General features: G+C 42.6%; 1 protein-coding gene and 2 long non-coding RNA genes across 5 annotated transcripts; 1 reads left to right on the forward strand and 2 right to left on the reverse strand.

Moving 5' to 3' along the window:
- Positions 1-30,288: 30,288 nt before the first annotated feature.
- GRM7 (glutamate metabotropic receptor 7) lies at positions 30,289-455,992 on the reverse strand. Of its 2 annotated transcripts, XM_083723484.1 has the most exons (11): positions 454,091-455,992; positions 312,714-312,930; positions 247,130-247,271; positions 238,579-238,733; positions 194,091-194,231; positions 158,980-159,180; positions 157,621-157,760; positions 119,516-120,451; positions 70,719-70,965; positions 64,075-64,167; positions 30,289-31,533 (listed from the first exon to the last, which is right to left on the reverse strand). In XM_083723484.1, exons 1-10 carry the CDS (start codon positions 454,598-454,600, stop codon positions 64,097-64,099), a joined length of 2,760 nt encoding a protein of 919 aa, XP_083579610.1. In that variant the 5' UTR covers positions 454,601-455,992; the 3' UTR covers positions 30,289-31,533; positions 64,075-64,096. The 2 variants fall into 2 exon arrangements, with proteins under 2 accessions (XP_083579610.1, XP_083579611.1); XM_083723485.1 differs by lacking the exon at positions 64,075-64,167.
- Positions 47,245-767,106, forward strand: LOC310838150. Its single transcript, XR_014560731.1, has 2 exons — positions 47,245-47,505; positions 766,754-767,106. It is a non-coding gene; the product is annotated as an uncharacterized lncRNA (long non-coding RNA).
- Positions 767,107-926,549: 159,443 nt separating this feature from the next.
- Positions 926,550-958,823, reverse strand: LOC310838208. 2 transcript variants are annotated; one of them, XR_014560806.1, is made up of 3 exons: positions 958,754-958,823; positions 932,216-932,332; positions 926,550-926,823 (listed from the first exon to the last, which is right to left on the reverse strand). It is a non-coding gene; the product is annotated as an uncharacterized lncRNA (long non-coding RNA). The 2 variants fall into 2 exon arrangements; XR_014560807.1 differs by lacking the exon at positions 926,550-926,823 and adding an exon at positions 929,222-929,353.
- Between the last annotated feature and the right edge of the window lie 170,391 nt (positions 958,824-1,129,214).

Below are 1,129,214 nucleotides of genomic sequence, written 5' to 3' on the forward strand. Positions count from 1 at the left end.
GCTGTGCTAAAGAACCATAGGAGAAGCACATCTTATTTGGAGAATAAGCCCAGGTTCATAATCAATAGCCTTGGATGAAACATGCTGACTCACACAAAATTGAAGTAAACAGATATCTCTGTTCAAAATATTGGTGGTTGTGTTTTTGTTTTTTTAAACGTTGCTAAGTTGACATACTGTAAACAACCAATTAAGGTTTTTAAATGTTAAAATACTTTGTCATTAGATGTTATATTTAGCTGAATGGTTCCCTTGAAAGGAACAGAGTTCAAGATTGAAGAGAAAGTGGATTATTTATCACAGATAAATGAGGAAGGCAGTCTCGTGAAGAACAGATGCCTCTAATTAAAATGCTGTGTTGTTTCTAACATTTAACCTTGCACAAGAAAACTGTCTAACTCTTTTGTTGTTGCTACACTCACAGACAGTCAGAGTGAATAATCAGTAGGGTGATCATTTGTGATATTGTCAAAATAACTCAAAATATGGCACACATTTCCCATGAGCATGTAGCATCATTCCCAGGGTGGCTTCTCCAGTTACAGGTATGTCACTGCTTCAACCCTTCCAAAGGGGTTTACTGCTTTGCCCAATGCACAAACACCTTTTGCGGGGGACAAATGGCCTGGTGAATAGAGCCTGCTGTTCTCCCTCTGCTGTTGAATCATTGAGGGAGGTTGGGAGGCAGGCAATTCCTTCAGAGAAGGTGCCTGTGAGAGGCCTGGCTATGATTTTATAGGCCAGGGCCCTGTGGGATTTGGTCAAGGAGGCTCTTGCCTGCCAGTCAGCCGCAGACTTCATGTCTGGCTCCACAATGTCATGATCACTGCTGGACTCTGGGATCATGACACCAAAACTTATGCACACTCTCTAGTACATGTGTTAGGAAGTTTCTGCAAATACACATGCAGGATTTTTTACACATGTTGCAACAAATGTGTGTAGGTCAGGAGAAGAGCCTACCCTGATTGGCATAGATGAAAGGAGTGTGATAAGCAATCACACTTATCTATCAATATTCCAATCTCCCAGTTACTCGTACTAGACCAGGCACAGGCAAACTCGGCCCTCCAGATGTTTTGGGACCACAACTCCCATCACCCCTAGCTAACAGGACCAGTGGTCCGGGATTATGGGAATTGTAGTCCCAAAACACCTGGAGGGCCGAGTTTGCCTATGCCTGTATTAGCAGTGTAACCAAGAAACAAAATCCATGATGCAGCTTAGATCAAACAAAGCTTGGCTCAAACTTGCTTTACTGTCATTTAGGGTGATGATGGCTTTATCCTCCACTCAATATTATCCCCCAAAGCGTTCCTTTACCTTCTCCCATACAAGTGAATTATTGCCTCTTGGGAAAAGGGAACTTGTGGCTCTCTAGTTACAGACCTTCCAAGTGTCCCTATTTTCCAGGGACAGTCCCAGATTTACAGAAGCCATCCTGGTTTCTGATCTCAACCCAGAATGTCCCACTTTTCCTTAGGACATCCCTATTTTCATCAGAGAAATGTCAGAGGGTATGGAGTTTTGACCTCCCGATTTTTTCGACAGAATCCTTGCAGCTGAATAGTCAGGCTTTTCTTCCACATCCTCCACGCCACCTGTCACAATTGTCGCTATTGTTTCAAAAAACAAAGAAGCCTAGGAAGTTAAGGCTGTAGCATGTATCAGTGGCTTGTTAGTGCTAAGGCCTCCAGCTGGGTAGGTGAATTGACATGAAGGAAAGCCGCCAAACAGTTAACATGGTTTCAAGTCTGCCTGGGTCCACAGTGGTACAGGTGAGCACAGGATGTGTGTGTTATAAAAGACTCGCCAAATGTGAAACAAACCTTTCTGAACAGCTGCCCTGCTTGTCATTAGTCAATCTAATGTGAAGAAGATGCAAGAAAACAATTAGTTTGAAGAACAGCCCCTGTCTGCTCATGTGGATACTGGTTATTTCACTCTCAGGTATGAATACAGAGAATTGACCAAAAAAAAGAGGAAGAAGGTAATTTTCTTTTTCCTGAAGGCTCAATATTTCCCAGCAGGAGAAATATGTCCATTTTGACTGTGGCTTTTTAAAAATAACATACGATTATATTTCATTATCACAACAGCTTGATTTATCTCCTTTGTCAATATTTGTCTTCATCTTGCTGCTGCTTATCTCCAGGGTGCAGAATCTTCCATCCTGATCGTAGGCAAAATTATGTGCTTATCATGAGGCCACAATTGGTTTACAATTGAAGCTTGAGGCTCCCTCCCAAAGTGTTAATAAGAGCCCAGATCTAAAAATTTTGGGAGTTTGTACTAAGTTCATGCTGTCAGTGCATTTTAGAGCATTTTATGGCCCAGGGGATGGAGTACCAAGACGTGTAGATTAATACAAAGTTGATAATAAACTTGAGGCTCACTACTTTTTCATTCTACCAGATTCACCATTCTGAAATGCATCAGTTCTTCCTCTTCTTCTTTTTAAACCGCTGGCTGTCACACTCTTGTTTGCTTGATGAAAGCAAATGAAAGGACTTCATCCGAAAAGGCAGCCTATAAATATTTAAAATACATGAAAAATAAATAGTACAAAACAGGCATGGCCAATTGGCAGTCAGTAACGCAAGGAGGAAATAAATCCCAACAAACTAAAGGCGTGATTTTTAAAAAAGGGGATCAAATGTATACAACTATACAGTAATTCATTTACTCAGTGCTTTTTTCTATTAAAAAAAATATTTTCCTACTCATATTGAAATAATGCCCCTCAATGAAGCCAAAGTTAGAGTCACAAAATGTTTAGGGGTATGCATATCCCTGCGCCCCCCCCCCAAAAAAAACCCACTGCATTTACTGTACAAAACTGGCAGCCTCCATGGCAGTTCTGGCTTTTAACCTTTCCCTCCCCAGCCTTGTGCTGACTCTCTCAGCCTCCAGTCAGTAGAGGGCAGGGTTGAGACTAACAAACACTTTGTGGTTTCCCACTAACCATCCAAGCTCCGCCTCTTCCTCTTCCTCTCTCTTCTCCCTCTTCCTTTCAAGAGGGTACCAGTCATGTAGTGGAGAATCCAAAGCCATTCTTGTGAATAGGAAGTAACGGTAAGTATAAAACCCATTTTGTGTTTTATTTTCCCCTTTAAGCAATGCTAGTAATGTGTGAACGAAGAAGAATGGGTGTTGAGACTGAGTCATTCCAGGCAGCTCCAGCTTCTGATGGTGAAAAATAATAACACAACCTCTTGGCCAGCTGCATTTTAAAGGTAAGCAAATCGTACACCCATGTTGCAGGGAGGCATGGTGATGGGTTTTATTCTAAAGTTAAAACACTTAAATGTAGAGGGAAATGGCCCTGCAGAAATGTGGGTTAATATCTTGGAAAGCACTACCTAGAATTACTTTTCTCAGATTACGTAGATTTACATGCACACTTTATCAACTAGGCATAACTGGGAGTTCCCCTGTTTCTTTCTAGTATTGTTTTATGAGGTCATTTTGCTCTGTGTTCTGTGCTACTGCCTTCCTGTTTAATTTGGAGAACTTCTAAAATTTATTTCAGAATCAACGGGCATGCATCATTTGTTGCAGTTTTCAGATCATTCCTTTTTCTTATGCCTTACCAGTGCCCACCAGTGCCCACAGATTAAATCACAACACAAAAAGGCATCTTAATATAACAGCTCAATTCTGTTGCACACAGTGGTTTTAATTGGGGCGAAGATGCACTGGTATGCAATGGTAACCTGTAAGAAACAAAACTTTCAGCAAAATGAAAGCTGTGGCAAAGTCGCATGAAAAACTCCAGAATTTTTTTTTTTAAAAAAAGTAGGAATGGTGGATTGTTACCGTATTGAAGTTGCACAAAGCAGGACCGTGCACTTCAGAAACCTCATAGTTCAGATTGTTCCACCTCAGTTGCATGTGGACACGGTCATCATGGTGATGTTTTCTCCCACATAATTGCATTTGTGTGTTGGGGAGGGGGAACTACTGTGGAGGAAGCAGAAAGGTGGTTCAAATTTTAGATGTAGGTTATCATGAGATAACTGCAGGCATTACATGGAAAATGCGATCCCATTAATGTACCATCTCTGGTGCCAGAATTGAATGTTCAGGCTCATGTGGATCTTTTGCAATCTCAATCATGAGTTTTCATGCAGAATAGGATTTACCATGCCAGATACACAATTACGGAGAGATGCTTTGTTGTAGGAGGCATATCAGCAGATTGAGGCGGAATAAATTTATGCAGCAAAAGCATTACTCCCACCTTAAAGATGGAAATGAAGGGGTCGTATCGGAGAACATTATTACTTGTACAAGTAAAGAAAACGGCTTTGTTACTCATGGATACATCACTTACTTTAACCATATACATGAAGAAAACTATGTGTGGTATTTCAGGTGTATATAATTTCCATACTAATTCTTCTTGAACTCCAGAGAACCATACAATGGAAGGTATTTTTATTATGCTTTTGACAGTGCGAATGCACTTATATTGCACAGAGTGCAGCAATAACTATGCCTACGAAATTGCATATGATGTTTGCAATGCCTGATGTAACGGAGAGATAATTATAGTACTCCCAGAATGTGACAGGTGTCAGGAACGAAAAGTGTTCTCTCTCACTCACTTAAATCTATGGGAGATAACATATGCATTGAAATGCAGGCACATTATGCCGGAATCATAGTCTCCAACACTTAGAAATTAGTTTCAGTGAAATTTCCCTGTTTTACCAAACACCAGAGTGTGATCAGCCACCATAACCTTGGGGCATGTCAATTTGTGCCTATCAGATTCATAGCAAGAACACAGAATGTTTCCTACTAACAAAACTCCCATCTCTTTAGAAGCATAAGCTCACAATTCTGTTTTCAGTGGTTGGTTGCATGCCTGTTCAGCCTCTCTGGCACATACGCCAGATGGAGCCAGTGGAGCACCTTCAAAAGGGCATGGCTATGGATCTCCTGCAGCTCATGTCCTCCTTTTCCATAGTTTGCCATGCCCTATAAAGCATTTCACATCTGCCCTCTGCATCACTCTGATGGTCTGCTGTTAGGTTTGGGAAAGGCTCCTCTGGCCTGGAAACTTGGACAGCTACTGTCAGTAGACAACACTTGAGTTAGATGGGCCAACAGCCTGATTTGATATATGGCAGCTCCCAGGCACTAGGCAGGAGTTAATCCTTGTGAGTTACCACCCTGTGCAACCTGATCCAGCCAATCATATTCCCATGCAACATACCACTTGTGTCATATGAGTTCTATATTCTTACGTTGCCAGTGTTGGTAGAGGATGGGAGCATTGGAGGAACGTCGGCCACAAATGTGGAAAAGTTGGTTGTGGGAAACCTTTCTTTGAGTGCTCTAAGCCAGGGGTGGCCAGCTCCCAAGAGACTGCAATCTACTTACCAAATTAAAAATTGGCAGTGATCTACCCCCATTTTTTGGAGGTTCAGGTCAAAGGTTTTTTTTAGGGAGGAGAAAAACCCTGTGGGGGGGGTTACAAGAAAAAGTTGTTTAGCTTTTTTTAGGGAGGAAGAAAGCCCTGTTTTTAAGGGTTCTGGAGGAGAAAGAGAAACAGCCGCTCAACATCAAATCACTGGGGAAACGAACAGCCTCACTCTGTCTTCCGTTCTGCAGATCCTGCAACAATGGAGGGTGGGGCGAAGGGGGATGGATTCAATTTTACCAATGCTAAGGAAAGGGACCCAGCGATTGACCGTAATCTACCAAAACCTCCCAGGGATCTACCAGTAGTTTGACCTGTTGGATATCCCTACTCTAAGCCTATCTTGCTCAGGAACAAACTAGGAAGGGAAAACTGTGCACTACTGAGAATTACTGCAAGACATCAGCTTTCCAGGAATCTCTAGTGTGGTGGTTATTGTTCAGTGTGCCACCCCATCCCATGGGGGGAGATTGCATAGGGGGCACAAAGAGGCAAGTGGGTGGCAGGGGGTGCTGAGAAACAAGGGAGCAGCAGGGGGTGCTAGAAGTGTAAAAGACTATGTGACTTTGAAAAGCTAGTATCAGTAGATCAGGTTCATAAATGTTGTTGAATTAATTAAGCCAAATAACTGCAAATGTGCAATCAGTTGGTTCTGTTTTTAATGTTATTGTTTCATTACCTTCCTTAATGGGTCATGCAAACTGCTACAGTCATACCTCGAGTTGAATGTGCTTCAGGCTGAGCGCTTTCAGGTTGTGCTCTGCGGCAACCCGGAAGTAACGGAGCGCGTTACTTCCGGGTTTCGCCGCTCGTGCATGCGCAGACACTAAAAATGACATCATGCGCATGCACGGAAGCGGCAAAACGCGACCCGCGCATGTGCAGACGCGCCATCACATCTTACGTTCCATTCAGGATGCGAACGGGGCTCCGGAACAGATCCTGTTCGCATCCCGAGGTACCCCTGTATTCTAAATAATTTTAAATAGGGTAGAGTAGGGGCACTGGGGCTGAGTTTATGGAACCAAGGGGACAGTGTTTTAGTCCCAGGTTCCGCACCTCACCATGGCTTCTTCTACCCTTTGCCAGAAAGAAAGGTTAGAGACATTGCCTTGGCCTAGAAAAGTATTCTACTTTAGGCTTCAGACCACATTCTAACCGGCTCAGAACGTCTGTTATTGTGGCCAGGAAGTAATCTTGGAGGGAGGCAACTCCTCCTGCCCTCTGCACAAGCCAGCCCTTTAATGAACTGCTTTCCCCCCGGCTTGCTATTTCCCTTCTGTTATGCTGTTCAAGCATGACTGATATTATAAAACAAATAAAGCAAGTAGTATCGCAAAATGGATGTAGAGCTCAAACTAACTTTTTCCCTGTGAATCCAGGTAAGCAGTGTGGATGGCCAACACTTCAATCCCATCTCCTTCTCGGTGCTTTTGTAACCCTCTCAGGCACTTTGTAAGCAGAGCTATTCTGAAACAGTGCCTTGGACAAACTGCTTGGAGAAGAGCAAACATTACTTTGCCCTCTTCCCCAAACAGCCCTGGAAGAAAAAGAAACAGAATGCCCTGAAAACAGAATGAGAGTACTGTATAATTTAAGTAAACCATTATTTTTGTTCAGTTCTGGTGTCATTACATCGCTTGGAGTCACTTGGCTTTCTCTTGCAGGGGAGGAGGTCTTTATATAAATTGCTGGCCTTGGATCTTGCAACTTTAGTAATTTTTTTAAATTCCTTCCCTTCCCTAGCTAGTCCCCTAGGCAGTTTTTAAGTCAGTGCCAGGAAGTAAATGTTTTAATAAAACCAAAGCTCATTAGGCCTGTTATAGGAAGCTGCCTTACATCATGGAATCATAAAATTATAGAATCACAGAATTGTAGAGTTGGGAGGCACTTGAGGGTCATCTAGTCCAACGCCCTGCAATACAGGAATCTCAGCTAAAGCAGCCATGACAGATCACCATCCAACCCCTGCTTAAGAAGCTCCAAGGAAGGAGATTCCACATAAAACAAGAGTAGTACACTGCAAAAGTATTAAGCAGTTTATCAGTGATTTATTATCAATCAGGGAAACACTATTTTAAATGCCGTCAAATAAATAACAAAAAAAAAAATGTGTAGAGGAGCTGGGAAGGAAGCCTTGCAAACTCCAGTTCTTTTCACACCAACTTTGAGATTCTGCCCTCGGAGGGTGAATGTGACCACCTCTGCTTTCTGCTTTCTTTTGTTTCCTGCATTGGGCACCACCTTTTTCGGAAGCGGGGCAGCGATATTCCATTTATTTCCAAATAATTTAATCAATATATAAATACATTCAATAAAAAAATCACATTTCCCTTGCAGAAACACACTTTTTAGTTACCCCTCCTGTAAACATTTTGTCTACACTGCTGGAAGTCTATTATGACTTTTCTTTGTATTTTTTTGTAGCTCCAGAACGACTTTTCAGAAACTCTCTTCAGACATCCTCACTCCTGTGTGCAGCTGCTATCAGTGCTTGCCAGATAGCAGTTATTCATCAGTTTCACTTACCCCATCTTTCTGTAGCAATAGCTTTTGTTATCGGCAGATTTATTTATTTTTATCTCTTCCCCCACATCCGTCCATCTTGTATGCACAGCAGTCTCTTTGATCTCTCCGATTTCCTTTGCTGGTGCAGGTATGTGGAAATGCCATCTGTGAAAATGTGTCACCTTCAGATCTGTCGACTATAATACTCTGTGTGTCTCGATGCCTCTAACATGTAGGGCATCAACAACACTTGCCAGCATACGGCTGCCGTTTTAATATGCTGCTCGTTTTGCCTTTTGGTATAGCAGCAGCAGCACAAATGCAATTGTCTCCTTTTCCTTTTAATTGCTTTCCGTGAATATTAATTAGGTCCTGAAGATGTAGATTGGCTGCTCTTGTTAGGGGAATCATCCGTAACCAGAAAGCGTATAATATGACACTTCAGTATCTTTAAAAATGAAATGCTGTCTGTTATCAAAATTGTTTGTTTCCTAGACATCTACAGTTTGATCACTACATGGAACACCAACATTTGCAGTAGCCATGAGAATAATGGCCTCTGCTGCTTTTCCAACACAACCCTTCCCCTAGCCCTGACATGCCCCTTCATTATTTCCTCTCAAAAGTAAAATTCGGCGTCTCTATTATTTCATACCCCTTGACCTGGTCTAGTGGACTTGGGTTTCCACAGGGAATAGACTGTGAATAATGGATTGTACTACTTTAGAGAGTGTGGGGTGGTGGTGGCACTTTTTGAATGATCCCTCCTGCAAGAACCCCCCTCCCAAAAAATCCACATCTGCTTTGCTACTTTTTAGGTATTGTTTTTCGCAGGGAACCAAACTCTTTAAAATTTAATTACAGTGGTACCTTGGGTTACATACGCTTCAGGTTACATATGCTTCAGCTTACAGACTCTGCTAACCCAGAAATAGGAACTTGAGTTAAGAACTTTGCTTCAGGATGAGAATAGAAATCATGCTCCGGCGGCAGCAGGAGGCCCCATTAGCTAAAGTGGTCTTCAGGTTAAGAACAGTTTCAGGTTAAGAACGGACCTCTGGAACAAATTAAGTACTTAACCCGAGGTACCACTGTACCTCCCAATGGGCAACCTGAAGTGGTACAGTCCATTTTAAGCACTGCATGTGTGGTTTCAGGGAACCAGGCAGAGGGCCTTCTCAGTAGTGGCGCCCACCCTGTGGAACGCCCTCCCATCATATGTCAAGGAAATAAACAACTATCTGACTTTTAGAAGACATCTGAAGGCAGCCCTGTTTATGGAAGTTTTTAATGTTTGATGTTGTATCGTGTTTTTATTATTCTGTTGGGAGCTGTCCAGAGTGGCTGGGGAAACCCAGCCAGATGGGCGGGGTATAAATAATAAATGATGATGATGATGATGATGATGATGATGAAGAACCAATCTCTTTCCTTCTTTTCTGCTGGTCCACTCCAGCCCCTGCTTGTATTTATGCCCCAAACCAGTTTCCTCCTGTAGCTCCCCTTCTCCCCTGACCATGTTGCTCCTGCTTATCAGGAGGTACAGGGAAAGCAGAGAAGTGGCGAGGAGGTTGGCATGGTGAAAACACACTGGCAGGGGCACCCTACTAGCTCTGCTGAGGCATTTGCATTGCACCAAGTTTGCTGCCACCTCACCCCTCTCCCCAGTGGTGTGACCAAACAGAGGTCATGTGAGCGGTGGCGCCCCATCATGCGATCCACTACTGTTCTTACGTTCTTTTTGTTCATAGCAGGGGGGCAAACTGGATTTGAACTAGCCTGTCAAACCATTACCAGTGGCCTACCTACCCCCAGTAAAATTGGGTGCTGCTTCTTTCCATCTTGGTCCTGAATGACAGTAGAATTTCAAACTTCACCTCTCAGCCTCAGCTTCACATTGGTTGATTTGAATTTTTTGAATTACGTTGGGAAGTTAGCAATCCATTAGAGAAGATAATCTCCTTGTTTTCCTACAACCATTAAAAAATTTGTTGCAGACTCTTTAACCATGGTCAAATCACTCCAACCTTCATTGTGACCCATCAAATCACTCTTTTTCAACATAACAATCACTTTACATAACACATTTTGAGGACATTGTGACCATAATTGTGTCAGCAAATGTTAGCAAGCACCCATCACACACACTCCAGTGGGTGCCCAGGTTTAATGGCAACTCAAGGAGCTTCCTAGAACCACTTTTCATTGTTCATGGAAAGAGCTTTGCAAAATGTGGTGTCAAGAGTTTCCTTCAAAACTGGAACACGATTTTCTATATCCATTTCAATTGGGGTTTATGCCCAATTTTGGCACAGAAATTCCTTTGCATGACCTCTGTCAGGAGAGAGCTGGGGGGAATGTTTCTTTGTCCGTTCTTCTTGACCTCATAGCAGCTTTTGATAGCATTGACCATGGTATCCTTCTGGAGCAGCATTCTGAGTTAACGATTGGTAGCACCACTTTGTTGGTGGTACTATTCCTACTTGGATGGTCATTTCCAGAGGGTATGTGCTTTTCAGCCCCATGAAGCCTTCAGTGTGGGGTTGCTACTTTTCCCTCCAATACTTTGTATCTTATGAAGATAGCTGCACTTTACCAATGGGCCCCTACCCTCCATACACCTTTGCAGTTCAGTCGCACAATACAGGTAACTGCCATTACAGTGGCTTCAATACTGTCGCGCAGCGGTAAATTAATCAACACAGAGTCTTCTTCATAAACAGAATAAAACCTTTACTTGAGAAAATAAAGTTGTTCATAGTTAAAGAGCATACACAGAGTGCTCATAGCAGCTATCTGACTCTTCACAGAGGCACAGTCTTAGTTACTGATTTACTAGATTCCTGGAGCCACTCTGTCTGCGACAACACAACACACACACTGGCTGAGACACACACAGGCTGACTACAGTACTTTTACAGGGAGAATGAGTCATCACCCAAGATGAATCATGAGTCACAGTGACTTAGCAGTTTGCTGTTAACACTTAGCAGGCTTGAATGATTGTGTAGGCCTTGTAGGCCTTACTGCTTCTGCTCTCAAAACCTTTGTCTCATGACAAATACCACTCACCACCCTCCAGGTGCCTGGATAGTGGTGAGCATACAGCAGTACTGCTTTAAATGTAATGCTATGGTCAACAGATCTTTGATTTAATAGTTTTTAAAGATCTAAAATAGCCACTTGTGCCCACTGGGGAAGACAGTGATATGTGCACAATCAGGTCAGGATGCTGTGGGGACCTTGCCCAAAGCTGGATCAAACCTAGTTACAATTGATGGGTGATTAGTGCCATTCAAAGGAAGACAGTATGTGCCACCCAAACCCATAAAGTATGACATAAAACTATGCCACAGTTCTAAAGTTGTCATATAGGCATATATACATGAAGGAAGCAGACACTACTGCAGCTTGAAATCTAGGTCAATCAGTGGTTGAGAAGCTAATGCATTTACGAGGTTCTGGGTGGAAAATAAGTCATAACTTCTTCAACAATATGCCACTGGCCTGGGGATTAGCCAACACTGGTTTGCACATGGAACATGAATAAACCAACAATCCTCTGTGGATTTATTCCCATAAGCCCGGAAGTGTTAACAGCATTTTTGGTTTTAAAGAAGATTTGACACTTGTAAATTATGTGCCAGCAAAAGGAAGCACAGTGATTCTCCTTTCTTCAGTGCACAAGGGCACATCTTTCTCGGACCAGAATTCCAAGCCTGAGCTCATTTCTTAGTAAGAAAGAGCTAAATGGGACCAAAAGGTGGCCAGTGGTATTTCCTGCCCAGCCACCCCTCAAATATGGTGGGCAATGCCTGCTGAAATATTTGTATTGCTGGGAAGTTGTATAACCCATGACAGTGTGAATTTCCCTAAGGACACTGCTTTCTAATAACCCTAGGTTTAAAGTTGATCCTACCTGGTTTGAGTCTAGAAACATAGCTTATCTGAAATGTCATGAAAAGGGAAGGTTTAATGTCTGAAGTTGATATAATGCCAGACAATAGCAGAAACATATGTGCTTCTTGTAACCATTTTGTCTGTTTGGAAATGTTAATTGGTTTTAGACTGCTCAAGTGGCATGTGCTATTGTTGCAAGATCTGTGAGATTTGTGATCCACAACTCATGCTTATTGTACCATTATACATGTGCATCGGTTATAACTCAGTTAATGACACTTCCCTCCCCCCAGTGTTGTGTAGTTTTTTTGGACTTTGCATTGTGGGATATTGTTGGCTCTATTATTTGCAACAATATTGTTCCACGGGGGGGGGGGGGGAGTCTCTATAAAGACATGATTTATTACTTGCAAATTATGTTCTCCATAATCACTCCCACTAGATAGTTTATTTTCATGACTTCATTGGGGTACATTTGGGCCCAATACTGGATTGATACAGCCAATTTTGTATCAATGGAGATTGAAAGTCAGGCCTTTGGAATAACCTGTGGTGTGTCATAAAGTCATGCCACCATTGTCCTCCAGTTTACTTCATGCAAAATGCTCGTTGAGAGCTCAAAGCAATACTGGCAAATTAAGAGCTTACCAACAAATGAATCATTCCATTGGTCTCTCATTCTTATTCAAAAAGCACAGTTATACAGTTCCCTTTCATATATTTTCTCTGTTTATACATTGTCCAAATATGTTTATCTGCAGTGTTGCTCCAAAGCAAATGTTGATTTGAACACTTTTCATGTTGAATGTACACAACATTCAGAGAACTCTTCCTTCCTAAAACTCTCAGGGGAAAAGTTTTTCTTCCTAGCCTTATGCTCACGGTAGTCGGCAGTCTTTATGTATGATCGGTATGATGAATTAGAATCCAGCCGGTACACTTCTGTGAATCCTTTTCATTTGAATTCAGTGCTTTGCACCTAATTTTCTTTTCCTGTTTGACCTGTTCAGGTGAACCATCTGTATCTTGCAAAGGCCATGCATAGCAAGAGAAATGAGACAATCAATTCCAAAAGAGAGAACATGGTTTGTTACAATGGGGAGTAATACTAGGCAATATGAGAGTCTCATATTCAGAATATCTCAAATCTCTCTCTCTCTCTCTCTCTCTCTCTCTCTCTCTCTCTCTCTCTCTCTCTCCCCCCCCCCCCCCAGATCACAAGCTTGGATGTAGTCAGTGCAATGTAGTAGATAAAATGTTAAGTCACAACTTAGACCCAATCAACCTCCCTGTTCACCTGTGGAATTTGCAAGCAGGTGGGATGCCCTCTGGTGGAAGGCCCCAAAAATGGGACATTCCAAGGGTGGGACTGAGCCAGTTTGAGATTCACTGGACCTCAAGCTGGCCTTCATCCTGTTGAGTGATGGCATTAGGCCCAATAAAGGCTGGTTGTCCTGCCTTCCACCTTCCTCTACAGCTGCTGTGAGAACCTGAGCTGCAGATGCAGCAGTAGGGAATATGATTGCAGCCGAAAGGTGTGCATGCATTTAATGTGCTAGATCCCCCCCCCAAAAAAAAGTAACTAGCATTTGCAGGAAGCGTGGCACAGAAGGGATTCAACAAGGAGTTAAATGGGGAGATTAACGATCTCTCCTATGGAAATTCATTAACTTTGGAAGGGAACACACAGGGAAGGTAAATGATATGCAAGTACAGTTGGATGCTCAGGTTGTGAACGTGATCCGTGCGGGATGCACGTTCGCAATCCGCGTCTGTGCATGCACGGGTTGTGATTCAGCGTTTTCGCATGTGCAAAGTACGTTTTAGTGTTTCTGCGCATGCGCGACTGCCAGAACCCAGAAGTAACCCGTTCTGGTACTTCCGGGTTTTGGCAGTCCGCAATCCAAAAAAACGCAACCTGAAGCGGACGCAACATGAGGTATGACTGTATTGCTGATGACTGAGACATGTTTGTCTGTTGTGTGCTAGGAAAAAGATATGTTTAAAATATGTATGTTCCCACATCATTGGACGGCAAAACAGAACAAAGACTTTTGCAAAGTAAACTAATTCCAGCAGAATGGAATGCCAGGTGAAAGTGTGAATTAGAACAGATTGAGGGATGTTCCTAGATGTTTAGTATAAGGACGCCGATTCAACAGGTATAGTGGAAACAATGTTCTCAGTTATGGCGAGAACAATTTTGTTAACAAAAGCAAATATTTTGTTTTTTATTTTTTTTTGATATATTTAATAAATTTTATACAACGCTTACTGGATCAGAATTCCTCTAAGAGGGTTTACAAGGGAGCTGAAAATATTCATTTAAAATACCAATAAAAAAGAAATATTAAAAGCAAGTTACATAAATAAAATGAAATCAGTAATCTTAAACATATCTATTTCTGCTCAACAGAATTTATAGTGCCCAATCCTAAACCTGTATATATGACGTTATTTAATAAACTCATTTGAAACCAAATTCTCTACCACATATTAGCAACAACTTCATTTTGTCTGATGAAGAGCTCTGCATAATCTTAGCCAAGAAGATTTGCTCCAGTAAAAAACATGGCACCATATATTTAGTCTCTGTATACTCTGGGGTCAAAAAAGCAACAAAAGTCTCTTTCTCATACTAGGGAGCAAGCAGCATAAGCTTTTCATTTTATTAAAAGGAAATAAAGATCATCCAGGTACATTTCCGATAGTAGCAATCTCTGCCTCATATCTCGTAACTGTATCTCTGCAGATAGAGAAAGACAGTTCGGCACACATAAATTTGTTGGCATTCCTGTCCAACATGCTTTTTAAGAGCTGAACATAGGCTTACATTTGCTTTAAAGCTTCCTGGTCAATCGTTCAGGCACATACTGAGTGAAACAACTTGACACGTCTTTCTTCCTCTCGCTTCTGTGTACCTTAATAATCACATGTAATATGGAAGAGGAAGACAGACCCTCCAAGTGTCCCTATTTTCCAGGGACGCCCCTGATTTAGAGAAGCCGTCCCAGTTTCTGATTTGATGTCCCACTTTTCCTTAGGATGTCCCTATTTTCATTGGAGAAATGTTGAGGGTTTGGAGTTATCTGACCCCCAAGCCATCTTAAGGCAATAATGTATAGGGAAGTTTTTCTAATGTTTAATGTTGTATTATGTTTTTATATGTGTTGGAAGCTGCCCAGAGTGGCTGGGGCAACCCAGTAAGATGTGTCAGGTATAAATAGTAAAATTCTCATTATGGAATGGGACATCCCTATTTTCATCAGAGAAATGTTGGAAGGTATGGGAAGAGAAGGGGGAAAAGGTCCCCCTCATATGTCTATATATGATCCTATGGCACTCTTGCTTGTTTTCTTGCGAACTGCTTAGAGGTTTTATTGCAATCAAGCCGTATATAAATGTTGTGAAATGAAATAAGTTAATTTAAAAAATGGCCACTAGGTGTGATCATCGCATACATTTTCAAACATTCCAGTTTCAACTTTGCTAGCGTTTGCCAGAGCCAACAACAGGGATCCTTTGTGCTTTCTGGGTTTTGAGATGCAACTCTACTATGGAACTAAATCCTACTGATTCCACTGGGCCTTAGGCCCATTTCAGACACTACCAATGTGGTGTAATAGGTGTCCAAAATCTGCTTTCTGTGTGGTTTGACCCTTTGTTGTCTCTCTCAGTGACTTCATTGATCATGTACAGTTGCGCTGATGACATCATGACCAGCCAGCCAGCTCCACTGGTACTGGGGGGAATTTCTGACCATCAAACCTCACAGGACATGTTACAGAGATTCCAGAGCTGAGGAAAGTAACTGTTTTAGTGAGTACCACACTGCCTAAGGCCCAAAGAAATTACAGGGATTCAGTTCTGCATTCATAACTAGAACTCGGAACTCTAGCTTTGCATTCAACTCAGTTCTGTTAGCACCTGTCTGTCTTGAGAGAGAATGGAGTGTGCCTCTGGGAATGAAGTCAAACTGCTGGAGAATCACAGGGCCTGCTGTGGCAGCAAAGACCAGTAGCTGTTGCTTCCCTGTGTTTTTGCTGCATTAGCATCACCAAAGTGATCTCTCCAGGGCAAACGGCTGGGCAGTGTGTTTGGAGGTCCTGCACTGCCCAGACAACAAGACCCCCTTCTTGGCCTCACTGCTGTCATCCAAAGGAAACCAGAGCAAGACGTTTGGCACCAGCTGGGCTGCAGGAGTTGCCAGAAGTACGCGTACAAGGCACCATCCAACTGTCCTAGCGACTCCACTCTGAATTTGTGTATGCTTTACTCCTTAGCCTTTTGTTCTTCTGAAGATGTCCCACAAAGCAGAGTAGATCCATTGAAATTATTGGACCTAAGCTACCTACGTGTGTTAATGCCAGTGGGTCTACTCTGAGTATGACTTGTGGTGGATACAATCTGAGGTTGTCAGATCTGGCAAATGTTGGCTTTAGTAATGTTGAAGCTTGATTATAAGGGGTTATCCAAGTGCCGGCATAAGAAGGATGTTGTCATTGGCACAATTCCAGATCAGAGCTTCATGTGCAAGTGAGCCAACATGGAAGACATTTTTGGGCAGCAGCCATCCAACCTTGAAAGTGCATACAATGGTCTCCTAATTCACATCATGTGTGCAATGCCAAAGTGTTTAGTAGTTGCACTTTCTAACCAAATCTCTATTCTAGATTTGTTTTTATGTGTTTATTTTCCAGCTATAGAAAGTTTTTTAATGTAACAACCTGAGTCAATTATATCACAGATGCTCTAGCAGAAACTCTAATGCCAAACCATAAACTAAGATATTTTCCAGTAACAGCAGCATCTGTCTGCTTAGCAGCTCAGGTAGTTCGGCAGCCGGCTCTGCCTGTGCGATTAAGCTGGCTGGCACTCGGCTGCTGCTGCCTTTTTGCCTTCATGGCTCCTCATGGATTTACTGTCTTAATGAAGTGAGGAAATGCACTATGGCAGAAGACCTCCATTATCTAAACCCCGCGTTTTACTGTAGGTCTCCTGTGTCGCCTGGGACACTGTAACTCACTCGTACGGATACTACCTGCTCATCTGATTATCCAAATATTTTGAATGACCCTGGAACTGTTCTGATGAAGGATGTCCGGTCATTTGTTTTTTGGCACAATCTCTTCATTCGTGTCACTCACTTGGTACATATATATTTACTGGGTTTCTCCCAGCACCATACAATTCTGCCGATAGCTGCTGGGTTGGTAATGAAGGCGCAGAAGTTGGTGCTGACAAGGTGCATTACTAACCGAACTTAAAACTTACACCACAAAGGTTGCACAGCACTCCAAAGCATCTAGGCAAAAGCAGTTATTACTTCCTTCATCTTGCTCTTCCTGCTTTCAGCAAGACATGTTCCAAGAGCACATGATTACTGCCTTTGTAAGTATGTTTACAAGCAGCTTGGGAGATTGCGGGTGATTCCAAGAAGTTCAAGTTCCTTTGGTTTTTTTTGCTTTGTTTCATTATAGAGGTGGTGTTGATACCATTTGCAGTGTTTGCTCTCTGTGGAAAGGTCAAGCTATGTACATTTGTCTATGGAAAGGGCAAGCTATGTATATTTACAGGGTACACATGAAGGGTTTCTTTCGCCACAGGCAGGAAGAGAGAGGGACATGACTCTGCATTGCCTGAGCAAGTGAGCCAATATTTATCACTTTATTTCATTCCTTCACGAACCTGCTTCCCATGAAACCTCTCAAAGTGATTTCACAGGAAAAACATCAGCAATGAAAACATATATAAAATTGCATGTATGTGTGGTTAAAAAAAACCTAAAGCAGTTTAATATAGAATTGTATATTAACAGTTTAATCATAGAATTGTAGAGACAATTTAAATATTTTATACAGTGGTACCTCTGGTTACGTACTTAATTCGTTCCGGAGGTCCGTTCTTAACCTGAAACTGTTCTTAACCTGAAGCACCACTTTAGCTAATGGGGCCTCCTGCTGCCGCTGCACGATTTCTGTTCTCATCCTGAAGCAAAGTTCTTAACCCAAGGTACTATTTCCGAGTTAGCTGAGTCTGTAACCTGAAGTGTCTGTAACCTGAAGTGTCTGTAACCTGAGGCACCACTGTATCTACAACAAATCCAATATAGATATAGACTAGAAGAAAAATTCCCACTGAAAGGCTTGCTGAAAAAGGAAGGTCTTCAATAGGCACCAGAAAGACAGTACAGTATAGACAACATCTGATATGGACCAAAGGGTTAGTGGCGCCATGCTAAAGGCCCAGTTCCTATGCCATACAGAATGGCCCTCCTGATGAGATGGGTGCCTACATGAAGGATGCCCTCTCCTGCAGAGCTCTGAGATCTGTTTTGTATATAAACGCTGACAGAATCTTTTTGGAATTCTGGTCCCAAGCTGTATAGGACTGCTGGTAAGTCTGGTCCCTAACATACTCAAGCGGTTCTGCTTTTTGGAGCTATGTCCCTGCAGGCTGGTGGTGCTGTGGGTAAAACCTCAGTGCCTAGGACTTGCTGATCGTATGGTAGGCAGTTCGAATCCCCGTGGCGGAGTGAGCTCCCCTCGTTCGGTCCCAGCTCCTGCCCACCTAGCAGTTCGAAAGCACTCTTAAGTGCAAGTAGATAAATAGGTACCGCTTTATAGCGGGAAGGCAAACAGCGTTTCCGTGTGCTGCGCTGGTGCTGGCTCGCCAGTTGCAGCTTCGTCACGCTGGCCATGTGACCCGGAAGTGTCTTTGGACGGCGCCGGCTCACGGCCTATAGAGCGAGATGAGCATGCAACCCTAGAGTCGGACACGACTGGCCCGTACGGGCAGGGGTACCCCTGCAGGTTATTGCAGTTCAACCCAGGTCTGTCACAAGTATCTAAGAGGATAGTGTTGGACCAGTCATCTGCTATAACTCTAACCTACTTTTATGGTGTTCTTGAGAGAATAAAGGATGGGAAGGGAGAACAAAACTCTCCTTAAGTTCTTGGAGGAGCCACTTATTAAAATGGTTCCAATTTGATCCATCTTTAAAAAGCACATGACAGGCTGTGCCTAATAGTTCCCAAATGGAAAGGAATCCTTGCTATTTTTCAATCTCTATTGATTCATGATGGAGAGACGATGTCTTCTCTCACACTGCAGAATGCTGATTAAACCCAGTTCTTCTAACTTCTATTCTGCACTGTCATGACTGGACACTGCTTGTGACATCACTACGGAAAACAGGGTCAATTTCTGGAAGAGTTCGTATCTGGGTCATTAGTGATGGGCAATGCCACATCCACTTTCCCCCTCTTTTTAAAGTCATTTTAACAACAAAGAGGAGGAAGATCTTGCACAGTGGCCATGCTCTCCCACCCCTAGAATGCTGAGGACACAGCATTGTTTGAGAATATCTGGGGAGGACACTATTTCCTTCCACAATGCTCTGGGCCATCTGGAAACAGGGATGGTGGTTCTGTGTTGTTGAATTTTGGAAAGAGAAAAGTAGCTCGCTGCCCAACCACTATCTGACTGCACTGGGGCTAGTAAGCCTGATCTCCCATTAATTATTTTAAGAATTCCTCTTCCTTCCATTACTCCCAATTTCAGGTGCCCATTTTCAAATACAAATACTTCAAATTCAAATAGAACTTGCTGAGAACTTGGTGCACCGAACTGCTTTCAAGTCAGACTTTCAGAACGCTCTGCTTGATAAGTGTTTAGGCTGAGCTAGAATTCCTTTTGTGAAATTAATTACTTCTTTAACATAATTAAGTGGCATTTGGTGCTTCTATCTACAGTATTTTGGGTACCCATGCATGCAGTCATCAAATGTATTTATTAATTTCATTTTTAATTCCTTCTCTTTAATCCTTCCATATCTTTATGTGTTTTGCCATTTTGATAGAACCACACAGAAATTATTTCACTAATTGCTGTTCATTCTGTGCATGAAGCAAAAACGGAGTGGGGGGGATCATGAAGGGAAATATCTACAAAAGTCAGGGCTTTACTCTCAAACTGGAGAATGAGAGTAGATGAAAATACAGCAAAAGGACAAGCCTGCACATATTTATAGCGTAATGAAAACTGCAAGCAGCCTCTGTGTGGTAGCTTTTCCAGATTGCTGGTGATAGCTGAACATCCCTCAGGTCAATTCAGAACTGTTTCTGAAAGCCACTTTTCAAAAAAGTTGGAAAATAATACATTTTTTTCCATCCAGCTCCAAATTCCAAAGCCCCTGTCGTGCTCCCAATTACGTCAGTTAGAGCTTGATGAAAGCAGAAAACTTCCCCTCTCCCGAACCCGACTAGTGAACTCCTTAACCTGCCCAGCTGTTCCTTCTCTTCTCTGAAGCTTTCTTATTGGTGGCCAAGGCAAGGCATTGAGCAAAATCTCTCTGGAAACATCTGTTTAGTTCATCCCTTGCCTGGCATTTAGACCGTTGCAATGTTAGCATCCCAGGGAGCAGGAAACTCGTGAAACATTTTTATTATTCCTAGCCACCTACTTAATGTGATTTTATCTGTGGAGTGGCATTCCAGACCACCTCCCATTGAGTGTGAAGATCTGTGATTCCTGCATTGCAGGAATGACCCTTGGGGTTCCTTGGCATCTCTTCAGTTCTATGATTCTGGGAGAGAGAATGTATGAATGGTTATACTGTGCTGTATTTGGTAAAGCACCGAATGTGGTATAATCGTTAAACATTTTCAACGAAGGCAAGAAACTGTTGTAAGTGAACTGGCTCCAAGCATCAGCAGCCGCGTTGAAGGCAGTGTCAAGTCAAATAGACAAATTTTTTGTTTGTTTTATTTTTGTGGAAAGACGCCAGTGTTTTGTTACTTCTGTACAGAGCAGGAGACATGGACACGTGTATATTTTGATGAGAGACCGCAGCACAGGGCTAAGGCATGCACTTTGCATTTCAATCAGTCAAGGCATCTGAAATTGAACAAGATCTGTGATGTGAGAGAACTCTGCCTGTGCTGGAGAAACAAAATAGTCTGTTCTGGGGTAAGACAGCTTTTGATTCCCTATGGATGAGGATAAATTTGACTATATCTTGAAGGGCACCCCGCCCCCCATATCTAGTGCAGGATGTTGGCCCAAGCAGGAGGCCAGACTAGAAGCAGAAGGAGAAAGTAGCTCAAGGGGAGAAGGCCTGTTGTACAGAGTCCTATAATGAATTAATTGTTCAAATCCTCTGATCTGCTCACCATTTAAACAGAGAACATTACATCATGTATACAGGAGAATACAAGTATACATGTATACAGCAGAATAAAACAATGATGTTCAGCAATATTTTTATTGCAAGGAATAGGAATATAGTACAGAATTTTAAGAGAAAGAGGCCTCTTTGTATCTAAGTTACACTTTTTTTGGAAGAAATGTAGGCCATTTAGAGCAGGACAGTGCTTCTGCCATTTCCAGCTGTCTTTGAAAACTACAAGGTTAGAGTTCATGAAGACTACAGTAGACATGGCTCCCTTTTTCACCCACATCTTCTCAGATCAGAGGAGGGTGTCACTCCACAGAGCACACAAACCAAGATTCTGGTATCTTTTCAACAAGACATGAGTCACACTTGTCACCTCATTGTTTGCACTTTTTTCAAACAATGTTTTACAGTCATTGCTGGGACTGTGGGATTCCCTTGTGCCAGAGCCAAGGGCAGTGCCCCAGGCCTGAAGGTGCCAGTGTATAATTTTTGTTGCTAAAAAAAGCTGTATCCATTTGAAGGTACTTTGGGACACTTGTTCTTTAAAACTTGTGGTTAAACCTTTTGCGTTCTATTTCACCAACATTTTCTCCGATAACTTTCATAGCTTACAGTGAATTGAAAAGAACACACAACGAAATAGAAGCCTAGGCATGATAATTCATTATTATATCATGACAGGCTCATGCATAGGACAATCTGAAGCAATTATGTAGTTTGCCATGCAGGACTTCACATCTTTACTTGCCATGGGGCTCAGCAGAAGTTACTCCATGGAAACAGCCCTGGAGGTAGGAGCAGAACTAACATGTGCTCTACTATGGCCTCAGCTCCCAACCCACAGAGTGTGTTTATAGTATCAAAAGTCACTAAGGTATCAAGGATTCCACTCTGTTTCCCCACCATCTCCTGAAGCAACTCATCAGGCAGAGGAACCAACATAATCTCAGAACCAAATCGAGATCTGAATTCAGTTTGATATGAGTCAAGACAATCTGCTTCATCCAAGTGTATCTGAAGTTGCACAGCCACAATCCTCTTCAAGGTCTTGGGTGGCAATTATTCAAAGTCTCCAGACTCAAAAAGAACTCCTTAAGGAGAGGAAGCATCACCACCTATTTCAAGTTGGGGGGGGGGCATTCCCTCTCATAACGAGGCATTAACCACTCATTGTACCCTCCCCAATAACCCTGTACAGCTATTGCTAAGAAACCACATGGGGCAGGGGACCTTGGTCTCACTTCTTCATTTGTCTTGTCCATAGTATCAGGCTGCAGTAGCTGGAATTGATCCCAAATAACAGGGCCACTGAGACCATCACCTCCTGGCAAATAGAAGGGGAAGAAATGGAGGCAGTGGGAGATTTTACTTTCTTGGGTTCCATGATCACTGCAGATGGTGACAGCAGTCGCGAAATTTAAAGATGCTTGCTTCTTAGAAGAAAATCAATGACAAAACTAGACAGCATCTTAAAAAGCAGAGACATCACCTTGCCGACAAAGGTCTGTATAGTTAAAGCTATGGTTTTCCCAATAGTGATGTATGGAAGTGAGAGCTGGACCATAAAGAAGGCTGATTGCCGAAGAATTGATGCTTTTGAATTGTGATGCTGGAGGAGACTCTTGAGAGTCCCATGGACTGCAAGAAGATCAAACCTATCCATATTGAAGGAAATCTGCCTGAGTGCTCACTGGAAGGACAGATTCTGAATACTTTGGCCACCTCATGAGAAGAGAAGACTCCCTGGAAAAGACTCTGATGTTGGGAAATATTGAGGGCACAAGGAGAAGGGGACGACAGAGGACAAGATGGTTGGACAGTGTTCTCAAAGCTACCAGCATGAATCTGACCAAACTGCAGGAGGGAGACAGGAGTGCCTGGCATGCTCTGGTCCATAGGGTCATGATGAGTCGGACACAACTAAATGACTAAGCAACAACAAACAGGGCCAGATGGTTCTCTGTAATCTTCTCCAAAACAGTAGTTGCCGAAGGGCAGAATGGGGTGACTGGTTTCATCCTCAAAATGCCTAGCAAATATATCACAGTGGTTCAGATGTTACAGACTGATCAAGAGTTTCCTTAACCTCTAAAAAGCTCTGCTGGGTAGCTTACTGTGGATGAGAGAAAAGTAATTTCCATTTGCCACCATGGTTACCAAATGATAGGCACAACTATGTGCTGTAATATGTTCAATTGGCTTCATACAAGATTTGTTCCACTTGCACTCTGCCCATCATCCAGCCTGCTTCATTCAACCTGCTTCACCAGGATGAACAGCCTTGGAGAAGGTGCTCAGTCATCTTGATGGCCCATTTCCATCTTGCCATTTCTTAATGAGGCCAGAGCCTTGACCAGAGTGTCACGTATGTCAACCCGAAAATCTCTTGGCGCATTCAGGAATCTTTTAAGTTCTCCTAAGTTTCTAGGAGGAGGATGACAGAAATTGGTCCCCTACCATACAGGAGAGGAGTGCTTACCATTAGATCAAACATCACCAGGAAATGTTCCATCCAGGACAAATGTGGTAGTGGCAACCAAAGGACAGAGGGTACCAGACACAGTGAGTGAGGTCTTGTCTCCAGCACCCTAGAGATTGTTCACACTCGATTAGGGCAGCTACCATTAGATCCACCCATATGCAAGGCCAGAAAAGGAGGCACTCTGCTTCTGAGCAATTCAATATCGGCCCAAATATTTTGTATCTGGGACTCAAAGCAGTCACATGATTATCCGGCCTGGCACATGATAGGAAACCACATCACTTAAATCTTATCACAATGTGTGTCTTCTCATGCTTCTCATTTACACATAGGAAAGAATGAAAAAACAAAACTACAAACCCTCAGCATCTCAACTTTTTGAATGGATACATTTTGGTAAATGCTTCACGTTTATTTTGCCATAATGAACAGCATTTTTTGCATGTCAGTAGATATAGTTTAACTTTTACAAAAAGCTGCTGCAGAGTTGCTGGTTTATTCCCCTCCCAAATATTTACATATAAAGTATACTGCATTTCTATCTGCATTTTTTGCTTAGTGTAACATGAAATCCTTTCTAAATGCAAATGATTCTTTTCTTTTTGTATTGTGCATACCGATAACGTATCAGGTGAGGGTCAATGGGACCCTCCCCCCCACAAAATAGGTTTTACTGGAAATTAAAAACAACAACCAGGAATTGGGAAGATGCTCTCTTATGACTGCTGAGCCTTCTTTCCATGGGCGTGCTTGCTGAAAACGTTTTTTTGCTGGAGTTTCCTCCCTGCCCCTCCCCCCGGACATCTTTATTGAAAGTTAAAAAGTACCTAAGCTCGGCTTCTGATATTGGAGACATCAATAGTTTCCTTTTTTTAAAAAAAATGTTAAATTTGCATCCTTCCCTTTCTCCCAGGGTGGAGGGATAGAGCTGTATCTTGTCAGCATACTGATGACACTGCACTCCAAATTCCTGGATGGCAGCTACCAACAGCTTCATAGAGATGTGGAAAAGCTTGGGCTCAAAAGCCATGGGGATGAGCAATTGTCTCTTAGTACTCCTTCTTGGTAGCAACCCTTCACGTCTCATGCTCTCTAAAGCAAACACACCTGTGATTTCAGTCCACTCTACATATCCAGAATTAGGAAGGGCTCTGGATCATGTAGAATTGTGTGCATGTGAAGATTTCAGACATTTGCACACACAGACACCCGGGTGGCACCATCTTGTTTCCTGTTGTTAACCATGATCTGACCACCTAGATGAAGCTGGAGGGTATGGCTCTGTGAGAGGCCAATAAAATTATTAGCATGCTGAGAATTCCCAGAATTCTTTGGTAACTACCGCCCTTTTTTAAACACAAGGGTTGCTTTCACCCTTTATCAACTGTGTGCATCACACGCAACAATAGGCGTGGTCAGAAGTAGGTGTGACCACCCCAAAATCTCACATATACTTGATACACATATGGCACATGCTCCCCTCTCCTCAGCTGATCTTTTCAGATCAGTTGAAGCGTGGAGCTGCTGCCCACTTCCTCATCAAATAATTCATCTGATGACCAGAAAGGGGACAACTTCCATCCCCATCAGGGCACAGGAGTAGGGGAAGAGGTTTAAACTTCTTCACCTACCCTCATGTTGAATCCATTCTGCCTGCCCCCCATTTTTCTACTGCTGGGATGGGTCAGGGGGGGAATAGCTGAGGAGTGGGACTAGTGGTCAGCTCTATACTGTTTTCAGATGACCAAAGTATATAAGGATTTAAAATAAAATAAAATTGTACCCCGCTTTTCCCTTCCACAGAAGGGTCACTCAAAGCAACTACAAAAGCAACAAGGATCTGATGGTTAGAACACAAATCAACAGCACTGAAAAAAGTTGTGTTAGTTTGTGGTTTAATGGTAGGATTATTATTGTGCATTAGGGTGCAGGGCAAAGAATGACGTCATCTCTTTCGTCTTACTGTATCCACCACTGCAGTAGGAAATTGGATAATGGAAATCAGTTTACACTTTCAGAAATGATGGAGCTGCTCAGGATCCATATTTACCGAAAACCTATTTCTCCCTGTTGTTTCCCCTTCATGTAAATATTTAAATGGCTGAGGCAGGTTGCTGAACGTGTGTGATTCATGGAGAAAATAATGAATCCTTCAGGGAATATGTGGGTAGTGTTTATTGAGGCATATCTTTATGGGTCTGGAACACCTATGGAAATGCATACAGTTTGCCCCTGGATAAATGACTCAATAGCTTCTTTGACGTTAAAGAATCTATTTCAGAGCAGAGAATCCTGGGAAAGCTTGTAGACTGCTATTTAATAAAGAGGCACTAAAAATGGAGAAAATTGGCTATCAGTCATCCTGTTTAAAAATGTAGAGAATGGCTACAACCCAGATATAATACCTTGGCCACTCACATTTCTTCTTCCCACTACTTCTGGTTCAAAATACATATTTAGTCTGAGCAGGAGAAATTGATAACACATATGAGCAGCAATTAAGAACATCAACCCAGTGAAATCGGAGGCCAGCATAGCAGGGAAATATTTATATTATATTATATTATATTATATTATATTATATTATATTATATTATATTATATTATAATACATGAAAACATAAAAAAACAGGCTCTTGGATCAGGGCAGTGGCGCATTTAGTCCAGCATTCTGTTCTCACAGTGGTCAACCAGATACCTGAAGGGAACCCTCAAGCAGGATTCAAGCACAAAAGCACTCTCCCCTTCTGTGGTCTCCAGCAACTGGTATTTGCATTGCTGCCTCCAGCTGTGAAGGCAGAGCACAGCCATCATGGCTAGTAGCTGTTGATAGCCTTCTCCATGAATTTGTTCAGTCCTCTTTCAAAGCCATCTAGGTGGGTGGCCATTGCTGCCTCTTGTGTGAGCAAGTTGCATAGTATCTTGAAGTTGCATCAAGAAGTACTTTCTTTTATCTAGCCTGAATCTTCCAATCTTCAGCTTCACTGGCTGTCCATGTTCTAGTGCCATGGATAATTTTATCCTTTTTGAGGTAAGGTGGCCAGAACTATACACAGTTTTTCCACATTTAACTGCCCTGTATATTTGTATAATGGCATTATGATACCAAGTTTTATTTCCCATTGCTTTCCTAATGATCCCTAGCATGGAATTTGCCTTTCCCACGGCTTCCGCACACTGAGTCAACATCTTCATCAAGCTATTTACAACCACCCCAGAGTCTCTTTCCTGATCACTCACTGCCAGTTCACACCCCATGAGTATATATGCAAAAATTAAGATTTTCTTTGCCCCTACATCCATCACTTTACACTTGTTTACATTGAATTGCATTTGCCATTTTACCTCCCATTCACACTCTCTTTATGTTTTAACAACCCTGAAAACTTTAGTATCAGCAAATTTGGCCACCTCACCGCTCACCCCTAACTCTTAATCAAAAGTATAAGTCATAATACCGATCCTTGGCAGACCACACCTTCTACATCTCTACATTGGGAGAGCTATCCATTTATTCCTACTCTTTGCTTTCTGCAATGTAACCAATTCCTGATCCACAGTTGTGCTGTGATTTTTTTGAATACTCAAGCAGCAGAGTCCAGGTTTGCAGGATCTAGTTTGCTATTTACTTGAAGCTTAACAATGACCCACCAGAGCCTATGCAAAGTAATGGCTCTGGGTGTTGCGGATGGATCCAGTTACAAACTATACCCACACAGAAGGATGACAGATCAGAGATCCAACAAGATCTGGGTAACAATGTTGTTGCTGTTGTTAAATAATTAAGAGTCAGAAACTCTTGCTGATATGCTGCAAATCTTCAATCAAGTCTTTCCCCCACTCATTCCTGGCCCTAAACCATAGATAATGTGGTTCCATCACTGGTAGTCAGAAAGAAGATAATAACATTTATAGACGTGCCCACTTTTTGAAATATTTCCTACCTGCAGTGGAATCTTTTTGTTACACCAAAATGCTATGGAATATATATTTGCATAATGATGGCGTCTTCATTTATTGCTTTGTATAACTTGAAACCTACTTACACGATCCATGGTTAATATAGTGTTGTCATATATTGTTACATGTTCCCCTCTTACCTCAGTGTTGACAAGTTTCAGGGGCAGCATTTACCCTGCTTTGATCTCTTTAGCAGGACAGATCACTGGAGATTTACAATGTTTTTATAACGTTTAGTTACAAAAAGACAATTTGAGCATAGGTGGAGGTAGACAGTGCAGCACTCCAGCCGAGTAGCAGATCCACTGCTTCATCAGATCTCCAGAAAGGCAGAGAGCCACCCATAGATGCTCTTAACCTTACAAATCTCAAAGCTCCTTGCCTCCCTCCATCTCAGTTCTTTTTTTGCAACACATTTCAGTGTTCTTGTTCTTTTTTGCAAAGACAGCTTCATTCAAGGAGGCTCAGGAAGGTATGTTGCCTTCCTTTCCTCCTGTTCAGAACATTCAAGAGGTGTTTCCAGAAGCCATATTTTAACAATTATCTCCCAGAACAACACATTCCATTACCATTAAGGAACACCAGCCAGTCATTCTGGCCTGAGCATTATTTTGCCTAAGCCTCAAGCTGTGATCCAGAATTGCTTCAAGTCAAACCCACAGTAATTTTCTGATTCACAGTAATCAGATGACAATCCTATATGCTTCCTCCATCCACCTTAAGATGAAAAAGTCTGCATGCAATGCTATAAGTTGGACACAGCTTATCAAACTTTCCTAGACCCCCAAATATATATTTTTAGGAAACCTATATTTAATTTCCATAACCCAGTGTTATGTTCTGTGTAACTCAGAAGTTTGAGGAAGCACCATGGCTCGTTGGTAGAGCATCCTTGCATGCAGAATGTGGTTCCAGGTACAATCCCTGGTATCTCCAGGTATGACTGGGAGACAATCCTGACTGAAATGCTGGAGAGCTGCTGTCAATCAGTGGAGATGATACTGAGATAGATGGACCAGTGGTCTGACTCTGTAAATAAAAGGCAGTGTCCAATGCTACTAAACATCCAAAATAGAATGCATTATTTGTTCATGTGCTCTATGTTTACTGTATCAACAGACTGGATCAAGTATAATACAGAAGCTTGATCTATAATTCCTAATCATAGTTAATTACCTTGTTGCTGGTAATACTGTGAAGAAATCAGGAAAGGAGTACACTTTCTCATGAATTTACCAAATATAGGGGAAGCAAAACTATATTTTCAATAAAAATAAATAAAAGCCATTGGACATTTTTCAATTCTTTTTTGAAATGACATTTGAAAACGAATGGAAAATTGCAGGTGTTAACCCTTGTACTCTTTGCTTTTACAGTGCTCACATTCCTTATGAATGATTTACTCAAAAGTTGTTTTCCAAGATTGTCACTCCTATCCAGCTATCCCTTAGAGCAGGGATGGGGAAGCTGATGCTGTCTGGATGTTGCTGGACTACAGCTCCCATTAACTTTGACTATTGTCCATGCTGGCTGAGCCTGATGGGAGTTGGAGTTCACCAGGGCACCAGGATTACCTATCCATTCCTGAAAATGCCTTAGAAGTCCCATACCTATCACAGACTCACACATTTCAGTGAAGTGGCAACTCTTAGTCTGAAAGCAGATTTATCATAAAGAAGTTAATGGTGATGCCTACACAGGCATTTTTTTTCAACATTGCAGCGCATCCTGAATCCTGGATAGATCTGGGATGCATAATGGTGGTTATGGTGATTTCCCATATATTCGTGTGAATTGTATGTATATTTCACTGAGGTATGGCTCCCATTCAGGTATGGCTTTTGAAAAAGTTCCCTCTCAGCCCCTTAAAATAACAACAAGAAGATTCAGTCAAAATTGGAACATGAAGGTTTTCATCCATAGCATTCTGTTGTGGGCTAATGCCTCCCGGCTGTCACATTTTGTTTTGATGCTGATTACCTTCATCAGTATAATTTATCAAGTTGTCTGGATAAAAAGGGACGATAAATACTTTGGAATCTAATCTTCAAATTAGACAGAAAATATTGCTGCATTGCCTGAAGGTAGCATGCAGGTGTGCCATCTCATCTGTCGAGAAAGAGAATCTAACTGAATCACCTGTCTTGACCTGTATGAGTCACCCTATTCTTTTCTTTCATCCTAAAGAAAACTTGTTGTGTGATCCTTGGAGGTCTTTTTGAATCATGCCATGTTGAATTTGGCCTCATTTTCATTGCAGTCATACTGTGAAGGGATGAATTTAACTTATATCCAACATCTGGCAACCTTCTTACACACAGACTGACTGTGGAAAGCGAAATTACACACATGCAGTCACTAGCCTGTTCCTTTCTCAATTGCTTTTGACCAGTACTCAAGATTGCTGGGAACCCCAGGTAAAGGAAAACCTCTTGGCAATCTCATTAGTTATGGGCAATAATTAATACTTCCTACCTTTATAAACTACTGTACAGCGAGCCCTGTGTTCATTTGGAATATTTAGAGTGACCATACCCTAAAGTGGTTGCCTGTTTTCCAACCTACCTTTACATTTGCTGTGTATATACAATTTATATTCCAGTCACAAATAGACCCAATCTGTGCACTTCACCTTGGCCAAGAATAGTCTTCTGTTCAGCAAGCAGCCAATTCTGGAATCCATTCCTCTGTCACACAAAGACAGGGAACGTGCTTTTTCTTGCGACTTCTTGCCTGTCTCGTCTCTTATCTCAGCAAAGACTAGCCACCTTGATATAACCTTGAAAGAGAAGTGGGGTCCCAACTAGAAAATAGCATTTTTACAGTAAATAAAGAAAAGTTAACCAAAATGTTTTATTGATACATTCTTAGACAATATCACAGGTTTGAGAGTATGGAAAGAGGGGAGTTCTGCGGCAAAGATTGTTCTCACTAAATTGGCACATAAGCAGCAAGATTAACGAAATTACTTATTACAAACAGTATAAAACATACATGCTTTTTTCCCTTAAAAGTCTTTTTTTTTTTGTTTAAATCACACTGGTCAGTCAATAGTGGGGCATTAACAAAGAAAAAAAAATCTTTTCAAGACATGTAAAAGCCGTTTTCTTTCTTTCAAATACCATAAGAATTATTGAAATTATTGCAAAATAGTTATATACCGTAATGAAAAGAACAAAATAGAAACACAAATACAAATATCCAACATAAATTATTAACATGTACTGTAAAATACATTACTGGCATGCATTCCAAATATCAAGACGACCTCTATCAAAATTCAGCAATCCGTTCTGCTTTCTCCGTTGCCATCAGAATTATGAAAGGCAGAGAATGGAGGTGGAGGTGGAAGAAAGGGGCGGGGACAGAGTGAGGGGCTTGCTTGGTCAGCACAGTTTTTGGTCTTAAGTATCTTTTTTCTCCCTTTTGTTTTAATTAAAAAAATAACATATATGAATTGCAGTGGTACAGTAATAATCATACAAGTCATGTACATAAATTCTTTTAAATCTCAGGGGTTTTGTCATTTTTGTTTTAGTGTGCTAAAGTTAGAAAGAGCAGGGCTTGCATGATAACTGTGCATTCAAAACCAACGGTGAACCTCTGAAACGACATGAATGGCAATATGCAAAAATCCCTCACAAACTGTACAGAAAGTTCAAAAACTTGCAGTTTGGAAGTACATAGAAAGACAAAAATAGCCCCTTGAAAGTCACCATGGCCAATTGCAGTTCACCCGGGAGAAGCTGGTCGGAGCTCATAGGTCATACCTCCCATACAATGAAGAAAAGGTCCAACATCACAGCCCAGTGGCAGTGCCAGTGACTTATTAAGCCAAGAATAAGTTAAGGATATTTTCATAGAGCAGCTGTTCAGAATACTTGGATCCTCCATAATAACTGCCTGGCCTTTCAACGTCTCCAGCAGTGCATACGCTGCGGTTTCAGGAACAGGCCTACACGAGGTTAGGTGACTGAATGGATGAAAATCTCCATCCTCCCATGGCTCCGTCTGATGCAGCTGACTAGATAACCAGATTGTTATAACTGACATACTTCTTTTTTGCAGCAGGGCCTGTGGAAGAAAAGGGCGAGAGAAGACCAATCAGCAATACAAGAACCTGCTGAATCTTCTGCCATGGTCTGTTGGTAGATACCAACATTTGGGAGCTGACGTACGGTGAGAGAAGAGGGAAGCAGAGTGGCACAGGCATGCATGCAGGTACATAAAAATTACCAGCCCATAAACATTATTACTAGTCCATCTTCCTAGGCGTACCAATGTAAGTCGTTTCTCGCATGTGAAGAGCTTGCAAGTAGTCCACTATCGTACCATATTTTCCCCATTTGGAGAATATATATATATATATACATATACATATACATATACATATACATATATATATACACACACACACATATATATATATATATACACACACACACACACACACACACACACACATATATATATATATATATATATATATATATATATATGCTTTCGTAGATTTTCACGGGTACAGGAATGCAGGTTTTGGTGTCCTCGGGTGTCTTCCCGTGTAAAAGTTGGGGTGTCTAGGCGACGTTTCGACGAGGTCTCACTCGTCATCTTCAGGCTGGTGCTTTCGGCTTCTTGTTACTGGAACAGAGCGGGATCTCAATGTTTGAGTTCCTATAAATACTGTAGAGGGGGTGTGGTGTCTAGCCTCCAATGTTCTGGGCAGAGAGGAAGTTCCCAGGCTAGTGTGCCTTTTCTTCTTTTGTTCCTTAATTACTTGAGAGATACCTTGAGTGATTTCTTGAGTGATATCCTGAGTACCACTTAGGTGGGTCATTAGGTGTGGATTAGTGCTAAAGTCTTTGTGTCTTGACCTCTTGAACTTTGTGAAGAGTTTTCCTGAGAAGATGGCTGTATTGCACTTAGTTGTGCTTTGGCTTGGCTTCGTGTATAGGGGCGAGCTGTGGTTTTGTGGCTTGTGTCAGCCAGATCTGTGTAGGGATTGCAGGGGGGTGCAGCATCCGGAGGTGCCACCATGGATTGGCTATTGGATGGTGTCAGTAATTCATCTGTGGAGAGGGTCTGGGTTTGGGTCTGGTGTGGTTGATTGGTGTTGGCGTTCTGTGTGCCTCTGGATCTGGTGTCAGTTTTTGTGGGGAGGGCTAATTTCCAGATGTCTGGCAAGCGGGATGTGTCGTCACGCTTATTCATGTTGTGAGGGTGTTTCTCTATCTCGATGGCTTCCATGATTATTCTCTTGTGGTGATGTTCCGTGTTAAAGAGCAATTTGGAATCTGCAAAATTAATTTCGTGTCCTGTTTCTTTCATGTGTTGGAAAAGAGAGGAAGTTTTTTCTTCTTTTTTGACGGCATTCTTGTGTTCTGCGATACGTGCATTTATTCGTCTGTTTGTTTGTCCAATGTACGTGGCTGGGCAGACTTTGCAGGGTATTTCATAGATCCCTTGGTTTTCCAACTGGATTTTATCCTTGGGGTTTCTGAGGATATTGGCTATTTTTTGGTTGGTGCAAAAGGCTGTTTTGATATTGTGTTTATGGAGGATTTTGCTAATTTTATCTGTAGTGCCCTTGATATAAGGAAGGAGTGACACAAGCCACAAAACCACAGCTCGCCCCTATACACGAAGCCAAGCCAAAGCACAACTAAGTGCAATACAGCCATCTTCTCAGGAAAACTCTTCACAAAGTTCAAGAGGTCAAGACACAAAGACTTTAGCACTAATCCACACCTAATGACCCACCTAAGTGGTACTCAGGATATCACTCAAGAAATCACTCAAGGTATCTCTCAAGTAATTAAGGAACAAAAGAAGAAAAGGCACACTAGCCTGGGAACTTCCTCTCTGCCCAGAACATTGGAGGCTAGACACCACACCCCCTCTACAGTATTTATAGGAACTCAAACATTGAGATCCCGCTCTGTTCCAGTAACAAGAAGCCGAAAGCACCAGCCTGAAGATGACGAGTGAGACCTCGTCGAAACGTCGCCTAGACACCCCAACTTTTACACGGGAAGACACCCGAGGACACCAAAACCTGCATATATATATATATATATACACATATATATGCAGGTTTTGGTGTCCTCGGGTGTCTTCCCGTGTAAAAGTTGGGGTGTCTAGGCGACGTTTCGACGAGGTCTCACTCGTCGAAACGTCGCCTAGACACCCCAACTTTTACACGGGAAGACACCCGAGGACACCAAAACCTGCATTCCTGTACCCGTGAAAATCTACGAAAGCAAATATCTTACCACACATATATATATATATACACACACACACACACATATATATATATATATGTGTGTGTGTGTGTGTGTATATATATATATATATACACACACACAGTGGTACCTCGCAAAACGAAATTAATTCGTTCTGCGAGTTTTTTCGTCTTGTGAATTTTTCGTCTTGCGAAGCACGGATTCCCATAGGAATGCATTGAAACCAAATTCCCATAGGAATGCATTGAAACTTGCAAGAGATTTTCGTCTTGCGAAGCAAGCCCATAGGGAAATTCGTCTTGCGAAGCAACTCAAAAAATGAAAAACTCTTTCGTCTTGCGAGTTTTTCGTCTTACGAGGCATTCGTCTTGCGAGGTACCAAATTATAAATTTCCGTTGCAAACCAAATCTTGCATGCCTCTTTACATGTGGTTGCACAATGTGCACACACATAAGGTGGATTTTACCTAACAAGTCCCATCAGCAGAAGCCCTGCACAAGGACTTGCGCAATGGGGCTTTGCCTCCTCTTCTTCCCCCATGCCCTCCGCCCGGGGTATGTATGTCAGGAGTGTTAGGATATTTCCATTCCACCTTAAAAGGGAGCAGGCTTTGTGAGTCACAGAGTCTGCGTATTTCCTGTTCACATGAAGTTTCTCTTTTTGTTATTGCTTTCGTTTCTCTCTCTGTGCCTGAGACATCGAAGCAGGCAGTCATGTTTTCTCTTTGTTCTGACCAACGCTAAATAAAGTTGTAAATATGCTCTCCTGAGTGCGTCTTTCACTGCACGAACTCTGCTGATAGAGCGTGCACGAGCTCTGGAATGTGGCAAGCTATTTCTGAGGCTTTGTGTCGCTAATTGACTGATACTGTTTCTACGGGAGATCGATGGATCGTCCGGCATCGGCGTGGGGGCATGATAGACTCTGTCTCCCTGGCAGTATCCCAACAAGGAGATCCCAAAAAAACAGAATGTGGGGAAGGAAGAGGCCGGGTCATTCTCTCTGGCAAGTTGAAATTCTTGCGCTGGCAGAATGTTTGATACCACGTGAGACTGAATTCGTCCAACAGGGTTGAATCCAGCAAAGTCATTTCACAAGTGGAATGATGTCTCCTTCCCACTGTGCCCTCCCACCCTCCTCAGATCTGCTTTTAAAGGTTTGGGGAGGCCCCAGAGCCCCTACTGACACAGAAGTAACTGTGGGGCTATTTGGACGCTTGCCGGTAATTTTATTTTACGGCTAAACCTGAAATACTTCTGTGTGCGTAGCCACAATTCACATCAGACAAAATCAATTTTCATCTCAAAGTAACAGCCTCAATTATTGTCATCAGTGGCAAATTGCTAAATGGCAATTGGTTGTATATAAATATATGAAGGGTGAATAGCATGCTTGTGTTTATTATTAACATTACATGTGTTAACCTGTAAGTATGCTTACAGCTGCACCGTTCAGAAAGAGCAGGGAGTAATTTGATCTACTAGGAACTTCTCCTTAACAACCCCACTGAAATAAATGGTGGCTATGCTTGTGCCCTGGCATAAGTTTAATTCATTCACAGTGTTTGTGGGGGACCAGCTGCCGGTGGATTGTGCCTGTTGTTATTGGGGAGCGGGGGCGGGGGGGAATCAGCTGTAACTTTCTAAGCATCTGCTGCTGCAAAATGCCATCAATCTAATCAGAGAGGAGCACCTGGTAAACAAGATCCAGACAGTAATAATGGCAATAGCATTAGATGTCCTCATATATACACACAAAATGGCCAGAACAGATTGCAAACTGACTTTGGGTTTTGGATCTTTGCAACAGTTATTGATATGAAATGAAAGGCTTCGTATCAGAATTCTCAGTTCTGCAGCACAAAGGGTTTGTGTAGTGATGGTACTGAAGAACAATAACCCTAAAATGTTTAAGTGGGCCACAAAAAAGTAAAGTTATAAAAGTGTTTTCAGAATAAAATAAAGATGTCATTAATAGCAGTGGATGACTTTAAAAAAAAATAGTTTTATTAAAGATTTTCTTGGTTTACAAAGTACAGAACCTTCTGACATTTTATATAGCTTTCGGTTCACAGTTCTGAGAAAGCGTCGCAATCATTAATGAATTCACCTTCTTGTCACAACAATGGAGCAAGCGTCCAACTCGTTCAGAACGTGAGCCTGACTAAGCCTGTTGCAGTCTATCAAATAGGGATTGTTGTATGCTATGTGTGTGGCAGACTCCTAATTTTTCCGCCTGCAGAAATAAAATCCACAGTTGGGCAACCGGTTGGCACAAGATTTTGAGTTCTCCAGGATGGGCCTTGTGTAAAGCAGGGGACAAATTTAAAAAAGCGACAAATTGGCCTGATGTTGTAGCCATCAGATTTGCATCTAGACTCAGTCTCAAAAGTGGAGACTTCCTTTGTCTCTGCAGGGTGTTCTTTAGGGAATTTACCATTTGAGGATCCCATTCACTCCAGCTGATTTGGTTTCAGCTGACTTCAGAAGCAGCTCATCTGATGGGACACAGCCACAATGTTCCTTTCCTGGCACAATGCTACTGCTTACTGAGCGAGGAGTGTTGAAACAACACAGAGGGTGGCACAGTGGAGGCACACTAGTCAATCCGGTGCTCTCGCTGGTGTGCCCACACTGCACTGACTTCCCTGCTGCCTCATCCCCTCCTGGTAAGAAGGAACAATACGTACACTGGGAATCTAGAGTTGCCACTGCCCCACTGGGCAAGCCACTTCTGATGGCCCTTTTTTAAATAGAACTCTTCCTAAAATCAATATTCAGCTTTGCCAATATAAAAACTCTCTGCCTAACAAGAAACACGTGTTTCAGGCAGATTTCGATATCTTCATGTTTTTGAAAATCTGGGTCGGCCATTGCTTCTTTGTCCCCGAATTCTAAATGTAACCTGAAACCTGTGGCATCTAAGAGAGACTATCCTTATCCCTACCTGGGTTGTATTCATTGAAATTCTACTCATTGAAAGTCTTACAAGATGCACTGAAATTAACAAGCCTCAGCTAGTCATGCCCATTTACTTTAATGGATCTACTCTGAGTAGGAATAGCACTGAACACCACCCCATGTCTCAATGCAGACATTATGGCTGTTCTGGAGAACGTGAAAGCTTGCTCATTATTTTGTGACATTTCGGTTGGTCCTAATAAAGTGTAAAGGAATGAAGCTTTTTGGTCTTTTGTGTTGTATTCTTTGTTGAAAAAGGATAGCTTTTAGTTAGAGGCTTTTCTTCACAGGAGGGTCAAAAGCTCAGCCCAAGAAACTGAAGCTTAAGGGGGAAGTGAAACATTAACACAAAAGCGGGGAAGGAATCAAAGAAATTACAGGAAAGAGAACTTAATTCTCACACAAAATTCCACTGCCCTTCTGATTGGCCAAGAGACTGGGAGGAGAAGTGGAAATACAAAGTACATGAACTAAAACTAGCCAAAACAATTAATTAGTATTGGGCTTGGAACACCATTGGACAAAGAGCAAAAAGCTAAAATGGGGTGGGTGAGGAGGGGCAGGATGGAAAGCGCTGCAGTGGAACTAGAATCTGAGGAACGGAAACTGTTTTAATGTTTAGGTAGGGAAACAGACCACACAAGGTTTAAGTAGATGCATTTTTTTGGTGTTGTTTGACTATTCCTGATCAAAAAGAAAACAAAACAGTTTAAGTTGCTGCTTTACAAACATTTACTAAAAGCTAAACTTGTTTTTAAAAATGAAGATCATGGCCACTGAGACCATCACCTCCTGGCAAATAGAAGAAGAAGAAATGGAGGCAGTGAGAGATTTTACTTTCTTGGGCTCTATGATCACTGCAGATGGTGACAGCAGTCAGAAAATTAAAAGACACCTGCTTCTTGGGAGAAAAACAATGACAAAACTAGACAGCATCTTAAAAAGTAGAGACATCACCTTGCCAACAAAGGTCCGTATAGTAAAAGCTATGGTTTTCCCAGTAGTGATGTATGGAAGTGAGAGCTGGACCATAAAGAAGGCTGATCGCCGAAGAATTGATGCTTTTGAATTATGGTGCTGGAGGAGACTCTTGAGAGTCCCATGGACTGCAAGAAGATCAAACCTATCCATTCTGAAGGAAATCAGCCCTGAGTGCTCACTGGAAGGACAGATTGTGAAGCTGAGGCTCCAATACTTTGGCCACCTCATGAGAAGAGAAGACTCCCTGGAAAAGACCCTGATGTTGGGAAAGATGGAGGGCACAAGGAGAAGGGGACGAAAGAGGACGAGATGGTTGGATAGTATTCTCGAAGCTACCAACATGAGTTTGACCAAACTGCGGGAAGCAGTGGAAGACAGCAGTGCCTGGCGCCCTCTGGTCCATAGGGTCATGAAGAGTCGGACGTGACAAAACGATTAAATAACAACAACAACAAACTTGTTTTTATTTAACATAAGATTGGCCGTGCTGGATGAGCCCAGTGGCCCACTTTGTCCTGCGCACCCTGTTCTCACAATGGCAAACCAAATGTTCACGGGAAGCCAGCAAGCAGCAGCTGAGTGCAATAGCCCTCTCCCCCCACTGTGGTTTCCGACAGCTGTTATTCAGAAACATACAGCCTCCTGCTTCGGGGGATATAAATCCGCAGCTTCATTGTGTCTTTATTTCCCCTCAATTCCCCCCCCCCGAGCTGTGCTGAATAATAATAATAATAATAATAATAATAATAATAATAATAATAATAATAAATGTATTTATATCCCACCCTCCCCAGCCGAAGCCGGGCTCAGAGCGGCTAACAACAATAAAAGTAACACAGCATTCTAAAATCAATTCATTCTAAAACAATTCAGAATCCAATGGCAACCATTTTATGAGGATTGCCAAAGCTGGGGGTCAGACTGTGCCTTGGCCAAAGGCCTGGAGGAACAGCTCTGTTTTGCAGGCCCTGCGGAAAGATGTCAAGTTCTGCAGGGCCCTAGTCTCTTGTGACAGAGCGTTCCACCAGATCGGGGCCACAGCCAAAAAAGCCCTGGCTCTGGTTGAGGCCAGCCTAACCTCTCTGTGGCCTGGGACCTCCAAGATGTTTTTGTTTGAAGACTATATGGTCCTCCGTGGGACATACCAGGAGAGGGTCCCGTAGGTATGAGGGCCCTAGGCAATAGAGTGCAGAGTCCCCAAGCAGCTAGAGAGAGACCAGGGTGAGAGAAGCAGACTCTGTTTGGCAGCAGCCTATAATAATTCTGGGGGGAGGACGAGGCGCAGGTAACTCTTATAGGGAAAAAAATGCAGTTTTCCAGCAAGTTCCCCCATCTGTCTCAATAACTAACAACATAAAAAGGTTTTTTTTGTGTATAAGACGCCCCCATGTATAAGACACCCCCTACTTTTGGAGATAGGAGTACGGCAAGGCTGTATATTGTCTCCCTGCTTATTTAACTTATATGCAGAATTCATCATGAGAAAGGCTGGGCTGGATGAATCCCAAGCCGGAATTAAGTTCGCCGGAAGAAATATCAACAACCTCAGATATGCAGATGACACAACCTTGATGGCAGAAAGTGAGGAAGAATTAAAGAACCTTTTAATGAGGGTGAAAGAGGAGAGCGCAAAATATGGTCTGAAGCTCAACATCAAAAAAAAAACAAAGTCCCATCACCTCCTGGCAAATAGAAGAAGAAGAAATGGAGGCAGTGAGAGATTTTACTTTCTTGGGCTCCATGATCACTGCAGTTGGTGACAGCAGTCACGAAATTAAAAGATGCCTGCTCCTTGGGAGAAAGGCGATGGCAAACCTAGACAACATCTTAAAAAGCAGAGACATCACCTTGCCAACAAAGGTCCGTATAGTAAAAGCCATGTTTTCCCAGTAGTGATGTATGGAAGTGAGAGCTGGACCATAAAGAAGGCTGATCGCCGAAGAATTGATGCTTTTGAATTATGGTGCTGGAGGAGACACTTGAGAGTCCCATGGACTGCAAAAAGATCAAATGTATCCATTCTTAAGTAAATGAGCCCTGAGTGCTCACTGGAGGGACAGATCGTGAAGCTGAGGCTCTAATACTTTGGCCACCTCATGAGAAGAGAAGACTCCCTGGAAAAGACCCTGATGTTGGGAAAGATTGAGGGCACAAGGAGAAGGGGACGACAGAGGATGAGATGGTTAGACAGTGTTCTGGAAGCTACAAACATGAGTCTGACCAAACTGCGGGAGGCAGTGGAAGACAGGCATGCCTGGAGTGCTCTGGTCCATGGGGTCACGAAGAGTCGGACACAACTAAACGACTAAACAACAGCAACAACTTTTGGAGACCCCAAAATTAGAAAATGGGCATATGCACTATCCGTGTTGATTTTTTACCTTATTTTAAAGTAAAAAACCCCCCCAGATTTTTGACCTTATTTTAAAGTAAAAAAAACCTAGTGTTATACACAAAAAAGTACGGTAGTCTTCAGTCTTCCACCAACATGCTTTCAGCTTGGGGAAAAAAGCAAATGAAAAAGTTTTCCTTTCCTACTGCTTCCTACTCTCTCCCTATCAACTTAGCTTTCCCATGCTTTTGAAGACTTGTGGAAGGATGTCTGCTGGATTTTGCTTTTAGACGGACTATTAAAAGATAACAAATAACAAATGCTGCAATATAACCCAATCATTTTTGAAAATGATATCAGCGTTGTATTCCTTCTTAACCGGATTTATTTTTGTTTTGTGATCACTGTTAGAGGGTGTATTTGATGCTATTTTCCAATGGCAGCGCAACATTATCAAATCAGAATCCAGTTGTAGTTTTTAATACTTCATGACTTCTTCTAATACAAAGGCAGTGTCTGAACCAAAGCGACACCAACGTTGGGGGAAAAGCTGCTTTTATTTCTCAACGCGGAAAGCCTCCCATGCTTCAAAGAAAACCTAATTTGTACTGCAAGATGTAATACTTCACATGGCAGTTGACATGGCTTTAAAAAGATTCATTTACAGCTTGTCTTGAACTGTGGTAAATGGGGAAACAGGAGGCCCTGCTTTGGAACAAGAAGAAAATGGTCTGTGAGATTTGTAGTTAACTTTGGGGTAATTTGATTTCTGGTGCATTTGTTTATTTGCCTGTTCTACAGCTCCCGTACAGAGAGAGCCAGGTAATTTACAACATCAAGGCATCTTAATGTTGTAGTATTTATTCATTTTGCCGTGGCAGTCATAGGACTCCTCTAATCAGATTGTTTTAAAGTGCATATTAAATCCAGATGCTTTCAAGCTCCTCTAAGGAACTTCGGGCATACCAAGTGCACACAGCAACAAGATGATAAACATTTTGTTTTTCCAGTTAAATGACCACCAGAATTGAAGCTTGTTTAATAATGATGCTTTATAAAGAACTTATATGAGGCACTGAAGATTAAGAAATCCACGCTACAGCATAACCAAGTGCCCATGAGGAAAGTGTTCTACAGAAGAATGCAAATGAAACATTGGATGATGGATAATTTTTAGAGGGATTCTGCTATGCAGTCTAGCTAAAAAGTGCTATTAAAGAGTCAATATATCTTAATAATGACCACTTGCACAGAAAACCAAACTGCTTCCCTTTCTTAGCACAGGAGACCACAGGATTGTTTTCAGTACTGTGGGACAGATAGGAGTTTCTGCATTTGTCTGGTGGGCGCGGTTTGAAAATCTGCTTCTTAGGATGTAAACTTCTGGCCAGGGATCATGGAGTTGAGCATAACAAGTGATTGGAACCAAGTGCCATTATTATTATTTTTAACATTAATTCCTAATTTACCCACCAGGTTCATAGCTAGGGAGACCTTGGGGTAGCTGGCCATCTGAAATATTCAAGGTTCCTTCCTTGAATATTCACATTTTCTTCTTTTTCCAGCTCATTTTACTTCTGTAGACATAAGGAATGCGCCAGACACTGCTGTTCACCACAGCCTCCGGTATTACAGCCGATGAAAGCATAGGTTGTTAGGATGACTGACAAGCACTTATTTTCACTTGATTTATTTGATTGCATTTGATACAAGGAGTGCGCTTGTTTGAGTGACTGCATTTGTTGCATAAACGGCTTAATTTCAAATACAGTTTGACTAGCTGTATTTGCAATTCTGCTGCCAGACCCACCTCTCCCTAAACTCATGGCTACAGCCAAATGATCACATTAAAAGTGCCTATGGAATGAATAAAAGAGCATGCTTCTGAAATGTTTTGAAATATGGCCTTGGGTTTGTTTGTTTTCTAAAAAAAGACACACCTGGAGGAGAATTCCCATGTATTATGCAGCCACCCTATATTTATTTAGCTTGCATTGTGTTCATATCCATGTGGGACAGGAACATGGAAAAATATGTGGATCCAAGCATAAGGTCAAGGTTTGGCTCTGTGTGGCAAGTCTGAAAATGTTGCCTGTGCTACTACGCGATGCATAGCAGCTACAAGCATGTATTATTAATAGTGATATAACTGCCATTCAGAAGCATTGCAGGACAGGAACAAATTGGTTTAAAACAAGTGTATTAACATTCCCTGACAGACTTCAAAGGGGTGAAATCACATTATTTTTATTTTATTCCGATTTCACAAGGTACAACCCCCAAATGTGGCAGAGCTCTTTATATGCACCTTGAGAATTGGCATCTAAGGTGTATAGGCCTAAATTGTCACTGCAAATAGGATCAAATTAAGCAGCTCTAGACACAGCCTGAAAAGCTGAAATGAACTGAAATGGCATGAAGGAAGGAAGAGTTGCAGGTTGCTTAGCAACTATTACCATTTCTCCGGATTAGATGAAGGCAGTTCAAACTTTGGAATTGTTAATATTGGTTTCTGGGAATGTGCAGGGAGCTTTTTAATTTCACCATGTCACAAATTGAGCTAGCTGCCATTGTTAGAGGAAGACTTGACATCTGAAATTTGAAGAGTGATCCGTTTTTCAACGGCAAGTAGGCCAGAAGAGGCAGTTAAGAATTTTAGGGCCTGCCTCTTAGCAGAAATGCTACATTTACTTTCCCAAGGTTATCAGAGCTGGGCATCCCTTTGAGATGACAGTGACTGGTGGCAATTCAGTGCTACTGGCAGAATGAGCTGGTATGTTGGAAATAAAACTATTACTAAAGAGACTTGTATAAGTCTATAAGCCACACACACACACACACACTCACACACACACACACAGCTGAGCCTGGAGCCTCGACTGCTTGTCTCATTGCCTTAACAGTATCATATTTTGCTCAGAGCTCTCATACATTTGGGGGGGGGGAGGAAGGAAGAGACTCCAGCCTCAGTTTACTTTTGTACCCCCCTCACAGCAGGACCTCAAGCCATATCACTGGAAAACAAAATCCTGGCAGAAACTGACACATTGTGTCCAGGTCTTTGGAAACAGTTCAGAGCATGGCCACCAACGGTTGTATTAGCTAAATGAAATTAAGGATGAGACTGTTTTCAATACTGTGTAAACTCCAGGGTCATTTGGGGTATCACGTTAAAATGGCTGCACGTCTATCACCGAAAGCTGAAGCACAGAAGGAAACACAACATCATTTCATGTCATCATTGCCTTTCATGTGCTGATGTACATCAGATCCCCCCTTTGATTCACTATTGCTTGTTGACAATCAGGTACTTTTAGGCACGCTGATTTGAAATGGTTCTGCAGAGATAACATCAGAATCCACTTATATGCTTAACTGATCTTTGGCTTTTCAGAACTGAGCTTCTCCTAACAAATTCCAACTTTATAATTTGTTTGCTCTTTTCTACTTGCCCCTCCAGCACTGATGGATTCTCCTTGAAGGCAGAGCACCTGCCTCAGAATTCAGAATAGCATACACAATAGTCAACCCGCTCTAAAGAGGCAGCAAGTATTATTCCTTTTCATTTGTGGAGCAGAAATCAAAGATTCCAAGCTGTGAATCGCCACACTCCTATACATTCCTATACAAATCCCCCTGAGTACATTGGGGATTACTGCCAGGGAGGTAAGTGAATATTGAAATAGGTTTCCAAGGTTGTCATGAATCTGGAGAGGGATGGGGTGACAACATGTTGAGAACATGTTAACTCACATTGTGGGTGCTAGTTAACAAGCTGGCCTGTGCTTTAAATGGGGTCAAAGCTCAGAACAATAAACCACAGTACTCAGATGGTCAGTTTTTCAAGGTGTTATAAATTGTGCAAGACTAACTACTCACTTCGAAAGCTGAAAAATGCACAGGTAGGTTTCCAGGCTGAGAACCACTCTCCATTAGGCCATGACTCTGTGCCTTCAAATGCGGAACAATGCACAGTAATGCTAAGATCTGAGCAAATGGGCAAACAGGCACACCGGGGACACCTACTGTTGCCAAAGTTTCCTATCTGGTTTTGTAGTTAAGCCTCCAGAACATGCAGTGGTAGTTGTTGGTGAAGTGACAAATGGAACAAATGTCTCATATGTTTCTTTTTCTTAAGGTTGGTACAGAAATTATGTTTGGTGTTGAGCCATTAAAATGACTTGTGTCAATTATCTATCCAGGAGACACAAACCTCAAATATAAACAGTCATACCTTGAGTTGAATGTGCTTCCGGTTGAGCACGTCTGAGTTGCGTTCCATGGCAACCCGGAAGTAATGGAGCACATTACTTCTGGGTTTCGCCACTTGCGCATGAGCAGACGCTCAAAATGACGTCACGCGCATGCACAGAAGTGGCGAAACGCAACCCGCACAGATGCACCGTCACGTCTTGCGTTCCGTTCAGGATGCGAACGGGGCTCCGGAATGGATCCTGTTCGCATCCCGAGGTACCACTGTAAAAACAAAATGCGAGTTCAAAATCCTTAGAAAGCCAAATTAAGGCATTCATCAATATATTTCTGCATTTAGAGTCAATGGGTGGTATCGAATTGGTGGCCTTGTGCAACCAGAATAGATTTGGGGGCAGGACAAGCACTGCCAGAGGAATCTCCAAACATTTCCTACCTTCTTCCTCTTCCATGACCCAATATCTCTGCTGGTGGAATAATGTTAAGGACATTAACTGGATATTCAGTATCTTGGTTTGCATACACACATGGTTATATGCTGGTCATTTTACATTTATGTGTTTGCTTCTTTAAAATATTTCATGACTGAGTCAGGGTTGAATGCTACCCTGAGACTCTCTCATTATTAGCTTTCTTATAAATGCACATTATTTACAATCCTTAAGCAAACTCAGACTAGGCCCATGGAACTGGTAAAATACTATCACACAAAACGATGCCTGAACCATACGTAACAATTATAGATGTTCACCATAATCATTTTCTTTAACCTTGGCTGCCTGCAAGAGCAGTTTGAAGTAGCAGTCATCAGATTACAATACTTCCAAATGTTCTACTGCAGTATATTTATTATTGCACATTGCACTGCACAATGTGATGGTACAGGTAGGTGCCTTATCTAAATTAGAGCTAGTTAATTATATGGATAGGGACGCGGGTGGCGCTGTGGGTTAAACCACAGAGCCTAGGACTTGCCGATCAGAAGGTCAGCGGTTTGAATCCCCACGACAGGGTGAGCTCCCGTTGCTCGGTCCCTGCTCCTGCCAACCTAGCAGTTCGAAAACACGTCAAAGTGCAAGTAGATAAATAGCTATCGCTCCGGTGGGAAGAAAAATGGCGTTTCCGTGCGCTGCTCTGGTTCGCCAGAAGTGGCTTAGTCATGCTGGCCACATGACCCGGAAGTTGAACGCCGGCTCCCTCGGCCAATAAAGCGAGATGAGTGCCGCAACCCCAGAGTTGGTCACAACTGGACCTAATGGTCAGGGGTCCCTTTACCTTTACCTTAATTATATGGATTCTTCAATATTCACAAGAAGCCAGAAAGTTGCACTGAGTAACAAAAGGCATTCAAACTCTGGAGATGTGAATGGTATAATCCTGAAGTGGATCAAAACAAGGTGAGATGAGTCTGACTGCAAATGAGCTGAGGATTATTATTATTTAATTACATTTTTGTATTTAATTGTATTTAATTACATTTTTATTTAATTGCATTATTGTAGGTACTTAAGGAGATACACAGACATAAGTGGGCAATCACTTGATGGCTTCTAAATTGCATGGTAAGACTTCAAAAGCAGTGCATGAAGAGGGGTTCTGGATTAAATCTACCCACACAGCATTGCTTTCAATGGGTTACATGTTTGAATGTGTATCCACATTCTGGCAACTTGTACCAATAACTGTGTGTTGCTGTTTTTAGTTATTTTCAGTTTATATGACCCACTTTCAAATATTTTGGAATCCTCTGAGATGTCTTGCATCATTAGATCATATTTACTGTCGTTTCTCCCCCAGACAACTAGTCAATTTGTTCACCTGTTTTTAGAAGCTGTTCTTGCAAAGCTCACCAAGAGCATGATCCTTGAAGCAAGGCATTCTGACTTACGTCAATTCAAACCCAGCAGAAATACATCTGTTATGAATCTTCCTCCTGAAAAGGATGCTTTAATTGTAGTGTTACAAAAAGAATAGTTTGCCCCTGTTGTTTTAATGGAACCCAAAGCAGAACACAGCTGCTTAGTTCTGCTCCAGCTACTATTCTAAAGCCTTAAATCTGCAGTACTGTCATGTATCCTTCAACTACACCTACAGCTGGTACTGCTGTTTCTTTTAATGAGACTTAACATGGTTCAGTTCCTTATGCACAAGGTTGTGTAGCACATATGTTCTGGCCCCACAACAGTGTAACTACACAGAGGATGAGGCTAGACTCCTCTTGTGCAAGAAGGCCGTCCTCTTTGCCAATATTCAGGAAGAACAGCAGCCCATTGGATCCAATCATAATTCTAAGCATTAAGCTTTATTATCAGACAGGAAGTTGTAATCAGCGCTATTTGCCCATCAAGACATAAGATTGCATTGAGTGCATTTCCTTGGTTCAGTTCTGTTATTTTAATGATGCACCAATTGTCCTGTTGTGGGCAGTCCAGAGCTTATGGTATCATCACAGTTCTGTTTCTGAGACAATGGGTTAAATGGCAAAGGCTGACAGACCGCAACCCTCTAAAAGAGTTCATTCAGTTGAAACAGGTTTGAAATTAAATCATTTAGGCATAGTGAAAATAACTGATCTAAACAGTTAGCCCAGAATGGGAACTACAGTGGTGCCCCGCAAGACGAACGCCCCGCAAGATGGAAAACTCGCTAGACAAAAGAGTTTTCCGTTTTCGAGTTGCTTCGCAAGACGAATTTCCCTATGGGCGTGCTTCGCAAGACGAAAACGTCTTGCGACTTTGTTTCCTTTGTCTTAAAACCGTTAAAACCAAGGGTGCTTTGCTTGAACACCTGCAGTTGCGACTTGACTTCGAGGAGCAACTGTTAGCACGCGGTTTGGTAGCCTTTTCTCAGACTTTGCTCATTTTTGAAGCTTTTCCAAAACTTTTCCAGAACTTCTTTTGCATCCATTTGGTAAGTTAAACTTTTAAAACTTTTTTGGGGGTTTTTGGATTTTGGGTTGGGGTGTTTGGGATTCAAGGACTTGGTGTTGGGTGGGTTTTTAAGAGAATCTGGGAGCTTGTGGGGTTTTTTTTTTGAATTTTTATGATTTTTTTTGTGACCATTGGGCCATCTGGTTTTTTTTAAAAAAAAAATCTGAGTTTTGAATTCTGAGTGTGCTGGGTGGCTGGGGGAACAGTTGGGGAGGTTTCTGCAGGAATCTGGGAGCTTGTGGGGGATTTTTTTGAATTTTTATATTTTTTTGTGACCATTGGGCCATGTTGTTTTTTTTAAAAAAAAAAATTCTGAGTTTGAATTTCTGTGTGCTGGGTGGCTGGGGGAACAGTTGGGGAGGTTTCTGCAGGAATCTGGGAGCTTGTGGGGGATTGTTTTGAATTTTTATAATTTTTTGTGACCATTGGGCCATGCTGGTTTTTTTGAAAAAAATTTTCTGGGTTTGAATTTCTGTGTGCTGGTTGGCTGGGGGAACAGTTGGGGAGGGGTTTGCAGCAGTTGGGGAGGGGCTGGGGGAGCAGTTGGGGAGGGGTTTGCAATTTCTGCATAGTGGGTGGGTGGCTGGGGGAACAGTTGAGGTTTTTGAAGACTTTGGTGATTTTTGAAGCTTTTCCAAAACTTCTTTTGCAGCCATTTCAGGTTTCTGAAGACTTCGGTGATTGATTGTTGAAGCTTTTCCAGAACCTCTTTTGCATCCATTTCGTAAGTTAAACTTTTAAAACTTTTTTGGCGGTTTTTGGATTTTGGGTTGGGGTGTTTGGGATTCAAGGACTTGGTTCTGGGTTTTAATTTCTGTGTGGTGGGTGGCTGGGTGCTTTTGAATTTTTTGGATTTGAAGCAGATCACTGATTTCTTTTTCTGAGTTTACAAAGGAGCTGTGCTGCCATGGAACCCAGGAAGACTGCTGCTGCAGAGGCCGGCGAGAGGAAGAAGGAGAAGGTGACGCTGGAAATGAAGAAGGAGATCATCCGGAAGCACGACGGCGGAATGCGTGTGACGGACCTCGCCAGGGAGTACGGCAGGAATCCATCAACCATCGGGACCATCCTGAAGATGAGGGAGAAGATCATGACGACTGATGCAGCCAAGGGAGTCACCAGGATCGTGAAGAACCGCCCAGCTGTTCTGGAGGAGGTCGAGAAGTTGCTGCTCATCTGGTTAGAAGAGAAGCAGCGTGCAGGGGACACAGTGACTGAGGCCGTCATTTGCTAGAAGGCCAAGGCCTTGCACGCAGACCTCGTCCGGGATCAGCTAGGAACCTCAGGTGAGCCAGAAGTCTTCAAGGCAAGCAGAGGTTGGTTTGACCGGTTCAAGACAAGATCCGGAATCCACAGCGTGGTCAGGCATGGAGAGGCTGCCAGTTCTGATGTTCCTGCGGCTGAAGACTTTGCAGCGGAGTTCCTGGAGGTTGTGAAGACGGAGGGCTACGTTCCACAGCAGGTCTTCAACTGCGACAAGACCGGGCTGTTTTGGAAGAGGATGCCCAAAAGGACTTTCATCACTCAGGAGGAGGCCAAGTTGCCTGGCCACAAGCCCATGAAGGACCGTCTGACCCTGCTCTTCTGTGCCAACGCAAGCGGCGACCTGAAGATCAAGCCCCTGCTGGTGTACCACTCGGAGAAGCCACGGGCCTTCAAGAGACACAAGATCGACAAGGAGCAGCTGAGTGTCATGTGGCGATCCAACAGCAAGGCTTGGGTCACACGTGTGCTGTTTGTGGACTGGGTCAATCTTGCTTTTGGCCCTGCTGTCAAACAGTACCTGCTGGACAGTGACCTGCCGAAGGCTTTGCTTCTGATGGACAATGCTCCTGCTCATCCTAAAGGCCTTGAGGTGGACTTGTTGGAGGAGTTCAGCTTCATCAACATCATGTTCCTGCTGCCTAACACCACGCCACTGCTCCAGCCGATGGATCAGCAGGTCATTGCCAATTTCAAAAAACTCTACACCAAGGAGCTTTTCAGGCAATGCTTCGAGGTGACTGACTGCACCACCATCACCCTGCGGGAATTCTGGAAGGACCACTTTGACATCGTCACCTGCTTGAAGATGATCACCACAGCCTGGAACGGGATCAGCCAGAGAAATTTGAATTGCGCTTGGCGCAGCCTGTGGCCGGCCTGTGTAGCACCAAGTGACTCTGATGCACCAGAGTCAACAGTGGTGCAGGACATTGTTGCCTTGGGGAGGACCATGGGACTGGAGGTCACAGAGGAGGACATCAGCGAGCTGGTGGAGGAGCACGACCACGAGCTGACCACCCAGGAGCTGGTCGAACTGCAGGCAGAGGCTGCGCAGGAGCGGGCCTCGCTGGAAGAGGAGGAAGCAACTGAGGAATGGCTGTCCTCCGAAAAACTGAGGGACATTTCCCAGAAGTGGAAGGAGGTGCAGACTTTTGCAGACCAGCACCACCCTGACAAGCACAAGGCACATGACCTTGGGAACACTTATGATACGACGGTCATGTCGTCTTTCAGGGAGGTGCTGAAAAGGCGGATGAAGCAGCAGACTATGGACAGGTTCTTGAGCAAGAAGCAAAGAGTGGAAGAGGAGCCTTCTTCGAGTGGTCCCCCAGAGTCTTAGAAAATGTACTGTACACTTCGTTGATTTTTAAATGTTTTTCCTGTCATGTTTATAAACTTAATTTATTTTTCCTTCAATTTTTGAACTGCTCTTTACAGTATGTGTGACTTTAAAGAGCAGTTAATAAACTCTTGTTGTACCAAATTTGTCTTTGTTTGGACTTTTTCTGACCATAGGAACGCATTAATTGATTTTCAATGCATTCCTATGGGATTTCGTGCTTCGCAAGATGAAAAATTCGCTAGACGAAAAAACTCGCAGAATGAATTAATTTCGTCTTGCGAGGCACCACTGTAAGGACTTAATGGAAGCCAAAGAAGTACTCAGTACAACACACTGATATGACTTCAACAGATGTGCCATATAAAACCCTCTTTGAAACTAGTATGAATAGATCTGGTGAAAACAAGGAGAAAAATCACACGAAACAAAAAAATGTGCCATGTTGTCATAGTAACCAGTATTGCAAGAAATAATGTTCTGAAGCAAAAAGCAAACAAGCTAAAAACAAAAACAAAAAACCCCCCACCATTTCTAACACAATCAATGGAAAATAAGAGGTGTTGAGGTTGTTAATATTTTGACAGACTACAATAAGCAAACATTTAGAGACAACTGCATGTCTTCTTTTTGAAGTAGTAAGCATTTGGCTGTTGATGCCCCTTTCATACTCTAAGCAGATCTACCATATATTTTGGAAGGTGGTGTGTCTGTCTATTCATCTGTTCTCTGTGCATTCCAGAGGCTCATGAGATACCATCACCAAACCTGATACGGTGGTTCCTAAGAGGGAGGAGGCAGTTTTCTGGATACTGCATGCTATTTGGAATCAAGATGGTGGACCGAAACATTCTGAACTCCACCACTTCATCTGCCTCTGGAAATATTGTTGCCCAGTTAGGTAGAGTGGATTTCGGCCTATGATTGAATGCCATCAGACCCTGTTTTGAATTCAGCTGGTGGACCACACAGTTTCAAACTGTGCCAGTCTGGATGCCTCTGAAGATATCGCTGCCCAATTTGATGTAGCAGTTCCAAAATGTGCTGATGTGGACATCTCCAAAGATATCTCTCGCCATTGGTTTTGGTCCCCTTTGTAATAGTGACAGCTGATACAGGAATTGAGCCATGTGCCAAGTGAGTAATCCTGCAGGGGTCTGCTCCGCCATCATGTTTAGGGAAGTTTTTAATGACTGATGTTTCAATGTATTTTTTATATTTTGTTGGAGGCCACCCAGAGTGCCTAGGGAAACCCAGCCATATGGCTGGTGTATAAATAATAAATTAATATTAATATTAATATTAATTGTCAGAGCTGCCCGAGGTCCCAGCTCACAAGGACCAACGCCAGTTCGTTGTTATATACAAAAGTCTTTATTGAAGTTCAGTTTCGATTTCAAAACCGTGGCGCGCAGCTCTACGTCTCAAACTCTAGACCGCTGAAGCTCCGTCTGAATCTCCTCCCCCCAGACACCAGTTTAAGACTCTAGCCCTGCTCCACCTCTTCCTTTGCTCTTTCCTCCTCTGGGTCCGCCTGTCCGCTGGGGTCTTGCCCTTTCTAGACTCTTCTGACGCTGAGTCCCCTGAGTCTTCCCCCCGCCTCCGGCGGGCTTTAGGACCTGGTTCCCAATCCGGGTTTTCTGCTGTCCTGCGCACCTGTACATTTGAACTTGGCACGCGCGCCCAGCCGGCAACCTTCCTCCTGACCGTTACACTGCTCCTGTCACTGCTTCCCCCTTCGGGGAGGCTAGCTGGACCTGACTTCCCCTCCGTTCCTTCACTCTCCGATAGAGGCGTGGTCAGCCCTGACTCATCTTCTCTCCCTGCTGGAGGAGACGCTGGCCCTGATACATGGGACTCTTCCCCCCCCCCTACGCTCTGGTGGGGGAACTGGTCCTGATCTCCCACTGCTGCTTTGGGAGTCCCCACTGGCCCCTTGCTTCTGGTGCATCCCCTCTGGGACCCCCCCCTTGCCCTGGCCCTCGGCGCCCCCCTCTGGGAATCTTCTGATTCGCTGGAGAAGCTCATGGAATCTCTCGTGCCACTGTCATACTCCCCTACGCTGCCCTCAGATTCTTCCCCTTCGCTCTCCATTTCCTCTCTCCCCTGTGCCTCTGCTCCTGAGCCCCTGACATTAATATATTATGTTCCCCACAGAGAACATACTGTTTTGTGATCAGGGGCAGAAGAAAGGAGACAGTGTTAATTTAAAAGCCCAAATTCTGGGTTGGATTCTATTCGGATTTTCCATGGTCAGGTCATGTGTGTGCACACAAGTGAACATATTTTATTATCAATTTATAAATCTCAGGCTAAATCTCAGAATTCTGTTGTTTCTCAGAATTCCCAAGAGATGCCAGGAACTTTCAGCTACTTTTGTATAATTTGCAGAAAATATCTGCTTTACTGTGTGCCATCTGGAATATGGTAGTATCTATTGACAGTATAGCTAGCTAATCGATGCAGTGTAGAGTCTGTCGGAGACTACTATCCTCTGGAGTGCATCATTAATATAGTCAATATTTTAAAATAATTTACAATCTACTTAGAGCACAGAAGACCCATCAATGTGTACTTGAAGGAATTTACTTACAGCAAAGTACCCATCAGCATATTAAGGTTGAACGATAAATGTTCAGATTAGTATTTGTAATTAAATGGATACCCATTAAAATAAAGGAAGTGCTTCTACACTCAAGTCAAACTGTTTGATAAACCAGTTATGGTAAACTAAGTGTAGGTATTAAACCTTTATAAGGAAACACGCAACACAGATCTGGAAGCTCTCACTGGGCAATGGCCAAAATAATGGTAGTCTCATTTCACAGCAAGTGATGCTGAAGATTAAATATTTACAGATAAAAGGTGGACAAATGCAGATGCCATATGGCCATTCATGTTAGGAGCTCTACAGAGAAATTGTCTTTCTACAGGTAAGAGATTAAGGGTCAAATAAAATGTGACATGAATTGTGTTAATGCAATTAATGCACTCTTCTGTTATGTGAATAGGACTCATGGGGAAGCCTGAACCAAGGGTGGTGCAGAGCGGGAAAATAAATCTCTCTTCCTCCCACAGTCTGAACAAAAACCATCTCTTCATCCCACTTCCCAAGGACTTCCTTGCAGTGCTATTTACTTTTTTGGGACAAAAACCATGCACATTAATTGAATGTACACAATTTACATTGTGGGTCTAATTATGCTCCATTGATGTTGGAAGCAGAATTACAATAGAATCATAGGATTGAAGAGTTGTAAGGTGCCCCCAAAGCACCACCCTTGGATCAATTGGTAGACTACTCAAATATCTATATCAATTCCATCTAACTTGCAAACTATAAAGCATCCCTGAACCTCTAACAGCACAGAGTTGAGGCATAAATGGACCAAAATGAGAACATAGGCAACAGATTAGTGATTGCCTAGGGAATCCTAAGCAGGTTGCTATTATTTTTATTTTTAAGCATGGATGAATTCTTAGAAGAGCAGCATTTTTTTGTTAGGCAGGGTAGGAAAACATTTAATTTGATGAATGTATTATTTTTGTGAATTACTCCCTTGCCTCCATTCTTTGGTGTGCAAGGAACCCAAGATGTGTTCTGTGGCAGAGGGTCTTAATAAATGTGTAGCTACATTGTTTCATTGTGATTGAAACAAAGATGCATTATTCAGAAACAAAACCAGCTCACATAATTTACAGTAAACCTTAAGTGCCTTTAATTAAAAAGCATAAATCACAGAGAGCCATTTCAATGTAAACTGTCTTAAGACTGCTGAATATGTCTGTTCTCATTTAAGTTCCAGTGACTTGAAAGATAACAAAGGCTTGCAAATTACTTTCTCACATTTAAACAATGCCATTAACCATGTTTTTCTTTTTGCAAGACTGTGTTGGCTTCTCCACAGTTTAAGCCAGGCATGGAAATAATTTCCATCGAACTCACCTGCTGTCTTTTCTCCCCAAATAGCAAGACTCATTGTTTTCTCGAACTGTCAGAATTTCAGAATCTATGCAGTTCAGAGTCTTCAGTTTGTTTTATTGATGAGATATTCATTCAAAATTTGTTGTTGTTTAGTCGTTTAGTCGCGTCTGGCTCTTTGTGACCCCATGGACCAGAGCACGCCAGGCACTCCTGTCTTCCACTGCCTCCCGCAGCTTAGTCAAACTCATTTTGGTAGCTTTGAGAACACTGTCCAACCATCTCGTCCTCTGTCGTCCCCTTCTCCTTGTGCCCTCCATCTTTCCCAACATCAGGGTCTTTTCCAGGGAGTCTTCTCTTCTCATGAGGTGGCCAAAGTATTGGAGCCTGAGCTTCAGGATCTGTTCTTCCAGTGAGCACTCAGGGCTGATTTCCTTTCCTTTTTCATCCAAAATAGCTCAGTATAATAATTTCCAGGTGCATGCTATACTATCAAAATGAGGGTGTTTCTCTGCCTCCCAAGAGTACACAAATAGCTCCCCCCCCCCGAATCAGTACACACCAGTATTGTATACAGTAGCACCCTAGAGACCAACTAAGTTTGTTATTGGTATGCGTTTTCGTGTGCATGCACACTTCTTCAGATACCACAAAAGCTCATAGCAATAACAAACTTGGTTGGTCTCTAAGGTGCTACTGGAAGGATTTTTTTTTATTTTGTTTCGACTACGGCAGACCAACACGGCTACCTACCTGTAACCAGTATTGTACAGACATTCATAGACCCAATTGTAGGTTAGAAGAACAGCCCCGTGTGAAGTCGTTTGCATGGGTGCTTCACATTATATTTGCGCAGAAGCAGCAGGATGTGTGTCAAGGAAAGAGGCATCTGATCTGCTTCTCACAGAGTAATGTGCAAATAAGCATGTAGTTACTCCTCATATTTTTTTTGTGCCTCTGAATATTGCGATGAAGCTCTCAACTCCCAAAAAGGATATGGTGCGTTGTAAAATGAGTATCTTGAAATTTAATTCTTAGAAAATCATATTTTGAGATAATATATGTTTAGAAATGTATATTTTGTGAAAAATGCATTCAAAACACGTTTAAAATGAATGCAGGTTTTTTAAAAAATAAAAATAAAACCACAGATGAATGCAGAAATGAGATGGACTTACAAATGAACACATATGAAAGTGTCACAGACCAGAAATAGACTGAACTGTCCGTTCTTATTTGAAATACATGATCCCTAATAATTTCAGTAAAGCTTTTGAATTAGCTTCTATCACATTATACCCTCAGTTCAAAATGCCTTTATGTACAACTGTAATATTATTGCTGGTGCAAAAATTCAATAAATACAGTTTTTGTACTGCTAGCTCATTTTCTCTCTCTAGCTCATTTATCACTTTAACATATTTCAGCTGCTTAAAAACAAGAAGAAATGCAAATTGGCAGATGTTTTCATTCCACAATCTTTGGATGAGATTTCTTTTTAATGCCTTAGTTCATGCAACACTGGACACAGTAGCAGCCCAGCCGCTTACTTGCAATGATGAGTGATTTGAATTGTCTCAGAGCACACATGCTTATGTACCTAGATCAAACAAATATTTTATGGCATTTTTATGGCTCTCCTTTTAGTAGTGAAGAATATCTTATGGAACCTTTAAAAAAACCCTCTTGAGTGTTCTTGTGAACAGCCTACCACTGGGGTAGTCATCGGTGTGATGCTCTACAGATAGGGCCAGCCCAAGACATTTTGACACCTGAAGCAAATCACAAAATGGCAGCCGCTCCCTATCAGGGAAGAAGGGGTGAGTGAAGATCTACATCAGGAACAAGGGGGCAAAAACAATCTACATCGGGATCTGCCCTTGTGGATCCTGCTGCCTGAGGTGGTTGCCTCATCTTGCCTCATGTGTGGGCTGGCCCTATCTGAAAATGTTGTCCTCCAACATCCATCAATCAACCTACATGGCCAATGGTATGGGAAGCTGGGAGTTGATATTGTTGTTGTTAGCCTTTCACCCTGAGGTCCCATGGTGGGTCACGACAATTAAAACAGAATATTAAAAACTACTTATTTGTAGTACAGCAATGTCTGGGAGGCATTGCATGGCTCACCTGTAAACTAACATGCATGCTGGAGTCCCACAGCCTTGTAATCACAAAGCGCAATAAATTTTAGCATACTTGTTAGTTAGGATTGCCACCTTTTTCTCCTGCAAGAGCCTCTATCCCTTTAACATCAAAGCAGCTCAAAGCAGAAATGCAGCAGAACCAGCTTCTTCCCTACCGCATCTCTATGATGTGATCAACTGCATCTGTTGACGCTTTGTTTTTCAAGCAGCTCACAGAGCCTCCATCTGTCAGAGAGAAAACTAGCAGTGCTAGGGATGACCAAATGTGTCAATTCTGATTTCTCTCAGTTTCTCTCTCTTCCCCTCCCCTCAAATCCTAAGTTCAGTTTCCACATCAGTTTGTGGGGGGTTTTTAAGTACTTAGGAAAATTCATCAGCATTTTAGTGTGAAATTTTCCTGATATACAGTGGTACCTCGGGTTAAGTACTTAATTCGTTCCGGAGGTCTGTTCTTAACCTGAAACTGTTCTTAACCTGAAGCACCACTTTAGCTAATGGGGCCTCCTGCTGCCGCTGTGCCACCAGAGCACGATTTCTGTTCTTATCCTGAAGCAAAGTTCTTAACCTGAAGCACTATTTCTGGGTTAGCAGAGTCTGTAACCTGAAGCATATGTAACCTGAAGCGTATGTAACCCGAGGTACCACTGTACGTACGTACGTACGTACATACATTCCTGATATACACCCAGCCTGATGGAAAGCTCTGCCACAAGAGATCAGGGCCCTGCAGGATTTGACATCTTTCCACAGGGCCTGCAAGATGGAGTTTTTCCGCCAGGCCTTTGGTCAGGGCTCAGCCTGACTCCCCTTCTCTTTCTGTATAAGAACTAGTATGAAAGAGGCCTCCCAGCATTCTCACAGGCCCATATAAGATCAGCATAAACAATTGGGCCGATGAGCACTTACTGTTCCCAACCCTAACCCTGCGGAAAGCCATCTAATTAGACTTTAGTTTGATTTTGACCTGCTTTTAGGAGGTAATTTAATTATTGTTTGATTTTATACCAATGTTATATATCTGATGTTAGCCGCCCTGAGCCTGACTTTGGCCGGGGAGGGCGTGACATAAATAAAAGATGATGATAATGATGATGATGATGATGATGATGATGATGATCAAAACAAAAAATTCCTTCCAGTAGCACCTTAAAGACCAACTAAGTTAGTTCTAGGTATGAGCTTTCGTGTGCATGCACACTTCCTCAGACCTAGAACTAACTTGGTTGGTCTTTAAGGTGCTACTGGAAGGAATTTTTTGTTTTGACTATGGCAGACCAACACGGCTACCTATCTGTAACTGGATGATGATGATGATGATGATGATGACATGCAATTTTGCCCAATACACTGTATTTAATATGTTGTTTTGCTAACGTGCATTTTTGTGCACACTTTACCCCGGCATATGCATTTTTGTTGGGATGCGGGTGGCGCTGTGGGTTAAACCACAGAGTCTAGGACTTGCCGATCAGAAGGTCGGCGGTACGAATCCCTGCAACGGGGTGAGCTCCCGTTGGTCGGTCCCTGCTCCTGCCAACCTAGCAGTTCGAAAGCATGTCAAAGTGCAAGTAGATAAACAGGTACCACTCCAGTGGAAAGGTAAACAGTGTTTCCGTGCGCTGCTCTGGTTCGCCAGAAGCGGCTTAGTCATGCTGGCCACATGACCCGGAAGCTGTACGCCGGCTCCCTCAGCCAATCAAGCGAGATGAGCGCCGCAACCCCAGAGTTGGCCACGACTGGACCTAATGGTCAGGGGTCCCTTTACCTTTACCTATGCATTTTTGTTACACATTAGTGGTCTGGGGAACTGCATTGCAACTTTCGAAGGATGGCTGTGCTTCAGGTTCACATATTGTGGTGGGTTTGTCTTTAAATGCAGATGGAAACGAATTTCTCCTCATCTCAAAGCAACACTTATACAGCACTGCTGTGTTTGCAACTGAAGTATTAATAGTTTCTTCACATACACATAGGTCTTTCTACATTCCAAATAAAGACTGTGATTTTGGCTCCCCCTTCCACCCTTAAATCTTGTTTTATTGTTGTTGTTACTGTTGTTGTTGTTGTTATTGTTATTAAAATACTACCCTTTAGCCAAGGATCACAGGACTGTTTACAAGATAAAAACACAAAAATACATAACACAATAACAAACAAAAAACAATGCCCCCCCTCCCAGTTTAAACGACCAGAGATGGTTTAATTAGCCTAAGGTCTGGGAGAAGAGAAATGCTTTTGTCTGGCACCTAAATATATGTAACAGGTGCCAGGTGAGTCTTCTTGGGGAGAGCATTCCACAAATGGAGCCACTGCAGTAAAGGCCTGTGCTTGTGTTGCAACCCTCTGGACCTCTTGCAGAGGAGGCACATGAAGATGAGCATCAGATAATGATTGCAGGATTCAAGTTAGGTCATATTTTAAGATCAGTGTTTATTTCCATCCTCACCCCCCACCATTTGTAAGTGTTAGCATTTCCTAAATCTCACTCGTGTGCTTCAGGGAAGTCAGATTCAAATCTAAATGTTATCAACAGGTTTTGGCTGCTCAAGCTCACTCAGAGTATGCCCATTAACTTGAAAAGAAAAAAGCAGAATGGACTATTTACAAACGAGAAAGTGAATAGTGTAAGCCAATCACTCTGGCAACTCTAGTGTAGAGAAATCAGTAGTTTTGAGTGCAACTTTTATCCACTTGATCAAATGACCCAAACATTGCTACACTAGATTCAGGTAGGTAGCTGTGTTGGTCTGACACTGTCAAAATAAATAATAATAATAATAATAAATGTCCAGTAGCACCTTAGAGATCAACTAAGTATAAGCTTTTGTGTGCATGCACACAGTATGATCTTCATAGCATCCCCCAAATGTTATCGGCATAGTATCAACTAACAGTAACTATGGCAACTATTCATTTGTACCCTTATTCAAAAGCAAGTGAAAAATGGCACATTTTGACATGAGTTGCTCTCATGTATGACTACACTGCATCCAGGAGATAAATGAGTTTTCAGGGTAAAATTGAAAGGAGAATTTGATACAGATAATTGACTTATGGTCTTTGGGCTATTGTATTATTTTCATGCAGGCACTTTTAAAAAATAAAGACGTGGGCTGCACACAATTCACACAATTTATCTCACACACCTACACTTACTGTGTTTTCTGAGATGCCTTCCCCATCATAGTTCTCTCTTAGCTCAATCTGATAAGCCTTACCATTCTAACACATCTGGGATGTGTATGTTCAAATATCACCATCATCATCATCGTGTAGATTTAACACACTGGTCTTTCCCCCTAACAAACTAGGCTAGGAAAGGCACACCAGAAGAATATTTTAAAAATCATTGTTCAGTAGAAGAGCCATTTCAGCCAGCAATCGATGTTCATCCAGATGTTCCAGGGAAACTCACCAGTAGTGCAATTAGATAATTTAGTCCTTGAATTTAATGTTTTACTATATTTCTTCATTTATTTTAAAATGTCAGTGAGCTGGCCCTGCTGGGTTTGGGGAGCCTCCTGTTCATTCTGCCTGGCATATTTGCCCCAAAGTCCTGTCCTGATGACACCATTAAAACTGCCCAAGACCTCATGATGCAGACAAACATTTTCCTGTTTGAACATATCCCTCTGCGTATGGTCATTCTTTTCAAAATCTATACATTTGCTGGGGCACTGTTATTGGCTCTAAAATTTACTAAAAACACGGTGTTAATTATTTTAATTCCAGGCAATTTTCTAAGTAATTAGAAACTATTCAAAGAAAATCTGTATAGGTAAAGACACATAGGAAGCCTAAGGCCCACAAAAAAAAATTCCCCATCAGGCTATCTAGCATGAACACCTGTTTTGAGTTCCAAAGGGTAAAGAAAACGATATAATGAATAGAAATAAAGCAGAGACGCCCAGAGGGCTGAAATATCCACTGACAACTAAATTAATACAGCAGCTAATGTGGGCAGGATAACAGAGCTTGGCCTTTAGGAAACACCTTACAGATGGTAAGGGCTAATGCTGTAATCAATAATTATGTGAATTGCTAATGCAGGCAACGAACAGCTCTCTAACTGCCCAGATGGAGAGGCATTCTGCAGCAATGTATTAGGAAATGAAGCTACTGATCCTTAAAAACCTTGCTGGAACAAGCTCTGTTCATTCCAGTGCCGCAGAACACTTCGAGGATTATGTCGCCTAGGTCTAGCCTTACAAAGACATATGCTGCACCAGTTTAACTTTGTGCACTACTATCAGTCTTGTTGAAATCAATGGACTTGTTTTTAGTGCACCTAAACTCAGGTCTCCAGGCCGGGTATCAGATCAGTATGCAGACACTTAGGCTTCACTGAATCAATGGCTCGCAGGGCAAGCAATGCTGTTAAGGGTCCTCTCCAACAAACAGCTGAAAGAATTGTGGTTTAGGATCCAAGCTTGTTCCAAATCTGGTAACGTCCATTTCTCAATTCCAACAAAATAGAAAACAAGAGTTAGCTGGTGGCCTCCTGGCTTATCACGGCACATTGAGGAAGGAAAGGATGATGTAAGGATGGAGCATGTGGCCAAAAGCTTCACACACACACCTCGATTTATTAAGCCAGGGTATGATCATCTGAATGTGGCCATTGCCAAATGAGTCAACCATCTAATTGTATGTGAGATGGTGTGAAGTCAGGGCCGGATTTATGTATAAGCTAAACAAGGGGACCCCCAAAAAATTTAAAGGAAGAAAAACTGGATGTACATTTCCAAAATATAAGTTAAAAATAAAATAAAATAAAACCTACATACAGCAACAGTGTTTTGTGTTGTGTAGGCTCCTATTTGTTATGTGCAAATGGCTTTAGATACCTAATAGGTTCATAAATTACCATATAGCATATATTCAACACATAAAACAGTGACAATTTGTTGTTGACAAAGGACAGCTGGACATATAAAGGGACCCAATACCTTCAGTAGCTTAGGGCATGGGTAGGCAAACTAAGGCCCGGGGGCCGAATCTGGCCCAATCGTCTTCTAAATCCAGCCCACAGATGGTCCGGGAATCAGCGTATTTTTACATGAGTAGAATGTGTCCTTTTATTTAAAATGCATCTCTGGGTTATTTGTGGGGCATAGGAATTTGTTCATATTTTTTTTTTCAATATATAGTCCGGCCCCCCACAATGTCTGAGAGACAGTGGACCAGCCCCTGCTGAAAAGGTTTGCTGACCCCTGGCTTGGGGCCTCCTCAAACCTAAATCCAGCTCTGGGTGAAGTGACAGTCAAGCATGTGCTATTCTACATGTGATTACATTACTTTGCATGTGACTTCTAATGCACAGTGGCACACTCATTCCAAAGAGGACAGGGCACAGGGAAGACTTAGGTGAGGACTGAGTTGTAATACAAAGCCCCACCCTGTTTTACAACGGGTTCCCCTTGCTGGTGGCAGGGGTAAACTCTCAGTGCTGGCAAGCACAACATGGTTAATTGTGATGGAACCCTGGATTGAAGGTTGTACAACCACAACAAGCAACCGTCTTCTAAAAATTAAGCAGTCCAGAAAAGCAGCCAGTTAGGTGCAGTAAGGAGCTCTTCAAACACAATCCATGCATGCTTTCTCTGAAATAGGTCTTACTGTGTTCAGTGGGACTTAGTGTGGTTTTAGGATTGAAGCCTCCGAAGCTAAAACTTCTGTTATCCTCACACTGTAGTCAGACACAGTTAAAAGAACACCCACCACTGGTGCGGAGCTCAAAAGGGGGAAACAAAGCTTTGCTTCAGGCTAAAACGATTCTTGAAAAGCTGTGGTCTATTGCTCTCCCCTGCTGATACTTGTTAGATACTGCTTAGGTACTGGACCATTCTGCTGTTGCTTTGGAAACAACAACGGCCCAGGTGCTTGGCTCTCGGTTTTGACTTAGGGTTGTACCTCAGTTGAGTGAGCATCTCTTTAACTCAGTTCCCGTAAAACTGGACTTATAATATCCTACGTTACTTAAGGCACCAAACTCAGGTCTGATAAACACATGACATGTTTAAAGTGAGATAATGCAAAGGGGTGAGGAAGGTGGGCAAGATCCTGTCATTTTTCTTAAAATCAGAAATCTAATATCTAAAACAGATGATTGCTGGGTGGGTTCAGATAAGTGTATCATGCTGTATGCTAGCTGAAGAACTAGCTGACCTCTTGCTGGCAAATAACTCTGGAACACAGAAGAGCTACTAAGTGGTTAGGGTGTTGTTTTTTATAAAGCAAATATTGCTGCTGAAGAAATTCAAATGCCAAAAGACCACAGGTAAAGCCGAGCTGTGAATATCTGTCCTATTTTAAAAGTAGGGCAAATCGTGTATGAGGAGAGTGAAAAAGCTGCTGGCTTGAAACTCGGGAAACTGAACCTTTCCTGGTGCGACACTTCAGAGAGACCCATGCAGAACAGAAGGCTTTTTCATTCCAGTTTCTGCTCTGACAACGAAGGAGGTAAGTTCTCATCTCCAGCTTTTGTTCAAGCAATTTAAATAAACTATTTAGGGGAAATATTTTTTACATTTGTATATTGTCCACTCAGTCCTCTTGAGTGGTTTGCATACACAATAAAGTACAGAATGCATTAAAAATTAGTCGTAAGGCAAAACACCATGCAACATCCCCCCCCCCCCTTAAAAACAGCATTAAACAAACCAGCATGAAATCAGCTCAGGGAAATGACAGCAACTGAAATTCAAATGCCTAGTGGGGGAAAGGAGGTTTTCACCTGGTGCTTAAAAGACCATAGCATGGTTTTCATGTGAATGGGCTTCCCACTGGCGTCTGGTTAGCCTATGTGAGAACAGGATGGTGGATTATACAGGCTTTGATCTGATCCAGCAGATTCTCATAAAAGTTATGGAGAATTACCTCTCTTATAGAAATGAAATCAGTGTTCTACAGTCCAGTGCTTATACCCTATACACTAGAAGGTTCAGTGACTTTCTTGTACTAACTTATCAGGCATAGGATTGCAGTCTTAACCAGTCCAGCTTGTTGCTGTTAGGAACATCCCTTTCTTTCTTGCCTCATTGACTCTTAACTTGGCCATTTGGATGTCTGTGACGAGTCCACTGTAATATTATTGTGTTATGACAGAAGAATTTAAAGACATGCCTAACAACATTTTTCATTTAACTGTATTAAATTTACTGTTGCTCTCCCATTCTATTTCCCCCCCCCCCCAGAAGTTGAAATGAAAACTTGTTCGATTGGGTTGATTACAAAAATGACCCATACATTTTCCAAACGATGCTGCAGTAACTTCCTACAGCTGAAGTCACCGAAAATAATTTCCACCAGTCTTTGTAAAGATAAAATAATGAAATATCTTTTAGCTGTGTATGCAAAACCTTTATGTGCAGTGTGATCCTTTACATGCCCATTTGGAACTGAAGCCTCCTTAAGTTCACTGGGGTTTACTCCTTTATAGGATTGCAACATTTAGTGAATATACAGACAGCAAATATGATGTTTTTATTTCCAAACTCTGAGGATACTGCTAACGTATTTTCCTCACTGAACACTGAATGCTTCAGGAATCTAGCTACAATATTGAAAACCACAGAAGACTGAGCAACTTAATCCCACCCCACAGAACAGTCTTCACATGGCTTCCTCTCATGTTGAATGAATGCAGAGGAGGGAGCATGAGTTAACCTGCAGACCATGCCCCCTGTTATTGGTGACAAAGGACTCAGTGTGCATATAGCCGTATACACATATATACAGCGTATAACATTTAAATAACAAGGAACCCTGATTAGTCCAGGGTGCCTGAGCACAAGGTAGAACTGCACACATTTAATATCCTTTCTAACCAACATGGTCACTGGAAGGGACATGCTGTGTGGAGTGCCAGCAACAGAGTGGTAAGGCCCACGGTTGTGACCCTCCTTCCCTTCATCAAATACGTGTGGAGGGTGTCATGTGAAAACCCCTACAGCTTCTCATAATTCATAAGTCTCTGGAGAACCTCCTCACAGTGACAATATTTGGCATCAAACTGTAACCCTAGGGAAAGGCAACTTTTGGTTCCTGGGTCTGAGTTTCCACAATCCTGTTCTATGCTCTTGAGGTGGCTCACGTTGGCTGATTTTGCCTCCCCTTAAGATTATCATTTGCATATTATTTCTTTGTTGACTAGTTTTGATTAATCTGACATCTTTAGTTCCGTTATTACATTGAAACAAATATACATTCTTGACATTTAACTTGCTTTTAAAAAACTTTTTAAAGAATTAAGCAGTAAAAGTTAGATCTTTGTCTTACCTTCTAAGAAAGCAGGCAAGAGCTATACTGTAGGTGGAATAGTGTACCAAGTAACAGATTTTTGTACACTCTTTCTTACAGGTGGTATGCAGTCTACAGGAAAAGTAAATATATTGGTATATATAATGCACACATTTGAATAGATAAGGTAATTTTTTTGGGGGGTGACATCAAAAGGTTTCAGTCAAGCAGCGGAAAGGACTTCTGCTCTCACATCCGGACTTCCCCATTGTCTCTTCCTCTTTGTAGCCCCCTGCATGACTTCAAAAACTGTTATAGATGGTTATTGGTTGGGGTCCTCCATAGCTTATTGGGGAACACAGAGTTAGGAGGGGGGGGGAGAGAAAGGGGAAGTCCCTTTGCGTGAACAGATGCCCATTTGTGTGATGTTGAATATCAACCTTTAATTTATGAGCTAGGTTTAGTCACACTATAAAGTTTGGGGATATGGCAACACACAAATTACAGTCCTGTAAATTGACAACGAACAAATCAGTTCACAGAAGGCTTCAGGTACCTCTGAACATAAGAGAAGGTGCCTACACATCAAAGGAATACACTGGATTCATTCCAGAAAGGCCTGGAACTGTTTACACCAGCTAACATCCAGAATCTAGTTCCCTATGTTCAGCTATGCTATCGGTCTTCACTGTCTTCCATACTTCTCTCGTTGGGCTGGTCTTATGAAACTCCCACCATTCCCCACTATAAAAAGATGAATTAGGCAACAACATGCCAATGATGTTAGGAACTGATACAAATGAACGAACGAAAGAAACGGCACAGCAGAGCAGTGGTTGCATCGTGGGGCCTACTTCATTCTCTGAAGTAGAACATGGGATGTTTTCATTTCACATGTACATCATTCACAATCCACTGATGGGATTCCACAGACAGAGTAGATTCTTAACTGCCATGTTTCACGTCACAAACATCCTAAATGAAGTCTTACAGAAATTTTGCTCCAGAGAGAGAGAGAGAGAGAGAGAGAGAGAGAGGCAACAAAGCTTTTCAGTTTTGCCTGTCTGTGCTGCACTTTTGGTTAAAATTATATTCCATAGAAACTCAGAGGAGACAAGTATATGTGAGAGGGGGTAGAAGTCCTAAATGTTTCCAATCTACTCTTGAAGCACATTTAGGCACTGATTTTATTTTGAAGTCCAAGTCCTCCAGCTGAGAACTTGCTGGCTTGAAAAAAAAAAGAGTTGCAATACGTGGCGATTCACACACTTGTAGCCTCCCGATTCAATTACAGTACAGTGGATGCTCAGGTTGCAAATGTGATCTGTGCGGGAGGCACGTTTGCAATCCGCAGCATTTGCAATCCGCAGTGCTGCATCTGCGCACGTGCGGGTTGCAATTCGGCACTTCTGCGCATGTGCAAAGCGTGATTCAGCACTTTTGCGCATGCCCGAGTGCCGAAACCTGGAAGTAACCCATTCTGGTACTTCTGGGTTCCATGCGGTGCACAACCTGAAGCGTCTGTAACCCGAGGTATGACTGTACTTAAAGCTGTAATCATTGTAATATGTGGAATTGTACTTGAAGACAACGTGGAAGCTTCATTTAGTGATGAGTCCATTGCCAGAATTGGGGTTGCCTGTATTACAGCTATTCTGAAAGTATCACATGGTATGCTTTTAATAGAAGATGGAGAAGTGGGGAGCCACTGCTTACCTGACCTCAGGTTGCCTGCATCTCTGCTGTATATTGTGACTGAGTGACTACGGGGTGAAGCGGAGATGAGGTCGGTATGGTGGAGATGCTCTGAAGGTAGCACTGGCCTGGTTCTGCAGGTATGTTGGCACTGTACTGACCTTGCCAATGCTTCATAAGAACCAAAAAAGATATTGCTGGATTGAGCCAAAGGCCCATTTATTCCAGCATCCAGTGGCCATTCAGTTGCTGTTTACACTCTCCATCTCCACTCAATACACAGCAATGGCTTTTCCTTAAGTGAAGGCTCATGCTTTAGAGCCTTCTGAAGCATAACAAAATCAAAACATACAGATAGACACACATTTTCCAGGTATGTGGGTAGAAAAATTAAAGGAAATTAACAGGGTGTGTGTAAGGAATGTTTTTCTGTCTCAAAAGAAAGACCCCAAGGTGAGAACACAAAAATAGGCAGCTGGCCTTCCACTTAAACAAATGATGTTTGCCTTACACAACCATCCAAATTTCTTTGATTGTGAGCGTTGACATGCTACTTCCGAGCTCTGTCACAAAACACTTAAACTCAAACAGGAGAAATCAGGGATGGAATTGTGATTTCTTAGGGAGATTCCCTTGATGTTTGAAGGTTTATGTCAATGAATTTAATGTTATTTTCTGGCACAATTATGTAAGAACTCTACATAGTATGATTTTCTGACCCAAGGTGTGTGTGTGTGCTTTAAGATAATGCCTTGATGGGGTCACATACCTGGAGGAAAATTGTTTTGCTTCTCAAACATTCTGAAGAAAGTAGTATTTGGGAAGCAGTTTCTCTGAAAGAAAGTATTCTACTTTTTTTTAAGGGAACCCTCTCATTAAGGAAGAAGTGAGGTCTTATTTCTCATTGCTGATTTCATAAATATATTAATCTTTTAAAGAAGCTAAAGACAACAGGCACAGACATCGAAATTAAGATAAATATGGCGAGGAGTTTGCTTTTCTCCAAATTTGCCACTTTCTATCAAGAACAACATACACTTCACTTATTCAAATGATAACACTATGAGTTATTTTGTCAAATAACCGTGAAATTCAACCAGTGAAACACATGAGAGAAAATGAACAATTTAAGAGAAGAAGGAACACTGCCTCCAACAATTCTGCTCATTATAAACTGCTGGATTTATTTATTTCTAAACACAATCACATATGGAAAATACTTATAATGCAAACATGTAATAGCAAAGCAAAGCTGCTCAATGAGGAGAACATGCACATATCAGATGATAACAGTATTAGTGATTAGCGAGACTTTTAACGTTGTTAAAAGACAGGAAAAGCTTTGGATTCCACCCACTTCAGCCTCCTGCCATAGAAGGCTCTTTGATATAGTGAAGGTTTCTGCAAGAGGTAGGTGATTTTCACTAATTCCCCCTTTGCCCCTTCTGAAAATCTGCTCTAGAGGACTGGCAAGAGTCTTTGGAACAGAGTGGAAAGCGCTTTGAGGGCACGAGTGCAAGGGAAGGGGAAATATGTGAAAATCTCCTCCATCCCACTTCCATTTGTGAAAGCTTCTGTGGAAGCAAAGAGCCATATATGAATGGATTCATATTTGAATGCATCTCAACCAGCTGCCCACTGCATTTGTTAGCGAAGGGCTCAGTTCATGCCATTCACCAAGACTCACTGAGCATCACATGCAGGTAATGGTCCCCCACCATTCCACTTTGGTCAGTCCCATGGTGCACTGAATGGTCCCAATAACTTTCACTTACACTGTTTTTGGCCTTCAGTAAATCACTGCCAGAAGATCAATTAGGAAACATATTATTAGAAACCCCTTATCACCTTTTAACTACTGGTGTTTGAGGTTGTAGGGAGGAAAAAATGCTTGAAGATGGAGCAATATATAATGAGGTGATCTTGCATATAATTTGTTGCAACCTCATATACCCCATTATCAGTGCTTTACCTGAGGCACGTATGTCATTAAAACATGTTGCCCCTCTCACGTTTATGAAATGCACCAATTGTGAGGTCTGCTTGCACTAGAAATATGGTTTTTGGGTGTTAAACATTAAACTCCTAGCAACAAAATAACACGGTCAATTGCTAGCTTTTTATTATTGTTTTTGGTCACCAAACAATCTAGTGTTTTGAGGTACATGAATCTCCTGTGGGGATAGATAAAGACCATGGATATAAAGCCTCATCTTTTCATTAAATAAAGGAACACATTGTAAAATCCCACTAAACACCTCACAGCAACAACCTTTGTTAAACCAAAGATAGCTCTTAAAGAACATTTCATGCCAAAATTAAGTATACAAGTCATCAGGCTCTGTTTCAGAGTAATATACATTGAAATGATTTGGGATTATGCCGGAATAGTATTTTAGTGTGCTCCATCTCACAGATTGCAACTAGCTGGAGATATTGACTTAATTTCAGACCTCAATCAGCACGTTTTTGTTTTCGATATATGAGCCCTTTCTAGGCTTCCTCCACATGGATGGTGAATGTGTGAAGGAAGGGGAGCCTCTGACATCACAAGCACTGCTTGTGAATTTGGGGACATTGGTTGTGTGGACTACCTGTGCACAGATTCAGCTGGCACCTGGATTTATATAAGTGGTGGTCCTGAAGGCAAAGTGTTTCTTCTGCCTCCTCTAGAGGTTCGCTGTAACCACAGAGCAGGTCCAAAAAAGAGCAGCACTGAAATTACACGCACCTTTCGAGTTCTAAAGATAATTGCATTTGGCGCTGCAAATAAAGCAAAGTGGGATAAATGAGATCTCATCCCCTTTTGCAACTTTTGTGATTTCTGTAATTAAGATATGAAAGGGGGGGAAGAAGAAGGAACAATAACATAGATAGACCTGCTTGTGACAGACTGGTGATTACTGTGCATCTGCAAGAAAAAAATTGCATAGGTGTGTGAAACGAGATACTTCCAACATGTTTTATTGAGAGTTTAATTAATTTTAAGTGTCACTCTGAAACGATAGCTTATTGACTCACATACAGATCGGCTGTTGGCAATTTCATAGGGAATTACACCGTAGGATCCAAAGGGTGAGAAGATGAATCAAGAATGATAATCATGTTTTACTTGTGGGATCATAAGAAACAATATAGGCTTCCGGCATCATGAGATATCAGATCTCTCTGCACTAGTGCTGGTAAGTAGCAGCGACAACAACTTCTCCATTCATGCTTTTAATTTGATTTAGAATTTGTTTAAACTGGGCAAGGGACAATAAGTAGCTCCTGATAAAACTCTGAGACTACTATGAGTTTTTAAAAGCAAAATGTATATTTAGAGGCTCCCTCAGTTGCAACTCCCAATATCCTTTTTTACTTTGCTGCACCATCCGAAGGTAAATTTCTGGGGATGAGGGGGCAGAGAGGATGGGAAGCTCTATTGTGCAAACAGGGCTTCTGCAGACAGGACTCGTTAGCTGAATCCCACCCAGTTGGTTGTATCCATTGCTAGTCCTACTCAGAGAAGACCCACTGAAATTAATGGGCCTGAATTAATCAAATCCCTTAATTTCAGTGGCTGGCATTAGCACTGGATATAACCCAATGTCTCTGAAAGTCAAGGTGTAAACATAATAATTTTATATGTGATTGCCAATCATATTTAAGCCAAGCCCATAAGGCTGATTTTAATTGTTTTTGAATTAGCAGGAGAATGCCTTTAATCTCCTTAACTGGTAAGGAAGTTTGGACACTCCATATCACACAAAAGCCTTTCTGCAATGCACTGAAAGAAGTTGCCTGAAGTTGACTCTGTTATATGACACTTCAACTGCTGTTGACAAATGTGAAGTTTGAGTTCATAGACTCTTCTAAGGAAGACAACCATATCTACTAAAATGTTTTCTAATATAATTTGCATGTGTGTATAACATTCAAGTTAACACGAGCCCTCAGGTTATTATTAGGGCTGTCAATCAAAATGGTTAATCAATCATCTGCTTTTTAATCCATCTATTTAAATAAATTTGCATATTTTCAAATAGTTTGTTTCTGAGGATATTAAAGGATGAATGTCATTTCTCTTGATGCAACCCCCCCCCCGATTGTGCCGCTCATTCCTAGAGTGTGCTACTCATTGAAAGAGCAAAATGTCACTGCTTCATTCAGAAATTTTGAATATACCATATTCCATATAACAGCACAGAACCAGAACAGTTTTTAAATGAACAAATACAAATGCTGTCAGTATTGAAGTAACACTGATTTTAACTAAGAACTGTCTATAGCTTGTGTTTCTTTCCCATAGTTGTTGTACTATGGAACACCAAATAACATCTACTTTAGAGGACAAATCAATCAAAATAAATCTTTTTTAATTTCTCTTTCCTCACATTTGGCACAGAGATTGTGTTGCCTGTGAATGCTTTAGTCTCAGGTTCTGAGAACCACATGTGATTTTAATAATAATAATAATAATAATAATAATAATAATAATAATAATAATAGTGATTTATGTCTGTATTCCTACTTTTCAGTACTGGATATAAGCATGGAGAAAATGCCTCCACAGAGATTAACAGATGTGTGAATTAGCCAAGTAAGTCAGACACAGAAAGGAGAGGGACCACCAGGCAGATGTCCTGCCTCTCCATTTAAGACCTTCAGTCATATAGGGCAGGTGTGAATGAGGGCACAGTATTGGGGTCAATTATGAAAGAAAACTGCTATACTTGGAAGCCTATTCCTAAAAGAGAAGGTGAGGCAAGGAGGAATAAATGCTTGTGGTTTTCAAGAGTAGCGCAGAGGGTCGCTCTCAGTGGGAAGAGCCAAAGAGCAATGGAGAAAGAATAAATGTCATAAAAAGAGCTTCCCACAGAGATGAGATACCTTTAGATATCTGTGTATAATCTTCAAAATAGGAGACCAGAACTTATGAAGGCACTTCTCAACATGACCCCTAGCATAGCACCAGCAGAGAAAGCAACAAGTTCGAGATTACTTACTGTTTGGGTCTACGTTTTCACAAAGTTCTGTTTTTGCTTCCCCATTTGGTCTGTCGCTAGTTTTGTGTGACAGTCGCGACGACATGGTTGCTGCTGTCACTACTGCCTTAAAGCTGCGCTTCCGCTTCTGGACGTTTAGTTCAGGGTGGAAGATGATGATGTACACTTTCGGCATATAAAGCATCCCCAGGGCCACTGAAGCACTTAAATTCATGGATATTGTAAGTGTGGTGGTTTGTATGTAGACCTAGGAGAAAGAACACACGAGGACACTGTTGAATAACGATTGAGAATTGGACAACAGCACCTTAAAAAGGAGGTGCCTCTGACATAACTTGAAACAGGGTGGACTACAATATAGTTTGTTTTCCTTGCTCTGAATTTTGCAGTAGCAGTTCACCATAGAAAAAGTGCTGCTGCTCCACCATTCTGTTTCCACAGTAACTGTAGGAAGCCAATAATAAACTGTAGGAAGCCATCAGAGCTTACTCTTACCATTTGGGTTTTCCAGCAGCTGTTTTCCTACCTTTGATATTGGAAGCAATATATAGCCAGCAGAACTAGTAACCATTAGTGGCCTTTTCTCCCATGAATTTATCTAAATCTCTGTTAAAGCTATCCAAGATGGCATACATCACTCAGTCTTGTGCTAGTGAATTCCATGGTTTAACTATGCACTGAGTGAAGAAATACTTCCATTGTCTGCCCTCAATCTTCTTGTCATTCAGCTTCATCCCTACCCACATTTTCACACCAAATAATATAAACAGGACAGGGCTCTGTCAAGTTTTCAGATACTTTTGCAGTAAAACCAAATATTTCTAGGTTAGAAATCTCATACGATCTTATGTATAAACACAATGTAAATCTCACTATATCAAACAGAACTTAACTCTCAGGTAAGTCTACAAAATTGGTGTTTTTCATCATAAAATATTATCATGTACATAATTCCCTTCACTGAACTATTTCTGACAGAGCTTATTGTCTCCTGGAATGAAGATTAAAACATGGAGTTATATAAGTCATCACAGTCCAACAAGGGGACTGCATGCTGAGTCCTGGGTGCTGGAATATAACAGGCAAATTTCCCAGAACCAACTCAATATTTATGAGCTTCCTTGGCAAGCTTTTCGGAAAAATACATCTTGTTTGGGAGACTTCTCTCCCAGTTTGCAACATTGGCTCAGTCTTTTCGGTTTTGCTTCCAGTTTTGTTCTTGTCAAATCACACCTCTATTTTTCCAGGGAGTTTTCAACTACCTTAAAAAAATTAATCTATTAGTGTCCTGGACACTAACCATAGCTTAGCTGTGCAAAGTTCTTAAAACTGATTTTAACACTCAAGGGGAGGGGTTGGCAAACTATGGCCTGTGGGCCGAATACTGCCCGAGGGGGTTGTTAAACTGGCCACTGGCCCTTGCCGCCCACTTGGTCAGTTCCTGCATGGAGCTAAATCGGTGCACCGCGATGCAGCCACAGCTTCCTATTGGCTGCAGGAAGCTCCTGCAGCCAATAGGAAGCTGTAGACATCTCTTCCCCCACCATGGCTCTGAAAACCAGTGGGGAAAGAGTGGCGGGCGGGCGTGTGTGCATGTGCACGCGTGCGCTCTCTCTCGTGCGCTCCCGTGCGCGGGTGATCCAGCCCACTGGTGGAAAAGTTTGCTGCTCAAGGGGGAAGTATGCTAGCTAGTCCACAGAGCACAACTCAAGGAATCCCCTAGGCTTTGAAGTCCTGTAATCCCAGGTATTGTCTGACTGAGCTCCAACAAACAAAAACTTAGGCAGAGTTTCTTTGTCAAGTCTACACTACAGCCAACACCACTTAAGATCCTCACCACAACTCGTCCTGGTTCCACTTACATGGGTTGTGTGAATGTGTGTTTCAAGCACACTTTTCCATTTTTCTTACGAGGGATGTAGCTAGCTGCTCTTCCCCCCAACACAAAGATACCAACATTATCTTCTTATGCATTTTTACTAGGATGGACATCCCACTAGCATGGGGGATTCTTCCTCCAAGGATTTCAGGCAGTTACCCAAGTAGCATGTTAGGCTAAGTACAGGAGTGCTGGTATGATGAAGCAGCCGAGGGGCAGAGCTGGCCTTTAAACATCAGTTTTCATGTCACTTATTTGAATGATGAAAGGGGTAGAGCAGGGTAGTGGTGAGGTCAGGTCTTTGTAGGGCATCAGAGGAACCAATCCACTGCTTCTGCTGGTGCATCTGTGAATTCTCAAACTTGCCGCCATCCTGAACAAGCCCTGCACTATCCCAGGGAGTGGCAGTGATATTCCTGCATCCCCACTTCTACTGTCCCTGCCTGAGAGATAATGGCTGTTCCATGGCTTTATAGCTTAGTAGGGATTTGAAACTTGGTCCTCCTAAAGGTAAAGGGACCCCTGACTGTGAGGTCCAGTCATGGATGACTCTGGGGTTGCGGTGCTCATCTCGCTTTACTGGCCAAGGGAGCCGGCGTTTGTGCACAGACAGCTTCCGGGTCATGTGGCCAGCATGACAACACTGCTTCTGGCAAACCAGAGCAGCGCATGGAAACACTGTTTACCTTCTTGCCGGAGTGGTACCTATTTATCTACTTGCACTTTGATGTGCTTTCAAACTGCTAGGTTGGCAGGAGCAGGGACTGAGCAACAGGAGCTCACCCCGTCATGGGAATTCAACCGCTGACCTTCTGATTGGCAAGGCCTAGGCTCTGTGGTTTAGACCACAGCGCCACCCGCGTCCCTTGGTCCTCCTAGTTAAGGCCTAGTATTTAAAAAAATGTTGACCAAAAAAAGAGGAAAATTACCATTTTTCTCAGGTACTCTCTAGTGTCAGTCAAGAATAAAATCCCCTTATTTTCATGCTATTCAGCCTCAAAGGTTCCTCTCATTTCTAAAAAAGACTGATCGCTCTAGGTCTAGTAAACCAGTCAGGCACTAAAGCATGATTTTAGCTTCTTGGACAATTGCTCCCATCAAATAGGATAAATCTACTTATAGGCTGAGAGTTAAGTGCCTGAATGGGTGACCCACCTGTACATGTGTACAGTGGAAAGGATGAAGAATTGCTAATTCATGTTACAGAGCCTTTAAGAAGCCTCGCAAGCCTCAATCAATTTATTTAGTAGCTTAATCAACTAATGCTTTAATTGCAGATTAAATTTTGCCCCATAATTATTCAGAGGGTGCGCTGAGATTAAAGGGCAGCCTGCCATTCAGCTTGCAACAGTATGGGAGATTACTCTTCCCTGTGCCAAATTTCATGAAAAGGGTAACTTACAGAGGACCTTCCCTGAAATTGGTAGCCAAAGCTAGCAGACAATTTGTATTTTAGTTTGAGTCCATTGCAGCTCTCAGTGGGTATCAGATCTGGAACTCCACACTGACAAAGGACCTCAAAGGCTCCTTTATAGAAATGTCTTCCTTGCCTCTTCACCACTACTGTGCATCATTAAGTACGTTAAAACAATTCTGCTGGATGTCCTGTTTCGCAGTGACCAATGAGCTGCCCATGGAAAGCTCACAACTGAGAAAAGAGAGCAATAGCCCTCTCCTAGTGTTGCTCTGCAGTGTGTAGACATCATGACTTGTAGCAATTGCTAGGCTTATCCTCCATGTCTAATCCTCAACTGAAGAAGTTCCATCCCTACATTTTGTGGCAGCAAAATCCGTTTGTCAACAAGGCACTATGCAAAGAAGTCCTTCCTTTTGTCTTTCAAAACCTGCTTCTGTTGTGCATGAAATGTACACCTGGCTAGGGAAGAATGGCTAGAGATGGATGAGCCAGCCCATTTCTTCCTCTGTCTCTTGCAAAGAAGCATATAATTGTAGAGTTGATCATCTAGTCCAGCCCCCTGCAATGCAGGAATCTCAACTGAAGCATCCCTGGACAGATGGCCATCCAACCTCTGTTTAAAAACCTCAACTAAAGGTGAGTCTATCACCTTCCAAGGAGGTTTTCACACGTGTTTCCTCATAAATCCTTTTCATCCTACTTTCCACATTAATATGCATTCCTTAAAAAAAGATCCACATAAAATTTCTCACGAAATACATATTTAAATGTGCATTTTAAAACTTATATTCTCTCAAAATGCACATTTATAAACGTATTTTCTTGAAAAAAATACACTTCTTTAAAAAAAATGTTTGATACAGTTTTGGGCTGAGAGATTTTTCACAATATTCAGAAACGTGCAGCGTCTGGTGTATAGCTTTGTTCTGATCAACACATTTGTTCAGGAGCAGCAACAATGCAGAATTTTAATCTGGCTCCCCCCCCCAAAAAAAAAGTTACATCAACCTGAAATCAAGAACACATCAAACTTTGCTAAAGTACATTAGCAACAAGAACACCCTCAGGATATCATTTGAATGCAAAGGTACCTAGGTTTGATCATTTACTTTACATAAAATATTTCAGTTTGAATTTCCATGTGTGCCACAATCTCATGTTCTCCATGCAAATGACACAAAATTACCTTAAAATGCTGCAAATAGCCTTTAAAGTGCAGCGATATTAACTAGAAAACTTCGAACAGCACATATGGCACCAAATAGACAATTTTAATGGCTAAGGGGCTGTTGCATCCTCTAATCACTTATGGATCAGGTCCTTGTGGGGTTGTACTATGAAATGCCACAGTTTGGACATCATATTTTATTTAGCGACTACCACTCTTTCACCATAAAAGCCTATAAAGAGAAAGACAATTGGGCTGTAAATACGCTACTGCAGGGTCACACTTGACAATTGCCTCTAAGAACAAATTACTTTTTGTACTAACACTTTTAAAAGAAGCATCATTCAATAGACGATTTCATAGTTTTTCTGTATCAATTGAGATATTCTGTGTTTCTCTGCTAGCGAGAAGTGGGTAGCTGAAATGACTTGTGTTTTTATTATGGGGCTTTACTAGTGAGTCGAATCAAAAGGAATGGTTATTTTCATCATCATTATTTATTCACAAGGCCATTAAAAATAAACTCAAATTTCAATCATAAAAATATTCACAAGACAATACAATGTCTGGATCATCATAAAGCAACTGTTAGTAAATGGCCCTGTGATGGAGGAAAAGGTAACAGCTGTTTTTGTCCTACAATACATACTCTTTACACAACTAGTGGTTTGTCATGTATTGTTGAAGATTTCACCATCTACCTACATCTCTTACTTAATCAGGCACTGAGGAGAGGCATTGCATTCAACAGGACCGACTTCTGAACAGACTACACTGTTAGTTATCTGAGAAAGGTCTACTATTACATAGCAAAACAACCACTTAAGAAGGATATTGACAAGCTGGAACAAGGAAGGCAACCAAGATGATCAAGTGTCTGGATATCAAGCCTTATGAGGAACGCTTGAAGGAGCTGGGTATATTTAACTAGGAAAATAGGAAACTGAGAGGAGATACGATAGCCATCTTCCAATATCTCAAGGGATGTCACATGGAAGATGGAGCAATCTTGTTTTCTCCCAATTCGGAGGGTAGAACCTGAACCAATGGTGTCAAGTGACAAGAAAGGAGATTCTGACTAAACATCAGGAAGAACTTTCTGATGGTAAGAGCTGCTCAACAGTGGAATGTACTCCCTCGGAAGTGGGTGGACTCTCCTTCCTTGGAGGTTTTCAAGCAAAGATTGGCTGGCCACCTGCCATGGATACTTTAGCTGAGATACCTGCATTGCAGAGGGTTGGACAAGATGACCCTTAGGATCCCTTCCAACGTGCTATGATTTTATGAACTTGCTTGAAATCTCCACAATAATGCCCTTTCGTATCTTCACTCTGTTCATAGTTCTAGCTCCGGGTTTGCTTCTTTTGTACATAACCCTTAACTTAAACATGTGTTTTCTTTACACGCTCTACCTACAAACACTGATCTGCATAAGAATAGCCAGTTAGATCAGGCCAGTGGCCCATCTAGTCCAGCCTCCTGTTTTCACAGTGGCCAACCATCCATGGAGGCAGAGTATAGCCATCAAGGAGTGAATTCTTTAGTTTAACTATGTACTGTGTGAAGAAATGCTTTTTTCTTCTGCCCTGAATCTTCCAACATGCAGTTTCATTGGGTGTCCATGAGTTGCAGTGTTATGACAGAAAAACTATCCTCCTTCTCCACACCATGTATAATTTTATTCACTTCTATCATGTGCTCGCATTTCTTTTCACTCTAACTTAATTCCAGGACAAGACATTTCCCCCCATTTCTTTTACAATATTGCAGTGCATCACCATATGTACAATAGCCTGTGAGTACATAGGTCCGGGTGGCACTGTGGGTTAAACCTCAGAGCCTAGGACTTGCCAATCAGAAGGCTGGCGGTTCAATCCCCGCAACGGGGTGAGCTCCCATTGCTCGGTCCCTGCTCCTGCCAACCTAGTAGTTCGAAAGCACATCAAAGTCCAAGTAGATAAATAGGTACCGCTCCAGTGGGAAGGTAAACGGTGTTTCCGTGTGCTGCTCTGGTTCTCCAGAAGCGGTTTAGTCATGCTGGCCACATGACCCGGAAGCTGTACGCCAGCTCCCTCGGCCAATAAAGCGAGATGAGCGCCGCAACCCCCGAGTCGGCCACGACTGGACCTAATGGTCAGGGGTCCCTTTACCTTTACTTACATAGGTCCAGTCTGAATACACACATCTCAGGCTCATTCACTCAATATATTAGACAGAGAGAAGCAGACAGAAAAGAGGGCAAGAACTCTGCTTGCTTTTGTTGTTTCTGTCATTGTTTCTGTATTTGTGAATAGGAAGACATAATGCTTAAATTAATTGGTACTACAAGTTTATTATCAGGGAATAACAAGGGATAGTGAATGTGGTAGGAAGATTTTTTAAAAACAAACAACCAAACCAGTCATTGCTTTCAGTGACATCTTGGTGCTTGTTTCTGTTTTACAAGTTGTACATCCACTTAGCACAAGGCACATCCCAAGGGAAAGACCTATCACTGTCTACATGAAATAGCATAAGGTTGTTTTTTTTAAAAAAAAAAACCAACAACAACATGCAGTTTCTGTTGCACTTGGTTTTGCAGTACCAGATGGAGGCTACAGGCTCACCTCCATGTCTAGACAACCCTGTCATGTTCATTCCATATGTTTTAGAACTGTTTAGAACTTGTTTTCATCTCGATACCTGAGGCAGCAGAAAAAAGAGATTGGAAAGAAAATATTCACTTGTGTGACATGTACCGGGGGGAGGGGGGAGGGAATCTTTCATCCAGATTTTTCTAATTCCAATCTGTCATAATTCTGAATTTATGTTTTGTCCTCCAGCTGTCCATTTCATAAAACTTTGCCCTTTGTTTTCTCACATGAATGGCAGAACATATAATGGGAGGTTAAAACATTTGGGTGAAATCCAACCATCATACTCTGAGGAAGCCATTTAATTAAATATTTACTTGAATATTTAATACTTAAATAAATACTTGAATTTACTTAAGCACACTGATTTCCATAGATTTGCTCTGACTAACAGTGGACACCGCCCTATTTCTTTAAAGTAAACTGATTTAATTTCAGCAGCACTTGTTTGGGAGATTAGTTCCTGGAACAATTAATGTTCCTCCACAGCTTTGGTTTAAACTGTTATGGCATAACCAGATTTGGAAGATGAATTTCCAGTCGGCAATGATGAACCACAAATCCTTGCTTTTCTACAATCCAAATCTTTCTTAAATTGGGATTCTGTAGTTGGAACAAAGTAGCAAAAAGCCAAGCTTTTTATGGCTCTGCAAGTAAATGCTTCTCACTAGTGATGAGTCCTGTTCATGTTCCATTCACATAAAAAGACTGGCAAGTCTCTTCCATCCAATGTCCATGTGGTAGTTTTGGTGGAGGAAAAATCCTTTTAAAATCTTCATGCTTTTAGCAGTTTTAAACTGTTAAAAATGTGGGACTGTTTCTAGCTGTTTGGAGTAGATAAAAAGCATTTTATACAACATTGTCTGTAAATGGAGATATATTATAAAATAGCACCCCTTCTTGGGTAATTGTGGGTGGGTGGGGAGAGATGCCTGTCTCCATATATTTATGAGGGCATTTGGCAATTAGCTAGTGACCCCACCATGGCCTTTTTGCGGTGCTGCCTATTTGGGTCAAAACTGGGCCTTGCGGTACTCCTACACACTGGCAGAGATCTGTAGAGAGGGGCCCACACTTCATTCTAGCTCCTGCAGCTTGAGAAATAGCATTTGCAAGGGTAGGATTTTCTGAATGCTAAGTTAATCCACATATTATTTTGGTTACTGAGCTGATTCTGTTCTCTTCAAAATGAGACGTTTTACAAACTGGATACATAAAGCATGTATGTGGCTTGTCTCTTTACACAAACATGGGACAAAAAATGGTTACTCTTTTTAGAGATTTAGAAATATATGTTCTTTTTTGTGTTGGGTTTTAAGAATATGATTTCATTTAACTCTGTTATTTTTACCCAGCGTTGCTTCAGACTGTATATCTCTGATGATATACAGTGTTAATGTATTTATTTATTTATTTATTGTTTTCTAGGAAAATAAGACACTCACACACACAAGAACAAATGAGTTGCCAGAAATGGAAATATTAAACACCTATTTAACGTGTTGACAACAGCTACATTTTCATGGGTAATTTAACAGTGAAAATTCAAAAGGTGCAAGTGTAGGAGATTGAGGGGGGAAACAACAATTCTACAGGGTCCTGGAGCACCCCACAACGACTTTATATTGTCAAGCCTATCATCACTTTTCTCTGTTCCATCCAAATCCACGATAACTATTCAAAATCCTTTCACTACACAGGAAGCCCCCCACCGAGCTCACATTCCAAGGCACTGCACATGTCAGTGAAATCACGTACAGTGGTGCCTCACTAGACGAAAAGAATTCGTTCCGCGATTCTCTTCGTCTAGCGGGTTTTTCGTCTTGCGAGGCGTTCGTCTTGCGGGGCACCACTGTATAACTGAAACCCATTGAAAAAGCCCTTTTAATTATATTTAAGTGATGTTTCTGGGTTACTTCTGGGTTTGGAGTGATGCGCATATACACAGTCGCACACATACTGAATATATCGTAAACGGGGAGACAGCTATCTGCAACTATAAATAGGCAATTCATTACCAAAAACAAAATATTCTTGTACTGCAAACCATAATGCATTTCCATCTGCATCTGAGGATGATAATAGGTAACAATTATGGCATTTGCATAATTTTTCTTCAAACACAGAATTTAGCATTTCCAATTGTGGGAGTTTTTACACAGCAAGCGTTTAACACACACCTCTTGGGCTACAAGAGGTGTGGGTTTTTTAAGGTCAATTGAACTGCAAAGTAATGCTATGCTGATTGCTATGTCTTCAGTGTAGCTCACTAAGTTTTACCAGTGACTAATGATGGCACGCAGGGGACATTTGATAAACAAATGATAGTAGTTATGATGATTGCAGCTATTACTGTACAAAATAACAAGGCATGCAAATGGCCTCTCTGAAGTTTCCATGGGAATGTCAGAGTATCATTTGCACCATCTGACTGTCAAATCAGTGCTTTGTAATTAAACAAAAGGTGATATTCTCTGTAGGGACAAGAAAATGATGAGAAGCTATTTCCACTACATTTGCTGTTTAACACATGGTAATACTGCATGTCCAATGTCAGACATACTGATTTGCTCTTAAGCGAAAGAAGCCCCAAACAGGGATTGTACTAGCATGCTAAGTTACATGATTAAAAAATATAATAGAGTTGTCCAAGTGGGAACAAAATAGATGTTGGTTTATAAACTACTGGTATATTTCAAGCCTAATGCTGTACATAGTCGTGTTCACAGAGGATGGTTGCACTTTCGTCTCAGTGCCATTTTTCTAGACAAAGAGGTGCCAGTACTCACCATGAAGGTGTTACAGTAAGTGCCACTTTTTAACAACAAAAAAGAGGTGTTGGTACTGCATATTCTTGAGTACCCCCTGGAAAAAAGCTCTGGTTCTTCTGATGTTAAATTTGCTAGTCTCTTCTTCTCATTCCTGGTGAAAGAGGAGCTACTAATAAAGGTTCCATAAGTAGTGGGTTGAAATTTACCCATACAATTTTGTTTAAAAAGGGGTGGAGAACCCATTTTCAACCAAAGGGTGATATTCTAGGTTCACATGCAAGAGGCAAACGTTTGTATGGATGTACAGCACAGTAGGCCACTGAAGAACCAGATGTTTTGCATTCTGTGCCTCATATCACATCATCCTTTGTCAGGGCAAGCAAGAGATGTTATCACAAATAAAGAACACATTCTAGCCAGTAAAAGTGCTCAAGGAGGGCACAGCATAGGGGTTGCAAAGGGTATGGGAACAGAACAAAGAGGCCTGCATTTGGCCCCTGGCTTGATGCTTCCTATCCTTGACATAGCAGGTGGTTACACTACTAATCTTTTAGATTTGCAAGCCTCTTTTTCAAGCTCGGTGAAAGAATAGTTTTTCTTGAAAGTTATGAGTTTTGTAGTAAACTAAGCATAGGTAGGGATTAGATTCACACCCTTTTTTGTGTTAGCAAACCTTGCAGGTTGGGTGAATTAGATTGGAACAATCACTTATAGTTACTGGAGTTCAAAGGCTTTATTCATGCAGGAACTATTTACAGGATGAACAGAGATAAAATGAGAGAGATAGGTAGCTGACAATTTGTCTGGAGAGAACAATAAACAAAATGTCTCAGCTTTTAGGAGTGGAGTTAACTTAGACAAAGAGTTACAAGCAAGTGTTATCTAGATTGCAAGACAAACATTGCCCTCATGTGTTTTAAATGAACTTATGTGTTAGCTAGAAGTTCAGGATAAAGAAATATATTCATTGTTCTCCAACACTTTTTAGTTAGGTGGATTTACTCCAAGAGATTATTGTTTATCTACAGACTAGAAACTTTCCACTGCCACTATGGTTATCTACACTCTCAACTTCATTTATAAAAGGTAGTGACAATTTTCCAAGCATATACCTAATATAATATAGATGCTATGAAGACATATCAGCCTGCAGTATTTCTACTATGGCCAAGCTTCCTAAACTTTGATTTAAAAAAGTGTCCTCTCTGGAGCAGAACCAGGTTGTGAAGCCAAGATAGATCAAAGGGCAAAGCCACAGTGCAAGCAAAAATAGAGCTTGGTTTCTCAGTGATAAAGTAGGTTTCATGGATGACCAGGGTGGAATCTGGTGGGAAATGAGAAGAGTCTTAAAAACCTTGTGTTGGGGTTAGCATATTTTGGGAGGGCTCTGAAATTTACTGGCTTTTAGATCCCACTGCAAGTTACCTGTCAGATAAAAAGGAAAAGGGACCAAAACAGTACAGTATGTAATGACTGGTTGGCAAACTTTGTATGGGTGTGGAGAACTAGGACAGCTCACTTTGGGGAACATGCTGCTGAGACAGATTTGGACTGAATTAACAGCTTGAATGACCAAGGAAAGCACTTTGTAGTAGAATCTACTAAGTATATGCTGTCAAAGAGATCTGGAGAGGTATATGGTTCTACTTATGTAGGGTGGACACTGCTTCCTCCTTCGCAAACAAGATGTAAAGCTGTTTTCGAAGGGCTTCCAGCACTGTGTCTTGTAGTTCTGACAGTAGGGATTTCAAAGCATAGCATCACCTGACCACACAATGACATCAGGCAACTGACACCTGTCAAGGTTTAGCTCACCAAGGGGTGAGGAAATAATGATCTGTTCCACTGGCTAGAACAGTTTACCCACCTCTGTGTTTGTAATTATTTTCTTCATTCAAAACAATGCTGAAATCTCCCACACACCCATGTTCACACACACACACACACACACACAATACAAATATCCATGTTGCATTCTGTATGAACAGAATAACAAAGCTAATATTTTTTTTAAAAAAACCTGTAGTTTAAAATAACACTGTAAATTGTCTATACTTATTAAAGTCAGAGCAAAAAAGACCTGATTCTCATATCAAACTTGTATGTTTAGATTGGTTCCTTTGAGGTTCTGGAATGCTTCCAGAATAAAAAAGTCATGAGATCAGAAGATGTCCCTGGTTCTGGAGTAACCATATCAAAAATACAATTTGCAGTCCATAGGCCCTTCTAATATAGATGGCTCCTTCATCCATTAGGGATTTCAACATGCAATATATTAATCACCCTAGCTGATAAATTTCACCTAGTATGCTGAAATTGGAGGTGCATTTATGGCTCAGGTAATTAATTAGCTGTCAGATTGGTCTAAGCAGGACTAAAAGGTGATGAAGGCAGACAGCCATTTTTTAACACTAAAATTGAAATTCCCTTTCTCATGAATATGTATGATTTCTTAGTCTGGTAAAATGTGTCTGTCATAAGACTCCTTATGGAGGATTTTAAAACATCTAACAAGAAGTCATCTGCCTAGGGCTATTCCGCAAATTATGCAGAGCAGACACCTGTTTGTCTACTTTTGACAGTCTGAAAGAGGTGTGATGAAGTTTATAAGTGAATTAGTGTTCTATTAATTTCATGAACTGATCTCTTTGCATCAAATTGTTCCCTGTGGTGGAACGGCTCTGGTGTACCATGAAACTCTACAAGATTCTGCATTTAATTTAAGGGACTTTGAAAATGAGTTGGGGGTCTGGCTCACATAATACACTGTTGTTCACTTGAACATTTTTTTACAGTCCCTGAGTATGCACTTACATGACAGAGTGAACTAGGAGATTCCAAATGCTACTTCACACAGGATATATCCTTGTGAGGTTACTTCAGAATGTGCATGGCTGCCAAACTATACTCACAGTAGATGTCATTTGTGGGCACTAGTTTCTCAATGTGAGTGCATGTTAGGGATTATATGTGAGTTGAGTGGTTAGTGTGCCTAACATCTGACCATTGCACATATTCACCAGGTCTCATGGAAAATGTGCACATAATCTGTCCTTTGATAGGGAACTGTGCATATTTCTTGGCCAGTAAACATCATCTCCAGTATCCCTTGGGGAATGTGTATCTATGAACTACATTAGCTAGCAAATATGGATAATCCCCAAAAGTATTTGGGAACAGGTATATTTTGGCTGTGTTTTGCACATTCTCCAGTCATTATGCAAAGTCTCCAAGGAACATGCCCCCCATCACTATTTCAGAAGTGTTCAATCTGCACCTCCTGGGCTGCTTCTGTTTCACATGCCCTCCCACTGATGGCTACCCTCCATCTGCCAACATTTCCTTCTCTATGGTTGGTAAAAAGAGGCATCTTATTATCTGGAAGGGGTAAAACTTATGTTTCAATCTCTTTCCTGCCTTATCTTTTCACTAGGACTATTATTATTTGACAATGACTCACTTTTCAGCACCATATTTAAACAAGATTTTGAGGAGTAGGGTTAGATTTGTGAGAATTGACAGCTGACCCACATAGGGCTTCTGGAGATACTGTGCATCTGTTTCCCACAATATTTCTAGACATCAAACTAAGATGTCTCTTTTTCTTCAAACCTGTGAAGATAGCTGATATGAAGAGTCATCTTTTCACTGCTGAATTTGTTGCATAATGTTTCTGGTTTTCTAATTTCTACATGTTATTGATATGCTGTATTTTAATGGGAAGTTGTTTACTGCGCTGGGAACCTTCAGGTTAAACAGTGAGTAATAAATCTAACAACTTAACAACAACAATGCAAGAGAATGTACAGAATGCTAGCTGCAAGGGTTCTGCACCTGTTTCACAAACCAATGCCTAAAAATTCACTGTCATGCAATGCACGTACATCATGAAGTTGCCTTACACCCAGTCAAATCAATGCGCTGACCTGACCAGAATTAACTTTTCTGACTGGAACAGTTCTCCAAGGCCTGAAGACTTTATCGATCTTCCATTCCATTCCACGGTGATGCCAGGGATTGAACTGGCATCTGATGCAAGTAAGCCGTGTGCTACTGTCTATCCTTCATTGCTACTTTTATGATAGTTGTGCCCTACAGTGGGCAGAGTGAGGCGGGTGCTCCAAGTGGCAGATACTAGGGGGAGGCGGAGAAGGAATGGTAGTGATGGCAAGAGTTGTGTGCCACACAGTCTGCCCCACAACCCCAAAGCTTGCCATCTGCCTTCACATGTGGTGAGGGATGCTGTCCTTGTCAGGAGCTTGTCCTATTCTCAAGTATGACCCTGGCAGAGACACATGCCCGACTGGAATGTTCTCTCCCTCCTGGTTGATCGTTTGGGAGCTTCAAAAGCTTTCTTCTGCCCCAACATCACAGCGACCGATGCCAACAGACACCAGCACACTTAAGAGATCCGCAGAGTCTTCAGAGCTTTCGTGATAGACCTCAGCATTTTGGCTAATCTACTTTATTTACATATAAACACACACGGAGCACTGCAACATGACTCCCTCTCTCTCTAGCATCAGACAGTAAAAGGGAAAAGAACAAAGGACAATAGTCCCACTTCATGGAACACAGTAACACAGACATCCTGTCTCCATCACTTCCCACTCTGTTGTGTAAAAATATACACCGTCTTGTGAAAGACAGCAATCCCATCACTGCAATCACGGAGCAGGAATTCTAACAGTCCTGTTGCCAGTGCTAAAATTCTATACCTGAAAGGGAGGCACCATCTTGTCTGCCTCAGGTAGAAAAATGCCCTGAATGACCCTGATTATGGGATACAGCACGTGGGATACAGAAGTTCTTTCTCTCACACGAAAGTAATGGATGAGTGTCCTTTAAACAAGCAAACAAACCCTTTCAACTTCCCTAACATCCCAGTGTGTTTCTGTACAGAAATAAAGGCAGTTTTACAAGTCACCTGGGACTACATTCTTTGTAAACATATAGAAAGATAACTGTCTCGTCTTTACTGTTGCAGGGAAACCTAAGTGACACCAGAAAAATCAATGTTTGCTTTTAAAAGTGCATGGTTCCTCAATGGTTGCTTTTAAAAGCATTCAGCTCCTCTCTCCTAAAAGAAACCCAAATGAAGTCTCTCAGACATTAGTGGGCTTTTTGATATTGGTTTGCTGTGATATTTTAAACAGTGACAGTGTAAGGCCACATGAAAGCAGAAATATTTTTTGGGGTCTCTCTCTCTCTCTCTCTCTCTCTCTCTCTCTCTCTCTCTCTGTGTGTGTGTGTGTGTGTGTGTGGAGAACCTATTCAATAAGATTTTACAGCTGTGAAATTTCATTTGGCACAAATGTTGCACTCACTTTTTTTTGTGGAGATCATATTGCTGCCTCAGAATGCCATAAAATTTGGCATGCAACAATGCAATGGTAATAAACCTGGGGAGAAACAAATGAGGAGAACAATAACACTGATAAACCCCCTAAACGTGTTCATAAGTGCTCAGCACAAACGTTTCCCAGTTTAAGGCTCTAGTTCATGAGAGCATAGAAACAGCAAAATTATGTGCTATAGCTATGCAGGTTATGGTACTTCAATATGTTCCCAGCAGCAGGAGACTTTGGATACCAAAGAGAAAATTGGGGTCATATTGTGAAAGATTGCCACCTGCAGAGGCCAAATGCAAAGGAAGATAGTACCATGGTGAACGGGTCCTCTAGGACTAATTTTCAATTTCCCCTTCCAGCAATGTAAGAACTATTTATCCAGGTGTCGCAGTGCTGTAGCCAACCTAAATCTCCTTGTCTTAATGCATAACACCTGGCAGATGGCTTGGGTGTATTGGTTGTGAATCTTTTATTTCGCAAGCTGAAGAAATGCTGAGAGGAAAAAAAATTGACTGTGAACACAAAGTATCCATGATTTTTTAAATGCATCTGGAGTTAAATATTTATGCACCCTGCTCCAGGATGATTACTGATGGGTTTATTCCCCTGGGAAAGCACTTGGGGAAATGTTTTCTGGAGTTCCTCAGAGTAGCCTTGAAAAAGCCACAGGCCTTTCTGTAGTGCTGCCCCACGACATTTTGATGCATTGGGAGGAGCACAAAATATCTCCACCTCCCAGCACTCCAATGACAAGCCCAACACTGTGGAAAGGCTATCTGTATCATTACAATGTCAATTCCTGCCTTCATCTTTCTCCAGTGCATAGCCAACATTGTGTCCTGCAACTCCCATCAACCCTGACTATTGGACCATGCTGGCTGGGATAGATGGGAGCAGATGTACCACCTTATTAGGATAGTAGCATGGACTAGGTCCCTCCTGAGGCAGCTGTCCTGTTAAACCCTGCCCATTGAAACTAGACAGGTTCTAATGTTGGACACTTTTCATCAGGTACAGGCAAAGGGCTTACGTTACATTCCAGATCCCCGCACGCATTGGAGGGGCCCATGTAAAGCGTTCCACCTCACCCCTATTCCACCATTTTAGTGATGTTTTACTGACATCTTCAGGTCACTTCCAGGTTTGGCGCCATGCATGTTTGCACAATCACGCATCAATCAAATGTGCGTAAATCGATCGTTGCCTGTATAAAAAGTTTCATTTTTTTCAGGCTTTCCCAGAAGGATGAGTTGACTTGTGAGTCTGTTTGTTGAGTGTCCTGCACTACCTGCAGCTTCACAGCCATCTTGGAAAACCATCCCACAGAAAACATGTTGCGATGATCTAATCTATATTATTGAACTCAATGGGTCTTACTCCTGAGTAGTCATTTACTGGATTACACTGTAAGTGACCTTAGTATAACTCTATTTTTTCCTTTAACCAAACTGTGTGTATGCATGCATGTTAAACTGGATACAATTTGTGTGCTTATCCTGCTTCTTCAAGCATATGACTACGGGAGGCTTTTTTCATTTTTCACATCCACAAATGTCCCATTAAAATGACTGACAGATGATCTCGGCATTTTATGGTTTTTCATTGCCAGGCATGAGCTACCATTATAAATCATATTTCTTCACACCAATTGCATTTCATTCATTCTATTCATGGCTAGAGAGTAAAGTTAAAATGAAATAGATTCCCCCCCCCGCCCCCATCCAACAACTCAAAAAAGAAAAGTCTTCAGTTTTGGATAACTTTGATTCCTGAACAATTCAAAGGGAAACGAAATAAATGGAATGCTAAAAGTCTTAAGTGCTCAACTTTGGGAGGATAATGTCCAATATGATTTCCTACATATTGTCTCTGAACATATGTAAATGGAATTGTGATCCAAACCTCTGGCATAGTACAATATAGGAAAAGACTAGAACATCCAGCCAGCCAACTAGCAAGCCCATCAGGGTCAACTTCAAAATATGTTCTCTTCCTTTTAGAAGTATGCAAACAGCAATGAATGTATAGACTGTACTTGCTGTTTAACCAATTTAAATAGCACTATATTCTATATATTCTAATCAGAAGGTCGGCGGTTCAAATCCCCGTGACGGGGTGAGCTCCCGTTGCTCAGTCCTTGCTCCTGCCAACCTAGTAGTTCAAAAGCACTTCAAAGTGCAAGTAGATCAATAGGTACCGCTCCGGCGGGAAGGTAAACGGTGTTTCCATGCACTGCTCTGGTTTGCCAGAAGTGGCTTAGTCATGCTGGCCACATGACCCGGAAGCTGTACGCCGGCTCCCTCGGCCAATAAAGCGAGATGAGCGCTGCAACCCCAGAGTCGGTCACGACTGAACCTAATAGTCAGGGGCCCCTTTACCTTTTTATATTCTAATGACATTCCTGGCATGCATCAATAGATAAGCTTGCCATGTTTGCCTAGCACACACCAACAGCCCAATCCTTGTTTTCCTCATTGATCTTTAATTAGTATTCATATCAGTTATTAAGTTTATATCCCACCTTTCTTCCCTAACGAGAGCAGGGTGGCAAATACACAAGCGATCCAAAAATCAAACTTCTAAAAACCTTCAATACAGGTGCAGACTGGGAAAGATCTCTAAAGGGCTTGTTGGAAGAGGGAAGTCTTCAGTAGATTCTGAAAAGACAGCAGAGTTGGTGCCTGTCTCATATTTAATTGGGGTGGTAGTGGGGGAAATTGCCACGAGTAGATGCCACAGCACCAAAGGCCCAACTCCAGTATTGTGCAGAAGGGACCTCCAGCTAAGATGATATCAGCAGGAGGCTCTCTCCTGCAGAGCCCAGTGATCAATTAGGTATATATAAAAGGCAGGATGTCTTTTAATACAATGAGTAGGACAGATGAAAACTGCATTCACAGCTTAGTACATTTCCAAAATTATAACCAGTCCCCCACCAGCCTTAATTCGGACCTGTATAAAGGGGATGATAACGTCCTTTGACAACCTGCTGGTGTATTATATGCTTGCCTCCGGGGCTGCATTTTCTTTCCCAGTTGCAACTCGAACCGCACAGGCTTCTTTCTATACGTACAATGGCTCTGCACAGAAACAATGGCTTTCTGAAAGAGCTGGCTGCAGACAAATCAGGGGCTTGATAAAATAACCCAAAACCTCTATATCAAAGAGGCAGGCAACCTCAGCAGAAGAACCCGCATACAGATTGCGAGATGGCCGAGCTTTTGGGATTCGCTGCCTTGCTTGCTTTCTCTTTCCCCTCATTACATTTCATCAGTATGGACAAATGAGATAACAGCTCACAGCAGGGCATGTGTAATGCAGGTGCTTTTTGTCAAGAGGCAGGTCAAAACTGACAGCTCTGCTTGACAATCGACAGCAGCTCATAAATTCACACGCTGTTGGCATGATAATGAAAACCCTGGGAAGAAAGCATATATTTACTGCTGCTTCACATTGGTTTGTCCTGAAAAACATCACCCAAAGTATTCTATGGTCTGAGGCAAGAAGAGACAGTGGAGGTTTTTTCCCCTTGTGCGTTTTAGCAGCATTGAATTGTTTGCTCACAGGTCAATTGACTGGTCAAATATTATCATCGGACTGCCTATTATTTGACCAAGGTAAAATAACAGTCAAATATATCATGAAGTCAAGAATGCCACTGTGTGTAAATATCATCCTTAAAATGATTTCTAGTTACATATTACTAAAAATCTCACCAGAGGTGCTTTTAAGACATATCAAAGGAAGTTTAGATAACTTTCAATTTCATTAAAACAGCTACACTTGCTAGAATTATTATCTACATTTAATATTTTTCCACTTTATGTATACTTTAAAAAAACAAGTTTATTGATTTTCAGGAAACTTCACATCTCCAATGAAAAACCTCATTATTACATATTTTTACATGGCTGGTTATTTGTATATATTTTTAAATTTCATATATGTGTGTTTTATGATGGCCTATATTTGTATCGTCTAATAAACGCCTGGTGAAGTAAGTAAATAGATTTTCAAGGAAACAAAGCTACCAGAATAAATTTACAAGGAAAAATAGGGTTACCTCCACAAAGAAAAGTTAAACTTCACAGACTTCCTATTCTGGTAAGATACCAGGACCAAAACAGCTTCATCCATAAACTAAATATTGAGTTGATTAAGCTATAAAATAAATTCATTTAACATTACACCCCTAAAGCTTAAATTGCCATTCCAAAGGACAGCATATAAAATGTGCATTACTTGAGGTAAATTAGTAGAGTAGCCATTGGAAAATATTCCCTGTATGACATCAGAAAGGTGTTCACGAATATTTTCAACCTATGGACGAATATGAGTGATAAATGGAAACACCCAAGTGGCAAACCTATGATCCTGGGAGGTGGACAAGGGTCCATTGGATATTGCAGATATTCCTCTTCACCACAGAGGAAGTGGTCCACTGTCACTCTGGTGCAGTGTCAGCAAACTGTAGAACAGCCATGGCTGTTCTTCTGGCAGTGCTCTGAAGATAGTGGGACCAAGAATGGAGCATATCAAGGATGTGCAACAGAAACGGGAGGATGTGAATTTGCAGGACCTTGTGTCCCTCCACCACAGCCCTAAAACTACTCTAGTTCTGGAGCTGTCACTCACCACAATGGGAGATGGGGGAGACTAGATGTTTTGTTCAAAACCATGCAGGTTAATATTCCATGAACATTTCCTAATGCAGCTGTCAACTTTAATTAGAATTGTGGTGCTGCCACCATCACATCCAGAATTCTGCTGGCTTACATAGGTCACATGCCCATCTCATGCTCTGGTCTCTGAACCAGTAGGCCTCAGGATACAGCTGTGGCTTCACCACAGATCACTGCCACTAGGAATAATTGCTCTAAGATCATACAGTGGTACGTCGGGTTACAAACGGTTCAGGTTACAGACGCTTCAGGTTACAGACTCCGCTAACCCAGAAATAGTACCTCAGCTTAAGAACTTTGCTTCGGGATGAGAACAGAAATCGTGTGGCGGCAGTGCGGGCGGCAGCGGGAGGCCCCATTAACTAAAATGGTACCTCAGGTTAAGAACAGTTTCAGGTTAAGAACGGACCTCCAGAACGAATTAAGTTCTCAACCCGAGGTACCACTATATATTTCATGTTTACAGTTCTAAGTAAAGTTGACAACTGCATTAGGAAAAGTTCAGGGGATATTGATCTCTGTGGTGTTTTTAAAAAAACAAAACAGTACAACAAATCAATTACATTGCAGACACAGAAATCAAATGATATGTCTGCAAAAGCATTTAATTTTATTTGCTTAAATTACACTACTACTTAAAGAAATGGGTTTGTAAATTAAGAAGTCTAGTTGATGTTTTACGTACATGATACTGCATTGCGTATAACTGAGACATCCAAATAGCCACACTGAGTTCTTCCTTTGTGATAATACTTGCAAAATATTTTCTTTTTTGACATAATAGCAGGTGTATACCACAAGCATTGCTTCTAGCAAGGCCAATAGAACTGGGATACCTCTAATGCTGCGGTTCCCAACGTGGGGCACATGCCCCACAGGGGGACAATTTAACTTTTAGGGGGGGGGGTGCAATTCAAGAATGAGTTATTAACAGTGATTTTTTTGCATTTCTTCCTCCACGTGAATAGGACTTCACTTTTTGAATTATAATAATTATATGTCACCGGGGTGGGGTGGGGGAGAGAGATCAGGATTTTAGAGATGTTTAGGTGGGGCATGGCCTAAAAAGGTTGGGAACCACTGCTCCAATGTATTGCATTTACTAAATATGAACAACAGAGTGAAAAGCACATAGAAAACGAAGCACATTGTGCCCGAAGGATCTTCACAGTTGCAGAAAACCAAACAGAAAGTTGGCAGCATAAAGGTAAAGGCTAAAGGGACCCCTGACCATTATGTCCAGTCATGGCTGACTCTGGGGTTGCGGCGCTCATCTCGCTTTATTGGCCGAGGGAGCCGGCGTACAGCTTCCAGGTCATGTGGCCAGCATGACTAAGCCGCTTCTGGCGAACCAGAACAGCGCACGGAAACGCCATTTACCTTCCTGCCGGAGTGGTACCTATTTATCTACTCGCACTTTGACATGCTTTCAAACTGCTAGGTTGGCAGGAGCTGGGACAGAGCAAAGGGAGCTCACCCCATCGCAGGGATTCAAACCACTGACCTTCTGATCAGTAAGTCCTAGGCTCTGTGGTTTACCCCAGAGAGTCACCCGCGTCCCTCTAGGTAATAGAAAGATTATTTTATTTTATTTGAGAATTGCCTATTTCAGATGAGATTTGGCATTTGCAGTAAAAATGGGTGTATGACACAACAAGGCTAGATAGTGCCAGACCCATTCATCACAGTTTTAAGCTGCTAAGGCTGCAGTCCTATATACACTTAAAGGTAAAGGTAAAGGTACCCCTGCCCGTACGGGCCAGTCTTGACAGACTCTGGGGTTGGTGCGCCCATCTCACTCAAGAGGCCAGGGGCCAGCGCTGTCCGGAGACACTTCCGGGTCACGTGGCCAGCGTGACAAAGCTGCATCTGGCGAGCCAGCGCAGCACACGGAAACGCCGTTTACCTTCCCGCCAGTAAGCGGTCCCTATTTATCTACTTGCACCCGGGGGTGCTTTCGAACTGCTAGGTTGGCAGGCGTGCCAGGTAAGTATACACTTACCTGGGAGTAAGTCTCATTGAATTCAATAGGAGTTACTTCTGAGAAGACATGCAAAAAATTGCCCTGCACATGTGCAAGTAAAAAAGAAAAAAGCCAGGGATATATAATCTGGAATAATTAAAGGCTACATATCCTTATGGCTTGAATCAAGGAGCATGTGCTGTATTGTCATCAGGACTGTCACATTTCATCACTTCATAACAAATCCAGAATTATACCCAAAACTGGACAAGGCCTTTGAAAGATACTCTGTGAATAGAGTGGTACCTCAGGTTAAATATTTAATTTGTTCTGGAGGTCCGTTCTTAACCTGAAACTGTTCTTAACCTGAAACACTACTTTAACTAATGGGGCCTCCTGCTGCCATCACGCTGTTCTCATCCTGAAGCAAAGTACTTAACCCGAGGTAATATTTCTGGGATAGTGGAGTCTGTAACCTGAAGCATATGTAACCTGAAGGGTATGTAACACAAGGTACCACTGTACAGGATTGGATGCTATGTAATTATTATTATTATTATTATTATTATTATTATTATTATTATTATTATTATTATTATTTTCCACGCATGTAATAGTAACACATTTCCTGTTAGAGAGGTGGATTCATCTGAGTGCAAATTGCACCCATTATTCTTTTGGCAGCACCAAGTCTAATTGGCTAAATTACTTCAACAGCCCAAGTTATGTGTCAGATAAAACTGAGGCTGTGGACACTGCTCAATCTAGCGGAATTTGTAAAGTGAAGTAAACCTGTGCTTTAATATGGAATTCCTGTCACTCCAAGACAAGCAGATGGGCATTTATTATTAAGCTAAATTGGGATTTGATAATCTTGAAACACAAAATGGTTTAGATGCTCACTCAGTGGAGATCTCATTAAGAGACATTGATCACTTCAATCCCTGGTGCCAAAATCCAGTCATTCTAAGATGTCTCAAATTTCTGAGAAATGAGAAAGGAAAAGCATTTTCCAGAGAATTCTACAGTGGAGCAAACAGCCCATTCCTCCTGGAAACTGCTTTTCACAAATGGCATCCTGATTCTTTTCTCTCAAATTTCATTCATTCTATTATTATAAAGGACAATAAGTAATTTCCTCCTGAAATTGTGACAATGCAATAACAATATTCTAAGATTATGGGCAAACTGCCTACATATTTCTCTCTGGTACTGCACCTTGTAGCACAGCATGTCAGTTTTAATGTTCTATAATAGAAAACTTAGAAATTCATTATTGTATATTTGATCCTTACTGGACGAGTCTAAATCTCATCTAATAGGTAAGCATAAACTGCATATGAGTCGCAGGAGATCATTTACAATGTTGACAAACATATATTATTAAATATTATTAAGCCAGAAAATGAGCATGATATATCTTTACATTAATCAACCAACTCAAACCCATCCCAATATTTTTCTAAATGCTGAAGAAAGCTTTTATCTTTTTTAAAAATGTGGGAGCATACTTTTTGTGTTTGTTTGAAATCTCTTTCTGTATCTATCTGATGACATGTTCAAACCTGGAGAATAATCTTTTAAACTCATCTTCCTTTAAAAACAAAAAACAAAAAAACATTAAAAACTACATTTTGCTCCTAAGGCAAGATGGAAAAAGAAAATTGGTTAAATTGTCTCTGCCAAAACGCTCCCCACACCAATGACCACCCTTTCATATACCATGATATTTAGTCAAGTAGTTTTCATGGTGGAATTACCATGAGTGAAATTTCAAACTCAACTCCTGGTGCTCTAATTGGCTAGCAGTCACCACTTTGATTCTCCCAGAATTCTCTGTTCTGAGAGCCAGTTTGAGGGCAAATGGGAGCCACCACAAAAAAGGGCCAGCCCCTCCACCATTGGTGGCTGTCATTTTGCTTTTTGACGACCAGTTTATGTTTTGACCAGTAACTTCACTTTGTCTTTTTTTATTTTCAAGGTACAGAAGAACAGCCAAGAGTTTCACAGTCAAGGAATTGCTGTTTCTCCCCTATTGTGGGCAGCTGTGCATTTTATTTTTAATCCTATAGGATTACTAATATATCATAGAGTTGGAAGGGATCCCAGGGATCATCTAGTCCAACACCCTGTGATGCAGGAATCATATAATAAAAAAAACATTTTGGGCTTAGCCACACTTATCTTTTGCCCCTCTCTTTCTAGGCAGAGGTCTGTGCTTTAATGTTCTGTGTTTTTTATTTTATTTTTGTCATGAGCTGTCTACGTGAACACCTGTTCTTTAAAGTGGAATTGGAGCAAGGATCGTTTTGGGTTTTCTGCGGATTGCCATTTGTTCCAATTTAGCTTCAGAGAGCAGGTTTTTTTGTGGGGAAAGCTCCAAAGCAATAAAAATGGGTGCTCAGACACGGTTACGGACCGTGTCAGGAAAGAGTGGAAGAAAGGTAAGTGTGGATAAACCCATATATTACAGCAACATCCTGAACAATACAGAGGAAAATCACCCCAACTGCTCCTCAGAACTAATCCAGATAAAACCAGAGGTTCCCTGAATGTTTTTAAACCTCATATCAAAACAAGCTTTTCATGAAAATGTTTGCTGTGTTAAGAGTGCCCTTCCCCACACCCCCTTTCATAGTAGCTGCATGCTCCAATATCATCCTCCTGTTCACAGGAGAATTACTTAGGCACTTGGCCAAGAGAGGGATTTATTTTCTTCCCAAGGAGTTCTTGTTGCTCACTTTCAAGTCAGATTGAATTTGGTCCTTGTAACTTCACACGCTCGTCTGCACTCTCTCTTCCAGCCTGTCTCCACTGACAATGCAGCTCACCTCCCAAAGGAGATGGGGCTGATGCTCCCGCCATTGATTGGAGAGAATGAATTTTTAAAGGGCCAGGCCCTCTAATTCTTATCCTGAGTCACATTATCAGTTTTCACTTTCCACTACTGAAGGCAGCTAATGAATCATATTGATTAAACAAGTACTTGTGTAGCAAAACATTTGATCTTTTCACTTAAATCTGCCTCATTCCTACCAAGCTGGGTAAGGCTAGCAATATATTATTTAAACGCCTCCATTCTTTAGCTATCACATAACACCACTGTGTACATGCCTTCCTAAGTTTCCATTTTTATTTCTACCCATTCTATTTCTTCACAAAAACCAGGTAGCTGTACACTTTAGCTGCTGAACATTCAGTCCTTATCAACTGTTACATGAGGGCAACCTCACAGGTTTCACTGGAAGCTAAATTCACACTGCACTTTATACACTAGCTCAGCTGAGAATCACGCGCGCGCACACACACACACACACACTATTGATGGCAGAATCCTCATCCTTCTTTTCCAGTCACCACTTTTGTGCATTTTGCTCAGAAAATCATCAATTTGAACAAACATCATTCTCAACTTGTACTGAGCTATCCATATTCCAGTGGTATCAATGTAAAATGGCTGCTGTTTTAGAATATTAGTTTTAATCTGCTCATTTGACTACCGTCATGTGATGAACGGTATACTTAAAAATAAAAATAAAAAAAATCTTTGCCCATTGTTTCTTTGGCTGTGAAAGTTCCCTGTATGAAATCTGTGTCCATTCCATCTTATATACATAATTGTAATTTGAATTGTGTAAGCAGCCTAGAGAGGATATTGTCCAATATAGTGACCTGAACTATTTTATATTCAATGTAATCATATTTATCCGGCAGAGCTAGGCTTTGGCTGAATTGGGTTCAGACAGCCCAGGATTACCCAGGATCAGGTTGGGTTATCTGGAGTGATCCTTCAGAATGTGAGGTAGTTGGGCAGTGGGTGGGGTGGGGGGAGAAGAGGAGACAGGCTAACTATGAAAGCAGCACACGACTATTTGCAGAAGGGCTTTCAAACCACTGAATTCCAGCTGCATGTGCCCATTCCCTGTTTTTTGTTGGGTTGGTATTGGTTAAATGAATAGTTGGGGTTGGCAGTTACCATATTTTTCGCTCTATAAGACGCACCAGACCACAAGACGCACCTAGTTTTTGGAGGAGGAAAACAAGAAAAAAAATATTCTGAATCTCAGAAGCCAGAACAACAAGAGGGATCGCTGTGCAGTGAAAGCAGCAATCCCTCTTGCTGTTCTGGCTTCTGGGATAGCTGCGCAGCCTGCATTCACTCCATAAGACGCACAAACTTTTCCCCTTACTTTTTAGGAGGGAAAAAGTGAGTCTTATAGAGCAAAAAATACGGTATTTTAATTTGGTTATAACTGTAAACTGTTTACTGTTATTATTGGTTTCTATTGATCTATTGGGTTGTTGCTTGTATAGGATATTCAGTTTTTTAATGTTTCATGTTTCTTGTGTTTTTATATATGTTGTAAGCCACCCAGAGTAGTTGGGGAAACCCAACCATATGGGCAGGATATAAATCATCATCATCATCATCATCATCATCATCATCATCATCATTCCCAGCAGGGAAACATGCTGGCAAAGCAGACAGCAGCAGCTGAAGGCAATCCTGTATAGGGAAAGTTTTTTTAATGTTTAATTATGTTTCTATATATGTTGGAAGCCACCCAGAGTGGCTGGGGGAACCCAGTCAGATGGGTGGTGTATAAATAGTAAAATTATCATTGTGGAATGGGACGTCCCTATTTTCATTGGAGAAATGTTGGAGGGTATGTTGCACTGTAAAGTCTAGCAGGCATAGGCAAACAGCCCTCCAGATGTTTTGGGACTACAATTCCCATCACCCCTGGCCACTGGTCCTGTTAGCTAGGGATGATGGGAGTTGTAGTCCCCAAACACCTGGAGGGCCGAGTTTGCCTATGCCTGGTCTAGAGCCTCTTCTAAGATTTAAAAAGTAAATTATAGTTGGACAGAGCTGTTACTTTGTTTTTTTTATAATAATTTTTATTAAGGTTTTCCAAATTAAAACAAATCAAAACAAATTAAATCCAATCTATAAACTTTTTGCCAATAACTAGGACTTCCCCTCCCTACCCCCTCTTGTGTTCCAAATCTTCCAAATAAGCAATTAAATTCAACAAGTTTTTATCCCCAAATTACGCTCTTCATCAATAACCCAATTTATCCAAATTCTCATCCCCTAAAATCGATCTATACCCTTCCACGAGTTTCCCCCTTTCAAACATAGTACAGATGGGAGTAAGATAAATATGAATAGTAATTTTACAGCCTTTGGATTCCAATTTTCCCTCCCCTCTTTCCCCTTTGCGTTTCACCTATCCCTCCACTTCTAATATCTTCCTGGAGTTCCCACATTACACTATGTCCCTCAGGTTCTTTGCCAGTCTTTAATTACGGATGTCCAATCATAGAAGGAGTCTATCAAATAAGGGCCCATTTCTTCTATCCAGGTTTTTATATCCAGGAGTAAAAACTCCAATTTTGTATCCATAAGCTTGTCAAACCTGAATATCCCAAATGTTCCCCCAGTTCTGTCCAATTCTTGTTATTTCCTTGTTCTTGTCAATCATTCTCCTCCTTTTTATTTCTCTGTTCTCCCACAGAAATGTTCTTTTTCCAAAAGTTTCTAGTGTCTCTGCAGAGGCTTGTTATTCATGGAGCAAAGCATTGCATCATGTTCCTTTCATTTTCCAACAAATAGTTCCATTGTTTCCTGTAGTGTGTAGACCTCTGTAGACAAAATAATGTTCCATTCCTGCAGTTTCCCAGGAGATTAAAAGTTCCATTCAACTGTTCAGATTTCCTGTGAAAAACACATGCAATATCCCTCGGCTCCTCTAGGTGGATTGCAATAACAAAGTTCCCTTCCAGAATCACATCCACCAGACCAAGTAGCTTGTTAACCGATATTTAAAACAGTTTATATTCAATTTATAACAAATATAACCGGCAAAGTCCTCATAACAAAGTCTCTATTTTAATCTTCCTTTTTGACAGCTCTTTGACAGCTGTCAAAACCTCCATCACTTTTCTCCAGGCAGTTTCACGAATCGCTCCAGGGATTCCGGGGGGGTTGCTTTTTTTAAAACAATTCCACTTTTCTCCTCCAGCTCAATCTTATAATTTTCCCTCGCGAAGTTGCTAATTCGGCAAGATAAGGTTACACTCGATCTTAGTTGCCCAGTCCTTTGTTTTGGCTCTTCTACAATTTAGGGGTGGGCTGACTTCCTTTTTTCCGCCTCCCCCGTTCGCTCCGAATTTTAAAAATTTATCCCCTTTTTTTTTAGTCCATATTCCAATTACTCACGGGTTCTTCTTTAGAGCCGAATTTTCAATAGAAGAAGTCAGCGCTCTCCGCCGGATGGCTTGCGGCTGCGCTCGGCAGGGATAGCAGAGAACTCAAAGCACCACGCTTCTCCCCGGCACCCGATCCGTAGCCTTTAAAAAGGCTCCTTCACGAGTCGGGAGAGCGCTAACGGTGCCAGCCGAGTCTCCATGTCCACGGCCTCACTCTGGCCGTGGTTTTTAAGGGTCCCCGCATCGCCGGTGCGGTAGGACCCAGCCCCTGCCAAGCCGGCTCCCTCCGGAGCTCGGAGGGAGCCCGCCATTCGGCGATGGCGCCGACCCGGAAGTCCCAGAGCTGTTACTTTGGCATATTTTTCAACAAATACTCTCTCCACCTACCCTTTTTCTGCCTCTCTAATCAACTGCTTCCCCTTTGGACTTGTGTATAGCTAGTACCAAAGAGATGAAAAACTAACATAATTTCTTGTTTCACTGGAATTTCTATTTCTTCCACTATCAGAATCTCTTTAACTGTGGGACTGGATGGAACAACAACAGCAATCAGTTCAACCTTTTCTATGGCTGAAATTCAGAGCTGAATGAATAACGTAGATTTTTATTGAATGATTTCTATTGGGCGTTTTGTTGAGCTTTCAAAAGCCCTATTTAACAAATATAGGCACATATTAACAATTCCACATAGAAAACAGAACATTTAACCAGAAGAGCAGAGTGGGGAATGGAAAAAGGGAAGATCAAAGAAGGAGCAGTAAACGTCATGGAAAGGAGAGAGGAGCACAGCTGGCAAGGAAATAAAATATGCCTCTCATAAAAGCAGGTACGCTTGCTAACATCCTTCTGTTTAACCATTTAAACAAACATTTGCTATCAAGTTAGAAATGCTATAAATCTCTACTTTTTTACACTTTTACCATGTGCAGTTATTATGCAGTTTGCCAGCAAACAGCTGCATAAGCCGTGCACAGGGCAAAACACGTCTATGTAAACTGGCCAAATGTGCCCTTCTAAGGCTCTCTATTCAGGCCTTACTGCCTCTGCTCTGCAACTTCCTCAGGTACTTGTGCCTGGCTGAAATGCATTCCCGAACTGTGATAATGCCGCTCGCCTGAACAAAGAATGGAGAGGTGTGTGTTTGTGTAATGGAAACCCCTGACTCCTGCGTGGCTTGAATGCAAACCACTGTACAAAGAGAGACACATCCATCGCTCCAGCCACATTTAGCTCAGGTCACGTCCATGAGGGAGAGCAGCCCTCAGGCCAAAACCAGTTTCTCTGCCTCTGCTATATAGGTTCAGCTGCAGAACTGTATCACATGCCTCCTGACTATCCTTTTTGCCTAATCCGACAGTACCAGGGACCCTTAGGGCAGGTCTCTCTCTCTCTCTCTCTCTCTCTCTCTCTCTCTCTCTCTCCCCAGGCCACACAGACCTTCTTCAAGCTTCACCTCTCAGCATTGCTGCCGTGCACCTGCTTGAAGTGTATCCTTGAACTGTGATAAAGCCCCTTTCTCACTTGGGTGCAAGGTGGAAAGACATGTGCATAAAATTTTTAACAAGGCTGGAATACAGCCTGCTGTACAAGAGTCACATCTCTTGCTACGCCTGCTTCTGGTCCACCCACCTTTTGCTTCTGGCTACATGACCCCTGGAAAGTTGCCCACAGAGGAATGTGGGCCTTGAGTTTCTAAGGAGTTCTCCACCCCAGTCTGGGGAAATAAAATTTTCAAAGCTTATATACTGCTTCCCAGTGCTTTTTTTTTCTTTAAAAAAAAAGTTTAAGGGTGCTCTCAATTTTCTACTCATATTGAAATACTCAATGAGGCCAAACTTTGATTCACAAAATGTTTAGGGGTATGTGTACCCCTGCGTCCCCCCAGAAAAAAAGCACTGGTACTTCCTGTTTACGTATCTCAAAGCACTTTACAATATACATAAACACCTTAAAATCAATAAACAGCAATACAGTGGTACCTTGGTACTCGAACGGCTTGGCTCCCGAACAAATTGGCTCCTGAACACCACAAAGCTGGGAATAAGTGTTCCAGTCTGCAAACGTTTTTTGGAAGCCGAACGTCTGACGTGGCTTCCGCAGCTTCCGCTTGAGTGCAGGAAGCTCCTGCAGCCAATCAGAAGCTGTGCCTTGGTTTTCAAACAGTTTCGGGAGTTGAATGGACTCCGGGAATGGATGAAGTTCAAGAACCAAGGTACCACAGTACTTAATATATGCATATGGGGCAGACCAGGTGATTCTGTTTTTGTTTAGCTAGTGGGAATCTTGTCTCCAACTGATACTTTATATCTGTCCTTGATCTGGTTATGTTCCCTAAGCTCTATCCCCTTCCTAAAAGGTGGAGACACTTAAAGGGGTAAGCCATCTTTTCTGGTTCTATCATTGCTGTGAAAAGATCCACTGGGAATTGTGGGAATCCGGCTCTGATGGTTTTCTCCCACCCTGCTACACACTTCCTATGCATTTCCCGTACTTGATGAATTCTGAAGCAAGGAATCACAAAATGTAGAGGAGGGCCTATCAGTATTCAGGGAGCACGGCAAGCCAAAGGGGAATAGCAGGTGTGACAGAAAAGGAAAAAAAGAGCCTGGGGGGCGGGGGGGGGGGAGATAAAAAAGAAAATAGCAATCCATAAAAAGCTCTACAGTTGTCATGAGCAGACCAAGTTCACCATAGCTCTAATGCAGCTGACCCTGTGAAAACAATACATGCACACCACTTTTTGTCTATTTGTCATGAAGAGCCCTGGAGCCTGGGACTGGAGCGGGAACATGCCTGTAGGATAAGGTGACAGAGAGCGCTGGGCTTTGAAGCTCTTGGATTTTTCCTCCTTTGACCCAAGAGCCCCGGGACACACTTCCAGCTGCTGTTTCTTCTTTGTCATGCCCTCAGGATTGATATCAGAGGAGAGGAATGAACATGCCATAGAATCTTTCATTCTTTCAGACCAATGTGACAGGAACATTAGCAACTGCACAGATAAATAGCTGAGAGCAAAAGAGAGAGAAAGGCTTTCAATTTCGGATCCTTCATGAGGGTATTTCCTTCCGTCCTTTTATGAAGGTAAAATAATTGCTTTTTCTCTTCCTACTTATGCAAACTTAGCATCAGGTGGTCTTGCAAGTGGAAAAAACAACACCTACACTCACCTGCCCAAACCTTATACAGACGTTTCCTACATTTCCCAACATTTATGTGCAAAAGTAAGCATATGAGAGAATGCTGCTGTTGCTGTTTGATTTAACATGTCAATATTCTATTTTGATAAAGTATTTGTATTCAGTGGGGAAAAAATGCTGAAAAATATAATGTCTCTCTCCCACCCCCACCCCCACCTCCACGATCTCCTGAAGCGGTTTCCTCAAATCAAGCCTTGCTCAAGTGTTCAGCATGAAAATTGAGGAACATCTGCATAACTTATCTGGAACTGAATAAAGGCATCTATGGTTTCCTTTGTGTTCCTGGCTTAGCTTAAAATCAGTAGACATTATGCTTTACAGAAAATAATGTTATTATGTTTGAAGGGATTAAGGGCCTCATTATGATCTTTTCACACAAGACACTAGTTTGATTGTTTTTTGGCATTCAACTTCCAGTGCTAGGCTTTGCTTCTACACCATTTCTCTGGACAAAATATTACTTCCTCTTACTAAAAGCAAATTGCAAAAGGGGAACTTATAGTTTCTGAGCGGCAACATTTCTAAGCATATATTTATGCAAAAATTCATGTATGAGTTTCTTTAATGAGTTTCTGTCAGAGTTTCTTTAATGTTCAGGTACTCAGTTCCCTCCATATGAATTTACAAATGTATCAGTCCAGTGTTGGTCACAACATCAAATGACAATAAACACTTGAATCATGTCCGTTCCCCACCCCACCCCCTCTACCTGTCCAGAGATAATGTTTGCCTCAGGCTATTAGAGACAAAACCTTCAGTCAGATGTAAAAATTCCAACAAAGACAGTAGATCGTCATGGCCAAAATAATGCACAGCTGGGTCTATTTCCCCCCATTTAAATGAATTACAAGCAGACTGACGTGTAGCTAGGCAAACTGGTCCAAGATCTGGAACCTCAAACAATTTGGGGTGGTATGAGTAAGGCGAGACCCAGATCTGTTGTTCAGGGCCTCTCACTCTCTTTGTATCATCTGCTACTCTGGAAATCAGTGGAGGGTGTGCTGTGCCCTGCTCTCTTGTGATACTAGAGAACATCTGCCTGCAGGCAACGTTGTATAGACAGCCCCATTCCTTCCTCCAAACTAGACTGGCCTTGCCTCAAGCCTTCTGAAACTGGGTGTGCTCAACTCACACTTTCATGTCAGCTTCATGAGAGGAAGCTGGAAGCACCAGAAGGATGAGGAGCATGGCATTGCTGACTTAAGTCTTCCTGGGAATCCCACACAATATTGCATGCATTGGAATTTGTTTGCCCATTATAAAATGCAACAGGAAAGGAAGAGGAACACATGAATAAAGGAGATGGGACCCACTGATGGGCTCTTGACATCTCTACAACCCTGGAGGTGGTCTCTACGTCCCCTCGTCCCCGCCCAATATTTTTCATTGAATTTTAATAACGACAAACACATTTTAAAAAATTTAAATGAAAGAAAGAAAAGGATAAGTTGTCACAATTGCCAATAAAAAAATACAGGATACAACTATGGAAGATAAAAAAATAACATTGAACCAAAACATTTGCATAGACCTGTGGTAACTTCTGAAAGCAGGATTATACCTCTGCCCCCACCCCCACCCTGCAATACTCAGTTTACCTTGGGGAAAACGATCACTAGTCACTGCCCATATCTAGGCATGTAAGCTATTGTCTTGTATGGAACCAATAAACACTGACACTGCTATCTGCCTCGCCCACCAGTGGTCATTCCACCTGATAACATGGGTAACCAAAATGTAACATAATGCAAGCGTTTATGTCCACAGCCTTTCTTCCTTTGCAAAACAACAAGCCACTGGGGAAAAATGCTATTTAGCCTACTCACTATACTGCATTTAATATTGTAAGCCCTTAAGAAAAGAGTAGCAACAGCAGCAGCAGCAACAACAGGAGAGGCAGATACTTCTTACTTCAGCAACCAAAAGGTACAAAGTAAAGTTTAAAATAACCAAACCATTTTTTTTTTGTTTTACTCCACAATTTGTGGCTTTTGTGATGGGCATGTTCATATCCATTATTAATGGCACATTTACACAAAACGACTCTGAAGTTAATTCAGCTACACATGAATGAAAGAAAGGCATTCACTGATCTAGAACGGGCAGGAGCTGGTGCATGTGGTGAAATAGAATGCACAGCATTGCACCAAAAACAATAATAGTAATCATAGAATCATATATGCCCTTTGAATTATTTATAGTTGCAGCTCGTTTGATGTTAAAACAAAATCAAGGTATAAGCATAGGGGAGGGCTTTTAATAATTAGACTTTGCTGTTCAAAATATTGCCAGCGGAATGGCAATTATTTCATTTTAGCTAGTAGGTTGTCATTTTAGCTAGGAGGTTGACTATTATGTAATGTCACAGGCGGGACAAAGGATTTGGTATTCAAATTCTGCTGGCAGTTTTACAATTTCTGAAGAAAGAAAGGAATAGGTGTCAACATGATGCATTCAATGCCTTGCAAAAATATTAGCTTTTAACATTTAGCTGGAGGCCGTTAAATGTGCATGACAAAGCCTTGTGCCAATGGATGCAAAGCCCAACATTCTATCATATTCTAATGCTGCCAAGAAACAGAGTCAGGAATAGATGGGGGTATGGAGATAGAAGGCTCAGAGGTGGCAAAAAGGGGTCAAAACTGGCCCCACTCTTTTGACCGGGACTGGGGCAAAGGAGGCTTCAATCTACCTCAATGCCTTTGCAACTACGCTAGATTAGTAGCTGCCACCCTTATCCCCGGAATGGGCTGTTCCAAAGGGCATTTTAGGAAAAAAATTATGAGTGCAATTTCCCCTTAGAATTTAAGAATGGGGTATGGGATGGAGGAAGGAAGTTGCCTTCAATCTATATTAGTGGTTCCCAAACTTCAAATTTGCAGATGATTCCCAACTGCTGGAGGTTAGCTAATGCCACAGAAGGCAGAATCCGGATTCAAGAGGACCTTAACATATTGGACAGCTGGGCCGACCATCACAAAATGAATTTCAGTAGGGACAAATGTCAGGTTCTTCACTTAGTCAGGAAGAACCAGCTGCACAAATATAAGATGGCGGACACATATCTGGATGAGCAGTAGCAAAAAGGATCTAGGGGTCTTAGTAGACCAGAAGCTTAGCATGAGTCAACAATGTGATGCAGGAGCAAAAAAAGGAAATGATATTCTAGCCTGCATCAACAGAAGTCTAGTGTCCAGATCAAGGGAAGTCATAGTCCTGCTCTATTCTGCCTTGGTCAGAACACACCTGAAGTACTATGTCCAGTCCTGGGTGCCATAATTTAAGAAGGATATTGGCAAGCTGGAGCATGGGCAGAGGAGGGCGACCAAGATGATCAATGGTCTGGGGGAGGGGGGAAGCCTTATGAGGAATGGTTGAGGGACTTGGGTATGTTTAGCCTGGAACAGTGGAGGATAATTGATAGCCATCTTCAAAGGGCTGTCTCATGGAAGATAGTGCAAGGTGCTCCTGAGCATAGGACCCAAATCAATGGCTTCAAGTTGCAAGTAGGGATTGAAACATCAAGAAGAACGTTCTGATGTTAAGAGTTGTTTGACAGTGGAACAGATTCCACTGGAAGGTGGTGGACTCTCATTCATTGGAATTTTTTAAGCAGAGGTTGGATGGACATCTGTCCTGGATGCTTTAGCTGAGATTCCTGCAGGGGGTTCTGTGTTTCACTGATTCTGTGCTCCCCTCTGTTCTGTTCTGTTCTTATAGCACAAGCAGAACACATCCACAATTGGTGTGAACCTGATATCTTCCATTCATCCCCCCACCCCATGCATTTCAGGTTCAGTAATATCTTCTTTTTCTTTCCTGCTTTGTGGCTTCTGTGTATTTTATTTACATTAGTTTTCATTCCTTTGTACAGGCAGGATCGACCCAGCAAAAGAGGCTAGAATAATCACACGGGGGAGGGGGGGATCCTTGCTTTCTGCATGAAACATCAAAGCGCCAGCGCTTGCAGGCTTCAAAGAATTCCTCTGTGACTGGAGACCTATCTCCGGAGGTGCCAACTTTTTAAAAAAGTAATTTCTGCCTAAATGAATACATCACCATTATGATGCAGTTTCATCTGAATTTAATTTGAGTATTATCCCTCCATTGTGAAGACACTGATTTTAATAACTGAAAATTCCACAAAGGATACTGATTGTTAATTATGCCTTAGCATTCATCTGTATATTCCTATTAGAGATACAGGGGTTACAGCAGCATGAATATAGTTTTCATTCTATCCAAATGGCTGGTGGCATGTTCCTCACTGAAAATGAACATTCAGCTCCCTAAGTAATTTATATAGAGCATGATTATGGCCTTGGGCTCTTTCTGTTCAATATTTTAAATTAGATGCATACCTTACAACCGCAACATAGCTGACAAAATACAAATTTTAGGGGGGATTTCAATGCAACAAAAAATGATAGGTTAAGTCAGGTCAACGTCAAACATCTTTTTTGTTGTTGTTTCAAGAATCATATTTTATTAATTTATGCCCTTCTAAGGAGGAGATAATTATTTCAATCTGCCCTAACCTTAACCCGAAGGTCTCAGTAATTAGAATCTGAATATATTATTAACCAACACACCTCTGAATTTCTTTTGCTTTTGGTAAACATCTCACATGATCTTTCAGGAGCAAGGTGCATTAAACATATTTGAAGACTCTTGAGAAGCATGTAAGTGCTTTATGAACACAGAAACAAGGATTTTTGTGTAGATCTGTTCACCACATAAAATCACAATAAAAAACAGATAAAGAAAAATAAAAAAAAGACAACCCCCCAAAACCACAACACAGATGAAGTTGATGGACTACATGGAACTGGCGGAAATGACTGGCAGAATCCGAGACCAGGGAGAAGAGTCAGTGGAAGAAGATTGGAAGAAATTTAAATATTATCTACAGAAATATTGTAAAATTAATGAATGTTGGAAAGATGTTGGAATGAAGTTATATGGCTTTAGCAGAAATGTTATAAAGAATTAAATACAAATAGATTGTTAATGGATTAAAGGGAAAAATAAGGTTAGAATGTGTTAAGATAAATTATAGGACAGAAAATTAAGGAAGATAGAAAGGATTTGCTGAAACAGTTAATTGAAGTGGAATACAAAAAAGGCAGGTGCGAGGAGGTCGCTGAAACAAGTAAACGAAAGATAAGATATTGAAAGTATTGGACTTTTTAAAAATTGTTTTTGTTTTGTTTTGTTATGTATATGTAGTGTTTTTCTTTTTGTATTGCATTGTTTTGTTTTGTTTAATTCTTTTTCTTTTTTTGTAACCTTTAAACTCTTAATAAATATTATTTAAAAAAACAAACAAAAAAACCCCAAAAGACAAAACCACAACACATTTAAAAGGGCATCATATGTCAATCAGCCAAAGGCCTGGTTAAAGGCAACATTTTCACCTGGCACCTAAAGGTATAATGGTATAATGAAGGTGCCAGCCAAACCTCCATGGGGACAGCATTCCACAAACGGGGAGTCACTGCAGAAAAGGCCTGTTCTCATGTTGCTACCCTCTGGACCTCTCGTGGAGGAGGCACAAAAATAAGGGTCTCACAGGAATGACCTCAAGGTGTGGTAGGTTTATATGGCAAGAGGTGATCCTTGCATGTATGTAAATAACGAGTTGAAGAAGGAGCACAGGGTCTCAGAATGGTAACTAAAAAAATATTTTTTAACAACTAGCCTATTCTCATCCCCTAATTTACATGTTTATTCTAATAAATTTATGTCTTGCACATTCTGCTCCTTTTGTCTGTTTTTAAACTTTTCCCTTTTGGTGTATCCCACTGCAATTAGTAAATTAATTCAAATACAATACTATGGGCCACTTTGCAGATTACATTTTTAGGCGTACACCCATAATGTTTTAAGTACACATCATGAATGTAAATCATGAAGGTGGCAAGCATGTTTGGAAACTTATGTGTTAATTGTATAAGTATTGTCAAGGGATGCGGGTGGCACTGTGGTGCAAACCACTGAGCCTCTTGGGCTTGCTGATCAGAAGGTTGGCGGTCTGAATCCGCACAACAGGGTGAGCTCCCTTTGCTCTGCCCCAGCTCCTGCCAACCTAGCAGTTCGAAAGAACGTGAAAGTGCAAGTAGATAAATAGGTACCACTGTGGTGGGAAGGTAAACTGTGTTTCCGTGCGCTCTGGCTTCCATCACGGTGTTCAGTTGCGCCAGAAGCAGTTTAGTCATGCTGGCCACATGACCTGGAAAGCTGTCTGTGGACAAATACTAAATGCCGCAACCCCAAAGTCGCCTTTGACTGGACTTAACCATCCAGGGGTCCTTTACCTTTTACCTTATAGGTATTGCCAGCATTTATTTACTTATTAAGAAACATACATACCACACACCATGTAGCCTATATTACAGCATAGTAAACAATATAAACTAACACACACACACACACACACACACACACACAGAGAGAGAGAGAGAGAGAGAGAGAGAGCGCTAAGGACCCCTAGCAGTGATGGAGAAATGTAATTCAGTTTGCATTTAAAGGTGATCCTACCTAATTAATACATTCCAAAACAATAAATGAAACCGACAGACAGATTAAGTTTAAAGGAAAAATGGAAACAATCTAGATAATTTTGGACATTATCCAAATTAAACCATTGTAAGACTTGATCAGATATGCATATTCATCACTTATAGGTAAGTATAACCTATGAATGAACCATCTCAGAAAAAGCATTATGGGCAGAACTTTCAATTCACCCAAAAAACAATACTTTTCAATTGATTTGGCAAACTGACCTGGAGTCAAACCTAGTATGAGAAACCCTCTGTGAAGTGAAATGTTAATAGAACATTAACTTCTCTGCCTTAATTTGATGCAACTGTATTTCAAAGACATAAAATGATTGATATAAGCTTTGTGCATTTCTTCTCATTGCCATCTTAATACTGTCTTGGGGGCTCTTCTAGAGCTCTGGTTATTTTAGCATTAATTTCCTAATGAACATTTCTCACTGTTTTATCTGGAAAGAACATAAATTTGTGATAGACTTAAGAGTTTCGGGATAATGTTTTCTTTTGTTTTGTTTTAAGCCCACTCTCTCGAGCCATTACTTATTCTGGAAGAAACAAGTCAGCTTTTCTAGCACACTGAAATATTTAGCTATGTTTTTCACTTTTGCTTTCCAGAGATAACAGCACCTGGAAGAATGGTTAACAGAGAAAACAACAGCCACTCAAAACATTCTTAAAATTATTTAGTAGGCCCCAAAGCACCAGGCTTCCTACCTTATATAATTTCAGCTTCAATTTATTCACTTCTTATTAATGTTGAATGCTAAATGGAAGTTGTTTTTTGTCATTGAAATCACTTAGATTAAAAAATCCCAACCGCCCCTTGGCTGGCACAAGATATTTTACGGACTGAAGCAAAGGGCAAGATGGCAATGGGGCAGCATCCTTTGGTGCACCAGTTGACAGCAAGCTACTTTAGGGATATATGACAGACCATGAGGAACATGGAGTTCTGGTTTCCAGCAGAAGGAAATGGTAAGGGGACTCAGGAGGAGCAGCCATAGCTGTCCCCAGCACCTGCCATCTTTCCCTAAGGATACAGCCAGCCTTCTAAAGGGAATCCTTGTACAATCTTTTCTCTGCATGCTATCTAGTAGGCTTGTGAAGACCTTGAAGTACAATTTTCAACAGGTTTTGTTTTATTTAAAAGGTGAAGAGAACCCTGCTTCCCTTTGCCATTCATTTCTAAAGCATGTCTGAGACTGAGACATGTGTCAGGTCATTAAATCCAGCAATAACACCTTGAATATTTTAAAATGTTAGATTGCCACAAACTAGCTCAGAACAATTTCGTGGGAAATTAACATGGCTATAGTGTAGCTCATTCCCCACCCCTAAGTGCTATATTTTTTAACATCATGGGCATCTGTTGCCGTTTTGAAATGAATTTATTTAAGCTTAAACTCAGCAAATGGGATGCCCACTGATTAAGGACTTTGGCAATTTATTTTCTGTCTTACTTTAACTGATAAAGAAACCTAGTAGCACATACCAAGTAATAGCCAAAGAAGACAAGAGGTTAAACATATGTTCTAATGGCCCCCGCTAATAGCAACTGGTGTTAATGGAAGATTCCCTCCCAAAGCAAATAGCAGTTTTAAAGAAGAGGTTTTAGTCAGGATCCCAACAGAGGAGGTAATGTTAAACTTCCCCTCTCTACCTTTTGCAAGCCTCCGCCTCAACAGTCCTCACTCCCAAAATCCAAAAGTTGCTCTTTCCATTTTTAAAGGGGGCACATGAAATGAAAAAAAAAAAATGCATTAAGTATTCGGTATAATTTTGCCCTAAATGTGGTTTGGGCTGGAGAGTTGAAGAAATGTAACATTATTTTAGTACAAACTAATGGTATCTTGGATACATTTTGATGAATATAGCTTTATTAAACAATACACTGAAATTATTAACCTATACACAGATGTAATTTACTGCTAATTAAAATTGTTTGCATGTATGTGGATGGATGCTTGATTCAAGAGAGGTGCATATGTGGCTTAGAACATTACTGCAGATGTCAGTTTGGACTACAATCAGATTGGTTAATTGTTTTATTATTTTCTTAAACAATCATTGATCATGCGGCTCAATGGTTTGGGAAGCTTAAATAAGTAATGCTAAGATCATTTTCTCATAGTTCCAGTTCTAAGAAGTCTCTCACACCTGCAAAGCTCATGGACAGGGGCACCAACTTGGGCCCCAGATTATGGGTACCCAGCAACATGCTGACGGTATGTGCCATCATGTCTTGATACACTATGTATGCTATGTGCCACATCGGAGGCCCCATGAGCCCTCAGCTACCATCTGTGAGGCCTTGGACTCCACCCCCAAGGGCTCCCAAGGCCTCAGATGCGACCTCTGGTGCTTCATGAGGCTGTGGTGCTTCATGAGGCTCTGGAAATCATGTTGAAGGCCCTGCAAGGCCTCGGATGCCACCTCTGAGGCTCCGTGAGGCCTCAGGTGTGACTTCCGGTGCTTCGCAAGGCTCTGGAAGTCATGTCGGAGGCCCTGTGGTGCAGGTGCTGAGCACCCACAACAAAAATTTTGTGGGTGCCTGGGCACCCAGGGTCCCCTACAGCAGTGGTGGATCTTCATGCTCTGGCACCGGGTGGCAGAGAGCAGGCGGGGGCTGGTACGCATCCTGGGGGCATGGTGTGCGTCCTGGGGGCGTGGCCTGTGTCCTGGGGGGCATGGCGCCCAGCATGGGCAGGGGGGCAGCTGCAATGTCACTCCACCAGGATCATGCTGCCAGGGGCGGTGTACTCCCCCCGCATGCCTCTTCCTCCGCCAGTGTCCTACAGTTGGCCCCAGTGCCCATGGGTAAGATGAACTGCTGCCTAAATAGGATGCTCATGCAATTCCCACTATATCATGAGGAAACCTAGGCAAAGGCGGTCAGATCAACATTGTGAAAGTTAAAGGGCATTTCATGTTGTTTTTTAAAGATCTTTCAGAGCTACATTTCCATGGAGTTGTAAAGCTGTACAATTTAAAGTAGCATTAATCCCTAACAAAGGTAAATGCAAGTAAAACAATAACACTATTATCACTAGTGAGGACCTGACCACATTACAAGTCATAATTTTCTAGCCAAGTTATAAATCCTACATAAATTGGACAAAATCTCCTTCACTATGAGATTTCAAAGTATCTTCACATTTTTGTAGAGCTGTACAGCTAAACACAGCCTTATATTTTGGGAAGTAAAGTGGGGAGAGAGCAGAGGAAGCATGGGACAGTTGAAAGCTCTGTATTATAGTTTAGCAACCTTGACAAATGGTTCACTGGAAGCCTTGGGACACTGACACCCATGAATATATTGTTGCTATAGCAACTACTACATTTGTTGATATGGCACACATTCACTTTCCTGGTGAAACACAAATTAGTCTCAACAGTCGAGCAATATTTCACAGGACAACCAAACAGGGAATAGTGCCTCGTCCCCCTAAATGTACAGTAAGTACAGTAATATTTTGCAAATGTGAATTACATTGTGTAGAGTGAACCAAACGAGTCCCATCGGCGCAAGCTCTGCACAAGGGCTTCAGCTTCCACAATGGTGTCCTCCGCTACTCTCCCCATACTTCCAAAATTCACCCAAGGCAGTTGGAAATGCTGGCACAGAAAGGATGCTCACCATAGCAGGACACCCACCCATTGTTTACTTTGCCTTTTTCACACTTTTAGTGAATGTGTGTGTTCATTCATCCTGTCAAATGGACCTGGCACTTTCTCATTCCCCCACTGTTTTGAATGAAAAGGCCATTTTTTAAAAAAAAAATGTCATCAGAGGAGAGAGGGTAGTTGGTTTCAACAGCAAATGGGATTAAGGGCTTCACATTTCCTGCTAGTAAAGATACATGGAATGGGAGGATGTGACAGAGGCCTCTGCAACTGGGACATGAAAGCAAAGGTTTGTCTAGAGGCGATGAATTAGCTGCTTATATTCCTCACACTTTCCCCACTAAGCATACTCAAACACAGAATCAACGTTAAGAGATTACTAACGCCTTTCAGATAATAATGATAGTTTATAAAAGTTCAAAGAAGCCTAAATATATCCCCAGTTAGACTTCGCAGCTAGATGCAGTGAGATATTCTTCAATTGGATGCTTTAGCACAGGAAGAGCAACGCAGGAGAGCAAGTCAGGCTGAGTGATAATGGACACAGCTTCTGTGGGAACACAACACCAGCTCCTAACCATGCTACTCTTCCCTGCAGCTAGGCAGAAAGAAGTATGCATACTGTTTCTCTTGCTCTATCCATACACTTTAAAAAATTTCTGATTTTTTTTTAATTTGCTAGAGCACCTTGCCTACAGCTTTACAGACACAGACATCTCAAAGAGTGCCTTGACATCATTTCAGCATGCTGAAAAATATTGATAAGTTCCAAGATCATAATTCTAGCCACCTTCTATGAGTGCAATACTGCTAGATAAAATGGATGGCTTGGGTTCATATGTAATAGTCAAAAACCTTGCAGAATGCACTTCTGACAACAAAAGCACTTGATCCTCCCACACATCCTCAAAACCCAACCTAAACATGAATTTCTTTAATGGATGCTCAGAAAAATACATGATTGAAGACACACATTAGCCTCAAGGAGAGTTTGTTCTCCTATGATAAGCACTTTCAGATTGCTTCTGCAAAGAGCTTTGTTTTCTCAGGGCCAAAATTTGCCTTAGGGTATATTTGTGACTATGGCTAACTTTTCTAGTTTGCTGTTGTTAAATAACAGCTGTGGGGGAGCACAACATGTGGGTAAGGAGGAGAGTTAACCCCTGACCCACACTCTGCCATTTCAATGAAAATCACCCTCCTGAAGCTGCTGTTTGCTGTGGGAAGGCAACTGCTATAATGGTGTGAGGGTGATTTTCCTTAGGACCGTGGCACACGAAGGGATGTTTAACCCCGCTCTTCACATATCCCAGCCTTGACAGCAGTTGTTGTTTACCCAACAGCAACCCATCAAACAGGCCTATTAATTCTGATCTTGCATTTAATGAAATATAATTTGGCCCCCAGACCGGTGTTGTGGGATATTTATAACTATCTACCTCCGGGGAACAGTTTCAACAATGCCTGCTTTGCCAAGAAACACTTGAGCATTCACTAATGAGCTTTGCACATAAATAAACTCTGTGTAGGGAAAAGCATAAACAAATCCATGTGGATCATTGTGAATGTGACGTTCTAGTATGTGCTCATGTAACAAAATATGCACAGGCATGGGTATCGCATAATGCTATACAGATGATATAAAGGTAAAGGTAAAGGGACCCCTGACCATTAGGTCCAGTCGTGGCCGACTCTGGGGTTGCGCCGCTCATCTCACTTTATTGGCCGAGGGAGCCGGCGTTCAGCTTCCGGGTCATGTGGCCAGCATGACTAAGCCGCTTCTGGCGAACCAGAGCAGCGCACGGAAACGCCGTTTACCTTCCTGCCAGAGCGGTACCTTTTTATCTACTTGCACTTTGAGGTGCTTTCAAACTGCTAGGTTGGCAGGAGCAGGGACTGAGCAATGGGAGCTCACCCCGTCCCAGGGATTTGAACCACCGACCTTCTGATCGGCAAGTACTATATACAGACATATTATTCCTTTTCTAATATGTAAGTGTTATGTGTGAAACAGCCCCAAGCATTTGATGACAATGTATACTGGCTTAAATGCATACTGATTTCTTGACAATGTATACTGGCTTAAAAAACTAAGAACAAAAATACAGTAAGAATTAGAAAGGCATTTGTTGGAAAAGGGAGAAACTTTCAGAGAATAATTATATGCTTTGTGTGTCAGTCACATGAATAATTTGCTAGAGAACTTGCTTGACTCACTCAACTCCTTATCGTCTCACTTTGCTATTCTAATATTTTGATTCAATTTGGCTTATTGATTTAGCTGTGCTTGGCTTGACCTTACAGGGGCTGTTTTTGCTCTTTTCAAGTGCCACTTTGTATTGATCCTAGTATAAACCTATAGCTTCTATAATTGGTCTAACACTTCTCGGAGGCTGCCTTTGCTCCTGATCAGGGTAGCCACAGATCTGGGGAGAATTTAAAACAGTTTTGTTGTCCAGGCCAATTATATTGGCAGCATTATCACTAGCATTTCATTTGTACAACACTCGCTGCCAAAGGGAGAGGTTAATAAGCTGTGCTGCACCACGGTGTTTAGTTGGACAGCGAATGGTGAGTCAGGGATGTCAGCTATTCTGAACTCCCCATTGCTGTGGAGAAAGACTTTGATTCAGCTGTTCACAATTCAATTACAAGGAAGTCATCGTTCTCATAAGGAAGAAAGCTAGCACAATAAGATCTGTTAAGGTATCGATCTCTATAAGAAGAATGCCTTCAGATGAGCTGATGTGCTAATTGTTGGTAAGGCAGTAGCATGGGCACATGCAGTGCCTGGATTTACGTATAAACTAAACAAGCTATAACTTAGGGGCCCACTATCTTGGGGCCTCCAAAAAAAATTAAAGGAAAAAAACAACTGGATGTACATTTCCAAAATATAAGATAAAAAACAAATAAAATTAAACTTTTGTTATTGTCAAATGCCAATGTGTTTGCATTATTAAGTTTGTTATGAATAAAAAATCATTTTAAGTTAGAGTTTAATAATTATTTCACTATTAATATAAGGTAAAAGGTAAAGGTACCCCTGCCCGTACGGGCCAGTCTTGACAGACTCTGGGGTTGTGCGCCCATCTCACTTAAGAGGCCAGGGGCCATCGCTGTCTGGAGACACTTCTGGGTCACGTGGCCAGCGTGACAAAGCTGCATCTGGCGAGCCAGAGCCGCACACGGAAACACCGTTTACCTTCCCGCTGGTAAGCGGTCCCTATTTATCTACTTGCACCCGGAGGTGCTTTCGAACTGCTAGGTTGGCAGGCACTGGGACCGAGCAGCGGGAGCGCACCCCGCCGCAGGGATTCGAACCGCCGACCTTTCAATCGGCAAGTCCTAGGCACTGAGGCTTTAACCAACATATACCTCTACTTAATTGTATTTCACTATTAATATACTTCTTCTTAATGGCATTTCAGTTCAACAATTACTTTGATAAAATACATATTTTGTTCTGTGCAAATGGCTTTAGATACCTATTAGGTCCATATATTACCATATAGCATATATTCAACACAAAAAACAGTGACAATTTGTTGTTGACAAAGGATAGCTGGACATATAAAGGGCCCCATTACCTTCAGTAGCTTAGGGCCTCATCAAACCTAAATCTGGCCCTGGGCACATGCGGCACATGGTTCAGATGGTAGACCGGGAGCAACAGTGGGTGTCTTTCTTTTCTCCCATCTGCCATCCATGGGTCTGCCTGCCTGTGGCTTCCACCTGTGTCTGCTCACAGGGCTGCCTGTAATTGCCAATGGTGCCTTTGCCACTGCCTTCCCTGCTTCTGCTAGCCAGCCATGATGGGGTTCTTCCTCAGGTGAGTTCACAGCAGAAATCTATTGGATACCTGCACTACTGCCATTGTGGCTGTGGCAGAAACTATTTGACCCTGTATTTCACTTTCTGAAAGCATTTCATCCAGTAAATTATCCCCTATGATGACTCTTCACTGACTGTAAGAAGGCTGTATACAAAATCACAAGGTAGTCTAATTTAACACTGCAGCTTATGGTCAGTGCCACATTTACATATAAGCTAAACAAGCTATGGCTTTGGGCCCCACTCTCTTTGGGGCCCCCTAAAAAATCTAAAGGAAAAAAAACTGCATGTACATTTCCAAAATATAAGATAAAAAATAAAATAAAACCTACATACAGCAACAGTGTTTTGTGTTGCGTAGGCTAAGTAATGGGCCCCACCTGCTAGCCTGCTCCCTAAAATATCACTGGTTTGCTCATATCTATATACTATATAGGGTGCCTATATTCTGCATGGACTGGTTGCACGGCAATATGTGCAAATGGCTTTAGATACCCATTAGGTCCATAAATGACCATATAGCATATATTCAACACAAAAAACAGCAACAATTTGTTGTTGACAAAAGACAGCTGGGCATATAAAGGGCCCCATTACCTTCAGTAGCTTAGGGCCCCATCAAACCTAAATCCAGCCTTGCTTATGGTAAATGGCTTTACCTAATAGTCTCTGAAATAAGCAACCACGTTACCTTCAGCTTTTAATCGGCTACACTCTCTTATGTTGGTTTATATGATTTTTATTTTTAAAATTGCTTTGTATGTTAATCACAAAGTGTGATAGAAATAATTTTAACTAAATAAATCATAGGAGGGCAGAGAGGTACTTGACCTCCTGTGTCTCCACAATATCACAACAGCATCTATATTCTTTTTTAATATTTCCTTTCCTCATAGTTCTAAGGGGTTTCACAAGTCTGAACAAGAAGGAAGGGTTGTAAGGACACCTGAAGTTCTTTCCCAAACATTTCCTCCTTCCATTACAAACCCAATTCCCTCACCACAGTATATATCTCTTCCCGTCATGTTAGCACAGAAAAGATTCTGCTGAAAACTAATTTTTAATTGGAAGACAGTGTGATTAGGCTAAGTAAATTATATGTGTATAATTGGGGTTAATGCTGGCCACACAGAATGTGCTTGTTCTAAAATCAGAATGTGCACATTTTAATATATAAATCCCTTTTTCTTAGTCACATTAAAATGTGCTGGTCACATTTATGTTATTATGTCTTATAAAAATATCAATATCGAGACAATTTTTATTGCTTCTGATTTAAGTTCCTGAATATTTCCTAATATTAAAAACTTCTTGAATATAACAAAGCCTCCAGAAATGTTACCATTAACCATCAATAGCTCTTGTTCTCTTCACATTTTCCTATAGTGTAATTTTATTCCAAGGCATCATTGCAGTCCCTTATTATATTATATAATATAATGCCATTTTTCAACATGTAAATGTTGTAAGAACTAGTAAAGCTAGATGTTATCCATTCCGGTATTATAGGAAAACCTAAATCAATATATAGGGACCACAACCCAATGCACATGTACTTGAATATTCAGAAGGGATTTGAATGAGGAAAATGGTACAAGGAGAAACATTCAAAGGCCTAGCAATACTATTATCTTAATGCAGTTTATTTCCCAGTATTAGAAATTATGATAGTTCCATTCACGAAACTCTAGACATCACATCTAGTTTGGTAAATTGTTGCCTGGTCACAGAATCAGCTTTGATTTTATGAATAATTAGCTGGTTAGTCCACTGCTGTAAATGGAATTGGACTTGCAAATGTTACCTGCACGTGGCCTTCTAACAGGTGAGATCAATGAATCACACTGTACCCTGCTTTGTTATGCATATGTGCAATGTCACTTACTAAGCTAAGTGATAACTGTCTCTGTAGAGACAGTGGCGGAGCTTCATACTCTAGTACTGGGGGGCGGAGAGCAGGCAGGGCAGGGCTGGTGCGTGTCCTGGGGCATGGCGCGCCTCCCGCAGGGGCATGGCATGCATCCTGGGGGCGTGGCACGTCGCCTGCAGGGGCGTGGCACCTAGCACGGGTGGGGGGCAGCCGCGATGGCACACCACCGGGATCGTGCTGCCGGGGCAGTGCGCTCCCCCTGCACTCCTCTTCCTCCGCCAGTGCGTAGAGATATATCATATATATATATATATATATATATATATATATATATATAGTCTGATTACAAAACATGGTCTTCTGACAATGATTGCTTCAGATCCCAAATTCTGTAGGCAGAAGGAAATTAAATTTTAAAAGTAAAAAGAAGAATAAGCATACAATCTAGTTTTGTCTGAGAAATGGCTATAATAATAGGCAAGTACAGAAGCACTGAGCAAAACTTGTTTGGACGACAAGTCTGTTATGCAAGTATATATACTCCAAGGAGTCAAAATGCATTTGTTAACAACAAATCATACCAACCAACCCAATTTTTCTTCTTTGATGTGGAAATGGCTATAATGGACAAGAAGGACTACTGTGGATATAATGTATCCTGACGTTAGGAAAACTTTTGTCACAAATTCAGAAGACATCCTCCTAACTAAATTGAAGAAATACATTTTAGAAAGTGGATACAATATTGGAAGCAAAACCCAAAAGAGTTATAATGCAAAATGTATTTCCAAGGAAGTTGTGGAATCTCCTTCCACTAAGGCACAATAAAGTCAATTAGAAATTCATGCATATGTTTAAGTCTAGAGTACTCTTCAAACAACAGCTCGCCTTCCTTTGCATCACTGTCGCTGCAGGCTTCCACATTCTGGGGACTGAACTTCTGTAGTGGAGAACCTTCTTTATTTTTGTAGGCTCCCTGCACAATTTATAACTGTGATCTTACAAGATTTCCAATTGCACAGGGAACCTACACAAGTAGGCTCCACACTGCAATGTGTACAAGTCAAAAAAACATCTTGGTTATGGCAACACTGAACCTTCATATTTAGAAATTGTAGCCATATTTCCCACAACAAAAGCTGCAATCTTTTATATACTTACCACTGGGTATAGTCTATTCATGTTAATAGGATTGTACCACAATACCTAGTTTGAGAAACGCATCTCAGCGATCCTTTGTGCCCCGTGGTTCTGAATTCCCAAAATGCAGATTAGGGCACAAAACTATTTTCAATAGATGCTGACTTTATATCCTGTAATCAAAGCAATGAGCTGTCCCTCCCATTAAAATAGTAACCTTCTATCCATTATGTTAAAAAAAGGTTCAGCTCAAACAGAAGGAACTGATGGATCAGCTGATTCTTACTGACCATCATCTGCCACTTCATCAAACAAATGACTTACAAACTAGCTGCAGGAAGGGGGAGGCAAATACATTGTGCATTGCTGTAGCTGTAAGGAACCATTTTTGCCAAGCCATTTAGCCCATTTCCAAAAGCACGTTTAAATAAAAACTTCCATATATAATTTATAGGAAAAATCATCCCATGTTACTTGATTTTCACCTACCTTTTCAGCTGCATGGGAAGTGCAAAAAAATATTGGAATAAAGGCAAGCCATACTATACAAGTCGTGTACATAGTGAATCCAATGGGTTTGGCTTCATTAAAATTCTCCGGGACACCCCGAGTCTTGATAGCATAGACAGTACATGTAACCATGAGGAGAATGCTATACCCCAAAGAACATATGATTTGTAGATCCGTAATGTCACATTTGAGGACTCCTCTGGCTTGATCTGGTTCCATAGGCTTATGCTCATCATAATCTATTATACTGTTTGGTGGGTCAACTGCAAACCAAATAAAAACCCCAAGAAGCTGTACTGATATCAAACTTGAAGTAATTGCTAGTTGTGACGTTGGACTAATAAGCCTGGGTGCTGTCACTGATTTTTTGCCCTGTTCAAATATGCGGTAGATGCGGTTTGTTTTAGTCAACAGAGCTGCGTAACTTATGCACATCCCCAATCCTAAGAAGATACGTCGGAAGGAGCACACGGCAACATCTGGCTTGGCAATCATCAAGAACGTGATGATATAACACAGAAATATTCCTGTCAACAGAACATAGCTGAGTTCCCTTCCAGAAGCCCGCACAATGGGGGTGTCGTTGTATCGAATGAAGGTTGCCATAACAAAAATGGTGGCAATAATTCCAAGCATGGCCAAGAAGACCGGGATGACTGCCCACGGGGAATGCCACTCCAGCTTCACAATAGGGATAGGGCTGCATCCTGTACGATTCTCGTTTGGCCGTTGACTGTAGGAGCAGATCTTGCAGGTCACTTCGTCAGACTGGTATTGGTATCCATCGCATAGCTCACATTGCCAACAGCAGCTCATCCCTTTAATAATCCTCTTTCGTTCTCCCGGTTTACAGGGAAGGCTGCAGACCGAAGTAGGGACCTTCTTTGTTCCTTTGCCCCACTGCATTTCATCCATCTATGGGTAAAAGAATGCAAAGTAAATAGGACTGGTTATCTGGAAGTAGTTATCAAGCAGCCCTTAGTAACCACAAAGGAAAACAAATGTGTGCACAGATGGCATCATGGAAACAATCCATTTTCTGCTAAAATTTGATCTGTGCAGATTAAATTCTGTACATATATTTGGGTAAAACGGATATAGCCATGTTAATCCACCACCAAGTAAATGAGGGCTGTTGCTGAGAAAGAGAAAATAGAATTAAAATTTCACACAAGAAGCAAATAATAAGCAAATGATATAAAGGTTATTAGGGAGATGATATAGGAAATAAATGCATGTAGGATCCAGGATTGTTGAAATGATGAAGTTTGTTTTATCAGCTGAAATATTTGGGCATTCTCTCTCTCGTTTCCTTTGCAACACAGTAAATGCTCATCTAGCCATGCATAACTTCTTACAACCTTGTAAGTCATAGAGATTTCTTAAAATTGGAAATAGTTTAATGAACACTGAAGTCTGAATTTGATTTAGGCATCTGCAATCTGCAAAAGCTGTGTCCAAAGTTTAAGCTAAAGGGGTTTTCACACACCAATGCAGTGAATGGCCATGCTCTCCAGTGCTAATGTGCCCCTTCAATCGAAGTCCAGAGGCAGTGTAAGGGAGAAACAGCTGTAAAGTTTAGAATAAAGGGGTCTCCATCCCTTTAGTTTAAATTAAAGAGACATTTGCAGCTTCCGCAGGACATGGTGAACACACCCACCCCACTGGCAGGCAGAAGGCCTAGCCAATGCAAGTGATTCCTTCACACATGTTTCAACACACAAAAGTTCACATGAACCCCTCTTTAGTGCAACATAGATCTGCCACATGACCCATCTAATAAAAAGTAACCTGGTCTGGGGCTTTTGGATACATGCAGCCGGTGAAAAAAATGTAATTTCATATTCAGAAACATTTCTCTATTAGCAGTCACTATTTGAAACTAACCAATATAATGGAGTACAGATACAAGATGCCAAAACTGAAATAGAAATCCATGGAAAATTATGGATGCTCTTTTCCTTTCCTCTCCTTTTCTTTTTGTCTAGCAAGAATGCCCTTCATCATACCTCTAAATTAGTAGCCTCCAAAAGCTAATCGTTTTGTTGCTTCTGGCAAGAAACTTAATTATGGAAAAACTACCCATTACAGACGGATGCGGGTGGCTCTGTGGTCTAAACCACAGAGCCTAGGGCTTGCCGATCAGAAGGTCAGTGGTTCAAATCCACTCAACGGGGTGAGCTCCCGTTGTTCGGTCCCAGCTCCTGCCCATCTAGCAGTTTGAAAGCACGTCAAAGTGCAAGTAGATAAATAGGTACCGCTCTGGCGGGAAGGTAAACGCCGTTTCTGTGCACTGCTCTGGTTTGCCAGAAGCGGCTTAGTCATGCTGGCTACAGGACCTGGAAAGCTGTCTGTAGACAAATGCCGGCTCCCTCGGCCTATAGAGCGAGATGAGCGCGCAACCCCAGAGTCGTCCACGACTGGACCTAACGGTCAGGGGTACCTTTACCTTAACCTGTTACAGAAGCCATTGACAAAACCAGCAAAGTGAAATTGGGAAATCAAATGGATGTCACAGACTTTTAACAAATAAAAATAAATAATGTGTACCTGGTGTGTGGTTGTGGTTGTATGTGTGTATGTTGTGTGTGTGTGTGTGTGTGTGTGTGTGTTAATATATGAGAAAGCCTGGTAATTCCTCAGTAACAGAGCATATGTTTTGTGGGTTCAAGATTGCAGGGTCACTGAAGTTGAAAAAGCTATCTCAAGTTCAGGTAGCAGTGCTAGGAAAGGAAGACTTATTTAGACCCATTAGAGTTCCTGTCAGTTAGAGTTAGCAATACTTGCTAGATAGACCTGCTGGTAGAAATTCAGGGCAGTTTCAGCCAAAACACACTTCTCTATTTCCAGAGTGGTTTCTCGCTCTGTGGTCCCTCAAGCGCTATTTATTGAGGCCGCTACACATTTTGAATGATAGAGATTGATGACACACCAAAAAAAGAGAAAAAATGCAGAAAGAAAAACCCTTCTTAATTCCTTCAGAACTAACATTTGTTTGAACATGCCGCCTCAGGAAGAAAAGTTTGTTCACATGGGGATTTCTGCTTACCACTTTATATTACTATATATTGCTGGGAAATGATGGACACAAACACAAACTGGTTTCTCTTTTCCATGTAAATCCCCAATCTATTTATCCGATAAGAAAACAAGTTACTCATTGTAGGTAAAATCCCCACATGAGCTGTACTTGTAGGAGAATAAGGACTGGTGACCTGTGGAGCATGTGTCCCAAAGCATGCTCCACAAGGCGTTCAAGTCCATTTTGGAACTGGCTCAAAGGGGCAGGGGGTTGAACACGAAATGGGTTAGATCAATTTGAGTAGAGGACTTGCATTTTTGACCCACACCCTTTTCAAATACTCATCACATCACATTTCTGTTGGAGAGAGAGGAACCAAATTTTAGATGCCATTCTCTCATAGATCCATGTTTGACAGAGCATCAAATAATCTGGTCCAGTCTAATATAAATCTGGACTGGAGGTGACAATCACCTCATCACCAGAGCATCACCATATGTTTTGCACAAACCACCAGTGACAGGAGAATGAAAGGTATCCGTTTCCTGCAAAATATACCACAGTGCAGCCTGAATACAGTCCTGAATACAGTTATATATTCTGGAACTGTGGGGCTTCAATGGATTGTACAAACTATGACTTGGATGTGCACCCTTTAGGCCATTTGCTCAAGCCTACGAGCCTAACTAGACAAAATCTGGACCATGGATCAAAATTAATTCAGCTACTCAGATTCATTCTTGACAAAATATTGGTCAGTCCACCTACTGCTATTTCTCTGTGTAGCTCTTATGCTGTCCATGGAACCCTAGAGCAGTTGGCTGATGGCTCCATGGAAAACATCAACCCCCCTCATTATTGCAGGATCTTTAATGGGAGTAGTGAGCAGAGAAAGAGAGAAGGGCATTTGAATCTTGTACATTATCTATTATCATACTGGAGGATTTACATGAGAAAGCTTGAAACAGAAATGGCCTGCAAGTACACAACCTCTTTATTTTACGTACCGGAGAAAACTGAAGGCGGAAAAATCTGAATAAATTAATTGGTCAAGAAGGTGACACAATAAATGAAACTGCTAACAGCATCTGCTGACCCTTCCAATGTGCAAGCAGATGATCTACATGAAAATAAAATATTTGCAAAGCTTGTTTATCTTCCACTTACCTGCACTCACAGTCATGCTTCCTTTACATTGTTGAAGACTGCAAACAAGGTTTTAGCCATTATTGAGGGGGTTGCAGTCATTTCTGGACACTAAGGGAGTATCTGTATCTTTCCCAGACAAAAACTGCTCATTTCACCTTTAAAATGAAATGGCTTTTATTCCCACTTGTCGACCTCGATGGGATCATGCACAGCTCAAAAGACTCCTTCGGAAGAATAACAGGAATCAGGTCTAGCTCACGCAAGCTTTGCTGGTATCCATCTAATATTTTGGGGAGTGCAGCTGTGGCTGTCTCGCTTTTTCTTACAAGGCTGATGCCATTATGCAACAGAATGCAATATTAGTGTTTCAGGATGTCAGGCCTAGATATGTTTTCACCTAGCGACACAGAATAAAAGCTAGAAAAAAGCCAGGCATGGCTAAAGGAGGAGGAAGGAAATTTGAGAAAATAAGTGTTATGATAGCCACGAATTCTCTTGCTTACTTTGATTGAAACCCAAAGGGTCTGTGTGCAAACCACACACAGTGGGAGTCTTCCAGCCTGCCTTTCCAATATAGCACCTTGTGTCACATTAAGAGATTCTGGCGCTCCAGGGGGCTTCTGGAGCATATCCATTGTGGCAGGAGGGGCAGCAGCTAAAAAAGAAAATTCACAAACACAGATGCTGTTTCTTTGCTCACAATGTGGAGACAGTTCAATCCTAACTCTTATCAGGATTTTAGATACTGCCTCTCCCAACTCTACCTCATCCACAAAAGCAGGAGAAGCAGAGGGATTATATTACTATTACAGTTTGTGCCCATGTATTTATGAGAGAGAGAGGGAGGGATATAATAATAATAATAATAATAATAATAATAATAATAATTTATTATTTATACCACACCCACTCTGGGCGGCTTTCAACAGAATATTAAAAGACAATAGTCTATTAAACACTAAAAGCTTCTCTAAACAGGAGTGCCTTCAGATGTCTTCTAAAAGTCTGGTAGTTGTTTTTCTCTTTGACATCTGGTGGGAGGGCGTTCCACAGGGCGGGCACCACTACCGAGAAGGCCCTCTGCCTGGTTCCCTGTAACTTGGCTTCTCGCAGTGAGGGAACTGCCAGAAGGCCCTCAGCGCTGGACCTCAGTGTCCGGTAGAACGATGGGGGTGGAGATGCTCCTTCAGGTATACTGGACCGAGACTGTGACCGATTGCATGTTTGAATATGTCCTCACTTAAAAACAGCAACAACATACTTGTGTGTAGAAAACTAGCTTGTCAGGGAGACAGCTAAGTCTGAGCCTTTTCCCCCAGGACATGGTAGTTTTCCTATAACAAAATCAACAATCAATCACAAAAAATCGATCTTCGTTCTGAAGTGTGGCTTTTCATGCTCCTGAGGTATGGCTTCTGATGACAGCAGCCATGTGGGAGCACCTGCCTTGCAGTTTCAAAATGTGCATAAAGACTGGAAGCATGGCCAGGACCGATGGCAAGGGCTCTTTCCCACTCAGTTGTTCTCCTCCCAGATTGGTAATCCAGCAGGAAAGAAAAGTCAAGCCATGAGTGCCACCCATAAAATTGCAATACAATATTCATAAGGGACGCGGGTGGCGCTGTGGTCTAAACCACTGAGCCTAGGGTTTACCAATCAGAAGTTCGGCGGTTCGAATCCCTGGGACGGGGTGTGCTCTCTTCCTCAGTTCCTGTTCCTGCCCACCTAGCAGTTTGAAAGCACGTCAAAGTGCAAGTAGATAAATAGGTACCGCTCCGGTGGGAAGGTAAACGCCATTTCTGTGCGCTGCTCTGGTTTCACCAGAAGCAGCTTAGTCATGCTGGCCACATGACCCGGAAGCTTTCTGCGGACAAACGCCGGCTCCCTCGGCCTATAGAGCGAGATGAGAGCACAACCCCAGAGTCATCCACGACTGGACCTAACGGTCAGGGGTACCTTTACCTTATTCATAGCATAAAATGAGGTGGGGTCAGATCAGAGCATGGAGAAGAAATTACCTTGCAGCAAAAGTTGTCGAAAGGGAGTGGGATTGTGGTGAACCATAGGAGATCCAAGGACTCCTGCAGGTGCAAGGAATACAAGTTGCCTGGTGACAATTACCAATCAAGTGTGAACAAAGGGCATGATACTGGATGTGTCTGCGGTCAAGGACTAGCTTTCTGGAACAGACCAAGAAAAAGCCACCTCTCCAAATACTCCATCTCTCATAACAGCTTCTGTAAACGTGCTTCCCTTGCCAAAATGAGTTTTTCTGCAGTATCTCTCCTGTTTTATCCTGAACAATTCCATGCAATGTTTAAAAATCAGTACAGAAATAATCATGTGAGTGTTAATTAACACACCATGCTTGAAAATAACATTTTCCCCCCTTCTGTAGCCACAGTTGTCCCCTGCAGCTAGTTAATAACAGCTACACTACAATTGCCATGGATAGATTAGGAGGGTAAGAGTTGAGGATTGTTCTCAGGTTTGTTGTTATCTTGCATATTCCATCCCAACTCCAGTTACTAAGTCAGTAGTTCAAATAGTTTTTTTGAATATTTAGCCTCATAGATAGGAGTATTTGCATGATTTAGCTCCCCAGGCTTATCCATTTAAGTCTTGTAATTAGTTTCTAAATCCTAGGCTTCAAAATGATAATAGTTTGAAGCTAGGAATATGTCAATAATATGCAGTTGATACAAACTACAATATACAAATTAAAATATGTGAAATTACCTAAGAAGGGGGAAAAAAAAGAATTAGTTTCCCATTTAAAGACTGAAATTGTAAGTTTTTGATCTGCAGTGACTAAGAACCCATTGTACAATTGTGCAGCTAATAATTACGGAAAGGAAGATCTTCCCCAAGCCAGGACAGCCCTGGTTGCCTAGCAAACTTGCTATCTGGTCTGGTGCTGCTATTTAATACCAGCTTGATACATAATAAAACATCTATGTATTATCTAGGACAGAGGTAGTCAGCACAGTAACCCTCCAGATGTTGCTGGACTACAATTCCCAGCATCCCTAGCCATTGGCAATACTGGTTGGGGCTGATGAGAGTTGGAGTCACCATCATGTTGGGCTTAACCCTATCTTGGGCTTAATCCTAAATGAGAAGGCTCATCTGTCTTGCACTGCTGAGCCCTGCATGGATGAGTTGTTCCATCGGGACAGACAAATTAAGGAACCTCCCAGTGCAATAACCCCTCCCCCCATGACAGCTTCCCTGCCTGAGCCTTCAGAAGGGTTTGGATTGACAGTTGTGAATCCAATCCATTGGTTATGGGGAAAATCCACAGGCTACCTTGTTGGGGGTTTTATGGCCATCATGACAGCCATGGATGCAGCACACCCAGCGGATCACACGCTAGACTTATTTTTCTTGGCATATCTGAGGGTGAACAACTTGTCAATTGTAGATGTCAACTTTTCAGTGTATTACTGTATTGTGGTTGGAGGCTTTCAAATGTGCAGACATCATCTGTGGACATCATCCACAGAAAAGAACCTGGCCAATGGTATACCAGACATTGTTCAGATTGAACAGTGGCTGGTTTAAAAACAAAAGTTTATGAAAGATAGCCTCACAGAAGTTTTCCCAATTACTACACCAGGTTTTTTTACTCCTTTGCCATGCTTACATTCCCTTTTGTGCACAATCTTTAGTTCCCTTTTGTCATCCTCCAGCCACGATGCATCTGCTAACTTAAACCTCTACTATTATTCTGCTCCAAACCAGCTTTGTGGGAGCATGAAGGCTGCAGAAGAGAGGCATGACATGGTAGATTTGGACCATTTGAAACTGACTCTATAATTCTGTCATGGCTGATTAAATGGGAGTGGGCAGACCGTGTCAATATGCCTGATGTGTATTAATAAATAGTAAACAGCAGTGATTAGTAAATGTTACTACAGCTGACCTTTCAAAGAATACAGACCTGCTCCAATGGCTTCATCCAGTGACTTTGTGTATATTTCTCTCAACTGGTTTGGATGTGTTTGTCATAAAATTACATACATGAGAAGTATGTTGCAAAGGCTTCCCAATAAGTTATATGATCTCTTTATATACACGTTTAACTTTATTTTGTGGCTTTATCTTGTTGTAAGAAAGAAACCTGGCTGTTTAGAATAGCTACATTCCCAAGGTGAGGAGGATGACACTTTAAAGAAGTGCTTCTTGAATCACAGAAAGTAAGCGTAATATCTGAACTAATCACGACTGGTTCCTGTTGGAACATTTCTGGGTTGAGATAAAAGGGCTTCTAGAACTCCTTTAGGCACCACTGCTATATTCCAAAAGGAGTATTGATTATACCATTAAAAACCTGATCATGAATTCTGCAGCTGACTGCTGGATTTTCTCTCTTTGCAGTTTGTCTACTCTGAATGCGATTCCAAAAGAACATTTTATCTCTCTTGATTTCTTAAGCAACTTTAATGCTGCCGCTAGATTTTAAGTCTGCTCATCATTCCTTCCTAAATGGAGGAACCAATTTTTTACAATGAGTCTTACATACTTCTTCTGCATTGCAGAACATACTGGAAGGTAGGTTTCCACCCTGCTTCTTGCTTGTCACTATGGAGAATATTGCTTATGAATATGAGAACACCCTTAATATTACTATGAAGTGTGTGACGATGATGGGGAGTGTTGTAATTCCAGGATTTGTTTCTACTCTTTAATATACAGATAAAAAACTGGGTTATTTCCAAGTAATGAATATGAGTTTCTTCATACTAAAATGCTATTTCACTTATTTCATATATTTATATATTACTTAATACCAAGATATTTTCTAGGCAGTTGCAAAAAGAACGTATGGTAAACAGTAAACTACATCAAAGGTCTGTATAGTTAAAGCTATGGTTTTCCCAGTAGTGATGTATGGAAGTGAGAGCTGGACCATAAAGAAGGTTGATCGCCGAAGAATTGATGCTTTTGAATTATGGTGCAGGAGGAGACCCTTGAGAGTCCCATGGACTGCAAGAAGATCAAACCTATCCATTCTTGAGGAAATCAGCCCTGAGTGCTCACTGGAAGGACAGATTGTGAAGCTGAGGCTCCAATACTTTGGCCATCTCATGAGAAGAGAAGACTCCCTGGAAAAGACCCTGATGTTGGGAAAGATGGAGGGCACAAGGAGAAGGGGACGACAGAGGATGAGATGGTTGGACAGTGTTCTTGAAGCTACCAGCATGAGTTTGACCAAACTGCGGGAGGAAGTGGAAGACAGGAGTGCCTAGCGTGCTCTGGTCCATGGGGTCATGAAGAGTCGGACACGACTAAACAACTAAACAACAACTAAACTACTAATTTCTTGGAGGCCACCAAGAGTGGCTGGGGCAGCCCGGTCAGATGTGTGGCACAACAACAACAACGTGGCTGTATGGTGAACACTGGTCTCATCCAAGGCGCGGCCTGGTGCATGGTATATTATGAGAACAAAGCTTTGTTGTTGTTTCAGCCAGCATTAAACTGAAAAGCTGCTATATGGTAACCATATAGAGATGCACCTGTCCTGGATTTTGACTAGGTGAGAGTGATGGTCATGTTGTGCATGGCAGCAGACTCTTTCCAAATGGTTTTTGCTGCTGCAGTATAATTTTAAGTAGCCACCACATGGCCCCTGAGCACTTGTTTTCCACCCTTTGTCAGTCCACCGCAGGGCCCCTAGGATTTATTTGCTGATGGATGTCTTCCTGGCACAGTAAACAATGCCATTCCCTCCAAGCCAGTAAAACTGCTGTGTGCTCTTCATAGGCTCAGTTTAGGCACTACATAAAAACTCTGCTTCCAAACACACACACACACACTCTCTCTCTCTATCTTACTATATATATATATATATATATGCAGGTTTTGGTGTCTTCGGGTGTCTTCCCGTGTAAAAGTTGGGGTGTCTAGGCGACGTTTCGACGAGGTCTCACTCGTCATCTTCAGGCTGGTGCTTTCGGCTTCTTGTTACTGGAACAGAGCGGGATCTCAATGTTTGAGTTCCTATAAATACTGTAGAGGGGGTGTGGTGTCTAGCCTCCAATGTTCTGGGCAGAGAGGAAGTTCCCAGGCTAGTGTGCCTTTTCTTCTTTTGTTCCTTAATTACTTGAGAGATACCTTGAGTGATTTCTTGAGTGATATCCTGAGTACCACTTAGGTGGGTCATTAGGTGTGGATTAGTTGCTAAAGTCTTTGTGTCTTGACCTCTTGAACTTTGTGAAGAGTTTTCCTGAGAAGATGGCTGTATTGCACTTAGTTGTGCTTTGGCTTGGCTTCGTGTATAGGGGCGAGCTGTGGTTTTGTGGCTTGTGTCAGCCAGATCTGTGTAGGGATTGCAGGGGGGTGCAGCATCCGGAGGTGCCACCATGGATTGGCTACTGGATGGTGTCAGTAATTCATCTGTGGAGAGGGTCTGGGTTTGGGTCTGGTGTGGTTGATTGGTGTTGGCGTTCTGTGTGCCTCTGGATCTGGTGTCAGTTTTTGTGGGGAGGGCTAATTTCCAGATGTCTGGCAAGCGGGATGTGTCGTCACGCTTGTTCATGTTGTGAGGGTGTTTCTCTATCTCGATGGCTTCCATGATTATTCTCTTGTGGTGATGTTCCGTGTTAAAGAGCAATTTGGAATCTGCAAAATTAATTTCGTGTCCTGTTTCTTTCATGTGTTGGAAAAGAGAGGAAGTTTTTTCTTCTTTTTTGACGGCATTCTTGTGTTCTGCGATACGTGCATTTATTCGTCTGTTTGTTTGTCCAATGTACGTGGCTGGGCAGACTTTGCAGGGTATTTCATAGATCCCTTGGTTTTCCAACTGGATTTTATCCTTGGGGTTTCTGAGGATATTGGCTATTTTTTGGTTGGTGCAAAAGGCTGTTTTGATATTGTGTTTATGGAGGATTTTGCTAATTTTATCTGTAGTGCCCTTGATATAAGGAAGGAGGGCCATGCCATTGTTTTCTTCTGTGTCTTGGTTTTTGGGGGGTGTTTCCTTTTGGATTAGCTTCGTAATCCTGTTTTGCTGGTATCCATTGGCAATTAACACATTTGAGAGATTCTGTAACTCAGTTGTCAAGTGGTCTTTGTCAGCCAGGCGTTTGGTTCTGGAGATGAGAGTCTTGGCTACGGAGTTTATTTGTGCAGGGTGGTGGTGTGATTGTGCATGTAAGTAGCGGTTGGTGTGTGTTTTTTTCTGGTAGATAGATACACGAAGCCAAGCCAAAGCACAACTAAGTGCAATACAGCCATCTTCTCAGGAAAACTCTTCACAAAGTTCAAGAGGTCAAGACACAAAGACTTTAGCAACTAATCCACACCTAATGACCCACCTAAGTGGTACTCAGGATATCACTCAAGAAATCACTCAAGGTATCTCTCAAGTAATTAAGGAACAAAAGAAGAAAAGGCACACTAGCCTGGGAACTTCCTCTCTGCCCAGAACATTGGAGGCTAGACACCACACCCCCTCTACAGTATTTATAGGAACTCAAACATTGAGATCCCGCTCTGTTCCAGTAACAAGAAGCCGAAAGCACCAGCCTGAAGATGACGAGTGAGACCTCGTCGAAACGTCGCCTAGACACCCCAACTTTTACACGGGAAGACACCCGAGGACACCAAAACCTGCATTCCTGTACCCGTGAAAATCTACGAAAGCAAATATCTTACCTCTACGGGGAGGAAACCTTCCAGCTGACAAGAACCTACGAGAAACTAGAAGTCCGAAGAGCCACCATCTTATGTGATCTCTTGTTCCTACGCAACTGCCGAGACAACAAATTAATTCCCACATGCTTCCAACTTAAATTCCATTCTAAAACCCCAGCCACCGAAAGGATCCTGAAACGAACTGAACTATCCCTAATCAGAAACGAACTACACAAGAAAAGATACCTACTAGACCAAACCAACAAAGATCTACTCACTCTTCACCTCAAACTCTGTAACAAAATCCACCCTGCACTCTGGGACAAATGCAAACAACTAGCCGTCTGGAGAGCTGAAACGGAGACCTCACATAAGACAGACACACACACCAACAAACTCCACAAACTAGAGAAACGCCAGAAGCCCGGCCACCCTCCACAGCAACCCATGAAACAAACAGTACATAACATATCAGACAGGATCCTCACCACAACTGAAACCAAAGTACTCTCCAAAGGTTTCAACTTTGCAGTCGCCCCGAGACGCATCCCCACGGAAAACATCATATGCGGAGTCGAAGCTAGCCTAACCAAATTCAACCCAGATGAAGCCAATAAAATCAGACTTGAAGTCACCAACATCCTCTGCTCCAGCAAACCACCCAGAAGCAATTTACACAAAGAAGAACAGAAAGCACTCACCAACCTGAGGAAAGACAACAACATAATCATTCTCCCAGCAGACAAAGGTAATGCCACAGTGGTGATGAACACATCGGACTACCAAGCAAAACTATCAAAGCTACTCCAAGATCCTGCCTACAAACCTATAAAAACAGATCCCACCACCTATCTGGAAAAAACCACCAAATCCAAAATAAAAGCCTCTCCTATCAGTGAAGAAATCCAGCTAAGAATCATCCCCAGAGAAAAATCATCCAGATGCCCCAAACTCTACGGCCTCCCCAAGATACACAAAGAAGGAACACCACTCAGACCAATAGTCAGCTCCATAGGCTCACCTCTACAAAATCTCGCTAAATTTCTCGCCAAGCAACTTCAGCCCTATGCAGAATCCATCTCTTCACACGTACCAAACTCCTTCCAGTTCATAGAAACAATAAAGAAGCAAAACCTACATCCTAATGACCTACTTGTGAGCTTCGATGTTGTATCTCTCTTCACACAAGTGCCCATTAATGAAGCCTTGACAGCTATTCAAAACAAATACAATCCCCCCGAATACATCTTGGACCTGACCAACCACTGCCTAACCAACACGTACTTCATCCACAATGGACAAAGATACAAACAGATAGAAGGAGCACCTATGGGATCACCCCTCTCACCGGTCATCGCAAACCTGTACATGGAACACTTTGAAACCAATGCTTTAGACAAGTCAGAACACAAACCCAAACTTTGGCTCAGATATGTTGACGACACCTTTGTAATTTGGCCACACGGGAAGGAAAAACTGGATAGCTTCCTCACACATCTCAACAACTTACACCCCAAAATACAATTCACTATGGAAATAGAAGCCAACAACCAACTTCCCTTCCTTGACGTCCTAATCTACAAAAAACCTGATGGCTCCCTAGGACACACTATCTACCAGAAAAAAACACACACCAACCGCTACTTACATGCACAATCACACCACCACCCTGCACAAATAAACTCCGTAGCCAAGACTCTCATCTCCAGAACCAAACGCCTGGCTGACAAAGACCACTTGACAACTGAGTTACAGAATCTCTCAAATGTGTTAATTGCCAATGGATACCAGCAAAACAGGATTACGAAGCTAATCCAAAAGGAAACACCCCCCAAAAACCAAGACACAGAAGAAAACAATGGCATGGCCCTCCTTCCTTATATCAAGGGCACTACAGATAAAATTAGCAAAATCCTCCATAAACACAATATCAAAACAGCCTTTTGCACCAACCAAAAAATAGCCAATATCCTCAGAAACCCCAAGGATAAAATCCAGTTGGAAAACCAAGGGATCTATGAAATACCCTGCAAAGTCTGCCCAGCCACGTACATTGGACAAACAAACAGACGAATAAATGCACGTATCGCAGAACACAAGAATGCCGTCAAAAAAGAAGAAAAAACTTCCTCTCTTTTCCAACACATGAAAGAAACAGGACACGAAATTAATTTTGCAGATTCCAAATTGCTCTTTAACACGGAACATCACCACAAGAGAATAATCATGGAAGCCATCGAGATAGAGAAACACCCTCACAACATGAACAAGCGTGACGACACATCCCGCTTGCCAGACATCTGGAAATTAGCCCTCCCCACAAAAACTGACACCAGATCCAGAGGCACACAGAACGCCAACACCAATCAACCACACCAGACCCAAACCCAGACCCTCTCCACAGATGAATTACTGACACCATCCAGTAGCCAATCCATGGTGGCACCTCCGGATGCTGCACCCCCCTGCAATCCCTACACAGATCTGGCTGACACAAGCCACAAAACCACAGCTCGCCCCTATACACGAAGCCAAGCCAAAGCACAACTAAGTGCAATACAGCCATCTTCTCAGGAAAACTCTTCACAAAGTTCAAGAGGTCAAGACACAAAGACTTTAGCAACTAATCCACACCTAATGACCCACCTAAGTGGTACTCAGGATATCACTCAAGAAATCACTCAAGGTATCTCTCAAGTAATTAAGGAACAAAAGAAGAAAAGGCACACTAGCCTGGGAACTTCCTCTCTGCCCAGAACATTGGAGGCTAGACACCACACCCCCTCTACAGTATTTATAGGAACTCAAACATTGAGATCCCGCTCTGTTCCAGTAACAAGAAGCCGAAAGCACCAGCCTGAAGATGACGAGTGAGACCTCGTCGAAACGTCGCCTAGACACCCCAACTTTTACACGGGAAGACACCCGAGGACACCAAAACCTGCATTCCTGTACCCGTGAAAATCTACGAAAGCATATATATATATATATATATATATATATATACACACATACATATTATATATGCACACACAAGCATAATTTCCTTCCCCCAAAATGATTAGATCTCTGCATGTTCCCTATATTTGGTCTTCTTCTTTGTTTTCTTCCTGTGCTTATTGGAGAGGAAATTCTCCAGTGTTTATAGTGAGTATAGTATTCTGCACTGCTGGTTAAATAGAAGTTTTTATTAACAAAAGAGGTAAGTTTCCCTTAATTCAAACACTGCAGAATTTGCAAGCATTCCCCTACAAGTCTAAAATACTGGTGTGTAGTAGGAGGCATTGGGAGTCTATTTAGGAGCTATATTTGATATTATCTTCTCGATTGTTGACAAAATCAGTCTTTGCATTTTGTAACATATTTAAATTAGGATGTGGGAATGAAAGAGTCCTAAATGTCATGTGAAAAAAATTATCCAGCGTTTATGGGTTTTCAAACCAGGTTTACTCATGCTAAATTTTACAGTAGGAAGATGACTTAAGACATGGGTAGGCAAACTAAGGCCCGAGGGCCAGATCCAGCCGAATTGCCTTCTAAATCTGGCCTGTGGAGGGTCCAGGAATAGGCGTGTTTTTACATGAGTAGAATGTGTGCTTTTATTTAAAATGCATCTCTGGGTTATTTGTGGGGCATAGGAATTCCTTCATTTTTTTCTTCAAAATATAGCCTGGGCCCCTCCCACAAGGTCTGAGGCACAGTGGACTGGCCCCATGGTGAAAAAGTTTGCTGACCCCTGATTTAAGAGGTCTTAATCCCAGTTCCATGTTCAATTGGATTTAGTTGGTTTTATCCAAGCAAGCTAGCAGGCAGCGCAGCATGGCCCTCCTTGGCTCCAGTGGGCGGAGGTCACTTTGGCAGATGGGTGGTATTATGTATTGAAGTTGTCACCCTGGCCACCAGGAGTATCATGTATATAGTTTTCACTCAGGTCCATGTCAGTTACTTTAGGTGGGAAACCCTGGGTTGTTGTTGTTACAATGTTGACAGCCGGCTGCCTATAAAAGTAGGCCGGCTGAGCTGTTTGCTGTTCACTTCAGTTCCAGCTTACTATAAAGAACCACTTGGGGAAATCTCTGTGTCGTCTGCTTTCTCAACCCACTTCTTAATAGGCAGGGTGCACTGTCCCTGTTATGTACTGAAGTTCTCACCCTGGGCCAGCAGGGGGATACTGTAGATAGTTATGCAAATAAGGGATCGAAAGTGACGTTCAGTGATTGGATAGTTTTAGAAAATTGTTACAGTTACATGGTACTGGAGCTCTAGATAAGCAGGCTGACTGAACCCTTCAGCTCAGTTCTGTTCTGGCCTCTGAATAAACAAGAGCTGTTTGAAGAATCGCTGTGTCGTCTGATATGTTCACCCACAACTTAACAGTCCCAGGTTGTGCACCTTAAATTTTGTGGGGGAATGATCTGGCAACCAATGCAGCTGTTTTAAAACAAAGTTTACACCTGATTTAAACTCAACCCCAAAGAGAAATTTGGCGGCTGCATTTAGTGCCAGCTGAGGTTTCCCCCCTCCTTGCCCACATAAAATTTGGCCTGTGGTCCTGTGAAATTCGACCAAGCCAGAGCCACATGTTGCTCACATATGTTACAGTGACCTTACATAAGATAGAAACCTTATTATTATCTATTCTCTTCCACCAACCTGAAATGATCCTTTCTCCTGTCATCTAAGGGCCAAAGGTTGTACTGGAATAGTGCAATGTTTCCTAGCTTTATCTATATTCAGTTCATTTTTATTTAAATAGGTGGAAACAAAAAAGTGAATGCATTAATATGCATTTTTTTTGGTAAATGTAATCCAAAAACAGCCCATCAGATTAAGCCAGTGGTGGGGAAGGTATGCTAAAAAGCCAATCCATGTTTTCCACTTCCTCTGCCTCTTGAAAGCAAGGCCTGAAGTTGTACTCGGGTCTTTAATAGCATTTGAATAATTAATCTACAGTTTTACTGTGTGCATCAATGCAAATTTCAAATAATAAGCATTTTCTGTGAAATTGTAGATGAAGCACTTTTCTGACAGCGCAGCAGGGCTAAAAATGTGCAGGACTTGAATGCAGAATGAATAGTTTCTCTGAGCTCATCAGGGGCATTATAAGAAGAGCTCATTACAGCGAGGACACCTTCAGTGCCATTACAGCTTAGGGGAAATTAGGGTGCATCGAAACAAAATAAACGAACAATATCAGATGCAGCAAAGAACAACAACAACGAAGCTTAAGATAACAAATCTCTTTTCATCTTCCTTTACTGTGGTGGACTATTGTCTCCTCAGTTGCTTTCATACCAGGCTGGGAATATTTGCAGTCATATCTTGCATGCTCCTGCTATGACTTTCTTCACTCCTTCTTTCCAGCAATCCAAAGACAAACATTGTGAAGTCCACTCATTCCCACAGGAGCCAACTCCTAGAGGCCCCTTTGTGGCCCGCAGTAAAATATTTGAGGGGGCCTGGGTCCCTCAGAGTTAATGGGCATTGCCATCCAAATGGTTTGGGTCGATCATGTGATTGATTATGTGAGATGGGGCTTATTTGCTCCTCCAGTACAGTGGTACCTCAGGTTACATACGCTTCAGGTTACATACACTTCAGGTTACATACGCTTCAGGTTACAGACTCCGCTAACCCAGAAATATTACCTCAGGTTAAGTATTTTGCTTCAGGATGGGAACAGAAATCGTGCTCTGGTGGCACGGCAGCAGCGGGAGGCCCCATTAGCTAAAGTGGTGCTTCAGGTTAAGAACAGTTTTAGGTTAAGAACAGACCTCCGGAACGAATTAAGTACTTAACCTGTGGTACCACTGTACTTCATTCAAGTTGGTGCCTCTGCTCCTCTCAACACTGGCTTCTACTCACATCCAAACCCAGCAATACCACACTTGTTCTTAGCTTTCCTTCTTTCAACGATGAAGAGAAGCATCTGCAGGAGCCAATGCCTGCTTTTCTGTATGGCAAGGCTTTTATGTGCTACTAAGATTTGAAAGGTCTGGGGAATAAGGTGGTTTAAAACCCTTGTGGGGCAACAGTGCCTGCTGGTGCAAATGATGTCACAGGAGAATTATTGCCATCTTGTAAACATCTGAGAGACAGGCCAAATAATTAAGGTTTTTAAGAATAACCAAGATCCTGTGTAATATAGGTGCATACTACCCTCGATCCCCTGATGACTGTGTTTTATTACTTATGTTCCCTATAGGAATGTCTTTTCTGCACTCCTAAAAAGCTCTTTGATTGCTTCCATGATAATTCCATGCAGTTACCACTGGCAGGCAACCACTGGTCAAAATGGCTGTTTTAAAGCAATACTAAATGTTTTGAGTGCGATAATAATAATAATAATAATAATAATAATAATATACCCTGGCCATCTGGCTGGGTTTCCCCAGCCACACTCGGCAGCTCCCAACAGAATATTAAAACATCATAAAACATCAAACATTAAAAACTTCCCTAAACAGAAGCCTTTGAGTAACCCCTAATCTTTTAGACTTTTTTTGGCACCATTTTATGTGGCTGGCCATTTCATCCAAGTAAATGCTTTTCGAAATGGATCCAGAAAAACTCAGAAAACCCTCCATTCAGAATTTACCAGCGACTATAAAATGCATTATCAGCAAGTTCCAATTTAAGGTGTGACACATGCAATTTGCACTTGGACATCATGACATTTAACAAAGACATGCTCGCCGCAGCTCTTCAGCTGGCTTCGTTTAATGAATGAATGACTCGTTCTCTGGCAAGTAGCCAGAATAATCATGAAGAACTATGGGGAGGAAAACATGGCTCCAGCCACCCCCAAGTGCTTTCTTGTTTTCTGGCATGATATAGCTTGTCAGAGAGTGCTGTGATCCTAGGTGAAATACAGCTGTTGGAATGAAAGCTGGCACCTCTGATGGATGAGAACACGCTCCCTAATGAGGAATTCACTCAATCATAATGACAATGGGTCACAGTACTTGGCTTTTACTGACCACTGCACTGCAACTTAAGAATGTGGGAGAGCTTTTATCTACACAGCACATATCATTTGTTATTAGAGAGGTGCAGGGAGATATTGAGTTTTTGTCAACAAACTTGCCACATACATCAAGTGCAAATATAAGCAGCACCAGGGCTGATCCCAGTGGAATACAAGCACTCTTGGAGGTGGCACGAACAGTTCTATTTTCAGAAAGCTGCTTATTTGGGGTGCCTTAGAAAGCCCAGGACTCGAATGAAACATAGAGCTTTAATATGGTTTTAAAACTGTTACTGGCTTGCTTTGCTTATCAATATTTTTACTGTCCCCAAGTGTCAGATTCAGGCATGATGGAAATGCAGAGCAAAAGCAAAAGAGCTTCCAGACAAGTCAGTTATCTGATCAACTTTTCTAACAATGACACAAACTTTTCTTTCAGGCACAAAGAAAAGTTGAGTGCATCTTCCATAATCTCAGTTATCATGGTTCACAAGCAAGTTGAAGGAGGACTTTCCAATGGAAGTCCTGGGAGGCAGTTATAAATATAGAGATATGATCATTTAAGCAGGAATGTGTGTGGCTGATGCTGAAAATGTAGTGATAATTGGGAAACAAAGGGTGCTTGTGTGGATAAGAAGGGCTTTCGTACTGCATAGATATCAAGCTGCATCTCTGTACACACCTTGATATCACTCAAATGCACCAAAGCACATCTTGATATCATTCCCTGTAAAACTAAAGGGTGATGCTGATCTCAATTAAGCCAAATATCCACATGTGTCAAAAGACACCTTTTTGATGAGCACAGCTGGGGGCAGTATATTTGGTTCTGTAACATTCATGTGTTCATTTATTACATACATAGTCCATCTTTCCTCCAAGAAATCAAAATGGTACACATAGTTTCTCTCTCCAAATTTATCCTGACAACCACATAGCTTCTTCCAAATCCATTATTTACAAAATACCCTTTTCTGCCAAACCAGCAGAATCTTAGCTTAGCCTTCCTCTTTAACAGCCATGACCCACATTTCTGCTCTGCTCTGTGCAGTCATGAGGGAGTTCTACATTTACTTTTGGTTGGCAAATAACAATAACAACAAAGTAGTAGTTGTAGCAGCAGCAGCAGTAGTAGCAGCATCAACATAGGTAAAGGTAAAGGGACCCCTGACCATTAGGTCCAGTCGTGGCCGACTCTGGGGTTGCGGTGCTCATCTCGCTTTACTGGCCGAGGGAGCTGGCATACAGCTTCTGGGTCTTGTGGCCAGCATGACTAAGCCACTTCTGGCGAACCAGAGCAGTGCACGGAAACGCCGTTTACCTTCCCTCTGGAGCAGTACCTATTTATCTACTTGCACTTTGACGTGCTTTCGAACTGCTAGGTTGGCAGGAGCAGGGACCGAACAACGGGAGCTCACCCCATTGTGGGGATTCGAGCCGCTGACCTTCTAATCGGCAAGTCCTAAGCTCAGTGGTTTAACCCACAGTGCCACCCGCGTCCCTAGTAACATCATAGTCAGCCCCTAAAATATCCACAGCTGGTGCTAACCAGAAATTCAGAGCAGGCTCCAGCACTTGACTTTCTGAGGGCTCTAGCGAGAGCTCACAACTAATACATTTTCTTGTTCATGTTGCAGTCATCAATCAATCCTCCTCTGACAACAAGAGTTGGTACACAGAAAATTAGGTTTTGCTCATTGAACTTTAATTATGCTTCATTTGGAGACATTTTCACATTAACATCTCAGTCCCGTCTGCCTGATGAAGCATGCAGAGAGGAGAAAACACACAACTGATCATTGCAGACAAAAAAGTGGGAACCTGCAACAGAATGTTGCAGTACATCACCAACCTCTAAGAAGAGCTTTCCTATACAGTGCTCCTGAGAGTTAGGCTTAGGAGCCTTGTCATGTTCCCTGCCTCAGTGTATTAGCCTGAGGAGGACCCCTTCTAGACTGCCCTGCTCTGAGGACATGACTCCATTCCTCTGCAGACTCACTTGTCCCACCACCACACAAATGCATGTGGCTACAGAATAGGCTACACACCCTTTAAATATTTTAAAAACTCTCCCAGGGAGGGTGGAGTCACTGGACTGTCAGAAGAAGAAGGAGAAGAAGAAGAAGAAGAAGAAGAAGAAGAAGAAGAAGAAGAAGAAGAAGAAGAAGAAGAAGAAGAAGAGTTTGAATGCAGGGCTGCAGATGACTCTAAGCTAGGGCAGGAGAACCTATGGCCCTCCAGATGTTGTTGGATTCCAACATCAGCCCCGAGTCCTATTTCCAATGATCAACAATGTTGGTACAACAATATCTGGAGGCCGCAGGTTTCCAAAATCTGTTCTAAGCCTTTACTGAGTCAACATCTTCCCAAACTGAGCTAGCAGAGCCCTCTGGGAGATGCCCAGGTAAGCAGCATCGCTGGTTCGTGGACATAATTTTAAAAGTACCGTATGATTAAACAAGGTAGCACAAGCTGCAAATCTAAGCACACTCATTTGGAAAAAGTCCCTTTGATGCGAGTTGTACCTTATTCTGGATAATGATGTATAGGATTTCACTGTTACTGTTGAATTAATGATCCTAGACTGTATGAAAATAATAACATGCTGAAAAATAATCCTGACTTACTCTAGAAACTAGATTCAAAAGCACTAATAAAAGCAGAAATAATGAAACACACCCAGCACCTCCCTCCAATTAAAACATAATTGTAACCAGGTATAGCTAACACTTACATACTACCAATTTTTGAAACAGCGCTATTCTTTAAGATAAATATTCCCGTAGAAAATCTCATTAAATCAATAAATTCATCCTTCAAGTCAGATGTCCAGTCCAAAGAGGATTCAGTTGACGTTCTGGCTGCTAAGCTGCTCGTGTTATAAAGTCATGATGGTGAGTTTGGGAGGGGTGGTTTGGTATGCAGTTAATTTGACTTGTTTAATTAAATCCCAGATCTTATTTAACCATATCTACTTTACTGGCCGAAGATATAACAAAGGCTGCAAGTCCTTGTGATAAATTAATATTGTGTGTGTGGAAAGTGTACTCAAGTCTCATGGTGCCTCTGTTATAGGGATGAAGGCTCCATCCTCCATTGCTGTCACATAAGCAGACAGCATTAAATTTGCTTCTCTTTTGATTTTGCCCTTCAGGGCAATTCCATTAAAACAGACAAGAAACCCTCGAAGAACAATCTACCAGTGCCCTTCTGAAAGTTAAATCTCTAGTGAAATACAGTCTTGCGGGATGTTCAACTATTACCCAAGTCTAGTCAAACTGCTGCACATTTCCTCAAATTATTAGGCTTTCCCTGAGCCTAAGGTTTTGAAAAGAAGTATGTAACATATTTTTCAGTCTATAAGATGCCCCCATGTATAAGACGCCCCCTATTTTGGGGGACTCAGATTTAAGGAGGAGGAGAAGAAGAAGTTGTTGAGGTTAAGAAAATGGGGGGGGGGGAGAGAGAGATCCGTGTATAAGACGCCCCCTAATTTTTGATATTATTTTTTAGGGTAAAAACCTAGTCTTATACATGGAAAAATACGGTATCTGTTTTAGTTTAATTATTTTTATTATTTTCCAAAATCATCCTTCAAAACCACCAAGTTCAAAAAGCAGTTTGGAGATTTGGCACAAGCAAGTCAAAGGGATGTATGAAAACAAAACACATAGCATCCCTTACCAAAAAACCCCCCATGCTGTTCTATCAACCTACAAAGAGTGTTGCTGGATCAGACCAAGGGCTCATGTAATCCCATGTTCTGATCCCAGAATGCCTATGGGAAACTGACAAGTAGGACATCTGTGCTATAGCCCTTCCTTGCTCAGGTTCCCCAGTGACTGGTATTCAGAGGCACAACTCTGGTGCGCTTACAGAGTAGTAACCTTGGGGTGTGTGATTTTAAAGCAGACATTCAACAAGGGTGACAGAGGCAAGAGCAGCTCACTCACTAGGCTGGAGCCACCACAGCACCAGCCTCCTAGCAGCAGCATTACTGCTGTTTAATTGGAAGTTTGAGGCGCCCTGAGGTTGAGGTTGCGCCACTGTGCTGGTGGATTTCATCTGGCATCCTAACTCAGGCCTGATCTCACCATTATCTTGCTCTTCCCTCCCCCTGCTGGTAAGGAGTAGTAATGCTGCAGACAGGAGTCTATTGCTGCATCTTCCCCCCACCAGGTGAACTTTTCCTGGTAAGCACACCTCAACTCGGTGAAATGCCAGCCTTCTCACAGGCAGATTGCAGAGATGAGTGTGCAACACATACGCCATTTTCTGCTGCGGCTATCCACCTCTATTTATTGAGAAAATGAGCTCCAGAGCAGGGGAGATGTGGTTTTAATCTTTTATTTCAAGTGAAAAATGGCATCACATCTACTCACCTCCGTGAAGGAGGAGGAGAAGAAGAAGTTGTTGAGGTTAAAAATCTATTATTAATCTGATCATGTCCTAACCTTATCCTCCCAAGTCTTGAATGGTTTAGCTCTATCTTTTAAGTGGCTCAGTTGGCATCCCTTGTGGACCACAATCTCCTATTTATAAGATTATCATGGCTTCCTGCTGTTCAAACTGTGCTGTGCTACTGCTGCTGCAGCCTTTTAATAACTCAGCCCAAGGATGGTAAGCAGATATGAAGAGCTGGGCTCTGCAACCATTTGATATGCATGGCTGAGGAGAAATATTTGCATTTCCCAGGTCTGCGGCTTCCTTCCTCAAACTGTTATGCTGACACAGCCCTTTGACATTCCCACTGGTGAGGCTTCTTACTCAAGAGGAGCTTTGAGGACTGGGCTGCAAATGAAGTGCATTTTGGGGGGTGGGGGAATATATATCTATTTCTAACACACTGCTTCGTTTGAGTTTCTGAGGGGATAATGCCCACTTTTAACTGAAAAATATGTCTTTTCTGCTTTGGGAAATTGCCAGCAGAACAAAAGCTCCTCTCTCTTTCTTGCAAGAGTTAAGAATGGAAGAGGCAAGGGCCATGCATGGGTGCATTTTCTGAACAAAATATGAATTCAGTCTGTCAAGAGGCCTCCACAAAGTTCAGCATACAGTGCGCAGAAGGAAAACATTGGAGCAATGAGGGCTCCCTGCTGACACCAGGACTCCTTGTCAGGCGTTCCTTCACAGTCCCTTGAGCATGGTGCTCAGGGCATTCCAAGCAGCAACTTTGTCTTGCTCCAGATGCGTAGTGGGTGATTTTTTGAGTACCTGCATTAATATTTGAGTCAACATTCTTATTTTCACAGCTTGCAAGCTCAGTTATTTATTACTGTTAGTTTAATTAAAAATACTTCTGCACCGACTTTCAAAGTCAGTCACACAAGAATCATTTGAGTATTTTCAAAAGATATATAGGCAGTGCTTTTTTCTTTTAAAAATGTTTAGGGGTACTCTCATTTTGACTCAAGAAAATCACCATTTTATAGTTCAAATCGGGAAAAATAAATACAGTAAATGGACAAAAGTACAAAGATTCACAAAATGTTTAGGGGTATGCGTATCCCTGCATTCCCACAGAAGCACCATATATAGGCATCTAATAACAAGCTTTCTTATTACCTTAAGCACACAATTAATTTTTAGAATTTTCTGTGGCAAGATGTAGTGATGACCACTAGCTCAGATTTGAGGATTAGACAAAGTTTACAGTGGCTACTTATAAGTCAAATCCAAGATCTGCAGAATGAGTTTTTATTTGCTGATCTTGGGCTACCTGCCCCAGTGCTATTTTTCTAGAAAAAGAAGTGCCAGAACTCACCATGAACACCTCCCTTGTTCTCTTATAATGGCAATTGTGCCCACCTGAGAGGTGCCAGAACTGAGTTCCAGTGAGTTCTGGCTGGGAAAAAATGCCCTGCCCACTTCTACCACCCCAGCTCAGCCAAAGAAATATCCACATAAATTGCTCGCCCTGGCTCAGCCAGCAAAATTTAAACCAGCAAAATTTATGCCAGCATAAGTCCTCCCAAAAGGGATGTGATGGAGGCACAGGAGAGGTGGAATAGGGCAATGAAAGGCTCACACCTATGCTAGCCACTATTAAACCTGGCCACATCACAGAGTGTGGATCTAAACACAGGAAAAAACCCTCTATGAATAAATCAGAAATTAGATCATTTTAGCAAAAGAAGAAAAAATCTTTTTGTAAAACAGCATTCTAATTTTGTTTGCTCTCTGGCGCCATCTGGTGTTGCATGTTTATAGCACATTCAAATAGCTGTTTCTTCACTAATTTAGCTGAGTCCCTAGTATCTCCATGGAACTTTTGCCAGCAAAAGAGTGGTGCAAGTCAAATTCCTCCTGGGGGGAGTTTGGAATAGGGATAATTTATACTGGCTTTCCATCATCAGCATTGCTCTATTATTTGTTATTTAAGGCATGTCCGTTCTAACCTTCAGTGGAGATTCCAAGGCAGTTAACAAAATACATAGATAAGACATAATAGCATGTTAAAGAAAATTACGTCAGACCACGCCAAAAAGCCTGGGGGGGTTGAAAACTGGCAGCAATGCTGGTGCCAGATTGGCATCTCTGGAGCGGGAATTCCATTCAATGGACACCACCACTGAGAAGGGAATCCGGTTGTCTTTCTCTCTCTCATCATGGCACACCTGGCTGCTGGTGAATGTGTATCTCTACAAATGAGAATGCACAGGGAGGTTGGTATGGGAGTAGCTGTTCTTTCTGGTAAAGGTAAGTACCAATGCTATATGGAACTTCTGTGGTCCAAGGGAGCATCCCAGTAGGGAACAATTATGGGGGAGGGAGATATTGCACTGGATTCCTCCGTGGGGGCTTGCCTCAGGCATCCCACTGGGCCACTGTGGGATGCTATACTAAGTAGACCTGTGGCCTAATCTAGGGTTTTTAATATGTTCTTATCTCTCTCTTTTTTAAAAAAAGCTCCTGCAACATTCCCTCTATATTTATATCTCTCTAAATTACATGATAAAATATATTTTCCAGCTATTTTCTTAGTGTGATTCTACTTGACATTGTTTTTATTTCTTGAGACATTAAAAAAAAACAACCCACATCTGCAAGGAAAGCAACAGCAGTGTTCAGTTGCCAAGAGATAATAAACTTTAATTTGTTCCCTGCCGCCACAGGTAGCGCATCTCATAATGATGTTACACTTTGCTGTCTAGGCACACAATAGCTACGGTAAGAGTGATACTCCACATCCGCTGTTCCGAAACTGCATCATGGATCAATGTGTCATGAAGAGCTGCGGAGTGCGAGCGCAGTGTGAGAAAAGCAGGGGAAAGACCCTTAAGCAGCCAGTTTTCCCGGGTGGAAAATGAAGTTTGGGACTACATTAACGAGCTCTATTTCTGCTGCCACCGTTTCTGTTTCGAGTGTCAGCCACGGATGCTAGAAGTCTGCTTTGCTGTCATGGCATTTGTTTTTAATACCAATCAAGGCAGAGCAGACTTTTGGTCCCTGTGACTTCAGAAAACAAAACAGTAATACTTAGCAGTCGGAGGTTATGGCTGAAGTTACCGAGAAGGATCAGTCATAGGCCACGATTCAAATAATGAAACAACTAGCTCCACGCTCCCCAGTAAGGCTACACTACTGCGTCCCTGATGCAATATTAGCAAGGGCTGCTAACTTACAAAGAGACATCTGCTAAATGAAAATCTCGTGGGTTACTACTGCTAGCTTTGGGGTCCATCTATCATCGTCAAAAGAAACAGAAAACTCAGGAGCAGTCACACAAAGAGGGGGGAAATCACTGACAAAAAAATTACAATTCTAAACAATAGCTAGGGAAAAAGAGAAAACTCAGCTTATACAACCTCTGGCTGTGGAGCCTGTATGTTTATTGCTGATGTTGTCCCAAGTTGCAGTACTGGCTCAAGACATTTTGCTGCCTGGGGTGGAGTACAAATGTGCTAGAGTCTTGCTGCAACATTCAGACCACAATAATTGCTTTCATGGGCTTCTTGTAACAGATCGCTTCACCACGTTGCACGGACGAGCCCCACTAAACTGAGAAGGAATTTACCTATAACCACCCACAGCTTTTGAGTTCATTTGCACAATGCTGCGTACAATTGCTATTCCCTCAGGCCTTAGGGGTTTTTTGTTTTTACAGTCAGGCAGGATATACATGTTAAGACTGCTTCCTTCCCTCCAGACCCTCTCAAGTGGTGAGATCTACAGAGAAAGCCCTCTTGGTAGTTCCTCCATTCTCAGAGGCTTGGGGAGGTGATGGTGGCCTGGGAGTGAGCCTTCTCTGTGGCAGCCCCTAAGCTGTGGAGAGGTCTGTCTATGCCTTTATTATAGAGCTGAAGAAACACCTCTAGTCATACTTAGAGCAGACCCATTGAATTTAGCAGACTTGAGTATGTTTCACACTGAATACAACCCAATGAAGCCGATGATGGTCATGTCAAAATGAAGAAGAAGAAGAAGAAGAAGAAGAAGAAGAAGAAGAAGAAGAAGAAGAAGAAGAAGAAGAAGAGTTTGGATTTGATATCCTGCCTTTCACTCCCCTTCAGGAGTCTCAAAGCGGCTAACATTCTCCTTTCCCTTCCTCCCCCACAACAAACTCTGTGAGGTGAGTGGGGCTGAGAGACTTCAAAGAAGCGTGACTGGCCCAAGGTCACCCAGCAGCTGCATGTGGAGGAGCGGAGACGCAAACCCGGTTCACCAGATTACGAGACTACCGCTCTTAACCAGTACACCACACTGGCTCGCCGCACTACACCACACATGAACCCATCTCATCTTTGTCCAGCTTTGCCTGGACGTAAATCCAGCCTAGACCAGGCCCTACCAAGCACACTTCCTGTTCTTGAGAGACTGAGCTGTCTTCTGCCTTCCTCCACACGCTGACACATGGCTAAAATCTTCTACTATATAATATCTTAACCACATCTGCCATTTTTACTAGGTACTTATAAAAGGCCAAGCTTATACAATATGGCCTATATTCACAATATGTTTCACCGTATAATATTTGTTTATGACACCATGTGCTTTTAAAATATTTACCTTCTACACAATGAATTCTTAAGGAAGAATTTGTGGATATGGCTGCTGAGCAGTTGTTCAAAAAGCTTTTGTGGTGCTCTCAGGGGGATTGGTTTTAAAGTGCTGCGTTTTGCGATCTTAGCACCTTCACTCCCCCACAACACACCAAGGATAAGTGGTGTTTACTGTATTTGCATTGCTCTGCCAAGGAAATTGAGAAATCTATAATACACCAATTATTTATATAATCATCTCGCATTATAGGTTTGGAGTTTCCTCCTGCCAGCTAAATCTGCAGCCACCTAACACTGCTGCCTACAGCTTTTCAGAAGTGAAAAGTAACAATGTACAATTTGGACAAGAAGAAATCAGAAGTGCCCGTAATTCCAAATCTTTGGAAGTGTTCCCCTTCTGAGATTCTGGTCTGGTTTATTTGGACCAGAAAGACTTAGGCCCAGATCCTTCCTTAGTAGCCATGGAGCTCATTTGGTTACCTTGGGCAAGCTACCACATTCAGCTTAATTACCACACTGATTTGTTCTGAGGTATCTCTTTCCAGGATTCAAAAAGAATCTGCATGGACTCCTTTACTTTTCCAACTATACCAGGTCAATATATCCAGTACCAAAAATTGATGGTATTTCAGAAATCTTGTCACAGGGATCGTATAAATTATTTCAGCTGTTTTACATTGGTAGAGACTTAAGCCCATTTTGTACATTTCATACCACTGTTGTCTGCTTTGAGAATGTCCTAGAACTTTTAAATAAACAACCTGTTTGGTTACATTTATCTAAACATTTATCAACATTTCTCAAAACTTATGCTCAGGCTTGACATGAATAAACAAGAGCTTTATTGTCATTTAGCTGCCCATTAAAGTATGTTGTTAGTATATAACTAAAGATCAGAATAAGCCTATGGCCTGTCAATAGGCTGACAAATCCTCTTTCAGTTGGCTCTGTGGAAGTTAAATTCATTCACATCTTAATAACACAAGCAATGGAAAACTGTAATTAGAACTAGTGCAAATATTCTAAAATTCTCCTCTACAATTTTGCCCTAAATGTGTTCACCATTGGAACACTGTCATTTCGTAGTGAGAAAAATGGATACTTGTCCTTAAATAGGATGTAATAGGTGAGAGTGGCAATGACCTGTGGCCTAGATTAATTTATTGTTTATTCAATTGGGGTGGGGGGAGGAAGGCCACAGATCCATAAAGTGCTGAATAAACAAAACTGGAGGACACAAAACCAACTAAACAGCCATAAAACATTCAGTAAATTTGCCTTCTGTTTTCCAATCAAAGGTGAGAAGAGGAAAATGTGACTAAGAACATTACTTGCTTCCCATTATTTATTATTCAAGTACCTCCTGAAAGATGTCAGATACGGAGAAGCTGCATGGCATCCAGATCAGACGTTTAATTACAGTGGTACCTCAGGTTAAGTACTTAATTCGTTCCGGAGGTCCGTTCTTAACCTGAAACTGTTCTTAACCTGAAGCACCACTTTAGCTAATGGGGCCTCCTGCTGCCGCCGTGCCGCTGGAGCACGATTTCTGTTCTCATCCTGAAGCAAAGTTCTTAACCTGAAGCACTATTTCTGGGTTAGCAGAGTCTGTAACCTGAAGCGTATGTAACCCGAGGTACCACTGTACTCTGTTCTTCACTATGTCATTCATAATATTACAGTATTTCTAAATTCAGTGGTGGGATTCAAAGTATGACCCAACTGTTTCTCAACAATCACAGGGGCTGTGGGTTTTTGTTAACTGAACACTTGCCTTGACACATCACTTATGAAACTAAAGGGGCTTTCAAAAGAATATTGGACAGGGGCTTACTGTTCAAAGCAGGGGTGGGGAGGTGGGTGACCCAGGAAAAAGCCATGCTTGCCAAAATTAGCCCTTTGCATCTATGCACAGTAATTGAGATTAGTTTATACACAGAGAGACAAATAGATACAGTGGTACCTTGGTTTAAGAACAGCTTAGTTTATGAACAACTTGGATTAAGAAAATTGCAAACCTGGAAGTAGGTGTTTTGGTTTGTAAACTTTGCCTTGGAAGCAGAACATTTTTCTCTTCCTGTTGAATGTGTTCCATTAGTAATTTGAGCCCCCCACTGCTATGGGAAAGCATGCCTTGGTTTAAGAACGCTTTGGTTTAAGAATGGACTTCCGGAACGGATTAAGTTCATAAACCAAGGTACCACTGTATAGAAGTACAAGCCATTTTCATAAACATGACAGAATAGAGCAAAGGGACTTAATTTTTTCTTCTGGTGAGGTTGCACTACATGATGTTTTGAGACTTCGGCGGTCAATAGCACAGAAATTAAAAGCACAGTTCTCATGCCTGGATAAACTGAGATCACAGATTACAATTTTATCCCATCCTACTTCCCCTACTTTCTGTGGAAACACATAGCTTGTTTAACCAACCGTCATGCTTATTTGTTTTAAGATCTATAGGATCTCACAGCATGGAATCTTGCTTATAAAACAGCAGCAGCCCAGATTTCTGTTAGGCAACTCATCAAATACAGCAATTAAACAAGTCCACCAAAATAATGCAGCTTCTATTCATAAACCTGTAGTCATATGTGGCATGTAGGATAGGATATGACTCAAAAGTTGCATAACCCGACACTCTTCAGAGTGTCTTCTTCCATCATCAGATGCCTTACAAAACTACCAAGTTTAACATGCAGCTTGGGAGCTAAACATAAAAGGTTCTGAAAGGAAAACCTTGGTGCAGTGAGTAAAATAGTATGCATGTTGTGGTGGCAATTTCTTCCAGCAGCAACTATAACAAAGCCCCAGTTCCCTATCCACCCTTGTAAATAGCCCCATCTGTTGATTCTAAGCAATATATAAATCAATATTTGTAGAAACATTTATCCACTATTAGATTGTTCTCCTGTATTACTTCATCCTGTTGAATTGTTAATGTTATTAGTCACAGAACACATATCAGTTGGACTGATACTATCTAATATTTATTTGGTTAACCAGTTAAATGTCCCCCCCCCCTCTGCTATTGCTTTAATAAACTAATTCTATCCCCATAGTACTTTCAGACAGTCATAGATTCACAGAATCATAAATTGTAGAGTTAGAAGGGACCCCGAGGGTTATTTCGTCCAACTCCTTGCAATGCACGAATCTTAACTAAAGCATCCATCACAGACAGTCATACAACCTCTGTTTGAAAAGTTGCAATGGACTTCTAAGGGAGTCCATTCCACTCCCACCTGGGAAAAGAAAGGAAAGCTCCCAAGTAAGAGATGGGAGGGTCCACCCCTTTCTGTATGAGATAAGGCAGGCATAGGCAAACTCAGCCCTCCAGATGTTTTGAGACTACAACTCCCATCATCCCCAGTTAACAGGACCAGTGGTCAGGGATGATGGGAGTTGTAGTCCCAAAACATCTGGAGGGCCAAGTTTGCCTATGTCTGAGATAAATGTTAAGAGCTACATTTGAGATAGGACTCTGCATTTTCTTTTCTCTCTCTGTTCTTGTTTTTATCTAGATTAGTTTGTCTTTATTGTATTGTATTATGAAAAAACCTTAATAAAATTTTATGGGGCACAGGGCGGGAATCAGCTGGATCCCCCCTGGTCTTCTTTCCCAGCCTTTTTGAAGATGGGGACAACATTTGCCAACCTCCAGTCTGCAGGGACCTCACCTGTTCACTAATAATTCTGAAATGTTATAGACAGAGGCTGTCTATAACATCTGCAAGCTCATTTAGTGCCCTTGGGTGCAGCTCAGCAGGTCCTGGAGATTTGAATTAATTTAAAGTAGCTACATGTTCCCTTGGGGACGTGGGTGGTGCTGTGGGTTAAACCACAGAGCCTAGGACTTGCCGATCAGAAGGTCGGCGGTTCGAATCCCCGTGATGGGGTGAGCTCCCGTTGCTCGGTCCCTGCTCCTGCCAACCTAGCAGTTCGAAAGCATGTCAAAGTGCAAGTAGATAAATAGGTACCGCTCTGGCGGGAAGGTAAATGGCGTTTACGCGTGCTGCTCTGGTTCACCAGAAGTGGCTTAATCATGCTGGCCACATGACCCCGAAGCTGTACGCCGGCTCCCTCGGCCAATAAAGCAAGATGAGCACCGCAACCTCAGAGTTGGTCATGACTGGACCTAATGGTCAGGGGTCCCTTTACCTTTACCTTACATGTTCCCTTACTACCTCTTTTCCTATACTGGGCTGCAGCTCCCTCCTTGTGTCATTTATTCTGTTATCACCAGGTTGGGCATTGCTTTCCTTTTGGGTGAAGACTGAGACAAAGTAGGTGTTGAACAGTTCCACCTTCTCTCTGTCACCCAAAAGCATTTCTCTGTCTTTTTTCCATCCTGCAAGACAACTTAATGAAAGGATATTTAGCTGTTTCCCAAGCACTAAGAATAACATCATTAGGGGCTCTCCATAATAATAATAATAATAATAATAATAATAATAATAATTTATTATTTATACCCCGCCCATCTGGCTGGGCCTCCCCAGCCACTCTGGGCGGCTTCCATAAAAACCAAAAATACAGTAAAATATCACACGTTAAAAACTTCCCTGAACAGGGCTGCCTTAAGATGTCTTCTGAATGTCAGGTAGTTGTTTATTGCTTTGACATCTGCTGGAAGGGCGTTCCACAGGGTGGGCGCCACTACCGAGAAGGCCCTCTGCCTGGTTCCCTGTAGCTTTGCTTCTCGCAATGAGGGAACCGCCAGAAGGCCCTCGGCGCTGGACCTCAGCGTCCGGGCAGAATGATGGGGGAGGAGACGCTCCTTCAGGTATACTGGACCGAGGCCGTTTAGGGCTTTAAAGGTCAGCACCAACACTTTGAATTGTGCTCGGAAACATACTGGGAGCCAATGTAGGTCTTTCAAGACCGGTGTTATATGGTCTCGGCGGCCGCTCCCAGTCACCAGTCTAGCTGCCGCATTCTGGATTAGTTGTAGTTTCCGAGTCACCTTCAAAGGTAGCCCCACGTAGAGTGCATTGCAGTAGTCCAAGCGGGAGATAACCAGAGCATGCACCACTCTGGCAAGACAGTCCGCATGTTGTTGGGTTCCAGTTTCCATCAGCCCCAACTGGCAGAGCCCATGATCAAGCATGATCAGAATGGTAGACAAGGAACATATGAGTAGGGCAGCAGATTCCCCATCCTGGATATAACTAAACACATACAGGGGCTGATATACATTAATCAGAACATTTATAGAATCGTAGAGTTGGAAGGGACCACAAGAGTCAACTAGTCAAACCTCACAATTTTTGTATGTGCAAAATGTGGCTACTCTATGGGAATTTAAACATTAGGCATACTTAGAAATCCTATATAAACCCCTCTCTTCAGCTGTAATGGATTCATTTTTCTTTCCCTCAAGCTTCTATGTACCATTCTTATTTATCCTGAGAATACAGTGGAAAGAGGGATCAATACTTATGCCATAAAGTACCTTTTCTTGATATAATACTGAGCTGTAAGACTTGTTCATGATGGGAAAACTGGCAATTAAAACAAACTTGAAGAAATGCAAAATACCAGATGGAAATATAAAAGTTAACCACTACACAAGATCATGATCGTTATGATTTCCATACTGGGCATGATGCTAATATTTTACTTCTACTCACCATGAGAATTATGGCCATGCTAGCCCATTATTTAATATGAAAACAATCAAAGTATTGCAACTGCTGTGTAAACATTCAGTGTAGTCTAGACTACAGGCCAGGGGAGAGACATTTTACTTGCCTGCAAAGACATGTTTTGAATAATTACAATCCAAAAAGCTCTGGAGATTGAAGGGCAGAGGAATATCCTCTGAAAGCCCTTCAAAAACCAGAATATGTTCTGTAAAGTAAAATATCAAAGCAAGCTCTTGTAGATGTTTGTAAGTATGTATTTATTACCTTATTAATTAATTTTGAACCACCCTACTTGAATACAGATCCAATGGCAAATCACAGACATTAAAATAAAGCAAGCCAAACAACCACAAGGTTGTAAAACCCAAACAAAACGAAATTCAATAAATCATAATGAACGATAATTACAGTAGCAATCCATAATAATAACTCTAAGGTATTGGACAGTCCAATCATAGTGCACCAACGACCTTGGAAAACTAGTGTATCTCAATCGAGGTACTTTGATCGTTGGGTACCTTGCTGATCAGATCATGGGTAGACTATTGAGAAATAAGTCTGAACCTGTTACTGTGAGGGTTGCACATATTACTATAAAGACTTGGTAGGGTAGTGTAATGGTTGTGAGGGGTTACTTGTGCATAAATTGCCTTCGGTTTAGTTAGTTTGCTTGCCCAACCATGCTTAGGGTCAGAGCTCGCCCTCCGTGACCTGTTAGTCACTTGCAGAATCCGTCAGTGGGCGTTTCTTGAACCTCTTCCAGCATAAAAGCTGTTTGACCCCGAGTCTCCTCCTATGTTCCCTGCGCAGAACGCGTCTGCACAAGTAAGGGGAAGGCAGAGGCGTGCCAGCGCTCTCTCCACTAGTTTCGGGTGAAGGGTCTTGGAGCCCTGTCACCAATTCCTCCATCTCCCTCTCTTCTCTATTGGTGTTACACTGAATTCCTTCCCCCCTGCTGGTCCCCTCTCCGGCATCGCTCGGGAGCCCTGCCTCCGCTTCTCGCTCTGATGTCAGTTCCCTGACAGGTAGCTATAAGCCAGATCTGATATTTCAAACCAATGTGATTGCCAAATGCTATAATGCCCTTTCTTTTCTTTTATTTTTATTTTTTTCAAAATGCTCTGTTCATTTATGTTTTACTTATGTAATACATAATGTCTAGATGGGCTTTTGACAAACAGATCAAATGACTAAGAAAGTGATTATGTTATCATGGTATATCATAGAATGATTTAAAACTGAAAACAGTCAACAAATCGTGTTGAATCAAATCACCACATAATCTGGATTTAAATGCTTTCTTTGCAATATCTGGCCAGGCTCCTAGAAGGTAGAGAGAACAAAACCCATTTCTATAAGTCACTTGGCCAACAATTCTCTGCCCACAAGATCTATATAATAAAACATCTCTTCAACAACCTGTGACCTGCCAAGAATTAGAATTAAAATCCAGTAGTTAAATAAACTCAGATGCATCTTCATTACAACAGGTTTCATTTCTTACTGTGGAGGCTGCGCTTCATTTCAGTCTGCCCAAAAATGCATGGTAGGCAAGCTCTTCTATCAGCAAAATATGCCAGATTATGTCAGATCACAAATTCTTATAAATGGGAGCCTTCATTTTCCAATACCTGGCTAGTGACTATCATTAACCTGGTCACCATATCATAATGGTGGATGATAAAACAATGTGAAAGTTAAATCGAATAGTACAATAAAGAACTTGGAGAGTATAACCCTTTTTAAAGACCAGTGAATCATGTGATATGTTAAAATAGGATGATGAACTAAAAAGCAAGACAGACACAGTTTCTTTTTGATAGTTCGACGTTTCAGTCCTGATATTTTAATGAAAAGAATCCCCAAGTACCACAGTGGTACCTCAGGTTAAGTACTTAATTCATTCCGGAGGTCCGTTCTTAACCTGAAACTGTTCTCAACCTGAAGCACCACTTTAGCTAATGGGGCCTCCTGCCGCGCCGCCGGAGCACGATTTCTGTTCTCATCCTGAAGCAAAGTTCTTAATCTGAGGTACTTTTTCCTGGGTTAGCGGAGTCTGTAACCTGAAGTGTATGTAACCTGAAGCATATGTAACCCAAGGTACCACTGTATTTTCCCCCCTATGGGAATTAATTATTATTACTAATACTTCAGCAATATTAGGAATGTTGTCAATTGCACATGTATAAACATTCTCTCCCACACATTCACTTGCTCTATATCCTCACCTCAACCAAATTCCTGCTGGGATAGCAAGCAGCCCAGAAGAGCCATTTCTCAATCTGTGCAGTTCTATATTAAGAAACACGTGTGTCTCAACACAATGCGCTGCCTTGAATTTCAATCTGACAACTAAAGCAACATATTGGCAGAATAATTCTGCAGAACTCTGCCTACTCTAAGACAATATTCTACTGCAGTCACAGTTAACTGAGTAAGGGGGGAAAATAACATAGGAGGATGATTTGTCTTCATGCGCTACCAACACATGTGCTCTCTCTCTCCCTCTCTCTCACCTTATGTAACATTCCAGTGTCTTCTCAGAATCAGCTCAGTGAAATCCAGCTTGGATTTCAGGCAACAATATTACTGTCTAAACAGTTAAAAAACTCAAAACAAAACAATTATATTGTGTGTGTGATTTGAGCAGTTCAGCATGTAAAGGGTAAAGGTAAAGGGACCCCTGACCATTAGGTCCAGTCGTGACCGACTCTGGGGTTGCGGCGCTCATCTCGCTTTATTGGCCAAGGGAGCCGGCATACAGCTTCCGGGTCGTGGCCAGCATGACTAAGCCGCTTCTGGCAAACCAGAGCAGCGCACGGAAACACAGTTTACCTTCCCACTGGAGTGGTACCTATTTATCTACTTGCACTTTTTTTGGGTGCTTTCGAACTGCTAGGTGGGCAGGAGCAGGGACCGAGCAATGGGAGCTCACTCCGTCGCGGGGATTCGAACCACCGGCCTTCTGATCGGCAAGTCCTAGGCTATGTGGATTCGAACCACCGACCTTCTGATCGGCAAGTCCTAGGCTCTGTGGTTTAACCCACAGCGCTACCTGCATCCCAGTTCAGCATGTAGTGGTGTGCAAATGAATGGATATTTAAGACATAGGCTTTTGCTTCAGGAAGTTGAACATTGAGTAGAACAAGAAATAGGACAGCAATATTTCTACAGTTAGTACCTGGTGATCAGGAAAACTGAAAGAGGTTAGGAAATGCTCATCATATATTGGGGGAAGCCAAACGTTCTTTCAGCATATTATAAATAATATTTATTCCAGCATATTGTAGTTGAATACTGGCCAATGCACTTCAAATGAGGTATCTTGTTTATTTATGATTTGCTCATGCAATTTGAACACAATCACGGTGCTAGCTCAGGGGACCCTGTGGTTTTGTGCTAGATCAGCCACAGAGATTAATAACCTAAGAGGGTTTACTCAGAAATGACTCCCATTGAATTTGTGGAGTTTGCTCCCATCAAGCATGCATAAGATTGCAACTTTAATTTGCTACAATAACCCTTTCCCCATTCAGGCACGGTAGCACCACAACATGCAGTGTAAAGTGGTAGTTCGTCCATCCCCAATACACACTCCTTAAAATAAAATAGAGGGATTGGTGTAGAAATATTTCCAGAGTAAAAACAGGACAGATGGACTTGACACCTGCTTTGACATTTTCCAGATAAGGAATGGGGAGAGCAGCATAGCTCGGAGTTGTCGTTAGGTCATCTGTTTCCTATCTGATATCTCCCATCACAACCACCTTCTCCATGTAGGACACCTTCAGGTATACAAGCTGAAACCTTTGTGTGGTTTCCTTGATATTTTTTAAGAAAGAATGCCTGGGGATGTTTGAAATAGTATATCATTCCAAAATGCACAAGCAGGTATGTGGCCTGTACAGCTGGTTTGTTTTCTTGGCTGCTCTGTGTCTCAGTTTGTTACCGTTATTTAATGATGTTTTAACTGGCAACTATAAGACGCAGCTACAGTTCTCACAGTAGAACTATCAAAACATCCTTGTGTTGGTGATTCCGTATTTTTTCGTGATTTTTTTACCATAAAAAGTATCTAAAAAATGGGGGGGGGGTCATCTTATACACAGTTATGTGACTGGGGATCGGTTGTTGTTGCGAGCAGGAGATTGCAAGCGGTGATTGGGTGGGTGATTGTTGCATGCGGCAATAGCTGCTTCCGATTTGCTGCTGCTGCGGCAACTGGACAGACGATCTGCGTCTTCTTATCACACCGGGTGATGATTGGCAGATTACTCACGTTGCGCTCGTCATTCTGGCGGGTAAATGTTCATTTGCAAACCCCCCCCCCACAAAAAAGCTTCACAGCTCTGGGCAATCCCCTCCCAAAAAACCAGCTCAACAACTCAATATCTCTGGGCAATCCTTCCCTGGGCAATCTCCCCCCCCCCCTTTCTTAAATTCTAGTCCCCAGAAATAAGGGTTGTCTTATACATGGGGGCATGTTATACATGGAAAAATACAGTATTTCACAGGACTATGTAATGTTGCAATATTGCAATGTCCACAGGTGACTTTCCCTATGCAGCAGTCTACAGCAGCGGTAAGTATCCGACCTGAAGTAGCAGCATGCTACTCATGAGCATACCTCAAAGTAGAGAATAAAACAGGCTTACATTGAGCTGCAAGTCATCTGTCCACTGGCCAATCAGATGGTAGCCTGGAGCGCTGGTGTTTGTTGCTTGGTATTGAAAGATGTCGTAACGCCCTGGTGCATCACCATTCTTATTAAACATCACTGGAGTGCCAGCACTGCCTGAGGAAGGAAGTCAAGCAAAAGGAAAGAGAGAAAAGACCCAACACTTTACAATATTTCCTTTTGTTATGTACTGAGTTGAATAGGATCCAAAATGCAACAGTCTGATTGGTCCTAGAACAATAGGATCCAAAATGCAGCAGTCTGATTGGTCCTAGAACAATAGGATTCAGAATGCAGCAGTCTGATTGGTCCTAGAACAATGCAGCAACATGATTGGTTGGCAGGAACCACCCAATCATGCTCCAGATATAAGTGAATCCACAACCTGATTGGCTTACAGTAGAATTCCAGAATTAGCCAATCATGTGCAGCCCATTGTGTAAATAATGTATATAAAGCAGATATTTTGGGGGAACTTTCATTCCTCACTACTATGAGCTGAATAAAGAGCATGAAATCCACACTCGACTGTGAGTATATTTCACCTTTCTTTGTTCTCTGGTGGTTGAAGAGCTTTAAGGATGGGATTACAGCTCAGACAGCAACCTCCCATCACTGTACATTTTAAATGAACATTTTAAAACACCCTTCCCTGTCTTCTCTTCTGTCATTTCTGGGATTCATTGTCCTGACTCCCCCCGCCCAATGCCAGCTAGCTGAAACACGTAGCAGTCTTGGTTCCAGTCTAATTCATACATATGACCCAATATATGAGGTGGGTCCATTCCACTACAAAAAAGGGGGGATTCTTGGGTGGAAATGTGTGCTGTGAATGGAACTTCTTGATTATTGTGTTTTCCCTCAGAAAACATTCCATCTGCTTCAAAGAGAGTATTGTCACCAGAAGACAGTAAATCTTGACTAGCATCCAGAAATAGCTTCTTCCTCCAGAATATGTTCTTATTCCAGTAATCAACACAGTTCTGGAGTGGAAAACAACAACAGAGGAGACTGGGGAAAAGCTGTTCCTGATTTATCCTTAAGTTCATCTTCCCTTAGTCTCTTTCAGGAAAATAAAAGTAACAGGAGTGAGCATACCACTAGCCTGGGTTCAGATATCACCCTAAGCCAAAGCATGGCTTAGACTTGGGTACTGCAGCAGCTTTCGCCATTTTTTTTCCAGCCAGCTAGCCAGCCAGCCCTGTATACTGTGTACTAAGTTCCCTTGAAGGCAACACAAATCGCTTTGCTTTAAAAATATTTATCAGGATTGGGAAAGGGTCAGGTAGTTAATTCGAACCAAATCTCTGAGACGGATGGATGATTGTGGACTCACCGTTGAAGTTAACACTGCGGATGTACTTCAGCAGCTTCTTGCCCCCTGCATGTTCCATCTCTGGGCAAACACCAGAATAATCACTGCATAGATCCTTGTTCATCTGATGGAGGGCATGAGCCATGGCATAAACAGCATCGATCACAAACTGAACTCTCCCCTCCTGCTCATAGTGGGAGTCTTTCCCAATTCTCTCCTGTCCTGCACAGTTAAAGAAATACACACAAAAGATATCTACTGAGGAATAGAATTATTCCCATGATTCAAGTGCCATGTCCATTTCAAAAACACTGATGAGAGAGAGAGAGAGAGAGAGATTTTTTGGAAGTTTCTTAATATAGTTTTAACACACAAAGCTCATTATCGTGAATAAGACCAGCTCAAGGAGGACTAATTAAATTATCTGAAATATATTTAATTGAAGAAGAAGCACAAGCAAGCTGCATTTTAAAGATAACTGCTTTTAGTTTTAACATAGTCTGAAAGTTAACCATTCCCCCCCCCCAAAAAAAGTAGCCCATCTGGCCCAGTGCTCTGGGTTGTATCTGACTTAAGTCATACTCAATGCGCACCCATTGAAATCAGTTGACGTAAGTTAATCAGGTACATCAAGTCCAAAGGGCTGACTTTGTAGGATACAACCCTTTGATTGGCAGGGGCCTGGTTGACATATTACAGTAAGCCAAATGTGTGGGTTCCCAAAGAGGAGCTCACAACAGCTTTACTCCATCCCAGAATTGCCTGCAGCTTCTGGTTTGCAAGGGAATAGCTTAACCAAAAGCCTGGGTTCAAGCAATATGATAATTCAAACTTTGGCTTAGCTTAAAAAGGTAAAGGTAATGGGACCCCTGACCATTAGGTCCAGTCATGCCCGATTCTGGGGTTGCAGCACTCATCTCGCTTTATTGGCCGAGGGAGCCGGCTTCCGGGTCATGTGGCCAGCATGACTAAGCTGCTTCTGGCGAACCAGAGCAGCGCACGGAAACGCCGTTTACCTACCCGCCAGAGTGGTACCTATTTATCTACTTGCACTTTGACGTGCTTTCGAACTGCTAGGTTGGCAGGAACAAGGACCGAGCAACGGGAGCTCACCCCGTTGTGGGGATTCGAACCACCGACCTTCTGATCGGCAAGTCCTAGGCTATGTGGTTTAACCCACAGCACCACCTTAGCTTAGTGCGGTAAAAAAAATAGCCGGGGAAAGAGAAAAGTGTCTTCAAGCTCTAATTTGGGAGCCTTACATTTGTGTGATTCTGGTAAGCCAAGCTTACCATGTGATGTGAACCAGCCCAATGTGTGCTCTAACATTGAGCTATGAGACTCACATTTAAAGCAGCCCAGGAGAATCCCAGGAACTGCAGTTTGATGAGGGTGCTGGGGATTGTAGCTCTGTGAGGGGTAAACTACGATTCCAGGGATACTCTGTATGTGCTTTAAATATGTGGTGTGTATGCAGCCTTAGCCTCTGTTCCAACTCCAGAATGAAGATACCTACAGTGTCGTGCACATTCAGCTGCTGTATTTGTCTGTTAAAACCAAAACCAAAGATACCCCTACAATATGCAACAAATAATACTTATCTGAATGGGAAGAAATCTTGCTTTTTTATTTTAAAAAAGAAAAAAGACACACTTCCAATTTTGAAGTCTGACGGTATGCATGCTTTTCAAATCCCAGACTCTTAATTTAAAGATGCAGACAGATTTGAGAAGGAAAGAGTAGTTTCTGTGGCAAACTGAAGGGTGCTCAAGAGAATTTGGTTAACCAGCAATCTGGGGGAGTGTGGTGCATATGCAATTCAAGAGGCCTTCCTTTCGTCTCCCCCCAAGAGATAAAAAGAGTTCATCTGAATTCATAGAATGCTATTCAAATGTTGCATTTGCAATTCAGAAATCTATTCCATTCCCCCCAACTTCCACTGTTAAAAGAAGCCCTGCTGTTTTCAACCCATAAGAAGGAGGTGTATTTCTTTTTTTTCTTTTTTTTCTCTTTTTTTGGACACCGTGGTGCTGGTTTATAAAACCAGCACACGTTTATGTATATATTCTTTAGTAATTAGAGTGAAGGCTTGAGGGTTGTCCATAAGAGTGCAGAGCTTATTTTCACCTTTCAATAATGTACATGGGTAAACAAACACAGAAAAGGTTTCCAATGAAGTAGCCTTTTTAAATGTTCTTCTATAGGCAGATGGTTTTCACTGAATTTTCTCCCCAAGGCTGTGTACCCAACTTCACGATCTTGTGGCGACAGTGAGCGCCACTTGTAGGGATGGCTAGTCCTGTTTCGCTGCCTGACGTGAAACGGAAAGGTGCCACCCCTGCCCTACCAAAGCCTTGCTTAACAGAGTTGCACAGCAGTGGCTCCAGCAAATCTCACCAATGCCACCACTGTGAAACCTGTGGTGGTTAGGATGCCTGCAGGGGCACCCTCCCATGGGATTCTGTTGCCTGAGGCAACTACTTCAGTCTGTCTCATGGGTGGGCAGGCCAGCCCTGGCCACTTGACTTTATGTCAGGCATCAGGGAATCTGATCCCCCCACAATAGGCTGCTAGGAATAGGCAAGGGAAGCTCTTACCAATGTTTTTTATTCAATATTCACAGAGAGAGGCTTAGAAATGCAGCCTCTTGGAGTAATGGTGTTGCTCTGAGTAATCTCCACCCTCCTTCTTTCCTCAGTCGTTAACAGCACCACCCACCTTACGGTGGCTACTTAGGGCCATTTGCCTCTGAGCCCTTTGCTCCCCTATTTTCTATGCTCGCTGGGTTCTGGGAGAAGGGGGGGGGGTCTGGAATGCTTTCTACTGATAACATGTCAGCCAGCTACTCTGGCTCTGCTCCCACCCTCCCATTATTTCCCAACTTTGTCCCTCATCTACGTATGAGCTGTGACCTTCTGCAAACCACTACTGTAAATCTATACGATCTTCCGTATAGAGGAGGGGGAGGCGGTCTCCTCTGTCCAGTCCCTGACACTTTAGAAGATCTGAATTCAGATGCCTGCTCAGCCATCAAGAATTCATTGAGCCTTTTCAGGAAAGAATTAGCCTTCCTTACTCCTTCATCTGTTATGCAGGCAATTGTATCACTGATTGTGAAGAAATAGCTAAAGACAGTAAAGCAGTCAATGTGCTGAAAAAGCACTAGAGAAATGTTTAATAATAAATCAGGGATTGACAAATGCTCTGACACAGAATAATAATGAATCTGGAGAAGCTTGCTGCTGCTTTTGGGAGCTTGTTGCCAAGCGCACCAAAGAGAAAACTGATGAGTTCAGTTATCCAGCAAAATCCATAAATATGGTGGTGTCAGAACTGTATGGGTATCCTGGGTCAAGACGCAATTTAGACACAGGAATTGCAGTGGCCAATGGGGAACATGCCTCTCTACTTCCCTATGCACCTTAGGTAAGGAGTGATGTTTACACTCCACTTGGAGGTATACACATGCTGCCACCATTTTTTATATTTTCTTGCCACTCAGAACTGGGGGCAGTGGCGGGAGAGATTATGTAAATCAGGCCACTACATGTATCAGCATCCATGAGGCATGTCCCACCATGCATTAGTTTAGTGGATGATGGGGCAGGTGGGCTCATACCTCCAACATCAGAAATTGCAGCCATCTAGAAGTATTTATTTAAAATCTAAGAATCCTAAGCAAATGAACATAAAAAGAGTCCTGCTCAATTAGATCAAAGACTTGCATCTTGTTTTCTATGGTGGCCAGTCAGATGCCTCCAGGAAACCCACAAGCAGGATATGAAGGCATGAACTATTTCCCATGTTGCTTTCAAGAAAGTGGTATTTTGATGGCATGCAGCCTCTGATCCTGGAGGCAGTGAGTCTTGTTGCTCGGGTATAGTCAAGACACAGGTACAAGGGACACTGTGGCACTGTGGTCTAAACTACTGGGTCTCTTGGGCTTGCTGATCAGAAGGTCGGTGGTTCAAATTTGTGTAGTGGGGTGAGCTCCTGTTTCTCTGCCTCAGCTTCTGCCAACCTAGCAGTTTGAAAGCACACCAGTGCAAGTAGATAAATAGGTACCGCTGTGGTGGGAAGGTAAATGGCATTTCCATGCGCTCTGGCTTCCATCATGGTATTCTGTTGTACCAGAAGCAGTTTAGGCATGGTGGCCGCATGACCCGGAAAGCTGTCTGTGGACAAATGCCGGTTTCGTCAGCCTGAAAAGTGGGATGAACACCGCACCTCATAGTCGCCTTTGACTGGATGGACTTAACCGTCCAAGGGTCCTTTACATTTCCCTTTTCCTTACAGTCAAGAAAAGCTAGATGTCAAGCACGGCCCACACAAACAGTTTGCAGCTGACTATAATTCACTGCACATTCATTTTGAACCAGTGCCTTCAGATGAATGCTTGCTGGAATTGGAATATTCTCATTGAATACAACACCCCAATATGCTTAACAACCGATTTGCATTGAGCTGGTTATGGCACTGTGGCATACACAACAGCAGCAACAAGCATATTTTACTCCCACTGCCCCACACATTTGTTCCAGCTGATGCCTTTTATCTTTATATAACATTGTGCGAGGCAGGCTCCAAATATGGCATGCTGCAGGACTCCGCTTGAAGAGAGGTGCTATGATTAAGATATTCCCTGGGTTAAAGCTCAATTATAATTCACAACAGGACTAGCCATGATTAATTTCTCTCAACTAATCCAAGAGGGTGAAAAATGGCCTGAGCTTTGATAATTCACCAACTGTCCCTTTTTTTATTATCATGCCGCGCCATACTCATTGATTACAGAGTGTATGACATTGCAAGGCGGTGACATTACAGTAGTATCAAAATTGTCTTTCTCTGAGATCCAGAACCAAATCTGTAATGCAGTGGAAAAAGCACACTAAGAGACTCGGAGAAGCAGTCTTAGAATTTAAAAATGAAGACAAACAGGATTTAATTAGCCACACTAAATTTGAGGTCATATGTGGCTAACTGAAAGTGTGGGTGAGCGGAATTTAGTGTTGCCGCTGTGAAAGTGTAAATGAAACCTTCTTAAAGGGGTGTGGACACTTCCTAGGAAAACAAACTGGCAGAAAGCATGGTTAAACCTGGAATTATTAAAAGACAGAGAAGATCAGGGTCTGGGTGAGGAAAAATTGGTATGTTTTCTGCAAGACCTTCATCTGGTCCCAACACTTGGAGAGGTGTTGTTGGTGTGATTGCCCTCACGCGTCAGCAATCAACAGAGCCAGGAAAATGGCTAATCATGCAGTGGCACAAAAGGTGCAGCTATTGAATGGTTGGGTGATAGAGCACCCCATCATTACTTTTGACCAGGAGGCCTTGTTTCACAATGATGGCATTCAACTTTCCAGTTGGGGAAATGATATTTGGCTGGTTGACATAGTGGAGGGCATTAGAGATTGGTTGCAGGTGTGAGGGTGTTGCTGGTGAGCCCCTTTGGCTCGAGTGGCAGTTAGGCATTGGGTAAGCCTTTGTTTATGAGAGAGGAGGTTGTACCCTCCGTCTGCCCCTCCTCGATAAGGATATCCTGTTATAGGGATCCGGGTGTGTGGATCCCGTCCGAAGGCTGGTCGTGGGCTAGGGCCATGCCACAACCCATTAGGGACCCTGGGGGTGCACTGATTTGATGTACCGTATTTTTCACTCTATAAGATGCACCAGACCATAAGACACACCCAGTTTTTGGAGGAGGAAAACAAGAAAAAAATATTCTGAATCTCAGAAGCCAGAACAGCAAGAGGGATTGCTGCGCAGTGAAAGCAGCAATCCCTCTTGCTGTTCTGGCTTCTGTGATAGCTGCGCAGCCTGCATTCACTCCATAAGACGCGCACACATTTCCCCTTACTTTTTAGGAGGGAAAAAGTGAGTCTTATAGAGCAAAAAATACGGTATGTCATAGGGCTCTCCCACTGGTGGTTTACCCTTAGTGGGACGCCCTGCAGATGGGCAGGAGTCATAATATACTGTAGTCTGGTTTCACCAATGCCTAAGCCAAACCACTCACATCTGTAACCAATAAAGTTGTGGGCTATTTTATCCCATTTACCTAAATATTTGTGTCTGTGTGTTTATTATCTAAGGGAACTGTGGGGTTTGGGGCCTCATCATGCAAAGGAATGTCCTCACTTACTAACCTTCAAAAATGTTTGGGTAGTGTGTCAACAAATAGCAGTCATTTTGACACCTAGCTGTGTTAATTGGTTATCTGCCATCCTGAGTTCTATACTGGAAGAAGGGCAGGATATAAGAAGCTTGCTTTAAAAAAAAAAATGTACAGAGGGTGACCACAGTGGAACCTTGGAGCTTTCAAATGTTACCTAAAACTAAAACCTTACATTATTGTGGGCAGGTCCATGGATGGGCAATTTTAAAACCAGGAAGAACAGCATGAAATGGACAAATTTTGGTGGAATTAAGCACTGGGATCCCCCAAAGATCTGATCAGAAGGTTGGCGGTTTGAATCCCTGTGACAGGGGGTGAGCTCCTGTTGCTCGGTCCCTGCTCCTGCTAACCTAGCAGTTTGAAAGCACATCAAAGTGCCAGTAGATAAATAGGTACCGCTCCGGTGGGAAGGTAAACAGCATTTCTGTGCGCTGCTCTGGTTCGACAGAAAGCAGGTCATGCTGGCCACATGACCCAGAAGCTGTACGCCGGCTCCCTCAGCCAGTAAAGTGAGATGAGCGCCGCAACCCCAGAGTCGTTTGCGGCTGGACCTAATGGTCAGGGGTCCTTTTACCTTTACCTTTAATTGGAGTTGGGGAGCACTAAAGTACTTGCGTTTGTTGGTTCCAAACTATGCAAAATGGTGAAACCCCCCAAAGACTGTGGATAACTCCAAGGGGATTTCCAAATAGCTTGCCTGGATAACAAAATGACAGATGAGATTCACTTATATAAACACAAAGTGACTGCTTCAAATATACATTAATGGGGTCCAAATTAGCAGTGGCTGTCCAAGAGCTATTTGGGTCATGGTCTACAGCTCACTAAAAACATAAGCTATGTGCAGCAGTGGTAAAAAGGGGTGTGGTAGAAATTCTTAAGGAAGGGACGAAAATGTACAAGTGTCATGACACCTTTGTGCTGCGTCCTGGCCTGCCAAAGAGCCTATTTGGCCGCGTGGGTCAGTTATTACAGCACCAAGGAGAGCTCCTCATGACAACATGCTCCAACAGGAGCCAGAAGTGATCTGAGGTCTTTTGCACTTCTGCCTCCAGTCCACCTCTCTTGCGCTGTGTTAAAAAATTATAGACCTTTAATGGCTACAAGAGTGAGATCTGGTAAATGACATATACATGGATGGCTACTGATTTCATTCCAAGTGTACCCAGGGCTGCTGAACAAGGTGTTATCTCTCTCTCTCTCTCTCTCTCTCTCACACACACACACACACACACACACACACACACCTACCTTCATAGAGCAAGTCCCCCGCATCCAAAGGAACTGCTGTATCTTTGCTGGGTCAAGACACACACTTTTAGGAAATATAATTCAGAAAGAAGGTTCCTTCTTTACACCAGTAAATAAGGGCTGCTTTACACATTATTCACAGCCCCACCTTGTACACACACAAGGTACCCTAGCCAATCACAGTTCCCCACAAGTGTGCCTGTATGATACACGTTTCCAAAAAAGTGTTTATTGCAGTCATGCTTGACATATTTACACTCACATTTTTGTGTGTGTGTGTGTGTGTGTGAATCCAAATACATGATAGGAAAAATAGCCCTGAAGAGGAGGTTTCAACTGAAGTATATAAGTATTATCCCGCATTATGCTAGCTATGATAGAAGCTGGAATACAGTCAGTCCACACATTCAAACTTTCAGTTTGTAATCACTTGATAAACAAATCTGTTTTTATTCTTCTGCCCTGTGAATTGAGGATTGCATTTACTGGGTATATTTTGTCAGTAATAGTATTCAGAGCAATGTCAGGTAGATATGCAGGCAAACAATATCATCAGTTCATCTGCCTGTGTGAAGAAATAACTTGAGAAAACCATAGACTATGGCCTATGCAGAAATCCTCCTGAAAAGCAGTAAGCTATCTTGAGGAATCAGTCCCACAGAATAGACCACTGGCTGCAACAGTTGTGAGGAATGGAAGGCAAGGCTGATAAGTTTGGTCCCATATGAAATATGCACCATGTTTTAACTTTTATATTATGTGCTGGCAGAATGGAAATGCACAGGTATAGCAATGTTGAACAATGATGTCAAGGCATGAAGGAGAGGGCCAAACTCAAACCATTGCAGAGCACTGGGTTTGATCTGTCAAATACTGGACATAGACAATAATGTTGTTATGTGTTCAGTAATTTGCAATGATTGCTATATACAGTGTATAACCGAAATAAAGTGCGTTGTTCCCCAATTTAGCCCTGCTTCCGCTTGCCATTCCTTCCTCTGTTGGCTCCACTGTGCCAAATTATAGATTGTATCTCTTATTTATCCTCTTGTACTCTGTAAAGCGTTGCGCATGTTGACTACATAAGTAAGAAATAAATGGACCAAAAGAATGAAACATCAAGTTCCTCTGTCCATTAGAATGCTCTCCTGGTACTCCACATATCGGCAATATATTTTTCCAGCTTTAAAATATAGTTCTACTCATGAATCATGACTTGTTCCTTATACTTTTATAGCAGATAACTGCTCAAGCTTAACCACAAGCTAGAGCTAAAATGAAAAAAAAAAAGTATCCTTGTCCCATGACAATTCTCCTAAATGTTTGATGCCACTTAGTATTCACGTCTGGTGGTGTGACAAAATGGAACCAGAGAGTGCTTTGGCATTGCAGCTAGAATGAGTCAGCTCTTGAAAGATAAATGTACTTGATGTAGGACCCGGAATGCTGTGCAAAATGGCTGAGTCTGCTTTGTGTCATCTTATATGGGAACAGTCATGACTTTTTCAATGAGAAAGTGGCAAGACTTCTGAACATCATTCTTCAAAGCTCTACAGCTAAGCTTTTGTCACGGGCTCTCTCTTTCAAACTCTGTCCTGCCTAACCTCCACAAAGCACATTGCTTCAGGTAAGTAGCAAGTAGAAATATCACGAGATCAAGACTGATTTTAAAATGTCACTGAGAATAGGCTAATGGATACTCAACAATGTACTGCTGGGAGCCTTTTGAACCCCTTCTTGGCCCCTGGCAGAGCAGACTAAAGCTGCAATCAGCACTTTATTCCAATTCCCTGATGTTTCGTTACCTACTAATTTTTGCATTTTATACAATGTAAGATCGACTACCAGAATCTAGTGGAAACTTAGTGTTTATTTCTGTGTTAATTTGTGTGTGTGTGTGTGTGTGTACACACAGGCAGGCAGGCAGGCAGGCAGACAACATTTGCAACCCTGTTAACCTGGAAAATTATGGAACAAAATCTGGGGTGGTATTCTGGCATACAGTTTTTTCCTGTTGTTTTCATGTATGAATCACTGGGGAGCAGAAGGACACATGGGCATGGCAGGGTGGTGTTGGTGACACAACATGTCCAATGACATCTGCTGTTGTGTCACACTATGCTCACTGTTGTGAATGAAATTTAGCATGCCATGGCGGTATATTTAGAAAAGAAAAAATCCACAGTTCTGTAACACCATCTACAATGCACTGTAAAAGAAATGGTAGAAACCAGTACAGAAGTGCTAGCTGTATTAACAGGAAAGCTAACATGTCTGAATCCACCCTAAGCACAGCAGTGGGTGTTTGGGAATCCTATTGGTACTACTAAGCCAGTAAGAGCTGCTGCGCCATTCTTGAATCTATTGGGATAGCCTTAATACAGTCTTGTGAGTTGTCACCCTGCTCCTTATGGCAAAATGCAGAACTGATCTGTTGATTCAGTCTATATTTCCTTACCTGAACATTGGAAATACGAATATTACCAACATCCTAGATGTTAGCAATTCATAGTTAGAGCAGCATAGCCTTTTATAATGTGTGTTTGCATGCATAGTGGGCGCTGCATCATCTGGCATGATGGGGGACGTCTGTGGAAGTGTTCGTCCCTATGAACTTGCAAAGTGTTTCTACTTGGAAACACTCTTAAGTCTCTGTGCGTGCGGTGACTGCAAAGAGCGTTAGAGCATACATAGATGGAATTAGGGCATCTTTCCTTTTATGTTCACTGCATAGCAGTGGGAACATCTAGGCCATATTCACTGAATGCTACATTCAGTAAGACATTAGTGCCTAATGTTAAGCCATAAAAAAAAAATCTATTGAATAAAAGCAAACACACATCCTATCCAACACCCACAGTACCAGGCAGGTGTCTCTGAGAAAGATCAGATGTAGGCCACAAAGGCAATACCTGTCCCTGATATTGCTCCCTAGCAACCAGAATAATTAAAAACACACCCCTTATTCAGCATTCTTTTTGCTGAACAGTCTAAAAATATATATTAAAAATGCCCATGATCTAATTAAATATGTTAGTAACACTGCCCATGATAATGGAATGTACCGTGAGTACAAAAGCAATATAATATCTTTAGGTAATGAATGCATTCAACAGAAGTACACATGACGGCATGATGCAGCCTGTATCATTTTGGTTATGGTGTTAGGAACATAGGAGTCCATTGGTCCATCTTGTTCAGAACCACCCACACTGAGTCGCAGTGGATCTCCCATGTTTTAAGCAAGATTCTCCCCTAGCCCCACTTGCAGATGCAGTAGATTGAACCTAAGACCTTCTGCATCCAAAGCAGCTGCTTGGCCCCACTGAGCTACATCTGTTCCCCAAACATCAGCTTTGGGTTTCTCCAAGACGAGAGATTGCCATTGCCACAAAGGGGCTTTACATTAAAACCAAATATTTTAAATGTGGATACATTTTAGAAGCATCAACTTTAGCAAATAATACCACTGCAATTTTAGACACATTTTCGCAGTCCTATAACCCTGAAAGGTTTGTTTTCGAAAACAAAAATCTCACAGATCATTAGTCAGTTGTTATTATGATTTTGACCTTTATTGGCATAAAGTCCATTATCGAGTCAAATGTATTTGGAGAATGAGTCGGCACTTTTCCCTGGCACTCTATGCTCTGCTTCATTGCCACCACCGGTCCACAATATCCTTATTTCATTTATTTATTTTTTTGGTTTTTTTTAATTGCAGGGGAGTGATATAAGAGGAAAGGGGCTCCTAAGAGAATGTGGTGCTGTGTTCTGAATTCTCTAAGTTGTATGTTACTAAGTCACCATTTTTGGTCTTATAAATATCTTCATCCTTGACTGCATCCTTTAAGGACACCCACAGTTTTCTAGTTCTAGCTCAGCCCCCATCTGGCTTAGCCAATGGTCTGAGATAATGGAAGTCAAAGTGCAACAGCACCCGAGGACACAAGGTGGAAGGACACAGTTTGAGATAATGAAGAAGAAAAAAACCCTTTCTCTCCAATTCAATGAGTATGACCTCCCTTTGTTCTTCTTATCGGAAATCAGATTTCCTGTTACACTCTTTTGCGTTCCCTCCCTTTCTATTCAGCTGATTGTTCTGATGTTATGAAATCTTTAAAAATGGTTATCTTGAAACATGTAAGATATTAAAAGGAGATAAGATGATACAGAGAAGCACAGTTTTCAAAAAGCATCTACAAAGAGAAAACAACTCAGATTCTAACAGACAGATGAAATATATTCAGACATTTGAAAAAATAATAAAGCTACCAACTGGTCGTTCATCTTTTTTTTTTACCTGGCCTGGTCAGCTTAGGAGAATCTGGGCAGACAACAGATGGCTCGTAACAGAAGCAAGACAGTTTCTTGTCCTTTCACTGGTTCCCCGCACCTCAATTTTTGAAAGTTCTACAAACAAGTATTTATTTTGTACACTCACTTCTTGTGTGCATATGTCTAGCAGGTATGGGAGGACCAGAAGAAGGTGTGGGCACGCAACACTGAATGAGCAAAGTTCAAAATCTCTTTGCTGCCCAGTCGTTGTGACTTGCAGCGAGGTAGAGTTTGGAGACTTGCTTCACTCATATGCCAGTGCATTTGCTCCTTCCAGATGGTGTAGTGAGAAGTGTTGTAAACAAAAATTGCCCTTTTCCCTTATAGGGTATCAAAGAGCCCATATAGAGTCCTTACATAGGTTCCCTATTGGTAGAAGAGAATAACAGAGGCCAACCAGAGAATATCGAGAAGCAAAGCAGCTAGTAAGCTTGATCTTTATTGAACTGTTGCAACAGGGTACTCCCCTCACACGCAGGAGAGGAAGAGGACCCAGAACAATGGCCTGCAAGGCCTTATAAAGACTATTGAAATTGCCACCCTGTAGATCAAGACCACCCCCAGAAACATCATACATACATCACAGAAGGGGTGTAACCTAAGACCACCCCTCAGATACATCACACCTACATCACAGAAAAGGTGGCCTAAAACATAAATTTGAATATTGTTTTTCTCCTGTTGTTGTTTATCTCCTGTCTGGCAGGTTACTTGATTGGATTGCCTGGGGAGCCTGGCTATTCTTTTGTAGTGATAAATACATATTTCCTGGGCCAGGTCACAGGCTCACACCCTATTCATATCTTAAATGTGTCCTTAAGACAGGATTTGTGAGGAAAGAGACAATGGGGAGGTTTCCCACTTTGACCTTGCAGAGAAAACATTTGGTCAGTTTAGGAATCAAAATGGTTCCAGGTTGGCCTTCCTTTGCTGATCTATGTATATGCTTGGTTGGAACACTTATGAACATTACCATATATCTAAGACCATAATATTCCTATCACAGAAGCTAAGACAGAGGAGAGAGTCTGAGCAGGGTAGGGAGCTTTGCCTACCGGCCAGTTGGACAACTTGGTGATGTCCATAAATCTTATTGCAGACAGCAGAAGTAGGACAAGCCTGACAGTGGTTTTGCTTGTGCTGCATTTTGGCCAGCAGCAGCCACTACCACATCTGTACCGTGGCTGTAGCAGTGAACGTCATGGGTGATCTATGCAAAGGAGAAATTGGCCCCAAAATTGATTTTTAAAGATGAACAAGGAAGATTTTTGGCAATTGAGATACAAATCCAAGGAGAAAAATTTCTGACAGTTGGCATTTATGCACCAAATGAAGGGAAGGCAGAATTTTTTAAGAAATTGCATGAGACATTAATGGACTATCTGGATTACAATGTAATTTTGTTAGGAGATATGAATGGCGTGGTTTCTACCAACATGGACAAAGCACAAAGACAGGTGGTCTCTAAGGATGGGAGATTACCTAAGACTTTTTTCGAAATGACTGAAAATATGGACTTGATTGATATTTGGAGAACAAGAAACCCTCTTGAGAGAGAGGGAACGTTTTTCTCTGAGGCACAAATGACATGGACAAGAATAGACCAAATATGGATTACTAGTGGAATGGCTCCAAAGATAAAAAAAGTGGAAATCTGCCCAAAGACATGCTCCAACCATAACGCAGTAAAGATGGAAATGAAATTAACAACAGCTGGTTCCTTTAGATGGAGAATGAATGACACCCTATTTAGAGATGATGAGATTTACAAAAAGGCCCAAAAAACTTTGAAGGACTATTTTGAGATAAATCTGAGGACAGACGTCGAAAAAAGAGTGATTTGGGACGCAAGTAAGGTCGTGATGCGAGGTTTCCTAATACAACAGAATTCCTTAAAGAGGAAGAAACAAAATGAGAAGAAAGATAAGATTTTGGAAAAAATAAAAGAAGGAGAAAAGAAATTGAGGTCTAAACCAAAGTCTCATGAGATTTTGAGAGAAATTAAGTTTTATCAGATGCAGTATATGGAATTGATGAATCAAGAGATAGAATGGAAAATCAAGCAAACGAGACAAAGGACATTTGAATCAGCAGACAAATGTGGGAAACTTCTAGCATAGCAATTGAAGAAGAGACAAAAATTGTATACAGTTACAAGTTTGGAGGTGGACGGAAAGAACATTTTTAAACCAAATGAGATCAGCAATTGCTTTCAGAGTTATTTCAGAAGACTATATGCACAAGGGCCGGAAAACGAAGGAGATATAGAAGATTTTCTTAAGAAATATGGATTACAAAAAATTTCGCAACAAAGTATGTTGGTTTTGAATGAGAAAATAACAGATCAAGAAATAGAGGGTGCCATTCAAAACATGCAGTTAGGTAAATCTCCAGGACCAGATGGACTAACCTCCAGATATTATAAAGCTTTGAAGGAATGGTTAATACAACCGTTGAAGGAGGTTTGTAATGAAATACAAGAGGCACCTGAATCGTGGAAAGAAGCTTTTATTACACTTATACCAAAGACTGAAACTGAAAAAAATCAGATCAAGAACTACCGCCCTATATCATTACTTAATGTAGATTACAAAATATTTGCTGACAATTTAGGAAAAAGACTGAAGAGGGTGTTGGTGGAGGAGATTCATAAGGACCAGGCAGGCTTTCTCCCAGGAAGACACTTATCAGATAATGTAAGGAATATAATTGACATTATGGAATTGCTGACAGTAAATATCAATACAAAGGCAGTTTTAATATTTGTGGACGCGGAGAAAGCTTTTGACAATATTTCTTGGAATTTTATGAAGAAGAATCTCCATGGGATGGGGGTAGGCCAAAGGTTTGAAAATGGTATAGGTGCAATATATTCTGAACAAAAGGCAAAGTTAATTGTAAATAATGTGGTTACTGATGAACTTCCTATAGAAAAAGGGACACGGCAGGGGTGCCCAATATCCCCATTACTTTTTATATCAGTCCTGGAGGTTCTGTTGAATATGATTAGGGGGGACCAGCTGGTAAAAGGAATTCAGGTCGGAGCCAAACAATATAAATTGAAGGCATTTGCAGATGATTTAGTATTGACTTTACAAGAGCCAGACACTAGTACAAAAATAGTTCTAGAACTAATTCAAGTTTTTGGTCAGGTGGCAGGATTTAAGCTGAATAAACAAAAAACTAAAGTCTTGGAAAAAAATCTAACAAATGTTGAAAGAGAGAGGTTTCAAAGTGAAACTGGGTTAATGGTGGCAAAGAAAGTGAAATACTTGGGGATTAATATGACATCTAAAAATGTGAACTTATTCAAAGACAATTATGACAAATGTTGGACAGAGGTAAAGAAAGATCTAGAAATATGGTCGAACTTGAAGCTTTCCTTGTTAGGTCGAATTGCTGTGATCAAAATGAATGTATTGCCTAGAATGTTATTTTTGTTTCAGACATTACAAATTGTGGATAAACTAGACTGTTTCAAGAAGTGGCAGAAAGATATATCTAAATTTGTCTGGCAGGGCAAAAAGCCCAGAATAAAATTCAAGATATTAACTGACACAAAAGAAAGAGGGGGGTTTGCCCTGCCGGACTTAAGACTGTACTATGAATCGGCAGCTTTCTGCTGGTTGAAAGATTGGCTACTTCTTGAGAATACAGACATTCTGGATTTGGAAGGATTTGACAATAGATTTGGTTGGCATGCATATATATGGTATGACAAGGTTAAAGTTCACAAAGGTTTTAAAAACTATATTGTTAGGAAAGCATTATACATTGTTTGGTTTCGATATAAGGACTTGTTGGAAAATAAAACTCCTAGGTGGTTATCACCAATGGAGGCTAAAGAGGTGAAGAAACTTAATATGGAATCTAAATGGCCAAAATATTTTGAAATTTTAGAGCAAGAAAGTGGCAAATTTAAACTACAGAGTTTTGAGAAAATAAAGTCCAAGGTACGAGACTGGCTCCATTATTATCAAATAATGGAGACTTTTAAACAAGACAGGAAAATTGGTTTCCAGGTGGAGAAATCGAAACTAGAAACAGAATTGTTAGAACCCAATACTAAGAATTTATCAAGAATGTATAATTTGTTGCTGAAGTGGAATACAATAGATGAGACAGTTAAATCAGCCATGATTAAATGGGCACAGGACATTGGTCATGACATTATGTTTGCTGACTGGGAACAGTTATGGACCACCGGCATTAAATTTACGTCATGTAATGCCTTAAGAGAAAATATTATGAAAATGATTTATAGGTGGTACATGACCCCAGTCAAGCTTGCGAAGATTTACCATCTGCCCAATAATAAATGCTGGAAATGTAATGAGACTGAAGGTACCTTCTTTCACCTTTGGTGGACCTGCCCAAAGATTAAAGCCTTTTGGGAAATGATCTATAATGAAATTAAGAAGGTACTTAAATGTACTTTTCATAAGAAACCAGAGGCATTTCTTTTGGGCATGGTCGGCTTTTTTATGTACGCCACTACAGCAGCAAGGATTCTTCTAGCAAAGTATTGGAAGACACAAGAATTACCTACACTGGAAGAATGGCAGACGAAAGTGATTGACTTTATGGGATTGGCAGAAATGACTGGCAGAATCCGTGACCAAGAGAAAGAGACGGTGGAGGAAGATTGGAAGAAATTTAAAGCTTATCTTCAGAACTGTTTTAAAATTGATGAGTGCTAAAATGTCAAGGGAAAGGAAGATGCAGAATTACAGCTGAAACTGTTTGATGAATTAAGATGAAACTGAGAAAGAAAATAAGTTACAATTTAATTGGAGTAAAGGGTTGCTGAAAAACTGTAAAATAAGGATGCAGAAAGGGTGAGGTATGGGGAAGTCCGAGAAAGAAGGCTTATGAAAATGAGGATATGAAATTATACTTGTTTGTATGTCTTTGTTTGTTGATGTTTGTATGTTATTTTGTTTTAAAATTGGAAAATCAATAAAAAATTATTTAAAAAAACAAACAAACAGTGAACGTCATGGCAGCAGCTGCACACATGGAAGTGATAGAAACAGCAGTAACAGAGATCTCCATAATGGCATAGAGCAAATCCAGCAAGTGGTGTTGAGTTCCTGGACTAGTTTCCTGTCCTCTGCTGCATATGTGTTGTGGTCCATTTGTGCCAAATTCCTTTGGCGTGTCTGAGGCTGGCTGACTATTGGGTTACTTGTGTTGGATTGTTGCAGCAAATTGTCCCTGCCTCAGTGTTTCCCTTAAGAAAAACTGGAAATGCTTTCTGTCCTGCGTTTGTTTGTACATAGGTGTTCGTTTTACCAGTGACTTGTTAAGGTTCAGCAAGGTTCATCTCCCTGAGTTCCCTGATCTAGATTCATAGTTAGCCGTTGCTTTGTTCTAGGGACAAACCTGAAGCGGTATTCTTATATCTTGTGGGAATGAATTCCAGAGGTTGTGTAGAAAGTCCTTCCTTTTGTCTCCCTTGAATAGTCTTAACAGTTTCAACAGATGACCTTGGTTCTAGTAGTAAAAGAAAGGGAGAGGGGACTTATCTCAATCTCTAACATGGATTTTCTTATTTGCCTTATCTTCGAAAATAAAATGCCCCAAATGTTGCAACCTGAAAAATGCAGTTGTTTGACGGCTTACTGGAGCAGAATATCATCATCGTATTAAACCTACTGCAGTTAGATCCTGGTCTAGGTTCATGGTGCTGAGAGCGGTGTATAAACCCTATACAGCTTGGGACCAAGCTATCTATATGATCATCTCACCCTTTGTATACCCAGCTGATCACTGTACATTGCAAGAGAGTTCCTTCTGCAGACACCATATTATCTGAATATCTGTTCCATATGATGCAGGAATTGGGCCTTTAGTGTGCTGCCACTTACTCTTTGGACCCCCCCCCCAATTAAATAGCAGATAGACACAATCTCTTCTGTGTCTTCAGTGTGTTTGGAAGAACTTCATTTTTCAACAACAAAATGCTTTAATGGTGCTTTATGTGCTAACATCATAGACTGCCCTGATATTTTATGATATGGTGGTATAGAAACACATTTATTTGTAAATAAACAAACAGTCTATCTCTGCACTGGATTTGAAGTTGATTTCATACATGAAATTGTTTTTCATGTGATTCTATTTTCATATCACTTCAATAGGTTTCATACGGGTTGCTCAAGTTAATGAAGGCTAGACTAGGTTTCTGGTCAGTGATGGACCACCACTGAACCACCTGCCTGTCTCTAGGCTGAACCTGCTAATTGGACTCAAATTTACTCCTGATTCTTTCAATCAGGCTCCTGCGATACACACCAGGCGAGCATGTTCAAATCCTGGCTGACAGATGTTCTAGCATTAAATAATAATAATAATAATAATAATAATAATAATAATAATAATAATAAATGTTTTTATTTATACCCCGCCGTTCCCGGTTCAAAAACCGGCCTCAGGGCAACTAACAACAAATTTAAAACACTTAATTGTAAAAGCAGCATAAAATACAGTATAAAAACATGAATGACAATAAAATTCAAAATTCAGAAATCAATTAGGGGAAATAAGCATTAGATAATCCCCAGCTGGCTGAATTGGTCCTACTTGGGCCAGCGAGGAGGCCAGCGGAGAATTAGCTGTGGGGTCTCAGAGCGGGTAATCTTCATAAAAGGGGAGGGGGAGGAATTAGCTAAACAGTTTGAGGATCTATACAACTCTGTAACATGCAGAAAATAGCATTGTTGGAGAAACCAAAGACTGAGGGAAGTCAGGGAGTGGGGTGGGGGGATGGGTTCTGGGGGGGGGAGGGAGGAAAAATGGGGGGGAATAAGGATATTTTTTTTGTTATAACTTTGAATAAAAAATAAAAAATAAAAAAGGAAAAAAAGGGGAGGGGGAGGGAAGAGAAGAGAAGGGAAGGGAATTAAAAGATCAGGCTGAATTCAAATTAAAGGCCAGGTGGAATAGCTCTGTCTTACAGGCCCGATGGAAGGAGGTTAAATCCTGAAGGACCCTAGCCTCATGGGACAGAGCATTCCACCAGGTCGGAGCCATCACTGAAAAGGCCCTGGCCCTGGTGGTGGATAGTCTGACTTCTTTAGGGCCTGGGACCTCTAAACTATGGCTATTCATGGACCTTAAGGTCCTCTGTGGGGCATACCAGGAGAGGCAGTCCTGTAAATAAGAGGGCCCTAAGCCACAAAGGGCTTTGAAGGTTAAGACCAGCACCTTGAACCTGACCCTATACTCCTGGGAGCTAGTGCAACTGGTAAAGCACTGGGTGAATATGCTCCCATGGCAGGGACCCCGTGAAGAGCCTTGCTGCAGCATTCTGCACCCGCTGGAGTTTGTGGGACAGTTTCAAGGGCAGCCCCACGCAGAGCGAATTACAGTAGTCAAGCCTGGAGATGACCGTCGCATGGATCACTGTGGCCAGATCGGGGCAGGAAAGGTAAGGGACCAACTATATAATGCGGCAAAAATGGAATAATTGACCCGGCATTCAGCAATAGAACTTTAAAATCAGAGGGGCTATCACAAAAGTTACCACAATACTGTTGGTTCAAAGACACCTTATAAGGTAGAGTGATCAATATGCAATCAGATTGTCTTCCTCGATAATAGTATTCCCCAGTAGCAGTCCTCTGTCATATGCCATTTTTTTCTGCCAATGGCTGCACTGATCCACACCCCAGTTCTGTGACGTACTATCACTTCCTCCCTGCCCTAAATTGCAGGGGAGGGGGAGAGAATAACATTTCCCTTAGCGACAAAGACGATAGCAAAAAAAGCTAATTATCCAAGGTGATTACCATGGCATCCTGTGGTTAATTATTAGGTCTAAAGAAAAAACACATATTTAAAATATTTACTATAGCTATGTCCTGCTCTCCCCTCCAAGAGATTGTGTGATGGCCTGGGATTCAGATTCGGATGCTGAACCTGAAGAATCCCAGCCTGCACAGGAGTCCCCGCCTCCAGAACCAGCTGAGCCGGGGCTGTGGCATGAACCTGAAGGGTCCTCACCTGTGCTGGATCCTCAAGTGCAGGCACCAGCTGAGTCTGCTCAGGCTCCTGAGGGGATGGAAGACCCATTGCCTGCAGGTGCTCCACTCTCAGCCCTGGCAGAGGAAGCTGAGGTTGCCTCTGGGTCCGGTAACCCTCCAGCCTCTCCTGAGCTTCAGTTCCCTTCAGAGGCGGAGGGAACTAAGTTCCCGCAGGAGGAGTACTCGCCTCCAGGCCAGGAGAGGCGAGTCCCCTGAGGATCGGGGCCGCCCTGTGCCTCGGGGCAGATAAAAGCCAGCCAGCCCCAGTCCCAAGTTGCAGGAGCAACTTTGTTGGGTGACAGTTCCTGCCTGAACCCTGTCCTGCTATCCTGCCGGAGCTCCTGACCTCACCCGACTACCTGCCCTGCATTCAGCTTCAGCTTTTACGGACTGCCTCCATACTGTACCTTCGAGCTTGGACTGGACTCGGACCTCGCCTCTCAGTTAGCCCATGGGACCAACACAGATTGATCAGCTCCACACTCCGTTTCAGCATTGCTGCAGCACAGGTTGCTCCCACACTAACTCACCAGTCTAATTTCCCTGCTCCAAACTCCAACCACCAAGTTTAATGTCAGTTTCATCAGGCTTGTCTGTCATTCTTTGATGAAAAAAAAGGCATGCCATCAAAGATTATTGCCATCAAAAGTGATCAACAGGGTAATCTTTGCCCCCTGGACAGAATAAAATTGGGTTTGTTGGGATTTGCCCGAGTATGATAGGGTGTTATTAAGAAGGGGGTGTGAAATAATGACCAGAAAGTAGGGCAATTATTTTCTTTATATAAACTCTCCTTCTGTGGTCTCTTAGAAGAGTCAGCAAAGAATTCCTTGGCACAGTTTTGCTTTGATTAAATTAAAGCAGTGGTGGAAAAATTGTGGAGGGCCTCCAGAAGTTGTTGGACTCCAACTCCCATGAGCACCAGCCAGTATGGCCAAGGGTCAGGGTTCATGTGTGTTGAAACCCAGCACCTCTGGAGTGTCACAGGTTCCCCACTCCTAGATTACATCGTGTTTTCAGGTTGTGCCTTTCAAAAAGAGGGGGGACTTTTGGAATGGGGCAGACAAAAGCTGGTTCCAGGACTTCATATATGTGTCACTGACAGACAAAGGAAGGGAGCAGGTGATCTTTTGCCCCAGAAACAATACCGCACTAGAGATATTGTTATTCAAGAGTGAGAACCAGCATGGTGTAGTGGTTAGAGTGTTGGACTAGGACCTGAGAGACCAGGGTTTGAATCCCCATTCAGTCATGAAGCCCTCTGGATGACCCTGGGCCAGTCGCCATCTCTCAGTCTAACCTACTTCACAGAGTTGTCATGAAGATAAATTGAGGAATGAAAAATCATGTACAGTGTCTTGAGCACATTGGGGGAAAAGGTAGGGGATAGGAGGAATATATATATATATATATATATATATATATATTCCACACTCCAAATAGTTTACAATAGAAAATAAGGGATTACAACACCCTAACAAGATACATCAGAAAAGGAAAAGTGGATGTGGTGAAAGACTAAAAAAATAAACAAATTCCCTCACAGATTTATTTATTTTTTTGAAGTCACATAATAAACAGGCCACTGAAGACAACAGTTCACAGACTAGGTAAAAGTATTTGTTCTTTCTGCTAAATGGTTGGTTGCTCACAGATATGAACGTAAGAAACTGCAAATCTTATACAGCAGGGCTGTCCAACTTCCAAGAGACTGCAATCTACTCCCACTATATAAAAACCCCCACAACTGACAGTGATCTACCCATTGGATTGACAAGAGTTGGGGGAGGATGAGCCAAAGTTGTTGAGCTTTTTTGGGGGGAGGATGAGAATCGTGATCCTGTTATACAGCAAAGTGTGAGATCTAGTCTGATCTCAAATAGAGATCAGAGAGAAATTTAGGGTTGGCTGATTTATGGAAGGGCCATAGATCAAAGGTAGCATACATGCCTCACTCACAAAAGGCTCCATGGTATTTTCATGTAGGGCTCAAAAACATCTCTTTCTAAACCCCTGAAGAGTTGCTGACAGTCAATGTAAACAGCACTGAGCTAGATCTGGCTGGGATAGCTCAGTGAGCAGAGCATGGGACTCTTAATCTCAGGCTCCTGGGTTTGAGCCCCACGTTGGGCCAAAAGATTCCTGCATTGCAGAGGGTTGGACGAGATGACTCTCCAACTCTGTGATTCTGTGATTCTAACTGGATGGTGCAATGGTCTGAAGACAAGCTTAAGGCAACTTCCTAGGAGGTTATGCTGACTGTACGACAAGAAGCTCTGCTTAATTGGAACACTGAAGGGTGATTCCGAAACTCAAGGTCACCAAGTGGACCATATAGAATGTCAGAATACGGAATGCACCAAAACAAGTGAGAATGCTGTCATAAGATGATCCTTCTGCGGACTGCATTTGCAAAGAATGCAGGTTTTGCAATGGTCAGATCAGGATGTTAGTGGTGGTTTTTTGTGGATGGTTTTGCTGTTACTATCATGGATTTCTTTGTAAACCACCCTGTGATCCTCGGATGAAAGGTGGTGTAGAAATTTAACAAATAAGCAGCAGCAAATATTCATTCACATTCCTTTGCTACGTTCTATTTTCTTGAGGAATATGAAGCTGGTTGTGAGGGAAGCAACTGCACATTCTCTGTGCGCCTAGTATCTGAATAGGGAGTTTCTCACAAGTGCATTCTGGCCTCTGCATGTAGATGTGATCTCTGTTTCAGACCATGCCATCATCCCAAAGGAACAAAGCCTGCAAAATTATTCAGTTTTGATGTGGTTCCACATCATATAAAGGTTTTAAATAACGGGTTATAACTGTGAGGATGGATGCCCTTTATAGGAAATGGATTCAGCAACATTCCTTTAAGAGGCGCACACCAGAGCTATATTCTGAAGCAGCAATTACCACTAACGTTCCCATTTCTATTGTACCATTGCCAATGTGCCAGCCAAGCCGTCATAATTGCTCTGAGCTAAGGTGAATATAAACATGCCACTGACATCTTGTCTTTCAATACCTTGGGGTGCTAGTTCTGTTCGAGCCTGACACACTGTAACTCATATGGTTCAAAATACCAGTAGTTTTAAAGCCAGTATCAAGACAAATAGCCTTTTGTTAGACTTTCAATGATTCTCTACAAAATATCCTTTACAGCTCATGAATATAGGGTGGTATTTAACTACCCACTTTAATTAATGACTACAACTAAGATAGGCCTATTGTTTTCAATGGGTCTACTTTAAGTAAAGGTTAGTTGGATACCATGTATACCCGCTCTCCCAAATAATTTTATATTCTGTCCAAGACATGAGAAAGTATCATTCTGGCAAAATAACTTATCAGTCCCACTTACACGGCATCTATAAGATGTGTGTGGCCACTTGGAGACCACAAAGGTTGATTGCTCATCTATATGCATATGACATAAACGTTCCTTGCAATCAACAAGATAATGCCTCTGACCCGGTTATGTAATCAGTGCATGAAAGTGGTTCTCTGGTTTTTAACTCTGCCAAAACAAAGCACCCATCAGCTCACAGAGTACCATCCACCATAACTGGTAATGAGAAAAGCCTGTGTGGATTTGAATCACAGTTATTATCGTCAAACCCAGCCCAGTAGAATTTGCCCAACAGCCTTTGCAGCAACCAGCCAAGCTCCAAGTTACTTCACTGGCTGCTAGATGCGAACATTTAACTCCTGTTAAGGGGAATTCTGTATCCCTGTAACCTAATAAGCCCAGCAGCCATAGATAAGAATCCCAGTAGAAACCAGCAGCAGTGCATAGGGCAAGGCGAGGCTGAGCAATAGGGTTTTGTGCCAATTATTTTTATTGATTTTCCAATTTCAACCCAATTACACAAATTAATTCCAAATTAAGACAATTTTGTTCAAGAGGTTTCCCATGTGCTGTTCTTGATGGGTCTTTATGATTTAATATTACTGCTTTTCGTATTCTTATTTACTTCCAACACCATCCATTTTACAAATTACCACATAACAGTCACTCTTAATGATTTCTATTGCCGAGCAATAGTGCTGCCCTTCCAGCAGTTTTTCCTTCGGTAAAAAATGAGGTGCTGGTAACCATATACAGATAATGTGCATAATGGCTGACATGGTCAGGTGAAAACGAGAGCTGCCAGGACTCCATACTGGTAAGTACTGTCACCAAAGCCCTGCCTTCCAGCATTGGGAAGAATCATAGTATTGTAGAGTTGGAAGTGCAACCCCCAGCAATGCAGGAATTCTCAGCTAAAGCATCCACAACAGGTGACCATCCAACCTTGACTTAAAAACCTTCAAGGAAGGGGAGTTCATCACCTCCCAAGGGAGACCGTTGCACAGCTCTTACTGTCAGAAAGTTAAAACAAAATAAAAAAATTCCTTCCAGTAGCACCTTAAAGACCAACTAAGTTAGTTCTAGTTCTAGTTCTAGGTATGAGCTTTCGTGTGCATGCACACTTCTTCAGATACACTGAAACAGAAGTCACCAGACCCTTCTATATAGTGAGAAGGTGGGGAGGGGTATTACTCAGAAGGGTGGTGGGAATGGGTGATTGGCAGATAGCTGTGATGAGCCTGTTGACGACTCTTAATGACTGCAATAGGTCTTACAGGAAAAAGCAAGGGGGTGAGAAGGTGAAAAATGGCTTTGTCATGTATAATGAGATAAGAATCCAATGTCTTTGTTCAGACCAGGTCTCTCCATGGTTTTAAGTTTGGTAATAAGTTGCAATTCAGCAGCTTCTCTTTCCAGTCTATTTCTGAAATTCCTTTGTAATAGAACAGCTACTTTGAGATCTTGTATAGAATGTCCTGGGAGATTGAAGTGTTCTCCTACTGGTTTCTCTGTCTTGTGATTCCTGATGTCTGATTTATGTCCGTTTATCCTTTGGCGTAAGGTTTGGCCTGTTTGTCCAATATAGAGAGCTGAAGGACACTGTTGGCATTTGATGGCATACACAATGTTAGACGATGAGCAGTTAAATAGTCCCGAGATGGTATGTGTGATGTTGTTGGGGCCAGTAATGGTGTTGTCCGGGTGTATGTGGCAGCAAAGTTGGCATCTGGGTTTATTGCAGGCTCTGGTGCCAGTGTCCGTGTTAAGTCTGGTAGTAGTATTATTGTGGGTTAGGAGTTGTTTAAGATTGGGTGGCTGACATTGGATTCTTATCTCATTATACATGACAAAGCCATTTTTCACCTTCTCACCCCTTGCTTTTTCCTGTAAGACCTATTGCAGTCGTTAAGAGTCGTCAACAGGCTCATCACAGCTATCTGCCAATCACCCATTCCCACCACCCTTCTGAGTAATACCCCTCCCCACCTTCTCACTATATAGAAGGGTCTGGTGACTTCTGTTTCAGTGTATCTGAAGAAGTGTGCATGCACACGAAAGCTCATACCTAGAACTAACTTAGTTGGTCTTTAAGGTGCTACTGGAAGGAATTTTTTTATTTTGTTTTGACTGTGGCAGACCAACACGGCTACCTATCTGTCAGAAAGTTCTTCCTGATGTTTAGTCAGAATCTCCTTTATTGTAATTTCAAGCATTGGTTCGAGCTCAAGTGTGCAGTGCATGAAGAGTATGCTTCCTGGGTCGGGAACGGGGAGAGCCTGGGGGAACTCCAGTTTGTTGTTGGCAGCCCACAGTGTGTATGTACCTGCGGAGTCACTGAGAATGCAGAGAAGCCCCTCTCTTGCCCCACCCCAGTGAGCACAATATTGCAGCCACCAGGGCATGGCTACTGCTCTGCACCCTGGCACGCTGCTGTTATGAATGCAATAAATTCTGCTATTTAAATACCCAGCAGGCCTCAGTGTAGGAGGCTGAGTTTGATTGACCCTATCATTATGCAGAGTGAAGCAGCTGCCTCAGGCAGCATGCAGGGCTGCCTCAAGACATTTTGGCACTTGAGGCAACCCCCAAAATGGCTCCCTGCTCTCTGCCAGGAAAGAAGGGTTCAGTGAAGATCTACATTAAGAACAAGGGGGGAAATAAAGATTTCCATTTCCTTGTGAGTCCTGCCACCTGAGGTGGTTGCCTCACCTTGTCTCATGGGTGGGCCAAGCCTGGGAATGGATACTGGAGGGCGGCAACCAGGACAGAGCTGTGTGTGTTACAAAGCCTTCCCTGTGCTCTCTAAGTTAGGTTGTGGTCCTCATGAAGTAAGATTCAGCTACTCTGACCAGTTTCTGTATGTAGAATGGAGGGAGGCAACATTATTTTCTTTGCCTCAGGCAGCAAAATATATTGGCCCAACCCTTCAGGTTGGGCAGACCCAGGGCCAGATTTAGGTTTGATGGGGCCCTAAGCTATTGACGGTAATAGGGCCCTTTATAAGTCCAGCTGTCCTTTGTCAACAACAAATTGTCGCTGTTTTTGTGTTGAATATATGCTATATGGCAGGTATCCCCAACCTTCGGCCCTCCAGATGTTTTGGCCTACAACTCCCATGATCCCTAGCTAACAGGACCAGTGGTCAGGAATGATGGGAATTGTAGTCCAAAACATCTGGAGGGCCAAAGGTTGGGGATGCCTACTATAATTTATGGACCTAATAGATATCTAAAGCCATTTGCGCATAACAAATAGGAGCCTGCACAACACAAACCACTGTTGCTGTATGTAGGTTTTATTTTATTTGTTCTTTATCTTATATTTTGGAAATGTACATCCAGTTTTTTTCCCCTTTAATTTTTTTCGGGCCCCCAAGAGAGTGGGGCCCTAAGCTAAAGCTTGTTTAGCTTATACATAAATCAGGCACTGGGCAGACCTGGTTAACTCCCATTTATTTAACTGCATGTGTTTGGGTGTGTAATCCTATACACACAACTGAGAATAAATACAATTTAACTAAATGGAGCTTGCTTCTGAGCAGGCTTCTATAGGAGTGCACCGTAAATCTCAGCAACTGAAATCAATAGAAATCAAAAGAACTTACATTTGGTAGTTGGCTAATTCCCAAGCTAAGAATGATATAAGTAAAGACTAAGGTTTTCAATCCATAACAAAACATAAAACATCCCCCCAAAGTATTATTTTATTTTAAAATGGACGTGTGATGTGCTGGAGAACAAAGAGTAATCATTTGTAAGGATTTGTAATATATAGTTCGGTGGGCAAATAAATAGGTCAAACAAACCCCCTTGATGAAATCTATGTATTTTAAACCTAGAAGCATTTTGGTAAGAAAAGTAGCAATCTTCAGTACTTGCCAAGTTCTATCAAAAAATAAATAATTGCTGCCTTTAAAGTTGTCATTTAGAAGCACACACTGGACCGAAAGCTGCCCTCAGGCATGTACACACAGCTCCTACTGTGTTTAATGTGAGTTGTGCATATTTATCAAAGAAAGGAATTTGACCCATTACAAAGCTTTTTGCCACTTTCAACAAAAGACTAACAGCTCTCAAACTCAGAGAGCTATTTCTGGATTCTGAAACTCAGAAAAAAACACCTTACACATATTTCTCCAGACAGGACTGTATTCTTATAAAAATCAATAAGCGTATAAGGGTGTGCACAAGACACAAGATTCAGTTTGTACTTGAGTCTGTCACTTTGAGAAGCAGCTCAATATGTTCTGAGTCACTCTGTGGTATATATGTTTACAAGTGTATAAGAATGGTTTATAGGGGCGCAGGTGGCGCTGTGGGTTAAAGCCTCAGCGCCTAGGGCTTGCCGATCGAAAGGTCGGCGGTTCGAATCCCTGCGGCAGGGTGCGCTCCCGCTGCTCGGTCCCAGCGCCTGCCAACCTAGCAGTTCGAAAGCACCTCCGGTGCAAGTAGATAAATAGGGACCGCTTACCAGCGGGAAGGTAAACAGCGTTTCCGTGTGCGGCTCTGGCTCGCCAGAGCAGCGATGTCATGCTGGCCACGTGACCCGGAAGTGTCTCCGGACAGCACTGGCCCCTGGCCTCTTGAGTGAGATGGGCGCACAACCCCAGAGTCTGTCAAGACTGGCCCGTACGGGCAGGGGTACCTTTACCTTTTAAGAATGGTTTATAATATTTCAATCCCCTTTTGATGGAAGTAGATAAAATTCTCAGGAACAGCAGTCCCTCCAGAATAGATTTAACATGCCAAATTCCAGGCAAATACACCCAGAACTTTGTGGGGGGTCACGCGTGCGTGCGTGCGCGCACACACACACACACACACTTGTTCACTTGTTACAATGTTAAGGTAGATAAAAGAGGAATGGTTTAAAACCTCTTCCACTGTTTTGAGGGCAGTTGGTCTGGAAATTAACATCTGATACTCTTTTAAATGGAAATCGGTTTGAACAGGTGGGAGAAACCCTGGCTAGTCCACCACTCTTTTAAGTGCCCTAATAATAATAATAATAATAATAATAATAATAATTTATTATTTGTACCCCGCCCATCTGGCTGGGTTTCCCCAGCCACTCTGGGCGGCTTCCATAAAAACCAGAAATACACTAAAATATCACAGATTAAAAACTTCCCTGAACAGGGCTGCCCTATAAAAGAGCAAGGAGGGAGCAGGTGAAACAAACTATCAAACTTCCATCAACATCCCTCCTCCAAATTGCTGCTAAAATAATTCCCTCTGATTTAAACCTAGGCCTCTTTGTCAAAATGAGTGACTTCTCCTCCTCCTCCCCATTTGAGCTGTGCAAGAGTGTTTCTGCCTTCTAGTCAGCTTGGTTTTGCTTTGAACAACAAAATGTCTGTTATGATTTCTTTGGTGTCCAAGCTGACAGAGTGAGACATGAGGCCCTTGTGTGGTGCAGGGTGGGCACTGCGAAAAAGAAAAAAAAGTAACCTTGATTCACCTCCTGCCTTAGATTTCAAGTTTCAGAGCCACTCTATATGCTGTCAAGGCAGGTAGACAAATTCCATTGTTTTTTATTTTCTTTTTAACCAAAAAATCGGCACATAAGCATTCATAGTTTACATTAAAATTATATGTCCATAAAAGGATCACAGTTTCCATTATCCCCAACCAAGAAATGATTTCAAGATGTTCACCGAATGTCATTTATGCCCCTGACAAATCTGAACCATTTAAAACTCAAAGGAACTGCTGTTGTTATCCTGGAATAGGAAGAGTAATTTAGGTAGTAAGCTCATTTTAATCGCCGCCATTCTCCCCAACCACGAGAGATGTATTCTATTCCATGTATCCAAGTCCTTCATTATTTCTTTCCATGTTTTCTTGTAGTTATTTTCAATCAGATTTATATTTTTCATAGTTAACCAGATTCCAAGGTATTTTACTTTTTTAGTTATTTTAATTCCAGTTTGACTTTCAAGATCGTTTTTGGTTTCTTCTTCCATATTTTTGGTCATTATTTTGGTTTTTGCTCTGTTCAATTTAAATCCGGATAATTTTCCAAATTCCTCTAGTAGCTTTAACACTTTGCCGACGCTCTCTTTTGGTTCTTCCAATGACAGCATAAGATCGTCTGCATATGTTTTCAGTTTATATACTTTCACTCCTATTTTTATGCCACGGATTTCTGGCATAAAAATCTGAACCATTTAAAACTCAAAGGAACTGCTGTTGTTATCCGGGTTAAAAGTACCTATACACATACGCTAGAGATCTCACTGTCTCACTTCACTCTAAATCCTACACTTAGACCAGTGCCGGATTTATGTATAAGCTACACAAGCTATAGTTTAGGGCCCCACTCTCTTGGGGCCCCCCAAAAAAAATTAAAGGGAAAAAAACCCTGGATTTCCAAAATATAAGGTAAAAAAACACACACCTACATACAGCAAATGGCTTTAGACACCTATTAGGTCCATACATTACCATATAGCATACATTCAACATAAAAAACAGCAACAATTTGTTGCTGACAAAGGACAGCTGGACATATAAAGGGCCCCATTACCTTCAGTAGCTTAGGGCCTAATCAAACCTAAATCTGGCCCTGACAGACTCACAGTGCTGCCACCCTCATACACACAGGAAGCCCCCACAACCGAGCACACACACACACACACACACACCTTGCAACCCCACACAGCCTGACAAATGCTCCCCACAATCTCACACACTGCGGCACACTCTCTAGCAATTCCTCGCATCCCACAACCCATACAAACACATATTCCTGCAGATGCTCTGTACCAAACCATTAGCTTCCTCTGCTAGAATTAATAAGCCAGGGCGTATGGGCGTATGGTTGGACATCTAGCTACAAACACCTTGTCCACATAAGCTGTCTGTATAAGCGGAAACTGATCTCAGAACACCCCACTGACTATGGCCTTCGATACTTCATCTCGAACAACAAGAACTGCAGAGGCAAGGTCACTCTGAAGTCAAGTGACTTTATCCACAAATAAAACTAAGGCATACTTTCTCTCCAAGCAAGTTAAAAAGTGTGCCTTCCTGCAGCAGATTTCTCTACCTTCATGTAAACCCGTCCTCTGAAATATGCTCTGAGATTTGAATTATACATCATGAAGTTGCTTGAAATGTCACAGACTACATTTTCCCTAAGGTGGAATGTGCTGAGAAAGCCCCCTCCCTTGCTGCACCTTTTCAGATTTCTTATTTATTTCAATTTATAGCTAATATTCCATTATCAACCCTTGGGCTATTCATTTGAGGCTTTCTTTTTCTCATTTTCCCCTCATTAGTTTCTGCCTTTCTCTAGGCTATTCTATGCAAGTTTTGTTGTCACAATTCTTAACGAGGACTGAGAAGGGCAACTAACTTCACACACACACACACGGGGGGGGGGATGATAGATATAGATAGATGATAGATAGATAGATAGATAGATAGATAGATAGATAGATAGATAGATGATAGATATACAGTGGTGCCTCGCAAGACGAAATTAATTCGTTCCGCAAGTTTTTTCGTCTTGCGAGTTTTTCGTCTTGCGAAGCACGGTTTCCCATAGGAATGCATTGAAAATCAATCAATGCGTTCCTATGGAAACCGCCTTCAGACCAGGTCCGGGGACAGTCTGTCCCCCGACCTCTTCTGAAGGCTGGGGGGGGGGACAAGGGCTTTTCTTCCCACCCCCAGCATTTTAAGATCGCCCCAGACAGCGGAGAAGTCCTCCGCTGTCCCAGGGTTTTTTAAAATGCTGGCGGGCGGCAGCGCTGCCGCCCACCAGCATTTTAAGATCGCCCCGGACAGCGGACTTCTCCGCTGTCCCGGGGCGATTTTAAAGCCCCCGGGAAGGCAGACGGGGGGGAGCAAAGACTTTCGCCCCCCGCCAGCCTTCAGAAGAGGTCCAGGACCTCTTCTGAAGGCCGGCGGGGGGCGAAAGTCTTTGCTCCCCCCCCGCCTGCCTTCAAAAGCCGTCCGGGAAAGCGGAGAAAGCGCTGCGTTTCTCCGCTCTCCCAGGAAGGCAGGCAGGGGGGAGCAAAGACTTTTGCCCCCCGCTGGCCTTCAGAAGAGGTCCAGGACCTCTTCTGAAGGCCGGCGGGGGGCGAAAGTCTTTGCTCCCCCCCGCCTGCCTTCAAAAGCCATCCGGGATAGTGGGAAGTGCTTCCCTGCTATCCCGGACCGCTTTTAAAATGCTGGCGGTGGGGAGCAAAGCCTTTCGGCCCCCGCCGGCCTTCCTGGACCTCTTCTGAAGGCCGGAGGGGGGGGGAAGGCTTTGCTCCCCACCGCCAGCATTTAAAAGAGGTCCCCGGAGATTTTCCTATGGGCTTTCTTCTTGCGAAGCAAGCCCATAGGGAAATTTGTCTTGCGAAGCACCTCGAAAAATGGAAAACCCTTTCGTCTTGCGGGTTTTTCATCTTGCGAGGCATTCGTCTTGCGGGACACCACTGTAGATAGATGATAGATGATAGATGATGATAGATGATAGATAGATAGATGATAGATAGATAGATAGATAGATAGATAGATGATATAGATGATAGATAGATAGATAGATAGATAGATAGATAGATAGATAGACAGATGATAGAGTTGCTGATCTATCCTAAAACTAAGCCTCACTGCTCTGGTGTGTATTGTTTTGCATGGTTTTTTATTATTTTAAAAACATATCTCCTATTAATATTCATGTGCAATTATTATGGATAGGCATTTACACCAATTCACACAATCCCAACAAAGGTCTGAAATGTGGGTTAAGTGACGTTGGGCTTAGTCCATACTTGGAATAACATTTCTTACTCTGCTATTTTGGCTAGGGGTAATTGAAGGTTTCGTTCAGTCCACATTTTAAAGCTAGCAGGCCTAATTCAGTTAATGATTTCCCCACACACTTCTCTGAATTTTGCAATACAGTTCTCGGCTCAAAGTGCTAAAATGTGAATAAAATACATATTTGGGGTTAAAATGCATATGAAAATGTGTATTTTAGGATAATGCAGATACAAAAAAGGTGTGTTTTGTGGCAAAATTTACAGCAAACATGCAGAATGATGGAACATCTGAAGGCAGCTCTGTTTAGGGAAGCTTTTAATGTTTGATGTATTATAGTATTTTAATATTTTTTTGGAAGCTGCCCAGAGTGGCTGGGGAAGCCCAGCTAGATGGACGGGTTATAAATAATAAATAATAATAATAATTATTATTATTATTATTATTATTATTATTATTATTATTATTATTACAAACATATGAATGAACAAACACACACAAACTCTCTTGTGTCATAAACAGATTTGTCCATACTTGATTTTGACACTATGGCACTTAGCTGCAACTGGAAGCAGCAGCATTAAGAAGATACTATGTTGTCAACAAGAACACTAGAACATAGAAGCACAAATATCGAAGTCACAATAGTATGCATACTTTTCTGGGGGTAAACCTTATTGAACTGCTGAAACCCAAGCAGGAAGTTTGTGACATCTGCTCCTTTGAAGATCACCAAAGGCTTGAGAGAATGCTGCTGTGTTATTCTTTGGCCTTTTGAACCATTTATTTATTTCTAAGTATTTTAAAGAGTGAGTGCAGTGACTGAGAAATCATATATGCGTGCGGTCATTGTTTGTTTATTTTTGAAGGCATAAATTTGGGGCCAACCACAATGCTGTTGTTCCAATTTAAGCCTCTTTATTTCCACAGTAGACTAAGTTATGTGTTATTTAAAGGCATTCTTTTCCATAAGCAAACCCAGAGACTGAATTGGCCACCTCATTTTGTTCTGTCTCCTCCTCTTGCCCCAGCTTCAATCAGCAGAATTCTCACAGAAGCCAACTGAAAGATGCCAGAGTAAGTAGGAGATCAGAACGGGATGCTTACTGCCTTACATTTGTATGCCTGACACATCTCTTTTCCTGCTGTATCTCCATGGGGAAAAAACATACAGTGCTCTCTGTCTTTTACAAAATAGCTGCCATTTATGGCATCTCTCCCCCTAAGCAGCTCATTCTCTATACCATTAACTGAAGTGCACCTTCAGGCCAATTACAGACTCTGGTAATTAGAAAAGCTCTCCAAGTCACCTACCATCCAACAAGGTGACATTTAGGGTGATGTCACCCCAATATCACTTCATTATGCCTTGTTGAGCACAAGGCAGGCAACATTTAAGATGGTATCTAACGAGGGAAAACTGCCACAACTACAGTCAAATGTTTGGGCTTCCAAAGAAGCACGGTTCATTAATAGGGAGGGAGTTTGTTGGTACATTAAAGCAGGAAAACGCATCCAGAGGCACTTGAAAATATGGCCGCACTTGGATATATCTGCAAAGCAGACACAGCAGACGCAGAATTACATTAGAACCATTATTTTATTTTTCTTGTTCGCTTGTGCATACAAACAGAAGAAATCTCTCTAGTGTGGTGTCAGGCAGAAGACAAGATTGCACTGACTCAGACTGCCTGATACGTTCATCTTATTTCTCCCTTTGTGCAAAGCCATGTCCTAACAAAGTGGTAGTGGAAACAGACTGTAGAGCAAACTCAACTCTTGGTTTCAAAGGCAGCATTAATAGTGGCCATGGTGGGAGTGTGTGTGTTTATATCACATCTTTACTACCTTGATCACCTTTGGCAATCGCCCAGCCATAGGCTCCCATGGTGTTTTTGTTAACCGTTGCAATTACGGTAGGTTGGATCCAGAGTGTTACTTTCACAAACAACTCATTTAATGCACCCACCAGCCCTGCAGAGGTAAAGATTAGGCAAGAAAGGGATCGATGAAAACATTGACCCTGTGTGCATTTGCTGTGGGGAAAAAAGCGAATTGCATGTTTGAGATCATTAGAAAAGGAACAGAAAACAGCCTGCCAATCTCACAATGCTTTTGTATAAATCTACAGTCTGACTACATTTGGAATGGTGTGTGTGCTCCCCTAAAAGGATTCTGTGAAGCTGGAAAAGATGGAGAAGAGGGTAGTCAAAGCGGAGGGTAGGACAAGGGATTTGAGCAACTCCACTTGCGCGTGTTGCATATGCATTGGGCCACTTGACTAGATAGGCCTTTGGATGGGAATCTACTAATGTTCTTAACATAAGTAAGAGTATGCACATAGCTGTTAAAATAATCCTAATGTCACATTGGTGGGATTGAACTGGCACCACTGAGCTGACAGTGACTAACCAGGATAGAGATCTTGGCTCATGGTGCATAGCTCAATCAAAACATCACATGTGGTACATGCAAAAGCCTCCAGTAGTACTCAGGCACAGGGATACCCCAATGAAACTGATTGTCAGGAGATTCAGGAGAGCAACGCATGTCTAATTCATGGAATCACCATAAAAATATGTTGATTCAACAAATGCAGGTGGCTGTAAAAGGGAACTGGAGAAATTCATGGAAGAAAGGTTTATTAATGGCCACTAAACATAATTACTGTATGGAACTTCTAGGTTTCATTCACACTGTGTAAAGAAAAAGACTGACTAGGTAGATGTTAGTCTTGATCCCAGCAGGGCTCCTCTTAAGTCCTTACATATATTCACATCTTATATAGGTATCTCCCCTCAAAGAGAGATGCATTCTCTACTCAAATCTATTTCAGTTCCAGACCAGGAGAAAGCAATGCTCTTTCCCAGATTACAACTTCTCTTGTATGAAATAAATGTATAGAGGAAACATTCAAAATGATACAAACACCTCTCTCTCTCTCTCTCTCTCTCTCTCTCTCTCACACACACACACACACACACACACACACACACAAAATCAATGACAAATGTCAGTTACTAAAGGATGGACAGGCAGAAACAGAAAAAGTGTCTTTTTTACTTAATCTATTTCTTCTTCTTTGTAAGACTTGTGCTTCTGAGTTCCAATTTTTATAAAACAGATAAAAATTCTCTCTGTCTCCCTTTCTCAACTTATCTCCAACCAGCTACACAGACATTTTATGCCGGCCACGTACAGCATCATGGGAAGGACAAAGAGAATGAAATTACCCGTGCATTTACGATCTGTGTCTTCCTTTTTTGACCCACTAATCGTTAACTTGCAATTGAAGTTTTCTTCCCAGTATTCTGCAAACCACACATTTCTTCTGTTGTTCTCCAGTGTGCGGGAAGTAAAGTAGGTATCAAATCCTAAAAGAGAGAGTTGTTGTTATTATTATTACATATATAATTCATATACAAGATTGATGTTTTAGGACTTGCTATGCCTATTGCAAGAGGGAACAACATGATTCCAAGACAAACCTCAGCCGATAGAGCTGTTTCAAAACATCCTAGCAAACCGACTATTTGTGAAGGGGTGGTGATGGTCAGAGCTGAAACAAAAGTCTCTCATTCTTCCATACTAAGAAATTTGGGGAAGATTCTGAGGCTATGGACAAGGCAGGATTGCTTTAAAAAGTGAAAAATGTTTCAATTAGATGTTTGCTCAGTGGGTAGCTGGTGAGGGGAAATGATTGAAGAAGGTGAACCAACAGGGAACGGACCACAAATAGGAGCTAGAATAATGTGAGGCTCTTCTGATGAAAAGGGAAGAAGGATTTCAGACAGACAAAGGGTTGTGGGTGAAAGCATCTGCTGCTGCTGATTGAAGTTCTACCTATAACAAAGTAGACATTTACAGTTTCTAGGAAGTAACTATTGAAGATACTAAAATATAGCCATTGTACACTTTGCATTTAGCAACCACACTTTACAAGTTAATCACTACACCATACATTGTGAATTCTCAGGACACAGCCAAAGTTACGCATATTTAAATCTCACTAATTTCAGTTGGTGAGATTTATCTACCCATGAAGCTCTCTTATATTGAACTGAGTTCTTGGTCCATCTAGCCCAGGACTGTATTTTGACTGGCAGTGGCTTCTGCAGCTCCCAGAAAACCTTTCCTAGCTCTAATACCCAACTTCAATCTTAACTAGAATAATGGAAAACATGTTATTGACCGCTGAGCTATGGCCCTTTCCCCTGTCAGTTTTTCATGCTTCCTCTGACAATCTTTAAGGTAACTGTCCAACGCCACTTAAAAAATCTCTCTAAACAGTATCTCCTTTTAGACACTACTGAATAACTGGAAGAAATCTTCCTGTATCTGAGGTTCTGGCAAATTGTGCTTAGTACCAAACTCAGGAAGCTTCTTGCACCATACAATAGTACAAGGTAGCTGAAAATTGTCTCATAACATGGAGAAAATGACTAGAGGTTGTTGTTGGTTTTTGGTCTCTCACTTTCTCATAACACTAGAATTTGTAGACATCCAACGAAGCTGAATGTTGGAACATCCAGATAAAAGAAAGTATTTTTTTTGTAGTGCATATGTGATGGGATAATGAGCTGCTTGTGCGTAAAAGCTTGATCCCGCTGGGGTTTGGCCGGTCATCCAAACCCAGGCACTAACGGAGCCCCCAAAAGCATGACTCCGTCAGTCGCTGGTAGAATCTGACAGTGGGCGTCTACGGAACTTACGCCAACATAAAAGCTGTTTGACGGACATGCGCTTTCGTGACTCTCTGCGTGACAGTTTCCGGCGAAGGGAGGGAATTCCTAAAGGGGGTCTAGTTACCTCTTCACTATTCTCACTAGAAGCGTCTGAGAGCCTCCCCTCCGCTGTAACTCCTGCACTCCCCCTGCTGGTTCCTGCTTCTGCTGCAGAGTCTCTCCTACTCTGCTGGAGCCTGTCCAGCACCTCTAACTCCGATGGCAGTTCCCTGACATCCACCTCCCCCCCAGGCCCCCCTTCACCCCCTCCCGCCTCCTCTCCCACTGGCGGTGAGGGCGGAAAGCCCCTGAAAGAGCAATCCTCGTCATCAGAGGATTCAAACACTTCTAGCCACGGCGTCCCGTCTCTCTCCCCGTCTTCTTCTTCTTCGTCGGAGGCAGCTTCCTCACCCACCCCTGACTCTGGGAACCCTTCAAACTCTCCCTCCTCATCGGTGGTCCCAAAGTGTTCCCTTCTAAATCGTGCCACGGGTTGCGGTTTTCTTGGGAAACGCTGATGAAATGTTTCTATTAAGATCTCGTCATTCACTACCTCTGCTGGCACCCAAGTGTTTTCCGACTCTACTTCCCCCTCCCATTCTACCAGATATTCCACCTGATTCCCCTTCCACCTGGAATCAATGATTCCTGCCACGTTCATGTCGCGCTCTCTCTCTTCTATCATGAGCGTTTGGGTGGCCTCTCTCTCACGCTCCCCCCACTCACGTCCCTCTCGGTACGGCGACAGTAATGACCTGTGAAATACTGGGTGTAATTTCATGTGACTGGGCAGTCTGAGTTTGAATGCTACTGGGTTGACCTGCTGTATGACCTCAAAGGGTCCCAATTTCTTGGGTCTCAATTTCTTACTCCCACCCTTGAACGGTAGTCCTTGGGTGGACAACCACACTCGGTCTCCCACCCTTATGATTTCACCTTCCCTCCTATTTCTGTCTGCTTGCTTCTTATATTCTTCCTTGGCTCTCTCTAAGTTAAGTTGAAGCTGACGGTGGATCGCTTCCATCTCTTCAAAAAAATGTTCCGCTGCCGGCACGCTCCATCTCTCCCCCCCCTCTCCTGGGAATGCCCGGGGATGGCACCCATAGTTTGCCAGGAAAGGACTCATCCCTGTGGACACATTCTCCGCGTTGTTGTAGGCAAATTCGGCCAGCGGTAGCTTATCTACCCAATCATTTTCTCTGTCCTTTACATAACACCTCAGGTATTGTTGCAAAATGCCGTTTGCCCTTTCCGCTTGCCCATTAGTTTCTGGGTGTCGGGCAGTGGAGAAATTGAGTTCTACTTGCAGTAAACTCATAAGTTTCCTCCAGAACCTGGAAGTAAATTGTTTGCCTCTGTCACTGACCACCCTCAAGGGGGCGCCATGCAACCTGAAAATATGCTCTACAAACAACTTGGCGGTCTCCTCCGCTGTAACCGCATGTGAACAGGCTATAAAATGACACATTTTGGTTAATAGATCTACCACCACCATAACAGCTGTTTTGCCTTTGGATTTTGGCAGGTCCGTCATAAAATCTATGGATACTGCCTCCCAAGGCCTTTCTGGCGTGGGTAAGGGTTGTAATAGCCCCGCTGGCGCCACCCTCTCTCCTTTTGCTCGCTGACACCTGTCGCAACCCCTAACATATTCCCGCACGTCCTCCCTCACCTTGGGCCACCAAAACTCCCTGGTAACCAACCACATGGTTTTGTGCTGTCCAAAATGTCCCGCTGTGGGGCTGTCATGCAACTGCTTGAGTACTCTGCCCCTCAGTTCCCCATCTGGTATGTACAGTGCCCCTTTGTAATACAACGCCCCGTTCTTTTCTTCAAATCCCCCTGTGTTCTCTTCTGTCCTCCTGAGTTCTCTGAGTTTCTCTTGGGCGTATTCATCGTTCTCCGTACCTTCCATCAGTTCCCTTTGCCCCACCAATGCCGCCCCACACACCCAGCGGTCTTCGGAGATTACATGCCTTGCCTCAGGCGCTCCCTCCCCCTCTAAGTACTCAGGTTTCCTGGAAAGGGCATCCGCTCTCACGTTCTCTGAACCTGGCACGTAACGAATCTCAAAGTGGAATTTGGAGAACTCCTGGGCCCATCGCACTTGTCTCTGGTTCAGGACACGGGCTGTTCTCCAATATTCCAGATTTTTGTGGTCAGTTCGGACTTGAACCTTGTGTTGCGCCCCAATCAGCAAGTGCCGCCATTTCCGGAATGCTTCATGAATGGCGAGCAGTTCTCTGTCGTACACTGTGTAGTTCCTCTCGGATTTGTTCAATTTCCGCGAAAAGAATGCACACGGTCTCCATTCCGACGTATCCTTTCCCGGCTGGAGAAGCACGGCCCCCACTGCTCGGTCTGACGCGTCAGTCTCCACTCTCATTGGTTGTTGTAGATCCACGTGCAGAAGCTGTTCTTCCGACGCAAACGCCTGCTTTAGGCGTTCGAACGCCCGCTGCGCTTCTTCCGTCCAAACAAATTTCTTTTTGCTACTAAGACAATCTGTGATGGGCGCGGTCAAATGGGCAAAGTTTTTGATGAACTTCCTATAGAAGTTTCCGAACCCCAGGAACCTTTGCACGTCCTTCTTGGTCTTTGGTGTTTTCCATTCCAGTACCGCTTGAACCTTGCTGGGATCCATGGCCAATCCCTTGTCAGACAACCGGTACCCCAGGAATTCCACCTCCCTAGTATGAAACTGACACTTCTCCAGTTTCACCCACAGCCGGTTTTCGCGCAGTTTGCTCAGTACCTCTCTTACATCTCGCACATGCTGCTCCTCATTCTCTGAGTACACCAGGACGTCATCTAAGAACGCTACGCAGTTCTTGTAGAGCAATGGCCCCAGGACGTGATTCATGAATGATTGAAAACAGGCGGAGCCTCCTTGTAATCCGAAAGGCATAACGAGGTACTCAAACGCCCCCAAGGGGGTGAACATAGTGGTCTTCCACTCATCCCCCTTCCTCACACGTATCAAGTTATATGCCCCCCTAAGGTCCAGCTTGGTAAAAATCTTCCCTTTTCTCACCTGTGTCAGAATGTCATCAATTCTAGGCATAGGGAAAGTCACTGGTTCTGACACTGCATTCAGGGACCTGAAATCACACACAAGTCTGGGCTTGCCCGTGTTTTTTTTGTCCACAAAGAACACTGGACTGCCCCCCACCGCTCGTGACTCTCTGATGAAACCTCTCTTGAGATTCTTGTCAATGAACTCCCTTAACTCCTGCATCTCACTGTCTGACATTGCATACAGCTTCCCCACTGGCAATTGTGCTCCTGGGAGTAAGGTAATTTGACAGTCAAAGGGTCTGTGCGGGGGCAATTTATCCGCTTCCTTTTCGCTGAATACGTCAATCAAGTCAGCGTATTGTGGTGGCACCTTCCCCTTGTCCATCACTTCCACCCCTGCTAGAGTGGCCCTGCTGCCTGCCTGGGCCTCTCCCTCCTTGCAGTGTTCTAGGCAATGTGCTGATCCAAAGGAAACCACGCGCTGATGCCAGCCTACTAGCGGATCATGTAGTGCCAGCCAGCTCATTCCCAAGATAATAGGGGCTCCTCCCAGGGTGGCTACGTTAAACGCTATCAGTTCTGTGTGCCGTGCCACCCTCATTATCATTGGTACAGTCTGTTGGCTCACTTCTCCTCCCAACAGCTCCCTCCCATCAATCGTGGTAACCTGCAAAGGCTTACTTAATGGGATAGTCTGTATCTGGTGCTCAGCTGCAAACTCCTTACTCATGAAATTACATGAGCTACCTGAGTCCAATAGCGCTCTTATCTTTAGTGGGTGTCCGTTTGCCAGTTCCAGCAACACCTCTATCACAAGTGCTGGTCTTGGGGGTTCCGGCGTGGGCACGTTCACTACTCCCTGGCCTGGCTGCTGTGCCCCGATGTTGGCAACCAGGCGTTGGCTTTTACTTGCTCCTTCATTTCATCCTCCTCCTTCCCCCCAACAGTTCCTGCCATCCCTTGCCATTCCTTCCTTTGCGGACAGACTCTGGCAAAGTGACCTGGCTGTTGGCAGAGATAGCATCTCTTGCCGCTCTTTCCCTCCTTCTTCCGCCCTTCACTGGTGTTTGAAACTGTGCGCGCGCGCGCTGCTCCAAGTTCCATCGGCTCTGCTGGCGGGAAAGGCTGCTCCGGAATCTCTGGAATGCGGAAGTCCTTCCAACGTTCCCCCTTTCCTTCCCGCTTTTCCAAAGCTCTAGCCTCCTGGCGTGCTCCTATGGACAGCGCTGATTTAGTCAGCTGGTCCATAGACTCCGCCCTAGGCGCCCGGGAAAGTTCATCTTTCACTGCCGGAGAGAGACCTTCTTCAAATAGCATTTGAATAGGTTCACTAGCAAGGTTCCACCCCAGTCTATGAATCAGCATGGTGAACTCAGTCCAGTACTCACGTACAGATCGGCTCCCCTGTTTACAAGCCATCAACTCCCTGCGCACCATCCCCTGCTCAATCTCGCTGGAAAACATCAAGTCCATGGCGCGAAAAAACTTCATTGTGTCCTTTAAGATTTCATTATTGGCTGCCATCAGGGGGCGAACCCAGTCCCTCGCCCCTCCCTCTAGATGGCCAATCACGTACGCCACTCTAGAGTTCTCATCGGGGAAGTCATCAAACAGTAGATTGAGAGCATATTGCATCTCTGTTCTAAAGGCTTGATAGTTCCTGGGATTCCCCCCAAATTTCTGCACCAATCCAGGCACCCTTCTGGCAAGTGGGGTGGTTTTCCCCTTATCTGCATCTTGAGCCCTCCTCTCCTCCAGCCTCGCCGTTTGCAGTGCGAGCTGGACCTCCAACGCCCTGTACCTTTCTTCCAGGCTTGGATCTGCTCCAGCTCCAGCTGCCCCGGTTCCTGCTGGTTCACTCATGATGCCCTCTGCTTGCACAAACAGCTTTCGGAGACTGTCAGATTGCTGTGATGGGATAATGAGCTGCTTGTGCGTAAAAGCTTGATCCCGCTGGGGTTTGGCCGGTCATCCAAACCCAGGCACTAACGGAGCCCCCAAAAGCATGACTCCGTCAGTCGCTGGTAGAATCTGACAGTGGGCGTCTACGGAACTTACGCCAACATAAAAGCTGTTTGACGGACATGCGCTTTCGTGACTCTCTGCGTGACAGTTTCCGGCAAAGGGAGGGAATTCCTAAAGGGGGTCTAGTTACCTCTTCACTATTCTCACTAGAAGCGTCTGAGAGCCTCCCCTCCGCTGTAACTCCTGCACTCCCCCTGCTGGTTCCTGCTTCTGCTGCAGAGTCTCTCCTACTCTGCTGGAGCCTGTCCAGCACCTCTAACTCCGATGGCAGTTCCCTGACAGCATAGTTAAAGTATGGAACTTGCTTCCACAGGAGGCCATGATGGCCACCAACTTGGATGGGTTTAAAAGAGGTTTAGGCAAATTAATGGAGGAAAGGGCTCTGGTTGGTTACTAGCTATGATCTGCCACCATGGCTGAAGGCAGCAATGCTTCTGAATACCAGCTGCTAGAACCAACTCCCAGTCTGCCATGCTGAGGGCAGGTTTGGATGGGGTGGGTGTCTCCCTCCACAGAGGTCTCCATCCACACAGAGCCCCCAATTCTGCCTGAGTTGGCCCCACTGTTATCACTTGATGGCATTTGGACCAATCCCTATGCTAGCTCCATCCCCTTCTGCCTCAGTTGGAATGAACAACTGGACTGCAAATGCAGAAGTAGCTCCACCAGTCCACCATGCCCCACCGATACTCAGCCAGGTTTTGGATTGCTCTGCAAATATGCTTTTAAGTCAGACACCTGAAGGACTCTAAATATTGTTTCCTTAAATGATACAACACATAAACAAATCTATAAATCTTAAAAGGAAGACTTAAGTGCAGCAACAGCAGTGTTGTGAACTGATTTCACAGCCCATCTCTATTGTTAATATAATGCATTTCTCAGGCCCTTATGGAGAAGCCCAGTATTATTCCCATTTTCCTGGCTGTAAGTGAAGTTGAGACGCAGCAAACGTCCACTGCCACCAGGGAGAATCATCTCCAATTTTCATATCTTCCCAGTTCTAACCCTAACTGGAACACAGTGTCTTTTGCCTGCTGAAATTTGAGGAGATGCAAGCGAGCCTTTTATCCCATAAGTGTTTGCAAGCAATAATATGAGAATACAATAGCAGTGTTGACAAGCCAAACAACACAGCTTGCCACCCTCAGTTCTACTGCTTTACCACTTCAGTATTTGTTCACGTGTCCAGGATTTAAAGCAGTCAATCAAATGCAGAGAGACCTTTTGTAAATAAGAGGTATTGTAAATCAATAGATACATAAGGTAAATACTAGCTTGGTGTCAGAAATCTGACCTTTATGCCTGCAAAAAAGAAAGCTCACATGAGAGCAGGCTACAGAGACAAGGAAGGATCACAATGTCAATGTGGGTCAAACACCCAGACAGCAGTCTCAGCTTGGGTGATGCTATGCTGACAGATACTAATGGGACTTCACGCAGCATGGAAGTGCAGTGACTAGCCATGATCACGATGCTCTCAACACAAGCCAAGCATTTCAGGATTAGAAATTGCCTGCCAAGCTCAGTGGTGGTATCTATTTGGCTGCTTTCTAAATGAAAACTTGCTTCAGTCCATCCATTTTTTAAATTCCCCTTTCTTTGACTTTTTTTTCAAATATCACCTGCACAAGGAAAGTCAGTACAACACTCACAGCTGTATTTTGACCCATCGTTAGATGGAGTGGTGATGGATTCACACAGCCTAGTTTGCCACCTTGCAGTGGATCTGACACTTGTGAATGGTTTGGTGTGTATTCAGACAAAGAGCCAAGGACTGTTTACAAATTGCAAACATGGGAAAATACTGTTGGGGCTCTTAGTTATTAAGAGTACGTTCGATTTTTGTTTTTTGTTTTCATGCTCTGCAGTGCTGCTGTAACAGGGAATGAAAAGAAACATATCAAAGACCGCTTCCCCCCCCCCCCACAAGTGGAATGTTTAATTAGATTGCAAGTTACCTTACAGTTCCTTCTGTGTCTCAAATAATCAATACTGAAAAACTGCAGTATTGGTAACATGCAAATAGATTTAATGAAATAAAAAATAAACAAACTAAAAACTGTTCATCCGCTGTCAGCGATGCTTATTAGCCAGACATATCTCAAGCACCATGGTTCCTGTACATAGTGAAAATTATTTATTTAAGAAAAGTTCTATACCTCTAAGTAGTTCACAAAATTGCACTTCTTTCTATATGTACAGGTGCACTTTTCTGTTGTCACACAATACTTCACATGGTCACAAACAGAGGGCTCCTGTGAAATATAGTGTAATGAGAGGCTGTGGATGGGAAGCCTAGGTGAGTCACAGAAGGGCAGCCAGGAGAGGTTTCTGCAGCCTTCCAGCTCTGCTGGTTCCTTTGCTGCAAGCTTCAAGGCCGCTTTCTCTGGTATCCCAATTCACAGGCCAGCCAGTGCAGCTCCTGGCCCCTTTCTTCCTCTTCTGCCAGCCTGTGGCGACACTGCTGCTGCTGAGAGCCAATTAGCACAAAGGGTTCTGCCTGGGCAGCAGGAGGTGCACAGCAAGGAAGGTGCTCAGAATCTGCAGTGGCCTTCCAACTGGAAGACCCCCATTTTTTCTACATCCTTGCTCCCCTGGTATTTATTTACTTATTTCTTTCTGCAACCTAGGCCCATTGTGATAATGTTTTTCCCCCCCTCAGCCTTAGACACAAAAAGATACAGGGTCACTGGGTACAACAACATTTTAAATTTAGGACAAGTCTTTTGGATCCATACTTGAAGAACATTGCTCCCTTTGGGCCTAAATAACAACTGTAACTGCATAGCTGCATGACAATATTTTCTCGTTTGTATATTGAATGTGAGCATTATCTTCTTCTCTTCTTTGCATTGATTTTGCATTTGGCTCTTGTCATTGTGAATCAATTTTGTGTTAGTTTGCTGCCCTGGCTCAAGGAAACATATAAACCACAGTCATTTTCCATCTCAGTTTTAGAGTCCAGCATGCGAACAATGTTCTGCTTCAAAATAACTTCCGTATATAACAATAGCTTACTGTGGTGCAGCCATACAGAAAGGCAAGATACTTCTCCAAGTATGAGCAAAGAATATGAGAGATAGCATATATACACACACACACACACACACACACACACACACAAACCACACCCCGACATACCCAAACAGTTTATACCATCCCCATCCCCGCCCCAGCCCAATACCTGGTGGGCTGCTGCCTATCAGCAGATGATGAAAATGGCATATAGGTTTAGGTAGAGGGAATGGGTACATTTGGATGCCAAATCCACAGATGAATTGTTTTTATATCCAAATCTTTTTGTTTATATTATTAAGACTATTTATACTCTGCCTTCATCTCAGGGTGCGGGACAGAATACAGAGGAAGTAAAACCACAAAAGACACATTAGTAAATCATAAAACCAAATTAAGCAACAAGATCAACTGAAACTACAGAGCAGGCTGAGCTATCATAAACTGACTAATGATCTAAGGTTGCATCCCTAACCTAGTTCTTCTGGGAATTAGGATCCAGCAGATCTCTAGCTCAGCCAGCAGGTTCCCAGCTCTGCTGGCATAACTCCATCCCCACAGCTCAGCTGTTTTTCTTTTTCTTTGTATATATCTAAAATTATTATTATTATGGTGGGTGGCTTACAGCATACATAAAAACATAGTAAAACATCAAGGATTAAAAACTTCCCAATACAGGGCTGCCTTCAGATATCTTCTTAAAGTTGTATAGTTCTTTATCTTGACATCTGAAGGGAGGGTGCCAAAAAGTATTGGTGCCAATCATGCTTCTAAAAGGAGGGCATTCCACAAGCCTCACTCATTGGATCATCACCTTGTCGTGGTGAGTGGGCTTGCACATTCCTATGACCCTTGTAAGCGAAGCCGTCAGGAGTCTCGTACTCCCAGCAGGGTCACCCAAGGCAGTAAGGTCAAAGGAAAGGAGCTAGACAAAGAATGATCCAAGAAGTTCTCAATGGCAGAACAGGCGGAAGATAACAAGTAGCATGTTACAATGAGTGTGAAGGCAGACGAAGGCTGCAACAGCAGTGCAGACCAGGATGCTTGAATATGAACAGAATGAAATATTAACATTGTACAGGGCTGGGGTATCTAATAAAGAGGTATAGTATGCTCCTTTCCCCCAAAGGACATAAGTAGTTATTCTGACATTCCTCTAATGAAAATAAATGTATTTACTTCATACCCACAGGATTTTATTGCATGAATATTTTTACACTTAGCTAACATCAAATGGTCTAATTTATTCTCTGCCTGTGTTATTAATATTTGTAATTACAGCAGAATAATTCATTTAAGGTTTTTTGGGGGTAAGGTAAATAGCACAGCAACTGCTGCTATGGAAAAACAGATCAAACAAAAATATATATTCCCACTGAAACATTGAAATATATGTTCACAATTATTCATTAATCCATTCAGAGAATGCAGGGCGTTGTATGTGTAAGGCTAATTCCTACAGCCATTCTTTCCCCTTACTTATATCCACATAGTCACACATATATGCATCTTAATAATATCACCATTTCATCTATATAATTAATGAGGGAGTTTTACAGTGGGAAACCATCAGATGAATGTAGAAAGCAGCTCAGCCTTTTTCCACTCATCATAAACCTTGTGAATTCCCTTATGCTGTTACACTATTTTTCTATTTTGGCATCAAACGAAGTCCTCCCACGCTCCAGCTGAGGCACATGAAGCAGGCGTGGGAGAATTTCCATGCAGAAATAGTGTCATGCTCTAAATTCCAGAGAAAATCCATATGCATTTGGGACACCAAGAGAGAACCTGTTGCATTGTTTTTTTCCACGATGTGGACTTTTCCTTCCTGCAGCAATTATTTACCTAGAGTCATTTCTCAAGGATATATTGCACTGTTTTCACAGCAACCACTGCCAATCTCAAAGCTTCAGATCAGAGATTCTTGACCAAGAAACACTGATGTCAGTTTAGGCTTTTGTCTGTTGTCCCTAAACAAACTAAGTACTCCAAGTACTTACAGTACCCCACTGGTTAGTGTTGGACTCAGAGTGGGATGGTTCACTGATCAGCCATAAAGTTAACCATTATCTCTCAACATAAACTACATGAAAGGGATGTTTTGGAGCCGATTTTGGTCTGTATCATGCCTAGAGAGGAAACAGATAAACCATCCTTCTCTGTGTGCAGAAGTTGGGGGGGGGGAACCCTCCAATTCCTGCAGTTGTTTTATTTAACAATCAAATGCAGACATCGTTCACAACGTGTTGCAAGTCACATCGAGTTTGGCCTTCTATCATATCTTTTATATATCCTCAGGCCTGAATTGATGGGAGGGAGCAAGAGAGGACATGTCCCAGGGACCAGGTTGGCATGGGGGGGGGCAGCAAAATTATAACCCTCTCTCCCCCCTCTCTCTCTCTGTGTGTGCTTCAAATGAAGGGTGTAAGGACATTCCCAGAATATACAAGAGTTCTCCCCTTTGTCTCCCACTCTCTATGTTGCTACAACTGGGCTAAGAGACAGAAGAAAGCCTGAGTTTTGAACAAATAAGACATTTCTTCATTATGTCATGATATTGATACTGTAGGACTTTCCAGGCATTTCTCAATTTAAAAAAATGAGGTGGGGGGTTAATCTTGATACAGTGAGGTACACTGAAAAACTAGTGATAGCACACCTTGTAAAAACTTAAGATTTAAGAAAAATAATAATCAAAGATGCACTTTTATGGACACACTGCTGTATTATAAAGCGAGGAGTATATTTTGTAGCAGCAGCCTCCCTTGTGCTGTAATACTGTGCCTACATCCTTATATTGCCGCAATAAGGGAGACAACCTGAAATGGAGAATTGACTTGAAACTTTGTAGAGCATATTAAGATGAGTTGCATCAGTTTAGAATTGGTTGGCGGTACACTTCGAGGTTGTAGACCATTCACAGTTTTAAAGCAAATACTCCTAAGCAAGTGGGAAGGGTGGTATCTTCAGACTGAAAATGAATAGCCACTGGAAGGTTTCCCCTCTTCCCCCAAGAAGGTCTGCTGGGAAAGAGGCATATGAAGCAGAGTTCAGCATAAGCTGTCTTCCATAAAGGGGTGGAAATAGAATACAGTCCAATTATAAAATGAAATTATTGACCTGTTTTATTGTACTTGTGCATAGAGCACAGTGAATTTCATTATTTCATTTCAAGCCAGGTAGTTTGTGTCTGCACATAAGATATTGGCCCAATTTCATTTGGTGCTTTTCTTACCGGTTATTTTATTTCACCTCCGCTCTTCTTAAAGTAACTAAAGAAACCATTACAGCTATGGACAGTAATCAAAGTGCTGGCCTTTCTTATGTAGTTAAGATTATTGATTTAATAAGCAGCTAGGCTTGACCTCTGATTAATGTAACTGAAGAGCCCTCGGATCATTTTCCCCTATTTGTTCAGCATTCAAGCCAAAGTACATTTATTTCTTGATCTTAAGTCTGAAGAGAAAACATTAATGGGAGGAAAGGAAATCCTGCTTGAAAGAATTCTGGCCCAGCACACCTCCCCTCAGTTTTTATTATGTCGTCTGAACAGTACACGCCATATTTTTTATGAAACTATTAAGATGCTTTACAGAAGCTCTCTAGACCTCCGTGGCCAATAAAAAAGGAAATGCTGCTACTGAGTGATTTTAATAACTTACTGGCAAGGTGCCATAAAAATGGTTCAGGACTGGGGGCAGGGGTATGGGGAAACGAGGATAAAAAGGACTTCCAGGTAGAATAGCAGCAGCAAAAGAAAAAAAATATTCTTGTTGACATGATGCAATGGCCACTTACTTCTGATTTACTCTGGAAGATGCCTCGTAGTAAAGGGAAACAGGTGATTCTGCTCCTGATGAATGCAGACTTGGAGAACAGCCTTTACACAAATAGCTGCATTTGCTAATCATCATATGCACTAACCCTGTCTCATCAGAACACTGGCATGGCAGTGTCTCAGTAAGCTGATGCAGTCCATTGCATGTAAAACAGAACGTACAAGGAGACTGGGGAGGCATTTGGCAAGCTCAGCTTCCAAAATGAACTCACCAGAGCCACAGTGCACCAGTAGCGTAGCGTGGGTTGTCAGCACCCGGGGCAAGGTAAGTAATTTGTGTCCCCTAACCCGTGGATTTGCGCCCCCTAACCCTAACCCCCAGATGTTGCGCCCGGTGCGGCCGGCCCCCCCTGCACCCCCCACGCTACGCCACTGCAGTGCACAAATCAGTGTCTGGCTCAGATTTGGGCCCATTTCAGAAACCTCGCCCCTTCCAGATTCCAAGACGAGGGGGTCTGAGGGCAGCCTCTGTCCTTTTCTTCTAACAGATAAGGCTAGCCACCTAAAGGAACCACTGGGCTCGTTGTCACAGACATTGAAAACACCTGTATCTGCAATACCCAGAGTGAGTAGTAGTAGTAGTAGTAGTAGTAGTAGTAGTAATAATAATAATAATAATAATATAAATTTTATTTATACCCCACCCTCCCTGGCTAGAGTAGGGCTCAGGGCAGCTAACACCAATAAAATCACAGTAAAAACATAAGGGGGGGGGGAGAAACCAATTTAAAATACATGTTAAAATGCAATTTAAAATGCAGCCTCATTTTAAAAGTAGCCGATAAATCAAGACCATAAGGGGAGGGAAACATAAGGGTCAGACTGAGTCCAAACCAAAGGCCAGGTGGAACAGCTTTGTCTTGCAGGCCCTGCGGAAATATGTCAAGTCCCACAGGGCCTTAGTCTCTTGTGACAGAGCGTTCCACCAAGTCGGGGCCAGTACTGAAAAGGCCCTGGACCTAGTGAGACCTTGCGACCTAGGACCTCCAAAATGTTGTCATTTGTGGACCTTAAGGTCCTCTGTGGGGCATACCGTGGGGCATACCATGATGCAACATGGGTCATTGTTCTCAAGGGGATTGTATGGGGGTGGGGAGCATGGCTGCTCCCATGGCTCCGTGAGGTAGTCTTGTCAAAAATAAATATGTTTACATATAGGGAGGAATTCAATATACTGCCAAAGGAAATCACTCCATCAGCATAAGCATGTCAGAGGGAATATACCTCTGAATACTAGTTGCCAGGAATCACAGGCAGGCAAAATGCTGTTGCGCTCATGTCCTGCATGAGGATGGTCACTGTAGAAACAGGATGCTGTGTCTTTGCCTGATCCAGCAGCAGCAGCAGAAGAAGAGTTTGGATTTGATATCCCGCCTTTCACTCCCCTTCAGGAGTCTCAAAGCGGCTAACATTCTCCTTTCCCTTCCTCCCCCACAACAAACACTCTGTGAGGTGAGTGGGGCTGAGAGACTTCAAAGAAGTGTGACTGGCCCAAGGTCACCCAGCAGCTGCATGTGGAGGAGCGGAGACGCGAACCCGGTTCCCCAGATTACCAGACTACCGCTCTTAACCACTACACCACACTGGCTCTCCACACTGGTACTGCACCACGCAGGCTCTTCTTACATTCATAAGTTCTTTCCTGCACATTCCTGTCCTTCATTTGCTGTATTTACTAATAAGGATGCTCTCATTAAGCAAGAAGCGCACTTCAGGTGGCCACATTGTTGTGTGTGTCTCTGTGTGAAAGATATACTTTATTGTTGACATGGCAACATTTGAGCTGAATTTTAAAAAAATTCAAAAAAATAATAATTGTTGCCTTAATGCCATGTTTTCTCCCCCTTTTCTATTGGAACACCAATTAAATAGCACACACTGAAGATTTTTGCCAGCGGGTATTGTGAATTGCATTCATGTAAAGCTAATACGTAAGCAGGAACAATGGTGGCAATTCATGCAGTGAATGTACTGGATTTGATATAATTGGTTGTGGCTATACAGAAAAGCAATTTCTCTCTCTTTTTTGAGCCAGCCACATCTATTTTCAAATTCTCTGCAGATAATGACCTAAGAATTTTTTTCTGAAATCTTGCTTGTTGGTGTGTTTTTTTTTGAAAAACAGCCCAGCTCTTTTCTACCTTTATAATTTGACAACTCTTCCTTTATACTAGACAACTTTCTTTTCTTAATCAGATTGATAAAGGGATCCAATTCCAACCTTTTTGATTAAAGTAAGTACAATATATAGTTACTACTCTTTACTTCACTATATTGCTCATAAAACTGGTTCTATACCAACAGAGTTCCTAACTTTTGTGTTTTTTAAACTTAAAAGCTTACCGTACAATAGAAAATGGAAGGGAGCATTACCCAGAATGTGAACTTACGAGACAGTTAGTTGCCTTGCTGTTTTGTGGTTGTGCACCAGTCAGATACATGCATTGAAAAACAAAGAGGAAGGAGGGTAAGTCTAGTGTGGCCCCATCCTACACTGAGAAAGGCAGCAACCCACTTTTGGGGGCGTAAAAAATGTGGGTTCAGTACCATAAGGTTGAAAACAATAGCATTAAGGTGGAACACTGGCTTCATGTATACCTTGATGTGCTTTCTGCAAAAAAATTGCCAAAGTTTGGTGCCAGTTTGGAGTTAATCGCATGGCGATGGATTTTTTTTGTGTAAACTACAATCCCCCAGGTTTGATGTATGAAGTACTTCATTTGAGAGGCACTACAAAACACGGAGTTTTCATTAAAAAAAACATTTCAAAACAACTACCAGACGTTGGCACCGGTTTTGAGGGGACTGGACAACATTGGTTTTGGGGTAACCCCCATGGCACCTGTGTTTGATGTATCAATTACTCTATTTATGGGGCACTAAAAACATGGGGGGTTGCTACAAAATGACTACAAAACTTTGGCACCGGTTTTGAGGGGATCCTTGATTTTGGGATTCATTGTTAATGAAGATTGAGAATAATACCCTGCACTCCCCAGGAGCCCACACACTTCTGCTTTGATTTAAGGATAGGTTTACTTTCATTCCCTGCTCTCGATCCAATTCTAGTGTGGGTTCATGGCAAAACTGTCATGCTCACGTTTCTGTAGGCCTTTTAGAATAGTTAGGGAATCTTTTACCCTTTAATCAATGTGTGTATGTATTGTACTTGGCTACCTGCTTAGATGGTGACAGCAGCCATGAAATTAAAAGACGCCTGCTTCTTGGGAGAAAAACAATGACAAACCTAGACAGCATCTTAAAAAGCAGAGACATCACCTTGCCAACAAAGGTCCGTATTGTAAAAGCTATGGTTTTCCCAATAGTGATGTATGGAAGTGAAAGCTGAACAATAAATAAGGCTGATCGCCGAATAATTGATGCTTTTGAATTATGGTGCTGGAGGAGACTCTTGAGAGTCCCATGGACGGCAAGAAGATCAAACCTATCCATTCTTAAGGAAATCAGCCCTGAGTGCTCACTGGAAGGACAGATTGTGAAGCTGAGGGTCCAATACTTTGGCCACCTCATGAGAAGAGAAGACTCCCTGGAAAAGACCCTGATGTTGGGAAAGATGGAGGGCACAAGGAGAAGGGAACGACAGAGGACAAGATGGTTGGATAGTGTTCTTGAAGCTACCAGCATGAGTTTGACCAAACTGCAGGAGGCAGTGGAAGGCAGGAGTGCCTGGCATGCTCTGGTCGATGGGGTCACGAAGAGTCGGACACGACTAAATGATTAAACAACAACAACAACTTGCTCAGACTGCAGCTTTGCTGTCTAAGTAGCATTTTTATAGGTTATGTCACTCCTATTTTATGTAATAAATCAAGCTTTATTTATTTGTGTGTTAGCTTTTTGCAGGCATAAGGTTAAGGGTTAACACACATCCATAACAAGTGCATGTCATAACTCCAGCAAAATATCCTAACCCTCTCAGCAGTGTGTAGATAAACATACCTGAGTGCTGGCTGCACACATGGAAGTCCTGGTACACACTTGCTAACAAAGTAATTGTTCTAGGAGGCCTGAGACACTTCTCTCTGGCCCTTCAGGTGTCTGTGTGTCTCACCATCAAAACGTGATAAGTCTATTGTGCAACTGATAATCTTTCATTGCAAATAAATATACCTGTATGCTATCAGTTAATTTGAACCTGCATGCCCTATTTAGGATTAGTGTCTCTATAACATCTCCAAATGTTATCATGTGGTGAGTATTCCAGTTACAAAAAATACTAATTTATTCCCCAGACAAGGTCAGGGAATGCTTGCAGCAGTATCATGTTAATAGATATACATTTTTTGTCCACCTGGGAATTAAATTCTAATTCAAATGAAGCAAATAGGTGTTGCCTGTCTTCTTTTATCAGCACACCAAGCATGACACCTGTTTCTTACCAGGCATACATATTTTATTTGCTTAAAAAAAAATTGCTGAGGCAAATTTCCCAGCTAATATCTCATTCCCTTTGGTTGCTAATGTGTATTCAACAAATGTTGTCAACAAACTGGAGGGGGGAAACCACAAACACACCATAATTTTCAAGTATTTTGTAACCTAGCAGGATCCAGGTTTAGACTTTTAACATTCATTCTTCTTACCTCCCCCCCCAACAAATACTTCCAACATGTTTCCCCACCACAAAAAGAAAAGAAATCCCCAAAGACTAACATTACACATGGAGAAGAAACACGGAAAACTTGTGTTCATTCATCACAATTAGGGGAAGGAACATAGCTCTTCTTCTTTACATGCAGAAGGTCCCAGATGCCACCATCAATATAGGGCTGGGATTGAACCCACTTGAAACCCCAGAGAGCCATTGCCAGTCACTGTCAACTACAGCCGAACCTTGGTTTTTGAACGCCTTGGTACTCAGACGTTTTGGCTCCTGAACGCCGCATACCCAGAAGTTTTTGGAACCCAAATGCAAGCTATTTTTGGAACCCAAATGCAAGCTATTTTTGGAACCCAAATGCAGGAGGTTCCTGCAGCCAATGGGAAGCTGCGCTTTGGTTTCTGGATATTTTGGAAGTCGGACTTCCAGGATGGATTCTGTTCGACTTCCAAGGTACAACTGTACAGTGGTACCTCTGGTTACGTACTTAATTCATTCCGGAGGTCCGTTCTTAACCTGAAACTGTTCTTAACCTGAAGCACCACTTTAGCTAATGGGGCCTCCCGCTGCTGCCGTGCTGCCGGAGCCCGATTTCTGTTCTCATCCTGAAGCAAAGTTCTTAACCCAAGGTACTATTTCTGGGTTAGCGGAGTCTGTAACCTGAAGCGTATGTAACCCGAGGTATCACTGTATTGGTCTTCAACTGATGGGTTGGGACATGCTTGAGTTAAAAGTGGGGGCTCAAGAACTCTCTCCTGGGTGTCAGCCGAAGACCACAGTTCCATTGTGATGTATCCTGGTGGGTTGTTCCCACCCCCCACTCTGCCAGCATGGGTCCCACACCACTGACATTTCCCCCTCCCTGAGCCCGCTAAGTGGGCTCTGGATCTGGTATACCTTATGCCAGCAGAGTTTAAACCAACATAACTTAACACAGGAGGAGTTACTCGAGTAAGTAAGCATGCATAGAGTAGCACTGCCGGAACAGTCAGTGTGATGAAAAACGAAGACAAAGAATTCAAGGGAATAGAGTGGCCATTGTTTTTCCAGCCTTACGTATATTTAGAAATTCTGAGTTCTCTCTATCCTGGCAATGCTGAGAGGTATCCGGTTAGAAGTGTACTTCATCTCTGAGAGATAAGGGAACGAGTCACTGAAAATATATCACCTCGTGTGCTTTAAGAGCAGAGAAGTGCTGACTGAGCAAGCCGCCTCCAGTTCTTAACACCTCAAAGCTTCAGTGAAGTGGAACCACCAGGAATAAATACTGAAATTGAGAGGAAATTCTAAGATTTTAAGGGCTCCCATAAAAATGGCAGGTGTTGCTGTGGAGGAAAAGAGGCCAGATCTTTAATAACTTCAAAACTCAAGGATAACTGGGCATTCTGCCATGTAGCTCACACAGGCTGTTGTCTTATACCAGGCCATTCTATCTGTCCATTTAAGTCAATTGTAGGTCCACTCTGAGGGGCAGAAGATTTCCAGGGTTTCAAGGAACAATCTTTCTCAACCACAGATACTGACTTTTAAAACTGGGTATTTTTAGTTTATGTGATTATTTAATTATTGCCACCTGCCACTGGGGAAAAAAATTGATTAAAGGTGTTTATGATCACTTATAATACTAGTTTATTAAAATTGCTAAAATAAACCTTCAATAAATACATACCAGGGATTGAACCTGCAAATCCAGTAATACTTCTATTTGAGGGCTCCCACTACGATGTTTTCACACACATGTCTGGCAGTATGGCCCCTTGCTGCAATATGGTACCACTGAAGCAAAGGCTGATCCCACAGGACATACTAACCTACTAGAAAGTTGAAGTTCAGCATCCAATGCCCTTCCCTCTAGCTCACCAGTATGAGCTGTAAGATTTTTAAAGTACCAGAGACAGGGCTTTTTCTTGTACCAACAGCCCAGCACTTTTAGAATTCCATCCTCAGCTTTGCCACTGCCATTTTTAGCAGAAATTTGAAGATGTTTTTATTCTAGTTCACATTTGGTGTGCTTGGAAATGTTTTTGCTGCAACTGGTTTTGAAATAAATGGTTTGGAAAGTGTATTTTTTTAAAAAAGAATGCTAGTTATTGGTGGATATTTATGAAGTTTTTATGTACTTCTGTCAGGAGCTGCTGCAGGAAGTTGTGTATGGCTGCCCTTTGTGGTAAACTAGTGAACGCAGGTGGCGCTGTGGGTTAAAGCCTCAGCACCTAGGACTTGCCGATCGAAAGGTCGGTGGTTCGAATCCCTGCGGCGGGGTGCGCTCCCGCTGCTCGGTCCCAGCGCCTGCCAACCTAGCAGTTCGAAAGCACCTCCGGGTGCAAGTAGATAAATAGGGACCGCTTACCAGCGGGAAGGTAAACAGCGTTTCCGTGTGCGGCTCTGGCTCGCCAGATGCAGCTTTGTGACGCTGGCCACGTGACCCGGAAGTGTCTCCAGACAGCGCTGGCCCCTGGCCTCTTGAGTGAGATGGGCGCACAACCCCAGAGTCTGTCAAGACTGGCCCGTACGGGCAGGGGTACCTTTACCTTTACCTTTAGTGAACTGCAGTGGTAGGCTGCCATTGAAGAACCTTCTCTTCCCACCCAGGCTGAAGAACAAGTAGAGAGAGCTTCCTTTCCGCTTGGGTCTCATTTGAGCAACGAAGTCTACCTGAACTCTAGCATGGCATGTGTTCCTGGTTTTGACTCTTGGTTTCCCCTCTGTTCCTGAATGTTCTTTGGTTCTTACTCCAGAAAGTGGCCAATGACCCAACTTCAATAGTTTTGCACCTTTCCGCCCCCTTCTGTAAACCACTTTGTGATGGCAATGTACCCTGAAGGGCTGGTTAGAAGGTCATTTAATAAATAAATACCAGCCCTGTGTCATGTATGTCTGTTATGTCTTGAGCTTGGATCCCAGAACAATAGGCAGGTAGGATTTTAGAATGCAGCAATGTCATAGGCCCGTAGGAGCTGTCCAATCTGGCTCCAGGAGGAGAGTTTGAATTAGCTTATCATTGAGGGTGTCAATGAAGTATACATAGCCTGGGATCTGGGTGGGGACCACCTGACTCCTACAGGATGATTGACTGTTTTTACTATGAGTTGAAATAAACACAAGAAAACCGATGGCTCTACACTCAGTTTATTTCAATGTCATAAGGGCTCCTGCATCAGACTGAGGCAACAGCTCATACTGCTGGATTCTCATGAGAAGAACCTTTTAAATAAAAAAGTGAGACGTTACCTATCTATCACAACACGGGCTAGAGAACAGGTTCATAGCTCAGTGGTACACTACCTCCTTTTCATGCCTAGAGTTTGAGGCTCAGTCCCCTTCACATCCAGTTAGAAGGAAGTGTGTCAAATCATCGCATCTACTTACTAGATCCTCCAACCCCTGCCATTAGCTCGCCCAATCCAGAACACATCTGCCAAAGACAGAGATTTAAGATTGCAATGATGTATCTTTGTGTGATTCAACAACAGCTGACATTAAACGCAGCAGATCTCATTTCAATCAGAGCAGGAGGAGATAAAACTTAAATTAATCTTCCCAGTATTTCTTCTATGTCTGAACAAAACTTTCATCTTTCTTTTGCCTGAAAAGATGATATATTAAAATTGGGGGATGGGTGGCATGAAAAAGTAAAGCTACTTAGCTGTTCAAGCAGAGTGTGCTATTATATTCATTTCCATCTATCTATATCATCTATATCTATCATCTATCTATCATCTATCTATATCTATCTATCTATCATCTATCTATCTATCATCTATCTATCTATCTATCTATCTATCTATCATCTATCTATCTATCATCATCATCTATAAAAACTGCCACCTTCAGCAACTGAGATGTTATTTCTTAATGCTACAGCATTAGGTATTTAGCAGGATAGCTACGTTTCTTTTCAAATCAGCCTGCATTCAAAATTATTTTGATGTCAAGATCACTGCAGGTCGCTACACCAGTTTGCCAAGTATCTAAAAATAAGTTATCATGTTCTTTTTTATCCCCCCCCCCCAAAAAAAAAGGGTAAACAGGAAAGACAGAAAAGCATTCCTTAATGAAAATCCACTGGTTTAAATAATATGTCTTTAATAAGAAAACATCTGCAAGCCATCAGGTTTCAGAACAGGTGTGCATGCGATTTAAGGACATAATTCGTGTGTGGGAAATAATGTTAGATTTGAGTGACCTGCTTTAGAGTGATTCGGATTCGCACTTCTTTCTGCAGAACAGACTGTAACAAAAAAAGAAATCTGTTGTCATGCATTGAAAACACAGGTGCTGGGAAGCCTGGCAACAATGGCTGAGGAGCCCAGGGGTTTGGAATAGCTCCTCATTGGCTCAGTGACCTAGTCAAGCTGACATTCACCACCCTCCCTGCTGGGTCCTTTGGATGCTTTTCAGCAGCAGCTAGTGGTGCTGTTCTTGAATGGAAGCCAATCTCCTACCCACAGTGACTGTCCACCATTTTGTTACCAGAAATATACTGCTCCAACCCACAGATCTATGAAATTTCCAGATTTCATATTTCTATAGTCTGAGCTGGATGGGAGCTGAATTTGGCTTCCATTAAAGCTCTGCTGTCTGTCCATCACTGAAGCATGTCTGGAGGATGGAGAGGGGCAGCAGAGGAAGCATATGGAGGCCACCACAGCAGCTGTCACAAACAGGACTGGACCCATCCCTAACTGGGAGAGGGTTGGGAGATACCAGGCAACACCACCCTCCCAAAAATATTATGGGAATAGCCCTGTTTGTAGGTTCTACAGATATTCCCCTACTACAAATGCAGGAAGTTTATGGTAGGGTAGATAGGTATTTCTTTAATAAGGCATTTCTTTCTTATAAATAAAATGGATCAGCCTTTGAGTTTTAAAAAAGGGCCAGGACTCCCTACCCATTATTCTTCAGAAAGTACGGAAGAGAAAAGCTGTTTTCTTCCCCCACTTGTAATGAGGAAAAACTACTGTGCAATAACAATGGTGCAATGATAAAGAGGAGCTTGTGTACAGCAGTATTTGAATTTCCCAAGTCTGTAAATCAAAGGAGAAAGCCAGGCTGATCAGAACATACATTGAGTTTTACAATGACTTTTCTCTGCATTTTCTTTCACACGTTAATAGCATTTAGAAGTGAGGCGAGAGGGATTAAAATGTGTTCTTAGCCTCACTGGCGAAGAAATGGACAAAAGGCAGCAAGATGGGAACAAAACACTGCACAAGTCCTATTCAGTGGTTTGCGTCTGCTCAATCTTATATAGTTTAAGGCTCTGCTTCTGCCATCCAATCACTGAGGGCGAAGATCTGAAGCAGGGAACCTACTGCATGCATGTTATTATTAAATATTAGGGCTTTGGGGGGCCATATTTATGAGAATATATGTATGCTGTAATTGCGTTGCATTTTGAGGCTTTCATAGAATCATAGAATTGTAGCGCTGGAAGACACCACAAGGGTCATCAAGTCCAGCTTCCTGCAAGGCAAGAATCTTTTGCCCAACGTGGGGCTTGAATCCTCAACCCTGAGATTAAGCGTCTCCTGCTCTACCAGCTAAGCGATACATGATTGACTTTTGTGGGTTTCATTTTATCAATGTGCTTTGCTTTGAGATTTATTGTGGCTTAATTGTGTTGCTGTAATTGTAGAATATTATTATTATAACCAGTAACATGGAACATGGTGATAACATTGAATTTTTATATTGATTTTTGGTGGGATATATCAACTGCTTTGAGATGTTTGTTGAAATATAAAGTGGTGCTAAAATGTTATCAGTGGTGTTAACATACTGTTGATGATTATGAATAATAATAATAATAATAATAATTGCATCCTTTCAGACCTGAGGAATTCTCTCCCTCCTCTCCAATGGTTTCAAGGAGCGGGAGGAACAAGAAAGCTTTTCAAAGATATTTATTCAGTCACTGTGGTAACAGACAAAGGAATCTCAGTCTTTCCTCTAAAATGGAGTTGCTCACTCTGGCTCCTCCCCCTTCCCCCTTCCCCAACAGCACTGGCCCCTACGGAAGCCCCCTGTTGCCAAACATCGCTGTGCCCCTTGCTTTTGTACCCTCAATGCCCGTTGCGTCCTAGGGGGTGGAGGATCATCTGTGCTGTCTATTGAAGTGTTCCCCCTCCCTTGATTCTCCCAATTCAGCATAACTTGGCTGCTTGCCCGTCTCTACCCCGTTATCTCCCTCATAGTTTGGCTGCAATTCAATACTGTTTCTCTCCCCCCTGTCAGCTACAGGAGAAGGGGACGGGGCGAGATACCCACCATTCCTCAGTCTCTTCATCCCAGTCCCTGATACACACCCTCCAAGCGTCCCAATTTTCCAGGGACAGTCTTGGGATTACAAAAGCCACCTCAGCTTCTGATTTGATCCAGGAATACCCCTATTTCCCTTTCTGAAGTGCTGCTGCTGCCAATCTTGGGGAGGAGGATGAGCCAGGCCAGCAGCTACGACAGAGCATCCCGTTGCCTGTCCATGGCTGCTACTGCCAGCCACTTTCCTCAGGCAGCTCATAGTGGCTGCTGGAGAGCAGGCAAGGATGAGGAGAAGTTGCTGCCACCGAGGCCCAGCCCCACATGACACACTGGCTCTGAGGGGCAGGCAGAGTGTAGGCCTGCCCTGGGTGGAGGAAAAGGGGTAGCAGAGTGAAGAGCAAGGCATCTTGATTATTATTATTATTTTACTAAAATACGCTTTGTGTGTCTGTGTCTAATCTCAGACCTTGCCAACATTTATTTCTTTTTGTAAATCTATGAAAGAATAAAGTAAAATAAAGTCGGGATTAAGGGGTTTTCTCAGGACTGGGCATTTGGTATGTGTGCTGTGTCCCATTGGTGCAGTGGTGGCGGCACTTGTCCTCCTTGTGATAGGAAATGCTCTGCGGGGCAGGGAACAAAAATGGGGGCCTACTGAACAGAGTTAAGAGGCTCATTTGTGAATCCACCCACTTTTGCCTCTGGCCCCTGCTGGGTTGCGCATGAGGGAATGTGGTCCTCAGCCCAAAAATGGTTCTCCACCCCTGCATTATAACTTCTCGATTAGCAAGCTGGTCAACACTGTTGGGCTTTTTCGTCAACAGGGTGTGCGCAGCGATTGGGGTGTTGAAATAAAAGGCTGTCTGCAATATCTTTGCTTATTTTATTTTTGAATATATAACAATCAAAAGCTGCAAGACACCACTCCTCACCAGCAGCATACAAATCATTTAATCAACTTAAATACAGTTTTCAAATAATCAATTACCCTATCACATCCCTGCATTGGTGCAGAAAGTAAACTCCCCCTTTGATTAGTCAAGAGACCAAAGGTGTGCTGCCAAGCATACACCTCTGAGTAGCACCATTGACCATCTCAAGATCGATGAGCAACTGTGGTTTCCCCAAGTCTAAAAGACTGCATTTTTGGGTGTGATTACGGCGACATGCTGTATTTATTTGATATGGCTTGGACTAATGTTCCGTAGTCCTAGGAATGCAGCCCATTAGGAGAGTCTTTGCATCAAGTGTAATGGTGCTTTGCAAAGCTAAGTTGAAATGAGTATCAACATCAAGCCAGCATTGTGTTCCTATTGGGCAATTCCACATGGAATGAATTTTACATGCCTTGGGACTGTTTGCAAGGCCAGTAAGAAGAATGCCTCCTTTCTGTATTGCAAATGAGATCCTGAATATATCCTTAATAGGACTTCTTGCTGTACGCAGTCTTAAGTCTCCAGCAGTCGAAGTTCAGCCCTTTGACTTAACTTACTTGAGTACTCAGGTAGGGTGGTTTGCAAACAAGGAGGCACCCCTAAACCCAGGGCTCAATCTGCAGGATTTGTCATGGAAACAGAATGTGAGAGGGACAGGACTCTTGTAGTGCCTTACAGACCTTCAGGATGGATCAAGAAAGAAGGAATCTTTTCATACAACGTGGTGAGAGGTCCTGAGCAAGGTGTTCTAAAGGATTTGAAGTCACCTGCGGGGCACCCTCTATTCATTAGTTGATTTCCGAAATCTACAGCACTACAAAGACAAAACTTTTACTCATAGCTATGAAAGCCATGTTGAAAAAGAAGAGGGGGGGGGGGAGATGGAAACTGTGCAAAACTGGGGTCAAACTTCATCAATGCAAGCCGTTCCCCAGGTGAAAATGCGGGTAGGGGAACTGCAACTGCTTTCAAGAAATTCAGTCACTGGGATTAAATAGGAGAACATTTGGTTTGCTTGTTACATTTCATGTGTGCCTGTCCCACCCTCCCATGCTAGTATAGAGAGACTCCAGGATAAGGTCAGACATTGTAAGTCTCCAGGATTTTTAACTGAGCAGGCTGGAGAAGGTTGCAGTAAGAATAGAAAAAGCTGCAATACTTTCAACAAGTTAGATGGAAGAAAGAAACTATATTAACTTGATAACACAATCTTGCTGCAGTAAAATTGCATTTCCTAGCCTCCCGAGACCTGCATATTAAACAGTAATACATCCCTCCAGCTAGTGCTCCCTGGGATTATTGAAATTCTCCCCAAAGCCTTCTTTTTAACTTTATAATGTTAAGCACTGAGTTGGTTCAGAAATGTCACACTGTGTGTGAAGTTTGGGAATATATCCCAGATTGCCAAAGGATTACCAGGCATCTCTGCCTAAAAAAAACTATAGAATAGAAGCTAACCCAATATTTGATTGTATACTGTTCCTCAAGCTGAGCCTGCCAACTGAATGACCATGAAAAAATTAAATGGAACAACATACTGTATGATGCTTGAAATGGAAATCATAGCTCATTATACTTAGGGGAGTGAGTATTTCCTAGCATTTAGCTCTTAACACCAACACAGACAAATATGGGACATTTACAGCCTTGCAAACACCACAGATGTAATAATCAATCGGCGCAAGCGCTGGCAAGAGAAAACAAGAGTCAGCATTAAACAAAGAGCCGCTGAAATAGCTCTTAGCTCCTCATGGGGAGTTTTCAAAGCAGTGAAATCATTAGGTGATTTGGGGCACTTTAAAGTCTCTTTCGTAATGCCTAGCCATCTTCAGTATTAAACAATCAATTGACTTGTTGCTCAGCACGGAGAAAGATCTGTTCTGATTGTCTTTGCAAACCTAGCCCTAACAAACAGCATAGTCGCTGATATATAAGAGCATCTTGCCAAAATTCCACATGTGCCAGCTCCGGTAGAATACTAGATATGTCCATACGGGAGACAGATGGGCACATCACAATATGACCTGAAGTTTTGGCATAGATACAGACCTATGCTTTCACTGAATATGCAAGCATGTATCTGGTCGACTGGTTGTAAATTCCAAGCAAAGTTAATTTGACATACATTGCAATCATTCTGTAGTGAGATTATGTTCAGCCACCTTGCAATAGGGAACCTAAATTACACGTGATCAGGTTTTCCCATTTTTACATAGAACAAAGTTTGTTTTTTAAAAAAAACAACGACAACATTTTCATTAAACATTACAAATGGTAAATGAAAGCCCACATAATTTCCAGTACCAAAGTACAGAGCAAAGCATAATATAGAAGTAAGGAAAGTCTCCACCAAAGTAATATTATGAGTGCCCTGCTATTGTGTATTTGGAGATTCATCTTAAAACAATGATCCTATGCCCAGCAGCGGAGCAAGCTGATTGGGCGCCTGGGGTGGCGTACATATCCTGCACCCAGGGGCGGGGCCAGTCGTGTGGGGGTGGGGTGGGGTGAGCGCTGCCTGTCATTTTGTCACCCCCCTCAGTGGTGACACCTGGGGTGGCCTGTCCCTACCGCACCCCTTCCTCCGCCCCTGCCTATGCCTCATGCATTGCACTATGTTCAGTAAGCATGGCCCCTCAACAAAGGAGCTTGAGAGAGTGAGGGATATAAAATACAGTGGTACCTCTGGTTACAGACTTAATCCATTCCAGAGGTCTGTTCTTAACCTGAAACCGTTCTTAACCTGAGGTACCACTTTAGCTAATGGGGCCTCCTGCTGCCGCCGCCCGACTACCGTGCGATTTTTGTTCTCATCCTGAGGTAAAGTTCTTAACCCAAGGTACTACTTCCAGGTTAGCGGAGTCTGTAACCCAAAGTGTTTGTAACTCAAGGTACCCCTTTATGCTGTTCCTAACTAATGAAGGAGAAGAAACATCAAATCTTCCCCTCACACTTTTTCAAAACTCATATACTTAACATTCTCCTGCATGAGAGTAAGTTAGACCCTTATTAGGAGTTGAATTGTTCTGATTTATTGAGGAAAAGGTAGAAGCTAAGCATTGAAATACATGAAATATTGGGCAGACACAATGGTTGTCCACACATACTGTATGTCCTGTTCACATATAAGGCAGAGGGAATTTTGGTCAGCCTGTACAATTCATATATCACTGACCAAATTTAATACTGAGCAACTCCTGCATATACAGTTGCCAACTAAAACTAATGTGCCAGACATCTAAGGACTCAGCTACATTAGTAAAAAAAAAACCAGTATTTTGAATGTGTTATAAACATGCAACACCAGATGGTTCTGGAGAGACCTATTTATCTACTTGCACTTTGAGGTGCTTTCGAACTGCTAGGTGGGCAGGAGCAGGGACCGAGCAACGGGAGCTCACCCTGTCGCGGGGATTCGAACCACCGACCTTCTGATCGGCAAGTCCTAGGCTCTGTGGTTTAACCCACAGTGCCACCCGTGTACAAAATGTGACGAGAGCTTAGGTGGCAGTGGCTATGTTCTTTTCCTTCAAGACATTAAATTTCTTAGCAACTCCTCCTAAATAAGTGGTAACAGAGACAGGACCTGGCTCTGAAATCCTCATCTTTAAATCTGAAGACTCTGTTTAGATTTAAATCCTTTCCTCCCTGTTGTTTGAAATAAGTGTAATTTTTAATTACGGTAATTATCTTAAATTGCGGCTGTGGTTTTCCATTTATCATAGGAGAAATCGAGGGGAAAACAGAAGTGTATGAGAGATAGAGGAAGAAATGAGATGCATGCTGCACTGCTTGAAGAGAAAAATACAGTGGGGTTATCACATTAATATGTCTGCGTAATTAATGTTTGGAATGGTCTTGTGTACTGGGAAAGAAGAGTATTCCCTAAAACAAAAAGCAACAATATTCAATACCAATTAGCAATGGGATCTAAACAAAAGCTGCAGGACTCCATTTGCCAACTGTTTGGGTGGCAAGGAAAGGAGAGGCAATTTTGTTACTGGTGTACGTTGATCCCAGGACTGGGAGCAACTTCACCATCAAGAGGAAGGCCATGAATTTAAGGCACATCCCTGCTATTATAGTTCAAAGCTCACTGAAAACAAATAGTTCATTTCCAATGTCGTGCATTTTTGCTTTTGCTGTCTTCTAGCTCCCACTTAAGGACGCGGATGGCGCTGTGGGTAAAACCTCAGTGCCTAGGACTTGCCAATCGCATGGTTGGAATCCCCGCGGCAGAGTGCGCTCCCGTCGTTCGGTCCCAGCGCCAGCCAACCTAGCAGTTCGAAAGCACCCCCGGGTGCAAGTAGATAAATAGGGACCGCTTACCAGCAGGAAGGTAAACGGCATTCCGTGTGCTGCGCTGGCTCGCCAGATGCAGCTTGTCACGCTGGCCACGTGACCCGGAATTGTCTGCGGACAGCGCTGGCTCCCGGCCTATAGAGTGAGATGAGCACACAACCCTAGAGTCTGGCAAGACTGGCCCATACGGGCAGGGGTACCTTTACCTTTACCTTTAGCTCCCACTTCTTGGCCTCAATTTATTATAAGTAGGCATTCTTTAAAACTGCACCATACTAATGCAAGAATTAAACTATGATATGAACAATAGAAGAGAATGGTTTAAAAAAAACAAGATTAAGTTTGATCTGCAATATCAATGGATTCTACTGATGAAGGTACAGACCAAATAAGAGAATTTCAGGAGTGAAAACTCTCTGTAATGCACTTATGAAACTGCTGTTCTTTTGGAGGCTTGTTAAAGTCTAGGCACAAACATTTGAGGAAATAAACAACTATCTGACTTTTAGAAGACATCTGAAGGCAACCATAATCAGGGAAGTTTTTAACGTTTTGGGCGGTGTGTGTGTGTGTGTGTGTGTGTGTGTGTGTGAATAATCTAGAATGCGACAGCTAGACCGGTGAGATTAGGAGTGGTCGTCAAGACCACATAACACAAGTCCAGAAAGACCTACATTGGCTCCCAGTACGTTTCCGATCACAATTCAAAGTGTTGGTGCTGACCTATAAAGCCCTAAAGGGCCTCGTCCCAGTATACCTGAAGGAGCGTCTCCACCCCCATCATGGAGACATCTGAAGGCAGCCCTGTTTAGGGAAGTTTTTAATGTTTGATTTTTTATCAAGTTTTTAATATTCTGTTGGGAGCCGCCCAGAGTGACTGGGGAAACCCAGCCAAATGGACGGGGTATAAATAATAAAGTATTATTATAAAATTATTATTAGATTTTTTTTTAAGGCTGATCTTGAGCTGGATTATTTTATACAGTCATATCTCATGTTGCGTCCGCTTCAGGTTACGTCTTTTCAAGTTGTGTCTTGCGGCAACCCGGAAGTACCAGAACAATTACTTCTGGGTTTTGCTGCTTGCGCATGCGCATAACTGCTAAATTACTCTTCACACAACACATGCGCATAAGTGGTAAATCATGCTTCATGCATGCGCAGAAGTGCTAAATCGTGCCAAGTGCGTGAGCAGACAAGGCGCTTCTGGATGCGAATGCTTCAAGTTGTGGATGTGCCTCCGGGATGGATTACGTCTGCAACTCAAGGTTCCACTGTATATGTGTATGCATTTTTAAATGTGGAGGTCTTCCTATTTTTAGACAAGCTAACAAATAAAATCCAAGAGCCCATAATGTGTGTGTGGACAGGCAAGCAGTGTGGTGTGGGGAATGGGGGAACTGTGCTTTGATTTCATTCCACTGCCAGCATGTCTCAATGTGGCACTATTGCTGATGGGTCATATAATATAACTGCCATCTACATAAAGGTAAAAAAAGAGAAGAAAAGGACCCCTGGACAGTTAAGTCCAGTCAAAGGCGACTATGGGGTTGCAGTGCTCATCTTGCTTTCAGGTCAAGGGAGTCGGCATTTGTCCACATGTGGCCAGCATGACTAAACCGCTTCTGGTGCAATGGAACATGACGGAAACCAGAGCGCACGGAAACGCAATTTACCTTCTCACCGCAGTGGTATCTATTTATCTACTTGCGCTGGTATGCTTTCAAACTGGTAGGTTGGCAGGAGCTGGGACCCAGCAATGGGAGCTCACCCCATCGCAGGGATTCAAACTGCCAACCTTCTGATCAGCAAGCCCAAGAGGCTCAGTGGTTTAGACCACAGCTCCACCCTCGTCCCTGCCATCTACATAACACTAAGGCTCTATCCATAAGTCACAAGTCTACTCTGAGTGCCACAAAACATTTTGGACTTTGCTGATGAGGGTAGGGGGAGACATAACCCCATAACACACAGCTTTCCAGCACTGGGACAGCTGTGAAAGAACAAGAAAGAGCAAAGGATGTGTCAGGAGGCTGTTGTCTTGGCTTTTAAACTGCTTAGAGCAATGCATAGAAATGTAACGCTCAAACATGTTAGCGAACAGCCATATGCCATAGGAATATATATGTGCACAACTGTTGGATCAACTGTGGTGTAGTTTAAAAAGGTAGGAATTAAGTTTATCCTAGGTCAGCTTCAAACTTGGCAAACCCCACAGAATAGCCTGCTGCAAGATAGAAAAGGGCAGCCAGGCTACTTTGAACCTATCCCCACTACTCCTATGATGCTACAGCTGTTTTCAGCCTCAGTCAAAACTCCATCCTCTGCTTCTTATCATCTGACTTCATACTCTGATCTTTAAGAATCACTTGTCACCTCTTCATTCACACTAAATTTAAAGCACTGTCATTTTTCCTGTCATCATTGGGATACTAAAAAACTAATTAAAAATTAGCCTAAGGTAGCTCTTTGTATTATATGCCATATCGATGTGGGATGGTGATGGAGAGGCTATGACCTGCAAATTAAGTATGATGCAATGACAGATTTAAATACTCTCCAACAGATCATGAGTTTAAAGGCTTGCCATTTAGTGCCTAAGTTGTGTACATGTATTACAAAAAGTTTTTTTAAAAAATAATTGGAGCAGTAACGGGGGGGGGGGGGCAGGTGTGGTTGCCCCAGGTGCAAAATTGTTAGGGGTGCAATATTCAACGTCTGGTGGTGCCTGAATCTAGCTACCCACTTTTGCTGCTCCACTGAAAACAGCTTCTCCATGAGAACCAGGAAGTGACCTCTCCAGACAACAAAATGGCTCTTCTTATCCCTGTGGCTGCAAACTTTTGGGTGATGTGGATGCTGTTGGACAGTTTAATGTGCATGCATCCTCCTTCTTTTCCCACCCCTCCTTCATGGCCCCGGGCACTGGCAACCCATGCTACACCACTGATCAATAAAAAGGAGGTATTAAACGTGAATATCTGCGTGTGTACAATTAAGTATTATTCGGGGTGCACCGAAATCTTTCACATATTTGTGCACTTTTTGTTTGCTTACTGGTAATGTCAGCAAAGATATAAATATATTATCCGTAGCCCAAAGAAAATGATGGCTAATGATTTTTTTACATGGACTTTCTTCAGACCTCTTTAGAGATTGACTCCGCCCACCAGAAGTCTTTGTAACTGGCACCTTTACTCTTAGAGAGTGGTTTGCAAGTGCCGCATGTACTTCCATACCTGATGCTTCTGACCTAAAAAGGAGTACTTGTCCCTGAACTATGGCTTCATTTATTTTCCAAACGGCTATTAGAGAATTACAGAGTTCAAGAGCCTTATTTTCCCATAGCAGCCCTTCTGGCTGTGAATAGAAAAATGGTGACAACTCAGCTGACCTACATTTAGCAGAACACCTTGCTGGTATACTGCCTTCCTCATGTGAGAAAAATCAAATGATGACAAGATATGCAGTCTCAATAAAAAGCTGTCTGAAAGCAGCTATCGGTGGACTTTATGGGTGGGTTGTATTCATTTGAAATCACATGTGAATTGGCTCTCTGCCTTTTGTACAGGTGTCATAATACAAAACACCCAGATTTTGAAGTTGGCATTTCACCACATTCAAAGAATCAATGCGGAATTCCAAGCAGATTCCAGTGGCTACCAGGATTACTGAACGATAGTCCAGCTCTGCCCTTCATGCTCAAGCAGCATGTTAGGTGGTACAGGATACACAAAGCAGGAACCAGCATTATGCAGTAAGACTTTTTAAAGCACTGGCCTGGGGGAGGAGGACACCATTTGGGCCCAGCCGGCTTCAGGTGGCAAAATGTCTTGGGCCGGCCCAAGTGCCAACCTAACCATCATCATCATCATCATCATCATCATCATGGATTGGCTTCAAGAATTGAGGAGATGAATGTACAGAATATTTTCCTTTAATGTAAAGAAAATTTTGAGAGGGCTGGAATACACAAAATGAGGCAGAGGAATAAAAGTAAATGCAAAGATGGATGGCAGCACGTGAGGAGAACAAAAGGGGAAGACCAATATAACACCAGTAGGAAATAGACCATGATGGCCAACAGAAATGGCAATGGAAGGAAATCAGCAATTGTTGTTGTTGTTTAGTCGTGTAGTTGTGTCTGACTCTTCGTGACCCCGTGGACCAGAGCACGCCAGGCACTCCTGTCTTCCACTGCCTCCCAGTTTGGTCAAATTCATGCTGGTAGCTTCGAGAACACTGTCCACCCACCTTGTCCTCTGTCATCCCCTTCTCCTTGTGCCCTCCATCTTTCCCAACATCTGGGTCTTTTCCAGGGAGTCTTCTCTTCTCATGAGGTGGCCAAAGTACTGGAGCCTACATAAGCTTCAGGATCTGTCCTTCCAGTGAGCACTCAGGGCTGATTTCCTTAAGAATGGAGAGGTTTGATCTTCTTGCAGTCCATGGGACCCTCAAGAGTCTCCTCCAGGACCATAATTCAAAAGCATCAATTATTCGGCGATCAGCCTTCTTGATGGTCCAGCTCTCACTTCCATACATCACAACTGGGAAAACCATAGCTTTAACTATACGGACCTTTGTCAGCAAGGTGATGTCTCTGTTTTGAAATCAGCAGTAGCTGAAGTAAATCAGCAGTAGACCCTCAAAGTCAGGTGAACCCTTGCTAGTTTTGCTCCTCCTCGCATAGATCCCAGAATTTACTATCTGTTCTGTCTGGTCATTTTATGCATTTCATTTTTGGATAGTATTGGCAAAAAGGCAAGGTAATAAATACAAGATTAAAGTAGGAAGAGCTCTCCCTTCCCCTTTGGACCTGCCATTGGACCTGCCAGTATACTCCTTTTATTTTCTCTCGGGAATCTGCACAAACATTGTTAGTCCTGTTCTCATTCTACACACATGTGCCCAGGACTCCACACTTCATATCCACACACAGAAATTCACAACAAAGCCCTCATTGCCATGACACAACATTTCCTTGTGACCTTAGATTCTACCCAACGTGGCCAGACAAAATAAATTCTAATCTTTTCCCATTTGCTTCATATAAGTACGCATATAGTACAAATCACAAGGGTGATTTTTTTGTTTTTGTTTTAACAACCTTTTTTTAAAAAAATAAAATAAAAGATGTATAAGCTGCCTTTGGGGCAACTGCCTCTCCTAAGAGGCTTCAATACAAAACAACAACAAATCATTGAATGATTTTCACTACATTCATTTTATTTTGCCCAAATAAGCTTTGAAACGGCTTTGAAGAAAATGCAATTCTCTTTTATTGATTTTTGTTGCATAAACATGGGTACTGTTTATTGCTTATCAATACCAAAGAGCTCTGATTAAACACCTTTTAAATGCAACCTTTTATAAAGTGATTATTATATAAGCACACTGCTTGTCCTTTGCAAATAAGATCTGACTTTATCCTTCACTGTAATTACATCAAACAAGACCAGACTATATTAAGACTGATGTAAGCTCACAGGGCTTAATTCACATAATCTGTACCTTTGGGACAGTGGCAAACATATATTTGTCCCACAAACGTTGTTAAGTTAGATCATTACTTCTTGGGGAGCCAATTTACACAGGCAGTGTTATAGGATGACAAAATGGGCTAAGTGCTTTCCCTGGGGAGGGCAGGAATTACAGACCACCCACCTACAAAAAACCCTAACACAGAACCATTGACAATGATAGGGAGATGTGACCTGTTGTTGCTAAACAACCCCCTCCAACCCCTCAGCTAACAGCTCAGACAGAAACCATGACAAATGACTATGCAGATTGATAGAATCATGGAATCATTGAGTCGGAAGAGACTGCATGGGTCCCTAGTCCAGTGTTTCCCAACCGGTGTTCCACGGCACACTAGTGTGCCGCAAGACATTGCCTGGTGTGCCGTGGGAGGGAGGCGGGCAAGTCGGGCGGCGAGAGGCGGGGCGGCGGCGGCGAGCACATGCGGGGCGGCGAGCAAGCTCCCTCCCACATCCCATCGCCGCTCGCTTCGGCCGGCCTACTGGGCTGTCGCAAGCGGAAGGCCTGCGCATGCGCGAGGTTTTCGCGCCTTCGGGATTCCCTTCACGCCTTCCTCCTCCCGGGTCCTTGAGAGCGCGGGAAGCGGCAGCGCGAGACCGGCGTTGAGACAAAAAGGCAAAGTTCCATTCAGGGCTCCCCTTTTGCCTCGTCGTCTCACAGTTTGGAAGATAGCAGCTCTCCAAATTAATAGTCCTCTTTGAATAAGCGGGGCCTGAGCCGTTCCACCAATTTAGGCCTCCTGCTGGGATGTGATATGGCTCCACTGAATGCCTTGACTGGGTTAGGGACCCTTATAGCTCAGCATCAGTTGGTGGAAAGGACATGACTTTACAGGAGCAGGAGGAACTAACTGAACTGAGACAAAATCGTGGTTTCAAGCTAAGATTTGCTGATCTACCTTTGGACAGTTTTTGGTTGGAAACTGCCAAGGAGTTCCCCCTTCTGGCAAACAAAGCTATTTTCACATTGCTCCCATTTTCCACTACATATCTCTGTGAGTTGAGCTTTTCAAGCATGATTGCTATAAAAACTAAATACAGAGAGAGACTGAGAGCTGTTGACGAAGAGCTACATGTGTGTCTTTCTTCGATTCCAGCCAGAATATCAGCTTTGTGTTCAGCCAAACAGGCCCAGGTTGCGCAATGAATAAAGTATTTTATAATTTTTCATATTTCTGTTTACTTACTATTTCATAATAAAATAATTATAAAATACTTTCTTTGTGTTTATTTGATTCCTATTAAAGAGAGTTACTTTATATATGGTCAATATAGGCACAGAGTTAATTTTTTAAACATTTTCTAATGGTGGTGTGCCTCGAGATTTTTTTCATGAAACAAGTGTGCCTTTGCCCAAAAAAGGTTGGGAAACACTGCCCTAGTCCATTCCCCTGCAATGCAGGCATCTCAACTAAGGCATCCATAACGGATGGACATCCAACTTCTACTTAAAAACCTCTGTTCCCCTGTCAAAAAGCTCTTACTACCAGAAAGTTCTTCCTGATGTTTAGTCGGAACCTACTGTCTTGTTACTTAAGACCATTGGTTTGGGTCCTACCCTCCACAGTAGGAGGACACAAGCTTGCTCCATCTTCCATGTGATAATCCTGTACATAATGGGAGAATGCTATCATATCTCCTCTCAGTCTCCTTTTCTCCAGGCTAAACACCCTCAACTCCTTCAACTGTTCCTCATAATGCTTGATTTCGAGACACCTGTTCACCTTGGTTGCTCACCTCTTCACAAGATCCATACTGTCGCTATCCTTCTTAAATTGTGGTGTCCAGAACTAGACGCAGTGCTCCGAGTGGTCTAACCAAGGTAGAATAAAGAAGTACTATGACTTCCCTTGACCAGGACACTAGACTTCTGTGGCTGCATCCTAGAATAGTTGTAATGGTTGTGAGGGGTTACTTGTGTGTAAATTGCCTTCGGTTTAGTTAGTTTGCTTGCCCAACCATGCTTAGGGTCAGAGCTCGCCTTCCGTGACCTGTTAGTCACTTGCAGAATCCGTCAGTGGGCGTTTCTTGAACCTCTTCCAGCATAAAAGCTGTTTGACCCCGAGTCTCCTCCTATATTCCCTGCACGGAACGCGTCTGCGCAAGTAAGGGGAAGGCAGGGGCGTGCCAGCGCTCTCTCCACTAGTTTCGGGTGAAGGGTCCTTGAGCCCTGTCACCAATTCCTCCATCTCCCTCTCTTCTCTATTGGTGTTACACTGAATTCCTTCCCCCCTGCTGGTCCCCTCTCCGGCATCGCTCGGGAGCCCTGCCTCCGCTTCCCGCTCTGATGTCAGTTCCCTGACAATAGCCTTAGCTTTTTTGGCTGCTGTATCACACTGTTGACTCATGTCAAGCTTGTGGTCTACTAAGACCCCTAGATACTTTTCACATGTACTACTGGCAGGTCAGGTGTCCCTCATCTTTTACTTGTACAGCTGGTTATTCCTTCCTAAGTGCAGAATCTGACATTTGTCCCTATTGAAATTCAGTTTGTTAGATTTGGACCAGTTCTCCAATCTGTTACGGTCATGTTGAAACCCGATTCTGTCCTCTGCATTAGCAACCCCTCCCAGGTTGGTGTCATCTACAAATCTGATGAGCAGCCCCTCAGTTCTGTCATCCAAGTCTTTCATAAAGACATTGAACAACAAAGGGCCCAGAACATCCCTGATAAACTGAACAGATAAAGGGTCTTTTGAGGAATGTTCATTGGTCCAAAGCAGTCAATGCCTTTGAGAAAGTTCAAGTGTCTCTCTGTCCTAAGAGTCATTCTTCTCATTCTAATTTCCATAAATTGAGTGCAAAACGACATGCATCAACCTGTGTGGTTAGAGTGCCAGACTTGGACTTGGGAGACCAGGGTTGAAATCCCCACTCAGTCACAAAGCTCACTGGGTGACCTTGGGACAGCCGCTGCCTCTCAGTCTAACCGGTCTCACAGGGCTGTTGTGAGGATAAAATCAGGAGGGAAGAACCATGTACACTGCTTTGAGCTCCTTGGTGGAAAAGGCAGTATATTAAATGAATGAATGAATGACAGGTCTGTTTGCTGAAAATTACACATTGATCTGGAAGGTTATCCTTGGGAAATGAGTTGGGTTGTGTTCAATGCAGTTCTAAGGTGAACATCCCATCATCACAAGGATGTTTCCTTGTGCAATAGAACATTCTCCCCCTCTCCACTCACTATGCACCACTTAAATCTGTTTCTCCACGAGCTGCCTAAATCAGTTTCTGCTCCAGAGCAGATTTGGGGGTGGCACAGGGTGTGCCTGGGGAAGAAGGGGAAAATCTCATTGCACTAGGGTTAATCCTTGTGCTAGTGCAATATTTTGGTTGACTATTGCCCATTGTTTCTTAGAATACAGCAACATTGAGAGAACATATATACTTACCCTTCCTTTCAGCAATGCAAAGAACCCCCGATGTAGCTTATACTTAGAGAAATAAATTATACAAACACCAACACAATTTTAAAAGAGAGGCAGAGAGCGCACACACCCTGCCAACAGAAAATAAAGAAAGAATAACAGCTTGCCTCCCCCTCATTCGCACTATGATACACTGTGGACAACCCAGCATGGATTTTATAAAACTTTTGTAAGAACTTGATGTTTTATGTAAAACTGGTGCAGAGACATGTGCGGCCTAAGCGAGACAGCAAGTCTCCTCGGTATTCTAATTTTTTCTTTCTAAGTGCGAATAGAGGAGGTCAGAAGTATCACACATTTAACAACAAGTCATGTTATTCTCACACTATCGGCAAAAAAATCTTTTAGAAAAAGAGACTGCAAAGATTCACGTTCCCATGAAACTTCTCTGGAAAGATTCCCTTGTGAATTTCAACCCACCTGCCTGAATTTTCACTTTTATGGATGGGCACTGACTATTACCTTGATGGCAGGATGGCTGCTGTGTGTGGCACATACTCTTCATTCTTGTCCATGGACCTTACAACCCTCTGTCTACTAAGAGCTTTGAGGTGCTAATAACAGTAACAGAATGATAAAATGAAACCAAACCTACAAAATATGCCCATCTTGCAAACTCTAAAAATCATTATAACTTCTAAAATGTCAGGTTGTATGAACAGACTATGATAGGAGTGACTCAGCAGTAAACCACACTGAGCAAGTTGGAGTTAACTCTTTATTAGGGGAAAAAATCCAGGATCTGCAAAGGAGTGTCAGGCCTCATGGGCACAGCAACCCTTCTTGAGTAGGTCTTGCCCCAATGAAGCAGTTGCAGAGACATCTGTGACTTTTCACCAGCCTGATTCATCTCTGCCTCTAGGCCTTTGTTCTCCCACTCTCCTGCTTCAGTTTCTGCCTGTGATTCTGAAGACATGATTTCTTGTTGTTGTCAAATGAGCCTCACTAACTTGGGGAACATTCAACTCACCTGCTCCTCCAGATCAACTCAGTGACCAAGCTGGGATTTAAGCCTTCAGGTGGACCTAAATTGTTCAAGGTTTTGCAAATGAATACAAAGTCCTTGAACCTAGCCCGGCAGTTGATGGGCAAACAAGGGCAGGTACTTTAACACTAGTGTCATGTTGTCGGCTGGATGTCCTTGTCAGCAACCAGGAAGAGCTTCTGAACCAGGCTCAAGGCACCCCAGATAAAGCTCATTGCAGTAATCCATCTTTGAGGTTACTACAGTTATTCCACCAGTTATTCATCTCTAAGGCCTATCAACCTACTTCACATTTTAACCTTTCCTCTTAAACAACGAAGGACTCTTGGGATCATAGAATTGGAGGGGAGCCTGGGGATCATCTAGCCCAAGCCCCTGAACTATGCAGGAATATGCAGTTGTCCCATATGGGGATCAAAGCTGCAACCTTGCTGATATGAGTGCCATGCTCTAACCAGCTGAACTATCCAACATCATTTCACTTTTACTTGATATTCAAGCAGCTCGAACTCTCCTGTGTAGCAATCTCAGTTTTTTAGCCAACTTTTTTGTGTCTTTTTATTTTTATTTTGACAAAGTAATAATCATAAATAAATAAGAATAAAAATGTGACCCCACTACCGAGACCATTCCATTGTAACTATCCAACCTCCCAGAATTTCAACACTTCTTGCAGTGGTTTGACCCCTTTCCGTTTTAACAGTATAAATTCTACAAACACCTTCTATATCCCCTCAAAATCATTTATCCTGAGTATTCCCTGTCTTACCTTAATGGCACCTGTTAATTTCTCTTTAACAGCTATATCCCACACCTCTTTATACAAATTCTTCCATTTTATATTCTGCTTGCCCCTTCCACTTCCTAGCTATCATAATTTGTGCAGCTGTCAATAAATTTGTGAGCAAGTCCTTCATAGCCTGTGAACCTCCCACCTCATTGTAAATTGATAATAATGCTACCGCTAGACTTTCAGTCAGCTTTAACCCAGTGATTTTTGTTACCACTTTAAACACCCTTTGCCAGAAAATTTGTACATATTTACACCCCCACCACATGTGAACATAATTCCCTGTTTCCTGGCAACCCCTCCAACATAACACCAGATATTCCTTGTTTATTTGATTTAATCTGACTGGTGTTAAATATCATCCCCAAACTAATTTATAATAATTTTCTTTTATTCTTATGGACAACATTTTCAACGTATGATTCTCCCATATTTCCCCCCAGCTTTGACTATCTATCTGTCTCCTTTCCCACACCTCTTTTAATTGATCTTCCTGATCCTCCATTTCTACTAATATTTTATAAATTTCACTGGTTTCCCCTTTTAAAACTGTATTTTCTTCTTTATCTCCCCTTTTTATAATCTTTTTTTTTTTCAAATTCTGTATATTCTTTGCCGTTCTTACTTTCCCTCAACCACTTCTTCATCCATTGCTCCAGTCATCCAACTTTTATAATCCCCAGGTAGCAGCATTAAAAAACAGCCAAGTAGCAGTTAAGAGAACACTCCCTGAGCAAAATCCCTGGTTCAAATTCCTCCATTGCAGTAGTAGCCAATACAGGCAGAGCTGTATTGCTGACCTGGCTTCCCAACGCTGCACCTTGCTGCCAGCTACTGGGGAGGGAGGCAAGGCAAAAGGGAGTGCAGTGTGGGCACAGCAGCAGGAGCCTCAGATAAACTGCAATAAACTCAAACAACCTCTTTGAGCAAAATAATGAAAGCCTATCACTGCAAATGGAGGCACTCTCATGTTTCGTGGTAGGCAAGGCATCCTCCTTTGGTATATACACATTCACTAGCAGTCTTTGGGGAGCAGTTGTTCTATGCTACGAGATAACAGAGATGACATTAAAATGTCTCTTCTCATTTCAGTTTGATGTATAATCTAATGATAAGAGAGAAACATGGCAGTCTAATTTATGAATCTGAAACGCATAAATGATAAGGCAGGGGAAGCAAAAAAAAGGGGAAGCAGCAACAGTCTTACCAAATAAACAGTCTTACATAAATGTGATTGACACCCTCTAATTAACACACTGTGCCCTAAGATCTTATCACAGTGTATTATCAAATAAGGACCCACAATTGGCCTAGAATAAGACATCATGGCTGCATTGAGAATGGATCTTATACATCCAAGTTAGTAACCGTTTACATACCAGCTGAACAAAGATCGTTTGCGTGACCAGGCACGACAGCCCCAGCCCCCAGGGATTGTGGGAAAGGAAATAAAGACTCTGACAATGTTATGGAATTAAAATTAGGCTACAACTTTATTAAACTTCTGAATGTAGGAAGACCTTGGCTTAGGCCTTGGCCATGTATCCCTCCCAGCCCCCAGCTGGGGGAACTGGGGCACATCAGGGTAAATGGGATATGGGGGTGCTCTGCACGACGTAAGTGTAGGCAGGCAGCCGAGCCCATATCCCCGCACGCAGGGTAGTTCAGTGGCAACCTTTCAGTGTATGGCCAGTGGCAACCATTTATGTAACCCCTTTAAGAGGGGACCCTGGAATTGCCGTCGCAGAGGGGGTGAATCACCACTTCACCCCTCCCCCCATTATAGGGAAGAAAAGACTAAAGGATTCCACCATAACCACCAAAGTTGCAACGAATTGCTACAGGGAAGACAAAACCTGCCAATGCAAGAAAATTTCTTCCCGGTCCTTCAACAGCAACCAGTCATAGACCATAGCAGCGCCCGCTAAACAGAGAGCAAAAGTTAACCAGAAAACAAGAAAACATTAAATAAGGGAGGGTAGGGAGGGTGAATCTCCAGAGCCGTCTGCCTGGCTAATACCGGCTCCTCCCCCTATTTATAATGGAGCTGGCCCCACCTCCCAGCAATGAAATTTAATACTGAGGCTGGGCGTGAACCTCTGAATAATACACTGAGAAGCAGGCCAGCCCCCTTCTACTAGCAAGGTTCCCTGGGAACTGTAACACCACACGCAATCCCACAAAGGGCACCCACAATATATGATGTGAGTGCTCATTATGGGATGCAACCTGCCCTTGCACACAACTGGATTTTGGAGATTCTGTGCAGCCTCCCTCCAAAGCAAGCAATTCATTCTTTCCTATCTCTAGAAAGGTATCCATGTGTAAGTTGCATCTGCTTCTACTGACAGACTTGATAGGATATGATAGGATATGCCTTGGCATTGCACACAGTGCCCCCAGGACATAGGTAGTCATGCCAAGCACATGGCTGTATGTGCAATTGTCAATCATGTTCTTGTGAACTGAACAAGGCAACATAATGCAGGCATCTGTCTGTGCAGTAGTCCATGTTACAAGGAAAGTCCTACATTCAGAAACTAAGTACCAAGCTTCAGAAGCTTGTGTGCAGATGTTGATGGAGTCTAACTCCTGCCAGCTCTGGCCAATAGTCAGGGATTATGAGAATTATAGTCCAGCATGTTCTGGAGGGCATCACATGCCGCAGTTGCTTCCAGGCCTGCAAGGAAGCAATTGCAAAGGCAGGAGACTTTGAAGGTTGCCTGCACAGAATGGTCACGTTCTTCACAGTCCCACCTTCTCCCCGTGCCTGTCAATTGTAAGGTAAAGGTAAAGGGACCCCTGACCATTAGGTCCAGTTGTGACCGACTCTGGGGTTGCGGCGCTCATCTCACTTTATTGGCCGAGGGAGCCGGATTACAGCTTCCAGGTCATGTGGCCAGCATGCCTAAGCTGCTTCTGGCGACCCAGAGCAGCGCACAGAAATGCCGTTTACCTTCCCACTGGAGCGGTACCTATTTATCTACTTGCACTTTGATGTGCTTTCGAACTGCTGGGTTGGCAGGAGCCGGGACCAAGCAACGGGAGCTCACCCTGTCACGGGGATTCGAACTGCTGACCTTCCAATCAGCAAATCCTAGGCTCTGTGGTTTAACCTACAGTGCCAACCGCGTCCCAAGTCAATTGTAGCCCCCCCAAAAAAAATATCTCCGAAGAGGCGTTTTGGAGTGGATGGAGCTGCAGTGGGGAAGGAGGAGAAGGAAAGAACCATTGGGCCAGCTTGCCTTCCAATTGCACAGTGCTGAACAGAACGCTTTCAGACCAGATTTCCTTATAACTCTTAGAAGGAACAAGGAGTATATTAGCAGCATGAACATTGTAAAAAGGAATACAAATATTTGATTTCATTGGAACGAAGAAAGACACCGGATGTCAACTTAATGTGCGAAACTCATCTTCCAGGGTCTTTGCAGAGATAGCCTAACATGCAACAGGCACAAAGCTCTGTATCAACAGAGAACACTTTTTCTCTTTACACAGCATCTCCTTAAGAAAGAGGTTTCCATATTTAAAATGTATATGAATACCAATCAGGAAGCCTATTGATTCTTGAAGGGTGCTAATAGAACAAGAAGGGGCTAGAGCTTAGCAATGGAGCACATATTTTGCATGCAGAATATCCCATGTTCGAAACTATGCATCTCCAGGCAAGGATTTGTCTAAATCCCTACCGAGCCACTGCCAGTCAGAGTCAGCCCTCTGTGGGCGGGTGGGAGTGCACCTTGCTTGATCAACAAACAAATGGGAGCTTTAAGCTCCTACAGCATCCCTATAATATCATAAAGTTGGCAGGACCTGCTGTGCTTATAAAGAGGTTGCAAAACACATGAACATCTTTCTGGCTGCCGATAATTGACGCCGCATTTCACAAGTGTTCACCTTGGTGCAGAATATTTTACTGCTGTCATTTTACAGGGCTACCAGTCATCGTTGTCAGAGAAGCATTTGTATACCCCATGCAAGTCCCATGATGCCTGTTGCTCACTAACAGAGGTGATACGGAGAACAGCCTGCATGCTTATAAAGATTTTTGTAACAGCAGCCTACACAGATAGGAAGATAGCTTCTCTTAAATTCAGCTGCATTGTGTTTACGAATCTGAAACTTACAATATATGAGACAATGGTTTAACATGAAGTTAGGTTCACAGTCTACATGTAAAACAAGGGAGGACCATTCAGTGAAACTAGAGAGCAAAACCCTTACCTTCTATCGTTGCACGCTTGGGCAGAATGGTGATGGCTCCCTCAGCGACATCTTCCTGCTGAATTACAGGATTTATTTTGGAGCCCCAAGTGTCTGATGCAACCCAAAGAAAATGGCCAACTTGATCAGCCCTTTTTGCTGCTGCAAGGATATGCCTGCAGAGAGAAACAATTCAATTCAGTTGAGAGAAACATTTATAATTTACACAAATATAAAAGTGGGGGGAGAGAGAAGGAAAGTCAAAGTGATACTTATTCACTTGGGAACAATAGCAGGCAGAGAAAGGTTGCTTAATGAGCTGGAACAATGAATCCCCATAACTGGAAGTTGAGTGCTGCCTCATAAGGATGCTTTTAGTCTTGCTTTCCATTGTTTCTTGGCTTTGGAAGTTAGACTGGTACAATCAGCTGCACAATTTGATATAGTTAGGAAGCAGCTGTGTGATTTCAAAATCAAGGATGCTTAAAAAATATATCCACCGGTCATTTAGAAATTATGCCACAATTTGGGCTGCTCCTGAAGATTTTAACTTCCTTCAGAAATTCACTGGGGCAAGTCAGGTCCCAGAGTTAAGAATATAGTCCATTTTCTACAAAGCTCTTCATAACTGTCAAGGAAGAGGGGGTAGAAATAAGGGCATAGTTTTGTGACCAACCAGGCAATGACTTTGCAATCATAGTGCTTCTGGGTGGGGTCTAGAACGAATCTAAAACTGCCAGTGTTTTCACCACATGGTTGTGTGGTAACAGAGGCAGCTGCAGAGCTCAGGACTCCCAAGGATGGCTTGAGAGAAAGCATTACCTGGTACTGACACCATCTTCCTAACCTGGTATGCAGAGTTCCATCAAATGCCCACAACCTGAGTCCTCCCTGTACTCTCTCACTGGCTGCCGGTGCAGAGAGAACAGGGTACCACCTCTCTGTTAAAAGTGGTGCTTGCTGACAACTTATACCAGGAAGGGATAAGTTCCAGGCAGTCAGAGTACAGCTATGAAAAAGGAGGAGCATGAGGCTTGTATCCTCTGCCCCTTAAAGGCTTGAATATAGAAAGCTGTCTTAAGCTGCACCTCAGAAGGAAAGGCAGTGAGGAGACATCTGTAGTTTCAGGCTTTTCAAATCTAAGGCAGACTAAGTGTTGCCCAAATCAGTTTGAGATGATCTGACCTTCTATCTGAAGCATCAAAGTGGGATCCAAAACATTTTGAACATACAAGCAGAAGATTGTACTGTAAATCTCTTAACCCTTTAGTTTGTTTGACACCCAAGGGCAGCAACATAACCCAGGGCTGCCATACATCCGGATTTTGTTCAACAAAATTGCTCAACAATTTTTGATTGTCCTGGCTTTTACTTTTTGAAATATGGCAATCCTAACATAATTAAAGCTTCAATGAATGTGATATATAGTATAGTTTATGCCTTCCTAAATGCAAAATGTAGAATTACTTCTCCTGGAAATTTATTTTTATCTTGATTTTACAACACATTTCACTCCTCATTCTATCGCCATGGTAATTTCAGTGCTAATTACTTCCCTGTAGAATAATCTATACAAAAAGGTCTATGGGCATTTAGCTATAGTACATTTCATACTGAAGAAAATACCCCTATCTTATTTTCCTTCCTAATGGTTAAGCAAGTATGGATATGATTGCACTTGGAAAGGCCACTTCTCCCCCGTAATAGGAGGGTTGCAATGAATGCCCATGGTTTTCATTTCCTAAAGCAAAAAAAGAGCACAATTACCATATCAGATAAGTGTTCAAATATTGCCACAACTTTCCAAACAGTTGATTGACTGGTGAAACAGAGAAAAGAAAAACGATGACATTACACAAGATGCTGCGGAATCAAGCTAATTGCATGGAACAAGGAAGGAGCGCAATAGCTCAGTCTTTGAGCAATACCCCAGCACTAAAGCAATATCAATAAAGAGCACAGAAAAGCAAGACGTAATTATAAGCGATAGGCTAACATCCTAGCCTTCTTCAGGCTTTTTCCATGCAATTAACATTGTACAGGCGAGGAAGGGAGAATGAGCGTGCTCAAGCACTGCATAGAAAATTAGCATTCTAAAATGTGTGACGATCCTACATGGATTAAAGGCTCCCAGTGCAGTCACTATCTCACCAGCTCGTGGAGGGCAAGAGGAACAGCAACAGAGGGATGGGACAAGTGTTATGTACTGAAGTTCTCACCCCGGGCCAGCAGGGGGATACTGTAGATAGTTATGCAAATAAGGGATCGAATGTGATGTTCAGTGATTGGATAGTTTTAGAAAGTTGTTACACTAACGTTGTACTGGAGCTCTATATAAGCAGGCTGACTGAGCCCTTCAGTTCAGTTCCGTCCTGGCCTGTGAATAAACAAGAGCTGTTTGAAGAATCGCTGTGTCGTCTGATATGTTCACCCACAACTTAACAACAAGCATATTCATCCCCACTTCCTCTTCTATGCAATATTAATTGTGTGGCTCAAGGAATGCCGGAAGAGGCTCCTGCAAACTAATGAAATGACAGCACGTTTTTTCACAACAGGAAGGATGTGCATAAGCGCACAGACACTCTAGTAAAATAAACAGGTCTGTGTCTTTAAGCGAAGAGTGATGGACAATTTTAGCATTCAACTAACTTGTGAAATAAGAATTCATGAAATTTCTGGCCTCCCCAAAACTGAATATCCACAGGGATTATCTCATTATATATTTCAAAATCAGCATGCAGTTTCTGCCCATGGACATTTATCCATTCATTACACTTTCGGCACACTTCCTTACAATAGTTTTCTCAGTCTTTAAAATGTGTGTTTAAAACTAATAAGTGAGAAACCTGCTAGAATGGAAGGTTTTTCACTGTGGGGAGACAGGGAGAATAGCATGGCTTCAGCTGATTGGCAGGAACAAAATAGGATGGCGGTTCTTGCATCAGCAAAGGATTTAACAAAGTTCATCATATATATAATTCTGCTTGCACCAGTCCCACAGCCCGGCTGCAAATGGCACCAGGGATGGCACAATGAGGCAAAACACTGGTATGAGCCCTGCCAGACTCCTTAGATGCTGTTGCTCCCATCCACAAATCATTCTTACAAAAGCACCCATTGGCATCCATAACTCATGCTGAATAGGCACTCATGTCAATGGAAAGGCATGCCAGCATAGGACATCCCATTCTTCACTTCTGAGCTATAGTTCTAACACAGGAATTACAAGCATCATTTACTGAAAGAGTATGAGCAATGTGCTGTCTGGGGGAACCTTTGGTTATTGGCATCACTCCCAACATTTGAGACCTTCACATTGTCCATACCTAACTGGCATTGCAGATGTGTAGAGTCCAGACTGGGTTTAACATGTATGCATGTGCCCTGGATATTGCTGAGATGTATTTCCCATGCATAAATGCCTCAGGTGAGTGAAACAAGGATGCTATCAAACTATGTCTCATTTTAACAATACTAAATTCTTCAATATCTGTTATAGGATTCCAGCATATATATTGGGGATGTATTCTACTAACCATCCTATCAGTGCAAGGATTTCCACCTGTGCAAATGGACTCCCCACTCCTCCCTCTGCATGTTCTGCACCCTCTCCAAATCTGTTCCAGGGGGTTGGGGGAACCTCTAAAACAGCTTTAGGAGGCACACAGGTGGGGTGGAGGAGAGCTGGAGAACATTCCATTGCACTAGAAAAGAAACCTTGAACTGATGGAATGATTTCCTTCGTTTCACGTTGAATTCCAGCCACTGGCTCAGAGAAGAAGGATATCATTGCATTTCTTGACCTCCTTGCCTATTTGCCTATATGCCTCCATGGAATAAAGAGGGCACTCTTGGCTTGTTGGTGACAATGGCATTCAGAAGGACACCACATGGAATCATTTAAGTGATCAGCTGAGCAATATAAAAGGAAGCCATGCAGAACCTGCAAATCACCCACCAACCATATACAGAAACCAGCAGCTGCCTGATGTTACTGTTACAATATTTCTCTTGCTTATTAATTTTCTTAATTAAGTGATATGCAGAGACAAAATTCGGATTCATGTAATATTCACAAAACAAGCGTTGTCTGAACAAAGGAGCCACTAAGGAAGGGAAGATGGGACAGGGAAGTATGTGAGTCCGAGGGCAACAAATTCATGATTTGACCATATGTGGCAACGTGATCCAATATATTAAAAATAAATGTTAAAATAAATCTTTAAGCTACAGCTTGACACTACATTGTGACTGATTTCCCTTTTTAAAAAAGGAAAGAAAAAAATGAGGCTTTTGTGTTTGTGGAAAATCCAGAACCAGGTTTGTGGAGAACATTTCCCTAAAGTGTTTTTGCTAGCAGAGGTCCTGTGGGCTGGCCTTGCATAGTGCCTTTGCAATGTTATACTGCAGGGGAGCCAATTTTGTGCCCTCCAGATGCTCTTGGACTCCAACTCTCATCATCCCTGACCATAGGCCATGCAGCAGCAACAGCAGCAACAACAACAACATCCTCTTTCTGTATAAATCAACTAATTTCTGACTAATAAATCAATCACAAAGTGCAGAGGAATAATAATAATAATAATAATAATAATAATAATAATAATAATAATTTATTTGTACCTCACCCATCTGGCTGGGTCGCCCCAGCCACTCTAGGTGGCTATGAGTGGACACTGTGATATTGGCAACAAGAACAACACTTAGACAATGTTGTGTGTGTTCAGGGTTTTTGTACAACATCTAATTCAATGTGTGTTGTTGTTGTTTAGTTGTTTAGTCGTGTCCGACTCTTCATGACCCCATGGACCAGAGCACGCCAGGCACTCCTGTTTTCCACTGCCTCCCACAGTTTAGTCAAACTCATGCTGGTAGCTTTGAGAACACTTTCTTGCCCACAGTAGTAGATATGATGGTCATCCAAACTGAATTCACCCATTCCCGTCCATTTTAGTTCACTGATGCCCAGGATGTCAATATTTATTCTTGCCATCTCATTTTTGATCACATCCAACTTACCCAGGTTCATGGTTCTTACATTCCAGGTTCCTATGCAATATTTTTCTTTACAGCACTGGACTTTACTTTCGCTTCCAGGCATATCCGCAACTGAGCGTCCTTTCGGCTTTGGCCCAGCCACTTCATCAGCTCTGGATCTACTTGTACTTGCCCTCCGCTCTTCCCCAGTAGCATGTTGGACGCCTTCCAACCTGAGGGGCTCATCTTCCAGCGTCAGAACTTTTATATGCCTGTTGTCTTTGTCCATGGAGTTTTCTTGGCAGGGATACTGGGGTGGCTTGCTGCTTCTGCCTCCAGGTGGATCACGTTTGGTCAAAACTCTCCACTATGACCTGTCCATCTTGGGTGCCCTGGTCGGCATAGTTCATAGCTTCTCTGAGTTATTTAAGCCCATTCGCCATGGCAAGGCAGTGATCCATAAAGGGGAATTCAATGTGTAGTCTACTGAAAATGTACTTTATTTTATGTGGTAATGGCTGTGAATCTTGGGGTATGGTTTTTTGTTTTGCTTTTTGGTACTTCCCCCTCTTTATTTCATTTCATATATTCTACTGAATTGTTATATAACAACAAGAACAAGAACAACAACAGCAACGGAACTGTCATCATCGGATTTTACCAGAAACCTTGCATAGTTCCAATAATGGTTTCAGGTTCTGTAATTGTTTGTCTTTTGTTACTTCATTATATTGCAAAGCGCAATCTGGAAGAGGATAATCTGAACATATTACTGAATAACAGTGCCTTAGTTCTTCCCCTTAATGGTATCATTTCATAAAAGAGAGAGAGAGAGAGAGAGAGCCAGCAGTTTTTAATCAGGTTTCAGGCTTTCTTCAATGGAATTGGCTTTGCTTTGGATTGTTTCATTTCTAATATCACTTATCTTCCGTTTTACCTGAAATTACCTGTATAATAGTTTATTTTAACAGCTCCAAAGCCCAACAATTCTTGGATGCCCCTGGTTCCTCTGATTCCTCAATAGCAAGCAATTGTAGCAAACAGGTGCTATTTGGAATCTGTTGAGCTGGAAGCTAGAACTGAAGTTGTGTGGGTTGCCCTTCAAGGTGAAACAACTTTCACAGAGGGACCTGAGCAGCAGAGTTGGCCCAGCGATGAAGCAATGTGAGGCAGTTGCCTCAAACTGCAGGCTAGGAGAAGCAGCTGATTTGCCTCTCTTTCTTATTGCCCTCCTCCTTCTCTGGTGCCTACCCACTGTGTACCTGCATGTTCAGTGACACCACCCCAGCTGTCTCCCTTTCAGTCAGTTTGAATATTTGCATGCCCTTTCAACCCTCAACCTGTGAAGTGTATCCCGTCACATCCAATCAACAGCCTTCTCTGGTCAGGACAATGGAAGATGTTCCTCTAACTAGCTTAGCTCCGGCCTCTGCTGCAGCCAATGAAAAGTGGGCTGTGTTGAGAGTAATGATAGCAGATCTCCATTAACTATTTGCTTGCTTATTTCAAAATGGCGTGCAAACCTTTACCTCTGCAGGTTTAAGTCATAAGCATCTCTATTCTATACCTATTCTCTTTCTCATTCTCCTTTCTTCTCTCAGACTCTTTATTTCCTTCATTTTTTTCTTCCTCTTTCATTTGTCTTCTGAAACATTGCTTATATATTTTTTTAAAATAATTGAAAACAAGTCATTCTAAACCATGTGACCATCATTCTATAAGGTGGGTCTCAGTTGGCAACAATTGCAGCCTTTATCTTCCCATCCCAAAGATTGTGAAAATGTTCAGCCCGAGTACTGATTGAATAACTTAGTGGTTTATGTATCTTGTATTTTCTATCCCACAAATTGCTCAGTAATTTTCTAAGACTTTGGGGGGCTATTGGTTTCTTAATCAGCTCTCATCTTGGTTAAAATTAAATCAATGCAACACAGTCTCCAGACAAAATGGTAACTTATATCAATACAGTTTTTTTATTTAAAAACACAGGCAAGATGGAGCTTTTTCATCTAAGGAACTACTACTGTGTTGGTATTGCCAGGGGTCAGCAAACTTTTTCTGCAGGGGGCCGGTCCACTGTCCCTCAGACCCTGTGGAGAGCCGGACTATATTTAAAAATAAATAAATGAACTAATTCCTATGCCCCACAAATAACCCATAGATACATATTTTTTTAAAAAAAGAAGCACACATTCTACTCATGTAAAAACACCAGGCAGGTCCCACAAATAACCCAGAGATGCATTTTAAATAAAAGAACACATTCTACTCATGTAAAAACACGCTTATTCCCAGACCGTTTGAGGGCCGGATTTAGAAGGCAATTGGACTGGATCTGGCCCCCAGGCCTTAGTTTGCCTTCCCATGGCATAGACACTTTACAAGAAGGGTCTGCCCTCCTCTGCTCCCCCTCCCAATTAATCTCAATCTTCAGATGATTTTGATCATAATGTTTACATCAAACATTTTCTCTCTTTATTGTTTGGCAAGTTTTAGCTTAGGGTTGCCATAATTCAAAAAGCAAAAACCAGTTGTTGAGCTTTATAAATTTTTTTTACAAATTGTTGATGCTAAAAAACCTGCAATTTTTCGATTGACCTGCCTAAGATCCAGGAGAAAGCGCCACCTTTCGGAAATCCCCCCCCCTTTTGAAATCTCAGTAATGTCCAGAAAAATCCAGACGTATGGCAGCCCTATTTTAGCTAAACATCTTTTACAAATCCGCTTGCAATAGATTTGATCTTGACTATCAAACAACTCTGATTGTAAAAAGTCTACATTTAATGAATTTTCATAGTAACAGAGCTCTTGGTGAATTCTGCCTTGATTTTGCACCTTTGGTCCTGCAAGGCTAAATGTCAAAGCATCAAGTTCCCAGACCAAAGGCCTTGCAGTTTAGCTACTTTGCAAGTGAATTGCAATCAACTGAATTCTGCAAAGGGCAATATAATTAGCTACAAAGGACCTGTGCTGTAAAGTACAAAATATTTGGATTGCAAGCAAGTGATCTGAGATGCAGATTGCACTACCAGCTAATTCCTTTGGCTCTTACCATCCCTTTAGTTGTACACAAAAGTAAATGAGGTCTAGTTCATGCATATGATGTAGGACAAAGGTTCTTGGAATTTACCACTTCAGACTGCAGACAAGCAATCACACAACTGTATATTATCTATAAATATGCTTTGATGGACAGATTGATAGACAGGTAGATAATCACTCTATGTACATAGTACACCAGAGGCCATGGAGAAAAGTTCTACTGAGTATTTTCTGCTAGCATTTTCTGCTAGTGTACCAGTTTTGTATGGGGAGGGAATTTTCCTATGGGGAAGAATTCAACCATATAATCCCCCTCCTTCAGTCTGAAGTGGTACAGTCCAGGAACAATTGTGTATCAACATCTATTGTTCATGTAACACAGATAAATTTTAATACACAAAACTGATGCAGCTCGCAAACACTTCCACTACTACTTTGAGTTGCACATTCTGTTCTATGTGTATATGCTCTTGAAATTATTTTCTGTATTTTCTTGCTAATCCACAAAGCCATTATGTGTAAACAAGTTAATTTCTCCAGTCATCCTTACTTTATATCCTCATCGTAGGCAAATACAATGATAGCCCTGGCTCTGGGAGTATCTAGGAGCAGCTTGATAATTTTATCAAATTCGTAGGTCTTGTCTTTGCGATCCTGAGGGATTTTCAATGACTGAGCAATGCAGAGGTTACCTGTTAATAGAAAGAAAGAAGACAAGATGCTAAAATCTGTAAATTAGTGCAAGAAGGAATACTGGGGGGGGGGGGAATAGTGGTTAGATGAAGATTTCATTTGTCCAGTGTGGTCCAGTGGATGTGGTTTTAACTCTGGGGAAAATGGATCCAAATTTCCACTCAGCCATGAAGATATCTGGATGTTCATATGCAAGTAATCAGATCAGCCTAACCTACCTCAGAAGTTCTCAGCTAGTCCAACCTGGCACTGTGAAGATTAATAATTCAGGAATATTAGGGTACCCTATAAATCAACAAGGCAGTATAAATGATTAAAAGTGGAGGGAAAGAAAGAAAAATGCAGATAAATCTGAAAATCTGAATCCAGAATTAGATTTCCATTAAATTTTCCAAACTTTATTGAGGTTTCCCAAAATCTAGACTGCCCTCCAAGTGTGTAGAAGCATCGCTTGGATTTTGGTTTTTCACCTAAAATTCTTCATGGCGTGCAATGCGTCCATCCCTGCTACCCTCACATCATAATCGAGAGGGCTGTGAATCCAAGGCCTGTAAAGAGAGATGGATCTGTGCACTGCAGGTGAGCTGCATTTGGAGAAGATTCAGCAAAACATAGCAAAAGACATAGCAGGTTCTGGGGTGCGGCCATCCCACATAGGGCTTTGGCAAGTTGTACGCAGATGGAACTCTAACCACAATTTCACCTTTGGTTGGATTTCACTATAGCTTAAGAAAGGTTTCCTGAGAGGTGATAACAACATGAGAAGGAACATGCTTGTCAACAGACGAGGGAGAGGGAGAGGGAGAAGGAGAGAGAAAGAGGTAGAGAGGTGGCATGATGCTGTAAAGAAAGGTAAAGTTAAAGATGATTCAAAAGAGAGAAAAAAAAACCTCATGCATGGAGTTTGCTTTCAATTCTGCATTGTGATCACTACTGAACTTTGGAGTGGTATACTTACTTTCTGCTACTGCAAACCTTTTATTTAAGGGGATGCCAGAAAAAAAAGCACATGAGCACTGGTGGTGGTAGGTAATAAGATCTGATGCCCATCCTTCACACTGCTTTGTAAACTCAGATAATGTTAATACCTAGTTTTGGGGTTCTGTGGGAATGGTGGGGGTGAGAGGTCAATGCGTATGTGTCCTCAGGCTCACTCTGATCAACAATAGATTGTTCTGAATTCTTAAATATTCAGTGTAGCCATAGATTGTCCAACTAAAACAAAGGACAGCCAGGTTCAAATCTCCACTAAATGTGAAACTCCCTAAGTGATGGTGGGGTAGCCACTGCCTCACAGAATGGTTTTGAGGCTGAAGTGAGAGGGTAGTGAATCATGTATGTTGGCCTGACGAAGAAAAACTGAGATGCAAAACTCAATCAATCAATCAATCAATCAATCAATCAATCAATCGGAGATGCCTTTGGTCTTAACTGTTACAAAACAAATTTTGTCTCATGAACATCAACTAATTTAAAATCTAATATATGCTTTATGTTTTGAGGGTGTGTGTATGTGTGTCAGAATTGCACAGACATGAGCACTGTGCACAAATTATGCATTCCTCCTCCAGAAAACCTGTTCTTTATTTTGATAGAAGATGGCATCTGATAAACTTTCCTACTATTCTCCCCTCCCCTGTTTCTTTCCAACACTAGGTCAGACCTGCTCTAATGGCCTGTCCACTGCATCAGGGACACATTTGGACATTAACCTTAAGCTTATTAATAGCACAGCAAATGTGCGAGGTACGGCCATGTGGAGCCTCTGCTCAACGGGGATGGTGTTAAAGCCTTGGAGTGATACATAAAGGGAAGGGTGGGGAGTGAAAATCCATTTCCCCAAACAATATTGTGAAAATTACCTGACTTTATAGTTACTACTTTCCCCTGCGGCTCGAGTCTCTTTGGCAGACAGACCCAATTGCTTCTGAATTGTCCAAGTCATTTAAATTCCCAGCACTATCTGTCCCTGGCTGTACTCACAGGTAGCACAGAGACACTAAAACATTTAGCCTGAAACATCCCCAAAGAACAGCCTGCTAGACAAAACATAAAACCAAAGTGAGACTTTCCTCACACAATCTTTCAGGAGAAGAAGAAGGTTCTATTGCTGAGTGCAGTTCAGGACAGCTACCATAATTCAGGGCAGCTAATTCTGCACAGAGTACAAAAGGCCAACTTGCCATTTTATTTTTAAAAATGTTTCCTAATTGCTGTGCAAACACATCTACTATAGGTAAAATGTAAACTTAAATATAAACCTGTGGTAAGCCGTTTTTTGTTTAAATATAAGCAGTGTATAAATTGTATGAATAAATAAATGTCACACAATTTGTATGCAAATGATCATATTGCTTACCGTGTAGGTACAATAAACCATTTCAAATTCTAATAAAGATATATACAGTAAGTCCTATTCTTGTGGATCTCATTCTCATAGTTGCTTAAAGTGCTTTGGGCTTTAATGTGCAACAGATATTTACTACTAAGAGTATTAAGTTATATGACATTTTAAATGGCTACTGATATTCACGATTCTGCCTTAGGCACTGCAGAGAAAAGAATCATGACACAAAGGAATCACATTTCCAAAGGTCTAATTTCCAGCTTCACAGTTGGGTCCTTCTCTAACGTTTCCAGATCTTTGCAGTTTCATCAGAGGAAACCAATCTATCCTGTCACATCTCATAACAGCTGTAGTGTCCTCCAGCAGATGTCACTATGGCACAGTTTGTCATTATTATAAGGCCAAGATATATGCATCTGATCATTTATGAGATTACTTCTTAAAGAAAAATTAATAATAATAATAATAATAATAATAATAATAATAATAATAATAATATCCTCCATCAGGTTTGCTGCCAACCCTGGCAATATGATGGCTGGTGGAAGCTTAGGCTTGATGACCTGGGTCTATGCTAAGAGACAGGCTGGATCTGGATGGGATGCTGCCCTGGATCCAAATATGATAGGTTTTCGAATGTCATGTATATATTTGTTGGTTTGTTTGTTTGACTTTGACTGAGAAGATGAAATAAATGACTGGAGCCTACTCCCTGGGATCATCCGTCCAAAAGCAAGCAAGCAAGCAACAACAAAAGACTACTGTTGCAGTCAACTGATAAAGAAGTGGGAGAGATAAAGTTTGTTTTTCTTTGGACCCAGCAACCGTTTTTGGGCCTTGGGAACAGGACTTTGCCATGGATGGATGGGCTGAGCTGGACTGAGAGCCAACATGTGGAGAATGAATGAGAGGGCAAGAGTTGGGCTACGCTGACTTAAGTACCCAACCCCGGCTCAGCCCAAGACACACTAGCATAACTTACCCATCCCAGCTCAGCCAGCTGGGTCAAGCAAGTCAAGACCTTGAAAAATGGGTATTCTGTGGAAGTGTCTAGGGAAGGACCAGGCAAGGGAGACAGACCTATGTTGAGTCCAAACTCCATTCAGCTCTGTCACATGATCTGGCAACCTGGTAGAACTTACATAAGTAAAAAAAAGAGTGGTGTAAGTTAAACTATTTTAAAGGCTTCTTCCCCCACTGCTGGGTTGAGGTAGGCTCAATTGGCAGTATCACCGCTCCTGATCAAAGTCTGGGTCTGGCATACTTTATGCCAGTGTGTGTGTGTGTGTGTGTGTGTTATTGTTTGTTTGTATTTTGGTTGTTATTCTCTTATGTATTTTGTACTTTTAGACCATAAACCTTACTGTGATCTTTGGATGAAAGGCACTATATAAATTTAATAAAATTAGTTACACTGGATTCCCATATTTTGCTCTCTTATTATGGGCTAGTTTCCTAGCCCTCCGGAATTCTAGGATGTACTTCTCAGCTAGGCACTAGGCTTTGGGAAGGAGGTGTGAGGCTCTGGCACTGTCCTAGAGCCCTCCTTCCTTCTTCCCAAAGCCCAGCGTTTACTAGGCTTTGGGAAGGAGGCAGGAAGATGCCCCCTTGGCCCCTGTGCACCTCTGGAGGAAAGCTGAATAAGGACTCGCTAAAGATCTTAGTTTGACCAAAATGCGGGAGGCAGCGGAAGACAGAAGTGCCTGGCGTGCTCTGGTCCATGGAGTCACAAAGAGTCGGACACAACTAAACAACAACAAGGATCTTAGACCAACCAACCCTAGCAAAAAAAAGTCAGATGAAATTCTACTTAAAAAAGGAAAATGCCATCTGAAGCACACTAGTGTGTAACATAGTGTGTAACACTAGTGTGTAACATATAGGAGGTGTTGTTTTTTTCTCCTGAAAAGGCTCAGTGGCGTAGCGTGGGGGTGCAGGGGGGGCCGACCGCACCGGGCACAACATCTGGGGGTTAGGGTTAGGGGGTGCAAATCCACGGGTTAGGGGGCGCAAATCCACGGGTTAGGGGGTGCAAATTACTTGCCTTGCCCTGGGTGCTGACAACCCACACTACGCCACTGAGAAGGCTCAATAGACCTTATAATGGGTATGTAACATAATCAAAATGAACTCATGTGATTTGTAAATGTATCCCCAACTGAAACTGTGATCTAACAGAAGAGTTCATGTTGTGTTGGATATATCCGGGCTTGTAAGTGTTCTTGCCTATGTGAATCAAATTAAAATGGGGTAGAAATATGCCTAGCTCACCAAATTACATTTGTGCATGTGCACACACAAATGTATATGCAATAAAGTGTCTTGAACTATTAATCACGGATTCAGGGAGCAAAGCCACTTGTCTGTCAATCAAGTAGTAGTTTATCCACCCAGAAACAGAATTTGTTCTCAGAAAATCCAGCACGTTACTAGTCTGCAGAGGAAACATATTGAATAACTCCTTTAAAATATTTGCTTTGATAAATAATGCCTTATGTATAATAAACTCCTGTGCCTTCACCTCTCCATACTCAATATCTCACCTTTATGTCATACAGGTTTCTAAGAGACCGATATACCTTGCATCTAAAATAAGAGATGCCCTCTAGATATTCTCATGAAACCCAAATCAGCATCTCTTAAAGGGCTCATGTCTATAGGCTGTTCAGGCCCTACAATGAATACTTTATGAAATCTGACAAGGTCAAAATCCAAGGCTGGATGGGTTTAGGCCATGTTAGCTTAACAGCTGTCAGTTACTCCCTACAGCAAGTTGTTTCAAGATGGCTGCTCCAATATGTAGAGCAAGAAATGAGTAAAGGATAGCCAGCATATAAAGTTCTAGCTTACTTTAAAAAAGAAGCTGATCTTCTTCACACTGTGCCATATCATAAACTCCCATTTAATCTCTTATTTATGTCAAAAGCCAATTGCCATTTTGCATGGGGGTTTGCATCTCCGCAATGGGGTAAGCTCCCGTTGCTCAGTCCCTGCTCCTGCCAACCTAGCAGTTCGAAAGCACATCAAAGTGCAAGTAGATAAATAGGTACCTCTCCGGCGGGAAGGTAAATGGCGTTTCCGTGCGCTGCTCTGTTTCGCCAGAAGCGGCTTAGTCATGCTGGCCACATGACCTGGAAGCTATACGCCGGCTCCCTCAGCCAATAAAGCGAGATGAGCGCCGCAACCCCAGAGTCGGCCATGACTGGACCTAATGGTCAGGGGTCCCTTTACCCCTTTACATTTACCTATGGGGGAAACAGGGTTCTTCCCTCTTATACATATACTTTGGCTCACAGGGCTAGCATAACAATTGTTTGGTTCCTAGCTATCATCAAATTGTAAGAGATGAGAATGGCAAATATGGTCATATTCACAAGTGGGATCTGAATAATGTGTTGCAGTGCAGTGCTCCTGTTCAGGCTTCCAGTCAGCAAACCAAACCCTTTTCCAAGATATTCCCAGTACACTGCCATGGATTTCCATTACCAGTCACAGAAATCAGTATTCTTCCAAGTCTGCTGATACCTCCCTCATGTGCATGGATGATGCCATTTTGGCTACATAAAACCTAATACAACAGTGGCATTCCTTGGGGTTATGAAGATGAATTAGTTAAGAATCATGCTGTAATAAACATATAAAGTGTGGGTTTATATGACTGTTTCCTAATAAATATGGATGCAATATGCACTTGAAGCATAATTTGTTTTGTTTTTTTTTGCAGAGAATTTCTGTGTGGAATGAGAATTAAGATTCCTTTGGAACTTGTCCATATGGAATTTTTTTACTGAATAATTTTAAATGTTTCTCTGTTTATTGGTTGGTTTTATATATTTTCCCCACAGCAAACCTAATCTAAAGCAAAATTAAACAGAAGCCATAGTGTGTAAATTGGCAGAGAAACGAATAATGTCTAGCACAGATGAGTTAATTAAGAACTTTATTCTATTAAAGTTGTCACTGTAATTTTTGGTGCATTTTTAATGCAGTTCCCTGGTGCATTTTATCACCTCAAAGACTCACTTTTATTATGACAGTTAAATCAAGCTTCTTTAATCTACCAAAATCAAGGCAGTCGCTGGAAGACTAAATTGAATGCTAAGAATGGTGTAAATGATAATTATGGAAGAGATGGAAAAGATAGAATAGTTTTTCTTGATGGATTGATTCTTATCTAAAAATAGGTAATTACAGAGCCTCATAACTTGTTAACTCCACAATGTCCAACGTAATGAATTCTCAATTGTTAAGTTTGTAAGAATTGTCCTGCGGAGGAGCAAAATTATTTCATAGAATCATAGAGTTGGAAGAGACCACAAGGGCCATCGAGTCCAACCCCCTGCCAAGCAGGAAACACCATCAGAGCACTCCTGACATATGGTTGTCAAGCCTCTGCTTAAAGACCTCCAAAGAAGGAGACTCCACCACACTCCTTGGCAGCAAATTCCACTGTCGAACAGCTCTTACTGTCAGGAAGTTCTTCCTAATGTTTAGGTGGAATCTTCTTTCTTGTAGTTTGGATCCATTGCTCCGTGTCCGCTTCTCTGGAGCAGCAGAAAACAACCTTTCTCCCTCCTCTATGTGACATCCTTTTATATATTTGAACATGGCTATCATATCACCCCTTAACCTCCTCTTCTCTAGGCTAAACATGCCCAGCTCCCTTAGCTGTTCCTCATAAGGCATTGTTTCCAGGCCTTTGACCATTTTGGTTGCCCTCCTCTGGACACGTTCCAGTTTGTCAGTGTCCTTCTTGAACTGTGGTGCCCAGAACTGGACACAGTACTCCAGGTGAGGTCTGACCTGTGTATGCATAAATGACACATAACCAACCACATCACATCTTTTCTCTGGTTAGCATTCACAAGAATCTGAGCATCAACCATTACACTTTTTTTTGTCATATTAGAAATTAAATAAATAGATACATGAAGGGTCCCAGATATTTGTTTTAACCCCTAAAACTAAAATGGCTATTTTAAGAAATCAAACCTGGGGGTTACCTTATAATCACTACCCATCGAATAAAAACTTCCAGATAATTTTTTGGGGGTACTAAGGTTGGTCATGGTCTCACAAATGAATTGGTCATAGATCCTAAAGGGGAGGAGATACGAGATGAGAACCATGGGTCTGATCCTAATGAGGATGAACCAGAAACCCGGTCCAATGAGAAAAACTACTTGCAGATGTGAAACTCAACTACCTGTGTGCCCCTAAACATGTGTCCCAGGTCCCCTATGGCCTGTTCCCTACAAATGCTGGATCAATGTCAGTACTGTCAGACTTCTGGCAACTTCTGTCCAGGTGAAATTGCCTCTGACTTTCTGTTCCTCAATTCCAGTTGCTTTCTTGTTTGCTATGAGTTTCCTGCACCTCTAGCTGACCAGATAACAGGGATACTCCCACAGAAACCTCACCTTGCCCTGTGTGCCTCCCCAAGAAGCCAAAATAGAACAGCTGGCAGGCTTGGATTGTGGTCAGAGAATGTGCATGACAAATTATCTGCTTAGGATAAATGTGCCTCCTGCTAATTATTTTGAGGAAGACCCTGAAATGATAAAAATCATGGGCTTGTACAAAACTGAGCAGTTTATCTGATTCCCCAGTTGACCATCTTGCAAGGTTATTTGTGAAGTGCTATTGCCTAGGAGAATCTCCCATTCTTTACATCTTCTTAACTTTATCCTTTTAGCTTAGGTCACTGCACACCTCAGACTTTTAGTTATGGTTTCTGCAAGGTAAGAAATGAACTGTTATTAGGCTCCCATTCCAGAGATACTAGACAGACAGTGGCACACATTGTGCCTGAATAAAGGCATAAGGTGAGATTCAACTAATTAGCCCTCCTAGAAGAAGCCAGTGCAAAAAATTCTGCTACCGCAGTGGGGCTTTCTCCCCTCTCCTTCCCCATGCACCCTCCAAATTTGGCTTGTGGGGGGCTGAAGAACCCACAGAACAGCCCAGAGGGAAAGCAGGAGGGGGTCCTTCCATCTTGCAAGCCGAAAAGCTTGCACTGACAGAAAGACTGCACTGATGGTACATTGCCTTGCTTCCTCACAGTAGCAAAACACAGAGCTACAAAAGAGGGTTGCCAAAGTGATGTTTGGTATAGTGTGGGACCATAAAATGAGAAGCAAAATAGAAGCAAAAGAATGCTTGTGATATGTCCTTTATCTGGAGAGAAAGAGAGAGAGAGAGAGAGAGAGAGAGAGAGAGAAGAAGAAGAAGAAGAAGAAGAAGAAGAAGAAGAAGAAGAAGAAGAGAAAACTTGTTTGTTTGCCTGTTGTCTTTGGGTGCAATTTCATTGTAGGCAGTGGGCATTGATGCTTGCCCATTTCTGATTTGCAGTCATTTGTCTGCTACCTAGAATTACTGGTTGCAACACTGCTCACAAACAATACCTTCCAACACTGATTTGGCTCCATTGCCCAAAGCAATTTCCTGCAACCTCCGCATGCCCAGGAGAATGTTATGCTCTGTGACATTGTTTTATTTTTCTGAACTGCCTCTTGGAACACCACACTGTAATTTAAGAGATTGTTCAGTGCTGTGCCATTCTTACAAGGATTTCTCTCCAGCCTCTGTATTAATGTGACCGCCTCTAGATAGTGAAGCATTTTACAAGTTGCAAGCACAAAGCCTTCTAAAAAAAATAAAAATAAAGCTTTTCTGATTTATTTATTTTCTTGGACAGATGCATAGTGTTCCAGCCTATTTCAGATGACTGTGCAGCCTTCAAGGCAAGCAGTCATTGTCAACTAAGGGAAAAAAAATTCAACGAGCAAGAAAGGAATAATGACTAAGCGGTAGGTAGCATTTGTACATTCTATAGGAAGCCAGCTTGAATGTTCTCTAAATTTTAATAGATTAGTGACTGCAGAGCACAGCATAGACTTGAATGTACAAAGCAGCAGGTATAGGAGGACTGATAGCATATTATGGATTTTGAAAGTTGCCATATGGTATCTGGCACTATTGGCTGAAATAATGTTGTGTTCTTGCACGCTCCTCCTTGGTTGCTCTTCCTACTTGGCCAGTGGTTAATTATGGTATTTTAGGCTCATCTTCACTCTTTGATTTCTGCCACATTTCCTTTGGTGAAATACTGTTCTTCCCCCTCATTTTGGGCTATGGTGCTTTCAATGTTGAACCAGTCCTTCCGTGAATCTCAAACAGCTCAAGAAAATAGACAAAAAGGCTCTTTGAATTTGTACTGGGGGGCCACTTTTCATAAACAGTTTGGAACCCATTCAAAATGTCTCCCCCCTTTTTTTTTTGAAAGGGTCTAACACTCCCTCATCCAGAGTCACACATAACTGACAAGTTGTGGTAGTGAATTTGAGTGTGCATCCTAATCCACATTCTGCCTGACCTAGTCATGCCATGCAGTTAAAGCTGGATCAAGGCAATGAACAGTCTTGTTTTGCACAGTTGTCAGGCAGTAGAACCTCCAGTGCAGCATATGAAGACAGGAAAGACTTGCCTAGTTGTCTAGGCAATCAAGGATATGCTTCTGCCTTCCCCATTCAAAGTAAGGGAAAGAATAAAGGACATGTTTGCCATTAGCGACATCCTCATGTGTGAATTGGCTACAGAGCACCACAATATTGCTGCATTTTTTTATCTCAGGGGTAGCCAACCTGATGTCCTCCTGATGTTGTGGACAATGAGCAATGGTCAGGAATTATGAAAGCTGTGGTCCAAAACATATGGAAGGTGCCACGTTAGCAACCCCAACATAATACCATGATATCACTGCATTCTCTATGGGTCCTCTGGTTGGCTTTGATTCTGCAGTGACTTTTTTGTTGTTGTTTTATTTGGAAAAAAGAGCACTGAAGCAGGAACAGATTGGCATACCAAACAGAAGGTGGTAGAACTTATGCTTTGTAGAAGAAGACTCAGTGTTCAGTCTCTAGCATCTCAACTTAAAGAGATATAAGAAATACTTCTGGGCACATTGCTGAATGGGACCAGATGTATGAATTGCCCTGGCTCTGAGTTCATTTTTGGCCACAATTTGCAGTGCTTTAGATACATAAGAATGGGGATTCAGAGAACGGGTTTGGTCTTGGCATATAAAGCGGTAATGGGAAATATGTGGGGTCCCAGATGGTGTTGGACGTAGCTCCCATCATCATGGCCAGTGATAAGAACTGCACCTCTAAAGTGCTTCAAATGTCTTGATGAACGCCAACTAATAATTCAATGAGTCAACATTTATTATATGGTCAAAGAGCTGGTAAAACAGAAATAAAATAACAGTATGGCAAGGTCCATCCATGTTCTTTGAAGCAGCCATGCAAGCCCATGAAAAGCATCCATGTGAATCACTTCTCAGAGAAAGGCAAGAACAATTTCCCCCCGAATATTTTCTCTCATCGAGTCTGTCACACTGTTTCCCAAGCAACCTTAAAAATATCCAAGTTGTTTCAAAGGGAGAGTGAGATATCAGGTAGCAGCTGATCATGAATCATTCTTCACTTTTCCTGAGTGTAGAAGGTGATATGCAAATAGGCATTTGAAAATTGTATTAACTTTAATATGCAGAATGCTTTGTCAAAAAAGAATAAATGAAAAACTCCACCCAGCATGTTATTAAGAGTCTGGTTCTTTTCTTTCTGACCCAGTTTCTATATTAGGGTGTGGCATTGTTGATTTCAAAGGAAGTGCTCTCTTTCAGTTTTACCTATGGAAGTTTAGATTCAGTTCTACCTCGATCCAGTTTGCAGTACTCTAAAAACAAGCTTGTGCAAAGTTTAATCAGAGTTAGCATAGCTTTAGAAGAAGGAGGAGGAGGAGGAGTAGTAGTTTGGATTTGATATCCCACTTTATCACTATCCTAAGGAGTCTAAAAGCAGCTAACAATCTCCTTTCCCTTCCTCCCCTACAACAAACACTCTGTGAGGTGAGTGGGGCTGAGAGACTTCAGAGAACTGTGACTAGCCCAAGGTCACCCAGCAGCTGCTTGTGGAGGAGCGGAGACGCGAACCCGGTTCACCAGATTACGAGTCTACCACTCTTAACCACTACACCACACTTATATTGGTTTATTTTGTAGCACACCAACTCCCAAGCTGAACTGAAGTTGAATTTACACAAACTGTTACATCTTTGAAGCCTACCGGAATATGGGGTTTGAACTGGAAACCCTCTTAGGCCAAGGCTGAGAATGAAATGACTGACCAACTGACTGGAACCTCCAAGCCAATCAGACTGAAATCTGTCCAATCCAATGTACAAGTAGAGAATCTATGCACCAGTCTTATATGATTGATATAAGTTTTATTTTTAAAAGATCTGTTCCATTACTGTCTCTCTAGGGCATCTATAAGACAACTGTTACCTCTCTCAATGCCTGAGCAGTGAGGACTGTCGAATAATCGTGGGATCTGCAAACCTAACAGGAAGCATAATGACACTGCAGAGGCAGCAGGAAGGCCACAACTGAAGTAAGCAGGGAAAAGGAATTGTAAAGGATGGTAGGCAAGTACAGGAGTAAGTCAAGAGCAGGGAGCTGCGGGTGACTTCAGTGATCTCCTGCAGAGGATTACTGCCATGTCTTGTTATTTAGACCATGGTCTTTTTATAAAGACCCATTAATGCGATGTAACTATTAGCACACAACACCTTGGAACACTAGCTTATTTAAACAAATTCTCCGACCAAAACAGGTTTCTTATTTCAAAACCATCTCCCCCCCTTTTTTTTTACTAGCCATGGGACATCTGTGCTAGTGCTCTCACAGATAAATTTAATGAGCATACCTCCCCAAAGAAGCTTAAAGTATTTTCCATGCTCTATTAACAAAACAGTCTAGCATATTGGTATACAAATAAAGCTAGCCCATCAGTCATCACTCTGCCTCAATGCAGAGTCATTCTCTTTTGAGACCTTTAGACTGCATATGGGCAACGGAGCCCATTCTTGGAAATCACCAAAAATAGGAGTCCTCAGACAGACGGTAAACTGAACAACTGTACAAGTGTATTAGACAAATCCATTGGGGAAAAGGCTATCGATGGCTATTAGTCATTATACCTACATATACCCTCCAGAACCCAGGGTGAGGGCATGCACAAAACATGAAATACTGCATGCAGACTTGACTATAATGTTGCTACTTCCACAAACAAAACTCAGAATTTAATTTACTGGTTGCTTTCAGAACCATCTCACAGACGTGACATTCATGAAACAGCCTACATTGTGAGCACTTCAAGTACACCTGCTGTCATGAACCAAATAGCTACATGAATCAAATTGCCCAATTCTTTATGAGGACTAGGTTATTTATTTGGGGAAGGAAACAATGTCATGTCACACTGCCACACAACTAGAGGTCATCTGCATCAGCCCTTGGTCAAACCAAAACAGGCATAATGGGGTGCTACAAAATTACATGGTTCATTTGCCATCCATTTCACTCTGGCATATTTTAATTAACTCATTAATTTTTTTTCAAGCTTCCAATTAGTCATATAAGTCTATGTGTATGACTATGTCACTGAAGCAGCCTTCTGTATCAGGAAAGGGATGGTGTTATATCACACAGTATAGCTTTCAAACAGATGAAATAATGCCACACCACACATTCCATCCTGATTACCTTACCTCTGCAACAAAAACATAGTTGATGTGTCCAGGTTACATCTATTTAAACCCAACGTCTCTTATCGTTGCAATTAAGGGAGCAGATCTTACATCAGGTGGGCATATTTTTAGAAGCAAATATGTAAGCAAATATATAAGCACATGAATCACTCTGAGGCGGCAGTCCAGATCTGGAAGCAGCAGGGATTAATGGAGCAGCACAACCAGAGCTTCATCCACTAAGCCCTGCTGCTGATGCCAGCCAGGGTGGAAGGTGGGAGGGGCATGGGAAAATGCACTTGGGGGGGGGGGGCTGGTTTGCAGGTTAGTGCAGCAAAGAGGCCTGGATCCCTGTTGCTGGGTTGTTTCTGAATTAGGAGGTTTTTTTACTGGCTACTAATGATAGGGATACTACCAGTGGTAGCTTCTGTCCACATTTAGAGTATGTGTGTTGAGGTGCTCATCAGTGGGAGGACTTCACTGCTGCCCCCAGAGCTGGGGCAAGGCTGGGTGAAGTGATACCCTTGCCACATTTAGACCCCTCCAGCACCATGGATTCAGAGTTTGGATTGCCCTGCCCTTGAAGTTCAAACTCACCAGTGTTCTATATCTGCAGGAATATTCTCAAATGCTACATAAACATTGGTTGACAATGAGACCGTAGCAGATAAATGAGCTTCTTTCTGTCTTGCATTGCATTATGGCTGTTAACAAAATTTTACCAGTTACTAGGTGATGAAGCAAAATAGCTTAGCTAGGGCTGGTAAATTTATCACAACATTGTCAACACTGCAATAAAGACATTGAAAAATCCTGGCCTCCAGAAAAGATAAATTAAATCATTATCCCACCATTAAATGGCTATAAAAATTGTTGTAGGAGCTGGCTTGTTCTTTTCCTTCCTAATGAATATTGCAGCTGCGATTTTGTTTGCAACATATGCAATAAGGCTCCTGCTTGAGGACTGAATTCGGAAAGAAATGATACGCCACAATCCTCCTTACTTCTCTTTTTCCCTATGGATTTGAAATATAGAATGATAGCCAACTTCATGCCAAGGGCTGTTGAGCATCAGCAGATTAAATGCACATGGTACCAATTGTTCACATGTTCAGTGAACAGGGCCCCGTGCTTACCTACCATATTGCTGCCTCCACCCCATCATGAGTGGACACACAGAGGAGTAACAGCCAACATATGAAAAGGATCTTGGGCTCCAACAACCTTGCTGATCACTGCCTGCATTCTCTTCATCTGACCTCTCCCACTACCTGTGGAAGCCCACTTCTGGAGTTCTGTTGTCTATTGCAGGTGAGGCAGTGGATCAGAGTAGACCATAAAAGTGGCTGTGCTGCATGAGACTACAAACCCATCTAGTCTTGCATCTTGTTTCCAGAAGCATGGAGCAAGCATGAAAGATAGCTGGCATAGCATGAAGGAAGCAGCTCTTCCCTTTGCCCTCAACCATCCACTGGATTTTACCAAGTTTCATTTAGCTGCCATGGTTCACAACACCAGGTGGCCCAATCCATACATTCCCTTGTCTAATTCTCATTAAAGTCATCCAAGGAAGTGTCCATTGCCAGAACCCACAAGAAAAGGCAACTAGTCTCAGCACCTGGAATGCTTATTATTATTGTTTCTGTAAAGGTAAAGGTAAAGGGACCCCTGACCATTAGGTCCAGTCGTGGCCGACTCTAGGCTTCTGGGTCATGTGGCCAGGATGACTAAGCCACTTCTGGTGAACCAGAGCAGCGCATGGAAACACCGTTTACCTACTTTATCTACTTGCACTTTGACGTGCTTTTGAACTGCCAGGTTGGCAGGAGCAGGGACCGATCAACAGGAGTTCACCCCATTGTGGGGATTCGAACCGCCGACCTTCTGATCAGCAAGTCCTAGACTCTGTGGTTTAACCCACAGCGCCACCCGCATCCCTTATTGTTTATGTACATGCAGTCAAAAGAGGCCCTCAAGACGGCTTGCAGAAAGTAGCACACAAATGCAAAAAAAAAATTGCAATACAATTTATAAAAATTCAAAACAACAAAATCTTAACATGTTAAATACACCCACACACCCACAACCATTGATGTTCACACCAAAGAGACAGAGGGCATAAACATATAAGAGAGAGTGAAAGTGAATACTAAGGGGGTGCAGCAAGGCAAGTGGGAAATCTAGTCCTGGCTGGTTCTAGCAGTCCCTCCCCTGTAGCTGTCACTGAGTGTACAAGCAGGAGAGGCTTGGCTGCTAAGATGACTCGGTTCTTATTAAATGCCGAATGGTGTGCTCTTTTTTAATGTATAGTTTGAAAGCTACTATGGTCACGAATCTTGCAGCCCAAGTAGGTTATGCATTTTTATTCAGAAGTAAATCCCACTGTGATTAAAGGGACATGCTCCCAAGTACATGTGCTTAGGATTTATTTAGTGATAAAAATGTGCCTACATCAAGCTGTGTCCATCCTTTGCTGTCCAGCCAGGACTGGCCTTGCTATGCAGCAGTGTGAGGTGATCAGCTTCAGGCTGCACCATGAGGAACTGAAGAAGGAGGTAGGGATTTATGTCAGAATGGTGCAACAAGAGTTTTAAAAGTGTTGCCCCAAGTGCTGTGGGGTGGGGGGAGGGGAGAGAGATTTGGTTTCGCTTCAGGCGGCAAAACATATTGGTTTGGCACTGTGTCCAGCATCCTTTCTGGTCTGGTCTAGCTGCAAAGTAACTATATTGGAACAGTGACATTAAAAAAAGCAATTTCAGACTAACTGGATTGATTGACCAGTTAATTAGTACAAGGTAGCACAGAGAGCTAAAGCAGTGTTGCTATGTTTATCTGAAAGTTCAGCTGAAATAAAGTGTAAAATAAAATGAAACCATTTTTAAAAAAAAAAAACTTCCTTAGGAATAGTTGTGTTAATATGTTACAGCAAAAATAGCAAAGAGTCTTTTGGTACCTTCAAGTCTAACAATCTTTAAGGTAACACAATAGAACTTTGTTGGTTTTGTTAGAAATGGCCTCTCAAATCCTTAAAGAAAGATATTTTCTTTAAAAGCTAAAACTCTTCTCCCTCTCCATAAGGTCAAATTGGCTTTGGATAGATAAGTGACAGTAGCAAGAGATCATCACAGAAGCTAAGCCTTTGGGTTACCACGAGGGAAAAAGTGGAAGTGAGTGGTCAGGGTTCCCCAAAATGAACTGGCAAATTAGTTGAGGGGGGGTTAATGACATTTTCAGCTTAACTTTGCAGTGCAGTGCAGTCTTCATTATCTATGAAGAGCAAAAGTGTGTGTGTGTGTGTAAGTCTGGACCTGGCCTGCTGAAGCCAGACTTGCACTCTGACACAGAACACATTGACACATCCCATATACCGTATTTTTTGCCCTATAGGACACACTTTTTCCCCTCCAAAAATGAAGGGGAAATCTGGGTGCGTCCTATGGGGCGAATACAGGCTTTCGCTGAAGCTTGGATAGCGAGATGGGTCGGTGCGCACCAACCCCTCTTGCTCTCCAGGCTTCAGGAAGCTATCAGCAAGCCTGGAGAGCCCGCGGGAGTTCCCGCAGGGCTCCCTAGGCTGTGGATAGCAGCCTGCAGTCCGGCACGCGGGGCGCCCTGAAGCAGAGCGCCCCTTGCGCCGTGCAGACATCTGCAGCATGAGGAGCCCTGCGGGAGTTCCTGCAGGGCTCCCCACGCTGCGGATAGCAGCCTACCGCCCAGCGCACGGGGCACCCTGAAGCAGAGTGCCCCTCGCGCTGGGCAGACATCGGCCAACCCCACAAGCTCGGGGGACAGCGGGGATGCGCAGCGCCGCCATCCCGCTGTTCCCCAACCTGGTTTTGGGGGGGGGAAATAAAGAGAAAAAAATTTCCCTTTATTCCCCCCCAAAAAAACTAGGTGCGTCCTATGGGACGAAAAATACGGTACTTGGCCAAAGGAAGCTTGGTCAAGGAAGAAAGAATAATAGCGAATGACTCCTTTAAAGGAGTCTGTAGTTCATTCAAGCCTATAAAATGTATTTCTGGAACCTATGGTGTCAGTAATTTCTGACCATTCTAAAATGTGCCATTTGGGGGCAGGATACCTTGAGTCTGTAGTGGCATCTCAGCTCCAGAGTTTCTAGGATAAAACTGATTATCTAGACCCATTTCAACCCATGGTTGATATGGAAACCGATTTCCATTTGTTCAGCCATACAATGTATCCATGTTCAAACTGGGCCCTAGCCACTATGCATCTAGCATTCACATGCCAGGAGGATGCCTGGAACCTTTCTAATGTTGTCGCCCACCATAGGTGGGTCTGAGTTCACCATGAAGCCCTATTTGTAGAATTCTGCAGAACTGAGCAGCCTTAGCCTGCCTGAGAACTTGCTTAAATCAAAACTATTAAGAGCACTTCAAAGTCCGCCCCCCTCCCCCCACAAAAAACAACAATGTGGGAATTCAGCTTCATTATTTAACATGTAAGGATTAGGAAAAGGACCTTTTGTTTTGTCATCTTTAAGTTTTGTTTGGTATCATCCTTACTTCCAAGCTCCCTGGTTCTCAGTTGTGTCAGTTTTAATTTGTTAATCCATATTTATATATTTACTTAACAAATCACAGCACACTGCGGTTTTCAAAATAGGTTCTCCCACATAGCCTCCTACACAGTTCTTCTAGTTGTATCTGGGACTATGGCTGAACATGTGGGGGGGAAATGCGTGCTGGAAATATTAATAGGGAGGCTGATGCAGTAAACCAGGATAATCAAGACTAGAACCGTGAATGTTGTGTGCAGATGTGATCTAAAGTAAGGGAACGTGCCCTTGAATATTTTTAACTCATACTGTGTGGAAACGGAAGGAAGGGCCAACAATATACTGCAATTAAGCAAGCTGACTATTCCAGATACGGAAGGGGGGGGGGTGTTGAAAGCCTGCCCAAATCAAGGACAAATCAGTGAATTCCATACACCTAACTTGTATCTATTTATAAGGCCAAGCAATGTATGCACATTTAAAGAAAGAGCAATAACTTCAAAGCCTTATCTGCCTGCTGGGTTGAAAAGTTCACAACTTCCCAGATTTATGAGCTGTTACTAATTTCAGCTGTGTAGGCTGTCTCAAAAGTTTTGTAATAGAGCACAGTCTCCATTCCCTGCAAGCCAGTCTTTCAAACCCACTTCTGTTTAACAGCAATGATTCCAACTGATCAGAAATATAATCCCTTTACTGTAATGTCTGCCTCGCTGGCTTTGGAAGCTGGGTTTACTAGAGCTCCACCTTAATGACTTCCCAACTATTCCAGTTGTAGCTGGCAAGCTCCGGTCTCTTGCCTGATAGCACAAATGAGAGGGAGTGGAGTAGGCAATTTATTTACATATGGATCAAATATTGCAGCACAAATTTCATCTAAATTCAAAACAAGGCACTTTGAAAAAGCTGGAGCACTTAGGGGTTTTATAACACTTTTTGTTTACCTGTTTCAAAGCTCAGAAAAAGAAGTGCAAATATTTTCCAGCAAACTCTGTTACCATTATCTTCTTCTTGTTGTATGAATGACTAATCCAAGTTTATGGCATCTTCTGATGAATATGGGAGGATGTAAAACCTAAGGAAGTAACTCACTTCCAAGAAAAGAGGCTCAGATATAGCTTTTGGAGGGAAGAAAGCAGCATGGCATAGTGTTAAGAAAAGGGGCAAGGAGTAGCAGTGAGTGCAACAGGCACTGCAGAATTTTACTATTTGCATAGCAACAGAGGATAACTAGCTGCTGTGCTGTTTGTGTTGTATTGGCTTATACAAACCACTATTACCTGTGTGTAGAGCATGAGTGTATAGAGAGAGGAGCAGGGCAGTGGCTGCTGGTCCATTAGGAGTCACTGCCCCACTAACTAACTTCAATCTGCCCTCAGCCAGCGCTCAACTTGCCTCCCATATTGTGTACAACCAACACAGGTGGGTGACTCTGCCTGTCACTGGGTCTGGACTCTACCTGCTACTGGTCTCCCAGCCTTCCACCCCACCAGTCTCATTGGCAGCAACCACCAAGCAGGTCCATGCCTTTAGCCCCACCCTCAACATCACATCTCCCCACATGCACAGCCGTTGTGTGGCCAGAAATAAGAAGTGTCCTGATTGTGTGGAGGCCCTGCTTGTGAACTAGGCTTTCTTCTTGTGAGTTGGGAGAATCTCATTTCTCATTTGTCTTGCTTTAAATTCAGTTCTCTATATGCCTATATCAGTTTGTGTAATTTTACTAATATAGGCATTTGGAGAAGTGTGAATTGCCACCAAAATTGTTTTGGAAAGTGCAAATTAGGTTGGTTTACCTATAAAGGCAAATTGAATATAATTTCTCCCCCATCCCTACATTTCACACAAGCATTTCACACCACACCACAGTTGTGGTGGTGGGAAAGTGATGTTGGGGCAGGGCTTAAAACATCACACTGACTAGATGACTCTCCAGTTCTGTGATTCTGTGGGTGCTCCCCTCTCTCTCGCCATACACTTACGCCTGACTGCAAGTAATGCATGAATAGTGCTAAAGTCCTGTGGAGCTGTCCAAACCTTTAAGGTGCTGAAACTGTGCTTTCCAACCATACTTAAATTCAACATTCCAGAACATCGTGTATCCCTGCCTGATACCAAAAGAGTGAGAAAGATCTCGCTCTGGGTTTCTGCAGCTGTCCTTCTCCTCACCAGTCTTGAAAGAAAATACAGGGGAAAAATATTTTTGAAGATGTTTTCTAGATCAAGTAACATTGGTGCTTTTAAAAAATAAAATAAAAATAAAGGCTTCATTTACAATTTAAAGTGGAGAGTTCATTTTTGTTTCCAGGAATGAATTCAAAAAATACTGGAAAATAGACATCTGTTCAGTTTACAAACATACGTTTTAATGCCACAGGTTTTTATGCCTTTGCTTTATCATCATCTTCTTTTTCTGTTGGAGAAAAACATTCAAAATACTACACATCATACTAGCTTCTAGGAATTAGAGGGGCATGGGCAATAGATTAGCCTATTAAACCATTTTCTTTTGAGATGTCTGTTTTTGGCCAGTGTCAGAAGCTCCATACTGGAGTACTATATATGCACATCACCTTGAGGAGTATTTCTCATTTACCCCCCTAACATGCTATATTGCAACAGTGCCTGATATCACAAAAGAGTCAATTGTTGCAGCAGCAATTTCATCAGAGACTTCAGTGCCAACTTGAAACAAACAAGCAAACAAAAAACTGCCCCAATGAGGCTCTCCGAATACTTAAAGATGCTCCACATTTGCCATTCTAAACTGAAACATATGTAAAGCATATGCTAATAGAATGTCACCCATCCTATATAACTGAATGAAAGCATCAGATCAAGGACTAGGTGACTATGGTATCTAAATGTGGAAAGCCTTGCATAAGCAGGGCTTGGAGAAAAGAAAGGCTCTGTCAACTCTACAAACACTCATATCAACCTGGCACAATACACACGAAATCACATGCACAAACTAAACATAAGCACGGGACAGTACCACAAATTTGGTATCCTTTGGATGACACACAGTTGAACTATATGGCATCTCTGCAATATGTCTTCTATTTACAAATATTTGGGGAAAACTTGGTAGAAGTGAGCAGAGTTCTGTAAATTTGCAGCAACTATTCCAGCCTTGCATCAGATACTCATAAAGAGCCTTTGAATCGTAATAAGTTTTACCTTAAGCTAAATTCACAGCACTCTGCCTACCTCCCTGCCTCCCTTTTCTCTACGTTCAGATCACAAATTGACAGGAGGCTGATGACAGAGGAATTCATTAACAAAAAAGGGGGCAGGGGAGACCTGGTTCTTTCATTACTGTTCTAGTTGTTTATTGACTGTTCTTTTTATTTTGTAAGTCACTCTGGGAGTTTTGGCTGAAGGGTGACTAGGAAGCAGAAACCTAAATAATAAATGAAATAAAACTGTAAACTCTGTGGAACTGTGATGTGCCTTTTTTGCTCATGATAGTCTTTAAAACACCACAAATAGCAGAATAATAGTACATGTGCATTCTCAGATGTATATCAAATTTTTACAGTGCATTAACATTACTGAGAGTAGCTTACGACAGACACACACAAAAGAATCCATAACAGAATAGAAAAAAGAAAGAAAGAAAGAAAGAAAGAAAGAAAGAAAGAAAGAAAGAAAGAACAATAGCCAGACAGACTCAGCAGATATAAAAATGAAAAATAAACTCAGCAGATAAAAAGTACTAACTGAGGTTCACCATATAATATGGTATAACACAAGTTTGACAGAACTATCAAAGTGGGCTATTAAGGCTTGATTACTCATTAAGTCCTCCTTACCCACCTACAGAAAATAAGACTAAGTATTAGCACATATTTTCCCCTATTACCCTTAATTTTCTTTCCCTGTCTGCTCAGACCCCCTCCTTCCCATCAATGATCAGTGAGTCACAGAAGACCGTCAGAGCCCACCATCCCCTCTGGAATTTAGGCAGAGAATAATAAAACAATTCCACTCTCTACCAAAACTCAACAAGGTGGACAGCTCAGCAGGCCTTTGCACCCTTGCTGCATAAATGCATTAAAAATAAGTATAATAAAAAATAATAATCAGGTAATGATGTAGGATAAAGCCTGCAAAATAGAGGGAATAATCCACATCTCTACGACCTGAATCAACATAATTTAGGCTTAATCTGGTTCTTTTCCAAAGTCGTAACAGAACAAGACTTAAATTGTGCTATGAATTCTGAACATATATCAATGCAGTCTACAACATTCACAGGCATATATAAATCTTTTAAAATTCATCTTTGGAAAACTAAGTACCAGGTGTTAAATGCTTTGTGTTGAACCAATGGCAAAATGTTCCAGAAGGTCTGCAAATGCCACTTGGTAGTTAAGATATATTAAAACAAATGAATGTAATCAGCTTGGCTGATAGGTTGTTGCAAAAATGAGCTCATATATTCACTTGTTTTGATATATACTAATTGGCTTGTTTTGATGTTGTGCTTATCTGTTGACCCTGGCTGTTAGGCTGTTGGCCCAGATAGAGAAGCTATCTGTACACTTTGAATTGTTGCCACCTATGGCCTCAGTGGCCAGGTGAACTGATGGGAGGGTCTGGCTAAACTGATGTGTGCTGCTTTGTGCATAAATCATGTGTAAATGTTTGCTTGGGTGCGGACAAGTCATTATGACGTCCCACTGTTGTGGTGTTCGCCCCATGTCTGCAAAAGCAGTGGGACTCTGAAGGCTGTGCTTCAAGTTTACTCTTTCTTACAATAAAGCACTAGAATTGATTATGCTGGATTTTTTTTGCCATTCTTCTTTGGTATTCCTGCATCAAACCATTCCCATGAACCCAGCTTTGGGCTGGTGGATCAGGACATGTTTGCATTATGATTTTGCAAGAGAAAAGTCAATAAGCATGTCTACTAAATATTAGCACCTTTCTTTCTTTCTTTCTTTCTTTCTTTCTTTCTTTCTTTCTTTCTTTCTTTCTTTCCTTTTGCCTTAGAAAAAAGTAAGATTTAAGTAAATAAAGTTGGTGGATTTAAAGCATGCTGTTTTGTTGTGTGTGAGGCATCAATGCAGATAGTTCTAAGCCTTTCACATTAATGGGGTGCATATTAAAGCAAACTCCATTTCTCTTGTTCTGTTTGAAAAGTGCAGGATACTGCAATAAAAACAAACTTGAAAAACTTTGTATAATGACTCCTTTCACAAGCTGTATAATGAAAAGTACAAGGAGAAGAGTGTTAGATTTAAGGGTTCTTCATGCCTACACAGTACAGTGGTGCCTAGCAAGACGAAATTAATTCGTTCCGCAAGTTTTTTCATCTTGCGAGTTTTTCGTCTTGCGAAGCACGGTTTCCCATAGGAATGCATTGAAAATCAATCAATGCGTTCCTATGGAAACCGCCTTCAGACCAGGTCCGGGGACAGTCTGTCCCCCGACCTCTTCTGAAGGCTGGGGGGGGGACAAGGGCTTTTTCCCCCACCGCCAGCCTTCAGAAGGCTGTTCTGAAGGCTGGCGGTGGGGAAAAAAGCCCTTCTCCCCACCTCCCGCCCCGCAAGCTCCGGGGACAGGAGGGCTTTGCTATCGACCGCCAGCATTTTAAAAGCCCCTGGGACAGCGGATTTTAAAATGCTGGCGGGCGGCAGCGAAGCCTCCGCTGTCCCGGGCGATCTTAAAATGCTGGTGGGTGGCAGCGAAGCATTCGCTGCCAACCCCAGCATTTTAAAAGTCCCTGGGACAGCGGAGACTTCTCTGTCGTTTCTCCACTATCCCGACGGCTTTTGAAGGCAGGCGGGGGGGAGCAAAGACTTTCGCCCTCCGCCGGCCTTCAGAAGAGGTCCTGGACCTCTTCTGAAGGCCGGCGGGGGTGAAAGTCTTTGCTCCCCCCGCCTGCCTTCCCGGGACAGCGGAGACTTCTCCGCTGTCCCGGGCGATCTTAAAATGCTGGCGGGCGGCAGCGAAGGCTTCGCTGCCCCCTGCCAGCATTTTAAGATCGCCCCGGGACAGTGGAGAAGTCTCCGCTGTCCCAGGGGGCTTTTAAAATGCTGGCAAGCGGAAGCGAAGGCTTCGCTGCCCCCCGCCAGCATTTTAAGATTGCCCCGGGACAGCGGAGAAGTCTCCGCTGTCCCGGGGGCTTTTAAAATGCTGGGGGACGGCAGCGAATGCTTCGCTGCTGCCCGCCAGCATTTTAATTTTTTTAAAAAATAATTTTTATTAAGATTTTCCAAATTAAAACAAATTAAATCCAATTTATACACTTCTTCCAATAACCAGGACTTCCCCCTCCCCCCCTATTGTGTTCCAAATCTTCTAAATAAACAATTAAATTCAACAAGTTCTTATCCCCAAATTACACTCATCGTCAATAACCCAATTTTTTCAAATTCCCATCCCCTAAGATCTGTCTTCCCTTCCACGAGTTCCCCCCTTTCAGATATAGTGCAGATGAAAAGAAAATACAAAAAGAAAGAAAAAATAATTTTACAGCCTTTGGATTCCAAATTTCCCTCCCCTCTTTCCCTGTTGCGTTCCTTATATCCCTCCAATTCTAATATCTTCCTGGTGTTCCCACATTTCACTAAACCCATATCTCTCTGATTCTTTACCAGTCATTTTTAGTCACAAGTGTCCAATCTTAGAAGGAGTCTATCTCAAAAAGGGGCTCATTTCTTCTATCCAGATTTTTGTATCCAGGAGTAAAAACTCCAATTTTATTTCCATAAGCTTGTCAAATCTGGATATCCCAAATGTCCCCACTTCCAGTTCTGTCCAGTTCTTGTTGTTTCCTTATTCTTGTCGGTCACTCTCCTCCTTTTTGTTTCCCTGTTCTCCCGCAGAAAGGTTCTTTTTCCAAAAGCTTCTAATTCCCCTGCAGAGGCTTGTTATTCAGGAGCAAAACATTACGTCATGTCCCTTTCATTTTCCAACAGATAAATCCATTGTTTCTTGTGGTATGTAGACCTCTGTAGACAAAATAATGTTCCATTTCTGCAGTTTCCCAGGAGGTTGAAAGTTCTGTTCAACTGTTCATGTTTCCTAGCAAAAACACATGCAATATCCCTCAGCTCCTCTAGATGGATTACAGTAACTGAGTTCCCTTCCAGATCACATCCACCAGTCCAAATAGCTTGTTAATCCTTATTTGAAACAATTTGTATCCAATTTATATCCAAATGTAACTGGCAAAGTCCTCAAAACACCGTCTCTATTTTGTTCTTCCGTTTTGACAGCTCTTTGACAGCTGTCAAAGCCTCCATTACTCTTCTCCAGGTATTCTCGCAGATCGCTCCAGGAATTCCGGGGGGGGTGGGTTGCTTTTTAATGCAAATTCTCCTTTTCTCCTCCAGCTCAAACTTATAATTTTCCCTCGCGAAGTTGTTAGTTCATCAAGATAGGGTTACACTCGATCTTAGTTGTCAAGTCCTTTGTTTTGTCTTTTCTACAATAAAGGGGGGGCTGACTTCCTTTTTCCACCTCCCCCGTTCGCATCAAATTTTAAAAATTTATCCCTCTTTTTAATCCATAGTCCAATTACTCACGGGTTTTTCTTTTGGATCCAAATTTTCAATAGAAGAAGCTAGCGCTCTCCACCGAATGGCATGCGGCTTCGCTCGGCAGGGGAAGCGGTGGACTCAAAGCACCACCCCCCCAGGCGCCCGTTCCTTAGCCTTTAAAAAGGCTCTTTCGCGGGCCGGGGAGGGGCGCAAAGGTGCCAGCCGAGTCACCATGTCCATGGGGCTCCGTGCCCATGGCTTTTGAGGGTCCCCGCGTCGCCGGCGTGGTAGAACCCAACCCCTGCCGAGCCGGCTCCCTCCGGAGCACGGAGGGAGCCCGCCATTCGGCGATGGCGCCAACCCGGAAGTCCTGCCCGCCAGCATTTTAAGATCGCCCGGGACAGCAGAGAAGTCTCCGCTGTCCCGGGAAGGCAGGCGGGGGGGGAGCAAAGACTTTCGCCCCCCGCCGGCCTTTAGAAGAGGTCCAGGACCTCTTCTGAAGGCTGGCGGTGGGCGAAAGTCTTTGCTCCCGACGGCCAGCATTTTAAAAGCGGTCCGGGATAGCGGGAAAGCGCAGCGCAATTCCCTGCTATCCCGGACCGCTTTTAAAATGCTGGCAGTGGGGAGCAAAGCCTTTCAGCCCCCCGCCGGCCTTCCTGGACCTCTTCTGAAGCCCGGAGGGGGGCGAAAGGCTTTGCTCCCCACCGCCAGCATTTAAAAGAGGTCCCCGGAGATTTCCCTATGGGCTTTCTTCTTGCGAAGCAAGCCCATAGGGAAATTCGTCTTGCGGAACGACTCAAAAACGGAAAACTCTTTCGTCTTGCGAGTTTTTCATTTTGCGAGGCGTTCGTCTTGCGGGGCACCACTGTATAGGCATATTGTGAGATGTTTCAGCAAAAAAATGTTTCAGTTGAAAACACAAACAAATGCCTTCTGAAATGGAGGAAATGTGACTTAGCTAGGACATTGTTTCAAGGATTAAACACTACTATCCCTGCAATCCACCCTCTTTTAAGGTCAGAATGTTCTCATGAATTTGATGTAGTAGACTGTCAAATAGGGAATGCTTTTTTTTAAAAGATAACACATTTTCTCATTCACAAATCCTCTGCTTCTTTATCACTGGATGTTAGAAGCATCAGCTCCCCAGAAAAAGAATGTGCAATGGGAATATGTTTCAAAATGTTTATTTCCCTTTAAACAAATTGGATTTTTTAAAAAGATGCTGGTATACAAGATCCACTGCATCAAAATGAAGCAGTGTATTAGAGGAAATAATCTTGCAAGACTTCAGCTTTGTATTCGTAATGCCACATGATAAAACTGTGTTTTAAAGCCTCATCAAATCTAACTTTTCAAATATGTCCCTAATATCTCAGTTCAAGTTCATGAAAATTATGAAGGTTGTGCTTCAAGATAGCATTCACAGTCAGAAGCACAAGCTGCTTAAACCCTCTCTTACATGTTCCCTGACAGGCCTGGAAATATACTTCAAGAAGATAAACAATATCTTTGTTCATGCACAATCTATAATGCTGTTGCCATTTGTCCTGCTTCAGTTAGCATAAGTCAACAATTCAAATGCAGCCCTCTTTTAAAGAAGCTGTTCAAAACTCAACCATTAAAATTCATTCTGGATTTAAGAGTGTTACGAAGTTTCACAGGGACATTTTTCTTTATCGTGCCAGTTGTATCGCTTCTGTCTGAACCCAAAAGACAAAAATAGAGCTCCACAGAATTTGCTTCCTGTTTTTGTCATATTCTCTTTTTGGAGCATTCTCTTGATCTTAAGGCTGAGATGGGAGGGGGGGGGTCATCTCAGTAGCTGTGGCATACTTAGGAGGGTAGTCTCCAACATTCAGCATGGCACATGGCATCAATAATCTTCTACCATCTCCCTGTGATTGGAGCTGGGAGGAAGACAAGGTATCATCCATGATGTTGTGCTAAATTTTGGTGACATTCCACCTCCAGAGAGAATCATCACATTAGAGACAAAACTCCATTCACCAGAGGCAGTATTAAAGCTTAAGTTTTGACTACCTACCAAGACCTCAAGGGAAAGGGACTGGGTGCAACCTGTCCTGTGACTCCACAGAGAGAGCAACCTTTGCTAGAGGACAGTGAACCTCATAGCCAGGGCAGGGTGGAAGGGAAAGTGGAATTAGGATCCAAGACATTCAGTGCTTTGCATATTAACTTTAGCTCCTTAAACTGGGACTGGTAATATAAGAGTAAACAATGCAGATCCTGCAGGGCAACTGTTGTGTGGCTGCATTTTGAAACATCAGTCAGCACTCCACCAGAAGCATTCTACAATAGTTGCTGGACCATCTTCAAAGGTGGCTCTACATAGACCCAGGAGCAATCCCCCAACAGATCTTATCAAGATTCAGCTTCATTTAGTTGGCACTCATCTAGTCCATTAGACACTGGTTCAACCTCAACACAGCTACGTCTCATTCTGATGTAGCAGGGATGTAGTGGGTTTCATCCACACATTGATGACACTGGAGTCCCAAAGCCCCAGATGAGAATTCCTAATGGCTTCATATAGATGTTAAATAGTCTTGGGGGCAGAAAAGACTCTACAGACCCCACAGCTCAAAGTCACTGGGTTCAGCAGAGGTCACCCAGTGCTAGTCCCTGAAAGTGGGTCTGCAGAGAAGAGCAGAACGACTGTATCACTGTGGACCCAACCCCCAGAGCTGCTCCTGGAGGATACCTGATAGCATCAAAACTTACTGAGAGATCAAGGAGAACCAATGGGGTCACACTTTTCTCTTTCCCCAAAAGAGACATTAGCCAGGGCAACCAGAGCTATCACAGTGCCAAAACTGGTCTGAGGTCAGACTGAAATGGGTCAAGATAATCTGCTTCATCCAAGAATGCTTGGCATACCGAGTTAATTTGTTTTTCCCTGTTGTCCTGTGTGGCAATTGTGCCTTTATTTTAATTACATTTCTAACTGGTTGCCATTTTTGGTCTGCTGAGCTAATTTGTTTCTCTGTGCTGCTGTGTTGTAATCTGTGCTTTCAATTTAATCATGTTTTTAACTGGCTAACATGTTTCATGCTCTTATCTGATTTTAGATGGGATTACTGTGATATTGTCTGTTTGTTACATGGTTCAGTTAGGGGTTTTTTATTATTGTTAGCTGATGAGTATCTTTTCATAGACAGGCAAGGCATTGTAATACATAAATAAATAACATTTAAGATGAGGTGAAAGACTGCTGGAGTGAGAATTATAAGAAGCAAGCACCGCTGCTTGAATTCTTTGTAATAGAATCAAGGCAGCAAACAGGTCCCCTGCCTTGAAGACAGTACTCAGCTATCCAGACAAATATGTCAGCATAAGACAGTCTCAGATGTTTCTGTGAACTGAAATGGTGATCTTTTTTAAAAACAACATCTATGGGCAAGTGGCAAATCCACAGCCCACCATCTCCTGTCTCATCCTGCATATCAAATGCAATGTTGTGATCCATTGCTACATCTCTGCAATCCATTACAACAGTGACATGTCATGAAATTCCCTGCATTAACAACAACAGCAACAAATGAATCAGCCAATGGCTTCAGTCTGCATATATCCAAATACAGCATGCAAGCAAAAAGCAACTTCTCCTGTTCTCAAACAATACTGGATTCTGTGCATTTGCTGGGCAGGTTACCAGTATTTCAACAAATGCATGAATCATGACCATTCTGTTGGTGTTAGGTAAGTTACCAACTCTCAGTGATTGAGGGATGTTTTCATTTACCCACATTACTGCAAGGAAGCATGAATGAAAACATTCCACCAGTTTCTGAGTAGTCAGGTGTACATGTTGAAGAATCAGTCCTTCCATTTGTTCTGCTAATGAATTTTCCACATGCCAAGATGTGGAAACGACTGTCTTGCCTTGCAAAACAAGAATGTTTTATCACCCCTTCTTGATCCTAGCTTGACAGAAATATCTGTCCTTGAACAAAATAGTGTCTTGTATATCACACTGTTGAAAATGAGAGACTGATTAGAGACACAATTTACCTAGAACGATGTACACACACACACACAAAATCAGTATTGAGATGGAAGGCAAGAGATACAACATGCCAGAAAAAGGAAGGAATGAAAAAAGGATCCCTCCCTGCTTTCCCCCTCGCTTTTTCGTAAGCATGAGCCCAAAGCAGAAAAGCTCACAATATCCAATATAGCTCTCAAGAAAGCTGTGGCTAGTGATGCCTCTACTAAGACACAAATACATATTCATCAGTGAAGAGTTAAAAACTCCTTAAGAATTTTAATCTTGATTCTGTTTGAGTCTCAGGCTTCATAATCATTTTGCACTAATCTCAATTTCGTCCCGGCACATATACTTTACTTGTAATCATCTCCAGCTCTATTTTTCAGGCTGAGCTCCTTTTCTTTTTGCAAAGGCTGCTTCTAAAGCTCCTCCCCTGCAGATGAGCTTTAGGAAGAGCTGACAGACGGAGAAATTCTATCAACTGTGCAACAAAAAGGAAAACATTTTCCTGACAATAGTACTTGGAAAAGACAGAGGGAAACTGTTCATACTGTACTAAATCCTCCAAAAGGCACAGTTAATAATTATAGCAGCACATTGTAAGAAAGACGTTTTAAATGATCGTTAGGTCAAATTCTAAGCAAGAAAAAAGAATTATGGATGCAATGGCATGTTTTGCATTTTGGAAGATGCCAGCAAGCAGTTATTTAATACTTTAAATCGTTTCATTTTAGGGGTGTGGTTTTTAACACTGAAGAAAATATTCTGCAATCAGACAAGCTAGATGTTCAGCACCTCAGTTTTAGAATTAGCAGGGTCTTAGGTGGAGGAGTTGCAAAGAAAACAAAGATCAACCTGGTCATGAAGAAGAAGAAGAAGAAGAGGAGGAGGAGGAGAAGGAGGAGGAGAAGGAGGAGGAGTTTGGATTTGATATCCTGCTTTATCACTACCCGAAGGAGTCTCAAAGTGGTTAACATTCTCCTTTCCCTTCCTCCCCCACATCAAACACTCTGTGAGGTGTGTGGGGCTGAGAGACTTCAAAGAAGTGTGACTAGCCCAAGGTCACCCAGCAGCTGCATGTGGAGGAGCGGAGACGCGAACCCAGTTCACCAGATTACGAGTCTACCACTCTTAACCACTACGCCACACTGGCATTGTGACATTGCAGAATCCAGGGTTTGCAATTTCTTTGCAGCTAGGATGAAGGAGAAGTGCTAACCCACTGGCCTCACAGACTGATGTCTAAGTCTCCATGTATGATGCGTCCAAAATAAAATGTTTTCCTACTTTGCAGTCTAATCCACCTCCTCAAATCTAATTAAACAAGAATACTTTGGTCGTACAGCATTAGCTTGCCCAGGACAGCTTTCTCCAAACATGGACTACTGAATATGTCTTCAGCTTTCAGTAGAAAAAGTGGCACTTTGAGAAATTGGCAGGAATCCCAGCCCACATTACCCTTATTGCCTGTAGATGTACAGTACATTTCCACTTTGCCTGCCCACTATAGGTTTGCCACTTGGCACATGTGCAGTTTTCTTCAAGTACTCTATTTCCAGTAAAATGTCTCTGATCTCCAGGGATGTATAAATTTCAGTCTTCTTTTTCTTGCTTTCTAATGTGATCCTCTGGCCTACATGAGCTCCTGCCTAGCAACAGTTCTGAGTGCCTCCTTTCCAGCCAACAATTTTAAAATCACTGTTAAAAGAATCAAAATTTTTATGTATCCAAGCATTGTGTCTCCTTATAATGCCTTCTATATCTTCACAGCAGTCATATAATGTAAGCTAGGCTGATTGTTAGTAACAGGCCCAAGGCAGGAAGTGAGCAAAAACAATGATGATTTAAATGATAGAGAGTGAGTTTAAAATGTGAAACTGCATATGCTCAGAGTATTTGCATTTTTGTTTATCAGGGTTGGCAAAAAGAAAGAAAGAAAAGAAATGGAAAGTTGATTTTACAGGCTCGGCGTATCTTTTTGGTAGCTCACAGAGGATTACACCATAATAAATTAAGATACTATTAGACTTGTATTGTATTATCTTGTTTCATGTGTTCCTTTTTTGGGGGAAGGGTACTCTGTTTTGGGAAATGTACCAGGGTGTCCACCAGATTAAACTGTATTTTAGAATGGGAGGAGGTGGGGGTGAAACTTGAAGAGATTTAATATTCATAGCAGACAAGGTACCAATGTCCATGACTGGATAAATTCAAGATAAATATGTTTTAAAGTGAGCAATGTATACTAAGAACATTTGTTATGTCTAGAAAACCATAGCAATGTTGTCAGCTCATGTCAATCACCCTTTGCTTTGCTATTTTTTTTTACAGTGAAACAGGATTTAAGTCTTTGATATGAATATACCCATACATGAGCAGCAGCAACCCACCCACAGGACCCATGAAAATAATTGTGGTGGTTGTCATGTAAAATGGCTAGTTCATTAAACAAAAAACAAAATCTTTCCCTTGTGATCAACGGGTCTACTCAAGCATTGATGATAACAGGGGAAAGCTGTTGAAAGTATACTGAATAGTGTATTTGTAAGCAAAGGCTGCTTAAACCCTTAAAGTCCTTGCATTCTCCTCTTCACTGAAAGTTGATCCCTTTCTTTCACAAACTTCTGAATGTATTTTCTTTTTTCCCTCCAAGAAGTTCAAAAGGGTCCTTTTCTTTACAATCAAGTGGTGCGTACATTTTGTGAGGCAAATAATAAACAACATGTCCACCATTGTAATAGCAGTGAAAACATTCTCTCTGTAAATGAGTTCTTTCACCCCGTTCCCTTAATAATTTTAAGTGCACTCAGGGCTTCCTTCAGCAGCAGCAGGTTATGAGTATTTCCATCACTGACAGCCATTGGTATAGGTAAATATTATAGAAGAAAGGGAAATAACTCATTACAAGGAAGTTGTTTGGGGACCATAATGCTCTCCGCCTTACAGCAGCCTTGTAAGGTAGGTTAGGATGAGAGATCAGGCTTGCCTGAGGTGACACAGCAGGGAGCTTCATTTAAAAACTTGGCCACCTACAACAGAGTCAAGTGTCCTATGTTATGGCACCACAAAGGCTTTGCTAGATTGCATCTAGTACAAATAAGTGACTCACCACCCAATGCCTTAGTCAAGCAAGGCCATGTCTGGGTACACTTGAGTTCAAAATATATAATGCACAGGACGAATGTAATATCTTAACACTGGAGTGCCTGGAGTTTAACATCATGTGCCAATGGAAGAGAACCTGTGACTCTCCCTGCTGTGGAGAAGAACCTTCTGCAGCTGCTAAGGCTGTGGCCACACCTGCAAGGGATTAAACACACACATGGAGCTAAAAGCTTTGACTTTACCCCAAATGATCTTATTTGTTCCCTGCAGAAGCACTTTGGATGAACCTAAGACGATCCAACAAAAAGTGGCTGCCTATGTGATATGGGCATGTGTGGCCCATGCCCGCTCACAATTTGCTGATTAGGCAAGTAGGCGGGACCATTTACCCAGGCAGCAAGCTCAGCCCAGAGGCTTCCTTTGCTACCTGGAAAACAGTCCCTGGGACTTCCCATGGCGGATCCTGGTGCACGGGGGAATGCCAGCCCGCAGTGTCGCCCACCAGATACTGATACCCACATGCTGGACCCGAAGTATCGGCATATCCCCAGCCTACCCTTTGCAGCTCCCACATCCAATATATCCATTTTCACTTTTTTTTAAATTGATTTTAATTCGTTTTGCTACATCAAACATTAAAACAAACAAAAGAAACATACATAACACATACACATAAAAAAGAAGTACATAAAAAAGAGAAATAATAATAACGAAAACAAAAGAAAAAACATCTCCTAACATAAGATACCAACAAATTAACTTACATTTACTAAATAACACACAACACTGATTGACTTCCCTTCATCTCGGTTTCAGAATATATTATATGATTTTTTATCTGCAGTTTCTTTTCCTCAAAAAACTCTTTACATCACAAGTGTTACGTCACACCTACTGCAATATATCCATTTTCAAATGCAGTGGTAATCCTATTTTTAAAACCCCCACAGATGCAGCTCTCCAAAAAGAGGAAACTAGTTGGGAAACTGACCCTGTCCCCAAATTTGTTATATCCTTGTTTGGAATGAAGGGGTATATCTAAAATTTTTGTCAAGCTAAGGCTGTTTCATAAAAATGGTATAGAAGCCATTCCCCATCACAAATTCCCCCCGCCTCCCCACCCCATTTAGTTGCACCTGCAAAATAAAAGAGCTATCGAAGGAAAGCTATCTGTTAAATGTTGATTCATAATGACTTCAGAACACAGTCGCTGAGCTTGTAGTGGTAAAATGTGTCCAACGAAACAGCCTCCTAATCTCTGCAAATTGTGCATAAGAGCCTCATTAAACCTACTTGCCATTAATCCTTGTTCTCCCTGCTGTAACTCAGTGAGATGTGCTACCTATGGAAAACACACATACACACAGAACACCAGTAAACTGATGAAATGAAATGAAAAGAATTCAGCCATTGTCAGCAAAGTGTTCTTATTTGCCACGGACATGTTTGTTCTGTGTCACTGTGTCACATTTCAAATGGTCCTGTATCAGAACGTCATTCAAAAGGTAAAATAAACATTTTTTTTATTTTTTAAAAAGCTTGACGTGTAAAATTTGAGAACCTTCCCTAACCCTTAGTCCTTAATGGAAAAGTCTTGTACATTTGGCAAATGCACCTATACCAATGAAAAAGATAACAATAAAATTGAATATAAAAATAAGCGTTTTTTTTTGTACCGAGGCAAATTTGTGGGGTGGCTTTCACTTTATTTCTTAGTACGCTGCTTGGCAGAAATATATTCATCGTTGCCATCGCAGGTGCATGATACTCGCAGCATGGAAAGGGCCAGAAAACATAGAAATAAACACAGGAGATTGGTATTCGGGTTGAAATAGGCCACAACTTTTATTGATTATAGATGCAAGTGCAGTTTGGCCAAGGCATTGCATATGAATCTGGTATCATGCAGCCTGCTGGTTGGTAAATACTGCAAGGTGGACCCAGAGCTGGGAGGTTGCTCCTGACATGGACCAGGTTCATCAACCCCACTTAAACCCCTGTGTGAACTCCCAGGCAGAGACAATTTCCTGCTTGGCAGGGGGTTGGACTCGATGGCCCTTGTGGTCTCTTCCAACTCTATGATTCTATGATTCTATGAATTTTCCTGGGCCCCTTTACAGGGTACCCGATCAGCTAAGGATCCAACCCAATGCCTTATCCACCAAAGTTGTGACTGTTGCTATGACACAGGTGAAAACATGAAGTCTTGGGGGGGGGGATCCTCACTGTCCCTGAACACAGCAACTGAATAAACCATAGCAATGTCCTCATGAAAGTCTGCCCACTCACCTCTGGGCAGGCCACTTCCAACTTGGCTGGGTGGGTGGCGAATCTGCAGATAGCCTCCAAAGAGGGTGAACTCCATGAGGTCACCCTCTTAAGTACTGCCCGAGAGCAGGCCCAATCTGCCTCCCACTTTTACCAAATTGGCCTCTTGGGACAGGATCCCAACCCATTGGCCAGAATGGCTGGAAAGGGAAAGCCCTGGATGCCCCACCTACAGCTGTGCATGTGGGTGATGGCCTTCTGAGTGGGCTGCAGCCATGCCACACAGCAAAAGCCACTCCACTGGAACTGCAGGGGAGTGGGAATTTCAGGGGGGAAATGTATGAGATCATAGAAATCTGAATGTGGTCATTACACAAGTACAACATTCCCACAGATCTCGCAAAAAAAAAAAAAAAAAAAAACCAACAACCCTGATTAGCTCTAAATAAAGGTGTGGAGAAATTGTGGGACTGAACTGGATTTTCAGAACTATACCCAGAAAGATCTGATTAAATGTCAAGCTGTCCCACATGAAATACAGAGGGTTATGTTCAACTTGCATCCTTCCATTCAAGGACACACAGTACCTTTCAAATATTTTTTGGTGAAAAAGTAAGGATGATAGGCAGATGGCATTTTATCAACATGGGATGTGTATACACACAGAGACATAATTCCAGACTGAAGCAGTCTGAAAGGGTGTTAATTCTTAAGATATCGTATGTGCGATAAGTGTTCATAAGGGGCAAATGTGGATACTATTCCTGTCCATATCTGTGTTGCTGAGACTGATGAGAAATGCAAATGCTTTATAGCATAGCACTTCTCAATGTTTGTGTGAAACATGGTTTGTTTTTGTTTTAAATGAGAACAGAACGTAAATATCACAACCGAAGTCCAAGGGTGGCTCCATGGTGACAGAAAGACTTTAATTATCGAGCAACTGCACACAGCTAATCTTAAATGGGAATTTTGTGGATGGATTTGCAACAAAGACTTCACTCACAGTCACAAGCTGCTCAAAGATGGGATTTACAATGTAAAGAAAGGCAGCCACAGTGCAGCTTCTCCAGAACATTGATGTTCATGGCCTTGGGGGCTTTTAACACCTTCAATAGTATCAGTGGTTAAGAATGTTTTTTTCACCAACTCCCATTACTTTCTTACAGGAAATTAGGCCTGTCCAATAATTACTCACAACTGCTTTAACCTTGAAACTTCATTGCATAATGGCCTGTTCTCATGTTGTCACCCTCTGGACCTCTTGCAGTGGAGGCACACAAAGAAATGCCTCAGATGATGGTCACAGGGTCTCGGATGGTTCATATGAGGAGAGGCAGTACTTGAGGTATTGTCGTCCTGAGCCAGTTAAGGTTTTATAGGTCAAAACCAGCCCAGAAATTAATCGGCAGCCAGTGCAGTCAAGCAAGGATTGGTGTTTGTGCTCAAACTGTCTCGTCCCAGTGAGCAACCTGGCCACTGAATTCTGCACCAGCTGTAGTTTCTGAACTATCTTCAAAGGCAGCCCCACATATAATGAATTGCAGTAATCTAACCTAGAACATTGATGGCAGAAATTAGGCTATTCCTATCCAGATAGGAGTAAAGCTGGGCCACCATCCAAAGCTAATGGTAGGAACTCCACACCATCAAGGTCACCTGAGCCTCAAGCAACAGTGATGGATCCTTAAGCTGCGTGCCCACTCCTTCAGATGAAGTGTAACCCCACCAAGAGTAGGCCACTTCCCACCCATCTATTCTAGGCAACCACCCACTAACAGGGCCTCAGTCTTATTTGGATTGAGCTTCAGTTTTCTGGCCCTCCTCCATGCCATTACCAAGACAAAACTATGGTCCAACAAATCCATTGCCTCATCTGCAGATGTAAAGGTGAAGTAGAATTGTGTGTCATCAGCATATTGCTGACAACATACTCCAGATAACCCCATTCAACAGTTTCATGTAGATGTCGAACAGCATGGGGGATTAATTGAACCCTGAGGAGCCCCACATCAAAGGCTGCACAGGGGCGTAGAGCAGTCCCCAACCATCACCCTCTGGAAATTGCTGGTGCCATAGAAGACAGAATCATGAATCAATATGACTTTAACAGATTGGAGAACTGGGCCCAAGCTAACAAAATGAATTTCAGTAGGGACGAAGATCAGGTTCTGCACTTAGGCATGAATAACCAGCTGCACAAGCTGAATTGCAAGACATGGTGCACACACCATTTGAATGGTAATGTCCACCAGCTTTGGGGAAGACAGACCCCCTCAAATATTTTACTGGGGGAGGCAAACGGACCTCAGTCCCTAGGAAATGGCTCCTATGTTCTCATCCATGGCAGCCGTAACTTTTTGTCACCCTGAGATGGTGCTAAGCCAATTTTTGTGGACCTCATGGCTGCCATTTTGTCATGTGCTGAAAGGTATCTAGGTTGTTTTGCTCCATTTTGCTGCAGTAGCTTGAAATGCTGTGGTTGCAACTCAGTACCAAATGCTGATCTGTGGCAGGAGGTACCGTGTAGAATTTACATGAATGGTTGCATGACAAGCAAGCTAACAGAGCCTGTGTAAAACCACAGAGCCACCATATAGCCAGGCATATGTGAGTCATTATTGTTGTATTATTTGCAGATTATGGTAATAATGATGTGAATCTTTATTTCTCCAAGACTGGGCTTTATTTATTTAATGAATGGAATGCAAATGCAAACAAAATTAAAATAAAATAAAATAAAAAATGGTTGCACCTGGGAAAACAAAGCTAAACAAACAAAGGCAAACCAAAGAATCATTGTAAAACCCTGTCTCTCACACACTTTAGTTTGTAAAGAATTTAATTTGTTTTGTTCATCCTACATGAACAGGCTATGTCTCTCTGTGTGTGTGTTGTTTCTGTTTGTTTATAATAAATATCTGGGGACGTGGGAACTGATTTGGAAGACAGCTCTCATTACTGCTTTTCACTGAAGCAGAAATGAAAAATTGGGTTCTCACAGATATTTTATTTTCTAAATAGATGCATACGGTAAATTCCAGAAGATGCTTTATTTCTGTCGTTTGATTTTTTGTACTCTGGGTCTCGACTCATAATATCCTTAGGAGGACAGAAGTACTGTGAAAAAGTCCAAGCTTTTTCATTTTATGCTGGTTTTGGTTTCCCCACAGGAATGAAATTTTGGTTGCTTATGTCTGGCTAAATGCTGAAAAGCACTGGATGTCCAGCAGGAAGCATACAGTTGCCACTTTAGCCTGGATTTATATGTTCCTCCCCTTTACCTAAATAGTGAGGAATTCTGCAACAACAACACAGAGATTAGCTTCCTCTGGTCATGTAGGGCTAGAAGCAGCAGTGGAGTGAGCAGGGGCGGAGGAAGGGGGTGCAGTCGGTGTGGGCTGCCTCAGGTGTCACCACTTGAAGAGAGACGCAGTGGCTTGGGCCCGCGCAGGCTCTGCGCTGCCCAAATGGTCCACCTGCTGCCTCTCCGCAGCTGTAGGGCATATGAGTGGGAGGAGGCAGACAGACTCTGGAGGCCCCAGGCGCCTGAGCAGCTTCCTCCACTGCTGGGTGTGAGTGGTGGGGGTAGTGGCACCATTCACCAGAATGAAAATGGGGTGGGGACAAGGTGAGATGGAGGTTCAGTCCTGGTGGTGGACCCATGCGCCACCACCATCCTGGGCCTCTTCCAAACTTTCCAGCACTTCGCCCCATTCTATCCCCAATGCATCAAATGCAGCTGTTGGAAGCACACCACTGCTGCCCCATCCCCTCATAAAATGGAAGTCTAGCAGCAAACCTTTGACCCCTTATTTCCTATGAAGCCAGTGCTATGAAGTGGAGCACAGCAGTTCTTATAAGGCAATTTCAAGTCAATTTGTTGGTCTGTAACTAGTAACTAGAATAGCCACACAAACTATACCTCTCTACCTATCTTGCCTGCTTGGTCCAGGACCTATCACCAGCCCATCTTTCTCCATGGCAACTGCCTCTGGCTCTTTTTGATCCCCACCTGCCAGTTTATGGACCTGTCTTCCAGTGTGCCTTCGACCATAACATCTCTGCATTCAATGTCTTGTTTGTTTGCATCAAAGCTGTACCGGCAGCTTTGGCTGGTTTTGAAGCTTGGACAAGGCATGGCCGTTTAATACAGCGCTAGATAACCTGTTAAATCTATGTTTACTTAACAGATATTCAAGGAAAGCCCAGTGAAGCAGCTTCTTAGAGCAGATAGTTCAAGGGCTAATCTTATATCAGATACCTAAGTCAATAAAGCGACCACCTTGAAGTACCCAAGGCTGCCTTCAATCTAACAAAACTCTGCTCTCTCCACATCCCACATGCAGCAAACCATTTCTATTTTCCAGCAAATTTATCTAACTCTATTGTCATGACCCAGCTCATGGCTATAATTCTAAACTAAAAACAACAACAACAACAACAACATGCAAAGGTGACCACACATTTAGCATATCATCTAGTTCTGCCCTCAAGCTTGGTTACAGTTCAAGGTGAAAATGACAGAGCAGGGGTGGGGCAGGCTTTTTCTTGATGCTTGCTCTCCACAAGATTATCGTTTACTTTTTTTAAAAAAAATGCATATGAATGTCTGAAAGCCACACATATGAGCCTCCCTGTCTCTTATGAGAAAAGGGGGTCACATGCATACTCTGTTCCTCTCCATGTACTGTGCTGATTGACTGTGGAAGGATCAAATGGGAATTACTGAAGACTGAATGGAGTCTCACAGTGCCTTTAATATATGTTAGCACTGAAATTTCATGCACTGCTCCCACAAATAATTGTGTAGCATTTTCCACAGAATTTGTCATTAAATTTTAAAAACATCCCCCTCATTTAGCCACCCTTGTTTCTGAAACCACTTCATTGTTTTCTTCTCTGCCTCTCTTCATGAATACCAAGAAACCCCTCACTAATGAATGTTCTGGCCTTTGCAGTTGAGATACAGTATGTGTTCTCAGGACCCATCCTTTTCCTGTGAGTGTAACTTAACTGGTTTTAATACTGAATTTTAAACTGTTATAAACCACCCTGAGACTTGCTGGTGAAAGGAAGATAATAAATTTAACAACACCACCACCACCACAACAACCAGCCTGAGTATCAAGCAACAGGAGTCTTCAGAGCCTTACTACCTTCTTTTCATTCTTCCCAGCATCTTAATAATTGGTATAAAGGCAGTTTCATCTGTCTAGCACTTTAGTAACACCTGGGAATTTGCTTTCTGTTCCAATGCTTTTAAATCACTGTCTACAAGGAATATGGAGAATGCCTACAGCTTAGCTGGATTACCTCTGGCACATTAAAAGTGCAAAAATGCAAATCGCTCAAACAGCACACATGGCTAAAAAGTGGCTGACACCTTCAAGCCATTTCCCCAAGATTTGTGACACTCCAACACCGGAGTTACAGTGGTGCCTCGCTAGACGAAATTAATCCGTTCCGCGATTCTCTTCGTCTAGCGGTTTTTTCGTCTTGCGAAGCAAGCCCATTGACAACTTAGCGGATTAGTGCTAGAGCTGTCAAGCGGCTTCCAGCGATCAGCTGTTAAGCGGCTTATCAGCAGAACAGCTGATAAGCGGCTTAGCGGCTTAGGAAAAGGGCGAAAAAAGCAAAAAAAAAACCCCGCCGGGGGGCAAGATTTTTTCGTCTTGTGAAGCAACCCCATAGGGAAATTCGTTTTGCGAAGTGCCTCCAAAACAGAAAAACCCTTTCGTCTAGCGGGTTTTTCGTCTTGCGAGGCGTTCGTCTTGCGGGGCACCACTGTATTAATTCTCTTACAATGAGAAAACAAACAAATGACCCCAAAATCAATAGAATTGTGCTAACTCTGCCTAAAGCTCATAATATTGGAGCAACAGTATGGGATGTTTAATGGAATCAGAAGACCCACCACCTTCTTAATAATAATAATAATAATAATAATAATAATAATAATAATTCCTCCATCTCAAGATCACTTCTTCTTCTTCTTCTTCTTCTTCTTCTTCTTCTTCTTCTTCTTCTTCTTCTTATTATTATTATTCATCCATCTCAAGATCACAGGGTGGTTCACAGCATAAAAGTACAAAATACATAACAAAACAAAACCAATAACCCCCCCTACCATATTAGCTCATTGTGCTCCCCTTGACCTTCAAAAAGCAGTTTCTAAGGGAACTATCACAAAAGGAAAAGCAGCAGGAGCACTGTACGGACTATGTGCTGAGTGACATGGAACAGTTCCATCGCTTGCCTTTGGACGCAATACAAGTAATCGGCAAAGCATCAAATCTTAACTCCACTGAGAGATGTTGAGCAGCACAGAAGCCTTCTGCTCATTCTCATACACAATCATGAGAACAAATTCCTAGCCTAAAGAACATTTCCCAGTAGAAAGCAAAGGATGAACATATTTATCATACATGAAATGCCAAAGAGGCACGAGGATAAACAAATATTCAGCTGCCATTATAAAACCATAGCTAACTGGGGGCACCAGAAGCCAAATCCTTTTTTGTTTTGTTTTGTTTTGTTTTGTTTCAGAAACATAGCAGCCATGTCACAATTAAGAAACCAAACAAACATGCATCTCCCAGTGAACGTCTGGTATCCCCTTCTAGATGTGCAACTGAATGAGCAAAAAAATAAATTAATGTCTGGGTAAATAATGCCATGAAATTATGCAACATTGCTGCTATAGTGTCTTGCATTTAAATGGATGTACTTTTTTCTAGGGAAAATATTCAGTTGAAAGACAAGATATTCATAGCATAGCTGTTTTTTGGTGTGTTTTTTTGTTTTGTTTTCATATTTAGTACTGCACATCCAGAAAGACTGGGGTTATATGGTTATTTTTGAACAAGCGTTTTTGGGGAACCAGTGTCGCCAGAGAATGAATGTCTTACATCAAAATGCCACGTATATGACATAGATGTATTGTAGCCTGCAGTTCAATCAGGCATGCCACTTACTCTGGGTGGCTGCCCAGTTGTTAGTAGGTGCCCTTAGAAATTTGCTCCAGAATATAATAGGACTTACTCCAAAATGTGCAGGATTGCAGCCTTACATGGATTACTAAGGGAATGAAAAATGTTGCTGAATGTTCAAGACTATGGGTACATCTAGCCCAACACTGTCTGATCTGATTGCCAGTAGAACTGCAAGGCTGCAGAAAACAAAGTATGCAGTTCCAACCCTGCTATCTAACCTGCTAACTGAAAGTACTAGTACCAGTGACTTTATGCTTTCATACCATATATTTTATCACACAAATATGGCCTCTCCTCGATTCAGATATTCATGCATTTTACACTAGTTGAGGTCTCTGACAATTCAAAATCCACTTCACATAGAGCATAGCACTAGTAGAATCTTGAGGTCACAAATTCCAGAAATCAGGGAAAGCTTACCGTATTTCCTGCTCCTTTTTCACTAGTCCATGAACACTCTCCACACCTTTTGTCAGGTTTTGTCCCTAGCCTTTCAATCTCCACACTCTCAAGCAGGCATGAAAATGATATATACTAGAGCCTGCAGCATCACAATAGCAACCCACTAATGACCTGCTGTTATTTTCAGCTGTGCCAAAAAAATAATATTGCTATTATTTGCAGAAATATTATAGTGATTCATTAATTTTTTAAAAGATACTGAGAACAATTTTATGTGAATGTACAATCCTTGCAAGGCTTTATTTTACAAAATGCATTCATAAGCATTTCAAAGAGCAGTCTGAATAGAATTACAGTAAAAGATGTGATTCTGGGCAGGTTCTGGATATTGTTGCAAATGAATCCCATGCTGGCAGTCCAAGGGATATTGCTGCAAGACATATCCTAACACATTATAAGACAGCCTTGGTAACTTTGCTGCAATGGGCAATATCACTCCAAACCATGGTTTACTAGACAGATTTCCCACTCTGCTCCCAATCCCAGTAGTGGGCAGTAGAAGAAGAAGAGAAGAGTTTGGATTTGATATCCCGCTTTATCACTACCCGAAAGAGTCTCAAAGCGGCTAACATTCTCCTTTCCCTTCCTCCCCCACAGCAAACACTCTGTGAGGTGAGTGGGGCTGAGAGACTTCAGAGAAGTGTGACTGGCCCAAGGTCACCCAGCAGCTGCATGTGGAGGAGCGGGGAATCGAACCCGGTTCACCAGATTACGAGTCCACCACTCCTAACCACTACACCACACTGGATCACTGGCTCAGTAGGCCATGTTTAAGGATCAGCTATGGCTATCATCCTGTTTGAGAGCGTATAGGCACCCCTTGCTCAGCACAATGATGGTGGCAAGGGAAGGGGTGGGGGCCAGAGCTCACTTTCCCCTCTTTTAGACATTGTATCCTCCCACCCTCCTCCTCTCATAAGGTGGTCACTTCAAAAATTTGGTCTTTTTCCATTTCCGCACTGGGCACGGTGTTTAGGGCATGGTAGTGGTTGTTAAATAGATTAGTTCTTTCAATGCCCCAGTCAGCCATGAAGCTCACTGGGTGACCCTGGGCCAGTCACTGCCTGTCAGCCTAACCAACCTCACATTGTTGTGGGGATTAAATGGCCAAGCGGGAGAACCATGCATGCCACGTTGAGCTCCAAGGATACCCCACGCTGCAAACCTGCTCCTTGCAGGGGAGTGCAATCCCATCCAAGGCAGGCCATCTCCCCAGCTCCTGGACATGGAAACTTGGGACACGTAACACCTCTGTCTCTTGAAGATTCAGTTGCAGCCCATCACCACCTCCAAGCACTGCTGCATACAAATTAGACATCTGAAAAGAGTGATGAGTCTTTGTCATTTAAATAAGGATACAGTGGTACCTCGGGTTACATACACTTCAGGTTACAAACGCTTAAGGTTACAGACTCCGCTAACCCAGAAATAGTACCTCGGGTTAAGAACTTTGCTTCAGGATGAGAACAGAAATTGTGCTCCGGCGGTGCAGCACCAGCAGGAGGCCCCATTAGCTAAAGTGGTGCTTCAGGTTAAGAACAGTTTCAGGTTAAGAACGGACCTCTGGAACGAATTAAGTACTTAACCCGAGGTACCACTGTATCTGTTTTAGAAAGGGCATCAGATGTCATCCCTGACTGAGTGTGGTCTACGTGTTTGTTAGGCTATCAAATATTAAGTTTTGAAGAAGTGGGCACATACATTTGCTGATAGTATAGTTCCTCTCTCAGCAGCCTGTTTCTGAATTTGTCACAGACGAAACAAATTGGTTAAGGCAGCATGATAATAAGTTTCTACTCAACTTGCTGCCTTTAACATCCACAGACACTCCATTCCTCTGCATCACTTTTCTCATCATATCATGTTCTTTTTAAAAAGAAATCAAGCACACAACACTTTCAATTGCACAGTCTGTGCTTCTCCAAAATTTCTGGTGCGTAGACACAATGGAATTGATGATTCCACCTGGCTGAGAACTTGCAGTATACACTTCCATGAAATGTTCACAACTATTGCATGGATATGAAGTTTTGTACTTCTTCAATTGCTACCAAAATTTCACCTAAAGTGAAATACACCATGTATTTAGAACTTGAACAGAGGGGTGGGGTAACTAAACAACAACAACCCGTAGAAATAGTTTTAAGAGAACCTAAGGGAGTTTCATTGAAACTAGTACAATTTCATAGAGAGTTTGTGCATATCTCAAAATAAAAATGTCTGAAATCTGAACTCAGTCTGGAAAACATTCCTCAAAATAGTTGAATAATTTTGAAGGAAAACAAAAAGAGGCTTCCGTTAGGATAATACAATTCTCAAGGGTTGTGTGGGTGTTGTATGTACATTTTCAACTTCTCTTCAAAATATACATAGACTCAGGTTAAAAATCCTAATATTCAGGTTTATTACACTTTTTGAGGGCAGAGCTGCAGGCAGTTTTCAGCATGGAGCTGGGAACAAGGACATAGACCTGGGGTGTCAAGACAGGAGTCAAATGCTAGAGCCAGGAAGACAGCTGCTGCCCAGAGAAAGTCCCAGGAAGTCTTTTATAACCCTTTGCACCTGGAAGGGCCCAGTGCCTAGTATAGGTAGAAAGAGGTAATCAAGAAACTGGAATATTCAAGACAGACAAAAGAAAGTACTTATTCACAAGATGCATAGTTACGCTATGTTATTCACTTCCACAAGATGTCTTGATGGCCACCAACTTTAAAAGAGAATTAGAAGAATCAATGGTGCACGAGGCTATCAATAGCTACTAGCTGCAATGTGGCAGCATGGCACTCAGTGGCTAGGATCAAGTTGGAAGCTGTCAACTCCTGGATAGCCACTGTAAGAACGCAGTGTTGGACTAGATGGGCCTTTGGTCTGATCCAGCAGGGCTCTTATGTAGCAAACATAGTTGGCTGCCAAGGGAGAAGCTCTAAGCTGCAGTCTTGGAGACTGACTACACAGGGCAGCTGTGTGCAGAGCACAGGTGGTTCCTTTCAGTGTTCCCCTGTTATGAAAGCCAAACACACAGGCACACAAGGATATTCCACCCTTTGTTAAAACTACTTGGCAAGAGCAAAAGGGGAGACCCTACCCAATTTACTAAAGCTAATGTCATGGGAGAAGGTTGACATCAAGCTGCACACTGTATCTGCCAAGCCCCAGGATCCAATTTGATTGGATGCTGGCTCTTCTCCTATCAATTACAGACCTGCAATGCATTGTGAAAGTGGATAACTGGAGCAGGTCCTTGTCTTCATTGCCTGGGGCAACTCTGTTCACTCCAGTTTCAGCGAGTCCTTTGCATCCCTCTGCAAGGAATAAGGATAATGTTTCTTCATGTAAATCACTGATCTGACCTAGTGATTTTAAGAAATATCAAAGATATAGGAAGAGTAAGAAAATTACTGTTTGTTTTCTCTTTCTGATCTCTTACTCATGTTTTTTTCTTGATTTGTTCAGCAAACTAGCTTGAATTAGAAACCCTGAATTGATTAAAGAATCTTCTTCATTCATTATCTCACCCATGACTGGCTGTTCTCTCTAGTCCAGGGATGGATCAGTTTCCAGCCAAAGGGTCATATTCCTTAAGAAGCAACCTTCTGGGGGCGACTTGCCACTGCTGGGCAGAGCCAGAAGCAAAGTGAAAGGAACAATAGGCATGACTCTGACCTTTGTACAGTAGGTTATGTTCCAGCTGCACAAAAGCCAAAGGTGACCCTGCTTCAGGTGACACACACACACACACACACACCACATAACACACAACACTTCTCTACATCCAGCCAAGCAAGAGAGATGAGCACAGTTCAAGGACACATTCCAGCCACACAAAAGCCCTCAGGAACGGTGCACAGCAGGGCTAGTAAAGCATGGGAAGGAAGCCATGACCTAGGAAAAGCCCTGAGGTGGGCTAGTCAGACCTGGAGGGTCACATTTGGTCAATGGTCTAAATGCTCCTTGGAATGATACAAAGAAGCCAACTCAGGTTTGTCTCTTGCCCTCTCGGATATTGGATGGTATCCAACTAACTTGTTCCATCAGCTTGGGGGTTTTCACATGTACAATGGAACTCCCCCCCCCTTCTCCCCCTTGTGCACCCCAGACCAATCCCAAATATGCTCTAGAAGGTTGCGGGGGTGGGGGACCCCAAACAGATTTAGGGGAAATGCCTGGAGAGGAGCTGAAGTTCCTTTGCACAAGTGGAAATCCTGTTGAAACAAGTTGGTTGGCTACTGTAAATTTGGATTTCCATGTATCCAGATGCAGGATACCTAAGAACGGCAGCTTTGTTCAAGTGTAAATTACATGAAGGTTGTCTCTTAGTAAGTCTTATCTTTCTTTCTTTCTTTGGAGTTCAAAGGGGCCCAACGGTGTTGACAAATTCCTCCTTTCCTCCTGTTCTCTCTTTGCTTGCCTATCCATCCTTCAACTGATTCCTCCCTCCTGCTGACCTTATGCAGAGGCGGATTTGGGGAGAGCGATCAGTTCACTCACACTGGGCTTGGAGCCTCAGGGGTGCTGCAAGGAGTGCCACAACTATGATGTAGAATGGAAGGCAAGAGGTGGGGACACCAAATTTTGATGTTGCTGAAATTTGAGACCCCTGGGTTTGCCACTGCCTTAAGAGCCAGACAGGCAACACCAACACTGTAGTAGTTCCTTAAATGAAAAAGCCTGCAGCTCACTCTGTTGTTGTTCATTAGCACAACCACCTTTTTGGCACTGTGGCATATCCTTCTGCTTGGGATAGCAGGACTTAAAGTAAAACATCCCATTGCCATTGTCTGCCATGGATGGTGGGAGCTGTACCTGAATTTCTATGAGCCCAAACAGAAGGAGATGCCAGAGTGTCAAGATGCTGGGTGTGTCTCTTTTCACTTTTGACAGAATCAGGGAGAAGAAGGCGAGGCCACTATCACTTCCACTTGTTTGGTCCCAAAGGTAGAGAGGTGCACACAAGTGGATTCATGGTAGAGAGGAGTAGGCTGCAATTTTGTGCTCCAGTTTTCCCCACAGAAGTTGAGAGGGCACTTTTTATATAACCCTACTCAATTTATCACAAAACCCTGTTTAATTATTATATTATATAACCTTACTGAAAAAAGGGTTTTTCCTTTTTTCCAAGTAACCAAATGCAAAATACACAAGGCGTAATGCAACCAAAGTTAAGCAGGCTTAATTCCTATTGATTGAAATGACAGAAATCTAAGTACATGTTTAACTCATCCACGTAAATCAAAGGGACCTCAAAGTGCTTGTCTTTTGCTGCATTCTGCCACGGTATTTACTTTGTGACTCAGAGCAGATGATCTCTTAAGTACATCTGAATATTAGACAACGAGATAACAGAAAGTTTGGGACCCTATAGTGAAATACATCAAAGGAAAAAAGATGAATTTTGTTGGGTTTGGCATGAATCCTATGCTTTTGTGAATTGGTTTGAAATGCATTATATGGGGTGCAACCAAACCACCACACCAGTTAGTGGGGCATTGTGAAGTGGCAGAACTGCTCATGCATCCATAGTCCAGATGCAGTCACATGATGGCAATGGGGCAAGCTCAAGATCCAGTGGATCCTAGGCCAGCTCAACCTCTCCTTGCCTTTGGAATGTCCTGTTTTGGGGTTTTCCACTGGGACATGCCAGAAAGGGATTTGCCAGCAGACCTTCCACCAATCTGCATGTTCAATGAACACTGGGAGTTTGGTGCAGTCACAAATGCTGGCTGGATGCCACTACACAATCTAACCTGGCCATCTCAGCTCAGTGTAAGGGGTAGTGATGGTACATTGCTCTGGTAGCTTGAATATGATACAGGATGAATGTTTGTACTAGTTTAGCTGCCGGTGGAGGTGACAGATTTATTGACCATGATACTACTGCTACTACTACTAATATAATATTGAACTTAGCACTGATTAATTAAGTCATTTTAGAATTTGCTTTGGTTAAAATAAAAAGTAGAGTGGGCGAGAGAATGTTGTGACAGGGCCACCAATAGTATTATTATTATTATTATTATTATTATTATTATTATTATTATGCCTGATGCTGTTCCCTTTAGTCTCTTTAACCCAGGAGCTAATTGTGTACTAGAGATGGATCTCATGTAGACTTTGTCAATACCGATTTCTACTCAGTGTCTGTACATTGGATCACAGGATATGAAATGCCAAGAGGGTAATTAGTTCTTCTCACACGTGGTGCTTTAGCTTCTCAGAAGATGTTCTTTTGAGGCTGCTCTAAATATGGATCTTGTTAAAATAATGTGGATCTGTCTGATCATGTCATTGTCATACATCGAGCCTCTGAATACTTGGGATTCTACATCTTTCCTTTCAATCTCCCCCCACTTTTGATCTAGCATTTATTTTCTCTTTTTCTCTTGCTGCCTTTCTTCAGCGTGATGGTATTATTTGCATACTTTGAGCTGTCAACTGGGCTTTTTACTAGATTAATTCCCTGCTGATGTTCTTGTCCCTTAACTCAGCACATAATGAAATCTAACCAATAAGCAATCACAGAGATGGTTCATAGCCCTGTATTAAGTCCCCCCCCCCCCGCAATATATATATATATATAGTAATATAAATATTTCTTCTTCTTTTTTTCAAAGGAGTGGGAAATGCATTGAAGTAATACCTATGTTTTGTGTGCTGTTGCAACCTTTTAGGTTGCACTCTTACACACCCTACTTTTAAGGACACAAGAAGAGCCTGTTGGATCAGAACACTGGCCTATCTAATCCAGCATCCTGTTCTCACAGTGGCCAGTCTGTGGAAAACCTTTAAGCAAAACTTAAGCACAAGAACGCTCTCCCTTTCTGTGGTTTCCAGCAACTGGTATTAAGAAGCATTGCTGCCTTCAACCATGGAGGAAAAGCACAGACATCATGTCTAGTAGCCATCGATAGCCCTCTCCCCCATGAATTTGTATAATCCTCTTGTAAAGCCACCCAGGCCATCACTGTCTCCTGTGGGAACAAGAGCCATAGCTTAACTTTGTGCTGCAGGAAGAAGTATTTTTGTGTCGGAAGATACTAGACAAAGTTGGAAATAATTCTGAATAATAATGTTGAAAGAATTACTTGTGTGTGTGTGTGTGTGTGTGTGTGTCCTTCAAAATCAAAATAGAACAAAAAATGGGGCCCCCAAATAATAAATATTTTGGCATTACAGAATCATGGTGACAGGACCCATTGGAGTTGTCAATAATGTTTCTTTAAAAAGTGATCTTTTGAAATGCCAAATTTTGGATTGGGGCTTGGGTGCCACACAAAAAAGATGTGAGCAGTGGGAGGGGGACTAGAAAGGGTCTGTGGGTTATGAGTTAGTCAGTCCTGGTATACAGTTGTACCTCGGGTTACAAATACTTCAGGTTACAAACACTTCGAGTTACAAACTCCGCTAACCCGGAAGTAGTATCTTGGGTTGAGAACTTTACCTCAGGATGAGAACAGAAATCGCTTGCGTCGGCAGCAGGAGGCCCCATTAGCTAAAGTGGTACCTCAGGTTAAGAACAGTTTCAGGTTAAGAACGGACCTCCGGAACGAATTAAGTTCGTAACCTGAGGTACCACTGTAAATGAAAATGAAAATAATTCCTTATACATCAGTGCAGAAACACTGCAGGCAGGCAGGCAGGCAGGCAGGCAGGCAGGCAGGCAGGCAGGCAGACACATACACTCAGCGGAAAGGGGGCATATGACCTACACCAGGGACTTGATGGGAAGCAAGAACACAGCAGCACTGGGATGGGAGGTTGCTGCCCTGCTCGCTGCTGCTCTGGGGAACAAAAACAAAGTGCCTTGGCAGGGAGGGAGAACAAAGCAACTCAAAGGTCTTTTAATTTCTACCTCTAGCTGCCCTTCCTGTTTCCTCCATCTTCTAAGACCTTCTAGCAAAGGTCTCATGCCAGAGGGAGAAGTGGCACTTTTCAAGGTAAAAAGTGATGCCAAAGGTGAAGAGGGAGTGGCAGTCTACCAGAAATTGCTTTTCAGGTCGAGTCTGAAAAGCAGCCTCCTAGTTGAATAGACGTGGGAACTTCAAGAGAGTCCTTCACATCACTGTGTCCTCCAGCCATTTCATGTATCATACATTGCAAACCTACATCTGCCATGGCATATTAATTTTTGCCAGGGGTTAAACAGAAATCTTTACATGCAATTTGACATCTTAGACGGGCACCTAAAATACAAAAAGTGTGAAGTAGCCTGAATATCAGAGGCTGCTCGCTGGGTGGGGGACAGAGCTGATTTGCTAGCTTCCCAGCTGGTGGCCTGCTGGGGGTTACCAGGAAGCAGAGGGGGCAACGCTGTGATGCACATGCACCACTGGAGCCAATTCAGTTCTCCTGCTGGTGTGTTTGCACTGTGCCCACCTCCCTGCTGCGTCACCCCTCCGTCTCAGCAAGCAACAGTGATCATCAACCAGGAAGCAAGGGTAGCAGCTTTACCCCACCTGGTGAGCAGCCCAGTACAGTAACATTAATTAGTCATTTCTAGGATGAGGTGACAGAACATTCAAAGGAATGTGAAGCATGTGAAGAACACTTAAGAGACAGTCATCTCCTATAGATTGGAATCAGTTGACAGAGTGGTGTTATAGTACACCATGGTGTGTGATACATCAGACTGCAGGAGTGGGGATGCCATTTTAAAAATGCTCTGCTGTGTTTTTAAAAAGCAAAACCAGAAAGACAAAACCAGCATGGAGAGGGGCTGGGGTGGAATCATTCATATCAAGCACTGCTTCCTGGTAAGTATATCATCTGCTGATGTGAACTGGCCTGTTCCAAGCCAATGTGGCCCGACTACATAATATCTTATAAAGTGAAAAGTTGGTTGCAATTAATGGATTTTTATATATTATTCATATGTAGGAGAACTGAAAAGAAATTTCTGGATTTACTGCAGCCATAGCGGGATCACTTTATTATAGTGGAACCGGCAAAGGAAAGGAATGCCGCATCAAAGAGATCTTCAGTGCAACAGCATTATGTGAAAGAACCTCAAGAGGCACCAAACTAATAAAATTTTGCAAAGCACTCAGAAGTGTTAATTGCTTTTTAGTGTGTATTCCGGAATGCTGGTACAATAGGCTATCAAATTGTAAGGAAACCAATAATGACTCCTTTTTAAGTGCTTGTTGTGGAGATCCACCCCCACCCCAAAAGACATTTGTTTAAAGCAACTCCATCACTGAGAACTTATTTATTGCGTTCTTTGAGACTGTTTGCATACTGTTCATTAAACCTCCATTTGGCTGCAAACTTATAGCCACATCTGGCAACAACTTTCTGTAAAATGAAAGAAACTTCCTTCTGATAGACATGTACAGCATGCTATCTTATTAAACTGATGAGATCTTGATGAAGCACATATTCACTATCTTTAATTTCTGGAATAAGAGAACTTGGATAAGCTAACTGGTATTTGAGGACATATTATCAACATTTCCCCCTTGTCCGGCTCTGAAAGGGGTCCATGCAGAAGCACGTTTGCAGTGGTGCCAGCCTGAGACCAGTTTCAGCTGAGCCAGGACATGGGAGGAGTGGGTGGAGGCTATTTAAGGCCTGCCTGCTCCTCCAGCTTTCTCTGAAAATGATGCAGCAGCCAGCCCACCCTGACAGTATGCAGAAGATGATCTGGTCGCCAGAGTTGGGGCCATGTCAGATTCTTTTGTTCTCCCCTTTTATTTACTCAACATTATTTACTCAAAAGACAATGTGGATGCATAAATTGTTAACAGCTCCACCAAATTTGGGATTTTGTAGTTTTAGGTATGCAGGACAAGTTATTTTTAAGTCCACAGGTTTCAATGATTTTAATACTGCAGCACCAAGAGTAACACAAGAAAGGAGATTTGGCTTGAAAGGATTAAAGTATCACAGGTATGAAAAAGCGTCCGACACATCCTATACCTGGAAATAGGTAGGATGCATTTCTTTTAAATCCCAAACCTTACTGTGTTCACACCAAGTACCACTGTTTCCCAACCACCAGCAGGGCATATTAGAGAGATGGGAAAGGGTGGAGGGTTAAATATTTGATCTGAAACTCCTTGTATCTAGTTGTAAAATATTTGGTCCTTGGTGAAATTTTGATTCAAGCATGGGCTGAGAAGGAATAGGGTAGTGGCATAGGATAAATCCTATGAAGGTTCATTACTGATCTCTTTGGAAATTGGAGGACCTACATGGCTAATCATAGCCATTCAGTGCATTTAAGTATAATATTTGGGCAACACATGAGGTCAAAGGCACTTACTCTTATTGACAAAGGTTTAGCAAGTTGGCTTCTGTAGGACTGGGTGGGTCATCACATATTAAATATATTCATGGTGAAGCAGTTCTTGCCACACTCCATCAAACCCAATTTACCAAGAGATTTGTACCATTAGTAGTAACCACCAGTAAATCAGGAACTTATTGGCCTGCAACATCTGTTGATTTCAATTTAAAAAATGCTGGTAGTGAGATCACTATGATGCTTCCTTTGGATAATGAATACAGATTGCCAGGTGTTGGCACTGAGGGGTTTTTTCTTTTCTTTTGGTTGTTCTCTTCTTCAAAACAAAAATGGGGAATTTATACAACAGACAGAAAACAGTACTTAAACAACAATCAAATTAATCACCAAATTATGACAATAGTGTTAAAAAATGAAAAGGCAATTGCTTAGCAACCATCCAAGTAGCTCAGAAATGCCAACAATGTAAATTTAATTAGCTATTAAATTTGTTTAGATGCTCTGTCTAGACTTTCTATTTTCTTAATATAAAACTAGCTTTAAGAAAACTGAACAATTAAGTGTTTTTCATCTTGTCTGTCAGATTATGGCCAATACTATGCAAACACATCTCAAAAAGTATTATTATTACTAATAATGTGCTACTATTTACTACATAAGTGGAACTCAAATGTACAAGCTACATTGTCATTCCTTGTTCTTCTATTATAACCTTCCCCAAACTGTGTCTATCCTGATTTTTTGACTACAACTGTCATCATCCCTGGCCATTGGCCATGTTGGCTAGGGCTGTTGGGAGTTGTAGGTCAAAAATGTCTGAAGGGCACCAGGTTGGGAAGGCTGATCTGTTACATTTATCTTGCTTTCAGGCCAGGGCCTTTTTAAATAGTAGCAAACCAGCAGGACCCTGACCAAACATACCTAGAAATAAGCATCATTGAGTTCTGTGGGATTTACTGGAGTCTTGGGTAATTGGGAGCAACTCTTATTCCCCACAAACCATGAGAAAGCTTCTCAAAAATTAGGTGAAATTAAATTGATTGCCAGTAGATTCAGGCCAGTCAAAAGAATGCAGTGCCTCATGTATAGTACACAGTGTGCCAAAAGCAGAGTTCAGGAGTGAACAAAGTGGCTCCTGAGATTATAACTGTATCATTTACACAAATACGATGCAGCTATCAACTTAGGTTTCAGTTGTTCCATCGCTCTCCTCCATGGAAACTCACTGTTTGCTGCTGAATGGGAACAAACATAAGTTGGGTTTTCTCTGGACAGACATTTGTTTTGATTCAGTGGTAAACATTGGGTTTTCCTGAGGAAAGCAGCAGGCCAAACGAAAAACCTCTGGAACCTGTGTCTAGTAAGCACAGGGCAAGCGGAAATGTGGATGACTTTGAAGTGAAGACACATATTGAATTTCCCCCAATCTCATTATATCATCAGATGCATTTCCCCCAATCTCATTATATCATCAGATATCCCAAACCCAGTTTGGGATAAATGCAATTCCACTCCCCCCAGGCTAAACCCACCCACCTACCGTTGTGGTTCATCAGATAAAATATTTGCTTCCATTTTCTGCACCAGCAGAAAGGAGAAGTGCCAAAATCCAGTCAGATTTAGATCTGGACCAGTGTTGGGTCTCCAGCTGTTTCTGAACTACAACTCCCATTATCCCTAGCTAGCAAGACCGGTGGTCAGGGGTGATGGGAATTGTAGTCCAAAAACAGAGAGACCCAAGTTTGGTAAACACTGGGCTGGACTATGCAACACTTAAAGGAAACTGAAAATGGTCTCTACTTCACAGACTGTCTGCAAGCATGCTGACATATAGCATCTGCATTCATCAACTTCCTGGTGACAGCTGGTATGGAAATTATCCATAGCAGGCAGAAGACTCAGGTAGTGGTATTACACATTCGGGAAGAGACTATCCCCAGCTGCTGTTATGTCATGCAGGTAATGCGTTGTGGAGTGGGTCTTCTTCACTTTGAAGTGAGGAACAACTTGTTTGCTTGAGATGTCTTTGTTGGGGGAAACATTCATTAAACTAATTGCCTGAATCTGAAGAAGTGTGCATGCACACGAAAGCTCATACCAAGAACTGACTTAGTTGGTCTTTAAGGTGCTACTGGAAGGATTTTTTTTGTTTTGACTATGGCAGACCAACACGGCTACCTATCTGTGCCTGAATGAAGACTGCAGAAACAAAACAAGGCTCAGATTATCCGTAAAGGTAGTGAAGGAGGCAAAAGAATCGAAACAACATTGCTCAGGTTAGACTCATCAGTGGAAAGGAGAAAAGAAAGATAGATGCATTGTAAAACTTGCTAATTAAAATGGTATTAAGCATAAGGATTATGGAAATTAAGGGGGGGGAAAAACTCATGTAGGGAATATAAAAGGTCTACTAAGTAAAATATGTGTGGACATCAAAGTTGTCTGTCAGATAAGAACAAACACAGAGAAAAGTTTTTTCTCCCTCCAAACACTGGAACTCGTGGATATCCAAGGAAGCTGATTGTTGAGTGATCCAGAAAGTACAGCGTATAGTTTAACTATGGAACGCACTCCAAACAGGAACCAATCACGGCCACTAACTTTGATGGCTTTAAAAGAGGAGTGGACAAATTCATGGAGGAGGAAAGGACTGTAGGTGACTACTGTCAGAATGGCTAGGTTGAAGCAGCAATGCTTCTAAGTCTTAGTAGCTAGGAAGCACAGGAGGAGACAAAGCTCTTGTGCTCAGGTTCTGTTTGCTGGTTTCCCACAGGCAGCTGTTTAGCCACTGTAAGAACAGAATGCTGATGCCCTAGGTGATAGGAAAACCCCTGCAGTGCTGAGAGTGGAGGGCAGCTGTGCCTGGGGAACCACCAGCCCCCTGGAGCAGCATGTGTGTGTGTGTGCGCACGCACGCACACACACACGTGCACATGTGCATGCATGCACACACATGCTTTCTGGGGAAGGAGTCCTTCATCTCCTGGCACTGGCTGCCCATGCCGCTACAGCAGCTCTGGCAAGTGCTCTGTTCACGAGACATACCTCCCTATCATCTTCTCTTCTTCCCTTCCAGCCTCTGCAGTCTCTGTGGGGTGGAGTCTGGCTTCACATCAACCACTGGCTGGAAGCGAACTTCTGCCTGCCCACAAAATCTACTTATTTTCCGTGGCACTTCCTGGTCACAGAGTGCTCCAAGCAGTCTTCTAGATCTGCACTCAAGGGGGGGGGGGTGTCACTTCTGGCCTCTGCTGTGAAAGTGGAGCAGAGGGAGCAATTGTTGTGATTCCTGCATTCCCAGGGGTTTGGACTAGATAGCCATTGGTGTCCCTTCCAACTCTGCAATTCTATGATCCTGTGATTGTATTATTCTTTCTTTGCTTGGCCCTCCATAAACTGAGCTTTTTCAAAGAAAAGGAGGTGCATCTTCAGGGAACTGAGAGGCTTAGCACAATATTTTCCACAAAGCTAACCCCTCTCTTATCATCACAGGAAGGAAGCTCTTGAGGGCTCTCATTATCAGCAAGTACTGTTAAAATCCAGTTAAAGATTCCCTCTTGATTTCAATGAGAATGTCCCTCAGACTCTGTAATGGTGGTCGAGCCCTCATCAAAATAAGCCCTCTTATTGAGTGCTCCTAGGTCAGAGTCCACCTTTCCCACTGACTCTTTCATTCTTCTTCACAGCATGCACTGTAAGATTACCATAATAGCATTGCTATCCCCTGGAATGCACCTCAAGCATTTGTTGCTTTCAGATTACTATACAAAGCAGGAGGAAATTCAAAAACTACATTTGTGACGTGTGTGTGTGTGTGTGTGTGTGTGTGTGTGTGTGAGAGAGAGAGAGAGAGAGAGAGAGAGAGAGGGGAGTATTCAACAGTTCTGGCCCTCAGTGCCCAACAAAGAATTCAGACTTCCAGATCAGGTTTCTGCCAAATACTTTAATGCTTAAATCAGGTGCCATTACAATGTACACCATGTGTACAAAAGAATTAGATACATGGCTAAGACACTGATTCTGCAGCACCTTCCTTTTGAAGGACAGGGAGGTCACAGCACTTAGTGTGGCAAATGGGTGGAGCCCAGTCAAGAGAATGGGCATTCCTCCAGGTGGGTTGATATGTGTTTATGTGTGTTTATGCCACAAGTGGCGGACCTGAGGGTCTTGAATTTCAGTGGCACCCAGTGTGAAGCCAAAATTTGCCCCCTCCCTCTTGCCTTCCATTCTACATCATAGTTGAGGCACCCCCTGCAGCGCCCCAAACCACTCATGCTTCCCTGGATCTGCCTCTGATGCCAGTGCTGGCATCTCCATTTCCTTGGAGGTAGAAGCAGAGTTGACACCAGCTCAACATCAAATTCACTCTTGTCGGCTGACAGGAGGAGGCTCTGATTAGAGGTGTCCAATGTCACTGGAGCAGAACATTCCTCTGCTATGCTGCATGGTCCCTCACCAGGATCCAGCTCACCATTGCCCACAGTACCAGCCCTGTCCCTGGACTCTGACATCCCTTGGGTTCTGCTGATACTTCCCACCATTACACTGAGACTCTGTCCCGGGTGGTCCAGCTGCAGCAATCTGAGTTCCTGCCATTCTCCTCAGAAACAGACCATCTCCCCATGACACCTCCACGGGACTCATGCCAGATATTGAGTACTGTACCAGCATCTCCTTCCTTCCTTCCTTCCTTCCTCATTGAAAGATGTGATGTGGGAATGCATCAAGGAGCTCTAGAGAGTGTGGAAATCTATATTATATGGATGAGTGGATGCCTTATGGCGCTCTGCATTAATCTCTGGAATTCATGGCCACATTCTCCAGAAGGAAGGGTATGGGAGACCGTCCTGATGATTCTCCCCTGCACAGAGCAGCCTGTTAACTCCTCAAAGACTTCCTGTAGATCTTTTCAGGACATTGGGCTGTGGCCATTATACTATACATGCACATTTCCAATGGAGTCCTAAGTAGCTCTTCCAGTAACACACAGCAAGAATTTCCTGTGACCCTTTCCTTCCATCTGCATCCCCTTATAACATATCCCCACAGTGTAACTAGCAGGCCTGGCCCACCCATGAGGCCAGGTGAGGAGACTGCCTCAGGTGGCAGGAGACACTTGGGTAGCAGATCCTAATGTCAATCTCTATTCAGGGCAGCCATATCCTAGTGGCCAGGTGAGGCAACAGACTCAGGCAGCAGCATCTACCAGGGCAGCTGTTCTCAGTGTTGATCTTCCTTCCCCCCCTTGTTTCTGATGTAGATCTTCCCTCACCCCTTCTTCCCTGGTGGGGAGGGGGCACCATTTTGGGTTCTGCCTCAAGTGCCCAAATGTCTTGGACTGGCCCTGGTAACTAGGAATCCCTCAGTCTCCAGCAACAGATTGGGGGGGGGGGATGCACAAGGAAGGAAGGGGTGGGAAAGCCCTGTTTTCTGAATGGAACACTATTTGTTTCATAGAAAAGAACCTAGCATCCAAGCCCCAAAGGGTAATAATTATTAGTAGCACCGTACTACTGGTGGTATAACTCCACATAATAAATTACTACTATGTATTACAATGCAGCATTTGTGACAGACGACACCCTTGAGACTAAAACTTATGCAACATTTATTAAATCAACATTCGTAAAGGGAGAGGGGAAACCTTTAAACCATTGCTAATAATTCTAGTAACAAGGAGCACACCAGAAGTGTGCAATGTGCGCCAGAAGGTCTACTATCAGTCAAAGACACATTAAAACATGCTACGATTAGCCTCCAAAGCAAGTACCCTCATTAACATTTCTCATGAAACTGATAAAACTCATCTGAAAGGGGGGGGGGGAAGAATAAATGTTATTGCTACTATTTTTAAATGTACCACCAGAAAAAATCAAATATCTCATTAAATGTTTCTGGCCAGCTTTACCATGCCAACTGAGAAGACAAAATCTGCGATATTGCGTCTCTTATGGGAAGTGGAGAGAAAACTTTGGTGATGATACTTAGTGGCAGTTTCAGCAGTGTCAACTTAAAATGTAATTAAGAGGATGCTGTATTAATGAGAATGCTCCTCAGCTAATATGGCAATACATAAAAAGCACTAATATGAATGACTAGAGATCTCAGCAATTAAGAGGGTAAAATATACTTTGCAAACTGCATTTGAAAGTGTACATAAAATGATTCTGTCATTAACATTTCATACTCTGCTATGCAGTATATTTAACCCATGAGAGAAATGAAGTACAGTCCATTAGAATGTACTCAGGCAGGACGGGGGGAAATCACTCAATATAGAGAAAACTGAGGATGCATAAATTATGCCTCTCGTTAAGAGAGGTTTAGCCTGTCTACCAAACTTCCACCTCTTGTCTCATTTATGATGATTTTCAGCTTTTAAACCCAATGGCTCCCTCTGTGGAGATATTTATTTTAAAGGAGTTACCCAAGGGATCTCTTCATTATGTATGTTCCTTTAGCACATGATGGATGGATGGATTTGGTGTGATGAGACTGCATCTCTCCCCTCCGCCCCGCTACTGTTTCTGCTTAGCACAAGAAAAGCCTTTAAGTTGGTATGACGTTGCGTGTCAATTCAATATAATTAGCCAAGGGTGAGAGGAGTCCAAGACTACAGCCATTCTCTAGGTACATGTACAAGAAGCTAACTCCTGGGGCGTTCTGAGCAGATCAGCTTGAAAGCTGACATGGATTAAAAAGTAAAACTGTTTTGTGAGGTGCTTTCATCCAAACATTATGGAATTGAGCAGTGTTATATCAAATGGTGCCCTTATCATCAGTTAGATATTAGGTGCGTTCCAAACATGCCACCCTTCATTATGTTGCTCAAATTGCTTTCAAAGGGACATGCAGTTGGACCAGCATAAGGGAAACTGGGGATTCCTGGCAAGGGGTTCTTCGGAGCTCTAATGTTCAAAGTAATTGTTATTTTATATGCAGTTAGAGCGGTAAAACTGAATAATTCTCCCTTATTTATTGCTACTTTCCTTGCAGGTCTCCATAGAAATTTGCAGCTTTAGCCTAGGGTTCTGATGGGGCTGTAATAAGAAACTGCAAATGAAGACAATGTCAGTATTTGCCCATCCTAACTCTCAGGGCAAGTACTGGAACCTCATGTGAGGTCATGGATCATGGGTTTGAACCACATGTTGGGCAAAAGAATTCCTGCATTGCAGAGGGTTGGACTAGATAACCCGCGTGGTCCCTTCCAACTCTACAATTTTCAGACTCTATGATTAGAATACATGTTGCCATTTAAAGAGGGAAGGGGACTTCTGGTTACCTGATCCTGCAACAGTTAAAAGTTTTACTGGGGATTTAAGGTAGTGCTGGAGCAATCTGCATGCACAAATAGCTGCTGTACCACTGAGCTGAGGCTCTTTCTCCTTGTAATCTTATGTAAATTTGCCCCAAAGTAAGTCTCACTCAGTTAAAAGACATTCACTTTTAATGGTCTTATCCTTATTGCTATTGCAGTCTGATCCTTAACTGAACATTCCCTCCCTAATACACACACATCCTTTTAACCTTTTAGTCAGCAATTAACCCCACTAATTACTAATTAAGAAAACCAATTCATCAAAGATATGATGTTTAAGATTTGTGGCCAGTAGCAGCATCAGTAAATCCAAATTTTCCGTTAACATTTTAATCATTGGGGGGTGGGGGCTAAAAAACAACCCCAAACAAACCACACAGACTGCAGAATGCAATTCAAATCTTCATCCACTGTCACAAAGACAAATCTAAACTAACTCGAAGTGCCCATAATAAAAGTCACTTTAAGAAGAATTATGAACTCCAAAAGGACAAGTCGCGGTCTTCCGATTCTGCTAGTGTGTCTAAAAAATTACAGAAAGAATAATGTTCTCTAGTTACTGTTGCAAGCCTTGAGAATTTAGCACTTTGGCAGCCACTCTGGGAAATATCCCAGAATAACAGGTTATTTGGCACAGATTTGAGGGTGATGATAATAAACATTTTATCACTTATGAGAAGACTTCTTGTACATCAATGAAAGCCGAGCATCAGAAAGAATTAGATGCCAGCCAGCATCTCCTACGTATTCCAGCAAATCACTTTTGAACTGTACCAGTTTTGATGCAAGACATGCATCATCATATGGCGTGTCCAGCATAATATTAATAACACTTAGCATTTATATTCGTTCTGCACAATGTATGGTTGCCATATTTCAAAAAGTGAAAATCCGGGCACAAATTGCCCCAAAATCAGCATTTCCAATATGGGCTGCCATATGCCCAGGTTTTCCAGGACATTTTTAACCTACTTTGGGAGAGCATTCAAAGGTATAGGGCAGGCTTCCTCAACCTCGGTCCTCCAGATGTTTTGAAACTGCAATTCCCATTTTCCCTGACCACTCGTCCTGCTACCTAGGAATCATGGGAGTTGTAGGCCAAAAACATCTGGAGGGCCGAGGTTGAGGAAGCCTGGTGTAGGGAGAGTGTGCTTTGCCTGTTTGTGATTTTGGCTTTATGTGCTATCCCTGCTCCTTTAAACATACCTACATTGAAATAGTTTTTAATTGTTCAATTCATTGTTGTTTTCTGCCCTGGGTGTCCAGGGGTGGGGAGCAGGGAACATAAATTTAACTAATAAATAGTTAAATAAATAACTTCATCAGTGTCAGGGAACTGCCATCGGAGGGACAGGTGGTGGAGAGGCTCCAGGAGAATAGGAGAGACTCTACAGCAGAAGAAGGAACCAGTAGGGGGAGAGCAGGAGTTCCAGCGGAAAGGGAATCGGGGGAGAGGCTCTGGGATACTTCTAGTGAGAACAGTGAGGAGGTAACAAGACCCCCTTTAGCAACCCCCACCCCTCGCCGGAAGCTGTCACGCAGAGAGTCCAGGAGGCGCATGTCCGTCAAACAACTTTTATGTTGGAGTAAGTTCCGTAGACGCCCACTGTCGGATTCTACCAGCGACTGACGGAGTCATGCTTTGGGGGCTCCGTTAGTGCCTAGGTTTGGGTGACCAGCCAAACCCCAGAGGGATCAAGCTTTTACGCACAAGCAGCTCATTATCCCACCACAATCAGTTCCTGCAATATTAAATCCCAAACAATCCCCCCTTAATGCTACATTAATATGCGTCCAAACCAGGAAAATGCATGTAAATACCAGCAGCTTCTGAAACATCAACATATTGTATCTTGCTTCTAAAGAGATCTTTTTGAAAGTGCAGCTTCACCACCACTGCCATTTTCACAAGGATTATGCTCAAGAATAAGATGCTTTAAATTACCCAATGACAGCTTTGAGTGTCGTTAATCAGACAGATGCTCTTTGACGTATGGATAATGCAGGAAATCTGCAAAGATGCAGTTGTTGCTGCTGCCACTGAACTAGTTAATTAATCCAGCGATAAACACAAACTTCATGTGGCTGCTTGAGATCATGGAAAATTTATTCCATGACCTATTTTAGATGGAAATCTCATTGGAGATTGAGAAGATCTCAAAGGAGGGCAAATCTATCTGAAATCCATGAGAAACATTTTAGATTTGTACACAGTTTCACGTATTTGTTTAGTCTACTTAGTTTATTTTACCTAAAAACTTGATGTGTTAGATCAATAGTTCACCTAGCTCAGTGGTCTCCAACACTAAGTCAAAGAACCAGTAGATCTGCAGCATTGGAGGCAGGCAGGTCTGACTTTTTGCCACAACCCATGGAAATCACCTTGTGTACCAAGTGACTGGGAAATGGCCAATGTAAGAACAATGTCAGATAGTCTTTCCTGCCTAGGAATGCCTTGAAAACCCCACTGCTTATGATGCAGCCTGTTGATAACTGCAGCCAAACCAAGTTTTCCAGAACAATACTCAGCATGTATTTTGGCCAAATGGCCCATATTAGTGCTTTTTATGTATTGCCATATTAGCTGAGGAGCATTCTCATTAATACAGCATTCTCTTAATTACATTTTAAGTTGACACTACTGAAACTGCCACTAAGTATAACTGTTAAAGAGGGTGATATATAAAGTTCAAATGAATGAATGCATGAGAAAATTGGAGAACCCAACACACTATTTGTGTTGCCATCATCTTAAATATTCCACCTTCGCTTCCCATTATACATTACATTAGAAGAACTGTGTTAAAAAGTGGAGGAGGAGGCTAATCCACAAACTAAATTACAGCAATGGCATTCATCCAACCCATGAAAATCGCCTTGTATACAAGATGACTGGAAAATAGCCAATGTCAGAACAATGTCAGAAATTTAAAAAGAAAAAAATCTGAGGGAAGTGAGCATGTATTAAGTGACCACAGGAGTATCCTGGCAGAAATGTGCATGCTGTAATGGGGCAGGGTGAAAATGAGGTCAGGGAGGTGCTGGATTAGCCCTAACTCTGACCTCACCCCTGCCCTGCCCCACCCCACGAAATACTTCTGAGTTACTTCATATTCTTACCCTCATTCCTTTGTCTGCAAAAGGAATACCATACTTAATAAGAATAATAATAATAAATTTTATTTATATCCCGCCCTCCCCAGCCAAAGCCGGGCTCAGGGCAGCTAACAATAATCAAATAATCAAACAATCAAATAATCACGCATTCAAAATATTCATTATAAAAATTAATTAAAATCAAATTAATGACAACCAGTTAAGTAATATTCTGTGCAGGTTGCCAGAGGAGGGAGTCAGGCTGCGCCCTGACCAAAGGCCTGGTGGAACAACTCTGTCTTGCAGGCCCTGCGGAAAGATGTCAGGTCCCGCAGGGCCCTAGTCTCTTGTGACAGAGCGTTCCACCAGATTGGAGCCGCAGCCGAGAAGGCCCTGGCTCTAGTTGAGGCCAGCCTAACCTCTCTGAGGCCTGGGACCTTGAGGATGTTATTATTTGCAGACCGTAGGTTTCTCTGTGGGGCATACCAGGAGAGGCAGTCCCGTAGGTACGAGGGTCCTAGGCCGCATAGGGCTTTAAAGGTTAAAACCAGCACCTTAAACCTGATCCTGTACTCCACCGGGAGCCAGTGCAGCTGGTATAGTACTGGGTGAATGTGATCTCGCAGTGAAGGCCCCATAAGGAGTCTCGCCGTGGCATTCTGCACCCGCTGGAGTTTCTGGGTCAGTCTCAAGGGCAGCCCCACGTAGAGCGAGTTACAATAATCCAGTCTGGAGGTGACCGTCGCATGGATCACAGTGGCTAGGTCAGGGCGAGAGAGATAAGGGGCCAACTGCTTAGCTTGGCGGAGATGAAAAAATGCCGCCTTTGTTATAGCTGTAATCTGCGCCTCCATAGAGAGGGAGGTATCGAAGATTACACCCAAACTCTTAACGGACGGTGCTGGCACCAATTGCACCCCCGCAAGAGATGGGAGTTGCCCCCTCAATCCCATATCGTCCCGGCCCAGCCAGAGGACCTCTGTCTTCGAAGGATTTAACTTCAACCGGCTCCCACGTAACCATCCAGCCACAGCTTCCAGACATCTCGCCAGTGTGTCTGGGGCCGAGTCAGGATGGCCATCCATCAACAGATAGAGTTGGGTGTCATCAGCATACTGATGGCAGCCCAGCCCAAAACTCCGGGCAAGCTGGGCGAGGGGGTGCATAACGATGTTAAGAAGCATCGGGGAGAGAATCGCACCCTGAGGCACTCCACACACCAAGGGGTGGCGCGATGATAATTCCCCCCCAAGCGCCACCCTCTGTCCCCGACCAGAGAGAAACGAGCGCAGCCATTGAAGGACTGTGCCCTGGATCCCCACGTCGGCAAGGCGGTGGTCCAGGAGTTCGTGATCGACCATGTCGAAGGCTGCTGACAGATCTAGAAGAATCAGCAGCCCCCTACTTCTGAATGATAACTGTTTAGTCTCACTTTCTGTATTGATTGCAAGTATTGTTTGCAAGTGATCTATACTGATTGCAAGTATTTTAAGGTAATGTAACAAAAACTGAGCAATGTATTCAAGGTGTAGTGTGACCATCAATTTACACGTGGACATACTATTTCTGCAAGTATTCACATTTCTGTAACTAGAACATGGAGTTATATATTTGGGGTGGCAGCATTTATACATCTCTCCTGATGAAAAAGTAAAATCCAGATACTTTAATCCAACTGGCTCATTTAGTCTCCTCCAGTCCTTAAGTCTATCCTGAACAGAGGCAGCAAAATCCTTTCACCGGGGTACACTTTCCTCCGTAACAACCTGTTTCTTAAATCCACCAAATGTTTCAGCTTATCTGAGCTAGCAGAAGACTAGCTTTCATTTTCTTACCATCTGGAGTGTTCTGTTTTGAGATGATGTATTTCGCTATGGCAAAGCAGGTTCCGTGCATGACTCTCAAGTTGTGCTGCAGAGAACCCTGGGATTCTTTGGCAATGTATCAAGATTCTCATTGAGGAGATCAGTAGCAGCAGATAAACTCACATGGAAAACAGCTTGTACTCAAGGCAGTGACGGAGCCCATAAGCAGTACTAGGTGATGGGGTGGGGCTGCAGCATGTCACTATGACATACCAGGGTGAGAGGGTTGAGGCAGCAGTGAGGTCATTATGATGAAAACACACCAGCAGAACCAAGCCAGTGCTCCCACAGGTGCATTTGCTGACCTTGCTGACACCTTACGTCCCTCCCTCTCTTATGCAACAGCAATGTGGGCAACTGGATTTCAGACATCTACTGCCAAAACCTATGGATGGACATTCTAAAATGCGGCCATGAATCTTCCACCACATACTAGTATTTCTATAAAAGACATGTGCAGGGGTTCCACAGCAGACTCATCATTGTGGAAAAGGTTCCCAAGAGGTGTGTTTGAAAACCACTGATTTATCTCAAATAGTGTGTGAATATCTTCAAATGTAAGTGGGGAGCCTTTGAACATATATCAATAGACTGGAGTTCTCTAGGCTTCCAAGCCCATTGCATTAAAACAGGTTTGGTGTCTCTTCAGAGCTAATAACCTTTGATCCCTCAAGCTGAGACCTCCTCACATTGTCCCATCTGATTAAAAAAAAATATGTGTAAAATTATTTGAAAGACATAGAAGAATTGTCTGACATAAAGTTTATATCTAAGAAATTGCTTGGTTTAAAAGCACTCTTGGCTGTGAAGAGAAAAGGACTCAATATGCTAAAACATTGCTTTGTACTATCTCACCATAGCATGTGATTTTAACAGTGGGCACACCAGAAGCTTGATACAATTTCACTGATATATCTTTCTCCAACAGAGCATTAATGCCATTTAGCTCTCAGACTCATAAGTGCTTTGTTCCTAAAAACCTCTATGTAAGTTGAGAAGAGAGAAATGAAGAAACCATAGGAATGGAATTGTGAAGGTATGAATAATGTTAAAGGATAAAGCTTCATTCAATATAGTATTTAAAATAAGTTCCAATTTTGTGCAGCGTGGTTTGACACCTACCTGACTCTCTGGAAATTTGTATAAAAGATTCCATGCCTTTTTCTCCATAACTTCCTTCAGAAGCCAATGTGGAGACATAATTCCACCCCAAAGCTCTCACGATGTCCACCATCGCCTGCGCTTGGAAGGAATCTGGAGGTACCACCCGTGAGAAGAAATCGTAGCGCCTGTCGTCACTTAGTTCTGGTGCAGTTGAAGCATAACTGATTTGGGGTATCTGTAGGGAATAGAACAATTATTTGGAGTTATAAATTGATAAACTCAACACACGCACAACAATTAGCTTGAGCTATAACACAATTAGTCTTCCCAGTGCCCATCTGTTACTTTCTATCTCCGTCAGTGCCTAAGTGAAAGTCAATGAAGCCATCTTTCAAATGATTTTCATTATGTGAATACTAATAGGCCAATTAAACTATTATCAGTTTTGTCCCCAAAAAACTTCCATGAACCTCTTTGATGAAGGATAAGTTAGCATGCTTTGAGATAAGTCTTGGGTAAGCTTGCCCCCCCCCAATGGACTTTATGATGCGCGATTTGTCAACAATATTTCACCATCTTTAGGGTTCTTGAGTATTTGCCTGTTTACACTTAGCTCTGCTAGTCTGAATTACTGCCTACTAGAGCCTTAGTTCCCACCAATTTGTGATCATCTCAGTTACTTTGGCTCTCATCAATCTCAGTCATAACCATTACCAATTTATGAGAAAATCCAGTTAACCAGCCATTAAAAACATAAGAGCTTGCTGGATCAGGCTAAGGCTATCTAATTCAGCATCCTGTTCTCACAAAACTGGCAAGTAGGACCTGAGTGTAAGATCCACTGGAATCTCAAGTATGAAGCCCTCCCTAAAATTCAGGGATTATGTGTATCAGTGGGGACATAATGGAGCAGTGTAGAGCACTTCAAATCCAATTCCCAATCAGCAAAATTCCTAGTCAGACCACCTCTGCCTTCTGAAATTTCACCAGGGCTGCCTATGTATGTTCTGATTTAACTATTCAGACACGAGGCCTTGATTTGTGTCTCCTTTTAAGAAAAGAATAGGCAGGATTCACCTAACCAGCCCCACCAGTGGAAACCCCACATAATGACTTCTACTTGCAAAACTGGGCTTTTCCTTCTCTCCTTCTCTCATGCCTCCTGTTTTTGGTTTGGGGGAGGCATTGGAAGAACCCCCAAAACAGGGCATGGGGGGAGGAGGAGGAGGAGGAGGAAGATCATAGCATCCGGCAAGGTGAAATGCTTGTAAAGACAAAATGATTGGAAGAGTACAAGGTTAGATAGCACCTATTAATACTAAATTTCATTCTTGTATGTGCAATCATGGCCATACTCAAAACCACACAGCACTGCCAAATCCCATTGATAATGATATGTAACCATTTGACAACATGTTTCTGATGGAAGCGTTACACTGTTCATTGACATATCTGTTTGGTTTAACATGGCTGACCCTGCCTTATTTAATCATTATTTTCAGTAATGTTTCACCAAACAGAAAGAACCTGCAGCATCAGCCTCTCCTTGCTATTGTAAATTATTCACCAAAATAGTGCTCAAACTTTCAGGCAAGGTTATAGAAGCATTTATTACATTTTAAAGAGAAATCTATCCCTCATTACCTTTCCTATCCTTGCTTGCCTTTCTGCTAGGATTGCATTTTTTAAAGAATTTGTTGCTCATTTTAAACAGGTCCCTGTCAAGTCAGTAAGTGTCTCAAGCAGGGAACTGAAATTTTTAAGGGGCTTCATCACCCTGAGCATACCTTCTTGCAAGAATTTGAGGAGGACCAGTACTATCTTCAACACAGAGATTTACCATCACACTTTCAAAATAAAATCAGGTATACTTACTACCACATATTTGATAACACTTATGCAATATTACAAATATTACAAAAGCCAAAATATGATGGTAGTGAGGAAAGTGTGTTTATGAATTCAACAGTGAGTAGTTTATTTCTTGGTTGATATTTTGTTAATGTTATTAATATTGGTTTTTAGATAATTTTTTGTATTATAAGCTGGCCTGCTGGGAGACTGAACATAAGGACCAAGCCACTTCAATTCGTAAAGCATCAACTGGCACTGCAGCACAGAAACCCAGCAAAAGACTATTCTATCATCTATCTATATCTATCATCTATCTATCTATCTATCTATCTATCTATCTATCTATCTATCTATCTATCTATATCTATCTATCTATCTATATCTATCTATCTATCTATCTATCTATCTATCATCTATCTATCTATCTATCATCTATCTATCTATCTATCTATTATCTATCATCTATCATCTATCTATCTATCTATCTATCTATCTATCTATCTATCTATCTATCTATCATCTATCTATCTATCTATCTACCTATCTATCTATCTATCATCTATCTATCTATCTATATCTATCTATCTATCTATCTATCTATCTATCATCTATCTATCATCTATCTATCTATCTATCTATCTATCTATCTATCTATCTATCTATCATCTATCTATCTATCTATCATCTATCATCTATCTATCTATCATCTATCTATCTATCTATCTATCTATCTATCTATCTATCTATCTATCATCTATCTATCATTAAATTTCTATACTGACCTTCATCTAAGGATCACAAGGCAATTTACAAAATAAAAACACAAAAATACATAACAAAAACAGCAAACCCAAACACAATTAAATCATAGATGGTTTAATTAGCCAAAGGCCTGGGAGGAATGCTTTTGCCTGGCACCAAACTATATGTAATGAAGGCGCCAGGCAAGCCTCCCTAGGGAGAGCATTCCACAGGTGAGGAACCACTGCAGAAAAGGCCTGTTCTTGTGTTGCCATCCTCCAGACCTCTCATGGATGGGACACATGAAGAAGGGCCTCAGATGATGAATGCAGAGTCCAGGTCAATTTATATGGGGAGAGGCGGTCTTTGAGGTATTAAGGTCCTAAGCCTAATACTGCCTCCATCCATTACCGAGGCAAGACAACAATCCAGCACATCCACTGCCACACCGGCAGAAGCAAAGGAGCAGAAGAGCTGTGTGTCATCAGCATATTGCTGATGTCATTTTCTGAAACTCTGGAAGATCCCACCTCAGCCGTTTAGTGTAGATTTTAAACAACATGGGAGATGAAATAAACCCTGAGGATCCCCTCGTTGAAGGCTCCAGGGGCGGAAGAGCATTACCCACTGGAAACTACCATCCAAATAAGACTGGAATCACCACACCTCTAATTCAGACAGCCACTCCAAAAGGTTGCTATCAAAAGTTACTGAAAGGTTGAGTAGAATTAACAAGGACTCCTTTCCCTGTCTCTCTACTAACATAGGTCATCATAGGTAAAGGTAAAGGTACCCCTGCCCGTACGGGCCAGTCTTGACAGACTCTGGGGTTGTGCGCCCATCTCACTTAAGAGGCCAGGGGCCAGCGCTGTCCGGAGACACTTCCGGGTCACGTGGCCAGCGTGACATCGCTGCTCTGGCGAGCCAGAGCCGCACACGGAAACGCCGTCTACCTTCCCGCTGGTAAGCGGTCCCTATTTATCTACTTGCACCCGGAGGTGCTTTTGAACTGCTAGGTTGGCAGGCGCTGGGACCGAGCAGCGGGAGCGCACCCCGCCGCAGGGATTCGAACCGCCGACCTTTCGATCGGCAAGTCCTAGGCGCTGAGGCTTTAACCCACAGCGCCACCTGCGTCCCACTAGGTCATCATACATGGTGACTAAAGCTGGCTTAAGAGATCCCAAGGTTAGGAGAGCTTGTCAGCACCCCTCCTGACAAATGGCCTTGTGAACAGCATCACTTGGTGGCAAGTTTGGAGCATTATCTCCAAATATAACAATATTCAGAACAGCCTCAGTCATTAGGTGGACTGTGGCAGCTGCCTCTGGCAGCCCTGCAGGCCAGCAGAGAAGCGACGGCAGTGACAGCAGGTATAATGGCAGTGGCAGGGCAAGGCTGCACTTCCTGTTTCACCTCAAGTGGCAAAAAAGGACACAGTGCCCCTGATCCTTTTTCATTTATTTAATGGATTTATAATCTACATGTTTAGAAAGATATACCAATATAGAAGAAGAAGAAGAGGAGGAGGAGGAGGAGGAGGAGTTTGGATTTGATATCCTGCTTTATCACTACCCAAAGGAGTCTCAAAGCGGCTAACAATCTCCTTTCCCTTTCTCCCCCACAACAAACACTCTGTGAGGTGAGTGAGGCTGAGAGACTTCAGAGAAGTGTGACTAGTCCAAGGTCACCCAGCAGCTGCAAGTGGAGGAGCGGAGACGCGAACCCGGTTCACCAGATTACGAGACTACCACTTTTAACCACTACACCACACTGGCTCTCAAAACCAAGATATCATAAAAACACCACACTGCCAACTCTGAGATGCCTGAACCTATAAGTCAAGCTATCCCTTTAGCTTGGAGGGCTTCTTTGTCCTGGTTAGTGGACTATGCTGATGGACTGTTTTCCAGCAGGTTAAATAACTAGAAAGAGAAATCTACAGTATAACAACACACAGGGCATTAAAGAAAGGAATGGACTCCTTTGACAGGCCCCCTGGCTTTGATATGTCCCTACCATCTTGCCTACCATGGAAGATGGGGTGCAGTGGGGTGTCAACAGTTAGCAATAAAAAAAAATGTATGTGTTCACAAGCAGTCATTATTTGTAACCCGTCCAGGGAATTTATGGAAAGGGGTGGGTAAGGAATCTAATGGGTGATAAATCTAAAAAGGAATTAAATAAAGCCCTGGCTTCTTGAAATTCTTTGTTTCCTTTTTAAATGAGTGAGTTGCCGAATGATACACAGGGCTTTAAATCTGATTGTGTGTGTGTTTAACTCTTGAGACACATAATCCAGATGTCAGCTTCATTCCACATTTTCTCATATATATACAGTGGTTCCTCGGGTTACAGACGCTTCAGGTTACAGACTCTGCTAACCCAGAAATAGTACCTCGGGTTAAGAACTTTGCTTCAGGATGAGAACAGAAATTGCCCAGCGGCAGCGGGAGACCCCATTAGCTAAAGTGGTGTCTCAGGTTAAGAACAGTTTCAGGTTAAGAAAGGACCTGCGGAACGAATTAAGTTCTTAACCCAAGGTACCTGTGTGTGTGTGTGTGTGTGTGTGTGTGCATATAAACTTTGTGTGGCGTGAGGAATTTTGTACAGATTGTTTTTCCTCTTTCTTTTCTTTTTTGCAGTGTCACCAATTTGGTCCAATATTTCCTGCAAGCCCTGCAATAAACTTTGTGAGCTATGCTGAAGTCCTCTTTCCATCATATCTACTCCCTGAAGGATCATCACTGCAATTCACAGCACAAAGTTACCATCTCATAAGTATGAAACAAACAACATCTGCTCAAGTCAGCTAAAAGAAAAGAAAAAAAACTCAATATACCACTTCTTGAGTCAAAAAGTTCAATTCTAGAGCAATCAAGTCACAGATGAATAGGAAGCTGAAAGGTGTCTTCAGGAGAGAGATGCTTGTCAGGAAACAAAGCAGCCAAGAATCTGCAATCATACAGGAACCATAAATTTAGGAAGTCTAGAATCAAAACTCAAGCTAGTGAACTACTGTGAATTGTGAGTGCTCAGCTGTCAAGGGCCTTTTCTGGTAGGGATGAGAAGTGGAGTGTGCAACACAAACATATGTCATTGACAAGATATTGGGAACTCAAAATCATCCACAATTTCTTGAGAGAATACTGTGGTCTCTCGGCATCATTGGTATTTATGAACATATTTTTCATTCCCTCTAATGCAGAATTCAGGTAGGCAGATGCTGATCAACTTGGGAGGTAAAACAGGGACACCGAGGAACAATACAAAGGTATACAGAAATACTTATCTGTAACATTAGGTCCTAATCCCTCTCCCCAAAATGCTACTTGGTGATTACTCCACATTAGACCCCCAGCGCACAGTGGACTGAACTCAAAACACTGGCTTGTGTTTGTTCTCCTCTGCAGGTGGTTGAAATCGTGCAAGTCAAATGTGTGTAAATGAGGGACTACTGTATACAGTATATAATATAGTACATTGGGATACCTCATAGGAAGCTGTTTATATACGAACTAAATAAAACAACCACCAAAAGCCTGAGTATTGGCCAGCCAAAGAGGGGTGGCTAACAAACAAATCAAAGAGACAGCTTTAGTGGGGTGGATACTTAGGCATCACTAAAGAGAGTAAATGCATTAACAAAAGAGACAACAAAAGTTCCTAATGCATGCTCTGCTGCTATAAAAATGTCAGTATTAGAATTCAGGGTTGGAGCCCTGCTATACTTTCTTTCTTTCCTGTTTTTGATCCTGCAATGCTCCGGTGTTTAAAGCGCCGCACCCTGCTGCCATGGGAATGGCAGGGATGTCAACAAATTCAGCATTACCATGGCTTTGCTGCAGGATTAAAAGTAGAAAGAGAAGAGAGGCTGACAAGGAGATGGAATTTGTTTAAGCACACAAAAAAAGCATCTTGGCTAATTCACACTTTAAAAAATGACTGGGAAGCCATGAACCATAAATCCATTATATAAGCACTGTCGGATTGATATGTAATAGAGACCCACCATGAGCATTCAATCTTAAAGCTGCAGGATGTCACCTCAACAGTCCTCAGTGATTCTCACCACAAACTCCTCTTCTAAACAAGGATCATGTGAAACACGTTTACAACCTGAGTGTGTATTCTTCTTCTCTTTGCAGAGGGGCAGCTCTCTCAAACTCTCTTAGTGTAATTTTTTTTTTGCGGGGGGGGGGGTAATGGTTGCCTTATTTTTACCCTGTTTTGCAAAGTTTGTGGGGACAAAATGAACCACAGTTAGCTTGACATTTGGTAGTTCCGCTTTCCTATTCCTTTCTGTCATGGTAAATTGGACCCCGATAGCTTAGTAAATTAAACATATTCCTAGGAATTTGAATAGGACTGACCCATGATTGTTGAGTACTACACAGAGCACAAAGTGGTTCAGGTTTGCTAAATTTGTTTTTCAAAATAAAAATTAAAAAATTGTCCAGTAGCTCCTTATAGACCAACTAGTGTAATATTTGTTTTTCAAATATATGAAATAGCTGCTACGTTTCGCAGCAGCCCCATTGGAATAGAGAGTTAAACTGGCCAATTTTATGTACTCCTGATCTGGATTGGAAGTTTGTCCCCAATAGTCCTGTTTGCATGGAACAGAGCCTTTGGGGGGCAAATGGAAGCTGAGTAGGAGGAAAATGATTTTCAGGAGGAAACTGGCACAGTTCCCGATCTGGATTAGAAACACATTCTTGATCGGGGGCCCTGCAGCTATTTTTTCTTCAGAATGAGAGCAGCCAATTTAAGCACACTTTTTAAAGCAAGTGTGAATAATGTTAATGTGCAGATTGGCCTCTAGCCTCAGCGGAGCATATTTTGCCTATCTCAAGGTGCTGCAGCGATTGCTGCCATGCTTCTGGGCTCAATTCAACTGCAGGTTTTTAACCTTTAAAGTCACAAATGTCCTGGTTCTTTAAGGTATCTCAAGAAGGACTTTGTCCTTTAGCCTTATAGTCTTGCTGAGGAAGTTTGGTTTATGTAGCCTGGTTGATATGGATTAAATGGACAATTCCGCCCCACATATAAGTTTTGCTTAAAAATGAACAGTACACCCAGATATTTACTGGAACTTAACATCAGGTAGGATTTTACTGAACTTGGGTTTCACTCTGTGCCTTCTGCAATCTGAATGAAATGTATCACCTCATTCCCTTGGCCTGCTGATACTGTTACTATGGCTGATACCTTGGCACCGATCTAGTTGAAAATGTTGTTTGCTTTGCCCTGTAGTGCCAGGGGTTTAAGCCAGCAGTATATTGTTCCTTGTCCTTGTGCACCAGCTGGTCTATAAATGATATTCACAGGGCTTTTTTTTTTAAGCAAATGAAGATTTCTATACCATTCACAGAGTATTCCTCTTTGTAGTAGCAGCAAAACTAAACAAATGGGTAGTTTTGAATGAGATTGCCATTTATCATTATTCTGGTTTGTTGGTCTAATATTTTACATTGGGTTGAATGGGCGAGGGACCTCAAGCCCAAGGGTCAAATGTGCTCCTCCACACCTCCCTAATTGGCACTCAGGACTGTGATTATGCTTCCAGGATGGAGGATCTGTGTGTGGATGAGTGTGCAGAAACCAATGGCTTTCATGTGGCTGGTACGGAGTCTTCTTCAGTTCCATACAGAGTGGTGGTCCATAGGCTGGTGCTGATCTGCACTTGAACAGAGAAGCCAACCTTCTAAAATGCAATGGCAGGACTGACCTTTAAAAGTCCAGTATAATTTTCAATATCATTTCGGTATATATAATTGTTTCCAAGAACTCTTTCTTTTTCATATTGTGCAGCACAGCTACAATGCATGGAAAAGTACATAGAAATCGTTGTAATCAAATAGAATGCACCCATTGGCATTTTATTGCATTGCTCTTCATCATATTTTCCCCCCATTACCTTATTTGTACAGAACTCTATTCTCGAAATCTTTTTTGTTTCCTCCCCAGGGAGAGCTATCCCCCCTCTTTTCTTACTGAGTTTCTTCTGAAAGTCAGGGTTTACTGAACATGATTGAGTGCTGTAACATATTTCATAACAGATGCAGTGAAAACATCCCTGTGTTGTAGGGATTAAACTGAGCCAAAAAAAAATGGATGAAAACAGATGTTTTCCATAGTCTCTCAACAGAAAGACTGATGCAGACTCTACAAATGTACAATCCAGTGAGATGTATGCTTCACACAGAATTGATAGCCCTTTGGACCATGCAGAGAAAGAACATGGGGTAAACCTTCCTTCCCCTCCATAAACAAAAGTGCAACAGAACCCTATGGCTTAGGGCAATACATTTTTCCAAGCCCCAGGTACCACCCTCGGTGATCAACTGCTGCCTCTACTCTCATTGAGCACACTTGCAGATATTTGTAATTATCTATCCCTCAGTGCTGGTGCTGGAGGAGACTCTTGAGAGTCCCATGGACTGCAAGAAGATCAACCTATCCATTCTTAAGGAAATCAGCCCTGAGTGCTCCCTGGAAGGACAGATCCTGAAGCTGAGGCTCCAATACTTTGGCCACCTCATGAGAAGAGAAGACTTCCTGGAAAAGACCCTGATGTTGGAAAAGATGGAGGGCACAAGGAGAAGGGGACGACAGAGGACGAGATGGTTGGACAGTGTTCTCGAAGCTAGCAGCATGAGTTTGACCAAACTGCGGGAGGCAGTGGAAGACAGGAGTGTCTGGCGTGCTCTGGTCCATGGGGTCATGAAGAGTTGGACACGACTAAACGACTAAACAACAACAACTCCCTCAGTGATATAGGGACCAATAATTCTTAATAATAATAATAATTAATAATTAATAATAATTCTTAATTTAACTCTTGGAAAAGTGGCAGTGTGGTGGGCCCAAGTTGTGAAGCTGCTCTCCTGACACCAGTGTTGCTATAGCTTCCCTGGGCAGGGCTGGAGCAGGCAGGGTGGCAACAATATTGAGACTGTTCAGAAGCTGTGGCAGGGTGCTGGGTTGCCTGTGCATTCAGAAATCCCTGACCTGGCTATCGCCTTACCCACCTCAGCCTCACCCAGGCCAGCTGGAGGTTGGCTCCATGGCTCTGCCCCAGCACCCCATTCATTATGAGAGGGGGCCTGAGTAGGGATGGGGAAATATCTCCACGTATACAGTGGATTCCATTTCTAAATGGAACCACAACAGTGAAGAAATTCATGGTCCCAACCCAGTTGGAGGACTAACCCCTTAGACCAGGCATGGCCAAACTCAGCCATGGGACTACAACTCCCATCATCCCTAACTAACAGGACCAGTGGTCAGGGATGATGGAAACTGTAGTCCTAAAACAGCTGGATGGCCAAGTTTGGCCACGCCTGCCTTAAACCAACTGTCAGGGAACTGCCATCGGAACGAGAGGAGGAGGCGAGGCTCCACAACGATGCTGGAGAGGGGGCAAGTAGGGAGAGAGGCAGGTCTCCTGTTGGGGAAGAAAATCAGCGCAACACCAGGGATGGAGGGGGGCCAATGGGGGAAGCAGAGAGCAGGCTCAGAGACTCTTCACTGGACACCAGCAGGGAGAGCACAGGTCCTCCGCTACCCACGCCCTCCCTGCACAGAAGACTTCCGCGCAGGGAGAGTAGGAAGAGACTGGGCGTCAAACAACTTTTATGTTGGAAAAGGTTTAAGAAACGCCCACTGTCGGATTCTGCCAGCGACTGAACAGCCACAAAGTGAGGGGCTGTCCAGCCAGGAAAGGTTAACCAGGTCACCTAGCCAGGAGTGGCGGCAACTTACACACGAGCAACCCCATATAACCATTACACCAAGCTAACAATAACAAGCCAATCTGGGTTTAACAAAGCACACCAGAAATGCTATTTAGATTGGTGATTATTAACAGGGGGTGGGGGTGGGAGTAAATGTTGAAATGTTCTGAGTTCTTGATCTTTGAGGGAAAGTACATTTTGCTGATCACGCTTGAAAATGTGAATTTGAATGCCGGTTGCCCCCACCCCAAGTAAGCTAAATTAACAATTACTCTAAACATTGACTCTAAATGAATGTTTACTCTGAGTATCACCCACAGATGGTCTGAAGTTTGTAGCCTCGTTTTTGTTTTGTTTTTAGGTTTTATTTTTACAATTGAGTGGTGTCTACATTTTATTAAATAAATAAATTTTACAGTTTTGTTTTTTCTGGCCACAACCCAACGTGAGCATTAAATCTCATTGTTGCTCCTGTGTCTCACTTAGAATATGGGAGAGAGCAATCCACAAAGGATATATAGCCTGCTTCACTGTGGCATCTGCCACTGTTGGCTGATCAATCTCCTCCGCCCTACTGCTTTTGCTCTGTTACTTGCTTGGTTTCTCCCACTGGGTAAAAAGAAACACTGACATTAATAGCAATATAAATGCAATGTCTAATGTTATATCACTTCAAATTACTAAGTAAATTTTGCTATTCATCTCTTTGCTACCGAAGCAGAATTTAATAAAATGAGACCAACCTGAAACTTCTTTCCAAAAGACAGTTGTTAGGAAACTTTTAATAAAAATAAAAAGGCAATTTCTTTAAGGATCATGTGCGATTAAGATAATGCATGAGTGTACCTGTTGAGATATTAATGAGCTCCCACTGGGGTATTATTAAGTGCACAGTTTGCTGTAATTTCACTTTCAGCCTCCTATTAAGTTTTATTGATATGGGTTCCAGACAACACGAAGGGAAAAAATTGCCACAGAAAACAGATTCGCAACCTTTTGAACCAAAGTTATTTGGAAAAGTTATTTTAGCATCCGTTTCCTCGTGGCACAATGCACTTTGCATATAAAGTAAAAGGACTATGAAGAAATTTGCAGTCAGATACTAAACAATTCAATGTGATTGATGGATGATTAACAGCTCTGAATTGGTTTTGGGTTTCACTTGTACTGATGTAGAAATGTTCCTCTGTCAGAGCTCAGATCAGTTCTCCCAGCTGTTCTTTGTTCACAATTTACTTCACTAATTGCATAACAAAAAACTCTGGCATTCCAACAGCAATGAATAATAATTTGCAGCCTTGAATTAAAGTTATTCATTTAGAAAGTGCTTCTACTGCTAGGACAAACACCAAGGGCCCTTCCCCCTGGAATGCAGTCTGAGACCAAGCACTCATGCCCAACAGCATGATGATATCATCCAAGTAAAAGGTAAAGGTAAAGGGACTGGACCATTAGGTCCAGTCGTGGACGACTCTGGGGTTGCGGCGCTCATCTCGCTTTATTGGCCGAGGGAGCTGGCGTACAGCTTCCGGGTCATGTGGCCAGCATGACGAAGCTGCTTCTGGTGAACCAGAGCAGCACACGGAAACACCGTTTACCTTCCCGCCGGAGTGGTACCTACTTATCTACTTGCACTTTGACATGCTTTCGAACTTCTAGGTTGGCAGGAGCAGGGACCGAGAAATGGAAGCTCACCCCATCATGGACATTCGAACCGCCGACCTTCTGATCGGCAAGTCCTAGGCTGTGTGGTTTAATCCACAGCGCCACCCGCGTCCCTTTACATCTGTGCAATTACATTTAACTCCCCCCGCCCCCTGAATTTTTTTTGCTTTTGAAGCTTTCAGATCTTCCAGCATAGTAAAAGCCAAAGGAGACTTCTGCTTCAACTCCTTAAAATAATTTAGTCTGCAACCTTATAGAAACTTATCTGGGAGCAAGCCCTTTTAAATTCTGAGATGTTTACTTTTGAGTTGGCATGCATTGAATTATACTGTGAAGTTAAAGGTAAATATAAATGTACCATTGTAATGAAGTGTTGGTTTATTTGACTATTGAACCAACATCTGAAATTAAGTAAAAATAATTATAATATGTTCAGTAAGTGATCCATTAAATGCTAACTATACCACTTCTCCACTGAGGATGACATATGCTACCTAATCACAACACTGGCATGGCTTGTCTAACATTTAAACTTATTTCAGAAGAAATACTCAGATTAAGAGGACTGGAGTGGCTGAACAAAAGAGGCTGCTTTAATACAGTCTTTCATATAGTGGAAATTTTGCAAAAACATTAAGCTGTTTACAGTTCACATTTTCTCCCCTTACTTTGCCTGCTCATGTTTGCCAATTACTAAAGCTACTTGTGTTCAAACAAGATCCTGTTTGCTCAAATCCCAGTCTTTCTCCTTTGTTATCTTTGTAGTCAATTCATAATGATGAATTAGCAACTCTGCATTACTGGGACAGTAAATGTAGACAGCTTTTGTAAAGGACAGACACATTTGTGGCTTTAGGCATTCTCAGGTCACAACTTCATAAAGAACAACATTTTGGATAAAGTCTCAGGTTTTCAATATGTTCATTGCCCTCTGTTAGAGCATTTAGGACTTTAGAGTCAAGGCACCCACAAACTCAACACATTATGCAAAACGCAAAACACAGATTAAAGCATCAGAAATAGAAAAACTAGTCTAAATATCTCCTGAAATAAAACTTGCTTAACCTGGTGTCTGAAATTTAGCAGGGACGGGTCCTGCAGGCTTTCTATTGGGATAGAGTTTCAAAGAGCTGGACGCACTATGCTAAAAGCACAACTGCTTGTTGACATGTGCTTCTGGTCCATGAGGAACCACTCACAGTTCTGGCGTACAAAGAGCATATTATTGTATAAACTTTCAAGATCACCTGATAGGATTATTTAGCAATGGCTGATCAGACTACACAAGCTGTATGGAGAAAACAAGGGCAAAGGTACACGACAAATTATGCAACAGAAAGGGGAAGCTGCAATAATGCATGGAAAGCCTTGCACAACTGTAGATTAAATGGGCTTTTAAACTTGCTACCTGTCCCTCAAGATTGTATCCAGAAGAGTCCGTTAACTGCATGCTTCCTCATGAGAGCAAGTTCACTGAATAAGGGAGCCTCCTTCTGCTTATTAGACTGCAGGATTTTAGGCCCTTTGAAACAGGCAGGCAGGCAGACATATCTCCATACATTTGGCAATCTGCTATTATTATTATTATTATTATTATTATTATTATTATTATTATTCCTCACTCCTGAAATCCGTAAATATTAGAACGCATGCCAGTAATTGTGAACATTGAGCTTAAAGATGCATCAACATTGTTAACTGTAGGCAGCTAAAAACTAGAAAAGTTTGGTGTGATTGTCTAACAGCTCTTGGTTCAAAATCTAAGGTTTTAGTTCTGTGGTGAAGCACCTGCTTTCCATGCTGAAGGTCCCAGATTCAATCTCTGGCATCGCCAACTAGAAGGGTCAGGTAAATAGATTATGAGAAAGATCTTTACCCGAGAGCCTGGAGAGCCAGTCACAGCTAGACAATACTGGGATCGATGGACAAAATGGCCTGGCATAAGGCAGCTTCCTAGGTTCATAACTAGATAAGTCACAGTGCCAAAGAACAAGAAGGTATGCTTTGATGCACGGTTTTTTTCTCTCTCAATGAAACTTTAAAGAGAAACAAAATAAAAACCACATATGCGCAAAACAGAACCCCACATTTCATTTTTCTCTTTGGAAAATGCAACCATAACAGCCGGTCTAGTGTTTGGCTTTTAAAGACTAGCTTTGAGGCACCTCCATAACAATGACAAATTCAATCCTTCCATCTCTTCTGGTACACTCACATACTGTGTATTGGTGGTAGGATGCTACATGCAAGGGATGCCCTTGTTCAAGTTGACAACTTTGTTGGCTCAGCTAGAGACATTCAGTAGTAAACTGGTCAGTTTACACTTAAATCCCAATATACAGGCTATGAGTTTGTGCAAAAAGCTCCTCCTGCCCATCTGAGGCAAACAAGGAGAAAAAATGTTGATAATGACATCCTTGGTCAGTGGCTGCATCTGCATATTCTTATTCCAATATGGATGAGTTTGAAAGGAACATGGTGCTTTGAAGCATATAATTTGAAGTCTTACTTGACCCTCAAATTCACTTGTCTCTTTTGAGGTTATGTTTCAGACCAATTATTAGCTGAGCCCACTTGAGGATGGGGTTGCTCTGGAGCCCTCTTAACCTTTCTAATTAATGCATTGGGTAATTATATACTACAACAAAGTTGCTTCTGTCACAACAAAGATACTGCTATATCAAAAGGGTGGAACATTGCAAGTAGGATCAAAACTTTGTATAAAGTAGGGAGACGAGGGCCTGGCTATTAAAATAATCTAGCTACCAGAATGATCAAGGAATGGAAAAGCTCCTCTAAGAGGAAAGGATCCAGCACTTGATGCTTTTTAGTTTACTGAAAAGGTGAGTAAGAGGTGATATGGTAGAAGTTTATAATATTACGCATGGTATGAAGAAAATAGATACAGAGAAGTTTTTCCACCTCCTTTGAACACTTGCTGAATGTTGGAAGGTTCAAGACAGATAAAAGAAAGTAATTCTTTACACAACATATCGTTGAACTATGGAACAGACTCCCACAGGAGGCAGTGATGGCCACCAACATGGAAAAGAGGATTAGACAAATTCACAGAGGACAAGGTGAACAGCGGCAGTGGCTATGTTCTACCTCCACTGTCAGAGGTGTTACACCTCAAATTACTAGCTGCTGGGAATCACAGGTCAGGGTTTCCCAGGGGCATCTGGCTGGCCACTGGGTCAACTGCTGGCCATTCATATCCAAAATTGTATAACACACAAGCTGTCCCTTGCTCATTTGCAAGGCAGCTCTCTCCCTGGATTTGTAATTATTCTATGCTATTGAGGAAAACTGGAACTGGATGGTGTTCACAGTGTGTGCTAGCCCTTGGGGCCTTTTAACAGTATCTCACTACCTATAGGTAAAGGTAAAGGTACCCCTGACCATTAGGTCCAGTCGCGGATGACTCTGGGGTTGCTGCACTCATCTCGTTTTATTGGCCGAGGGAGCCGGCATACAGCTGCTTCTGGCGAACCAGAGCAGGACACAGAAATGCTGTTTACCTTCCCACCGGAGTGGTACCTATTTATCTACTTGCACTTGACGTGCTTTTGAACTGCTAGGTTGGCAGGAGCAGGGACCAAGTAACGGGAGCTCACCCTGTCACAGTGATTCGAACTGCCGACCTTCTGATCGGCAAGCCCTAGGCTCTGTGGTTTAGACCACAGCACTACCAAAAAAGGAGGAAAGGGCAGGGAGACTGACAGATAAGGATGGTGGAATCCACCAGGCCTGATCTCAATCAGTCTGAACAGATCTGAATGAAAATTCTGGTAATACATGGCCATCCCTACTCTCCCTGTTCCCATGCATAAAGGAGACTTGGTTACTTCCAGTTATTCTCACTCTTCTCGGTTTTTTAAACTTGTTACCCTACAGAAGCCTTAAGTACAAGGTTTATTGGGGTTTCAAGCTTCATGGTGCCTTATTGTTGTTTCCATGCCTAACGGCCTTCAACTCTACCAAAAATAAAGGAACTATCTATATCCCTTTCTGAAAATGTGAGATGCAGTCGATGCTGCCACATATAGCTTGTTGTGTTGCTTTAGACAGTTCAAGCTATTTTAAACAAACAAATAAAGACATACACAGCTTACTGTGTATGGCAAGAACTTTTTAGCTGAGCCTGGAACTCTTTACAAGACAGAATGTCTTCATCTACACCTATGGCTTCAATAATAATAATAATAATAATAATAATAATAATAATAATAATACAATTTTATTTATACCCTGCCCTCCCCGGCTGAGGCCCGGCTCAGGGCGGCTATCAACAAATGAACAAAATGTTGACACAAGGAAATATTTTTTTAATAACCCCCCTCCCCCACAAATTGGATGCTTTGCTCTAATGCACATCCATTAGGCACACCCTTCAAGGCTTCTGAAAAATCTTAAGTCTTGGGTATTTTCTCTTACTCTTGCACATCACAAGTTCTTTATAAATTTGCAAGATTCTATTAAAAGCCAGCCTATAAGGCCACAATGACAGTTTTACAAGTCCTAAAAAGACCCAGCTATTAAACCATAACAAGTCAAGTTTCAAGCATAAGACATTTTTGGACTGGATAAATGAGCTGTGCAAAATCATAAGCATGTATAATTTTGATTTATGAGCAGTACACAATGATTTAGTATGGAGGGAACGAATGGAGGAAGTCCTCACTTCCCCCGAATTCCTGCAATAAATGATAAGAAACAAGCAGAACTAGTTTATAATATGATGGACCAATCAGAAGATACGTCTGCATTCTAGTTGATCCTCTCCACACATGGAATTTCCTATGGTTTAGTAGCCAATACCAGCATGGTGAGGTGGTTCATTTGCAGTTATACACTGTCACTGCTGAAGAGCAATTGATATGGGATGCTTCATTACTTGTGATAATTGGGAGGCAGCAGTAGAGGCTGGAGGCAACTCAGTCAGCAAGCGCATGGCTGATGATTGGCTAGCATCCCTGCTGACATCAGTAGCTGCCCTGTAGACAGTAGCTACCAGCAGACATGCACCTGTATGGTGTCAGTTGAGCTACCCTTGCTTCCACCATCATCTACCAACTGTCTCCAGTTAGAATAGGCATTCCTCTACCCTCTTATCACCTTTCCTCAGGTACAGAGCATCTCTGCCAGATGCTGCCTTAGTTGTTGCCGGTGCTAGGGACTCTTCTAAATCCTTGGTCATTTGTTGTTGCTTGACTGAACCTCCCAGAATACTGTAACGTTTTCAACAGAACTCTACTAAACTCATCTGGTCAATAAGATGAGTAATTTTGCTTCATTAAGACATTCATTAGGACTTCATTAGGACATCTGAAGGCAGCCCTGTTCAGGGAAGTATTTAATGGTTGATGTTTTACTGTGTTTTTAGTATTTTGTTGGAAATAGCCCAGAGTGGCTGGGGAAACCAGTCAAATGGGCGGCATATGAATCATCATAATTATCACCATGGGGAAATGTAAACTGACCAATAGGGTCAACTCTCGTATGGCACCACTAAAACCACCACAGTTGTGCCAGAGACTTGGGAAACTTGTTCATCATGTTATTTGTTATTTATTCTGAGCCTCAATGCCTGCCTACTTGTAAAATGAGAATGATAACAGAAGATCTACCTCACAAATTTGTTTGAAGTATTGAATAAAACTTGGGTAGCGATTTACGTACGTACTATAAAAATAAGAACCGTAGCAAGATTATTATTCTGCACTGAAAACTGAGGAAAAGGAGATGAAATATACTGACTAGAGCCCATGTGTTTTAAAAGTACACACTTGAAATATTGTGGGTTTTGTGTGTTGGTTCTCATGCATTGGCATGATTAACAAACTAGCAAGCAGGTTGGAAAAATCCCAGGATAAAGTGAGTCCTTAATGAGTATGGTAACCCAAGCTGTGTGAGTTAAATTAGGAAGAGCCAACATTTTTTGGGGGGAGGGGACCTGTTGTAGATTCTGCACAGAAACACACCCAAACCAAGCACATATCACAGCTATTGGGTACAATGGAATGTCTCTTTTATGCTTCATTTCAGTAAGGAGAGCGACATGGGCAGGAACCAGAAGGCATTGGGAGGGGGCATATCTAGGCCTTCCACATTGGGAACATGTGAGTTACATAGTCTACTCTGCTCCTACCCTTTTGCTTCTCAGATACAGGAGAAAGGTACCCCAGTTCAGGTTCAAGCACTTTGCTGATCTGCTTGGAAGGAAAATGAGGGTGGTAGTGATGATGATTAAGTATGCTTAGGTAAAGGTACCCCTGACCATTAGGTCCAGTCGCGGACGACTCTGCTCATCTCGTTCTGTAGGCTGAGGAAGCCAGCTTTTGTCCACAGGCAGCTTCTGGGTCATGTGGCCAGCATGACTAAGCCGCTTCTGGCAAACCAGAGCAGTGCACGGAAACGCCGTTTACCTTCCTGCCAGAGCGGTCCCTATTTATCTACTTGCACTTTGATGTGCTTTCGAACTGCTAGGTGGGCAGGAGCTGGGACCGAGCAATGGAAGCTCACCCCGTCGAGGGGATTCAAACCGCCAACCTTCTGATCGGCAAGCCCTAGGCTCTGTGGTTTAGACCATAGCTCCACCTGCTCACATACTGCTTTTTGTCACAAGTCAAACTGGTCAGACCTCAAACCGGTCTACACACAAAAATATAAACAAATCACATTGTTACAAATCACAGAACAATAAAACCGAGAGAACCTTGTGTTGAAACACCATTCATGTTCTGAGAAGCAGAATAAAACCAAACTGGATGAATCTTGCTGCTCATAAAATGTGCTTCTTATATTGAGAAAAAGCATGACTTTTATATGCCTTCTGTAAGTATAATAGAGATTTTTGGGGGCCTAGGTTTGTTTATAAAACTCCTTCCCGCCCACCCCTCTACCTGCTATAAATACATAAGCAAATTGCACATTCAATTTCCCCCCTAGCAGATGGGAAAAGAATAATTATTCTAAGAACATATTATTTGCAATTTAAAATTGGATCATGAACTGGCTGGCACTGTGGATTTTCACAGAATTTTATCCGAGTTGATAATGTGAACTGGGAGGGAGGATGTGAAATTGTTTGGGGGAAAGTTTATAGTTTAATGACCTACATATAGCTCACTAATACCTCCAGTGTTTCTCAGTGCTATTTCTACAAGAGCTTTCAGTAAACTAGCTGAAAGCCTTTTTTAAAAAATAAAAAAATACATTATATGCTAATATTGATAAAAATATAAACTGCTTCTTCTATCATCTCCAAAAATAGCTCTGTAGTGTGTGCGTGTTGGCTTTTGTTCAATAGACACTGCAAACTTGTTAAAGCGTAACGTTTATTTGCCTTGGAGGCTAACTGCAAAAACAAGAGAGGGAGGGAGAAAACTAACAAATGCCAAAAGAATACCACTTGTGAGTTAATGAAGGAACTGAGAAAAAACACACAAAGACCCTAAAGAAAGGGAGCATAAAAACAAACCTTTACAATGGTAAGTGAACTTCCTGAGTGGATTTCCCAACTCTCGAAGTGAGCAGCGTCTCAACTGAGGGGGAATTATGTAGTTCTTAAATAATATTCAGCATTTATATAGTGCAGGATGAGCGTTTGAACCCCTTCACATAAATTATTTGCAATACTCCTTTGAGATATAGCACTATTTCACTCACATTTGCAAATGGCCCCTGAGGATAAAGGCTTTCTTGAGGCCACTTTCTGAATTTGTGGCTGAGGAGAGCTTGAAACAGGGGACTTGATTCACGGCTCACATTCAGTTGCTATGCTGTATCAGCTTCTCGTTTGTCCTCCTTTCCACTGTATTAGAAGTCTAATATCCCCTTCTGTGTTCTCCTGAAAAAGATTGTGTGTGTATTTCTTACTTGTCTGTATATGTGTATGCGTGTGTGCACGGATACATACATACATAGCTCTCTTCAGTTGTTTATTGGGTGAAGAAGGAAAGTGGGCCCAAAAAGGAACCAACAGATTCACATCACTGGCTTCTCTCTTGGTCTCTGAATTGGGTTTTTTCCTCCTGGTTCTCTGCTGTGTCTGAACTTATTTCCCAAACAGTTCAGGGAGCAAACCGCTAATGGACTTGATCCTTCATTCCTTGTTTGTCTTGTCAATAATTTAGTGCCAGTTACAGACTGTCATTTTACAAAGCAGCAGCATTATTTATGTACAACACTGCAAAAAGCAGTTTATGACAACAATAAATAAAAATAGCATTATGAATACTAATTATAAGCTGCTTTCTCTCTACACTGTACGGTGGAAGCTCGGGTTGCGAACATGATCCGTACGGGATGTACGTTCGCAAACTGCAGTGTTCGCAACCAGCAGTGGCGCATGTGTGGGTTGCAATTCGGCACTTCTGTGCATGTGCAAAGTGCGATTTAGCACTTCTGTGCATGCGCGGCTGCTGAAACCCGGAAGTAACCTGTTCCAGTACTTCTGGTTTCGGCGGTCCGTAACGTGAAAAAACACAACCTGAAGCGCCTGTAACCCGAGGTATGAGTGTACAACAGAATTAGGGATAGGCCTTTGAGTCAAGCCTCTAGTCAACTGAGCCATCAGCAAAGGAAATTGCCCCTCTCTAGAGAGCTGATTCGCATATTGATGACTAATGATTTTTTATTTTTAAAAAATCATTTTATTGATATTACATGTGAGCCTATGCTGGAAGTTTTATGGGTTAAATGCAACAGAAATTTAGCAGTAGCCTAAGGAGTACTGGGACGCGGGTGGCGCTGTGGGTTAAACCACAGAGCCTAGGACTTGCCGATCAGAAGGTCAGTGGTTTGAATCCCCGCGGCAGGGTGAGCTCCCGTTGCTCGGTCCCTGCTCCTGCCAACCTAGCAGTTCGAAAGCACGTCAAAGTGCAAGTAGATAAATAGGTACTGCTCCGGCGGGAAGGTAAACTGCGTTTCCGTGTGCTGCTCTGGTTTGCCAGAAGTGGCTTAGTCATGCTGGCCACATAACCCGGAAGCTGTACGCCGGCTCCCTCGGCCAATAAAGCGAGATGAGCGCCGCAACCCCAGAGTCGGCCACGACTAGACCTAATGGTCAGGGGTCCTTTTACCTTTACCTAATTTGTACTGGAATAAACTCCAGTTTTAATGGCACTGCTATGAGTATGGATTATGTCTCCCTCAAAAGAGACTGTGAAATGGTTTCCTTCCTCAGGATGAAGAAAGGAAAAGACAGCCTGGAAAGCTGCTGACTGAAAGAGAGAACTGTGGGAGCATGTCAGTGATGGGGTCTATAGATGTGACTGGAGAAAATCCTTGGTAGGAGATTGAAAGTAAAAGGTGGCGCTGGAGTCATTACACAAATTGACTTTGCTGGAAAAACCTAGGACTAGAAAGACCAGACATGCTGCTAAACACACACTGTTCTACTGCTGAATTGGCAGCAGGAGAAGCTTAGTTAAAGAATTGTTAAGGTGTCTGCAAAGTGTTTTACCAAAATTTATTAGCAGCACTGTCATTTACAAGTCTAAATGGGACTTGTGCTTGTTTGATAGGCATGTGTCAGGGTGGCTGCTGTGCAGTAAACCTAGTCTGTTTACGGATATGAAACATCAGTAATATAAAAATACCAAATTTACTGTGCAGCCCAGACTAACCTATCTGAATTACCTAATTCCCCCCTCCCTCACAATTATTAAATTAAACTGAAATTTAGAATGCTGTATGTCTTCCCTTTTCATGTTCTGAAAGCCCCTTACCATCAATGCCATCTAGTGGCCATTATAAACTGTTGATCTTAATACAGATTTCAGCTTTCCAGTGGCTTAAGGAACTTAATGTAGTAGGCTATTAAACTCCCTGTTAGCTGCCCAGTTTGCCTTGTATCTCTGCCCTGTAATCAAATGTAGAATGTCTTGTCTTAAAGCCTCTCCGCTGTCACTATAGGTCACCCCTTCAGTGACACCTCTGCACTTGTTTCCTGTCTCGCTATGCTCCCAACACATCAACTTCATACTATGAGTCCTCATCTTTAAGGATTCCTCCCCCTCATTTCGCTCTATACAAGCACCTCAGCTATTAGCCGTCTCCATGCATTTGTCTACATTTGTACTTATGTCTAAATAGCCTCCCCATTTCTACACCATTTCCCATTTTTTGAAAAGATATCCCAGGAAAACTATTCTTTTAGAAATGCCATAGCTGATCCTCCACTGTCTCTTTCACCCCACTCTTCTTCATGCATGGACATCACATCATATCTTATACTGTAATATGATTACTTAATATTTGATACATGTATGAGCAGAATCCACTGAAATTTATTCTGAGAGGTGATATGGCTTATTCGAGTTACCATTTTGAAGCTGCCATCAGAAAATGAACATTTATGAGCCATCCTATAGATCCTAAGAATGCTTCCCTTCTTAGGAAGGAGCGTCTCCACGCCCATTGTTCTGCCCGGACAGTGAGGACCAACATTGAAGACCTTCTGGCGGTTCCCTCACTGAGAGATGTGAGGTTACAGGGAACCAGGCAGAGGGGCTTCTCCGTAGTGGCGCCTGCCCTGTGGAACACCTCCTATCAGATGTCAAGGGAATAAACAACTCTCTGACTTTTAGAAGACATCTGAAGGCAGCCCTGTTTCGGAAAGTTTTTAATGTTTGATGTTTTATTCTGTTTTTAATCTGTTGGGAGCAGCCCAGAGTGGCTGGGGAAACCCAGCTGGATGGATGCGGTATAAATAAATTATTATTATTATTATTATTATTATTATTATTATTCCACCACTAAGAGTAAGAGTTTAGTCTGAAATTGCTACCTTTTGTTCACTTGCTTTCCCCACAAAATCCAGATAGCATTACTGCCCACCCATTGCATTCCAATGTATGGTGTTGTCCTTTTTCCTTATCTCTTCTGTGGCAAAACAATTGCAGGCCCAGCCAGCCTAAGAATAGCTTCATTGTCATTAAATGTTTCTTGTTCGGCATGGTCAGTAACTGATGAATTGTTGTATCAGTTGTGTCAGTTCTTCCCTCTATGAAAGGTGGCATTGCTTGCAGAGTTTCTCTTATTCATTTTCTTTTTGAGAGAATACAAGAAAGGCTGTGTGGTGGTGGTAGCAATGTTTCAAAAACCAGTAATGAAAGCCAACATCACCCACAACAAGAAACTTAACTCCCTAAGAGACCTTTCATCACTAATGTCAAGTCACACTGAACACAAGAAGCAAATAGAGAGAAAAAGCTGTAAAGAGGAAACTTCTAACTGAAGTTGCAGAGGACCTTGCAACATCATACCTCTGGGTAAACATTATGGAAATACCACGACCACGAGAAAATGCATTACCAGATAAGTGTAAATTGATATGTAGAACCATTATTTTAATTCTGCTTCCTGTTGCATATGGTAAAGTGATATATCTGCACTGCTAAAGAGCCCTAGCGTGGAAGCAAGCAGGATCAATGTTTCTTCCATTTTCTGTGCATTGTAGCTTTGGGTGCATGGGGTAATATTGCATTCATTTCCCCTGGCACTTCTCTCTGTGATTCTAATGTTCTTTTTACATTTCTATTATTATTATTATTATTATTATTATTATTATTATTATTATTATTATATGCTGCCCATCTGACTAGGTTGCCCCAGCCATTCTGGGCGGCTTCCAACATATAGAAAAACACATTACCTGTTGTTTTATGGAACTGTGGCTTTTTGATTAATATACTGCCAAGTATTGCTGCTTTTTAAATGGTGGGAAAGAACTGTATGCTGGGATACCACCCCAGATTTCAAATGACAATGCAATGGTTTCGAGGCTTAACAGGGCTGCAAACTGATTTTTTTTCTGGAAGCAAATGACACAGAAATGAGTACTAAGCTTCCGAAGTTTTCTGCTAGTTTTCTGCTAGTTTCCCAGATGTGGCTTTTACATCGTATGGTAAATGGAATAAAGTGCTGTCTGAATGCAGCCTTTAGCACCAAAATGTTAGCTGGGATATCAATGTAAGAAAATAAATGAAGAAGTAAATGATACTGCTAAGTAATCATATCCATGGTTTCTGCCATATTCAACACCTCTGAAGAAGCTGCGAGATCCAGGATGTCCTGGATAGCAATGTTAAACCTTAACAGTAATTTGTTAACAAGGGCTGTGAGTTCTGCTGGTGATGACATTCTAACAGGGCAATTAAAACTTTTTCTGCTCAGGCTCATCTCGGCAGGAGATGGATTCTTTCACCTCGAGTTTTCCAAGTGTGGCCTGTGATGCACATTCTGTCATACCCATCAGACTTCAAGAAGTGACACTGCTAAAAGTGGCACAGTGCGAGAACTCTGGAGCAAACCTTATCAGTTCAGCTAGTCTATTTTTGTCATTTCCCTCCTCGGTTCCATCACCCACAGGAAACCTCCCCCATTTCCAATTGTGTTTCCACCGCCGCATCAGCATACACCTACACAAAACAGCATGCTTGCTAATGAGAATATCGTGCAGCATTCAAGATTAGAATATTTAAATTGTGGTTGCCAGACCCTGCACAATCCCCAGGGAGATTCTAATCCTTTATTTCTGCCTTTCTGCCATCATGCCTGGCTATATGGCTCATCCAAGACATGGTTCATTTATTATGATGGACATTCCTTCCATAATTTGGGGTGACCCTACATCTTTGTTGCTACCTCCCCTAAAAACTTTATTTGGCACTATCACCTAAGCGTTTGAAGAGGTACCTCATGACCTTTTTGCTCTTCAAGGACTCTGATTACATAGCTTCCAACTTGCCCCAGTGGAAAACAGGGATAATAATAATAATAATTTATTATTTATACCCCGCCCATCTGGCTGAGTTTCCCCAGCCACTCTGGGCGGCTCCCAATCAGTGTTAAAAACAGTACAGCATTACATATTAAAAACTTCCCTGAACAGGGCTGCCTAAAGATGTCTTCTGAATGTCAGGTAATTCTTTATCTCTTTGACATCTGATGGGAGGGCGTTCCACAGGGCGGGCCCTCTGTCTGGTTCCCTGTAGCCTCACTTCTCGCAATGAGGGAACCGCCAGAAGGCCCTCGGCGCTGGATCTCAGTGTCCGGGCTGAACGATGGGGGTGGAGACGCTCCTTCAGGTATACAGGACCGAGGCCGTTTAGGGCTTTAAAGGTCAGCACCAACACTTTGAATCGTGCTCGGAAACGTACTGGAAGCCAGTGCAGATCTCTCAGAACCGGTGTTATGTGGTCCCGGCGGCCACTCCCAGTCACCAGTCTAGCTGCTGCATTCTGGATTAATTGCAGTTTCCGGGTCACCTTGAAAGGTAGCCCCACGTAGAGCGCATTGCAGTAGTCCAAGCGTGAGATAACCAGAGCATGCACCACTCTGGCGAGACAGTCCGCGGGGAGGTAGGGTCTTAGCCTGCGTACCAGGTGGAGCTGGTAGACAGCTGCCCTGGACACAGAGTTAACCTGCGCCTCCATGGACAGCTGTGAGTCCAAAATGACTCCCAGGCTGTGCACCTGGTCCTTCAGGGGCACAGTTACCCCATTCAGGACCAGGGAATCCTCCACACCTGCCCGCCTCCTGTCCCCCAGAAACAGTACTTCTGTCTTGTCAGGATTCAACCTCAATCTGTTAGCCGCCATCCAACCTCCAACCGCCTCCAGGCACTCACACAGGACCTTCACCACCTTCACTGGTTCTGATTTAAAGGAGAGGTAGAGCTGGGTATCATCTGCATACAAATGAACACCCAGTCCAAACCCCCTGATTATCTCTCCCAGCGGCTTCATATAGATATTAAAAAGCATGGGGGAGAGGACAGAACCCTGAGACACCCCACAAGTGAGAGCCCAGGGGTCTAAACACTCATCCCCCACCACCACTTTCTGAACACGGCCCAGGAGGAAGGAGCGGAACCACTGTAGGACAGTGCCCCCAGCTCCCAGCCCCTCTAGACAGTCCAGAAGGATGTTATGGTCGATGGTGTCAAAGGCCGCTGAGAGATCCAGCAGAACTAGGAAACAGCTCTCACCTTTGTCCCTAGCCCGCCGGAGATCATCAACCAGTGCGACCAAGGCAGTTTCAGTCCCATGGTGAGGCCTGAATTGGAAGGGATCCAAATGGTCCGTTTCCTCCAGGCGTGCTTGGAGTTGTTCAGCAACCACCCGCTCAATCACCTTGCCCAAGAATGGCAGATTTGAGACTGGGCGATAGTTGGCCAAATTGGCCGGGTCTAAAGATGTTTTTTTAAGAAGCGGTTTAATGACCGCCTCTTTCAGCGGGTCTGGGAAGGCTCCCTCACAGAGGGAAGCATTCACCACCCCGCAAAGCCCATCGCCCAGCCCTTCCCGGCTCGCTTTTATCAGCCAGGATGGGCAAGGATCAAGGAGACAGGTGGTCGGTTTCACTCGTCCAAGCAGCCTGTCCACATCCTCAGAGGTAACAGATTGGAATTGATCCCATATAACAGGACCAGACAGAACTCTAGCACTCTCCCGCCCTGGCCCTGCTCCCACTGTGGAGTCTACCTCCTTCTGAATCTGAGCAATTTTATCTGCAAAAAACTTTGCAAAAGCATTGCAGGAGATCTTGGGGTCCCTACCAGGCCCCGGTGGTACAGGTGGTTCCGATAAACTGCGAACCACCTGAAAAAGTCTCCTGCTGCTGTTTTCTGCAGATGCAATGGAGGCGGCGAAGAAGGCCCTCTTCGCCGTCGCCATTGCCACTTGGTAGGCTCGACGTTGAGCTCTAACCCGTGTCCGGTCTGATTCAGAATGAGTTTTCCGCCACCAGCGCTCTAGCCGTCTCAACGATTGTTTCATCACCCTCAGCTCCGGGGAAAACCACGGGGCTGTCCGGGCTCCATGCAATCGGAGAGGGCGCTTCGGAGCCAGACAGTCAATAGCCCTGGTTAACTCCGCATTCCAGCGTGCCACCAGGGAATCAGCTGAAAGGCCATCAACTTGGGATAAAGCATCCCCTACCACTCTCTGGAAGCCAATTGGATCCATTAAGTGGCGGGGGCGGACCATCCGAATCGGTCCCACCTCCCTGCGGAGGGGAAGGGTTGCGGAGAAGTCCAGTTGCACCAGGAAGTGATCTGACCATGGCACTTCTTTTGTTTCGCTTTTAGTTAATGTCAGATCACCAACATCCGTAGAGGTAAACACCAAGTCTAAGGCATGTCCGTGGCTATGAGTTGGGCCAGACTTATTCAGGGACAGCCCCATGGAGGCCATGCTTTCCACGAAGTCCCGAGCGGCCCCTTGTAAGGTCGTATCGGCATGGATGTTAAAATCCCCCAGGACAACCAAGCTAGGTGTCTCCAGGAGCATATCCGCCACGACCTGAAGCAGCTCGGGCAGGGAATCCTTGGTGCAGCGGGGAGGTCGGTACACCAGTAGGAATCCTGTACTGCCCCTATTGCCCAACTTCCAGAACATGCACTCAGAAAACTGGGTCTTCCCAATAGGACGCCTGGTGCAGACTAATGACTTCCTAAAAATCACTGCAACACCCCCCTCCCCACCCACATGACCTGGGTTGCTGTGCGTAAGAGAAACCTGGTGGGCAAGCAGCGGCAAGGACAGGCCCATCTGCTTCATCCAACCAGGTCTCTGTCACACATGCCAGGTCAAATCCTCCATCCACAATCAGGTCGTGCATGGCAGTGGTTTTATTCATCATTGACCTGGCATTGCACAGCAACACTTTCAGGTCATGTGGGTTTCCCTTGCTGATTACTGTATCCTTCTGGTCAGGACCAGACCTGGAGGCAGGGATAGTCCTCAAACAACGACTAAACCTGCCTCCTCGGTAATGACATGGTCTGGTCTTAGCATAACTCCTCCTCCTGCCCGTGATCACTGAGATCGGGTGTCCCAATACATCTCCCCCTGTGGAACCCGCCCCACCCAATCTATTGGCTGAGGCCCACTCCCAGGCAGCCATGACCCTTCCCCTTAAAAGGCAAAATACAAACTATATAATAATTTAACAGAATAATAATAATAATAAAACAAAACAGAACAAAACAAAACAAAACAAAGCAAGGAACAATAGTGCTGATTCAGTGCTTATCCCACCCCAAGCAAAAATAAAATAATGAAATAATATAATATTATAAAAAACAACAACCACCATTTAAAGTGCTGCAAATTAAAAGCGATTAAAACATTTAAAACCATTTTGTCCATTGCTGCCGGTAGCTGCTCAGGCCTCTAAACTGTAGTGGTAGTGCAGGCCCCGCCCCCTAGGCCGGATGGAGTTGGCAGGAGAGGGAGCGGTCTTTCCAACACTCACGCAAGCAGCAGCAGCAGCAGCCGTGTCCCGGAGGCCTCTCTCAGGCCTCTTATGCTGTGGCAGTGAGTGCAGGCCCCGCCCCCTAGGCCGGATGGAGTTGGCAGGAGAGGGAGCGGTCTTCCCAACACTCACGCAAGCAGCAGCAGCAGCAGCAGATGTGTGTTTTGGGGCACCATGTTCTTATGCGAAAGCATACCAAAACTGGGAAGTCCTGATTTAATCGGGACAGTTGAGGGGTATGTGATTCAGCTATTATTGACTCTTTCCAGCTTTGTTTCTCTTTTTAGTATCTGATTTTGCGCATGTGTTGCAAAGGGCAGTTATTGTATGACGCCTTCAGAGGAATTGTTCGGAAAGGTGGTATACAAACAAATAACATTAAGAATGCCCAGACACTGGTGGCATAAAAGATGAGTTTCTCCATCCTCCAGAAAATGAACCTTTTTGTCTTTTAACTCCCTTTCTTCCAGTTAAATATTCCCTCCAAACATTTCTTCAGAGTCTACACACAACGTGCCATGGAACAAACCCCATGTGCATATATTTTCCAAGATCCATTGACCAGCTGGTAATTACTCAACTCACGACGCTCAACCTTACAAGCAATTCCAAATGGGGATCAAACTAGACTCTCTTCAGAGAAGCACAGCAAGCATTTTATCAAAGACTGAACCCTCCACCCACCCAGAAGTCACGAAAGCGCAGGAGCTTCCAAGATGCTACATTCTTCACAGGCAACCATCAAGAAAATTAGCATTGTGAAATGGCAATCTCCTTTATATAAACGCTATGTGAAGTCTCAGTCTGCATACAGTCATTAGCTGGTCACAAGCGAGCTATCTCTCCCCCCCCCCCCCCAACCTGAGCATGTTGCTCTGGGAGAATCTTTTGATAGTTATACATTGATGTTTGAGGCACAGCAGTGACAGTTCACTGACAGGTCTACTTAAATGACAGGGACATTATTATTAATTACCCAACGTATCTGTCAGTATGAGGGAGAGAGCTGGGATGCGTGGCAGGTATAATTTGCTGGCACCAAGCTATAAATAGCCAGATTACTTCAAGTAGGTTTTGCAGGTATTTTGATTTGCAGCCAAACGTCAGTTTCATTGCACTTCTTCCTCTGTGCAGTGCAGAGTAGGAGAGAGATGGTCCACCTTTAAACTGACCCAACAAACAACTACCAGTTACTTCCAAATGTTCATTATTTAGTCTCCACCCCCATCTTGGGAAAGACCTTGTTTGCATAAGTACTATTTTATAGCCATTAGAAACAGAAACATGGGGAAGTTTTGCTATAACTTGAAGGATCGTCTCCACCCCCATCGTTCTGCCCGGACACTGAGGGCCAGCGCCGAAGGCCTTCTGGCGGTTCCCTCACTACGAGAAGCCAAGTTACAGGGAACCAAGCAAAGGGCCTTCTTGGTAGTGGCACCCACCCTGTGGAACGCTCTCCCACCAGATGTCAAAGAGAAAAATAACAACCGAACTTTTAGAAGACACCTGAAGGCAGCCCTGTTTGGGGAAGCTTTTAATGTTTAATAGGTTATTGTATTTTAGTGTTCTGTTGGAAGCCACCCAGAGTGGCTGGGGAAACGCAGCCAGATGGGCGGGGTATAAATAAATTATTATTATTATTATTATTATTATTATTATTATTATTATTATTACACTAAAGAGTTCTCGGCACCTTAAATACCAACCAATGCCATTGTGGCATAGGTTTCAATATATGATCTGGTATTATTCCACTACTGGGTGATTTCTGCAGCATATGTGAATGAAGAATGGAGGCAGTGAAAACAAGTTAAGCTCACTGTCCAAGCAATTCCAAATGGGGATCAGTTTCTGGTAGCTCTCATTAGAATGGCACCTAGATCCATTGTAGGGTAGACCACTTCCAGGAGGGATAAGGACATGATAATATGACAAAGCAAGCAACACAACTGAGGCTGCAATCCTACAGTTTATCATTTTGTACACCTTTATCATTATGCGGTACACTATGCATGTTTTACCACTGGAATTCCAAGTGGTTTTTGTGGCTAGGTGTGCTTGTGCCCAGCTTAGGCTGGTTTGCCAGCTACAGCCATACCTTATCAGGACAGTCTAGCTCAGTTGTCCATGCTGTGCTGACCTGTCACCTAGACTACTGCAATACACACTATGTGCAGCTTCCCTTGAAGACAGTCCAAAAGCTGCAGCTAGTACAGATAAATCGGAAGCTCAAGTCATTCCCATTTATTTGAATGAGTATGAAAGTTGTTCGATGTTGCGTTTCACCAAGGGAAGAGAAAAGAACCACTTGTCTGGAGGCAGACTCCCAAGAGAAATCTTTGAGTGCTCAAGGCCTGGAAGGAGTACATGTCAGTTACTCTTTTCAAGCTTCTACAAAAGCGATTGTCCAGGGGTTTTAAGAGGGGAAAATGGCAACAATAGAAGGAACTACATAGGAGAAACAAATGTGCTGAAGTCAAAGTGAAGATAATTTGTGTATAGAAAACTTTTATAACTAGGCCCTTTTACTTTTGAAATAACAAATCATGCTCTCTCTTTTTATATACTTCATCTAGACTCAGGTGCAGGCCGCTACTTTCTGACAAATGAGTTACAAAAGTAAAATATTTTTTATTATATCCTTGGCTCTCAAGAATGCATTTTGATTCAGTATGAACCTCTCCAGGTTTCGTTTTGTGTGTGCCATGCTAATTGGTTTTTAAATATCCCTTTAATCAGAAGAAATTACATTCTGTCCTGTGTTACCACAAGGGAGAGAGAGGGGGAGGAAAAGCCTGCTAATCAGAATGGTATTCTTTTCAAACTACATGAATATTAACACGACAATTGAAACTAATTCTACCAATTACTGTTACCATACCTCTGTTATGATATGTAAACTGTGCCCAGCTAACTGAGCAATGGTGAGATTTTTTTTAGGAAGAAATGGTATCACAAACAGCTGCAGTTGCAGAAGCAGAAGGAGAAAGCTGCCTTCCACTTTTGGAGTTAGTACTGGTGTTGTAATGTTTCTGGGTCGAATAACAGGCACCAAGAATGAGGAATAGTTTTATAAGATTCTAAAACCCTCTGCTTGAAAGGAGATTCCAACTAAACATCAGGAAGAACTTTCTGACAGTAAAAGCTGTTCAACAGTGGAACGGAGTCGCTCAGAAGGTGGTAGACTCTTTTAAGCAGAGGTTGGATGGGCATCTGTCATGTATACTACAGTTGAGATTCCTGCATTGAAGGGGGTTGATAGATGACCCTCAAGCTTCCCTTCAACTCTACAGTTCTATGAGTCTATGCGCACAAAGTTAGTAACACTAGAAAGATTGCAAGGCAGATAATGTCTGCCTAAGTGACAGCGGATGGAGTGAGGAAACTACATGTACAAATAATTTCTGCAAAATTAACTCATTATATTCTTGCTACAGGGAAAACGGCAAAATAATATTTTTAGAAGCTGTTCTTGTAATGCAGCTGCATATACACTAATTAATAATAATAATAGAATCCTGCTAGGAAGCTGTGTATAAAATTGTTTAATAAACCTGTTCTTTGTGAAACCTGAACAAATTCTTAAGATTCAGCAGTCAGTACAGAAATCAAGGAGAAAAATAACTTCTTTAAGACCACACGGAGAGTTTGTGGCTAGGATTAGAATACTGTAGCCCATGCTAGACATTAGTTGTTACCCTACAAGCTGGCCAAAATCTCAAGTATAAAAAGCCATTACTCCAGATCTGCAATGAGCTTTGCCGGTTAGCTCATGGCAATCCAAAACTGGGTATCTAAGCCACTGGTGGAGGAAGAGGAGTGCAGGGGGAGCGCACCACGCCCGGCAGCGTGATCCTGGTAGGGTGCCATCACAGCTGCCCCACCCCCACACACGCTGGGCATGAAGCTCTGCCACTGATCTAAGCAAAGCTGCCGGCAATAAGACTATTCCAGTGGAAATCACTTTCCAATGGAATAGTCTTATTGGAAAGAAAAAACTGAAAATCTAGTTGAGCAGGAATTATTACACCAGACACTCTACCTACAACTGTGCAAGAGAATGACCTAGCGCTGACCCCACACAGATGTTGATGCAGCAAGTTTGTTGTTCAACTGATTTGTGAGACAATGCTGGCTTCATGGATCACCTGTACTTCAGTACACACTCGATGCAAAAGCAACCTGTGGGTCTGTGCTGCCTTAGTGAACAAATGCATGCAGTGATTTTGACAGTGCAAGGCAAACACACCCACATTTATCTATTTACATTTACGATTACAATTTATGATCTGCCCTTCATCCTAAAGTGCCAGGGTGGTTTACAATCATGACATTTTAGTTGGTTGAAATATTTTTTTAAAAAAATCTGAAGAAGTGTGCATGCACACAAAAGCTTATACCAGAACAAACGTAGTTGGTCTATCTGTCTCTATCAGGTGCTACTGGACAATTATTATTATTATTATTATTATTATTATTATTATTATTATTATTATTATTGACTTTGTCACTACCTGACTTTAGTTAGTTAGTTAGTATGCTACCCTTAACTTGAAGATCCTAGGATGGTTCACAGCATAAAATACAAAATGAAAACACAATATTGCACAATATTAAAAGCAGTTGAAAACAAGTGGCACCTCAATTGTCAAAAGCCATGGTAAAGAGTATAATGTTGTATAATGAAGGTGTCAGCCCCCAACCCCCCGGTGGGGAGGTTCTGCAAATGAGGCCGTCACAGACAATGCCATCTCCTAGGTCACTACCCACTGAGCTTCTGAGAGCACTGGGTACAAACCATCTTAGCACCTGAAAGTATCTGTAGAGAAGGAGGCAGGAACTGGGGTGGGCCTGAGTCATTTAGGGCTTCAAAACACTAATGTGAGCACCTTGAATTGAACCTGGAAATGAACTGGCCACCAAAACAACTGTTTTAAAACAGGGGTCATTTGAGATATGAAGGGGACTCCAGCTACTGTCTGCAGGAAGAGGCAATCCCTTGCTACAGAGCAAAGGAGCATCCAATGTCAGGGAAGGGCATTATGTTTAGAGGGGGTAAGAGTTAGACATTATTGATGGTTGTCACCAGATTGGGATTTAGGCTGCATTCACATAGTGGTTTATTCCATTTCCCCCAATGCTTCCCGGACTGTTAATTTCCATATTGTATTTGAGCTTTCACACAGTGTAAGAGCCACTTCTGGAAATCCAGCAGAAAATATTGAAAGTTTAGCACTTATTTCTGTGTTAATTGGTTCCAGAAATAATCTGTTTGCGACCGAATTAACCCAGAAAATTGCAGGAGGAAAGGGATGAAATCTGGAGTTGTGAGCTGGCATATAGTTTTTTTCTGTCAGTTGTGGGGGAACAGAAGCATGCATGTGTAGACAGCATGGAGGAGTAGCAACATGGTCCAATGGCACTGGACCTGTGGCCCCCCTGGATAGTGGCTAAGACAATATTCCCCATGTCTGAATGCACCCTTAGAGTCTTTAACTTGATGGATACAGAATAGGATTCAGCATACAAAGATCCTACAACTAGTGCTGTGCTCAAAATTTCCCCTGTGTTCCTCTTCACACCATTCAATATCAATCAATGAAGGGGGGGGGGAGTAGTTGAAAATTATCAAAGGAAAGAGAAAAATTTGGTGAAATTCTCAAGGGTGGAGTGCAGTGCTTTTCTTGCACTTTCTTTACTTTCTAGGTGGCCAAGGTGTGTTTGTGTACTTCCTTCAATTCTACAAATCATCTCTCCAGCGATCTGCACTCTGTAGCTCTCGGATGAGACTTCAGCCCAATATGTCCTCAGCTCAGCTATCCTGTAAACATGGGAAGTCAGGAAAGCTACCTACTGTGTGCATAAAAGATGTTATTTTTGAGTGAAGTCTTTTCTTAATTTTAAAGAAATCAGGGTTCTAGCAACCAGTATGCAGAAGCATTTCTGCCCCCAACTCCAACCAGTATCCACAGCTTCCTGAACTTCAATTAAAGCTCAGCGGAAGACATCAAGATGCAACCCCTCTCATGGGGTATTTCCGATCAAGAAGTACAGGGAACCGGGATGGCTGCAGAGTCTTGAAGAAATGTTTAATATAAAGAAAAAACGCACATACAACCCTCAAGCACCTTGTGACAAAAAGATGAGCCACTGAAATTATGAAGAACTTTTACATCACCCCAAGGATGATAAGAGGAGGAAATGAGGCTTTCCGTTTTGAGAAATTGGAGGGCAGGTTTCTGCACACAAGGGCTGGCACAGGATGATTTGGCACTTGAAGAAAAATAGAAAATGCCACCCTCCTGCTGCCACCTCTTTTGCAGTCTTACCCACCTCCTCTACAGCAACACACACAAAGAGAGAGGGGGAGGGAGGGAGGTGATGGAGTAAAAGGAGGCTGGAGTTGATCAGGAGGTGATGAGCAGCATGCTCCTTGGAGGTCAGACCTGCCACCTGAGGCAACTACCTCATCTCGCCTCAAGGGTGGAACGGCCCTGCAGCACACCATTTCCTACAGGAGGTATGTACTACTTGCTGGAGCAAGAAGCCAATCCTCTCAGCCAATCCTCTCTCAGTCTCTTTAAAGTTATCCTGGTAAGGCCTGGTGTTTATAAACCCTGTCCCGTAAGGCCTGCAAGCCATCAATTTAGACAAAGACTATAAACAACATGGCATGAACAAAAGATTAGGATAGCAAACGCTGAAGTGAACCATCTGTAGAAGTCTATAGGCAAAAGTGACAAACATCTCTCCAGTGACTGATGGGAATGACTGAATGGCTGATATCAGTACATGGTTGAGGCATGCATTGGTGTAACTGCAAGTTGTATAAAGCAAATAGAGCTGACATTTTCAAAGGGGCCAGCTTTAATCTCAGACATTTTTCAAAGATGTTTAGATATATAAATATATACCGTAGATATTTATTCATGAACTCAAAAGGCTCTATTTGTTTCAGCTCTAACTTTTCCAAAAGCATTTGATCTCCGGAACGTATCTCCGCATATGGAGCTTCTGATTGATTCCACTTCACGTGCAAAGCCCAAATGGTCTTTTATTATTTATGTGGCAATATGCTTCTACATTTCATTTCAAACTGCCTTTTTTCACATAACTGATGGCTTTTGTTACATTGCTTAAATTTACCGAAATTACAGAGAAATAAAATATTTTCAAAGAAAAGCTATGAAAACATGCACTTAGCTGTGAGTTACGGCTTCTGTTTCGGATGCTGCAGATGCTGGTCTAAGTTCGGATACCAGCCATATATAGATGTAAATGCACTAGCTATGATCATCTTCAGGGGCCCTTGTTTGAATTCTCCCCCACCACCTCTGAAAACGAGATGGGTTCACCTAGCATTTAGTATGACGGTCCTCCAGCATCATACGATGGCCCCTTTCATTAGTCTGTTGTGCATAGATAGATGTTGTTATGTTATGTTATGTTATGTTTTATGTTATGTTATGTTATGATGTTATGTTATGTTATGTTATGTTTAGATTGGCTGTATGGTTTGTGGGGTTTTTAATGAGCTTTTATTTGTGGACTGATATTCTGAGAAACTTCAGGATAAAGAACATGATAAGAAATATTCCAAATAAAAAGAGACTTCACTCCTTTATTTCCTAGAAAGGGCATGTAGAAATGCACTGCAGGAGACGTTTTGAACCCAGCCAATGCTGTTCCCTACCACACTATTGGAATTTTTCCCTGCAGACTTTTTAATCACCTCATCAGATGATATAGCAGGTTGTTTTTGCTCCAATTCATAGAAAGGGTATATAGCTCAGCCCCAAACATGGAATCTACACTACAGAGGCAGAACTTCCCACACCCATCACTGAAAGGCCCTCTTCAGTGTCTTTTCTCATAGACCTAATGGTGCAGCTTCATTTGGGAAGGCCCAATATATTTTTGCACCCGAGGGGAACCACAAAATGGCTTCTCACCCTACCCCCAACAGGGAAGAAGGGGTGAGTGAAGATCTACATCAGGAACAAAGGAAGGATAAAGATATACTTTGATGGGAGGAGAACCTCCTATTTGCCACACTTTAGAGGTTGCCTCACCTTGCCTCATGCATGAGTCGGCCCTGCACTTCATTGTATTTGGTCCTGTGAGGGAAACAGGAAAGGATTGTAGGAAAAATTCTGAGGGTGTCCATAGGGAAACTCTTTTACCTTGAGAACCTAAAGCAGAAAGAGGAAGGGACCATTCTCCCAGAGTTCATAATAAAAGCTAGAGAAGACTTTAGGGAGCTCTGTTCCAAGGCTGGCTTGAAGTTCAAACTTTACTTACATCCCTTGTTAGGAGTCATTCCATAAATGTATATACTGGGAGTATAAAGGTAAAGGGACCCCTGACAATTGTTTAGTCGTGAACGACTCTGCGGTTGTGGCGCTCATCTTGCTTTACTGGCCAAGGGAGCATTTATCCACAGACAGTTTCTCCGGGTCATGTGGCCAGCATGACTAAGGCACTCCTGGTGAAACCAGAGCAGCGCACGGAAACACCCTTTACCTTCCTGCCGGAGCGGCACCTATTTATCTACTTGCACTTTGACGTGCTTTCAAACTGCTAGGTGGGCAGGAGCTGGGACTAGGACCAAGCAATGGGAGCTCACCCCGTTGTGGGGATCCGAACCGCATACCTTTCGATTGGCAAGCCCAAGCGGCACAGTGGTTTAACCCACAGCGCCACAAGCGTCCTCTATACTGGGACTATAATACCATCTTAATATATATTCTCCAACTTCTGGCCTTCAAATCTATATCTGGGAGATAAATTCTCATTTTTCAATGGAATGTATAAGAATATGAGAATTAAGATGGGTGTACCAATCTTCCGAACTAAGAGATGTTACTATTTCCAATTCTTTTATTCAACTCTTCTTCACTAGCACTGCTGCCAACCAGACCCTATCTGAGTAAAGTGCGACTTCTCCTGGAGCTGCTTTTAATGCTCCAAGCTCAAAGTTAGTGCAAATACTTGGCATGAGAAGTGTTTCAGTTTGAAACCTTGCCTTCTCCCGTTAGACGTTTCTCAGGAGCAGGGCTGGAAAAGACTGCTTCCGCATCAGAGACAAGAAACAGTTGGAGATGGCAATATTTCAGTCATTGGGAATATATTGTAGTCTGCCAGAGAGGTGAGGCAAAGGACTTCTCGTCCTTTTTCCTCTCAGGCTAAGACAGACTCTTGAGGCCAAAGTGAGGTAGCTGCTTATACATAAAGGAGATGGGGGCAGAATAACCTGTTTGGTCATTAATATTATAACCATTACCATCACTGAATCCATGCCCCAACTTTCTACACAAGGCAGCTTACACGAAAACGGTACAATGCAACTAAGATAAAAATACAGACTTTAAAACAAAACAAAAAAGGCAAAACCAGACAAACAATCAAACCCAAAAGTTAAAGACAAACAAGCAAATCATGCAGAAGTTGATGTGGACATGTGTGTTTTCACCAGGCTATTGACACTAAAATTATTTAGTTTTTTAATGTATTTTTTAAAATAGCAAAAATTATGTATTGCTTACTTGTAAATAGAACCTCTAAACCTTCTACCAAAAGTACTTGTTTTGTTAACTGTTTTAATTTAAATCATATTCACCTGTTTTCATTAACATACAGCTGATAACAGATTTATGTGCATCCAATTGAACCGCAACCACGACTGTGTGCATGACAGTGACCCAAAGTGGTCACAGCAGATGGTTGATAAGTCAGGATCTTTGCAGCTCTAGCCAGCATATGCCTAGCCTCCCATCTCAGCCCAAATCTGGCACAAGCATACAGGAGAACAACTTGGAGACCTCAGCCCCTACCTATATCTGTTCTTATGCCTCCTACAAAATGCTAAAATTCATAAATCCAGTCCCGCTCATCACAAAGATGAAGCAGATGAATTGTTTGCTAGAGCTATCATTTGTAGAATTCATGAACCCATTACCTCGGGAGTCTAATGAGATGGATGGGTTTAAGAACTGTACCATGCATACGTACAATTGTTGATTATGCACATTTCAAAAGTATGACTCTCACTGATCATTTAGTCTGCAAAATGCAGCTTTCTAGTCTTGGTCCAAATTACACATGTAAAATCCTCTTCCTGTTTATTGGATCCTCTTCTCACACCCCCTAAACTTTTTGATTATTTCACTTTATGCCTCTCGCACAGCTTCCATTCAGTAAACTTTCCCATCCATATTTCAGAACAAAGTTCCTTCTTTATTACAAAGTACAAACAGCCAAGCATCTGTTAGTGCAGTAATAAATGTATCACCAGCTAAGCCCAGTTTACTTAAAATGGAGTGTTTCCAGTTTTTCTTGTGAATAGAGAAATAAATCTCTCTCCCTTTCCCTTCGTTCCCGGGAAAACGGAGCTGAAAGCTCTGTTCAATTGCCACTGCTTTCAGAATGCCAAGTGAATGATAAAAGGGATGGAATTACACACACGTCCACCCAAAAACGTAAGGGCAGGAATGGGGTAGCTCACAGTTACAATGATTGGAGCAAATTACAGCATAGAGGCTCAGAAAAGGCCTGATGTGGAGGAGATTTCACAGACAACTAGAATCTCCATAAAATAAGGCACTCTCTACAGACCTTTCAAGCAACTGCCCGCTACAAAGAACAATTCAATCTGATAATGTAACCTGGGGATGAAAGATGCACACGACTCTAGTGCTTCTAGATGTGAGTAGTGTGGTTTTTAATTGCCCAACCCATTACATTTAATTTGTCTTTTAGAAAGAAGCAAACACAAATAGATTTAATGAGAAGATCAAATGTGGGGTGGGCAGCAAATCAAATATTGTGGGAAGATATATTTACAGGTTTCTTCCTGTGTTGATCTTTAAATATTTAATGGGAACAGTGGGACGGGTTTCTGATTCAGAGAACTAGCTTCAAATTCTGTGTCCTAGTGCTTTACAGGAATCTAATGTCTTGCCTTAACAGCAGCTAAAGCCTAGCCCATACATTATGAAAATGGATCAAACGAGGAACAGTGACCAGACTCTGTGCTACTCCCCAAACAGAAGCAATCTGGTGTGCAAACCCTGCTCATCTATTCAACGAGGAGGAATTCAATGTCTCACTCTCGCTTAGCAGTATACTAGCTGCACAAGGAAGTCAAAGAGACACAGTATGGATCTCATCACTGCTTGTGCAACAGATTGCTGCTGTAGTCCTGATACTTGTCCAACAAGCTTCCACTAGCACAACTGTTGTGCTGCATTACATACTGCACAACTTTTATTTTTTTCCTTATCCTATTGTAACAACCCTTGCACTGGTGGCCAGAGAAAGTTTAACCCGGGCCAATATTTTCTGCTAAAGACCTTTCAAATTTGTTTTTCTTCCCCCTTTACTATCAATCACCTCTACCATCCCCAACTTTCAAATTGTACACACATTCACAAGTTAATAATGTAAAAGTGCTCATGTCTGGCTGCACACAAAATTTGCTTACCAAGATTAAAAGGTTAAGGCATTATATGCACTGCTGAAGAACATACAGTCCATAGGACTGGATTGACTGCCAGCTGCAATGTACTCTTTAGATCGACAAATAGAATGTTAAACAGGTTCTCAGACAAACTGAAAATATTAAGAAAAATTGTCCTTCCCAGCAGACCTGGGCTGCATTGGCTTGGGAACTATGATGAAAGAGTGCGTTTTTGACTAGTGTACCGGAGAAAATAAATTTTCACTTTTGAAATCACATGCTGCAAGATAGCAATCATTCAATATATTCCAACTTTAAAAGAAAATTAATCTAGACTCTATGAGTTCTGCCAAAGGGCATATGCAGAGTCCATTTCAAGGACAGATTTGATTCATAAAAAATTAATTGGTCAAAGGTAGCATCTGCTGGCCTGATAGCAATGTTATCTTATTGTGTAGTATTACTAGGGAGTTATCTGCCAGAGTCGCAGGTTAAGCACATATAGGATTTGCGATAGTGACTGAAATGTCTTCCAGTTCTGGTGTAAAAGTGGAAATGGAAATGAGATGGCATTTATCACAAAATGTAAACCCAGGGATATAGAAATGTGCTGGTATGGGTTCAACCAAGGACACAGCTCATGCTATAATCAAAGCACAATCCAATGCAAGTCAGTAAAATTGTTACATATTGGCAGATGCAGCCCTCCCTATCATACAAGCAGGATACATACCAGGAACAGGGATAAGGTGCCACTCTCTGCCATAATTATGCACAGTGTCAAGCATGCTTTAACTAACTCATTATAAAACAACTCTTTTCTAAATCATGGTGAATATCCGTTTCTACACTAAAAAAAATAAAAAATGAGCACCACTGTTGATCCTATATGATAATTTAGACAGTGTGCAAAGCCTTTCACAATCCTTTTTGCAATTCTGCTTACATTTGTGCAAGATAGATCACTGATATTTTAAAATGGGGAACTGCAGACCTAATACACAGATGCTCCTTCAATGCAGCTCATCTTCCTGAAGAATGCAGTGCCCAGAGCTCAATCTACTCCAGTCAAAGCCCTGAGCAGGGACAAAGCAGGCTACACCACCAGATATATGTGATAGTCATTCAGGCCTCTCTGAAATCACTTTATCCTGACCAAAGGTTTACACTAAAAGCTCCTCTTAAACATTAAGCACCCACATCTCCCCCTTTTTGTCTTCATAAGTGGATTTAGGAGCGCATGACCAGTTTGGCCGCACTGGGCATGAAGCCTCGGGGGCACTGCAACTATGAGGTAGAATGGAAGGCGAGGCATGGGGAGCACAGGACACCACTGAAATTTGAGACCTCCAGGTCCACCACTGTTCTCTCTGTAGTTAGACACATTGGGTAGTATGCAAGTACCCGGTAAGTTTTACGCAGAATAGATCCACTGAAATTAATGAACATGATCAAATTAGGTCCATTAATTCTAATATACCTATTTAGGGTAAAATTTGGTTTACTACCATTTACTGTTGTTAGTACTATTATTATCAGTTCTGATTTATGAATACAATAAGAATCAACTGCATATATAAAAATAATTTTGAATCCAATACCATCTGCGATAAAAAAATCTCCGCTTGGAAGGCTTGTTTTCAACAGGTGCCAAAAAGACAACAGAGATGGCAACTACTGACTGATAAATAGAAGTGGGACCTTCTTGCTTAATTAGTTGAACTTGTATTAAATAATAAATAATCAAAGGAGCAAATAATTGCACCTTGCTAACTAATTTCTCTTGACTTCTATGTCCCTTGTCTGTGTGTAAAGTAAACCCACCACAACACTTCAAATTTATCTACATATTCTATTTTGCCTGTTTCCACAGAGCTTTTGGAGAAAAGAGAATGCATTAAAGTAATATTTTATTCTTGTGCAGGGAATACCAGGAAAATGGATATCACTTGCACTATGGAGGGGAACTGGAAAAATCACCTATTTCCACTTTAAAATCTATGCATTACGTTAATTCACTGTACAACTGCATAACTTACATGCTCAGGAATCATTCTACAAGCCACTGAATTACTCTCAGCTCCCAAACATTATACATTCAATGTATTTTTCAAGCCCCTAACATATGAGCAGAATACTGATGTATTTCTTAAGGAGAGCAAAGTTATGTTATGCTGTTCTTTCTTGAAACATTTAAGACCTGAACTTATCTAGCAGTCTCTGTGTGATACTGCCAAAAAGGCCTCTCCTGAAATGAACTCCATGTTATTTACTTTTTTTTAATTCCATCTCTCCTGAGTTCAAAGTGGCTTATATAAAGCAGCATAAAAACAAAAAGCAATGCCGTTGTACAAAATTCCATACACCAATCACTTGGTCCTTCAGTAATGAAATGACGTCCTAAAAGGATAGGACTTCCTTCCTTCCTTAGTCAAGAGAGATGGACCAAAATGAGTCTCTCCTGAGAGAGTGTTCCACAGTTAACTGGGGCAACCACAGAGAAAGTCCTGCACCTCATGAGAAAGACTACATGTTGGAAGCACAGCCTTGCTGCTATTCTTACCTGGCAATTGCAAAGGTGGTTTTTCCCCCAGACTCTTTATTCCCTCAATATTAATAGGTATGTCTTTTCAGTCTCTCCATTATTGCCAGTATTACTGTCACCACTGAGGTTCAGATGGTACTTGCAACTGGGGGAGAAACATGGTAAGTGAATACTGTACTAAATGCTAGACGCAATATACAGAGTGTCAGTATGGGCTTTTAAGTCACCTCTACATAGGTATGCAACACTTAAAATCCATTCAAAGAGCTCTGAAAGAACTTAAGCCAGATGTTATCAATAGATGATCCATGACATTTCAGTCCACATAAAGAATGGGCACGGAAGAATGGTGTGATGATAGCACATCAGTCAGTCAGGTAATACAGCAATACAGCAGATACATCTCATCCAAGGGGGGCTGGCAGAAAGGGGTGGCACTGCTTACCTGGCCTCCTGTCAGCCGTGTTGCTGTGCATACCAGGAGGAAGAAACATGAGGCAACAGGGAAGTTAGCACGGTGCAAGCACAGTGGCAGAGCCACCCACCACTTCTGCATGCTACAAAAGTATTGGCACTCAGAATATTTGTTTGCTATTAGTATATATTATTACAAATTCCTGCCAAAGGTGCTGTATGATGTAATATATCCCCAGTGCAAGGAGACTGGAGAGAGAGAAACTGTGCAAAAACAAAAACAAAAAACCCAACTCTCAAAACAGGTGATAGAGATTGAGCATCATAACAAATCCAGAAAGGGTGGGAAAGATCTTTGGGAAGAGTGCCTGGTGCCCTAAGAAACATGATTAGAAACCTGCTATAGACTGATAGTGAGAAAACAGAGAAGGAAAAGCCACCCCAAAGCTGCCATATCCTACTGAGGAGCAGCTTATGAGAGATTGTAATCATCGCTCAGTAGTGGATTAGACTGCAAATCTAACAGACCAGAACATAAACTACAAAACTCTGACACTGTCAAAGCAGACTAGATTTATTAATCCGAACGCTGTTCTGTGTGCTCTTTGATTCTGCCTGACCCATGCTACAAAACATTACTAACTTGAAAAAGTAAACAATCTTTTTGCTGTGTCCTGTTTCTTTTTGATTAACCCATGGAAAAGTTAGCGGGGGGGGGGGCTAAATGTGGATTAAGGCAACCCCTTTGACCATGTTGATTTAACAATACAGAAGTTACAATACATATTTACTGAAGCCCTGGAGGTTATTTCAAAGTGGTTCAAAATTAATGTATTAACAGTGGTGGTGGCTTCAGACATTGTACCTCTGCAGACCTGATGAAAGCACAAGTGACCAGTGTTTTATCTTTATATGCTTAAAGAGTTGAGTCCTAGCGGACCACATGTTTAGACAGGCTTTTCAGTACAAAAGCTGGGCCCACTTGATGCCTGGTTTTCACTCTTCCCACACCCAATTATTCTAACTAACTCCAACCAATTTCTCCTCTGCCCTTTTCTGCCAACATAGTTAGCAAAAGCAATTTTCATGTTACAATCAAACATTGCATGCTGTTTTATCAATAGATTAGGGTGGAATATGGACATCAGAAATGATTTCCTTCTTTCCATCCAATCCTTTTCTCCTCAAACTTCCATTGCCGGTTTGGAAAAAGCAGAGAACAATCCATGTTTCATTTAATACTGAAAGCTTTAAGGAGGAAAGCTTTAAGGGGGAAATTCTTTGCCTATCTGTCTGCTTGTCTCACACAATGTACCCTATGGGTTATACGTGATCAACCATCACATAACTTCACATATCACGATAACCAACTGAGTGGCAAAAATACAATCTGGTAGACAGATGCCTATCCCAGGCTTGAGCAGCCTTAGCATGCGGGGTGAAAACAGGAAGAAGAAAACGCAAGAGGAAGCAAAGACCCAGGCATGCAAACATCTGAAATTTGGAAGATGGGACTGTCCCCAGGTGGCACTGCTGAAACAGGAAATTTGAATGGAAAAATAAAACCTAGAGACATAATTAGCAGAAGAGTGCCAGACTTCAAAAGACAACATTACCCTGTTCTCTATCCACCTTGCAACTTTCAATGGTTCATGACAAGAAGTACCAGAACTGCTCTTAAAAGGACGCAGAAATATTCGGAAAGTGATCTAGCCAGCATCCAAAGAAGCTTTCGGCAACTACGGGCTTTGCAATAACTATAAGCAGTGAAGGTCTGTGCTTTTTTGACCTGGATTTGGCAAATCCCCTTTGAAAAGCAGCAGCAGCAGCCACTTATTGAGAGCACCATCTCCTGTTTTTGCTAGTGCTCTATATAGACAAAACTGGAATGAAAGGGGCCTTTCACGGAATGCACACAAAAAACATCTTGTAACTGTGAAACAATTTGTAAAGAGAGGGGTGGGGGAGCATACAGCAATAAAACAATAGGTGCCATTTAGTTAGAAAGAGACTCAAGCGCTGCCTTTTTCCCCCAACATGAAATATAATTTTGTTTCAAAAGGCAGTTTGACAAGACTACAGCTGTTGCAAGGAAAATCCAATACATAACACAGTCTAACACCATGACAACATATCTTATTTTCAGGGCTGTAAAAAGACAGTTGAATTTCTGAGCGATAACACACTAAAGCAGCTTAGGCACGTAATATGTGCTGATACGTTTGGCCACCCACACTCAGATTCAAAATGAACCACATCATAAACACAACAGGCTCTAAATTATATCACAGGTAGTTAGCTGCTTACAGCTGCAATCCAATGCACACTTACTAGGGTTGAATTCAGTGGGATTTGTTTCAAAATAAAGATGTGAAGGATTACACAGAAAACCTGCAAAAACAAGATATATAAGCCCTTTTTGGTCAACTGTAAAGAGTTGATCGACACGATACATTTGCTTTGAAAGTGTTTACTGTAACCATGCACCCCTGCGTACGTGCAACATTTTATTCTAGAATCAATGAAGACTGAGTATCTGTTTTTATTATGCAGCCCACATATCAGGCTTTTTTTAACCCCTGAAACATTTTAACCGGTTCTTGAGAAATTGGTTTTGTTCTGAAAATAAAAGCTTGTTGCCAATTGATTCTGAGTGTGCATTTGAAAACAGATGTGGACACGCATGGCACTAGAGGTGTAGCCACATCTGTCCAATGATGTAAGTGGACATAGACCAGGATTGCAATCTTCCACTTCCTTCTTCATTCACCCGGGGTGTGTGCAAGGAGGAATATGAATGGATAACCTCATCAAGAGAAGTGTTTTCAAATGTGTATCAGGTAACTGTTGGCATCATAGGAGCCAATTCCTAGGGGCAGAAGTCCCTTCATACCCCCATAAAAGATTTGAGGGGGCTGGGGGGGAATTTGATGGGCAATGCCATTCAAGTGGTGTGCATGTGCCACATCTTGTGATTAATTTTGTGGTGCTGAGGTTAACCCCCCCCCCAATATTTTATTCAAGTTGGCACACCTGTTTGGCATTCATACAAAGGGTTGTGGTTATCAAGCAGTTAATACTTTGTATATATTTTTTATTAATTTTTCTGTTTTAGAATTTAAAGCACTCATTTATACTTCCTTAAGATATCAGTGACTTTCCTTCTTCTCTTTCCTTGGTTCATTTTACATATCATAAATCCCTGCATATTTTACAGAAACTATACCATTCAGCATTCCATTATTACATCTATCATAACTTCTTTACACTGTTGAATCTATCTTAATGCTGCCAGCATTTTTAACTGTAAACAGTTTTTTCCCATATATTCAATAAACGTTTTCCAATCTCCTCTAAACATATGTTCTTCTTGTTCCCTTATTCTATATGTTAAAACTGCAAGCTGTGCATATTCTGTCAGCTTAAATTGCCACTCTTCTTTGGTGGAGACTTAGCTCGTTTTCCTTTTGGGGGCTAACCTCAGTCAGTAAAGCGAGATGATTGCTGCAACCCCAGAGTCGTTCGCGACTGAACTTAACTGTCAGGTGTTTTTTTAAAGGTATGATTTACTCCCCCTGCTGGCTTCTCCCCTTTATGTGACGTCTCCTGTATGAGCTGGTATGCCTGTGACACCTGGATGCTGGTATTGTAAGAAGACTGCATTATGTACCTTGATGAACCACCCAAGACTGCAACAGGAATAAAGCTCTTCTTGGAACAAGGTTTGATTCCTAAGTGCTTCATGGGGGTGGGGGGTCCTTCCCATCATTCACAATCTCCTACAGTAACCACACCTGTGGATGGCAGGATCTAAAATCAATCTAGACTGAAATCAGCGTGTCAGGGATGAACATCAGCAATTCCAGATTGATTTAATTCCAAGGGCGTCTCTATAAATTACCTCAGTGGTGGTTAACTCAAGGCCCTCCAGATGATATAGGACTTGAATTCCTATCAACCCCAGCCAACATGATGATGGCCAGGGATGATGGGAGTTGAAGCTGTACATTTAGTGGTCACAGGTTAGTCACCCCAGATGGTCCTATACAATGTAATAAAGAAAATGAAAAACTGTATAAACTGTATGGTTGCAAATTTGGCAGGCATGAGAGAATGAGGGCGTTTTTTTGTAGTCACCCCCAGATTAGAACTCCCTCCCCACTGAAGTGTGGACAGCCTCAATGTCGCCATTCTTTAAAGCTGCAATCCTAAACAAAGTCACAAAGAATAGGCCCAACTGAATAATAACAACCTTGCTTCCAAGCAAACATGCATTGGACTAAAATGTAAGCCAGTTTTTTAAAAAACTATTTATTTCAGGCCACTTTTTCTTGATTTAGGTTTTTGCATTTTACTGGCTTAAATCAGAATCCTTTTTATCTTCAGCAACTCCTATTTGCTGTTTTATTTAACTGGCCTATGTTCTTCATGTGTTTAAATGAGAGCCAGTGTGGTGTAGTGGTTAAGAGCGGTAGTCTCGTAATCTGGGGAACCGGGTTCATGTCTCCACTCCTCCACATGCAGCTGCTGGGTGACCTTGGGCCAGTCACACTTCTCTGAAGTCTCTCAGCCTCACTAACCTCACAGAGTGTTTGTTGTGGGGGAGGAAGGGAAAGGAGAATGTTAGCCACTTTGAGACTTCTTAAAGGGAGTGAAAGGCGGGATATCAAATCCAAACTCCTCTTCTTCTTAAATGAATTTTTGTGCTTTGTTGCCAGATCACTTCTCTGTGTTTGCTTTCTGAATTGTATTATGTTTTTTATGATATGTAAGCTGCCTTGTAAGAGCACATTGATAAAATAAATAATAAATTACCAACTTTCATTTATCTATTGCCCTTTTTCCAACACTGTGCATCATGCATTATTCATGTGCTCCCAAGTACACAACCATGTCATCTACAAATGACATTTGCCAACAGACATAGAGTTTCCACCAAAATGTCATCTACAGCAAGAATTTGTTGAATGCAGAGGTTTCCCCTCAACCAAACATCTGAATAATTCTGCCAAATAAAACAAAGTGTTTTGATAAGGCTAAGGAGGTTTCTAAGGTGAGGCCTGCACACCCAAATTACTGAAAGAAGTATAAGGAAGAAGAAAACATCAATAATATAATCTTATTCATATATCATTCATATATCAAGCCTGTGTCCTTTTGACTTACACATTCTGCATTATGGTGTCAGAAGAGATACTCAAGGAGTGGCCTCAAGATACTGAACTCCAGGGTTCCATTTTGTGTTCCATTTTGAAGTTTGGAAGAAATGCATGGCAGGAAATTGTTTTTCCCAAAGTATCAATTATTTTCTGAAGCCTGTAGGCCCCACACCCGTTCCATGACATTATCAATACCTTGCCAAACTTCTGAACTTGTCCCAATCCTATAGAAGTAGACTGGGCCTTCCCTGTGGCCTATAACCCCTGAAACCTTGGTAATTCTTTCAGGGTGTTGTTGCTGTTGTTTGATGGGGTGGGCTAAGGTCAGCATGAGGGGTAGATTTAAAACAAAGGCCTGGCTTTACATTCTTAGCCGCAAAACTAATTGGGCAAAGTTGAGGTCAACCATTCCTTCAAGTTTAATTACTTCACAGTGTTGTTTTGAGAATAAAATAGGAGGAACCCCATGTGCTGCTTCAAGTTGGAGAATAAAAAAAAAATCAATGAAATTAAATATATTTTTCAAAGTTAAAAAAAGATTGTTTAAAGTCTAGCAATGGCTCCAAAACTTGGTACAGAATATGAGTTGTACTGCTCGTCATGTTCTGAAGCAATATACGTTGAACATTATTTCCCCCAGAGTTCTTCTATAGCTCAGAATAGAAAATGAGATACAATGAGGAAAGCGAGTGGTTTTTAACTTACTCTATTTTTAGTCCAAGTCCTGGACACCAACTGCTGCTCACACATAGGTAAGGAAAAGAAGAAAGGGGAATTGTTAAGCTTCTACAGATCTGTGGCCAAGCCCAGGAGGAAAGGAAAGTGTTATGATTTGCATTCAGCAATGCATCTGAGAGGAATTATCTTATGTTTTGTTATGAGCTAAAGAGGTTAACAGTGGCGTGCGGTGAAAATTTTCATAGGGGAACAGTTAGGACTAGAGGCACCAACTTGCAAGGGCAATGGGGGGGGGGAATGAGCATGGTGCCTCCCTCCCTAAGCCAGGCATAAGCTTTCTGGGCTTTGGGAAGGTGGCAGGAGGGCTCTTGGACCCTGTCAGAGCATCACACCTCCCTCCCTAAGTTGGGCGGAAGGATCCCGAGCTTTGAGAAGGAGGCACCAGGCTTTAATGCTCTAATTTACCTAGTCCCCCTAGTCCACTGACCACACACCACTGGAGGTTAAGCAGTTTGAGCTAAAGAGGTTAAGAAATCACAGGGCAAGAAACAGCCGCCAGAGTCTGTAGTAAAGATATTTGCCCATATTAATGGTGCTAGTTGCTTTTTGGAGATTCTCGTGAGATTGGTTAAGCAAGATCTGTGAGTGCACTGCAACTCCATCTCCTCAAGGTTTGGAAGCTTGGGGACTTGCTTATCTAGCCCCTAGAGCTTCAGAAATTTCTTTTGGGGGTTGGTTGAGCTGAGTCCAGTTTCCAACATTCAGATGAAATTTTAAGTCAGTTTAACACAATGGGACAGTTTTCTTTTTTAAAAAAAATATTGTTAATTGGTGAACCCTTTCCAAATTCCAAAACAGATCGATGGGGATGTCGTTAGAAGTGATGGACCAAGTCGAAGCATTTCAAGACTCTGCAGTGACAATGTAGTGCTTTAAAATGACACCCCAAACAAGAGAATAAATACCAACTGGTTCTACCCTCCATCTTCTACATCGTTCCCATCTCACTCTGTCGTACTCAAAGGAGAGCGCAGAAGATCTGTTCTCCACTGCAGTTCTCTTGCTCCCAGCACCGAGTATTAAAAATTAATTCACATAAATACGTTTCACAGCTAGAAGAGTTAATTAGATTGCATCCATTTAGTTTCTAAACCATTAAATAAAGTTTTTGCATTGATTTACAGATTATAGGCTGGTTCATCACAGCAGCAGCAACAGCAGCAGCAGCAGCATTTATTTCCATTTTCTACTCCAAACACAGTTTCTTCATGGAAATCAATACTGACCTTTGTAAAGCAAGAAATAAATGCGAAGAGCTCTAAAGGCCAAGCTTTAAAATGTTTAATTTTTTAAATAGTTGTGGTTAATACTAGAAGGAAAAAACAACAAAGTCTGAAGAAGCCAATATTTTGCTTCTCTGTGAAACTGCAAATAAAAGGGACCAATACGTCAGTTATTAAAAATGCAAGTCCCTATGATGCTTCGGTGCCGTAGACTCTTGACGCAAAATGTATTAAACACGTGGAATGATTACATCAGTCTAAATCAAGCGCGGCTTGCAGACATTGTTGGGCTCCAATTCCTATCAGCCTCAGCCGCTTGAGGGCCACAGGTCAGTCACCCTGGTCTAAATCTCAAGGGACAATGAGATTAGGCAAGGATGGCATCAACTCAGACAATTCTGAGAAATTACAGCATTGTGGAACTGTAGATTAAGACCACATTTAAACAAGACACTGACCATAGGTTAGGCAGTTACTTAAACAGATGATATCTTTTTTCCCCCTTAAAGCATCTACCATGGGCATCCTAGGAAAATGAGTCAGACTATAGCTAGTATTGCCTACACTGACTGGCAGTGGCCTTCCAGGAGATGTTGGGGATTGAGTTTCAGAGCTTCTGCATGCACAGCCTGGTTCCTATTTCTGGGCTGCAGCCCTTCCCTTCCCTCTAAGGGGGCATCCACCATGGCCATGGTTTGCTTAAGCTGCTGTGCTTGCACGAGGCAATGCTGAGGAACAGACTAAGGCACAGGAAAACACTGGTAGAGGGAAAATCAGGCTTGATTTCTATTTCCGCACTCCGAAATGTTGAAGTCTGCCCTTGTGAGAGAATTGCTTCATCTGTCTTTCTGGCATTTGGCAGGCTTCATTCCTTCAGAAGGGGCAACCATGCCTGCAATTTACATCCAATTCTGGCAGAAAATGACTGTGCCTTTTTCTTTTTAAATCGTCAAACTTTGTAGTTTCCTTGCATGATGGCCCCTGCATGGACCTGCCTAAAATTTGGCAGGCTTGAGCCATTCCGGAGGGGCTCCTTTGCCTGCAAATTCCATCCACTTATGTGAAAAGAGGGGCAAAGTTAAAGCCTTTTTTTTTAGATTAGGAGGGTGGAGCAAAACAGCAGATTTAGCAGATCAAATTCAGACCCAAATAACAAATCAAGTCATACAGTGGCTCCTTCTACTGGATCAGGCCGCTTACAAACACTATAGATACAGAAAGAAGGTAAATCGTGTGGCTGCTGTACACCACTGCACTCAACAACACTGTGACCTTGGACACACTCCCTGAAATGTTCGGAGGCATTTTCCTAAGATAATGGCAGGAAATAATTGATTTAATGAGAAAACTTATTAGGCCGTCTTTGTGACAACAAAGACTGGCAGGAAGACTTTGGCTACGAGACAGAAATCAATTTTGCAGGCTCTCGGAATACAGTGGTACCTCGGGTTACATACGCTTCAGGTTCTATACGCTTCAGGTTACACACTCCACTAAGCCAGAAATAGTGATTCAGGTTAAGAACTTTGCTTCAGGATAAGAGCAGAAATTGGGCTCTGGTGCCACGGCAGCAGCAGGAGGCCCCATTAGCTATAATAATAATAATAATAATAATAATAATAATAATTTATTATTTATACCCCGCCCATCTGGCTGGGCCTCCCCAGCCACTCTGGGCGGCTTCCATAAAAACCAAAAATACAGTAAAATCACACGTTAAAAACTTCCCTGAACAGGGCTGCCTTAAGATGTCTTCTGAATGTCAGGTAGTTATTTATTGCTTTGACATCTGCTGGAAGGGCGTTCCACAGGGTGGGCGCCACTACCGAGAAGGCCCTCTGCCTGGTTCCCTGTAGCTTTGCTTCTCGCAATGAGGGAACCGCCAGAAGGCCCTCGGCGCTGGACCTCAGCGTCCGGGCAGAATGATGGGGGAGGAGATGCTCCTTCAGGTATACTGGACCGAGGCCGTTTAGGGCTTTAAAGGTCAGCACCAACACTTTGAATTGTGCTCGGAAACATACTGGGAGCCAATGTAGGTCTTTCAAGACCGGTGTTATATGGTCTCGGCGGCCGCTCCCAGTCACCAGTCTAGCTGCCGCATTCTGGATTAGTTGTAGTTTCCGAGTCACCTTCAAAGGTAGCCCCACGTAGAGTGCATTGCAGTAGTCCAAGCGGGAGATAACCAGAGCATGCACCACTCTGGCGAGACAGTCCGCAGGCAGATAGGGTCTCAGCCTACGTACCAGATGGAGCTGGTAAACAGCTGCCCTGGACACAGATTTGACCTGTGCCTCCATGGACAGCTGTGAGTCCAAAGTGGTGCTTCAGGTTAAAAACAGTTTCAGGTTAAGTACGGACCTCTGGAATGAATTAAGTACTTAACCCGAGGTACCCGAGAAAATATAGCTATCTGCAGAATAAAATGTGGAACCCAGACTTATCAAAAGATAAGCTGGCATCCAGAATGCTAAGGAGAAGTTGTAGGTGGTCTGCACCAGAATTGGCCTCCACAGTCACTTACAGACTCATTGTTAAAACTGTGTTTATGGAAGACAATCTTACTCGGCTACGAGTGATTGCCAAAGAAGAGAAGAAGAAACTGCCATCTGATCTTCCAGTGGCAGCTATAATCACAGCCTTCCAGGTGTCTTCTTGATATCAGCAGAGCTTTCCCTGTCCCTCTGCAGGAGTACTAGCCCATGCCTTAATTTCTGGCTAGTGTTGCTGACGGCAGCAATCTCTTTTCATGCTCAGCCAATTTCACCACCTGCTTCTTAGTCATACTCAGAAAGTAGCGAGACTTTTGGAGTCTTCCGCACCATCCTATACATTCATTCTGAGATCAAGCACCCTGATGCATGCTTCTTAACATGACTAATAGATCATCAGTAAATAAGAAGTACCTCGGCTTCAATCCAAAGGCAGCACCCCCCCCCCCCGCTCTATGAAAGGGAAAGAATTATCACTAATTCTCCTGTTAATAAAAGGTTTCAAATCCTACTGACGAATGAAGTCATAAATGGTGTCTTTCATTCAAACACCATCTTGTCAAAAGGAACATATGAATGAAAATCCTTATAGGAACTGTTCACTTAGAAGTAAATCAATTTGCTTTCAACAGCCTCCTAGAGGCACTTGTTTCCTTTTAAAGTGGCATTCAGCATTAAATCTGTATTACGGCAGTACACTGGCTCACAAGGCTTATAGATCCATGGTCCCGAGTTGATATTGCTAGACTTGTGTGTGCTGTTTTAAACATATAACACACATAGCTGAGTTCTAACATGTGAGTACATCAGTTAACAACTGCAAATTCAAGTACAGTGGTACCTCGGGTTAAGTACTTAATTTGTTCCGGAGGTCCGTTCTTAATCTGAAACTGTTCTTAACCTGAAGCACCACTTTAGCTAATGGGGCCTCCCGCTGCTGCCGCGCCGCCGGAGCCCGATTTCTGTTCTCATCCTGAAGCAAAGTTTTTAACCTGAAGCACTATTTCTGGGTTAGCGGAGTCTGTAACCTGAAGCTTATGTAACCTGAGGTACCACTGTAATGACGTCTGTGTGAATGGGCCCTCTCAGTTTGACACCAGACAGACAGACAACAGAATGTGTGAACTGGTTTCCAATGAAACCAATTCACACATTCAGTTTCCAGCTCTCAAGGTTCTGACATTCTTCATTCCACCAGCACGTTCAGCAAACATATGAAGTGCAAGTCACAAGGACAGGCATACTAACTCCATTTTGGAGTTCTGAAATTCATGGGAACTCTCCACAAGTACAGGAGGAAAGCATACCTGTTAGCTGGATCAATAATATTTACCCATCCCCTTCTATTAAATCTTCAAAACATAGATTCCACAATGGTTTTCTTTGCCATCCTTCACAGAAGTGCCTGAGGCAAATGCTATTCTATGAGGTAACATACAGAGATATACAGGAAGCATAAAGACAATGTGGTGCCTGAGGCAACGAACAATATGGTTCTCTCGACTGTCTCCTTTCCGTGTACAAAAGCCAACTGGACAGCAGCCTTCACCACACTGGTGAAGATATGGAGGGGCCTGTCCTCCAATACCTTGTTGCTCTTCCTTACTCTTCATCTTCTGCCTGAGGCAGCCATCTCACACTACCTAGTGGTAGTTGTAGGCATCAATGAAGCTCTTCCAAATATGGGAAGATTCATCCTCCTGCTCAGTTCCTTGGGTAATGTTGCTTGCAAGCTGGCTGAGTTAAGAACTCATCTGTTTTCATTTGTAAACCATTCACAAAGTTGTAATGAAACGAGAGAACACTTCTATGGGAAGCAGAAACAGAAATAGTACGTCCTCAATTAGGCTCTTTATGCTGCCAGTTTTTCTTGCTTAATACTTATTACACCAAGATATACAGTAGCATTCCTTATCCTGACATGAAAGTTCAAGTGATTAAGTAAGAAACAAATAAGTAAGAAACAAAACTGGTTAAATTTAATATTATCTTACTATGCTATCTTATTGGGCGGAGGGGGGAAAGTTGCAATAGTTTGGAAATTAATTTTCCTTTGTACCAGGCTTCTGTTATGCCACTATATAGACAAATGTTTTCCTTAAAAGCAAACATTGCAGATCCCCTTTTGGGCCTTCTAACATTAGTATATAAACACCTGCACATTGTGTCCATCTCCAAATGTCTCTGATGTTTACATCTTCCCATGCAGCCCTTTGGCTTGCTGTCATGTCTAATTCTATGCTGTCCCTATTTGGTGAGCATATTATTATTATTATTATTATTATTATTATTATCCTTTGGGAATGATTCATTCCTTCTAGTTTATGATTCATTCCTTCTAGCTGGATTACAACTCTATCAAAATCCTCACAATTTTTTAATAGGAAAACATGGTGACCTATCTGCAAAGTTTAACCCTATATAATATCTAAATTACCGCTAAAGAATAAAACCCAAACTCTCTTTTCTGTGGACCCTGAAATACTGAAAATCCCCAGGACAAAAGAAATATAGGATGCTGACGTGATGGAGTTTGGGAGACCAGTGAGGACTGATGAGTCAAAAGCAAATATAATATTTTGTGATTCAACTGCAAAAGCATTGCTCAAACCAGCAGAGACAGTGTTGAATGAGCATAGGTGTGGCGCCATCATCACAAATTCCAGAAATAGGTGCTTGCTTGAAAGAAGAACTAGAAATTCATACTACTGCCGAACAAGCAAGAATGTAGTCTTCTGTAGTTCTAATAGCTATGTGTACGTGGGCAGCTGCTACAATATAGATCCACGGCAATATTAAAGACTTATTCTTGGCACATTTCCCTGGTGGTTAAATACTATCCTCTGTTGGGGAATTTGCATCAGTAAATGACTGAGTCTTTGATGTACCAACATCCTTATGATTGCATGCATTCCTAAAATATATGAATGATTAACAATCACAGATACTTATAAATGAGTTTAATTCTTTTCCATATAAACTTGCCTTTTTCTGGTGTTTCCTTTATATTATTTTAAGTCCAAGGTGCAACATAATTTATTTTTACAGACTTCTTAGATCATTGCACTCCAAATCCACTGAATTTGAAATCTTTGTATTTTTAGTGATGCTGTGAAACTTATTATATTGGTTTACTTGCCGCTGCTTTATTGATTGTTACTGTATTCTGATATTTGTTGTAAGCTGCCCAAAGAGCACAGTTACTGGGCAGCAGACAAATACTTGCAAATAAATAAAACTGTTACCATTTTATGTAAAATGCCCCAAGAACAAAATGATAAGGAAGGGATTCTATAAACTTTGGAGACAGCTTCCCTTGTTCTCCACATGTTGTTGAATGGAAGAAAGAGTTGTACACAAATCAAACTGATGTCAATAAAATAACAAAAATCACATTCTCCAAGACCACAAAATTATTCTGTGCATGTCGCAATGCAAAAATAATTTGATACTACTTTTCACCAATCAAATATCAAATATGCTTTCTTGGAGGGTACCCCAAAATGTCCACTTTGCAATATTTTCTCTCACACCACCAGCAGCCCAGTCAAAGATACCATTGACAGGCTCTGTGAGCAGGTCTTGTGATTATTTTGTTTACAAAAGTACTCAGTTGTAATCTAGTCTTCCCAGTGGATTTCAAAAAGTGAGCAGCCTTCCTCTCTTGACATATTTCTAGTACAATATGGGCTAGCAGCAAAAGACCTGCTGCTAAGGTTCAATTCCTGCTTCAGCTGTTCTTCTGTATGACCAGGGGGTCTCTATGAAGGATGGATGCACAATGCAGGCCAGCTCTATTTCCAAAGCGCCATCTTAGCCGTCTACATTTTAAAAGGTATTATTTAAAGAAAAAGACTCTTAACACAGCTATCTTGTTGTTGTTGGCACCCATCTGTCTCAAGAGGCAATGGAGTGTACCTCCAGAGGTGAAGTCAAACTGCTGTGTTAGCAGAACCAAAGTGATCTTTCCAAGGCACAAGTTTGGGCGGTGTATGGAGGTCCTGGGCTGCCCAGATGAAAAGCCCCCTTCCTGGCCTCTCTGAGGTGCTCCAGGAGACAGAGGAAGAGCAGCCCAAATACTTGTTGGAAAGAGTTTAGCACTGAAAAGCCAATAAGGAAGGATTCAGGTGAAACAACGAGCTACATCATTTTGGTGCCATTCAAAGAAAGAGTTGTCCTGTGTTGCCATACACAATATGCCATATTGTAATGACACATAAAACTGTTAGGATATAGTTCCGTTCCACCTTAAAAGGGAACAGGCATGACTGTTGTGTGTCACATGCCTGTTTACTTCCAGGCATGGGAACTACCGTTTGTATATTGCTTTTGCTTTATGCTGCTGTCTGCTTGGACACGAAGGGAAGCAGACATGTTTTTCCTTTGTTCCTTAACTATGCTGAATAAACACCTGTAAATAATGCTTACACATGTCTCTGTCCACCACTTCCGTTATGAGAAGTTATTCACTCTGCTGATAAGAGCATGCCAAGTCTCTAAACGTATCTGAGGCTCGTGTCGTTGATTGATGCTGTACCGGGAACTGGAGATCGCCTGGCTGCTGGCCGGTGGCTAGAGCCAGCTGGGGCCTGCCAAATGCCCCCGTCTCTCCAGCAGTATCCCAACAAAAACAGGACCTCCAAGAAGGATCCTAATTCAGAAGTAGGGTGATTTGGGAGCAGACAGTAAACTATATCACTATACAGTGGTACCTCGGGTTAAGTACTTAATTCATTCCAGAGGTCCATTCTTAACCTGAAACTGTTCTTAACCTGAAGCACCATTTTAGCTAATGGGGCCTCCTGCTGTCGCTGCATCGCCAGAGCCCGATTTCTGTTCTTATCCTGAAGCAAAGTTCTTAACCTGAAGCACTATTTCTGGGTTAGCGGAGTGTGTAACCTAAAGCGTATGCAACCTGAAGCGTATGTAACCTGAGGTACCACTGTATATGACTATATAGATATTTTACATATAATGGTATTATGTAGATGTTATGTGCAACAAATATAAATCCTAGTAGAGTAGAGTTTGATGTAATATGGAGGCGAACTATTGTCAATGAACTGACAAAGAAAACAACAAGTTCTACCAAATGATTAAATGCTGGTTATATACCCACCCAAGATAACAAGGTGTGGGCCACCAGAGCAGTCTGATTACTGGAGTACAAACCATGGATTAATACAGTGCAAAATGGGACACAATTTCCTTTTTGTGGTACCAGAACCTACAGCATAGGCTGGTGTGCCACGCAATATCAACTTACTATGTTTATTAATAACACATAGAAAAATAATTTCACAGCTTTTTATCAGTATGGAATCTATTCTCCTTTGCACGCACAGGTCTAGTTCTTGAAACTGCTCTGTGGAGAGGCACAGACTACACTAAAAGGGGAGATTAGACCAATTTGGCATTTGTCTCTTCCAGAGTGAATCCCTAGGAGCTCCGGATTGATCAAACTCTCAGCCTCATACCTCTTTTTCCACTTGCACTAAATTATAGATGGCTGCAGTAGGAATGTTAATTATTAATTGGAATGGTTTCCAATTGATTTTCAATTACAAAATATTGTTTTCTATGACATTCCAATAAGGCTGCAGGAATCCCATTAAATCTGAAATGGCAGTCATTAATTTCCACTAAAACACATGCATACCGAATCTCCCTCTCTCTTGGTTGGCAGCAGTGAATTCCATTATTCATTTCCACTAATTTCCATTTATTCCAGGCAATTCTATTTCAATTCTCCAACAGCTACCTGGCTTATCAGTATTCCGAGCTTTCCAATTTGACAGGAGCACAACCTAGCTGCCAACACCCATTCTGGCACATTTGCAAGTTTAAGACCTCAATTGGTCTTCATGATAGGCTGGAAGCAGCAGCCAATTCATTTAGACAGTTGTCTTTAGACAAGGAGGTGACTCTAGACGTGTATTAAAGCTGTGCTTCAAATTCTTGGCACTTTAAAAAGGAGGATTCCGCCCCCCCCTTCCTCCGAAGGGATAAAAATGATTCTCAACTGTCTTGCTAAAACAATCCTAAAAATAAATTTGCAACCATCTTTCTAAATTATCATTTACTCCACACACAACTCCTTTTAAAATCTGTTTTCTAAAATGCTCAGTCACACAAATTTATAAGATTATAGGCTGTGTACATAAACGCACTCCCCCTTTTCTGGATAAACAAACTCAAATAACTGCTATTGCAGGGTTTGCTACTTGAGCTCTCTAATAGGAGTCAAAATAATAGTCACTACAAACTAGTCACAAGATAAATGTGAAAATCACAACCTTTCACTCTGAAACGCCAGGTTGTGTAATACAGGGTAAATCACACATATTGATTAGTTTATTATTAGCTTATTAAATAATAAACATAACTACAACTTAGTGTTTTTATATGTAAACAGAAGTAGAATGTACTTCTATCTATGGGACGGTATGCATGACCTGAGATTAGTATCTACATATCTAAGAATATAAGAGCCCTGCTGCTTCAGATCAAAGGTCCATGTAGTCTAGCACTCTGTTCTCACAGTAACCAACCAGATGACTGTGAGAAGTCTACAAGTCCACAAGAAGCCCACCTGAGTGCAACAGCACTCTCCCCAAGCAACTGGTATTCAGAGGAATACTACCTCTGAGAGCGGTTCCCCTACCAGCCCTTCACATTGCAGGTAAAAGTTCACAATTAATTAAATACACAGTATTTCTTCTTGTGAGTATCCAACAAATGGGAAATGCAATATAATCTTGGGAAATCTGTCAACATTAATTTAAACGTTTACTCAAAGAAGTCTCCACAGAAGGATCAAAATTTATCACACAGACTCACAAACTACCTACACAATGGTTCTCATGACTGCTTAGCAATCTGCTTAGATACCGAACATCTCTCTGGGTACCAGCTTTTAGTTCCAGAAATACTACCTTCCTCTAGGTAATCATCACACCCATGGAAACTTCTAGTGTTGCAAATACCACACACAGAAACCAAATCCAGTGATACCAGATGTTACTTGTCAAAGGTTTTTGGAGTACAGTCATACCGCGGGTTACAGATGCTTTGGTTGTGTGATTTTGGGTTGCGCACCGCGCCAAACCTGGAAGTACTGGAATGGATTACTTCTGGGTTTTGGTGCTTGCGCATGCGCAGTTGCGAACATGCTTCCCGTGCAGATCACGTTCGTAACCCGCGCATCCACTGTATTAACTAGAACTTCAGTACCAATGAGCAGAAATTTAAAAGGTGCGGTCCAAAGTTTCAAGTTGAACTTCCCAAGGTATTAAAAGACAGCAAATCCATTGTGTATTTATATGAGACTATGTCCCAATGCAGGCTTCCTCAACCTCGGCCCTCCAGATGTTTTGAAACTATAATTCCCAGCATCCCTGACCATTGGACTTACTAGTTGGGATCATGGGAGTTGTAGGCCAAAAACATCTGGAGGGCCAAGGCTGAGGAAGCCTGTCCCAATAAATGTAGTGGGACGTTCATCTGAGTAAGCCTACAGGAGGTTGCACTACATGTATTTAAAGAAGGCTAAATGTAATAAGATGGCATTAAAGACCATCTTGGGCCAATTTGAAAGACACTGCCGATGTTCCACATTATATCTGCACTATACTGTATATTTAAATCAGTATCATACCATTTTAAACAGTCATAGCTTCCCCCAAGAATCTTGGGAGCTGTGGTTTGTTTAGGGTGCTGAGAGGAGACCCTTATTCCCTCCTAGAGCTATGATTCCCAGTGTGGGTTAACCATAGCTCTGAGAAGGGAATAGGGGTCTTCTAAAAACTCTCTGTACCCTTAACAAATTACAGTTCCTAGGATTTTAACAGAAGAATGGTTGACAACCTATCTGAAACTCTTGGCATGTTTTCTGCGGCACTCAACATAGAACCAAAGCCCAATTGTAGCTCCATTGAACATAACCAGTTGGTTCCCCAGCTGTAATTCTGCAGTTTTGCTGTATCCAGCATCTTTCTGGAAAGTCTAAAACTACATCAGGACAGATCTATCCAATGTCAACAGACCAAAGACAAACTCTTCATGGTTTGAAAAACAAGCCCAAGCCCTCCAGTTCCAGGAAGTACAGCTAGTGAACTTGGTTGAACTAGGGATCCATGAGCGTTCTTCCACCTCTATGAAAATTACTATAATGCTTCCCATTCTAGGCTAAGGGAACTTTATCCTCACACCTGCAAACAACATCTGTCTTGATGTTGTTTTAGACTTTCCAGAAAGATGCTGGATACAGGAAAACTTCAGATTTACAAGAGGTACAGTATTTCAAGTGTGTACATAAAAGCACCAATTTATTCCTAAGAAGTGTGCCATAAAATCAACATCTGTTTTAAACACAGTTAATGAAGGACTATCCTGAATAGTAGATGTGTTCAGAAGATGCTTTTTAACCAGCGTACCATAGAAGTGTGCTCAGGTGGCCTATCAGCTGCCTCCATATGGCACAATTGAAATTAAAATGTCTGTGTCTGTGTGTGCACATGGAGAAACCTAGTTGTAAGACAACAACTATACTGGTTTTAAAAAATGAAAAGAGTTTGAAGGCAAATATAATAAAAATGAAAGTTTCCCCCGGTCATATTATATTACATCCTATTATATTTTCTATTATTAAAAAATGAAACCTTACGCCACATGATGATGGTTAGAGGCTGCAACAGAAAGCAGCTTGTGCCAGGAAGTGATGCTTTTCCTGGCCAGTATCATTTGCCCTAAAAATAAGGCCACTCACAATAATATATTATCAATTATAGTGATTGAAAAATAATGGAGTATTTACTCAGGTGTTCATAACTGTCACCACCATCATGGGACGTGATGAAAACAACCAGTCATATGAATGAGTCACAGGTCAGGTGAAAATGCAGGCATTAACAGTATTTCATAAAAGAAGTACTTTGTCCTGTGTGTTTGGGGGTTGACAGTGGGAGCAGTGTTAGGCCCCACCTGTGTTAACATATTTAAATCCGTATCATACCACTTTAAACCATCGTGATTTTCTCCAAACATTCCTGGGAACTGTGGTTTGTTTAGGGTGCTGAATGTTGTCAGGAGACCCTTAGTCCCCTCATAGAGCTACAATTCCCAGACTGATTGAACAATCAATCCCTCTTCCCAGGAAAATGGGAACTGTAGCTCTGAGAGGAGAATAAGTGTCTCCTAAAACTCTCTTAACAAACTACAGTTCCCTGGATTGTTTGGAGAAAGCCATGACTGTTTAAAGTGGTATGATTCTCTGTTAAATGTATCGTCAGATGGCGCCTTGTGGCACCTTAAAGACTAACAAATTCATATTAAGGTATAAACCTTCATGGACTGCATAAACCGCTTAATCAGTTTCATGACCCCCAATTGACTAAAACTTATGCCATAATTAATTAGCCCCCCTTTAAGGGTCCACAAGAGCTCTTGCTGACTAAAAATTGATTCCTGTGGCCTCTTTCATTCCCATCATTGTCTACAGCTACTGGTCTCTGAAGAAAACAATGAAGGTGTAGTTATTGGTGGTCTCGCAAAAGCTCTGCAAAAACAGCAAGTTTTGAAGAGGGATTTAGAAGCGGAGGTGTGTGACTTGCTGTTATCTGCTGAACAAAGCTCCTTGAATGGACATTTTCGAATTGCAGTATCACTTAAAGAGTCAGTTGGATGCTGGGGTCCCGAGCAGCAGCATGATAGGGTAGAGAATTCCTCAAGGAAGGATATCACTAATATTCTGTAATGCAATAGAATTCTCCATGTGGATTCCCACAGTGTCAGCAATACGAACCCAAGATGTGAAGTCCTCATTATTCTTAGCAAATGAAAATCCCACATTTTTACATGACTAATGGCTGAGTTCCTAAAATAAAGGAGGAAGGTACCCGATCTGCTCATTTTCATAAATGGGAAAAAACCAAGCATGCTATTTCCTGCAGCTTCCTTGCTGCAGATTCATCGTCTTAAATGAAAAGATGAATTATGGTATCGCCTGCCGAGCACTGCTGAAGGTATTTGCTGAAATCCTCTCAGCCTGAAAGCTTTTCCAAACTCTTCTGGTGATGATTCTCCCCCTCCCACTGTCTTAATGAGTAGGATTACACACCATGTGATTCATTCATAACATTGAGAATCTTCCCACTCCAACATTAATTGGTTGCCTCTGGAGAGTTTGAGGATGCTCACAAACAGGATCAAGCTCCATCACATGGTTCATAATCTTAGAGATTATGGCAGGTAGGGAGAGACAAATCACCACAGGGATGCCACTTCCAGCAGCATCTCTGTGGTGGGGCACACTATCTAGGCAACTCTCAGTTTAGATGCTCCAGTGAAGGAAAACAGTCTAGAGGAGTGTGGTGTTGTGTTGAAAGTCTGGTCTTACAGATGGATCAGGAAGGAAGGCTTACACTCCAGATGCATATAGCGTATCCTGAAATGGACACATGAAACTGCCTTATAACAAGTCAAACCATTTGTCCACCTAGCTCTGTATTGTTGACACCATTCCGACTGGCAGCAGTGATCCTGTATTTGACAGGAGTCTTTCTCAGCCCTACAAGGAAATGCTAGGGACCTTCTACCTGCAATGCAAGTGCTAGGCCACTCTCCATGAAACTGGCCGAAGAAACTACACGGACAGAAATAAAACTATGAAGTGACCATCCAGGTATTATTAATGTGTGCCACTCAGACAGGTACAAAGGTGATATCCATGTTAGTCATACTCAGAGTAGATCCAGAGAAATTAATGGGTTTTAAGGAAGAAGATATTTAAATACATGTATTTAAACATTAAAGCCACTGATCTGAAGTAGAAGAAGAAGAAGAGTTTGGATTTGATATCCTGCTTCATCACTACCTGAAGGAGTCTCAAAGCGGCTAACATTCTCCTTTCCCTTCCTCCCCCACAACAAACACTCTGTGAGGTGAGTGGGGCTGAGAGACTTCAAATAAGTGTGACTAGCCCAAGGCAGCTGCATGTGGAGGAGGGGGGACGCGAACCCGGTTCACCAGATTACGAGTCCACCGCTCTTAACCACTACACCACACTGGCTCAGTAGACTGAAGGGGTCTACTCTGAGTATGACTTAACTGGATATCACCCAGGGTATTTATTTTAAAGCACAGACCCCCACTTTTCTGACACACACATGCTCCACAAGTCAAAATCAAATAAAATATGCAAGTTCTCTCATTTCTCACGGACCCGTTCTTCAAGAAAGGAAATCATTTAATGGTTTTGTCAGTAAGGAATATTAAATGGGGGGGGGGACCTTTACTTGGGCGAGCTCCCTGAACACAGTTATAGTTTTGGTTATAGCAAAATATTGTTATACTTACAAAAGGAAATTATAAGGTTTTGTATAAATTCAACGTTATAGGAAAATGTTTTTAATTGGGTGAGCCGCCTAAATACATTGCACATTTTCAGTTATACCAAAATATTCATTTTATTCTAGAAAGAAAACAGATTTTATTATTATTTTGACCAATCCAATACATGGATTACAATTATAATTCTGTAGGAACATCTTGCAATTTGCTATTAGGTTTGTTTTTTTCTGTGATAAATTTGTACTGCTGGTATAAAATTGCTTTTGTTGCTATTATAAAAATTGTATTGCTATTATAACATTAATAATGCATTAAATCATTTGGTCCTTATTTCTAAAGGTGCCATTATTATAAATCATTGTTTCTGGGTTATTGCTTCATATTTTAAGGAAAATGACATTTTCTGTTTCCATTTTCAGTTTAAAGCTTGTTCCTATGGCATTTGTTATTCTGTCCTCTACTATCTTGGGATACTGATAATTTATGAATTCCTTCGAAATGACTTAACTGGTTCCATGTAGCATCACTATTGCATCAAATAAAATGCACATTTTAAAGACTTTATAGGCTTCTTTCCCCATGCAATAGCACTTGCAGATAAGTGCTGCTTAATCCTTCTCTCCCAAAGATGCCTCCCAAAGGCTCTAAGTGGATTTTCCCTTCCCACCCACTCCCCATACCTCTCTTGAAAGTATTTTACCTATCTCCTGTAATTTCTTCTCCCATTCTTCCTTTCATATGCAGCTTGTGCCTTATCCTCTGATTCCCACAAACTGCTAATTTCTTTCATCATCCCATCTGGTCATTTTGCATTCACTTCTTCCTCCTATAACAGCTTTCCTTTCTCTTATCCCTTCTAGTCTATCCCAGTTTGTTATAAGTAGTGTTAACCTTTTGTATCACTTTCTACTTCTTTCCCCCCAATAATTTTTCCCTCAGAGGAGAAAGATCTTCCTTCCTCCTAAACCTTCCTTTTTCCTGTACACCTTTACTCAGCATGCAAAGAGTTGCCAGTGCTGGCACTGGACCAGCCAAAAGCCTAAGGGGTAAGTACCATATATTTCGCTCTATAGGCGCACCGGACCACAGGACACACTGGACCATAGGAGGGGGAGAACAGGGAAAAAAATTTCTCCCCCTCTCTGCTCAGTGCCCCTTCAGTGAAGCAGCAGGAGAAACGGAGCCCTTTCCATTTATCCTCCTGCTTCGCTGAAGGGGCGCTGCGCAGAGAGGGAAAACTGTGCAGCGCCTCTCCAGCGAAGCGAAGCCTGGAGAGCAAGAGGGATTGGTGTGCACTGACCCCTCTCACTCTCCAGGCTTCAGGCGGCTATCTGCAAGCCTTCGGAGCACAGAGGGAACTCCCTGAAGCCCCCAGAGCCCAGCGGGAGTTCCCTGCGCTCCGTGGGCTTCAGGCAGCTTCAGCGAAAGCAACGTGAAGGCTCTGGAGCATGGGGGGAGCTCTCCAGCTGCTCTTTGGAGGCTTCGCGTTGCTATCGCTGAAACCAAGGAGCCTGCATTCGCTCCATAGGACGCACACACATTTCCCCTTTGTTTTTGGAGGGGGAAAAGTGTGTCCTATAGCGTGAAAAATATGGTAAGTGAAGAGGCACTGGGCAGGCTATGGAACTAAGGTCCATCTGAAAATGGTCTGAGGTTGACTGTTGAGTCCCAACCCACTCTTTTAAAAACAATGGTCTACGCAGACAGACAGTGGCTCTCCAGGGTTTCACACAGGGGTCTCTCCCACAAGACCTGGAAATACTGGAAATTGAACCTGCAACATTCTGCATGCATAGCACAAGCTCTGCCACTGAACCATAGCCCTCCTCATTTAGTTTAAGTCAACTGAAGAGTGTGCCTTGCTAAACATGCACAAAACGGATGCACATTTCATTCTTCATTATATACTATAGTAAAATGTTAATATTTTGAAGTGGTGGGGTTATTAACTGTTACATTAACTTAGAAAAAATATTTTGCAAAAAAATAATAATCACATTTCCTTCTGGTATTTACTTATAAAACAGTATATTCTTGAAACCAGGCACAAACAGCCCCGATACTTATTTCTGAAACCCCAAGCAGAACACTTTTCAAAAAGCATATATAGCATTTTCCAATTTGCTTCTGAATACATTGACTTTTCTTGTTATTGTCCACAAACATTAGGTTTGCTTCTATTAATATCCTGAAGCGTGACTTTTCTTGCCAACAGTAAGTATATCCTTTTTACAATACTGATGTCCCTTAAATTTTGAAAATGATATTCTAATGGCTATATGGGGGATAATTAACTGCTTCTTTGTGGAGATAATGGGATTTGCAATGAGAAAAATATTGGTATTACCTTTGCCAAGACCTCTGTAAATGGCAAAATCCCAGTAATTGGTATTGCTATATGCTTAGCTGTTATTCCTAAAATTACCATAGATAAATCTATCAGAAATTACCTCCTTTCATATTATTTATTGCATTTTGTCTTGGAAATAGATCATGGAACAGGTAGGAAATGCCGACTTCCACCTTATGCAGTAAAGACAATGTCAGGGAACTGCCATCAGAACGAGAGACGGAGGCAGGGCCACCCAGTGATGCCAGAGAGGGGACGAGCAGGGGGGAAGGATTTCAACGTAACACCCATAGAGAAGAGAGGGAGATGGAGGAATTGGTGACAGGGCTCCAAGACCCTTCCCCCGACGATAGTGGAGAGAGCGCTGGGACGCCCCTGCCTTCCCCTTACTTGCGCAGACGCGTTCCGTGCAGAGAACATAGGAGGAGACTCGGGGTCAAACAGCTTTTATGCTGGAAGAGGTTCAAGAGACGCCCACTCTCGGATTCTGCAAGTGACTAACAGGTCACGGAGGGCGAGCTCCGACCCTGGGCATGGTTGGGGCAAGCAAGCTAACTGAACTGAAGTAAGGTTACGCACAAGTAACCCCTAACAACCATTACAGACAACAATCACAAAGTTTCATTTGCCTCCCTGAACAAATTGGGGTGGGTGGGTGGGGGTGTAAGTTAATCTTGTAAAATTAACCAATTCTGAAGTCTGGACAAAGTGAAAATACAGAACAGTTTGGTTGGTAAATGAAGACTTTTATGGCTTTTCTTTCTTATTCCCCACTGAAGAGATAAATGGAGTTGGGAATGGCTTGCAAAACAGGTCAGTTAATTTATGCCTCACCTGTTAAGCATTGAGTGCCATTTTTACTCAAAGCTTTAAGAAAATACTGTGTGTTTAAGACACACTGATCCAACATCAGTCCAGTTCAGAACCTAGATCTATGCAAGTGCAAAGCATGTTGAGGAATTCCTACAAAAAAAGATTTAAAACTTCTTATTCCTGTAAAACAAGGTGCCTGAAGATATTCACACAAAACTGAGAGGTGACCATCCCAGCTGGGCCAGTATATTAAGCCAAGATGTGCACATCTATTCCCCATACACATTGCTTCCTGCACTAGAGTCACTATTAAAGCAGGCACTCTCTGGTTTTCCAGTTCATAATTCCAGTTCATTATTCTCCACCTCTAGCATTCTAGCTAGTGATATGGGGAGCTGGCAAATGACAGCACAGACCTTATCTTTAGGGCAATGGTGGACAACCTTGACCTGCCAGCAACCACAACCAGCATGGCCAATTGTCAGAAAAGATGGGAGCCATATTCCAGCAATCTCCAGAAAGCCACCTTTGCTTTAAGGCATTGGTGCTTGTGCAAATCATCCATTGTCATTAGTGAAAATAAAAGTGCTCAATTGCTCTCAACTCAATGAAGAACTTGGACATTACACTCCAGACCCATAATCAAACCAATAATACAATCCCTTTTGGGAAATGAAGGAATGAGAGTTTATGGTTGAGGCGAGTCCTTTTTTTAACCAGGTCTAGGTTTTGTGGAAGACCTCAGCTTCTAATTGGTCTAATGTTTTCCAAACTGGGAGAGTTTGTTTCTTATCCTGCCCATTCATCCCATTCTACCTTTTTTTTGCCACCCCAAATTTCTGATTAATTTGAGTGTCTATTTTCTTTTTCACTGAATCTTGCATATAATATATTTATTTTCACTTTTTAAAAGAAAGTTCTGTTCTCAGAGGATAATCATCATTCATATTAGTTTATCTAAGCAATTCCTTTTGCTCGAAAATGTTTTTTTTAAAAAAATATTAGCTGATCCAAGGTTTCTTCTCCCCATACAATAGAGATTTCAAAAGAGACAATCTTCAGTTAGAGAGCTATTCCCCTAATTAAAAGTAAACACGCTTTGCAAATGCACTCAGCAAGTATCTAAAGTAAGGTGTCTTCAGGGAAATTCCTTTTTATCGTGAAAATTCTCTCTTCCACTTGCCAACTTAGCGGCAACAATTTTGAAAACACAAAGCTATCCATCAGCACAAATATGTAAACAAATCTGAAACCTCCACTCTGCGTCTCAGAAGAAAGAAAATGAAATAAGTGCAGTTAAAAAGATATTTATCTGCAAATTTCTGTATGGATACATTATGCCTCTGGAGAATCTATGATGCCTTCATCGGTGCTTTCCTGGAAGTCAATAGTAACATTTCCAATTATCAGGCCCACATTAAGTAAATAAATTGCCTGTTGGCCCATTATCGTACGTGCATGCTCTGAGTAGTAACACTTTGCTTCCAGTTCTAAAGACTCACACATCACAGGCTCCAGGAAGAAACACAACTTAGTGGCTTAGCCCTTTGCAGCAGAAGTGGGAAATATTCTATCTCCTGAAGGCAACATTTCCTCCAGGGTATTCTGCCAGAGATCACATGCTTGCAGTGGGTAAGGCTGAGACAAGCACAAGGTGGAACCAGAACCAAAAGTGGGCAGGTCCATCTCCTCTTTTTCCTCTCTCTTTCTACTAGTCCATAAACACCATTTCTACGATGCCCCTTCTCTCTATGTCTGTCTCTCTTTCCCTGTTGTTCTGTACCTAGTGAGCCACAAGGGGAGCAACAAATCATGCTTGCCAGAGACCTGCAGAGTTCTTTTTCCCCTCCTCCATCCACCCATCTGTTGCCCCATCAGTTTTTGGTCCCCCACTCTAGTCTTTCCCTTCCCACCCTCCTTCTCTGTCTCTGGGCATCCCCCAACCACATCAAATTAGGCTGAGATTTAACATGGGATAACTGGAGCACAAAAAGCGTCTATCAAATCAGAACAAATTCCCTCTCTCTATATATGATTCCCTCTATATCTATGGGCTGGTATACGATAGTATACAAAGTGAGGAACTAAGCTCAGCAATTGTTTAACAACCAGCTATTGATTTTATCAAGATTCCCAGCTATGATCTTGGAGTAATATTTATTTTCCAATATCTCCCAAACAATAGGTTTCCTTTACAAAATGCTTGACTTTTATGTCGTAATCAAGTTCTCTTCCTTTTACCCTCATTGTCTTTAGGCTAACCTAATCATAAACTGCTTTGAATTCAATTCTCTCCCCAAAACAGTCAATCTCATAGTCACTCCTTTATTACATAGGCAGAAAGTATTAACAACACTGTCTTGAGTTTTGAAACATGCTGCAGGTGTTTACGGACAAACATTCTGACCTGATTTTTCTGACTAAGACAAGAGGTTTTCTGACACCACCTTAGCAGGAAGATTGTTTTGCTGAAAACAACGTGAGAAGGGCAGAGACAAAAAAAATTATATATATCAAGCAACTGAATCAAGCTTAAGATAAATCTGTCTCATCCATTCATACTTCCCTTAACATATTCTATTACTCTGAGAGAGAGGCAGCAGCAATATGCAGGCTGTTTACACAGAAAGAGACTTGCAAGATTCAGGAAGGCACAAGATTGCACAAAAAGAACTCTTCAGCAAGAGTGCAAAAGCTTCTTTGACAAATATGAATACATATTTTCCCCAATATCCATGACAACCTGAGAGTTAGGAATTGGAGGAGAAGTTCCTGCAGAAAGTGACAGTACTGCTAGCAGGGAGGGTTAAAGAATATGAGCTATTAAGTATGAGCTGAAGAACATGACCAGAGCAGGCAGTGGGCTGAGGAAAGCTGGAACTGGAAAAAGACCTCACACAGTGGAACCTCACGCAGGAGGCAAGACAATCGGTATTCTGTGGACAAACAAGACTACACAAAGCTGAGGAATATAGGCCAGTAAATAAGGATCCCAAACAGAAAGAGAATGCCAGCTGTACTTACTAATATTATATATAAAATGAAGGAATGTCTGCTATTCTCTATCTGGAAACTTGCCACAACATTCCTATTATATTTCAACATACCCATGGCTCCTCCAATCTCATTACAGAAGTTTATTTCTTAACTGGTTCCTTGTAAACCCCGGGGAGCCAATAAAGTCATTTTGAGCAGAGAGCAACTCACACAGGAAGTCCCAAATTAAATATAAGCATAGGCTAATACAATGTGGGGAGTTCTGTCACCACTCATAAGAGCATCAAGCTGTGTTATTGCCCTTCCAGATATCAGCAAATCCTCTAATCACCTCAAAACTCATTTAAAGACCATGCCCTGTACCATACTTATAACTGGCAGCCAATTGCATATTTTTTCCTACAGGTGTACAAGGAACAACAATGTTTTATTGTGGTTCGAGGACCCGACCACCGCGACGTGAAAAGAAGACACAGGGACACGTGATATAAGGTTAATGGGCTAGAAAAGGCCACAACTTTATTGATTACAGCAATGAAAAGGTATTGGCTTGGCATTGGATCGCGAAACAAATGGGTTTATTCACCAGGGGTTCATCACCTGTTGATGCTAATCCAACTATAGGCTCACCCCTGCTGTCACTGAGGGTCGTGCCATGGCCTCCCGCCAAGCAGGCATCGGACAGAATACACGACCGCCAGATTCCTTTAACGGAATACCCCTAAACATTGAAGGCATAGGCGATGGCCACACCTAGCACTTCGACACACCACAGCACATTATTCCAATGCCTAACCTACCCACCAATACCACAAAAGTTGTGACGATTGCTACGAGGTAGGCGAAAAAACCAAAAAGCCTAATGCCAAATGGAAAAACTCCTACCAGGCCCCCCGTGCAACCGGGGCGACCAACCTAAGGTCCATAGCAAGGCCAATGACCTAAGCCCTAACTCAATGGGAGTGGAGGGTGGGTGACTCGCACAGGACAACGAAGAGAAATGAGACCGGGGAGAGGCTGACGCTGCAGCATCAAGGCTGCTGGACACGCCCCCCCCCCATGGCACCTGGTTGGACGGCCACCGGGAGGGGGCGTGAGCGCCAGCCAGGTGAGCTGGAGGCAGGGGGCTATGCCCCCTGCTAGGGGCGGTGTTCAGGCTCCCGCCCACAACCACTCCCCTCTCTTTCAGGGAGGAGAGTCTTTGTACACCCAGCTCTGCAAATTTTACTGAGTATATACTGTATATATGTTCTGAAAGAAGGAAGTAGGTACATCAAAAGCTAGATGGGCAGGGCTGCAAACAGACTATACATCTCTCTCTCTCTCGCTCTCAGTCTCTCTAACTGACACACACATACACAGAATATCCTGGAAGGTGTAGTTTACCCCTCACAGAGCTAAAATCCACAACACTCTTAACAAACTGGGTTCCACAATTTTTTCACAGGGTGCATTCAATGTATTCTGTTTATGCTGCCACCATGCTGGCATTCTCTTAGACACATTTGTATTTTGTGCTAAATGCATTGTTATCTGAGCCTCCGTTTAAAAGTCATATGCAGAGATAAATCATCCTGATTGGGAAGGGCATTGTGAGAAACAGCAGGATCCAAGGCCAGGAGCAGGGCGGCGGCGGGGGGGGGGGACGACACAAGGACCCCTGGTCAAAAGAAAAGGGACAGATACATGTTCTAAAGCAAGAAAGGAAAGAACAAGGGCTGTGCTTTGTGAAGGGTACAGGATTATCAATGGATCAAGATGCCTTAAACTATACTAGATGATTTTTATTATTTTGCTCCCTTTTCTTCCTTCATTGTTTTAAAATATATTTCATTATACACTCTTCAACTCATTTCCCACACCCACCCAAGAATATAATTCTTTTTTTGGAGGAGGGTTGTTGTTTCATGGTCAGTCGACAGTTGGGTAAGGATGAAATTGGATGTTTCCTTACCATTTCGAAACTCTAAAGCTTCCCATCACATCTCTTCTTCTTTGCTGAACTCTTTTTTTTTGTCCAGGTGGCCTTTTTCCAATATAGCGAAAAGCATTCAATCAAGGCTCCAGACAGCTCAATGGCCATCAATTCATGTGTCTGAAATAAATCCTCTGTCTCATTCCAGGTCTGATGCCTTTCATTCAAGCCCTTTATTGATGATCATTTTATTACTGTGCCATTAATTTTACCTGGGTCATTAATATAGAGAGATTTTGCCCCTTGCTGCCAATGTTTGGAGATTAGATGTTTGAAGAATGGCTCCATGCAAAATGAAAACCAGGGTTAAGCTGTCCTTTCTCTATTTCTTGACCTCATGTTCATGCCCATTTCCTCCTCACCATATTATTGTGCATGTGATCTTATAATAGCCAGAACCAGGGCTTTTTTTTTTTCAGGGGAAACTGACAGGAACTCAGTTCTGGCACCTCTCAAGTGGGTTCTGGCACCTCTCCATTACCATTCTAAGAGAACAAGGGAGGTACTCATGGAGAATTCTGGCACCTCTTTTTCTAGAAAAATAGCACTGATAGGAACTATTCACTAAGGTTGCAAACCTACACATAGTTGCTCAAATATGGTTGCTGGCAATGGTTCAGCAGGTCTCAGGCAGAGGTCCTTCAAATCACCTCTGCCCTGGTCCTCTTGTGTGGAGATGCCAGCCATCTACATTACTGCTTCAGTGTATGTATTCTACACACACTTCTCTGCTTTGGGGGTACATTTGCATGTATTCTGAGCAAGTGCAGTTTTTCATTTTAAACCCACTTACCACCATGAGGCTTAACACAGCGCCATCAGAAATAAAATGGAGTTTCCTTCTGCTGCCCTAGTGCTCAGCACATTAATAAAGACAATTTGTTGAAGGAAAGGATAATATATTTAAAGTAAAAATGTTGACATGAGCTTATGTAACCATGTACATGTCTGGCTGGCTGTCTTTGTCTATAAAATGTTCTTTTTCAAGTTTAGAAGGTTGGCTTGGCAACCAGTGTCCACCCCAGTGGTCCCTACTACAACCATACTCAGTGTCAGATTTATGTATAAGCTAAACAAGCTATAGCTTAGGGCCACACTCTCTTGGGGGCCCCCCCAAAAATTAAAGGGAAACAAAATGGATGTGCATTTCCAAAATATAAGATAAAAAACAAATAAAATGAAGCCTACATACAGCAACAGTGTTTTGTGTTGTGTAGGCTCCTATGATGTAAGTACGGTAATAGGCCCCACCTGCTAGCCTGCTCCCTAAATATCACTGGTTTGCTCATTTCTATATATAGGGCGCCTACATTCTGCATGGACTGGTTGCATTTCAGTTCAACAATTACTTTGATAAAATACATATTTTGTTCTGTGCAAATGGCTTTAGATACCTATTAGGTCCATAAATTACCATATATTCAGCACAAAAAACAGCGACAATTTGTTGTTGACAAAGGACAGCTGGACATATAATGGGTCCCATTACCTTCAGTAGCTTAGGGCCTCATCAAACCTAAATCCGGCCCTGACCATACTGGCTCGGATGTTCTAACAACTTTACTGGTCACTGCCTCCGTCAATGTCTGCTCTCTGAACAGTCATTTGGGGGACCTGGTAGCATTTTGCTCAGGAAGGGCATATTGCAGCTAGCTGCCACTTGAAACTAACCACCAGCCCGAGAATATCTTGTAGTTCCCTTCTGTAGGATATAAATAGATCCCACCTCTAAAACCAAATTTAAGTGCAGCACCCCAAAGTATCCATTACAGGTGGAATCCTAAAGCAATCCTAAAAGAAAGTAGAACTTTGAGACGAGGCCACCTGTCACCTTTTTTTTGATGACATAAAGTAGATATTCTTTTATTTAGGGTCAATGCTTGCAAAAATGCATATTATAGGGTGAAATGCAATAAAATGCATGTCTCTTGGGAAGATAGGTTTTTTAATTATGTGAATTTCCATGCTTTTTAAAATAAAAAATGGCAGGTTTATGTGGGAAATGGGTGAAACACTGAGTACCATCTACCCTTAGTACAGAATAAACTCTTTGCAGGTACTCTAAAAGCCAAGCAGAGCAGAAGCAGTTTCTTATTACACTGTACTGTTAAGAGATTCATCTAGAGAAAACCACATTTTAGCCTGAGGACGTGCCATTAATGCATAGATTAATATACCAAACATAGGTGATGTGGTAGGACTTCTAGAAAATCAAATCCAATTATTAAATACATTTATAAAATGAACGGTCCACAAGATTCACAATGGGCAGTACCTTTCCTATTGTTTTTTAGAGGCTTAATTGATCATTATGTTTATGAGAAACTGAAGTCTCTTGTGCACCTCAAAACTCGGAATCAGGCAGCAATGGGAAGTAAATTCCTGGTTCGACATAGATGCAATCCCATTTCGACAATAAAAGTTTGTTATTGAAATTTAATCCCTCCCTAAACTACCAGCATTTGGGTTTAATATTGTGATTCTTCATATCTACATTCCATTTTTTTTTATAAAAAAAGAATCTGACAGCCATTCCAAAATGTGCCATACTGTTGATGAACTTCTTATGAATCATGCTTACATGAAGAAGAATTATGTATTCTCGCAATGTCTGCTCTTGCAGTACTTTTAACTTTTTTTATGCCAACCATCTGTATTCTTTCAAGTGAAACAAGCATGCGTTAGCATCCCTCTGTTTCTTATCCTGAACTCTCCAAAATCTAGGTTGCACGGCAACAGAAGCAACAAAGTGAAATTCTTGAAGGAAAAGTCACAAAATGAAATCTGCTTAAAACAAATCTCCACTGGACTTTAGCCACATATAAGAAACAAAGTGTGCCTCTTACGTGGAGGGAGAACAGTCCTGTCCTGTCCTCGGGAAGTCTCATTTTGAGCTCTAATTGACACATGCACAGATTTATTTCTTTATCTGGAAGCATTTATAAACCACTTAATGGGGTTTTTTAAATAATAAAAAAGAAATCTAAGAGGTGCAAAACATAAAAAATAAACAATATTTTCAAAACAAAAATGCAATGTAAAAACCAGTAAAACAACAGTATAAAAGCATATACAGTATAAAAGCACACATTTTATAGTTAATAAGTTATAATTAAGTAAGTTGCTTGCAGCAGATCTCAAAGGTTGGTGCAGAATGGAAAGCAAGCCTTTTGGCACCTTCACAGCATTCCACACCAGTAACTGAGTCAGCTTCAGGCTTAAGAAGTGAGTACATTTTAACAGGCAAAAGGCCAATTCACTCATCATGGTTGCCACTGTTTGACACAAACATTAGGCATGCATAGATAATAACTTTTTGTTTCATATTCGGTATCTAATTGAGACGTTATTGACTTTTTCCTTCAAAATGTATGGATGTCATCCAGAGCCATCTTCTGGGTAGCAAATTTAGTTTGCAAATGCTTTGAGCTGTACGTTTCTGCGTGCACGGCATGCTTATATGAAGCAGAAGTGCTCAGGTGATTATTTGGCTCCCTGTACAGTGGTACCTTGGGTTAAGTACTTAATTCGTTGCGGAGGTCCATTCTTAACCTGAAACTGTTCTTAACCTGAAGCATCACTTTAGCTAATGGGGCCTCCCACTGCCGCTGCGCCGCCAGAGGACGATTTCTGTTCTCATCCTGAAGCAAAGTTCTTAACCCGAGGTACTGTACTATTTCTGGGTTAGCGGAGTCTGTAACCTGAAGCGTATGTAACATGAAGCGTATGTAACCCGAGGTACCACTGTACTTAGTTTTGCCAAGTGCATAGTGTTAGGAGTCTGACCAGAGATCTGAGAGTTTGGGGTTAGAATAGCTACACAGAATCTACAGATCAACATGCCACACATCAGTGGTTTTGAAAGGCAAGGGTGAGGTGGGAGAGAAGAAAAATCCTCTGCTTTTGTCAGGGAACACAACCATCCTGCCCAAGTATTCCAGGTTTGAATTTAGTTTTGGCCTTCACTTCTCTTTATTGACATGAGAAAAGGTGCACAGCTTAAATGCAGTTCTGTTGAGAGGATAAGTGATGCTGTGTTATTCCACATGCCACCCCTCTTGTTGGATTATAATAGTGTTGCAAGCCACCCCAATCTCTGAGCAGTGCGAGATTCCAGGGGTTCCAGGCTCTCACCCAAAGTTTGCTTCCCTTGGAATGAGCAGAGACTGTGGTGTCTTTACAATATATGGTTTGCTCGCACATATATACAACCTGAGCCTACAGTGGGGAGGCTCACAGCATTAACACCCCAAGAAAGTCTTGCTTCTCCCTCAGCCACAGCCTTGGATTGCAGCAGAAATCAAATATGTCTCTTCCTCACATGCTTCCGCCAGCTGCCTGCTTCTAGCATCTCACATCAAACTATGGCTTTTGTCCAGCTAATTGATGGAGATAAGGCCAGCCATTTGCCCTCTGGCATAGAGCATCTTCCTTTGTTATTCTAGCAACCCATACTTAGAGCAGCGTTTCCCAACCTTGGGCCTCCAGCTGTTTTTGGACTACAACTCCCATCATCCTTAGCTAGCAAGACCAGTGGTCAGGGATGATGGGAATTGTAGTCCGAAAACAGCTGGAAGCCCAAGGTGGGGAAACACTGACTTAGAGGATCATTACAAAGAAGCTGGCCTGGCTATGGCAACAACTGAATCTGCTGGATCCAGGAATTAGAAAGGACTCCATCATACAGCTTAACACATATGTACCCTAAAGTCACAACACTACATCCCTCCCAGAACTAGACATCTGTTCCCAGGCATACAAACGAACAACGGAATAACAGCTTCCCTTTAGAAAAATAGCAGTCAAGTAAACAAAGGCATTAAAGAACACACATCATCAAAAACAGGTGATCAAACACAGTTACACATTCAACCCAGCACCAGTACAGTAACAAGTTATTGCTTTGAAGCAAGTTCCAGGCCATCACAATCTCTCCAAGCCTTCCTCTTTCTCCTTCGTGCATACTCCCAGCCACAGCTCTGTATCCAAGCAGCTTACCCAAGCTCCACACTTGGCATGCCTAAGGTAATGGGTTTCCGACACGTTTAAGCCAGGATATTAAGCCCCGGTACCAGAGCTGCATTACCGGAAGGCCTTGCACTCTCTTCCCTTTGTGCCACCACAGCACGAAACAGAGTTCAAGCACACACACAGTTATCCGAACAATTCTTAAGAATCATTAAACAGTTCCTATGACTGATCGCCGAAGAATTGATGCTTTTGAATTATGGTGCTGGAGGAGACTCTTGAGAGTCCCATGGACTGCAAGAAGACCAAACCTATCCATTCTGAAGGAAATCAGCCCTGAGTGCTTCCTGGAAGGACAGATCGTGAAGCTGAGGCTCCAATTCTTTGGCCACCTCATGAGAAGAGAAGACTCCCTGGAAAAGACCCTGATGTTGGGAAAGATGGAGGGCACAAGAAGAAGGGGACGACAGAGGACGAGATGGTTGGATAGTGTTCTCAAAGGTACTAACTTGAGTTTGACCAAACTGCGGGAGGCAGCGGAAGACAGGAGTGCCTGGCGTGCTCTGGTCCATGGGGTCACGAAGAGTTGGACACGACTGAACGACTTAATAACATGACTACAAATATGCCAAAATTGCAGGTCAGCAGCTTTTCAAAACGCAATGACAAAACTTTCAAGAAGAATCTGTACAGTAAATCATTGACACATATATATACAACCTGAGCCTAAGGTGGAGGGGCTCACAGCATTAACACCTCAATAAGATCTTGCTTCTCCCTTAGCCAGAGCCTTGTATTCCAATAGAAATCAAGCTGAATTCCCTCACAAGCTTCTGCCTGCCGCCTGATTTTAGCTTCTAGTTTTCTCACACACCTCAGACTTTTGTCCTTCTAACTACCAGCCAGTTGAGGTTGATTGGCCCAGCCACCTGCCCTCCAGCATAGAGCTACTTCCTTTGTTACCCTAACAACCCACACTTAGGGGACCATTATCAAGAAGCTGGTCTGGCTATGGCAACAACTGAATTCTTGCTGGATCCATGAATTAGAAGGGACTCAGGCATACAGCCTAACACACACATCACAAGCTTACAATAGGAAATAGTCTCAAATCTTGAAAAAGAAGCTGTTCATAGCGAGGAAGTGGATGTCTTTGATTAATATAAGCAGTTTATTGTAAGAATGAAAGGACATAAAAAGTGAAATAAACCCAGCTGGAATATTGGAGCCCCTGGTAAGAAAGCCAATAGCAGCCTTTTCTGGGAAATAATTTCCACAAGAAATTCGAATGAATCTCTTACACCTTCCTCCCTTCCTAGCTGAATTTAACTCAGTGGATGCTAACTGCCCCTTTTCTCCCTGACTGTGCAGAGTGGTTCTTATATATAAAAAAAGTATTTGTGGACTGGTCTTCAAGACTGTTAATGCAATCTGGAAAATACGACAGTCATTTTATACTGCTCCTTAGTCCCCAAAAGCAACTCTCAGAGAGATTTACACAGGAGCTTTCGTTCTGCAGAAATTATTGTGCTCAGAGGCAACCTTTGTTTCTATAGACTGTTTCTGAGGGACCAGCATATTTCTCCATGAAACCAAGCAGCTGGACAAGCTCAGGGGGGGATGCACAGCTGTTCACTCAAAGTGTTTCTCTCTTCCTTCTGTCTTCATGAGGTATCAAAGAGATAGCTAAAAAAATAGAGATGCCACACTAGGCAGAGTACTACTGTGGTAGAAAGGAAGCAAAATTAATAGTATTAGTGGTGGAGAGTACTAGTAGGTGGCTTCTCTTTTGTTTTGTTCAGGGTCTTCTGGACATGGCATTTGAGTTTTGCTAAAAAAGGTCATTGAAGTGTAGGTGGGTTCCCACGAGGCCAGACGCAGTGATAACAGCAAGAAACTTTATTGAACTACATAACAGGGAAACAGAGGCAAAGCAACTGCTTATATACATTTCTGAAAACCTGGGTCACTCCCACTCCTAACGTGATTGGCTGTCTAAACTTCCAAACTGCGAATCACGACTCAGAGTTCAAGGGCCAATGGCAGAGGCCCAAATCATGAAATGTTTTGTGATTGGATAGGTAAGGTAAAGGAACCCCTGACCGTTAGGTCCAGTTGTGAACAACTCTGGGGTTGCGGCACTCATCTTACTTTATTGGCCGAGGGAGCCGGCGTACAGCTTCCGCGTCATGTAGCCAGCATGACTAAAACGCTTCTGGAGAAACCTGAGAAGCACATGGAAACGCTGTTTACCTTCCCGCTGGACCGGTACCAATTTATCTACTTGCACTTTGACGTGCTTTAGATCTGCTAGGTTGGCATGCAGACACAGAAGCTCATACCAGTAACAAACTTAGTTGGTCTCTAAGGTGCTACTGGAAGGATTTTTTTTTTATTTCATTTTGACTATGACAGACCAACACGGCTACCTACCTGTATCTAGCTCCTATCAGGTCCTTTTAACCAGAGATACTGGGATTGAACCTGTTATAAGAATTCCAAGGTCTCAGATGTAGAATAAATATTCATAAATGCACACATATCTAAATAAATAAACAAACCATGTGCCTGAAATAGTACAGGAGAGCAATCCTGAAGCCATTTTGACTCTCCCAATGACCTCAAATATTCCTCTGCAGTAAGGGAGGCAAATGGGGAAAGCCTTCCCGTTGGCTGTTTGCTTACAAACCCTTCTTAAGGGCATATTTGTGTATGAATAGAGTGAGCCTGTGATCTGGATTCAGGAACTAAAGTATTCACCATCACAAAAGAATAGCCAGGCTGTCCAGGTAATGAAATCAGCGACCATTATTAGGTATCCTGGCAGACAGGATCTCTGCTATAGACTGTCTCCTATGATGTATGTATGATGATTTTGGGGTGGTCTTTGGCTAAGGGGGTTGGGCAATGTCAAAAGTTTTTAAAAGTTCCTGCACACTTTTGTTCAGAGTCTCTCCCTCCTTAGAAGGGAGGGAGGGAACTCTGTTGCAACAGAATAAAAAATATCTGCCTTGCTTTCCACTGGATCCTGCCTCCATCCATTCTTCTTTGACCGATCATGGACTTAGGGGTCTGGTTGGATATAATAATTTGAATGAATGTTCCTAACTGAGGCTTGGTTAAATATTTGCACCCAAATATACAAATGTATGTGTCAGGGAACTGCCATCGGAGAGTCAGGTGGTGGAAGGGCTCAAGGAGGCTAAGAGACCCTCAGATGCTGAGGAAGGAACCAGCAGGGGGAGAGGGAGAGTTCCTGCAGAAACTCAGGCGGAGGGATGGCTCCAAGATGCTTCCAGTGAGAACAGCGGGGAGGGCTCTGGACCTCCGCTGGGGACGCCTACTCCGCGCAGGAAACTGTCACGCAGAGAATCCAGACGGAGAGTTTCCATTAAGGAACTCTTATGTTGGAGTAAATTCCAGAAGCGCCCACTGACGGATTCTGCCAGCGATTGAGGGAGTCATGCTTTGAGGGCTCCCGTAAAGGCAGAGCTTTGAGACCTATGCCAAGCTCTGAGGGATTCAGCTTTTACGCACAAGCAGCTCATTATCCCATCACAGTATGGGATTAACAGCCTGGTTTACCTAGGTAGTTTCAATTGGCTTGGAAAACCAGACATAATTTCTGAACCTTTTATAGTTTATCCAGCACTAGGGTGGGCCGATATATCAGTATGTCATCCAAAACCGGTTTGAAGTTCACATCATGATAATTGTTTCATAATATTTGAGCTGGCAATATATCACGTATCACAATGTGTTTAAGGGCTAGGCGATATCTGGTTTTCAACCTTGCAACAACTCACCAGGTAAACACTGCAAAGTTATCACAGCAGCTAAACCTCACAATATCACCAGCTAAACACTGCAATCTACCACAATGTCTGAAATAAGGCTGGAACTATGCAGAGGCAAACAGGACAATGTCCTGGCAACTGCTACTACTTAGGGGTCTAAAATGGATAAATAACAATATGATCAACTGTCACACACTCAGTTTCATCAGCAGGCAAGCCAAAATGCATCCTAACAGGACTTTTGGTTTGGCCATTTGGCAGTCCCAGATTATTTGCATTCACTATGACTCATCATAGGATTGTCCTGAATACAACCATTTGGTGGCCAAGCCCCAAAACAAAAGTCTCATTTGGATGCATTATGGCTTGCCTGCTGCTGAAAGTGACCGTGAAGTGATTGATAATATCACCATTTATCAGTTTTAGACCCTTAAGTGGGAGAAGTTGCCAGGACATTGTCCTGTTCACATCTGCATAGTTCCTTCCTTATTTCATACATCATGATACAGTACGTATATAGATATATCAGGATGTTTAGCTGGTGATATATTGCAATATTGAAAACCAGTTATCACCCAGCCATATCCAGCACTATAAATTAGCATTCAGTGGCATACATTTCTAACCGCCATTGGGTATAGTTTCTTGCCTGGCTATTATTAGCCTTTAATTCCATTTTAATAAATTACAATAAAGCAAACGCATACACACAAAATTGAAACTGAATATATGCAAATGAAACAAAGCTGGAGAGAGGAAAACCAAAATGAGAGAAACATAAATGTATGAGATGCAAGGTCTAATAGCTACATTCATGCTGTGTGAAAACAACAGTCACTGAAAATAAATGAAAGTGACACATGGGGTTTTGACATATACGAGATCAGAACATGTTACACAACAGCTACTGTTGGCTTCCCCCAAGAATCAGTGCTGTTGCCCCACACTGTTCATTTCATTAGCTTTTAGTTAGCTTAACAAGGCATGACTGCACTCCAACAAAAAATATAAAGCAAAATTATTAACCATTCTCTTAATTCACTCTCATATATTTTCCAATATTTCACTTACTATTCCTAAGAATAACAAGAAGGAACTATCTCATAACCAAAAATGCCCCATTTTTCTTTAAAAAAAATCAAAAATCAAGAGTAGCAAAATAAAGGATAACATATTAACCATGGTGTACAAAATGTGAATGCAAAGATAAAGTGGATAAACAACTCATGGCAAGAGAACAGAATGTTAAATTAACATAAAGTTTACAAACTATAGTCTACTATCTGCCTTGGTAGCTCAGTTGGTAGAGCATGAGACTCTTAAATTTAGGGCCATGGGTTCAAGCCCCATGTTGGGCAAAAGTTTCCTACATTGCAGGGGGTTGGACTACATTATCCTTTTGTTCCCTTCCAGCTCTAAGATTCTGTGAAGAAGTTGGTAAATTTAATAATAATAATAATAGTTTATTATTTATACCCTGCCCATCTGGCTGAGTTTCCCCAGCCACTCTGGGCGGCTCCCAATCGAGTGTTAAAAACAATACAGCATTAAATATTTAAAACTTCCCTAAATTGACAGGTCTGAGTTAGTGAATCGATAAAAGCAAGACCTGCTCAATCCAAACTAACTGTTCTTCTTTTCTTTTTCTTTTTTTAAGAGTCTTGTGTTTTCTGTAGTACAATCTTAAACATGTCTCCTCAGAAGTAACCCCCACGGAATTCAGTTGCGGGTAAGTGTGTATAGAATTTCAGCCCTGGTCACCATGCATGCAAAAAGCTAAACCAGGCATATGTGGCTTTGGGTGAGGAGGAAAGCTTCAGCTGTTATTATTTTTTCCTGGGCCACAACGTAATCTTCTGAAATCATTTCAGCAAGATTCCAAGCCATGTAAGGCTTTTTAGTTTAAAGGCAGCACTTTCAACTGGTGCTATGTGGTCTTGCAATCAATACCCAATACCCATGTGTTGCTCCTTTTTTTTTTTTTTTTTTTTTTTGAGAGAGAGAGAGAGAGGATTGTTTATTTTTAATGCAGAAAAATGGATGGGGGGGAATCGCTTTCCAAGTATGAGGAATTTATTTAATTAATTAATTTAGCAAATAACTTCCTCAGAAATAATCTCAAGGCAACTTACCGAAATTCAAAGGCACAAAATAAAATAAAACAAAACTACAATAAGGAAAGAAAAATAAACATCATAAATACTCAAAGAGGCATAACCATAAAAAAAAATAGAATCATGCTTCAAAACCAAGTTACAAATAGCAGCTGTCACACAACACAGAATTCATGGGAGTAGAGTCAAGTCTTAACTGGGTGCTGGGGGGGGGGGAATGATGCCATAACCAGTTCGCCTTATAGGGATGAGCTTTTCACAATGTGAGAATTACAACTGAAAAAGCCCCTCCCACGGTGCCACCCTCTGAATCTCTCTCTTGGACACCTGGGGAAGGGTCACCAAGGTCTTAAGATCTGAATAGGTTCATGATGGGTGTTGTGTCAGGAATTAGGGTCCCAAACCATGTAAAGTTTTGCAAGTTAAAAGCAGTATTTTGAATTGGGCACAGAAATGGACAGGCATGCAGTAGTGCTGTGACCACCTAGTCACTGTCAGCAGTCTGGCTGTCACATTCTGCACAAACTGCATTTGCAAACTACATCTCCAAAAAAAATACCCACATCTAACTCATTCAGTAAAGTGGTGCTTCAGGTTAAGAACAGTTTCAGGTTAAGAACGGACCTCTGGAACAAATTAAGTTCTTAACCCGAGATACCACTGTACAGTGCTTGTGTTAATCCATGAAGGAAAGAAACTTGCCTCTTTTTACGTCACCCTAAAAAGCAAATAAAGTTTTGTCCTGTTGAGAAATGTGTTCTCTCTCAGAACATCAGAGGCAATATTAAAGGGGAAATGGTGCTCCTTCACACAAGAGTTTAAAACTATTTTTTGAGGAGTAAAACTGTAGGAAAAAGTTTCATGACACCCAGGCTGAAATTTGGCAGGAACGTTCTAGGCCATGTAAAACTGCTTCATGGGCTGGACCTTGTCCAAGGCTGACTACTAGCCACTCCTGCTTTATATCACCAGGCAGTGAATAATAATAATAATAATAATAATAATAATAGTAATAATATTCCACCACCACCACCCCGTCAATCTGGCTGGGTTTCCCCAGCCACTCTGGGCAGCTTCCAACAAAACATTATAAATACATTAGAACATCAAACATTAAAAACTTCCCTAAACAGGGCTGCCTTCAGATGTCTTCTAAAAGTCATATAGTTGTTTATTTCCTTGGCATTTGATAGGATATTCCACAGGGCGGGCCCCACTACTGAGAAGGCCCTCTGCCTGGTTCCCTGTAACCTCAGTTCTCACAGGGTGGGAACCGCCAGAAGGCCCTCGGAGCTGGACCTCAGTGTCAGGGCTGAACGATGCAGGTGGAGACACTTCTTCAGGTATACAGGACCAAGGCTGTTTCTAAACAAAATAAACTAAATATAGAACTAAATATACTTAATAAACTAAATCTAGAACATAAAGAAACAGAGAAACTGATGAGCATGTTTGTTCAAACCACTTTTTTATTTTTGTGAACAAATGTACAAAGATTACTCCCTTTCAAAATGCAGATGTTTGAAACCCGAAGTCTAGTTCACATGTTTGTTTTACAAAAAAAAGAAAAAAAGAAAAACAAAGTGTAGGTTTGCTGTTATTTGGTCAACTGGATTCCTTGTGCCAATTGGCATTTTACAAAGTGATCCAACGCAAAGTAGCAAGATCCTTATAAAATGACCCAATTTCATTTCATAAAGCTAATAAATTAATCCCTAAAACAGCATTATTAAATGGAAGGATTTTTTTACCCATCAGGATGAAAATCATATGCTGCTGTGATAGATTACCTTTACAGTAAATGCAAATCTAATTTAGTATTACCATAAAATCCTCTGAGACTGCAGTAAAATACTTGGCCTGGCGACATCATTGCTTCAAGTAATCTGCACACAAGGCATGAGTTTCTTTTACTAAAATAGCAAATATATAAATGATGTTATGCTGAAGCTGCTTCAAAAACCAATCATAAGCACTTTACAGCTACTAAATATGGTGGCCGTGACCTGTAGGTGATGTGGCTCCATTTTTCTCTCTCCCTTTAACGTTTGAGCATGCATTAAGAAAAGCATGCCTTTCTCAAAGTATCTTTCTGTAGATAAGCTGTTGCTGCTGGACCCATATCAAAACTAGGGACTGAGGAAAATCTCACTCAGTCTGCATTGTTAAGTGAAGAATTTACACCTCCTGCACCAATACATGGATTATAATGTAATTACCCTTTGCAATATAGTTCTCAGCTTAAGACGTGTTCCAAAACGATATATTTTAGAACTGTTACGTTGATATAACATATGTATTTAAATCTGTATAAATATATAAAAATACAGATAATCTCTCTCACACACAAGCATATGTATGCATGATAAAAAAATATTTAAATACAAATTTTCATGCAAATTTTTTTTTGTTTCAACCATTTTCCAACTACACCATAAACATTTTCAACCATTTCTTGCTCTCTTTTATTATCTTCAATAAGTAGTATCACAATGACCTCTCTATCCAGCATTGGTAAAATGTTTGGGTTGGGGTTTTTCATTTGATTTTTTTAAATCCCCAGCCCACTGTTGTTTTGTTTTTAGAGGGTACTTCCACAGACTCTCTCTCTCAGGAGATCACTGCTTTATCCCCAGGAAACCTTGAAAACTATCATGTGTGACTGGAGCTGGAGATGTCTAACAGATCCCTGTCAAACTACAATTCTCAAGATGTTGTGTGGGAGGAAGACCTGCCAATTTAACTGGCATAAGACTAAATATGCGATTATAAAACAGATATGCCCTACATAATGTGGGAGCTGCAGCTCTGGAAGATTTTGCTTGAAGCCCAGGGGGATCAGAGGTATATCACTTGTGCTCAGATCTTTAAAGTTATTCCCAACCTTTTATTACTGGGATTGAATGGGGAGCGGGGTGAGAACCAATACCTGAAGCTAGGCAACTCTGGGTCAAAACAGAAGTGACAAAAAACATGCAACTGCTAATTGTGTGAATGGTCTCCCTTAAAACACACACACACAAGTAAATAGCAGCATTGAGAGAAGGGCAGTCTGAACCAGAACCATAGTAGGGACAAATGGTTAAATTCTCACCAACACTGTCCTGAGGTGGATGAGGTGCCTATGGACTGCTATTTACTTTTTTGTTTAATACTAAATAGCAGCCCTGGGGCTCCATCTTAATTAGGACTGGGCAGGGAGGGATAAGTGATTTAACCCTTTGCCCCTGCTACGGTCCTATTCTGGATTTCCACCTACTCCAGACACATGCTTTAAAAACAATCAGTAATGCAGTTAATCTTCTATGATTCTATGATTACATTTGCTGGAGCACTTTATTGCTTAAATCAAATGGTTCTTTTCCAGCTACACCATCAAGCATTTTCTCCACCAGCTGGCAGAATGAAGTTTATGCAGATATGAAGTTCATGTTGGTGTGCACCAGTTCGTGAACTTTTGGGCATCTCTGCACAACCAGCACTTATTGGTTCCATCTGAACTGCTTTTGTCCATACTGTCCCCAATCATAGATACTGAATTGTGTCAATACCGAGTCAACCCATCTTTGATCGCACTGTTCCTTGGATTGAAATTCAGGAATACATGGCTAGTTCTTTTATTCTGTATGTGCATCTGCCTCAGTTTCAGTCTTTAGCAAACCAGTATATGTGGGAATGTTCAGGGATGCATGAGAGGATATATTGTCTGATTATATCCTTATCCAACTTGTGTTAACAAGTTACACAATTTCAGCAGAGTAACATTCCCTTCTTTTAAATTTGCAGTGGCTGTGTTTGCTCAGGCTCGCTAAAGCCTCTGTAATAACTATTATGGTATTTCCCCCTTTTTCCTTCATAAAATATAAGAGACGACACAGTCTTTTACGAAAGTATAAAAAGAGTTTATTTACATTCTGTTCACAATCACATCCCAGAAGGCAGACTTAGCTTAATGAAGTAACATACACTTGGAATCTATCTCATAAGAAGACAGTCCCTTTGTCCTCTCTTTGCTGGAAGCCAAGAGGGCATCTTTGGCTTAGTAGATGTTGTTTCTTCGATGCATGTGGTGAAAGAGAGCGAGATGGCTGCCCTGCCCTGTGCCTTTGTCATTACCTGCACAGGTGAGGCCACACCCACCTCTAGTCACATGCAGAGGAAGTCTGTCCCAGCCCAGAAGGAAACAGGAAGTTTACCTGCTGGCTGGACAAACATTCCTCCCCATGTATAAACATGTTCACTCTAGGAATGTTGTACTTGACTGCTCTTGTGTTTCACATCCTACAGTATAAAGTCAGGCTCTTAATATTTTTGATGAGATTAACTTTTTTGAACAGCTAAACTTTTAAAAACGAAAATCATATGCAATGTAAAGTGAAGCTGTATTAGAATATCAAAACGAACTAGGAGATAAATGATATTGTAAAAGATCGATGATATTTATTACTAGGTTTGAAAATCTATCCCCTAGAGTTAAAGAAGTAGATGGGTAATCAATCTGTTCTACATGTTGGATGTATTTCTCTAGAAGTTCCTGGCCTTGTAGATTTCAGGGAGTGACACATGGTCTGATCACTGCTTATACTGCTACCAAGCAAATAAATGTGCTACTCTTTCTCATCAATATGGATGTCTGCAGTGCTCAAAATTCAGTGGGAAAAAGTATTTCATTAATCAGCTTCCACTTCAAGAATCAACAAAGGCAAAAAGAATAAGCCATATTGTACACACAAGCACATCTGGAAGAAGGGGGGGGGGAATCCTTACATGTTTTACTTTCTCTCCCACTATTTATTTATGTTATAAATGTATATAGCTTGAATCAAGAAAAAAAGAAAAACTGGCCTAGGCTGGGTACATAATAAACTCAGTATGGCATAATAAAATTACAGTTACCACAATCAATAACCAGACAAACCTAAAGACAGGATCATACAATCCTGCCATTTTAGCATCATTCCCCAATAAAATTCTCTTTATGGTGTCCTCATCTCACCTTCTAAGATCTTTCATTTCTATCACAACTCTAAGTATCATGTATGCTTTTCCATGCACAAAGTGTCATCTAGCAAATGAAATGAATTTTAAGCTAGTGACACACATGCGCGTGCACACACACACAGGCTATAGGGCACAATAAAGTGCATGCCCAAGACATTTTGCTGCCTGATGTGGAGCTAGATTGCTCCCCACTCACCCACTCGAGGTCAAGGACTTTTGAAAGGTTTGCTGCGCAAGTCAGACACAATTCTTGATTTCAGAGTGCCTGTTTTAAGCAGGCCACTTCATTCTGCGTCAGGGCAGGGCCGACCCTGTGTGATGCTAATCATAACTGCAGGGAACCTGTGCACATCATGCTTCTGGCTGAAATGGGAGAATGCAGGATCTAATCCACAGAGAGAATGTGCATGCAGTTGGGATGTATGGCTCAGGACCCCCTGCTATATCTCAGGCAGGACCATAGCTCTGTGGTGCACCTGCTTTGCATACAGAAGGCTGATTCCCCAGCACTTCTGGGTAGAGCTGGGACAGATTCCCTGCCTGAAATCCTGGACAGCTGTTGTCAGTCAGTGCAGTCAATCATGAGCTAGAAAGACCAACAGGTCTGACTTGATAGAAGACTTTTCCCTATATTCCTATGAACCTATCTCAATCCTTCATTCTTCATCTAATGCACTTTTCCAGGTTATCCTTCTGAGCGAAATATGGAGAATGGTAGCAAGGGAGAAGGCATTGTGGCTTCCCACTTCTGAAACATTCCCCAGGGAGGACTGCCAATTGCCACCATCCTTTCAGCACCAAGTAAAAACTTAACTGTTCTCCAAATTTTTGGAGATTACGTTGAATGTTGCTATTTACTGAAGGGTGTTCCCAACAACAGAAGACTTGCTGGTTTTTTAAAGAGCTGTTATGGGTTACTGCAATGGTTTTGTTGCAATGCATTGCTTTTAACTTTACGCTTTTATTTTATTTTTTCAAGGTAAATAGGTAAAGGTAAAATGGTACTTTGGCCACGTCATGAGAAGAGAAGACTTCCTGGAAAAGACCCTGATGTTGGGAAAGATTGAGAGCACAAGGAGAAGGGGACAACAGAGGATGAGATGGTTGGACATTGTTCTCGAAGCTACCAGCATGAGTTTGACCAAGCTGTAGGAGGCAGTGGAAGACAGGAGTGCCTGGCATGCTCCGGTCCATGGGGTCACGAAGAGTCGGACACAGCTAAACAACTAAACAACTAAACGACAACAACAACAACAAAATGGTAAAGGACCCCTGGATGGTGAAGTCCAGTCAAAGGCGACTCTGGGGTTGTGGTGATCATCTCGCTTTCAGGCCAAGGGAGCCAGGATTTGTCCACAGACAGTTTTCCGGGTCATGTGGCCAGCATGACTAAACTGCTCCTGGCACACAGAGGACCATGACAAGTGTCAGAGCGCACGGAAACGTCATTTACCTTCCCGCCACAGTGGTACCTATTTATCTGCTTGCACTGGCATGCTTTTGAACTGTGATAGGGTGGCCATGTTTCTTACTTTACAGATAACAGACCTCTCTTTGAAAGGCTGCCTGGTCCAAGTTTGATTTAAGGATAAGGTCTCGTGTGCAGGAAGAAAAGGATCCTTGAAGTTGCCCATCAGCAATACCTGGACTTCTGCGTGAGCAGGCACACAAACCACCTAGTCACAGTCTCTTTTCCATTATGCTGAGATGTATTACACTTCTATTTAAATTATAGTAATCATTTCTAAATTAGCAGCTATACATATAAATAAGCTTATAAAAAATTATGAAAATGTATGTCCTCTTTAGTCACCTTCTTTCATTATTTATTTTTGGTGATGTGTAAGCAGACACCCTAAGTAGTAACCACAACTCCTACAACTTAACAGCTAGTCAGCCTGACAACTGGAAATTCAATATCTGTCCCTACTTGAACTGTTTCTTCCATTCTGCTCCTGGTTTCATCATTAATCATGAAGGGGGAAATCACTTAACAGGATCAGGTGGATCCAGTCAAGCAGCATTCTGGTAACACCTTTGCTGAGCTGTAGGTCTTGATGAGAAATTCACTGGGGCTGTGTTTGCATCCCCTGAACTCATCTGTGGCCAATTTTAGACTTTGCATGAGCCCAGCCCAGCCCAGTCTGGCCTCAAATTGATTCAGGGGCAGAGCTAATGTTTAATTCAGGAGAGGGGACAGAAGAAGAGATGCTCTGTCTTCTCCCCTCCCCATCTCGACATAACTGTGGAGATCAGGATTGAACCTTTTGCTTACCAGCTGGTGAGCAGACAATTTAATTCTGCTGGGTGCTGCTTTAAAAGTATGTTCCCTGAAGCCAGAAGAATTAACCCTCAGACAAATCCTGTTTACAGCCCTAATATTCATGTACTGGCTCTCCATCATGCCCAGCAATAGGGCTTTGGACACATTTGTGGGCAATATGCCCAGAAGTAGCCACTGATGGGCCAAAGAATTAAGACGTGAACCCCCATGTTCAAAATATCCACTATCCAAATACAGTCTGTGCACCACAAAACGCAAAATGGGAGTCACTGAGTGATATGGGAAAAGTAAGAGCTCATCCAGTTTTCCACTTGTCCCACTGTTTCCCTCCAAGAAAATCCGATCTTTACCACTGAATTGGAGCAAATTTCAATTGGGGTTTCTGTGGAATGACATTTGCTCCGATTCACTGTAAACAGGAAAGCAGCAGGGGAAGCAGAAAACTACTCAGACCCATCTCTATAAACCATGAGACAAGCAGAAAACCTCTCGGACCCATGCTTTCTAGGCTCAGGACAAGCAGAGGTGTGGAAAAAACCCAAAGTATCAAGGTGCTATTGAGCATGCAAAGCACATACTGTAGATAATAGGAAGCCACACAAAATATGCATTATCAATACTTTTGTACAGAAGACTAGAAATATTCATTTCATCAGAAAATCAATTCAAAAATGCTTATGTATATACTGTTCCATTGCAAACGGTTATTTTATTGCATATATGAACTAACCTTTTAATCTTAGGGTGTTTGATAAGAGACAGTAATGCTGTAATCCTACACACACCTGGGAGTAAGCCCCTTTGGGCGCAGTAAATAAATATGCTGAGACAGAGCTGCATTTTAGTCTGGAGTGAGTCACTGGCAAATGTTAGTGCTTTATATATAACATCAAGAACTGTTTTTAAAATAAAATGTATATTTTAATCAACGTAGTTTGCATTCACTTTGCAGAAAGAAACGTGCCAAATGCAATGTTAGCATCATTTCTGAAAATGGCCATGGGGAGTGAGGTTTTCCATTTCAGCTGGGGTTATACAAAATCTAAGAAAGAAGAAACCGAGCATGCAGCCAGAGACATTGCACTCTGCTCGATTTATGCTGAATCTGTACAATCTGTACAGGTTTGGAGCTACAAAAAAAGGAAACCAACTGAAACCTTAAACACAATGCTACATCCCACTTCACGACACGAAGGTATTTATTTTAAATTCCTCCCAAAATGTTTACATTTAGGGTAGGGGAGGGGTGGGATTTGTAGCCTCCATTTTCCCAAGAGATTGGGAAATTATGAATGTGTGAAGTTCAATAAACTACTCCATCCAACTGAACAAGACTCTCCCATGAAGCATTTCAAAGCATCTTTGAGAGTGAAGTAAATCCAGGCTTCTCAAGTGGCTCCCAACACAACCTTATAGGTAAAGGTAAAGGGACCCCTGACCATGAGGTCCAGTCGTGGCCGACTCTGGGGTTGCGGTGCTCATCTCGCTTTATTGGCCGAGTGAGCCGGCATACAGCTTCTGGGTCATATGGCCAGCATGACTAGGCCACTTATGGTGAACCAGAACAGTGCACAGAAATGCTGTTTACCTTCCCGCTGGAGCACTACCTATTTATCTACTTGCACTTTGAGGTGCTTTCGAACTGCTAGGTTGGCAGGAGCTGGGACCAAACAACGGGAGATTGCGGGGATTCGAACCGCCGACCTTCTGATTGGCAAGTCCTAGGCTCTGTGGTTTAACCCACAGCGCCACCCGCATCCCTAACGCAAACTTATAGGTGTCCCAAAATCCCTGGTGACGTTACAGAGGATGCCTAGCAGCAAGATGCCTAGGCACATTCTCACTTGGCGCAAGAAACCAGACTTGCATTCAACCTGCAAGCCCTAAACTGTGGCGGTAAAGAAAGCTGCTTCATCTGCTTGTATCCTTAAAAAGGAGGATGTAATTCAAACTGCCACACAGCAACCCAGTTCGACAGTTCAGTTTGCACTGCAGCAGCTGAAGTGTAATCTAGTTTCCGAGAAGTGGAGCAGAACCAACAAGATCTATTCTGCTTGCCAATAAAACCTCTATGACACAGGCTAACCTCATAATATTGGGATGATGGTGTGGTGTGGACTTTTAAAAAAAAATTATTAAAAGTTTTCAGTGAAGGCATAAATGCTGGTGCGGTGTGGCCCAGGTATGGGATCTGACAGGCTGTCCCCTCTACCAATGCCAAGTGAGAATGCAGAAGATTCCAGTTCACTCTTTGTTTGGGAATGAATCTACCCATTTTGCTTTCCTGAGACCCGTTTGTAGATCAGAATATAGATCTATAGTTTTAACCACACAATCAATGGATTGATTTGCACCTGAGCCCACACGGTACACTGTACTTTTAAGGTGGTCTGAGGGCTGCCTTTTTCTGTCTTGAACATTTTACAGCTGCCTAGAGCTGTTAAGATCTCCGCTGTGGCCATGCAGCAAAACACTCTTTTAAAATGCTCCCAGGAAGCAGCTGTACATCACAACCCCTTTGCTGAGAAACTATAAAGAGAGAAAGGTGGGTGCAGTGGCGTAGCGTGGGTTGTCAGCACCCGGGGCAAGGCAAGTAATTTGCACCCCTAACCCGTGGATTTGCACCCCCTAAGCCATGGATTTGCGCCCCCTAACCCTAACCCCCAGATGTTGTGCCCGGTGCGGCCGCCCCCCTGCACCCCCCACGCTACGCCACTGGGTGGGTGCCCCCATGTACCTAAGGGAACAGCCATCTCCCCAGCCCCAATACAATGTCCTTGCATCAACTGCGCTGTTTGAGTTACATAAGGTCCCACACTAACCTCTAGTTTTCAGAAATAGAGGGAAGGATGTTTGTTAACAGAACAGTTTAAGATGCAGGCTGCAAAAAACCGTGTGGTCAAACGTGCAAGTGGTGCCGGATTTACGTATAAGCTAAACAAGCTATAGTTTGGGGCCCAATTTTTTTTTTAAGGAAATAAAAACTGGATGTACATTTCCAAAATATAAGATAAAAAACAAAATAAAACCTGCATACAACAACAGTGTTTTGTGTTGTGTAGGCTCCTATGATGTAAGTAATGTAAGCCTGCTAGCCTGCTCACTGGTTTGCTCATTTCTATATATAGGGTGCCTACATAAAATATGTATTTATAATAAAATACATATTTTAAAATAAAATATAATAAAATATTTATAATAAAATACATATTTTGTTCTGTGCAAATGGCTTTAGATACCTATTAGGTCCATAAATTACCATATAGCATATATTCAACACAAAAAAACAGCGACAATTTGTTGTTGACAAAGGACAGCTGGACATATAAAGGGCCCCATTACCTTCAGTAGCTTAGGGCCTCATCAAACCTAAATCCAGCCCTGCATGCAAGGCTTGGGTTAATCTTGCTGCTTCTATCCCTTTTGCATCTTTCCTGCTTCGCATTTATTTTTCAGTTTCTGCGGAAATTTGGTGCCTACTCCCAATTAAGCAGTTCCATATTTCCCTAGGGAAATTCATCTGATTTCTTACATTTACAGTAAATGCTAGATGGCTGACAACACCTTCAAAAATTCTGTTGCAGCCAAGACATTAACTAGGGCTGGCTGTGGGAGACTTCAGCAATATTTTTACATTCAAATAAAGGTCATCTTTTGCAACATGTATAACAAAAAGGACAACATTGTATCTTCTTGGAAACTTTTAAAATCACCGTTCTTTCTGGATGAACGAAACTAAAAACATCTCGGTGACTGAATAAAAGCACAATTTCTAACCAGCTTTATTTTAATCCATTTGAAATTCTGGCAACTCTCCATGACATATACAAGATGGTGAATCATGTTTTCTGGTCATATTTGTTTCTTCAGTGATATATTTCTAGGAAGGAGGAATGGAATCTAAGATGTGGAAAATGTCCAGAATAAATGAATCCTATTTTTCTTAAGTTAAGTTTGTATTTATTACAATTATTTATATCCTTCCTGGCAGGATCCAGAGGGGCGGGGGGAATAGAGGGAGACAGAGAAAGAAGAGGGCTATTTTTAGTTCCAGGTGAAAGGATCTAGAAGGCCATGTAAATTAGAAATTAGTCCTGGGAACCAACAGGATCATACGGCCTCAGCCCAGTATACCTGGCACATCTCTACCCCCATCATTCTGCCCGGACACTGAGGTCCAGCACCGAGGGCCTTCTGGCGGTTCCCTCGCTGCAAGAAGCCAAGTTACAGGGAACCAGGCAGAGGGCCTTCTCAGTAGTGGCACCCGCCCTGTGGAACACCCTCCCACCAGATGTCAAAGAGAAAAACAACTACCAGACTTTTAGAAGACATCTGAAGGCAGCCCTGTTTAGGGAAGCTTTTAATGTTTAATAGATTATTGTATTTTAATATTTTGTTGGAAGCTGCCCAGAGTGACTGGGGAAACCCAGCCAGATGGGCGGGTATAAATAATGAATAATGAATAATAATTTGTTGTTATTATTTTATCACATGTAAATCAGAATCCAGACCAGAGTTCAATAGAAGCAAGAGGAGCTGTGATCCACCCACCACTGCAATTGTTTACAATTGTTGTTTCATTTCCGAAGGACTTTGGGAGTGGGGGTACAAATTGCTTGCCGGGTGGCAGCTACCATGAAGAGCTGCCTCTGCTGGTGGTCATTAAGAACAACAACCATGAGACCCTCCTCAAACAGACCCCCCATTTTGCCATGCATGAATGGACAGGGAAAGTAAAGGGACATTTCAGCTTGGTCTTCCTCTAGGTCCCATCTAACACATGGTAGTTTACAGGCTTGTTTCATTGCCCTGCATAAATAGAGTTCAAGGCCTAGAACATGCCCCAGAATTCTCTGCAATGAGCAGAAGCTCAAGGGCGAAGAAGCAGATGTAGAAAGACCTCCCTGCAACTAGACAGTCTGAATATCAAATTGTTTTTATTGTATGATCTTCCTTCTTTATTGGCCCTTCAGCCTCTGGAGGGTTAGGAAAAATTGCCGCAGAAGCCAGATAAAGAGCTATTGGTTTCACCCCTAAATGAAGAGAGGTCAAGTTATTGAAAATATTTATTAGCTAGCATAATGAATGCTGATGTAGACACTTTGCTTATTAGCTGGACAGGCAGACTGCTCAAAAAAAGGGAAATCAGAAAATAGTTTCAATGTAGCGCATTGGCATCTGTCTGAACCTTTGGCCCCAAGTAGCTTTCATTTCAAAGTGGCTATTTACAGTCAAGGGGCCTGATTCAGCTAACTGATCCTGTTAGCGAAAGCCCTTGAAGGGACTTCTGCTAGTCCTGTCTCCTGGCCTGGAGAGGGGTTGGGAAATGTGAGGGGAGTGGAGTTTGTTCCCAACAGAAACACCTCTGCGAACAGAACGTTTGTAACAGCACAATGTTGAGTTCTGCTCAATTTTTATTTTTAAGTTTGCAGTGCTTAGTGGAAATTGCAAGAAGGTATAATCACATTGGAGAGACAACCAAAATAAACCTTAAAAGGGTCTCTGAGTGCAGCAGACCTTTCAAGAAACAGGCTGTTTTGTAATGTGATGGTATCTTTTCTTCATTACCAGCATTGTGTTTAATTTGCATTTGCAACTATGAATATCATCTTCAGGAATGAGAGAATGAACGCAACAATGGGATGCAGGTGAACCATTTTGGAGGATAGAGTCGGTGTAATGCATAACAAAAGGTTAAGGCATGAACAGTATTTCTACATTATCAGAGAAATCTGAGAATTAAAAGATGAGAAGTGTGCAAGGTAATAAATATTCATTATAGGTTGAAGAGAGAAGTACGAGGGAGGGCACAACAGCATAGACCCAATTTCACTGGGCTACCAGAGAGAGAAAATATTCAGTAATTACAAAAGAAACCTACTGAAATTTTCAAAGTGGGAGGGTGTGGGGAACTCATCCCCCTCGCGCCAATTATTTTTTTACTGTGACACGGCAAAGACATGCATCTGCAACCCTGACTGGTGGAAGGGTATGAAAGAAAAAAGCATGGGTTAGTCTATTTAAAGCAACCCCTCCCGCTAACTATTTCTTGGCTGCAAATCATAGTCTCTCCCTACTGCTTTGTAGCTGGTTGACAGCCCAGATTCTAAAGCCTGCCAAGAACGTCAGAGCAGGCTTAATGATCTAGGTCATAGAACCATCTAGTTCAACTTCTGGGTTCTAACAGTAGCGAGCCAAATGCTAAGTGGTAGAAGACATCCCAACTTTCCTTGCTATAAGGATGCTGCATTCAATTATTCACCGGCTATAATGTTGCATTCAAATAAATACCGACAAGCTCACTGGGGCAAGACAAGTTGAGCACATAAAGCCAATCTTGGCCCGACTGCACTAGCTGCCAGTTAGTTTCTGGGCCAAGTTCAAAGTGCTGGTGCTGACCTATAAAACCTTTCATGGCTTAGGACCTCAATATCTTAAGGACCACCTATCCCCATACAAACTCACCTGGATCCTGCCCTTGTCATCTGAGGCCCTTCTCTGTTTCCCCACTCCCTCAAAGGGTAGGAGGATGACAACAGGAGAGCAGGCCTTTTCTGTGGTGGCTCCCCATTTGTGGAATGCTCTCCCCAGAAAGGCTCACCTGGCACAATCATTACATGTATTTAGGAATCAGGTGAAAGCATTCATCTTTACCCAGGCCATTAAACAAGCTATGGCCTTTTAAAGGTGGGGAGACTGTTATGATTTTTTTCTGTGATTGTTTTATTGTTTTTTATTATTATGCTATAGGTGATATATAAATTTAATAAATAAAATAAAATTTAAAGAACAGAAGCAAGAATTCTTATACTTCTCTTCGTTGTCTCTATCCTTTACCTTTCTATAGTTGGGCCTTAAGCTAGCTCTTCCATAGATCAAAACCAGCACAAGAAAGTGAGAAAGTGAAAGCTCTAGCATATCTGGATAAAGTATTTTAATACTGCCCTGACTGTAAATAAGTTACTATATTGCGTGACCTCTCTACATTAGAATGAATTTTTAAAAGTGTTATCAGGGATGGGAAGATCTGTCAATTTCAACTTTTTCAGTTTCTCATTTTTTCAATCTTAAATTCACTTCTCCACATTTCTGGAGAAATTTGAGAATTTTTCTTCTTCTTTTGAATGCTAATGAAAATTGTTCAGGATTTTAGTGCAAAGTTATCCTAAGAAGACTCCCTGGAAAAGACCCTGATGTTGGTAAAGATTGAGGGCACAAGGAGAAGGGGACGACAGAGGACGAGATGGTTGGACAGTGTTCTCGAAGCTACAAGAGTTTGACCAAACTGCAGGAGGCAATGGAAGAAAGGAGTGCCTGGTGTACTCTGGTCCATGGGGTCACGAAGAGTCAGACACGACTAAACGACTAAACAACAACAACATCCTAAGAAGCACACTTTTATCTGCTGTTTTGACTAATATACATATTGCAAGCAATTTTTCCTAATAGAGTACTTATTTAATGTTATTTTCATGCATACCTTTTACTGAAGATATGTATTTTGTAACCCTCATTTGATTGAAGATCTGCACTGCAAAATTCATTTGAGTGCAAATATCAGAAGAGTGCAAATTTTAAAAGATTGCTGTGTTCCAATTCATATGTTGTTTCAGAAAGTGCAGATTTCTTATATTCTCCTTGAGCTGCAGACTGAATTGGATTTCTTCTCCATCCCTAGTTGTGAGATTGGAAGTTAGGACAGGTGTGGGTTAATTAGCACAGCGGGTGGCGCTGTGCGTTAAACCACAGAGCCTAGGACTTGCCAATCAGAAGGTCGGCGGTTCGAATCCCCGCAACGGGGTGAGCTCCCGTTGCTCAGTCTCTGCTCCTGCCAACCTAGCAGTTTGAAAGCACGTCAAAGTGCAAGTAGATAAATAGGTACCACTCCAGTGTGAAGGTAAACGGCGTTTCCATGCGCTGCTCTGGTTCACCAGAAGTGGCTTAGTCATGCTGGCCACATGACCCAGAAGCTGTACGCCGGCTCTCTCGGCCAATAAAGTGAGATGAGCGCCGCAACCCCAGAGTCAGTCACGACTGGACCTAATGGTCAGAGGTCCCCTTTACCTTTAAGTACATACTGTATTGTTCTTTGAGAATCTTTAGCAAAGTTGCCTCCTGCCAACCTAGCAGTTTGAAAGCACGTCAAAGTGCAAGTAGATAAATAGATACCGCTCTGGCAGGAAGGTAAATGGCATTTCCGTGTCCTGCTCTGGTTTCACCAGAAGCGGCTTAGTCATGCTGGCCACATGACCAAGAAAAACTGTCTGTGGGCAAACGCCAGCACCCTCGGCCAGTAAAGCGAGCGCCACAATATCAACTGGACTTAATTATCAGGGGTTCTTTACCTTTGCCTTTTTAGCAAAGTTGCCAATTACATCTTTTGGTATGGAAACTATAGATAATGGTCCAAGAAGGAGATGTTTCAGAGAATAAATTTATACTTATCTCAGTCCCAGAAAGATGGGAGACCCCTGCCAAGCTGGCTATAAGGAGAAAACAACCACCTTTAGTTTCTGAGAGTCTAACACAGACTGAACCAGAAAGCTGAGTTTGGGCTCTTTGGTGCTCTGGCTGTCTCCCTAGAGATCTGATGGGTGACAGTGAATTTGCCTGTCTGTTAGCATACTTAAACTGCGCCTCTACCAATCTTCAACCTCCATATATAAAAAGAAACACAGATATTACAAAGTGTATTGTAAGCATCTGGTGACATTCTTCTAAAAGGAAATTAAACCCAAAATGTGTGTTGAAACCATGAAACACCTCACTATTCAGAGCAAAACTATATAATAATATTAATTGCCCTAATTCAAGCAGTGATGGAGACAGAGGGGGATTTGAATAGGGGACAGGAAAGGAAAACCACTCATTGTGAATAAAACAACAGAGAATTTTGTGCCAATCAAACATTCCCCTAGGATAAGAGTGAAATTAAGAAGAGACAAGGCATACGTCTGTGAATGAAATACATGTGCAAGCATAGGGCTATGAGTCTGATTATCACTAGAATAATTGTTGTGTATTAATTCCTGACTAAAAGATAGCTTGGTGGCTTTATAAATTCAGTTCCAAAGGTTTATATGCAAGTTAACCACTGGCAGTCTTAATTTACATAGGTCATTGTAGCTGTTGGTCGTTAATATGGTGAAAACAGCTGAAGGGGACACCTTTCAATACACACACACACACACACACAATCTAATTTATGTATGTTGGATGAAGGGAGTTTGGCCCTACTTGATTGCCTAGATATATAAAGGGATACATAGTCTTCATTGGAGTAGGGGGAGGAAGGTAGTGAATTATATAATTTTTGGACATTTATATATTGTGTTCCATTGCCCTCAAACACAGAACTAAGAATGCAGATGGCATCACATCTCCAAATGACCTAAGTTTGAAAGTCCTCTAAAGTTAGCATTGTCACACAGCTACAGCTTCCATAAAAGAACTTTATCACCTCTCAATATTAAGAAGTCAGCATTTCATCAGGACACATCTTGATCCCCACAGAAGTTATACCAGGATGTTTCAGAAATAGAGATACAGGAGGAATCTATTAACAGTGATTGTGGTTTCAGAAACTACAACTATATATGCTGTAAGCTGTCCAGAGTGGCTGGGGAAACCTAGCCAGATGGGTGGGGTATAAATAATAAAATTATTAACTACATGGAGACAGCAAAGGCACTGATGACCTATACTTCTTGAGTAACCTGCAAACCAAATACTCATGAATCTCTCCCAATGGGTTGTACATTAATCAAGCCCAGTGGCATAGCGTGGGTTATCAGCACCCGGGGCAAGGCAAGTAATTTGCGCCCCCTAACCCATGGATTTGCGCCCCCTAACCCATGGATTTGCGCCCCCTAACCCATGGATTTGCGCCCCCTAACCCGTGGATTTCCCTAACCCCCAGGTGTTGCACCCGGTGCGGCCAGCCCCCCCTGCACTCCCCACACTACGCCACTGATCAAGCCACATGACCCGAAAAGCTGTTGCTTGTGACACATCAGCTTGAGAAGGACGGAGGCAGTCGCAAGGAGAGTATGAGAAAACTCACCAAAATTATTTGTTTGGCAAGGCTAGCAGCAAACAAAACTGAGAAAGTACAAAGAATATAGAAGAATACAGTGCTTCCGGCAATGAAGTAAAATGATTTGTGGGGAGGCTTTTCAAGGATACACAAACAAATACAGCAGTGGAAAAGGAATTCATAAAAATCCTATGAAAGGGTCACGAAAGAGGAACAAGTATGTTTTGAAACATACGTAGAGAGGGATGAATTAAAGTGTTGCAAAAAGAAACACTATTCAATGGATTTGGTTTATATCATCATTGTTTTCTTTATAGACCACAGAAACACATATCCTTTACTTACTTACCTACTTATCAAAGTGGCTGCTGGGAATGCCAGGTACTAAACCTAGACTTCTATCTGCAAAGTGTTCAAGCTCTAGCTCTAAGCCAGGCATCCCCAAACTCGACCCTCCAGATGTTTTGAGGACACAACTCCCATCATCCCTAGCTAACAGGACCAGTGATCAGGGATGATGGGAACTGTAGTTCCAAAACATCTGGAGGGCTGAGTTTGGGGGTGCCTGCTCTAAGCTATGGTCCCTCCCTTTTTACCCAATCTCTCACACAATCCTAAAGAGCTTCAATTTCACTTGTGCCGAGATTAATCTTGTGCTATCAATGATATTGATTTTTCAAAGGGCAAAAATAATACTGAAAAACCCAGTGATCCCCAAAACATATATCACTTGAGGGATTTATTTTTTTTACAATCAAGCGGTGTATATGTTTTATGAAATGAATGAATAAATAAATAAGCATATATACTAGAAGTAGATGTTGACTTTCATTTATAGGATAATATTTACTTGTTCCCATATGTTCCCTGGTGAATGTGATATATGAAAAATCCCACAAGTACAATTCATGTAATTTGTTTTTAGCTGTTCTCAGTGGCGTAGCGTGGATTGTCAGCACCCGGGGCAAGGCAAGTAATTTGCGCCCCCTAACCCGTGGATTTGCGCCCCCTAACCCTAACCCCCAGATGTTGCGCCCGGTCTGGCTGGCCCCCCCTGCACCCACCACACTATGCCACTGGCTGTTCTTATTTATCAGACCTTGAGTCCCTGTCAGAGAAAAAGGCAGGGTATAAATAAATATAACAACAATAGCAGCAACAACAAAAACAAATTTATAGCAGTGTTCAGGTCACCAAAAGCCTTAAGATTTTTCTGAACAGGGTGAGGATCTAACATACACAGCTGTGAACACTGCAATTTGATTATTCAATAGAAATTTTCCAAAGCAAGAAGGAAACCTGTTTGCCAAATACTTAGGAACGATGGAAGAAACTTGTCTCTCTGGCATATGTTAATATTTCCAAGGGTAATATTTTTATTGGAAACTAATAATGGTGGGTCTTATGGGTATCTTTATCAAAGGCCTGGCCTTTGGCCATTAATTTAGATTATCTGCAAGTCACGCAGCTGCTTATCTACATAATCTACTTTTGTCAAATCTACAGTATTCAATAATCAAGCTGCTGCTTCTTGTGAAGCAAAAGAGTTTTTATCTGCATAATCTTAAAAAGTTTCAAAACCTTCATTGATATTTTTATTAGTTCTTTCCAAGCTTCAGAGTCTGAGCTTAAGAAGAGAAGAGTTGGAGAAGGACGGACAAAGATTTGGGGTCTGTCGTGTGATGTCGCTCTAAACAAAGAAAACTAATGGCAAATCATCACTTTGAAAACTTAGCAAAAGCAGGGCTGAATGACTAAGCAAGAAGACACTCAAGGGCAGAGAAGAACTGTAGCTGCTGGAAGCAAATCTTGAAGTTCCTTGCGGGCTAGGAAAGCACAGGCTGTGTCTGACACCATACATGGATATTTTTAGTCAGCAGTGGGGCATGGCATGGGGGAAGAGTAGTTATCCTGCTTGCTTGTTTTTTATACCTATCCCTCATCCCACCATCATCCCAGTAACAATACCATATCATACAGTGTCAGGTGTTGTCCTTCTTCCTTTCGGAGCCAACAGCAGTCAGTACTGAAAGTTTGCAGGCCCTATTGTTGTTGTTGTTTGTTGTTTAGTCGTTTAGTCGTGTCCGACTCTTCGTGACCCCATGGACCAGAGAACGCCAGGCACCCCTGTCCTCCACTGCCTCCCGCAGTTCAGTCAAACTCATGCTGGTAACCTCGAAAACACTATCCAACCATCTCGTTCTCTTTTTTTTAAAAAAATAATTTTTATTAATTTCCACAGCCAACAAAAAACAAAAAAAGAAAACAACAACACACACAAAAAGAGAAAAGAAATAGACATATACAAAACACAAAGAGTGTGACTTCCCCATACCTCCCTTACACTGCATCCTTGTTTTGCAATTTTTCAGCAACCCTTTAGTCCTTTTTTCTATTTGTATCTCTCTCAAATTTCTTAACATTATTATTTACAGCTGTAATTCTCTGTTTCTTACCCCCTGACATCTTAACAGTCCACAATCTTACAACAATTTTTAAGATATAATTTAAATTTTTTCCAATCCTCCTCCACTGTCTCTTTCCTCTGGTCACGGATTCTGCCGGTCATCTCCGCCAGTCCCATAATTTCAGTCACCTTCATCTGCCATTCTTCCAGAGTGGGTAGTTCTTGCGTCTTCCAATACTTTGCCAAAAGAATTCTTGCCGCTGTAGTTGCATACATAAAAAATGTCCTATCCTTTTTTGGTACCAGTTGGCCAACCTTACCCAGGAGAAAAGCCTCCGGCTTCTTTGAAAAAGTCCACTTAAGGACTTTCTTAAGTTCATTATAGATCATTTCCCAGTAGGCCTTAATCCTTGGGCAGGTCCACCAAAGGTGGTAAAAGGTTCCTTCAGACTCATTACATTTCCAGCATTTATTATTGGGCAAATGATAGATCTTTGCAAGCTTGACTGGTGTCATGTACCACCTATAGATCATTTTCATTATATTCTCTTTTAAGGCACTACATGCCGTAAATTTTATACCAGTGGTCCATAACTGCTCCCAGTCAGCAAACATAATGTCATAACCAATATCCTGTGCCCATTTAATCATAGCTGATTTAACCGTTTCTTCCTGTGTATTCCATTTCAGCAGCAAGTTATACATTCTAGACAGATTCTTAGTATTGGGTTCTAACAGTTCTATTTCTAACTTCGACCTCTCCTTCTGGAATCCTACTTTCCTGTCTTGCTTAAATACCTCATTTATCTGATGATAATGTAACCAATCTCGAACTTTATGCTTTAGCTTATCATAACTCTTAAGTTTAAGCTTTTCACCATCTTGTTCTAAAATTTCACAATATTTTGACCAATTGGTGTCCATGTTAAGTTTTTTCACTGCCTTAGCTTCCATTGGTGACAACCACCTGGGGGTTTTACTTTCCAACAAATCTTTATATCGAATCCAAACATTATACAATGCTTTCCTAACAATATGGTTTTTGAAGCCCTTATGCACCTTTACCTTGTCATACCATAGATATGCATGCCAACCAAAGTTATTGTCATACCCTTCTAGGTCCAAAATGTCTGTGTCCTCAAGAAGTAGCCATTGCTTCAGCCAGCAAAATGCTGCTGATTCATAATAGAGTTTTAGGTCTGGCAGGGCAAATCCCCCTCTATCTTTTGCATCTGTTAAAATCTTAAACTTTATTCTGGGCTTTTTGCCCTGCCAGACAAATTTAGATATATCTTTTTGCCACCTCTTGAAGCAATCCATCTTGTCCAAAATCTGTAATGTCTGGAATAAAAACAACATTCTCGGCAATACGTTCATCTTGATAACAGCAATCCGGCCTAACAAGGAAAGTCTCAGCCTAGACCATATGTCTAGATCTTTCATCACTTCTGTCCAGCATTTTTCATAATTATCTTTAAATAGATTCACATTCTTAGATGTTAAGTTCACCCCCAGATATTTCACTTTTTTCGTTATTTCCAAGCCAGTTTCACTCTGAAATCTATCTTTTTCTTCCATTGTTAACTTTTTTTTCCAGCACTTTTGTTTTTTGCTTATTCAATTTGAATCCTGCCACTTGACCAAATCTCTCAATTAACTCTAACACTCTTTTAGTACTAGCGTCTGGCTGTTGCAATGTTAGTACTAGATCATCTGCAAATGCCCTTAATTTATAATGTTTTGCTCCGACCTGTATTCCTTTAACCAGCTGGTCCCTTCTAATCATATTTAACAAAACCTCCAGGACAGATATAAAAAGTAGAGGGGATATTGGGCATCCCTGTCGTGTACCTTTTTCTATTGGAATTTCGTCCATCACAACACTGTTCACAATTAGTTTAGCTTTTTGTTCAGAATATATTGCACCTATACCATTTTCAAAACCCTGGCCTACCCCCATCCCTTGGAGATTCTTCTTCATAAAGCTCCAGCAAATGTTGTCAAAGGCTTTCTCCGCATCCACAAAAATCAGTACTGCTTTCTTATTGATGTCCACCTCTAATAACTCCAGAATGTCTATAATATTCCTCACATTATTTGACATATGTCTTCCTGGGAGAAAGCCTGTTTGGTCCTTATGAATCTCCCCTGACAATACTCTCTTGAATCTTTTTGCTAAAATGTCTGCAAAAATTTTGTAATCCATATTTAATAGTGATATAGGGCGGTAGTTCTTAACCTGATTTTTCCCAGTCTCTGTTTTCGGTATAAGTGAGATGAATGCCTCTTTCCATGATTCGGGAGCTTTTTTCCCCTCCAAGATTTGGTTACAAACTTCCTTCAATGGTTGTATTAACCATTCCTTCAGCACTTTGTAGTATCTCGCAGTCAAGCCGTCTGGTCCTGGTGATTTCCCCAATTGCATATTCTGAATGGCACCCTCTATTTCTTGTTCCGTAATTTTCTCATTTAGGATCATTTTATTCTGTTCTGAAATCCTTGGTAATCCATATTTTCCAACGAATTCTTCTATTTCTTGTTCATTTACTGGCCCTTGTGCATACAATTTCTTGAAAAAGCTTTGGAAACAGTTACTTATCTCATTCGGTCTAGTGATGATTTTTCCATCCACTTCAAGAGATGTCACAGTATTCAATTTTTGTCTTTTTTTCAATTGCCATGATAGGAGTTTCCCACATTTGTCTGCCGAATCAAATGTCTTTTGTCTCATTTGCTTTATTTTCCATTCTATTTCTTGATTCATCAGTTCCATGTATTGCATCTGATAATACTTTATTTCTCTCAATATCTCTTGAGACTTTGGTTTGGATCTCAATTTCTTCTCTCCTTCTTTCATTTTTTCCAGAATTTTTTCTTCCCTCTCCTTTTGTTTTTTCCTCTTTATAGAATTCTGTTGAATTAGGAAACCACGCATCATGGCCTTACTTGCGTCCCATATTATTCTCTTCTCCACTTCTGTTCTCATATTTATCTCGAAGTAATCTTTTAAAGCTTTTTGGGCCTTCTTATAAATTTCTTCATCTCTTAAAAGGGTGTCGTTCATTCTCCATCTGAATGTTCCAGCTGTTGTTAGTTTCATCTCCATCTTTATAGCATTATGGTCGGAGCAGGTTTTTGGGCAGATTTCTGTTTTTTTAACTCTTGGTGCCAAATTGCTAGAAATCCAAATTTGGTCAATTCTAGTCCATGTCATTTTTGCTTCGGAGAAGAAGGTTCCCTCTCTTTCTAGAGGGTTCCTTGTTCTCCAAATATCTATAAGGTCCATGGTGTCAGTCATTTCAAAAAAGGTCTTTGGTAATCTCCCATCCTTGGATATTGCAAGTCTTTGTGCTTTGTCCATATTTGTTGAGACGACTCCATTCATATCCCCCATCATCACGATTTTATAGTCCAAAAAGTCCACTAAAGTCTCATGCAACTTCTTAAAGAATTCCGCCTTCCCTTCATTAGGCGCATAGACTCCTACTATCAAAAATTTTTCTCCTTGTATTTGGATTTCAACTGCCAAATATCTTCCTTGGTCATCTTTAAATATCATTTTTGGGGCCAGTTTTTCTTTTGCATAGATCACTACGCCTCTTTTTTTAACCTTGTCTGATGAGATAAATTCCAATCCCAATCTCCTATTTGTCAGAAGCTTCCTATGTATCCTGGCAATATGGGTTTCTTGCAAACATATTAAGTCCAGTTGTTCTTTCTTTAAAATATGAAAAACTTGTTTTCTTTTTCGGGGAAGGTTCAAACCATTGCAGTTCCAACTCAGAAGTTGCAGAGACATCTTTATTGATGGGTATCTTTTCCACCGACTGCACCAAGCTGTTGTTCCTCGTCAGTTGGTGCTGGACTAAGTCCAAATGATAGATTTGCAATATCAGTTGGTTCTCTCACACTCACAGTCCCTTTTTGTAAATCCTCAAAGTATCTCTCCAAAAAGTGTTCCTTGTCCTGTACTGTTTTGATCTTAATCTTCTTCCCTTTAAAGTTGAAGGACAATCCTTGTGGGAACTCCCACCTAAATGGGATGTTATTTCCTTTCAGCAGGTCGACAAGATTTTTAAAATAAGTTCTCACTTGCAAGATATATCGAGGGATGTCTTTAAAAATCTGTATTTGAGAATTTTTTATTACCAATGCCTTCTGAAAATGTAAGTTCAGTATTTTGTCTCTCTCTTCCTTGGATCTTAGTGTAATTAGACAATCCCTTAGCTTCTTACCTTGTCTCCTGCCCAGCCGAAAGGCTGTAGTTATCACAAAATCTTCCTCTCCTTCCAGATCATCAAGCCAAAATTCATGAAAGTTCTCTGTGAGGAATTTCCTAAGGTTGTCCTCTTCTTCCTCAGGAACCAATCTTAACTTCAGATTTTTCCCTTTTCTCTCCAGTTCCATTAAGGCTAAAGTTGCATCATGTTCACTCACTTTTTTTTCAATTGGCACAGATTTTTCCTTTGTCTCCTCAGCAGTACTTTTGGCGCACTCAGCAATTTTCCTTGTTTCCGTGCTTTCCTGGATTAACCTATTTATAGAATCAGTATTAGATGAAATTGTTGTTGTGTTCAAATCCAGTCTTGTTGTCAATTCCGTCAGTTTCTTAGAGTTGTCCGTAGATTGCTTTGTCAGTGCCTCCAAAGATTGATTTATTTTAAGTAGTGCCTGTGTCATAGATTCCATTGATGCTGTTGTTATTTTTTCCTGTGCAGCTGGTAGTCCTGACGTGGAGCCTCTTTTCTTTTGTGCTTGTTTTGTTTTAGATCTTGTTGATATTTCCTCCACTGGATTGCTCATAGCCAAGGTCGTTCTCACAGGAAAAGTTTACAAGTGGAAAATCCCACTATTTCTTCCTTAATGCAACTGTGTCCCTTTTGTCCTCTAGAGGGAGTAAATTGTATCCAAATGGAAATAAACCACAAAAGGGCATATAGGATGCAACAATGAAAAGTTCCAAAAGTCAGCCTGGACCCTTACTTTGTCTCAGTCAGAGGTGTTGCAATTTTTGCAGTTTTTAAATCCACTAAAGCCGTTACTTTCTGTCAAATAAAGTCCTACTTTGTATCCACAATCTGTTTGACAGATCACTTTCAGGCACGCGCTACTCAGGCAGTCCTGGCCAGGGGGGTCGACAGTACGAGGTTTCCCGTCCAAACTAAATTAAGGCAGGTTAACAAAGTCCCATTTTTTCTTCCCCCCTTCTCCTGCCCGGGGGGGGGGGGGAGGTCCACTTTCGATGTCAGGTTTAACAATGTAAAAGGGGATTTTCATTTAAATGCAGCTTTCTTTTTCGTTGCTTAGTTAGTCATGCAGTTCCGGGAGGCAGACTTCCTTAATTTATGCCTTGCCCGCTTTCAGCCAGATCCAAATTTAGTGTCCCGTTAAACTTTATTTTCTTGTTCTTACTCACGGGTGTTGCTGTCCATCTGTAGTTTCAGGAAGGAATCGGCGCTCTCCGTTAATGGCGACGCGGCTTCGCTCCGCGGGCTGGGTAGCGATTCTCAGCACCGCGCTCACTCCTGATGCCGCTCCGGAGCCTTTAAAAAGGCTCTTTCGCAGTACCGAGGGGCGCAAAGGTGCCCACCGAATCTCCTTGCTCACAGGCTTCAGCGCCTGTGATTTTAGGGGTCCCCCGCTCGCCGTAGCGGGTCAGACCCGAACTCGCGGAGCAGTCTTGCCTCGGAGCTTGAGGCTAAGACCGCCATTAAACGCTGGCGCCGACCGGAAGTCCCAACCATCTCGTTCTCTGCCGTCCCCTTCTCCTTGTGCCCTCCATCTTTCCCAACATCAGGGTCTTCTCCAGGGAGTCTTCTCTTCTCATGAGGTGGCCAAAGTACTGGAGCCTCAGCTTCACAATCTGTCCTTCCAGTGAGCACTCAGGGTTGATTTCCTTAGGATTTCCCCCTTCATGGATCACTGCCTTGCCGTGGCGAAGGGGCTTGAAGAACTCAGAGAAGCTATGAACTATGCCGAGCAGGGCACCCAAGATGAACAGGTCATAGTGGAGAGTTTTGACCAAACGTGATCCACCTGGAGGAGGAACCGGCAAGCCACTCCAGTATCCCTGCCAAGAAAACTCCATGGACAAAGACAACAGGCCCTATTGACCACAGTGTAAAAGGGACCACTTTAAGCTGCCAGGTGAGTTGTGCTTTACAGGCAATCTTGGTGAAAACTGGTGAAGCCCAGTGTTTGAGAGCAGTGTTCGAAACTCCCATTGTTCAGGGTGCATTTCATTAGCAGTTTCTGAACTCTGAGCACAGTACATTGCCTAAGATTTCAGATTAAAACTGCAGAGTGGAAGAAAAGGAGGACCTTTTTCTGCCTCCCCACTTCCAGCTACTCTCTGAAGACTGGAGAAGAGACCTTCTTAAGAATATTAGGGGGGTGGGCAGGGGAAGGACTAGACCATGTGAAAAATGAACATAATACTTTAGCTGCAGTTCATTCATTTTCAGCTTTGTATTCTTGTTATAAAAAATAACTAGTAGACATTCTGTTGTTGCACCCATAACCTCGGTTTAAGGTGCCATTTAGTTCCTAGCTTTCATATCTCGGTTTCTAACACTGCTTTTAGAGGTACTGAATCTGGCAACACGAGTTTAATGAGGCAGCAGGAAAAGATAGATAACTTTCCAATGGCCCTTGCACCAATGTAAGTGTCACTGAGGGCTCATCCACACTTCCTTTTGCGGTGTGTTTCTTGGCACAGATCCAGTTGTTCCAGATCCGTGTCTGAGTGTTTTGTTGTTGTCGTCCTGGTGCTTTCCCCAGGAAAACCTGCTTATTACTGCTGAATCAGAGCAAACAATAATCAGATTATCCTCAGATTGCTAATTGCTCCAATTTAGTGGTTGACTATTTGTATCCATAATGGTTCCCGAAGTTACTGGGAAACCTGGAAGATCAGGGCTCACTTTGATTTACCCCCCTCCCCCCCATTCTGTCTCATCTTCTAACCCCAAACTTGGAAATGTTAATTGTAACCTCCTAAGCAGAAGGTCTGGTCTTCTCCCCACTCCTACATATGCACTAATGCTACTCTAAGAAGTACTGTGTCCACGTGGTCTCCTCCCAATACTATTGGGCTTCCAATGGTCAGGGATGATGATCTCCAATGGTCCAGCTGCTTTGCTCATGAGCCTGGCACTCATTGAAGTCTGTGAAGATCATGCTTTTGCTAAGAACTCCAACTTTGAACGGTGTGAATTAATGCCAGCTCACTCTATGACAGAAGCTCTCCAGATGTTGTTGGACTCCATCAGCCCGAGGCAACATGTACAGTGGTTAGGGACAATGAGAACAGCAGTTCTCATATAAATAACAACATTCTTCTTGTTGTTCTTGTTCTTTTTCTTCTCCTTCTCATCATCAAGCAACACTTTGAGGGCACTGTATTGGTGACCCCTGTTATTCTTGTTCAACAAGAATGTCTTTAGCCTCTGTGACTGAGAGCCAGGCACTGACAGTCCTTCCACCTATTAATAACGCAATGTTTGTCACTTAGTGACTACTGATTAAATGCAAATACTTTAGTAGGGTGCAATTATGAACATTAAGCAGCAGCAATATTAACAAAATCCATTTAGCGAGAGAGAGTAATTTTTTATATTTGGGGGATAGAATCTTTCACCACCCATTTAACTAGAGCCTATGAAATTAGAGTCTAGTTAAATTAGGGTAAATTAGGATAGAGAAAGCTCTTCACAATCCAAGACTATTAACGTTACAAAATAAAGTGTATACCGGTCATACTTGGAATTCAGTATTGCATGATTACCTTTGTAATGCCTACTGAGACCGTTCTGAGCCAAACCAAACTCTGCTCATTCTAAGATGGTGAGCTCAGAGGCTGTAATCCTCAAGCTAATCATTCTACAGAATGCCTATACTCTTCCATTGAGACAGTTAAAGTACTCCTCAGGGACCTCAGAGTCTGAGGACTTTGCTACTAGGCTTCCCCGAATCTGCATATGCTCCAATCTCAGAGTCCTGTTGGATTTGGGGGTGAAAAAGATGTGCAGAAGAGTACTTCTATGCAGTGTCTCAATTGGCCTGGCCTGGTCCAAATATCAGCAGTCTGGTCTTGTAGATTTTCTCCAACTAGCCCCATTTACCAGGAAGTCTCAAGTCTGTTTTACCTGACGCACCACAGTCCCTAGTTCTGTTTTGCCATTAGGGGGAGTCGCTAGAGTTGCAATTCTTCACCTTCCTCCCCGGAGCCTATATAAGCGAAATCTCTGAGTGGCTGAATACAACTTGTCCCTAGTGTGCATTCATATAAATTCATGGGCATGAAGATGAATTGAATGAATTAGCTTCAGACTCCAAGATCATTATTGGGGAGATTGGGAACCTTGAGGAAATGGGTAACTGTTGCACGCAGAGCAAGAAAGAGCCTGGTGGCATCTTAAAGACTAACAAATTTATTGTGGTATAAGCTTTTGTGGCTTTTATGCCATAATAAATAAAGTTTTTAAGCTTCTACAAGACACTGGGGGATTTTGTTCTGCAACAGACTAACATAGCAACTGTTCTGGAAACTGATCTATAGTAATTTATTTTTATAACAGTACTTTAAATATTTGTCAATTTTTATTATTTTTATCCTGAATTTGAATAGGTGCTCATATATATATAAAATCAGGAGAGAGCAAGGCAGTATAGAATAAAGGAATATTGCTAACAACAGAGGAGGACGTTCAGCAGTACTTAATTGAGGTGAGATCCCTTGGGCTGTGATCTTTGGTATTTAATTTATTCACAAAATTTATATCCCACCCTTCACTGCAAGTACTCTCACAGCAGGTCTCATTCAAACAAACAAAATAATACAAATACACTCAGTGAAATCAAGCAGTAAAACAGTAAAACAATATTTATCTATGTCTCGTATTCACTTAGCCTGATCCTTATAATAAAAATGAATGACTTCCTATCCCCTCCCGTGATGCCGCCAAAGGCTTGGAGGGTGTTGTGGATCTTCCACTAGAACTAGAAGCTAAACAATGTCAACACCAGTTCAACCTGAGGAGGATTTGCATTCAGTATATTGGCCCTCATTTATCCAATTACAACATTCAAGCAACAATCGTTTCAATTTAGGATTGGCTCCACCTCAATTTCTTAGAATCAAGTAACTGAGTGTAGAGAATCTATTCCACATCTGGATTTGGGTACAGATGTCTGTGGTTTCAGGAGCTGCTTGAAAGTCCATCTGGTGAACACTGTAGGGCCAGGGGTCAACAAACTTTTTCAGCAGGGGGCCGGTCCACTGTCCCTCAGACCTTCTGGGGGGCTGGACTATATTTTGAAAAAATAAAAAATGAACGAATTCCTATGCCCCACAAATAACTCAGAGATGCATTTTAAATAAAAGCACACATTCTACTCATGTAAAAACACCAGGCAGGCCTCACAAATAACCCAGAGATACATTTTAAATAAAAGGACAAATTCTACTCATTTAAAAACACACTGATTCCTGGACCGCCCATGGGCCGAATTTAGAAGGCGATTGGGCCAAATTTGGCCCCCAGGCCTTAGTTTGCCTACCTATGCTGTAGGCAGTAGGTAGCCTGTAATGCACATGGTCCCCAGTTTGGGCAATCTTTCAGACATGAACATGCCTGGGTCAAAATGTTCACCTTCTTTAAAATATGACTTGCCAATGCAAATAAAACTATCTTACAGTCATTCCAAACTCATTGACAATTTTCACAACACAAACTAAAACCCAGAAAAATTCAGTGCAATATTAAAATAAAGGAAGTGGAATAAAATCACAATGTCCTGTAATTTCCTGTAAATGCAGCTGGGAAATCCTCATGTTACAGCTAATAAAAATAAACCAATTTTTGCTAGTGCAGCATGTTAATAGTTCAGTTACTTCTTTAAGTTAAGCATCCTTTCATGTGTGTGTTTGATTCCGAGCAAACAGAGCTGCCATGGAGCACCATTCAGAATGGCACCAGATCTTTTCCTTTATGCTTGTAGAAAGGACTAGAATCCATCAAGAACCTTGATGGTTAGAGTATTTCTTAAAGGTTTTTACATATCATAGATATTAAACTGGGGACATAACATTCAGCATTTACCGAACTGTATCCCTTTGTATTGTACATTATGCCAGAGAAAGAGACACAGCCAAGCCTTTATCCTTGTCTTTTGATATATGCAAATCTGTCTGGATTGGTACACTTTCCAGAAGACTGGCTATGCTGGGGGGGGGGGGGGGATGTCTCTTCATCTGGGGGATTTCTCAGGTACACAAATCTTCTTCATCCGACATTAATCTGCAATGCTGGGCTTAGGCCTAAGTATAGTAATAGATTCCATTGAGTTGTACATTTGCCACCACTGTAGCCCTTCAAGGAGTCAGGTTGCTTCAGTATCTCTCTTCCCACAATAACACCAGAATAAAACTATACCTGTAGCGCCACAACAGAGCCTCTGATTGCATGAGATATTCTGCTCACATTCAAGCAAACACAAATACAATCCTCTTTAGCCTGGTCAATGGGGACTGAGCACATTGGGTGACATGCACAGGAACAAGGGGGAGGGGGCTGCTACATTCACTCCCTGCCTTCCTTCCATGAATACAGTGTTTAAACATTCAGTCAAACACCTGAATCTTGGCATGAGACAGGAAGAAACAACAGACTTCGGCTACGCTCTTAAGCACGCTTCCTAGGGAATAAAAAGTCCCAATGAAACTGGTGGGACTTCTAGTAAACATGGATAGGATCATGGCATCCGAATGATTCACAGTGCCCAGAACCAATTTGCTATTAGATATAATGGCTGATATTCATGGCTTTCCAAATGAGTGATATCAGACTCTGTAATGAAGCTATTTCCCTGAACGATGCAGCTGGAGATGGCCCTGCGTGCATAAATACCCATCACAAACATGTTGCCTTTAGGCTGGCATCATTGCTGATTTAGGCAAGAACTACACTGAGCTAAAAAGCCGAGCGGTAGATTTATAGGGGCATATTTTTTTGAGCTGTATATACACATCAGCCTTATTATCGCAAAGGGTTTTTACTGCTGGTTTAAAATCCTTTGGTTCCTTCAGCTACATCTGTTCAAATTCTATATTGAAGAACCATCCGAAAAGTATTCATTCCAGAGCAACATAATATGATGGTTCTGCCTCTGAGCACTGTAAAGCAGAAGCAGGATGGTTTGGGAAAGGATTATTATTATGGCCTGTAATAGCGCTTCTCTTCTCTCTGCCTCACGGAAATGAAGGGAAAGGGATTGCGACCTATGCTCTTCCTTTAGATTCCTTGGCATGTTTACATTCCTATGATATTGAAGCCAGATGTCCGGTGCAGAGAAGATTTTAACACACCTGGTGCTGCATCTACACTTGCAGTGGATAACAAAGATGCAACTCTCTGAGGATTTGCATTGATTGGAGAGCCAGTGTGGTGTAGTGGTTAAGAGCAGTAGTCTTGTAATCTGGGGAACCGGGTTCGATTCCCCGCTCCTCCACATGCAGCTGCTGGGTGACCTTGGGCCAGTCACACTTCTCTGAAGTCTCTCAGCCCCACTCACCTCACAGAGTGTTTGTTGTGGGGGAGGAAGGGAAAGGAGAATGTTAGCCGCTTTGAGACTCCTTAAAGGGAGTGAAAGGCGGGATATCAAATCCAAACTCTTCTTCTTCTTCTTCTTGGATAACCATGGACGGAGCAGCTCCCCTATGAGGAAATGTTGCAGCTTTGGGAACTTCTTCATTTAGAGAAAAGACAAGTAAGAGGCGACATGGTGGAAGCTTATACAACTATGCAAGGCATGGAGAAAATTAGAGAGAAAGAAGTTTTTCTTCTTCATCATCGTGGGCACCCAGTGAAACTGCATGTTGGAAGAGTCAGGGTAGATAAAAGAAAGTGGTGCCAAATTAAAGCACAGAACTCACTCCCACCAGCTTGGATGGCTTTAAAAGAGGATTAGGCATTTTCATGGAGGAGGCAGCTATCCAAGGCTACTAGGTATGATGGCTGTGTTCTGCCAGCATACTAAAAGGCAGCATGCCTCTGAATAGGTAAAAAGGTAAAGGTAAAGGACCCCTGGACAGTTAAGTCCAGTCAAAGGCGACTATGGGGTTGGGCTGCTCATCTCGCTTTCAGGCCAAGGGAGCCAGTGTTTGTCCAAAGACAGCTTTCTGGGTCACGTGGCCAGCATGGTGCAACGGTACACTGTGACGAGTGCCAGAGTGCACGGAAATGTCATTTACCTTCCTGCCACGCGGTACCTATTTATCTACTTGCACTGGTGTGCTTTTGAACTGCTAGGTCGGCAAGAGCTGGGACAGAGCAACGGGAGCTAACTTCATTGTGCGGATTCAAACCACCAACCTTCTGATAGGCAAGCCCAAGAGGCTCAGTGTTTTAGACCACAGTGCCACCCGCATGCCTCTGAATACCAGTTCCTGGGAATCACTGGTGAGCAGAGTGCTGTTGTGCTCTGATCCTGCTTGCAGGCTTCCTATAGGCATCTGGTGGGCTACTGTGAGAACAGGATACTGGATCACAGGGTTCCTTGGCCTGAACCAGCAGACTCATCTTATATCCATGGGTTTTGTTTCTTTTAACTTTTTATCAACTTGTTCTTCAGTGGGTGGGTGGGGGAAGGAAACCAATTCTAAAATTAGGTTTTCATCCTCCCCTATGTTCTTGTTTTGACAGCTGTTCGAGATAACATCGTCTCTCGTGCCAAGAAAAACAGATCTTTCTATTCACGACAGGACACTTGTGATGTTAGCTTAACAATCACAGGCCACCTTAAAAGAGAGAGCAGAAATCCCTCCATCTTTTCAGCATCCTTTAAGCACAGACTAGTCATTCAGCACCTAGGTCTCAATCCCTCAATCAGAGCTCCTTATCCTTGCTCACTGAGTACATTGGGTATTTATTACAAATCAGTCCAATTCATTTTTATTTTACTCAGTAAGTTCAGGTTTGTTTGAATTATTGCCTCATTTGCAGAGTGCAGAGGCATTATGATGAAATGTTGTCTTGAATAAGAGAGACTTTTTCTGGATGAGTAAGAAATTCATGATTTGATAGAACACTGATTTCAATGGCCTTGTTGGGGAAGTAAAAGCAATGCATCATTTTGATCGACGGCAGGCTATACTATTTAATCTTGTTTATGGACCATTGTCCTCGTGGCACTTGAGCTAATAAAACATTTCACATTTTCTTAAATTGCTCAATTGGAATATTTAATCACAAACAGTTTCCTCTACCTCCTCAAATAAAGTTCCCTATTGCAAATGAAAAGTGCAGTCAAAAGCACTTCTACTCGGTGAAATTATTATGTATAGTGGAAGTATGTAACAGACAAGACACCAAGCACTGAAAAACAGCAGCAAGTGTGTTGTCTGGCCCAGGCCCAGGGGCTTGGAAGTGCCCCTTGCTGGCCTGACCTAGCTGTGCCTCCCTTCCCTGCTTCGTACTCAGATACTTTACAGCAGCAGGTGGTAGTGCCTCTTCTGAATGGGAGCCAAGTTCAGATCCCAGCTGTGCCACACGCCTGCCATTTTAAGGTATCCCCAATTCACACACACTGATGTGGTAGATCTAGAGCCTGGGAAGTCAGGGGCAGCAGCAGCAGCAACAGCAGCAAAGAAAGCACATAGAACAACAGAACTGTAGAGCACCATTTAGTCCAACCCTGCAGGAACCTCAACCAGAGTGTCTGTTAAAAGCAGGGTTGGGCCCTGCACAGCTTTGGGAGGGCAGCTGTTGTCCCAAGGGCTTCCCAAAGTCTGACACAGGGACTGCACAGTTTTACTAGAGACATTTCAGATATTGTTTCTTAGGGGGAGATTTGTCAGTAGGGGCAGCAGTTGGTGGGACAGCAGAGGCAAGGCAGAAATCCATACAGAGCATTGCTTCCACTTACTGAAAGGAGGTGCAAGGAGCTTATTGTGGTGTGGTTGCAGGAGCAGGACCATCTGAGTGATTGTGCCACCACATCTGTACTGTGCTGAGCTTCCTGTGCCCCTGGGAAGTGGTAGTGATGCTCGGCACTGGGAGGCCAGGTGCACATCGCCGCCCTGGCTGTGCTACCTTATGAACTGCTCCTGGACTGCAATGTGGAACCAATTACAGTTCACCAAGATCACTTGTCAACTAAATCAGGACAATAGATTTTTATCACACTACAGTGGTACCTCGGGTTAAGAACTTTATTCGTTCTGGAGGCCCGTTCTTAACCTGAAACTGTTCTTAACCTGAGGTACCACTTCAGCTAATGGGGCCTCCCGCTGCCGTGCAATTTCTGTTCTCATCCTGAAGCAAAGTTCTTAACCCGAGGTACTGTTTCTGGGTTAGCAGAGTCTGTAACCTGAAGCATCTGTAACCTGAAGCATATGTAACCCGAGGTACCAACTGTACATGTGTTTAATTGGCTCACCAATGGCTGGATGTCAGTGTTATCAACAACTGATTTTGTTTTGCTTGTAAGGTTTTTTTGTGTGAATGACTACTGTCAGTGACATAATTTATCACTGTCTGTACTTTTAAGCATTTCCTTTCCTTCCGACGTCACCATTTACCATTCATTCCAACTCAAGAGAATGCTTTGTGTATCTGAAGTGGACTATAGTCCATTAATTCTTATTATGTCATAATAAATGTGTTAGTCTCTAATGTGCAACAGGACTCTTTGCTGCAACCAGATTAACAGGCAAGCCTTTTAGAAACTACCTCAAGAGACTGTTGTTACGATAAAGTGATGTGATGAGTAAGGTGCCTCAAAACTCACTAAGAAAAGGTGGGATGCAAATATGATAAAAAAATTAATTGGCAACCGGCTAGCATAGCTCATTCCCACAGCATATTTCAGCATACCTATAAGGGTCTCTAACAACACACAACAATGCTACAGTGTCCTCTAAAATGGATTTGAGAAATATTGTTTCAAAGTGACTCTTAGTTCTGCTAATTCAGAGAGATGTGCAATGTATAAGGTAGCTTCAGTCTTAATGGACAGGATGGTACCACAATGAGTGACTAGTGTTTTACAGCCGTGGAAGATTTTCCTGCAACTGTAGCGATGATTTCCAATCTGCTCAAGACACATCATGTTCTTACTTCATCTCTCGCAGGAAGCACCATTTACACCCAGGTGAACTGCTTTCATCAAAAAGAATGAGGGAAAAACTTCCAACCTTTCTTTTCAATGAGATTTAAGAAATCGTTCTGCAAGAAAAATGAAATCTACCCCCCCCCCCCCCGCTTTTGAGTTTTCTTTGAAAAATAAAAGGCATTCAGCTGCTCAGCTGTGAATATTCATCTTCTCTTTGTAGTCATAGCAATTATCGTGTGTCCAAATGCGTTATCGATCATCTGATAACAAATGTACATTTCATCAGCTGTACTGTTTCATTTATTTCCTGCTGATCTTTGCCATTCCCCATCTTCAGCCATCCCTTTCACTTACCAGCTCTTTTCCCACTGATCCTATGGATGATTCTTAGGCTATTTTTCATACCCCTTTCATGACATTGTCTGCCCACTCATCTTCTCTGCCACCCCCTTTACCTTGCTCATTTTCTACATTCTTTTCAGTAACCAGGACTGAAGGAGCTGCTTTAGAGGTGATCAAGGGAGATAACCTTCAGCTTCCTACTCAGAGCCCCTTGCTATACATTGAAGACTGTGGCAGTATTGTTTGTACCCACATGAACCAGAAGGAAGGGATAGGGGTCCATGGGCTTTATAAAACTTGGCAACTTCTGTCACACCATGAATCTTTGTACCTGGAAGACAGCACATCTCCTGGGACATCCTCTGCACACTGCTGCCTCTGGCCCTCTCAGTAAGGAGTCACCTATCACCACCACACGTCTCCTCCTCATCTGGGCAGTGGCAAGAATCATTCTTCACACTTTCTACTGCCTACTTGGTGCGTTCTGAGGTCTGCAACTGCTGTCCTTGCTTCCTGGTGTCTGAGATGAGGCCATGGAATTGATTTTGCAGCTCCTGTGACACTTACAGTCCCTTAAGTCTCAGAGTACTGCCCATATCTCATGGGAGGCTTCCCAAAACCACCAAGTCCAAACACCTTTGAGCAGGTAAAATTAGCTGCATAGTTCTCTGCATCCTGGCCACTGAATGTGACATTTTTCCTGGGTGAATAATTCTGGCCACATTTCATATTTTAATAATGCCAGATGATAGAATTTAGAGTGGGGGTTTTCCCCCCAGTACAGAATGAAAAGAGACCAAGCAGCACCAGTTTCCAACTTTTACCACACCCCAGAATGTGTAAGAGAAAAACAACAACAACAATTTTTTGTTATATGTGACCAAGTAAAGCTGTGGAAAACTTACCACTTGACTATATTGCACCTCTGATAACAATCTTTGCGACTATCCATGAAAAAATGTTGAGATTTTGAAGATTTGCAAACAGGTTTAATAAGTGTCCATGTTACCATGAAGTTCAAGGGATATATTTGGGAAGTGACATTCATGAAATGAGAACACCACAGTGACTGTAGCTAGTCTAAGCAATTTTCTGTGAATGTTTTGCTCGTTACACCTTTTGGATCTCCTTATTGTTTTCTCTGAACTCTGGAATGTGTTGACAATTATACTGGGGATATTAAAAGTCTTCTGGCTGGTCTGCTTTTGTGATATGGAGAATCTTTCCTTGTAATTGCAAGCGGGTAGGCAGAATGGCAGTAGCACATTAATATAGTGTGTTTAAAATATTGACCTTTTTCCAAAGCTTTGATAGATGCTAGCAAGCAGAATTCATTAAAATATTTCTAATTTCCTGACATTAAAATGGGAAGGGCTTCTCTCAATACACAGCTACTCAAACAGCCGTCATCCAAATGTCCTAGTTTAACAAAGGTCCCTTGACTCTATGCATGCCAATGAACCTGACTATTGAATTTATAAATCAGTGCTAATATATGTCCTACAAAAGTCAGGGACTTCTGGCTGTGTATACACTGATGTCTTACAATTCATTAGAGGGGGTATAAATGCTTGAATGAGCTTGGTCTAAAGGTGCACAAATACATTCAAATGAATTTCAAATCAGGACTTTGAAAATGGATTAGGGGGGAGGGAAGCACCCAATGAGCACTTCAGGGCAAAATTTAATTCTGGCCACGTATACAATATAAAAGGCTAAATAAATATTAATATATCTACTTTCAGGGTGATTATATTTTATTTCTAATCTTCAAGCTCTATAAACTTGTGAAGTTCATGTGAATAGAATAGAAGCTTCTATTATTTTCTCAATGATTTCTTTTGCAAAGGATGCAATCCAGAGAATGCTTGCTTGAGAGTAAATTCCACTGAGTCGGGATTTAAGAAAACCTCCCATATTCATGCTACAGAACAGGTCTCTGTGCCCGAGTATCTTTTGCCAAGCATTTGTGTATTATAGAAAGCAAAAACTTATATTATGTGTGTGAATTAAGCTAAAATACCTTGGCAACAGTTTGTCAATATGCTGTTCAATTTAACTTCTGATCCTAAATTTCAAAATGCTGTGAGTCAGGTTCCTGCGTAACTAGTGTGCGAGTCAAGATCTGTTTTCCAAACACCCTTACTTTTGTCCTGCTTGGTCTCTTATCATTCTGTACTAAAAAACCCAAGGGATGTGAATGCTCTCTCCATCTAGGCTCAGGTTGTAGATATGTGTAAATAAGCCATATATCATAAAGACACCACAGGCTCTACTGTGCCTCATTGTTCCAAAATGAAACACAGAACCTGTTATCCCTGGAACCTCACACTGCTCAGATATTGGGGTTGTGTGTAACAATATGATCAGAATCATGAATCTGTTCATTTGGTTCCATTCCATGACACCCAATGAGGTCAGTAAGATCCACCAAGAAGCCTCCTCACCACGGCTGCTCTCACCTTAACTCCTTTCTCACATGAGTTGTCAGCTGGAAAAGACAGCTGGTCTTCTCCAAGAGATGCCAGTTGCTACGGTCTCATAAAGAGAAAGAAGAGAGCATCTTAAGCAAACCACTCAGAAATATACCATTGCACAGGAGATAGTATTATAGTGAATCATGCCTATGGTCTGCCTAGCTCAGTATTGCCACTGTACTTCATCAGTGGTCAGCGGGGCAGGGTGGTGCTGTGCTGCTAACTGGGTTTCCCAGTGCTTGTGCTTCTAGTGGTTCCCCAGAGGCAAAGGGGGAGAGATGAGGTGGCAAGGACGTCGGTGTGGGCGCCATGTACCAACTGCTGCTATATGCTCTGCCTTCTAATCCTGATTGCAGCTTTCCAACAAACATCTGGTTGGCCACTGTGAAAACAGGATGCCGGACGAGACGGGACATTGGCTTGATCTGGCAGGGCTTTTCTGATGTTATTATGTTTAACTCCCATCATTGCTGGCCATTGTCCATGTTGGCTGGGGCTGAAGGGAGTTTTAGTCAAGCAACATTTGGAGGGCACGATGCCAGCTGCCTGCTCTAAAACTTGACTAGCAATGGCTCCCCAAGGGTTAAGAAATAAAGCTTCCCTAGCCCAGGGATATAACCTGGGACCTTCTGCAATGCCCAGCATGTGTGCTGCCACAAGGCTACATTCCTTCCTTTATATAAATAACATTTGCAAACAGATATAGCTAGCTGATTGGATACTTTTTCCGCTTTGTGTCTATGTAAGCAACCCTGATAACATGGCCACCCCAAAAAGACAAAAGCTGCTGCGGGTTGCCTTTATTTAATTCAATCAATTCAGCCTTAACTCTCAAGCCACAAAAGGAGCTTAGTGTGTAGGTTACATATGAACACCGCATAAAAACACTGAGGAACAGCATTCCCCTTTGGTGCGCTGAATAAAATGCACAACTGTGGCCAGATGTCTTTGATATGCTTGAAGCTTCTTCTGAGACAGTGCCTTCAATATGCCCAATGAAAGCTTTTTTTCTTTTCTTTTTTAAAAGAACTACTGAAGTGTTTTGCCTTTATATTCCACAAATTTATGAAGTAGGGCACCGGAGAAAGTTTCCGGGAAAGGGCTAGATAGATGAAAATGGAACTATTAACTTGAGCAATTACAAGAGTCGATAAAAATTGGCAAAACTGGGGTTGGGGAGAGAAACACAGAAGGCTGTTGGATCCACTTGCCAATTTATTGTAAGATAGATAGGTCAGCAGCAGCTTGTTGCCATTCTATTTTACTCTGACAGGGTGGATTACTGTACAATATCAGTAAGTACCTTCTCTGCCATCTGTCTATGCAGATTGTTTAGCAGGGGAAGAAATGCTGACACCTCCCTCATGAGATCCTTGCAGGAAAGATACAGCCCAAGGGCCACACGTGACCTTATCCTAATTCCACGGGTGAGGAGCCCAGAGGGAGAGCAGGGTGGCAGGGGGCAAAGCAAAATGGATCAATGGAGGATGAGAGGAAGGGAGGGCAATTTCTGGAAGCAATCAGCTCAGACCTCTCGCAAGAACAATCTGTTCATCCCTTGGAGACCCACTGGGCAGGAAAGGAGTGGAAGACCAAAATAGTAGTAGTAGCGGTAGTAATAGTATACTGCCATACACCCGCAGGTCTCAGGTTGCTTTACAATGCAAAATCACAATATAAAAACACAAAATACACACAGAGGGAAAAAGTGTGCCCCTCACACTTTTGCCTCTAGCCTCATCCACCAACAGCATGTGGCCCCTGACTGATTACTCCTGAGGGAATGCGGTCCTTGTAAGAAAACTGCTCCCCATTCCATTCCTGCATTAGACATGCCTTTCCCTATTTTTTTAACCAAATGCCAGTTTAGCTAAGCTTCCTTGGGTGTGTGGCCACATTGCCAAGAGCTATGAAACGTGAGGCTCATTGCCTCAGCCATCCTGCTGAATCATGTATATGACGCATCCAAAGTGTGGAGGAAACATATTCATAAAAAGAAAGGACTGTCTGTGCTGACTAAAGAGATAATAGTGACCAACTGCGATGTGTGTGGGTTGATAGTGATGCTTTTGACTGCCAACAGATTAAATGGGTTTTTGTCGGGTTGGAATGACAAGCCTGCAACAAGTGAATCTTATCCCCACCCCCCATATACTACACACTATGTCAAGGGCCTAGACCAGTCCCTATACCTCCTATGGTCTTTGTGATTATTATAATTATTCACACTAAGGTATGACTAAGGCATGCATTAGGGAGGCATGAGAGACAAAAGCTTCAGCATCTTAAATGCTCTTCAGTGGAGACAATTCACATGTTTAGCTGAAAGTCCACAAACTATAAACACCAAGTTATGAAATTCAGTGGTGAAGCCACCCTTGGCTGGTCCTGACTTAGGACTGGATACATGTAGACAGTTTAAGAATATAACCCAAAATTAAAAGGTGTCAAGAAAGAAGTCGGGGGGGGGGGACAACCACAAAACATTTGTTCTCCTTAAAAGCAACAGCAGTATTTTATCACAAGGTGCACATCCTAAAGTTTTGGAGTCTAAACGACAAAGCCTGACATTTGAAATCATCAAGGGACAAGCACAATTTGTAATATACACAACAAGAAACATTGGCAGAGAGGCATATTAAGAAAGCAACTTTTATTTTGCCTCCTTCCCAATTTATGGGGTTAGTAATCATACCTGATCTACAAGAACAGCTGCTTCTCTGTGAAATGGGCAATTATTATACAAATGCTTTTAACTTAGGCCATCCATTATCAACATGCTTAAAAACATCCCTTTTCCTAATCGTAACTTCTACATTACCTCATTGTTATCTATGAAGCTAACAAAATATCGGCTCCTTTAGGCAATCAACAAGCCTTTGTTCTATGAAAACACAGGAATTTAAATTCTACTGACAGCACTATCACACTTTTCAGAAGCTGCCCCTGGTTTTACCATCACAAAATATAAATCTGAGCTTGGTGGTCTGATGTTTGAGCACACTGCTTTGTTCTTGCAACACCTGGAGCTAGCCATTGCAACACCTGGAGCTTGCTACCCCCCCATTCTCTTCCCAAAGGAAAACAGGATAGTGGGAAATTATTCCTTCATGACATCATTTAGCTTAGATTTAGTTATACACTGGAGAGGGAGCAGGCAGAATACTACCACTCATAGCAAGTAGTGGCATTTTCAGATGCACAGTGTATTTGTGTGACTTTTACTGCGAAGCCTGTCCTGATTAGGGCCTCTCCCTTATTATGTTCACAAACACTGCTTTTTAACAGGTGAGTGACAGACAGAAGTTTCAGTAGGTGAAGCTCTTCTCAGCATGAAGATGCAATACTGCCAGGTTTCCCAAACTTGGGTCTCCAGCTGTTTTTGGACTACAACTCCCATCATTGCTACCTAGCAGGACCAGTGGTCAGGGATGTTGGAAATTGTAGTCCAAAAAAACAGCTGGAGACCCAAGCTTGGGAAACCCTGTAAAATGGTAGCGTTTACACAATGGGGAAAGCTGCCTGCACCTCTTGTCAAATGGTGATAGCAGATGTTAAAAGTGTGGCCTGCATATGTAAAAATACAGAAGCAGTCACAATCTTGTGTTCAAAGAAAGCCCAGTGATTAATGAGGGTAAACAGGAGAAGAATAAACACATTTTATTTTTTTTTCTTTTATGTTGTTAAAAACACAAGTGGTGCTTCAGTGAAATTCCTATTTTGACCCCCTGGACTTTTGTTGCCAGGGTTTGTCTGCAACAGTGACTTAAATTGCTATTTGATCAGCAGGAATTAGCAGATCAGACTTTGAATGGCAAAGAGAGCAATATGATCACCTACTGTTGCTGCAGGAAAAAACGGCACTAGTTCCTTCCTTGCAGAAAATCCCCATGTTCAGTCCCTTTCATCTGCAGGTAGTGCTGGGAAAGACTTATAAAACTCCGGAGAGCTACTACCAGTCACTGCGAACAAAAGGTGGGGAACTCTGACTCTCTAGTTGTTGTTGGACTACAACTCCCATCATCCCTGATCATCAACCCTGCTAGCTGGGGCTGATGAAAGATTGAGGGCCACAGCTTTCCCATTCCTAGTGCAAAAAACATTGAGCTTGTTATGTACTGAAGTTCTCATCCTGGGCCAGCAGGGGGATGCTGTAGATAGTTTTCACTCAGGTCCACATATGCAAATAAGGGATCGAAAGCGACGTTCAGTGATTGGATAGTAACAGAAAATGGTTACAGTTGCGTTGTACTGGAGCTCTATATAAGGAGGCTGGCTGAACCCTTCAGTTCAATTCTGTTCTGGCCTGTGAATAAACAAGAGCTGTTTGAAGAATCACTGTGTCGTCTGATATGTTCACCCACAACTTAACAGAGCTACTTGAGTTAATGTAAGTCAGCTTTTTGTGAGATATAAGCACACACACTACAACAGGCTTCTAAGAGGTAACACAAACATCAAAATATAAGCATCCACAAATAATTAAAATGCACAATCAAACAATCCCATTAAAACAACACAGCAATTAAAATGGAAGATTCGGGTTGTTGAGAGATTAAGGAAACGCCTGTGTAAAAAGATGCCTCTTTAAAAGCTGGCAGAATACCAATACAGGTGGGGGCCTCTGTTATTTCAGCAGGGCCCACATTTGATACGACCACCTCCATAGTGTCACACACCAATAATTCCTAGGCACTTACAGAGATTAGTTCAAAGGCTGGCAATCTTAGAAGAACCACTTGCCTAGCCATTCCACTTCCTGGTCCTCTTTCTGAATTTTCTTGTGCTTACCTGCTATGATTTAACTTTGATTTTCTACCTTCTGCAAGGCACTGGCACCTCCTCCAAGTAGGACTGGCCGTGGGTACATTCATCAGTTAAATTTAGAATCCTTGAAAAAGAAGGCAGAACTGTTTTTATTTTATTTTAAAATCAGGTGACAAGTTGCAACTGCTGAATTTCCCTTGCTACACAACTATTAAAGGTGCAGGAGCACCTTTTAAACCGGGCAGTTCTACTTCCTATGATTCAGGAAAGGGGATGGAGATGGTTTTTGGAAATCAGATTCCTTTCCAGCCAGTGGACACATCAAGCTGTTTTCTTTTCCTTCCCTGAGCTCAGTCCATTATGCAAGAGTGTACCTCTAAAACAAAACACAGTGAGTTGGCTTCAGTCATGGACTTGCCTCTGAATTTATGTGCATTTGTATACACACACACACACACACACACACACACAATGTGCTAGGATCTCTCTTCAGGTCACCAAAAATATTTGTTTTCCATCAGCAACCCAGTATCAATGCAGAAAATGGGACATTCATAAATGGATGTTGAATCTAAGCCTGACAACCCTCTAACGAAGCAACGTGACTCATGATGAATAGGAATGGGGTGGTAGGTATGATTTCTTAGACAAAATGTTCATTTTGTCAAATGGGTAGATAGATAATGCATGATTATCAAGACATTTATGTAATAGCTGCCTTGCTGCAGGCATTCATGCACTTCTAATATGCTGGCTTCTTACTTGTTTTTGTTTCAGTTCCTCCATCATCTCTTGTTGCTGCAGAAAAGTGAATAGCTATAACCTCATGAATCTGTTCTCTAAGTACAGGTAGGAAAACTGGGTAGAACACCTGGGCAACTCATAGAATCCGTTTGTTATGGAAAGAATTTTTTAAAAAACAAAGAGTTACTTTTATTTATTAATTTTTAAAAATCCAATTTCCCCCACTTTTCAACAAAAAAGTTGCCAGAGTATTTTTCAGTGATCAACAATAATATGATCTCTGCCCTCAGGCCTACAATCTAAAAGACATGGCGCAAAAGGATAAGGAATTGGTAGGGAGAAGGAAAAAACATAATTTGGGAATCTAACCCCCAAGAGGATAGGCTATCATCCTCTTGGTGTTCTGCTGGCAATTGAAAAGATTCCTTTAAAAATACAGTACACTTTACCATCTATTGCTGCTGAGTGTGCTGATTGTGAGTGCTGCTCTTTCTGTTCTTTTGCTGTGGTTTTTAGTTTGATCGTTTGTTTTTTACTTGTTGATTGACTGTTCTTCTTATGTTTGCTTTCATATTTGTAAGCTGAATTGATAAATTCCTTTAGGGAGTGGGAAAGAAGGGTATACTCTAAATAAAGGTTATCAATTACAAAGCAAGCTCTCTGCAGCTGCTCCTTCTCTAGTCGATGGACCAGGCCAGGGTGGTTCCCTGCTTCCCATGATGCTTTTCTCTGGAGACAAAACAGTAGCCTCTTAGCTGAACTTTCTGCAGAATTTCCCCCCTGCGAAACCGCTAAAAGATGAACTCTATCGGAATGCACTGTGGTGCTAGTTCACCTCCAGATCAACCTTTGCCTTACAGTGTTAAGAAATTTACCTCCTAGACTTCTAAAACATAAAATACGGTTCTGAAAGGCAATGGTGAAGTTGCAGGTGAGTCAAGACAGTTGAAACTAAATCTACTAATATATAAGACACGCTGGCTGAAATCCAGTGGTATCTAAAGCACCAAGCAAGGAGAGGGCTGAAAGACGGATCTTGAGGGAATGTTCTCTACGGCAGTGTTTCCCAACCTGTTTCTGACCTTGTTTCCTTCCTGTGCTGCCCTCCCTGGCATGGGCAAGGGAGCAGCTGCCCCCCATAAGTAAAAATCAATACAAATCTGAGGTTCTGCCCTCCCTAACAAAAGCCTGCCCCCCTAACATAAATCCTGACTACACCCATGTCCCCCCATCCTACCAGTAGAAAGGTAGGTATTTAGCGTATTTTTGTGTGTGTATAACATGCCACCATGTATAACACAACTCCTGTTTTTGGGACTCCAAATAAATAAATTCCCCCATATGCACTATCCATGTATAAGATGACTCCCCCCCAATTTTAAACTTAAAAAATAGGAGGGAAATATAGTCTTATACACGGAAATACAATAAATATTTTGTTTGTAAATAGAACATGTTTTATTTATTACTATTATAATTTGTACAAAATACAATTACATAAAATGATAGCAACATAATGAAATATTTCATTATGTTTTATAATGAAATGAAACATAATGAAAGCAGAAAAACATAGAATCATAGAACTGGAAAGGACCCCAAGGGTTATCTTTCCAGTGCAACCCCCTGCAATGTAGGAAACTCAGCAAAAGCCTCTATGACAGATGGTGATCCAACCTCTGCTTAGAAACCTCCAAGGAAGGGGAGTCAAGAACCTCCCAAGGGAGATCCATCTTCCATGTATTATAAATAGTAAACAACACTTATTTGACACAGAGGGGGAAACCTACAGGTGCAGTCCAAAAGGCACATAGGGAGTTCTGTATGCATGGGACAATTTTTCAAAGCAAGTGGTCCTCACTGACCTGGTTCCAAAAGATCTTGTCATCAGGAGGAGCCCTGGCTGTCTAGATCAGTGTTTCCCAACCTTGTGCCTCCAGATGTTTTTGGCCTACAACTCCCATCATCCCTGACCACTGGTCTTGCTAGCTAGGGATGATGGGAGTTGTAGGCCAAAAACATCTGGAGGCACAAGGTTGGGAAACACTGGTCTAGATAAAACATTATAGTCCCCCCATTATAGTCCTTACCTGGGAATAAGGCCCACTGAACTCAGTGCAGCTGTCTCCTGAGTAGACACTTAGTTATTTACTAGATGCAACTCAGCAACACCAGCAACACAAACAACCCCTGTTGGGTTGAAATAAACGACAGACAAATGGCAAGTGTCATATGGGAGGCATCTCCTGAGCATGTCTTGGGGAGTCCCTTTTATTGAATATTACAGCATTGCCACATATGTGCTTGTTGCTGATTGGTTAACACGAACACAATGCAAAGGTTGCATATAGGCATTAATCATCAATAGATTAAAGGTTGGGAAAGGGAACACAGAATTGGACAGGCGTGAAAACCTCCTTATTAAACTATTACTAGTGATTGATATAGCAAGACTTAAACTATTACTACTGATTGATATAGCAAGGCTTAAAAGAACATAACTATCACATTCCGTAGATGTGGTCAACCATGCATTAAGAACAGGTCAGGGTACAATGTTTCATGAACTCAATGTGAACTGAACATTCTAGGGTGAGGAAGGAATGCTTCAGCTTAGAACGGTTTGCCAGAGTCATGTGCAGAAGCAAAACTTCCCATCATCCCCCGCTCAGCTAGGCGCTGGGGTGCATTTCACCCCGCATCTTGCAGAGTTGGGCTGATGCTTCCAACAGGCTCTGCACCTCTCGGCAACATCCAAAGGCCATGATACATTAGATGCTGGAGTGGATTGCACCCAGCGCCCTGCGGAGTCAGGCCCACCGGTCCCAGCACTAGTGGCAGCAACAAGCAGTTCCGGCTTGCCCAGCCCTACTCATTGCCACTGCACTTGCCTAACTTGGGGATTCTGGATCGTGGGCTTTGCTGATCAAAGTGGAGCCTCGGTGATTGCTCTCTCCTGCCAGAAACAAACCAGGACTGCTCCAAGAAAACACATGTGGTGAAAAGGAGCGTGAGGCCCTGGTGGGCTTCTCCCTTACCCGCTTGTGATTGGCCAAGCAGATAGCCAGCCAAGCAGGATTGTGTGTGTGTGTGTGTGTGTATATATATATTCCCCCCTCTTCACTTCTCACTTTTATATGTGGCCCCCTAGCCTTGTGTTGTGCCCCCCATTTATGCAATTTTCACCTGCGGCCCCCTTGGAATATCCTGGGGGGCTCCAGGGGGCCATATGCTCTACAGGAGCTTTGTGGACTAGCAGCCAATTGGAGTCCCTGAGGAGGTGCTCTTCTCAGAATCCTTCATTGGATTCTACTAGAGTTCATAATATGGAGAGGTTTGTTGAAAAATATAAGAGCCCCTGGGGCACTGGTAGCCAGGAAGTTCTTTTGACCTAAGTCGGCGACTCTTTTGTGTATATCACTACCCAGTCTTCATTTACTCTATTATAAAGTGTTTCTGGATATCACAATCAATTAAGAAAAGAATGACTTATTAATCTTGTGTGCTGGATATTAAAAGCAGTGATTTAACTGCAGGCTTCGGATGGGGGGCGGGGAAACTATGAGAACAAAGTGGAAATGAATTTTACCATGCCATTTATCAACATAATTCAATTCATTTCACCCTAACTAGCAGGATGGTGTCACACGTAGACTGTATCCTACTGGGTGCAAAGTTAGGCTTCAAAGTTGTGGTGCCCATGCAGGGAACATGGAACACTTCTGTTATGCACATCAGAGGTGTCTCATCAATAATGCTGCAGAAGACAGAATCGGGATTCAAAATGACCGCAACAAATTGGAGAACTGGGCCCGAACTAACAAAATGAGTTCCAATAGGGACAAACGTAAGGCAGGAGGAACCAGCTGCACAAAGAGCAGCTTGCCAGTAGTACTTGTGAAAAGGATCTAGGGGTCTTAGTGGACCACAGGCTTAACATGAGTCAACAGTGCAAAAACATGAGTTTGCAGCAGCAAAAAAAGCTAATGCTGTTTTAGGCTGCATCAACAGAAGTATAGTGTCCTGATCAAGGGAAGTAATAGTACCACTCTGTTCTGCCTTGGTCAGACCACCAATTCTGGGTACCCCAGTTTAAGAAGGATGTTGACAAGCTGGAACATGTGCAGAGGAGGGCGACCAAGATGATCACAAGTCTGGAAACCAAGCCTTATGAGGAACAGTTGAGGAAGTTGGGTATGTTTAGCCTGGATAAGAGGAGACTGAGAGGAGATATGATAGTCATCATCCAATATCTCAAGGGCTGTCACATGGAAGAGGGAAAAAGCTTGTTTCAGTTAACAGAAAGGAGATTCGGACTTAACATCAGGAAGAACTTTCTGACAGTAAAATCTGTGACAGTGGAAAGGTCTGCCTCAGGAGTTTGTGGATTCTCCTTTTTGGAGGTTTTTAAGCAGAGGTTGAATGGCCATCTGTCCTGAATGCTTTAGTTGAGATTCCTGCATTGCAGGGAGTTAGATTAGATGACCCTGGGGATCCCTTCCAAGTCTACGACTCTATGATTCCTGTGAATGGACAGACACTGGCAACAGTGGTCAAGAACGTCCATCTAAGAGTCAGGACATCCATCTAGGGATCAGACACCTGCAGTGCAGTGTGTTCTGCTGCCGTCACAGAAATCTGAGTGGGAATAAATTCATTCCATGCCACTTTGTACAATATACTTTTCCCTGGAACTCATGTGCATGAGACTGGTCAGATAGAGAATGTTTAATTTTTGTGTGCCAGGCTGTTGCTAATGAGACAGGAGCAGAAAAGCCGGTAGAAAGCAGGCAACTATCCCATCATGAGTAGTTGGATAGAGGCTCTTCTCCTTTGTGACCTGACCCCCAAGCGAGCTCCACATCTACTGAGTCACATCACTGCTGCAAGGAAGCTCATGACATATGCTCACATTGAGTCCTCGCCATGCCCCACAGGGCATTTACCATCACACAGAGAGAAACACGTGGTAAATTTTTAAACTTGCAAATTGGTAAAAGGAGAATTATAGTCGAGTAGAGAAGCTCAAGTTGTAAATGTAAGTCAAATTGCAATGTAATATATGTAAGTTACCCAGAGGTGGTTTTTAATTCAGCATGAAATAAGTTGAAGTAGTAGTAGCAGTAATGTAACAATAAATAATACTTATTAATAATAGTGTATTGCATGCAGGAGTTCCCAGTTAGGTCACAGGAATCTCCAAGAACAACTGAAAAAGTTCCTGTCTGAAAACCTGTAGAGCTGCTGTAGATTAGTGTGGACAATACTGAGCTGTAATGCTAAATGAACAAATCGTCTGATTCCGTATGCAGCCCTTTCCCATGTTCCATTTAGAGCAACAGCAAAATTCAAAGCATGCTAATAAAGAAAGACACAGCCCATGTTTTTCACAGGCTTCTCTAAGACTTAATTACATTTTATAGGACTTTTAATGTGCAAAATGTTTTAATCCATATCTCATTATAAAGCATTATCAGTCACAAGAACGCAATGAAGTGGGCAATTATTATCACCGTTTTAGTGACTGGACTGAGGATGGATGATAGTGCATTGCTCAAGATGTTCCACTTGAGGACCTTGGGCCAGCTGCAAGAATCTTTAGGCTCAAGAGTGAATACCCGAGTTCAGAGACTATGCAGAAATGGTGGTCACAATACTGGTAGGCACATTTCCATTTGATTCACCGCTGATGTATTTTGCATTCAAAGCAAGTGCAGAAAGTCTTGCAGGTACAGGCACTGAGTGAGTGGGAATTTCATCCCATATTGGTTGCTGAAATACTACTGAATGGACATGAAGAACATGTCCCTAAATACTTTGCAATTCCAGATTCTTGAAATGACAAAACTCTGCAATGCTAGCTTATTATTGAGGTTAGCTGTTGTTTGCTTGTTTTGCTGAGGCATGCTGAACAAAATATTTTTATTTCTTGAACAAAATATTTCATCTGCAAAGAATAAGATGCTTTTCTGGTGCTATTTTCCTCCCCTGCTGTGAACTGGCATGCCCATCTTGCCACCACTTTTTTCTGCAGAGCTCCTATGCATGATTTATCAGTGGTCGTACAGGCAGAAATTCAACAGGTGTATTTTTGGCATAATGAAGATGCTGTGATGGGAAACACCTGGGGCAACAATGCAGTGATTAAAAGTGCGGGAACTCTGCCTCCCCCTCTCCCACAACATGGCAACCCTCCTATGCTATGGTGGAATATGATTTTGGCTGGCTAAGAACAGGATCAAGAGTGAGGTAATAACAATAACTACATTCAACATCAGAAAGATTATATGCATTGGGAAATGATAGGAAGTCTATTTTATGTTAGCAAAAAGATAGGGAAAAGGAGATTTAATTTCTGTAAACATGCATAATACTATTAGTATATGATTGTTTTCATTTTTGTTTATTTAAGAGTGTGTATGTTATTCATGAATTTCAATAAAATAAAATAAAATACAGTGGTACCTCGGGTTAAGTACTTAATTCGTTCCGGAGGTCTGTTCTTAACCTGAAACTGTCCTTAACCTGAAGCACCACTTTAGCTAATGGGGCCTCCTGCTGCCGTTGCACCACAGGAGCATGATTTCTGTTCTCATCTTGAAGCAAAGTTCTTAACCCGAGGTAATATTTCTGGGTTAGCGGAGTCTGTAACCTGAAGCGTATGTAACCCAAGGTACCACTGTAAAGAGAACAGGATCAAGATCTCATGACTTTTGATCACTTATTTGGAGTAAATAACAAAGACAATGACTAGACCAGTGATCAGGGTTGATGGGAGCTTTAGTCCAACAACAGCTGGGGCACAACCTCCAAGTGTCCCTATTTTCCAGGGACGTCCCTGATTTAGAGAAGCTGTCCCAGTTTCTGATTTGATCCCAGAATGTCCCACTTTTCCTTAGGATGTCCCTGTTTTCATCGGAGAAATGATGGAGGGTAGTCAGTTTTCTGACCCCCCAAGCCGTCTGAAGGCAATCCTACAGAGGGAAGTTTTTAAAAATGTTTAATGTTTTATTATGTTTTCATGTATGTTGGAAGCTGCCCAAAGTGGTTGGGGCAACCCAGTAAGATGGGGTGGGGGCCTATAAAGAGTAAAATTATCATTATGGAATGGGACATCCCTATTTTCATCAGAGAAATGTTGGAGGGTACGTTGGGGACCCAAGTTTGAGAAAGGGTGGTAGACTTTGCACTCGTGAAACATTTGCTTGGATGTGACACAAGAAACTTCAGAAGATAGCAGCAAACAAGGACTGATGTTCTATAAGCAGGAGTTGTAAATGAAGTCTCCTGTTGTGGCCGTGAAAGGTCTCAATTGAGGGAAAGAGGGGAAAGTAGGAGATATGATGGAAAACCTAAAAACAAAAGTGAAATTATAGCCTAAAGCAGGGTGTTAGTGGAGAAAAGTATGCTTCTGGGAAGTGAAGAATGAAATCTTACAGAGCCTGGGCATTCTGGTAAACACTTCCAGCTGAAGGATTCACTGATAAAACTGCCCTAATGTAACTTTGAATTTGCTGCTAGATTCTGTGGGAATCTTGATGGACCATATGGTAACAAAGCCATATTTTTCAATGTAATAGTAAGCTTAAAACTAATCATCTGAATACTTTCACAGCAACCCTTTTGTTTCTCTTCTGCCACTTCTGCAGCTGAATCTTGAGAAGAAAACCAATTTGTAATTTAAAAAGTCTTTGCAACTCAAAGTCTGATTTCAAACAGAAGCTTTCCAGGGGCTAGTTAGGCTTGCTGAATCAGCCTCAAGGGATCTATGACAATGCCTGTGTTCATTCCTGCTGGTCTGAATGGAAGGTGAGAAACCAGCACAATTAGGTTAATGACCCAACAACAACAACAACAACAACAACAACCTGTTACATCGAACCTCCAATGCTATTTGGTACAGGTACCTTTCTTTTTTTATAGTCCCCCCCCACACACACTTCTGGGCTAGTACGCAGCTACCTACACAGTAAAGGCAACCCCCATTTTAGGCATGACCAATATGTGCACAATCACACACATGTTCCAAACCCAGAAGTGACCCAGAAACATCATGAATGACATCACTAAAAGGGTGGGGTGGGGGTGGAATGGAACAGAGCAGAGCGGGAGCAGAATGGGGAGGCAATGCTTCCATTTTCTACCTTTGTGATTTTAAATTGCAATGTCTTATGCTTACAAACAGTAAACGGAACTTAAGAATTCTGCACTCGGGTGTCAGTTCCTGCACTTTCGTGACTCAGCAAGAGATTACACACAGTTCTGTTCTAGTCGGAACACTTGATAGCTGATTAGAAATTGCTCACTCTTTAGATGTAGTGTAGTATGAGCAATGATCAGGACTCTCGGTTTCTGCTTGAATAGGCCATCATTTCCAAGTGTTATGTAGGGTGGCCAGGTTGGACGAAGCTCCGAGACCTTTAATACAGACGTTGAGGCAGGTTCAATGAGTGTTGATTACTCTATAGCAGTGCTGCAGCTGTTAGAAAAGCACCCCACACTTATTTATTAAAGTCATCCCTTTTCTTGCAGTCACCCTAGTCTTGAGGAGAGAATCTCACTTATGGAGTTTTACATCTGGGAATCTTTAGTTTCTGGTAGCTTCTGGGCAAATAATACCGAGGACCAGCAATCACATTCCAGGATACATATTTATTTATAAGTATTTATAAACCACATACACATATATACTGTCAAACATTATGAAGCCAAATACAGGGGTCTGCCTCTTGAGATCAGGTAACCCCATTATACTGGCTGGGAATATCTCGTTCTCAAAGTAGATGGCTATGTAGATGACTTTCAGTTCATTTCTCCAACCAGATGTCCAGATGTTAGCCACTGGGGGAAGGGGAAACTTGCTTTTCTCATCCAGTCTTTGACAAGAAAACTGGCTCTACTTTCCTTCTTCCATGGTGTCTGAGGGTAAGAGTTTGTTTACTAAGTCCACCATCTTATACTCACTTTCCTGGGAGTACATGTGTGCAGAACTGTGATATGAGAGGCCATGTGGGCTTCTTATGCTTTCATGACCAAATGACCATGCTTACAAGAGCCAAATACTTTTCTACCACTTTCTTCCTGATTGTCCAGGATATTCATACACCTCCAGCGCTCTGATTGTATTATGCTTCTCAAATGGCTTTAATTATATGCTTCATCTCTCTCAATATTATGACAAAATTCATCATATTCCTATCCCCAGGACACTCTCCATTGTCACTCATTGAGATTAATTAGCATATTGCTATAAATAGAAATAACAGCATCTGATATGGTGCGGTTTGTAGGATGGATCAGTGCCTCCAAGTGAAATCAATTTTTAGAGAAAAAAACTCAGAATGTATTGTCTGCAGGTTTATCCTATTAGCATGGTGCCATCTCAAGTGTAATCAATATTACTTTCATAAAAATTAATATAGTACAGAGCCAAGAAAACAAAGAGGATGGGAGCTGGGAAAGGAGAAGTCTCCAGATCATAATCTCCATTCAGTGAGCAAAAACGGAGAGTAACAGGGAGGGGCCCAAATGAGAAAATATGCAATTTCCCTAGTAGCAGCGGTAGGCGTGTGGACAAACCATCTAGGGCAACTCTCTGTGGACAAGGTGCCCCACAGCTAGAGAATGGGGAAAGCTCTCTGATGGTTTATACAGTCTTTGCCATTCCCAGTTCTAGTTCAACCAGCCTTTTGGAAAGAGCTTTCTGTTCGGTGAGTTCTCATTAACAAGTATTCCTTACCATCCTGAAGGCTAGTTTCCAAGGAGGTCAGTTTTATTTTATCCGCTTCTCTTTAATCAATTGTAATGTGTAGTGGGACAACGTGCACAGGCCATGGGGAGGAGAGGTTTATCTTTTCCCTCCCCAGCTGTGATCTAGACAAAAATCCTGCCCCCCTGCAGCTATGGGGCTTGAGGGGGCAGGAATTCCCATGTACACCAACAGCAATTTATTGTCTGCGGCCCATAGCCATGAAAGGAGGGTGCTGGGTTTTGTTGGAACTGCCTGCACCCAAACTAAAGAGGGTAGGCGCACACTACACATTCAGCATAGAATAGGCTTGGCCCCACTGAAAGGCCCTGTGCTTGAAATTACATGTAAGTTTTACCTGTGGTGTTTTACCTGTACTGGCTTATTTACACAGGTAGCACACAGACCTGTTTCCCATGACATGATATGGCTTAGCGAGACTGTGCAAAAATAGAGGCCCCAAGACAAACGCTTGCAGCTGCTTTGCTGCTCCCCAATCCTTTCTTCTTCCAGGCTAAACTAAGCCAAACTTTGGTGTAGTGAGTCATCTGAAACAGGACTTCTGGTCAAACCATCTCCTCTCTAACTGAGCTGCAGCAAAGAACATATAGTATTCAAAAGGACCCGAGAGGCGCAAAGCATCTCTCTGACAGCTCACCCATCCATAATCTCACTGAGCCATAGTTTGGCTTACCATGTCATGCAGACTAGGCCACATTAAACTTTGCAGGCTGTAAGTCACAAACCTATATAATGCCTATAATGATATTTATTGACATATACATTTCCAGATGTTTTCATTCCACAAAGCCTATCAGATAATGATCCTGTTCTGATGTAATTGAAAACCACAATCTACTGTTATGTGAAAGTTTGTGCGGAGGGAAAGTATGTACAGTGATACCTCAGGTTAAGAACTTAATTCGTTCTGGAGGTCTGCTCTTAACCTGAAACTGTTCTTAACCTGAGGTACGACTTTAGCTAATGGGGCCTCCCACTGCCACTGCATGATTTCTGTTCTGATCCTGAAGCAAAGTTCTTAACCCGAGGTACTATTTCTGGGTTAGCGGAGTCTGTAACCTGAAGCATCTGTATCTGGAAGCATCTGCAACCTGAGGTACCACTGTATGGTGAGTGTGAGTATGTGTGTGTAAACTGTATGGGAATTGAATGGGTACCTGAAGACGTGTGCATGCACATGAAAGCTTATACCCAGAACAAATTTAGTTGGTCTTTATTTCGCCTGTGTCACACCAACACAGCTACCTGCCTGAATTTAGAATGTATGGGAATTGTATGTATATACATACACATTGGCCATGCCCACCAATAGCATTTGGCCCTCATCGGGGTGGCTGATTGTCAGTGTATCCCTCAAGCTAGAAAAAGTTAACCACAGCTAGTTTAAACAAACCACAGTTCTCTGAAGTAGGACACAATAGTTACAAAATCCCCATTCTATGCAAATTTAGGCAAGAGCGCATAAGGGAGGAAATCATGTGATACATTTGTCAGAGTTATATTCTGAGGATGTTGTCAACTTGTCTCAGCAAACTGCTGTATGTTAATTATTCTTCCACCACTTCCTGAGATACAAGGTGAGCATTGGCACAGAACCGTCATTACTCCAAAATATTCCTAAAGTGTCCTGGTCACTTAGGGCTCTTGGCTACTCTACATCTGACAACAACAAGGCTAAATATTTTTTAAGCAGGTAAATGAAAAAAGCTCTTATTCAGTAAAATGGGAAATGTATCTCTATGGGCCCCCACAGATATTTGTCCTCCAACATACATCTTTGCCTAACTGAAAGCAGAAATAAAAAAAAGTTCTATTTTCTCTTTATGTACATCATAATGAACTTTTCTAATGGAAAATAATAATTCGAATTGATCCCAAGCCTGCAAGCATATATTACTACAAAATGCATCAGGGGGGTATTCAAAGCCTTCATGTAAATAAATAGCCATCTTTCCCAAGTGGCAATGAATCCTGTAGCATCAGCTCCCCTGGGAAATATGATATTAGTTCCCTCTTAATTATGCCAATGTCCCATGTATAAATGTGGGGTTCTTTTGTGTATATAGTATAATCCAAAATGATGGGGGAGGCTGTTTGGTTTTGCACTTTTAAAAATCACTATCTGAGAAATATGAATATTTTTGAAGAGCGAGATCTTAACAGATTTGCAAGAAGACACAGATTGTTTGTGGAGCATGGAAAGTAATATATCATTTGCTTGATTCTGAAATAATGCTGTGTTTAGCCCTATTGCAGTGGAGAATAAACTTAAGACACTTTTGTCTTTTAGCTCTCTCCATCCATACTTACCCTTATCACCATCATTTTTATTGCAAAGCTCTGTAAGTCAGGCCAGTATCATAACCCCTGCATTGCAGATGGGGGAACTGAGGTAGAGTAGTTTGCCTAAAGACTCAGCCAAGTTCATGGTGGAGGAGGAGACTTGAACTGAGGGCTTCCTCTTGCACATAAGGAAGCCACCCCTCTATAGTGTCTTTGGCTAAAAATACACACACTAAAGTGCATTTGAAGCACATGACAAGTTCTTCTACTACCCTAACCTGTTGCACATCCAGAGCAACACAGTACTCTAATAGTAGTGCTACATTTCCTCTCTTGTCTGCAGTCAATGTCCAGAGACCTTTTCAAAGAGGCAGCTGTGTTGGGGATGAAGAATGTGACCCTTGAGCAGTACATGAAGAGGAATGATGGGATATGAACCTCATTGTAGTAATGCACACCTGTAAAATATTCGTATCCAGAACAGCAGTTTCTGGCAGGGTGGCGGCAGCAGAGTGATGACATAATGAGATCAGGGGATGTTGAAGACGTGTGTGTGTCTTAATTTATTGTGCAGAGACAAGTTTTGCTCTTGCCTTCCTGACATGCTATATAAGATCAACATACTGGAAATACAGCAGACATTTCATGATTGCATAGATGAAACAGAAGACTGAAGGGAGGAACTGCTGTGGGAAGGAAATGTCTCCATAAAAGTATGCCTGGACACTGAGATCCAGCACTGAAGGCCTGCTGACAGTTCCCTCACTGTAAGAAGTGAAGCTACAGAGGGGAAAGGCAGAGGGCCTTCTCAGTGGTGGCACCCACCATGTGGAACAAATCAGATATCAAGGAGATGTGGAACTATATTACCTATAGAAGACATATGAAGGAGTTTGGTGCCCCCGCCCCCATTATTGAATGCCTATGATTAACATATATTTCTGTTGCAGATCTTTACATGTGGGACACAACTTGCCCACCTAGAAAAATATTTTGCCCTTTCTGTGCCCGTGCCTCTCCTATTTTTTTCTAGTGCTACCACTGTTCCAACTGCCTTTAAAAAAGGTTTCATTAGGTTTCAAATGAAAAAAAATCTGCCTGTTACTAAAAATGAAATAATAATATTCAAAACACCCACGTATTATAGAAAAACTAGAAGACCCACCCTGTCACAAGAAGGACCCTGCTGTGGCTGCTGGTGGCTTTGTTGCTCCCTCCAGGAGTGACGATAATTGGGAAGCAGCAGCTGAGCTTCCCAAGTTGGCAGTTCCCAAGTTGTAAAGCTCCGCTCTGAACGAGCAAGCTCTTCCTGGAGAGATGCCCGCAAAACTCAGATGCCAGAAGCAACGGGAAAGCCGGCTGAGCCCTCCCATCCTCCACCTCCTGGCTTGCGGAAAACGGAAGAAAGAAGGAAGATCCAGGAACCCGACATCCTTGGGCAGTGGCAGCAGCACCTGCACCTCCCTTCTTCCCACCTGGTGCAGAGGCATGGAACCCAGAGGCAAGACCGGATCACCACCAGATTTCTCCCTCCTCACACCACCCCCAGGCTAGGCGAGAGCAGAGCAGCCGGAGCAGAGCGATCGCCGCCTCAGGAAACGCAGCCAGGAAAGGCAGCCTCGCTGGGGGACGAGGGATGGGGAATCCGCGCTGGACCAACGGAGCCAAATGAGGACAAGCGGCGGAGCCCAACTTCACGCTGCGAGCCACAAGTTGAGGCGTCGCTCCGCTCCGGGCAACCCAGCCCAACCTGTCCTTCCCCCTCGCTCTCAGCAGCAAAAGCCGCCTGCTCCCTCTCTGCGCTCCGCCTTCCACGGAACAGTTGCCGTTTGCCAATTAGACGCAGAATTACAGGGTGTTGCGAGGGCGGACGGCGGAGAAGTGCCCCGACTCTGTGTCCCGGGGAGCTCTTTTTCTTCCCCTCCCTATAACACACAAGTGCTTCTTATGTCCAAGATGGAATCATCTGGAGTTTCAATTTACAAATCAGCTATTGCAAACAAACACACACACACTTTCCAAGGTGTATCCCCTATCCAAATTGCAAAAACGCCTTTGGTGTCGGTTAATTTATTCTCTTGTGCTCTGTCTCCCGCTTTTCCCAGTAAGATTGTAGGCAGCTTGGAAACGGGGGGTGGTTTGGGTGGTTTGTTTTGTTTTTTAGTGGGATGGGCTTTAACTCGGAAGCGCAACTTGGGCTAGAAAGGGGACGCGCGTGCAGTCAGCGCAATTGCTGGACACGGACCCGTCGAAACCGCAATTTGATATCCGAAGGGGCAAGGGGAGCTTCAGTTTATAGGAGCGAACCAAGAGAAATGCATGAAAAATAAAACCAGCGCACATGGGGGCAAAGCACTGCAGCAACACAGGCGCGCGCGCACACCGCAAACCATCGCCAGCACCAATCTTTTAATCCGGTTTTCACCGCCATCTCTCACAACCCGAGGGAGGAATGAAAGGCTCCGGGCGCTCGCAGTTGGGGAAAGAAGGGGGATATCTCCCTGCAGCAGGAGCACTCATGCACACGCTGATTCAGATGCCGAAATGGACTAGCCAGCCAGATAAACTGACCTGTTGTCGAGGCTGAAGGGAACGGTTGGATTGAAGGAGTTGGGTTCCATACAAGATCCCTTTCCAAATCGATCTTATCTATTCATCGGCTCCGACTTTGTATTCTACCCTCTCGGGTAGGCAAAGATTATGCCCATATTGAAATTGTCCTAGCACACCCAGCAAAACGAGAGAGGAAGGATGGGAATTTAAGCCAGAACAGAAATCAGTGAAGAAGACGACCGAGCTGAATATGGATTTCAGTGCCACCGCCACGCGGTGCCCCTGTTTTTCCTCTTATTAACCAGCAGGGTTATTCCTCCAGCCCCAAAGCCGAAAAGTGGCGGCTTGCTTCCTCGCCGTTTCGTGGAAGCTGCCCCCTCCTCCCCCAACAGCTCGCCTCCTTCTAGCACTGAACCGAGAGCTTGGCGGGGAACCGGTTGCCTTTAGCCAAGCCATATTTCACTCTAATGCAAACCCATTGAAATCATCGCCTTGCGTCTCCCCCCTCCGTCGTCTTGATTCACTGATTGATTCTTGAAAATGGGATCATAAATCCAGAGAGTGTCAGGAGAAAAATCCCGAGGATACGTGCTGGAAGGGAGGGCGCCTCTGATTTCCAAGGAGGGAAGAGGCGGCTGGGAAAAGAGAGATGGGAGCGCTGGGGAAGGCAAAGAGCAGAGCAGCAAACTCCCCGGGGGATGGGAGCGTGTGAACTGCCTGCAGGAGGGAAGTGGGATGGGGTGGATTATCTAACGCTGGGCTTCCTGGTCCTAAGGAAGCCCGAGTCTAGTGATCCTACAGCACAATGCCAAGTTGGTTGGTTTCCATTGCTGGGGCTGCTCTCTGCCATGCCCGCGGCTGGCGCTCTCCTTCAGCACCACTCCCTGCCAGCCCGCGTGCCAGGGCTCTGTGGCCATTTGTGGCGCCAACAACCTGATGCTGGAGCCTCCGCGGAGCGCCCTACCTGGAAGAGCCTCAAGATGTTGGCCACCATGATGGAGACGGAGCTGCCCGACGCCCCGATGACGCCCACCACTTTCTCCGGCTTGACGAAGACCGGCGGCTCCCCGTTGGTGCACCTCACGTCGGAGGTGTCCTTCTGGATGAGCGCCTGCACGAAGGTGAGCGACTGTTCCAGCGCGTACGTATCCCTGGAGCAGGTGTCCAAGATCCTGGCGCCCAGGGTGACGTTGGGCAAGAGCTCGGGGTCGCTGTTGATCTGGTCCAGGGCGTAGAGCATGGCCTCCAGGCGGTGGATGCCGTTCTCCTTCTTGATGTCCCCGCACGGCACGCCGGTGGGGCCCTTGGCGTGGACGGGGAAGAGGCCGCCCAGGGTGATGTCGCCCTCCAGGCGGATGGAGTGCGGGGCGTACATCTCCTGGCCTTGCGCCACCGCCGACAACAGGAACTCCAGCAGGCACCAGGGCAACTTCATCAAAGTCAGCAGCTGCCACAGCCTCCCCGGCTGGAGCATGGTGGGCACCCAGGCTACCACGAGCAAGAAGGAGGGTTCGCCGCTGTTCCAGCAGCTGCCAGCCAGCCGGGGGTCAGGGCGCCTCCTGCCGCGAGCAAGCGAGGATTCCCCCGAGGGGCGGGCCGGTGCGGGTCTGGCAGGGCGGGGAGGTCCAGCTCCGGGCTGCTGCCGTAGACGCGCTGCTTCCCGACCGCGCTCGCCTGTCTGCCTGCCTGGGCTCGCTACTGGGCGAGAGAGAGACTGGGCTGCCGCTTTAAATGCTCGGTCGGCTCCTCTCCGCCTCCCGCTCGCGCTCTGCCCACCTCCTTCTCCTCCTCCTACTCCCCAGCTTTGCCTGCCTGCTCTCCCTGCGCGTCATTACGCAGAGATGCGGGCGGAGGGAATCGTCGGCGAGGCGAGGCGGAGAGGCCGCGGGGAAGAAGGGATGGCGAGCTTCTCGCAGACAACGAGCATCCTCGGCTCGGCGCAGGCAGTCGACGTCTCCTGCCTGCCTTGAGTCTCTCTCCTTCGGGTCCTTTTTGTTGCCTGTGCCGAGAGCCTTTTCGCAGCTCTCCCTCGGTTCGTTCTCCATCCTCTTGCGGATGCGTCCTGCGCTGGGGATTTCAAATGCTCTGGGACGAGGAGGCTCCTCTGCACAGTGGCTTGTAGAAAAACGCTCGCAAGTCGCTGGAGACTGATTCCAAAGCACAAACTCTTTCAAATCGTAAGCTCTCTGGGGGGTAGAGATCCCAGTTCTTCAATGTAACCAGTTCCTTGCTTGAAATTTAGGTGCGCGGTGTGCTACATGTAGAAAGGGGTGCGTATATTAATGTGAAGAGGCAACTATCTGAACGTATCTTGTATATTTTAAACAGTTTCATTAATTTAACTGTTGCATGACCTAGCGGTTTTCTGAACCCTAGATTGTAGGGTGAGTTCTGACCAATTCCTTTTTGATAAGAGAAATATTTCTATCTTATTTGATTAAAACTCTTCAAATACAAGACTAGAACGTGAATATTGACAGTAATAATGTTTCACCAAGTTAGGATACGTGGCAGGTAAATGCAAGGATTGTAAAAAAAATAAAAATCGCAGAAATTACAACAATGTGGAGATATTTCATGAATCCCAACCTTAAGAACAGCATCCTTTGAGAGGAGCTCGGGTATTTTATTTTTCACTTCAGAGAAAAGGAAAAGGTAGGTTGGCCGGGCTAGAGCTGGGCAGCTTGTTTCCAGTGCAGTGCAGAGGAAAAACGGATTTCAGGTAACCTGGTCCAGAGTTGTTTAGGGCTGGTTTGGTGGTGTCTGGGCTGCCAGTGCAGATCCCTGAGCATATGTCCCCTATAAGGAGCACAGCTCACCGCTCTGGATGAGGCATTTTGCACCCACTGTAGCCCGTGGATCCTAGCTTCAAGGAAATCCCCATGTAGTGCAAAAAAAAAAAAAAAAAGACTCTAAACTCGACAATGTGTTGCAGTGTCCAAATTGTCACTGTTACAGATAGGTAGCCGTGTTGGTCTGCCATAGTCAAAACAAAAAAATTCCTTCCAGTAGCACTTAAAGACCAACTAAGTTAGTTCTTGGTATGAGCTTTCGTGTGCATGCATGAAGAATCTGAAGAAGTGTGCATGCACACGAAAGCTCATACCAAGAACTAACTTAGTTGGTCTTTAAGGTGCTACTGGAAGGAACTATTTTGTTCAAATTGTCACTGTTGAAAAATATGTGCAGTTGGCACAGCAATCGTAGTTAGTGATAGGTGCTCTTTGTGACCAAGGCCAGCTGGAGCTCAATGGACAAATGATGGTTCAAAGAGCACCCCTGAACTGCATACCTGCTCTTCCAGTGGGAGTGCAACTCAGTCTAGAACAAGCAAATTTCCCAGTTCTCAAATCTGCGACCCACTCACCCACAGTGTTTCTGTCTAAGTAGGATTCAGCTTCAGTCTACTGGTTCTCATACACTCTACCACTGCATCAGTGTGACTGAGGCCTGCCTCATGCATGCAATTGCAGAAACAGGTGCCCATTCAGTCAAACAGGCCTGCCTCATGCATGCAATTGCAGAAACAGGTGCCCATTCAGTCAAACAGACGCTCTACCCCTCCAGTCCTACAGAAGAGCTTGGGAAGAGCATCCCATTTAAACCCAGAATCTTACGGAACTGAAAGAGTTGATCTTCATTCGTGGAAACCACAGTTCTTTTCTGAGGCTCTCTTTTGCCTTTAAACAAATTATGTCCCCCTGCTTCACTAAAGAGACAAATTTAGAGTCTATTTTATCTGCCAAAAGCCAAGGGAAGCATAGCTTATAGGCATAAGACACCTGGCTCTGGGTATTCCAGACCTGATACAAGATGCTCAGAGTTGAATGAAAAAATAAACAAATGAAGTAGGTCAGAACAGGACAGCCTCAGCGAACTTTGACTGTGCCATCTGTGCAACGATTCTACATTCCTTTGCTGACACTGTGGCATGTGGAACAAATTTAACTGCCCTCTGCACAGCATTCAAGAGAAAGGGGAGGAGAAGGAGCAAGGTGAAGGAGTACCAACCCAAGCCTATTATATATTTGATTTTTTCTGTCAATTTGAATATGTCATTTCTAGTCCAATGCTGCTGTGAAACCTCCTTTTCTCTCTCCCGCTCCCTCCCACTTTCAAAGCACAGTTTTTTCTCGGGGCTAGCTGAAAGACAACTACAGCCACGTGGAATGAGATAATGACATTGCAGTTGAACCAACTACAGCTAGGGCTGAGGAGTGCTCAAAAATAGCACTCTGTGTAACATGGATCTGTTGAGAAGACTCATCAGAAATGTTTGCCTTTCTGCACCTGAACAGCAGCCTATAGAACAGCTCACATGCTTTGAGCATCAACCCTGAAGACCTCTTACCTACATTAAAACATTCTGATTATATTCTCTATCTCCTGGTTAAATATCAGCTGTTCTAACTGGATATTGTCAGGCCTTGATATCATTTGCTCAAGGAAGGAAGGAAGAAGGAAGGAAGGAAGGGAGAAAGGCAGGCGGGAGGCAATATCCTTGTGCACCACCAAACAAGTGCATTCCAACATCACAAGATCAACCCAGAGATGCTCAATGTTTAGCTAGAAGGCTTGACCTGGTTCTGAGGTGTCTGAAAGATGCCCAGAGGCATCATGGCAGCTTTTACAGGCATTTCCAGCACAAAGAATAGGGATAATTTGATAGAACCAGCAGATGTAGGGCAGTCTCTATAAAGAAACCCTAATGGATACACAGAAGTTGTTTGCAATAACATTGCTCTGTTAGCCTGCTTTCTTTTCAGTAACAAATGCTTAAAAGAGGGATAAATGATGTTTGTGAAGAGAAGGGCTCTGTTCAAACAAACAGATAAAATGGAGGAGCCTGCCAATATTATTTGATGAGTTTTAATATTACTTTGTAGTGTGTGTCCTTTGAGGGGCTTGTTCAGTGTGTGTGTGTGTGTGTGTGTGTGTGTGTGTGTGTGTGTGATGTGAGATGGAGCTATTCTATTTTGAATTTAACCTTGCTGTTTTGTCCATTCTCCATCTTTGGGTATATAAAACCAACAGGCAGATTAATGGCCTCATAATGCTCTTTAATTACTCCTGTCCTATTTACAAATAAGGCAGTTTAAACAATGGGTTCCTTTGCCCCCACCTTTTTGATGTGAATTTATGAGTTAAATAGGGATTCCAATCTCTTTTAATGGCTCTGTAGAGTCCCCTACCAGGAGTCTTAATGTAAATGAGAAGATGGAGTGCTCTCCACCCCACCCCCACTGCTCCTTGGGAGTTATATCCTAAACTTTATATCAAAAGGAGTTCCAAACCAGCTCACAACCAGTAGTAATGGTAACAAAAATGTAAAATAATGTTACCATTTCAACAGCCGCATTGTAAAAGTAACTCAGATCAGAGAGCATCTTTGGAAAAACACATATTCATCTAGAGAGGGGATCAGCCTTTTTCCCCAGAGCAGATAATAAGGCCCTACTCTCCCCCTTCACTTAGAAAGCAGGGGAACACAGAACAGAGCATCCTTTGATAACTGCAGTGCTGAGCTGTTTCCTCAAGCAACTTCTAATACGGTTTGCACAAGTTCAACTGTACCAAAATAGCATTCCATTTGCCATGGGTGTGTCAAATTCTCATAGATAAAATCTGCCCTAATGGTGTAAAGAACAGCATTTACAAATCACCTGCTACAAGGAGCTTTGCATTGTTGTGTTGAGATCCACAAAGTACATGGCCGATTGCACATACGAAATAAACCCAAGTATGGAAGTTCTCTTGAGTGAAATTAATGTGGATTGCAAAGAAATCATCTTTTGTATTGACTAAAGGCCATAGACAATGATTTGCCTCTGCTGAACCTGTCCCCCGCCCCCCGCCAAAAAGGTAGCTCAGAGGAGGTAACTCAACTCCTCTTTCAATTGATGTATAGGAGAAAAGTATTGGGCACAACATTGGGTGTAAAGTAAAGAAAGTACTATTGATAGCAGCTTGGATAGTCATAACCAAATCCTGAATAAGCCGTCCTTTCCCAAAGGCCAGTAGATAAGGAAAGTGTGGGATTCCATGGTCATGAACAAAATTACTTGTAAGAAAGAATCTGAACACTCCAAAATTGATAGTCGTCTATACTGGAATTTGAAGAAAATGGATGAAATGATAGCTATGAACATTCTTACCATGCTACAATATGGCAATGTTTGCTATATGGCATGATTTGGCTGATGTATGATTTAAGCAAAATTTTGTAATTATAAAATTAAAACAAACAAACAAATAAATAAAAATACAATAATCCTGGCCTTGTATTAGTCACTGCTCCAAGGGGTCACGGGACCAAATACAGTGGTGAAGAGTATCCAGTTTTCAGTGTTGCGGGTCACTGTTTTGTCTTTTATCTGCCACTTTGAGTAACATTTGCTAAAGAGAACCCTATGAGATCACTTTCCTGGTCTGCTTTGGCAGGAAGCTGCAACACTACATCCTTCCTGCCTGGGCATCTCTCCATCATCAATGCCTCCAAGCTGACCACATGTACATGTCTGAGCTCTGAAGCTCAGACACCATTTTGAACTTAGTTTTTGTACTTTTGTAACTTAGATAGTAGTTATAAACCTGCCTTTATTTTGCTACTGTACCTGTAAATACTACTTTTACTTCTTCACAAAAGAATGTGTGTGTGTGTGTGATTGTTATTTTTAAGAGGGAGAAAAGTGATGATACCAGAGAAAATCTAGTCTGTCTTAAAGCATCCTGGATTATTGTTTCTAGAAAATAAATCAACATTGCCTTAGCTTCCAAGTTTAAAGCTGCAAAGAATGGTACTCTGCCATGGGCGTAGCCAGGATTTAGAGAGGGACAGGACTTTTGTTGTGCATGCACATGAAAGCTCATACCAAGAACTGACTTAGTTGGTCTTTAAGGTGCTACTGGAAGGAATTTTTTTTGTTTTGACTATGGCAGACCAACACGGCTACCTATCTGTAACAGGACTTTTGTTAGTGGGGCAGAACTGACATGATTGGTCAGTTAGGTAAGTATTTCTATTGCTTTATTTGATCTAGGGGGGCAGCTGTCCTCCGCCCCCTCTTGGCTACGCCCATGTACTCTACTGATCTCAATCACATGAGTAAGGAATGTATAATAACTAAAAAATATATCCACTCCTAGCACATAAATCCATTCCTACAGGAACTTTTGAACATAAGAACACAATAAAAGACTTGTTGAATTGGGTCAAAGGCTCACCTACTCCAACATCGTGTCGTGATTCCCAGCAATGGATATTCAGAGGCATATTGTCTGCAACAGTGGACTAGAACAAAGAGACATGGAAGTAACACAAAAAACTGGCAAGGGGGGTATGTTGTGTGCTGCATGGAGACAGTAGCTTGATTGCTGGGCAGCAGTGGGGACCTCTCACACTTCTATGGCTGTGCTTACAAAAGCCTCTCTTGGTATCACATTGCACAGGGAAGAAGCTGCTGTTACCACTCCACTCCCAGGTGTTGTCTTGCTAACCTTTCAATAGGCTTAGCTGATCATGGAAGCCTCATTTTCTACCCTTTCAAATCATCATGAAACCTACTTTCCTGCCTAGGGCTAGTTCATGCAAGCATGTACATCACTTGGTGACTCAGCACTTGATGACTTGCAGCAGAATGTGTGACTGACTCTATTGAAAAACACCATGCATGAACTATGGAAGTTTCACCTGCAGTGTCTGGTCTGTAATAGCTCATTTACATATGCAAGTCATCATGACCTGATGCTGTGGACATCAAGCGATATGTATACATGCATGTGAACTAGTCTCAAATGTGGATGAGAGGCAGGCTTTAGAAGGACAGTGAAACTCAAAGGGCTTGTGAAAACTCCAGTGTTGATATCTACTGTATCATAAGTCATGGGGATCTGTTGTTTTGTTCTACAGAGGAAAATCTTGTGGATGTCTATCCCAGCTGAGATGCTAACAATATTATTCAGACATGTTTGTTATCTGTCTTACAAATTTTAGCACCAGACATGCAGAATATAAATCTCTTAAACTGATAAGAAGTACTGATAAAGAAGTACAATTGTCACTGATGCAACAAAACCAGCCAGGTGTGTTTATGTTCCTATTGCTCCGTCCTTATTTAGGTACCTCCCAGACATATTTCAACTTTACATAACTGTCCAAGGTTGTACACCCTCTCATGTTTTGAGAGGTTCTTTGTAAGGTCATATTTCACCAGTTCCTACACATCCTGATTCTCCAATACCCAACACACACACTTAACTGAATAGCATATCTAGTTGAACAACACAAAGTTCAAAAGTGATAGACAAGACTGGAACCCAATGCACAAAGAGAAAAAGCAGGTGAAATGTACCATAGATCCCAGGGATGCTGTGAAACTGACATTGAGTTCTTGAGGCCATTTTGTATTAATGCAAAAGACCAAACCCTGACTTGCTGAGATTCCAGAGATAACCGTGATGCACTTCCAGAGTTGCAGTGGTGTAGCCAGAGATACATTATACCTGCTCATTCTCACAGGAACTAGTTTCCATTATACACTGCAGTGGAATATCAGGTAAGGAGGCAGGTTCTGCTCACACCAAAAAGCTGTGTCCCAGACTGAAGCCATCGGCTATGATTTCAGCCATCTATTAGAATCTGCTAAGAACTGGAATTGGTCTTGTTCTGCCCTAGTTTCCATTATTCATTCACACTAAAGTGTGACAAAAAGGATGCTACCTCTCACATGATTTCAATGCATGCATGTGGGGTGTGGGTTGGTGGGTGGGTGTGTCACTCCCTCACAGCTGACATATGCTAGGCTATTCCTACCAGCATTCACATTGGCTAGCTATGTGTAGTACAGCTGTGTGGGGCTGCTCCATGTGAGGGGCAATTCTAGCTGGCACAGGATTCCCTCTCTTGTAAGGAGAGCCAGCGTGGCGTAGTGGTTAAGAGTGGTGGACTCTTAATCTGGTGAACCAGGTTCACTTCCTCACTCCTCCACATGCAGCTGCTGGGTGACCTTGGGCCAGTCACACTTCTCTGAAGTCTCTCAGCCTCACTCACCTCACAGAGTGTTTGTTATGGGGGAGGAAGGGAAAGGAGATTGTTAGCTGCTTTGAGACTCCTTAGGGTAGTGATAAAGCAGAATATCAAATCCAAACTCCTCCTCCTCCTCCTCCTCCTCCTCCTCTTCTTCTTCATGGTAGAAGAGCCTTGTGTACATCTGTATGCATGTGTTGCCCCTTTACACAGCTGTTAAATCAGCAGTTTGTGGAAGATGTGACCAGCACAATGCACTGGAAGTTGTAGGGCAGCTCTAGCCAGCATGACCACATGGCTCCCACACACACACTGGGTGAGGGGTCAGTTAACCCTATGAGTGAGATGTAAGTTAAAATTTCAAAACTAGTGATACCATTGCTCATCTGCACATGTATTTTAGTCTGTATTATCCTAATTTTGTTTCATTGTTACCAGCAAACGTGTGGCTAGAAGACACACTACTGTGGTTATGTTTATGCATAGAAATCAAGAAGAAGAAATAGTGAAATAATAATACAATTTTTTAAAAGCCCTGTCTATATCCACATCTAAGCCCTGATACTTAGTACAGCAGTATATCTATCTATCATCTATCTATCTATCTATCTATCTATCTATCTATCTATCTATCATCTATCTATCTATCATTTATCTATCATCTATCTATCTATCATCTATCTGATAATACCCACTACACAAATAATAGCCACTCCATCTTACTGGTTCAGATTTGTGGTTGGTTTCTGTGTCCCTTCTAAATCACTGGTGATAGTGAGTGAATGGTTAAATCTTCATTCTTTCATGTCTCTATCTTCAGCTGTTGAGTGCTGGAGTAAGTGTCACTTGTGTAGCCTGATTCAGCATCCTAAATCAAATTCTGCAAGCTAGCTGAATGTGTCATGACATTTAGAAACTGAAAAATGTAACCATCTTGTCTCAATGACCTCTTGTATTTAGACACTATCTTCATGAGATGCAATGCAACCACTGCCCACAGTCTAGTCCACTATACAGAATACAACATATACCCTAGGATCAATATACAACTCTGTAAATACACATATTTTGCAAATATTCTTAAAGTGTCTTGCTCACATAGGTCTTGCTCACTTTTTACAGCATTCAGACTAGGAAACCTTTAGGCAGGAGAGTAAATGAAATGCTTTTCTTTTGTTTGTTAAGAAGAAAACACGCATTTTAGTGAAATCTCTGTCTTATTGACCCCAGACACATTTCTCTACAAATATGTGACTTTAACTAGAGATAAATCAAAAGGTGAAATTCAAAATATTATTTCTTCTGTTATGTACATCATAACAAACTTTTCTAATGGTCTGACAACATCTGTCAAGCTCCATGATATAGCTTTGAGATCCACAATACAGAAGATATATATCCTCCAACATAGCCGCTTTAACATATTTTGCATATTTTCAAAATAAACCACGTGCTCTCTTAGGTGGAATCTACACACATATAAAAAACACCATGAAAATGCTTAAAAAAACATTTTGAAAAACACATTGAATTTTGCATAGCTCACTTTCACCATCTAGTGTCACATTTGTATACAACACATTTAAAACGTTTTATTTGCAGCGGTTTAGCTGAGTCCTTAGTGTTCTGCTATTTCTATTTCTACCCCTGACAGCATCCAAAATGAGAAATGAGAAATTGTTATACAAGTCAATAGAGGAAATGGGCTTTTCTTTTTTTTCTGGTTTAAGTGACTATTTTAAGAGAATCTATATATTACTAGCTCCACATATGTTTCTCATGCAGGTGTATCCTTATGCAGTATTAAGTAAAAGGTAAAGGTACCCCTGCCCATACGGGCCAGTCTTGACAGACTCTAGGGTTGTGCGCTCATGTCACTCTAGAGGCCGGGAGCCAGCACTGTCCGCAGACACTTCCGGGTCACGTGGCCAGCGTGACGAAGCTGCTCCGGCGAACCGGCACCAGAGCAGCACACGGAAATGCCGTTTACGTTCCCGCTATAAAGCGGTACCTATTTATCTATTTGCACTTAAGGGTGCTTTCAAACTGCTAGGTGGGCAGGAGCTGGGACCGAACGACAGGAGCTCACCCCGCTGCAGGGATTCGAACCGCTGACCATGCGATCGGCAAGTCCTAGGCGCTGAGGTTTTACCCACAGTGCCACCCGCATCCCTTATGCAGTAGTAGTCTTTCAGAAATATAAACCTCATTGGTGAGTGGGATTGTACTTGCAATGACTTTGGAGTGACAATTATTTGTGTAGGGAGGGGCTTTGGGGATGATTTGCTTGATGATAAAGAAAACCATGTTTATGCCTATCATGTAATTCCGTGCATGGATGTAGCCAGGGGGGGCAGGGGGGCAACAGTCCCCCTAAATCAATAAGAATCAATATAAAGCTGAGGTTCTATCCCCTCCCAACAAAGGCCTGCCCCCCTAACAAAAATCCTGGCTATACCCATGATTCTGTGTGAATCAAATATAAAAGTAAGTAATTGATTTCTTGTTGAATGGTAGCTTATTCTGAAGACGAAAAACAGTATGGATTCTTATGCTTTTTTGTTTGTTTGTTTAAAAAGAGAAATGACTAAGGTAGTGGTTTTGTATGTAACAAACAATTCAACAGATTTGGACCAGATTTGTGTGAGCTTATTCTTCCTCAATTGAACAATGGTCCGTTTTGGAAGGGATAGTCACAACTGGAAGTGGGGTAAATTAGGATAGCTTTTGGAGGTTTGTGGCCACACATTTTTCTGTAAAGAATTAACAGAATGCATTCATACAGTAAAAAACAAAGTTAGCATTCTGTACACACGGGATCACCGGATATGGACATAACAACCCCTCACTACATTATGAGGGAGAAGAACCTGAGATTCTAAATGGCAACCTAAGTTGTTAGCTTATGGAAAAGCCTAAAGCATTATTTCAATGATTCAGGCATTTCTGGATGAGGTCAAGTGTTCTGGACCAATTTCTGTCTGGCTTCAGGCACTCGTTTAGGATCAAAATAGTCATGGCCACCCTGACCAATTATCTTCTATGGGAGAAAAGCAATAAAAATGTGACCCTGTTGACATTCCTGGATTTCTCAGTGGTTTTTGTAACCATAATTAATGCATCTCACCGGTATAGCTCTGTGGGTTGGGAATTGGAGTTACAGTGGTCCTACTCCTACCTACATAGCCAGTTCCATATGTAGCACTAGGGGATTTCTGTTTGGCCCTGTGAAGGAATTAGATTGTACTTAAATAGTTGGCTTCTAAGGACTCTGATTTTATATGTATTATTGTGTATTTTTATTGTCTGTTCAATTGGAGATTATATAGGGTTAACTTGCTGTACCTGGAGGCTCAAATAAAAAGGCAGTAGAACTCCACTGTGTATATGGATTATGACATGTCTCTTGTCTGAGAGTGGGGAAACTAAAAGGCTCCAATACTTCCTGCTGCCCATAACCTGGTAGGTGGAGTCTGCGATTTCCAGGGGTGGATAGGGAAAGTCTTTATCTATAGGTAGCTAGCCTGAAGGTGTATGATTTAAGGTGGAGCTCCTGAGGCATCAAAGCTTTTGTATGCCTGGGAGAGAATGGTGGTAAGAAATATGTACTGGGATTGTACAGGACAACAAATAAGTTTATGATTCTCACTTTAGGGAATGCACTAGAGTTAGGGATAGAGGGTTGTGTTTAACAATTTGTTTGTCTTTTGCTTCATTTGGGTGATGCTGGTTTTCTGTGAAATTTTCCTTGTAATATCTTTTTCTTAAAACACCATATAACTTCAGATTTTGTTTCATAAACTTATTGTGGTCTTATCTCACCTCCAAACCTAGAAGCCATAAACTATGCTACCCTGAGAGGCCTCAGGGAAATATACTCTGTGGTGGCCAGATGTTCCTTTCCCAGGTGGTACAGGACCCAGGGTAGTGACGGGTGTCCACCAGAGGCCCCAAGACAGTTGATCCATGGAGTCCCTCAAGGTTCTGTTCTGTCACAGTGCTATTCAACATCTATATGGAACTGCTGGCTGAAGTCTTCAGATGATTTGGAATTGAATAGATCCAGTATCTCACCAGAGTTAGATGAGGCTGTAGAAGTTCTAGATAAATATTTGGCCACCGCAATGGGCTGGATGAAGGCCAGGAAACTGAATCCTGTTAAGAGGGAGATGCTGTGGCTGAGTGGTTCCCTGGTTTTGTGAATGGCCTGTTGTTGAGTTGTGCAATGTGGAACACCCTACACAGTCAGATGATGCTGTGCTGCTGCCCTTCCACCAACACACACATAACCACAACATGTGTGTGTTGTGGTATTCTGAAAATGAGTTATGTAATGAAGCAATTGTGGTGTGTATTGCCCTTCCATCAATGGCTACATTGTTGTATAGCTGAAAAAGTATGACATGGCTTTGTGTGTGTGTGTTTTGTGATTTTATTGTAATGCATATAGTGATCTCATGACATTTTATTGTTATCTGCCCTGAGATCTTTAGGCTAAGTGTCGTCTCACCCAGGGACACATTTTAATACATATTGAATATTCCTCTAAATAACATAAAAAAGCAGGTGAAATAAAAAAAAGAAAGATTTCTGTCATTCTGGGACCAGCCTACTTCAATTCAAACTATAGTTGTGATTAGACAGCCACTCTAGGTGGCTAAAAACCAGAATGCTAAAAAGTGGTCTTTCTAATAGAGGGACCAAACAATTACAGGCACAAATCCATCATTACGTTTTGAGAGACACGTCTCAAGCAGGAACTCTGCTATATCCTTCACCTAGATGTTTCAGAACATGGGAGCTCTCTGTAATGCTGGCAGTTCGATGATATGGACCAGGTGTATGGATTGTGCACTACAGTGTGCTGTGCATTTGGCATGGGAAGAGTTGTTGATGCAGAGAGAGAGAGAGAGAGAGAGAGAGAGAGAGAGAGAGAGAGAGAGAGAGGAGGATTGAAAGCAATTAATTCACTTTGTCTTTAAAATGCAGGGTGGCTGATATGGTCAAAGGCATTAGGGAAAATGTCCTAATAGAACTGCAGTTCAGCACAGCAGTCCAAGTGCACAGGGGAGGATGTATCTATGGAATCTTGGTGGTCTTCAAAAAGGGCTAGAGAGGAGTGTGCCCAGGATACAATATCTCTGGTTTAATTAAGATTCCTTTGTTACCGTAGAAGGGGGGGGGGATTTGTCTGTGGGGAAGTTTAAATTATGGAGAAAGGAAAGAATTTGTGGAAGAGTGAGAGCCCTGGTGTGGCTGTTGATGGCTTTGCCACTCCTTCCATGTGTGATCATTGGGAAGCAGCAGTTGGGAAGCCCAAGTTGGCAGTTTCACTGGGGAGGTGTAAAGCTCCGCTCTGAACGAGCAAGCTCTTCCTGGAGAGATGCCCGCAAAGCTCAGATGCCAAAAGCAACGGGAAAGCCGGTTGAGCCCTCCCATCCTCCACCTCCTGGCTTGCGGAAAACGGAAGAAAGAAGGAAGATCCAGGAACCCGACATCCTTGGGCAGTGGCAGCAGCACCTGCACCTCCCTTCTTCCCACCTGGTGCAGAGCCACGGAGCCCAGAGGCAAGACCGGATCACCACCAGATTTCTCCCTCCTCACACCACCCCCAGGCTAGGCGAGAGCAGAGCAGCCGGAGCAGAGCGATCGCCGCCTCAGGAAACGCAGCCAGGAAAGGCAGCCCCGTTGGGGGAACGAAGAATGGGGAATCCGCGCTGAACCAACGGCGCCAAACGAGGACAAGTGGCGGAGCCTAACTTCACGCTGCCAGCTACAAGTTGACGCACCGCTCCGCTCCGGGCAGCTCAGCCCAACCTGCCCTCCCCAGTCGCTTTCAGCAGCGAAAGCAACCTGCTCCCTCTCTGCGCTCCTCCTTCCGCGGAACAGTTGCCATGAGGCAACTAGACGCGAAATTACAGGGTGTTGCGAGGGCGGACGGCGGAGAAGTGCCCTCACTCTTTCTCGCCCCGTTCCCCCATTCCTCCTTTTCCTTCCACTTTGATTACATTCAAACGCTCTCCTTTCCTGACCTGCTGAAGTCCTCCTATTTGGAACCCAATCAGAGTTCAAGGCTATAAATCATTCCCTTCTTTTCTTTTTTTTAAAAACAGAAAGGCATCCTCCTTTTCCAAACCTTACAGACGAAGCCTTGGCTTTTGGGTTAATTAAATGCCAACTCTTTCCCACTCCGGTGGATACAAAGGCCATTGAGTACCAGAGAGTCTGGATTGTTCACCAATCACCAGACATCCAGTCGTCTCACCCAGGGAGACCGCAGGCACTTTGTAAACGGGAGGGGGCTCGCTGTTATGGGTTGGTTTGTTTTATGGAAGAGGGCGGCTTTAACTTCAAATACTGAAGCAGAACTTCGTATCAAAGAAGGAGGCTTAGTTTTGGGAATGCTTCAACGCAGCTGCAGGCCGGTGATCCGCTGGGACTGGGCTTTAGCCCCCGCAGGGGAAATTCAATTTGGGAAAGGGGGAAAGCCAAGGGAGAGGAGAGGGAGAGAGAGATACACGCGGAAGCAAAGCGTCGCAGCGACACACGTGCGCGCGCGGGGGCAGACACACGATGGTGACATCCTTTAATATCGCTTCCTCCGCCCATCTTTCACCCTTTGCTGTCCTAGCATTTCTTAGGATGATTCTGCTGCTGAAATTGACGAGACTGACAGAAAAACTGACTGTTCTTCGTTATTCCTATTTCAAGGCGTTCAGATGGCTAAGGATGGGGATGCAGCTATGCATCTCTTTTGCAAAACGCATCTTCAGTCACCAGCATTTCTGGTTTGAATACTGCCTACTTTGTCAAACAAATATTGGACCCAAACTGGTACACCAGCAGAAAAATAATCGAGCGAAGTTCAGCTCCCCCGCACGGCTCCAGTTTATAAAGACTGGGCTTTAAACCAGAACGCAAATAAATGAAAATGAAATAAGCTTCTTTCTCGTATTAACCAGCAAGGTTATTCCCTCCAGCCCCAAAGCCGAAAAGTGGCGGCTTGCTTCCTCGCCGTTTCGTGGAAGCTGCCCCCTCCTCCCCCAACAGCTCGCCTCCTTCTAGCACTGAACCAAGAGCTTGGCGGGGAACCGGTTGCCTTTAGCCAAGCCATATTTCACTCTAACGCAAACCCATTGAAATCATCGCCTTGCGTCTCCCCCCTCCGTCGTCTTGATTCACTGATTGATTCTTGAAAATGGGATCATAAATCCAGAGAGTGTCAGGAGAAAAATCCCGAGGATACGTGCTGGAAGGGAGGGCGCCTCTGATTTCCAAGGAGGGAAGAGGCGGCTGGGAAAAGAGAGATGGGAGCGCTGGGGAAGGCAAAGAGCAGAGCAGCAAACTCCCCGGGGGATGGGAGCGTGTGAACTGCCTGCAGGAGGGAAGTGGGATGGGGTGGATTATCTAACGCTGGGCTTCCTGGTCCTAAGGAAGCCCTCGAGTCTAGTGATCCTACAGCACAATGCCAAGTTGGTTGGTTTCCATTGCTGGGGCTGCTCTCTGCCATGCCCGCGGCTGGCGCTCTCCTTCAGCACCACTCCCTGCCAGCCCGCGTGCCAGGGCTCTGTGGCCATTTGTGGCGCCAACAACCTGATGCTGGAGCCTCCGCGGAGCGCCCTACCTGGAAGAGCCTCAAGATGTTGGCCACCATGATGGAGACGGAGCTGCCCGACGCCCCGATGACGCCCACCACTTTCTCCGGCTTGACGAAGACCGGCGGCTCCCCGTTGGTGCACCTCACGTCGGAGGTGTCCTTCTGGATGAGCGCCTGCACGAAGGTGAGCGACTGCTCCAGCGCGTACGTATCCCTGGAGCAGGTGTCCAAGATCCTGGCGCCCAGGGTGACGTTGGGCAAGAGCTCGGGGTCGCTGTTGATCTGGTCCAGGGCGTAGAGCATGGCCTCCAGGCGGTGGATGCCGTTCTCCTTCTTGATGTCCCCGCACGGCACGCCGGTGGGGCCCTTGGCGTGGACGGGGAAGAGGCCACCCAGGGTGATGTCGCCCTCCAGGCGGATGGAGTGCGGGGCGTACATTTCCTGGCCTTGCGCCACCGCCGACAACAGGAACTCCAGCAGGCACCAGGGCAACTTCATCAAAGTCAGCAGCTGCCACAGCCTCCCCGGCTGGAGCATGGTGGGCACCCAGGCTACCACGAGCAGGAAGGAGGGTTCGCCGCTGTTCCAGCAGCTGCCAGCCAGCCGGGGGTCCGGGCGCCTCCTGCCGCAAGCGAGGGAGGGTTTACCGAGGGGCGGAGAGGGGATGGTCCGGTGGGGCGGGGAGGTCCAGCTCCGGACTCTTGCCGTAGGCGCTTCTTCCCGGACGCCTTCGCCTGCCTGCCTGCCTGCCTGGGCTCGCTACTGGGCAAGAGAGAGACTGGGCTGCCGCTTTAAATGCTCGGTCGGCTCCTCTCCGCCTCCCGCTCGCGCTCTGCCCACCTCCTTCTCCTCCTCCTACTCCCCAGCTTTGCCTGCCTGCCTGCCTGCTCTCCCTGCGCGTCATTACGCAGAGATGCAGGAGGAGCAGAGAGAACCGTCGGCCAGGCGGAGACGGCTGCGGGAAGAAGGGATGGCGAGCCTCTTGCAAATCGGGGCTGTTCTCTGCATGGCGGAGGCAGGCGACGTCTCCATCCTGCCTTAGAGTGTCTTCTCTTAGGGTCTTTTCTGTTGCCTTTTCAAATAGTTTTTCCGCTGCTGTCCATCGGCTTATTCTCTGCTGCTTCAAAAGAAGACCCACCTGTTACCATCTGCTGAACCGATTCGGGACCCCTGAAACCTGAGATTCGGGCACGGTGTACCTTGTGTTGATTTCGAAGAAGGAAAGCATATTCTTCAAAAAGATTGTGAACTTTCTGGGACAGGGATGCTCCTGTTCAGCACCTTGGAGAGAAGAGGTCTAACTTTGGCTTCTGGGACTTTTCTTGTGTTTTACTAGAACTACTAGAAGTATCAACTACTGTAGTGCCGGTTGCAGAAGGTATCCACTTAGATTCGTCAACATTGTTTCTCTGAGCAGCTGCTAGGCGTGCGGTTTGGTTTTAAGCACCAGGACAGAACTCAATTTACAATCGCTGTAAAAAGAAAAAGAAAAAAAATCTGGCAATTCCAAATTTTCTTCACCATTCTAACTGGGGTGGGTGCTGGGTAAGTAATTTTGTTGCTAATATCCTCTATCAATACAGCGGGCCTGTTTAAAACTGTCGATTACAGAGCTTCTGGAGTTCCAAAGCTGTGCTACCCAGAGCAGCAGACGGGAGAGAAACAGAAGAAACAAGACAAGCAAACTATTTTCTAGTGTAACTTGAATCAATTCAATATATTGTTTAACCCAATGATGCTCAGCCACACAATTGGTTTCCAAAGTCCTTTATCTGTGCACAATTCATTTCCTTTTTCAACTACTCTCCATCTCTTAGGATACTAGAGTGCCTTACAAAGTAATTAAAACAAAATACGTTATATAGAATGGTCATTTATTCTCTCGTGACTTTGGCAATGTGCAGAGTACTTCCTAAGTCACTTGAGCCACCCGCCAGAAATTTCAGTAGGACCTACACTTGATCAAGAGTGCATAGGATTGATAATTAATTCCAGCCTGTGGGATGGGGCAGGTAGGAAAGTCAGCTGAAGTCACCATCAATCTGTTCATTTGCCCTGTGTGTGGATGGCACTGTCAGAAGAGGAATCAAAATGAATGTTACGTAAACTAGCGCACTATCTTTCTCTTTTTTGTTTCCCTTCAGTGTTGCTAGAATTCTGAGATCTTTCACAATTTAGGGAAGGCGACTTGAGTACATTTATAGCCTTTTGGAATCTGCATGTGGAGCGAACTTGTGCCCAGTCACACACACTCTGCCCTCTCTCCGCTGGATATCCAAGCACCAATGCAGATATCTGCAAAAGAAAAGGCTTTGCATGTACAGCTTCCACATGACTGCAAACTCGTGACACATGATCCAGGATGTGTGAAAACTGCATCTACCTTCCCTTTTACAGACATCCAGGCAGTGGGGCTTGGGACATTTACTCTCTGTCACCTCTTTTCCAGACTAAGCATGCTCAACTCCATCAATCATTCTTCTGGAAACCAAGCCTGAGACTGAGAGGATATATGATAGCCATATTCTAGTACCAGAAGGGCTGTCACATGGTGGAACAAGCTTGTTTTCTTCTTCTCCAGAGAGAAGAACCAATGGATTCAACTTAAAAGAAAGGAGATTCTGACTAAACATTAGGAAGAACTTTCTGATAGCAAGAGCTGTTCAATAGTGGAATGTACTCCCTCGGAAGGTGGTGGACTCTCCTTCCTTGGAGGTTTTTGAGTAGAGGTTGGATGGCCGTCTGTCATGGATGCTTTAGTTGAGAGTCCTGCATTGCAGAGGGTTGGACTAGATAACCCTCAGGAATCCCTTCCCACTCTACAATTCTATGATTCTATGAAATTCAAAGTGGCTAAGTACGCTTCTTTTTCATGACTGAGGTACATGGAAAAAATACAGTTGGGATGGAGTGTATTCTGCACAGTTATATACCCGCTGGCAAGCTCCCTTGTTTTAGCTGCAAGGCAGAAGTCCAAGTGGTGTGTTAGATTAGTTGCATTCAGTGTATTGGACTTCAGCAAGGACAGCATCTCAGATCAGACATCTTGATCTTTCTAGATTCAGCCAAATTTTATCCTGTAACATTAAGATTTCATGGTAGAAGTAGGCTAGCAGATGTGGCTGATCAAATTATAAGTGGTTCTAGCTGATTAACTCTTGATTGAGTTTTTCAAAGCACCCTAAGGGATTTCAGCACATCTCCCATTAATTTGAAACACATATTTAGTGGAAAATTCGTGTTCAAATATGCTTAGACAGCTCTGAAAATCGAATTGTGCTGAAGACAAAGAGTAGGCATCAGGTACCTTTAACAAGGAGCATAATGCTCTAGGACAGCCTTTCTCAACCTGTGGGTCCCCAGATGTTGTTGAACTACAACTCCCATCACCCCTAGCTAGCATGGCCAGAGTTCAGGGATGATGAAAGTTGTAGTCCAACAACATCTGGGGACCCACAGGTTGAGAACCGCTGCTCTAGGACTAGGTTCTTCTTCTCAGCTGATACAAGCATGAGCTTTGTTTTTTGTTTTTGTTTAAAATGGGGCTTTACTACATATGCAGTATGTTTTGGTTGCACCCCAGCCAATAAGACTAAAAAAAGAATTTCCAGCTAGATCAAACTAAGGACAGATCTGCTCCAGCATTTCCCTGGCTCCCCGAGGCAAAGCATGAAGCTAGAACCTTCTACCATTCTATGTCTCTGACATATTTGGAAGTACCTGTTTTGAAGTTCCATTTAGCTATCATGACTAACAGCTATTGATAGACCTGTCATCCATATTGGATCTAAATCTCAACTTGTTTTGTGATGGGCTGGCCACCCTGATGCTTTCCTGTTGCTGTTGCCTTCTTCCTTTTTCACGTCCCCTCCCTTCCCTTTCACATGGAGCTTTCATTAGGCTGTTCAGAGCTGCCTAGAATTGTGATAGATGTAGTTCCTTTCCCATGGTTTTTTACATCCTTAGTGGGACATACACCTCATCCCCATTCACTATCATTAGTCCAGGAGTAGCTGCCTTGGTAGGGCAGTCTCAACAGAGGCATTTCTGCTGCTTACAGGAATGATTACAGGCCTGACCCGGGGGTGGCAGAGAGAAGGCATGGTGGGGGCAGTGGGAGCACTGTGCCTCTCCTCCACTGGGCTCCTGCGTGTGAGATTGCCACTGGCCCAGCACTGCCAAGCTGCAATTTTACTCAAGGGAACAGAATACAAACAGAGATACCTACAGCCCTACTGGCCCTGGTAACGCAGTTGCCTGACCTTGGGTCAGCAGCACCCTGCCTCTCTTCCACTGAGCTCTGGCGCACGAGACTGATGCTGGCCCAGCATCACCGGACTACAGCTCAACTCCCAGGTCAAGGCCGACCTGGGGATAGCAGCATCAGATAGACAGAACGACAACACTGGCAGCAGCACTCCTCTCCTTTACTGGGCTCTTGCATGCAATATTACTGCTGACCCAGTGCTGCCAGGCCACCGTTCCTCTTCTGGGTCAGGCTGGACCTGGAGGTGGCAGTGGTGGAGAGAAGGAGTGGCAGTGGGAGAGGGAGAGAGAGAGAGAGAGAGAGAGAGAGAGAGAGAGAGAGAGAGGGAGCACTGGGTCTCTCTGCCACTGGGCTCTGGCATGCAAGGGAGGCGAGGACAGCAATTCTGAGGAGCCCAGCAGCAGAGGCCATGGAGAGGCTCATTTTAATGTATTTTTAATCTTCTGTTGGAAGCCGCCCAGAGTTGCTGGGGAAACCCAGCCAGATGGGCGGGGTAGAAATAAATTATCATCATCATCATCCCCCTCCTCCTCCTCCCTGAGCTTGGCAGCAGTTCTGGAGGGGGAAAGCGGGATATTCCTGGGTCCAAATGGAAGCCAGGAATGCTTCTGTGAATCCAGGATGTCCTGCTAAAATGGGGGTGGTTTGAGGGTATGGGAGCAGGAGGAACTACTCAGGTGTATACAATTCTAAGCCAAGTCTCTAAACAGCAAAGTAAGAGGGAGGAGTAAGGCGCTTGTGAGCATTTCAGAGTCTTCCAGTCCCATGAGCGTCACCAGGAAGGTGCAGGTGGGGGCAACTTCCCCCCTACATCAAGTAAATAAATAAAAATACTTAACTAACTGCCCAGTTGTGCCAGAGATAACTCGGTTCTGGGTCTCTTTAACATAAAGCTTGCCTCCCCTAAAATAAATCCTGGCTATGCCCCTGCTCAAAGCAGGGTGTGAAGGCTGCAGTCTATGTAGGCCCCACTCTGCAGAGTGAGCAGGAAAGCCTCTAAACCCAGTAGGGCTGCCTTAAATTTTAAAGTATGTGGAAAAAAATAATATATATTACCATAAGCAATAAGACCATTAAATCCTGAGGGCTGCTGGACCAGCCTCTGGCTCCACAGTCTTGAGTTGCAGGTGTAGACCTCAGGCTGGCCGTGGAGATGGTACTGAAAAATGGCTGCTGCATGAGGGAGGAAAACTGCCTCCCTCCTGTCTCTTGACAGCCTTCCCGCCACACATTTAAAGCACTGTGATACCACTTTAGACAGAGAGAATTATGGGAGCGATAGTTTGTTAAGAGTGAGGAGATCCCTAATCCAGTCCTAGAGGTACAGTTGGCAGAGTGGTTCAAAAAGTGATCCCTTCTTCATGGGGAACTCTGAAAACTATGGCACAGTGAGGGGAATAAGGGCCTCCAAACAACTCTCTGCACCCTTCACAAACTACAGCTCCTGTAATTATTTGAGGGAAGCCATGTTGTTTGAAGTGGTATAATAGTGCTTGAAATGTCATCATTTCTCAGTCTCTCTCTTTCTCCTTAAAATTTCAGAACTGTCTCCCACCCTGAGACCAAACCTTTCCGTTTTCTAGGGCACCACCAAAGGGCCTAAAATGGCTGTATGTGAGGCATTCCACAGAGAGCTTACACTGCCCAGGGTTCCATAGTGATTAATAGTCCTATGGCTCATGAGGAGGCCACACTCAGGACAATGGGGCTTCCTCCTAGGAGGATGTGCCCAGGATTGCAATCCAGCATGATGAAAATGAAATAGTTTCAGAACAATGTAGTTATTGTTTAAAATACAAATATTGTTAAACACAGCCACACACAACCACCCCTGGAGAAGAAAAAATATTTGATGATAAAGATTTTGGTTCAGTGTCCCCGACCTCTTCTTTTTCTGTTTGTATGGAGGAATAATATTGCTCATCATCAGGTTGACACAATTGGGACATGGTGTCAAGTTAAGCAAAGGAAGCAAGGTTTCCTGGGATGGTGGCATAAACAGAGCTGTCCAGGTCAGATGGAAATGGAGGGAGGATGAGGCCAGAGATGTCACTGGAAATTTCTCGTGTGCTCCACTGACTGCTGCCCTCCTGAGGCCCACTGATGCTGAAACATACCTGTATCTTGCCCTGTTCCAGTCAAACAGCAAGCTACTGAGACTCGTTTATCATCCCTCATTTGTCATTTCAACCCATTCAGTTGCTGCTCAGCTGAATGTGAATCTTCATCTCTGCCTGCCACAAAAGCATCCCAATAATTTGTCCATGCTGACTGTTGCCTCTCCATGTTTGCTCACAGAAGGTTGAAACAGTCGGACACTTACTACATTCATTGGCACTTTCCGAATTTTCCAGTGCTAGTTCTGATCAAATGGGGCACAGCAACCGGTGGGAAGTTCTCCTGGGCCGCCCCACTAGAAATGAATGCCCGCTTGCCATGCCCTTACACGCTTCACTTAATGTCATACATTTCAGCAGAAGTGGAATAGAAATCTCCTAGAAAGTCAGTCCTCTGCTGTTGTCCTCTGCAGTAACAGCAGCAAGAATTTTGTTGGCCCAAAAATGGAAACAAGAAGAATTACCTACGATGGAAGAATGGAGAGTGAAATTAATGGACTATGCAGAACTTGATAAACTAACAGGGAGGATCCGGAACCGACGAGACCAGAAATTCACTGAAGACTAGAATAAATTTACAGGTTATATGAAAAGTATATGTGATGATCAGATAACGTTTATAAGTTTTCAGGAAGCTCTATGAGAATGTATAGTAGAAATATTGTTTAAAAAATAAGGTAAAATAAGATGTTAATGTAGTGCAATATTAAATTGAGAAATGTGGAAGAAGTGAGTAAAACGGAGAATTATCAGACATCCAATGATCCAAGGATGCTGGTGCTAAATTGGAGGTTTTGTTTTTGTATAATTTTATATTGGAAAATTAATAAAATTAATAAAAATTATATATATATATATATATATATATATACGAAAGCAAATATATATATATATATATATATGAAAGTCAGTCCTCTGTAGGCTCTAGTCTTGTGATGAGATAATGTTCCCCATGCCCTCATCTTCCTCACATTTCATAGTAGCTGCATGGTTCATGATAAAGATTTAAATAAAAACAGATTATTATTTTTTGCCAGCCATCCCTCAGTTATATTTACCGTGTAACCAGCTATCATCTTTAGCATGCAACCACCATTTCATTGATGATTGTTTATTAAAATGTGAGTTTAGAACTATGGTGTGTGGGAGTTTTTTAATCAGTGAAATAACTATGTTAATTATGGGTATTTACATTCTACTCGTCAGACTGGGGAATTGCCTGCTGTGCTTTGCATTGTTTTGCATTGAATACATGTTCATGTGTTATTTATTTTGATATTATTGTGACTTGTTTTTGTTTTATATTATAAAGCTTATCTCACCATGTGGCCAGATCCTACAGGCAGCCATTTCCCTCTGTGGTTAATGCTGCATGGAGAAAGAGGAGAGGGTGATTTTACAGCAGTGGACACACAGTTGTACAGCAACAGATATATCTGTTTCCTCCACAGTCTGGTCTTCTCCTTAGTGCTACTACTTGCCACCATCCTTACTGTTTATATTCATTTAATCTTATTTTTCGTCATTAATAAGATTTTGAGGCTGCTTTTCACCAAAGGCCCCAAAGCATTTTTCAGCAATAAGAATACAGATAAAAACCAATATAAAATCAAAGCAAACATTACAGAATGTGGAACAGAGAAACCTAAAACCCCATGTACACCACTGAGAGATTATTGTAGCTAAGTGGTGCTGAAATTGACTAAATAAATAAATGTGCCAAGGTGCTGTCATTCACACTTTAAAATCACAAAAGCTACACTCACTTCCACAAGATGAGAGGATGGCCTTAGATTTGTGCTACACTGCAATCCGATTGGCATTTACTCCGAAGTCAGTCCCATTGTGTTCAGTGAAGCTTATGCCTAGGTAAGTGTGTACAGGACTGCAGCCAAAAGAAGAGGATTATACAAATTCGTGGAAGGTAGGTCTATTGAAAGCCATGAGATTTCAAGGGGCAGTTTCAAAGGCAAATGACAGAGAGAGGCTATCACTTTCCTGTCTTGCTTGTGGGATTCTTAAAAAGATTTGGCTGGCCAGTCTTGGAAACAAGTTGTAGTACCAGTTGGGATGATCCAGCTGGACTCATCTTATCTTCTTGAGTAGTAGCTCATGATCACCGAAAGGCAAAAAACCGAGGCTGGGAGATAATGATCCCAAGCCAGAGAGAGTTAGGGTGCCTAAAGTGGATTTGTGCATAGTCTTCATGCCATCCACCTATTGCCATCATCAAAATGCCAGCCTGCTCTCTTTCTCTCCCTGGCCATGTAATACAGATTTCCGTGTTCGACATTGGTGAATGTGATATTGGGGTATGAGGAGAGCCAGTTCATGAATCACGAAGTCCTTTGTTCGAGCAGAGCTCAGAAACTGTTTTGAATAGCAGATCGTCCACCAGCTTCAAAATCTATGAACGACAATGCTTTATTGTCAGGGATAGAAGAGGATGAAGGGATGGTAATGAGGTATCCGTCATATGAGAGACTCATTTTCTGTTTGTTCATTTTTAATCTTTTCATTTGATCCTTTGGATCCTTTTAGAAGAACATGTCAAGAGGCGTCGTGTCTCCAATTTTGCTTTTTAAAAAGGGGGAAAAAGAAGGTTTTCTTATGCAGGAGTTTGAAAACTATTGTAATGCAGGGCAATTTTTTGTGTGGGATAAATATACGGCAAAGGCAGCAACTCCCAAGCCACTGAATACAGCATAAGCCCAGTGATTTTGGTGTATCAGAGGATCTGCTTGGAATAATAGATTTTGAGGACTGCTCTTGAATATACTGTATATAGAACTTCTATAAAGAGACATGAGTTCAAATCCAATTAAGGCACAACCTTAGGCTTCAACTTGTTGCATGATTTTAGGCTTGTCATGTAGTTCGCCCTAGCACAATAGGATTTGTTTTGGTCTTTGCCTTCAGGGAATTGCCAGTGTGCTAGGGGAGGGGGCTGAACCAGATTGGAAACATGGCAAGGTCTTTAACCCTTTGACCCCCAAATATGGTCCTGATGGGATTCAGCTACCCTCCCTTCTACTTGTTATTTGCAATGTGAGCAGAGGCGTGGGAGATTCTGATCAGGACCACAGCAGAGGCAAAGTCCTCTTTCCCATATCATGGTCCTGATCCAGATCACCCCTCCATCCTGCACCACTCTACTAGCTATTTTGTAAAGAAAACAACAACAACTATGGAAAGGAATAGGGCACTGTTACAGGATAATTTGGAGCCAACTGTATCCAAAGTGCTAGCTGCTGCCTGTGTGCATTTGGACTTCACCTTGCTACAGGGGCAGCTCTGTAAGTTGCATCCTTTTAGATAAACCCTGCATTTCTGTGTGTATTTTGGAAGAAGCTGATGGATTAGGGTCACCATCATTAAGCACCAGTGTATTCAAAGTAAAATTTAAATAATAATGGCCTATTTACAGAAGGTAACATGTGTAAGATTTCTTCTGGAGGCTTTTTTTTTTTGGCCAGTTTCCATGCTATTATCAGACTAGAGTGCAAATTGCCTATTTCAACTCAAATTTTCTTCACATAATGGTTGATATTTGCAATTGCAGTGATTGCTCCCAATACATTTCTGTGTCAATTTGTATGTCCTTTCTCTCTCTCATCACCTTCCCCATCACTATAAAATAATAATAATGTCTGACTGTCCATCTATATGACATTTCGATGTACCTGGAAATAAGCATGTTATCATCTGTTGCAATGTCATTACATTAGGTTTCTATTTCCCCCCTGTTATTTTAACTTCACTACAGGCCAGGCTACCCCTGGGCTAAGTGGTAGCTGCTTCTTCCTTTTCTGACCCACATGGCTGATGGATGTGTGTATGAATACTTGAATGACATAGGCAAGACCATTGGTGTGGATCATTCCAACTGAGCTGGTTCCAGCCTATTCAGAAGAATGCAAATCTCACACTGCCAATCACACAGGTAGCTGATATATTTACATGCACAATACAGCCACGTGGTGTAGACCCTTGGAAAAACAGAGATCCTGTGGCTTGATGTGCATATGAAAGGGGTCGTGGGATGTTGCAGTGAAAAAATGGTTCCTGGGAGAAGAAGGCAGAGCTAACTAGATATGTTTCTACATAAGGTGACCACTTACACGTTGCCAAAAAATGCATCACCAAAAAAGAGGACACAAATTTGCATAAAATCCGAACAAGCAGATTTATATGCATAGGTGCAAATTTAGAAATGATTACTTTAATTTAAATAGAAATGCATATAATCACAGGTAAAGGGAAAGGTAAAGGACCCCTGGACGGTTAAGTCCTGTCAAAGGTGACTATGGGGTGCAGCACTCATCTTGCTTCAGACCGAGGGAGCTGGCATTTGTCCATAGACAGCTTTCCGGATCATGTGGCCAGCATGACTAAACTACTTCTTCTGCAATGGAACGCCATGGTGGAAGCCAGGGTGCACAGAAGCACCGTTTACCACAATGGGGAGAAGTGTGGCCAAGTGACTTGTGTGCTCATTCAGTTTGCTTTCCAGGGGCAAACAGATGATGTGCTGTTCCAAGAACCCTACAGTGTGGTGTAGTGGTTAAGAGCGGTAGATTCGTAATCTGGGGAACCGGGTTCGCGTCTCCGCTCTTCCACATGCAGCTGCTGGGTGACCTTGAGCTAGTCACACTTCTTTGAAGTCTCTCAGCCCCACTCACCTCACAGAGTGTTTGTTGTGGGGGAGGAAGGGAAAGGAGAATGTTAGCCGCTTTGAGACTCCTTCCGGTAGTGATAAAGCGGGATATCAAATCCAAACTACTCTTCTTCTTCTTCTTCTTCTTCTTCTTCTTCTTCTTCTTCTTCTTCTTCTTCTTCTTCTTCTTCTTCTTCTCATCTTTCTAAACTGAACTCGGGCAGGAAGCCCTTCAGAGGACCCCACCCAAGAGAGCACTCTGTTTAGGAAGACATATAGCCACCCTATTTCTACATGCATCTCAAACACTTGAAATTTAGTACTGGGGGATGCCTACTCATTACTGATGAACATGAACTATTCATCAAGATCCAGAGAGTGGGGCTGTAGCTCACTGGTGAAGCATCTACATTGCCTGGAGAATGTCCCAAACTGAATTCCCAGAATCTCCAGGTACAGCTGGGAATGTCCCCTTCATGGAACCCTGGAGAGGCACAACCTCTCTGTGTAGAAAATACTGAGGTAGATGGACCAAGGGTTTGACTCAATATATAAGGCAACTGACTATATTCACATCCAATACAAAGGTAAGGTAAGGTAAGGTTTACCTCACATCCAGTAAAATTAATGAGAAAGGCGGGGGAAGGCAACCATCACTGTTGCAGTCCATGTGTGGACAAAGGAAATTAAGTTGTGGGCAAATGCTTGCTGATTAAATGGCTCCCTATTTGAAAATCACAGCTTCTGCTCCAACAATGAGTTGCGCTGTCATGTGAAAATGGCAGGGAATTATTGGCTTGGCATGAAACCACATCTGTCAGCGACTCCTGAGAATGCCAAGTTGGACACTGGTGAGGTATGTAATGGAATCGGCCAGGCTCCCTTGAGAACCGACTGCTGTTTTTCTGCAACGTTAATGTAAATCTGAAGGTTATTTCCAGAGATGCAGAGCTCAAGAAAATGAGCAGAAAATTGGGGTGTTTCCATATTGTCAAATTCTGATTTTGTTTTTTTACACTAAATTATAATAAAGATGCTTTCACTTTCCACAGAGTTACGATTTTCCACCATTGACAAGGTAAATTGTTGCACTCCACTTTCAACTTGTCTTTTAGAAAGGAAACAATTTTTTGCATGATTGCAGCCACACCACATGAACACTAAAAATGAAGAGAACTTTTCTTATGTGACCTGCGGCATTTGCCACACACACACACACACACACACACACACACACACAAACCCCTTTTCAGTAAGGCTTGTAGGAAAATATTTTTGACATGGAGCCCCACTCAGGGGATTGGCTGGACACAGTTAGAACCATCTCTGCAGCTATGTACCCTGAACATCACAAGTTATCAGCTACCAGGAGGCTTCTAATCAAATTCAGTTGAATGTGGTTTGAATCTCTCATCAGGCTTTGTGTTCTACATGTGAAGGTCAGAGGTAGAACTGTTGCACCTTGGTATGGGGGCAGGGCTTGCATGCACAGCTGCCTCCCCCTCCTCATCTTAAGACCACATGTGTTCACTCAAGCACTGACAGGGGGCTCTGGTGGGGCCAAATGGGAACCAATCAAAACTTGGTCACTAACATGGTGGCTGTTGAATAGTGGGTAGACATGGCAGACGACACAGCGATTTCTCCAAGCAGCTCTTTATTTTGTAAGCTGGAACAGAAGACTGAACAGCAAACAGCTCAGCCGGCCTGCTTTTATAGGCAGCCGGCTGTCAACATTGTAGCAACAACAACCCAGTGATTCCCGCCTAAAATAACTGACGTGGACCTGAGTGAAAACTATCTACAGACCTGAGTGAAAACTATGTACAGTATCCCCCTGCTGGCCCAGGGTGAACTTCACTACATAACAGTGGCCACATTAAAAAGTTGATTGACTAGCTCACACTAGGCTTAGTTTGGCACAGATTTATTGCTGCAGGGCTTGAATACCTCCCTATAATCTAGGCTGGTCAGTGAAAAGATGTCTCCAGAGAACAACATGCCCAGTCACATTCCAATGTAAGCAACTAAAGGGGGGAGACACCCCTATGAGGTTTTTTTTTGGGGGGGGGTTAGACATTTGGGGAAATCGCAGGGGTCAGCACACCTGCAGTGCAATGGATGAGCCTCACCCTGGGAAAACCACCGTCATTATCAAGGTGTCTCCCCTGCCAGGTAAGTATGACACCCCCGTGAGTTGACAATGCGTGGACAGTAGGCCAGTGCTGGCAGTAGAAGTCAACCAACAGTTAATGGTCTATAGACTGAAGACTGAAGTTCAACAGTCCCATTTTAAAAGTAATTTCAAATAGAAAGGGTCTTTCCAGCTGTGAAGAATCTAGAGCCAGCGTGATTCAATATTGTGTTCAGAAATGGGAAATCCCCATTTCAATTTGGAGCAGCATCCAGCAGAATGAGAAAGGAGCCTATTTTGAGCTTCTAGGAAAATGTGGTCCTTTGTGGTTTTGACAGAGTTCCTGTACACACGGACAGACATACAGAGGTACATACTCAGTGGTACCATTCCAATGGGATATGCAGGCATTGCTGAGCAAAACAGTACTGGCATGTAAGAATCTGTATGTTTTTGGCTGGGCACAATTAAAAATGCATGGCACCGTTTAAGGTCATTTTTTATTCTGTACTAATGGAAGAGGTACAAGCAATTAATTTGTTGGATGGAGTCAGTGGTAGGTCCTGAGCCAGGGCTCCTGCTAATCTGGCACTGAGTAAATAATGGAATTTTGTTATCAGAAGCCGGGGGGGGGGGAGGGGAGGGAATACTGTGATCTTTAAACCATAAGGTTTTACAGGCTCTCTTTCTAAGAGGAAAGTAGATATCAAAACTCCTGGAGTCAGAAAAATCAGCAAGTTGTCTTGGAGGTAGCAATGGCTAGCCAGATCTCTTGCTGGTAGGTCAATTTGTGTCACGACCCTTATCTGAATGACTTACTTTTTAATTCATTTTCTCTTCCTCTTCTCTCTAGCTAGCTAGCTAGAACCATAAAATTATATAATTGTAGCACTGAAAGGTACCTCGAGGGTCAGCTGGTCCAGTCCCCTGCAATGCAGGAATCCTAGCTAACACATCCATGATAGAAAACCTCCAATGAAGGAGAGAACACCACTTTCTGCGTCTGTTTCACTGTTAACCAGCTCTTACTATCAGAAAGTTCTTCCTGATGTTTAGTCGTAATCTCCTTTCTTGTAACTTGAAGCCATTGCTTTGGGTCCTCTCCTCCGGAGCAGGAGAAAACAAGCTTGTTGCACCTTCCACATGACAGCCCTTTATATATTTGAAGATGGCTATCATATCTCCTGTCAGTCTGGGTCAAGACAGTTTGAGCATATAACATCAATCCTGGCCCAACTGCATTGGCTGAAAATTAGTTTCTGAGCCCAATAAAAGACTTAGACCTATAAAGCCTTAGATAGCTCAAGACCGCATTACCGTAAGGATCACCTCTCCCCATATGAACTTACCTGGATCATGTGTGAAGCCCGTCTTCATGTGTCTCCTCCATGAGAGGTCCAGAGCAGCATAGGCAAACTCGGCCCTCCAGATGTTTTGGGACTACAACTCCCATGATCGCTAGCTAACAGGACCAGTGGTCAGGGATGATGGGAATTGTAGTCCCCAAACATCTGGAGGGCTGAGTTTGCCTATGCCTGGTCCAGAGGGTAACAATGCAAGAACAGGTCTTTTCTGCAGTGGCTTCCCACATGTAGAAAGCTCTCCCTAGAGAAGGCTCACCTGACACCTTTGCTACATATCTTTAGGCATCAGGCAAAAACTTTCCTCCTCTTCTAGGCATTTGGGTAATTAAACAATCCATGGCCTTTTGAACTGTGTGTGGGGATATTGTGGGGTTTTTATGTCACTATGTTATATATTTTTTGTGTTTTTATATTGTAAATTTCCCTGTGATCTTCGGATGAAGGTCATAATAGAAATTTAATAAAGAATAAGAATAATGTTTGACTTTCTTTCCTCATGCTTTCCTCACTCAAAGGATCTAAACAGGACAAGTTACTCCTTTTCTTAGAAGTTCAGCAGTGTTTTCCTTTCATTGATCTCTTTTTGCTCCTCATCAAAAACTCCAGGTCTAGAGGATCTGTCGCTGCTTCATAGTCAAGTCCAGATCTTGGAAGCAGCTGCTGTAACCCAGTTTGAAAGATGCCATGTGTCTTCATGGGCAGCCTGCATAGTCTACGTGATTAGCACCCACCCACCCACCCTTCATCTTTCGAGAAAAGTTTTTCGGCCTTCTGTCACACGCTCGCAATTCATGTCCCTCTCAAAGTCACATCAATACATGTCCCATCACTTTGAAAGCTGTCCAGGCCTTTAAAAGGAAGGGATCAATCAATTATGCAAGAGCAAGAGAAAACTATAAAATGGTCCCTTTGAGAGTGCAGATATTTCAAATAGGCAGATATATTAGATGAGTGCTGGAGCCAAATCATCAAGCACACTGCAATCTAAGAAGGACAATCTTACTCGCCCACTGCTCAAATATTTCATTAGTATTGCATGAAGTTGGATCTGTCTTGGTTAAGTGAAAACTTGCTCAATTTCCCTTTCTTTCCAGCTGATGTCACCATCTTTTCTCAAGCTTAACTTTTTCCTCTAGCTTGATTAAACCAGAATAGTTGGATGTAAAACACTGTCTTTAGTTGGCTTAAACTGACCAATACATCTTAACTACTTAAGCACTTTGAGATTAATGGGATAAATCTGACAACTTTCCCCTTCATTTCTACATGTTATGGGAAAGTGAGTTCTTGTTTGTTTGTTTTTCTGTTGAGAGACTTTAAGCAGGTCTACAAATCCTCCTTCACAAATGTAAGACCATGTATGCTTTCAGTTTTGTACGTGATTGGGCCCAATGTGCTTAGATCACATCAGAGGACCTACACACATAGACATTTACAGGTGAGGCTGCCATTCACATGAAAGGTTCTGGGGAAAGGTGTGCACACCTGACATCCATGCCTGCTTTGTGGTTAAGCTTAGTGCAGGGACTGTGTGTGAATCAGCACTCAGTGGCCCATACTGTTAAGAAGAGATGCATGTCTGAAAAGAGGAAAACCTAATTGCTACTCCTAAGCACATGTAAATTGCCAGACTGTTTTGCATGTGGGGAACCCTTTCCTGCATGAGACCTAGAACTCATCAGGAAGTTACCACATGACCCGAGGCGGCCCTAAACAGATGCCTGTTTAAATGCCACATTCACCACCTGTGAAGGTGCTAAAAACAATGGCAAGCTGTCTCCCTAGCCGGTTTAGGGGTCACCCCTGATTCTACCGCAGGTCAAATTAATGTGCCCCCACTTCCCTCATTCTCTTTGATTCAGGCGGGTGACTAGGGCAGCTCAGAAGGGCCCTCGCCACTCTTGTGGAGGTACTACAGAAAGTGAGCTTTCATTTTGAGGCTTCATTTCCTAGAAAATGTTGGGATCAACGTTGTTAGTCACAAGTTCACAATTCATGAGAAAACAAATACACCCCCCCTCCTTACATCTGATGGTATGAAATGCATGTGTCTGACAAAGGTTCTAATAACACAAGATACACTTTAAATGGTCACATTTCACCTTTAGATTACATTTTCGAAAGTCTCTTCAGAGTACAAGGGGATGATTCAGCGAATACTAGGGTGATTGCAGTGGTTTCAATGACCATGCACCACCCAAAGTGGTTTCTGAATAATCTTCAAGGGTAACTTGAAAATCTCATTGTGAGTGGTTCAGATTTATTATGCCAATAATGATTACACGTGCACAGAGTCAATAGGGGCAAATGTGTCAACAGGAGCCAGGCTACTCACTAGAAGAAGCATTACCTGCTCAGAGCAATTTGTTTCAGTACACAGAATTACAGGACCATCCTATAATGGCTTGGTCACTCTTGGAGTTTATATTAGCAACCATGACAACTGCTAGAAATGAATCACAGTAACCTCTGCTTTCTCTTCTGGGCAAAGTTTTTAGCCATGATGGATGTGACAAAAAAAAAAATCAACAAAACTTGAAAACGACCACAATGTGTCCTAACCCCACCCCCCCCCAAAAAAAATCACAGAATATTTTCACTTGCAGGTCAGCTGAGGTGGAAAGTGAGCATCAGGGAGTTTATTAGCTACAGAAGCTTCCTGTCAGGCAGTTTTAAAGCACTGCATCCACTAGGCTGAAGCCCCATCTAGTGAGGGGATCTTGGAACCCTAAGTATGCTCTTAGCTCCTGAAGGACAGAAAAGGGTTTGAAATGCAGTCGTATCTCATCTCTCTCTCTAAGTAGACCCACAGAGTGTCTATTTTCTCGTTTTGTACTTATTCTGGCCAAAAAAACTCTTTCCCCACACCCTCTCACTCCCATTCCTTCCTTCCTTCTCCCCCCTCACTTTCTCTTTCTCCCCCCTTCCTTCTCTCTCTCTCCTTCCTGCCTTCTCTCTCTCTGTCTCTTCTCTCTCACACTTTCCTTCCTTCCTTCCTTCCTTCCTTCTTTCCTTCCTTCCTTCCTTCCTTCCTTCCTTCCTTCCTTCCTTCCTTCTTTCCTAAAAATGTACATTAAAGCTGGATATCAAAGCCAAGGACAGAAATTCTGAATACATCAATATGTCTTGTCTTGTAATAAGGGCTGAGGCACAACCACCTCCCTGGCTTTACAGCACCCACCCCAATTCACTGACGGAGAAAGAGCCCCCTATAACATTCAATTATGCTTCAGTGATGGCTGTGAATAGTAGTGAAACGTCCCCCTATTTTGCAAGGTCCCTGAGCTGCATAGGGAAACAGGTGATTCTGAGTGCTGGAAATGAAGCAACTGCAGTGCAGTTTGGGAAGACAGGGAGACCTCAGCCTGAGCAGGCAATGGATATGTTCCTTATCTTCTTGCCTTGCTGCAGTGCTTTCATCGCCTGTCCTCACAGAGTAGTAGAGGAAGAGAAATACCGCGTTCCCACATTGTCAAGGCAACTGAGTGATGCTTCCTCTCCAATGTTGCATTGTGAGGGTTGGGCACTGAAACCACTACCGTCCAGTAAAATAAGGAGATGTCTGATTCTCTGGGTAATGTAGAGACAAATTTCTCCCACTGCCCACAGTGACGGCAAGGCTAGCTAGCTTGCCCCAGCAATTGTGTTATGTAGCCAACCTGATTGGCATAGGGTAGTGTGATGCACCTCATTCACTGCATGAGCCCTGATTGGCTAGTAGCACATTGTAAGGGAAATGACAAAATGGAGCCCGATAACCAAGGGTGACTGGGAGCAGTATGGCTGTGAAAATTCCCTCAATCATCTTTGGTGGTTTTTAACTTGTTCACAAGCAACTTGGAATTAGGGGTGAGCAGTGAGGTGTCCAAATTTTCAGATGACACTAAATAATTCAGGGTGCGAAACACACAAAGAGATTACAAAAGAGGTCTGAAAAGGTATCACAAAAAGCTTTCCAGATTGTGTGAATGGGCATTAAAATGGCAAATGCAGTCCAATATAAGAAAGTGTGAAGTGATACACACAAAAATCTGAATTTCGTATACAATTTTTTTGGGGAAATAATTTTTATTTGATTTTACAAGTATAAAAATATAACACTACAACCATAGACATCCACATTTACCGATTCCTCTGAATCTCTGCTGGACTTCCCACCTCCCCTCCATGGGTCCTATTATTAAACCTTTTCTACTGCATCTTTTACAATAATCTGTATTTTACATAACACCATTGTCTCTATAGTACTTGCTACATTACAATCCTGATAATGTTTCCGTCTGCTTACAGTGGTCTCCAAGATAGCTAATTTTGTATACATTGATAGGGTTTCAGTTGGTCAAATTGTAGGATCAAAAAAATTGTAGAGTTGGAAGGGTCTGTTGGTTATTCTGCAGATTAGTTGCGCTGCAGAAAGCATTCTGGGGAGACCACACATTCAAGAAATACGAAATAACTTTTGCTAGGTTTTAATAAAAAAACAAAACAAAAATTTCTTGTACACTAAATTACAGTATACCAATAAGCATGACCCATCCACCAGGGCACTGAAAGAGCTGCATGCTGCTCTTTATATACCATACCCAACAGCTTAATTACCACAACTTAACAGCACCTGCTATATTGCTTCACAGCTGTAAAACTAGGTCACGTTATTTGCTCTGGCCTTTAAAGAAATATACATCTTGTGAAAAAATAATGAACCTTCAAATTTAAAGAGACCATTCAACAGGGTCATCTAGTCCAACCCCCTACAATGCAGGAATCTCAAATAAAGCATCCATGACAGACGGCCAACCAACCTCTGCTTAAAAACCTCTCGTCCAGCACCTTCCAAGGGACTCTGCCACCGTTGATCAGCTCTAAGTGTAGATAACTCAATAACAATGTAAGGACAATCATGCTGGTAAAGGTAAAGGGACCCCTGACCATTAGGTCCAGTCATGGCCAACTCTGGGGTTGCGGTGCTCATCTCGTTTTATTGGCCGAGGGAGCCGGTGTACAGCTTCTGGGTCATGTGACCAGCATGACTAAGCCACTTCTGGCGAACCAGAGCAGCGCACGGAAACGCCATTTATCTTCCCGCTGGAGCGTTACCTATTTATCTACTTGCACTTTGATGTGCTTTCAAACTGCTAGGTTGGCAGGAGCAGGGACTGAGCAACGGGAGCTCACCCCATCATGGGGATTTGAACCATCTGATTGGCAAGTCCTAGGCTCTGTGGTTTAACCCACAGCACCACCCGTGTCCCATGTTTTTTTGTAGCTATGACAAAAAAAGCAAATTCCTCATTAGGGATTGTTAGTAAAGGGATTAGAAGTGGCAGCAATGACTCACCTGCTGAGTGATCAGGTAAAAGCCTCTGCCCCACCACACCATCTGCTTCTGCACCTGGTTCCTTTTCAGTAATGCTACAGCATCAGATGCTGCCAAACATACCCTGCCATTGCTATGGAACCATCAGCTATAAACAACACAAGCAAGTGGGTAACCTGTCATCCACTTACCTTACCGTCAATTGCTAGAAAAAATTCTAGGAGCATTGTGGTGCATCTTCCCATCTTCTGATTTTAAAAGTAACACATCTCTAAATATAGAGAGCCTTTGTTCCGTCTACAGAAAAGTGAAAAGGAATTATCTATTCCATTAATGTCTGGAGGATGGGCGGTTAGAATAACACTCACTTCATTAAAATCCGTGAGATAGATTTCCAATTGTCACAATGGAAATTAATTATTTTTATAATGGATGTATATAATTGTACAAAGATTACATCAGGGATGAACGAGCCTTTATAATTAAAGGTCTGAAAGGTTTTCATTTGTAAACTATTGTTTTCAAAGCCTGAAACTAAGTTCATGTCAGGATGAAAGCACACATACCAAGCCTTATCGAGAAGCAAACATTTTCTCCCCTCCTGTTTTTATTTCCCTACCAAATTTTAAAAGAATGCCACATATTTCACAAAATGATAGTCCATACTAATACAAGATATTCCACAAGTACAAAAGGTTGACACGTAAGTTGTAATTAAAGTAGCAGAAAGCTAGATTCCTTTCAAATGAAAAACATAGCACCAAGGTGAATGTTCCTTCAGCACAAGAATTTCTTACTGCATGATGGAACATTCTCTGCCTCCGCCTCTCTAGATATTTTCTGGGTGTTCCATCAAACCTCTGGAGCTGATATGGGGATGACACAGGGCTTTAAGGGAGGAAGCGGGGAGAATCTACTTGCAGTAGTACTGCTAGCACAATACCACTTCCTGCTTCCCTCTAATATAGTGGATCAAAGAGATTCATTTCTGTAATTTGGAGTGTCCTTTTAACTTAGTTGTCAGTTTAATAATTTCTGTCTGCTCCAGTGATTTTTTTGCAGTCGCTCCTTCTAAGAGGGTCATTGATTAGTTTTTCCATGTTTTCACATATACAGTTCTTGGAACACTAAAAACTTGAGTACACAGAACCATCAGTATATTGCATTGCTTTTATACCACTGTAAACCAGCTTTATATTCTTTTTAAGTAAATACATTATATGAGCTTTCGTGTGCATGCACACTTCTTCTGAAGAAGTGTGCATGCACACGAAAGCTCATACCAAGAACTGACTTAGTTGGTCTTTAAGGTGCTACTGGAAGGAATTTTTTTTGTTTTGACTATGGCAGACCAACACGGCTACCTATCTGTAACTACATTATATGAATTAGTGAAAGACTGATGTACTTTTCTAGGCTAATAGGGACAGAACTGGTGGACAACGTTGCATTGCAGGGGGCTGGACTAGATAACCCTTTGCATCCCATCTGTTTCTTCAAGGATTTCTTGATGATAGCATTTAGAGTTCCGGGGAAAAAGCAAATTGTGGTGTTCTCATAATGAGTTTTGCAGACCTGAAATAATAAAAAAGGGAAGGAAAGGAAACCCAGACACGTTCCTAATGTCTTCAGTAAGTAGATTAATTAGTAATCGGCTCTTCAAAAATATTTAAACTTCCCTTTGTGAAAAGCTTTGTTTTTTTGTGTGCTCAGAGATCACAGGAACTCCCCCAGTGCTGATTGCTACAGCAATGCACAGAAGTGATGCTTAGATGTCAAAGGTAGATTACACTACTTTTCTTTCCTTTTTCATGTTTTTAATGGTACATATTCATTGAGGCCTTGTTATTTGCAGTGCTTTCTAAGGCCCTGCAAATAACTGCAAATAACAAGGCCAGTGGAAGTGATGGTATTCCAGCTGAACTATTTAAAATTTTAAAAGATGATGCTGTTAAGGTGCTACACTCAATATGCCAGCAAGTTTGGAAAACTCAGCAGTGGCCAGAAGATTGGAGAAGATCAGTCTACATCCCAATCCCAAAGAAGGGCAGTGCCAAAGAATGCTCCAACTACCGCACAATTGCACTCATTTCACACGCTAGCAAGGTTATGCTTAAAATTCTACAAGGAAGGCTCAAGCAGTATATGGACCGAGAACTCCCAGAAGTGCAAGCTGGATTTAGAAGAGGCAGAGGAACCAGAGACCAAATTGCAAACATGCGCTGGATTATGGAGAAAGCTAGAGAGTTCCAGAAAGATATCTACTTCTGCTTCATTGACTATGCAAAAGCCTTTGACTGTGTCGACCACGACAAACTATGGCAAGTTCTTAAAGAAATGGGAGTGCCAGATCACCTCATCTGTCTCCTGAGAAATCTCTATGTGGGACAAGAAGCTACAGTTAGAACTGGATATGGAACAACTGATTGGTTCAAAATTGGGAAAGGAGTACGACAAGGCTGTATTTTGTCTCCCTGCTTATTTAACTTATATGCAGAATTCATCATGCGAAAGGCTGGGCTGGATGAATCCCTAGCCGGAATTAAGATTGCCGGAAGAAATATCAACAACCTCAGATATGCAGATGACACAACCTTGATGGCAGAAAGTGAGGAGGAATTAAATAACCTTTTAATGAGGGTGAAAGAGGAGAGCGCAAAATATGGTCTGAAGCTCAACATCAAAAAAACGAAGATCATGGCCACTGGTCCCATCACCTCCTGGCAAATAGAAGGGGAAGAAATGGAGGTAGTGAGAGATTTTACTTTCTTGGGCTCAATGATCACTGCAGATGGTGACAGCAGCCACGAAATTAAAAGACGCCTGCTTCTTGGGAGAAGGGCAATGACAGGCCTAGACAGCATCTTGAGAAGTAGAGACATCACCTTGCCAACAAAGGTTCGTATAGTTAAAGCTATGGTTTTCCCAGTAGTGATGTATGGAAGTGAGAGCTGGACCATAAAGAAGGCTGATCGCCGAAGAATTGATGCTTTTGAATTATGGTGCTGGAGGAGACTCTTGAGAGTCCCATGGACTGCAAGAAGATCAAACCTCTCCATACTGAAGGAAATCAACCCTGAGTGCTCACTGGAAGGACAGATTGTGAAGCTGAGGCTCCAGTACTTTGGCCACCTCATGAGAAGAGAAGACTCCCTGGAGAAGACCCTGATGTTGGGAAAGATGGAGGGCACAAGGAGAAGGGGACGGCAGAGGACGAGATGGTTGGATAGTGTTTTCGAGGTTACCAGCATGAGTTTGTCCAAACTGCGGGAGGCAGTGGAGGACAGAGGTGCCTGGCGTTCTCTGGTCCATGGGGTCACGAAGAGTCGGACACGACTAAACGACTAAACAACAACAACAACAATTCATTGAGGCTGCCATGCTACACTCATTTAGGAGCAAGCTATATGCAGTGCTAAATTCAGCATCAGAAAGCACATCAGGGGGCTTTGTCTACAAAATCATGGGTGTGGCATGCCCTAACTTTTATTGGTTCTGGAGGTTATGGGGACATTTAATCCATTCCTCCTCAACCAAGTTTCCAAAGGGAAAAAAGACCTCCTCATGCTGCTATTCATCTTAGAGAAAAAGCTCCCATTGAGAGAAATTAGACATTCTCTTCCCTAAGGCTAATAGCAGTGCAGGGGGGATTTCCATGAGGACTCTATATATGAAGAGAAGGATTTTATTGGCCCCAATAAATAAAAGCTTCACCCCATACCAATTAAATAAACAAGAAATACTGCTGTAGTTTCTAATTATGCATTTACTATTATGTTAGGTTGGGCCTTTATTTGGGAGTGTGTCCCATTCAAGCTGGTGCAGCATTTATCCAAAAAGATGTTCCTATTTTGTGGTTACCTACCTAATCTATCTCTTTCCTCTGGATTTCCTTAAGTTCCATATTCACAGACTTTCTTTCGACTCACCACCTCCAACCTCAACCTTCCCAATGCTTCATCCCTGGCTAAAGCAGTGGTCTTCCTTTCCCTCTGGAATCTGAGTGAAATACAATCCCTATCAAAATTATCTTTCACGCCTTCCAAGGAGACCACAAAGATTATCATCAGGCCTCTAATTGCCAATAACATCTCCAAAATGTTTGTGAACCATACATTCAGTGACATCACAGAATCTTCCAAAACCCCATCAGGGCTATTAGCAGTGCTTTTTTAAAAAAAGAAAAATGGTGTCCATACTCATCATGAAGCTTAGTAAGTGTCACACTTTGATCATGTTTGATCATGATCCTTGAGTACCACGAGAAAAAAGCACTGTATCAGGTGAGGCAGCCAATAGCATTTCAAGATAAACTCTACTGTAAAATCACGTACTTTGACCCAGCTGTAAATTTGTTACAGAAATATTTCATAGGTTTCAGTCTTTGACAACTCTCAAGAGATTCCTTAACCAGATTTGGTGGGTGGGAGTGAGGTGGGGAGAAGTAGACTAGAGAGATATTTCTTAAACTGTGAATGCCTAATAGGCTACTTTGAGATATTGGGACCTGGGAAATACAGTCCAGCTTGCCCTTCACCTGTCCCCCATCAAACTTGTCATGAGGCAAAAACTCATTAGATGCATGGGACATGCATCACCATCAAATGCTGGACCCCCATTTCCTGCTGAGAGGCATGTGATCTGCAAATTCCTGTGCCTCTCAATTCAATTAGCTTGGCTGGAAGATAGAAGAAGCAGCATCTCCCATGCTGCCTAGCAATAAATGATGCCCCTGAGCACCTTCAGAAATCTCAAGGCATTACGATGTGCTCCATGTGTTGGGATAAACTACAGATTGAGCCATGCAGCTATTTTTACATGCTTACATATGCATTGCTTCAAAAATGAAACCCAGCTACCAGTCTTGTGAGTGGTCTGACAAGTGGTGGGAGAGGGAGGAAGTTCTTTGATAAGCGGGTCTGCCCAGAAGTAAGGAGCTAGACTTTCATAATATGTCATAATCATTCACAAAGCAAAGCACTATGCACAGAGAGGAAAAGGCAACTCAGACCTTATGGAGCACATAAGGTCTGAGATGCCTCAGGTCTGTATGAGGCAGGACTCTAGAGCTATGAATTCACCCGGGGGCCCTTCTTTCTGGTGTGATATTACTAGCTTGGGAACCGCCATGTCTGGACTATTCTGCTTTGTTAACACTGGAAGCCTTAAGTTACATGGAAGGAGCCGGTTCCCTCTCATGCTAGCTTTGCCCCGTCTAGGAGTGATGGCAAAATAAGTGTGGGAAAGAACCACGAAGCACAAATTGCTAATAACATTGGCAGGGCCCCAAGAGGCATCAGGGAAACCATTTTCTCTAGGGGTGCCAAGCCTTCAAAGGCAAGAAGGCCCATGGCTGTGTGGTACAGCCCATACTTTGCATGTTCCTTTTGACGTATTATTTCCTCCTTTCAAGATCACTTTGCTTCCCACAATATTTTAAAGAACCCCTTGCAGAGAAAAACCTCCTGACTCCTCTCTTTTCTATTTAATTTCCAACCCTCTGACACAGATATTTGAGAGCATTTTTCAAAATAAAGGTGCACCGCAGGCTACGCACACAGTGGGCCCTCAAATATTGAAGTCTCTGCATCATGAGTGGTAACCTAGTAATTTCTCTGGAAACTCACACACTCAGTTTGTACTTGAGATCTTTTTTCCTTCTTCTCATCGGTAAGTCAGCAGTCAGAAACATCTCTCAAAGGAACCTATGATTTGTCTTTCTCATCCTCCTCACTGTGCTCAGAATACTTCATTAATCTAATGAAGAGAATGGAATGGATCAAAAAAAATATTTTCAATGACTTACAGCAAAAGGGCAAATTCTCTCCATTAGGAAATGCGAGGTGGGGCAGGGGGAGTATCTCTGTGGGTTGTTCAAGCAGAAGTGGTGTGAAGAGAACCTTGAAGGGAAAAATCCCCTCTGAGCTAATTCTACCGTAGAACAAAAAAATTCATTATTATTAACAACTCTTCTCATCAAGAGCAGCAGGAACAGCTGATTTAATGTGCAAGGTATTGCCTTTCCAAAACCACATGCCTTGAGGCACCAAGCCCAAACACAGTTGAGCTATTTTTAAATGGAAGTGCAGATGGGTATATTCATTTTAAAATTTGTAAATGATTTTACGCAGGCTTTGTAGCATCCACTCAAAGTATGTGCACACCAATACAGGCATGCCTAAAAGCCTCCAGGATCTATTCCTTTTCTTTGAGAACTTACGTTGTTCAACACTTCACCATCCAAAGGAGCAGGCCACCCTTTCCTAAGAACACTGTGGCTCACCTCATAATTTATGTTTATATACCATCTTTTGGTTCCAAGAATCTGCCAGCATGCGACAGTGGCCACAGCGGGAACAGCTTCGACTGGCTGGCTAAACCAGGTGAAGGTTGCCAATCAATGGGTCTCAAACCCTCAGTGAGTCCTGCGAAGACAGGCTCTGGCAGATTGCACGTACAAGGCCAAAAGTGGGTCTATGAAAGAACAAAACAAAGAAGAGGATAATCTATGGTGCTGCACCAATGTAACAAAAAGGCCAGGTAAATATCAAACAGAAAAACACACACTGTGGGCCACATCCAATTATGTGCGAGGAGTCCAAGATTCCCAGGTAGTTACCTATACCGGTGTCAGAGTGCTGAACCAAAAATTGGGACATTCTGGGAATGAAACAGAAGCTGGCTTTTGTGATATGGGATGTCCTGCTTAAAACGGGACTGTTGGCGGGTCTGGATGCATGCCTTGGAGGCTGGATCTGCTGCCCCTGTGAATCCTGCTGCCCAAGGTGGTCATCTCACCTTGACTCATGGGTGGGCCAGCTCTGAACACTGTCTCCAAGTAGCCATAACCACAGCAAGGAGTTTCAGCCTTATACACAGGGAACCAAAGAGCCATCACATAGGTGCTAGCCTTACTATTCCTTCCACCCCCTTGTGAACTGAATGGTGGCTGCTCCTCAGCACTAGTCCTAGTGCTTGATTACAGCCAAGTGCAATCATAATTATTTGAAATGTGGACACTTCATTGCAAGGCATTGGACTGCACCCATCAATAATATCATTGTCTTGCTAATAAGCTTGGCTCACCTCCAGACTCCAGCTTTCCAGAAGCTAGAGAGGGATTTGAAATCCTATCAGGGTTATCCATGGAGAAGGAGATGTAAGGGGAGGGAGGGAGGCAGAGAGAGAGAAAATTCTGCATTTTACCATTGAGGCTCTAATCAAATTAAGATTAAATTAAGGCAATTTGTGCTGGCTATTACCATTCAAAAAGCAGAGATGTTAAAGCACTTAGAGCACTTTCACACAGAGGTAACTGCAGTGACTGGAAGTGGTTTCAGACATTTTCCTGGCCAATTTTGAAGAGGCAGAGTATTCTAAAAGAGAAAGAACAAAAAGAGAGAGAAATGGGGGAGGCACTAGTCCATTCCCCTGAAATACCTCCTATACTTGAAGTTTTGCAATAGAGGCACATAGCAGGAACTTGTCATGGCATGTTCTAGAGACACTTTGAAAAAGTCCAAGAATAGTAAAATGTGCAATGGTTTACATCAATCTGTCAACACCAGGACACATGTTATTATGAGCACATTGGAAGGGAGAGTGGGACGTCAGCCACTTCCATGTGTACTCGATCCCTTGCGCAGAATATCAATATGTTGGGGTGTCTGAAAGAAGGGTCCATGGACACAACTGTGGTCTATATGTGCATGTTCTCCACCTGACCATAAATTCTTCAGAGTGGTCTGGTCCAAGCTGCAACCCTATTACCGTGAGGGGGAAAACTCAGGCTAAAACTCATGCTTGGTGGCATTTATAGAAATTTACTCCCGTGTTCTGTTGCACAGAACTACCATGATTTGCTGGAGCCAATCAGGAGCAGTGTAACAGCAGAACATGCAGCTTTCTGAGTGACTCGCTGCAGGGGAGCTCTTTTGGTGGGGCAGAACTATAGCAATAGCCCCTCAGCAGTGGCATCAGGAAGGGGAACAGTAAGGTGTCAGGAAGACAGGCGCCACGTGTGCACCAGCAGAAGCATTGGATTGGCTCCACCATTATGCCCATGGGCAACCCCAGGGGTGCCAACTTCAATAAAATATTGGGGGGAGAGATAAGCCCCACCCTGCATAATTGATCACATGATGTGGTGCATGTACATCGTTTGAATGGCAATGCCCAACAACTTTGGGTGGGTGTGTGCTCTGCCCCCTCAAATATTTTAGGGGTGGGGGCTGAAAACCCAATTTTGCTGCCTCCCTATCACTCTCTCACACAGTGGTAGTGACGTCATGCTGGGAGGGCATTGCCGCAGCTGCACCCTGCAACTCCTGAGTTGCTGGCCCAGGCCATTCTCTAGAACCGGGAATGTATGCCTGCCCAGTTCAAGTAGGAGTCAGGGCCGGCCCACATATGAGGCAAGTTTAGGCAACTGCCTCAGGCGGCAGGATCCAGAGGGACCTCCAAGAAATTTATTACCCTCTGCTGCTGCTGCTGTGGTGGCAGTGACAGCTGCAGTGCACTCCTTGGAAGCAGCATCTGCTGCCTCCTCAGCAGCCGCCCACCCCTGCCCCAAATGCTGCCTCTCAGTGAATAGGAGGCCCTGCTGGTCTCCTTCCACTCCTAGGAGGTGGGGGTGCCCTCTGAGGTCTCCTGAGCTCTGCATGCACCCAACATGATTCAGAGCGCACCTGCCCCCCCCCCCGCCCGCCCAATGGCCTTGAATTCCTACTTCAACTGTTGGGTAAGGCAGATTTGATTCCCGCAACACTTGTTCCTGATGTAGATCTTCACTCTGCCCTTCTTCCCTGGAAGGGAGATGCACCATTTTGTGGTTCACCTCAGCTGCCAAAATATCTTGGGCTGGCCCTGGTAGGAGTTGTAGTTTGAGGGACAGAGAGCTTTGCCAAAGGGCATCGCTTCCAGGGACAGTGGGGTCCAGTGCCACACAGAATTTACAAGGTGACCGAATATTTCAATATTGAAACTGTGTTGTTGTTTTGTCATTTAGTTGTGTCCCCATGGACCATAGCACACCAGGCACTCCTGTATTCCACTGCCTCCCGCAGTTTGGTCAAACTCATGCTGGTAGCTTCGAGAACACTATCCAACCATCTCGTCCTCTGTTGTCCCCTTCTCCTTGCGCCCTCTATCTTTCCTCACATCAGGGTCTTTTCCAGGGAATCTTCTCTTCTCATGAGGTGGCCAAAGTATTGGAGCCTCAGCTTCACAATCTGTCCTTCCAGTGAGCACTCAGGGCTGATTTCCTTAACTGTGGGTTGTAGCTAATGCTGGTCCTACTCAGACTGGAGCCATTGAAATTCCTAGACATGACTAACTTTGTTTCATTAATTTCAGTAGGTCTCCTTTGAGTAGGATCAGTGCTATTTTTCTAGAAACAGAGCTACTGTAATTCACCATCACGAATGCTTCCCTGTTCTTTTAGAATGGCAATGTGGCCCACCTGAGAGCTCCAGCAAATTCCAACTGAAAAAAACCCCGAGTAGGACTAGCACTGGTTTTAATCCTGTGCTTGGGGCAATGGTGCTGGTTGGAAGCTGTCAGATGATATTGTCTAATTCCTGTCTAATGCTTTCAAAAGATGGTCAGATACTGTCACCATTATTCCATTACGGCATGATTTTTCATTTAAAATGGTCAAAAAAAAATAAAGCTGTGAAGCAAATTGGTTTCTTTATAGAATATATGCAGCCATATATAACATCAATGGGATGATAATACTTTAATAGGACAAACGAAAAGGTTGCAAAATTGCCAGCAAGTTGTATCTTACTCCTCTTTAAGATGTTATGCTAAACAAAACATAGCAAAAATTGGGGCAGATCTATAGGGGTGTGGCAGAAAAGCCTGTATGTGGGTAATTTCAGAAATGTAGAAAATGCAATTTCAGAATTAAAATAGAAGTTTTTATTCCATTCCTGCAATGCAGGGAGTTGGAATAAATGACCCTTGGTGATCCCTTAAAGGTAAAGGTAAAGAGACCCCTGACCATTAGGTCCAGTCGTGGATGACTCTGGGGTTGCGGTGCTCATCTCGCTTTATTGGCCGAGGGAGCCAGTGTACAGCTTCTGGGTCATGTGGCCAGTATGACTAAGCCGCTTCTGGCAAACCAGAGCAGCATGCGGAAACGCCGTTTACCCTCCCGCCAAAGCGGTACCTATTTATCTACTTGTACTTTGACGTGCTTTCAAACTGCGAGGTTGGCAGGAGCTGGGACCAAGCAACGGGAGCTCACCCCGTCGCGGGGATTCGAACCGCCAAACTTCTGATCAGCATGTCCTAGGCTCTGTGGCTTAGACCACAGCACCACATACGTCCCTTTTTCTATGATTCTATGAATTATGAAGCTGTATGTATGGGGCTGGATTGTGGTATAAGTATGTGAGCAGGCATGAGATACAAGTTTCTAATGGGTCCAAAAATGATGCTTGGCACCTACATGCATATAGTGTATATTTGTAGAGCTCTAACAAGAGTACAGTCCTGTTACAGTTCAATGCATCTTTGCTTGGATATACAATCTGCCTATTTATAACTAAGGGAAATTTGTGGACACAGAAAAGCTGAAGTGAAGACTGCATTTTTTTTTACACATATTTTATCATCATTTTCAATTTACAATAAAAACATCAAGCTTTGCTGTCTAAGCATTATATTACAGTCTTCACATACTTCATGAAAACTTAATATAGTAATAAACAGTGTTGGAAAACACCACAAGAAAAAAGGTTATTTGGAAAATGGTCATTTTCCAGACGCAAAATTACAGCTGTCCACGTCAATATTACTTCAGTTATGATGGCCAATCCAGTTTCTCAGAAAAGGCTCTCATGTTGGATAAAAGTTGTCTTTCTGTAACAGATTTTTGTCTGCCTGTGAATAATTTGCTAATTTTATTAACTTGGCAGTATGCCATATTTTATTGAGCTACTGTAATGCGCAGAAGCCTATCAGATTTACATTTAGTACGACCCAGAATCATTGGCATTATCAACATGTTCTCTATTAACTGATAATTGCACTTACTAAAAGGAGCTTTAATATAGCAGAGTAAGGCTACCTCTGCCTTTAATTGGATTATACACCCTGTTATATATTTCGTATTCCTGATAGTGTATCAGCCAGTAACTCTTAATTTTGGGGCAATTCCACGAAATATCACAAAATCTCCTGTCAAAACCTAGCATATTAGAGGTAAGGATTACTTAGATGACAATGAATTTTGGAACCCATCCTTATTTTATAGAGAATCAGTTCCAAATTGCCAACATTTAGAGAACACAACTGCCTGCAAGCCAGCTACACAATACAATTTTCTACACAGATATCTGTGTAGAAGTGGACACATCACTTTGCCAACAAAGGTCCATATAGTAAAAGCTATGGTTTTCCCAGTAGTGATGCATGGAAGTGAGAGCTGGACCATAAAGGAGGTTAATCGCCGAAGAATTGATGCTTTTGAATTATGGTGCTGGAAGAGACTCTTGAGAGTCCCATGGACTGCAAGAAGATCAATCCTCTCCATTCTGAAGGAAATCAGCCCTGAGTGCTCACTGGAAGGACAGATTGTGAAGCTGAGGCTCCAATACTTTGGCCACCTCATGAGAAGAGAAGACTCCCTGGAAAAGACCCTGATGTTGGGAAAGATGGAGGGCACAAGGAGAAGGGGACAACAGAGGACAAGATGGTTGGACAGTGTTCTTGAAGCTACCAGCATGAGTTTGACCAAACTGCGGGAGGCAGTGGAAGACAGGAGTGCCTGGTGTGCTCTGGTCCATGGGGTCACGAAGAGTCGGACACGACTAAACGACTAAACAACAACAACATCCACGATATACAGCATATACAGTCAAATCATGACAATTGTAAAATCCTGTGTTTCTGGAATTGCGGACCCATTTCACCAGGAGGAGATCTGCCACCCAAGATATGTGTGCATTTCACATCCAATTTTTGTGGCCACCATTTTTCCTGTATGGAAAGATTACAAAAGCAATCTTATGTGCAGCAAGGTTAGGTATTTGTGTGCAGCAGTATAGTGAAAATCTTCAAATATCCACCTTCTTTATCAGACAGCTATGGTTGCATGGGAATTGTATACAGTGAGAACTTTTCATTTGAACTCATGGCTTACAATCCCCTTCTCTCCACTAAAAAAACCGAACTGTAATTCAGAAGAACACTTAACACACTCAGTGAAGGAGACTGTAGTCCATGCTGGCGCTCCCAGTATGCTTCCAAGCACAATTCAAAGTGTTGGTGCTGACCTTTAAAGCCCTAAGCAGCCTTGAACTGGGCAGGCATACATTCCCTGTTCTAGAGAATGGCCTGGGCCAGCAACTCAGGAGTTGCAGGGTACAGCTGCGGCAATGGCCTCCCAGCATGACGTCACTACCACTGTGTGAGAGAGTGATAGGGAGGCAGCAAAATTGGGGTTGCCCATAGAATCCAACTCGTAGGAGCCGATGGGTCTTCAGTCCCCACCCCCTAAAATATTTGAGGGGGCAAAGCACCCCAATGTATTCATATACGGAGCAAGGGATCGAGGGCACATGGAAGTGGCTGAAGCCCCATTCTCCTTTCAACCTGCTCATAACAACATGTGAATAGTCTTGGTGTTGATAGATGGATGTGGACACACATTGGCTTCCAGTATGTTTTTGAGCACAATTCAAAGTGTTGTGCTCAATTCAAAGTGACCTCAGCCCAGTATACCTGAAGGAGCATCTCCACACCCATCGTTCTGCCCGGACACTGAGGTCCAGCTCCGAGGGACTTCTGGCGGTTCCCTCACTGCAAGAAGCAGGGAACCAGGCAGAGGGCCTTCTCGGTAGTGGCGCCCGCCCTCCCATCAGATTTCAAGGAAATAAATGACTATCTGACTTTTAGAAGACATCTGAAGGCAGCCCTGTTTAGGAAAGTTTTTAATGTTTGATGCTTTATCGTGTTTTTAATATTCTGTTGGAAGCTGCCCAGAGTGGGTGGGGAAACCCAGCTAGATGGGCAGGGCAATAATAGTAGTAGTAGTAGTAGTAGTAGTAGTAGTAATAATAATAATAATAATAATAATAATAATAATAATAATACATTAAAGTTTTGAAGAGTGGTAGGGAAAGGCTATTTTGGATGAATAATTACTGTAATGTCTGAAGCCGCACAGAATTCTAGTATTGTATTTGGTATCCAAACTTATATTGTATTTGTATTTGGTATCCAAACTTATCATGCAACAGGGTTGGATGCAGTAAAGATTTATAAACTGCATCAGTGGTGATTGTCTTGTTCACTTCATTACCTTCCATTTCCTTCATTTGCCTTGAAAATGAAAATGTTTAAACTACCATAGGAACACTTTTTATATTATTATTAAGACAGGGGCAGAAGATGAATTCCTAAGTCCTTCGATCTATAGAGTTCGAGTCTGTTGTTCTGAGTGGGAATTTTAAAACAACATTTAAATAACCATGCCATCCTATGTGTGCCTACTCAGAAAACCCCCATTTAGTTCAGGTAAACATGTATAGGACTGCAGCCTTAAGCTTCAAATACATTGTCTTTACAGAGAAAAGAAGTACTGTAAATAAATACTTTTTAGGTGAGTTTATATATATTTTTTATAATAATAATAATTTATTATTTATACCCCGCCCATCTGGCTGAGTTTTCCCCAGCCACTCTGGGCGGCTCCCAATCAGTGTTAAAAACCGTACAGCATTACATATTAAAAACTTCCCTGAACAGGGCTGCCTTAAGATGTCTTCTGAACGTCAGGTAATTCTTTATCTCTTTGACATCTGATGGGAGGGCGTTCCACAGGGCGGGCCCTCTGTCTGGTTCCCTGTAGTCTCACTTCTCGCAATGAGGGAACCGCCAGAAGGCCCTCGGCGCTGGATCTCAGAGTCCGGGCTGAACGATGGGGGTGGAGACGCTCCTTCAGGTATACAGGACCGAGGCCGTTTAGGGCTTTTTGTAATGTGCATCTTCATTATGTGTAATACAAAATCGAAAGCAATTGTTCAGAAACAGAATAATTGCCACCCGTAACTACACTTTCAAATGTAGCCTTAATACACATGCTTTAATCTTGTCTACTCAACAAAATTCCTTTGACTACAAAGAAATCTCTAACAGTGTTTCTTCTTCCTTAGAAACATACCCTTGGTGAGCATTCAAATGTTATTTGTGCATATGTATACATACCTGTATTTAGTTTCATCCAGGTACGTAACCCTCCCTACCCATGGCACAAATTGAGTAACCATGATGGCTATGTTCTGCCTCTAGTGTTGAGGCAGTATGCTTCTGAATAACATGTGCTGGAAACCACAGAAGAGGAGAGTGCTGTTTCCCTCAGGTTTTTCTTCTGGACTTCCCTCAGGCATCGGGTTAGACACTAGTCCAACCCCCTGCAATGTAGGAATCTCAGCTAAAACTTCCATGACAGAGGGCCATCCAACCTCTGCTTAAAAGTATGTGCATTAGAGCAAATCACATTACAAATAATAATAATAATAATAATAATAATAATAATAATAATAATAATAATAATTTATACCCCGCCCTTCCTGGTTCAAAAACCGAGCTCAGGGCGGCTAACAACAAATGTAAAACACTTAATTATAAAAGCAGCATAAAATACAGTATAAAAACATAAATAACAATAAAAATCAGAAATCCGTTAGATACGGTAATCCCCAGGTTAGCTGGCTGAATTGGTCCTACTTGGGCCAGCGAGGAGGCCAGGGAAGAATTTTTTCTCCACAGGTATTACAGTTCAGCTTCACAATCTTCTGAAAATAGGTGCTCCCACTACCAAGGGGCAGAATACTAGAGAGCATAAACTGGTTAGCTTTCAAATGTAATAAAACAAAAAGAAACATTGTTTACTAATGTCTCTCCCCACACATAAAAAAAATCACCATCCATTTTGATGATCTTAAGTAGCTTGCACACAACTCCCCCCCCCCATAAAGATGCAGCAATTAAAGGGTTGTGAGGGCTTCAGATGATAAAGGTAATAGGCCCCACATAAATGAAAGATAGATATCTCTGCTCTCTGGATTCAGCCCTCATGGAGAATTGCCATGTGTTTCACATTAGCATTAATAGACATGGCCAACTTAAATACCCACCTATCTCTTTCAAAACGGATTACGCTAAATTAAATTTAGGCCCAATAATGCATAAAATACAATTAGATCCCAGCAAATGGGAACAATTAAAACTTTACGCTGTTGGGTAAAATAGCGTAATTGCAATTGGGCTGAATTTGCTCTTCAGGATATTATGTATACTTAATGTTCTACTGTACCTATAAATTTCAGTACTCCTTATTGCTAACTTAAGGCTGGTTTGGATATTTCATTGTGTTTCTTTTTAATGAAAATATGATATGTGCAGTACTTATGATAGTTATACTGAAGGATGTGCTACTGCTTGACGTTTATGAGAGGAAACAAATATTTCTTTTTAAAAAAAGCTCTAAAGCTTTAATTGGGATTATATTACTTTCTACATGAGTTACAGATACAGAAAATTATCTCCAGTTTACAACATGGGCGATCTGCTGTTCCCTCAGGCTTTCAGTATGTGATAATGCAATGAAAGCATTTTTTAATGAGAAGGGTATCTAAAACATTAAAACCAAAGGCTGCTCTAATTTCAGCGCATGTGTGCTGAAGAGGTAGCATGCCAAGAGACTGCAGTGACACTTCTGGTGCATCCCAGAAGCGAATTGGCTTCTAGGGATTCAACTCTTTCAGGGAAAGCAGGATACCGTATCAGGGGGATGTCTGAAACCACTTTGAAACATTTCCCTCTTCTGGCTTCCTTTGAATTCCTAAGACATTTTGCCTGAGTTGGAACATTAAAATTGCTTTCGGTTTTGCCCTATTTGATACATTAAAACTAAGAAGAAAAATAAATACATTAAAAATATGCTGCCTACTTCTAAAGGGCCACAGATAGTTAAAGGCCAACGTCCTGGTTATAGAGAAAAGTCGTTACCTGGTGCCTAAAGACATAACGATGGCGTCAGACAAGCCTCTCTGGGGAGAGCATCCCACAAGCAGGGAGCCACTCAGAAAAGGGCTGTTCTTGTGTTGCCACCATCATGGAGGGAGCACAAGAAGGGCCTCACAGGATGACTTCAGGATCTGGGTCAGTTTACATGGGGAGAGGCAGTCCTTGAAGTATTGCTGTCCTGAGCCAGTTTCCCTATTGCCGGTTGCTCTGCAGTGCCTTCTAGTGTCACATTTTAACAACGCATTGTGAACGTTACAAGCAAAACGTAATGTGTCCATGAGAATCACTCCTTAACCCTCATAAACATTATAAACCATGAGTGTAGATCCATCTCTAGAGGTTACCAGAGCATAGACAACAGATAGGGGAGCAGCTGGGTCACCAGCTAAAACTAATGAAAGATACTCTCCACCACCAAGGCCACCTGAGCCTCAAGCGACAGCAGCGGATCCAAAAGTTTTCCCAAGCTAAGCACCCACTTCTTCAGAGGGAACGTACAGTGGTACCTCGAGTTCAGAACTTAATTTGTTCTGGAGGTCCGTTCTTAACATGAAATGATTCTTAATCTGAGGTACCACTTTAGCTAAAGGGGCCTCCCGCTGCCACTGCCCCGCTGCTGTGTGATTTCTGTTCTCATCCTGAAGCAAAGTTCTTAGCCTGAGGTACTATTTCTGGGTTAGCGGAGTCTGTATTCTGAAGCGTCTGTAACCTGAAGCTTCTGAAACCTGAGGTACCACTGTTATCCCATCAAGAGCTGTCAACCTTCCAAGGATCTGGTATAGGGAACTGCCCACTAACAGTGCTTCACTTATTGTTGTGTGTGCATGTGGACTGGAAGCCGACTGGAAACAGAGATTTGCTTGTTGTTGTTGTTTTAATAATAAAGCTCTTTTGTTTAAGCTGCTCTTTGCTGGACTTTGGGATTTCCCTGAAAACCAAATGGGGAAGCAAGATCCCTTGTGGGGTATTAATGCTGTGAGCCCCCTCAATTCTATGCTCAGTTTGTGTAAAAAAACAACCACCATATATCCTAAAGATAACACAGTTTCACTCACCTTCATTCCAATGAACCCAAACCTTGGATAATCACTAGAACCTCTCAGGTCTCTCACTGCTCTGAAATTTGGGTGGTGTGTAACAGTATGAAATATCCATTTTTATTTGGTTAATTATGACATTTGTATTCTACTCTACAACTCTGGAGCGCTTATAGTATAGCTAGAAACTTGTGAAATCAAAACTATAAAACCACTAAAAAGTAGAAAAAGTCCTACATCTATACTCCCCACACCCCTGAAATTTAGAACAAAGGCCCAGACTATCTACGCTGCTTAAAAGGCCTTTTTTAATAAAAAGGACTTCAATGATCTTAGAAGTTTTACATGAAGAAGAGCTGGTTTTGCTTTCAGTTTTTCTCTACTATAAGAAGTAACACCACTTCCCCATCAAACACACATTATATTGTATTTTCATTTATCCGGAAAGCCCAGATAAATGCCTTGAACATAAACACTGTCATAAAATAAGCATAGTGGAAACTGTAATCAAGTGATTTGGCATAAAGAGGTAATTGTGGGTCATAAGTGCAACGGCAGATACATCTTTGGAACAGATTCTTGTCAGAGAAGATTCTTCACTTTTGACTGCAGATGCACAAAAATCCTTGTGACAGATGCAGATGGGGAGAATGAATAGTCAAAGTGACTGCTGTCAAGTTAAAAAGAAAGAGTAAAGAATAAATATGGAGAGCAAAGAGGGTCTGGATATTACAAAATGCATTCCCGATTCTAACTGTTGCTGGGAATGTGCCATATTGGAACAGGAGAAGCATTTCCCTGCCACTGAATTCAACTTGGGAACCTTACCCTTTTCTTTCAGGTCTTCTCTAATGGCATATCTAGACTACATCAAGAGTCATTTTCTCTCCTAAGTGAATACTTTAATTTGTAGGTCTGAGCTCAGGGAGACTAATGACCTCCATTAGAGAGATCTCAGCAGTCCACCAAACTACAATTAAATTGTTCAGTTTTGAGGATAACCATATTAGCAGTTTATGAGTATAAAACTATGTTAATAGTTCAGATCTGTTAATATTATTAATTTTTTATTAATATTTATTTATTTATTATTTTATTTATTAATATTTGTTAATTGCCTTAAAAATTAAAAATTTCTTTTGGATTTTTTGTATGTGGGGGGTGGGGTGGGATGGATGTTTGGTTGGGTTTGGGGAATTTTTTAATGTTTTTGTAATTTTTACATTTTTTTGTTTGTATTGTTCTATTGGTTTTGTTTGTTTGTATAAGTTGTTATTTTGTTCTTAGGGGGAGGGGTCAGGGCTGCCGGGGAGTGGGCCCCAGCCCACAAAATGGCTGGGGCATGTTCCACAGGGGGGAATGCACTGGGACAACCGATCTCAGTGATCACAGGTAGGAGGAGGAGTTACGCTAAGACCAGACCATGTCATTACAGAGGAGGCAGGTTTACTCGTTGTCTGAGGACTATTCCTGCCTCCGGGTCTGGTCCTGACCGGATGGATACTAGAATCAGCAAGGGATACCCACATGACCTGAAGGTGCTGCTGTGCAATGCCAGGTCAATGATTCATAAGACCACTGCCATCCATGACTTGATCATGGATGGAGGACTTGACCTGGCATGTGTAACAGAGACTTGGTTGGATGAAGCAGATGGGCCTGTCCTTGCCGCTGCTTGTCCACCAGGTTTCTCTTATGCACAGCAACCCAGGTCATGTGGGCGGGGAGGGGGGGTTGCAGTGATTTTTAGAAAGTCATTAGTTTGCACCAGGCGTCCTATTGAGAAGACCCAGTTTTCTGAGTGCATGTTTTGGAAGTTGGGCAATAGGGGCAGTACAGGATTCCTTTTGGTGTACCGACCTCCCTGCTGCACCAAGGATTCCCTGCCCAAGCTGCTTCAGGTCGTGGCGGATGTTCTCCTGGAGACACCTAGCTTGGTCGTCCTAGGGGATTTTAACATCCATGCCGACACGACCTTACAAGGGGCAGCTCGGGACTTCGTGGAAAGCATGGCCTCCATGGGGCTGTCCCTGAATAAGTCTGGCCCAACCCATAGCCGCGGACATGCCTTGGACCTGGTGTTTACCTCTATGGATGTTGGTGATCTGACACTAAGTAAAAGTGAAACAAAAGAAGTGCCATGGCCAGATCACTTCCTGGTGCAACTGGACTTCTCTGCGACCCATCCCCTCTGCAGGGAGGTGGGACCAATTCGGATGGTCCACCCCCGCCACTTAATGGATCCAAATGGTTTCCAGGGAGTGGTAGGGGATGCTTTATCCCATTTTGATGGCCTTTCAGCTGATTCCCTGGTGGCCCGCTGGAATGCGGAGTTAACCAGGGCTATTGACTGTTTGGCTCCGAAGTGCCCTCTCCGATTGCATGGAGCCCGGAGAGCCCTGTGGTTTTCCACGGATCTGAGGGCAATGAAACAATCGTTGAGACGGCTAGAGCGCCGGTGGCGGATAAGTCATTTCGAATCTGACCGGACACAGGTTAGAGCTCAACGTCGAGCCTACCAAGTGGCGATAGCGACGGCGAAGAAGAATTTCTTCACCGCCTCTATTGCATCTGCAGAAAACAGCAGCAGGAGACTTTTTCAGGTGGTTCACAATTTAGCGGAACCACCTGTAACATCGGGGCCCAGTACGGGCCACATATTCTCCTGCAATGATTTTGCAAAGTTTTTTGCAGATAAAATCGCTCAGATTCGGGAAGAAGTAGACTCCACCGTGGGAGCAGGGCCAGGGCGGGAGAGTGCTAGAGTTCTGTCTAGTCAAGCTGAGTGGGATCAATTCCAATCTGTTACCTCCGAGGATGTGGACAGGCTGCTTGGACGAGTGAAACCAACCACCTGTCTCCTGGATCCTTGCCCATCCTGGCTTATAAAAGCGAGCCGGGAAGGACTGGGCGATGGGCTTCGTGGGGTGGTGAATGCTTCCCTCTGTGAGGGAGCCTTCCCAGACCCACTGAAAGAGGCGGTTATTAAACCGCTTCTTAAAAAACCATCTTTAGATGCGGCCACAATGGCCAACTATCGCCCAGTCTCAAATCTTCCATTCTTGGGCAACGTGATAGAGCGAGCGGTTGCCGAACAGCTCCAGGCATGCCTGGAAGAAGCGGACCATTTGGATCCCTTCCAGTCGGGATTCAGGCCTCATCATGGGACTGAAACTGCCTTGGTCGCACTGGTTGATGATCTCCGGCGGGCTAGGGACAAAGGTGAGAGCTGTTTCCTAGTTCTGCTGGATCCCTCAGCGGCGTTTGATACCATCGACCATAACATCCTTCTGGACCATCTTGAGAGGCTGGGAGCTGGGGGCACTGTCCTACAGTGGTTCCGCTCCTTCCTCCTGGGCCGTGTTCAGAAAGTGGTGGTGGGGGATGAGTGTTTAGACCCCTGGGCTCTCACTTGTGTGGTGCCTCAGGGTTCTGTCCTCTCCCCCATGCTTTTCAACATTTACATGCAGCCGCTGGGAGAGATCATCAGGAGGTTTGGGCTGGGTGTTCATCAGTATGCAGATGATACCCAGCTCTACCTCTCTTTTAAATCAGAACCAGTGAGGGCAGTGAAGGTCCTGTGTGAGTGTCCATGGAGGCACAGGTCAAATCTGTGTCCAGGGCAGCTGTTTACCAGCTCCATCTGTTACGTAGGCTGAGACCCTATCTGCCTGCGGACTGTCTCGCCAGAGTGGTGCATGCTCTGGTTATCTCCCCCTTGGACTACTCCAATGCACTCTACGTGGGGCTACCTTTGAAGGTGACTCGGAAACTACAACTAATCCAGAATGCGGCAGCTAGACTGGTGACTGGGAGCAGCCGCTGAGACCATATAACACCGGTCTTGAAAGACCTACATTGGCTCCCAGTATGTTTCCGAGCACAATTCAAAGTGTTGGTGCTGACCTTTAAAGCCCTAAATGGCCTCGGTCCAGTATACCTGAAGGAGCGTCTCCACCCCCATCATTCTGCCCGGACGCTGAGGTCCAGCGCTGAGGGCCTTCTGGCGGTTCCCTCATTGCGAGAAGCAAAGCTACAGGGAACCAGGCAGAGGGCCTTCTCGGTAGTGGCGCCCACCCTGTGGAACGCCCTTCCAGCAGATATCAAAGCGATAAACAACTACCTGACATTCAGAAGACATCTTAAGGCAACCCTGTTCAGGGAAGTTTTTAATGTGTGATATTTTACTGTATTTTTGGTTTTTATGGAAGCCGCCCAGAGTGGCTGGGGAGGCCCAGCCAGATGGGCGGGGTATAAATATATTATTATTATTATTATTATTATTATTATTATTATTATTATTATTATTGCCTTCTAATCCACCATCTCAAGATGATTTACACATATGGATATAAAATTTACAGCATGTCATGGTCTCAGAGAAAATTACATGAAAATGATATATTGGCGGTATCTAACACTGAGTAAATTGGCAAAAATGTATAAATCTAAATCAAATAAGTGTTGGAAGTGTAAAGAGAAAGAAGGTTCTTTTTATCATATATGGTGGTCTTGTAGGAAGCCTAAAGGTTAATGGGAATGATATATAATGAACTGAAAAGGATGTTTAAAAGAAAGTTTGTTTTAAAAAAAACCCAGAAGCTTTTTTTTTTGGGGGGGGGGGAATTGTAGGGACAGAACTACCGAAATTGTACAGAAACTTATTCATGTATTCTACCACAGCGGCAAGAATGTTACTTGCCCCAAAATGGGAAGAAGCAGAAGTCCCAGAAAAGGAAGAATGGATACAAAAACTTATGGAATATGCACAAATGACAAAACTTACCGGAAAAATAAGGAATCAAGATAACAATTTTTAAATAAAAGAATGGAAATGGTTTATTGAATATTTACAGATAAATTGTAAACAGAGAAGAATCTTGACCAGATTATTGTAATAACCTGCAGTTTCGTAAGAGTATATATGATATGCAGACGATATTAAAAATACAGGAAGAGGGGGAAGGAAGTCAAGTTTTGAAATGTTAAAAGGATTGTAAAATTACTGAAATGTATAAACCTGGAAATTATAAATAATTTTTTTTAAAAGATGATTTACATCTACAATAATTAAAAATAGTTATAAACACAGAGAAGTCAAATACATTTAAAAGTAGACACTAGTGGTAAAGACCCATTTATCCAACTGGGAAAGTTTGCATCTTCAATCGTTTTTTGTAACGTACAGTTAGTGGGCACTCATCAGGAAAGCAATTACACAGAACAGGGGCAGCCAAGCTAAAAAGCTCTGTTCTGAATGACTGTGGAATCTGGCTTCAGAGATCTTTGGAACTCACAGGAGAGACTGTCCCACAGACCACAGCAATCTACTGGGTTTATATGGGATGAAGCAGTCTCTCAAGTAACCTGCTAAGCTTAAGGTTGCAAACTGTGATTGACGGACTCTGGGACAGCCTCCCAGTGACTCAGAAACCAATCAGGGCTGGGTGGAGTGTAAGCCAATCAAGAAAGAGGAGGGAGTTAAAAAAAGTGAACCTGAGAGTTTCACTGTCAGATAGGGCTTGTCTGTGTTATTTAGGGCTTTGAAAATGTCTAGATGGAGATCAGTTTGGAGTCTAAGACTGAATTAGGGGTTACGTAGGCAGGGCAACCCAGAGTGTTTTCCTGAGTAGACGATAAATATGTTAGAAGGGACTGGGAGTGTTTTACTGGTAGTGTGAGACCAATAGCCATTCTAGGAGGAATTCAGCTATTCAAATACAAGTGAGAATTTTTGGAAATTCTTCTTAACTGTCTCTGTAAAGAGCATTTGTCTGAAAGAGTGTTGTGCCTTGCTAGAGTAAGCTATAACCCTCATCAAGTGTACTTAAATAAAATTATAGGTTTCCTCCCCCAAAAGTGCCTCATCCTTACTTTGATCCTCTGGGTATGGGATAAGGATTAACAAGTTTCATAATTGAAAATATATCTTGCTGCGGGATATTAAGAAATGCTACCATATACAGGCAAAAGCCGACCTCTCAAGTGTCCTGACAGGGAGAGTCTGAATTTTAAAACCATCTCCCAAACCGGTCATGTTACCTCACCTCCATCTTCACTGAGGGAGATTACCAAAGAGGCATTCAGATTTCCCATAGGCCTTCCTATACTGAACTCAGGTTGTTTCCCTTTACTCCAGGACTTGTGTTCCAAGGTTGCTGCTGAAACCAAATCTGAAGTCCCCCTCCCCATCCTAGCTTTCTCATGGTGCACATCTGACTTCTTTAATTTCCATAACATAATGATATTGTGTTACTACAGCGTGAATCATTTGTATTTTGCTTCAATGCTTGAGCATGAGGTGATGGACTCTTATCAAGCTGCCCCTTCAGGCTACAGGAAATAAATCTCTCACTGCTTCCAGATGTCCCTGAAGAAAGGAAACTCTGAGCTCTGGGGATGCAGAAACCCACCGCTGCAGGTTTCTTGAAACATTATACATTGTTAGCATCCAGCCGTCTCAGGAGACAATGGAAAAATGTCCTTTCAGGGGCAAAGTCATAGTGTTGTAGACTTACAGCAACTGCTGGGGCTACGGATTCTGATACATGAGAGACATGTTTAATTGCAGGTGGGGTAGATGAAGGTGGCTGGTTTTGCTGCTACAGGTGCACCATGGCATTTCTTCTCATTGCACATTGCAGTTTAAAATTTGAGCATCACATTTACTGCTGTCTCCAGAGGTTGCAGTAATAAATGTGCAGTCAACAAGATGGAATATCAAATTACGAAACTGAGCCAAGTGATGTGAGTGGTATACTGGCAGTATACAACCTCCTTGGTGATAGATACCCCCAGTGCTTTTTTTTCCCTAAAAAATGTTTAGGGGTGCTCTCATTTTCCTACTCATATTGAAATACTGCCCCTCAATGAGGCCAAACTTAGATTCACAAAATGTTTAGGGGTATGCATACCCCTGTGTACCCCCAGAAAAAAAGCACTGGATATCCCCATTTATAAAATCCAGTATCCTTACTGCAGATCAGCACAATAATTTAAGCCATCTATGCTTTATGCTAGATTGAAAGTCCACCTCCCAACCAATTATCAAGTAAATGCTTCTGGAAGATTTAAACTGGTTTGAGAAATATGTTCAGCAGTTGCAGCTGGACTTAAATTTGTTTTCCAGAAAACCTTTTAGAATCTTAGTTTGCTAATTCAAGCTCAGTTTGTGGAAGTGATATCTGTTTCACAGGGAATGATTCCCCCATCCCACAGTAGACAGCATACTCTCATGTATGCAGCTGTACATGGTAGTAATAATGTAATACCTTGTTGACAGATACTTGTCTGGATAATTCAGTGCTGGAAAACTTGGCTAGACAGTTATAATCCTGCAAAAGTTGCTGTGTACATACTAAGTAGATATAGGTGAATGCCCTAAATGTCAGTCTGTAGTTCACTGACTAATTCCCCAAATGTCAGATAGATTTCAAATCCAGTTAATCTGGGTTTTGAATTCAGACCTGCACATTGCATGTGTGATGGGTGTAATTTGGTCCACAGAAACACCTGACTTGTAACATTAATTAGAACCAGCCAGATGTCCAGAGAAAACACAGTGCCAACAAAACAGAGTTTATATAGTTCTAATGGCCCAAAATTGCAATCACAAAATTTGAGGCTGGGTGGAATTCACTTTCACAAACACACCATCTGTTGTGGACTTTGTTGACAAAAATTGCCCATAGTTAAGAGCAGGTCCTAGAGTTACCACTGCATGTTTCCGTGCACTATATCCAGTTCTTCAGTTCTTTAGAACTCGCCAGCACAAATTGCATTTGCCAAGTATAAATGGAACATTCCCACCCACCCTCGTATGAGGTGCCATTCCCTAAACTGTTGCAAAAGAAATAACTATTCAATTAATCAGATCTCAGTAATAATTCATGCCCTTTGAGTTATGGTACTGTTAGGCTGTCTGTTATCCCAGCCTTATTTCTGCTGGTAAATAACAATTCACTTAATTACAAAAATAAATCTGCTAGATGACATTTCAAAGTGATGAAAAAGTTTAATATAGAAATACAGACCATGATCATATGTAATGTTCGGCCAACATTTGTTTTATTTTGTGATTCACAGGCTGGAGGGCTGGGGAACTATTTTGCAGAGAGGGAACAAAAAGTAATGCAGAGTCATCACCCCCTTTTAGAAGGGGGAGGGCTTGTTCTCCTTCATTTATTATTTTTGATCTTGGGTGAAATTCTTTATAGCTTTTGGACAATGGAGCATCATATATTTTATACATTGCTGTGATTTGGATAGGTGAATTTTGTAATCTGTTTTAGGAGAAAACTTTTATTATTATTATTAAAGGATATCATTAAGTTTTATATGCCTTAGTCAGGCACCTTCACTGTATGCTTCTGATATCAGCAGTCTATAAAATTTGGAAATGAACACATAGCTCAAAAGTGCAATTGTTTTTATCTGAAAGTCTAATAACGAATCCTATTTTCATTTGGCCTTGGATTTGAACTACTGGTCTTTTGTAGGACCCAGATGTCTCACGGTTGTTCCAGTAGCATTCCTTATGACCTTGGATGTTTTTTCTTGTGTGTGTGTTTGTGTGTGTGTGTGTGTGTGAGAGAGAGAGAGAGAGAGAGAGAGAGAGAGAGAGAAAATTCAAATCCTAATATTGTATTTATTGCAATGATTTTGAAAAAGGAAGGCTATATTTATTTTATATTAATTTATTAATTTATCTCATTTGTTCACTTATTTTCTTAAAATATCAGGGCTGTATGCAGCAACATACAAAACCATTAAAAGCAGTATATGTGAAATTTCTACTTTTTCTACTTCTCTTTATAACCCAGAATGAGGAACAGACCTACTATTAGGCAGACTAAGGCAGCCACCCTAGATATGGCCATTCCAAGATATAGTAGTGGTAGTAATCATAATAATAATACTTGCATTTGATCCAAACAGCAAGGACCACTGGCAAGCATGTTGGTCTTAGACACGCAGGCCCTGGGTTCAGTATATCTTCTGGGCATGGTAGAACATCATTATACGGTTTCACTTTCAGAGGGTTTTTGGGAACATCTGAAAGTAAAAGGTAAAGGTAAAGGTACCCCTGCCCGTAAGGGCCAGTCTTGCCAGACTCTGGGGTTGGTGCGCCCATCTCACTCAAGAGGCCGGGGGCCAGCGCTGTCCGGAGACACTTCCGGGTCACGTGGCCAGCGTGACATCGCTGCTCTGGCCAGAGCCAGAGCCAGAGCCAGAGCCGCACACGGAAACGCCGTTTACCTTCCCACTAGTAAGCGGTCCCTATTTATCTACTTGCACCCAGGGGTGCTTTCGAACTGCTAGGTTGGCAGGCGCTGGGACCGAACGACGGGAGCGCACCCCGCCGCAGGGATTCGAACCGCCGACCTTTCGATCGGCAAGCCCTAGGCACTGAGGCTTTTACCCACAGGGCCACCTGCGTCCCACATCTGAAAGTAGCAGCCGACAAATGCTAAGAGCAATGTTACAACTGCTTCCGTTTTCTCCCCTTTTGCCCTGCCAAACCTTTAAAACGGCATCCCACATTTTCTCCACCTGCAAATGGGTTGGTGGAAATGGGAGAGGCTTTTAGGCTCAGCTCTTGATCCCCTTGCAGGAATAGAAGTTTAAAGACGCTCTCAAGGCAAATCTTTAAAAATGTAGTATAAGCACTGATAATTGGGAAACATTGGCCTGCGAGTCCTCCAACTAAAGAGTAGCCTCTACCCAAGGCGTTGCGGATTTTGAAAAAGCACGAACTGAGGACAAAAGGGAGAAATGAGCTAAGAGGAAGGCATGTTTGGCAAATCCTCACTGTGATCAACCTGGAAACCTATGTCCCCATTGTGGAAGGATGTGTGGATCCAGAATTGGTCTCCACAGTCACTTATGGACACACCATTAAGACCATGTTCATGGAAGACAATCTTACTCAGCTACAAGCGATAGAAGAAGAAGAAGAAGAAGAAGAAGAAGAAGAAGAAGAAGAAGAAGAAGAAGAAGAAGAAGAAGAAGAAATAGGGATAGGAAATACAGTGGTACCTCGGGTTAAGTACTTAATTCTTCCAGAGAGCCATTCTTAACCTGAAACTGTTCTTAACCTGAAGCACCACTTTAGCTAATGGGGCCTCCTGCTGCCGCCATGCCGCCGGAACATGATTTCTGTTCTCATCCTGAAGCAAAGTTCTTAACCTGAAGCACTATTTCTGGGTTAGCGTAGTCTGTAACCTGAAGCGTATGTAACCCGAGGTACCACTGTAGAAGCATTTCCCATTCTGATGGATCAGCTCCTGCAACTGAAACAAATGTATGCATTTGTATGCATCCATACTGGTGTTGGAGCAGACTGCAGGATCATAGTGATTGTATCCTAGTGACTGTGTGTTGAAATCCTGTCCCACTCATCACAAAGTCTGAGCAATGCACTATACCAGGAAGTTTAAGTTCTTTACAGCCTGTTTTCCCAGCCTTGAGTGTAAGAGTAATTTCAGGCCTTCACGCAAGAGCACCCAGTCACACAGGTATACCTGAGTCAGATTGGAACTGACTGCCAAGAAAGAGGGTAAAAATTGAAAGTGCTCTTCAACACATTTAGAAAGCATAGTCCTAGAACCTGCTGTGGCCCAAAGCAGTCGTGATTCTGTGTCTCAAGCTAGTGCCCATCACCTTCAGTTAGTGACTTGGGAGTACCTCCTATTGGATTCAATGTGGTTTACTTCCAAGTAGACATGCTGCTAGTGATATTCTTTATAGTAATAGAAGTAGTAGTAATATATTACTTATACCTTACCCATCTGTCTAGGTTGCCCCAGCCACTCCGAGAGGCTTCCAGCATAATAAAATCACAGCAAAACACCAAACACTAAAAACTTCCCAATCTGCCTTCAGATGTCTTCTAAAAGTTATATAGTCTCTTGGACATCTGATGGGTGGGTGTTCCACAGGGTGAGAACTACCGAGAAGGTCCTCTGCTTGGTTCATGTACCTTCACTTCTCACAGTGAGGGAACCACCAGAAGGCCCTCAGAGCTGGATCTCAGTGTCTGGGCTGAACTACGGGGGGTGGGGACGTTCCTACAGGTATACAGGACCAAGGCCATTTAGAGCTTTGAAGGTCAGCACTAACACTTTGAATTGTACTGGGAGCCAATGTAGATCTTTTAGGACCAGTGTTATATATTATTGGTGGCCATTCCCTGTCAGCAGTCTTGCTGCCACATTCTGGATTAGTTGTATTTTCTGAGTCACCTTTAAAGCCCCAGGTAGAACGCATTGCAGTAGTCCAAGGGGGAAATAAGCAGAGCATCTAGCACCCTGGTGAGCCAGGTAGGGTCTCAGCCAATAGCTGGTAGATAGCTGCCCTGGACTCAGAAAGAACCTGTGCCTCCATGGACAGCTGTGAGTCCAGAATGACCCCAAGGAGTTAAGATCAGCAGGCGGGGTCTGTTAGCACTGCTGCTGTGCTCTGTGCTTCAAGGGGCAGTGGCACTTGAGAGTGACTTCTCTCACCGTTTTGGGGAATTATCTGCCCTCCAGGTTGCCAGCATTTTATACATTTTGATGTTTGCTCAAGATACAAATCTTTACCTAGGTCTTAGGGTGAGTGGATGTTTTCCCTCCTTCCGCATTGTTGCTTTGTAGTGCTGTTCTGTTAATTTTGTTATTGGTTGGTATTGTGACAGTATTTTATGATTTTTATGCATGCTGTTTTTAAGTGGGATATTTTTGTAACCCGCCCTGGAGTCATTCATGAAGGGAGGCTATAAGTATGTTGCTTCTGGCAACAGCAGTGCGAAACAGTTGGATCATGTACTGGTTTTCCAGTAGTTCACATCATTACTCATTTAGGAGGTGTCTGAATCATACCAGGCAGATGATAGCCAATAAAATAATCATTAGCAACCTGAATAACAACTCAGTAGAAGTTGGGGTATATAGGCAAGATGGTAACCAATATGAACAACACTGAACCCTTTGAATATAAGATGTGCAACTACAGACATCTCTGCTTCTACACAAATAAATAAACTCTTCCTGGACTGTATTATTCAAAATTGCTGGAAGTAATGTGGACTGTTGGATCTCCAGTGTCTATTACAAAATATCCAAACACATTATAAACAAATATTGCAGTTTGGCACCTGCAGTAACATTTTTCTATCTAGCATCTATTTTTCTATGTGTGGCGTCGTTTTATAGAGGAAGCATTGAGCCATTTGACCCACCCCAGCCATCAAAAGTGATACAGTCTAAGAATAGGCATTTTATCATATAATCTTCTGCTTATATCCCCGAGATTGTGGGGGGAGGGGAGGAAAGGTAAATGTTATACACAGTCTTCACACTGGTTCCCATTCGAATGCAGCTGTATGAAAGACACTTCTGAACAGGGAGTCCAAATCTTTATGGAGTCTTTTCCTGTTGCTTGCATGAATTACCTCACATGTTCACTTGGGAAGTGTTGCAATAGTTTCACTGAGTCTGTAGTCGCTTGTTTCATGTAGACCAGCCCTCGTGCCACGTATTTTTCACACATCCAAATGAATTCTAAACTCTAAATTCTCAAGTTTTTCCATTTTGCTTTATGAAACCAAACTTGTGCTTTTAACATAAGCAATGCAGGCTTCGTTTCTGAACACTGCTGTAACTCCAGTGCATGTTGCTCCCCCCACTTTCCATTTTCAAATGTTGCTAACTACTACTGGAGTTAATGCATCTTGATGGGCTGATTATGTGGAGAGCAGTCACAACCTTGTTGGCCCTAAAGCAAGACATTAATTATCAACTGCTTTCAGCATGAAGTCTTCCAGAAGCACCGGACTCTTATTATTTATGTAGTGCCATCAGATTATGTGGTGCTCTGCAAAATTAAATATAGCAGAACAGTGTTTTAAAAGCATCCAGTCTCTGCTGAGAAAAATCAACAGTGAGTTGGGGGGGGGGGATAGATAGAGCACATGTAGAACCTAGTTAAATGCTACGGGTGTGCACTGAGAACAAGATTTGGTTCAGGTCCTGGTTCGGTGCTTTAGAAAGCAGACAACCTTGGAAGCTGCCTGATTCAGTTTGGAATCCTAGTCTGATTTGAAACAATTGGGCCTTCATGACCCATCACCACCATTCACCATGGGGAAATAAAAAGCAGTCACAACTTAAAAATAAAATAAAATAAAAAATGCTGTTGACAGAAGTTGATGAAATTTGCAGCACAGTGATCTCTCTAGAGTGAATATGTGAAAAAGCCAAACACACACATATACTAATACTAAGACTTTATACTACTACTACATCTAGCTTGTCATCCATGACCAAAATATCTTGGCATCATCTAAAACTATTCCTTTCCTCATACAAAGGTACTGCTATCTGAATGTGTGGATTTCTCAGCTCTGAACGCATTTTATATATATATATATATATATATATATATATATATATATAATGAATGCTGGCAGATGCTGCTGAACTGTTGCTTCTTGGGTGTCTTCCATGCTGCCCTTAGTTTTCTGTTCAACTATTTCTGTTAATACTCACACAAGGTTTCTCTTTTCCCCGTAGTCTGTAACCTTGGGGTCAGCTGAGACTCAGAAATGTCTCCATAGTCTGTCATTAATCAGGTTGTTAAGTTTCGTATTGCTCTGGCCTGATGTGTGAAAGCCAAGGCCTAGATGTTTTTATGTAAGCCCTCAGCCCAGCTTTCTGTTGTTATTATAACAATATATTTCACCCTCCCTTGTTCTTCTCCATCCCATTAAATCTTTCAGTAGCAGTCTTAAGAGGAATCTTTCTGTCTCACAATATCATCTCCTCTGAAGAAAACCCATTTTATTTCTGAATGCTTTAGCGTGGCCTTCTCACATCTCATGTCAAAGAATGTTAGGTTCTCAGAACCATGAGCATACAAGAGGTATATATATATGGAGGGCAATCCTTTCTGTCTGTGAGTCAGCCACACTGGCAGGTGAGGAGAATGATCCCCAGCTGTAGCCAGAGGAGATGTTGACTCACACAACACCACTGAGAGAAATTGCCTAGCTATTACACAAGTTCACTGACAATGCAAGCCTGAAGTGCAGTATGATAACTTGTAATAAGTAACAGCTTACTATATACTCCACTTCTTGAGGCTACAAGTGTCCCACTTAAGCTATATTCATTTTGGTTCTGGCACTTTCCCTTGAAATACCATTTAAATTTTGTTAAGCTAAGGGCAGTTGATCTGCACCCATCTTAAGGCACTTTAGAAGATAGATGTGTGTCAAAATACAGAAGCCCCAGTGTGTAGCAATGATGCCTTAATTGTCAATTAGCATGTTGCAACTCTGAACCTTTAAACTATAGAATAATTCCCCACCCCTGTTTTGTCCTTTCCTCTATTCAGGTGAAAATGTAAGCAACAAACACCCAGCAGCTAGGAGCAGGTGAGGATGTCACAGTAAAAAAAAATAGCAAACCACCACTATACAACAAACAGATCTCAAGCAATTCTATACAGAAATGCTAAATGTGTATCTGAGGTTATGTATATCTAACTAGAATGTTTTTATGAGAGCTTTCAATTTCCTGCATCTCTTGCAAAATAAGGACTCCACACAACTAAATATCTCCTCCTTGTTCTCCTTCTGTCGGCAGGTGAAAAATATTTTATTCCGACAGACTTTTGGGAACTGACTATTTTCTAAGGAAAGGGCTTTTATATTGTTTTAATTCTCTCAGAGTTTAATTACTTTTGAACTATTATCTTTTATATGTTTTAAGCTTTTTGTGTCTTATCCTTAATATTACATTTGCAAGCCACCTTGAATCTCAGTTCTGGAGAAAGGTGTAACATTAATAATGACATTATGGATTTGTGAGTGCCCTGCCTCCCCCTAGGTTCCTGGGTGCTGGGGTTTAACCGTGTTTTGAAAATTAAGGTGAGTTGATAGGCATCAGATTTAGCAGTTTTCGATTTTTGAAGCTACCAACATGAGTTTGACCAAACTACAGGAGGCAGTGGAAGACAGGAGTGCCTGGCGTGCTCTGGTCCATGGGGTCACGAAGAGTCGGACACCACTAAACGACTAAACAACAACAAGATTTAGCAGTGAAAAAATGGAGAATAAGTGTCTTTTCTATACCAGGGCATTGTTTTATGGGTGGGGGGAGGTGGACTCATTGTAGAAACAATGGTGCTGATAACCAGTCATTAGCCCTTCAAAGGACTCCTTAATATCTCCTTTTGTAATAAGTTTTACTATATATAGTAAAATGCATTGCATGTGATATGATTGCAGTACAGAATTTCTAACATCTCTTCTAAATCAATAAAGTTTTTTTTTTATTTTTTATCTTTCTGTGTCTATCTCATTTGTGTACCATATTTCCTCCAAGGAACTGAAGGTGCATACATGAGGTTATTTCGTTTTATCTTCAAAGAGGTAAGTAAGGCTGAGAGATAACTGGCTGCTCAGGGCCATCCAGTGATCTTTATGACTAAATGGGGATTTGAACCTGACTTTCACAAGGTGATGTCTGGCACTCTGCCCATTTTGCCACACTGGTTTGCATCTGAATTTCTATTTTTAAAATAGCTGCTATTAACTTGTGAAAAAATAATTACTCGGTTGTGGGGGGGGGATATGTAGTTCTACCAAGTCAGACACACTCCTCTTTTCATCGAATAACAAATAAAGAGGATTGCACCAGAAAACTACAAAAGAAAACCCAAGTATAGGCACTGCAATTTGAAAACTTGAAAAATCGATTCACTGAACTGGAAGCCAACAAAGATTAAAAGAGTGTGTGCGTTTAAAGGGAGCCTGTGAGAGGGGAAAGTAGCAAGCATTGCGAAGACTCTTGAGCTAGCTTACAGCAAAATATTATTTTAAGACCGAAATCCTGCTACTGGTTGCCTAGAAACTAACTTTCTGGAGGGGAAAAAATAGGTTGAATCATACTGGTTGAGAATGTTTTAATAAGGAAATTATGCCATCTGGCAAAAAGCACCTGACATTCTTCCTCTGACATGATGAAGAGCCAGGTTACCGGCCAAAGTGAAAGATTACTAAAGTGCTAGCAATAAACTCTCATGGAAGATGCCACCATTGCCACAATAGATTTTGCTTGTCAAGTAATGTCTGAAGGTAAAGTATTTTGTACCCAATATCATGAGAAACGGGGGTTGTTTTTATTATTGTTGTCATTGCTATTAATACAACTGTATTCATTTTTATACTAAAAAGTCTCTGAAAAGTCTTGCATTAGGCAAACGAATGGTGTGCAAAACTATCAATCCAAGGCCAAGCTCATTAATTTCCTCACTGATTCATTATATTTCTACCATCTCTTCCACCTGTGAAAGCCCAGGGTGCTTAGAACACGTTCAAAGAGGGCATTTTGTGGCAGCCTCTAAGCTGTAGGATTCCTTCCCCACAGAGGTGCCTCTGGGATCTTCATTGTATAGCTTTCGTCATATTCTGATGATGAGCCTCTTTACTTCAGCCTTTAACACCTGAGATCCTGTATTTATGTATCCCATCCTGGGACCTTATGGCAAAGGGTCAGTAAGAAATCTAAATTATTATTTTATTATTATTTATTAAATATGTATCCTGCCCTTCATCTGTAGATCTCAGGGAGGTTCACAATATAAACATACAAGACAAAAACAATACTAATAATGTGACCCTCAGACCACACATATGAGGAGTTTTGAAGGAACTCAAAGGAGTTTCAATAACAAGGGGTACATTTATCAGGAAGTTTCACACATCCACATTTATGGTCAAATCCTAGAACTTGATACACTTCCAAATTAAGCATTGGCAGGGGGCATAATGGTTGCTGTGCCAGCATGATGTCATGGGTAATGGAATCACAGCGTAATTACTCTTCCTTACCTAGCCAAGGTAGTTGCTGAGCAGCTCCACCCATTTCTATCTGGATTCATTGAGCTTTGGCAGTGTGGAGGAGAACACAGTTCAAATTGGCTCACAAATAAGCCAAGCTATTTGGCTTATTTGGGGGGAAGTAACTCAGGCCAATCTGATGTAAGCCTACCGCTACATTTCAAGCCATAAAGATCTCAGGAATAGGTTATTCAAAAGACAATCTCCTCTCCTCTCACATGCACATACCTGTAAGCTTACGTCAGTTGTAGGCATCCTTCTGTGTATCCCATTGCCATGAAGTTGGCTAGCATGTGTGAGAGGGCTTTCCCTGCTGATGAACCTAGGCCAGATGGGCAACCTGGGACCTGGGACAACAATTCCCATCACCTCTGACCTTTAGCCATGCTGGCTGGGGCTGATGGGAGCTAGAGTCCAACAATATCTGGAGGTTCCTGTGATGGCCTGGGAATCTGATTCAGAGGCTGAACCTGAGGAACCCCAGCCTGCACTGGAGCCCCCACCTCCAGGGCCGGTTGAGCCAGGGCAGGGGCTTGAACCTGAAGGGCCGGATCCTCAGGAGCAGACACCAGCTGAATCTGCTCTGGCTCTGGAGGTGATCGAGGACCCATTGCCTGCAGGTGCTCCACTCTCAGCTCTGTCAGGGGAAGGTGAGGTTGCCTCTGGGTTCAGTAACCCTCCAGCCTCTCCTGAGCTGCAGAGGCTCAGGGCAGAGAGGCAGAGGGAACTAAATTCTCGCAGGAGGAGTGCTCGCTTCCAGGCCAGGAGAGGTGAGTCACCTGTGGGCCCGGACTGCCCAATGCCTCAGAGGAGATTAAGGCCAGTCAGCCCAGTCCTAGGTTGTGGGAGCAACATCGTTGGTAACCTGTTCCTGCCAGCACCCTGTCCTGTTCTTCCAAAGTTCCTGACCATGCCCGGCTCCTTGCCCTGGACCCTGCTTCACCCTTGATGGACAGCCTCCACACCCTCGACCTAGGACTGGACTCAGACCATGCCGCACGGTAAGCCCCCTCCTGGGAACAGCACAATTCCCCTTCCTTGGCCTAGGCCATGAAACTCCCTATTCCAGGAGATCCAGATGACATTCCAATCCACTAAAGACATCTCTCTGCTGGCCCTCTGGGAGACTCCTGTAGTTGTGGAAGACCAGGTTTCTAAATTGCACATGGAGCCTCCACAAGTACAGAAGACTTCCACTTCAGAAATCTGCCCTTTGGTTTGCGGTAAGTGATGGAGATGGTGATGGGGGGGGGCAGAGCTTAGAATGCTCATCCCTGGTCACCTGTTTATTTTACATATGAGTACAATGTCTCCAGAGGGCTCTAAAGGTGTGTAGAACCTTGCCCCATGACTCCAACCCCCCAAATTATGTTTTCTTATGGAAATCAGAATTCTTTATTTGAATAAACAGCAGTTGTGTAGGATGAGGCACCATTCTTCTGACACTTTTCACTCAAACCACAGGGTTGAGATATTATAGAGGTCATTTTGCTTGCAATATCATAGGTGTACAGTGATGGTTTTCAAATGTTCTACCTTCTTACATACTTATATGCTACAGAACGTGTGCATACTTTAGACAGGTCTGGACAGGTCATTTAGATGCTCACTCAATTCATATAGAATTATCACAAGAAAGTACCACTGAACATGATGAATTCTCTTGAGAATCTGCATCACAAGGGAAGAGTGGCAGTTGTGGAGCAAGCTCGCTTTTAGGGAATCTGGCCCACTGTTACTGTTCTTCAAACTGAGAAACCCTTGAGAAGCTTGGGGTAGACCTTAGAGGGTTCCTCAGAGTATAATTTGAAAAGTGCTGGACTGGAATAACACAACATGGTACTAAAAACTGGATCTCTTTGGAGTCAACTGGGGCTAGGAAGTCAGTGTCATTCACACTACTCACATCATTCTCAAGTCTCACATTAGGTCAAGCATCAAAGAAGATACTATGCCCAGTTTTCTAGCCTGAAAGAGTTGCTTAGGGACTGCACTTTTATCCCTTTCCCCCAAGAATTAGGTCGGTTTAATTATTTTAAAATTCAACTGAACAGCCACCTCTCTGCTAATTACTTTTGGGCACATACATAATTCATTTACCACAAGAAAAGGGGAGTATATCGTATAAAAACTAGTTGCAGTCCTTAAAAGAGTCAGTCTGCAAATAATTTGGAAATATTGCACTGAGAAGGCAAACATTTTAAATGTTAAATTAGTTTAAAATGACCATAGTGTAATATCAGTCAAGTTTTTATTCTGCAAAAATGTTCGTGATTTCTCATCCTTTTATTGTAGCAACCCATAACACAATAATCAATTAATAGTATAATAATACAGTAGTATAACAATCCGGTGTCTTCATTTTTAGGGGTGAGCACTGATCTTATGAGTGGGACGCAGGTGGCGCTGTGGGTTAAAGCCTCAGCGCCTAGGACTTGCCGATCGAAAGGTCGGCGGTTCGAATCCCTGCGGCGGGGTGCGCTCCCGCTGCTCGGTCCCAGCGCCTGCCAACCTAGTAGTTCGAAAGCACCTCCGGGTGCAAGTAGATAAATAGGGACCGCTTACCAGCGGGAAGGTAAACGGCGTTTCCGTGTGCAGCTCTGGCTCGCCAGATGCAGCAATGTCACGCTGGCCACGTGACCCAGAAGTGTCTCCGGACAGCGCTGGCCCCTGGCCTCTTAAGTGAGATGGGCGCACAACCCCAGAGTCTGTCAAGACTGGCCCGTACGGGCAGGGGTACCTTTACCTTTACCTTACTGATCTTATGTAGCCAAAGTGATACATGTACGAGGGAAGTAGCTGCTTGCTTGCAGAAGAACAAAAGATCATTGAGATGTGGATGAATCTTCTCTAAAGAGACCAGTGGGGATTGAGCATGCCATCAGGGCTAGTACTGGGCACTGTAATAATAATAATAATAATAATAATAATAATAATAATAATAATAATAATAATATGTACCCCACCCATCTGGCCTGCATACCCCCATAAGGTATGCTTAATGTGCATAGTAGAGGAGCCATGAAGATGGATGACAGTATGCCATGTCTATGTCACTTTGGTGTAAGTTGTTTGGAAAAACAACTTTGGAACCAGAACATCCAGGATGCCTTGCCATTGTGATAAGAGCAAATATACCCACAACGTAACTGGCTGTGTTTAACTATATAAATTCTTTATCCATCATATAAACGTAACTCTTTTCACATTATCTAATTGAGTAGAAGTAATTAAATACCAAGATTTAGAACAGGAAATACAAATAGATCGGTTCTTATATACGTAATGTCCAAATAGAAGCTTTTGTGTCCCACGTATGTCTTAGAGAATACAAGTGTCAAACGTAACAACTTTAAGGAGCAGTACTTGCAAAAGATGAACTTTTCTTTGTAATGTTCCACATCTGCCTTTGCCAAGTATGGTTATTGTATGCAGCTGCTGTATGCAGGTATCAGACGAAGGATACGGAAAATCTTAACATGTGCCTTTGCAAAATATAGTTGCTGTATGCCGGTGTCAGACGAAATAACTTAAATGTGACAAGGATTCCCGGAATAATATCTTGTTTCACCTTGCCGGTCTTCTGTGATACAGATTAATTTCAATATAATTTTAAAAAGTTTTGTACTCTATTAGAGTGATTTGCTTCAGTTACAATATTTTCTGTTTTTTTACTGGTTTGTTTTTACTTCCTCTTCCACTGGAAAATTTGAACATTGGTAAAGCCAATGAATGTTAGTGCATTTACCAGGATTTTGGCATTTACCTTGATTGGATGACCAGACCGACCAACTTATAGCCTCATTCCTCGTGAATTTCACTAATCCTCTTTTAAAGCCATCCACATTCATCATTACCTCTTGTGGGAGCAAATTCTATAGTTTAACTATGTGATGTACCATAAAAAATAATGTGCTAGATGTAGGAAAGTAAAGTCTGCTTTGTTTTATTTATGGCATGCTATTTATAACCTGTCCTTCACTGACAGGTCCCAGGGGAGGGATACAAAAATTAAACAAGAAGTCAATAAGACGATAACCCATACCAACATAATAACTAAATGTCGTAAAACATTCTCAGAATGCACACAATGAACTAGCAAGAAATGACAAACTGCTTCTGTATTGCTCATTGACTGTCTTCAGGTGGTAAGCATTAGCATAATCTTAAGCAAACTATGCAAAAAAAGCTTAAGACAGAAAAATCATCAGTCAAACAAGGTGAAAATAGATTTTCACTTTTCACAACAAATTGAAAAAAGTGTTGAAAATAACTTTTGTTAAAATACCAGAAGCTTTTATTTTAGGTATACTTGGAGAAGAGGTGCCGAAAGACCAGAAAGAACTATTTCTGTATGCAACCACAGCTGCCCGAATGATATATGTCCAAAACTGGAAAGAGGAATTGACTCCAAAAAGAGACAACTGACAATTAAAACTGATGGCATATGCAGAGATGGAGAAACTTCCTGGAAGATTAAGAAATCAAGATGATAGAAGTTTTGTAATAGAATGGGGAAAATTTATTGAATATATGAAAACAAATTGTAAACAATTAAAAACGTTAGCAGGATCGATATAAACACAAGCAGTAAGAAATTTAAAGGAATTGTAAAGGATAAATTTGTAAAAAGGATAAATTTGGATATGCAGTAGCAAAATGACAGAAAAATAAGAAACTGCAGAAGGGGAGGGAGGGAAGTTGCATCAAATATTATTTGATTTGTGTAGATTTATATTCACTGTTGAAGGTTGTAGAATGGAAAAAAATCAGAAAATTATATATATATATATATATATATATATATATATATATATATATATATGCAGGTTTTGGTGTCCTCGGGTGTCTTCCCGTGTAAAAGTTGGGGTGTCTAGGCGACGTTTCGACCTCGTCGAAACGTCGCCTAGACACCCCAACTTTTACACGGGAAGACACCCGAGGACACCAAAACCTGCATTCCTGTACCCGTGAAAATCTACGAAAGCATATATATATATATATATATATATTAAAAAGGAAATAGATTATCACTTATTGTATAGTCACTTTGTACAACTTCTGCACATGAAAAACTGGTCATTGTGTTCATTTACAAGGAAAGAATGAATAAAGCTGATTAATCTGAACCACCAAGAATCTCCTTCTATATGTTCATCTGTCTGCATGTATATGTGTGGTTCAATAGGTAGGGAACTCTGAGGCTGTGAGGCACATATCCTTGCAGGCCCATGCACAATGTACCTTAGAGTCATCAGATCAGGCTGAATGACAAGAGACTTGACAAAATGAAGTACAGTGGAATTGTAGCACCCTGCTTGTGGTTAACGCTTAGCTGGAATGAAATATTCAATGCAGCAACAGAGAAATTAAAATAATAATTTATTTGCCAGACAAATAAATGATAGACACAGTGGTATATGGTTACCAAAGCTCTGCCCACTCCAGCCCTGATGGCCAGCACTTATATTTCTTCAGCCCAGCCCCCTTGCTCCTCCTTTGGCTGCCTCTGTCCAATCAGCCTGGTTGAAATTCCTATTGGCTGTTTGCTAGAACCAATCATAAAAGATACACCCATTTCCTATTACCTTTTATGGGAGACAAAGAACTATATTTCCTTCTATCCATAAATGGCAGACAAGTAGCCATATATCTTACATTTGCCTCGACAAGGCACCTTAATTACCAGATCACCTTTTGCCCCTGTTGCCCCTGCATTCCAAAACAAATGGCTAAAACGGATTGCTCATGGTATTACATTCTATCTAAACAGAGATCTTGGGTTCACATTCTCACACACCATCAATGAAATAAGAATCTAACATAAGAATCTAGCATTTCTTACTTTCTAAATCCTTTGCATAATTACATTAAGCCAACAAAATCTCATACATATCATAGATAGCTTTTTAGAAGAAAAGGCCTTTTCAAAGTAAAAAGGAACTCAGTAAAAACAGCTTCAAAGAAGCCTCTTCAGTTTACACCCCCTCCTTTCCCAGCCAGCTGCTTTTCCCATTAGCTCTTGCCCTTCAACTTTAGGAAAATATGGCTAGAGTCTGATGGGAGGCACATGGTATTATTTTCTGTTAAACAATAAATCTTACTATTTACCAACTCTTAATTAGTGTTTTTTGCAGCTTGATTGTATTCTGTAATATGTAGGGTCAGTATAACCTTTGCTCCCAGCCTGTAATTCCCTTTTACAACTTTGAAAAATTTGTCTCCTGCTACTGCTATAAATCAGGGGGGCCTTGTTCAGGAGGATAAACAACTGCCAAAGTACTTAGCCAGCTTCTTTTCTGCCTGGCATGAAACATACAAACATTTGCAAATATATCTTTTAAGCTCATTTTAAAATACAGACCTTGATCAGATGCCTCAGAATCTCGGTTTTTGAACCTAATCCGTTCCGGAAGACCATTCGACTTCCAAAATGGTCGAAAATGGAGGATCAAAGTGCTGACGGCAAATTTAATTGAGAAACTTGAAAAACACGCAGCAGATGCTGTTTGACTTCCAAGGTGCATTCGAAAATGAAAGCAATTACTTCTGGGTTTTTGGTTCGAGTTCCGAAACGTTCATCAACGGAGATGTTCGAGAACTGACGTTCCACTGTACATCTTCACAGATGTGCTGATGGCCATCAGCTTGGAAAACCTGAAAGGTAATTAGAAAAATTCATGGAAGATGATGCTCTAAATGGCTTCTGGTCATATGCAACCTACAGGATCAGAGTCACCATGTCACTGCATTCACTACAACATTTTGAGAGGGCAAAGCAGGACACACACATCCTGCCCGCCTGATCTTCACTCTCTTTCACTTACCCACTGCGTGAAACCAGGGCACCCTGGGATGAAGGCAGAGCCTAGGACACCTTCAAAGAATGTGGAGCTGCCCTGCTTAAAATGGGGCATGGCATGTATGCCACTGAATGCCAGTTGCTGCGGAGCAACAGTGGGTGAGGCCTATTGCTTGCATGACCCTGCATGTGGGTTTCCCATAGGTACTTGGTTGATCATGGTGGGCAACAGGATGCTTTTCTGTATAGGCCTAGATATGATTGTAGGAAGCATCCTGCAATTGCTAGGCAACCAAATTTGTCCAACCCCCCCCCCCCTTTTTTTAAGCATCTCAAGAAAGATTGGAGAGAACTGCTGTAATATATTGTACCTCGGGTCACTCATAAACTGGCAGACACCATTTTGATTTAGAGTAACAACTTTTATTCAGTGTTCCAGTCTTCTGTTTATAACGGTATTGTGTATGCTATTGCCTCTTTCCCCCAGAACCCTAAAATAAAGCTTTTGTGACTTATTCTTTATTACATAATGGACCCAACCAATGGGGTGCTAGCCAGATATTGTTGAACCAGAGCTCCCATCGTTCCTGGCCTTTAGTGATGCTGGCTAGGGCTGCTGGGAGTTGATGGCCAACAACTGCTGGAGAATATCACATTGGATGACACTTTTTTATTACTAAAATGACCCGATCCAAATAAACACAGGGCAAATGAACATAGCTACATAGAAGGGATTTTGTAAGGCACAGCATGTCATGCAAGCATAGTAATGGCTTGCTCATAATCATTCTTGCACACAGCAAGAGCCTTAGCCTTCTTGTCATTCCCATATCCAAAGCATAACTAGGAAATAGCAGCTGTATCCCCACAAGCAGTGAAATATATTAGTAAAATGTTTCTAATCCATTTTGAACAGACACTAGATTGCTGGCTATAGTGACTGCACTGCCAATCAGAGAACAGCCATTCCTGCTGCTTTCTGTGAGGTATGGCAGAGAAATGTATTTATTGATGAGCATCCATTGATCTGGTGTAACCGACCATGCCCCCCCCCACACACACTGCTTCCCTTCCCTGCTTTTATCTGGGGGTTGCCTGTACTGGTGGTTTGCGAGATATGTAATAATGGACGTTTGAGCCTGATAATGTAAACTCCCATGCGCAGACAGTGCTTTTTGTCAAATAAAAACTCACTGGTTTCAAACGTTTCGTACCCACAAAGTGTGCATCGGCTTATGTCATCCTCTTTTGATGCATGTAGCGGCTTTAAAATGTTTGTAGTCAAAAAAATCAAATGTGCAAAAATGACAGCTTCTTACAAAATATCTTTATGCTTTGCATGCTTTCAGCAAGGAAATTAGTTTTAATGTCTACTCCTGCTACAGAGGCAAGACGTCAATAGGATGTTAAGCTTTCAGCCCAGCTGTCTTTTCTTTGATGAAAGTAGAGGCAGGATAATTTTTTTACCTGAATATTGCATCTCAGGCCTGCCATTAGAGGAGTCTGGTTTGGGCATATAAACAGGATCAAAAAGAGCTTGAAATAACAAAAATGAAAGCTTGGATGATCCACTATTTCTTTGCTCCAGCATGCAGAGCAAAGTGCTTGCGTTTTTGTTTTGTTTTTTAATTTTAAAGTAAACATTTAAAATGGGCCTGTAATAACTGCAGGGGAAAATAAGCATTGCTACATTGGTGTGTAGCACATAGACCAATCGGTAAAAAGACAAAGGCTCTTTAAAAACGACAACAACAGTTTGCTGCGCTGAATGTACTTTTTAGGATCAGCACAGTAGTGCCTCTTGTGTGAAGCACAGATAGACAAGTGCAGTGCCTGGGGAAGAACACTCATAAGAACATAAGAAGAGCCTGCTGGATTAGGCCAATTGCCCATCTAGTTCAGCATCCTGTTCTCACAATGGTTAAGCAGCTGCTAATGAGAAACTCTCAAGCACAAGAGCACTTTTCCCTCCTGTAGTTTCCGGAAGCTGGTAGCCAGAAGCATTACTGCCTCCAATAGAGGAGGCAGAGCATAGCCATCATAGCACTCTCCTCCATGAATTTGTCTAATCCTCTTTTAGAATCATAGAATCATAGAGTTGGAAGAGACCACAAGGGGCATCGAGTCCAACCCCCTGCCAAGCAGGAAACACCATCAGAGCACTCCTGACATATGGTTGTCAAGCCTCTGCTTAAAGACCTCCAAAGAAGGAGACTCCACCACACTCCTTGACAGCAAATTCCACTGTCGAACAGCTCTTACTGTCAGGAAGTTCTTCCTAATGTTTAGGTGGAATCTTCTTTCTTGTAGTTTGGATCCATTGCTCCGTGTCCGCTTCTCTGGAGCAGCAGAAAGCAACCTTTCTCCCTCCTCTATGTGACATCCTTTTATATATTTGAACATGGCTATCATATCACCCCTTAACCTCCTCTTCTCCAGGCTAAACATGCCCAGCTCCCTTAGCCGTTCCTCATAAGGCATCGTTTCCAGGCCTTTGACCATTTTGGTTGCCCTCCTCTGGACACGTTCCAGTTGGTCAGTGTCCCTCTTGAACTGTGGTGCCCAGAACTTAAAGCCCTCTGCATTGTTGGTCATTGCCACCTCTCGTGGGAGCAATTTCCATAGCTTAACTGTGCACTGAATGGAGAAGTGCTTCCTTTTATCTGTCCTGTTGAAATTCAGGTGGAAAAATAAGGATGAGCAAGGCACTGCATCATGGAGACATGGAGACTGAAGGCAACGGATAAGAAAATCATCTCAATGGGACGGCAGAGAGCCCTGTAGGAAAGTTATGGTGCTGCATTTGTATATCCCAGCTTAGGAATATACAGAGAACAACCAAGGGAAATCAATTCATAGAAATTGCTTCAACTGTCCGAGAGAATTTTTTTAAAAAATGTTTTGCCTGGTCCAGAGGTGGCGGGTGTACTTTCTTGGAGATTGAATTCCTGTGCTGTTACCTGGAGGAAGGCATTGACAGATAATGCCAACAAGCATATGAGCAGGATGATATATGAGGAGGTGTGGCTTTAGGTTTTGGTGTCGCACACTATGAAGAGTCAGCTCAGCAGCAACAGTTTAAACTGGGGTTGTATACAAACCAGTAGCCAGTGACTGTCATCAAAGCAGGGGCCAGTGAGGTTCTTCGCAAACTGGTGAGATACAGTATGTTCCAGCAGGGAGTCCCAGCTGTGCTCTGTACTAATTGCAATTTCTGAGCTGCCTCCAAGGTAAGCTCCACGGATACAGCTAATGGCAGTAGTTTAAAAAGAAGACTAATAGGATATGGATAAGAGGGCCTTCTCGGTAGTGGCGCCCGCCCTGTGGAACGCCCTCCCTTCAGATGTGAAGGAAATAAGCAGCTATCTTATCTTTAAAAGACATCTGAAGGCAGCTCTGTTCAGGAAAGTTTTTAATATTTAATGCTGTATTGTTTTTAACACTCGATTGGAAGCTGCCCAGAGTGGCTGGGGAAACTCAGCCAGATGGGCAGGGTATAAATGATAAACAACTTCTTCTTCTTCTTCTTCTTCTTCTTCTTCTTCTTCTTCTTCTTCTTCTTCTTCTTCTTCATTTATTATACCTAACCAAGACATTGCAATTTTCTCTCCCAAATAAATTAATTTGGAGTAAAATGCTACAGCCTCACATATGTGATGAACTAGAACAAAAACTCTCAAGGTAAAATGATGGTGTACAGAATGTTGACTTGTTGTGCGAAGTAAAGCTCTTTGGTTGGATTTATCAGGATGCTGGGCAGTTGAAATGCTTCAAAAAAAATACTCACTCACACTGTTCTTCAGGGCAATCATAAATATATATTTTCCTACATACCACGCACCCACAAAAGAAAACTATTATTCTTCTAACACAAGTATATGTGTGTGTGCGCGCACACACATTCATATTTACATATACATAAAACCAACAAACATTGACACAAAATTGCACAATCATCGCAACGTCTCCTTTCTGCAATCCTGTCACACGCTCGATTAATAAGACTCTTAGCTTTTACGTTAATCATGCAAATCCTTCGTAGTAGAGGCTGTTCATTCATTGATTGGTATCTGCTAAAACTGCTATAATATGTCAGCAGGTCTGAAGGATTTCCTTGCAGCAGCACAAGGATGCCCCCTTCTGAAGAAACTGACTAATAACATACTATCAGCTATGCTGCCTTTTCCTGGACAGTTATCTTATGGGCATCTCTGTACTGTGAATGCAAGTTAATTAGTTATTGTTTCTATTTCTTATTGTAGAATTTCATAGTGTTTTCAGATAGACTCCTGTGTGAAAAAAGTAGTGGAAAGTGTAATCAGGGAGTGGCCTTTCTTCGTTCATCTCCACATCTGCTTTATGTTTTTTTCATAGAAGCAACAGAGTCAGAGGAACATTTTGTACTGTACCCTTCGACTAAGTAGGTAAATCTGTACTGCAAACAAAAGGAAGGCTTCCAAAATTCCAATTTCCTTCTTCAAGCTACGTGCAATCTTTACTCAGGTAAAACTTTAATTGCATTTGTTTAAAGAGCGAGAGCGAGAGAGAGAGAGAGAGAGAGAGAGAGAAGGGAGATCATGTATCAAAGTTAAAGTATGAAAGTTAATTGCCTGGAAATGGATTCCAGAATTTCAGCATATTAAAACAAACAAACTGCATACCAACTGATTCCACACGCTTACTAGAATTCAGCTGGTCATGATGGGACTGGGATGGTTTGAAGATAAGCATTCCAGATGCAAATGGCGACTTATCCGTGAAACTTACTTCATGTCTGGAGTAGGGATGGAAGAATCTATACATTTCTGTTCTCTCGCTTTCTTGTTTTTTCAATCTTAAATTCACTTCTTCACATATCCACAGCAATTTAAAAAAAAAAATTAATGAAAAGCATTTTTTTGAAACTTCCTCCTGATTAACACAGTTTTGACTAGCATACACTTTTTCTTGCAGGCAATTCCCCCCATATAATGCATTTTTGTATGTTGTGTTCACTAATATATTAAGTTTATGCACACTTTCCTGTCATATATACACTTGGAGTTTGGCCTCATGGAGGGGCAGTATTTCAATATGAGTAGGAAAATGAGAGTACCCCTAAACATTATTTTTTTAGAAAAAAAGCACTGGCTAGATGTATTCTGGTCTGATTCAGTATAAGTCAGCTTCCTATATCCCTACGTTCTTTTTCATTGAGACAGCAAGGTGCTGGGTGCAAGCTCTGATATCTCCGGGTATGGCAGGGAAACCCGCAGTTTGAAACCCCAAATCAGGGATCAGAGTCAAGATGACGAGATGGAGGAGATGGAGGAGAAGGAGGACTAGTGGGGATCACCCCCCTTCTCCTGACGCTGCAGGAGAAGAGGGAGACAGCTTTGAGGTGTTTGAGGAAGGTCACAGCACAAACAAAGGAATTTGGACATGTTAGAAGAAGGGGGGAAGGATTGCAACAAGGCAGCCAGAGGACACATTGTCATTGGAGAGTATTTCTGATCCCCCTTCTCCCAGAACTTGGTGTTCATTAAGGGTGCAGAAACTATGGAATTAGAGACATTTGACCACAAGTGGCCACCGTAAGGGGGGCTGCTGTTGCTAGGAATGCAGGAGGAGAAGCCCAGTTTGGAGCAACACCATTGTTAAGGCTTGGTTGTGTTCTTTTGTCTCTCTCTATTAGGATTGAATAAAACAAACTAATTCAAAGGGACTCTCCTTATTTCTATGCTTTTGCTGCAACCGGGGGAGGAATAGCTTTCCTGAAGCCTTGGCAGATCCTTGACACCCAGCAAGAGCTGCTTCAGTCAGTGTAGACATGACTGAGCTATTGGACCAATAGACTGACTTTGTATAAGGCCATTTCTTACATGGTAGTTGTTGTAAGCTCTCAGCCTAATCTGCTCACAGGATCTTGAAGCGTGCTTTTTCTTGGAGTGAGCACCATTGCAGCTTACCCTGCCTCACACTTTGTTTTTAGAGTCTGTCCTACTCCCACCAAGGTACGATTCCACCACACTTGCATAGTGATCTGTCTATGGTCGACCACCTGAATCAGCGTAAGGAACTGCGTCTTATTTATACAAACATCCCTGCCAACAGTGCAATCACACAGAAAAAGCTGGGAAAAAATTCACTCTCAAAAATCTCTAGCTGAGAGCTTAATAATTGCATCACCTCTGTTATCACAGTGCCGAGCCAAAAATAAACCCACGCTTCATCTTTGAAAGGAAGAAAGAAAACCTCCTGCATATTATCACATCCCAGTCTGCCCTGGGTAAGTCTTATGTAAATGCCTGTGATGACCTTTACTTCCCTTGCCATTGATCCCAATGAAACACTGCAGGAATAATTCTTTCTAATGGGTGCTTGCTGAATGGTTCCCTGAAAGAGGGAACAATTGTTTCTGTGTCCTGAATATCTTCTAAAGGTGTTCACGGCACCCTCCATGTTCCCTAGAGTATTTTCTACTTGTAGTTTGTTTGAAAAGCTTTAATACAGATGGAGTTGCCAGCAATGTTTATAGATCAAGGCCAATATCTCATTGGTTCACTTGCAGAGGTCTCTGTTTCACTGTTTTTACACACTGTTCCCACCCCTACCCCCCACTGTGAGGTAAAATTATTTTCTATTGCTTCTTGCCCCCCAACCCCTTGGACTTGAATATATATAGAAGGGGTGTGTGGAATACACACACACACACACACACGCCTGAATAACAGTAGGTTTACAGTAATCACATATTTCCATAAGTTGCAGTGCATTTGGTCTCTGAGGATAGTTAAGGGTTGTTTGGCCTGGCCCAGTCCTTTCTCTGTTGCTGCTGCATCAAGTGATGCATTTAAAGTTGATTTGGTGCTCTTCAGGAACACACTCACTCCACCTTCCCCGATTAGATTTTTGTGATAGGGAAAGTGGGAAGAAATATCCTGGGAAATGTGGGATAATAATTCATTGATGGCACATCATAAAACCTTCCTTCAAACAAATAAAAATTAATGCCCCTCCCAAAAAAATCTTCGTGCAAACAAATCAGGATGAATCCTCCATAAAGAGGTTGTCTGGAAGTAACCTATGACACAGCCCTCTGTCTCTCAGATACTGCTCCCTAAAGCTGGCTTAGTGCTATTGCAAGGGAACCAAAGTCTTACTTACTTCTGCCTTTGCTGTGAGGGTAACTGGGTGGCCTGTCTGACTTGACAAGCCTGCCACTCTTGCTCTGCTCACAACTGTTGGGATACTATACCCTTAGCATCCTTAATTTGCTTGTACTTTTATAGGGGACTCTTGCAAGGATTCTATGACCTGTGGCTTGGACCCAAAAGTAAATCTGTTTCCTAGTAGGGGCTGAAAAAACACTCAGTTCCACATTTTGTCAAGCTCTGCGTGTGACCTTTCAGAGCCAGCCAGAGTCAACTCACAAGGTCAAATGCATGATGCGATTATTTTTTTTACATGAAAGGTTGGCAGTCTGTTCTGAAACCGTAACTTAGTTTAAGCAGTCTATGGACTGTGTGAACTTTTAAGGGTTGACCAAATTTTCATAGCTGGACAGGACCCAAAGGTTACTGAGTTCAACCTGTGCTCTGAGTCAAGGCTATTCATCCACTATGTGACAAACTGCGACAATCAGCAACATGGCATGTGCAGGCGGAAATGGCAACATACAAGCTGGTTAGGAAACACACTGGGAGGTAACAAATAGATGAAGAACATCATCTGATGCTGTTGACATTTGTTAGAGTTTCCCAGCCAACATTAATTTTGGAGGTGGATATTCCCCAGCGAGGCTAGGGCTATCGTAAATTGCTAAGTTGGCATAACATGAGCATCATCCAGAAGAAAATGTGCAGCAGGAAATTATTGCAGACAGGCCAATTCCCAATAGTCTCTCCCTGTCTCCATTTTTTTTTACAACTTGTGGAGCAAAAATAGTGCTATTATTATGTGGTTTATTTTCTTCACACCTAATTATGTACACCAGTATAGTCCAGTGGATATAATATTGACTGAGAACTGGACTCAAGACCTGGATGAGGCATTATGAGTTCCCTGAGTGATTAGATCACTTTTCAAAATAGATGCAATTTATGCCAAGAAATGTACCTGTAAAAGGGTTAGGGGTCAACCCCTATTCACCTACAATAACATTTAGTGTGCATGACAGCTGCCCAAAACTATGGATGTTATACAGCCCCTAATGTTGTTGGACTACAACTCCCAAAACACAGGATCAGTGATAGTGCTATTGGGGGGTTGATGGGAATTGGAGTCTATCTAACAATATCTGAAGAGTCACAAGTTCTCCATCTCTCATTTAATGCTACCTGAGATGATATGATCATACTCCTCAAATGTTTAACCCTAACCACCTAGGATACTAAAAAGCAGTGCTTTTTTCTGGGGGAACGTGGAGGTATGCATACCTCTAAACATCTTATGAATCTAAGTTTGGCCTCCTTGAGGGGCAGTGTTCAATATGAGTAGGAAAATGAGAGTACCCCTAAACATTTTTTTTTAGAAAAAAGCACTGCTAAAAAGCATATTGCTAAAAATTCAAGACAAAGTTATAATTGTGGCAGCAGAACACTCTCAAGTTCATATTTTACCACCCATTTTAAAATGTCACATAAATAACATGACTCAAAGGTTGATGAATATTATGTCATGTAAAGTACAGTGTTATTACATTGTGTTAGTCTGCTAAACTTCAGTTTACTTCAGATTAGCAAGCATGCCATTCAGGGGCTTTGTCATCTTATCTGCCCCACATACTGAGCCCTAGAGGTAGAATACCTTCTTTGCACACCAAGGTATAGCAACTTTTTTTTTTTTATTTCAGAGCAATGCTTTCAGATCTCGACCTTCACCACATTCTTTCATAGCATCCTATTTGAGCAGGATTAACACAGTAGTGCCTTTGTGAGATTATACTTATTCTGGCAGCATTTAGAGTCCTCTGCTCTTCCCCACCTGTGGATTCTTGTCTGCAGTGATAGGCACAAACAGAAAGTTTGGGAAATAAATGTATATCAGGCACTAGAAATCCCCATTTTTCATGCCTAATATATGTTTGCTAGACTAGGAAATGACTGTACAGTCTAGCTGACTACAAACAATAAATGTTAATTATGACATCTTATTTTTCATTTTGAATTGGCAAGTGGAGAGGTGTTTATTTTTCTTAACCAACCTATTTATTATAGATGACGCTGTTAAGCTGCTACACTCAATATGACAGCAAGTTTGGAAAACTCATCAGTGGCCAGAGGGTTGGAGAAGATCAGTCTATATCCCAATCCCAAAGAAGGGAAGTGCCAAAGAATGCTCCAACTACTGCACAATTGCATTCATTTCACACACTAGCAAGGTTATGCTTAAAATTCTACAAGGCAGGCTTAAGCAGTATGTTGACCGAGAACTCCCAGAAGTGCACGCTGGATTTTGAAGGGGCAGAGGAACCAGAGACCAAATTGCAAACATGCGCTGGATTATGGAGAAAGCTAGAGAGTTCCAGAAAAACATCTACTTCTGCTTCATTGACTACACAAAAGCATTTGACTGTGTTGACCACAGCAAACTATGGCAAGTTCTTAAAGAAATGGGAGTGCCTGATCACCTCATCTGTCTCCTGAGAAATCTCTATGTGGGACAAGAAGCTACAGTTAGAACTGGATATGGAACAAGTGATTGGTTCAAAATTGGGAAAGGAGTGTGACAAGGCTGTATATTGTCTCCCTGCTTATTTAACTTATATGTAGAATTCATCATGCAAAAGGCTGGGCTGGATGAATCCCAAACCAGAATTAAGATTGCCAGAAGAAATATCAACAACCTCAGATATGCAGATGATACAACCTTGGTGGCAGAAAGTGAGGAGCTCCACATCAATAAAACTAAGATTATGGCCACTGGTCCCATCACCTCCTGGCAAATAGGGAAGAAGTTGAGGCAGTGAGAGATTTTACTTTCTTGGGCTCCATAATCACTGCAGATGGTGACAGCAGTCATGAAATTAAACTAAAAGATGCCTGCTTCTTGGGAGAAAAGCAATGACAAACCTAGAAAGCATCTTAAAAAGCAGAGACATCACCTTGCCAACAAAGGTCTGTATAGTTAAAGCTATGGTTTTCCAAAAAGTGATGTATGGAAGTGAGAGCTGGATCATAAAGAAGGCTGATCACAGAAGAATTGATGCTTTTGAATTATGGTGCTGGAGGAGACTCTTGAGAGTCCCATGGACTGCAAGAAGATCAAACCTATCCATTCTGAAGGAAATCAGCCCTGAGTGCCTTCTCAGTGACTGCTCCCAGATTTTGGAATTCTCTCCCTAGAGAAGACAGACTGTCTCTCTCCCTGCTGTTCTTCCACTACCAGGTAAAGATTTTCTTGTTCCAATAAGCTTTTGGGAACTGACTGCTTTTAATTAAAGGGCTGGTGTCATGTTGTTTTTATGGTAATTATTGGTATGTTTTAAACAGATTATATATATGTATATAGTTTTAATTCTACCAATAATTAATTGTATTTTAATGATTTAATTTGGTTCTTGTTTTTTATATGTAAGCCAGCTTGAGTCTTGCAAAAGAAAAAGGCAGGGAATAAACAAGCAAACAAACAAATAAAAACAGTAATAATAAAATGTTAAAAATATTTCCAAAGATGTCAAAAATAAATCAAATAGATACCTTTCCCACAATATTCTTATGTGCACAATTGCTCAGTTAGCCAGTGATCTGTGATTTTGTTTTTAGGTGGATTTTCTTGTCTAAATATATTTGTTCTAACCATGTTGATATTTTTTATGAATTGCAGTATGTAATGATTTTTAGAGATACATAAATGAAAAAATAAACAGGATGGATAACCAAAGGCAACTGTGAGGAACTGTGTAGCTGGACAAGCTCAGAAATGTTAACCTATTCACAATTGTTGGGTAGATACATTCTCAGTAATTCAGGCAGCACATTTGCTTGCATTTTTGTAAGTGATAACTGTGGGGAGCAGATGTCTTGTGGCTGGGACTGAACCATAAATCAATATATTTTTTTTCAGGCTAGAGGCTGAAATTTCAGTCAGTTCTACATTCAGTTAATTTCTGCCCATGACCCATCTGACTCAAGCAAGTAGCTCACAAGGATCTGCCCTGGCTTCATCCCCCTCCATACTGATGTTTATGCCTGCCAGATACCTCTGTTGTTGTTGTTTAGTCGTGTCCGACTCTTCGTGACCCCATGGACCAGAGCACGCCAGGCACTCCTGTCTTCCACTGCCTCCCACAGTTTGGTCAAACTCATGCTGGTACCTTCGAGAAAACTGTTCAACCACCTCGTCCTCTGTCATCCCCTTCTCCTTGTGCCCTCAATCTTTCCCAACATCAAGGTCTTTTCCAGGGAGTCTTCTCTTCTCATGAGGTGGCCAAAGTATTGGAGCCTCAGCTTCATGATCTGTCCTTCCAGTGAGTACTCAGGGCTGATTTCCTTAAGAATGGATACGTTTGATCTTCTTGCAGTCCATGGGACTCTCAAGAGTCTCCTCCAGCATCATAATTCAAAAGCATCAATTCTTCGGCGATCAGCCTTCTTTATGGTCCAGCTCTCATTTCCATACATCACTACTGGGAAAACCATAGCTTTAACTATATGGACCTTTGTTGGCAAGGTGATGTCTCTGCTTTTTAAGATGCTGTCTAGGTTTGTCATTGCTAGATACCTCTAGCTTCTCCATTTGGTTCATCAGGCTCTACCATGGCTCTTCTCCCTTGGCCTTGCCCACAAGATCACAATTGTTGAAATTAAAATTTGCAAACATACTCTCAAGTCATAAACATGGTGTGTGACCTGTGTGAATCTCACAATGTGATATTAAATATATAGCTCAGAGGAGGAAAGGAACCAAAGGCCGTTCAACCGTTGTTCTGAAGCAACCTTCCCCCAAACATATCACATCAGACCACCCAAGCAACAATGGGACATCAGCAGTAGGCAGTTGTGTGCAAAAAGAGTTGCCAATATGTCTAATGTAGCAGCTGGTTAGGAGATGGATCAGGAAATATCCAAAAGATGGACAACAACTTTATTTGATGGTTGCTGCTGTTGCAGATATCTGTTAGTGGTTTTTTGAAGGCAACTGAAATCCTGGAGGGCCAGATACTCTGGTGGGACTATGACCATAATAAACTGTAGAGTTGACATAAAATGGACATAATCTAGCTGAAAATATGCAATGGAGAAAGTTTCACAAACGGATCAACTTTGGGTTGGCTTTGCTGTATTTTGTCAGGATTGCTGCCCTTTTCAGAATAAGAACAACATTTTTGAAAAGTGTTTTGGCATGCAGGATTTTTAAGCTTTCCCTTGTTCTAAAGTTCAATTTACATTAATATTACACAGACATCTGTGTTCTGCTTCTAACTTCATTCCCCACTCCCACCCTAGATATCTGTGTTGGTGTATTTTTCTTGCTGAATGGTGTTCAAAAAGCAACTAGAAGAAGCTGCCATGTCATAATCATGGAACAGTAGGGGGTTTTATCTAGTTCCTCAAAAATGGAACACAGAGTCCTTGGAATACAGAGTTTCTTTATTTTTCAAGTAGCTTTGCACTGTGAATTTTGGGAGTAACATGGCAAAATAACAACATAGCTTCATCTTTGATCAATGCATGCTGGCAAAATGAGTAACTAATACTGATATTTTGCTGTCTGGTTTTATGCATAAGTTAATCAACAGCTACAATGGTATATATTAATGATGATGAGAAGGATTAAATAAAACATTTACAAAAGATTTACAAAAACCCAGTATGGCTTGCAACACCTTTTATATATTGACATAATTCCCCTGTTGAAATAATTCCAGTACCATTGAATATTTCCTTACATCATAACACTATTTCACTGTTTCAGTCCCAAACCTACAAAGATATTCTGGGTAACAGTTTTGTTTTGGGTGAAAACAGCTTTGCCTCCAGGTTTCCAGATGCCATTAGGGTGTTCCTTCCTCCTTGAACATCACAGTTACTGCTGGGCTCAGAAATAGATGGCAAAGGGACTAGGGATTGATGTTCTTTCTCCTTGCAACAGGGTTGGCTAACCTGGGGCTCTCCAGCTGCTGTTGAACTACAACTCCCATCATCCATTGGCAATGCTGTTTGAGGCTGATGGGAATTGTAATCTAGCAACAGCTGGTGAAAAGTCACACGCCAGCCACCAGGGAAGGAGGAGAAATCAATTCAAGTTGGCATTTCAAGCCAAATTTATGAAATCTATACTTTCCAAAATGTTATAGGAATGGAAACACAACCTTCCTCAAAAATTCATACATCTCTGAATTTTGTGATGCAGTGCTCCAACTAAACCATGTTTACAAACATGCATATATTTTGGGGGAAATGTGCATATAACGAAAATATTAGTCAAAATGAGGTCCAAAAATGCATTACATTAGAAGAAATGTCTTGCAAGAATTTGTACATTAGTCAAAACGGAATGCACCAATGTGTTCAATAGGAGAAATTTGCACTAAAACGATGAAGAACTTTCACGAGGAATTGCAGAGATGTAGAGGACAGAATTTAAGATGGCTGGGGGAAATGAGAAACTGAGAGGACCAAAATTATTCAGCCTTTCATCCTTATTAGCCACAGCTGCCTTAGAAAGCAGTCTGATACTATTAGTCCATTGCTGTCACAGATTGGCAGCTGCTCTTCAAAGTTTCAAACAGACTTCCCCCCCCCCCAAAGCTATTTTGAGATTGCAGCATCTAATCCTGGGACCTTTTGCTTGCAAAGCATGAGCTGTACCACTGCTATCTGCTTATTCCTCTCACTGCTTGGAAAGCGCAGGTGACCAGAAAGCAACAGAAAGGAAAGGGAATAGAGGCAGGGTCAAGGAAAGTCTGGAGGCTGGTAGTAAGGTCCCTACCAGATTGCGGGGGCTATCTTATGTTGATGATGCCAACCCTGGGTAAAAGATTACCAATAAAAACCTGAGTGAGGGTTTTTCACCACCCAAAAATCAAGACACGCCCATTCTCGTTCCCTCAGGCTTCCTGGATATTCCATGTTTGTTAAAAGGATAGCGTGTGCTTTCACAAATGATATAACTGGCTCAGAAATCTGATGGAACAGGGTGATTTTTGGACATGTGGAAGCATCCAATGTTCAGCTTTCGTAGACATTTGCTTCTGGCACTGAACTCATCAAGGAGATTCCCATTTTACAAAACACTGGAGGTTGGTCCATCTGTCTCTTGAACAGCCCGATCCACATGTATTTCTGGCACATGTAGACATTGTTCTAGAGGAGCTAAGAATGGCAACAGTGATGAGCAAGAATGTCCTCCGCTCACCAGAGATTTGCATAAACAGTTAGTCAAAGAAAGCTGTCAGCCAGAGCTTACTGTGGAGTAAAAATCCAAACCGCATCTAACACAAATCAACAGCATTGTATTGGGTATGAGGATCACTCATGGAGCATTGGAACTGACATAACATAAATTCATAGTGAATTTATTAGTCTATTTACTGCATTTCTATCCAACCTTTTCCCCAAGGAGCTCAAGGTGGCCTACAAGACTCTCCCTCTCTTTGCGTAATCCCCACAGCATCCACGTGAGTTCAGTTAGGCTGAGAGGCAGTGATTGGCCCAAGGTCACCCAGTGGGCTTCATGGCCAAGTGACAATTTGAACCCTGATCTCCCAGGTCTTAGTCTACCACACCACACCAAATGATGTCATGGTCAGAAATATTCAAAGAGAAATGAGTCCAACATGGATGGGAGTTTCTTAAAGGTGAAATATCGAAGGCCCAAACGCAAACCATTCCAACAAGAAAAAAAAGTGGGAGGCATCTGCAGTGTGGCTGCAGAAGGAGCTTACAGATGAGCTGAGATTTAAGAAAGGCATATGTGAGAAATGAAATAAATGAGAAATCACAAAGGAAGAGTATGCACAAGTAGCCAACAGTGGCAGGGTGAATGTCAGGTGCGCCCAAGCTCAGAATGAACTTGGGCTTGCAAGAGAGGTTGAGAATGTTGGGATACTGCCAGGGAGATGGAGGCATCAGGCAGGCCCCCAGTCATCTCCGGACGATCACCAGTCTCCCGTGGAACAGCATCAGTCAATTAGCGACACGAGCCTCAGAGACATTCCAAGACCCATGCACACCCTTTTAGCAGAGTCTCCACAACGCAAGGATGCAGACAGAAGGGCATATTTACAGCTTTATTCAACATAGATCAGAACAAAGGAAAAACATGACTGCTTGCCTCCGTGTCCAGGAAAACAGCCGGAACAAAAGCTATATACAAAACGGAAGTTCCCAGCAGAAGCTGGAAGTGAACAGGCATGTGACACACAACAGCCTGTTCCCTTAAGGTGGAACGGAACTATCCTAACAGAGAATAATAAGAAAGGTTTCTTCAGCTATGTTCAAGGCAAGTGTAAGAGCAAGCAAGTAGGAGGTCCTCTGCATGGAAAAAATGGAGAAATGCTACTGGGTGACAGAGAGAAGGTGGAACTGCTCAATACCTACCGTATTTTTCCTTCTATAACACGCAGATATTTTCTTCTAAAAAGGAAGGGGAAATGTCTGTGCGTGTTATAGAGCGAATGTGTGGTCCCTGGAGCCGAAAAATCATGCAAAAATCAAATCGCGGCGCTGCACGCTGCACGGAGAAGCGAAACCTGAAAAGAGGAAGCGGCTGCTTTCCTGCATTCTGCCTCAGGGTCTTACTGCCCACCCTCCTCTGTTTCGTTGCTGTGTTTGCTGAAACGGAACAAAGAGCAGGGAAAGCCCCTCCCCTCCAGGCAAGCTCCGTTGCTGCTGGGGGAGAGGGAGAGAGAGGGGGGAAGGGAGAGAGAGAGGGGGGAGGGGGAGGGAGAGAGAGAGGGGGGAGGGAGAGAGAGAGGAGGAGGGAGGGAGGGAGGGGGAGAGAGGGAGAGAGAGAGAGAGAGAGAGAGAGAGAGAGAGAGAGAGAGATGGCTGGCTTGGGTGGGGGGAAACTTTTGCCTTTCTTTCCTCCCTCCCGTTAAATCCCTCTCCTGCATTCTTAGCCAGCTGCTTCTCTGCACACCCCTCTAATGTCCCTTCTTTGTTTTTCCTTCCCTCCCCACTTAAAATGTGGTTACAAAGCATGGATCCTCAGGATCTTTGCATTGGGTCACCCCAAATTCACCATCAGATCACATAGCATGTCCATGGCTACAGCCTGCACCAAAAAAATCACGCACCCACTGTTGCCTGGGGCTGCAATGGTGCAAAAATGTGGTTACAAAGCATGGATCCATAGGGACTCTCAGGATCTTTGCATTGGGTCACCCCAAATTCACCATCAGATCACATAGCATGTCCATGGCTACAGCCTGCCCCCCCAAAATCACGCACCCACTGTTGTCTGGGGCTGCAATGCTGCAAAAATGTGGTTAAAAAGCATGGATCCACAGGAATTCTCAGGATTTTGGCATTGGGTCACCCCAAATTCACCATCAGATCACATAGCATGTCCATGGCTACAGCCTGCCCCCCCAAAATCACGCACCCACTGTTGCCTGGGGCTGCAATGGTGCAAAAATGTGGTTAAAAAGCATGGATCCACAGGAATTCTCAGGATTTTGGCATTGGGTCACCCCAAATTCACCATCAGATCACATAGCATGTCCATGGCTACAGCCTGCCCCCCCCCCAAATCACATACCCACTGTTGCCTGGGGCTGCAATGGTGCAAAAACGTGGTTACAAACCATGGATCCACATGGATCCTCAGGATCTTTGCATTGGGTCAGCCCAAATTCACCATCAGAGCACATAGCATGTCCATGGCTACAGCCTGCCCCCCAAAAATCACGCACCCACTGTTGCCTGGGGCTGCAATGGTGCAAAAACGTGGTTACAAACCATGGATGCACAGGGATTCTCAGGATTTTTGCATTGGGTCAGCCCAAATTCACCATCAGATCACATGTCTGTGGCCACAGCATGAAGCACAAAAATGATACATCCACTGTTTCATTCAGAATGTTTTTTCCCTTGTTTTCCTCCTCTAAAAACGATGTGCGTGTTATGGTCAGGTGCGTGTTATAGAGCGAAAAATACGGTACTTTGCCTCTGTCTTCACCCTAAAGGAAAGCAGTGTCTAACCTGGTGATAACAATATAAACATTGCAAGGAGGGAGCTGCAGCCCAAGATAGAAAAAGAGGTGGTAAGGGAATTTAAATGAATTCATTCAAATCTCCAGGGCATGATGAGCTGTACCCAAAGGTACTAAAGGACCTTATGGATGTAATTCCAGAGTCTGTCTATAATCTTTGAGAATTCTTGGAGAAAAATTGAAGTCTATGCAGACTGGAGTTCATAGCCTAAATCACATCCCCATTGATTTAATAGGGTTGTGTGAATCTTCTGATGTACCTAGCAGAATTTTATAGATTGTGGATGTTATACCTGGGTCTTGTAATTCTTGTCAGGTCTTTCAAATGGTGGTGGGTTGTTGTTGTTGTTTTAATTAAAGAAAACAGCAACAGTGTTCCATCACATATTGCACTGTGCATATAACACACATACTGTTCTATCTACCATCTATCTACCATCTATCATCTATCATCTATCTATCTATATCTATCTATGCATCTATAGTATTTTTGAAACATATGGCATTACACATTTATATTACTTGGCAGGATAGAGTTAACAAGTTCCCTGCAGTTTTCATATAGATCAGAATGAGTGTAGGGAAATTATTCTAAGTCTGTTTTAACTATAAATTAAATGTTCAGCCATCTGAGTTCTCACATGATTTTCAGCCCTGGAGGCAAGCAAACATGAGGCAGTGATAAGGAATGTGCTGTGCCACTCTTTCACTTGCAGCCAATGCTTTGAGAGGCTGAATTCTTCAAAGTCCTAAATCACTGCACACGTTCTCTCCCAAATGTTGCATAATGTATCTATTTGTGTACCTACTTACTTTATTATAGCTGGTGCATTTATTCAAGGTTGCTAAGTGCTGCTCATCTGGAGACAGCTCCGAACTTGCGTTCCAAATAAGGACAGGATGAAAACATGGAGAGACGAGTGTGATCATGGATGTGGCCTCTGTGCATTCTGACACCTTGTTTATTCATTTGTTAGATTTGTTCCCGGTTACAAGAATAAAATGGGCAATTATGAATCAAAGAAAGTGTGAAAACAATTAAATGCAATCCCCATATATAGAAAAATCAACCCCCATGCCAAATTGGGTCAGTTTGAAGTGATTCAGGCCTGTATGAAGCACAACACGCTCCCAACAAATCTGTCTAAAATTTGGGTCCTCCCCAACCCGCTTGAGTGATTTGGAGATTCAGAAGCAAAAACGTCTGCAAACACCACAACTTTTCTCTCCAGCGATTCCATATGAGGAAAGAATCAGGGTGGAGAGAGGGGAGATGAACTGCTGAGAGATGTAGTTTTCTGACTGGCAGGTCAAGCTTCTAACCAGATGGAATGATTTTACCAGGGCTTGCCAATCCCAGGGCTTTCGGAGAGGGAAGAAAATGTATCAGTCATGTCTGTTTTGTGCTATCGACTCAATTTTGTGAGTGGTGCCTGCTTGGAAAATGCTGAACATTCAAGTCGTTATGCCACTCCCACACATTCACTCCTGTCAAACCAGCTTTCCTCTTAGTTTTTGTGACACTGGTGCCAGCTGAGTAGCAGACAAAAGAAACACACACACGTGTGTTTTTTTTAAATGTGCTAACTCTTGTGTGTGGTGTTGGGGTTAGAGTGTTGAACTAGGACCTGGGGGACTAGGGTTCAAATTGCCACTTGGCCGTGAAGCTCACTGGGTGGCTTTGGGCTAGTTACTGCTTCTCAAGCCAACTTACCTCACAGAGTTGTTATGGGAATTAAATGAGCAGGCGGAGAACTGTGTACAGTGGTACCTCGGGTAACAGATGCTTCAGGTTACAGACTGCTAACCCAGAAATATTACATCGGGTTGCTTCAGGATGAGAACAGAAATCATGCTCCAGTGGCCGGTGGCAGCAGGAGGCCCCATTAGCTAAAGAGGTGCTTCAGGTTAAGAACAGTTTCAGGTTAAGAACGGACCTCCGGAACTAATTAAGTACGTAACCAGAGGTACCACTGTATATAGTAAATCCCTAACCCTTGCACTCTTTTAAAATTCTAAAGTAGTGGATCTGGAACCTGCAAAATATATACCATTTTCATACAAACTGATGCCCACGAAACCCTAGGAAAGGAAGCATGTTCTCTTTCTTTTTAAAATTTATTATCTCCAGTCAACTTTTAAGGCACCCAGGACAAAAATTGCTGCTTGTAACCTTCTGAAAATTGGCAGGGGCACCTCTATGATTTCTGCTATTTTCATGCAAATTGCCCACAAAACAATAGGTGGGATGAAGTGAATCCTTTTTTAATTTCCCCAATGTTTAAAGCTTCCAAGAAAATACCTGTGCATGTATCCTTCTGAAATGCGGCAGTATCAAGTCTACAGTTTTTACTGAGTTCTGAAAAATCAGGAAAGTTATTGATGTTTCCCTTTGTTTATTTAGTAAAGGTTGCCAGCACAAATTCCCTGTTCCTCTCTGTCTGGAATTTAGCAGGCTTTATACTGTGCCTGCAAATTTCATTCAATTGTGCCAAAAAGGGTGGGGAGTTTGTGGATGTCCTCACAGCAGCCAAAGGAGAACTATGAGGCTCTGGTTCTCCCAAACTGGCATTGGACCCAAGGTGAATTGGGCTGCCTTTGAGCAGATCAAGCCAAATCAGGTCGATTTATAGAATGCTGAATAGAGATTTGAACTGAATCTTGTGGCTGGTGCCCTAGTTAAAGTGTTGCTAAATTGCAAGAAAACACAAATGTCCTCCAAACTAAAAGGAAAGGTAACTATGGAATATTTGCACTTAAGAAGCAACTCTCTAAAACACTTGATACTTTAGGGACTGCTGTATGCCAAAGATAAAAGTGGGGGGAACAATAGGTTTTAGTACATAACAATCACCTTTCTGGATCATTCTGAATTCTGACACATCCCTAACTGTGGCCTGTTAGACACCATAGAAAGACTGCAAATGGTTTGGAATCAGATTATTGGAAGGGCCACTTGCCTGGGTTTTAAGATTGGTTAATCCACCAGACGAGGCGCTAGAGACAGGTCTTTTCAGTAATGGGTCCATATCTTTGTAAATATCTCCCCAAAGAAGAACATATGGTCCCACCAGTGGCAGATTTTAAACAGCCCTTAATTTCATACTGCCTTCTCTTAAAAGTTAGTTGGGGTGATCTGAAGATCTTGCTGCCCTTTCTGCATTAGAACATTTGACTAATAATTGTCAAGCTTGTTTGTATCCTTATTTGGACATATGGACTGCTTACGTTAATCAACAATATTTTTTATTGTCAGTGTCGGCTGATTAAGATTTTATTTTCCTTTCTTTATATTAGAATTGCAAATAAAAATTCTTCCCTACTCCAAAACAAACCCAGGAATGAATGGAAGCTGAAACAACCCACAGAAACCGAACCAGGACAGATAGAACATAAATTAGCCCACTTTCAAGTATCTATGCAGGTTTCGATGCAGGGAGTTCTCTTAATCAGGGAATGATATTTCCACAGAGCAAAGCATGCTACGTCAAGAGTCAAAACCTGATCTACTGTATAATGGAAAGATTGTAGAAGACTAATTTGTTAAACTGGTTCTATCAGCTTTTGAAATTTGTTACAAACATCATACTCATAAGTCTAAGATTATCACCTTTCACAGTGATTTTGTACAAGGAGCAAACAATTTTAGCAAGAGAACTATGGAAGCAATGGCACTGTTAAAGCTGAACTTCAGAGCTCAAGTCCAGGACACCACAGAGAGCCAACTGTAACAATGGGAAGTGGTGGAAGCAAATTGGGATGTACTGCTTGAGCAGTCAAAATTAAATCTGCCTGCCATTTTATGTTCAAACAATGCAAGAGTGGCAGTGAACTTGTCTGAACACATTGAAGAAGGGGTTAAGGAAGGCGGAGAAGGGTCAAGTAACTCCCCCCCCCCCAAGTTTGTGAAACAAGCACCCACCTTTTCGTGCCCTGGCAGACTCTCACACAGGAGAGCTGGAACCTTGCAGAGGCAGAAGTACAAATGAAAAGCACCAGCAGTGAGGAGAGAGGAACCACATTGACTGAGCAGTTTGTCCCATAGCTGTGTTCACCCTACACCTGTCATTGCATAGCTGCCAAGTGCCCTGGGAAAAACGGGACATCCTATTTTTTGCGCGAGATCGTGATGGCCATTTTGGGTGCCGTGCTCTCACCCTGCAAAAAGCACAAACAAACAAATCTAGAAGGTAAAGATGAGAATGAATTATATTCCAAGTGTTCATACAGGAGATAAATCCATTCCTTGCATTGGAATTTTTGCACAAAGTCCAACTGCACAAAAACCACAACTTGTTTCTGGTTCTCCACGGAGGAAGGAAAAGTGACTTACTTTGTTTGGTTCTGCTTTTGCAACATTGAGCTGCACTGTCTGCTTAAAGCAAAGCTCCTGCTTTCAGCCAAAAAGCAGAGAACAAAGGCAAAACCCTCTCTTCTTTCTTCCCTTTGGGCCTTTGCAGGAAGTAGCGGCAAGGTGCTGCTTGCTGCTGGTGCTTTTTGCAAAAGAGAAAAGAGCTTGCCTCTCCTTCCCCAGAGAGGCCTTTCAATCAGATCGTAGTATAGCAGAGCTCAGCCAGGATTGAGCCGGCTTCTTGCAAAGCCCCATTCCTGTTTACTCGCAAGCAGGGACGCAGTGGGAGAGGAAAGATTTTTTTTTTGGGGGGGGGAATTAAGATGTAAAAGGCCAAATGGAAAAAGGGACATCCCGCTCTGTACTGTGCCCTGCTTTAAAATCACAGTTTCATCCCAAGAACCTCATGGACAACCTTCTAAGGAACACTTGGCAATGGAAGAAGGGGCCAGAGGCAAGTGTAGGTGGAGCAATGAGTTTACATTTTATATTTATACAATAGGCTACATTCCACACACACTCACCCACCCCTCTATATCCTTCATGCAGACAAGCAAGAGGAATTATTTATTATCATGATCATGATCATTACTACCCCCATCCTGCTCTGCCCTTCACCAGAAGGTCCCAGGGCAGGTTACTGCAATATAAAATACTAATTGTCAGAATTCAAGGGCATAGTCTGGGTGTGAGGCAAGGCCAGAAAGGGGTGTGTTGGGGAGAGTTCAAAGAGCCAACTAGAGAGGCCTGGAGGGCTACATTTGGCTCCTAGGACCAAGGTTCCCCAGAACAGAACTGAGCACGACAGGTATAGGGTAAGGGTCATGTTTCCTTGCTAATTATCTGAAGGTTCTCATACATTCATTGAGGCCTAATGTCTTCCAGTGTGTCACGGGCTGGCAGAATGCAGAGGAATGGGGGAGGCACTGGCTAGGGAACCCTCAAGGGATGAAGGCTCGGAGCTGGGTGGTGGGACAATGAAGAGGGAGAAGGGGGAGAAGACTGGGAGGAGGAGATGTTGAAGCTGGAGAGGTAACAGGGTTTAGTGAGGGGGGGCAGTCTGTGGCAGAGAGAAGTCCAGAATCAGAGACAGAAGCTTCGGCGGGAGAGAAGGGAAGCCAAGAGGCAGAAATTAGTCTGGCTGGTGAAGAAGCAAGGATGTCTCCCCCTTCTGCTGTGACAAGCTCCCCTACCCGGTCTCCCAGAACCAGAAGAGGCATGCAGTGAGAGGAGCAAAGGCAGACATGTCAACATAGTCTCAGATTTCTTGGGAAGGACTTGGGGGGGAGGGACTTAGTCAGCTGTGGGAAAGTAGACCTTCAGTCTACACAACTGCCTCATAGGAGTAAGACCTACTAAGAAGAGTTGCTGTGCTCATAAGTCCTGCTGCTCTGGTTCTCTTCTCATAAAGAGTTAACTTCACTTGCCCTGTGTATTCATTGCTGGCTGGCTCCCTGACATAGTGAGCAAAAAAGGGGGGGAAGTATTAAAAGAAATAGAATTGCAAAATATACAGGAGAATGGGAAATAAAAGTTTGTGAGAGTGTGTGTGTTTTTTTTTTAAAAAAGGCCTGATTGCTCATTCTCAGGAATTTCTGTAACAGCCAAATGATTATAGCCATTATGATTAGTATGTTTTCTACAGCTTTAGCTGTAATAATTATGCCACTTAATTTTATTTGTAAAAGCAGTATGGTGTTATGCAAATGTCAGATTGTTAGTATTATTATTATTATTATTTTTAAAAAAGAAGAGGTTGAATATAAAAATTCCCTAGCTCAATTTTTAATGACAAAAAGCTCGAAGCATTTTTATTACTTCTCTTAACTACACAACAGAGTCAAAGACCTCAGGGGTTATAAAACTAAAATCAAAAATAGAAAAGCGATCAAGGCACTCATGTATCAGAGCCCCAAACGGCAATATTTAAATAATAAAAGAGCTTCTAAAAATGAAATGTGAAGAATGAATAAAGTTATATATGCTGAAAAATCAGCAATAAAATAAATTAACTAGCTGAAAATACAAGTACTTTTATTTCATAAGAATATCATCTTACTGCCTGAATTAGCAATAATATAGAAACCGGCATCTCTGCCTCCTTCTCATACTTCATTGTAATATAACCATTATAACAGTTATTAGGCAGAGCCTTTAAGAGCTGATTAAAATGTGTATTTTGACACAGTAGTGCTTTCAAACAAATATATACATAAATAGTATGGTTTGGAAAGACTCTGACCCAATTACAGCTTATTATTATTATTATTATTATTATTATTATTATTATTATTATTATTATTTCAACAGTAAATTGAGGTGATAGAAACTCATTTTTCCTCACGTGGATTTGGATTGGGGACTTTTCCTGCCCAACACATTGGGCTAGATTTAAAAACATAGTTGCCTTGGTACAGTGGTTCTCAGAGAGTGTGGCAGGAGAGGATAGCAAGTGTGGCAGGAAGATTCAAGGGCAATCACTATTATATTTTGGGAATAACTCATGTTCTTATGTAGCTGCATCATTTTCTACTTTCTGGATGTCCCATGATCGTATTACAAAGTAGTTGTGTTCTATGTTACAAATCAAGCACTGTTAGGAGTTGTTCTCCATTGTATTTCTTATCAATAAAAATGTAGTGTGGCATGAGCGAATTTTGATTCTGAAAGTATCGCCCAGAGAAAAAAGCTTGAGAACTACATCCCTAGTGGGAGCCAGCAACAATAAGTCTCACTGGTGCAATGGACTTCTCATCCTCCCCCCAAATCCTCCAAATCAGCTCTGAGGGGGGTTAGGAAGACCCCCAGAATGGCACAAAGAGGGAGAAGAGGGGATATTGTTCCATCTGGCAAGAAGAAATTTGATCATAAGATCCCATCGTTGAATTCCTCCCTTTTTATTTAAGCCCTTCATTGTACATTTGGAAACCAGATTTCATTATAACCCTTCGTAGCATTCATCCGTCCATATATTTTTTATGGTTAATTATTCTGAAAAAGTGCAATTTGCGGGTTTTCTTTTAACGTAATACTTACAGAGAGACTTCCATGGTCTACACATGGGCAGATATGACACTGTAGAGACAAAGAAGGCTTTCCCATTCAATCAGGGAGTTCATGAATCAGAACCAACAGTGCTGTTTGTCAGCAAAGACCTTGAGAGAATCTATAATGAATTCAGATGTGTGGAAGTGCAGTTCACTTCAAACTGTTCCGCTCCCTGTTCTAGCATTATTAGTAGCAATGCCCTCAAATTCTGAGCCCAGTTTGGGTGCCAGTTGGGGCAAATCACTTTCAGAACATCACCCATGAACAAAAGGCTATTTGCAGCAGATTCCTGTCCTGAAAATGCTTTGATCAGGTGCAGTTAGTTGATGGCAAGGCCGTCCCACCAATGAGGCAATGTGAGGTGACAGCCTCAGGCGGCAGGATCCACAGGGACAGCAGATCCTGATGTAGATCTTTATTCCTTGCTTGTTCCTCATGTAGATCTTCAGTCACCCCTTCTTTCCTTGAAGGAGAAGAGGGGGGCACCATTTTGTGGTTCTCCTCAGGTGTCAAAATGTCCTGGGCCGGCCCCAGCTTGTGGTAAACAACACTTAAAATATTCATTTGCCCAACATTCTAATCCTTAGTCATCAGAATGTTAACTATGTCTCTGCCAGGTGTGCCATGGAGATGTGCTGGTTCCTAAATGCTAGGAGGAAAACACTGGTTTAAAATCATTCTATGCAGATGAGGCTGCTCTTAATTGTAGCTGAGTTTAACTGAAACACTTCTTGTTAATCCTGTTATTATTAATCTAGCTGGAAGTGCAATACAGTGGTACCTTGGGTTACAGATGCTTTGGGTTACAGATGCTTCGGGTTACAAACTCTGCTAACCAGGAAGTGGTTGCTCCAGGTTAAGAACTTTGCCGCAGGATAAGAATGGAAATGGCGCACCAGTGGCGCAGCAGCAGCAGGAGGCCCCATTAGTGAAAGCACACCTCAGGTTAAGAAACGTTTCAGGTTAAGAATGGACCTCTGGAACGAATTAAGTTCTTAACCCAAGGTACCACTGTACTGGTCCCACATGGCATCTAATGTAGCACTGTATTCCCATTTAAAACCCACAGTGCAATGCCCACCCTCTTTATTCAGGAATAAGTCACATTTGGTCAATGGGATTTACTCCCTGGAAAAGTATGTTATCATCACTGCCTTTTCAAAGTTGATGTTTATTTTTTCTGTTATTATTATACTGGTACATGTGCTGTTGTGCAGCAATGGGAATGAAGAAATAAATAATTACAGATGGCCTTGAGCTAAGTTTCAAAGTAATGGTGTGTGTGTGTGTGTGTGTGTGTGTGTGTGTGTGTGTTTGTGTGCGTGTCTGTGTATGCCTGTATGTAACTAGAGAGAGGGGGGGGATGCTAAGAATGTTTACTCAGAAGTAAATCTAATATGGTGCTAATGGAGTTGCACCATGTGGAAATGTGTGCTGCAGATTACTATATTTTTAAAGGTTTCAGTAGCTCAGGACTTGAGCAGCTGGACTGTAATGGGAATGGTGAAAAAGCAGCACTACCAAGCACATCTACTGAAACTCACAGAACATCCCTGCTGCTGCTTGTATCTGTAGAACTTTGCCAGTCTCCATGTAAAATCTTGGTACTTGAATTATAGCACAAGGCTGAAAGACAAACACAAATCTGGTCCTTTAAAAACAAAACAAAACAAAACAAAACAGAAAGATAAGTCAGGAAATAGTGGAACGCAACAGGCTAGCCAACTTTGTTTACCTGGATTTCTCGTGACACCAGAATGAATGCACTCATGTTCCGCTTGCCACCTTTCCATGGGCATCTGGTTATCCATTGTGAGAACAAGATGCTGGACTTTGACATGATCCAGCAGGGCTCTTACGTTCTTATGAATGTAGGATGGAAAGTTCAGAGAAAAAGCCTATGATGGAAGACTTAAATCAGGACAAAGAATCCAGGCTTGGAAAGACAGAAAATTACTACAGCTTGACAATCCTTGTAAAACCTTGAAAGCCCGAGACACTGCTAGCTTCTTCCCCTTCCACCCCAAATTTCCCTTTATTCAGAGAATAATATTTTGTTTGCTTGCGTAGACCTGAGGATCCTATAGGCTGCACAGTTGAAGGGCATATTGATTGCTCCTGTAGCTGCCTCAGCTTCTGCCAACCTAGCAGTTCAAAAGCATAGGAGTACAAGTAGATAACTAGGTTACCATTGTGGTGGGAATGTAAATGGTGTTTCTGTACACTCTAGCTTCTGTCATGGTGTTCTGTTGCACCAGAAGCAGTTTAGTCTTGCTGGCCACATGACCCAGAAAGCTGTCTGTGGACAAACATCGGTTTCCTCAGCCTGAAGCGAGATGAGCGCCACACCCCAGTCAACTTTGACTGGACTTAACTATCCAGGGGTCCTTTACCTTTACCTTTTATGCCAGAAAATAAAGACTCCATTTTGTGTTTGTTGTAGGAGCGTACTGACAGGTAACAGTAGCTTTCTGTCATTCCAGCCATGAAAAGATTCTCTCTACAAGTTATCATTTGTGAGCAAATATGTATTTTTATGATCTAATTACCGCTTTTACCATTCCAGATTGTGATTTTAATGCAGAAAATAATTCTACCAGCATGTGGGGAAGACATGTAACGCTCCTTTAAGAATTGCATCAAATAATGAATTTGCTCTACTGGAGCATTTGCACCATTTCGAAATAAACATTCATCCTTTCTAGCATCTTTTGAGATAATTCTCTTTTTTGTTCCCGTCTGAGTACAGGCACCATCTTTTGTGAGGTGATGGTGGGGGGTGGGGAGTGATTCAGACAGGGAAAATGGCATAGATTAACGGTTCCCTTTTCCAGTACCACTACTCTGTCTAAATTCACAGTCCTTACCCTCCCCTGTTACTTTACAGTACAAACCAAAAAAACAACTGGGAGATCCAATCACAGATAACTTGCAGAAGGTAGTTTGGCCTTTAGGCTATTAGTCCTAGGCAGAGATTTATCTTTTATTGTCTCTTGTAATGGTGTAGATTGTGATCACTTTAATGGAACTATCTGGCTTTCGAATCACTTTTGAGTGAACTTAGTGTCTCCTAACATACCAAAGATTTTGGCAAATAGGAATAAAGCCCTCACACTGCAGAGACAGGACTGTACTGTTTTAAAGGTGGTGGGGAGGCAGAATAATATTGTTGCATGCCACCTCAGTCTATGTGCAGCGCAAGACTACAGGGGTTCCAAGCATTTACCCAGGGTCTGTTTCCTTTTGGAAATGAGGGACAGTGGAGACTGTGGTGTCTTTAGGATATATGGTTTATTACACATATATTGTATACCACTTGAGCCAATAATGAAGGCGTTACAGCATCAACACCCCAAAAAGGTCTTGTTTATCCTATAGTCTTGATAGATTGATTTCAGATAGAAATCAAACATAATGCTCTGACTCTCTAGCTTTCCAGCTTGCTGCAAACTCAACTCTATACTCTGGCTTTTGTCTTTCTCACTATCTGTGAGTTGAGGGAGGGGCACCACCCATTTCCTATGTGAAACACATCTCTCTCTCCTTTGCTTTCTTCTTTTTTAATTCATTATATTTTATTACATTTCAGAAATTTCACAATAATAATAATAATAATTTGTACCCCGCCCATCTGGCTGGGTTTCCCCAGCCACTCTGGGCGGTGTCCAACAAAGATGAAAGATACACTAAAATGTCACATATTAAAAGCTTCCCTGAACAGGGCTGCCTTCAGATGTCTTCTGAATGTCAGGTAGATGTTTATCGCTTTGACATCTGATGGAAGGGTGTTCCACAGGGCGGGCGCCACTACCGAGAAGGCCCTCTGCCTGGTTCCCTGTAACTTGGCCTCTCGCAGTGAGGGAACCGCCAGGAGGCCCTCGGAGCTGGACCTCAGTGTCCGGGCAGAACAATGGGGGAGGAGACGCTTCTTCAGATATACTGGACCGAGGCCGTTTAGGGCTTTAAAGGTCAGCACCAACACTTTGAATTGTGCTCGGAAACGTACTGGGAGCCAATGTAGGTCTTTCAAGACCGGTGTTATATGGTCTCGGCGGCCGCTCCCAGTCACCAGTCTAGCTGCCGCATTCTGCATTAGTTGTAGTTTCCGGGTCACCTTCAAAGGTAGCCCCACGTAGAGCACATTGCAGTAGTCCAAGCGGGAGATAACCAGAGCATGTACCACTCTGCCGAGACAGTCTGCAGGCAGATAGGGTCTCAGCCTACGTACCAGATGGAGCTGGTAAACAGCTGCCCTGGATACAGATTTGACCTGTGCCTCCATGGACAGCTGTGAGTCCAAAATGACTCCCAGGCTGTGCACCTGGTCCATCAGGGGCACAGTTACCCCATTCAGGACCAGGGAATCCTCCACACCTGCCCGCCTCCTGTCCCCCAGAAACAGTACTTCTGTCTTGTCAGGATTCAACCTCAATCTGTTAGCCACCATCCATCCTCCAACCGCTTCCAGACACTCACACAGGACCTTCACCGCCTTCACTGGTTCTGATTTAAAAGAGAGGTAGAGCTGGGTATCATCTTCATACTGATGAACACCCAGCCCAAACCTCCTGATGATCTCTCCCAGTGGCTGCATGTAAATGTTGAAAAGCATGGGGGAGAGGACAGAACCCTGAGGCACCCCACAAGTGAGAGCCCAGGGGTCTGAACACTCATCCCCCACCACCACTTTCTGAACACGGCCCAGGAGGAAGGAGCGGAACCACTGTATGACAGTGCCCCCAGCTCCCAGCCCCTCAAGACGGTCCAGAAGGATGTTATGGTCGATGGTATCAAACTCCGCTGAGAGATCCAGCAGAACTAGGAAACAGCTCTCACCTTTGTCCCTAGCCCGCCGGAGATCATCAACAAGTGCGACCAAGGCAGTTTCAGTCCCATGATGAGGCCTGAATCCCGACTGGAAGGGATCCAAATGGCCCGCTTCTTCCAGGCGTGCCTGGAGTTGTTCAGCAACCACTCGCTCAATCACCTTGCCCAAGAATGGAAGGTTTGAGACTGGGCGATAATTGGCCATCGTGGCCGCTTCTAAAGATGGTTTTTTAAGAAGCGGTTTAATAACCGCCTCTTTCAGCGGGTCTGGGAAGGCTCCCTCATGGAGGGAAGCATTCACCACCCCATGAAGCCCATCGCCCAGTCCTTCCTGGCTAGCTTTTATAAGCCAGGATGGGCAAGGATCCAGGAGACAGGTGGTTGGCTTCACTCGTCCAAGCAGCCTGTCCACATCCTCGGAGGTAACAGATTGGAATTGATCCCACACAACTTGACTAGACAGGACTCTAGCACTCTCCCGCCCCGGCCCTGCTCCCATGGTGGAGTCTACTTATTTCCGAATCTGAGCGATTTTATCTGCAAAAAAATTTGCAAAATCATTGCAGGAGAATATGTGGCCCGTACTGGGCCCCGATGTTGCAGGTGGTTCCGCTAAATTGTGAACCACCTGAAAGAGTCTCCTGCTGCTGTTTTCTGCAGATGCAATAGAGGCGGTGAAGAAAGTCTTCTTCGCCGTCACTATCGCCACTTGGTAGGCTCGACGCTGAGCTCTAACCTGTGTCCGGTCAGATTCAGAATGAGTTATCCGCCACCGGCGCTCTAGCCGTCTCAACGATTGTTTCATTGCCCTCAGATCCGTGGAAAACCACGGGGCTCTCCGGGCTCCATGCAATCGGAGAGGGCGCTTCGGAGCCAAACAGTCAATAGCCCTGGTTAACTCCACATTCCAGCAGGCCACCAGGGAATCAGCTGAAAGGCCATCAACATGGGATAAAGCATCCCCTACCACTCTCTGGAATCCATTTGGATCCATTAAGTGGTGGGGGCGGACCATCCGAATTGGTCCCACCTCCCTGCAGAGGGGATGGGTCGCAGAGAAGTCCAGTTGCACCAGGAAGTGATCTGACCATGGCACTTCTTTCGTTTCACTTAGTGTCAGATCACCAAACATCCATAGAGGTAAACACCAGGTCCAAGGCATGTCCGCGGCTATGGGTTGGGCCAGACTTATTCAGGGACAGCCCCATGGAGGCCATGCTTTCCACAAAGTCCCGAGCGGCCCCTTGTAAGGTTGTGTCGGCATGGATGTTAAAATCCCCTAGGACAACCAAGTTAGGTGTCTCCAGAAGAACATCCGCCACGACCTGAAGCAGCTCTGGTAGGGAATCCTTGGTGCAGTGGGGAGGTCGGTACACCAAAAGGAATCCTGTACTGCCCCTATTGCCCAACTTCCAGAACATGCACTCGGAAAATTGGGTCTTCCCAATAGGACGCCTGGTGCAAACTAATGACTTCCTAAAAATCACTGCAACCCCCCCTCCCCGCCCACATGACCTGGGTTGCTGTGCGTAAGAGAAACCTGGTGGGCAAGCAGCGGCAAGGACAGGCCCATCTGCTTCGTCCAACCAAGTCTCTGTTACACATGCCAGGTCAAGTCCTCCATCCATGATCAAGTCATGGATGGCAGTGGTCTTATGAATTATTGACCTGGCATTGCACAGCAACACTTTCAGGTCATGTGGGTATCCCTTGCTTGTTGCTATCAAAGGGTTAAAGGGTAGCAGAAACGCTCTAATCACTGAGCAGCTGGAAGTCATTAGGCTTCCAGGAACATGAGTTTGTATAAATAGTCTCCTGTGTGTTTGTTCTTCCCTTTTCTCCCCTTTTTGGGCGTGTTTGCTGAGATGTGTGGTTCTTCGCCAGGGTTGTTTTTTGTTTTTTGTAAATAAACCTTATCTTTGAGTTACAAACCGCATGCTCCAAGACTCCTCTTTGAAAAGATACTGCCTCTCCTGCCCTTCTTCAACTTCTGTGCGAAATACTCTGCTGTAGTGGGACTTGTGACGATGGAAGCGCACTGGGCATTTACATTAAACTAATTAAAGTTTAATGGGACAGGTTATGGGTGTTTGTACGTCAAGAAGGAGCTAAGGAGTGCAGTTCAGAGTGATTTATGAAAGGACTGGAGCGAAGACAGAAGCGGTTGCCGACAACGAAAGCCTTCAAAGCAGCTTGAGTCCTGCAACGTGCCTAGAAAAGTTTTAAACAGGCACTGCGCAGTTTGTACTCGCTGGAAGACATCTTATTCCTCAAGGAGCCACCTCAGCAGCTGGGAGACGGTCTACAGGTGTGTGAGTATCGTTCCTAAGCCCCAGGGAGGATGGCAGAGTCCCAGGAAAGTTTTTCTGTCCCGTTTACGCGACTCAATGGGAAAAATTGGCAAGATTGGAAGGCTAGAGTGAGGGTTTGGTTGCAAGCAAAAGAGTTGTGGAGTTGTACTGAAGCACCGCCTTTACAGGCAGCTGCAGACGCGTCTGCAGAAGACAAAGCAACAGCAGCAGCTTCACAGAAACGTGACAGGAAAGCCCAAGGTCTACTAGTTTTGGCAGTGGGACCAGAGCAAATCCCTTATGTTTCTGAGTTAAAGAACACGCATGAGGTCTGGACGGTTCTGCAGCAGCTAAATTCCAGAAACACTGCGGGGGCCAAGATCCATGCTACAAGATGTTTGTTTGATTTACGTCTCCAACCGGGAGCGTGTGTGAAAGAACATATTGCCAAAATGGTGTCTGCCTTTAATCAACTAAGACAGCTGGGCATTCCTTTCTCTATGGAGCAGCAGTCATACATATTGTTGTCTTCTCTTGATAAAAGCTATGAGACTCTAGCTCTAACTTTGGAAGCTATGCCTTCAACTGAATTAACCCTTGAATACATTTCATCTCGGCTTGCAGATGAACAGGATAAAAGGCAAAGAGAAAGAGGTTTGTCTTTAAAGGGGAGTTATGCTGTGCCTAAGAGTGTTGATGCTGAGTTTGAGCACACAGTAAATGCTTTTGCAGCTAGACACTGTTTTCGCTGTGGTTCCCCTTCCCATTTAATTAGGAATTGCACACGTGAACCTGGTCAAGACAGCACCAAGGCCGTTACCCCTAGTTACCAGACAAGGAGTTCCAGGGGACGTCGAAGAAGAGGAGGAGGTCGTGGCTACTCCCACAGCACACAGCACATGGCTTCAGTAATGGCGTTGATGCAAGGGCGTGGCCAAGGCAGCAATCTACGCTGGTTGATCGACAGTGGTGCATCTCACCACCTGGTGGCGCCATCTAGTGTCCGTTTGCAGAATTGCAGACATTTGCAAACCCTTAAAGTTGTGACAATGGCAGATTCAACTAAACGTTCCTTAGAGACCGTAGGCACAGTGTTCTTGAAATGTTTGCAAACAGAAATTGATGCCTACGTGCTAAAGGGATTGAAGGGGTGTATTTTGTCTGTGTCAGAACTTGATAGAAATGGGTTTAAAACTGTGTTTGAAAATTGGGGTTTGCACTATTTCAAAGAATAACGTATCTCTTTTGCAGGTGGAATGCAGAGATGGGTTATATTATTTTGAGACAAGTCCAGATGAAGTTGAACAGGTTCATGCTGGTTGTGTGAACTCACCTACCCATAATTCTTGTGTCCATTTATGGCACCGCCGTCTGGGACATATTAATTTTCAGTATGTTAAAAGGCAACCTGAATTATCACAAGGGTGCAAAATGAACAAATGTACTAAGTATTTGGATTGTACTGCATGCAAAAGGGCGAAGGTTCATAGATGCAGCTATCCCAGTTCAGATAGGAAATCTGACAAAGTATTCCAACTTGTGCATATGGACCTATGTGGCCCAATGCCTGTTGCTAGCATGGGAGGTTCGAGGTATGCACTGTGTCTCTCGGATGACAAAACAAAGGTTACATGGTTTTTTCCTCTCAAAACAAAAGCAGATACTGCAGAAACAGTTAAAAATTGGGTTCATGCAGTAGAACTTGAATTCGGTACTAGAGTACTTGCTTTTCAGACAGACAGAGGGTCAGAATTTACCGGGTCTGTGTTGCAGAATTTCTTTAAGAAAAAGGGAATTAAGCATCGTCTGTCTACACCTTATTCCCCCCAAGAAGGAGGCGTGGCCGAACGTAAAAACAGGGTTCTGCAAGAGTTGGCAAACTCTATGTTGTTTGATGCTAAACTCCCTCAAAGTTACTGGGCGGAAGCCTGGCAGGCGGCTACTCATATTCTGAACCGAGTATATAATTCGGTAATTGCAACTACCCCTTATTTTGCTTTATATGGGAAGAAGCCCAAAATTAATTACTTTCGGGTGTTTGGATGTCCAGCCTATGTACTTATCCCAAAAGCGTTAAGGAAAAAGGGAGGTCCAAGGGCTAGGAAACTCATCTTTTGTGGGTACGAACCACACGCCAAATCTTGGAGGTTCGTGAACCCAAATGGGGATACTACAAGAGTGGTCCTCAGTAGGAGCGCTGAATTTTGTGAGCAATCTGGATGGACTCACTTACATGCTAACCCTGACATTTTGAGAGATGATTTAGGCATTTATGCTGAGAATGAAAGTCCAGAGAGTAGTGAGCCAGAAGAGGATGGTGCACATGGTTCAGATGCAGATTCTGACCAGGCACAAGGTCCTTCTCCTAAGGTAGAAAAGCCAGAATCTAGGAGTGTTCCAACATCGCCAGTCAGTAGGCCTAGCAGACAGCAAAAGCGAAGCAGGTCGCCTGCAACACCAAGCCCAAGGGAGGTATCTAAACGGAGGTCTTTATCCCTAGAGGCACATCCAGGTATAAAGTCTGAGACAGATTCTGACAGCCAACGGTCAGAGGGGGCACAAGAGGAACAATTGCGCAGGTCAAATCGTGCCACAAAGGGCAAGCCACCAGAGCGGTTTAAGGTGACAAGTGTATACGTAAATATGGCACAGTGTGAGCCAGATAGCTATATGGAGGTACAACAGCTTCCAAGCTCAGAAGCCGTTAAGTGGCAGGAAGCAATGGAAAAAGAGATGGCTTCAATGAAGTCTCTCGGTGTGTTTACAAGCACAGAGCTTCCGAAAGGGCAACAAGCTGTAGGTTGTCGATGGGTATATCGTTTAAAGCCCACAACTACTGAGGAGTTGCAATATAAAGCCCGACTAGTTGCAAAAGGGTTTTCGCAGCGCAAAGGTGTTCACTATTCTCAAATCTATGCACCTACTTCAAGATCGGAGTCATTAAGAATGCTTTTAGCCTCTTCAGCTAAGAAGGGAAATAAGCTGTTTCATTTTGATGTCAATGTGGCTTATTTAAACGCAGACTTACAGGAGGAAGTCTATATGACACCACCACCGGGTTTTGAAGGAGACAAGCCAAACCAGGTCTGGCGCCTACACAAATCCATTTATGGGTTGAAACAGTCCGCCCGTAATTGGAATTCCTGCTTAAACGATGCTCTAGAGAGCATGGGGTTCAGAAAGAGCGCAGCAGATGCGTGTCTTTATCTAAAAGGCTCGGGATGTGAACAAGAAGCAGTTTTGATATTTGTTGACGATTTATTATACAGTGGAAAGGATGATAAACTTGCACAACAATTTGCCACAAAGCTTGGAGAAAGGTTTCAGATAAAATCACTAGGCAATGTATCTGTTTATCTAGGAGTTAAAATTCAGCAAGATGAAAATGGGAACTATTGGCTCAGCCAAGAAGCTAAGATCCAGCAGTTGCTGGAAAGGTTTAAAATGGACAACTGTGCTGGTGTTAAAACCCCAATGGAGCTAAGTTACATAAAGGATGCTCAAGCCGAGCAACAGACAGAGTTCAGTAATCCCGGGGTTTACCAGTCAGCAATAGGCAGTCTACTCCACATTGCACAGTGGACTCGGCCCGATATAACATATGCTGTCAACATGCTGTGTAGACAAGCTGAAAAACCATCAATGCATGCTTGGCAAGGAGTAAAAAGAGTTTTAAGGTATCTCCAAACTACCAAAAGGTTTCGCTTAAAACTATCAGCAGAGGGCAGCACACAACTTGAATGTTGGGCCGACAGTAGTTGGGCAGATGCTGGACCAGATAGAAAATCAGTGTCAGGAATGGCGATAAAATTTGGAAATGCACTAATTGGTTGGAGATCAAGAAAGCAGTCACTTATAGCTTTAAGTTCAACTGAATCTGAGTTCAATGCATTATCAGATGTATGTAGAGAACTAGAATTTTATAAGCAACTGGTACAAGAATTGTTTGGAGAATGTTCCCTACCTATCAGAGTGTGGGAAGACAATCAACCTTGTATTAAACTAGCTAAATCAGGTCAATTCAAGGCACACACAAAACACTTGGATATCCGTTATCAAAATGTATGCCAAAGTGTAAAACAAGGTTTAATTGAACTAAAGTATTGTCCAAGCCAAGAAAATCTCGCAGACGGTTTTATGAAAGCTTTGGGTCCGCAATCTCATAAATGTTTCTGTTCAGGTTTAAATTTGAATTAAGGTTGGTACAGCTCAGTGTTACGAGCGAGAGGGGGTGTTGCTATCAAAGGGTTAAAGGGTAGCAGAAACGCTCTAATCACTGAGCAGCTGGAAGTCATTAGGCTTCCAGGAACATGAGTTTGTATAAATAGTCTCCTGTGTGTTTGTTCTTCCCTTTTCTCCCCTTTTTGGGCGTGTTTGCTGAGATGTGTGGTTCTTCGCCAGGGTTGTTTTTTGTTTTTTGTAAATAAACCTTATCTTTGAGTTACAAACCGCATGCTCCAAGACTCCTCTTTGAAAAGATACTGCCTCTCCTGCCCTTCTTCAACTGCTGTGCGAAATACTCTGCTGTAGTGGGACTTGTGACGATGGAAGCACACTGGGCATTTACATTGAACTAATTAAAGTTTAATGGGACATTGCTGAATCTAGTATCCATCCGGTCAGGACCAGACCCGGAGGCAGGGATAGTCCTCAGACAACGACTAAACCTGCCTCCTCTGTAATGATTATTTTTTTCGACTTCCCCTCCGATTTTCCACAGTTTTTTAATTTCTCCTCCTTGCTGCACCATATTTTCTCTCTCTTATATCGTAACCACCATATAATAATCTTGGATTCCTTCTGTCGCTCATAATTCAAATCCTGCTCACGAATTCATCATACTATAATATTTCTTTAGATATTCTGAAAAGGCTCTCATTCTTTCACAGGACAATCCATATTAGGTTCTCTTGTTTTTGCTGTTAGCTTGATCAATTCCGCATAGTCCATTGCTTTCTGTATCCATTCTTCTTTGGTGGGAACTTCTTCTTTCTTCCAGTCAGGCATCCAGATTAACTCAAGACTTGATTAAATTTTAACACTTAGTGGATCCAGGAACATAGAGGAGTCTGGCACCCCCAAACTCACAATGGTGTATTACAAGTCTACAGTACCTGTTGTGGGGGCAGGGGTGGATGACAATGTATATTTCAAATGAAGTCCAAATAGTATAAAAAGAGCCACAGGAAATGAACCAAGTATTTCTGATGCACATATTTGTGCTAGTAGCAGAGTCCATGTCAGCTGCATGACTTGCAAAGGGAAATGACATAGTATCACATGCCAGATTTTTTTTTCTTTTCTTGCTATTGCAGTTATTTGGCAAACATTTGGGGAATTAACTAAAATATTCAAGACTCATATCTACCAGTGGATAATTAGTGAACAGGGAAAATAGGGAAAACTCATCAAGTAAATTATTTGTGGCAAATTATTCATTCAAACTCTGTTCCCACTTCATTAGTGATGCAGATCGATAAACTTTAGGAATACATTGGCCTCATATGAATATTCAGTCTCTGCATTTTCTGGTTTTCTGATGGGAAGGCTAATATATGGTCAGATATTGAACAACGGTTGGTGTATCACAGTGCTGGAGTGAGTTAATGAGGTACTCTCAATAGTCTGTTGCAGTTAACTACTTTCGAGTCCTCGCTGTACATTTAGAACACTTAAAAAGCAGTTTATAACATGAAATAACTTTGTGAGGATAGACCAAATCAATTCACAAAGCACTTGTAAAAAAAGAAGTCCTAGTGCATTCAATGAGGCTTTTGCAAGTGGCTGCTGGGATAGCTCAGTCAGTAGAGCATGAGACTCTTAATCCCAGTATTGCACCCTGGGGCACTCCACACACCAAGGAGTGGTGGGATGACAATTCCCCCCCAAGCGCCACCCTCTGTCCCCGACTAGAGAGAAATGAGCGTAGCCATTGAAGGACTGTGCCCTGGATCCCCACGTCGGCAAGGCGGTGGTCCAAGAGTTCGTGATCGACCATGTCAAAGGCTGCTGACAGGTTTAGAAGAATCAGCAGCCCCGACCCGCTTCGATCCAGCTGCCTGCGGAGATCATCTGTTAGGGCGACCAGAGCCGTCTCGGTCCCATGACCAGCGCGGAAACCGGACTGGAATGGATCCAGAGCTGATGTTTCATCCAGAAACCTACCAAGCTGTTCAGCAACCGCTCTCTCAATCACCTTACCCAGGAATGGAAGATTCGAAACCGGGCGGTAATTGGATAGATCTAAGGGATCTAATGATGTTTTCTTTAAAAGCGGACGCACCACTGCCTCCTTCAGTTCCCCTGGGAATGTCCCGGTGCCAAGGGACAGATTGATGATATCCCCCAGGGGGGCCCGCACCTCGTCTGGACACGCTCTAATCAGCCAGGATGGGCACGGGTCGAGAGGACAAGTGGTGGGCTTTCCAGCTCGGAGGAGTCTGTCCACAATACTGAACCCGAGGACAGTCGAGGGGCCTCCAGTTCCTTTATTGTATCCAAATTGGCAAGGAGGTCATGGCGGAGCAACAGGACCTTCTCCGCAAAAAAGCTCGCAAATGCCTCACAGCTGTGTGTCAAATTATTATTTAAATTTGGCTGTCCTTCGAGGGACGTTAAAGACCAAATTATACTAAATAATTGCGCCGGGCGAGAGCTAGCGGATGCAATGGAGGCTGAGAAGTAGGACTTCTTAGCGGCCTTCACTGCCATCTCGTAGGTTTTCATAAAAACCCTATAAGATGTTCTTGAAGCTCCGTCACGGGCACCCCGCCATACTCGCTCTAGCCGTCTGAGGTCCCGCTTCATTTTCCGGAGCTCCTCGGTAAACCAGGGAGCCCGGTTTCTGCGGGGTCGCAGAGGGCGCTTAGGTGCGATCTCATTGATGGCTGCCAGGAGCTGGGTATTCCAGGCCTCAACAAGCTCAGTCAATGAGTCGCCAGGGGGAGAAAGGTCCCGCAAGGCTTGACGGAATCTATCAGGGTCCATCAGCCTCTGCGGGCGAGCCCAAATCGGCTCGCCACCTAAGCAGGGTGGGGGTGGAACGTCAATCCTGGCTTTCAGGGCATAGTGATCAGACCATGGCAACTTCATCGAAGGAAACATGATCACATCTATACCGACGCCAAAGATCAGATCCAGCGTTTGGCCTGCTTGATGTGTGGGGCCCGAAACAAACTGGGAGAGCCCTAGTGTCGCCATGGAAGACACCAGGTCCAGAGCCTGTGAGGAGGGAGTGGCATCAGCATGGATGTTGAAGTCCCCCAATACCAATAGGTTAGGGAACTCCAAGGCCCAGCCGGCCACCGCCTCCAGCAGGCCTGACAGAGTGGCTGCTGGTGTGCTAGGTGGCCGGTACACCAGCCAGACAGCCAAGCTCACCTCGGAGCCCCACACTAGGCCAACACATTCAATGCCGGGGATCGATGGCGATGGTAGAGCCCTGAATGAACAATCTTCCCGGATTAATAGCGCCACCCCTCCCCCCCGGCCCACAGTCCGCGACTGGTGGAGGACGGAGAAACCCGGGGGCGCCATCTCTCGTAAGGTAACAGTATCCCCTTCGCGCACCCAGGTCTCAGTCACACATGCCAGGTCAACCCCCTGCGAGGTGAAGAAATCTCGCAGGGTGGCGGTTTTGTTGCCTATAGACCTGGCATTGCACAACACCAGTGACGGAGGTGAGTAATCCTTGCTCATCCTACCCTCGTCCCTCGGGATGGGGCGCAGATTGGAAGGGGTACGAGCATATCCGTATCTCGATCCCCTTCGCCTATGACATCTGCCTCCACCGCCATACCTCCCTCGCCCCTCCACAGTAGGAATCCCAAGCCTCATACTCGCCTCCATTTACAGAATATAAAAGCAAACAAACAAAAAACAATCACACCAAAACAAAACCAATCCCCACCCCACTCAACAACCACCCCACCCCAACCCAAAATAAACCAAAACAAAATAAAAATACATAGATAAAAACCACCATTTATTGTGGTACAACAAAGTAAATATAGAAACATTTTAAACAGTTGCTGCAGCAGCACCAGTGTCCTTAAAGTTGTGGCAGTGGTGAGTATGGGCCCCGCCCCCTGGCCTGGTGGAGAATGGGCTAACAGGGGGAAGAGCCCTCCCCACAAACGCACGGCAAAGTGGCAGCAGCAATGTTCCGAGGCCTCCTTGGAGCCTTATATGCTGAGGTGGAGTCTGGGGCCCGCCCCCAGGCCCAAGGTGGAGAATGGGCTTGCAGGGGGAGCGGTCCTCCCCAAGACTCACCGGCAAAGCGGCAGCAGCAATGTCCTGGGCCTCCTTGGAGTCTTTTATGCTGAGGTGGAGTTTGGGGCCCGTCCCCAGGCCCAAGATGGAGAATGGGCTAACAGGGGGAAGAGCCCTCCCCACAAACGCACGGCAAAGTGGCAGCAGTAGAGCTGTTTCCTTTGCACACTTTTTCTCTTCAATAATAATAATAATAATAATAATAATAATAATAATAATAATAATTTATTATCTGTACCCTGCCCATCTGGCTGGGTTTCCCCAGCCACTCTGGGCGGCTTCCACAAAGACCAAAAATACACTAAGATGTGACACATTAAAAACCTCCATGAAGAGGGCTGCCTTAAGATGTCTTCTGAATGTCAGGTAGTTGTTTATCTCTTTGACATCTGATGGGAGGGCGTTCCACAGGGCGGGCGCCACTACCGAGAAGGCCCTCTGCCTGGTTCCCTGTAGCTTTGCTTCTCACAATGAGGGAACCGCCAAAAGGTCCTTGGCGCTGGACCTCAGCATCTGGGCAGAACGATGGGGGTGGAGACGCTCCTTCAGGTATACTGGTATCCTTTAGAAATATATTGCCAAAGAATAGAGTGTAGTTTAGCCAGATCCTTTTTGCAGTCCCCCCTCTCTCTCTCTCTGTGTGTGTGTGTGTGTGTATGAGAGAGAGAGAGAGAGCACTATTTTATAAATGTGCATCTGTGAGGGATAATATTCTGATGTTCCTCAGCCAGAGAAGTTTTTATTATCCAGTTTGGCAGTCCAGCTGAGGCAATGCCAAGCAATCTGAGGGTAAAGAATCAAATTATGCCTCATATGGTCATCACCACAGAAGATGGATGAAAGAGTTCCAGGGCCAGAATCACAGAAAGGAAATGGTGGCTGGGTCTCTACTCCTTCCCTGGCCCCCACCCCTATTGATAGTGCTGTAAGCGTAAGTATTTCAAGGGGGAAAGGAAACGTACCTGTGTGCAGCACTAACTTAATGTTTATGGTTGTCTTGAGAGCACAAACACTTCTGGAGCCCTGTCTAATTATGTATGCATTATGGGTCCAATTTACTAGCAGCCTGTGACCTTAGCTGTGACTTATTAATGAAGACAACAAGGCGGTGGGAGAGAAAACGGTTCTCAGAGAACCCTCCTGTCGGACCTTGAAGTCAATGATGTAAGCCTCAATGAATCATGCAAGTGCCTGTCACAAGCAGAACAGCATCGGTCAGCCGTTGTGAAAACAGTCAGGAGGGAGCAGGGAAACAGGCTCAGTAGAAGCAGACAAGTCTGCTTATTAGTTAGGAGTACTTTAACCAGGGGTGCATTTAAAAAAACACACCTTTATTTTGCAGTGGCCAGCAAGGAAATCTGAACTCAGCAGCAACCCATGTGCCGGTCACCAGACTCCATTGTTGAGTTTGATATTTTTATTTCACTCCAATGTTTGTTTCGCATGCTTTCAGCCGTGGCCTCTCAGAGCAGCTCACAATGATATAAAAATGACAATAAAACAGGTAAGCAGCATAAAATGGCATTTTAAACAGAGCCCTGTCCTGCCATCAGCACTTTATTTATTTACAGATTTATAAACCACTTCACAACAGAAGTGTTTCCCAAGCAGCGCTCAGTGAAATAAGAACTTTTGTTAGAGGGGAGTATAAATAAGCCTGTGGGTATAGGGTGGTATATAAATTAAAATAATAATAATAATACACATACAGTATATTTCCACCCACCAACCAACTTCCCCTAAATTGTGGCTATGTGCCGGTAATCTTGGCAGTGACAGAGAAAGAGTCAAAAGCCTCATAATGCCCATATATGTCAGAGATCTAGCAGGCACCTTCAGCAATGCATTTCCGACAGCAATTAAAAGCATTTCTGTTCACCCAGACAAAAATAAAATAAAACAGATTACAAAGGCAGTGAACGAAATGATAATAAAATCAGTTATATACTGATACAGTTATTATTCCAGAAAATGGTGGGCTCTCACACTTCAGGGAAAAGCCTCTAAAACAGAATGACTCCAATAGGTGCATAAATACCAAGATGCTTGTCTGCTTTCAATTGGTAACTGATTCCAGAAGGCTAGAGGTGCAGCACTAAAACCCTTGTTTCTAGTGCACACCAAGCACACCTCTGTAGCATGTCTCATTTATGGCATCATTGAGAATCTGCCAGGGCCCCCAGCCTCCGGTCCCTGGCCTCCCAAAACTTGGAGGTGCCATTTAAATTCTTCACAATGATCTGAAGCAATGCTACATAGGGGCACTTTGGTCAACTTAAAATAGTAGTTCAAGAGAAACAACTGTGACCTTACTGTGAGTATCTGCTGCAGACCTCCAAGCCAGACTGGAGACTTGGATGATGCCTTCCTAGAGCAGATTACAAAACATTCAGAAAGGATAGGTAGAGTAGTCATGGGAGACTTCAACTACCCTGATATCTGTAAGAATTCAAACTCTGCCTAGAATGTAAGGTCCAACAAATTCCTCCATTTCCTTGCTCCTCTATAGGTTTCTCAAAAGCAAGCCATGCCTGATGAGCCTCATTTCTTTTTATGATTGAGTTACAAGCCTATTGGATCAGGAGAATGCTGTAGACATAGTGTATCTTGATTTCAGTGAGGCTTTTGACAAAATCATCCATGACATTCTTGTGGAGAAACTGGTATATTGTGGGCTAGGTGAGGTAAGTATTAGATGGATTTATAACTGGGTGACTGACTGAATCCAAAGAGTGCTAACTGATGATTTCTTATCATCCTTGGAGAAAAGGACAAGTAGGGTGCCGTAGGGTTCTGTCCTGGGCCTGTTTTTGTCCAATGTCTTTATAAACGACCTGGATGAAGGAATTGAGGAGACTCTCATCTAATTTGCAGGTGACAATTCGTTGTTGATGATGTTTAGTTGTTTAGTCGTGTCCGACTCTTCGTGACCCCATGGACCAAAGCACGCCAGGCTTTGGTGACAAATTAGGTGTTGCTAATACATTGGGATTCAATATGACCTTAACAGATTGAAGAACTGGGTCCAAACTAAGAAAATAAATTTTAATAGGGACAAATGAAAGGTTCTACACTCAGGAAAGAATAACCAGCTGCATTAATATAGGGTGGGAGACATCTGGTCAGTAGGACATGTGAAAAGGTATTAGTGGATCACAAGCTTAATATGAGTAAACAGTGTGATGCAGCAGCAGCAGGAACCCCCCCCCCCCAAAAAAAAACACCTTATGCTTTTCTAGGCTGCATCAACAGAAGTATAGTGTCCAGATCAAGGGATGTAATAGTTCCACTGTTTTCTGCCTTGGTCACACATGGAGAACTGTGTTCAGTTCTGAGTGCCACAATTTAAGAAGGATATTGACAAGCTGGAACTTGTATAGAGGACAGCGACCAAAATGATCAAGGGTCTGGAAACCAATCCCTATGTTGAACAGTTGAAGGAGCTGCATATGGTTAGCCTGGAAAAGAGGAGACTGAGAGGAGATATGATAGCCATCATCCAATATCTCAAGGGCTGTTGCGTGGAAGATGCTTCAGAGTGTAGGACCCAAACCAATGTCATCAAGTTACAAGAAAGGAGATTCTGACTCAACATCAGGAAGAACTTTCTGACAGTAAGAGCTGTTTGACAGTGGAACAGACTCCCTTGGAAGCTAGTGGACTCTTCTTTCTTGGAACTTTTAAAGCAGAGGTTGGATGGCCACCTGTCATGGATACTTTAGTTGAGATTCCTGCATTGCAGGGGGCTGGACTAGATCTTCCAACTCTACAATTTTATGATTCTGTGATTCTAAACTTAGGGTTCCTTAGCCCAAGCACATGTAGATTTCTGCCTATATAATTTTTGCATTCAGAATCTGCCTTATACCAAGCCAGTTCCATGTGGCTCACTGTTGTCCAGGGTGTCAGACTGGGGCTATTCCCAGCCCTACCTGAATCCTTTCATGCAAAACATGTTTTCTACCACCGAGCTATGTCATTTCTTACATTGCCCACATAATGTGCAGCACCCATGAAAGATCAGGTACATCAGTATAGCACCTGATCGACACAAAACAGCAATGGAGGCCGTAAAACTATTCATGGCACTGCATTTCCCCTTTCTTCTTATTCTTTTAAAAAAAGTTACAGCATAAGCACATTTGGTAAAAAGAAAGAAAAAAAATGTGGTTCTATCATAAGAGTCGTGCATGGCAATCACGCCTTCCTAAACATAGGTGCAAAGATGTAAAACATCCCCAAGTATCTCGTAAGTCCAATCTTTTTGATATATTGCAAGCCATGCACATGAATCAATTTGCTGGTGCTATAATACAACATTTGGAAAGAAGATAAAATGCCTTCTTAAACTCCACTAGAGCACCTGGAAGGAAAAGATGAGAACAGAAACTCCATCTAAAGCAGCTTTCTAAAGCAACTCCCCCCGCCCCTTTAAATTGCTATGCAGGGGTGCTTCTAATAGGGATGTAAGAAGGCATCATCCAGTCCTGTGTTTGTCGCATTCAGCACTGTTTCCTTTCTGACGCAGTTTGGCTTCCACTAAAACCGGTGTTCTTAACTTTGCTATCCAAAGCTAAGGTAATTTATTCCCTAATTAGTTACATAATTAATTTCAACAGAAGATAAATGTCTCCTAACAATGCAGAAAACAATTGTTAGTGTAATGTTTGCTAAATAAAAACAACAAAAGCAAATATTGCTCACATTTGCTTGCATGATTTCTATTCCTGAGCTTGGATGAACTTGCAAATTGCAGCAATTTCTGTTCCCATTTCCATTTGCAATGGAATTCTCAGATACTCCCAGTTGCTAAGTATTTAAAAGATTTGGGGTGCAGGCCTAGGACACAGATTTGCTCTGATGTCAGAATCTTGGCCACCTTGTAAACAAAAGCAAAACAAAAGTTAAAACCAGGCAGAGGGCCTTCTTGGTAGTGGCACCTGCCCTGTGGAACACCCTCCCATCAGATGTCAAGGAAATAAACAACTATCTGACTTTTAGAAGACATCTGAAGGCAGCCCTGTTTAGGGAAGTTTTTAATGTTCGACCTTTTATTGTGTTTTTAATATCCTGTTGGAAGCCACCCAGAGTGGCTGGGGAAATCCAGCCAGATGGGCGGGGTATAATTATTATTATTATTATTATTATTATTATTATTATTATTATTATTAACGGGAATGGGAAAGAGATCCAGGGCCTGGTGCAAAAGACTTCAGCCTACCTACTGAGCCTTCACTGCCAACAATGCCCCTTTTGTTATACCTTTGGAGCAATCTTGTTTCATGAGGTAACCTCAGATGTGAAACAAGTCAGAATACAGTGGATATATTCCAGAGATGAAATACTTGCCCCTCCTTTCTCAGTTTTGCTCCATCTTTGACCACCGTGGTTAATGAGCTCAGGATCATCAATAATTATAATCAAGGTTTGAAGGAAGAACTCACAGCATCATATTCAAACATATTCCGCATTCGTAAGCACCACTCTGTATGCTGGGAAGCAGATGCTAAAAGGACCTCTCTTTTTTAGCTGCCAGAAAACAGAAATATTCATGCAACATTGATAAATTCTGAAACGTGCTGACAGCAAAAAGCTCTCCGGGAAGTCTTCACGTAGGAGCTACAAAGGAATTTCTAGTAGAAATTGTTCAACATCCCATTCTTATCACTCACAATGTGGAGGAAAACAGAACCTGGTGAGAATTGGGAGGAAAAGAAAGAAGAATCCAGCACCTGAATTTGCTGAGTATTATATATTGCCTTGGAACCTGAAATCCTTTTTATTCCCATCTACTTTTCCTTACCTAAGTTAATATTACCTGCTTCTTATTCTCTCTCCCTCTCCCTCTCCCTCCCTCCCTCTCTCTCTCCTCCCCTTCCTACCACTGCGCAGTGAACTCTGTTCATTCTTACCTACTCAGGCTTTATCTTACGAGGAGGCAGCTGCTTGACTCAATACAAAAGATTATGAACACAAAATAGGATAAGGGCTTACTTGAGGCAAGGCCAAGTTACCAATGCATGCCAGTACCCAGACTGTTTTCCATTTCCGAAGAAATTCAGCTACTCAAAGAGAGAGAGAGAGAGAGAGAGAGAGAGAGAGAGAGAGAGAGAGAGAGAAGCTAGGAGATTTAATACAGTGGCACCTCGGGTTAAGTACTTAATTCGTTCTGGAGGTCCGTTCTTAACCTGAAACTGTTCTTAACCTGAGGTACCACTTTAGCTAATGGGGCCTCCCACTGCCGCTGCGCCACCAGAGCACGATTTCTGTTCTCATCCTGAAGCAAAGTTCTTAACCTGAAGCACTATTTCTGGGTTAGCGGAGTCTGTAACCTGAAGCATATGTAACCCGAGGTACCACTGTACTGTTCATGTGTAAAATGAAGGTTGCATACCTGTAAACTGAATCCTTTCCCAAATGGCTCAGTTCAGTCATAGCGATAAGCAAAGCATATGCAGACCATCTTAGAAATAGAACCTTCTTCGTCATGAAGGAAATGTGCAATGGAAGAACACACTTCTTTTTGTACCAATAGTGACCTCCTTCTCTCCATCAGCCAGACATAGTCCTCCATCCAGGGGTACAATCTCTCTAACACTTCACACCTGACAAAGAGAGAAATTTCTGGCTGGGACAGAGCTCAATGGGTCAATGGACAGAACCAACACAATCCATACAAGAAGCGGACCGGAAGGACAGGGAACAAAAACTGCAGACCATGCCACAACCTACAAAAGGAGCTGGGCACAAATTGACATTTTGGTGGGGCGGGGCTATAATTCCCCCAGTTTAAAAGGCCACAGTCTGTTTTGAGTTGGCCCCAGAAGCCTTCAAGTTCAGGTCCAGGATGAAATGGGCTTTACCAGACTTTCTGTCATTCTCTTCCCACCACAAGTCATTTCCCTACTCTAAGGAAAACAAGGGCCATAGGTCAGTGGTGGAGCATCTGCTTTTCATGCAGAAGGTCCCAGCTTCAATCCATGCCATTTATAGGTGGGACAGGAAAAAGACCCCCCTCTGAAACCCCAGAGAGCTGCTATCAGTCAGTGAAGGCAATGCTAACCTAGAAGGATCCATGCTCTCTCTTTGTGTAAAGCGGTTTCTTATTTTCCTAGACTGATATACAACCAATATAATTACATAAAACAAGGTGACCCAGCAGCTGACAGACATTGATAAGGTATTGATTGAGTGAGTGATACAGTGGCACCTTGGTTCTCAAATGCCTTGGTACTCAGAAAACTTGGAACCTAAACACTGCAAACCCGGAAGTAAGTGTTTTGGTTTGCAAACTTTGTTCGGAAGCCGAATGTCCTCCGTTTTGGGTGTTACGCTTCCATTTTGAGTGCCACACTTCCGTTTAGAGTGTTATGCTAAGGTCTGCCTGTTTTTGCTCTTTATCATTTTTGTTTTTGTGGTTCTTTTGTTTTCGTTTTTGTGACTGTGTGGAACCCAGTTCAGCTACTGATTGATTGTGTGACTGCAGTACATTGTTTATTGCTTTCATATAAGTGTGCCTTGGTTTTGGAACCCTTTGGTTTTGGAACAGACTTTCAGAACAGATTAAGTTTGAGAATCAAGGTACCACTGTATAGCCATTTCTATTCTCACCATTCTAGTACCTCTGGATAACTTACAATGATTCAAAACCACAATGTTGTAAATAAAATACAAAAAATGTAAATTAAAAATAAACATAAATAAATCTTAACAATGCAGCTAAGGCAGGGGAAAACTGGTCTTCACAGAAGAATACTGCAGAAAAGCAAACTAGTTGTGACTGTGTAGGTAATTGCATCAAGACTTTTGAGTGTGCTGTTTTACCAATGCACAGCTGCATGTGTAAAAAAAAAACACTGCACAAAAAATCGCATGCAATCCTGGAGCTGCAAAGAGAGAGAGAGTTCCAAGTCACTTCATGGACCACAGTGCAGAGCTCATGGGCTGTATTTGAGGTTTTTGGTCACGGGTTACATAGCACTGTCTATTCCTTCATTCCCTTTCCCTAAGGCAGCTTTTCTAACTTGTGGGTCCCCAGATGTTGTTGAACTACAACTCCCATCACCCCTAGCTAGAAAGGCCAGAGCTCAGGGATGATGGGAGTTGTAGTCCAACAACATCTGGGGACCCACAGGTTGACAACCACTGCTCTAAGGGCTGGTTCAAAGAAGACAATACCATCTTCCACATATATATCTGAAGGCTATGTACAAAACATGATAAAAATCAACCAAAAGATAGTTAAAAACAACACACACAAATGAATATGAACCTGTGGCAAGAGACCTGTTCATCAAGCTGGGAAAGCTTATCAGAACAAAAATGTCTCCAGATTTTTCCAGAAAGCAGAGATGATGGGCCCCTGGCATATCTCAACAGGAATGATGCCTGTTCCACAGAATGGGCAGCCACACTGAAAGCCCTGCTCCAAGTGTCTCTGATCACCATCCCTGTGTGAGCATCACCAACAATCTCTTCTTCAGGGCAGTGTTTGGTACAGAAGTTGCAATGTTTAAATGCATCTTGTTTGTCCAGATATGAGAGGCACTCCATGCCGTTGCTGTACTTTCCTGTACCCCTCGGTCACTGGACCGAGGGAAAAAGCCTCCTTACACACATCTTTGGTTTGATCCTAATTTGGCATTGAAATCCATTTTACCTTCCCTAGAAACATTTCCTGTGTTTTAGATTAGGATGTCTGAGTTTAAGCAGCAGAGTGCTGGCACATTAAAATGTATGCCAATACCCATTAATGCTGCTCTTTCTCCTAAATTTTAATTATAATTCCATCTATAGCATGATTGCTGGTTCACACAGTCCCTTTAAACCGGGAGAGACAAAACGAACTGAATTTTTAATGGAGGGCTTTAGATGTAGCCCATTGCAGATCCATTGTGCGCGATGTCAAAAATGACAACACTATAATCATAAAACAAATTCTGATTTGTACAGAAGAAATTATACTCATGAATCCACGCAGCACACTGGCTTCCCTCGCTGTCATTTGGCCATTAAATTGTTCCCGGTAAAATCACTTGTAAAGGATGTCGTGCAATAATCTACTTCACATCCTGTATAAACAGTGAAGTCACAAAACAAAACAAAAGTTCAGAATAATTATCTGACATCCGACTTGCTGGAATTAGCTGTTATTAATTCTTAGAAACAATTCTCTGTTTTCTAAAAAAGAAAAAAGATGGAGGGGGATCCTCTGTGTGAGTATATGTGTATTTTTATTCTGATTTTATTTTGTTTTTCATGGTATAGTGCACTTACAGTAATTACCGTATCTTTCTAACCTACCTGGGACCAAAGACACTGTACACAGAGAAAGTATCTGTTGTTTGTCCTGCTCACTTTTGCATGTGGTCCCCAGAGGGTTACTTAGAATGATGTGTAGCTCTAGGGGTGAAAAAGTTTTATCGCCCCTGATTTATCAGCAGTTAACCAGCAATTCTTTATGTAATGATCACACTTAAGGTTTTAGAGATTATCCAGCTATGAGCCAAGCATTACTAATTTTGTGGTTTCTAATTGCTTTTAGCTGTGCTTTGGTGTTAACACCTTTTCTGTCTAAATTTACTTGAGGCATATTCTATGTATAGCAAAGTATAATGTCGTATATTATATGAAAAGGTGTGTGTTATTTCCCACACTCATACATACAGTGGTACCTCAGGTTAAGTACTTAATTCGTTCCAGAGGTCTGTTCTTAACCTGAAATTGTTCTTAACCTGAAGCACCACTTTAGCTAATGGGGCCTCCTGCTGCAGCCACGCCTCTGGAGCCCAATTTCTGTTCTTATCCTGAAGCAAAGTTCTTAACCTGAAGCACTATTTCTGGGTTAGTAGAGTGTGTAACCTGAAGCGTATGTAACCTGAAGCGTATGTAACCTGAAGCGTATGTAACCCGAGGTACCACTGTATATGTATATAATCTCAAATAAAGTCTGAATGGCTCAAGAAACATTGACTTGTTTCAGACATCTGGACCTATCTTCTATGCAGGCATCTGTCTAGAATGCAGTGACAAGCTGCCTGACGATAATGGCAAAAATGTGGACCAAATGAAACTGCTGGGGTGGGATCTGGGTGTGCTGTTGCAGTGGATGGATTAGCGTAACTTTTCCTCCCTTCCAACTCTTTGATGAGGCATGGAAGCTTAGAGGAAGACTTGCCCCCTATCCCTTCTGCTTTCAATTCCCTATGGACCCTTGTCTTCAGTTCATGTTTTTAGCTTCGCTGTGGGTAAAAGCCTCAGCGCCTAGGGCTTGCCGATTGAAAGGTCGGCGGTTCGAATCCCCGCGGCGGGGTGCGCTCCCGTTGCTCGGTCCCAGCGCCTGCCAACCTAGCAGTTCGAAAGCACCCTCGGGTGCAAGTAGATAAATAGGGACCGCTTTCTAGCGGGAAGGTAAACGGCGTTTCCGTGTGCAGCTCTGGCTCGCCAGAGCAGCGATGTCACACTGGCCACGTGACCCGGAAGTGTCTTTGGACAGCGCTGGCCCCTGGCCTCTTGAGTGAGATGGGCGCACAACCCCAGAGTCTGGCAAGACTGGCCCGTACGGGCAGGGGTACCTTTACCTTTACCTTTACAGTGGGTTGGACATTGAGTTTTCCAAAGCATTTTATTCCTATGCCTTCAGCCTCATTTAAACTCTCAGAAAGGCAAGATGGAAATAAATTTTCACAGTTTTCTTGCCATAATTGCTGTTGCATCACTATACAACCATTTCTTTTCCCCCTAATTGCATTAAATTAAATACTTTCCGACTTGCATGGTAAAAGTGCTTCTGTCCCGTCACCCCACCTCAGTGTCTGCTTCCCTGGCAGCAGGAGGTTTACTATTTGTTTTAAACGGCAGGGATTCCTTTTAAAAAGTCCAGACTGCAACAAGGAGATGTGGTTAGGCAAGTGATGACACAGCCACTTCAATTTCACTGCCAAAGTAACCAGCTTCATTTTTGTATTAGCATAAAGAGAATGCATATACATTTCAGGGTAAAGCCCCCATCTTGCTTTGACTGAACAGCTAAGAACTTCCCAGTAATATCTCTAGCGCCGAAATAACGAACTCGATCATTTCAAGAGAAATCAGAGAAACATAGGTTTATGCCCACAAAAAGGTAAAAATCTGGAAGAAGCACAATGAATACTAAATAGTATGTGTTTTGACAATTAGTTAATGTTCATTGAGAGCACAACAGCACAAACCCAAAACCTGGATCATAATGTTTTGATGCTGTAATGGTTCTAGTGGTTGCTCGTGCGTAAGTTCCCGCCACTCCTGGCTAGGTTGCCTGGTTGAACCCTTTCTGTCTGGACAGCCTTTCACCCGTGGCTGTCTCAATCGCTGGTAGAGTCAGTGGGCGTTTCTTGAACTTCTTCCCCTTCTCCACTGGTGTTACGCTGATTTCCTTCCCCAGAAGATGGGCTGCCTCTCTCCCTACTGGGACCCTCTCCGGCATCCCTCCGGAGCCTTCCCTCCACCTCTGGCTCCGATGGCAGTTCCCTGACAGATGCACACATCTTTCTTGTGTTCATATGGCTGCAGATTCCTTCCCAAATATTACCGCAGGCAGTAATACTAATTTTTCTATGTCACATTCTTCTTGGTCTAGATATATTCTCTATTCGCATGAAGCACCTAATTTCCCTTTCAAAACTTTCTGTATATCTTGGTGCTCACAAGTCTCTTCAAGTAGCCTGTAATCATAGACCTCTTTTCTATGCTTTCAGCACAAATAATTAAAGTGTGCAAGATGGAGCAGAAGCACATCTTCTGACATTGTCCCTAACACTGACATACTCCCTACATTAGAATCATAGAATCATAGAGTTGGAAGAGACCACAAGGGACATCGAGTCCAACCCCCTGCCAAGCAGGAAACACCATCAGAGCACTCCTGACATATGGTTGTCAAGCCTCTGCTTAAAGACCTTCAAAGAAGGAGACTCCACCACACTCCTTGGCAGCAAATTCCACTGTCGAACAGCTCTTACTGTCAGGAAGTTCTTCGTAATGTTTAGGTGGAATCTTCTTTCTTGTAGTTTGGAACCATTGCTCCGTGTCCGCTTCTCTGGAGCAGCAGAAAACAACCTTTCTCCCTCCTCTATGTGACATCCTTTTATATATTTGAACATGGCTATCATATCACCCCTTAACCTCCTCTTCTCCAGGCTAAACATGCCCAGCTCCCTTAGCTGTTCCTCATAAGGCATCGTTTCCAGGCCTTTGACCATTTTGGTTGCCCTCCTCTGGACACGTTCCAGTTTGTCAGTGTCCTTCTTGAACTGTGGTGCCCAGAACTGGACACAGTACTCCAGGTGAGGTCTGACCAGAGCAGAATACAGTGGCACTATTACTTCCCTTGATCTAGATGCTATACTCCTATTGATGCAGCCCAGAATTGCATTGGCTTTTTTAGCTGCCGTGTCACACTGTTGGCTCATGTCAAGTTTGTGGTCAACCAAGACTCCTAGATCCTTTTCACATGTACTGCTCTCAAGCCAGGTGTCACCCATCTTGTATTTGTGCCTCTCATTTTTTTTGCCCTAGTGCAATACTTTACATTTCTTCTTGTTAAAATTCATCTTGTTTGTTTTGGCCCAGTTCTCTAATCTGTCAAGGTCGTTTTGAAGTGTGATCCTGTCCTCTGGGGTGTTAGCCACCCCTCCCAGTTTGGTGTCATCTGCAAATTTGATCAGGATGCCCTTGAGTCCATCATCCAAGTCGTTGATAAAGATGTTGAATAAGACTGGGCCCAAGACAGAACCCTGTAGCACCCCACTAGTCACTCTTCTCCAGGATGAAGAGGAACCATTGATGAGCACCCTTTGGGTTTGGTCAGTCAGCCAGTTACAAATCCACTAAGTGGTAGCATAGTCAAGACCGCATTTTACCAGCTTCTTTACAAGAATATCATGGGGCACCTTGTCAAATGCCTTGCTGAAATCAAGGTAGGCTACATCCACTGTGTTCCCTTTATCTACCAGGCTTGTAATTCTGTCAAAAAACGAGATCAGGTTAGTCTGACATGACTTATTTTTCAGAAATCCATGCTGACATTGAGTGTGGACATCTGCAATGAAGTGGGCCACAAATGTCAGGCTTCAGAGACTCGGCTTCTGTGGTGTTTGCCTCCTAGGTGGGTCATAAGGAAAAGGTTAAATGAGTGTGAAGTGATTGGCCAGTGGGAACCCAAGGGGAGGAGTTAGAGTTAGAGTTGGTGTTGTGTGGAAGTCAGTTGGGAGTTGGAGAAGGAAGAGGGAGGATAGGTCTGCGGGTTGGTCTAGTTGTGTGGTGAGAGAGTGAGAGAAACTGATAGGAGTCAGATAGACAGTTGGGATAATTAGTTAGCAGTTATTAGGAAAGGCATAAGCCGGTATAGAAACTAAGATTAAGAAACTGACAAGAAAAATTATCTGGGCCAGGGATGTGGGTCATAATATACAATTCGAAGAGTGGGAGAAACTGTGGAATGAGGGATTAAAAGTCACTGCTTGTATGACGTTAAAAGAAAACACGATGAAGATGTTCTATAGATGGTACATGACGCCGGTAAAACTGGCAAAAATGTACAAGACATGCAATCGGTGCTGGAAATGCAGGGATAAAGAGGGTAGTTTCTTACATTTGTGGTGGGATTGTAAGAAAGTGAAAGACTTCTGGGAGAAAATATACAATGAGTTAAAGAAGATTTTAAAATACACATTTACGAAAAAACCAGAAGTCTTTCTGTTGGGAATGGTAGGAAGTGAGATAAAAAGGGAAGACTGCAAATTCTTTAGATACGCAATCACAGCCGCAAGAGTGTTACTGGTCCAGGGTTGGAAACAGCAAGAAATACCGACCATAGAAGAGTGGAGAATAAAACTGTTAGATTACGCAGAGCTAGACAAATTGACAGGGAAGATTAGATACTTAAGAGACCAAAAATTCATCGAGAACTGGGGGAAATTTGTGGAATATCTGGAATGTTTAAGTGAAGGACAGATGACGCTCAAGGGATTTAAAGAAGCACTGTAAGAAAAGTAAGAAGTATTGTCTAAAGGGAATAGAAAAAAAAGAGATAAATAATGTCAATACAAATTGGAGAAATGTGTAATCAAATTACGACTATGAATGATTTACGGAACAGTTGAGGGAAGTCCAAAAGAGAAATAAGTAATGGAAAAGATGTGAAATTTATGCACGTTGTTTTGTTTTATTTGTGGATTAACTATTTACCTTTGTTTTGTTATTATTTATTTTTGTTTTATTTGTGGATTAATAAAAATTATATGGAAAAAAAAAGAAAAATTATCTGAAACCATAAACTTGTTCATGCTTATAAAATAAACTTGATTATTTGTTAATGTTAACAACTGTCTGGACTCCGTGTGTACCTGAGAGAAACGGGTTGGTGGCAGCGGGGAAGCAATCACAGTGGTGGCACAGGGATCAATAGACCATCGAACGTCCAGGGACCCTGTGTGAGCGCCCCAGCTCCCTTCCCTCCTTTGGCAGTAGATAAGCAGAACAAAGCGAAAGGAGTCTCTTACCAGTTAGAAATTTTAATGATCATAGTGAGAGAACAAAGAATCCATTCCTTGGAATGAAGGTGCTCCCAATTAAGGGTTCCACCCACTTCCTCCCTAGTCACCCACATCACTCCCGTGTCTTGCAACCTGATCTCACAACTACTTTGCTTTCTGACCTGCCATCTTATCTGCTATTCTTGACCTTCGGCTGAGCGGCTGAATGCTTTCCAATGACAATGAGTCTGTTAACTCTCTCCCTCCCTGTTCTTCTCCTCCTAACTGTTCCCCACCCAGTACTTCCCAGCTTCTGCCTTTGGAACTATGTCCCTCTGCAAACCAGTGTTCCAAATCTATACTGCCCCACTGCTTCTGGGAAGATTCAGGATCAGGAGGAAGGGGAGGCTCCCACTATTCTTCCTCAGTGCAGCCCTTCTCAGCACGGTCCCAGACACAAATGACAAACTGCCATATGCAGACTATTCGCCCACCACCTGCATGTTCAGGGTCCTGACAGCATGAAGTCCCTTTGCGTGAACAGCTGCTCTTGTGCTTCTTTGCTCAATATGTGGACATTTGGGCGTGTGCTCATATGGTTGCAGATTCCTTCCCAAATACTACCACAGGCAGTAATACTAGAGAAGTCTAGGTTTCCAATGTGCATGCCTTCCAAACGAAGGAAGTTTATCCAGTAAGAGTTATATTAAGCCTATGAGTGATCGCCAAAGAAGAAGCAGCCCAGGAAGAGAAACATAAAACAATACCACCTGTGTGGTTATTTATAGAGACTTGGGTCAAAATGCAGGCAAATTCTATCTGCCATTACAGTCCCCCCCCCACACACCCCAGTTAACATGTTCACTCTCATTCTTCCCTAGTTATTCAGCTCAGCTTTCATTATATGTCCTTGCTTTTCATAAAACAGCCTTTTGTTCTCATTATTTTATTCATTGCTTGTCATGGCCATCCTCCTCTCTCTTTCTCCCCTGAACTCATCTCCTGTCAAAACATTTTCTCTGTAAGTATAAAAGCCGGCGGGGGTGGGGTGGGGGTAGGGTAAAAGAAAAAGAAATGAAAAGAAAGGATGTTTCATTGCCAAAGTGGAAAGAAATATGATGGAAAAGCCAAGCCGCACATCTAATTTTAGGCCAGCCATCCAAATTTAAAACTACCTAATTGATATACCAAATGGCAGATATCATCTAAGATGGACACAAATCCTGAGATTCCTTCCAGATACTCATGTTTTGCCCCTCGTTAGAATGAAGTTATGTATCAGGCTGGAAATGTGAATGGCAAGCAGTAGGGTGGCCACATATGCATCAGCAGAAAAATGAGGGCACACATCACCAAACAAGAGGACAAAAGAAGAAACTGATTCATGCACGCTGATTTATGTGTCATGATGCACATTTAGAAAGAATTGGTATAAGATAAATAGAAATATGATGCATCTGACCAACACTATGAGCAGGTGACCTGGGTCTCTCCTCAGTCTGCTGTCCAGGTGCTAACTGCTGATTGGCAACTTGAAGGTCCCTTACCCCACCTCTTTTTGATTTGTTAAGCTTTACACTTGACTTGAACTGGACAGACCTTCCATTAGAGAATGCCTTCTAACAGAAGACTGCCCTCTGATGAAAAGCAGACCAATGCTAACTTCTGCAGTATTGGGATGGAGATTACTACGACACTTATATCTGCTCTTTGTGATCACACAGGAAGCACGATGCAAAGGTTTGGGTGAACTGGGGCACATTTATTAAAATATTTAACCCCAAAACTAATCTCCAAAGGTGTGTGATCTAACTAATAACCAAAGTTTGGGAAATTCAACCTTGCTGAGGTAGCCCACCCTCTACCCACTCCCTTAAGGTCCACCCTTTCCATTCTATAGGAAGGCCTTCCTGCTCCACCCCCTCCTAGAGCCCAAAGCTCCAGGCAGATATTACAAGTTTATCCCAAAGGTGCCCCCTAACAATGCCATTGAATCCCACAGCCCCCAAAGGCAGGTCCTGGGATCACACCTTTACCCTTTAAAGGTGCCTGAGGATGCTCTCCAAACCTTAACAACCTCATAACTTCCCTCATTACTTGCCAATGTGGCCAATTAACCTATTTGTTGACACTCACTGAATACTTCAGTGCAGAGTAGGAGGAAAGACCCACCAGCAAAGCCAATCAGCTGATAAACAAAAAATCCTACTCTCTCAGGGTGAGGGGTGAGATGACGAAGGCTTAAATAGCCTACGCATCAACCATGCCCTCTCCCCAGCATCAACACCGACTGCACACTGAAGCCACTTGCCACATCTCCCCATTCCCTGAGTGGCCCCTGCAGCTGCTCGCCAGTGCAACAGTTACAAGATTATTCTTATACTTTTATATGCTGTGCTCTCATCAAGAGTCTGGACAAACACTTAAAAGGACGGGACTTGAAATGTTGCATTAACATTGTTTCATGAATATTATCTTGCACTGCTAGTTAAAAGTATGCAGGTAAGTAAAATAAATAAACGTGTGTGTCAGTTCTCCTGCACATGTTTCATTTCAGTGAATGATGGTGCTCTAGCAGGGTTCATCACAGCAGGTCTTATGCTATCACTGTGAGCTGAAATAAGAATATTATATTGAGGGATAGCAGCAGAAAGGAAGAAACAAAGAAAGGGTGTGTGCAGGATCATTTTTACAAAGGATTGTATGCTAATAGTGTTAGGAAGAATTTATCCAACCTGGGTTGAAAATACTCAACCTAATGGTGTGTTTAAATCATGTTGGATTAAAAAAGAAAAGAAGAAAAGCCCTACTGAGGAGTGTAGTAGAAAGGAAAGAAAATGGAATAGAGAGAATAAATCTTTTCAAACCTCTCAAATCCACAATTTATGCTTCTTCTCCACAACAGAGATGTGCAATACTTAGCATGTCCGCCCCCCTTTCAAATGCAATTTTTAAAAAGAAAAAATAGCCCTTGGCAATTGGATAGGTATGAGTTATGCATTGTGCTTAACACAAAAACAAGCAGACAGGAAAGAATTAGCTTATGAAATTGATTTGGTTTGTTTAGGTACACCAACAAGAAATATGGTATTCAGCATATCACCCTATTCGGTGACAGACAATTTTTCAAAAGTTTATTGCCTCTGAAGTTTCATGTACAGTGGTACCTCTGGTTACAAACTTAATTTGTTCTGGAGGTGCGTTCTTAACCTGAAACTGTTCTTAACCTGAGGTACCACTTTAGCTAATGGGGCCTCCCACTGCCGCTGTTCCACCGGAACACAGTTTCTGTTCTCATCCTGAGGTAAAGTTCTTAACTCAAGGTACTACTTCTGGGTTAGTGGAGTCCGTAACCCAAAGTGTTTGTAACCTGAGGTACCACTGTATAAACTTGGAGGAAACCCCTCAGAACTTCAGCAGATGATGTTCAAACTGAGAATATAGGGCACAACCCTAAAATGAAGGTAGGTGCACTGAAGTCTGAATTAATGCCTAATTCTGTGTTGGACTGTGGTCATTGTCTTTTTTCTTTCCTTTGGGAAATACCCACAACTTTGTCTTAAACAGACAAATCGTAGCCTGGGCTTGGATGACATGGCAGATCATAGTGTGGCTTGTCTGAGCCAGGCTGGCGCCATGTGGGGAAAGGGGAAGACTCAGAGTTGAACCGCTGTTTTAGACAAATTGGATTATTGTGATGCATGAACAGGGCCAGTGAATAGTATGCATTCTTTGGAGTTCCTTAAGTCATTCAGAGCAGCCAACTGACTGCAGGAGAGCGAACAAGTACAAGAAAGCAGAGGCATTAATCTCAGGAAGAGTGGAAGCCATTTCTGCTGCTAAATTTATCCATGGTGGCATCTCATTCATGGAATTCCCAAACTGGGCAAGTGCATGGCACTGTTATGATGATGGTGTTTAGGTGCCTTTGAAACTCAAACGTTCATTGAAATTTCTGTGGGTGATACTATTTTGTATTTTTGCTTTAAGAAAAAGAATATTTATTTAGGCACGGTATTTTATTGTATACATTGTATTTTTACATAGCTTATCACCCTGGGCTCTCAAATGCAGAAAAGTGGTAATGAAATGATATCATATGATATATTTTTAAAATAATGCATTTGAAGGCTCTAGAAGATATGTGAGTAAATAAACTATCATTAATGTACAAGTTTATAAACCTATCAGACAGAGCTTTATGCCAGTGGCATTTTGGGATTTCACCCCACCTCAGAATTCTTGACATTTTTAGATTTTCCTGTAATAACAATAAGTTTATATTAAAATGCATATAACAATATTTCTTTATGGAAATATATTTGTCTCTCTGCATGTGATACAAATGTGAATTAGTGAAGCTGCCATAGGAGCCAGCTCCTAGGGGCCAAGGTTCCTTCACCCCCCCACCCTAAAATATTTGAAGGGCCACCATTCAAATGGTGTGTGCATGCCACATCATGTGATCAATTATGTAGGGAGGGGCTTATCTGTGCCCTACAATGTTTTATTTAAATTGGCACTCCTGGGGGATGCAATCCTAATTCCATGTACCTGGGAGCAGCGATGGGGGATGAATTTGTTTCAGTTTTAATGAAAGGCAAACGTTCTGAAACAATATGTGAACCAAAACACAGGCATCCTTTGAAATTCACACTTCTAATTTTGCAATGCAGTTCTCCAGACAAACCATGTGTACAAAAAATCAATGTACAGTGGTACCTCAGGTTACAGACGCTTCGGGTTACAGGTGCTTCATGTTACAGACTCCACTAACCCAGAAATAGTACCTTGGGTTAAGAACTTTACCTCAGGATGAGAACAGAAATTGTGTGGCAGTGGCGCAGCGGGAGGCCCCATTAGCTAAAGTGGTGCTTCAGGTTAAGAACAGTTTCAGGTTAAGAATGGACCTCCAGAACGAATTAAGTTCATAACCCGAGGTACCACTGTACTATAGGTGAAAATGACATACAAAATGCATCATATGTGATGTAAACCATTTTGAGGTCATGCCTGATGAAAAGCACTATAAAAGATAGAATCAAAGACATGGAAGGGACCCTGTGGATCGTTTAGTCCAATCACCTGCAATGCAGGAAAATCAAAAGGGCAACCTTGGTGTTATCAGCACCACGCTCTAACCAACTGTGCTATCCAGATAGATGGACAACAAGGAATATGTTGAGTGCCATTAGGAGTATTATGCTAAAGAAGTGAAAACAGTGGCTCCAAAACCAGAAGCTGCTGTGTACAGAATCAAAACATTAGTTCACAAAGCTCAGTTTTTGTCTTTTCTGACTGGCAGAATCTCTCCAGATTTTCAGGCAGGTCCTGCACCAGCCCTACTTGAAGATGCTGGGGATGAAACCTGAGATCTTCTGCTTGCAAGACCATTACTTCTTCTTCCACTGAGCTGCAGGCCTTTGCTGTGCAGAGAGAGCATCAGAGCCTGGGGAACCCACAGCAGGTTCAGGAAGCAGAATAATCTCTCTTGGAAATCCAGGTTCATTCTGATGAGTGCATTTTAAGGGAATATTGTTTTAGCAGCCCAGTCAGATGACTGCAGGCCTTCATCTCTCTCCTGTATGAAACTGAAGATCTGAAACTTCCACTTAAAGGTGAAGGCACTCGTCACTGTAGAGCACAGGGAATTGAGGGGAAAGCAAGGCAGAATTCGTGTGTGCGCCTGCTCTAATTTCAAAGGTTGTGTGATGTTTGGGATTTATTTGTGATGCAGTCAGCAGAGGCTACACAATATATCGTTCCAGAAAGAAGCAAATGCTCTGTTCTGGTAACAAGGAGAGAATTCTGATTTGAAAGGGGGGGGGTGGGAGAATACTTTAGCACATTTCTCTGGCATCGTCAGGTAGCTTTCTCCCCTTTCAGATCACACAGTAAGCTTAACTGCTGTTAATTAAGGACACCAGACTCTCTTACTTTTCCAATCCCAAAACGCAATTGTCGTAAATATTTAAATTATTACAATATTTGTGATTTGGCTCCCCAATGAGAACCTTGCGCCTAGTTTAAACAACAGCAGCCACTTCCCAGTGGAACATGTTACACCTGGCAAGTGTTTCAAACTGTTTCAAAGAAAAGTTTTGCTTTCTGGCTTTTCCCCCCCAGCTGAAAAAGAATCTGAGAAAGAAGAATACGTTTTCAGCTAAAATGACTGGATTTTGCTGTGCGTTGTGACTAGTCACAGCAGGTAGGACAAGGCTACTGTCTTCCAGAACTGTGCTGACAGCCATAGCACCATGCTGCCTGGCTGAGAGGGAAGCTGGCTGTTCATCTGCCTCTTCCAGCTTGTGTTGTGACTTCACAGTCTGGAAGACATGGAGAACTGAACGACTTCTGCATCTGTGTGCATTTCTTAGGAACCGACAGGTGGTTTGAATGCTGCAATGAGGCCACACTCCACAGCTGACCTCAGAGCTGACTAGAAAAAGACAATCAAGACCCAAGCCATTTCTCCTCCCTTGCAGAGCTTATACTAGACATCCCATGAATGAAGCTGTGCAGGTGGGTGTAGCAGACAGTGTGGGATGAGGTGCTGTGCTTTTGTCTTCCATGACCTGGAATGTTGTGCTCAAGAGAAAGAGCAGAACAGAAGTGCTGTTATCTTCTTGCCTGATGCTCATGATCTGCTGTCTGCACCTTTCCATCTGGCCACTTCTATTATCTTCAGCTGACCCTCCAAGGTACTACCAGATACCTGGGGACTCTTTTCCCCAGGTTGAATAGATCACCCAGGGGAAGGGGATAGAAAGAATGTTCCTTTCCCATTGTCCATTTTCCCATTGTCCCATTGTAGACTTTGTAGATAATCTATTTTTATTAAAAATAATAATAATCTATTTTTATTAAAAATTTCATCATTTGCATGCATTGTCTCTTTTTTTCAAGTTGTGTTTTCTACAGATCAGTTCCATTTGTTGTAAGACATTAGTGTTACTTGCAGTATTAGGTTGGGAAGAAAAGAGGGGAGAAAGAGGGGGAGGGGGAATGGTGAGTGGGGTGGGGTGTTATGCTTCTATTTTTCTACTTTCTGTATGTGTGGGGTTTTGTGTCAGTGTCACTGTATGGGTTCTCTTACTATTCACTTGTTTTATTTCCTTGATGGTGAGAGAGGTTGGGGGTGGCCTAGGGTGTGGTTGGTTGTCTTGGTTGGCTGTAATGAGATTTGTTTTTGTGTGAGAGTGTGTGTCTGTATATTTTTGGATCAGGTTAACAAGATTGATTGTTGGTGGATTCTTGTTGCCTTGTTTGGCTGTGTATGTGTTAAAGGGGAACCGTACTGAGGTGAAGGCGTCTTCTCCTAATGTTTGTATTTTTATAAGTTTTATAATGCCCCCTACCTGCCCATTTGATTACTTTGATCTGCAGAGCTTGCCCTTGCCATTCAAGTCCCACTCAAGCCCCATATGATGGTTGTTCTACAACTGTGGCGAGTCAATATTTTAGTGCAGTAGAACCTGGAATTAAGGAAGGTATTCATGTATGCAACCACTGATGCGAGAATGCTGATGGCCAGATGGTGGAAGGGTGATAAAATACCAACTAAAATGGAGTGGCAGGCGAAATTATTTGAATATGTAGAACTGGCAAAGATGACAGGAAAAATTACGAGAGTTTAGCCGGCTGATCAAAGCTGTTATTTATTAAACGTGCATCCCACCCTCCCAAAGGAGCACAATGTGGTAATCACATTGGTGATAAAAATGACACACTTAACAATACAATCAAATATTTAAAACATGTTAAAACATCTGAAATGTAAAAAGACCTGAGAGTTTGTTTTCAATGAAGTAAGTCTAGCACTTCCATAATCGTATTAAATTTCAGGCAAATCTAAGTAAGATTCAAGTATTCTTTAACAACCCAAACATGCTCTTATGTATGTGAAAAACAGCAAGACTTTGCATATTCTACTTTTTTCCATTAATGCATTACCCTCCCATCACTTACATTCCTCCATATGCGCTAGCTCTAGTAATTACCATGAAATACATTAAGAGGTGTCTTCTGTTAATTATAAGAAGAAAAAGAATCATAGCAATTAACCTTTCCATGTGGGAGGTTACATGATTGAAGAGTTCACCAGTAATTACAAGCAGCAGAAAGTCATTGAGCAACACCCTTCTAACCATGGCTAAAAACAGTAATTTGCTTTTAACCAGTTAGTTGAAACGTGCTGATTTTACTGTTCCGTTAAGCAATTATCATGCCTGACTATGGCGTGACACTCTTTAAAATCTTTAAAGAGGAACTGGTCAGTACAAAACTGTAGTGCGCCAGTCTGGCTCCAATGGTAGTGTGAATGAATGATGTCTCTCCCTAGACATCATGAGGGTGATATAAATTTCCACAGTCTTTTCATACTCCAAAAAAGAGGCATTGTACCAATGATTCATGAACCTCCCTTCCCTAAAAGGCATGTGCTAAATTCAGTCTTATCGCTCTTTCTTCCAGCTCCTTCTAGGATCTATCTGGGTGCTGTGACCAGAACTTTCTTCCAGTCCAGACTCAATATATTTCTCTCAATATTTCTCTATCCAGAGTTTGTCTCCTAATCTCCCCTAGATAATTTTTCTAGCCCCTTCTCAAAAATTCTGACTCACTTTCCCCCCTGATTGTTCTTATCTCCACTGTTTCTGAGACCTTGGGCATGTGGAAGGGTATCTTAATGTTTTCCTTCCTTCTCTGTGGTCTTTAGGGGAAGTGCTAGATCTCAAACTTTCTATACTGAAGGAAGAATGTTTTCCATAACCTGGCATACAAAAGCTGAAATCCAGGTACAAACATTGCCCCCTAACTGGATCTGAGATCTTGAGGGACAAGATAGTTTAGCATAGCCTGTAGCAGAATCCCTGAAATTCTGGTTGCCACTGTGATCCAGCAATAGGGAAAGTATGTTTACGTTCTGGCTGGATCACAAACCTTTTATCTAATTCTTTGCAGAGCACTGAAGATACCACATCCAGCAAAGACAGGTCTTTTTTTTAAAAAAAAAACTCATTTGATTCTGGATCAGGCCTAGGAATGCTTCAGTCCCTACCAGAAACCATCAGTCTGGTTCAGTTCCAAAGAGGTTGGGACTCTGATCCATTCCTATGAATGGGACAAGAGAACCTTAAGAATCCCCTTTCTGCAAATGAGCCGGTTGGTGAATTCCATTCTACTTCAGAGGCCGTATGTACTTTCCTCCCCAAAACCATCTGACTTGTAGTCAGTGAGCCCTAGAATGGGGACCTTTAAAGCGGTGGCACCCAGAATTTGGAAGTCTACACTTGGCTCTGACACTACTTGTGATTAGAGGTCAGCCAGGGCTGGATTTAGGTTTGATGAGGCCCTAAGCTACTAAAGGTAATGGGCCCCTTTATATGTCTAGCTGTCCTTTGTCAACAACAAATTGTTGCTGTTTTTTGTGTTGAATATATGCTATATGGTAATTTATGGACCTAATAGGTAACTAAAGCCATTTGCACATGCAGAATGTAGGCACCCTGTATATAGAAATGGGGAAACCAGTGATATTTTAGGGTGCAGGCTAGCAGGTGGGGCCCATTACTTACATCATAGGAGCCTACACAACACAAAACACTTGCTGTATGTAGGTTTTATTTTATTTGTTTTTTATCTTATATTTTGGAAATGTACATCCAGGTTTTTTCCCTTTAATCTTTTTTGGGGCCCCCAAGAGAGTGGGGCCCTAAGCTATACCTTGTTTAGCTTATACTGTACGTAAATCCGGCACTGAGTGCAGCAAAGCTATTTCCCCTGTAGCAGGGGTTTCATGGGGATTTCATTACTGTTTTAGTTTTTTTCCTTATTTGGTTCTAGTCAGTTGTGTTCCTGTTCTTTGCTGGGGCAGAGACTTCTGCAATGGAGTGAGAAATGATTTGGCTGCTTTCCCCTTCTCCTCTTCAGGGCCCTCTCTCCAAATCTGCTGCAAAGGATTGGGGGACCCTTTGGTATCAATCAACAGAAGTATAGTGTCTTGGATCTTTTAATTGACATTTCTGGATTGCAGGGGGTTGGACTAGATGATGATGATGATGATGATGATGATGATGATGATTTGGTAATCCACTTTTCAACTTATTTATTTTTAAAATCAAAATGGAATATATTGTTTTAAATCAGATATACAGGATCAGGTAATCCAGAAGACCAGAATGTAGGGAGAGATTGAGAGTCTGATGGTATTTATTATAATAATAAAAATTTATTATTTCTACTCTGCCCATCTGGTTGGGTTTCCCCAGCCACTCTGGGCAGCTTTCAACAGAAACATTAAAAACAGAATAAAACATCAAACACTAAAAACTTCCCTAAACAGGGCTGCCTTCAGATGTCTTCTAAAAGTCAGATAGTTGTTTATTTCCTTGACATCTGATGGAAGGGCGTTCCACAGGGTGGGCACCACTACCAAGAAGGCCCTCTTCCTGGTTCCCTGTAACTTCACTTCCCACAGTGAGGTAACTGCTATAAGGCCCCTGGCTCTGGACCTCAGTGTCCGAGCTGAACGATGGGGGTAGAGATGCTCCTCCACTAACTGAGATTACATTTCTGGGGCTTTCTTCACTGTAGCAAAGAGTGAGCACTACCAATTTCTGTCAGAGCTATTTAGAAGCACCCCCCCAAAAAAAAAACAGTCTAAAACCCCTTAGAAGGCAGCAATTGCAGCTATGGAATCAGGCAGAGAAAAGTGCTGCAGAAGCATTATTCCCATTATCTACTTTTAGCACCTGGCCAACTCACAGTGAAGTGATCTGAATTTTCTCAACATGATGAGTGCATAGTGCTTTGGAACATTTGTTTGTGTGTGGCAGAGGTTGGGATGGTTAACAAGCCCACCATTTCAGCTGGCTGGATTAATTAATTTTCTACAAAGAACTGCAATGCATGAGCTACTCTTTTGATCAGTTGCTTTGCAGATGTCACCCATCTGATCACATAAATGCCACTGCACCAAAGCATGACCTTTAACATGCAGTCTGCACCCAGCAGATGAGGAGCCTGGTCTGCTGTGCACATTGAAGTGCTAGAGAGTTTCCTGCCATCCAAACCCCATGGCCAGATTTTCTTGTCTTTTAACCCACCTCGTGTGGGACTTGTGGCAGACAGGATTCCACAGTCAGAGAGCAGCAAGAGCCTCAGTAAATTCAGAGCACCTCTCCTGTGGATGCCTCAAGGCTGCATGCCAAGTCATAATCTAAATAAATGGGCAACTGTAAAAAGATTCCTTTCACCTCATAAAAGACCATATAAATGGCATATGGTTGTGTACACACACTGAGAGTAATGGGAAGTTTCCCTTCTCCTCTCTGCATGATTTGTGGACTCCCAAATCTGCTTGAGGTTGGGGGAACCCCTAGAATAGATCTAGCAGGTGGGGGGGGAGGGAGGAAAAGTTCTATTGTGAGAGCAATAATTCTTGCACTGATGGAACTATGTAGCATAATACACTTAAAGCACCCCCTCCAATCCTGGGAATGGTATTTATTTATTTATTTTTAAGTATATTTATTAGGTTTTTGCAAAAGAAAAAACACATAACAACCACAAATATAAAAAGAAACAAAACATAATCAAAAATACATATAAAACAGATCAGAACGACAAAATACAGAAAAAAAGATTCCACCCAACAAAATAAAAAACATAAAAACTCCAACTTTTAAAATCATACTTAATTAACTTTCTTTCTTGACTTCCTCGTGCCTCCCTTTTTTGTGTTCCTCTTTACCCAATCAGATACAGCAAATCCTTACCCTCTTTCAAAGCTCATTTCTAATTATTAGATTCATTCTATTTATGTCTCCAATCTTTCCTCCTTATACTTAAACCCCTTTAAAATATTATTTACTTTCGACATAATATACCTTTAGCCTTTCACCCTTTTCTGTTATGTTTTAGCATACTTTTTTAAACTATATCACTAATGCCATATTATTTTCATATCCAACATCGCTTTAACATTCATAAACTTTGCAGTGTTTCTGCAGATAGTCTTTAAACTTCTTCCAGTCCTCTTCCACTAACTTTTCTCCCAGGTCTCGGATTCTGCCAGTCATTTCTGCCAACTCCATATAGTCCAATCCTGGGAATGGTAGTTTGTTAAGGGTCCGAGGAATTTTAACCCTGTGAGGGGTAAACTACAGGTCCCAAAATTATTTTGATGGCTGTTTTTAATGTATGTTGGGTGTCTACAGCAAAAATGCATACACTATGATTAACCATAGTGCCTTTTAAGTGTTCGGATTCTCATTATGGTGGGAGCATTATGGGCCAGAGTGAGTCTGTATTCATTAACTCCTTCCCCAGTGTTGTGCAACTGCTGTCCCACAGCCACACATGGTGTGTGAATGTCATAAAAGTGTCACAACACATAAGCAGTTGTTCACGCATAGGAGAGTTTTCAGCCAATGCCAAACTCCACAAATGATACCCAACAAAAGCATGCTCAGACCAAAGGAAATAAGTGGACATAACAGACCCTTCAAGTCTTCCTATTTTCCAGGGACATCCCTGATTTAGAGAAGCCATCCTGGTTTCTGATTTGATCCCAGAACGTCCCACTTACAATGTCCCTATTTTCATTGGGAAAATGTTGGAGGGTATGGAGTTCTCCGACCCCTGAGCCATCTGAAGGCAATCCTGTATAGGGATTTTTTTTAAAAAAGTTTAATGTTTTATTATGTTTTTATATATGTTGGAAGCCGCCCAGAGTGGCTGGGGCAACCTAGTAAGATGTGTGGGGTATAAATAGTAAAATTATCATTATGGAATGGGTCGCCCCTATTTTCAACACAGAATGTTGAAGGATATGACATAAGTTGCTCCAGCCCATTGATTTCAATGGGACTGCTCCGAGTAGGGCAAACTTTGGATGTCACTCTATAACATGGATGAAGAACCTGTGGTCCTCTGGGTGCTGTTGGACTCCAACTGGCCAGTGGCTATGTTTTCTGAACCTGATGGGGCTATAACAACATCTAGAGGGCCACAGGTTTCCCATTTTTACACTATATGCTTCATTCCCCCCCACTCTTCCAATTATGGCTAGAGTTGGGTAGCCAGGATCCAATGAGGAGTGACCGTGGCATTGCAAGATCACTTGCTGTGTGGACTATATTTTGCATTAATTGAATAATTAAAATATAGAATTGCCAAGTCCTTCATCCCACAGTCCCTTGAAGCAAGCAGAAGGTTTCAACAAATACATCTTAATAACACAAAACAACAAAAATATTTTATCCAATTCCTGTCTTAAACAGATTAGTCTAGTGTGTGTTTTTAAAAAAGCATGCCAATAATCCTATATTTTTTTTGTTTCTGGTGTGCAAACATTTTCTTTTAAGCAAACACTATTTTGAGCCCCATTTTCTGTATGCAATCCAGAGCGAGGCAGAGACTTAATCTGAATACTAAAAGCAGATGGCTATCAAGTGTGTACCACAATGCATGCTGGCAGGAAACTTGAGGAAGACAATATATTTTGACAGTTTGCACAAATGTATACCCCAAGGAATTCAGGAGGAATTGACTGTCTGTGTCTTTACAACAGAAACAATTTATCTATGTGAAAAGGTGCTATGCACTGAAAACCCATTAGGCTGCAATGCACACATCGTTTAGGTGGGAACAGTAAGTTTTCCATTTAATTACTCCTCTATTATCTTTTATTAATATGATCTTTTTCTCATTTCTGGAATTCTTCCAAAACAGAAATTCTGTGCTCCTTTACTGTTAAACTCTCTTGCTTAGTTTAACATCTGCTAATTGCTCATCATAAGCAAGAGCTGCAACAAAATGTTTCAGCATGCAATACTGGAGTGCAGCATTCCAATCACTTCACTCTATTCACAATCCCCCTTATTCTCCACTTCCATGTTCAAAAGTCAACCAGCATTTTCTGGCCCCTGAGCATGCTATGTTCTCATTGGATCCTTTGGGGAATTTTCACCCCTTACGTTTTGTGATGATTTGTTTTGTATTTGTGCAAACTTTCTCATGTCTCTTCTTGTCTATTGGTGCCATTTTGGCTTCATAAGGAAGCATGAAATTAAAAAATAGAGGAAATTATGTGTTTGGTCATGATTTCTGTAGTCTATTTAATGTTCTCCTGTGATGTAATCCATATTCACACATTAAACATTAAACAGTATGGATTTTGTTTCGTTTTGATAGGTTTAGACTGCTAGATTAAGCCTCACATTTATATCCCTAAGACCCAGCTGAATCAGGCCAGTGTCCCATCTAGTCCAGCAACCTGTTCTCACAATGGCCACCCAGATGCCTGTGGGAAGCCTTCAAACAGTGCCTGACTGCAACAGTACTCTCTCCCTCCTGCTGTTTCCAAAAACTCCTATTTAGAAACATGCTGAGTCTGATGGTGGAGGCCATCCACTGCCCTGCCTCCATAGAGTTCTGGGAGGTGAATGCCTGGTTAGCCCATTTCATCCTTACATCCCCAAAGGTACGCCAGGCAAAGAGTTAGCGGCCAACCCAAGATCGCCTAGTGGGTTTCATGGCTGAGAAGGCTTTCATACTCATTTGTCTCCAGTCCAAGTCCAAAATAATATATGAGGCAGCCTTTCTGTTTTCTAAGGACCAAATTCTCTGGGGGAAAAGTTGTTGGATACCACATGCTCAAAGAAGGATGGAGTGAGCACCCGTTGCTCTGGCCCAGCTCCTGCCAACCTAGCAGTTCGAAAACACACCAGTGCAAGTAGATAAATAGGTACCGCTCCGGCAGGAAGGTAAACGGCATTTCTGGGCGCTCTGGCTTCCGTCACGGTGTTCTGTTGCACCAGAAGCAGTTTAGTCACACTGACCACATGACCCAGAAAGCTGTCTGTGGACAAACACTGGTTCCCTTGGCCAAAAAAGTGAGATGAGCACTACACCCAATAGTCGCCTTTGACTGGACTTCACCGTCCAGGGGTCCTTTACATTTACCTTTTTACCTGCTCAAAGAAGACAAGGCCGAAACACATATATACCCAATTCTTTCTCTTCTAGGTTAGATTACTCTAATTTAGGGATGGAGTTGTCTTCAGTTCCCTCAATATTTGTTTGAAGGGTGCCCAGCCACCCAACGTTGAGGGGGCCCAATGCAATGGCCTGTGTGGTGTTGGGAGACACTGTGGGGACTGGCACACCTGGCACAAGGTTGCATTGGCCTGTGCAGCAATCTCCCAATGCTGTGGGGACTGGTACAGCTTAGCAGAAGGCTGCATTGGCCTGCAAGGCATTGTGAGATGTTTGTGACATTGCACAATGCATGTCATGCATGTGACGTAACACACACAGTGCATGCCAGGCTCCCCACTCCACCCCCAATCTTGGTGGCAACCCAGTGCCTCTGGACATAATCAAGTGATGGACAGAATCTGCAGGTGTGGTTGGGTGGAGCCATGGAACCGCCCTCCCAGCATGCACCTGTGAATTAGTTATGAATGGCTGTTGTTTGTAGATTGTCCCCCGCCCCCATTCACATGCTCCTGCCTCAGGGAGTTTGATGGTTGTTACTTCATTACTGTGAGGTGTATCCTGGCGCATACATTTCAAAGAGCATGCTTTACTATGTCACCTCTTTTAAATATTTAACATTCTGATGTTGTTAGCCTTCTACTGCCTTGCATTCTTAGCACATTTATAGCATTTGATTGATGTTGTTCGGAGGTTTGATGATACCAATGTACACATTAGAGTCCAAAGGAATCATTAGCTGAGATCCACTGAAGCTATGCTCACTTAGGTCTCCCTGGCACATTAGGATGATGGTGGGAGGCTTGCTGTACAGGCAGTGTGTGTGTGTGTGTGTGTGTGTGTGACTTCGGAGATGCTGTCGTTCAAGTACTGAACTTTAAGCTTTATTATGATAAACATTAATGGCAAATCTACAGGGTGTGTAATGATGCTTGTGAGTAAATTCAAGCCCCACGGTGCACTATACATCCAGCTCTCATTCTGTAAATGAGGGATTGCACCAAATGGGAGCAATGTCAATGACTCTTTTCAATTCTGCCCCTCACCATAAAATCTATAAGAGCAGGCAGAGTTTTTTTCTTGCATCTGTATAATTGGGGTCACTTCCAGATGGCCTGTTCATTGAGCATTCATCTCGATTTGTTTACAGGGAGATTAGACAACATCAGCTATCTGTTGTGCATGCATTCTGATTTGTGGGGAGGTGTAATGTAAAAAGCAGAGACATCACCTTGCCAACAAAGGTCCATATAGTTAAAGCTATGGTTTTCCCAGTAGTGATGTATGGAAGTGAGAGCTGGACCATAAAGAAGGCTGATCGCCGAAGAATTGATGCTTTTGAATTATGGTGCTGGAGGAGACTCTTGAGAGTCCCATGGATTGCAAGAAGATCAAACCTATCCATTCTTAAGGAAATCAGCCCTGAGTGCTCACTGGAAGGACAGATCCCAAAGTTGAGACTCCAATACTTTGGCCACCCCATGAGAAGAGAAGACTCCCTGGAAAAGACCCTGATGTTGGGAAAGATGGAGGGCACAAGGAGAAGGGGATGACAGAGGGTGAGATGGTTGGATAGTGTTCTCGAAGCTACCAGCATGAGTTTGACTAAACTGCGGGAGGCAGTGGAAGACAGAAGTGCCTGGCGTGCTCTGGTCCATGGGGTCACGAAGAGTCGGAGACGACTAAACGACTAAACAACAACAGTGATGTGTCCCAGCAAGTGTTGTCCTGCACCACCCAGTGCAATTTCCCATCACTTTCCTTCTTAGAAAAAGCCCACCCTTTGGAGAAAGTGGGTTTGTTTGTGCAGAATCCTCCAATCAACTGTCGATGAATGTACAGCCTGAACCGCTGGTGTGTGTTTGAATCCCACCTGGAAGTACGGATGGTCTGGAAGCACCTTTGGTGCATTTTAACAAATGCCTTTGAAACGCTCCTCATAAAACCAGCCAGAGATACAAATCTCTAGCACTGGTGGCTATGTAAAAATCACTCCAGGTGCTCAGACCGATATATAAATATTCCAAAGTTCCATTTCTTCCCCAGTATTCCTTTTCTGTGCCCTTGCCACTGCAATCACTCTACCTGAGTTGTCAGCTCTGAAGATCTGAACAATATTTATCAAAAGGCTTCAAGGAAGAAAGGGGAAGAAGTAGAGAAAAGGAAAAATAAACTCTGTACCCTTTGGACCTGCTTTAGAACAAAATTTATCAAATGTAAGAGAGTTTTTGATGCCAGCTTCCTTTGTAATCCAATAGACAGTGTCAATGACTGCACCAAATGCCAAAGGCCATTGACTGATATAAATTAACATAGGTGACTTCTTCATCCACAGGTACCTGCCAACTGATGGAATATTGCAAAGGAGAGAAGTAAGTCTTTAGCCAGTAATGTGTTTTTTCAGTTGCTGTAGTGTTTTTCAGAAACAAACCTAGGTTTATTCAATGCACATGAAGTCAGTGGCTTGGATACACCAGCAAAAATATCAACATGGAAAAAGAGGGCAGACAGATTCACAGGGTACTACAGCAGAAGACTGCATTATTATTATTATTATTATTATTATTATTATTATTATTATTATTATTATTACTACCCCCCCTTTCCCCCTAATGGTACTCAAGGTGGCATTGCTAGAATGTGTTCAGACCATCTAATTGCATTCCATAATGTTTCACATGACAATCTCATTGAAAGGCTCCATGAAAAAATACGGGACTTTATCTCACCTTTATTATTCTGTAAGATCAGCTGCTGCTACTAATTTGATACCTGCTCACAACTAGAGTATAAAGGATCTTGGGATAGGGAAGGAGACTAGAAAGCCCATGGAAGGCCTAATGTTTGGGGCCAAATGTTTGTACACTGGATGTAAACTTGCTGAATGTAACATATGAACATCATTAATTTGTCTATTAAAATGGTCAGCCTGGGTCCATTTTTAAAGTCCATAGCTAAATATCTCTGGTTGCGAATGGGATCCATTCCGGAGGCTTGTTCGCAACATGAAAAGAGCGCAACCTGAAGTGCCGTATCTGTGCAGGTGCACGGCGAGATTTAGTGCTTCTGCACATGTGCGAGGGGCGAAACCCGGAAGGAACCCTTTCTGGTACTTCTGGGTCACTGTGGGACGTAACCTGAAAGAACGTAACATGAAGCAAACATAATATGAGGTATGACTGTAATTGTAGTAAAGGGTGGCAAGAGAAAAGATGGTAGCAAACCAGCAACAGACTGCAAGAGGCCCCCCCTTAAAAATATTTCACATCATCATCAGTTCCATTGGAGCCACTGAGTCTAGGGAGAGTTCAGTCTCTTATGGGTCTAGAGGTTACAACAAATAATTAATGCTATAACTTGTTACAGAAGAGAACTAAGACTCACCAAATTTTTGATTCATAAAACTTTAGAGAAATAGATTTTTCAGCTAATTCGTTTTAGAGAACTTATTCATCACTGGCAATTCCATCAGAAATGCAACATGAACCAAATGGCCACTGTAAAATACTTGCTATTGACTTTTTCTTTGCTCTTTTGAACTTTTCTCCCCTTCAGGAAGGAAATGGGACTTCCATGTCCTAAGGAAAAGCGGGACATTCCAGGATCAAATCAGAAACTGAGACAGCTTCTGCAAATCCAGGACCATCCCTAGAAAATAAGGACACTTGGAGGGTCTGCAGTGTGTGTGTGTGTGTGTGTGTGTGTGTGCTCATGTATGACACTCATCTCATTCGTGATAGCAAATTGATGTCATGGTCATGATCAACTACAGGACTAAATAAAAAAACAGAAGGACCTTTATGCCTGAAAACAATTGCCACACACTGATCATGCTACTGACAAAGAAAATTGATTGGACCCAATTTGCAGATTAATTTAATGCTGTATAATCTGTGATCCAGCAAGCTGAATGCAGTTACTAGTCATGTATGACAGCCCATCAGTGCTTCAATTTTTTTTAAAGATGTTGTTTTACTGGCTGCCTGGTCAGTAAAAACAGGGTGGTTGTCCATCATCTGCCCCAGATTATCTTGCATGGTGGCATTTGGCTTGATGGGTCACACTGTGGAGGCTTGGCCTAAATCAACATGAAAGATTAAATGGAGCATATCCTGCTCCTTCTGAACAACTTTGCTGACTATTGTTTCTATCTAGTATAACCCACTGTCTGACTTTTGCAATCCAGCAGGAACTTCCTCTTTCGCCATTATCAATAGCTGCTTGATAGATGAAAATAAATAAAATAAAACTTCAATTAAAGTTTCATTTATTTTTATATGCACTTACTGTTCTCTCCCAGAAGGTACAGAGATGATGACAAGATGTCAAGAAGATTGAAACCATCATCCTTTTTTCTTGTACTGTGGAATAAGGTTACAGTCTCTCTCTGACATATTAATAATTCACACTTGCTTGTACATTCATTAGCATAAATTTAAGAAGTTGTTATTTGCACATGATTTTTTTTTAAAGAAAGTTGAGTTATTCACCATATGTTTCTTCAGAGCGGAACACAGTCCCCCAATCCTTTATCATTACTCTACCTAATCTCATGAGTATGTGGGCTATAAATTTCCTAGTATGTGACAGAATCCCACCTGAAAATAGCAACAGTCTAGAAGAAAGTGTTTTTTTACTCACCCCCAAACTGTGAAGTCTGCCTTTGTTGTTGAAGCTATCCTTAGGAAAGTTGACAGAATTCATGCCAAACCACTCACCAAGAAGGCTTGCTTCCACATGGTCACCAGGTGGTCATGGAATAACCAACACAGGCTCCTTAGGAGATCTTAAAGTTTGGCTTGGGCTGTATCCAGGAAGGCAGCCAACTAGGGATCCTGGCCTCAAGTTGATTTGGGGTTTAAATATTAACAACAAAATCTTGAGCTTGGCTCAGCAGTTAACAGTAAAGTGTGTCCTAGCAGTTGGTTGAGACATCCAAAATATGCAGAGCAAGGGTGCAATCCTAGCCCCTAGGGAGCAGCCATAGGGCTTGACGAAGAGGCGTAGTCAGTGCTGCAGCCAGGGTAGAAGATGGGAGAGTGCCGGGGAGCAGGGGGAGGGGGACGTCCTTCACTGCATCATTTCTCAGCTAGCGCAGTGATGAGGCTCAGATTGGGCCTGTTGTCACCATGTGAAGGTAGCCAGGATCCAGCAGCCTCAGTCCCTCAGTCCCTTCCCCCACCTCCCACAAAAGCCCCCAAGAGCAGCACTCCCTTTCACAAGCCACGTGGAGCATGTGTGCAGCTCTTGGGGGCTTTTCCCCCAAGGAGTCAATGACAGACTGCCCTTCTCCCTCCTGGGGAAAAGCCTGCAAGCGTCGCACACATGCCATGCGGCTCGTGAAAGGGAGCGCTGAGCAGAGCCTGGGATGCTTACAGGCTCTGCTCAGCACTCCCTTTAAAAATATTTTTTTCCTTACATTCCTTTTCTAAAAACTACGTGCGTCTTATGGTCGGGTACGTCTTATGGAACGAAAAATATGGTATATGGTGAATGGAATTGTACAACTACAATTGCTATGGAGCAGTGGTCATAAAGTGGAGATGCTGCAGGAAGTAGCTTCTCCCCACTTTGGGGGGAGGCACATTGTAGTGCTTCACCCTGACAGGGATTTGCCACCAATAGCAGAGCTCCTTTCCTGGTGGGGCCTGGCAGGACGGATCAGAGGGACATCTATTCTCCATCCAAAGCACCAGATCTGAGGTTTGCTTTGTTCTGCCCTGCTACTGTCCTATGCACACCTGCTTGGAACTAATCCCCATTTAACTCAATGAGACCAATTGCATTGTAGAGGCCTCACTTCACAATACAAAGGAAGATTTGCAAGCATACCCAGACAGCTGGTTTTTAGGAAAGGAGCTTTGGGTAGGGAAATTTGGAGCAGAGAAGCAGCAAAGGCCACAGGTACCTTAAACTTTCCCCTATCCACTGCTTCTCCAACCCTGTATCCCAAACACTAGCGGCCTTTGCCCTCACGGACACAGGCCTCGAACTCCTCAGGGTAAAGTGAGGCAGCTGGCTCTGACAGCATTTTGTGGGGTGTCATGAAAGGCCAGTCATTTAAATTATTATGATGGTATTTTTACTCTATGGGAAAGGTGATTGTGCAATTTCCTACCTCAGGTACTAAAATAACTCGGCCAGCTTTCTGTCCTTCGCACCTTGACTTGTGCAGTTGGGAAGCAGGTGGTGAAAGATTCAGTTGACCATCAGGCCTGAGGCAGCAAAATGTCCTGGGCTAGTCCTGGAAGAAAATTATCCAGTGGTCTGGAATATGTGACCTTTTCCTGCAGTGTATATTCATCCACCATTCTTTGTTCATCTAAAACACCTTGCTGTCTGGCTGTTAACCAGAAGGCTGGTGGTTTGAGCCCACCCAGGAATGACTGTTGGCAGGATTACTGTACTAAAAGGGTTTGGACTAGATGATCCCTGGGATATCTCCCTAACTTTCTATGATTATATTATTTCCATTGCTTTCTTCCTGTAGCACACTTTCATAATAGTCGTAACTTGGAAGTCGAACAGAATCTATTCTGGAAGTCCGTTCAATTCCCAAAACATTCAGAAACCAAAGTGCGGCTTCTGATTGGCTGCAGGAAGCTCCTGCAGCCAACTGGAAGCCGTGGAAGCCCCATTGGATGTTTAGCTTCCAAAAATAGTTCGCAAACCAGAACAGTCACTTTTGGGTTTGCGGCGTTTGGGAGCCAAAACGTTCAAGAACTAAGCTGTTCGAAAACCAAGGGAGGACTGTAGATTTTACACAGGAGGATAGGAACAATTGAAATGGCCTCATACCAAGTCAGACGCTTGGTCCACCTAGCTTAGAACTGTTGACACAGGCTGGCAGCTGCTTTTCAGGGTTTCAGACTGGGGCACCACTGGATGAGAGAATGCCAGATTTTGGACCAGATACCTTTTTCATGCAAAGCAGGTGCTCTACCACTGATGGTCCCTTCTTGCAGCGAGGAGGAGCTGGTGAGCGTTGCTTTTAGGTGACAGGTAGGACTGGACGATGGCTTTCAAGAAAGTGATTTTATACTCTTAGCTTATAAGGACTGCAAGCAGATCTGCTTATAAGATTTTAAGCAACAACAATAAATGCTTGTAACGTAATTACAAAGTTCTTGAGCAGTCCCTGGATGGCTACTGCCGCAAACAGAATGTTTGCACAGCTAGATCCATGTGCTTCGTGGGTAGCTGCAATCAACAGTGCAAAATTCCAAAAGTCACATTTGAATCCATGGTAGAGACATCAATATACCCACGGAGAGTGGGAAGCAAAGTTTAATGAATCGGAATAAAAATTACATATAAATGCTAATGCAGAAAAGAGAGGAACAGCGTGGGGTTCTTGCGCTTTCCATGCTGTACGTTAGGCGGGCTTGGCGTGAGAGCACGTTCTCTTTCCTTTTTACAAAAATGAAAGTGGAAGTTCTTCTTTGTAGGATCATTCAGGGATGCAGGAGAATTGTCTGTTGGTTTAATTGCAAATGACAGACAGTGAGCAATTTACCAGAAGGTAAGTTTAAATGTCAGTTGTTAGTAAACCTTAAGCTAGCCAGCGGCGTCAGTGCGCTGCCTCCCTACGGTGGAAAAGCAACATCACAGATTATTTTTAAGTCAGGGATTCTGACATTTCGGGGGGGGAGAGTTTGGAAAATGCAACATGTACCCCATACAAAAGAGTTTGGACCAAGCATTAACAATACTAAGGAGAACTGAAAAATGAAAACTTGTTCCCAACACAGGATCAGATGGGGACAACTGGAACCTGTTCTATATTGTGTCTTTATTTGTTTACCAGTAGCATTTCTCTTCTGCTCTGGCCCAGAGACAAAACGGAGTTAAAAATATAAAATGGCTGTATTACGATGACATGTCAATTAAAAGCAAGATACAAACTCTGGTAAAGTAGCAGACCATTGAATTTTTAAAGTTCTTTTTTTATTTAAAAAAGTACTCATTTCAAACCTAAAGGCATATAAGGAAGGATCAGGGAGCAAATCCCTATTCTAGAGTAGGGTAGGCTAAACTGTGGACTGCCAGGTGTTGTTGGATTCCAGCTCCCATCAATCCCCAGGGATGATGGGATATGTAGTCTTTCTTCTAATCCGAGGTGATAAAGCGATACAGAGTGGTGGAATTTGTTCTAAGAAAACTTACCACAACATGCAATTACAGTACAAATATTTACAGAGAGGAATGGAATGGGTTTGAATAATTATTTATATTAAAGGTAAAGGTAAAGGTAAAGGTACCCCTGCCCGTACGGGCCAGTCTTGACAGACTCTGGGGTTGTGCACCCATCTCACTTAAGAGGCCAGGGGCCAGCGCTGTCCGGAGACACTTCCGGGTCACGTGGCCAGCGTGACAAAGCTGCATCTGGTGAGCCAGCGCAGCACACGGAAACGCCGTTTACCTTCCCGCCAGTAAGCGGTCCCTATTTATCTACTTGCACCTGGGGGTGCTTTCGAACTGCTAGGTTGGCAGGCGCTGGGACCGAGCAACGGGAGCGCACCCCGCTGCGGGGATTCGAACCACCGACCTTTCGATCGGCAAGCCCTAGGTGCTGAGGCTTTAACCCACAGCGCCACACCGCGCCCCATATTATTTATATTACTATATAATTAATAAATATAGCACATAATTTCCAAAGAGGTTTCTTCTGAGTGGTTTACCAGTACAAAACCAATGGCAACAAAGCAGGAGTAAAATACTCCTGACCAGAACAAAACATAAAGCAAGGTGTTTTGCTACTTCCTCTGTACTCTACACAAGTCCAACCTCGTTTCGCACAACTTTTCCAGTTCTGAGTGCCGTACTTTAAAAGGGCTATTGACAAATCGGAGCAGGTACAAGGAAGGGCAATCAGATGGTCAGCGGAATGGAAAGCAGATCCGATGAGAAAAGATGGAAGCAATTGGATATGTTTAGCCTGGGAAACGGACGATGGAAGGGAGACATGATAACTCTCTTTTAAATACCTGAAGGGCTGTCAGTTAGCAGAGTTGTTTTCTGCTGCTCCAGAAGACAGCACTAGATAAAATGGGCTTAAATTATATGAGTGTATATTTTGGACATTAGGAGAAACTTCTTAATGGTAAGAACAGTTGCATAATAAAATCAATTACACAGGAGGGGGGTGTTCTACCATTCTGAAGTTCTGCTGAAAGTTGGACAGTCATCTGTCAGGGATACTCCAGCTCTGGATCTGAACCATAATCTGGTTCAAATGACATGTGCCTATTTGTCACACATAGGGCTGACCCTCCAGGTTCATGTGGTGTGGGGCTTTCAGCAAGATGTTGCCGCAAGCTGCTGCTGCACTGTTGAAGTCAGAGTAGTGAAATTGCAGCTAATAAGTTTAAATCGTATATATGATTGACACTCTTTTTTGGAAATTAAACCAACGTCCAGACTTTAATATTCAAAAACGACTTGCAGAAACTTATAGCTGTAGATGAATTAAAACATAATATTTACAGTCACACGCTTCTCCAAGCATGGGCATACAGTCTCTTCTTCTAACTTCCAAACAATTGTATTTCCCTCTCTTTCCAGAGCTCATCACTCTCAGCCTTCTGTATCTCTGTTAGGCCATGCCTTGCAGCTCCTATGAGAGATTTTCACTTTTACCTTCTCCTGCAGCTTTGCTCTCTTTCTTTCAAGCAAAGAAGCACTCCAGCACTCTATTCCACTTAGCAGTGTTCACAGTGGATTCTAAAACACACTCATCTCTAGATACCTCCTATGTGACCAACATTAGCTAATCACATGAGAACTGCTAGAGCACTCTGGAATTCAGTTACTAACCAATCAAATTTAAGCACATAGTAATGCCTACAAGTAGGGACACGGGTGGCGCTGTGGGTTAAACCACAGAGCCTAGGACCTGCTGATCGAAAGGTCGCCGGTTCAAATCGTTCGGTCCCAGCTCCTGCCTACCTAGCAGTTCGAAAGCACCCCTAAGTGCAAGTTGATAAATAGGGACCGCTTCTAGGGGGAAGGTAAACGGTGTTTCTGTGTGTGGGGCTGGTGCTGGCTTGCCAGATGCAGCTTAGTCACGCTGGCCACGTGACCCAGAAGTGTATTCGGACAGTGCCAGCTCCCGACCTCTTGAGCGAGATGAGCGCGCAACCCTAGAGTCGGTCACGACTGGCCCTGATGGGCAGGGGTACCTTTACCTTTACCTTTAATGCCTACAAGTATTTACAATTAAATTATAATACTTAACATGTACAGTACAACTCCATTAAGCTAGGCTTTGGTGGGCAGTGGAGCTGGTGGCAGGGGCAGCACCTTCCTGTTTCACCTCAGGTGGCTAAGCAGGACAGGCCACCCTGGTCACATTTCCTTATCATCTCCCATATGGGGGGAGGGAAAAGAACTGAGGAGTGAATGGTAGAGGAGTCATTCTGCCGTTTGCATCCTATTCCTTCCAAAGCCAGGCAACGTACAAGGATTGAACCACCAAGTAAATATGACTGTTTACTTTCTTAGCCTTGAGGATATCACTTGGCTGCTAGAGAAGGAAACATTTTAGGCTGGTTTCCGGCAGGTCTGCCCAAAACCCTCCTAGGTGAAAATGCATCCTGCTTCCGAATGTTCCTTAGGGTGTTAACTGTAGTCATCTCATTGACCTGCTAGAAACATACTCACCTGAAATGAAAGTAAAACAGAAAGATGTGCTGGTAACTTAACTCAACGTAAAGGGCAATAGCCCATACAATTGTTTCTAAGTACCTGATTTTTTCATGAAGTGCCATACAATTTGGTTTCATACCAGATCAAAAATTAAAAATAATATTTGGAGGGCCTTCTCCAGGGCCACCATCGGGCTTTGGAATGATCTACTAGAGTCAGTGGCGTAGCGTGGGTTGTCAGCACCCAGGGCAAGGCAAGTAATTTGCGCCCCCTAACCCGGTAGGGGCAGAGAGCTGCGAGTGCAAGTGCACCCCCCCAGATGTTGCACCCGGTGCGGCCCGCCCCCCCTGCACCCCCCATGCTACGCCACTGACTAGAGTGGAAGTAAAAGTGCACTTACTTACCAGCTTTCAGAGAAAGTGCAACACCTTCCAGTAAGCTTTGGAAGGCTGCAGTTTTATTTGCTGCTGAGATTTTATCATTGCTAAGGGGGAGGGGGTGTTTGTTTTTCTTTTCTTTTTTTACTGGGTTGCATTTTATTGGGTTAACATTGTATTTTGTTGGGCTCTATTTTTTATCCTTAACATGTTTTATAGTTATAGGATTATTATCAGCCACCCTGAATGTGAGAAGGGTAAGTTGTAGATTATTAAACAAAGAAACTACTTAATAAACGCCTAACTTAGAGAGAAAATTGTTGCAATGAATGTTCAAAGAGGCTGCCTTTTTCTAGTGGCACATTCCCTGCCCCCCATATCTCTTCCATTCCCACCACTACTCAGGACACCTACTGCTCTTACAATATCTTTCATTGTCAGATAAAAATTATGCAGGACAAAAGACAGATCATCACAGTTATGAAGGATGCCCACATGAGTGACAGATCTGATCAGGTTATAAGTTCCTAGGATATTATTTAACAGCCCCCTTAATGATGGGTTGTTAAATAATTGTTTATCTGGTTCCATTACCAAAAGGACAATCAGGGCTTAATTATATTTTCAAACCAGAATGGGAAAAAAATATGACAACAGTACAGGATAGCCATGAATGCTCCTGGCAGTGTTTTATTTTTCTTCCAAAACAATTCAAGCTCGGCATTCTTTTCAATTTTGGGCAGCAGCATCCCATGAACCTGTCACAATGTGTTGTCTTTCTTAAGTTCCCCACCAATGTGCTATGCTTCGTAAACTGGATAACCATCTGCTCTAGCTGTCGTCCGATTAGTCCCAGCTTCACGTTGGGAGATGCAAACCTGTGAATTATGCATGTGCTCTGTAAACACAAACAAAAAGACAATTTGTATGCTTACAAGATTTTCTGTGTCTCCGAGTATCCTGGAGAAATACTCAGGCATAATGTGATTTGCTTATATTTGTTGCATAGCGTTCCAGGGAGGCTAGGGAGGAAGCATAGATTAGGCATTTGTTATTAATGCCAGATAACCAGGAGAAACCATTTTATGGGGCAGGAAAGGGCCAAATGGAGCCTTTAAAGTAAACATCTCTGTCTACGCATTTTAACATGTAATGGCTGCTAGGTGGTAGATGTGTTTGCATACATGTGGAGGCCACTTTTAAAATTACTCCATGTAGCACCTGGCATCATGCAAAGGGGCTTCCAGAGTTGGACTTAATGTGCTTGATACTGCAAGCACCTACAAACACATTGTCCACCTCAACTTCTGATCTTATGGCAACAAGCAAACTGATACCTTAATCCGGTGTTACGCAAAGGACATTGGGGTGCTTTCTGTACAGGAAAGTAATTTTTTGCAGCCAGGGACTCTAGATCAGGTGGGATGAGCTCCCCCTATCCCCAAGATTGTCCAGGACCCGAGATGTACAGGCGAAGCATCAACAACACCGTACTGTTGCAGTCAAGACTAACTGGTAACGAGAGAGTGATGCAGCCTTAGGAACTTGAAAGTGCAGCATCTTGCTTGCTTTTCCTTGACAGCGGCGCTCAGCTTTAGAGAGAGGAGACAAGCAGAGCTAAGCTGTAAAATAATGTGTGGAACAAGGGAGAGGAAGCCTCAAGGTTTAGAGTGGAGAGGTCAAGCATTGAACAGGGAACTTCTAGTTCTCCTACTATTCTGTAATAATGACCGCTCCCCGCATAAAACGGGGGGCGCCCTTTGCGTGGACGCGTGCAGCCCCTAGATATGGAGCAGCTCGAACAGCATAGGCTTGGCTTTGCCTTCCCTCAGGTGGGATACCTGGAGGTCTCCGCCTACCTCAGTCAGTTGTCCAATCCCACCTGGGGGAAGCGTTGCCAAGGAGATCAGACCAGGTAGGGGAGGGATTACCTGCCCACACACTAGAGGGGGGATCTTACCTGGGAATCCTCACTTGGCTCCAGAGCTTCTCCCACCCCACCCACCCTCAGTTAATGCATTATTTTGCAGGTTAACTTATCTTCATAGGTTTTGCAGGTTAACTTTTCTTCACAGGTATGCGGGCGCTGCTATGTTAAGGTCGCTGTCAAAGGGCCGGAAAGAAATTTCCCTGCATTGGCAGGTTTCTCCTTTCCCATAGCAAAACGTCACAACTTCGGTGGTATCAGGCCTTGGGTGGAATCCTTTAGTCCATCTTCCTCTTTGCAGCGGCGATACCAGGGTTCCCCGTTAAAGGGGTTTCTGAAGGGAGGCTTTGATCGTATGCCGAAAGGTCGTCATTGCTCTCCCCTGTGGCGGCGGCGTAACAGGGGCGGCTATCTCTGCTTGAACATATGTTCTCCAGAGCCGGCCCATCCCCCACACAAACACTGGATAACCCTGATGCTCCCTACATCCCCGGCTGGGGACTGGGGAGGGAGAATGCCCAATGCCTGAGCCAAGGTCTACCCACATTTGAAATTTAATAAAGTTGTGGCCAATTTAATCCCATAGCACGTTGTCTTGAGTCGTTATTCCACATGACGGGGGGACCACGCGGGATCTGGGGACTCCGCCTGTCCATGCAATATCCATGAACTGTGTTTTCCCAGTACAGTCTGGATCCACTTCTCATGGGAGCATATGAGAAGACACTGCATCAAGGAGAAAGAAAAGGAAGATCAGTGGATTTTTTAAGACACTGCCAAGATGGTCAACTATCTGAGCCACATTTACCAGCAGTGAGGAGGAGAAAATAAATTCAGCTTGCAAATTCACACTTTCCAAAACAATATATGAGCTGAATTACAACCATCCTTCAAAAGTCACACTTCTCTGAATTCTCTGAATTTTTCACTGCAGCTCTTCAACCAACAAATGTGTACAAAAATAAATATGCTAAAGTGTGCATACAACATGCATATATTAGTGAAAATAACACGGAGATTATCACAGTGGGAAACACTTTGCAAAAATCTATCTATAAATATGGGTGCAAATTGTCAGGATTTTTTTCAACCTCTCAAACTAATGTGGAAAACTGAATTTAAGACTGGAAAAATGAGAAACTGAAAGAAATCAAAATTTATATATTCTCCCAGATCTAGCTTGCAGGATCAGCCCCTTTTGCAGTTTGATAGGCATACAGTTTTAAAGTTGTTACCTGCCCTGGGATCTTAGGGTGGTTAGATAACAATGAAGGGTGGTTAGATAATAACAACAACTTTATAGGTCAGTAGTGCCACTGCTATAGATAGCTGCTCAAAAGCAAGCCCCACTGAGTTCAGTGGGACTTACTCCCAGGTCAATGCATACAGGATTGTGATACCTCTTCATGGGGCTCATTGATGATTATTGACATCTCTGTGTAATAGGATATAGCCATTTAAAAAAAACACCCAGTGTACTTCTGTTCCTGCTACCATTAGATTGCTCCATTAACTTTGCTATTTCTTCTGTGAAAGATGTAATCTCAGTTCTTTATTGCCCCTCTCAAAAACTATTTAATAACACAATTGGAGAGAACATGCCACTTTGGAATGGAAATTGATTCCGGAGAATGTGCTAATAAAAATTACACTGGATAAATGGTGCAACCTGGACTTTTTTTGCTTTCACATCAGCAAGTTATGGGAACGAAAAACCCTGAATGTAGTATGGTTGGGGACAGAGAAGGCAGGGCTGTGAGAGACAGGGCTTATGTTATGAATGGGTGAGTTTGCCTTTCTTAGTTATCATGCCTGTATTTTCTAAACATCATAGCCCATAGTTACCAATATGAATACTGAACATTTCTGATACTTCTTCTTCTTTGGTGACCACTGGTAGCTGAGTAAGATTGTCTCCCATGAAAACGGTTTTAACGATGAGTCCGTAAATGACTGTGGAGGCCAATTCTGGATTCACATGTCCTTCCACAGTGGGGACATTGGTTTCCAGGCGGGAGTTGACCATGGTGAGGGTTTGCCAAGTGTGCCTTTCTGACAAACATTAACAGGTGCAGAACAAAAATTATAAACTCAAACAAAAGCAGAATAAAATGAATAACAGTAAATGGGTCGTCCCCCCGTGGCACATTACCTAATTGTCAACTAATTTTTGTCACTCTTAAAAATGAGAGGATGCAGTAGAAAAAGCAGGTTGACTAAAACCCTGTTGCAAAACTGCATATAGTACTTATGGAGGGTTTTGTTTTTACTCAAAGATTCATTATTTCCTCTGTGTTCATTTCTGTGTGCAAAATGCAAAGATTAGATACCTAAATATTTTAAGTCTTATGCTTCCTAGTACTATTACACAAGCAGGGTGATAGGGCTACCACAGAAAAGAACAACAGAGTGGTCCTCTTCCTGCGGCCACATCAAGCAGATTTGATTTTCTGTCAGAAAAATAATACTATTTGTATCATCCCCATTTGGGGTCCCCCCCCCTGCATCGGTGAAGTGCTCAGTGAAAACAATCTATTTTCCTGAGGCTTTGAATCCAGCTTTTGCCAGGAGTGCCTCAACAGCAACCAACACCCAAGTCAGGGTGATTCATTGGATCAATAATTCTTGAGTCTGCACCTAAAAGGCTGGAAAAAAAGGGATAGGACTTGGCAGAAGAATAATGATGGTAATGTTCAGCATAATGGCTATTGATGCTTGGAGGAGGGACATTTTGTGGAGGGGTGGAGGAGAGGGTGAAAAATATGTATATCGTTGTACCCTTAATTGCTAATGTTGTCAAAACAGTTGGTTATTGTTGTGCTAATACCACACTTAAAACCATTTACTTCTATTGCCAAGTCATCTTTGTCCTAATTTATTTGTTTGCTCTGTCTCCAATTGGCCTCCAGAATTCTCATTATCTTGGATTGGTGTATTGACATAGGAAAGAGAGTAAAGGATTGGTAAGTCAGAGGAAAGCTATAATTGAACCTTACTAAAGACCTAATTGATTTGGACAGCATGTTTTACAATTAGAGTACAGAGGTTTGCTTCTCTTCTTCATCTTCTTCTTTAACTGGAATTCTCCTTCTTTCTTGATGCATTAATATCTTCTCGGCTAAAGCCTTACTTTCTCTATCTGTATTCTATACCCTTACACCAGTGATGGCCAAACATGCCCCCCCAGCTCTTTTGGGACTACAACTCCCATCATCCCTAGCTAACAGGACCAGGGGTCAGGGGTGATGGGGATTGTAGTCCCCAAAACAGCTGGAGGGCCAAGTTTGGCCATCACTGCCTTAGATAGCTTTTGCCAACCTAGTGCTCTCCAAATGTTTTGGTTGGAGCGGATGGGAATTATAGGTCAAACCAACCTCAGGTTGGTGAACGCTGCCGTAAAACAGTGAACTAAGTGGGGGAGCCCTTCCAAATCTAGGCAACCCTGAGAACTTCACAAGTGGGGCTTGCAGGAAAATGCCATATCGCTGAGTGCTTTGAGCTTGTTTGGAGGTTCTAGCAGGGGAGCGCAGCTATCGTATACCCTTGACCGAAGAACGGTACACTCCTTCTATCTGGGATGGTAGTCCTCTTCCACCGAGCGCGCAGCTTCGGGAGGGACGCACATGGAGCGGTGAGGGAGGAAGGGGACACCCGCCTAGCCAGCCAGATCAGCCGAATCAACCCTGGCGATCAATGGGGTGACAGATGTCGCAGCCAGATCGCCCTCACATCCCTATCGCTGAGTGCTTTTGCTTGGTGGGCCAATGGGATTACTCAGTACAGTGCTAACTTGGGTTAAGTTAAGTACTTAATTCATTCTGGAGGTCCATTCTTAACCTGAAACTGTTCTTAACCTGAGGTACCACATTAGCTAATGGGGCCTCCTGCTGCCGCCTTGCTGCCAGAGCATGATTTCTGTTCTCATCCTGAAGCAAAGTTCTTAACTCGAGGTTCCATTTCTGGGTTAGCAGCGTCTGTAACCTGAAGCGTCTGTACCCCAAGGTACCACTGTGTATGGCAGCTTGCAACATACGATCACAGCCTGCATGTTTTCAAATGTAGCCGCTTGATATAGAAAAAGCTGTTATTTCTTGGGTCATGCATCAACTGTCAAATTCAGCACAAGCCCCAGCTTCCACATGGAATACACAAACACCACTTCTTCCACTGCAAAGGGCCTAGTACCACATAAGTGTTGTGAACACGCTTCTCACACGTCACAAGTCTGGAGCTGTTTCTTAGCTATTTCCATTGGCAAGGAGTTAGGTGCAATATTTCACAGTTGAAAGATGCCGCTGTTAGTAATTATTTGTGTGTGGAACAAAGGGAACATTCTGTGCTCTCTCAAATTCTGAAAACTTGGGCTCAAATAGCCTGAGGACCAAACGCTCACAACATTGCACTAGAAATAGCACAAAGTAGATGGCTCTGCATATACTACTAAAATTATAAGGACAAAGAGACACTATGGACTTTAGTTTATTGATGGTGGCATTAACTTTTTCTGCTAGGGAGACTGCTTTGCTCAGAAATGAAATTTGCAGGTATGGAAAGTTTTTGATGTTTGATGCCTCCCTGTACTTTTGTATTATGTTGGAAGCCACCCAGAGTGGCAGGGGCAACCCAGTTGGATATGTGGGGTATAAGTAGTTGTTGTTGTTGTTGTTGTTGTTGTTGTTGTTGTTGTTGTTACTGCTATAGAAGAAAGGCCAAGAAAATGTCACCTTAAACCCATGTATCCTAGCACTTTCATATAGGAACCTAAGAAACTGCTTAATACCAGGTCAAGCTATTTGACTATCTACTCTGGCACTGCAAAGCTCTCAGGTACAGTGGTACCTCAGGTTAAGTACTTAATTCGTTCCGGAGGTCTGTTCTTAACCTGAAACTGTTCTTAACCTGAAGCACCACTTTAGCTAATGGGGCCTCCTGCTGCCGCTGTGCTGCCGGAGCACGATTTTTGTTGTTATCCTGAAGCAAAGTTCTTAACCTGAAGCACTATTTCTGGGTTAGAGGAGTCTGTAACCTGAAGCATATGTAACCTGAAGTGTATGAAACCCGAGGCACCACTGTATAGATCTTTCCCATAACATGCTCTACCTGACCCTTTTAACTGGAACTGCTGAGGGCTGAGCTTGAACATTCTGCATGGAAAGTATGTGTTCTACAACTGAGCCATAGTCCATCACCCAATTACAGCTGAAGGGGCAGGAGAAAGCAACACACACACGATTTACAAAAATGCCCTCAGTAGGACTCCTAAGTGCAGAATTCTTGCACTTAGGATGGTATTTCTGGATAGAGGTGGGCAAGCTTTTTTAATTGTTAAAGTAGAATATTTTGCATACAGAAATGAGATTGTCATGACAGAATTTTAAAGTTTGTGCAATAAAAACATGAAAATAAAGCAACTAATTTCTCAGCTAAAACCAATAATTCCAAATGCTACATAACCAATTTTTTTTGGCGGGGGGGGGGGTCCTCCCTTATCCCCCAAACACTTTCCCCACTGGCTCCTAATCCCCATTCTTCCCTCTTCTTTAAAGGAATGAGGGTCTTTTTTCCCCTTCTCCACACCTTACAGTACATCCTGCCTGTTATATAATGTGTCACTGCCATCCATGGGCGATAAGAGTTTTTCTGTGGGCTAAATAAAAGAATAAGGTGTGGGAGGTGAACATATCTTGTACCCTCTACTGGTTCTCAATGTATGTCAGGAAACATAATTTCTGTAAAATTACTTTTTGCCTAATAATGTTACTTTATGGAAAGAGAACACTTTTCTTAACAATTAGAGGCATCTGTTTCTCACCACACGGGGTCCATACAAGATGTGTAAGTAACAATTAAAGCTCCAATAAACTTTTATATTCCTTTTATATTCCTTCTAAAATATTAATTATATGAAAGGAAGAGCAATGGAAATAAAAGGGATTTAAAAGAAGAAAAGGGTCAGGACAGAAGAAAACAGGAGCAAACATTTGCAAACAAGCATTTTGAAATGCAGGTGTGAAAGAACTATCACAGCTCTTGTAAGAAATGTGGGAGAGAGTCATACTCTACAGAAAAAGAATTTGTCCAGAAAATTATTCATGGAAGCGAAGCCACGTGAAGTCTCACCATTTGTCAAACTCATGACTCAAGCCTCAGAGCAGCTACATGAGCACATCAGCTCAAGTGTCACTGTTACGCTTAAATGTAAGGGAATGAGAACGGAGGAATAGTGATGATTCTGGGAGAGTTTTCAAACTCAGATTACCATGACTTTTTCAAAACTTTTTTGTGAAGTGTGTCTAAGATTCCTCTCTAAATTGAATTATTATTATTATTATTATTATTATTATTATTATTATTATTAATCTCCAGAGTTTGTGTATGATCGGAATATTTATAAGGAAGAAGCGAAGAATTGTCCACCAACACATTTGTAAGATTCTGCTACTCCCCAAATATTGGCAAATTATCTCCATTCAAACCTTATCCTCTCTTCCCTACCTATTATGTATGGGATTCTAAAAAATAAAAAATCCAAACACCTATTCGTAGTGATAAAGGTCAGGACAAATCATAAGGAAGACTGTCTCCCAGTACTTAAAAGCCTGGTGTGGAACAAATTGCTTCTGTGATTAACTATCTTTAGTTTTAACACTAAAGCTGGGTGAATCTGTCAATTTCAGTTTCAGGTTCTCAGTTATCCGGTCTTAAATTTGGTTCTCCACAATTCCAAACCAGTCTGTGAATTATTGTTATTGTTGTTAATAATTATAATGATGATTTAAAAAAAAAATCCTCATGAAAATGCAGTATTTTAGTGTGAATTTATTCATACATATATGTGTGTATACTGGGTCAATATATCATCTATCATCTCTCTCTCTCTCTCTCTCTCTCTCTATATATATATATATATTGCCCAGTATATTCATTTCACAAAGCAAACTAGAATAGACACATCCAACAGATTCATGCCCATCATGGAAGAGGCAGCTGATAATATGTGAGTGCCCTGAATAACATGGAGAGCCTGTGGATCCACGCACATAATAAAGTAAGCCCTTTGTAAACCCAAGCAAATAAATAAAGGACAAGAGGGAAACAAAAGAAAAAAAAGTCAAATCAGAAAAAATCAATGTTTGGCATGAAAATATGTAATAAATGTTCTGGTTTTGCAAATTTTCATTCAGAATTAGATTGATGTTGCAAAGGTAAGCTTTGGAGGTTGGAAGTGATGCTTTTGACACAATAAGAAAGCAAATCAAAGCAAAAAACATCTCAAGCCTTTGGAATGCCACTGGGCGGACCCCCACTTTGCAGCAGCATAAATTGGGCCTTTGTGTTGAACCCTTAAGAAAGAACATTCTTGCTGATTGGGTCAACTGGGGGACTTTCACTTTTTAGTACATTATATGCTCATCCTAGAGGTACTACACACTATTAGAGTGAAAACTGATTGTAAAGGATTTGACATGGGCATTCTACTCTACAGTATTATGAAAACTCTACTGCTTAAATAAAGCAATGTACCATGGAAAGCACTTGAAAGTGTAGCAATAAAAAGAAAGTGCAAACATAGTCCTGGCAGTTTCAGCTGCACAAAGGACAAAGACGTCAGTATTATATTATATGAGACAGTTGTTTTGATTCTGGGGGAGGAGGGGTTGGCAGGGAGTGTGTAACCCTGAGATATCTCTCCACCATGAACGTTGTCACTGCAGATTCCCTATTTTTTTACAGCAGCTGACGTTATTGGAATTTCAAAAAGAAATTGATACATGATGTAACTCCCAAGGTCTTTACATATTTTTTTTTGTTACCACAAAACAATGCTGCTAAATGTATAAAGCATTGAACAAGTTGGCCAGTTCCTTTCCCTGCTGATCTATGATATTCTACTAAGCAATGATCAGGATGAGTCACCTAGAAGGTATTCAACTAAGAGAAAGAATTTGACACACAGTTTGGTAAAGTTAGCAATGGGAATAGAACACTGCTTTCTTACCTCCAAATTAAGCTGGACTTTTGTAAGCATAGTGTCAGGGAACTGCCATCGGAGAGTCAGGTGGTGGAAGGGCTCAAGGAGGCTAAGAGACCCTCAGATGCTGAGGAAGGAACCAGCAGGGGGAGAGGGAGAGTTCCTGCAGAAACTCAGGCGGAGGGATGGCTCCAAGATGCTTCCAGTGAGAACAGCGGGGAGGGCTCAGGACCTCCGCTGGGGACGCCTACTCCGCGCAGGAAACTGTCACGCAGAGAATCCAGATGGAGAGTTTCCGTTAAGGAACTCTTATGTTGGCGTAAATTCCGGAAGCGCCCACTGACGGATTCTGCCAGCGATTGAGGTAGCCATGCACCCATGGCTCCGCGGACTGGGAGAGTTTAGAAACTGATTTGCAGAGCCTGGAGGGCTTAAACGCTTACGCACGAGTAGCCCCCTTAATCCCATCACACATAGCTAGATATGTTTTCTGGCTTTTGAGTTACCCTACCAACAAATCTGCTCTTAAAGTGGCAAAAGGACCTGCATACCTCAACATTCCATCCCATAATCGGCTTGGCCTGCTTTATAGTGCAATATCAACCCCTATTATGCACTATGCTTCATTGGTTGGCTCTTAGGTACAAAGCAGCCATGTTTTCACACTTTCCTAGTAGTTATGACTTGGGATAGGTGTGCAGTAAATTGCAGTTTTCTCTGTGGGGTGGAAGTACATGGACAATTTAGTGGCACCAATTGTTCTGCATTTTAAAGAAGTCACAGTTCTAGCAATCAGTGTGTCTTGGGGTATGCATGTGTCAAAATTCAGTTCTCTTAATGGCCTGGAAGCACTCTAACTATTGGGAATACATACTAATGACCTAGTTTTGAGTAAACTGTTTACAAATGCCCACTTTTAAGGTCTGTTTAATAATCAGTAATAAAGGCTGAACCTTTTCCCCACAATATCAGTTACTGTAAGTTTGTTTGACTAACCAGAAAATGACTAATCAACATCTTTGCTTTTTAAGAATGCAGATTTGTGGCTGATAGCAACACCAGTGCAGATTGATGCTATCATGGTTTGCACTCAAGCCAGGTACTGCTGCTACCTTCTAATGTAGCATGGTGTGCCTGCCCCATGTTGAAGTTGCAGACCACATCACATTCCAATACCCCTCTAGTTAGGGCAATTGATCGACTTCCCCATGCTGCAGCACTCACTGATGGACAACAGTTGTCTACCAACAAACTACTGCATAAACCACCACTACTAGGCAAGGTGGCATTGAAGAACCTTTCTGATACGTCTTCTGGACGGCTACAAGTTTTGTAAGAACATAAGAACAAAAGGGACGCGGGTGGCACTGTGGGTTAAACCACAGAGCCTAGGACTTGCTGATCAGAAGGTCGGCGGTTCGAATCCCCGCAACGGAGTGAGCTCCTGTTGTTTGGTCCCTGCTCCTGCCAACCTAGCAGTTCGAAAGCACGTCAAAGTGCAAGTAGATGTATAGGTACCACTCCGGCAGGAAGGTAAACAGCGTTTCTGTGTGCTGCTCTGGTTTGCCAGAAGCGGCTTAGTCATGTTGACCACATGACCCGGTAGCTGTACGCCGACTCCCTTGGCCAATAAAGCGAGATGAGCGCCACAACCCCCAGAGTCGGCCACGACTGGAACTAATGGTCAGGGGTCCCTTTACCTTTAAGAATTAGGATCATTACCCATCTAGTCCAGCATCCTGTACTCACAGTGGCCAACTAGATGCCTACAGAAGCCTGAGCACAACAGTACTCTCCCTACCTGCAATTTCCAGCAGTTGGTTTTCAGAAGCACATTGCCTCTGACTGCGGCAGCAGAAAGCAGCCATCCAGGTCTATAGCCTTCTCCTCCATGAATTTGTCTAATCCTCTTTTAAAGCCATCTAAGTTTGTGGCCATCATGGTCTCTTGTGGGAGAAAATTCTATAGTTTAACAATGTGTTGCATGTCTTATTGTCTAACTTCTTTCATTGCAGGGATGATATTTCAGGAGTAAAGAAAGGAAAGAGGAACAGAACATTTTTTTTTTTTTTTTTGCGGTATATTAGCTATTCCGAACAATGTACATGAAGCCTGGAGATACCTTATAAACTAATAGTGAATGGAATACAGGGGATTGCCTTTGGTTTTGGGGTTATTGGATAATTTGTCAGTTCTGGCATTTTTGGCACATAACAAAGTAAAGAACACCTAGTGGAAACATAAGCAAAAGACAGACTCTGACTCACTTTTCTTTATTGCTCTTTATATAGAAGCTACATTTAAATGAAATGTTCCTGGTACAATGGTTTTAATATGCACTATGCTGCAGTATTGTTCCCCCTTCTTGTTCTGTTCTGTTGAGGTTTTCTCTGCCTCAAGTTTTGCGGCATTTTCTCATTTGTGTCATGGCATGAATGCAAATGATAATGCCGGGCGGTTCAGAAAAGGCCCGCTGTGCTACCTTTAAATTGAGAGTACTTCCTGTATCCCATTAATACTTCCATTAGCTCCATTAGTGGGAGATTTGTCTCTTGATGGATGTTATGAGCACTAATTGCCAAGAAGAAGGCATTAGATGAAACAAAATGTCATGAAAGTTTGTAAGATCTCCAACCTGTGGCTAGTTTCTCTAGAGTAAAAAGAGAGGGGTGGGGTGAATAGATTTGGGGGCAGATATCTGTCTTAAAGCCATACTCTGACTATGAAGTCCGACTGCTGATATGTGGAAATGGGATTTGTTATTCATTGATACTTGGACTACTTTTGCCTCATTATTTCTTTGACTGTTCTGTGGTTGAGCCTCAGCTTCCAAAACTTTTGTTGTTGTTGTTGCAAAGATCTCTAAGCGAAGCAGCTGTTGGTAATTGATGCAGGTAATTTCAAGTAGGCATTTCATGATTTTTCATTATTACTTGAATTGCTTCATTATCAAAAAGGAAATCACACAACACAAACACATGAAAATCCTTAATTATTGGGCCACCCTAGGGGAAATCACTGAGCATATCAGATGATTGTCCTGCCAAATTAAAGGTGTGCACCAGGCAATGCGTAGCATTTTGAAATCCCATTGATTTCAATTAGAGGATTAAACACATGCTCAGTCAGACCCTCCAAGTGTCCCTATTTTCCAGGGACATCCCTGATTTAGAGAAGTCATCCCAGTTTCTGATTTGATCCCCGAATGTCCTGCTTTTCCTTAGGATGTCCCTATTTTCAATGGAGAAATTTTGGAGGGTATAGAGCTATTCGACTCCCAAGCTGTCTGAAGGTAATCCTGTATAGGGAAGGGTTTTTTTAATTATTATTTTTTTAATTCAAAATTATAACAAGACATATTATCCAAAAACATATCATCCTTGTTCCCCTCCCCCATTTTTCCTCCCCTCCCACAGAACCCACCCACCCCCACCCCCACCCCCCGACTTCCCTCAGTTCCAGTCTTTGGTTTCTCTAAGAATGCTGTTTTCTGCATGTTACAAAGTGGTATAGATCCTCAAACTATTTAGCTGATTATTATCAATAAAAAGTTTGTGAATGTTTATTCAAAACCTGCCAAGGAGTCCAGTTCATTTTGTTGCGTCTTCAGATACTTTGTAAAGGGTTCCCATTCATCCTTAAAGTCACAGTTATCCTTGTCCCGTAGGTTTTTTAAAAAATATTTAATGTTTTATTATGTTTTTATATATTTTAGAAGCCATGCAGAGTGGCTGGGGCAACCCAGTAAGGCATGTGGGGTATCACATTATGGAATGGGACATCCCTATTTTCATCAGAGAAATGTTGGAAAGTATGCTCAGTTACTCCCACTGATCCCAATGGGATTTCCAAAATATTAAAATTTGGCTGAGTCATACCATAACATTTTGCATGGACAGGATAACCTATAAAATTTTCAAAATATTGAAATACTGCACACACACCAAGTGAAAATATGCCAGTAGGTAGGCAGTGAGACAAAATCATTTTATTACAATTCATTGTGTCATTGGGGGAGAGAGCAAGTTCTATCTGCAGACCTTTTACAGATGTAATGCCAAAAATGTCAAACAGAACTCAGTGCTCCAGGGACTGGGACAATCAGAAAACAGGTGGTGGGTGGTTTCACAGTCATTAAAACTACTAGCTTAGGGAGCTAGGACTAGGCCCTACAGTGGAGCACTGAAGGCTGGAAGCCAATTACACACTTAGACACCATACATTTTCAGAAAATTATATTCCACAGCTTGGCATCCATGTCTGCTGAGTAATCTCTACATGTACAAAGACCAAGGATGTCAGGCTCTTTGCTGATCCATGTGGAGGTGGAAATAGAATTGAATCAATGCTGCCAGAAATATGATGATGTCCTGACAATGTATTAATGGGATTATGTGAAGGTGATGAGCCTAGATTTCATTTTCAGTCCGATTACATTGTGAAAGCGGGGGCAGGAGGGAAGAGAGAGAGAGAGAGAGAGAAAGAAAGAAAGAAAGAAAGAAAGAAAGAAAGAAAGAAAGAAAGAAAGAAAGAAAAGCAAGTTTTGGGGGGCGGGGAGAAGCCTATTTAGTTCATGAAGGCCAAAAATAAAAACATTTTGTGTCCCTTTCGCATGCCCATTGGTTATTTTAAAAGTGCTTTCATTACTGAGATTTGCAAACCTATGCCCTGAAATCTTGGAAGGTCACTTCTCCTTCTTCCCAATCAAAAGAAGCGTGCTTTTTACACTAAGCTGGGTTTCCAACAGGTGTGGTGTGTCCTTCAGGCTACAATCCAATCTCTGCTTATCTTTGAGTAAGCCCCAGTGGACTAAGTGGAACTCATTTTTGCATGGAGGTTTACATAATTGTGCTTTCAATAATGGCATGGAAGGGAAGAATTCAGAAAGTTCCATCCCTCTGAGAACAGCAGCAACTCTGCCATTTTCAATCCCATTGGGGCCCCAGAAGGGCCCCATCCGACTGGGAAAGAGGCCACTGCTGCACTAATGAAAGCAGATTTTTAACACGGCATTTTGCTGGTACGTTTCCGTTGGGATGCTCAGAAATCACACATTCCAAGCCTAAGAGGCTACTAAGGGAATTTGTGAAGAAAGCCTTTAGTCAAGCTGAAATGAACAGAGCTTTTAAATGTGAAGGTCAGACCTGAGTGTTTATTTCGACAAATAACTCAGCTCTGAATTATAATAATATGCTAAATTTGAATGTGTGCTGTTGATTAATCTCCCTGCCCCCAGCACATTCCGTTCCACTCACACACAATGAAAGCTTTGCTTATTCTCTCTCACGGAAGAAATTAGGGCTCTCTGCCCGAAGAGGTAAAACGTTTTAAGTAGGAATTAAACTTACTTCACCTCTTCATTTATTACTCTCGTATTTGAGGGCGCAAGACCTTTACCCCTCTTTTGGAGAGAAGTGAGCAGTGCAACTGATATGCAAAACCTTTTGTGGAAGGCTTTCCGGTGCCACAGAGTGCAGACAGGTGCTCAACACCCACTGAAGGTCAAAGACAATGAAACACCTAATTTCCATTTGTGCCTTTGAAATCTTTTGTACTGGTGATGGGAATATTTTCTCCTGGCTACAAGGAAGAAAATATGGCCTTGATACCCCCTCACACACCCCACTTAATGCTATGCTAATATTCAAACTTAGCAAAACTTTTTCATTCTGGCTTTCATGCATTTCAGTTACCCCTGGAAAGAAGGGGGGCAACTAAAATCCCCTGCTTTATGGTTCAGTTGCTAAACATGGAATTCTTAATGATCCAAGGAACTGTGCAGCAGCCACAGCTGAATAAGCCCAAGGACAAGGGAATGGTTGTGCTTTGCTAGAGTTCTACTGCCGATGGTGGCTGCCTTGTCAGAAGGATGAGTCACCAGTTTCACTTAGTAACTAATAAGTTAAAGTATAGTTCTGTTGTAGTTATTTCTATTAGATCACGGTCCTCCTGTATGATGGATGTGGATGTGTAGTTTAACAAACTGAATGATAGATTGAGAGTCACTGGCAGGAGGGGAATTTGTGTGTATGAACTTAATAGTGCTTATCATATTTTTTTAGCTATTTTATTAATACTGTATTGTTTTATAGATTGTAAATCTATAAAAATATAAATTTAATATATAAATATAAAATCATCTATTACGACATGCTGTAATTGTGATGTTTAGCTTATTTTTAAATTGCTGGTTTGTTACTATTCTGATTGATTTACCAAGTATTTGTTAATTATATTATGTGATTTATGCTGTACTTGTGATGTTGTAGTATAGTGGTACCTCAGGTTACAGACGCTTCAGGTTACAGATGCTTCAAGTTACAGATGCTTCAGGTTACAGACTTTGCTAACCCAGAAATAGTACCTCGGGTTAAGAACTTTGCTCCAGGATGAGAACAGAAATCGTGCGGTGGCGGCAGCAGGAGGCCCCATTAACTACAGTGGTACCTCAGGTTAAGAACAGTTTCAGGTTAAGAATGGACCTCCAGAACGAATTAAGTTCTTAACCCGAGGTACCACTGTATGTTGTTTTTGTTTAATGCATGTAATCTGCTTTGGGATTCATCTGAATGGAAAGCAGCGTAGAAATACAAAACAATCAAATCAAGATCAAAATGGTGCAAAAAGGTTTGTCAAGGAAACAATCTACCTACAATAGACAGATTATAATTGTAAGGGACTGGCAGGGCTCTGAAAAGTGTGGGGCAGAGGCCATGGGAGGGACCCAGGAGAGGGGACCAGTAATTTATGGGGTTTGGTGCCACCCACAAGGCAGGAGCCAGGGCAAGGGGAGGAGGAAGGCTGCTGCATTTTAGAATGAAGTTTCTGAGTCATCTTCAAGGGCAGCCTAGAGTGCATTGCAATTATCCAGTCTGGAAGTTACCAGAGCATAGAATACTGTGGCCAAGTCATCGCTGTCCAAAAGGGGTCGTAGCTGGTGAGCCATCCAGTTCTGCCTAATCCTAATCCTTTTATAGGCAGTTTCCTTTAAACACAAAGTACCCCCCTCAATATTTAAAGGCTGCTTGCATGACATGTCTAAACCTCTTTGTCTGAAATCTGCCAGATTTCATGTACTCACAAGGAGCTGCTATGCTTGTAACTTCGATCCAATGCTGTTAAAAAAAAGTTCGGATTGGCTGTTCATTCATTCATTTCCCCACATGAGTACGAGGTATGACAGGTGCCCAATATCTGCATTTTGCAGAAGCAACAGAAGACGTTTTTGTCCCGACAGGCCTTCCCGGCTAGAGAAGCGAGTCTTTGCTAGGGTTTTAGTCTTGTTTTAAATGCATGTGGCGTTTTGCTATTTTAAATTATGTCTATATTGCATTGAAACAGTTGTTTAGAAGATGGTCAAGAAATTAATGGTGATGGTGTTGGTGGTGGTGATGATGATGATAGACCTGTTTGCCCATCAGCTGATTGGCCTGGCTAGCAGCTTTCCCCCCACTTACTCTGCACTGAATTAGTAGAAGGTGGACTTAGCAGGTGGCAGCCATTCAGTAGGCTGGTTGGCTACACTGGCAGGAAGGTGCAGGAAGTTATTATGCAGTTGAGGTTTGGGGAGCTCTCTTAGGCACCCTTACAGGTGATGAGTTTAGTCCTGAGACTTTCCTTCAGGGTGATTAAAGTTTCCCAGGTGCTTAATGAGCACCTTTGCAGCACCTACCCAGTGTTGTAGAGGCCTCCTTGCTCACCTAAGAGGATGGGGCTTAAGGGAAGGGGTAAATGAAATGCTATCCCTCACCTTTAGCAGGGCTGGCTCTCCCAAAGGTTGTTGTGTGCAGTCAGGATCCCACAGCATCATCCCTACTGCAGATCTATTGATGTTAATATGAAGAAATCTGGCCCAGTTCTCCCAGCTTTGTGTCTTCCCTGCTTATTTCCCTGCACAGGCACAAGTCATAATATCTTCCAGAAGCCATGGACTGCAGATGAATGAGCAGCCTATTCTGCTTGGTCTTCTGCATGGCTAGCAATCAATTAAGACTTCCAGGATAATGTACTTTTGTAAGCCTTGGGGATGAGGCTTTGAATATTGCGCATTTGGCAAATAAAGTGTGGTGCTTTTAAACAAATAAGAACATTAGTATTGCCCTCTTGGATTGGGCCCAGGTCTATATAATCCAATTATGGCTACCTGGAAACCTAAGTATGAAATTTATGGCCATCGCTGCCATTCAGCTTCACAGTGCATCGTAACATGGAAGTTCCTTTGAGATATTTTGGCTAATAGCGCTCTTTGTAAAAAATTGGAGAACTTGCATCTCGTTGTGCCTTTTACAGCCTGCCTCTATCTCCACCTGCTGGATCAGACTAAAGGCCTATCTAACTCACCATTCTGTTTCCCACAGTAGTCAACCAGATGCCCCAGGAAAGCCTATAAATAGGTCGTCATCAGTGGTAGGGACAGGTGAATCTGTCGATTTAGGTTTCTCTTAGTTGCTCGTTTTCCAACTCCTTAAATTCACTTCTCCATATATCTGTATCAGTTTGTTTTTTATATATATAATCTTTATGATTATTATTCAGTCAATTTCTCTCAATATGCCCGTTTTTGAAGGCACCTTCCCCTAATGCATTTTTATGCACACTTTACTTTAATACAGTGGTACCTTGATTTGCAAACATAATCTGTTCCAAGCTCCGGTTGTAAACCAAAACAGGCGAGCTATTGCCAATGGGGCCTCATAAAAAATAAAAAATTGGTTGTAATAAAAAAAATGGGTTGTAATCCCAAAAAAGGGACACACACTTCTGGGTTTGACATGGTTGTAATCCAAAATGGTTGCAAATCAAGGTACCACTGTATATACATTTTTGTAGAATTTACTTGACTGGAGAACTGCCTTACAAAATTCAGAGGAGTGAAAATGTTGAAGGATGGCTGTGTCCTGGTTCACCATTGTTTTTGAAAGTGTGAATTAGACAGGCTTAAATGCACAGGTGCCAGGACTAGTAGTCACTGATTGTTTTATCCACTATGAATTTGTCTCATTTTCTTTCAAAGCTACTCAGAAGTCTCAGTCACACTTTCTCTCCTCTCACCATCAGACCACTTTTCCTGTCCAATGAATGTCCAAGAAAGTTGGGCCAATCAGAAGTGCAATTTTCTAACAATACAACTCAATTTTAAAATATCCTCACTTTCCCCAGACCAATCTTATGTAATTAAGAAACAACCAACTTCCCGCCACCAATCACATCACTGCACACACATATTGAATACTTTATATACATTGTGTATTGTGAAACATACCCTGTTCCATTAAACACACTTTAAAAGTGATTGATCACCGTTCATTACAAAATGTTTCTTGCCCAAGTTGGCTTACAAATTTTTGCAGAGCTGCCATACTTCCGAATTTTACATTACCAGGATTTCAAAGGCAGAATTGATGTCCAGGGGGAATTTCTGAAAAGCAGCACTTTCTCCTGGATCTTAGGCAAGTCAATCAAAAAATTGTATTTTTTTGGCGTTTTTGTAAAGAAAACCTCAACAGCATTGAGATTTGACTTTAAAAATCTCAACAACTTTCACAGTGTTCTGGTTTCTATTTTTCAAAATATAGCAATCCTACAATTTTTGTTTCTACCCAAACCAAGAGAAAGTTAGTGGCTGAAGTCTTTTTGATCCATCAGTCAGAAATATGAAGAATGGCGACCACCTATCTCTGAAGTTGTCTCTCTAAGTTAACCATTTGATCAAACATCTACATGATGTTAATTTATTGCCTAGCACAATCTCTTCAAACCTTGCCAATCCAGCCATTTATTCTGCAGCCAGATATCTGAATTCCAAGTTTCTGCTATCTTCATCCTTGTGGCGCAAGCATGAAAATAATTATTTTTTTGTGTAGTTTGATTCTGATTATCTTGGGTGGGGGAGTGGGGAGTCCAAGCATCAACAGAGCACTCAGTTGACTGATGTCAATCCAAACAGTTGAGACTAAAAGGTTTTCACTGGTGGATATTTCCATCCAACGTGAAATAATGTGTCTCCTGTTTTGCATCTTCTCCAATATGAGGCTATTATTAATATAATGCAATCTTTTAAGTGTTGCCATCTATTTGCCCTCTATGTATAAAAGAAAACACTCTGATTGTTGCTGAGATAGGTTTGCATGGAATTAAAGCTCACAGAGAATTATCATCCAATTCCTACATCATATTTAAACCATTTGAGCTTCCCAAAGTGTCTCTTATCAGTAAATTATATATTGTGGAAACAATTACCTTCAATTGAACTGTGATCTGGAGACAATGATTTTCAAATATGCTTGGGTCCAGTAAGAAATATGAAATATAATAAAGAAAGAATATTTCTTACTGGATTGTTATTCTAACTTCATAGGAATGGCTGTGTGTATGTGTGTACACTTGTTTGCTATAATTGTTGTTAGCAAATGACTTGACTTGAAGTTTCTGCATACAGTTGGAGCTATTCTCTCCTACAGCTTACACAATATATCTGGCGATGGCTGGCCCCCATCAAAAAGGTTATTGAACATGTAGATACACCTTTTCCGTCTGTGTGCATATGAATGAAGAATAAGTGACAAAGGCACTGCTGCTTATTCCTTTTACCTAGTAAAAAATTGCCCTAAACTTTCCACCGTTCAGCAAAGGGCAAGTGTGAAACATTCTAATCAGCGAAATCCCTTACCCATTGATATGCTTACCCAAGATTCTTTTATAAAGGAAGTATAAAGAAAGTCACAATCATCAGTTGCTCAAAGAGAGTTTCTGGAAGAAATTGCCTTCCATGGACTCTTTAGAGCATTTTCATTATGATTTTTTTTTTTAGTGGAAGAAATTGACATTTGTAAACTAGGAAGCACAACAGGAATAATAGCCAGAAATGGATTCTGACCCACTAGGTACCCTCACCAGCTAATTAGAGCAAATAATTCTATTGAACAAAATATAGTTATTATCCCAGAGTTCATTGTGCTCCAGTGAGATTAAAGAACACTGGGTTGCCACTTTTTGTCCCCGGGGGTAAAATAATCCCAGTAATTACACTATATTATCTAACCACTGTGGCTCCTATGTATCGTCTCTAATGATTGCTGAGCTCTTCCACAGATCATTTGAATACATAAAATAAGCAGTTGCCAATACTTTTTTATTCCTTTTGTACAGCAAGTGGTAACTACTTTGCCTGATAAAGAGCTGATGTTTAGCAGCAGGATACGCCGTGCACTTTGAAGAAAATTAAATGTTATGTTATTCCTGGTAGTTATGACACCTACTTTACTCATAAGCTTTTAACTACAGGGATTTGAAAGCAGTGGTTTTTCAATGGATAACACTTAGAATTATGAGCATTCGGACGAGAGTTCAGTTGCTGTGAGGCAAACGCACAGATGAAGTGAAATCACTCATTTAGCAACAAAGTTAACAGAGTTGTTTTCTGGCACAGTAAAATGTGTGCAGTCACCCCTTGTGTTACAAGAAATGTGCAAAAGGACAGCTGCCTCTTTAAAACTATTTATGCAACAGCTCACCAGCACCACCCCCTGCTGGCAGTAATTTCTTGGTGGACCAAACTTGACAGCTGGGTAGGGAGGCTCCCCTGTCACTCACTTGATGCCATAATGATATCAGGTGATGCTGCACTTTGAAGCCCCGATTGTTGGGACTTCAAAGCGTAAGCCCGTTGGAACTTAAGCCATGTGCCTTGCTCAATAAGAGAGAAGTGCTTTCACTGCTTCTCCCTCCCTGTGTTGCTCCTTAAACTTTCTGATTTCAGGTGTCTTAAGGAACAGTCCAAAGTTTCCCAAGGGTTTTGCGAACGGTCCAATATGGCTCCTTTAAATGTCTCGTTTTGCAGGTTCAAAGGAGCAGCATGAAGCAGGTTGCAAAGCCATTTGCAAGCAGCCCCACATTGCCCCTTTAACCACTGAAATCAGGTTTAAGGGAGCAGGAAAGGGAGGTAAGAAATGGCTTCCATTCATAGGAAACTGCTTCCTCCTCATGAAGCAAAGTGTGTGCTTACCACCCATGATGAGCAGGGAAATGCCTTGCTTTAGCAAAGGAACCAAAAGGGCTTGGCCCCTGCCTCAATTACCTTTCATAATAGGACTTTTTCATTTAAATACTTCACTCCTATACTGTTGTTTGCATCGCTTGTTTCATCTTGGCTCTTTGACACCTCAAATAAACAATAAATTTGGGTACCAGAATGATTTTAGTCAATTAAAATTTCAAATTAATCATTATGTTAAATTTCATTCTCCTAGCTTTTCATCTAAATATGAATTAAGTTTATTTAAAATTAACCAAGGCAAATTGGTCCTTTGAGTGATTTTCTCCCTTTGCTATTTAGATTTCAGTTTGTTTTCTTAAGAGGGAAAAAAAGTCTTGCTTATTTGACTGTTTTGCCTCCTATTGACAGTGCTGCCTAATTAGCTCTACATTAATTTGTATTTTTCTATACAGCACAGCAGATTGATGGAGTCCAATTAACATACTGATATACTGTGTGTGTATGTGTACATTGCTAGCCTAATTTTGCTTCTCAGTATTTTTTATAGCCATTTGCCTAGGATCTTGCAAAAGGAGCCTAAGGTATAAAGTAACTGTCTCCAAATGGAAGCCTTGATAGTGGGTCTGATCCCCTCAATTCAGAATGCAAATATAGAGGGGGAAGCTTTCATATAAATAAAGACACAAGAGAAGAGCCAACTGTGGATGTATAAATATATCAATTTCAGTTTCTCATTTTCCCACTCTTATGTTCATTTCACCCCACTTTTCATATGATTAAAATAAATCAATCAGGAACATACAGTGGTACCTCAGGTTACATACGCTTCAGGTTACATACGCTTCAGGTTACAGACTCTGCTAACTGAGAAATAGTGCTTCAGGTTAAGAACTTTGCTTCAGGATAAGAACAGAACTCGTGCTCCAGCAGCAGCAGGAGGCCCCATTAGCTAAAGTGGTGCTTCAGGTTAAGAACAGTTTCAGGTTAAGAACGGACCTCCAGAACGAATTAAGTACTTAACTTGAGGTACCACTGTATGTTCCTGATTGATTTATTTTAATCATATGAAAATTTGTACCCATTTTTGGTCATGTTTCTCCTAATATATGCACATTTGGTATTCAATTCTACTTACCATATATATACATGCATGCCATTTCCCCAGTGGAACAGGTTGTGGGTTCTCCTTCCTTAGAGGTTTTTAAGCGGAGGTTGAATAGCCATCTGTCATAGATGCTTTAGTTGAGATTTCTGCATTGCAGGGGGTTGGACTAGATGACCCTTGGGTTGCCTTCCAACTCTACATTTCTTTGATTCTATAATGCAATGCCTTTTTGTACATGGCTTCAACCAATATATATGCATTTTTCACAATGGTGCACTTTTCACCAACAGGCACATTCTTTGGTTGCAGAACCGGGGAACAAAATTCAGAGAAGTTGGGATTTCAAAGGTGGACCTTATTTCAGGTCTGGGAACTGTCAATTTGGTAGCTTTGCACTCTAATCCAAACCAAACAGATGTCTTCCCCATCTGTACATCAAGGCTTTGGACTTCTTGAAGGCAGAGACAGGTGCTAAATGGAATGCCTTTTCTGTCAATTGACAAGCCCTTCAAAAGCAATTTGCAGTATGCCTGAAGCGTCTACTGCTCAAATGGAAAGACTTATGTATATATCATGTGTGCGTCTATCTGTATCTGTATCTGTACCACTGGGTGTTCCTGAAGTCCTGCATTAGACCCTTGACACAATGCAGAAGAATTAGAATATCCACACTTTGCATTGGTCCATAAGAACAGAGGAAGTTTCTTGCTGGATCATGCTGAAGGCCCATCTAGTTTAGCACCCACTTCTCAAGGGGCCAACCAGATACCTACAGGAAATGCAGGTAGTGCCTGAGTGTGCGACTCCTAACAACTTGCATTCAGAGGCATACTGACAATGGAAGCGATGACAGCATCGCCCTTGAGCCAGTGCCACCGACTGGACTCATCCACTTCAGCCCCGACTGGGCCAGGCGAGCTGGGTAGCACTTCCAGAGACCACCTTCTGCACAGGAACAGGTCAAAGTGCTGTGGACTCACAACTCAGAGTTGTGAGCACCAGATTCACTCCCGAAGACAGTCGTTGCACAGCAGAGTACAGCAGAGCATAAACCACTCGGAGAACAGCTCTGTAGAATAACTACTTTTATTCTATCTACAACTATCATACAAACTATATACAGAGCTAAATGAAGAAGCTGAACTGCACTGAGTGTCTGCAGCTGCTCTTAGCAGCAACCTTATCTATACAGAGATAACTCTCTCTCTAACACTCAGTCTCTCTCTTTGATGTGAGGCTGGAGCGGAATAAGTAGTGAGCAGAAACCGCCCCCCTCCTCTCTGGAGAATCAGCAGAGAACATCAGCAGATTCTTGGAATGGGAGGGGTGAAATCTCCTCAAGTAGCACATCACCATTGTGGACAGCCACCAATATCTTTATCCTCCATGTGACTGCAGAAGTCTGCCCGTAATCTCTTAGTAGAGATGCTGCAGAAGTTTGCCCGAACTTTTCTTGGAAATGCATTTCTTTAAAAAGTGATCTCAAAAGAGAGATGAGCTCTCAAGAATCCCCAAGCCATTTGTTGGCTGGGATCAATATTTGGACCTGAAAAGGATTTGTGGGAAAGAGTCGCTGGTGGGTTGCTAGTCTCTAAAGCATCCTTTTGATTCTTCTCTTTACTTATCGGTGAGCAGAGAGTGCAGAAGGTGGCAATGACTGCAGTGGGGAACAGGGCTAAGGAAGATTGGTCTTCCCATTCCCTCTCTGCCATCCTAATATGCTTCAGAGTGCATCAGGCCTGGCAAGTACGGATGGAGAGTGGGGATGGCGCTGGCACTGGGGTTAGGGTGTTGCCAGCAGTTCCCCTGCACCAAGCGGTGCAAAATAACAACTACAGTGGTACCTCGGGTTACAGACGCTTCAAGTTACAGACTCCACTAACCCAAAAATAGTACCTCAGGTTAAGAACTTAGCTTCAGGATGAGAACAGAAATCGTGTGGCGGCAGCAGGAGGCCCCATTAGCTAAAGTGTTACCTCAGGTTAAGAACCGTTTCAGGTTAAGAACGGACCTCCAGAACAAATTAAGTTCTTAACCTGAGGTACCACTGTACCACCTATGTTTACTCAGAGTTAGAAGGGTTGCCAAATTTTGTCCCCGATCAGGACACCATGTTACCAAAGACCACTCCTAATGGTTTGTTAGTGTAAGAAGATCCAGCTGGGCCTCATGACTTGAGACTGAACATAATAACAACACTGATGGATCAAGCCAGTGGCCCATCCTGTCCAGCCTCCGATTCTCACAGTGGCCAACTATAGATGCCCATGGGAAGCCTGCAAGCAGGACCTGAGCACAGCAACACTCTCTCATCCTGCAGGTTCCAGCAACTAGTATTCAGTAGCAATACTGTCTCTAAGTATGGAAGCAGAGCAGCTGTTTATAGCCTTCTCTATGAATTGATCTGATACTCTCTTAAATCCATCCAAATTGGCTGATTAACATTCTATGGCTTTCAAATGTCTTTCTGACTGGAGGGTGGTGGAGATTTTTTTTGCTTGTTTCTGTTTCTGTTTTAGAAGGTATTTTGTATTCTTATTTTGTATTTTTCTGTTGTGACCCATCCTGAGAGCTTCAGATAAAGGGCGCTATACAAATTTAATAAGTAGAATAACAACATTTGTAGATGCAGTAGTTTAATTTTTAAAAAAGATGTGCCACATTTTGAAAATGGTCCTAAATTGCCTTTAAATGTTTTCAATGTGTTGTTATTTATTTGAAATCGTCCTGTTTGGGAGGAAGGGCAAAGTTGAAAATTTCAGAACCTGCTTAGATGTTATATTACAATCAAACGGTGTATAATTTTTTTAAAGAATAAAATGCAATAGAACAAATAAGGGAACTTTGACAGCCCTTGCTCATACTGGCTGGGGTATTCCCTCAGGCCCTAAGCTTTGGGGATGCTCTGAGACTGCATAGATTCCTTCTGTGTTTTCTTAGCATCACAAAATACTGCTCCATTTTTTTAAAAAAAAAATCTGGCCCCAAAATGATAATGGAAAGGTGGGTGGGTTTATTTCCAGAAGTCGGTTGTGTGGAAATGGTTCCCTCCACAGGCCCTACTCCTACAGCTTCAAATAAGGAATGATTCCCTTTCCAGCAAAGAAGCACATGCACACACATCAACGAAGAAGAAAATGAAAATATGTAGATCTTTATCTACCCTTTCCCCTATGTTCTTTTCCTTTTGTGCGAATTGAAAGAACGTGCAATTTTAGTCACTGAATGTAGCAGCATGAAATAAACATAGATAGGTAAAGGGGAGGAAATCTTGTGAAGGTCACTAACGGCATAAATACCTGTGTCTATTTATAAAAGATAAAACAAGTTTGCATAGAGAACGTCTACCTCAAGGCTTGACAGAAATGGAACAAAACACTTGTCAAGTGAAGAGAAGGAAGGGGGGGGGAGGACCACACAATCTCACTTTTCTTCAGCTAAAATTACCTACCTGCATAATTTGGGTTAGGGAGCATGATATAATAAATCTCTTTAAAGAAAGTCTGCTTGTAAGTGATTACAGTATGTTATGCTGCTTAGGATAAAAGGGAACCGAGTTCCCATAGCGATAGGTATTTGCTTTTAGTAAACACACAGAGAGAATGTGAATATAACCCAGAGTCATAGGCCTAGTTCTCTCAAAGAACAGGTGAAGCAGTCTTGATGCTGATTCTTGGCTGTAGCAGAGGGCTCACCTATGCAGTTAAATTCCCCCCGCACAGGAATCTAGCATGGCAAGGAATGCTGACACCCCAGATTTCTAAATACAGGAGTTCTTTCATTTCATAAAGAGGAGCCTTCATTTATGTGAACCCCACATGCAGTCTGAACAACTACAGCCCCAAATTAGGTTACCATGTTTGGTGTTTTTTTATGAACTGGATCACAGACAAAGGGAAAGAATATTACTGATGAAGACAGCAGAAAAACAAAGTATAGATAATATCAGCAAGTGATTCCAATCCTTTAGAAAATGATGTAGGGGTTCCCATGTCTACCACCAAAATGAGGCAAACTCCCAACCCTATAAACCACCACAGGTTATCTGACGGGTTTTTGCAAGAGGCAAAACTTTGGTACTTGGAGACTTAGGCAAAAAGTGAACAAGTGAGAAAGATTTATTTTACAGAACTTAATTTGTAAAACAAAAGATGTGCCAGGAGACTAATAATAATAATACTTTGAACAATCAGGATTCTAAATCTTTTGGGTAGCCTCCCTGAGTACAGGAGACTCCTCGTATCAGCCCTTTGCCCTCAAAATTGTGGAGGCCTATAAACAATGTTAAAGTGATGTGACAGAAGGGTCCGGGCTTGGCTGCATGGCCTTGTTCCCCTTTATGAGATTGCTTACATGTGAAAAAATTGAGCAATAAATAGGGCTTGTGTTTCAGCCAGTTCCCATGGCTATCTATCAGAAGGCTGAGGTGCTGGGTGGCTGTGTACCAACACAGAAAGATGCACACACATGCAAAAACATACAATTTTATTTCTGTATCTTTGTTTCATTGGCCAAACTATTTAAACTATAAAGTGTGTGTGTGTGTGTAGAAAGAGAGATAATTGTGATATTGCATATGTGTGCATGCAGTGATTTATTGTTATATCTGTCTGTGACAGAACCTCTTTTAGATTTTAATTAATCCCACTTAGCATTTAAGTGTCCTATATATCTGCCAACGTGGATTTAATTCCTGGTTGGTGTTTATTAGCAAGATAATTGTGCTTATTACTTAAGCATAGTGCCTCTCTGGCAGTCAGCCCAGATGGGGACTTTTATCTTCATTGTATCAGGAGGGGCGGGGGGAAGGGAGAGGAAGAGTTGGATTAATTTCAAGTAAAGCAGATGTTTTATCCATTAGCAGGAACTTCATAAAACGCTGTAATCATAAAAAGTCAGTTTGCACCCCCTGCACATTCCAGTCGCGAGTATTAGCAGAATGAAAAAGCAGCAAATTTGCCCATTGTGAAACTGAACATTGTCCTTGGTATGTTTAACACATTACACAGAATTGGCTGATAGACTGAAGTGGCTTGGCCTCTGGCCTCGATTCTACCACTTCATACTGCAAATGGAGATGGTTCAAATTTTTGAAAGTTTCCCATATTGAACGCAAACAAATAACTCTCTTCCTATAGTAAACTGGCATACCGAAACAAGGCAACAAAGCCTAAACCTCTCACTCTGGTGCACTAGTTCACTAATAATAATAATAATAATAATAATAATTTATTTATACCTTGCTCATCTGGCTGGGTTTCCCCTGCCACTCTGGGCAGCTCCCAACAGAATATTAAAAACACGATAAAACACCAAAAATTAAAAGCTAAAACAGGGCTGCCTTCAGATGTCTTCTAAAAGTCAGATAGTTGTTTATTTCCTTGACATCTGATAGGGCATTCCACAGGGCGGGCGCCAATACTGAGAAGGCCCTCTGCCTGGTTCCCTGCAGTTTTACTTCTTGCAGTGAGGGAACTGCCAGAAGGCCCTCAGAGCTGGACCTCAGTGCTTGGGCTGAACGATAGGGGTGGAGACGCTCCTTCAGGTATACTGGGCCAAGGCTGTTTAGGGCTTTAAAGGTCAGCACTTTAAATTGTGCTCAGAAACATACTGGGTGCCAAAAGTGTGCATATAAGAAAAGAGCTGTTACAATAAATTTATTAAATTTGTGAGGTCCATGCCTTTACACAAAATACCATAAAACATTATTAAAAAATAAACAATAAAATTATAAAAATAAGCTAAAATTCAAGCCATGCTGTCCCAGCAAGGAAACTACCCAAAAAACCCCCCACCATTCAGGAAAGAAGATACAGCAACAGGTTAGGAGAGCAATGGGAGGGACCTCACCTTTTCATCCAGGAACCATACTCTAGTTTTCATAGCCTTCACCACAAAGACCGCTACCACGTGAGAAATCCGTGGATCAGCGTCCACCAGTAAAAACTTTACTTGGTCCTCAGAGTTGACTATTGATTTGGGAATAGTTTGTAACATCGCATCCCTGAAGGCCGAATAGATGGGACAATACAACATGTAATGTGTGAGATCCTCTTTGGTGCTCTACTGGGATTTTTGCATATCTGCCTGACAGATAGGCCGTAGGAATGGTTTGAAAACGGGCCATGGTGAAAGCTCTCCGAAGGGTGGGATTGGTGATATTCGCCAAGTAATTGGCGCAGGTTTTGACTGTTTTCAGTCGGGGAAACCAGTGGGAGGACCCTGGGTTCTGTATTTTTGTGATATCTAACAGAGCGTCTCTCTCCAGGATCCATTCCTGAACTTTGTCCGGGCTCCACAGTTTGAGAATATTAAACTCCAGTAGGGTGTATCTAACCAGGATCTCAGATAGGTTTTGACGCCAAGTGGTGTTCTTTTGAAGAGATACAAACGCTTGTTTGGCCAATAAGATGTTTGAAGTGTTTGCAAGGTTGATGTAGAATCGTAGGAATCTTAAGTGGGCCCTGGCAGACACAGAGGGTAATCCAACCTCCACCCTCAAGAAAACTGCTGGGGTTCCTTGAGGAAGGCCTAGAATCCTCTTGAGATAATAATTTTGCAAAATTTCAAGCCGTTCCAACAGCCTCTGGTTCCACCCCCAGAGTTCTATCCCATATAACATCTGGGGAATAACTTTCCCAACAAAAGCTTTATAAGAAAAGAGACATTGATCATAAGTCTTGTATGTTAAGGTACCATTCTAGGTGCGTGGGGAACAGGTACTGCTCTATATTTCGATATGTCCTTTGTTATAGTATGCCATATATACAACAAAATCCAAATAAAAATGTTTTTAAAAGGAAAAGAACATGTGTGAATTTTTACACGTGTCTTTGACTGCATACACACCATACAGTTAAAGGCTGTTTAAAGTACATTGCTTCACTCGAAGAATCTTGGAAACTATTGTTTACCTCTCACAGGAAATCATAGTTCTCAGGGTTCTGCTTCCAGTCATCTGCTTTCAGCATTTAGTGTGTATGCAGCTCCTATCTCTGAATGATGAGAGGCTGCAGAAGGCCCAGCACATTCCTTGGATTTGATTCCCTTGGAATGAAGGCTATTGGACAGGTAGTGTTTTCTGTGGTGTATACTTTATTTTTACATATCTACAGGCCAAACATATAATATGAAGGTGTCCACCCCCCCTTCACCACCCCCCATAATGTCTCAATTTCAGACTTTCTACGTGTAATATGCAAGGTAATAAAAAAATAAGGTGTATTTCCAGGCTACAACTATTTGTTTTTGTGGGTAATGATAACTCTTAAGCTATTTAAGAGCCCATTTTAGTATTGCAATGAAAGGGATTCAACTTTTAAAAGAAAAAGAAAAACCCGCCATCTTAGGAGGATAGATTGTGAAATCACAATCTTTTCACTGAGTCTATATGCTCTTAAAATTGTCCATGTCACAGAAATAAATACCTACAATCAGACTGTATGGTGTATAAGCACCATAGTTGTTTTTTGGGGGGGGGCGGGCGCCCAGAAATTAAGTTGTCAGAGGAAACACAAGGAGAATTTGTTTTGCATTAATGTTGCTATCCACTCTGTTGTGCAAGCTCCTTCCCTGCAACATATTATTCATAGTGTTATCTATTGTCATAATGAATAGACAGGAGAACAGACATGAAAAAAGAATACTTTTTGTTTCTTTGTTTTTCATCCAACCCTAATTTCTGCTCTGCAAATAAATTTTGTGCTTATTTGTTTTAGCCTCAAAGCATAAAAATGCAACATTCCAATGCTATAGAAATATTTTGACATGATGGAGCATGAAATGTCTTGCGCCCATGTTGCTGCTTGATGTCCTGTTTCAGGTAAGTAGGGGCAAGGCAATACCATGCCGCTGCATGAGGGTCACAATACCTCTAAAACAGCCTGTGGCCATAATTTAGAGCATGGGTAGGCAAACTAAGGCCCAGGGGCTGGATCCGGCCCAATCGCCTTCTAAATCCGGCCCACAGATGGTCCAGGAATCAGCATGTTTTTACATGAGTAGAATGTGTCCTTTTATTTAAAATGCATCTTATTATTTGTGGGGCATAGGAATTTGTTCAACCCCCCAAAAAAAATATAGTCTGATGCACCACAAGGTCTGAGGGACAGTGGACCAGTCGCCTACTGAAAAGGTTTGCTGACCCCTGATAGAGTTTCACTGCTGTAGCTAGCTTTGTAGTGACTAGAACACCTTAAGAGTGTGACACAGAAGCACAAGTCCTTTCATGCTGCTTCCATTCCATCCAATTTTGCATCACTACTATACTTCATTTGAATTTTTAATTGTTCTTTCCAGAGTAATGAGCAGTGCTTTCAGGATGTTTGGCTTGGAGTTGAGCCAAGGTTGACTGCTAAAATTTTGGGTGATTTCCTTTTTCTTCACTCCCACTTTCCCAGACATTTTCAGAATATTATCTCCACTACTTGTTGTGCATGATAAGCAGCATCACCCAGAATGACTAGTGGGGCAAAATGATGGCCTGGCTGCCAACACAGGAAAAGAAGGAGTGGAAGGGAGTGTAGTCCCATCAGCGACAGGCCAACTCCACATCCATCTGGTCTAGGCCACTAACAGTGCCTCAGTCTTATCTTCAGTTCATCCAGTCCATTACTGTGGCAAGGCAACAGTCCAGCCCATAAAAATCAAAGAAACAGAATAACACAATGAAAGACTAAATAAATTGAGAAATTAAAAAATTGTGCAGTAGCACCTTAGAGACCAACTAAGTTGTTCTGGGGATAAGCTTTCGTGTGCATGCACACTTCTTCGGATACCAATGAAAGACTGTAAAACTTAAGAGATCAACCCAGCAATAAAAACAGTAAATTCACCATAAAACCAGAAGAACTGCCTATCAATTATTGCAAGGCCAGGCAAAACAAAGGCCAAAGGGCCAGGGCTTCTGCAGGCAACTGACTTTGGATATCAAATGCAGGGAATTGTAAGGCCTAATATGTCTCAGTTCTGATTTTCACTCTCACCACCAGACAGCTTTGATAGCAATGGCCTAGACAAACCACTGGTCTTACTCAGAATAAATAAGCAGATGTGTAAATAATAGAGATCAATTTCCATGGAACAGCAGTGGACAGACTGAGATTTCCAAGTGCATACTTTAGTAGGAATTAATGATAAAATTATGCAGGAAGGAAGGAAGAGGTGCAGTAGTCTCTGAGTGGTTATTTTAATGCAGCGTTTAGAATTCTATACACCATGCAATAAAAATAGCACGCTATATAAATGCCAGTTTGCTTTTTTCCACATTAAAAAAGGTAACATTCTGGAACACATGAGACATTTATCATTCAAAGTTACTTTGCCTTGTCTCTTTCCAGAAAGCCTACTGAACATACAGTGAAACCATCTGAGGTAACCTGGTGGCAGTTCGCAGTGATGGATCTCTCTTTGTAGAACCGTAGAGCTGTAGAATTATACAGCTTAAGAAGAGCCTGCTGGATCACGCAAATGGCCCATCTAGTCCAGCATCCTATTCTCAAAGAGGCCAACCAGATGCCTATGGGAAACCAGGAAGCGGAACAAGAGCACAAGAACACTCTCCCCTCCGGAGGTTTTCAGCAACTGGTATTTAGAAGCATTGCTGACTCCAACTGTGGAGAGCGTAGTGATTATGGCTGGTAGCCAGTCCTCCATGAAATTGTCCAGTTCTTTTTTAAAGCCATCCAAGTTGGTGGCCATCACTGCCATCTGGAAGAGCAAGTGCCATAGTTTGACTATGCACTCCAGTCTAAACACCCGCTTGATGTAGGCCATTCAGAGTTTTAGAGCATTCCCAATTGATGGCTGCCCAGATTGTGCCTGAAGACCTTCAATGACAGAGAACAACCCCATTCCCATGAGGTAATGGATTCCATTGGTTCTATCATCATTTTTTATGTATTATTATCACAGGCGACAAAAATGTCCTCTGATGGTTTCAGGTGTCTGATACACCTGGTTGCTGGACAGAAAATTGGTAATATATATTTGTTTGTTCATTTGTGTATTACTACTCTTCCTCCTCCTCCTCCTCCTCCTCCTCCTCCTCTTCTTCTTCTTCTTCCTGTTTAAAATTTGGTCCTGAATTTAAACAGGAGTGATCTTCAGAGACTGGAATTTTCCTTTATTTTCAGACCAGATAAACACCAATACGCTGGTTTGCACCCATCACTAGTTTTGATGTATGCTATAGTAATATACCATAGTTTTGCAGAAGGGAAAACAAATTGGATCCATAGGAAGTCAACCATAACTTCAGAGCTGATGGTGTTTGAGGCTTTAATATTGGGCTAGTTAGAGCATCTTTGGTTTCTGAGGCATTAAAACAACTTCTAATTGAATAAACCTTGAGAGTAAAAATGAGATTTTTATTGATTGGGGAGAGAATGGGGCCTGGGAAGCCAAATACATTTTTACGCACATATATAGTTCAAAGGGAACAGAACTGCTCACAGCCTGCTCTCTTCTTTAACCCACTCCTGAGCTAGCTGCTGGCTGTTCAGTATGAATCACTTCCATGCTGAATCGTACAATAGCTCACGCTTGAAGGTGGCCAATAATTCAATTAGGCTGACTGAATTCACAGTTGTGTTTTATCTTAATAATACAGTACTTGGAGCTGCAATTATTTCCGTTGACTCTTGTAAAAAAAAAAAGAGTCACATACTGAAAGAAGAAGCCGTCAAAATAAAATGAGTGGCATCTATTAATTGCATCATACAAAAGGTTATTGAAATGCTATTCTTTCAGAAGCAAAAGCAGAGAGAGACAAAACACACTATCAGCCTCTAACAAACGCTATGGATGGAGAAGGGCAAAAGGCTGACAAGCTCAATAGCTGAGTTTTTTTTTAAAAAAAATCACTCTGTGATATCAGTTAGCATGCTTGGATTTCTGTGAAGACATCCTGGTGCCTACCTGCTTGCACCCCCATGTTGAGGTCACAAAGGTCACACTCCTTCATGGGCAACATTCTGGGGCTGCAAACCAGTGGGGGATGGGATCTAGGGATCAGGAAAAAAAATGATTCACTTCATATTTAAAGATGAACTTACTTAATTTGTAGTTCCCAGAACTGTTTGTGAAGGTAAACACAGCCATCTTTCAAAATTTGCACTTTTCTGAATTTCCCAGTGCAGTTCTCCAGCCAAGGAATCTGTTCAAAATTGCTTATACCAGAGGGAAATGTGAGTATAAGGGCACATTAGTGAAAACAGAAGAAATGTCTTATTGGGGGGGTGTAAAAAGGGGGGTGAATTAGGCAAAATTGCATACAATCATGTATTTATGAGGAAAAATTCACACTAAAATGTTGATGAGTTTTTAGGGGGGCTTAATTTTTTTAAATAAAATAAATCACAAACTGATGTGGAAATGTGGAGACCTAAACTGTGTTCTGACTTCTGTCAGTTTCTCCTTTTTCTAGTCTTTGGTTTATCCACACATTCCTAGTGGGGTCAGTCAGATACAGAAGTGGGCACGACAATGGGTGTGATTCTTACCTTTGTACCATGGGTTACATTCCAGTCATACAAATGTAAGACATTTCTGCACACATGTGCACACCCACACATCCCCATCCTCCTTTCTGTCAAGCAAAAGGCATTGTCACAGTTTAAGGGCACATTCTAGACAGACAAAAGCATTGAAGGATGGTGTGGTCTGTGGGACGCAGTGGCGTAGCGTGGGTTGTCAGCACCTGGGGCAAGGCAAGTAATTTGTGCCCCCTAACCCGTGGACTTGCACCCCCTAACCCTAACCCAGCTAGGAAGAGGAAGGTGCTCCAGAAGGTCATAACCACAGCCCAAAGGATTATTGGTCATCCCCTCCCATCTTTGGAAGAACTGTACGGTTCCCGTTGTCTTAGGAAAGCAAACAATATCCTGCAGGATGCATCTCACCCGGGACACAGTCTGTTTGTACTACTGCCTTCTGGCAGGAGATACAGAAACATCAAGTCAAGGACAAATAGACTGAAAAATAGTTTCTATCCAAGAGCTGTGGCCTTCTTAAATGCAGTAACTCGATAGTGTGACCTGGGAGTTTGATGGGTGTGGGTGTGGGTGTGGCTGGAATGTGGTTTGTTTGGTTGTTGTTGTTGTGTTGCTTTTGTTGTTTTTAAGGGATGGCATCCAATTTCGTTGCACTTGTGCAATGTTGCACTTGTGTAATGACAATAAAGAATCTATCTATCTATCTATCTATCTATCTATCTATCTAACCCCCAGATGTTTCGCCCGGTGCGGCCGGCCCCCCCTGCCCCCCCACGCTACGCCACTGGTGGGACGGGTGTGGCTTGGAGTTACAAGGGCCAACAAGAGAGACATGTTCACATTTGGTCACCAGGCCTGAGCCTCCCCAGCCCAGTGTACACCATTTTATATATTCTTTCTCTAAATACGTTTTGTGTGCTTTTCAATGTACAGTGGCACCTCCAGTTGCGCACGGGATCCATTCTGGAGCTCCAGTTGGATCCCGAGGAATTCTCAACCGGAGGTGCCACTTCTGCACATGCGCGCGACCCAGTAGAGTACTTCTGCGCATGCACACAGTGCATAGAGCGCTTCTGCAAATGCGCGCATGGCTAAACCCAGAAAAATACTTCCGGGTTTGCCACGTTTGCATCCTGAAGGATACACAACCAGAGGTGTGTTTATCCAGAGGTACCAATGTATTTCCCTCTAAATCCGCATTGGTTTGTGTGCTTTGGGAAACAAAACCATGCCACAAAATTCAGAGCAGTGTGTGATATCATTCACTGTGCTCCAATCTGCAGGTGTCTGAGGCAAGATGTGAACCAAATGAATTTCTCCTCCCTTTCTGTTTGCAGGATAACTAATTACTTGGGATTTATAGCATCTTCACATGTAGCTAGTCATACGGCATAGGCTTAAATATATTCAGATTTAAATACATTCCGATATAAAGCTCTGTGCCTGAATAGCAACTGTTTCTGAAATTCTCTTTTATTCATGGCAGGCTTGTGATAAAGGCAGCAGGTTCAACACTGAACTTCTCAGCAAAGTCTCTGTGCAGCTTTGTTATAAAAAAAGAGAGAGAGGCTGCATTCATGAATAAACAAAACTCCCATGATGCCACAGTGAGTGAACACCAGCCGATAGGATATTGCAGACATATCACTCCTGACAGGGCTAAGCAATAGGTGATGGAGATAAGTGGGGTTGGAATAAAATGTGATTAATCCAGCCTTTTCGATTCTGTTTTGATTTTGAAAAACACAGAGCCAGCTATTCATCTTCTGTCTCTGGAAAGAGTAAATCAGCTGATAAGCGAAAGTGAAATATAAGTGGGGTGCTGAAGAAGTCAAATGGCCATGTGTTCATAAACTGCTTATGCAAATCTGGAGAATGGGATTAAGAAGCCATTGGGAAAGGTTGCCCAATCTTAGTGACCATCAGAATTTATGCAGATAAGCACACTGGAGGGAAACGATGATGCAAATAGCAATCATACGAACAGGCAAAGTAAATGAAAGAGCAAAAAGAATTTAGATTAGTAAGCCCAGGCTATTATACCACTGAAAAATTAAGGGCAGCTCTAGGACCAAAGAAAGCTGGTAGTTTATGTTTTCCTTTTGACTGAGTGCATTACCAGTCAAGTGATAAGGTTTAAGAGATGTTCAGAAAGTTTAGCTAAAATATTGAAGAAATTGCTGCCCAGTGGGTGAAATCATATTATCCTCCTTGAATGATTTGTTGGTTGATTAGCCAGATTTTTTTTTTTAATTTCACACCTGCAAAAAATTAATAGTTTTTAAAAATTTTAAAAAAAGAACACAGATTGCTCTTTCAATCATAAAAACACACTTTACAATTTTTTGTTAGAATACACAGAATTCCCCTCAACTGGGGAGAGTATGAACATCAGAGAAATACAAATAACAATATAGGGTGTTGCATTGTTTGAATCGGAGTAGGATTGCCATTACTAACTTAGGTTCATTAATTTCAATAGGGTCTCTTCTGAACCAATTTAGTTTAATACAACTCATAGAAAATATTTTTAAAATCGTAAGATCATAAGAAGAGCCTGCTGGATCAGCCCAGTTGCCCATCTAGTCCAGCATCCATTTATTTCAAGACATGCCTTGCCACCTGAGGGTGCTCAAGGCAGCCCATAATACAAAAAAGATGTGATAACACAAACACTGCAAATGGATATATACAGTTTAAAATCAACTGCTTAAAAATAGTTCAGGACAAACAAGGCTGCAGACCAAAGCAACTCAGCTAGAGAGATTTTAAAATGGTTGCCAGAAATAAATGTGCCCTGATAAGGTGCCAAAAACTCCATAAGGATGGTGCCAAGAGACACTGTTTCCTGGGACAGAAAGTTCTATAACCTGGGCATGATCACAGCGTCAGTGTTTATACTACTTTTTTTTAGATTTGCCTTGAGACAGTCTTTAAACCTCTTTTGTTGACCACCAGCATTACGCTTTCCATTTTTAAGTTCGGAATAGAGTAGTTGCTTTGGAAGACGATCATCAGGCATCCGCACAACATGACTGGTCCAACAAAGTTGATGTTGAAGAATCATTGCTTCAACACTGGTGACATTTGCTTCTTCCAGTACACTGATATTAGTTTGCCTGTCTTCCCAAGTGATGTGTAAAAATATTTGGAGACACCATTGATGAATATAAGACACCAGGGACAGCTTTGAACTCCACCCCCTGTAGTGCTAGTTTTTTTAAGGATAGACTTTTTCCCATAAGGGAGCATTTAAACAAGCAGACAAATCACACTTCACCTCCCAACTGCTTTATAATGATGATGTACCTGTAGATGGGTTCTGTTTTGCACTGGCATAGAAATGGGAGAATTTCCCTGCAACAAAAACTTCCTCCTTCACCAGTTTTTATTTTTAAAACAATTCACTAAGAAACAAGTGAAGGATGCTTTAATAGTATAAACTACAGATGGTATATGACACCTTATAAACTATCTAAAATGTATAGAACAAAATAAAAAATGTGTTGGAGGTGCAAACAAGTTGAGGGCACACTGCTGCATATGTGGTAGAATTGTGATAAAATTAAGAGTTTTTGGGATATGATTTATGAAAAGCTGAAGAAAATATTCAAACAAACTTTTTATAAATAAACAACAACAGAAACCTTTTTACTGGGAATATTAGAGCCAGATAAAAACGTAAAGGTACCCCTGCCCGTATGGGCCAGTCGTGTCCGACTCTAGGGTTGCGTGCTCATCTCGCTCTAGAGGCCATGAGCCAGTGCCGTCCGAAGACACTTCCAGGTCACGTGGCCAGCGTGATGAAGCTGCAGATACTGCAAAGGAAAATATGAGAATTTTTCTTTATGTGTAAGTGGCAGCAAGAATTCTAATTGCCAAAATTTGGGGAGGGAAATGAAACAATCGCAACAGAAAAAGAATGGCAAGATAAGCTATTTGATTATTTAGAATTGGCTAGACTGACAGGCAATTAGAGACCAAGCCAAACAAAAAATTCAAAAAGAATGGGGAAAATATAGTGAATACCTAAAAAAGCAGTGCCCTCAAATTAATACTTGGACTTGTCTGGACTAATTTCACAAAATAAGCTATGGTGTAAAAATGTAAGATACAGAAGAAAAATAGAGAAGAGGAACTGAGAAAGAAACAGTTTATTATGTATACAACCAGACCCACAAAAAATATATAGTATAAACTATGTTGTGGTACCCAGTCTTCTCAGTCATTATTTTATTAGAAGCACTGCATGGAATATTAAAATGTTCCGTGTCCAAGGTGTCTTGCAATGGATTCTTGCTGCAAAGCTTCCTAAGAGTCAGTGGTTAAAGTCAAGGAACAGGAAGCCTATTTTCAAGTTGCAGGAGGAAAGAGCATTAATGTTCGAAATGGAGTCAATTTGGAGGGCTGAATGTGCTAAACAAGCCACTCCACGGAATCCCAGGGGGAATACAGAAGTCTCCTGAGGAAAAGGAAATTTGGCACTTAGGACTGGAGAGAGCCTTGAGGGAGGAGAAAAGCAGGCCTTGGAGTGACAGCAGGGTAAAGTGAGCCAGAAGAAAAGATGATAGGGTGAAATGGGGGAAATGAGCTGCATTTTTCATGAGCTCATAGAAGTCATCATTAGCTATATTCTTGCAGGCTTGCTTCGGTGTTTAATTAATAATACATCCAATTTTTGAAGACTAGCTCTAGCAAACAACACTTATTTTTTCTCTCTCTTTCTTTTTCCTGAGATATTTCCCCCATTATTGTTACTTTGCCCAGGTGTTAAGATCTGGCACAGAAAACAGATTCCAAAAGCTGAGCCTTTGCCTAAAGTTATGCACTGCCTCTTTGTTCGGAGACAACGCAGAACAAGTTATTGACTTACTTACTCAGATTATTTACTTTCTGCTCTTTGCACAGGTCACAGGGTGGTTTACAATAAAGCAAGTATTAAAAGAATACATAAAAGCCATAAAAGCACAATCCATTCAAAACATACAACAACAAATCACGGAATGGCAGTTCCTAAGAGTAGCAGCCGTAGCAATCAGTTCTCACCTCCGCCAAACGCCCTCTGAGAAAGATACATTTTAGCCAGCTACCTGAAGCTATAAAGAGATGAGGACAGATACATCTCAGTAGGAAGAGGTTTCATATATGAGGAACAGCCTCTGAAAAAGCCCTTTCTTGGGCCCTCACCCCATCATCTCACATAGAGACCACCAAGAGAGTCTCACTGTCTAATCTTAAAGCATAGGCCGGTTGATATGGGAGAAGAGATCAGCTGCTTAAATGTTGCAGGTGGGGATGTTCTACATTCCAACCAACTGGGTTCCATGCCAGTATACCTGAAGGAGCGCCTCCACCCCATTATTCTGCCCAGACACTGAGGTCCAGCGCGAGGGCCTTTTGGTGGTTCCCTCAGTGTAAGAAGTGAGGTTACAGAGAACCAGGCAGAGGGCCTTCTCAGTGGTGGCACCTGCCCTGTGGAACGCCCTCCCATCAGATGTCAAAGAAGTTTATGTGACTTAGAAGACATCTGAAGGCAGCCCTGTTTAAGGACGTTTTTATTGCTTGATGTTTTATCGTGTTTTCAATAATATGTTGGGAGCTGCCCAGAGTGGCTGGGGAGACCCAACCAGATGGGTAGGGAATGAATGAATGAAACAAAACAAAATAATAATTGTTCAGGGGTACCAGGCCTTTTTGGGGCCTAATTTCTGTGCCAGCTCCAGGCTAGTGGAGCAATCATACCACTCACTGTAAAGAGTTTTATTTCTAAACTACGCAGAACAGAAAAGACATCCTCTCTCTATGAAAGCAGAGAGCAACTGAACAAAGGAACAATGGAACAAAGGAAACAGGAAACCACTAACGTCACATCCCGTCTCCTTTCCTGTGAGACTCCAATAATATGGAATCCCAGGAATGTAAACAGAGTCCTGTGACTTCATGCAGCTGCTCAGTGATAAGAACAGAAACTAACACTCACTGCAATGGTTGCTTGATGATGATGATGATGATGATGATGATGATGCCACCTGGGGAAGAGTGACCAAGCCACAAGCAGAATGCATGCTTCTTCTTGAACCCCCTTCCCCCACTTTGAAGCCACTGATGCCGCCAGATAAGGGATAAATTATTTACCAAGCAGCCCCTCATTAAACAGCCTTCAGAAATTTCCCTGGGGTCTCTCTGAGACCTCCTTAGGTAGAACAAGGATACAGCTATAGGCATGAGCAATTTTGCATTAAGATGAGACCGCACAGTTTTAAAAAACAAAACAAGACGGAAAAAAGTTTTGCCCTCCATAGTGAAAACAAACCAACATTTGGTAAACACAATCCCCTACCCACTGCCTACACAGACCCGAAAACTCACCAGCCTCTTAGTAGAATTGCTGCTCACAGGTAGCTTTTTGTTCCTTGAAGCCTCCCTCCTAGGCTTATGCTGAAATCCTTTTCTTCTAAAAATAAAAATAAAAAAACCAAGACGGCAACTGCTGATATAGACCACCACACGCCAGTTATGTGCTCCTTCCCTTGGGGTACTTGCGCAAGAAAGTTCAGGGCCCTTAGATTTCCAGCCCTCAGAAAAACATAAGAAATAGGAGATGCCTTGGGGCACAGCAGGTTAGCCTTAAGAATGTAAGTAGAGCCTGCTGGATCAGGCCCATGGCCCATGTAATCCAGCATCTTATTCTCACACTGGCCAACCAGATGCCTGTAGGAAGCCTGCGAGCAGGACATGAGCACAATAGGACTTTGCCCCCATGATTCCCACCCACTGCCTTTCAGAGGCATAATGCTTTTGGCAGTGGAGGCAGAAGAGACTTCCCAAATTGTTGTTGTTGTTGTTGTTGTTGTTACCACTGCTTTTTCTGGGAGGATGCAGGGGTACGCATACCCCTAAATATTTTGTGAATCTAAATTTGGCCTCATGGAGGGGCAGTATTTCAATATGAGTAGGAAAATGAGAGTACCCCTAAACATTATTTTTTTTTTAGAAAAAAAGCCCTTGTTATTAATAATTAATTAATTGATTGATTTCTTTATTTCTACCCCACCTTTTTCCCTGACAGGACTCAAGGAGAGCCAGTGTGGTGTAGTGGTTAAGAGCGGTAGTCTCGTAATCTGGGGAACCGGGTTCGTGTCTCCGCTCCTCCACATGCAGCTGCTGGGTGACCTTGGGCCAGTCACACTTCTTTGAAGTCTCTCAGCCCCACTCACCTCACAGAGTGTTTGTTGTGGGGGAGGAAGGGAAAGGAGAATGTTAGCCGCTTTGAGACTCCTGAAGGGGAGTGATAAAGCAGGATATTAAATCCAAACTCTTTTTCCTCTTCTTCTTACAGATAATAACAAATGTGGCCCAAAAAATAATCCTGAAAATGTTAAATTTTAATAGAATCAAAACTATATACATATATAAACATACATGCTTCATCTTCAGGCTAGTGTGCTTCCTTGCTTTCCTTCCTTCTTCCTTCCTTCCTAGCTTCCTTTGTTCCATGTTTTGCCACATGCAGACAATGCCGCACTGCCTGTTGCAACAGACATGCCAACGAAATTGGAAAAAGCAGCCTGGTAATTGCATTTTTAAAAACAAATCTTTGAGTAATAGAACGAAGGCATGGGTCAGAGTGAAAGGATGGATTTTTTTCTAATTGTGAATAAATTAGATTGCTCCTGCTAACAGACTGCCTTCACACATATTGCTGTAACATGGGTCAGCCTGACACTACAGTTCTGCGAAGAATGTTAACTACCATCACTTTAGTTGGTAGTCAGGAAGACATTGCAACAGAAGAGAGGGAATCGGAATAATGATAAGATCGTTCAGAGGCCTTGTGCCAATTCAGTGGCTGGCCTGCCTGCCTTTACTCCAGAATGCATAGGAAGCTGGCATAAAGCAAGTTGTTGTGAGTTAAGATGGCGTAAAGTTGCACCAGATCTAAACCCCATTTAGCACTGGGGCTGCTGCTCTGCCTAAGCCTGGCAGAGACCAAACAAGCCTTTAAAACAGTGTTCTATGCCAAGTTCTAGGTCTCATGCCCAAATTGAATTGGTTTAGGATCCAGCCTATGTTCCCACTCTTGTGTCCCATATTTCCCACACTCCTTTGGGGGACTCGCACTGGCCTCAATACAGGCGTCTCCATCTCAGCTGAGCATATCTTTAGTTGGGGACTTAACACCAGCGCAACCTCGCTGAGCCAGGAATCAGCTAGCTGAGTTGTAAATCCGCTGCATCTTAAACTGCACATTCCAGCAGATCGTCCCACGGAGCTATCAATGGCTCGGCTGCCACAGGAGGATGCAGCAATGCTTCTGAATAGCAGTTGCTGGAAGCCACAGGAGGGGAGAATGCTCTTAGGCTTGAATCCTACTTGCTGGTTTCCCACAGGCATCTGCTTGGCCACTTTGAGAACAGGATACTGGACTAGACGGGCCAGCAATGTTTTCTTATGTTCTTATGCTTGCGCCAACCTCCCCAAGTCAGCAAGAAAGTATACTACATACACAATTACAGTAACTTTAATAAAGGTATCAGTATCATGGGGAAAACAATGCTGTCCAGGGTTGTAAACACTGCAGAGAGAATAATTGGGTGCACTCTTCCCACCTTAGATCAAATCTATGCTGTCAGGTGCCACAAGAAAGCTGCAGAGATAGTGCAGGATAGTACGCACCCCGGAAATGATCTCTTTCAGCTTCTGCCTTCTGGAAGAAGGTATAGGGTTATAAAGACCAGGACTAGCCGCCTGAGAAACAGTTTCTACCCAAATGCAATTCTGGTTCTAAACGCAGTATAAGGAGTCTCTATAGTATATTGTATTTTTAAATGGGGTTTCAGAGTTTTTAGGGGGTTTTGAATTTCTTATGTAGATTTTTCAATTTCATTGTTCTGTATGGGACAATGACAATAAAGATATTGTATCGTATCGTACAGTAAAAGCATCGCTAAACACATTAAAACACCAGTAAAAGCTGGTTGGAACAGAAAATTCCAAAGGCCTTTCTGAATAACACAGTTTTTGAAAGATGTCTGAAAGTCGGCAGGGGTGATTCCTGCCAAGATTCTACTGGCAGGGAGTTCCACAGGGCAGGGTCTTGCCACATTAAAGGCTCATTCTATAGTCTATAGTGAAGGCAAACCAAGCCTCAGGGCCATGGAGAACCATCAAAAGTGCCTTATCAGAAGATCACCATGAGCCAGGTGGAGCATAAGGAGTCAGGCAGTCTTTAAGCTACTTTGGACCTAAGTTGTTGTCTTGCCCAAATGCAATGTGGTTCTTTTAAAATGAGATTCAGATGCAATGCAAAACACAAGTGAGTGAGAAGATTAAATATTTTATTCTAATCAGCAAGCAATATATACATACCAAGTAAGCCTCTCAATCTGCCACTTGGAAGCCCTCAAGAAGTGGAGGAGCGACTCCCCCAGGTAGCCTCAGGCTGCATGCCCCAAGGTCATTAGTCTCAGAACTTCACCCAAAATCATCTGATTTGTAGATAGGTTAGCCTGTGGCTTGCCTGACTGGCTACCTGCTACTAGCTGTGTGTAGATTATTCATTAGTCACCTCTCCCAATGCCTCACTTTCTTCAAACAATGTCCAACATCAAAAGAAGGTACCCAGCAATACCACTTCCTTCCAACAGATTAGGACTAGGAAATTAAAGGCTGTTCTCAGCCATCAAAGAGCTCGACAAAATATAGTGAAAAGGAAGGAACAGGTGGCAGGAAGAGGGCAACTGAGTTAGATCACTAACTCCTCGAAATACAAATATCTTCCAGATAGATTGCCCATACAGTTGTTTAGGGCTCTCTGAATTAACAGAAGCACCCTGAAAATTCAAAGATACTGAGAGACCTGGAGATTTCTAAAGGAACAACGGCTCTATCCGTATTAGATTTGAAATTGTTTATATGTATGGACTTCCTGAATGTTAAAATCAAGGGATACTGCCCATGATGGCTATGGTCTGCTTCCATGGTTAGAGGCAGTACTGCTTCTGAATACTAGTTACTGGAAACCACAGGAGTGTCAGGTTCCAATTGCTGGTTTCCCACAGGCATCTGTTTAGTCACTGTGAGAAGGTAAAGGTAAAGGACCCCTGGATAGTTAAGTCCAGTCAAAGGTGACTCTGGGGTTGCGGTGCTCATCTCGCTTTCAGGCCAAGGGTGCTGGCGTTTGTCCACAGACAGCTTTCCAGGTCCTGTGGCCAGCATGACTAAACCGCTTATGGCACAACAGAACACCGTGACAGAAATCAGAGTGCATGGAAACACTGTTTACCTTCCCGCCGCAGTGGTACCTATTTATCTACTTGCACTGGTGTGCTTTTGAACTAGGTTGGCAGGAGCTGGGACAGAGCAATGGGAGCTCACTCTGTTGCGGGGATTCGAACCACTGACCTTCTGATTGGCAAACCCAAGAGGCTCAGTGGTTTAGACCACAGCACCACCCGCACCCCTGCATTCACTGTGAGAACAGGATGCTGGACTAGATGGGTCATTGGTCTGATGTATGGCAGGGTTCATCTTTCCTTCTTATGTTCTTGCCCAGTAGCAAAATGCGCTACACTACAGAGACAGAACTTCTCCAGGGAATTTCAAAGAGGCAATATTTTAAAAAGACAATTGCCAATATGTTGAAATCTATGAACACAGAAGTCAAGTCATAATTAGGTGCAGTTATTGAATGAATTATATGTGGCACAGCTTCTTTTCTGTGAACAGTTGCTTAGAGGGGGAAATTGACTGCAGCTTTATTCTCCATTGTGGCGTTACGATTTGATAAGATGTACCTGCCAAATTTCTGCGTCGTGTGCCACTTAAAGGAGCAGGGGGCCTGTCCCATATTTAGTTTGTCACCACACCTATATTTAACTGAATATTAAAATTGGTATTTTGAAGGAAGTGAAAACATGAATGGATATGGGATGGATAGGAATGTCAGGACTGCTAAGTCTCTCTCTCTCTCTCTCTCTCTCTCTCTCTCTCTCTCTCTCTTTACACTGAGAAATGTGGGGGGTTGGATGTGAACAGAAAATAAAGCTATTCTGTTGAAGAAAACCTTGCAGATTAGCATGCTTCTGTTGGCCAAATTCTATTCTAAACCACAGTGTGTGGAGCTTGGCATTAATTCTACAGGCGTGTTGCCATGAGTATTCAATCACATTGTTCAATTACATGGTAACTGAATGCTGACACCTACTGACATACAAAACTATCAGACTATAATAACACTGTTGAAAGCTGATTGAGGCACATCATACATATTATTTTATTCTCCCCCTGCTTTACTCAGCAGCATTTAGCACTAAAAAAACAACAACGGTGTGCTGTGTCAAGCCAAAGAAATGGCATAGTTAAAACTGCACAATTGATGCCAGCATAGCAATTAAAACATTGGGGTCTTCCTGAAGCTGAGTTACTGCACATTTAGTGCCACTGAAGCAAATGGGACCATATCCACTTCAGGTAGCCTGAAATGACACAGCATTTTTAAAGTGTATAGAACTATACATTATACGGGTGGCACTGTGGTCTATAGCACTGAGCCTCTTGGGCTTGCTGATCAGAAGACTGGCAGTTTGAATCCCAGCAACAGGGTGAGTTCTCATTGCTTTTTCCCAGCTCATGCCAACCTAGCAGTTTGAAAGCATGCCAGTGCAAGTAGATAAAGGTAAAGGTAAAGGTACCCCTGCCCGTACGGGCCAGTCTTGACAGACTCTGGGGTTGTGCGCCCATCTCACTTAAGAGGCCAGGGGCCAGCGCTGTCTGGAGACACTTCCGGGTCACGTGGCCAGCGTGACATCGCTGCTCTGGTGAGCCAGAGCCGCACACGGAAACGCCGTTTACCTTCCCGCTGGTAAGCGGTCCCTATTTATCTACTTGCACCCGGAGGTACTTTCGAACTGCTAGGTTGGAAGGCGCTGGGACCGATCAGCGGGAGCGCACCCCGCCGCAGGGATTCGAACCGCCGACCTTTCGATCGGCAAGTCCTAGGCGCTGAGGCTTTAACCCACAGCGCCACCTGCATCCCTGGTGTGCAAGTAGATAAATAGGTACTATTCTGGCGGGAAGGTAAACGGCATTTCCATGTGCTCTGGTTTCCGTCATGGTGTTCCATTGTTCCAGAAGCAGTTTAGTCATGCTGGCCACATGACCCAGAAAGCTGTCTGTGGACTATCGCCAGCTCCCTTGGCCTGAAAGCGAGATGAGTGCCGCAACTCCATAATCACCTTTGACTGGACTTAACCATCCAGGGGTCCTTTACCTTTTACCTATAGAACTATGCCTGTTAAAGATTCAAATGCTGGTGAGAAAGGATTATTCCCACCCACCCCACTTTGATCCTAATATGTCCCAAAGGCTCAGAGCAAGCTAGAATATGTGTATCTCATCCTAGACTCCCAGTGCAGGCAGTTCTAAATGGTGATGTCCTGAGATAGTTCAGACTACAACTCCCAATATCCCTCAGCACTGGCTAGCTAGCGGGGCTGGCAGGAGAGGTCTAACAGCATCTGTAGCACACTGTGTTTGTAACCTGTGGGCAAGAAATTTGAGTGACAGGCAGGGCAATAGTTCTGATACGTAGATTAAAGCAGTGCCTTACAAGGCCACTTACTGAGCATCGTGCTGGACTAGTGATTTAAATCTGGCTACTCCACACTCAATGCTAAATAGGGCTGTACAGGGTTTTTATATGTATCAAATTTGTCAGCCTCTTTCTTAGCAACTGGGCTAACATGGTCAGAACCTGGGGAATGAAATACTGATGAACTACAGAAATATATGAAATACTGATGAACTACAGAAATATATGACACCCAAAATATGAACCTTAACATTTTTACAGGTATGTACAAAAATATTTATTGTGAAGTAAGTATTTGGAGAATTCATGATAGACTATAGCTTATGTAACTATGAAGTTTCCTTTCTTAGGTGTGTTATAGTTTCACTTAACAGAAAACAAGCAATCACACAGTTAAGGGTACAAAATAACTTCCAATTATGACCACATAGATTATTTCCACTGTACTTTGCTCTCAAAATCGTTTTTGTGGGTCTTTGCACCATAATATAGAATATGTGACTACATGGAAAGGCTCATTCATATTTTAGCTGAAATTGTTGGCTAGAAGTATGTTTGTTTCAAGTTAAGGGGATGATATTATAATACAAGGCATTTACTGGTATGCACTATGCAATTTATGGTAAGATTAGGAGGAAGTGGAAAACTAAGACCATTTAGTATTATCCCATAGGTTCTACAACACTATTTGAAATTCCTGTTCTATTGGTTTTCCACTACTCTCCTCTCAGTGTCAAGATCACAATAAATAGATTGTTCTTCTATGATATTCTTAGGACATCACTATTAGCACGGCAAATATATATCCCAGCCAGATGAGTGGGGTGGAAGAAGAAGAAGAAGAAGAAGAAGAAGAAGAAGAAGAAGAAGAAGAAGAAGAACAACAACAACAACAACAACAACAACAACAAGAAGAACAGCAACATTCTATTGTGGAATGGAAGTGTAAGTTTGAATGAGATTCCTCTTTTTTAATTCTTTTAGGAGTTTTTAATTGTTTGAATTTATTTTTAAATCACCCAAATGTTCATCTGTGGTTTACCTTTGTCTCTCTGCAGCCCTTGGATCCATTTACAGTTTTTAGCAGAGCCTGAAGACTCAAGAAAGCATACTTATTTGCAGGCATATTTCCATGACTTTGATTTTCAAGCAAAGGCATTGATTTAGATTTTCATATTTTCAAGGGATTCCTATTGCCATATAACATTAGGATATCCCTGCACGGCAGCCAAATCCTGTGTATGCAACAAACTTAACTTCCACAGTTTCCAAGGATGAAGGTCTACAAACATGAACTCATGTGGAAGTCCTGCTGGATCTCTTTGCAGTTCATGGGACTCTGGTTTTCTGTGTTTGCACTGGCCCACATCAGTTCATCCTTGACCGCAAACAGATAATTGTATTTCACTGTACACATTTGTGCACTCTTGGTTGTTCAATGTTAGCAGCACAAATCATATTGTTGCCCAGTGAAATGAAGTATTGCATCTTAACTGTATTTGTTTGCTAATTAAGAAGAAAATATGAGATTCCCACGACTACAAGGACATCTATAGCCGAGTGGGCCTTCACATGCCAGTCTAAATCTCACTTTCTGTTCACAACTAAGGTTCCCCATCTCTACACTGTTCCTTCTGACTCCATTCCCTTGGTTCTTGCTGAAGGATTCTTAAGGAATCTGTTACATTATCTGATCCCCATGTCCTGAACAAATGTATGGATTGTAAAGTAGTTTGCCTTTGGATTCCACAATGAATCCTAAAGGTTGCCCTTCATCTTCGTCTTCATCTTCGTCTTCTTCCTGCTCTAAGTAGCTTGAAAGCATTCACTGCAAATGGGACCACAAATGGGTGCCATGCTCCCATTCCAAAAGCAATGACAATTTGGTTTGTCAGCCTATCGTTCTTCGCAGGGAACTCTGGGAATTTTAGCTCTGGGATGGGAATAGGAGGTTCCTAACAACTGTCAGCACTCTTAACATACAGCAGCTTCCACAATTCTTTGGGGGAAACCATGGCTGTTTAAAGTAATATCAGTGCTTTTAAGTGTGGATATGGCCAAAATCAAGACAATATTTGCAGTTATATTTGATCTCTAGAAGAAATGACTAGCTTATAAAAACTTACTTACAAAAGGGTTCACCCACACTTATACACTAAAAGCTCAATCAAATGCATTCCATTTCACGTAAAAGGATATCTTATTGACTTCAGCAGGACTTATTCCCAAATACATATCCATGGGACGCGGGTGGCGCTGTGGGATATGGGTGGCACTGTCGGTTAAACCACAGAGCCTAGGAGTTGCTGATCAGAAGGTTGGCGGTTCGAATCCCCGCGACGGGATGAGCTCCTGTTGCTCGGTCCCTGCTCCTGCCAACCTAGCAGTTCGAAAGCACGTCAAAGGGCAAGTAGATAAATAGGTACCACTCCAGCGGGAAGGTAAACGGAGTTTCCGTGCGCTGCTCTGGTTCGCCAGAAGCAGCTTAGTCATGCTGGCCACATGACCCGGAAGCTGTACATCGGCTCCCTCGGCCAACAAAGCGAGATGAGCGCCACAACCCCAGGGTGAGTCACAACTGGACCTAATGGTCAGGGGTACCTTTACCTTTACCTTTACATATCCATACAGCAGCAGTCTTTGTAGGCTGATCTGGAGGCAAGCAGCCAAGCTTCCAGCGCAAGAGAGTTTTTGAAGTGTCATTTGAGAAATAGTTTTCTGAGCTGGGAAGGGTGGGTGGGTGTGGAGCCATCAAGTACATACTATAGTCCAGTATTCTACATGTATCATTGAAGCGACAAAAGCAAACACTGTACAGTATTATGTTTTTCAGAAAAATGCAAACTGCTTTATTGAGAGAGCCCTTTTCTGCAAATCATGAGTTTTGTGTTTCCTTTCAATTGAAGGTAAAACAATTTTGTAGACACCAGCAGTTATTGATATGTACAGGACCATCCCTGCAATGCAGCCTTAGGATTTTTCCACTTGTTTCAGAACAACGTCCCCTGCTATGGCGATGGAATGGAAGACATTGCAGAAGGGATGTTAAACAGATTGTTATCTGCCTTGATGGAATCGCTGCATGAATAGTTCTTCCTCTAAACATGACAAATTGAAGCATAAAAGTTAAATTAAAGTTTGGGAATTAGCCTGTATATAAGTATAAAATAATTATGACAGATAGCTCCTTTATTTCTATATTAAATTACCAAATTAGTTACCTGTAAACAAGCAAATACCCCTATATTCTTATCAGGTTATAGGCAATTTTTCCTCTCTTTTTTTGCCTCTTAATAAGTCATTAAAGTCCCATAACACTCCTGGAGATTCCAATTAACACTGCAGTGCCATCATTCACCTGTACTACTTTTATGCATCTCAGTAATTGGATAATTATATGTATTGCTATTTTTTCTGCAGTATAGACAACCACAGACTTCACCATTCTAAACGTCGAGATATCTATGTTTAGGGAAGTTTTTAATGTTTGAAGTTGTATTCTGTTTTTAGTGTTTTGTTGGGAGTCGCCCAGAGTGGCTAGGGAAACCCAGCCAGATGGCAGGGGTATAAAAAATAAAATCATTGCTGCTACTACTACTACTATGCATTTTTTTAGGAGAGGGGTGGAAAGCTGTGAACTACCAGTTGCTGTTGGGCTCCAAATTTCCATCAGCCCTGGCCAGCATGACCAAGGATGATCAAAAGTAATATTGCAACATCTGGAGGGCCACAGGGTCCCTACTTCTACTTGCAGGTATGTTCTGTATCTTCACGCACTCTGTGAGCCCAAACCAAATGGCTATGGATGATTGTGAGCACCCATTTATTTACCCTAGTATAACTTGCCATGATAAGAATGTTGTCACTTGGTGCAAAGGTTTTGACAACAAATATATACAGTGGTACTGTACCTCGGGTTACAGATGCTTCAGGTTACAGACGCTTCAGGTTACAGACTCCGCTAACCCAGAAATAGTACCTCGGGTTAAGAACTTTGCTTCAGGATGAGAACAGAAATCGTGCAGCGGCAGCGGGAGGCACCATTAGCTAAAGTGGTATCTCAGCTTAAGAACAGTTTCAGGTTAAGAACGGAACTCCAGAACGAATTAAGTTCTTAACCCGAGGTACCACTGTAATCAAATCTCAGAAACTATAGGACACGGTGGGCGAATGGATCCACCATTTGTGTTAGTTAAACAGTTTAGTGGGTCCAAATGTAGGTACATTGGAAGTTCTGTGTTCTTCAGAACAGCCTTCCACTCTTATCAACAGAAGACTGAAAGTTGTTGCTTTAGTAGACTCAACGGACACAATTTGCAAAGCCCTCACTCTTGGTGAAATTCACCTTAGTATGTTTTAGGAGAATGCTTAAAGAGAATTTAGAAAACAATATGATTTGCGTAGCTGCATGTTTGTGAGAGGGAAAGGCAGTTTGGCAAGGATATTTTTTGTCAGCAACATTTCCTAAGGGGAAAGGTTTAACAATCCCCATCACTTCAATACACGCACACTAGTTTGCCCATTCATATTGCTGCATTGTGCTAAATATAAGCCACAGCTGTCAGATAAAGATATTGAAAACCCAACTGTTAGGCAACTTGTCCACAACTGTGAAAGATAACAAGTCAAAGCCATGCCTGCAGTTGATGAGGTGTTGATTGATCAGTCGTGTGGGATGTGACAAGGCATTTCATTTCATTCAATTTTATAGAAACCATGATACTACAAGTCAGGCAGAGTTTCTAAAGCCTCCTTCCTGCTTCTCAGTGGTTACTACTGTTACCCGTGTGGTTTAAAGAACAGGGCATGACTGGGCGTGAAGAGTCATCATGATACATAACTGAAGTTTTTAGTTACTATATGACTTGATAATCCAGGTGCAGTCATTGCAGCGCTTTTTAGATATTGTTTGTCTTCCAGTTCCCATCAGCCCCAGCCAGCATGGCCACTGGTCAGGAATGATGAAAATAGTGGTCAATAACGTATGGCCATCACCATTTGGCTACCCCTCACTTCCACAACTTGCTCCAGTGCTTTCCATGAATACAGCACACCATAATATTAAAGACATCATCATCATCATCATCATCATCATCATCATCATTACTATCACCGTCATTGCAATTTATTACTTGCCCTTCGCCCTAAGGTCCAAGGGTGGGTTGCAACAAATAAATTGCTTTGAGCTTCTTTTCAATCAGGTGGTGTAGAAATTTTATGAAATAAATAAACACACAAAATTAATATCAAAATATAATATTACACAATATTAAAAACAGTTTAAAACAACTTGAAATTACACAAAGCTCAATCAATTTGGAGCATGGCATTGATAATGCCAAGGTTGCAGGTTCGAGCCCCGTAAGTGACAGCAGCATATTCCTGCATTGCAGAAGGTGGGACCAGATGATCCTCAGCGTCCCTTCCAACTATGAGTCTATGTTTCTTAAAGCCAGGGTGAACAGATGCATTTTCAGCATTCACTGAAAGCTGTCTAATGAAAGTGCCAGATGTTCCTCTGTGGCAAGGGAGTTCCATATTTTAGGGGCTGCCCCATTTAATGCTCTCTCCTGGGCCACCCACCATCACCCAATGAGCTTTTGAGGGTGATGGAACAACCAAGGGGGCACCTTCCAAGAAACTTAGTATCTGAGAGGGTCTGTAGGAAAGGAAGTGGTATCTCAGGTATTGGAGACATGAATCAGTTAGTGCTTAAAACACTACCATGAACCCCCTGAACTGGGCCTGGAAATGAACTGGCAACCAGTTTAGCTGTTTAGGGATTGCATAAGATCTGAAAAGAACCCCAGCCAGCAGTCTGACCCACTACTAATGGTGAGGGGAAAGATTCAGGTAAAGATACAGGCAGATTTGACCATCTTATTCAGAGTTAGGTACAACTAAGCCAGACTGGCATTAAGATCGGACTGCACAGTGAAATTCACAACTAGATTCTGTGCAGTTTTTGGTGAGGAAATTTATTTATTTATTTATTTGCGAAATACAGGTGTTATTAACAAATAGTTCGCATAATAAAAGCAATTAATCAAAGAACGGATTTCCATTTTTCGTAATGGCACATCTAACGCTGAAAGTCAAATCACATTTCAATAACATAATAACCAATTTAGAACACGAGCCCTTATCCATAAATGGCTATAACACTCTAAAATGTGTCCTTAAAGATTGCCCCAAGGAATATGTGGTATTGCCCCAAAGAAAATTATTAGCCTATTTAATTTATCCTTGTCAGCAGTGACAAATTGCTGCACATGATTACTTTATATTGTGTTTATCCTGGAAAGTATGGAAGCCTCCTCTACCTTCCCCTTTCAGCATCATAATTTAGGCAGAAAATTGGGGGGGCACATATTTTGCTTCTGCACAATATTCTTGGGTCCCTAGATGTTGTTGGACTAAACCCTGACCGTTGGCAAAATTGGCTGGGGACAATGGGTATGATGGTCGAACCAGATATGGGGACTCAAGGTTGAAGAGCACTGTATACCCACTTGAAAAGGTGAACGGGCAACCAATCCTGACTTAAACAGCAATATGCTGGGCTACACATTCAGTGCCTGTGTTAAAGTAAGCAAGCTACATGCCTCAGAGCTAATCTGGCAATCCACATGCATGGGGCACCACAGCGTGAAAGCACTAACAACTCCAGACAGCACAGACTTTGGCAAAGAAACTGGGCTTTTATGGTCTCTCAGGTCAGGGGGAACCAGCTTGTTGAAGTCAGATTACCAGACAAATTGGATTAGAGGTAGGGAGTCTACCCATCACTAATGCTTCACTGGTGCTGTTTCCAGAGATGATTTTGGCTGTCAGGGCAACGCTTTGAGACAGGGAACTGCACAAGTCAAGAGCTTGTGAGTACCATTTGTAGAATGACTTAATAAATGTATTCCACCCTCCGTCAAAAGGCCACAGGGTGGTTTGCAACACAGTAACACAATAACCATTAACATTACATAAATACATGACATGATAGACTTAAAATACAGAGAAGGAAAACAGTAAGATACAGTGAACAGTCCTGTTTACAAACTATTAGGTTTATGAACTCCGCAAAACCGGAAGTAGTGTCCCGGTTTGTGAACTTTACCTCAGTGTAATAACGGAAACCGGACGGTGGAAGGGCACCGGTGGCGGGAGGCCTCATTAGGGAAAGCGTACCTCATTTTAAAAACAGTTTCAGTTTAAGAAAGGACTTCCGGAATGGATTACGTTTGTAAACCGAGGTACCACTGTAAATGATTGTCATTGTTGTATTTTGAATCATTTAAATATTTTTCTTATATAAAATATTTAAAATACATAAATACATAATAGCAAAACAATAATAATATCATAGCAAAAGAATAAGAATAATAGCACTGTTATGTCTAAGGTAAAAAGGTAAATGACCCCTGGATGGTTGAGTCCAGTCAAAGGTGACTATGGGGTTTGGCGCTTATCTTGCTTCAGGCCAAGGGAGCTGGTGTTTGTCCACAGACAGCTTTCCGGGTCATGTGGCCAGCATGACAGCATGTAGCTTCTGGGGCTACAGAACACCGTGATAGAAGCCAGAGTGCACAGAAATGCTGTTTACCTTCCCACCACAGCAGTATCTATTTATCTACTTGCACTGGCATTCTTTCAAACTGCTAGGTTGGCAGAAGCTGGAACACAGAAACGGGAGCTCACCCCGTCATGTGGATTTGAACTGCTGACCTTCTGATCAGCAAGCCAAAGAGGCTCAGTGTTTTAGACCACAGCACCACCTTATGAATAGAAAAACATATATAGGAATGAAATATATAGGAATCAAAAGGTTACAAATAAGCAAGACTGAGTTGAATGAGCATTACCTGTGGTTGATTCGGATTTGTCATTGCTGAAAACAATCTTCAGTCACAATAACCGATCCAGCAGTTCTGCTGCTATTCACAAACATTGATGATTGCCTTATTTCCCCAGGATTTGTCTGTTTCTATTTCCTCCTGTGACAGGGACAGAGGAAGATGTATTCTGCTAAGGCAGACCATTGCTCTATCCAGCTCATTATTGCCTACACTAGTCTCCCCCAGCCTGGTGATCTGCAGATATTTTGCACTACAAACCCCATCAGGCCTGATCCTTGGCCATGATGACTGGGAATGATGGGAATTGTAGTCCAGCAAATGGTGGAGGGCACCCCATTGGCTATACTTGGTCTGCATTGGCTACCATTGGCTAGGGAGGTTTTCAGACTGGGGTATTTCTCAGCCATAGCAGGAGATATCAGAGATTCGGGCTGGCATCTTGTAGATGTAAAGCATGTGTTCTGCATCTGAGTTATAGCACTTCATTCTCATAATCATTATTAGTCTCAGATTTTAAAAAAGGAATATAGGAAGCTGCTTATACTGAGTCAGATTATTGATCCATCAAGCTCAATACTGTCTACATTGCCTTTTAAACTGGGAGTGGGGGGTGATTTTTGTTTGTTACGATGTTGTGTATTTGGTGTTTTTATATTACAAGCTTTGGATGAAGGGCAGTATAGAAATTTAACAAACAAACAAATAAAACATGTGTCCAGAATTTCAGAAAAAGGGTCTCTCTCATTCTTTTCTGGAGATGTCAGAGGTTGAATTGACATCTGTGTGCAAAAGAGATGCTTCTCCACTGAATTACGGCCCTTCCCTATTCATTTATTTTTACCAATCTTGTCTTCCAAGATCTATGGTAATGAAATTCAAACTGATGGGTCCTCTTGTTTCCACCTATTTTCAAAGCAATGGCTGCTGACCTGTTACTCCTGAGTCATAAATCAGAATTCTTCCAGTTCCATGGTCTGCTTAGTTTTTAATTTCTCATTAGTGAGGTTTTTCATGGATCTGAATTGTTGCCGCATTAAATAATATCCAGTGGTTTCAAAAGAACCTCTCCCCCCTCAGTTAAGATCATGTGCTGAATATAAATTGTTGTTAAGGGCTGCTTCACAATTCAGGGTTTCAACCATAAATTTATTAAAACTTGGTATGCAGATGTCCTTTTGTCCTAGTGCCACCACACACTAAATACTCCTTGCTCTCTCCATCAGAGGCATGACAAGGCAATTTTGCAACTTAGTGTTATCACATAAGGTTATTAGAAGGGCTGGGCTATTTGAGCCCTCACTTTACTGTATTTGCAAGAACAAAGAACAATTTGAAATCTAATCATGCATCACATTGACTATAACAGCTTTGTTTAGATGTTTGGCTTTAAATTCACAGAAGGGAAGTGGCACAGCAGAATAATAGCGTGGGAGGGAAGCCAACTGTGGTACAACGTAGGTAGCCCAGCCCTAAGGGGCTCTTTTATTTATAGCAATGAAAAGCACAACACTGGTTTATGGAGCTGAAACTTAATTAGGATCCTGTATAGAGGTAGGTTCATTCAAACCATTCCAATTCAAGGTTCTAAACTAGAGCTTGGTGTAGTCATGCTGGCCATGAAGGCCCAGGGTTAATGTTGGCAACCACCAGGATGCCATGCTGAGGCCATCACTGTCCCTTCCACCCCCTCATATCCCACCTTGCTCACCAGAGCCACATAAGTGAAACAAAGGTTAAAAACAGAGCATTATTTGGGAATTCTGCTGTTCAGTATCTCTTCAGCATTTAACCATTTAGGGAAATGCACTGTAGCCCTCCCAAACTCATGTGGCGCTGCTTGTCAGTTTGCATTTCTTGGTGGAGAAATTATTGAACTGATGTGAGATCTTTTCTATTCTACTTAATTCAAGAGGGTTCTGGAAGCTTCTCAGTGTGAAAGAAACAAGCAGAAGGTTCATGATGTTTGAGCTGGCTTAAACTGGTTCTCTTATCTCTTCTGTCAAGGTCATGCTGACTAGAAGAGTAGGGCCAGAAAAAGCCTGAGTTTCCCTTTCTCTTTCTATCTCTTTTCCTTCTGGTGTGGTGTTCTGTACAGTATATGTATAGTGTTGCAGTTCAAACTTATTGTAAGTTATTGTAAGTTTAAATTAAGTCTGCTGCAACTGGATTCCTTACGGACAGTGCCAATCCTGAATATATTTGATTTGTGTCCATTATGCTCATTTGCCTTCAGTAGCAGCAAAACTCTGCTGGATGAAATATTAATTGCCTCTGGTCTATTTTTTTGGAATCCTGCAACGTGTTTAAGTTTTTACTCTGCTAATTATACATTGGAATCTGCTCTGGATCAATATTGAGTAGAATTTCCATGGCAATTCTTGAGCAGTAGCAGCAGTCACCCCTTTTATAGTATGAAAAAACCCCAGTCTTTGGGAACAACAAACTTTTATAGTGTGGCTCATCAGCGGAATGATCCAGAACAGGATTTTGCTGCATATCTGATTTCTCAATGCCAAGTATTGGTGCTGGTTGCTGAGACGTGGGGAGTTTGTGCTAGTATCAATCTTTGCTGAAACTTAGAACAGTGATTTGCTCACTTACTAGAGCAAAAGTTTGACAGCGTGTCACTGGCCCATGTTCCAATGGCAGTCATCAGGGCAATTCCTGGTTCTGAGCATTGTAAAAGAAATGTTTTCAATAAAGCAAGGGGCACAGGGCATTCAATAAGTAATATCCAAATGTACCATTCTAAAAACAAATAAACCATGAGGCTTCTAGATTTCAAGAATGAACAATAAGAATTTCCAGAATGAGTGTGAGCCAACACACAACTTCTTTCAAGTGCACAGTTCAGTTTATATATTGCTCCAAGTATATATATCTGACCAAGGCAGAGCTGCAGAGGCCTGCTGCCCTTATTGATTTTGCACTTGCTATCACCCAGATGGTAAAGGTAATTTTAAAAGTTCAATAAATGATGGAGCGGGCAATGAAACATCTCTTGCAAAGCTTACAAGCAGCATTCTAACAAATTCTAACATCAGATCTTTTTGTTCTTAAGCATATTGCTTTCACATAATGGTTATTCAATTTTTTCTCACATCGTAATTTATTTTTAAGAATATCAGAAGTAGTAATTCATTGGCTGTAATGGTTTTTTTTTTTACATTTTGGAAGCAGAAGTACTCGTACAGCAGGAGTGGGGGACTGGATCTGATAGGCAGGCCTAATCCTTAGGTGACTGATGGGAGCGACCCACTTGACAATCCCCTAACATCAAAATAATGTCAGGTGACCTGTTTTTGCCCATGTAGATTATCAGTAGATAGTTGGAACTTGCAACAAGTACAGACATATCCATTTAGGCCTCCTCCATTTGAATGGGAACCCTAAATGGCCAGGGGTCCACTTATTATGGAAGGTAAAGGTAAAGGTAAAGGGACCCCTGACCATTAGGTCCAGTCATGACCGACTCTGGGGTTGCGGCGCTCATCTCGCTTTATTGGCCGAGGGAGCTGGTGTTTGTCCGCAGACAGCTTCTGGGTCATGTGGCCAGCATGACTAAGCCACTTCTGGCGAACCAGAGCAGTGCACAGAAATGGCGCTTACCTTCCCGCCAGAGCAGTACCTATTTATCTACTTGCACTTTGATGTGCTTTCAAACTGCTAGGTTGGCAGGAGCAGGGACTGAGCAACGGGAGCTCACCCCATTGTGGGGATTCAAACCGCCAACTTTCTGATCGGCAAGTCCTAGGCTCTGTGGTTTAACCCACAGTGCCACCTGCATCCCTACTATTATGGAAGAGGACAAAGCAAATAAGCACAAAAGGTTCCCCCGCCATGTCAGTACTTGGCCAGAAGCTGGTAAATGGGTGAACTTGGGTTGGGGAAGTTTCAAAAGGGTTGACTTGTCCAGACCCTAGACTTGGTCACCAAGAGTGTGGATATTGGCATTCCCTTATCTAAATGCCTCAGATTCACAGACATTCTTGAATTGCATCTATAGACGGGGCATGGGGTCTCATTCATCCCCTGCATCATATACATTACCAACCTTCCCATATTGAGCAGGAAGATCTCTTAGGGGTTTGCCAACATGTTCAGCTGAATGCTGTTACAACTACTACCACCACGCAACAATCAGAATGGGTTCCTGATTGTGGGGAGCAATGCCCCTTCAGATCATCCTGATCCTTGTGGGAAAGTCAGGAAGAAACATGTCCCTGCTCCATCTCCATAGCTTCAGTTTTAGAATGCCTGACTAGAGCTATGACAATTCACATCCCTGGCTTATATATTTCATTTAGTAGGAGAGAAGCATTCTTCCTCTTGTCTCACATCACCAGAAGCTGCCAGCATGGGCTTAGTGCGGCAGGGTTGGAGAACTGTCTACTCAAAGAAGCTTGATTTTGGTGGAGAATTTATGCTATATATTACACTCTCCAAACAAATGATGAGATTTTCAAATTGAGTCTGTGAATGGCCTCTGCAAGATCAACTAAATTCGGGATAAGCCTACAATAATAGAGACAAAGCTCTCTAAATCTCTGAATGCACCTAGCCCTGATGAGAGTTAGCCATTTTACGCTGTCTGGATTTATCTTGAATCAGGAAAAATCCCTTTACACTAATTAAATGTCCCCAATAAATTTCTTCATTCCGAAGCCATCCGTTCACTTTTCACATTTTAGTCTAAACCAAAGAACTCCCGCTGATTAAAAGAAAAACTAGTTTTGTGCAAGGCACATTGCAAAATGCACCATGAAATTGTATTCATTAATAAGGAAAGCTGTGGCAGACACTTGACTTTCATTTTGTAACATCCATTGATTCAGTTGTCAGTGTCCTTCTTGTTGCATATTTCTTAATCTAACCTCATCTCCATCTACAGATCAATCATTCACTCACCACGATTTGGACTTCTGCAAAGTATTTTTCATTTTCCTAAGTCCATAGATTCTTAAAACTCCCTCTCTACTTTCCAAGATTCTCATACATCTGTGAGGGTTCATGGCAGTCGCTTGACTACTCTGTGGGCACACAGCTTCCTATCCATAGATTGCTGCCACTGCTACTAGTCACAAAATAAATAATGTACATTCAGAAAAATCCTCTGTGAAATTGTAGTTTTTAGTTTTCTCCTTGGGCAAAACATTTTGAGAAAAAGCAAAAGAGATTTGATCAGACTAGTAATAGGACCAGGTTCAAGTCAACTTGCACAATATTAGATGCAACCTTTCATTGGTGGTTATCCATATCATACCCTCAAAAATTCCTCAGATGAAAATAGGGAGATTTTCCCCAGCCAACTGACCCTCCTTGACCCCCTCCCCATTTTTTGTCGTTTTCCCACCCACAGAGCATTTTCATTCATAAGATTGCAGATATCTATTGCAAACAGTTAAGCATCTTTTAGAGTTCTTCCAATTTTTTGATACATCCATATGATGCTTTTAATATTAATTGTGACTATAAAATCATTCACAGGTTTGGAGTACCTATATTAGTCTCTAGTCCATTATACTAACCACAGTAATATTTCTGCAGTAATATTAATGCAACTTGAAATCTGGGATTCCTAATTCACCCTCCTTCCATGACCTTATTTCTGCTTTCATTGCTATTCTGTTTCCTAACCCCTTTCCCATATAAAATCATGTATTAATTTTGCTATTCATATACCTCTCTCTAGAACACGCTACCAGGAAATGCTGAATGGGTTATGGAGGAAGCAAAGGTCAATGGACTCTCTCATCTTTTGACTCGCCCACTTCTGAGACCTCCCTTCATACACCTATGAACCCCTCACATATTGCCCTAGCACTGAACAGGGTTTGTATTCCGCTCTCTTTGTAGGTTATATTAAACTGGCGTCAATGCTGTAATCATTTATATACCCAAGTTGTGAGATGCTATATGGCCTAATTAGCTATTGCATCCCTAAGGCCTCTGTGAAATCTGCAAGGCTCCATTATCAGATCTGAAACTTTAATTCCCAAATATCCTAAAGTTATGTAAATCCTTCTGATTGTTTTTCATTCCCCCTATAGAATATAATAGCAACTGCAGTATAATTACAAAAGCAGATCTTTGTTCCATTGCTGGAGATGTAAAAGAAGAAGTTGCAACTATGATGCACATGCTAGTAAAATTTTGTGAATAGTCACAGAACAGGCTAGGAAGGGAGCTGAACAGCTAAAATAAAATGAAAATACTGCTCTTCACAGTTATGCTCAGGAGATGGATGGATGATGACTGCTGTCAGCCCCGGGCTGGCATTAATGTATGCTTCTTTCATTGAGCATTCTGAAAACCAGGTCTATCAGAGGTCAAGGTGGAAGGTTGGACTGGAAACTAGGTCTTCTTGCTGAAGTTTCCTCCCATCTCTCAATATAATAAAGTAGTATAGACATTGTTGGGTAGATGACTACTGAATATATGTATGTATGTTATTATTGTTTGATTACTGCCATTTTTAAGATTTAAAAAGTGCCAAAAAGGAACCCAAGGAACCATCCTTTGCAGCTCAAAATGTGCATGCCACAGACTGTGGCTCAGTTCACACAGGTAAAAGATGTGATGAAGTGATAAAAGTATTGCTGGACTCTTATCACTTGATGGCAGGTGAGGATTTGCATAATTGAATGCAAGGGTGGAATAACCCTGCAAGCCCAAAATGAACATATTGGGAAGAATACTGAACTCTTCTGTGCTGGAATATTTTTATACAGAAGAGCATCAGTCATAATCCCCATTATGATCCCCATTAAATTGGTACCTCGGGTTATGAACTTAATTCGTTCCAGAGGTCCGTTCTTAACCCAAAACCATTCTTAACCTGAGATACCACTTTAGCTAATGGGGCCTCTTGCTGCTGCTGCGCCGGCGCATGATTTCCGTTCTCATCCTGCAGCAAAGTTTGTAACCCGGGGTGTTTGTAATCCGAGGTACCACTGTACTTTTTCTTTGTTCAGTGGGAAGGTGTGCTGCTGCCAGAGTATCCAAAGACCCCACAGATGGAGGCTGGATCAGGGCACCACTCCTGCTTCATAGTTGATGGTGACTGCAGTCAGCTGGGACTTCTCTTGCCGGTTCTCATCTAGCGTAGGAATCAGCACCATTTTCTTCCCACCACTATAATATTAGATCAAAATAAAACTTGATTCCTTGCCAGTTGTGGTTTTCTCTCCACTCCATCTCAACTAAATCATAACAACATATTGTGCTTGACTTTATTTATTGAGTTTATATCCCGACCTTCCTGCCGAAGGAGCTCAGGGAGGTGGCAAACACACCTACAATTTAGAACAAAACAAAAACATTCTAAAACAGTTAAAATTTGTATTGTGTTTTTTTTTATATAAAAAAAGAGCTACAGTTATTTAAAAAACATTCTTTAAAAAACGGTTCCAATGAGAAACATCGTCTCGTGATCTCAGGGGTGCCAGGAACAGTATTCATCAGTCATGAAATGCCTGGGTAGCCAGGAATGTTTTCAGATTCCTCCTGAAAAGTAATCTCTGCTAAAGTCCCATTTGGGACCAGACACCTGCTCAGGACCAGACACCTCTCAGGCCTGCTATTTTCAATGTCAGAACTTCCAGTGGTGCAAAGGACAGTTATTCTTCCAACATAAATATCAGGCACAGGGACCCAATGTGCATCGTGATCACAGCAATAGACTGAACTGCAATCTCAACTAAAGCAATTATTTTGGCCTTTGATTTTGTCCCAGTGTCCCTGCCTCCGCCACTGCACATCTCAAGAACACACCATTCCCCTTGAGCTTTGAAGGGGCTCTGTGAGTCCCTAGTGAGCACCTTCCCAGTGTCTCAGCACACAGCCTGGCACTCTGTTGTAACAGGGTGAACTTGGATCCATGGATGGACCAACAGATGGACAGATAACTGCACCGAGTGCATGAGCAGCCAACAGTTGCTGGCTGGCTGGCAGAGAATAATGCATCCAAAGGAGCTTTCCACCCATCTGTCTTTAACAAAACTAGATGATGAAATTCGGGATCCGGTTGCTTTGATTTTTCCACAGGCTATTCAATAGGATAATAGGAAAGCTGATCCCCAAAAAGCCATTTATAGATTGCAACAAATCCACCAGTAATGTGGGTATTTGTTTCTTCTGAACTTGTTGGCTCAAAAAGTATTTTACCTCCCTTTTTCCGATTTATGACAAGAGGTTATTGTGCTTGAATGAACCTAATAGCATCACCAATCCATTGTCCCGTTGAAAGCAATGAAATAAGATTAGTATGGCTCAGCTCAGCTCAGTTCAGTGGGTTGGGGTTTCTCACACTTTTCAGTTGTGGAAAATATGTTTACATATTTTTTTTAATGGCCTGAAAAAATGTTCAGAAGTGATGCATAAGAAGTTGCCATATACTGAATCTGACCACTGTTTTATGTAGTATTGTTTAAGCTGGCATCAGCTTTACAGCATTTTGGATGGAGGTTTTTCCTTACCCAATTGCCAGAGATGCTGGCAATTGGCCATGGGATCAGCTGTAGACATCACAAAGGCTCTACCACCAAGCTACCCTTTTAGGAAACCTTTCTTGTACTTGTAGAACACTGTTTAAAATGTAGTGGTGTGGGCATATTATCTGCTGAAAGCAAAGGCGAACATTTGCCAACCCCCCTGTGCCCTACTGCATTCTCTCTTGACCCATGCCCATCCTAGCTGGTCTATGCAATCCTTGGAGGTTGACTAGGTGGATGTAGGTGTGGCTAACACTTTATGGCATGGTGAGGTGCTCTGTGCTGCCTTGAAGGAGCATGTGACATCAAAATGTATGGCTTAAAAGAGGATTGGAAACTTCATGAAGGTTAAGGCTATTGATGGCTACTAGCCACAATGACTATGTTCTGCTTGCCCTGTTGGAATAGAGTTCTGGTCTAGATGGGTCTTTGGTCTGACCCAGCAAGCTCTTCTTATGTTCTTATCTGTCCTTATTATTCTTCTTCTTTCATGATCATTGTAGCCGAGGAAGATTGTCTTCCATAAACACGGTTTTAACAATGAGTCCTTAAGTGACTGTGGAGTCCAATTCTGGATCCACACATCCTTCTACAGTGGGGGCATTGGTTTCTGAGTGGGAGTTGATCACAATGTGGATTTGCCAAGCATGCCTTCCTCTTAACATGTTTCTCCTTGCGTCCTGAGTTTGAGTGTCTTCAAAGCTCATGACACCTTTGGTAAAGGCTGTTCTCCAATTGGAGCGCTTGCAGGCAAGTGTTTCCCAATTATTGGTGTTTGTACTACATTTTTTAAAGATTTGCCTTGAGACAGTCTTTAATCCTCTTTTGTTGACCACCAGCATTATGCTTTCCATTTTTAGGTTCGGAGTAGAGGAGTTGCTTTGGAAGATGATAATCAGGCATCTGCACAACATGACCAGTCCAACGAAGTTGATGTTGAAGAATCATTGCTTCAACACTGGTGATCTTTGCTTCTTCCATTACACTGGTGTTAGTTCGCATGTCTTCCCAAGTGATGTGTACAATTTTTCAGAGACACCGTTGATGGAATATTTTGATGACTTGAAGATGGCGTTTATAAGTAGTCCATGTTTCACAAGCATACATTGGTAGTAATACAGCTTTGTAAACTAGCATTCTTGTTTCCCTGTGAATGTCCCAGTCCTCAAACATTCTGCACGTCAATCAAGAGAAAGCCTCGCTCGTAGAGCTCAAGCGATGCTGGATTTCGGCATCAATGTCGGTCCTTGTGGAAAGATAACTGCCCAGGTAGGAGAAGTGATCGATATTTTCCAATAAATTCCATGAATTCCATGCTAATTCATAAGTTTTTTTAAAAAAAATTCCAGGGTTGACTCATGTATAGTTCCTGCTTCTTTCAGCTTCTTTAAATCCCTTACATCCTATCTCCCTCTATATTATCAATGCACAGAGGGAAATAGAGTTTGATTCTGCTGGCTGCTGTTTCCCTGTGGGGGATATGATGACAGAAGAGAGTCCTGCAATCAGAAGGATCACATCCCTAGTGGGCAGTTCCTGCATTACTGCTGCACATGTGTCAGAGACTGGACTGAAGGGGACAAGATGGAAGAGGAATGGTGGAGACGGCCCCCCATTCTCCTGAAGCTTCCAGAGAAGAGGAAGGCAGTATTGATTTATAGCAGGGGTTTGAGTGAGGTCTCAGCACAGAGACAGGAGAACAGAAGAGTTGGGGGGTGTTAGGAGATGGGGAAGGGGAGGCAGAGCCAGAGCAGCTAGTTGACATGTTGTCACTGGAGAGTATTTTGGCCTTTGTTAACAGTGCAAGAGCAAAAGACCCAGAGACAGTTGGCCACAGGCAGATACCATAAGGGGAAATGCTGTTGCTAGGAAGGGAGGGAGCTCAGTTGGAGTAACGCCATTATCGGTAGGCAGACTGCATTCCTTTGTCTCTCACTATGATGAATGAATAAACTCATTAGAATGAACTCTACCTTGTTTCTCCCTGCTTCTTGCTGCCACTGGGGGAGGGATAGAATTCCCGAAGGCTGACAACACATGTGGCTGCTGTGCCATACCTACTCGCTCTCTCCTTTCTACTGTCACCTTCTCCTGCATTGTTGTCCCTAACATGTCCCCCGGCTAGATGTGGTTCAGGCCCCAGCCATCCTTGCCACCAGCACCACTGATGTTGCCACCTATTCCACTTCATGGCTGCCACCCAACTGTGGCTGCATTGTGAGATAGCTGCCACTTGAGCTGCACACACCTCATGCTCTGTCTTCCTGCCCACACAAACTTCTGCCTCAGTTATCACCATCACCATGTGGGCCATAATTCACAACAACAACAACCACAACTTTATTGTTTATACCCCACCCATCTGAGTGTTACCAAAAAGGAGCAATGCAGCAGCAAGCAGAAGCTTCTGCAGGTGGCTGGAAAGCCAAACAGGATGTTGATGTTTGTGACTGTTACCATGGGGAGAAAGGGACAGTCCATTCACTGTACTGAGCACCGGATGTTAGCTCAGTGTGTCATCTGACCTGTACTGGAAGTACATGGGAGGAATCTATTCTCTCTGCTGTTGATGTTAAGAGAGTGCAGACATGTTTCTCTGTACTGCTGCAAAAGACAGAAATAAAGGCATGTAAATACATTTCTGTCTGTCTCTTTCCCCTCCCTGGGGATAGCAGGGAGGAGAGGGAAGAGTGGTGTATTCTTCTCACGTTTGAGAAGGATCGCCGATAAGAGACCTCGCCTGTTTCCTGCCGGGAGTCCCAGACGGGGAGGTCAACAAGGAAATCAGCCGGGTACCTGAAGAGTGGCACATTCCTCTGACAAGGCTTGATTCCAACAAATGGTAGCAGAGGATGGTTTTTTCGCTCCATGGAAGTCTGCAATGAGAGGTTGATGGATCGTTTGTCATCCTCTGCACCTAAGGAAAGAAAATAACGTCTGCGTGCAGCCAGAAGCTGAACAGACAGCAACGGAGCCCCAAGGTATGAGAATTTCGGGCTAAAAGTGTGAACGCAGATTGATTTATTTTCTGGTTCACGGGAGCTGCGTTTGGAAAAAAACAGCTCCGAGAGAGAAGGCTTGCATTCCAGGAATTTTTGTGGTTGATAAGGTTTCCTGTTCAAAGAAAGGAATGCACTGTTGCTAAGCAACGACCGTTAGTAGTGGAAAACTACTGAAAAAGGGGCTGGACTGTGAGGCTGTGCCTGAGAGAGGTGGGAAAAATAATAGAATGTTTTGGCTACAATCTCACGAGCTCTTGGAAGGGACTTTCCAAAGCAGCCAGCGTTAGAGCTGCCAAGTGCCAAGAGTGTAAACAGCCAGCTATTGGATTTTAGCAGGCTTGAGAGAGTGAGAGATGAGGCTTGGATTCAGAATGGATGCCAAGAAGGGGGGAGGCTTGCCTTATTCATCTCCCCTGCCTAGAGACAGTTATTCATCATGGTCTGGATGGATGACTACCCCAGAAGGGGTGAGCCAAGATGATGCTGGTCAAGTTCCTAAGAGCTCATAGAGAGCTGAGGAGAGCTTTGACCCCAGATGGGGGAGTGAAGGAACTGTTGCTGTTGCTGTTCCTGTACAAGCTGCAATGGATGTTGCTGACAGGGGGAGGGAGGAACGGAGTTCTAATTCCCCCACTGATGTTGCTACTGGAGAACATGCTGTAGCTTTGAACGTTGTCCGAAGTTACAATTGTGGACAGACTGGGCATCTTCAGCGGAACTGTAAGAAGCCACGTCAGCACAGAGGAGCCAAGGGGGGCTCTGCAAAGCCTGAGGCGTCAGGCAAAAGTCATACCAAGTTTCAGGCGAAGCCTGCAAAGGCTTTGATGTCGCTAAAAGCCATACCAGAAGTGGGGAACTCTTTCGTTCTGGACACTGGAGCCACCGTCCATATGTGTCCACACAGAGAACTGTTTTCGACGTTTAAGAAGCAAAGCTTCGCTGTGCAACAGGCCAACGGTCAGGAGCTGGAAGCGACCGGGATTGGGACTGTGTATCTTGAGAGTCTGAACTTGACTATAAACAATGTGTACTTGGTTCCAGAGTTGAAGTTCAATCTGCTGAGCGTTTCGCAGATTGCTAAAAAAGGACTAAAACTGTCCTATGATGCTGAGAGCTGCAAGATCTACAAAGATGGAGAGTTGTATCTTTCTGCCAGAGAGAAAGATGGACTGTATTTGTTGACTTTTGATCAAAGTGATTACATGAAATGTAATTCTTTTGATTCTAACATGATCTCTCTTGCAGGTGTGACCAAGAAGGACGCCAAGCGGGTGACCACAAGGGTCGACAAGGCATTTCAGCAGGTGTATGCTGATGTGATTGGTCATCTAGCACCATCTAGAGGCAATGCAAGATTTTACCTTGTGTGTGTGGATAGTTTCTCAAATTTTGTTTGGATTTATGTGTTACAGAAACCACAAGAAGCCTTAGAAAGGTTTAAAGAGTTTTGTGACAAGGTTAAAAATATGCATGATGCTAACATTGATTGTCTTTTCACAGATGAGAAGCCAATTTTTCTTTTACAGGATTTTCAGGAGTTCCTGCAGAAGAAAGGGATAAGACACAAGATTGCTGCTTCAGCGGAAGCGTGGAACAGAGGTGTCTGTGTACAGGTGAACAAAGAATTGCAAAAGGGGATGCAGGCGCAATTGCTTAGTTCACATCTGCCAAATGAGTTCTGGGCGGAGTCGCTAATGTCATATTCTTATACGTGGTTGAGAAAGGTTTCAAAAGAATTGGGAAGTTCTCCTTTTGAGAAACTGTTCCATAGAAAACCTTCTGTTGCCCATTTCAAGGTTTTTGGGTCTCATGTGAGGACAGAAGCTCCAGGTGGGGTAAAGAATGCCAGAGGCATTTTTGTGGGATATGAAAAGGGTCTCTACAGAGTAATTTTGTCTGAATCTGGTCAGGTGATTCTCACAAAATTTCTAGAGAGTGCTCCTGAACAGGAGAGTGTACTTGTTCACACATTTCCCACAGGGAACGATTCAGATGAGGATGATGATTTTATTGATTACAGTGGTACTGATGATGACAGTAGTAGCTCAAAGAGCTCAGTTGACACAGTCATTGAGAGGAAATCTCACATAATGGCTAGACCCTCACAGGTGGAGGACGAACCACTGTTTACAATTGGTACTGGTTCTCCAAAGAGTCCGGAGACTGAACCAGTGAGCAGAGAAGATCAGCACCTCATACGTAGGTCGGAGAGAGTCACAAAGGGTGTACCACCCAAGAGGTATTCAAAAGAGTTTGCCAACTTAGCTGTTACATGTGTTGCTGTTCTAAACAACCGAGGACAGGTTGAAGCTGTGTCTAAGTCAGAGACAAAGGCACAACAGAGAGTTGCTAGCCAAGGTAATGCAGATGCACTCATTCCTTGGAAGTCACACAACCAGAGAGGTACACTGGGGAAACCAGTGGCGGGTAGTTCCAAGGGTGGAACTGAAACAACAGGGGAATGTTATATGTATAACAACTGTTTGTTTTCTTCTCTGGATCACGCTTTGCTCGCAGCACGCATTGATTCTTTTGGGGGAGTATGTTACCAAAAAGGAGTAATGCAGAAGAGAGCAGAAGCTCCTGCAGGTGGCTGGAAAGCCAAACAGGATGTTGATGTTTGTGACTTTTACCATGGGGAGAAAGGGACAGTCCATTCACTGTACTGAGCACCGGATGTTAGCTCAGTGTGTCATCTGACCTGTACTGGAAGTACATGGGAGGAATCTATTCTCTCTGCTGTTGATGTTAAGAGAGTGCAGACATGTTTCTCTGTACTGCTGCAAAAGACAGAAATAAAGGCATGTAAATACATTTCTGTCTGTCTCTTTCCCCTCCCTGGGGATAGCAGGGAGGAGAGGGAAGAGTGGTGTATTCTTCTCATGTTTGAGAAGGATCGCTGATAAGAGACCTCGCCTGTTTCCTGCCGGGAGTCCCAGACGGGGAGGTCAACAAGGAAATCAGCTGGGTGCCTGAAGAGTGGCACATTCCTCTGACAAGGCTTGATTCCAACACTGAGTGGGTTGTCCCAGCCGCTCTGGGCTGCTTACAACACATAAAAACAGAATAAAATGTCAAACATTTAAAACTTCCCGGTACAGGGTTGCCTTCAGATGAGATTATGGTGAAAGATTGACCAGCCTCTGAACCAACACTGGGGTGGTAGCTGGTTCCTTCAACCTCCTCTCTTCTCCACCAGTACTAGGGCTACATCTCCTCTTCCAGCCATGGGACCTCTGCAGTCTCAGCCACCCCATATTCAGTCTTGCTGGAGTCTGCTTTCCCAGTGTGGTAACTTGCTGTCAAAACAGACCCCTGCAGCCAGCAGGATTGCAGTGAAACCTTCAGTCCTTCTCAGTTGTGTATGTTTCTTCCCCTGCTGGCAACAGGCATGCATAACGCAAGCACAGTGTGTGCAGCAATGTGGCACTCTTTTGACCCAATTTGGTTGGAATTTTCATCTGCTCAGATTGACCCAATTCAGCCCAGTTACTGTGTTAAAATCAGTGCAGTTTGGTCTGACGTCTTGACTCAAAATGGCATCCAATGTAGGGCAAAACCTTTTCCTCCATTATGCAAAACTGGGCAATGACATTCAGGGGTGTCCAAATTGGTGCAGTTTGGAGCCATAATACAAAATTGGCTGACATCATGCCAAACTGAGTGCCAATATCTTCACAGGTATCCAAATTGGCAGAATTTGGAATAGTCCAGTCTGATATCTTGAGTCAAAATGGCACCTGATGATGTCCAAGCACAGATGAAAACTGGCTGTTTTATCTCTGGAACTGTCACACCAAATTGGGCAATGATATGTCAAGACACAACTGAACCCATAGACAACAGATGGATGGACAGACCACTTCCCCAAATATATTGTAAGACCATCACAATCTTTTATACATTTCTGCAATGCAAATTGATACACATCAATTCAGAAATAAATGCTATTGAGTTCAGTGAACCTTAGAGGATTCATCCCTAGTCTGTTATCTGAGAAATTTGTAGGACAGGGATCTTTGATGCTGTGGCTGTTAAGAAGACCAAGAACCTCTCTTACACTAGCCGTCATTATATGGGCCACGTGAAACAAACTCAGCTGAATACCTTCAAGTAATACTCTTTCAAGTAGCTTTCTTTCAAGGACTTTTGGAGTGTCTGTTATTTTCTAGTAGAAAGTTTTAAACGGTCATCACCAAGAAGGCTGACAAAGTAGGGAGCAAGAGTTCGAAGTAGCTCAGGCTGTGACATTATGATGAAGCCACTAGAAAGGTTCTTACTATTTTTCTTTAATTTTACTGTAGTTGTTAGCAACTTAATTAACAGTGAAATTCAGAATGAAAGGGTACTTGGAAAATAATATGAGACAGGCTTGTATAAAAAAAAGGAAAGCCCCTTAAGAAAGACTTGCTTTTTTAACATCCATAATTTTATGCCAACAGGAAACTACAGAGGGGTGATGGGGGGAACGAGATACTGCTCTGAGTTGCAGGTGCAAGGAGATTCGACAGGAAGGATCCAGGGCCCATTGTAGCAAAGTATTTCCTGTGGAGGTGCTTCAAGGTTATATGGATTCCTGCAGAGGTTCAATGAGATTGTCTAAGGAATGGCACATTGGGCAGCCCAGGGGGTCCAGATTGCATACTTCTGAACTTGAGATCAGAAAAGGGGCATGCTTCTTGGAGACTATGCATACTGACCAAAGAATGCATATATTTCCTAGGCAAAGTATTCAATGAGGCCCGCTGCAGATTCTGCACAATGGCTGGCAAATGTGCAAAAATTCAGTTGAGGTCTACACATTCTCTAAAGCCAATAGGGGAATATGCATAATGGCTGGTGAATGTGCAAGATGCAGTTGATACATGCACATTTCCCAACAGAAAGGAAATCACCCCCCCCCCCAAAAAAAAAAAATCCTTCAGGAAATATGAATAGGAAGAGTGCAGGTTCTGCCCAATCTGCCAAGCAACAGTTATAGAAGCATCTTCCCACCTCTCACCTATGCAAAGCATACAGGCTTAAGCTGATGTTTGATAGAGGGAATCTGGTCCCTCTTCCCACCAGTAGCTGCAGAAGGCGTCTTTTCCTTGCACGTCTTTTTTGCAGGAGGCAGTATGGCCAACCCACCCATGAGGTGGGCTGAAGCGATTGCCTCAGGCAGCAGAATCCCATGGGGCTACCACAACCACATGACCCCAGTAAGTGAAGGAGTGGCACCTTCCTGTTCTGCCTCAGGTGGCAAAATTGAGCAGGCTATCTCTGGGAGGTAGGAAGTATGCCTACAAACACTGCCCACCTCAGATATCTTCTATATAGATTTTTTTTTTGGGGGGGGGGGATGTGATCCTCAATAACAAACTCCACACAAATACCTGCTCCGTATAAAAATAGGCAAATAGATGCAGTGCATAAGGCCAATGTAATTCAAAACAAGTAGTCCATGGAGCAGGAACATAGTTCTTTATCTATGAATCTGGACCATGAAATGCCACAACGGATATACTTGATGCAACCAATGCTTTCATGGGCTGTGCTTTCCATGACTAATAATAGCACTGGCTATTATTAGAGCAGAAACTGAACGTAACATTCTATCTGACCTACTCATAGCCATTAAATATTCTGCGGTACAAAGTAATTTGGTTAAATTGTAAAATCTATACTCTTCAGGAAGATTTAATATTACACAAACCAAAACACAGATAGAACACCCAAGCCACAAGTCTCTGGCCATTATATCCATTAAGCTGCAGGTCCTTGGGCTAAATTAATTTAATGGGATCCACTGACTCCATCTAAACAGGTTTCTATCATTTTTCTTTTTTTATCAGAAGCAGGGAAATGTACTATTGGCATTTTTCTTTTTTAAAACACACACACCATGGTGAACTTCTTTGTGAACACAGTAAGAAAGAAATGATTTGAGCTTTCTGTGCTTGTAAAAAGTACTTTACTATTCTAATTTGAGGATCAAAAAAATTCCAATTAAGTCTTTAATATAGAGTTGACCCTCTCCTTGTAACTCTGTCATCTTCTGAAATGTGAAGCATGTGCAATATAATTATATGTATATTTCTGCTGAGTGAAAATGGCCCTCCCACTTATGCAACCCTATTCACAGACCATTAGAGTAAGGTGCCACTTCAATTTATTTTCTTGTGCAAGGGCTAAATTTGTAGGATAGGAGCTGCATCCCCCTCCCCCGAAATCCCTGTTATCATATAGTGTCAGTGTTGTGGGGTGGGTTGCAAAGGAAAATGGCAGTCTTCAGCAGGTGGTCATCAGGCTGACCTCAGAACAGTTTTCATGAGTTTTGCCCCTAACCCAACTTTCAAATACCCATCAATGAAAACAGGGTGGAGATTTTGGCTCAGCACTAATATATGTTCAATAGCTTTAATTTTCCAATATATTTGATTTGCCCAGTACAAAACAAAAGATAGATGTGTAGTATTGATGAATGGTCTCGTTTAAAAACTACACCCAAAGGTTTTATTTCCTGAATAAAATCTATAACAATTCACTTTAAGACCGTGACCATTTGTTACAATAGTATTTTGTTTTGGACACGGCTTTCCAGAATCGCTAGTACAATTAAGACAGGGAATGCGGGAACAAAGCCTAGAAACCTAATCCATGCCTGACCGATGACATATTTGCTATGCTCAGGCAAAAACAGAGAGAGTGGTGTCTATGTAAAATATTCTGCAAGGTCTTCCAGGTCTGCATCAGCTGCCATTACTGGAAATTCTCCCAGAGTTTACAGTATTAATGAACATGTGTGCATGTTGTGCTGTGGTTGGTTGGCTAACTGCATGCATTCTGATCTGAGATGTTAATCTCATAAAGTGAGTAGAAAACCTGTTTCTCTTTTGGCCAGTTTGGTTGGCTCTTGCTGTGGTGGCTGCAGAACGCTCGTCATTGCTGTTTTCTCATCTGATTCTTATGTCAAGTTGGTTTGCCTGTGTGCTAGAGCAGGATGTGTTTGTCTATGCTGAAATAGGTTGCATCTTTCCTGCTGCTCCTCACTGGGGTCCATGAACTGAAACTCAATGATTTTGTTGTTATAGTTTATTTATCTTTGCTATTAACTCTATTGCATGCTAGGTTTTTCCATTGCCTACAATAGGTATCCCTTTGGCAGCATGAAACACTTTGAAATGTTAGGAACACAGGGGCTACAGACATGGTAGTATCCATCAATAACTAGGGGATGGGCAAATCTGGCTTCTCTCAGTTTCTCCTTCTTCCATTTTTGAATGCTTCTACTATGGGTTTTTTCTTCTTTTTCTTAAAAAAAAAACCCTTTCAGTGAGAAGATAGTAGGCTATAACTTTTCTTTTCTGCTTTGAGAGGGAGAGGGAGCGCATGTTTACATGTAAGACCTAGGGATGGCTGGGTCTGTCAGTCTTTGTTCTCTCAGTTTCTCATTTTTCCATTCTTCAGTTCAGTTATCCACATTTCTATGTCAGTTTGAGAATCTTAAATCCTCATGAAAATTCAGCATCATTTTAGTGCAAACTTATTGTCATGTACACCTCCTTGTATACAATTTTCCTTTATACACATTTTTTCAAAGCCCTTTCCCCTTTTATTTCACAAATATCTGCACCTTTATGCCAATTTTACCCTAGCATACGCATTTTGGGTGCACATTCCTTCGCTGGGTAACTGCACTGCGAAATTCAGAGAAGTGCAAATTTCAAAGGATAGCTGTGTTTTGGTTCTCAAGGTGTTGCAGAAAGTAAGAATCAGGTCGGTTCACCTATAAATGTGAACTGAATTAAAAAAACAACCCCTCATCTCCATCAGTGACATCCCCTAGATTACCTGGAGGGCAGCCCAGAATCCAGAAAGCAAAAATAGTGCATAAAATGGAAATAGAAACTCGTGACTCTGACTGAACATGATGTACTGTGGCAAGGATGCATATACAAACAATCCCCCATTGAAGCTGATCAGATCTGTAAATGGGTTATTAAATTCTGCTTCAGCCCAGCTGGGTATAGATCATTCAGTGGCACACTCTGGCTCTGTATCAAAGTATGATGAAGAGAGAGAACATGTGCAGCTCCCTATAGATTTTATTCTATTTTACATAGGGTGTGGGCTATAGGCATCATTGGTGTTCTCTTACTGCAATGGCAGAAATCGGTTTCAAACTTTCCACCTCTGATCTGAACAAGATGCTGGTTTGTGTCTCTGTGTGTGACCATCTGTGCTCCTGACCCTTATTCCAGTTGGCTGGTTAAGGTGAGGAGGAAGCATCTGGCTTTGTGCTTATCAAAGTGTTTCTAAGGAGAACCGGGATCTACCCTCTTTTTCTGAAATGTGTGTTATCACCTTATCAGTTTCAACTGATTATTAAACTATATGTCTTCATATTGCTAGGTAAGAGCATAACAGTTATAAACCACAATAGTGTTGCAAGGTTTTTTTCTTGGGGAGCGGGGAGAAAAGGTAAAAAAGGTAAAGGACCCTGGATAGTTAAGTCCATAGAATCATAGAATCATTGAGTTGGAAGAGACCACAAGGGCCATCGAGTCCAACTCCCTGCCAAGCAGGAAACACCATCAGAGCACTCCTGACATATGGTTGTCAAGCCTCTGCTTAAAGACCTCCAAAGAAGGAGACTCCACCACACTCCTTGGCAGCAAATTCCACTGTCGAACAGCTCTTACTGTCAGGAAGTTCTTCCTAATGTTTAGGTGGTTTGACTGGTTAAGTCCAGTCAAAGGTGACTATGGGGTTGAGTGCTCATCTCACTTTCAGGCCAAGGGAGCTTTCCGGTTCATGTGACCAGCATGACTAAACAGCTTCTGGCTCAATGGAACACCATGACAGAAGCCAGAGCACACAGAAACACCATTTACCTTCGTACCACAGTGGTACCTATTTTTCTACTTGTACTGGTGTGCTTTTGAACTGCTAGGTTGGCAGAAGCTGGGATAGAGCAACGGGAGCTCACCCTGTCAAACGGATTCAAACCACCGACCTTCTGATCAGCAAGCCCAAGAGGCTCAGTGGTTTAGACCACAGTGCCACCCGCTCCTCATAGGGGCTGGGAAGAGTTAGGCTGGTAACCTGGTACAGCACTGCTTCCTATGTGCTTTATAGTGGGTCCTTTGCTATAAAGCAGCTAGGTATAAGACAGCTTCCTATATGCCCCTGCTATAGACTCATGGCTCTATAAAGGAACCAGAATGCCAGCTCTCTGGAAAAGAAACATAGAAATAAACCTCTTTGAGTCAGAAAAAAACAAATCAAAGCGCAAGATAGGTATCAGGTCTGGCTTGCCTATGACAGCTTGTGTGGAAAATCTCCGCCACTTATGGACCAAGGATTGATAGAATTAAAGTGAAGTCAGTTTTACCGCTTGTGTGTGTCACACACCCCTGTCCTTAGCTGCTGACAGGGTGCTTTCTCCGTACACTTTGACAAGTTCTAAACCAAACCTTGAAGCTGAAATTATACATTCAAATAGATTCCATTGACACCAAAACTGCTGAAATGACAAGTAAACACACCAACTGGGTTCCGTTTGAAACACTGGAGCTGAACTCCCTCCTTCCCACCTTTGGCTAATAAATATGTGTCAAATGCTATTGCTCAGCAAGTTAGCTGGCTTTGGGGAGGCTATTAGTGCAACCCAGTTTAAACAGAATTATGTCACAGGAGGAAAATATGAAATGGAGTTTGCTGTGAATACAAAATGTTTGTGGGCTCTCTAAAGGGACTGTCAAAGACACGTTCATTTTCTGATATACAACCCTCATCAGCTTGGCAATGAATCACTTATTTTCCTGCTCTCTTCTGTTTGACCTCCTTCCTCCTATGTTCCCCATACACCCACATAGATTTCACAGTAAGTATTTTTAAACTCTGCATTAATCACAGGTCACAAACAGGCTTTTCAAAATGCTGGTGTGCGCGTGTGTGTTTTAAGCAGGGTGGCTGTGCAGAGATACACTACACATGGTAAAACGATTCTAATTAGTTTTAATTGGTAATCTGCGCAGGAATTTCCGTGACTTATTTAAGATTTTGTTATTTGAGAAGGGGAAACCCTGAAAATGCTTCTCCTTTTTAGTACTGCATTTCTAAGACGTTTTGAAATCTCACCTTGACCCACCATTGACATCAAGAAGGTTTACAAATACTTTGTTTTAGGAGGAAGAGAGCACAGCCTTTGTAGCATAACATCATTAATGCTATAGTTTATGTGGGATGTAACATAAGCAGTCAAGTACAACACTTCTTGTTTGCCCAGAGTGGACACACAGGGAGGTGTCGCTCCAGGACTTCCTTTCACAGCTGGTCTGGAGCTTCCTCCCTCTGCGTGTGAGCAGGTAGCTGTGCGTGACCCTGGGAGACCCCATAAAAGGGGCTGGTTACGCAGCCATTTTTCTCTTGATGCCATCCTCTCTCTTTTGCTACTGATACTGTTGTATTTTGCTGTCTGCTGGCTCTCAGCCAACAGGACATGGGCTCAAATCCCTACATGGGATGGACCCACTCTCTTTTCTGTAACTCCAAGCTAAAGCCTGCCTTCAGGGATACAACTGAGAACTGAATGTGAGTAAACTTCTTGTTACTTTAAAAATAAGATTGTTGTGTCTTTATTCTTTTTAGGAGGGGTAAAAGGGGACTTACCAGGAACAAAACCCAATCTGGACAAAGCCAGATTGGATTGCTTAAGTAAAGAAATTCAAGTGAATCTACCAACTAGTTTCCTGCTATATACAGTGGATGCTCGGGTTGCGAACGTGATCCATGCGGGAAGCACGTTCGCATCCCGCAGCACCGCATCTGCACATGCGCAGGTCGCGCTGTGCATCTGTGCATGCGCAAAGCGTGATTTAGCGCTTCTGCCAATGCGCAAATGCCGAAACCCAGAAGTAACCCGTTCTGGTACTTCTGGGTTCAGCACAGTGTGCAACCCAAAATCATTCAACCCGAAGCGTCTGTAACCCGAGGTATGATTGTATTGGGGAATGCTCTCTGATGCTGACTCACAAGCATGCTATTAAATCAATATATCCTCTCCTAGTATCTACAACATTCCCACAGCTTACAGTGTTGTGCCATGCTGAGCCATTGATACAGTTGAGCCATGCTGAACAAATGCAGGCAAATAATTTGAAACATAGATGTGCCTTAGAGTCTAACAAAGGTTCTGCTGCTGGGAGCTTTCCAGGAATGGAGTTCCACTTGTGGGATTCTCCCACCAGCAGATAATGGACCCCCACCCCCATTTACACATTCTGTTGCTGCCCTGTTGCTTCTTGAATATATGGTTGCCCTCTAGAGCAAGCCATGGTTCAGGAGACTGCAAAAGAAAGGGGAGATTGGTGAAAAATGCTACCCAGCTCCACTGGATCCCTCCTCCTCCCATGAGCAGATGGAACTCTTCCATTTGCAGAAGCCCAGTTGGGACCCAAGCCAATGGCAGCCGTGTTGCACGATGGGGTGGGTGAAGCAGTACCATTAGTGCTGTGCTTACCCAAATACAGATGGGACATGGCAGGGTTGAGGGGAGCTCTGGGTCACTGGCAATGTTCCCCGGATGTGTGGTTGTGGCTAGTCACACTGGGTTGTATCCAGTGCTGCAAGGAAATCTGCTGAATTGAATGCTTGATGACACAACCTTCTGTTTTTAAATGGGGAAGGCAAGGATTGATTAGGAAGCTTGCCCATTTGAGTCAGCTTTCAGGCAAGCAGCAAGGGAAGAGGTCTCTGGTTCTTGCCAAGCCCACCAAACACCTAAAACCCAGGGCAGGGTACCAAACTCGCCCTTTAACCATGTGCAGTTGGTAGGTCATGGGGCTCTTAATCTCAGGGTTATGGGTTCGAGCCCCATGTTGGACATATAACTAATAAATTATTATTACTATAAATATTCCTCCATTGCAGGGGGTTGGACTAGATAACCCTCATGGTCCCTTCTAGCTCTTCAGTTCTTTGGTTCTAAGGGTGGCCAATGGGTGGGCATGTCTTAGCTTTCCCCACCCTCTTCCAAAAGGTATACCAACAACGTACCCAGTAGTGGGTGCTGGAACAAGACAGCAAAAGTTTCAAATAAAGGACAGTGTCTTGATTAAGATTTAGAAATTTCAGGAAGATCCCAACATTTCAGCTGATACACTCTTTTGACTGAATGTTTAGAACACAGAGCTTTGGATAAGTCTCTATATAATTCTTGGGAATTTTCCTGTTAGTGACACACTTTTTAGACATGCATAATTTCATGACACAGTATTTCAGTGTTACTAGCAAACCAGAGGTTAAATTAACCCCTTTCCAGCTGCGGGAAGAGAACGGGGAGCGTTTGCATGACACACCTACACACTGCAGCCGACACACTAACATGTTGCTACCACACAGTTTGGAAAGCTCTGCTCTAACCACTACACCAGCCTGGCTCCCTATCACATCATAATCACACCTCTTTTGGATGCTTTGCTATTTTATTTCATTTGGAAATTGGTTTACATAAAACCAATTGAATATGTTCTTAACACACTTCCAGCAGACTTAATTTTATATATAAAAAAGTATAGTGCCATAAAAGTTTAAAAGTATGCAATTAAATGTTCATAATGTATTCATGAGTTTATTAGCAAACTATTCTAAAATCTGAGGGTAGTGTTGTATGGAAAGAAACTATTTCTTTGATGAATATTTTTAATGAGACGTATTTGTTTGCATTCCTTCTTATATATTTTACATATTCCTGACGTATTTGATGATAAATATATTTTTTGGCACACACTAACTCTCAAACCCTCCTTTAGCAGCTTTCTGGGGAAAACCTTTACAAGATGTGAGCTAACAGGTGAGCTTCAAACACTGATATCTGAGTCCTTTTAATGGCACCAAAGAGTATTGTAGCTATAAATTTGCTATGGAAGACTTGTCTCCTGTTCTGTTTTCTCTTGATTGTTTCATGAATGCTTGTGCATCATGATGTGCCAACAATCCTTGATTACCAGCATTTGACGACGTTCTGCCAATGGCATAGTGGTAAACTCACAATGTGGGAACTCACAATGAACCAATAAGCATTCTGTTTATTAGGATCAGCTGGCAGCCATAGAATCGTGAAGAAGCTGGGTGTGTTTAGCCTGGAAAAAAGACTGAGAGGAGATATGGCAGCCATTTTAAAATACCTAAAGGGCTGTCATGTGGAAGATGGAGCAAGCTGGTTTTCTCCAGGAGGGTAGGAGAACTAATAGATTCAAGTTACAAGAAAGGAGATTCCGACTGAACATCAAGAAGAACTTTGTGATAGTAAGAGCTGTTCAACAGTTGAACAGACTCCCTCAGAAGGTGGTGGACTCTCCTTCCTTGGAGATTTTTAAATAGAGGTTGGATGGCCATCTGTCATGGATGCTTTAGTTGAGATTCCTGCATGGCAGGGGGTTGGACTAGATGACCCTTAATGAGCATGATTCTATGAACCTCTTGAGCTAGTTGTAATGCAATCTTACAACAAAGTGCTACCATTTCAACTGCTATCATGAAGTAGGAGCCCCATAAAAAAAAAGAATGATGTATTCGGTGGTGCTGTTAGATAATTTTAGAGTCCAGAATTACAAAGGCTTTCTCTGTAGATGGAAATATGTATTTACTTTGCTGTCATAAGTCTGTCTGCTGCATTTGGAGATGTTCCTACACATTTTGCTGGGTGGACCCTAGACTTCTGCCCCAAAGCCATGATCTGCCTACAGCAACCACGATATGATTTGGATGATCTTAGGAATTAGCCACCTGGATCAGGTGATATCTAGCCTCTGCTTGAATTGTTCCTCATTTGCCAACATCTTCTATGATCTGTCACAAACCTGAAAGCCTCATTAGCACCTCAGCGGGTCCATCCATATCCCTGGGGCTCTGGCACATGATGTCAGGAGTCCTGCTCCATTAAAAAAGAAAGAAAAAAGAAAATCCTTGAGTCGTGCCCCTCTGTGTTCCTCACCAACTACCCCACACCAACAGCGGCTGAGAACTGTCTGTATCCTTCAGATGTAGGGCTTCCCCCCCCCAATGAATTCTCTCACAGCAATATATACAGTTTGTTAAATGAATAAATGTGTATTTCAAGAAATATTTCTAAATGCATTTTCCCTCACAAGACACATATTATATGAGCTGCCCAGAGTGGCTGGGACAACACAGTAGATGGGCAAGATACAAGTAGTAATAGATATATGATTTTTCTCAAACCATTTGGGAAGTACAGAAACCCATAGATAACTCACCTGTTCTGACCCATACATAAGTCTGGCAGGTACAGATCCAGTCAGCTCACCTCAGAATTATGACTCCTCAGGCATCCCTCATTCCATGGTGTGCTTTCTTCAGCCCACCTCTCTGCTTTTGGGAGACAGCAGTCTATTTCATGTGGGCCAATTTGCGGCTTTGAATGTGTCGGCTGTCATGCCTGACTTGTAACTGGGGCATGGGACATCCTGGTCCACAACTCCATTTCCTCAAATAAATGTTTGTATGTAGATGTTTACGATGGTGTTCATATCTCACCTTGGCAAACCGTATTTTGGTTGTATCACAATGACAAGTATTGTTGAATCCAGCTGCAAATGTATTCTAGCAGAGTAACCGGCGGCAGCTGAATTGAAGGAGGGCCTCTGAACAATAGAGTGACAAAATATGTCACTATCTCGGAAGAAGATAGTATCGTACCTTGGCTGATATTGGCCCTGCTCATGAAACACGGCATTCATAAGCATGGTGAAAGGTCATTTTTGAGCGGAACAAATGCAAAGGATCCATTATCCCCCACATTTGCATACCTTTTAAAGATGTTAATGTTTCACCAGTGAGCTCTATATTAAACACATCTATTCTGCTTTACACTCACATTTTTATGACTGCCTCCAAAAGTGATTCCCCCCTCTGAAGAGCATTTAGGAGATGCTGGGCCCTTTATTAGCTTTGTTCCCTCACCCCTTAGCCTTCTGTTTTCTTATAGTACCAGAAACCAAACAGTTCAGGGTTCCTGTCGTGAGGGCATGTTCCCCCCACAGGTGTTTCTTCTAATTAAGCTGGGAGCCCAAATGAAATGCGCAGCATTGCCTCTCCCTGGGAATCCCCTGTCCAATATTGACCTGTCTCCTCATGCAATCATTTATTACCTGCTGATAAGTCTTCTCGCGGTTTCTCTTTCTTCCTCTACATGCTGTTGTTTATCTACTTTTTTTTGCTGTTGTCTATTCCAACAAAGCCAGCTCTGCTTCCTTGTTCCATTCTTAACCACTGTGGTAAGTGGTTTTCGACTCAGGGTTTTCAAATAGAATATCTTCGGGCTATTCACAGCAGTTTACGGATAAAATAAATCCAGCTTTCAGAGTCCTAGGGGAAATCTGTCCTTCTTTCAATTTCAAGATCAAACTCTTGGAGCTATGTTCTAGAGAAGGTCAGTTTTCCCGCATATACGGATAACAATTTCTTCATGGCCATCTGGCTGCCAGCTAACTAATGGGGTAAGTTCAAGGTACAGGTTTGGGGATCAGGATACCTGAAAGATCATCTTACCCCTTGTATTGAGATGGTATGGAAAATTGAGATCAGCTGCTAAATAAGGTATCGTGTGTGCAAGCTGATCAGATTTTCCCACATAGGTAGCAGGAGATCATGTGGGATGACTGATCATTGAATACTGCACCATTCAAATAGTCTGAAAAGCTTGATTGAATACTGTTGCCTGGTTGGAATAAAGGCATAAAACTTCCCTCGCAAGCCAGGGAAGCATATCAAAATTTTAGTTACCTAGGTCCCATTCACTTATTGCATGAAACTAGCCAAGGCTAAAGCCAGGGAGGACTGTGAGTGCTGGTGGTTTAGATTCATTCTTCCAAGTTCTGTTGGAAGTTGTGTGCTTATACACAATATTTGCTCTTTGATGTTCCAGGGTCCCAGGAACTTAGATGTAATAAATTGCTCTTTCCCCATCAGAATCATGTGGCAATAAAGGCATGTTTTTAGTAATCATAGTCCATTGCTGCCTTGATGCCTGACAACCACCAATGCTGGGGGTAGCTTGCCCCTTCCCATGCCACAAGAAGAGTGGAGCATTTCTGTGTCTCCATAAATCCTTTGGGCATGCTCAGAGCTTGTTTGGTTACTCATTCTTTAATTGCACCTCAAAATCTCATACCCTTACATCCTTTTAGCACCTTGTTCTTGCTAGCTGGTTTTGTTTACTTGATGTTCCTTCAGAAACAGGGTCTCTGTGCTTTATATTAATTTGGCCCCTGTAATGTAAATCCTTTCACACCTGCATTCATTCACTCAAAAACTTCTTTGTGAGCAAGCTTCTGGGTATCTGTGATGTCAAGAAGTAACAACATGACTATTTACTTAGCCGTGTCCTCTTATCTATCAAAGCTACATTGTAGTACTTTGTCGCCAACTACATTCTTTCATAGCAATTCTGCAAAACTCAGCAGATTTTGTTCTTTTCGCCCAATTTGTAGCTAAAAGATTTCATACAAAGTTTCTTCATAATCCTAAGAGGTGATGATATGGATACATTATAAAATTGTTGGTCATTACCAAGTAGTCTTAAGTGGACACAATAATACATTTATCCATGATACTTCAGAGGTCTTGATACATTGCTTTTAGATAGATGCTACATTAAATCTTTCTGGAGATTGCCAAATACAGCTCTTAGGTACAGTGCTTCTGTCAATCCATTCATTTCTTTTGCCCCATTCATCTTTCTTTATCCTGGCGAAATGACTTTCATTTCTTTTCTCGCTTTTTTCGTTTCAATTTATTTACATTATTTCTCTATGCTTCCCATTCAAGTATTATTCCCCCTCCCATACAAATTGATTTCTCTTGGCAACATCTTTTCCACGTATTTTGTAATACTCGTTTGACATTTCTTAATTGAAATTAAGTACCTCTCTGAAATGCTGTTACTGTACTGAAATCAAGTTAAGTCAAAGGCAGTGATGCTAAACATTACAGTACCCAACAACTTTCTCTAACTTTCTCATATATATATATATATATATATGCTTTCGTAGATTTTCACGGGTACAGGAATGCAGGTTTTGGTGTCCTCGGGTGTCTTCCCGTGTAAAAGTTGGGGTGTCTAGGCGACGTTTCGACGAGGTCTCACTCGTCATCTTCAGGCTGGTGCTTTCGGCTTCTTGTTACTGGAACAGAGCGGGATCTCAATGTTTGAGTTCCTATAAATACTGTAGAGGGGGTGTGGTGTCTAGCCTCCAATGTTCTGGGCAGAGAGGAAGTTCCCAGGCTAGTGTGCCTTTTCTTCTTTTGTTCCTTAATTATTTGAGAGATACCTTGAGTGATTTCTTGAGTGATATCCTGAGTACCACTTAGGTGGGTCATTAGGTGTGGATTAGTTGCTAAAGTCTTTGTGTCTTGACCTCTTGAACTTTGTGAAGAGTTTTCCTGAGAAGATGGCTGTATTGCACTTAGTTGTGCTTTGGCTTGGCTTCGTGTATAGGGGCGAGCTGTGGTTTTGTGGCTTGTGTCAGCTAGATCTGTGTAGGGATTGCAGGGGGGTGCAGCATCCGGAGGTGCCACCATGGATTGGCTACTGGATGGTGTCAGTAATTCATCTGTGGAGAGGGTCTGGGTTTGGGTCTGGTGTGGTTGATTGGTGTTGGCGTTCTGTGTGCCTCTGGATCTGGTGTCAGTTTTTGTGGGGAGGGCTAATTTCCAGATGTCTGGCAAGCGGGATGTGTCGTCACGCTTGTTCATGTTGTGAGGGTGTTTCTCTATCTCGATGGCTTCCATGATTATTCTCTTGTGGTGATGTTCCGTGTTAAAGAGCAATTTGGAATCTGCAAAATTAACACGGAACATCACCACAAGAGAATAATCATGGAAGCCATCGAGATAGAGAAACACCCTCACAACATGAACAAGCGTGACGACACATCCCGCTTGCCAGACATCTGGAAATTAGCCCTCCCCACAAAAACTGACACCAGATCCAGAGGCACACAGAACGCCAACACCAATCAACCACACCAGACCCAAACCCAGACCCTCTCCACAGATGAATTACTGACACCATCCAGTAGCCAATCCATGGTGGCACCTCCGGATGCTGCACCCCCCTGCAATCCCTACACAGATCTAGCTGACACAAGCCACAAAACCACAGCTCGCCCCTATACACGAAGCCAAGCCAAAGCACAACTAAGTGCAATACAGCCATCTTCTCAGGAAAACTCTTCACAAAGTTCAAGAGGTCAAGACACAAAGACTTTAGCAACTAATCCACACCTAATGACCCACCTAAGTGGTACTCAGGATATCACTCAAGAAATCACTCAAGGTATCTCTCAAATAATTAAGGAACAAAAGAAGAAAAGGCACACTAGCCTGGGAACTTCCTCTCTGCCCAGAACATTGGAGGCTAGACACCACACCCCCTCTACAGTATTTATAGGAACTCAAACATTGAGATCCCGCTCTGTTCCAGTAACAAGAAGCCGAAAGCACCAGCCTGAAGATGACGAGTGAGACCTCGTCGAAACGTCGCCTAGACACCCCAACTTTTACACGGGAAGACACCCGAGGACACCAAAACCTGCATATATATATATATATATATATATATATATATATATATATATGAAAAGCTTATAAAAAGAAAAGCTGGAAGAGCAGCTTATCAAATGCAAAGTCAAGTTACTTTAAGGAAGAAGAAAACCATTGAGAAGCTCCTCGAATGTGCCACAAAATGAAGCAGCATACATACATTGAATAGGATGTCCACAAAATGAAAGGAAAAGAGACCAAGGGCAATATCATTAATTTATTTACTTATTATATTTATTTATATACCACCCTTCATCCAAACCATCATGGGGTAGTTTACAATAGACTAGGAAAACAGCAGTAATATTCATTTTTCCAGGTAGCATCACAACGAACTGTTTCTACTACTGAGGAAGGGAAATGGGAGAACAAAAGAGACAGATATGGTACCCCAGAGACCATAGGAATTTGCAGACATTCCTATCCAGGTGTCGAGGTATAGATAGTTACACACGGGAAGAGCAGAAGCAGCTACACAAGCTTCCTGGCAGGTGGGTCTCTGTGGCTTCTCAAAAGGGAGAGGTGGGAAAGTGAGGCAGCAGAGAAGTTGGCATAGCTGCACCGCTTGGATTGCCCTGGCCTCCCTGCCTCTCCCTATCTCCTTCTCAGTACGCATTAGCAACCCTGCTGGGAAGCTAGCATGGCAGCTCTGCCTCACCCAGCCAGCTGCTTCTGGGGAGGAAGCGTTGAAGGCGATTATGAAAAATGCTGAGCAAGCTTATTCAGGAAGTATGAGCAGATCATGCACTTTCCTCTTCCTGATTCTAAATAGTGACAGCAGCATAATTGTCCATTATGATGGCACAGCACTCAAGCAAATCTGGCGTAGATCATAAGGGCTCAGTCATGCAATCCTAAGCACCTACTTGCTGGCATAGTAGGGTCAGCTCATTGACTGTTCATTGACTTGACATATTTCTTATGATAAGAATGCAGCAATAATACCTTGACAGTCGTTATAAATCCTGCAAGGGAGTAGGTAAAGGGATATCACATCAGAGTCAGGACAAAGAAACTGAAAAAGTTGGAAGAAACTTGCAGAATGAATTCACAGCTGTATTTTTCCTTCCTCATCAAAACCCTTGGGGTTATTTTCCCGATCATATACATTGACTAATTCTGTTTTGATCTATGTTTTGTTTTACAAGCGAGGGGACTGATTAGCCCATGTCTCACTAAACAATAGCAAGTGTAAGTCCCACCTGTATGATGTCATTATTACAGGACATTCATTTCACAGTCATATAACTCAGTAGTTTTGAATGTGGTGCTGATAACGCCAGGGTTGCAGGTTTGATGCCTGTATGGGACAGCTGCATATTCCTTCATTGCAGGGGTTTGACAAGATGAAGAAAAGAAGAAGAGTTTGGATTTGATATCTCGCTTTATCACTACCCTAAGGAGTCTCAAAGCGGCTGGCTAACAATCTCTTTTCCCTTCCTCCCCCACACAACAAACACTTTGTGAGGTGAGTGAGGCTGAGAGACTTCAAAGAAGTGTGACTAGCCGAACGTCACCCAGCAGCAGCATGTGGAGGAGCGGGGAAGCGAACCCGGTTCCCCAGATTACGAGACTACCACTCTTAACCACTACACCACACTGGCTCTCAGGGTCCCTTCCAACTCTAAGATTCTATGGTTCTATGAAATGGTGAACAACTTAGCAGTCACAGTATCTTTTAATGTTAGATTTGAAAATACATTGGTTGGTTGGTTGGTTGGTTGGTTGGTGGGTTGGTTGCTTTTGAAGAAGAAGAAAAGAGTTTGGATTTGATATCCCACTTTATCACTACCCGAAGGAGTCTCAAAGCGGCTAACATTCTCCTTTCCCTTCCTCCCCCACAACAAACACTCTGTGAGGTGAGTGGGGCTGAGAGACTTCAGAGAAGTGTGACTAGCCCAAGGTCACCCAGCAGATGCATGTGGAGGAGCGGAGACGCGAACCCGGTTCCCCAGATTACAAGACTACCGCTCTTAACCACTACACCACACTGGGAAGCCGCTGCCAGAACTTGGGCTCACCTTTTTGAATTCTATGAAACTGAACCCAGTACCTAAGCTACCAAAATGCAATTTATTCTTGGGGAACCTGTCAAATGCTTCATCATAACAGTGCCAAAACAATGCATCGGATCTGTTGAAAAAAATGCTCAGGAAGGCCACCACCTTCCCAAGACACCAGGGCGTCTTTCCGATGTTCACCCTCTGGCTATAAATCTTCCTCAGTCCAGAGAGACCAGTGATAAGCAACCCCTCCCTCCTGAGAGGAGCACGCTCGTCTTCTGGCATCTCATTGCAGAAGAAAGAGTCAATCGTAGTTCTAAAACTACTTTATTTTACAGCCTATATACAAAGAATCCATCAGCATGCAGTACAGCAGCAGTACAGAACAACATCTCACACAGAAGTGAAAGTAACTTCTCCAGCAGTACTCCAACAGTACTGAGACTTCCTGTTCACGCTCTTAGACACTCACATGATATAAACAATATAGTGCTACTTGTTGAGCAGCATGGCGAGATAAAAATCCTAACAGGATCCAGTTCAGGCACAGTATAATTCTCCCTGACATGCATAAATGCAACAGTATGAAGATATAGCCTGGCATGATCACAGTGATTAAGCCACTCCTACTGGAATTTCTCATTTCTTCTGTTGCCACTGGAGAGAAGGGTGGGACCACAGGGATGGATGTGAGCAGCTGAGCTGTCCACAGTTGTTTGGAGAGCACAGAAACAAGTCCAGAATGTTTCTAAATGTGAGTTGCTGCACAGAATAGGAATGTAAGGAACTGAGAAAGGACAAGGCTACAGCTTGGAAGGGGGGTAGTTGGGGTTTTAAGGTAGACAGTGCCTGATGTGCACTAAGTGAGTCATTGTCATTGCTTGTAGAGTTCTAGGGTCCAGAAACGAGCAAACAAACTCATCAAGGGGTTGCTTGCAACATTTGGGACTTTTTATATTTTTAAAAGCCAGGTAACAGGGACATGATAGAGGTGTACAAGATTACACATGGTTTGGAGAAATTGCACAAGAAGACATTTTTCTTCCTCTCTTGTAATATTTAAACTCAGGGCCACCCAATGAAGTTGCTAGGCTCCGGAGAGATAAAAGTGCTTCTTTGCACATTGCATTGTTCCACTAGGGAATTTCCTCCTGCAGCATGTCACGATGACCAGATGTGGATGACTTTTCAGGAGGATTTAGAAACATTATAGATAAGGATATCAGTGGGTACCAGCCACGATGGCGATATCGTGCCTCCAATGCCAGAAGCAATGTGGCTCTGAGTACAAGCTGCTGGGAATGAAAGCAGGAGAGAGAGAGCTGTTGAGTTTGCTTTCATGCTTCTCATGGGCATCTGATTGGCCATTGAGAAGACAAGATACTAGACTAAAAGGGCTATTGGTTTGATTCTGCAGGAATCTTCTTAAGCTATTCTTTTCTCGGGCAAGTTCCCATTCACATTTTATAGGAGTGGGCAGTATAATTTTGAGCCTATCATGTACGTGAATACAGGGATGATAAGTTGTATCCAACTAAATTCTTCTCAGAGCAATCCACCAAAATTAATGGATATGACTAACTCAGCTCCATTAATTTCTGTTGCTCTACTGTCAATGAAGGGACGCAGGTGGCGCTGTGGGTTAAACCATAGAACCTAGGACTTGCCGATCAGAAGGTTGGCAGTTCGAATCCCCAAAACGGGGTGAGCTCCCATTGCTCAGTCCCTGCTCCTGCTAACCTAGCAGTTCGAAAACACGTAAAAGTGTAAGTAGGTAAATTGGTACCGCTCCGCTGGGAAGGTAAATGGTGTTTGCATGTGCTGCTCTGGTTCACCAGAAATGGCTTAGTCATGCTGGCCACATTATCCGGAAGCTGTACGCCGGCTCCCTCAGCCAATAAAGTGAGATGAGTGCCGCAACCCCAGAGTCAGTCACAACTGGACCTAATGTTCAGGGGTCCCTTTACCTTTACTGTCAGCGAAACTTAATTCCTCAATCTACAATGAGGATCTATTTTATTTTGCTATTCTTTTCTCCATCTAGCAATTTCAGGGCTAAGTAATAATACCAATACTGTGAAGGCCATAATGCAGCGTAACCAGAATGTGTGTGTTCAATGTGTTGGACTTTCTTCACCAACCGAGTTTGCGCAGCAACTGGGGCGATGGAATAAAAACTTGCCTGCAACATCTTTGCTTATCTTTATTTTTAAATAATAATCAAACAGTTGCAACTCACCACTCTACACCAGCCAGTACCATACAAAGCATCTGGTCAACCTAAATATAGTTTTCAAAATAATCAAGTACCCTATCACATCGCTGCATTCGATGCAGCATGTAACCCCCCCCCCCCCCCGCTAATTAGTTAAATTGTTAAGATACCACAGGTGTGTTGAATTGTTAAGAGCTCACAGATGGGCTGCTATGCAGGTTATAATTATAAACCCACAGCTATGTGTAGCACCACTGACCACATCAACATTAAGAAAACCCAACACAATGCACTCATAGCATGCATCTACAAGTCAAAATACACGAAGAAAGATATCTGAGGTTAGGCACAAAAAATGTGCAATTGACAATATTGCAGGGAAATGGCACCTCTGATTGCATCACTTGAAGTTCAGCTAGTCTGATGCACTTTCTGCGGTTTTGACATTTAGAGAATGGAATCAAAAACTGTAACTTTTGCACATTACTTATGCCATTGCACATTCCCCAAGAAGCCACAACCCCAAGAATGGGCACCCTTAAGCTTTTACCAATTAACAAGGTTAGTGCTTTAAACTGTGCATTGGGTTGTGGCTTGAAAATTTGTTTGCTTGTTTTTAGCATTTTCCCTCCGAACTCCCAAGTTTTCTTAGCAGGATGATGAAAACATAACAACAACACATATTTTTTTTCTTTAAACTTCCTAGATGGCATGTATCAAGCAATTTCAAGATGAATTTTAAAGGTCAGCCATTATGACACAGTATGATTGGTTCAACCTGCTGTGAAATGGCCTTAATAGTCTGAACTCCATAAGATCAACTTGACAGGTAAATTTTTAAAAAGATAATAATATAGGAGGTATACATTCTGCCACTTCAAATATGAAATAATAATGCATTTGAGAAGGTTAGCTGTGTTAGCTTTGTGAAACAAAAGCAACAATGTGTACACGCACACATGTGCACACATGTCCTCTGAGATTAGATCATTCTACCAAATGAGTTTAAGACATGAATGAAAATATCTTCAAGGAAAATAGCATGAGTCAATCAACAGAAGTTACAGCAACCGGAATGACATAAATCAGGAAGTCCATAGATTTAGATGGGCCAAGATACACTCAATTCTTGCAAGATGCTGCTCTGTTTTCATAACACTACACATGCTCTAATTATAATAGGTAAAGGTAAGGGACCCCTGGCAGTTAAGTCCAGTTGTGAACGGCTCTGGGGTTGCGGTGCTCATCTCACTTTACACTTTACACTTTACTGGCGGAGGGAGCCGGCGTTTGTCCGCAGACAGTTTTTCCGGGTCATGTGGCCAGCATGGCGAAACCAGAAGTAACAGTTACTATTATTACAAAATACCCAGCTACGCCTTCTCCCCTTTATCAGATGTGTTTTGTTGTTAAATGTGCTAATTATTTTTATGGAATTATATTTGATTGATTTTTATGAGCTTTTTTATTGTACTGGAAAGGAAAGCTATAAATGACACACAATTCAATTAAATTAAAAAACTAAAATCCTTATCCAACAGAGATCAAAATTCATGTCCACAATATGGGCTAATTATTTCTAATGTGTCTTTAATTGTGAAAGTGCTTCTACTTTATTAATTTAAATGGATAGCTGCATATGGCAAGATTGAAAATTATTGTCAGTGGATTGTTGTGGATATTTTTAGTTGAAATTGATTATTTTGGATGTGACAAATGTATTCCATTCAAGATCTTTGTTATTTTTCAATCCAAAATTAATAGATAGTCTGAACTTATTTTATATCACTCAGCCTCAAGTATTTCAGCAATTGGCAAGTCCTGGAGCCTGCCTGCCAGCGTGTCTTCTTTTGTCCATGGACATGTTTGAAACGCTGAACTGAAAGCACACAGCTAATCTTCTGCTGTCAGTCCTTTGATTCCAGTAGCTCATGAATCAATGAAGTCATGCTTAGCACAAGTTGACCAAAGGTTCACTAAATTTCATGATGATAAATTAACATCAAATGTCAGATCTCCCATCAATCTTTGATATCTTTCTTAAACAGGCCAAATCAAATCAATCTCTGTGATTGGAATCAGGTTGCATACACCTGTTGAGTCTAGGCTGGCAGTGTGTCTTAAAACACTCTCATAACTAATGCATTTATTTATGATTTATATATTTGAGTGAAAATATGTGATTTTATATATTTGAGTGGATTCAGAACTTAAGTTGATTTCCCCCCTATGTTAATTGTGGAAGGTGCACAAAATATATAAATAAATACTTAAACTCTGGAAGTTGGGACACTTTTCAACTTGGATAATTGAAGTTCCCTAAACTCTGGTTACTGCTAAAATAAAAAGCCTTAAAAGAAGGATCCATTTTCGCCACACAATGTGTTCACGACCTTCAGTTTTCATGCACATATCATGCTTGAGCAGCTTCCCAGACAATATATTGTCCAAAGCCTGCATAAACACAACAAATTCAAAAATCAACTTTGAGAAGAGCAAAATAGATGAATCTAACATTCTAACATCAATTAAAAAACAGCCTTTAGTGTTGCAGCTCCCATCCTATGGAATCAGGTCCCAAGCAAACCTAGATGACCAACTAACATTTTTGCTTTTAGGCAGCTATTGAAAACTTATCAATGGATGTAAATTTGCTCGGTTCTTTTATATTGCATGCTATATGGAAACTGTGTGATTTGATGTGCTTTTTTAACAAAAAAAATGTTTAGATTGTTACCTATATCTTTACTTTTGTTTGGTGTTATTCATCTAAGTGTTACTCAGAGTAATAAACATAACTGTTTCAGAAGACCAGCTGGTTTGATAGCAAAAAGAATTTTCCTTTCTAATGCCGATAGATGTTATAGGAAGTAGATCATGCTTAAAATCAGCAAAAATGTTTACACTGAGAACCAATGTGATAAAAAAGCTAGCATATTGGGTCTGTAAGTGAGAAACCCATGTTTAAATCCCTACCAATCAATCTAATTGGGTAGCCTTGGGCCAGCGTAGCCTAGTTAACAGAGCATTTGACGAAACTAAAGCCTTGCTCTCTGTGATTCTTGGAGGAGTGGTGCTGTACAAGTGTAACAAATAAACAAATAACAAATGCTTCTCCAGCTTGCTTTCAAGAAAAGGAGCTACAACCTACAATTATCTGACAAAGATGCCAGTTCTGCCTGCTTGATGGCAACAGTAAGTAACGAATCAATGGGATTACTTATGCAAATGAAGCTGTGGACGCTTATGAACACATTTATCATTAAACCGTTCTATACCGCGCTGACAAGTCAGATGAAGAGGCTCACACACTCCTTTTCAGTTATCATTTTCTTGCTTTCAAAACATAGCGGCTGCTTAATGTGTATAAAAGAGGATCACCAAAGTGTAATAAGAATGAAAGTGGGCTGAAACGTACTTGCTATTTATAGGCCAAAGGATGAGAACACGGAGAGGAGTGTAATGGGGTGAAGTCAGATGGAGGAGGCTGTCAAATATGACCTAGCTACCTGGCTAATAGCTGTAGCTACTATTTAAGTGTGTAGTTGGGCGGAATAAGATATGACAAGGTGTGAAGGAGGTTATATTAATTCGTGGCTAGTGTGGGGTAAGCAGTGAATCTGGGCATGCAATAGCAGCTGGCAATGCTTATATCTGAAATGACATTATATATATATAGTGCTCTCAGAGATGCACACCATATTCCATGTCTGTGTGTCCAAGTTATTCTGCTTGAGAACTGAGGACCGTGAATCACCGTCCATATCAGGACACCTAAGTCTTTTTGCTCTTCTCATTTCTGGGATTCTACATGTATCAGCCAAGCTGTACTTCTTGGATCAGTTGGTTGAGTTCCAAATCTACAGTCTCATCTAGTCCAGATTGATCTACAGCTACTTTGTGGGCAGGAAGGTAATAGGGAAGGGGTGAAAAAGATAAAAACCAAAAACCAAACGGGGTGTTCTTTCAACGTAGTCTCTTCGGCAACAGCCATTTTTCCTGTCTTTCAGTTTGTTTAAAAGATAGGGGGTCAAAGGAATGAAAGAGGATTTTAAGAGATTAAAAGGTTTTGAAGGTTAAAAATCCTTAATTTTTATTTTTTTTAAAATGTGGAGATATAGCTGTCAGGTCAGTGACTGCAAGGCTGTTAGGCTTCGTTAAAACTAATTTACGATGCTGGTTTCATAAAGTGCTATGGTGCAAATTCCTGGGGTTGCTGGAACACATAAAACAACCTTGCTTTTGATAAGAGGAATTTTAAGAAGAATAAGGGGGGGGGGAGCCAGCAAAGCAAACCCCCATCATGTAATTGAAAGGGAATATGCAGAGCTCTGATAAGCACATTTTACTTTGGCGCCATCTTGCCTCCATTTGTGTGTGTTTGCATATGTAAATTCCTGAAAATGAGTATAGTATGGTCCACATGAAACTAAAATATGTTTAAATTGTTCCCTGGGTTGTGGCTACTGCTATACACAGCCACAGTCATGAACATTGTCCAAGAATTACATTGGACAACGAGTACCTTACCTGCACTGGGTTAGAAGAGGGATACATTTTAATAGCTCACCAACGTATTTTCCATAAACAGTTTGACCTCACCGTCAAAGATACATTCCTCCGTTGGATGGATGCCAGCTTAGCTTAGGTTGCATCATTCCACATTACAAACAGCACAAACAGGACAGCATCCTGTGACAACTTGGAAAGAGAGAAATTGTAATATAGGTTCTTGCAGATATCATTCAATTCTTCAGTTGCCTAAAGTTTATCTCTTAGCTGCATGGTCAAATATGCATGGGGTGGGAGGGATTGTAAGCAGTGACATCAGGGGTAAAGGAAATGCAAAACTACTGACAGTGGCAATTCAATTAGAGCCAGAATGTAGGCAAAAGAAACACAGTGACCTTTTACAACAGCAGTGACAGGTGATAAAACAACGGTTTGGTAATGCGGAGTAATTGAACATCTGTAGCGAGACAGAAGACCACTGTCTTTACTCAGTTCCACATGACTGGAACTGAACTTCTTGATGAATTGTGTTTCAGCAATTTCACATCGGAGAATAATGGAGTGTTCTGGTAGATTGAAACATTTTCCTACTGGTTTCTATATGACATCAGAAACAGAAATGTTCAGAAAGCGGTAGAAGGACATCTACACCAATCTACCAAGATACTCTGCTACACATCTTAAGATGGCCACACTTGAAAGGGATTTCAAAGTAAAGTGCAACTGTTGAACTACAATTCATCATTTCTATTTATATGGGTTTCCTTTGCATTATTGGACTATAATCCACACATTTATATATTGAAATGCATTCCCCAAATGATTAATTGGAACCCTAGCCTGACCTTACTTAAGAAGCAGTTTAATTTGACATTTTATTTACACATTTTTATTTTCTGCCGTATATAGAACATTTTATTGGCCCTGTGGCATCAGCATAAAGTGGGGTGTTATTGTCATTTACATAGAACCATTGAGCAGATCCACACTATGCACACCCAACACACATTTAAAGCACATGACTTCTCCCAAGGAATCCCGGAAACTGTAGTTTCCCCTTACAGAACTGCCATTTCCAGCACCCTTAACAAACTACAGTTCCCAAGATTCTTTGGGGGAAGTCCTGGGCTTTCAGTGTATGGTGTGGATCCATCTTGTGTTTTATGAAGTACGTTAGAACAGCATCGTCCTCCCGATGACTTTACAGTCTACAATTTGATGCAAGGTAAGTCACTGAGTAATTGAAAGAAATGGAGGTACAGGTAAATGGGAAGAATACTAATTTGTTTCAGTTACATTTACTTAGGATTAGTTATGATACAGCAGGGGTGGCCAACGTAGTGCCCTCCATATCTTGTTGGGTTTCAGTTCCCATAATTATTGACTGTTGGCCATGAGGGCTAAAGGTAGTTGGATTCCAGAAATAATCTGGCTGGCACCACATAGCTATCCCTTCAGAAGAGGAAGAAGTTGTGCCAAAAACTTGCTGCCATCCATTCCTGTCAATTTAAGCAGTAAATCTACATGCTCCAGACCAAAGAACTGAGCAACATGTTTAAGGCAGAGTTAATATCCAAACATCATATTTATATACCTACCATCAGTGCTGTTATTACATTTAATTTGGTTTCCATTTTATGGTAACTGGTACATTGGTCTGGTACTGTAATGAGATTATTAGGGAAATAATTACTAGATAATATATTGCATATTATCAATTGATATATAATATCGAAAACAAAATGATGTGCCATTAGCAAAAATCAAATCACAAACTTTTAATGAGGTCACAGTTGGAATGATCTCCAAGGAAATGCTGCAAGGCAGGAAAACTAATTCCATGATTTGAATAAATCAAAATCTTGACTGGGATTTATTTCCTCCAGTACTGGGAATTAGACAATTACACTGATGAAGTTCTATTGAAGTAAGGGAGGGCAACTGGTTGAACCTGCCCTAAAGATATTTGGTAGCAAAGTGGTTATTCAAGTGCTCCATGACATTGAAATCTGAGGCTATGCTTCAAACTCCATCAAAGTTTTGGAAGCTGTGCTGTATCTGGGGTGGGGGGTGGGGGTGGAGCTATATTCTCTGCCATCAGGAATACCAGCAGCCAGGGCTGTCTTACCCATAGGTGCTAGGGGTGTGGGGCACCCGGGTACCAGACTCTCGGGGGCACCAGGCCGAGAGTCCGGGGCCCAAGAGTTTATTCCGGGGGAAAGGCTGCCTATTGGTTGGAGCGCTGTGGTGGGCTCTTCTGCTGCGGGCAGCTCCATGCCATGAGTTTGGGGGTGACTGAGCCAGCAAGACGCTGAGGCAGCCTGGGACTGGTCAACCTGGCCGGGTGTGTGTGTGATTGTATAAAATCTTGTTTGTATAGAATCTGGGTGGCCAACAATTCAGGTAAGAGTAGACTGTGCTCAGTTAAAGTATGTGAAAATAATTGCTTCTGTGATTATAGAACATTTTCCTGTTCTGTGCTACATGGAACTGGGTAATAACCAGCTCTGTAAAGCAGCTTGTCATGATTATTATTATTTTTTTCAGAACTAAGCTCTGTATTGACCTTGAATAAGTGTCAACTAAGGGATTAGGTCTTCTGGACAGAATCTAAAAAAGACTTGCAACTAATTAGAAACACCAAATTTTCCTCCTGAGAACAGAGCATTCTAGAGCCAGTTATCTAACGTAACTCGCACCAACTTCCTTAAGAAATGCCTTTATTGATCTGTGCTTCCAAGTGATGATCATCACAGTTTTGGATGGCCACTATAACAAGGTCCTGTATGCCTACAGACTTTGTATTTGTGGTCAACTGCAGTTGGAAGACATCACTCATTATATGGCCCCTTATATGGAGACCCAAGAGATCACTTTCTGAAACCTTTGTTCTCACAAGCAAGCAGCTACACCACAACAGAAATCAAGCTGGATTTGAGCTTCTTGGTGCCTCTAGCCTTTGGCTAGAACAATAAACTTATGAATTTGAACTTGAACATTGCAAATTCATTTTCAGTTGTCTGGAATATGCCCTGTGAACATCAACCTTCACTCCCCCACCTCCATGGTAATGGGATATGAGTGCAGCCCTACATGTGTCACCCCACCAGCCATTATTGTCTGCTCCCCTCCTCTGCCTCTGTTGCAGCCTGATGGAGTGGCTACTGATAGCATTGCTTTTATTGCCTCGAAACCATATTATTTAGGAGCACATCTCAGCTCAGACACTGAAAAACCTATGAACCTCCTAAGGGCCATACTTAGATATACTGGTAGTTTTAGCTTTCCCCCCAATTATCCTAGCATACTTTTAAAAACTTTTGAACTACACTTTTTGCAGAAATTGATTTCAGATAACTGAAACAACATCACAGGCTCGAATCTTACAGGGTTGGGATTGTCAAATTCCTGATTTAGATAACGCATAATAGAATATGCATTTTATAGAGCAGAAAGACTAGGCACTGTAGGAAGAAAGCAGCATTCCTGCCTAAAGGTTTACAGTCCAAGCTAGTGAGGAAAATGTAAGAAGGGAGGAAGGGAGGAAAGACAAACTACTGCTGACATCACACTGCCTTTTGTCACCCTGGGCTTGGGGCCCCCAGACCTGCACCCCATAACCCAGCCCTAACAACACCAGCACATACTTCTTATTCATAGGAATGATCAATACCTTAGATATTAAGGAAAGATTATAGGGCTCCACCTTGCATATACCACACAACCTAGACCAGGCATACACAAACTCTGGCCCTCCAGATGTTTAGGACTACAATTCCCATCATCCCTCACTAACAGGACCAGTGGTCAGGGATGATGGGAATTGTAGTCCCAAACACCTGGAGGGCTGGAGTTTGCCTATGCCTGACCTAGACCAAAGGATATTTCACTTCATTTCTCCTTACACTTGGGAATAGATTAGCCCTCTCCCTCCCTCTGCAGATCTTCAAAAGGATTCATTTTGTGGTTATTACAGCTGCCAGAAGATACAGCTCTGCTAGTTGTTCCTTGTCACCTAGGTCAGAAGCTCATTCACTCTGTATTTTGTTATTATGCAATGATTGAATGATTTAAGATGGTGGACAGGGCTCAGTGGTAAAGTGATTGCTTTGCTTCCAAAAGGCCCCAGATTTCAACCCCTGGCTTCTTCACATCAGACTAGGAAGGACTTTGGCTTTTTAAATGTATCTAAGGAGCTTGTTTGAGATTCTGGGGGTATTGGTCAATCAGTTCTGGGTCAAGTTATGGATCTCAGGCTGCGGCTGGGGATAGTCTGGATCCAGAGTAGGAAGACAAGAAACCAAAGGCAATTAACACAGGCTGAGATAAGTCAATGGGCAAGTTTCAGGGCAAGCGGGCAAAGAGACAGAGTAGCTTTCCCCAATGATACAAAGTTCCCCCAATGAAGCAAAGTTCTTAACCTGAAACACTATATATTCCAAACACTATTTCTGGGTTAGCGGAGTCTGTAACCTGAAGCGTATGTAACCTGAAGCGTATGTAACCTGAGGTACCACTGTACCTTTGACCTGCAGATGCTGACCTCCCCCCCCCCATCTCTCACACACAAAATCTTAGATTGACATTTATTAAGAACTGGTACCACTTGATTATGTACCCCAATAATGCAGAACCTTCAGATTGTTTCTTCAGTCTCCAGTGCACTTTCCCCCCTGAATATGATGTATAGCTAGACTTGAACTTTCACAACCTAAGGAGTGGAGAGTATGGAGCTGTAATCAATCCCCCATTTGAATCATTGATTGCATCATATGCCTAACAAGTTGCTTTGCAATACATTCCATCAACTAACTCTGAATTTTCAGGTTTTGCAATAACAAGGTAAATGAAGAGTGGCCTGGTTTTTAAAATCTTTGAGCTTTCCAGAGTTCCTGCTAGGCCAAAGGGCACTCAATTCCCGCAGAAACATCCAAACTATGCATGGATTTTGAACTACATAGAAACTGCTAGCCAGATACTTAATTAGTTACCCAGATGAGAGCTGAGCTCTTTAGAATTCTTGTCCCACTTACAGATATTTCAACTTTTTCTTTTGAAAAACATGTCCCACTAATTAATTTACTGTTGGCCTGTTTCCCAAATGTATGCCTTGCAGTTAATTTCTGTGGCACATGATGATCAGTTTTATTCTCCTTTGCTTGAGGTCCAGCTCTCTGTTCCATTAAACTTCATACTAAATAAAATAATTGCCTATGTCATTGGTGTCAGTCTAGATAATTTTGACAGAAAAGGTAAAAGGGTTACTTGCATTATGTCAACATGCCAAAATCCTTTAAGCAATTAGAGTGTATGTGTGGCAGAAGAGTGTTGGGATTTAGCGGAAAGTACAAGACTTGCTTTTTAAAAATAAATAAATACTGTCTATGTACCTCTATCTTGCTAGATTGACAGCACAACCATATGCATATGTACTTAGAAGCAGGTCCCACTTGGCTCAAAATGGATTATATGTTTAGCAAGTATGCAAAGCATTACTGTATGCACACTTACTGGGAAATACAGTCGTACCTTGGTTTTTGAACAACTAAGTTCTTGAACGTTTTGGCTCTCAAATTCCACAAACTTGTAAGTGAGAGTTCTGGCTTGCAAACTATTTTTGGAAGCCGAACATCTGATGGGGCTTCCGTGGCTTCCGATTGGCTGCAGGAGCTTCCTTCAGCCAATCAGGAGCCATGCTTTGGTTTTCGAATGTTTTGGAAGTCAAACGGATTTCTGGAATGGATTCTGTTCAACTTCCAAGGTACGACTGTAAGTTCCAGGAATTCAATGGGACCTTTTTCTTGCATTGTTAAATTGCATTGCATTGGATTGCATTGCATTGGATTGATATTGGATTGCATTGTTAAATTGTTAAGATCCTGCAACTTTGTAAGCCAACAGTTGGATCAATATAAAATTTCGGTCAAACCATGGAAAACAGAAGAAATAAAACCTTCTTTACTAATTACGGCTTTGGATTTTGTTATGATAAAACTGTCATACCAGCTGAAGGAGGTGCAGAGTAGTAATTATTTGGCCCACCTTTTGATTCTAGAGCAAAAATATATATGCTACTATAGGGATGTCAAAACGTTACATGTTAGTCTTCAGCTGTAGAAATAATAATGAAGCAACCAGGGACCATGATTTACTCTTGCCTTTCCCCACCTCCTTTAATTGCTACTTCCTTTCATTATGACTCCAGCAGTGCTTATAACTTGCTTTGGTATATTTATTGTCTTTGGATAAAGCAGTAAAGAAAGCATTTTTGAAAAATGTGGTTAAAAATAAAAATAAAATAAAATAAAATGCCTAGCTATGAAAAGAGAACAACTGAACCACTGGAAGGCTTGAAACACACTGCCTCCAAAATGCTAACATTCATGTCTTCCCTCCATGCAGAATTATGAATGGCTTTGAGGTGGAATTCACCTCTTCAAGCATCTTAAGAGTTCTAATAGTTTTAATTGAAAGTCGTCTGTTTAGCTACCTTACGTTAAACATGCAATTAAAGCTGCGTCGCCTGCCACTGGCTTTGCGGAAACACTTTTTGATTTCCTTAACAACAGTTCCCACTCGCATTGTTCTTTCCCCCCCTTTCCTCAGCATGCTGTTTTCACGTACAGCCAAATACGCTTCCATTACACTCGCTAATAAATTTGCTATTCAGATACTTTAATTATAATAAATTTCATGCTGCTTCGAAAGACCACAAAGCACCCTATCTTTATCACAAGAAAGTAACTGGCAGAGAATAATTTGAAGTTTTTAATAACACTGAAAATCTTTATTCTAGGCAAGCTGGGCTCTTTTGTATTGCCAAAGAGAGGGAGGCACTGTGACAGTGGAGGATGGTAAGTTAGGGCATATGGTCCACTGCCCCAACAGCCTCAGTCAGCCTTCAGTCAGCAACCCTGCCTGCGTTCTTACCTACAACCAGTAGCTGTGGTTGCTACTGTCATCCGGTCTGGCTCCACCTACTGCTGGCCTCCTGCCTTATGCCCCATTAGTCCCAATGGACAATAACCATCAGCGCAGTGTGAGGAAGTCAAAGTCAAGCTATGCTCATGAAGGTTCTGCCATTCAAGTCTTTGGGGCTTAGAAGAAGGAACTCCAAGCTCGAGTTTTACTGTCTTACTTGTTGCTGCTGAGGTGTGTGCGTGGTTATAATAATTTATCCTTATACAGTGGTACCTCAGGTTACAGACGCTTCAGGTTACAGACTCCGCTAACCCAGAAATAGTACCTCAGATTAAGAATTTAGCTTCAGGATGAGAACAGAAATTGCGCGCCGGCGACATAGTGGCAGTAGGAGGCCCCATTAGTGGTACCTCAATTTCAAGTTAAGAACAGACCTCTAGAACGAATTAAGTTCTTAGAAGAGTTTGGATTTGATATCCTGCTTTATCACTACCCAAAGGAGTCTCAAAGCGGCTAACATTCTCCTTTCCCTTCCTCCCGAACAACAAACACTCTGTGAGGTGAGTGGGGCTGAGAGACTTCAAAGAAGTGTGACTGGCCCAAGGTCACCCAGCAGCTGCATGCGGAGGAGCGGGGAATCGAACCCAGTTCCCCAGATTACGAGACCACTGCTCTTAACCACTACACCACACTGGCTCTCTTAACCCGAGGTACCACTGTAGATGGACACTTTGATGCTTATAAAGCCAATGTGGTGTACTGGTTAGAGTTCTGGACCAGGACTAGGAAGAGCCAGAATCAATTTTAGGACCAGTCACTGTCTCAGCCTAACCTACCTCACAGGGTTGTTTTCAATGCTATTTTTCTAGTAAAAGGTCCCAGAACTCACCATGAATACCTCACTTCTTCTCTTATAATGGATATGGTGCACACATGAGAGGTGCTGGAACTGAGTTCTGGCTGGAAAAAAGGCCCTGGTTGTTTTGTATATAAAACTGAGGGTAAGGGGAGAGAGAAACTTTGAAGTTATTGGAGGAAAGGCAGAATATAAATGTAAATAAATTAATAATAAGTTGTGGTGGGTTTTTTATAATTGAATTTTATAGTAAACCACTCCAAGATTATTATTTTTAGGTGAGGCATATAAAGACCCATTATGTCAGCAGATCATGATGGCTAGATTTATGGTTTTCGTAGAAGAAAATGTAACAGACACCACCGGTGAATTAATATTATGCTCATAATTTGTAAATTTAAAGGAAAGAAGCAGGACATTCTTCAGGAATTCCTTGAAATGTGTGTAGCTCATCCTTACTGAGGATTGTATGTCCACACAAAGAATGAGTTGCATCTCTTGAGAGCAGAGCAGTATAAGCTTCCTACACTGTGCATTACAGGTAATTTAATTTTCAAATCTGTATTGCACCTCTCTTCCAAGAGCACAGGGATGTGTTATGCTATTTCATCATCACATCAATTATGTGTGGTGGGTCAGACTGAGATATGGCAAACTGTTCAGGCATAATACCATAAAGATGTAGCAGGGTTGGTGCTACATTGAGGCAGAGTGAGGCAGCTGCCTCAGGTGGTAAATGCTGAGGTGTAGGGAAGAGATAGAGCTGTGAGTACCATGTACTTGCTAAACTAGCCTAGAAGTCAAATTGGCTTCTGTATATGCTTGTGGGAGGGTGCCATCTTGTCCTTCACCTCAGGCAGCAAAATGTCTTGAGCAACACTTGTAATTTACTATTATGAGAATGAGCAGACATGAGCATTGGAAGCATGTACTCACTCCTCCTTTTCAGCGTATTCAATGAGAAAATATACAAAGCTCCTGTTCCTGCTTTGGGGCAAACCATAGTTTGCCATTTTATCTGACCTTGGACAGTGTTTAGAGGTTCTATGGTGGAAGAATCCTGGGTGAATTCCAAACATCCTTATTTAGAGACCTACACGCAGGATAGAAAATTTTGAAAAGCCAGGCTTCCACACAGAAATAACCAGAATGGGTAGGTTCGTGTGACCCCTTATGACAACTGGCCTCATTGCATAATTCTTCTTGATAGTGCAGGAATAAACTACCACTGAAAAAAGCAAAATGTGTGCAGAATGTATATAGACACAGTGGGCTGCATCACTGCATATGCCTCTGGATTCTACTTTGCTGTCTTTCTTTTCTTTCTGCAATATTTCATGTTAAATAGCAATTTTCAGTATCGAAAGAAGTAAGCTCCCCCCATCATAAAGTGCTTCCTTTCTTTATAATAAAGCAGTGCAGGATAATAGTACAGTAGCAATAAAAAGATAATGTCAGTCACTCCAGGCTCTCAGCACAAGACAAAAGCTTTAACATCATTATTCTCTTTGGGGTTGTAGAAGTGAACATTTTGAATCCACGTTTCCTTAGTGACTATTTAGCATCCCAGGATTCATTACAGATCTGATGGATAAAGCTCCTACCAACATGTTCTACCTATTTGCACAGAACTCAGCACTCTGCAAGGGAAACAATAAGCATAAAATCAACTTAAATGCAGGCTCTTTTTATCAAATGTAATAGGACACACCTAGGCACCCTTACATTTTGTTTTTGCTTTCAATTCTTAATCAGGCTTTCTCTTGCTCATATTTTTTTAATCCTCCCGGTTTTCTTCTCTTCCAGCTGGCAGATATGAATTCTTTCCCTGGTTGTTTGTTATGGCATAAAAACAACACTTCTCCACATCATGTAATTCTTTGTCTGTGTACCAGAGAGATTCACGTAATGGGATTAGCAAATTAACCTTGGCTCCCAGTGATGAATGGATGGTAAATGTGTGTTTGTCTTTACAATAGGAAAGAACAGCATGTGAAATGTCTTGAAGGGCCCAGAGTACAATCTGAAGACCCAAAATGCAGGAACTTTGGTGAAGCTCAGCAGGTCTGAGTGTGGAGATAGACTCTAGCTGTCTCCTTTCATTTTGTGACACTGTAGAATGACCAAAATAGGGACGCAGGTGGCACTGTGGGTTAAAGCCTCAGCGCCTAGGACTTGCCGATCGAAAGGTTGGCAGTTCGAATCCCTGCGGCGGGGTGCGCTCCCGCTGCTCGGTCCCAGCACCTGCCAACCTAGCAGTTTGAAAGCACCTCCGGGTGCAAGTAGATAAATAGGGACCGCTTACCAGCGGGAAGGTAAACGGCGTTTCCGTGTGTGGTTCTGGCTCGCCAGAGCAGCGATGTCACGCTGGCCACGTGACCCGGAAGTGTCTCTGGACAGCGCTGGCCTCTTAAGTGAGATGGGCGCACAACCCCAGAGTCTGTCAAGACTGGCCCGTACGGGCAGGGGTACCTTTACCTTTTTTAGAATGACCAAAAATCAAGACCCTAAATATGAGGCCATTAAACAGAAGAAGGAGTCTCAACGGCAGCATTTGCCGCAGGTGGTAGCAGGGTTGACCTCTTCCCCATGATGGACCAGTACATCCCTGTACTTTCTGGCAGATGGAAGGCATTGATGCTATTCACTCCTATGGGGGAGAAATGCTGCACCCAGTGGCACTGATAGGGTTGGATTATGGGGCACAAATCTGGGGTTGCCAAAAAAACCAAAATACCTACAGCCAGTGGTGACTGTTGCTCATTATGGCAGAAGGCAGGGAGACCAACTGGTGCAGCCAAACCCGATTACAGAGAATGCCAACTAATTCTAATTTTGCCACTCAAAGGCAACATTGAGATGAAGGAGGAACACTCACAGCCACCCTCTGAAGGGATAGCAAGGAAGGAGGCAGGCAGATGGGTGCTAGCAGAGGGCTGATTAAGATGGGTGGAGAAGTGCCTAATTCACCCAAGTGGACCAGCTCCCACTGCCCACAACTTCTTTCCCACTCTTTCAGAGCAGAGCTTCTGCACTGCTCTCCTGGGAGCAATGCTCCACAGACAGCTGTGCTGGCCAGCTTTAAATTCCTAATTTGGGACATGAAGATGGCAGGCATGTTTGCCTGGTGCTAATGGGCACCTTGCTGGTTGATACATAAAGAACACAAGGAGCACTTGGTTCACTCCCAATTCTGTCGGTGACTTTGGAAGGACTGCTTGCTCAAGACCATGCCAACATCTCCAGTGTTTTGTTTCTTCACTAGGCAGTCATGAGGCAAATGTAGGTGGAAGGATGGGAATGAGAAATGCCTTGCTTTTTCCAATGGAGAAAGGTCACTCCTAGTTCTGTGGAAGGGGACGTCTCTATTTTCATCAGAGAAATATTGGAGGGTATGCAACATTATCACCATTTATAGGTGCTAAATGCATGTGTTGATGTATGTATATGTGGGGGGGGGGTTCATGGATTTGTCTTGGGGTGGAAGTATGGAGTGTTCTATAGGGTGTATTTTTAAAAATACAGTATTTTTGCTTCCTTGTGGTGGCTATACTGTCATACCTCCGCTTAGGTATCCCTCTGTTTATGTAAACTTTGGGATACATAAGCGGCAAACCTGGAAGTACCGTATTTTTTGCTCTATAAGACTCACCTTTTCCCTCCTAAAAAGTAAGGGGAAATGTGTGTGCGTCTTATGGAGCGAATGCAGGCTGCACAGCTATCCCAGAAGACAGAACAGCAAGAGGGATTGATGCTTTCACTGCGCAGCAATCCCTCTTGCTGTTCTGGCTTCTGAGATTCAGAATATTTTTTTCTTGTTTTCCTCCTTCAAAAACTAGGTGCATCTTGTGGTCTGGTGCGTCTTATAGAGCGGAAAATATAGTATATTTCCAGGTTTTTGCCGCGCGCGGATGCACAGAAGTAGTCCCTCTGGTTGCGGAAACCTCGGGATCCGACTGGAGCTCTGAAACAGATCCTGTCTGCAACCAGAGGTACCACTGTAGTAGTAGCAACAGTAGGCTTCAGGCTGGCTTAAGACCCATCTGTACCATACATTTAAAGTGGTATCTTACACTACAAACAGTCATGGCTTCCTCCAAAGAATCTTGGGAACTGCAGTTTGCTAAAGTTCTCTGCACAGAACTACAGCTTCCAGATTGGTTGACGAGTCAGTTCCTCTTTCCAGGGAACTCTTCGCAGGCCCAAGTTGGGAATGCTGTTCATTCTTAGAGAAAGGTGCCTACTTTAAACAATGATCACAGAAACTGTTTGTTTGGGAAACACATACACTTTGGTAATCTCTCTGTGTCAAAAAGTAAGATAATGCCATCAAAATATTCTTGGTAAAAGGCTATTGTGTGCAACTTGAAAATACAAGATGATACTTTCAGATGACCCTCTATGATATGCAACAGACTGGCATATGGGGTATAACAAAATGCCAAAAATTAATTAATTGGGCATTTCTGTTCATCCAGATGCTCGGATTCACCAAGGTTTTGTTCCAGACAGATAATGAAAGGAAGAAATGGCAGCAGTGTGACAACAGCTTTGGGGCAGCACATATCAGAACAATATTTTGATACACAAAGTCAGATTTGATAATTGGTCTTATTCTTAAGGAACTCCAGTCTTTAGGATTCTAAGCTGAAGTTTTAGCTTGTTAGCATCATTCATGGAAGATACTGATGAATCAAACTACACCATGTCACTTTTGTATGTGTTCGCTCCTAGGCTGTCCCATCCTGTTTCTTCTCATCCATCTGCATTTTAAAAACAAACAAAAGTAGGAATATCTTCCAACCTGAAATTTGCAATTTGGGGGAAAGGCCCTCCTTATGTTCCCATGATAGAAATAGCATGAAGAGAAGAGACCCAAGACAGGGCACCCTCAGTGGTGGCACCAAGAGTAACCAAGAAACAAACTCCAGGACAAGCATAATAAATTCATATTGAAACTACATTGTATAATCAGTGATAAGCTTACACTGGGGATCACTTATAAGGAGAGATTTGAAGTCTCTGTTTAAACCAGGTTCTACTCCATACTCTAACTGGTGCTGCCCTTCAGCTTCCGGGCTCTGCCTCCTAATAGTGCCATCTCATATATGTCTTCTCATGAAGTATATTACATGGAATTGAGTGGGGCTAGATAAGTGGGCACAGCACAGCAGTTTCTGGAGTCCTGCCAGTATCCGGTCAGAGAGATAGATATCCCACCACATCTCACAGCAACAGAACATATCAATAGAAACAACAAATCGCAATAAAATAAAGAACATTTGCTTTGTATCCATGCCCAGCCGTAGGTGTTCACACTAGCTGAAGTATACTCGAAGTCCTGTAGTGATTTCATGCTCTTTATTGCAGCTTGTAAAACAGTGATTGAATTGCCCCCCAAACCTCAGGCTTTTATATACATTATTTACACAATGAGTCCCGTCTGACTGGCTGATTCTGCTTCCCTCCTGGAGCCTGATTGGTCTTTCCCTGCAGGCCAATCAGTTGTTGCATTCTACAATCCTACCAGCCTAATAGGTTGATTAACTTCCTCCTGGAGACTGATTGGTCTTTTCCTGCAAGCCAATCAGCTATTGCATTCTAGGAGCGTACTTGCCTATTGTTCTAGGATCCAAGCTTAGTACATAACACTAGTGTTTAAACAATCCCAGATATCTTAAGACCACCTCTATTCCTATGAACCTTTTCAGGTGTTAAGAAATCAGAGGTGGCTTTGTTGGTAGCTCTGTCACACACAGAAGTGGAAAAAATGACATCCTGGGATATGGTTTTCTCAGTGGCAGCTCCTAAACTGGAACTCTCTCTCTCCACAGAGGTGCTGAAGATACTTTGTTTTGTGGGACTTACCTCTTTTACTGCATTTATACTGTCCTGTTCCATTAGAGATGGCTGTATTTATTTCATAATTGTAATGGTCGTGTCTATTTTTATAACTCTGTGCTGTACTGTTGTATCCTGCCCTGGGAACTCATGTTGAAGGGCAGGTAAAATAACACCTGAAGCCCGGCAGCAATCCCTGATCTAGCCCACACAAGATCAAACTCAAACCAGCTTGGCAAAAATGTTAGAGTCCCTTTGTATACTGTCCAGCCAATGCAATGTGAGACTTGTTCAATCTCCCGGAGCCTTTTGTACAGTGAGATTTATTTGGCATCTGAAACAGGTATCCGAAATCAAGAAATATTTCCAGGTTTTATACAGTGTTTACAACCTGTTCCATCACCGATGATCTCTTCCGGAAAATGCAAATTTTGACATGAAAATCATGAAGACTAGATGAGCTTTAATTTGAACTGCAAACACAGAAGAGGTTAAAATGCAGTCAAAGCCGAGATATTTGAAATGCTTACCATATCAAAGCAGCATGGATGCTTTGGGTTGCTTTTCTTTTATGTTTTGTATTTGATCAAAAGCATTGCCTTTCAATGGTCTAAGTCAATATTCTGGACAGCGTATTGCCCACCTGCTCTCTATTGGTTCATATATAGAAGAGAATTGTTTATTTTATTTACAGTGATAAATATTTTTAAAAATGCAGTCAAAGGAAAAAAAAACACAGCACAGCAGCAGAAGCTGAGCATCAGGCAGCATTTTAGTCCTAAAGCCTTCTAATCCAGGAAGCTTTGAACTGTCTTTTAAATGCTGGATCTCTTGGAAGAGAGTTCCATACCTGCATTCAGTAGCCAGCAGGCATTTCAGAGCAGGGCCAGCTCAAGACAGTTGAGCACCTGAGGTGAACCAAAAAACAGGGCTCCCTCCACCAGGGAAGAAGGTGTGAGTGAAGATCAACATCAGGAACAAAAATGGGAGGAGAGCAGCAGAGCCAAGAGTCTGTTGCATAGGTGGCATTGTGGGGGGCTGCCAAGGAGGGACAGATCCAGCCTCCAAGGAGTGTGACACACCTGTCACTGCCATCAAAGCACGGCAGCAGAAGGCAATGCATTTCTCAGGAGCTGGATCTGCTGCCTCTGTGGATCCTGCTGCCTGAAGCAGTCACCTCACATTGCCTCATGGATGGGCCAGCCCTGTTCCAGAGGCAAGGTGGGGCTAGGGTCGCCCAGGATTCATGGTTCAATTCACTGCCACTGTTCACTGGCACCAGGCATTATTGAGCCTAATCTCTGTGCCAGCTCCAAGCTAGTGCAGCAATCTTGCCACTCACTACCCTGGCTGCTGTGTGGGCTCATTGCTCCATAAAGTCCCACTGGTAAATGAGGGGGGCAGCGAAGGCTTGGATTGCTCCCTTAGTCATTCTTAGAGCAGACCCATTGAAACTTGATGTTTCCTCCTCTTCCATTAGCTCCTACTATGAGCTCAACTGGATCCCATCCAGGGCCAGCCTAAGACATTTTAGCACCTGAGACAGACCCCCAAATGGCACACCCCTCCACACCAGAGAAGAAGGAGTGAGGGAAGAGCTACATCAGGAACAAGGGAAGAAGAAAGAATGACATAAAGGACTGCTACCCATGTGAGTCCTACTGCCTGAGGCTCTTGCCTCATCTTGCCTCATGGGTGGGTCGGCCCTGATCCCACTTGTATTGTTTAAAGTGTGTTGAAGGTCACAGCATAGCCGGGAGCTCCAAAAGTCCACCTCAGTTTCACTTAAAGAACAATGTATAATGTTCTAAAGATATTTGCTACACCAGAGTAAACTTGGACTTATTTTATTAATTAGCCAGTTAATTAATTAAAGATATATATAGCACACTTTTCCTTTTGCCCTTTTAAACACACACACAAAGTTCAAGAGAAGGAATAACTGTTGCTCAAATGAATAAAATTAGTTGTGAAGCACTGCTCACCACAACACCAACATGGTCTCAAAGGTGAATGCTTGTTCCTCATTAATGTTTATAATGAGTGAAGTTTTCAAGCTGAGATTTAAGAAGAAAAATGGGAAAGTTTTCTTTTTTTTCCCCTGTTCAAAAAATCAGTGTCTTTTGTTGTCATTCGCTGCTGAGGACTCAAAAGAATCTGAACAAAATCAGATTGTTACTGGTGATAAGACATTTGCATAACTCATCTGACTCACAGCCACTATTATGTCTAAGTCATTATTTCCTCCCTGCCAGTAATAATTTTATTTGGTTGGATAATCAATACAAGGCTCATCTTTCAGAGGAATATGTTTCACTTTGCATTGCTAAGGGCATGCAAAGGAATTCATTTTTGAACAATGAAATATGCTGAAGGAAGAAAGTTTCCATTTGTAAATTCATCCTTGTTGTCATTTTATGAGCCTTGCTTCATTGCTAGTAGGTGCCAGGGAAACTGCCCAATTACTTTGATTGTACAAGCTCATTGCAAAGGTTAGAGGTGCTATGAAACTGGATAGTTAATTTGGTTGTTCAGAAAGGACTGTGAGGCGAATCAGGAGTGGAAAATCAGGAGCTGTGACACAGGACGGTGTTCAGGGAAAAAACAATGTCTTAACATTTTGATGAAATTGTTTTACCCTGAATTTTAATTATGGGTCACTATAGCTTTACAATATGTTTAATACTTGCTATTTTGCTGTTGGCTTTTACTTGTCTGCGAACCACTTCAGTATTTTTTTTCAAAATGAAAGGCGATACAGAAGTTTTTTAATCCTCCTCCTTAAAGCAGGACCAAGGAGCAAACCAGGATTCAAGTTGGCAGAACCACCAAGAACTCAGCAACACCACAATTTCACACCACTTTAACTCTCATGGTGTCTCCTAAAGAATCCTTGGAAATGTAGCTTGTTCAAGGGTACTAGGAATAGTTGGAAGGCTATTATTCCCATCACAGAACTAACAGTTCCCAGAGTTCAGTCACAAGAAGGACTGATTGTTAAACCAATTCAAATATGTGATGTGCCCCATGTTGCTCAGGCGTGGCTCAGTTGGAACAGGAAGCTCATTATTCTCCTTCCTGCTGGGGGAAAAAATCCAGTGGTCAGCTTGTGTGGGCATAGTCAAACCTGAAGGTTCTGCAGTGAGATGGCTGCCTAGTGGCTCAGCACACAGAGCAGCCAAGCATAGATTCCAGTAGTTCCAGACAAGATTTACATATCAATTGTTACATAGCTCCAGTGCTTTTTTTTCTTTAAAAAAATGTTTACTCTCATTTTGACTCAAGAAAAGCACCATTTTATAGTTCAAATCAGGGAAAATAAATACAGTACAGTGGTACCTCGGGTTAAGTACTTAATTCGTTCCGGAGGTCCGTTCTTAACCTGAAACTGTTCTTAACCTGAAGCACCACTTTAGCTAATGGGGCCTCCTGCTGCTGCCACGCCGCCGGAGCATGATTTCTGTTCTCATCCTGAAGCAAAGTTCTTAACCCAAGGTACTATTTCTGGGTTAGTGGAGTCTGTAACCTGAAGCGTATGTAACCTGAAGCATATGTAACCCGAGGTACCACTGTAAATGGACACAAGTACAAAGATTCACAAAATGTTTAGGGGTATGCATACCCCTGTGTCTCCCCCCCCCCCCCGAAAAAAAAGTACTGCGTAGGTCAGAAAAAGCAGGCAGCGAGAACATGAAATTTGGGAATAGGTGTAAACACCTCCTTCCCCATTACACTATTATTATTATTTTTGGCAAATGCATTGACACCCAGGTTTGGCGCAAATACTCTTGGGTGAGAGAGCCCCTGAAGAATTTAAAAATCACAAAACATGCAGCCGAGTTAAATGTAGAAATACAGGCTGTTAGACCTTTAAAAATATCCCCTTCTAGGTTGTTTCCAAAGACCACACATTTGGTAAGTTAAAAATGGTTTACTTATAAATGCTTCAAATGTCAGATTCCTGTACTGTTCCATTTAGCAGCAAGAAAAGAAAGGCAGTAGGTTCCAGAATGGTAAATGTTTCTAAATTATTTGTACAGAAACAACGATGGCTTGCTTAAGCCATGCTATCTAGGCTTGGAGCATCCAGCTTAGACCTCCTTACTGGTAGGGTTCACATGGGAAAACAAAAAGGTTGGTAACCTTTCCTCCCAAGCTGAGGCAGTGTGACCTAGCTAAGCCTGGCTGGAAAGATTACTCTATGGTCTTAACCCTTCATGCATTAATTATTGTTAAGCATACCTGGTCTCCCTACAAACTTCATGTCCATGTGTGTTCTTTGGGAATGCATTAATAGGGCTATTGGGAAATGTACTTCTAATTTTGAGAATGGTGACTTTTGTACTTTCCCACAGTAGAATACATCCCTGGGCAAATGTTAAGCAGAGGAAAAAAGTGAAGGAAACATAAAGCTTACCTGTTAACATAAATTATTATGTGCTCTTTCCTCTGTGCACAAATCAAGATATTTCTGACTTGTGGTTAAGAAAAATAAAACTGACAGTATATGTAGAGTACAATCCAGCTATTAACTATTGTTAAGATGCTCAGTCCTGCGTGAGTGATTCCTTGGGTTTTTTAAATTTTTTTTTTCCCCAAAAAACACTGCCAGATTAGATAAATCACTGGTTGGTTTAATACGTTTAAAACACCCAATTGTCTTTCTGCATCATAAATAAATTTATAAGGATCTAATAATTGTTGTATTTTAACCCTGAAATTTCCCCTTTTAAAGTTGCAGTAAGCTCTCGGGTATAAGGCAAGCGGTCTTGTGTCAAACCGCCGCTCAGGGATTGTTTGTTTCAAACGGTTTTCCTCATTAAATAATTTGTTGTTACTGTTGACGCTGATGACATGCGGCACGTCAGCTAATAAAGTGTGAAAGGATGATACCAATTAAAGAGAACCTTTCACAAAGAATGGACGGGTGTTGCTTTAGTTAGAGCAATATTCTTAAATGGAATGTTTAGCATATCTACATGCTTCCATTAGTTTAGGGCAGCCTTCAACCTGGCGCCCTCAAACTGTTTTGGCCGTCAATGCCCATCATCCCTGAGAGTTTTGCAATGCTGTCTAGGAATGATTCAGGGAGGACTGGCTTAGGGCATGAGGAAAAGTAACACATTTGCATTAGTGCCTTGCGTGTTCTGGTCCATGGGGTCACGAAGTGTCAGACACGACTAAATGACTAAACAACAAAGAGACTAAGGAAGAAGGTAAGAACGGCGAGACAGAAATTATAGGATATGCTGTATAATCTGAGTTTCTTCCAAAAGGAAAAGAAAAAAAGGTGCCACCCAATGGAAAGCAAAGTGACCACGGCCACCATCTTGAATATTTCTTTTCCCCAAAGAGACATGTGCCTCATTTGGACATCACCTTAAACCATAGTTAAACTTGACTATGGTTTAAAGGTGCAGTGTGGTGGTGCACAGGGCTCAAATCATGGGAGCTTTGCTCCTCTGCTGCCCCGCTGGTGCCAGGAGTAAAGCCATGGTTTGTCAAAGTGTTATGTCTCAACCTGGGTTCATGGTTTGTTTTCCCCAAACAAACCAGGAGCAGTTATCCAAGAACAAGCCTTGTTTACTGCTCATGGCTTGTCTGGAGAGAAACAAGCCATGAGCCTGAATTTGGCTGTAACACTAAGCCTGAGCTCCTGGAAGAAGCAGGAGTGGAGGAGGAGTGAAGCACTCACAATTTTATCCCCATGGAAGTGAGAGCTGGACCATAAAGAAGGCTGATCACTGAAGAATTGATGCTTTTGAATTATGATGCTGGAGGAGACTCTTGAGAGTCCCATGGACTGCAAGAAGATCAAACCTATCCATTCTTAAGGAAATCAGCCCTGGGTGCTCACTGGAAGGACAGATCCTGAAGCTGAGGCTCCAGTACTTTGGCCACCTTATAAGAAGAGAAGACTCCCTGGAAAAGACCCTGATGTTGGGAAAGATGGAGGGCACAAGGAGAAGGGGACGACAGAGGACGAAATGGTTGGATAGTGTTCTCGAAGCTACCAGCATGAGTTTGACCAAACTGTGGGAGGCAGTGGAAGACAGGAGTGCCTGGCGTGCTCTGGTCCATGGGGTCATGAAGAGTCAGATACGACTAAACAACAACAACCAGCAAGCTGTGTTCTCTCCTTTAAACGATAGTGTAGTTAAAACTATGGTTTAAAGTGATGTGTGAACCAGCCCATGGAGGCAATGGCAGTACTATGTGGTGCAGCATCAGAAGCAGTGTGAGGAAATAGGGGAGGATGAAGAGCAAGAGGGAGGAAGAGGGTGTGAGGCTGGAGTGAAAAAGGGTTGGTTCAATGCACTGAAAGCTTCCTTTCACCCTCACCAACATGCCATCCACCTCACATCCACATTTGTGGAGAGTGTTACACAAATCTGCCACCAAGCTATTCAATCCAAACAGGTTTGCCTAGGACTCCATTCAAGGAGCCATTAAGACATGACCTCTGTTACATAGTTGGGGGTTGAATAATTTTTGTTAAAATAAATAACTGGCATGGGGTCCCCAGGGCCAGATTGTCACCTGCAGCATGGGGAATGAGGCTTTTATGCTTTCGTCCCCATCAGAATTGCACCCGCCCACCCAGTGCCTGCTATTGGCAGGCTGCTTTCTAACCCAGTCATCAAAATGGGTTTCACATTGTATTATAGCAGCCCTCCGCCCCCGCACCTGATTGCGGGCTTCCTTCGCAGAAAATAATAAGGCACAGTTTATAATATTATAGTGACTAATAACAGCGGGTTTAAAAATAATAACATTACCGAGAAACTCATTGCTACTTTCAGGGACTCTTGGAATTTATACCTCAGTAGGGTTTTTAATCTATTAAAACACTGCTTAGCATTGTAATATATGAAATGCTTGAAATTGCAAGTAGAAACAAAAACACATCACTGGAAGCTGTCCCAGTTTTAATTAAACATCATTTCCACACCTGGATGTGCAGTACACACATGGCTTTGCTGGTTAATGATGTTGTGCAAAGACTACCACCCTGTGCTCTTGGTGGATGATTTATTAACTGAGGCAATGAAAAAAATTTCTCTTACACATTTGGCATCTGAAAGACAAAGGAGATAATTAGGGGGCCCAAAGCACTTTAAACCTCATATTTACTCGGTGTGCAAAGTGATTTGCATCATTCTTCATCTCAGACTTTATTTAGCTGCCCCTCAGCGACCTGACTTTGGCAGGGTGGGAGGGCTGGTTTGTTGCACTGGTTTCTGGTCCAGAGCCAATGTTGTTGTCCCTGGAATAAAGCTGGTTGGGTGATGCTCAGCAATAACTGGACTCTTATTCTGTGAGAACTCTGTGTGCTCTTCAAGAGTCCGTTGAGACTGAGCTCGCTGTTATTTTCTACAGCCGCCACATTTCTAAGATGCAACTGACTGCAAAATCCCCTCACCTGCTTTGCTCATTTCAGAGTCAATTAAATGCAGCCGCCTGATTAGCAATTCTCCCCAATATTTCAGGTTGTCAAGCTCATTTCCCCCCTCCTTATGCTTTGAAGCATCTCTCCTGACATCCCTGGAGCAAGTGCAGGAGATAATACAATTGAATCTTTCAGATAACCCGCATTTACATAAAAAAATTTCTTCATATCCTTTTCTCCTCCAATGTTTCATCTAAATGTCAGATACCTTCTTGAAATGTGTAAGGCTTTGGCTGCTGTGCAGGGAAACTTACTCCCAAAGTTAGCATCCCCTTGACAACTAGATACAGACATCCCTAGTTCTCTCCCCCCCTCCCCCCACCGCAAGTTACTATATACTTTGTGTATTCACAAAACTGGGGTCAATATATGGATCAAGGTTTAGGTTTTTTTTGAAGGGGTAAATATTTCATTGCTTTATGTTACAATTTGGTCTGGTGCACAGACCTTCTTTAGTAAATGAATAGTAAAAAAAATAAAAATAGAAGCAAGTATGCCGCTGTATTCTCTTTGCATAATTCCTATGGTGGCAGTGCTAGAACAATAAGAAAAGACAAGAGTTAGCTATTATGCAGTCATCTAAGCCTGCAAAAATCCACAAAGGCGTTTTCAACTTTATTGCTAGAAATCTTGTTTCTAACAATCAGTGTATCTTAAAAACAGTTTATCACCGGTTCTATATTCTGTTCCAGTTTGCTCATATCCAGCAGTTAGATAGTTTATTGTGTTGGTAGAACTTTAATGAAAATTGGTCCTAGGGGCACTTTTGGTGGACTTGATCATTCAGATGCCCTTTGGAGGAACGAGTGGTAATAGGAGATGTTATTGGGGAAATGGTGTCCCTAAACCCCCAAACTGTGTTTACCACTGGTGTCTGAGGGGAATAATACTACAGCCTGGAAAGATCTAGAACAGGGGTCAGCAAACTTTTTCAGCAAGGGGCTGGTCCACTGTCCCTCAGACCTTATGGGGGGGGCGGACTATATTTTGAAGAAAAAATGAACGAGTTCCTATGCCCCACAAATAGCCCAAAGATGCATTTTAAATAAAAGCACACATTCTACACATGTAAAAACACGCTGATTCCCAGACCGTCCGTGGGCTGGATTTAGAAGGCAATTGGGCCGGATCTGGCCCTCGGAACTTAGTTTGCCTGCCTGTGATCTAGAAGCTTATGTGATGGCTGCAGTCAGGCTGGTTGGAAGGACCCTAGGTAGATGGTACTCAAATGTGCTCTTTATTGCTGTCTGGGGGGGGGGGGGGGCTAACTCACCATTTAAAAACTCTCCAAGGCCAAACTAACTCAGAGGATTTTGCAGCGGTTTGGTGGAAATTTCTCATACACATGAGCAAACCAACATTTTGTATGATCATTCCATCATGACTCACTGCAAATGTGTCTCGTGGCTCATGGCTGCATCCCTAATCAAAATGCCACAGCAGGAGTGCCCTGCAGATGTTTCACACTACAACTTCCACCAGTCTTTACCCTTGGCCATGCTGGCTGGGGATGAGATATAGTTCAAAACATTGGGAGGGGGGTCACATATTGGCTATCAGTGCACTACAGCTTCATAGAACTGAGGACACAGATTGTTCATCTCTGCCGCGTTCCTTATTTTATTGAAATGTTTATTTGACCAGCCCGCATCACTGGGATTCACTTGATAGTTGTTGTTGTTGGTTTGTTTGGGTTTTTTAAATATATATATATATTATTGATTTTCAGATAAGCAAAAAACTTAGAAAAGCAAATAATAATAATAATAATAATCTCCAAAAGTAAAATTCAAAATATAACAATATAACACGTTCACACACTAGTGCAAAACAATCTCTGCTTCATTAGATGTTTTGAATATGTGAGTCTTTTTTTAAAAAAAAAAAAGCATTTGGGGATACTATTATTTATTTGGTATTTGTTGGTGCCCTTGACAAATCTGAAAGCTGTACAACATGCATATGACCTCCTCTCTTTTTGTTATATTTTGTATTTGATCATTATAACATTGTACATGAAACAACATGAACACTTTTCACGAGAAGTACACCTTTCATCTGTGCCTCCCTAAATTCCCCTCCTACTATATATGTTCTAAAGCAGGGGTCTGCAACCTTTAAGACAAAAAGAGCCAAAAAGAGCCCGTTTCCGAAGGAAAAAAAAAAGGGATCCGCAAAACTCATCATTATAAAAATAACTTTTTGGTCACTTTTTTATTATTTCTTTGTTTGACCCCTCAGAATTACTCCTCTTCATAGAAATAAATGTTAAATTAACAAGTTACCTTTTTGTGTGTGTGTGTGTTCTTCACTCCCCTTCAAAACAGTACATGCCCCCTTTCAATGAAGTGACCAGCGTACATGCCCCTTACAATGTAGCGGGCGGGCAGGAAGGTGACGTCGGGACGGTGCATGACTAACGCATACACCGCTCCATGCGACGTCACAGCCAGTACAGCGCCCACCACAGTGGGGAGTGTAGGGGCACACAATGCGCCTCCTCCCCTCGCTAGTATCCGCCCCGGAGCCGCGGCAAAGGTGTAAAAGAGCCACATGTGGCTCCGGAGCCGCGGGTTGCAGACCCCTGTTCTAAAGTGTGTGGGATGAAGATAAAATTTACCATGGAGGTAGAGCAAATGACCTCCCCTTTTGGAGAAATTCTCAACTAGTGCTGATGCCTCATTGGTTGCACAGGGAAATATCATTTGTTTACTACATCATATAGTTGCTTTCCATTGGTACTGATACCACAGTGAGGCATAACAAAACTAAATTATAAAAACCACCAGGAAAACAAAGACCATATTCTTCTGGGAGAGGGACCAAAAACAAAAGCAGTTGAACTGAGGAGAAAACTCAGTCACTCGTTCAAAGCCTAAGTATACAGGTAGATCTTCACTTGACACTGAGATGACCATGTTAATGCCCGGTGCCCCTTTACGGATATGACATTCCACAAACAGGGTGCCATCATGGAGATATACATCTATTTATTTTTAACTTTTGCAGCTCCACTCTCAGCAACTTGATGTGTTCTCACAGTGCCTTTACATGAGACAATTAAAATCAACTAATTTCATATTAAAGGTAAACAATACATCTAAGCCACAGCTCTTCCATTAATATAGCTCGCTTAATATAGTATAAACTTTGGCCAAAGCTGAGTTTCAAAGCAATGCCATTAGCTTATTTTATAATATAAACCCAGCCTTTGCCGCTGTGTAAGGGTTTCATCTCAGAATAACAAATTGCTTCTATTAATCCTGTTTGCTACACCTGCTATGAATCTAAGATCTTAGGAGCTGTATTATAAAAAGGAAGGTCACTTTCATTTAATCAATACTAATATGTGGGTGGACTTTCTGGAAGTAATATGGCTTGCCACATTGCCTTATATAAAAAGGCATCACTTTGGAATTGATATTCAGTGTAATAGGATCTTACTTTATTTGGTTTCTTTTAAAAAACTAGGGGGGGAGATAGAATTCCACTATTTTATGGGCACTAAAATCAACATATTTAGCAAAGAGCAAGATGTGTTTTGTTGGTAAAAGGTAGCTCAGTAATTAGTTTATAAGTTAACAGATGATATTAGGGTTCACATTAATGAGGAACAGAACTTCTGCTACCCTGATGTTACATTTGTCAAGCAAAGCTGTCCATATAATTACATTTTTCCCCTCCTCTCCAGACTCCAATCTGTTTTGTGACCTGTTATTATTTATAAATAGCATTACATCAGCAGTGAGAACATTTCAAGGTGAAGGGTTACTGTTATGATTCAGTGCCAAGAAGATTCTGACTAATAATTCTTAAACTTTAGAGCAGGGTGGCCAACTTCTGTCTTCTTGGAGACCTCCAGATTCAGGAAAAGTGAATCCCTTCAATGGCCACAGTTAGTCTCTTCATTAAAGCTGGGATTGTCAAGAGATAACAATAGTAACCAGGTTATTACACTTTTGGTTTAGCGTCTCAAGGTATGAAATTGTATGTAAAAACCCAAGAAAAGTGTAACATTAACATGTGAAATAGCTCAATTTCTCACCCTTCTGAAAACCACCAATTATTCTCCTTCTCCTTTTCCTTCTCCTTCTCCTTCTTAATGGAATGGTGGTTTGTTGTTCTTTACCATACCTAAATCAAATTTAGGGTGCAGATAAAATTGCTTCATAGACCACATCTGACTTGAGTGCCACGTGTTGGCCTACTCTACTTCAAAGTACAAATATCAGGATTCAGGGTAACCAAGGATTCAAAATAATTCTCAAGTTCATTCTGGGTGAATCAGACTCAATGCAAATGCAACGAAGAGTTTGAGTATTTCACTAGGTGCTCTGGTCACAATTTAAAATACTGCAGCAACCATTCTTTTCAGAAGTTTTTGCAATGATGCATTGAATTGGGAGCTAGGCCATGTTGACTAGTCCTCAGACAAGAGAAAAGGGAAGTGCAGCTTGAGTTGATTTATGCCACTGTAAATTTCTTTTTTGTGTTATTAAAAAAAACAACACCACATAGTACCTTGTCAGGAAATCCCTGTGTTCTGTTTGCCACAAAAAATTAAAAATTGCTCATTAATGGACCTTCCCCCCTCCATTCTGCCACAATGAATATATGACTACAGTCATTCTGTGCACTGCTAACTTTATGACATGTTGGAGCTAGACAACTGGCTGGTTCTGTAGGGTACGTATTAGTATGCTAGGTGATAGCTCTCCTTTGCCTCAAGACTGTGAAACTCAGTTCAGTATGGTGCTCATTAATGGAGGCAACTGGAAAACTGTCAAAAGTGATTTAGCATGGATGGTTATAAGTATCTGAACCCATTTGAAAGCAGGTCTTGCATTACACATTTAATCTTTCAACTAACCCAATATGGAGTCTAACTAATAAGGCAAGAATAAGAAATCATTCTCCTTCACTTGCATTGTGTAGCTACTTTTCATATTATTGTGAAATATATAGCCAGGAACAGTGTGATTCTAGGAACTGGGATGGGGATTGTACTGCTCAGAGGGTGCAGGGTGACGAGACTGTTCAGGAAGCTGCAGAACTATGACCGATTCATCACTTGTGGCCAGCTAAAGGCTTCTGTGTTATAGAATGATGACACAGCTCTGCCATGAATTCATTCAGAAATTGAATTTTGGTGAGGTTTCTTTTTTTAATGCTTTACAGTTCAGGTAGTAACTGATTCAAAGTTCTAGCATCTTGCTCAGCCATCACCAACCTGGTGTTATCCGGATGTTTTGGACTACAACTCAGCCAGCCAATACTGGCTGGGGCTAATGGGAGGCATAGTCCCAAATAACTGGAAGGTGCCCAGTTGGTGAAGGCTGAGCTAACTGATGACGGTATGCTTTACAGTGGTACCTCGGGTTACAGACACTTCAGGTTACAGACTCCGCTAACCCAGAAATAGTACCTCGGGTTAAGAACTTTGCTTCAGGATGAGAACAGAAATCACGCAGCAGCGGCACAGCGGCAGCGGGATGCCCCATTAGCTAAAGTGGTGCTTCAGGTTAAAAACAGTTTCAGGTTAAGAACATACCTCTGGAACGAATTAAGTTCTTAACCTTAGGTACCACTGTATAAGCGAAATACCATGTTTCGTTAAACTATAAATATTACAAGCTTTCAAATCCAAAGAATCATCCAAGACTCATGGCAGATGTAATTTTCCCAAGGCCAGTGCCTACTACAATGATGCAGGAGTGGGGGACGGGGGAGGAAGGGGCAGATCTCACTTTCACTCTCTGGTTGTGACACATGCTACTCCCACCACCATTGACCACTAAGTTTAAGGGGAAGGGCATGTGTGTGACATTTTGGAAACTGGAAAGGGCTATCATGGAAGGAAGTTTTAGGTTTATTTCCCAAACATTGGATTGGCTTAGAACAAGGGTTGTCAACCTTTTGGGACTCTTGGGCACCCAGAAACCCACCCAGACAACTGCCTGCCCCCTCCACAAAGCCAACCACCAGGTAAACCCCTGCTCAAATCATACCCACTTGCATAAACCCACCAAGGAAGAAATCCTATCCCCCAAAATCAAGGCCACCTAGACAAATCCTGCTAAAAATGACTCCAACCTAGACAATATTCCCAGGCCCTCAAAACATATAAATAAAACTCCAACCAGTCACATAAACACAACCCAGCAACAGTCTATATAAAAGACAAACCCACCCAGGCAAAACCTCATACCCTCAAATCAACTACCACCAAGGTAGTATTCTGCTCCCTGTTCCCCAAATAGCGTTCCACCCAAACCCACCAAGACAAGAGTCTATAAGCTCTTGAGGATGCATGTCAGTGATGGTGCATGATTGTGGTGTAATTGGGAATGATCCATTTCACACAGGGCCGTAGGCAGTCCTGAAGCAGCCTGAAATGGGTTTGTTAAGGTGCAGAACCCCTGAAATCTGGGTTGACAGGGCTTGCTAGTAATACATAACCAAATCTTCCCCCCAACTACCACTTGAATGCTCCATCTGTTTCAACAACCTTTGGTGTGGGTGATTGTGTTGACTTCAACAGCACATTCACACCACCAACCCTTAAGCCTCCACATCTGTAGTTTATGTAACTCCATGTCGTATTAAAAGATCAACACATTTATTATTAGAGGAAGTGCAAGACCTGGCACTTGTCAAGTCCGAGGCAAGGCGCTTGCAGCAACATAAAACTGAACACAAAGAAGTGGAGTGAAGCAGATCTTCAGCAAGAGAGAGAGAAAAATATCGGGAGAGTATCCTTATTCCTTAGGAGAGAGAGTAAACCTGACCCAGAAGTTTTAAAGAGGATTGTCCCTTAAAACATGACTCATTTGGGCACGCTCCTGTTCAAGAGGCTCACTGTGGCCTGAATGGTTACATCTGAACGTGCCAGGGCCTTGGCCACAGCCCGGTCCAGGAGCACATGCAGGTGTCCAGCGACCCACCTCCGGTGGAGCTGTGGGCACGCTAATGCATCAGCAGGGTAACAGCAAGAAGCGAGACTGTGGAGGCATTGGCATTGTGAAAGCTTCCTTTATTTACAAATCAAAACAACAAACATGGCTGGTGTGATCAACAGCTTCACACGTCTGCTCTGTCCAAAAGCAACAAACAAAGGGAGAAAAAGTACAAAAGCACATAGGACGGAAGTACAGTGTCTAGTTCTGTTCCCAGACTCCTATCACAAAGGAATGTAAACAGTAGATCACAAGATCCAATGGCAATGGAGAATGAAAATGCTAACAATATTGGCTACCTTGATGGGGGCACACTGATTTTGTGATATCACCCAAGCTCCACGTTCACAACCCACTGTGGGAATGAATAAAAAGTGTGTTTGTCTAGATACTTATTATCAACATATGGCATATAAGTAATAAACTTCTGGAATGAGCCATAACCAGCCCTTGAAGTGGAATTCCTTTCAGACCCATTATGATTGAGGCCAGTGTCTTGTAGACAAGAATGTGACCCGACCAGTTAAAAGAGAAAATAATGGCCAATTGTTCAAGAGAAAAATGTCAGGGCAGGTGTTGCCAGAAGGTCAGCAATAACTCACAAAGTGTCAGTGGAGTGAATTCTTCATTCAAAGAAATAAAACAGCACAGGCCTAGTGATCACAGCAAATATTCCCAGTGGGTCTTGCCCCAACGAGGCAGTTGTGAGGTCCTTCCCAAGCAATCTTTGGCTCCACTATCATGTCTCTCATTGCTCCACCCTCTTCATTTCTCTCTGTGTTCTTGGAGACCAGAGGGGAGGGGAGCTGGTCACAGCAGGAGGGGGAGACTCCATCAGCAGCCTGCCTCCACTCTGCCTCTTAGCCACCCTCCTCTCCAGCCTCCTCTTCTGCTTCTTCCTCTGGATTGCCTCTTCCTGTTTAGTCAACCTTGTTGCCTCTTTAGCCTCCAACCCCTCCTCGCCCTAGTCTGCTCCCTCTTCTCCTTCTGACCACTCATCATCGTCCCAACACCAATCTCCTGGCTCTGAGCCTTCTTCCCTTGGGGGAACCCCAGCCAGTGCTTCCAACCACTCCTCTGCATTCAGGCCGTCCATGACACAAAATAACTCCATGCATCTTCATACATGTACAGTAACAAATGGGTTGAATAAGTTGTATTTCAGGAACTGCAGTTGGATGAGAGTTGATCAAATGCTAGTGTGGCAGAAGATGGTTGGGTAGAGGATGAAACAGCTAAATGACATGTATTTGCCTATTTAGTTTGTGTTGTACTGAAAATGCTCTCTTAGATTCTTTGGACTCTATCCTGTAATGCCAAATATTGCAGATTGTCCAGAATTGCCTTGCGTGCATAGGGCCATACATACCTAGGCTCCTTTGCCATCAATTCTGTATGTGTAGCTACTGGAAACTGCAGCAGTTTCAATGGACTTCACAGTGTCATTGACAAAGTATGCTTCCAAGCTGCCACACAAATCCATGACTACTCTACCAGATCTCAACCCTCCTCCTCACCTGAATGTGTTTGTATGGGTCATACCACGGAACAGTATTGGGTCAACCCCCCCCAAAAAAAAACTACATGCAAAGGGACTCCGCAGAGAACACTATGCCCCTCCAGTAAACTGTACATTCATTTACCATTTACATTTCTTTCAAAAGTAAAAGTAAAAAATGATGAGCACAAGAGCATCAAACACAACACAGTTATGACTTCACAGAGCATTGAATCATGTTTAATGTGCATTATAGATTCACATAGACTGTGTCAGTTTCTGAGATCTAGGACCTTTAAATAATGAAGGAAAAGGTTGAGAACAGTCACTTCATTTATTTATTCAACATCCCTGTTGGGGGGGGGGGGATACAGGGGATGAATATCTCCATTATGTGTCAGTGAACAGCAAAAGCTTCTTACATATGAAGAAGAAAAAGCAAGCACAGGTTGCCTTATCCTAAGGACATCTAACCTATGACCTTCCAGATGTTGTTGGACTCCAGTGCCTATCAGCCCCAGGCAGCATGGCCAATGGCTGGGGATGATGGGAGTTGTAGTTCAATCACATCTCAAGGGTCACAAATTTCCCAAGCACTGCTCTGTGGCCACTGGTTTACTGAGGCACCTTTTTATGTTTCAGTAAAGGTAAAAAAAGGTTGATTTCAAAGCATTCAAAATTACAGTGGTACCTCGGATTAAGAATTTAATTCGTTCCGGAGGTCCGTTCTTAACCTGAAACTGTTCTTAACCTGAGATACCACTTTAGCTATTGGGGCCTCCCGCTGCCGCTGCACCACCAGAGCAGTTCTCATTCTATTCTCATCCTGAAGCAAAGTTCTTAACCCAAGGTACTATTTCTGGGTTAGCGGACTCTGTAACCTGAAGCGTCTGTAACCCAAGGTACCGCTGTATATTGCAAAAATATGCAACAGAACAATTGTACTGTCAGGTGTGTGTATGCATTAAGGAGGTAATGCTGTTGGCATACATATATTTAACAGAACCATTACATTGTTTACAGTAACAATGATTCAGCTATATAAGTACTTTTGAGGCATAATGTGTTTTGGCTTGAAGCTAAGGCTGGTGTTTGGTCTTCCTAAGCAGTTTGTGACAGAGGAAGTTTCATGCATTCCTTATTTATTTATTTATTTATTTATTTATTTATTTATTTATTTACATACATACATACATAATGCCTATCTGGCTGGGTTTTCCCAGCCACTTTGGGCAGCTTCCAACAGAATATTAAAATACTATCGTCTATTAAACATTAAAAGCTTCCCTAAACAGGGCTGCCTTCAGATGTCTTCTAAAAGTCTGGTAGTTGTTTTTGGGTGCCGCTACCAAGAAGGCCCTCTGCCTGGTTCCCTGTAACTTGGCTTCACACAGCGAGGGAACCACCAAAAGGCCTTCAGCACTGGACCTCAGTGTCTGGGCAGGATGATGGGGCTGGAGACACTCCTTCAGATATACTGGACCGAGGCTGTTTAGAGCTTTAAAGGTCAGCACCAACACTTTGAATTGTGCTCGGAAACGTACTGGGAGCCAATGTAGGTCTTTCAAGACTGGTGTTATGTGGTCTCAGAGGTCGCTTCCAGTCACCAGTCTAGCTGCCGTTTTCTGGATTAGTTGTAGTTTCTGGGTCACCTTCAAAGGTAGCCCCACGTAGAGAGCATTGCAGTAGTCCAAGCAAGAGATAACTAGAGCAGGCACCACTCTGGTGAGGCAGTCCATGGGCAGGTAGGGTCTCAGCCTGCATACGAGATGGAGCTGATAAACAGTGTCCTGTCCCTGCAATGGAGAGCATTATTCCACCTTGAAATTTTGTATGAATTCTGGAAGCAAATGGGAAAATAAATTCAGTTCTCTTGCATTTCCTCAGAAATTTCCCATTCAGGCTAGTGAAGTGGAACTTCTGCATTGGCAAAGAGATGCATAAAGAGTTTTCATGTCCCTTGCAATGAATAAGGGAAGGTCATTTGTGTGTGACCTGGTTGAGGGCAACTTAGGTTGCAATCAGGAAACATCCCTTTGAAACCAGTATTTAATTGTGTCTTACATCTCATTGATTTCACTGAGACCGAAGAGGCATTATGTTGTGTCCGGTTCATTTTCTTTTACATATGTAGAGCCCTTCACTTGCTTTTTTTTTTTTACCAGTAATATTCAAAGTGAGTGGGACTGACAGATGCTTAACCACTGAGCGCATCAGTTACTACTTCCAAAATAGTCACAAGGCACTCATGCGATATACAGTATAGCACTCACTATTCCCATGCATCTCCTCTAAATCTGCCTAACATCCATGACGTCCTCTTCCCACAAAAGAGTAATGGTGATAAAGATAGTTCAAGCCAAGTATTCCTCTGAAATGATGTTTAGCCTTCTGCTGCCCTCTCGCTGACTCTTCACCGATGAGACAGGGCTCGTATTTTCTTGATATATATCTTGAGTTACATGTGGTGCTGTTGGGGCCATGTAATGAAAAATGGAAGGCCCCTTTGTGGAAGAGGAAAAAAAGCTTGCACATTTCTGACGCTCACTAAGAAAGACCAGCATGGTGAATGTGTGAGAGGAGCGCTTACACATGAAGGAAATGCAGAAGAGGACAAAGTAAGAAGAAACCACCATTTTTTAAAAAGAAAGAAATCACATATATTGATGAAGGACCGTAGCTGAGTGTTAGAACATCGTTCCTTCATGCAAAAGGTCTGAATTTCAACCTCCAGCAGAGATTCCTGCCCCAAAGCATGGAGGGTCACTGCCAATCAGTGTAGACAATACTGAGCAAGATAGACCAATGGTCTGACTCAGTATGAAGCCAAATAATAATAATCATCATCATCATCATCATCATCATCATCATCATCATCTATTTGCACCCAACCCATCTGACTGGGTTGCCCAGTACCATTTTAAAAAGTACAATTTTAATACGAACTCTTTAGCTCAATGTCTGTATTTCATAGACTAAAATGTCACTGACCGCAGAGAAAGATGTGTGAAGCAGGGGCAAGAGTGCCGGGCTAGTTCAGAGCTGAACTTGGGCCATTCACTCACATTCAGCCTAACCCACTGAGTTTATTGGAGGATGACATGATGCTGGTTCTGTGCAAGACGAAAGAGATTTAGCAGCAGAAGAGAAGCAGATACTTGAGCCCACAAGGCACTTCCTGTAATGCAAGCAGTGCTCATCCACGAATGAGAATGGTGCTAATATTCTGCACACACAAAATATGCAAAATTCAGCAACTTAAATTCAGCAACTTCAGGCTCTTAATTTAAGGTATTTTGGGGGTTGAATCTGACTATCACCAGCATGTAAAGAAGCACTTCACGTGGTAAATTGATTTCTATAGCTGTTGCCAAATTTCAGTTTAAGGCAAATTTGGAGGTTCCTTCTCAGTCACAGCATCTGTAGAAGTCTAAAGGAAACAGGGTGCTAAATAACAACCTACCTTGAGCAATTTGGCGAGTGTCTGATGACTGCATTTGGAAGCAACATAATTTAAGCCAGGGGTCAGTAAACTTTTTCAGCAGGGGGCCAGTCCACTGTCCCCCAGACCTTGTGGGGGGCCAGACTATATTTTGAAAAAATATATATAAATGAATGAATTCCTATGCCCCGCAAATAACCCAGAGATGGATTTTGATTAAAGGACACATTCTACTCATGTAAAAACACGCTGATTCCTGGACCATCCCAGGGCCAGATTTAGAAGGCGATTGTGCCGGATCCAGCCCCTGGGCCTTAGTTTGCCTACCCACGATTTAACCCATGGTTTCTAATCCCAGTTTCTTTCCCTAGGAGAGGGAGGAGTGTATGAGCTGAGCATGTAATGCTAAACCATGGTTTATTGAGACAGACTTGCTGTGTTTTAGACATAATGCTAAACCGTGGTTTAGCATTATGTCTAAAACCTAGCAAGTCTGTCTCAATAAATCCCAAAACTTTATTAACGTTAATGAATAAAACATTCCATGATTATTCCTCAAATATTATCTGCACATTTTGGGATGTCTTAATAAACCATTCTTAGATGTGAGTGCCAGGGGATGGGTAGAGGAGTCACGTGCCACGCTGGTGCATATCTTAATTCAAAAATAAAGCACAGAAGTCAGTCTGAAAGAATTTGATGGTGTCACTTCTGCTCACACATGACTTGCATTGCATGAATGAAAGCGTTTCTTATAATATGTGCAGCAAAACCAGTCTTACATAAATGCCCTACATCATACAAGTAGTCACTCTCTGATCCTCAAATTCCAACAGAATTATTTATAGCTTTTTAATGAAATATTCATAAAGAAGTGTCCGATGCCTGCAATTTCTGCTAAGAAGTGATTTAACTTTTTTATTTTCTTTTTCTCTCCCTCCTCCTTCTATCAAATTAATTTAGGTCAAGTAGGGAACAAAATAGCATTAATTAAAAATGGGAGGAAAGTATTTGCTATTTTGGAGTGACTCTTCATAAAAGGTCTCTCTTTAAAAAAAATAATAATAAGGGAAAAGACATAAGGGTGCACACAGATCTTGCTGGTTTCTCCCCTGAAATTAATGATAGTAGAACAACATGGGACTATTGAACGGTGTGCTAAAGAAAGGCTCTAATAATAATTCCTCTCGAAGGAGCACAAGGGAACTAAAATCCCCATTCCAAAACTCGCAGCAACAGTAAGGTGGCAATCTCATGCACATTTACTTTGGAGGAAGCCCCAGTTAACACTGCAGGACTTGCTTTTGAGTAAACTTGATTGGGCTTGGGCTACATAGACGTGCTGAGGATGGAGCGATGTGATTCAGCCCTAAACTGCACTGCCAGAACAGCCGTTTCCTTCCCTGAGGAAACCTCGCTAATACATCGTTTGAGAAACACTGCTCGTTTAGAAATGTCTTGTGCATGGGGAAAGAGGCTAGTGGAATCAATTATTCATTCTGCTCCAGCAAATAGAAAGCAATATTGTTATAGTCGAGAAGTTCAAATCCTAGAGCTTTCATACTTCTAACTTCACTGAAGAGCCTGGGGGAAAGTAGTGTGCAGGTATCTAAAATTAAATGCACAATAGCTGTGTGGGTTCTTACATCCGATTGAAAAGAAAATGTGGGGATTGTGTTTATCTCTTTGTTCTGCTTCCCGTGGTTTTCTAATGTTAGGCCTTCTGTTCTCTATTTGTCTCATCTGAACCTGAGCTTCTACTGATGGAATATGAGTAGTCAAGATGTTCCCCGCCCTCCATTTTACCCTCACAATAACCTTCTGAGGTAGCCTAGGCTAAAAGAGAGTGAAACTTGCTCAAGGCCACCCAGTGAGCTTCATGAGGATATGAAACTGTTATTCCCCTGCCCAAGTCCATCCTCAGTGCACCAGCTGCTACACGCCAACATTGGACCTCTCTCATTTCAGTAAGTATCTCATCTTGGCATCCATCTTATCTTGGGAGACAATGGAGGAGTGCATCTTTGGGAATAAAGGCAAACTGTTGGAAGGTTATAGCACCTGCCGTGGTTGTAGGGGCCGATACAGGAGTGACATGTTTTGTTGCAGCTGGGGCAGATGACGGTGTCCAGTTGTGCAGCTGCAAATGCACCAGAGTAAGCATCTCTGAACTTTTGGTATTTAATATTCTGGTGTCTTCAAGGAAGTGTTGGGGAACTCGAAGACCCTTCCTTTGCCATGTCAAAAGCAGAAAGACCTGATCATTTTTTTAACTCAGAGCTTCCACAAGAGATAGCAACGCAGGAAGCTGCCTTATGCTGAGATCTGCCTACCATAGTGTTGTCTACACTGACTGACAATGGTTCTCTATGGTTCAAGACAGGAAACATTCCTGTCTGGAGATGAACCTGGAACCTTCTGTGTTTGTTTGTTTTCTTGTTTGTTTGTTTAATATCTTACCTTTTCTCTAAGGAGCTCAAGGTGGTGGGCAAACATCTCCCCCTCCCCATTTTATCCTCACAACAACTCTGTGAGGTGGTTTAGGCTGAGAGATTGTGACTGGCCCAAGGTCATCCAGAGAGCTTCATGGATAAGTGGGGATTTGAACCCTGGTCTCCCCGGTCCTGGTTTGCATGCAGAGAATATGCTCTACCACTGAGCTACAGTGTTCCCCATGATTGCGCCGCCTCAGTTGCCACCATACTTCTTGTGATGTGGCAGCTAAAAAAGCCAATGCAATTCTGGGCTGCATCAATAGGAGTATAGCATCTAGATCAAGGGAAGTAATAGTGCCACTGTATTCTGCTCTGGTCAGACCTCACCTGGAGTACTGTGTCCAGTTCTGGGCACCACAGTTCAAGAAGGACACTGACAAACTGGAACGTGTCCAGAGGAGGGCAACCAAAATGGTCAAAGGCCTGGAAACGATGCCTTATGAGGAACAGCTAAGGGAGCTGGGCATGTTTAGCCTGGAGAAGAGGAGGTTAAGGGGTGATATGATAGCCATGTTCAAATATATAAAAGGATGTCACATAGAGGAGGGAGAAAGGTTGTTTTCTGCAGCTCCAGAGAAGCGGACACGGAGCAATGGATCCAAACTACAAGAAAGAAGATTCCACCTAAACATTAGGAAGAACTTCCTGACAGTAAGAGCTGTTCGACAGTGGAATTTGCTGCCAAGGAGTGTGGTGGAGCCTCCTTCTTTGGAGGTCTTTAAGCAGAGGCTTGACAACCATATGTCAGGAGTGCTCTGATGGTGTTTCCTGCTTGGCAGGGGGTTGGACTCGATGGCCCTTGTGGTCTCTTCCAACTCTATGATTCTATGATTCTATGATTCTTTGCATCTTCGTTCCCTCTTCTTCTTCATTATGGTGACAGAGGCCCTCTCATCACTTTAGCCTTGGCGGTGGCAAGGCGCTCCACTTTCATCTCCTGACTCTGTGGCTTGCCCTAGGAAGAACTTGGCAAGGGAGTCCTTTCCTCACAAAGTGAGGCATTCTGAGAGGATTAGTCATGAAGGCGCTTGCCTAGCATGGTTTACTGCATTCAAAGGTCTGCGGCAAACCACAGCAGCACTGCACGACCACCTTGCCCACAATGTCTCGCTTTGAGGAGAGGTCACCTTCCTAGAGTGAGGAAGGAGTTGGTGAGTCTTGCCATAGGGATGGGTGATGATAAGCCTTGCCAGATGGGCAGAAATGACGGAGGATGGCAGGACCAGAGGCCATCAATTCTCTGCTCTCCTGCACCCACCACCTGAGTCAGCTGCCTCAGTTTGTCTAATAGATGGGCTGGTCTTAACTGAATGTTATGGTCCCAAAATGTTAGGAGGATTATGCCTAATTATTAGTTGAGGTTTAGTTTTATTTTGTTTGTATCAAATCTTAGGGCCAAACTAGATATGAAAAATCAGTAACTTCCCGACTTTTACAATTATTTTTGTTTCATTCTGTAAAGAACTGATTCTGGTATCAAATAAAATGTGGAAGGCTGCCTTTCCAGAGATTTAAAATCCCTACTGATTTTCCTTTCTCTTCTTAAAATGTGGAGCACTATTTTTATAGTATTCTTTTTTTAAAAATCCAATGAAAATAAGGAGGGACAGCTCATCTCATGTTTAACCACTCTACGGGCAGATTTGGGATATTGTGTCTATTTCAAAAACGTGCAGTTTGCCAATCTTCAGACAAAGGCACCTACTAAGCAACAGAGTATAGGACATAATGTAAACTACAACATAATACTGTAAGCTTCAAATGGCAACGTGTCAGCTAAAGGTCGATTTCTCCTTTGATTGTGTTGATAAAACCAAGGTTGAAAAGGAGAACTTAAAAAAAAATGCAGTTTCTGGATAAATTAGACTATAAACAAGAACTTTGCATTGGTTGTCATATCTCCAGGGTGGGAGGCGCAGGTGGAGTATCAAACAGCCTGAGGAAGATTGACCTCTGCTACTCCTACTAGAGTTGCCAACTTATCTTCTGTGATCCTGCACCTCCGCCTTAACCTTTGCAATAGTATGATGATTTAAAACAGAAAGCTAAGCAGATGAAACTTTCTTCATAATTTCATATTCATTCCAAAAAGCACATCTTTATGAAATCATACCTCTCTCAAAGGTGCACAGAATCTTTTTTTAAAAGATCACTGTTGTGAAATAACACTGCTAACAAAGTCTTTTAACCCAAATGTGTACCAGTTTCCACAAGAGCTGTTTGGCATTCTGGATATTAATAGCATATGCGTGGACAACTGTGTCTGTCAGGATATTGTGGGAGAAATGTTTCATATGCAGTGTAAAAGGGGTTTGCAAACGTTTTAGACAGGATGGATTTTACCTGAATTTACAGATCAAGTTTGCATATGGTATAAGTTGTGGGGAGAGAAAGAAGAAAGAACATATCATGGCAAAAGTGTTTTATTTATTTTCTAAATGTGAATTCTTTAAAAGTTCTGTGCTGGAACATTTGAAAGGCCTGATCTTAAAAACTGCTCTGCTTTTCTGTCATAAGCCTCATAAAACCTACAGGATGAGAATGATTTTGCTGCTTCTTCTAGAACTCAGCTGGGTACAATGAGTCATACATCTCTCCACGCCCCCCAGAGTTGCCACCTGCCACAAGACATATATACAGTCATACCTTGGAAGTCTGTTCGACTTCCAAAACATTCAGAAACCAAAGTGCAGCTTTTGATTGGCTGCAGGAAGCTCCTGGCTCCTGCATCCAATCGGAAGCTGCAGAAGCCCCGTCAGACAGTCAGCTTCCAAAAGAACGTTCAAAAACCAGAACACTCACTTCTGGGTTTCGATTGTTCAGGAGCCGATTTGTTTGGGAGCCAGGGCGTTTGAGAGCCAAGGTACGACTGAACTCCACCTCTAAATCTTTCAATCCTGGAACTTACGGGCTAGTCCAGGAAGTGGTTTTCTCTGTAGTATGCTCCTAAGTTGGGGAATCTGCAGAAGTGCATCTTTCGAAATTTTTATTTATGTTAAAGGTTTCATATGATCTGAAGCAGTAGGAGAATCAACGCCCAGCTATCCTTTGAAATTTGCACTTATTGTAATTTTGGAAGTTCTCCAACCAAACAATATTGATAAGAATGTGTTTACTGTTGAAAATAACAACAACAACAACAAAGAATTATATTGCTAGCAACCATGTGTACATTGAAAATACCGCATACAAAATTGTGTTTAGGAGAAATTTGCACTGAGGCACTGTAGGGTACTGATGAGGATTTAAAAAAAAAAAATAATGCTGCAGAAATGTGGGTAACAGAATTTAAGATTGGAAATATGAGAAGCTGAGAGAATCAAAACTGAAGGCTCCTTATGTCCCAAGTCTAGCATCACTACTAGATAATTTCTACCATGTACTGAGCACACACATCTTTCCCCCAGCCTTTGACATCCGAGTTTTTAGGACCCAATCTATTCTTCTGAATGTAAATTGTTTTATCTGATTTTTATATTGTTGTGTCCCACCCTGGTACCTTATGGCATATGGCAAGTAAATAAATAATAATAATAATAATAATAATAATAATAATAATAATAATAATAATAAATCTCAGCGAGAAAATTTGCCAATTCCAAATGCTTGCCTGCTCGCCCTCCCTATTTGAAGTCAGACCCTTTCCTCAGCTTTCCTTAGCCACAACAACATGAAGAAAAGAGTGAGGCAAGCTATCATTCTGGCTATTCTGGCCATTGCAACCTTGCAGCAGGAGAGAAAACATTTAGCCAGGAATTTAACAGGCTTGGAACAATTAAAACACAGTTCTTGGGATCTGCTGGGAAATGTAACAGGCTCATTAGCTGTTTCCTGCAAGGACCTCTTCCAGATGACTGATTTCACACCACTTTTTTCATCTCTGTTTCAACTTCTTTTATTCCAGTTTATCAGAGGGGTCAGTTTAGAGATCCACAATAACAGTTCAACAGGCAATATCCATCACTGCTGGCCCTAGGGCCCCTTTTATGATGCTGCAAAGAGTGCTGGGAAGCCATCATCCCCAAGGAATGCTGCAGTGCTCCGTGCATTATGGGCAATTACAATGGGTACTGCCTGATACCAGTGAAAGGAGTTCTGCCACCACTCTTTTCCTCATCTAGTGAGCCTGTTTACCCATTCCTGCATCTGGTGGGAATAAGGAGGAGGGAGCAGGGAGGAGCTGCTTGCCACTTGCTGATATGGAGGGACTATTAGTCTCTACAGCAATGCCCACTTTAACAATGGTATGTGAAAGCTAGAGGAACATTGCAGCAACCACTTCCTAAATATCATGTAAGATGATGCAGCAAGTACCTGAAAGATGCCAGCTGGCATATCATAAACAGCATCCATTATTGAAGAGAATAACCAATAATAACATCTGCAGCAGCCTGAATCTACCTTCAGTCAAAGGCATTAGACACCTTTCCCTACAGACCCCCCAAGATTGAGGGGATGCAGATTGGCAGAAGGGGTCCTATTTGTTGTTTTGCTGCCCATAGAAGCTCAGGGGCAGTGTCCCAGAAGAGAGCACCCCCTATGTTGTGGAATTCCCTCCCCATGGAGGTGTGTCTCACATCTTCATTATACAGCTTTCAGTGAATTCTGAAGACACACCCTTTTACCCTGGTTTTTGAAACCTGAGGTGCATGTTTTTAGGACTTTGTGTATTAATTGTGTATTAATTGTTAAGCACTTACTGCTCCCAACAGTAACCCTGCGGAAAGCCATCCAATTAGACTTTAATTTGATTTTGACCTGTTTTTAGGAGGTAATTTAATTATTGTTTGACTTTATACTAATGTTATACAGTGGTACCTCGGGTTACAGATGCTTCAGGTTACAGACGCTTCAGATTACAGACTCCACTAACCCAGAAATAGTACCTTGAGTTAAGAACTTTGCTTCACGATGAGAACAGAAATCGTGCGGTGGTGGCGCGGCAGCAGCGGGAGGTCCCATTAGCTAAAGTGGTACCTCAGATTAAGAACAGCTTCAGGTTAAGAACGGACCTACGGAACAAATTAAGTTCTTAACCTGAGGTACTACTGTATATCTGATGTTAGCCACCCTGAGCCTGACTTCGGCCGGGGAGGGTGGGATATAAATAAAAGATTGTTGTTGTTGCTGCTGTTAGCCTGTGCTGGGACCTTAGGGAGAAGAAGAAGAAGAAGAAGAAGAAGAAGAAGAAGAAGAAGAAGAAGAAGAAGAAGAAGAAGAAGAAGAAGAAGGACTACTACAACTACAACTACAACTACAACAACAGGATGGTGATGGTTGCAACTATGGTAGAACAGCAACCTTAGGTATGGAAGTCTGATGGAATTAAAGGAAACACTCCACTAACAAAACAGCAGACAAAGCAAACAGACCAAAAAACCCCCAAGATGCTCATAAGGCCAGAGGGGAGAAAAGATAAATGCATTCCCTGAATTTCTGGCATATTTTCATTAAATTGTATTGTTCAAAGACTGCGCTACTGAAAAAATAAATACATTGACTAAACACTTGGATGGAACTTAATTTTCAAGTTCAAGTAAGAATGCCTGCACATTCACACTGTAGGACTAAAATTAGTATAAATATACAAGGTTGATGCTGTATTTGCTTATGAAAATTGCAACTGGAAGGTGAATGCTGTTAGGTAATGAAGAATAAGGCTACTACAGCTAGCTCATAAGCAGATAAATTATTCAGCTGCTACTTCTCCCTTTAAGCAAAATCATGGTACTTAATAAGACGAAAGTAATAAAAAAAAAAAAAAAGGAAAGCACATGTCTTCTAAAACTACCTTCCTTGCTTATGTGACACATATTGTATTAAGACTTTCCTCCCCAGGCTGTGAAAAGGAGGGTACAACTTAATCACCATCAGAAATCAAAAAATGTTGCTGATAGTTCTCCCTTGTCCTCCGTTAAATCAGGCTTCATCTTTAAGATCCTAACTTACCAAGAAGAAGATATTTGGCTCAGGGAATGTCTTAGGAATGTGAATTGAGTAAATAAACTACCTCAGAATATACATTTGATTTTTTTAAAGGAGCAAATTATTCTTGCTTTGTGCTCTCTGTATACTCTCTGTCAGAGTTTGTGGACATTTAATCCCTTTGCTCTGAAGACCTTTTCAAGAAGATGGCAAATAACTTTCATTGTCACCCTACAAAACTATGATGACATTTGCACCACTATAACATGCCTGGTGGTATCTAAATTTATTGGAAATTGCTTTATATTTGAAGTTGTTTTAACTGTTTTTATGGATGCAATTGTTTTGTATATGGCTTTACTTCTATTGTGAAATTGCTTTGAGATGTTCATAGAAAGCAATTCTTAAATGAATCGCCACCATCATCATCACTGTGGGCCTTCCCCCCCCCTTACATACTGCTGTCTGCCATAATAATTTACTTTGAAATACCCTGTCCACCCCAGTTGTTTTCAAAGCCAAGAAGGTGTTGCCAACAGCTCAAAATGAAGAGATACAGGCCAGCTTCTCCTGAAAAGTCCTTTGGGGGACTTGCAAAGCTTGCCTCAAAAGGAAGCATTCCAAGATTTCCCGTGCTTCACATATCCCCACTATCTTCCCCCATCCCACTGGCTCTGACGTATGCAGCCAAAGGTTCAAAAAGGGGTGTGTACATGCAAACACTTACATGTAGGTGCAGGTGGCACTGTGGCCTAAACCACTGAGCATCATCTTGGGCTTGTCAATCGGAAGGTTGACGGGGTGAGCTCCTGTTGCTCTGGCCCAGCTTCTGCCAACTTAGAAGTTCAAAAGCACACCAGTGCAAGTAGATAAATAGGTACTGCTGCAGTGGGAAGGTAAACGGCATTTCTGTGTGCTCTGGTTTCCGTCACCCTGTTCTGTTGCACCAGAAGCGATTTAGTCATGCTGGCCACATGACCCAGAAAGCTGTCTGTGGACAAATGCCAGCTCCCTCAGCCTGACGTGAGATGAGTGCCACACCCCATTGTTGCCTTTGACTGGACTCAACCATCCAGGGTCTTTTACCTACCTTTTCCTACCTGCTCCACACTATGAGGAAATCTGTGTAATCCACATTCCCTGCAAGCATGCAAATTCTCCTTTTCAGGTCTTTGACTCTATATGCAAAGGTCAGGGTGGTGTCTGTGGGGCACAGTGATCATGGTTTTGGAACCTGCAGGCATAGTCTCCCTCTCCCTTCCAATATTTATTCTGTACCTAGGAGGAGTTTGTGAAAGGGGCTACAGCCCTGTGGTGTTCATTGTGATATAGAATCAACTCGAAGGGGAAATAAATTCTCACCCTCTCCTCTACAAATATTTATAGCAGGAAGTAAAACAGATAGGATACTAATGACGTCTGCCCTTAAAATATCACTTTAAGTTTCCCTAGAACAGCAGCCCACTGCTTGTTCCCATATAATTAAAACACTAAACTACATTCATTCCTTAAACATGGTAATAAATTGTTCAAACATCCTTCATAGCGGCAGTTAATTCAAGCCATCTGACAGGTTAGCGAGTGTTTTAATTATATGGGAACAAGTAGTGGAATATTGCTGTTTTGAGGGAGTGCCTGAAGGGCAGAAATCATTAGTGCCCTGCATATTTTTTTATTATAAATATTTGGAAAAGAGTGGATAAGATCTTTTCCCCTCTGTAAAGGAGTTTATGTATTGAAATTACATGTATTGAGCCAGAAGAATTAGGACATGACTTGCTACGTATATATCAGTTTCCTATGTTCCTACTGTGTTGGTAATTTAAGGTGGGGATATTTGACCACTTTTCACCAACTGTGAGATCCCACCCTTCTCTTCCTGTGTCGTGGAGAGGATTAACTAGCTGCCCATTTCGGGGGCTGAGTAGTAGGTACTTTTTTCTATCGACTCTTCACTTCAGGGTGGTTTGGGTTTTGATTTGGCTAATCAGCTGTTACAATTTGGCCACAACCAGCAGGTAATATAGGTAGCCAAGAGCAGGGAAAGGACGCCTGTGCAAGTACCTGCAGGCACCTAGAGTGTGATGGGACAGTTGCCTGACCTACCTCTCATTGCTGGCTGTAATGATGGAGGGAAGGGGGTGGACCTTGGCCCGTGGAGGCTTTGACCTGCAAAATGGTACCCAGGGCAGATGGGCAGGAGGTGGGAAAGACTCCTCAACTCACCTTTTGTTATGCTACCTATGAAGGGCATGTATCAACCAGTTAGCTGAAATGGCTACTTGAGCCAGGGTGGTATTAACAGCTGTTTGGAATTGGAACAGACTCCATTGGGAGGTGGCGGACTCTCCTTCCTTGGAGGTTTTGAGCAGAGGTTGGATGGCCATCTGTCATGGATGCTTTAGTTGAGATTCCTGCATTGCAGGGGATTGGACTAGATAACCCTCGAGGTCCCTTCTACCTCTAAAATTCTGATTCTTTCATACCCACTTCAGTTCCAATGATGTGCTGAACCCAAGAGGGTGCCCACACTTAGTCTTGTGTGTTATTCATGTTGTAGTTTTTGTCCTGTCAGTTAATAAACTAGCGACTCTTAGCCCAAGAACATGCTTCATGTCTTCCTTTCTGGTTGAGGAGAAATTTATTTGCATCCTCCATTCAGACCTATTAGTATCAAGCAGAGCTCTGCAAAATGTGAAACATCTTGCAGTGGACTCCTGCTTTGTGAAGATGTGTTTGGAGGCTACGTCACTATGCGGTTAAAAAAAAAAAGGAATGTAGGAATGCATACGTCAGAAGGTGAAACGAAGCACTTAAATAAAGCTTGAACCAAGACACTCAGAAATATTTAAAGAGTTCAAATTGTGAACTTTTGACATTGCTTTGAAGGTAATGTAATCTATCACAGTATGAGTTCCTCTCAGAGTAAGCTCACAGGCTCACATCAAAGGATTTTTGCAGGCAATTCTCAAGAAAAAAATACCGGGAATTGCTTATTGAGTATTTTAAACCTGCAGCCCTACAATCACTTACCTAGAAGTAAACTAAGTTGGATTTCCTACTGAGTAGACATGAGTGGGATTGCACTACAAGGCTGCAATCCTATGAACCCTTACCTGGTGTAAGACTCATTGGAATGGAGGTGGACATAGATGCGAGGAACTACACTTATGCAGCAGGTATTTCATAGTTATTCCTCTCCCTCTTAAGTACCATGCATCTACCCCAAAAGCTGCACCTGGGGTTGGAATGGTATGTGATGAGACATGGTGGGCAATAGCTGGAAAAATTTGGCAGGGCCACCTTCCACGACGTTCTTTTCCACTCCCACAAAACATCTCCAAATCCAAGCCATTCAGCACAGTGGGGCTTACTTCTGATTAAGCATGCATAGCCTTGCACTGCAAATAAATTTGTATGTAAATTAAGCATCTAAATATTAAGATGTGTTAAATGGTAGAGCTATTATTCCTACATGATAGTGAAGAGTAGTTGCTCATGGAATTATTAGCTTTCCTATAGCGTGAACTGCTCAGCAGTGGGAAAGAGTTCTATCTGAGAAATCTACTTTTGCCTGAATAGCTATTCCTAAGCCTGTCACAAAATAACAAAACAAGTGACATAATATAACAGTACCACGCAAATACACAAAACAGAACTCTAGCAACTACTCTTTACCTTCCCATTCATCTGTATCAAATTGTTTAAGCTCCATCAAAGGGCTCCAAAAATCTCCGGTTGTCAGTAGCTCACCTCAGAAAAAACCTATCCACAGTTTACTTCAAAAAGTGGTCTTCTGAGTACATTCAGCTCCACAGTATGGGTTCCATTTTCCCCTGCTTTATATTACAGTCATTCTGACCAGCTCAGTTCATCATGACTTGGAATAACTTCATAGCAGCGCTGATTTGCACAAAACAAATTATTACAATGAGCCAATATTAGTCAAGGGTTTATAATCCATAGGATGGTTGAAAAGTCAAGAACATAATCTTTGAATGTGATTGGTTTGGTTCAAGCTTTCCCTGCTCCACAAGGTTCCTTAAATATCCCTACAAGTGTTAAAGATACAAATTATTGGGGGCAGCCGCAATTGCTACTAGTGAAATATCCTGCCATTTAGTCTCTTCACGTGACTAAAGACATGATTCGGATCAAACTACCGCTGTAAAGTACTGAGTTGCAAATGTAGACAATGGTGTTCAGACAACAGTTTCAATTTTAACATCCTTTGGGTTCCAGGTAAAAATTTATATCTTCTCCCAGACACCTGATGGATTATGATGATATGCTGGATGATACATTTTGCTGCCAAAGCTTTTAGTGGTTTACAAAGATTCATTAACAATCATGTACGACACCTTCTATTACATGAAATCTTAAATAATATGTACAATGCAGAAATAATAATGACATGTGTAACTCAGTATCTCAAAGCCAAATAGTCCACATATTCTTGAAATATGTCCCTGAAAACAACTCTCTATACTTGTGCTGGTGTGGTCCCAACGGAACTCAACAATGAGATACCTGGATTTCAATCTGTGTTTTGTGAATCTACTTCTTCTGGTTGGCCCAAAAAGGAATTATACAATGGCAATTCAATGCTCCACCAAATAGGTCAGCTCCAACCTTAGAATGGCACTTGGCTCTTTTTTGAAAAGGCCATCAGACATATGGACTTATTTCAGGAATATTTGGACTGCTTGGCTTTGAGATACTGAGTTACGCATGCCATTATTATTTTAGCATTGTATATATTATTTAAGATTTCATGTATTAGAAGGTGTTGATATATAAAAAGGTGTTGAAATGCCATGCATTATTCTTAATGATTTTTTATAAACCACACACAGAGTTGTTTAGATAGTGATTTATATCTTTGTATTGCTTTGGTGTGGTGTTGAGCCCAAGCTTTTTGTGCTATTTTACTGCACAGCACTTTTTCAGGGTAGAGTGCTTTTTCTTGGCAAGATCTTGGTGCAAAATCTTGTAAGATCACAGCACCCAAAATGGTATCATGCATGTCAACTCCCCTTCACATACACCATATGTTGCCTTCTTGTGATTACAAATATCTATTTGTTGTGAAACCAGTCTACCAAAAAATTCTGCTGGCCTCTGTCTGACTCTCCATTCTTTGCATATTGAATGCTCCAATGCAGGAATCACAGGTGCCAAGGGCACTGGGAAAATAATTCTCCCCATGATGCATGAGTCTGGGACATACTGTTTCCAAGGTACCTGATATCATTCAGTTGCCCTGGGAAAACTAATTGACTTCAATGGAACTTAGTAGGTGAAATTCATCTAGCTCTTTCTTTGTCTAGCACATTGTGAGCTCAAGCTGCTGTTATTCCTGAGTCTCCTCTAAAATCCAAGTCATGTACAACAAAACCTTGGCAGCTCCTCCAGCTATAACCTCTGAGATCCTCTTATTCTTAAAAATAAGACAAGTGCCTTCAAAGTCAAGAGGCAATTTCTTCTTCAGCAATTGCAGACGAAATCACACCCTGCAATGAAAATGTGACGTTTCAGAACAATGAATATACTTCTTGTTGAGTTCTTAACATTCACATATTCTCATATTCAATATTTCTTCAGTTGCAACGGAAACACCCAGTTCTTCTAAAATTACAGTGGTGTCCTGCATATCTGGTATGACCTTCAATCTTTCAGAGGAGAATGTAATGGTCTCCACTCCCCTCAGGACCATTTCATTTCCACCTTCAGTCTTTAAGTAGTGAGGAAAACCTCTAGTCTTTTAGTCAGTAGTATACTGTAGTAGCAAATTCAGAAGTGCAGGGTCCATAGCCTGTCACAATCACCTCTTTTTCCTATGGGATGGATGTACCTGCCCCATGAAGGCAGAAGTACCAGCAACATCAGTTTATCACCATAGCTCAGTAGTACAGCACATGCTCTGTAGACAAAAAGTCCTGGTTTCAGGTCCTGGTATCTCAAGCTATAAGGATCAGGTAGTAGATTTTGTAAAAGATCCCCAGGGAGACTCTGCCTGATTGAGTAAATACTGGGCTAGGTGTACAAACTGTCTGACTTGGACTGTCCTTGGTTCCCTGGGTTCACTAAACAATACCAGAAGGACACTGTAGGAAGAAGAAACAATATTAGCCTGTATGAGAGGAATGGGAAGTTTCAATATGCAACTGTCTTTGAAAAGTCCTTGTCCCTGTTTCAGCTATCATTGGACATCAGCAACCAGTGGGACACTCTTCATTGTAGCACAGTCACAACACAGCAATAAAGACAAGGAACTCCTTGGGGTTACTGTGGTAACCGCAACTATTAAATCTGTTCAAAGAATTCTGGGGAAATATTTGCACCAGTTTCTCTAGGGAGTGTTAGGACAGACACATCTGGGTCTAAAATCGAAGTGATTTTCAAAAAGGGTGTTGTTGTTTTTTATTATTGTGGTGATGGTTTCTGTCTCTCCTTTCCTCCCACTGGAGCCTGAGAATGAGAGCCATGCTTAATTTCTGCTTGATGCCAAAGCTGTGGTGTGCAAGAATACATTTAAAGCACATTGCTACTGACCCGCCTGCCCCCCAAGAATCCCAGGTACTGAAGTTTATCCCTCAAAGAGCTACAGTTCCCAGCACCTTTACCAAATGACAGTTCCCATGACACTATTTCTTGGGGGGGGGGGGTGTACTTTAAATGTATGGTGTACAATGGTACCTCAGGTTACAGACGCTTCAGGTTACAAACGCTTCAGGTTACAGACTCCATTAACCCAGAAATAGTACCTCGGGTTAAGAACTTTACTTCAGGATGAGAACAGAAATCGCGTGGCGGTGGTGTGGCGGCAGTGGGAGGCCCCATTAGCTAAAGTGGTACCTCAGGTTAGAAACAGTTTCAGGTTAAGAACAGACCTCCAGAATGAATTAAGTTCTTAACCCGATGTACCACTGTATATGCAACAGGAGTCTCTCCTCAAGTGGTTTTACTCTAATTGTCTCACCCATGTGAGTGTACATTTCCCTATTTCGCCTTAATTTGTCATATTATTGTATCCTTATGTGCCTTCCTTCCTCTTGGTTGTTTGAAAATAAATTTTCAGATAGTATTATTTATTATTAATGTTAATGCCTCAGTTTAATGGGGTTACAGTTGTGTGAAAGCAGCCGAATTATTCCTAAAACAGGTAATTCCAAGGAAGAACAGCTGCTTGAAAGCTGCCCATTCTGTGCTCCCTTGGTGACCAAAAGTTAGCTGATAAAATCTCTCTCTGACTGTGAGCATAGGAAGGAAAGCAGCTCTGCAGAGCTTGTGGTGGGGAAACAACAACCACCGCCCATCTGGCTGGATTTCCCCAGCTACTCTGGTCAGCTCCCAACCGAATATTAAAAACACAATACAGCATTATTAAGAACACAATACAGCATTAGTCAGTAAAAGCCCCCGAAGGCATGAGTTCTCTCTTCCTCACCTATTCACCTACCCACCTTGCTGTTTAGCCTCTGAATTAGCAAACTCCAGTAAAGACTGGTTGAAGGACACTGGCAGCATTTTCTGTTCATTTCTTCCTCTTCCCTTCATGCCTGGCACATGTTGTTCATGGCAAAGCCTCACTGCCACAAGCATACAATAAAAGATGCTGGAAAAATGCCGATTGGTTTCAGTGGAGTACAGAGCTGTCACGACTCATCAAAGTAATACGAAACTTTCTGTGTTTCATGGGATGTCTCTAGCATTCTGGATTTTTCTTCACAGGCATCCAAATCTGCTACCAGCAAAGAACTCCTTGTTAACACAGTTTGGTCTTGAGCTTGTTTGCCGCTGTTGCGCTGTGCTCAGAAGAGAAGTCAGGCTCTCCAAGCAGGGATTCTGTCAAATACCAGTAGCACCCAACCTTCAAGCTAGAAGACCTGGGTCAGGGCAGGCTTCAGATTTGGGTGAGGCCTTTTGGGCAGGAAACAACTAGCTAGCTCTGTTTAGCTCTTCCAGTGCCTTCTCTTGTCCTATTCCCACATTAAAGTTGTCCATCTTTCAGCCAGAAGCTTCCTTTGCACGGTTTTTTCAAATCTGATATGGTTAATCTTAAGTAAATATAGGAGGGATATTTTTAGTATATTTTTAGACCAAAGACTCCTCAAGTTGTAGGGAGGTTATATTGAGCATTCATCCTGATTTGCTTGCACAAATCTTACATTGAGGCTCGACCACGTCCAGTCTTTATTGACTGAGCATTCATTCTGATTTGTTTGCAGGGAGGTTATAGGACAATGAGCATCAATCCTGATTTCATCTTGGTCCAAATACCTCAAGGACCACAACCCCACCGCCATATGAAATGACCTGGACCCTTTGATCATCACCTGAAGCCCTTCTTCATGAGCCCCCCCCCCCCCGGTGGGAACCCAGAGGGTGTCAACTGGAGAACAAGTGGTGGCTCCATTTGTGGAATATTCTCCCCATGGAGGCTCACCTGGTGCCATCATTACACATCTTAAGAGCCAGGCAAAAACATTCCTTTTTTCGCCAGGCCTTTAGCTTTTAATTACCTATGGCCTTTTTGTGCGAATGGGATTTTTAAATCTTTTTTTAATGCAATTATTTATTTTTTTCTCTTAATACTGGTTTTAATGTATGTATTTTTTACATGCCACCCCAACCTCCAAGTGCTGTGAGATTCCAGGGGTACCAGGCGTGCTTGCCAGGATCTGTGTTTCCTTTTAGATAATGAGGCACAAAGGAGGCCGTGGTATCTTTGAGGCATATGATTTATTTACACACCATGAGGCCCTGAACCTGGGATGGAGGGCTGTATAGAATTTTTCCCCACCTCTCTCTGGCACAGAGAAATCAGTTTCTGTGTCTTCATTACAGCTTATCCCAGCCAGCCCACCTGCTGTTCTCCTTACTTTTTCTTCATTATCCCTGCTAACACGGTGAAAACTAACGCTTCCCAGCCCACGTCATTCAAAACTGAAATCCAAAAACCTCCTTGTCTCTGTCCGCTAACGCATAGCTGAAGGAGGGGCTTGCCAAACTGCTAGGTTTTTTCCCTGTTTGCTTATATCAGAGAAAATGTAACCCTACACCAAAGCAAGTGGTCTTCTGTCTTACTAACCTCTTCTTTGGCGATCACTCGTAGCCAAATAAGATGGTCTTCCATAAACAGTGGAACAGTTAAACCAGAGCTTGACATATACACCCCTCACCTTTTGCAGGTGTAAATTCTGCTTGGTAGCCAGTTCATGTGAATGAAGTGGTTCCAGCATAAGTCCCCCTTCCTCAGTCCCATGCCTGTCACTCCCCTGGAATGCCAATCCCCCTTTTTACGGATTATGCTGGTATAGGATCTGCCTTGGGGGATCTGTTCTATAGGATAAGTCCTAATGATTTTTAGCCTCCTGATGTTCTGGACCATTAATCTGCAATTCATATGCAGAGGACAATTATGCCTTTAGTTTACCCAGAGTGGAGTGCAAGACTCCACACTTCCTTCGATTTGGATTTTTCTTTTATGCTACTTGCATTTTCAACCACTTCCTTCTCCTTTCGCCCTCCACCCTGAATTCTGAACGATGGCTGAGATTTGCAGCCCTGTGGTGCTAAAATCCATTATCAAATATGCTTCACTAGCTCAGCTTCAGCACTCGGAGGTGGAAGGTACTGGGAGGGGGCAGGAAAACAAAAAACAAATGTGCAGCTCCCTAGTTGGATAGAAACTGGTGAGGCATACAGTAAATGCATAATAAATTCAAAAGCCATTTGACAAGCTAGGAGGAAGTATGTGAGTGTTGTGTAAAAGGCATGCATTCATTTCTGCTTTGCTAGTGGCCTCCTGCACTGCAGTTTGAATACCAGGGAAAAATAAATAGATGTAATTGTGCACATAAAGTCTGCATTTACCAGCTTTCCAACACTGCGTTTTTGTAACGTCTCCTGTGATTCGGCTAGTTAGAAAGGGCAACCAACACTTTTAACATACTATATAACCAACAGAAGCAAAATATCAAAATTTGGGATTTGTGACTAGAGTATAATGCACTGGCTCCCCCCCATCTTGCCGTGTCCTTTGGGAGAAATCTGGGGTTTATGAGGAAGGCAGCTTAAAAGAAATCCCTCAAACCTCTTACAATATAATGCAAATGCTCATGGATGCTTTAGCTGAGATTCCTGCATTGCAGGTGGCTGGACCAGATGACCCTTAGGGTCCCTTCCAACTCGACAATTCTATGATTCTAGGATACTTACCATTATGGCTGTTCAGAGCCATTTGGACACATTTGCATTTCTTGAAGGCAGGGCCAAAAAGATTGCTCAATAACAATAGTGCTTGTTTAGCGCAATTTGGCTCTCCAATTTGGATTTTGAGTGCTCAGATGCAGATCTCTCATATCAGTTCTTAGCTGTGCACCTTAGCTATGTCTTCTGCATTGCAGAGGGTTGGACTAGATGATACTTGTGGTCCCTTATAACCCTGATTATATGGGAAAGCAGGTTTCTCTGCCCTTGCAGTTTGCTGATGAGGAACCAGGCAGTCACAAAGATACGTGCTTGGTTTGAATTACAGGCTATTCCAGGGCCTGAATCTTTTTCGTCTTCTTCTTTGGCAATCACTCCTAGCCGAGTAAGATAGTCTTCCATAAACACGGTTTTAACAATGAGTCCATAAGTGACTGTGGAGGCCAATTCTGGATCCACACGTCCTTCCACAGTGGGGACATTGGTTTCTGGGCGGGAGTTGATCACGGTGTGGATTTGCCAAGCATGCCTTCTTCTTAGCACGTTTCTCCCTTGCATCCTGAGTTTGAGTGTCTTCAAAGCCCATGACACCTTTGGTAAAGGCTGTTCTCCAACTGGAGCGCTTGCAGGTCAGTGTCTCCCAGTTGTCAGTGTTTATACTACATTTTTTAAAGATTTGCCTAGAGACAGTCTTTAAACCCCTTTTGTTGACCACCAGCATTACGCTTTCCATTTTAAAGTTCGAAATAGAGTAGTTGCTTTGGAAGACGATCATCAGGCATCTGCACAACATGACCAGTCCAACAAAGTTGATGTTGAAGAATCATTGCTTCAACACTGGTGGTATTGGTGCCAGTTGTAGCCAATAGATTTCTATTCTTAAAAAACTAGGGAAAGTCACTTTCGTCCTTAACCAACCATTTCTACACTTCACAATTACCATCATCAGAGGGGAAGAGAAGTGTCTGGTTCATGGTCTGTGCCCCATCCCACATGTTCCCATCCCCTCTTTCCTGTAGATCCCCACAAGCTGGGAGCTGATATTTTCAGCAGGGTGCCTCTTCTTCTTGAGTCAGCTCCCCAGACTATTTTGATCCTGGTATTCCAGGGGTTCTAATTGTGAAGCCAGACTATGTGATTATTTCAGGCTTCCAGCTGCAGACATTCAGCCCCCGACTTGCTGGTGTGGATACAAGTAGAGAACAACAGGCTCATCATGCTCTCCCTCATGCTTGTGAGAGTTTCAAGATAGTACTTGTTTGCTTTGTGTGCAGCAAAACCTAAGTCTAGTTTTATCTGCATTGTTGTTCCCTGCCAGAAAGATCTTGGGTAATTTTGTATAAGTGAGCATAGCATCGCTATGGCATTTTCTGCTGTTTCATGATTATTCCATTGTAATATATTTTGACCTCTTGCCCTTTGTTTAATATTCCAGTATGCTTAAGTTCACCCCTAAACAGACCAAATTCAGCTGGGACAAGAAAGTTTTTAGAGCCTTGGCTTGGTATAAACATTATTATGCCAGCTTTGAAGAGAAAGTTGTGTATCTCCCTCTCATAGCAAACACAGAAGTCTAAGAAGCAAGCATCACAATGGAATGGCTTATCTCAGCCAATAAATTCCAATATTCTTAGTTTAGGATGCAGCTACAGCCTTTGACAGGTGGGTGGAAAGGGTTGGGTTTTAGGGGGGCTTCAGCCAGCAGGGTCCCTGGAGTCTTAACTTCCTTAAAAAATAAAAAAAGCAAGTTCCTATTCTAGTTCAAAAGATACAAACTGAAATGTGAACTTCCACTCACCCACCAAAAATTATGTGAAATGACCTAGACTGGTTGGTAGTCCTCGCCTTACAGGGACTTTTTTAGCCAATGCGCAAAGTCAATAGACCTTTGGGGACATCAGCAGACAGAGCTAGGAAATTCTAGAATGGTGTTTGTGTCCATCATGTGAGCTGAGTGAATTTATAAGTTTCAGCAGCAGTACATGTTCCTGCCTGCCCACTGTTCTTTCTGCGTGCACTTCCAGCAAAATATCCAGAAAATCAGAGGAGCACAGGATCTTGGTAGACATACACATCAAAGCATTCCAGTGATGGTGATGATCACATGTAGCTTTTAAAAAATGCAAGTAATAATTAAAAGAGCCAGTATGGTGCAGTGGTTAGAGTGTCAGAGTAGGATGTTGGAGATCAGGGTTCAAATCCCCACTTGGCAAATCCCCACTTCCCTGGGTGACCTTGGGCCTGTCACCGCCTCTCAGTCTAGCCAATTCACAGAGTTGTGGCAGGGATTAAATGAGGAAAAGAACCATGTGCTCCACCTTCAGCTCCTTGAAGAAAAAGGCAGTACAGTGGAACCTCAGGCTGCAGACGTAATCTGTGACAAAGGCATGTCTGCAACCCACAGCATTCGTAACCTGCAGTGTTGCGTCTGCACATGCATGAAGCGCAATTTAGCACTTCTGTGCATGCTCAGGTGGTGAAACACGGAAGTTACCCTTTTCTGTACTTCCGGGTTTCCTGCGGTCTGCAACCTGAAAACACATAACCCGGAGTGTCTGTAACCTGAGGTACCACTGTGCATACAAGGCAGCAAGCAAGCAAATAAATAAATAAAATAAAACAACAGCATATTTTACATTATATCTATAAAGTAAATGCTATAATATAAGAGTGTAGATGCAGTTTATGATGCCATTTAAATGGGTTGGCTGATATTTTCTAAATATAAAGAGCTATACAATTTTAATTTTCCAGTGCTGCTGAACAGTGCAGTTTATTTGCTTAATTCATAGCCTGTTTCGAATCTGGTCATTCACAGCATACTGTGATCACTTTTAAGAGAGTAAGGCTGCAACCCTAATTCCATTTACCAGGAAGTAAACCCACTGAATTCAACAGTACTTACTTTTAAGTAGGCATGGGTAGGATTGCGCTGCATATCACCAGGAAGAGAACTGAACACCACAACCAACTGCAGGGTCAGCACAATTAGAAAAAGAGTAACGTGGAATCTCTAGGAAGATTCCCCAAAAGCTGAACAACTTGGAGGTACAAGAAGAATCTGCTTATAGGACATGTTTATCTACTTAATTTAAAAGCACAATATCTCACTATTAACAGGGCTGGATGGAAGGAACATGGTGGAGAGCTGTCACTAGTCCTAGCACTTGATGACAGAGTCATGAGGAGTGTCCAGGCTAATCTGGTCAAACTATATTGCTGTGTCCAGTATAGGAATTTGTTTGTACCTCTCCAGAAATGCAAACAGGGCTGCTTATTGTAATTAGGGTGGAATAGGTTCACTGGAGAAATCCATTACTCAAAGAGGATAATTAATGACCAAATTACCAGAATTAGATATGACATTGTTTCCGCAAGTTTAATTAAGCATGTGCACACATGATTCTTTATACTGAAAGACCATTGCTCCACCTAGTTCCAAATTTTCTGATGGGCAATGCCTCTCCAGGATTTCAAACAGGGTTTTGGACCTACCTCAAGATGCCAGGGATTGGATTTGGAACCGCTCTCAGGCCCTTCTCAGCCAGCCTCCCCAGTTTCATTTAAGCCCAGTTTCTAGGATGGCCAATTCCTTCTTTGGATTCCCCCACCACTGTAGGGTTGTATTTAACATAGTGCTGAATAAGCAGATCTGTCAACACAGGTTATCTCCTTGTGCAATGGAACTTCGCCCCCTTAAACTGTTCTGGGGGTTCCCCAAACCCTTTATTGCAGATTAGGATATGGAGGCCTGTGGGGGCAGGGAGCAGGAAGCAGAGTGAGGAAATCCCATTGTTCTAGCTATAATCACTACGCTGACAGAACTGTTTAGCTGAATGCCAGCTATGATCTTGAAATTGCAAATGACAACAGAATTGCCAAATCTAAGTGCAGCTTTTATACTAACTTGCTGTGGGACAACATTTGCTGCCTATTGTCCATTTGGTACCCTCAGTGTTGCAAGTCATCTGTACATCCTGCAAAAAAAGATTAATTTAATGGTAAATCATTGACATAACTCTTCTTTATATAGTCACCCGGGAACTCATTTTCCCAGGCTCAGCCTCTGAGATAGATGAAAGAACACATGAGGCAATTGTCTTTGAGAAAGAAACATGAAAGAAACTTTTCTGTCTTTCTTCCTTGAAGCTTCTTTTTCTGATTATGTTAGCATAAATGTCTTATTTAAGTTTTGGCTGACAAGACGGAACAGGATAAATGCATTCAAGATGGCTCCTATTGTGCTGGTGCCCCTCTTGCTACTTAATTTGTCACCAGCTAAGAAGGATCCAGATTCACAGGAAGACTTCTCGTGGAAGAACTTAGCCTATTCAGTTCAGAGGGATGGCAGGCCTTTATAAGTGTACAGGAAGGTTCTGGTGCTCCTGTGGAAGATACATTCATTTAGTTCACATCTCAGTGCAGACTGGCCTAATGAGCTCATCCTGAATCACTGTGCAAACTGAAGCACAGCTATTGTTCAAAAATTCACTTCTCCAAATTTTGTGTTGCAGTATTTCAATTAACAAAATGCATGCAAATATGTCCGTGTTGGGTAAAAATGCACACAAATGCATTTATTCATAGTAGTATTTCTTATATCACACCAATAAAAGGTAAAGGTAAACGACCCCTGGATGGTTAAGTCCAGTCAAAGGCGACTATGGGGTTGCGGCACTCATCTCGCTTTCAGGCCGAGGGAGCCAGCGTTTGTCCACAGACAGCTTTCCGAGTCATGTGGCCAGCATGGCTAAACCACATCTGGTGCAATGGAACACAATGACAGAAACCAGAGTACATGGAAACGCCGTTTCCCTTCCCGCCACAGCGGTACATATTTATCTACCTGCACCGGCATGCTTCCGAACTGCTAGGTTGGCAGGAGCTGGGACAGAGCAACGGGAGCTCACCTCATCGCAGAGATTCGAAGCACGGACCTTCTGATCGGCAAGCCCAAGAGGCTCAGTGGTTTAGACCACAGCACCACTCGCATCTCTTATCACACCAATATTCATATAGAGCACAAGGCTGCTAACAACCTTAAAAACCCCAACAAAAACATGGGGAGAAACACATTATGTTAGAGGGGAAATGCTTGCAAAAATCCATATATTTGGAAAATGTGCATACAAAAATCTGTATAGTAAAAGAATGCACACAAAAATGCTTATGCATTTTCATACAGGCATTTATTTATTTAAAAAGAAGATCACAAGCAGATGCAGAAATTGGGTGAACAGAGCAAAACCAAAATAGCATCAATGTTTCCATCCGTGCCTGTGACATTGCTTTTTTTTCTTCATCTCCCTGATAGAAGGGTGGATGAGCAAGATGATAATTCACTTGTAGAAACAGACATAAAGCTATTCAAATCATGATGGCTTCAGCAGAGCGGGGGTGGGGTGGGGGATTAGTGAACATCTTGTTGATTCTATTTATCAGTCATGCCTTTTCCCATGGGCAAATCATTCCCTTCAGATTAGCACAGCAACAGCAGAGTGGAAAACCCATGACATAAAATCCAAACTGCAAAAATTTTAAAAAAGAAAAGACAGTGGAGAAATTAATCCTTGAAACACTTCTGCACAAATGCTACGGACTAGCTGCAGATGCATAATTTATTGCATTATTGCTGACCTTTCATAATTCATTAGTGACTTGGCTTTGCTCTACTTCATTCATAAGGTCAGCAGGAGCCTGTAGAATGTAATCTGAAGAATTTTTAAAATTCCGCCTCGTTGAAATGGCCTTCATGCAACATCAGACTTGAGGGAAAGAGATGATTTTCATAGCAAAGGAAGTTTGACTGAGCTTTTCATTCCCTTTCTTCATATGCCTATAGAATATTTTTGCAACTGTCTTGCAGCCTGCAAGGTTTTGCAGGAACACAAATAGAAAATTAGGAAGTATCCAACTAAACCGTCCCACCTGCCCAAGAATTATCACAAGTCTGCTTACCTTGTTAGATGGGTGGTGGCTGGATGGCAGGATCCATGGTGATCTGGCCGGGGGCTGGAGAGTGCCACCCTCCTTGCAAGGGCTTGGCCATGCCGATGGCACTGGATGGAGTCCTGCCCAGATGGGTGGGCCCTGCTGCTGACCAATCAGTGTTGGTGGGGATGTGTCCACGGCACTGGCAGAGAAAGGGGGTACGGTCTGTCCCGGGTGTCACCGCAGGCGGCGGAGCCCCCGTGCTCACAGCCCTGTCCCCATGGGCAGGTGCACAGCTAGCTCCTCCTCTGGTCTGCGGGTAATTTAAACTGCAGAGGGAGACCGCCCTTTCTCGCCCTTTGCTGGATTTCTGCAGCTGTCATGCAAAAAATACTATTATTATTATTATTATTATTATTATTATTATTATTATTAACCATCTGCAATGGAGGGTTGGGGAAAACACCTAGAGCAGATTTAGGGAGCACACCAGGGGAGGAGAGGGAAAAAATTCCATTGTGCAAGCATAAATCCTTGTGTTGAGAGCACTACAGTGGTACCTTGGATTAAGAACTTAATTCATTCTGGAGGTCTGTTCTTAACCTGAAACTGTTCTTAACCTGAAGCACCACTTTAGCTAATGGGGCCTCCTGCTGCTGCTGTGCGATTTCTGTTCTCATCCTGAAGCAAAGTTCTTAACCTGAGGTAATATTTCTGGGTTAGAGGAGTCTGAAGCATATGTAACTTGAGGTACCACTGTATTTACTTAGTGCTACATTGAATACAACTACATTGAATACATTTGTCCTAACCTTCTTTCAAGGAACTCACTGTTGCATGCAAGTTTACAGGCCCCCACGCCGTTGCTTTTCCCTCACTACTGTGAGGTGATTAAAGTGGACAGGCAGTGAAGGGCCCAAAGTCACACAGAGAGCAGCACTGCTGGGGCATTGAACGTAAATCTCAATCCTACATGCTAACCCAGGCTTTGCTAACCTGGTTTGGCTTGGGCTACAACTCCCATCAGCCCCAGGCAGTGCAGCACAAACTGTGGAGCACCATGTCTTTAAGCACCATGCTGTGGAATTCAATATAGTGCTAAGTGAGGTACATGCATGCTGAATAAGGTCCTCTCATTCAGCAGCACTTTGACTCCTCTCCCTCTGCTGTACAGCCTCTAAACCTGTTCTGGGGCTTTCCCCAACCCTTCAGAGCTGATTTAGGGTGTGCAGGAGTAAGATGCAGGGAGGGAAGTCCCATTGCATGAAGGCATCTCATTGCTTAGTTGGACTACATTGAATCCCACCCCATCTGTACACATTTCAGGGAACCCTGAACCAATCAAGGTTCTCATTGTTTAACAATTAGCCAATCAGGGTTAATACCAGGACTTTTTTCAGCAGGAACTTGCCAGAACTCAGTTCCAGCACTTCTTCAGTGGGCACCATTGCCATTATAAGAGAATGAGGGAGGCATTCATGGTGAATTCTGGCACCTCTTTTTCTAGCAAAATAGCACTGGCTAACACCATTTTTTTAAAGAGAACGAAATCCTGGCATATCTGCCCTTCTGTGACGAATACAGTTGGTGTGTAAAGCAGACTGGGATGAGAACAAATGATAAGTACATAAAATACTGGCTCCATGCATAAAAGGGCACGAGAAGAGAAAATATTGTTTTGTTTCAGGAGAAAGTGAGGGAGAGGTTTGTCTATTAGCACCCAATGGTGGCCAAATTGCCCTGCCTTCTTATGCAAATAATTTCTGCTTAAAAGCCAGCTCATCTTTTTTAAATAATAATAATAATAATACTTGTCTGCCTGTTTTTCTTTTCTAGAACAAAAAAACCCAGAACAGACACCCCACCCCCTCAGGAGACACCAGCCCCAAAGCCCCAAACTGGCAGAACCCCCTAAGCGCTGCTCAAGGTTAAACTCTTTAAATAGCCAGACTTCTACAGTTTGCTGCTGCGAGGCACATATGTGTGAAGTGTAACGCCCCACACACAGTCTGTGCAGTTTGGCTCCGCTCAGAGCGTTCTGTCAGCATTTCAAAGTTCCTGGAATCCACCTCAGCAGTTCCTGGGCTGCCACATGTGGTGCCTCACAAACAACTTCCAACCGCAACTGTCACTTTGGTCTAAATAAAGAACATTCATCATCATAATCCACCATGAAAACAGGTCAGCATCCCACCTTCCCTGCCCAAATCTAAAATAGTATAATGTCTTAGCTTTCAGAGATCAAGATGGGAAGGAAGGTGGACAAGCAGGAGCTGGCGTTTAGGGCATGTTTTTTGTGCCAAGTATATTATTCATTATTAGCCAGGCAGATAAGTGGCTGGCAGGAGTGGAGAAATTCAGAGAAATGCTTTGCCTTTGCTGTAACAGAATAATAGCAACATGGTTTGGGCCATGAGGTGTGTTTTTTCTTGCCTAGGCAACCAGGGGTGTTTGTATGTTACATTCTGTGTACGCAGTGGCTGAGCTGTATAAACCAGCAGGCCTACACCCTTTCACACAAACACTTGTACATGTGTACAGGCAGCTTGTAGTTGCAGTCAGCCTTTTGGCAGGTGTACCAAGTGATAACTTACATTTGTCTCTAGGTAGCAAAAAAGTCTAGTTATAAAAGGACGCTTTTATCAGCAGTGTTATGAAACCTCTTTTTGTTCCAAATGTATTTTGTTTTCTGCATCTTTACAGGACAGGTGGGAAATACACGATAACTATGCCAACAGAGCAGCTTCCCTATACCTGCTCAGCCCTAGGTTAGTGATAGGGATGGGAAGATACGCCCATTTTTATTTCTCTCAGCTTCTCATATTTCCAGTCTTAAATACAGTTCTCCACATTCCCACAGCCATTTGCGGTTTGTTTTAAATCCCCATGGAAATCTGACAGCATTTTGGTGTCACTTTCTCCTGAGAAACACATTTTTTCCAAGAAATTTCCTCAAATATGATGCATTCTCATTTGTTGCTTTCAGTAACAGGTGCATTTTGATGTACACCTTCCCTTAATTAGATACTATTTTCTACACCTTGGTTGGCTGGAGAACTGCATCAGAATATTTGGGGAAGTGCAAATTTCAAAGGACAGCCATGTTTCAGCTCATGTATTGGTTCTATCATGTGAATTAGGTAGTTTCTTGTCTTCTTGTCACCCTCGCAAACATGGAACCCGGGGCGCACTGCCCCCACCCCCACCTTGCGACGCCATTGCCACATTAACAGTCTCATATATGCTTTTGATTACAGCTTTTCTGCAAACTCCTATCTCCCTAGCAAAAGATCCTGGAATAATGCGTCTCTAAATTGAAATGATTATCAGTACAATTACACAATTATCCATATTTAGGTCCCATAAGTTCACCTCACACCATTAACGGGTGTTGGTATGCAAAAAAAACCCAACAAAAACATAGTGCCCCCCAATTTTCATGTGTCATGTTCTTCCACTGAGATGGTGTTTGTGCAACGCTCTTTTTTCTTTGCATAACCCACCCTCATGCAGACTAACGTTAACTGCATTTGCAGGGTGGTGGTGGTGCAGAAAGTGAATAGGGATTTGGAAATGTAACCCTCCGTGGGCATTGCCATACTAGAAAGTCAAAAAGAAACATTTTGCTTCCGGCCATTCATGTGATTTTGATGGTTGTACACAGCATTTGTTAGGTGTAATGAGAGCACAAATTAGCCTGTGGGCGTTATCAGATCCTTCAAAGGTTTTAAGTCAAATTCCTCAGAGATTTGAAGGCATATAGGGCTTAAAAGCAAACTGTACATCAGGAGCAGGACACAAATTGACTCTGCTCTAATCAGCTTATCCTTCCCTCCCACTTTGCTGTGCTTCACTCAGAGTTAGCCATATGTTCAGTGGTGCCATTAATTTAGCAATAACATTATTTACCAAGGCAAGTGCTGGTACTTGCATTTACCTGCGTAATCATGCATACAGTTCTGAACAGCGTACTGTAGCTTTGTTCCAGGAATCACTGAAGCAAATAATAGAGATCCAATGGCTCTTAGCCTCCAGCTTCGGGGAGTGTTTTGGTAAGCCGTTTTCCTGCTCTAGATTAGTTGTGAGCACACAGCACTGGCAGAATAGTGACCACCACCACTGGCCATTCACTGACTACCATTTTTGAAGAAATGTACTTATTTATGTTTAATAAGTTTATATACCACTCTTCAGCAAAAATGGTTGGGCAGTTACCAGCAAAGGATATACAGTGGTGCCCCGCAAGACGAATGCCTCGCAAGACGGAAAACTCGCTAGACGAAAGGGTTTTCCGTTTTTTGAGCTGCTTCGCAAGACGAATTTCCCTATGGGCTTGCTTCGCAAGACGAAAACGTCTTGCAAGTTTGTTTCCTTTTTCTTAACACCATTAATACAGTTGCGACTTGACTTTGAGGAGCAACTCATAGAACGCAGTGTACATAGTAGCCTTTTTTGAGGTTTTTAAAGACTTTGGTGATTTTTGAAGCTTTTCCAAAACTTCTTTTGCAGCCATTTGGTAAGTTAAGCTTTTAAAACTTTTTTGGGGGGGTTGGATTTTGGGTTGGGGTGTTTGGAATTCAAGGACTTGGTGTTGGGGAGGGGTTTGCAAGAATCTGGAAGCTTGTGTGTTTTTTTCTGCATTTTTATGATTTTCTGTGACCATTGGGCCAGTCTGCTGTTTTTTTTAAAAAAAAATTCTGGATTTGAATTTCTGTGTGCTGGGTGGCTGGGGGAACAGTTGGGGAGGGGTTTGCAAGAATCTGGAAGCTTGTGGGTTTTTTTCTGCATTTTTATGATTTTCTGTGACCATTGGGCCAGTCTGCTGTTTTTTTTAAAAAAAATCTGGATTTGAATTTCTGTGTGCTGGGTGGCTGGGGGGACAGTTGGGGAGGGGTTTGCAAGAATCTGGAAGCTTGTGGGTTTTTTTCTGCATTTTTATGATTTTCTGTGACCATTGGGCCAGTCTGCTGTTTTTTTTAAAAAAAATCTGGATTTGAATTTCTGTGTGCTGGGTGGCTGGGGGAACAGTTGGGGAGGGGTTTGCAAGAATCTGGAAGCTTGTGTTTTTTTTCCGGCATTTTTATGATTTTCTGTGACCATTGGGCCACTCTGCTGTTTTTTAAAAAAAATTCTGGGTTTGAATTTTGAAGTGCTCTTTACAGTATGTGTGACTTTAAAGAGCACTTAATAAACTCTTGTTGTACCAAATTTGGCTTTGTTTGGACTTTTTTTGACCACAGGAACGCATTAATTGATTTTCAATGCATTCCTATGGGATTTCGTGCTTCACAAGACGAAAAATTCGCTAGACGAAAAAATTCGTGGAACGAATTAATTTCATCTTGCGAGGCACCACTGTATAGTCATTAGTCACTGAAAAAGAATGGGTCAGCAGGGAATATAGGAGGGGGGCGGGGAAGAATGCCCGAATTCATATTAAATTCCATTAGATGTTAACAGCTGGAAAAATTAAAGAGGGGTTTCGCCCAGTAAGACATCAATATTGGTTCCAGGTAAGCCTCTCAGGGAGAAATGTTCCATAGATGGGGTGCCACCCCCGACAAGGCCCTGTTGTTTCCACCCACGTGGCAGCCACTATTAGGTGAGACTGCAGCCTAGTGCCACATGCTCCTAGTAGTGGCTAGCAGTACAATGAAGACACTTCACATTATTGGGCTAAGCAATGTTATTGCTGTCTACATGGAGAGACACATTGGCATGAGGGTCCTGAATTATTTAGTGGACAGAATGCCACTGCAATTTAAATGGCCAGATTTTACCATCTGGATTCTGATGGCGAAGACCATTTATGTTAACATAAATGTAAGTTCTCGATACAAAGCCACGGATGCAGTAGAAAAGTGGAAGCTTTATCCTATTCTGCTTCAGAAGTAGCAAGGAATCAAAGAGAATTTTGATCAGTTCTTTGAGCATATTCACCTTCCTTTCTTCCTGGGATCATGCAAGAGGCTCCAACCTCTTTTGGACCTGTGGATGCACTTGGAATTCTGGGAAAGTGTTGTGGGCAGTTACAAAATGGCTGTTGGGAGGGTAGGGCAGGGGCCCCAGAAGCAACTTAATTCATGCATGTATATAACAAGCCCCTGATTTTCACCCACCCACCCATAACTTTAAAACTACAAGGAATAGGAAATATTTATTCACACCAGTGGCTTTAACATGTGAGGCAATTGTACAATTGTAATCAAAATCTGAGATGCAGTAGTTAATTTTTTTAAAAAAAATAAAATAAAATGTGGTGATCTGTCCTTGAACAACCCCACTGAAGAAGATAACAGTGGTTACCCAGACCTCATTGCTGGTTGCGTAAGGGCCCCATAACAGTTCAAGCTTCAGGGCCCCCAAAATATGAGTCTGCCACTGAGGTATGGCCAGTCACAAAATGTAGTACTGCAGTAGCATTTACTACTTCAAAAAAAAAACAAAAAAAAAAACCACACCCTCAGAAGGCAAACTGGCCTCTGGGCCAGTAAACAGTATGAAACAGAGGTGTGATCTGTTTCCCCCTTGTTTATGTGATCACAGACCAAGGCAAAATAAACATCTCTGTGACATAGTTTCAGACTTCAACTTTGTTGTATCCACTCTTAGTGGTAATCCACAAAGATTCACATGCTTGTTCATGTCTAGGAAAGCAGATGCCTCATTTCTTATTGAAATATTTAATGTGATTTAAAACAACAACTGTCCAAGAGCTGAGCAGGAGGCTTAAGCTGCAAAACTACAAGCTTCTCTTAAATAAAAATGTGCATTTTTAAAAATCCATCATCATTTCCCACAGTAGTGAACTATCGAGTAATTAAATGTTTAGAACTTAATTGTATGGGATAGTTATGCGTTGTGCTATGAAACAGGAAATCAATGATTCAAAACATATGTTACTGCATCTTATCTGCTGTGTGAACTGCAGGCACTTGCTTAAGAAAGCTTTCATATTTGGAAAAATTAATTTGAACTGTGCAGCTTTCACTGCTTTATTGGTTGCTCACAGGAAAGTATGAAGAAAACATGCATTTGCTCAATACAGGAACAGAGATTAGCAAGCTCCCCCAGGCTTAGATTGGATTGGTTTAGAATAAACTGTGCCATTTCCTTATAACTAAATTAAATGGGAAAATACCTTTCCTATTTCAAGTTCAGTTGACCTATTCCACCCACCACATGTGAGCATCCAAGCTTGTCCCAACATCCCCACAGAAGTCTCCTTCCCATCTTTCATGATACACCAATTTCTGTTTTCCTTTGCGTGATTATTTTGGATAGTTTATTTTTTTTTTATAATAATTTTTATTAAGGTTTTCCAAATTAAAACAAATCAAAACAAATTAAATCCAATCTATAAACTTTTTGCCAATAACTAGGACTTCCCCTCCCTACCCCCTCTTGTGTTCCAAATCTTCCAAATAAGCAATTAAATTCAACAAGTTCTTATCCCCAAGTTACACTCTTCATCAATAACCCAATTTATCCAAATTCTCATCCCCTAAGATCGGTCTATACCCTTCCACGAGTTTCCCCCTTTCAAACATAGTACAGATGGAAATAAGATAATATGAATAATAATTTTACAGCCTTTGGATTCCAATTTTCCCTCCCCTCTTTCCCCTTTGCGTTTCACCTATCCCTCCACTTCTAATATCTTCCTGGAGTTCCCACATTACACTATGTCCCTCCGGTTCTTTGCCAGTCTTTAATTACGGATGTCCAATCGTAGAAGGAGTCTATCAAATAAGGGCCCATTTCTTCTATCCAGGTTTTTATATCCAGGAGTAAAAACTCCAATTTTGTATCCATAAGCTTGTCAAACCTGAATATCCCAAATGTTCCCCCAGTTCTGTCCAGTTCTTGTTATTTCCTTGTTCTTATCAATCATTCTCCTCCTTTTTATTTCTCTGTTCTCCCACAGAAATGTTCTTTTTCCAAAAGTTTCTAGTGTCTCTGCAGAGGTTTGTTATTCATGGAGCAAAGCATTGCATCATGTTCCTTTCATTTTCCAACAAATAGTTCCATTGTTTCCTGTAGTGTGTAGACCTCTGTAGACAAAATAATGTTCCATTCCTGCAGTTTCCCAGGAGATTAAAAGTTCCATTCAACTGTTCAGATTTCCTGTGAAAAACACATGCAATATCCCTTGGCTCCTCTAGGTGGATTGCAGTAACAAAGTTCCCTTCCAGAATCACATCCACCAGACCAAGTAGCTTGTTGACCGATATTTAAAACAGTTTGTATTCAATTTGTAACAAATATAACCGGCAAAGTCCTCATAACAAAGTCTCTATTTTAATCTTCCTTTTTGACAGCTCTTTGACAGCTGTCAAAACCTCCATCACTTTTCTCCAGGCAGTTTCACGAATCGCTCCAGGGATTCCGGGGGGGTTGCTTTTTTAAAAACAATTCCACTTTTCTCCTCCAGCTCAATCTTATAATTTTCCCTCGCGAAGTTGCTGATTCGGCAAGATAAGGTTACACTCGATCTTAGTTGTCCAGTCCTTTGTTTTGGCTCTTCTACAATTTAGGGGTGGGCTGACTTCCTTTTTTCCACCTCCCCCGTTCGCTCCGAATTTTAAAAATTTATCCCCTTTTTTTTAGTCCATATTCCAATTACTCACGGGTTCTTCTTTAGAGCCGAATTTTCAATAGAAGAAGTCAGCGCTCTCCGCCGGATGGCATGCGGCTGCGCTCGGCAGGGATAGCAGAGAACTCAAAGCACCACGCTTCTCCCCGGCACCCGATCCATAGCCTTTAAAAAGGCTCCTTCACGAGTCGGGAGAGCGCTAACGGTGCCAGCCGAGTCTCCATGTCCACGGCCTCAATCTGGCCGTGGTTTTTAAGGGTCCCCGCATCGCCGGTGCGGTAGGACCCAGCCCCTGCCAAGCCGGCTCCCTCCGGAGCTCGGAGGGAGCCCGCCATTCGGCGATGGCGCCGACCCGGAAGTCTATTTTGGATAGTTTAAGGGTATATATGTTCGGGTATTTTAAAATTTTATTTACATCTCTTTGTGGATTTTGAAAAAATTATCAATAAAAATTTCTTTTAAAAGTGTACAATACTAACAGAGCATATGTGGGGAGCTTTTGGCCCTCAAAATGTTGTTGAACATTATTAACAACCACAATAAAGAATAGGTCCTATTCGGTGCTCTTTTTTCCCTCATTTTCCTACTCATATTGAAATACTGGCCCTCAATGAGACCAAACTTAGATTCACAAAATGTTTAGGGGTATGCATACCCCCAGAAAAATAAACACTGGTCCTATTTATATGGGGCTTCTTGTCCACATAGAAACTCCAGGAAGCTTTTGATCCCAGCCCTTGTGCTTAAATTATTGTTTAAAAGAAGCCCAGAATACCCAGACTCTTCATGGGATTCAGTCCTCCCTGTGTAAACCACTGACTTCTGAGTAATCCTGAAGGAAATAAATGAAGCTCTTCTTTGTGGGAATGCTCAGCATTTAGAATTGTGCAAATTAGTATTCCCTATAAATGCTGAGGAGAAACAGTCCACTAGGTACACTGTAAAACTTCACAAAGCAGTCTCTTGTCCTAGAGTAATTATTTTAAAAGATTAACTGCAGCTGAAGTTCCTGAAACATTGACTGATTGATTATTTGCGAGTTGAGGAGGTAATGAACTTGACAAATTTGTATGCGCTCTGCAAGCAAGCTGGAAACAACGCTGGGACTAGTTTATTGACCTGGATTCTTTAGGCTCTGTTTGGCTATGCAGAGTGTCCACATGAAGCTGCGAGAAAAAAAGCAATTAAAAAAAAAATCAAGCAAAAGAAAAGTGTGGCCTGTGCAAAACTAAACATTCCTGCTTCAGTTAATGGGCATTTTACAGCACAAGCTTTTAAAATTTTTGTAGGGGGAGGGAAGATGATGAAGAAGAAAACATGATAGAGGTGAATAACATTATGCACTGAATGGAGAATACTAGAACTCAAGGACGTCCAATGAAAAAGCTAGATGTTGGAAGATACAGGGCAGAGGCAATACTTCTTCACACAGTTATACTACGGAATCCGCTTGCACAAGATGTAGTGATTGTACAAGATCTTTAAATGGCTTTAAAAGAGAATTAGACAAATTCATGAAGAATGAGGCTTTCATTGGCTACTGGCCATTATGACTATGTTCTGCCTGCACAGTCGAAGGCAACATATTTATGAATGTCAGTTGCTGAAAATCACAAGTGGGAAGAATGCTGTTTTGCTTAGGTCCTGTCTGTAGGCTTCTCATAGGCGTCTGGTGGGTCACAATGAGAACAGGATACTGAACTAGATGGGCCTTTGGCCTGGTCCTGCAGGGCTCATCTTACGTTCTTATAATAATGAGGTAGGCTGGATGTAGGATTGTAGCCACATTTAATCAAATATAATTGTACAATCCAAGGTCGTCACTCCTACAGATGTCCTCAGATCCAAAATGAAGGTTGATTACAGGAATCAGTGTTATCATTAGCTTTATATATTTATTAAAATACTATTGAGACTCAAATAAGCATTGCAAATAACTCAAAAACAACAACAACAGAGTCTCCAGGCCTGCAATAGAGAAGGAATTAATGCTGCAGGTATTATGAAACAATCATTTCCCAAGAAGCAAGTGTGTTACACAAGCATACCTGAACCGGATTTTATTTCCTTTCTAAAAAGCTTGCAAGGAAAAATCTGGTGTCCCTAAAAATAGTCCAGCTTTTCCCAGCCATGCCATCTATAAGAGGCTCACTACAGCCCCCACCTCCCGCCTCAGCACAGCTTCTGTGCATTTACCTGCAGTGCCAGAAGGCATCTCACAAGCACGCTGAAGAAAGCTCACCCACTGAATTTCTGCTTGACATGTTGGTTTAAGGATGGGAGAGAGTCCTGTTCAGTTAAAAAGACTGACAAACTAATTGGGAATGAGAAGACCCGGGTTTTAGGAGGCTTGCTCAAGGCTCCGCAGCACTGGATTAAATTTTTGAGCTTGAATTTTTTTCACCTCCTGTCCATTGCACTCTGACGCACCCAATGGGGCACTCAAGGCATGATTTGGGGCAGAGGTCTGGGGCCCCAATTAATGGAATGAGCAGGGAGCCCTGCACCAACCGTTAAAGGTGAAAAGCTAAAGGACCCTGGACGATTACGTCCAGTCAAAGGCGACAATGGGGTTATGGTGATTCTGGCCGAGGGAGCTGGCATTTGTCAACAGACAGCTTTCCAGGTCATGTGGCCAGCATGACTAAACCGTTACTGGTGCAACAGAACACTGTGATGGAAGCCAGAGCACATGGGAACACTGTTTACCTTCCCACCACAGCAGTACCTATTTATCTACTTGCACTGGTGTGCTTTTGAACTGCAAGGTTGGCAGGAGCTGGGACAGAGCAAAGGGAGCTCACCCATCACACCGATTCGAACTGCCGACCTTCTGAACAGCAGGCCCAAGAGGCTCAATGGTTTAGACCATAGTGCCAGCCACATCCCTGCACCAACTCTTACTGTGTGGTGAGCCAGTGGTGCTGTGTTTGGGGAACATCCTGCTCCTTTTGTTGGCTTACGATCTAATATGGATTACGATCTAAAGAGCCCCCTCCCCCAGATTGTTGTGCATGGTGTAATGGTTAGAGGGTTGAACTAGGAACTGGGAGGTTAAAGTTCAAATCCCCACTCAGCCACGAAGCTCACAGAATGACCTTGGGCCTGTCACTGTCTCTTTGCTTAAGTTACCTCACAGAGTTATTGTGAGGATAAAATGGTGAGTGGGGACAATCATGTATGCAGGGCTATCTTAAGCATATGCGGTGCCAGGGTGCAAAAATCTGCCCATCACTCCCCCCCCCTGCCGCCTTCTGAATGGAGCTGCTGCGGCCGGTGCTTGGTCAGATGCCTGGTGTTGGCAACAGGGAGGGGGTTATAAATAAAATAAAATGGCAAGGGACTCCGCCGAGCTGATTTCTTTGTCACCTGCGTTGCCCTCCGTCTCCAGCAAGGCGCCTAAAATTTGGGAGGCAGAGAAAGAGCAAAGTTAAGGCTGGTGGCCGCCGGGCACCCAAGTGGCAGGCCTCTGCGGGTGGTTCACGAAAGCCTGTCCGGGGACCCGGAGCACCCGCTCACTTTAGTCCCACGGCGCCGTGGCACCTTAAGACTTAGACAACGACTCCACCGTCAGATGCTGGGCAGGAAGGCGAAGGGTTGGGGTGGAGAGCCGCCCGCAGCAGAAGAGCCCACTGCAGTGCTCCGACTGACGGTTGGGCTCTTCCCCTGACTCAGCTAATGAGCCCTGGACTCTCAGCCTGGCACCCAGGTACCCTGCATGGGTAAGATGGCCCTGCATGTACACTAACATAATCTCCTTGAAGGAAACAGAATAATAAGCATAGGGTGCAGGGAGGCATATAGGACCATTAGGTTCAGAGTCTAAGATGAGTACTGGACATACCAAACAGAATTTCATTCTTTTCCACTTAGGGGTATTGGACTATCACCAAAACCCAGAAAGAACAAGAGAGAAAAAGTCATTTAAATGACAAATGGTTATGTCTTCCCTCCACCCCATTCAGAAAAGGACCTTTGTCAATAAACTTGGTGTTTGTGCAGACGTCAATATTAGCCCCTTAATGAGCCGCACAGCAAGATGAATTCACAAAAATGAATCCTAGGAGCTTTTTCCAGCACACGGGCCTGCTGCATCCGTGACTCTTAAACAACAGGCAAAAGTAGGGCAGAGGCTTGAGCAAATACAGAGCTGAAAATGATCTGTTTTGGTCTGCTGCCTTGAAAATGGTTTTCTTGATGAAACTCACGAGTCCACTCGAGACGGAGACGCAGATGGATGAGCAAGGCCTATGATAAACCTGCTGCATGAGTTTATAGTTAATTGCCCATCATCTTTTTTTGTCTTCCCATAAAACATTTCACGCCCACCTTGCACAGTAAAGGTAACGTAAGTGTCATAAACCATTTGTCTCCTGTGCTTGCTTTCTGCATTGTTCGATTGGTCTTAGTCTTGAGGTGCCTGTGAGACAAGACAAATTGCACAGCTCCTCTGGAGACCGGGATTTCTGCATCTCCTTTCAAACAATCCCCAGCCCTAACCTAATGAGGAAGAGCATCTTTCAGGGCCATTTACATAGCAATATCTTCATTGTTCCCAAAAACTCCCCTTTAGCATCCTAGTAAGGTCTCTACTTACTAATAGGCACAAAGATTCCAGCAAAGTCAGAAATGTTCCCCACCCCTTTTCTCCCCCAAAGGCATTTGTCTCCTACAATTTTTTTTTTAATGACAAAAAAACTTCATGCAATTCTTAAAGGTTTTCACTGTTGGGTCATCTAATGAATATGAAGCAGCAGGGGCTGCAGTCAGTTTCTCTTTGAACTGTAATAAGAAGCAATCGAAGAGTTCTGTCACTGATAAGAGCTCAGGGGCATTCTTGGGGCAGCTATTCCCACCAGACTATATTTAATAGGGAACACTGCCACTGTTGTTGTAGTGGTTAGAGCAGTGGACTCATAATCTGGTGAACTGGGTTCAATTCCCCGCTCCTCCACATGCAGCTGCTCACTCACCTCACAGAGTGTTTGTTGTAGGGGAGGAGGGGAAAGGAGATTGTTAGCCACTTTGAGACTCCTTCGGGTAGTGATAAAGTGGGATATCAAATCCAAACTCCTCCTCCTCTTCACACAGCTTCACCCCCACTTGAAGTTGCAGGAAAACTCTTCTTCCTGTGACTACTGTTGTGTAGCATCAAGCCCACGTAGAGAACCTCAGGGCCCAGGAGCCAAACATGTCCTCCCAGGCCTCTCTCTATGGCCACTCTACTGCAAAGGGACCCCCGAGGCCATCTAGTTCAACTCCCATGGGGCCTGAACCCACGACCCTGAGGTTACGAGTCTTGTGCTTTACCGACTGAGCAATCTCCACAGGCCAGCTCCTCCCAACCCACACCCTTTCTTCTCAGGGCACACTTCTCACCAGCCCTACTGTCCTGGAGTGTTTTTGCCTGGATGGAATGTGTCCTTCGAATCTGACGGCTCTTGCTTACCTGGGTGGAGAATAGGCAGGAGTTGGTGAGTGTGTAATAACTAAACCACACTCTGCCAAGCAGGCAGTAGGAGTCACAGATAATCACTGCAGGCTCAAAGTTAGCAAGCTGATGGATAAGTGTTTGGTTTCTGCTGGAACAGACAGAAGAAGAAGACTACAGTCCCTATTTTCATTGGAGAAATGTTGGCGTTATGTGATCCCCAGACCAAGGAGATAAGTAACTATACAACCTGAAGGCAGCCCTGTATAGGGAATTTTTTTAATGTTTAATATTTTGTTATGTTTTTATATATGTTGGAAGATGCCCAGTATGGCTGGGGCAACGCAGTCAGATGGGCGGAGTATAAATAATAAAATGATGATGATGGTGATGATGATGATGATGATGATGAAATAGGATGTCCCTATTTTCACTGGAGAAATGTTGGAGGGTATGCAACACAGCTAGGCTAGACAAGGCCACTTGTGCTTCTTAGGCTTACACCCAACCCCCAAGAGGACTGGTGCATTTGGGAATCATCATCTTAGGGCTGTGCACAGGATTCAGCTGATTGGGGGAGGGGATCTGGGCTTCAAATTGCCCTGGATATTAGGGTGTTGAGTGCAAGAGACAGGAACGAGAGGCAGGCATCGGGTGGGAAGAAAGTAGGAATGGGAAGAAGGGGGGGAAAGGTCAGGGGAAAACAAACAAAAAGCCCTTCCGTCACTTAACAAAAGAGCAGCAGCTGGAAACAGTGGACTAATTTTTATTTCAAGATGGGCATAATGAATATCCCCTCTGAAACTGCATGTGTATAATATTCAGTCTCAGGCAATGAGTCTTTAAGGCCAAACTACACATTATATTAAACACATGTCTAACATTGCCACTTTCATTTTGCTCTTTGGGCCCTTTTCCAATAAAGAAAGTGACGGGGAAAGCACTGGAATGTGTCTAATCATTCCAAAGCAAAGCGAGACGAATGCTCAATCCATAGCCGATGTCCTGTAATCTCCCCACAAGCAAGTAAAAAATGAACACTCAATAAACAGGTTGTCTGGAAGTGACCGATGGCATTTTTAAAGGCAATTTTGTTTGGACACGGAGACATCTAGCAACCCAGGAGTTAACTGCTCCCACCTATTGTCACTGGAGCAGCCAAACAAACCACCTGGGCTGGTATAAATCCCAGCACCACTTTGCAGCAATTGTGAAGAAAGATGGATCTGAAGACTGCAATTTGGAAACTGCTAGCTCCTGGCTGAGCAGCCTATTGTAAAGGGAGAATGCTTCCAGAGTTACAGCACTTTGCTTCTTTTGTGTTCCCTCTCCTGCTTTAAAATATTTTCTTCCTCGACCAGCCGTTGTCACCATTTATAAAATTAGCATTGATTTTCCTCTTCCATTTCCTCATTTCAAAGAACTCTTAGAAACCTCCTTACTCCACACCCTCCAACTACATCCACCCACCCTGAGCACCGCTGTGCCGTTTATCAGCTGGCCATTTAAAAAGGGCCAAGAGGACCTAGCTAAAATGTTTAGCAGTGTCAGGGTTTCCCTAGCAAAAGAACTCGGTGGAAGCAATCAGACACACTTGCTGAAAATGAACAAAGTGAGCCTAATGGGCAGATAAAAGAGTTAGAAGGTATTTCCCAAGTGTGCCTTACAGAACATGGTCTTGATTTCCAGCATTTAAATCTCTGGCAAAAAGCTGCTTGCTACACGTTTTAGTGCATCAGTTCATTTGCCACTGGCAGGGGATCCTTTTAAAAGAGCAATAATAAAAGGAGAAGGGGGGTGGGAATGGCTCCTATGCTAACACACACACCCACTCTCCATGCCCAAATCAGGCCTCCTATGCCTTTGGCAATTTGCAGACAAGCAAAAGTTCAACAGGTGCCAGCTTTTTGGGAATAAATGTAAGATAAATGAATATATAAAACCCTTAATTCATCAGATATGTGCCTATTGTAATGTTCTTAACAGCACAGGAGCCCTGTGAGAAAAAGCTGCATCAAACTGCAATAATAATAATAATAATAATAATAATAATAATAATAATAATAATATAATTATACTGTATTACCTATATCCCATCCATCTGTCTGGGTTGCCACAGCCACTCTGAGTGGCTTCCAACAAATTAAAACATCAAACACAGTAAAACAGCAAACATTAAAAAATTCCCTATGCAGGGCTGCCTTCAGATGTCTTCTGAAGCTACCCAATTCAGAGCCAGGGAACCCCACACACCTGCCCGCTCTCTGTCCCCTAGAAACTTCTGACTTGTCTGGATTCAACCTCACTCTGTTGACCTGTGGTTCTAATAAGTCTCATGATGAAACAAAAGCCAGCTATGACATTTGTATGCTATCACCAAACTCACATGGAACATTACACCGAACTCACATGGAAGAGGAGCATGCTTTCATGCATTTGCTGGACCGATTGCAGCATAACATTATATGCACAGTGCATCACTCACAATGGCACATGCAGCAATTTTTTTTTTCAGTTAGGAAGCTGTCATGAACTTCTGTGCATGACACTGCAACATAGAAATTTATGAAATGGAATCCACTATATTGATGCAAATCAGGAGATGAGATTTTTCTCCACTACAATTATAGTGTGGATTTAAATAGGCCTCAGAACTGTATCAAAACCCGAAGGGGAGGCTTTCTTTAATCTCTTTCAAAAGCCTGCCACCATATGGGGAAACTGCTTTAATGCAAGTAGGCTTTCCCTCACTGTCACTGCAAGTTTAGATTGGGGGGGTGAGGGAGGAATGTCTTCTTGGAAATTTTCTTCTTGTCTTAATATTGCTCTAGTCTAGACGCTGGACAAGCCACATCAGCCACCCTGGGCCATGAAAATTAATGAGTGGTTGATGTCAACTGATTGCAAATGAATGTGTCTTTATGGGATATGATTGTTCAAATATGTTTCTTGATACAGAAGCCTTTCTGCAATGTTTAGAACGCAGTGGGTGGGTGTGGAAAGCCATCAGAAGATCGAGGAAGGTTGCAAACATTTCCTGCACTGTGCGCACAAACACACAACATGGGTCAACAGTACCTGCCATGTTCATTTTAGTGGAGGGTCTGGCAGGCATCTGCATGTGTCTGTGAAAAGAAACAAAGGAGAAATTGCAGGTAGAGGCAAAAAGAGGGTGCTGGAAGATAGTTAACTGAAGCCTAAAAGGCACATTGGGTTACTACCCTGGAGATCTGACAGTGCATTTTCTGCTTGTAGAAACACTGCAATGTCTGTCTCCGCTTATGCTCAATTTGCATAATCGAACACTAACTCACATATTACAAAAACATGCCAACATCTCCAGTGATCTCTCCTCCAAAGGAAATCAAAAGTGAGTAAGCATGGCCTGCTGGAATGTCTTACTGCTTAGGGAAGCAGGGAACATGTGATATTAGGTAATTTCTGAAAGGAAACTTCATATGAGCTTGCTGATTACAGCGACGCTACTGTGCAAAATTCAACCGCACCACGCTACTCAAGGCAGCCAAATAGTTTTTCAGGGTGAAATACATAGTGCTACAATTGATAGTGTGTGCTCTCTCTTTCTCTCCACACATACATAGATGATAATAGATAGATAGATGATAGATAGATGATAGATAGATAGATGATAGATAGATAGATGATAGATAATAGATAGATAGATGATAGATAGATAGATAGATAGATAGATAGATAGATGATAGATAGATAGATAGATAGATAGATAGATAGATAGATAGATAGATGATAGATAGATAGATAGATGATAGATAGATAGATAGATAGATAGATAGATAGATGATAGATAGATAGATGATAGATAATAGATAGATAGATAGATAGATAGATAGATAGATAGATAGATAGATAGATGATAGATAGATAGATAGATGATAGATAGATAGATAGATAGATTAGATAGATGATAGATAGATAGATAGATAGATAGATAGATGATAGATAGATAGATGATAGATAATAGATAGATAGATAGATGATATAGATAGATAGATAGATAGATAGATAGATAGATAGATAGAGATAGATAGATAGATAGATAGATAGATAGATAGATAGATGATAGATAGATAGATAGGTGATAGATGATAGATAGATAGATAGATAGATAGATGATAGATAGATAGATAGATAGATAGATAGATAGATAGATGATAGATAGATGATAGATAGATAGATGATAGATAGATAGATAGATAGATGATAGATAGATGATAGATAGATAGATAGATAGATGATAGATAGATAGATGATAGATAGATGATAGATAGATGATGATGATGATTGATAGATGATAGATAGATAGATAGATAGATAGATAGATAGATAGATAGATAGATAGATATAGATATAGATAAATGATAGCTAGCTAGATGATAGCTAGCTAGCTAGATGATAGATGGTAGATAGATAGATGATGATAGATAGATAGATAGATAGATAGATAGATAGATAGATAGATAGATATAGATGATAGATAGATAGATAGATAGATAGATAGATAGATAGATAGATGATAGATAGATATTAGATAGATAGATAGATAGATAGATAGATAGATAGATAGATAGATAGAGATATAGATTAGATAGATAGATAGATGATAGATAGATAGATAGATGATAGATAGATAGATAGATAGATGATAGATAGATAGATAGATAGATAGATAGATAGATAGATGATAGATAGATAGATGATATAGATATTAAAACTAAAGATCTGCTTTTTAAATGCTTTTGACGTTTCACACCATATGTCCAGGATACCTTAAGGCCTACCTCCTTAGTATTTTCCAGCCTTCTCCCTAGACCAGAAGGAGAAGCCCTTCTCTCTGTCTCACCTTTAGTGCTAGATTGCCAGGGGTGATGATGAGTTTTCCTGATGGTCTGCCTTGCCCATTGAATAATTGGGTGTCATAAGCATGGTGCTTGTGGGTCAACAGTACCTCCTATGGTGCCTAGGAAGACTCAGGATGGTATTCAACTGAATTTTACTCAGAATAGACCCACTGAAATCAATGGCCATGACAAAATTAGGCTCATTGCTTTCAACAGTAAAACTTGGTTGAATACCAGTAATAGTAAATATCCTCTCATACATCCATAATACACAAAAGACTGTTTGCTCTTCCTGTCCAGTTACTGTCTGTATCGGATCAGCCTCTCCTGCAATGACCCCCCCACAGTCCTTTAAAGTTGCTCACATAACATTAGATGAAAGGATTGGATGGACACTCCCTTCTGCCACTATCAGAACAAGAATCAAGGCAACCATATTTAAGGCAACCACCAAAATTCTTATTCATACTGGATGACATCACAATGCAGGAGGGAGCAGTTCTTCCCCAGCTCAAATTGATATCTAAAGTAGAGAAGAAATGTCAAAGGGAATACACCCAGTTTAGATAACAGGCGCACATTACAAGTGTACGAAATTAATATTCTGAACTGAATCATTGTGGGTGTTGGAAGCACTGCTAATTCTGCCTTCAGTTTAGCAGAATTACAACTAGTTTCCAACTCTGAAAACAGTGATTTACCAAGCACAAAAACTGCATATACAAGGGGTTCTTCAGCATTAAGGTAGGGTTTTTGATCTAGGGTAACTTTCTGCTTTGAAACAAACCAATCAGCAGCACTGGTTTAAAGGTAAAGGTAAAGGTACCCCTGCCCGTACGGGCCAGTCTTGACAGACTCTGGGGTTGTGCGCCCATCTCACTTAAGAGGCCAGGGGCCAGCGCTGTCCGGAGACACTTCCAGGTCACGTGGCCAGCGTGACATCGCTGCTCTGGCGAGCCAGAGCCGCACACGGAAACGCCGTTTACCTTCCCGCTGGTAAGCGGTCCCTATTTATCTACTTGCACCCGGAGGTGCTTTCGAACTGCTAGGTTGGCAGGCGCTGGGACCGAGCAGCGGGAGCGCACCCTGCCGCAGGGATTCGAACCGCCGACCTTTCGATCGGCAAGTCCTAGGTGCTGAGGCTTTAACCCACAGCGCCACCTGCGTCCCTAGCACTGGTTTAAGTGCTGCAAATTAACAACAAGCAGTTTAACATGCGGGTGAAACATAGAGAGGAAAGTAAGAAGTGTCCATTGAATTCTGATTAATGCAATTAGTCATATCTGCACACATTTGGATAAAGTTGCCTGTGAGGAAGAATGTTAAAGGCTAAGGTAAATAAAGAGCGCTAGGAATTTGCAATATGTCAAGGTCAAAGTTTAGTCTAAAGGACTCATAATTTACAGGCAGAGAAAGGAGGAACGGATCCCTCGGAACCAAATACAAACTAAGGGAGAGACAAAGTCTAGCATTTGGGACAGAGCAAATTGCTATTATCTGAATATTTCACAACATGTTTTGAAAACCACCTTTCTTGGGGTAAAACATTATTCATGTATCTTATACCAGTTAAAACAATTAACTCATTTACATGCTGACAAATCCTGCCCCCAACACCCCAGTGTATTCTGCTTTTACTTTAGACCTTCTCATATTGCAGGAACTTCTTTAAGCCTGGGGGCTGCCTTCACTTACGGAAAACTTTACAGAAGCTACATGCCAGTAGTAAGTGGGGCCAGAAGCAGAAGTGGGTGAAACAATTGTTGTGCATTTTACCATTTAACAGAAGGTTAGTTTCTACATATATATATATATATATATATGCTTTCGTAGATTTTCACGGGTACAGGAATGCAGGTTTTGGTGTCCTCGGGTGTCTTCCCGTGTAAAAGTTGGGGTGTCTAGGCGACGTTTCGACGAGGTCTCACTCGTCATCTTCAGGCTGGTGCTTTCGGCTTCTTGTTACTGGAACAGAGCGGGATCTCAATGTTTGAGTTCCTATAAATACTGTAGAGGGGGTGTGGTGTCTAGCCTCCAATGTTCTGGGCAGAGAGGAAGTTCCCAGGCTAGTGTGCCTTTTCTTCTTTTGTTCCTTAATTACTTGAGAGATACCTTGAGTGATTTCTTGAGTGATATCCTGAGTACCACTTAGGTGGGTCATTAGGTGTGGATTAGTTGCTAAAGTCTTTGTGTCTTGACCTCTTGAACTTTGTGAAGAGTTTTCCTGAGAAGATGGCTGTATTGTACTTAGTTGTGCTTTGGCTTGGCTTCGTGTATAGGGGCGAGCTGTGGTTTTGTGGCTTGTGTCAGCCAGATCTGTGTAGGGATTGCAGGGGGGTGCAGCATCCGGAGGTGCCACCATGGATTGGCTACTGGATGGTGTCAGTAATTCATCTGTGGAGAGGGTCTGGGTTTGGGTCTGGTGTGGTTGATTGGTGTTGGCGTTCTGTGTGCCTCTGGATCTGGTGTCAGTTTTTGTGGAGAGGGCTAATTTCCAGATGTCTGGCAAGCGGGATGTGTCGTCACGCTTGTTCATGTTGTGAGGGTGTTTCTCTATCTCGATGGCTTCCATGATTATTCTCTTGTGGTGATGTTCCGTGTTAAAGAGCAATTTGGAATCTGCAAAATTAATTTCGTGTCCTGTTTCTTTCATGTGTTGGAAAAGAGAGGAAGTTTTTTCTTCTTTTTTGACGGCATTCTTGTGTTCTGCGATACGTGCATTTATTCGTCTGTTTGTTTGTCCAATGTACGTGGCTGGGCAGACTTTGCAGGGTATTTCATAGATCCCTTGGTTTTCCAACTGGATTTTATCCTTGGGGTTTCTGAGGATATTGGCTATTTTTTGGTTGGTGCAAAAGGCTGTTTTGATATTGTGTTTATGGAGGATTTTGCTAATTTTATCTGTAGTGCCCTTGATATAAGGAAGGAGGGCCATGCCATTGTTTTCTTCAAGGTATCTCTCAAGTAATTAAGGAACAAAAGAAGAAAAGGCACACTAGCCTGGGAACTTCCTCTCTGCCCAGAACATTGGAGGCTAGACACCACACCCCCTCTACAGTATTTATAGGAACTCAAACATTGAGATCCCGCTCTGTTCCAGTAACAAGAAGCCGAAAGCACCAGCCTGAAGATGACGAGTGAGACCTCGTCGAAACGTCGCCTAGACACCCCAACTTTTACACGGGAAGACACCCGAGGACACCAAAACCTGCATATATATATATATATATATATATATATATATATATATATATATCTGTTTTCTATCCAGGTGAGCAAGGGGCATCATCAGAGGTCAAGGAGACATTCTAGCCAGGCAAACACCATTCCAGGTGTGAACAAGGGCCAGTGAGACCAGAGAGAATCTCCAGAGCTAGATAGAGAACTGGAAGACCACATTCAGAAGAAAGTCTGAAAGTGTATTCTATGGACATTTGGGCAAAAGGCCCTTAAATTCCTGTTCACATGTGGAAACCCATCCTGTTAAGTCAGGGTACCCAGGATTTTCCTCCCAACGTCTAGCATGCAGCCAGCATGTGCCCTACACTGTGCCCTACCCTCTTTCATCCCACATGCATACAGTTCAGGTGAATACCTAAACTGGGCTGGTTTCTAGTCCAAATAAGCTCAGTCTGGAAGCCATTTATAAATAGCTCATGAGGACCTTTGTTTGCCAGCCATGGAAAACAATGCAGTGAGTCTTCATCATAAGAACCCAGCAATACTCTCAAAAGACTCTTTCCCTGTCTACTTTAGACAGTATTAAGGGAGGATTAGACACATTGATGGGGGCTAAATCAAACACTAGCTTCTAGTGATGATAAATATATGCTTCCTCCAAGTTCATATGCAGTATTTTACCACATGCCAATAGGAGAAGGGATGCCCACAATATCCTGCTTGTGAGCTTCTCAAACGACTTTGATAGACCACTGGGGCAAACAGGATGCTGAAATAGATAGAAGATTGGCCTGATCCAGCAGACATCTTATTAGGTTCTTCTGAAGCCCACTTCCCTCATGACAGAGATATAGCAATAGCATTTCTTCCTTTCTTCGGTGCTGACTATTGTTTTCTCCCAGAAGAAAAAGAAGAAAGTTTATTCTCTCAAGCTTTGTCATTCCTATTTCTCGATGGGTCACCAGCAAATTGATGCTTTAATTGTGCTATTGATTTGTGCCATTAGCTTAAACACTGACGGATGTGAAAGGAAAACAACACTAAGTGAGGCTATTCAACAAAGCTGCTTCCCAGCACATTACCATAAAGCAATGGTGGCAAACATGTCTTCAACGTGATCTTTTGTTTGAATGGAATAGGCCACAAGGGATACCGTAAAGAAATATGAATAAATCAAATCCACCCTATTTTGAGCAAACAAAATAGTGCCTGTGACTCAATGAGCAAATATTTTTTCTGTAAATGTAGCAAGATTTTTTTAAAAGGTTATGTGGGAAATTCATGCACCGTGTCGCGTTTACCTTGACAGGGGGAACATTTAATGGCATTTTCTCATTGTGCTGCACAGGATGAGTAAACTCTAATTGTGGATGATGCAGTGTGGCAAAACAGCAATGTTATGTGCAATGCTCGCTTGGCACCTGAATTGTTCAGTTACCTACATAGCTGTCATATGGTGACATATGAATCAGCTTTCAAAGTTCCATACATTGATTTGGGCACAGTACTGAAAACACAGTGGGAAAATAGCATTTAGGGGGGGAAACTGCCATCAATATTTTCATCTCCTTACTGTATTTTCCAAAATGACTGCTAATTTTAAAGTTTATTTGCTGTGTCCAATTCCCCTCTCCCCGTTTTCAATTCAGTTGTCCTGAGATGTCTTAGTCCACTCTGGTGAGAAAGATTAATGAGATTGTAGCTTGTTTAGTGTGCGAACTGGGGGAACAGAAATACGGTCTCAAGCTCTTGCCGTTATATCCTCTGAGAAAGGGAAGGAAAGAGCATTGTGGGAGCTGTAGCTTGCAGTGAGTAGCTACTGTTAAAAATGAGGAGCATATTGATGGAAAGTGTATTCACTTCAGAAATCCAACATCTTTCTGAAACTTCATACGTTGATTCAAATCACAAACCTAACCACGTTCACCGCAGCTAAATAATATCCTGCTTGAATTCTCTATATGTTCTAGATATCTAGAAAACTGTCACTTGAAGATGCAATCAAGAGTCTCAGTTAAACACAAGAGCCTTGGGGGATCAGGCCAAATACCTGTTCCAGCATCCAGTTCTCACAGTTGCCAACCAGAGGCCTATTGGAAGCCTGAAAGGGGCATTGCTAGGTTTCATTATTGTTGGAGGAACTATGCTTCTGGGTTCCAGTTTCTGGAAACTGTAGGAGAGGAAAGTCCCGTCTCAGGTCTTGCAACTTCGATTCCAGCTATTAGAATCAAAAGAATGGTGAGGTGATAGATGTATATCATTTGCCAGAGAAATGCTTTAAATTCATGCAAGGAGAGTATTTTAGATTTCTGTGTAGCATCTTGCTCTTTGATATATGAACAATAAGATTAATATGCTCGAAAGCAACATGTTCCCTTGAATTAACAACTAAGCAGCTACTAAAATCACAGCTTCAGAGCAGCAGACAAGAGCTCATATTCTTCATTTCAACCAAATATAATTTATATAGTCGTGGCTTATTGTGCTACTTGTCATTTATTGTGTATGAAATATGGCATGAGGTGAAGTAAAGTTATATATGACTGGCAGGGGGAGAATAGATTATAGTGTTCAGCCAAAATCGCACACAAAGATTTTAACAAGGCTGTTGTATCACAGGTAAATTGCCTTCAGGTTATCGTTTTTATTGTATAAATAACACTTTTAATATGTCAGAACTTTTACTAGCTTCATGTTTCTTTGCCCCAAGGTATACAGTGCAGCATAATTTATAGAGTTTCATATTTGAATTGGGGGGAAAAACCTTGGTTTAAATCCCTGCTCAGCTATGAAGCTCACTGGGTGACCTTGGACCTTTCACTTTCCCAGAGCTTCATATATTTATTGGGATTGTTATGAGGACAAAATAGGGAGGACACTTCCCCTATATAAGAACATAAGAAGAGTTTGTTTTGGTGGTGGTGGTGGTTTTCCATTAGGTTTTGGGGTTTGTTTGTTTGTTTGTTTGTTTGTTTGTTTGTTTGTTTTAAACCTATTTCTGCAAATCTTAGGATTCCCCAAGCATACTCATACTTCCTTCTTGCTTCTTAGTAACCTCATTTTACTTCCATTTTTTTGGCACATGGCTCTTTATGGAAAGATAACCGTAGGCTAAATATCCTATATATTCCTGTCGCATTCTATTTGATTGTACAACATACATTTAAATAATTTGTTTATTTGCATCCCCCCACCCGTTAAATACCCTATTTTATTATGATTCTAAACCACATGATTGGCTTGGCATAATTATGTTTACAACTGTATGTAATGTTCTTTACATACCAATTTTCTTTCATATTATTTGTTTACACTGCCACTTTATACTGTTTTATTGCATTCAGTACTTTTCTACACATGTCACATATAATAGAAACAGAATAAAATTGTAGAGTTGGAAGGGACCACAAGGATCATCTAGTCCAACCCCTTCAGTGCAGGAATCTTTCACCCAATGTGGGGCTCAAACCCACAACCCTGGGGTTAAGAGTCTCATGCTCTATTGACATGTTTTGGTGTAACCCATTACCTGTTATCATAGAGGAGTGGGCTATCGATGGCCACTAGCCAAGATAGCTATGCTCTGCCTCACAGTTTGAGGCAGCAATGCTTCTGAATATGTTCCTGGAGTCTGCAGAAAGGGAGAGTGCTCTTGCGCTTGGATCCTGCTCATGGGTTTCCTACAGGCATCTGGTTGGCCACTGTGAGAACCAGATGTTGGGCTATTGCCTTGGTCCAGCAGGCTCTTCTTATGTTCCTGTTGGCCAGTTGCTATCCATGTCATCATTGTTTCTGTGTTGCAAAATTTCAATAAAAAGTGTAAAACAAAAGGTCCTAAGTTTTCTATGGAAGAAGTGATGCATAGGCCTAAAGAATCAATAACCACCCCCAGAAGTAAGCATGACTAGGGAATGCCATCCATCTGTCAACAGTTCCTCTGCCATATGTAAGACCCCTCCCCATTATTAGAACCTCGCCTCCCTCCAATTCTTCAAGGCTCTGTCATACACAACCAGCATCTGCCACCATATGAGCAACTCCAGAGAAACTTTTATTGGGAGAAGGAGATTGCTCTCCCTAAACTGGCTTGCTTTGTTTTTATGCGGAAGGCCACTGCAAGTCTACTCTTGGTTAAATTTCAGATGCCCAAAGTACTAATAGTTGCCATCCATGAATCTTGCAGTTAACATAACATGCAGTGATCTAGTCTGCTGTACAGAGAAACAAAACAATGGGTAAAGCTCCACTAGCATTACACTGATGTGAAGTTCTGTTTCATAATCATAGACACGTTTATGAGATGTTTTACTGCATCCCTAGGTAGTAAAATCTTATACCTCCCTCCTCCACCCCAGTATAGCTTGATCTAACTGTTACCCAGCTCAGGTGAAGACAGATGGAATTTATAGAGCGGTGAGAAAAACACTCACCACATTCACATAGATCTTCCCCCCCAGTGTTGAGCTCCAGAGCTAAAAAGGTAGCAGAAGCTGCAGACAGCATTGATTGGCTAGGCCAGTAACAATCCCCCTTCTTCCCCCTCCCCAATGCTTGAAGAAGTTATTGCACTTCAGTAATGACACTGATTTGGTATTGTTACATGGATTCCAAACCTCCTCCCTGCACTATTAACAGCAACGTGCCTTCCGAGTGCTCTTACACTGAAGCAGGCAAAAGCCAATGAAGGCAATAAATTAAGTATACTGCCTTCTCATTTTTCTCTTTCCCTGGCTCCACAAATCCCTCTGAAACACTGACAGCACTGGTACATTGCTAATGGCTTCCATTGGTGTCACTGTAAAGAAGAACTATTGCTTCTGTGCAGGAAACTGAATGAACCATCTAAACACAAATAGCACCATATTGAATCTGAGCGGGCTTTTCACTTGGAGCTTTATAGCTATTTTGGTTCCGAGGCAACATGAGCAATAATGTTAATGCAAGCCACCTGAGGGCTGGGTTGGGCTACATATCTGTGCTTCCCCACTTTGGAGGGGATCACTCTCCTACAGATTAGTTAGATGGCTACAAGGCTTGCCTCAATGAGAGAGTTCTTTTGGAGTAATTATGAATGAAAAGAGCAATGCATAGTTTGGAGGCAGGGTAAATACTCTGAGTACAAACAGCAGAGTGGTTCTGCTGCTACACAATAGAGGGTGGAGGGTCTGCATTCATACGAATGGCTCACAGGTTGGACAGGCTCACATGATGCACACAAGACAGAACTCCCTCTTCAAAGTTCCTTAGCATGTGGTCATGATTCTTAAAAGTATGGAGAAGCAGATAAGAGGGAAGTTTTTGTCCCACTCAAAAGGCATGGATATTCAATGAAGCTGAATGTTGAAAGATTCAGGACAAAAGAAAGTATTTATTCACATAAGGTAAAGGGACCCCTGACCATTAGGTCCAGTCGCGGATGACTCTGGGGTTGTGGCGCTCATCTCACTTTACTGGCTGAGGGAGCCGGCATACAGCTTCTGGGTCATGTGGCCAGCATGACCAAGCCGCTTCTGCCGAACCAGAGCAGCGCACGGAAACGCCGTTTACCTTCCCGCCAGAGTGGTACCTATTTATCTACTTGCACTTTGACATGCTTTCAAACTGCTAGGTTGGCAGGAGCAGGGACTGAGCAACGGGAGCTCACCCCGTCATGGAGATTTGAACAGCCGACCTTCTGATGGGCAAGTCGTAGGCTCTGTGGTTTAACCCACAGTGCCACCCGCATCCCTGTACTTCACATAGTGTGTAGCTAAACTATGGAATTTGCTTCCATAACAGGCAGTGATGGCCACCAATCAGCATGGCTTTGAAACAGGATTAAACAAAGTCATGGAGGATAAGGCTTCCAGTGGCTGCTAATCCTGATGGCTATGTTCCTGCCTCCATGCTTCTGAATCCCAGCTGCTGGGAAGCATAGTTGTGAAGACTGCTGTTGTGCTCAGGTCTGGCTTGTGAGCTTCCCATGGGTATTTGGCTGGCCACTGTAGAATAGGAAGCTGGACTAGATGTGCCACAGCCTGATCCAGCAGGCTCTTCTTATGTTCTTAGCATTTCATCAAATGCTAAGCCAAATCCAGAAATTCCTGCAGGTGGGCATGGCATCAGAGTCCTTCTCAAATATTGGAAAACATTAATAATTATAAAAGAATAGTCCATTTTAGAACACTTGAAGCTGTTATGGTCTCTTGAAATATCATGTGTCCCCACTACTGCTCTGAATTAGGTGAAAATAAAACTACTATGTTGCTTTAGTATGAGAGATTTTTTTTATAAAAAAAAGAAAGAAAAGCGCAGTTGTGAAATAGTACATTTTCAGGGGAATCAAAATGCCAGTTATAAGAAAATCTAGGAGTTTGTGATATTGCATTTTCTGTAACTGGTAAGAACATTGGATATTTTACTTTGACCCTCAAGCATTCCAAGCAAGAATGATATCCATCCCCTGCAAAGTTTAGCATCTATTGTACAGAGAAAATCAACATATGTTAGAAAAATCCCTTAATCTATTCAGCATTCATTTACGATCTTTATCTTTAAGGTTGTGTCTCTTGGTTGTTGTTTTTTTATGATAATATATTGAGCAGTAAATCTGTTAAAAATGGTTTCCTAAAGTTCATTATGTCTCAGAGATTTTAAGGGTCCATTACTGTAGTCTAAGTATAGAAAATCTTGTTGCATTGCAAAGAAAGAAGATTAACTTTGAAGTTTGTTCCAGATGTATGCTGCCATGATTCTACTTGGATTATATGCTTTTATTCTTGGTGCAGTCATTACACTCGTGATTTTACAGGCAATTAAGACTGAATCACAAAATCTTGGTGGATTATGCTGTAGCAAGATATTCTTTCCCAATGATACTTCATTAATCACAGCACTCCTGTTTTTCTCCACCCAAACCAGCATCTTTTGCTTGGATTCTTCATCATGCCATACTTTTGGATTTCAGGGTACAGTTCCAGAAAGAAATGAAATTCAGTGGGTTGTAATCAGTGGTCATTGCAGAAGCAGGACAACTTCTGTTCACTGCCCTCCCCAAAAGAACGCTGCTTTAGGAATCCACCTCTGGGGCAGATGTGTGTTGGGGGGGAGGTGTAGGTGGTGTGCAGGGGAAAGTGGTTGAAAAGAAGTTCCACTGCATCTGCAAAAGTTATTCATTGGATTCAGCCCTATGCCTCCTACTTCAGTGATAATGTTGGAACTATGCACCAAAATCTCACTAACTTTCCACTATATCCCCCTTTTCAACATCCCTCCTCCAAACTTCCTCACACCTGCCCTCTTTCCCCTTCAATGAGACAGCCACTCTACTCTCCTCATTGACCCTCTCCAGATGCCTTCTGACTTTTGGTTGCCCACTTCCCCATCCCCATTATATATACTACACTGCCACATTATCAGCATAGCCATCCTTTCTGGTTCAAATATGACATGTCCTCCCTCATTCTCAAAGCATCCTTCTTTGCCAACTGATCTTGCCTCTTAGTTTTTCCTTAAAACTCCTGGAGCATGCTGTTCAGTCCTGCTGTCTCGGCTTTCTCCCTTCCGAGTCCATGGTCTAGCTGATGTCATTTATTCTATAACTCCCAACTGCCAAACTCAGAGGTGATTTCTTCACTGCCAAATCTACTCTGTTCTTGTCTGCTTTGACCTCTCTGCTGTTCCCTTAAATTGGGTTAATTATCATCTCCTCTTTGACTCGTGGCATGCTTTAGGGTTTCAAATCCCTGTTCTTCTTAGCCAGTTTGTCTCCTATCTGTTAGATCACTTGTTCAATGTCTCCACAGGGAAAGGTTCCTTCCCAGCCTTCCTTAAATCAGCAGGACATTTGGTATGCACAAAGGCAGAAGTATTGGAATGAAGCCATGCTGAATCATGTCTTTGAAGGCTGAAATCTACATTAGAGTCTATGAAAAGAATAATATCTTAAGCAAGTTGTGTCAGTGCAATTGTAGGGTTGCATCCAGTTATCCCGTTGGCACAAGGACTTCCACTTGTGCCATTGTACTTTATCTCCCCAAAGGCTCTCTATATCCTGTCCAGATCTGCTCCAGAGACTTGGGGAAACCCACAGAAAAGATTTGGGACCACGTGGGCAGAAAAAGTTCCATTGCACAGATGAAAGTCCTTGCACTAATGGGACAATTTCACTGGATGAAACCAGAGCTAAAATAATCAGCAATATTTTGTAGGAGTAAAGTGAGTATTATTGCAGTGTATGGAGAGGCAAATCTGCAAATAAGCTTTCACTCATATATGGGTTAATATATGAAACCACCTCTGTGGGGGGAGATTTAGTTACAATTGATGATGATGATGATGATGATGATGATGATGATAATAATAATAATAATAATAATAATAATAATAATAATTTATTTGTATCCTACCCGTCTGGCTGGGTTTCCCCAGCTGCTCTAGGCAGCTTCCAACAGAGGTTAAAAATACATTAAAACATCAGTCATTAAAAACTTCCCTAAACAATCCTACCATCAATTGTACAATTGCACTGTCAGGACAGATTCAACTAGTAGTCTATAAGCAGCATGTCATTAGAGCAGGGAGAGAGAGAGATCATTTGAAGTTCAAATGCCCCTAAGGATACTAAAGAAAAGTCATTACTACTGTGAATTCGGAGATGGAACTGATGATGGACTGTCAGATAAGATGCTCTTGTGCTAATCTGAAAAGGTAATTTCCTGTCATAGAGAATCAATACTTTGAATGCTATGGTTCTGTTATAAATTTTAGTATTTTATGTCATCCTGGACCCAGTTGGATTAAGTGTGGTATACAAATATTTTAAATAAGCAAATGAATAGATTTCATGCTTAGAATTAACTGTTGTAAATTTTGAATTCAAGCAGGAATTTCCCCCAAGTTCTATGAAACTGGTGGCCTTTCTCTGCCTCTCTAAAGATGTTTTGGATGAAAAGTGAATGTGATGCAATTTACTTTCGGGAACCATCTAAATGTTCTGGATGCAATTCCAGTGTTCTGTTCTCCCTGAGGCAGCAAGATGATAAAATGTAGCATCTATTACAGTAGCATGTTCTATGATTTCATAACATCAGCTGATTCAAATAGCCTCTCCTGGATTTAAAAGCAAATAGTATCCCCTAGAAAAACTCATCTGAGAAAGAGGTAGATCCCAGCCCAATGACTGTCCAGCATTCTTCATCATTATGGTAGCTGGCAAATATTAATTTGTAGGGAAGAGTGCTCAGGGTCCCTTGTTGCTGCACTTTAATTATTAAAGAAATAACCCATTTATCAAAGAAATAACCCATTACAACAGCGTAATGCAGCTAAGATTTAATATGAGCAGTAAGCAAACACATCAGGCTTAATGGAATATAAATAGTAGCATTCTTTTTGTTTGGATTCACAAGGGAAGTGGTGTGTTGATTTCTAGCACTCATTTATACTAATGCATTGCTAACATGCTTAACAGGTCATTAGGTACATCATCAAAAAATGGCACATAGTCATGATTTAATATCGGCCATATGAAGTTGGGAAAAGCAAGGTAGAGGCAGAGCAAGCATCAGGGCCAGTCGTACCCTTAGGCAGAGGGAGGTGGCTGCCTTGGGTGGCTGATATAGGGGCGAGCAGCAACACCTCCCAGTTGTTTCCGTCCTCCTAAGCTAGAGCCCCAGCAATGGTGATGCTTGCTTGTTGCTATCCTAGGCTGCCTGGTGTCCCATATGGATGCCTTCTCTTAATGCATCAACAGCTATTCAAGGATTTCCCCCTCTTTCTCCATGATTAAGAATGGACAAAACAAGGTGGAAAAACATCATAACTAGATGGATTTTTGCCAAATCTGCAGCCAGATTTAGCCCATCCTAGAGAAACCAGAATGCAGGGGAACTTACCAGTTCTTGATAAGTTCATTAGGCCTGTCCAGAGAAGCCATTGAGGTCTGGCATGCACTGATGATGCTGTTAGTGCGCACTGACATCTAGAGGCCTCTGGGAAGGCTGCAACCTGCATATTGAGAAATGATGATGTTACAAGGAACCATCCATGTAATTAGAGATAGGAACATAACATGCAGCAGCAGAATATACCAAAAGCTTTGGCTTCCCAGATTCTGAGAATCTGTCTCTTAGTCACATAATTCACGACTTCAGATTTATTTCTACCACTTACTGGCACTATCATTATTTTGCTTAAAAGTGAAAAGAGTCTCAGGTTTTACAATGCAATGGAAGATCCTATGCTAGCATGAACTGAACCCAGTTCAATGTGTGCAAAATGGCAGGAAACAAGCAAACATTCTGACATTTAAGCGTTTCATTCTGAATATCTCGAAAAGGGAAGGCATACATAATCACTTCTACATTCTTCCATTCAAGCTTCTCTCGAGATGCAAATACTACTGAAGAAAGATTGATTCCTCTCCTACACTATTTCCTTATCAATTTTACTTTGGGGCTTTTGTAACTTGAAACCTCTGCACCTGACCTCATTATTTATTATTGTTTAAGCAATTTTTCTTTGTTCTAAAAAGCAACAGACCCAGCTAGAGCCTTAAGTCTGATGAGAAACATGTCGCTCCTACTGCACAATGCCAGCACTTCAAAATCTCCACTTAGTCAGTTTTCCCCCTTGGTGACTGCAAAAGCCAAACATGTTTTCAAATGGGCTGTGCTCCTCTTCAAAAAGAAGAGCAAATGTGTATGTGGAACTAGGCCAGTTCCAGCCCTACCATTAGGCAGAGTGAAGCAGTGGCCTCAGGCAGCTGATGCTGGGGATCAACAGTAGCAGCCTCCCCAGATATTCCTATCCTCCTGAACTGGGAGCTTGCAGGACTTTCCCACCAACTGGGAAGGTAGTTCCTGACTGACTTCAGCTACAAAAGCTCAGGCTGCTGAACAGACTCTTTGGCTGGCGTATTGTTTAGAAGTTTTCATTGGTAGGTTTTGTTGCTGTTACTGAATAAAGAACAGAACCTCACTTTGGAAAATCTGAGGTTACATTGACATATATGGAGAACTGAACAAATGGCAACTTTTTAAAAAATTTTGACAAAATCCTTTGTGGGACAGCATGCCAAATTCCAGACTAATAGGCGTTTTTCATGAAAGCAATTTATATATTTTAAGGTTTGTTTGGCTTTTATAAAAAAGAAAAGAGAAAGAGAAAACTTCCTGTAACGTTTTTAGCAGAATTTCATGAAATCTCTAGGCATAGATGCCTCTTTATGCTTGGCATCAGATCACATAAGATATAGATGTCACTAGTAAGTAAATGAAGCCTGCCAAATTTAGATAGATGGATACGGGGTATATTGTGCAAGGGAATCTCTAAAGTTTGGATGGGAATTCTTTATCTAATCCTTCCCATGATTTATCTGGGGGCCAATTTGTATGAAAATTGCATACATAGTAGAGGTTGAGATAGGTGCAGGAGTTTTTCTGCTCAATTCACAGTGACTAATAAGTTCCTTCAACATCCCTTCCCATAGTACTGTGACTGGAAGTTTAAAGGAGAGCCATGGTACAACTATACCGTGTATTGAAGTTAAAGAGATCACAAAATGACACCCTTCTCTTTTCTCTGCCCCACTCCCGATTTTTTTCCTCTCTTTTAATGGAGATCTTAAGAGGAAATGTATCTAACTTTGCAGATGGCTCTGTGTCCCTCCAAATTAGTCCCAAATTTTGTGAAGAGCACAGTTCAGTTTAGGCCATTTCAGAGAACATCTGTTTGCTTTTTGACAAGACCCAAATATCTCTGAAGCAGCCTACTTTGTTTCAGCAAATGCACATCCACACTGCATACTAATAGTGAATTCAATTTTCTGCATATGGATTATATGGCAGCCAAAACAGCATCATCCATACACAAAGGAGAGGCTTGGAGGAACCCAAAGTTTTGAAGAAGTGCAAAAAGTATGGTTCCCTGGTTGTGGAATGCTCTCCCCAGGAAAAAAAACATTATTTTCCCAGGCCTTTGGCTAATTAAACAACTGATGCAGTAGTGAACATGGAGGACTAGATTAATACTCTTTAGGGGACTAAAGTATTAAAGCTTGGCGCCTCCTTCCCAAAGCCCAGGAAGCTTCTGCCCAGCTTAGGGATGGAGGCACAATGCTCATGTGTGCAACGTCCCCACAATCGGCCTCACAAGCTGGCACCTCTGTTCCTAACTGTGGCCCTACAGTATGTAAAATTTCACCACACACCACTGAATCAATGGCCTTTTAAACTGTGTTTGGGATGGGTGTTTTTCTGTTGTTGTTGGTTACTATGTTATGTATTTTTGTGTTTTCATACCCTGTGATCCTCAAATTAAGGACAGCATAGAAATTTAAATATAGCCCAATAAGGACTGAGCATGCTCAGTAGGCACGGAATGCTGACTGATGGTTGGAGGGCAGAATAAAAATTTGGGGCCAAAAGGGAGCTGCTGGAATGTCCTGAAAGAACCCACATTAGGCTGGCTGGAACCATGAAGAGGATCACCCCAAACTGCTTCACTTGCTATACCTTAACACTTGCATTGGTTTACAGCCTTAAAGGCCTTTTAGTAGCCCAAAACATTTTCCTTTCAGAAAACAATTGCGGAAAGTGCAGTTTAAAATTCAATGATACGTGTTAAAGTTCACATTCAAGCAGCAAATTGCTTCCCAGTGTCTGCCCGTTAGCTTGCTTTCCCATAGATGATGGCGGAGAAGGGAGGGAGGACCTGCTCAAAGGAACCCTTAGGGTAGCTTAACTTCTGCTAGCAGTCAGGTCACAATTCTTTTTCCAGTAATCCAGTTATAGAACAGCCTACCCAGGGGAAACCTTGGTATCCCCATCACTTGAGACACTTAAAATTAGAGTTGACAAAAGATTAGAAAAATACCCTGGAAGGGAAAATCGTGAATTGTCAAGAAGACAGATTAAAAGGCCTAGCGGGGCTCTTTCCATGATGCTATTGTTTTGGAGTGGCAGAACTGCGCTTCTGGAATGAAACGTTGCAGATCCTTCAGAAAAGGGTAAGGTCTTGTTAGCTTGAAGCAACCTGACCTTTCCCTGTAGCTCACAGAAAAAAAGAGTTAACAGGGAGATAAATCAGATTGCCACCATGCCCATTTAAAGCCGGTTCTGAATCATTCTTGCCTTGCTTGGATTCAAAGGGTTTCCCAGTATTAATCACATTCGCCCTGATCCAAATGCTGTACTCACAGGTTCACCCTATGGGCTCCATTCACTGGCCCACTCCTTTGGATGAAAGCATGAAGGCAGGAGCTTACTCTACTCCTGTAAGTGCCCCACATGAGATGAGTCAGTGAGGGAAATGATCCCAGGGATGGAGCCAGCCAGTGCAGACCTGCTTTACTTTGTGCTCAACTGTGATCACATGAGAGGTGAAAATCCAGCTAGGACTCATGGTTCTCCAGAAGTTCTCCACAGGAGAATCTGCATTCTATTTAGTCTAGGCAGGTCCAGATTGAGGACAAGAGCAAGAAAGGTCACTTGCCACAGGCAGAAGTTAGTGGGGTAGCAAAACAGCATCTTGTGTACAAAAGTGAGCGAGTGAGTGATGGGGGGGGGACACTTAACCTGACTTACCTGGGAGTAAGCATAATTTATTTAAAGGGGTCTTATTGCTGAATAGACACAGTTAGGAATGGATTTCTGGCTAACCCAGTTGCGTGTCGAGGTCCCAAGCCACCCCCCAAATAACTCACAACGCACACTTAATTTTTGTTTAAGGTTTTTGGCATAATTTTGGCCACAACTTTATTTAAATACAAAACCTTGAGTGGTTGTTTAGGCATTGGTTAAGACTATCTGTCCCCCCGCCTGGGGACAGAACTGACTTCCGGGCACCACCGAAAGACAGTGCGGGGGAAAGCAAGTCGGGGAAGAATTGGAGCTGAGACACAGACCCTCAACTCTCACCCGCCTGCTCCCCGAAGGCTTGCCGGCCCTAGTCCCATTCCAGGGATTGGACGAAAAGATGGCAAGCCCCAGGATTCCTTTAATGGAATTCCCTTTCCGCAGCAACCATGGAGGGGCAGGCCCAGCCTATCCTAACCCCTCCATGGAGGGGCAGGCCCAGCCTATCCTAACCCCTCCTCCACCAATTTATAACCAATGCCTAACCGCAACCTTAGAAGTTGTGACAATTTGCTACGCAGTAGGCAAAAACCAAATGGCCCAGCCAATCAGCCAGATGGAAAATTCCTACCAGGCCCCCGCTCCAAAGCAGACGACCCCATGACAGGCATAGCAAGGTCAAAGCAACAACCCCTTACTTTAGGGCGGGTGATCCGTTGCACACAGCAAAGAGAAAGCTCCAGGCTGCATGCAGAGTATTTAAACATTTTACCCCTCCCACCAAAATTGCAACATAACTTTTACCCCAGCAACCCAGGGAACCAATCACTGCCCCAGGCCATCTTTAGAGACCCTGCCTGGTAACAGAGGGGTGGCTCAGCAGACCCCACCGCAACACGTACTCTCCATGAAGGAGAACACGCTTTACAGTATGTACATGAATGGCAATGGCACCTTGTACTTCACTTCACATATGTGCCCATGTGTGTCTGTGAACTGCCCAGTTAGTCCCATTACACATTACTAGTTTCCCCTAACCCCAACCCCCACCCCACCCCCAAATCATGACAGGATTAGAAACACAACAATGAATGCTAATGGCTGCTGACCTCACTTCAGTTAAACAGAGTTCAAGAGAACACACATTTCTGCAAAGCATGTTCTCCTTCATGGAGAGCACGTGTTGCGGTGGGGGTCGCCAGGACACTCCAAAGTTGGGGGGCGGGCTAATTGATCGTTGGCCACTGATGCGACTGGGGCTTCCCTTGTTGTTGGGAATAAGTTAATGTTGCCATTTATTGATTGAAAGCCAGAAATAGTAAAACTCCTTGCACGAGGCTAGGGCTTCCTCTTTTCGCCCGTGCATTGGATTGCCCGTCCCTCCCTCCCTAGAATTAGGGTTGTTCGCTTCGACCTTGCTATGCCTGTCATGGGGTCGTCTGCTTTGGAGCGGGGGCCTGGTAGGAATTTTGTCCATCTGGCTGATTGGCTGGGGCCATTTGGTTTTTGCCTACTGCGTAGCAAATCGTCACAACTTGTAAGGTTCGCAGTTAGGCATTGGTTTATGGTTTGGTTGGTTGAGGGGCATGGATTGGCTGTGCCTGCCCCTCTAATGCTGCTGCTGCAAGGGATTCCGTTAAAGGAATTGGGAGCTAACTATTGCTTGTCCACTCTGTCAAGGGGGCTCGGGCCATAGCAATGAGCTCCTGGTTGCATTTGGAGTGAGGGCAGGTTCCCTGCTCCGCATAACCCCCAAGTGTATTCCCCCATTCTGACTTTCGCATCGTGTGGAATGTCAGTCTGTCTCTGTCCCCCATGGTGGGGGCAGATAGTCGCAACCAATGCCTACACAACCATTCACAAATTTGTATTTTAATAAAGTTGTGGCCAAAATTATGCCAAAAAATCTTAAACAAAAATTTCTGTGTGATGTGTGAGTTATTGGGGTGGACCTGGGGACCTCAAAATGCAACACAACAGATCTGAGGTCGAAATGGGTTGCAGAGTTATAATGGTCTGGTTTGATAAGTTGCTGGTCAGTTCTTTTTCACGACTGAAGAAATTTGTACCGCTAAAATGGCTAACACTCACATGAAACCTGATTGGCTCACAAAGCTCATGAATGGCCATGAGTGAGCCAACAGAGCTGAGCTCGAGTGCCAGCTTGATTATTGTAAAAATCATCACCATCCCTAGTCAGGATAGCACTAGTAGTATGTTGCTTAATCATAGCAATGGGCGATTCAAATTTGAACTATCTTGAATGTGGATGACAAGATGAGAAGCAAGTGAGCAGCAGAAAATCAATTTTGCAAGCTGAATGCAATGGGAGTAATACATGTTCCCTCTAAATGCACACAAACTATTATCCAAAGCCCCGTACACATTTAACTGCATTCCATTTTCTTCAGTGAGAGGAATGTTCCACACTGTTTTATTGATTTCCCATCACATATGCTAAGTGTTTCCATAGGAAAGAATAGGAAAGCCTTCCCTGTGCTGCACCCAAGCTCTTTGGACAAAGCCAGAGCTGCTGGATTTCAATCTTGATGCTGAAAATGTGGAAAAATAAAAATTGGCAAAGGCATTGCAGTACTGTGCATCCTTGAGTTTGTTGAAGCAAAATCAAAATGCCCACAAACTTTTGTAAAGTTTATAGATTGTGAAAAGTGGTGGAAACATGGGTGTTTATTTGGGGCAGTGGAGGCTACTATCTGTATTTGTCTGTTGTTGTTTTTTAATCTACTCTGTTTCTGGGTCACTCTGTGCTCTCTTCAGTCTGCATTTCAAATTCCAAGTTGCTCTGTTTAAAATGAAACTCTGTGTTGCACTACTGACTATAAAGCCAAATTTTAAAATGGCTATAACTTCCTAGCTACTTTAAATTAATTCAAATCACCGAGGCCTGATGAGCTGCCCCCAAGGGTACTAAAGAAGCTTGCGGATGTAATCTCAGAGCCTTTGTCTACAATCTTTGAGAATTCTTGGAGAACAGGTAAGGTTCCTGCAGACCGGAGGTGGGCAAATATTGTCCTCATCTAAACTACTACTTCTTCTTCCAAACCTTGGGGATTGTAGTCCTGTTTTTTTAAAAAAAACAAAAACTTGGAGGGGGAATAAGATCCAGGAAATTACTTCACATTGCTAGCAGGAAAGGTCCAAGAACAGATAGTTTAACAGTCAGTCTGTGAGCACTTACTAAAGACTAAGGCTTTTGACAAAGTCCCCCCCCCCCCAAGATTTTTGCAGAACAGCTGGTAAAATGTGCCCTGGATAAGGTAACTGGATTTGTAGCTGGTTGACTGACCAAACCCAAAGGGTACTCATTAATAGTTCCTCATTATCCTGGGAAAAATTGACAAGTTGGGTGCCACAAGGTTCTGTCCTGGGCCCGCTGTTGTTCAACATCTTTATAAACAACTTGGGTGTGTCAGTGTTTGTAAAAAGAAAAAGGTTCTGACTTCCTTTGACTCCTTCTCCTGGTCCTCGGACCCTAGTTGGTATAAAAGAGTCCTTGAAAAAGAGTATCTTTGCAGAGTATTGCTGCTGTTATTCTTAAAAGTCTTCTTATCCTACCACGACTGACAGCTTTATAAATATGAATGCAACCAGCTTCCAACCACCCCAACCCACCACACAACAAACAGACCATTCATGACCACCCTATGTATACAAGCGTATGTAGGTGAAAGGTTTCATGAGTCATGCTGACTCAGTTTCTTTTTGTATTAAAAAAAAACAGCAGCCAATTTTGAGCCATGACAGGGTGAAGGAATTAAGGGAATGCTCATCAAATCTGCAGATGACTCAAACGGGGAGGAGTAGCTAATGCCGCAGACAAGAGAACTGGGATTCAAGCTAACCTTAACAGGTTGGAGAACTGGGCCCAAAATAACAAAATGAATTTCAGTAGGGGAAAATGTTAGGTTCTACACTTAGGCAGGAAGAACCAGCAGCACCAGTATCAGATGGGGGACACCTGGCTTGCCAGTAGTACATGTGAAAAAGATCTCGGGGTCTTAACATGAGTCAACAGTGTGATGCAGAAGGGAAAAAAAGCTAATGCTACTTTAGGCTGCATCAAAGAAGTATAATGTCCAGGTCAAAGGAAATAATAGTCCCACTCTGTTATGCCTTGGTCTGACCACACCTGAAAAACTGTGTGCAGTGGTGGTACCACAATTTAAGAAGGATATACTGGAACAGTTGCAGAGGAGAGTGACCAAGATGATAAAGGTCTGGAAACCAAGCCTTATGAGGATCAGTTGAGGGAGTTGGGTATGTTCAGCCTGGGAAAGAGGAGACTAAGAGGAGATATGATAGCCATATCATATTTAAATATCTAAAGGGCTGTCACATGAAACAAGCTTGTTTTCTCCTGCTCTGGAGGGTAGGACCTGAACCAATGGATTCAAGTAACAAGAAAGGAGATTCTGACAAAACATCAGGAAGAACTTTCTGAAAGTAAGAGCTGTTTAACAGTGGAACAGACTGCCGTGGGAGGTTGTGGACTTTCCTTCCTTGGAGGTTTTTAAGCAGAGGTTGGATGGCCATCTGTCAAGGATGTCTCTAGTTGAGATTCCTGTATTGCAGGGGGTTGGATTAGATGACCTTTGGAATCCATGATTTCCCTCTTTTGGCCAAAGTGGGTAAACTTTGCAGGTACAGGTGCCCCTTCAGAGTAGCTTAATTCTGCCAAATTGCAAACAAAAAAAGATTTATGGGCATTTTTTGTGGTTTGTGTTGCTCCACACAGGAGCCCTGCCAAAGGTTGAAAGGTTTTAACTGGAAACACAAAGTATTGAACCTGAGACCTTGTGCATGCAGAACATGTACTCTGCAACTGAAGTCCACTCCTGTGCGCTGCATTTTGTATGTTAGCATATGCTTTGGAGAGGGAATTCAGTTTTATTGCTTTAATAAGGCCATTCAAGGTATTCTGTCAATGGCACCTGCAGTAATTTATTCATAGAGTTGTTTTGCTCAGTAATTGACCTATAACGTTAATTAAGTTATATTGATTTACCATGATGTTTGAAGTTGGAATGTTCACATTATGTGGCTGTGTACTGAGGCATGAGGTTAAGTGCTGAGAGCCAAAAGCTACCAACCTGCCATTTCTGAGGTAAACTGTCCCACCATTTACTTTCGTAATATCTGAATCAATTCCAAGCTTCTTCTAGAGAAGCACTGAAATCCCTATGTGGTGTTGTTCATGTATTAAATCTTGACTGTTTTTTTTAAAAAAACCAAAAACCAAAATAACAATCCTTTAGGTCATGCATTCAAGGACATTTTAAAAAATATAAAGTTTGTTTCCTGCATATTAACAGGGATATTGCTTTATTGTGGGACAAACAAGTCAGGAAATTATTGCTGTTGTTGAGGTGGTTGTTACCTGTCCATTACCAGCACGTTGCAGGGTGAGTTACAATATTTTTAAAAAACCAAGCTTCCTTGCCCTTCACTGCCCTATCTCCCTGCCCAGGGTGGCCCTGCCCTCTGCCTGCACCTCAGTGCTGGTGCATCATATGAGGCGGGCCTTGACGATGGTAGCCTCTTCTTCTCCTCACCTGCTCTCCAGCTACCACTACAAGTTGCCCAATGGAGGAGGCCATCAGCAGAGGCCATGGAGAGGGAACAGGATGCTCCCTCGCAGCCACAGCACCGGCAAGCACTACTCTGACTCCTCCTCAAGCTCGGTGGTGGCAACACTAGCAGGGGAAATAGAGACATTCCAGGATCAAATTAGAAGCTGGGGTGGCTTTTGTAATTCCGGGACTGTCCCTGGAAAATAGGGACACTTGGAGGGATGTGTGACTGTGTGTAGATACTAGTCTACTGGAGAAAGGTAACTCTTGCATTCATTGCTGCACCCACTTTTGCCCCGACCCTGTGGCCCTTAGAAGGTTGCCTGAAAGGGAAGGTAGGCATTGGATCAGTAGTATGAATGGTGTGACAAGCCTTTTTGAACTGTTGGCAAGTGCAGTGGAGGGCTCAATTCACAGACAGTGGGCTGGACTCAGAAAAGCCAGTTGGCAATCCTGTTCAGCCCAAGAATAGACAGCTGATAACTGTGCATGGTCTTCTTGCTTGTCTTTTCTCCATAAGTATAATAAGAATAAACAGATGCTTTCATTAATTATACTGCCTTCCCCAAACTGAATTTTCAAGGTATTTCAATCTGGCATCCATGTAGCATTGCTTTAAATAGATTTGAAATGTACATCGGTGTAGCTTGCCTTCCTGGGGTGATTTTTTTTTAATTACACATTAATATTCTTTTTCTCTGCACACTGCATTTTTGCTTTCTCCTTCTTTATTATTAAAATGTCAAGGTCAGTTTGCAAATGATTAGGAAGGAGTGTGACTGGTCTGACTGCGTTATGTCACCTTACGTTTGTCTTTTTGTCAAATATTCTGCCGCTGGGAAGGAGACTATGACTAGAACGGATGGGTTAGCAAGTTCTGTTTTGGCATGCTTTTGAAGTTAGACAACAAACCACTCCATCATCAAAGAATCAAGATGATCCTAATTGCTGTTTTGTCATCAATATTTGTCTTCATATAATACATTGCACTGGAAAATGTAACCCTATTTTGGTTTTAATAATAAAATAATACAAAAGCATTCTTGCCATCACACATATGCACCATCTTGCCCTTGTCCCTTATACACATGTGCTCTTATTCCAAAGCCAATTAAAACTTTGAGCATTCAATTTGTGGTGAATTGGACATGCTTGTCTCTGATTCCTGCATTGCAGGGGGTTCCTCTATAATCAGGCCTTTGGCTGATTAAACAATCTATGGCCTTTAAAAAGTGTCTGAGGGAGGGGTTATTGGTTTGTTGTTCTTGTTGTTGATATTTATTTTCTGTTTTCATTTTGTGTTTTTATGCTGTAAACTTCCCTGTGACCTTTGGACGAAGGGCAGTATATAAATTTAATAAGTAAATAAAATACATGTGATCCCTGCATTACGTGGGTTTGTTCTAGATGACCCTTGGAATCCCTTCCAACTCTGCAGTTCTCTGATTCTGTTCTCAGACATACTTACATCGATCTCAATGGGACTTACTTCTGAGAAAAAGAACATACCTGAAAAGGAATAAGAAACCAAGAATACTGTGAGAGTGATTCTACCTTCCTGGCATTCTGGCCTATATGAAACAAGGTTCTTACTCTGCCCACCATTGGATCTGGAAATTTGCAGGCCAGAGACAGAGATGGCACTCCTGAGTTCTGGGTCACAGCTACTCCATACATTTAAAGCACTTCCCTCCAGAGAATCCTGGGGATATTTGTTTTAAGGGTGGTGGGAATTATTGCTCTGTAAGGGCTGACATAATAATAATAATAATAATAATAATAATAATAATAATAATAATTTATTTGTACCCCGCCCATCCGGCTGGGTTTCCCCAGCCACTCTGGGTGGCTTCCATAGAAACCAAAAATACAGTAAAATCACACATTAAAAACTTCCCTGAACAGGGCTGCCTTAAGATGTCTTCTGAATGTCAGGTAGTTGTTTATCGCTTTGACATCTGATGGGAGGGCGTTCCACAGGGCGGGTGCCACTACCGAGAAGGCCCTCTGCCTGGTTCCCTGTAGCTTTGCTTCTCGCAGTGAGGGAACTGCCAGAAAGCCCTCGGCGCTGGATCCCAGCGTCCGGGCAGAATGATTGGGGTGGAGACGCTCCTTCAGGTATACTGGGTCAAGGCCGTTTAGGGCTTTAAAGGTCAACACCATCACTTTGAATTGTGCTCGGAAACGTACTGGGAGCCAATGTAGGTCTTTCAAGACCAGTGTTATGTGGTCTCGGCAGCCGCCCCCAGTCACCAGTCTAGCTGCCGCATTCTGGATTAGTTGTAGTTTCCAGAATTCTTTGGGGGCAAGCCGTGACTGTTTAAAGTGCTTTATATGTATGGCGTGTAAACAGCCTTTGTCTTATATAATTGAAGAGCAAGAGTTCCTGGTTTACTGGTGTTTCTCAGAGACTGCGGGTGAGTGGGAACAGGAAGCCGTAGAGATCGCACAGGGAGTCCCAGCTGATTACAGGGCAGTCATTCCTGAGAGGCTGCACAGCTAGTTTTGCATAAATATATGCCGTATACTGTGTCTGCCTATGCAAACCGCATAATGGCACAAATGGTAAATCAAATGGTGTGGTTAAACATCAGGGGAATGGGAAAGCATTTTCATTTCACCACACCTCGTGCAGTAAATCCATCAAGATAATTGCCTGTTCTGTAGCCTTCTATTGTAGTGTGCCATGTGCTTCAGAGAAAACTACACCTGAGGGACTATTTTTCTCTATTTATTTCTGCCCCAGCGTCACAAAGGGCCGCACTGCATCAAACCCCTTGTGCTTTCTCTGTACTGACACCAGTAGATTGTATACTTAAATAGCACAGATCTAAAATTGGGAAAGGGTGGTTAACAGCGTGTTCTGACTGCTGCATTCCTTGGGGTGGAATAAACTACCCATGGATATTAAGAATTAGCCAAGACTGGAATACATATATATCTACCACTGTGTATTTTCCAAGGAGATGCACAATGAGTTCTGTAACTTCAATTCATTCCATTTTGGCCAGCTAGCATTTGAATTCCTGCTTGGAGATTCATTGCAGTGTTGTTGTTGCTGTTGTTGTTTTTAAAAAATAAAAAAATAAATCAGGAGGACACAAAGCACTCAATCTAAATATAATCAATGTACATTTTATTTTGCACACTCAGGAAAATTAAGTATACAATGTTTTTATTACTCCTAAAGTAATAGAAATCCAGAAATGTACCTCTACTGAGAATTTTTTTAATACACTATTTCAAAACAAGTGATATTTGGACAGAGAAACACTTTGAAACACATAAGGGAACCTGTGCCTCTCCAGATGTTGTTAGACTACAACTCCCATCATCCCGGTCCACTGGCCATGCTGGCTGGGGTTTATGGAGTCTAACAACATCTGGAGAGCCATAGGTTTCCCATTCCTGAGCTAAGGACATACATATGAATAAACAGGCTTATGGGCTGCATATAATGAATGAGGAAATGCAGGCATAAATTGGATTCACATTATTTCTAATGTACCCTTACATGTCATCCAAGGCTCTGTTCTGTTGTTTTGAATGGCATGTACAATCCATTGTACATTTGAATGTACATCCCTTCTAGCATCAGAAACAGTGCTGTAATGTTTAGAGGACTAGACTATGGCTGGGGACTGTGAGTAAGACAACATCTGGGTAACTGGAAGGCAGGGAGGGTAAACGTGGAGAGTGCCGTTAAGACTGTAGTATGTGACGTAAGAAGGAGCAATCACAGGGGAGAAAGCTTGTCACGTATTGCAGTGGTAAGAAGAGAAAGCTGGACAGCTCCACCCGACAGACATAGGTAAGAAAGAACACAGAATAGTGTGTCTGTAGGCAGTTGCCTTGGTGGTGGGCCATGTAGATGAAGCAGACAGGGCAGTCACCACAGAGCAGCATTTAACAATCGCCTGTGCTAGTTCAATTGAAGTACATATTAATGTTTTGAGGATGAGATGAGCCCTGAGCTTTACTCAGATTATCCCAAAAGAAGAAAACTCCAGAAAACATCTTTGTCTTTTCAAGGTCTTGATATAACGGGGGGGGGGGGGCAAAAGTCCAGCAAAAGTATGTACTAACAACTCCTAAATTGCCATTAAATTGTCTTTTAATTTTTCTGTACGAAGTAATAATGGTAGAATTACACAATCTGTTTGCTACAGATGCATAAGGCTTCCCTAACACTTAAATAATGTGAGATTTACACATAATTACCAACTTTGATTAGATATCACTGGTGTTTCCGCAAACAACGTGAGAAGATTCCTCATCATCCATCCCCTTCCCATAATTTGTTTTGCCGGATCTGAGTCGTGTGCTGTGTGCCAAATTCATAAATTCTTGGGAGCTATTATTGACTTGATTAGCTAATTACAATTGTACCCAGAGTGATTCACTCAGTAATTCAGAAGCGCCATGTGCCAAAATAAAGGTCCAGCTGAAGATTACAGTTCAAAGACTGCCATTTGAAGCAAATGTTTAAGGCCTTCCCCAGCTACAAATCTCAACAGATGCATGAATTTCTAATAGTGAGAGGTTATGAACATTTTGAGCCATGCCACTCTGCTGATAAAAATGCCCCCCCACTGCTTTGCCCCCACTGTACCTATTTCTTATTCCTCCCTGCACAATTAGCGGATTTTAAACACAAAAAATGCACTTGTTGTTTTGTTGTTGTTTAGTTGTGTCTGACTCTTCATGACTCCATGGACCAGAGCACACCAGGCACTCCTGTCTTCCACTGCCTCCCACAGTTTGGTCAAACTCATGTTGGTAGCTTCGAGAACACTGTCCAACCATCTCGTCTGTCATCCCCTTTTCCTTGTGCCCTCCATCTTTCCCAACATCAGGGTCTTTTCCAGGGAGTCTTCTCTTCTCATGAGGTGGCCAAAGTATTGGAGTCTTCAGCTTCAGGATCTGTCCTTCCAGTGAGCACTCAGGGCTGATTTCTTTCAGAATGGATAGGTTTGATCTTCTTGCAGTCCATGGGACTCTCAAGAGTCTCCTCCAGCACCATAATTCAAAAGCATCAATTCACTAGTGGCAAGTTTTACCAAATGTACCAAAGAACATAATAAAATCAGGATTGGGTTTTTTTCTCAGGATGGTGGAGGGCGTGTGTGCTGTGTCCCGTTGGTGTAGTGATGGTAGCACTTGCTCTTCTGGTCAGAAATGCTCGGGGTGTGTGTGTCCAGAAATGTGGGGTTGAGGAGGGTCAACTGGTGGGGAGTGAGAAATGTCAGTATTGTCATCTGAGGAATGTTGGAAGGTATGCTCTTGTCCTCCATCCAAACAGTGAGAAGCATCATCAGAGCTCAAGGATGCATTCCAGCCAGGCAACAGGATTAAAAAGCAGAGCTGGTAAGAGTGTAGCATGAGATGGTATGTAGCCTGGGAAGAGTCCCAAAAACCACATTGGATCCATGGGCCTCCACAGCCTTTCAAAAGGGTTACAAGGTTTTTCTGAGAAGTTGCCATCCACAGGTCTATGTGTACTTGCTCCAAGAGGGAGAAAAGCTCTATCTGTGTGTGACATGTATTATATCCCAAAATGTCAGGTGTGGAGAATCCTCTCCTCCCCTGGCAAGAAGAACAATCAAGTTCATATTTATGGGTTTCATTCAGTCATCTGGTTGCAAGACAAAGAATTCATGTCTCTATGCAAGGGAGATGTTGCCTACTCTGAGTCCCTCCTCTTCCGTCCCCTACAACGTCCTGAGTCCCTATGGAAATTCCTGAGAGTCACATGCCTCTGCATTCTCTGTTCTTAAATGCGAAGTGATCGACAAACCCTTGGAGAAAGAGGCTCTCCCAGACTTTCCAAGGAAGTCTCTGCTGACTGCTCTCTCACTCCCCCCTCCTCCTTCACTATCTCATAACTTGGCAACTCTTCATTCAGCTGTAATTCACCCCTGTCTCCTTCTCCTCTTGAAACTGCTGGAGACAAGGGGGGGGCTAATCTTCCCACTCCCCCTACTCTTCTAGTAAGAGCCCAGGAGACAGAGCTCCCAGCCTTCCTGTTCAGTTCAGCCCTGACACAAAACATTCTGCAGTGCATTTCTTTCTTTCTTTCTTTCTTTCTTTCTTTCTTTCTTTCTTTCTTTCTTTCTTTCTTTCTCTCTCTCTCTCTCTCTCTCTCTCTCTCCTGGAGAGTTATCATTGGAGTATATTAAATAGCATCTCAAATATATACATGGTGAAGCTCTATGCAAGCTTTTAAGTTTTCTTTCTCGGGTAATAAGCCGGAGTCCTCTTCCAAATGCAGATATATCTTCCAAACAACGTGGTAGTTAGTTATCACTTACCCTATAAAAGTCCATTATGAAAGATAAATAGCCGAGTCCAGCTAATTAAGACCTCATTTCCCCATTTGAAATAAAGCAATCTGCTGTGTTTGCTTTAGAAATTGAGCACCAAGGGTGTTTGATCCATGGAGGATCCCATCAAAATGGGGTCTTCTATTTCCATACCTAGAGGAAACATTGGATGGAATGTAAACAAATACCATAGCAAATGAAAGCATGAGAGTTGAGAGGCAAAGCTTTTTCCCCACTAAGCTTTTAAGATCCCACTCCTCATAATTTGGAACTGCTGCATATAAGATTGTACGAGTGGAACCCTGCAAAAATCTGCAGACCTAAAAAAATAAATTAAATTGATTTGACCTCTTTTTTATTATAATTTGAAGATTTTTCAATTACAAAGGAGCGGAACATTAGCCAGCATTGACTTTTTTACTGCATTTATATCTTACCTGCATCTGAGGGGCTCAGAGCAGTCCTTGTGGTTCTCCCTCCCCCTCCATTTTCCACTCCAAACAACTCTGTGAGGTAGGTTAGGCTGAGAGATAGTGACTAGGCCAGGGTCACACAGCGAGCTTCATGACCGAGTGAGGATTCGGATCTGGGTCTCCTTAGTCCTAGTCCAACAAAGCAGACCTTTTACACAGGAATGGGATGTCACACCCACAGAATATCCTGAGACATCATTGCTGTGGTCACTAGGCTCAGAGTTTGACCCAAAGTTTTAGAATTTTAGCCTTTTTCTCAGGCTCTCTAGGGCTAAGAGTTAAAAAGTGACAGGCCAGAATCAATTGGCAAACAACTTTATATGGCCTCTTAGATCTTTGGAAGTTTCAGGAGAGGCTCTCCCACAGACTGCAGCGATCTGCTGGGTGTGTAAGGGATAAGGCAGTCTCTCAAGTAACCTGGTCCTGAGCTCTATAGGGCCTTATATGTTAGTACTGACACCCTGAAGTGAGTTCAAACCCATACTCAGCTGGGAGGCTCAGTGGAACAGCATGAGCCATTTACTATGCTTGAGCCTAACCAATGCCCAAGGGTAAAGTGAGAGGTGGTAGCTTAGGAAAAGACAGAAGAAAAGAAAGAAGAAATCCAACTTGCTGGCCCTGCAGTGACTTCTTCTCTATTGAACTACTTGCAACAACCTAAATCTTCTACATGGGGCAGGGGGCAGTCTTTTGATTGTTGTTTTTATTTTGATTATGTATCCTGTGGTTTTATATTTTGATTTTGTTCTGTGAACTGCCCTGAGACCTCCGAGTATAGGGTGGTATATAAATTCAATAATAAAAAAGAATAAAAAAATAAAGAAGAAGAAGAAGAAGAAATCCAGGAACTTGCCTTGTTATGGTGGGGGGGGGGGGGAGCCCTGAACAACCAGTTGATGACTCTAAAGTCCAAACAGGAAAAAGTAAAAAATATGATCAAGTACATGGGCATATTTATATCTACATTTCTAGCACTTCATCAGAGCCTAAATTGAATATTTTCTGCTTTACAATGCTTCAACGATGTATTTCATTCTTTATTAACCAAGTTTTATCATCCCTTCTCCTGGCACTACTCACATATTCTCCTTTGGTTGAGGACAAATGAGGTGTGCTGTAATGAAACCACTCTCCAGAAACCCAGAAACAGAAGCAGGTATGGTCTTATTCACTCCAGAATTGCATTAAATAATCTACTAATGCCAAGTTCTCAAGGAAAATATATTGTTTTATAATGCCCATAAAAATAAAATACAGCTGTTTATTGCTGCAATAAAAGCTAGACTTGTCTAGAACATTGGTATATGCTGTCAATCATGAGATTTAAGTGGTTACGCTATGAAAATCACATTAGGGGTTATAGTTTTGTTGGTTTTTCCACCTCTCTAAAATTGCTAGTTTTATGTACACATTTTCCATTCCAAATACAATAAAGTAGATCTCACTGGATGATTTCCCAATAGTTTCATAGTTCGGAATATTCTGGCTTTTAGATATTTATGCTCTTTTTTTTAGGCATATAGGATGGTCTCCTAGAAATCCACTTGGCTCTATTTACGTCAGTGATTCTTAAATGGTGGATTGAATATTGTACTTTTAGGTGACATAGAAGCATGGAATTGTAGAGTTGGAATAGATCACGAAAGTCATCTAGTCCAACCGCTTGCAATGCAATTGCCCAACATGGGGCTCAAAAGAGCTGAAGGAAAATGTAACTTTCTGCATTTGGTACGGGGAAAGGGCTGTAGCTCTGTGGTAGAAGGTCCCAGGTTCAGTCACTGGCAACCCACGGAGCCAATCCTCAGTGGCTGACTCACTTCCTTTCCCCCAATTGGCTCTAATCAGCAAAGGGGCAAGACAAGTTCTTCTCAGTGGCTAAAAAGCCTCCCCTTTCATGCTGATTGGGTGACTCTAGGACACTGGAGACAGAGGCCCTGCTGCAGAAATAGTAATTCATTAATGACAATGGGTCTTTGACCCCTTCCCTCAGTGATTCTGGACCACTATGCTTCTATTCATGGGATGAGCTGGCTGGGTTCCTCAAGGCCTGGTGGACTCACCATTCACATCTTGGGTAGGTCTCCCTCAGCAGACATGTGTAGATTGTGAGCACTGAAGGGTGAAGAGAAGCAATAGAGAATGTTTTGGGGCTCAGAACCAGGGCAGGGTCATTCAGCTAGGGAAAAGGTGTAAGGGTAGGAGTATCTCTTCTGCCTTTTTAGGATGGCAAGTACAGCAGTAGGTGGGAGGCGGAGCTGAGAAATAAATCACATTGCAGGTAATATTCAAGTCAATTCATGTTGCCTTGGCTATATTTTAACTGTGCATTGTGTCCTGCCTTCCTTCTGAATTATGGGAACAAGGGGCGAAGCTCTTTGAAGGCATTTATTCTCTTAAATAATCAGGCTGCTAGTTAGAGAAACTAGAAGACTTGCATATAAATTAGATATTTAAGTGCAATTCAAGCCGTCTTCCGATCATGGGAGAGCTGGTGTGAAAAAAGAACAAGAGTACATAACATTTAAGAGAGTTGACTTATGGGGAACAATTTTATTCATGTTTTCTTGACAGCACGTTTCCCAAGTGTTCAATGGGGTTTACTCCCTAGTTGGTAGTCTCTGCAGTTAGTTTTTTAGAGAAAAACTAATTATGCAATCCTGTGCATGTCTACTCAGTGTATGTCCTCATCATGTTCAGGAGGACTTTCTCCCAGAAAAGTGTGCTTGGTCTTGCAGACCTACATAATATAGTCAAATCAGCAATGAATGGTTTGGTGTATAATATTCTTCATTTGATGCTTCTAGGAGGTGACTTGACAAGCATCTGGAACCAAATGTAAGGGATTGCACTAAGCATTCTGTGTTGTGACTTCCAAGCCCTTGTTTGTGTGAGTCTCAATTTTTAATCTCCCAGCACCATTTGTGATTGCAATTTTTAGAGAGAAGTGTCCCTTCTAGCACAGCAGCAGTAGTTAATATTGTGTTTGGTTATCCCATAAGCCTCTATTTTGAGAGGCTTATCCTTCAGCCACGCAGCGCTGTACTAGGTGAAGCTCAAAATAATCTCTTCTCCCTTGAGAATTGTGTTGATCTTGCTGTTGGGCAGGCATAAGAAAATAAGATAAATATTGTAGACTGATTAATTTTTATAAGAAACCAGTGCATTTTCCAACCGCTGAACTTTTATCCTAATCTCTTGTAATGAAATTTTAGAATAAATGTTTAGCAAAACTTAAAAATGGAGAAGTTACACATATTCAAACGTAATACATTGTGACAAGAACTTCTGTGTTTGTTCAAATTGATTTAAAAAGTACTAAGAATATTCACACCTATGAACAAAATCTGAACGTGAGATTTGGATTACAGAAAATAGCTAGCTGTATTCATAAACACACTGAATTAATACATCTTTCCAAACCAGTGGGAAGCCTTGCACTGACAGGATCTGGTAGCTGGAAGTTCCAGCACAAAGTTCCAGTTCTTCAAACTGTCTCAGATAACAGAACGAGATTACTTTAAAAAAAAATAAAAAATGGTAACTACAATCTGCATAGCTTGCCTCTCATTGTACCACTAGCAAGGGAAGGACAATAAAACACTGCTAACTTTCAAAATATGTAAAATGAGAATATGTGACAGGTACGCAGCTCAGTTTATGTCTATGAGCAATTAATCAAACCCAACTATGCTTTGTCTTGGTTGTACGTTAACTATCTAATCACCTGCAACAGAACCATGCAATTTTGGACAGTGATTATGTTTCAGGGTGTCTATGACTTGAATAGGAGAGTATTGTTGCAGCATTGCTAGTTTTTTGAGGGATATGATTAATTACCTCTCTCTTTTTTATTTCCTGTTTCCTTGCAGTATTAGTTGAAGAAACTATAGACATAATCTACTGGCCTCGTAGATTTCCCCTTGTTGCTGGAGTATTCAGTTTTGGCATTCAGTAAGAAAACATTTCTACATAGGTTGGACTAGATGAGCCTCGAGAACTCTACAGTTCTATGATTCTATGAAGACAGGGGCATCATGCCACCAAAGTACTGTAAAAGCACTTTCAAGTACTTTGATTTCAAGCTCAGAGATTGAAATGTCTGCTTAACTTACCAATTGAATTCAATGAGGCCTAATAGTGCTCTGAATATTCAAAACTGCAGTAAGATGGGGGAAAGTTTTACACGTCGCAGACAGAATGTCCTTTCCACTTCCACAAGCTATCCTCAGTAACTAACCAAAGAAACAGAGTTTCTTCTAGTGATTCTTTAAAATCCTACAAGCAGTTGGATTCTAACCCAGACCTCTGACCTTATGCTAGAGAACCAAAGATAACTGTTGCTTGTGTTTTAATTGGTTCCCAAGTGCCATGATATTTTAAAGACAGTAACACTCGAGGAACCCTTCAGAGCTATAGGAAAACTTTTAGGAGTTTTCCTTTTATAATCATTATATATCTACAAAGATATTGTCCCGAAGGAATAGGGAGGATATCAGACACAGAGCATAGATTCTATAGGCTTTAAACTTTTGGCTTTGTACAAATTGAACAGAGAAAGTTGTGTTACTGAAGTATCTTCAAACAAGATGTTATAGGAATGTTATTGTCAGTCTAGGAATTAGATGCTATTTTGCAGCTACAGGCATCCCAGTGGCTTACATTCCTATAAAGCTGTCATCTGCTTCTGTGCAAGACACTAATATACTAATCATAGAATCATAGAGCACGAGAGTTGGAAGGGATCCCAAAGGTCATCTAGTCCAACCCCCTGCAATGCAGGAATGAAAGAATTCTGAAAGATAGCCATCCAACCTCTGTTTAAAAACTTCCAATGAAGGGGTGTCCACCACTTTCTGAGGTAGCCCGTTCCAACCGTTGAATAGCTCTTATTGTCAGAAAGTTCTTCCTAACGTTTATATAAATCATATATATATATATATATATATATATATATATATATATATATGAACTTGACTGCTGTAGGATAAAATGTGTTTCTTCCTATTTGCATATACACATGTACAGTGGTACCTCAGGTTAAGAACTTAATTCGTTCTGGAGGTCTGTTCTTAACCTGAAACTGTTCTTAACCTGAGGTACCACTTTAGATAATGGGGCCTCCTGCTGCTGCCGCGCTGCTGCCACATGATTTCTGTTCTCATCCTGAAGCAAAGTTCTTAATCTGAGGTACTATTTCTGAGTTAGCGGAGTCTGTACCCTGAAGCATCTGTAACCTGAAGCGTCTGTAACCTGAGGTCCCACTGTACAGTCGTACCTTGGTTGCCAAACGCCTTGAAACTCGTACATTTCGGCTCCCAAACGATCGAAAACCGGAAATGAGTTTTCCGGTTTCCGAACAATTTTCAGAAGCTGAACATTTGATGGGGCTTCCACGGCTTCCGATCGGCTGCAGGACCTTCCTGCAGCCAATCAGAAGGTGTGCTCTGGTTTCTGAATGTTTTGGAAGTCGAACGGACTTCTGGAACGGATTCTATTCGACTTCCAAGGTATGACTGTATGTGTTGTACATGCCTATGTGTACTATAAAACATAAATATGTATTTCTGACATGTATAAAATACTACTGTAATATGAGGGTATATCTGGCATTCTGTGGTGTAGTGGTTAGAGTGCTGCACTAGGACTTAGGAGACCACGGTTCGAATCTCCACTCAGCCATGAAACTCAATGGGTGACTTTGGGTCCCTCACAGTCTCTCAGCCTAACCTACCTCACAGAGTTGTTGTGAGGATAAAAACAGAGAGCCATGTATGTCACTGTGAGCTCCTTGGAAAAATGGTGCAATATAAATGTAACAATAAACAAATAAATATCCATTTGGGCTAAATGATATCTATCAACACTCTTGATTTACCCTGCCAGGCAAGCGTCCTCAGATATGCTGAAATAGGAGCATTTAGATTAGAAATATTTTCAGTGCAGGACAAGTGGGGTTCCTTGGCTTTCGTTTTAAGCATTGGGGTAAGTCTTATTTGATGTATAATGTTCACATTGTACAGGTCTAAAATACCCTGTTCTCTGCATGGAATCAGTTGTCCTTCCTTCTTCTGTTTGAATTTCTGTAGTTCTTTAGAAAAGATCACACTGGTGGCTGCATTGTTAATAATTGCTCAGCTTTTTCCATTCTAGCCTCCGGTCAATCAGACATCCAAGGAATTATTGAAAGTGCAAATGTGATATCAGCATCTTGGGGGTTTCGTATTCCCTGACTCTTTTTCATTAAAGATGAATTTCCTGCTGCTTCTGTAGTTAAGAGCATCCTCTTGGGTGAGGAAAAGGTGAAAAAAGGAGGCCATGCAAATTGAAGATCTACACTAATATAGAAGATCTACACTAAGACTGCAGTGGAAACTTTTATTAACTTACAAAATCACTCAGTCTCAGTGGTCAGCAAACAGATATTCTATTATCCAAAGAAAATAATTCTAGGATTTTAAACAAGAGGATTAAAGAGGATAAGTCATCTTTGTTCAGCAAAACATGACTTGAGGTGCCATAAGGAATTGCTGTTTGTACTACTGGCAGATTCATTCTTTGTATCCCTTTATTCCTAGCTTGGTCTTTCTTACTGACCAACTAGTCATTAAATCATGTTTTCATTGTCGTTCTTGAAGAAATATTTCTGATTAACAAGACAGCTCCCTACACAAAAGCAAAGGCAATAAACACATAAAGCTTACGCAGAGAGCATGAAACACTGTAAAAAGCAAACTTGATCATACATATGACTAAATCAAATATTTGCATGTGTGTACATTACTTCTGGTCTAAACCACAGAGCCTAGGGCTTGCCGATCAAAAGGTCTGTGGTTTGAATCCCCACAACGGGGTGAGCTCCCATTGCTTGGTCCCAGCTCCTGCCAACCTAGCAGTTCAAAAGCACGTCAAAGTGCAAGTAGATAAATAGGTACTGCTCTGGCGGGAAGGTAAACAGCGTTTCCGTGCGCTGCTCTGGTTCACCAGAAACAGCTTAGTCATGCTGGCCACATGACCTGGAAGCTGTACACCAGTGCCCTTGGCCAGTAAAGCGAGAAGAGCGCTGCAACCCCAGAGTCGTCCATGACTGGACCTAATGCTCAGGGGTCCCTTTACCTTTACTTTTTACTTTACTTCTGCATGGGTGCTCCTGCAGTATGCTGTAACACCACACAAGAAGAATCTTGATAAAAGCTAATGTTAAAACTCCCAGGTCATCTAGTGATGCACCTACCTTCTTGAAGCTGAACAGGTCTGGGACAGATATGTGCCTGCTTTGGAGACTGTGTGTTCTGTCTTGAGAATTCCTATGTATTCTTCTTTGCTTTCCATGATGAAGGCACAAATACATCAGTAAAACACCACACAAAAATAAACTTCCTGCAGTCATGAGTAAGATCACATAAAGGGTGTACTGTTTGCAGTGTTTTTTTCAATCTGTACAATGTGTGTGTCAGCCCACCCATGAGGCAGGGTGAAGCAGCTGCCTCAGGCAGCAGACTCTCCTGCAGTGTGACCCCACTCACCCCACTGCTGCTGGAGAAGCTCCACCAGCACCAGCTTCAATCTCACCAGAAATCAGCACCAATGCTAGCGGGGGACTAGGTGGGCAGCGAGGCAGGTGGCACAGCAGAACAGGATGGCAACACCCCCCCACACACACACACGGACGTGTCTGTAAGACACGCAAGAACAGGAAAAAATGTAAAACTTGCAAACTGCACATTCGCAGCACTCCGTACAAAAACTGATTCATGTTTTGGTGTAAAATCAAAGCATTACCTGTGGCATGGCTGTCTTTCCAGAACAGTTCTCCGCTGGATGTGTGACACCCATGTCCAATCTGCACAGAGAGATGGGGAGGTAGTGATGTGTTGCTTAAGTGATAATGGGAGAGTCACTTATTCACCTGTACTGGCATGCCCTGAGTGTGAATTTCACTAACACAGTCTGTGCCATAGAAGAGTAACTTATGGTGGGTGGGTGGGTGGGTGTGGGCGGGTGTGCCACAAGCTATGGCCTGAACTTGAGAGCAAAAGCAAGGACCGCATTGTCCCCAGACAATTAGAGACTGAGTTGTTATCTCCTGAGGCTGCTAATACTTACACATGTAATATTATACACATGAGCACTCTTATTAAGTGCATGAGCATAAAGTTACTCATGCACATAGCTATTTGAATTAATGGGGCCATAATTTGTAGTAAATTATGTCTCTGATGCCTGCAACAGTTAACCTCTTTTACTGTCCATCTGAGGCCATTTTTAAAAGAAGTTATTTAGTATTCAGAAGTAGTTTCCTCATAATTGCTGGAATGAAAGTGCAAATAGAACAGCAAGTAGCTGGTCATTACTGAATTTCAACTGTGTTTGCTGGTTTCATCTTGCCTTAAATAACTAAAGAGGTTTACACTGGATGCACTCCAGGAGAAACTTCCTCCCTGCTAGTTCCACTGGTATGAATGGGAGTTGCTCAAGAAAGGATTACAGTTCTTTCACAAAGCCTCATTTCCCCCCATTCAGCTTTGTCCAAAGAAGTGCCTTAATGCATGTAGCTAAAACTGAATTCAGCCACACAGAGAATACTTTATCTGATACAACTGTGATTTACAATTCAACAGTACATATGCAAATGAAATCAGAATTTGCAAAAACACAATGATAGATTCTCTTGGGAGAATTAATAGCTACTGCCTGCCCTGTTTATGTTGAGGTTTAATTAATTTCTGTTGCATAAACTAAAGGGGGGAATTAATTCAGCATCCAATATCATAGTCAACCATTAATATGCACCAATATTTAGCCCAAAGACCAGCATAGATGAGTTGCCTCCATTATCTAAAGAGGAGGCATTAAAAAATACACAATAATAATAATAATAGCTAGCACTCAGGCACACAGCAAGTCAAGCCACACATTGTTTTTATTGTTGTTACTGTTGTTAAATTTCTTACCCATCCGTCGCCATAAGTTCCCAGGGTAGATTTCAGCAATTAAAAATTATAATGTTCAAATAAGTTTAAAATAAATTACAGTCAAGAGAACAGAGTGGGCTATAAAAATATAAATCACAGAAGTCAAAGGCCAGGTTTGTCAGGAATGAGAGAGTTTGTTTCAGATAGCTGAACCAACCTCTTAATTGGGGGTGGTGAATTTGCAGAAACAGTCAGGAATACCCATTTAGTTCAATTGAACTTACTTCCATGTAACGTGTGCAGCCTTAACAATCCTTGAGGAATAAGTTCCTATGGTAGGCTCCAGGAACACAGCTGTGCAAGTAAATGCATGTATTTTGTGTGTGTGTGTCCGTCCTCAGTTGGTATGTGTGTGTACACACCCACCCATTTTCCTGCAGCACTACTACAGCTATAGTAACTATAGTAACACCAAGAGTGCCTGCAGATTGTCAGTGTTTGTGGGAGGGATTCAATAACTTTTGGTTTGTGCAATCAAAGTGGATTGACATGCACTGTCACCCTTGTGCAACAAATCAAATTACAAAAGAAACTGACCTTTTACAATTAGTAAAGTGAGAGGAAAATGCATTGAAAAGTGTAGGATGGGCGACTGACTTACACCCCTACCTCACAGCGTTGTTGTAGGGATTAAATGAGGAGAGGGAATAATACCAGCTCTATGACTAAAGCTACAGAAAGAACAGGTCAGTAAGGGGGGAAATACAGTATCTAACTTGCTATAACTTTTTGTTCAAAAGTGGTACTGTGTAGGCACTGTTAGTGCAGACCACATTCATACAATGATGAAGTATCCTATCTTATAAATACATTTTCAAATGTGTGCTGGTTGTTATATGCTCCTTGAAGTGTGACTAATGCAAGAATGAGGTCATAAAACTTGGATACAATCTACAGAAGACGGGTTTTCTTTGCATGTGTGTTGTACGGAGCTCGAACCAGAATCTCTTTCGTATGAGGAAAGGAAAACTTTGGAATTCAGAGTAGCCTGGTGAAGATGTAACTTGAATACAGTGGGACCTCGGGTTACATACACTTCAGGTTACAGATGCTTCAGGGTACAGACTCCGCTAACTCAGAAATAGTGCTTCAGATTAAGAACTTTGCTTCAGGATAAGAACAGTTTCAGGTTAAGAATGGACCTCTGGAACGAATTAGGTTCTTAACCTGAGGTACCACCATACAGTGGTGGTGGTGGTGTTCTTCCAACTCCAGATTTTTGTTTGGCTAACAGTTCCCAATACTCTCATACAGTGTTGGATTTACGTATAAGCTAAACAAGCTATAGGTTAGGGCGCCACTCTCTTGGGGTCCCCCAAAAAATTTAAAGGGAAAAAACACCTGGATGTACATTTCCAAAATATAAGATAAAAAACAAACAAACCTACATACAGCAACAGTGTTTTGTGTGGTGTAGGCTGCTATGAGGTAAGTAATGGGCCCCACCTGCTAGCCTGCTCCCTAAAATATCATATATAAAGGGCCCCATTACCTTCAGTAGCTTAGGGCCTCATCAAACCTAAATCCGGCTGGGCTCCCATAGTACTCTGGGACAAGGCTTTAATTAGGAGCAAATATATACCAAAAGCTATGCATACAGTATTAGGGCCCTGATCCTGTGTAACTCCCTCTCAACCAAGATTAAACAGGCCCTTTCCCTGCTGAACTTCAGGTACTTCCCTATTCCAGCAGGTGTTTCAGGTACAGTGGTGCCCCGCAAGACGAATGCCTCGCAAGACGGAAAACTCGCTAGACGAAAGGGTTTTCCGTTTTTTGAGCTGCTTCGCAAGACGAATTTCCCTATGGGCTTGCTTCGCAAGACGAAAACGTCTTGCAAGTTTGTTTCCTTTTTCTTAACACCATTAATACAGTTGTGACTTGACTTTGAGGAGCAACTCATAGAACGCAGTGTACATAGTAGCCTTTTTTGAGGTTTTTAAAGACTTTGGTGATTTTTGAAGCTTTTCCAAAACTTCTTTTGCAGCCATTTGGTAAGTTAAGCTTTTAAAACTTTTTTTGGGGGGTTGGATTTTGGGTTGGGGTGTTTGGAATTCAAGGACTTGGTGTTGGGGAGGGGTTTGCAAGAATCTGGAAGCTTGTGTGTGTTTTTCTGCATTTTTATGATTTTCTGTGACCATTGGGCCACTTTGCTGTTTTTTTTAAAAAATTCTGGATTTGAATTTCTGTGGGCTGGGTGGCTGGGGGAACAGTTGGGGAGGGGTTTGCAAGAATCTGGAAGCTTGTGGGGTTTTTTCTGCATTTTTATGATTTTCTGTGACCATTGGGCCACTCTGCTGTTTTTTTAAAAAAAATTCTGGATTTGAATTTCTGTGTGCTGGGGGAACAGTTGGGGGAGGGGTTTGCAAGAATCTGGAAGCTTGTGGTTTTTTTCCGGCATTTTTATGATTTTCTGTGACCATTGGGCCACTCTACTGTTTTTTAAAAAAAATTCTGGGTTTGAATTTTGAAGTGCTCTTTACAGTATGTGTGACTTTAAAGAGCACTTAATAAACTCTTGTTGTACCAAATTTGGCTTTGTTTGGACTTTTTTTGACCACAGGAACGCATTAATTGATTTTCAATGCATTCCTATGGGATTCCGTAATTCGCAAGACGAAAAATTCGCCAGACGAAAAAATTCGTGGAATGAATTAATTTCGTCTTGCGAGGCACCACTGTACTTTTCTGTTTCTAGGGTGAATGTTAATTATCCTTGGTATTATTTTTTAAAGCAAAAATCAAGAACCTCTGGCTCTTCGCATGTTCACAGTGAAATTTTGCATCAGGCAACCTAGTGCTTCTGCAGAGGCTCCCTTCCTTGATCTTCCAGGGTATCCACTCACCTGTGAAGCCTCCACAGATATTCAGACATGGGGAATATTGCATCACTTTTCCTGCCTTGTTTTCTATGAATCCTTTCACACTGCAGTAACTGTTGCGTTTAGGAGTCATGACTTTGCAACCGATATACTGGCATATCACAATAAATTTCATTCACACCAGTGAGCATGGTGTGACACAACAGTAAATGTCACAGGGCCTTTTTGCTCCTCCCTCACCCTTATCCCCACATGTGTGCTTCTGTTCCCCCATGATTCCTGCATGAAAACAGCAGGAAGGAACTCTTATGCTGGTAGGTAAAGGTAAAGGGACCCCTGACCATTAGGTCCAGTCGTGACCGACTCTGGGGTTATGGCGCTCATCTCGCTTTATTGGCCGAGGGAGCCGGCGTACTGCTTCCGGATCATGTGGCCAGCATGACTAAACTGCTTCTGGAGAACCAGAGCAGCACACGGAAAAGCCGTTTACCTTCCCGCTGGAGTGGTACCTATTTATCTACTTGCACTTTGATGTGCTTCGAACTGCTAGGTTGGCAGGAGCAGGGACCAAGCAACAGGAGCTCACCCCGTCATGGGGATTCGAACTGCCAACCTTCTGATTGGCAAGTCCTAGGCTATGTGGTTTAACCCACAGTGCCACCCGCGTCCCCTTATGCTGGTATACTGCCCCAAATTTCATCACTTTATGCCCGTTATTTTCTTGATGAAGGGGGCTGGCAAGTGGACTTTTTCCTGAAATTAATGTCATTAGTTTTCCAGAAGTTCCTTTTTTGTCACATGAAAGCTCAAACATAATGCAGAAATTAACAGTTAAGGAAATGTTGGAGAAATGGAATAAACTGCCTTGTGTACGCAGCTTCTGTTTCATACAGTTAGAGAGCAACAAGACCAGTAATGAGGAAGGGGCAGATTTAGCACCCTTGCCGCTTCTGCCCCCATCCTTGAAAGGTAACACCAGCATAGATCTGAAGACTATTTATCAAAAAGCAAATGTTTTGTAATCCTTCCTTATCTGCACGGAAACAGTTCAGAAAGAACGAGGGTGGAAATAATTTTATATCGATTATTGTCCTCCTTACAGATGCAATTTCTCCTCCAGCCTCTGGCAATTGATAATATAGCCATGTATGTCGAATGAAAGCCCCTTACACATATTATATTGGACACTCTGCTGGCTCGATGTCATGAAATATTAAAGAGATGAAATGAAATGAGTTTTAAGGTGGTTATTTTTGAGAAACAAAAACATGCTGTTTTTCAAAAGCATCCCTTGACCCTTCCTGCAGAAGAGGATGTCTGCCATGCCACAGGCACTCAACTATTAGCCATCAATCATGTCACTGTAATAAATGGCAGCCTGAGAGGTGAGCCTTCGAGTGGCAGATGTTTGCCGGTGGTGTTTTGAAGCCATTCCACTGAAATGTCAGAGATGCTAGTAAAAATTAGGTTGAGCGGGATTTTTGTAGGCTTTCATTTTTACACCAACTTTACAATCAGATAGACTTTCCCATCTAAATGCTTTGGCAGCTTTCTGTTGATGTTTCATGGTAAGGAGGTCCTAAGCTGTTGAGCTATGAAGTCTCTCAGCACCCAGTCTTTGGATGATGGAAATGTGCAGTGCTTCAGTTGAGGTACACACAACTGGAATGCTTGTCTTCCCAACTCAGCCGAGACAGCAACTTTCTCTTTTTATACCCAAACCCCTTCTCTTAAACTATGTGACTAGCAAGGTTGCTCTCAGTCACCTTGTACTGCATGCCTAGACAGATAAGTATGTGGACTGCAGTTTTATTGATCGGTCAGTTAATCAGTTTGCAAGCTGTTCATTAGCTAACAAGCGGTTTCCCAGTCCATCGGGCTATATCTGATATGGATATAGACACATGTGTGTGATTTATTCTAGCCTAAGTATTTTCATGGGTAAGGGCAAGTTTAAATCTAACCAAGTTTTAATGTAATTTGAGCAATTGCCATTGTGCTTAATTCTACTTTTGAGAGTAAGAGCTTTCTTTTCCAAACCTTTCTCTCCCCAACACTATGATCTTTCATTTCTTGGTTCACCTGAAGCCCCTACTCTTCCTCATTGCCCACAGTATCCATTGAAGCTCCATTGCTGGTGGGAGGAGGTGTCTCATAAAATATGGAAGCATAGGCAGCATTCTTATCCCAAGATTTGAAAATGCCTAAGGCTATCCTTGCTGCAGAGCAAAATTATTCACCCTCCAGATAATCACCAACTTTGCTGTGTGTTTCTTGAATGGAGACATTTATTAATTTTGCTCTAGCCTCTGTAGTCTGTAGTCCCTCTGTCAAGTTAATCTGAAGTCATTTTTGTGGCGACCAAAACTGCAAATAATGCCAAAGTTTAGGAAAGAGGCAGTGAAAAATGCATGTTTTAAAAAGTAGAGCATGGGAAGTAGAAAAGGAACAAACAATATTTAATGGTATTGAAGTGAAAGAAGATGAAGAAAATATATGAAAAGGCGGATTGGAATAGAAAAGACATTTTAAGTTATGAAACTGAACAGAAATCAAATTTATCAGATTGCCTAGAACACAGTGAACGTGAAATTGCTGTATTGGGATTGACAGCAAATACATTTCCATTATAAATATACATCTTGAGGCGTAAGGAAATTGGGTGAGATGAAAGAAATGTAAAGTCCATAAACCAGGAAGGTAAAATGGGGTGACATAATAGGAAAGAAGGGATTGCTAAGGTGTTGCAGAGGTATAACTTTTGTGGGGAAAACATTTTAGAACATATGGGAAAATATGGTCACAACTCAAAAGCTAAATCCCGCTTGAGAAAGGGGCTGGTTAATATGGTATCACCATCTGATGGAGGCTTCTATAAATAGCTCCATGTGGTAGAGGATAGATATGGTAATAGGATGAGCCATGCACATGATATGCAAATTCAGACAATGGTGCCTCCAGTTATTAAGCCAAGTTACACAAGCCTTTTGCTGTGAACATGCAGCCCTTTCACATCCGTCATGATTAAACCAGGAAATTTCTAGCTTTCTGTTTCAAAGGTAACTATAGTCACTATCTTTGGAGCAAACAAGGATATTAAACCATGGTTTGAAGTTGGTTTAAGAACTTGGCTCATTTCAAAGCTTGTAACCAATTTCGGAGTTTTGATTGAATGGGAAACTGCGGTTAATTAAAGACTTCTTGGTTTAATTGCAGCTCACAAAAAGAGACATATATAGGGGCTCTACAGGAGGCTAATAATAATAATAATAATAATAATAATAATAATAATAATAATTTATTTATTTATACCCCGCCCATCTGGCTGAGCCTCCCCAGCCACTCTGAGATCAATATGCTAAAGCATTGTTATGAATTTAGGGTGTTACGCTGTATGCAAGACCCCTCTAATCATTGGTTCCAGCAAGTGTTACAAGCTAAACAAGCCTTCTAATTCCCAGAAAAGCCAAGCTGGCTTCCTAGTGAAGTGATGAGGGATTAAGGGGCTTGGCACAAGATGACAAATGGGTGGGGCCCCAAAAAGCCAGAGTTGAGCACAGAGAGATGCAGTGAAATGGGTAAGATGTAAAGCAGCAAACTGGGAGAAGGCAGAGATACAGAACAATGTCTGTTTGAATCCAAGGCTACAGCTATGGGAGAAACAAGACCCTCTTGGGGTGTTAATGGTGTGAACCCCTCCATCATAGGCTCAAGTTGTAAATATGTGTAAATGAACTGCATATCCTAAAGACGCCACAGTCTCCGCTGTGCCTCATTCCCATGAACCCCAAGGAAGTGCCTGGACCACTGGCATCCTTCAGTGCTCGGAAATTGGGGTTGTGTGCAACAGTATGATCATCCAAACTGGGGCAATGATTCAGGCATCTTTTGATATGCTATGGTAAAGCTTACTTTAGGGACATTTCCTGTACAAATATAAAGATTTGCAATGGTATCGTTAAACTAGCCTAGACCATGTGGAGATATTTTTAATAATATTTTTTATTGCTAGTTGTGGTCTTAGAGCGCAGTTAAGTTGCATGTTTTACTCTCTCCCCCTGCCCTTCAGCTGTTCACATTGGCTCAGCTTCCATTTGTTTCTGTTTGTGTACACACCAGGGGACACTGACAGGGCAAGGGATGTCTACTCTATGCCAAGGTTTTCTACACCTTGACTTGAGATGAATTAGGAGTGGCTTAAGGACTCCAATTGGTGTGAAGCGGTCTCCCCCTGTGTGGAGTTCAAAAGTCGGGTATACACATATTTGAAACCAATGGAGAAAAGTTTGGGGCAGAAAAGCAAGAGTTATGCATTCGTTTTCCCTGCACACTATTTTTCTCAAAATCCACCCATTGGATTTTTCCTTTCTAAAAAGTTGCTGATTCCACATGGTGTGGCCAGCCATTTGGAAAGCCTAAGGGCATTCCAATTTTACTCCATTGCTGGGGGGGTGAGGAATATAGTTTCGTTGTTGGCCAAAGCCAAGACATAGTTACTGTAAGTGATGAAAGCCAGGCTCTTTTTTTAATTATTAAAAATCAATAGCTGTAAGAAAACGAAGCCATTTTTATACAGAGTTATTTTATTTTAAAAGCGTGCACTTGTGGACACATTGTAGACCCTCTTCTCACTTTTTCCAGTTCTTGAAAAGATCAATAGGATATTAGTTTCAGGTTTTAACATAAATTTCTTATATTGAAGACCATATCTTGATACTCACCTCCAGTGTTTTTCCCCCTAAACCTATGTTTAGGGGTACTCTCATTTTCCTACTCATATTGAAATACTGCCCCTCAATGAGGCCAAACTTGGATTCACAAAATGTTTAGGGGTATGCATACCCCTTCATACCCCCAGAAAAAAGCACTGCTCACCTCTATCGATATTTTGAGGAACAATGTCACCGACACTAAAGCCCTCTTTGAGCATTTGCCTGAACATGAAAGCGTTGTAAGTGTGCAGCAGGGCACATGGAATCTCCCCTTCAGCACAATGTCTCCATGTGTATAAGCTCTTCTCAGACATTTGTGTGTTGAGTGTGATGGTCTTGGGGGACTTAAGCATGCATTTGAGCAAATGCACTTGGGAGCCTCTGTGCAACTGAGAACACTATCTTATCAGGATTCCCCATTGCACAGGGTCTTTGGTTTCATGAGCTTCAGAAAGTTGCACAAGCAGTAAAACTTGGCTTAATTACAAAGTGATGAAAGCTCCTAAATTATTGGTATAAGAACTCAATAGTGGCTTGTCAGAGCCATGTGGTCTGAGCTGGAGCAACCAGTTCAAACCTCTGTACACGCTGAGCTTCTCAGGTAGACTGAAGGGAATAATAATAATAATAATAATAATAATAATAATAATAACAATAATAATAATAATAATAATTTATTATTTATACCCTGCCCATCTGGCTGGGTTTCCCCAGCCACTCTGGGTGGCTTCCAACAAAATATTAAAATACAATAGTCCATCAAATATTAAAAGCTTCCCTAAACAGGGCTTCCTTCAGTTGTCTTCTAAAAGTGTGGTAGTTGTTTTTCTGTTAGACATCTGATGGGAGGGTGTTCCACAGGGCGGGTGCCACAACCAAGAAGGCCCTCTGTCTCTTTCCCTGTAACTTGGCTTCACGCAGCATGGGAACTGCCAGAAGGCCCTCGGCGCTGGACCTCAGTGTCCAGGCAGAACAATGGGGGTGGAGACGCTCCTTCAGGGATACTGGACCGAGGCCATTTAGGGCTTTAAAGGTCAGCACCAACACTTTGAATTGTGCTCGGAAACGTACTGGGAGCAAAGGTAGGTCTTTCAAGACCAGTGTTATATGCTCTTGATTACCTAGTTACTTGCAAGATGCAGGGAAGTGGACTTAGTTAAGCCTGGCAGGACAGCTTACTTTGTGGTATTAACCCCTTCATTTGTTAATTAGACTTAAGCATGTTATTTATATGATGCTGGTTGTCCCACATGCTTAGTGTTCAACTCCTGTGTCCATCTTCCTATACATATATAATGGTTCCTTGACTATGATAAGTGTACCCCCTAACATCAATTCCCCCAAAACCTGCTTTCCATTTTGCTTCCAAAAATGTTTTGAAAAAGCAATCTCCCTAGGTGATCAAAGTTAAAGCCTGTTTCTATGTCAATTTATGTTCATGTCTAAATTTCTCAAAACCCATCTGTTTACTGCCATCATCAACATTTACATTTTGTACGGTATGCCCTACCATTATATTGCAGGAGTGTAAAAGATACACATTGTGCTATAAAAGGAAGCCCTAACACTAATAATATCTAAAGCAATGTGAAGTTATAAATAGAAAATTATAAATTATGTAATAATCGCAACAATACCATGAAATGTATCTTGCCCCTTGATCTCTCAATCCATGCCTTTTCCCCTTTCACACAGAACAACAACAAAAACGACAGAAAAATTTTCTCTTGACCAGCTTGCTCTCAGTAAGGGGAAACAAAAAAGAATAGATAAAAAGAAAACTCACAGCTTCCCAACTCTCTCAATCTCCCACAGCACCAGCTTTCAAAGGATTTCCCAAGAAAGCAATTCTTTACAAAGTACCTGAGCTTGACTGACCTGGCTCCAGATACTTCTGTAAAGGGGATGGTAGGTGGAGCACCTTTTTCTTTGCTTTAGAACATAGGCTGTTAGCACACTTCTGCATCTGTGAGATGTCACCCACCATTTGGATAAAACAGCAGTACAGAGATGTTCCCACTGGAATCACTGAGGGAAATGTTCAAGGCTGAGAAACTGTCTGAATTCTCCTACATGCCAAATTCCATCTCTCCAGCCACACTCCTCATTTATAGCTTTGCAGGCTCCCCATGGACTCCCACATTGCTTTTTTTTTTTTTTTTGTAAAAAAGAAATGAGGTGTTGGTAGTCATATCTTGACAAAAGTGCCGCAGGTGCCAGCAAATAATAGTCGTCAGGTAGAGGAAAACAAAAGAGGCGATGGCAGTCTGTGCTGGTGATTATCATCACACACAAAAGGAACTGGGCTTCTGGTTGGCTACTCTGAGAACAGGATGCTAGACTAGATGGACCATTAAGAACTTAATTCGTTCTAGAGGTCCATTCTTAACCTGAAACTGTTCTTAACCTGAGGTACCACTTTAGCTAATGGGGCCTCCCGCTGCCATCGTGCTGCCAGAGCACAAATTCTGTTCTCATCCTGAAGCAACGTTCTTAACCCAAGATACTATTTCTGGGTTAGCGGAGTCTGTAACCTGAAGTGTCTGTAACCTGAAGCGTCTGTAACCTGAGGTACCACTGTAGTAATCAGTAATATCACCACTGTTTATTTGCCATTGGTCATTCTATTGCTTTGGAAAGGAGCAAGTCATATATACTAAGGATAAAGATACAAGCATAACTTGTATATTGGTGAAATTTCCTTTGAGTCCAAAAGAGGCACTTATTTCTTGAGAGCACTTTGCACTCCGAGAGGAAGCTGCCCGATGCCAGCTCACAATATGTGTCCATCTAGGCCAGTGTTGCCTTCTCTGACTGGCATCAGCTCTCCAAGATTTGAGGCAGAAGTCAATTCTGAATACCTGCTCCCTGCTCCTTTTAACTGGAGATGCCAGAGATTGAATTTGGGACCTTCCGCATTTGAAGAATGCCCTTTACACCTGCACGATGGTCACCCTTCTCCCTGGTCTCCTTTATCAGCCTGCCCTTACAGATCCTCCTCAGTTCTTCCACACACCATCCAAAGATTCTAGTGCATTTAGGCTACAGTTTATATTTCCTTTCCCCCAGACAGTAAATTGTTTCTTTCTGACAGGTACAGGAGACAGGAGGGGGGAAATCACATCGCTCACAGTGGCACAGGAAGGCGGTAAGAACACTAAATGCTCTCAAGCATAAGGAGCGTTTATTAGCCTTTGTGGGAAAGAGAATCCTTCTTTCTTGACACCTACCTTGGCAGAGAGGTAGCACTGTGCACACATAGCCTCAAGAAGAGGCTTCTCTGTGAGTGGAGTCTTTTTATTCTGCTTTCCCGTTCTTTGCTGTTTAACTGATTGCAGAGCTTGCCTCCTGACTTCATTTAAAGCCAAACTGATAGTCTTAATACGGAATTGTGTTTCGGTTTGAAACCAGTGGGCTAATTGCTCCAGTAATAAATCCAGTACGATGACGACAATTATCCATGTGCAAAATGAGCTTGCCATTGTGAACTCATATGTGTAAATGGTGTGTGACATCAATTAACGATTTAACATAACAAGCCCGGACAAAGGAACAGAGACTAATTGAAAAGTAGAAAAGTAAGCAACATGTCATTGCTTGGTGGGGCTGAAATAATGGCCAGAAAAATTCAACTCATCCATGGTAAGCCTGATGTTTAGATAAGAATTAGTGAAGGATGACATAAGCCATTACCTAAAAGCTAATCTTTTTTTCAGGCCACGGACCTCACTGACCTATGATCAGCCCACCAGGGCAACATGGAAAAGTGGGTGTGGCTAAGGTGGAACTCCTTCCCGAGCAGCTCTGTAAGCAGAGCAACCAGAAATTGAAAGATCCTTGAACAGAGTACTAAAAAGAAGATGGGGGGAGTGTTAGAAGCACCCAGAAATGGAATTTGCCTTAAAAAATACCAGAGGGCACTTGGAGAAGCCCAGTGAAGTAAACAAATATGCAAAACAGAAAAGAACAAAAACTCCAAAGCAATTCAGATTGTATATATACACACACACACACACCCCACATGTCTGTTTTGTTGTTGAATTGGCAGGGGATCCCCAAGGGCCCCCAAGGCATCTCAGTGAGCATATATACTCTGTGGGTCACTAGATAGCCACCCCGGTTTGTTGGTTTGTTTGTTCAAAAGAATTTCTATACTGTCTGACTGTAATAAAGCTCTAAGCAGTTGACAATAAATGTTTAAATTATCAATAAAAAGTTAAAAGCAATTAAAAGCAGTTTAAAATAATTTAAATTATCAGTAACCAGTGGTTCCCTGGAGCAGAGGATGGACTGGGTAGTCTTTTGAATGGGATATATTGTCTTCTTGGAATCACCTGCACCACAAGCATGAGTGCATGCTTTAACATCATTGCCCTAGACAGTAATTCTTTGCATGTGCTTTCCATCTCACTATTTTTCTCCACATCAGCATGCATATGCACCTGCCAACAAAGTCTGACACTTCATGCATCTCATGAAGTCTAGTCTAGAAAGCTTTGGGCCATAATTTTGTTCAGTCTTGAAGGTAACTCAAGACATTCTTGCTCTCTGCAGAAGTATTGGAAGTTACTGAGTTAGCTGGGCCAGTGATTCTGAACAGGCTAGTGTGTGACAATTTGTCCCTCCAGCTTGTTATATATTTTTGTTATGGTCCTGGGAGCTGGACATGTTTCCCACCTCTTATTTTTAAAATTGCAATCAAAGTGGGACCTGTCATAAGAATAAACATGTCAGTTTCTTGCCCTGACTGGCAGCTTTTCTCTTCTCCCATCTTCTGTCTGTAACCTTTCCTGGAGCCAGAACCATTTCCCATGACCTTTCCGCCTTAGCTCCATGCTACTGTGGCAAGGTGTTTTATCTCACACCTCTCAAGTAATGTTAATGTAGAACGGAGGGCACAGAGAGCACTTGCTGGAACTAAGAGATGACATGATCTAATGAGCAAGAAGCAGCCTGACAGTTGTTCTAATGTTATTGATCATTCCTCTGCTTGGGAAACTGAACACCATCCTTCGCAGAGGAATAAAGATACATTTCGAAGCATTAGTTGGAGGAAAACCTCTGGGCAATGAAAGCTGGTAGCAACCAACAGTGGAAACTAAACTCTGCCCATTTAAGAATTGAGTCCCTCAGGATTCTTCTCCTTTTCCCTCTTCTCCATTGAAGCAGAGGTAAAGCCTTACTGTGGAGATCCTTGGGTGTCCAGCATGGCGGCCAGCAGCATGAAACTGGGTTGTATCCAGATTAAGTTACTCATGCTTAATCTGGATACAGTCCTGGTTCAGGTTGCAAGTTAGTCATGCCTAGACTCCTGTTGAAACCAATGTGGGAAGTTAATTGTGACTTACTCAACAGGAGCTAAATGAGATGGACTTAATCTGGATCCAGCCCACAATTTACAAAATAATCCAAAGAGGAAGAATAACACATGATATATATGGGGATGGTGCTACTGTTACACAGCAGACCCTGGGGAGTGGCAATAAGACATTGCCAGAAAGAGTTATGTGGGCTACTCCCTCAGATGTTCTGTCCTTTTATCAGTGTTAGATTCAACTGCTGGCCCAATTGCTTTCTATATATTGAATGGTAGGGACACCATCTTGGCCTTTGCCTGAGGCAACAAAATGTTGTGGGCTGGCCCTGGTGATGATGGCCAGCTTAAAAATCTCAAAGCAATGAAGCAGATTCAAGTTTTGCAGAACCTGAACGTTCAACAAAAAGAGATGGGCTAGGAAAGAGGACGTTTTTGCTAGAAATAATGGTGGATGTTTTTTACAATCCACATCTATTTCTTTTTCTTTGTTTGCTTGTTTTGTTCTATTCAACATAAATACTATGGAACCGTTTTATGAAACTTGACAGCTAGCTCACTGCTTTCCGATTGTTGGTCCCTGTTTGGATTATTTTATAAGTGATGTTTCTATTTTAGTTTCAGATTAGTTTTTAGAAACCCATGGATCACCTCAGCAAGACTTACTCATCACTGCTGCTTCAGTGGGGTACCAGGAAAAGGAGACCTCTGAGGAACTTGACACTATAAATGCAGAGTTTGTATCAAGTTGGTTGCCTACATTGTTCTACAGGCTTATCAAATGTGGTGTGTAATGTACATCCCATGGTAGAATCTAATGCAACGGGTGAATATACTAAGGTATCTTAAAAAGTAGAGACATCACCTTGCCAACAAAGGTCCGTATAGTAAAAGCTATGGTTTTCCCAGGAGTGATGTATGGAAGTGAAAGCTGGACCATAAAGAAGGCTGATCGCCAAAGAATTGATGCTTCTGAATTATGGTGCTGGAGGAGACTCATGAGAGTCCCATGGACTGCAAAAAGATCAAACCTATCCATTCTGAAGGAAATCAGCCCTGAGTGCTCACTGGAAGGACAGATCATGAAGCTGAGGTTCCAATACTTTGGCCACCTCATGAAAAGAGAAGACTCCCTGGAAAAGACCCTGATGCTGGGAAAGATTGAGGGCACAAGGAGAAGGGGACGACAGAGGACAAGATGGTTGGATAGTGTTCTCGAAGCTACCAGCATGAGTTTGACCGAACTGCGGGAGGCAGTGGAAGACAGAAGTGCCTGGCGTGCTCTGGTCCATGGGGTCACGAAGAGTAGGACACGACTAAACGACTAAACAACAACAACAACAGTGTCAATTAAATGGGTGATTCCATTGGACCTTCCCCCTGGCAGTTAAGACCCACTCTATTGGGCTCAGCTATAGTATTGCATTATGAACAGTGACCTAGAAGATGATCATGTGGGTTTGAGATTTTGAGGGGGGGGGGGTTAAAAAAAAATGCTTGGCATTCTCATTGGAAGGGTTATGCTTCAGTCGCCTCAGTCGGCCAATATTTCTGTCAGTTTACCTGACAACACTGGCCATTCATTTTTATGTTTATTATAACTGGAATAGAAGAGCAGTACCTAATATCCCTCACCTTCTGAATGTTGTGCTAATAATGTACTAGAGTCTCTGTCACGGCTGCTTCTCTACTGTTACTCATAATGCTCATTAAGAATGAAAACTCATACCATCAACTTCTGTCAGCTTGCCCTAGTCCAGATGAGTTAACTCAGTTTATGTTTTCATTGGGTTCTTTTCCCCTCCGGAATGTAAAATAGTCCATTAAGCTTGTTTCTGGAAAGACTCTCATTATGAGCAGGACTTGCAGGCCGTTATGCTAGGGTTTATTTATGTGTTTATTTATTCAGTATTTCTTTTCTTCTTGTTTTATTACATTGCATTCTTAAATTCTACCATTTATTTCTTGATTGCATTTTTATCTAGCCCTTCATCTTGGAAGGGTGAGGGACCTGAATCCACTGCCCACCCACTTTGTCCTCACAATAACACTGTGAAGTAGATTAGGCTGACAGAATGATTGGTCCCAAAGCTTCATTGCTGACTGGGGATTTGAACCAGGCCCTTGTCCACCACTCTAACCATTGCAACACACAGCCAAATGTTAAATGCATCTTTAAAAACATCTTTTAAAAACATAGTGAAGCATTCGGCATCCCATTCGTCAACGAAAGGTTCCCAGAGCAGCTTCTAATGAAAAATATAGTACAAGAAGGCAAGCTTGAATTCCAGTGAATCTAAAATGCCTGGACAATGGGGAGTTTTAACTTGCTGTCAAAAATACAACAAACTTGGTGACAGGCAAACCTTTCTGGGTAAAGAGTCCTGAAGGTGGTGGCATCACTGTAGGGAAGACCTTACCCTCAGTCAACAAACTCTTCACCTATGATTGTTGAAGGACTTGGGAAGGAGATCCCAAGGCACTTCTACATACATGAACATATTTGAAATAAGCACAGACAGGTGCAGACAACAGAGGAAGTTGTCTTGTGCCAAGTCAGACCATTGGCCCATCCAGCTCACTGCTGCTGGCTGGCTGACTAAGTGTGGTTCTCTGAGGGTTTCAGAAAAGAGTCTTTCCCAGCCCTACCTACACACACTAAGGATTGAACCTGGAACCATTTGCAGGAAAAGGATGTGGTCTATCACTGACCTACAGACCTTTGCCTTGTAATGGAGAGTTGCTCCGTTAGAAGCCAGTATACCACCACCATTCCTTCCATGCTGGAACAGCGTCCAGATGCAATTGCCCTTCCTACATGTGTTGTCTCATGACCCAGGTATCCACAGTTACTTCCATGAAATGACAGCCTTTCGTCCAGCCCGCAGAAACTGGTGTGTGCTGGAATTGGCATAAGTCTAGAGATGCGTAATGGTTTAGGGTGAGATCCAGAAAGAGTTCTGCTTGAAGTAAAATCTTGGACCATGCCAGAAGGGGGGAGGCAACCATGGCCTGGTGTGAAGGGTCTCTTACTAGCACCCTGAACTATTTCTCTCTTCCATAATTATTTCATTAATGGCAAGGCCAAGGTGTAAAACCCATCTTTTGTGCTGAATCTAATCAGCTCTGTCTGAAGATACTACATATCTCTTAATCTGTAATATTACACACAAGGAAATCAAAAGTTAAGTAATACTATGGAGGAGGAGATATTATTTGGAGAGAGTTTTATTACTTGGATATTGATATATTTCTGACCGGATAAAGCTCAGCATAGGGCTGGAAATGCTTCGTATAGTCTCAAAACTGTGATTTGAGAAGGTTCAGGAACTAAAAAGGAAGAATTTACTATTGCAATCACATTAAAACCATCGCATTTCACTACAGATGTTATGGGGGGTGTTGTAAAGAAATGTATGAGCAAAACTCTATGAACTGCAGTAAACAGAACTGGAAAGCAACAAAACAATTGGTTTGTTTAAGAAATAATGCAGATTGAATAGGGTGCTTTTGAAGCATAATGGCCTATTGATGAAAGATAACAAGAGGAGTGAAGCTGAGACATTGATGGGAAAACTATCAGAACATACCCAAACATTATTTTCAAAAGTAGGAAACATTGATCCTATAATTACGCCTGATTGCGTTGTGTATTTCCCCCCCTCCACAAATAACTGATGATACTTCTGATGCCAATATGAGTGCATCAAAGTTTCTTGCTGGTTATGTGTTGAATAGCTATATTTTCAATTGAGCTATTATGACTAATGGTGAGTCGAAATAGGAGTGCATATTGCCAAAGCTTTCACAAAGAGCCACCTCTTTTTATGGGTTTTCAGGGGACTGCCATCAAGCTCCATATTGTGCACCCTGACTGACAGTGGCTTTCTAGGGTTTTAGAGATGGGGTCTTTCCCACCCTTGTCTGGAGATGCCAGGGATTAAATCTGGAAGATGCCAAGGGTTGAACCTGGGACCCTGTGCATGCAAAACTGCTTATTCCCAGGTAAAAGTGTTCACTGAGGCAGCAGGAGCAAACTCCATTTTATTCCTGTCGTCATGATTTAAGTGAGTTTATAACGTGAAATTGCACAAAGAGGATGGTATTCAACTAAGTTTTATTCAGAGTAGACCTACAGAAATTAATGGGTCATTAATTTCTATCAGTAAACTTTGGGTAAAATTTAGTTGAATACTATCCAGAACATTAACAAAAAATAGGGAAAGCAAACAGGAATGTAGAAGGCATGGTAAAGAATGAAACGGCAGTGAAGAAAAATGTGGGCTTTGAACTTCACAACTGAAATAACAAATCTAAATATTATTTATTTTATTTTTATCTGTTACATTTATATACCACCTTTTATCTTCCAAGGATGGTGTACATGATTCTCCTCCTCCGTGTTTCACCTTCATAACAACCCTGTGAGGTAGGTTAGGCTAAGAGATTGTCACCCTACCCCCCCTGCAATCCCAACTTCAGGATCCAGTGGCGTAGCAGGGGGGGCCGGCCGCACTGGGCGCAACATCGGGGGCGCTCGCACTCGCAGCTCTCTGCCCCTACCTGGCTCACTCACTCTCTCTCACTGCAGTGCTGGCTGTGCGAATCCGATCTGAGCGGCCGGGTCGCCGCCCACTGTGGAGGGGGTGGGTGCCAGGTGTGCGGTGCGGAGAGAGAGCGAGGGACTATCTGGGGGAGGGACAGTGCAGCGGCCGCCCAGTGCAGCACTGAGCGCAGGAGAGAACCACACCAGACCAGACCAGGCAGCAGCAAGAAGAAGCTGGCAGTGGTGGCAGATTAGGGGTTAGGGGGCGCAAATTACTTGCCTTGCCCCGGGTTAGGGGGTGCAAATTACTTGCCTTGCCCTGGGTGCTGACAACCCATGCTACGCCGCTGTCAGGGTCTCAAATTATCTTTACATTTCCCATACTTAATGCCAATAATAGTAGTAGTAATAATAATAATACTTTATGAAGTACATTGTGAAGGAGGCATTTAAAAGGAATAGCCTATGTTAGAGGACAATGTTGGGCTGGATCAAAAAGCTCTCTTCCTTTTCATGGAAGAAGTATTTCCTTCAGTCCTAGGGAACCTTTGGATTCAAGATTCAAGAGTGTTACTCAACTCTTCCCCTATTTAAAGGTAAAACAGTCCTTTCTCGAGTTAATGGTCATCTAGCTGAATCCTACTGCAGAGCAAAGTAGTGGTAATGTTGGCTCTAATTGGGACGGGTACCCAGCTGCTTTGGAATCTTAAGCACCATCCATGTGACTGATATTATTCCTGTACCCATGTATCTAGTTCAGAGCACAACACTATCATCAAACTCTGCTTCTGTCTTCAGTCCAACATTTCACCTGCGGTCATAAAGTGTGACAGATGCACCCATAAGTCCTTGCTGTAGGTACAAAATAAGAACGAGCTGATATATCATTTGAGGGACCCAGTTTGCTCGACTCTCTGATCCTCTCTCTCTGCTCTTTTATCTATGCATTACTTAATCATATTGTGTAGTAGCCTCTTATTGATTTCTTATTGGCTGCACTTCATAAAATGGCTCGCTGGAGATAAGGAATCCTTTTCACCCACCTTGCCCAGATTACAGATCTTTATCGCTACAAAAGCACATAGCTCAAGGTCAGGGGGGTTTGCAGTGTTTAGTCTGGAAAGAAATCAAAGCAGTATGGGTCAAAAGAAGGAGGGGGCCAAGTGTTTTGCTTACCTGGAGGATTTCTGCTTTGATCGCAGACTCAAATCTAAAGAACTACAATGGATGTTTAAGGAGTACTAAAGGTTCTTTTTTTCCTTAAGTAATTTACTATCTCTTCCCTTCTTAATCTTCTAAAAGGTTTTATTTGAATGCTGTGCTCCTTATTGCTGTTACAGATTGCACTGAGTAACTATTTGTTATATACACTGGCCATATTACATAATTTAGTGTTATAGGATTGGGTGGGGGGTTGGTCTGGATGATATCCATGGATCCCTTCAGAGTCTGTGAAAATCTAACAAAGGATCCTGCTGAAGTCATCAGACCAGTGCTACTTTTCTAGAAAAAGAGGTGCTGGAACTTACCATGAACACCTCCCTTATTCTCTTATTTACAGTGGTACCTCAGGTTACAGACGCTTCAGGTTACAGACTCCGTTAACCCAGAAATAGTACCTCGGGTTAAGAACTTTATGTCAGGATGAGAACAGAAATTGTGCTCCGGTGGCACAGCAGCAGCAGGAGGCCCCATTAGCTAAAGTGGTGCTTCAGGTTAAGAACAGTTTCAGGTTAAGAACGGACCTCCAGAACGAATTAAGTTCTTAACCACTGTATAATGGCAATGGCGCCCACCTGAGAGGTGCCGCAACTGAGTTCTGATGAGCTCCGGCTGAAAAAAGCTGTGACGATACACATCCTGCTTCTTTGTCTCGGTTATACATGCCAGCCTGGCACATTCTTTCTGAATTCTGTCCCAGATGTTCAACACCTTCCCATTGGCCACCACTGCATTCAGAAGAAGCATCTTAGGATCTGAGGGGACCATATTTCAGCCCCAAATGTTATCAAAGTTGGAAGATGGTCTGGAAGGAGAGACACTGCAGGCAGAAAAGAGGACTTCATTTTCCAGGAGCCCAAAGTGAGCAAATCTTTTTACTGAGATTTCTTGAGCTCTCCTTGCCAGTATAATGGCAGCTGCTGTGCATTAAGAGTACCGAATAAGAGGAAACATTGATCTAATCTGAGCGCTGCGCAAGCTTTCTCTACTGACAGGTAGAGCCACCTGTGGGTCGGCACACTTGCACAGCTTGGAATCTTTATTGCTCTGCCATTTGTAACGGGGCTGAGCATTTTAAGCGTTTAATCACTGATATGCGGTTGGCAAATGGAGCAGCCAGCTTTTGATGGCTCGTTTTGCATGCTTTCAGAGCTTTTGGCATTGCCGTCTCCGACTTCTATTCAGACCCGTTTTGGGGACCTGTGTTCTAAAATGAAAAGTGACATCAAACTGTTAAGTGTTTCACTCCAGCCTTGAGACAGAGAGAGAGATAGTTCTGCCAATGAAGCCCTTGTGGCTGTCAGTGGAACCCAGGCTCAGTTGATGGAGGGAAGGCTGCCTGCTCAGCAGTATCTGCTGTGACTTTTCCCCTTTTGGCAGAAGCAGATTCACACTAGCCAGCTTAAATTTATTGGCAGTTGCTATGTTGCAGGGTGGTGATGTTCTCCAGTGGGTATTTGAGGGTCAGGTTGTCCTTAATGCTGCCTGAAAAGTGCTGAAGAGTTCTAGAGATTTAGGGTGGTGGAGGGGTAAAACAGAGCAGCAAATGTGCTTTTTTTAAAAAAACAAAGCTTTTAACTTAAAAGGAAAACTCTCCCCTGCTCTGCTGTATCAACAACATAAACCATTCAGAGCTCTTAAGTGTTCTGCAGGTAATATATATAGGGTCAAGGGTGGTGCTGTGGTTTAGACCACTGAGCCTCTTGGGGTTGCCGATCAGAAGGTCAGCTGTTTGAATCCGTGTGACAGGGTGAGTTCCCGTTGCTCTGTCCCAGCTCCTGCCAACCTAGCAGTTTGAAGCACGCCAGTGCAAGTAGATAAATAGGTACCACTGCGGCGGAAAGGTAAACGGCGTTTCTGTGCACTCTGGCTTCCATCATGATGTCCTGTTGCACCAGAAGTGATTCAGTCCTGCTGGCCACATGTGGACAAACACCGGCTCCCTCAGCCTGAAAGCAAGATGAGCCCTGCAACCCCATAGTCGCCTTTGACTGGACTTTACCTTCCAGAGTTCCTTTACCTTTACTTAATATATATAATATATATAGACAGCCTCAATACCTGAAAAACCCACGGACCTGAGACCTGGACAGCAGGGGGGCATTTGGCCTCATATTCATTTACAGTGGTAACTCTGGTTAAGTACTTAATTCGTTTCGGAGGTCCATTCTTAACCTGAAACTGTTCTTAACCTGAAGCACCACTTTAGCTAATGGGGACTCCTGCTGCCGCTGCACCGCTGCTGCACAATTTCTGTTCTCATCCTGAAGCAAAGTTCTTAACCCGAGGTACTATTTCTGGGTTAGCGGAGTCTGTAACCTGAAGCGTATGTAGTCTGAAGCGTATGTAACCCGAGGTACCACTGTATTTTAAAGTGTGTTGCTACAAACACACACATACACCCCTAGTATACCTTCCAAGTGCCCCAGGAAAAAAGGGACATCTCAGTGGCCATTTTGGGTGCCATGCTCTCATGCTGTGTCTCCCCACCCCCGTGCTTTTTTCTGGGTGAAAGCAAGGTGCGTGCCACGTGACTCACTCGGGAGCACATCCTGGAAGATGCATGCCCAGGTTTAGCATTGGAAAAAGTTGAAAGGTATGAGCTAGCCAGCAAGAGACTTAGGGTGATATTTGAGACAGTCAGCTCCGACGATTCCTGCTTGTTCTGATCTAATGATGATGCTTCTGCAAATGTTACAAGGTATGGAGAGCGAGTATATTTGGGGCTTTCAACATGTCACAGATCTCACCGATACATTTTTAAAACCCTTTTCAGCTGTTAGCGCCATTACAGAGCAGAGGTACTCTCTACTTGTGCTGTCAGCCTGTAGGGGACAGGTAGAATAGAGTCCTTCGGCTTGGCTCCCAAGACAGCTGGCATGCCTCCTTTTTACAAACTAAGCACTGAAGTTTCTGAACTGCAGTCCTAAAACATTAATATGCTTAGAAGATAGTGTATATAATACATGGAGTGTTACTCTAACATCCTTTTAAAAATGTTGGCTGTTGATCCCAGGAAAAATAACCTCTTGTACAGTTAGATTCTACCACTGCTACAAACTTGAATTTCAGATACCAGGGTGCATTTGTGCCTGAATTGGGGGTGTAGGAGTGTAAGCACTGCAAAACACCTCTGCTCCCTTTTGAGAACCACAAAAAATGTAGCTTTCTCTATAGAGGAAGTTGGGGCCATTTTGGCTTCACGTGGTATTGGTTTATAAGGTTTCACAATATCTAAACTGTGTTGACACTCAAGAGTTTTAGCGAAGGAATGTTCCTGGTCCTGGTGCTGTTTTGGTTTGAGATTCGGCTATCCTCAGAAATGTAGGCAAACCCTGAGCCACAATGCAAGAGAGAGAGGAGACAGTTTTGTCAAATTCCTTTGCTTTCAGCAGGACTTTTAGCTGTACTGAGCTCTTGGACTATTTCTGTCACCGTTACAAAAACAAAATCTTTGAAAGAGGCATGGGTGCTTATTTAAAACTTCCCTGCTCTCCAGCAGACAGCTGCTGATTATATATATTTTAAACCCTCTCTGGTGCTTTAACGTGCCCATCATCCAGCTGATGGGGTTATATTTAAAATGCCTCAGTGCCAGCCAGATGATGCACAGATGGTGTTTAAAACACCAAATAGCGTTTTAACAAAATAAAAGGAATGTGCTTGTCATATGGCTGATGGAGGAGACCTTTAGAAGCCACCACCACTCTTCTATGCTCAAATACTTACTCCACCACAGGCAAGAGTCTCCAGTCTCCATTTAAAAAACAAATAAAAGTAATTAATCTTTTCAGTATGCCAAAAAGAAGAAGAAGCAAACCTCCATGGTAGAAGATTCTTTTGTTTTCAGAAAGCCTCAGACATCATATTGGTTTTTTCATGTTTGGAGAGCAGTACTCAAACATAGATCCAAATTGTCATTGTCATTTGGGAGCCGCCATTTTAGATCAGCCCAAGTTCTATTTTTATTCCAATTGAATTGGCCTATATATATATATATATATATATATATATATATATATATATATCTCAAAGACCATGTCTTGAATTTACTGAACTCTTTGCCTTTTAATGGCACTGCAGAGCAGAGGGGGAGTGGGAAGGAGTGCTATGAATGCAAGACTCAAATATTGGTTGTAGGCCACAGACCTTCACTTGAATTTTATATTGCACACAATGGGGGCAATTCTGTGGCAAGCTTAGGCTGCAAAAGATCTCTGGCTCAGCTGACTGGTTCTCAGCTCAGCTGGTGGTAAGTCCCCAATCCTGTTGCTCGTCCCACCTCAGCCAGGGCTCAGCCAGCTGATATAAAACTGGTTGAGCCAAGACAGGTGACCCAAAAGGGTCACTCTGGAGGTGTGATGGGAGCAATAGGAGAAAGGAGGCACTTAGGCTGGATCCTAAACCCATGTGGATCAATCAAGTGACCTGGTAGGCTTAGGACACTATCTGAAGGCTTGCTTTCAGATAGAGCAACTTTACCCTGGGTTAATTTATACTGGATTGCTTTATACATGCTTCTTGTCCATAGAACTGCTCCCAAGGAAGTGAATTCTGTGATTGATACATCTAGATTGATAGCTTTTAACCTTACTGAAGAAGTGGGTTCAATGTTGTGTTGTTGTTGTTGTTATTTTATTTTAGATTTCTTCACCTAACATCACAGGGCAGGTTAAAACAATACAAAAAGACAATATTAAAAATTCAGTTAAAGCAATTTACAGCCCATATAAAGACTATATGTCTATATTTTCCCTTTCCTTCTCTCTTCATCTTTCTCCTTTTCCCTTCTTCTTTAGAAGAAAGCAAATATTTATGCCACATGATGCAACATTTCTATGGGATAGAAAGATTCAAATGTGCATGCACACACAAACACACATATTAAAAGGGATGGGGAAGAACAACTCACGATACAGGCAACGTGAAATGTTTTGTGAGGGAACACTTCAGAAGTGACGGCATGGCACTGATTTCTCTTTATCAACAAGATGCTAATCTGCTGCTCATTGAATTCACAAAGTCATAGCAGTTATCCCATTTAAAACTGAAACATCTATCTGGGCAAATCACAAACTCATTTTCTCCCAAAACAATTTGAATAATGAACCCAACCTTTATGGGCTAATCAAACTAATTTTCTGTACACCTATGTAGTCCACTCCAATCAGCTTTCTCCTTCTTCCTACAGGTTGACTTGCATGGCCTGCTGTGGGAGTCTTGCTGCTCTTTGGCATATCAGCATGGCAGAATTCAAAGGATAAGCACTAGTTACCGTTTACCAGCACAGCATATGACTTGCCTCCACACCTTTCACTGATTAGTCATAAGAATGGAAATTGCCACAAATCACAACTTTGCATATGCACATGTTCTCTAACATTTATTTACAGCTAATACTGCGGTCTTCATCACCTCTTCAACATGCCTTCCAATGATTCTGAAATTGCCCTGTCAATAATCATCCATTTGGGGGGTGACAGATGAGTTCATAGTCATGATTCAAATGCCATTTTTTTATACTCAGGTTGACTCATAATACATGTAGATGCCTGTGTTGTGACAACCCTTATCACAAAAATTATAGATGCCCACATTCACTGTAACCTTTCTAGCCCTCTGCAGATAAACCTTCTGAAATGAATGTGTTGAAAAGGAAGGTCAGTCAAGACGGCAAGGAACAGTCAATTCTTCATTGCTATAAAGTATGAATTCTGTAGATACCATGCTGTTAATTTGATCTGACATCTTTTGTGAGATCCATGAATAATTTCTCATACAGGTAAAATGAATTACTTTATATTAATGACTTAAAGAAAAAAAATTTAAAAACCTAATAATTTTTTGGTTTGTGCCTCTCTTTTCTTTGGAAAAGTTCTCTTTCAAGTCAGTCTGAAATTTTAAATATCTAAGTCCCATTATGTGCATCATTCCAAACTTCAGAGTAAGATGTCTTACCTACGAACAGTAAAACTGCTAAGATGAAAAACAAGATAAATCCATACAAGATAGCATGTTTTTGGTTAGTCACCCAGTAGCTGTGACTTCCTTGAATTACTGTACATGGGAAGTATCATATATGTAACCCTCTTCAATAATTGTAATCGGGTGTTAACGAAATGCGTATGAGAGCAGTGGAGACTCAAACACCAGCTGCATCTTCCATTGCCCTCCAACTGGGTTAGAGGCCTTATTGGTGGTGCCACTGCTGGAAGCTGCCTGATGGAGCTGACCCATGACACCACCTTCTCAGTGGCAGTTCTCCGTTTGTGGAATGCTCTACCTGGCAAAGTGCACCTGTTTACCTCAAATTAACTTTAATGAGTGTCAGGCATGGAGTATCCTCTCAGAGGCAAGAAGAACAAAGATCATCATCATCACCACCACCATCATAATTTATTTATACCCTGCCCATCTGGCTGGCTTTCCCCAGCTACTCTGGGCAGCTTCCAACAAAATATTAAAATACAATAGTCTATTAAACATTAAAAGCTTCCCTAAACAGGGCTGCCTTCAGATGTCTTCTTAAAGTCTGGTAGTTGTTTTTCTCTTTGACATCTAATGGGAGGGCGTTACACAGGGCGGGCGCCACTACTGAAAAGACCCTCTGCCTGGTTCCCTGTAACTTGGCTTCTCGCAGTGAGGGAACCACCTAAAGGCTCTCAGCACAGGACTTCAGTGTCGGGGCAGAGCGATGGCTTTTTATTCAGTCATCTGGTTGCAAGACAAAAGATCCATGTCTCCACTCATAGGAGACATAGGCTACTCTGAGGACCTCCTATTCCATCTCCCACAACCAGTGCTTTTTTTCCTGGGGGTACGCAGGGGTACGCATACCCCTAAACATCAGTGTATCTGAAGAAGTGTGCATGCACACGAAAGCTCATACCAAGAACTGACTTAGTTGGTCTTTAAGGTGCTACTGGAAGGAATTTTTTTTGCCTAAACATCTTGTGAATCTTTGTAGTTTTGTCCATTTACTGTATTTATTTTTCCTGATTTGAACTATAAAATGATGATTTTCTTGAGTCAAAATGAGAGTACCCCTAAACATTTTTTAAGGAAAAAAAGCATTGCCCACAACATCCTGAAAAACTATGGGAAGTCACAGAAGTCACATCCCTCCTCCTTCTCTGTTCTTGAATGCAGAGGGACCGACGAGCCCTTGGACCAAGAGGGTCTCCCATACTCTCCAGAGAGCTTCGTAGCTGGGCATTTCCCCATTCAGCTCCTCACCATCCCTGTCTCCCTCTCCTCCTGAAACTGCTAGGGACTGGGGGGGAGGGGGCTTCCGCCTCCTCCTCCTCTTCTGAGTGGAGCCGATCAGACGGAGGGCTCATTTCCCATTCCTCCAGTTCCTGTTCGCTGACAACGAGGAACTTACAAACATTCCTTTTGATCTAGGCCAGGCATCCCCAGACTTGGCCCCCCAGATATTTTGGGACTGCAACTCCAATCATCCCTAGCTAACACAACCAGTGGTCAGGGATGATGGGAACTGCAGTCCCAAAACATCTGAAGGGCCGAGTTTGGGGATGCCTGATCTAGGCATTTAAATATACTGTTCCCCAAATCCTTGAAATTAAGTGATTGTTTTGAAAGTTTTTAGATGTCCTTTCAATGTGTTTAGATGTGGGTGAAATAAAAATTTAACAACAATAACAGCTGTACTCAAGGAAGCTGACTGTGGGTTTTATAAAGCATGTTTTCTAGGATTGTAAAATGCGTAGGGAGCCTCCAGAAACACAGGAGGCTCCACACTTCAGGTGCTTTCCTTCAGTGAGTTGAAGAGCAGAGGGAAAACCAATGAGGGTGGCTTGTCCCTGTTGCCCCATCACATGTTTACTTAACTCCTAATTATAATGCCTGAAGAGGTCTAGAGTTCTGTCCCGTTGCATTTACTACAACTGTAGCCAAAGGATGTGCCTACCTTCTGAACTGAAGTGCCGCCTGAACTTGAACTGAATAAATGGAAACAAAATTTGAATTTTGTCATTTGAAATATTCAGACACGGAAGTCCAATTTCAAACTTAACATTTAAAGGGTTTATCCTTTAGCTGGCTTGCTGCATATACGTATTATAATGAATATAATTTGTTACAATTCTGGTGTGATTTTAAATACAGTGGTACCTCGGGTTAAGTACTTAATTCGTTCCGGAGGTCCGTTCATAACCTGAAACTGTTCTTAACCTGAAGCACCACTTTAGCTAATGGGGCCTCCTGCTGCTGCCACGCCGCCGGAGCACGATTTCAAAGTTCTTAACCCGAGGTACTATTTCTGGGTTAGCGGAGTCTGTAACCTGAAGCGTATGTAACCTGAAGCGTATGTAACCCGAGGTACCACTGTACCAGATAGTTACCCTTCCTTTTCTTTCTTCAAATGCAGTCAAGGCTCAGGAAACCAGAGCAATGACCAAGTTCTAGGATTAAAGAGCATAAGAAGAGCCAGGCTTTTTCAGACCAAGACCCTTTGAGTGATATCTAACCATGGCATCCCACTGGTGCAATGGACGTGCTTGCAAAATGCAATTTTCCCATGTCAAGCCCTGAATGCCCCCCCCCCAGATATGCTTCAAGGGATTAGGAGCCCCCCCCCCCAACCAACTTGAATTCTGGAATGAAAAAGTCCCAGAACATCTATAGTGCATGACAGTTCTCATCCCAACATTCATTCTAAGCTTGCAGTAAACTAGTGGTTGCAAACATTTCAATGTCCTGACTTCCTTTCAAATGATTGCATTTATTGAAGTCCTCCCCACACCCTGTTTAGGGTGTGATTGCTTCTGTGTATATTCAAATGTCAAATTTCCAGTCACTACAAAAGCAACTGAGATCAGGTAAGTAAGTGATGATGTGATAAACATCTTTACAGCCTTTACTGCAGGAGTAGACAAGGTGACAGCACTGTTCAGATTCACTGGACTACAGTCCCAATCAGCCCCAGGCACCAAGGCTGTTGGTCAGGGATGATGGGAGTTGTAGTCCAATAATATATGGAGGGTACCATTTTGCCTTCTCCAGCTCTATTGAAAGAACAAGGTTACTAGTTAATTAAGCAACTGTTTCCGTATACACCAAAACTAAACTTGCATTCACACAGACATATTTTTGTGAGTGAGATCTAATGGTTTTTTTTAAAAAAAAAAAAATACCAAACCAGCTCAAAACAGAATCTGAACTGTATTAAATGGCTACTTGATGAATTAATAAAAAATCAGATAAATAAAATAAAGCAAGTAATGACTGCAGTACTAACAATAAAATATCAGCACGCTAATTTGTGGCAGCTCTTGGAAACCTAAAATTGATTCAAATGATTCTGTATAAACTAAATACCTTGCACATTATGACTTTCACCAAATTGGTGTTATCTTAAAATCTCTTGCAATTACAAGAGTCCAATCAATAATGCATTATAAACAGAGCGGCACTCAGCTTCCTTCTGGGGAATTTGCCCAGAGAAATATATGGAGCAATTGGATTTTAGAGTGCCTTGGTATTAGCCTTACCCTTTGAAATCATGATTCTATTTTAAATTAATTGCAGAGGATCGTTTGATCCATCCCATTTTAAATATGCTTTGGTGCAGGAGCCTCGCACATTTCTTGAACTGATCTATTTATAGTCCATTTTGGATAACACATCTTAGATTGCCCTGATATGTATCTAATTCATCAACACATCATACCATAATTATTTATCAGACTTCCAAAAACCTTCTCCCAATGAAAAAAAAATGAGGAACTTCCAGTTTCTTTGAGCTGGGCATTATTATAAATTATAGTATTTTTCCATGTATAAGATTAGGTTTTCCCCCCTAAAAAATAATGTCAAAAATTACTTATACACCCCCATTTTCTTAAAACTGAGTCCCCAAAATTAGGGGGCGTCTTATACATGGGGGCATCTTATAGATGGAAAAATACGATAGTCTGTTAAAAAAAAACCCAAGAACAACAGAATAAAACATAAAATGTGAATTAAGCCTAACCGTGTCTGCTCAGAAATCCTATTGACTTTTGTTGGATTTACTCTCAAGTAAGTGGAATTACAGCCTCATTTAATTTTCTTTCTTTTTTTAATCCCCTGTGTTACAGCGTTGCTGCAGTATTTAGTTAATGGAATAGTTAATGGAATCACCTCACACTATTGATTGTTATTGCATTTTTAAAATATATGAAAAATAAAACAAAACACAGCTAACAGATTGAGCACTAAGTTTTATTCATTTTAATTCACTTAGAATGCCTCTTTTATGAAGCATCCTCTCTTGTTGAGAAGATAGTGGATTTCTAAAAGGCAGTGCTGGTCCAATAAGAGCATAGGTTATGGGTTAGTGGGGGGAAACAGGGGTTCCCCAGGCTTTTGGGTGACAGATTACCCTCTCTAGATTATTGGGGTGTTGGGGTTTAATCAGAGCTGAATGGCTGAGCTTGTGTTTTTTTCCTGCCAGACAGAGGGGAGGAGGGAAATGATGGCCCATTACAAACACCATCTACAAGGCAGAAGACTCTACAGTAGACTCCCCCCACCCTGTAACTGAGGGGGAGATTGCCAGGGCAACGTGGACATGATGTCACATCGGGGTGGGTCTGTTTACAAGAGGTTTATTTTGGCTGGGTGTTCTGGGGACAAGAAGGAGGAAGTTGAGAGAATTCTATGTGGCACTGGCTGGAGGAAGCTGCACCAAGAGACCAGGGGCCATGACTGGCTGCTGCTTTGGACCCAAGCATGCTGAAGTTATGAGAGGAGCAACGAGGGATACTCTTGGGGTATAATGTTCTTCAGCTGTCAGGCTTCGGGGAACTGTCTTCCTCCCCCGTGGCCGTAGATGAGCAGATCAAACAAAAGGAATTCTTACCAGTAAGTTTCTTTTATAAACACATCAAAGGATGAAAAGAAATGTCAACCCAGAATGGTGGTGCTCCCAATTAAGGTTTACTCTCCCCCCCCCCATTAATCTATGTCACTCCTTGTAATCTGAGTTTGTACCCTTTGCGCTTTCTGTTCTGAGACTTTTTGAGCTCTTCTCAACCCTGGGGAGGGTGGTGGAGGAATGCTGTCCAGTGACTGTGAATCTGTTTACCCTCTCTCTCTCCAGTGTTTCTTCTCCTAGCTGTTCCCCATCCAGTATTTTCCAGCTTCTGCCTTCTGAACTATGCCCCTCTGAAAACCACTGTTCCAAATCTATACTGACCTCCTGCTCCTGGGAAGATGCAGGAGCAGGGAGAGCGGGTGGCTCCCGCCATTCCTCCTTAGTGCAGCCCCCCTCAGCACGGTGCCTGACAGCAGTCCTTTTATTGAAGTCTCCATGTGTAAACATGTATGAATAAACAGTACAGTGGTAGCTCGGGTTAAGTACTTAATTCGTTCCAGAGGTCCGTACTTAACCTGAAACTGTTCTTAACCTGAAGCACCACTTTAGCTAAAGGGACCTCCTGCTGCTGCCACGCCACCATAGCACGATTTCTGTTCTCATCCTGAAGCAAAATTCTTAACCCGAGGTACTATTTCTGGGTTAGCGGAGTCTGTAACCTGAAGCATATGTAACCTGAAGCGTATGTAACCCGAGGTACCACTGTATTTCTAAGGCACTGCAGGCACTGCTGTGCATTGATTTTCTAACAGATATTTTCTAACAGGATGAGCACATGGAACTCTCTTTAATCTTGCTGCTGCTCGATAGAGGTTGGGGTGGCATGTAACAAAATATATGCAACATATACAATAATGCATTATTATTATTATTATTATTATTATTATTATTATTACATCATTCACCCTAAGCTCTTACAAATTTTTCAAAAATTTAAAATGCAACATTTAAAAGTTTAAAAGCTTACAATATAATTATATATAAAAAGGGATAGATTCTGAGTTGAGTGGTATAAGTAGGATGAACAGATAGAGACAGTCTTATCAAGTGTCTTCCATGACGGCACGTGAGTTACAAATGGAACTCCAATCACTACTGAGCACAAATGTATTCCAAGTGGTTTTCATCTTCCATTCTGTACCTTACGAATGGAAGAGAGATAAGAACATTCTATCCTTGACAGAGACAAAATAAATACGCTAGAGAAAAGAGTATAGTTCTGTAGACTACATCAAAGTCTCCTGCATATGGAAGCTTAATAGCACTGGGATTTGAGGAGCCAGATGAGACAATAAATGAGATGCATTTTCTTTCATGGAGAATAACTCAACAACGTGAGTACACTCAATTGCCCTGAAAATAATTCAGGTATTTATTTCTAACATCAGAACAAAACCAAAACCATCCTGCAATCAGAGTTTGGTGCGGGTGGGTGTGCTTGAGGTTTAAGGTGTAAAAGTTCTCCATCTTCTTCAAGAATCACTGTCAAAGGGCAATACTTTTATTATTTATTTATTAAATTTGTATGCAAAGTAAGAATACAAAACATTTATTTATTTATTTATTTATTTATTTATTTATTTATTTAAAAGCCCAATAACCCTGTTAACGTAACCCTCCTTGCCCTTAAGCCTCAGTCCCAATGTAGTCACTTTTTGGGTGTCCTCCACATGTTACTGGACCCCAACTCCCATTAGCCCATGCTAATGTGTCCAGTGAGCAGGGATGATAGGAGCTGTACTTCAACAACTTCTGGAGGGCAAGGTAGAAGGTACAAAAAGGTAAAGGACCCCTGGACGGTTAAATCCAAAGGTGACTATGGGGTTGTGATGCTCATCTCGTGTTCAGGCCAAGGGAGCCAGTGTTTGTCAACAGACAGCTGTCCGGATCATGTATCCAGCATGACTGAACCGCTTCTGGTGCAATGGGACACCATAATGGAAACCAGAGCGCACAGAAACACCGTTTACCATCCTGCCGCAGCGTGCACTGGTGTGCTTTCGAACTGCTAGGTTGGCAGGAGCTGGGACGGAACAACTGGAGCTCACCCCATCATGGGGATTCAAACCGCCGACCTTCTGATCGGCAAGCCCAAGAGGCTCAGTGGTTGGCAACCCCTACCTTATCCTAGCCTAGAAACAAGTCCAAGGATTAAAAATGGGAACAAAACACTTGGAACAATTTTTCCAGTTATTAAAGAAAGGTCCAAAATTTTATATATAGCACAAAGTGCACTGTGCAGGGGTAATGAACAAACTTCGAACTTTGAAAGGCAGCTCTAGATGTAGTCATATATCACAAGAATGTAAGAAGATGTTTTTCAGAGCATTGGTCCATGTAACTCAGTATTGTCTACACAGACTGGCAGCAGCTCTGTGTGGTTTCAGACAGGGAGTCATTCCCAGCTCTACCAGGGAATGAACCTGAACTCTTCTATATGCAAAGCAAATTCTCTACCATGGATACCACTGTCCTTCCCATAATTGGCATTCTTCATTTGCAGGACTCCAGAACCTTGATTTCTTCTTTTGCTTCCCTGGCTCAATGCATTTTTTTCGAATAATACATGTACTAAACTCCTTTTAAATTTCTAGAACAAATGTAGGTCTTTCCAAAGTTCGATACATGTTTGGCTTCCACCTGCTGGTCACATTGGTATTGCAACAGAATATCACAGCTGTATTGTTAGCAATATTGCCATAAGTACCGGTAAATCCGACAACAATCACTTGCCTGTTTTCCCATCTCCCTGCTCACCTTTACTCACGTTTACTTCCTCTTCTGCTATATTGCTGTAGAAGAAGAAGAGGAAGAGGAAGAAGAAGAGGAAGAAGAAGAAGAAGAAGAAGAAGATGTTTTTGTAATTTTTACATTTTTTGTTTGTATTGTTTTATTGGTTTTGTTTGTTTGTATAAGTTGTTATTTTGTTCTTAGGGGGAGGGGTCAGGGCTGCCGGGGAGTGGGCCCCAGCCCACAAAATGGCTGGGGCATGTTCCACAGGGGAGAATGCACTGGGACAACCGATCTCAGTGATCATGGGTAGGAGGAGGAGTTACGCTAAGACCAGACCATGTCATTACAGAGGAGGCAGGTTTAGTCGTTGTCTGAGGACTATTCCTGCCTCCGGGTCTGGTCCTGACCGGATGGATACTAGAATCAGCAAGGGATACCCATATGACTTGAAGGTGCTGCTGTGCAATGCCAGGTCAATGATTCATAAGACCACTGCCATGCATGACTTGATCATGGATGGAGGACTTGACCTGGCATGTGTAACAGAGACTTGGTTGGATGAAGCAGATGGGCCTGTCCTTGCCGCTGCTTGTCCACCAGGTTTCTCTTACGCACCGCAACCCAGGTCATGTGGGCGGGGACGGGGGGTTGCAGTGATTTTTAGAAAGTCATTAGTTTGCACCAGGCGTCCTATTGGGAAGACCCAGTTTTCTGAGTGCATGTTCTGGAAGTTGGGCAATAGGGGCAGTACAGGATTCCTTTTAGTGTACCGACCTCCCCACTGCACCAAGGATTCCCTGCCCGAGCTGCTTCAGGTCGTGGCGGATGTTCTCCTGGAGACACCTAGCTTGGTCGTCCTAGGGGATTTTAACATCCATGCCGACACGACCTTACAAGGGGCAGCTCGGGACTTCGTGGAAAGCATGGCCTCCATGGGGCTGTCCCTGAATAAGTCTGGCTCAACCCATAGCCGCGGACATGCCTTGGACCTGGTGTTTACCTCTATGGATGTTGGTGATCTGACACTAAGTAAAAGTGAAACAAAAGAAGTGCCATGGTCAGATCACTTCCTGGTGCAACTGGACTTCTCTGCGACCCATCCCCTCTGCAGGGAGGTGGGGCCAATTCGGATGGTCCGCCCCCGCCACTTAATGGATCCAAATGGTTTCCAGAGAGTGGTAGGGGATGCTTTATCCCATGTTGATGGCCTTTCAGCTGATTCCCTGGTGGCCCGCTGGAATGCGGAGTTAACCAGGGCTATTGACTGTTTGGCTCCAAAGCGCCCTCTCTGATTGCATGGAGCCCGGAGAGCCCCGTGGTTTTCCACGGATCTGAGGGCAATGAAACAATCGTTGAGACGGCTAGAGCGCCGGTGGCGGATAACTCATTCCAAATCTGACCGGACACAGGTTAGAGCTCAACGTCGAGCCTACCAAGTGGCGATAGCGACGGCAAAGAAGAATTTCTTCACCGCCTCTATTGCATCTGCAGAAAACAGCAGCAGGAGACTTTTTCAGGTGGTTCACAATTTAGCGGAACCACCTGTAACATCGGGGCCCAGTACGGGCCACATATTCTCCTGCAATGATTTTGCAAAGTTTTTTGCAGATAAAATCGCTCAGATTCGGGAAGAAGTAGACTCCACCGTGGGAGCAGGGCGGGGGCGGGAGAGTGCTAGAGTTCTGTCTAGTCAAGTTGAGTGGGATCAATTCCAATCTGTTACCTCCGAGGATGTGGACAGGCTGCTTGGACAAGTGAAACCAACCACCTGTCTCCTGGATCCTTGCCCATCCTGGCTTATAAAAGCTAGCCAGGAAGGACTGGGCGATGGGCTTCGTGGGGTGGTGAATGCTTCCCTCCATGAGGGAGCCTTCCCAGACCCACTGAAAGAGGTGGTTATTAAACCACTTCTTAAAAAACCATCTTTAGATGTGGCCACAATGGCCAACTATCGCCCAGTCTCAAATCTTCCATTCTTGGGCAAGGTGATAGAGCGAGCGGTTGCCGAACAACTCCAGGCACGCCTGGAAGAAGCGGACCATTTGGATCCCTTCCAGTCGGGATTCAAGCCTCATCATGGGACTGAAACTGCCTTGGTCGCACTGGTTGATGATCTCCAGCGGGCTAGGGACAAAGGTGAGAGCTGTTTCCTAGTTCTGCTGGATCTCTCAGCGGCGTTTGATACCATCGACGATAACATCCTTCTGGACCGTCTTGAGGGGCTGGGAGCTGGGGGCACTGTCCTACAGTGGTTCCGCTCCTTCCTCCTGGGCCGTGTTCAGAAAGTGGGGGGGGGATGAGTGTTCAGACCCCTGGGCTCTCACTTGTGGGGTGCCTCAGGGTTCTGTCCTCTCCCCCATGCTTTTCAACATTTACATGCAGCCGCTGGGAGAGATCATCAGGAGGTTTGGGCTGGGTGTTCATCAGTATGCAGATGATACCCAGCTCTACCTCTCTTTTAAATCAGAACCAGTGAGGGCAGTGAAGGTTCTGTGTGAGTGTCTGGAGGCGGTTGGAGGATGGATGGCGGCTAACAGATTGAGGTTGAATCCTGACAAGACAGAAGTACTGTTTCTAGGGGACAGGAGGCGGGCAGGTGTGGAGGATTCCCTGGTCCTGAATGGGGTAACTGTGCCCCTGAAGGACCAGGTGCGCAGCCTGGGAGTCATTTTGGACTCACAGCTGTCCATGGAGGCACAGGTCAAATCTGTGTCCAGGGCAGCTGTTTACCAGCTCCATCTGGTACGTAGGCTGAGACCCTATCTGCCTGCGGACTGTCTCGCCAGAGTGGTGCATGCTCTGGTTATCTTCCGCTTGGACTACTGCAATGCGCTCTACGTGGGGCTACCTTTGAAGGTGACTCGGAAACTACAACTAATCCAGAATGCGGCAGCTAGACTGGTGACTGGGAGTGGCCGCCGAGACCATATAACACCGGTCTTGAAAGACCTACATTGGCTCCCAGTATGTTTCCAAGCACAATTCAAAGTGTTGGTGCTGACCTTTAAAGCCCTAAACGGCCTCGGTCCAGTATACCTGAAGGAGCGTCTCCACCCCCATCATTCTGCCCGGACGCTGAGGTCCAGCGCCGAGGGCCTTCTGGCGGTTCCCTCATTGCGAGAAGCAAAGCTACAGGGAACCAGGCAGAGGGCCTTCTCAGTAGTGGTGCCCACCCTGTGGAACGCCCTTCCAGCAGATGTCAAAGCGATAAACAACTACCTGACATTCAGAAGACATCTTAAGGCAGCCCTGTTCAGGGAAGTTTTTAACGTGTGATTTTTTATTGTATTTTTGGTTTTTATGGAAGCCGCCCAGAGTGGCTGGGGAGGCCCAGCCAGATGGGCGGGGTATAAATAATAAATTAATAATAATAATAATAATAATAATAATAATAATATTGTAGTAGTAGTAGTAGTAGTAGTTTGGATTTGATATCCCACCTTTCACTCCCTTTAAGGAGTCTCAAAGCGGCTAACATTCTCCTTTCCCTTCCTCCCCCACAACAAACACGCTGTGAGGTGAGTGAGGCTGAGAGACTTCAAAGAAGTGTGACTAGCCCACGGTCACCCAGCAGCTGCATGTGGAGGAGACGCGAACCCGGTTCCCCAGATTACAAGTCTATCGCTCTTAACCACTACACCACACTGTAGTTGCCCTTTGGCACCAGGATGATTGGCAGACCAACTTTGCATTACAAGGATGTCTGCAAACATCCCACCTTGCCATGTGGGAATCCTTTGAAGACAACCACAGTGCCCGGAAACAGGCAGTCAAGTTGTGTATCCATAGCATTACTTTATGTATGATTGTAACGTGGTATGTGTTGAAGACCAGATAGAATTGAAAAGCAAATTTAAAAAATATTATTAAAAAAGTGGTGCATCCATAGCAATGACCAGAGAAGAGATTACAGTTGGGAGGCACACAGACCCCATGGTGCATCTGCAGCAGGATGCCTACATCTGCCCCAGCTGCAACAAAACATGTCTCTCCCATCAGGAGCACCCAATATTGTGGGCTTCTGGTACTTGCGTGTGATGTCACGCACACGGTGTACATGACGTCACATGGCAGGAGGAGGCCCAACGCGGCTTTTCATGCCATCCAAATGGCCCAGCGGGGCCTGCCATGACTGTGACAGGGTCAGTCGTGTCAGTTGGGCCTTTCAGAGGCTGCCTCCCACCATATGGGCTGCAGAATATTGAGGGGGCCCAGCCCTCTCATTGAAAATTTGTGTGGCTCCGCCCCCACAGCCCTGCAAAGATGGCGCCTATGTCTCCCATATTGATGTCTACAGTCACAGCATGCAGAGTAACCATCCAACAGCTTTACCTCACCCCTAAAGGCCTCTATTGTTTCCCAAGACAGACAGATGCCAACCATCTCTTTGGTGCACTCTTGTAAAGAAGATCGGAGAATTATGAATAAAACTAACACATGGCAAAAGTGTGAGCATCAGCAAAGCCACAAGCTCACCATGAAGAGCCTCAAAAGCTCAGCAACTGCTACGTACAAGCCTGCCATCAGGGCTTAAAGTAGTTGACAGCTGCTGGGGGCCCTGAGATTCAGAGGGTCCACCAGTAACTGGCCCAACCTTGCTGTCAATCGCTCTTTCCACCGACTGCTGGGCCCCCGGATATGTTTTAGTAGTGGGAGGGGCTGCTGCTTTGGAATGTGAGCCCAACTTGACTCCAGTCTACTGTGGCCATCCACCATGTTTGAGCACCCAAAATTGCCATGCCTGATCTAATGTTGTGTTAGGCAATTGCATTGAGTAATTTAAATGACAGGAAGGCAGTGCAGAGCAGTGGATCAAAAGTGCCGCCATTTCTCATTACAGTGGTACCTTGGGTAACAACACCTCGGGTTACAAACACTTCGGGTTACAGACTCTGCTAACCCGGAAGTAGTACCTCAGGTTAAGAAGTTTACCTCAGGATGAGAACAGGAATTGCGCACTGGTGGCGCGGCAGCAGCAGAAGGCCCCATTAGCTAAAGTGGTACCTCAGGTTAAGAGCGGTTTCAGGTTAAGAACAGACCTCAGGAACGAATTAAGTTTGTAACCAGAGGTACCACTGTACTCAAACCCATCAAAAGGACTGGTGGAGAGAGTGAAATGAATGATTGGATGCAGTTTCACTTCTGCACTGGCAAGCAATAGCACCAAGTGGGAGCCCGTTGTCAGGACCATGCTGAAGTCTGGAGCCAACCCTGACTATAGAAATACCAATAATTAAAATTTATCCAGTCCTGAAGCCTGAAGGTTGGTGGTTTGAGCCCATCCGGGGATGACTGTGAGCAGGATTCCTGCACTGCAGGTGGTTGGACTAGGTGAACCTCACTTGTCAAATGATGTTCATGGAGGGTGATAGCAGAAGAAGAATGTTCCTTTAGATTCCTGCAAAGAGCGTGCTTAGTGCACCAGCACAAGTCAGGCAAAACCTCCCAAGAAACTGAAGTAGGTCTGGGAAGCCATTACACCTGGGAGCTCTTATTTTGCTCAGAGCCTATGTTAATGCATATTAGAAATGAGATCATTGTGGGTTTTCAGCTTATCCTGATAAGGGAGCAGGGGGCAGAAGCAGAATTAGATAGACTTAAATTTTGAGTTTGTTCAATACAAATCTACAAATAATTCAGAACCCTCCAGTATAACTGCAGGGTCATTTTTAGCTCCACTGAATAGTGTGATTTCATTATTTAATCCTGAGATTAATGGTAGGTACGGAAACTTTATAATCTCATACAGAAAAGCCTAAGGAATTTCATACTGCAGGAATCTCCCTGGAGATCAGCATACCAATCAAAAATAATTTAAACCTTAAGGTATCACCGGCATACACAAACTTAACTCTGATATATTGGAGCCACTCCATGTGAGAGGCTGAGAGTACCATACACTTATTGCATGATTTTCCATGGGCAGATTCAGATATTGAGCCTTATGCATGGATTGGATCCATGCTTGGATGTATCCTCAGAAACTGATGTAGAGCAGAGTTGGGAAACAGGACCAGGATGATACAGGCCCCTTTGGCAGGTGGGCAGGGCCACTGATCTGTCAATCACCCAATATCACCATTACGTCAGGTGACAGAACCTCTAAGGAAAGAATCGGGAGAGTACTCCCTGCTGAAAGGGTCTTGCAGTCAGTGTTTGCAGTCAAACCCCACTGGGATCTTCTGGGAACGCAGGAAACTGTGGGAACTTGGAGAACACAGAGGCTTGCTTCTTTACCTCCACAGTATCCCTGTTCTCACAATGCTACCATATCACAATGCTAGCTGAGGAGAGTACTCCTTCCCTCCAAACTCCTAAGAAGTCATTGACTCTGTCAAAAAGCAGAACGTCACATGCATCTCTGCAGATAGTCATTTGCCTAAGGACTGCAGATCATTAACCATTCAATGCAGCATATCCAGTGTACCAATAAAAACCTTAAGTATGAAGGCTACAGGTCAATGGGAGGAATTTGTTGTTGTTGTTTAGTCGTTTAGTCGTGTCCGGCTCTTCATGACCCCATGGACCAGAGCATGCCAGGCACTCCTGTCTTCCACTGCCTCCCGCAGTTTGGTCAGACTCATGTTTGTAGCTTCGAGAACACTGTCCAACCATCTTGTCCTCTGTCGTCCCCTTCTCCTTGTGCCCTCCATCTTTCCCAACATCAGGGTCTTTTCCAGGGAGTCTTCTCTTCCCATGAGGTGGGACCCTCAACTTCAGGATTTGTCCTTCCAGTGAGCACTCAGAGCTAATTTCCTTAAGAATGGATGTGTTTGATCTTCTTGCAGTCCATGGGACTCTCAAGAGCATCATAATTCAAAAGCATCAATTCTTCGGCGAACAGCCTTCTTTATGGTCCAGGGAGGAATTTAGTGCCACGCTAAAATTCTTAAGGTACTTCAGCTTGCCCAGTGGAATGACCTCTCCCCTGCATGCTGTCCTAGGGATCCTCCTGACCCCCAAAGCTGATTGTGAGGGGGAGAGAGAAGAGGGTAAAACCCTGCTGCAGTAGTAGGAGCTCTTGTGTTGGCCCGCATGATCATAACGACTTAGTTGAATCTGGCCCAATCTACTTAAAAGCAAACTGGTGAGAATCAACTACAGTCATACCTTGGATCCCGAATGCCTTGGTCCTCAGACATTTCGGCTCCCGAATGCCGCAAACCTGGAAATGAGTGTTCCATTTTGCAAACGTTCTTTGGAACCCAAATGTCCAATGGTGCTTGATTGGCTGCAGAAGTTTCCTGCAGCCAATCAGAAGCTGTACTTTGGTTTCCAAACATTTTGGAAGTCGAATGGACTTCCGGAACAGATTCCATTTGACTTCCAAGGTACGACTGTATTAACTCAATGAAAATACCCCTAATCCTGAACTGACATATAAATTGTTTTTGTATTTCAGCCTTTGCTATGATCTGCCCCGAGGTCTTCAGTAATGGGTGGAATATAATTTTTGAAAAATAAATACATAAAATGAAATAAAGACGTGCTTGCAAATCAGACCTTCCTGTCTTTCCCTTTCCTCAACAGCATACTTGTGAATGGTATAGAAAAGGCCGCAGATGTGATGGGGTGGAAATCCCACCCATTTACGTGAATGGAAGAGCAGGCGACAACTTGGAATCTAAACCTATGTGCTTGGGCATGAGAAATGCTTTTAAATAATTGTTCTACTCCCAGTGTCTTGTACTTTTTAGCATTACACGGGGGTATATTTTATCAACAATGAAAACACACAGGCTGCTAAATACTTTTGTTCTCTTTGGGGAAGGGGAGGAGAGAAGATAGAGAAAGAGAAAATGTTTTATGAGCCAAGTTCTGCCCTGGTTGTTGTTGTTTTTAAAAAAACATATTTATATGCAATGGAATTGAATAAAATAGAGCATCCTAAACCAAGAAATGGTAATGAGAGTGCCAACAGACCCTTAATTGCTGTTTTTCAGCACACTGTACACAATCAGTGCCGAAACAGTTTGGAAATGTCTTGTTTAAAATACATTTAGGCCATTCAAAGAAGATATTGATATTCGCTTGAGAGCCAGTAGTGCCTTGAAGGCATCTCTCAGCAAGAGGAACTATTTCTGCTGCATGACACTCAGTAACAGCAGGTGGGATGAAACACTGAGAAACAGGGAGGAAGGCAGCACATATTAAGTATTTAAGGCTCCATTTGGCTGCCTGCTTGGTTGTTATTTCTCATAAGCTGGCACTGGCTGCATAAAGCCATCATCAGCACCAAGGGCTACTCTTGCGATACCATCTCCGGAAGCCAAGGGGTCAGCTTTACTCCTCCCCCTGGCCCTCCCCATATCACATTTGATGGGACTGAGTTAAAAAAAAAATCTTTAGGGCAAAAACATGATTCTGCTGCGGCTGTAAAGCCTGGCAAATAGATAGATGATTCTCCAGTTTGATTTCACTGTAGAAAGTCTATGGGCTGTGACAATGGGCTTTCCTGGAGAGCAGCTAATGCAGTTGGTGGTAGCACAGGCAGTGTTCGTGGGAGGCATGAATTTGGTCTCATTCTCCGGTCATATAATGTAGTATTTCTACTTCACGCAGGGATTTGTAAGACTTGTGGGACAATATATACCCTCCTGTATACATAAAAAATGTAAGGCTGTCGCCACGCAGTCCACATTGGAGGATTTGTAGTGCTGCATTGCAACCCTGGGTTTGCATGTAGTCAGGTAAGGAGAGGGGAGAAGAGAAAGAGAAGATGGGTTTTTAAATGGCTCTTTTAAACAACAGCAAAGGTTTGAATAAAGAAGGGGTGGAGGGACACAGAGGAGCTGTGAGGATATGTGGGGCTTGATGAGCAGTGAGGGGATAGGGTTTGGGAGGAGTGGGGTTTTGGGGGGTGGAGGGTAGGTTGGGTTGGTGAGCAATGTTAGCAGGGGCAGAGCACACACAACATATATGCCATCAAACCGTCCCGAGCATCTCACATCAGTCTTGGTGTGCATATTCTGGTTCCCCTCAACTTCCTCCCTCCTTCCCTGGAACAACAAATCCGAGATTGCTTTAAACAGCTCAATCAGAAAGACTGCTTTCCAGTGGGATGGCTCGTAACACCAGCGAAAACAGTGAACTGTTCCAGCGCAAGATGCAAACAGTCAAATCTGGAGCACAACAAGGAGAAGGAGCTGGAATTTTTATAGATCATCCACTCTGGTTCTGGTGATTGTTATTATTTGACAAATTCTGAATCACAGGATGGCTCACTTTTGAATCAACTTTGAATCACAGTTCAGATGATTCACACAGACTAAGCAGATTGTTTCTGGTATAGCTTCTTCCCCATTTATTCTGAACACCTGCAGGTATAGGGAGGTATATAAATTCTAACAACAACAACAATAATTCATTTTAGGGAAACAACCTGATTTGCTTCTGTGACTAGCTGAATGCATGGATCTGCCCTTTCTCAATGGTGCATTTGTCCCCTCTCCTTCTTATTAAGCTATATGAATCTTTGAAGCTAAATCAATATTTTGCAATGTTATCTGCTGCTGCTGCTGCTGCTACTAGTAATAATAATAATAATAGTTTTATTTTCCATAGTTTCTCAAGTCACTTCACACACACACACCCCATCATGCACATCCTTACAATATAATGCTGGTGACTATGATTATTCCCATATTACAACTGGTGGACTAAAGCGAAAATGGTGCAACTTGCTAATTAAATTTAGTTATGTGATGTATGAACTCGAGATTTGCCCCCACACCCCTGCAAAGATGACTCATGAGACAAAGCATTGGGGTAATTAATAGTGCATAACAGCATGGAGGAACTGCAAACCCAATCAACCAACTTCAGTATAACTCATTCCAGTTGGGAAGCATTTCTCCACATCCCTGGGCATGTGACGCAGCAGTCTCTTGCTCTCCAACAAAGAATGGGAAGGAACTCCCTCCCTCTTTGCTAAGTGAATCTTGGGTAGGCTGCGCTGTCCAGCATGCACCCACTGCCCCCAAGTCCAGCCAGGCATACTGTGCTGGCAGATCGCTGAACACTGCCTTTAACAAATAATGCCTCAGTATACGTAATGTTCCTCACCTGCCAAGACTCAATACTGTAAGAACATTCAAACCACTCCCAAATGCCAATCTAATTCATTCTGCCAAGTGTGAAAAGGGGAGCGATCTTGGCAAATCAAGGAATCCCTAAAAAAAAAACCACACAAACATTTTTAGCCCTATCTAGCAGGTGTTTAGCAAAATCCCACACTGCATATGGGGGGTGGGGAGGATGCAGCCAAGTGTGCAAGGAGGAAGAGCTCAGGGGAGTAGCAGGCTTACAAAGCCCCACTTCAACCCTCTTTCCACTGGCCCTCAAGCCCCCAAATGCCCCCCTCAACCCTTTCCCTATGGGAGTCAATATTCCAAGCTTTTCTTGAGGAAGGGGAGCGGGGGCAATTGTGCCCCTATTATGAGAGTGGGGAAGATGTTTTTAGAAATCTGTTCCATGCTCCCATTTGTGCTATGCACAGGTCCAGGATTTCCAGGTCCTAGCAGTTCCTTCCTTCCTTCCTTCCTTCCTTCCTTCCACCCTTTTCCCTAGGAAAACTCACATTTTCCTGCTGCATCCGAGCAAATAGCAGTCCTTGGAAAGCCCAATTGCTGTTTGCTCCAGTTCAGCAATAAAGCATGGGTTTTCCCGGGGAAAGCAGCAGACCTGGAAACCTGTGCCTAGAAATGTGGCACAAAATGAAGTGTGGATGTTCCCTTAATGTTCTCAGCAACATCTTATCATCATATACATATATTAATAGTGACCTCTATATAGCATTCCTTGTTATTTGCTATTTGTTACTGCATTTGTGCTTTTCAGTGATTTGATTGACTCAGTTGTCCCAGTGCTGGCACTTAGGTAGGCAAAATGGCTTCATCCATGACAAGAAGGAAGTATCAGTAGGGTTGGGGAAAATCCAGTTTTTGCAGAGGTGCAAACAAAAAATGCTAGGCTGGAGACACCCCCCTCCACCACCCCCCCCCCCCGCAATAAAGTATCTAATGAAGACTGAGAAAAACACAGCATCTGTTGATGGGTTAGGGAGTAAAACTGGGATGGAGGTAGATGGAGTACCCTAAAAAAGTTTATTGGTGACTGGCTGGAAAGCTGAACAGGACCTCAACATTTTGCTGCAGCTATCACTTATCAAGAGCAGTTCGAAGATTCCAGTGTGGTGTAGTGGTTAAGAGCAATAGACTCGTAATCTGGGGAACCGGGTTCACTTCCCTGCTCCTCCACATGCAGCTTCTGGGTGACCTCGGGCTAGTCACACTTATCTGAAGTCTCTCAGCCCCACTCACCTCACAGAGTGTTTGTTGTGGGGGAGGAAGGGAAAGGAGAATGTTAGCCACTTTGAGATTCCTTCGGGTAGTGATAAAGTGGGATATCAAATCCAAACTCTAAATGTTTTCTGCCCATACAAACACATTGTATATCTCCCCAGCCCCCTTCACTTTTGGTACAACGTTTCCTTACCACTAAATGCTTTTCTCCCTTGCACAGGATCCCAAAGTTAATCTTTGTGCAGAGCTGTGTCTAAGTACTAAAGCATAATTACATTAGGCTAGGCATGCACAGTGATTACAGATGCCTCACGTCGTCCAGGCCCCCATCCCGGCCTAATTTCCAGTATTTCAAAGTGACCTTTCTAATGACAACCTTTTCTTTTGCATGGGTACTTTAATCACATAAGAGGTAGGCCCCAATGTTTTAAATTCTCCCGGAAGAAATCAGAAGAAGAGTACCAATTCAATCAATGTCCATGAGTCCCTAATAAATAAACTCAACTGTGATTAGCATCTGCTGTGGCTTACTCAGTCATATCTTGCAAGTAATTAAGCAACTCCCTTCCAAGCCATTACTTGATTGCCTGGCACATTTCAGCTCAGGCCACACAGGGCAGTAGTTAAGCATCTGTGTGTCATCCATTATACAGCGTCCAACTTTGTTTGTTTTCTGGAAGGGCCATGGAAGAGATGAAGCGACTCTTTATAGGGTTTTAAATGGATGGTAGGTATTAGACCTAGGAAAGAGGACTCAAGCATCCAAGTTTCAAATGGCTGGTCCTTAATTTGGCAACTTCCTGTCCAAGGCAGCAAGCTGAATATGGAGCAATAACTTAGGGTGCTGGGTGGCACCTAGTTGAATGGCAGTATCTTTCCTTCAATTCTTTTTGTCCTTCATGATATTTTTCTACTCAGATCCAATCCTCAAGTTGCTAGCCTACCTATGAAGAGAAAAGCAGCTTGTGGTGAAGGGAGATTTTGACCAGGAAAGTGATGGAAAGGGTTAAGCAGCTACTTCTAATGCCAATACTGTTCCACTCAAACTGGCAGCCTTCCACAACCAGACCTTAGTTAAAAAAAATAATCAGAAGAACACACACATTTATTCCATGTAACATCTACAATTCTTCACTGGCCCTTAGACAGATCCAGCTAAATTAATAAACCCATTTTGTGTTCATTCTTCAGGGCATTCAGTCTCAGGTATTGTGATAAAAAGAGGGTATTTCAGTTATGTCCCAATGTAAAAGTGGGGAAAAATATATATTAAGCTGCAGTGGAGAATTAAGCTCTTTTTTATGAATTTCAAGAAAGAAGATTATAAATAATGCCCTTTGAATCTGAAGATGAGAAGTGACTGAGGCCAAGAAAGAAATTCTGTTCCTCATTCTTTCAGAAATGAGGATCAGGAGGTGGATATTCATAGAACTTTGTGCCCTGTCCTCCATTGATAGATACGGATGTTCCAGTATTGATTGGAAAACATGATTCAATTAAGATGTCTTCAGACGTCGCTCATCATGAAAACTATCTTTTCTCCCTGGTTTTGTACAGAATTAGGCATGAATGGGATTGCACCACATCCCAAAGATTGCCTTAATTTCTTTAATCAGAATTTAAACTGTATCATTCTCTATGGACCAGCAGCGCAGTTGGAAAGCTGTATTTTAAAACCTGCTGTTCCTGAGTTCCCTGAATGTGGAGATGGATATGAGGAGAAGGTGACTCTGGGAAATTGGATCTCATGATTAATAAGTTGGTTGGGACACCGTTCCTCAGCTACATTGTCCTACATTGGCATAACTCTGTTTCCTGCAGTCTGTATGCCTGAAGCTTGCCATGGCTTGGCTGCCTGAGCTGGAATCTGTAATATCATTAGCAAAACTGAAGAAGAACAGCTTTCCTGGGAGTAGCGGGGGGGGGGGGCTGTTTCCAGGCAAACAACTCCTAGGTTCAGTTTGGGCACAGCTTTAGGTTTCAAAAAAACCTTTTGCTGCATCTCTTTTGCCACAATGTAAATCATAGGGAGGATACATCAGAGCACCATCATGCAGTGGGCCTGTGGCTCATGCCTCTCTGTAACAGAAACATAACCAATGTTATACATTGCTCATTCTTGAACATGCTTTGTCCATTTCTTTTCTCTGCAGCATCAAAACTCTAGGTCAGGAGTATCCAACATAGTGCCCACCAGAAACTTTGAAATAAAACTCCCATCATTCCTGACCATTAGCCATGTTGAAATTGAAATACTTTATTGTCACTTGTACAACTTGTATACAGTGAGATTACACAAGCACCCCGCCACTCAGCTCTCTTAGTCTTAATTCCACTCGTTTACTGACGCACACCTACCAAACCCGAAAGTCAGTTGCCCTGTTGTTATCTTTTCATTCAGCAGCCTAACAGCCCACGGATAGAAGCTGTTCTTTACCCTGTTGGTGCAACTAATCATGCTTCTATGTCTTCTGCCAGAGGGCAGGAGATCAAGAAAGTGCCGGCCAGGGTGTGAATCATCCCATAGAATTTTCCTCACTCTCCTGAGGCAACATTCTTCTATTATGTCATCTAGCAGATTCACAGGAGAGCCCAGAATATCTTGTGCTATATTCACCACTCTCTGTAGGCACTTCCTATCAGTTGATGTCAAACCAGTGTACCACACCATGATGCAGTATTGTCAGGGAACTGCCATCGGAGAGTCAGGTGGTGGAAGGGCTCAAGGAGGCTAGGAGACCTTCGGATGCGGAGGAAGGAACCAGTAGGGGGAGAGGGAGAGTTCCTGCAGAAACTCAATCGGAGGAATGGCTCCAAGATGTTCCCAGTGAGAACAGTGGGGAGGGCTCAGGACCTCCGCTGGGGACGCCCACTCCGCGCAGGAAACTGTCACGCAGAGAATCCAGAAGGAGAGTTTCCGTCAAGGAACTCTTATGTTGGCGTAAATTCCGGAAGCGCCCACTGACGGATTCTGCCAGCGATTGAGGTAGCCATGCACCCATGGCTCCGCGGACTGGGAGAGTTTAGGAACTGATGGCAAGGCTTGGAGGGCTTAAACGCTTACGCACGAGCAGCCCCCTTTTCCCATTACAGCAATCCGTCAGTCCTTGATGCTGCTTGTGCAAAGGAGAGGCATCATGAGCAACCCAACCGGAGCCGGAGGAGCAGGAGGAGCTGGAGGGGCACCAACTCTGGAGGAGAGAAACAGAGCTTTGGAGCACCAGCTGGCACTGCTAACGGCGCGGCTCAAGGAAAGGAGGGCGCAGGATGCACAGGGGAAACCCACCCCCATCGGAAGGAAGGTACCTGCGTTGGTACAGAAATTTGGGGGTGATCCAAGGAACTACCAAGCCTTTAAGACAGAGATGCAGTATGCACTGAACCTGCAACATGATGACTTTGCCGATGAGGAATCGAGAGTGGCTTTTGTGATTGGACACCTCGAGGGAGGGGCTAGAGATTGGGTGAGGCCCCTGATGGCAAATAATAATAGCGCCTTAAAAGACTTGAGGAAATTCTTTAGTGCGATGGACTTGATGTTTTCCAGCCAGATTGAACAGGGCGTGGTACGCAGACAGTTAATGGCGTGCAAACAGGGAAATCAATTAGTCAGAGAGTATTGGACACAGTTTACCATGCTTATACATAAATTGGGGTGGGATCTGTCTTTGGACCCGATACAAATGTTGTTTGAAGAAGGCCTAGCCCCAGCGGTGAAAGATGAACTTTCCCGCGCGCCCCGTCCGGAGTCCATGGATCAGCTGACCAAGGCAGCGCTTGCGATTGGAGCGCGCCAGGAGGCAAGAGCTCTGGAGAAGCGGGAAGGGAGAGGAGAGTGTTGGAATGATTTCTGCATTCCTGAGATGCCGGCGCAACCTTCCCCGCCAGTGGAACCGATGGAGATTGGAGTGGCGAGTGCGCACGGAACTTCAAATGTTAACGAAGGGCGGAAAAAGGAGGGGAAGAGCGCCAAGAAATGTTTCCTTTGTCAACAGCCAGGACATTTTGCCAGGGTCTGCCCGCAAAGGAAGGGATGGCAAGGAATGGTGGGGGCTGTTGGGAGTGAGGAAGAGGGGGTTAAGGAGCAAGTAAAAGCCAACGCCTGGCTGCCAGCGACAGGGCACAGCAGTCAGGCCAAGGATCAGTGAACGTGCCCAAGCCTGAACCCCCAAGAGCTGCTCTCGTCGTAGAGGTGCTACTAGAGCTACCCAACGGACATCCACTCACGATAAAAGTCCTCTTAGATTCAGGCAGCTCCTGCAATTTCATGAGTAAGGAGTTTGCGTCAGAGCACCAGATACAGACGCTGCCCTTAAGTCCTTCCTTGCAGGTGACAACGATTGACGGGGAAGTGCTGGGAGGGGAAGTAAACCAACAGACGGTCCCCATGACAATGAGAGTGGCAAGGCACACGGAAGTCATTGCATTTCATGTAGCCACACTAGCGGGACCTCCCATCATCTTGGGAATGAGCTGGCTGGCGCTACATGACCCGCTAGTGGGATGGCACCAGCGGACAGTCTCTTTTGGGTCAGCTCATTGCCTAGAGCACTGCAAGGGAAGAGAAATGCAGGGGCTGGCTAGGGCCAGTCTGGCAGGGATGGCGGTGGGGGAAAAGGGAGAAATACCCCGACAATACGCCGACCTGAGTGACGTCTTCAGTGAGAAGGAAGCAGATAGACTGCCCCCGCATAGACCCTTTGACTGTCAAATTAACCTACTCCCGGGAGCCCAGCTACCAGTGGGCAAGCTGTACGCCGTGTCAGACAGGGAGATGCAGGAATTAAGGGAGTTCATAGACAAGAACCTGAAACGAGGTTTCATCAGGGAGTCAAGAGCGGTGGGGGGCAGCCCAGTGTTTTTTGTGGACAAAAAAGACACTAATAAACCCAGGCTGGTCATGGACTTCCGGGCCGTCAACGCAGTGTCAGAACCTGTGGCCTTTCCCATGCCCAGGATTGACAACATTTTGACCAGGGTGAGGAAGGGAAAGATTTTTACCAAGCTGAACCTGAGGGGGGCGTATAACCTAATACGGATGAGGAAGGGGGATGAATGGAAAACTACCATGTTCACCCCCTTGGGGGCCTTTGAGTATCTCGTTATGCCCTTCGGATTACAGGGGGGCTCAGCCTGCTTTCAATCCTTCATGAATCACGTGCTGGGACCTTTGCTCTATAAGAACTGTGTTGCCTTCTTAGACAATTTGTTAGTCTACTCAGAGGATGAAGAGCAGCATGTCCGAGATGTCCGAGAGGTCCTAAGCCGGCTGCAAGCAAACCAGCTGTGGGTCAAACTGAAGAAGTGCCAGTTCCATACCAGAGAGGTGGAATTCCTGGGGTACCGTTTGTCAGACAAGGGATTGGCCATGGATCCTAGCAAGGTCCAGGCGGTACTGGAATGGAAGACACCCAGAACCAGGAAGGACGTGCAGAGATTCCTGGGGTTTGGAAACTTCTATCGGAAGTTCATCAAAAACTTTGCCCACTTAGCGGCTACCATCACCGATTGTCTCAGTAGTAAGAAGAAATTTGCATGGACGGAAGAGGCGCAGCGAGCGTTTGAAAGGCTAAAGAAAGCGTTTGCTTCGGAAGAAAGCTCTTGCACATGGACCTACAGAAACCGATGAGGGTGGAAACAGATGCATCAGATCGAGTGGTAGGGGCAGTTCTGTTCCAACCGGGGAAGGATGCGTCGGACTGGAGACCGTGTGCCTTCTTCTCGCGGAAGTTGAATAAATCCGAAAGGAACTACACAGTGTACGACAGGGAACTGCTCGCCATTTATGAAGCGTTTCGACGATGGCGGCACCTGCTAATAGGAGCGCAGCACAAGGTCCAGGTGTGCACGGACCACAAGAACCTGGAATATTGGCGAACGGCCCGAGTACTGAACCAGAGACAAGTGCGATGGGCACAGGAATTTTCCAAGTTCCATTTTGAGATTCGCTACGTACCGGGACCAGAGAATGTAAGGGCGGACGCTCTCTCTCGAAAACCAGAGTATATGGAGGGGGAGGGAGCGCCTGAAGAGAGACATGTCATCCCCGAGGACCACTGGGTGTGTGGGGCAGCATTGGTGGGGCAACGAGAACTGGTAGAAGGGACAGAGAACGATGAATACGCCCAAGAGAAGCTCAGAGGGCTCAGGAGAGCCGGGGAGATCACCGGGGGGGGTGAAGAAAGGAACGGGGCGTTGTACTACAAGGGGGCCTTGTACATACCAGAAGGGGAATTGAGGGGTAGGGTACTCAAACAAATGCATGACAGCCCCACCGCGGGGCACTTTGGGCAACACAAAACAATGTGGTTAGTTACCAGGCAATTCTGGTGGCCCAAGGTGAGGGAAGATGTACGAGAGTATGTAAGGGGGTGTGACCGCTGCCAGCGAGTGAAGGGGGAGAGGGCGGCGCAGGCGGGGTTGCTGGAACCATTACCCACACCCGAACGGCCATGGGAGGCAGTTTCCATAGATTTCATGACGGATTTACCAAGATCCAAGGGGAAAACTGTGGTAATGGTAGTGGTAGACCTGTTAACCAAGATGTGCCACTTTATAGCTTGCTCACATGCGGTAACGGCGGAAGTAACTGCCAAGTTGTTTGTAAAACACGTTTTTATGTTGCATGGCGCCCCCTTGAGAGTGGTCTCAGACCGAGGGAAACAATTTACGTCCAGGTTCTGGAGGAAGCTCATGAGCTTACTGCACGTGGAAGTCAATTTCTCAACCGCCAGACACCCAGAAACTAATGGGCAGGCGGAAAGGGCAAACAGTATTCTGCAACAATATCTGAGGTGTTATGTAAATGACAGAGAGAATGATTGGGTAGAGAAATTAGCCCTAGCCGAATTCGCATACAATAATGCGGAAAATGTGTCCACGGGCATGAGTCCATTTATGGCTAACTATGGGTGTCACCCCAGGGCATTTCCAGGGGAAGGAGGGGAAAGATGGAGCGTGCCGGCAGCGGAACATTTTGTGGAAGAAATGGAAGCAATACATCAACAGCTCAAAATTAATTTGGATAGGGCCAAGGCAGAATACAAGAAGCAGGCAGATAGGAGCAGAAGGGAAGGAGAGACCATAAGGGTGGGGGACCGGGTGTGGTTGTCAACACAAGGGTTACCGTTCAAGGGGGGTTGCAAAAAATTGCGGCCAAAACGACTGGGACCCTTCGAGGTTATACAGCAGGTCAATACGGTGGCCTTTAAACTCAGGCTGCCAGACAACATGAAACTGCATCCAGTATTCCATAGGTCATTACTATCACCATACCGGGAGGGGCGGGGATTTTGGGGACGTGAAGGTGAGGTTCCCGCAGCACCGCAAGTAGAAGAGAGGGAGCGAAGCAGTCATGTAGCAGAAATACTCGACTCTCGGTGGAAGGGGAAACAGGTGGAGTACTTAGTGGCATGGGAAGGGGAACCGGAGTCCGAAAATACCTGGGTAGAAATACCTGGCAGAAACGGTCAAGGATGAGGTCTTAGTAGGAACGTTTCATCGCCGGTTCCCAAGGAAGCCCCAGCCCTTGGCTAGGTTCTGGGAGGAACACTTCGGCACCACTGATGAGGAAGAGGAGTTCGAGGGGTTCCCAGAATCAGGACAGGAAGAGGAAGAAGAATCAGATGGGGAAGAGTATGGGGAAAGAAGGGACAGTAGTAGGTGGAGAGCGGTTTTCGAGTCATCCGAAGATGAGGAGGATTCTTTCAGGGGGTTCCCAGCCTCGCCACCCAGAGAAGAGGGGGAAATGGGGGGTGAGGGGAGTCCTGGAGGGGAGGTGGATGTCAGGGAACTGCCATCGGAGAGTCAGGTGGTGGAAGGGCTCAAGGAGGCTAGGAGACCTTCGGATGCGGAGGAAGGAACCAGTAGGGGGAGAGGGAGAGTTCCTGCAGAAACTCAATCGGAGGAATGGCTCCAAGATGTTCCCAGTGAGAACAGTGGGGAGGGCTCAGGACCTCCGCTGGGGACGCCCACTCCGCGCAGGAAACTGTCACGCAGAGAATCCAGAAGGAGAGTTTCCGTCAAGGAACTCTTATGTTGGCGTAAATTCCGGAAGCGCCCACTGACGGATTCTGCCAGCGATTGAGGTAGCCATGCACCCATGGCTCCGCGGACTGGGAGAGTTTAAGAACTGATGGCAAGGCTTGGAGGGCTTAAACGCTTACGCACGAGCAGCCCCCTTTTCCCATTACAAGTATGAAAGGACACTTTCTATTGTGGACCGGTAGAAGGAGATCATCAAATGTTGATTGACATCGTTCTTTTGCAATACTCTGAGGAGATGGAGTCTCTGTTGGACTTTCTTAATCACCTGGGTTGTATTGATTTTCCAAGTAAGGTCTTCACTGAGATAAACCCCTATGAATTCCTAGGAACACAGCCCTCCTTGATGTACTAGTTCTACTCTCTTCCTCCGAAAGTCCAACACCTGATGGGAGTTTTGGTCCAACAACATCCAAAGGACAACTTGTCTACCCCTGTTCTAGTCAGTGGACCACATCAAAAAATGATGGCACAAGACAGAAACTGTGTTTGGCCCTCCTAGTTAGGGGTGGGATATGGGTGGGGGGAGAATGCAACATCCCAATATAGGGAAGAGTGTCAGGAATAGGACCTGGCCCTTTATAAGGCAACTTCAACTTCTCCTCCTCTCTTCCCTCAGTGCAGCTGCCCATTCAGCCATTCTTGGGTTGGCAGTGAGGGCTATGCCTGGTCGCTCTTTGCTAGAGATGGGTGATTGACACAGGTTTGGGTCCAATTAATTAAAACACCAGTGTGACAGAAACAAGCAGCAAAAACCTGTATTTGTAACAAAATATATTTATAGTTAGTCTTAATTATTAGTTGGTTTAAGATTTCTTCCTTGAGAAAACCGGCATCTAAATGATAAAAGCAATTCTTTCAAGTATTTTTCATATGAATCTGCTTTAATTCAGATAAAACCAGTAAAAATGTGTGAACAATGTTCTAAACTTAAAAGAGAGAGAGAGAACATAATCCTTATAAAGGATTTGTTCCACTGATACATTTCGACAAGCCAGGTATCTAGAGTGTTGTCATAAATATCAATTTAATGGGAGTAATCCATCTTGTAAAAACAATTTCTGGGAGCTTATCAGTCATTCAAGTAATATCTATATGAATCAGGCAAACATTTTGCTATCTGTGCTTATCAGCTGGTGGCATATGCCCAGTATTAGCTCACAGCTAGAGAACAATAGCATAAAACATGAGACTGGAAATCCAAAATTGTAGAGATGAGATCTTTCAGTCTTCCTGCCATTCCTTCCATTAGTTCAACATGCCATGGGTGATCGAGATAAATGCAAAGTGAAATTCATTGCTCTGCACCTCTTTCTTTAGAGGGTTCAAATGATTTTATTTTAATGATTTGCATTGCCTGATCTAGTTGATCAGAAAGAGGTTCAGATACAATAGGTGGCATGCTGATCTTGCCTCCTCCTCTTCCCAGTTACTCATCTCTAGATGGGGCTCCTCAAGTGTCTATCCAGTGATGCCATGAACTTAACTGGTGTTCTAACTGGGGAAACTGTATGGAGATCTGGAAGCAATTTCCCTTGTGGCCGCCAACTCCCCTGGAACCTCCTAACATCATACTGACTCTGTCAGAGCTGCTTAATGGTGCTGTGTGGCTGTGCAAGAGATCAAGGTGGTGGGTCCTTGCAAGACGGATCAAGTTGTATCCTCATGTTGGCATTGGAACTGTTTGCACGAGTCTTTGAGCTGCTAGTTAACATGGCAGGTCATAAAATATTGGTCTTCAGTTGTGGGCTCCTGGGTCAACCTTGTGTGGAAGTCAGTTCCACTGAAATCAGAAGTCCTAGGTGAGTCTTTTAGCTCCTTTCTTCAGGAGGAAGAAGTGGAGCTACACTGGTTAGCCTTGCCACATGCTCCAAACCCAATGCCTGCATATACAGTATTTATGTCTCTTGGGCTTTTACTGTCTGAGGACGAAGGCTTCCATGGGATCTGGAATGTCAATTGTTTGTGCTTCCACATCCTATGGAAGCCTTTACCCATATAACTACAGGTCTTTACAAACATTTACCTGGGGGTGGAGTGTGCACATTACTGGGGGGCAACTACCTGGGTTAGCCCCTCTCCCATGTTGATCAAGACAGGATCTATAATGTCCACATACGGTTACTGATTTGGGAGCGATTCACACTTTGTAGTGGCAGGTGTATCTCCCACACTTATACCTGCGTTTCCTGCTAAAGCAAGGATGGGGAATGTGAAGTGCCACCCCCCAGATTGTTGGACTGCTACTCCCATCAGCTCCCAGTAGCATGGTGAGGGATGATGGGAGTTGTAGTCCAGCAACATTTGGAAGGCCACAGGTTTCCCACCCCGGCTTCAGTAAAGACAGTATCCAAAACAGGGCCTCTCCTGAGGATCTGCAGCCCATGAAGGGCCACAGATCCCCATGCCTCTGCTAAGGACCTATAAAGTATTAGGGGAATGCATGGGTTTCCAAACAGTCAGGAGCATACTATAGCTGTGGGCTGAGGAGCCATGTTTGGACAATGCCTCTTGACCCATTATAAATGCATGCTTGTGGTACTGCACCCCATCCTCCATCTCAGTGTTTTCTACATCCCCTGCAGAAAACTTCGGCGTAAATACAGCAAACAAGTATTTTACTGCTATAAAGAGAAAAATACCCCTTACATGGAAGACAGTTTATTTTGGATTGAGTTTCCAGGCACATAAAATTCCAGCTCAATGGTTATTTGTTAGGCATCTAGGAATAATATATTTGCCATCTTATACATACCATGTCCAATACAGCAGGCTGCACCTTCCAAAGTTTCTTTACTTTATATGATTTATTTAGGACCATTAAAACAGTGTACGCCAGATAGGTATCTGAGGCATACATATTGTTAAATGAAAATCTTTTCCACAACGGGAGCATAAAACACAGCTGACAAGCCCTGCTCACTCTGGAGATAGATTCTCTGTCATACTGGAGCATAATATCAGGCATTCTGTATCTGTTTAGTGTTGTCACTTCAGCCTGCAAACCTCCCTTATCACAAATGTATTCTTTGGGGATTATTTATCTACAGATTATGGGCATATTAAGCTACAATATCCCCTTTGGAAGCAAAGGTCATCAGTTACGTCGACAGCAGAAGTTTGTACCTTTCTACGGGTGTGAAAAAGAAGCCGTGAAGTATGGGTGAAAGAATTTAGTTTCCTTTCCACATGCTTGGAATTTCAGGATATGCAGGCAGAGTGCACTTAGTAACTTTATCTCTGGGTACGTCTCAAAACAACAGAATCAAAAACTTCACCATTGCAATGTCTTAGGAAAACAATAGGAAATTTTCAGAGGTTTCAGGCGGGGGGGATGTTGGACACTGCTGGTTTAAAATAAATTTCATTTGTGAGCCTTCCTTTGGGCTTCTTCAGATATTATGGTTCTCTGACACATAGCCTGGTCTAGATATACAACAGAATGATGGAGTGGTGAACTCCTAAGGCATTAGAGTGGGCTGTATCACTTGAGATTGCAAGTAGGGTACAATATCTTGATGTTCCTGCCTGTAAACATGAACCCTCTCCTTCTCTAAGCAGAAAACTAGCTTATTTAAGAAATATGTTCCCACCGTCTATCTTCTTGGGAATTTTGTTTTGTTTTGTTTTTATTTTTTAAGGAGGAACATTCAAATTGTTCCCTCCCTACTGCACTGGAAATAACTCCCCAAGAATGACATAGCACAATCCTAACCATGACCATATATTTAAAGCACATTCAATGCACATTTAAGCACATGGTTTCCCCCAAAAAACCCATGGGAACTGTAGTTTATTCAGGGTGCTGGGAACTGTAGCTCTGGGTGATTCCCAAGATCCTAAGTCCTATCTAATTCAGTGGGGCTTACTCCCAGATAACTGGAGTCATGACTGCTGCAGCCTTACCTAGGGAAAAATCCCACTACATGAAAGAAACATGGTTAGAGTGTTGTAGTCCATTTTACCACCTCAGCAACTTGTCACCTGAATTCTGAATGTGTTGCTCCAGCCACTGATTAACCTGTTGTTGTTGTTGTTGTTGTTGGCATCCATTTGCTTCAGGAGACAACAGAGGAGTGCACTTTTGAGGATGAAGTTAAACTATTGGAGATTTACAGCACCTGCTGTGGCTGTAGAGACCGACACAGGAGAGACATGTTTTGTTGCAGCTGGGGCAGATGAAGGTGCCCGGTTGTGCTGCTGCAGATGCACCAGGATGTTTCTTCTCTCTGCATTCATCTCAGTGGTCATTCTTCCTCTGGTCACTGCTGTAGATACTCAACCTGACTGTCTGTCTCCAGGCAGGGTGGTTGTCCGCAAGGGATTCCCACGGTGACCAAAAAATAAATAAATGCTGAGGTGATAGAATGCAAAAAGTGGTGTAATGGACTTGCAAACTGTGACTGCCCATATGAAAAAAAAACCCAAAAAGGATTGGTGCTAGTACACGGCACAAATAGTCAAAACAGCATGGAGGGCCACTCGGCTGTGAGATTTTGACCAGCTTCAGCCCATCTGAAGCTGATACAGGCTCGTCTTATCTTGAGCCCAAGCAGAGTAGTCCACACAGCAGAAGGATAAGCAGTATGTGCCACATTTTTAACTTTATTTCCACTCTATGCTGAGAGAATACAAACATGCATCTTGCCTCTGTGAGAGCAGAGAAGCAACTCCTCTCAGAAACAAAGAACACCGAGAGAACAGTGAAAAACAGGAAACCAGTGAACATCACATCTAGTCTCCTATTCCCGTGGGAATCCAACAGTAACTCTGACTGTGGAATGCAAAACAATGTCTTGTGACTGCAGTTGCTGCTCAGTGAGGGAAACAGAAACCAACATCGGCTTGGCATGTGAAGATACCTCATTGAACTTGCATTGCAACTGACTATCCATGCTGCTGTTGACAACACAGTCTAGAACTTCCACTTTGCCTCCAGATGTAGAATTGAGTCCTGCTTCCGCAAAACATTATCATGATAGCCAGTACTCCCCCCAGAGGTACTCAAGGGTACGCCCTACCGGCACCTCTATTTTTGTTGTTAAAAAGTGTGACATTTACTGTAACAACTTCAGGGTGAGTACTGGTACCTATTTTTCGGGGGGGGGGGCCTTGATAACATGTATGCCATGGATTGATCAGGGTTCAAAACACTTAACAATGAATTATAACGCAGATGCCCTTGTAGATAGTTGCTCTGAGTACATTTTTGACCCTTCTGACACCTTCAAAGTTCTCTGTAATTTAAAGGGCTTTGTTTCCATTTTCCTTGCTGTCTCTTGGTTTCAGCGTTCTGGTTTGAAGCCAACTGTTGAGAACATAACGATGGCCTTTGTAATTCCCAGAGAAATCTCTGTCAAGAGAGACTCATTTTAATTTTGCTGAGGAAGGGGATTTTTTCCCCTGCAGAAATGTCTACAATTACATCTGAGTGTTCTTGTTTTTATTGGTGGTGAGTTGTTCATCCTTTTAAAAGGGCTTCATGTCAGCTTCAAAGCCAACGTTCATTGTCACAACACCTTGAAAGACTTTTCTTGCACTTCTTTCCTTGGGAACCTGGGAAGTTCAGAAGATACAAAAGTTTTTAAGTACTTGCTTTTAGTATAAGAGATGGAATTTTTATGTTGCTAAAAATGTATCCTTATAATCAGTGCTTTTTTCTTAAAAAAAGTGTTTAAGGGTACTCTCATTTTCCTACTCATATTGAAATACTGCCCCTCAATGAGACCAAACATAGATTCACAAAATGTTTAGGGATATGTGTACCCCTGCCCCCAAAAAATCACTGCTTATAATAATTATTTTATTATTATAAGCAGCCCTCTAGATGAAGCTTGGGGTGCAATGGGTCAGTTCATCCAGCTGTTAACCAGAAAGTTGGTGGTTTGAGCCCACCCAGGGATGGTTGTGTGCAGGATTCCTGCATTGCAGAGGGTTCAACTAGATTACAGCTGCCATACCTTGAAGATCAAAAAAGAGGACAGCCTAAGCCACTGCCAGCCTGAGTTGGAAAAAGAGACATGTGGGTACGCAGACACGCCCCTTTCCCTGGCTCAGGCTGGCAGCAGTCATGGCATGCAGAGAAGCCCGAGCCCAACCCCACCCCGACATTTCCTTAAAAATGTAAAAACCCGCCTCGATGGGCATGTTGGCCCCCCCAAAGAGGAAATGTTTGGGTTTCCCCAGATGTATGCCAACCTTAAACTATATGACAATTGAGTTCTCTTCCAATTCTATGATTCTGTGTTGGACTGCAGTTCCTATTATCGCTGACTACTGACCATGCAACCTAGAGTAGAGGGAAATTGGAGTCATACTATATCTGAAGGACCACATGTTCCTCATTTCCATTTTATTGGATTTCAGATATCCAGACAACCCAGCCCTTAAACCATGTAACAGCCATGAAGCTCACACTGGGTGACGTTAGGCCAGCCACTGTATTCTCACTTCTCTCACAGCGTTTTTGAGAGGATAAAATGGAGGGAAGGATATCTTATGAGTGCCTTGAGGGAAATGACATTGCTATTTTGGCAGGGCAGCACAAGCACAAAAGAACGGGGGAAGGCCTGTCTCCCTACACGAAGCACACTGCCGTCTCACTTCAAGACTGACAGCACAATTCACCATAAAGTCCTGCAAGTCCTGCTGATGGGGATGGGAATGACACTAGGGCTTAATGTCATCCGGGCATGTGCACTGCAACATCCTCATGGATTTTGTTCCAAAGCATTTCCACAAAGGGGCTGCAGCTACTTAAGTGCAATTTGTACCCACTGGAAACCTTGCAAAATCCCTCAGATCAAATCTACCCCATTAAACCGAAATCTTGGTTGGTTCTGCAGTGGAATTCACACACTCCTTTTAGGTTAACGAATCATTTTTGTAAAATGAATTTCAGGAATCAGTTTCCGACCAAGGTAATATTCTGTACCTTCTACCTGCCTCTGAGTTGTGATGTGAACAGAAAATTTGTTTTATTTTCTCTCGAAAATCTTACACGTTTTTAAACTACAGACAAAGCCTATTCCTTGTATTTTGATTCCAGGATCAGAGTTGTCCCTATTGCCCCAAAGCACACAGCTCTGTAACTCATGTCTCCCAATGGTATGACATGCCAGATATCAGAGCAGGAGGTACGGCAACAAAGGCTGTGGTGCATCGGTAGCTGATGCAGTTGGAGGAACAACAAAGACCTGCTGTGAGATCAGAGGGCCTGGACTACCTGGCTTTAGGGACTCACTTGGCAAGAAGAGCACAAGGAAGGCCATTCCTTTAACATCGCAAAAAGAAAGACATAGAGTGTTCAAATCATTCACTCGAAAAGGTTGTTGAAATGTTTTATGTGAACAGCTGGTCAGATGCAACAGTTGTGGGTGATCTTACAACAAAGGACCCTTTGTCTTATCTGTACACATTCTGGGAGTCATGAGATGCATCTAAGATCATGTATCGTTGGTACCTGACTCCGAGTACAATTGCAAAAATGTATAGAACCAGCTCAAATCTGTGCTGGAAATGTAAAAGGAAAGAAGGTACCTTTTATCATATGTGGTGGTCCTGTGAGGTGGTAAAAGCTTTCTGGGAAATGATATATAATGAATTAAAGAATATGTTTCAACCACAAGCTTCTCTGTTAGGTATAATAGGTGAGGAACTACCAAGGGAAAATAAAAGACTGTTTATGTATGCAATTACTGCAAAAAGAATGCTTCTAGCCCAGAGATGGAAAGAAGTACAGACCAGAGAAGAGTGGCAGACCAAGCTGATGGAATACGCAGAAATGGCAAGATTGATGGGAAAGATCAGAAACCAGGAAGACCAAGTATTCTGAAAAGACTGGAATAACTTTGTAATATATTTAAAAGACCACTGTAAACAGCTGAAATCATTGGCAGGGATACAATGGCACTTGTAAAGTGAAATGAGCTTTGGTTAATATGATTATATAATAGATAGATAACAGTAAAAGATGCAGGAAAAAAAATTACATTTTTCGAAATGGAACACATGGAGGGAGGGAAGGAGGTCTGAAGGTTCAAAAGAATCTTCTTTATTTTGATGGTTTGGAATGGTTATGGCAATTGTATAACTTTATGTAAAATCAATAAAAATTATTTTAAAAAATGAGATGTGTCTAAGATCAGCATAGCAGGCAGTCAGAAGGAAAGGGGGGTGTAGTGTGAGAGATTTCTGTATTAGAGGCCTTCAAAGCCTCTAATACAGGAAGAATGCCAGCTAGTTGCTACATGATTAAAGATAATAGATTGGGTAATGTGAACTGAAACAGAAGAAGCAGAATATAGTTTTGAAATGGCCACAGCCTTCTTTGGCACCATAGTGATCCTGGAACATAGGAAGGTGCCTTATTCTGAGCCAGAGGAGTCCATCTAGCTGAATATTGTTTGCACAGACTGGCAGTGGCTTTCCTGAGTTTCAGAATGGGGTTTCTGCCAGTCCAATTTGGAGATTCTGGGGAGTGAACCTGAGACCTCCTGCATACAAAGTACATGCTCTTCCACTGAGCTCTTTTCCAAAGGTCCATCAAAACTCATGTGTCTTGCTGCCCAATAGATGTGCATAAGACTGTATATTCTTGATATTGTGCCTTGGGACTCCTGCAAACCACGGTCAGAACACAGGTGACACCTGTGCCATATATGTACAGCACTATTATGCCATTTTAAGGGTCACTGCTTCCCCCGAAGAATCCTGGGAGCTGTGAAGGTGCCAAGAGTGGTTAGAAGATCCCTATTCCCCTCACAGAGCCACAGCTCCCAGAGTAGTTTATCAATAAATCCTTCTTCCCAAGGAATTCCGAGAACTACATGCAGAGACTTCCCCTCTCAGACATCCATGGGTGTTAAAGGGGCAAGTAATTAGGAAAGAGCCTGCTCCTTCTTCAATGCATGGAACCCCACCTTTCATGAGTAGTACATGTCCCATTTACCTCCTGGATGATGCAGAACAACACCTGATTGAATCAGACTAGGATGATTCTGATATTCTTGACAGGTTTCCTCTGAGATAATGGTGATACCAGCTTCTGAATACCATTTAAAATTAAGATTCCCCCCACTGAACGTTTCCAGATTTATTTCCCCATATAGCCTAAGGAAAAAATCATTTATTTTACTCACTCACCATCATTATAAAACACTGGATGTCCTCTGTCTATAGTCAAAGACCTGTAATGTTTTGGATCTGAAAGATGCTCCTTACTGCAATGTGTTTTCAAAATGACTGGATTGTTTTTTCTGAGCCTTTGTGCTGCTTTTCCAGTTAAGAAAGGAATAAGGAATATGTATTTTTCAAAATGGCTGCTGAAGGTCCCCCCCCCCCCCCCGGATTTATTATGGTTGTTATTTAGTCGTATAGTCGTGTCCGGCTCTTTGTGACCCCATGGACCAGAGCATTCAAGGCACTCCTGTCTTCCACTGCCTCCCGCAGTTTGGTCAAACTCATGCTGGTAACTTCAAGAACACTATCCAACCATCTTGTCCTCTGTCGTCCCCTTCTCCTTGTGCCCTCCATCTTTCCCAACATCAGGGTCTTTTCCAGGGAGTCTTCTCTTCTCATGAGGTGGCCAAAGTATTGGAGCCTTAGCTTCAGGATCTGTCCTTCCAGTGAGCACTCAGGGCTGATTTCCTTCTGAATGGATAGGTTTGATCTTCTTGCAGTCCATGGGACTCACAAGAGTCTCCTCCAGCACCATAATTCAAAAGCATCAATTCTTCGGCGATCAGCCTTCTTTATGGTCCAGCTCATTATGGTAATGATTATTAAAGAAGAAGCTACATCTTCAAAACTGCACTCAAGTAGCCGCTGCGCCCTTTTGCCATCTTTATAACCTTGCAAAGATTTACTTCTCTAGCAGACTCTCATTCTCTCAAAGAAGAAAGCTTTTGTCTAGAAATGCTTTACTCTAAGGTGTTTTTTCTCTCTATCTCTTTAATCAATGGCCGCGCCTCATCCCAGCTTCTCCAGGTTTGATAGAAACAAACACTTTCACAAACCACATCCCAGTTGGGAAGAGAATGTGCATCAAATTTGACAAAGGAATTCTCATGGTCCTGTTTATTGTCCTCTTTAACAAAATATTGATCAATGTTGTCGGCCTCTTTCCCCATAGCACAGCAACATAAATTTACACACTTCCTTACTTCATCTGGAGTCTCAGGGAGAACAAAGTAACTTTGGCTTTTTTTAGGTTATGCTGAAAGATTATTAAAACTGCAGGCTTCTAGTGCAAAAAGGGAAATTAAAATAAAATAGCATTTTGCTGGTTCTTTCAAGGATTTGTTAAACTGATGCTATATTACAGAAGGCTTAATGAGCATCAGTCAGATTGATATTCTTTATTGTCTTCAAAGGAAGAGATCAAGAATAAAAGGAAACTCCTGGCTCAGTCCAAGCTGCCGCTAATAATATTGCCACCTAGTGACTAAACTGTATAATGATCACTTAGTTCTTCTGAATCTCTCTGTTCTTGTTTTTAAATTGGACTCTTAGTGTCATTAGATCTGGCAAAATCTTCACCAAGTGGTAAAGACAGCATTTATGATGTATATTTCCAAAGGCTAGGCAGGGGAGGTAGGGGAGAGCAAACAGGAAAGATTTCACAAACAGCATTTTCCACATGTTATATTTTAAAGAACATTCAAAGCACGTTACTCCCTCAAAGAATTCTGGGTGGTGTAGTTTGCTAAGGGTAACTGTGAATTGTAAGTCTGTGAGAAGTAAACTGCAGAGCCCAGAATTCTTGGAGAGAAAGAATGTGCTTGTAACTCTTCTCAGGTGACGATAATTTGGGAGTAGTCGTAATGATAATATTTTATTAAGACTAGAGCAAATTCAATGTATTGTATTAATATATAATAAAAGTTGTATTATGATAAAGTGAAATAAAAAATTATGCTATGTACTCTTGAAATCCCTTTCATATACCCTTGTGGGTACGCATACCACACTTCAGGAAACAATATTCTAAAGGTGGAGTGTGATCTTAGAACAAAGGAATTGTTTTAAGTGACCACCATAGCACAAGTAATATTGTAAAATGATACATGTTAGGAATGGAAATGACCTATTTTGGCTATCTAACTTTTCCTCCTGCAATCAGGGTTGAATTATCCCCTAGGGTAAATTGGCGATAGTCTGAATCTTGTTTTACAGCTAGTGTTTCAGACTGTAATAAAACGTCTTCCTTCTTTCTGTTTAATATGCTGAACAACTTTCAGTACATTCCTTCCTTCTTTCCGTTTAATGTGCTGAACAACTTTCAGTACTGCATCTTTCTCAGGATGAAAGACCAGCATCTCACTGTTAGCAGAGCTCAGCAGCAGGTTTTGAGTATATAACACAACTATTTATTCTTCCCCAGCACTCCCTCTCTGAATACATACAAGCAATGTGTCCAAGATGCATGAGGCAGCATTCAGTAGGTCAGCCAGCAAAGTTGGGGTAGCCTCTGATCTGTTTCATGCTACACATTTACCCCAGCTGGCAATTAGTAACTAGTCAGTTATTAAGCAGTAATTAGAAGACATGTGCCCTTTAAAAAAGAGATGTATTCATTTTATTAGACCCATTCCTCACTGATTATTGATTGTGTGTGAAAGGTGGGACCGTAACTATTTGCTTGCTTGCTTGCTTGCTTGCTTGCTTGCTTGCTTGCTTGCTTGTAGCATTTCTATCCCACCTTTTTCTCCCAGAAGCTCCAGGTGGTGTAGATAGTTCTCCATTTCCTCATTTAATTCCCAGAATAGTCTAAGAGGAAGCAACATGCCCAAGGTCACCCAGTGAGTTTCATGGCCCTGTGGGGATTTAAGCCCTGGTCTCCCAGGTCCTAGTCCAACACTCTAACCGTTACACCACACTGGCAGTAAGGGGGAGATCAGAAAGGGCAGGAAGTGCAGAGTCCCACTTTTGTTCCAAGTTTCATCCTGCAAGTCAGTCTTAGGGTGAGAGACAGGGACTATCCCAAGCTCTCACAGTGAGTTTACTCGAATGAATGGACATTTGAACCTGAATTTGCCCTGACCATGTTCAATACTGACTTTCATTAGTGACCACCCTGGGACTTATAACAAAAGAAAAAAACCGCTAGGGGAAATTGTGTTTTAAAATTTCCTGCTCTCTGGCACCATCTGGTGTTGCATATTTATAGTGCATTCAAATAGTTGTTTCTTTACTAATGTAGCTGAGTCCTAGATTATACACTATATTATTTAGTAACGTAACTGACCAGGAATCAGACCCCCAAAATGCCAATTTCACTCACACGGGTACATATAAATATATATATGAGGTGCCTTATGAGAAAGCTTCCAAAAAGGTGGGGGATATGCACTCGTTAAATAAACAAATATTTAAAGTCAAATATATAAAATGTGTTTCTACCACCACCGCTAATACAGTCTAGTCTGCACAGAACTACGCCGACCATTGTTCTTTAGTTTCCTAGGAGCTGGGTTTGTTATTTTTTATTACCCGTTTAATGACACCTTGTTTTTGCAATGCTCCAGCAGCACCACTGATTCGGGGAATAGCACAGCCAATTCTCCATGACTAAGGAAATCCTGAAGCTGTGAGGATTCCAGTTTCCTTCTCTAATTCCTTGTGGTCAACAAATATCACTCACCTTGCCACTTCCCAATTAAATCCCATTCAGCAAAACAGATACGGTAATTAGCTATAAGCCATTTTGGAATCCAGAGTCATATCTAAATTGCACTTGTAAAACAAACATGGCGGCCCATGGGCCAAGGCTCCCAGGTTTGCTGTTGTATGATTTTTAACTGCTTTTTTAAAAAATGGCTCAATCACCTTTGGTATTTTTTTCTTCCTTAACAACATATTAATATTTTCTTAAGAAAATTAAAAAAAAAACAAATCACAAAACGTTGTTTAAGAAACCAAGTTATCCCAGCATGGCATGCAAGTGGGAATAAAACTCTTTTTTGAAGAAGAAAAAAAAGAATAGGAGCAAAAAGCTTCCATAAAGGACAAATAATGATGAATATTATCTTGCTGTAGCTTTGCAATTTAGTCAATAGCACCAATAGAAAGCAATCTAAATGGAAGTATCTGAAACCTCAAAGCACACTGTTCCCCTTTTGTTGGATATTTACTTTTGATTATCCAGTGCTATCTGATTCTACTCCCCCCCCCCCATTCATACATTTCTGTGGTTTGCATTTGTGTTGCCTTGTTGTACATAATAAGAAAAGCACATTGATAAGACTGGCACACTCATGGGATACAACCAAATAATAACAGCTTTGGTGGAGCTAATAGAAATGAGCAACTTTGGTGGAGCCAATAGAAATGAGCAACTCAAAAAGGACCGGCACTGAACAGCTCAGTACCTGGGCTTTAAACTCAAAGTGCTGATCATTTCCTTCACACAAGGACTTTCGAATGGCATCTATTTTTATAGAGAGGGAATAAAAAGACCAGGAAAGAAAACTTGAAATTAGTGGTCCATTGAAAGGGAAAAGGCCATTTATCACATCATCTGATTAAGCTACCTCTGTGCAAAGATCCTTCTTCTTTTTAACCACCATTCATGGGTCTCCTCCATTCATGGGTACCAGAAGATCAACAGGTAAAGAACTGCATGTGTATTCAAGTGATCTAGTCAGCCTAGATCAGCCCTCCTCAACCCAGTGTTCTCCAGATGTTTTGGTCTACCACCAATCCCAGCCAGCAGAGCCAATAGTCAGGGGGTGCTTTTTCAAAGGGCCTTGAAAAAGCAATTGAGGAGGGGTAAAATGTTTCTCTAAAGGTACCTGGAAGGCAGGCAGGCAGGAAAGCAGGAAGGTTGGCAAGGTAGATCTGGAAGGTGAGAGAGTAGATGTAGAGGCCGAGATAAAGTTGTTGATTTCACATGTTGATGCAAAAGGGCATTTATGTAACTTAGCTTATGAAAGTGTTGTCAAAACTACTGGTAAAAGGTAAAGATAAACGACCCCTGGATAGATAAGTCCAGTCAAAGATGACTATGGGGTGTGGCGCTCATCTCACTTCAGGCCAAAGAAGCCAGCATTTGCCCACAGCTTTCCAGGTCATGTGGCCAGCATGACTAAACTGCTTCTGGTGCAACGGGACACTGTGACGAGTGCTAGAGTGCACAGAAATGTGTTTACCTTCCCACCACAGCAGTACCTATTTATCTACTTGCCCTCTGACGTGCTTTCGAACTGCTAGGTTGGCAGGAGCTGGGACAGAGCAACGGGAGCTCACTCCGTCGTTGGGATTTAAACCGCTGACCTTCTGATCGGCAAGCCCAAGAGGCTCAGTGGTTTAGACCACAGCACCATGCTACTGATATCCTATTTTATCTGCCCTAAAATGTTTTACCCTATCTAGTGCATCACAGAAATGTAGAGTATGAAAGGGAGAGGGAGGGGGGGAGGAGAGAGAGAGAGAGAGAGAGAGAGTTTTTAAAAAAGATATATATAGCAGAAGAAAAAGTGATCCCAGGAATAGAAAAAAGGCTTCAAAAATATGTTGTGCTTCTCAACAAATATGTTCTGACACCCAAAGCATTGCAAGGTGTCAAACAGACTGTGATATGCACCCTGGTGCCCCAGTGAAACTGATAACAACACCAGCTGCTCATGTTTGTCAAAATGACAGCACAAACCTGATGTGTGGCTGTGTTTACTACTTACACACTCAGATTTCAGACAATATGAATGGGATCATGTAAAGCTTTCTATTTATTTCACTTTATTCATCCTTTGTCAATGGTATTCTCCATTTTATGGTGTGTGATCAGAATAAAAAGTCTACTTTAGTCAATGCCAAAGACTGGTTTTAGGACATGCTTCCAACTGTGCTGATTACAAAATGGTGATGTGATGATCTTGTGGAGGAACTGCCATTTGCCCGCAATTGGCACATATTATAAGTAAAGCAGCATAACATGAAAGGGATAAGCGGATCTGAAAGATCTGAATTCTTGTTTGGGGACCATTCTCCTCCCCGTTTGGCTAGTTAAGGAAAATCATGATTCTGGAATTGAATTTAGGAGGTTTAACACATATCCAAACATGTATTCATTCATTCATTCATTCATTTTATTTGTATGTTGCTTTTCCAAAAAAAAAATTTATGATAATCTTGAAAGCCGGTTACAATGTGAAAAACAAGGATGCAATTCCAACACTACAGTAACCATTTCCATAACAAATTTCCATAGAAAAACAATAGCAAACATAACAACACAGAGAAAAAAACACATTTCAATAATATAAATATAACAAGATTATTTAAACATCATGCAGCAATGCAGCACCCAACAGCAAAAATAAAAGTTTCACCTTAGTCCTCGAAACAGCCTTCCCCTGATGTTTCTCACAGTTCCTCTCCTGCAGCCACTTTCAAGGCTTCCAAGGCACCCCCGAAGGTGCATTCCATTGTGTCTCCATATGCTGGTCTTTAGTACAGCCATACCTCATGTTGCGTCCGCTTCAGGTTACATCTTTTCAAGTTGCGTCCCGCGGCAACCCGGAACTACCAGAATGGTTACTTCCGGGTTTCGCCACTCACACATGTGCAGAAGCACTAAATCACACTGTGTGCGCAGACACGCCACTTCTGGATGTGAACTCTTCGAGTTGCGGACGTGCCTCCGGGACAGATTATGTCTGCAACTCGAGGTTCCACTGTACACCATTTTGAGCATTTGTACATGCTCCTTGGGTGAACCAAAGTAATAAGTTTTGGAGTTCAAGATACACCCCACTTGTCACGAGAGCTTAAAGAAATAGAAGGGACCCAAAGCCTAACAGTGATTGTATACTCAACAGGAAGAATTCATCTTTTTAGTTTAAGAAGCTTATGTTGACTTTTTCCAGTTAGCCCCCTGAAACGTGGCTCTCAAAAGAGGATATTAAATCAGCAGCTTCTCTAGTGAGGCTCTTCTTTAAATTTAGCCACTATTTACAATCAGGCTGGAGACTAAAAATAAGATTGGCCTCAAAATCCGAGAATAAGCTCTGCTAAAATCAATTCATATTTGTTATGTGATCAGTTTAAAAGCAGTTTCCTGAAGGAAAATGGACCGATCTTGTCGTAAAGGAGGGTCTGCTTAGGCAACTCCATTTAAACTGTTCCTTTCTGTAGGTTGTCCCTCTTCTTTGGGGTTTGTTAAGCAACATGGTTGAAAAGGGACAACACATCCCAGAATTGAGATAGCTTTTATTGTGTTCTCCCAAGTCTTAGTTCAGAATAATAATAATAATAATAATAATAATAATAATAATAATAATAATAAAAAAAAAACAACTATTTATCATCCTAATAAAGTCCAGTACTTCTGAATATTCAAAAAATGCTTTTCTCTTGGTATTAGGCCATGGTGTATATGTTTTTAACTATTTGTGAAAATGGTGACCTATTTAATGTGTATCTAGTTCTGAGCTTTGTTGATCATTCTGGTTGAATTGCTTCATGTCTCTGCCTGCAAATGTTCTGTTCTGCCATGTAGAATCAAAACTAAATGGTGCTCTGAGGGCTGTTTTCAGGGTCCAGATTCCTTCACTCAAAGTATGTCTGCTTAACTTTGATTTGCTGCATGCTGTTACATCCTCCTTTTGCCAAGTAGCAACACCACGGTGGCTAACAAGCAAGTGCTAAACACAATGCAATATTAAAAGACTTTTGGCTAAGACAAAGAAATTCCATTTGCTGACTACAAAAAAAAGGACAAAAGATCGCTGAAAATATTCATCATAGCAACCATGTTGTTATCCCAGCCTGTCCTCCTACTCTTTCACATTAACATCTCATCATTTTTTAAATATTTTCTTGGTGTCACACAAAGATTCAAAAACAAGACAGTCCCTGCCTGCAGCTTACAATAGACAAGATAAAAAAGGGAAAGAGGAGGAAGAGTGAAGACCAACAAAAGCAAACCAGAAACAATGCTTAAAACTGACCAACTGGGATGAAGACACTTCAGGGAGGAGAGGAGCCAAATGCTCCTGTTGTCCCACTTCCTCCTCAGCACCAACCAGGTGGGGGAGATTCTAATAAGAAAATATTCAGCAGCACAAGGATCAAGTGTAAGCTATTCCTAGCTAATTTGATGGAGTTGGTTGCAATTTGGGATTTGATTTTTGGCAAAACATTAACTATAGTGATCTCTACAGCAATCCTTTTTATTCTTCTTCTTTAGCTAGCAGCTACCAAACTATAGTCAACAACAACATTGACTCAGCTGTAGTTTGGTAGCTGCTAGCTAAATATTGTTCTTATTTCAATCAATCCCAGTGATAAGCAATGTGACATGCTTCAAAGAGTGGCAGAAAGAGCCAAGAATAAAATATAAACTATTAACAGATCTTAAAGATAGAGGTGGCTTCTCCTTACCAGATTTAAAATCATGTTATGCAACTCCTTGCATAGGCTGGATCTGGGATTGGATAGTATTAAAAAATACAGATTTATTAGACCTAGAAGGACATGATAATAGATTTGGTTGGCATGCGTATTTGTGGTATCAGAAGGCAAAAGTACATAATAAGAAATGTGATTTTTAAAGACTGGTAGAAATATAAGGGGAAGTGAGAGCTGGACCATAAAGAAGGCTGATCGCCGAATAATTGATGCTTTTGAATTATGGTGCTGGAGGAGACTCTTGAGAGTCCCATGGACTGCAAGAAGATCAAACCTATCCATTCTTAAGGAAATCAGCCCTGAGTGCTCACTGGAAGGACAGATCGTGAAGCTGAGGCTCCAGTACTTTGGCCACCTCATGAGAAGAAAAGACTCCCTGGAAAAGACCCTGATGATGGAAAGAAGGGGACGACAGAGGACGAGATGGTTGGATAGTGTTATCGAAGCTACCAGCATGAGTTTGAGTAAACTGCGGGAGGCAGTGGAAGGCAGAAGTGCCTGGCGTGCTCTGGTTCATGTCACGCTCTGGTCCATGGGGTCACGACTAAAAGACTAAACAACAACAACAACAGAAATATAAGGACTTGCTAGAACAAAAAACACCATGGTGGAGGGGTAGCTGAAGTTGTATCTGCAAGGCTGGCCAAAGACATTTTGCTGCTGTAGGCAAAACACCACAGTGCTGCCAGCCTCTACAGATCTGGACCCCTCCCTGCCCCCAATGTTTCACATGTGCTATCGCAGTCCCTGCCACCACAACTGCACCCTCACCTGTGGCTGCACCCGCACTGCTGCCGTGGCACAGTGGTGTGGGTGCAATCAGTGCAGTGAGAGCCGTAAGGGCAATGATTCTCTTTCTTATAACTTACAGTGCATTCACACAGCAGTTCATTTTGTCTTCCTGACATTGTCCGTAACTTGATTTCTGTGTTATCTTTGAGCTTTCATGTGACATAAAAACCACTTCTGGAAAACTAATGTTTAGCGTTATTTGATTCCAGAAAAATATCCACCTGCAGCCCTCTTAACCATAACATCACAGGAGCAAGGTGGTCAAAATTTGAGATGGTATACCAACATACAGTGCTTTCTGCCATTTTCATGGCGATATCATGGGGGAAGAGAAGCATGCATGTGCAAACAGAGTAGTAGAGTAGCAACATTGTCCAATGATATTTATTGTTGTTCCATGCCACACCCACTTGTGTGTGTTAAATTTAGTGTGACATCCAGGTATATTGGTCAAAAAGCTACAATTTCACAACACAGCAGGCACTGCAGTGTGAAAGGAACATTAGGAAATGGGACAACAGTGCTAGCATTACAATAAAGAAAATTAACACAATATTCTCCACTTCTGAATGCTTCCTTAGTATCTAAATCTGCCCTTTCCAGAGGAAGCTATGGGATATCCTCACAACAAGTGTCATCTCTTTTACCACAATCACAGATCTGCTGTACAATACTTCATGATACAAATTTAAATTGTCTCCCTGCATCCAGTCAGTGGCGTAGCATGGGGGTGCGGGGGGGCCAGCCGCACCAGGCGCAATATCTGGGGGTTAGGGTTAGGGGGTGCAAATCCACGGGTTAGGGGGCGCAAATTACTTGCCTTGCCCCGGGTGCTGACAACCCACGCTACGCCACTGCATCCAGTGCATGGTATTAGTTGAAATCTGCAAATGAAATGAACATTCTAGCATCATCTATGATCTGTAACATGATTTCCACTTAATGGACCCATTTGTAACACAATTAGAAGAATGTGTTAGTATTTCTTTGAATGGAAGCTAATAGACCTGCCAAAACAAGTTAAAAACACTTTACCACTCCTACTCTGCAAATAAATAAATAAATAAATAATACCTCCCCACTGGTAATAAAGTGCCAGACACACAAAACTAATTTTGAGATAAATAGTATTTAGACAACAAAAATGTAGAGCAGAAAAGATTACAGGGTGGAGAGATTGTTGATTTTGAAAGCAAAATTAGTTACATTCAAGCAGAACACTTTAGGATAACAAGAGAAACATAATAATCAAGAGATGAATAAGAAAATATGTGCAGACATTTGAAATAATTCAAATCACTTTAGAATTAATTTTGCAAGGGAAAATCTTCCGTTTTACTTATTTCAGCTTAACATTTCGCTGACATGTCTTGGTTTGTCCAAGTTTCTTCTTCTTTGGCAAGTTTCACCAATAAACTACCATTTTGAAAAAGAAGGAAAGAGTGGATCACTCTAGCAGTTCTCACAGTGGCTAACCAGATGCATATAGGAAGCTCACAAGCAGGACCTGAGAGCAACAGAACTGGTGCTGCCAGGCTGTGGTTGTGGCTCTACTCTAGCAGATGAGCATCTCCTGAGGAACTGGTGCTGCTAATATTCTGAAATAGTTCACACTGCCACGCCCTAACTAAAGCACTTGCCATGGTTGAGAAAATAATTGGCACTGATGCCAGCTATAAGGAAGCCCTGGGTGCCTGGGCACCCAGAAAATTCTCTGTGGATGCTTGGCACCCACATTGAGGGGCTCTGACATGACCTCCAGGGTGACATCCAAGGCCCTGCGAAGCCACTGACAGAAAGTCGCATTTGAGGTCTTGCGAGGTCTCAGAAACGCAGCTGTGGTGCACCGAAGTAACGTGATGTCATGATGTCATGCTATGTCGTGGGTGCTGTTGGGCACCCATAAACTGGGGCCCTTCAGGTCCTTTGATCATTAGTTAAAAATGCAAACGACAGCTTCCAGAATTTTTTGGTGGGAAGCCATGACTGTTTAAAATGGTATCCAATATTTTAAATGCGTGGAGTGAATGTGGCCACTGTGATATCATATGGTGGCACTCCCAAGGTGTTCGGGAAGTGCATCCAATAAGAAGCTGCAGAGGGAGTAAGCCATTGCAAACCTTTAACCATTGAAAAACAAGGAGGAGGAGGAGGAGGAGGAGGAGGAGGAGGAGGAGGAGGAGGAGAGAGAATTCGCGATCATTTCATAAGGTTAAGGCAGGCAAATAGGAACTCCCTCCTGAAAATTTTAGACAAATTTCTCTCTCTCTCTCTCTCTTTCTTTCTTTCTCTCCCTCTAACCATGCCCAAGTGATCTTTCGGAAGGGTTTCATTGATCCCTGACCTACCCAGCATATTGTGACTTATCTCGATGGCTCTCCTTCAAAGCAATTGGAATCAACCGAGTATTTCTTTTTTGACCATTTCATTTAAAGTGCCGTGAAAAACCCATCAAGTAAATAGGCTTGCAGAATATAACTGTCAGGCAGGTATACTTTAATTTAAACATGATGCCATTATTACTATAATTTACAATGCTATCTGGTTTTAATCTGATAGGCGAGTTTTCAAACGTTCAGCCTGACTTTTAGGGAGAGATCTGCCAAGGTTGTGTTTTCAGTTTTCAGAAGTCTTTGGTTTTAGTCTTTGGTGACTCCAGATACAGCTGGAACAGAACCCCATGTGAAATCCTAGGGAATGCTGGACTGTGATATTGTTTAGTGGGGTTCATGGGGGGTATTGCTCCTTTTAATGCTCAATTTTTGTATCTTTATTTTGGATCTTATCATTTATGTGGAAATTGTTCAATTTGGCTGTGTACTTTTTGATGTCTTGTTCATATTTTGTGACTACTTTTGTCATGTTTGTACTAATGTAATTTATTATATGTTGTAAAGCATAAGGTTTGAAAATGCGGCGTACAAATAAAATGTTTGGTTGATTGATTGAGTTGTTGCCCGGCCCGTCATTGCGGACAGTGTTATGCTAGATGGACCAATGGTCTGTTTCGGTATAAGACAACTTCCAAACCATTATTATTATTATATGAATTTTTGCGGCATGAAATGTTAATATACTGTGGCAGAGATTGGGAATGTCCAGCCTGCAGGCCAAATATGGACACAGGTTCCAATGTGGTCTGTGAGAATGATTTCCCCAAACTACACCCATCTGATGTCAGATGTGATGTCAGACATGGCACAGGTAGAGGTGTGGTTGGGTAAAATTCCTGCAAAAAGCAGGCTTGAGGTCACTGCCCATCAGCTAAACACCACCCATGGGGAACTCAGGTGTGCAGGCAATCCCTACAGAAAGCAGGCTTGCAGTTACTGCCCATCAGCTGAGAGGCACTGCTGCTCAGTGGTACTTTGTGGGGCTCTTTGCAAGCCCTGTGTGGTGCTTTCAAGTCCTTATTATCATCACCTGACATCACTGTGATGTTCAGGTAAATGGCAGGCATCACACCACCCACCAGTCAGATCTGGCCCATGAGGGGTAGGGGAGATAAGAATCTGAACCACTGGCCAGCTCTAGCACTGTGCCATTAAAATACTGCTGATATTAAACATATATAGTTTTTTAGGAGATTATATGCATATATAGCGGGGGCGGTGGGGGCAGATTCAACTGAAAAAAATGAAATTGACCCAAGGTCCATTGAGAAAAATGTTGCCTTCAGATGAACATTCTGGCTGCTGGGCCTCTCAGAGTCTTAAAAGGGGCCTGTCTATTGAACTTTAGTAACATGAACAGCCTGATCAAAATTCCTCATCTGCCCAAAGCAAGCCACACTTCCCATGGTGAAACCTTGAAAACCGAGTATTTCTGGCCTGGGCATGAACAGTTTGTTACAGTTAAAGCAGACCTCTGGCCTCCATGTTCTGTTGTGCAGCAAGCACATTTCCAAAAGCCCTTCAAGGATTAATGATAGCGATGATGAAGTCTGGTGCCTTGTTATTTTATAAAGCGAAACGCTCTCGCCGTGAATTCAGATTTTCCATACTAATGTTGCAATAAGTTATAGCTCTAAGCCTCAGAAGTTCAAGGTTCCACTGCCTTCAAACATTAGCCTGCCCATTTCCATTAATATTTATTTCACCAAAGTGATTTTTTTTGTTGTTCCAAAGGTCACTGTGCAAAGGAAATTTGTGCTTAAACTTCCACTGAACAATGGACAGCTGCGGTGGTGGAAGCAACAGCTAAATAGCTGTCGCGGCAATATGGTCATGTCACTAAGAGCAGAGTGCTCAATTATTAGTCTGTCAAGGATCTTTGATTTAGAGGCTATAATAAGTAATATTTCATCCTGGACTTTGCAATGCCAAGGTTCTTTTAGCTTACAACACTGTACTTGGAACTCAATTCTTTCAAATGCCACTCTCCCACTCCAAACTGTATTCATTGGCGTTCCACCTTCACTGCATTACATATAACTGCAGAACCAGTAAATAATCTCCAAAGAAAAGAAACAGCATAGGGACCACGGACACATTATTCACGGATGACTTAATTCAGAGCTCCCTTTGTATCTGCAGAACGCATTTCCTCGGCAACTGCAAAAATGAATGGTTAGCCAATGCAGATCTGTCCAAATGCAGAGAGGCAGGCAAACCTCAGCTTTCTACTTCTGCATGTACAAGATTAAATGCTTAAGCTGTGTTGGCCGATAGTTAGCCCTCCTCCTTTTTTAGTGGTTAGGATCTGTCCTGACAGATTCAAGCAGAAAAGGAGAAGAAGTATCAACACACACCAAGAGTTCAAATTCATTGCTGAACAGAAGGATCTGTTTGTCACAAGGTACTTCCAGGCTTGCTTTTGAACTATGATGCTGGAGGAGACTCTTGAGAGTCCCATGGACTGCAAGAAGATCAAACCTATGCATTCTTAAGGAAATCAGCCCTGAGTGCTCCCTGGAAGGACAGATTGTGAAGCTGAGGCTCCAATACTTTGGCTACTTCATGAGAAGAGAAGACTCCCTGGAAAAGACCCTGATGTTGTGAAAGACTGAGGGCACAAGGAGAAGGGGACGACAGAGGACGAGATGGTTGGACAGTGTTCTCGAAGCTACCAGCATGAGTTTGACCAAACTGCAGGAGGCGGTGGAAGACAGAAGTGCCTGGCGTGCTTTGGTCCATGGGGTCACAAAGAGTCGGACACGACTAAACGACTAAACAACAACTTCTAGGCTAAGGGGTTTTAGCCCTGCCCACTCATTGTTCTTGCAATGTTTAGTTACATAGCTTAACATGTTGCAGCAGGTGTGTCCTCCTATCTTCTGTCATGTCATTTTTTACAGGGCAAAGAGTGGAAATTCAGCATTAATGGAGTGGGGAAGTACCCAGAGAGATTCATAAAATTGGGGAGTCACAGGGAGTCTTCTCCAACCCCCTGCTTGATGGAGGGACTCCACACTGAGAGCATCCCCAAAAGATGACTGCTCAGCCTTTACTTGAAGATCTCCAGTGAGGGGAGAGCACAATATTATTTCACCTCTTGGTGTCCTCCAGATATTTTGGACTACAGATCTTGTCATCTCAATCCCATTGACAAAGGTTCTGTTATAGATAACAGGTTCTGTTATCAATCTGCTCCTACCACCAAGAAGTTTCTCCTAATGTTCAACTGATAGATTCCATCCTGTAACTTAAGTCTATTGGGTTGAATCCTACTCTATGGGACTGCAGGTCCCCCTCTATTGCACAAGTCTTTCAGTTACAGTGGTACCTCGGGTTACATACGCTTCAGGTTACATATGCTTCAGTTTACAGCCGCTAACCCAGAAATAGTACCTCAGGTTAAGAACTTTGCTTCAGGATGAGAACAGAAATCGTGCTCTGACGGCACAGCAGCAGCAGGAGGACCCATTAGCTAAAGTGGTACCTCAGGTTAAGAACAGTTTCAGGTTAAGAATGGACCTCCAGAACGAATTAAGTTCTTAACCCGAGATACCACTGTATTTGAAAAGTGCTAACATCCCCGCACTGAGTCTTCTCTTGTCCAGACTAAACATTTTCCACTTCAATCTTTTCTCCTAGGTTTTGATTCCTACAGAGCATCTTTATTGCCCTCCTCTGAACCTACTTCAATTTGTCTATATCCTTCTTATGCAAGCAACTCAGAACTGAACACAACGCTTCAGAAACAATACTGCAAACTAAAATGCAATGAATACTTTCCATGACTTGGAAATGATGGGTTTATTAGCCAAAAATTTCATTAGCTGTATGTAAATGCCCCTTTTTATGTAGCTGCATGACACAGCTGGCTCAGGTTCAGGTTCTGATCGACCACAATTCTGAGATCCTTTCCAATTGTGCTACTGCTAAGATGCATCTCTCTCATCCTGAATATGCTCCTTTTATGATGTATATGATGATTTTGTTTTATAGAAGGCAGAGGGCCTTCTCGGTAGTGGCACCTTCCCAGTGGAACGCCCTCCCTTCAGATGTCAAAGAAATAAACAACTATCTGACTTTTAGAAGACATCTGAAGGCAGCCCTGATTAAGGAAGTTTTTAATGTTTGATGTTTTATCATGTTTTTACTATTCTTCTGGGAGCCACCCAGAGTGGCTGAGGAAACCCAGCCAGATGGGCGGGTTATAAATAATAAAACTATATTATTATTATTATTATTATTATTATTATTATTATTATTATTATTATTAACACAGGATGTTGCATTTGTCTCTATTGAATTTCATACTGTTTGTTTCAGTTCAGCTTTCCATTCTACCATAGTCATTTTGTATTTTGCAAACTTAGCTGGAACCTTCCACACATCTTTTTTTTCCCAAGTTCTCAAATTAATTTGGAAATAGGGCAGACTTATGGGTGACCACATATGAAACTAGGAGGGACTGGAGAATGACTAATGTACCCAACCCATGTTTTTTACACATGTACAGCTCTCAGTTGCTTTTGATGTGTCTTAATGGGAGTCTTCATCCAAACTGCTGATTTCCAGTCTGTGCACCTTTATCCCCTTACACCAACATAGGGAAATATTATATGTCATCACCCCTTACTGATGTTTTTAGGAATGGATGTGTCCTAAAATCTTAATCTTGAAAGCACCCTGAGAAAAGAAGCTGTGAATCTCTCATGAAACCCAGAACATATAGCCGGCACTATTTTTCTGGTAGTTATTGCATTTATTGCTTTGGGTACAATGCACTCTGCTTGTGTGAAGAACAGTCTTTGGATGCAGAGGCTTCAGATAGAAATATGGTGTTTTGTGTTTAAGGCCTGGCCAATAAAGTTATAAGAACAGAACATATATTGAGAAGCAGACTCTTCAGTATAAATAAGCCTCATAAGGTTTATCACTTGGAACTGCAAGCTGATGATCGGATGCTGAGTCTCTCCTAAGCCTTCTACGCAGCCTTTCCTCGCAGCACATAGGCTCTCGCACACTGTTTGCATCTATCAAATTATCACACTAGATTCTAATGAGGGGCCCCCTGTGTTGTATACCTAACATAATTCCCACCAGCGACTGCGGTAAGAACATCTCTCGCTCTCTAGCAGCAGAGAAACCTGACTGGGGCACCTCTCAGCTTGCAGGCATCCTTTGCATATCACACAGAAATGACAGGCTGCCTTTTCTTTAATGTTTGGTAATGATTTCCCTGAAAGCAACAAGCCGCAACCTTCTCTCTCTCTCTCTCTCTCTCTCTCTCTCTCTCTCTCACACACACACACACACACACACACAATGCCTTCTTCAGAGCTGATGTAAGGAGTACTATGAAGAATACGACCACAATGCACCCTGCTGGAGGGAAAACAAATGGCAAACTGTAGAGTGCATCTTACACACACCCAGTTGCATCACGTAGCAGCGGCGGTAGCTGTACTGCTGTAATTTGGCTGATGTAATAAATATTTGATTGTTCTTGCTGTGGCTATATACATGGGTTGCTTTTATCATTGTTGCAGAGTGGATGGGATAAACAGACGAAGGAAGATACTTGAATGTGCTATAAATCAGGCGTGCATTTTATAAATTGCAAACATTAAAATGCAGAAGCTGGACATATTTGTGAACATGGCATTCAGTGGACCTGGAGGACTGTAAATTAGGGCATAAAGATGGGGAGATAAAACAAGACATTGGCTGATGGTGGGGAGACAAGGAGATATGGAGGGTAGCGCAAATCCAAAGAGGCTTGAGGCAAAACTACAATATAATTCTTTTGTGAGCATTTACGCCAGTTTTCAACCTGAAAATCAAAACTGGAAATATTTGGTTCAGCCTTGCCTGAATAGTATTTTTTGTTGCATGTCTTAAAGAACCAAGGCTCTGTAAATGAACAACACAGACTGAACTGATTCGGTGAGTTGGGCCACAGTACTTGAACGGTGCTGAACCTTTCCTGAGCTCCACTTAGAGATAAGAAGGAAAATAGGAGACTGGTCCCTACTGCAGAAAACTACATGCAGCTAATTCACTGTACATGAATACAAGTCCAAAGGCAGTTATTCATTGCTTAACTTATACTCTGCATTACTTTACCAGTAACACACCTTGTTGCATAAATCAGGAAACTTCGCAATTCTACTTGTAGCAATGCTTGGTTCAAAGTAACCAGTGATTTTTTCTGGGGGGACACAGGGGTACACATACCCCTAAACATTTTGTTAATCTAAGTTTGGCCTCTTTGAGGGGCATATGAGTAGGAAAATGAGAGTACCCCTAAACATTTTTTTAGAAAAAAAGCACAAAGTAACCAAATCAAAAGACAAAAGGGACACACTTCCTGGTTCTACTCCTGGTCACATCCACACCATGTATTCAAAGCTCACTTGTATCACCTTATAACCATCATGGCTTCCCCCAAAGAATCTTAGGAACTGTAGGCACAAAGCGTCATTAGGTGACTCCTCACAGAGCTCCAATTCCCAGCACCCTTAAACTGCAGTTCCCATAATTCTCTGGGCGAAGCCATGAGTGTAAAAAGTGGTGTAAGAGCTTTTAAAAAGTACAGTATGCATGTGGCTCCCAACCGCATTTTCTACCATCTTCACCCATCCCTGGCATCTATATCTCACCTTCAGGATGAGGTCCAACAAGTCCACATAACAAGTGGTCAGCAACAACTTTGCTGAAGCTTAGCAGGTTAGAGTTGATGTATCTAGATGACAAAACCTGAGGACCCCTTGCATGATGTAACGAGGCTTTTGCCGCTCTATTTCAGAACACCACCCCAGTATTTTGGCCTCTGGGGTCACTGGAAGATTGGCCAAGTCCATTAAGCAAGCATTTTTAAGCTGCGGGAAGCCCTGAGAAGATGATCGTTTTGCACAATGGAACAGCATGACTATGAGGGTGTTTCCACTCCAACAGCAACCACAATTTTGGAGTGTGCATTTACAGGACTGTTAAGATATAGTTTCAGGGATTTGTCTTCTCCCTGAACATATGTGTCAAGAACCCATATATGTATATTTTTCATTGAAATTGCTTTTGCACATCTGCCCCTTAATTGCCTTTTAATGCAGCTCTTAATGTATAAAGAATATTGTAAGACATTTCATTCTTTTAAACCATAGGATCTTCTCAACAGCAACTCCAAACCCCTCTGAATGCTATACTGGCAAAAAATATTTTTAAAAATCTTCTCTGAAGCAGAGACAGCTGTTACAAAGATATATGCCACATGGTGGTTGTTGCTGAGATGCCCTGCAAGCCTTTGGGAACCGAGGGAGAGAACCAAGAAATATGTAAAGGAAAATGCTGCAGGATTCACCCTGTGCACAGTGTGGATGCTGTTTTTTTGGCTATGTGAACAGCTGCATCCCCAGTCTTTGTAATGGGTTTCTCAAAGAGATAATGAAGAGTCTCCCCATTTTTTATAGGATAGGGATTTGCTGTTTAAGAGTCTCCCCATTTGTTTATAGGTTAAGGATTCAGCTAGTTACTGAAATGTTTCAAGATGCATTCAATATACATGATACATGCAAGCTCCAATACAATGCCTCTTTCTTTGACGCAAGCTTCAAATTCATATCTTTCCTTCTTCAATTTATCACGATGTTTGTCTCCTGCTGTTCTTTGCCAAACAAAGCCCCAAGCTGCTAACAACAACATGCCAAAATAATATACACTAATGCAAAAACCAAACAAAGTAAACAACATGAAAATTACCTATCAGTAAACATGTTAGAATAGCCTATCAGTAACACATTAAAAGGGGTGTGAACTAACACTTTAAATCACCTATTGAACATAATAAGCATTTGATCAGCAAATTGCTACAGTACAAAGATTTCAATGCAGGAGAAGGAGATGACAAAATTCAAGACAAAACTTTTGGCAAATATATACACACCTCCTTCTCCACTCCTGCAGTCACTGGGACATCCTACTAGGTCAGATGATTCCACCCTAGAGGTAAAGGTAAAGGTAAAGGTAAAGGACCCCTGACAGTTAAGTCCAGTCGCAAACGACTCTGGGGTTGCAGTGCTCATCTCGCTTTACAGGTCGAGGGAGCCGGCGTTTGTCCGCAGACAGTTTCCGGGTCATGTGGTCAGCATGACTAAGCCGCTTCTGGAGAAACCAGAGCAGTGCATGGAAACACTGTTTACCTTCCCGCCGGAGCGGTACCTATTTATCTCCTTCACTTTGCTGTGCTTTCAAACTGCTAGGTTGGCAGGAGCAGGGACCGAGCAACGGGAGCTCACCCTGTCGCGGGGATTCGAACCGCTGACCTTCCAATCAGCAAGCCCTAGGCTCAGTGGTTTAGACCACAGCGCCACCCACATCCCTGCAACCCTAAAGGTAGCAGGAACCAAAAGAGCAGGGTCATCCGATCATAAGATTCTCTAGCCAGGCTTGTGCCCATTAGTACTGATGCTTTATAAAACTACCACTAGCAGTGAGTCATGATGGCCATACATTGCCTCCAGGTATGTCTCTGAATCTCAGGTGTTGGGGATAGTAAGGAGGAGATGGCTTGTTTCCTGCTTGTGGGATTTCCAGAGGCACCTAACTGGCCACTGTGAGAACAGAATACTTTTTGGTCTGAGCCGGCAAGGTTCTGGCAAGGTTCTTCTGGTGTTCTTATGTTGTTCTTTTTAGTACAGAAACAGCACAGGATACTAAGAACCATCATGCCTCTAAAAACAAATTGAAAAACCCCTCATGTCAAACCTGCCCTTTTAGCTGGGAAGAGTCCACTCCTCTTAAGAGAGAATAATTAAGCCAAACACTTGTACCTTAATAAAACCTACATATTTGTAGTGGCCGATTCCTGCATCCTCCACAGAGCATATGCTAGATTGTGTTTTAATTTATACCATATCCATGGAGCTTGAGGCTTTGGTATCTGCCCACATAGGAAACATTTTGCAAAAATCCCTTCAGATGATGGACAAGTATGAGTAATAACAGAGTAAGCCTTCACTCCTGCCCATTTACAAACACTGTTTAGTTATGTGTTTAGTAAGGTCAAATGGTACACAACTGGATCAAGACAGGGCTGTTTTGTGATGTAAGGAGCACATAATTTAGAAGCACTTATTTAGCTTTGGGAAGCCTTAGGAATAGCCTTAGGAAATGTGTTGAGAAACTTCTCTGTTACCGTGCTTATATGCACCTGAGCAGCAGGCTTTAAATCATTTCTTGCCACTAGGGATAGATAACTCTGTCAATTTTGGTTTCTCTCATTTTTTCATCATTCCAATCTCGAGTTCAGTTTGTCTTATTTCTGCCTCACTTTGCAATTATTATTTTTTTGTGGGCGGAAATCAGCATGAAATGGTATAAACGTTTTGGCGCACATTTTTCTGTGTGCACTTGAGTTGAAGATCTGCATCACAAAATTCAGAGCACTGTGGATTTCAAAGGCTAGCTGTGTTTCCATTTGTGTATTGGGTCGGGAAGTGTGAATTAGGTAGGCTTGTGTCAAAATGTGACAAGAACAAATATTGCTCCCACCCTTACCCTCCCTCTTCTAGGTAGACCATTCACTGATTCTTGGTGTTTCTGTTGGCTGATGCAGAAGGAAAACTAGATGGAATGTAAGATATCTACAGACTACAGTAGCAGAAATAGATAATCCTGAAAGAGCTCTGACATTAACAGCCAGAAATTCCACCAGCTCATTCAACTTATCTTTTCTTGGCCTTTGAATGTGTGAGAGTCTCACCTCCCATCAAAAGCCCATCAGACCTGTGAATTTTAGTAAAAAAAAAAAAAGGTAAAGGTAAGTAAATAAACCCTGTATGGTTAATTCCAATCAAAGGCAACTCTGGGGTTGTGGGGCTCATCTCGCTTTCAGGCCAGCATGACTAAACTGCTTCTGGCGCAACAGAACACCGTGACGGAAGCCAGAGCGCACGGAAATGCCGTTTACCTTCCCATGTATTTTAGTACATGGATCTGACTCCAAATATCCATGTGAATTGGCTGCAAATGAAAACTAGAGCGAGCAGCCGTTTCCAATGCAGTATCTTCTTTCCCATGTTTCTTTGATCAGAGGTTTGTTTAAAACTGTGGCTATATATTACAGGTCTCTCTCTGTTTCGGAAGGATAGTAGAATTAAGCAGTTAAAATGGTCCATTGCTTTTCTATAGATGGAGGCAATCGCTTTGCTGGAGCTGAAGGTAATACCCTTCGAAGGCAAGTCTTCCATTTGGATGGATGGGAAGCATTTAAGCTTTAATGGAGCTCCTGCAATTTTACTTTGCTGTCTGTCCAGATGAGAAAGATATCATAAAATAGGCAATGCAAAAGTCCTGCTTTCTTGCAGAAGGTGTGAGATTGCTGTGCTTCAACATGACGATGATAGGTATGTTCCTTGGCTGTGAGGACCTATTCCCAGTGATCACAGCTCCATCCAGCAGAAAAAATGGCTTCAATTTCTCCCTGTAAAGAATGTATTGAGCAATTTTGCCAACCCATATCCTTCTTTGTCAGACATTTCATTTGTTACGCCAGTCCTCCAGAAAGGAGGAAAGTGGGGTCTCTGGCCAGTATTAACGCTACCGCAGCATTGACCCTTTCTATTTTAAATAGGGAGAGATTTTTCTTTCAGGGAGATTGGTAATGCTTCTGTAAGCTATTCAATCAGAAAATCCAACTCCCACCAAAATACACTGGAAGCCAAAACTGATCTGCCAAACAAGGTTAGATCAATGGTGAATGGGGAAATCAGCCATTAGCCAACTTTGAAGCCAAAGAAATCTTGCAAAGAAAGTGAAGAAGAATGTTCTTTTACCAAAGCAAATGAAAGCTTTCAGAAATGTACACTCACTGCTTTAGGGGCCTCTGTGTTTGGGTGTAATTTGGGAAGGTTTTTTTTGTGTTGTTGGCAGATTAAATATTGTGGTCAGTGAATCTGAAAAAAAAAGGAGGGGATAAATGCTGAGCTCATTTGCATCCCTGCTTTTCACTTTGCTGAGAATGTTTTTCAATTTAATTATTAGATAGCCCACAGTAAGCTAGTTATCAATTAATTGCTTGGAAAAATGGCAGCCTGCGTACATGTTACTTCTCACATCTCTAATTGGCTACACAGTTGCCTTCTTATTCAATGCTAATTCAAGTTTTCAAAACAGCCACACATTTGTGAGCTTTTGAAAACCCTTTGACAAAGCGGGGGGGGGGGGGGCTAAGCAGGTTTTACATTGCAAAGTAGTTGTTCCTTAGTTCAGCTTAAGGTAAACTCAGAGTTGGAAATGTCTGATTCTTCTCTAATGGTGGGGAAATGTTTGTGTTTTGAACTATAGGGGGAAAGCTATAAACCTCCACAAACAAAATCTGGTTAGACCTACACTATAGTAAGCTTGGGGACGCGGGTGGCGCTGTGGGTAAAACCGCAGTGCCTAGGACTTGCCGATCGCATGGTCGGCGGTTCGAATCCCCGCGGCAGGGTGAGCTCCCATCTTTTGGTCCCAGCTCCTGCCCACCTAGCAGTTCGAAAGCACCCTTAAGTGCAAGTAGATAAATAGGGATCGCTTTATAGCGGGAAGGTAAACGGCGTTTCCATGTGCTGCGCTGGTGCTGGCTCGCCAGAGCAGCTTCATCACGGTGGCCACGTGACCCCGAAGTGTCTCCGGACAGTGCTGGCCCCTGGCCTCTTAAGTGAGGTGGGCGCACAACCCTAGAGTTGGACACGACTGGCCCGTATGGGCAGGGGTACCTTTATAGTAAGCTTGAAGTATTTTCTGATACCACAGTGAATGATGTCTAAATAATTTTATTGGGGTCTGACATATCAAAAGTGGTTGATCAGGCTTTGCATTAAAAAAATATGAAAAGACAGAAAAATGCATGGGAAGGAAGAACCCCAACCTGAGAAACTGCCAAATCCAAAGTCCTGTTTGGTTCGTGCCACTGAGGTGGGGTGCATTTTGCTCTCACACTTCTTTTTCATTTTTAAATTCTTCCTAATGGTCCTAATGGAAGGGAAATCGGCACGTCAGCTCCAGGGTTTCTGTACTCTTAAAGTCCAGAGAAATGTCAGGGAATGGGTAGGCTTCAGATCTAGTGGATTAAAGCTGCCATTGATATCCACACACCCCCACCCCATCCCAAGGAATGGTTCCATTTCACCCCTGGAGCACTGACAGCAGAGAAGCTACAGCTGTGGCTACTTCTGTGGCTGCAGTGAGGAGGCGTGGATGGACTTCCCGCTCTTCCTGCAGAGAAGGAGATCTGCAAGATCCTTCATTCCAGACACAGGCCAAAGAAAAGAACATTGGCAGTTTCCACTCCCATCAGTTTCCATCAGACTTCTCTAACATCCCTGTTCACATCTATGCATGATGGAGCTTCTGAGATCTGGGGCGATGGCCTCCAACTTAGCTTTAAAGGGAGATTAGACAAATTCATGGAGGATGAAGCTATGAATGGCTACTGCCCATGATGGCTATACTCTGCCTCCACAGATGGAGCCAGTAATGTTTCTGAATACCAGCTGCTGGAGAGCACAAGAAGGTAGAGTGCACTTGTGCTTATGCCCTCTTTGCAGGTTTCTCACAGCCATCTGGTTGGCCACTGTGAGGACACAATGCTCAATTAGATGGGCCATTGGCCTGATCCAGCAGGTTCTTCTTCTGTTCTTCAGTGTGCTTGCTCCCTACTTCAGGCACCTGTCAAATTCCCAAGAGAGAGCATATAGCTTCATTCTCCTCTTAGCAGCAGGGTGTGACAAGGGCAGCAGGTTTGGTTTCCTTTTGGAGGAGAAATCACTGGAGACTTCTGCTCTGTTTGTAATATCTGATCTATTTGCAAATATACAAGTGGAGCATTGGTGGAGACAAACTGCTTTAGCACTCAAACAAGCAGCAAACCCACCACGTCTCATTAAAATCTCCAGAGGCATCTGAACTGAAAATGCCTTCCAGCCTTCAGGTCTCCTCATTGTCCTGTGTCTATCCTTCATTATTCACCTTTTTGTGTCAAGCTGCTGTTTCTTTTCTGCCATTCGCACACTTACGCCTTCTTTCTATCACCGCCACCCCCTCAATGGAGAGAGTAATCTTCTCAAGCTAATGGTTTTTATATTCCAAGCATCCTGGATATGATCTCTGTACATTCTCCCATCAAATACATAAGACTGAGCTATTGCCAGGCTTGATAAAAGGTATTACCAGGCCAGAACTGATATTGTTCTGAAGATGCTAAACACAAACAGCCCCTTGAGCACGTAAAACCCCCAACACAGTTTGAATTTTTAACCAACCACTCTGTGGCCACACTCTCACACACATTCTCTTGCATGAAGAGAATGTATAGGAGCCCACAGGACAAGCCCCCAGGAATCTTTATTTATCAGTAATTTAATCTCCTGTGAACAAGAGACTGAACCTCATACCCCATCATTTTGTGTCCAGTTGAACCAGTTTTCCTGTGTTGCCTTATCCATTGTCTTGCACAGAACTATTCCTTTAAAAAGTGTTCTATGGGGGAGAGGGATGTGTTTATTTAAAGCTGCAGCTGCGTCTAGCATGTTCATCTGTCCTACTTTACAAAGCACAGTCCTCTATTCAAAGTGTCATCTTGTCCAAGTCCTGTTGAAAGAGAAAGGACCCTGAGAAGGAGCCTGGAAGTTGCCCATCAAAGGTCAGCACCCTGGACAGCAGGCAGATCAGGCACACAGGTCTTCCCCACTATGGTATTTCTATTGAATGGGTAGTAATTATTTCCAAATTTTCATATTTGTATAAAAATTAGCACATGTAAATTATGTGCCAATCTTCACCCCTGCCTTTGTCCTTTTTTTCTTTTTCTTTTTCTTTTTGGTGATGTGTTGTTGTTAGGTGGTGATGGTGATGTTGTTTTGGGAGGCTACATAAGTGACCACCTTTGCAGAGACCAATTTCATAGCTTCCAATTTTCATTTCAGAATGTTCACATTCAGGAGCAAAAAATGGTCACTGAACAGTTATGCATTGCTTTGTTTTAATCCTAATTTGCAAGCCCTGCCAGCTTCCCTTTATATACCCTGTGCAAACATGCCTGTGTGACTAGTGACAGCCCTGCTTCCTGCACAACCACATAGGTTGAGGAAGGCATTCCACAGGACAGAGGAAGGGAAGTCTGTAATTTCAGGGAACAGTCATAGAGCATCTGCTTTGCATGCAGAAGGTCCCAGGTTCAATGCCAGCATCTCCTGGTAGGGCAGTGAGTGTCCGTAGCCTGAAACTCTAGAGAGCTAATGTTCAGTTGAGCCAGGGAGATTTCTTAATTTTGCTAGTTTGAGGACTGTACAGCTGCCTAGAGCCTGGAGGGTCGGTGAAGGGACAGGGGGCGAAATCAACCTTTTGAGATTCTGCACCGCTTCCAAAGAACAGTAGTTTGTGGGAAGAAGAAGAAGAAGAAGAACATTTATAGGTAACTTTTACAAAATAATAATAGTGAAACTGAAACTCCATAGACATTTCCACCTCACTTCAATTTAAAACTCTTTAACTTGCAATTGAGTGCCTGCAGGGAAAGGACAAAGAGAGCCATTCTGCTGGTGACTTGATGGGAGGGAGCAGCTGCCAGAGAATCTGCTGTGTTGAGCAGGGAGGCACCTTGGAACTCACTTTCTATAAACACTGCTGATCCACCTTCAGGGGCCTAAAAGCATCATCATCCTTTCATCCCAGTATGCAATAATTTGGCCGTGTGGGCTGCAGGTATCGGAGCTGTGATTTCTGATCCGGGGGATATGAGTCACTGCTGGAGCTTCTTAGAGGGGAAAGGATTATATGGTGCTCGTATAAACAGAATGATATCCAGGCAGTAAGCTTTTCCCCCGCCCGTCCGATCTGTCTAATTTAAAAGTAACAAGACTGTCGCTGACAAAGCTCAACATTCGTTGAAAATGCATAAGCCTTAGTCACTTCCCTAACACACACATTATCAACTGATCAAACTGAGCATGGGGCAATTCATGTAAAAACTATCAAGGTTTACAGAGGCTACAATCATATAAGCAAGCACAAAGAGCAGTAAGCACTTCCGTGGGTGTTATTCAGGTGATCATGCCTTGTATTGTTTACTATCCATACTTGCTTGCTTTTTACATGGCAGGGGTGCCTTACTAAGAAGGAGGAGGATGTTCTGTGAAATGATGTGGAGATACATGAAGAACCATGGGATTAGAAGCAATTTGAAGGCCCAGGAGCATCCATTGTGCCGTTGGGTGCTGGTCTGGACTCTTCATTTCTATGGAATATGGCATTGAATAGCTGGCATGACTTCAATACAAAATATACCCCTCATTTCACTCCATTGGCCGAGGGAGCCGGCATACAGCTTCCAGGTCATGTGGCTAGCATGACCAAGCCACCTCTGGAGAACCAGAGCACCGCACGAAAACCGTTTATCTTCCCGCCGGAGCAGTACCTATTTATCTACTTGCACTTTGGCATGCTTTCAAACTGCTAGGTTGGCAGGAGCAGGGACCAAGCAGCGGGAGCTCACCCCGTCGCGGGGATTCGAACTGCCGACCTTTCGATTGGCAAGTCCTAGACTCTGTGGTTTAACCCACAGCGCCACCCGCGTCCCGTGACCCTGGTACAAGCTCCTATATCTCATGTGACTGGAAAGAACAGCTAACATCCTGGCTCTAATAGCTGCAGAAAAGTTCGAGAACACTAATCCTTGTATTTGCCAGAAAAATATAGTTATCAGACTCTTGGAAACAGGAACCAGACTCCAGACAGACCGTGAAGAGAGAGCCAGGACTGTTCTCTCCCTTACTACCCATGTGTATTAACATGCATGTCAAGTAGAGTCAAAATAGTCCCCGCTTGGAGTCAGAGATTTAACGAGCCAGAGGAAAGGGCTGAAATCTGAAGAATGACACTTCCAGAACTTAAGTGAACCACTAACCATTTTTAAATAGATATATCAAAAATCTTTTCCGAAAGCAAAATGAGGGACCATGTTCAGGTGCAGAGATCTCAGGTTCAATCCCTGGCAATTCATTAAAAGGTTATCAGGTAGTAGATGATGCAGAATGCATTTGCCTGCGACCCTGGAAAGCCACTGCCAGTTTTGGATAACATATGGCAGATTCCTAGGGACAATGGCTTTTTTTCCCTGCTGGGGAAAATACCAAAACACAGGAACTGTCCCAGATCAAGAGTCTGCATATGTCACCTTGGTTCTGAAATTGTTTGGTGACATGTTTCCTGGCATTTGCAAGATTTGCTTTTGCTATGGCAGTTTACTAATGCAGTTTGTAAGTTGAACTGAATGCTAAATGTTTGCTTTTGATTTACTAATTTTCTCCCCAGGAGGTGTGTGGCCTGACAGGACGAGAGTCGAAGCAAGCGGCAAATACTGCAGGATCAAATGTGCTCAAAACTGCAACTGCCAGGCTGCTCTACGTCTGTATCAATTATTGAAGAGCAACTCTTGCCCTGCTCATTAAATAGCCAATGCTACAAAGGATGTAGTCTATACTGATTGAAATAGCACGCTGTGCATCTGCTAATGTTTCAAATAATGAGTGGGTAAAATAATCAACAAACACTGAGTCAGTTAACAGCCCTATAATATAGTTACATGCTACCACAATCTCCGCCAAGCGGCTGCCCGAGATTCCAGGGATTCCAGGTGGAAAATCAAAGCACAACGGAATCTGCAGTATCTTAGAAATATGGTTTATTCACACATTTTTCACCTGAGTTTTATGAAGACACAGTTTTGAGCATTTACATCCCAAGAGGGGCTTATCCTTCCCAGCAGTGCAGTACAGTGGTACCTCAGGTTACAGACGCTTCAGGTTACAGACTCTGCTAACCCAGAAATAGTACCTTGGGTTAAGAACTTTGCTTCAGGATGAGAACAGAAATCGTGCGGCAGTGGCGCGGTGGCAGCAGGAGACCCCATTAGCCAAAGTGGTACCTCAGGTTAAGAACAGTTTCAGGTTAAGAACGGACCTCCAGAACGAATTAAGTTCTTAACCTGAGGTACCACTGTAATAGATGCATCCTAACGACCACCCCTGTGTCTCTCTATATGCCTGCTCTAGCCATCCAGCATGGCTGTTGCCCTTTAGGCCCTACATGGAGTTCTGCCCACTTCCTCCTTCATCCCAGAAACCCCTGCTCCCCAAACCTCTGTTGTAAAAGGATGCCCTCTCTTCCTGTGGTGACAACTATGAAAACATTTGCATACAGATTTAGACCCCATCATCCTCAGGTGTGGCTGGGAGAGGCGCATGCTTGACATTGTGGAGAGACGCTGCCGGCAAGTGTAAGCAATGCTCGGCTTCATGGACAAATGGTCAGAGTCATTATAAGGCTGTCTTCTAGGCTCCTGCCTCATCAGCATCTTTTCATTTATACGCCACCTTTCCACTCAAAAGTGGTGAAATAGGAAGACATCTCAAAACCAACCAGTTTCTTAATAACATAACAAAGCAACAACAGCAACTACATACAGTAACAACAGCGAATACAACAATGCACACAAAAATACAGCAATGCAGTACTATAAACGCAATAGGGTTGCATGATAAACTACAGAGCAACTCCTTGCAGCAGCAGCAGCAACAACAACAATAACAACATTAGCAACAACAGAGCTCACTTTGGTCCCGGCAACACACCCCTCTCGTACCTCCTCTCTTTTGTCCACTCTCTTGGCCAAAAGTGCAAATTTCAATTGCTTCCTCATCCTCAGCTGGCTGGCCTGCTTCAGCCACAGGTAAAACACATGGAATATAATTGGTTCCACTGCTGGAGCGCAACATGGTTTATTCTGCTTGGAGCAGGAGAGCCAAGACTAACATCCTCACATATTAGAGGTAGTCACTCCCATATGAGTTGGTCTTGCCACAGCCACAGCTAGATGTCACACATACACACACTGGTCCTTAGTATAGTTCTTTTCTCTCTTTTTTTCCAGCCAAGCAGGCTTTGGCTCCTTCCCCACATTTTAGCCTTCGGAGCCATCTGTCACACCTGGCTCAGGCATGTGGATGGGAGAGCCCAAGGCTACCGAAATTCCGAAGTGCCAGATGGCTGTCTGTGAAGACAATCAAACTGCCAGGTTGAAAGCAAATAAAGAATCTAATGTGATGCTCCCTGGGAAGAGAGAGGCAGTTAATTCAACAGGAGAAGGATATGTGCCCACAGAAGCTTAGAATGGGGTGGGGGAATGGCAGCCATTTAGCGAAAAGGAACCAAAAGAAGCCTACCTTTACACAATGGTTTCTTCATTACAGAAACACTTGGGGGAGGACAAGACAGTGCTTGTGAGAATCTTTTCTCCAGGATGTCCTTGGTGTTGACTCTCCAATGGTTTTGGGTGCTCCTGGACAGGAATGAAGAACTCTGGTGCAGAGGAGCTGCACACTAGTTTCTGCTCAATAAGCTTCTCTTTGAAGATATTTTGGAGATGCCTGTCATGGTTGCCACTCAGTTGAAGTAACCATATTATTTTCATGTGTGGCTTTTGAGGCCATTTCCAGAAAACAGGCAAGGCACCACCCTTGTTAGCCATCTTTAGATGTTTTTATCATGCATTCTGATCAGATGCAAATTTACTTGGAAGTAACCCCACTGATTTCAGTGGAACTTGTCGGCATCCGGGGATCGAAAGGCTAGCTGGCTAGCCCCCAGCTGGATCGTCTTCTTCCAGCTATGCCACTGTGAAGATCCATCAACCTCTGGCTCTGACATAAATCAGTGACCCAAGCCTCCCAGACTTGGGCACACTATACTTAGCAGTGTAAACTGCACAACAGAAGAGGCTGAGGCTTGTGAATACATACTATGGACTACGAATTTATTAAACATAAATCAAGACAAAGAAACATGTTGTATCTCCTTGCCATCTCCTCAGAGAGAGAGTCCCTAGTAGGGTGTTTAAGCATTGCTAGCTCAGTCAAATAAGCAATGTTTAAGCTTGACCTAGCTGGGTTTTGTCTTGGCTTCACACCTCTTACTCCCCTGCCTGATCCAGAGGGCATAAGTTTTCTATTTCTTAATATAGTTAGTTCAGATTCTAGCCCGTGACAACTTAGGCAGCAATAAAATTTCTGAAGGTGCCAAAAGAATCTGTTATTTATGCAACAAAAGACTAACTTGGCTACCCTTCTGGAATTAATCTCAGAAAAGCAATGCAGTAACTCAACCTTCAGAAACATTCCGCAGATGAGGGATGAGGAGAGCAGCTTTTGTATTCTCCTTTCATGGAAGTATAATCTCTAAAACAGATTCCCACAAATAACCCAATTGCAAATTGGGAATTACCATTTATGACTTTGAAAACCAGCCTTGTGGTAGGCCATGCATATTATAATTATTAGACGCATATAATTATGTTTATAAAGAATGCATGATTTACTTTTTTGCAGCCAAGAGATCCGGGATGAAGAAGCCGGGATATGAAGCATCTTTTCCTTTGATCAAAAATAGCAGGAGCAAAAACTGCCTTGCAGCTTATAGAGAAGGTTTTTTTTCTTAAGAGAAACAAAGGCAAGCAAGAAAATGCCTACTTTTGTGGCCAGTGGCAATAAAACCCAGCAAGAACTGGTGACAAAGATAGAATTTAATGCTTTGCATGCTGAATACAATGCTTGTGTTGCATTGAATTGTGATCTTATATTCCATGGCCTTCTTTGCCTATACACAGCATAGTCATCAGCAGGGGGTAGCCAATATGGTTTCTCCAATGCTATTTTCCCAGAAAAAGAGGTGCCAGAACTCACCATGAACACCTCCCTTGTTCTCTTATAATGGCAATAGCACCCACCTGAGGGGTGCCAGAACTGAGTTCCTGTGAGTTCCAGCTGAAGAAAAGCCCTGGGTTTCTCTGCAGATATTGTTGGACTCCAGTTCCCATCAGCCCCAGCCAGCATGGCCAATGGTCAGGGAATATGGGAGTTGTAGTCCAACATCACCCAGAAGGCCTCATGTGGGCTGCTTCTTGCCTATGAGATTAGTGAAGCATCTGGAGCTTTGGGAATCGCCCATCCCCAAGATTCAACAGAGCTTGTTGGCATAACTGGATATCCAGAATCTAACATCAGTATTAGAGAAGTAGTGTCCAGACATTATGCCTGAACAGGTTATGTAAACACAAGTTGGGGGCACATATGCCAGACCTGTCCAAAACATCTTCTTGTGCAAGGCGCCCCCATGTGTTCCATGGCCACCAACATTCCTCAGATGAAAAAAGGGACATTCTAATCTACATTAGTATCACTGCTTGAGCATTTCCTGATGGTCAGTATAAAAATTATTAGAGGAAAAACACAAAACTACAGTATTTTAAGCACAGAAGTCTTTGAATTTATATACAGTGGTACCTCAGGTTAAGAACTCTGGAGATCCGTTCTTAACCTGAAACTGTTCTTAACCTGAGGTACCACTTTAGCTAATGGGGACTCCCACTGCCACCACACCACAGCTGCGTGATTTCTCTTCTCATCCTGAAGCAAAGTTCTTAACCCAAGGTACTATTTCTGGGTTAGTGGAGTCTGTAACCTGAAGCGTATGTAACCTGAAGCGTATGTAACCCGAGGTACCACTGTATGTGCATACCACTCAACTGTTCCAATTTTACACCCCAGGTTTTTAGAAGCCACCATGGCTTCTGAAAGTAATCCTGGATGTCCCATTTTGGCCAACACTGCCACCGCCATGCCATGGCCTTCACCTGTGGCCCAGGTCAAGGCCAGTGGCTTTTCTGGAAGTGTGCTGACAATGCACTTCCAGTGTGCCGTGCATTGTGCCATGCTCTGACTCTGTCACATCCTTCAACTGTGGTCTCTGCCCTGCTGCAGGCATCGCATGCAGGTGGCAGGAGTGGCACAGCCCAGGATGCAGGCCTCAGGTGGTGGCGCAGCCCATGCTTAGGATGTTGGCTTTTCCAGCAGCAAACCGACAATGCACTTCTAGCATGCTGCCACCGCCGCCCACTGCTTGTGGGCGGCAGTGGTGGTGCAGCCCAGGCCAAAGCCACCAGTTTTCCCAGGAGCCTGATGGTGCACTTCCAGCGCATCGTGGCCTCCGCCTCTGCCACTCTGAAAAAAAATGTGTGTGTGTGTGATAGAAGGCAAGACGCAAGCATGTGCAAAATGCAAGCATGAGCACCACCAAGTCCACCCTGCCAAGTGAAAGGAGCCATGATGGCCAGGAACTGAACAATGAACTCCAACTTCTACCCTACAGTTCTTAGTCAGTAGGACTCAGCTATACACCTGCGAATAAAATGTTTTAAGTGTGTTTTAAGTACAATATACCATGTGACCCTAGATGGTGATGGTGAGCCTTATGAAAAATTCAACGTACTTTTAAAAACGCTTTTAAAGAAAGCATTTTCAGAACGGTTTTTATATGTGTGTAGATTCTACCAGTACTGCTATAATCCACATGCATCAAAACATTACACACACACACAAACACACACTCATTGTTCACAGGTGTTTAGAATAAGTGGCCCAAATATAAGGTGAGTGGAAGAGGGCTTACTCATATCTAGAACCTTTCATTGGGATGTGGATGAAAAATCGAGTTTTGTCAAACCATTTCATCAAACATCATTATAATGTATTGTTTAGAATCAATGCACATTTAATAGCTGTTTTTATAGCGATGGTTTGCATCAAAACGTTGTATCTGCACAGCAGAGTCTGAGTGTATTCCCACTTCCAATACACACACAGACACACACACATAGCAAAACATTTGGCAAAATGCTGTAAATAAAATCTAATTCAATTTAGGAACACAAAAAGCAAATTGTTGTTGTGCACAGACTAATAGTTATGCATGGACTAATAATAGCTACAGGAGCAACAGAAGAGAAGAAGAGAATACAAACAAAAATCCATACATATCCCTGCAGATTTGGAGTGGAAATGACTCTGCATTTGTTATGTGCAGTTCCACACAGGAACAAAATGAGCATATATCACGGGGAAAGCAATTTTGATTCAGTGGCTCTTCTTGTAGCTCTTCCTCTGAACCTTCAGTTCAATGACAGGGCTGTTAGGAGATGTAGCAAAGTAAATATACTCCCAATCATGTCCCAACTAGCAAATATATTGATTTGATTTAAATCAACACCCCCGAGAATAAAGCTTTGCTTGAATGTGATTCCATCTGACACTCACCAATATTCCAGGTGTAGGAAGCAATTTAGTTAGCAGCTCCCTCTAGCAGTCTCATTGCATAAACTGCAGGGAGATGGAAGGCGGGAAATCACTTGCAGCTATAAGCAGGCCACAAACAAGCTGTGACAAGTGCCTGCCACAGAACCTCCTTCCTCTGCCAGGACCAACATGAATCTGTGCAAATAGCAAATACACCTCCTACAAACTGCATTATTCAAGCTTCTTTCACTCACATCTGTTTTGCACATCTGCTGAAATATTTCTGAAGGTGGCTTTTCTGTTCGTTCCTTTGTGAAAGAAAAGAAGGAGCAGAGAGGGTTTAAGAAAGACAGTGGGAAAGAAGACAGAGAAAGAGAAGGGTGAAGTATCTCATTGTCTAGAAAGGATATTTCCTGGTTCACACTATGAAGCCATTTTCAAATGTCCCCTAGGATTGAAATGAGAGCTGCCCATAGAGCTCAGTGATTAATCTGTTTAATTATTGTCTTCCTGCTTAAGTCTGTGGAAAGGTATGGCAACTTCAAGGCCACTGATTCAGGGTTTGTTAGGCTCTGCATTTTGGGGGGGGGGGGAATGCTGGAGACCACATATTCAGAATGTCATGCGATGCCTGCAAGAACTTAGGTCCACCAGGAACCACAAATAGGCTCTGTCCCATCAGGTAAGCCACTCCTCAGGGCCATTGCTTTGTTAAGTAGAAAGCTACATGTGTGGCTGCATGCTCTTGCATTTGGCGTTTGGAAGAGGCTCGAATTAAAAAGGCTATCAGTGGCTCCTAGCTATGATGGCTATGTTCTACCTTCACTCACAGGCAGTATGTCCCAGCTGCTGGGAATCACAAGGGGGTAGAGGGTTGTTGCACTCAGGTCCTGTTTTGGGACTTTTCATGGGCAATTGGTTGGTCACTGTGAGAACAGGATGCTGGACTAGATGGGTGCAGCAGGCTCTTCTTATGTTCTTTTTGTGGGAGAGGGGAGATATGGACATGGAGGAGCAGGTGGAAGAGGAGAAGGGGGAGAAGGAGGGGGAGAAGTCAGGGACTGGGCAGAGGAGGAATGGTGGAGACCGCCTCCCCAGCCAGACAAGAAGGAGACAGTTCAGAATTACAACAGGGTTTTGAGGGAAGTCACAGCTCAGAGGCAGATGAGGGGGAAAAGCTGGGAAATGGGAGAGGAGGAGGAAGAAGAAGAAGAAGCACCAGGGGAGAGTCAGCTGACAGACTGCTTTAGAAAGCTCTCCCAAAACATGGCAGACATTGAAAATAGGAGAGCAGAGAGCTCAAAGGCAAAAGGCACTTTTCAGCACCCGTAGCAGTGACTCATGAGGAAGTGGAAGGAGACAGAACAGGTGGGGTTTCACTCGGAGCAACACCATTACTCCAAAAGGCTGCATTTCTCAGCCTCTCTCTGTGAATAGTGAATAGATGGGATTGGTAAGAAATTTCGTTGACTTATCTGTTCCTGGCTACCTACTGTGGGGGGAGGGAGGGTGGATCCTCTGACGCCTGACAGCAGGAGAGAAAGAACTGATAAAGTGTCTTAAAATGTTCAAAGAGAGAAGTATTATCCCAGCAAACCTCACAACAGCCTTGAATATAGCAAATATGTACGATTGACCCTGACTTCCTGACAACCAGAATTTGAGAGTGTAAGTTGGGATGCAAGAAAATGGAACCAGCCAAAACATCGTGTGGAAAACAGAAGGTTTTAAAATGAGTTGGCTTTACCTGAGCAATGCTGCATGTGTTCCACAGGCTGGATTTCCCCACACTGCCCCCAAATTAATTGTGGAGAACAGGATGTGTTTTTGTTTTCTTTCTGTTTTGGTAAGACAAGAATAGAAGAGCCCTACTGGAGCAGACTGAGGGAGCATCAAGTCCAGCATCCTGTTTTAACAGTGGCCAGCCAGATGCCTATGATGCCAGTGTGGTGTAGTGGTTAAAAGCGGTGGACTCGTAATCTGGCAAACCGGGTTCGCTTCCCCGCTCCTCCACATGCAGCTGCTGGGTGACCTTGGGCCAGTCACACTTCTCTGAAGTCTGTCAGCCTCACTCCCCTCACAGAGTCTTTGTTGTGGGGGAGGAAGGGAAAGGAGATTGTTAACCACTTTGAGACTCCTTAAGGGGAGTGAAAGGCGGGATATCAAGTCCAGACTCTTCTTCTTCTTCTATGGGAAGCCCACAAGCTACCTTTGGGGTCCATCTGGATCCAAAGCTTAGCTAGAAATCATATAAAAAAAATAAAACCCTCTTGTAGGTGGGGAAGTGAGGCTATAGGGAGAAGACCATCTGCACATTGTTGTTTTAAACTGGCTTTTTCCAATATTTGCAATATAGCATAAATTATGGGCCATTGTCTGAAACTAATGTATTTTAAATGTGAGTTTCCGTTTCAGATTTTTCCCCAAGGAAGAATTCCAGCCTCTTAGTTTATGGTTCCAATTCCTCATTAGCCTGTTACACTGAATTACAGGTACATTCCAGCCGGAATTCAAGTAGATCAACAGGACTACTGCACAGTGACACCAGTAAAGAATCTGTGTCCAATTTTCTGTCCTTACCCCTTTTTAGGCTGGAAAAAAAACACAAATAGGACCTCCCTGTGACTGAGTGTTCATTCAGTTCTCATGTGCATACAATCCATGCACTGAGGAGAGTACATGCACTGTGGAATTAAATAAAACCCATCACAGACTTAGCAATGTAGGAACTAGGCTAAAGTGTGCATTATCGAGTGCAGAGATGCATCATGTGATACATCCACGCGTGAACCAAGCAAAAGTCTCATTTCAAAGATGAAAATTTGGGAACATTGGAACCTAGGAAGCTGCCTTATATTGTTGATCCATGGTTGACACCAACTGTAGGAGATGAAGAGCTGCAAGAAAAAGAAAATGTTCTGTCTGGAAATGCCAGGGATTCGACCTTGGAATTGAAAGCAGGTGCTTTTCCACTGAGCTCTGCAAAATGTTCATCCTGCAAAAAGCCCAAGTCAAATTGTGAACCTCCTGACTTTCCAATTTTGGGGTGGGGTATGGGGGACTTCATTCAGCTCCAGTTGATTCCCTCCTAGGTGATAAACAAACTAGGCAGGTATGTGGACACACAGCACACTTGATGCTCTGAAAATAGGGGGGGGGGGTGAGAATGCGTAGCTCATTTCTGTGGCGTGAGGGGAGGGGGATCTTCCAAAGTATGAGCTTTTCTCTGAATCTATCCAAATTAAATCTTTATACCTCCATCCGTTTCCATGGAGACATGCCAATTTCTGCTAGCATGACAACAGAAAAGTTCAAATAAAAACGCATAGACCATTTGTCAGTTTCTAGTATATACTCTGGAATATGTTCTGTTCCCAGTGTGGCTACGGTATAATTGTCCTCATTAACACGGTGTATTTTAGTAATGGGAATATAATTGCTAATGTTTATAAGACATATAATCTCATTACCTCCAACCTTATTGGTATTCCTTAGCATTAGCCTCTATGCTATGTATTCATTGTGCCTCTCCTTGAAATACATAAACATTTCTCTGTTCCTCGGCATGCAGACATTAAGACATGTTGCTAGCTTTCTGGCAGATATCATGGCTCATCAGGGAGACAAGGCTGCCGGCCTTGTTTTTAATACATTTAATTTACCGTTTTTGAAACAGAGCCAATATGCAGAAGGATGACGCCACAGCGTAATTATCTTGTAGTGCTCCCGACACTCCAGTTAAGAAGGAGAGAAATGACAAGGTCATAAAGTGCCTAGAAAACACATTTGTCCACTAGAGGGAAGAAATGAAATCCAAAGCGGTCTCACACTTATACCAAGCCAGTGGCATTCCAGGGTCTCAGGTGGAAGTCTTTCACAACACATTCACTTGCTCCTCTTTTAATTGAAGTTGCCAGGGATTCACCCTGAGATCTTCCATGTATACATTGTGTTTCCACTTAGCTTTTCAGATGAAAAACTGAGGAGGAACTGAAACAAATTCAGGAAGTACTCAGCAACAGATGAAAATAAAAAAACATATAAAGCAGGGCCTGCTGGATCAGGCCAGTTGGCATGGACTGGGCAGAAGAGGAATGGTGGAGACCACCTCCCCAGCCTGACACTTCAAGGAAGGAGGAAAAGGAAGACAGTATAGATCTACAACAAGGGTTTGAGGGAGGCAGGAGCTCAGACACAGGCGAGGGGGGAAGCTGGGCAATCATGGGATAGCCGGAAAAACACCCAGCTGACACGTTGTCATTAGAAAGCATTCCAGACCCTCCATCTCCCAGAAGCCAGTGAGCCTTAAAAGTAGGGGAGCAAAGAGCTTAAAGACAGGGGGCACGTAGCAGCAACCGTAGAAGTGATGAATGGGGAAGTGGGGAGGTCAGGGAGTGGAGATTCACTCAGGACAATGCCATTATCCAAGAGGCTGGGTTCTATAGCCTCTCTCTGTAAAGATTGAAATTAAAAAGGAGGGTAAGAAACTTTCCTGGTCTTTATATTTTCCTGGGAGCCAGTGACAGCATCCTGTCACCAGTGGACCATCTAGTCCAGGATCCTGTTTCTCACAGTGGCCATCCAGTCGCCTATGGGAAGCCCACAAGCAGAACCCGAGCACAACAACACTCTCCCAATACTGCCTCCAGCTGTGGAGGTGGAACATATCCATCAGACTTAATAGACAATAGTAGCTTCTCCTCCATGAATTTGTCTACTCGTCTTTTCAAGCCATCCAAGTTGGTGGCCATCAGTGCCTCTTGCCATGTGGAAGTGAATTCCATAGTTTAACCATACACTGGTTGAAGAAATACTTTCTTTTGTGGGCCCCAAATCTCCCAACATTCCACTTCATTGGTTGTCCCAGAGTTCTAGAAATACGTCAGGGGGGCACATTTCTCTCTTCACCGTAATCACCACTTCACACCCGTTGACGTTTTTATGGTCTTTATTTACAAGTATTTACAAAAGGCACCCAAGCTAATCACCATCAGTCCGAGTCTGATTCAGATACTGCCAATGGCTTTCTCCCCCACCTCCAGCACCTAAAGTGTGGGAACTTTACGACTCTCCTTTGACCCTGCCTCTTTTCCTCACGTGAGCAGATGTAAATCTCCCTCTGACTCCGAGCTTAACCCAGGTTTCCCAGTTCATCAGCCACTTCTTCCTGGTTTCTTGCATTTACAGACTCTAAGACTTCACTGCTGGGCCCGGCTCCCCCCTCCTCTCCAGACACACATTCCTCTGCTGCTTCCGATCCTGGCCCAACGCTCTTTCCCATGTCAGGGAACTCTGAGCATTCTGACTCCTCCCTGACACTATGAGAGAAATTTCTTCCTATCCACTTTATCTATATACTATGCATAATTTTAGACAATTCTGTCATATCACCACTTACTCACTACTAAACTATAATGCCTCAGGTGTTCTGACCTTTCCTCATAGGTGAATTGCTCCATCCCCTTATCAACAGGTTTCTTCATTAGTCAGCATATTGAAAATAAGCGACTGAACCTGAAACTTTGCTAAGCTTTTATCTGCTATTTGAGACAAACAACACCCCCATATGGTAGAAGGGTTGGGTCCCTTCTAGAAAGTGCTGTAAACAAAAGTGATGTTTCTTTCACATGTGACTCAGAGCAGCACAACAAATGTCAGTGACTCTGTAGACCTCTTTGCAATGAGCAAAGGGTGACTTCTTGTGATTAGTTAGGTCCCAAAGATGGAGACACGCCAAGTGGGTGGGTGGAATTTAAGTGACTTTGCAGCATCAAAAGGATGGAGCAGGCAGAATTGTCTGCTTAATGGGAAATTTAGCCCTTTTGGCTTCTAATATAAGCCCAAATATGTCACTGCAGCTTAAACAGATGGGGATGGCAAATCAAACAAAGGGAAATGGGTGTGATTCATACTTATAAAGAACTTCCTGCAATTTTATTGCCCAGTTGGTACATAAATTCATATAATCAAGTGTTGGGTTATAATTCCAAGAAATAATGTTCTCTTGAGGGGAGATTTTAATGGAGAAAAGATTTCAAACACTCATGTTGAGGAGATATGGATAGTCTGTTTCCATTTGAAAATGACTTTTTGGGTTCCTTTGCACAGGTGTCAGGCTTCGGGGAATCAGCTTCCTTCCCCATGGCCATAAATGAGCAGATCAAATGAAAGGGAATGCTTACCAGTTAGTTTCTTTAATAAACACAGTGAAGGACAAAAGAAAGCATCTAACCAGAATGGCTCCCAAGTGCTCCCAATTAAGGTCACTCCCCTGCCCCCCCAATCATCCCTGTTAATCTACATCACGCCTACGTCTTGTAATCTGAGCTTGGAGCCACTGTGTTTTCTGTTCTGACACTTTCTGAGCTCTCCGGGACTTTGGGGAAAGGAGGGTGGATACTATCCAGAGACTGTGAATCTATTCTATTCTCTAGAATTCTCTCTAGAATCTATGCTCTCTCTTCTAGTGTTTCTTCTGTTAGCTGTTCCCCATTCAGTATTTCCCAGCTTCTGCCTTCTGAACTATGCCCCTCTGCAAGCCACTGTTCCAAATCTACACTGCCCTTCTGCTTCTGGGAAGGTTCAGGATCAGGAGGAGGGGGGTGGCTCCCACCATTCTTCCTCAGTGCAGCCCTCCTCAGCACAGTCCCTGACAACAGGCCTCCAATGACAAGGGAACTCTTCTTCCATGGTGAAATCCCATACTAATGAGCAGTGTGGTGAACTATTTCAACCTTGTGGGAAGGACAATCAGATGTTTTTTTTCCACACAACTGGCATTCCAAAGGAAGGTTGGATGTCAACCAAGTGGGGGAATTGCAGGTGTGATGTTCACAGATTCATTCACTCCCCATGGAGATTTATCATGCACCCTTGAAAAGGTGCAAAAGATGCTTGCAATGCAACAGAAGCAGGCTGGAGAGGAGGAGGAGAGGGAACATACCTGCCATGAAGAAGTAACTGCAGCAATATTCCCTTGCCCACATCCAGTTTGAGATACATAATTGACTGTTAGCCACAGAAGGTGGAGAACATGAACATACTCATTCACAACCCTCTGCAAACAATGTTGTGCAGTCAGATGACATCACGTTTATAACACGATTTATAACATGCACTTAAGGAAAAAGTCATAGAAAATGGTGCTGAAGGAACAGTATATTGGGGCTGTAAACAGCTGCAAAGATGTGAAATAGAGCTAAGAGTGTTCAGGGTCCTTTTTGAACTGTTGCCTCTAAAAGGTTTACATGTGAAAATTCAGTGCAGCACTAGTTGGAATTGCAATGTTGTTCATAGGAACATAGGAAGCTACCAGGTTTGACCACTAGTCTCATCTAGCCCAGTTATGTAGTTATGTAAGTAACTATAGAAAATATTATATATAAATTTTATATAAATTATATTATATATAAATATATACAATATTGTAACTATATAAAATGACACTGACTGGAAGTGGCTTTCTGGAGTTTTAGGCAGGAGTTCTTTCCTGCCTTACCTAAGATTCATTTTTAAGCAGTAGTTTAATTTTTTATCAGGCTAAGTAGACTGTCGGTACTAGTAGTACTAGTGATATAGAAAATGAGTATTTGGGATGAAATCCTGGTCAAGAAAGTCAGTCAAGTCTGTTGCAGATATTGTGAATGCTCCCTGTCCTCATTTGGCACATTAATATAATTCAAGTAGGTCATTAGAACGAAAGCTTATTTAGCTTTCACAACCTTCCTTTAAGAGTATGTTTTAGTGTGGGTGTGCATGCAATGCTGCCATAGTTCACATCAAACTGCAAAGCAATTTGCTAAAATATATGATCAAGCATACCTCACTTTATTTTCACACAAACAGGTGCATTTAAAAAGATATTTTATTTGTTTGAAATTATGGAAGGTGCAGTGAATTGCCCCTCTAGAAAATACAGTTAAAGAAGCTCAATAGGGAAAGGGAAAGCTTTCACCAAGTTTTTGAATGTGCCAAACAGACACCAAGTCTCCACACAAAATGGCCACCTCCTGAAGTTGTTCTTCTTTTTAAAAAATAAAAAATAAACAACAAAGTGGCCCACAAACCTTGAAGATGCTTTCATGTTTTGATGTTTTCGCTACAACAGATGTAGCAGAAGGCAGAAACGCCAAACTATCAAAGAACAGCCTGTCAGACAAAGCAAGAAAAATTCTGATACATTAGCTATTGAATACTATATGTATTTCAAAAAGAGAGAGAGAAATCTTTTTGGGTTATGACCACTTTGTGACTACTCCAGTGATGTACAGAGAAATAGCGCATCATTTGCATCTTAGGCTTTTTGCGAAATGATGTCCATTTCCAAGCAGAATAAAATGAACATCAAAATTCTGCCGCTCAAATGACCCTGTGATAGTGTCATTCATACAGTATTTGTATGTTGTTGATACATAATTCATAATGTATATAGAAAGTTGAGGATTTTATGCAGATGATACACAGAGAACCACTACTTTGGTGATGAAGGAAGTGTCAAAAATGTGATGGCATTTAGATTATAGTTTTAGACATTACAGTGCAAAGCCATTTGCTTCATGAAATATACAAGCAATGCCTATTTGTGATTGCTGCCAAAATAGCCATTTTCATCCTAAGAGCTCAGTTGGCCTGCCTGTTTATATAACCAAATAATCTTCAACCATAGATGCTTAAATATCAGTTTTAGATTTTTATATGCAATTCTTATCCCCAGTATAATCATTGTTTTAAGCTTCTTTTCAACAATATTCAGAAATGAACTTGTCAACAGCTAACAAACTTCCTTTTCACTTTGTATATTGCAATGATCTGGGGAACAGCAACTTTAGGGAAATTATGCCACCCATTCTTAAAGATGCTGGGGCAGGTTTGCATTCATTGAAAAAACATCCTTTCTTCCATACTACTGCATAAACTAAACCATTGTGGTGGTATTCTCCTTGTTCCAGATGGCCTCCGGAGATCCCAGTCACTGAGAATCATATCTGCTTTTATCTGCCTATCTCTGCCTAGCTCTGTTCTTGGGTATGCCTCTTGGTCACACTAAACTGTGACAGAATGTTGGGACCTGGCTTTTAAATACTTAGATAAGTGTTTTAAACCTCAAATAACATAAGTGAAAACAACCAGGCTCACAGATCCTTATGGTATTTTATGGATAACCTTTACAACATACTGGCTCCAATATACCATGATTAATTGTGAACTGCAGCTCAATCTGGTTCAGATATGAGTCTCAATTCAATGCAGTGAAATTTACCACCAGGTAAGCAAGAACATGATTGCTTTTTGGATGTAACTATCATTGAATACATTAAGATTTAAAATAAGACACGCACAGAATTGTTCTTTAAGACTCACTGAAATCAGTGGAGCAAGTTTGTTGTGATCGACTTAACTCTCATTGCTTTCAGCTAGTTATAGGATCAAACTAGATATTAAACCCCACTGAGGGCAATTTACTCCCAACAGCCACTTTTCCTTCTTTCAGATAAAGCATTCTAAGTCCTAAGGTCCCACCAGGCAGTCTCTGAAGGGAAGAGTCAATCTGAGGCCCTGAGGATCCTTGAGACCTGAAAAGGGGCGTTTCTGACATCACCATCACTTTCCATCTCTATGCTGTTATTTGCGGGGGTGCACCCCAAAGAACCAAAACTCTTCAATAAAAAGATGTTACCTACTCCCTGATAAATATACCATTACAATAAAGGGTCTAGCAGTATTTTGTTTCAAAACATAGTATCAAAGCCAAACGAGCAATTCATTTTGATAATATTAACATTCTAATGTTTACATTCATTATAATATAAGCAATATGAATCATTAAAACACATCTCAGTGACTTTTATTTATCAGTGGAAGTGCTATCATGAAGAGCTTCCATGGGTTGTGTTGAAAGACTCTGCCGACAGAGTTTCCTCCAGTGCAAGGTGTCTTCCACTGATAAAAGGACTCCTTCCATAATATGAAGGGCAGGGAAAACCTTTGGCTCCATCCCTTGATGTCTAGTGTACCTCCTAGGTAGCCAGACCAAGACATTTCTACTAATATCAAAATGGTTCTTTGGGACCAGGATTCAGCACATCCTTAACACTGGCTGTCTTTTCAAAACCTGCCCTTCTTCCCTCTCTGGAGTAAATCCCCCACACATTCCCCTTGCTTGCTTTAACCAGTGGTTTTTTTTTTTCTGGGGGCACAGTTTGGCCACATTGAGTGCCAGTATTTCAATATGAGTAGGTAAATGAGAGTACCCCTAAACATTTTTTTTGACAAAACACTGGCTTTAACCATGGTTTAACTTGACTTGTGACACTAACTATGGTCAATGTTCACCAGGGTTCCATCTTTATTATTATTTGAATCCAGGGTTTGAAGTAGGATTTGTACAATCAAGCTAAGAGTTAAAATGATAAAACAACAGCATCCAAGTATATTTAAGAAGAACTACAATGGCAGCAATAGAAATCCTTCCATTTTCTCTGCACATTGAAATGGCATGTGCACTGCATTCTTTGAGGCTTCACAGACAGGAGCGCAATGGTATTAAATGTTCAGCCTTTCTGTCTGCGTGGTGTGTGGCTGTGAGAGTTTGAGAACAGAATCTGGAGCCTCTCTTCATCTCTCTTCTGAATTGTCTTTCTTTGATGTTTATGAGCTGACCTCATAAAGAGTGAGGAATGGAAAGGATTATACAGCATGACAATGAACAGCAAGGCAAGTCCACTGCATATAAAAGCGCAGTGAATATTTTGTACATGATACAAATAGACCCTGACACTTTTGGAATATTTTAAGTTCCGTCTATCATTCAGACTGTTGGCTTGTCTACTCGCTCTTGTAAATAAGAAAGCCAGTGATCTTGCCACATCTTTGCCTTGCGGTTTCCTTCTGATTCTGGAATGGCATATTTGGATGTGTGCAGATGGGGTGGGAGGGGAAACAATAAATTCTTTCTTTTGTATTTGATAAGCTTCAGAAGATTAACTCTTCTGCAGGTTATTTCAGTAGATATTACCACAATCAAAACACAATTTTCTTTTGTGATGGTTATGACATTTCTGTGTCCCAAACAAAAATATCTTGCCATGGCATATAATTTTAATTTCCTCTTGTATTCATAAATCAAGTTTTTTGTTTTCAAAAGCCTGCTATTTGCTATCTGAACATATTTTTTTAATATCCAATGTGACTAATTTTTCACAGAGAGCGATGCGATATTCTAACCCTCATGTAATAGTAAAATGAACTGAACGATTTCTGTGCAATTACAAAGTTGTGGACTGTAAATACGTTGTTGCTGAAACTTCTGGGCCGAAACAAAGTTGGAGTAGGGTGTCCTGCACTGTTTTTGTTTTTACATAAAAGCAGCAGTTGGGTGGATCCATGATGATTCAATGTTACAGCCTGTTTAACCCTTGGCCTCCCTCTGTTTTACCAGTTCCCACTTAAGCCACAATTAGCCTTGCTGCAGAGTGAAAATATATAGGCAATTATATTTTTCCCCATTACAAGCTTTGATGGGGAAAGGAATAAGACTGGAAAAAGATGGATGAACACACCTGTGATGAATGCAGCTCGTGATTGGAGGAAGAATATGTAGAGACCAAGGCAGTGGTACCAGTTTTAAGAAGTATTTATTAATGCCATTTATTCAAGACATCTCATCCATATAGCACATCCACACATTCTTGGCAGGAATATAGTTTGATTGTTGCTCTGTCAAACAAAGTGTCCAGCTTAGCAGTACAGAGAAGTGGTGGAATGGAGCAGTTAGGATCTCCATTCTGCCCCTTGGGGGTGCTGCAGAGGTCCCAACCCAAAGGTGGATGGTCTGCAAATTTCTTACACTCTCAGCTGAGTCTTCTGGTTGTGTGGCACAGCAGTCTCTGGATTGCAAGACTAATTTGGAAAGTTTTCAGGATGGCAAGACCCTAACGTAATCTTTCCAACCTCGATCTGAATGCCTCTTGGTCTCAGGACTCAAAGACCTTTCCTGGCTACATGTCTCAGAGGTCTTTAGGATCTAGCCACATGGGCACTGCTGTCCTGAAATATGCAAGTTCCTTTCCCAATGAAGGTTGCTTTCCCTTAGTCTGATGTTTTGCTTGAAATGTATTCCTGTTTGCAGCCACTGGTCCCTCGACTTTGCTTTTCCTGTTCTGCCAACCACCTTTCCAAAGGTCCACTCACCGTTCTCTCATTCATGCATGTTATAATTGATTACATTGCACATGGTAAGAATAAGAGTATACGAGAGTATATTCACAAAATCTTCAGATGCATTTTGCAAAATAATACCTGACTTAATTTTGGTGTGTGATGCCCTGCCACAGTGCCACTACTCCCGTCCAATTAGGATCCTTCTGAGCCTGCCTTTAGAAATGAAAATGTTGGAAAGGTTTGTAAAAGTCATTTAAAAAACCTCAGGAAATAAAGCTTTGCTTTGTTGTGCAAGCTCAGGGAAATATTCCAACAATAAAAGCCAATGTTATTTGCTCTCAGAATGCACAGCAGCTAACTCAAGTTAATTTATTGCCCAATGATGGGTGTAAGCAATGATCTTGTCCTCTCTACAAGAGGTATAAACTGACTTTATTAGATTAATAGAGTCTTGAGGAATTTATATTCACTTTCCCCAACAGCATTTCTGTCACGATGACTGGCCTATGTATCCCTTATCTGAGATCAGCTCCTCTAATGTATAACTGAAGAGCATGCTGCGGAATCTTCTAAGTGGCTTTTCTGTAAATGCGTTATACTTCCAAAGGTAATGATTTCCACACCACTGCAGAATACATTTATAAAACTAATCTGTTGAAGGACTAGAAGCTAGTGAATTGAATACCAAGAAGAGTGGTTAGTCTCCTAGTTATTCCTGTGGCTCGGCGCTATGTATTATTAATGCCAAAGTTGTCATGCCTGTAAAAAAAATAAAAAATTAAATATACTTCCATCTGAACCACTCATTTGAACCAGAAGGCATTTATTTGTTCCACTGATGGTGAATAGCAAGCAGATCTCTGTGATGTTGATCAGGTACAATATGATCTGCATCTGGCATAATCCTAGAGATTCTTTATCTTTGTCTATCTCCAGAGGAAACAACAATATTCTGTATCATAATGTTAATTTATTTTAGCTCGACTGTGACTGCACTGCATACAAAACACCTCATGAAGTAGGCTCCTTCCTCCTCATATCTGATGAAGGCAGCTCTTGCTTCTTAGGATGAAGTAGTCTCTTGTTTATGAACATTCATGCGACGATCAGTTTGTTAGTCTCTAAGATGTCACAAGACTGGTACTTTTTGGTGCATGCATAACAAGAGCAACTCTGTGATGAGAAACTGTACTCCGTGGACTGCTCTTGAAGACAAGAAAGGACAAATATGACATACTAGCACAAATACACCTATTCTCTCTCTCTCTCTCTCTCTCTCTCTCTCTCTCTCTCTCTCTCGACAAATGTTGCCTTTCATTTTTGCACCAGTGATTTATTTATCTTTTGCTATCATAATGATAAGTGACATCTAATTGGCATGTGTCCGTAGAATGAAGAGGGGGTTAATTTTTGGTGAGTCTCACTCATACCTGCAACCACCACTAATAATAATAATAACAATAATAATTATAATTATAATAATTTATTATTTATACCCCACCCATCTGGTTGGGTTTCCCCAGCCACTCTGGGTGTCTTCCAACAAAAGATTAAAAATACATTAAAACATCAGTCATTAAAAACTTCCCTAAACAAGGCTGCCTTCACATGTCTTCTAAAAGTCAGATAGTTGTTTATTTCCTTGACATCTGATAGGAGGGTGTTCCACAGGGCAGGTGCCACCACCGAGAAGGCCCTCTGCCTGGTTCCCTGCAATTTTACTTCTCGCAGTGAGGGAAGGCCCTCAGAGCTGGACCTCAGTGTCCAGATTGAACGATGGGGGTGGAGACACTCCTTCAGGTATACAGGACCGAGGCCATTTAGGGCTTTAAAGGTCAGCACCAACACTTTGAATTGTGCTCGGCAGCCATTCCTAGTCACTACCCCAAAAACCCTCAGCACATATGGGGAGAGGGATGCAGCAGGAGGAAGATTCACCCAAAAATTATCTACTTCCGCAACATGCTGGTGGATGCCTTCAGTTAGCAGAAGGTCATATGAACCTTATCCCAAGTTAGACTATTGGTCCATTAAGCTCAATATTGTCTACACTGACTGACATTTTTCAGAGAGGGGACTTTTCCAGCTCCACCTGGTGAAGCCAGAGGTTGAGCCTAGGACCTTCTATATACAGAGCAGATGAGCACCAGCCCTTCCCAACTGAATACAATACAGTTCCATGTGGTTTTTGAAAAACCACAGTCTCTGTCTACCGAGGCAGGTGCTGATTCAATATGATATTGTGGTTAATGTATACTAGATTGTGTATATTCGCTGTAATTTGGGGTGGGGGGAGCAGCTTCATTACAAAATGGAGCGGATGTTCTATCAGGAATGCTTAGTGTTGTGCCAAATTGAATTGAACTGATATTTGTTGCAAGTTTGTATAATTCAGGTAACTTAACAGGCCAGCAACAATCCTTTGAATGGGTCATTCTTCCTAGCTTTGGGCATCTGGTGTATGCCAGCTCTGTGTGAGAGAAGCTGCATTCAAATGAGAGAATGTACATTTAAAGGTGCTTGCAAACTGAAACATGGCCAAATTCAATAAATCAAAACTTTTCCAAAATGAAAAGCCATAACTATCAACACTGGCTTCATACCTTCCATCCAATATGAAAAACATTAGCAATAGTTTTGTTAAAATTATTTGGCAAATGCTTGCTTGTAGCAGTCAGCATTTCAAATCAGAAACGGCTCATCAGCCAGAGCTGAGCCAAAAGTTCAGAAACTCAGTGGTGGATGTTGGCGGGGCTTGATTTCACAAAATCACAGCCTGTCACTGCCTTTTATGGCTACTGCCTTTTTCATGGTCCCAGGTGGCAGAGATCATGTTCCTGGGAGGCTCAGCTGCTCTTGGGCACCATCTTACCCAACAGACTCTTTAGGAGGGTGCCACATCATTGTGTGGCATTGTCATGAAGTTGGGGGACATCTTTGTGGAGTGGATTTAGGGGGGAGGCATTCTAAGAGGAAAGTCACTGAAAACTGCCTCCCTGAAAACTGATGGATTCTGGTGGACAGGAGTAGGCACCCCCTCATATAACTGACAGCCTCAAAAGAAAATGGTGGTAATGGCATGTAGCTTGTGGTTGACCTCGGGCTCCCCCTTCATATTCACTGGCTCTGGAAACTGTTTGATCAAGGGAAGGGGCATTTGCTTAATGTTCAGGGGAAATGATGCAGTGCAGGAGATGACAAGAGCTCCAGCAAATAAAAGTGAAAAATGCAAAAGTAATATGAGAAATATCAATCATGTACTTTACAGCAGCACTTTACAGCCCTTGCTATTTATATTGCATGAAAACTCACAGGAAACCAAAGCCAGGAATAAGGAACACCGGAAATGGGGGAAAGCTGCAGAATCCCTACTATGGATTCCGAGACAATACCACATAAAGCAAAGAATCTAATAACTGGAGATATTAAATGTATGTGGATCTATCGATATACATTTCATATTAATCTATGAAAGCTGGTCTCTCTTTTTTCCTAAATTAAATATGAAATAAAATAAAAGAAGGCTAGAAGAAAACTTATACAGTATTACCAAGACAGCAGAAACTTTCATGGCTTAGCATGAATGAGCAAACATGGCAATGATGAATTTTTAACCCTGCCTGGGTGAGGAAAGACTACTATATGGGAAATAAACACAAACAGATAAATTTATTACACAGTGAAACAGTATGGGGCCCCTTGCATTACTTCTGTCTTGCATCAGAAAGTGTGTCTCTGACATAAGAAAAAGAAAAAAAACCCTCTATCACACATTGAGCCTGGATTTAAAACCATGTTCTTGTGAGTCTTTTTGTTCCCCTTAACAAATGTGAATTTTGAAGAGCCTTTTGGATTCAGTCTTCACCAGTAATAAGACTGGAAACTATTTTTTGGTGGCATGTTTTTTTTATAAAAATCCATTGACACACAACAGAGCATTGCAGTACTGAAACAAGAGAGGACCTCATTTAGCATCCCAAGTTGAAGGACATCAGGCAACAATATGGTAGTATAAGCACATTAGCATTATTGAACTAGAGGGACCAGGGACCTGTTTCATCATAAAATAGCTTCCTGTGTGTCTCCAGAAAATGGTAATGTTTCTGGTAGCTGCATGGTTATTTATGCCAACATGCCATCTACCAACCAGTAAACATTTTTACCAGTAATCACCAATCCTTCACCTAGACTAATCTTAGATGCATGTGGGGTGCCTATAACCAGCCATTAAATTCACCCAAGAAACCTTTGAACTAGAGACACTTCCTGGTTTGCAAATGAAATCTGATCTACTCATGCAGGAGAATGAGATGAGGGAATCATGAAATGAAAGACTTTAGCAACTCTGGGTGCTGGTGCAGGACACCATTTCTGAATAGTACAGTGGTACCGCAAGTTACAAATGCCTCAGGTTACAAACACTTCAGATTACAAACTCTGCAAACCTGAAAGAGTTACCTCGTGTTGAGAACTTTGCCCCAGGATGAGAACGGAAATTGTGTGCTAGCGGTGCAGCGGCAGCAAGAGGCCCCATTAGCGAAAGCACGCTTCTAGTTAAGAACTGTTTCAGGTTAAGAACGGACCTCTGGAACAAATTAAGTTCGTAACCCGAGGTACCACTGTATAACAACAACAAAATCTTACCAATAAACACATTTGTATTTATGAATACAATGTATAACCTTCAGAAATGTATACACATTGCATTATTTCTTCTTGTGAGCATCTTCTTGCTACAAAAGGCATTACAGTGGTACCTCAGGTTAAGAACTTAATTCATTCTGCAGATCCGTTCTTAACCTGAAACTGTTATTAACCTGAGGTGCACTTTCACTAATGGGGCCTCCTGTTGCCGCTGCGCCGCCGGCACGTGATTTCTGTTCTCATCCTGGTGCAAAGTTCTTAGCCCAAGGTACTACTTCCAGGTTAGTGGAGTTTGTAACCCGAAGTGTTTGTAACCTGAGGTGTTTGTAACCCGAGGTACCACTGTACTCTGGGGAAGAGGGAAGGGGTCTTCCACTATCACCTTCAAACTGAAGGGCCTTGGAAAGAAGCCCTCACCCTTAATCTTCAAAGCCCTGGGACATTCAGGAACAAACTATGAACAGTCCTTAATGTAGTGGTTTGTTCTCAGTCCCTCGGGCTTCTAGTCCAGCTATTCAGTACTAGCTTCCTAGTTCAATGATTTTTTTCTATAGCAGAATATTACAAATAGTAAATCCACCCATCCTGCTACAGTGGTACATTCTAACATGCTACCTCAGGACTCACCTCCTCAAGGGTAGCCAATCTGGTGTTATACAGCTGCTGATGGACTATAATTCCCATCACCTCTGACTATCGGGGTGGGGCTGATGGGAACTGGCTACCCCTGCACAACCTCATTCCCAACTCATTCTGCTGTGAGTTTCGGCTGTGTCCTGGTCGATTGGCCACTATGCCGTGTGTGTGTTCCTCTTCTATAGACCCATTACCCTCATACTAGGTCAAAGTTTGAAGCATACAAGCCAGCTCTTCTGTGGTTGGAAGACATGTTAATTGAACATTTCCTGCATCAGTACCAGTTGTTTCAGACTGGCACTGGAATACAGAGAGTTTTGTTTCTTTCTTTCCTACGGCTCTAAGCTGCTTAGTTCTTTCTCATGTTGGAATTGTATCCTCTCTGGAGAAATTGAGTAATCTCTCTTTTTGTTGTTGTTTTACAGTGCAAATCCTATTTGTGGGTTGACTGTTGTTGATGTTTTTATTCTGCCCACAACCCTTTTTTTCATTCACCAGACCTAACATTGAGGTTACAAACCCTGAGACATTTGGCTTCTGATCAGTGAATACCGGCTTCATTTTTAAAGAGCTCTGCATCAATTGTTCTTTCTCTAGCTATTTCCCAAGAAGCTAGATCTACTGGGTGTTTATTTTATCCTTGGTAATTCACTTTCTTTCCTTGTGATTAGGAGATGAATGGATTTCTTTCCCAACCTGTTAAGGAAATCCATAAAGAACAATCTGACTTCTGTTGGGAAATGGCCAAAGTGACATTTTGTGAGTGATTAAGGGAAGACAGAATGTTATTCGGTTGCCAACATGGAGAAAGCCAATTCTAACAAAGCCTAAAAGAGCTAGAAGGGAAATTGTAATGAATGAGTTGGTTCTCTGTGAAGCATATTAGTGTCAGAATATCTTGCATTCTTTTAAATATTGACAAGACAGTACACCATTTGCTGTTTTATATTACAGTGTAGTGTTCAGAAAGAAAGAGGCACAAAAACCCAAGGGATGACTAATTTTATATATGAAATGGAAGCAAACTATGAAAACCATTTCTGCCCCGAGAGAAGAGATTAGAAACAATGTCATGTGAAACTAATACTTTCAGTGGGATTTCATGAAGTACAAACCATCTGTCTTCCTCAATTTGTTTTCTTTATTTCAGATGGTAACCTATACCAAGCCAAGGGCTTGGCGCATTAAGAATTCAGCACGATGGGGTGGGGTAAATCAACAAGACACAATGCCCCAATTAAGAAACAAAATGCCAACTTTAGAAATGGACTTTTAACCCCAACCATTAAAAGTCAGCAAAATGTATGATGGCCTTACTTTGTGAGTATTCTCCAGGTGGCCTGCATGATACATCTCTCTAATTACTTTTCTGATGGCTGTGAAGCTTTGCTGTGTAATTTAAGTCTCTCTTTGTGTTAGAAATCAGATGTTTGCCTGGAATTAGAAAGATTTCCCTTTTTTTCAAAAGGAAGAGATAAATTTGATAAAAATGATGATCGCTGCTATTGGAATTCATAATTTTCATTTTGTTTTCATCATATGACAGTGGAGATTCAGATTAGAATACACTGCTTGATTTAGATCAGGAGAGATTCTAAGACAGAAAATAGATCAGAATTATAGTGTTGGAATGAAGCTCTTCCTTGAGTTGAACCCAGTACAGGATGATAACGGAATTCTTTAGCTTAAACTGGTGGCCTCCAAGTGTTTTGGACTAACATTCCCATCAGCCTCACTCAACAGGGCCATTATCTCATTGCATTTCATAAAAACATAAGAGCATAAGAAGAGCCTGCTGAATCAGGCCAATGTCCCATCTAGACCAGCATGCTGTACTCACAGTGGGCAGCCAAGGCCTGCGAGAAGCCTGCAAGCAGAACCTGAATGCAGCAGCACTCTCCCTGCTTGCAACTCCTATTCAGAGGCATACTGCCTCCAACAGTGGAGGTAGGACAGAGCCATCATGGCTAGTAGCCACTGATAGCCATGTTCTCATTTATTGTACACCACTTAGAGGTGCTTTTAAAAAACAAACACCTTTATGTACATTATAAACCAATAAATATAACTTCCTTTTTTTAAAAAAAAATGCTTTTTATTGGTTTCAAAAACATAACAAATAAAACTTACACTTTTACATTCAACATTTTGTGTCTTCTTATTTACCCTGCTCAATTTTGCACCCAGACTTCCTTCCTTCCCTGCTTCGGTTTTCCCATTTTACATCCTCTCTTACAGATTCTTATTTACACTCTATCCACATCACAAGTTTTATGTTAGCCCTGCTACAGTTTTTAAACTTCTACAATTATTTCATATATACACAACAAATTTACTCCACTCCTCTTCAAACTTTGTCACTTTTTGGTCTCAAATTTTCTAAGTCATTTTCGCCAATTCTACATACTCAAATAATTTCGTCTGCCACTCCATTAAAGTTGGAATCTCCTGGGTTTTCCACTTTAGGGCCACAAGAATCCTAGCAGAAGTTGTTGCATACAGAAATAACTTGCAATCTTCTTTTCTCACTTCCTCTTCTATTATCCCTAGTAAAAAAGCCTCTGGTTTCTTTGGGAAGGTGTATTTAAAGAGTTTTTTTTCCATTTCATTATATATCATGTCCCAAAACTTTTTCATTTCAATATAACTTCCAGAGGACACCAGGTTGTGAAGGGCTGCTACAAATCAAAACTGTTTCTGAATGGTTCTGTGGGGAAGAAGCTAAGTCCTTTCCTACTTATTTGAGCACATAGAATTCTGGCTATGCAGCAAAGCCTGTAAGAGGAGGTGGAGGAGCAGAGACCTGGCAAATCTCTCCCTGCCACCAAGCTGTTAAAAAGACCTGTTAAAATTCCCTGTCGTTCAGGAGTTACAAACCCCACTATCTGTCACATTTAATGGAAAGATTCCTTGAGGGTGGTTCCTCTCCAGGAAGGCAATTACAGTTACGAAATCCAGATACATAAAAGCTTCTTTATGGGAGGCTACCAGAGATGGGAGACTTGCAAGTGTTTGGGCCTGTGGTGAGTGGATCTCATCCTACCCCTAATTGACAAGCTAGACATCAGATCCCCTTTCTGATGCAGAGGTTCTGATCTTCCACTGTATGTATCTAGGGTGCCTTCCTTTAATTCCTGCAGCTGCACAATGTATGAAATGAAAGAGAAGCTACAACAGTAGAACATAGACCTGTGGACTATAAGAAAATGCAATAGATATTCAGAAACTTGAAGTGGGAAGCACTATGAGTGAGTAGCTCCTGTGTTCGAGAAATTGGCCAGTTGCCTACCCTGAATGGAGTTTTACTCCCCCTGAAGGAGCAAGTTCACGGTTTGCAAGTGCCGGATCCAGCTCTGTCATTGGAGGCCAAGGTAGCCTCAGTGGCTAGAAGTACCTTTTACCAACTGTGATTGGTTTGACGACTATGGCCATTCCTGGACCTGGAAACCCTTGCCACAGTAGCTTGCGCACTGATTACTTCAAGACTGGAATACCGCTTCCCTCACACTCGACCTGGAAGCTGCAGTTAGTGCATAATGCTGCAGTACAATTGCTGACAGGAGTGAGGCCTTGTTGGTATTTAAGACCTGTTGCTGATCTGCTATCAGGCCAGATTCCAAGTGTTGCTATTAGCACAGTGGTACCTCAGGTTACATACGCTTCAGGTTACATACGCTTCAGGTTACAGACTCCGCTAACCCAGAAATAGTGCTTCAGGTTAAGAACTTTGCTTCAGGATGAGAACAGAAATCGTGCTCCGGAGGCACGGCAGCAGCAGGAAGGCCCCATTAGCTAAAGTGGTGTTTCAGGTTAAGAACAGTTTCAGGTTAAGTACAGACCTCTGGAACGAATTAAGTACTTAACCCGAGGTACCACTGTATACAACTTGGAACCAGTTTACCTACATTTTGCCCCACATGTGCCCACTCATCTGCTTCGATTGGCGGAATTGGCACTTCTGTAGGTGCCACGTAATACCTGTTCGGCATTTGTAAGAACTTGATTGCTTAGCGCCTAAACTTTTGAACTCCCTGCCTATTGAGATCAAGCAGGTGCCTTCACTGTACTCTTTGTGGTGCCTACTAAAAACATTGTTGTTTAGACAAGGCCACCCAGATGCTTAGAAAGGGTCTCTACAGCCACAGAAGGTGCTGCATCACCCCAATAGTTTGAGTTTGACTTCACCCCCAAAAGCACACTCCTCCATTGTCTCCTGAGACAGGCAGTTGCCAACAACTATTCTAACTTTTGTATGTTTTGAAGTGTAGTTGTGAATTTTCCTCTCTTATCTTATGTAGAATAATAATTTTATTATTTATACCCTGCCCATCTGACTGGGTTGCCCCAGCTCCCAACATACATAAAAACATAACTTTTTACCTGTTTAATCTTTTGTAAACTGCTTGGAGGTTTTATTTACAATGAAGTGGTGTATTTTATGAAATAAACAAATAACAGGGAGGTTCACATTACTGCAGTACTATTTAGGTCGTTCGTTTGTAAGAGGAATGACGAGGTATCCAATGAGAAATTCGATATCTGAAATTAATGATAGCAGAATAACTCTATAAAGCTGAGGCTTTAAATAACAACATCAAAGTCATATCATTAGGCCTTCCCATTTCAACTAAGCCTTTTCAGTCGGATAAACGGTATTTGCCGCATGAACCAGCGCTTGGAACAAAACGTTACCTGTGCTTTGCACAATAAAAGACTAACTTGTGCTGTGCCAAGGAATTTAATGAGCTATGACTCCAAATCCCCCATAGGGAATAGTTCTGGTTTATTGTTTATCCACAGTGCTGCCTAAGGTTCTGTATGAGTGCTTTACACAAATACTGTCATTCACGTGGAAGAAAAATCTATGCAGCTGAAATGCCAACTGTGCCTCTTTTTGCAAAATAGCAGGCTCTTCGCCACATCTAATATTTGTTCTGCTTTCGGTTTGTGTGTGTGTAATAGTAGTCAATGAAGTCTTCCTCAAGAGTAGACCCACTGAAATTAACATGCCTTTCTAATTTAGGTCCATTAGTTTCAATAGGCCTATTCTGAGCAAAACTTAAGTCATTAAGACTAAGTCGCTGTTGAAAAAATTCTGCCTTTCAGTTGGCATGGGAGTTTTATTTGTACTGTTTGATCTAAGACAGATCATCCCCTCATTCACATCACCACCTGGTGCCACTGCAACCATCAGGACAGAGGCAAAAAGGTATGTGTGAATCAGTCCTTGCAGGCCTCATGGGGAACCTTTTAAAAAAAAATACTGTTTTTATTTATTTTCATGGTACAGGAGATAAATTTTGAGAAAACAATGCTTTTTTCAGCTCACAGGCTACATTCGGGATTTGCCAGTGGTGTGTGGGGCCAGTAGCAAGGGTGGATGGAGCATCTGATTTGACTCGTACCTTTGCAAACTAAAACTCAGAGGTAAAACACCCACCCAGGTCTCTTTATCTTTAAGCCAGGAAGAAGCATTATCCTGGTTCAAGGATACAGTTCAGGCATTTAAGGGTGGGGCATTTAAGGGTGGTGCCCCAAAGTATATTCAACGAAATCTCACCCTCACCCCCAAATTTCACCTCCCACAAATAACATGGAGAATTTGCAAAGCCATTTTAGCTCAACTCCAGCGACTACCACCTTACTCAGTACAGTGGTACCTCGGGTTACATACACTTCAGGTTACATACGCTTCAGGTTACACGCTCCGCTAACCCAGAAATAGTACCTCGGGTTAAGAACTTTGCTTCAGGATGAGAGCAGGAGGCCCCATTAGCTAAAGTGGTGCTTCAGGTTAAGAACAGGAGGCCCCATTAGCTAAAGTGGTGCTTCAGGTTAAGAACAGTTTCAGGTTAAGAACAGACGTCCGGAACGAATTAAGTACTTAACCCGAGGTACCACTGAAGCTCCTCCTTTCCTTAAAAGTAATAAAAAATACTATTAGCTTCTATAAAATGACTACAAACTGGTAACGTTGTTACCAGAGTTCTAGACTAGAGATGGCCAATCTTTCAACATTAGCACTCCAGTTTATATTACAATAAGGCTACTAGTTGTATCCTCATCACCATCATCAAATCAGTAAATTACCTCCCTACAGTAAAGTCACAGTTGTGCTGGTAAAATTCCCTGTCAGTTCAGAGAATACCAATATATGCATTTTCAGACTTTTCTCAAAGGTCTGTTTTAATTTCTGCAGAATCTTTGATTGAAATTAGACACCTTGCATTTAGGTCTCTTGTATTAATTTAAGCAGGAACTTTGGCCTACTTTTTAAATAAGTTTCTTGAAAAATTGCAATATTAGTTCTATGTTAAAGGAGCTTTTTTTGCCTGAATTCTTAAAACGAATAAGCTCATCCCTTCCTTTCTTTTATTCTTTATTTCTTATGGTTTTCACACTTACAACCCTGTTGGAACATCACCAGTGGGGGCCCACAAGGTCATTATTATGGTCGATGAGAAGCAAAGGTAACTTTGTACAAACCCCTCCATTTCTTGTTCGCTTCTCCCAAGAGGAAGCCCATGTATAATTTAAACGACCTCTTGTTTTCATTAATTATGTATCTGATGAATTGCTACTGAAGAAAAGAATCTGGACTTTTCATCTGTGACAAATCCTCATTGTTATTTTACATATAAAAGGAAAAGGAATCCATGACATGAACTAAGAACATAACTGAATAAATATGGTGTCACAGAGAGTTGGAAATATAGCATGTTAAATTATAGAAATTGCACATAGTTCTCTGTAAATGGGCCATACTGCCTCTATTCGTAAAGAGCAAGGTTGCACACAGGTATATCTGACGATATTTTTCTCACTCCAGACACTAAATGTGCATCAGTTCGGACAAGGACATTTTTTTCTTTATAGGGAGCCAGGTGATGCCCTTCTTATGTCCTTGGGTCAATTTGACTGCCAAGCTTCCTATATATCAAGGCAAATCTTTTTTTCTAGGGATCTTCAGCCTGGAGTTAGTAGAAATTATGTTTAACTTCATGCCAGCTTCTGCCAGGGAGGCAGAGAGAGACTTTGGTTTCTACTGCCTTTTGCTATACAGTGGTACCTCTGGTTATGTACTTAATTCGCTCTGGAGATCCGTTCTTAACCTGAAACTGTTCTTAACCTGAAGCACCACTTTAGCTAATGGAGCCTCCTGCTGCTGCTGCGCCACCAGAGCACAATTTCTGCTCTCATCCTGAAGCAAAGTTCTTAACCTGAGGTACTATTTCTAGGTTAGTGGAGTCTGTAACCTGAAGCGTATGTAACCCGAGGTACCACTGTACATCTTCTGTAGCCCTGTAATATATTTTTATTCTGGGTGGTATTCCACTAACTTTTACTCAGAGTGGTCCAAAGGATCAAAAAAGATGCTCGGAAGCAGCAAAGGAGCATAAATGAATTGACCTACTGTTCTCTCATTTGTTCTCTCCCCATATGTAGTACATCTTATCCCTTTCAGCAGGTTGGGCATTTCCTACTTTGAAGGGGAGGGGTTATAGTCATGGGCTCCTGAGCTTGCGCCCTTAAGCCACAAATAATTATAGGGATGAACCTGCAGGTAGGTGCCCTTCTACCAGCTCAGAATATTTCTCTGTCTTGCACAATATTGTCTGACTGGCAGCAATCTTTCCCATCACCAGCTTGAGCTGGAGATCCTGCTTTAAGCTGGACTTCAGATTCAAATGGTCTGAGGACACATGGTGCGGCCACCTTGCTAAAGCTGAGCAGGCCTGGTCAGCATCTGAATGGGAGTCCATCTGAATGAGAGACCACCTGAGAACCCTATGCTTTGAGTTCTATCACGGCGTCCATGGACTGGCTGGATGCAGAGGCATGATGGAAGGCACCTGCCGGGGAGCCCCCTAGGGAATTCCCAAGGGAAGAATGCTCTGAGCCAGGGGATTGGTGGGGGGATGACAATGAGCAGTCAAAGGGAGAAGAGGGAGCAGACTGGGAGGAGGAGGTTCGGGAGCAACAGGGTTTAATGAGCAGGAAGAGTCTGTGGCAGAGAGCTGTGCAGACTCAGAAGCTGAGTGTAGGCAGGCTGTGGAAGAAGTCATGGAGTCTTCCCCTCCTGCTGCAACCAGCTCCCCTGCCCCCTGGTCTCCCAGAATGTGCAGAGAAATGCAGAGGGCAGAGCAACAAGAGGCAAGCAGGTGAAGGCTTAGGTTACTAGGGAAGGAATCAAGGGAGGAAGCTTAGAGAGCTTAGAGAGCTGAGGGAAGGTGGGGACCTTTAGTCCCCACAGCTGCTTCATTAGGCAAGACCTCCTGGAAAGAATTGCTGTGGCCACTAGGCCTGAGCTGTGGCTTGTTTCCTTGAATAAAGAGTAAACTTCGCTGGCTTTGGGTAATTTATTGTTTTATTGCTGACTTACACCTGACTCCAACCCCGACACAGGGACCGGGCTATAGCTCAGTGGTAGAACATCTGCTTTGCATGCAGAAGGTTCTAGGTTCAATCCCCGCATCTCTGGATAGGGCTGGGAATGTCCCCTGCCTGAATTCTTTGGGAGATCTATTGCCATTCAATGCACACAATAAGGAGCTAGGTGAACCAATGGTCTGGCTCAATACAAGGCAACTTCCTACTCTCCTTGATACAAGGGATTGAACTTTGGACCTTCTGAATGCATGCCTATGCTCTACCCCGGGGATATGTTCCATTCCCAAGATGGGAGAGTTGAAATAGGGAGCATAAAAGAAGATAGGAAATTACTCCCTTTGCTGCACATCTTGTCAAGAACATGCATACTTCTCTGTCTGAATGTTAAAGCACTGTGGGTTTTGTCTCAGGTTGGGAACAGGGGAATTCTATGTTTATTTATGAGAGTGGTTCTATGTAAATATTTCACACGGCCATGCCCATTGCGGCCCCTGGGATCAGTCAGCCCCTTCAGCATGGATTATGTCCCTTTGCCATGCAAACAGCTGGAGTTCTTCAGTTAACTCAGATTTGTGGATGAACACTAGAAGGGCAAATGCCTCCTGTAGGTTCTCTCTGTGTGTGCTTTTCTTTTTTAAGCTTTCAAAATGCATCTGTTGACAAGATATAAAAGGCACCTTTCTCCTCCTTTGATGCGCAGATTTCTGAAGAAGAATGTATTCAACTTGGAATCACAAGAGACAAGATTTCTGTGATTTCCCCAAACGGAGGAGGAGCAGGTGTTAGATTAACAGCACGTATCACACCGAGATGAGAGGATTCATATCCACTCATGGATCCTGCATCGTAGAACTGTGAGCACCACTGAATAACAATGAGAAAATTAGATTCTGAAAAGCACCACTAAGAGTGCTAGATGCCATCTCAATAGGCATAAAACTGGAGGTGTTCTGCAGCAAGGTTAAATTTAGAAAGAAAGTGATTAGCACTGAACTATCCCCCCCCCCAATAATGGGCACAGAGGATTCGTAATTAGTTTCAGTTCAAGACAGAGTACACGTTAGTGCAGTCCATGTTTCCATATTTCTGCTTGGAGAACCTGGGCTCAGCAGATCTGCAGCTGTAGCAGAAACCAGCGAGCTGCATAGGAATACCACCTCTCGCTTTCCGCTGTAATAAATTTTAGACTCTTGTTCAAAATCAGGTTTCTAGCTCTTGTTGCTATAAGCTCAGTGGCAGAGCACACGCTTTGCATCCCAAAGGTTCCAGGTTAAATCCCAGCAGGGCTGGGAAAGTCTCTTGGCTACCACCTGAAAAGCTTCTACCAGTTGTAGATGTTAATAAGCTAGAGGAGGCAAGGGACTGACAAATAACAAGGCAAGATTCCTCCAAAAAAAATAAAATGTAAGCCCCCTTGAGTTAGTACCTCTACACACATAAGTGCATGCCATCCATTCCAATGTCTTGCCCACATTTAGTGCATAACATAATAATAATAATAATAATAATAATAATAATAATAATAATATATTATTATTATTTATACCCCGCCCATCTGGCTGGGCCTCCCCAGCCACTCTGGGCGGCTTCCATAGAAACCAAAAATACAGTAAAATATCACACGTTAAAAACTTCCCTGAACAGGGCTGCCTTAAGATGTCTTCTGAATGTCAGGTAGTTGTTTATCGCTTTGACATCTGCTGGAAGGGCATTCCACAGGGCAGGCGCCACTACCGAGAAGGCCCTCTGCCTGGTTCCCTGTAGCTTTGCTTCTCGCAATGAGGGAACCACCAGAAGGCCCTCGGTGCTGGACCTCAGCGTCCGGGCAGAATGATGGGGGTGGAGACGCTCCTTCAGGTATACTGGACCGAGGCCGTTTAGGGCTTTAAAGGTCAGCACCAACACTTTGAATTGTGCTCGGAAACGTACTTGGAGCCAATGTAGGTCTTTCAAGACCGGTGTTATATGGTCTCGACGGCCGCCCCCAGTCACCAGTCTAGCTGCCGCATTCTGGATTAGTTGTAGTTTCCGAGTCACCTTCAAAGGTAGCCCCACGTAGAGTGCATTGCAGTAGTCCAAGCGGGAGATAACCAGAACATGCACCACTCTGGCGAGACAGTCCGCAGGCAGATAGGGTCTCAGCCTGTGTACCAGATGGAGCTGGTAAACAGCTGCCCTGGACACAGATTTGACCTGTGCCTCCATGGACAGCTGTGAGTCCAAAATGACTCCCAGGCTGCGCACCTGGTCCTTCAGGGGCACAGTTACCCCATTCAGGACCAGGGAATCCTCCACACCTGCCCGCCTCCTGTCCCCCAAAAACAGTACTTCTGTCTTGTCATAACATAGCTTTAACATTTCCCTCCCAACAGCATCTCAATCAGTGCAAGAGGATGGCACCATTTATGCCATTTTCCCAATGCTTCACCAACCCACCTCTGCTAAAGTAATAGATCAGCCATTGCTCTTCAAGTTAATGCACTGTGTTTTGTTTCTCTCACTGGTTGGTTGGCCCTAAATCACCACATTCTGGCTACCAGACCATAGCACTCCTTCTGGATTATGGGAGCCCCACTTTTTAATCTTCCACAATTATTTTGATCAGCCACAGCCCTGCCAGCATGCATGCTACAAGCGAACAGTTTCCTAGACAAATTACATAATTTGGGTCGCTTCAAGAGGACCTGTTCATTGTGATTTGTTTGTGTAATGGTTCTAGGGGTTGCTCGTGCATAAGCAGGTGCCTGTCTCCCTGGCTGGGTGCAAACACCTGGCTGGGTTGCCAAAGTGAACCTTTTCTGTCCGGACAGCCACTCACCCGTGGCTGACTCAATCGCTGGCAGAATCCGTGAGTGGGCATTTCTTAAACTTCTTCCAGCAAATAAGTTCTTTGACGCCTAGTCTCCGCCTACCCTCTCTGCGCGGAAGCCTTCTGCGCAGGGGGGGCGTGGGCAACGGAGGACCCCTACTCTCCCTGCTGATCCCAGGCAAGGAGTCATGAGACCGCCTCGCCACTTCCCCCAGCTGCCCCCCTTCTCCACTGGTGCTATGCTGATTCTCTTCCCCAGAAGATGGGCTGCTCCTCCCAATCCCTGGACGCTCTCTGGAATCCCTCTGGCTTTCGCTCTCCCCCTCCAGTACTGATGGCAGTTCCCTGACAGTTTGCACAAAGTTTGTCGGGATGTTAACGTGTCTCCTCTTTCTTGAGCGTTCATTCTGATTTATTAATGGAGAGGTTATATGATGTTGCATCAAATGAGTGCTATCCCATACTTTCCTATCCATTTCCCCTCTCTCTTTTCCCTTTTTGTAAAAAATCCAATTCTGGGGATGGGGTGGGTTTGTTGAACAAGAGTGTCGAATCCGCTTTAATTGCTTAGCCTGGTTTTTCCAGGATGGGATTGAATCCCACCTGAAAATAGTGATAGTCTGGAAGCACCCATAGCTCCTGGTTCAGGCCATCATTTGGACCATCACCAAAAGACCTGCTGGATCAGATGAGAAGTCTATCTAACCCAGCACCCTTTTCTCATGGCGGCCAACCAGATGCCCATAGGAAGTCTGCAACCAGGACATGAGCTCTCACTGGTATTTTTAGAGGCCTGGTATTTTTAGAGGCCTGTTGTCTCTGTTACTGGGGACATATAGCTGTGCTGACTAGTAGTTATTAATAACCTAATCTGCCATGACTTTCTTTAATCCCCTTTTCAAGCCATCCAAGTAGTGTCATAGTTTAACCATCTGCTGTGTGAAGTACTTTTGCTGGTCTGCCCAGGATCTTCCACCACTGAGCTTCACTGAATGACTCCAGGTTCTAGTGTTGAAGTGAACAAAGGGAGAAGAACCTCTCTCTATCCTGCCTCCTAGCCATGCATAATTATATACACCTCTATTGTGTCCTACATTACTTGTCTTTTTTCTTCTTCTTTTTGTCTTAGTGGAAAAGCTTATTAAAGGAGAATTGGGTGGGGTGCTCTGTGCTCTATAATTACATATTCTGCCTGTTTCCTCTGTGCCGATTACCATTATTCATCCAACAGGCTATAGTGCATAATCATTGTGAACAAAACACACAAATCCAACTGCAAGCAAGTTTCTACCGCTGATGAAATACAAATGTTGATTTTGTGGAATGAGAAACAGTAGCAGGATGGAAGCTAAAAGCAATTTCAGACTCCTCTATTACAGGAGCATCAAAATTGAAAGTAATCTGTTTTTATGTATCTGGAAGTACCTTCCACTTTGGTCTGTGTGCATTCTAGATATATGACAACTAATGCGTTTCATCGACTACTAGGTTAATATTCTCATTTAATGGCTACTTCCTAGGCAGGAAATGTACCTGCCATTAGGTTCTTTGGAAGAACTGGGTTTCCAAGATACAGAGCACTTTCTGCAAACTTTTGTGGCGCATCTCTTACATTGAGATTAATGGCAAAAACCTGAATGGGCTTCAGGACCTTAACATCAATATAATAGAGCAAAGTTCAGTGTAGGTTCACAGGACCATGATTAATAAGCCATATGTATGTATTCAATATGGATTTTTCTGACATGGTTGTACATTTACAGGTTTTCACTCTAATCTGTTTACCCCAATAGATAGTGTCGTTCCCTTTCCTCTTTTTTATCGGAAATATATTCCACATCATATCTGACACAGGGCTCATCCACACCTCCATTTGCCCCACCACTTTCACTCTAGAAAACCTGCAGTTTTGTGCTGAATCAGTACAATTGGCAATTGGTTTTCCTCAGTTTCCCATTTGTTCTGATTTAGTGCTAAGGAGTAGTTTTCCAGGGGAAAGCAGAGGGGCAAAAGCAAAACCACCCAGAACCATATGTAGGAAGCACAGGACGCGTAAAAAAAACCCTTCTCAGATTCATGATTTCTAGTTATGGGTCAAGAAGAAGTGAGGGTGAGGGAGATGTTCGTGGTGAGTTCTGGCACCTCTTTTTCTAGCAAAACAGCACTGACTGTACTCAAATCATAACTCAACAGGCCATATTCAGAAAGGGTTGGGAAGCAAACACAAAGCAGGGGGGTGGAAGAGACTAGTCAAATGTGTCATGAGTTTTCAAGCTGAGCATGGCAGTAGATGTCAGAGTCTTCTTCCCAGTGTGGCTCATCAGTAATAGGCAGGAAGCAGTCTGTGCATAAGAGGAGCTGTGGGAGTTCTCAAAAGTTAACAAATTGGCAAATCACTGAACCAGTCAGTCATGGAATTATTGTATCATTCTTAAAGCAAGCACCTCAGGGTGCAAAGCATAAAAAGGTTATGAGAAGTCAGTTCAAACCAATATGCATCAAATTGGAGCTAATGTTGAGCCTGAGAGCTTAATGTATCCAATACGACCAGTTTCCGTAGCTGGGAAGCATAATACACAAAAGGTGGTGAACCAAAAAAGATGTCTGTGGAGGCAGAGGCAAAAATTCTGTAGGAGAACATCAGGCAAAGTGAAGCCAGAAATGTCAGTGAAAATGAAGGCACCATAGGCCATGCAAAGCCTTGTAATTTATTTAACACCAGAAGTATAGAAAATCAATTTATACCTTACTCCAAGTTAGCTGAGCGCTCTCTCTCTCTCTCTCTCTCTCTCTCTCTCTCTCTCTCTCAGTGAGGGGGCTTTGCTGTTGGAAAGGCTTCAGCTTCTAAGTACTGTAATTTAGCTCCTGAAATGTGTGCTAATGGCAGGTGAATGGCTAGATATCCCATTCAAAGAGAATTGAAGACCCACACACATGCACACATGGGGTAGGGAGAGAGCTCTATGCTTTCAGGCATCAAGCTGAGAAGTTTCCCTGAGGCACAAGTCTTCAGATCTAATAGCAAGACAGATTGATCCCCTGATTTATAAGTGCTTCAGGAGAAAGTTCAGATCTAAAAATCAATGCTTTGCGGCGAAAGAGTTCTTGTGTGGTCGGAATAAGAAATACTATTAGGTAGGCATAGTGTAAATCTAGAAAACCTTTTCCAACTCATAGCTCAAATAAAGGCATTTATGAACCAAGGGCTGGGTATGAAACTTACATTCATAACTACAGATCATCAGCCTAGCCAAAAGAAAGGGGAATGTAACACAGGGAGACTCTTGGTTTCTCTCCCACCCACCCCTAGTAGTTTAGGACTAGAAAAGTAGCCCCACTGCTCACTGAATACTAAAAGAGCTGTCCAAGGTCCTGACAAGGAGGGTGGGAAGGGGCAATACAGCTTGGTTGGACTGGTGAGGGACCCTTCTGAGCTGCTGAGGCCAGTGGCTGATCCCTACCATCAAATAATAATAATAATAATAATAATAATAATAATAATAATAATATAGTGTGCTGCCAACCCTGACTTTCCAGATTCCAACATGAAATGTGAATATTCCATGCCCATGGGCAGATGGTGGTGCTGATGCTCTTGCAGGAGAGGCACAAAGTGGCCAAACTAGCATCTGTGCACAAGGACCACAGTCTGTGAAACCTCCAGGTGGCACCTCAGGCCCAAGAGCATGGAAAAGAGCCAGCCTGGTGCTGCTGGAGCTTAAGTGTCCAGGGTGGCACTGGGAGAGGACCGCCACTGGGTCTCCCACCACTCACCCCTGAAGCCAAATACTCCTTGCTCATGCATTGCTTCTTGGCAGCTGGTTAAAGGGACAGTGACAACTCCCACAACCAGGCAGGCTGCTGCAAATTTGGTTGGAGCCGGGCAAGAAGAGGCAGAAATAAATGGAAATAAAGTGAGTGTGGATGAGTGAGCAAGCTAAGCTTTTGGCCTTGCCCAGTTGCTAGGTTACCTAGTGCACATGGCGTTCTATCTCTCAACAAGAAAACAAGAGCCAAAGGGGGGGGGGCGGTGCTAGCTCAATGCATGGGCCAAGCAATTATTTGGTGACAAAAAAAGGAAAAGGCAGGCAAAGTGAGATTTTGATGTGCCTGAAATTGACACTTTGAACAAACTTGAATTTTAACATCCCAGTTAACAAGATGATTCAAAATGATTTGTGTGCTAAAACATTTTCTTTTGTATTTGAGAAAGATAATCAAAGATTGCTGCGTTATTCATTTTTGCAATTTAAAATAAATTTACCAGTTTCAAGTTTTGTGCTTTTCATGGGGCAGGCACGGAGGTGGGGGGGCAGTCATACAAGGAGTTAGTTTTGCCTAAGGTGCCTGGCACCAGCACTGACTACAGTTAGCATGAGCCCAAGCCAGCATGGTCAATGGTCAGGGATGATGGGAGATGTAGTCCACAAAATAGTTGGCTGCCCTGACCTAGCTCATGTTTTGCATTGTGTGAGGTGGTGCAGAGGTCAGGGTGGTGCAAATGCTCCGGTGGAGTCAATCTGGTGCTCCTGAATATGTTGTTGTTGTTGTTGTTGTTTAGTCGTTTAGCCGTGTCCGACTCTTCGTGACCCCATGGACCAGAGCATGCCAGGCACTTCTGTCTTCCACTGCCTCCCGCAGTTTGATCAGACTCATGCTGGTAGCTTTGCGAACACTATCCAACCATCTCGTCCTCTGTCGTCCCCTTCTCCTTGTGCCCTCCATCTTTCCCAGCATCAGGGTCTTTTCCAGGGAGTCTTCTCTTCTCATGATGTGGCCAAAGTATTGGAGCCTCAGCTTCACAATCTGTCCTTCCAGTGAGCACTCAGGGCTGATTTCCTTAAGAATGGATAGGTTTGATCTTCTTGCAGTCCATGGGACTCTCAAGAGTCTCCTCCAGCACCATAATTCAAAAGCATCAATTCTTTGGCGATCAGCCTTCTTGATGGTCCAGCTCTCACTTCCGCTCCTGAATATGCTCCCTTGCTATTTGTTTTGCCCTCTCCGTTAAGGCAGAGAAAGGGATCAAGAGAGCAGGGCTCCTGGGCCCTGCTGCCAGAAGTATACAAAAGGAAAGCATTTGGCAGCACAGAAAGCCGAGGAGGTTGTAATGGACATTTTCTCCACTGCTGAAAGGCTGATCAATCCTTTCAGTGAGTTTCAAGATGATTCAGTGTGTTCAGGTGTTTGCACAAGTGAGGTTACAATTCATTTGCTATAGGCTGGACAGAAAGGTGAAAAGTACTGATGGAATTCTTCAACAACTATTTGCTTTCCCCTGCCCGGAAAATTTATTCTCCCATCAAAAGGCATAACCTGGAAACATACAGTGATCAAACCCAAAGAAAAGCTGTGCTTTCTGCGAAGATGTCATGTTGCAGTGTGTCGAGAAATTCATTGCAAGAGGAGGGCAACAAAGATGGTCAGTGATATAGAAAGTAAATCCTATTTTTGAAAGCTGAAGGAACCGGCTATGTTTAACATGAAGAAGTATAGGCTGAGAGGTGACATGAGAGCATTCAGGTATTTGAAGGGTTGTCACATAGAAGAGGGCAAAAATTCAGACCTTGCAAGTGTCCCCATTTTCCAGGGACAGTTACAGATTTACAGAAGCTGTCTCAGTTTCTGATTTGATCCCAGAATGTCCTACATTTCTTTAGGATGTCCCTATTTACACCAGAGAAATGTTGTGGGGTATGTAGTTATGTGACCCATGAGCCAAGGAGTTAAGTAACTATACAACCTTTAGAAGACATCTGAAGGCAGCCCTGTATAGGTAATTTTTTTGTAATGTTTAATGTTATATCATGTTTTTATATACAGTGGTACCTTGGGTTAAGAATTTAATTCGTTCTGGAGGTCCGTTCTTAACCTGAAGCTGTTCTTAACCTGAGGTAGCACTTTAGCTAATGTGGCCTCCCGCTGCCGCCGTGCGATTTCTGTTCTCATCCTAAAGCAAAGTTCTTAACCCGAGGTACTATTTCTGGGTTAGTGGAGTCTGTAACCTGAAGCGTCTGTAACCCAAGGTACCACTGTATGTTGCAAGCTGCCTAGAGTGGCTAGGGCAGCCCAGTCAGATGGGTGGGGTATTATTATTATTATTATTATTATTATTATTATTATTATTATTTCCTATTTTCACTGAGGAAATGTTGGAGGGTATGAAGACTTATTTTATGCTGGCCCAGAAAGCAGAATCCAATGTACTTTAGTTGTAGCAGGGTTGATCGCAGATGCACATGAGGAGAAATAATGTAACAGCAAGAGCAGACAATGGAAACTTTGGTGACCAGTGGGCTCTCCCTCACTGTAGATCAGAGGCTAGACATATATCTTTTGGGGCTGCTATAGCTCTGGATTCCCTGCACTGAGCAGGAAGTTGGAAAAGATAACCTAGAATTCCCCTCCAACTCTATGGTCTTATAACTTCTAGTAGGGCACGGCAAATGAAAATGAAAACTTGTATTGACTCTTTGGGATCTGTTCCATAACTCCTCCATAACTTATTAACTTTCTTTAATCTAGAAGGCTATCTTGCTAATATCCTCACATTCCACCCCCAGTCCCCCAGAATGTTGCAACACACATTGCTATTATCAACAAACAACATAATGTCCTTCCAGCCGCTGGTGATCTTGGAGAAAGTTTTTCTGAACTGGTTCAAACTTTCCTGCAAAGTACAAATGGATGCCTTTGGACTTTGGCACAGATCCGTACAACTTCAAATGAGACAGAAGAGCTGCAGCTGAACAGCTGGTGGTTCCCAATCCATTAAGAGCTCTGCAAAGGAACAGCAACTGCAAACCTACAATTCAGTTGGAAAAAGCTTCTTCCCAGTGGAGGAAGGAAGGAAGGAATGATTTCAGAAATGTGCCTTGCATATTATATGGAAAGATGTAGGACACTACTTAATAGAGAATGTTTTGTTCAGGGAACTGAGAGTAAGAACTAAGATGTGGCCATGAAGGATGGCTAAGGATATTTCTTCATGTGCTGTTAAAGAACTTCTGAAGATCAGTTGTGGACAGAATGGAGGGGCAGCATTGCTTACGTGACCTCCAGCCGAGCCACCACTGCATACTGGGAAGAAGAGAGAGGCAAGGCAGTGGCGAGGTCAGCACAGTGCAAATGCACCAGTGGAGCATTTGCACCACAGCAACCTTGCCACCACTTTGCCCCTCCCCCCTCCATCCTGGTGTGCAGCAGCTACCTGGCCAGGGGGAGGTCAGGTAAGTGATGCAACCCCACCACACCATATGCTAGTGCTCAATATTATATTCTGCACTTCAGATGCTGATGCTGCAGTCCTTTGCATCAGCCAGAAGCCACAATGACCTATTGCTCTCAGTTGGCCATAGTTGCAAACTGGGTTGCTGTTTTTAAGTCTGGGTGCAAAAAATCACCAGTGCTATTGGACCCCAAACATCCACTAGATCAGGGATGTCCAACCAGTAGATCGCGATCTACCGGTAGGTCCCAGGTTGATCCTGGTAGATCGTGGGATCCTTGTCGTGTACAAAAAGTTATGGGGGGGAAGTTAAAAAAACTCTGTACAATCCTCCCCCAAAACAGCTCAACAACTCTGAGCAATCCACCCACCTCATGCACGCTCCTCCTCCCTCCAGTAACAATGGGGAGATCACTGCCATTTTTTTTCATACTGGGAGTAGATCACAGTCTCTTGGGAGTTGGACATGCCTGCACTAGATGTGATACAGTGAAGGCTTGGCGTGGCGAGTTCCCGCCTCCCCCCAGTGGCAATAAAGACACATGACACAGATATTTAAGGTTAATGGGCTAAATATGGCCACAACGTTATTGGTTTTATGTGTGATGGGCTGCTTACTGTAGTGTTTCAACACGAAGAATTCTCTGATCTTGGAAAAGACATAACATTTCCAGAATCAATATATGGTGATTTTTTTATGCTACCTACATGGGAAAAAAATAATGGAGGATGTCAGTCATTCCTGATGCAGCCTGCTCTACCTAGCAATGTCTTCATTTCCTGACAAGGCCGTGCATGCCACCGGCCAATAATGCGATATATCAACACCTCAAAGTGGCGAATTGCCATGTGCTGCAGTGGAGAGCTCTCAGGTAAAGATCATTTACTCCTTTTCCTCACCACGGCTTATGTAGGAGAAAACATGCTTGGTGTCACTTGGGTACTGGATAGTACAGCATTCTGAGGCAACAAGCAAAGAAACAGTTGTACAAGGAGGGACCCTGCCTTGTTGTTCAGTTACCCTGTGAGTCAGTTTTGTTTTTTGTGTTTTTATGCTGAAAACCAGCCTGTGATCCTTGGATAAAGGGTGGTATAGAAATGTAATTAATAATAATAATAAATAGTAGTGTCTCTGGTCCCATGCTGCAGAATACTCTTCCAGCAGAGATTCAGAGATTCACTTTTGACTTTCAGGATTTTTTTAGATTCAGGTAGGCAGTCGTGTTGGTCCGACGCAGTCGAAATATATATATAATTGTCCAGTAAAGCACCTTAGAAACCAACTAACTTTTTTCTTGGTATAAGCTTGCGTGTGCATGCAAAAACCCTGAAGTCCTTTTTCTACTAACAGACCTATGCAGCTGTTTAAAGCATTTTTGATTTGTCAGTTGTTTTAATGATTATTTTGTTTTATATGTAGAAAACACACACACACACAAATAGGTAAATAAAATACTGTGGTGATCAATATGGACACATATTCATATTTCTTTATGTTCTATCCCGTCTTTTGATCTGGAAGAATCCATAACAAACTAAAGTGGGTGGTAGTGTACAATAATATGCAGTAGATTGTCCAAATCTCTGAGTTTCCTTTAAAAACAAATAAACAAACCAAGGTGCAAACTTTGAAATTACAGAGAATCATTAAGCTGAATGACCAATCAAACATTAAGCAGCTGCAGTGGCCTTTGGTGGGTCAGGGAGAAGCCCAGGACATTAATGTCATTAATATATTTATAAAATCATTAATATATTTGGCCTTTCCATCTCAACAACCCCATCCTGAGTTGTGACTGCAAGCCTGAGATTGGGAAAGTGAAAAAAATGTGCACGTCTCTCTCTTTCTCTTTCTTTCTTTCTTTCGGGGAGGTTAGGCTATGGCAGCAGCTACTACTGATTATCTTCTGGATTTTAGGAGCATACTTTTGATAACATGAGGATTACAACCAAATGGGAACTGTTGATTTTCCTGGCTTAGGAGAGGACTTTCACAGATCTTAATGGGAAACAAGCAGAAAGGAAAGGAGTTGCTTATTCATCATAAAACAGCTGACTTAATCCATAGGCATAGCCAGTAGGAACCCAAGGAATGAGCTAACAATGACTTCCGGAGGCGGCACGAACGGCAATGGTGGTCCTCTTCCTTCTGTGAAGGGGAAGCTCCGCGGAAAACGGGTCGTCCGCTACGGCGAAGCGGAGACCCGCACCGAAAACCCACAGGCAGCAACAGCCTGTGGTCCTGGGACTCGACGGGCGCCAGAAGCGGCCCCCAAAACGAAGAAGGAACCCCGTAAGGGGCTCCGGAACGTGGAGGGGGTATCGCGGCGCTGTGAGTCGATCGCTATTCCCGTGGGGTGAAGCCGCACAGCTGCTGTCGGTGAGCGCTGACCTTTCTTTCTGGAGAGATCGGATTCCAAAACAACTACCCGTGAGTAAGAGGAGACTATAAAATTCGAGCTCAAATTATAGATAAATTTGGCTGAAAGCGGAGAGACGTTAACAGGAAGTCCGTCTTCCGCTGCTGCTTAAACATCAAAGCAAAAGACTCTGAGGCTTGGAGCCTTTGAAGAGGCATTAAAAGAAAGATTGATCTTTGCATCCATTGAAACTGCTTTTGTTTAAAGTGAAGACTCAATCTAATTTGGGGATTTATCTTCTTATATGGACTGTGCTAAACTTCTTTTTGGAACTGCATTTACCATTGAGAAACCCAGGTATTGGGACTGCCTGAGCAATAGAGCTGTCAGACTACAGATTTTGTTACTTTGTAATTGGGACTTGCTACAATCTGAGTGCTCTTGAACTAGATACTTTGAAACATCATTTTGCCACTTGTCAGAGACAAAGTAATACATTCTAAACCAACTCTGCTAAGACATTTTAATTGAAGGCTCTTGGAAATTTAATTGGACTTTATTGAACTTTTCTGATTTGGCTTCTTCCCTCATAACATTAGGAGCTCCCTCTAGAGGTTTTTGGTCTTATAGAAGTGACTTAGCTTTACTTTCTCTTTCCTTTCCTCCTATTTAATTGTTTACTCTCTGGGCTGCTGTATTCCCATGGGAACAACTCAGCTTGACCTTGACTGCTAGACAAAATTGGCATGAGTGGCGCAAAAAAGAAAGAGGGCAGAATTAGAACCAGACAAACAACTTTAACCTTGGCCTCACAGGCATGTAGATCTTCTGTTCCTACTCTGCCGGTGGCAGGAGAAGAAGAACCTGAGCAACCACAGTTGGAAGATATGGCTGCAGGAGCATTGGGTTCGACTTTAGAGAAAATCTTGGAAAAATTGGACACTTTGGATAAGAAAGTAGACGAGCAAACGGTCAAGATTGACCAAAATGCAGCCTGCCTAAATAAGATAACTGCACAAGTGGCCCAGAATGCACAAGCAATTGGACAGTTATCTGAAGCCACTGCTGAAAATCGTAAACTGGCTGAGGCAACTAGTCAAAAAGTGGAAAATTTAGAACAAGAGGTAAAGCCACTGCACAAACAAGTAGGCGAGCAACAGATGTATCTATCTATGATAGAACTTCGGAACCGGGAAAATAACTTAAGATTGAGGTCGATACCAGAACTTGAACAAGGAAACTTAATTGAGTTCCTGACTAAAGAATTTTCTAAATTTTGGTCTTTAGAAGAGGAAAAGGATTTTAAAATTGTGTCGGCCTTTAGACTTGGAAAGTCTGCAAGGAAGGACAAGCCCAGAGACTGCTTGATAACCCTGAGATCAAAGGAGGAAAGAGACAAAATACTAGGCCTTCATTACGAAAAGTCACTGGATATTTCGGACAGAAGAGCTGAACTTTACAAGGATATCCCGAAACAGCTTTTGGACCTTAGATCCATATATCTTGAATTGCTTAAACTGTTGAGGAGCAACTCAATCATCTTTAGGTGGGAATTCCCTCAGGGTTTATCCTTTACCTTCAGAGGGAAGAAGGTTAAAATTAAAACAGCAGAAGACAGAGATAAATTTTTGATTGCTTACGGAGAGGACCTTCAGAAAGGGATTGAAACACCCCTGGGGCCTGGACCATTAGTTGTACCCCCACCTTTGGAACCTGAAGATCCTGAGAAAAAGATACCACCACCAGAGCAATAACAGATCTATTCAGGATGTCTCTGCAACTTTTGAGCTGGAATATTAATGGATGCAACTCCCCGGAAAAAAGGAGGAAGATTTTTCATATATTGAAAAAAGAACAATTGGACATTATTTGTCTGCAAGAAACACATGTGACTAGGCTCCATAAAAAAGTTTTAATAAATAAAAGATTAGGCCAAGAATTTATTTCTTCAGATAAAGTGAAGAAAAGAGGAGTGGTGATCTATGCAAAGGAGAGCCTGTCACCAAAATTTAGAAGAAGAAGAAGAAGAGTTTGGATTTGATATCCCGCCTTTCACTCCCTTTAAGGAGTCTCAAAGCGGCTAACATTCTCTTTTCCCTTCCTCCCCCACAACAAACACTCTGTGAGGTGAGTGGGGCTGAGAGACTTCAAGGAAGTGTGACTGGCCCAAGGTCACCCAGCAGCTGCATGTGGAGGAGCGGAGACGCGAACTCGGATACCCAGGATTTATTTTTAAAGATGAACAAGGAAGAATTTTGGCAATTGAGCTACAATATCAAGGAAAGAAGTTTTTAATATTAGGAATTTATGCACCGAATGAGGGGAAATCGGAATTTTATAAGAAGTTGCATGAGAGTATGCTGGATTATCTGGACTATGACAACATCATAATGATGGGCGATATGAATGGGGTGGCATCAACTAACATGGATAAGTCACAAAGCCAAAGTGTAACAAAGGATGGCAGACTACCTAAGACTTTTTTCGAACTGACTGACAATATGGACTTGATTGATATTTGGAGGATAAAGAACCCCTTGGGAAGAGAGGGAACATTCTTTTCTGAAGCCCAACTGACATGGACAAGAATTGACCAAATATGGACATCCAGAGGGTTGGCACCTAAGATCAGAAAGGTGGAAATCTGCCCAAAGACCTGCTCCGACCATAATGCACTAAAGATGGACATGAGACTACAACCAGCTGGCTCTTTCAGATGGAAGATGAATGACAACTTGTTTCGAGATCAGGAAATTACCAAGAAGGCCCAAAAAACTTTGAAAGATTATTTCGAGATAAATTTGAAAACAACGGTGGAAAAAAGAACTATCTGGGACGCAAGTAAGGCTGTGATGAGGGGGTTCTTGATACAACAGAATGCTGTTAAGAAAAGGGTACAAAATGAGAAAAAAGACATTATTTTGGAGAAAATTAAAGAATGTGAGAAGAAATTAAGATCAAAACCGAAGTCACAGCCCATTCTGAGAGAAATTAAACTTTATCAGGCACAATATTCCAGATTGATAAATTGAGTGGAAAGTTAAATTAATGAAACAAAAAACATTTGAATCGGCAAATAAATGTGGGAAACTGCTAGCCTGGCAGTTGAAGAAGAGACAAAAAATGAATACAGTTACAAATTTAGAGATTGAAGGGGAAAATGTACAGAACCCTATGGAGATTAGGAAGTGTTTCCAGAGGTATTTCAAACAACTGTATACTCAAGGGCCACAAGATGAGGCTGAGATAGAACAATTCTTGACAAAGAATGGACTACCAAAATTGTCACAAGAGAATAGATCAATCCTGAACTGCAGAATTACACGACAAGAGATGGAACAAGTCATTCAGAACATGCAACTGGGCAAATCTCCAGGGCCAGATGGGCTTACCTCCAAGTATTATAAGACATTGAAAGACTACTTGATACAACCACTGATGGAGGTAGGCAATGAAATTTTGGAGGGGAAGAAGGCGCCGGAATCGTGGAAAGAGGCCTTTAACACCGGTCTTGAAAGACCTACATTGGCTCCCAGTATGTTTCCGAGCACAATTCAAAGTGTTGGTGCTGACCTTTAAAGCCCTAAACGGCCTCGGTCCAGTATACCTGAAGGAGCGTCTCCTCCCCCATCATTCTGCCCGGACGCTGAGGTCCAGCGCCGAGGGCCTTCTGGCGGTTCCCTCATTGCGAGAAGCAAAGCTACAGGGAACCAGGCAGAGGGCCTTCTCGGTAGTGGCGCCCACCCTGTGGAACGCCCTTCCAGCAGATGTCAAAGCAATAAACAACTACCTGACATTCAGAAGACATCTTAAGGCAGCCCTGTTCAGGGAAGTTTTTAACGTGTGATATTTTACTGTATTTTTGGTTTTTATGGAAGCCGCCCAGAGTGGCTGGGGGGGCCCAGCCAGATGGGCGGGGTATAAATAATAAATTATTATTATTATTATTTATCACATTGATACCCAAATCGGAAATGGAAAAAACACAACTTAAGAACTACCGTCCCATCTCCCTCTTAAATGTGGATTACAAAATATTTGCAGACATTTTAGCAAGGAGACTTAAAAAAGTTTTAAATGAAGTAATTCACAAGGACCAGGCAGGCTTTCTCCCAGGTAGACAGTTGTTTGCTAACACAAGGAACATTATAGACATTTTGGAACTCTTGCAAACAAACATTAATACAAGAGCCGTGCTAATCTTTATAGATGCGGAGAAGGCCTTTGACAATATTTCCTGGAAATTCATGAAGAAAAATTTGGAAGGGATGGGAGTGGGTCGGGGGTTCGAAAATGGGATAGATGCAATTTATTCAGAACAAAAGGCTAAATTGATAGTTAACAATGTGGTTACAGAAGAGTTTAAAATTGAGAAAGGGACATGACAAGGCTGCCCTATTTCCCCATTGTTATTTATTTCAGTCCTGGAGGTGCTCTTGAATATGGTTAGAGGAGACCAGTTGGTTAAAGGAATTCAGGTCGGAGCGAAACAGTACAAACTTAAAGCTTTTGCAGATGACCTGGTTTTGACTTTACAGGAGCCAGAACCCAGCATGAAAAGAGTATTACAATTAATCCAAGAGTTTGGTCGGGTGGCGGGATTTAAACTGAATAAGCAGAAAACTAAGGTATTGGGGGAAAACTTGACAGTTACAGAGTCAGAAAGGTTTCAGAAAGAGACAGAGTTAAACGTGGTTAAAAAAGTAAAGTACCTAGGGGTAAACATAACAGCAAAAAACCTGAGTCTTTTTAAGGATAATTATGAGAAATGCTGGTCAGAAATTAAGAGAGACTTAGAAAGTTGGTCAAGACTGAAACTTTCCTTGTTAGGCCGAATCGCTGCTATAAAGATGAATGTATTGCCAAAAATGCTGTTTTTGTTTCAAACTTTGCAGATTGTGGACAAAACGGAATGCTTTTGGAAGTGGCAGAGAGATATTTCCAAATTTGTCTGGCAGGGCAAAAAGCCCAGAATTAAGTTTAAGATACTAACTGATGCGAAGGAAAGAGGGGGCTTTGCCCTGCCAGACTTAAGGCTGTACTATGAATCAGCAGCTTTCTGCTGGTTGAAAGATTGGCTGCTTCTTGAAAACACTGATGTTCTAGATTTGGAAGGATTTAACAATGCTTTTGGATGGCATGCATATTTGTGGTATGACAAGGTTAAGATTCATAAGACTTTCAAGAACCATATTGTCAGAAAAGCAGTGTTTAATGTCTGGACAAAATACAAAGACTTATTGGAAAATAAAACTTCAAGGTGGCTTTCACCATTGGAAGCTAAGGCCCGGAAAAGACTCAATATGGAGGCCAAATGGCCGAAGTATTGGGAAATTTTAGAAAAAGATGGAGATAGTTGGAAGTTGCAGAGTCAGGAGAAAATGAAAGATAATGTGTGAGACTGGTTGCATTACGCTCAGATTAAAGAAGTTTTTAAACTTGATAAAAAGTTAGGATTCCAGGTGGAAAAATCAAAGTTAGAAACTGAACTTCTAGAGCCTAAGACTAAGGTACTTTCGAGAATGTATAACTTGCTGTTAAAATGGAATACACAAGATGAAACGGTCAAATCGGCTATGATAAAGTGGGCACAGGACATTGGTTATAACATCATGTTTGAGGACTGGGAGAGGTTGTGGACTACTGGGCTGAATTTCACTGCATGTAATGCGTTGAGAGAAAATGTTATGAAAATGATATACAGATGGTATATGACCCTAGTCAAACTTGCAAAAATATACCACTTGTCTGATAACAAATGTTGGAAGTGTAAGGAAAATGAAGGAACATTCTTTCACCTCTGGTGGACCTGCCCTAGAGTGAAGGCTTTCTGGGAAATGATATATAATGAGCTGAAAAAGGTATTTAAGTATACCTTCCCTAAGAAACCAGAGGCCTTCCTTTTGGGTATCGCCGGCCAGAAGGTGTTAAAGAAGGACCGAACATTTTTTATGTACGCAACAACAGCAGCAAGGATACTTATCGCTAAGTATTGGAAAACCCAAGATCTACCCACGCTGGAAGAATGGCAGATGCAACTGACAGACTATATGGAACTGGCTGAAATGACGGGCAGAATCCGAGACCTGGGAGAAGAGACGTTGGAAGAAGACTGGAAGAAATTCAAGATCTATCTACAAAAATATTATAAATTATATGAATGTTAAGGAGGATGCTAGAATGTAAACAAGTGGGCACCATTGAGATAGAGGAAGTGATATATGAAGATAAGTTAAATTTAAGAAAAGATAAATTTTTGGAAAATTTTTAAGTTATATTTAATTCTTTCAGATTTGAATAAAGGTTATTAAAAATTAGTGATATAATATTGGAAAATTAGATAATAAGAATCGAAATAAGGGGATAAATTTGCTGGAAAAATCTTTTTGGCTAGGAACGCAGGAGGGGGAGATGCGAGGGAGTCCAAAGAAGTTAAGAAGATTATGTTAAAAGATATGTTTTATGGTACTGTTTATTGGAATTGTAATTAAATTAAAAAATTGCTAATAAATATATTATTTTTTTTTAAAAAGGAATGAGCTAACAATAGGGTTTGGGGGTTGTTTTTCTATCATCTCTTTGGAGGTTATACAGCAGATCGGGAGAAAGGCTTCTATTTCCACAGAGATGAGAAGAAGAAGTGGCAGCAGGGGGTCCAGCATACAAAAGGAATGTATTTTAGACAGACGAAATGTGGCCTCATTCCATTTCTGAAAATTGGTCACACGCCAGTAACTTGAGAGAGATGATTCATTTCAGTGACCTGATTGCATTATTGACCAAGATTCCACAATGACCTAGAGAACTAAGTGCATGGGTTTTTCCTCCCTTGTAAAAATGATTTGTGTGTGCCACTTTGTCAGTCTTGCTTTTAAAGCTGTGAAGGCCCGGTAATGTAGGTGCCAACAGCAATCTGACACCTTGGGATGTAGAAGTAAAAGAAAGAGTTTAAAAACTCCCCAAATTCACCTCTCCCCTTGTTTTCTCCTCCGGTGGGCATGAATTATGTTTTTTTTAAAAAAAATGTTTGTGGGGGGGGGGGAACATAAATGTTGCAGGTTCCTTACCTTTAAACCAGGAGTGAACCTGTGGTTCTGCAGATGCTGTTGGACTTCCAACTGTCATCATTCCTGACCTGTAGGAACGAAAATCACGAAAATCATGCTGACTGAGGCTGATGGTAGTTGGAATTCAACAACTGGGGGGCTCTTCGTTAAACTAGGTTCAGCCACCTCCAGGGATATCATTGCCAAACTCAGCACAGGGGTTCCTGAGTCAGGGAGACAGTCTTTGTCATTGTTTGAGGCCATTTTGAATCACCTTGGTGAGCCCAAATGTGACTTTGGGATGACTCCACCCAATTTCTAGCAAACACACAAATTACGCTATCCATTCAAAACTCACATTTTTTTTCCTCTCAGCGAAACCCTGGGCAGTGCTAATAATAAATAAATGCAGTTCTCTATCTAGATACCACAAAGAAATTGCCTGATGGACATATAGCCTAACAGCTGATAATCAATGAAAAACTCTCTCCAAAGAAGATTTCATTTCTAGCTCTTACGGGTATAGTTGTCAATAAGCCTATCCAGGTTTAATTTGCCTTAAACCTTTTAAAGAATGTATCAGCTGCCATCTCTAGATTCCCTGCATTTGTGCTAATGGCATCCTGCAATAATGAATTCCATAGGTTCGTTGTATCTTGTTCATTTGGGTAAGACTTGGCACCACCTTGACTGCACTCTCAAACTACATTAGCATCTTCCCCTCTCTTGTTTGTACTTCTGGAGCCAGCTAAATGTGGATTTTATCCAAACCCTGCTCTCTCTCCCTTGCCTCTCCCTCCTCTCCATTTGCCAGTTAAACTGAGAAGTTAAGAGACTTTCTCAATACACGATGTACTTCATTGTGTGTTGCCAATAGGCAAGCCCTCTCCCTCTTACCAGATCTTGAACAAGATTTGTATCTCAACATTGCTTCTCTTGATCGTGATCTCTGCCCTTGACCATGGGCGCTGTGTGCCAAAGGCTGCAGGGTATGAATTAAGCAAATAAACAAATACAAGATCCAAACTGAAATCTGGCCAATATATCTCAAAGAGTAACTGAATTCATAATTATTGTATTCTACAATCTGGCTGCTTCATCTATTATATTTGGCCTTGATCCAACTATATTTGTCAGCAGCTTGTCATACAAAATACCTAGCACAAGTGGTCCTTTGCAACAGGTGGTGTCCCGATAGCAGCACTATTCATATATTCTTATTGGCAACATTGGCTTATAGGTAGGCATAGCTGGCATTGTTGCAAGCAAGCACATTCCTGTATTTATCCATCTCAGAGCACATACAGTACAAAGCAAGATGCACGGTGCTTTTTCAGAACCTATTTTGTTTCATCTCACAAATATTTCCTCCCCCTTGTCAGTGACGAGAAGTGGCAGGACTACAACAAAATTGCCAGAGTGAACAGGACTATATTAAGCCCAAATAAAATGAAGGGGCGATGCTGACACATTGATTACCGTATCCTAGCCGCGATTAAGTCTGAGCAGCTAGGAGCTATAAAACCCGTAGTGACTGGAAAGGATATACCTTAAAGCAACTAAATTATGCCTATATTTTAAAGAGTGCAGTTCAGAGCTTAAACAGCAGTGAACAATTAAAGAGACCGAACCCCACATGCAGAATAGGAGGCTATCAGGTTATCTATCACCTCTTGCCACCCTAGCAGAATGGCTGACATAAGACAAGGGAATTCGGTTGCACAATTGATGATTTATTTAAACAAATAAATCATACTAAAGGTTGGCAGCTAATGCATTGGTGGTTGATGCTGAAAATGACTCTCTGCTCCTCTTAGCCAAGCTGCCCAGTGGCGTAGCATGGGTTGCCAGCATACAGGGCTGCACTGAGGGAGGGAGTGGGCAGGAGGAAAATGGACAGTGTCTGCATGTACATTCAACTGCCTAAGGGCATCCGCGTCACCCAGGAAAGATAAGAAAAGAAGAGTCATTCTGTTGTTGTAGAGGTCGCTTCCTGGTTCGCATGGAGAAACCATTTTGCATGCAGGCCAGTGATGGAAACGCACAGCTGTCTTGAGGCAGCAGGTTGTTGACATTTTACACCCCTAACCAATTTGTGGTTGGACAGTGTTGATGGTTGGACAGTGTTATCGAAGCTACCAGCATGAGTTTGACCAAACTGCGGGAGGCAGTGGAAAACAGGATTGCCTGGCGTGCTCTGGTCCATGGGGTCACGAAGAGTCGAACACAACTAAACGACTAAACAACAACAACAACCATTTTGTCCCATAGCTTCTCTTTCCCAGCTCCTGACTTACCTCAGACTGTGGCTTAAGCCTGACAGGATGAGACAGGCAGCTAGTATACTCCTGCCAAAGATGTCTGGGGAAACTGGGCAGGGTATAAATAATAAATTATTATTAATAATAATTATTATCTTTCATACGCAAGCTGTTTTAATTGAGATTTGTATGTGTGCCCCGTTTCTGCACCTCTGCAAGAATTGCTCTCAACAGCTGAGAGAAAAAAGGACGAAATGCAGCACCATTTCACATGCTTCACACGGTTCCTCTCAATGGCCACTTAAAAAATGGCAGCATGGCCAGTACATTACTGAGATGACATTCCCCTTTACCCTGGAACAGTTTACAGATATCCAATTTGACTCCCCCCCCCCTCCCAATGCTGTAATAATCCTTGTGGTGGGACAAGGACTGAATGCTGCTTAGATGTATTCATCAACAACTTTAACTGTTACAAAAACTGCTGCTGCTTCTTGTTCTTTTATTAATTATTCTACTTATTTCAGCCTATTTTCCCTGAGAGACCAGAGGGATTTCAAAGCATTATTATCTTCTGATAGGAGCATAATTACTCCTTTCATTGCAAATGAAGGACAAAGCTTTGTAATAGAGGTGTGAATTGCACTGAATGTAATCTTAGTTATCTTTAGATTGTAATTGCAGTTCAGAATGGTACAAGTCCTACAGCTCTGGTTGGTTGGCATGAAGGTATCCAGTTCTGGCTCTGGCCTTCAGGCTGCTCTGCCAAGGCAAACGAGACTCGCTTAAATGAGATTGGTGAATGGCTTAAGAGGATTCATTTGTTCATATGGTGACACCAGCATTTCTGGTGGGGGAAAGTGTTCCATTTAAACATTTGCAGCACAGTTTGTCCAGTCAGCTATTTCTGCTTTCTATGATGATGAATGGATCGACCAATTTATCCTAATGACAGCTGTGGAAACTATGATATTCCACAAGGCTGAATAGTGACATTATACATTACATCTTAGTTTTATCAATTCCATAGATTTACAATGAGGCAAGCATGGTGGCCTTTCCCCCTTTGTCTAACTATTGCTTTTATTTAATTAATTAATAAGATTTATATACTCCTTAATCAGCAAAAACCTTCCCAATTGTTCACATAAAGCAATAATAAAAAATCATTAAAAACACCAATAAGATCAAATAAGTTGGTATCAAACTTATCAAATAAATAAATACAATCTTAGGATGTGCAGAGGTCACAAAATTGACGGCAAAGATACAAATTTAGAATCTTTTAAAGAAGACTGGAAACCCTTTATATAAAAAGTTATTTCCCATATGCAAAGATCACAGCGGGAGTTGAAGTGTAAGAAAATAGCAGAATATATTAAGAAACATGTTAGAGATGATGAAATTAGATAAGACAGAACCTTAAAATGCAATGGTATGCAATATGAGTTATAGACATTGATGCTGGGTGAGTGGGAAGTCACTAGTTTTGTTGAATTGGAATATAAATGTTGAGTAACTTTCTGTATAGGAAAAAGAATAAAATATTATTTCAAGAATAAATAAATAAGTACTATGTCATAAAATTACATGTCTAGGTAGGTTATTAATTTTATTTAACTTTATATACTACTTAATCCACAAAAACCTCTAAGCAGTTTACGTGTATTTATTTAAATTGTTAATTTATTATTAACAGGCATTTATTTATATCCTACCTTTCCTTTAAGGAGCTAAAGGAAGTGTACATGGTTCTCCCTACTCCCATGTTATCCTTACAACAACTCTGAGGTAGATTAAACTCACAGATGGTGATTGGCCCAAGGCTGCCCAGTGAGTCGTGTCGGCTGAGTAGAATTTGAGTCTAGCTCTCCAAGCTTTAATCTGGCACTAACTACTGTTCAGCACTGGCTCTTAGGGATGGTTGATGGTATCAAAAGGAGGCCCAGCAGAACCAACAGAGGTACATTCCACTGGCCTCATTCTCAGTATAGGTCATCTATGACCAAGGCTGTCCATGTCCCATTAGCAGACCCCAATGCATTTTGTCCCTCTGCACATGTTATATTTGAGCATTGTCAACTGGAAGGGACACATCCAGCTGCTGCTCCACTGTTGGAAAAGGCAACAGTCAGAACCACGGTGGGGGTGGGGGATATCACGGTATCTTCTTATATTTTACATAGTTCAAATTAACTATCCTAAAACAGCAAAAGGGTTTTATAGAACTTTGCAGTGAAATAACAATAGAAATAGATAGAAATAGTTGTTTGTTGTAGAAACAGCAATTTGCCTATTTTTTATTCAGTGCCCAATCTATCCAGAGGGTTGCAAATTTAATCGGATTAAAACACATGCAAGCCATAATATGGTGTGACGGCGAATCTATTGGGTGTGGGGAGGGGAATGAGAGAATGCAAAGCATGTCTTACAAAGCCTTTCGGTATGTTTAGTCCCTTTCAGTTATTTATTTATGTTCCATTTGCTGCCACGGGGAATAACTTTTGTTTTAATTGAAGACGTTTTATTGCTGGAGTGGCAATATAAATCTGTGAACTCTCTAGCAGAACTCCAACAAGAATTACTGGGAAAGGCAGAAGCATAACTTTTCTATGTTTGCTTGGCCCTATCAAAGGTCAATCTTCAATATGTTTCCTTAAGGTAAAGGACCCCTGGATGGTTAAGTTCGGTCAAAGGTGACTTTGGAGTTTCAGGCTGAAGGAGTCCTCAGAAAGCTTTCCGGGTCATGTGGCCAGCATGACTAAACAGCTTCTGGTGCAACGGAACACCGTGACAGAAAACTGAACGCATGAAACGCCATTTACCTTCCCGCTGCAGTGGTACCTATTTATCTACTTGCACTGGTATGCTTTCAAGCTGCTAGTGTGTGGCACTGTGGTCTAAAACACTGAGCCTCTTGGGCTTGCCAATCAGAAGGTCGGTGGTTCGAATCCCTGCGATGGGGTGAGCTCCCATTGCTCTGTCCCAGCTCCTGCCAACCTAGCAGTTCAAAAACACACGAGTCCAGTGATATTTGCATCTTGGTTGGATATGCTTACTGCTTCAGCCTCCAATTAAAAACAGATTTTGCCTATGGAGGATTATTCCAGAAATTATGCAAACATTTTATTAATTTCATTTTCAATAGATGTCAGCTACCCTTTGTGCTATTAATTTTTTTAAAATCCCAGAAGGTATTTACGGTTATCAGAGAAAGCAGATTAATAACACAATCCTAGACATGTCTAGAAAGAAGTAAACCACATAGAGTTTGGTGGGACTTACTCCCAGGTAAGTAAACACAGAATTGCAATCCAAGGCTGCAGTTCGATATTCATTTACATGAGAATAAGTCTCACTGAACTCCATGGGATTTACCTGTGAGTAGAGACATGGAGAACTACATTGTAGCAGTGTGATAATATGCATGTTTACTCAGAAGAAAGTCCCACTAGTAAAGGTATGATGTGTTTGAAATCTGGTACTGTAACCAGATACCTCTAATATTGGGATATATATTTATCCAAGGACATATGAAGTTGGAAAACAGATATTTATAGACCTAAGAGTACATTTGCTAAACGTTACAGAGGAATAAGGGGAGGATTATTACGGAACACGTTACAATTTGGGTAGCTTGATTCTAGGAAATGGTCTTACACAAGAAGCTGCCTCATAGCAAGTCAGACCATTGGCCAATCTAGCTTAGTATTGTCTATACTGGCCTGGCAGCAGCTCTCCGGGACTTCAGAGAGGAGTGTTTCCCCAGTCCCAGCAGGGCCTGAATCTGAAATCTTCTGCAAACAAAACATGCACACTATCACTTAGCTGTATCCCACTCCCATTAGGTTCCACAGTGCAAAGGTTTTGTTCTGAAAACACACACATCTTAACACTATCAAGAGAGACAGTTCCCAAGTTGCCTTCAATATCCCACTACTAATATGGAACACTGATGCAATTTTGCATTTTGGTTCTTGATTCATGGCCAGATAAAAGTATTTTAGGCTTCTGCCAAAGTGGTCCATCTGTGGTTCCTTTCTATTTCCATTTAAGTTCCACAAAGACTGAGGACTTGGCCACACTTCCATTTTCCTATGCCTAAAAATCCTGGGCCTGAGCTGTTTTCCACTTGCCCAGGGTAAACCTACTGTTTAGCACTCAGTTGGAGCAAAAGTCAGTCTGGAGAAAACTTGAATTGACATCTGCTCTCACTGAATGCTAAAGAGTGGCTTTCCCCAGGGGAAAACAGTGGGAAAAGAGGAAATGTGGATGAGCCCTCACTTACATTCAGGGTTACATGATTTGTTCAAAGTGCAAAGGGTGATACAATTGCAATAAGTACATAATAATAATATAGGAATACCCATATCGGGGTTTTTACACCAGCAAAAGATTGTGTGATATGTGGTGGTGAATCAGCACAGAATGCTTGTTGGTCACTGGACCAATGCCTTTAGATAGGTTCCCGTGTATCAGCTTTTAACTAGGGTTGCCATATTTCAAAAAGTGAAAATTCAGGCAGAAAAGCTGTTGAGCTTTTCTTAGTTTTGCCCAAAGTTGTCCAGGAAATTCCAGACGTATGGCAACCCTATTTTAATCACGTTTCAAATTAGACTTTGCAAACCCAACTTGAAAGCTCTCAAATGCAATTCATTTTCATTTATGTTGCAGGGAAATGAGGCATTAATGGGTTTTTTAAAATGTGTCACTAGCTTAGATAAACATGGCAAATAAGCAAAGGAATTGTTCTGCAATATTTCTTCAAGGCGAACTCTAAGAGTCTGCCAGCAATGATGTTCCAGGTTCCTCTGTGATTAGATTCTAAATATATAGATAGTTATATTTTGTGCAGCGTCTGGAGATAGCTCTGTCCTAGTTCAATTCCTTTTAAGAAGCTTCACTTCTGGTGTCCTCTCTTCATCCAGAGATGCAAGGGCAAGGAGGGTGGGAAAATGATGCAGGCAATTTCCATCCTGCTATCAAAATTAAACTCTCACTGTTGCCTATTTGTGTTTGCAGTGCTACCTGTGGGAGTAATGTTTTATGTAAGAAGCACTCGCACATCTTTCTACATACCAAAGGCATATAGAGCAATGGGTTTGGGTTTGGTTTGGGGGGGGTGAAACTTAATCTATCTTCAATTGTCTACTGTCTCAGGCATGGCAAATAAGACCAACTGTTCCCTACGGGAGGGGAATGAATATCTGCAGTCCTCTGACATTGCCAACAAATAAATAAATTCATCTCAATAAGGTTCATGTCATATTCTGGCACAAACACACTGTGCAGAGATGCATCCAGTACTCTGATTTTCCCTGGGCCAGAGTCAAATCTAGCCAAGCTGTCTCCAAAAAGCCACTTGTATTAGCCTCTCACAATTGTGGTACAATCTTAATAATCTTCCAAGAGTTCCTAAAAACCGTATCATGGTTATTTTAGCACATTGAAAGATAACATCTTAATCTAGCCTTGTATCCTTTTTGCTGTTTGGTAAGTATGCTCACTACATGGGGAATGAGCTACAGCAGAAAGAGAAGAGAAGGCACCCAGGGCATATTGTCTGTTCTATAACTCAGGTGGCCTTCTTTCCACAATGAGTGGCACATGTGGAGGATGCCCAGAATGTTCCACAAACCCTTGATTTCATATGGAATCTATATCTTTGGAAACAAACCATTGATATCACAATGGAGTTATGACATTGTAGTATTGAAAATAATCCATTTTGATTATTTTGTACAGTTCAAAATAGAAAATATGTTTTGACTGAACTGTTTTAGAGTGCTAGAGAACATATCCTCATAAGGCATTCCATGGGTGGACCACAAATCTCTGTAAGATCCTGAAATACTGTTGATCACCATGGACTGCAGTGATCAGTTTGGCTATAGATCAGATGAATATTATGGGGCTCATTATAACCTCTTGCTTCAGTCAACCCAAGATTTCACTTACAGATTGTCTTTTGAATATGATAGGCATTCTTCATTTGAACTGGGCAAAATAGAATGGGGAGCAGGACGAAATTGGATATTTGGCTTTTATTGTTTTAAAAAATCTGATAGCAGTGGGATTTGGAGAAGCCTTTGTATGCCTTAAAATATTATAAGTTATCCTGACCCTTTTAGTGAGAGCAGACTATAACTAGAACTCAAAGAAACAAATGTAATCATTGTATGAAATTTTTGGCGTTCCACAGGTTAATAATTACAAACTTGATACACATTTCAAAGCTACCCAGATATAAGGTTCTAATCAGGGCTCACTATGAGAGCATTTGGGAAAGGTGTAGGAGTTCAGTCCCAAGTGAAACTTTGCCTGAATATAGCATCCAGGAATAGATCCTTAATAGCTTCTGAAAAGCTATTAAGTGATTGAGTCAGCTCATCAATACGTGAGAGCCATCATGGATAAACTAACAGCCTTGAAATATACTGTATGATATTTTTGTTTTATTCACTAATGCACAGGCCTACTATTACTGAAATGTTAGAGGGCTGGCATGTGTACATAATTCTTGTTTTCACTTCCTTAGTTAAATTAAAAAGAATAAAATTCTCATAAAGCGTATGGTATAGAACTCCCTGGAGTGCCGCTTTAGGAGTCAATATAGCTTTTATCTAATGCATCATAACTGTTTCTTATGCTCTGATACATGTGCATTTAGGGAATGTTGAAAATGCATGTGGTTTATCCAACAAAGCCAGTGCTACTAAATTTTGCCACATAAATATGTATTCAGACTTTTTACAAAATAAAAATAAAAATTGATACGACAATATTTTCCTAGCATTCCATTACGAATCCAAAGAACCCATTACAGTCTATTGCATAATTCCATATCTGTCCTCCAGAGTCATTATAAGACTCAGCCTGTGCAATAGATTTGCTGCAATGGTAATACAAAATTGACACAGAAGAAATATCAGCAGCTTGAAACAGCATTAGCAATGCTAGCCCAGAATCATTCAGAAAGGAGATTCTGGAAAGCCCAGTATAGAAAAGCTTCCATTTGTCTATGCTGATTCAAAGTAATAGTTTCAGGAAGAATATTGCAAAAATGATAGAAACCGTGTGCCATCACTCCAAATGGGCTTTTTCTTTTAGCCTTCTAGGCCATGGGTAGGCAAACTAAGGCCCGGGGGCCTTCTAAATTGCCTTCTAAATCCAGCCCGCAGGTGGTCCAGGAATCAGCGTGTTTTTAGATGAGTAGAATGTGTCCTTTTATTTAAATGCATCTCTGAGTTATTTGTGGGGCATAGAAATTCGTTCATTTATTTATTTTTTCAAAATATAGTCTGGTCCCCCACAAGGCCTAAAAGAGTTTGCTGACCCCTGTTCTAGGCTTTTGAAAATGGCTCAGCTTCTTATAAAAAAAGCAATAAATCCATTATCCAGTAGTATATTCTCAGCACAGGGATGGGGAACCTCCAGCCCTTGTCCTGTTAGGTCTGGCACAAGTTCCAATCTGGCTCACAAGGCCATTTCCCTCATCCATAGCCATCTTCCCCATACCTAATGTCATCTGTGACATCATGTATAGGCTAGGTAGAGCTGTGGTAGAGCCTTAAAGGTAACTCCCAATGGTTACTTGGCAAGGGAAATTTACTGTTGCTGCTGATCAGAGGTGTTTGGAAGCTTGCTGGGATCATCTGCCCTTTGGAATTTCCTTTTGGCATCTCCATAGTTCAGCCAACCCCTGTTGAAAAGAAGGCTTCATGTCAGCTCCGATCAGACTACAAGCCTGCTGGGATCAGTGGCACTTTGGAATTCAGGGTGCGAGTCATCAAGATCTCTTTGAATGGTGGGCATGAAAAACAGGACCTTCTTAGTAATGGCCATAATATAATGAACTTCCTCTTCAGATTCTTACTTTACTGCTTTTAAATGTTTTATAAAGTGACGGTTAAAACAATCACAAACACACACATATAAATTCAAATCCAATACAGATATCACAGGATGACATTTCTTGCAAAATGCAGTGGTCAGTAATTTAGTTATTTGTTTATCCAGGGGGAGCTTCTTCATGAATCATCACCATTTCTAAGATGGCTGGGACCATTTCTTCCCACAAGGATTCAGTGTGCATTAAGCTTGGAACTCCTTTATTGAAACAAACAAACAAAAAAACTTAACAAGAGTTAATGTGCTGGAAATTCTTATCCAGCTTCAGGTCTAGAGTCGCCTTTTCCAGGGTTGACTTTACCTGGGAGTAAATCTCATTACATTTAGGCTGGCTTGTTTCCAAATAGGCATGCATATGATAATACTGTAAGCAATCGTTGCATGGAGAACACATAATGTTCATCTATCCAGGTCAGTCTGGCCAGAAACTGTTGAAGCACTTCAGGGTACAAACCTAGCTGGGTGGTGTTAACGGAGAAATCCGAGGGCTCCCTTGGGCAAAAATAAAGACACCAACCAGGATAACTTGGAGCAAAACAGCAGCCTGTAGGCTTGGCCTTTATTGGATACTGTCACGACAGGACTCCCACCCGCAACAAGATGAATTAAAATGGAAGTCCAGAACAAAAGAAGACCCCAACTTTTATTAGTTACTAATCCCCCAAACCACACCCCTAAGACTACATCACAACTACATCACAAAAAGGAGGGGTTGAGGGAGGAGTTGTGAAGGTAACCTGAGTATCTTGTCACCTGGCTGGTTCCTTCTTTCCCCCCTCCCCATGAGTACTTTCCAGGTGACAAAGGGGAGTTTGCAGCTTCCTGCCCCCAGAGGGAAGAGCTGATCATTGTCCTTTGTTCCAGTCCATGCTGAATCCACTCCTATATGCAAGCTCTTTGTGACCTTGATGGTCTTCTCTCTAGGACCATCAGGGTTGGCATAGCAACTGGGCAGTGCCTCCTGTGTATGTGCTGGTATGCTCAAGGGATTATGGCTGCCCTGTGTCAAACCTTCCCCATTTTGTAGTCCTACCTTCGTGGAGTAAAATAAAAGTGGAACGGTGCAGATCCGATGTATGGTTGATTTTCTATGAATTTATAACAGAAGCGTAGTGTATGTTGTGTGTGTGTGTGTGTGTGTGTGTGTGTGTGTGTGTGTGTGTGTGTGAAGTTTGTACAAAATGAATGATTGGGGGGGGAGTCCTGCAACAGTAGCCACAATCTAGACTAAAAAGAGGGGAGAGCTAGGCTTTCCCTTCAAGGTGATGAAGAAATACACATAACTGACCTTAGCAGTTGTGCCCAGTACAAGTCTGCTCTCACAGAAAGTATTTCTGCTATCAGCATAAAGAATGCATGAGCAATTACTTTGCAGAGTCATTGAGTATTATGGAATTCTAGTATTGAGAAATAACACATTACTTTACAATGAAAGTTCTGAAAAATGTAATGAGAGGAACAGCAGACTATTCAAGTCACTTAACTGTCACCAACCAATATTCAGACTCTTATAAGGGGGCTTGGGTGAAATCCAACGTGGCTGGTGTAATTTTAAATTCATACAAAGTAACATATTATAAATACATATATTCAATTTTATGGAACTATTACTGTTCAAAGCAGGATTAACAGTCCCCCCCCCCATATTCCTAGACAATCACATAACAACATCCATCTCCTTGTTCCTCTGCATTAACTGTTTTCTTAATTAGATTCAAGTCCCTTGGCCCAGTCACTGTAACATTCTTATTGCTCTGAGAAAATTACAATTCTCTTTAATTATAGGGAATTCCTTTGAATTGCCTTTCCTTAGGAAATGGTAGCAGCTGTTTATAGCTGCTAAACCAAACAGCTTTTTCTTACTGGGGCACGTTTGCTCTGTGGGTTCTTTAATTCATGCCCCATCTGCTCTATAAAAGTAGTATCATACTTGGCCATGACTTCCTCCAAAGAATGATGGGAAATGTGGTTTGTTAAAGTGCTGAGAGTTGTTAGGAAACTCCTTTTTCACCCAGAGTGCTGCTATGCCCATGCCCTGCTTGCAGGCTTCCCACAGGCATGTAGTTGGCCGCTAAGAGAACAGGATACTGAACTAGTTGGCCCATTGGCCTGACCCAATAGGCTTTTCTTATGTTCTGAGTTCCCAAAGTTCCCTGGGAAGATGGGTTGTTGTTAAACTACTCTGTAAAGCTCAGATCTGAGAGGGAAATAACAATTCTCAGCCCTTAACAAAGCTCCCAGTATGCTTTGAAGCAAATCAGGACTGTTAAAAGTGGTGTGATACTGCTTTAAGTGCATAGTGCAGACAGGGTCCCAGTCTTCTAAAACTTAGTGCCTTCCAAAAGTTTTGGATTACAATTCTTATCCTCCCTGACCATTGGTCATGCCGGCCAGGGTTTAAGAGGTAGTAATCCAAAAATCTGGAGGATACTTGGTTTGGAAAGGCTGTTTAAATCCATGTTTTCAGCTATATTGTTATAAACTGTGCTTTTTTCTGGGGGTACGCAGGGGCACGCATACCCCTAAACATTTTGTGAATCTTTGTACTTTTGTCCATTTACTGTATTTATTTTTCCCGATTTGAACCATAAAATGGTGATTTTCTTGAGTCAAAATGACCGGAAGCGTGTCTATTAGGCTTAATAGGAACAGAAATTAAAATAGAAGATCAAACTTTGTTCATGTATGCTACAGCTGCCGCGAGGACCCTTCTGGCCCAAAGATGGAAAGTACAAGATATACCAACTATTCAGAAGTGGCTGGCGAAGTTGACAGAATATGCAGAACTTGCCAAACTGTCAGGGAGGATCCAGGACCAGGGAGATCAAAGATACGAAATAACTGGAGTAAATTTATTGAATATTTAAAGAAGAATTGTAAAGAGGTCAAGACACTAGCAGGATTGACATAATACCTCCAATGTATAATAGTACTAATATGAGAATGATGTGCATGATGGAAAGAGGATAAATATACCAGTTGCGGGGAGGGAGGGGGGTCGCGACTCGGCAGAGTCAAAGGGAATGTATGGTGCTATTACAATTTGTTGGAAAAGAATATGTAAGGAAAACAATAAAAATTCACTTGAGAGAAAAAAATGAGAGTGCCCCTTTTATTATTTTTTAGAAAAAAAGCACTGGTTATAAATACTTCTTCTGAGATTATGGAATGTGAGCAAACACTCTGCTTTTTAGGCTTTCCTATGGCCTGGTCATTGATTGACTATAGAGACAAAGAAAGAGGACATTGGTTAGTGATTCCCAGTACCTGCAATGAAACATCTATGTCAAGTCTTGGGGGTGAAATTGGTTTCCCAACATCAAATTTAAGGAGTAGGTGTATAGAAAACTATAAAGTATTGGTGCAGCTGTTGGTTTGGGAAGACTGGACTGTTATTATTAACATCCAGGCACTGCCTCTGTAATACCTGCTCAATCTGTACACTAAACCTCCCATTATACTGGGACAGACCACAACATGGGAGTGGAGGAAGTATTTTATTTATGGTCTCAAATGCAAACAAATCAACACAATGGTATCAATATTCCCTGTAGTTCTTTTGCAAAATATTGAAATATTGTAGAATTCCTGTGGAACTAGAAAAATTAATTGGATACCTGAAATTTTAGGAATGTCATGTGAGGGTGTGGGTGGGTGTTTAAACACCTCAATTCAAGTGTTTTTTATTTAAAGTTTGTCTCTGTTGCACGCCAACCAAACAGAATGGGCAGGCTGGACAGAGCTGCTAACTCTATGAACCACAGAGATATGGTACCACTTACCCTTTGTCTTCTGGTGCAAAAAGAATCTGCAGGTACATAAAACCTCACAGAGGCTGCCTCTGGAATAAATTGGATTTGTCAAATTTTATTAGAACTAAATGTATTGTTAATTGGCAAAAAATATATTTTGCCTGACCTATCAAATTAGCAGAATACTTTAATGTACTTTTTTCTTAATTCAGAGCGCAATTCTAATTCAAACATCATTTATTCCACTTCATTAAGTCAACAGCTCTGGTTAAAAAGTTGATCTTACACTCTTTCCTCCATCTAACAATAGCTATGATGATGTATATTAGCATCAAACATTTGCTCTCTAAATGAAGCAGCCAAACAGCAGTGAATGTCAGAATGTCATTGAGTTTGGAAAGGGGGGGACATAATTGGTTTGGCTAATAAAATGTTCTTCTGATCATCAGAATCTAATGGATTGGGGACATAGCATGAAGGGAAGGGAAAGGAAAGGAGGGGGAACTAATCATTTCCCCCCTACACATTTGCCTCAACACCACCCTTGAATCTATTAGCCACTGGTTGCAATATGTACCAGAACAATAACATGGGAATGATTTGGGTTGGGGCCACAACTCTGACCTAAATTGGGAGCTACTGTGCCTGATTACAGAACAAGAAAGTTACAGTGGGAGATCTGGGTCATGAATCTCTCCCATGACACACGGCATTGTTCTTCCTATCTTTCACAAAGGTCCATTTTTTCCTTGCTTTATACTTGGGGAATTACTTCATTCCCACACCCACACTTTTGATACCTGATTTTACCCTATGGAGGAAAAATATGAAATGACAACACGAGTGTCAGCTGCTGTACATTATTTTAGTTTATTTCATAAAATTTATGTACCGCTTGATTCTTTAAAAAAACAACCACCACAAAGCAGTTTACGAAAAGAATAAAACAATGAAATTATCAGTATAGACACTATAAAACAGCTATTCAAAATGTTCAAAAGCAATTATAAACTAAAAACAGATTGAAACACATGTCAAGATTCTACATTTCTGGGTAGCCAGATATGTAGATATGGGCAGATATCTCTGTACACGTCTCTGTACATGCCGAATTCCATTCCATTTTGCTTTCCGAATGCTATCTGCACTTGTACAGATAATCTAGCCATCATGTGCACACTCTTCCTGAATGTGGTAAGGAGCAGAGGGGAAGTTTTTCATGATCAAGCACCAAGTAAGCAGAGCAGTGTGGTGTAGGGTTCTGGAACAAGACCAGCAGTTTCAGATGCTGGGGGGCTGAATGCAGGAATGCCCATGGTCTAGTGATAGTCAGTCTCTGGTCTCTCCTGATATGCAGCCAGACGAAGGGTCTGGGGAGCCTAGGCCATCTCTGTGCATTACACTGATACTACCCACTCTCCCTCCCTCCCTCCCTCTCTTTCACACAGATGAGAATTCATCCTTGGTCCTCTCATACCAAAAGCAATAATAATTCATGTGCACCAAGGAGTCTGGCCTTAAATTTCCACAGCACTGAACTAAGATTCCTCCTTAGTTCTTCTTATTGCAGATTTATTTTTGATTTGCCAGACTTGAACAGGAAGTCTAGAAATCCATCTCTATCCAAAACAACATCAACAAGTCAATGAGAAGAGAAATACATTTGGTCTGCATCTGAAAGCAAACCAACCAAATTCAGTTATAGGTTGATCAGAACACTGCTGTCAATCAGACTGAGCCCTTCTCTGAATTTCGCGGGTGCCATTTCTGTTCAGAACAGTTTGCACAAATATATGAAGTTTAGAGGGGAAATGCAGAGGGAAAAGCATACAAAAGGTGTTCTTTACAGAAACCTGACCCGTTCAAATCCTTTCAAAGAGTTAACAAAATACTGGCTAAAGGAGAAGCTGTGGATATAATTTGTTTAGACTTTCAAAAGGCTTTGGATAAAGCCTGTCAGAAGAAGCTATCAAAGGTTTTCTGCCTGATCTTTATCTCTCTTGCTTCCCCTGGACCCAATTTTTCAGCAGCTCTTCTTGAGGAAATCTTTTAACTATCATGCTGTGATGCTTGGCACATTCAAACATATAAATACAAAACAGATGACCTTGATACGTTCCAACTAACCCACATTTAGTTACTTTTCCAAGTTAGCCTGAAAAAAATCCAGGCTCCTTCTCATCTCTTTCTTGCTCAGTTCGGCTCTGTATATTGAGATTCCAAATCTTGTATATTATAGCTAACAGCCATTGATAGACAAAAATAATGGAGAACAGGGTGAATCATTTCTCTAAAACGCCAGTGCTAGTTGTCATTAAAATATATGACATCAGGATGACATTCAATAGTGACTGCTGACCGGCAGGAGCATAGGAAGGGGGGGTGCAGTCCGCCCCAAGGGGCGTAGGAAGGGGAGTGCGGTCTGCCATCCCTGAGGGGGTGACAAAATGGCACACTGCAGGGGGTGCCACTTACTGCAGGGCCTGGCCTGCAGTGTGCCCGAGCCACACATCTCTCCTGGGCTCAGGGCCCTGCGCTGCCCAAAACAGCAGTGTGGGGCTTGCATCCACAGACTCTGTAGATAGCTCGCCCCGCCTTCATTGCGTGGGTCGCCGCGGGGCCCCATGCGCGGATTGCCCTGCCCCCGCCACTCCAAGTTCCGGAGCAGCTAGCTACGCCCCTGCCGACCATAGTAGCAGAGTTCTGTTGGTGTGACAGGACTTTTCCTTCCATTCCTTGCCCCTGTTGCCCTTCTCACACACCTGATAAATCTTCTCCAGATGGTTGTGGGACCCTCTAATGGTGGGTCATCAATGTGGTTACAATGGGCTTAGCAGTGCCTTTGAGGACTTCCCCTATTGTTCACAAAACCTCTTCCTCCTTGATCATTGCCCCATTCATCATGATGTCGTGAGGATGGCTACTACATAGAGCTGAAGGAGGAAGTTGCCAACCAGAGCCTTCAAAAGCACAGCGAGACAAAAGAGGGAGTAGGAAGAGCATGTCAGGGGAAGCCGACATGGTGCCCTGCCAAAATTGCCAATGGTCAAGGATAATGGGATTGGTAGTCATGGTTCTGGCCCAATCCAGCACTGCTGAAGCACAAAATCACTGTTTTATGGCACAGATTTTTGTGGTCCTCATAATTTCCCCAAGGAATGTATTCAAAGCCACACCAAATCATAGAAAACCTCAGTTTTCCTCAAATGTGCTCTGTGATCCTCAGAGGTGTACTTGGGGTTGGCAAAACAGGCCTCCGCCAGGGGCTTAGGCCCAGGGGGTACAAAAATCACTCCAGAAATCTGTCTCCAGGTTGGTTGGTTGGTTGATTGATTGATTGATTGATTGATCTTAAGTCCAGGTTAGAGAGAAGGAGAGAGGGGACATTCTTTGCTCCCTCCACAGGGTTCATAACTGTGCAAGCCTCACTCATGAGTCAGCTTTAGCATTGAGCACCATGAGCTTATTCCAGGTCTTCTTTCAGTTTTGCCTTCCCTCGCTGATGTAATGCTTCATCATCTCTAGTAGAAGGCAGGCAGTAAGAGGTCAAAATCAAAATGCAAGTTCTATTACGGATCTTTTTCTGTTCTGCCTAGAAATCTGCCCAGAGACTGACCTTCGCTCATAAGAGTAAGGCAGCCATAAAGGTGCAGGCATGAGCTTCTGCTAAAACCTGTAATCCTTGCAATTCAGTTCTAAGCAAGAAATTGCTTTGTCTTGCACACAATTTGTGAGGTCTGAGCCTGTGTTTTGCCTTTCCTTTCTACCACCACTAGCAGTGGTTGTCAGACACCTCTGACAAAGGCACATGGAAGAAAGGCAAGATAAAGCAAGGACAGTTCCATCCATTCTGCAAACCTCTCCACATGCCATCAGGTTGTCTCAGGTAGATCTCCTTTACTTCACATGCGCTAGCATATGGAAGGAAGGAAAGGTTGGACTCTGTGGAAAGACCCTAAGTGAGATTTCTGGTATTTCCCCTATTCCTGTAAACAGCTTTGGGGTGTTCTTGTTTTTACTTTTCGAAATATGGCAACCCTACTTTAAAGTCCTAAATAGCCTTGACCCTGTATACCTGAAGGAGCATCTCCACCCCCAGCATTCAGTCTGGACACTGAGGTCCACTTTCAAGGGCCTTCTGGTTGTTCCCTCACTGTTTGAAGTGAAGTTACAGAGAACCACTCAGAAGGCCTTTTCAGTGGTCACACCTGGCCCTTGGAATGGCCTCCCTTCAGATGTCAAAGAGATAAAGAACTACACAACTTTTAGAAGACATCTGAAGGCAGCCTTGTATCTGGAAGTTTTTAATGTCTGATGTTTTTATATATGCTGGAAGCCACCCAGAGTGACTGAGGAAACCCAGCCAGATGGGTCGGGTATACATTATTGTTATTAAAATGTGTATATTAGTGAAGAATAACATACAAAAAAGACATTATATTAGGGGAAATTACTCAGTTCGCAGCCCCCACCCCTCTCCACTGGAATGCCTTTGCAAAAAGGTATTAAGAACCAATTAGATTCAAAGGTTAGTCAACTCTTTTAGCTCTAATAGGACACCACTTGACCAGCACTCCCCAGGACTCAACACACTTCTGTTTTGCTTTAAGGACAGATATACTTTCCTCCCCGGCTGCCCTTCTCTCCACTTCTAGATTATGCCCACATTTCTGTAGGCCTCTTAGAATAGTTAGGAAATCTTTTGCTCTTTAATCAAGGTGTGCATGCATTCTAGAATTTGCTACCTGTTTAGACTGTAACTTTGCTGCCTAAAACAGCATTTTTATATATTCTGTCACTCCTATTTTCTATAATAAACCAAGCTTTATTTCTTTGTGTGCGAGCTTCTTGTGGGCATAAGGTTAAGAGTTAACACACATCCATAACAAGCATAGGTCATAACTCCAGCAAAAGATCCTAAACCTCTCAGCAGTGTGTACATGAGTGCTGGCTGCGCACATGTGAGTCCAGGTACACACTCGGAACAAAAGCTAAGCATGCATTCTTTGGTCATCTCTGCTGACATTGCTATCATCTCACAGCAACATGGCTTGCTTAGAAACAGACCTCCTTGGTGTTAAATCTGTTCCTTCTCAAGTCCCTATTAGGAATGGAAGGAAGTGCCCATAGCAGCTTTCTGTTCATAATCTTCACAGTGCCCAATACAGTATAAGTAGCCAGTTATCTGGACATCAGGACACGCAGTATAGAATGTTGGATTGGACAAGGTTTCGGAATATGTGGCTGTTTTCTGAGAGTGCAATGGCAACTTTTAAGGCTCTGTTAGTGATCCCCTGGAGATTTCAGGTATTCATGGTAACTCTGTAGCCCATGTCCCAGAATGCTGTGGCATATGTTGCAATGCAGTGTCTTTCACCAGTATCGCAAGTCATGTAAGCCAAATGATCTCTACTCAAGAGGAAATTGGTTGTGAAATGACTGTCATCATAATTAAGCAGAGTTTTGTTTACATGAGTTTTTACCCTTGTGAGATGCCTGCTGTTTTTCAATATCCCCGTTCTGGTTCCATCTCACCATGATATATCAGCAGAGGTAGTCATTTACAGGGATGGGATAAGTGCTTACTATTGCATTTCAGAAAAGGAGCCCATCCTTCCTTATGCCTTACTTGGACGGATTAAACTATAAGGAACTTGCAGTTAGAAAGGCCAATGCATGCATGCATATATATATATATATATGCATAATGTCTTAGTGTAATGATCTGCTGTCATATATAGATATATAGATATGCACGCTGGTCTCAAATTCACTTACAAAATGTCATCTCTGCTATTCGAATAATTTAAAAGTGTATGATGCCCTTGGCCCCAAATTTTCTCATGATCATTCCTAGTGCATTTGAAACATTTCCAGCTGCTCTCCCCAGTATAGTTCACATATTTTTTTGCTGATAGTGTTGCTTTAAAATGATGTTGCTAAATTGAATTTGATCTTATGACACAGGGATATTACCTCAGACCCTTTGAATGTGCCTCTCCGAAAGGCAAAATTCAGAGATGTTGTCATATAATTTCTCTTCTAATTAAGTCTAAACCCGTTTTTTCTGCAAGGATTTGAGCTTCTCCCAGAGGGGAAGGGGGAGAAGCCTGCATTTAAAATGCTATTTTAACAGTGCGTGCCTGTTTCCTGCTGAGAACAAGCAGGTGCCGCCAAACCGAGCAGGATTTAAACCTTGACTGGCACCGAAAAACAGGGGTTAAATTCTGCTCCATTGGTTGTGTTCATGCCTCCCAGGGGGATGGGGGGAATGCTTTGTATGTCCTACAAGGTGTGTTCAGTTCACATTAGCGATTTTAAACACAACCAAGTCATTTTCCGCTACTGTGACTCAAGCCGCATTTACTGAAAGTTGCTCATAAAGGGGGGGGGGGCAGAGAAGTCTTCATCCAACACACATGAGCTTTTTGGTTCCCCAGCCCCTGCAGCTTCTACCCCCCAGAACTCCTATTCATGAAGTTGTTATCTGCGCATGCACGATGGCTGCCTCAGACGTTCACGCCATCCTGAAGCATGAGGTGACTGCGGCTTAAATTTCTAGTCGGGCTGAAGCTGGCTTGAGAAAAAGCGCATCCAAAAGCAGCATTTGTCAAGGATTATATGGAGTGCGGCTGACATCATGGAAACACGGCTTCAAAAGCAAGCAATGGGAGTGCACTGGATGCAAAGTGAAGTGGTGATGTGAACATACCCTACAATTGGAGCTTCTTAATACAGTTCTTTTTTTCCCGTCCCCCTGCTGAGAAGAAGCCCACACATCCAAACAGAGCAGAACCGCCCTGAGATCTATGGATAGAGGGCCGTATACACATCAAATAAATAAATATAAACCCCCGTTTGCCATGCAGGGGACAGACAGACACAGTCAAATACAGTGGTACCTTGGTTTATGGACTTAATCTGTTCCGGAAGTCTATTCTTAAACCAAAGCGTTCTTAAACCAAGGCGTGCTTTCCCATAGCGGCAGGGGACTCAATTTACAAATGGAACACACTCAACAGGAAGCGGAATATGTTCTGCTTCCAAGGCAAAGTTCACAAACCAAAACACCTACTTCCAGGTTGTTCACAAACCAAGGTACCACTGTAAAGCATTTTAAATGGAGGGTTCTTTCTATCTCCACCCCCAGAGGTCTGGCTGTGGGGGTGCTTGGAACCGCATACGTACAAGGGAGTTTTGAGAGTGGGTAGGACAACCCACCTGTCAGTCATGTGATGTCATGATGACATGAATGGAGCAAAATAATAATAATTTCGTAAAATGGCATCATTTCAATTATTCCCTTTCCTTTTGAGCCTATGGCCTAGTTAAACTGAACACGTCTCTGCCTGCCTACCTTTTACACTGCAGTACTAGTTGCCTTTAGCTACTGCATGTAGCAAATGTTCATTCCAGAACACTGAACAGAATAAACGGTTAGGCTGTATGGTGGCCGTCAAATGCATGAAAAGACAATCAGCTAGGCATGGCAATTGCAATCAAGCTTGAATTGTTTTGTAGAAAGATGGAAGAGAATATTGGGAGACATTTAATGAACAGGGAAAATAGTCAAAGTCTTAATAAAGAAAGACATTGAAAAATGATCGTATATAATCACATGATATTGTGGGAGCTGATCTGGAGAGGCAAATGGTTTTGAGTGTTTCAGGGTGGTGACATTGGGTTGCAACTGCTAAGATTGCTGTGATCCTTTGAGTAGCAAATACAAACCAGGTGTGTAATCTGAAGCGTATAAGAACCATTGATTTCAGACTTAGCTACACTGGCAAAGAAATGGCGCTTTATATGTGTTGTTTATGCATTCTAACGCTGTCACACCAGAAGGCGCTGTGGAGTTCTGTTTTTGCTAACCCGATTTTTCATCCAAAGTTTGCAACGCGTTTAACTGAAATGCTTCTTTGATGTGCCTAGTTCCAGTCTTGGGTGTAGTTCTTTGCAGCCTCCTTACTTTTGAGGCTGTCCCTACATTGCTTTAGACACAGAAGGCCTTATTAAGAGATGACATGCCTTTTTCACAACTTTCCTCCCCCCCCCTTTCTTGTAAAAGATTGCCCCTCCCCTTTGTATTTTGAAGGAGAGTTATCAACAGCTATAGCTTAACTTTAACCTGCGCCTCTCCACCTGAAAGCAGTTGCAGAGTTTCATGCTCTAGCGGAGAGCAGGCGGGGCGGGGGTGGCACACATGGCTGGCACATGTCCCGGGGGTGTGGCACACCGCCTGCAGGGGCGTGGTGCCCAGCACAGGGGGGGAGCCGCGATGGCACCCCATCGGGATTGTGGTGCCAGGGGCAGTGCGCTCCCCTCACCCCCCTCTTCCTCCGCCAGTGCCTGAAAGCAGTCCTTGCTACACTCATCATAACTCATTTTGTTCTGTTTCACAATGAGAAAGATATGCCATTTGGCTCAGTAGTGTTGCTAAGCCATAATAAAATGTGTTTATAACAAATTTTATTATTTGCACGCTCTTATTAAAAGGAGTGTTATCAACTGCTGAGAACACAGTGTTCTTTTAACATTCTCTTTTCAGAGCACACAGAAATGTGAAGGCAATAAAGGAAAGTATGTAATTTGCAAAATTACTGTAATTGCAGCTACTGCTAGACTGAGAGGTTATAAAGTGCTGGAGATTCAACTCTGTCTGCCTATAGTAAGCCACCCCTCCTCACAATTCTGAATTTGTCAACATCTATCTCATAGTGCTTGTGATGGGGCGGCAGACTCAGAATGATCGGCTGAGCCACTGTGGCTGCAAAGAACGTTTGCTTGTTTCTTAGATTTATAAGGCACACTTCCCAAAGCTCCGGGGGTGGCATAGACATAAAATACAGTAAAAGTCAAACATAAAATCAACAAAATTGCAAAAGCAATCATCATTATCAGCTGATAAAAATACAACCAAAGTAATAAAACACAAGTAAAACCAACAATACAATTTTGAATGCCAGTGAAAATATAAAAAGTAAGTTTTTCCCTACTACCAAAACAACATCAGAGCTGGCATCATATAAGTTTCTAGTGGGAGGGCATTTTAAAGACTAGATGCCATGGCTGAGAAAAGCTTCTCTCTCACCAACTGCTTAATTTGAGATTATGGAAGGAACTGGAGGAACTTTTAAAGGAATATTAATTTGGACACACTCGTGTGCAGAAGCTGGGCCTTAAGGAATCCAGTGCATTTAAGATTTTATTGGCAACAACCAGTACTTTGGATTGTATTTGGAAAAGGTCCAGCAGCTAGCATCACTTCTTAAGTACTGGTAAAATATCTTCCCTGCAGTGCACCCCAGTTAGTAATCTAGAAACTGCATCTAAAGTATCCAAGAAGTCTTCAGAAAATTAGAGGTGCTTGAGGTTTTCAATCTCTGTGAATTCCAGTGTGAAGTGACCTGATACACACCTCCTGCAGATCAGAGTTCCGTGGGACAAAATAGTTCAGACCCAGAACATTAGTGAACCTGAAATGCAGTAATGACTTTGCAGGTCAGGCTCCAGAAGACGACTGCAAACTGGGGCCACCATGCTGCTACAATGATATGAAAATTAGATGAATGATATGATAATTTTACACTACAGGTATGATGTAAGATTGGGCTAAGCCAAAGCGACCTTCAGCCCAGCCTAAAACATAATTAGCTCTTAGCTGTTGTTCTCCCACCCCCAAGATGGCATGGCCTCCAACCACTTGGTAGGGAGAGCTCCCTCCTCATGAAACAACATCATCACCCAGTTGTCTCTGTGGCAACACCTCTGTTCTTCACCAGCTTCTTCAGACATGTGAATGGAGATTGCTTATAGCCCTGAATGAATGAATTAATTTATTACGGTCATAGACCAGAAAAAATAGCCCTGTCTAGGACCATCAGCTTAACATAGAAATTGGATTGACCTGTTCAGCAGGTTCCCTATCTTGTAGATACAAAATCACAGGCTTGGTTAGTATCAACAGGTGTCATCCACACCAACTTCCCAACCTTATAACAGTATAAACACCTATTCATAAATCAGTCCCATTGAATTCAGTGAAACCTATTCCCATATAATTTATATAACTTTCAATTTCAACTTTAATTGATATATTGTATTTGTGGTTTTTAATTTGATAAATTGTACTTGAGTTTTTAAATCTGGAAACCAAAATGGGGGTCTTTTGAGGGGTGGGGGAAGGTGGTTAAGAAATTTCCTAAAATAATAAATAAAATTTCTTCCTCTTCAACTTTTTTTTTTTTTTGCCAGAAAATATATTTAGATTTACACAATGTTTAAGGAACTGGCACAGCACAGTCAGCTGTGTCTTAGAGAATGCTACTCCCCAAATCTGCTTTTGTTCAAAATGACTGTTGCCTATTGACTTGCACAAAATAATTGGCATTATAATTTTATACCTGTCAAGATCTGACAGATGCAATTGTCTAATTACAATTTTGTCTGTGGGCGCGGAGGTGCAAAATCGATTTAACAGCTTTTGTAATGCAAAGGATTCTTTAGTAAAGCTGCTGAATATTAATATGAAATTGTTTACTATCTACAGTCTGCAGTTTCACTTTCCTTTTTTAATTATTCATGCATGTTAGTAAACAGTAGTCATTCTGCAGCGTGCCGGTCACTGCCCAGGAGTTCCTAAATGCCCTCAACTCCTGATTATTTTAGGATTTCTGCTCTAAATTGATACCAAAATGATTGATGTCTGGTACTATAGAGCACGAACATCAACATAGCTGGTGAATCACAAGTATGAAACTGGAGAAAAGAAGTTTAATGGAGCTCCAAATATTGCATGTATTTTATTGCTAAGGATCTGAGATATAAAAATGAAAGTTCTCTGGCACAATCACCATTGAAATAAATGAATGGAATAAAGACCATGCATAGTAGACAATCATTTCAATAGAATTTATACAGAACAAGTTTCTGGTAGGCAGTGTCTGTCTTTTATACATTAGATCCGTGATTAAATACTTCAACTTCGGTTTTCATTTTCGTTTTAAGATATGATATAGGGTGACCCCGTTGTGAAGTAATGAGATTGTTCCATCATTTCATGTTCTATTCCACACACACTTATTAAATAATTGTTGTTTGTCTTTTAGATGCTCTTCTGCACAGGAGGGGCAAGAGTATACAGGAAGGTTAAAAGTATCCAGGGGCGGTGGTCTGTGCAAGAGGATCAAAAGTTCGGCCTAACAGGCTGGCAGCTAAGGAGGAATGGGAATTTCACCATGACACTACTTTACTTCTGTTTGGCTAAAAGGTAAAGAGAGGGAGTAAAAATTCTCTATATATAAGTCAAGATAAAAAATGGGGTAACCCTGGGATATCCAGCATGGTACCCTTGGTGTTTTGGGCAACTCCCATCGGCCTGAGCTAGCATGGTCAATGGTGAGACACTGTGGGAGCAGCAGTCTGAAACATCTGGAAGATGCCGCCTTAGCTGTCTCTGGGTGAGCCAGAGTTGGAGATTAAGAGCTGCAAGAGACAGAGAAAGGGCTGGAATGCTTTTGAGAGAAGAGGAACCGTGGAATTTTAGGGCACCATACAAGGAATGAGCAAGGAGGCCACAAAGGGAACCAGAAGCTGAACAAAGGGATCCAAATTAATAGTCTAAAATGGGGCTAACTAGCAGCAGTTATCTCTATTTTTATTCACTCTTCATGGTGAGCTGTAAAACTGTAAAACTAAAATAACAAACAAAAAAACCCCTCACAAACAGTGTTTTGGAAAACTTTGGCCTTTTTATTCACCCCATGCCTAACTGCCATACCACATTACCCAGCATAGAGTGTGGGTTGGGGCACTTAAAGTCTAAAAGATTAAAGAGCTATTTATTGGATGCAGTTGAGAAAGAGGGGGTGGGGAGAGATATCTACTGGGTGACAGCAGTGAAGAAGGGTTGGTGTGACTGGTTTGCTTGTCTTTCTTTGCAGGCTACAGCCCATGCCCATCTGCCAGATGAAAAAATTATGTGTTGAAAAAGAAATTTCAGTAGCTGTGGCGTACATAGTGTCTTTGAAAATCTATTCTAATGCTCTTGGGAACATAAAAATAGGGGTTTATCCAACTCACAAGTCAATGTATGCAAAATTCTATAGTGACACGTGTTTACCTCATTGTACAGTTGAAGTTGAAGCTAATATAGACTACTACAAGGACATCCATATAGATGGTACAGCACCTGTGATTTATAGCTTCTAGGCTAGATATCACTGATTTGAGCTCTAGAAAAGTTTGGGTGCTTCCAGACAGGTTGCATATTTGCACAAACTTTTGTTGTCTCCCTACAATTATCCCATCACTTTTCTAAGAGAGAGCCAGTGTGGTGTAGTGGTTAAGAGTGATAGACTTGTAATCTGGTGAACTGGGTTCGCTTCCCCGCTCCTCCTCATGCAGCTGCTGGGTGACCTTGGGCCAGTCACACTTCTCTGAAGTCTCTCAGCCACACTCACCTCACAGAGTGTTTGTTGTGGGGGAGGAAGGGAAAGGAGAATGTTAGCCGCTTTGAGACTCCTTCGGGATATCAAATCCAAACTACTACTACTACTCTTCTTCTTCTTCTTCTTCTTCTTCTTCTTCTTCTTCTTCTTCTTCCCACAAAAAGTATCATAAGAAGAGCGATAGAAACTTTCACTAGAAAGAAAAGTGATGGATAATTGCACTGGAACATGTGGGATAAGAACCTCCATGTAACATACCAGTATGAATGCAGAATATACAGTCTGGAAGGTCCTTTAAATAATATTAAGCAAATGCTGTTCTGTGTTCTGAGTGTTTAGAACATTCTACACATTTTCATTTTTTAGAAACCCTGTGTTTGACTAGAACTAATTCAGTTTACAAGTTCCCCTGGTCCCAGCTCCTGATGCATCTGTATGCTGCGTTTATTTAGAGGTCTTTTAACTGCTGACTTCAGATGCTGTCACAAATTGAGTCTTCATACTAGCAGCAGGCTTGAAAACTTTGACATTGTGTCTGCTGCCACAACAGGGCTTCAGTATTGTATAAGTCACATCAAGTGAAAGGATGGGGATTATTAAGAGCTGAAAAGAACAACCTGGAAAGCAGACAAAATGTTTAAATAAAGCTGAGCTAGCAGACAGGTCAAGAAAATAAAGGTCAGGAAAGATCAGGTTTAATATAAGCTACTGTGATAACTGAACATACAGTAGAGGGATGCACAGGTTTCTATCAAACATGCCAGTGGCCATGGATAGCTAAATCCAGCAACTTTAGTATTTTCACTTAGCGCTTCATGATATTCTGATTTTAACTATAAGGACCTGTATGATAGCCTAAAATATAACTAACTGAAAGAATCAATAACAGATCTCAAATAACAGACTGGAGTGGACAATTATATCAGATAATCTCTCTGGTTGCTTCCACCATGCAAGGAAGATAAATCCAAGTACAGTCGCACCTTGGTTGACAAACGGCTTAGTTGCCAAACATTTCGGCTAATGAATGATCGAAAACTGGAAATGAGCATTCCGGTTTTCGAACAATTTTTGGAAGCCAAATGTTCAGCATGGTTTCTGTGTCTTCTGATTGGCTGCAGGATCGGAAGCTGCGCCTTGGTTTTCGAATGGTTCCAGGAGTCGAGCGGAGTCCCGGAACGCATTCTGTTCGTCAACCAAGATACAGCTGTATCTGAAACTTAATGCATCAGCCTCACAAAAGACTTGAGAAGCATTTGAGCATGGCCTCTCCCAGATGTTAATTTATCAATAAACCCCATTGTTTCTAGCTATTGGCCATGCTAGCTAGGGCTAAAGAGTACTGAAGTCTAGCAACATCTGGAAGGCCATAGGTTGGCCATCCTTCCATTACAACTTCCCCTTCTTTCACTGATTATTTTATGTGGTCACTAAAGTCTCCCAATTCAAGCCTTCTAATAGGCTTGAAAGTCTATATAAACCTTCCAAGAGCCAATGTGGTGTAGGGGTTAAGAGTGATAGACTCGTAATCTGGGGAACCGGGTTCGCGTCTCCACTCCTCCACATGCAGCTGCTGGGTAACCTTGAGCTAGTCACACTTCTGTGAAGTCTCTCAGCCCCACTCACCTCACAGAGTGTTTGTTGTGGGGGAGGAAGGGAAGGGAGAATGTTAGCCACTTTGAGACTCCTTCAGGTAGTGATAAAGTGGGATATCAAATCCAACTCTTCTTCTTCTTCCATCTACTGAACCATACCCAGTCCTGGCTTGTAGCAACAGGTCTTCTTCCATGACAAAAGGAAGCAGAGCACCAATTTGGTTTTTCAAAGTAATCCCAGTTGAACATTGTGTTGCATATCTATGCTTAGTGCTGCAGATGTTAGACTTAAAAGAATTAAGTTTTGATAAAACATTTTGGTGAGAGGCTGGTGGGGTCAAGGAGTTAGACAAGCAACTCCCTGTGGGAAACATAGGGCTAGAACCCAGGGTCATCCAATGAAACTGAAGCTTGGAAAATGTGAGATAGACAAAAGGAAGCACTTCTTCATGGAGCACATTGTTAAACAATGGGAAATTGCTATCTCAAGAAGTAATGATGACCACCAACACAGAAGTAGATGAAACAAATCCATGGAGGATCGCAAGTGAGGAAAATGCTGATGTACTCAGGCCCTGCTTGTGGGTTTCTCATAGACATCTGGGTGGCCACGGTGCAAACAAAATGCTTGACTAGATGCGCCCTTGGTCTGATCCAGCAAGGCTCTTCTTACCCTAAATGAATGTAGGAAAGACATTTTGAAGAAGAGGCACCACAACTGAGAAGGCCCTGCCCCACTTTTCTTTTGAAAGCATGGACACTCAGAGACAAACTGCTGACCTAAAAAAACTTTTAGGTCATATAGCAGAAGGCATTTCTTAAGGTATGCAGTTTTCAGACCGTTTTGGGCTTCAGAGCTCCAAAGCCAACACTTTTAGCTGTGCCCAGAGACAATCTGGTAGCCGGTATAGTTTCTTGAGGACTGCCTAAAAATTGCCAAGATGGGCTGCTTTGGAACCCTTAACCACTTTCACAGAATGGTGCAGGGACTGTATTAATACAATTGCAGTGGTACCTCGGGTTACATACGCTTCAGGTTACATACGCTTCAGGTTACAGACTCCGCTAACCCAGAAATAGTACCTTGGGTTAAGAACTTTGCTTCAGGATGAGAACAGAAATCGTGCAGCAGCGGTGCAGCGGCAGCAGGAGGCCCCATTAGCTAAAGTGGTGCTTCAGGTTAAGAACAGTTTCAGGTTAAGAACAGACTTCCAGAACAAATTAAGTTCTTAATCCGAGGTACCACAGTAGTGTTTGTTGTTGTTTAGTTGTTTAGTCGTGTCCTACTCTTCATGACCCCATGGACCAGAGCACGCCAGGCACTTCTGTCTTCCACTGCCTCCCGCAGTTTGGTCAGACTCATGTTTGTAGCTTCGAAGACACTATCCAACCATCTCGTCCTCTGTCGTCCCCTTCTCCTTGTGCCCTCCATCTTTCCCAACATCAGGGTCTTTTCCAGGGAGTCTTCTCTTCTCATGAGGTAGCCAAAGTATTGGAGCCTCAGCTTCATGATCTGTCCTTCCAGTGAGCACTCAGGGCTGATTTCCTTCAGAATGGATGCGTTTGATCTTCTTGCAGTCCATGGGACTCTCAAGAGTCTCCTCCAGTAGTGTTACTCATGCTATAAAACTGTGTCAGCAAGCAAGGAAGCCTGCGGTTCATCTGGTTCCATTCTATAAACCCTGGCTGGCAGTGGGCTTCACAGCGAGCAGGCTGAGGTTCTGGTCTAGTTCTAGAGTTCTACTGAAGAAGGAAAATGTCTGGACGAAAGTAACCTGGAGGCTTCCTAATACAAAATATGCATGCTACGTGCCATCCAATTTGTATGCCTGAAAGCAGCTGTGAATTATTTCTGACTAGCTAATTAAACACGTAAAGGTGGTGCCAGGGAAAGGTCATTGCTTGGTCTCCTCCTCACTGCACCTTGTTCAAAATAAGACTCAGACTTGGTTGGAAGTGTTGCTGAAGACTCTGAAAGAGTCGTGATAAAAGGGTGGTCTGTCTAAGGGCATAAGGGTCAATCTAAAATTGACTCAGCACCTGGAAAACTTATGCAGAACTATACTTGGGGTGATTTGAAGCTTAGCTGCCTTGGTATTATTACTCATGCAGATAGCACTTTCATGTGTGAGAGACAATTTTCATCTCATTTCTCCTCACAACAGCTTTAAGACTGATGCCACTATCACTCCTATTTTACGGATGAGGAACCAAACCTGAGAGTCCACAGCCTTCCCAAGGCTATTCTTTCTCAGCAAATCTGAACCTGATCTGCAATTGAAACCCATGTATTGACTCAACACTCGGGCTTTGAGGCCTCATTGGCTTACAGGCGCTGGTCTTGGTTGGAAGCACAATGATTTATACAGATATTTTCGCCTGTTGCCGTAGCTCTATTGAATGTAAAATAGGCAAGGAAAGAGGAGACGTTTTCTGTAGCATATTCCAAAGCAAGTGCTTAAATGATGACTTTTGACCGGGAGACACAAGGCTCTTCACACAACAATTGTCAGCAGGGATTGTGACAATATGCAGATGGCTTCTATAGGCATCCAAAGACTGCCCTGCCCACCATAAGAACTGGTTGAAAGGTGTGAACAAATCCCTTTACAGGACTGGTTGAACCATTAAGCAGTGTGAAACAATCCCCTCAGGAGGCGAATTAGGGGAGGGCAGTGGTGGCAGCTAGAGATGGGATTTTCTAAAAATCTCATTCGAGGTTAATTGCATATACTTTATAATTCCTGCCTTGCTCCTTGATCTCACCTCAGCAAGAAAGGGTTTGTGGGGTGTGTGTTTTTACTAAATACATGAAGAATTCTAAAATCTATGCACTATTACACAGATATGTTCCAGGTTTCCTAAAGTAACTAGAACAGGGGTTGTCAACCTGGTCCCTACCGCCCACTTGTGGATATTTCAGGATTCTAGGTGGGTGGTAGGGGGTTCTACGACACAAGATGAATCCTCCTTCCATCAGCATTGGTGAGCAGTAAGGAAATTTTACCATCAAGAAAGATGCATTAGTGGGCGGTAGGTATTAAAACGGTTGACTCCCCCTGAACTAGAATGTAAACATATAACATACAGTGATGCAAATGAATCGTATAAAAAATACTTACATAAATACTTACCAAACGATACAGCAGAAATGTAATGCTGCTTAAAGCTCGACTCTTTTATATTTCCCATATGCATATTTTTGTGCCAATAATTTTGCACATCATTAATCAGGCATTATTTATTTATTATTTTGTAAGAAAATTTACATCCTGCTTTATTGCAAATAAAATCTCAAAGAAGTTCGCAAATAACGTAAAACTATTTAAATTATCCATAAATATCTAAGTTAAGAACAAGGGTTTTTTTTTAAAAAAATCAAAATAATGAATTCAAACTAAAATTGAATAGAATAATGTGTTCAAACTAAAATTACAGATTTCAAAAGTCGGGGGGGGCTTGCATAAACAGAAGGCATGAAAAGAATGCAGCACAGCTGACTACCTAATGTCAATGGGCAAAACAGGGGGACAGACAATGGGAGGAATTTAATGTCACACTAAGTTGATCATTCTGTAAGAGCAAGCATTTCAACTTGCCAGGTGAAATGATTTCCTCCTCCTCCTCCTTCTGTGTGCTGTTCTGGAGGATCTTCAGACCTCCACCAAAGCCAGCGGTGGGGCAGGGGGTGCATAGGAGGTGCCTGGAGGGAGGAGGAGGGAAAGCCCCATTGCACAAGCGGAAATCCTTGCACAGGACTTCAAGTGATGAGAATCAGTAGTTGAATCCCAACCATAGCATGAGAAGCTTGGGCATAAAGTGGGTGCTTGATGGAAGGGGTGGTCTAATGCAGAGAAACAGCCAGATTTGAACAGTCAAATTCCATGTATGAATCTGTTTTAAATGGGTTCCTCCTCCATCCCAGGTTGCAAAGATTTCTGCCCATTCCTTCTCAGCCTTCTGGTCATTCCCCTCTGTTGGAGACTGAAGGAAGCTTGTGGCACTCAGATGCAATGAGGACCTTGCTTCATCCTCAAACGTCAGTCCAAGATGTGTGCCTTCTTGTCCTTTACTTCAGGCAACAAAACATTTTATCCCTGTCGGGATAAAGAGACTTCGTGAGGATCCACGAAGTCATTTTGACTTAGCTAATGAGGGCTGAGTCTGAGTCACATTTTAAGCAGGACCTTGAAGACATAGTTGCATGTTGAGTCCCACAATGCCACCCCCACCAAAAAAGTCACACTTCACACATCAATTTTTGTTTAAGATTTTTGGCATAATTTTGGCCACAACTTTATTCAAATACAAAATATGTGAGTGGTTGCTTAGGCATTGGTTATGACTATCTGTCCATGCCCAGGGACAGAGCTGACTTCCGGATTCCAGCGGAAGCCAGCGTGGGAAACAAGTATTGGGTGAGAAGTTGAAGCTGGGTATCAGTCCCTCACTTCTCACCCTCATGTTCCTGTGGGGCTTGCACGGCCCAAGTCCGACTCCGGGGACAAGGACGAAAAGAATGGCAAGCCCCTGGATTCCTTTAACAGAATTCCCTTTCCGCACCACCATTGGAGGGGTAGGCACTTACTCCTCCACCACCAATTTTAACCAATGCCTAACCGCCAACCTTACAAGTTGTGACTATTTGCTACGCAGTAGGCAAAACCCAAATGGCACCAGCCAATCCGCCAGATGGTAAATTCCTACCAGGCCCCCGCACCAAGGCGGGCGACCCCATGACAGGCATAGCAAGGTCAAGCGAACCAGAAAAAACCCCTTAATTAAAGGGGGGTGGGCGGGTGATCCGGTGCAGAAGCCGAGAGGACGCCCCAGCGTTAGGCGCCCTGTATATATAGCCTCTGACCCCTCCTCCAAAATTGCAACGTCCAAAACTCCCCAGTAACCCGATTAACCCCTTAAGGGCTTGGTTTCCCAAATCTGCCCAACAACGACAGGGTGGCCTGTAGTTCCCCCAACCGCAACACGTGCTCTCATTTCCAGGGAGAACACGATTTATCACTCAGAATGCTTTCCAGTACTATACGTGATGCAAATTATAGGTGCGCATGCTACTTTTTGGTTACGATGACTTCTTACACATCTCCTGAATTGTAAGTTGCCTTGAACACGGGAGAAATGTTTTAAAGGGAATAAATTGCCACTTTGTTGAATCTTCTTCTGCAGGCTGTTTGGTGAGGCATATCCCTCTGTAATCACTAGGGATGCCAACTATTACAGTGGTACCTCTGGTTAAGTACTTAATTTGTTCCTGAGGTCCGTACTTAACCTGAAACTGTTCTTAACCTGAAGCACCACTTTAGCTAATGGGGCCTCCTGCTGCTGCCGTGCCGCCGGAGCCCAATTTCTGTTGTCATCCTGAAGCAAAGTTCTTAACCTGAAGCACTATTTCTGGGTTAACGGAGTCTGTAACCTGAAGCGTATGTAACCTGAGGTACCACTGTATTGTGGGAGACTTGCTATATACCTTTGACATCTCCCAAAGAGGCAAATGAGGAGGTGAAGTTTTCCCACTTAGTGCAGCTTCATGCCGTGAAAATACAGTATACTGCCAAGTGTCTGTTTAAAAAGCTTGCAACCACATGAGCATAAATGTGCTGTTGTAGGTAATGTTGCCAACTTTTTACTGGCTCTGTTCCTGTGCCTTGAGCAACAGCCTGATACATAGGAATTAAGTCAGTGATGCTTTCCCCCAACATTTTATCTCCATGCCAAGGAACACTTTACTTATTACATTACTGTAGCTCAGGCTGCTGTTAAAGGCAAAACACCACCAGCAATCATTGAAGTAACACCTTCAGAAGCACACGAATACAGCTTGTAGTATTTGTGTCTTAAAGAACATCTTTAAGACTCCAGCTTCGGATTTTAGAGGCACGCTTTAAGAATCCTCCTTTCTGAAGATACACAATTAATCTCTTTCTCTGAGAATTTTCAGTCTTAATGTGCTTAGGGAATTAATCCATAACATGACAAAAGCAGCCTTGAAACAGACTTTTCTTGGTCTTTAAATCAGCATTAATATGTTTGTGTTGATTTTGGCAGACCACAGTTTCCACAAACATTTGGCTTCTCAGATTGTATCCATGAAAATTAATGATCTGTCACTGTACATGCCTATGTTCTAATGAAGCACTTTGTCAAGTATGAGTGAAGTCAGGTGTGAGAAGCTGCCTTTGCCTCACCAGTGATAAAAAACCTTTCTCCCCCTCTCCCTACCCTCCTCTCACACAAATTCAATTAAGTGTGAGTGAAAATTTAATTACTGCTGTGCAGCAGTTTTGCATTTGTGATCAAATAAAAGAGCTTTTGTAGGGTTTATAGTCTCCCACTGTATGGGAAAGGGTGATAAGTGTTAGATAAGCCAAGCCAGGAATTCAAAGGCAATTATATTTGTGTGTGTGTGTGTGCTTCTGACAAAGGGAGTTTCTTGTGAAGTTGTGTGCTTGCTTGCTTTTCGTACATTGCACAAGAGAGGGACAGGAGGAATTACCCACCCAGTGGGCCAGATGGTGAGCACAACTTAAATAAGGAGCTCAAGAGTCCTTAACTATCTTGCAAAATCCCACTATCTCACTCACAACAGAGTCTCTGCAAGGCCTTCAAATTCAACTAGAACAATAGAGAGCAAGGAAACAGGCTGTATAGTTTCTTTCTTTTCCACTATTTCCTTCTTGAGGAAATGGCAAACAGTGGTGTGTGTTTTTTCACCCAACAACAGGCAAAATGCAACCAATAATATGACAAAAGAAAACAAAGAGGCAGGGTGCCTGGAAACTGTTTCTGCCGGGTCTGAAAACTTGTAGAGACATCTAAGGAATTTGTTGCGTGACCATATTCTTCCCATCTTTTCATACTTGAGGCACAGGGAACGCAATTCTTCTGCTTCTCGTGTGATATTATCAGCTATTTAAAAAACCCCAAAGCCCGAAAAGATCCCACCACCAGGCCCCACTAGGCCCCCATCCCATCAGATTCCACCCCCTGATCTGCCAAGGGCCACTTCTCTGCCAGGCTCCACCCCCTGTATCTCAAGAGCTGAGCCATAAGAAACTTGGCAATTCTCCCATTTTGCATCTGAAGTCTGGACATTTTTTTTAAAAAAAAAAGCAGTTCAGCAATGACTGGCTGGCATACCAAACAAAATGGCGACTGCACCCACTCCTTTTCCTATATGGGCTATTGGCCATGTCCAAACAAGCGACACCTTGTTCTGCCAAAGGTTGCCATTGCTCTCTGTCACAAAGAACAGACCCGCCCAAAAAAGAAAAATCCCTCTCTGACTCTGCTCATCATTAGACATGGCACCTGCCATAAAACATGAGTCATAGCTATCAGACTGACATCAGACAAGCAATCTCCGAACAACATCTCATCGGTGAATGCCATTTACGAACATGTCAGGGGAAAACCAACAATTTATCATCAGCATAGCCCCACCTTGCTAGTAAGCCCTCTTCCGGGTCATCTTTTGTTGCGGCTGTTTTTAAAGAGTGTGTATCGAAATAAGTTATGCTGGCTATTAAGTTGACGGGCCCCAGAGGCAGGTCATATCACAGCAAAGCAAGAAATTGCCCTGTGAGCACAAAATGACAAAGACACATCCTTCTGTCATGCTCTTCCTTTACACCTGAGCCTTAAGAGAGCTGTCGTGCCACAAAATTGGACTCCAGAGCTCTGGCTGCCCCTTTTACTTGATTGTTTACCTCCACTTTCCATACCATTCCGAAAGGTTTTTAAGGTGCAAGTGTGTTTTCCTGCCAAAGTGCTTCGCTTGGCAAATTGCTGACGCAGAATCTCCTTGCTCCAGTGCTCCTGGGGTGAGGAGAGGCAGACAGGCAGCATACCAGCATAGCCTCTCTCATACCAGGGACAAGGGAGCATCTCTCAGACAGGGGCAAACATGGCGGAAAAGAACAAGGTTTGCAGAGCATAAAGAGACCAGGATAGCTATGACAAGGGGTGGGGGAATCTGCTTTCAGCCTGTGTCACTTTTCCACGTGTTAAAACATAAAGTAATTCTACCCTATTTCTGCATCTATCAGTGAATGTTGTGGGTTTTTTAAAGTCCTCACACAAAAGTTCACATTTTAAAATGTATTTTTGAGCATGCTTTCTCTCTATTTCTTTTCTCAACACACACAGTTCTAAGGGTGTTTTTGTCTCAATAGAGGCATAAAGGGATCATTTGAGTTCTACCCAGAGCAGACCCATTGAAATTCATGGACGTAAGTTAGTCACATTTGTTAATTTCAGTGGGCGTCCTCCAAGTAGAACATAATTGAATGCCACCCTTAATCTGAAATTTGGCTGCTTCTTTCTTTAAGCCAAGAACATCAAGTCAGTTCATAACAGTATTATTCACAAGACTAGCTGCACCTGCTATCAACACTGACAATAAACCTAAAGTATGCTAGGTTCCATTTTTGAAAAAGAGGGACTGAACAGCTTCCTGGATCATATTTTGAAAAGAAGAATAACATAACTTTTGGTAACTTCCTGCACAGCTTTATGCTTTCAATAATTTTATATATATATATATATATATATGCAGGTTTTGGTGTCCTCGGGTGTCTTCCCGTGTAAAAGTTGGGGTGTCTAGGCGACGTTTCGACGAGGTCTCACTCGTCATCTTCAGGCTGGTGCTTTCGGCTTCTTGTTACTGGAACAGAGCGGGATCTCAATGTTTGAGTTCCTATAAATACTGTAGAGGGGGTGTGGTGTCTAGCCTCCAATGTTCTGGGCAGAGAGGAAGTTCCCAGGCTAGTGTGCCTTTTCTTCTTTTGTTCCTTAATTACTTGAGAGATACCTTGAGTGATTTCTTGAGTGATATCCTGAGTACCACTTAGGTGGGTCATTAGGTGTGGATTAGTTGCTAAAGTCTTTGTGTCTTGACCTCTTGAACTTTGTGAAGAGTTTTCCTGAGAAGATGGCTGTATTGCACTTAGTTGTGCTTTGGCTTGGCTTCGTGTATAGGGGCGAGCTGTGGTTTTGTGGCTTGTGTCAGCCAGATCTGTGTAGGGATTGCAGGGGGGTGCAGCATCCGGAGGTGCCACCATGGATTGGCTACTGGATGGTGTCAGTAATTCATCTGTGGAGAGGGTCTGGGTTTGGGTCTGGTGTGGTTGATTGGTGTTGGCGTTCTGTGTGCCTCTGGATCTGGTGTCAGTTTTTGTGGGGAGGGCTAATTTCCAGATGTCTGGCAAGCGGGATGTGTCGTCACGCTTGTTCATGTTGTGAGGGTGTTTCTCTATCTCGATGGCTTCCATGATTATTCTCTTGTGGTGATGTTCCGTGTTAAAGAGCAATTTGGAATCTGCAAAATTAATTTCGTGTCCTGTTTCTTTCATATATATACACACTAGAATTTTGCCTTATGGAACAATGATGGGGAAGTGCAGTAGATTAGAAAGTGTGGGGTCAGGGGCGGAGCAAGGTGGGTGCGGTGGGTGTGGTTGTCACCTCCGAGGGGGTCACAAAATGCTGTCCGGCACTCAACCTCTACAAGAGATGCTGTGGCTTTGGTGCACTCTGGCTTCCCACTGTCAAAATGGTCCCCTCGCTGTAGGGCTGTAGGGTTGTAGGGTGGGCAGGGGGCAGACTCCTCATCACAAGGTATGTGATCTCTGCAAAAAAAGCAGGCCAAAAAAAATAATTCAGTGTGGGGGAGGGTGACAGGAAATTTTTCACACCGGGTACCACCTGACCTTGCTACACCACTGTGTGGGGTAACAGGTTCTTGACACAACTTCTTCATAAGCTTCCCACAAATAAATCAGAATGAATGCCCAATAAAGAGGAGATTAAGAGGAGGTGCTTAACATTCTCACAAACTTTACACAGACAAATTAAGATGAATGCTCAATAAACAGGTCACCTGGAAGTGACCTTAGACTAGAAAATGCTTTTTATTTGCACATTTGACAAGAAAACCAACCTGCATGAAATCAGATCAGCTTTGGCATTTTTGACTACAATGCAGTTTTACAAGGGTGGGGATCCCTTGTTTTTAACCCTTAAAGGTTTATCTTTCTCTAATGCTGGACATGCCATACTGGAAAACGAATTTGATTCAGCTGGGCAGGTCCTATTAGATCAGCTGTCAAGAGCTGACTTAGACACCTGAAGCTTTCATTATTCCCGTCCATCAAAATGACTTTTTTTATTTTATTTTTTGAACTGTAAATGTTCCATTTAAAACTACATTTGTCTTTAAAACTGTGCCACATCCCATTAACATGAATTTATTACTCAGTGGCAAATCCACTGCTAATGAGATGAAAAGAACTTATTAATACATCAAATGTTTAAAAATTCTAATGCTTTACAGCCCTATTTAGAGAAATGGAAAGAGAGAGCGCACAGGAGATTAATGCCACTTTGATTCTGAATTAGGTTGACTTCAGGCTTTACAAGTGTGTCATGGTTCCTACTCAAAACCTGTTTCCCCACAGCAGGGGCTTGACACCATGACTGTGATTTTTGCAAGGCAACCATGAGAATCTTCTGGATCACATATTAAGTCTCTACACCAGAACCTCCCCCCTCCCCCCGAAAGCTGCTATGCTGGCATGTGAGTTTATCACACACCACAGCCAATTCACATGGTTGTCACATAAAACATTGCTGCTGTAACATCCCACTCCAAACAATTTGGGGGCCCCAAGCATGCTCACAGAATTTATGCATGTGTTTCACTCAGTTTGGGGGGGGGAGTTTTCCACAGAAAATACTGCTGTTAATGCCAATTTATCTGCAGCAAATATGTATGCCATATAATTATGCAACCACATCTGAGAGGAGCTGCAGAGGCCCACTCCCTTGCCTCGGAGAAGACTTCAGTGGGTACTTTAGCCTGGCAGTGTCAACAACCACAAGAGAAGACTTGCTTACACCATAGGCTGAGTGAGTTCTTGCTGCTCAGCCCCATTCCCTTGTCTCAGAGGACAACACCACAGAGGCCAAGACTATGGGGCAGGAAATGCCATCTAAACGATCCTGTCACCATAGGGACATTTCTGTTCCTGAGACTAGACTTGACCCTTTTTACTGTGGTCATTTTGGGTAAGTTGCTTTCAGGGCTCTAAAGCATGAAACAAGTATTCTAAATAACTAAATAAGTGTGTGTGGTATTCTGGGAGGTATACGCTACCTCCTACCTGTGCAGTGCTGTTTAGTGTTCATGGGGCACAATCTGGGAGGGCAGTCTACAATTCTATGATTTATCTAAGCAAATTCTTACCTATATTTCAGGGTTGACAGTGGAGTCTAGAGCGGAGATGAAATTTCCCAGAAAATACTTTTTCAGAACATTTCTGAGACTTGATTTCTAGAAAAAGGAGGCCACCTTGCAATATATATATATATATCTCCAAATATCCTCAACCACTCATTGTGGCAGCCTCCACTTTCCCCCACAATGCCCCAGAATGACGCTGTGGGGGATACAAAATGGTAGCCAGGCTGTAACACAAATGTTGCTGTTGGTGCTGCTGCAGCCACTTGTGGTGGTGGAGGAGGAGAAAAACTTCACAAAAGGAAGGAAGCTGTGCTATGGCCACCTCAAATTGTGAGCCCCATCCCAAGAAACTGTTAGAAAATTTCATTCTCCTGGAGAAATTTTTGTGAAATGCTCCTTCCCCATTTCTCTGCCTAAAAATAGAGTGGAGAATTTCAAGAGACCATTTGCTCTTGATATAGACCATTTGTTCAGTGGAAAGAAATTCCATCCATCATGTTATGTGTGGCTACAACTTTCAGGCTTCACTCAGACTTTCAGAGACGTGTCCACCACCATCATTTCAGTGTTTGCTGTGAAATCCTGATGAAACATTTCTCCCTGGCTAACACTGGCTACTTAAAGGAACCAGTTCTGGAGAACAGACATCACCAGAAAGCACAGGTACAAATTGTACCAATGGGAGAGGGGAGACCAATGACATGCAAATACCACACTGCTGTATGGTAGACCTTCCTCACCACAGCTTGATACACAGTGCCATGCCAGCTATTTAAAGTAAGCACCATCTCTCTCAAGCTGAAGGAAATGGATCCAAGATGCCTCAAGCCAAACGTTTCTTGAATGGTTTTCCCTCTTGTCACTGTACATAAATCTTGCCCGGTCTTTGGGCCATGGTCTGCTATCCTGAAAATTGAAAGCTTGCCTCACTACCAAGCTTCTTTGACCATGTATCAAATAAATCCTCAGAGACAAGCTAAAATCTGATAGCCTCCAGAGATATTCTCCTATAATGTTTAAATGGTATTTGAAAGCTTTAAAAAAGGCCACATACAATTCTCTTCTTCAGCCTTTTGACTAACGTGCATAGCTTTAGTGTGCTATGACAAAATCTTGTTTTTAGACTCTGTGTATGGGTTTGTTTGTGTCTTACAGCTTCAAATACCCCAGATTCAGTCTTCAAAAAGCTGAAAACTTTTGTTGCATTATAATTTCCTCATGGTGTTTAGTATGCTCAGTTCTCTCGTGGTACTTTTCGTGGGCTTGATTCATATGGATTTGGATGTGATAAGACATACAGTTTCCTGCAAAATAAACTGCAGCTGTAATGTGAAGGATCATCAGTGTAAAGCGGGGGGGGGGGGGGAGAGAAAAAATAATATTAGGCACCAAGGCTTAACATTGGCTACTTGTACTTAACTGCTCCATCCACCCCTTTCAATCTGTAATGCTTGTGCTAGTGACCTGAGGCTTTTGGCAACAGACCCATATGCCACATATCAATGGAGAGCTGCTGCCATTGTGATACAACAAGGATACTCCCTATGTTCCTAATGAATTAGCTGCCCCTAACCAGAACTAGCTAAGTATGCTGGTTAAATACACAGTGTCATATACTTCATTGATAGTGGGAGGCTGCAGCTTCAAAGAGCAAGCTCAAGGATTGAATGTCATAACGTTGAACACCATATGAACTGTGTGGCTATCATGATATCGTTCCCAGGAGCTTTAGTAAAAGAAAGCAGGTTGAACACTGGATAGAGACAAAACCCTTTTCTCTCTGGGTTAATATTGCTACACACACAGGCAATATATATAAGGCACCAAGCTCTGGTACTCCTGCCAAATGTTTTATTCATTGCTTTTTGCCCTTGGGAGAGAAGGAGCAATCCTTTTGTTTATTAAACCTTTCCTTTTACATTTGAACTTGCCTGTGAAAACACTCTGATATGTGTCTTCTTATTTGGCAAAATATGAGCTATACAAAACAGGCTCTTAGCTTTATGCTACCCACTCTACTTCTTTGCAATTGAAAGAAAAGAAGCCTATGAATATCACACTGTGTTCAGAACTGCCTTAGCTGTTATTTGCAGTGCCATTCTAATGGTTTCCAGTGTTGTTATTCCCCCCCCCCATGCAGTTTACCTAATGGTGATTTCACTGGTTAAGTCATTCCTTCCGATGAAAGGAGTTTGAAAGTTGTGCTCATGATCCTTCAAACGCACTCAGATCTGGGTGTCTTGGTGTTATGTACCAACTTATCCATGAATTCTTCAGTTGACCCAGAGCAAGATGCCACTCTTCAATCTCACTTCCACTGCTGTATTATAGCAACACTCCATCTGCTCTGCAAAATGGGATTGAGATAATGATTGTAAAAGCAGATGGGGGGGGCTATCACTTGAAACAGGGGCCACACAGAGCAGTAAGGAGCAAAATCTCTACCTTTGCTGTCCTTGGCTTGAAGCTGCCTGTGTACAGATGAACTGCCTGTACATTCACCTGTTCTTCCTGATTTGGCAGGCCTGAGGTCAAAGTAGAATCAGGGAGCATCACCTTTCCCTAGCAGGAAAGCAGGAAAGGAGTCTGAGGAACGGAGGCAGATAGTGGTGATGAGAGATGATGTTCTAGGCCTAATAGACAAAACAAAACAAAAAACCTGACAATTTGCCAGGTCCAGATGGCAGCCACTAGTGGGTTCTCAAAGAACTCAGATGTTAAATTGATCGTCTTTTAACAAATGTATGTAACCTGCCTCCATAACTGAAGAATGGAAAGTAGCCAATGTTGCACCAATTTTAAAAAAGGGGGGGTCCAGGTGGGATCCTGAAAATCTCAGGCCAGTGAGCTGAACATCTGTCCCAACAATAATTGATAGAAAATATTATTAGAGATAAAATAGCCGAGCATATAGGAGAATCAGCCTTGCTGAAGCAGAGCCAGCAGAGTTCTTTGAGAGGGTCTTTTCCTCTAAACTACTTAATTTAGAGAAAAGGTGAAAAAACAGGTGATATGTTAGAAATTTATAAATTTATGTATGGCGTGGAGAAAGTAATAGAGGAAAGTTTTCTCTGTTTCTCATAAACCTAAAACATATAGATAATTACAATAAAACCAGCATGGCACCAGCCCTTTTCATTAAAAGCAGTCAGTTCCCCAATGCCTGTTGGAACAAATCAAGTACTTCTTCACACAACAAGCCTTCAAATATGGAACATGCTTCCCCAGGAGGGACTGGTGGCCACCAACTTGGATGGCTTTACAGGAGGATTAGAGAAATTCATGGAGGATAAAACAATCAATGGCCACTAGCCATGATGGTTATGTTCTACCTTCACTTTCTGAATACATGTTGCTGGGAATGCCAGGGAATGCTGTTGTACTCAGGTCCTGCTTGTGCTCTTCCCACAGGTATCTGGTTGGCCATTATGAAAACAGGATGCTGAAATAGATGTTGTTGGCCTGATTCAGTTGGCTATTCTTATGTTTGCCGGCTTCCCTGTGTTCATATGAAATGCAGATTTGAGATGTTAGAGGATTCCTGGCACAGTCTGCATTTGCTATGAATGCCTCTCTTTTGTCACACTGGACCACTCCTCAGAGCTGAACGTAGACCTGCAGTTTAGTAGTAGGCAGATCTACACACCTTGCTGAGTTCTTGTTCAACCATGGTACTTAAGAGGTGTACCAAAAGCTGTTATGTCTTTTCCTCTCCCCTCACTTTGGACTGTGTAGAGCTGGTTGGAGCAGCTTCAAAGCATGGTGCCTCTTTTGTGCAAGATAAAGATACTATGTAAAATGGAGCAAGACTGCACGTTACTTTCTGGGTAATTCTATGAACAAAGGGCCATGTACGCAAAAACAAAATGGCCGCCCCTATGTTGGCATGGTAGCAGCTTTTTTTTTGGATGTACACTGGTCCTTTGTTCATAGAATTACCCAGGAAGCAAGGTATGGTTGTTTGCTGCACTGTTTTAAGAAGTATTTTTGTCTGGTGCAGTGGAGGTACCATCACCTGAAGCTGCTCCAACCAGCTTTACATTGTAAAGCGAGAAAAATACAGAACAGCCCTTGGTACACTGCATAAGTACTTCTCAGTTCAGATTTGTGGGGTTTCTGTGAGGTTTTTTTTTTTTTTAGGATTTCTCTAGTTTATCCTAAAATGTCTGCACAGAAACAGGATGGGTCATACTTTAGGGCATCAACTTAGTGAAACAGAATGGTACAGATTGGGATAGGTCTACCTATACTTAGTGTTGATCAAATTAAATTGAATAAAGTTTAATATTTATTGGATTTATCATGCTATTCCAATTTGAAAGGAAATAAAACATAACGAAATACAGTTTGTTTTTCCTATCTTGAGGGAAGAAAAAAATCTGAATAATGTGTACTTACACCAAGTATCATTACGATAAAATTAATAGTTGAACTGCAAGGGATAAGTGATTTTTCTACAAGGGATAAGTGATTTTTCTACATATCTACGGCAGCTATTTACTTAAAATGTAATTACTGTTATAAATCACCAAATACAGTTTATAACCTCAGCAAAAGACCTAAAAAGGAATCAGGGCTATCTTCAAACTAATAAAGTCAACCCACAAAATCGCTTCTCGGCCTTTTGGCTAAGATCAAGTGTAGAACTAATAAAGTCTATTTATTGAAGCTACTGCTGGTACCTTATCAACCTGTCAGTGGTGGCTTGTGATCTGTTTGTGGCTTATATAGTGCACAGCATAGCACAGTTTTCAGCTGAGGAGGATAATCATTGCCTGTATATACAGTATAGTAGAGTTATAGGTTTGTGGTCCAATATAGTTCCTCTGCAGGCATCCTGGTGTAGTATTGCATCTTGTCTGCTTTCTGTATGTGGCATGCTGGCAATAGCCTCCAAAGTGTGATCTGTCTTAATAAAAATTAAAAAGTACATCACCAGTAGTGATGGGCAATTCTCTCCCTTTCAGTTTCTCTCAGTTTTTCACCTTCCCAATCTTAAGTTCAGTTATCCACATTTCAACATCAGTTCTTTAAAATCCTCATGAAATTTCATCAGCTTTTAGTGAATTTTTTTCTTGATCAACACCAGGCATAGGCAAACTTGGCCCTCCAGCTGTTTTGGGACTACAATTCCCACCATCCCTGACCACTGGTCCTGTTAGCTAGGGATGATGGGAGCTGTAGTCCTAAAACATCTGGAGGGCCAAGTTTGTCTATGCCTGATCTACACATTTTTAAGCAATTTCCTCTAATATACATGTATTTACAAAGCAATTTGTAAATAATATAATGTATTTTTATACCTTATTTTCACTAATAAGCATTTTTTTCTGCAAAGTTTATCATGTATATTAATCTAATTTGTACATATTCCTTTGCTGGAGAACTGCATTGAAAAATTCAGAAAAGTGCAAATTTTCAAAGGATGGCCACTGTCAACTGCAGTCCATGTTTCGCTTTGGAAAGGCAAATTAGGTAGATTCACCTTTAAATGTGAAGTGCATCAAATTTCTTCTCCATCTCTAGTGGTCGCTGAGCCATTCCAATCACAACCAGCTACTGCATGGAGAAGCAGTCCCAACAAATGGAATTTCAAGGGCCATCCATGCGACTAGGGTGTGAAGCAGGTATACTGCGTTTTCCCTGAAACATCATTTCATTTACTATTAGCTGGTGTGCCTAATTACTGTATTTTTTTGCTCTATAAGACTCACTTTTCCCCCTCCTAAAAAGTAAGGGCAAATGTGTGTGCGTCTTATGGAACGAATGCAGGCTGCGCAGCTATCCCAGAAGCCAGAACAGCAAGAGGGATTGCTGCTTTCACTGCGTAGTGATCCCTCTTGCTGTTCTGGCTTCTGAGATTCAGAATATTTTTTTTCTTGTTTTCCTCCTCCAACAACTAGGTGCGTTTTGTGGACTGGTGGGTCTTATAGAGAGAAAAATACGGTACTAACATGTATTCTGAACCTAATGCTCCTCAGGGCACAATAGTTGTAACTGTCCATCCAGTTCCAGAAAAAGTGCCAGGCTGATCTTTTGCTGTCTTTAAAAAATGCTACTTCATTAATCAATCATGCCATGCCATGGATCAGGGCCAAGAATTGGCTCAGACTTAGCTGCTCAGTGCTAAATAACTCTTCAATCAAAGTAGCACTTCATTAACCAACCAACAAGCAAAAAAAGATCTCTTCTTTTGAAGACTAGAATCTTGAATCTTGCAAACCAACAGTTTGAAAATTACCAAACTGTTTTTCTCACTATCTTTCAAAGCAACCATAGCAACTATGCAGAAAGAAAAGAGTGCAGAAAAGGTAACACCGCCCTGCGCTCCACAAATGGCAAGAGTAGGGAGGGCAACTCTTCCTTTCAAGTATGTTGAATGAATTAACCTAGAGTGAGCCGTGAAAAAAGAATATAAAGCTAACTCAGTAACAACAAAGAAAGCCCCCCCCCCCCTTGTGCTAAGAATGACTTTCAAATTGCACTCAGTTTTCTGGTGCAGAAAAAGTACTTGGCCTTATAATAAGCAAGCACACAAACATACATATTTCCCTCTGGTGATCCAGATTATTTTGCCAAATGTTCTCCAGGGATACTAAAGATTGTGAGAGCAGTACTTCCCATCATTCCTCTTTCTCTGGGCATTTTCATGGCAGCATCCCGGGGGGGGGGGCAATAACCAGATTTATAATGGTGCAATTTGATCATCTGTACTAGGGCCCATGTCTGCAATGGGGCCAGTATCTGAGCATTTATTTTCTTTTAAAAAAAAGTTACTCAAGAAATTAGGAAGCCAAATGCGGAGGCTGATGCACAAGCCTGGCCGCCCCCATCTTCCAGTGATTTTAGCTAGCGAGTGAAGCCAGAGCTGTGACTGATAAGTGGGTAGTTTCAACATCAGGAGACAGGAATCCCTCAGATATTTTCCCCTTCCCTTTAGTGCACTTTCTGCCTGGTCAGATGAGAGAAATCTATGCACATTTGTAATTAATAGTTTATATTACAGCCTTGCTTACCCTCCAAATGTTTGGGGAAATCTCTCCTCTCTTCACTGAAGCAATCTAATAAATGGGGATAAAGTTTGGAGGTTTGAGGATAGGTAGTGATTTATAGTATTCTGCATAAACAAAGTAAAGTGTTTGGCTAAGCATGCTCTGAATACGGTTAGGCTTTGCATATTAAAGTATGATTTTTTTTAATTTTGCGCAAAGTGACAATGGTGAGAAATGTGTGGAGAAGTGATGGTTTAAAATGTTTAAGGTTTTATTCCTGATTATGATTTGTCTTATCACTGATATTTGTACACCACTCCAGAAGCCTCTTCTGTCCAAAGAGTGGAGTTCAAATGTGTTATTTTGAATGTGGAGTTCAAATGTGTTACCCTCATCTTTTATCTCTGGTCGGGGACAGAGGGTGGCACTAGGGAGGGAAATGTCGTTGCGCCACTCCTTGGTGTGTGGAGTGCCACAGGGTGCAATTCTCTCCCCGATGCTTTTTAACATCTTTATGCGCCCGCTTGCCCAGATTATCCGGAGCTTTGGGCTGGGCTGTCACCAATATGCTGATGACACTCAGCTCTATCTGCTGATGGATGGCCACACTGACTCGGCCCCGAACACACTGACCAGATGCTTGGAAGCTGTGGCTGGATGGTTTCGTGGGAGCCGATTGAAACTAAATCCTTCGAAGACAGAGGTCCTATGGCTAGGTCGGGATGGCATGGGGATGAGGGACCAACTCCCTTCTCTTGCGGGGGCCCAATTAGTGCCATTGCCTTCCGTTAAGAGTTTGGGTGTAATCCTTGACGCCTCCCTTTCCATGGAGGCGCAAGTTACAGCAACAGCCAAGGCGACATTTTTCCACCTTCGCCGCATCAAGCAGTTGGTCCCTTACCTTTCCCGTCCCGACCTGGCCACAGTGATCCATGCGACGGTCATCTCCAGGCTTGACTACTGTAATTCGCTCTACGCGGGGCTGCCCTTGAAGCGGTCCCAGAAACTCCAGCGGGTACAGAATGCTGCAGCGAGGCTCCTCACGGGGTCTCTGCCATGGGAGCATATTCACCCAGTGCTTTTCAAGCTGCACTGGCTCCCGGTGGAGTACAGGGTCAGGTTTAAGGTGCTGCTTTTGACCTTTAAAGCCCTTCACAGCCTAGGACCCTCGTACCTACGGGACCGCCTCTCCTGGTATGCCCCACGGAGAGCCTCAAGGTCCATAAATAACAACACCCTAGTGGTCCCAGGCCCTAAGGAAGTTAGATTGGCTTCAACCAGAGCCAGGGCCTTTTCAACTCTGGCTCCAGCCTGGTGGAACGCTCTACCTCATGAGACCAGGGCCCTGCAGGATCTGATTTCTTTCCGCAGGGCCTGTAAGACAGAGTTGTTCTGCCTGGCCTTCGGCTTGGAGCCAATTTGATTCCCTCCCTCTCTTTTTTTTTCTTTCTTTTCCTTCTCCTCCTGCGATGAGGCTACATTTTAATATTTTAATGTTCCATTATTTTAATGTTGTATTTTATTTTTGTTTTTAAGTTGTAATCATTCATCTTGTTTTTATTATTGCTTGTAAGCCGCTCTGAGCCCGGCCCTGGCTGGGGAGGGTGGGGTATAAATAAAAAAATTATTATTATTATTATTATTATTATTATTATTATTATTATTATTATATTTTCTGTCAGTTGTATAGTATGCAAAGTAAAAAAATATTGCTACTTCGGGACAGTGGTGTTTGCTTGAGTTCTTGAAGCAGCGAGGCATGTCCCCACCTTGGTTTTTAAAATATGGGCTCAAGAAACCAGAAATAAACAATATTTTATTTAAAGAGGAGAGTCCTTTGAATATCAGAGCAACCAGACTGGGTCAAGAAAAGGCCCATCAAGTCCAACATTCTGCTTTCCACAATGGCAACCAGATGCATTAGGTAGCCCATAACTTGAGATAAATAACCCTCATCTAATACTGTAGTTGTCCCTCTTCTTTTAGCATATTCAGAGGTATACTGGGGTGCAGAAGGAAAGATTCATCTCTGGATATTTAGCCAAGATTGCTATAAGAAATTTCCATGTTCACAGCCACGAAGAAAATTATGATAATCAGGAGGTCCACTGGACAATTTAAAAAGAAAATAAGCATCTAATCACTTATCACTGACATTCACTGTTCAGGTCACTGCTAGATGCGCCATTAGACTTTGAGCAGAAAGGTGGGCAACAAGATTGGCTCATCTGAGAATTGTGGTCCAGCTTGAAGGCCCAGGTCACCAACGTTTTGATTGTCTTATTTTTCATATGCTAATTCTACCTTTGGTAGAATTCTACCATTGGCAAATGGTGGAAGCTCAAAGCGCTGGGGGAATCTAAAAGTTCAAAGCAGTTCTCAAAAGTTATGATTGTTTTATTTCCTTAACGTAAAACAATTCATAAAATAAAACCATAATATAACCCAGGACTGAAGCTAAATCAATAACAAAGTAATATTTCAGTTCTGTCAACCCATATTATGCACAGAGAGAAAAGTCCAGCATGTACAGTACATTATGATTTTAATATATCACTGTACAAAATGGAGAAAAATCAAAGCAGGTTATGTGGCATTATAAATATTATTGTTTCTTATCCATTTCACCACCAAAGTAGTAAAATATTTATAGCTAATCTCAGTGGCAATTCTTCCATTGGTCCTTTTTCTGTTTTGCCTCACTTTTTTCTGCTGTAAGGTTATCTGCTGAGTAAGAGAAGTCACTCTGTTCTACCTGCTGTAGAGGTATAGAAATACAAATCTCTTCCGATCCTTAGCCATTTCCAGATGTAGAGCTATGCTAGTCTCTTGCAGCAAATACAACAAAGAGTCTTCTGACACCTACAGAGCAGGGTCGTGACCTGCTTGAGGCAGCACCATGATGGGGAGATGGACAAAGGCAGGAAGTGGTGCCTCAATGGTTCAACAGAACTTTAAAGTGTTGGTTCTAGTTTTGGGGTGGAGGGATCATTTGGGTTCCTCCTAAGGCAGAAATATGACTTGGGCTTGATGCTACATGGTACTCACTCTTTTCTGGTGTGATCCATCACTACTGAGTTGTGGGTGGAGGTATTTCTCACCTGATCAGATCTCCACTGTGGGGGGTGTCAAGTAGGTGGAAAAGGCCCATGCAATTTTCCTGGCAACGTGGTTGTTTAATTCATACACACTCCCCGAGAAGCATGGGGCTGCACCACGGGGAAGTGGCTCCCATGTTTCTGGGTATGTATTTGTATGAGTCCACAGTATAATTCCACATGACACCCTCCTCCATTCCAGATCTTACCTGTCTCTCCTGGGTAGGGTTCTCATCTCTGATCTATCTACCTCTCCTTTGCCTTTTATTCTTTTCTGTTCTCTTCCAACTCATGATGCCCCATTCTGATTGGCTCCCAATCCCACCATTAGTTTCTTGGTAGTAACTTTTCACCCTGTTCTTTGTTAGTACTTTCCCAGACAAATACATTACTTCATCCTTTACTGCAATAGATGTGAATCCGGCCTAGATCCAAGACATTGGCTAAGCTATGCCTCTAAAATATGCTTTACTAAAAGTTTCATCTGTAATGTACGTATATTGTTGTGTGCAAGGACTATTGGAAATGTCATCAATTTCTAAGTTTGAAATGTTCACACACCATGAATGCGCCTCGCACATGGCTTAGTATATTTCTGCTAATGTCATGAGATCGGAGCTGCTGTTTGTTTTATAAGGCTATGTACCCATGAACTTGAAGCCTCTTGATTTCCCCTTAATGAATCACAGAACGTTCTATAAAATATGCACTTATATGAATATGTGCATCTCATCTCTTGCCATGTTAGGAGTTTACTACAAAATACTGAGCAGCATTCCATTCCATCATCAAACTCACCAACTCTGCAACTTGGCGCTCTGCAGACAAAATTACTTTTCCACTGCATTGGTCACTTGTTGATGCGACAACAGCCATTACACTTTGTCATATGGATGTGTTTATTTCGCAGTCTCGTACTACTTAACCCATAGCCTGTAACATCTCCCTCTAGGTCGTTACCATTGCTCCAGAAAGATGCACTTGGAATGCTTAATATTTATTGTGACTGTTCTTTATGCAAGGCATTCCCATTAATCTGCCTAAAACCGTGCTCGGAAATGCTTTGGTTTTTAAAGCTGTATATGGGGAGAAATTACAAAATCAGGAATCATATAGTAGAGTTTGGATTTGATATCCCGCTTTATCACTACCCTAAGGTGTCTCAAAGTGGCCAACAATCTCCTTTCCCTTCCTCCTCCACAACAACCACTCTGTGAGGTGAGTGAGGCTGAGAGACTTCAGAGAAGTGTGACTGGCCCAAGGTCACCCAGCAGCTGCATGTGGAGGAGCGAGGAGGCGAACCTGGTTCACCAGATTACGACTCCACTGGTCTTAACCACTACACCATACTGGCTCTATAAAAACAAGGGGTGGTAAACTCCACCAAACTTCTAAACTAGGGAACTCACTCCCACAGGAGGCAGTGATGGCCACAAATTTGGGTGGCTTTAAAAGAGAATTAGACGAATCCATGGAGAAGAGGCTACTAGACATGATGGATATACTCTGCCTCCATGGCTGGAGGCAGTAATACTTCTGCATGCCAGTCTCTGGAAACCACAGGAGGGGACAATGCTTTTGTGCTTGGGTCCCAGTTGCAGGTTTCCCACAGACATCTGGTTAGCCACTGTGAGAACAGGAAGCTGGACTAGATGGGCTATTGGCCTGATCCAACAGGCTCTTCTTATGATCTCTTGTTCTCCCTAGATGCTGAAGTTCTCATTAACTAGCTCTAAGGATTCAAACAGAAACACCTTCTGCGCATTGCATTCTCTTTATATTTCCCCCCGAAAAATTGGTTGTTGCAAAGTTTCCTACCAAGGGCAGGAAACAAATGAAAAGTCCATAAACATTTATATTAAAGAGCTAGCTAAAGAAACACTGGGTTATTGTAAATTCAATGGAGGAAATTTGTAGTTTCCCAGGAGCATTACAGCACATCAAATGTTAACTGCTTTTATCTTAAGCATATACAGCTGGTTCGCAGAAAAAGAGCTATTTTGATTTCTTCTTCTTTTACTAAGCAGTGGGAAATGTAGGAGGTTTCCCAGGACTGTTCATTTTGAAAAGGAAAAGGAAGAACTGAGGGGTTGTGGGATCTTTGTGGAAATGTTCATTTTTACACATTTGCAAATATTGGAAAAAGAGATGAAGTTTGCGAAATGCTGTGCTCCATGGTGTTGGTTTATAATGCAACTGCTATACATTAATGCACAGCCGAGCTGTGGGCTGCAAATTGGTGTGATCACTTTCTACAGCGCATGATGGAATAATATGATTTCCTCAGTCTTGAGTGTAGGGTGGAGGGGCTCATAATATTAAAAACCCAAACCATATTTCTTCCACTTTAGCCTTCCAGGGGGCCCCAAATGCCCAGCGCTGAACAAACATGAGCAAGACATATCTCTCTCTTTTTAAAAAAACATAATTTTTATTAACAGGCCAATCCAATCACATTATTTCCAAATCATATTGCTTCCAAATTATACAGCCAAATTTTTAAATTTTGTTGGGGGTAACCATACATCAAGCTCCGAACGAGGATCAAAACATCACTTCTGTTACTGCTTTTATCAAACAGTTCTATCCCGATCTGTCCAGATAGTCTCTTTATTACTTTCTTCATCTTCTTGTTGTTATCATGTATTCCTTTCTTTGCAATCTCTGATAGTCTTCACAAGCAGGTTAGGAAAAAACAACATCTGCGTGGGTTTTGCACACTCCAAAAGTCATATCATAGAATCATAGAGTTGGAATAGACCACAAGGGCCATTGAGTCCAACCCCCTGCCAAGCAGGAAACAATCAGAGCACTCCTGACATATGGTTGTCAAGCCTCTGCTTAAAGACCTCCAAAGAAGGAGACTCCACCACACTCCTTGGCAGCAAATTCCACTGTCAAACAGCTCTTACTGTCAGGAAGTTCTCATAAGGACAGCCGCCATTCCTCCCCTTCTTCAAAAATTTATCCTCGGTCTGTCCTATTAATTTTCCCAAGCTTGCCACGTATATCACAAAGGGGCTCTGCCAGGTTATCACATTCAATCCATCGTTCACATTCCAGTGACCCTGGTCCTCCTCCCCTCGGCTTTCTTCGACAAGCCTGTCTTAGCAAGACGCCATTAAAAACTGCATCATAGAATTTTTCCTCCGCTCTCCAATTTTTACCAGTCCTCTCTTCAATCAATAATTTACAGCTCTTAAATTCTTGCTTGCGATTAGTAAAAGGCGACGATTCGTCTCTCTGGGGTGGAGGTTTATAAATACTCACATAAGGCAAAGAAAATAAAAGTTTTTTCCTCCACTCCCTCTTTTTTTCGCTCCACACGTACCAGTCTTGTAATGGTGGTTCATCACTTGATTTATTTGTCTCCTCCCGTCGCTCCAATCACAGAGATGCATTAATCAGCAGCCTTATCTCTCGAACTTTGCTTGATGTATGTGCTTCAGCTTCATTCCAATTATATATTTCCAATTATATTTTCAAGCTGAAGCGAACCAGGGCGCTGATTGGAGACAGCGTCAGGTAGAGCCAAGCTCACCGAGGGCTGGTGCCAAATGTCCTACACCCCCTTCTTTCGAATCCAGGGGTGCATTATGGACATCGCTGGCAAGGCTGTCCCCCCATCTCCTTGGGGGGGGGCAGGAAGACTGCATACTTCCCATAGCAGGCTCTTTATTACCTCGTGTGGGTCGGAGAGATGTTATTGTCGGCCATCTTCCAATGTGCCACCTTGTGGCCCCTGAGCAAGACATATCTCTCCATCTGCAGCTTCTAGGCTGCTTTAAACTCTCTCTCACACACAGCTCTGGCTATTGTTCTTCTACCTAGGATCACCTGGCCTCCAGCCAGGTGAGCAGAGAGGGGAGAAATGCCTACCTCCTTTCTTGGAAAGCACCATCAATCACTTAACACATTCTTTGAGATGCTGATGAGCGCTAAACCAGCCAGCTGAAACCACCACCCTGGCAAAGGGTCTAGTTTGGCAAGTTTGTTCTGACACATTCTGCCTCCACAGATGCAGGATACCAAGAACTGGAAGGGACCCATCCAGGCTGACCCCACCCTGAACTCATAACAATATTATTAAATTTTGTTACATTTTCACCCCAGCTTTCTTCCATGATGGAACCCAAGTTAGCATCTGTGTGGTTCTCATGTCTGCCCAGACTCTGGAGAGCTGCTGTCGAACAAGACTCCATTTGTTAGTTGGACAAATAGTACCTGGTAACAATCCCTACATGTTCCTATGTTCCTGTCAGGTTAACGTGCAGTAGATTCTGCTAGCTCTTTGGATGACTCAAGGAAAATCTCTTTCTCTCTCTCTCTCTCTCTCTCCCCCTCTCTCGCTCTCGCTCCCTCTCCCTCTCTCACCCTCACCTATTTCACAGTGTTTTCGAAGGATAAAATGGGATGACCTGTGCATTCCTCTGTGAGATCTTGGGATATGTGGTATATGAATGTGGTGAATAAATAAAACTACTCTCAAACTGCAGTGATCCCTTGATTCAGGAGCTAGGAAATAATCTAATAGGAGCTAGGGAATAATCTAGTGAAATGTGCATGGATGATGTAACCAATAAATGTGCTAATGTTTTATTTTGCTTTCAGACCATCCTGTCATAACGAAACATGTATATTGTCTTACTGCCCTCCAGTGGTAGTCTTCTTCTTCTTCTTCCTCAGTGTTAGAAGTATTTTCAATAGACGGAATGTAAACATAAATCCAGATTTACTCTCAGGCTATCTAGAGCAACCGTATGTGCCTGTGACTTAAGGTTCTAGAGTATGAAGTTAGAAGTCATCTGAAGGCAGCCCTGTTTAGGGAAGTTTTTAATGCCTGATATTTTATTGTGCTTTTAATACTGTTGGGAGCTGCCCAGAGTGGCTGGGGAAACCCAGCCACATTGGGGGGGGTCTAAATTATTATTATTATTATTATTATTATTATTATTATTATTATTATTATTATTGAAAAGTGAGAAATCATGGTGAAGGGAGATACTGAAGATGGGATAGATTGGGGATGGGATTTGTGGGACAGGGTATGGGTAGGATAAGAAATGTTCCAGGGAAGGGTCTATTGCCCTTTGCAATAATGTTGGATATAATGGATATAATGTTGTTCCTCACAACAGAAATGAGCATCCCAAAACAGAGTATGGATTGGAAGGCTCCTTTCATCTGCTGCTGTACCAAATGCATTGCACTACGCAAAGGCTGGATCCAGACTTCACCGTCCAGAGTCAAAAATGTTCTTTTGGTCCATGGAAGGCTTTTGATATGATCTGGTGGAAGGATCCCATTGGTGGAAACTTTTTTTTCCTGCTCCTTTAATTCCCCTTGCTCTGTTTCATCTTATGGAAAGTTAAACTTTCTGGTTATTTAAATACTGGGAGATTTCCCCTCCCCCTGCACCACCAAGTGGTACCTCTGTTCTAGAGGTTTCCCAACCCTCTGGAACCCTGTGGGAGGTGACCATGGGCTCCATCAGTAGCTTATCCCCTGAGCAAAACTACACAGTTATGAGTCATCAACATTGCAGTGCTCAGTTGTAGAGATTAGTGGAGTGGCAATAACAGGTTGTCTTGTCTATGACTCCAGCAAGAGAAGCTCCAAGAAGAAATTTAGATTCTGACCTTCAACATAGGGGCGTAGCATGTGCTAATGCAGCCTGGTGTGCATGCACACAACAGGGGTATGCATGCCAGGGGACAGGGGGTGGGGATGGAGGTAGTCCGCCCCACTAGCCCAGCCCTTGCTGCCGATGCCACTGCTTCAGGGCACTCTCATGGTGCTCTGGCAGCCCCTGTTTAACCCAAAAGCAGCACTGTCATGCTCCAGGAAGCTCTCTTGCAAACGCAGCTTCTTCCGGCACTGTGAAGCCCTGGCGTGTTGTGCCCTGTCAGTGAGGCTCAAGTGCACCCCCCACCACAGTGGCATGAAGGCACCCTGAAGCATTGGCATTGGTGGCAAGGGAGGTGTGTGTGAGGGCAGCCCCGCATGGCTTTCTGCGGCTGGGATAGGACTGTCCAATCCCAGCCTCACAATGTGGGCAGGAGCAGCAAAGTAACCCCCTCCCCGGGGGGGACCTGTGCCTGGGGCAACCACCTGTATGCCCCCCCACATGCAACATCACTGCTTCAGCAAAGCTGAAGCAAAAGCAGTAGAAGATGGGGAAGTTCAAAAGACAGGCTATCTGAGACCATAAAGGTAAAGGTAAAGGGAGCTCTGACCATTAGGTCCAGTCGTGACCAACTCTGGGGTTGCGGCGCTCATCTCGCTTTATTGACCAAGGGAGCTGGCATACAGCTTCCGGGTCCTGTGGCCAGCATGACTAAGCTGCTTCTGGTGAACCAGAGCAGCACACAAAAACGCTGTTTACCTTCCCACCGGAGCGGTATCTGTTTATCTACTTGCACTTTGACATGCTTTCAAACTGCTAAGTGGGCAGGAGCTGGGACCGAACAACGGGAGCTCACCCCGTTGTGAGGATTCGAACCTCTGACCTTCTGATCAGCAATCCTAGGCTCTGTGGTTTAACCCACAGCGCCACCCACGTCCCTTATGAGATCATAGCCCCCTGATATTTGAGGTCCTGTTGCTTCCTGCAATTTTCAGAATTGGAAATCACGATAAAGCAAAACTTTGCATGCACCTGCTGGATTTTTTTTTGAATCATTTCATACTCAGTTTTCTTAATTTCGCCTACTTGTGCCTCATTGATCCAAGTGATGTAAAATCTAAGCACTGTATTTGTACACTAGATATTATTGTCTACAATCTGTTTTTGTTGTACCTTTGGGCACTTATATTTATTACTTACCTTGAGGGAACTTGGTTATTACAAGGGAGCGGATAAAACAGGTCTGCTCCATCTCCTTTCTTTGAAAGGAGTTATGATCATCACATAGTGCAAGAAATGATCCTGAAAATAATTCTCCAGACAGTAAGTAGCCCATTAAGAGTTAGCAAAAGATAAGCCCAATTTCTTTTTTAAAAAATTAACTGATAATCTGTGGAAAACTGATTTAAATGTTTTTAATGTTCTTCACTAGGAAGTAAAATGATCCCAGATGATAAATTCAGGAAAAACTAGAAAACCAAAACCACTTAGACCTGGAGGCAGAGAGGGTCAGCAGGTGGAAGAGAATGGCACAGCATAATATTTCTGGCCCAGTTCAAAATACCCACTAAACCATGGTTTGTGCTAATTTATGTTTTGAGGTTTGAGATTCCAAATATACATCAGCACTTGGCTTTATAAGTTGGGAAGTACAGTCAAATCCCTATGGTACAGCAGATCCTTAAGGTGAAAAGGAGGTCTTATTTGTGGTGTGCCAAACTTTTGAAAATTCAGATCTAACACCAAAAAGTACTGAGCACAAACTGGTTTTCAGACCAACCTCTATTCATTGTTTGATATATTGATTTGGTATCTCCTTGCAAACCATGGTTTGGAAGTTGGCATGGATTCAGATATAGCACCAAAGCAGGGTTGTTGTCTGAAAATAGATCCATGATACCACACAGATACCACATAGAGAACATTTAAATCAGAGTCCAGTGACAAAAGATCCATGGAAGTGAATGGGATTTGTGATGTGGAGCATACCAGGTTTCATCCTCATAAACCTATATAGCAGTTCATAAACCCAAATTGTTTTGTAAAATGAAGATATGATACTTGATGGGATAAGGTGGTAGGACCAATTGCCAGAACATTGTTGAACAGGGCGGCAATATTGAACTGTCAACTTGAGTCCTCCCTGAAATAAATTCCATCCTACTTTTCCTAAACTTATGGTATTTACGGTATTCCTCACTGTACCACTGGTTTTGCAGGGGTATAGATACAGCCAATTATCATGTATCACTTGGGGTTTAATTTAAGTCTATGAAAGGAAAATAAACTAGAATGAGTCATATATTATAATATGATCTAAGAGAAATTCTGCCTATGTATCACATAACCTCCCTCTTTTCAGATTCATTGCCTCTACATAAATTAAATTATTCGCTACATATATCCAAGTCAGAGATCCATTTAGAATGCCATATTTTAGAGAAAGCAATTACATCAGGTCATTGATATATCACCCTACTATTCCAAATGCTTCCATTTTTATTTTTATTATTTGGAGAAAATGTCAAAACTTAGATGTTTGCCTGACAAATGTTCCTCCTTGATAATTGTCTCAGGATCCTTCCTACAATCCTTTTGCTCTAGTAAGTCCTGGAGGTACGGCATTGATTTCTCCAACCCTCACTCCAAACACATAGAACCAACAACATCCAGTCATACCAGGGACTGGAGGACCTAGCTATTTCCGTTTCGAGGGACACTGCTGTGACTGGGAGGGACAGTTTCAAAGGTTCCCAGACTGAAAATTCAGGCCTATCATATCCTATTTCCTGGATGTCAATCATCCAACCAGTCACAAAACTATCCAATTAGGAAAGGAGAAGCATTGCTGGTGGTTATGCTGAGACTCAGTTGCTGGCACTAGCACTGGGTAGGAAAAATAACTTCTATTTGTTTATTATATATAAATATATAGGGTTGTAGTCAACACTACTCCTACTCAAAGTAGGCCTACTGAAGTGCATAATAATAATAATAATAATAATAATAATAATAATAATAATAATTTATTATTTATACTCCGCCCATCTGGCTGGGTTTCCCCAGCCACTCAGGACGGCTTCCAACACAACACTAAAATACAATAATCTATTAAACATTAAAAGCTTCCCTAAATAGGGCTGCCTTTAGATGTCTTCTAAAAGTTTGGTAGTTATTTTTCTCTTTTACATCTGGTGGAAGGGCATTCCACAGGATGGGTGCCATTACCGAGAAGGCCCTCTGCCTGGTTCCCTGTAACTTGGCTACCCACAGCGAGGGAACCGCCAGAAGGCCCTCGGCCCTGGACCTCAGTGTCCGGGCATAACTATGGCTAACAGGTTTATTAATTTCGGTGGCCCTACTCTGAGCAGAACTTAGTTGAATACATCCCAGTCTCTCACGTCTTTACAGAATTTGCACTGTGCCTTTCGCTAGAAAGGCTTCAAGGCAGATTTTAATAATAAAATATTAAACAAGATAAAACAGCGGAGATACCAGATAAAAGAGAGCAATAAAAAGCAAATTAAAAGGATATTGAATACCATTAAAAGAATAAAACGGCAGGATGGACTCTGCCTTGTGCTCGGAAGATAACATCATGGCACAGGGCAAACACGCAGAGTTTGTGACGTTGGATATTACCACCAAAAGAGCACTCTTTCCAACAGCCACCTCCATGTCTGTGAGGATAGGGGGCCTCTGAAGACATTCTTAATTGCCAGGTGGATTAATATGAGAGATGACAACATATTAGACCTCCACATCAATGCAGTACAGTGGTACCTCGGGTTAAGCACTTAATTCATTCTGGAGGTCCGTACTTAACCTGAAACTGTTCTTAACCTGAAGCACCACTTTAGCTAATGGGGCCTCCTGCTGCTGCTGCGCCACCAGAGCACAATTTCTGTTCTTATCCTGAAGCAAAGTTCTTAACCTGAAGCACTATTTCTGGGTTAGTGGAGTCTGTAACCTGAAGCGTATGTAACCTGAGGTACCACTGTACATAGGAGGAATGTGGCAGATTATGCCTTGAGAATACTCAAGCAGAACAAATAATGTCCTGGGGGGACGCAGTGTATCAGATTAGACAGTCTTGGTTCCAGGCAGCCTTGAGGGAGTCAGTCAACCAAAGGCTCCCTTATAACATGGGAATATTGTAGCCTATATTGTAGCATTACATTGTGAGAAATAATGAGAACAGGTGTCACCTCCTCCTCACCCTTACCCTCACCCCTTCGAGTACTTGGGCTGCATAAAATGTAGTCGTTTCTAATGTGGTTATTGAGGTGAAGTGATTTGTTTCTGGGCGCAAGAGACCCTAAATACATCACTGAGGCAAAGCACTTGTTCTAAGCCCCTACATGAACGATTTCCCATTCAGACAACAGCCACAGCCACAAAGAGATATTAACTTTCTTTGGTCAAATTCATAACCAGATTACACTTAAATAAATAAACAACAAGGGCAGAGCCTCTTAAGAGTAAACAGGCGGCATATTCATGACCGTGTAGTGCTCCCTGGGATACACCAGCAAACAAGGAATTTGGAATTTGGAGTGCATAGTGAAGATAAGGACTGAGTTTGCTTTACTATCATGATGTGTCAAACCCAGGAATTAGTAGGACAAATGTTTCTGCAAATTACCCTTACAATAATATGGGAGGGGGGAGTAATTACCCTTTAAGAATACTGATACATTGATGTATCAGCAGTACTGCCAGATATAATGCTGCAATTTATATTGCAGCTCAAGTTCTCCCCAGCTTCCCCCGAGGATTTAGATTTAATGAAGTTACTGAAGAGCCATTTATCATGCAATTCAAAGGATTAAAAACATCAAAATAAAGATGAACAAGTGAAAATGGGGGCAGAACAGAAAGAACTGTTTAAGGGGCAGAAATCTGTAACCAATTAAGTGCATATTGTAATATATTGTTGAATGATGACATTCTGTGTGGGTTTTTTTAAATATATATATAAATGTAGGAGTAAAGTAGAATATATGGAGCTGCCTAATAAAGAAGCAGCCCAATGTTCCATGTAGAAAATATTTCGAAGCAAAATGCCTCAAGCATGGTCTTGGCACTGATTCCAGTCCATATAATCATGAGGACATGGGAAGATTGCATGTCCAACAGTGCCCATTGCTGTTGCATATAGCCTTCAAAATGGGATAACCTGTAAGCTTCCAAAGTATCGCAAAAAATGAATCGAAGTATCTTGTTCTTATTACTGTATCTGCTGGACAAAGCCATGTTAAGATGTAAAATTTTCATTTAGAATGCCAAAAGCTGTTTGCTTGCTGAGAAGGTACGAGCCAGTAGTTGGTAGACAGCTAGATTGGTCTCCCTGTGGATATCCATCTCTTTGTTCTTGGAGCCTTTGTACAAGCTGCATTTCCTCTATCTGCTAGAATCATTCAAAGGCGGGCTTTCCCTTTCATCCTACCACATGCTGGGAGTTCCATCTATCTAAATATTAATCAGCCTTGTTACCTATTGGCGGCGTGGTATGGCACCTCGTACCCTATGGAGAAGAGCAGGTAAGAAATCTAATAAGTAAACAAATATTTAAGCTCCTACCAGGAAACTCCTAGGGGGCCATGGTTGGCACTGTATCTAAAACCTGGGAATGTAGAAACCATGTCCCGCACCCAAGTCCAACTGAGTAGTTTTACTCAGGTGGAGGAAGGCCCATAACTGAGGTAACTGCTTTCCTTGTCCTCAGCTGTGCTGTAGAGAGTCCATTTTTTACCTTCTTCGTGCTTTTGGTTCAACTAACTCCACCAAGGGTGCTGTCCGGATGCTATTGAATTCCAACTCCCATCAGCCCCAGCCAGCCAGGCCAATGGTTGGGAATGATGGGAGTTGTAGTCCAACAACATCTGGAGGGCACCAGATTGGACCACAACTCTTGAGGCATGCTGCTGTTTGGGTGAAATGAAGATAAAGAGGTTTTCTGATTTCCTGTCCCAGGGAGCCTGAGTTGGAATTGGCAGGTGTAAACTATAAATATGTTAAGGTGTCTGCCCTCACCATACTGCAGCTGCAGCAAAGATGGGGGTACTTCTGCAAGGAGGGAACAGCCTCACTCATGACCAGAGCAACACTAATGATGCCAACATGAAACAGTGATGCCTCTGACGTAAAATGGAGGAGAGATAAATGAGCTTCCAGAGAGGGCACATATTGTCCATCCCCTCGCAAGTATTGATCCTGCTTTTATCCTCTCTATCCACTTCAGGACAATCACTGCTTATGGTTTTCTTTCCTAATTGCCTTCACACAAACGAGTCAGGCACAAACATTGCTGTGCATACAGCAACCATGGGGAAGGAACTCCATGCAATGTCAAAGCAGCATGTAGCCTGGGGACAGGATTTGGCTGGTGCGTTTGTTTGTTTGTTTGTTTGTTTGTTTGTTTGTTTATGTTTCTATACCACCCTTCATCTGAGGATCACAGGCCAGTTTACAATATAAACCTCCGGTTGAAGGCAATGAACACGTGAACACCTAGTCATGAGAACCTAGTGGGACCTAGTCAGGCGATGGTCACTCGCTCTGTATACATGCTGTCTCTCTGTCGCTCTTTCTCCTGACTCCCAGTGTCAGATGGCCACCCCTTACTCTTCAAAAGATAAAGTCGCTCCTCTTCCTGGAGGGGCGGGGTTGTGCACTGGCCTCGCACTTCCCACCCTCAGCAGGGGGAGGTGTCTACACCCCCACGTCACTGGGGAGTCCCAGCAGACGTCACATGGCTAGCCTCATTTAAGCGGTCGCGCGGCTGGGAGCAACCCCTTCTGCTCCCTGCTTCTTCAGATCTCCTGCCCTCCCACCCTTTCTTCTTGCGTTTATCATCTTGACCTTGCTATGGACTTCAGTTGGTCCCCTGTTGAAGGAGCCTGGTAGGAATTTTTCCACTTGGCAGATTGGCACCAGCCACTTGGTTTTCGCCTACCTTATAGCAAACCGTCACAACTTTGTAATAATAATAATAATAATAATAATAATAATAATAATTTATTATTTATACCCCGCCCATCTGGCTGGGCCTCCCCAGCCACTCTGGGCGGCTTCCATAAAAACCAAAAATACAGTAAAAAAATACAGTAAGGTTTGGTGGTTAGGCACTGGAAAAGCTTGGTTGATGTCAGGGGAGGTTGTGACCATCACCTGCCCCTCCCCTTTTAGGTTATTCCATTAAAGGAATCTGGGGTTCATGGTTCCTGTCCGAAGTCTGGGTGGAGGTTAGGGCCATGGCACAAGCTTTCCTGTGACCCTCGTACATCAACAAGGCTCCCCCTACAGGTGGTTAACCCTTTGAGATTTCCTGCATGGTGGGCAGGAGTCAGATATAGCCAGTTCGGGTCCAATGCCTAAAGCCAATACCACTCACATTCTGTAACCAATAAAAGTTGTGGCCTTTTTTGCCCATTAACCTAAAATACTTGTGTCCACAAGTTTTTCATTCATCAAAGGAGGGGGTGCAGGGCCTTGACACACAAAACATTTTGCTAGGGTCATAAGCCCTGATGATATTTTTGGAAAGCATCAGTGTGAATAAGAGGGTAAATGTCAAAGAGAAGCGATGCTAAGGATCAGTGGATTCAGAGGCCCAAGCTCTCCTTTGAGGTAAAAACCCTTTCACTCAAGGGACCATCTACTTCTTACTCTCTGAGCTGGGAGCTCAGTGGCTTTCGAGCACATAAATGTAGCAAAGTTCTGCGCCATCTTCAGGCATAGTCTTGTAGGCAAATATTTTGTTCCATGTAAATATTTCCATGCAGGGAAACTGTGAAGCAGCCTGTCAGCTGGCACTCTGTAGAGGAGCTCTTCACATGTTTCTTTCTATAAATGTGTGTCTGTCACCACGGAACAAGGGGGGGTGATAAGAGCATGTTTCATGCTTGTATTTGAAAGGATTTTTAAAAATCCACAAGAAATCATTTGACATATCTATACAAGATTTATGCTAAAGAGGTGTGTTGTTTTTTTAATGGTAGGTTTGGAGAGAAAGACACTTTGGGTGTTGAAAAGCTGAAAAGTTAAACATTCAGATTTCCTGCATGGGGTAAGTAGAACAGCACATACCATGTGGTGCGTACACTCGTCAGGCCAGAGGTACCAATTACACAAATCCTGCCCAACATGGAAGGAGGTGAGAAATCACAGGAGGGAGCTGGGTCTACATGTTGATGGACACTATCTCATGTTGCTGTAATAATACACCTATGGCACATTAAGGTATTTTGAATATATGAACAGTCAGGCCTATGGTAACAACTCTTGTCTGGCCCACTGCCTCTTTTGATAATATGACTGGGGAAATCTAGTGTGCAATTTTTCTTTTTCTTTTTAAAAAGGCATACTGTATTGAGTTAAGTGCTCTTAAACCCATCAAATTCAAGGAATTTAAACATCCTTAAAACATACTCTTGGGTGAATTGTGTGGTCCTTGGTTTTCCTCAAAGGAGATCAGATGCAGCTAGGTGTACTGAACATCTCACCCAAAAATATGTTCAGCACCAAAAGCCTCATTACATATAAATCACATGTTGCTTTGGTGTTGCCTTTTGAATTAGTAAAACACCATGGTACATTTGATAAGCACCAGCATACAAAAGGTTTTAAATAAATAGTTATATGCAAGCCGATATCAGATTAAATACTACTAAGTATAGGTCACAAATTGTTAGATTTGTAAACAAGTTTATGATATTTATTTCTATTTGTTGCAGAATAGTTACATGCTGTGTTTCCAGTGACTCATAGCAGTTTACAGCACAGTGATGCAAATTACTGATAAAAAGAAAACATTAATATGTCATGCTTTGGTGCATACACATTCTCAGGGTGCCATTTAGGAATTGCAGTGTGTGGTCAGGTAGGCAGTAGCACAATGCCTAAGCAACATGTGTCATGCTACCCTCTTCATTGTGCACTGAGATACTGTGATCCCTGATTGGCTGCCAGAACATGGAGGAGGGTGTATCAGCAGATCACAAGGGCTGTGGCAAGTGAGACGTTTGCAGCAATCTCATCCACCTAACCCTAAAGCGGAATCAACCAAAATGCATTCTGACTTCACCACACTTCAGCCCTCCTCCCCATGTGAAGTGCAGCCTCATACCAATAAATGGAATAAGTAAGAATTATGGGTGCAGATGGAAGTACAGTATGGTTAGCAATGGGAAATGCCACTCAGTTTGAGCTCTGAAGGTTTCAGTCCCTGGTGGCCACATACTGACAGATTTGCTAAGCTTGTCCCAAATTTAGAATGTTTATTCCCCCTAGACGAAGCAGCTACATAAGTATTTAAAGCAGGCAAAAACTGTACTTGCTATTGAACACACCTTTTTGGACAATATACAAGCAGAATGCCTGCTGTCAAGGCTCTACCAGATGTTATGAAGCCCTAAATCCCACACACAACTAGTTTCGGTGTTTTTCCAAAAGTGTGTTGCTATTGTTAAAGTGTGAAGAACCAAATGCAGATGGAAGGCTCCGATACTGAGTCAGCAAATGAGAATATTCATGTGTCTGATCCAGAGAAGCAGAGCTTTTTGTTTTCCTAATAGAGGTACCCTCTGTACATCACTAGTTTGTGTCTAAATTCTCCCCACTTTTGACCACTCTGATGCAATGGAGCTTCTCTGTTGGCTGCTGGTTCAGAAAAGTAAACAAAAAGGCCCACTGTGGGTGTGCAATTCATTGTACTTGAGGAGAAAGGACTCACTGGATACTTCCCATGGAGCCTATCCATTCCAGATTGATTAGACTTGCTGAGCACTTCACTAACAAACCCAATTTCAGTTGAAAATAGTCCTGGCTCACTAATGTATGTACAAACACTTGATTTTGTCTGATTACTGTACACTTGGTGTGGGCCAGTGTGGTGTAGTGGTTAAGAGCGGAGAACTCATAATCTAGCGAACCAGGTTCACTTCCCCGCTCCTCCACATGCAGCTGCTGGGTGACCTTGGGCCAGTCACACTTCTCTGAAGTCTCTCAGCCTCACTCACCTCACAGAGTGTTTGTTGTGGGGGAGGAAGGGAAAGGAGATTGTTAGCTGCTTTGAGACTCCTTAAGGGGAGTGAAAGGTGGGGTATCAAGTCCAAACTCTTCTTCTTCTTCTTCTTCTTCTTCTTCTTCTTCTTCTTCTTCTTCTTCTTCTTCTTGTGTTCATGTAGTCCCAAGGAAGTCAATCAATCTTACAGGGGAAGATTTGACACACCATTAAGTTATGTTCTCTTATCTAGTTTGTAAGTTTATTGTTCTAGCCAAAGGTCAACAAGCTTGTATTAGGTAACTATATTAATAAATGAATAAAGAACATATACCCATAATATTAAAATCACATATATATAGCCACGTTCTCTTATCATATGAGTCCACCTAAGTTGGAGCCCCTCCAGTGACTCAGGTTATGCTTTGGATGATACACTTGTGTTACTTCATGCACTGTAAGTCGGGGGAACACGCTCCATCCAGAACATGCCCACACTTTTTATTATGATTTTAAATAGATTTGCTAAGACAGCATTTCCAACCTCGTGCCTTGCAGATGTTTTGGACTACAAGCCCTATCAGTCTTGACTACAGTCATACCTTGGGTTGAATGTGCTTCAGGTTGAGCGATTTCGGGTTGCACTTCGTGGCAACCCGGACGTAACGGAGCGCGTTACTTCCGGGTTTCACCACTCGCGCATGCGCAGACGCTCAAAATGACGTCACATGCATGCACGGAAGTGGCAAAACGCGACCCACGCATGCGCAGATGCACCGTCGCATCTTACGTTCCATTCAGGATGCAAATGGGGCTTTGGAACAGATCCCATTCGCATCCCGAGGTATCGCTGTGCTGGCTAAGCTAACTGCAATGCAAAACCTCTGGAGGGCACCAGATTTTGGGAAGGCTGCTCTAAGAGATTCTCTTTATTCTTCATACTGAACCTACAAATAATAATAAAACCTTGAACCTTGCCATTGCAAATGCATGGTCATCCAGGTTACATCTCTGGCTGGCCGACACATAAGCTAGTGAGCTGATGATACAACCTACCTAGTCCCCCTGAGCTAACTTTGCATCCTGACCTGCCATTTGGGCAACCGCTACCCTTATGCAATCTTATGATTATCTTAGGAAAAGTGCTGCATGAATACAAAGTTATTATAAGCATAAATGTACATCAAGTAGTACACTGAAATACTCTGACTTTCATTCCACCTTATTATATGTTAAGTTCACTCATTTCCAGATCTCAGGGGATGACATAAAGCTTTCTGCCTCTCAAATGCAAATCCAAGGGGGCTGCATATTCTGCTGCTGTAATGTATGCTGAGCCAAAAGTTCTGAAAACCTCTCTCTCTCTTTTAAACACAGCCAAATACAAAATCAATGATATTGCCCTCTGAAGAGAGATGCAGTTTTTGTCTGGCAGCTCCAAGTTCCTAGAGGCCTGGTTGGTTTTGCACTTTTGGTAATTGCAGACCTATCCTCTCCTAGTGACTTTTGTCCATTAGATATGTGAATGCATGTTAATACTAGTTATTCATAATAAAAAAATACTGTGATAGGTATAGCTATTCTACACACACACACACCCCTAGAAATGGTAGACTACCTGGACAGCTCCTAGTCCTTTCAATTAGGCTTAGATTGAATAGATTCCCAGTGAATTGTACTGACTGTAAGGTGTGCACATTTGCTTCATGATGAATGGAAAGCTGAACTATATGAGGCCTATTTAGAGCAATTTGCATTCATTCCTAAATGAATGAATGCAGAGGGGGGAACAAATGGGGCAAATTAGAGCTCCATTTTGGGATTTTTCCCCTCTTTTTGCTTCTTTGTATTTGGGGTAACTCTCTTTCCTTCCTTCCTTCCTTCCTTCCTTCCTTCCTTCCTTCCTTCCTTCCTTCCTCTGCCAATAAGGCCACCATTTAAACACACTTTCACATGCACACTGCCCCAGCACCATGTACTGTCAAAGTCATTCTAAGAGATCTAAAATGGTGGCTGTCTGTGTGGTGTAGTGGTTAAGAGCGGTAGACTCGTAATCTGGTGAACCGGGTTCGTTTCTCTGCTCCTCCACATGCGGCTGCTGGGTGACCTTGGGCTAGTCACACTTCTCTGAAGTCTCTCAGCCTCACTCACTTCACAGAGTGCTTGTTGTGGGGGAGGAAGGGAAAGGAGATTGTTAGCAGCTTTGAGATAATAAAGCGGGATATCAAATCCAAACTCCTCCTCCTACTCCTCCTCGTCTTCTTCTTCTTCCCTTTGATTTCAGCTATCCTGCCACCATCTGAAAACTGCTAGAAATTAGGGGTGGGGGGACACCTTAAGACAAATGCGAGTACTGAACCAAATGAGATTTTAATGAAAGAAACATAACATGAATGAGATTTCAACAAATAAACCCTGAAACAAACCAAGGTCTCAGCCATGAATATGACTGGAATCTTGAAAGAAAACAACAATGTACACTCTAACTCAGTAAGCTCATACAAAACTTTGCTTGCTTCTCATATGAACTCTGATCTTAGAGAAACATCACCGATAAATACAATCTTGAAAAGGCCTCTGATGTCAACACCTTCTCTAACCTATACTTTGGAAAGATGGGTATCCATTTTGATGCCATTAAATTGAGCTTTCTTGATACCACTGTTTCCTGGTGACACACCCCCTCCCCCCCCCACCCCGTTTAGGCTGCCTTGGTTACTAACTTCTCTCATCTTAAGCAGAGAAGGGAGAGGAGAGGTAAAAAGTAAGTGTAAGGAGGAAATGACACAACATTTAGAGACAATTGCAAGTATACTGTAATTACAGCTTTTTGGAAACATTCACATAAATGTTTCCAACTTTGGGGGTTTTTTTGTTTTTTGTTTTTAAGCTGGTGCAGAGCCAGTCATATTATGATGTAAACAAATTTAGTGTTTTTAGCCAATGCTGGGGAGAAAGCATCCCTGTGCTGGTTTTGTATTTTGTGCCTGCCGGCAGAAATCTATAAAAATGGCATATTTCTTCCCCTCACTTATTAAAGCATATGTGGCTCTGCATGCTATTGATACTAATGACAGTAGCCAATTTAGCAATATTTATGCTTGGCAAATACATAACTAAAGCCAAATGTTAAACACATACACACAACACGCACACAAATCAGAACCCCCAGTCACCAAATAATGATTTGAGGTTATTTTCTAGTTCATAAACATTTGAACTGCTAAAGCCAGAGGCTTGAATCTGATTCCCAATTTTCACAGCTGTTTTCAACCAGTATGGACCAAAACGACACACCTTCTCATCTACCAATGACCATCCTTCACAGTGAAACAGCTTAGCAGGTGAAGCAGAGCAACTCTGCTAGCTTCCTGGAAGGTAGGTTACTATCGCTTACTGGGAAAGAAAGAGGCAAGGCGGCAGGGAGGTCAGTATGCCAGTGTGTCTGCACACTCCCCATCCAGCAAACTGCTTCTCTGCACAGGCCAGCCAATGCAATCCATGCCACTGTGTGCTACAAGGAGACCTTGCTTTCAAGGTTGACCAAGCAACCATTCCAGATGGTTCACCGAAGCAAACAAAGGAAAGGACAATGCTGGCATCACAGTCACAGGTAGAAATCCTAGTATTTTCCAATGCCATGCTAAAGCCTGTCTTCCACTTTTTCTAACGTTTTCTTTCTTGCCCAATAAGAAATAAATAAATAAATCCATTATTCTGCCTCATTCTCAGAGTACCTTCAAACTAATTTTCTGTATTTCAGTGTCTTTCTGTGGTTGGCTGGATGTTTCAAGGTATAAGTCTAGGAAACTCCACAGGGGCACATGGCAAGGCAGACAGAAAACATGAGGATTTGGTTGCCCTTTCTCTTGTACTCCAACTGCAACCATCAAAAAGCATCTGCAGATAGCAGATGTTCTGAAAACTATAATATGCAAAGTATATGAACATAACTTCCCGGAAATGACAAGGAAATAGTAATTGGTGAGCCATATCCTGGCATTCTATATTTGCAATGATGGATGTTACATTAAAAAAACAGTGCCTCTGATGCATCAGCTTTGTGTAGGATTATCAAACTAATGCCATGAACATGAGTGCTGAGCTTTCCCTGTACTGAAGTGAATAGGAGAACCTCTGCTAAGCATAGAGTTAAAGGTATGCACCTGAGTGCTTAACTATCAAAAACTACAAAAATACATGTCACTATATGCTTTAATTTAAGGATCATGGAGCATACTGATCATCCCTGCTTTAAGAGGATGGATTATGAACAGCAGCTGTTTCAGAACAAATTTATTAGAAATCCTGTAACAGAACAAACCCACTCTACAGTGTTACCTCAGGTTACATACGCTTCAGGTTACATATGCTTCAGGTTATATACTCCGCAAACCCAGAAATAGTGCTTCAGGTTAAGAACTTTGCTTCAGGATGAGAACAGAAATCATGCTCCGGCAGCGCGGCAGCAGCAGGAGGCCCCATTAGCTAAAGTGGTGCTTCAGCTTAAGAACAGTTTCAGGTTAAGTATGGACCTTCGGAACGAATTAAGTACTTAACCCGAGGTACCACTGTACTGATTTAAAATCACTTAAAGGCCACAAAATAATGGTTTGTGGGCACTTCCCAAGTCATAAACATTTGAATTCCCAAAGCTAGAGACCTGACCCTGATTCACAATTTTCATAGACAACTTCAGCTGGGAGGGACCAAACAGACACAGATTAGAAGTCCTAGCAATGGTAGCTCTATGGGAAAGGAAAGCCAAGGATGAAATGCTCAGCACACCCAACACTGCAACTCCCATGATTACTTGGGGTATAAAACCGATCTGCATCAACAGTGTGCGTGTATCCCAGAACAACCCATTTGTAGGTTTGCCCTTTTAGCTTGCAAGATCAATAGTTTATGCCCCTTCTTGAAGTCATGAAGTGTGACTCTGCATATATCTATTACCCTTTTGAAAAGACAATCGTTTTTTATTTGCTTGGTATTAGTGAAGAATATGGACAGATTATCATTTCAGGTTTTATTATTCCAGGAAATCCAAAGCAATAAAGCACTTTTTTTCCCCAGTGGTTAACAACACAGCAATTTTTTCCAATGCTGCAATTTAATAAATAAAATCAAGTCTGCATAAAGCAAATCATGTCCAATTTTTACAACCTACTTTTTCTTCTTCTCCCCCCCCCCCCATTTTGCCAGGACATAGATAAAGGGCCCCAAACTCTGCTAAAGACAAAGACAACAGAGGGATCTTGTTGCCATCATGCCCTGCTTGTAGGTTTTCCAGAGGCATTTGGCTGGAAACAGAATGCTGAGCTATGCAGGTGAATGATTTGTCCAAAGCTTCAAACACTGCGCAAGACAGAGGTCTGAGCCTAAACCCCAAACCCAGTGGCGTAGCGTGGGGGGTGCAGGGGGGCGGCCGCACCGGGCGCAACATCTGGGGGTTAGGGTTAGGGGGCGCAAATCCACGGGTTAGGGGGTGCAAATCTATGGGTTAGGGGGTGCAAATTACTTGCCTTGCCCCGGGTGCTGACAACCCACGCTACGCCACTGCCCAAACCCAAATACTACCCATTTGTCCCTACATTTGCTGCAGTTCCATTGTATACAATGCTCTGAAATGCACATCTCAACCCCATACTAGCAAGGGACAGATCAATCTATTTCCAGTCAATATTACTTTTGCATGTGTCTGTTACAGCTGATTTCTGCATTTATATGCACAAATATTTGCACAAGTACATATGTCTGTACATATGAAATTCAAGGTTTAGCCTTACATGAGATGGGTTTTTGAAAGAATTAGGCCAGCTAGGATGTAGAAAGCTACATTAGACAAATCCCTGAAATGTAGGCCTATCAACGACTACTACCCATGATAGCAAAATTCAACCACCAAGTTCGGAGTAAGCATACATGTGAATGACAGGTGTTTATGGCATACCAGTTTCCAGAGGCATCTGACTGGGTGCTGTTGAAAAGACAATGCTTGACTCAATATATCTTGGTTTGCAGGGAACTCATGCAGCAGCTCAGCTACCATATATATTTTTTATCTTCACAGATTAGTTTCTTTTGCATATCCTCCCAATAATTAATTTCCCTTTTGAGAGTCTTCCAAAAATTCATTTTCTCTTTCCAAAGCATTCATTTCCCTTTCCAAAAATTAATTTCCCCTCAAAATTTATTTTCCACCAGATTGCCCCATTGACAAACCCATTCCCCTAATTAATTCTCCCCCCCCCCAACAATTCATTTCCTCACCTTCTCCAAATTAATTTATGTTTCTGCTTTACACCTGTAGCTCATAGGCACTTTGCATGATGAAGAAGGTCCCAGGATCAGTCCTCAGTAGAGTGGAGAATGTTCCCATTCTAAAATCTGGAATAGCTGCTGCCAGTCAGTGTTCATAAATCTGTGCTAGATGGACCAATGGTCCAACTTTGAATAAGGCAGCTTTCCATGTTGGCAAAAAACTATTTTCCCTCTGTCTTCCCTAAACAAATAAAAATCCCATTATTTCCTCTCACCACTTCTCCTACGTCACCTTCCACACAAGAGTCCAACCCAATGAAATCTGCATCCCAACATCCAAACTAAAGAAGTGAAATGTACAGGTGATCCCTTATGAAGGAAATGTGATTGGTTACACTCGTTGCTATCTGTGGAGCTATCACTTATGTATGTCTCTTGAGGCCAAAATAGAGAGTTCAGGATTTGAAAGGGGGGAAATTGTTCAGATAATGAGAAAAAGGCATGGTGGTTGGCTGACAAATTCCAATCCAAACATTCAATGCTATTTTTCTAGAAAAAGAGGTGCCGGAACTCACCATGAACGCCTCCCTCACTAGAATGGCAATGGCGCCCACCTGCGAGGTGCTGAAGCTGAGTTCCGGTGAGTTCTCGCTAGGGGGGAAAAAAAGCCCAGCAAACATTAACTGTTCAGTAACCATGTTCAATATATGCCTGAAAAAGTTCAGAGTAAAGAGAAAATATTGGTACGTAATAAAATAAAGCAATGTTATTACTGGGATGATTTCGAGGGTTCCTAAGGTTTTATCATTCTGGATATTATGGGAGGAATTCAAAATCACACTGTTACAAATGTTCCATCGGAACAATCCACTTGCCTGATGGGACAATCCCCACTGTCCTTCCTGGCATGTGCAAAGGGATAGCCTTTTCACAGTTTTTAAAAAATAATTATGATGTAATGCCTAGTATTCTGGATTTCTAATCTTGTGGAAGTATAGGAGTTCAGAAGAGGAACTATGTGTCTGCCTGAGCTATGGCAAACATTGTTATTGTGATGAAATTATGTCGGCGGCTAATGATTGTTGTCACGGGCAGTTGTTTGATGCAGCACCATCATCTTGGTCTGAACTGAGTTCACAAGATTCCTCCTGAACGTTTACACATGCCACACAAAAGAAAATACTGAGGATCCATTCTGGATTTTTCACAAAAGTCATGGGGGGGTGGGGTAGAAGAAGAAGCACTTTGCTAGATCCATTATACTAGCTGAATAATGGTGTTGCCATGTTGTTATATGTGGAAGAAAGAAGAAGAAGAAGAAGAAGAAGAAGAAGAAGAAGAAGAAGAAGAAGAAGAAGAAGAAGAAGAAGAAGAAGATCTGGAGTAGGAGCTTGTAACTCTACCACCATAAAGGTACGTGTGGGAAGGCCCTAGGTGTAAAACTAACACTTGCTTATCAGGGAAGGATAGAGGGTTCTGCCTTTGTTTCCATTGTTAACTTTCTTTCATTGGCCCAAACCTTCAGCAAAGAAATTAAAAACAAATTTTCAAGCTCATCCTCCTTAGAACTCAAGAAAGCAAATCCACTTCATAAGTGAAGTCTTTCTCTCTAGGTTATTACTATTTGCATTTGAATAAAAAGCCATTCAAAATCAAATAAAAGCTTCAAGGTCGAAAGTCTTTTAATAGGAACTAAAGCCTACAAGGGGAATTTAAGCAATTATCCTAACGCAAAGCAACCATCAGTTCAAACATATCATCACTCTAAATTATTAGTGATAAAATCCCATGTTGTATAACAATTGCAGCTGTGATACCAATTTAAAAATATAACGTTTCTGTAGATCCAGGTTTACTCAAGGAAAACCATTATTTTATTTTACAGACCAATTATCTTTTGTGAAAAATTAAATTTATGAGTTTTTATTTAATAGATAAAAATAAAGATAGGATCATTTTCTCTAGAAAATATATTAATAATATATCCCTAGATTTGCCATATCTTCTGGAATCCTGAGCTTCATTCTCAGTATGAAAATTGCAATTACTGAATAGCAAATATAATGTGGACTGTAGTGTTCCAGCCACAAATTCTGTTTTCAAATACCTGGGGACCAAGTTACCTGAAAGGGGCAACACGTCCCGCTTTGTCACCTGAGGTAAAATAGGAAGGTGCCACCACAGCCCAGCCCACCGAAGTCTCACTTACTAGGGTTGTGTGGCAGCGCTCAGATGGTGTCAGATCTTGTGTGAGTCACATGAGATCTTACTGGAAGCCACTACCACATTTCTTCACAAAAAAGTAGATATTAAATAGACACAATTACTCCTACTCAGTATTAGAAAGGTCAATTTCTCAGAACAATTTTAGTAATTTAAAATGCTATCTTATTATTAGGGATAGGGACCTATCCCTGATAATGTGGCCCTCCGGACCTGTCTGTCAGGCCCTCAATACTCTCCTCAGGCAACAGATCCTCCTCCACCAATCACACACCATCTCCTCAATCCACAGCCTTCATCAGGGGTAGCTGGCCATTGTGATTGTGATTCATGCGTTGGTGCCACTGCAATGCGCCCTGTGTGGAGCTTCCCTTGGGATTTCTCCAAAGCTGGTGGTGGTATAGAACACTGTGGCCATGTTGTTGAGAGGACCACCTGGACACCAACATATTACACCTGTGCTGAGGGAAGAGTCCTTGCTGCCCATCAGAATGTCATAGGGCTGTGTCAGGGGACTGCCATCGGAACAGGGGAGGGAGGCAGGGGGATACAGAGAGCTTCCAACACTTCTGAGGAGCAGCTCCTCATCCAGCAGTGGGGAAAACCACACCTCCAGTGGAGCAGAGGGGGAAGGGGGGAGCCGAGCAAGGGGAGGGCTCAAAGATGCTACTGAGAGCCCAAGCTAGGCTATGCACAAGATCCATTTAAATCACAATGAAAACACACACACGCCTGGGAACTGCAGTTTGTCAAGAGTCCTTGGGTTTGCAGCTCTGTGAGGGGTAAATTACAGTTTCCAGGGATTGCTGGGCAGGCAGCGTGCTTTAAATGGATGCTGAGTACAGTCCCAGTCTATGACTGGGTCTACCCTTGAACAGGACATTGCAGCATGCTTCAGACACTAGTTTTTAGAATACCAAAAAAGGAAAGCAATACGGCAATTATATAGTTTATTATATTCCGACTACTGAGAGGCACTATTTGACACCAAAGCGTATTGGTCCATCTTTCAGAATTGTTTTGCTAAGCAATCATTCGTTTTCCTAAAACAGAGTGAACAGTGTAAAATTCAGTGTAAAAATAAAATTCAAAATTACATTTTAAAGTCACAGCACCCACAAGTCTGTCTTCAGATGCCACTTCAGACGCCAACCACATCAGCTGTTTGTTTTAAGCTACTCAGAATATTATTTAAATAAAGGCTAATATGACAAAATTAAATTCCTTTTGCTTGGCTAATGTTTTTCATTAGCTAGACCTATATTTTAGCAAGTTAGCAAAACTATTTGAAAGCAGGACTCAAATCAGAAACAATGCCCATGTAAAAATGGTATTACTGTACAATATTAAAACTGACCCTGCTTGCTTAAACATCTACCCTTTCTCCTCTCATGTCAACTCAGAAAGCTGAGAACTCAGCCTCTTTATGGACCAAATTGTCACATTTTATTGGTTTCTCCTGCAGCCTTGCACAGTTCCCATAGTTACTGCTGCCATTCCCAGAGTTCATTATTTCTGGACATGCTCATTAGTATAATAAGCCAAGCACAAAGGTCAGCACTAACAAATTTGGGACTTGGGGTGAAAACCTTAATCGGGATTTTATACCCCAAAACTATTTGTGGGAATTTGGAGACTCTGGACCAGCAATATCATATCAAGGCCAGAATCTACTACCTTGTTCTGGAAGAAGACAAAGGAGGAGGAGGATTTCATCTGATTATCGATTCACTTTCCAGCCTATAGCAAATGGATATATGGTTAAGCAACTAAGAAGTTTGAAATGTTATCTAGAGGACCCATTACAGTGGAGTCAATTAAAATAATTTGCCATCAGAAGCAATCAAGGTCTGAAAATTACAGCTCCCAAGAAAAAAATAAAAAATAAGATTTAGAAACAATCACCATTAGAAAATTGCTTGATACTTCGTTGAATCTTCATTCAATAATCACATGTGATCTTTGGATGAAATGCAGTGTATAAATTTAATAAATGATAATAATGTTATACTGGGCTGATCTGCAAAGGGCTAATAGTCTTGTCTTCCAAACAGCAGCTTCAACTATGTGACCTTTTGGTCCCTTTCATGTCTGCAATTCTAGGGGATGCTTAAGGGCAGCATCTAACTAAAGGATACTTCAACAATGGGACTTACCCACCCCACTTCACTGGCACATGCCCTGAGGAGGACCCAGAACAGATTTCTTGGAACCTGACCTGTTCAGTCGCACTGGGCACCAGGCCTTCAGAGTGCTGCAGGGGTTGCCACAACTATGGCATCCAACAGAACGTGAGGGGCAGGTGCCAGATTTTGCCCTTGCTCAGGGCACTACTGAAATTTTAGGTGCCAAGGTCTGCCACTGTGAAGACTCCAGTTGCACAAGCAGAAATCCTTGCACTGGTCAGAGGCTTACTTAGTGCTACATTGGATACAACCCAGAGCTTTTAACGTGTAAACACCACGCCTGCTTCATGGCAGATCTACCTGATGTCTTTGTAAAACTGCAGTTCTTCCATGTTTTGTCACCATTTCTTCAGTCTTTTTCTTCTTGTCACAAAAAAATATGTTAAGGAGGCAGAGAGTTAGTGACACCATCTCTCTGCAGGTGTGGGTTGTTGTTGTTGTTGTTTAGTCGTTTAGTCATGTCCGACTCTTTGTGACCCCATGGACCAGAGCACACCAGGCACTCCTGTCTTCCACTGCCTCCTGAAGTTTGGTCAAACTCATGCTGGTAGCTTTGAGAACACTGTCCAACCATCTCGTCCCTCTGTCGTGCCCTTCTCCTTGTGCCCTCCATCTTTCCCAACATCAGAGTCTTTTCCAGAGAGTCTTCTCTTCTCATGAGGTGGCCAAAGTATTGGAGCCTCAGCTTCATGATCTGTCCTTCCAGTGAGCAGTCAGGGCTGATTTCCTTAAGAATGGAGAGGTTTGATCTTGCAGTCCATGGGACTCTCAAGAGTCTCCTCCAGCACCATAATTCAAAAGCATCAATTCTTTGGCAATCAGCAGGCGCGGATCAGAAAATGTAATTGAGGTGCAGTGGGAAGAACTGACCCTGGGGAGGTGGGTGATGTTTTGGAGATGTCCCCTTCTTTCTCTGTCACTTGCCTTGCATTTCCAAGTACAGAGTCACTTTGGGTTGCAAGTCAACTCCTTTCCCAGAAAAAGAAAGCCAGTGGCTGTCCTGTTTCTGGCTCCCAACTACCAGCCCCTAAATAGGTTCTTATTGTGGGGTGGGCACTGCTCATGCACACAAGTTTTTCGCAGAATCCACACAATCTTGGTGGCCTATATTCTTTCCCCATTAAACAAATGCATTATTTCCTGTAGAGAGGGAGGGACAATAAGTTAAAAATAAGATTGATATCCAACCCTGTGTATTAGTTATTATCTCAGACATTAACTCCACTTTGACTAGCAAAATGGGTAAATAATTTCAAGGTTTGAGGCACACACACCCCCAGCTGTGGAAGGAACCCAAATATGTCTTTATAATGCATTACTCTATTTTTCCATAACATGAAACAGCTTCCAAACATCAGCATGACAGACTGCACCTTGTTAGCACATCAGGTAAATAGGTCTAGACCAGCTGCTAGGAAGTAAACAACCCTAGCTTACAAATGCACTTTGCAAATTGCCATGAAAGGTAAAAGGATGTGGGCTGACCTTCATGCTATGGGTGGTCATTTATGGTCTTCATAGCTACTCTATCAGAATTAGTTTCTCCCCACTCTACCTCCTCTGCTTTTTTCAAGTTAGTGCTTTTTTGGCATTCAACTCACTATAATTACCTGATTCACCAAGAGACCAACAATTTCACCAGCTAAGACAGAAGCAATTTTGAACTAATGAGTCCCAAAAAGCAAGAGAGGAAATGCTTGTGTGTCTCCGGGATTGCCGTATCAGTCCTTGGCAGTGCAATTTTAGAGTCCCCTGGCAAGCATCTATTAGCATTGCTGTGACATTTGGCTGCCATGCCCCTGTCTTACAAAATAGATACAATGCTTTCTTTCCCCCTATAAAATCCATCCCATGCCCTGCATGTGTTACATTATTTAAACATTCCAAGAGCTGAGAAACATTTCTGAGAAATAGATGTGGCAATGCTAGAACGTCATTCCTTTATTTTAACAGCAGCCTTGGCTAAAAGAATACTGGCCACAGCTTACATACAAAAACACTAGTGGTTACTTTGGGGGGGGGGTGCGCACACACACACACACAAGTACATGTGTGCACACAGAAGCCTGTATGGGTTTATGTTCTGAGAAAGAGCAACAGGGGCAAGAGAGTGATGCCCTCTGAATTGTGTACTGTATTTTTTTATGGGTGTATTCATAAAGGAATTTGTATACTGCACCATCAGTTTGGTGTATAGCAAAACAAGAGAGAAATCATTATACATAATTCAAAACAATACAGTGGTACCTCAGGTTAAGAACTTAATTTGTTCCGGAGGTCCGTTCTTAACCTGAAACTGTTAACCTGAGGTACCACTTTAGCTAATGGGGCCTCCCACTGCTGCTGTGCCGCCACCGTGCAATTTCTGTTCTCATCCTGAAGCAAAGTTCTTAACCTGAGGTACTATTTCTGGGTTAGCAGAGTCTGTAACCTGAAGCGTCTGTAACCTGAAGCGTCTGTAACCCAAGGTACCACTATAACTAAAATGACTGACTAGTCAAGACAACAGCATAGACCTGTCAGCATAAAAAGTCTTCAAGATATACCTGAAAGTCAGTCTTTCACCTGCAGTGGCATTGGCTCTGATGTGAGAAGGTTGCCATATTTCAAAAAGTGAAAATCTGGACACAAGAGTTGTTGAGCTTTTCATAAGGAAAATCAGCAAAAATGACACTGCACCGACGTGGCTTGCCATACGTCTGGATTTCCCCAAACATTTTTCCCCAATTTCCACCCAGACACTACTTCCCACTACAGTATTCCAGGTATGTCTGGGAAATTCTGGACGTATAGCCACCTTGAATCTCTGCTGGAAGAGTGTTCTATAGCATGGGACTGGCAGCACTAATGCCCAACTTCAGGTTGAGGTCAGTAGAGTGTCTGTAACACTCTGTTAGTCTGTAACTAACAGAGCTCCTCCACATGATCTCGGTGATCAGGCCGGGATATAAGAGCTCAGGTGTCCTGGGCACAAGTTGTCCAGGGCTTTGTGTATTAGCATAGGATCCTTGAACCTGACCCAGAAGCATACTGGCAGCCAGTGCTGATGTTTTAACAAAAGTGTCACATGCTGTCTGCTCCCATCAGCAGTCCAGCTACTGTATTCTCCCTTGCTGAAGCTTCCAGACGAAGCCCACAGGCAGATATGATGTCTTACTTTGATCAAAAACAGTTGCACAAACTTTTTCCTTCTTCCAGATCACAAAACAGCACAGATTAGCCATAGAACAAACACATCCTTCAGTTATCCATCACTCTGTTCTTATGACGCGTTGGGAAGGAAACCAAATGCCATTAGTGTCCTTTATAGGAAGTCCAGGTTGTGCTCTGTGTGAGGGTCTCATCAAACAGCCATTAGGTAGCCACTTGAAAACCCTTCATATATAAGCTCCTTGCTCATCGTGTGCCGCCAGTTGTGCACATCTCTACACAATGTGTGCTTCTGGCACACGCTGATAAGCATTACTTTCTGAGAATCTGCTGGTGCACGCTGGAATCTGAATCCTGCAAATACAGTGGTACCTCTGGTTACATACGCTTCAGGTTACAGACTCCGCTAACCCAGAAATAGTACCTCGGGTCAAGAACTTTGCTTCAGGATGAGAACAGAAATCGTGCTCCGGCGGCACGGCGGCAACAGGAGGCCCCCTTAGCTAAAGTGGTGCTTCAGGTTAAGAATAGTTTCAGGTTAAGACCGGACCTCCAGAATGAATTAAGTACTTAACCTGAGGTACCACTGTAGTGGCTGGTGAAAATGACTGCCCAGCAACAAGCTGGAAGCTGGCACACACACTGTATTGTAAAGTGTTTCTCCAGAGTTAGGACTTTTCGAGTGTACTTGTGGATTATGACTAAGCCTCAGTAATGTCTCAGAAAGAATTCCACCTTATTGCTCATTTCAGACAACACCTATACTGTATAGTAAAACACTGCAGGGTTTAAGGGAGAAAGAGAGTGGACAGTGTTAAGAAATCACTATTGTGAATTTGCACTGTAGGGATTGAGAGACTAATTGCTAGTCTAGAAATGTATATAGATGAATATCTGCAGTCTTGTAGGAAATGGGAGTACAGTGGTGCCTCGCAAGACGAAATTAATTCGTTCCGCGAGTTGCTTCGTCTTGCCATTTTTTCGTCTTGTGGAGCGCGGATTCCCTGGGTGTTAACGGCTTTAAGAAAAAGGAAGCAAACCCGCAAGACGTTTTCGTCTTGTGAAGCAAGCCCATAGGGAAAATCGTCTTGCGAAGCAACTCAAGAAACGAAAAACCCTTTCGTCTTGCGCGTTTTTCGTCTAGCGAGGCATTCGTCTTGCGAGGTACCACTGTACTGAATGCTGAACCAAAGGGCTCTGAAATGTTCATATACCACTGATGGCAAGAACTATTTTAACTCCCAATCTCCTGGCAAAGAGGGGCCCCACCAGTGGGAAAACCCCATACCAACAGAAGCCCACTCACCTATGGAGAGCTAAGTGGCTGGAAGATATGTTTGCTGGCAATTTCTCCCATGGGAAGCCCCCCAAAGTGGCATGTTGTGGGAGAGGCAATAACAATGAACAGGGTGGTGATACAATGACTACTGTAATCAACACAAGATAATATCACCAAGGCAATTATCTGTAAACAAACCTCCATAAAAGTGGCAAAAGTAGTTTCTTTCCCAAATAGGTTTTATCTTGAAAAATAGCAAATGCAGTAATAAAGAGTCCACTTGTGATATATCAGTGCTTCAGTGCTTGAACGTCATTCCGGTAATCCGACGTTTCGTCACTAAAGAGCTTAGTCATTGAGCTTTGTAGTAAATAATACACAAGAGAAGACAGTATGTAAACGATTTAAAGCAGGGGCATATCTGTCCTCATCTGCATGTCTCCATTGGGAGGAGTCTAGAAAGAGGATGATGTCCTTCAGTTTGTTAAACCTCCTTTATTTACTGTGTTTAAGATAAAACCTATTTGGGAAAGAAAGTACTTTTGCCATTTTTAATGTACTTTTAGTGTTTCTTTACAGAGTGTTGTGTACTGGCAGTGGTTTTCCAAAATCTTAAATGGGCTTCTCTCCCAGGCCTTCCTGGAGATACCAGGGACTGAACCTGAGTCCTTCTGCTTGTTAAGCAGGTGCTATATCACCGAGCCATAGCCCTTCCACAATAAAATAAATAAATAGCAATAAGTCAACCTGCCATGGCCGTCCCTGCTGCAGCTGCCAAAAGTACAGGAAGAAGCTGGCACCAGGGTGGGCCAGGAGAGGCCCTGAAATGAAGTGGAGGATGGTGGGAGGGGCTGTACTATGTTAGGCTGGATCAACAAAAAATAGGATAAAGCCCCCCCCCCTCCAAAAAAAAACCCTTCTGCCCTGGATGGTTCAAGCAGCAGGATGTAGATACATTTGTGACTCTGCCACTACTGCTTCCAGCCAGGAGTCAGGATTAGTTCCTCAATGGCTTTCCTTATTTAAGAAGTCTGCTGACATTCTGTGCATACCTATGTATGTATACAGGGACACGGGTGGCGCTGTGGTGTAAACCACAGAGCCTTGGGCTTGCTGATCGGAAGGTCGGTGGTTTGAATCCCCACGACGGGGTGAGCTCCCGTTGTTCGGTCCCTGCTCCTGCCAACCTAGCAGTTCGAAAGCACATCAAAGTGCAAGTAGATAAATAGGTACTGCTCCGGCAGGAAGGTAAACGGTGTTTCTATGTGCTGCTCTGGTTCGCCAGAAGCGGCTTGGTCATGCTGGCCATATGACCCAGAAGCTGTACGCCGGCTCCCTCGGCCAATAAAGCGAGATGAGCGCCGCAACCCCAGAGTCGTCCGCGACTGGACCTAATAGTCCGGGGTCCCTTTACCTTTATGTATGTATACACATATCTGTATTCACTCTCTGTTGTTTGTTAGCAAAGTAAGTTTTTTATTTTTAAAAAGTTTTATTTAATGCTGCTCATTAGCATGGGGAAAATAATTATTATTTAGCAGTGTTTCACTGAATAAATCATAGCAAATAACCACAGTAAAGGAATCTGCTTGGGGCTATAGGTGCACTGCCTTTGAAACAACAACCTTGAAGAGTGTTAAAGAAATAAAGTCAGATTACAGATGCTCCTTGGCTTTTCTGGGACAGCGAAAAGTTCCAGATACAGAATGTTTTATTTAAATGCTACGTGAGTCACAAAGTTGAGGCAGTTTTTTGAAATAAAATAATAATTATATAAATAAAATAATAAAATAATAAATTATATAAATGATCACAAAAGAGACTCTTCCATGTCCAATTTACTGCAACATATAGACTGAGGACTGTCAGCCTCTAGTGCACTTTAGTCTATGAGCCTTGGTTAGAATTACAATTAGGGTTAGGATCAGTGCTATTTTTCTATAAAAAGAAGTTCCGGAACTCACCATGAACTCACCCTCATTCTCTTGGAATGGCAATGGTGCCCATCTGAGTGGTGCCAGGACTCACCACAACTCTGCAACCTCCGAATGTGTTCTTTAAATGCATAAAAAGGGTTTTACTGAACACTCCCACTGCCTTGCCACTCAGCTATAAAAGGTAATATTTCTTCAGCATAAATCATTCCACAGATGACAAAGAAATACCCAGCTATCTTCACAAAATTGAATTGTGGTCATAAGCAGTGAAATGAGAGCTAGAACCTTTGTGTCCCCAAGAGATATTGCAACAGTTTTTGTTGTTGGGTTGTGTTCTTACCAGTAACCCTACCCAAAAGCCTGCGCTCATTTTTTAATGTGTTTGTTTTGGAGAGCAGGCAATAGTTGAGAAGGGCTGGCTTGGATTCTAAGTGTCCCCAGGTTTGTAGTTAACTAAATTATCCTCAGCATCTCATTTCATCTCCATAGGAGATGATCCAAACTAAGTAAGGTAATTATCGTGGAGAAAAAAATATTGAGACAGTGTGAGCGAACGGAGAGCCATATAACGAAATCCTGCACAGTACAAACCACGTTTCTGCCGAGAATGGAAGAGGAGTCAATCAGGGAAGATGAACACAGCAAGTCACTGAATAGTCAGAACAGTTGTCCTTATACAAAATTCAGAAGCTGCTCCCTCACGTCAGTACCAAACAAATTGCACCATCTGGTAAAACAAGATGAAAGTCTTCTAACAAGAATCTTGCTGAGTAGAGACCCCCGGCTATAAAAGTAAGGCTTGTGTAAACAGGCTGTGGTGCTCCCCCCTCCCCAGGCTATTAAGGAGAATTTTTCTAGTGTCCAGACAGCTTTTAAAAGCCTCAATAAGAAAGAAGGTTATGTGTAGATTCATCAGCCATGGACAAAGCAACCAGTGGTGGCTGGTGCCTGTTGGGACTGTGGAAGTGGGGAGGCTAACACTAGGTGGAGCCAGAGTGAGAGCCAACAACAGGAACAGCCAACAGATTCTATTTTTGCCCTCATCTTTCTCCCTACTGAGTTCCACAGTGGCAACACCAAGGAAGAGGAAGCTGACAAACAGGGCTGCCCACTGGACCAGATGTAAATAAGAAAGCTGCAGGTGGAAGCTGGCTGAGGGCAGATTGGTGTTCGCGGGGCAGTGACCCGGTCACACCAATGAAACAGCTTTCACTGAAAACAACAAGGACCCCTGTACGTCAACCTCCATTATTCTGTAAAACATTTACCTGCATTTGTTCAAAAAGTAAAATTCAGAAGCTCTCACAGTTTCCCAGTGACACCATCAAAAATTAGGTTTTGTTGGCAGGCCTTAATGTAATACACAATGTGGCTTGACCATGCACTATTGCAACTAATTTGTAAACAATGAAAACCATAAATTTAACTGGTGGGATTTCTATTTTATGCCTTGGGTTACTGGAAAATAAAACCAGCACAACTTTGAAAAGTTTAAAAGCAATTTACTCTTTCAGCTGGTTGGGTGAAGACATCAGGAATGCTGTTCTGGGTGCCACAACCATTCTTCCTCCATCACCAGAGCCTCCAGGTTGCAAGATGTTTTTTAAAAGAAAATTAAGATGTGGATGGCACCTTTGTAATTAGAAGACTATTTTAGAGCCTTCATTTTTAGCACCAAACCCCTAAAATCCTCCATAATGACTCAGGTATAATTGCTTCACTATGTACAATTCACAAATTGAATTTTTCATATTTCTATTTACCAAAGTAGCAGGTCAATACCATTTGTGAAAACAGAAATAGATAACTAGAAACGCCACTTGCAGGAGATGACACGCTGTTTTCTATGGTTTTCTCCTCTTCTCTCCAAAACCCACCATTGGCTAACATTTACTTAAAAGATTATGTCACCTTTGTTCACCACCACCCCTCCCCCCCCCAAAAAAAAACTGTTCCAAAGATTGACACTGATAAGTTGGAACCAGAAACCAATTATTTAGTAAAACAGTTAATCTGGACATTTTTTACCTTTTTAAAACAAAGATCTTGTATGTCATATTTGGGTTCAAAGGAAACATATGATTTGGATTATTGCTTTATAAGTTCTAATTCCCCAGATCTCAGTGTAGAAACAAAACATCTACTGGAGAGATTTTCTATCTTAAAAACCCCTCTGAGAAAAATTAATATTCATGCACAGCTGTCCATTTAAGACTAACTAAGTAATTATCCTAGTTTAGCTAATTCCCACTGAGTGGGCTGCTTCTCTTACATTTTTATGCATCTTAACAGTACTAAATAAATAAATTTCAGAAGTATAAAAAGAAGAATTTAAGGATAAGACAAATCAAAGTTGCCTTGTTTGAGAAAGAGCCTGATCAAAAACCTTCTGTATTTCCCACTTCCCTCATGTCCTAGGCTTATAGCTATACAGTGGTACCTCGGGTTACAGACGCTTCAGGTTACAGACTCCTCTAACCCAGAAATAGTACCTCAGGTTAAGAACTTTGCTTCAGGATGAGAAAAGAAATTGTGCAGTGGCGGCGGCAGCTGAGGGAGGCCCCATTAGCTAAAGTGGTACCTCAGGTTAAGAACAGTTTCAGGTTAAGAACGGACCTCCAGAATGAATTAAGTTCGTAACCAGAGGTACCACTGTACTACAAGGCAGCATAATTAGTACCAACACACAAATGTGACGCAGCCCATCTTTTAAGTCAGCCTTCTCAGCCTGATGTTTTATTCATTTTATTTATTTATGAAAAATATTTGAAATCACTCCTCATTTAAAAAAAATAAAAAAAATTAAAATTAAAATTAAAAAAAATTAAAGTGGTTTCCAACACTCTCTCTCTCTCTCTCTCTCTCTCTCTCTCTCTCTCTCTCTCTCTCTCCCTCGATATGCACACACAACATGCACAATAAAAGCCACATTAGAATTTAAAACCAGAGATCATCCAGTAGCTTTTTTAGAAAGGTATTTTTAAGCAGTTTTCAGCAGGCATTTACAGGTTTAAACAGAAGGCACCTGCTGAATCTCTACTGGCAAAGCATTCCACAGGGCTGAACCAATGACATTAAAGGCCCAGTTTCTTCTTGCCAGATGAGCCTTAACAACTCAGGGGAGAACCAATGATACTCCTGCAAATGATCTTGGTGACTGAGCCAGGACAGTGCCATGCAGAGCCCCATAGCACAAGTACTAGAGGACCGAGGAGTACTCATCCAGAGCTACTCTCTGAATAAGGCTCTGAAGAGTGGAACCATCATAGTACAGTTCCCTCAACATCCATCCTATTAAGTTGGTCCAGGAGGAAACTATGGTCAACAGTACTAAAAAGCACAGAATGGCTGATGGAACAGGTAGTCCAAAATACTGGAGGGAACCAGTCTTTAATTAAAACCTATTGGTGTTAAAACTTCTAAGATTTTCAGTGAGGTTTTCTGTGTAAACTCTGTTTAAAGCATCTAGCTAATTTTCTAGATTAAATCAACATTGAAAAGTAAGAGAGTGGGGATGTGTTAGCTGGTTTCACCACTGACATGTTGCCATGAGCTGGTCCCAAGGGTTAAGTCCCAAGCAAGGTCCGAGTCCAGTCCGAGGTCGAGGGTGTGGTATGGAGGCTGTCCGTCAAAGCTGTAGCTGGGTCCAAGGCAGGGAGTCAGGTGAGATCAGGAACTCTGGCAGAAGAGCAGGACAGGGTGCAGGCAGGAACAGGCTACCAACAATGTTGCTCCTGGGACTGGCTGGCTTTTATCTGCCCCAAGGCATAGGGCAGCCCCGATCCACAGGTGACTTGCCTCTCCTGGCCTGGAGGTGAGCACTCCTCCTGCGAGAACTTAGTTCCTTCCGCCTCTCTGCCCTGAGCCTCTGCAGCTCAGGAGAGGCTGGAGGGTTACCGGACCCAGAGGCAACCTCAGCTTCCCCTGACGGGGCTGAGAGTAGAGCACCTGCAGGCAATGGGTCCTCCATCACCTCAGGAGCCAGAGCAGACTCAGCTGGTGCCTGCACCTGAGGATCCAGCACAGGTGAGGACCCTTCAGGCTCAAGCCCCAGCCCCGGCTCAGCTGGTTCTGGAGGCGGGGACTCCTGTGCAGGCTGGGATTCCTCAGGTTCAGCCTCCAAGTCCAAATCCCAGGCCATCACATGCCATCTCTGCTGCCATTGCCCTACATGAGGGCAACCCTCTCCATTAGGGAGCCTAATCTACTCATATAGACAGCTGACACAATGTAGAACACACCAGTATCTAATGCCCTGAGACCCTTAATGAAAGAGACTTACACAAACACAAACTTACACAAATATAGGCAATGTTTGAAAATTGTAAGCATCAAAAGATGCGTGTGTAACACTGTCGAGAGGTTTTTTGTTTTTTTAAAATGAATATTGTGTACAGAATGAACTTAAGATGTGGCTTAAGGAAAATTATACCAATTGTTAAAAGTTACATTTCAGTGGATGATAAAGCTCAGAATGTTCTTTTGGAGGAACGGTATTATGAATTTTAGACTGAAAATCAAACATAGAACTAAAGGAATTTTCAATAAATATGCCCCGGTAAAAAAAATAATTTTTACTGGAGCATGGCAAATTCTCCAAAGAACCAGAAACCTTTTTGTCTGAAAAATAATTGCTTCCAGTCTGAAAGCTTCGTGATTATACAAGTGGAAATATGCATCCCTCGATAAGGTTTGACAAAGGAACATCCTTGTGTGATACTTTAAAGTGGAAAGAGTATTCGTTTGATAATACTTTTAAGACTACTCCGGAAACTCAGTGGCTGACACCTTATTATAGGGTTCCTATGAAACTTTGGGACAGAAAGTTACCAAGGCTTTGGCACAAGAACTTTTTTTTCTGAGCACTTATCAAGTTCCATGGTAAAAAGTCAGCATTTCTTTTATAATATTTACTGGATGTTTTGTGCAACTATTTTTCAAACTGTTGCTTCTTAAAAGCAAGTTTGTAAAGGAATAATGGGGTTTCTGCAAAATTCCAAAACCTTTCGATTTCAAATTTTAAAAATTAGTGATTTTCTTTGGAATTGGACTTCATCATTTAAAATTTTGTGAAATCTCTGAATGCTGAGATGGCTACATAAAGTTTGTTTGTTTGTTTGTTTGTTTGTTTGTTTGTTTGTTTGTTGAATTTATTTATTTATTGAATTTATATACTGCCCTATGCCCAGAGGTCTCAGAGAGGTTCACAGAACAAAATCAAAGAGCTGTTAGCCCTTATCGGGTGTTTACCCACCTGGTTTTTAAAAATATTTATTTACTCAGAAAAGTAGTCATAGAGTATCGTATCATAAAATATCAGGGCGGTGTGCAGTGATAAAACACAACTGTACAAAATAATTTCACAATGGAAGAGTGGGCCTGTGCCATTCCATCCCCCAACTGATATGCACATAGTAGCAATTCCTTGACCTCAGCCCTCTCCCCTTCCAGTTTTGCCTGTCCAGGGGCTACATATATTACTGATTTTCTTCAAGCAACTGTACAAATAGCCACATGGTCATGTGAAGGAGCATTACTGTGAAATAATGGAGAAGTGAAGCCATCATCACAGTGAGGGTTGGTTGCTTGCCCAGCCCCCATTATTCTTCTTTCATAAGGTCATATGCCCATGCACACATTTCTATATGGAAGAATTCAGTAGTGTGAAAGTCCAATTATAAGGAAGTAAGTGCTGGAGTGGGAATTTGCCTTGTTTATTTAATCAATGCTCCTTCTGGTGGGTTAAGGGACGTGGGTGGCGCTGTGGTCTAAACCACTGAGCCCAGGGCTTGCAGATCAGAAGGTCATGGTTCAAATCCCTGTGACGGAGTGAGCTCCCATTGCTCAGTCCCAGCTCCTGCCAATCTAGCAGTTCGAAAGCACGTCAAAGGGCAAGTAGATAAATAGGTATCGCTCCAGCGGGAAGGTGAACGGTGTTTCCGTGCACTGTTCTGGTTTCACCAGAAGTGGCTTAGTCATGCTGGCCACATGACCCGGAAAAACTGTCTGCGGACAAACGCCGGCTCCCTTGGCCAGTAAAGCAAGATGAGCGCTGCAACCCCAGAGTCGTTCGCGATTGGACTTAACTGTCAGGGGTCCTTTACTTTTTTTTTACTGATGGGTTAGCAGAAGACTATGGGATATGATGCCAGCTCATTCTGTTCCTTTTCACCATTTGTTTTTGGAAAGCATTTATGGTGAATTTATGATTTCATTCAGCAAGAAACTTGCTCAAATGCTTCCATGTCACTTTGCATCCCTCATCACAGTGTGGCTCTCCGTGTAACCTTTCATACTTTTCTTGAGATCATTAAGTGCAAACATACATATATTTCATGTCAGCTGGAAAGGGCATATCCAACTACACTAAAGCAGCCCCCTGGCGTTGTCAGTCTATACTTTTTAAAGGAAAAAGTTGTATAAGTAGGACTCGCTCACACACTTCACAAACGATGTGCTGCATATCTTCTGGGGTACTGAGATATTTCTGCCAGTGTACAAATTGTGGCATTAAAAATATGGTCCCTTCGGCCAAGAAAGACATTATTCACAGATGCAAGTAACATGCGTCTAAAAAAGGTATTATTCATAGATGCAAGAATCATGCCCACTGGCTCTGTTTAAAGAGGAAAAACCAATTGTCAGGGCCAATTCCAGATTTTGGGGGACTCTTAGGCAAGAAGCTGTTAGTGGGGCACCTTCTCTGAATGGACCATTTATCCCTTACCAGTATGGTCCAACCTGCACAGGTACCTAGAGGGAGAGTGTAAGGCTAGTAGAAGAAGCTGCCCCCATTTCCTTCTTGTTTGCACGTGTTAAGTGAACAGGAAGTGGCAGCAAGGAGAACGAATGGCAGGGGCAGTGAGGGGTGGGGCCTGAGAAGAGTCAGAAAATAAGTGAAAGAGGACTGGAGAGCCTCTGTGGCTCAGGTTCCCAAATTCTGATCTAGTCCAACCACTGCTGGAAATCAAGAAATAGATGGTTGCTCCTCAGTTTCCCCTCCATTCCATCCACCCTGCTCCTTTCCCTGTTGTTCTGAGAACATCAGCTTCTTTTAAACCTGCAAACAATTGTGTACCGGCTGAAGTATAACCGGTGGCCTGGAATAACTGTTTGCTTCAAGAACCTCAGGACTCATCACCCTTAAGGTATAAGTAAGATCTATACATGTCTCAGTAATGACTATCATTCAAGCACAGATAAAAGTGAGCTAGCTTCAGCGATTTCAAGAATTAGATGAAACCTCATGGCACACATCAAGCTCACACTGATTTTAAATACCAGTCACAAGCTGCCCAATTTTAAGCATTCCGTTGATTTAAGTTCCATTTAAGCTCTTGGATTCTCCTCATATGCATGCAGCATCCGATGTCATCTTGGACATTGCCCAGGCTGCCCAGGCTGGGATGTGCCTATAACAGGAGAAGCTACCCTGAAGGAGTGGTGGCTTTACATCAACTGTTGTTAGAATGATGTGCAGATATTTAAGCAATTTTACCTCATCAATGAGCTATACCAATTTTAATTATTATACATCAGGCCGGGGCAGCCCACCCAGGAGGCAAGGTGAGGCAATTGCCTTAGATGGCAGGATCCACCGGGGCAGCAGATCCCATTGTCAATCTTTCTTCTCCCCTTCTTCCCTGCTGGGGAGGGTGGCACCATTTTGCGGTCCTGCTCAGGTACCATAATATAATGGGCTGACTCTGCATGAGGCTAAATAGTTTATAGCTCATACTGCCTGTGATTCAGTGGGGTCATGATATGCCTTTCATTTTTTAAATAAACATTTTCCAACATTAAATATATACATCATACAATTACCTTTGGTGAACTCATATCTCAACACTTCCCAGTCCATCCCTTCATGGCATCTTATTTGATCCTAGTTGTGCTGCATATCCTTTTATTCCACCCAGTTTCATTCTACAGATTTGCCTTGCATTTGAGGTTGTTTAAAAACATAATGCTGCATTCCATAACAAATCCGCCATTTATATTTATAAGTGGAGGCCTACCACATTAAGTCCTTTAATTTCTCAGTTGATGTCTGCAGGCAGTCTCTGCTTGGACATTAAACAGAGTAAGTAGTTTCTCAGTATGAACCAAAAAGTGATGGTTCCTTCTACTATATAATATTTGGGTGTTCAGAATACTGGTGTGTAAGCAAATACAGACAGAGGAGAAGGTGCACTGTTGCCAAACTCTGCCCTCACCTTCAGTTACATGAACAGGAACCCTACTGTTTGAGCTCCTGCTCACAAGTAGGGGCTCCAGCTATCAGGACGCCTGATTATTCAGATGTCCTGTTCATGAAAACCCCAAACTAGCAAGCAGCAACTTGGGCTCACACAACTGCATGCTATCCATGGTTAAAGGTAAAGGGACCCCTGACCATTAGGTTCAGTCGTGACCGACTCTGGGGTTGCGGCGCTCATCTCGCTTTATTGGCTGAGGGAGCCGGCGTACAGCTTTTGGGTCATGTGGCCAGCATGACTAAGCCACTTCTGGCGAACCAGAGCAGCGCACGGAAATGCCATTTACCTTCCCGCTGGAGTGGTACCTATTTATCTACTTCCACTGTGTTGCTTTCGAACTGCTAGGTTGGCAGGAGCAGGGACCAAGCAATGGGAGCTCACCCCATCATGGGGATTCGAACCGCCAGACCTTCTGATCAGCAAGTCCTAGGCTCTGTGGTTTAACCCATAGCGCCACCCGCGCCCCTTACCAATCCATGGTTACCGAAAGCAAATTCAGCAAAAATGGGGGTTGGGCTCAAAGCACAGCCCCACTCCTTGTTCTACAGGCTTTTCATTACATGCAAATAGCAGGTGACTAAGACGTTTGACTCAGCTATTTTGTGTGTCAGCTTAGAACCATCATTGGCATGAATGTCATTGCCCAGGGGGCAGAGCTACCTCCATGTTTGCCTGCTCTGCAGCGAATGCCTGAAGGAGGTGAATGTTTGATATTATTGCACTGCGCTTTGGAAGGATAAGAGAGGTGGGTGCTAGATCTGGGTTGCAAGATTACTTTTTATACAGCCAGTCATTCCTACCAGGCAAGTTGAGTGTATAATCAATCATTCACAATGGGCAGAAAGCACACAAGGAATGTGGTGGTTAATTCCTGTGTACGGTAAAAATAATGGAATATACCGAAATCTGTGTGTGTGTGTGTGTGTGTGTGTGTGTGTGTGTGGTTGTTATTTGTAAAAGGCAGCATATTTATTAGCAACTCTAGCATAAGGTTACCAGACGTCCCCGTTTCCCAGGGACAGTCCCCGGATTTGCAAATCAGTCCCCATACAAAATCGATTGAAGTTGAAAAGTGTCCCTGGATTCATTGAAAAAAATCTGGTAACCTTACTCTAGCAGTTTAAATCCACCATTAGAAAGGCACCCACTCATCTGTCTGCTGGAAGTACAAACTGATGCTGCAGAGGCTGGAGAAATGGTATCTTTGATACAGTCCACAAATAAAGGTAAAGGTACCGCTGCCTGTACGGGCCAGTCTTGACAGACTCTAGGGTTGTGTGCTCATCTCACTCTAGAGGCCAGGAGCCAGCGCTGTCCGCAGACACTTCCAGGTCATGTGGCCAGCGTGACAAGCTGCATCTGGCGAGCCAGCGCAGCACACAGAAATGTTGTTTACCTTCCCGCTGGTAAGCGGTCCCTATTTATCTACTTGCACCTGGGGGTGCTTTCGAACTGCTAGGTTGGCAGCCGCTGGGACCGAATGATGGGAGCGCACCCCGCCGCGGGGATTCGAACCGCCGACCATGCGATCGGCAAGTCCATGCGATCGGCAAGTCCTAGGCGCTGAGGTTTTACCCACAGTGCCACCCACAAATAGCCCAGCCCTATTACTGTTCTTCTTGTTGTCACTCTTCCCATCACCATTAAAATGTTTAATATGAATTGCTGGTAAAACCTAAAAATGATGACAATTAGAAATTAGAAAAAGAAGCATCCAATTAAAGAACCCCCAAAGCCTGCAACAATAAAGGGTTTCTCCCAATTGTTTAAAAGCAAGTAGTTGCACAACTTTGGCACCACAGCTGAGAAGGCCCTGCGCTATGAAGCCACCCACATACAATTTTTTCTAGGGCTTAAAAGCCCAACACCATCACTGTGAATTGGTCCTGGAAAGCACTTGCCAGCCAGTATGATCAGTATAGTCTGCTCCAAGCAACCAATTCCATTTAATAACCTGGTAATTATTCAGCTAATTATTCAGCTAACACTCTTCAGAGACAGCATGTTACAGATGATTGGGGAGATTGCATGCAGAAAATGTGTACATTGGTCAACATTGTATGCAAAAATGTGTTTACAGTGGTACCTCGGGTTAAGAACTTAATTCGTTCCGGAGGTCCATTCTTAACCTGAAACGGTTCTTAACCTGAAGCACCACTTTAGCTAATGGGGCCTCCTGCTGCTGCTGTGCTGCCGCTGCACGATTTCTGTTCTCATCCTGAAGCAAAGTTCTTAACCCGAGGTAATATTTCTGGGTTAGCAGAGTCTGTAACCTGAAGCATATGTAACCCGAGGTACTGCTGTATTAGGAGAAATTCTCACTGAAAAGCTGATCATTTTCATGAGGCTGTTTTTTAAAAAAGCAAATTGCAGCAAATTGCTGCAGAAATGTGGAGAATTGAATATGAGACTGAAGAAATGAAAAACCCCAAACAGACAGATTCTTCCATCCCTAACTGCAGCCCTGCTGCCTGAAAAACCTTGGATGCGATCTACCAGGGATTGGCTCTCGGATCGTTTACTTGCATTGAGCCACAGACATCTCCCAAAGCACATTCATTTTTTGGTTGTTTCAAGTGAGGCAAATTTGGCTCCCCTCACGGGTAGGTAAAATTCCTTGGGAAGATGCATTTGGTGTTACATTTCCCCAGTCACATATACAACAAAATTCATCCTACTTAATGCCAGCAAGATGCTAATCAGGCCCAATATTTTTTAAAGACTCTTAAATTGCCTGTAAAATAAAATACAGTGATCTGTGTAAATATGTGAGCCTACTGGAAGTTTATAAACACTTCTCTAATAAGCTCTCTGCAACATACACCAAAAACAAAGAAAATAAAAGCAGCTCTTTAATGCAGCTTTGAGCCTGATTTAAAAATGTTAATTTGCCCTAGTTTTATTCATCTCCCCCAACTTAATATGCATGCCTTAATTATTCAGAGAGCTGAATAGCTATAAATGTGGGCAGAACATTCAGTGGTTATTATGAGTTACTTTTTATTACTTCCTCAGTAGCAACAAACTTCATCTGATAACCACAATTACATCAATATTAGCACCACAGCTTACTTACTATAATTATAGTAACTTCTAAGCAGCCTGCATAGGAAGGAATGAGCGGTGGTGTTTCTCTCCATTGTCATCTTCAATGAAATGATGCTCGTGTTGCATAATCCAAGAGACACTACTTGCTTTTCAGGTGGGCACAATGTTGTGTCTCCATTACAGATAGCTCATTAAAAAATAATCCAGCAAAGCAGACCAAAGACTGCAAGGGTCACTTTATTGCATAATAGAACCAGATTCTGCAGTCAAAATTGTAAATGGTCGTTTCTGATCAATATGTGGTCCTTTACCTCATCCATTTGCTGCAAAAAGCAGTTTTGGGGGGTGAATGGCAACTTTGGGGGAGAGAGTGCCAAAAAACATCACAAGCAGGAAGGGTTATTGAAAAAATACCCTGTGCTACTATCCTAATCTGGGTTGGAGGGCCTCTCGCTCCTGCCCTTGAAAAATGCATGGGGAATCCAAACTGCCATTAAATTATGTCAATAGGCAAAAATTTCAACAAGTCTTACTTGTAAGTAAGCAAGCAAGTCAAGCACTGAATATGCCAAGCTGCCATTTACAGAGTCAGATTATTTGTCTGTCTGAACCAGTAGTGTCTACTATAGTTTTTTTCACCCCCACTTTTGTTGTTGTTGTTTAGTTGCTTAGTCGTGTCCGACTCTTCGTGACCCCATGGACCAGAGAACGCCAGGCACCTCTGTCCTCCACTGCCTCCCGCAGTTTGGTCAGACTCATGCTGGTAACCTCGAAAACACTATCCAACCATCTCATCCTCTGTTGCCCCCTTCTCCTTGTGCCCTCCATCTTTCCCAACATCAGGGTCTTCTCCAGGGAGTCTTCTCTTCTCATGAGGTGGCCAAAGTACTGGAGCCTCAGCTTCACAATCTGTGAGCACTCAGGGTTGATTTCCTTCAGTATGGAGAGGTTTGATCTTCTTGCAGTCCATGGGACTCTCAAGAGTCTCCTCCAGCACCATAATTCATAAGCATCAATTCTTCGGCGATCAGCCTTCTTTATGGTCCAGCTCTCACTTCCATACATCACTACTGGGAAAACCATAGCTTTAACTATATGAACCTTTGTTGGCAAGGTGAAGTCTCTACTTCTCAAGATGCTGTCTAGGCCTGTCATTGCCCTTCTCCCATGAAGCAGGCGTCTTTTAATTTCATGGCTGCTGTCACAGTGGGTACTTAATGAGGCTACCCGGTCAGATGGGTGGGATACAAATATTACTATTATTATTATTATTATTATTATTATTATTATTATTAGCCCAGTTTGACCCTGAATCCTCTACGGATGTCCTGCCCTTCCTCTGCATTAGCAGTGCACAGTTAAATTAAGCCATTCACTCTCACAAGATGTAGCGATGACTGCCAACTTGGATATACAGTGGTACCTCGGGTGAAGAACTTAATTCATTCTGGAGGTCCGTTCTTAACCTGAAACTGTTCTTAACCTGGGACACCACTTTAGCTAATGGGGCCTCCCGCTGCTGCTGGAGCACAATTTCTGTTCTCATCCTGAAACAAAGTTCTTAATCCGAGATACTATTTCTGGGTTAGCGGAGTCTGTAAACTGAAGCGTCTGTAACCTGAAGCATCTGTAACCCGAGGTACCACTGTATTTAAAAGAGAATAAGACAGATTCAAGAAGGAGAGGGCTACCAACAGTTACTAGCTATGATGGCTACATTCTACCTCCACTGTCTTTGAATACCAGTTTGAATCACAGGAGGGGAGAGTGCTGTTGTACTCAGATTCTGTTTGTGGGCTTCCCATAGACATCTGAGAGAACAGTGTGCTACACCAGGTGGGCTTTTGGCCTGATTCAGCCTGTTGATGTGTTCATATGATCCTCCTCATTTCTACATACTAGCCACTGCCATGGCCATAAAGGGCTCAAAAGACTTGGCATTTGCAGCTGCCTTCTGCTTCCAAAGCCATGCAGATCTATTCATACATGAAAGCTGTAAGGCAAGCATGCAGCTACCTGGCCATTATGCTATTGCGGAGGGGGGAGGGAGTGAATTATACTTGTATAGTTCATTCCAATCCATTAGGTGCAGAAGAGAAAGGACATTTATAATCTGCACGGCTGACAACGCAAAGAAGTATATACATGTTAGTTTTAAGAATAAATGTGACAGCCAAGGCGTTCATTGCCCTGACAGATTATTGAGAATGACTACCTGCACTAAAAGCAGCAGACTGGAAAATATATTTTCAAAGGATTTCACTTTGGGATGCATCAGATATATATGGAAGGAGAAAGGCTCCTGGGCAGACCTCTTTAGGGTATTGTAAAAGAGCTCTTGTGAGTTCTCTGCTATTATATATTGTAATCATGTTATTACCTGAACAATGAATGAAAGCACTTTACAATTCCAGAGAGACACACATTGCTAAAAGTGTTGATCAGTTGGATTCCCATCAAGCTAGAGGAATGGAGGCTGATGTGCCTATTCTTCAAATGTGTAGTTCACCCTATGAGCAGCAGAGGTGCCAACTTGCGCCCAAGATCAAGGGGGCCCAGCACACGATGCACATGTGTGACATCATGTGTGCATCATGTGTGCGATCATCGCGTGTGTGATTATGCACATGTGTGACGTCATGTGTGTAGCACGCAGACACCCAAATTTGCATTGTTGAGAGGAGGCTGCGTGCAGAGTCCAGCGTGGCACAGCTTCAATGCCTGGGGCTCCTTCTCTCTCGCACTCAGGTGGAGCCACCCATTGAAGTCGTGCCATGCTCAACTTTGTGCTCAGCCTCCTCCACCCCCTTAACATTGAGGGGCCTCAACAGCCTACCAACAGATATTGAGGGGGCCAAAGACACCTCAGCCCCATAGAATTGGCACACCTGATGAACAGGCTAAGCATAGATCAGCATAGTTTGTGTGCAGATCCTGCTAGGTCAAATAAAAATAAAAATAATAACAACAACAACTTATTCTTTATACCCCGCCCATCTGGCTGGGCTTCCCCAGCCACTCTGGGCGGCTTCCAACAAAATATTAAAATACAGTAATGCATCAAACATTGAAAGCTTCCCTAAACAGGGCTGCCTTCAGATGTCTTCTAAAAGTCTGGTAGTTGTTGTTCTCTTTGACATCTGGTGGGAGGGCATTCCACAGGGCGGGTGCCACCACCGAGAAGGCCCTCTGCCTGGTTCCCTGTAACTTGGCTTCTCACAGCAAGGCCCTCGGTGCTGGGCCCTCGGTGCTGGACCTCAGTGTCCGGTAGAACGATGGGGGTGGAGACGCTCCTTCAGGTATACTGGATCAACAAGACACACAAGGTAAGGTCCTCAGGAAGTCCTCCACTGTGCTCAAAAAATATGGGAGTGGGGCTCACAGGATGATGTGTACTAGGTATCCACTGCCCATCTGCATGTTTGGTGCACATCGTAAGAGGTTCTATACATACACACAGAGAGCTTCGCTTTGTGAGAAGGGCCAGGATCTTCCCTTGCAAGGAGGTGTTCTGTGTTGTAGGGGGTGTACACAGGGCAGAGATTAAGTCTGGATCCCTGCTTCAGAAATGAGTGAAATTTGGTCTAATGTGCTTTGGAGCCCATCCAATTTGGCACAGGGCCCAAATCCAAAGCCTAATTCAGAAATATTAAGCTTTCACTATTATAGAGAAATTTAAACTTGGCTATAACTCCATCCACATTTTTTTTTTTTTTTGACAGAGCTTGATGGAATTTACAGGCACATTAGCCACTTCTGAGTCAATAAATTCTGCCAAATTACAGAAAAATAGGCCCAGGGGGTTTATGCTAAGCACTTTTGTGGGGCTCAGCACTGGATGAACTGTGCAGACAAGGTAACCCCTTCTGAAGGAATGGATTCCGCCAAATTTCAGGAGGGTACCTGCAGCAGTATATATGGAGTGAGGCAATCCTGCATGTAAACTGGGGCCCAGCTGTGAGGGGCTTTATATTCTAATCATAACTTGGATTTAAATATGCACTGGGTTAAGGAGTATTCTGATTCTGAAAAGGGGCCAGAGATTACATTTTAGTAACTGCTCTGTATGTATAATTACTTATTCTGCTTAGACGTCTTGCCCATCCAGGGCTGCTTGGGCTTGGGCTTTGTTTTTAAAATAGCATGTAGCTTAAGCTTCAGTGTGTGTGTATGTGATTCTTTCAAGAGAGCTTCAGGCAATGACCTAATGATTTTTCTCATGCCGTAACCAATGATTAAAGTTCAGTTTACATTCTGCAGCAGAATTGTCTTAGACCGAGCAACACTAATTGGATGCCTGGTTAAGGACTAGCTAGAAAAGCTGCGAAACTGCAGACCTCTCGACATTTTCTTAGGTTTCCAATTTAGGAATGATACGTGCCATACCAAGTGTCCAAACGGCCCCCACTGCTGATGCCGTATCTTGATTGTACTCCTGTCAAGGGCTTGAAACATTTTAAATTGGATTCTTAGAAGAGCTGCTATAAAAACATGGAGTGTGCCAAAGGTTCACAGTACGGTAGCATGCCTTGGGGGTACCCGGTCCCTCTCCAGATGTAGATCCGTCTCAAAAAATTGCCCAGAGCAACAGTTTGATATGCTAATGTGCTGCAGATCATGGTGCTTCTGTTGCCCCCTGTTGCTGCCACTGGAACATAGGAAGCTGCCTTGCACTCAACCAGTCATTTTGGTCCATCTAGCTCTGTATTCATGTCTGCACTCAGTCAGTGGCCCTTCAGGGTTTCAGACAGGAATCTCTCCCAGCCTTACCTGGAGATGCCAGGAATTGAACCTGTGTCCTTCTGAATTCCAAAGCAGATGGTCTACCATCAACCTGCAACACTTCCCATTCCTATCACTAAGCTGATCTGGAGGGAAGAGCTGACAGGCCTTTGCCAAATTGGCACACGGTCCTGAGTGAACTGCAGTGTAGCCCTTGTATGTTTACTCAGAAGGTAGCCCCACCATGTTCAAAAGGACTTGCTCCCAGGTAAGTACGCCTAAAATTTTGGCTTTAGTCCTCCTGCTCCGTATCCAAGATGGAAAGCTGGTTTTGTAGGTCTTTGGACAAGCTTGAGAAGAAAGTGGGCATTCTGGAAGAAAACTGGAGACTTGAAACAAGGAACAGTAGAGCAGGAGACAGACAGAGAAACCAGAGCAGATTAACTGCATGAGAATACATTCACTGGAAATAAAACAACTTCAGAATTTGCTTGAGGTGATCTGGGATGTGAATTCACATTGGAAACCCATATTAAATTTGGAGGGGAGTAGAACTGGGTTGTTTGCGTTTTCTTTTGCATTTGGATTAGGATCAAATGCCCTTTGAGAAAGTGAAACTTTTAAAGTGAAACTTTAAAAAATAACAACAAGAAACCAGTAGACCAAAAAGAGGGAGAATAAAAATAAAAAAGAACAGCAAAACTGATTATATAACTGTAAATCCTTGGAGGAGTATTTATTGATCTATTTTTACATTTCTGCCTTGCAATGCTCAGCCCAATCAAAGGCTCCCACAATGGTTTGGGTTTTTTCTCGGAGAAAGAAATCATGCAAATAAAATATATGTATATATCTAAAAGCAGTGTATCTAAGATAAGAACTAAGATTTTAAAACAACAAATGTAGCACTATGGCACCCAGCAATATTTCTGTAGTTTCTTCATATTTCCAAGGGGGAAAAGTGCTTTCAGACACAGCTACCTTGGAGCATCTCCAGTTCAGCAAATGGGAAGCTAATTCAGATACAGGTGGGCATTGCTCTCTGTGGAGAGCACCACAATGAAGTTAATGTATTCCTAGACTGTCACCAAAGATGGAAGCCAGTATTGATTTCACACAGAATACAGCTCCCTCGTCAGTTTGCTCAACAAGCCCTCAGCAAGGCCCGTGTGACAGTTGATAATCCAAATTATGCCAGGGAATTCAAGAGGAATAATGAAAGAAAAACAAACGCATAGGGCCTCATTTGTGGATGAAGGGAAGGAGTTGTTCCACAAGCAATGGGGAAGGCATTGATAATTACCTCAGAGTCTTTTACAATGAGTCTTAAAAATAAAATAAAGAAGTATCCAGACTGCAAAAGGCTAGGTGTAGTGAACTAGAAAAACAACACAATTGTTTGGGGCGGGTAGGTATTTCCATGATAAAGTTAGGCAGAAAGTGTGAGGCTGTTGAGGTTACGGTGCATTTCATGATGGAATTCAATCCATGTGCAATCTCAGAAACAGTAGCATTATACACTGTGTGTGTGTGTGTGTGTGTGTGTGTGTGTGTGTGTGTTCGTTCTCTCTCTCTCTCTCTCTCTCTCTCTCTCTCTCTCAATCTGTATAATAATACTGTTCCTGAGATTGCACATGGGAAGAATTCCATGCCGAGATTTGCAATATCACTCCCAAATCACAAAATATGTGTATACGTTTGCCTTGATACTTTTCTCTAGGCCTTGTTCAAATGGGTGATATTATAATATAGGCTATTCAAAGAACACGAGCAAATTTATGGGAAGTTCAATTCTGGGGGATTTATTCAATCCTAATCACACATAGCATTATTCCAACTCCTACTATTAGTCAGTGTCAAGCCCCATAGCCAGGCAAGGCACTGAAAATAACTACAGACATGGTGAGTAATTCAACTGAAGCCGCATCTATTATTATAGAAGTGATGACTGTGTACTCAGCGGGACGAGATGAATAATAAAAAGCCCTGGCTAAAGTCTGATTGGCATTAATGGGATCACCTTTCTTTTTGGCGTAATGAAGCATTCCAGATGGAGCTCTTACATCAATTTCTGAGGCAGTGAATCATCATAGTGGGCCTTTTAGCCTTCGCTGAGGGTATGTGTATCACCTTCAGGTTTCTTGCTCTACCACCATGGTAAGAAAAGTGGTGCCCTCCAGACTGCAACTCTCCACAGCCCCAACCAGTATGCAGGGAAGGAGGAACAGGGGTGCAGTGGGGGTGGACTGCCCCGGGTGTCTTGTCTGAGGGGGTGTGACATTCGGCGTGCTGCCCACCCACAATTCCCAAGCCTACCCTGAGCCGTCAGAGGAAGGAGGGAGCTGCACTGCTTTGCCAATGGTATTCCCCCCTTCCCCCTTTGTTTGGAAAGCTGGGGGAGGCTTGGGAGTTGCAGGCAGGTGGCTCACCAAAGGTCCGCCATCAGCGGCTTGCTCTGCCCCCGTGGGCAGCTCGCTCTGCACCTGAGCAGCTATCCCACACCTGGGAGGGCACCCTCCGCGTCCCTCGGGAGTGCGGCCACCCTGGGCAGCACAAGCCTATCTCTACACCAGGGGTTGTCAACCTGATCACTACCGCCCACTAGTGGGCATTTCAGGATCTAGGTGGGCGGTAGGGGGTTCTATGGCACCAGCTGAATCCTCCTTCCATAGAGCACTGGTGGGCAGTTTGGAAATTTTACCATCAAGAAAGATGCATTAGTGGGCGGTAGGTATAAAAAAGGTTAACTACCCCTGCTCTACACAAACCCCAAAGATCCCATCTGTTATGCACTGAAGTTCTCACCCTGGGCCATCAGGGGGATACTGTAGATAGTTTTCACTCAGGTCCACATATGCAAATAAGGGGTTGAAAGTGACGTTCAGTGATTGGACAGTTACAGAAAGTTGTTACAGTTGCATTGTACTGGAGCTCTATATAAGCAGGCTGGCTGAACCCTTCAGTTCAGTTCTGTTCTGGCCTGTGAATAAACAAGAGCTGTTTGAAGAATCGCTGTGTTGTCTGATATGTTCACCCACAACTTAATACCATCCAGAAAATTACTTAAGTGCACTAAATAACCCTAAACATCGTTGGGCATTTTCCAGAGCCCGTTTTCATGTTCTCCCTTCAGCATTACTAGAGGGCAGATATCATCACATTCCAGTTGAACATCCCCAATGAGCTGGGGTTCGAGGAAGTAGGCTATTTACCAAGCCTTCTAAAGCAATGTCTCAACTGATCACTGGTCATTTCCAAAATATCATAGGCACTTAAAAACACACACAAAAAAAAAAACCAGATGGAATTTGCTGGAAATTGCGCAAATGGCCTCGTTAAGTACAATGTGTCCACCAGCTGTGGCCTAGCATTCATGCAGAAGTTATGCAAATTGCGCCAATCGTTCATAAATAAAAGCCTACCAAGTCTATTCCAGACAGTGGCTTCCAGCGCAGCTCTACAAGTAGCCCATCCTTGGCCTCATCCAGCAGGAGCAGATGTCTAGAGCCTCTCAACTGCTGGAGTGAATGGGAGATGGGGGTGATCTCGCTGCAAGCCCAAAACTATGTCCAGAATGTGGATAATGTATCCATTGACTCCAATGGCTGCTTTTGCAAGAACTGGCAGGAATCAAGCTTCAAGATAGATCCATTCTATAAAAAAAGAAAAAGACTGATGGTTTAGCTCTGGCCAGTGTCCATTGCTAACAACCTCTGAGTTCACCCTATAGATTAAGCTGAAGTGTACAAGAGTATGGCTACAGAATTGGATTGTGTGTTGGCTGCGAGCTGCAGAACATTATTCCAAGGGAAATTAAAATGAATTACAGGCTCTGCTGCCAAGAAATAGGGCACATGTTTCTTTTACTGCCTGTGGAAAGTGAAATGTTATCCCCAAAGACTATTGCCAGGGTTGTGACATGGAGAGAATGTTGGATATGGACCCAGGATTAATTCCCTGCTCAACCAGGATCATCACTGCATTCATGGGCAAATCAGGTGGCCACCACAGATGCTGATTCCCTGCAAAGACCTACATGAATTGCTCTGCCCATGTGCAGGCCCCTGTGGTGTAGGTCGCATCATTGATTTGGAGCATTGCCTTTTCCACCTAAATTATCTCATGAGAGATCTCACAAAAGATCTAAATTATTCGCAGTAGCATGATAATTAAAAAATATATATTCCCACAGTTTTCCACCATTTCCCACCCAGCAATCCCAAATATTCTGATTTGCAAACAAAAATATGTCGGGCGGGGGGGATATTAGATTGAAATGATTGTCATGTTATTAATATCACCACCTAATTTTCTGCTGAAATTGCCACACACGAAAAATGTTCTGTCTAAACATTTAAAAGAAATACGCGGAAAAGGTTATATTATATTCTTCATTCTATATTCTGCAGAACTGATGCATTGATTCACAGCTGTAACTGTAGATTGACACATTTCTTGATACTGTGTTTTAAAAATTAGCTAAGACTTCCAGTGTGTTTTGCCACTGATAGCTTTAGTCTTGATTAATATATTTGAGTTTGGCTTGTGTTGTCCGAGATTGTAGCTCCACCTACTGGCTCTGGAAGTAAAGGAAGCTAGCATAAAGCTAGCGAGAATCTGAGCAGTGACTGGAAATGTCTAAAAGATCAAACACTCATCTCATTGGGGAGACGCAACTCATGCAGAACGTGCCTTAAACAGATAGTTCCATTGTTTCTTTCTAGCTGCAAAACTGCCCTTCTCTTTGGCAAACAATATTCATTTCTGTACAAACAATAAGATTTTTTGAGGGAGGGAGGGAGGGGGGAGAAAGCAGAGAGGCATGTGATTCAATCTGCACTTAAAGCGACCTTACATAATTCACACTTTCCAACACAAAAATCACACTTCTCCAAATTTTGCAATGCAGTTCTCCAGTCAAGTAAGGCATACAAAGATGCATATCGCATATAAATGCACATACCAGTGAAAATAGCATACAAATTGCTTTGTAAATACATGCATATTAGGGGGGGAATTGTGAGGGTGGGCGGGCAGGGTGACTGCTCTTATGCAATCCCTCTCACGGAGCTCCTCAGAAATGCATCTTAGAACATTTCCCTGTAAACTCACACTTCCAGCATAATCTAATGGATGCTTCAATGTGAAAGTTGCACTATAAAACCAACACTCTGTGCTGCCAAAAGTATTTGAACATCAACAAAAACAAAATGACAAGCAGAGAGGAGGAGATCTCTGCAGGTGCTCACAGTGGCCAGCTAGATGCCTATGGGAAGACCTCAAGCAGGACAGAAGGGCAGCAGCCCTCTCCCCACTTGTGATACCCAGCAACTAGTATTCAGAGGCATGCTGTCTCCAATAGTGAAGGAAGAACACAGCCATCGTGGTGGGTAGCCATTGATAACTGCATCCTCAAGAATTTGTCTAATCCTCTTTTAAAGCTGTTCAGGTTGGTGGCTATCACTGCATCATGCATTAGCTGAACTATGTGTTGTGTGAAGAAGTATCTTATTTTGTCTGACCTGAATTTTTCCCTCCTTACCCCTGCCACTGGTTCCCTTTGCTTCTTCTGTTGTTTTTCTTTTTTTAAAAAATGAATATTTATTAGCATTTTCAAAAAAAGGAAAAAACATATAAAAACAAAAACAAAATATAAACAAAAAGATAACAAAAATCCAAAAATCCAAAAGTTAAAAACAATTAAAAACACTTAAAAGTTCAAATACTTATTTTCTTTTAACTTGTTTCTCAGACCTCATGCCTCCCCTTCTTGTATTCCAATTTAAATTATTAGCTCAGCAAATCCTTAACTTACTTCTCCATTTTGACTTAATTTAATTTATTCTAACATGTTATTATTTTACTTTTCTTCTTTCTTCCATTTCCTCAATTTATATTTACAAACCTTATTTTCACTTAGTTTAGACCATTTTAATAACCAATTTTAACTTATCCCAATTTACACATCAATATTAATACCTCATTAGTTTTTCTTAAACATTTTTCCTAAAGTCGACCAAAATTTCCCTTCCACGACATTCCCAATTTCCATAGCAATAGCAAAGCAAAGTAAAAACAGAACAAACTATATTTATGTACCCTTTGGATTCCCAAACTCCACCCACCCTTTTCCCGGTTTCAGCCCTCAACAAAAATCCATCAGTCTCAATATACTGTTTAGCCTGGAGATCTCACGTCTGAGGCTCTCAATTCTCTCTCAGTTCCTCTCTGCTGGTCTTTTTGATAATCCTTAATGTTAAACTCCAAATCTCGAAGAAGCTCCGGCCCAACAGGATCCATGTTTTTACCAGCCAGACCTCCATATTTAAAAGTAAAGCCTATGGGGTACTTCAAATCTTGTTTTATACTCCTTTCAGGTCCAAATGTCCCCCAAGCTCCAGCTTCCACCTCCAATTCAGGCCAGGCTCTCCACATCAGATTTTTATTTTCCTTTTTTGCCATCATGTCAGGCCTCAAATTGCAACTCTCCTTTAACATCTGCAAATTTTCAGCTCCTCCTTCCTTTTCTTCAGGAGCAACATATGTCACCTGCTCCATATTGTCAAAGCTCTCCGTTTTCTCTATTTGTTCAGTTGAACAGGCTTCCTGTTTCAAGTCCTTATCAGGTTCAACAATGTTCTTTACTGCTAAGTCTAGAGTTGTAACATTTGTAGCCAAAACATCGGTTTGGCCTTGTAACTTTCCCAAGAGAACAAATGCTCTGTCTAATTCAGCCTGAATTTTCTTTCCTCCAGCCATTCCTGTAATGTCACTAAACCCCTCTAGGGGAATTTTAGTTCCTTTATATTCCTTTCAGCTCAAATCCAAAAGTCAGATTATTTTGTATCAGCCCTTCCTTATTTTCAACAGATTGTTACAGATTAACCAACAGAAGCAACAGAAACAAGGTTCTCTTTTTCTGTCTTGACAGCTAACTTGACAGCTGTCAAACTTTTCAGTATTTCATCAATTCTTCAGCGATCAGCCTTCTTTATGGTCCAGCTTTCACTTCCATACATCACTACTGGGAAAACCATAGCTTTTACTATACGGACCTTTGTTGGCAAGGTGATGTCTCTACTTTTTAAGGTGCTGTCTAGGTTTGTCCTTGCTTTTCTCCCAAGAAGGCGTCTTTTGAGTTTGAGCATATATATACATATATACATACATGCCACAAAGTGAGAGGTAGAACAGGACACAGCCAGCGTGCAAAGAAAGTGATTGTTCACCACTCTTTGGTTGTCAATATTGTTTTAGGCCTGCAGAGGCTCAGTCTGAATGATACCCAGAGGTTTCTTCCGAACCTGTGATCCTGTGACTGCGAGGTTAAAATCTACAAGAGGGAAACCTGGTGAAGCAGGTTAAACTAACAGCCTTGGCTGGTCAGTTAAGTATGGCCGTTTACATCTCCTAAGAGGTTGCCATAGAGACAAATGGGTGGGCTTTTTCCCACCACACTTGTCTGGGTGTCATTTCATACTAGGATGGGGAACAATAGGCCAATAGGGGACTGGGTGTCTGTCAGTTTTACTGATGCTGCAAGCTGAAGGGACAGAGACATGTCTTTTCTCTGTACTGAACCCAAAACAGTGGCTTAGGGCTTCCCTAGAAACCTAATGGAGAAATAAGATCTGTTGGAGTCGTAATGCTGTGAGCCCTTCCATCCTATGCCCAGGTTATATATATATATATGTAAATAAAGCCATATATCCTAAAGACATCCGAGTCTCCACTAATCTTCATTCCAAAGAAACTGAGCCCTGGGAAAGTACATGTACCTTTCGCGCATCTCGTCATTTGGAGATTTGAGTGTGCACAACAATATATTAAACTAGGGCTGCATAGGTTTTCCAGTGCTGCTGGATTCACAACAGGTTGCATGGATATCAGGGACATACATATTTTATACTTTAAAAACTAGATGTTTCAAGAGGGTATAGAAGCAAAGTTATGGCATGGATCAACTTTCTGATATAATCATGGGTGTTATTCATGAGACACCTGGGCAGTTCCCACAACCTTGTTGCAGAAGTGGGGAAAGAATCTCGTTTTCCTGGGTGAAGAATTCATAGCACAGTGTCTACTGTGAAAATGTGGCAGACTCACAACTGGGGGAGCACCGTTTTAAAGGGGAAAGTCACAACAAAGTGGGTAGCCACTGGGTGCTTTTTTACACTAAAAACCTAATGTGTGGAAATGTGGTCAACAAAGGATTGCTTTGTTTGATTTGATTACCCCGCAAAGCACAACAACTGTGTGGGATTTAGATGTGAAAGTTTATGCAAAAAAAACCACTCAGTTTGCTTCTCTAGGAACAAATTATAGCCTAATAATACAGAGTGCAAAATGAGACCTAGCAAGCATCTGTTGGGCGCAACACTGCCAAACCAACCTGTCATGGTCACAACTCCAATAATCTGGTGGTCAGAACCATAATTAGAAAGCAGACAAATTGCTTTCAAACAAATGGGCCTGCATTTCGTCTCTCACAAGAGCACACCAAGTATTCAGCCAAATGCAATTGTATGAAGCGCAATGGCACAGGCTACTCAATGCCAGGAAAGAGGGAAAGGAAATGGCTTGTCGCTTATGACTTAGTCTAATGTGAGGAAGCAGCCCTAATTGGACATGCCATCCCCAGGGGTCCTGAGCACATGAAGCGGCCTGCAGGAATGGGAGTGGCTAGCCCCACCCCCTCAAATGGCAAGGCATGCGCAAGCCAGGGCCACCCACCCAGCCAACACATGATAGGTTCAGTCAGAAGGGGAACCAACTTCCACATGGTGAAGACTGACCTGTGCAGGAAACTAGATGCAACTTGAAGTGACTCCCTTCAGACTGAACTGGTCATGCACTGGGTGGGGACACACATTCAGGTTCTGTGCCTCAGGTGATGGGAAATGGCCAATTACCCAGTATCTGCGGTCCATTGCGGACCCCAGCCTCACAGAACAAAGGGCCCTGGCATAGCCTACCACTGGTTAAAATCAGAAGACTGCTGTACTGGTTACGTACTTAATTCGTTCTGGAGGTCTGATCTTAACCTGAAACTGTTCTTAAACTGAAGCACCACTTTAGCTAATGGCGCCTCCTGCTACTGCTGCGCAGCCAGAGCACGATTTCTGTTCTCATCCTGAAGCAAAGTTCTTAACCCAAGGTAATATTTCTGGATTAGCGGAGTCTGTAACCTGAAGCATATGTAACCTGAAGCGTATGTAACCTGAGGTACCACTGTACTCTGTTATTTAGGCAAGCAGAGGCAGAGTTCAGGAGCTCAGGAGGAGGAAGGAAATTCAGGAAGTATGCATTTTAAACGAGAGCCTGGCATTTCAGATGAAAGAGTCTCAGAGAATGAGGAGGTAACAAAATTAATTATTATTGTTGTTATTGTTATTTTCTTTATAACCCATCTTTTTCCCTGACAGGGACTCACAGCAACATACCGATCATGCTATTCTGTTTGTTGGTCTTAAATCACATTTAGTGAATATCAGAGCAGAACCTTAAACCCATTCAAAGTTCCTTGCTTGCAACACACACACACACACAGAGAGAGAGAGAGAGAGAGAGAGAGAGAGAGAGAGAGAGAGAGAGAGATATGACAGAATAATGATCCACAGCAGGAAGCACGGCACTAGAAAAGCTGCGGGTATTTTGTAAAGCAGCAGTGAAAGACAGAAGGGCATTAAATCATGCCGGAATACCATGAAAAACAAAGGTAGATTTGTAAAGTATAATTTTTTGAAAGTAACTTCCTGACTCTAAACGAGCAGACAACAGTAATCTTTATGGGAAAGTTCCCGACGATGAATTTCCTTGTCAAAGTGATCTAATATTTGGTGCCCACTATTATTCCCATTTTTCATTTTATAATTCAACACAGAACTATGCCTGAAAACAATAACAGGAAGCTTTACGGCCATATTTCACAGCCTTCTATTTCTTCCTAGCTTCGGGGATTTCCCCCTCCCTCGCCTCTCCCATTTATATGAGCAGAGTACCGTATATAAAGCAGTGGTCCCAACTGCGGTGTCACAAACAATGAGTCAACTGAAAGAGGAAAGCAGTTGTAGGGGAAACGCAGTGCAGGAAATCAGTGCTTTGCTTCCAGCATCCGGAGCAATGCCAGGTGCATTTCATATGGATACAGACATATTTGTTGGGAACCAGTAAGGTACAGTAGCTGACCTTGCTTTACAGCTCATAAAATAATAATATAGTGCCATCGGTGTGCAATAGTGCTTATGGAGGGCAAGAAAATCAGTCTCTGCCTCAAGGAGCTTACAAGCAAGGGGAGTCAACACAGGAAAGGGAGGCAGAAGTACACAGGAGAAGAGTGTGACTATTTCACTTACACATGCCACGCCATACATTTAAAGCACTAGAGTACCACTTTTAAAGAGTCACAGCTTCCCCCAAAGAATCCTGGGAATTGTAGTTTTGTTAAGGGGGTAGTTAGTTATAAGGGTTTGCAGCTGTAAACTGTTTGGGTTCTGGTTTGTAGTTTGTTAAGGGCCCTGAGAGTCGTTAAGAGACTCCTATATCCCCTCCCCAGAGCTACAATTCTCAGAGTGGTTTAACAATTGCTTTTCACAAGGAGCTCTGGAAATTGTAGAAAGTTGGGGAGCAGCTTGTAATATCTTGCTCCTCCAGACTCTTTCTTAACCATTCTATCAGCCACATACCAGACAAGGGCCACACTTCATCTGACAGGCATGAGGATAAAGTCCCACCCGTAGTGACAATTATATCCAGTGTTGTTTGGAAACACAACTCCTGATGTGGATTTCAGAGAGAGGAGAGAGAGAATAAAACTGCCCGAGAGTGAGCAAGCAATTGAGTGTTTGTGTGTGTGTGTAACTGAGGTCAGTGTATATATGAATGGTCTGTGTTTGGTCCCACCCACTTTGGCCGTCCTCTGACAGCTCTTCAAATGGAAGACTGCCCCATGGCCACCGTGAGCAGAACTGAATAGGAAAATGAAAGAAATCACATGAAAAATCTGAGGGGGGAGTCCTCAGCTCCAACCTTTTACAGTGAAGACATAGAATTTAACCCTACAATTTCCCCCTACTACAAAAACCACTGTCGTTAACCACAGTTCCTTGGTCTGGATAACACAGCACACTGTGGTTAATCAAACATGAAATGCTAGCTTCCAACCACCCCCTTATAGCTGATCATTCCCCAAACAATAAACCAAGAATGCAGCCAAAATGTTTATTTTTATGGAAAAGCCAAAGACGGAAAACAAGCTTTGTTCTTTATTCTTTTAATTCAGGATTCCAACCAAAGAATAGCCTGCACTGAATGCCTTAGAGAAGGAGAACGTATAACTAAATCTCATTTGAATGGAGCTAATGAGTAGGTTTTGTTAATTGACGAGAGTGTGATGAAGCAATAAAAGGGCAAGAATAATGTACCACAAAATGTGCTCTGAAGTGCTATCATAAATAATATGAAACTACACTTGCCAAATGAGCAAAGTGTACTAGCAAATCCTCCATAATATCCTATGTGCAGGAATGGGAATGTTTTAGCCCTCTCACTAATTCACTCTGCTATTAAATAGGGGAGAGCCTCTTCGGATAAATCTGTGAGGGGGGGGGGGAGAGATTGTTGCCTAGCCAAGTGCTAATCAGTAAAAATTCCATAGAGTGCTAATAATCTACTTTTATTCAATACAATGTGGTGGCATCATAACTAGCAGGGCACATGAAAGAAATTCTGAATGAGAGCATTCCTAAGTGTACCCCGGTGGCAGATGGTTATATTAATGTTGTTCTAGAATCAGAACTGCCCCAGCTAAGAACATCCATGTAATCTTGTCTGAGAGATGGATTAGATTCACCACTTCTAACACTGGCGCCTCAAACTGAAGTGCAAATGCTGCTGTCACTTGAACACACATTCTATCAAATGCACGGAAGAATGCCTGACCCCCCCCAAAAAAAAAAACCTAGGCTGAAGTAATCTGGAAGAACTGAGTTGAAGTACCCTGCTCAATCTAAACACATGTGATTTTCATACACTTCTTAAATCAAGGTGAAAAAAATATGATAACAGAGGATAAGGGGACATGAGGAAATTTGATTCTGTTCATATTTAAAGGCGAACCTACCAAATTCACAGCAGCCATCCTTCAAAATTTACACTTCCTCCAGAAATCTACTGATCTCTAGTTTGCTTGGACCACCGCCTTTCCTTTGTGGTGGACATCAAACTGATAAACCGGGTCAAACTGGGTCAAAATTAAGGGAGAGAAGAATAACAGTGACCTCATTGTGGGAGTTTACTATAGATCCCCAAGCCAAACGGAGGACATAGATGATGCCTTCCTGGAACAGATGGCCAAGCATGCAAAAGGAAGAGAGATAATAGTAATGGGGGACTTCAATTACCCGGATATTTGTTGGATGTCAAACTCATCCAAGAGCATAAGGTCAAACAGATTCCTCACTGGCCTTGCAGACAACTTCATTGTCCAGAAAGTGGGAGAAGCAACAAGAGGAACAGCCATTTTAGATCTGGTCCTAACCAGTGTTGATGACCTGGTTAGTGGGGTAGAAGTGGAAGGATCATTAGGCGTGAGTGATCATGCTCTTCTGAAGTTTACTATACAGCGGAAAGGAGCAGCCAAGCATACCAGGACTCAATTTCTTGACTTTAAGAAAGCCGACTTCATAAAACTTAGGGAAGTGCTGGGTGAGATCCCATTGACAGTAATACTAAAAGGAAAGGGAGTTCATGATGGCTGGGAGTTTGTTAAGAGGGAGATAGTAAAAGCACAACTTCAGGCAATACCAATGAGACGGAAACATGGAAGGTGCCTAAAGAAGCCAGGGTGGCTATCTAAAGAACTTTTAACTGAGTAAGATTTAAAAAGGATGTGTACAAAAAATGGAAAAGGGGGGAAACCACCAAAGAGGAATTCAAACAAATAGCCAGCATGTGTAGACACAAAGTCAGAAAAGCTAAAGCACAGAATGAACTCAGGCTTGCTAGAGAGGTTAAAAGCACCAAAAAAGGGTTTTATGGGTATGTTCGTAGCAAAAGGAAGAACAAAGAAACAGTGGGGTCACTCAGAGGAGAAGATGGTGAAATGCAAACAGGGGACACAGAAAGGGCTGAACTCCTCAATGCCTTCTTTGCCTCAGTCTTCTCCGATAAAGAAAACAATGCCCGACCTGAAGAATTTGGAGCAAATGATTCAGCAAACACAGCCCAGAATAACTAAGGAGATAGTACAAGAATACTTGGCTAGTCTAGATGTATTCAAGTCTCCAGGGCCAGATGAACTGCATCCAAGAGTATTAAAAGAACTGGCAGATGTGATCTCAGAACCACTGGCAGTCATCTTTGAGAATTCCTGGAGAACAGGCAAAGTCCCAGCAGACTGGAGGAGGGCAAATGTTGTCCCTATTTTCAAAAAGGGGAAAAGAGAGGACCCAAATAATTACTGCCCAGTCAGTCTGACATCAATACCAGGGAGGATTCTGGAGCAGATCATTAAGCAAAGAGTCTGTGAGCACCTAGAAAGGAATGCTGTGATCACCAATAGTCAGCATGGATTTCTGAAAAATAAGTCATGTTAGGCTAACCTGATCTCGTTTTTTGACAGAATTACAAGCCTGGTAGATGAAGGGAACGCAGTGGATGTAGCCTACCTTGATTTCAGCAAGGCGTTTGACAAGGTGCCCCATGATATTCTTGTAAAGAAGCTGGTAAAATGCGGTCTTGACTATGCTACCACTCAGTGGATTTGTAACTGGCTGATTGACCGAATCCAAAGGGTGCTCATCAATGGTTCCTCTTCATCCTGGAGAAGAGTGACTAGTGGGGTGCCACAGGGTTCTGTCTTGGGCCCGGTCTTATTCAACATCTTTATCAACGACTTGGATGATGGACTCAAGGGCATCCTGGTCAAATTTGCAGATGACACCAAACTGGGAGGGGTGGCTAACACCCCAGAGGACAGGATCACACTTCAAAACGACCTTGACAGATTAGAGAACTGGGCCAAAACAAACAAGATTAATTTTAACAGGGAGAAATGTAAAGTATTGCACTTGGGCAAGAAAAAAATGAGAGGCACAAATACAAGATGGGTGACACCTGGCTTGAGAGCAGTACATGTGAAAAGGATCTAGGAGTCTTGGTTGACCACAAACTTGACATGAGCCAACAGTGTGACGCGGCAGCTAAAAAAGCCAATGCAATTCTGGGCTGCATCAATAGGAGTATAGCATCTAGATCAAGGGAAGTAATAGTGCCACTGTATTCTGCTCTGGTCAGACCTCACCTGGAGTACTGTGTCCAGTTCTGGGCACCACAGTTCAAGAAGGACACTGACAAACTGGAACGTGTCCAGAGGAGGGCAACCAAAATGGTCAAAGGCCTGGAAACGATGCCTTATGAGGAACGGCTAAGGGAGCTGGGCATGTTTAGCCTGGAGAAGAGGAGGATAAGGGGTGATATGATAGCCATGTTCAAATATATAAAAGGATGTCACATAGAGGAGGGAGAAAGGTTGTTTTGTGCTGCTCCAGAGAAGCGGACACGGAGCAATGGATCCAAACTACAAGAAAGAAGATTCCACCTAAACATTAGGAAGAACTTCCTGACAGTAAGAGCTGTTCAACAGTGGAATTTGCTGCCAAGGAGTGTGGTGGAGTCTCCTTCTTTGGAGGTCTTTAAGCAGAGGCTTGACAACCATATGTCAGGAGTGCTCTGATGGTGTTTCCTGCTTGGCAGGGGGTTGGACTCGATGGCCCTTGTGGTCTCTTCCAACTCTATGATTCTATGATTCTATGATAAGGACAGTGGGGTCTCACAGCACAGGTGCCATCAGTCAAGAGTGTTGGGAGCTGTAAGGTGGTGAAAATCTATTAGCCCTTATGTGACCACTTTGTCTTTCCAGAGTCAAGGCACCATGCACCAAGGTTTATGGTACCAACTGATGTCATACTTGGGCATTTCCTGAAATGTTTATATATCCAATAATACTTATCCAACATAGGGAGGTGTGGTTATCCTCATTTTATAGGCAAGGAATAGACACATATGTGTCCTGGTACTCATGGTCAGTTGACCTGAGATAATAGCACACATCGTTCCCTGTTTCTAGACCCTGCATAAAAATTATAGCTAAGCTCGTTTCAATTCCCTCACAGCAGCTGCAGTTTGTCAGCACTGATTCCCTCCCCCCTCAGTAATTAGAGACTTTGTGAATATTCCATGACATCACAGCCACTGCATTCTTATGATGTCTCTTCTGCCAATTGTGCATAAAAGACACTGATGTGAACTAGTATACAGGTGAAACTCGGAAAATTAGAATATCGTGGAAAAGTTCATTTATTTCAGTAATTTGACTTAAAAGGTGAAACTAATATATGAGATAGACTCATGATATGCAAAGCAAGATATGTCAAGCCTTTATTTGTTATAATTGTGATGATCATGGCGTACAGCTGATGAAAACCCCAAATTAACAATCTGAGGAAATTAGAATATTAAATGAAATCAGCAAAACAAGGACTGCAAATAGAGCAATATTGGACCTCTGAGAAGTAGAAGCATGCATATGTACTCAGTACTTGGTTTGGGCCCCTTTTGCATCAATTACTGCCTCAATGCGGCATGGCATGGATGCTATCAGCCTGTGGAACTGCTGAGGTGTTATGGAAGACCAGGAAGCTTCAATAGCAGCCTTCAGCTCTTCTGCATTGCTCGGTCTCATGTCTCTCATCTTTCTCTTGGCAATGCCCCATAGATTCTCTATGGGGTTCAGGTCAGGCGAGTTTGCTGGCCAAGCAAGCACAGTAATCCCATGGGCATTGAACCAGGTTTTGGTACTTTTGGCAGTGCGGGCAGGTACCAAAGTCCTGCTGGAAAATGAAGTCAGCATCCTCATAAAGCTCTTCTGCGGAAGGAAGCATGAAGTGCTCCAAAATCTCCTGGTAGACAGCTGCATTGACCCTGGACTTAATGAAGCTTGGTGGACCAACACCAGCTGAAGACATGGCTCCCCAAATCTCTTTTCTGGTGAGAGCAGCTTTTGCATCTCATTTGGAAACCAAGGACTCAGAGTCTGGAGGAAGAATGGGGAGGCACACAATGCCAGATGCTTGAAATCCAATGTGAAGTTTCCACAGTCTGTGATGATTTGGGGAGCCATGCCATGAGCTGCTGTTGGTCCACTGTGCTTCATTAAGTCCAGGGTCAACGCAGCCGTCTACCAGGAGCACTTCATGCTTCTTTCCCTACTTTTCCCCCTTTCCAAAACACCAGCACACAGATCATTCACACACAATCATTTCTGCAAATGCAAAAGAAAAACTATCAAAGGGAGAACATTCTGTACTTCTTTGAATAGCACAGCTTAAGGGGGGGGGAATGGTTTAATAATGAAAATTAACCAGCAGGGGGTGGGGGTGTCATCAGAACATCTTGAAGGCATTTGGCATGTGCCATAAAGACGATACATCTGTTAAGTATAAGCTTTTTTTTCCTCCGGTATAGATTTAATCATTGTTTCTAGCCTCCTTTAAACAGGGATGTCAGCATTAAGCCCACACTAAGCTAGGATAGCAATCAATGGAATTCAATAGGTCAGCTCAGGTTAAGCTGCTTGTAGCTGGAAGTTGTTCATTCTCAGTGATGGCGGAGCTAGACATTAATGCAGAAAGGGAAGAATGTAAACCTCCTCTTAATCCATTTATTCAGGTGACACCACTTGACTTCCATGGCTGGCTCCTGTGAATTTATACACAGGTCTAAACACAACAAATCCCTTAATGGCTGGTGAGCTCAGTGACGTTATGCAGATTTTGCAAAGGCGAATAAAGAGTGGTTGTTTGGGGTGCTAGAACAGAGGCTGTTGATATCAGATAACTGATAGCATAAAACTCTGGAGTCAGAATGTACTCCTAAATCGTTTTCAACTTGAAACAGATTACACATTATCTTTTAATATAAACTTGTTTTTTCGCATATGGTAACACAGTTTTGACTCTCTCTTTTTATAAACTTGCTTTACAAAGAGAAGTAAGTAAGTTGTACTCATCAAAATCTTCAGTAACTTAGGATACCCAGGACTAGGATGGTGAAACTTTAGGATCCCATGCAAAATTAGCAGTAGCAGCAAGCTAAAGCATAAGGGCAAGGGCAAAGTTAACCATATGCACTTACTTTCTTGCTTACAGTACATTGCATTCCACCCAATAACAGTTCTCCGGCTGGCTTACAATAATAAAACGTGTGTGTGTGTGTGTGTGTGTGTGTGTGTGTGTGTGTGTGTGTAAACATCACTAAAAGGAGATGAAATATTCACTGGCCTAAGAGGCCTGAAAAAATAAAAAGGTCTTCACAAGCACTGAAAAGAGTATAAGGAAAGCTGCAGGCAAACTTCTCTTTGAAGTGCATTAACTTGGGTGCCACCACTGAAAAGGCCCTTTCCCTAGGAAGCTCCTTGCCATACCTTCCTTGGCAGAAGGATCTCCAAAGATCATTTCATAGTCCAAGTGGGTACATGTGGGTGGAGGTGACCTTTCAGATAACCTGCTCCAAAGCTGCTCTAAGCTTTTAAGGTAAAACCAGCTTGTATTTGGCCCAGAAACACACTCCTGGGGGAGGGATACATGTGAATTTTAGGTTTTTTTAAATAATGCTCCGATGTGACAAACCATATATCTCTAAACAAGGCAGTTATTGTCTTTTAGCCTAACCTACGTCAAAGGGTTGTTGTGATGGCAAAGAAAGGTAAGTCACATCCTCTTTGGATGAAGGGCAGTATAAAAATGGAATAAATACAGTGGTACCTCAGGTTACATACGCTTCAGGTTACAGACGCTTCATGTTACAGACTCCACTAACCCAGAAATAGCGCTTAAGGTTAAGAACTTTGCTTCAGGATGAGAACAGAAATCGTGCTCTGGCGGCACGATGGCAGCGGGAGGCCACCTTAGCTAAAGTTGTGCTTCAGGTTAAGAACAGTTTCAGGTTAAGTACAGACCACCGGAACAAATTAAGTACTTAACCCAAGGTACCACTGTACAGTTCTCTAAATAATGGAAACCTGTATCAACCAGAAAGCAGATTTGGTTCCACAAACACTCCTCATATAGCCATCAAACAATCAGATAAGCAAATCCAGGAAACTAACATTAGTGGAATTAAATTATCCAATTCTACTTTTTAATTTTCAAGCCAGTTATGTAGTTATTGTTCTGATGTCCTACAACAGCAGTGGCCAATGAGGTGCTTCTCTGATGGGAGACAATCTCAAGGAAGAGGAAGGCCACCCTTAATATCTGGGGCATCTCAGCACCATGCCAGGTCTATGGTGCCTGATTAGCTGGTAGAACTCACTGGCATCAACAGGTTATTCTCATGCCGCTGGCTCCTAGCCAGTAAGCAACCACAGGCTTTAACAGAGCTGCTTGAGATGCCCTTCATCTTCTTTGCCACTGTCCAGTAAAAGTCTGCGTTCCCTTTCCACCCCATTTCCCCACAGTGATTCCCACCAATGAACCACTTCGCAAACCACTGCTCCTCTCCAACATTTTTAACCACAAAGCATAATAGTCTATGGACAGAATTCATTGTCATGCTAAAACAGATTTTCTGCCAATGCAAACATTTCTGTCCAGAGGCTCCCATTAGCACAATTGCCCTCTTTCCCCTGCCTGCTGTCCCCTGCCAGAGCTGATTTGGGGGTTGTGGGGAGCACAGGGGAGGGAGATGTGGGAAAGTCCTTGTGCTGAATCCTGCTAGCGAAACTACTTCATTGAATCTGGCTCTACGCGGCCAAGTTTAATGATGACTCCTAGTGAAGTAACATCTTTTCTCTGCCTGGATGCAGAGACAATCTACGAAGCCTCTCTAGCGCCAGGGATTCCGTAACACCCCCTCCCCCCAATGGTTGCAATATTAATACACGTGCTCCCCAGCGAGGTGGAATAGTGTCTCTAAGCAGTGGCTCTCACAGTGCTTGGCATGTGTGCCAAGGGGGGGGGGGCAGCAGCACATGCATTCCAGCACTAGTTAACGTAACATTCAGGCAGAAGGCTGCATTATTAAGGAATATAATAATTTAGTTGAGAGCAGAGAAAATGCAATTAAGGCATACAGTGTAACTAAAGTGTATGTATAATAGGGCTGGTGAATGAAGAATTCGGGGCAATGGGTAACTTGAGCAAGCTGTATAATTAGAAGAAAGACTTTTAACTTTTTGTAATCGATATTAATTAAGCGAATGGGAGAAAAAGCAGCCCGCAGTATATAATCAGGCAGCAGAGTCCATTGTAAGCACTTGCCTTATGACAATACTTCTAAATTCCACTGTGCTACATGTAATTAAATTCATTAAGCGTAGCAGATTGCTAAATGCAGGCACTGAAATGATAATGTTTTATTAACTATTGCTATTTATAGAACCTTCCTGCTACTTAAGCATTAGAATGAGAATGCTGAACTAATTAATTCACCTTTGATTTGCTTGTCTTTTTTTAAAAGAAAAAAGTTCTCCCGTTCTCTCACCCATTTTCCCACTTACTGTGTAGTTTTCTCCACTGCACTAAAAGTTCTGAGGAACCTTCAGCACAGCAGTGGCCAAGTGGATTTTGGAAGTGGCCAAAGCCACCTTAGCCCTAGCCAGTCATTCTAGTCCTGATGCAATGAAGGAGAGAGCCGGGATGCGCTAGCTGACCTTGCCCCCTCTGTCAGGTCCTCATCACCTGAGCCCATCATCCTCCATGAGTGGAAGGGCCAAGGTGTGCAGCTGGGAGCCACTATGTAGGCACACACACACCCAAACAAACATGGCTCTCCAAAATGCAACCCTCTGGAAGTTCAAGCAAAGAGGTAGAGTGGGGGAAAAGGAAGGGGGCGTTGCAGCAAGAGAAGTGGGTGGAAAGTCAGGGAGAGGGGTGGAGGCCTTGTCCGCTGTTTTTCTGAGTCATGCAGAGTGAAGCCGCAGTTTCACCCTCCAATCCCTAGTGATGACATAGATGTCATTGAAATTCTACTCAGTATTGATCCAGAGCAGATTCCAATGTATAGTTAGCAGAGTAAAAACTTAGACAAGTTGCAGGATTCCCAAAAAATAGACCAGAGGCAATTATATTTCATCCAGCAGAGCTTTACTGCTACTGAAGGAAAATGAGCATAATGGTCACAAATCCAATACATTCAGGATTGGCACTGTCCGTAAGAAATCCAGTTGCAGCAGACTTAACTTAAACTTTCAATAACTTATAATAAGTCTAAACTTTAACACTAAGCATACTATGCACAGAACACCACACCAGAAGTAAAAGAGATAGAAAGAGAAAGAGAAACCCAGGCTCCTTCTGGCCTATATTTATCGTCAGCATGACCTTAGCATAAGAGATTAAAAAAAACCACTTTAAGCCAGCTGTACTCAGCTTCTCTGAAGGAATAACCCAAACATCATGAAGTTTCTTTCACACAGAGAAGCTTCCGGAAGCCTCTTGGATTAATTAGAATAGGAAAGATCTCTACAAATCAGATCAATACTAAGAAATGCAAACTGATAATAGACTCCACATTCAAGACTTTGAAAATTACTCTTTACTTGCAGGATGGAAGCTATGAACAAGTAGTGCTATTTATGGATATCAAGTCCAATACAAGCATTTCTCTCCCTGGAGCCCAAGAGAGGGTCTTCTTGCTTCTTCCAAAATTCCTTCATAGCAGTGCATGTTGTAAGTTATCAGTCCATTGCTTGCTTATCCTCACAAACACTTCTGGACATAGCATAGGAGTGTGGTGGAGTCTCCTTCTTTGGAGGTCTTTAAGCAGAGGCTTGACAACCATATGTCAGGAGTGCTCTGATGGTGTTTCCTGCTTGGCAGGGGGTTGGACTTGATGGCCCTTGTGGTCTCTTCCAACTCTATGATTCTATTATTCTATGATTCTATCTGCTTGAAGTTTCCCACACTTAGCAAAAGAACCAGCCAACCTCCAACTCCCACCCCTCCTACCTAAGACACACAAACACTCGCTTTGAAACGGAGTTAACAAATTAACAAGGCAATGATTCAGCATTTCCGTGACCTTAATTAAGAGTCCCAAGATTTTGCAGCTGTTACATTACATATGCTGTCTTTTCCTCAGTGCAATTTATGCTTTGTAAAACACATTTTCTAATAAATACAGTTCAGATACTAACAGGCCTGCCCTCTTCCAGAAAACAACAACAACAACCTTGTACCCTGCTTTTGAAATATTACTAGTTTTATACAAAATGCCATTCAAAACAGACTTGGTAAAAAATAAATAAATCAGAATTTAAAAACTGATCACATTATTTAAGCACTGCTATTTTAATGTTCCATCTAGGCAACAAAATATCAAGCACCTCTGTTGCTTAAGGATGAAAATTGGAACCTTTATGCCTGAATCTCTATTGCCCTAGTCACATTGCCCATTTCAACGTTGCCATAGGTACAGCAGAAGCTGCCTCAAACCAGGTAAGAGACTTTGTCCTTCCAGCCCAGCATTGGCAATAGCTCTCAGGCCAGGGGTCTTAAACATCACTAGATATCAGGAAAACATCACTAGATACCTGCCTCCTTCTAACCAGCCTGTGCTAAGGACAGGTGATTCTGTTGTATGAGCCAACAGAATAGGCTAGCTAGGCAACAGGTGAATCATTCTGTTTCAGATGGCAGCATGGGGAAGGATTGATGAAGGAAGCATGAATTTTTAAAGTGTTGGCTGGTGGGGAGGCAGTTAGGTTCTTCTTTAAGCAGCAAACTATCTTGGGCCAGAAGTGGAAATGGAGGTGATTTGCTCATTCAATTCCTCCCCATTCAGAGTTCAAGCAGAACTATCTGTGCTCAGGTCAGGCTGCCTGTTGTGTCCCTACATGAGTCCTTGCTCTCTGCTCATTTCCTTGCAATCAGAAAGCATATGTTCCCAACATGCACAAACAAAAGTATTCAGGCTCCCTTGAGGAAGGCAATTCTTAACCCTGTCACAATCTTAAAATGAAGTCACATCTGATATAAGAGAAATTCCAGGAGGAAAGTGTTTGTTAAGCTAAAAGGAAATCAGGAGGGGCCATAGCTCAGTGGCAGAGAATGGGCTTGGTATGCAGAAGGTTGCAGGTTCAGTCCCTGGCAGCTTCAGTTTAAACAAGTAGATGGGAAAGCGTATGGAGCCTCACCACTCAGGGTAGGCAGCAGTGAATGATGGGCATATTGTGGGGCCTAGTATAAGGCTGGTTTCTATATTCCTAAGCTGATAAGCATTGCTTTGGAAGTATTAACTGGCCAATGGAAGCCACACTTGTCTTGACCTACGAAACAAAAGTACACCAACACGACTTGGAATGCAAAATAACCACAACTGACAGGTGATTTATTGATTACACTCCACAGCATGACAGGTCTTCAGCAGGGACAAACCAGCGCTCAAGATTATGGCCTTTTCTGCTGTCACTCTCTCAAGAAGCAATAAAACTTGAAAACAAAACAAAAACAAAACCCACAGCTTTCTTGTAAATAAGTGGTATTTAGAAAAACGGTTCTTTTTAAACAATGAGAATGGCCCAGTGCAGTGAAGAGCAACAGTTTCATCCAGGCGCCCTGAACGCAATCAACAGCACTCCCTTTTTCGACAGGAAAAAAGCAGTTCTTCAAGAATTCTCCATTTGTATAATGAACTGTCTACTCCTGAATTGCCTCACAGCAGACACATGATTAAAGATGTCAGCCTTTAAAACTGTTACCTCACCGGGCTCATCACTTGCCCTGATATTCCTTAACTGCAGCTGATCACCTCAGATTGCAATGGTTACAAATCAGAGGAGCGGAGAAGGCATCGGTAATCTGTCATGTTTCTGTCCAAACTGTGAGAATCTTTGGGCAGGTGCCAGAAAATGGGACCCCGGCTGGACTAGCACATTGAACTTCTTTTGCTAATTTAAGGTTGTTTAAAGCAGTCACAGCAAATTGCTGGCAGCCAAGCAATGTACGGGTGATTAGCCTTGCTTAAGCAGCATTCGCTTTATATAGGTGTGTCTTTTGTTTTCTCTTCTCAAAGCATTAAAAAAAACACCTTAGAGCATAAGAAGAACCTGCTGGATCAGGCCAATGGCCCATCGAGTCATAGAATCATAGAATTGTAGAGTTGGAAGGGAACCTGAGAGTTACTAATTCAACACCTTGTAATGCAGGAATCCCAGCTAAAGCATCCTGGATAGCTCAGTTGGTTAGACCATGGTGCTGATAACATTCAAGGTTGCAGGTTAAATCCCTGTATGGACCAGCTGCATATTCCTGCATTGCAGGGGGTTGGACTAGATGATCCTCAGGGTCCCTTCCAACTATACAGTTCTATGATTCTATGATTCTATGATTCTATGATTCTATGATTCTATGATTCTATGATCCATGGCAGATGGCCATCTAACCTCTGCTTAAAAGGAGAGTCTCCAAAGGAGGAGAGTCCGCCCCCTTCTAAGAGAGTCTGTTCTGTCAAACAGTTCTTACTGTCAGAAGGTTCTTCCTCATGTTGAGTCAGAATCTCCTTTCTTGTAGCATGAATCCATTGGTTCAGGTCCTACAGGCTTGCTCCATCTTCCATGTGACAGCCCTTTAGATATTGGAAGATGGCTATCATATCTCCTCTCAGTTTCCTATTATCCAGGTTAAACATACCCAGTTCCTTCAACCATTTGTCCTAAGGCTTGGTATCCAGACCCTTATTCACCTTGGTTGCCCTTCTCTGCACATGTTCCAGCTTGTCAATATCCTTCTTAAATTGCGGTGCCCATAACTGGACACAGTACTCCAGGTGTGTCCAAACAAGACAGAATAGAGTGGTATTATTATTTACCTTGATTGGGACACTATACTTCTGTTTGATGCAGAACCATTAGGTTTTGGTTTTTTTACTGCTACATCACAATGTTGACTCACTGTTGAGTCCAGCATTCTGTTCTCACAGTGGCCAACCAGATGCAGGAACCAAGCCCAAGAGCACTATTTTCTTCTGTGTCTTTCAGCAATTGATATTCAGAAGCTTTGCTGCCTCCAACAGTGGAGGGCAGACAATTGGCCATTTGATTTGTCTACCGACCAGGCAATCTGTTGAGGATGGAACTGCATGTTGCCATAAGAGGCATGGTACTGCCCTTGTGTGCAAAGGGGCCCTTAGGGTAGAGCTACATGGCAAAAGAAATGAGGTGCTGTTGCTAAAACTGGCAGCCTCATGCTGAGTTCCCACTCCGTAATGTGCATATATAAATAAATGGGATGGTGGAGGCAGTGGTTGGCTCAGTGGGATTGTCCCTGCAATGAAAGGAAGGCTGCACCAGCCCTGCTGGAAGAGAAACCACTTAAATCATGCCCTTCTACCCCATCCAGCATTGTTTGTTTAGGAAGCTCATCTAGTGAGTAAAGCATTCTAGTCACTGAAGAGTCACTTTCAAAATGCATTTGCTTGTCCTTGAAAGATCACCACCACGGATGCGTCTTTGTGGCCACTGCACACATGAAAAACAACCCTGACCTTTTCTAAAGATGGCAGTCAATTCATTTCATATTTAAAATTCTTTATATGATCAGAAAGGATATTGGCAGGTTGACCTAAAGGTCCGCCTAAGACATGAGAGATAATTGTTTCTCTAATTGTGATGCCTGAATTAAATTACTTTTGCACCCTGTGTATTTAGATAATGCATAAAATTGAGGTCCTGACTACTCGTGGCCATTAAACCTCCTCCAGCATTTACTGTAGGAGTTAAGAGAGTTAACTGCTATGTTCTGGGCACAGGTAATTACATTCTGCCAATCTATACCTCTTTGCCACTGCAATTAGATACTGCTTTCCACTTCCTTCTCTTAACCTCAACCTTTTTATAACTGTTTCTGAATTATAGCATTGTAAAATAACTGTAGCCTCCCAAGCTCCATGTTTGAATATATGAACTGATTACAAATCCAAGGGAATTTGATCAGTTCAGCATTCCACCACCTTCAAACAAAAATTCAGCTCCGCCAACAGTCAATGACCTGCAACACCAGACACAGGTGTGCCATTTCCTGATGTTGCTTGTCTTCCACTTTCCTGCACAAATCCTTTCACCGTCCCCCCCCCAGCCCTCCCCAACCTTGGGTTCCCAGATGTCATTGGGCCAATGGCCCAGAGAATGATGGGAGTTGTAGTCCAACAACGTCTGAAGGAGCACAGCTGGGGAGGGCTGCTTTTCAGTATCATTATTATTTATCTTATTTTATTTTTTTACCTGCCGTTCTCCATAAAGTCCCAAGTAGTGGAGTAGGAGAGCTGAAAATAATGCCAATATGTTTCACAACCAATGCGTTTCAGATAGTACATGGGTAAAATGTGACATCAGAGAAGGTCTGGAGGGATGGAGGTGGGTTTTTCAGATATTTCAGCCATTAGTTGTTCAAGTTTTAAGCACCAATATGAGCACATTGGGGAATGGCGGTTGGCACTGTGGTCTAAATCACTGAGCCTAGGGCTTGCCGATCAGAAGGTCGGCAGTTTGAATCCTCGCGATGGGGTGAGCTCCCGTTGCTCGGTCCCTGCTCCTGCCAACCTAGCAATTTGAAAGCACGTCAAAGTGCAAGTAGATAAATAAGTTCCGCTCCAGCGGGAAGGTAAACGGTGTTTCCATGCACTGCTCTGGTTTCAGTGTTCCTTTGCACCAGAAGCGGCTTAGTCATGCTGGCCACATGACCCAGAAAAACTGTTTGCAGACAAACATTGGCTCCCTCAGCCAGTAAAACAAGATGAGCACCTGTGACTGGACTGAACTGTCAGCGGTCCTTTACCTTTATGAGCACCCTGATGTAGTGTTGCACCTCCACCCAGGTTAAATAAACCCATAGCTATGGAGTTTGATCACAGTTTGCAGTTCAGTGTGGCCTGTTCCAAAATTAACATCATTATCCTCTTATTTCTACTTCAAAGAGCCTCAGCCAGTAAGAGTGTGTGTGTGTGTGTGTGTGTGTGTGTGAGAGAGAGAGAGAGAGAGAGAGAGAGAGAGAGAGAGAGAGAGAGTTGTAATCACAGTGCGGGGAAGCCTCATTAACAACAGTCAGGTAGTCATCATCTTTTCTTCATCTCAGGTACAAAGTTAAATTTACATGGTTAAAGCAAACAGGTTGGGCATATTGTGAGGCAAAACTATATATATATATATATATTCCCCCACTGCAAAAGGACTCTTCCGCCTGCTGGCTCCCAGCAAGCTGAATCAAATTTCCCTGCCAATTTCATCTTCTGACTGAAAGAGGCAAGAGTGGGCATCATGCTGGACATGAAAATTAACCTGCAGATCCAACAACAAAGGCAACAGATGTCCAGGCTTATGTGAAGAAAGGGATCGTGTGGCAAGCATCCAGACATGCTGTGAGAAAGACAGGTCAGAGAGAGCCCCGGGCTGTTTTAAAATAATGTTTCATCAAACAAAGCAGAGGGCAGCTGCAGCACAGACCTCTCCTGCCACAGAGAAAGCCAAATGCATGGTACCCACAACACCCAGGGGTTCAACAAGCATTACTAACTGGTTCTGTAGACTCTCCCTACTTCCACAAGCCGTGAAACTTAAGGCTGAAGGAAGGGGACAAGGCTCCCAGGTGAAAGATGGGTGGGTTAGGGTTGCCATATTTCAAAAAGTGAAAAAGTTGTTGAGCTTTTTGGGCAAAATTGCAAAAAAAAAATTGATGGGTTTTTTTAATGGAAATCGTCAAAAACAGCACTACTGACATGGGTTGCCATACGTCCAGATGGACTTCCTATCTTCCTTTTGTTTGGCTTTTATTGTATTTAAAGTGGGAAACTTTCAATAAAAAATGATTTTAAAAAAGAAGTAGTTCCAAAAGAGCAAATTAACATGGTTTAAGCTGCTGCATCCTTATATTGATTTACCTAGGGAAGTCAATCCTTTATTTGCTTTACTTGCAAATATACAGGAGAGCACAGCGAAGGCAAGCACTCCTTCAGCAAGATTCCTATAGAGCAATGTGTGCAGCCATCCTTTCAACAGCACCTCCTACTGAGACTGTAATATGAGGCAAATGCTGCCCCATTTGAAGAAGGCATTTATGACAGGATGGGAGCAACTGAGAGTTCAAACAAGTAGGCAGCGCAGACAAGGGGAAATTGCAGAGTGTGAGCCACCTGGTGCCAATGAAACAGAAAAGAAAATGTGAAAGAATGGCAGAATTGCCAGTGAGTGGTTGCCCAAGTCTGCCTGGAAACACAAAAGATTTTTTTTTTAAGTGGGAGTGTTTTCTTGCTTTTATTCCTTTCCCACCATAGACTGGTGGCAGGTAGCAATCATTCGAAAATACAGTTATGAAAACACTTGCCTGGCATTGAGGACTCTTCATATAATGGAATGTAGGAGGCAGCAACAGCAGCAATGTTCCACCTCCACTGCCAAAGGTTAAAGCTGAAATCCTGCATGCCTACCTGGGAGTAAGCCCCAATGAACTGAATGGGACTTACTTCCGAGCAGATGTGCAGAAGATTGCATGGCAAGCATTGCTCTATCCCAGTACAGCATAGCCAGTTTTTAAGAAGAAATTTGTAAATATCATTTTCTTTCTTAAATTGAATGTGTGGGGTGAGTACCTCTGTTTTCCTTCATAAACAGATTTGATATACAAAATGGGTTTTCTATGCTGAAGTTATTTGTATAACATGAAATGGACCATAATACATTAATTATACCAGGCAACTAAGTGACTCACACTGTTTACACTGAGAGAGACTCTGGGACTTCACAGAAGTCCAGCCAAGTCTGCGGAAACATCAGTTCCTTCATTGATCTCCTATTATATTTTTACATAATTTCCATAGAAACTGGAAATGTTTCCTAAACCAACAGAGGCTCCCATACTTCTAGCAATTATCTTAAGGTCTGATTTGCATTTTAAATGTCACCTGTATAAATTAAAACTGTTTACTGCTAACAACACTGTCATTTTATGATGCATCTGGCAGAAGCCAGCCAAAGCAAATGTCTGTTCCAAAATGCCCTCCTGCATCCATTACATCACATTAATATTGTATCACCTTACATTTACAACTTTTAACAAACAAATACACTCAGGCCAGCAGATGGCTTGGAGCAAGAAAGCAAAAACTTCCCCCCACTTCTGCCTTTGGCAGGTGTATCTGGAGGTTGTTAAGCTAGCAACCCGTACTTTCCATCTCTACTTTGCTGCAGCAGGAGCGGCATATATGTAAATAAGATCTAGGAATGGTCATTTCAAGAACTCCTGCCTACACAAACAGCCACACACCCCTTGCTGTCAAGTCTCAGATCAAGGCCAGGTTTTATGTGCCTTTTATGTGGGGTGGTATAATTCTGAGGTGCTGGAAAGAACTGTACCACTTTCAAGCTGCAGAAGGGGGATATAATTTTTAAACACTTTTCCACAACTTGAGTATGTATTACAGTACTATATATGGGGTGTGGGTGGCGCTGTGGCCTAAACCACTGAGCCTCTTGAGCTTGCCGATCAGAAGGTCGGCAGTTCAAATCCCCACAATGGGGTGAGCACCCATTGCTCTGACCCAGCTCCTGCCAACCTAGCAGTTTGAAAGCATACCAGTGCAAATAGATAAATAGGTATCACTGTGGTGGGAAGGTAAACGGTGTTTCTGTGCGCTCTGGCTTCCTTCATGGTGTTCTGTTGTGCCAGAAGCGGTTCAGTCATGCTGGCCACATGACCCGGAAAGCTATATGTGGACAAATGCCAGCTCCCTTGGCCTGAAAGCGAGATGAGCGCCACAACCCCATAGTCGCCTTTGACTGGACTTAACCATCCAGGGGTCCTTTACCTTTTACCTTACAGTACTATAACACTTATTATACAAAGGCATTTGTTCCTTATATATCACACCCATTTTAACTAAGTTTCTGATCATTTTTATGCCTCCCTGCTTTTGTCAAACTCCACTAATGAAATCACTATCCAGGTGGTAATATTCTGTGCCTCAGCATGTGCTCCTGGGACCAGGATGGTTAAATCTCCTTACCAGCCAAACTAGCGTTCAGCAACCCATTCTAGAACTTTAATAAATAAATGCTATCTAAACAGGGCTACCCTTCCAAATAAAAACGACTCTTTCCCCACATCTTGAATTTTTCAAGGAGTTGTTTACTTTTGCCCTTCTCACTTCAGCTTCTGATCTGTTCTTGAAGATGCAAATGAATTACATGCTATGATAAGAGGCTATATTCCCACTTAACTGATCATACATCATGTTCTTTGAGGCAGGTCTGTAGTGCCATTGAACAGCTGGGCAAGTGCAATCTCATCCTTGGTTCAGGCACCCAAGCTTCTTGCAGCTCCTTAGGGATTGGAGTGTCCCATCTTGAGGACATTCACTTGCTCTTGAGTTGAGGGCCACACTGCTCATGTCTTCAATTGTGAATTTTTCATAAGCAAACTGCACCATGCAGTGGACTAATAATGAATACAATCAGAGGAGGCATAGAGTTGGGTTGGGAGGGATCCTGCTGCAATCCTGAGGTGCTATATGTCTCAGAGGGAAATCCCCCACAGGAGCCAATGAGTGATTTCATCGAAAGCATATAGCAACCTCCCTGCCAGTAAAAATACAGTAAGACATTAAATAACTCACAATTTGCTGCCCTTTTGTGACACTCGAAATAGCTGCCTCACCCCGCCTAACGTTAGGGCCAGCCCAGCATTACTGCAGCTTCTTTCTGTGATGTCCACTTGTTATTTTCCTATTGCATGTTGCATATCTAAGTAATCTTGTTATATTTATAGTATTAGAATGTGGTTTTTTGGAAGTATCTTGGGGGGCGGGGGTTGGACTAGATGACCCCCGTAGTCCCATACAACTGTACAATTCTGTGATTATAAGGAAAGTCTTGACATGTTGGATTTACCTTATGGAGCAAGAAGGTAGTCAGAATCATTGGTCATCAGGAAATTGTACACCTGTCCTTTTTTGTTTGTTTGTTTCTTTTTCATAATCTAGGCACATGTGCAAAACTAAAGAAGTTCTAAATGGGCATTGTCAACATTTCTGAACTCAAGATAGAGGATATGAAGATATAATAACCACACCTGCAAAATCATTTTCAATTTCTAGGCACCAACATCAGCCTTTCCATCACCTGAGAATCCTCCATCCCTGAACTTAGCCGCACGGGAGCATGTACTCCTTTCATCTTCTTTTCATATACGAAAGACGCCAGTATGGGAAAGCAGAAGCCAGCTTCCATATTCCTCGTGAGTTTGCTAAGTAGTGCCCTTTAGCAAAATTAGTCAAGGAGAATGATTGCTTTGCAAGAAATTTTGTGCAATCATTATTTTGCCTAACTTCTCTGCTCAGCTTCAGGATCAATTCAGGTGAACTAATTTTCTTCTCCTTAATGATTAATGTTTCATATTAATATAGCCATAAGGAGGGCAAAGGCAAGAAGCCTGTGTTTTCATTCTCTGGCATAATTACATCTCATTTCAAGAATAATTTATTATCAGTGTGTGTGTGTGTGTGTGTGTGTGTGTGTGTGTGTGTTTAAATCCTCCAATTCTGTTGGGGGTTTCTTTAGGCATAACGAAGGGGCAATTGTGATGGCCACATCCCAGCCAGCCTGCATCCCAGGCTGTCTGAGATGAGGGTGTTCCCTGCTAGCACAGAATGTACCCCTCCACTCAGCTCACTATTCCCTTTCAAAGTACTTGCTGCCACCAGATAAAAGAGGGATTGTTTCTACAAGCCTGCCCTTTATCAATCAACCTTCCATCTTCCCTGGGGTCTCCCTGAAGCCAATTAAGGTAGCATGTTTTAGTGTGGGGTGTGTCGGTGAAAATAAAAAGAGACCACACCGGGCGTATGAAACAGATAATTTTCATTAATTCTTATTCTTCCATTTGCAGGACGTGGTCATTAAAAAAAAAAGTATGACTAAGATGAGACCCCAACTTATATTTGATTTACTAGATTTTTTACCTTCCTGCCCCCCACAATAATCCAGGGTGGGCTTGAACCATAAATGACCTAGGAGCTACCACAGAGAGTGTCCTCCCCCCAGGCCACCACCATCTGAACTTCAGAGGGTGATGAAACAGAATGGTACTTGAAAATTATAGAACTTGTCTCACATCTCTCAACAGCAGCCTGGGGCTCCTTTGTCAAGCCCTGCAAGATTTTCCATCTTAATAATTTGGATTGCTGGTGCTTTAGGGTTTGGCAAACTGCCCTCCTTGAAATGGTATCTCATAAACTGAAAGTATCTAAAGGGCAGAGCTCAAATGACCTATTTTTCCCCTCTATATAGCATGATTTTATTTCTTATATGGATACTGAGGCACACTGTTACTCAGCGTCAAGCCAGTCAATTTGGACGGTGTGGAATGCTGTGGTCAAGTAAGGGGCCATTGCTGGTAAACTAGCTGTAGCTGCAAATAGGGTCACCTGAGTGTTGAGTGACAACATTGGATCCAGGAGTACTGTACCAAGCTGCCCTTTCCAGGGGAGCACAACCTCATCCAGAACAGGCCATCTTCCCACTCCCTGGACCTAAGAACTTGGAACGCAAAACACCTCTGTCTGCATGGGGCTACATGGGGCAGGGCATGGAAGGAGCCCACTGTGACTCACCTCACAAAGCGCTCCTGAGGTGCATGCAGCACAGCCTTTCTCCAGGAAGCCTTTCTCCTTGGCCCAGGAGTGGAGTTGTGGCTGGTGGCATTGGACCATCATGCAAGGAAGCTGTCTCTGCAGCTCCCTTGCACTCCAGAACCAGGCACCGATGAGGTAGTCTGTCATGGGGCCCCCTTAAAAAACGTGTCTGTGGCCACAGCCCCCCCCCCTCCACACACACTCTACACCACTTCTTATGGCCGGAAAGGGAGGTTGATTCTTGGAAGAAATAGGAAAAGAACATGTCCAGCACTGTGGTATTAAGCAAAGGGTCAGGATGCTTACTTTGTCAAGAACGGCATCAAGTGGTTTTGTTGTAATATAATGCACAAATAATTTAACTGGCATAATTAACTTGCCTGCATTGAATGAGATCCTGCATGTATACTGCTGAAATTCATATTTTGTAACTTATTCTCCTCTCTTTATCTTACTTTACAATACCATTCTTATATTTCTGTTGTACTCTATATTTTGATGCCTCCATAAAAGGCACAGATTTTTCTACAACATATACTTCTGGAATGTGGAGTCACTCTGAACCAGAGAGGCTCTGTTGTGCAACATCGTTCCCATTAGTGACACAAGAGATCTTCTGCATATAACTGAATTCCTGTATTATGAATAACAAGCTCACATAGCAGATCATCTTAATACATTTTGGGTTGTTGTTGTTGTTGTTTACAGTTACTTAATTGGGGGTCAATTCATCCCTTAATAATTTATTGCTAAAGTGTTTCTGAGACTACATAATAATTATATAGTCACATTATAGATCCACTGAGTTTTCTTTCACTGCCGCGATAAAATAGCAATGGTGGAAGGAAATGTTATGGCCAGAAGATATTAAGGTATGAGTAAAACCAGAGCTTAAGCATCTTGTAGCTGGAAACTGTCACTTAAAAGGAAATATTCCATTTGTCAGTAACCAAACCCTCCAGGTAGATTAACTTCCTGACTGTAAAATGTAGAATGTTGCTTTAGGTCGGAGGCACTCAACTCTGTTCAGTCTAAGTATTCAGCAGCAGATTTATTATTACCAGAAGCAAAATCTGCAGTTTAAGTGTGGGAAGAAGGTACAGTCAGAAATGGTCAAAGAGTTTATATATGCTCATTTGTCAAGTTGTAATAAATCATCAACCCACTTATTTAAGAATGCCAGATCAGCAGATACTTTCAAAGTTCAGAAACTGGCTAAGGAACTAGGATTATCTCAGGGAAGCAAAAGATCATTTCAGAAATAAAAGTCAACTCCAACATTTAGCCAATGTGTGGGTTGCAGAATGAGCAGAACTGATTTACCCAGCTGGTAGCATTCGAAATCAGAACTCTTTGACTTTACCCACAGAGAGACCTGTGTGCTCATTGTACATGCTCAACCTCTGGATCTCATTCAGCACATACTACTCAGTCTAGGTCTTAGATTCTGTTATACTGCAGTTCAAATACTGGGCAGTTCAAATATGATCTCAGATTAATAAACCATGGTTTATAATAACCATAATAATAAACCATGGTTTATTTAGCAGAAAATATGTGTCATTCCTGCACATTCACAGCACCACACACCACTCATTTCTTCTTCCACAAATACGCTGGCTTAGACACATATGATGTGTTTATACCACTCTTTCAAATTACAACCATACTGGAAAGCTTTCTTATGCCCTCTGCACTTTATAAATATCAAACTGTGGTTTAATTTTGGACTTCAAACCAGGGTAATAATGCAGGGGTGCTTTTTAAAGATATTATCTGAATGCTGAAAGAATGGGCAAAGTTATTTTTCCATATATTCATATTAGATTTGAGTGTGTTTGCATATACAATTTTTGATAGCTGGCAAAATAGAATTAATATACATAAAAACAGCTGCAATGCCATTTCTGCTGCATATTGTGAAAGCTTATCAGTATCAGACTTTTTTTAAAAAAATGAAAATGCCTTTTATAAATTCATATCTACATTAAAATAATTGTTTCATGAAAGTAATACATGAAGTCCTTCCACAGGTCTCCCCGTACTGCTTGCCATTATCCAACTGAGCATATCACATCACTTTAGCCATTAACACTAGGCTCAATGTCATAAAAAGCATTCTGTCAGTGTTAGCATCTCACCAGGTCTTGGTGATTAATATATTAACTGTGCTTACTAAATTCTAGATGACCTCAAGATGTTTCCGATAGTTTTTCCAACATTACAATAAGATATGTAATGGCTAAACCTACCATAGCAGTTCTGTCCCCCAAAGCGAATATTTCCACCACAGATCTGCAAAATTATATTCGGTCACCCCTCATCCAATGATTTCTTGCAGATGCAGGAGCACCAATTAATATATCACCCACTTTAGAAGAAGTTTCTCCTTTATTTTCAGTGAATCAGAGGCAGTTATGAGAGGGTTTCTAATACAACAAAACACGATTAAGAAAAGGCTCTGGAATGAAAAGAAGGAGAAGATATTGGAGAAAATAAGAGAAGGAGAGAAAAAATTAAGATCTAGGCCTAAGTCGAAGGATGTGCTAAGAGAAGTGAAATTTTTCCAGGCGCAATACTCAAAATTGATAAATCAGGAGGTGGAATGGAAAATTAAACAAATGAAACAAAGATCCTTCGAATCGGCGAATAAGTGTGGGAAACTGCTAGCCTGGCAGTTGAAAAAGAGACAAAAGCTTAATACAGTTACAAATCTAGAGATTGAAGGGAGAATGGTTCAGAAACCCGAGGAAATTAGAAAGTGCTTCCAGAGGTACTTCAAAGAACTCTATTCACAAGGGCCGCAAAAAGCTTCCGAGGTGGATCAATTTCTTAAAACTAATGGATTACAAAAAATACCCCTGGAAATGAGAACAAACCTGAACTGTAACATTACACAGCAAGAAATTGAAAGTGCCATTCAAAATCTTCAACTTGGCAAGTCCCCAGGCCCTGACGGCCTAACCTCCAAATATTATAAAGTTTTAAAGGACTATTTGATACAACCTTTGATGGAGGTTTGCAACCCGATAATGGAGGGAAGGAAGGCACCGGAAACGTGGAAAGAAGCTTTCATCACATTGATACCTAAATTAGAAACTGAAAAGACTCAACTTAAGAATTACCGCCCCATTTCACTCCAAAATGTGGATTATAAAATTTTTGCAGATATTTTGGCAAGTAGACTTAAAAAAGTACTAAATGAAGTGATTCATAAGGACCAGGCTGGCTTTCTCCCTGGTAGGCATTTGTTTGATAACACAAGAAACATTATTGACATTTTGGAACTTCTACAAACAAATCTTAATACCAGAGCGGTTTTAATTTTTATTGATGCAGAGAAGGCCTTTGATAATATTTCTTGGATGTTTATGAAGAAAAATTTGGAAGGGATGGGAGTGGGGCGGGGGTTCGAAAATGGTATAGAAGCAATCTACACAGAACAAAAAGCTAAATTGATAGTAAACAATGTGGTGACAGAGGAGTTTAAAATCGAAAAAGGGACACGTCAGGGGTGCCCTCTATCCCCCCTATTGTTCATCTCAGTTCTGGAGGTGTTGCTAAACATGATTAGAAAGGACCGGTTGGTTCAGGGAATTGAGGTCGGAGTGAAACAATATAAATTGAAAGCATTTGCAGATGACTTGGTATTAACATTACAGGAACCAGTCTCCAGTACTAAAAGAGTGTTAGAATTAATTTCTGATTTTGGTCTGGTGGCGGGGTTTAAGTTAAATAAGCAAAAAACCAAGGTTTTAGCAAAAAATTTGACTGTTACAGAAACAGATGAGTTCTCTAAAGAAACGGAGTTGAATGTGGTTAAAAAAGTAAAATACCTAGGGGTGTACCTAACCTCCAAAAATTTGAATTTGTTTAAAGATAACTATGAGAAATGTTGGTCAGAAATCAAAAGAGATTTGGAAACATGGTCAAGATTGAAACTTTCCTTGTTAGGCCGAATAGCTGTTGTAAAGATGAATGTATTGCCGAAAATGTTATTTTTGTTTCAGGCCCTACAGATCGTGGACAAGGTGGAATGTTTTGGAAAGTGGCAGAAGGATATTTCTAAGTTTGTTTGGCAGGGCAAAAAGCCCCGAATAAAGTTTAAAATATTAACTGATGCGAAAGAAAGAGGGGGATTTGCCCTGCCAGACTTGAGGTTATATTATGAATCTGCAGCCTTCTGCTGGTTGAAAGATTGGATTTTATTGGAGAACACTGACGTCCTAGATCTGGAAGGGTTTGACAATGCGTTTGGGTGGCATGCATATTTGTGGTATGACAAGGTTAAAGTGCACAAATTGTTTAAAAACCATATTGTCAGAAGAGCAATTTGGAGGGTCTGGATAAAATATAAAGACTTATTGGAGAGTAAGACTCCGAGGTGGCTCTCACCGGTGGAGGCCAAGGCACGTAAGAGACTTAACATGGAGGCCCATTGGCCTAAATATTGGGAAATAATTGAAAAAATTGGAGACAATTGGAGGTTGCTAAGCTTGGAGAAATTGAAAACTAAGGTACGAGACTGGCTGCACTATGCGCAAATTCAAGAGGTATTTAAAATAGATAAAAAAGTTGGATTCCAGGTGGAAAAATCGAAACTAGAGACTGAATTGTTAGAGCCAAAAAGTAAACTACTTTTGAGAATGTATAACTTGCTGCTTAAGTGGAATACACAGGACGAGACAGTCAAATCCGCTATGATAAAATGGGCTCAGGATGTGGGGCATAACATTATGTTTGTAGACTGGGAAAGGTTATGGAACACCGGTTTGAAATTTACGGCATGCACTGCCTTGAAGGAAAATATTATGAAAATGGTATACCGGTGGTACATGACCCCAGTCAAGCTAGCTAAGATATATCATCTGTCTGACAACAAATGTTGGAAATGTGGAGAGGCGGAAGGGACATTCTTTCATCTCTGGTGGACCTGCCCGAAAGTGAAGGCCTTCTGGGAAATGATCCATAATGAACTAAAAAAGGTACTGAGATTTACCTTACCTAAGAAACCAGAGGCCTTCCTTCTGGGCATGGTGGACCAGAGAGTGCTTAAGAAGGATAGAACCTTTTTCATGTATGCTACCACAGCAGCAAGGATCCTGATCGCAAAATATTGGAAGACACAAGATTTACCCACGCTGGAGGAATGGCAATCGCAGTTGATGGACTATATGGAATTGGCTGAAATGACTGGCAGAATCCGAGACGTGGGAGAAGAAACAATTGAGGAGGACTGGGAAAAGTTTAAGGACTATTTGAAAAAACACTATAAGCTGTATGAATGTTAAAAAATGCACCTTTCAGGAAACTCTAGCTTCAGCAAATGTAAGTTAATGAAATGAAAATTGAGACACAAGAATTTAGAGGTAAAATAATGAAACAACTTTATTGTGTTTAATACAAAGCATATAAGAATTGGGTTACAGTAAAATTGAAATTAGGGAACATGATAAAATGGAAGATACAATAAGTTTTGAAATAAGTTAACAAATTGCTGATGCTTTATAAGACAGGGAACGTAGGGTTTGGAGGATGTGGGGAAGTCCTTTAGATTGGATGGAAAAAGAATATGGAAATTTGTTATTCTTCTATTCTATTTTCTTATAACTATTATTTATTCTTTTTTCTGTATTTCTCAAAAGCAATAAAAATATTTTTTAAAAAACAATGAAAGGAGCACAGTAAGAAAAAAAAAAAAATATTTTCAGTGAATCAGGAAGCTCCATAACCCACACAGTAAAATAGGTGCAGAGCTACCCTCTCCATTGACGTACACAAAAAAGTCAGCTCGTGAAGGTTTTCATGTGGACATCAGAGTCCTTGCAGGCTGCAAACCCAGACTTTGTCTTCTAAGGCTCGTCTTCTTGAGAATACTCACTATGGCATCCCAAACAGTTGATTAGCATAGAAGAAGCAACATTTGGAAGAGCTGCTTTCTCTTAGCAGTGATATAAGTGTGAACACAGTTATATGGGCTGCACTCACACAAGCTGCCACCAGGAAGCAACAGGAGCATCTGGGGATGTTACCTTACTTTTCCATGTATAAGACTAGGTTTTTTTCCTTTTAAAATCATGCTAGAAAGTGAGAGTTGTCTTATAGTGCATACGGTGGATGTTTGATTGGTTGCTGCTGCAGCTGTCAGTGACTATTGTGCATGTTATTGGTTGCTGCGTCAATGGGTGGTGTTGATTGGCTGACGCTGTGGCAATTTGGCGGGTGATTGGCAGTATCTGCCGGTGAGGGGACAGACGAGAGGCGGATTTTGCGACTTGTGCTCAACAACCCAGGGCAATCCTCCCACCAAAAAGCTCAACAACTCTGTGCCATCTCTCCCCCCCCCCCTATTTTCTTAAATTTGAATCCCCCCAAAAGGGGGCGTCTTATACATAGGGGTATGTTATACATGGAAAAGTACTGTACTTCTTCCATTTGGCTGTGTTTTACAAAACAATTGGGGCCATTCCGCATGAAGTATCCCTAACTGAGCAGACCAGTTACAGATAGGTAGCCATGTTGGTCTGCCATAGTCAAAACAAAAAAAATTCCTTCCAGTAGCACCTTAAAGACCAACTAAGTTAGTTCTTGGTATGAGCTTTCGTGTGCATGCACACTTCTTCAGATACACTGAAACAGAAGTTTCCAGACCCTTCTATATAGTGAGAAGGTGGGGAGGGGTATTACTCAGAAGGGTGGTGGGAATGGGTGATTGGCAGATAGCTGTGATGAGCCTGTTGACGACTCTTAACGACTGCAATAGGTCTTACAGGAAAAAGCAAGGGGTGAGAAGGTGAAAAATGGCTTTGTCATGTATAATGAGATAAGAATCCAATGTCTTTGTTCAGACCAGGTCTCTCCATGGTTTTAAGTTTGGTAATAAGTTGCAATTCAGCAGCTTCTCTTTCCAGTCTATTTCTGAAATTCCTTTGTAGTAAAACAGCTACTTTGAGATCTTGAATGTCCTGGGAGATTGAAGTGTTCTCCTACTGGTTTCTCTGTCTTGTGATTCCTGATGTCAGATTTATGTCCGTTTATTCTTTGGCGTAAGGTTTGGCCTGTTTGTCCAATATTGAGAGCTATATTGTTTTGAGCAGACCAGTCTTTTTAAAAGAGCACAAAAAAGGGACCACCTGGCTGGTTTGAAACTTGCTTTGAACTTTTGGATTTATTTTATTTTTACCTCCTTGATTCTGTTCTATTAGCAAATTTAAATAATTTAACTGATTTAAAGTTGCCAGTTGGCCCAGACTGAACAGCGGAGGAAGGGAAACGAAAAACCCGTGGCACTGGGAAAATGCTTCTTCTTTTTTGGACTCTGGATAACATACCATCCCCGCAAAGGAAATACTAAACCACATCTTACCACCTTTCTGTTGCATTTCCGTAGGCTTTGGACGCTGCTCAACAAAGGGGGGGGACAGGAACAAGAAGCACAGCTGCACACAAACAGACAATGATTTAGCATTCTTAGTGTAAAGAAAGGCCAAGGGACAATCACTTAGGAGAGGGAAATAAAAACAAATGGGTTTTATTTTTATTTTAAGCCATTAAAACTGATCTGGGGAGAGTCAATTATATCTTTGCTTCCTGTGGGAAACCTGTGCGCATTTAATTTGCATAATGCATCGATGTTCCACTTAAACCTTTAATGACAATGGTTGTATTTATATGCAGGTAAAACAATACTAAGCTCATCTCTTAAGTGTTTGGAGGAATGAGATGCTGACATTTTCATAGTGGATGCAACTCACTTAAAAAGCAGGCAACCTGTTTTTTTTTCTGATCAGATTCCAACATGAAACACGCCCCACCCCCCCAGCCAGGTGACATCAAGGGGAAAGGTCTAATTTCAAGCACTGCTAGTGTTATGTACCGGTACTAAGCTTGGATCCTAGAACAATAGGCAAGTAGGATCCTAGAATGCACAACTGATTGGCCTGCAGGAAAAGACCAATCAGGCTCCAGGACGGAAGCAGAATCAGCCAATCAGACGGGACTCATTGTGTAAATAATGTATATAAAAGCCTGAGGTGTGGGGAGCAATTCAATCACTGTTTTACAAGCTACAATAAAGAGCATGAAATCACTACAGGACTCCGAGTATATTTCAGCTAGAGAATCCTACAATTTACACAGACATGCCACCACAATCTATGAGATTCCAGGGTTTCCAGGAGCTTCCTAAGATTCAGTGAGAAACAGCAGAGATACTGGTATTTTTTAGGATATATATACTGTAACACATATAACCTGAGCCAAAGTTGAAGGAACCTGAAGCATCAACACCCTCGAAGGTCCTGCTTCTCCCTTAGTCGTAGCCTTGAATTCAAACAGAAATCAAGCACAGCTCCCAATCTTTGGTTTCTGCCCACTGACAAATACACAACTAGTTCCCTGGCTTTTGTCTTTCTCACTGCCAGCTGGGTATATGAAAATTATACATAAAAGTGGGAAAAGTGGATAGGAGAGATGGATTTCTCCCTCTCTCATAATACTGAAATTCAGCACTGTGCAAGGAAGCAGAATGTTGGAGCTCTGACTGGAGCATTTTCAGATTTGACAGGTTGGTCATCACAGTGCCACCAGGTAGCCCAACTTGGGCTGCATTCACACAGCAGCTTCTTCCATTCCCCCAACATTTCCATGACTGCTAACTTCTGCAATGTATTTGAGATTTCAAATGACATAAAAGACACTTCCCAAAATCTAGTGGAATATAATGGAATTTTAGCACTCATCTCTGAGTTAATTACTTCCGGGGGGCGGGGAGAGAATCTATTTGCAACCCCATTAACCCATAAAATCACAGGCATAAAGAGAGGAGATATGGGGTGGTATAGCAGCAGCACACAGTTCTTTCCTCCTGTTTTAATGGGGGAGCAAAAGTACATATGTCTGGAAAGGGTGGAGGAGTTATACATTATCCTATAGCTTGGGTAGGCAAACTAAGGCCTGGGGGCCAGATCTGGCCCAATCGCCTTCTAAATCTGGCCCATGGATGGTCCAGGAATCAGCGTGTTTTTACATGAGTAGAATGTGTGCTTTTATTTAAAATGCATCTCTGGGTTATTTGTGGGGCATAGGAATTCGTTCTTTTTTCTTTTCCAAAATATAGTCTGGCCCCTACAAGATCTGAAGGATGGTGGACCAGCCCCCTGCTGAAAAAGTTTGCTGCCCCCTCTCCTATGGCATTCATTGTTGTGTCACACCACCCACACCAATGTGAAGAAAATTTAGCACAACATGCCGGTATATTGATCCAAAAGCCACAGTTCCATAACAGGAAGTCCAGTGTGAAAGGAGCAATAGAAAGCAGGACAAAAGTGCTAGCATTATAATCAGGAAAACTATCAAAGTACTTCCCACATCTGAATGCACCCTTGGACTGCTAAAGGGGGTTAGAAACATGCATGAGGGATAAAGCTATCAGACAACCTACAATGGCTTTGTGTAACCTTGCGTGTCAGGGACAGTAATATCAGTAACACAAGAATCCCAAGTGAGGAGAGTGTTCTTGGACTCCAGTCCTGCTTTCCTTGCAGGCTTCCAATATCAAACTGGCTGGCCACTAGGAACACAGGATGCTGGACTTGATGAGCCTTTGATCTGATCCAGCAGAGCTCTTCTTGTGCCCTTAGAAAGCCTCATCCACAATAAACCTGGCAAGATTATTTTTATGATATACAAGCAGATGGAATGTGCCAGAGAAAAGAAGTAGGTTGTTGTTGTTTTTTTCGGGGTTTTTTGCCCTTCTAATCTCTCTTCTGCATATGCCTTCTTCAGTCCCCAGGCCTAATTTCTAATCTGGTCTATTGTCAATTAGTGGTGATGTTTGATCCAGATGTCACCAATGTGGACTTCAACCCTACTATACTGGTGGCTTGTAAACAGATGTCTGCACACAATATACCCATTTAATTAAACTAATTATTTTAAGAACTTTGCTTAAGAAATCCGCCACAGCCAATAACCCACATTTGATTCATACTCCTTGGTATATACTTTTTTTCCTGTTCTGGGGAATAGCAACCTTTTACTGTTACAACAGCAGCCTCTAGAGGAGGAATTCTACCTGTGTTGTTGTTTTGAAAACCAACAGCCAGGCTGCAGGCAGCATTTTTGCAGCCACAATAGTTATTTGCTCATCTAAATGCTCAAGTAAACATGAAATATAGTGTTGTGAGATGTATGCTTCAGTTTTAGCTAGACCACATTTAGAATTCAAAGCTTCATGGATCTAGGATCCTGAAAATCATCTAGTCCAACCCCTTGCAATGCAGGAATCCTTTTGCCCAACGTGGGGATCAAACGTACAACCCCGAGATTAAGAATCTCATGCTCTACCAACTGAGCTATCCTGTCTATGTATTTCTGATGCACACAAAAATGTGTGCACAAGTATTTAGACACTAGGAAAAACTCATTTGGTGTAGGAACCTGCCCTTAAGATCATCTTTACCAGGTTCTACCACCTGATTTGGCAGGTACCACCTCTTAGTTTTGAAATTAAAAGACGCCTGCTTCTTGGGAGAAAAGCGATGACAAACCCAGACAGCAGCTTAAAAAGCAGAGACATCACTGTACCAACAAAGGTCCATATAGTTAAAGCTATGGTTTTCCCAGTAGTGATGTATGGAAGTGAGAGCTGGACCATAAAGAAGGCTGATCGCCAAAGAATTGATGCTTTTGAATTATGGTGCTGGAGGAGACTCTTGAGAGTCCCATGGACTGCAAGAAGATCAAACCTCTCCATTCTTAAGGAAATCAGCCCTGAGCGCTCACTGGAAGGACAGATCCTGAAGCTGAGGCTCCAATACTTTGGCCACCTCATGAAAAGAGAAGATTCCCTGGAAAAGACCCTGATGTTGGGAAGAATTGAGGGCACAAGGAGAAGGGGACGACAGAGAACAAGATGGTTGGATAGTGTTCTCAAAGCTACTAACATGAGTTTGACCAAACTGCGGGAGGCAGCGGAAGACAGGAGTGCCTGGCGTGCTCTGGTCCATGGGGTCACGAAGAGTCAGACATGACTAAATGACTAAACAACAACAACAACCTCTTAGTTTGCAGGCTTCTTCCCTGGCATTTCATGGTCTGAGCTTCAGGAGATCAGCCAACCCCACCCACAATCCTATGCCCGCTTACCCAGAAATAGCTTCCACTGTGCCTAGTAGATCATAGTTTCTAGTAAGTGTGCTCAGAATTGCAGCCTAATTTACTCATAATTTAAGCTCTCATGCAGAGCTGGTTGTTATAAATAACATTGATCACTGAGAACAAGAGGCTATTGAAGAATCTCAGTTTGAAAACATTTAAAAGGCAGCTTATTGTTCAGGGTCCCTGGAAAACAGAAACTTTCCCAAGCAAAAGCCTTTCCTTTAGAAAACTGCTGCCACTTCCCCTAGTTCCTGATGAACAAATATTATGGACAAGAAGAGATTACCGGTAGGTATACATCTTCTGGGACACAATAAATATCAGTGAAAAGGTAATTCACCCTAGGTCACAGGGCTTGGGGAGGGAAAAAAAGAGAAATATCTTTAATCTAATAAGTTTAGAATGGTTTTTAAGAATCATAACCTCGAAATTAAAAAGGCAAGCCCAGTACAGCCTCCAGCATTGATTAAAAGCCCAGAAGCTTTATCACCATGTAATTGCTTCATGACCTGTTTTTCAACAGCATGAGCACCAAGTTTTCTCAATAAGAAATTTTAATTTCAAGGTACCTCTAATTTACTGCGCCTGTTACTGTTATATTACAAAGGGGCTATGCAGCCGCTCTGCAGGCGTGACATTTTTCTCCTCGGCTTCAGTTCAATTTACTCCTTAATCTCCTTAAACAAAGCCCTTATTTTCTTGTTTCTGTAGTATTCCTGCATGTCTCCCTTCTAGGCTTGTTCTCAGCTCTCCTTCTTCATGGGGCAACTTTTGGAGGCTTCTAATTAAAGAGGTTGGGACGCAGGTGGCGCTGTGGGTTAAACCACAGAGCCAAGGACTTGCCGATCAGAAGGTCGGCAGTTCGAATCCCCATGACGGGGTGAGCTCCCGTTGCTCGGTCCCTGCTCCTGCCAACCTAGCAATTCGAAAGCACGTCAAAGTGCAAGTAGATAAATAGGTACCACTCCGGCGGGAAGGTAAACGGCGTTTCCATGTGCTGCTCTGGTTTGCCAGAAGCGGGTTAGTCATGCTGGCCACATGACCCGGAAGCTGTATGCCGGCTCCCTTGGCCAATAAGGCAAGATGAACGGCGCAACCCCAGAGTCGGTCACGACTGGACCTAATGGTCAGGGGTCCCCTTTACGCTTAATTAAAGAGGTCAAGGGAGAGGTGCTCAGCATGCTCATGTGGGTCTAGAGTCCATGAAGAGTGGGAAGGGGCACTGCCCCTCCAGTTTCTTCCATCACAACACTGTTCCCATGCACGCTGCCCTCCACGAGTAGAAGAGCAAACTTCTGGAATGGATGAAGCCATTTGAAGAGTGAATGTCCAATATTGGTGGCACCACAGAGGGAACAGGGCTAAATGGCATGCACCCTGTTATGTATGCATGCATTGTTGGCTGAAGCTGAGCTGTATGCATGCAGGGCAGGCCTAGGTGTTCAGGCCTCCTGGATCTCCTGAGCTTCATCTGCATAACAAAAGACAGAGAGGAATCTAAAACCCTCCAATGACATTGCTAGTAGGTGGCAGGCAGGCAGTCCCTGCTGTGATGGGGCCATACCAGAATGGTAAAGGAAATTGCCTATCAATGCAGATATTTCTCCAGCAGGTTCAGATCAAAGTTCTGGAAACCAAGCCTTATGAGGAATGGTTGAGGGATTTGGGTATGCTTAGCCTGGATGAGAGGAGACTGAGAGGAAATATGACAGCCATCTTCCAATATCTAAAGGGTTGTCACATGGAAGATGGAGTAAGTTTGCTTTCCCCTGCTCTGGAGGGTCAGAACTGAGCCAATGGCTTCAAGGTAAAATAAAGCAGATTCTGATTCAACATGAGGAAGAACTTTCTGACAGCAAGAGCTGTTCAACAGTGGAATAGACTCCCTCGGGGAGGTAGTGGACTCTTCTTCATGGGAGGTTTTTCAGCAGAGGTTGGATGGTGATCTGTCATGGATGCTTTAGTTGAGATTCCTACATTGCAGGGGGTTGGACTACATGACCCTTTGGTTCCCTTCCAACTCTACAATTCTAGGATTTTGTGCGCTCTGTGGGAAAGCTTCATGTATTATAGCCTAATGTGGAGGATAATGGAAACCCCCTTCAGTTGAGGCCTTAAGCTACTATGTGCAGCAGGCTGATAACATGATTATGCTCTAGGCCAGCATTAACAGCTACATAAATGTGTGGTATTAGCATGGAGGACCTCCACACCCATGGGCATCTATACTTTTAGCCGTCTGACCAGTAAAACCACATTCTCTCACGTAAAATATGATCAGGATCAGGGGTGGAGGGAATACAACTCAGAACCAGACCAACAAAAACCTTCCTGCAATTGTCTCCTCTGGACTTGTCAAGCTCCAGCAGGATCTTCTCTAATTCCACCAAGGAGCTTTGTTTTTGTCTTGCTGACACGTATGCAGCCTAGTGATGATAAGAGCTTTATTGCCACCACGTGGCTTCTGCAGAATGTAAAATGCTGCTATGCAGGTTCTATACAACATTTAAAAAACAGTTCAAAATTCAGAGGTTCCAGAGGAAAACAGGACGCGGAGGTGGGGTCAGGAAGCTTTGTGTCCCCTTCCCAGTCCAGCCCAAGTTTCCCCAACATTCTGTGAGGTGGAGTGATTTAAGGAGGATAAGCTACTACAGCTCTAAGCTGCAATTGCATAGCAGAAACGAGTTGGCATCTGCTGGCGATTTGGCACAAAGTTGTCAGGACAGCAGCACATAACAAGTCCTTAATGTTTATTTTCTCCATTCCAATAAGTGTCCAACCCAAAATCCAACAACGGGAACAGAAAGGTGCCTACCGTGTTAAGAGCTAATAGGCTTTTATTGAGCCCTGTGGCTTCGCACATAATTCTACCAGTGTTATTGTGTTGTTAAAGCAGAATCAATTTAATGCCTAGAAAAATGGCCTTTGTCTTGAAGGCTGCTGCCTTTAATTATGCAACAGAACACAACTGCAAGGCATCTGTAAAGGCAGGCAAGGAGGTGCTGCAGGAACCTGCATTTCTTTTTCTCAGCCCCGAGAGGAAACTGTAAAATCATAATAACCTCATGGTTTTAAAACCCTGCATGCTTTAGAAGCCCGGGGAACCAGGAAGGGAAAATGCCACACCTCGGTGTTAGAGTATCTCATACCAGGATTGGCTTCTGTGATTCCAGGATGTCCCGCTTAACATGGAACTGTTGGTGGGTATTGTTAAGTTGTGGGTTGACATAGCCGACGACCAGCGATTTCTCCAAATAGCTCTTTATTTCGTAAGCTGGAATAGAACTGACTGCAAACACCTCAGCCGGCCTGCTTTTATAGGCAGCCGGCTGTCAACATTGTAACAACAACAGCCCAGAGTTCCTGCCTAAAATAACTGACGCGGACCTGAGGGAAAACTATCTACAGACCTGAGTGAAAACTATATACAGTATCCCCCTGCTGGCCCAGGGTGAAACTTCACTACATAACAGGTATGGCATCCATCTTACATGCAGAAGGTCCCAGGTTCAATCCCTAGCATCACCAGGTAGAGCAGGAAGAGACCTCAACAGAGAGCCAGGCAGTGAAGACAGTACTGAGCTGGGTTCACCAATGGTCTGACTCAGTATAAGGCAGCTTCTTATGTTCCTAAGCTGGGTTCTAAAACTCCATGCAGTGCTATTTTTCTATGAAACGATGTGCCAGAACTCACCATGAACACCTCCCTCATTCTCTTATATAATGGCAATGGCGCCCACCTGGGAGCAGCAGTGGAGGAAGCCTCTCGGGCACCTGGGGTGGAGTGCCCCAGGGGCAGGGGGAACCGCCCATAGGGGCAGGGTGCCCGGTGCCCATAGGGACAGAATGGGGCACTCAGCATCCCATGCCGTCCCTATGGGCGCCGTGGCGTGCCCTGTCCCTATGGGCACCATGCGCTCCGTGCCGTGCCATCCCATGCCGTCGCTATGGCCACTGCGGCAGCGCACCCCATCCCTATGGGTGCCGTGCTCCATGGGGCAGTGCTGTCCCTATGGGCGCCACAGCGGCGTGCCCCATCCCTATGGGTGCCGCGCACCACGGGGCGTGCAGGGCCCATAGGGATGAGACGTGGACACGGCACCCATAGGGACAGGGCGCAGCGCACATAGGGACAGGGGGCACAGCAGGGCATCAGCCGCTCTACAGCTGGTGAGGAGGCAGCGGGCAGCCAGCATGGAGCCTGCGGGCACCGAGACGCATGGCTTGTGCGTGCTGCAGGCCCCGCGGTGATGAGTACCACCCGCCATTTTGTCACCCCCCATCAGGGTGGCAACCAGGGTGGGCCACACCCCCTCCCCACGCACCCCCCTTCGTACACCCCTGCCTGAGAGGTGCCGGAAATGAGTTCCAGCAAGTTCTGGGTGGGGAAAAAGCACAGGATCCATGGATACAAAACACTCCCTGCTGCAGACAGGGGTCTTTTACGAGTGAAAAGGCAACAGAAACAGGGAAGGAGCACATTTGTTCCCACAGCTCCTCCCCACATTGCATTTAGTTTTTCCCGTTTGGAATGCCTGAAAACGAAACAAAGCAGCTGTTCCTTATCATCTCACAGGATACCGGCAGTTTTATTTGTATGAAGCGTAACATTGTCAATGGGTCCTTCTCAGGGATGGCTTCTCACCCTCCCTACCAGTGCTCTTATTGGGAAGCTCTGGTCGGAAGCACCACTGTTAATTGAGATTCACACAGCAGAATCCGATCCTTGCCAGAGAAAGAGGGCAGATCGTGACATTTCTCTGAGTTTTACTTCAAGGACAAGGTTCGCTGCAATATTTTGAATCATCATTACTGGTCCTGAAGCAGGAACGGAACAGACTGCAGCTCCCTGTTATAGAAAAATAAATAGGCTAGGTCCTACCGCTGGGATGCTGCCAGAGAAAAATGTAATGGTTTATTTGTTGCTAAAAATTAGTTGGCCACTTGTTCGAGGTTGGAGCCTAATATATGCATATATACACAATCGATCCAAAAACTTACCAAAATGTGTGTGCACAGAACACATTTCTTTTTCAACTTACATAACATGCAGTGGAAGATTTATGGTATGTGGGTCCTTGTGTGCAGCCCTTTTGGGGGGCCATGGGCATAGCCATGGGGGGCAAGGGAGCAGTTCCCCCCCCCCCGATCAAGTAAAACAATAGAAATACAGAGGTACTTCTGGTTACGAACTTAATTCATTCCGAAGGTCTGTTCTTAACGTGAAACCATTCTTAACCTGAGGTACCACATTAGCTAATGGGACCTCAAAGAGACAAAATTCTGGACACTTTTGGAATTTTGTGAAATTAATCAGCCGAAATAAATCTTGTTGTATTCTTATTATTTCCTGTCTTTTTACAAGGCCAAATACTTATATGTATTCAATATATGTAAGTTTTTGTTAAATTCTCTTTTTTTACAAAAAAGAAACCTATTGGACCCTCGATATTCTTTGTCCAATTTCAGATTAATTGCAATATAATAATTTGAGTTACATGATTTCAGCAAGAAAAAAATAATGAAAGAGATTATGATATAGTGGTTTGGCACACTTTTAGATGGCTTTGAGTTAAGACAGCACAACATGTAAAAATGGAAATTTGTGCTATTTGGGGACATTTTTATATATTTCCATTTTATATCACTAAAATGCATTGTTATGAGGAAAGAGATTATTTCTTCAATAACATAGGGAGAAAGAGTGACAGAATACAGGGTGCTTTGTGGCATTATTGGCAGAGGGTTTATGCATACTTACCTCTTGCCCCAAACTGTGCCTGGAAAGCGCAGAGGAAAAGTAAGTTGTGGCTAAGCCTGAATAAAGTCAGAGGAACTCTGGTCCCAAACCACACTTTCTTTATTTCTATTTTTAATGAGGGTGAAGAGTTTGCAGCCCTCCTGCAGTAGACAACGGTTGAAGCACAGGCCTGGGCATATGGCCACAGGCTAACATGGTCCTCTTTTATTAGCTAGAGTTCAAAACTCCAGGCTGCCCTGGGATCAATACAGAAAGTGTGCCTCACACTTGCGGCAGCCATCCAAACAAAATGGAAAGAGATTGCCAGTTTCTCAGAGCATTATTCTTGGCTGTGATGAACAGCTAAGTGGAGATAGATTTCTGCTGCTGCTGCTGCTGCACGAAAGCTGTGTGTGTTAAATGATTTGGTGGAATAGGATAAGCCACGCAGGAGAAGAGGGAAAGAGATTACGTCCTTGAATGTGCGTATTCTTAGTGGGGACATGTTCAAGAATGGTCAGCGTATAATAACCATTATCAGTAGACATTAATGTCCCCCCCCCCCCCGAAGTATGATTTTGAATGGATGCTGTACACTGGATCATTCCTTGCTTGAGGAGGAAATCTTTAGAATCAATATTCTCTGGAACAAATCCAGGAATACGAGCATACAGACTTGTATCTTTCAAAGCAAACATGCTATGAATTCCAAAGTGCTTGCTTCATCTAGCACCGATATATAAATATATACTGACACGCATATACATACACAAACACACAGATAGAGTGTATGAGAGAGAGTGGGGAGGGGACATGCACAATCAGGCACAGTGTTTGAGCCTGGTCTGATTTTCATTTGAGCATATATATTTTTCAGATACACCAGATCTCCCACTCACTTCAGTATAGAATCATAGGATCAGAATTGTAGAGTTGGAAGGGACCCTGAGGGTCATCTAATTCAAGTTGTTTTTGAGAAACCCATGCTGGGTCTTAGTAATCACTGCATCCTTTTCTAAATGTTCACAGGCTGACTGTTTATTTATCTTCCAGTAGCACCTTAGAGACCAACTAAGTTTGTTATTGGTATGAGCTTTCGTGTGTATGCATAGATAGAGGCTCTGAGATTACACCCGCAAGCTCCTTTAGTACCCTTGGGCGGAGCTCATCAGGCCCTGGAGATCTGAATTCATTTAAAGTAGCTAGGTGTTCCCTACCACATCTTTCCCTATCTTGGGCTGCAGGTCCCTCCTTGTGTCATTTATTATGTTATCACCAGGTTGGGCACTTCTTTCCTTTTGGGTGAAAACAGAGGCAAAGTATGTATTGAGCAGTTCCACTTTCTTTATGCCACCCAATAGCATTTCCCCATCTTCTGCACCAAATGTATTGCTCTTATTTTCTTTGGACCACATCAGTGTAGTCGGGGGGGGGGGTGCCTTGTTTTCTGGGCAGCCCTGGACCTCGATACACAAATATTGTAGTAATGGGCAATGTCACTTTCCCTCACATTGACCGAGTATATGTGTGCTCCAATTAAGACAGACAAATTTCTAAATACTCTAAACCAGTGGTTCCCAATGAATGGTCCAAGGACTGCAGGGGATCCTTGTAACCCATCCAGGAGGTCCGTGGCACCATTCACATAGCAAAAACTTCCATAGAGGTATCAAAAATTTCAAAGTAGGGGGTCCTTGGCTTGTCTTTTGAAAAACAGGGTCCACAGTACTTAGCTAAATGGGAACCACAGCTCTATATCAGGCATCCACAAACTCGGCCCTCTAGATGTTTCAGACTACAACTCCCATCATCCCTAGCTAGCAGGACCAGTGATCAGGGATGATGGGAATTGCAGTCCCAAAACATCTGGAGGGCCAAGTTTGCGGATGCCTGCTCTAAATGATTGTGCTCTGGAAGAGTTGGCCATGGAACTGATCAGAGGGAACATGACCCTGGGCTTCATCTTAAGTGTTGCCCAAGATCTGGTGCAAGATGTGTCATTAAACTGACTGAAGCAGTGATTATGTGTAAGTGGACAGTTGCCAAAGAGGTCCAAAATAATCACTTTTGTATTCAAAAACTTTCTCAATATGAGATGATTAGTAAAAGAAAGTTGGAAGGAAAGGTCTCCCAAAATGCTTAGGAGTTAGTCAAAACCAAAATAGTAGAAGCTCAATGAGAAAATGTCTGTGTGGTTAACAAGCAGAGTCGAGAAAGCTATTGGGTGTAATGATGGGCGTAACAAAACAAGTTCAGTATCAGTAATGATAAAAGTTATAAACAGGTTACTATATTTGCATCAAAACCATTCCTTGGGGCGCACTTCATTTCTGCAGCTGTCAGTTTAGTTAACTACCGCAAGAGTCAGAATGCAGCAAGCAGAGAGAAAGGTATGCTTCTACCCAGAATTATATGGAAGTGAAAAATCTTGCAATAATAAATGGGTTATGGAAATTATGAGAAATGTTCAGATTTTAGGGAAAGGTGCCTTGCATTGTAATGGAGGCTACTTTTATTTCACAAGGACTGGGGTGCAGACAGGCAGACTGGTTAGAAATCGCAGTGGACAATTAAGCAAATCTATCATGTAGTGCCTGTGCAGACAAGATAAATAGTTAAGTTGATGACTATTAAAAACACATTATGCTGGTCATAAGAGCGCAGTTTCATATTTCTCTGGTGGTATTCCTGACACAGTGTCCCCTTTAACATATGAAAGAAATGGATGCAAGAGGCAAATAAAGCCAATTTGCTTAGGTTTACCATTGACTACTTTCTTTTGATATGCAAATAACTCAGTTATTAGTTAGCTCAGTATTTGGTCTACATGATGTCTACTGTTCCTGCCTCACATAGACTGTTGATTAATAGCCCAACATGGGTGTTGGATCTTCTCTCAATTGGAGCTAACCATTAGGAACAAGGCACATATCAGAGGTTTGGGGAAATGGCATGCTGCTCCACCCAGCTGAGGGGACAGGGCTGGGATGGTGGGTGAATGACAGAGAGAGAAACAGAGACCACCAAATTAGTTGAAGGTACCTTGGGGTTTCAGGGTATCTCCTGGGAGATCTAAGATGGGGTAGCAGGTGTGTATGGTTCGGAAGACCTACATTTTGCCCCAATTTGTCCTGTATATTATTTTAAAAACCTGCAGTACAAAAATGCCACAAGTCAAACAAGGGACACCAGAACCTAGCAGTCTTCTGCCTGGAACATCTCATCTCTCAGGCAAGTGGGAAGGCATGCAAGTATTCTTTAATATTGCTATTCGCAATAGTGATAGCTGAGCTGCCCATGCAACTTGCTTCTGAAAATGCAAACGTGTATCCAGAATCTGAGCCTAAAGCCGCATGACATCTGGTGCTAAGGTTAACGTCTTAGCGTGTGTGGAAGGACATAGGAAGCTGCTGTATGTCGAGTCAGATTCATTAGTCTATTAGGTCAGTAATGCCTACACCAGGGCTGGGGAGCCAGAATTCCCCCATGGGCAGCCTTCCAGGAACTGCATATAAATGATAGGTGGGACTGGAGGCCAAAGTGTATGTGAGGGACTTTGGTCCAGTAAATGTAAGAAGTTTGCATGTACAAACTATTGAGATCATTAATATTGCGCATGTGAAAGCCGCTGGGTGAATAAAAACTGACTCCTGTATTGAAATAAAAATTTTCCAGTCCAAAAATACGATTCAAAATCTTTACTTACAGAACTCAAAATCTAAACCACTTAAAACAAATAGAAATTACATTCACTTAGTTGCATAGTTTCTTATACCGCTCCCAGCATAAGACAAGATAACTTATATTAATCCTGAGCTAGAGATCAAAGCTCTGTCCCTTCTCCATTGCAGCCTCCATTGGCTTCAGGCTGTTTTACTGGAGGCAGAGAGAAAACACATCCATTCTCTTCAGCAGCTTGGAACAAAGAGTTTACATACCCAACATGGATGCCTCCCAGATTAGCATATGCATATACTTGTAATACTATCTCTTTCATGTGATTCTGAGCTAAACACCTTGTGACTGAGGCAGCAGAGGTACGCTCCCATGATACAGCCTCCTCAATGATTATCAGGCAAGCTCTTCTTCAGCTTCAATGGAAATTTCCAGCTAGAAGAGAGGCCTCATCTGGCCCTCAGGCTAATCTGTCTGTGCTAATCATTATCAGTGCTCCAGGGTTTCAGGCAGGGTTTCTTACCCTACCTGGAGATATCAGGAACTGAACAAGGAACCTTGAGCATATAAAGCAGATGCTGTACCACTGACCTTTCCCAAGCATTGTGTGGCATTGTTGAACCATTATGCACAGCTCCCCATATTTGGATCTGTCTGTAGACCTCTAAGGGGTCAGAGTAGCCAGGTGGTTGTGGCATGAAATTATTGTACGTGGAGCTGCAAACAGGATTCTAAGGAGGTGCACGTTCTTCCATTCACACTAACACACCAAAATCTCAATCGGCAAGCTGAGCGAGAATGGATGTAGAAGAAGCAAATACATAGCTGTATTCCATTTCTCCAGCTGTGAAAAATAGAGCGTGGATATTTTTGTTTTAACTGTGCATCAGTTTTCTCAAATCTCTGGAGCATGGAACGGTGCAGCTTTTTCTGCTACTTTTTCTTTCTTTCTTTTTTTTACCAATCTGTAAATTTCCACTACTGAATCTTACTGTGAAGAATCCTAGGGAAATCCACAGCCACTGAAGGGAAGGAGCAAATAATTAAACAAATTAATCAGAAAACAAAGGCAATGGTGTTATCACCTCCCCAAGCAAGCAGATGCAAACTGCCTCCTGGTAGAACAAAATTCAATAATAGGCTGTTGCTTCTAGATCCACAAAATGGCCCTGGGGAAAATGCAGATGTATGTTTAGGGATGAGGAACAATAGCTGCAATGTGTACGTTGTATAAGCCTCGGAGAAAATCGGGGTCTGTGTTGGCTGAGTACATTAGTAACTGCTTCATTTGCCAGCATGGATATTACCCTCCCAGGGCTTTTAGTTACAAACGTTGGCTTCAAATGTGGCTGTGTGGTAATAACTTACAGCTGAATATGTCATCTGTTCCTCAAAATATAATTTCTTGAGCAAGTATAAGAGAAGTAGCCAAGTCAAATTCCATTCCTGTCAGATAGTTCAATCATTTTTTTGCTGGAGGGAGGCAGGCTTTAAGAAATGGGCTTGCATGGAATCTCCTGCTAAAATGGCAGGCATTTTCCTTCATTTTATCAAGGGATTCCAGGAAGGGGTTTGCATCAGAATCCCCTGCCAAAACACAGGGAAAAAACCCTTTGTTTTAGCATCTGCTTGCTAAGTGCTTTGAAGCCCTAACATCATTGTGATGCTGTGTGATTGACAGGTGGGTGGCCTCATCCAACTGTCAAATTTGGTATGATCAGGATCTGGCCCAGGGAGTCAAAAGGGTTCCACCCCCATCATTCTGCCCGGACACTGAGGTCCTGTTCCTTGGGCCTTCTGGAGGTTCCCTCACTGCGAGGTGTGAGGTTACAAGAAACCAGGCAGAGGGCCTTCTCAGTGGTGGCACCTGCCCTGTGAAAAGCCCTCCCATCAGATGTCAAGGAAATAAACAACTATCTTATTTTTAGAAGACATCTGAAGGCAGCCCTGTTTAGGGAAGTTTTTAATGTTTGAAGTTTTATTGTGCTTTTAATCTGTTGGAAGCCGCCCAGTGTAGCTGGGGAAACCCAGCCGAATGGGTGGGGTATAAATAAATTATTATTATTATTATTATTATTATTATTATTATTATTATTATTTCCCACTTCTATGCTAGACAGAAAATGGCACAATCCAGCATTGCTGGGAATGTATGTGAAAGCAGAAATCACATGACTACAGCTGATCATATGAGTCTTTCCCACCAAGTCAGCAGCCTCCTCCTGGCAGGTGATCAATGAAAAGCGAACAGGATTTTGCAACACTCTTACCAGTGGAATGAGATAGGGTCGTGATGGAGTGGCTCCATATCACGTACTGGCAAATTCAGGTTGTGTAATTAGAGTTGATTTGGTGTTCGTGCCCAGCAAACCCAACCCCTACAGACACACCAAAAATCAGACTTTTTGCAATAAAGAACACAATCCAGAAATGCACTGAAAAGTGTGTATTAACATTTGCTTGATGCAACATCATATAACCTCCTCCCCACAAGCAAATCAGAATGAATGCTCAGTAGATAGCAGACATCATCTAGTCTCTCCCAAAACTTTGTACAAACAAATCAGAATGAATGTTCAATAATAGGTCACCTGGAAGCAACCCATGTTTGCAGGAGTTCAGAAGTAGAAAGAAGACATTCAGCATTTATGAAGGAAGCTAAATCCATACCAGCGCCTGCAATTCAGGGAGCACATCAAAACAAGCAGTAGAGAAGAATGAAAGAATGGTCATTGTGGTCATCATGGGACAAAGACTGAAACAGTGATATGCAATACACTTGCTGTGGGTCTGGATACACCCTCATTCTTAACACCAATACAAATTGGAGGTCAAATATTATATCTTTTTGTTATGCAGGAAGAGCCAAACCTAATTAGACATCATTAGAGCTCTTGGTTCCCATAACACAATACAGGAACAAGAACCTCATTAGTGATGGGAGGAAACGTACAAAGAAAATGAAGAAAATTTAATAACGGGAAATAGGAGGGGAGCCTTCTAACAGGGGAAACATTTTAATGCTTAATGAGTAGATCCACGGATTTCATTAACCTGCACAAAGTGTGTGTGAGTGTTGGTACAGTGGCTTTATTACCTCATTAATTAAAGCATTACCAACAAGATGCATTTATTTAATGAAACTCTGCTCTTGGTTTAAACGGCAATACTAATTAACCCCGTAATTGAGACATTTCTCACTCAATGAGAAAAAAGAAAAAGGAAGAAACCCCACAGCACTATCTTGACATTACTGAGGTAAAGTTTAGAAAGAAGGGGGTAAGGTGAAGGTAAATGAGCCACAATAATTCTAGGAATTTGGTGCCCACCAGTTTAGGCCTGTTTGTAGGCACAGCTCTGCATTACTGGGTTTTCTTCCACTTGCTCAATGTGAGAAAGGTGTGGTGCTGTGCTCAGGAAGAGCTGTGGTGTGAGTAGTGGCTCTTTGAGCATCAGCTAGTAGTAGCCAAGGTGGCAGTGTCCCCATATCCAGCCTTTTTGGACTACCATCCACAAGGAAAACTCTACTATAGCTAAGAAACAGATTGTTTCTGTACCTGAGCTGTTTTTATTGCCACCGTTGGAAGATCCAAACTAAAATGTTCAGTCCAAACCACTCCTACATTTCCACTGATTGCAGCCTATTAAACAACTTACTGAGCAACGGGGAAACCTGAGTCGTTTGTGTAGCAATATTTGGACTACTGCAACATTGGAGAAAATTACCCATAATGTACACCTATTACAAGGAAAAGAGAAATCACAAGTGTTCAGTGTGATATGGTGGGGCTTTATTTCATATGGCAATCAGATATGCAAAAATACATGTCAGCAATGGACAACAGGGTTTGGATTACATGAAATTTTCTCCACCATCAATGGATTTTGCCCTTTTACTGCTTCTCTGTTCTTCATTTCACTGAAGTATTGTGATTTATTCATGGACTTATACGCATCCCGTGTTGGGGAGATATTTGAGGGAGGAGTTGCTTACTTGTTTTTTGTGTGTTTTTTATATGTTGTTCTTCTTTGTTATTGTATATTTGAAAACCCAATACAGTGGTACCTCAGGTTACATACGCTTCAGGTTACATACGCTTCAGGTTACAGACTCCGCTAACCCAGAAATATTACCTCGGGTTAAGAACTTTGCTTCAGGATGAGAACAGAAATCGTGCTCTGGCTGCGCAGCAGTAGCAGGAGGCCCCATTAGCTAAAGTGATGCTTCAGGTTAAGAACAGTTTGAGGTTAAGTACAGACCTCTGAAACGAATTAAGTACTTAACCTGAGGTACCACTGTAAATATATGTATTTAAAAAGCATGCAGTAGCCAAGGAGAGAGGTGCTGTCAGGCTTCGTCTCACCATTGCTATCACAGCTGCTTTGCCTTACCTGCACAGAGACCTGCAGTGGACTACCAGGTGTGGACTGATGTATCAGCAGCTACCCCTTGTAGCTCAAGCTAGAGCCAACATCCTTCACCACCCTCATTATTTGCCTCTGGCCATCAACCACTGTTACTGCAACTGTGAACTCAGCAGTGATTATGTGCTATATTAAAAAAAAAAAGTACAGTAGTGAATCAGTTGCCTTACTTGCTTTAGCATACCCAGAACACTTAACGTCTGCTTTAGATTAACAAGAAAAGAGGGGGTGAAGACAGGAAGTGAGAGGTCAGGAAATGGTGGAGAAAAGAAGCAGCAAATGTCTTGACTAAAGTTTTTGTCTGAGAGGCAAAGGTTGAGTTCTGATGGTTTGTGAAGCCATTTGGCAGAGGATCAGGAACCATGAGCCCAACCCATTTTCTTCACAATGCAGTTTAATAAGTCACTTTCCCTCTTTATGAAACCATAGGTTGATATTGTGTGCAGACTGTCGTTTGAGTAAGCCCATTAAACAAGAGCTGCAAATAAAGAACAAAGTCTGGTTTGCAGTCCTGGTTAGGAGGACACAGTCCAACAATGAATAGTTTAGCAGTTTGGTATATGAGTTCTGCTGAAGGGCAGTAGTGATGAGTGAGCCGCATACAGCCGAACCTTCTTACGATTCCACTCTATACCTAACTCTGCACACGTCCACTCCACTCGAATGGTCAGCACCTTAATTTTGGCATGTGGCTTGCCATTCCCAAATAATGCTGGTGGAATACATTGGAAACAAAAATAAATTTTGATGCAAGTCAACTTTTTTATAAAGTCAGGGGGAAACACCTTAGGATACGGTGGGTTATAAACAATATATATATATTAATTCATTTAAGGATATGCATATTTACTGCTTGCCTCATGGGTGAATTGTGAAGCTCAGCTGTGGGTATGGGGGGAAGGTTAATGGTAGAAAACAAATCAATCTGTCTTAAAATAGAATATTGCTAAAACAGACTGAAAGCATAATCCAGGCATGGCGATATTTTTCAGTATCCGTGCTATTGATAGAAACTGAGTGTCAGTATCTTATATCCCCTAAAGTAAAGCTAAAATGGTTACAGAAAACGTTTTTTTAACCTATAAAGACATTTGGTGGAGACCCAGAGCAAAAATTATAATAGCTTTTAAAATCATTGGGGATTTTTGTTAATAGGAAAAATATCACTATACAAGAATGGTGGGAAGTCTCTTAAGGATTTGTCTTAACCCTTTTTGCTTTCGATCAATCCATCCGACAAATGGATGAGTACTTGAACTAGTTTTGCTAACAGCTAGGAATCCAGAGTAATAAATGTGCATTCAGTTAGAGAAAGCACCAGTATCAGATTACAGCTCAGGTCAGCCATGAAATTGCAGCAGTATTTATTTATTTATTTATTTATTTATTTATTTATTTATTTATTTTTAAAGGACCATTGTATGCTAACGGACAAGACCTATCTGTTTTTCTCCACCACTTGTATTGAATTTCTAAATTGCTTCCATGGTTCAAGAAGCTCTGGTACCATTTGTGTTGTGTCACTAACAAAATATGCATAGGTGGAGCAAGTCTCCAGGAATCTAATAACAGCAGAGGAAAGCTTCAGTTTTCTCTTTATGAATAAAACATTTTCAATATCGCTTTCATTTTTCAAATCCTGAAATCCAACAGCTAAAAATCCTGGTTTGGTAATACCATCCCTATTTGACTTTGGTGTGCTTGTTTGCCACTTGCAGAGGGGGTCACAGGATAGGTGTGTAAACTGTAGGCATTTAAGACGTCCCAGAGATCAAAGACTACACACTGGGATGAAATCACACATGCATACTCATGTCAGTCATTATTGTACAGAGGTGCTTGTGCAATCAGGAGGTGACATAGGTGTGAGCCAGGTGAGCCAGGCACACCCTCATATGTATGGGTGGGGTTAAGGGAAGCAGACAGAGAGATGCAGGCAGAAGAAAAAGGCTGGAATGGATCTGAAGTTTCTGCCTGTGTCTGTTTCTGGATGCAGCCAGGGGGTGACTGGCTCCAGTGATGGCGTCAAGGGAAAAAGATGGATTCCTTTGCAGACAGAAGCTGCAGGTCCACCCCAGCGTTTTTCTTCTGCCTGCATATGTCTCTGTGTCATGGCTCTGTCTCCATTTGAGCTCCACTGGCCACCTTTTGTGGAGGGGCTGCTTTTTGTGGCACGCAAACAAGGAGAAGGAGGCACTATCCTGCCCTTGGCCCTCCAAGTCTGACCTGCCTCTGCTCAGCTTGGCATGGGTCTTTTTCTCTGCAGGAAAAACTCTCCTTTTTGGCTTCTTGGAAGTCAAACCACAACTCTTGTTGTGGTTGTTTTGTTAGCTTTTTACATATTTACCTCTTCCTAGTACTTGTATGTCTTGTCATTCCCCCACCCCCAATCCCGCCTCTTCTTCCTTCGTTGAAATAATTTATTTTAAAAAATCCCTGAGTAATGAAATGTGCTATGCACACCTTTGGGAAATGTTTGGGCACAACCACATTGGCATTCATGAGAGCTGCTCAAGAGTAGTTCCATAGCATGTACCAGGAGGTGAAATTAAAGAGTTACAGATGCAATCCCACCATTAAAAAACAGCAAAGGCCAGTTTTCTTTTGAAACATATCTATGTGAGGAATTTTATTCATCCAAACCTGAATTACACAAAGTTAGCAACACTGATTATTAATTATGATTAATGAGGGATCTAATGACAATAACTTATTCAACTGACAGATCTTGTAATTCCGTTAAAGATGAATTCTCAGAGCCATAATAAAACTGCCACCTCATTTTTTAAAAATATGACACTGACAGTATTATCACTCACCCTCACCCAGGAGAATCTGGAAAGAACATCAGAAAATGAGAACAGTGCTCAAAACCGTAATTGTAAACATGGTCTTCTTGTTCTTTAAACAGAACTAGAACAACTTTATGCCTTAAATTAACCATGGATTGTATTGTTTAGTGCATTTCTTCTGCCAAAAGGACTACAATTGATGGATTGTGCATCCATCTGCTAGAAATGTTCAGTGCAATACAGTGGTACCTTGGTTTACAACCATAATCTGTTCTGGAGGTCCATTTGTAAACCAAAACAGGTTGTAACCCAAGGCAAGCTTTCACCAATGGGGCTTCAAAAAAAAAATTGTTCGTAATCCCCCAAAAATGGGTTGTAATCCAAAAAAAGGTTGCAAACCGGGACACGCACTTCCAGGATTAACGTGTTTGTAATCCAAAACATATGCAAACAAAGGTAACACTTTACTATGCTTATTTACTAATTGTTCAAGAGGCAGCTGTGAACTGCTGGATGGTTAAAACATAAATAGCTGAACGAGAGAGAGAGAGAGAGAGAGAGAGAGAGAGAGAGAGAGAGGGAGGGAGGGAGGGAGGGAGGGGGTCAGAGGCAATATATTTGCAATTTCCAATAACAGTTTTTTAAGACCAAAATGTGCATATTAGTACTTCAGTGGTTTGAATTTTCACTCATCTGATTAAAATGCTTCAGTAAGTTTTGCGAGTTTGATCTTCAAGTGACTTGCCTATCTTTGACCAACTTTGTCTGCCAGTTGAGAGTAATTATGTGTTGTTGTTTTCCAGTGGTGTTATTATTGTCCGGTAGGTGGCACTAGTGTTTCTACCACAAATCTTCTGGAAGGCACCTGGTCTTTTGAAAACATTCGTGCTAGTCCCATGCAGTTTTAAAGTGCTCTACTAAACAGCTGGTTTCCCCACTCTTATACGTTGTTCTGAAACTGCTTTCTGCAGGTGTTGTTCCAATGCTGAGATACAATCAACGAACTCAAACTTCCCCATTCTACGAATAAACAAGATAGTTTTCCTAACAGCAAAACCAATGTGCAATATGACAGCTTGGCATCAGAAGGAATAATTAAAGTTTTCAGCCAATCATTATTATAAAATTGTATTCCTCTGACAGTGACAGCACTTTCCTGTGCGGAGTTGTCCTCTTACACTAATAGTTTTCCCCCCTGAGTTTGCCTTAGGTTGGTAACACATGCTTTGTGGCTGGTTTTTTTTTTTTTTTTTTTTGCAGGCATTGCAACACTTCCCTATTGCAGGACAGGGCTTGTGTCTCTGACAGCCTCCACACTGCATGCACTTCTTTCAACAAGGTGTTAATTCAAGGGACAGTTCGGTGTAAGGTGTAAACTTGTTCGTGTTGCAGGAGTGCTCTGATGGTGTTTCCTGCTTGGCAGGGGGTTGGACTCGATGGCCCTTGTGGTCTCTTCCAACTCTATGATTCTATGATTCTGTGTTGCATCTAGGGCTTCTGCAGCTTCCATCTTCACTAATTTGTATCTATGGAAACATTTGCAGTTTTTCCTCTCCAGGGCTTGCATTCCAGGCCATGTTGCAGCAGCAGTTTGTGCAGCCTTGAATGCCTTTCTAGCATTAGATTGCAGTCTTCCAGGAGTCTTTTTTTGCTGTTTCCAGTCTCTAATCCCCAAAGCTATCAGATCTCTAATTAATTAATCTGTTAAACTCCCAAAGTCACATATCTGATTCATCAGTTTAGGGTCAGTAAGGAATTCTTTCAATGTTTCCCCTTTATACTACACTCTTGAGCTAAAACTCACACCTTTCATAAGTCTCGTTGCTCCTGGTCATGCAATACTCAAATTTATTTAGAACCAAGCCTGTCTTCCTGGCTTAATTGCACGGCATGGAAAATATCTACTGCCTCATGCCCTGTAATATGCAAAAATGTGGGTATCTTTTGAAGATCCTCTTTTTTCTTCCATTCCTGTAGCTTGCATACAGATGGTGAAGTCATGCTTAAACCTTTCCCTGAAATCTGCTGCATTGCCATTCCATGTGTTATGTGGCCCCTGACAGGTTTGTCATGAGGGAATGTGGCCCTTCCTCACCCCTGATTTTGCTGCTACAGTACTGGCTGAAACAACACACCCAGGTTGCTTGTGCAACATATCCTTCTCTGTTGCCTGATTGGCCTAGAATTCTGTAGTAATTGGACCTCCTTATCAACAATAACAAATTGTTGTTGTTGTTGTTGTTGTTGTTGTTGTTGTTGTTGTTGTTAATTATTTGTGCCCCGCCCATCTGGCTGGGTTTCCCCAACCACTCTGGGCGGCTTCCAACAAAGATTAAAAATACATTAAAATCTTATCACCTGCTTGCACTTTGTACCTGATAAAATGGACTCTAGTCCATAAAAGCTTATGCCACAATAGATCTGTTCTTCTTTAAGCTGCCACGCCACTCTTTTGTTATTTCACTTAATATGTAACTGCGTTACGTAAATGGAAACAAAAGTGCTATGATTTTAATAAATTTTCACGGCGCTCCAATTTCCTCGTTCTGTTTTAGACAACCGCCTCCCATAAGTTAGGTTATTCCACCTTGCCTTGCCTGCGATTGTGCAAATCAACTTTTGCTGACAACTTAATTCCCGTCCTTTCCTTTGAGCCTCCTTGTGGTTTCTCAGGGGATGTCCATCATTATTCAGGAGAACGCCTTGCGTGAATGATGATGTCGGCTGTTCCTCGCAAGCTCCTTCATTCATAGCTTTAAGCACTTACCTGGGGTAAAACTGTAACAAAAATTATTTCCCTTTTTGTTAAAATGTACACTCAGACTGCCTGATTTAGGCTAACCTGGACATTAAAAAAAAAAGACAGTGACACCTCTTATAGACAGCAATAAAACTGTCCCAATGATCAATCTTGTTTCAGGTTGGGATAAAACTCCGTGAACCGAAACATAACAGTCCATCAGATTGACAGGAATACTACATGCATTATCTCTTGAAGTGGTATGCTTCCCAGCTAAGATTCCTAATTTGTCTTTCCTTTGCTTCTTGACAGGCACCAGATCTGTCATTCATGCAATTCATGCAGTTACTTGCCATAAGCAAAGTGAAGCTCAGAGCATCTCCATCTTCAGAGCAGGCCTATCTTTTTTTCTGCAGTCAAAGTCCTATTGTAGTCACAAAATGGTTTCTCTCAACACGTGTGCACACACTTACACCAGGGATGGGGGAAGAGAGGGAATGAGTTCTTTGGAATAAGGGTGACGCTACCACTTACAAAATACTATAAAAATTGCTGCCTGGTATTCTATGCAGACAATTATCACTCTCCGGCTCTGTATGCAGTTAAAAAGCATTAAAGTGCCAGTATTATGACACACCAAGACCTCACTGTCAAATAATCCTAAAACAGGTGTCAGGATTGCATACGAGAACTACAGGTTTGCATGCAAATGTCACACTTCATGCCAGTGCAAACACGCATAAAACTGCCTTTAAAGGCAATTTGGAAACTGGGACTGGTCCAAAACTATAGGTTCAAGGAAGGGGTTCAAGCTCAACACATCTTGCACCAATCCTATGTAAATTACATTGACTATGACCATTTACAGACTCAGTTTTCATGTCTCGGCGTTGATCTTTAAAGGTCCTTAACAGCACAGGAGCAAGTTATGTGAACGGCGGGTTATGCTCAAATGTGCTTAGCTGAGGCCTAAGACCTGTATCAGAGGTCTTCCTCTATGGCCCGCCTTAGTCAAGATCAGACTTTCAGGTGCCAGGAGCAGGGTCTTCTTGGTGGTGGTACTATCTCCCCCCAAGCCCCTTTCTGCCAGGTTTTAACTAGTCTGTCAAAACCTTTTTATTCCGAGAGGCTTTTTATTATGGATTTTATTATTAGATTTAGATTAGATTCTTATGATGTTATGCAACTGTTTAAATGGTTTAGATGCTGAGAAATTTTATTGTGAGGTGCCTTGGAATCTATTTTATTTTTTAGATAGGATAAAAATGTCCAAAATAGATAATTAAATCACCTATCAGTATTTGTTAAAACAGGTTGGGGGGGAGCTAATCAGCTATTTTAAATCTTGACTCTCCCTGATTAGATAAAAACATCAAATTTAATTAGTAGCTCCTGTGACATAAGGCCAACAAATTTACTGGAGCACCAGCTGTTGTGGGTCAGAGCTCACTTGAGCAGAAGCTTCAAAAGATAACACTAAGAAATTACAGGCATGTTTTGGGGATGGGATCCTTGGCGGAGCAAGCTGATCGGGCGCCTGGGGTGGTGAGTGTGCCCTGCACCCAGGGGCAGGGCCAGCCGCCTGCGAGGTGGGGCAAGCTGGGGCAGGACGCTCCATGGGGCCTCTGAGGAGTCTGCCTGCCTCCTCCCACTCAGCCACCCTACAGCTGAGGGGGAGCAGCAGGCGGACCATTTGAGGCAGTACAGAGCCTGCGGGTGCCCAAGCCACTGCGTCACTTCCAGGAGAGATGTGTGGCTTGGGCGCGCTGCAGGCCCCGCAGTGAGACCCGGCATTTTGTCACCCCCCTCAGTGGTGACACCCAGGGCGGCCCACACACCCCTTCCTCCCCCCCTGGCTGGGATGTACTGTAGCTCAGTGGCAAAGCACTGGAGAGTCAATGTGATGTAGTGGTTAAGAGTGGTGGACTCGTAATCTGGGGAACCAGGTTCACGTCTCCGCTCCTCCACATGCAGCTGCCGGGTGACCTTGGGCCAGTCACACTTCTCTGAAGCCTCTCAGCCTCACTCACCTCACAGAGTGTTTGTTGTGGGGGAGGAAGGGAAAGCAGAATGTTAGCTGCTTTGAGACTCCTTCGGGTACTGATAAAGCAGGATATCAAATCCAAACTCTTCTTTTTTTCTTCTTCTTTGCATTCAGAATGTTCCAGGTTCAATCCCTTACATCTCCAAATAGGACTGGGAGCATCCCCTGCCCAGAGTTGGCCCAGAACAGTTTCCCTATGGCCTATGCTTACTCTTTCAAGGTGCCACCAAATACATAGCTCTTGGTTCAGAATTCACTGGAGATGCCATGTTACCTAGCGAAGACCCATCAAGAGCTATGCACAGGTCATGTGCAACATTTGTGAGATGTCACTTCAGTCAACCCAATACTTCCATTCCATATCAGGAGACACAGCTGACCCCTTCTCATGCTTTCTGAAAACGTTTCTGTTTTAGACTGCTTTTAATTACAAAGGAAGGTCAGGGTTTTATTATGCTGTTGGACTCTGTTCAGACTTTATGCTAAAATGGATACCTAAATTGAAACTTATATATTGCTCTTCTAGTGCTTTCCGTTTATTATTGCCCTTGCTGCTTATTTTGTAATTTTGGTGTTGGTAAGAGTTTAATTGGAGTTTTTTAACCCCTTTTCCTATGCCACCATGGCTCATAAATCTAAAAATAAAACAATGAAGCTACAATATACACATACATGCCAAACACACCAGTTAAATTTCTACCACATTACAGAAGCACACCTTTCCCAAGCAAAGCAGCAAAGCAGAGAAATTTGCAAGCAATTCTGCTTAGCAAGATTGCTCCTCCATTGCATCAGCTGCTGTGAAGAGAAACGATCCTGCTTAGCACTGGGCTACAAAAGCTGCCCCCTTTCACCTTTGAAGTGCTTCAGGCAGCACTTTTGAGAAGCGCTTTAAGGCAGCCCCCATGTTGAAACACGAGACTTTGCCCCCAGCCCACTGCTATCAAGCACCCATTTGCAGGAGTTGTACACAAGCTGCTTAAAACAGTGCTTGTGTTAATCAATTGATGAGCAGAGATTAAGTCCTGCTGTCTTGGCTGTGTGATCCTGTTCCTTCCTGGGAACTGGGCAGCCAAGGGAGGATTTAAACCAGGGGTCGGCAACCTAAGGCCCATGGGCCACAAGCGGCCCACAAGGGTCATTTAACCGGCCCACAAGCTGCTCCCAAAACAAGTCGCCCGCTTGGCGAGTCCACGCACGCTGCGCTAAACCAGCGCAGTGCGGTGCGGGGACTCATTTCTGCGGTGCTCGAAATCACATCTGCCCAGATGCAGGTGCCGAAAATCACGTCTGTGCAGACACAGATGCCAAAAAACATGTCTGTGCAGACACAATCTAGTCCATGGAGTGATCTCCACAGCAGTGAACCGGCCCTGGCAAGGTAAACTTTGCCAACCCGATTTAAACCCTCTCCTCCCACCCATCAGCTGACATCATCAGTGATGTCAGTAGGTGGGTGTGGTTTGGAGAAAACAGCCTGGCAGGCCAATTCGGAGCCCCTGGTGGACAAGGTTGGTACACCAACCAGAGGTTCCCCACCCCTGTAGTATGGTAACCTTAGCTAACCTTCCCTTCTGCTGAGAACAACTATCCTAATGTGACAAAAGAGAAAAGTGGAAATTGTAACACAAATCACCTAGCTCCTCCCTCCGTGACCACTTAATACCTTCAGAGCAGGGAGGCGCAGCATGCTGCTGGATCCTTTCCTTTGCACTTCAGCAAATCCTTATGGAATGCAACATCAGGATGTTCCAAGTGCAGCAACATTTATTTACTGTAAAGGTGGAGCCCTTCTAAATATATCTGCCTTTTGCTTTGATATATTCTTCGCTTATGGGCTCTTTCCTATACAATGCAGAATTGATTTACATCCATCTCACTTCCATGCACTCTCAACAAGAATAAGAAGTTCATAAGCTGGAAAGTTATTTTTAAAGTGTTCAATGCTCCTTGCAGCAATGGCAATATACTCACACAATTGGTCTGCTCAGGTGGAAGGAGCGTTTTTCCTTTAGCTTACCGTGGTTTCCAGTTTGCACATATGATGTACCCTCCAACATTTATCCAGTGAAAATAGGAACATCCCATTCCATAATGATAATTCTACTATTTATACCCCACACATTTTACTGGGTTGCCCCAGCCACTCTGGGCAGCTTCTAACATAGATAAAAACATAATAAAACATTAAACTTTTTTAAAAAAAACTTCTCTATACAGGATTGCCTTCAGACAACTCAGGGATTAGATAACACCATACCCCCCCCAACTTTTCTCCAGTGAAAATAGGGACATCCTAAGGAAAAGTGGGATATTCTGGGTTCAAATCAGAAACTGGGACAGTTCTAGGGACATTCCTAGAAAATAGGGACACTTGGAGGGTCTAATGTTATATAAACCAGACATTCTGGGCACCAATTAGATGGGCAGCAGGATTAGACCCTTTAAAAGTAGGTGCATTTTGTCACTGAATTGCAATGGCTCTCCTAATTCAGGCTTGTGCATACCATATAAGTGGATTTGAGTACCCACGTTTCTGCATTTACGATTCTGCATTGGTTGCAAATATTTGCATGTACTGTATTTTTTGCACCATAACACTCACTTTTTTCCTCCTAGAAAGTAAGGGGAAATGTCTGTGCGTGTGGTGGTGGGGATCTGCTGCAGTCGTGAGCAGAGGATCCATGGTTCCCCTTCCTTCCCTCCTCCGTGGTTACAATGCATGGATCCAAATGGATCCTCAGGATTTTTGCATTGGGCTACTCCAAACTCAATGTCAGATCACATGTCTGTGGCCACAGCATGAACCACAAAAATCATATATCCACTATTTCGTTTAGAATATTTTTTTCTTGTTTTCCTCCTCTAAAAACTACGTGTGTGTTATGGTCTGGTGCGTGTTATAGAGCAAAAAATATGGGTACTTTATATGAAATGAAGAGATAAGCATTAGCCACAATCCATCCTTAGGAGCTGTAGCCCTGCAAACAAAAGAAAAAACCAAAAAACAAAACCCAGAATAATTACATCTCTCAGGCATTTTTGCTCACCTTAACTGAATGACTAGAAGATAATCCGGGTTAACAGATTGTGAAAACCTGTTTGAAGTTAATGGTCAATAGCACATACAAGCAGTATTTTCTCTCTGCTAGAAGAAGTACATGATCAGGGCCTTCAAAAGTTAAAAGGACCCATATATCATAGGTGCCTAAGGATAGAGACTCATCGGGGGAAGGATAAAAGTAAGGCTAACATTATATGGCTTTAATTTGCATGTGCAATTCTGAGCAATAACAATTCCCACACGGTTCATAAGAGGCACATTTTAGAAGCAATGAGTGTGATGGGTAAACTGGACCTGAGCTCTGGTTGATTGATCACTGGCTTATTATTACAAAGCTCTTATTGTAAATGTGTGTCTTGCTAGACCATCCATCTGTTTTGCATCTACTTGTGTTTGAAGAGACTTTAAGCGCTTTAGTGAATTAGCAAAACTCACCACACACAAAAAAAAATTTTTGAAGGGCCTCTACTGTAGCAGCAGGTTACCCTTGTTATAGTAAACATGGGTATAAATTCCCACCTATATCGCAACACACCAAGGTATTTTTTTAGCGGAGCTGCTCTGGTATCAGTCATGGAATGTTCATAATGAGGCAAATGAAAGGTCATTTTGGAAGGGACTAATATGTCTTGGATTGAAGCGAACGGCAATTAAGAGAACCTGATGGTCGCAAAGCTCGGTTGGAAGAGGTCCCTGCACCTAAGGAAGCCAAGTGTGGCAGTAGAACAATGGGACTAAAAATGGATGTAAGAGCAGAATAGACAGCACAGACAAGGTTAGGGTCAACATCAAGCTCTAAAACATTATTGTGTTTTTAAAAAAAATAAATTAATAAATCAGTAGCCTTTTTTCACATGACACCTCTAAGCAGAGGTACACCTCCTATAGGAAAAAAAATCATCAGTTTGTAACTCTAAACACAGCAGGAAATGTAACCCATGCTGAGATGCACAGCTGCAGGAGAAACTTGATCCTTGGTCCACCAGGATCTACTTAGCAGCTACCATATTTTTTGCTCTATAAGACTCACTTTTTCCCTCCTAAAAAGTAAGGGGAACTGTGTGTGCGTCTTATGGAGCAAATGCAGGCTGCACAGCTATCCCAGAAGCCAGAACAGCAAGAGGGATTGATGCTTTCACTGCGCAGCAATCCCTCTTGCTTTTCTGGCTTCTGAGATTCAGAATATTTTTTTTCTTGTTTTCCTCCTCCAAAAACTAGGTGCGTCTTGTGGTCTGGTGCGTCTTATAGAGTGAAAAATATGGTACATGGACTTTCAGGGAGGGGGGCAGGAAAGCATCTTAATCAAGGGAACATGGAGAAAATGGATGATCTTGCATATACGTGTACCACATGCAGAATCCTGCTGCCTGTTTGAAAGAGAGCCAACTCCAGGAGTTCCTTATACTGGAGAGTCAGAATGCTCACATTTGTTTCAGCCAGGAGGAACGTGAAGAACCGCTGTAGTTTTTCATCTGCTTATGGCTGGTCTTGTAACCAAGCAAGCCAGAAGGTGAAGACTGGCACTGTTGCTTTGTATCGGAGAGAAGACCGTTATGGTTGCCTTAGCAACCGTTACTAAGAGGAAGAGGCTTCAAGCTGACAGTGTTCACTTGTTCATGCACCAGCCAGGTGAACACGAGAATATAATGTGGATAGGTGAACAAATTTGGTTGGTGGTTAGAAGATCCATACAGAACCACTGACTGGCTACCAGTGATGCAAAGCTCAACTATGGAACTTGCTGCCTCAATAGTCAGTGATGGCCACCAACCTAGGTAAAGGTAAAGGGACCCACTGACCATTAGGTCCAGTCACAGACAACTCTGGGGGTGCTCATTTCACTCTATAGGCCAAGGGAGCCGGTGTTTGCCCACAGTCAGTTTCCGGGTCATGTGGCTAGCAAGACTAAGCTGCTTCTGCCGAACCAGAGCAGCACACAGAAACGCCGTTGACCTTCCCGCCAGAGTGGTACCTATTTATCTACTTGCACTTGGCGTGCTTTCAAACTGCTAGGTTGGCAGGAGCAGGGACCAAACAATGGGAGCTCACCCCGTCGCGGGGATTGAAACCACCAACCTTCTGATCGGCAAGTCCTAGGCTCTGTGGTTTAACCCACAGCACCACCCACATCCCTAGATGACTTTAAAAGAGAGTAAGGCAAATCCATGGAGAGTGTTATCGATACCTACTAAGCCATGCTGTCTATGCTCTGCTTCCACAGTCTTGAGTCACTAATGCCTTGGAATACCTAACAGTTGCTGCAAGCCACAGGAGGGGACCATGCTCTGCTCCTGACTGAGGGTTTCCCACAGGCATCTGGTTGGCCACTGTGAGGACATGATGCTGGACTAGATAGGCTGTGGACCTGATCCAGCAGGACTCATCTTATGCACTTAGAAAAAGAGACAACCAATGGGCAGGGTGTCCCGACAAGAGTAGGTGCTTGGTTGGTCAGAAGTCTTGGCCAAGAAAAGGCACAGTCAGGTCTGTTAAGGCAAATGGAGACAGCCACAGTTAGAGATCTCTGAGAGGACTGTGCTGTGGACAGGACACGAAGATGGGAGCCAGTGGCTGAGAACAAGGGACCATGTCATGAGGGGTTGGCAAGGTTTCAAGAAAGCAGCTGTTCTCCATAGCAGGTTTCAGTGAGAGGTCTGACAGGAGAGAAAACCTTAGCAGGTAAAGGTAAAAGGTAAAGGACCCCTGGATAGTTAAGTCCAGTCAAATTCGACTATGGGGTGCAGCTTTCAGGCTGAGGAAGCCAATGTTTGTCCAGCTTTCCAGGTCATGTGGCCAGCATGACTAAACTGCTTCTGGTGCAATGGGACACTGTGACGGAAGCCAGAGCACATGGAAATGCCGTTTACCTTCCCGCCATAGTGGTACCTATTTATCTTCTCATGCTGGTATGCTTTCAAACTGCTAGGTTGGCAGGAGCTGGGACAGAGCAATGGGAACTCACCCTGTCATGCAGATTCGAACTGCCGACCTTACAATCAGCAAGCCCAAGAGGCTTAGCAGGCACTCTTTAATACAGTTCAACTACCCTAGAAGCAGGAGAGGCTCTTGAGGCAGAGGAAGAGGAGCATAAAGCATCTGTCCCTACTTGTGACTGACCAGGGATGCAGGAGAGGTGAATTTGGTATGGGTTAAAAAAAAAGGCAGGGGGCTAAAAGCTTTAATAAGTTGAGGCAGACTCTTTTCATTATAAACAACTGTTACTATGTTTGCGTAACCTTGAGTAACTAAGCACTGCATACCCAAGCAATCTTACACTAATATCAAAATAGGAATAGGACATCCCCTTATGCGAATATAGTTTTGTTACTTTTATCTGTCTCTCTTGTGGGGGTATCAATCCTGCACCTGCCATTTGAGGTGCAGCAGTTAAAGGCTTCACATACCACACTGCAGGAACTATGGCAGGGGATTCCACATGTCCAGAAAGGAAGCAGCTGGAATGTTATGTCACTTGGGGTGGCAAGTGGCGGGATGAGAACCACCTTATGCCTCAAGGATGCATAATCCCAGGTTCAGCTGTTGGTGTCTCCAGGTAGGGGGTTAGAAAAGAGTCTGGCCTGAAACCCTGGAGAGCCTCTGCCAGCCACGTGTTCACAATACTGAGCTAGAGGGACCAATTGGTCTGGCTGAGCCTGAAGCAGCTTGTAATGCAGTCTAGTATATGCACTTTGAATTTGGTTCCTCTATCCTTCAACTCTCTGCACATCTCTCCCTGACCAAACTGAAGGAAAAGCAAAGCTTCTGGAAATGTTTTTTTCAAAAACAAGTGTTTAAAAATGCAATTACACTTTGCTGCACTCTTTAGGAAAGATTTCAATGAAGCCACAGTGCCCTCTTGTGGGTAGAAATCACATCTGTAGCACACAAAAGCAGAAGAAACCAGAAGTTAGCCTTTGCGATGATTCGTACACTCCTTCCTCTATGTGGACACTCAGTTTACGTAAGTCGGTGTCTTGCAGATGAGCGTGAGCTGTCTTCATTGCCGCCATTGTGTCTGAGCTTTCATATTGCCACCGTCTATGATCAAAGTCTCATACTTATATATACAGCCTTACTAAGTAAAATGTTTCACATTTCCAAAACTCTATCGCTCAAGCTTTGGGTCCTCAAAATATGCCATCTCCTGCTTATTTTCCTACCTTTTAAATTACAAAGGTACTCCTTCATATGCAATTCATGAAGGACTGGCACTACCCTGTTGACTGTCAGATAGGAGAACTTGATATTCTTAATACACGGATTCCAAGCCTGTTTTAATTCCTCCTTTTTCCACCAATCTTATTTTTTAAATCTAGTAATGGAGAGTTTTGATACTATGCGTAGAAGACAGGTGGAGTATCTTACCTTTATATATTTTGCCATCGTGCATGGGTTTTGCAATACCCCTGATGATAATTATTGACAAAACAAAGAGGCAAGGTTTATATCTAAATATATAAGCCAGTGGCACCCTGGTGGGGTGCCTTGAATGATGGTCAGGGGTGCTGTGGGCAACACTGGCCTGTCCCTCTTTCTTTCCTTCCCTCCCTTCTCTGATACCCTCACATCTCTGCCTCCCAAAGGCTTGCACAGCTGTTTGTTTCAGCAGCTCTGGCTACAAGCTCCCCAGGCGAATGGTGCCCCTGGGGCTGGTCAAAGGGTGCTGGTTGGCAGGAGCTGAGGCAGCTCAGAGACTGGGGTGACTGTGGCAGACGCTGCCATTTGGCAGACACAGGGTGACATAACTAGGCTTGGGTACCGCAGAAAGAATGTAGTTCGTCATGGGAGCCGGGGAATCAAAAAGGTTGAAAACCTCTGATATAAGCAGTAGGGCTGGATATTCAACAGGAGTGTGCATAAGATTCAGATGAACTCCAAAATCAAGAAACAAAGCAAAGACATTACGGATGGATTCAGGCCTAGTCCAAGCCAAAGAATATATCCAAAGTGCCCCAAACTTACTACTGGAGCATTTTCGCAATTCAGACGTTTTTAACAAACTGCAAAAACTGAAACATCTCCAGCTTGCCAGATAAGGAAGTGGGGAGACGGAAAGCTCTTTTGTGACTGACTGGCCTAGTTTCTAATCAGAAGGAATTATTTTACCAGGGCTTTCCAATCTCAGTGCTTTGGGAAGGGGATACTAAAATT

This window comes from Podarcis gaigeae (genome assembly GCF_964106915.1).
Source record: "Podarcis gaigeae genome assembly, chromosome: 2".
Classification (NCBI taxonomy): Eukaryota; Metazoa; Chordata; class Lepidosauria; order Squamata; family Lacertidae; genus Podarcis; species Podarcis gaigeae.

Bases quoted from the DNA above. Each gene is read 5' to 3' on its own strand.
- GRM7 (XM_083723484.1), bottom strand. From the start codon at position 454,600: ATGCTCCAGCCGGGGAGGCTGTGGCAGCTGCTGACTTTGATGAAGTTG. The intron at 238,734-247,129 runs GTAAGGATGACT...TTCTCTCTGCAG, and splicing joins GCCTACGATGAGGATATAAA to GCATATCCTTGCAGCAGCAA. The intron at 157,761-158,979 runs GTGAGTCCACAA...TTCCTTCCTCAG, and splicing joins CCGCAGTGTTAACTTCAACG to GCAGTGCTGGCACTCCAGTG.